The sequence below is a fragment of the Mchenga conophoros genome, linkage group LG7 (assembly GCF_057382185.1).
Source record: "Mchenga conophoros isolate Kocher_MC1m ecotype Shallow Benthic linkage group LG7, M_conophoros_male_GT1.1, whole genome shotgun sequence".
In the NCBI taxonomy this organism is placed as follows: domain Eukaryota; kingdom Metazoa; phylum Chordata; class Actinopteri; order Cichliformes; family Cichlidae; genus Mchenga; species Mchenga conophoros.
In genome coordinates, this window is record NC_140532.1 from 46,240,402 (window position 1) to 47,345,953 (window position 1,105,552).

The following is a 1,105,552-nucleotide window of genomic DNA, read 5'->3' on the forward strand; positions in this document are numbered from 1 at the left end:
AACCTCTTCCACTCAGACCTTGTAGATCTGAAGGTACTGAGCTCACTGAACAAATTCCTAAGAACGAGTGAAATGTTTCACTTGGATTATGAAATTTAAGACCACTCTGCTTCCCAGCAGCCTCAGCAATGCCTTTGTACCTCAGGCTAACATAGGTGAAAACTGAAAATGTTGACTGTGTTAATGTGTAGCATGTCAGTGTGCTGAATTACAAATAAAACCAGAACTGCAACCCCTTTACTTTAACCAGTCCATTTAAACCATGTTTCAGCCACTTTTTAGGTTTCATGTCAGTCACATCAGCTTCACCACACAAAGCATGTTCACCAAAAATGAAACCCCACTAGCATGATAGAAGAACACAAAATGACTCATTATACATGCCAGTGATGGTCTTCACTGAGGCTGTGGAAATGCCTCATCATGGCTGAGATAAATGTGGTTGGAAAGAACCTGCCAGAGGGACGGCGCACGTGTGATCGATGACTACGTGAGGAATGAAAATCTTTCTTCTGAAAGCCCCTGGGTTAGATTCTCAAGTATTTAGATGGTGACGCACTTTCTAATCTAATCTTCAAAGTCAGAGGCTGTGAGGTCACCAGATGATATCACAACAAGTGCAGCTGTGCCATGTTTTTGACCTATTTTTATTTTTTTCGAGCCCCCTTATAACTGAAATTAGTTATTGCCGGTAACTGTTGATCCACTAACCTACACGCAGCTATAACTGATACACTTTGGTTGATGCTTCTGTTCTCACCCAGAGTTATCGTGTATCGTTTCTTAGATGGTGACCAAGAGTGAGTGCTAAACAAATGACACAAAACTGAAACCGTACAAAAGTAAAGCCCCTTACTTATCACAAATCCACGGAACTAGAAACTGTTCTAGTTGAAATGTTTTAGAGATGTAGTCTAAAGTAAAGTTGCGACACTTTGCTGTCAAATATCTAAATATACAAAGTGAATTCTAAAAAATCTGCAACACTGTGTGAAATTTAAATAAATACAGAATGCGGTGACTTTGTAAATCTCATTAACTCATTTTTTTTAATTTATCATAGAGCATAAAAAATATTAAATGTTTAAACAGACATTTTATTGTTGCATGAAAAACATGAGCTCATTTTGAATTTGATGGCAACAACATCCCCTCTTCTGTCAACATCTGGAAGCGAGCAGACCAGCTACTGGGCTCTTTCTGGTTCTTGTCTGATATACGTAGGATCCTAGTTGTGTAAAAACTGGTGTTGCTCCAAATCATGCAGGACCCTTTATGCATAAAAGATTTCTCCAGTTTTTAGATGATATTATAGATAGGTGATGAAATATTTAAAGACTGTGCTATTTTAATTCTGCTCTTTTCAGTCCCATCACCTCAGATAAAGAAAATCAAAAACCCAGCTGATCAGTCTGCCTTTACAAACATCTGTCAAAAATGAATGAGTCTTTCTAAAGATCATACTGAATTCAAGGGTGATGCTCTAAGGCAACAAGTCGGTGCAATTTCTCCCCTCCTAGATACTCTGCAATTGACTATAAGTTGTGTTACTGAAAAGTGGAAGCATTTAGGAACCACAGCAACTCAACCATGAAGTGGCAGACCACGCAAAGTCAAAGAGCACGGGTCTGCTGAGGACTGAGGTGCAAAAATCACAGAAAAGTCACCAACTCTCTGCTGACTCACTAACTGCAGAGCTCCAAACCTCCTGCGGCATCAGCAGAAGAGTTGTGCGCCGGGGGCTTCAGGGCATGACGCAGCTCCTGTAGGTAATGTGCAAGAAGCCCAGTGCTGTCTGAAAAGGTGGGCAATACAAGTTCAGATGCACAGGATAAAATTATTTCATGAATTACTTAAAAAACAAAAAAAAAAAACAACTAAATTTCCCTGCTGTATGGTTCACATATATCATCTTTATCTGTGCTGTAGGTGCTGTATCAAAAATAAAATGTCTAAAAATGTCAAAAATAGAGACAACAGTTACCAGGGATGTACTTTTTTCCCCCCTACATGACTATTAGTAAGCGGCATTGACACTTTGATGGAAAATTTAATTCACACAGAAGCTAAAAATATGCCTGTGTAGTATGTGTCTATTTTTAGATTTGACTCTGATACTGGAGAAAACTCAAACTGCACCAATAGAGCGCTCAGGGTCGATTTCTAAACTTCATTAACTGACAAATACTTGCAAACAGGCAATAACAATAAGGCTAAGCATGCATTGAGCTCTCTTTTCAAAACCTTTAATCAAAAACTGCACAAGAAAGCAACATTTTATTGGCAGAAAAGAATATCAGTCTGACACATGTTCAGTTTTCTGGATTTGCAGGGCATGCGCTTTATTAACGTGGAGGTTTTGAAAAGAACACAAGCTGGAAAAAAATGATCATGAGGAAGCAAACATTGGCAAAACATGACAGTGTGATGAGGAGGAAGTGAAAGGGGAGCTCGGGGGGAAAAAAAGGAGAAAGTTTGTGACTTTTTAAACAAATTTAAAAACATGGGGGAAAAAAACAAAACACTGTTCAGTTGAATGAAACCTGCTTGTTCAAGTGTCGGATTCACAGGGGATTCTGAAAAGTCAACAAGTGAAACAGTCGCCCAATCATAATTAAAGCCATGTTTTAAAATCAGTCACGTCCTCTTTAAACAGGCATCTGCGTGGAAATGTAAATAAGAAGCCAGTAAAGTACCTTTGTGCTGGTTGAACTGTAGCTGTAACCATGCGTTACTTTTTGTTTTGCTTTGTGTTTACCAGCAAAAGCACCTCAAAGGGGACTTAAAGTATGATGTAAATACCAACAGACATTTCAACACAATTTGTCTTCAGTCCTTTATACTTTCTGTCTGTTTCTGTGGAAGTGTTTTTAATCTGTTGTTTCTTGTCAACTTACCAAAAAAAGACTAATAAAATTAGTCAAAATATTTTTAAGCATTTCTAAACTGAATTTAATTTCAAGTAATAGGCGCCACTTGTGCAACCTGAAAGGTCCATGAAACTCATTATTGCTTTGCTTTGGGTAAAAGTCTGTGGCACTGGTACGCAACGTAAGTTACAACATGAAATCCACTGAATATCTTTATTACAGCATATTAATGTTTAAAAAAAAAAGAAAAAAAGAGTGATATTAAAAGTTACATGTGTGCCACATTAAAATAAAGATTAACACTGCCTTCTAATCCTTAAGGAGATACATTAGTTATTTATACACTACAGCACTGTTCAGCAGTCTGTGGACAAACTGGAGAACGGCGGCTTTCATTTAAAATCCACAGGACCAATTGGAGCTCGAGGTCGGGGTGTCAAACATAAGGCCTGAGGACCATAATGGGCCCGGCAAAGACTTCAATGGACGGCTTTGGAAAAGATTGCATAGATTTGGAAATTTTTACTGTATTTTCGTAAGTTTTGCAGCTTTTTTGACTCACACAGATCTCCCCCATTCATACCACACCAAAGCAGTTAAGTAACAGATTCCTGTTTTTACACTATCAACTAAAAAAAAAAAAAAAAAAAAAAACGTGGGTCCACAGTTTAACAAAAGAGTAATTAACAAAACCTTTACGTTTTATAAATACAGGACAGTCTGGGCAACGTGCTACCACTTTTTCTGCAATTTTACACATTTATCATGTAGAAAAACGATCATGTAGTGTTGAATGTCAGGGATTAAATGTTTACTTAAATGTTTTTACTGGTCTGGTTCTCTTCAGATCAAAGTGGCCCGCAGCATAAAATGAATTTGACATCCCCGATTTAGGTAATTGCCTAAAAAGGCTCTACTTGTAAAGTTTCTTTCTCCAGAGGGGGGACACAATATGTTGCTAAATAAGAAAAGCAAAATTAATTAACAAAATTCTGCAAAATAAAGGGTGCAGCGTTGTGATGCTAATGAATGAAAAGGGTTTAAATACATTTTTATATTATACAGATCCAATAAACACTCAGCTACACAAACAACTCTTCTTCACAGCCAGCGGTTCCTCTTATATTAAACTGCTCAGTAATTCTACATTTAATAGAATAGTGATGAATCATTTCCCGGGCACAGACAAAAAACAAACAAACAAACAAAACAAACAAAGCAGACCGCATTAAATGCAGCTCAAACTCCTTTTCCCTTTTCGTTTTATACTCTTTTATAAAATCTTTGAGAAAAGCGTTTATGAGGAACTTTTAACTCGAGACGTCAATTGGATACAGCCGCTGATAGGAAAACGAACATTTCTCAGCTTATTCTCAGTTGCACTTTGCCCTAAAGGAGCAGGACCTTTGTATACATGTGTACGTCACATCCAGGAGTCCAAACTGTTCGGACGCAACTTTACTGATTTTTTTTTTAAAGAAAAAAAAAAAAATAAAATAAAAAAAAAGGAGAACAACCATCTTTCAGGGGAGCAGTTTTTGGGCATCTGTGTTTAGGCGTCAGCTCTACACTCTCTACATCTCTACCTGTGTTAACGTTGCGTATCATTTCTGTCTGCAGTCAGTTCTGCTGGCACAACAGCGCCCCCTTGTGTCTGAGCCGCTATCGTTTCCTGTCAGCTGAATCAGTCACTGCTTTAGGTCACGACACCGTGAGCTCAAGCGAAAACAACAGACTGTGCCCACGCTGTACACATACATGGAGTGTGTATATATTCATACCACAAAGGGAAAAGATCAGACTTTCCTCACCATGCTTCCCCCTCCCGCTTCAAGTGTTTTCCAGCCTGACTCATGGTTTTCCGTTGATGCAGGAGTTCTTGCTGCGGCTCAGCCAGGACGGCAGGAGGCTGCGTGGTCTGGGCGGCCGGGCGGAGGCCTGCGCGAGGCGGATCATTCGCGGCGAACGCCACACCTTGATGGTGGAGTCGTCGCTGGCGGACAGCAGCAGCTCCTGGTCGGCGGGGCTGAACGCCACCGAGTTCACCACATCGTCGTGTGCCAGACGCGCCAGACAGATGTTGTAGTGACGGTCCCAGATGTAGCCGTGCTTGTCCTCGGCTCCACTACAGGTGGGAGATTGGAGGGTAAGTCAGAGCGGTTACCGAGCGTTTGATTTAGTGTGTAAACATTTGCAGTGAATATCAATTAAAACTGACAAACACATGAATACGTTTACTTTACTTTGAAATAGATCAAGGTAGTCCCCTGTGAAGCTGGAGCTGTGTGTGGTTACGCAGCGCTTTTACCTCATCAATGTTTCAATCAAATAAATCGTGAATAGTGAGTTTAACAAAACTGTGTTATACATATTTCTATTAAACCACAGAGTTCAGAATTTGAGTTATTCAGACATAAACATACAATCACAGCCCACAAACCCCTTAAAACAACAGCATATGATTATTAATATTTATCTATGAACACATTTTATTTCATTTATTTCATTTGTGTTTATCTACTAGGTTTTTTTTTGTCTTTTATTTATTCTTCTGTACACCACTTTGGTCCATGTGGTTGGTTTCAAGTGCTTTACAAATAAACCTGCTATAGTATCGTGTAGTATGGTACAGTATGCGGTATCGTATTTCCCTAAAATGCAAAAGATCACCAGTTTGGGACTAGGAGGAGACACCAACCGAGTCTCAGTTGTGGGTTTCTATCTTGTGAGAAATCTGACGCAAATCAAACTTGCTGATATATCGGCTGTGGATCTACATTTTGTCTTATAGTGATAATGGGTGTCACTTCACTGCATCTATGAACCTTTGGTCTACCTCTTTTCTTCCTGCCTGGCAACTCTTCAACATCTACTGTCCGTTATGCCCACCATCTCTCCTCCGTACATATCCAAACCAGCTCAATCCGAGCTGTCCCTCTATCCTTGTCACTCTCAACAAAAATCTTCACATGCCATGGGAAATATTTGTTTTTATATAAGTAGTGGGGGAATAATATGGACAGTAAGTGGAAAATCTCTTCATGACAGCACCCATCATACTGAACAGATTCTTCTCGGTTTCGAGGGAAGATTTTGTTTCTGCTTCATTATTTTCTTTTTGCTCAAACTCACGACTGACACGTCCTGAGTGTAAACCTTAACATCCGAAAGCAGCGTCTTCATTCAAACGAGCTGTCTGATTACTGTTTTAAATTCTGACACACCCCTGTTACTAGAAATAACGTCATGTACAACTGACACACTGTGACGCACTGTGCCAAAACGAAAAAAAGGGAATTTCTTACATCCTGAGCAGTGAAATGGTGAGCACGTTTACCCAACACTGCAGTATCGCTTCCTTTTCTGTTGCCCAGTGGAGAGTGGCTCAAGTGTGAAAAACTTCTGTGTCTGAGGAATAAAATAACAAACACACCTGGCAACAAAGTCTCTGCTGACGTCCAGGAAGATGAAGAAGCACTCATCGTTGGGTGTGAAAGCTCGATGAGCGCGCAGGCTTCTTCTCTCCTCTCTCAAACTCTTCAGGTCAATCACGTGCAGGTCGATCTCCTCGGCGATGGGGGGCGGAGACATGGGGTCTGAGATCACACATCCAGCTGGCCAAGCCCGGCTATTAACATACAGGTATCTGACCAATGACAGAGGAGAAGTGATGTTAAACTAAAAAGCTGATACAGGATCAAATAAGCTCAAATGTTTCTCATTTAATTACCTGTGGTCTGGAGAAAGGCCCATGCCAATGATGTGACCGTGGATATCAATAACATGATCCAGGGAATCAAAAAACTCGTCTGAACTTCGCTCTTCGCCGAGAACAGGACCCGAAGTGGTCATCTGTTCAGGCCTGATTCGCTTAATGCCTGGAAAGTGAAAAAGGAGCGTCCAGGTGAGAGAGGGTTGGCACAATTTTGAGAAAATATCGCAGCGTTGCTGAATAACTTTGTTACCTATCTGGTGAGGGGAGTATGTAAGGCTGCCGGTGGTGAAGAGTAAGTACGTTTTGTCTTCCTCCCCAGACTCGGACGGCTCAGTGAGGCTGGGGTCAGGGGGCTTCGTGTAGGCTCTGCCCATCAACTGAGCCACCTGGGTCTCAATCTCCAGCTCCTTCTGCCCCACGTTTTTTCGGCTCTGGGAGGAAGAAGGAAAGTGCAACAAAAGAAATTGAATTAAAAAAATGAAAAAGCTAAAAAAACAAAACAAAAGCCAAACAGATTCTTTACATGTATAACGTGCTCCAGTCCCGACATGGTCGGCTGAGGGAGACGAGGACTGGGGAGGCCGTGACTTCTCGCTCCCCTCTGGCACTCTTCCTCCTCTTCTTGCTCCTCTTCTTCCTCGCTACCGGACGTTGCCAAGTCAAAGAGGAGAGGCTGGTGGTGGTGCTGCCCCTTCTGCCTTCGGGCCTGAGACTGAGCTTCATAGTCCAACAGCAAGTCCGGGTTATCGTGCCGCCGACAGTGGGCCACCATCACCGTGCGAATGGTGCTGGCGTTGATGTTCTGGATCTTGAAAAGGCGCTTGACCACGTTGACGTTCTCCGATTCGATATCCTGTTGCAGGAAAGGAACGTTTATTTTTTGTTTTTCCCCTGGAAACCCACCGCTGCACATGCTCACATATATTCATAACCACGAGCTCCTCGATTTTATTGAATTTGCTGAATATACGCAAGATTTTAGAGATGTGTGAGTCTGTGCTCCAAAACAAGAGCAAACCCACAGAGCACTGCCATATTAAAATTAAATAGAAACAAATGTGTTTACAGTCTGCTGCTTTGAAAAAAAGAAAACCAACCAAATTTCTCAGAGTTATTGAAAGAAACCAAATGGATTAATACCTCACCAACAGTCTTTGATACTGAAAAAGAAAAATAACACCACCTTTCTACTAATGTGTGGATGCAATCTTTGTTTTCTCAGCTGTTGGGAGGTTTTTCCGCTCACGGTCATGTAAGCACCTACTTGATAACACACAAGATCCTGTTTTCTAGATCCTCCTCCTCACTTTCATAACCTGAGCCTTTAGTTTCTCTGCCCCAAAACTTTGGGATATGCCTACACCGGATCTCCGGACCATAAATCCCATGTATTCAGAACCGTTCATTATGACATGGCCTTAGTCTACAATCTATTGATCAGTTTTTACAGTTTAGTGGTTTTATGTGTTTTATTATCATTTAAGCGTGTATATGTTTTTAATTTCATAGACTAATGTAAGCTGTCTTTGAGGGCTTTTCATGATCTCAAACGCATCTTACAATTAGTTGCTTTCTACCTGTGCAAACACACTCTAGTTAGACTCACATGTTGACAGTGAAAATAGGTTAAATCAGGGGAAACACACATTTTCCACTCGACTACACATATTGCTCATTTCCTCCTTTATGATAACTGCATGGCAGATTTTATAATAATAATATCAAGGCTACAGTCTATGGTCTCACCTGGAAGGCTTTATTGAGCCAGAGCACAGAGCAGGATGTCATGTTGCCTATCCAGTGCAGGTTTCCAGATATCAGGTGGGTCTCATTCAGCCAGCAGCCAAAGACATCATAGGGCTTGTTCCTGACCCGCGACAACAGCGTGTAATTTTCTGTAGCAACGCATCGAATGGGGAGAGCGTCACAGAGAACACATTAATGAACAAATGCAGCTTAGACTAGCACGTGACGTTTTAAATGACTTGTCAGTTCGATGAGTAACCCTGAGCATAACCTCATAGTTGGAGAGTTGGATAATGAAGTTGGGTGAAAGCTCTTACACCATAAAATGTGACCAAAAATGGCATTTAACATGGAAGTTCATTCAGAAATGTAATCATTAATCGCAAAATTTAAAAAAAAAGTATTTTTTCCTTCTTTGAGCCTGAACTATGTAAATCAAATCAAGCTATTTAATGATGTTCATGAGGTTTCAAAAGCAATTTGGAGTATTTCATGGTTCCTACCTAGACTGATGACAGCGATTTCTCCTGATGACGAGTGGTGTGGTCCCAGGTAGACACCCGAGACGAGCAGCAGGCTGTCATCAGCGTTGAACTGGGAGAACTGGGTGTAGCCCCAGTTAAACTGCCGCATGCTGGAGCTGTGCACCAAGGAGATATTACCATCTGGCCGCTCAGTGTCCCATAGCTGCACACAGGAAGAGAGAAGATGTGAGAGAATGTGCAGGATGGATATTGATAAGACTTTAGAGAAACCAACGCCACATCCATGGCATCTGAGGAAGAGCCTCAGAAAGGAGAGACATCTAAGGCAAGAAGAGGGGTCCCTATTTGCCTCCAACTCTCTCAACAACACCAACGACCAGGACAAGGGACCACGACCTTCCCCAGTCCCCCAAACCCCTGACAGGCCATCACCCTCCTCCCCCTCCCTTTCTCCCTCCTCCCCACACCTGAAATTCACTGAGGAGATGATGGAGCGGGTCAATGCTGGGCTCAGATCTACCCCCCCGTCCCAATCCCTTTTTGTCCCCCATAAACCCCCCACCAGAGCGGCCAAAGGTTCGCCATCGAGCCCCACCCTCAACAGAGCAATCGAAGTCACATTGCCCAGCCTCGCCCCCCTTAGTTCCTCTTCATGCCCTGTCTCCGCAGTCTGATGCGTGATGTGTGGAGGGTCCGGGCTGTGAGGATTATGGCAGTGATGACTTTTCCCAGGAGAAGCTGGGACCCTGTTTACTAGAAGGTTTTAAAATTTCTGTACTTTTAGGTGACAGGAGACATGTGGCCTGGTCAAAACACAGAGAGCTGCACTCTAAAAGATCTTTAAACATAGTAAACATACCTTGTGTGCCACAGACTGCTCCCAAACACGAGGGGACAAGTAATACCTCTAAAACACTTAAGTTGGCTTTATTAAACATTAGATCTCTAGCTGGGAAAACATTTTTAATTAATGATTTAATCACTGAGCACAGCCTTGATTTTATGTTTTTAACTGAAACTTGGTTGGACCAAAGTAACAGTGGAGCTGTTCTCATCGAGACGACCCCTCCTAACTACAGTTTTATCAGTGAGGTCAGGGCGAGCAGGAGAGGAGGAGGGGTTGCTGTCTTATTTAATGAATCATTTCAATGTAAGCAGCTATCTCCTGGAAGTTTTCAGTCTTTTGAATATGTGGCTTTACAGCTGAAGGCCCCATCCAAAGTTGTGTTTCTTAATGTTTACAGGCCTCCCAAATACTGCACAGACTTTTTTAATGACCTCAGTGAACTGCTGTCTGTGATCTGTGTTGATTTTGACTGTGTAATTATTGCTGGGGATTTTAACATTCATGTGGACAACCCTCAGGACAAAGGGACTAAAGACCTGAGTAACACTCTGGGCAACTTTGGGCTGACTCAGCATGTAACAGAGGCCACACATAATAGAGGACACACTCTTGACCTACTGATCTCCAAAGGCCTGAGCATTTCAAAGGTTACTGTGTCTGATGTGGGCGTGTCTGATCATTACTGTGTTTTCTTTGAAAGTAAAATCTCAGCCCACACAAATATATCAACAACAGTGATCACAAAACGGTGTATAACTGAACACAGTAGTGCAATTTTTAACCAGGTCTTCCCATTAACACCTGACCTGTCCAGAGGGTCAGTCAATGAGCTCGTCAATAGCTTCAATGCTAACATGTTAAATGTAATGGACACTATTGCTCCCATTAAGGTGAAGGTTATCTCTGGAAGGAAAAAGTCTCCATGGAGAAACTCCACACTGGTGAAAAATGAAAAAAGAGAGTGTAGGAAAGCTGAGCGCAGATGGAGAAAAACAAACCTCCAGGTTCATTATGACATTTATAAAGAGAAACTTCACAATTATAATTTACAACTGAGGAGTGCAAGGAGGTCCTACTTCTCTGACATCATCACTAAAAACAGCCATAATGCTCGGGTCTTATTTTCTACAGTTGACAGGCTAACAAACCCTCCTGTGTCAGTGGCAGCTGAACTTCATTCGACCATGGCCTGCAATGACTTTGCCAAATTCTTCACTGAAAAAATCCAAAAAATTAGACAAGCAATTGGTACATCAACAGCAGATCCAGGATATGTACTGTGTCCACCAAAAAACTGTTTAAACACCATGAAACAGTTTCAACCTATTAACAGCAAAGACCTGGAGGACATCTTAGGTCAACTGAACTCCTCCTCTGCTGTTTAGATGTCCTGCCAACAAGTTTTTTCAAAAAGGTCTCAAAGACTTTAGAGTCAGACCTGTTACAGATCGTCAACTTTTCTTTATTATCAGGTGTGTTTCCAGAATCACTAAAAACTGCTGTAATCAAACCTATACTGAAAAAGGACAATCTTGACAAGACACAAATGAACAACTACAGGCCGATCTCAAATCTCCCATTTTTAAGTAAGATCATTGAAAAAGCAGTTTCTCAACAGCTCAGTTACTTCTTAAAACAGAATAATTGCTACGATGCCTTCCAGTCAGGTTTTAGACAGAACCACAGCACTGAAACCGCTCTGACCAAAGTGTTTAATGACATATGTCTGAATACAGACAGTGGAAAAATGTCAGTCTTAGTTTTACTGGATCTCAGTGCAGCATTTGATACAGTTGACCACAACATATTACTCAAACAACTGGAGAACTGGGCAGGTCTTTCAGGAACTGTACTAAACTGGTTCAAAACATATGTAGAAAACAGGAAATACTTTGTATCAATAGGTAACTTCACATCTGAGCAGACAAGTATCACATGTGGAGTTCCCCAAGGTTCCATCTTGGGACCCCTTCTGTTTAACATTTACATGCTCCCACTGGCACAGATTATAAACAACAACAAAATAAACTACCACAGCTATGCAGATGACACACAAATATATATCACAATGTCACCAGGAGACCGAGGCCCTGTACAGGCTCTTGGTAAATGCATTGAGGAAATCAATGACTGGTTGTGCCACAATTTTCTCCAGCTAAACAAAAACAAAACTGAGGTAATAGTCTTTGGCGCCAAAGAAAAACGATTACAGGTCACCAGAGAACTTCAATCTATACATCTAAAAACCACAAACCAGGCGAGAAATTTGGGTGTAGTGATGGATGCAGACTTAAACTTAGAAAAACACATTAAGACAATAACAAAGTCAGCTTACTATCACCTCAAGAATATATCAAGGATAAAAGATCTGATGTCTCAACAGGACCTGGAAAAACTAGTCCATGCATTCATTTTTAGTAGGCTTGATTACTGTAACAGCATCTTTACAGGTCTACCTAAAAAATCAGTCAGACAACTACAGCTCATTCAGAACTCTGCTGCTCGAGTCCTCACTAAGACCAAAAAAGTGGACCACATCAGTCCAGCTCTGAGGTCCTTACACTGGCTGCCTGTCCGTCAGAGGATAGACTTTAAAGTTCTGATGCTGGCCTATAAAGCTCTGAATGGTTTAGGACCAAAATACATCAATGACCTCCTGACCCAGTATGAACCATCCAGATCCCTCAGGTCACCTGGATCCGGTCTTTTATCAGTTCCCAGAGTCAGAACCAGACACGGAGAAGCTGCATTCAGCTTTTATGCTCCTTATATCTGGAACAAACTCCCAGAAAGCCTCAGATCAGCTGAAACACTCAGTTTATTTAAATCCAGGTTGAAGACTCACCTGTTCTCAGCTGCATTTGAATAAAGCACCAAATCCACACTTTAAGCTTAAATTTCAAAACTTACATTTAACTACTGATTTTATCTACTGTTCTGATTTTATCTGTTTTGATTTTATATACTGTTGTTTGTTTGTTAATTAGTTAGTTAGTTTATTTGCTTGTTTTATTCAATTTTAAATCATGCTTTTTATTTGTTCTTGTTTCTAATGTCTCTGTAAAGCACTTTGAATCACCTTGTTGTTGAATTGTGCTATACAAATAAACTTGCCTTGCCTTGCCACTATCGGTTTTGCTCACAGGGCTGAATATTTAGCAAGTCCCTCGTCTATTCTTGGTAATATTCTGTGAGAAATAAAAAATGGCCTATGCAAGCTTTCAGCATCACCATTTCTATAAAAACTTCTTAGAGCACGAAACTTTTTGACACTACTCATCATTTTCCTTGAACCACTGCAGTCACAGATGAGACTGATCACTGTTAGACAAATAAATAAAAACCAACATAATTTTTTTTCTAATTAATCACGACTCTACGAACAGTATTTAACCAAAAAATAGAAATATTTTGTCCCAGAAAGTTGACTCTGTTCATCTGGATGAAGCGTTTTCAGTGGGAAGCGCTGGATGATTGAGCAGGAATCATGACTAACTCTCCACTACACTTCTATTCGTCCTCTCAACACTGTATTTTTTTCTTTGCGTGATGGTATTGAGTACTTCAGTTGTGCCATTGGTTGTCCACTAATTTCCGCGAGCACTGCTGCATACTTTGCACTTTATGGCCTGGAGTAATACTCACTATGTATTTGGACAGCAAGACATTGCTGCACAGGTAGTCAGACATTTTTCCCTTACTCTGTTTGCACTGTTTGTGCAAGTTGCCACTGATCTTCTGCAACAACCCCCCCAGATGAGTAAAATACCTAAAATTGAGTAAAAGTGTCCCCTTGTCCTCCATAGACAATAAGAAACCTCAGCAGCATATCTTACCTTAACAGTACAGTCTTTTGAGCAGGAGGAGAAGCGGTGACCCCGATGAGAGAAAGCCAGGTGAAGGACTTGGTCGGTGTGCTCTCTCAGAGTTTGAACCTCCACACAGGGGATGCAGTCAAACAGACGCTTGAACTCCCTGTACCACGATACAGCCGCTGCACACAGGCAGGTTTTGGAATTAATGAGAGAACATTTCAGCAGTAACTAAATTCCTCTCAGAAACAAATAAATAATAAAGATATTTACCAGGGTGCCGGGGTACCAAGCGGGGAATGCGGTAGTAGCTGTAGAACAGCTCCCTCCACAGGAACTCATCTCTGGAGACAGCCAGCCACTGTCGGCAGGTCAGACCAGCTCTCAGCACAGCATCATGGGGCAGACGCAGAAAGATCTCCAACACCAGGCTGTCCGGCAGAACTGGGCCACACTCCATCCTAACATCCTGAGTAACACGCACACACGGGTATAGTATAGTGCTGTGCAAAGGTTTCAGGCACAAAGTATAAAAGAGCCAACTTTTTATGAAGCTTTTTGGTTTTGTGTTTGAGCAGTCTGTGTCTGCATTCAGGTTAAAAAAAAAAAAAATCTGCTAGGATACCAAAATAGGGAACTCATTTGTCGATGTGCATCTTGAAATCATCAAAACAGGAAGTCTTGTCTCAGATATCTCTGGCCCGGAAATATTGACCATTGTCTCCAGAGGGAAAAATTAGCTGATGGATTCCCGGACTGCTACATATTAGGTGATGATGATTAATTAGTCCCTGTTGTTGTTAGAAAAATTAGCAGCAATATTATATCTCAGGGTTTCATCTGAATATAAGCCATTCTCTGACTAATAGCAAAGAGGTTTTGGCCAGAGAAAAACCACAAGGACAATGATTAAAAAAATAAATTTTTAAGCACTTTAAATGAGGTTTGTGGAGTATTTCCCAAGAGGTAAGAGATGGGGGTACACCCTCAACAGTCTACACGTCCGTAAAGTAAACTTAAAATATATTTTTGATCATTAAATGGTCAGAAATGGCAGGAAAATGTACAGAATTGCAACTTTATCTTGACCAATCACGCTTATCTATGTGGTCTAACTCCAAAAGCCCATTTTAAGCCAGGAAGGAAACTGGACAGTTTCTGTGAGCTTCTTTCAACTCCAAATTAAAGCTGTCCAAACAAATATTTTTATGACTGCACATTTATAATCCTTTTTATGTTATCCATGTGAGTATATTGCATTTTATATTCTATTTGCTGCATTTTGGTTGAGATTCAACCAAGGATAAAAAACCTCATTCACTGCTTTATAAAACACACAATGTAAAATAAAGACATCACTCAGGCTCCATGAGATTAACTCCTATTCTGACTCCAGTCAGTTGAGATATGACTGAAATTCTATTTTTATTATTTATTGCACGAGCTATAAAGAACAAATACAGATCCAGCTTCTAGCATTAGCGTTTTCTGTTCATTTCAGCTCAATTATAATGAAAATTTCAGCTACACTTTTAAAATAAAATAACCAGTCAGGGTGCTGCATATTTTTGTGGCTCCACCATTAATGAGATTATCTGAAGCCAGACAGCTGTTGACAGCTGTTGCAGCGCAAAGACAGCGGCCCATTAAAGACATCATCGTGATGTCAGTGAACCTACGACCTGCCCTCTTCCTTAAAACCTGCTTTATTTGCAGAATTTTGAAAGGAAGGGGGAGCTGACATGTCGAGTCCTCTTCACAGCAGCTGGAACAGGGCCATGTTAGCGTGGCATTTCCTTACATCACAAAAGTGCAAAACGGAAAATTTTACGTGAACTGAGTTTTTAAAAATGTGATCGACACCCTCTCCAACTTTGGAGTAAACGTCCCCAGCTCTTCCGTGAGGGACCGTCGTGAAACGATGACCTAACATGGACATTTTATGTCGGGTACTATGTTTACAGTGAAATCAAACCAGTCTAGCCTTCCTCCTCACAAACCGGACATCTGTAGAAATACGTTGTAAGTAATAAACGTTTGTATTTGTTTGCCAGTCTAAATTGGAAAAGAGTTTAGTTTTCAGCTACTGCAGAAGACTATGTAGCTAGCTTTAAGCGAGCTAACTTATTAAGAATGCAGCTAGCTGTTAGCTGACATTTGTTTTCAACTTTTAGCTGCGCCCGGCAACACTCAATATTGACTGCTAGCTGCTAATTTTACAACTAAAAGCTTTCGTTGACTAATTTAAAGAGCCTCGCTTCATACAGGTTTAATGACACAACCCACCTGCTGGATCAGAGTATGTTGGAGAGAAAAATCCAACGGCTAGCCAGCGCTAAACGCTAGCCACAGAAAATGACAACAATCCTGCAGCAGCTACGAGACGGACAGACGCTACTAATAGATGGCAGAATAATCGATACACACACAGAGGAACTTTAACGTATGCAGTCCGACAGAAGAGTTCGGAAAAATTGATTTAAAAGTCAAAAGTAAAGATAAAGAATAAATGTTGTGTCATATTGAGATTACTAAAGCAACTCTATTTTATTTAACTGCATAATCGTTTTCTTCTTCTTTCAGCTTCTCCCTTTAGGGGTCGCCACAGCTGATCATCTGCATCACTCTAGTATCCTGTTATGTCACACCAAACCTCTGTATGTTCTCCTTCTGTGGTCGCCCTCTTTTGTTTGGCAGCTTCATCATTAACATCCTCTGCACATGTCAGCCTTGTCTTTCTAATTGTGTCTCCAAACCCCCCAACCCGCTGAGATACTCCTCTAATCTTAACATCTCAGGTCTCACTGTCATCTTGTAAGCCTTTGCTTGCTGCTATCTATCAGTCACAAGTCAACCCTGACACTCGTCTCCACCCACCTCCACCTTTTGTCTTCACCACTGTCTCCTGCTCATTCGCACACATGTATTCGGTTTTGCTTCGACTGACTTTTATTCCTCTTCTCTCCAGAGGACACCTTCACCTTTCCATGCTCTCTTCCATCTGCTGTGACCGTTCATCAACTCCTCAAAGTCCTCCTTCCACCTTCCTGACACACACTTTTCTCTCTTTCTTTCTTTAATCACGCAAAGCTGCTGCTAATCCTTTCCAGCTCGATCCCTCTGTCTAACCAATCGATGCAAAATCTTTTGTCTCCTTCCTTAAGACATAAAAGTAACTTCAACAAAGTTAACTCGGCCTGTTCAGCATTTACACTTAGGATATTTTATGACTCATATCATCATCATCATCATCTCCAACTCTGAATTTGATATGTTTAGTTAGATGAGAGACAGAGAAGAAAACTCAGTTTCTGCCAATAGACATAACACTTTTTTTGGGTAGTTTTTTACTCTTGTTTATGTTTTTTTTTATGTAAAGTGATGCAACACACACAAACAGACATACACAAATAATGTGATTGTTTTGATGAATGCAAAAAGAGAAATGCAAAAAGAAAACTCATAAAAGAAACTGTTCACTTTATTTCTCCAACATTGTTTCAGCTCTAAGATTTATGTTGACATGGTGACGTTGGATGGAAAATTAAGAAAAAGCTGATGGAAAACTTTTTTCATATGTGTGTAAAAATATACACCACCCCTATAAAAAGCCATTTTATTAGCATCAGTAAATTATCTCATTTTCTTTTCTTGCCCATGAAGTAAGCAGACAATGGAGAAATGAAGGGCAGTAACAGGAGTGGTGGCTCGTGGTAAACTGACACCCCAGTTGTGTACTGAAGCCTGTGTGACTGAAAAATAGCTGAGTCATTAGGTTGGCACTGTCGCTGCACATATAACACTGACTACTGACCAGCTACACAAGATCTGACACAAGACTGACCGGTGAAGAAAACACTGACGTGGAGCCATGCTGTGACTGATATGTTCTGGTAAGAGTTTAAATTTCCCTAGATTTTTTCCTAAAGTTTTAAACATAAAGATTTATTAATGAATATATTTATTAATTAAATAATGTGAGTAATGCATTTATTTTTGTTTAGATAAGCAACATTTTCACCGCTTTTTTTTATGTTTTATTTTTTTTAATGAAATAAAGATGTAAAACATAGACATGCATCCTGGGTGAATGTGTTAATGGCATATGTCAATGGAGCTTGCAAAGGAAAGCGTCTGGACTTCTTTAAGTTGCTTGAAGACGTTTCACCTCTCATCCGAGAAGCTTCTTCAGTTCTAAGGTCAAATGGTGGAGAGTCCCAGATATAAACCTAGTGGGAGTTTCCCCCCACAGAGGGACAAAAGGACCCCCTGATGATCCTCTAATCGCCTGAGCCAATGGTCAGTGGTCAATGGTAACTTTATGTGTGAAACTGGGTGTGGGTCCCAATCAGCCAGAGTTTCAGGTGTGTTCATTGTGAAACCTGGCCCCACCTTATCATGCGAATTCCTGAGATCAGATGGCCCAGGATGTGAGTGGGCGTTAAGGCGTCTGGGAAGGGATCTCAAAACTGGATTATAGATGGCAGAGAGTTGGTGTCGTAAACCCCCGCCTCTGTTCAAAGATGGTCGCTCACAGTGGACATAGATGGCTTCTTTCACTCCTCTTTCAAACCATCTGTCCTCTCTGTCCAAAATGTGAACATTGGCATCCTCGAAAGAGTGTCCTTTATCTTTTTCTTCAAGCAACTTAAAGAAGTCCAGACGCTTTTCTTTGCAAACTCCTTTGACTACGATGACCTGGATGACTGAGAACCTTCACAGACATATTGCTGTTAATGGCATATGTTACACCTGATAGGGATCAGTTTACCTGCTGCACCATTATCTCAGCAGAAGAGGCTAGGCTAATGCTGCAACAGATAACAGACAGATAAAGTTTCTGTCTTTATTTAGCGCTGCACAATGTGGCTGCCTGGGTCGTGTCTTGCTGTTGCTCCTCAGCAAAGGACGGGACATCATCAGGAGAGGCATACAAGTGTAAAGGTGTTCATCATTGGGTAACATGGTATCATTTCAGAACAATAATCTGCAGAGTTGTCCTAAACATGCTGTTACTTACCTCGTTCTCCAGGAAAGCAAGTGTGGACAGTGTCTGATGATGCAGCGACATCCAGTCAAAAGCCTTCCTAATTCCTCTCAGCGGTGCGGAGAGGAACGACAGCCACATTTTTTCCACCCGGACACCCTGCAAAGTGTTTAATCTCCGCTCTGGTCTGACTTTGTGTTGCTCTGTGCTTGTTATAATGATGACTTATCTAAAAACTCCTGTTTGGGAAGCTGGATAATGTCTGACAGCTGACAAATACAGCAGCATCAGTCAGGTCATCATGTCACATCATGACTTTAACCAATAAAGAGTTGTGCAGGATGTTTCATTTTGTATTTCCTGGTGTGTTTCCAGTAAAGTAGTGATTTCTAGTATTTGTCAAAAAAAAAAAAAAAACGAAAAGAAAAGAAAAGAAGAAAGACGATTGCTCGTACAAAGTGAGGCTGCAATCAGTTTTCAGTAAAGTGACTTTTATTTATCGAGCTAAAAAGTGTCACTGACATAAAAATTGTCTTTTTCTAGAGAGATCTGGCCAAGAGTGGGGCAGAAAATGCAACAAATATAAAATAACAGTCGTATAAAAATATCTGAAGTGGCCAAAAAGAACTGGACTGGTTATAATAGAGAGCACACAGGAGTTACAGTAACAGAGAATCATATAACCCCTACAGTCTATTTACCAATATGAGCAAAGATAGCACATAAAAACACACAAAATGACCTTTTTGTGAAACCATCTCTTCTCTCTAGTGTCTCTGGCGCCATCCTGTGGAAGAAACTACTGTTTCAGGCTGTAGGACTTGTTGGGGATCAGTCTGCTGAGCGTGCAGGATTATAAAAATATTTCCAAGGTTTATGAAAACACCATGGCAACACAGGAAATATGCACTAATCATAAAAACACGCCAACTACTTGTTAATGGGATTACACCAAATATGTTAAAGTATCCATGCCGGTCAGTACTTTAATACTGTACACTGCATATTAACTTTTTATTGTTAAAATTCAGCACCTCATCTTCTGATAACTGACCATGATGAGGCAAATGATCAATAGTGGGTTATCGACACTCTTAAGAGACAACTTCCACTGGGGATTAAACACCAGGGGCTCTCCACCATTTGGTTTTAGAATTGAAAAAGCTTCTTGGCTGAGAGGTGAAACGTCTTCAAGAAACTGGAAGAACTCCAGTCGCTCCTTAGATGCCCATCTAACTACTTATAATAATGGTTATGATGCAAAGATTATTACAAGTCCAGGCCAAAAATGATGAGCCAATGAGCTAGAGAAGTATCTACGTTTTTGAACATTATGTTTCATCCCTTTTTGCCTCCATTTATATGTATTTAAAAAAAAAAAAAACACATGGGCAACAAACACTCCAAAACCCAGAGACACAGACACAGCCAAAAAAGCTTAATCCTGAGGCACACGCACCATTTCAGAAGAACAACTTCACTGATTTAATTCACTAAATTCTTCTCCTGCATGCTGACGATAGGGAGAGGACTCAAACCAATATCATTTATTCTATGTTTCTATTTTATATGTTGACTTTCCTTTAAATATTTGGAGCTGTTGTGGAAAGTAAAGAAAGAATCTAACTGTCCAAGGAAACATGATGCTTTTACATATGATAATAAAACTTGGGCATATGGTTAATGATGAACTAATGTATGAAAATAACTGAAACACCACCACATGTAATATCATATCATTTATTTAGAATAGAAGAAAGCACAAATGTATTTACATTCACATGTACAGTAGCATACAATTCCATTTTTTATATAATTACCTAACTCTCCAAAGTACCCAGTCTGTACAACGTTAAAGTGACTATTTTAGTTTACAGTGTGGAACAATGCAGCGGAAACCATGTACTCCCTTAGTTTCACATGACTGTACACATCTGTGATGGTACTTTACACCTGAGCTGGTGAGGATTTGATGCAAACATATCAATTAGATTTAAGGATTACGCACAGAATCACTGATAACAAATGATATAAAAACGAAATATGGGTTGTCTTTTCTCTCTTTCTTTCATCTCCCAAAACACAAAAATTAAAGCATGATTTCTGACAAAAAGAAACACGCAAAAACAAATTAGGCGAGAAATGCTTTCACCGTCACCTCGACTCGTGTTTTCCTTTCACTGAGCACCCTTTGCTCTAATCGGCTCTAATCTAAAGTGCAACGTCGTCCTGCCTGGCAGTCCTTCCAGTGTTTCCGTCATCATAGCACCATGGTTGGGATGTGGTGCACCAGGGGCATCTGGTGGGGTACGGCTGTCATTTGTGGGGGAGGAGGGGACACCTGGGAGGACGCATCGGCTCCGGCAGCCACTGGTTTGTGCCGTGCGCTCTTCTGGTGCGCCCGGAGGCCCGCCAGCTGGGAGTACGCGCTCTGACACACGTGGCACTTGTAGGGCCGCTCGCCGGTGTGCAGGCGCACGTGGTTGCGCAGAGTGGACGACTGGCTGAAGCGCCGGTTGCAGAAGCGACAGACGAAGGGCTTGTCCAGAGTGTGAATGCGCATGTGCGAGCGCAGGTTGCTGCGGGAGTTGAAGCCGCGGTGGCAGATGACACAGCGCATCCGACCCGTGGATGAAGAGGGGGTGGCGGAGGAGGAGGAGGGGGAGCACGAGGAAGGGCCGTCACAGGGGTGGGAGTCATCTGGGGAGAAAAAAGAGCAGGAGATGTTTGAAAACCTTTTCAGCTCGAGTTTCACGTGGTTACCGTGATTTTTTTAAAGTAGCTCCTTTTTCATTCACAGTGAAATAAAACCTGCTTCTCACCATTTCTGCCTTTCTTCTGGTGTTCTTCTTCGGTTCCGGGAACTCCAGGGATTCCCAGGAACGTGTTCTGAGTGTTTCCATACCAGACAAGCAGCTCTTGGTCTGGCGGGATGGTCTGAGAGGGAAAAGGCGAGATAAAAAAAAAAAAATCAGTTAGACATCGTGAAATTTCGATTAGTTGCTCTGTGAATGATGCAAATGATAAAGAAAGAAATCACGGGTTAAGTTCTTATTCTAGCCAGCAGGTGGCACCTGCATTTTACACGCTTAGAGGTATTTTAATGCCATGGGCATGTTACAGCTGCTATCTGGACTGAACCTAAGTGCGTCCTCACCTCCACGGCCTTGTAGAAGATGCTGCTGCCGATCTGCACCACCTCCAGGTTTTGCTCCTGCTCATTCCGGGCACACTTGATGTAAGTCATCCAGCTGCGCTGATCCTCCTGACTGGCGTCGATGAAATAACGCACTGTGCCGTCTTCGTTGAACACCTGAGCGCACAAGGCAATAAAAAGTGGGAGAAATTTGTAAAGAGTCCGACTAAGGAATTTGGATAACACGGGCCTCATCAGGCTGCGGGATGAACAAATGAAGTTAGAAGCTCACCTCCCACATGAGATTGTTGTTTTTGAATAGGTCCACGTGTTCAGGGGACAGGAGCCTCCCTGTGAAGGGGCCCATCTCGGTGCCGGCTTTGATCCAGGTCTTCGAGAAGATGCCCAGACCCTCACCGGGGATCGAGCTCTGGGCGATGATCACCTCACTGGGCAGCACCAGGCTGGACAGCTTCTGCACCTCTACGAATATAAAGAGGAAGAAACGTGAGAATGTTTTTTGTTTTGTTTGTTTGTTTTGTTGTGTTTTTTTTTCATAAGGAAGTTAAAATACTGAGAGCAGCTGCTCAGTTTAGATGATACCGCGTACTATGAATCTTTGTGTCAGTTAAAGGGCATGGGAGCCAGATCACTGTGGTCGGGAGACGTTCAGCACCAAAGCTTTGCTGGAAAAAAGTCCTTAAAGCAGCAAATGAACTGGATCTTATTTTAGTCACGAAATATTAAGCTACACCTCATCCTCCGTTTAATTCGATTATCTGGCTGAATTGAAACTTTTTGTTGTGCAAAAGCCTCTCGGAAAGCATTTTCATCCGCAACAGAAAGGAGGGAGGAAAAAAAGAAAATCGTGCTTCTTTAATGTCAAAATCAAAGATTTTTTTTTATTACTTCGGCTGCCAAAAAAAAAAAAAAAAAAAAAATCCCGTCCGAATAGGGGTTAAATGGTCCTCTATTGCGCAGGGTCCAACAATTTGTCATGCTTCAGATGTGATATTCATTAAAGTTTACTGGAAAAGAAACGGCTAATTCCAAATTCATTATCCTTTTAAGAACTTTGTAGCAATAAATTTGCACTGAATGAAACGCGGACTTGTTAAAAGCCTCAGAAATTTCTGCAACAAAAAAATGGAAAGGCGATTAGATGGTTGACATGCAATGAATAGCATTAGATTTAGCCTTCACGGTGCATTATGTGAGGAACAGCAAATCTTTTAAGGAGAGAGAAAGAGAAAGGCTCCGGAGCCCCATAGCTGCCAAGAGAGGAAAAGAGACTGTCCGGAGATTGATGAATGCAGGATAAAAAAAAAGAAAGAAAAAGAAAAACCCGGGGACATCTTAAAGAAAGGAAACCTTTCACTCCGCGAGGTTTAAGTGGAAACTTTCCCAGGTCAAGCACAAAGTTAACCAAATGAATTTAATGCTCCGCGTCTTTCAGTTACACGCCTAACAAGCCTCCAGCGCGAGGTCTCGGAGCTGGGGAAGGGTTAACGCGTTAAATGGGTCGAAATAAAAGCAGAAAAAAATTGGGAGAAAACGTGGAAAGCAGCGAGGAGTCAGGGAAAGTTTAGGACGTAAGCGCCGTAGAAGGCCAGTAACAGGTCCGTGTTTATAGCGATGAAAATAAATGAGAATTTTGAGAGAGAGAAAATCTATGGGGGAAAAAATACAAAGTTTTATTGTCGGCTTTGATTAACGAAGAAAGATGATTTGATCAAATACTTCCAAAAATGTGTCCTACAGCCATAAAGCGCAAATCAAGGGGACCTTTTACGCACAACCTGGTGTAACGAAAACAAACCAAAATCGGCATTAAAAAACCACAAACCCGCACTGCAGTGTGGGTAAACATTTGAATGAAATAGTGGAGCATCAGCAGCTCAGCCTACCTCCAGCGAAGGACTGAGCCAAGACTTCGGCGGTAAAGGCGGTCTTGGGGCTGCTGCCGGTGCTGCCCTGCCGCTCCTCCGCCAGGTGTTCGCCCAGCACGTTCCTCCACCTGCCGTACAGGAAACTGTGCAGGATGTCCGATGTGATCACGTCCGACAGCGAGCGACTGGGACACTTAAATCCAGATTTTAGAGCCAAAGCGTCGGCGGGTAGCACGGAGCCCATGTTGTAAGACGAGTAAAAAAAAACAAACACAAAGAGCGAGGAGGGGAAAAATCAACCCAGAAATGATGATAAGTGAAGCTGCAGCGAGCGGAGGAGAAGAAGGAGAAGAAGAAGTGGACACACAGGGAGCTGCTCTTCAGTCCGCCCCTCTCTCTGCTCCAAACTGTGCGCAGTAAAGCTGCCCTGCCTGGTTGTGGGGGTCTCTTTATATAAGTGGCTAGTGTGACCCCTGTCTAATTACTTATTAATGACACACCCCTCACCGCGTGGACCTGCCTGCTGCACGGCAACAAACCAGCAGAGACATTAAAACCAACGGAGACAGGAGGGGAGAGTGAGGGGAGGCAGGGAGGGTGGGTCAGCGGAGGGGCAAACTTTACTTTGGTAATTATCCGCACATAAAGCTGCATATTAAATTAACACACATGCGCAAAGCCATTGTAGTCATGCTTGTGAGATCGAAAAAGGCACACAAATAAAAAAAAAAACCGCTTTAAATGCACACCTGTGCTGCCGGGGAAGGGGGGGGGGTGCTTCCGTGGATTTGTTGGGACTTTCTTAATGATGTATGTTTGATAAATAAGAATAAAGAAGGAGAAGGTGGTGTTAAAATGATGATGAAGAAGAACGAGAAGTTTCCCCTCATGCGTACAGAAGTGGGTCATTGCGTCTGGGAGTTGCTCGCCCATTTTTTTCTCATGCATTTCGTATTCATGTGGTGGTAATATTAATTTTTTTGTGAACAGTTAGCGCGGGAATAACAAGAATGGAAACAAGCTCAACTTTAGGGTTTTCTTTCTTTCTTTCTTTCTTTCTTTCTTTTACAGCTTTGTTCGCATGCAAAAGAAATGCAAAGCTGCTTTGACGTGGTTCACTTTTTCAAGCCCTTGTTGAGGTAAGCGGTTTAATATTCATGGATGTTCGGATCCCCTCCACCCCCACTCGGTATTGTGGCGACGTTTAGATGAGTATATATGGGCCCTTTTCTTCTCCATATAGTCGCAGTCCTCTGTGTTTTTTCCTCTCCTGCCTATTTTTCGGGCTTGATGGACTGGGGCTAAATGGGCAGTTTTTCCTTCTTTTCCAGCAGAGAGGACATCTTTATTCCATCCCTGGCTCACAGGTTTCCTATTCAGCTCCCCTCCCAGTAATGTCAGGGCCCTGAAAAGTGCTGCAAATCAATCTTTCATGGTGTTTTGAGGGCAATTTGACATCCATGCACTCCTCTTTTCAGTCCAACAACTACAAGGGGATTGTCCGAAAAAAAAAAAAAAAGTGGGCAACGTTGAGCTCTCTCTCTCCCTCTTTCTCTCTGGACGAATATGGACTATGGCGATGTAATGGCACAGAAGATATGGCAAGTAAATACAATAGCGGAGAGTTTTGTTGAGCTGCAGAGATAGTGAAAAGGCAAGGTGAGTGACAGGGCACGAAAAAAGATTACCGTGTACAGCTGCTTTTTATGAGCGGGCCCCTCCCACGTTTGTCTCCTTTTTCCCAGATGAAATTTCTCTGCTCTTTCAATGGGATTCTTTCTCATCTAGATTGATTTACATTTATAGCATTCATCGCACAAATCCGAGGTAAATGGCGGGGACGGGGGGGTGGGCCGCTTCTTTATTAAAGAGGAATTAAATGAATTGAATTGGGGTAACGCATGGATTTGATTTGCTTATTTATGCATTAACCTGTGGCATTATGCGGAGCTGGTAAAGCCGCGGGCATGTCAGCAATGGCAAATCATCCCGCTTAGCCGTTCCATTGTAAAACAATTTAAGCCATTATTCTGTCCATTTAAAGCTTATCAATTTAATGTGGATGATTGACAATTATTGCACAAAGAATGTGGTAATTGATGGATTTCAAAGAGCTGCTGGGAAACCTATCAAAGGCGAGCGTTTGTTTGTGGGTAAATAGCGGAATTTTACGCGAATCGGAGGGGGTGAGAATGGAGAGATACACCCCTGAAGAAAAACAGGAGAACACACATGATTGGCTTTACACATTAAAATGTCAGAGAATAAACTGAAAATTACTCAATATTAAAAGATGCTTTCAAGAATTTGCTTGGAATTTTTTTTCCCCGTTTTTGTTGCTAGTTAGAAATAAGAACGTAAATCACTGACACTTTACCCACACACACACACAGCTGCTGTCCAACCAGCAGGGAGAAAGGAGCGCAGAGCCTCCCGCGGGATCCTCCGCAGTGTCATTAAAAACAGATTAAGGTAGCTGCCACAGTGCGCCGGATCCTGGAGGCCGGCTCATCTGCTGCAAAGGTGAGAGAGGTGCAGCCCCCACCCCACCCACACCCCTAAGAGCCTCTTTTTCTTCACCCCTCTCTCCCTCGGTTGCGGGACAGGACAGGCCACCTGCTGGATGTGGAGGTGTTGTGTGTGTGTGTGTGGAGGCCCACCTTTACTTACAAAGCATGGAAACTAATTGAAACATGGTTTGGTTCGTCCTGCCCAACACTGGCTGCGACGTGAAGCTGCGAAGTTATATCAGTCTCCTTTTTCGATCAATCAGCAGAAACTGCAGTAATAATTAAAATGTCACGACTTGATTTATCCCCTTAAATCTACTTCACACTTCTAAAGAGAAAATGTACCCAAATTTAGTAGCAGCCGCAAAACTGCTAAGCTGTGGATAAAAGTCCCACAAATCCAGTTTCTCTCATCATTAGTTTGGAGTGCGATTTGAAAATAAACAAATACTGACAACTGTACTTTTACCTTTTAAAAATAATGAGTCTGAGACAAATTGATCGTTTTCTAAAATATTTTCTAATGAAACTGCACCAAATTGCATGCAGACGTAATAAAAACAAGTCGTACAGTCAGCTGAGTCGAAGTTGGCCTTTCCAATCAGTAATGCTCTTTTATACAAACAAGACCTGGACACAGAGCAGGGGGAAGAGGATAAAACAACCACTGCTGCCATTCCCCCCATCTAACAGTGTTAAAAATATCCAATAATTCTGAACTGCGAAGGCTTTTTCATGCCGAGTAGACTATAATTACCTTATATTAAAAATGTTATTCTGGAACGATATTCCCAACATTACATTGCCATTTTACCTCAAATATAGCCAAAATAAAATTGAATTATAATGAAAATGTTCAGCTATGATTGGGGAGGAAAAAAAAAAAAATCTAGGAATTTAAGAGTGATTCGGGCTCAGGTGATGTAAGATAAATGCAGAATGACGCATCTAATTTTAGACACTCTGCAGAGTGTTTATGAAATTATAGATCATTTTGCTGTTTACAAGCTAAGTGAGGTGGAACAATAGAGGCCTCAAAATGAAGTAAAGGTCCCTAGAACTACATTGATTTGGCACAACATTTGCAAAACCTGCATAAAGTCATTAAAATAATTTGAGGAATATTTTACTTGCACATAAATACATCAAAAAAAAATGTGGTTTACTTTAAATGCTCTGCTCTTCTCATTTTTCAGACTGAAAGCAGTCGCTTTTAAAAAGGCCACAGTACTATTGTACAAGCAGGATCATTTTTAAATCAACGTTTCAATACAGGGGCACCTGCCTGTGCAACAGATCGGCATATTCAGCATAAATTCCCCATCATACTGTCAGTTTGGATAAGCAGGAAAATGCTTCGGTGTGTCTACAGATAATGAAGTGCCCCTCTCACTCTGCTTAAAAAGAAAAAATTATTAGATGGCCACAAAGGACCCAGCAGGTCCAAAACGTCCACAGGGATGGCACGTTAAAGACGAAGAGGATCAAAATCAAGGGCTGGATTTGGAAACAGCTGCACGGCATCAAAGCAGGGGCCGCTACGGGGCCACGCAGGATCCACTGTGGCAAGAGCCTCCCTGCTGAGGGCAAAGATGTGCAGTGACAAAGCTGGAAAGAGCTGCAGGAGAGGAGGAGGGGTGGGACAGGACAGTGGAATGAGCTGATGCTGGCTTTAAGCATTTAATGTGCGAGAAGGATGAGGAAGGAAAAAGTGCAAGAATTGTTTCAAGTGCAATGAGGAATGGCTGTAGAGGAAATGTGGCCAAGTAGTGCAGCATTTGGAGCAACAACAACAACAAAAAAAAAAGATAAAAGGAAGGCCAACTTTAGATTTCCTGACAGGCTCTGAAGGTGAAGTCTGCTATAGTACAACTCCAACTGAAGTCCTCATCCAGAAACTTAAGGCAGTGGCTTATTTTAATAATAAATCAAAAATCAGTTTCAATGAAAAGTCATGCAACAGACTCTTAAACACGCAGGTATTTTCTTTGTCTGTGGACGTAACGCAGTGGAAGTATTACAGCATGCAGCAGCTCGGCAGTGCAGGAAAGTTACCATTATGAACGTGTAATAGCATAAATCACCCACAAGAGAGGCTTGCGGAAAATTTATTTGAATTTGAGAACTGGCAATGGACTATAGAAAATAGATATTCTGCTTATAAAACATGAAAACATACATTTGGCCTATATATCCTCTATGTATCATCTGTTAGTATATATATATACACACACGAACACAATAGAGCTCTCAGAAAGTTTCAGATGTGAAATTTAACACTTTAGTATCAGAATACAACCAAAGACATCCAAATGATTACAATATTCAAACAGAAAAAAGAAAATAAAATAAAAATTCAGCTCAACAGTACACAATAAAGGTAGTCCAGATGTTTTCAATACATGGTTAACTGTACACAAGAGGAGGAAAAAGAACCAAACAAAATAAACACCATAATTAGACATTTTGAATTTATATCCCTTTTCATTAAGAAATGACGTTAATAACCAGAATCACTTGCTATAATGACGCATCATTTATATTAGATCACACAAGAAAATTAAAAAAAAAAAAAATTAAAAAAAGGTATTAGCATTGGACTGAGTCCAACGCCCCGCTGAGTCCACAGCAAGGGCTCAGAGGGGGCGCCGGCGAACTGGGAGGTACCAAATAAGACAGGTTTTGATCATAATACTTAAAACATAAAATACTACATTAATTATTACACAGGTACGAATTACAGGGGCTTAGCAGTCTTGAATAGTTCAGGTACAGAAAACACACCCAGGAGAGGAGAGAAAAATAAAATAAAAACAAAATCCACCACGTCTTGTTTTGCTTCATAACAAGATGCAACATCAAATTTCAAATCGCACATTCACAATCTGAACATTTTCAGTATGAAAACAGAACAGAAAAAGAGGGACAATTTTCCTGCAACTCTGATCGCAGGGAAAAAAGTATTTATATATCTATATATATGAAACAGATGTTTAAATTAAACAGTCAAATATATGAGCATATATATACATAGTTGTACAAGGTAGCAAAGTCAAAAAAGCTATTTGCAACATCCCCCTAAATCAGATCAGTGTAATAAATTATCCATGACATTTGCATTTGGAAAAAAAAAAAATCATCTTAAAACTACAAGTTAAAAAGTCTGTCAAAATATTAGAGAACCCATCTTTGTTTCAAAAGTGAAATAAGATATTGCACCTTTCTTTAAACCAGAGTACAATAAAAATGACAATGAAACAGCATAACAATGCACAACAGGAATTAAATTAGAACTATTGCCACTGGCTGACATTAACCCACCTTAAACCTTTTAACCTTTAAAAAAAAAACAAAAAAAAAAACCTGTAACAAAAAACATCACAGTTTCATTTTATTGAATTATGTAAAAGGAGAGAAAAGACATTTTAAACAAACGTTTTAAACATCTTACGACATGTGACAACAAAACACTGTATTCAAGACTGCTAAGCACACAATCATGGTTTCATTTCGACAGAGCTAGAAAAAAATAGATCATATTGCCTTTTGAAATGTTACAACTCTTGGGTTCATTTTGGCGCGCAAACTGAGCAAAGACAGGAAAATATAGGAAGAAAAAATATAACAGAACAGCTCTCTCAAGTCCAAAGAACAAAGGGATCCCATATACTGTCTATCCAAAATAACAGTGTACATAAGCATTTAGTAACAAATAAATGTTCCTGATTTTAGAAATATTACTTTATTATATAAGTCACTCTACAGCTAGTGTTTCTCACTAAGAAAAGAAAAAAGAAAAGTCTTCAAGGCGCTGGAAATCTAGACCCCCCCACCCCCACCCCCAGTTTAAAAAAAAAAAAAAGAAAGAAGAAGAAGAAGGGTTGTTTTCATCCTCAGTGATTCAAGTCTTTAACCTGGGCGCCTTCTCTAATGATCCTGTAAAGTTAAAACATGACAGCGTTTAGCACATCGACATTTGTCAGGCACTTCCATTAAAACGTGCGACTACTGACAGCACTGCAAAAACGCTGCATCGTCACAGTGTTCGGTGCAGCAGCATACTGCGAGCTTTCTAAAAACAGTTTTAATTTTGAGTGTGAACCATTTCTAATTAACAGTCAGTTAATGGATAAAATATTTACAGTCTTAATGGGAGTAAAGTTGCTTTTTCTTCCTATTTTCCAAGAGCTTAGTATTAAATACACCAATTTAAGCTGGAAAAAAAAAGTGATAATATATATTATATAAATATTTTACTTTTTTTAACAAATGTAATTTTATTTATCAAGAAAAAAAAATCCCAACAAAAAAACCAAACAAAAACAGTACATATTTTTACTACATCTGGCTAAAGTAAAATATCACTACTATGATTTCTTAAATGTAAACCACAATCAGCAGCAATACAAAAAAAAAAAAAAAAAAAAAAAAAATCCTCCTAACTTTAATATTTACTCCAGGAGTATAAAACTGAATGCATGCCGTATGAGACGGGCTGATCCTTCAACATCTGTACATTTGAGTCCGACCTCACCTGAAGACCCGGGGCTTGCGTCTGAGCGCCCTGGCTGAAGAAGGCCATCGGCTGTCTGTAGACGTCAACCCAGGTGCTGTAGTCAGGATTGGAGGTCTGCTGAGATCCAGGACTAGCCGCCTGGCCTGAACAGAAGGAGGGGAAAAACAAATTAGGTGAAGAAGAAACAAATGCAGGAATTGAGCATATGCTTAAATCCGTATCTACTGCACTCCTAAAACAACACGGTAAAACTACATACCCCATCCTTTGTTGTATTCAGGAACAGTACTCTGGGCCTGGGTTTGCTGACCTATAACGAGCAGAATTTTTATTTTCTACTCCACTGACTTTCTCTTCTTTTTTTTTTCTTTTTTTTCTTTTTAAAAACAGGCTTGTGTGAATAAAAATGAATGTGCACAGATGAGATTCAACTTCAGTCTTGAAAGAGTAAAACAAAGAGCTGAGGGATTAATGTCCTTTTGTTCCTGAGTGACACTTGCCTAACTTTTTGTAATACTGCTCCCAGTCCATCTGGCCCGTCTGGGATCCATTGTGACCTGAAACCAGACACAGATAATGCCGCCAGAGTTACTGAGGCTAGATTTTACTTTTCCGCTTTTCCATCTGCAATGCTGCTTTCTGATGATTTCCACCGACAGCAAATGGAAAACACGTCGGTGCAAGAAACACGTGGATAACCTCCGGGAAAGCTGCCAAAGACTGAGAACAGAGCTAGTCGTGCTCTGCTGCCGAGCTTTTGGTCGCAGTTTTCAAATTTATAGCTAATAAAACTTCTTAAAATGCATCACAGTATTCGTCTAGATAAAGAAGCACATTCTTGGTGAAATTACTCACCGTTATCCTGTTGTCCTTGGGGTTGCCATATCTGAAAAGTTGTCCCCCATCCTCCAGTCATGAACGTCTGAGGCCCACTTCAAACAGGAGATTGCAATCGTGAGTTTAAACGGCATCTGCTGAACATCTATATTCACATAGGTGTGTGTTAAAATGCACTGTGAGGAGGAGAGAAATGGACCCTTACTGTTGCGGGGGAGTGGTTGGTCCTTGGTTGTAGGGATTCATACCGAAGGTGCTGTTCCCCCCGATTCCTGGGCCCTGGACAAGATAAAGAGAGGAGACCACACTTGTGTTTAAAAGGAGCCAACAGGCAAGGTCAGAGGGCAGGGCCGAGCGCTGATGCACTCCATTAAGTCCATTTGATGGATTCTTCATGTTTAACCTCTGGTGACATCCTGCTGGCCACCAGGACCAGAGCAGCCTAGCTCAACCGAGAAGCTCCCCGCTTTGACATGTGCGCTCATGAATATCAGACCAGACAATGGACATTTTGGGGAGGGAGTATCGTGGGGGGCTGGAGCTAGACCACCTACCCCAATTCTCTCATTGATCAGCTGGCGGGCCTTTTCCATCTGCTGAGGGGTGCCTCGGATGGAGAAGATGCGCACGTTGGGGTCGGTGTTGGGCGGCGGGTTTCTCTGCAGCTCCACGTGGGCACGAGACTGCTCTTTGATGTTCTTGATGGTTTCTCCACCTGAAAAAACAAAACAAAAACGCACTCAATTTTCATATGCAGCTTGCACACATTTTTCAAACAACAGTGCATTTAGCACTTACGCCAAACACTTGTGGGCTGAGGTGGGTTTGGAAGACTCCAGATCTAATCTCCAAGTAAACTCCAAGATCTGAAGTGCTCAACTATCAGTACTGGTCAGAGTTTATCATAATAAAGCAGTGAAAAGCTTACAGCTAATTGGGAACAAGGTTATGTGTTTAGCACAGTGGTTAACACATTCGCCTAACATGTTAAAAGAGCCCTCGCTCTAGACCAAGAGGAGGAACAAATCCTTGAGAGGGTTATGTCAAGAAGAGCCTTCATCCTCCGCTGTGACAACCCTTTGTGAATACGGGAGCAGCTGAAAGAAGCTCCAGACAAGGAAACGATTTTAGTAACGTCTCAGTTTTATTAATTGTTGACTATGAATGCACCCGACTAATATTTACAGGAGCTGTAATCCACTTTAGATTTCATTACCACTGTCCTCTCCATGCTACTGCTATCACTGATGTCCACAGCCCTTCCTAACGATTGGCTTTCATATACCGCTAGTTCCCAATTATCTGCATGACTGAATTTGTAAAAACCATAAATAACAGCTTCCCCTCTTCTTTCTATTTATGACTCCATCTATGCATCGTGCCATCTTTCTAAGGCCAAGAGGCTAAAAGCCGTTACACACCCAACTCACGAAATTCAGAATTTTCAGAGTCAAACTGGCTATGACACACACACACACACACACACACTTTTTGTGAGAAATTTGCCCTTAAAAAACTAAAAGAAATTACAATAAAAAGCAGTTAAAAACAAGATGAGACCAAGCGATGATGAGCTGGTCCTGTTGTTTCGGTGGTTTCATCAGAGTTGGAGCTGTATCACGACGGCTTTTGTACATGTAAAGCTGCATTATTTTAGTGTAATGATCTGATTGGCCAGATCGGTTTATTCAGATATGGGAAGAAAAAATAAAAAATAAATTAAAAAAATAAAAATCCGTGTGCACGGCTGTATCAAAAAACAACAAAATAAATAAAGGAGAGTCTGAAAAATATTTCGAACGCATGAACTATTTGCACAGATTTCACGCAGCCGGCGTGTAAAGGTCTTTACTTTAAATTAGGTTATTACCTGATAAGTGAAGGAAATGATATCTGTGTGTGACTTCATCAAAACTAAAGCAATGAGAGAAGAAAACAGTTGTCGCTCACTACACTTTCTGGTCATTCAATACGAGACCGTCAAGTTTGTCTTACAGGGTTTGCATGAAGACCAAAGTCATCGTAACCTCTCTTCTGAGGTCCGACTCGGTGCTTTGCTCCACAACACATGGAGCGAGCACTGGGCCAACTTTCTCTTCTGACCAAATCTAAGAGTGCTACCTTAAGAAAAATACGGCATGTGTCTCACCACTTATCTACCATTCTCTTGTAACATCCATGCAAATCAGGAAACAAAGGAAGACATCTCCTGCACGACAGCCCCTCCTCTGCATCGGATGCCAGCTTCCCGACGTGTGGGGAGAGCAATTACACCAGCAGGGAGAAATGAAACATAGCTGGCAGGAGAAAGGGGGCCAAAATTGAAGCGTATCCTCCTTCTGGGATATCGTTTGTCTCTTTTACCCCCTTTCATTCTTGACTCGGTGTTGTCCTCTGTGATGAGAGGTGGGGTGGGGTGGGGGGGGTGGGTGGGGGTGGGGGGGTGTCTCCGAGGGTGCTTCCCGGGGGGACACCGGGGCTGTCCCAACATCAATTACATATTTGTTCACTTGTGGCTGACACTCTGATGACCCTGGCTGACCTCCGAATGAAAGCGCTCATCAAAAATCTCTCCTCCTCCGGTAGCCTTATTCCATGCTGCCAAAAGACTGCACATGGGCCATTAACCCATTGTCAACCAAATGAAACTTCTGCCTTAATGAAGCCATTATGAGCTCTTCTAGTCAGACAGCAGAGAGCAATGAAGACCCCGACTATTCATTTCATGGACTGGGCTGTAGTGAGGACAGATAATACAGGCTTTATTAATGAGACTGGTTTAGCGAGGTGGAGAAAAGGAGGGAGACAAAAGTGCAACTGGTGACGGCATTCAGGGCGAAGCCAAGGGACTGGTTAGCTGCTGGTGGGGAAAATAAAACTTCTAGTGGCATTAAGGGAAAGTAGAATTAGCAGAACGGGCAGCGATGTTTCTAATGTCGTTGTATTCAGCTTTATATGACATTACAGTGGGGTGTTATAGCTGAAACAGTGGAATAAATAAAACTTCTAAAACACGAACAGAAATGTATATTCGCTGAACTGCATGCAAGTATTTTCCCACTTTAAAAAAATAAGGATGGGTATTGACTCGTGTTATGGGATAAACACCAATGCACCATTTGACTTGTTGTCCAAGAAGGCCAAATAAAATGAAATACTGCTGAGACTGAAACCCCAGCCTAATAACAAACTAAATGCAGCTGAGGTAAAAATTTTATTTACTTTTAAACAGTGAAAGTCTCTGCTCCACTGGGAGAGCAGGGAAACAGACAAACCTGTAGCCCCATTCAAATACATTAATCTCCAAGGGAAGACTGTTTATATATATTTTTAACACCTTTTACAGAAGTCAAATGAAGGGTTGGGCTTTTTTTTTTTTTTTTTTAAGATTAGGAATCTACCAAAGAAATAAACAATTAGAGATCACATCTTATTTTAACATCTCATTGGTTAGTTTAAAAACTTAAAATAGAAGTTATAAAATAAATTTTAAAAAAATGAAATAGAAAACAACGGAGTAGATAAAAACGTGCCTTCGTGCTCTCAGCAGTCTGTCACTAATGAGATTTAAAATTAAATAAATTTTAAAAAAAAGGACTAAAAGTGCAAACAATTCAGTATATAAACAGTTTAAACCCAAATACCTCCCCAAAAAGCCAAAAAACCCCAAAAAACTAAACCTTTTATTACGTCTCAGACGTACTTATTGGTAGTTTATTTTTGTCTCTTTGACAAGAAGAGCTGAAAAAGTCACAGGCCCCTTTTAAATATTTACTCACTCAGCTTAAATTAGCAAAACAACCCCATATCAAAATCACATCATTAAAAGCTTAAATCATTAAAAAAACAAAAACAAAACAACAAGTGGTTGAAATTATGATGAATAACAAAAGTTCCTACACAAATGGTAATTTTAGCCAGTAGCAAAGGTAGCAGCCCACTGTGGGTTTAGATGTTTCAGGTTAAAACTTGTGCGGTGTAACTTTCGGATCAGGATTCAACTTTATTGTCATTACACACGTATAAATACAGGGTAACGAAATACAGTTTGCATCTAATCAGAAGTGCAATAAGAGCAATTATATACAGATAAGTTAAGCAAATATACAGATGTACTACGGCAAATGTACGGATATACTGATATATACTTTGTGATGCTGGTTATGTGTTTTGCACTAACGTCACGTCTCTGGTAAAGTCTGAGTAGGTTGGTGGGTGGCTTGATTCGTCAAGCTCGGTGTGGCGGTGTGTATGAGGTCAGAACAGAGGGGCAATGAGCTGCATATGGCATCGTAAAGATATTAATCACTGCACCCTTTAAGGGATGCCTGACAGCACCCAGACCCACCGCCATCTCCACCATATTGGCCCACTTCATATGCTAATGCACAGAGAGGGGGACGCAACGCCCAGGTTTATTTGTTTCCCTCGCCCCACTACATGCACAAAAGCCACTTGACATTTCTATCGCCATGTTTTTATCTTAGGTAAAGAGGCCCCCTTTGACCTGCCCTTCCCCACACAGACACACACACACACACACACACTAAGGCAGCATCCATCCTAGCATACAACACACACACAGCTCCTTCCAATGCAATGGTCAATGACTTTTAAATAGCTGGCAATAGAGTGGGCATGAATAGCCAATAAGCTAATTCCTCCTATTCATTCCCTCGCTGCACTCTATTGGGCTGAAAGACCCTCATTAGATGCCAGGCAGCCTTCCACATGATTGAGGGCTGTTATTATGCACCTTTAACAATTAATGTCACATTACACGCATTATCCCCGTCATTAAGCCCTTAGTGAAGCCAATGAATGCCACTTGTGCTGTATACATGAGCCCTGGAGGGATAATAGGAGGGTGGTCACTCACCCCCTCCTCTCCTCATCAGTCTCTCTCAGAGGCAGGACACCAAACGGCAGTTATTAAAATGGAAACTGCAATCTGCTGAGCTGGATACTCTTATCAAGTCTGCTCATTTTAATCAGGCTTATGCAACATCAGCTCAAACAAATACAAAAAACAGCATCTTGTGCTTAAGCGTTAGTGATATTTAAAAGAAAAAACTATCTGTGTTTAAATATCTCCAGAACATTTTCCTTACCTTTGCCAATCACCAGGCCACACTTATCAGCTGGTACTGCATATGTCATCTCTTGCAGACCTCCAGGCCCTCCCATGTTACAGTCACCTCGCCCTCGACGTCCTATTACGCCGCCAAATCCATCTCGCTCCTGTCAGGAGGAGACAGGAGAAAGGTCATTATGATAAAGACACAAAAGAACTTGACAGATTGTTGGAGGTCAGGAAAAAAATCCCTGCATATGAGCGACTGCTCTGATGGACATTTAAAATAAAAATAAAAAAATTTATTCATAAACAAATTGTCTAATTAAATATTTAAAGCCAACTTTGCATGAACAGATGCAAATACACGGGGACTAAGAAGCACATACCTGAGCTGTCTGAACGAGTTCATTGATGAGGTGGACCGCATGATGACAGTGGTCGGGCTGTCCCATCACCTGAGCTACACGGTCGGGGCTGATACCGTCATCTGAACAACCACATTCAAGGGAGGAAAAGTTATTTTAGAGAAGCTTAAACCGCATGAAGACTTTATATACTTTTCTGAATTTAAATTAAGAAAATATAGGTGATATGTTTCTAACTTTAGTGGCTGCCTGTTTTTTCCCCCCGTGACTGCATGGACACGTCTCCAGAGAATTTACATGAAAATGCACCAACTACGCATGCACTCCAGGAGACAGATGTCAAACAAAACCGTAACTTCTGAATGAACAGCTACTGACAGCTGGGCTAATTCAGAAAAAGCTTTTCTGTGACTGATTGTAAAGTACATCACCACTACAACTATAATTTTGTCATCTTTTACATGCAGGTAGGCTGATAAGGACCAAAATGTACAAGCTTAACACTTTACAAATGTAAAATTATTATAATAAAGTACAAAAATTTGATTTCAAGCACTTGCAAAGACACTCAAGAGCCCATGGTTGTACTAAATCCATATTTTGTGTGTCGTTCATGTCAGATTTTAAGGGCTTTCTTGACCTCTTACTCTACAGTTTACATTAACTACAAATGATGACAGCTTATTTTACGACAGCTTAATTAAAATACCAGAGATGCACATCAGCTACTCCCTTGTATGTGATTTAATTAATCTAGACCCAATCGTATTAGGCAGAAATGGCCAAAATGAGGCCTTGTTCAATCCTCTTTACCTTGCTTGAACTGGATCCTGACCCCAGCGTCATTCTGAATCTTCTTGATCATCTCGCCATTCCTGCCAATGATGATGCCAACAGCAAATCTAGGCACAACCACCTATGTTGACAGAAAGAAAGGAAAATGAAGAACGCTTAAATGTACTCTGAGCAAATTTAGCTGGCTGTCCCGAAGCTGAAAAGCAGAGAAAAAGGCTCTCACGTCCAGACTGCTTCCACCCATTTTGGAGCCAAAATCTGCCCTGCCAGCTCTGTAGTCCCCCTGGTCTTTGTCCCGGATGAGCTTCACCACAAGTTCACGGGCTTGCTAAGAAGAAAATTCAAATACTGGGTAAACGATCCTGCATGTGAAACACAGCCAAGTCGGACTGACCCGCTCCTCAAAAAAATAAAAAGTTTCGAAATAAAATGTTTGAGTCGAAGGCTGAAGGCATAAAATGTGTAAAATTGAGTGTAAAACAGGACAGATAGTGGCACACACTGAGCACTTCTGAGGCTGACCTGCACTTTGTGGGGATCCCCAGTGATTCTCAGGGGCTTGTCTGCTCCAGTGGGCATGGGGTCATCCTGAATCATTATCATCTGCACTCCTGTTCTCTCCTGCAGGGGTACAATCAGACAGAAGAAGAAACAACCACCAAAGAGTTACCTGGGGAACAAAATACTACTCGCTCCAAAAAGGAGGAGATTCTAGCACATCTCAAAGAACAGGATGTATTTTTTGTTGTTAAAAAACTAAAACAAAACTATTCTGAATGCAGCCGTTCACACAAACCATGTACTTTTGCAGGATAAATTTGTGGCATTTAGCTTTGAATTAAGCTTGTTTTTGTTTGTTTGTTTACATGTGAATAAAGATATCTGACCAATCAGACCACTGCATTTGACAACAAGGCTCAAAACACACACTGGTACTGAAACAGGTCCCTTGAAAAATGTTTGAAAAGGGCCCTCCGATTGTTCCTACTCCAGTGATTAATGCTTAAAACAGAGCCCAGCTGATTTCAGTTTGGGTCAGTTTCTACTGGACAGGTCAAACACTTTACTCATTCCTAAATGCTCGATGAAGAATCACACAAACCTCAAGTTTGTCCCAAAAGAACCAGTCTAAAGAAATCAATTTCAACTTGACCACCTTAATTTGATCTGTTCTAAAGATGCAGTTTGTAAGTCAGTGGATAATTTAGAACTAGAGCTGCTTCCTTCTTCCTCAGACCTCTTTTAGAGGATGGCTTTGTGCTTTTAGTGTCCTTTTTGCAGAACTCTCAGATAAAGCAGACAGTTACCACTTCAAGGCATATTTTTAATTACAGTCACGTGATTCAAACAGACTAACACGAAACCACCTTCTAAAAAATAAAAAAAAGTTTAACCCTGTGCAACAGGGCTGTGACGTGTCCCCCGAAACTTCCAACAGTTGTTAAACACCAAACCCATTCTCTCCATTTGCAATCTTTATAGTCCTACAATCTGTATGCAAAATGTTGCAATAATAATACGAAGTTCAAAAATCAGGTCATCACCATGGTTCGTTTTTACTGTAGTGCATGTGTTGTGTTATCAGTGCAGTGCATCTACTCGCGGACCTGCAGTTGTTTAATGGTCTCTCCTCCTTTTCCAATCACCAGGCCGACTTTGTTTGCAGGGATCAGGATCTGCTGAATGGAACTGTTCCCGTCCATCTCATTGTGGAAGCCTGGACCATACCTACACTGCTCGATAATCTCGCACAGAAGCCTCTTTGCCTGCCTGAAGGGATGGAGCCAAGAGCAAGACAAGGGATTTGTCACTACAACCTGCACAACCACCCCCAAAGAAAACGCTTTGCAGTTGTGAAAGATGAGCTCAGGTGATTCATTCACTGATCAGCACTTCAAGTGAAAAGAGACTGGAGTTCAAGCCCTGAATGACAAAAGGGCACACTTTCCTAATGACATGTGGAGTTCCAGTTAATCTGTCAAAGTTAATGTGAGACTTACTCTATGTTCTCTGGACTGCCAGTCAGTGTGCAGGGTCTGTCCAGCATGCCTCCACTGTCTGCAAGAAAACAGACAATTAAAGAAACTCATCACTAAAAAATAAATCTTTGCATTTACAAGTAGTTTTGGTTAAGTTTTAGTTTCATGCAATAAAAAAAATGAATGCACTGCATGTTAGAAAAGGTGAGTTTCATTTTTCAGCAACATATTTCACAAACTTGCAACTTAACATGATAACAAACCACAGCCTGAGATGTGGCGAACACTGCATGTCCCACAAACAGTGCTGATAGTTGTGCGAGTAACACTGGAACCAATGTTGGACAAACTATGTGAAGACAATCCTCTGTTTTGTTAATTTAGCTTGAGTGGGGAGGAAAAAAACAAAACAAAACTCCCAAACCCTCTGTACTAGGCTCAAAGACAAAGAATAAATGAATGGCAGAACAAAGACGAGAGCCACAGAGAGGCTGGAAAATAAAAATGCCAAGTGCCACAAACTGCAGGTCCTCTAAAGTGTAAAGTCCACTTGCGACTGGCTCTTATGTTATGCAATAGGTTACAACCTGGTTTAAAACAAACAAACAAAAAAAACCAAAAAAAAACAAAACCCTGCATTTAGACTTTCTTCCCCTTCCCTAAATGGTAAAAGTTAGCAACACATGTTAAAGTCCAACTTTCACTATCTGGAATCTGACAGTGAAATTTAGCCTAAAGTGTGGAACAGACATCCAGGAAGTCTGCGCCCCAGGATTTGAGTGTTTCTAATATTTTATTAGTCCTTGACTTTGCACTAATTAGCAGGCATGTGAGCTTCAGCTATAGTTTGTGAATGCCGCTTACCAACCAAGTTTGCTAGCCTTAGCAGAAAACTTAGTAATTGATCTTATCACATCATACTTTAAGTCCACAAAAGTACAGGCTTGCTCATGCAAACTTAAAGCTTGATAAAAACAAAAAGTTCAGGTAAATATTCTATACAAAATCCTGAATTCAATATTTTCTTAATCTGCAGGTATGCTGCAAATGCAGAACGGCCTCTGGCAGAGACACGAGGCTTCTGCTAGCATAAATTGTATCTTTAAAATACAATCATGAAAAATTAGCAAGTTTGCTCAGACTTAAAAGAAAAAAGATATTAATGGAAGGCTGAAGCTTTGGAGAAACCCAATGTGTCACCAAAACAAGACCAAATAAAACAGAAGATGAGAGTTTGAAATATATTATATTGTACATCATACATATACAATAAATTAAATTTTCATCTGGGGCTTTTTTGATGATTTTTCACCTCGTCAACATTTAATTTATGTCAAACTTCTTTCCAGCCACAGTTTGACCCTCAGAGGAAACAACATTCACCATCATCTTTTATTGCTGCACACAATAAAAGCGAGTAACGCACACGGCGCAGTATTTATATACAAAATGAAAAGTGACCATGTTATGTGTTATTACATTTGTTTTGCCACCTTGAAAGACCTCACTGCCACCATGTTTTTATATTATGTTTATGATTAAACTGGACTTACCTGAAGCAATCTGGATCTTACAACCTGATTCCTGCTGAATTCTTGAGATCTGCTCGCCTCCTTTTCCAATGACTGAGCAAAAAGAGAGAAATTTCAGCATTTAACTTTTCTCCCCCGCCCCACAATTTAGATTGAGGCCCAGTGCTTTGACCCAAAAACTGAGCAGAATGTCAATACTGATGATTACAGGTCAAATGTTAGGCTACTTACTGAATCCCACCATCTTATCAGGCACTTTGAAGTCTTCTGTTGTAAAAGCCCTGAGAGAAATTGGTACATGATCAATATTCTGCCCTTCTGCCAGAGACATCTTGTACACATCAAAAGAAATAATGCTGAAATTATTGGGACTACAACTAATGACCGTTTTCTATACAATCAACAGAATAACTTCTGAAATTTGGGGCACATCCTGCGAGTCCATCACAGGGCACATAATTTACTTCATTTTATTTTGTTTGAGGCTATAAGATTGTGAGGAAGTTACAATTTGAACCAAAAGGTTTGCTTTGACCTATGAGGATCAATTTGAGTACCATATTCGTTTTATTCTTGGACATTAATAGCTTTGCATGACTAACAGTTTAAAATATTATTACCAAGGCTTGGTGTCCACCCACAGTCAGAAACAAATTTTGGCTAACTTTATTGTGAATGGCTGTCGCTCATAAACAGAGGGTTTGAACAGCAGGTGTGTGGAGCTTCTGTGGTTGCAGCCAAATCAGCAGCAGGGGGCTGAGATGACCATGCTAGGGAATATCTGCTCACACTGATTACATACAGAGCCAAGAGTAGGAAAGAAAAGCTAATAAGCCTGAGCTTTTGACTCACTGAGAAAAATTTACCACATCACTTTAAACTTTGACCCCATTTAATGTGATCACCACTATATTAATATTTGTATGATGAGATAATCACAAGTCCACGTTAAAGGTGCTTTACGTTTTTCTAATTTAATTTACTGTTAAACTATAGCAAAAGTACTTAAAAGCAAAAGCAGCAACAACTTTATGATAACCATGTAAAACTGGGTTCATATTCATCTTTGACAGCACAACAAAATACTGTTAACCACAGACATGCATGTGCTTGTATGAGAAAATACGCTGATAAACTGAGTGCACTTCTATGAACACAGGACTTATTCAGGTGTTTTCTGCTTACCTTTGATGTACCATTGCACTGAGATGGTTCCCCACTGAGAGAAAAAGAGGGGAAAGCACACCAATTAACATGTGACAAATAATCTGAGATCATGGTTTAAAATACAGCAGATGCACCACAAATATCTGCCCAAGTGATCGCCAGCGAAGCAGCAAAATGAGAAAGAACGAGTCAGTGGTGGAGGGGACGGCTCTGCCAATCCTTCATGTTTGTGGCTGACCTGCAGCAGGGGGCTTTCACCAGCATGGAAATCGGGCCTGCAAGTGTATGAGTGAGTGTTTCAATCAGAGCCGCTCAGAAAGAGAGAGGCAGCAGCCGGGTCAGCGACTGCTGGTCCTGAATTGAATTTTGACAGGTAGCACCAAGCAAGGGTCCTGCAGGGTCACTGGAGGATGTGCTGCCATGGACGTGAACACCTGAGTTGATATCTCGTGGGTTCAATCAATTTTATGGCTGTTTGCACTGATTTCACTTCTTCTGGAAAAGCACTGGGGTTAACGCTTAAGAATGGGACCGCTATGAATATAAACGAGGAAGGTGTGTGTCTCACTCGTACGAGGACAAGACTGGATGATCAAGTCTGAATGCCTCGAGTGCCTGTGTACTTGTTTGATAATTAACTGCAGTGATACACAGATACAATTTCTGTCATTTCCCCTCCAGACTGCAAGAAAAACCTTGACTGAGAAAAAGCTGAGCACACAGCGATCCAAACAATGACAGTAGCAAATAAACCCCAACTAGAATTGCATACAATTTTCTTATCCGTTCATTCAGGGTGGAACTATCATACAAACAACTGTGAGGAGATAAGACGACAGGATAAATGTCTCGCGTTTCCACTTCGGGGATATGAAAGACATCAAATCTTTGTTTTGTGTGCAAGGCATAGAAAAATGCAATGTTTTGTTGTTGTAGTTAAAGATAAATAAAATAAAATCACGACACTGCAGTGTCAGGTCCAAGCAGACACAAAAACACTTCAGATTACAACAGTTCCTCCTACACAGATGAAATGTACACAGGCAGTTTGGCAACTTCTACACAAAACCGTGAATACTGAAAAGTGACTGAATGAGAGTCACTCAGAAAGAGTTTAGAAAGAAAAGCCATTTATTACAATTCAAATTAATAACTCCTTATTTAATATGACCAAATTCAGCTGCTTTTACATGAAAATGTCTCAAAGCTTTAGCGTAGTCTGGTTTGAGATCTCCAATTTGCTGTCCACACGTCTGTTTATTTATAACAGAGCAGGTTTCATGATGCTTTCACTGTACATTTTGCGGAAAAACTGTCAATTAGCCAGAGCTCTAGAGGCAAGAGTAAAAACAAAAATGTATTTCTTCTGTGCCAAACCCTGAAAAAGGATCACGATTACTGATGCAAATTGTACAAGTTATCCAATCACCAAATAACTCAAGAAATGTTGTTTTCCCTCCATCTTAAGCAAGAGATGGGAAAAAAATAATAATCACAAGCACAAGGCATGGCATGTGCTGCAAACATTTGGCCACCAGTGCACTTGAACTGTTATAAGCAGCGATTAACTGCTTCTAGCAACTGCTGCCACAGCTTTTTGTTGAAAAGTAACGCCAAAAGGCGATGCCTCATTTTCTCCTTCGGATTGGATAATGGTGTTTGTTGGCTAAACTCTGTGGAGCCCAGTATGAAACAGAGTTGCACAAACCCTTGCAAGCTAAAAAGGCAAAGAGCCATGCGTCATGTCACCCATTTTTTATTAATCATTAATAATAAAACAGAGCAAATAAAACAAAGATCAAGTTCAGTGAGGAAAAGGGACAACACCCAAAACAAACTTCCCTACATCAGTTTAATTTCACTGCATGCTTTCCTTTGGTTATCAACCACACGCCTGCTGCGGCTCTATATCCCAGATTTTGAAAATCGCTCTCCAATAGTGATAAACGCGTCTTGTTTTCATGCAGCAGAATGCCCGTGTAAACATTATGCAAGAGAAGCTGCAGAACCAGAAAACATATCTGTGAATTTTATGCTGCCAACGTATGAACTATACACTCGCTGGCCATTTTGGTAGGTACACATGTTCAAATGCACCTAGATGCAAATGGGCCTCCAAAGGAAGGCATAAATTAAGATTTACTAATGTGTGCAGTGATGCGTCAACTTTTGAGGACTCGCAAGCACATGCTTCAATCCACACCGGAATAAATACTGATCATTACGCACAATTTATAAAGTTCGGCTTCACAAATTAGACAAATTCTCCTTTTAAAAAGCTTTGTCTGAATACAAATGTTTAAAAATACACTCCCTCACTTACAAAACCTTAAATGTGTGCGCATGAATTGCCTGATAGACACAGATGTCATATGCCCATGTGGGGTTTTTAAAAGTAATTTTACACTTCCAGCGTTGCATAGATCCACAAATGTAAGCTGCGTTCATGTGCTAGTGTAAAACTGGGACGTCTGGGCTATTCTTGCATTTTTTTTTGTTTTATTTTTCTCCAAATAAAGTGGTTGTTTCTTCAGTTCACTACTTCTTCAGCTACCAGATTGCAGAGCACCTTTTAGATGTGGTGTTAGTTCATGGATGTGCAGATGACAAATCTGCAGCAGCTGTGAGTGGCCATCATGTCAGTATCAAAATCTCTGAGGAATGTTTTCAGTAACGTTGAATCTCCGCCATGATGGATTGTGGCAGTTCTGAAGTCAAAAGTGGTTCCAAAGTGTACCTAACAAAGGGGCCAGTGAGCACGTATGTTATAAAATATGCGGCGTGTGCGCGTATATATCCTGAAGACTCACCTCCATTGTCTAGTGAACGTTTCTGGCCTCCAAAGCCATACATGGAGGGGTCCAAGACTGGAGATGAACTGTTCATATTGGGCATCTGGTCTCCTCCCATCTTGGCTGTCATCTGCGGACAAAACAGCAGATACATGATGATACCCTTTCAACATACACTTCCTTTCCAACACATAATCTTGGGCAACCTTTTATAAGTGTGACACCTCGTCTTTCCTTCTTGCTTGATTTAAAGCATCAGCTCTGGAGCAAAGTTTGGTCTCTCTAGGGTGTTATCTATTTGACAGCTGCAATCTGTGACAGTATATATATTCAAACGACTGATCGATGGTGATGCTTTCCTGGAAACATCTGTCACATTCTGGTTCTCACTGGCTCAAGTTTTCAAGCTCTCATCAATAAATCATAAAGATCAGAGTACATTGCAATATCACAACTGACAAGATATGTCACAACAGCTACCTAAAACACCGACAAAGACTCCCAGGTCCTTGGAGCGAAAACTGAATCTCTTTCAAAGGGCCGGCTAGCAATTAATTAAAGGACCTAATGTATAACACACAGTGACTAAACCAAAAAGCAAACAGCAACACAATTTCACTGCAATTATATACAACGCAGGGTTCTGCTTAACCAGCGGCCTGACAGCCAGCATAAATGTCAGGCAATTTTGGTCAGCTGCTGGTCCAGATGCACTTCCAAAAAACCCAAAGATCAAAAATGATACAGCATTGACAAGCCATTGACCAGGTGTTTGTGACACTGCCTCCTGGTGACAGTAAACAGCTACAACAGATAGAAGAAAGTACAAAGCCGTCATTGGTTGTGCACAGGACTTTAGTTTGCTACTGATCTCCAAAATTGAAAGGCTGTTGGGGAAAACTGTTGACACCACAATATCCCCCACACACAAATCATGCAACTTGCACCAAACAGTTGCACATTCAACTTTTCTTTATTTTTTCAGTTTCTTTAAATTATAATATAATTCAGGGAAATCTGGCAAATAAATATAGCACAGAATATCTAAACCCCCCCCCCAAAAAAACATAACGAAACAATACGCTCAGCTTTGACCAGCACTTGTTTTTAAATTACCAAACAAGCTGTAAGGCTCAGCACTCCACGTTAGCAACACAACATTTGTTTCACTACCCAGTTTTCTTGTAGTGATGGAAAGTGTTCGAGCCCATCTTTAAAGTACAAGTAGAGTGCAGCTATTTGCTTTAAAGCTCAACTAAAAACTGATTTAAAGCCATTTCCAAATCAGCCACTTGCCTAAATTAGATGCTTGCAATGATCGACATTTAAATCTTCTTGTGAGCACCGGCTGCATCTTCCATTCCCCCATTATATCTGCAACCTCTCCTTCCATACAAAAGTATTGGATTACAGGAAATTACACTGAATTGCCATATGTGCCTGACTGGAATTTCTTCCCCGATATGAAAATATAGTGATGGAAATTAGAGTTTCCCATCACCTTCAGGGACAATTATCCACTTCATGAAGTGAGAGGCCTGCAATGGAAATAAGGAGGCATAAAGGGAAGCAGGTGTGGGGTTGTTTTTTTCCATGGTGATGTGGCATTTAAGTACATGTGTAACAACACAAAAACACATTTCTGTATTAAGAAGAAATGTGAAATGCACATCTTTTCATCTCAGCTGATTTTTTTTCCCGCATGGAGAGAGGCTGAGCTTTTCGAAAACCATCTCTACAAAGTCCTAACTTTGTATTTTAGTAACTTTCACTGTGAGAAATCATTTTAAAAGTAAACGAGACAAAGCAGAGATCTTCATTAACCTAAATGTAGTTTCAAATAAAAGCAGAAATTCTTCCCTTGTGTAGAAGCATCTAGGGCTGAACGATTATGGAAAATAATCTAATTGCGATTTTTTGCCCCAATATTGCGATTGCGATGCGATATGCGATTATTTTTTAAGGTCTTTGTCTTCTGTATTATTAAACAAAGACAAGCAATACATCATATAGTATGGCCAATACTATATTACATTAATTTTAAACTGTTCTTTCCTGGAAGACAGACCTCTGTTATGATGACATGAGGTGATGCATGAATTGATGACTGACATTTTTATTTAACTTCTTCAATCACAACAGTATATTTGAACATACACAATAGTTTATTTTTAGCTTACAAACATCTGAGCATAAAGTGCTGACAAGGAACCCTGGTGTAAACATTAAAATGAAAGTCAGTACAATGTGCAGATTGCAGAAATATACATAAAAAAAAAATCAGTGGCTTTACCACACTCAGTTTTTCGACATCTGTGAACTACTACAGTCATTCAATTAAAAAATAATATTAAATAAATAAAACTAATAAATAAAAAATGCACACATCTTACTGATCTCTGCAGTCAGTAACATTACACATAAAGTGCAAACATAATAGCAATTGTATAAACACACACACAAACACGCCTTTAAAATTTAAAGGCGTGAAATTGGACGGTCTAGTTCTGATTAGCGTCACCGCTGTCTCGGTGGAGTTTAATAAACTCGGCCGTCTGCTTCTTGCTATCTAAAATATAACCAGACACTGGTGTAAATTCTCGACTGTCTCATACTTCTGTTTAATAAGTTTTCTGTTTGACGTTTAGTCAGCTGTGTGAAAACCAAGGAGGAACCCACCCGGGGGATTAATAAAGTTTTATTTTATCTAATCTAATAACTTTAATCTCAGCCAAACCGATTTACTCATGAACAAACAAAACATTGAAAAAAGCCCAACAATAACATTTTTAGGTTGTCTAAGTGACTTATATATTACGTTTAACCCGAGCAGCGAAACTCCGCAGTGATCTGAAAATGATGTGCCGGGAGTTGTGCCGTTCTCGGCCGCATCAGTAACCCTCGAGCTCCCGGCTAGCTGTCGAGCTGGTGGGTAGCAGACGCCTCCGAAAACGTCACTTTTGCAAATATGCGATATCTTGATAAACCGAGCAGATATTTGATGTTTACACAGCTACTTTCTCGCCTGAAAATATGTTAAAAGTTTATTTTGTGACCCAGAAAGATTAGTATGAGTAATTTTAAAACTTAGTAGCGGCCGCCATTGCTGGAAACTGGAGTTTGGCTGGGCCGCGCTATGAATTCTGGGATATGGTAGGCCACGAAGGACACACCTGACCCATCCTTCAAATTCGGGGAAAAGGAGGACGCATTTGTCGGCTACATTCGGAGGAGTCTACGAATTTGGACAGCCTTCGGCGCGTCGCTGTGACGTAATCGGTCTACAAATGCGGCCTCAGGAGGATGCAGCCCATGAATTTGGACATGTCCAGAGTATAATCGCAGCCTTTGCGGTTAGAAAATTGCACTTGATCATGTCGCGATATTATCGCAAATGCGATATATCGTTCAGCCCTAGAAGCATCCCAGCTGCAATGATGTCCCATGTGGAAGACTGCTAACTGGTTGATAAGTGGGCCAAAATAGGGAAGGGAGTGACAGCGGAGTTACCAGGAACAGGAGCCATGCAAAACCTATAACCAAGAGTGTACCACACATCGGTCGTACCACATATTTTTGACACTGCCCCTTTCTGACATCAGACGCTCTCTGCAGGTTGATGAGCAGTCTGAAGCTGTCCACAGACCTCCACCATTGAACTACAATTTCCCAATCAGGCACTCAACACTCATTTTGCTCACGTAGAACGGGGTGATGAACAGGCTTACACGCTGTGTAATAAATACTCACAAAGAAAACGGCAGCCTTTACAACTTATGTCTAAAAATGTATAGTTTCATGCATCGGTTAAAACACTGACTCCAGCTACATGACGCGCAGCTGGAAACACTTCCCGCAAGTCGAGCTGCCCGAGATTCACAGAATTTACAGAAAAAGTTACATTTTTGTGATTTATATCGTTATCGGGACGATAGAATTCTTATATCGGGATATGAGATTTTGGTCATATCGCACAGCCCTAAACTCACACATAAGGCACACTGTCGATTTTTGAGAAAATGAAAGGATTTTAGTGTAAGGTTATAGTCCGAAAAATACGGTATACGAGTTTTGTAAGGTGGTTTGTTTCGGGGCAGGAGATACAGCACGCAGTTTCACACACTCTTCATTTTTCACTTTATGGCGCTGTAAATGGTGAAAATACTAGTAGTGCTAGCTGCACGGCGTCAACACGTTAACGAGGTAACCGCTAACCGTAACGCTAACACGTTGACGCCATGCAGCCCCGCACACGGGGCGATCCGCGGCAACTCGTTAACGGAGATTTGCCGTGTTAATACAGTTATGGCATTAACTTCATTTTAATAACGTTAACGCTGCAGCACTAAAATAGTAATCTCCAAATGTTTTTTTACCGACCAGCTCCTCTTTGATAGCTGCCGTGTCCATCTTGTCGTTACCTGCAGGTGAAGCGATGGGGGAGGGGGAGTTGTGCTCAGTGAAGGAGAGAGGCGAGGCAGAGTGACGCAGCGTAGAGACAAAAGAGGCAAACATGCGGCTCCACAAGTATAATTATAATGTAACATAGACTATATCGATATAAACGATATCGTCACATCTCTCATCTCGTATAAAAATATATCGATATATTTAAAAACTCGATATATCGCCCAGTCCTTGTGCCATCATCATAGCGGTACTAGCAGACTGCTAAATAACTACATAATTCAAAACATTTTATATTTATCCAGCAAAAATTAAGGCAATTTAAACACCAGCAATTGCTACATGCTGCATTTATACAGGAGCTGACTCAAACCTTATTGTAAAAGTAGAAAAGCTTCAAGTTTATCACCTTTACCACATCCGTCTATATGAATTTGTTCTCAACACTGCGGATACTCTCAGTTAAGCTACTGTTCCCCTGCTGCTCTGTACTGCCTGACCCCCCCCCACCACCACCCGTTAACCTGCAGCTGTGGGTCAGGAGAGCAAACTAGTGCAAGTTAAATAATGTTAGGGGAAAAAAGATTTAACTGTGGGCAGAGGTGTAGATTAATTTATCATTTGCCCCCCCCCTTTCTGACTTTTGGACTCCTGACATTGAACAAATGTAGAAATCTACATCTATGATGCAAGAGGTTGACAGGCATGCCATCTCATGGATGGTGGCTCACTGAAGGGTACACACTTCATATTCATCAGCAGAAAGCCTTCTGTGTCCAGTGAGGCCATAAGGCAAACAGCACTGCAGCCTGGCCTGTCCTCCGGGTTTCACTTCTTGAATGCAACCTTTGCAGAGCAGCTATGCAAAACAAGAAAAACTGCTACTGTCAGTCAGGTCTCATACTTTAATAAAAAACAAATGTGTTAAATGTCAAATACTTATTTAGGGATTAAAATGGCTTAACAACACTGAGATAATGGGAAATAGGGGGCTTATTGCAGAGGTGAATTAGACTAGCAATTTAATGTGACTTGTTGTTGTTATGGCTCAAGACCATTTAATAAAAGCAGAAAGTAGGAAATGTACGGCTGAGCCATTTCGGCTCCAAGATTTAAATGTCAGTCACTTTCAGCAGCTGCTCCCAAGCAGGGACAAACAGGTACTAGCTTTAGCTGCATCAGAGGGAACTTAAACGACACAAAAAAACAAAACAAACCGTACAACACTAATGTCACATCAATGTCACATGATGCACAAAAAAACAAAACAAAACAGAAAACGATGGGATGACTTCTCTTTTCTGTCGAGTATGTGGTGCCACTTAAGGGAACTAGTGTAGCGAGTCAAATCTGCAATTTAGGACCAGCCACAAACAAAATGTGGCAGAGACGAACAGATTATTGGTGCTTCATTCAACTGTTTATGGCTCTCTGCAATTAATCACACAGTCAAATCTTTTCTTTCATATCTGTTAAGCTACATGTACACGGTCTACTTCTGGATTCTAACAGAAAGATGGCAATAATTTAGTCTGTGGTTTCACAATAGTGGTCCTATGCTAATAGTTAAATATTCCCTGTATTTTTGAGGAGCTGTGTGAAACTTAAGTGTTTTAAATGTGCCTGAAATATAGTTTACTTTGTGCCATGTACATTGTAGCAAACAGAGGATCAGATTAGTGTAGCTCAGCACATGGCCTTAGTTGCTTGGTTATATTCCAGTATATTGAGAAACTGGTGCCATACATCCACCTTTAAAACAAACACCAAAACATCAAAATAGTGCTAACTGGTGCAGTTACGCACAGTTTTCAACATTTTACTCAGTTCCACTGGGTTATTTGCAACTTTCGTTCACAGAAACCTAGAGGGACATTGGCTGCATTGCTGGTGGTGTTGTAACATTTTCAAACCGGTAACTCTTGTTGTACATTAAAGGAATCTTACTATGGTACAAGAAATCTCTGTTTCTTTGTGTGCCAGTGACTAACTGTGCCAAGCTTGGTGTTGAGCAACTACGCTTGATACAGGTATGTCTTAAGCTGAAGGTTTTTATTTACAGATTATCTTATCCTAGCAACCACCTGGCAATAAACTAAAATGGCCTATGTTTTTCCATTCATATACCTGTAACACCTTTAATTTAAAATAAATAAAATTACATAATTTCTTTTATGACATTTTATGAACATTTTCATATTCACAAAAATTCAATTATGAATAATATACGAAAGCAGGAATTAGGGCTGTGTGATATGACCAAAATCTCATCTCCCGATATAAGACATTTATCGTTCTGACTAGGGCTGGGCCATATCATACCGTTCACGGTAATACCGGTGTAATGTTGGGCAACGATAAGAAAATGAAATATCGCGATAGAATATGTGTAAAACGCGCATGCGCAGTGCCTTTGTTTACATACGCACATGGCTGCGACGCAGAATGAGAAGAGCGAAAGTGGATCGTTAAATGAAACGGATGAACCAGAATTGGATTGTAAAAATGCTGGAGCTTCAGTGGTGTGGAACTGGTTTAGCTTTCGTCCGTCAGATACACAACAAAGCACTATTTTTGGTAGAGCATGCTAGCGGGCCGTCGTTATTACAGTGTTTTTTGGTAAATACGGCACACTTGAAATCAATCCTTTGATTTTTCTGAAAATCGACAGTGCCCCTTATAATCCCGTGTGCCTTATGTATGAGTTCTGGTTGTGTTTACTGACCTCGAAACGATTTTATGTGCTACACGGCGCTCGAAAATCTGTCAAATGTTTTAGTACGACTTTGCTAAGCTACGAAGCTGCACCGCTTGATGGAGTGTCGGAGCATTATAGCTACCGTAGTCAGGAGCTTCGCGGAGTGATACGTACTCTGACCGTATTGTGTGTATATAACTTCTTTTTAAGTTTTGTGGATATTATACATGGTTATGCTGAGGATATGTCGGCCAATTTCCACTGGAAATGCCTTTTGGTTAAACTATCAGCAAGGATTTGCATTTGCAGTGCAAATTTTTTATAAAATTTTAATGCACTTAAAAAGCTGCTTGTGTAAGAGCAAAATACATTGATGGGGTTTTTTTTGCACTAATAAAGTTGAGGAGTTGTAAAGTATTTTGTCTAGTGTTAATTATATCGTCAGTTATATTGTTATCGCAAATTTTCAAATGTATATCGTGATAGATATTTTTGGTCATATCACCCTGCTCTAGTCCTGACAACGATATATATCACAAAAATTTTACATTTTCTGTAAATTCTGTGAATCTTGGGCAACTCGACTTGAGTGAAGTGTTAATGTGTGCATGGGCGTCGTGAACCTGGAGTTGAGTGTTACATAAGTAAAAACGGCCGCAATTTTCCTTGTGAGTATTTATTACATGGCGTGTTCTAAGGTCTATTTTTTAAGCACTTGACGGCTCTTTTTAGCGGCTCATCCGTAAACACTTTGTTATATTAAATATAAGATAAAGAGAGAACTTTAAGAAATTCTACAGTGACCATCAAAACGATGAAAAAATATTTTGCGACACCACGAAACAAACGATAGCGTAAAATGAAACGATAGACGTTTTCATATCGTCATCCAATATTTATCATTATATTGAACAGCCCTAGCAGGAATTATACTTTACATGTCCGCAAGTCAACTAGTGATGTAAATTTCATCAATGTACTGTTAGCGCGAGGGCCCCTGTAGATGTCCGTGTGCCAGCCGGTTTCTTTTGCCCGTGTGAACTCGCACGCAGAGAATTTACATTACAATGCACCAACTACGCAGGCCCCCCAGGTGGCGGAGTTTAAGTGTATGGCAAAGTATAACGGGAATGATTATTCTGCCATCGGGTCCCTAGCTGTCCATGTCTGCAACAGAGTATAATCTAGGCTTAAGATGCCATAAAGTTGCCGAGCAACGATGTAGCAACCGGATAAAAAAAAATACCCATTTTTTAATCCTTTATGCATCTACACCACCTTAAGGAAATGATCCTATTGTTTTAGTTTCAGGACAACATTTCTTTTCTATCCACAAAAGCTAAATTATACATGATATAACATTGCCCTGTTGCTGATAACCCACTTAGCAAAGGTCTAAAATGGCCCATTACTTGTATGCATGCATCTATAACACCTTATAGAAGCATTTTAATTGTATTTTCACAGCCAACAGAATGAATTGGCAAAGCAATATATCAGCATGTGGACATACTAAAAGCTACTTTTAGCTACTTGCTTTTTACAAGAGGGCTCCACGGTGGGTAGCTCCATACGTTTCATCTGTCAGATTTTCTCTTTGTTTTTATATTGCCCTTCCAGAGACAAAACCTTGGGATCAGCACAAGGATTTCTCACTTGTGAGATGACTGTTCAGACCACTACGCTACAAAGCCACTCAAAGGTGTACGAGTAACAATAGTACATTTAACCAAGTAGTATTGTTAATGTTGACTACGCAACGACCCTGGTTGACTGGCCACATGCAAGCCCAAGTCCACAGGCAACAAAAGTTGAATAAACAATGGAAATACAAGGAAAACCTTCACAACGGAAATTTTTTCGGGGGAGACAATCGCACATCGCAGGTTTTCCTAATATCGTGCAGCCCTACAGCAGAGTCGTACTAACAGCATTATAAAAATCATGCAATCAAAATGCACATTACTTTGCATCTTTTTTCCCACAACACCAATAAATCCTGTTTCTTTAAGTGTATTTAGTTTGTTTTCGTTTCTGCTGCTGTTCCGTCACATTAACGTCTCCCCAAAAGCACTTTGTAGTGCTCTAGTCAACTTCTAGTCAAACTTTAGTTATGTACACACTGGAAGCGATTTGCAGTGATGTGGTGACCAGAGACTATAGAATGTGAATGACATTTTTGATTTGATGAAGCAACTAGGGGCAAAATAACTGCGGGCAAGGGGGGAATGGGCGCGACCTGAGATCAACAGTTCTCAACTTCCAGATGAGTAACTGAAGCAACCGACTGATGTATGACTTGGTAGTGGGTCACCTAGGCACCAGAGGCTGGAATGTCTACAACTGACCAGCCATCAGCTTCAAAGCAATGTGCGATGAGTGAATAGCTTTCGGTGTCTATGCAGCTTTAAAAAGGGGTAATCCAGGTTCATCTGATCTGTGTTGTATGTGGTGTCTACATGTACTCAAGCTTAAAGTACTTTTAAAAATTTTTTATAAATGTAAAGGATAATACAAAATTCTGATAGGAAAGCCAACAAAGTTTGTATACCTTAAATTGTGTGTGCATAGCCCCCCCCAAAATAACTTGTTATAATGTGAAAACAATCATACTCTGAGACAGTGAAATACATTCAGTATGTTTTTGCTCATGTCAGCTCCAAACTAGATTAAATTGACCTATATTAGTATATTTTGAGAAAAAAAATGCATTGGGCTGCTGTGGAAGTATTTGAGTACACAACTTTAGTGGGTAAGATATTCAGGTGGGGTTTATAATTCACGGGGGTTGGAGGGGGGCACAGTAGTAGCTATAGAGTAAAGTCCAGTTTGCACAATATAAGTGTTTTTAGTTAAGCCTGCAGCAAAGAGCGAGCTCCATGTGATCAACTTATTGATAGCTTGCTCCAGTGACCATGTCTGCAACGGTCACAAAAAGACACCGGACAGCATCTCTGACGAAACTGCATTTTATTTTAATTATTATTTTTCAAGGAGCAGTGGAAAAATCCAGTGTACATAACAGGAGTAGTGGAGGGGGGCTTATTTCAACAGATGACGTTACGTTACATGGCCTAACTCCAACGCTGCGTGCGAGGACACACTACCACAAACGCTAGCTAGCTAACACGAGCTGTAGTAACTTGCTCGCTTGTGTTTTTATGTCCAACACACGCCACACGTTTCACAAGGAAGAGTTAATAAATTACAAGCGTAACAAACGAGGTAGTTTAATCGTTGGTGATGCATTCAGTTACTCACTAATCTTTGATGATGCCTCTTTACAGCTGTCTCACTGAAGCTAACTTAACATTGTAATCTAACAAGTTAGCCCGTAGAGAGAGTTTAGCCGTATTGGGCTTCAAGTCTTGACTAAATGTTAGCTTCAGTCACGTGGTGTCGAGCTGCAGGGTATTCAACTTGTGTTAGTCAGCTAGCAAGCCAAGCTAACTGCAACTTCTGAGAGTTGACAACAGGTTGCAGTGGACTCACTTAACTTCCTAAAGTAGCACAAACTTCGACACCTCAATAAGCCGTCGTGTCTTGTGACAAACGTGTCTTTATGGGTCGTTTTCACCGCGTTGACGCTGAATAAAAGCGTTTTCTGCTCTCTATAAACTCTAATCTGTCCGCTCAGCTATGCCGTCTCGGCTATTTAATGTTAGCTTGCCAGCTCGCAGTGTGCAAAAGGGGTGTTTATAGTTTAGGATCTGGGATGCCCCAACCAAAGTCTCGGTCTGCTCCGCCCGCAAACACGTTGTCTGCGGTGCGAAAGCGTCTCTCCCGTGTTCGCTGAAGAGCATTTTACCTGTCGGACCCGGCGTATCGTGTCTGCGAAGTCATCTTTCGTTCCGGGCTGAGCCACCGAGGCCTGTCCCTGAACCAGCTCCGCCATCATCATCATCCGCCTCGGCAGCTGAGAGCCGCACTTAAAAAAAAAAGCACACGTGCCAAACCAAAGCACCGCGAGCCAGATGATCTCGCGAGTTGACCGTAGAACACATGGCATGTAGGACATAGGTAAGAAAAACACAGTCATTACAACTATAGAGGAGAATTGTACTGCACACATTAATGATATTATATATTTGAAATATCATATGTACTTAGTCAAAAAAATTATTTTGTGTATTTCTTTATTCAGTCGAATTCTCTCTCTCTCTCTCTCTCTCTCTCTCCCCCTCTTTCTCTACACACACACACACACACACACACACACACACACACACACACACATATATATATATATATATATATATATATATATATATATATATATATATATATATATCACTCAGAGGTCAGTGCTATATCTGTGGCAGCTTTTTTCTGCCACTAAATTAAACAAAAATAAATATTCATAAGTCAAACTTTCAAGAATTTCTGACTTATTTTGAGATTTGGCTGCTTATTTTTCAGTGGTGGAAACAAACTTAAAACGGATATTGTAAATTTGGTTGGCTAATATCAAAGACCAAAACTGTGAAAATCCAAAATAAATAAATAAATGAAATTAGGAAAAAACGAACAGCAAAGGAAAATAGTATACCAGTAATTTAATTAATTAATGAGAAAAATGTAATTAAAAATAGGATATGACAAATGATAATCTGTGCATTTAATGGTATTTATTGAGACGCTATCGCTCTCTATGTTTATGTCTTTATTTGTCTGTGGTACTCTGAGAGTTTTGGTCTTTCACTGCTTATCGGCTTCAAACACAAATCTATTCATATTATACGTATACAAATCAGAGAAAGAGAGACATTTTTCATGTCAGGGAAAATTTGGACACTTTCTTACTTACTAAAAGGATAAACATAAACATATATGAATGTACATATACACATATATGGATAAACATATATGTCAATTGTTGGCAGCTTATTCTTATGCCAATAGACTAAGAAAGGCAAAATAAAAGCATACCTTTAAAAGCAAAAAATACCTTTTTGAAAACAAAACAAGTCTAAGTAAAACATCAACTTTTAATTACACATAATTATACATAATGAACTTTATTTTTGGATTTAATGATGGTCCACACATTACGTGTTTGAGCTGAAAATGCAAAGCCTTAACATACAGTTTGCGGATTCCTCGAGCCACATATGTTTCAATCTTTTTTTTTTTTTTACTATTTATAGTCACATTTCACTGTCTGACAGGATGAAAAAAAAATCCCATCTCATGCAACAAAATGAAAACCTGCACATGTGGAAACATCTATATCATTGCACATCTGGAAAATGCCAGCAGCAATACAGAAGAGTAAAATTGCTGCAAATTTCCAAAATGTTTATGCAAAACAGTTCGTTCTCCATAAATTGTATCCAAACCTCAGACAAGTTGACCACTGAGGACTGATATTAATATGTGGTCCAGCAGAGCAGATGCAGTTAAGAGTTTCTGGAGATTTTTTTGGAGTCGTCTTGATGAGGATTTTCTTCATTCTTCAAGTTTTCTTCAAGTCTAATCTGTCTGGTCGTTTGTGTGGAAGTTTCTGTTGCCCACAACTGATCCTCATAAGTCTGTTAAGATGCTGCTTCTTAAACACTTAAATATGTTTTCCTCTTATATGTAGCAAGTTCATGCAGCTGCTCTAATTTGAGACATGGAGACTGGCATGCCGTGTCTTACAGACGTAACTACATATATCAGTTTCCTTTCCTCGTCGGCCCCCGGGCATGTTATCACTCCCAGAAAAGAAGCAGAGAAATTAAATGGCAACTGAGCGCTGTTCCCAGACCAGCACCTCTAAATGAAGACCTCCAATCTAGCAGGACTGAAGTCTGATCTGGGCGACTAACATATTGCAACCATGTGCTGTGCTGCCAATGTATTCAAACCCGGAGGTGGCTGGGAAATCAAAGACACAGTCAGGTGGTTTTCTTCATATACAGCCAGACGATGCATTCATGAGAATGGACTCAAGCACACACATACAATTTGTATAAAATCAGCCCGCCATCTGGTTAAATGGCCTAGTAGTAAGCAAAGGCAGTTAAGGCAGGTGTGGGTCTCTGGAGTGCTGCCAATCAAGCAGCGGGAACTGACCAAGTGTGTGTTTATGTGTGTGGAGCTGTGGTTACCGTAGCAGGCTGATCAAGTGTCACACACAGACACAGCTTCCTCCCTGTCATTGTCTGGCAGAGAATAGATGCTTGTTCCCAGGGTTCACTGTGGTAAAACTGTTGGGCCACTCGCCAGCGAAGTGCATTTGAGCACAAACTCAGCCAAGCTTTTGGTCTCTCAAGAATAAAAGGTTGTTTTAAAAAAAAAAAAAAAAAAAAGTATCATCAGTTGAAGCTGAGTAGCTGATCTTTTTTCTTTTTGTCCTTTTCATGCTCATTTCAGTGAAGTCAAAATTTGATGTTTTCTGCGGTCAGGCAAGTGGAACACATGCAGAGGTGGACAACTGAGCAGTTAGGAAAAAGGAGCATCAATATTGGCACACTTACTCTTTTTGACTACCGAGCTTTTACCTCCTCCTCTTTTCTCTCCAATCTCAAAAGAACAGGCAATATGAGACTGTAATTGCTTTATAATTGCCATAGTTCTGCTATGGGCATAAATTTCTAAAGGCTGGATGCAAGACATAGTTTAGAGTTTCATCCAGAGGTCTCAGAGGTATCCCAGCATGGCTTTCATTCAGGAAGACATTGTTCATGCAGCAGGAAGCAGTAAATAAACCTTGGCTCTGAAGCGTTAATGATTTTCATATCTGAAAAAAAAATGAGGGCCACAGCTTGTGAATTATTTCCACAACCAATTTCCAAAATAGCTGTTCTTAAATTTCAAACGTAATAAATATGTTGGGTTTTTTGTATTATCCATATCATGCATTCACTCAAATTTTGGCAATTTTGTAAATTTTGTATGTTGCATAACTAGTTTCTTTCATTTCTTCCTTCTCTGTAAGAAGTTTGCAACAAACACTATGACCCTAAACACATTCTTTCTGTTGTTTCACTCTAGTGTATTGTCCATATATGAACATTGCATAAGAATAAAAAGAGAGTAACATAAATTCATCAATTCACAGTTAGTTGCATAAATAACAAGTAGTGTGAGTAAATAAGTAAGAAAGTAACTATAGTAACTATTTATAGAGTGTGTTTCATAGGCAAAAAAAACCCTTAAATAAAACCCTTAATTTATTCTTACTTTAATAAGTGAAGGAGAGGAAGGAGTAATTATGTAAAGTTTAATTACGGAGTGCTTTTCACAGACATGTTACATTTACTGATCATGCATAGCCTTTGAATCTAAACATCAATCCTACTGAAACAAAATGTCTACATCTAAAAATACTTCTTCTGTGTAGTAATACTAACATCACATTACCACAGCAGTAATGGGATTGCATCTTATGATAAAAAAGAAAAGTGTAGTGAATGACTTCATTGCAATTTTCTCACCATGCAAAGCCATTGGGTTGAATATGGTCCCCCGGGGCTGCATGTTCGACACCCCGGTTGTGCAGTTTTAAAATCAGGGGCCAGAATTACTCACAGTGCAACTTAACCACCTACCAGATGGGTGCAAGTTTTTGTCTGTACGAAGCATATGGGGCTCATTATTTTTTAATTCTTTTAAACCTAAAGTCTGCACATCCAAACAATGCTGATTCATGTGCCTTCAGATGGAGGCACAAAAGAATTTACATAACTATTTTTTTAACAAATATTCCATATATTAAATGACCTGTGAAAAATGTTGAGCTCACCTTTAAACAGCGTGTAGAAACATGCAGCTGCAAGTATGGGAACTAGTTTTCTAATCACAGATCTTATCTTAGCCTTTAAACCTTGAGCAGTTGTCCCAGGACTTAAACCTTCATATTAAATATTAATGATTAATGATTTACTTACTATGTAATATTATTATCTTTTTCCTGTATAAGCCAGTGTAGGTGTACTCAAACTATGTTTTTTAAGCATGTGTGTGTTGCTTATGGTTTGGGATGAGGTGTAGAGTTGCTGGAAAAAATTGCTCTTACTTTTTTGGTGTTCAACAATATGTCTGTTTGCAGTATTTGCAGTACTGGTTCACCTGTCATAACAGAAAGCATTGGTTTTATTTATTATGGCCATTATAAAGATGCTCAGTGCTTCTCACACAGTACTACTGAATAATGACACTTCTTTACACCTGCAACACACACATGCGACACAAACTGTAAGGTGTGTCTGCACCTGGGTGTGCTCAACAATTCAGTGAAAACAATATGCCATATATGCTTGGTGATTTTTTTCTGTACAGTAGTTTGACAGTTAAGTTTTCCTGCTTTGCAAACTATGTGCTTGAAGTTACTTTCATCCTAGAATCCCACAGAAATACTTCACTGCTAGTAAAATGTATATTTTCTACATTCTAACACTCATTTACATGATCACATAAGTTCATTTTAAAACGAAGGCTGTGCTAACTCTTTATTGCATTTCTTATTCTCCATAGGTGCTGCTGCTTGCTTTTTTTGCTGTTCTGTTGCAGTCTAAACAAAATTTGCTCACGCCACAGGTTTATCTCTCGTTTTAAAATTTAAAAACGAGAATTAAAAAATGTCTTCACAAAATCGAAGCTACTAAATCAAATCAGCATTTTCTCTATTTATGAAAAACAACGTAAAATCCAAAAACTCCTCAATTTATAAGTCGTGTTTATTTATCTGGAAATGTGTGATCAGAAATGATAGAAACTGAAGAAGCTATATATAAAGAATTTGCTAAGTCAATTCAACATTGATTGTTGACTAAAATAAATGAGATATAAAAAAAAGTGCAACATAACAGTCAAATTATAGGAGATCCATCACAAAGACTAAACGAACCTAGTCAGAGACAAAAAGCTAAGTCAGTGCCACAAATGAATTAAAAAAACATAAAACAGGAGCATAATGCTGACTGAAAGAGTATATGAGGACAAACAAAAGAAAATCTGTGGCAGGTAACACGGTGTCTTGAAAGAGAAGATTGACAGATGAATAGGATAAACAGACCAGCTTCTCCCACTAATAGGAGAAACACACTTTTTACCTCCTTGTTTTTACCTCTTTTCCATTTTACTTTGCAGCCCCCTCCTCCCGCCAAGAGCCACTTTGCTTTGATTCAGCTCTGTATCTGTATTTTAAATGACTCAATTACACGGGATCCCGCAGTGAAAATTACGGATGTTTTCCACTATTTCTCTCCACTGGGACACCATGACCCCTCCTCAACTCCAATAACCCTCCCCCCCATCCTCACCCCTTCTCGTCTTTTCTCCATCCCTCTCTCCTGGCCTCTCTCTTCACCTGTCCTATTTTCCTCCTCTCCCACAGTCGCCCATTTTTCTTGATAAACATCCGTTTTGCTGTGTCTAACGGATACTGAGAGGAAATAATAGCTAAATGGTCTTGTTTGTGAGCTCTCTGCACACTGAGCTGACAAAGAGTGTTTTGCAGGTAATTCTTCTGCTGTCACCACAAAACAAGCCGGTGAAAAGAGTTTCATAAGGATGACACGAGGCGCCGTTCAAAGCCAAACACCAGGCATGACAGAAATAAAAGCATATCAGCAGGCAGAGCTGCAGAAATGGACTGAATGTTTTTTTTATTCACCCAAAGCAAAGCAGGGTTGCAATTCTTTTCGGCACTTTAAACCCACAGCTTATGGGGCCCCGAGGCATTTTAAAAGCGGAACCGACCGTTGATGTCCTCGGCTGGTGTTGAATCTACTTTCGAGATAAAACCCTCACCTACTGCTGTGTTGCTCATACTCACTGAGGTGCAAAGTATCACGTAATGCTCAGCCAAGGCATACAGCTGGATCAGCTTTGAGGTGGCAGCACATCCCTGAATACTGCACAGCAAAACAAGTGTTCCTCATTTCATGCATACAAAGGCGCATAGATCTTCCAGGGCTGTCCAAAAAAGGAAAAAAACCCAACTTAGCATGCATAATTTATCACCATCTCACAACTTTTCAAACCTATTTTTCACAACTGGTTGCATGCCTTTCTTTATGGTTTGCAAAACACGTCACATGAGTCTTTTGTACAGCTTAGCAGCCCTGTTAGTCTCACACCAAAGCTAAAACACTATGTGTACACTTTGTGGCCACTTTATAAGGTATACCTGTTCAAAGTCTCATTAACGCATAGCATCCAATCAGCTGGTCACGTGGAGGCTCAATGCATTTAGCCATGTATACATGGTCAACACAGCCTGGTGAAGTTCAACCCGAGCATCAGAATCGAGGAGGAAGGTGAGAAAGGCTCCCTATTAAATTCAGATTAAATTCAAAATTCTTATCCTTACACACAAAATCTAGAATTATCAGGTCCCATCATATTTTAAAGACCTCATAGTACCATCTTATTCTACTAGAGCAATTCAGTCTCAGACCGCTGGCTTACTTGTGCTTCTCAGAGTTTTCAAAATGACCTTTAAGATTAGGCTCAAAATGGGTGTTTTTTGATAAAGTTTATACTTAGGGTACAAGACCTGTGTGATGAGTATTGCAAACCCACTTTCTACAGTTTTCTTCCTGTAGAAAGGGTGTTTTTTCCTTCCTACCGTCACCAGTTGCTTGTTCATAATGGGTTGTTTGGTTGTTGGGATCTCTTTCTAATATTGTAGTATCTTTGCCTCACAGGCAGTCAGTTATGAAGAACAGGAAACTGTTTGCCTCAGTTTGGGCAATAGAATATTGCAAAAATGTTGCCAGAGTCTCAATTTCTGCTGCAACATTCGCACAGTAGGACCAGAATTTGGTGTAAACAACATGAAAGGATGGATCCAAAATTTGTTCATCATCAACCTAAACTTTGTTAGTGACCTGATAACTATCTTTACAAATCAACAATATTCTCTTTGAACTAGTTGTTTTTCCAATAGAAAATTGCACTCCTCCACTAAATCAGTCATACTGTACAAAATTTAATTTGCATAAATGAAATGCAATTTGTAACTGTGTTGTGTAATGTAGTGCATTATTTACATGTAGATCATAGGTGTCAAACTCTGGCCCGCGGGCCAAATTTGGCCCGCAGCCTAATTACATTTGGCCCGCGAAGCCATACCAAATTACTATCAGAGCTGGCCTACTGGTATTATACAGCTAATATATATATTGTTTAGTGTTAAGCTTTGCTTGTTCCATATTCAGTTTTTCAGCAAAACGTGTTTGAGTCCATAAGAAAAGATTCATTCTTATATCTGGATGAATAAATATATTTCAATAAATATTAACGTTAGCCCGCGACTTTGTTCCAGTTTTGAATTTTGGCCCACTGTGTATTTGAGTTTGACACCCCTGATGTAGATGATAGCTTCAGGATTTATGATCCATTTTCAAGATTTAGCACAATGTTGTAAAATTACAATAATTTTCTGTCAAATTAGGTTTCAAATGTAAATGTGTCAGCTTTAAAATCTACATGTAAACATGGAGAATACAAGGCACACAAAACGTTTAAGCTAGGTGAGTTGGAAGACATTTATATGGGATGAGAAAGATGTGGTCACTCAGTGCATTTAGTATCAAAGCAATAACAAGAAAGCTAGAGTGAAGTTACCATGTTTAGTAGTCGAGACGCTGTGCAAAAATGACTTAAAATGACTACTGAAGCAGAAAATACTGCAGCAGCTTGAACTATAATTTCAGACCATATTTGCAAAGTTCAGTAATGAAAGCCAGTTAAACACCCAGCCCAAATAGCCTGCATACCCTGCGGTGTAATTCAGGCACCATCAGAAAACATTGCATTACCATCCATCATAACACACGCCATAACAACCGAATAACCAGCGCCATTAAACATTTACATCATCCAGGGGATTCACTGAGAATGAGGCTACCAGCATCCACCTTGAACCCCTCATCCAGTCACCTCCTCACAGAGTAACAGATCGAAGAACATAAAGAGCGTGTGCCAGCAAACAAACCTCGCCAGCAGACCCCCAGGGAGAGGAGGGGAAGGGAAGCAACACAGGGAGATAAATCTATTGATTTGAGATCAACATGCTGCATTGGCGCTTCCCAGAGGGACCTGCAAAATTGAGGGCATTGTAATGGTGTGTGTGTGTGCGCTTGTGTTTGTCATAACTTTGATAGGTTTGGATTCAGTGAAAGTACGGCAGAAGTTTCAAACCAGTTTCAAAGAATTATCCAAACACAGGAGTTTAAAGGTTTTAAATGAAGTCGGAAAAAACTCATTGTCAAAGCAAAGATGTTACTTTAAGCTATAATGTAGCCAATAAAAGTGTACTGAAGCTCCAAGTAAAGAGAATCACAGTCAGTACACTCATCTCAGTATTGATCTGTGCGATTAGTGTGCTAAAAAGAAGCAATTTGTGCAAGTTTGCGGAAAAAATCCACAAATTAGTCAAATACTTAAGAAACCTGTAGGTAATATATGATGTGATGTATATTTCTACCCTTAATTACAGATTAAGAAGCATACGTTGACTTAAATTGACAGTGAATGATCAGTGTTTCTATCACTGTTATATTAAACATGACCCTACATGACTGGGAGTTAGTCCAGCTTATCATAAGAAGGGGAAGCAAGAGAGGTTGGCTCAGTTCAGCTGGAACAAAATCCACCACAAAAGGCAACAAACATGTTACAGTTTGTTTGCTTAATCTGTGCAAAGATAAAAGTGCAAAAACCTCAGGCTAGGGTGGATTTTGTTACGTCTGGACAGAGCCAGGCTTAGCTAACTGGCAGATGGTTGTGGCTTTATATTTACCAGACAGAAGTGAGTCTCACTCTCAGCAAGAAGGAAAATAGGCAAAAATCTTTTTAATGTCCTACTATTCTGATCTTTTCAAAGACGGACAATATCCAAAGTTTGTAAAATGCAGGCCAGTCAGGATTCGGCTACTTGAGCAATTATACCCGGACTTAATCCGGTATTGAAAAAGGTTATCGATTCTTGTTAGGCCCACAGAGCCTGCAGACTCCGGTCAATGTTAGTGAGTAGTTGAGCTACATTTGGTTGTAAGAGGAGACAGGGAAGTCCTCACACTCATTAACCCTTTTAGATGAGCAACATTGAGCAGCGGGCAAAATATTTCTATTTTTCCATCAATATTTCATCACCGACTTAGGACAAACAAAGCCAGGGGCTTTGACCGTAATGGTCCCATCTGTCTATAGATCTTCAGGACATCATGTATGGGTGTCCTTTGACACCAGAAAATAGGCTTTGACATCAAGGTAAAAACACACACGCACGCACGCATGCACGCACACAGGAACCGTGGATGTTAGCTAGCCTGGAAGGTTTTATTTTGATGGTTCCTCACAGATGGTCGCCTTGATGTTGCAGCAGGAGATCAAGTTTCAGGAGTATGAATGAAGCGCACATCTGACCCATAAAGACACATCAGTGCTTTCAGACTAGCCTGCATAAGTGGCACTTATACCCAGCACGTGAACCACAGAATTAGATAATTTAGATAATTAATACAACAGGTGTCAGAAACTTTCACTCCCATCTCAGTTTATTCAAAGTATTCAATTTAATGGCCCGTGGTTAAAACAGATACTTCACATCTGTATAGAAAACAATGAGGCGGTTATCCTCATATATGTGCTATTAATACTGTCCTGTTCAATTTGGATCTTCCAGTGAACACAGAAAATATTAATATAAATAATGTATTCATAGTAGCCCAGCAGAATGTTTACTGTGTGCTGCAAATCACTTATTGTTTCTTAGCTGGGAATGACCTCATCATCTTTGCCAAGCCCATAAGCTTTCTACACTAACCTCAGGGGACCAGTCCATTAACCCTTTACCTGCTAAGTAAAGCAGTATTAAGTGAAATGGTAGAGCACAAAAAGCAGCTGCCAGTTTATTCAGATACAAGCGGGTGTTTATTAATCCAGGTAGGTATAAAATATGACGTGATGGTGGTAAGAACAGTGCGTGTATGTGGTGCTCTGGAGGCAGGTGAAGGAACAGACACAGCGGGACAGCCGTCATGCGGCTTCCTGGGCTTGGGTTACACACAAACCATAGTGAACAAGAGCTTCTTTGGCCTGTAATTGGTGGTAATTAACGGTCTTTGGTCATTGTTCCTGTCTTACTGTGCTGAAGCGGACAGGTCAGTGAAAAAAAGGATCGCTCTCTCTCCACACTGACAGGCAGATGAGGAGCGCAGATTGAAGGGGGGGGGGACAGCAGACATTCTCGTGCGCTTTGTTCTGTTAATTCCTCAACAAATTAATATCACAATAGATGGGTAAAAACCTGACGATTAACTTAGCTTCCTGCAAATTCAAGAAGCAAACTGCAACATGACAACTTAGAGATAGCGATGGGGAAATATTAAGTCCTGAGAGCAGTTTGCTAAAGCAGTGGTTTGAAGCAGGTAACAAACATACATCCATCCATTCTTAACTGCACGTCCAATTCAGGCATGCAGAGGGGGCCTGGAGCCTATCCCAGCTGACATAGGGCGAGAGGTAGGGTACACTTTGGAGAGATCATGCATTAGCAACACCACCCATCCCTTCTCTTGCACTTAATCACTGTACATTTCAAACATTTGCAGCTGAATTAATACTAGATGGAAGTGAAGTTTGGACTTTCATCCAAAGAGATTTTAGTATTTTGCATAACTGGTCTATAAATTATTAGTAACTTAGAATCCATTTAAAAGTGCTGTCATCTTAGAAAGCTGTACCAAATGGTTAAATAAAGTTAAACTAAACCTTCTTATCATCACCACCTTTGAGTATTTCTTTTCCAGCTTTTGTTGCCGGCGGCCCTCTGCACTTCAGCTCAAGAGGTCGCGGACTGTGATCCGGGACAATAGCCTCCTTTGTACATGTGCTGCGGAAGAGTGACAGGGAGTGGAAGGCTAGTCAACCTGGCCTCCTGAGAAGACACAGTCGCACAGAAGTGTCCATTAGGAGTGTCCACCGGTCCTGTGCTACCGCTGACTTTCATGTCACTCTATTGTCACACAACTCTCCCCTGAGAGGAAGACATAGTGGGTAATGAGGGGTAATTGCTCCAGGGTCAAGGATGATTAATTCCCTTGGTCAGGTGTGGGACAGTTTTCATACCTGCTTGGCCGGACAGGCAGGTAGAAGGGAGGGGGTGGCGGATGGGATATGACATGTGATATGGTAAGTAGACACACACACACACACACACGTGCAGAGTTGTTGATAGAGCAGTATTCACCTAAGTAAAACTTCAATACGCAACCTTGTAATTCTGAAAAGAAATGCATGCAAGCTATTATATCAGTAAAAAAAATTCCACAGGATCATATCTTTCTAGAAACAAAACAGAAAGGTCACCACAATCCTCCCCCTCTCCAACCACTGAAGCCAGATTGAGATTGATAGCTGTCCCCATCCCTCCTGCCACCCCTTCAGCTTGACTGACTAATCTGAATAACTCTCCTTCCATCCCTTCATTCTAACCGGGCAATTTTGGACACTGATTATCTTACAACCTGTGTGCGCACAACAGTAAATGCAGGGACTGGCTGGTAATTGACCAGGCAAAGACTGAGACGCCTGCCGTGTAATTGTGCAGTGGCTGAGTGGCTGCTGCAGGACTGAAAGGGTCCGAGAATTCCTCTTTGCCCATTAGACCTGGCGGGGGGTCTCCTGTGCCTGTGGACCCTAATATGAGGCCCACAGCGTACCCAGCACTTCGATACAGGACTGACATTTCTCAGTGGTGGGAACTAGGGAAGAAGAAGAGAAACAGCTACAGCATAGAATTATTTTTTCATCTAACCATAAAAGGAAATTGCAAACACCTAAAACGTAGAAAGAGAAGCCTCTATTATGATGAGGGAGAGTGCTTTCCAATCACAGTGTGTCCACTGTATTTACTTTGAAGGCCTGATGCTCTATGGAAGAAGAGACAACTCCCATCAGAATAGAAATGATTCTTCACAGGGCAGAGGTCATCGCTCAGTGTAGTAACATCTTCCTTTAAGGGTTTTCAAAGCCAATCCAGGGGGGCAAGCATATGCTTAAGGACTGCACATCAAAGACTTTTAAGCTGTTGTTTTTTTAACATGAATTTTGCAGTTTTGTTTTCCACAGCTGTTCCACATGTAGGAACCACAAATGGTCCATTTCAGATGTATTCACACATCAGTGCAATCCCACATGACATAGACTTTATAATGAGAAGCCGGTAGGCTGAAGACCAGCTAACATTTGCATTCTCACATGCACTTCTGCTGTGTGATTAATAGAAATGTTCAGGGCTGCAGTGCATCTCTTAAAACGGCTTAGACAGTGTTTGTTTTGCGCCTGTTTAGACCCCAGTGGTTTATACCAGTAATGGTGTTTGAACAGGCTGCAGTTATCCAGGTTAAAAAAGTGAACGAGAAAGTTTAAACTGAAGAGAAATGCTCTTCACTGCTTTGTCATGGTATAACATGAACCTTGGTTTAATGAAATGTAGTGTAGAGGACCTTTTCCTTCAGAGTATCCAGGCTGCGAGGGGGCAAAGGAATGAGGTCAACAAGTCAGTATTTCCTTTAATTTGTCGACCTCCAAAATGTTGTCACAATACAACATCGACATCTTAAGCACTTAGTATCTGCTGCCACATTTCAGTTGATTCAGAAAAGCCGCTGTAACAATAACCCGCCACATTAGCATACACATATTTTACTCGTGTTTTCAGCAGTACAGTTGTAGTTTTGTTCCCTAATGCCTTAATCTCCACATTAAAGCTAATTTTATAGATTTCCTTCCTAATCTTGTTAATTCCCGTTCAAGTCTTCCTGTTGAGCGACACTGCACCACGTTCACCTATTCACAGATCTTTAAATAGTCATCCAAAAGAGCGTACCCATTTTTCATCCATTTTCTCCTTTTTATCCAGTTGAAGGTTGCAGGGGAGCCTGTCCCAGCTATCACATGGCGAGAGGCAGGGTACACCCTGGACAGGTCGGCAATCTGTCGCAGGGATAACACACAGAGCCAGACAACCGTTTCCATTCACACCTACAGTCAATTTAGAATCACCAATTAACCTAACCACATGCATGTCTGTGTGGATTGCGGGAGGAAGCTGGTTTAGCTGCAGAGAACCCACACATGCACAAGGGGAACCTGCAAACTCCACGTAGTAAGGCCCCAGATTAGATTTGATCTCAGGAGCTTCTTTCTATTAGGCAACAGTGCTAACCAATGTACCACCTTCCAATTTAAAAAAAAGAAAAAAAGCTGTAAGTGAACCTTACAATACCCCCTCCTGCCTCTGTCGTGTAAGCGTGGGGACGCCATGCTTGGCGAATATACATATGTATCGCGTCCAATTGGTTTTCCTTCCATCTGACTTGTGCCATTTGAGCTCAGAAATGACCTCATTGCTTCCACTTCAGTGTCTATCACTGAACCATTATGCTCACTTCTGCAGCGCTCCCCTTACATCTGCATATTGTAAAATATGACACGGCTTCCTCGGGGCACCGAGTGTGGCCCCAAGACTTAAACAGGCATGCATTAAAACTAAAAAACAAATACACAGTCTGCCAAAGACATAAATGACTTGTGCTTTTTATAATGAAACACCAAAAAGTGGAAGAGAAACAAAGAAAAAGGAAATTTCACCCCTTTTTATTTGAATACAAACAGTTCATGGTATTAAAATAATGATGCCAAGAATAGAAAATTCCAGGGAACCAAATACTAAGAAATACATATCAAGAGTTTATCCACAGTTCATATTTTGGAGTGAGCCAATCCTGCTGTTACGTGCTTTCAACTATGAAAATGATGTGCTTCCTATTGTGCTAATACAACCAACACTACATAATAAGGCATAAGGTAGATACTAGAGGCACAAAGACTAAAATTTGTTGGTTTGTAATATGTCATGGAGAGAGAAAACAAGAAAAGAAGGTGTTGTTCCACAACTGACACCAACTACTGCTTGGTGCTGGACAAACCCTGCAAGCGGTGGTGTTCCCTTAACCTGTGGCAGAAAAATATACAAAGAAGGATGAAGCATAGGTGTGAGCTGGCTTTAATAAACAGTCACTCTTTGGTTTTAAGGCGAACGCTAACCTGACGGCATTAATCCTGATGAATCCAGAGGCATCACACGGGTCGTAGTCTCCCTGCACGTCCATGCTGAAACAAAAAGAAGTCAGAAAAGAAGCAGGTGAGCCCACAGGGAGCAATCTTCAAATCTGGGATCAGTTAAGGAGGGACCAAACACTGAAGGCAAACGTTAGAGGACAGTGGGGTAACAAACTGATTGAAGTGTTTGCCGTCACTGGCGTGAACATAAAGAGAGACAGAGCCTCATCAACCGCTGGGATAACTGGATCATTGATAATCTTTTGAAACAGTGTCCCAATTGATTTTCCTCTGAATGCTCTTTAGTTGCTTGCGCATCAACACAGCAGAATGAAAACACGCTCACGCATACAAGAACACAAAAGACCCATCATATCAACTGTGAGCTAAGTGTTGAGATGATTTTGTAATCTGCTGTCTGTCTTCCAGTTTATCCACTTCTTGTGAAAAAGTAGTAAATCTATAACTTGCGGCGGTGCGTTGTCCCATGTTGTCGAGGCTGCTTGTTGTGTAGTCATCTCTTCTTACTGTGTCTCACAAAGAGTGCCCGTGTGCTGTGTAATTACAGCAGTTTCTACCTGCAGTGTTTAATACACTCCCTTACTGAGTCCTCTCCTTCTATGACACCCCCAACTCCCGGTGTACAGCTTGCACTCATTCTTCAAAAGCACTTAGCAAAAGAGGAAATTGCCAACAAATGATAGGATAAACACTATAAAAAGAAAGGCCGACAACTAAATCATCAACTCTCAATACAAGGCTCCCTGCCCAGCACCTGAACACCATTATGAGTGAGTGGCCACAAAGAATACAGCACTTTGTGCCTGTGTGTCTGCAAGCATGTGATTGTGTATTCCTTTAAGAAACCCTGCAGTCTAATTGAGAGCGGAGACTGCTGAGAGCGAGGAGGGTGACATTTCTGTCTCAGATGGGTGCGGCGAAGGGCTGTATTACCACTGTGTTAATGACGCCGTTTACTGTTGCCTGTGGAGAGCCAACAGGATGTCAGCGGGGGTTTCATGCCTAATCTGGTCTCTGTGTGTGTGTGTGTGTGTGTGTGATTTTGACAGGTTTTCATGTAGTGGCAAATAAGTGAGAGTGTGTGTGTATGAGATTGCTGCTTCCAGGTGTATCGCTGTCAGGTACGTCCATCTGTCAGTGGCAACGAAGAAGTAATTCACAATAAGCTTGTCATCTAATACATAAGTAAGTACTCGTTTGTATATCAATGACATATTACATCTATAAAAATGTGTTGTTAAGTAGTTTTACATGTTTTGTAGAAACTGGAAAACATTCCAACAAGTCTGGCATGGCCACTTTGTTAGGAACGCTCGGTTAATTGCTTTTAAAGCAAAATCTAATCAGCCAATATTATGACAGCAAGTCAACGCGATTAGGCATGTAGACATGGTCAAGGCATCAAAATTGGACAGGAGAAGACTGGAAAAACATTGCCTGATCTGACGAGTCTCGATTTGTGTTGTAGCATTCAGATGGCATGGTCTGAATTTCACGTAAATAACATGAAAGCATGGATCCATCCTGCCTTGTATCAATAGTTCAGCCTGTTGGTGTGTTTGATATTTTCTTAGCACACTTTGGGGCCTGCCTGAGTATTGTTTCTGACCACGTCCATCCCTTTAGGACCACTGTGTGCCTGTCCTTTGATCGCTCCTTCCAGCAGGATGGTTTCTTGAACATGACAATGAGTTCACTGTACTCAAATGGTCTGCACAATCCAGTAGAGCACTTTTTGGATGTGCTGGAACAGGATATCATCTCATCATGGATGTAAAGCTGACAAATCTGCATCGACTGCGTGAAGCTGTCATGTCGATTCGGACCAAAACCTCTGAGGAGTATGTTTTCAGCACCTTGCTGAATCTGTGCCATAAAAGATTAAGGCAAAGGGGGTCCAACCCAGTGCTGCAATACTTACTAAAGTAGCCAATGAGTGTGTATTAACACTTATTTTTAGGGGATTTTATGCATTTTATTGTACAATAGAAAGCACTTAAGAAAGTTCTGGTTCACTGCATTTTCTCGAAATAGATCAAGTTTTCATTCAGTTTGTTTTATCCATTGTTCTCAATTAAAGAATAATCCAATAAAGTTTCTTCTAAAGTGCCAATAGACAACTTCCCCCCTGCACCCTAACCCGCTGCCTCCATTTTAAAGCCCCTTTTGTATTAGGCTGTTAGGCTTTGTTGCTAACTGATTTAGTAGATATAATTCCAGCTGAAACTTCTGAACCTTCCCAAGTCCTGGAGCTCTTTTCATTGAGCAAATCCCCTTCTAAGTTTCACTCTTGGTTTTAGCTTCTGTCACTATCCCTTTTTGCTCCTTTTCTTTTATTGGGTAGCTTTCACAGCTACTCTGGTTATACTGGTGTCCCACCATCTCAGCTACCTGGAGAAAGCTATCGATAACTACAGAAAAAATAAAAGCGTATTCCTGTTTCAGGTGTATCACTGAGTTTTTATTTTCTTACTTTGAGGCAAAATTACATACCGAAAGCAAAAGCTTACCAGGAGCACCTCTGAAATAAAATAGTGTCTTTATTCTATATATGCACATTCTGTATCTCAAACACAGATCTTATAAAATGCAGTGAGATCTATGATCTTTAAAAAATTGCAATGTATGACATGTTTTCCTCATTGTTGTTAAATGTTAATGCTAACACTAGTTTCAGAAACTGAGCACTGGTGCGGCACAAATAGAAGAGGCCAGAAGATGAACAAAATCAATTTTGTAACTATTACGACTATTTTCTTTATAACTTCATCATCTTACTTAAGACTTTAGTAAGAACCCAAACATTTGTTGGTTTCACGTTGCCACATATAAAGAATTTCATACTTTTCTTTGTTGTATACGATCAACAAAGAAAAGTATATATGAAACTGAATATCTTTTTGCTTTTAACTGCTGAAAGGCACCTGAGAGTCGGCTTGGTCTCGTAAATTCAAGCATTTATTCTCAGGTTTAGCATGTAGGGCGACAGGTCTGTAGTCACAGGCGTGTGTTTTCCTGAAAAGACAACACCTTATCAAGAAAAACCTGCTCTCCGTGGGTAAGAAATAAAGCCGTGTGTCAGTGTGAGTGACTAAATTTGAGACTAATGTGAGAGTTTTTTGGGGGGCTGATGTTTCTAAAGAGCCCCTTTATCTGGAACCACTGGCCCATCTGTCAGTGGCCCCGAGGACTTTGAGATGGTGCAACACAACACTGAGTCACACAGACGTATCATTCCTGCTGAGAAATGTGACTTTATAAAATGAAGCCTCGTATCAAAACACAAGCGTTCATCAACTAAAACCATACAGCAAATTGTCTGTTTAAAGGAATGAGGAGTTATAATTTATCTAAAACGAGTTGAAAGTTTAGCAAAAACTGAATATTAGTAAAAAAAAACTAAACTGAAACAAGCCAGTATGGGTTACTAAAGCTGGCTGCGTGCCTGGTCTGAGTACAGTATAATCTCTGTTTATCTCCCCCTCTCTCACAGGACAAAATGTACACTCACCGTATTGATTTTTTCTCCTTTTTTTTAAACTGGCTGTTTCGCTTGCCAAACCAGTCTAAGGAACTGAATGGCTGACTGTGTGAGGCATGTTTTTAGTGTCTCTCTTTCTGACCTGCTTAACTAGCATGACATGCTGGTGCTTTCCTCTTAAAAGCCGAGTGAAATCACCTCTCTCGTCTGGCTGAAAACACCATTAGCTCTCTGACTTTAGGGTACAACTGGTGTGTGTGTGACTGACGTGGAGATGGAGAGACATATGGAGGAGGTTTTCACTTTGGTCAGTGCTGAGCCTGCCCAGAGGGCATTAGGGGTCACCCTCCTGAACAAACCCACTGTTACCACAGCTAAGAGGCCGGGGCGGAGGGGGGGTGTTGAGGTCTGCCCTGCAGGAACTGAGTCTGACACTTCTCTGATGTCTTTGTGAGGCAGGGTCAGTTAAGTATGCTGATGTGGAGATCATCAGAGAGCTTTGTCAAAGTGACCTAATAACAGGCCGACTGGTGAACATGTGGATGCACCAGAGCAGCACCACACGCAGCTGTCACTTCTGTCTTACAACCACACACACATATGCACTTTTTTGTATTTCATCCTCTGCTTACCTGACTAGCTCCTCGTTGTACAGGGACTTGGGTGACTCTCGTCCCAGGATGTAGACCTGACCCTTCAAGACAGACAGCTGCACTTTGCCCTCCACGTTCTCCTGGGACTTGGCGATGCAGTGTCGCACAAAATCACACTCTGGACTGTACCAGAAACCTGTAATGCAAGGGTTGGTTTAGGAGTTGTTTTTATTATAGTCCAGGCAGATGGAGAGATAAGACAAAACCAGGGCTGAAAAACAAGAAACAAAAAAAAAACCTGCAGTTCCTCGAATGACCACTTGAGGCATCCACACAAAAATGAGTCAATCCCCATCAAAGATCCCATATTTAGAGAATAATTAAACATGTGTACAGCCTATTTATAAGTAGTTCATAGATAATATTTTAATAACTTGCCAGTATTAATGGTAACAAGGCTTAAAATGATGCATTATAGATGCCCATCCACATATAAAGCAGTGATATATTGCTGTCACTTTACAGCTGCCAGCTGGTCATGATTGGTTATTCAAGGTCACCCTGTAGCTTAGTTAGCACGTCAGCAGTACGTTTCACTTCTATCAGTCATCACTTTAAACAGTCCCTTCAAAAATGGGAAAAGGTTTAATCAGGACCCGCCTGCTTCACATCACTAACGGTTCCCTCTCCTTCTAGTGTCTTTCTATGTGGATGCTTTGAATGACAGGTGGATGCAGACCATCTGCTAAGCTTCACCTCTGCTAACTGGAGTCAGTGGACCCTTAGATTATCTTTGAAGTGTTTTAATGGAAGGATTTTCAACTTTGTGAACTTTATTTGTAAGCTAATTGGAACCAACTACAAGATATCAGGGTTTATGTGAGGCACTCGCATAGTGAACGGATGCACCTTGCAAACTAAGCTTAGTTAGCGTTAGCTGGTTATTTAGCTTTTCATCCATAATAAATGAAGTTCAAGGCTTCATATTAGTTCCAAAATAACCACTGAATATCATCATGGTTGCCATGTCCACCTGTTTTGTGGACACTATAGAAAAAGAAACTATTGTACTCTTAAGATCTTACCTGTTGCTTACACGACTGTGGAAAAGTGCTTGTGTTGCTGACTTTTGTATTGCTCACACAGCCCAAGATCTACATAAGTGCTATAATAAAACCTGGAAGCTTTTGACTTTTTGTGTTTCTTATTTACTTTAATGCAGTGTTAAAAATCCATCTTCACAGCTCACCTGCAAATGGTTTTTCAAAGACACTTGGGAGGCACGTTGGTCTAAACAAGTTGTTTTTCTGGGGACTTTAGTCGTCACTGTTGCTTCTTTGTTTTCATGTAAAGCCAAACACCTGGAATCAGGACACCTTGTAATGGATACGTTTGGGCACATGAATAACAATTTAACATCTAAACTGCTTAAAATCTTTCCACTGTATTTTCCTTATTTATTGAATACAAGTACGGATGGCCACACAGATCTGACTGTTCGCTCTTTTATGAGATACAATTCTTTCTCTGCTCTGGTCTCGTTTCTGTCTCAGGTAAAGATCCTTTCCCCCTTTCTTTTCTCCAATTTTGATGAGCTGGATCATCAGTCACTAAGACAGATGGGCGAGGGACACGTCTATATATGTTCAGAGGTCAGTCACACCCCACTCAGCAGGGGTCCTTCTCTCACCAGAGGCTGACCTCCACCTCATCATCTGGCCATGTTCAAAGACAATCATTCCTTTCTTTTTTGATCTTCGTGTTAGCTGCTTCTAGATGCCAGCATGGCTCTGTTAAGTGGTTGTTTGAGAAGATTACACGAATTATTATTTTAAATCGTCAATCAAAGAAATCCGTCATTTTGGTCTTTTGCTTTCAAAAGTGATGTGAAAGTGATGCTTTAAGATTTGGGCTTTCTTTAAACCTCTGCAAGCGGATTTAGATTCATTTTAATCAACTAAGCATTTATTTGACCGCTAATCAGTCGTTTAGTGTCAAATGTGTCTTCTCCTATAAAACACTGTTTAGGTAAATATTGCAAAAAAACAGATGCTGAACAGGTGGATTGTTAACATAAGCCCCACTACCAGCCGTCTGCTATCTGCAGAGTTATTAATGATTTAAACCCACAATGGGTTTAATCTCTGCCCTCCTCCTCAAAGTATCACCTTTGTGTGTGTGTGTGTGTGTGTGTGTGTGTGTGTGTGTGTGTGTGTGTGTTTCCTGCCTCTGGAGGGTATAACTGAAGCAACCTAGTAGTCAGTCTGTAATGGCACTGATCCTATTATGTGGATGAAGGTGAAGAGTGAGCAGAAGGGAGGATTAGGACACCTGAGCCGAGAAAAGCTCGACACACACGTGTAAACACACTGAACACACAGCAGTGTACGGATGCACTGAGCGTGTTTGCTTCTTTCTTGCAGGAACTGCACAGGAGAAAAACAGAATAAGAGGAAACAACATAATTAAGATGAGATATTTTGGGCACTCACCATTGTACACAAGTTCAGAGAACTTGATACCAAGCCCCTGTTTGATCCTCCGCACCTCTTTGTCCATGGTAAAGGTCTCAATGTCTAAGTGGGCCTTCAACAGAACTGTACCTCCTGGGGTTTCATATATCCCTAAACAAACCAAAGCAAAAATCAACAAAACAAAGTCAAACTTGCACAAAAGACTTCAGCTGGGTTTTAGATGAGAGTGCTGGCACCTTTACAAGCCTGACTGCTCATGAATATCATATTTTTAGAGGCACTGGGATAGTGCACATAATTACTTCCAAGGCATAATCTTCACAGGCCATTCATAGCAACATAAACTACAAGGTCTGTTCATTTGAACTAACTGCAGCCAAACAACTACATCAGCCGTCTGACAGACAGGCCTTCACAGTGCTCACAAAACATGGATCAGCCTGTGACAGGTTAGGAGGCCCCTGTCAGCCCGGAGTCTGGACCACGGCTCTGACTACCCTGCAATTTACCCCCTCTGGACAGGGAGGGAGAAAAGATGAGGTAGATGACAGGAGAAATGAAGCTGTCACTTAAATGTCAGGTAAAATCCGAATCTGTACAAGCCTAAAGACCGCTGATCTGAGAAGCATTTATTTTGTGCTCGCAGGTAAAAAAAACAAAGCATTAGTGACGCCGCTAATTGTCTAAAGCCTCAAAAAGGCTGCCGCAAGAGCGGCTTGTGTCTTTTTGGAGATCCTGGGCCACGGAGGGCACGTAAAGACATTTCCATTCTAGGCTCGATCAGATAAATGAGTTAAAACTGCCCCCGAACAAAACTCGGCTTAAGTGCTCCAAAAACAGAACTAGCTTCACGGAGAGTAGGAAACAATGAAACGCTATCTGGTTAAGCCCCAACAGTGGCAGTTTAGTTAGGCTTAAAGAAAGAAAATCCAGTGGCTTTGAGGTTTATACAGTCAGTGCAGGTATGCTAACCATGGCTGCAGGCCTGCAGGGGTTCAGGACAGGAATTTATTCTTTTTAAGCTGATCCTCTTTGACCCTTCAGGCAAACTGTTAGCTGAGCATAAACAGGTAGCGCAAGCAAGCGAATAAAGATAAATATCTTCTAGATCAGGGGTGACCTCCTCAACATGTCCTGAAGTTCACCAGAGGCTTGGTAACAAACTAATCATTTGATTCAGGTGTGTTGACCCAGGGTGATATCTAAAACCTGCAGGACACCGGCCCTCGAGGCCTGGAGTTGTCCACCCCTGTTCTAGATCAAGATGAGCTGGTTAATTATTGGTGGGACTCTTTAGATGAAGACATTAAAAAAAAAGACTTTTATAAGTATTTTTAGAGCCAGCATCTTGATGTCTGACAGCAGTTTTTGACGAGGCAGCCCGCTCATCAAAAGATGAGGCCATTTCCGACTGCTTTTTGCTGAGGCCATCATGGGTGCACTGGTCAGAGGTCTGACAGTGTTTTGACAGGAGGGAAATGTTAGTCTGGCACACAGGCTGCTGAATGCTTTGTAGCACAGTGACAAGATTCTTGACAAACCATTTCAATCCTTGCCGCCTCCCTGACCCCACACAAATAAATATGACCCAACACAAATGACATGTCCCCGTTCAATTCCTCCCATCTTCTATTGTGCTAACACGAGTGCCGTTTCCGAGGACAGCAACGTGAACACTTGATGGTAGTTATTCAACCACTCGGGCACCTCTTGCTCCACCTCTTCCTATTGCTTCAGTGTAGGAAACAGCTTTGATCTTTTGTTCAGTCGAGGGGAGAGAAAAGTGGGCTTCCCATTTTCCAATTTCTACCTGCCAAGTGGTGCCACAGCCACAGTTTGTTGGCCAGTCAATTTGCCAATCATAGCACATAGTGTCGGGGAGGAAGAGGACAGTTTGTGTAAGCGTGTCTCGCAAGGCCAGGGCTGCTCGCTGGCCCTGTATATTTGCTGTGGTAATACATGTAGAGACCTAACAAAGAAGCTTTTCAAGTTGCCTGCTGATGCCGAAGATAAAGAGACAAAAAAACCATCCTAGAGCGATGTGTGCGCAGATACGTGATCGACTGTGCATTTGTGTGTATCCACTGGAGCGTGTGCACCTTTCCTCTTCACGGTGTGTGTTTTCTGTATGTGTGCATGCATAAGTGAATGGAAGCAACTTTGGAGTCTATGATTCCAGGTGAACCACAGGAAAAACATTTCTCTTAAGAAGCGTGCTCGCCACCCGGCCCACTTTTATGGAAGTAGAACAGCAGAGGTGACACTTGAAGCATTCATGTAAAATAACTGCAAATTGGATGAAAGCTCTGGATGTTGAAAGGAAGGCTTTCAGTGCATGTAAAATTAAAATACTATGAGGCAGTTCAGAGTAAGTGCAAATATATGCACCTTACTGCATTTACAGTGGATATTATTGCTCAAGTAAGTCAGGAATGGTGAATCTGGCACAAAAAAAGAGACAAAGAAGAACAAAACATTTTTAAGTCTTACCTCGGGACTTCATGCCGATGAAACGGTTCTCAACAATGTCTATCCGGCCCACTCCGTGTTTTCCCCTAAGAGATAAAGACAAGACTGTTGGATAAACTCCTAAATTATTTAGATCATCAAAAAGGAAGAAGTGCTCCGCCAATTCCCTAATTTGTTGACCTTGAAATTCCCTTCTATTCAATCTGTGTGACATTTTGGGCCACACTGCAGAAAACAGGTGGAAATTGTTGATTGAAAATGTGTGTTACACTTTTTTGCCTATAAAAGTCCACGAATAACACGCTCAGCCAGCTGCTATGCATTCCTTAACAATGGCCACGGGCGGCCAGCATGTTTCTCCAGCTCAAATATATTTGTGCAAACTATATATTTTAACATGTTTGAATAATATCAACACTTAGCAATAAATCAGAAATAAAAATATTTTGAAATATTTTGAAATATTTTACATTTTTACCTGCCCGAGTCACCTCATACATTTTAGCTGGAGTTCATCTGTAGTGAATACAGCCTGTCGTTTGTTCACCTCAGCTTGTATTGTACCAGGTGTCCACGCCTGTTTACTCTGAATGAGGCTGTAAAACAGTGAATCCCACTTCTCTCTGATGACAGCAATGCCGAGGTGAGTTTTTGAAGTTATGCTGAACTTTTCTATCAGTGAGCGCTGCCATTAGCTGCTGTTAGAGAAACTTTCTTTTAAGTGGCTCACACACTTAGTGAACAAACTCTGATATGATGTGAGAATGCAACCAAGCTATTTGTCAGAAGGAAAGGGCGATTTTTAAAATACTTGAGCCTAACATTACCTGGAAGTCTCCAGTCCGAGGGTTGCATGTCGGATCTGCAATAACTAACTATGGCGGTACCAGTAATAAATAAGCATGTTTACCCACATTTTCTTTTGTTAGACCCCTGACTTGAGTTCAGGAGTCTTGGCTGAGGCTGAAGGTGACGAGAAAGAGAATGAGGGAGGAGAGAGAGCAATGATGACTGAGGCAGATGAAAGAGAGGAGGCGGAGAAAGAGATAATAAGAAACAGATAATGAAATGTAGAAATATTAAATGGTCATACATAGTTTAAAAGACCTACTCATGATCTTTAAATTAACACTTGACACTTAGGTGTTTTTAATTGTTATCAGACATTCCAGTGGAATCCTATTAGAGGACAGAGGGCTAATAGAGCTCCAGAAACCAGGGTTGTGTCTGGCACAATGTTCGCCTGCTGTGACTTTATCAGAATTATACTACAAATGTGGAGGCATAAAACATTTAAATAACACATAAATGTTTATTTTACCTGAAGTTAAACTCTTTTATTTAGAGATCGATAAATTACTACAAGTGATTCTTGAAGACCCTTTGGCTCGCAGCTACTTAATACTGAATGAACAGCTTCTACAGCAACTACAGGAAAATGACACCTGAATGTGGCCCATACAGCTATTGTTTTGGGGTGCTTGTGTCAAAGAGCAGTAAGAATTCAAATAAACCCAAAATATCTTGGGTAGATACACACCAATCATGCAATCATAGGAATGCATCATCAACATCATTGCACAAGTTTAATAAAAGCACACACCTGTAGCATCTGGCTACAGATTAGGGGCACTGTTCGCACAATGATGCATTTGCTTGGTAGAGCATGTCCTCCACTGATCAGAGACGTGGTTTGCTGAACCCCAGAGTTGCCCCTGATGTATTAATCAGTGTGTGTGTGTGTGTGTGTGTGTGTGTCATCTTAAAAATCTTTTGTAATAAGAAAACAATCTGAGTGCTTAAACTCAATAGAAATGTGCTGCATTAGTCTGAAGGTCTGAAGTTAAGAATTAAAGAAAAAAAGTGTGTGTAAAATAAAAATCACAGGAAACACCTTGAAACCCAAAAGCAGCAGAGGAAAACAGTTTGTTCTGTGGTGTCGCCTGGTTCACCTTCAGTATTTCTCATTTACGCTGACAGTTGGAAAGCAGAGAGAGGAAACAAGGCTGGAAGAGAAACGCAGGAGGGAAAACTGGTGGAAGTTGATCCCAGGGCCAGCAGCGACAGACATCATTCTAGAGGTGGTAAACTTAACCACTGCTCCACCTCTGGGGACACGATCCTGATAGAGAGGCTTACTTACAGGCGTACACAGAAGGTGCGTGTTGTTTTGAAGCCACAGAAAAATGCTTACCCGATCTCATTGAGGTAAGAGAAGACATCCAGTGCTGTGTTTTTGGAAATACCATCGTTCATATTGGTCACCTTGACAGGAACACCTGCAGGAATAAAATACTGATTTAGAAAAAAAGATTTTTTTTAACACCAACATAGAAACAGAATCATAAATAGTAACTAAAATAGCTTTGATGCAGGCCGTTATCCATCCTCTACATCATGCTTTCTTACATCTGAGATTCAAACAGAACAAAATTGTATCTATAGGCTGATATCCAAGTTCTCTGTTTTTCTGATACAACAAAGAACAACTACAGCAAAGCAGGCAGCTGATAAATTAATGTAACGCTCAAAAACACAAGAAACACATCAAAGAATCAAAGAGTTATAAAGTTTACTTTCACAGTCTAGTTTAAAAAAAATGTTTTGGACAAATGGCTTAAAAAACAAATTATTAATTTTCACTGAACAGATATAAAAACAAAAAAAACAAAGGAGAGTTTATCAAATCTGCTGACAAGCGCTTATTATCTCAGCCAGTCAAATAAATAGTCTCCAGCTAAAAGTGAAAGCCATTACAAAAGGAGATGGAGAGAAGGGCTAATAAATTCAAAGGCCCGTCTCATATGAAAGCTGTGAAATTGTGGGCTGGCTTTACCTAATTCAATTACACACACAGCTTTGTTACCCATACTCTCTTCAGCTCAGAGGTTTTTTTCCTTCTCACTTCTTGTGTGTGTTTTGCGCATGTGCTGGAAGCTAAAGCACCTGCACTCATCTTCCTATTGCTCTTTAGACGCCCACGATCTCTCCGCACACTTAACCCAAGTGCGCATCAATCACTGTCATAGACCTGCTTATTCGTGGCCTTTGATAAAGCAACGCAGGCCAAAGGTGGAGGTGGAAGGAGGGGGGGGTATATATCCTTTTTAAGACTACGCAAGGAGGAAGCAGGACGAAATCCGCTGCGCTGTCCATCCCGTGGCCTACACACACTTGAGCGTGCTTGCAGTTGTCAGTCAAACAGCTTTGAAGAGAAGAGCAGCACTTCTCTGCTTTTCAGCTAGCGTTTGCTAAGCTCTAATGGGACTGACATGTGAGGGACTTGGCTAATTTTTTTAGACAAGGGCTTTGTTGACAGCCCATTCTCATATCGCGGGAATCATGGTGGCTCCCATGGAAGACGAAGAAGAAGAAGAAGAAGGGGAAGAAGGGGAAGAAGAAAAAAAAGAGTAAAAGCAGGAGAGGGCAGTGTGTTTTTTAAAAACCTCTCCTAGATATTTAATAATTAGATTAAAAGTTTAAATAAATTAGCTGAGCGTCTGAATGTGGGAGTGCAGGGGTCGGCTCTTTTCGTCCTTGCGCTGTTCTGGGTTCTATCATTTACCGAGGGGGTATTTTTCCACTCATGATCCCCTTTCTTCAGTTTCTTTTCTTTTTTTGTGGCCTAACAGTGCAGACAATGGGAGCGCAGACACAGTTGTAGGAAAAATTACTGCTTTACATTTTTCCTCTGTGTCTCTTTTTCCTCCTTACCTCTTTGGCAAGAAAGGAGGGAGGGATGATTTTTTTTTTCACTTAAAAAAAGGGGAGAGGATTGGGGGAACGGAGCGTTTGACGGGGGTAGAAAGGTTCCTGTCGTTAAATATTCTTTTTTAATCAGTGAGAAAACGTTGGTGAGAAAGGCAGGGATGAAAAGGTGGGAGGGGGAATGAAATGAAACATTCTTGTGCTGATCTTGTGCTCAGAGGGAGGAGTAGGCTTGGGCCTTTGTGTGGACAACTAAAACAGCTTTTGTCATAGAGCGCTCAATAAAAGGCACAGAGAATATGTGTGAAAATGGAGCACAGGCATGCAAAGGGCCCGCGAAACCAGACCGGGCTTTTACTAGAGCATCGCTGTTTTACAAAAGCATCTCCAGATAACCGACGCCGAGCAACTTGTTTCGGAGTTAAACATTTCTTTGGGGGAAACTGGTAAAGAGAGATCGGGGTATCCATTTTCGTTGCGGATCCACTGAAAGGCATTTTCATTTGCTCTTTAAAATTTCCTGCTAAACTTTTGAACTTCCCTTAAATTACCCTTATAGCTTATAGCTCGTAAAGCTGCCCACTAAGTCTGTTCAATCAGAGGCGCTAGTGTCTCCTCAGCCTATTGATGTTGCCGTAGTTCAACCTCCACCGAGGAACCACGATGAAGGGACATCTGTGCCATTTGCCCCAGGCTTGGATGCGTCTTGCAGTTTTCTTTTTGCACAAACATGTGACACTTTCTACTACTCACCCTGAGCCTCGTAGCAATATATCTAATGAGCGTTCCCCTGGCCCCTCAGGGCTCAATGTATTAGCTGGAGTTAATGCTTCCGGCCTGTGTGTGTGCCCCCGGGTCAAACATGGCAGATTGGGACCAAGTAATGCTGTGAGGGGTTAGGGATAAGACTGGGTGGTCAGAAATGGTGATAAAGTGCAGCTGAGTCAGCCTCAGATCTGTAGCCCTACAGCTGTAACCATCAGTGTTAAGTAACAAGATGAGGTACGGCCTGCAGTGGACAGTGAGCGATAGTGGACGCGACCTCTTAACGATGATTAACAGAAGCTCCGAAATGTTTACATTTAACACATTTTTTGAATGTTTATGCATGACGTGCAACAGAATGTCTCCAGGTTTGATGGAGCAACACAAAGTAAGGCAGAGGCCAAAGAAATGACACTAAAAACACTGCGTGATTATCCTCCATATAATTCACCTCCTTCTTAGAGGTCACCACAGTGGCTCATCCGTCACACCAACCCTGTGCAGGTCCTCCATCACCACATCCATTCTTCAATTATTCATCAAATACATGGCAACAGGTCAATTGAATTGTCTGTTTTCAATTCGCATGATAAAGGTTTCACCTCCGAAGTATCACAAAAATCGAGCCTTCACTGTCCTTCAGTCATCTTGAACTTTTAGTTCACTCTTTAATCTTCTCCTCCCTCGATTACTCTTACTCGCTCTTGATGTGCATCTCTCAGTCCTCCTTAGCCAGTCTCCGTTTAGTGCTGAACGCATATTCTCACACATTACAGACCTTCTTTCTTCCCTTCACTGGTTCCCAGTGAAATTTATTAACATATGAAGCTCTACATGGACAGGCCCCTGTTTCTTTTATTAGAGCTACTGAGACATCATCGCTTCAGCAGACTTCTCAAATGGCTGAATCAAGGTCTCCTAACTGTTCCACCCTCTTACTTTAGAGTCAGAGGCGAGACTGCTTTTGAGACTGCGGTGCTCAAACTTTGGAAAAGCCTCCTTCAGCCTGTCAGGCCGGCCAAATCTGTGATTTGCTTTAAACGGCTGCTGAAAACTAATTTTTACAGGTTATCTTTCCCTTAATCTTTTTCTCTTTACTCTGGACCATCGTTTACATCTGTTTGTGTGTATGTTGGAATGAATATGTGACTCCATGTTTAATTATTTGTCTGTATCTTGGAACATGTATACGTATCTTTAATGTGTAGCTTTCATTCAAACTGTGAAAGACTTTTTACTCTGTGTTTTGGAAAGTTCTATACAAACTCCTCCATCATATACATGAACAGTACTGTGTAAAGGGCTTGCACCTTCCCTGATTTCTTTATATTTTGCAACAAAACTGTGGGAAAAGGTGCAGCAATTTATTAAAAGATGTGCAAACAGAAACAGTATAAAAAGTACATGCTTCTTCTTCTTCTACACTTCTTATTAGGCAAGCTTTCTTGTAATGTATTCAAATAGTCTTCAGGAATAGTTCTCTGGGCTTCTTTAAGGACATTTAAAGCTCTTCTGTGTGTTGATCCTACGCCATCTCTGTCAAACTGTTATTTTGGGCATTTTTCAAAGATTCAGCAAAAGAAATTACAGCAAATTATGTGTTTTGCCACCGCGTGGTAGTAACAAAGCACCCAAATATACCATTTAAAACAGTTTCTTTGCTAAGCTGTCTGTTATTGTAGACAATACAGGTGTCTTTTTTAAGCTTGAATGACTCACTGATCATTGGCTTAACAAAAAGCGGTGTTCTGAAAATGGGCAGATACAAGGGCGGAGCTGAAAATGAGTGAAAAAGCAGTCAAAGAAAAACTTTGAAAGAGCTTTAAAAAAAAAAAAAAACCTGGAGACCTATTACTGAAAACTTTCAAAAATGAAACAGAATAAAAGCAAAAAGAAACAATGGGTGGCTTAAAACTTTTGCACAGTACTGCAAAAACAGGTAAAAGACAGATGCAGACTGATGGAGGGATCAACAGGTGACACATGTGGCGAGCCCACAAACCTTTTTTGAACTCTATCTCCAGCACATCTTGGACATTTGGAGAGTCTTCTGGGTTCTTGGTCATCAGGTACAGGTCAGCCGGTGCACGACTCTGAAAAACACACAAAGGCACACACTCACTCTCTCCATTTCACACACTTCACTCCCTGAGAGGAATAACTCAGACCTCTTGAGACCTCATCAAAAAGAAAAAAGAAGAAAAAAACAGTATTAAGAGACTGTTGTGTGAGGACACGGCGGGCAGAAGAACAGAGGGAATGATGCGTGAAAAAGAAGAGACCTGAAAACGACATCAGGACTTTAGTGAAGACAAAAAAAAGGGGGGAAAAAATCAATGTTCCATTTTTCTCCTCTATTTGGTTTCATTTTCCCCATGTGGCCCTGCACCACAGGGGAAGGCGAGGAAAAGCAGAACACAGCGAGAAAGAGTGGGAAAGGGCACGAGAATGAAATTACTCACATCCTAAAGAACAGTGTATACCTGACAAGTGAAAAACACAATAAAACCCCACTGATGCTACGACAGCACCGATCTGAGCAGCAGCTCTGCCCGTCTGAGAGAATCTGCCGACTCTATCGTGTTTCTGCCATTCTCTCACTCTTCTCTAATCTTCCAGTTTTCCACTTGTGATTTTCTGAGTGACGTTTCCCCTTCTGCTTTATTTTCAAATGAAGAATCTTCCCCTAAATGGGCATCGCACAATAAGACCTTCAAGTCTACACCCTAAAATCCACTAAAGTTGTCCTCGTTGACAGACATTTGTCGTTTTTCTTTTTTCCAGCTGGCGGGAGCCGGGAGCGATTTCAGTAAAGTCACGGCTGGGAACTAAAAGAGCGTGGTGGTCTGACGTGCCTGCCCAGCGATGCACCCCTCCAACAATTACACGGCATTAGGACAAGATGATGGCCAATGTCTCCTGAGCTGAGGCAAATTGCAGGGGGACTATGCAAAATAACCACTGGGTGCATTTAAATGGAAAGCTTTACCAGACTCTAAATCATCATTCAATAACTAATCGGCATCCGCTCGCCGCCTGTCAGTGAGGAGAAAACGAGCAGCGCAATCACTTTCCTTCCTTTTAACTAAACACCGAAATTGACTGGGAAGGCGGCTGTCTCCCTCTCCTTCATTTTCTGCCTCAGTGCCCTGAAAGATGCCAAATGAGAGCGAATGGGAGAGGGACAAAATGACTGCCCTAAAAAGCCTTTTGATGCTTACTCTTGGAGAGGGAAGAGGGAAAGAGGGAATTAATCTTTTTCTAACCTGCAAATGCAACACAGCACATGAGAGGCACCAGCTGGAAGAATACTTGCAGGTGGCGGGATGCTACACTACAGGAAACCTGTTGTTTATAGTTTTTTCCATTTATGGTCTTTTAATTATCATTTAATTAACAAGAAGTTGTTCATTTAGGCTCCCTGCTTTTGTTGTTGAAGAACGTCCGAGTTTAAAATAACCACTAAAGTATTTTCACACGATCAGCTAAAAAAAAAAAAATCATTAATTTAAAAAGTATAGTAGCAGTAATGTGATGCCAAAGCTGAGAGCTTGAACTTACATACTACTGAATACAAAAAAGAAGGGGGGAAAAAAGGAAACGTAAAGGGACAGGGTTGTTTCCAGTGAGCGAGAGATCAATGCATTTCAATTCAAACCCCCTGCAGGTGGACCTGTCCCAAAGCCATGGCCCTGAAAGAGAGGAAAAGGTAGAGATGGCGAAGGCGGGGGGGCGACGGGGTATTGGTGGGAAATGGGGCGTGAAGCGCACCATCATGTAGCACAGAGCAGTTCCTTTGGCAGTCTTTGCTTCTGCGATATTGTTGTGCTAAACGTGGCCCGGGCAGCAAAAGGAGAAGGCTGACGCATGAACTTAAAGCAAGTAAATTTCTATCTTTCCACTTATTAGTCGCCTCATTGGTTTTCAATCAAAGCCAAAAAGGGGCCAAAAGAAGCAGAAATGGCAGGAGGAGAAAGCAGGATTTGGGAAGAGAGCGGGAGAGGATGGTTTAAAAAAAAAAAAAAAAAAAAGGAAAACATGTTTGGCGCAACAGATTGGAAATGATCCTAAAATCACCACGTTTCAAGTCTGTCCTTCTCCTTAAAATGCAAACATGGCAAATTGAGACAAGAATAAAACAATATGCTCGTGTTGTGCTGTAGAGATATTTATATTCATAGCGCCCTTGGATAGTGTCACATCCTGGGCTGAATTTAATGAGGACAGCAGGCGCTTGTCTATGAAGGCAAAGCTGCGATGATGACGATGCTTAGATGGGCGCAGAGAGCACTCGCCGAGTAGCACAGGTCAGGCTAATGAGACCTGAGAGCAGCGAAGGCGCATGACAAATACTGACCTCTTTGCTTCAGAGCGCACACTGACATGTATACATACACCTACGAGCCCACTTCCTACCCCTACAGGCAGTCCTCCGACCATCCATCTTTCCAGCGATCAAATGTGAACGGCAGCAAACAAGTTTTCATTTCCTCTAGGTGGGCAGGGGCACGGCGTTTCGCTCCTTTACTCCTGGTCAACGGGAGCAGTGGGCCATCAGCTCCCGGATCAAAGAAAAAAGGAAAAAAGAAGCAGGCCCGGGGAAACTCGCTGACAGAGGCTATAATTAAGACCGAGGTGATGTTTTAATGACTCAGGACGAGTGTCAAGCTGCCTCAGGGCAGACTCTGACTGCTCATGTGCGGAGGAACGAAGAGAGCGGGGACAGTGAGGAAGCTTGAGGATGTGGAGACATCCAAACACAAGTGCCGGATTGTTTACCACACATGATGGATGACAGAACATAAGAGGTGCTAAGCAACAATTAAAACCTCAGCTGTTTTGCCAACAGGTGGTGGTCTATGAAGTCAAAAAAAACATATAACAGCACATAATATTTGTTTATCGCCTTCCTAGTTAGCATTTTGTTTCCAGAAATGTAATTAGGCAAATCCTAGGCATTAAAACCCTGCACATTCATATTCATTACAGTCTCTAATATCTCTTCTTAATTAGTAAAGAATAAGCAGGAGACAAAACAGACTACACCTTCATGTTCCCAGCAACACCAGAATCTAATAACTTTATAACAACCACTACATCAGTGCACTTATCAGATGCATGCCAACAGTCTGCAACAGCTAGCTAAAGCTGGCATGAATGCATGTCTTCACATAGGTTAACGTTGCCATATGGAGATGAGTAAACAAAAGCCTGCAGCCTATTGTGGTGTAGGTGACCTGGTTTGAGGTTATCAGGAAGGATACAGTGTTAATCACAGAGTAACCTGAACTGCTGACGCTTATCTACAGACGAACATATGAGCGACCATTTGGATATTTTCTAATCTGACGGTGTTCAGCAGAGAGGGACCATTGTATCACAGATACAGAGGGGGGGACTATTGTATCGTCTGAATAGTCGCGGCCCGACCTCAGCCTTCAGGGCTGTAACTGGAGCAGAGAGACAGGCTGGTACAGAGAGCAAGGTGACCTCTATCAGATGACCTTCAGGTAGATCAGAATGTGACCTGCTGGTTTAAGAATTTGGAGGGGGAAGTGGCTTTTTTGTTTTTACCCCCCAAGTTTAAATTGCACTGGTGTTTTGTTTTTTTTTTAATTAAAATGTTAACAAAAAGACTTGAAAACTTTTTGCTTTTTTGTAAAGAAATTTCTACCTAGTCCCACATTTCAGGCTCTGGAGTAATATATTCAAATCCTTTTACCACTTCAGACCTCGGTGCCATAAATATTTCATTGTATTTAAGGCCATGAATCGATTCAATATCAGAGAAAAGGTTCAGCACAAACCCCTCCCGAATGAACATGAACACACACACACACACACACACACACACACAATACCATCATCATACATCGCTATGCTATTGAGCTAGTTCGTCTCATTCTTTTCAAAACATTTCTCCACAGGACGGCCACTAAAGAGGCAGCGGAGGGGTGGGAAAGGGACAGAGAAAGACAGCAAGAGATGGAGGTCTGTGAGTTACAGTGGCCCTGCCCCTGCATCTCCGCTCCAGCAGCGCAGGACCCCTCGCCTCCCTGTGACACCCCGTCCATTGGGGACTCATCTGTCTGGCGCACTGTCTTTGTACTTTACTGTTACTGGTGACATTTTGGTGTCACGGTGTCATGATGAAATGGCTCCCCTCCCACGTCGCAGCCTGCGGCGGCGCAACTAGTGGAACAATGAGGTCCCGAGGAGTTGGGGTTGGAACTCAGGAGGCCCCAGCTGGGCGCAACGCCCTAACCCTTCCCCCTCCCAGGCTCCCATGAAATCGGGAATTAGTAGAAGCGTTGCTGACGACAAGTCAGTGTCTGTGTGTCCCAGGCTCTTCCCAGGGCCTGGTGAGGACCCGGGGTGAGGAGAGACAGAGGCACAGACACAACGACCGAGGGATGGGAGCTCTGGGGGGCGTGGGGGGGTCACTGGGGGCAACCTGTATGTACTACACTGACCTTTAACCTTGCAGAGATCAAACCCTTGACTCACCCATGGCACTGTGGGAGAGTGAGTCATGTTTGTCTCTGGCAGGGCTGGCATTGGTCAGTCGACTGAAGGGAAGGTTTACTGATGTGTCCCTCCGAGTGTCTGACACATTTAACCACACGTACACACAAAAACGCAGCATTAGGTCTGTTAGTTCGGCGTGTGCGCATGAGATGGATGCTGAAGAGATGACTCACAATGGTCAAAAATGAGATGTACGTCAAGCGGCTTATGCAGGTTTCTTTCTATTTCTCACGATCAATTTCAAGAACAGGTACTGATCTGAAGATGATGTCATCCTTCAGAAGTTTAGGCAAAACCTTACCTTACCTTTTCAGGTTCACTTAAATTGTTTTTGCACCTGTGCAAAACTCTTCTGATCAGCTCTTGTTTTTACAAGCTTGAACAGGGGTGTCAGTGAGGAAGGTTAGAAAAAAATGCCTCAGACAGTCTGCACAAAACAATTTTTGGTCTATTTTCTTAGAACAGTTACAGAACAGCATATTAGAAGGCATTTCTTTAGTTAACAAGTATTATACTGTAACAGCTTTAATATAAATTCAAAATTAACACAAGTAAGTCCCTGCAGGATTAAATATAAAAAATGATGAATTATGTTTCCTTTTATTAAACATTGCGAGCTTACCTTGGGATTCTCCAGGATGCCCGACTCGTAGCTGTAAAGAAATTTGAACAATTAAAGTTTCTCACTGGAAAAAATAAAATAAAATCAAAGATTCTGAAATAAGAGCTAAAGAAGATGCATCACACCAGTCCTGCTCACCTGATATGCATGAGGTTGGCGTCCATGCTCCAAGGTGCCCGAGGGGTCACAGGCACAGGGATGCCATGCTCCTACAGTTTAACAGCAAAAGAAGCTTTTAAGTTACATCCTGTGAGCGCGACTTGCAAAAGGGTACGTCTCCACTGAGAAGGTTCTGACTGAAGGATTACAGACAAAGACATTTTGTGTGTGTGTATGTATATATATATATATATATATATATATATATGTGTGTATGTATGTATGTATATATATATATATATATATATATATTTATTTAATTTTATTTTTTTAAAGTAAAAAAAAAAAAAATCTGCGCTTTAAGACAAGGTACATTTCACAATTAACTCACAGGCTTGCCTGAAAGGTGTTGGCTAAACATCATGACCACCCTCTAGTGGGAAAAACTGGTCGGCCCATCATTTTTTTTTGGATGCGACTACATCGACAAACGTCCACCAGAATACAAGTAGTCCATGTAATTTAATCTGAGAATCTGAGGTAATAAATAATTAAACCTTTCAATACAAAATGTTCGTTATAATATAGCCTCTAATCTCCTTTTTTGGTAGTCCACTGCATGCTTAATAATTGTTTTTTTCAAAATAATTCAGGACAATGTTAATGTCACTATTAAGTGGATGGTACTTTTAGGACTTGGAGATTTGATCAGGTAATTGTTAGGATTTTTTTTAGTCAAAGGCTGAATCTGTACCTTGAAAATGTTAACAGACCCATTGCTATGAAAATAAAGGTGGTAAAATAATTGTGTTTCTGACATTATGCCACTGACGGAGTTACCCTTGCATACTCCATCAAGTCCGTCCTCCCCCGGAAGCGGTTGTAAAACTCGGGTATCCTCCAGGGTGCGATGATCTAAAGAACACAAACAGAGAAACTCTTTCCAGCTATACTGACATTACTCCACAGTGTCAGTAAATTACATCCACACAATAAATAAACAAACTCACCTTGACCTCAGGGTAGAGGGCATAGCATGTTAGCTCAAAGCGTATCTGGTCATTTCCCTGAAAAGTGCAAACAACAGTTCAACTCGATGTTTCTTGTGTTACTTGTTGTATCAGTTTACAATAAACGCAGATGATTAAAAGTGCACAGCAGGGCCATTGCTAACATTTTTAATCATTTATTCATATTTTCACTAATAATCTGCTTTATTTTTTTATCTATTAAGGGCCAGAAAAGACCCCAAACCCCAAGTTTACATATTCAAACAATTAGTTTTCCCCAAACTACATCCTAAACTCAAAAATGCCCTCCATGTACTATCAAAGACAGTAAAGAAAACCAAATGAATCACAGTTACTATGCAAAAAAAAAACCCCTTAAAATGAACTATTTTACTTCACACTGACTCAAATTTTTTAGAATTGTTGATTACTTTTTGTGTTAATGGATGAACTGATTAAATTTTAGTTGTTTCTTAGTTGTTAGTAGTTGTTTCTCTACTGTCTCTTTCTATAGAAGCTTGTTTCTGACACTAGAACAAAAAAAATCACCTACTAAACATTTTTTGTTATCTACAATTTAGAGTTTTGGATTATTATCCTAAAATTTAAAAATAGTTACTTTTGGCTTACTAACTCAATTTTTCTGTGGCTTAAACAAGCTTCCATAGTTTCCTCATTATCAACACAAATAGTAAAAGAATAAATGGGCTGCACTTTGACACACGAGGCAGGGTAAACCCTGGACAGGTCGCTGGCCTCTCACACAGCTATAAGAAGTTACAATGTTTTAAACCTGTACTTTAACTCCATGATGTGGTTTTTGACTCCATCTATAGGCAACATGTGGACACTGCATTTCAGAAAAGACGTAAAATAATAGAACGAAAATGTATTTAAAAAGTACAACATGTTTTTTAAAGGGTTTTTTTATTTTCCAGAAATATATTTGAAAATATATTATGAATCCCAGAAAAATCTCCATAAATTTGCAGTGTAAATATACAGGAACTATTACTAACGCAGCTAAATTTGTGCTCTGAACATACATCGGGTCAAATCGGGATATGAAAACAATAGCATGAAAGTGTGGCTAACTGCAGTAAGTCTAAATAATGAGAACATCACAAACTGTCACTTTCACAACCTAGGCTGAGAAAGTTCTTGGCATGCAGCCTGAAAACATCTTCATCTGGTAGAGCTGCAGTCAGGACACTTGAACTTTAGATGACTCAAAGTTGTCCTGATCTGTTAAATTATCAACTCTGACCAAATAAACTCTGTGCTCCTATTTTACCATTTGAGCTGTACGCTTTTTCCCATTAAAAAGGCTCACTTTAGAAATAAGACAGCTGTTATTCAGCTGTAATGCCTGTTTCTTTTCAAAGGACTAAATAGAAAGGGTTTCTGAGGAAGAGGAAGGGTAGATTTTAACTTTGTAGTCTTATTTAGGTTAATAAGCAACTGTGCAAAGAGAGCTAGACCTAGCTAGACCTAGACCTAGCTAATAAGTCTGTACTTTGAAATTGGTTGGGATCAAAACACCTCAATTTTAACTGCCATGTCTGAGGCTTAATTTATAATAAGAAAGCTGATGCTTTAGTCTTGTTTCACAAGCCCTGCATTTGCTTTTATGTCCCTGCTCTTCAAAAAATAAAGATGTAAACTTATTCCCGGAATCACATTTGCAGATTTTGGACATTTTTACCCCACACGGCATAATTCCATGCCCATTGTCTCACTTACCTTTCCAGTGGCACCGTGTGAGACATACTGGGCTCCCTCCCTGCGTGCAATCTCCACCTGACGGCGGGCAATGCATGGCCGTGCTACCGCAGTGCCCAGCAGGTATCGGTCTTCATAGACAGCATTGGCCTGAACTGCAGGCCAGATGAAGTCCTCCACAAACTCTGTACGAAGGTCTTCAATGAAAACCTGCACAGCCACAGAGGCGAGGACACAGAACAGGGCTTTGTTAAAATGGTTCCATCATGTCATTTGTCCAGAAGACTGACTGTGACTCTGACTGTGGTGCTGTTAGAAGATTTTCTACATTATACATTATAACCAAATCTCTATAATACAATATAATCAAGTAAGCCTTATATTCTAACCAAGTATGCCTTATATTTTGTGTGTTCATATATTTTCACATAACCAAGCCTATTGTTGAAGAATCACCTAACCAAGTCTATTGTTAAAGGAAAACTGATGCATTCCTTACTTAAGTGTCTGAAATGTTTGACAAATGTTTGACAGCATGATATAATGATGCATTCTTTCCTATAATGTCTGTGATGTCAGATAAAGCATGATATACTTCTGTATTTTTATCCCAGTGTGTGAAAGATCAGATAAGTTGATTTAATGTTTAACCTCTCGTCAACATCTGTTAAAAGAGGAAGTACTATGTAACCCATTTTTGCCTTATAAATAAAGCAAGCGAGCCTGTGCTCGGAGTGTGTGTCTTCTCAGAGAGACATTCACCCGTGCGCACGTTTTCTAATTACACTCTGAGTCGGTCTGCAGTTGTCTCATTTCTCTTACTTGTGTTTTGAACAAATGTCTACCCCTGACAGGTGCAGAATCAAGCACTGCCTTGCTAACTCGTCCGTGAAATAAAATCCTAATGAAATTAAAAACAATTTTCCGCCTTTACAATAACTGCAACACTTCTACATCTAGAAAAAAATATTAGTATTGGGATCAGTGCCAGAAATCCAGGATTAGTCGGGCTGTGCATAAGCATTAAAAGCATTGTAGCTGACATTCTCTGATGTTGCTCACGCTGCAAACAAATCCTAATCAAATACAACATCCTGTTTCACTGACACTTACCTTCTTTGCACCAAGGCTTTCCGCCTTTTTCCGGGCAGCTTCAAAGTCTTCGTCTTGCCCGATGTTGGCCTAGAAAGACAGAAAAGCGCTTTGAATGTGAACGTTGATGTTGAAATCTCCAGGGGAAACAGGATGAACACAATAAGAAGATAAATATGCAGGTTCTCTAGTTTAAATTCTTCTCTAAATTAAATGCATCGACACACAGAGGCACGTGCCTACCAAAGTGTTATTTTTGACAGTCCACCGTCTTGCAGTTCAGATCACGTCTGCTGAGGAGATGCAACAACTGAGCGTGAACGCCACTCGAGGCCATGAAGAGGCTGTACTGATCTCCTGAACTGAGCAAGGGACTATTTTTCTCACATAGTAAAGTGAATTGTAGCTGCTCTAAAAGAACCTGCATATTGCAGTAATCATACATGAATTATACTTGCACAGTGGCACAGTAAACCCTCTCGGTTTTTGTTTATGTGACTGTTGTTTAGCAAATTCACGCAAGTGCGTGGTTTTGTAATTTCATGAAACATTACACTGGATCATGTACTGGATGAGTGCCTTCTTTTACTCCACTGAAGAGCTAGAGCTGAGGTGTACATCCTGTTCAACAGCTATGAACCTTTGGCTGACACCCACCCCCACTGACCTAAAAAAATCACTAAATGAAGTTAGACAATCGGAAAATCTGCCTATTGTGCAGTTCTGAGTGGCTGTGGGGCAAAACGCAAATCCAGGCAGATTTGAGCTGTCATTATGAATCCAAACCTTTTGACCCATGCAGAGATACCCAAAACGGTAGGTCTTGGGGTTGTTTTTATAGATTTTTTTAATAACAGACCACAGTGAACACCTGTAACCCTTTATAAAGCCAACTGTACAACCAAAAGGACACAACATGCAAAAGCCTGGCAGCATAAAACTAAACCAACTGTTGCGTGCATGGCTTCAAACCTTACCAAGTAGGTGATGACATCATAACCCTGCTCCTTGAGCCAGACCAGAATGCAGGAGGTGTCCAGTCCACCACTGTAAGCCAGAACCACCTTACCTTTGGACATGATGAGTGCTTTTTGCTGAAGCAGCCAAAGAAGCTGTCGAGTGGCAGGGAAACAATTACATTAATTCAATGATTACATAACTATTAACTCGTAATGACGAAATGTCAATTAATAACCCAAATTCTGATCGCTGTCCTTGTTTGACTTAACAGCAGGTCCCAACAGACCATTAGTTCAGATAAGTTGTGGACAATTCTTGATTTGGTAAAGTTTCCAAGGTTAGCTTGGAAAACTTCCAATATAAGGTCAGATGCTCAAATATGAGCATTTTCTGCTCACAAACTTTAATACCAGCTATTGCGCAGGCAATTGAAACAGATCTTGAGTTAATAAGGCTGTAAGGAATAAATGTTTTGACCTCAAGAGCTCAGTGAGCATGTAATTTCTTTCTTTCTGCAGAGTCAGTCTCCTACAGATCTCCAAACTTCATGTGGCCTTCAGATCAGCTCAAGAACAGTTCGTAGAGAGCTTCATGGAATGGATACATCCATTCTACAGTCCATACCCCCACCTTTGTAGGAAGACAGGGAGCCGAGGTCAAAACTTAGGCGCCATAAGAGAGAAAGAATGTGAATATTTAGGCTTTTACGACTAGGTGGGGGCCACTAGCGGCTATAAGAAGCTGAGTAACACGTCACCATTTCGAGACTCGCTGTGACCCTCTGCAGGCAGGTCTCCCTATCATGATGGTCCTAATGCTCTTAAGTGTTGAATTGTATGGAAATAAAGTATTGTTGATTGAGCATAAATACACCGAGTATTGTCCTTCCTTCAGCCCAAAGATTCAAAGAATTGGGAGATTTCAACACTACGTAGTGCCAACTGTAAAGTTTGGTGGAGGGGGATTATGGTTTGGGCTTGTCTTTCAGGAGTTGGGCTGGGTCTCTTAGTTCCAGTGAAAGGATCTCTTAATGCTTCAGCACACCAAGAGATTTCATGCTCCCAAATTTGTGGGAACAGTCTGGGGATTGTCATTTTCTGTTTCAACATGACTGTGCATCAGTTCACAAAGCAAGGTCCAAAAAGACATGGATGAGTGAGTTTGTGTGGAAGAACTTGACTGGCCCGCACAGAGTCCTGACCTCAACCCAACAGAACACCTTTGCGATGAAGTAGAGCCAAGACTACGAGCGGGCCTCCTCGTCTAACATCAGTGTCTGACCTCACAGATGCGCTTCTTGAAGAATGGTCAAAAATTCCCAACAAACACACTCCTAAACCTCACGGAAAGCCTTCACAGAGGAATTGAAGCTTTTACAGCAGCAAAGGTCATGAAATATCACTCAAGTTCATATGCGTGTGAAGGCAGATGAGCGAATGCTTTTGGCAATATAGTGTACTTGCAGTTGCTGGAGTCAATTACTTTTAAAGCTGAGTTACAATATCTTATGCACTAGGGCTGGGCCATATTATACCGTTCACGGTAATACCGGTATAATGTTAGGCAACGATAGGAAAATGAAATATCGCGATAGAATGGGAGTAAAACGCGCATGCGCAGTGCCTTTGTTTTCATACGCACATGGCCGATTGTTGAGTGAAACAGATGAACCAGAATTGGTTTGTAAAAATGGTGCAACTTCCGTGATGTGGAACTGGTTTGGTGTTTGTCCGTCAGATACACGACAAAGCACATTTTTTTGCAGAACATGCAAGCGGCCGTCGTTATTGTCGTATTTGTCGGACTAAGATGCTCTTAAATCTGGGAGTAATCTGGGTCCTAAACTCCATATTCTTCAGGTCAAACAACACTGGAGCATCACTTAGAGTTAAAAACTGTCTAAATTCTTTCATCTTTAATAAAACGATCAGCATTGCTGCTTTACCAGGTGTAACTATGAAGTTTAACTTCCAGGCATCCATGAAAACTAAAGTTATTACATTTAACGGAGTTAGACGTTAGCAGGAAGCTAGCGGAAGTTAGCTCGCTAGTTTCGCTAGTTACCTAAGCATGATATAGCATGTTCTGACTGAGAGATTTCTGAAAAAAATCAAACGTACAGTTCTGCTATCACTTCCAACATAAATGAAGACAGGAAACTAAACAGCAGTGACGTTTGTAGGGTTACTGAAGTTGGGCTAGCTGCTATATAATGATGTGCTACGTGATTGCTAGCGACACAGCTATGTTAGCATAACATAAACAGTGAAGCTGGAGGACGAACACTAACACTTTTCCACTTATAAAAGTTAACGTGAAGGTTCTTCATGGTTAGAGACAAATGCAATCGCATGGCAGGATGTTGTAAACGGACCAAACTTCAGTCAGGAGAACAACTGAGATAATCCATCCACAATATGAGGTTAGTCATTAATAGACTGCAACAACATGGGAATAGAGCAGCTGCCAGAGAATTCAACATTAATGAATCAATGTTACGGAAGTGGAGGAAGCAAGAAGAATGAGTTTAATAAAGTTTGATTTATCTGACTGCTTTGTTTCGCTTAATGTGCCTTATAATCCCGTGCACCTCATGGTCCGAAAAATACATACTGCACACTGCAGTTTAATGTTGCAAAGCACCTCTTTTTAACTTCAGTGGATATTATACATGGTTATGCTCAGGATATGTCAGCCCATTTCTACTGGAAATGCCTTTTGGTTAAACTTTCAGCAAGGAATTTGCATTTGCACTGTTACATTTTTATAAAGCTTTAATGTACATAAAAACCAGCTTCTTGTTTAAGTGAAAATAAATGGAAGGTTGTCTTTTTGCGCTAGTAATGTTGTGGAGTTGTATTTTGTCTCGCATCAATTATATCGTCGGTTATATCGTTATCGCAAATTTTCAAATATATATCGTGATAAATATTTTTGGCCATATCGCCCTGCTCTATTATGCACGCATTTCTTTGCTGGCTCAGTGCTTCTTAAAATGAAATCATTGTAGACTTAACAAGTACTAGAATTAGTATTCTCGTAATACCATTAGTGTTAGGGCTGTGCGATATGACCAAAATCTCATATCCCGATATAAGAATTCTATCGTAAATCACAAAAATGTAACATTTTCTGTAAATTCTGTGAATCTCGGGCAGCTTGTCTTGCGGGAAGTGTTTCCAGCTGTGCGTCATGTAGCTGGAGTCGAGTGTTTTAACCGATGCATGAAACGATACATTTTTAGACATAAGTTGTAAGGGCCGCCGTTTTCTTTGTGAGTATTTATTACACGGCGTGCTGCGGGGAAAAGCCTGTTCTAACGTTTGAGTCTACGGTTTATTTTTTAGCACCTGGTGGCTCTTTTTTACTTCTCATCTGCTCTTTCACGTGATTCCGTTTATTTTGAAAAGTCTCAACAGGATCTTGAGCTTTAATGTGAAAGGTTTATGTGGAACATAAACAAGCGGACACGCGATGCTGTTACCGTCGTTGTTGCTTCACAACGCATAAAAACAGGCGCTTGTCCGTCCATAGTGTGGTTATATAAAGAGAAAGAACTTTCCGAAATTAATATAGCCACGATGAAAAAATATTGCCATAAACAGTTTATTTTGCGACACCACGAAACAAACGATAGCGTAAAATGAAACGATAGACATTTTTATATCGTCATCCGATATATATCATTATATGAACAGCCCTAATTAGTGTTAATATTAATTTAAGCAACTTTTGAAGTCTAGCTGGCAGTATATATAGCATTTTATTGTAGATCGTGACATACATGTGGCAAGTTAAGGAGGACCACAGAATTGTGCTTGTGTGAATGTGATGTTTGTTTTGTACATATAATAACAGCGTGCTAGCATTGGTATATTCTCTAGTGATGTGCGATACCACTGATTTCCTTTCCGATCCGATACAAAGTTAAATTCAGGGTGGTATCGACGATACTGATCCGATACCGATACTTTGTACAAAAACGTATTTCAGTTATTGTATCTCAAATTATAGCATCATAATGATTACAGGACATTGGATTACTTGTTCTTATCGCTTAATAATGCACAGTTATCATATAGAAATAAAAAAAAAAAACTGAAGTTGTGCGCTATTTGAACACGTTGCCTGCCTGCAGCACTAAAGGACTCCGTGAGAGACGTCCGTCTCGCCCTTGCAGCACCTGTCCATGTCCACTCCTCCTCTTCAGTTCACCTCAACATAAGCTCGTCATATTCTTGTGCTTGATGAGGTTAGTAGTGTTGCCAAAACACCTCCCTTTCTTGCCACATGTATTGCAAACTACGTCTCAACCGTTTGTGGAAGTAAAATACGTCTGCACATGACTCCATTTATGCTCAGCCATTGTTGTGAGTGTGCACAACAAGGGGCTGGACACATTTATACAAACATATGTCACGACTATGACAGGCGGAAGACTAAGTAGTTCCTTCCAATGTAGACAATCCAAATGATATAGTTTATTTGCACTCTGTTCCTGTTAATGATAACCTACAAATTTACCCTAAATTACTAAAATATCGATATTTTAATATGAGTATCGATTCTAGAACATAAATGATTGGTATCGGAGGAATCGATATTTCAGTATCGATCCGCACATCACTAATATTCTCATGAATGTGAAAGTAAAGAAGAAATGACTTTACATAAGCAGAGGCAAGTCCTTCCCTTTTGTCAGACGAGTCCTATTTTTTCCCCACGTAAATAAATTTCGGAAACAGGGTGTGGTTTTGGGATACAACTTGCACTACATAATTACTGTTCTTTCAAATACGCCGGTGCTAAAAAACACATTTAAAGAAAAGGTTTAACAGTCGCAAGAGAGCTCTCTACAAAATGTTTTCATCCTACTGGCGTGAATACATACTTATTACCGACACAGGTATTTCTGGGAGATGTTGCCAACAAGGTTTAAGGGGCGCATAGAATTACCACAGCAACTGAAGTCACCGGCGACTGACGGCAACCTCCAGCTAAATTCACAACGCTCATTATGATTGCGTAACTACCCTTACAGAGAGAAATAAACACATGTACATGTATAGATAGTTTGTACTTACAGACACTTGCAGAGGGTTTCTTTCTAACCGAAGAGACGCGTGTGTCTGTCGGTGAGGAGCGCAGGAAAGCAGCAGCGTGCTCGGTTCGCTGACTCTGCTGTACGGTTTGCTGCCCTTCGCGACACGTTGCGTCATCCACAGCAGGCACGTAGCGTGTTCGTGTCGCAGCATTTGTTTTATTTAAGAATTTATGGGAGCACCAGAGCTTGCTCAGTAGATACACTGGCATTTAAATGTAATCAATCTGAAATTCATTAGGAATCCATTTCTCCAGATTTTGTGCAAAGCAGGGAACGAAAATACATACAAGTAGGGAATTTGCAGGTGTTTGCCACAGACCAGGGATGTGAAGCTCATATTACATCGTGGGCCACTTTGATCTTATGTGGGTTGGACCAGTGAAACCCCCGTTTTGTCAGTGAAAATGAATTTAAATACACATTTGATGCCCAGAGTATCACAATAACAACAGGCAGTGCAATTTCTCTACTATTAATCTCTACGTTTAACATTAGGCTCAAAACATTCCTTTTTGCTAAAGCTGATAGTTCAGCAACAGGACTAGGCTGCTGGGGGCTGGTTTCTGTTCGTTTCCACTCAGCTTTTTCCCCACTCATGTGTTTATACTGTATATCCAAGCTCCTTAGACTACGACGACCTGGATGACTGTGAACCTTCACAGACATGTGTTTATACTCCACACCACTCTGCATTTAATCATTATTGATTAAATTGGTTACTAATCTCCGGCTCTCTTACACAGACTGTCTTTTGTCCTGTCTTCTTCCCCTTACCCCCAACCAGGCAGTGCAAATGGCTGCCCCTTCCTGAGTGTGGTTTCACCTGAGGTTTCTTCCTGTTAAAAGAGTGTTTTCCATTTCCCCTGTCGCTTAGTGCTTGTTCATTGAATTGAACTGAATCAAACTGGATTTCAACAGCATATCCGATTTTAATTTGAGTTCATGGGTCTGGAGCAGTGAAACTCGCCTTTCTGTCAGTGAAAAAAACATTTCCTACACAATCCTGGGATATGTTAATACAAGAAAAAGAAACGCATTGTAAATTGGAACAGTATGTCTCACTTTTATACATAATGAAGAATATATTATAATGAAGAAATGTTGCTGTAGTCTATGAAAGAAAACAGCATCACTCTTTGACCTTAAATTGTTAAAAAAAAACAAAAAAACGAAGAATAAAAACCCCAGATGTATAAAATGACAGAAAAAGTTCTGGTAGCTCGTTGTACAGACTTTTCTGTAATTACAAGCCAGAGAGTTTTTGTTAATTCACATACTTTACTTGTTTAGTTTTCACTGTGAAACAACTCTTAAAAACCTCTGACATTTCAATAGTGTTAAAAAAAAAAGGACCTTTTTTGTCATTTAATTATTTAACTATTACTTCATTACTCTGGTGTAGTATGAATGGTCGTGGGGAAGGCCTTTATCAGTAGGAAAAGCTGTAGTAAAACCTGTGAAAATATAGTTAAAAGTCCTAAATTTATGCCCTCCTTCATATTTACCAAAACCGTCCAGTGGGCCAGATTGCAGTCTTTTGCTTGGCCCATTCATGGGCCTTATGTTTGACACCCAGTCTCTGCCTCTAGACATCAATGGGACTCAGGTGAAGAGTGTTGAAAGCCACAAGTTCCTTGGCCTTAATATAAAATTGACCCTGGGTTTGGACCACGAACACCACAGCTACGGTGAAAAATGCCCAGTATTGGCTTTATTTCATCACTCTGCTCAGAGAGGCAGGACTGAGCTGCACCCTATGGCTCCAGCCTACAGAGGAGTGATCAAGAGCATCCTCAATACTGTCATCACTGTCTGCTATGGAAAAAAAACACACAGGCACAGGAGAAGAGTCTCCAGAGAGTAATAAAGGCTGCAAAGGGGATTATGAGGACTGATCTTCCATTAATATGCAGACAACGCCACAAGAAGTACACAACACATCGTCAAGACATCATTCGGGACACACCCTCCTCTGACCAAAACAATGAACATATCAGCAGAGTGGACAGTCTGATTACACACACCACATGCTTCCACAACAACTTCTTTTCTACCAGTCAGACTGATGGCAAAAAACAAAACTAAAGCACACACAAATTTATTTTGTGCAATATATATCTTCATTTAAGTGTAATACAGGATTTGCTGTTATATACCTGTTTATTACTAGACATAGTGTCAATTAATAATCAAGTGTGTCCTTTGTTTGTATATATTTGTGTTTATTTGACTTTAAGCTCTGCACAACATGTCCCATGTACCCAGACCTAGTGTATGTGTACAAATGGCAACCAAAAGATTTTATCTCCATCTTACCTGATACCACTGAGAGAGATCATTGTTCTCATCTGATTCCTCACAAGTTTTGATTTTTGCAGGCGTCCTTGTCACTGCTGGTAGCAATCCAGCACCTCCACAGCCACTGTCACTCTACCACACTGCAGTGCCAAGAGTGTAGACGAGAAGCCACAGAAGAGGACATTAACCATAGCAGAAGGACATCAAGGACCAGCCATGGCTGTTTGCCATGTCAGAAACGTGGCAAAAAGCCCCAACAACCATTAGTGGGACCTGTGCACACAGATCAGCTCCATGCAAATGCAACTGGTATTTGTAAGAGAACTCTAGAACTAGCATATTCACCATTGGTTCTAATTCTTTTCACAGAGGAGCACAGGTTCAGTTAAAGTGAAAAAAATAAGCCTACCATCCTTAAAATTAGGCTTAAGGCTTTTCTGCTCAAAGTGTTTTTTCAAAACACTATTACTGATATATTCCTACTTCAGTGAATCCTGTCTCTGGTCCATGCAAAAAACATAATTTACAGTCAGGTCTACAAATTGTTGGACCATGACATAATTTTACCTCTGTACACCACCACAATAGATTTTAAATCAATCAAATAAGATGTGATATAAGTGTAGACTTTCATCTTTTTAAACAAAAATATAGAATAGAAGAAAAGATAATAGAACAGCCCTTTGTCATTTTACATGTACAACAAAATTATGTATCAACTGTTAAGGAGTAACAGTAATACAATTTGCAGAGGCTCAAAATAGCTGCTCACTGAAAGTGTCAACATGTGGTCCAAAGACATGTTTATGCAAGTGCAGGAGGCTGTGATTAGGCTGAATGAAGGAATGATGATTGAGCAACTAATAACTTTAGGAGTGGCCACAGTCAGCTGTCTGGTACATCAGGCTGTAATGATCACATACAGTCAAGCCCATAAGTATTCATACCCCTGGCAAATTTTGACTTAAAGTTTCTTTTATTCAACCAGCAAGGTTTTTTGGATCGGACATGACACAGGTGTCTCCCAAAAGATAATAAGACAACGTATGAGAGGCATTGTTATAGAAAAAAATAATTCTCAGCTTTTATTTACATTTGAGATAAAATGTCATGTCCAAAATTATTCATACCCTTCACAAAGTGTCACAGTCTCTAAGAAAATGCAAAGTTCTATACCAGGGGTGGGCAATCTCAGTCCACGAGGGCCGGTGTCCCTGCAGGTTTTAGATGTGTCCTCGAACCAACACAGCTGATTTAAATGGCTAAATTAGCTTCTCAACATGTCCTTAAGTTCTCCAGAGGCCTGGTAACGAACTAATCATGTGATTCAGGTGTGTTGACCCAAGGTGAGATCTAAAACCTGCAGGGACACCGGCCCTCGTGGCCTGAGATTGCCCACCCCTGTTCTATACCATTCCAAATAGATTTATGGACATTTCCTTCAACTATGAAAAATTCCATTTATTTATGGTATACTTTCTGTATCATTAACAGATTTTTTCTGTTGATAGAAAAACTAAAAATTTTATTTCTATTACTATTTACAGTCACTACTTTTAACTTTAACCCATTAAATGTACTTTTTTATATCCTTAACAATACATTTCCATTCAATTACAACCTTATACACCATTTGCTTGTAAATTAAAACTTCTTAAAATGATAAAATGATCTCTGCCCAAGTAGTACACAACAACATTGGTACATTTAATGTTAAATATTCATTTATTGTCCTCAACTCAAAAACTATGCTAAAATTTAATGACAGCATAACTCAAACTTTTTTCCATTTTTCTTGTAATCAGTTTCTCCTCATGTGTGATGGCAAGCCACACATGGTAAGCTCCACACCTCACCACCAGTTGCATCATTTTAGTTTACAGTTGCTACTTTAAATATGTTTTACTACTTGTCAAATATATTGTTTCTTTATTAACTTAGTTTACTTTTTCCACCACACCTTACAATGTTTTTATGGAGGGCACACATATTAACACTGGAAGGTAAAATGTTTGTTTTGTTATATCAATACATCTTTCTTTGTTTGAGTTAGCCACTTTGTCACAGTCACTTCACGAGGTCAGTTTGTCTTATGTTTGTTTGAGGTTTTGTTAGTTGTTATTTTGAGTTTAGTTTATTGAGTTGACCTCTTTTATTGGTCTGCCTATTCAAGTTTTAGCTTTGTCAATTATTTATCATATTTTGGGTCAATAAAACCCCATCCATTTCTGTATTTTATGTATATAAGTTTAGATTAGTTATTTATAGTTGGTTTACTCAGCTTTGTGTATGTATGTGCAATGTATATATAGACGTGTGTGTGTGTGTGTGTGTGTGTGTGTGTGTGTGTGTGTGTGTGTGTGTGTGTGTGTGTGTTTGTTTTACATTGCTGTGCTTGAGAGCCACCATCTACCGGAACCAAATTCCTTGTATGTGTCTGCACATATACTTGGCCAATAAACACGATTCTGATTCTGATTTTTGAATTAAAAACCTGTGTCCTCTATGCCTTACTGCTTTGTCCCTAACATCATGAAAATGTGTTCATAAATTCATGCATTCAAGTGGCGTCAAAGTGTTTTCTTCAAACAGGACAGCTGACAAACAAAAAATATACCAATATTTGCACATTTAACAATATCCAGAATACCTTTAAGCTAGAATCCCTGCTGTGGTTGTTTTAGCTCAGCCAAACAGTTAAGGTGTGCTATACATCCATGTCTGTCCACTCATGATATATTATACATATGTAGTCAGTTATGGCCAAAAACTCACCTTTGATTACCGATGTCATTCGCTTCAACACTGAATCAGAGTGAACATTTGTCCTAGATTAACACTGTAGGGTCTTTACCTTACAATATAAAGTGACTTGAGACAAGATTTGTTAACTGGTGCTATATGAATAAAACCGAAAAGATCCAAAGGTGTTGCTGAAATTTGGGTTTATTAGAACAGACATGATTACTTGTCTGTTCGACAGATTACTATACCAAACTTAAAGATAAAAGTGCATTTAGTGGATTTGTTTTTATCAGCGCTTACTTTTCAAAGACAGTGAGGAGCAAAGTGCAATTAGAAGTGTTTGTTCTGATGAAGACTTAAACTAAACAGCAGCTAAGTGAATAAGGATCTGTGCAGTGACAACACTTAAACACCACAGTTCAGAATCCTCAGCGCAACCCCTTTTCTCCACTGTGCTCAAAATGCTCTTAGCAGTTAAAGCAGAGGAGAAAAGTAGACATATTTCACAACCATTTAATGTTAGAGAAGACTCTGAAAAGAGGTCATGGTTACTTCCCAATCAAAATCCTCTGCTTGTGAGACAATAACAACACAAGTGACTAGAAAGCGACACCAGAGGTTAGTGAAGAGCAAGCATGAAGTGAGACATTGTGTGCACACTTTCTATTGGTAGCACTCTTCATATACCAGTGAGAGAGAGCCCTGAATGCAGCATGGTAGACCATCAAATTCCATCTGAGCTTTAGGGAAAATGCACACCTTTTCCTTGGACTTTCAGAGTTGTTGGGTTCCTACAGGAACTTCAGCAGTCACAGTTAATGCGTTGCTGTTTTGCTCCACCATCTCAGCCAATGAGCCTGGTCACAATTTATTCTGAGGAAAAAAAGAGGAACAAAAAGAAATTTTAAGAAGTTTGTTTTTTGTTGATGTCGTTTGCATTCAAGCTAAAATAAAAGGACTAAAAATAGAAAGTTTAGTATTGAGAAAAGTGAGGTGGGAAGTGACTTGAAAATAAAATGAATTTGTACACGTTACCATTGAAATCCAGCAAGAAAGAACAGAATTTTGGTCAGATCTGCTGTGGATTATCATTATTAATGTTCCTATAATACATGTAGAGTTGCATACACATAACAGCATTCAGTTGCAATATAAGAATTTTATAATTAAAGTAACATACAAATCTTCAAAAACTAAATCAATCACAACAATAAACTCACCTTGTTGTTGTTGTAGAGAAAGTGTTCAGGCTTTCATCATCTCCTGAGACCAGCTGCAATGGATCTTCATCCTTTTTTACTCAGTGAAGTCTAGGATATAATAACCTAATATACTTTACTTGTGGTTCCTGAGAGTTTTAGAGCGTCCCCCTGGTCACTCGTGCCACAGGTGCACGTGTTTACAGCGTCACGGACCTGTGATCATTTCTCGCTGTCCAGGTGATCCCCGGATCACTTAGCAAAAAGGCTATGAAAACTATTACTATTTGTAGTAATTACAAATTATTTGAATGTTTGTAATTCATTGTATTACACCCCCTGGCATATGTTAATTTTGTTCTGAATGTATACATGTTCTATATACTGTTTCTTAATAAAGTTTCATATTTTTTAAAAAAAGTAATAAGTGCGTTATGTAGTTAGAAGTTAGCAAGGAGTTAGCTCGCTAGCTTCTATCTAAATACAATGTAGTATGTCCTGACTGCGGGGTTTTGGAAACAAATTAAAACGTACAGCTCTGTTATCACTTCCAACATAAATGAAGACAGAAAACTAAACAGCAGTGACGTTTGTAGGGTTACTGAAGTTGGGCTAGCTGGTGATGTGCTACGTGACCGCTAGCGACACAGCTATGTTAGCATAATATAAACAAGCTAACTTTTTTTCCACTCGATAAAAGTTAACGTGAGTGTTCTCAGTGGTCAGGAACAAATGTAATCGCATGGCAGGATGCTGTAAAAGGACCAAACTTCAGCCAGGAGAACAACTGAGATAATCCATCCACAATACGAGGTTAGTCATTCATATACTGCTGCATGGGCTGGGCTGTAGTTGCATCCTAAGGTTTTAAAAACTGAGTTTAAATAAATGATTAGCGGTAATAAAAGCCGAGGGAGGTCAACAGTGATCACTGACTGTTTTGGGAGCTTTTTGAGATTAAATAGAAGAAAAGACATAACATTAAACATGTTAACAACACAAAAGCCATATTAAACGCAGACTACTTTAGGCCCGGAAGTAGGATTCGTCACGTCACCCGCCAGCGTAACAAGTTACCTTTATTTTCTGTTACTAGGCAACAGTTGCTGACAGAAAACTGAAACGAAAACAAAAAGAACACATCAAAAATTTCTTCGAAAGGATTAGCAGGTAACCTTAAAACTAACCTATATTTACGTTTTAAGGTTACGATAAACGCAACGAACAACATCACAAATAATCGGAATTAAACAAAAAAATCGAGGTTTTTCAGGCGCCAAACCTGGCAATTGAAGAGAAACTTAAAAATGCCTCATGGCGAAAGGAGGTGAGATAACTGTTAAAAAAGAAGTCGATAAAAAGACGACTCTCTCCATGGCTCACACCATGGCCAGGGTCAGAAGAAGACAGCTAACAGCAGACATCGCTTCAGAAAAACTGGAAGCAAAGCAAAAAGCACAGGCTGTTAAAAAAGCCTTAAGAGAAGCAGAATTAGAAAAGGCTTATGCGGAAAAAAAGGCCAGAGAATTTAAAGCCAGATGCCTCGAAGAAGAAAAAATGAGAGCAAAAATGCTAAAAGCTATTGATGAAGGCAGAAAAAATGCCATAAGGCTAAAAGAGAAAAAAAGACAAGAGGAACAGCTGAGAGAACAAAAGTGGGATGAGTATAACAGGAAGCGTTATATAGAATGTGTCCTTAGTGAAAAAGAAAAATCAAAGGAGAAAAGGGAGCAAAACATCAAGGTCAGCAAATTTAATTTTGCAATTGGAGAGGAGAAGCGTGCGCGTGCTTACCTTGAAATTCAAAAAGTGAAAGAGCGCTATGAACATGACAAACTTGTTCAAAGAGAAGTTGATAAAAACATGGCTCTCTCAATGGCTCACACCATGGCCAGGGTCAGAAGAAGACAGCTAACAGCAGACATCGCTTCAGAAAAACTGGAAGCAAAGCAAAAAGCACAGGCTGTTAAAAAAGCTCTAAGAGAAGCAGAATTAGAAAAGGCTTATGCGGAAAAAAAGGCCAGAGAATTTACAGCCCGATGCATCGAAGAAGAAAAAATGAGAGCAAAAATGCTAAAAGCTATTGATGAAGGCAGAAAAAATGCCATATGGCTAAAAGAGAAAAAAAGACAAGAGGAACAGCTGAGAGAACAAAAGTGGGATGAGTATAACAGGAAGTGTTATACAGGATACATCCTTAGTGAAAAAGAAAAATCAAAGGAGAAAAGGGAGCAAAACATCAAGGTCAGCAAATTTAATTTTGCAATTGGAGAGGAAAAGCGTGCGCGTGCTTACCCTGAGAAAATACCTCAAAAAGGAAACCGGTCACCAGGCAGCCGAAGTTATATTGCAACCTGTTGTTGTTAATAAGCATTAATTAATGGAAATCAAACTGCATTGGGCAGCAGGTTTCAGATTTCCAAAAGAAAATGTAACTGACTTGGACTATCAATTTGCATCAGAAATAAAAAATAATCATACAGCAGTTGTTCAAAGAAATGTTTCCTTTGTTTTTTTCACTTAATATGTTATCAAATCTACAATTAGGCATGTGCTAAGGTAAAAGAGTTATCCTGCATGACCCACAAAATTATGGAGGTTTACGAAAGAGTCAAGAAAAAGATGGTGAATTTGGAAAAAAGTTTTGTAGTTATAAAATTAAGTGTTTGACATGTTTTGTAGTAATAGCAACATATACATTTTTATAGACTGTTACAACAGTAATGCAAAGATAACTCTGTTCATCTGGACAGAGAAACATTACATCAGCATCCAACTGATGCCTTTAGTCTCAGTGACTGAAGATGTCACTGTAGCAAATGGAGTTTACTGAAATGTGCTTTATAAATGTAATTGTCACTACTGAATTAAAAAGCTTAAAAAGTCCACAAGATAAAAGCAATATTTAGCTATTATTCAACTAATTATTTGTGCACTTTTAGGTAACACTATGATTATTTGAGACCCATTTGGTGTTCATGCTAACTGCACCCTCTTTTCTTTTGGGTGCAGGCGCTAAGGAAATGGGTTAGCAGATAGTCGCCACAGACCACCGTTCTCTCTTTATCCCTCCTGACGTATTTTTCTCTACTTATGCATGCATTGGTATCACTGCTTGTTGCACAGTCTCCAGGCTGTGTTTTAATCTAGACCTAGGGTCAACTACAAGAATTTGGTCCGCAGACCTCAAAGATATACCAATTTAGAAGATCTGAAAGATATATAGGAGCTAGTCCATGCAATGTTTTAAAAACAAGTATCAAGATCTTAAAATCAATTCGAAAACTAACTGGCAGCCGGTGTAGTAAGTATAGGGGATATGTGCTCTCGTTTGCGCGTGCCAGTCAGGAGCCTTGCCGCAGCATTTCGAACCAGCTGTAGTCGGCCAATTGATGACGCAGTAACACCAGAGTAGAGGCTGTTGCAGAAGTTGAGGCAAGATGAAATAAAGGCATTATTTATCTGTTTATTGAATGTTAAATTACTATCAAAAATCACACCTAAATTTCTCACAAATGATTTTTTATAATTTTCTAAGGGGCCAAGGTCATAATGGTCACTAGGGCTGAAGACAATGATCTCAATTTTCTGTTCATTTAAATTGAGAAAATTTAAAACCATCCATGCCTTAAAATCTTCCAGACAATCGAACAGTCTCTTCAGAGGGTTCACAGATTTGCGTTTCAGTGGGAGGTAGATCTGTGAATCAACAGCATAACAGTGAAAAGGGACACCATGTTTTTTTTTAAAAAATAGAGCCCATAGGAAGCATGTAAATTAAGAAGAGAACCGGGCCAAGAATGGATCCCAGAAGGACCCCACAAAAGAGCGACGTCCTTGAGGATGATGTGTCTCTGAATCTAACAGAGAAGCATCGATTAGATAGGTAAGATTTAACCCATTCCAATGCAATCCATTTAATACTGGCATATTGTTCCAGCCGGGAGATAAGAATCCTATGATCCACCGTTTCAGTAGCAGCACTGAGATCTAGTAATATTAAAACAGCGGAATCTCCCGAGTCGGTAGCAGTTTCAGTGCTATGATGCGTTTTAAAACCAGACTGGAATACTTCACCGATGCCGTGATTATATAAAAAGGTCTGGAGCTGGAGGAGGACAATTTTCTCCAGAGCTTTTCACAGAAAGGGCAATTTGGAGATTGGTTTATAATTTGATAGAACTGTTGAGTCCAGGTTCTGCTTTTTAAGGATAGGTTCCACCACAGCATGTTTAACTCTTGACCATCCCTTAAAATTTACACCCATCTGTTGCCCTTCGTACCCAAAATGGTCCCGTTTTTCCCTAGGGTAGCACGAGGGTTAAAGTCAGGGGGAACAGACCCAGACTGCAGACTGCTATTTGCAATGAAGAGCAAATATATACCAACAGTGTCAAAAACATCTTTCAGCAATCTAGGTGGAATGACATCCAAGAACATTTTGAAAGTTTCAAGTTATTAACTATTTCATTAAGTAGTGAATGTAACACTGGCTCGAAGTGATCAAAAACAGCAAAAGTTGGAAAGTGAATAAATGGGTCAATAGTAGGAAGAATACCAAGAAAGATAAGAATAATGTGGGACCTGATGTCTACAATTTATTAACGAAGAATTTCAGAAGATTTTCGCATATTATATTCACTACTGTATGGGGATCAATAGGGGGTGGATTAAGAACTGAATTTATAATGCCAAATAAAATACAAGGTTTATGATGATTATTGGACACAATTTTAGAAAAATACTTAGTATTAAAATAGTTTTTACTGATTTAATGGCTTTCTGGTTAGTTGACAAGGATTAAGTGCCTCAAACGATACCTGTAATCGGTCCTTTTCCCCACTTTCGTTCCGCTTTTCGACATATCTAATAATGTTATTAGATTTCATTGTCAAGAAGTGACAGGCTGCAAGATAAGACCTAATCCAAAGTATGACCCCTTCATGTGTTGGGCAGTTGACTGACTGAACAACATTAAAAGAGTTTATCAGATTTAAAAAGTCATTTGCCAGCGGAGTGTTTGGGCAGTGTTGGATTAAATAGTCTTATCTGTGTCTATGAGCTTTTTGTGGCTAAACCTCATGATATAGTCCATGCAATAATAATACGCATTAGTGGAGTTTAAACCCAACGCCCACATTATTGTTTTCTATATAAACCAGTAGCCGCATAAGCTCAGCAGCTTTGATTTAAGTTAAACAAAAAACCCCAAACACGCAGAGATGTAGCCTGGTGCAACCCGAGTACTGCGACGTCACCGCACTCTGCTTGCCATGGCGACCAGGGAGCTGTGACGTCACACGCTCGCTTTGACATTTTAAATTCTATCATCTTTCTGGGTAACTAGGGGTCATGATCCAGTGCATATCCTGTTTCCTGAAAACACTCGCATAGAGGAAAATTGATCTTATACATTTTTTGTGTCGTCACATAAAACCCCCAAATTTTTTCGATTACACATTATCATCAGATCAAGTCTGGGACTCAGTGGGGGAGGTTCACCCAACCTCAGATTTTTAACTCTCTCAAGTTAGATTTCAAACCCAGAAAGTCAGAGCAATGACACAAACGCTGAGTTAACAACCCAAGATGGTGTTAGTAAATGTAAACAGCAGTTTATACTGAACATTTCGTTTGTCATGCCACCGTGCAACTCTGCACTACACAAAGCACTGACTAATTTTGCTGTATTGCTAGTGATGAATGAATGACTGTACCTTACTAAGACACAAAACAAATACTGTATTTCTTGCTTTTCTGACTGAGTGATGTGATTTTCAATCTATCAATTGTCCTTAGCGCAACATTTGTGTCATCATGTCATCTGATCTATAACAATATATGTTTTCATGTCAAGTTAAATGTAAGTTGTATTTGTTAAATATATTTTGCTGCATTTCTTTAAAATGTGACACATGTTTGAAGTTCACAGAGTGCTCCTATCACTAGAAAACTTTCCCACTTAGTGTAAAAGGAGAAAGAGAGGAAAAGTTACAGAGCTTGAACTTAATACAGGAGACTTCCTTGTTTGATGGCTATTTGTTTAAAAATGAGCTTTCCACAATAAAATATTTAAACAAAACAAAAATCAAAGGAAAGCATCAAGGAAAGCAGAAATAATCATGATCAATTATATCATGAACTTAAAAATGGAACATTGTGTAAAAAAAAAAAAAAAAAAAAAAAAAAAAAGGTTTTGTTTTGTTCCTGCCTCCCACATTCTCCTCATTCTCATGTTGGACAACAAACTCATGACGTCTTACAATTAGATGTGTCTGTACGTCCAAAAAAGTGGAGGGCACTCTACATTTACGGCTGCCAGTGGCACCAGGCCAATACTGTTTGACGATGCGATTGCTGATAAAGCCGCAGAATGAACTCTAAAGTGTACACGGCTATAGAAGACTGCAAATGCTTTTTTAAAAATTCCACCAGATCTGAAGAGGTCTGTGTTAATTTGACATCAGATTTCTGTGTATAGTTTATCTAAGTTTAACTTTTATAGAGTTAATTTTCTGAGTTGAGGTGTTTACCAACTCGCCTAAACAGTGGCTAAAACTCACGACAGCAATATACCCGTCCAGTTGATAATATGTAGTTTTAAGTTTTTATCGCTATGGCTGCAAATGATCAAACGCTGTCTTGAATGACTTTTACCACCACAGTCCAGCAGAGGTCAGTATTTACTCAAAGTTTATCACTTCAAAAACAACTGATGCTTTTATGGTTATGTCCAAACAACTTCTTATTACAGTTTTCTGAGGAGAGGCTTAAACTTCACAACTTTGTTAAAGGAGGATTTACATTCATTTGGCTTTATTTGCCAGTTTATAAGAATATAACTGTTAAAAACTGACTGAGCCAGTGTCTTTATATTTTTGAATATTTATTTCTTCGCCATGAAATTTCAAAATCAAAAGAAAAAACAAAACAAAAGATGATCAAAAATACAATATAAACTTCTGAAAATTAATACACAGATTTTTTTTTTTTTTTTAGATTTTCCTTACACAGGGCAAAAAACACTGAGCAAAGACAAAGTCCAGGTGGCTAGTGACTCTGCTTAGTCCTCTTTGCTTTTCCTAGGTCGCAGAATATGGTGTTTCACAAACGATGAGTCTCCCCCCCTGCTTTTATCTCCGATTGTATAACAGTTCACTAGTTAGGCATTTGCCAAAGACGTACAGTACAAAGTGCCCATTAACAAGTCCTGGAGCTAATATCTGTGTTGAAAAAACACAACTGCAATCCAACACTTAGTATACAATATGCAACATCCCACCCGGTTTTGACTCCCCACGAACAGGAGTCATCAGTCTATTGAGACTGATGGTGCGGATGGAAGAGAGACAAGAGTGGCTAACGGGGGAAAAAACAAACCTGGAGAGCAAAATTGTTTTCAATCAATACCAAGTTCCCAGGCGGCAACGATGCAATGGTCGGGAAAGGTCGCCATCCACTGGAAACCCAAAACTGCTGCAGTTAACCAGTTCTAACTAAACATGTAACACCTGTAAAATAAACCCTTTTCTTCTTCACAGAATAGATAAATCTTTTCCTCCATTTGCTATTCACTGGTTTTTGGGGGTTGTTTGCACTCTGAACTACATGGGCGTTTATCATTGCCGTCACGAGAAAAGGAAGTTAAAAAAACAACAACAAAAAAACACTAATTTAAAAAAAACCTAAATCAGCAGGTGGGGAAAGAAAAAAAGTCCGATGATGGCTGAGGTGGCGTCTCTGGATTTAGCAAACAAATTTTTAAAAAACAAAAAAACAAAAACAAAAAAACAACAACTATGTACCCTGGTGAACTGGAGGGGGAGGGTCTTTTGTCCCAGCTGGCAGGGGAAGTTAGTGATGCTGTGCTTCATATGCCTACCACTCTTTCTTTTTCTCATCCATGGACACTCCACCAGGCCCAAGAGCCACCACCAGCAGCAGGCCTCCAATGACTGACGTGGTCTGGAAGAAGTCATACTTGAGGAAGTCGTGCATGGGCTTGTAGGCGGGGATGGTCCAGAAAGCGTTGAAGTAGAAGTTGATAGCCAGAAGCCACACTACGAGGGTCAGTGCTGCTAACTTGGTTTTGAAACCAATGGCCACCAGGATGATGAGAGCTGTCCCCACCATGTTCTGCAGTATCTGTGGAAGAAGGCGAGTTCATATGAAAATCATGAGGATTGCAATCTGTGGTGTAAATCTGAGGGATGAGCCCATGTTATTAAGCATTTACTTAATATTTCTGATTTATTAATATTTATACTACTAGGACAGAGTTTGAAGAACAACAAAAAAAGGCTACAGGACACTTTTAATCTACTTAGAGCAAATCATATATACCACCCTAAAACTTTAAAGTACACCTTGGGCTTTAGTTATTTAAGACTTAATCACAGCCAGTGGTTAACACATTGGCCTCAGTTTGAGACCCCTTGCCTTGGGGGGAGTTACAAAGCAGTGTAGTCTTAGTGTCAGCCCCCAGATAAATGGGACGATTGCATTAGGAAGGGCATCTGGCATAAAATTTGGACCAAATCAAATATGCGGATCCATCCGCTGTGGCAGCCCCTTGAGAAATAAAGGCTTGATTAAACTCTGTTGTGGGCATCGACATACACAGCTGAAGACATGATGGCTGAGTAGTCTTTTCTGTTATACTTAGTCCAGTGCCTGGGTGCATGCATAGTTGGGACATTTTAAAGTAAATTTGATGCGGAGGAGTACAACAAAACAAAACAAGACAGGCTGACAGCTGGACACCCGCACAGACCTTCATCCTTACTGCCTCTGTCAGTGCGCCCCAGGGCAGCTGTGGCTACAATGTAGCTTGCCATCACCAGTGTGTGAATGTGTATGTGAATGGGTGGATGACTGTATGTAGTGTAAAGCACTTTGGGGTCCATAGGGACTAAGTAAAGCGCTATACAAATACAGGCCATTTACCATTACGGTCATATGACAAAATTTACATCACTGTTGCTGGTTCATAAAGTACAGTCAAAGCTTAAGGGAGAAGCTGAAAGTATCGCACAATAGAATAAAACATTTCTTTAAATCCAGGTGAGAACCCCCTGATTCACATGAAGCACGTAATTAGACTGTGAGACATGAGGAAAATCTGCAATTTGAGGCAATGTTAATGATAACATTAAATCTCAGAAAAAAATAAGTGAAATTAAAGTACAGTGAGTATAAATGCACGCTCTTTCATGACCTCTTTTGCAGTGTGTTGATTACACATTTATGGCATCATGACAATAAAAGCTGAGCAAACAGAGACTGAGTGTTGACTGTGATGACTGTGTGACCTTTGAGCAAATCTGAGTTCACCACAAATACCATTCTCTATAGAGGATAATGAACTAAAATGATATGTGACACAAATGTAAATAAAATACCGTACAATTGTGTGCATAATGAATATAATGTTCATTACTGTGTAATATCCGACTATTTGGACACATTTTATTGTGAATCTTTGGTCATATTATTTACAGAAACGTACATGTTACCACTTGTATTTAGTTGATCAATAGTAACGTGTAAAGATTAAGTAAATATCTAGCAGCAATGTTCCCTCTAAGCTGCGCGCGTGCGCAATTGCACACTGCTGGCACGGTCTTTGCACACACACACACAAAAAAAAAAAAAATCTAACCTGAATTGAAATTAAAGTAAATACGTTAACAACTCTGTTTTGCAGTGTTAGTCAGTAAGTGACTGGCTGCTCCAGTATAGGAATAGAACGATGCCACCTTATCCCATAGTCTAGCTGATCACGTGATTCACACTCATATATACGCAGCTAATCGACGTCGTTGACAGGCTATGACAGCGTCCTTATGTGCCGACACCGGTGTTTTAGCTAGCAAAGCGGCGTGGCTGATGGGGAGTGAAGCCACGTTAATGACAACGTGGACAACCATTGGAGATGTGAGCAGGACAGACAGAACAATTGATGGAAAAAGTGTGGACTTTATACCAGTTTTTAAATTGTGTTGATAGGCCACGTAAAACCAGAGTTATGATAAAAATACATGCAATGTTTGGTTTTCTTCCTGAATACTATCGTTGTTTACATTTACTGCGGGAAGAAACGGTAAAAATGGCATTTTATAAGGAAAACGCTCGAAAGCACTCTCCGCCTGTGAGCAAAACCAAAACCAGAAACCCCCCCCCCCCCCCCCCCCCCCTCCTATTGGTGGGAAAATGTACCATGTCGACCAATCAAAAAATGATATGGCAACATGGCATTTAGATGTTTAGGGAGGGGGAAGTTTTAGGAGTGACGGCTGTGTTTTGAGACGTTTAGCGCAAATCTTGTGTAGTTAGTGTGTGTGTAGTGTAGTCAATAGTTTTGTTGTGTGTGTCAGAACAATGAGGCGACTGCTGAATGTTACAGGTGTTACAGGAGTGATACATCTCCTGTTGTCGGGCCTGCAGGTATCAGGCTGTTGTTCTCCTTTATCTCATAGTGGACAGAAATTATTTTTTGGAGTGGCACAAATCATTTGTGTGGCATCAAATTTGATGCAGAACAGCTGATTGTTCTGTAAATAGTTTGAAATGTTTATTTAAAAAACAACAACAAACAAACAAAAAAAACCAAAAACGCCTTGGCTGCATTTTTAGGTAAACAGCTGCAAAAAACCCCCAAAAAACTTTGTTTGCAAAGCTCAGTAACTTTTTTGAAGTAGTAACTATATAATGAATTGCCCAACATTGGTCATTATGTACTGTGTTTTGCAGACAGAGAGTTACAGGACTCTCTCCCAGACCACAGACTCATAATACAAGTCGGAGCTTTATAACAAAAAAGAAAAATAAAAGAAAAATAGAAAATTGTGTTTTCAAAATTGGAGTTGAAGTTATTTTTACTTCTAATAGTGTTACCATTCTACACAGGTCATGAACAAGATTTTTTTTTTTCATTGTAAGTGGGCTAAAGCAGTTAATTAAAAGTAGTCTAACATAAATGTAAATGCTGTAATTTGATTATTTTAATAAACCATGTAACTTGGATGGATTTGATGCTGGCGTGACCACAGTGCACACGTCTGCTGTTGCTCAGTGGTCCAAGGGACCGCTCAGGGAGTCTGTGTGTTCGCTCGGACACATGAAAAATTAGAGGGAACATTGTCTAGCAGTCATTTTAAGATTTCTGATGTGACGTTTAAAACATGGTTTAGATGCAAACCAGTCAGTATGGTTCCTGCATTATTTAGAAATGCATATAAATATAATATGTATCATCTTGATCACCTGTCGTGGTAGTATGACATGAGACTTAATGTATAGTTAATTCAAGGCTATTGCAATAAAACTATTTTTAATGACAGGAAAACCATCTGTATGAAGCGGCTGGAGAACGTATGGGTATTTGATTGTGTCTGAACTCACAGAGAAGAAGCTGGAGTCGAAGTGTAACAGGGTCATGAACATGAGCACCAAGAGTACTCGACCGCCCAGCTGCATGTACTGCTTCGGTGAACTCTCTCCCATGGAGGGGACTCCAGCAAACATGCTTTTTCCTTCTGAACGAGATTCAGCCAGTAGCAGCAGCAGACCACCTCCAAGGGCCAGGTTTCTTGAAGAGGAGAGAGGACAGTTATTTTTGAACAGTGTCCTCAAATGAGCAGAAAAAAGCCATCCCTCTTAACTTGTCAAATGGTGACAATCCGATTGTTGTTTAATTAGCAGGGTAAGGGAACTACTCCATTAACTTATGCCTACTTGTATGGCGAGAATGTTTTTATATTTTATTCTGAATAACACGAATGTTTCAGCTATCAAATTTGACTATTTTTCTGTTAATTATAGAGCTGATTTACTACATTATACTACAACTCTCTCCTGACATGAATTAAATGCCCACAAAATGCATAAACAGACAAACGTGGCACTATATTTAACAGATTTCTCCAGAGACCCATGATTCATCCAGCCTGATGGTGTTTAAATCTAAATCACAGGTCTTCTCCACAGTAATTACGGTAATCCTAAGTGTTGGTGTCTGTTTGGAAACGGTGATGTATTCTGATATAATGCCACTACGAGGAGATTAGACTTTCTATTCCTGCAATCCTACACTATATTTTTTTCCCTTATTGATTAAACTAGTTCTAATTCAAGTTAAATGAAAATGTTATCAGAAGGCACCACAAAAAGCATCCGCTTCTGCTTCATCACTCGTGAGCAAACTTGAATTGAAACAACATGTCAGTAAAAAGTGATGGCTGCTTTTGTTTGAAGTTTGATTTTGTCATGCATGATATTAAAGTTGTGTTTCAGTTCAGCACCTAGTGACACCTACCTCATCAAAAATTTAAGGTCCCATAAAATGCTGTATGCAACCGTCTGGTGGGGAAAAAAACCACAACATTCAGATTAGACACAGTGACATAAAAAGAAAGGAAATATAATACGACTGTTCTCACCTGTAGCGCTATGATCCCAAATAGTCCAAAGCAGGCATACTGTACAAAATTTCTACTGAGGATGAGGACACAACCACCTGTTTGGGCAGGGACAATAAGAAGAGTTAAGCCTTGAATGCTTCTCATATGGTCCGTTCTTCTCTTTACGTTGCAAAATGCAATCATAAACCATAATTTGCAGTGCTTTATCAATAGGATTATATTACATATTTGTGTTAGATTAACTTTGCTGTTAGAAGGGTGAGGCTTAGATGGCTTGGGCATGTGCAGTGGAGGGATAGTGGATATATTACAAAAAGGATGTTAAAGGAAAAGATGAAATCCTCAAGGGAGGGTCAGGATGGATGTAGAGGGTCAGTGTGATAGATAAGGATGTTTGGGATAGTGTGAGGTGGAGGTAGATGAGCAGCAGACAGACAAAATGTGGGACACATACATTTTGCTCACACTGTTTATGACTTCCTGCAAGAGTTGTGTGTGCATGTGCAATTTACAAATAATCCCTGTGAGTCAAGGCCTCAGGCTTATCAAGTGCTCAGTTATGCAAAATTTTTATTTTCATGTGTGATGTCAAAGAGTACAGACATGCTTAATTTGAACACTGCAGGTACACTGCCTGTTAGCACAGAAGCCCCAGTCATCTGCTGCTCAGATCTTCTGTTTGCGAAGGTGCAGCCAATCAAAAGGACAAACTATCGTAAAGGGAGGTGGAAAGAAATGACCTGTGTGGCTGCGCCAAAGCCCAGTATTAAATAAATAAGACTTATACTGAACCAGAAAGCATCCAAACCTACTATAGTACTCTGCAAAAGAAAATAATGCCTAGTTGGAAGCTGCCTAAAATCAAATGCTAAAGCTGTAGTCATGGAGGTCCAGGCTCAGGAGGTACAGCAGGCCTTCCACTCATTGGAAGGTTGGTGGTTCAATCCCTGGCTGGATTTAACCATTATCAGAATTTAAAGACATTGAACTGCAAGTTGCTGAGTCACTGTTAGATATAAAGAACTTAGACAAAAACAAAGTGTTTGTATGAATGGCTCTGAATGGGTGAATGAGACATGATTCAAACACTTTGAGTAGTAGAGTTAAAAAAAAAAAAAAAAGCACTATACAAGAACGAGTCCATTACTGAGAAACACTCTAGAGAAAAACTATATTCTCTGGCTGGCAAGTAGTTGCTGGCCTTTGCTTTGTGAATTCAGGTCGATTGCCAGGGTGTTGGCGACTGGTCTCTAGGTCTACTTGACTGATGCCTGAAACTAATGCTATCGAAGTAATTCTATCATGATCTTTTTTGCATCATAAAAACGTGTTTTTCTGTTTTTAAGTCAGTCCTCGTTGAATTTGTCCACAATATGTATCAAAGGTCTAGACTCTAGAGGGTTTGATTTAAGCATCTGGTTACTCTAGACTCTAGAGTAACCAGATGCTTAAATCAAACCCTTTCTACAACAGCTACCACAAAAGTGAACATTATAGAGTTCATGAAGGAACATGTATTGAAGTTATGCCTAATTAGAATGGTGTACACTGGGAAGTAACAGTTCATGCTGAACAAATACTGTACTGATGCTTCCTGCTTCACTCGTAGTTTCAATACATGAACTAAACTATTTTTATTTATCTCATCAAAGAGCTAACATTAAAGATGTCACCTAGATTTGTTTGGCAATTTTAATTAGGACTGCTCCCGTTTACTCACCGAGCTGTCCGATGAGGTTAAGCAGCACAAAGCATGTAGCGAGAAAGTAGCCACAGTTCCAGGTTGCCTCAATGTAGTCTCGCTGCTCATTCCACTGGAACCACATGCGGATGCCATCTTCGAGGAAGGTGCTGATGAGACACAGACGAGCCAGGTGGGGCAGGTACTGTTTGGTTACCCGCAGGAACTGGGAAAGAGAGGAAAAATGACTGACAAGGTCTGAAGAGGGATGGAAAGAGGTAATTTTGATTATGCTATATTGTATAAATATAATTCAATGTCACCAAGCCTTAAAATCCACTAAAAAGTTCCCTAAAGGCTCTTTAAATAAATATATACTTACCTGCTAACAGTCAAACACACCACTGTGCGGGAGACGCCAGTGTCTAATTAGAGCTGCGCAACTAATTGAATTTCATCTGGGAATGGTTATTATAATAAGATAATCAAGACAAAACATTTATTGTGCCACACAAAATTTAGTCCCCTCCAGACTGTGGAAGGCTGGTTGTAATTTTTTTTTTTTTAAAGATTAGTGTGATAGTATGCCAAAAATCACTAGCAATATTTTTCTATAATCAGCACTCCAAAAAACATTAAATAAAAGATGAAGATGTTACACTCTATATCAGGGTTGGGCAATCAATTATCTCAAGGGGCTATGTGAGAAACTGGGACTGGTTCGAAGCGTCACACAAATAAGCTGAACTCAAGTTTGTTCAATATTAATTTGATCTCTTTATATAAACTGCTACTGGTAAGAGCACATGTTATAGCTGTGGGGATACCCCTGCTCTATATGATGTTCTTGCCTCATTAATCAATCTGGTTGAGCATCTAATAAAACAAAGCTAATCAAACTAACTTCAAAGGTGTGAGAGTCTCATACATGCAAATAGCAGAATTACTGATAGATATTTCAACACAGCACAGCTTTGTTCAACTAAAAAGTATTTCTTCAAAGACAAAATGTGATGAACATTTAAACAAAACACAAATTAAGTAACTGAGGCTCTTCTCTCAAGAAGAATTCATGTACTTCCCAGACACTAGTCACACAGGAGAGCAGAAATGGCCTGCCCTCTGGCCCGCCTATCCAGCAGTCCACATCAGCACAGTCAGATCTCAGCAGCCTATCAGCATCCACCAACTCTCACTCTGACTGCTGTGCGAGACATGAATGGACCAACTTGGAGCCAATCCTAACAAGCCCAAAGGTTGCTGCAACAGCACAGAAATACACTCTTTCGAAGTGTTAAGTCTGGGTAAAATGCTAGCTCAGTACTCATTAGTGAGGGATGTGCCCCTTGCATTGAGCTTCAGTGAGCCTCCTACAAGGCAAACAAATCAGATGGTGTGTACTTTTCCCATGTAATCTTTCACAGCACTCGTGATGGCCAAATATAAATCAATCAGGCGTTATGAAATTAGGGAACATTTTCTGGGATTTGGACTGAGTTCAGTCAACACGAAGGGTCGTAAACGTATGCAGAACTGGCTCCATGATATTTGATTACTTTGAGCTTCTTTATCTGTGCTCTGCTTTGCAAAAACGTGAGACCAGTAACCTACAGCACAGAGAGCTCAACGTTTTGAAGGAACAAGGAAGATATAAAACCACATACGTGGAGAGGATGGTCCCCAGTGGTTGCAAAACAAGGGTCAGGAGGCTACCTGAACGCTTATCTTGGCGTCAGCTCATGCCAAGTTGGTTGTAATCACATGAATATAAATAACAGAAAAGCCAAAGCAAGGTATAGAAGCACAGATGCGGCCGGTGTAATAGAGAAAATATCAGCGGTGCTAAGCACTAAGAGTGCTAACTGAGTAACGTGTTAGGGTTAGCCCACAACTTTGGAGCCATCATAAGTGATTTCACAACAGCAGTCTGGCAACATAATAATGTTAATAACCCGTGTGGCTAGAAGCAAGCCGAATAACTGACACAATGAAGGAACAACCAAATGTGCTCCTGTCACCCAGCTCTTTCTTAGTCAATTTAGCTACCAGTTTCATCTGGTCGGTGTGACTCAATATTGCTATCAAACCCATCCCGACACACATGACAGGCATCTCCAGCATTTGTCACCCAAATTAAAACAAGAGTTGAAGCCGTCGGCAGGAACGCAGAAAGAGTAGCCGACAGACGACAAGAGGAAACGGTTAACTTCATTCTGAACAAACTAGTTAGCAGCTAACCTGCTAGCAGCGGTTAGCAGTGTGAGCTGCTGTGCGGGGAAAAAATCAAGTTACCTGGTCTGCCACGTCTTCAGCGGTGTTCATAAGATCCTCCTGCCCCATATTCGTGTAATTTTACCAGCTGTAATGTTTAAGGCTCGGCGCAACACGGCTTCGGTGCGTTGGGTTTTTTTTTCCGCAAGCTGTGTTCGCTCTGTTCCTGCCACTGTTAACGTTATTTACTTGAAGATTTCCCGACTGCCTGGACTCAGAGAAAGGCCGCCTCCGCCCCACAATGCCCCGCGATTTGACGAGCGAGACGGAGCGAGCCCCCCTACATGGCACTGCAACCGCGGTGTGCCACGTATACCGATCCGTACGGGGTCCTCCGGCTCGCCGCTGGGGATTGTTTACGGCTGTACACAAGTAAACAAGCGCTGCTTTACAGCCCCAAACCCACCTGATGTTAATATCACTATAACCTGTTAGTTAGACCGTTTCCCTTAGACAGTCATACCTCTGTGCTTTTAAAATTTCTTTCTGATAATTAATCTTTTAGAGATATGGTTATAGTTTGTATGTAAACTGTCTAATAGGGTCTGTAAAAAGATAACATATTTAAAATACTACTAATCTATACAATGTAAGCTGAGTTAAACAATTTTATTACACTTAATTTCAACACTAAGCAAAGTTTAAGTAACCGTCAGAGAAATTATATTTAAACCAATTTGTTTAGTAGATAATTAAAAGAAAAATAGTAATATATATTGGGATTTTTTGTTTTATCTTGTTTTCAGATGTTCTGCCGTATTTTCGGTGGCACCCGAACAAACTGATGCAGTTCTGGATATAAATTTGACAGGTCTGTAAAAGACCATTTTAGTTTAGGCATAATCTAGTGGCTTTAAAGGCTATTTAATTATTTTAATAGTGCGATCATACAGTGAGCCGTCATCTCCTGTGAGATATTAACAGTCACGTATGGTAAAGTTGTGGTCAGAGGTTTACATACACTCATGATGAGCATGAATGTCATGGGAAGTTTTGTTTTTGATCTCTTTGAACTATTCTTTACCCAGAGTGGAATTAATGTTTGTACAGCATACATCTTCAATATTTTTCTTTAAACAAAACAAAACAAAAAAACAAGAAATGGCTGCACAAGTTTGAATTTATTTGGGATTTTTTTCTACTAAATATACAGGCAGAATACGTACTCCCCAAATAATATTTGGTTAAATGTTCCTTAGCAAGTTTTATCTTATCTGGTAACCATTAACAGGTTCTAACCACTTTTGCTGACACAATTAGACACAATTATTAAGACTTCATTTAAATTGGTTGGTTTCCAGGCAAATGAACAAATGTTTTTGAGTTTGAGTCTTTAGCAAGGCAAATCCAGAACTTTAACGTTAACCTGCTTCATCCATTCAAAAACCAGCTTTGATGTGTGTTAGGGATCGTTGTCCAAATTTCAACTGTTTGGTTTTGAAGTGAAGTTATTTGGAGGTAGTCCTTCATTATTCCATCCACTTTGTGCAATGTACCAGTACCACTGGCCGCAAAACAGCCCCAGAGCACAGTGCTACTATCAACATGCTTGACAGCTGGTACAGTCTTCTTAGTTTTGGAAGCTTCACCTTTACCCCTCTAAAACAAATCTTTGCAGGTTTTTTTGTTAAAGTAGTGACACATTTGAATAAGTTATATTAACATACAGTTGTCTGAACTGATGATCCTCAAATCTGCAGTTGTTTAAAATGGCTTCAGGAGACCGTCCCAACTTGTGTAAATCTACAGCTATCCTTCTTAGACCTTAGACAGTCCCATTGTTCTGAGTATTGGTTAAATCCAGTGAATGTCAAAGAAATCCTCCTTATTCAGATACTACCAGTTTTAGTCCATCATGATCACTAAACAGATGAACCTTTAGTACCACTTATTTCAATACTATCAACTGACTTTATGTATCTAATTGAGCCTGTATGTATACCCCTGTGTGGTATACAGCCCTATGTGGATTAGAGAAAATCCAAAACAAATTCCAACTTGTTTACCCAACTCAAGTCCTCGATGAATATATGTAAACTTCGGACCATGACTTTAGATGTACATGTAAGGTTCAAATTACTTTATTTACACTAAGATTACAGCAGATCAGCCATGCCTTCGACAAATCACAATAGTATCAGCCACTGAACAAAGGCACCATTTAAAGAAACAATCAGTTTCAATCAAGTTCTCTGAATTTTACTGTACGGACAATGGCTGACAGGCAGCTGTCCTGGTGAATGAGATCATATGCAAGAGACTTACGATTATGAATTTTCAACATCTTGGTGATAATACACCTGTGTGGCTCATCGATAACCAGATTCCCAACCTTCAGTACCACAGTACAGAGGGAAATTAACAATAAGACCCCTGATTCTTTGCTGTTAAATTTTGTAAAAACTCTAAAACTAAACTGTACATTAAATGAGATGGATTAAAGCTTATTGTGGTGCTCCATATAGAGCAACAACAGTCCATCATTGGTGAAGCTTATTGCAGCACTAGAACAAGATCTGTTCTCGCTTCCTTAAAAGTCATATAAAAAACTGTGAGCGGAAATGTTTCATTTTCCATCTTTAGCTGCAAATCTGTGTTGAAGAAAAGTTTGCATCCTCAGTGCACAACAACCAGTAAAATCAGATCTCGATGGTCAGATAAATCTCCGTTCTCGTGGAAAAGATGCAGATGTGTTGTGTGTAGTTGCTGAAGTTTGTCGTATGATATCAAGTTGCAAACCTAACAGAATAATTTGAAGCATTTTTTAGGTTAAAAATTGGAGTAAATGTTTTTAAAAAAAAAAGACAGACAGTTCTTGCAAATTCAAACCGAGTTATATTTTACACTAGTGCAGTTGAATGCAAACCAGAAAACACACCTTATCCAGTCCAAAGGAACTTTTAAACACATTTTCTATGCATCATGTAAATCAGCCTTTGTTGGACCAGTGGAACTCAGGAACCAAAAACATCCTCGCGTAATAGATGTTGAAGGGTCACAGGCTGATTCTGACACAGGAATAACACTCCAAACTAGATGTCGTGGCAGGGTATATAAAAATACTCTTCATATGGGGGTTTGGATTTTACTTTCCATTTTGGGCTTTTCTGTGTTTCTTTTTCATTTTGCTTGATCTCCAGCTGTTATTTCTTTGTTTCTTGTGAAATCCACCACCCTGAGCCTGAAAGAGAAAAAGACAAATAGCATAAACAGCATGAAAGTAGACCCATCCTGCCTCAACAGTTCAGGCTGGTGGTGGTGTAGGAAATTTTCTATGCACACTATGGGCCCCATAGGACAAATTAAGTACCACGCTAACCATGTCCACCCCTTTATGACCACAGTGTACCCATCTTCTGATGGCTGATTTCAGCAGGATAACAAACCACGTCACAAAGCTGAAATCATTTTAAACTGGTTTTCTGAACATGACAATGAGTTCACTGTACTCAAACCGCCTCCAAAGTCACCAGATCTCAACCCAACAGAGCATCCTTGGAACTTGGTTGACCAGAACATTCACATCACAAATGTGCAGCAACTATGTGATGCTATCATGTCAAGATGGACCAAAATCACTGAGGAAGGTTTCCGGCACATTGAGAATCTATACCATGAACAATTAAGGCCGTTCCAAAGGCAAAAGGGGAATAAGCTCGGTAAGTGTACCTAATAAAGTGTCAGGCGAATGTATATTATTCCACAGACCTTTTTGCGTTTCTGCACCGCCTGTTTTTCAACCTCCATTTCTTCATCCTCATCTGTCTGAAAGTCATCTTCCTCCTCTTTCCTTCCGTCCTCCATACTTTCTTCTGCTTGGTTTTTCAAAGTGAATATGGAGGCTGTGGACAAATACATGGTGTTACAGAGCAGTAAAACAGGCCCGCTACAAGAGTTTCACTAATCTGTGCCATTATATGTGGATTCAATGGAGAACCAGTCATGTAAAACTCGACAATTATCCTGACTAATATTGGTTCTTCCGATGGACAGTGTGCTTCTCCTGAAATCAGTGGTCAAATGAATCTAATGTGTGTAGATGGGAGATACTGACGGGGGTAGAGGTCGCTCATGCTGTCCTCAGAGTCACTATGACCGTCATCACTGGATGAGGGTTCCCACGTGCTGCTTGAATGCTTGGAAGGGTTTCCTCGACCGCCCTCCTCTTCAGTGTTTCTGGGCCTTTTCTGCGTCAGTCTGGTTGGAATGAATTCAATCCCCTGCTTCACACATTCTTCATCTAGAGAAGGCATAAGGCAGTTGTGTTAGCCATCACATTCACAGTGTAACTATACAACAACCCATACCCTCAGTGTTTTATGCATACTCATATATCAAGTCTGTATTTACTGACATTTTCTCACCTTCTGATTATTTATTTATGTAACAAATGACAGATTGTGGTATTGTTTCCTTCCCGTTATGCAATTTAAACTTTGATTCTTTGCAGAAGAATAGAATTAGCCGAATCTTACTACTGTAAGCTCACCAAAAAATAAATTAAAGAAATTGCCAAATATGTCAGACTACATTGGTCTGAGCAAATTAAGCACGATTGGTATCTGCAAAAAAGTGCTAACAAATGAATAAGCTCATCAGATAGCTTTGCTTTCCTTCCTGAGAGATGGCTATCACACAAGAAGTCTGACTGCTGAGATGAGTAACATCCTGAATCTTTACACTACAGGAGAGGTGCACATGGAGAGATAAGTGATGCACTGACATTTAGAGAGGGCTTTCTTGAAGCGTTTTCCGTTGACGTGCCTTAAGACGTGGTGCGGCTGCCGGTTGAGATGCCGAAGGGTCAGCTTACAGAAGAGCTGATTGCTAGAGCACAAACAAAATACATACATTACATCAGAGGATCCACTTTGATCTATATGGCATCACAAAATTACTCAGCTGTAGTTACTAAAATCACTTGTTGGGCAAGCAAACATGTCCTTACGGTTGCTTTGTGCTTGGCACGATGTGCGGCTCATACTGGCTGTAGTTGAACTCTGCTGCAGCACTCAGTTTCTCATATTTCTTCCCCTCAGTGAACTTCTGCAGCTCGGCCAATTTGCAGGGAATCTCGTGGCCATTTAGAGTACATTTGATCTGAAAAAGTACAAAATCGAAGGTATGAATAGGCTGTTTTTATTGGCTTTAATGTTTTGGTCAGCAGAGGTCGGTGGATCAATCCAAATATCGCTAGCATTGATACCAACACTGGTACTGACACGAGTCCAAAATGATCGATACTTTCTTTCTGTCCTCTAAGATCAGTATGTAGCTCATTGTGTTAAATTGATGATAATTCTTATCATAAATCACGACACGCTGGGATAAGCTGCCTTTATAAGTTCCAAGTATCAGCGACACTGGCTCTGTATTAACTTGTTATCTGATCGACACAATAAATGGCAGTATTGCACACCGCTGTTGAGCACTCTTTAGCAATCACAACATCTGAACACCTGGCTCGTGCTAGATCAATTTGCAGGTTAGCATCAGCTCACACGAAGTGCACGTGTGACGTGGAGAAATCTGCTCGCTAACCTTTTTACCGCCTGTGAGCTGAAGAAAGGGGTGATTCAGGAGGAACTCTCTTAGGTCCGCAGGTAACTCATCCATAGTTTAGAAACACTTCAAACCAGCTCGTTCAGCTTGTTGACGAAGACAACGCTTCAACAAGGAAGCTCCCAACACGTGGGCTGACTGCGCAGACTCTGTCGTGTGATCTTGGCGCCATCCAGCGATCAAATCAAGTAAAACCCATCTTACAAGAAGTTAGCCATTCACCTCTCTCATTTGGCATCAGGCGATCCTTTTATCGAACCACCGGTGTGATTAAACAAAAGCAGACAATTGTCTGCAAGAAATAATGTCCACGGTCCTTGATATACTCCCCTCCCCTTTTTTTGCTACCTTTAAGAAACTAAACCTTAATCGGCTTAAGTAAGGTGACAACAGAGCCCAGTCAGCTGACTGCCACCATCTGACAGGTCTGAGAGCATTACGGAAGACAGACAGCCCACTCTGCTTGGATTTCATAAAACTACAGAGTAGCCGGCATATGAGCGCATGCGTGAGCTTTGAATTAAAGTTCATAAACCAGTAAAGTAGACACCTGTAAAAGTAAATAAAACTATTTTATAAATCTTCCTAGCATGGCTAGTTTAGCACATTTGTTTTACTCGACTAGTCATTAGAGACTGTGCACAGAGTGTGCACGCCCACATTTCTCCCACAATTCCCTGGTTCCGTAAACAAATATCGGAAGCTAGCTGTTTGAGGTGTCGTGCATACTGTGAATTAAAATCTGACGATAGAGCTAAAGTAGAACCCAGACAGCGCTGTTGGTGTTACTTGCAATTACATTACGTTTAGTAATGCTACTGAGCTAGCTGGCTAGCTTAATAGCATAACTGACGATATTTAAGGTTCCTACTGTTTAAGTACACGTGAATATAAATATATATATATATAACAATGTCTGGACCAAATGGAGATCCAAACATCTCTCCGGACGATGGTATTATAAACGACGAAGATGATTTCGGCGAAGAAGGTAAAACAACAAAAGCTTTCATTGTAAGTGATGTTAGCAATCATTAGAGCCGCTGGGCCACTCCAGTGATTGTTAGAACAAACGTTTGTTCTAACAATCACTGGAGTGGCCCAGAGTAACTAGTGTACACTAGTTACTTTTTGGTTAATTTTAATTACGTATGCGGGTATTTGTGGGCGTGATTTGGATTTATGTAAAAGTCCATCCTTAAAACTTTTGTATGAATCAATTGGGTAATTAGCAGCCATGTTCAATAAAATGAAGCAACTGTAAAGATTCATGGGCCAAAGTTCCTCCAAAACAATGTAGGACACTGAGAAGGTCATACAGAAAACAGTGACTTCTGCTTAAGAGGTTTCTAAAAACTGTTGAATCATGGGTTGTGCTTAGTGCTTCACAGACCTGCACAGAGTCAGAAAATTTTCAGAAAAGGTGTCACAGTAACTACACTCAACATTCACCTTCATGTAAACATCCCTGCCTGACTAAACACCCCCACCAGTGCCTCTTCATGGCGGTTGTGTTGTCAAATAAATATAACTAAAGTGGTTTTCATATTTGCCTCATTTTCAGTTTTCTGTAATAACCTTGGTGATGAATACTGGACTGTTAAATTGCTGGTATGTTATTTTTTTATTTAAAAGAAACAAACAAAAGGTAACTGAAGCCAAAAACGGTCAACTTTCATAGCATTATCCTGTCTTTCATTGAAAACAATATAAATTTAATTTATATGATCAAAAACCGTTAAACTCTTTATTCAGTCGTTGCTCTTTAAATTGCCAAACAAAGCAAACTAACCTATGCTGCTCGTCCACAGAGTATTCTGCCATCAACAACATGCTAGATCAGATCAACTCTTACCTCGATGACCTGGAGGAGCGGAACGACGCTCTTAATGGCAAACTGCACGAACTGATGGAGTCAAATCGGCAAGCTCGACTGGAATTCAGAGCCCAGTTGTTGGCCCCCCCAAAGGAGGAGGATGTGGAGGAGCACTGTCCCACAGCAGATGGGGAGTCCTCCTCAACCAGCAAGGAGGACATAAACGAGGATAAAGAAGGCTTGCAAATGAATGACATGAATATTTAGATCAGGAGGTTAAATTAAGGAAAAAGCCGGGATAGAAATATTATGAAAGTTGACTAAACTCCTGAAAGCTGTCATTTGGACTAGTGACCCTTTATCTTCATAGTCGATGCTCACATCAGCAGGCGTGTGCGATAGATTACATCTCCTCTTTTGCAGAGCTCATTCCGGTTTCTCCTTTGGCAATGTGCCGATGTAACTAACCTCAAACAACTTCTCATGCAAGCTGGATGTTACATCAACTTCTTTAATTTCACTGCAGACTTTATAAATCTAAAGCCAGATGTGCCGCTTTGTATTGGGAAGAAAAGGCTCAGGATTATGTGGGAGGTCACAATGCTAAGTCCTAAAGCAAGAAAACGACTAAATATATATATTTTTAAAGTTGGTATTAAAACATGGTCTTTGATAAACAAGGTTCAAACTACAGGATCAACCTTAAATCTTTCCAGATTCTGTACCTAAATATTGTTTTGATACAGATGTCATATCAACAACTTCTCAAGCATTTGAGTCAGTCCTTGTTAAACAGAAAGACTCCACTTCCTCAATTGTTTCATCGCATTATTAGCTTTGCAATTCCTATACCTTCCCAAAAAGTAAATAGGAAGCATTGGACACTCATATGTATTATAATGCTTGTTGTGCATCCTAACTGTAAACGCTGTGCTGTGTTCAGTGTCTGTTAAGTGTTTGCTGTAAAATCAAAAAAACGAAACGTTGGAATTATGAGACATTTTTAATATAAATTAAGATGACTCCCAAACAGAAAACAAACATCCAAAAATACAATAAACTTCCAGCAGTTAGAAAACATCACCAGTTTGTTCATCTCAATTTGTCAGTAGCTGAATAAAAATACAATAAGAAACGTACAGCTTTGTTTGAAGTCATCCTTTACATGCCCTTTTTTGCCTCTCCGTTCTGTTTCGGAGTTTAAAAGCACAGATTAGATCACGTCTCCTTCATTCAGAGAGAATACAACACTAATCATGTGACAGTCGCTGACGTGACTACAAGGGTTGCTACGTGTGTCAGTCAGTCCTCTGTGGTTGATAATAGGTTTCTCTAAAACACAGGGTGAAATGTTTCCAGAGCAGAGCGCTGGTTATGATGAAGGAAGTGGTGCTTCCTGTTTCACCCTCACCTGTGAGTAACACCTCTGGATAATCTACAGGACTCTTTGCTACATTTTAATTGATAGTTTTGTACTATCACCCAACTGTGTTTCTACTCTTGGTACAGCAACTAAAATAAAACGATGGTAAACTGGAGTCAAATAAGCAGCAACTTAAAACAATGACATTGGGCTGTGAATGCTTTTAAAAAGGATGAGTGGAAAACAATTGTTTTTATCTAAATGTAGCCTGCGCCATCGATTCTGACCTGGAAGCGACAGCATAGCGTTTAAACTGAAAAACAAGATGTAGACAAAGTGCATGCAGCCTTATGCAAACGAGAAGAATCGTCATTTAGATTAAGTGCCTTACTGCTAGAAGAGAAGCCCTTTATTTTTGGCTGCTGGCGGCCTTTTAAAAATACACATACTCTTCACCAGACTATATTTTGACGACAGTGCTTTCAGTGTCAAGGGAACCACTGCTGACTGCCTTGTTATTTTTGTTGCCCAAAACATAATCAGCAACATCAAATTAAACCCCAAATCCCAGCCATTCATAAAAAAAGAAGATAAAATGCTGTGAACCAGGCTGCGATCAGATCCACGATTCAGCTTTTTTTGTTCGCTCAGTCCATGTGCCACTAAGACCTGTTTGTTTTAAAACAAATGTTGACACCTGCTCAAGTATGCATTGTGCTTACATTCTACATTTCACCATGTGCTATGTGTGATTAGCCAGTGTCTCCACTTTACCATCAGTCCAGTCTTTTATACTGGTAGGTTGTACTAACCATCAGTCACCTAGCTAGCCAGAGAATTAGCGCAAAAAAATAAATAAAATAAAGACAGAAAGAGAAAAGCTGGTAATGAGCCATCTAAGACTCCTGATTCTTGAGGACAACAGGGTGGAAAATTAGCACTTTGGCGAACAGTCTTAATTTTAAATGTCACTGGAGGAATTCAGCTTAGGAAGAAAAGAGTAAAAACCAAAACAAAACTATGGATTCGTCTATATCTGCAAATTTGATTGTATATTAAAACTTGCATTTAGCTTTCTTTTTTTTTCTTTTTTTTTTGCAACCAAGCAGCATTTCCTAATTCCAAACTACATCTTTCATGTATACAGTAAAAGTCACAATACCCTTTGTTTTTTTTAGTTAGTATGCAAACAACACTATGTGCAGTTTTAATTCAGCACAGCAAATATTAGGTTTTAAAAAATACAATGTCTGAACCAAAGCACAGATTTGGAATGATAGAATAAAGCCAATTAAACCTCAATGGGACCATGGGCCATTATATCCAAAGATATATACATTTTATATATATTTATTTTCCTGTCACCTGTTGAAGCAACAGCCTCTATGAATTTCTGTCGTAGTGCGACTACACAAATAAGCACAATCTGCTTAGTTGCAGTTTTCCAGAGACCAAAGTACGGGAATCAGTTCAAAGAGGGCATCAAATACAAGGATGTTCTCGTTGTTAAAAAAAAGGGAAAAAAAAAAAAGGTCTATTTAGTTGTTCTGATTATACTGATACTAAACACAAATGCTTTAAGTTCAATATCTACTTCATCTTTTTATTTTTGACTAGATGACTTTATAATGTGTAATCTGATAGTGATGGCTGAAAGCCAAAATTAAGAGCTTCGCCCGCAATTGTGTTAATTTCTCACCCTGGGAGAGCGATTCACATGAGAAGTCCTGTTCTCTGTGCATTTAATTCCAACTTTCCAGTGCGGTGAGGAGCTCGACCGCCAACTCCTTGGTCTCTGTTCCATGGAAGCACCTCTTTAGTCACATCCTGTCAGTGGTTGTGATTGTACCTGTTTCTTTTCTGTACACATCATTTCCTCATCGCCTGTTTGCCGCCCTTCCCGACCTGCGTCTGGGTGCTTTTCCCGTCCCAATCTTTTTCCCCTGGGTTGCAGGGGCTTCTCTCTCCTCCAACTCTTCAGTGGCATCCTCTGCAGAGGCTGATGGCTCAGAGTCCATGTCCACACTACTGCTGGCGGGCACCTCAGCAGGGGATGTGTCCATGTTGCTAGTGATGGTTGCTGAGGTGGTAGACAAGTCCTCTGAGGTTGCCTCAGGTTCGGCCAGCTTTCCCTTTTCCTCGCCCTGTATCTGCATTTTAAGTTGGGTGAGCGTGACAACGGGCTGCAAGGATTTAAGGTTCGTCGCTAAATCTGTGTCATCAGAGAGTAGATTTTTATCCGAACAGTCTGAGGCAGTTTCATTTATGTGCATGAGCCCGTCAGCAGGTTGGACAGATTCTCTCGAATCTTCAGCATCTTCACCTTTTCGACTCACCAAGGCTTTGTACCTCTGTGGGGGGAAAAAACCCAGCATAAAAATACTGGATTATGCCTCTAGATATACACTCATGCAGCTTGTTTCCCCGGGAGATTAATGTACACACTGGCCTTTTAAGAGCTCACATATGCCTAGATTAAGGCTGCAGTTATGCAATAAAAAAAAATTCAAAACAACTGAATGCAAATAGTAATGTTGTTATCTTTAAGCTTAAAACTTAAACCGACAAACCTTAAGATTCTCAAAGTGCTGCAATGATTTGCAGTGGCCGTGCAGGGCAGAAGACTCAAAGTTGTAAAACTTGTTGCAAAGCTTGCAGATAAAACCTGCGACTGGAACTAAAAAACTGGACCCTGTGACGAAGGAAATGAGAAACTAAACATCACAAAGATACTAAATATCAGAGAAGAGAAAGCAGGAGTGGAAAAAAAAAAACCACAGGAGTGCCTCTCTCACCATAGACTGTGTCAGGGTCATACTGCTCATCACTGGACACGTCAGTCGCTTCTTTAAGGGAGGACCAGCCGTCCTGCATCAGTGAAATGTGTTACTGCAGAGATTCTCTTAAACCAGTTCTGAACCAAGGGTTGTACATTTGCCAATCATCTCACTGAAGGAAATCACCAACAATAATTTATATGCAGCTCACCTCTCCATCTCCTTGATTACTCAATCCTTTCTCCTCCTCAGTCCCCTCCTCTGTTTCTAATGAAAAACCTTCTGTGCCCAATGAAGCAAGTTTGGCGAAGGCCTCACAATCCGTTTCCTGGAGCTAGAAACGAGAAAACTGAAGTGAGAATTTTACCTCATCTATGTATACAAACTCGATTAGTCTCTATATAGTTATGAATATAAATAGTTGTGAATATAAATGTATTGTATTGTATTTGGCAAAAGAAGCTTTTCTTTACTGGAACACTGGTGATTTTCCTTTGGGGAGGTCAAAACCTCTCTCATGTGTGCCAAAATTTTCTAAATAAAGAAACATCTTTTCCTCTGGGAAAACATTTGTTGATGTGTAAAAGAAAGAACAAAAGGATTTCTTTCCCACCTTCTGTCTGTGCTCCTGGGACTGCAAGTGCTCCAAAAACATCTGGGAGTTCTTGAAGTGTTTCTTGCAGATGGCACAGGAGGACATGTCTGTTTTACTGGCAAGCTGAGGACATGGAGCAGAGCATTTTCAACACTACTCAAAATATTTTCTAATATTTCTTGAACTTTACTTTTGCGCTATGTAGTGAGAAACTGATGTACCTTGTGTTCCTCTGTGCGACGGTGGTCGGCGATGCTACTCGTGAAGTGTGTGAGACAGGTGGCACACCAACGCTTCAAGTCTTTCTTCTCCCTGCAATGAACACAGGACATCCTTTGTAAGGGTCGCCCTCTACGTTCAAACTTAATATGACACACAGGAGGAAGGAGGTGGTCTCTGAAGGGGTTTAATTAAAACGTGCAAATATGCCACACCTTTTAAAGCTGCTATGCTTTTCATAAAGAAATCTGCAAATAACTGACCCATCTTTGTTTGCTCCCTGTAGAGACTCCTGCACCCGAGGCAGCAGGGTGACGAGGCAGGCATTGCTCATGTGTTGGATCTCCATCATCCTCTGCTGGTGGGAAATGCTGTTCATATGACTCCTGAAGTTCTAGCACACAAAGGGAAGAACATTAATGACAAAAGAGTGGAGTTAAAATATTATTATTAATGCTCACCATTAACCTACTTGCTGGTTGTGGCAGGTGGTGCTGCAAAGATAACAGTAGAACTTGCTGGAGCCCTCTGCCACACCCTCCTCCTCTTCATCCTGGCTCTCAGGCAAAGCTACTGGGGCATCTTTGCTCTGTGAAGTTTCCTCTGCTGGTAAATTAGCCTGCCGGTCACCCTCACTAGGCCTGCCAGAGGGGGACGGGGCTGACGAACAGCTATGCAGCTACAAACAAGAACCACGAGTGTTGAACTTTTATGAAAAATGTATAAAAATCAACAAGACTTTAGTTCTTTAGGTACATGAAAAACAATATGTTCTCTATGATCTGAACATCAAAAACAAAAGGCTCCTCTCACCTCACCAACTTTGGTCTCCTCGAGTGCGTCGACAATGTCTGATCCTGTTCGGGAGCCACTTTCTTCCAGAGCGATGCATTCTTGTGATAAAGAGACACCCAATAAGAGTTCACCTCGAAAGACCCCAACAATAACACAGAGTACCGTGTAAAGGTCTTGAATCACCCCTCATTTCTTTATATTTTGGTCAGGAAATGGGTGCAGTATTTTAACTGAAACGTGTACATATAGACATGAAAATGCAGTATATAAGGCAAGAACAGAGTTTGTACAACTCTAATGAGCCTGAAAGTCAATATTTGGTTTGAAAACTTTTATTCTTGAACACAGCCTGAACCCTCTTAGGCAGCTTTCTTGTAATTTCCTTTTTACCTTCAGGGTGGACATCCTCTGTGTTGTTGCTACACTCCGAGGAAAGAGCTTCCGCATCTATGTTTGCCGTAGTGACGGCCTCGGCAGCTCCCTGTTCTGTGGGCTTCTCCAACCTGAAAGACAAGAAAAAAACATTTCTGTTTAGCAAAGTTTCACCATTTTTTTAATGCTATGAATTTCAAATAACTGAGTAAGAAAAAGAACACATTTATAAATTTGTTTTTTGCCTTCTTAAAACTGGTGAGAGGAAAAAAACAAAACCCATTTCTTTCCTTTTTTTGGTCAAATACAAGAAATTACATTTTCCAGAAATAGAGAGTGCAGTTTTCTAATACAGCTAGCAGCAATAAACAGGCTTTCCCCACCATTCTGTCCTCTTTTTCTTCACTGCAGGTTCTTCAAGTTGCTCCTCAGATAGTTGTGTTGGCCCATCCAGTCCTCCCGTAGCACCATCTGTGGGTGAAAAACAAAACCAAAGGGAAAAAGAAAATATTTAACTCTGATATTCTTCAAGTACTTTGTACAAAAAGTTTAAATTCACATGGCATTTAGCTAACACTATAACTCAGCTTCCATCCTAACTAATTACTATGTTTCTGATATGGGTGAATTGCAGCTCTACCTGCTTGAGTCTTGCCATTAGCTCCAGTGGTACTGCTAGCTGCTGCTGGTTGCTCATCTGAGCTCCCTGCTGCCATCTGCTCACTGTCCCGCTTACGATCTGGCTGTCGATTTGCAGCATCCTACTCACAGAGACAAATCACATGAAAACTAGAAAATAATGATCCATCGTAGCCGAAAAACTTTATCTACGCAGTTTTTTTGAGGGATACATTCCTGAAACATTATGTAAATTTGTGCGCTGACTCTATAGTGCACCTACTTATTTGTTGAGAATAAATGAAAATCCTGATTCTTATCATTTGTCATACATTCACACTGCTTACAACAAAGATAATTACACTAACACAAATAATCAAAAACATGCCGTACTGTCCAAGCCTGATCACTCGGATGGTAATCTGAGCTCACTCAAAAACCCACACAATGGACAAAGTAACTGCAATAGCGCTGTTATAAATACCGCGGAAGACGAAGAAGAGGAGGCAGAGGATGCTGAGGAGGTGGTGGTGTTGTTGTTGTTGTTGAAGTAGCGGGGATGTGGGTGGAAGGGTCGTGTAGCTGGGAAACCCATGATGGGAGACTTGATAGCCATGCCCATGGGAACCGGCCCGAGCAGGGACGACCTGTTCCCTGCTGTGAAGAACTGCCGAAACTGCTGCCCACCCATCCCAAAGCCCCGCATGTTACCTGCACACAAGTACAACAAGAAAGGAAATTATTATAAGGACTTGCTTTAAATAAAAAACAATATACATGAAAATGTCATGTGACATCTTCTGCTCTTTGAGATTTCCAGGTATTGCCATTTTTATGCTATTCACTCACACCGTACCCTGCATCTGCTGCATCAGTAAAGCACCCTGCAGCATGGGATTGGGGGCGATGATGGTTGTCTGCGAGGCATGGCTCAGGTTGACCATCCGGGGAGGGGGTGCTGTCTGGGGGGCAACAGGAATGGTTCTAAGAAAGAAATACACACAAGAAAGTAACATGTCTTATTATTTAAAAATTCACATCCTCACTCAAATCTGCAGCTAAAGGCAGAGCGTCTGGGGTAAATGACAAATCCATCAGAGCCATGGAAATGTTTTCCGCCTTCTTAACAACCTGAGAATTTATTTTACATGCATCCATCATACTAAAGCTGGCTTGACAGATTTTGCTGCCACCTTCGCTTATTCTCAGAATAAAGATGAGGAAAGAGAAGAAAATATTGTAGTTTAAGTGAGGATTAAAAACAGAGAAATAAAAAGCTTCCTTCTAAAAAAGGTTGGGACCAAAAAAAAAAAAAAAAAAAATTATATATATATATATATATATATATATATATATATATATATATATATATATATATATATATATATATATATATATATATGAACATAATTTGCTTATTGTTTAAAACCCACATCTTATGGATAACTGCAGAAAGACAACATAAATAATGTTGAAAATGAGAAACTATGTTGTTTTTTGAAGAATACGTGCTCTTAGTTTGATGTGTAGTGTAAAAGCCAAGTGCTTGAACATCTCATAATTAATTACATTAAGTAGCAACACGCCTGGATATAAAAATAACATGCCAGAACTTAACCAGTCTTTCATCTACAGTAAACAATATCATTAAAAAATTCTGAGAATCAGCCAAGCAAGATGGAGCACCGTTGCCTCACAGCAAGAAGGTCCTGGTTTTGAATCATGTGGCGACTTGTCCAAGGTGTACCCCTCCTCTCGCCCTATGAGAGCTAGGATAGGCTCCAGCTCTCTCCAGCACCCGAGAATCAAAGACAATTTCCATGTGCAACGGACTAGGCTAAAAACCAGTATTAACGGCCACAATCTTCAGAGTCTGGACTCAAAACAGACGCGATTATGTAGTGGAATCACTGCTTAAGCTCACAAACACTTGTGAAAACCACTGCCGATGAGAAACGTCTGCTGCTGAATTGACCAAATGCAATTTAAAACCTCACAATTTAAAGGGAAAAAAACCCCAAAACAACAACAACAACATATATTTATGAAAAAAGATCCAAAATTATCAATGCCTTCTCTAAGCACCAGCTGACTTAACAGGAGACAAACAATACCAAACAATCTGCAGCAAGGTTTAGCAGGAAGTGTCTGGATGCTAAGATTGACACACAGAGGCGAATTCTTTATACACATTACTGACATCAAGTTAAATTTAAGCAGATATATACCGGTATATATATTTTAAAGGCTTATTTATATAAGACAGCTTTATCGCCTTTATATGGCTTTCAAATCGGTGCACTGCGTTACAGTGAACAAGTAATTAGATTACCTGTTACCTGTAATGAGATTATAGGCTGGTTGACTGTGGAAGATGCCATAACAAATGTGATGTGATTTTGTGTTATTGGTCTGAGGTCAGAAATCCTGCAGCAAACGTTTTATATAACGCGTAAAAGAGGGATAATAACACATAACCTTTGAGTAATCTAGATAACAATGGAAGGCAGCAGTCAAAATAAACATCAAATACTGTCAGACCACTAATTAAATATCTGAAATGATAAATGTAGCCGTAACAGGTGTTGGGACGGGCAGTTAGCATACAGGTCATCCAGAGGGCCTTACATTATCCCCGGTCTTGAGTTAACAGGCTTACCGGGGTGTCTGGTGGTGATGGGCCACATGGTGTCCGGGAGGCGGCTGCGGCGGGGGAGGCGGAGGCTGCTGCTGCTGGAAAAGTTGCTGTAGTTGCCTCAGTTGCTGGTGAAACTGTTGCTGTTGCTGCTGATGGATGTGCGGATTGAACATCACGGGCTCTGATTTAATCCGTTACGTTGCAACGAGTTGTCAGAGCCGTCAATGTGTGGCACCTCTTAGGACAGAGGATCTCTTGTTGGGAGGAAGAAAAACGTGATTACTTGCTCTGCTATCAGACCAACTATTTGTTGTTAAGGCACACTTAATGACAGTGCGCACCTCCTGTCAGACAACAGGTAGCTCTCATATTTCATTATGACAACTAGCTAGCGTTAGCATAGGAGCTAACAATAATGAACTTTTTGGTTTGCTAAGTTTACTTTCATTTCCGCCACCATTCCGCTTCATACAGATAGCCGCTACGCTGTCAGAGAAAGCAGAATGGTACGCTAAATATGCCCACAATATCGAGCCTATGTTGATAACTGAAGTGTAGCTACATCTTCCATAAAATGAACGAAGCTAACGCTACATTAGCCATAGCCGCTCAGTCACTGAACCAAACAAGTTAGCTTAGCATAGCATTCAACTAACTCAAAGACAAACCTCTCCTGTAGGGACTGCTTTGTCGTATTTAGCCTCCTACAGCTGCCCCCAGAGACGTAAACCTCGCCGGGTGTTAATTGTCAACGTAAAACCAAACCGAAGAGTTAAACACTCGCTCTTTACAGCAACGGTGCAACTTGCACAAAAACTGAAGCCATAACCTCTGATCAAACCGGTGGACCGTGTCACCCCCTAGTGGCTGCCTGGAGAACTGAAAACGCATGATGGACGTAGAATGACCAGGCTTCGAAATGTCGTTTTTATTACATTTATTTGTTGTTGTTGTTGTTGTTGTTGTTGTTGTTTTATACTCTACAGTTATTATTTTATCTATTAGCTAATGCGACATAGTTAATAAAAATAAAGCTTTTTAGAGGTGAACATTAAATAGCAGAATACAACTTAGCACCTGTGGCACTGTTTACATTACTGTATACTGTCATGTTGGTTGTAGCTTGAGCTCGTTATGTTTTTCAATCTAGCTATGTTGCAAATAACCACCGCTGAAAATTAATTTCTATAGGACAGTGTTCGCCTAGTCTTTCACTCTTTGTTTTTGGCTCTTGTTCTTCTAATATGTGTTTATGCAGTCATGTGTTTGTGTGTTTAATTGTGTAAACATATACTTAATGTGTGATTTTAACCAACCACTGAAGCATTTTGTAACTGTATGTTAAAAAGAGCTGCACAAATAAAGTTGTTGTTATTATTATTATCGTTATATTTAATAAAGTATCAAAAAATAAGGTAATAAAATGTACATTTTCATAATTGAAACTGAGAGCAAATCACAAATTTAAACACAACATAAATATAAAAGGGCATTCAAATTCGCTCAGGTGAGTTAAAAAATATTTATTTTAATATGAAAAATACTCTGTTTTTTGTTTTGTTTTCAAATTGCAAATTATTTATGCGAGAGAAATCTACCAGTGTCACCACCTAGCGGTGGGTGTGGAGTACTGCAGGGATCTCCTGGTAAAATACAAGAGCTCATCCTCCTCCTCCCCCCCTGCGGTGCTTGGAGAGGAGAGTGTTGGAGAGAGTGCTGGCTTGAGATGATCTGACACACCGAAGAGCACCGTAAATGAGGAAGCAGAGCGAGAAGTGAGCCGGTGAGTGCGCGCAGACTAGAACGCCCTCTGAACGCTCTGAGGGGGGTGAGGAGGGGCGCAGAGGAAGATAAAGCCATATATCCGTCCCTGTTCTGTCAAGGAAGCTAGCCCATCATCCTCTCGCAAAGATGGGGAACCGGGGAATGGAGGATTTGATTCCTCTGGTGAACCGCATGCAGGATGCTTTCTCGGCCATTGGGCAAAACGCAAACCTGGACCTGCCGCAGATCGCCGTGGTGGGAGGACAGAGCGCCGGGAAGAGCTCGGTGCTGGAGAACTTCGTCGGGAAGTAAGTAGGCTTTTCCAGGCTGTAGTGGATGCTGGCGCGCCTCTGGTGCACCGCGCAAGAAGGAGCTCTTACATCTAAGTCCCCATCCCCCCCGGCCAGGTTTAAATACACAAAGCCTCCACTTAGACCCGAAAGCTTCAAATTAAACGCGCATTCAACGCACTTTCTGTCGTTTCAAAGCCTCGAGCACACCGTGAGGCAGATTATTTTGTTAGGCCTTCATAAATCCCCAGAGTAGTTTATCTGTTAACTACCTTGTGATGCATTCAAGAACCACATATTCAAGTTACAATGACTTATTATGATCTTGTTATGATCCCCGTGCTTGATATAAGTTTTCAAACGTGCCCGCTTTGTTGTTGAACGACTTCGGTTAAAGGAAAATTTTCATTGTAAATCCACTGACATCTGTGACAAAGGCAGGGTTAGTTTGGAAGCTGACTTCCTGTGCAGCATGCACTGTCACAGCTTGCTTGGTGGAGGTGTTGTTTCTGTAGCAAGGCTCCCATTTTGTTGCCCAAAGGCTATTTAATCCTGAGCAGGGAAGGGTGCAGGATGATGCCCGCTGTGTGTATGTGTCAGTGAAGAGGCTTTGGCTTTAGCCTCGCAAACATGCAAGGCTTTTTCATTCTGCCACAACTGCTGTGCTGATGATACAAAACACAGGAAGGGAACAGAATCTGGAGTATGCAAGGCTGCTGTGTGACCTTGCACGCACACACACACACACACACACACACACACACACACACACACACACACACACACACACACACACACAGAATGAGAGTCCACCTGAGCTTTGAGCCCTTCCAGCTCAGCTCATCCATCTGTCTGCCCGTGCTTATAATGCTGTAAATGAAGCTTACTGCATGCAGACAGCACTGATGGTGCTTCTATCTGTCAGTCTGCTCCTGCTTTCTTGTATTTCGCTGGATCTGAAGATTTTTTTTAATGGGTTCAAAGATGCGCCCCACACACACACATACACTGTGTGATTCAGCAGTATTTCCTGCTTAAGCAAGGGCATAGTGTATGCAAACTGTGGCTCCGAGCCAGCTCACCCCAACATTCAACAAGGCCTTGGTATTCCAAGACAAAATGCCATCTATCCCACTGGACACAGAGGGAAAGGATCCATCTGTTAGGCATAGCTCTGTAGGTCTACCTAGTTCACCACATGGGCTCTATAATCCCCATCTTAAATGGTAGTAGGTGAGGCTGACCTGCTGTTTACCTGTAAGTGTACTCTACACCGTACCTGCTGTAAAAATAAAGGAATTCATTACAAAAACGTTCAGATGTTTCTGAATAAAGGTGAGAACTTGCAGTTATATATGGAGATTATAGTTGTAACACTAAACTAACAGTACAAAAGCAACCGGTGCTGACACTAGTATACTGCAAAGCATCGACAGCTATTCTACACAACGCAATACAACAAGAAACCGCTGCTGTAGATTATAGTAAGTGCACTGTTTGAATGAACATTTTATTTCTGGCAAATCTACCTGCAAACTTAGCTCAAAATTCAGAATAAAAGTCTGGAATGAAAAGCACATTAAGTTAAAGTGAGCTAAACATTCATATCTGCTACTGGCATCTTATTACTAATGTAACTCCTTGCTTTTGAGCCTTTTTATTCCCAGTAATAGCTATTAAATTGATCTCTTCACCCTCACAATTGGGCCACGCTGTGCTGCACTCACGCATCTGTTGTCATAGAAACAGCTTTGCGCCTTATTATGCTGTTTTACCCAAAGGAGCAATGGTTTAGAAAAATGATGAGATTTTAAACTTTATTACACAAAGGTGGTGGATTTCAATGCCAAGCGGGTGATTTGTAGGAACTGCGGTCTATGGCGTCTCGTGAAAATTTGTGGCCTGCTGCGTTTTTGGGCTGCCAGCTTTCCTCGTCCAGCTGCAGTGACGTAGCTCAGGCTCTCCCATCCTCCTGATCGTCCTCTGCTTCACCTCCCCCACTGACCCATCGTGTTTTCTGACTAAACACATTTTTTCAATACGCTGCATTTACACGTGCCACAGCTTCTCTTTTTTCTATTTCCCCGTCTCTAATAGTGAATTGTGTTGGTGCCTTGCAGAAAGTCCAGCTTTCATTAAACTGCTTCTATTTCATAATTCTTATGTCAATAAAAACAAACAGGGTGCTCTTGATTTTATTCCTGGTTCAAACTGCCGAACCCCACCTCCAATGTGTCTTTTATGGTTATGTCAGACAGCCAATAACAACATACAGAAAACTGCTGCATCAGTTTAATGGCTGTTTACAGCTTGTCTGTTGCTCAGCTGAACTGGATGTCATTTTAGGGGGAAAGTGAGAACAGGAATGAGAGATAGATAAGTGAACAGGTTCATTCGACCCTTGTGATCGTAAACAAACAGCTTTTTCTATGTAGCTGTTAAAGGATTTAGGTTAAAACTAACAACTACACAGTTAAAGAAATGCTTTCAAAAAGGGTTTGAGAGACAATTTTCCTCACTGGTGGATTAGATTTTGATTTGGTGATGCTACGTGTCTGGTAGGTGTGACAAAGACAGTTAAAACCATTTGAGATATTCTGTCCTAACCTCACAAGAGCACAGGAGCAGTAATCAAACGTACCTGTTAGTCTTTATCATCTGTCCTTTACTGTTATTGCTCACGGTGCTTCTTACAGTTCAGTGTGTCTCCTCTCAGTTTAAACTCTGATTCCCCAACTCATGAATCTCTAAATTGAAGTTCTACTTGGCAGTGAGGTTAAACTAAAAACATGATCATAACAAACACACTAACGCACCGTGCCAGCACAAATCAAGACGCACAGTCATCACAATGCGTTTGTACTTTGAAGTATTTCTCTTTAATCGCTTCTTTCATCACCAACCATTTTCTTGTCACGACTAAAGTAGATGCAACTGCTTCTTTTTACTTTTCCTCTTTAAACCAATAAATGGGAAACTTATTTCAATATTTCTTTATGGCAACAAACAGTGATGAAACAGATGAAACTGATAGATGCCACTGTAGTTTCATCCAGGCCAGACATCTGAGGGTATTTGATCTGCAGTAAAAAATTGTTTAATGTTTGTCTTTTAATTGACAATAAATGAGCTATCTGGCCTTCTGCAGATTTATTTCTCTCCATGTTGACCCGGCCGAATCGTTGGCTTGCCTGTCTGGCAGTAAACAAGACATGATTATGCATATGAATTTGAGCTCATCCGCTCTTTCTCATTTGTGGCCATTTCCCAGTCAGTAATTAAGGCTCCCACAGGTCTAATTATCTCAGACAAAGCAAGAGAGCTCTACTCGTCTTCGTTGCCAAACACTTGCAGTGCCAGCTGAGTGAGACCTGTTAGTACCCAGTAACCGTGAGGGTGGGGGTAAATCCAGTATTGTTACATGTGTAGCGTAGCATTTATGTTAAAGGAAGAAAAACAGTTCATACACTGAACGTTGGAGGAAAACAGAATGAGGTGATTTAGAAAGTCAAAGAAAAAACAGTCACTAAAATGGAAAAGCAGCAGCTGTGTGCTGCAGATATCTTTCAGTAAAATGAAATTTTCTTACTGAATTCATTGTTAGTCGGATGACTCTGCTGATGGGACAAATCCACATAGGATGGCATAGAAAGCTATTACAGAAAATAACCAGGATGTTCAAGATCAGTATGTTGAGTTTATCAGGAGAGCTCGGTAGTCGCTGTGAATGATGTTTGCAAAGGCTTAGCTGCAAGGTTTGCTCAGTTTCAGCACCACGGACAGCTCTTTGACTGATTCCTCTGGAAAAAGCCAAATGCTGATTCTATCATTGGAAGTGAGGGTTGCTCTTCAGCTCTTCGTGTATTATAGTCATGTCATTATGGAAGATTAAAAGGGGCCAGTCAGTGGATTATAGAAACAATAGCTTTTTTTTTAGCAGAGGATTCATGCTTGTATCGAAACAGGCCAGGAGATGTCCCGCAGTCTTTCTTAGGATTGCCTAAGGGAATAATGAGTCATATGAGTGGTGAGAAAATGGTGATAATAGGAATGTTTGCCTTTCATGCACCGAAGCCCAAAGATTGTTTTATGCTGAGGTGTGTCAGGTGTTTTGTTATCAGTGCAGGCTGTGAGCACTGGAATAGCCCAGTAACATAAAACTCCAACATATGTTTTTTTTTTCTCTCCCTGCTGCCATCACTGTTTTAACCCTCTCGAGGCAGGCGTTGCCGATTTGCAACAGTTAAAAACTAACAACCTGATTACCCCACATACATGTTTTATGAGTTTGTTTTACTCAGAAGTACCACTGCAGGACTTGGTTGTGCATTAGCAACAAAAGAGTTAATTTGAGCCTGAGAGGGTTAGCCCCAGCATAGGGTTTAAGATACATACCTGTTTCCACATGTTACATAACACTGAAAGGGTGTAAAGTGTTCTGATGAGCAGCAGCAGGATATTATCCTGTCACTAGATTAAAGCCTTTACTATGTTCAAATCAAAGCCCAGTGGGAGGTGGTGGGGGGATGTAGAGGCCTAACTTAATTAATTGCTTATGAAGAATAATGTGAGTGAGTCTCATGCCTAAAATGTGAATCGTTTTCTTTGATTCCACTGGATGTGATCAGCAAAGTTAGACTTGTAGAGTTCGTAATAGCGCTAATTAATCAAGTGGTAACATTTTACTTTACTTTCCCCGTAGTGTTAACGTCTTGCATGATTCTGAGTGAAATGGACTAGTAAAGAAAGCAGAGACTTGAGGGATTTGACGGTTGAACAAATATAACAAGCAAGATCTTTCTTCTTGGTTTAAATTGATATCTGCTAATTTTCCATCTATTTACACTCACTGGACACTTTATTAGATAAACCTGTTCAACAGCTTCTTAACACAAAGGTCTAATCAGACAATCACATTGCATTTAGGTGTGTAGACAGGGTTAAGATGACCCGCTGAAGTTTAAACTGAGCATCAAAGTGGGGAAGAAAGGTGATTTGGTGTCAGCTAAAAACATGAAATTGAGGCTACGATTCATATAGGCTTACCAAATTTGGACATCAGAAGACTGGGGAAAACTTTGTCTGATCTAATCAGATTTCTGCTGTAACATTCACATGGTAGGGTCAGAATTTGGTGTTGTAGCATAGATCCACCCTGCCCTTCATCAATGGTTCATGCTGGTGGTGGTGTGATGGTGTAGGGGATATTTTCTAGGAACACCCTGGGGCTCTTAGTAGCCATTGAGCATCATATTAACCCTGCAGGTAGTATTATTGCTGACCATGTCCTTTATGAATGTAGTGCATGACATGATTTACATCATGGATGTGCAGCTGACAAATCTGCAGCAACCGTGAGATGCTATCATGTCAATATGGACCTAAATCTCTGAGGAATGTTTCCAGAGAGTCGCTGAATCTCTGCCATGAAGAATGACGGCAGTTCTGAAGTAAAATTGGGGTCCAGCACAGTACTAGCTAGGTAAAATAAACTCTATTCAGACATTGGTAAATAAAGAAGCAACACAAGACTTTCGGAATAATTTTTTTCATTAGTTACAACTTTACATGACATGTTTTTTATTAACCGATTAATTGTTTGGTCAAAATGTCTTATTTTGTTTGATAAATCTTCCAGATAAAGCAAATAAAAGTGGGAAATCCTCACAGATGAGAAGCTGGAAACAGATAGTGTTTAGTAAATTCAAACTGAAACAATACCTCAGCTCCATTTAGTACCAAATAAAAAAATGTTGTTTCAAGGAAACTTCTAAGGAAATCATGAGGCATTTATGGGACTTAAATGCAGTAATTAAATATGCCTTAAAGAGCGAGTTAAAGTGTAGAAACAGTAGAAAGTGTGGGCATAGTAGGAGCGGTGAAGCAGTTGGAGAGAGACAGAGAGAAGAGAGGACATCATTCGTTCTGATACTGCTACAGAGGATTACCACTAATCTCTGTTTGGGCCGGAGCTCGCCTCCAACACATTCTCCCATTGGCTCCGGTCTAATCTCGATGCCCACATATCCAACAAACGCCCTTTCATTGGCTCCACCTTCCAGTGTGGTTTATGGGAATATGTGTGCACGTGTGCGTCCATTATTCACCAGTAAAAACAGTGTCCTTCTGCCAAAACACAAACGCTGCCGGGAGGGAAAATTGCCTGTTTGTGCTGGTGCACCGCTGTCAGGACTCCTAATGCTGCACGCATTAGAACGGGATTAGATGAGGCTCAGTGTCTGACTGTGTCTGGGAATCGGAAGTGAGGTGACGCACTTGCTGAGAGCAACAGAGCTGCATACTGAGCTGGAGTTGTGGGGAATATTACAGTGTCTTATAGAGAGTATCTAAAACATATACAAGGCATACCCATCCTGGGTGAATACCAAATACTCCATCCTGGGGGCTGTAGTTGTTGACGTACTGTTTAATTATTATGTAAGATTTCTTTAAAGTGGAGCTCTTTGTACTGATTAAAACAGTCAGGTCTACACGAGGGAATAAAACAGTCTGTGTGCATGTGTGCACTCGTCCTGGCATTTATTTGTACACCACTGAGAGGGTAGACTTTATTACAAAAAGCAGTGAGTCACTACTCCACAGCAGCTGGCGCTTACTAGCTGCGTAGGCGTATTTTTGTGTGTTTGTGCACAACATCAAGTGATGGAGGCTTAGCCCGAGTGCCTCCAAAAGTCAAATCTATCAGGTTCTTTTCTTTGAGTGTTTTGGAACCTAAAAATACATCAGTTTGTTTAATCTGCTTTGAGTTGCTGCAGCTGCAGGAGACACACATGCTTCACACATGCTCAAGCACCTTCCTCCTCTTTTCACTGTGCTCACAACTGATTAGTTTTGATGGTTTTATGGTATCCTGCGATATATACACAGTATATCTACATAGAGACTGAGGGAAATGCAGATTTAGAACTGCTGCAGAGCACTACATACTGGGGGCTAATTTTGTGTTTTTCATAAAGTCACTTGACGAAACAATTAAGGGTGAGTGCCATATGGCCATATGCATCCAACACGACACATTAGTTTCATATACAGTCATTTAATAAGAAAGCACGGCTTCTTTCAAGTCCAATGTTTTGGTCATAATAAAAACCATCTGATGAATAAAAATACTGACATATTATTTAATTCTTTGTTTATTCGTTCATTTAAAAAGGTAAACAGCAGCTAGGTGCTGATAATTAAATGTACATGATTAGCAGCCGTTGCTGCCCATCAGTCTCGGAATGGTTAAAAGGCTATTTCCAAACAAATTTATGTCCATCATTCTACAGCAAGAAGGATTATTCAAATGGAAAACATTCAAGACAGCTGTCAGTCCTTCCAGGAGTGGATGTCCTCCAAGGTCAGCGTGAAACTGTAAACTCCCTAACAGCGACTTCTCAGGATCTTCAGGCCTCAGTTTGCATGTTAAATCTTAAAGTACATAAAAGTACAATTAGAAAAAAGTGAACAAGTTTTGTTTGGAAGGAAGGAAAAATCCTCTTATCTTTAAGAAGAACATGGCTGCACAGCTTAGATTTGCAACGTTGCATCTGAAAAATCCACAAGACTCCTATGAGGGGAGATGTTTGGTCATAATGCAGAGCTTTGGAGTTGTAATGCACAGTACTGTGTTTGGCAAAAAGCAAACACAGCACATCAGCACAACCACTTCGTACAAGCTGTCAAACACAGTGGAGACATGATGATGATGATGATCACAGGACCCGGTCACCTTGCAGTCACTGGATTGACCATGAACTCCTGGCTTTACAAAAGTATTTTAGGGTCAGATGTGAGGCCGTCTGTCTGAGAGCTAAAGCTACGCTGAACTTGGGTGATGAAACTGGACGATGATCCCAAGAAAGCAAGAAAATCTCCAACAGAATGGCTAAAAGAAGAGAAAAGAATCAAGTATTTGCAATGGCCAAACTTCCTGCACAACAATGTGAGAGATTGATAAAGTGATAAAGAAACAATGGTTCTGCAAGCTTTTGAATCATTGTGTTTATGTAGTTTTTCACAGGAATGCTTCTTTGTTTTGGCTTGGATTCTGTTAACTAGATAATGACACAGTGTTTTTATTGCATATGTTGTTGTTCAGTTCAGGTTCTATTGAAGTAATCTCAGAACCTGCTAAGGACCGGGTGATTTTCTTATTATGTCCTGATACAAGAAACCTTAGAGTCGAATGAGGGTGTACTTTCTTTCTTTACATGATTGTAAGGGTGTATGTCTTCCTGCTGCCTACTGCTCACACGGATTGTTCGACAGGTCCATTCATCAATCTATGCAAATGAAGAATATTACCAATAATGTATTTCCCAGATACAATGGTTAGGACTCAAAGTGCTCAGTGCACTTACACTGTGCGTGAGTGCTTGCAGAAGATATTTAATGTACCTAAATACAGACAGCGTGTTTCTCTGTACGTCTCTTTGTGTCGTTAAAACAAATCATCTCGTGTCAGCTTTGTTTGTTCATTTTTCTTTTTTTTAAAAGTGTGCTGTGGTGATTATTTCAGAACATCTGGCACTCACACAACCATGACTGTTTCCAGTCCCTCACCTCACTGTGGGGGATGTATCTGAGGAGGGTTGGGGGTGGGTGGAGCTGGCATCCTGTCTGAAGAAGACATTAGGTGATGAGCAATTAAGAAATGAGGATGTTGATGGTGTTTTCAGGGATATGACCGTTTCCTTGGCAATGCAGAGGAAATATGGGTGTTTGGGAGTGGAGCGAGAGGAAGACCCGCAGTCAAGACCATCTGTCTGCTGGGCAGGTAGAAGAAAGGACAGACACACAAACAGTGGATGATGAGAGATCTGGTTTGCTTTGTTCTACAGGCACCAACAGAAGAGCGCTGGCTCTGAAACAGCGCTCAGAATAAAGCGCTCTGCTGCTGCTGGGTTCAGAGTAGCAGCTGTTGCTAATTAGCAAACAGATTTCACACGTCTTTGTTGATAGTCGTTGATAGTCAAAGCTTGCTGATCGTGGTCTAAGAGATGTGCTGGATTAATATCTGCACAACTCAGCAACCTGCAGTTTTAGGATTTATGAGATTATATCACACGGTTCAGTCTTTCAGAAAGGGACACTTTCTTCAAGTTAGAAATCCTGTATTATCTGGGGTTTTTTTAGTTTTTGGATGAATTTGAGAGTATCTTACTACCAATTTCTTGCTTGTTCTCTTATAGTATTATGCTGTTGTGCTTCTTGGCCAGTTCCACGTCATAAGAAGAGAACAAGAAGAACAATTAACAGGGAAATGTTCATTATTGAGCTTAAAGGTGCTGGTAGGCAGATACTTACAGCAGTTTAAGCACAGACAGATCAGACTAATGATATCTCAGTGTAACATCCTTATGTGCTTTTTGACAGACTTCCCACTGTGCTCACCAACTTTCACATCAGATCGGTGAATTCGTCAGAGAACACAGCTCAGACCTGATTAACTCTCATCTCATGACTCCGAGCTGCCTCAGGCTTTGCCTCAGGTTCAAACAGAGACCTCATCTATTTCTTATGAATGTTACATTCAGTTTCCCAGTGTTGAGCTCTCTCATCAGATACTGAACAGTTTGTCTTTGCATTGTGCAAATTGAAAACGTTTTGTAGCTTGATTGCATTTGTGTCATTAAGCTGAGGTGACTGCAAGTATGGTACACTTGAAACTGTTGGAGAGAAAACTGGAAAACCTCGCATCGCTGAGAAATTGGTGTCACATCAGCTGAGGGGCACAGGGTGTAAGAGGTGAGCTGACGCTGATGCTGCATCTGAATAGCTCCAGGAAAAAAGAGATATTGTGCAATGGAAAGCATAGCTGTCCGACAGGCAGGCATCTGGATGAGCTGCTTTACAGCTCAGACACACACAATCAGTGTCAGTAGCTGTATGCAGAACACATTCATTTGCATGGACACATACAGTTAATACCTCAATTCAATAATCAGAAATAAGCAGCAGAAATAAGCATATCAAACACCTGTTTCATTCTTAATTTGTCACCCTTCACGTGATTTAGCTGTGATGTTCATTAGTCATGTTTCGGTGGTTTTTGGTTAAAATATACTGATTCTTTAAAAAATTAAAAGCATCAAAACACACAAAACTAAACTCTAAACGGTTCCATGAAGGCACCGCCTATTCAACGAATCATAAAGTGGTGAGTGGCAACTGTTAAATATTGGTCAGAATAGTAATCCAACTCTTGGAAACCTGCAATCTGTCTGTAAGCCACCAGATGGCAATAGCTGTGGTTGCAATAAAAAGTCTTCCCATCCTATAGAGATCTATGGGAAAATGACTCTGTCTTAACCTCTGTAAACAACTTGCTGCAGACTTTATGGAGTCACTCACTCATTTGGGGTCATACTGAATAAAACATTAAATCTGTTTTGTAAATCTTGATCATACCTTGTTTCAGAATGGACGATCACATGTGGTAAAAAAAAAAACCCAGGACGTCTGCTTGTTCACAACTAGTCAATCAAAAGGCATTAGCCAATGAGCAATTTTTCTGTCTGTGGCTGTAGTATGGCATAAACATAAACGAACCAGCCGTCTTCGCTCCTTATTTAGGGTTTGGTCATCACACTCGAGGCAGTCATCTTTGGACTATACAAGGGCCACTAATCACAGCTAATGAGCGCGTGCACACTCCAGTTAGCATATTCTTTCTCACATTATGCAGCTGTTTTATTAAAAGCAAAGAAACTTGATTTGACTCGATTTTCACTTAATACCTGCTCGCTGCTCATTGCCATCACATTCCGAAGACTGTTCTTACAAGCTGTAAACTGAATGAATTGAATTGAATTTAAATTACTTCATTTTATTCAACATGACGATTTGCTGTCTCTCAGGTTTAGTGACCTGCTGAAGGGCAAAACGAGGAACATGAAGATGTCAGTTTGAATCTATTTTCGTTTATTTCATACGACTAATTTAAAAGTTAGAACAGGGTCTAACTGGTAATGAAAGAGTTTTTAATTTGAGACATAATTCAACATGTATCAGTGATGGATCAACTGAAGCTTGACCTGTATTTTGTTGCTATTTTATTGCTTATTTCCTGCTGTATTGAATGCACTCCCAAAACTGATCCCTGTAGAAAACAGCTAAGTGGCCTGGTGGCCTCGTTATTTTCATTCACTGACTCTTCTCTGTTCTTTTCTCCTGCTGCTGTCACATCATTGATGACACAACCTTTCATTTTTCTGAATGGATTTGTTTGCTTTTTATATTTGGAGTAAATTATGAGGATGGCACAGTAACTGTACTTTGTTATTGTAGCCCTGCAGCATTGTGGTTGTTTTCACTGACCATCATCTCTGCCATCCATCTGTTGTGTTGCAGGGATTTTCTTCCCCGTGGCTCTGGCATTGTGACCCGCCGTCCTCTGGTCCTGCAGCTGATGAACTCGCCCACCGGTAAAGCTCACCAAATTCCAAATAATGGTTTATCTTGACTGCTTCACTGACTGGCTAATCATATTTGATATCTACAGCTGATCAGACAGCTGTTCTATTTGTACAGAAATCTTGACATCTTGAAATCTGTCTTGACATTTTATTGGGAACTGTGCATCACTCTGAATACATGTGGTAAAGATGGCTGATTTGAGTCTGTTTATTCTTATTAACCAGTGACGCTGAAAAAGCCGGAGAGCTACTGTAACGGTGATTGCACTAGTTTTCTTGTGTCTAATGCTTTGAAATAAGTAAAAGGTATAAACATAATACAGTGTTTAATGAATTTATTACACGACCTGTCATAAAAACAAGAAAAGACAAGTATTTTACAAATGTGTCAAAGTCTGTCATCTGGCACAGTCTATTTCATTTAAGACTAAAAGGAAGGTTTTCACTTACTTCTGTCCTTTTAAGTGCGTCTCGATTTCCTAAAGTCAGCATGTAGTTGAATGAACTGCATCTTAGTTCACTTCACAGATTTACATTTAACATCTTTGTGTCAACAGAGAGTCCAGCTGCCTTTAATATTTTACTTCTATTCCAAAGGCTGCCACATCCACATCCCTCTTCATTCTCTTCAGACACAGGAGCTTCATTCTTGGCCAAACCTTCCGTCTCCTCTCATCACGTTCTTGGCCTTTATTTATTTATTTATATTTGTTTGAAATGTAGCTGTTATAACATCCCCTGTCATTTTATTATTTGTTGCTGAGCCTTCCTGGAAAGACACAACACTTGGGAAAGTAGACAGCTTTTAACCCACTCTCCCATCACCCACCCAACCCTGGCTCCTCCTGGAGTCTAATAAGTCCCCCTATCCTCAGAGGAAAACCATCCGTGCACATTTGCCATTCTCTCTATAGACTTGCGATGACATCATCCTCCCGTTACCATAGTTACACGTTGTTACATTGATTCAGGATCTAGCAGAGAGTGTTTTCTCACAGCGTAGTCATGGTGCGAATCATAAATTACTTTGCGTTAATCTAAAATCAATACGTGGTCGCAGCAACCGTTACTTCATGAATCAAGCTCTAACTGAGTTATCTAACAGTTTTTATCTGTCTTAAGTCTCATCCAAGGACACATCACTTTGCAGCTGAGCGTCGTTCACTATGATCGACATTCAAAACCTTTAATTTCCCATGAACAAAAATCATGTTAAAAGGGTTTGATTCAACTCTCTGTTTACCGTCTTTGCTGTTCACCTCACCGGATCTTCTGATATTCTGTCACATTACTTTCATTCGTGTCTCACTTTTTTGCCGTTTCTTCCAGAATTCGCCGAGTTCCTGCACTGTAAGGGTAAAAAGTTTACAGATTTTGATGAGGTCCGGCAGGAGATCGAGGCGGAGACGGATCGCGCGACTGGAGCCAACAAGGGAATCTCCCCTGTGCCCATCAACCTGCGTGTTTACTCTCCGCACGGTGAGGCTGACGCAGTTTTATTCCACACACACTGAAGATTTAATCTGTGTGTAGAGCATCAATAAGTTTAGTTTTGAATTGGCTTTGTGTTTTCTCTTCTTTCTTTTCTTTTTTACCCTCACAGTGCTGAACCTGACACTTGTGGACCTGCCGGGGATGACCAAGGTGCCGGTGGGTGACCAGCCTGCTGACATTGAATTTCAGATAAGAGACATGTTAATGCAGTTTGTCACCAAGGAGAACTGTCTGATGCTGGCCGTCTCCCCGGCCAACTCTGACCTGGCCAACTCCGACGCTTTAAAGATTGCCAAAGAGGTCGACCCTCAGGGTGAGTTTACACACATGTAAAGAAGCTAATAGGAGTTTTATAAGTCTTTGAAATGATGTTTCATTTATAATTGCTCTTTGTATCATCCTAGTTATTTTTATACAGATGCACATAATGAAATACTGTTGGTAAATTTGCGTGACTGGGTCAGGTTTAAGGACCATCGGTGTGATCACCAAGCTGGACCTGATGGATGAGGGGACCGATGCTAAAGACATCTTGGAGAATAAGCTGCTTCCACTCAGGAGAGGTGCGTAATACCTCGACAGCACGCTCACACAAAAAGTAGCACCTTTTCTGTCTCCTTCAGGTCGGTCGCAACGACGCACTGTTTCCCCCTTGTGGTAACTCAGAGCTTTTCAGTGCTTCCAACATCTGCAACGAAGAACAGAAACAGGGCCAAAGGATGTGGGAGAGCGTGTAAGAAATCAAAAGACAGACAAAGGGGTGAAAGAGAGGAAGAGCTGGAAGGAAAAGCAGGGGAAGGGGCAAAGAGAAAAAAGCAAAAACACTGTCTTGGAAAATAACTCGCATGTAATTTGTGAGCTGCCCTTTATTGCAATGTGCTGATGTGGTGCTTTTCTTTTCCATTTGCACTTGGTTAAAACCCAGGCATGTGCTTTGGAATATTTTCCATTTCCTTTGTTTTTTCTATACTTTTCCCCCCTCTCCCTTCTTTTTCTCCCCGTCTCTCTAACGCTGTGGATATGCACATTTACAAGGCTGCTGGCTCCCAGTTGCCTTAGTTATAGAGCATGAAACAGCTTTTAACTGAGTGATGCATGAGGAAGCTTAACTGGAGGTGAAACAGGATCCTTTTGACCTAACCTCTCCTGGTTATTTCGCCGCACTTCTTTTTTTTTTTTGTCTCTCTACGCCTTAAAAGAAGAAACGCATCCAGGAATTCTTTCTCTCTTTCTGGTTTTATGCAAATCCCTCTTCCCCCTTTTCTCTTCTCCTGTCTATATTCTTTTAAGTTGAGGTCTGAGGTCTCTTAAAATGTGGTTTAACATTATTAAACACATGTGAAACAGTTGGGTCCTTGGAGGGGCTGTTCAGACCTGAGGACATGGGTAGAAAATAAAAACCCAGAAAAGTTCAGTGTTGCTCTAACACAAGTCTGTATTATCTTCCAGACAAATTACAATACCCGTTTCAAGTCTGTCAGGAAACGATCAAAGGAGTTGGATGGTTTTCTCTAAATCTGTCAGTGTTTTAGGGTTTACTGTGAGTGTGGAGCTCTCTGTCTGCTTGTCCAGGTTACATTGGTGTGGTGAATAGAAGCCAGAAGGACATAGATGGAAAGAAGGACATTAATGCTGCAATGGCTGCCGAGAGGAAGTTCTTTCTCTCCCACCCGGCATACAGACACCTGGCTGACCGCATGGGAACTCCCTACCTCCAGAAAGTCCTCAATCAGGTGTGTAAACATGTGAATGTAGTGAGCCCATTCCTATGTATTCCCAAAACACTATTTCAGTTTTCTAGTGACCTTATTCTGATATTCTGACCTTTGACCTGCACAGCAACTGACCAACCACATCCGGGACACCCTGCCGAATCTGCGGGCCAAGCTGCAGAGTCAGCTTCTGTCCATCGAAAAGGAGGTGGAGGAGTACAAGAACTTCAGACCTGATGATCCGTCTCGCAAAACCAAGGCTCTCCTGCAGTGAGACAAAGCGCACACACACACACACACACACACACACACACACACACACACACACACACACACACACACACACACACACACACACACACACACACAGAAATGTTAACATCTGCACCTTTTCCTGTAGGATGGTGCAGCAGTTCTCGGTGGATTTTGAAAAATGCATAGAGGGCTCTGGGGACCAGATCGACACGGCCGAGCTGTCGGGTGGTGCCAGGATCAATCGCATCTTCCATGAACGCTTCCCCTTTGAACTGGTCAAGGTGTGTGTCGGTTTTGAGATGTCAGGAAGTTATGCGAAGGGTTTATATGGCAGTTTGGTGTCTTAGAAACCTTTCGATTATATTGTACTTGTTATTGTACAGTGTAAATCCAGTGCTGTTCAAAAGTCTTGAGCCGCACCTCTTTTTGTGTGTGTGTGATGCTAGGAAAATGGGAAATAGGTTCAGGGCTTTGTTTTAAAACATGGGCAAACATACATAGAAATACAGTATATAAGGCAAAACAAGGGAATTTCTCCAATTCTAATGATCATATTAGAAATTCAATATTTGGTATGATCACCTTTATGATCTAAAAACAATCGGAAATGAAGGTAAGAGTTCTTATAATTTCTTATAGTATTCAGGATTCATACTCAGGCTTCTTGAAGGACATTAAAAGCTCTGTGGATGTTGATCCTACACTGCTTCAATAATGTTATGGTCCAGGCTCTGGGAGCCCAATCCATGGCTGACAGTGTTTCATTGTGTGTTTTTCTATCCAGGTATGCTTTTACTGTATTGGCAGTGTGTTTTGGATCATTGTCATGCTGAAAAATTAGCCACTCAATCAAAATCTGACTTTACTTTCCTGCATTTATAATTCGATCAGTTTTGACCAGAATCAAATTGATGGCTTAAATGCAACTACAGCAGGTTCAGAGTCTCTTCTGTGTTTTAGAGATGGCTGTAGGTCCTCGCCATCCTGTGTCATGTCTTCACTTGATTTCCCCCCCCCTATTTCTTAAGGATGTGACTTTTAGATTCTGTTCATCAGCTGATAGACTCCACTTGTCCAGTTCCCTCATATTTTTTTAAGCCACACTGCACACAATGCTGAGATATGACAAGTTTTTAGACATGGGAACTAATTATGTGTGCTTGAATAGGTCAGTGTTAAGCAGCTCAACAAACAAAAAACATTCTTCTGAAAATGGCCCTGGGACTGGGTCAGGACTGGACTGAAAAAGCAGCCAAAGAAAAACTGTGGAAGACCTTCAGAAAGCCTGGAAAACTCAAGACTACTTTAAAAAAATACAAGAAAGTCTATCTCCTTGTAAGCTAAATCTAAACAAATGAAGAGTGGCTCAAGTCTGTAAATCAAATAAATAACTTTGGATTAGCAGTAATGTTAGTCAGCTGCATATTTCATTTGTTCGGCAAATTAAGTTTGTTAGGGGGAAAGAAAAGTAGGTCTCCTCACTGGGTCATGATTTATCAAAAGATGCATTGCTAAAAAAAACCCTCTATGTAACAAAAAGCAAGTGGCTCTTAGTTGGATCTCCAAACATGGACAGCTCACTCCAAAACAGTCTAGTTCGTTTTTGGATGAACTGTCTTTGTAATAACTCTGTGTCTGTATTTTAGACACTGTCGACAGAAAAAAGGTCCTAAAGTCAAGTTTCTCTCAGTCTCTTTAAATCATGACATTTCTCCCCTTCATTGTCCTGCTTTCCTCGCCAAAAGGAAGTGCCTGAGCTTCTTCGCCCGGACGTCTCCCACCTTACCTCTCACACTGTTTCTCTCACCCCATCACCATTTCCATCCACTTTTAAAGCCTCCCCTTGCCTTCTCTGTCCGCCTTCCACCTTGTATTAATCCTCGAGGTCTTTGCTTGCTCCCTCTGGTCTGGTTCATTTTCTCTCACAATATGCCCGTCCTTTCTCTTCCCCGCTTTTCTTCCCTGTCCTCTCTCGCCCTCCCTTTGAGGATATAAAACTTACTGTCTGTGACCAAGTTGCAAAAAAATAAATAAAAATGCAGTGTTGGTTTCCCCTGAGGTAAAAAAAAAAAAAGAGCAGGTTGCTTCCTAACCAGAAAACTTACTCAAAACACAGAAAACCCTCAAAGCCTGCCAGATACATTAGAAGCCGCAGCGAGTAGCTAGAAGTCAATTCATCATTATGTTTTATTTGCTTATGGTGCACGCTTCAGAGAAAATATTAAATTTTGAGTAAAAGCAGGGGAGAATGTGGCATCGCAGTAAATATCATGGAGATACTTGGACAAATATATTAAAAACAGATGTTGCAGGAATAGTCAACAAAGTGACATGAAAGCGAGCGCTGAGTTAGGGAGAATACAAAGTCTGCATGTGCATGTTTGACAACATCTTCCTTTCTCTGTCTGCCTTTCAGATGGAGTTTGACGAGAAAGAACTCCGCAAGGAAATCAGCTACGCTATCAAGAACATTCATGGCATCAGGCACGTCCGCCTTCCAGCTCACCCTCCACCCTTCCCTCTCTTCTTTCTCTGCTTCACCTCCCATCTCTTTGTCTCAGTCACATCTAACCTGCAACTACCCTCCTTGCTAATCCAAGACAGCAGTAACACAAATTGAGGGCTCTGCTGCACACTAAGGTTATACAATATACTTCAGCACAGGGTTGTTTGGGAACAGACGCAGCTGCTGACTGCTGGGTACCCTCGTTTTTTATGTGGTTGCACATTCATGCTGATAAAAGGGCTTTTCATCTCTGTACCTTATTTCTGGGATGTTCTTGTTCCCTCTTCCTGATGATGTGCATGTTTACTGTCTATTTTATTTCACCCCAAAAATTCGGCTAAGCTTTGATTTAGAGTTTTGTTTGTCAAAATCAAACTACGGTATATGGCAAAACTTGTGGGTTTATATATATATATATATATATTTATATTTATAAAACATAAATGAGCTGTGCAAAGAAATCATATTTAATATATTTCCATTAGTGCCAAAATATTTCGGATTTCTATCCCTTCTGGTTTCTACTTCGTTCATGTATGTGTCTTTAAAATACCAGATAGATGTTTACCAGGATGTAAAAGCAAGATAAAAAAGAGTTGCTCTTCACATTTTGGTGTAAGAAAATCATGCTTCTGGTTTGAGTATGTTTTAAAATAAGGAGAGCTGAGCAAAACACAACAATTATGTGCAACAAACACTTATAAAAAAAAAGAGTAAGATAACATGTAGACTAAACAGGATAATACAAAAAATCAATTTGTTTAAATGTGGATTACTGCACATACACTGCTTAACAGTTTTATTAAACCACCACTAACTTTAAGGTTAATTCCACAGCAGCCCTAAATAACAGTACTGGTTACTGTATAATCCACCAATATAAACAAGCTCTTTAATTGAAATTATATAGTAAAATTATTGTTGTTATCCTTGAATTTTCAAATTGATCGTTTTATTATAAAAAGCTAATAAATAGTAAAGAAAATTATTATTTTTATCAAGATGACAAGTTACAGTTCTTTTAGTTAAATTGTTTTTAGTTTGAAACTATTTTTTAAAAAGTCTTTGCTTTTATGACAGGTGCTTTATTACATTTGTTAAGCCCTGTATGTAAAATACTTGCTGTGATGCTTGATTATAAAAGGTATATGACTAATGTGAGTGACACGACGGCCTCTTTGGTCTAAAACAATAAAACAATAACTGAATATTTGCTGTGTAGGATCACATCCCGGTTCCTTGCCTTTTCTTGTCTTTTGCTGAATTTTTGCCAGAAGTGGAGGGTAAATCTTTATAATTAACACTCTCCTCTCTACCCAACCCTCTTTATTCCTTCTCTTTTCTTTCTTTCCACCAACTCCTCCTCTTCCTCTCGTCTTTCGGCCCTGTGGCTGCTTCTCTCTGTGTCGGGCAGAACTGGCCTCTTCACCCCGGACATGGCCTTTGAGACCATTGTGAAAAGGCAGATTGGGAAGATTAAAGAGCCTTGCACCAAATGTGTGGACATGGTCATTTCTGAGCTAGTCAATACAGTTAGGCAGTGTACCAAGAAGGTAAAAAAAATAAAAGCTAGCACTTTTTTCCTTGCTTTCCACCTCTTCAGTCCCTCTGCTGTTCGCTCCCTTTCACTCTAACCACCTGACTCCCTCCAGCCCTCGCTGCTGTTGGACAGCGAGGGGACGCCTGGAGCGGCAGGGTGGGCTGCTGTACGCCTGCCTGCCCTACCTTACTGTAGTACCGTGGAGGGTTTGGCTGGACAGGCTGGCTGTGGTAGATGGTTGTGCTGAAGAAACAGAGTGGGGACGCTGAGCGATCATCAGAATACGTCTGCCTTAGAAAGCTATCAGAGCATTCAGTGATGCTCGGAGTAAACTGATGGGTAACATCACGAGGGCAACACCCTTTCCACCTTTTCTAGTGCAAGCTAGACAAACACATACACATAAAATCCTGTCTTTCATTTCGAATACCTGGCAGGCGTATTGGATGACCTCAGTATCCGAACTTTCTCGTGTGTGAGATTGCAGCCGTGCACCTGCAGCTGACGGGAGCCATGACAATTACTGCTTAACTTCATGCCTCAGGGGCTGCACTCTGAGCGAAAGATGAGAGAAAGCAGGGCCAAAGAAAAGAGCAGCAATCTTTATCCACGCGGATCGGCTGTAACCAAGCAAGTTCAAGAGCGCGACAACGCTGGGATGATAAATATCATGATCGGACTCCCTCTGGAAGTCAGAGGAGAGCTGGGTGGAGAGGGGTTCGACACCAGGGGAGATCAGGCTGTTTTGGCTGGAGGTTGGGGTGCACAGCTGCGGTCTCGTGGTGTGTTGCTTGGAGTTTTTGGCTGGCAGAGTCACGCAGGCTGGGAGCTCTTTCTATTTCTTTCAGTCTCCTCCTCGTCTTCTTTGTTCATAGAGAGAGGCTCCAGCACTGTCCTGTTTTAGGATGGCTTTAGGGGGAAACCAAATGTCTCACTTGCACTTTCTTCCTTCTGTGCTGTTTATCCCCCCCCCGCCCACCCCCCTCTTGTCTTTGTCATCTTCAATCTGTTCTCCTGCTTCATCTCCAATTTTCACCTGCCTCATCTGTTTACTGCCCCTCTCCCTCACCATCTGTTCTCATGGCTTTCTTTTAAATTGGTCTCATCTTTTTACTGTATTTCCTTTCTACCTCCACTTACAACTCTTCATTCGATGCTTTTAATTTTCCTCTTTCCCCACCTATTTCTTTCGTTTTTATTTCTTTCCTGCTCCTTTCTCTCTCTCGTACTGCCTACCTATCTCTACAGGACAGGGCTATTCACCCCCGACCTGGCTTTTGAAGCCATAGTGAAAAAGCAGATCCAAAAGCTGAAGGAGCCCACACTGAAGTGTATAGATATGGTAGTGAGTGAACTCACCTTCACCATACAGAAGTGTAGCCAAAAGGTAAAATGTTAAAGAGAACAAAGCCACTTTCGTTATCTCTGTTAATCTTACAGGTAAGGGTAGACTGATAGCTGGAGTTTTTTTTTTACCCATACTTTATATGAAGAGATATATGAGAGACAAACAGTATTTGTATCCAAAAAACACCTTGTATATTATATTTATTGGTTATAAGGAAGAAAATCATTTTTTAATGCAATGACTGGCTAAAATAGCGCCAATGCTATATTTTATACATGTTAAATAATGTTATATGAAGACTATGCATAAAAAGCTACGTTGCTGTGCTAAAGTCTTATATCTTTATATGGGAAAAAGGTGCAGCGATTTATTGAAACATGTACAAACATATGTGGCAATGCAGAGCTCGTACAATACTAATGACGTCAAAAGGCTGCATAATTAAATGGTACCACATGAGCCACATTGTGCTGCTCTGTAAAGAGAGTAGTGCACAAGTCTGATGCTCCAGAGACTCCACTGACTACACCGTAATCAGCTGTGATAAACATAATCAACAATTACAACGTCTTTGATTAAAAAAAGCATTTTTTAATTAAAAAAAGACACAAAACCCCCCAAATTAGGACATTTTTAAGTGACATAAAATGTTGAGCAGTATTTGTAAACCGACCCACAATAAATAAAGAATGAATGAATGAATGTAAGTTTTGAAACACACTAAACTTTAATCAGCACTTATCAGTCTATCCTTGCTCCTTATGTAACCACATAACCTTTATTGTAACTAAACTATGGTTATCATTTGGTTTTTTTGTCGGTTATAACCGGCCTTATATTGACAACCAAGCACACCGCATGTTAGACAACTTTTTGGTTTTTTTCCTCAGTATATTTCATGATGTCTAAAAACCGTTTGATTTAACCGGATTAAAATCACACCTTTTCTGTCTCTGTCAGTGTGGTTCAATATACCGGAGTGACTGGTTGTGTACTTCCACTCATTGACTAACTGACGTGATTCGAGCGTCTCTTTATTTCTTCTTTCATTTCGCTTTCGTCCTCTCCGTCCCGTCGTCCTGCACAAACCTTTGAATGGCTGCTTCCTCGCTAAGTGACTGACCAGCACAGAGTAGCAGTGCCGCCTCCTTTGGATTTCTCTTCACTGTCACGCTTTTGCAGTTATTTCACTGTATCAAAAAGATACTGTAACATAATACCCAGTGTTTGGGAAAATCCACAAAGGGGGTCAGTTTGAAGTCTTCCCACACCTCCCCGTCCCCCACCCTCCACCCTCCACCCTTTCCCTGCTTCTTTGCATTGCATGCCAGCCTGAATCTCTTCTCTCCACTGTTTCTTTTTTCAGTGTCAGTTCTGAAGTCACTGACCGCAGCAGCAGATTTTGACAGATCGTATCTGTCGTCAAGTTGCGTTGCATCTTTCTACCTGCATAAATTATCTGCTTCCATATGGCGCACGTAACTTTTCGCATGAAATGCTTCTCGTCAAAACAGTCTCCATTCGTAACGGCACAGTGATGCCGTTGTTAGTTGTGTGTGCCTTCTAAATAAAATCAACATTCTGATTGGGAGATATGCTTCAGATATGCACCCTCGGTCCTCTAAAACAGCAGTGTATGCTGTGTGATGTTGAAAAGCCTCATTATTATTGGCAGTAGGACCTGAAAAAGTCACTTATTTAATTCAAATACTGGCAGAAATTATTTAAAATGTTTCTTCTTTATCGGTGTCATCTGCTCTGTCAGTGGATCAGACCTGGAAGGCACTAAATGAGCTCCCAAACAACGAAAGAGGCCAATCGGTACCTACTCACTAACCCAAAGATGCACTGTAACTTGCACGAAAGCCTTTCTTTCTCGTGCTGCGATTATTTGATTTTCTTTGCTTTTCTCTCTTTCCTCACACTTCTCCAAATGTGTTTGTGTCACATTGGAGACCCACCAGCGTCTGCGTTCGTGGGTTTTGCAATGAGCTCATGGAAAAAGACCCACAGTGTGCTGGGAAAAAGAAAGCTTTTTCTGCCAGGAACATTGTTTATTCTGTGTTTGTGGTGAAAAAGAAGAAAAATCACAGACTTTGCTCTATTCTCTTGCATTTGTTACACGGTGGGAACGAATACACATTTGGCACGTATTATTTAATCTAACACAAGTCAACACCCACTCAGGGTGAGCAGTGACTAGAGCTGAGTCTGCGATAAACCCAGACCCCCTCAAACATACCGTGTTTAATTGTGTTTCTGTATTTTGTTGTGTTGTGGAACTGTGTGCTGTGGTTCTGTGAGATTTTTTTTTAAAAATTTGTTTACTGAATCTTGTACATTGACGTGTGACAGTGTGTGCATGTGTTGGGATCTGTGTTTGTTTTTTTGGGCTACTTACCTACCGTTTTCTGTGCTCACAGCTGGCTCAGTACCCCATGCTGAGGGAGGAGATGGAGAGAATTGTCACTCAGCACATCAGAGACAGAGAAAGCCGCACTAAAGGACAGGTAAAGCAGACAAACAGTGTGTACGGTGTAAAGTGTGTGTGTGTGTGGGGGGGGGGGGGGGGGGGGGGGGGGTTGTGATGGTGTGGTACGTTTGTGTAAAACAATGATATGAATGAATTGTTTTGTCCTGGTTTAAATCAGTGTGCATCCTGGTGTGTGCTGGAATTTGTCATTGTTCTATATAATAACCGCATCATGATGTCTTAGGAAGGAAAGTGCTTTGTTGTCTCTTAAAGTTGTGATATTTTGCTTTCATGAAGGCAGCTGTGAGATCTTTTTACTGGTCTGTTTCCAACTAGTGGTCCATTATCTCAAAATTTCCATGTCTGCAAACCATTTTCAGTTACAAGCTGCTCCTATTTAGTGCTTTAATCTTATTTCATATTCATTTTTTATGGAGAATATAATAATTTGTAATGTAGAAAGTATTTCTGCAAAGAAGCAGGGGCTTTTAACAGTTTGTTCTTACTCACTTCCTGCTGAAATAGTTTTTCTTAAAGTATATCAGTTTAATTTTACTTATTGACCAATCACAGTGCTTAAGACTACAAGTCACATTTAACCATGAATTCATACAGCGCTTTAATCTAAACACTTTACCTAAGTCACATACGCCCAATATACACCCACCAGCCACTTTATTAGTTGCACCTTGCTCGTACTGTTCTAGACCCAGTTTTCCATCAGAACTGCCTTTATTGTGTGTAGCAGAGATTTACTAACATGCTGGAAACACTCTTCTGAGATTTTGGTCCATTTTGATATGATAGTATTACACAGATGCTGCAGGTTTGTCAGCTGCATATCCATAATCCCTGCTCTGTGCTCTGTGGTCATAAAGGGATCGACATAGTCACCAACAGCGCTCATAGTTTCTATGATGTATATATAATGATCAGTGGCAGCCGATGTGGTCTACTGCTGAAGCCCATCTGCTTCAAGGTTTGATATGTTGTGCATTAAGAGATGCTCTTCTGCATACCTCGGTTGCTTTCCTATCAGCTTGAAGCAGTTTGACCATTATCCTCTGACCTCGAGAACCAGCAAGGCATTTTTAGCCAGAGAACTGCTGCTCATTTTCTCTTTTTTTGAACCATTCTCCATAAAACCCTAGAGATGGTTGTGTGGGAAAATCCCAGCAGATCAGCAGTTTTTGAAATACTCAGACCGGCCCATCTGGCAACAACCATGCCAGATTCAGAATAACTTCAATCACCTTTCTTTCTTATTCTGATGCTCATTTTGAACGTGAATAGGTCTTGACCATGACTGAATTAAATGAAAGGGTGTACCTAATGCAGTGGCTTTTGAGTGAGTTGACCTAGCCAGAGCACTCTAATGAAGCCCATGTAGGAACAGGAAGAACATGGAAACTTCCCATCTGGGTTTTGAATCAGGAACTTCATGCTGTGAGGTGACAGTGTAACCTCTGTGCTGCCTCGTTCCCCTATAATTTTCACTGAACACTATGACCTTTCCAAACATTTCCGTGTAAATGCACACACACACACACACACACACACACACACACACACACACACACACACACACACACACACACACACACACTGTTACGAGAAAGAAGTTTAAGAAGTTAAAAGAGACAAACTACAAGAAATGATGTTGCATTGCTCTGTGTGTATAGTGATAATAAAGATTATTCAGATTCAATGATACATAGAAAGTACCTCAGATTTAATTCATTGAGTGCGGCTGAATTACAAAATGAAAGCTGGGGACCAGGGCTCCAAAATATGATATATAAGTATAAAACTGACTGTTTTACTCTCTCTGTTCAGGTGTTGCTGTTGATAGATATTGAGCTGTCCTATATGAACACTAACCATGAGGACTTCATCGGATTTGCCAAGTAAGTTTAGAAATCTGCTGCCGCTACAGTGGAAAGTCTTTACTACTTAAGGTCAAAGTACAGTATCGCATGTTTTGTTGTGCAGTGCCCAGCAGAGGATCAACCAGATGAGCAAGAAGAAAGCAGCCGGCAATCAGGTACTCCGATCACTAACAGGCAGGCACGCTGTCTGTACTCTTGCAGAGCTGTGCTGTTCACTCCAGGCCTCTTTCAGCTGCTGTAACACGATGATTCCACTCCTCCAAATATGTTTTGTCTGTTGGCAAGCAACGTGCCAGCTGAACTTTATAAAGTTTTACCCTAAGGCTTAGCTCTGTTAGCACTCAGCTCTTGTGTTTTCGCTCATGGTAAATGTTGCACGGCTATACGGTCTATGGTTACAGTGGGCAACAGCCCATTAGTTATACAATGCCACAACCCTGTGCTGCTCTTGTACACGTTACACAATAATGGACAACACTTGTGTGGTCATGAAACAGCTTGTCCTTTTGGTGAAAAACCATGATAGCTCCTGCGGTTTAAAGCTTTAAAGACAACAACAGTTATTACCTTTCCACCCAATAGAAAGCCTTCTAATAAAAAAAAACAACACAGTACAGTAACTGAATATTTAAGTGTAATGGCTACATATTTATGGTTCGGTAACAGCTTTTGGATGACGTTGCTTTTTTAAAGTGTTTTGAAGCGCTTCCTGTGCATTCTTCTTCTACTTTTAGCATATTTTTATTTTACTCTCTTTTTCTTCTTCTTCTTCTTCTTATCAGCTCTATATGTTTTAGTATCTGTCATTTTGTTGCCTTGAGTTTCCTCTGAGTGTTTTCTTCTTTGCTCTCTTTCGTCCCTTCCTCCTTCTCTCTGTGGCTTTTGCACTTCAGGATGAAATCATGGTGAGTAGTGTGGGGCTGTGATTCTGTGCATATCTGCAGGTGAGCATTTGTATGTATGAGCTCATATCCATACACGTTACATATATCAGGATTTATGTGTTTATAAATGTTTAAACTTGTATGTCTTTTATGTATTTTAGGCTGTAATTAATAGTGGATACATGAGTGTGTGTGTGTGTGTGTGTGTGTGTGTGTGTGTATGAAATAACATTCAGAGTAAGTGCTAGTAGATTGGCAGGTGGCTGTAGTTAGAGATGCTTGGCTGTTTCCTTGTTCTCCTTTTTTTCAGCTATGTCATCCCCACAGAAACACAATTACATTTCAGGGTTGTAAATATGCCATAAAAAGCTTTTGTGCACATAAAAAGAAGTGTGATTCTCTGTTGTATAATGTTATTTTGTGTGTGTGTGTGTGTGTGCGTGAACCCCACATGCATCTTTCAGAAAGGCCCAGTTTGGAGATGTTCAGTGTGGCTTTGGCTCTGCAGTTGATTTGCTTTGGCAGTAAATAGATGCCCCCCAGCAGTAGCTTGAACTACATGAAGAGGGAGTCACACGTCTAAAGAAGCAATAAAGACAAAAGACAGAAAAGAAGAGAGTCTGAAAAAATTCTGATAAATATTTTCCCTCGAAATATTGATCAAAGGGGTCTTAGCGTTCCCCTGCCTCTTCTAAATTCAAAGTAACACAGAAGGCCAGAGGACATGAATACCTGCAGACATATGGCATCCCTGTAGTTGTCACTGCAACCACCCAGAGAAGGGTCAAAGGTTAGGGGCACATTGTAAGCAAAGTGGTGAACTTAACATCCTGTTTATAGATGGATATCATTGGCCCTTAAAGACCCTGAAGCTTCTGTTCTTCTCATTCACTGCTGGTCTGACCTCCATGCAGGGAAATTTAGGAGAACATGAAAGTAGAAACTCAACATTAAAAATGTTTCTGAAAACACCTCTGTGTCTTAGATAATCTTTCAAATATTACAAATCCTTTACAGGCCACCAAGTTATGCTTAAAGCTAACCACACCTTATGATAGATCCTAATCTAAATGTTCAAGAAGTATAAACTTTTTATAGAGATTAATTATTAATTATTTAAATGTAGAGCAAGTCCCTCATGTAAAACTTAAAACACGTCTCATTAGACCTCCTTTTATAAGGCAAAACAGTGACAAGACCTAAAGGCGTTGACTCTATAAGAACAGGCTGATAGCCAGATTATAGATTATTTGTCTTTTCTAAAAAAAAAAAATCCCAAAATACTGACTCTAAGTAATCTGATTACTTGTAAATTTTCCAATGTAATCTTGTTACATAAGTACAGTGTAAACTGTTACATTTAACTGACTCTGGACAAATTAATTTTATGTGATTGGCGGACATTCAGTTTACACCAAGCATGTTTTCCTTTGTTTATTATATATATGATATATTTTTCAGTTGCATTTAACCCCAAATTACTACTTTATATTTATGAGGGCAAAGAATTATGTCTTTAAGTGTGTGCTGTGGACCCTTATTGTTGTCCAGAAACCATCAGAAGAGCATAAGTGAGTTGAATTGTTCAATAGTGATCCAAACAACACAAATGAATGGTCTTCATAAATCCATCCAGACTTTTTTTAAGGCTTTACATTGTCGGTAGGTAATTGCCAGGCTTTAAATTATTTTATTCTGCTTTAAACTACTTTAAAGGGAAACAGCTGAATTGAATGTATGTTATTTCAATGCTCTTGCTCAGATAATTAATCGGCTGCTTCCATTTGCAAAGCTCATACCTACAGTGTAGCATAAAACAGGATCGCATGCATTTCACTGCATGATCTTCAAAAGGTGATACGGGCCACTGCAGCCTCCTTATCTGCCTCGTCCCTCACCCTGCTTGCTGTCCCCTTGCTGCCATCCCAGCAGCCGGCTGTAATGTGCTGGCAGTTGATCAGTCGTGTGTATTTGGCCTTTTACTAAATGCCCTATGCTGGCATAGCTTTGTAATATTCTCTCCACATTCTCATTCAGCCGGAGAGAGGAGTTAACGATCGGTTCAAGGTAAATAACCTGCACACCATCGTACTGTATGTGTGACTGTAAAGTGGAGGGAATGAAATACAAGAGAGCTGAGGAGAAAAAAGAGAGCGAGTGCGAGGAGTGTGTTGGTGGTTAGCTGAGCGTTTTTGTTAGCTCATTCACTTCTGCTGTGTAGGTAGGCCTACATATGTGTGTGGTAAATGTCTGTAAATGTAAAGGTTGATGGATGTTAATGTTAACTTTGTGAAATGTGCAAATGCTGGTTGAGTTTCAGCTCATTTCCTTTCTGTGTGTCTGCTATATCTGTCTGTTTCTCAGGTGATCAGGAAGGGCTGGCTGACCATTAATAACATCGGCATCATGAAGGGAGGCGCCAAGGAGTACTGGTTTGTACTCACCGCCGAGAGTCTGTCCTGGTACAAGGATGATGAGGTGAGACAGAGTTCACGTAAAGTCACTCGTGCACACGGAGTCACACGGTCAGGGTGTTTGTGTGTGTTTGCACGTTTCAGTATCTGCACACTCAAAGTCTTGGTTTAGAGTTCTGTTTGCGGTCTGAGCTGCAGACCTGATGACTGAATCATCTGCCCGAAGCATCAGCTAACTGCTTTGTAGTGTTTTCCAAAGAAAAATGCAGCGCAAGAGATTCATAAAAGTATGCAACACTGCACTACAAGTACTTGTTACTGCATAGAAACAGAGTTTTGTTTTGAAAGGGAAACAAAGGGTTCTTTGCAGGATAATTGATTCAAAGTTAAACCCGACTGAAACTCAGTTTTGAAGGCTCAGATCAATATTTGAAAATCTTATGATGATGATCTGAGACATGTTGTTTTTTGCTTTTGTGTGTGTTGACCATAATATATAAATAAAAAACCCAGAAAAGGACTTAAAATGGGTCATTTAACGAGTTGAAAAATAAACTGGATAGTGCCCCCTGATGGATAAACAATATAATGTCCGTGCAGTGCAAATGACCACAGATCAACAGTCTTTTGATTCTTGTGTTCCAACTTATGTGCTGACAGAGATTTTTCTGTGTTTAGTAAACGTCAGACTAGTCAGCCGCTCCGTTTTTTGGTGTACTTCAGTTTGACAGGACTTTGGAGTTTGGTGGTTTCATATAATTAGGAAAAAGCTTGTTTGGGAAAAACAAAACTTGACAAAATTGACATTTCTTCACAGTATAATTTGATTATAAAGCATGTAGTCTTGTGATCCGATTCCTACTGTATGACACTATGAAATTACATTTTACTCTGGCGGTTTTTCTGCATCTTTACCGCACAACCCGACACAATTTTCCTGGGATCCGAGTGTTTATTCTCCATGACCTGGTCCAACATTCATTCCACTGCAGCTATGACTGCTGGTCAGTGTTATCTTCTGCACACTGATATGATTCTCCCTGACATGCTTTGTTACTGGACTTACTGGTCAAAGCGGTATCCCATGATGCTTTGCAGAACTATTAGGAGCTAGCCACAGTCTCGCTGTCTCCATGCCTTAGCCACAGCCTCTGTGCGCGCTGACATCAGGCTGTGTGTGTGTGTGTGTGTGTGTGTGTGTGTGTGTGTGTGTGTGTGTGTGTGTGTGTGTGTGTGTAGGACTGAGCAGACCTTTCTAAAAAGTCAGGACCCCACAGCATGTCAGACATTGAAGCTGGCACACATATGTGCATACCAGAGCCCTTGCATTGCCCTGTTCCTAATTACACACACACACACACACACACACACACACACACACACACACAAGCTGTTTCTAATAAACCTACTTTATTTCAAAGAAGGGGCACAAAGTGAGAGGGGGACTGGATCGCAGGGGTGGAGGCAGGAGTGTCTCTCGTTAGCTGGTTAGCAGCAGGAGTAACAAGGACCATGTGAGGAGAGAAAGTGGGGAGAAAAGGTAGCACAGATGGGGGGGGGCAAAGAGGTAGGAAGGGCTGGTTTGGTACATTACATCCTCCCTCCCTCCTTCTTTCCCAGCGACGTCCTCAAATGTTCTTCCCAAAAAACAAAAGAAACAGTCTGTCATCCTTTCCTCGCCTCTTGCTTTCTGTCTCAGTCTTTCCCTGTCACAGTCTCCTATTTTTTTTACTCCTGTCTCCTCCTTCCATCTGTTACCTCTCTCTCATAATGTCTATTTATTTGAACATGGAGCTGTGAGGACGCATGGAGACCTAGAACCAACACCACGTGCTGATGTTACAGCTCAGCTCAGCCTGCTGCTGTAGCTGTAGCCTAAAAAAGGTTTACGTGATGTTTTATATCCGACATTTTACATAAGCCCCTCACACACTAGAGTACTCCGAAGGAATTATGCTGACCACCTGGGTGGAGACCTGCCAAAATATGATGCTTTGTTTAATTTCAGGGGGAAAAATGCATCAGTGCATACAGAAAACTCCACGTTTTTGCGCACCCTTTTCCACGTATATGCGTTGAAATGTTATTTGCACCATCTTGCAAAATCAGCACACGACTGTTTTATTGGTGGTGCCGCTTGTCACGGGGAAAACCCTCGCCATGGTCTGGCAATCGCATACACACATGGACACACTCCACCTCCAGACACTAATAATAACTTTCGACCCAAGTAGTGGTGCCAGGATGTTTTGATTAGTGTGTGCGTGTGTGAACGCATGCATGTGTGTGTGCTCTTAGAAGCCTTCTGGTCTGTATTACCACAGGACATGCCAGTTCTTTGAATTAGGCCGCTCTAAAGCGTAAAGCTTCCCAAAGCAGAGTGAAAGTGAGGGGGATGAGCCACAAATTGAGAAAAAAAATGGTTGTAAAGAAACATTGTGTATATGAATGTAAAACACTGGATTTTATAGACTTGTAACGCTTGTGATAGCCGTGCATTGGTATAATCAAATCCATATTTTTACACAAGCATGTGACAACCGCAGTTTCACATTGACAATAGTACAAAGGCACAAATGGCTTGATTTTATTTGATTTTTTTAAGTGCCTGTATTAACTTTGGGTGCCCTTTTTCTTTTGTGTATGTGTGTGTGTGTGTGTTCAGTCACTGCGCATGTGTGTGTCTGCCCGGGTTTCCCTGCTCGTGCTGTAAAGCTGCCAGAAAGCCAGACTCTCCTGGTGATCCCAGCTGTAAACATCCTGGGGGGAAACAGCAGACCGCTGCTTTCAGCACACTCATAGTAACATGTCTGCTTTAATGGTGAGCGTGTGTGTGTGTGTGTGTGTGTGTGTGCATGCACATGGACTTTTGCTTTGTGCGTTACGGGTGTGTGTATGTGTGTATATATATATAAATGCATATACACTTGTGTGTTTGGTGGCAGGGCTGTAAATGGAAACAGGTTGGTTTTGTGGTGTTCATTCCTGAAGACGATGCTCTGTGATGAGGCACCGTGTGAACGTTTCTTTTGCTTTGGCGTGTTTGCGAGGGAGTGGGGATTCGAAACGGTACACTGCGGGTTTGCTTTATCAAAGACAGGCAGGCCCGAAGGTAAACTGTGGTCCCAGAGAAGAAGTAGAAGCAAGGGGCCGCAAGTGGAGGGGGGTAGCTAAACTTGTAACTTTTCACATGACATCACCTACAAACACTAAAACCCACAATTTTCTGTCTTTTTTTGGCGGGAGAGCTATATAAAAAAAGCAACAAAAAAAAAAGCGAACCCAAAAACAAAACGGTGAACAGACAATGATAGAGTGACTGCTCTTTCAACATTTCTGTCTGGTGGCTTCCTGCCTCTCTGCACATTACATGGTCATTTGAGGTAAAGCGGCCGCAAGCTGATGCAGGGAAAGCAAGAGGCATAATTGTACATTTTCATTATGAGTGCAGTGTGACGCTGGAGGTTTACTGTGCGCTTTAGTTATCTTTTTGGGTTTTTTTCTGTGTGGCTGAACTTTTCTGGTTTCAGCTTTTGGTTGCATAGGAAAATAAACAACATGTTAAAAATGTCTCGCAACCATCACTTATATCTATATGCCTGTGGTGTTTATTTACTTTTCGTGGAGCCCGTATATGTGTGATAAGTTGCTCAAGAAAAAAAGAAAAACAACAACATTGAAAACTTAAGCCTCTTTATTGTGACGATTTTTAAATTTTTTTCACAAGCTGAGTCGCAGAGTGAGGTCTTGGTTACACAAACATCATATAGCTTAATAAGAGTACAACCTGATGGGTCTGTTTTCAAAATTTTAGGACTTCTCCATCACTCATAAATCCATCCTGGGCGAGGGCTAGGCCTTCTGCGGTGGAGCCTTTGGGTGCTTTATTTAGGCTCGTGCCCGGGCTGGTCCAGATGGACGAGGGGTGGTGCAGCTGCGTGTTCCCACAGCCTGATGTGCTTGTGCCTGCTGAATGCCCTTTGGAGGGCTCTCACTTTTTTTTTTTACCCCCCCCCCCCCCATCCTGCTTTTTTTAGGCAGTCGTCCTGTGCTTCCCCGGCCAGCCTAACCAATGTGCAGACTACTGTACAACCACTACTTCCTGAACAGGTAGTCTGAACACTGGGCAGGCGGGCCGGGCGGCTGAAGGGTAGCGCTGTGGAGGACTCTTTACTCATGCGCTCAGAATCAGAATCAGATATATCACCACACACACTCTTAATCGTACTCACTGTGATTGCAGCCAGGCTCCGGGGCCTGGCTTATCTTCGCAGTCTGACTGCCGCAAAGGGCCGATCGGGGATGATTGAGTGAGCTGGGATGGAAGGGATGGAGGAGGAGGTGGTGGTGGTGGAGGAGGAGGAGGAGCGGGAGAGGTTAGACGGAGGTGATAGGCGCTGATTGGCAGATTCTGTGACATTCCTTCCTGTTTCCCGCTGTGAAAAGCAACATTCCTCACCGAGCTCTACGGGGGAAACACAAACACACAGAAAGTGTTTAATTAATGTTAAATATCAAATATAACACATTTAGAAGTCATAAATCTGTTATATGTAGCCAATGAGCTTTAATTACTCATCGGCTAATTATATGCTTTTTAATCTGAGAATTTTGGTCTTAAATATTAATGTAACAAAGTAAGTAGTATTTCTTTGCAAGAATTCTGCATTTAGAAAAGATTAAAGGCAAAAAATAAAGCCCAGCACAGATGCCAAAACACACAAAAATGGTCAACCTATTTAGCCCAAATTAGTGCAGCCTAAGCCCCATTTAGTTCCCTTAAAATTTCAGGCCAAACCGAACAAAAGTCATTAGAGTTTCAAGTACTTATGGTTAAAAACAGCTGCAAGTGCAAGTGCTGTTAATCTCCCTGGAACAGATCTTATCAGATAATATTTGTGGTCAGCCGAAATCCTCCCAACCCAACACGTCCCTCTAAAACGCCGGAGTATGCAACCTTTCGTCTCCTTAGACGTACGCCGAATGGAAAGAAAGAAAGCGGGGGATACCTGCGTCTTGGCGATCTCGTTTCACTTCTTTGCATCTTTCTGCGTTAGGTGATGCTTCTTCTTTCCCAAATCCTTGCTGAATTTGCCTGTTCTTTCATTCAGCGCTGCTGCCACACTGCTGAGGGAAACCTTGGCTGATCGGGGTTCAAATGCTCCTAGAGCAAAAAAGGAAAGAAAAGAAAAAGACAAAGGGGGATCTCCGGTAGCAGGCAAGGTGGACTGGCTGGAGGTTTGACGTGGCAAGGGACTGGCCACCAAGTTCTCCCTTTGAGAGACAGAAGGAGAAAAGGAGTGAGAGAGAGAGAGAGGAGATATGGAGAGAGAAAGAGGAGGAGCTCGCCGGCCCCCTATTTTTCCTTTCTCCTCTCTTCTTTCTCTCTCCACTCCCTCTGTCTGGCTCACCCCTCCTTTTCCAGTCTCCCTCTTCTGGCTTGCAGGGAGAAAGTGGAAGGTCAGAGGTGAACAGGAAGTGAGACACATTCATTTGGCCTGCGTGTTGTAAAAGTTTGGAAAGGGAGTGAAGGACTGGCTGCAGAGGGAGGGAGCCTTTTAGTGGAAGCGTATGTGGACGCGTTTGCGCTCTCATGTGGAGGCATTTATGTGTTTCGCAAAGCATTTGCGTGTTCTCAATGCAGTGCATCGCTGCTTTTGATACATGTGAGCATACATATATAAATATATATATTATGAGTATGAGTGATGGATTTGTGCATGTAGGAGTGAGCCTGGATGAGAGGAGAGGCTCCGTGGTCTTTGTAGAAAGGGGCAGGAATGTCGGCGTTTTCTTGGCAAGCAGGAGGAAGCCTTGTAATAACTCCAGATGTGCAGCCCTGTGGTCTCCATCTCTCTCTTGCTCCTTCTGTTTTTATTTCTAAAGCTGATTTCCTCTCCCTGTCCGACTCGAATAAAGAGCCCTTTATGCAGCTCTGCAGCCTTCCCAGCACACACACACACACACACACACACAGAGTGGTGGCAAGGGGGGTGGGTTGGTTGCTGCTTGGAAGGGTGACATACGACTGGTAAATCAGAACCAGGGCGAAAGACATGTGTGCGTGTGTGTGTGTGTGTGTGTGTGTGTGTGTGTGTGTGTGTGCAAAAGAGGAGGGAAAAGGCAGTGTTGAGACACAACCAGTCAAAAGTTCCTCCTTTACTTTCTAGGGCTTCACACGCACTCACAGTTAGGTTTGGTCCTTACTTCTAGCAGACAAGAGTAATTAGTGCTAGTGTTTCCAGGTGTGTGTGTGTGTGTGTGTAGTAGTACGTGTGCAGTGTAGTGGTGGCCAAGGCCATGTGTTTGTTTTAGCTGCGGTTTCTGAGCTCCGACCTGAGCTCCAAATCAAAGCAGGCACGATCCCACGAGAGACGAGTCAGCAGTACCGCTTGGACGGCTAGAAAAATGGGGAAGAACTTCAAAATGGGGGGCGAAACGATGCCCCATGAACAAGGAGGTCCAACAAAAAAATGAAAAAAAAAAAACCTAGCAAGCCAGAAAAAGAGAATTACAGAAACCAATCCTCATAGGACATAAAATGGATTAGTGTTGCAGTCGAGTTTAGGGTTTGGAGGATTGGAAAGAGTGAATTTTAATGGGTAGGTGGGGGAAATGCTGCGGTCGCGCTAACATTGTTTCCACTGTTTGGATGACCAGGCAGACAGCTTACTTTTCAGACTCTTAGTCAGGGAAGCCAGAAATGCTGAGAAAGTATGCACATACACACGCGTGATCTGCGCTCCCATGTTATTCCGTCTTGCCGTGAAATACAGCTGCTTAATACTGTCACAGAAAAACCTCAAGGTTCTGACTTTGTTTTTCCTGCTTTGACAGCAGCTCCGCCAGTTCGTGGGCGAAACTGTGTCTTTCGTGCGTTGTGTGTGGGGAAGATAAGATTGCGGGTGTTGCTCTGTAAATGTATTTAAGAGAGCGCTCTGTACGTAATTGTGGAAGCAGCCTGTAAATCTGAATGGCTGAATGTGTTTTAATGTGCGTGTTTCTGTGAAACTTTGCAGCTCATTTTCTATCCAGAGACAAACAGCCATAATTCTTTGGGTAACAGAAAATGTGAACCGCATAATAGCTCGGTTATTTTTCCTTTCTCTCATGTGATATCGTATCAGCGATACTTATCTGTTGAAAGGAGCATATTTTAAAAAGACAGTGGCTTGAGGAAAGGGCTCAGGAAACACTGGGAGCCTCATCCGTCTCATTTATCCAGCTCAGGATTGCTGGAGCCTGACCACGCCGACAGCGGGTGAGGCCATGAGGACCCTTAATGGGCCACCAGTCCATCACAGGGTCAAAAAATACAGAGAGAGGGACACATTTTAGAAGCACCAGTTAACCGAACAAGCATTTCTTTGGTCAGAGAGAACCCATGCAAAAAAGGCCTAGGCCACCAGTGTCAGAGGCTGGGAGATAGAGACACAAAAAAAGAATGTAGTGACATGATTAAGGGGTGATAAATGTCTGTTTGAGATATTAAACATACTTAAGTTAATGGAAGTGAGCGCAGGATGATGTAGCAGGGAAAGTCAGAAAGGCTGTAAGAATGATAAAATCTGTCATGAATGGAAAAGAAGATTTGAGATTATAGAAATGAAGGGAGAGGGACACAGGCTGGTCTGTTCATATATTTAGTTTATGATATGATAATGCTGATGATGTTCCTCTTTTGGAAACATGGAGCATAGTGTGAGAACAAAAATGACTACATGAAACAAAGTATACGGGTGACTCGAGGATCCAAGTGACCACAACATAACTCACTAAGCGATGAATTTGTTTGTTTAGAGTTAAATTAAAGTGAGCTTCAGGTTCAAGGTTGGGGTTGGGCTGTCAGTAGGTACAGGGTGAGGCGAAGTTTCTAGGCAATTAATATAATTGGAGGTAATGGGCCGCTGATGTGATGGAAACACAGCTGTGTATGTGTATCTGCGTGGCAATTTTACTGAGGTTTAAAAATGTATAAAACATACATTTTTGCTATTTCTGTGACTGTTTTACACATTATAAAATAAAGTGCATTTCTCCAATGGTGTATTTATAATTATATTTTGTTTGTTTTTTTATTTCATGCTTTTTTATTTCTTTGACTTTTAGCCTGACACAGCTTTAATGCTCATGAAGTTTCACGAGACTGAACTTACTGCAAATGTATGTGGGTCAGTGCCAAGTGTAGCATTTACATTTTCTATAAAAGCATTCACAGTGTTTCCCCCGTATTCTGACATCACGTGTTTACCTTAAGGTACATAATCCTTACATGAAAAACATGCGTGAACACTGGCAGACGCTTGCGTGCCTCATTTGCTTGTGAGGGAACTGGGGTTTCATGTCATTTAGCTGTGATTGGTTTGTACTGGGAGTTTTGCTGTGAGACACAAAACACACCAGCTGAACATTTGCCCTCCACCAGACAAGATTGCCGCCGTGTGTGGATTTTAGCGTGTGTTTATATAGTTAGTCTGCTGGCCAACCTTTCTTTTACGCTTTGGTGGTCAACGGTGATTGATCACATGTCCTTGATAGCCCCGAGGTTGTAACACTGACCTTCTGCAGGAGTAAATTCAGGGCAGATAATTGACTGTTTAGCAATTAACCACTAAACAGGAAGGTATCACTAACCTGCCAGGCTGCGTTCAACTGCAGTCAGCATGTTTCATCTCTCCACAAAGACATTTGTTCACATTTGTGCAGTTCCCACAGGAAAATCTCAAAGCAAAGCTCAAAGGCTGTTGGGGGTTTTTTTCTGTAAGAAGGAATGAAAAAAGATAATCGAAGGAGCCAAAACCTTGTCATAAAAAAGAAAATGTGAGAATTAATGTTCATATCACTGCGAAATTGGACGTTTCAGATTCGATTCGAGTTCCTGAAACATGTGCACCTGACATGCTGTTATCAAAAAGGCACTTTTGCATGATAAATGGAGGATTATAGAGTGTGGGCCCTGGCACGTTGCTCAAGGTGATTTGTTATGAGCATTATTGCGCAATCTTTAGCCAGATGAGTCATGAACAGCTGTGTGTTTTTACACACTGCCCCAGAATAGCTCCATTCCAGCTCTTCAGCGTTGTAATTCTCTTAGCTAAATCATTGTCTGTTCCTCATTTAAATATTGGCAACATGTGGCCTTACTTTAAATAAAGTCCAAACAGCATTAAGTCAAATTAGGTTTCCTCAGATGCCGTCTCTGTTTCTCATATGTTGCTCACAGACCAAACATGGCTTTTGCGTACGTCAGTGGGTTTTTTCGTTACACACAACGAAAAGATGCTTATGTTCACAAACAAATCTTTTCTACAAGAACGTTGTGACAAATCGGTTCCTACAAAAATCTATAAATTGATGAAATTGGTCTGAACAAGTGCATCAAACCCACTGAGCCTCACTCTATACTACTTTCTCCGTGCGCCTTTTTTAAAAGAAATCCCCTCTGTGTTTAATTTTTTTTTCTTCTTAAAGACAGAAGTCAATGGGGAAAATGGCAGAAGAATGGAGGGAAAGAAAAGCAGAGGGAGGTGAGGAGGAGGGTTGTGAAAATTACCATTGGCTGCCACCCAGGGCCCAGTCTTTGTGGTAATGAAGGGTTAGAAGCAACGTTATTGCTCCCAGATGCCGTGCGGCTTCTCCGCAGGCCTTTGATGCATGGCCCAAGTCACCAGGATTTTTCTATCAGACTCCCATCAACATACACAGTAACGCACCACCGCACACACGTGCACGCACACATACGAAGACATCCAGCCTCTTAAAACAACATGGATGCTATAAACGAGTATCTTCATGGTTTCGCCAACCAAACTACTCCGATTTGTTTCAGAGTGTTAATTGGTTAATGTTCCCATGTATGTGTGTGTTTTGGTGTTTACCACCTCCAAGTGTGTGTGAGAAATGCCCATATTCAAACGTTTTATGTGTTTGACTCTTTTAGATATTTTTTGGGATGGCGTACGGAGTGGTGAAGTTCCTTTACGAATCCAGAAGTGAACTTCTCCTGACTCTCTATAATGAGCCTGCTCTTACACACTAGCAAAACAAAACCATGAAAAGCACTTTGTTCACACACTGCTCCAAATACCAACTACTAAGTGCCCGCCTGTAGTGTGTGTGTGTGTGTGGTGTGGGTGTTCAGACGGAAAAAAAAAACCCCATAAAAACCCCCCAACAAGGATCACACCTGTGTTTTGTGTACAAGTGAAAAAATGTAAACGTGTTTAAAGAAAATATCAAACTAAACCTAAAAAGGTGTATTTTTGCAGCTCAGTCTGGTGGTAATCAGCCTCTGCTATTTCTGCATTGATGCCAATACAATTACAATCAATCTAAAGAGTAATGGAAACTCTGTGGAATATTAATTAAGTAATGACAGATGGATTTAGTCAAACACTGTGACTAATTTTCTCAAAGCACCTGCCTAAAAAACGTCCCATATAATAAGCAGAACACATTTTACGCCCATCTGTCTTTTAACATAGGATAACCTGATAAAAATGAACAATGTAACCATTATGAAAGAAGGATTTACCCAATTGTGCCCAGTTTCACTCTTTCATGAGGATAACTTATGGTTCACTATGAAAGATGAGACCACGGATGCTCATCTAGAGCTGAAATCCTGCTTAGCAGCTATCAGAATCAGGAGCTTCGTGTCCAAGTGAGCCCAAATGACCTGTTGATGAATGTGTGTGTGTGTGTGTGTGTGTGTGTGTCTACTTGAAGCTTGGTCCTGTGCAGAGAAAGTGTGCATTTCAGACCACATGTGTGCATCTGCAGGTTTGTTTTCTCATGCGTCCCTGCGAGTGTGCTTAACATCTGAAATCTGTAACGTTGCCCACTCACACTGCCTGGATTTTATAGGAGCATATGGCAAAGCACTCAAGCACCTACTTCCCCCCCAATCCTAGTACACACACATAAAAAAGAAACACATGCACACACAAGAAACTGGCTGACTGATAATGGTCTTATTTGATGTTGCAATAGGACAAATACATGGACAGTCTTAGCAGATATCTGGTATTCATCAATTTGTTGTTTGACTTTCTGGCATGTGTGGTTGCCAGACTGATCAAACCTCAAACTCAAATCTTCCACTCTCGCATCATCTGCACCCCCCACTAATATTCAAGAAAACTCAAGAAATCATTTGTATTTCTCTCTTACTGTTGCTGTTCTTGTATAACATAGTTATTCTCCGTGTTGGCGTATTTTCTCTTTACCTTCCCCACATCATGTGCACATTCGCTGCCCCTCCTCTTCCCCTGTTTCCATTTTTCCTGACTGGATTTACTGGCCAGAGGAGAGGAAAATGTATGAATCAATCCAAGGTTGCTCACTCCCAGGGAGAGGGAAAGCCAGAGAGTGAGAGGAACAAGGGAGGGGAGGGGGTGAAGAAAGAAAAGAGATGATGGTGAAATTGAAGAAAAAGAGAGAAATGGGGGGATGGGAACTCACCAGTTTTATAAAATAATGATGTCAGCTTTCAGCGGCCTGGGGTGACTTCTTGTGTAGCCGTCTTTTTTTTGGGTAGCGGCCACCTCGGTGTACGGGCGCTGCCAAATGTGTTTGTGTCTTTATGTGTGTCTCTGTGATGTTTTACATGCATTCAGGGGATATGACCATTTGGCTGCACAGCTCATAAATCCTTTGATGAAGGAGTTTGTCACACATTCAATCCCCGTCTGTCTTGCTCTCTCTGTGACACACACACACACACTCACACACACACACACACACACACACACTCACACACACACACACACACACACATACACACATGCTGAGTTGGGCAGGGCAAGTCCGTGGTTAGCCATCCAGATGGTTTTAAGGTTAGTTAGAGACTACGCTCAAAAGGTGCTGTTTGGAACCAAAGCAGGGTGTGTGTATGTGTGCGCATGCCCGTGTGTGTGTGTGTGTGTGTGTGTGTGTGTGTGTGTGTGTGTGTGTGTGTGTATTTCTGTGTCTGTGTTTAGAGAATGTTTGTAGAAACTCACCAACCTCATGCTATTTTTGGAATCTCATTTTGTTAATTCTCATTTTATTGTCGTTCACACACACACACACACACACACACACACACACACACACACACACACACACAGCATATTATGCACCGTGACTCAAGAAACTGGATTTTCTATCAATAGACTTTGAGAAGTCCAACCGCGGCATATATATATATATACATGTGTGTGTGTGTGTGTGTGTGTGTGTGTGTGTGTGTGTGTGTGTGTGTGTGTGTGAGAGAGAGAGTTTATTTGCTTGAGATAAAGATAGAGATCAGACTGAGCTGACAAACTTTGAGGTTCCCTGATTCATAAATAGTTGGACGTCTGTGTATCATATGTTGTGTGCAAATTTACAAGTACAAGAGATTTCTAGCCTGGAACGCTCTCCCTCTCTCTTTCTGTCTGTGTGTTTCTCATTTGTTGCTTGCTCTCTCCCCCCCACCCCCCCACCCCCTTGACTCTGCACAACTGTAATCAAAACCACAGACTGTACTTTCCCATCCATCTCCTTTGCTTTTCTTTCGTCTGCTGTAGAACTGAATGTGCGAGCTTTTGCTCTTCATTTCCGCTGACCTTTTTTATCCGCTTGTCTCTTTTAGCCTGCTATCTTTTTGTCTGTATCAGCAGCGCAAACTAATGACTCAAAAACTTTTTCACACACTCACCATTTACTATATATGTTACATAATACAATTGTATGCGTAGCTCTAAATTTCACAGCCCAGAGTGATCATAATGCAGCATCTGCACTAGTTTTTCCTTTAAAGCGACTCTTTTTTTATACAGTGAGAGTATCTGCATGACCCTTTCTCCTCTTTATCAGGGAAGTCTTCCTCCTCGTTCTACTCACTGCTGTGTCTCTTTCACCCCCTGCAGGAGAAGGAGAAGAAGTACATGCTGCAGGTCGACAACCTGAAGCTGCGCGATGTGGAGAAAGGCTTCATGTCCAGCAAGCATATTTTTGCCCTCTTCAACACCGAACAGAGGTGTTATTAGACACACACATTAACACTGTAACGCAGAAACAACTTAAATGCACCACAGCGTTAAAAGTTGCTCTTTCGCCCACTTTTATGTTTACATTAAATGAGTTTTGGGATTTCTGTGTGACAGCCAGTGAGGATGTAGTTGTAAAGCTTAAAGAATATCCCGATATTGGGGAAGTCTGCAGATAATTTAAAGTCCTAAGTAAAAATTATTCCAATGTAAAAGGACAAGAGTATAATAAAAATGAACTTAAATTAAGAAAGTAAAGGTTTTAAATTGTGCAGAGTGCCCTTTCCAGCGTTGCATGACATTTTTAAGTATCTACATGTAAGCCAGACTTTATTGTTGTTACTGTTGTAGATAAGAAGCACTAAATTATACTTTGGGGCATTTTAATCCCAAAAAATGATAAGAGTTTTGTATCCAAAACAAAAAAAAGTAGATTAAAAATGACCAGAATTATAAAGTAAATGTTGTGAAGTAACAAAAAAGCTATTTTTGTAGTATAGTGGAGTAGAAAATATGAAGTAAGATAATATAAAGTGAAAACAGAAATTCTGGAGGAAAGAACAAGTTCCAAGTTTTTACATTAAAGTGACTGTATTTAGTTACTAACCTTCACTGGTGGAAGGACGTACAGCTGATGAGACGGGACTATTGGAGTGCACTGCTCACACTGTGTCTCCACAGAAATGTGTATAAGGACTACCGTCAGCTGGAGCTTGCGTGTGAGAGTCAGGAAGACGTTGATGCCTGGAAAGCCTCCTTCCTCAGAGCCGGAGTTTATCCTGAAAGGGTCACGGTAAGATTTCATCTAAAGCACACGTGCACAGACAACACTGTGACGCAAACACTCTCACAAATGTGGAATTTATTCCCAGTTCATATTATTTGTGTCCAGTAGTAGCTCAGGTGGTTGCTGTGATGTTTCCTTCTGCAGTCTCTTTTAATGTTATTGTGTTTCTCATTTGCCATCTGTCCTTTTCAATGTCTTTTATCTCTCATTGCTATTTGGCGTTGTAGGAGAAGGAAGGAAAGGTATGTTATTCTGGGTACTAGATCACTTTTCTGTGTTTTCTATGTAAAGCATGAACTGTACTTTTACTTAAATGGACCTGTACCTGAGTTGTGTAGCTGACAGTGATCAGTAAATGGATAGTTTAGCGTAATCATTAGGAGTAGATTTTTGAACCACTGATAGGGAATCACCTTGCTGGTGCAAAGATAGCATTTTATGTCTATCAAACTGTGTAAATTTGACTAAATAATCTTTTCTTAATCCCTTGAGTTAGGTGAACTTGTTATGGCTTAACAAACAGGAAAAAATAATCCAGTGAAAGTGGTCAGTTAGGAGGACTGGACTGAAAATGAGTGAAAAGCCAATAAATGTCTAAGCCGTGTCCAATAGAAAGTGTGAAAGATCTTCAGAAAACCTGAAGAATTATTGCTCAAGACCATGTTAAAAATTACTAGAAAGTCTGAGTTCTTGGAAGCAAAATATAAAGAAATTCTTTTTATTTAATTATTTTCATCCACATTTAACTACACTGATGAATTGTGTGTTCATCATTCAGCTGGTAATATAATTTCCTGGAGAAAACCTTTTCCTTCCTGTCATTCCTGAAGTGCTATCACCCTCTCTGTAACTCTGCTACACACACATTTTAAAACAAAACCCTAATTTGTCTCACAGAGTGATGGTGGTGATGAAAATGGTTCTGACAACCTCATGCACAGCATGGACCCTCAGCTGGAGCGGCAAGTGGAAACCATCCGCAACCTGGTCGACTCTTACATGGCAATCGTCAACAAGACCGTCCGCGACTTGATGCCGAAGACCATCATGCATCTCATGATCAACAATGTGAGTCTGCTGCTGTTGTCTCGTATGTCACGCTGAGACGACAGGACTTTGAGATTTGACAGACAGCGTGCTGTGTTTCTCTCCCTCTGCGTGCAGACTAAAGAGTTCATTAATGCTGAGCTGTTGGCCCAGCTGTACTCATGTGGTGACCAGAACAGCTTGATGGAGGAATCTCAGGAGCAGGCCCAGCACCGTGACGAGATGCTGCGGATGTACCACGCTCTGCGGGAGGCTCTCAACATCATCGGCGACATCAGCACATCTACTGTAACCACCGCCATGCCACCACCCGTGGACGATTCCTGGCTTCAGGTGCAGCGTAGCGGATCTGGAGGACGGTAAGGCACATGAGACATCAGACTGTGGGACTGAGAGAGTACGTGTGGGAACAGGTTGGGGAGAACAAATATTAAAAGCCCATGTCTAATTCTGACATATGGTCAAGTAAATAAGAATATTCTAAAAAGACGCAGCATCTGACTTATTGACACTTTCCTGATGTTTTTCTCCTTTTATGTTCCTCTCTTCACTTCTACTTTCTTATCAAGATCTCCGGCCACCAGTCCAACTCCAAACCGCAGGGCTCCACCAGGACCCCCGGCCCGTCCAGGCTCTCGTGGTCCTCCACCTGGGCCTCCTCCTGCAGGGGGTCCCCCTGTCCCTTCTCGCCCCGGAGCTTCTCCTGACCCATACAGTGGGCCACCACCCACCGTGCCCTCCAGGCCTAACCGCGCACCCCCAAGTGTGCCTAGGTGAGTGGAAACTCTTCCATCATAGAGTAAGCCGCAGTAGATTTTACAAGGACACTGACATCCAAACTACAATTTAAGATAATGTGACGTCACCAAAGCTGAAGTGTGGATACTCTCTGTTAACAAGGGGGATGTGAAGACGCCCGGATGAGGGGATAAAGGAGGTAAAGGACAATAGAAAGCGCTGGTTTTGATAGGGGATAGATTAATAGGCTGGTAGATTGCTAGTTATCCCCATATAGGCACTACAACTACAACATCTCACTAATTTCTTTCACCTTGCTAGTATCTTTCAGCCATCACCAAACTTTCAGCACGTTATCAGGCATCACCTGTTAAATAATCTGTTGCTAAAAGCGAGGTCGTCTGGATTCCTTTGAATTAAAACATGATCTGATGAATGAAGGGGAGATGGGAATGTGGAGGGGCTTCCTTTCTGGTATTCATTAATTGTATGCATTTAAAATCCCCCCCCCCTTTCCTGTGTTTGTGAGCTAGCTAACCTCTTTAACCTGGGGCTAACTGTCAGTAGCTCACCTGTTTTACTGTAGAGGACGCTAACGTGGCTGAGCGAAGCTCTCACTGGAAAATGACAGCTTTTTAACATCTTCACTAAAACTAATCTGTTTTAAGTGCCCATTTTTCATCTTCCAATCCAGTTTTTCTGTACTGTGAGCTGCCATGAGTGAGAGCTTCGCACATGCGATGTTGGTCATTTCCTGCGCTGTAACTGTTTGCGCTCCTTTTCTCTCTTCTGTCTCCTCTTCTTCACCCCTCCGTCCCCTGCCACACCTCTGTCCCACACACTGCTATGGTTCCTTCTACAGAATCACTATCACTGACCAGTGAGGACTAACATTACTGGTACGTTGGGTACTGTCTGCAACCATGATCATCATCATCACAACGACTTTCCTTCTTTCCCTTTCTCACAGAAACCATCCCTTTCACTGCATGACCTTTTCCTTTTCTCACCACTGTTTTCTCAGAGGGCTGCATGAGCAAACACACACCCGGCGCAGAGTGTGTGTTTGCATGTTTGCATCAGTGGCTTGAGCTCAATTCAAGCTCAGTCTGATGTTATTTTGTCTGTAAAGAGCACCAAAGGAGGACATTTTGTCAGTGTAGGCCAGGGGTGTCCAATGCCAGGCCTTGAGAGCCAGTGTCCTGCAGGTTTTAGATGTATTCTTTATCCAACACGGGTGATTTAAATGGCTAGATTACCTCCTCAGCATGTCTTGAAGTTCTCCAGAGGCCTGGTAATGAACGAATCATTTGATTTAAGTGTGTTCACCCAGGGTGATATCTAAAACCTTGAGGCCTGGAGTTGGACACCCCCGGTGTAGGCCAAGAAGACTCGCAACAGATGTCCGGGACCTAACTAATGTTGGTGCTGTGTTGTATATGTGTGTATGCCACAAAATCCCTCCCATACCTGCTTATATCGATGTGTCTGATGCTTTCTTTTAGTGACACGGTGCTCTGTTTACCAAAATCACTTTTCTTTGCAGGATTTAGTTAATGTGGAGTAGCCCTACTGGTGATTTATTTTTTAGGTAAATACTCTATAGTTTAACTAACAAATGTATTACCCTTTAAGAGCACTTGGTAAGTACAAGCCATATCTTCATTTATAAATAATAATGAGATTATAAAATTTTTCTTTGGAGAATAAGTTGTATAAGCTGCCATCAGCAATCCCAGCTAGCTTTGCAAAAAGATCAGACACTAGACTGTGACTGTTGAGGTTATTTGAGTACAGTAGTTTCCTATTCTCACGTTAGGAAACCAGTTTGAGATGATTTGAGCTCTGAGTTTGTGTGTGGGACAAAGTGGGATGCAGTCATAATGCAGGGCTGGGAGGTGGCCAGATAAATTGTATTTGAACACAATGTTTCCAAGTTTCTCGCTAAGAAAAGAGGAATAAAAGGAAGCCAAAGTTCGTTCTCATGGTCTCAGGCGATGGATGCTATACAGTACAATATATACGCCTATATTCTCCATTATGTTACTGTTGTTTCGGCTGCTGTACTGTCTGTTAACAGTTTTTGAGTTGTAGTTTGAATGTAACTGTAAATGGGCATATATTTCTTTTGAGCCATATCTGCCATTGTCTTGCAAAATCTGCAAACCTTGTGAATGTTTTGGTAACACTCACTGACCAGGCATAGCATCATACGTAAGAGAATCGACAAACAGGCAATACCAACAGGTATATCATATGTGCAATGGTACAGAGCGCAAAGATGTTAGACTAAATTATGGAGTGAATAAAAGATGGTTCGCCCTAACTGGGAATAAGAGAGTATATCTGCATCTCTAAAATGTCACACATTCATATTTGCTTACATGTTTACCTTCAAGCAAACACTTTGCATTTGTACAAGTCAACTTCTCTTTGTTGTGTTTAACAATCAGTTTAATCTTCCCTTCAATCAGCAACAACTGCTGCTTAAAACTTTAATGCCTATCAGTGGATTTGCTCTCCTGTAGCAGAACTACAACTGAACAAACTGCACGTTACTGTAGATAAACAGCAGCTGGATGTGCAGGAACACCGCCTTCACTTAACTGAGCTTCAAATCTTTGTCACGTTGGTTGTATTTTTGGATGCCTCCATGTGTTACTTGAAGATACAGTATTTCTGTGTGTTTGTGCATGAATGTACACATGGGGGCTGTAAACCTGTCAACAGGGAGCAACGGCACTAATCCAGTCTCTCCTTTGTGCTTGTGTGTCCACGGCAGTCGGAGACCCCCGCCATCTCCAACCCACTAGACTCCCTGGCTCCTCCGTCCTTCCCCTCCTCCTCCGTTTAATTCTCCCCTGGATGAGAGGCCACAGACAACAGCGCCACCCTCCTGTCGTTTTCTGCCTCGTCTGACCTGAGCTGGTTCCCAGCTCCTGCTTCTCCCTCGCTTCCTCTTCTTTCCCTCCTCCTCACCTCCACCTCTCTCCCTCATACAGTGACGCAGAATACTTGAATCACACTTGCATGACTTACAAACATGCTGCACCCTGAGAACTCAATCTATGTAAAGACTGATGAAGCAAATCAGTTAGCGTGTGCACGCACGCAGTATACAGTCTAGTAAACACGTGCAAACACGTGCAAACACTTAAACACGGAAACATTTTTCCTGCTTTTAAACTAAAAGGGTAGACATTTAGCATGAAGCTATGCCTGAGTATTTCTAATAAGTATTCTCTCTTATTATTCTCTCATTCATCAATTGTTCTTTTATTTCATGTTTATTTATTTTCTTCCTTTTTTAAGGAATCCTTCCCTTAAAAAAAGATGAAATTTTAGGGATAAAGCAGAAATTTAGAATTTTTCGCTGGCAGATTTTCACAACGGTTTCAGATAAAATGGCACAAATTCTTCAGTTCACTTAAACATCCACTAATACCAAGAACTTGCAACATACTTCATGGTAATTTGATGGATACTTTGACTCTGTAAATACTGGTGTTGTGCAGAGAGTAAATGCTTTAGTTCCTCTGCAGCATTTCAGCCTCGGAGTTAAAGTAAGAGGCAGAAAATGTTTCAATCAGCAGAAGTGACGATGGATAAAGTATTTCATAAGGGAGGTGATGCAAGCTGGACTTTTTTGTAACTCTGGTGTCTTCTCACTGCACTATTCAGAGTTTGAGTTAATGTGTTATGGCAGTTTTCCATATTCGAGTGTGAAGGCGACTGACTTTAATCAAGTCCGCTTGTGAGCTAAACTATAAAGAACAAACCGTGAAAGAGGAGGTCTGTCTCACACCCTGCAAATCATGGTTTTCATTACCATTAGCATTGTTGTAAAAGTTGACCTGTTTCTCACGTGGCTGTAAAATATTATTGCTAACTAAACAGCCACTAGTTGTTAATGTTTGGCCTCGGTGTGGGTAATCTGTTGTATGTTAACCATCATGCATAGTTTAAAAGAACAGCTGGATTTTATTTCCTTGATGATTTTTAATATTCATCTGGCTGTCAGGCGATTCATCATTCAAAAATGTAATCTTACCAGATGATATCTCATGGCCACATCTTAATTACATAATTCCTATGCCGGAATAACCCGTGGCTACACATTACTAACTGGTGGCAAAGCAATAATATCCCCCTCACCCTGGAGGTGAACATCGTCATTTCTCTGGTGCCTCCTCACCATTACGATTTTAGTTGTAATCTCTTACTTGTTGTAATCTCTTCATCCTGGCAAATAAGATCGTCTTTTTATTTTCTCTCTTCTTTCCTATCACCTAAACAGCCGGTCAAACAAGGGTGGGCCCTCTCGTCCCGAGAGCCCCCTGCCACCATTCGACTCTTAGAAGGAAACATTCTCCCTGTTACCTCTTCTCCTTCTTACGCTCATCTCGCATTTATCCATCCACCCATCACTCACTCACTCACTCACACGAGGAGAGGAAGGCTTGAATGAATAACAGAAGTAAAGGATCGCCTGCAAATTCTTCACCCTCAGATAGACGCTGCTGCTCTTCGTCCATTTTTCCTCCTCCTCTTCATTTCAGCCTTGCAGGACGGGAGGAACTGCCCGTTGTAGCCTCAGGAAGGCCCTCAGTGTCACTGTTAAATCCACCTGCGATTTAAAACTGCTGTTGTCTGTGCTTCCACACGACCTATGCAACAACTGACGTAAAAGGAAAAAAAAAAAAAAGATGCCTCTCCCGTTTCTTTCTTGCTCTCTGCTTCACACAAATGTTGTTACTGCATTATCTTTAAGCAAATGTGCAGCTTCAGACAACTGCAGGACACGCGAGACTCCAGCCTGAGAGGAAGGGAGTCTTTGGCCTGGGTTGAAGCTCTGTGACTGTTAGCTAGATAGCTCTTTACATATCCTTTTTATTCAGACGGGGAAAACAGGAATATTTGCCGTGTGAAAACATTCAGAATTTTAAGTCAGTTGATGATTTGCCATTTCTTCTCTTTTCCCCCCTTTTTTTTGTTTGGTTTTGTCTTTTTTCCAGTGGTCACGGGGGTGAGTGAGAACACTCAAAAACAGCCACAGTCTATGCATAAAACTGGCATTAAATGAAAAAGCTCCTTCTCTTTCACCCTGTCATTTTACACGTGTGAGAACCTGTGACCCGTGCGAACCCACCACCTTTTCTACCACTGACCTCCACTGTCAGCGTGATGTGGTGTATTGTATTTTGAACCCAAGCAAAAAACAACCCACCAGCCACAAACAATAATCTGCTATTCATCCCTTGTGCATCTGGTACTCCACGACTGCAAAGTAAACACAACTAAGCATATTTTTCTTCTTATTTAATGGTAAATAGTTTATTATGGACATATCTTATTGTGTTATTCTGTATATGTGTGATGCATCTTATTGAACTTTCACTATCTAGGGAATTTAGTGTATGAAACCGCTGAATATTTAAATTATGACAAAATGAGTATATGTATAAGGAAGTAATGTTTTAAAAACTACAAAAAATATATAATACAATGATGTATATGGGCAACTGCAGGCTGTTGAATACTTTGGCTTGCAGCAGAGGGCTTTTGCTTTTCTTGTCCTTCTGTGTGTAGAATAGCAGCGAGGGGCGGGCTGAATGTGTGAAAGTCCTGCAGCGATCAGGTCCTGCGTCTTGTTTAGACTGATGTGCAGGACTGCTGTGCTCTGTCAAGACATTAAAAACTTCAGTGTGTAATCAGGGAAGTATGTCTTTGTGTCCTTTTTTTTTTTTAAAATGCTGGTACATACTGGTGGTAACACAACTATACGGGAACTCGATAGCAGCTAATAATGAAACCACCAGACGAATGTGGACACAAAGTAAAATATCCTTATAGGCATATTCAAAATCCTGGCTGGATTATTCCAACCCCTTACTCAACCCCATCATTTACATATACATCTTCAAAAGCCTTTTCAGACCTTTCAAAAAAAATAACCAAGTGTCACTTCTACAGACTGTTCCAAAGGTCTTTCATAATTTCTTATTTTCCCCTCTTTTCTATCTTTTGGTACTTGGCACAAAAACACAGAGGTGGGACCAAGTCATTGTTTTGCAAGTCTCAAGTAAGTCTCAAGTCTTTATCCTCAAGTCTCAAGTCAAGTCTCAAGTAATGTCAAGCAAGTCAGAGTCGAGTCTCAAGTCATTGGTGTAAAAGTCCAAGTCAAGTCACAAGTCTTAGAACATTTTTTCAAGTCAAGTCTAAAGTCATAAAATTAATGACTCGAGTCTGACTCGAGTCCACACCTCTGCAAAAACACATAATTCGTTCCAATTTCTTTAGGTTAATCTACAAAAAATTCCAAAGATAACAGTTCAATAAAACAATATCTTTACATGTATTAGCTGTAAACTTGGCATATTTCATCTGAGGAAACAGGACAGATGAAACAAAAAGTGTCGCAAGTTTACAAACTACCTACAGAAGATGAACAGTATTTGAAACTCATGTCATTAAGAAACCAGAAAACAAATCTAGCAAAGACCTGAGAGATGCCTATGGCCCTTCAGTTAAACCAATTTCTGTTCACTGAAGCCTCATCAGAAATGGTCTCAGTGGAAAGGTGGCTGTCTAGAAGCCATCCTTAAGGATGGAGGCTGGGAGAAAAAGCTGAGGGATTCCAAGTTACACAAGAAATGGACTGAAAATCAGGGTTAACAGGTCTAATGGAGTCATGAATCTAAATATGAAGTTTTTGGTTCAAATCATCAATACATATGGAAAAGGGTACAACAGTGGGTGTCTATGGTCATCTGTAAAACATGGTGGAAGCTCTGTCATGATTTGGGGCTGCATTTCAGCCAGCTGCGTTGTGAATCTAGTCTAAACGTATACAATTAACAAGGAAAAGTGTTGTCAGATTTTGCTCCAGCATGCATTGCCATCTGAAAAGCATCTGATTAGCAAAGGCTTCATTTTTCAGCATGACAAAGATTTCAGACACACTGTAAATAAAATAAAAACACACACACATAAACCAATCGTCACATATGGGCTTTCACAAATAGGTTGCAGTTAAGTGGAAAGGTTCCTGCTTCAAGTGATGCCGTATAAAATATAGTCCATTTAAAGGGGGCGTGAAGGTTGCGTACAGAGGGATGCTGAAGATGTGGTCAAACCAGAGGCATATGGAGGACGCAAACTCTGGAGACTGAGGGGCAATGGCCTGATCAAAGCCTGCTGTGACACAGAAACATAGAGGTATGTGTGAAGGACCCGTCATGCTCTTCTGTCATCAGTCTGCAGCCTGGTGTTCCTCCCATCATGGGTCATGGGCTGCATGGACTTGTCTTCACCTTCTCGTCTAGCACAGTACTTAAAGACATTCTACTCCTTAAATTAGGGTTCAGTTTCTTTGTGTGTCTCTCATACTCATCTTCACTCTCAAGGATTTTCCTTATTCATCTAAAAGAAAAGGAGGCTCTGGGATACCACTAACCGTGGAAGCAAATAAAAAGACCACCATTCAGCCTCCTTACAGCCTTGTTTAAGGTTTAAGAAGTTTATTTAGTTTAATAGGAAAATTTCTTGTTGTGCTATTTTGATGCCTGTAACCTGTCTGGAACTCCTTCTTTTGGACCAAATGGGATTTGGACTTTTAACTTTGTAACCTGCCTACCCACTCCTCCAGCCTTGCAGTTAAATTGGTACAAAACTGTAAGGCTGGTTAATAAAATGTCTTTCAATTCTGAAGTCTGCATTTGGGTCTTTTTACCCGTTTGAAATCATCACATTCTTTTGATCAGTTTGCATTTATTTATTTATTTTATAGAATGTGTTTATTTCAAGAAACGATAAAATCAACTAGGATAGGATCCAGCAGATGGATGTGTATAATGCCAGTTCACAGCCACAGTTCTTATAAGATGCTTTATATAATAGCCCTATGTAGTAGAGAGAATCAGATCGTCCCTGATGAGTGAGAACTTGGCAACAGCGGGAAGAAAGAACTCCCTTTTGACAGGAAGAAACCTCCAGCAGGGAGGGACAACCATCTGCTCTGATCGTTGTCCCATCAGGAGATCAGGGGAAAGAGAGGAGATAAAAGCGAGTGAGGGACAGATTCTTTGTAAAGCGCAGGATGAGCTTGATGACATCAGTGTGAGTTTCATGTGAAATGATATTTTAGATGAAAAACACCAGTAAGATGTGCATTCGTTGTTGTTTATTATTTTGGTTAAACCAGATCAACATTTCATAAATGAATGCTCAGAAGTCAAGCATCTACTGTAGTAAAAGAAGCAGAGGAAGGAGACATGAGCAAGAGTTGCTCAGGGGATATTCCCCAACCCGTCGCGACTGCTGTTTTCAGTGCATGTTATTAATTGTATGTCTATATGTCCAATTCAAGCACCACCACCAGGCGTCACTATAGTGCAGCCTGCAGCCTCCATCCAGACACAATCCATGTAGGACCTCACATAAGATTAGTTCCTTCTTCGTTTCTAACCTTTTAGAGATCGAAAGAATCCAAATGAGAATATTTTTATGAAGTGTAAAGTCATGTGTTTAGTTCCCACCCTACTGTAGCTCTGTTAATCTAAACAGCAGTCTTTCCATAGAAGCTGAACCCTCCACCAGCCAGGCTCAGACATCCATTAACACTGAGTCAGGCTGCAGACATTCACGTATTAATCATTACTTCATTACTAAAAGCATTTATTATAGGTTAGAGATATCATATACGCTTCTAGATGTACGTGCAGGCCTCGAGTACATTCAATTAACTTTGTCTGACATCGATTTTCATGCTGTCGAAATTTCAAAATATGACATTTTTTCCAGTGGCAGAAACAAACTTCCATAAGAAGCCAATTTAGCGGTTTCACCGATAGGGTCCTGGCATTGTGGATGAAGGCTCAACAGAATCATAAAAGCACAGAGAAACAGTAGCTGTTATTAGTGATGATGATACTTATCCTATTATGATGGCAGCAGGTTGTAGTTTCTGTAAGTTGAGTTTTCTTTAATAATAATAAAAAAAAGAAAGAAATCAAGACAAACCGTTTTTCAATCAGCTTTATTCAGGAGAAGGGGAGAAATATTACTCAAGGGAAAAAAAAATCAGAAGGATTCTGTCAGAAGCAGCACTCATACAAATCAGTTCTCTCAACGATCCTTCATTTTCATCCTACGGTCACTTCGAATTTACATTAAAACTGATTAGTTGAGATGCTAACTTATTTTTCAAATAAATAAAATATTTTCTCTTTGTCAATCTTTGTACTGAATCACAGCCAGTCAGTGACCCCCAAACCCCCGACTCTGGACTAGCACGCATACAATACAAGCTGCCAGTAAATACTGCAGAGCAGCTTCCCCCCCATACACCAGGCATAATGAATATACAATATGTTACACAGGTACAGTATATACACCACCTCTTAAACAGTAGAGACAAGAAATACTTCCTCATTGCCATGTTTCAATGACGCATTTGAAAGGGAATTAGAAAACCTCAGAAATCCACACAGCTGTTATTATTTTACAAGCCCCAGAAAGTCCCCAAACACCTGATGTAGATTTATCTCTTGGTCTTACCCTTTGCTAAAAGCAAAAAAAAAAAAAAAAAAAAAAAAAAAAAGGGACTGATTGCTAAGAAGCAGGGAAGAATGAGGGAGTCATTTTATTCAAAAGCACCTTTTTATGGCAAAGTGCAGAGGTTTAGGGAAGGTGCTGTTTACTTTCTCTGTAAAGAAACCAACACTGAGTACATACAACTACGACACAGTCCCATCTGACGTTGTATAATATACCTAAAATACCAAACTGCTTTCTACCCAATAAATTTGCCCAATAAATCAAGTGCGCGACTAATAATTTAATGAACATGCCCTTTAAAGCACAAGAAAGAAGATCTCAAAATTCAGAGACAAACATGTATGTGTAAAAACTTTTGCAAAAATAGTCTCAATGAATTCCTTTTTTGGATATGACCTTGCAGTGACCCCTTATCTTGCGCATTAAAAGTAAAAAAGGACACACAAAAAACAGAAGTTGCCTAAATTTAGTCTAAGTGAAAGAAAGGGGAAAAAAAAAAAATCAGCTGTGGTAATTTGAATGATTAATTATAAAGGGATGCAATTTCACAATTCAATCAATATAGTCTCCAATCTCTCTTAAAGCTAGACAGAGAAACTTGAATTTCAGCCCTGATGTTGGGAGTTTTCCCCAATGTCTTGACTTTTAATGCCCAAAGGAGATTTATTCAAGTGTTTTGTAGCCAATACAACTACCAGCTATAACAAATCAGTCCTACTTTATTCCTAATTTTTAAAAAGAGGAATTTCTTTTCTCAAAATCTAGATGGTCCCTTACCTGTAGAAATAATTTACCATCTCATTCGTTTAATCTGGCTAGACTGTGTCTCATCACACCTCCATCAACACTCAATTTAGCAGAATCCTCAGCGTGCGGCATGAAGCTTCATAGGATCCTCTCTCTTCAAAGAAGCCATGTTAGAAACACATCTGTCCCACCAGCAGCCGGAGCAGAGGTGGGATAAACGAGAAGCTATGTACAGTTTTAGTGCAATCATACTTATATAATCTGATAGAACTCTACAAAAAAAAAGAAAAAGAAAAAAAGAAAAACCCAAACAAAAAGAAAACAACCCCCACAAAAAAACCCCCAAAAAACCCCAAAACAAACCAAACAAAGCACAACGGACGCAATTTTGGCTGAGGAGGAAAACAGTTTGGATTTCACACGTACAGCCTCCACATACGCATGCTCACACAGTCCAGTTGTTAAAGATGTGCATCAATTCGTCATTGATATGTAGAACTACACGTAAATGTAACAGAGAAGAACAGGCTCGTGTTTTTAGTGTCGATTTGTTTGGAAACTTAAAGACCCCGAGACAGCAAAGGCGTGGTTAGGGATAAGATGAAATGAGACGAGTGACCGAGTCTGTGATGAGGTCAGCCAAATACCCCAGAGCACCAGATTACCTGATTTGAGGAAAAAAGATGATGTGTAGCTGCAGGTATAGACATTAAACTATAAGCAACTTCCCCAAAAATTGCAATAACTGCAAAGATGAAATAATGTGAAAAGCAGTCAGCAGCAGCACAGCACCCCAACCACTAATATTTATGTTTACATTTACTTTATCCACACGACTGTTAGGAGAAGATGACTTCACTGCCTTTATAACTGAGTAACTGCTTAACTTCATGGGTCTCTAAGCTCCATCTATGCCCTATACCCTATAAAGGTGATGCCTTTTCAGTCTAACAGGACAAAACAGAAAAAGAAAAAAAAAAAAAATCACAAATACTAACATTTTACAATGTACAAACATGACTTATTTTCAGTGTCTGGAGGAAAAAAGAACAGTACCAATCAGCAACATCCATCTTCCTGAATTATGTAACGTAGCGAGCTCTTGACTTCAAAACTGAACACCGCCTACAGTTTAAAAGCTTTTATGTGCACTAAACCCCTTTCACTCACTTAACTTCACCTTACATCTCACTCCACACTCATTAGTTACCCAACCTGATATGCTCTTTCTGCATCTCCTCTCCTCACTTCACATTAAACACACATACAGGTTAATATTGAGGTTATTACATTCACATGTGATGCTCTCTCTCTCTCTTTTTGTTTTGTTTTTTGGCATGTGTACAGTGGATTTAAACTGACATTTGCACTTGAATAAAGTTGCACACAAACAGGCTGTTAATACTTGACAGCTCTTTCAGCACTCTATCAGTGAGGGGACAGGATATACGGCCCCATTTATTGCACATATGTGTGAGATGGGAATTCAAAACTGAGGTGGAAAAAAAAAATCAGATTGCATTTAGGAATACTGACCACTTCCTCGCTGGGAAAAGCATCAGGGACAAACAAGAACATAAAAACAAACAGCAAATACAAAATCCTCTCAATTAAGCCTCACACACAGTAGTGCTGACACGCGGAACGGGGGCGGGTGTTTTAATGTAACTGGGTCAACGACATTCGTGCATCTTCGACCAGTCACGTAAGGTTTCCAATATTATGAAGTGTTTGAGAAGATCATCAGTAAGCTACAGACGTGGTAAACTGTAGGATTTAATATTTCCCACACTTCAACACAAGTCCAACATTTCTCATGTTTACACACACACACACACACACACACACATATACACACACCTAAGCAGTCACACCCACATCTCACACCACCAGGATCTTTACTTCGTCCTGTTCGTCAGGCCGGTAAAAGAAGGGGATGCAGGGGTTTTCTCCCAGAAAAGGGGGTGATCTTTGAGCTCCTTGAGGGTTCTGGATCTCCTGAAGCAGCTGCATGATTTGCTGGGCTGTGGCGTCCTCTTTAGGCACCAGGGGCTTGGAGTCAGTCTGGCCAGATCCAGTCAACAGCATCTGGGATGAGGAAGCTTCCAGACTGGCGGCAGGTTCTGACAGAGGGATGTCCTCCATAGCTTATGCAGCAGAGAAAAAAAAAAGGTACAGAACAGTGATGTTATTGGAAATATGAATTAAAATCTATTTTGAAAAAAGAGGCAGAACAGTTGAAGCGCTAAAGGACCACTCTTTCTGCCTTTCAGACTCACACATCAGTGGATAAAGTCTTCCAGGGGCCTGTTCTTCGTACCTCGCTAAGTAGGTTAGCCGGATTAGATTGTTGACGATTTCGCGTGATCCTGGATCAGTCGGTTCCCCGAAGCTCATCCGGGACTTGCTGTCATAGCAACAGAGCCGTAAGCGTAAACCTGCTCGGGAGCAGGTTTACTTTATGTAAACAGGATTAGATCGCGGCCACGCAGGTATGTCCGCTTCATTTATACGAAAGCAACAGCGATATTTTTCCACTGTTTCACCATAAATAAATATTATCAATGTAACTAAAGATAATGCAGCACTTGATCCTTTTATTGATGTCACACAGATACATACAGGTCATTTCCTAAAAAAGGGAAATGTACTATTAACATTCTATTACATGTATGTGATTATTACAGATGTAATTCATATTTCAGAGTAGTAATTGTAAATTACTTCGTGTAATCAAGATGAGAGACCACGGCTATAAAAGCGAAGGTGGATTTGGGAAGCCTGTCGCAGCCATGTCCTGTCCGTATACGCGACCAACCCATTGCGGAAGGTGCAAGATTGATAAGGAGAGTCCTCAGAATTCAGCGTATATTGCGGGACAGACAGGATCCTTTAGCTCAGCGCGACAGTGTGCTCATAGAGAGATATCGATATTCCCGTGAGGGTATTATTTACTTAACCAACTTGTTGACGAGGGGGTGCAGGACCACCACCTGTCTTTTGTTGCTCTGCCCTTTTCTTGGTTGCTGTTATGAACAAACTAACAGAGTATTACAGGCCAGTATTACCTTGCCAAGAGACGCAAAGCAATCTAAGAGATAAATATTACCATTCTGTAGAATACTCCTGTATTCCACTTTTACTTGTTCCCATGTTCTATAATATAATATAATGCCATATGATATTGGACAATATAGTGTCATATGATAGATCTACCCTACCGCCTACTGGTGTTGGCCAGAGGGGCCGATGGCGCGATATGGCAGCCTGGCTACAACCGTAGCTGCCTCCACCAGTGTGTGAATGTGGGAGTGAATGAATAGTGGTATCGTAAAGCGCTTTGGGTGCCTTGGAAAGCGCTATATAAACCCAATCCATTATTATTATTATTATTAAATTACCTACGAGTTTGATTTGTCAGCAACTTTCTGCCAGCCCTCTCTCCTTGCTTTTGCAGCCTTTGCAGTGTTCTCTTGCGTTTTAATTAAACTCTGAAACTCCTGAAATCCCTCACTCATGAGTTCTTGCTCTGCTGCCGGAAAATACCGAGCACGCCCCTTGGACATTTTCGCCGACCAATCAGCGGGTTGCCGATCAATGTTTCTACTATCGATGCGTAGCCCCTTTTACGACACCCAGTGATGTCACATTCCTGCGTCCAGCTGTAGTAATCGTCAACAGCAGGTGTGTTCGGGGAACCGGATTAGCGAGCTCACGGTTAGCGCGATGATTTGATCTTGGATGTGTCATTTGATCTTGGATGTAGTAAGCGACGTACGAAGAACGGGCCCCAGGACTATGAGTTTAAAATAAGCTTCACTGTACACACAAATATCCCAACAAAATAGACAGGATCAAACTCACCTACCTGTGGGGTTGTGTGGAAGTGTGGGTATGTTTATATTTGGTCTTTAAAATCCACCTGCTGTAAAACAATCATGATTAGCATAACTGGTTTTGCTTACCTGCTCCAGTGGCCGCATCAAGCTCTGTGTGCGTGTGTGCTTGGTGGTCTGGGTGAGTGTGTTCCTGTCCAACAGGAAGCAGGTCAGGGTTTACTGTGCCCATGCCGGCTACAGCTCCAGTGTAGCGGTTGTACCAGTCATTCCTCTCAGCTACCAGCCTCATCACAAGATCCTGCAGCTCAGCCAGCTTTGCCTATTGGGCAGAAGGGATAAATAGTGGACACAAAGGACAACAATCATGTTAAGTATGGCACACTTTTTTAGCGATGACCAGGTAAAACTTTAAGATGTGAGAGAGAAAAGTGTTCTTAGGAAGAAAGACTTTTGTCTGTGCAAACAATCTTCAAAATCTTAGGCACCTGCATATTTTGTCATGTCATGTCTTTTGTTTTCATTAATATTGCATAAAAGATATTACTGTGACATTCCTTCTGCATTAAAAGACATCAGTACCTTCATCTCCTCTTTGTCTTGGGCCAGCATGCTGATGTATTGCTCTTTCTCTTGATGCTTCTGTTTCATAATAGCCCGCTGACTCTGGTACAGAGCAATATACTCGCCTGCAAAAATATACATAACAGAAATGAATATGAGGAACAAATGATTACATATGAAACAGGACTAAGAACAACCTATAAAACACTCACCTATAGTGTCAGTCTCTCCAGACAGCTGGATGCAGCGGTGCTCCAGTTCCTCCACCCTCTCCTTCAGGTCTGCTTTCTCTTGCATTAGGGATGTGAAACGCTGCTGCAGCTTCTCCATTGCAGCTTGCAGGGCCTGATGAACTTCCACCGGCACTCCTCCTTCTGTTCAAGCAATAACGGAAAGGGGGGAAAAACTGTTTACATGGCACGAGAGTAAAAGAGTAAACTGGCACACACACTTGTTACTCTCCAGAGAATTTAAGTCTTTTAGTTGTAGAAAGATCTGCAAAATTGCACAAACACAAATGCTTCTGACCTGAATGCTCATGGCTGTGTTCACAGTGACTGTGTTGACCGTGACTGTGACCGTGCTCGTGGTCATTAACAGGTGTTTGGCTGTGGCGCTGCTGCTCCAGACTTAGGGTGACGCTGGCCTGGTGCCGGGCTGCTATGTGAAGCCTGCGCTCCTCCTCCAGTTGCCTTCTGGCCTCGTCCCTCTCTGCCTCCAGTTGAGCCAGAGCTCCACGAATAAAATCCTCCTGCAAGGCAACACGAAATAGAAATGAGGGTAAGGTCATACTTTTGTTTCATGCCATAAAATTAAACCATATAATTCACCATAGAATGGCACTGGACATAAAAATATGAACTTTAGACTAAGATGTGATATTAAAAAAATAAAAAGACTGTGAACGAAAGAAAAACAGAACATTTGCATGAGCTGGAAACATCTCTTTACCATCTCTTTCTGGCTCTCAAAATCCTCTGGAATAACTATGGGGGAAGACTTTGTTGGACTTTCTTGCAGGGACTGGCTTTCCACTCCATCTCCTAAAATGATATGACATGTACAACTGTTTTTTAATTCCTTAAAAACCTATCACACTAATGAAACACATGGTGCAGCAGCACTTAATGCTTTCCATTTTTGTTGCTAGTACACAAAAAAAAACTGCACTTCTTCATTTTGAACAGATTAGCCTTAATCTGCAGTTTCTGCTGTAACAACATATTATCTGCTTCAAATTAAGAAATTGTGACACTGTTATTTAAAAAGAGACAGGATAAAGCCACTATACTATTATAACTTTAGAGATAATTATTTTTAAATTGCAGGAAATCTCTCACCAAAGGAAAACAAGGCAGAAAGTGCAAACATGTCAGTAACAGAGAGATTACCTTGGTCTCTGGGTGATGTCATAAGAGCAGAGCTGTTGAGCAGCTCTTTCACCTCAGCTTTCAGCTGCTCATTGTCTCTGACTAATTGTTCCAGATGCTCCTGCAGGAAGAGGCAGTAACGAAAAACAATTAGAGTGTGTTTTTGAGAGTGTTAAGGAAAAACATAAATAAATAATAAAAACAGACTGCAGTTTTCCTTGAAGACGGCCAGTATAGATTAGATCATATTAAAACAGTCATGTCAAAATTATAAATTTTTCTATGCATAAAAATACCTTAATCTGAAATCATTTCAAAACGTATTTTCTGCAGTATAAAAACACTAATACCAGCTCTGCCTTTCCACTCCACCTTCTCTCTAATGGCATGTACAGAGGCAACAGAATGGGCCTAACTTAAGTGCTGAATCCATTAAGTTAGGAAACCCGAGAAGGAGCAACACCCTGAAGCATTAAACACGATGGCCAAGCGAACTGCTGCAAAGTGTCCCAATAATCATTAGTACAGCTCAAAGCTGCACTAATCCCCCTCAGAACTATCAGGCCTGACAGATTTACCACAGCAGTTCAGCTGACAGGATGAATATGAACATACTTTATGCTCTATATTGCAATGTATTATTGTACTGAATTCTAGAATCACAACACCATCTACACAGACTGGTCACAGATGTATATATTAAAAAGGTCTTATATACATACATGGGCTTGTTTAAGCTGACTGTGACTCATCTCCAGCTGTGCACGGCCATTGCTTTCATCGTGCTGTAGTCGGTCCATTAGCTGACTCTGCTGCAGATACTGTTGGTGAAGTTGTTCCCTCTCTGAGACCAGGGCCTGGTAGCCAGCACAGTACTGCTGGAGATGTGCCGCTACCTGATCCCTCTGCTCCATCAGACCCTGAGCTTCTGTACATTTCAGCTCAAGCTGGAGGCAAGAAAATAGAAGAGGACAAAGCATGAAGACAAACAGCAAGTGAGTGCATATTCAGCTGACTTTTCATCTGTGTTTGCTTTAGGGGAGTGCTGTGTGTGACCTCACCTGCTCCTTGACGTTGTGCAACTCCTCTTGCAATTCACCCATTCTGCGTGCAAGCTCCTTTTTCACATGTTGTTCTGATTGGATGGCTGTAGTCAACTCCATGTTCTCATTCGTCTGTTAGATTGAAGGAGTAACAGGAATTTCGGTTTAAAGACAGACGTGTCAAGCACCACTGAGGTCAATCAGATACTTACTAACAAAACACAGCTCTGTTTCAAACAGAGATGGGCAGTAACGCGTTACTGTAATCTGATTACTTTTTCAAGTAACGAGTAAAGTAAGGGATTACTATTGCAAAAACGGTAATTAGATTACCGTTACTTTCCCGCAGGAACGCTGCGTTACTGTGTTACTAAAACAGTGATTTTTTGCGAGAATGTCTCATGACAGTGACGTAAGCGAGTGCGCCGTTAGTGACAACAGCTGTGTGCAGATCAACAATGGATCACATATCGATTGTGGGAGAGAGTATGAGCGTGCAGCGTTTAAAGCGTGGAAGTACTGACCTTACTTTGAGTTTGATTCCATAAAAAGTGACAAAAACATTAGCGTCCATCGTGCGTGGGAAGAAAACTTGTTTTTACAGCGAAAAAACCCCCTAAACTTCCAAGCAAGCACTGAGTGCGCAACGACGTAATGGGAAATTCACAGAGAAACTCGCGGATTCTTCAACTGACCGCGGCACACCTGCACCAGCGTAAACCTCCGCCTACCCCACTCCTGCTTTACAGGTGAAAATAGAGCAACAGGACCTCTAGTCTTTGACTTTATTTATTTTCTGCTGTGTTTTACTTGCATCTATTTGAAAGAGTGAGTGTAAACACAAAAAATATTTTATTTTATGTGCTGGAATGTGTAGAAAATAGGTTTAAATCTTAAACTAATTTATTCAAGTCAGAGAATGTTGCATATAATTAAATTTTTGCTTAATGCATAAAGTTAAAAGATTAAAACTGATAAAACAAGTTAAAAAAAAGAGAGTTTTCCATTTGATTACATTTTGTATGATGGATTATGTAGAAAAAGTAGAATTGGGCTGAAAGATCTATCGCTTTATCACCTATTCAGGTTGTAAATCGTGTTTTTAAAAAGTAACTAAGTAACTATGTAATTAATTACTTTTGAAAATAAGTAATCAGTAAAGTTACTGATTACTTTTTTCAAGTAACTTGACCAACACTGGTTTCAAACAAACAAACAAACAAAAAAAAAAACAACCCAAAACAGATTATGAGAGCATAAATTCAAAGAGAAAAAAGGAAATTATGAAATTAAAGACCAGCAGAAAAAGTAGAATTCTGAGCACTGTGGTGCAAAAATAAGGCAGTTATAGTGGTAACTAAGGGTGTCCTCTAAAAATAAACAGATAGTAAGATTTTCAGCCTCACCAGTTTGACAAAACCGTTCTGTAGCTCAGCCAGCTGGTCCTTCAGTGTTCGGTTCTGGGTGAGAGCACGGCTAATAGTGGCCTTGTCTGACTGAACATCCTCTAGCATGCGTCGGCGGTCCTCAGCCTCCTGGGTTTGGCTCTCCACATGACGCTCCAGCTCCCCCAGACGCGACTCCTGCTCTGCACACATACGGCTCAGCTGCTCGTTGTCCCTCAGCTGTGGAAGTATTACAGAGGATGATTAACACACTTCAAATGTAAGAGGTGCAATGAAAGCACCAACTCTCTTTGAAACATCCAGAAAGGGAAAAATCAATATGTGCTCCTTTTAAGTGTATATGAAACTATATATGAGTCACATTAACCCATTAAAATGGGTTTGGAGAAAACAATGTGAAGCACACCTGTGCCTGATACTGTGACGTAATGGCATCTTTCTCTTGTTGTAGGGCATTAAGGGCCTCCTGCAAAGCCACTTCATTTTCTGATGGTCCTGAGGACTGATGCTCTGTGCCATGCTGAGCTTCTCTCTCCTGGGATAATAACGCTAGAAGAGAAAAAACACCAATTATCAAGATTTCTAATTCTACTAAACACAAATACTGCAGCTGTGTCACATATGGCCAGTATTTTGAATGCTATATTTGATATGTTTTTAACATATATGCTAAACTAAACATTAAAATAATATTTTACAAGGTTATAAGCAGGAAGACCTGACAATAAACACACAATGGGGCTAATGTTAATCCCGAAACTGCAGATCACTTACTGCAGCCCCATCTGCTCTCCTTCTGACTTTTGTGTTTCTTGATCTTTGCCACATTAAGAAGACATGAAAACTAATGAGGAAAAGGAAGAGGCACTAGATGAGGGTTGTGTGCACTACTCACCTGCAGCATTTCTTAACTCTGCAATGCTGGCCTCCAGTTCTTGCACCTGGTTGATGTTTCTATCCCTCTCTTCTGCCACCAGAGAAACCTTGAGACACACACACACACACACACACACACACACACACACACACACACACACACACACACACACACACACACACACTAATTAGGCTTAAATACAAAAAAATAAACAAACAAAAAACCCACACAAAAGAAGCAGCACTACCATTTTCGCTCTTTATTCAAAGCTATAGTGAAACCATAAGCCATGCTGATGTTACTGTACCTGTGTTAGCAGTTGTTCAGTTTTGTCCTTCCACACACGACCTTCTTCCTGGATCTGCACTGCATAACAATCCCTCTCTGTCTTCAGCTGCGCAATGGACTCCATAAGCTACATCATCACAAATGTAAATAAAAAAAATAATAATTAAGTCTTCTTTTTTAACTTTTCTATATTGCTTAATCAGTAATGGAATAGGTACAAAATATATTGAATATTAACACAGACAGCAGTCAAACACAGAAGCCAATGATAAGACAAAAGTCCATGTAAACCTGGTGATTGTGCGCCTCCAGCTGCTGCTTCTCTTCCAGCAGTAACTGAACCTGCTGGCTGGCACTGGTAGGATCTGACTGACTTGAGCACTGGAAGAAATTAGTAGGAAAACTAGAATTACTGTCGGCCATACAATATTCAAACACTGGCCTCCTAGACATTGACTCTGGAGTTGTTCCACTACTTCCAGCATGTGGTAGGAGAAAGATGAATTCATACGTGAATGAACTGTGTTTTCCTGGAATTCAACAGACCTGCTGTAACATGAGGTCAGTTATCTCGAGCCTCTTGCGAAGATCTTCTACCTCCAACTTCATTGCGGCATTTTCTTGTGTACTCAGTTTTATCTGCTCTGACAGCTCCGAGCTCTGCTGCTTCGACTCCTCACTCAAATTTCTGTGAACAAACAAATTCAGTGTTTATTTTAAACTCGCCATATCCAGACAAGACTTGGGAAACCTGTTCAAGCCAACTCTTCCATTACAAAGAACCAAAGCATTCAAAATACAAAGACCATATAAAAAAAAATCTCCTCAGGCAAGTCAGGATAAAATGACTTACTTTAGTCTAAACACCTCCAATCTCAGATTGTCTCTTTCCTTTTCAAGCTCTTTGTTGTGCTGAGGACAAAAAATAAAAAAATAAAGACTCAGCAAGACAAAAACATCATAGAAACCTATTAAAAACAACCACACAGACAATACGTGCGATCAGCTAAATTAGGTAACACTGCCTTCTTACGAGTTCATTTATTTGCATTTGCATTACTCATATGCAAGTGATTGCTGGATTGGCTGTTACCTTTTCAAACTGTTTCTGCTGCAATGAGACAGAAGAGAGAGTTCTTTCAAGTTCTGACACTCTCTGCTTTGTTGATTGCAGACGGTTATTCAGCTCCTCTGCCTCAGCTTAACATGCATGCACACACACATACAAGGAGAAAGAGGCACACACATACACACCGTTAACTGCTGCAGCGATAAACCATTGCCAACTTTATTATTTAAAAAAAATAAAATCCCCTCCCCCCAAACACACACACACACACCTGTTTTCTGCCGTGCAGCCTGTTGTGTGTATTGTAGTGCTGTTTGTAGCTCCGATTTCTCAGCTACTAGTATGCCAATGGTCTGGATATGAACCTTGGAAGAGGACATACGAACAAAGAGCACCATTCTTCATATAAGACTAGATAAAGTCAGCTGACTTCACTAACAAGACCTGATTAATGAAACATACAGAAAATTCTAATTTCTCAGAGTAATTACACACAGTAGATTATTTATTCTTGTTAGAGTTAATTAACAATATAGGAAGTGTTAAAAAGGGCAGTGTATGTTGTTGGATAACATTTTATACAAGTGCAACTCAGTGCACTCTGGCATTATGCACTGCCACATCACACTGTAATACAACGACACTATTAAGTGACAAATAAAGTTGCTCCATAGGACAAATTAAATTTATGCATTTGGGTAAGTGAATGTACCTGTAATTGCTCCCGCATGGCACCCTGCTCTTTTGAAAATCTCTGTTCAAATTCTTTTCGCTCCTGAAGAAAGAAAAAAATAAAGTTGATTAATAACAAAGAGCAAAACATTACAATAACAAAGAAAATAAAGAATTACACAGATACAAATAGAAGGTAAAAAGAGGAGAACAAAAATACCTTTTGTAGCTGATCTGTAAGCTCCTGAGATTGCTGTGTCTGCCAGACCAACAGGATATATATTTAAGTTGGGGAAAAGTCTTGTATATACACACTTTTAATCATCACAGCAGTGCTACACAGTGTTAGCCTATAAAACATAACCAAAATTCTGGCACAGACCTCATGTTCATGCCAGACAGGACAATAATAGCACCGAGCACTAAAATAGTAAACCTATTCTGTTATTAATGTTTTGTTAATCTTTCATGTGGTTTTAAAGCTTGGAGCTCTGGTTATATTGCTAAACTCAAAATGCCATACAATCCTGCATCTACTATCAGGTTATGACTGCTCTGGTCACAAGGTGCACAGAAAGGATCAATCATGCTGCCGTTGTTAATTCTCTGAAGAAATTTTAGTTAAGCTAACAAAAAAAACAAACAAATAAATAAATAAATAAATACCACTAAAACCATGCCAACCATAATTCTTTTTAAAGGTTATGGTTACTCAAGATGACATGAAGAATGCATTAAAATGCATGCACTGATAAGAGTGATTAGGGGCAGAGGGAGACGAGTGTTACTGCAATCACACAAAGATGTGCACATGATTATGCATACACACAGCTTCTTACCAGCTGGTCTAGCTTGGTAGTGAGCTGAGAGTTTGTTAGGTTGCTGGATTCCAGGGCGGCTGCCAGCTCCTGGTTTCGACTCTATCACGTGCACGCATGCATCCGGGTAAGGAAAGGGAAAAGGAAAAAAAAAAAAAAAGAAAACAAAAGAGAGGAATAAAGTGCAGTGGCAAAAGTCAAACAAAGAACACATGGGGGGAGGAGGAGGAGAAAATTTAAATGTGAATTATTAACATGGAGGCAAAAATAGCACCATGACAAGTAGTGCATATGTTCTACTAATAATGAGAAGTGGATCAAATAATTAAATAAAACATGTGATGGCTATTAAACTGATAAATGGAGCCAGTTGAGAAGGAGAGGAGCATTCATACAAACCTATTAAAGTGTCACTTGTAAGACCTGCTCCTTCATACAAAGTCTCTGCAACAATATTGCTGGATATCTGAACTTCTACTATACTCCTCACCATAAAGATGACTTACCAGTTATATAAACAATGGGGGGAGTAATATTAGAATACCTTCATTAATCTTGGAAACTCATTTGTTCCACTTGCATGGCTTTTGGATACTACTGCATGAGTTAAGTGACTTGTAATTCAGGCTTTAGAATGTCAAAAACTCAACAAAAAAAAGTTTCTTCTTCTTACCTCCAGTTCTCGCTCACTCAGAGGAGGTGCGCCATCTCCATTCACATATGCAGCAGATGACTAAAAGACACATCCAGGCAGACATTAATGTGCTTCCCACACAGAAAAATATCAGATGTTTTAAGGTAAATAAGCATTGTCAGGGAATCTGTGGCACCGTTTCTGTTGCCATTCATAGGAGAAACTTTAAACGTGTTTAATATAGTGGATGAACTGCAGATAAAAAACTGATTCGTCATCCACAGTAGGACATCTACTTCACCACAATGGGAAACAGCACTTTAGTAAAAACATGACAAGAATTCACCTGAAACGGTCTTAGAAACCTGAGAAAAAGCAATGTTTGTGGTTTGACCTAACAAAATTAAAGTTAAAAGAAGATCTATCAAACTATTTTAGTGCACCAGTTGATGCTGTCAGCGTGCTTCAGACCACTGGGAATGACTGGCGAAACTGAAAATGCTTTCAGTGCATTCCTACCCAGAATAGACGCAACGCTTCCTGATTAAAACGCCACATCGGTGGTGGTAGTGGTGGTGTGTTATTGTTAAAAGCCGAACTCTGTATGAAAGAAGTGTGCGTACCTCAGAGACCAGGCCGTTCAGTTGCTGCGAGAGCTGTCGCAGGCTCTCTGTGGAAGACAGCGGCCTGCAGGATGACATGGACACACACATCAACAAACACTCAGTAGCTTACATGAACCACTTCACTTTATAAGCTAGCATACGGCTACATAAAAAAAGGTATACTGGAAAAAGTGTTGCTTGCTGTATTCATTCTATAAGATACATATATTATAATAATCCATGAGTTCAAAACACACATATATTTTATGTAATGATGTGTGGGATACCAAGCTTTCAGAACATGGATGTTACAGCAAGTGCCTGCCCTTGAAAATAATCTATTGTCTCCAAACTGTAAACATGTCATAGTTCAGAACAGTCCCCCTTCAATACCCTTCTCTTTAATTACCGATACATAGATATATAATCACGATTCTATGACAGAACCCACCTATTTTCCTCCATTGAATTCTCGTTGCCGTTGGTATCAGAGTAATCCTGCAGGGAGACAAAAATTGAAAGCAGAAAACAGAGAGCATAAGCGACAAATATAGATAAAAGGGAGACAGTCAGCACATTTGATAAAGAGAGGAATATGTGTAATAGAAAAAATAATAATAATAAAAGTCACATAAATGGCCTGTGCTGAAACTGTTGTTCCTATTATAACATGTATAAATTAATACAAATGCAGCAAATGAAAAAGGAACTGTTCACACTGATGCTTAGAATGACAATGCAGTTTTATGGCCGTGTGGTGCAACAATGACAGGACAAAATATATTTTTCAAGACTGAGAAGGAAAGAGAAACATAGGAGAGACACACCTGGAGGTCAGTGTTGTGATCGACAGACTCAGAGTTAGTAGCAGTGTTAGCGCTAGCGGGGTTAGACAAAGGTGAGATGTAATCAGGCTCGCTGTTTGACTCCTCCAGCAGCTGAGCTGAAGACCTCACGGCCTCCACGTCAGCGAAGGTCTGAGGCGACACATACACAGAAATGCACACACGGGCTTAAACGTACAGAGAAGTAGCAGTTTGAGCTGCAAAGAGACCACAACACACGCATAAAAATCACCAGACTAGTGTTCTATCCAAACTTTTACTGTTAACTTTATCATTTCTACATCTAGATGAGTACAGAAGCTGATAAGAAGAAATTAGACTGTAAAAAATGAATAGAAACACCTTTCTAGCAGTAATTAAGGTGTCCCACTGAAAATGAAGTTCCTGTACTGGTGCCCCATTGCCACTGATCCCACCCATTGTAGACTCTCTGAAATATCTGCAGCATGTCTAGTCTATATTAACGCTATATGCAGTTTTGGCAAAATAAAGCTTCAGTTTTCAGTGGCTTTGATCCAGTACAAGCAATAATCTGCCACATAAAGAGACACACACACACACACACACACACACACACACACACACACACCAAGATGACACATGGATATTGACATCAGAAACGTGCAACTAGCAAGAATCTGGAAACTATTTATTCAAAGCAATGCAATATTATTTAAAGATCACCAATAATGCTGCGATAAACTGATATATATTTAAAACCAATAACAGGCAGGAATTTATAGACAATTCTTTTTCATGCTTCCAGCTCAACATGACATAAAGAAAACGTTGCAGTTGAAGGAAGGTAAGAATAGAGAAGCAGGGTAAAATATTAAACACCAAACATCAACAACAGAGGGGTGCAGAGAACGATTAAAAACAATCAGGAGGAAACAAAGAAAGAAAAGCCAGGGACAGAAGCTCACCTGACAGTTGCCATAATGAGGGAGGACTATTCCATTGCTTTGACTAAGTGCTTTTAAAAAACTGTCAAACTACAGGAAAAGGAGGAGAAAGAGATTGGAAAAGGGAGAGAAAAATTCAGAAAGTGACAGAGTGGTAAACAAACAAGCACAGGGAAACCATTTCTACAAGCAGGAGGTCTAGAAGTATGCAAGAGGGCAGTAAATGTAGACTGGACTTGTACAGACTCTTTTATTCTGTTAAAAACCACAACAACTAACAAGAGAAAAAAGTAATTTAAACTAAATAACAATTACAATAACAGCTTGGGGAAAGCACAGCATTTTTTTTTTTCAAACGTAGTAGTAGCAGCATAAAATAGTCTGACTGCAATAACTGCACTAAAAATTCAAAGTTTAAGATTTAGCTGACTGGCTGGTGAAAAAAAGAGAGGGTGTAACAGAGACGGAAAAGTTGCATGTGAGGGCAGTCAAGACAGGAAACATGCTTTAGGATAGAAAAGCAAAAGGAAAACGCAACTTTTGTCTGGTAACAACTGGATGTATTGAGTGCAACTCTCAGTTGTATATGCGAAGTGTATGAAAGCATGCTGCAGACTGGAGTTTCTGCTAATAGCGAGAAGCAGGGTGACAGCTGTCTCACGAATGTATCCAAATGCAGGTCAAATGTCGTCGAGCAGACTCTCGCCACATGCGCAACTGCTGTCTGAAAGCACTACACATATTCTCATGGGTACTTTTAATTTGATTAGAGAGCTTTGAAAACAGGCCACAGCAGAAGATGGTGTTCCACATTAATAATCAAAATGACATTACCGGTAAATACCAAAAAAATGTTCTTAAAAAAATCCAAAACTTGGTAGACCGTCAAGTGAGCTCAAAGAATGTGATTGTGTTACTTGCTGAACACAATTTGTGCCAGTACTTTTTAAAAATCACCAGAACAAATATCAAAGCAATGGTCTTGTTAGCACATTAATTATGTTTTTTACTCAAACAAGTACAAATACGGTGAAAAACAAGTGAGTAATGAAAATCAGAAAAAGAAAATCCCAGGGAAACAGGAAATTTGAATACCCAGCAGCCACCTCAGCTCAACTACAGATATACAGAAGAAATAAATGAACTGATGGATGAACAGCTGAATAATGAGTCACCGCTTTGAAGATCAGGAATTAATTATTATTTATCAGGTATAAAGAGTGCTACTAAAGCACAGGATAAACCTAAAGCAGCAGCATAGAGTAGAGAACTGGCTGATATTCACAGAGGGATTCTCGGGAGAGGAGACTTGAAAACCTATCATTTTTTAATCAGTGTAATTTTATGATTACTCCCATTAAATGTTCTATAACAAAAATCTGATGAACCTGAATGCTGAAACAAGCAGATGACATAAAGTGTAAACTGACAGGGGTAGAGGACAGTGAGTTACTGATATGCACGCAAGTTGCTACACCAGTACTTTTTTGGATAAGTTATTAAAAATCAGCATATACATTGTGGTATTGAAGATATTGGAAATAGTAAGTGTTTTGAGACAAATAACAGAATATATTCAGCTGCCTATCTAGCCAAACTGGCTACAACTCCAGCAGCTTGGACTGCAGCTGGTGATAGTAGTCAGCCAGTTCATCATGCTCAGATTGCTCCAGGTTCTAGCTGGAATGCTGCTCATCTGTGCAGCAGAACAAGGACTACTTTATACTTTCTCATAAAATTATATATTGGTTCTTGAAATTCTTACCTTATGCTACATATTGCAATATGTAAAAGCCAAAGTTGTGGTCAGGGGCTTAAAAAACACTGTCTCATGTGCAACACTCTTCTTAGGTAAACATGTCTGTCATCAGCGCTGCAAAGGGGTCTAAATAGTTCTACTCTGCTGGCCCTGTGTGTGTATTTGACAGGTGTAAGTAAAGCAAATGCCAACTAGATGGAAAATCAGCCACCTGATCTGATAATTGGCAAAAAGCAATATATGCTCTTCAGCCAAACACACAAATACAACACCCTGCAGCTTCAAAGAGCTAATCATCATATGACCATCTATCAAGCACAAAAAGAGTACGACATTTGACGACAACAACAACAATAAAGCAAACTGTTATGCTTACATTGTCTGGAGAGTTTCTGTCTGGTGAAGGTGCATCATGTTGGCTGGATCCCTTCACCTTTCTCTTCTTCTTGGCTCCACCTCCTTTTTCTCCTCCTACACTAGCAGGGGAGCTCTTCTGTTGAAATTCCTTCAGCTGAGTAGGAAATGGAGAAGAAACCCATAAACGTGTGCAGATGAACAATGTCTACTAATATATATTTATTTTGTCACGTGTTACACAGATAATACCAGGACTCTGCAACTGTCCCCAACTATACATATTAATTCAAACAAATTACACTCAACACCTTGAGCGTCGTATCAAGCTGAATGAATGAGGCAATAAAATACGAATTCAGTGCTCCTATTCCAAAACAATGCACCAGCTAGCAGAAAGATCCGGCTTCAGACGGATCAAGTTAGTAAGTTGCGCTAAACAATGATAACCTGCGTATGATATGCATATGACGGTTAAAGCATGCCAGAAAGCTCTATGCGGGCTCTAACAGCTGTGTAACGGGAACTGCTGGTTGTTGTTTTTTTTAACAGTAAAGCTAAATAGCAGCAAAATGACATGTCACCATGGCCACTTATTCGTGAAGCTTGTGGGCCAGCAAGAAATGCTGAGGAGTGACTTCTTGAATCTGATAAGGCCATCTTTCTGACTAGCCGAAAAAGACACCAAGCCAAAGCACACAGCAGGACAGGGAAGAGGGGTGTCAGCTGTCAAAACACCCCCGTCAGTCCATCCAGCTAACTGTGCTGCAGGGGTAGCTTACAAGCTCGATGAGTGCTTTGTTTTAAAACTACCGTTTGTTAGACATTTTCTTATGAAATTAAATCCTGCAGATAACATAAAAAGCTGGCTGGCTGCTGTGCGACATTCCTTAGACTCACACGTAGCCATATATTCATCAGCTAGTTAGCTAGCTTGCTAACGTTAACTTACCTGGGTTAGCACGTTAGGCTTTAACTACATTTAAATGTCAGATGGAAAGTCAAGTAAAGCGGCCAAGCAAGTGGTGCAAGTTAATCTGCGAGTAAATAAACAGCGTGGGATACTATGCGTGTCTCTACTAACTAAAAATAGTCTACATAATCTGGGAAAGTTAATGCTATCACCAGAGGCCCCGATAAAACATCGGTCTCTCCTACGCAACAGAGCCGCGAGAGGAGCGGAGGATGTCGGACAAGCGACAGTGCAGTACTCGGGCGACGTGTAATGACAACACCCTTGCCCCGTAAAAATATACATAACGAAAAGACAAGAAAACAGAGTTAACACAGACTTGTGTACACAAAGTGGGAACTACACTTTCCGCGATATGTGACTGCGTTGATTGTAAAATACTTTACCTTTTTCTTAGCTGCAGCGAGTTTTATTTGCCTACTCTGGTCGGCCATCCTGCTGCTCTGGTGGTCAACTGAGCGATCCACGTCATCAGCTTGGCGCTCATACGCGTCTCAGCCAGTAGGTGGCGCAGAGCTCAAGCTGTGCCCTTATCATATCATAAAACATCTTCATACAGCTTATGGCCGTGAGCCTACAACCTCACATAAATTAGCCTGAAACATGTTTTTTTTTCTTTTGTTATATATAATATATAAAGTATTATTTTCGACAGAGTTTACGACAACATGTATTAACATTTTTGTTATGTGGTTGTCGGCTGCTCTCATTGTCTGTAGTTGTTGCTACTTTACATTTGTGTTTCTCTATAATTAAGATAAATATAGTCTATTATTTTGTAGGTTACATTCATTACAAAAAGAGAAATGTACCGTATCTTATTATATATTTTGAAAAATGACTTTTTTCTTTCAATTTCTTTTTGTTATATGTAAATTTACCACGGGTGTAATGAAGTGTAGTACTGTGGAAAAAGTCTTGATCCTACCTTACATAAAAGAAAATATGGAATATAAGGAAAATTCTAACAATTCTGTACAAACAAGCTTGAAAGTCTCTATTTGGAATGACCACCTTTATTCTTCCACACAGTCAGAACGCTCTTAGGCTGATTTCTTGTCATTCCTTTAAATAGTCTTAAAGAATAGTTCTCCAGGCTCCTTAAGGGACATTCAAACTATTTACAAACAAATATGAGAAAAAAAACTCTACAAAATGTCAATCTATTAATTCATATTAATAGAAAGCGTATCAGAAAGGGGTTTCCATACAACAAACACAAGGCGAAAACAATGCCAGTAGTCGTTATATTGTAATAACCTGTATGAAGGGCTATACTGATCACTTCCTCCTTGATTTAGCAACATGGCTCCTCCTAGTGTTAATTATGATATCCAACTCTCTCTCTCTCTCTCCCTCTCTCTCTCTCTCTCTCTTTTTTTTTTTTTTTTTTTTTTTTTTTTTTTTTACCAGATTTAACAGTCCAAGTAAAAAGTTTAATTGTATTCAAAGAAAATGACACATTTAACTCAGAATTTTCCATCTGGTTTGTTTCACTGCCCTGTGTAGTTTAAGTCTTAATGAGTCATCATTGTCTTTCAAGTCTACAGGTCAGTTTTGCTTTTGTTTGTAACACAAAGAAAGTGGATATGAATGACACAAATAGTAAGCTGCCTGACAGTATAAGGACCTTATAAAGAATATAAATGCATCTTTTAGATTTTCTTGAATAAAATATAATGAATTCTACTAACAGGAACTGAAGGCTTCTCTGTAACAATATGCCTTTCAGTGCATCAGCATTAGCTTTAAAATGAGGGTATCCTTTGATTAGAATATTAAAATGTTCTGTAGAAATCCCTGCAAAGTCTGAAAAGGGCTAATAAAACATGTTGCATTACCTTAAAACAATAAAGAAAAAGATGAAACACTGTAATCTGATGTTCAGTTGTTTTTCTCCCATAAAACATTATCAGAATTGGAGGCCACTAAGTAAGAGGTTTTAAATCTAAACACAGAAGTGTTTATGGTTTTTATGGGAAACACTGTAAATGAATAAATAAAACAAATAGACAAAACTTAGCTGCTACACTGATATTTTATAATTTTATGACTTTTCTACATTCTTCCTGACAGTACAACCGGTTTAGTTCAGGAACCTTCTGGAAATATATCAGTGTGTCAATAGAAGAATTTGGATAAATCACAGTAGGAGAAAGCAGATCAGTTCAATTCTATCCATGTAATGATTTTGGATTCTAGAAAATTCTTGCAATTAGTTGATGTGTTTTTAAAATATCCAAATCATAGCCTTATATTTTGGCTGAAATATATTGGGACACTTGCCAAGGATCATATCTTGACAGTGGCAGTCAGCTTCCTTGACCTTTTAATCAAATATTTGTCTTGTTGATTGAATTGAAACCCAACTGAATGCGCCAGTTTATGTTACCTTCTTATGTGTGCAAAAGATTCCAACCAAATTGAAATCAGTGTGATCACATGTATCTGAAGTCTTTGGCTAAGACTTGTACATTCACTGAGGAAACACCCAGACAACCCAGTTCACCTGGTACAAGATTTCCTGTCAGATTCACCACAATCACACAAAGGATTTGGATTTTCATACTCATTGCAGTTAGTCATTACTAATCACAATTGCATCACTATCTCCTCGTAATGACACGCCTTAAAACCGCAAAATTAAGATTACAAATCTAACACTTGGTGGGCCATTGCAAAAAAAAAAAATTCTTGCAGCAAAAATTTGTAAATGTCTGAAGTGCGAGAAATGCACCCACCCCCCGGCCTTGAGAGTGGCATGTAGCTGCACCAACTGTGTTCAGGACTGCCCTTGACAGACAGCCAATCAGCGTCGGCGCAGTGGACACATACGGTGACGTCGTTTCAACCTGATGTGTGCAAATCAGCGGCGGCCAGCGTGCTGAATGAAACCAATCAGCGTGTTCCAACGAGCAACAGCTCAGCCAATCGCGAGCCTCCACGACGGGAAAGAAGTGACGGCTTATATATGGAGAGACCACATTTCGTCCAGCATTATTCTAGACAAGTAAAGATTTGAAGGAGATACAGTTTGCTCTAAGCGACTCTTACCGGTAGAGGAAACGCAAAGGCCGTTAAATCATTGGTTGTACTTCTGTTAAGGTATGTATAAAGCGTTAATATGAATATGATAATGAAGCATAGCTGTATTTTCCATTTTCTGCAAAATGTTTTATTAAGATAAAACCGGTTAAGCTAAATATTGACAAATAAACCAGCTGAAATGTAACTACACTACTGTCCTCTGAATGAACTGTACATACTCGGTAACCTAAATATAATAAACAGGATGTAGTTTGGAATGTTCTAGCATGGTGGTTTCCCCCTACATGTCTGCTAGGCATGGTAGCGTAGTTAGCAAGATACCGGGGAATTGGCAGTGGGGTGGTGGTAATGATGGAATGATTGACTGGTGATCCATCTTATTTTATCGAGAATTCATTTTTCCTGTTATATTTTTTTGCCAAGACCAACTTTTAGTCTGCCGTGGGTCTGCAAGCTCAGCAAGTGACATTACGCAGTACCGTTAGTTTCTGGCTAATGGAACTTGGGAGGCTGAACCCACCTAATATCTTACGTTGTATTTCTTTTCTGCAGATCTGCTTGTAGATTTAAGTACAAACAAACAAAGATGAAGCTGTTGTGGGTTGTGATGCTGGTGGTCGGCACAGTGTTTGCCGCCGACGATGATGATAAGAAGGACAACGTGGGGACTGTGGTTGGGATTGATCTGGGGACCACATACTCATGGTAACAAGTCACGTTAAAATCTTTAAATAGTGACATGATACCACTGTGGAATAAAATGGCATTCAGACTAAATTTAAACTGTTTTCTTGCAGTGTTGGAGTGTTCAAGAATGGACGCGTGGAGATTATTGCCAATGACCAGGGAAACCGAATTACCCCCTCCTACGTGGCCTTCACCAGTGAAGGTGAGCGTCTGATCGGTGATGCTGCCAAGAATCAGCTGACCTCTAACCCTGAGAACACCATCTTTGATGCCAAGAGGCTCATTGGTCGCACATGGGGTGACTCGTCTGTGCAGCAGGACATCAAGTACTTCCCCTTCAAGGTGAGCTTGTAAACTGAAAGTAGAACTTGTAGTTGCTTGTTCTGTGGGTCATGTTTGAGCTAAATTGTTGTTAAATTAATATTGATATGTTTTCCTCTGAAGGTTACTGAGAAGAAGAGCAAGCCCCATATCCAGGTTGACATTGGTGGTGGTCAGATGAAGACCTTTGCTCCCGAGGAGGTCTCTGCTATGGTGCTGACTAAGATGAAGGAGACTGCTGAGGCTTACCTGGGCAAGAAGGTACAAAAAGTCAGAGACTGTAAAACAGGGAAAATTTTAATTAAATGGTGTATCATCAAATCTAACTTTATCCTTTTTCCTCAGGTCACACATGCTGTGGTCACTGTCCCCGCCTACTTCAACGATGCCCAGCGCCAGGCCACTAAGGATGCTGGTACCATTGCTGGTCTGAATGTTATGCGAATCATCAATGAGCCGTAAGCATCCAGTCAAAATGAATTTGCAATTTGAAACTCCAAAGAATATCTCTGCACTCCCTTCTAATAAACTCTCATTGTATTCTTTAGAACTGCTGCTGCTATTGCTTATGGCCTGGACAAGAAGGACGGAGAGAAGAACATTCTTGTGTTCGATCTGGGCGGTGGCACCTTTGATGTCTCTCTTCTGACCATTGACAACGGTGTTTTCGAAGTGGTGGCCACCAACGGTGACACTCATCTGGGAGGAGAGGACTTTGACCAGCGTGTCATGGAGCACTTCATCAAGCTGTACAAGAAAAAGACTGGCAAAGATGTGCGCAAAGACAACCGTGCTGTGCAGAAGCTGCGTCGCGAGGTCGAGAAGGCCAAGAGGGCGCTGTCTGCCCAGCACCAAGCCCGCATTGAGATCGAGTCTTTCTTTGAGGGAGAGGACTTCTCTGAGACCCTGACTCGTGCCAAGTTTGAGGAGCTGAACATGGTAAGATATTAATTTGGTTCTGAAAATATTGCGTATCAAACATTATGGGAGAAACTGTTGACCGAGCTTTTTTAACCTGTGTGTTCTTCAAAACCCAGGACCTGTTCCGTTCCACCATGAAGCCTGTACAGAAGGTGCTGGAAGATTCTGACTTGAAGAAGCCTGACATTGATGAGATTGTCCTGGTTGGAGGCTCCACCCGTATCCCCAAAATCCAGCAGCTGGTGAAGGAGTTTTTCAATGGCAAAGAGCCATCTAGAGGCATTAACCCTGATGAGGCTGTGGCATACGGAGCTGCTGTGCAGGCTGGCGTGCTTTCTGGAGAGGAGGACACTGGTGAGTCATCACTTTTAGAGATATTCTTTGAAACAGGGGTGAGCTTTCAAATGTGGTCCTGTTTACTAAACATTTTCCTTCACTTGCAGGTGATGTGGTTCTTCTGGATGTGTGCCCCCTGACCCTTGGTATTGAGACTGTTGGAGGAGTAATGACCAAGCTGATCCCCAGAAACACTGTGGTGCCCACCAAAAAAGCTCAGATCTTTTCTACAGCCTCTGATAACCAGCCTACTGTCACCATCAAAGTCTATGAAGGTAAGAGTTTGGATATTATTCTTTAAATTTCCCAAATAGTGTTTTTATACAAAGACTCCAATGACAAGAAACCCGTGACAGTGAAATAAATAAGTTCCACAAGTCTAATTGTTGACTTTTTTTTATTTCTCTTAGGTGAGCGTCCTTTGACCAAAGACAACCATCTCCTGGGTACCTTTGACCTGACTGGCATCCCCCCTGCTCCTCGCGGTGTACCGCAGATTGAAGTCACCTTTGAGATTGATGTCAACGGCATTCTGCGTGTCACTGCTGAGGACAAGGGCACAGGCAACAAGAACAAGATCACAATCACAAATGACCAGAACCGGCTAACGCCCGAGGACATCGAGCGCATGGTGAACGACGCAGAACGCTTTGCTGATGAAGATAAGAAGCTGAAGGAGAGGATCGACGCTCGCAATGAGCTGGAGAGCTACGCATACTCCCTGAAGAACCAGATCGGTGACAAGGAGAAGCTTGGTGGCAAGCTGTCAGATGACGATAAGGAGTCCATTGAGAAAGCAGTGGAGGAGAAGATTGAATGGTTGGAATCCCACCAAGATGCTGACCTGGATGAGTTCCAGGCCAAGAAGAAGGAGCTTGAGGAGGTGGTTCAGCCCATTATCACCAAGCTCTACGGTAGTGCAGGTGGTCCACCACCAGAGGGCAGTGAGCAAGATGAGAAGGATGAGTTGTAGGCAGGTCTGAAGTCTTGTCGCTCCTTGGCCCTCTGGCATGTTGGTGTACATATTGGACTGATGGGACTCAAATTGTGAGAGGAGTGGTCGGGAAGGGGCTGACAATAACAAGTGACCATACTGAATTTCCTGAAAGACTTTAAAACAAGTTTCAGTGTGTGAGACGTGTTCTCTTCGCTGGAAGGCGGAGATATTTGTCAGCCTGGATATGAGGCTTGTTGCTGCTGTTCTCAGGCAGTCCTGATGGGGAGGGATGTAGTTGGGTGGGCGGGTGGGTTTTGTGGGTACACTGAATATGGTGTCTGTGGGATGAAGGGCTCTTTATGTTCACAGGCAGTGCAAAAGTTTATTTATTGAATCTGGTCATTGTACTTCTGGAAAGACAATTGAAATAAATGTTTGATACAAACTGTTTTCTGTCCGGTCTTATTTTATAGTTTCAGGTTCCACATTGGTAAAGTCAACCCTCTGAAAACTTCACCTTTCAGTGTATGAAATTTCAATTTTGTACATGAATGAGAAGCATTTAACCTTTTTTTTTTTTTTTTTTTTTTTTTTTTTTTTTTTTCTTTCAGCATTTAATGGTAGCTTTAAATGTAATTATGTCAAATATTTTATTCCTACATCTTTTTTTTATTTTACAAAATTCAATATATATGGTACCCAGAGTATTCATGCCTCCAAATACAAATAACATGTTTATTGCCTCAGGGGGTGCTGGTCTGTTGGCTTGCACCTCCTCTGGATTCCCATCATCACACACTGTCCAGGGAAATATACACATGGAGTGGTCAAGACGTTTTGGTGGCAGAGCTCCTTTTGAATTTCATTAGGAGCCATCTACATTTGTCTGCAAGCAGAAAATATAAAAACAATCATACTTGGATGTTTGTAAACAACTAAAATACCGTATTTATATAGGGTTAAAAAAAAAATGGCTTAAAGACAGTGTACCAGTGTTAAATCTGTACATGGAGTTGCTTGCTCCATCTGCTGTCATCCCTCCAAATATGTAAATGTTCTTGCCCAGCACAACAGCTGAGTGGGCAGCTACTCCTGGTGGAATATCTCCTTTGGCCTGCACTTTCTCCCACTTCACGTTCCCTTTAAAGATAATTTAACAGATATTTTTATATCATCCCAGTGCAATGCAGTGATACTCTGAACAATTATGCTGCATGTGTGTTGACATAGTGAATGAATATAGATCTTTGAATCCACCGCTACAATGATGTGATCACGTGTGGCTGGAGGGTGCCTGTCTTGTGTTTCAGGTTGGGACCAAGTAGAAGACACTGCAACAGATTTACACGAAAGTGATGGACAGAGAAAAAAATAATTACTGTCATATAAACATATATTTTTCATATCATTTGTTCAAACTGAAACCAGAAAGGCATAATTTACAGCAGCAAAAAAACATAATTTCAGGGGCAATGCAGAGAATACATGCCCCTTGATATTTAAAATGTGTGCTTTTTGTCCCCCTTAATAAAAATATTAAAGAATCAGGTATCTTATTTTGAAAACTTAAACTTCTTGAAAGACATTTAAAGCTGTGTTTGGATGTTGGCTGTTTTCATTCTCTGTCAAGATGATCCCACACTGCTTGAATAATGTTGAGGTCCAGGCACTGGGGAAGCCAATCAATGACTGGTTGTGTTCCATTGTTTGTGTGCTTTAAATCCAGGTCTGCTTTTACTGCACTGGGGTTATACTGGGATCACTGTCATGCTGAAAATAAAGCCGTTGCCAATTAGATGCTTTCAACAAGGTGGATCAAAATCTGACTGTACCTTTCTGCGTTCAGAATTCCACCAGTTAAAAAAAAAAGAAGCTTCAATGCCACTGTCTGAAATGCTCCTCGAAAACATAACATAGTCTCCACTGTGTATTACAGGTGGCTGTGGGTTCTCTCTGTTGTAGCTCTGTCCTGTCCTTCTCTGTACATATCGATGAGGATTTACATCAAAGATTTCATTTTTTCATTAATCACTCCAACAGACCTGTTGCCACTGATTTTCAATCCAGTACCTGTGTTATTTGGTATACCTCAGCCTTTTCTCCCTGCTTCCCTTCTTTAAGAATGGCTTCTTGAGAGCCACCCCTCAACTTAGACCATTTCTGATGAGGCTTCAATAAACAGCAGATGGATCAGTTGAAAAGCTAGATGCATTTCTCAGGTCCTGTGTCAGGTGTTTGCTGGATTTTTTCCTGTTTCTTAAGGTCATGACTTTCAGGCAATATTCACCTGCGGTAGATTTTTAGGCCTGAAATTTTTTTTTATTTTGGTCCTCCACTTGTTCATCTTCTTCTGATATTTTATAAACAATCTACAAACCATGCAGACATATGCCAAGTTTTCACCTAATAGCTCTTTGGGAATCATCTTGTCGGTGCAAAAATACAAATTTTGTCTGTCAAACTGTGATATATTTGGCATTTATGGTAGTTGTAGTAGGAACTGAAAAAAATTGGAACAAAAATTGTGTTTCTGCAACAGGCTGCCAGCAACAAAAAGCATAAAGATAGAATTATCTTATGGTTGTATGGCATAACAGACAGACAGACAGGCAGATAGATAGATAGATAGATAGATAGATAGATAGATAGATAGATAGATAGATAGATAGATAGATAGATAGATAGAAAGGGCAGTATTTACTTTTAAGGGAATAGTATTGTATTTTGTATTCTATTTGTTGAAATGTTTAGAAAAAATGGTTTAAATGTTTAGCGATAATTTATCAAGTGAAAAAAGTTAGTTTTTGTAAAAACATAATAGTTATTTAGAAACATTGTACATGTATGCCTATTGCTATATATTTAAACGATTATCATTTGTTACTGTAACATACTTAAGAAAGTCACGATAAAATGAATCAGTTATACTCAAAAAGTGTCCCACCTCAACATGTTCTTGGCAGTCTGAAAACCTATTATCATTTTAAATATCTCCATGTAGCATTATCCCTCTGACTTTCAGATTAATCTTTTGAACTTGAAAGAGAGGTCAAAGGTTAAATTTGGTATGACATTTAAAATCTTTAGAGTCTAAGTTATAAGGCTTTTGGCAATTTTCCACCAATAGACCAATAGGTCATTAAGTTTACAATGAAGACCTGAGTGTATGCAAGGCCGATTTTAATGTGTTGTTAACATGAACTCACACTACACTCCTACGAAGGTTTATCAGATTTCTATCAAAAGTTTTAAGTGGGAGACTGACAAAAATATAACTGCCTTGGCGGAGGTAATTATACATTTATACATACATTCACTTATTTTTACATACTTGTGGCGTTACATTCACACACTCACACTTCGGCACAAACGGTGACGTCGCCTAAACCTGATATGTGCAAATCAGGTGCAGCCAGCGCGCTAGACGAAACCAATCAGCGCCTTCCACCAAACAGCAGCTCAACCAATAGCGAGCCTCAAAACCGGGAAAGCGTGACGACTTGTTTATGAAGGCTTCTATATATACACGATTTCACAGATGCAATTATGTGAAATAGACAAAATAGACACAGTTTGCTTCACAGTATTGGAACTTTTGGAGGTTATCGTTGCTTATACTGTTTTATTTTGTAAAAAAGACGCTATCAAGACCTCAACTACAAATTGGCGAAGGTAAGACTCGAACCGGCGGCTTCAAACTGGGATTCATGTTGGTGCGTCTAAACGGAGTGAGCTAAACTGACAACAGGGGCAAGTGCGTCACAGATTTATATATGAAGGTTAAAACGTCTATCATCAGCATGATCATTTTTTTACATTTTCAACAATACTTTTTTTTTTATCACGAAGTAGTCAGTGTTTAAGAAAAAGGAAAGAATAATATTTAAAAATGCCGAGTGACTTTGAAATATGTTTTATTTGTTGATTATTTTTTAATTACCACTTAGAATAAAATATTTTTTTGTTTTTAAATTGCCACTAAGAATAAAATGTGGTTGTTGTTGTTTTTTAAGAGGAGCTGGCCAAGAAGGTGGTAGGAATTGCAACCAATGTTACATCACAGTTTTGTCAAAATATTTTAAGTTGCCAAAACGGATTGGACTTATTATACTCTAGGTACAATAACGTAGTCAAAAATGTTTATAGTATTTATTATCTAAGACCAACTTCAAATCTGCTATGGTTCTGGAGCTCAGCAAATCACATCAGTACCATTAGCTGCTAGCTTCATGAACTCGGGAGGCTTAGTCCACTTATTGATTTCAAAGCCACGTTGATTTACGTTGTATTTATTTTCTGCATTTTCCTTGTAGATTGGAGAGCAAACAAACAAAGATGAAGCTGTTGTGGGTTGTGATGCTGTTAGTCGGCACAGTGTTTGCCGCCGCCGATGATGATGATAAGAAGGACAACGTGGGGACTGTGGTTGGGATTGATCTGGGGACCACATACTCATGGTAACAAGTCACGTTAAAATCTTTAAATAGTGACATGATACCACTGTGGAATAAAATGGCATTCAGACTAAATTCAAACTGTTTTCTTGCAGTGTTGGAGTGTTCAAGAATGGACGTGTGGAGATTATTGCCAATGACCAGGGAAACCGAATTACCCCCTCCTACGTGGCCTTCACCAGTGAAGGTGAGCGTCTGATCGGTGATGCTGCCAAGAATCAGCTGACCTCTAACCCTGAGAACACCATCTTTGATGCCAAGAGGCTCATTGGTCGCACATGGGGTGATTCGTCTGTGCAGCAGGACATCAAGTACTTCCCCTTCAAGGTGAGCTTGTAAACTGAAAGTAGAACTTGTAGTTGCTTGTTCTGTGGGTCATGTTTGAGCTAAATTGTTGTTAAATTAATATTGATATGTTTTCCTCTGAAGGTTACTGAGAAGAAGAGCAAGCCCCATATCCAGGTTGACATTGGTGGTGGTCAGATGAAGACCTTTGCTCCCGAGGAGGTCTCTGCTATGGTGCTGACTAAGATGAAGGAGACTGCTGAGGCTTACCTGGGCAAGAAGGTACAAAAAGTCAGAGACTGTAAAACAGGGAAAATTTTAATTAAATGGTGTATCATCAAATCTAACTTTATCCTTTTTCCTCAGGTCACACATGCTGTGGTCACTGTCCCCGCCTACTTCAACGATGCCCAGCGCCAGGCCACTAAGGATGCTGGTACCATTGCTGGTCTGAATGTTATGCGAATCATCAATGAGCCGTAAGCATCCAGTCAAAATGAATTTGCAATTTGAAACTCCAAAGAATATCTCTGCACTCCCTTCTAATAAACTCTCATTGTATTCTTTAGAACTGCTGCTGCTATTGCTTATGGCCTGGACAAGAAGGACGGAGAGAAGAACATTCTTGTGTTCGATCTGGGCGGTGGCACCTTTGATGTCTCTCTTCTGACCATTGACAACGGTGTTTTCGAAGTGGTGGCCACCAACGGTGACACTCATCTGGGAGGAGAGGACTTTGACCAGCGTGTCATGGAGCACTTCATCAAGCTGTACAAGAAAAAGACTGGCAAAGATGTGCGCAAAGACAACCGTGCTGTGCAGAAGCTGCGTCGCGAGGTCGAGAAGGCCAAGAGGGCGCTGTCTGCCCAGCACCAAGCCCGCATTGAGATCGAGTCTTTCTTTGAGGGAGAGGACTTCTCTGAGACCCTGACTCGTGCCAAGTTTGAGGAGCTGAACATGGTAAGATATTAATTTGGTTCTGAAAATATTGCGTATCAAACATTATGGGAGAAACTGTTGACCGAGCTTTTTTAACCTGTGTGTTCTTCAAAACCCAGGACCTGTTCCGTTCCACCATGAAGCCTGTACAGAAGGTGCTGGAAGATTCTGACTTGAAGAAGTCTGACATTGATGAGATTGTCCTGGTTGGAGGCTCCACCCGTATCCCCAAAATCCAGCAGCTGGTGAAGGAGTTTTTCAATGGCAAAGAGCCATCTAGAGGCATTAACCCTGATGAGGCTGTGGCATACGGAGCTGCTGTGCAGGCTGGCGTGCTTTCTGGAGAGGAGGACACTGGTGAGTCATCACTTTTAGAGATATTCTTTGAAACAGGGGTGAGCTTTCAAATGTGGTCCTGTTTACTAAACATTTTCCTTCACTTGCAGGTGATGTGGTTCTTCTGGATGTGTGCCCCCTGACCCTTGGTATTGAGACTGTTGGAGGAGTAATGACCAAGCTGATCCCCAGAAACACTGTGGTGCCCACCAAAAAAGCTCAGATCTTTTCTACAGCCTCTGATAACCAGCCTACTGTCACCATCAAAGTCTATGAAGGTAAGAGTTTGGATATTATTCTTTAAATTTCCCAAATAGTGTTTTTATACAAAGACTCCAATGACAAGAAACCCGTGACAGTGAAATAAATAAGTTCCACAAGTCTAATTGACTTTTTTTATTTCTCTTAGGTGAGCGTCCTTTGACCAAAGACAACCATCTCCTGGGTACCTTTGACCTGACTGGCATCCCCCCTGCTCCTCGCGGTGTACCGCAGATTGAAGTCACCTTTGAGATTGATGTCAACGGCATTCTGCGTGTCACTGCTGAGGACAAGGGCACAGGCAACAAGAACAAGATCACAATCACAAATGACCAGAACCGGCTAACGCCCGAGGACATCGAGCGCATGGTGAACGACGCAGAACGCTTTGCTGACGAAGATAAGAAGCTGAAGGAGAGGATCGACGCTCGCAATGAGCTGGAGAGCTACGCATACTCCCTGAAGAACCAGATCGGTGACAAGGAGAAGCTTGGTGGCAAGCTGTCAGATGACGATAAGGAGTCCATTGAGAAAGCAGTGGAGGAGAAGATTGAATGGTTGGAATCCCACCAAGATGCTGACCTGGATGAGTTCCAGGCCAAGAAGAAGGAGCTTGAGGAGGTGGTTCAGCCCATTATCACCAAGCTCTACGGTAGTGCAGGTGGTCCACCACCAGAGGGCAGTGAGCAAGATGAGAAGGATGAGTTGTAGGCAGGTCTGAAGTCTTGTCGCTCCTTGGCCCTCTGGCATGTTGGTGTACATATTGGACTGATGGGACTCAAATTGTGAGAGGAGTGGTCGGGAAGGGGCTGACAATAACAAGTGACCATACTGAATTTCCTGAAAGACTTTAAAACAAGTTTCAGTGTGTGAGACGTGTTCTCTTCGCTGGAAGGCGGAGATATTTGTCAGCCTGGATATGAGGCTTGTTGCTGCTGTTCTCAGGCAGTCCTGATGGGGAGGGATGTAGTTGGGTGGGTTTTTGAGGGTACACTGAATATAGTGTCTGTGGGATGAAGGGCTCTTTAAATTCACAGGTAGTGCAAAAGTTTATAGTTTTCTCATATATATATATAATTTTAATTTGAAACTTGTTCAGATGTAAAACTGCAAATTCCAAAACTAATTTCATGTCGAAATATTTTATTGCAATATCATTTTTTTTCCTTTCAAGCTTTTTTTTTTTTTTAGTTTTTTTTATTTTTATTTTTTTATTTGACAACAGTCACAATACAGTCATTATATATGGTACCCAGAGTATTCATGCCTCCAAATACAAATAACAGGTTTATTGGCTCAGGGGGTGCTGGTCCGTTGGCTTCCTCCTCTGGATTCCCATCATCACACACCGTCCAGGGAAATATACACATGGAGTGGTCAAGACGTTTTGGTGGCAGAGCTCCTTTGAATTTCATTAGGAGCCATCTACATTTGTCTGCAAGCAGAAAATATATTCAATTCAATTCAATTCAATTTTATTTATATAGCGCCAAATCACAACAAAAGTCGCCTCAAGGCGCTTCATAGATACAGAGAAAAACCCAACAATCATATGACCCCCTATGAGCAAGCACTTTGGCGACAGTGGGAAGGAAAAACTCCCTTTTAACAGGAAGAAACCTCCGGCAGAACCAGGCTCAGGGAGGGGCGGCCATCTGCTGCGACCGGTTGGGGTGAGAGAAGGAAGACAGGATAAAGACATGCTGTGGAAGAGAGACAGAGGTTAATAACAGATATGATTCAATGCAGAGAGGTCTATTAATACATAGTGAGTGAGAAAGGTGACTGGAAAGGAAAAACTCAATGCATCATGGGAATCCCCCGGCAGCCTACATCTATTGCAGCATAACAAAGGGAGGATTCAGGGTCACCTGGTCCAGCCCTAACTATATGCTTTAGAAAAAAGGAAAGTTTTAAGCCTAATCTTAAAAGTAGAGATAGTGTCTGTCTCCCGAATCCAAACTGGAAGCTGGTTCCACAGAAGAGGGGCCTGAAAACTGAAGGCTCTCCCTCCCATTCTACTTTTAAATACTCTAGGAACAACAAGTAGGCCTGCAGAGCGAGAGCGGAGCGCTCTAATAGGGTGATATGGTACTACAAGGTCATTAAGATAAGATGGGGCCTGATTATTTAAGACCTTGTATGTGAGGAGCAGGATTTTGAATTCAATTCTGGATTTAACAGGAAGCCAATGAAGGGAAGCCAAAACAGGAGAAATATGCTCTCTCTTTCTAGTCCCTGTCAGTACTCTTGCTGCAGCATTTTGGATTAGCTGAAGGCTTTTCAGTGAGTTTTTTGGACATCCTGATAATAATGAATTACAGTAGTCCAGCCTGGAAGTAATAAATGCATGAACTAGTTTTTCAGCGTCACTCTGAGACAGGATGTTTCTAATTTTAGAGATGTTGCGCAAATGGAAGAAAGCAGTCTTACATATTTGTTTAATATGTGCGTTGAAGGACATGTCCTGGTCAAAAATGACTCCAAGGTTCCTCACCGCGTTACTGGAGGCCAAGGTAATGCCATCCAGAGTAAGAATCTGATTAGATACCATATTTCTAAGATTTTCAGGGCCGAGTACAATAACCTCAGTTTTATCTGAATTAAGAAGCAGAAAGTTAGCGGCCATCCAGGTCTTTATGTCTTTAAGACATTCCTGCAGTTTAACTAATTGGTGTGTGTTATCTGGCTTCATGGACAGATAGAGCTGGGTGTCATCTGCATAGCAGTGAAAATGTATGCTATGTCTTCTAATGATACTGCCTAAGGGAAGCATGTATAATGTAAACAGAATTGGTCCTAGCACTGAACCCTGTGGAACTCCATAATTAACCTCAGTGTGTGAAGAGGACTCTCCATTTACATGCACGAATTGGAGTCTATTAGATAGATATGATACAAACCACTGCAGCGCAGTACTTGTAATACCTACAGCATGTTCTAATCGCTCTAATAGGATATTATGATCAACAGTATCAAACGCTGCACTGAGGTCTAGCAGGACAAGCACAGAGATGAGTCCACTGTCAGAGGCCATAAGAAGTTCATTTGTAACCTTCACTAAAGCTGTTTCTGTGCTGTGCTGAGCTCTGAAACCTGACTGAAACTCTTCAAATAAACCATTCCTCTGCAGATGATCTGTTAGCTGTTTGACAACTACTCTTTCAAGGATTTTTGATATGAAAGGAAGGTTGGAGATTGGCCTATAATTAGCTAAGACTGCTGGGTCTAGAGATGGCTTTTTGAGTAAAGGTTTAACTACAGCCAGCTTGAAGGCCTGTGGTACATAGCCGATCATTAGAGATAGGTTGATCATATTTAAGATCGAAGAATTAATTAATGGCAGGACTTCTTTGAGCAGTTTTGTAGGAATGGGGTCTAAAAGACACGTTGATGGTTTGGAGGAAGTAATTATTGAAGTTAACTCAGAAAGATCAACTGGAGAAAAAGAGTCTAACTTAACATCGATGGTACTAAGAATAGCTGTAGATAATATTACATCTGTGGGATGATTACTGGTAATTTTTTCTCTAATGATAAAAATTTTATTTGTGAAGAAGTTCATGAAGTCATTACTAGTTAACGTTAAAGGGATGGTTGGCTCAAAAGAGCTCTGACTTTTTGTCAGCCTGGCTACAGTGCTGAAGAGAAACCTAGGGTTGTTCTTATTTTCTTCAATCAGTGATGAATAGTAAGATGTTCTGGCTTTGCGGAGGGCTTTCTTATAAAGCAGCAAACTATTTCTCCAGGCTAAATGATGATCCTCTAAATTTGTGACACGCCATTTCCTCTCCAGATTACGAGTCATCTGCTTTAGGGTACGTGTTTCAGAATTATACCACGGAGTCAGGTACTTCTGATTTGAGGCCTTAGTTTTCACAGGAGCTACAGTATCCAGAGTCGTACGTAGTGAGGAGGTGAAATTATTAACAAGATAATCGACCTCTGTTGGGGTAGCGTTCAGATAGCTGCTTTGCTCTGTGTTGGTACAGGGCATTGGAGATGATAACAGTGGGTGGATTATATTCTTAAACTTAGTTACAGCGCTTTCAGAAAGACATCTACTTTGATAAAGTCTACTCTTCACCGCTGTGTAATCAATTATTGTAAAAGTAAATGTTATCAGGAAATGATCAGACAGGAGAGGGTTTTCAGGAAACACTGTTAAATGTTCAGGTTCGATGCCATATGTTAAAACAAGATCTAGAGTGTGATTAAAGTGGTGGGTGGGTTCTTTTACATTTTGAGAGAAACCAATTGAGTCTAATAACAGATTAAATGCCATGTTGAGGCTGTCATTTTTAGCATCTACATGGATGTTAAAATCACCCACAATAATTATTTTATTTGAGCTCAGAACTAAATTAGATATAAAGTCTGAGAAATCAGACAGAAACTCTGTGTAAGGCCCAGGTGGACGATAGATGATAACAAGTAAGACTGGTTTCTGAGTTTCACAGCTGGGGTGGACAATGTTAAGCATCAGGCTTTCAAATGAATTAAAAGTCTGTCTTGGTCTTTCATTAATTAATAGGCTGGTGTGAAAAATTGCTGCCACACCGCCCCCTCGGCCTGTGCTTCGAGATTTCTGGTAGTTAGAATGGCTCGGGGGTGTTGATTCATTTAAACTAACATAATCATCCTGCTGCAACCAGGTTTCTGTAAGGCAGAGTAAATCAATTTGTTGATCAATTATTAAGTCATGTACTAACAGAGACTTGGAGGAGAGAGACCTAATATTTAATAATCCACATTTCACTGTTTTACTCTTTGGTTCAGATGTGGATACTGTATTGTTCTTTCTTTGTGATTGTTTATGTTTAAGTTGTTTGTTGCTGGTTTTTAGTTTGTTTTTTGTCTTTTTGGAAGCTGACACAGTCTCTATGGAGATGGGTTTTTGGGGGGGTAGCAGGAGGAGAGAAGCTGCAGAGAAGCGTGTAAGACTGCAACTCTGCTTCCTGGTCCCAACTCTGGATAGTCATATTTTGGGGGGTTTAATAAATTTGTCCATATTTCTAGAAATGAGAGCTGCTCCATCCAAAGTGGGATGGATGCCGTCTCTCCTAACAAGACCAGGTTTCCTCCAGAAGGTTTGCCAATTATCTATCTATGAAGCCCACATCGTTTCTGGGACACCACTCAGACAGCCAGCAATTTAAGGAGAACATGCGGCTAAACATGTCACTCCTGGTCTGATTGGGGAGGGGACCAGAGAAAACTACAGAGTCCGACATTGTTTTGGCAAAGTTGCACACCGATTCAATATTGATTTTAGTGACCTCCGATTGGCGTAACCGGGTGTCATTACTGCCGACGTGAATTATGATTTTACTGAATTTACGTTTACCCTTAGCCAGCAGTTTTAAATTTCCTTCAATGTCGCCTGCTCTGGCCCCTGGAAGACAATTGACTATGGTTGCCGGTGTCTCTAGCTTCACATGTCTGAGAACAGAATCGCCAATTACCAGAGTTTGACCCCCGGCGGGTGTGTCGCCGAGTGGGGAAAAACGGTTAGACACATGAACGGGTTGGTGGTGTACCTGGGGCTTCTGTTTAGGACTATGCTTCCTCCTCACCGTGACCCAGCCGCCCTGATTCCCCAGCTGCTTGGGACCTGCCGGGGAACAGCTAGCGGGGCCTACGCTATTTTCGGCTGCACCAGCTACAGGGGCCTGGCTAGCTGCGGGTGAATGAAGGGTGCGAAGCCGAGTCTCCAATTCAGTAATCCTGGCCTCCAGCGCTGCAAATATGCTACATTTGTTACAGATATCATTACTGCTAAAGGAGGCCGAGGAGTAACTAAACATCTGACACAATGAGCAAGAAAGTGCAGGAGGGACAGGTGAAGTAGCCATGGTGCTAATGAGTCGGCTACGAGCTAAGCTAGGCTAGCGAGACAGTACAGAGACAGTGAGTGAATACTTTGGCTATAAATTAGGTAGTGAGTACACAGAAAGTGTGCTTCGGAGGAAGCACGTGAAGATTATACTATGAAAGAAGAATGTATTTAAAAGTTGTTAATTAAATCGCTAAGCAAATAAGCTACTCAGAAACACCACTGTGTTTGAGCAGGAACAGGAAGTGATACTCTACCACAGAGCGAGCGAACACCAAGTGACAGCGCCACCAAGAGTCAGAGTGCAAATCAGAGTGCAGATAGAAAAAAACAATCATACTTGGATGTTTGTAAACAACTAAAATACCGTATTTATATAGGGTTAAAAAAAAAATTGGCTTAAAGACAGTGTACCAGTGTTAAATCTGTACATGGAGTTGCTTGCTCCATCTGCTGTCATCCCTCCAAAGATGTAGATATTTTTGCCCAGCACAACAGCTGAGTGGGCAGCTACTCCTGGTGGAATATCTCCTTTGGCCTGCACTTTCTCCCACTTCACGTTCCCTTTAAAGATAATTTAACAGATATTTTTATATCATCCCAGTGCAATGCAGTGATACTCTGAATATGTATGATGCATGTGTGTTGAAATACAAAGTGCTTCCTTTGTGAATCACAGATGTGGACAGTCTTACTTGAATCAAGAGAATACATATCGTTGTGGAATTTGTCTCCAGCCATGCCCCCATGAATGTAGATCTTTGAATCCACCGCTACAATGATGTGACCATGTCTGGCTGGAGGGTGCCTGCCTTGTGTTTCAGGTTGGGACCAAGTAGAAGAAACTGCAACAGATTTACACAGAAGAGATGGATGGAAAAAAGATTATTTATATATAAGCATATACGCTTTTCATAGCAATTGTCAATAGTGAAACATGAAAGAAACAGGAGAATATGGATTTTCTTTTTGAAAATCTCAATCACAGACAGGAAATGCCTCGAACAGTGACATATCATATTTCCTCAGCACTTGATCTTTTTGTATCTACCAGTGAATGAATAATGAGTGTATACATTCTCTTAATTGTTTGCATCATATATCAATTATGTCTGTTATGTGTGTGGTTTTTTTTTTTCTGTTTTTATAATCAGCATTGGGAAGGTTACTTCTAAAATGTATTCCACTACAGATTACAGAGTACATGCCCCAAAATGTATTTTTGTAACATATTCCATTACGTTACTCAATGAGAGTAACATATTTTTGAATACTTTGGATTACTTAATATATTATTATGGTTTTTACAACTACATGAATGTACTCTTGCTGTGTGATTTATTACTGAAGGCTACTCGCCATACCAATACCAACTACATTTTAGAATCTTAATATAAAATGAGTAACAGTAGGGTGGACATTAGGTAAGGCTGCAGTTTTTGCAGCGATCTCGTATAGAAAACTATTTCATGTGTATATAAAACAGGTCCCCGGCTCCGAACCATAGTAAAGGGAACTCTGGCTAACACGTCGGGTTCTGTGTCGGGCTCGTAGCCTGAAATCTAGCTATACTATATTTACATGCTTCCATCTCCAGTTTCTGCTCAGGGACAACTCGTACTTTTCCACTCTCCTTTTTCTCCCTCCCTCGCTCACAGACACATAACGGGTATGGCAGTCCATTCTCCCTGCAGCACGGACTACACTGCCCATGAGGCTACATTCTTTAGGGCGATGCCTCTATCACTGCCTATTGCCTTCATATTAAATAATTTCTTGACCAATTTTTAAAAATATTTCTTCACGTCATTATGCGGGTCGCAAGTAGGGGTTACATAGTCCGCGAGATTGACACACAGGCATTAGAGCCTCTTAATGCGTGTTTTGTTTGGGTTTCCACTGGCGTGGAATTACCAAAAATAGAGAGGGCATAGCCTAACATATGAAACAGGAAAAGACCACCGTGTAATCCATTTGTTTCAACAAAGTAACTGTATTCTGAATACCACCCTTTTAAAGGGTAACTGTAATGGAATACAATTACTCATATTTTGTATTTTACATACATAACGCCGGTACATGTATTCCGTTACTCCCCAACACTGTTTATAATATACATATAGAGCAGGGGTCCCCAATCCCAGTCCACGAGGGCCGGTGTCCCTGCAGGTTTTAGATGTTTCCTTGATCCAACACAGCTGATTTAAATGGATAAATGACCTTCTCAACATGTCTTGAAGTTCTCCAGAGGCCTGGTAATGAACTGATCATGTGATTCAGGTGTGTTGACCCAGGGTGAGATCTAAAACCTGCAGGGACACCGGCCCTCGTGGACTGGGATTGGGGACCCCTGATATAGAGGTTTAGTCATGAGAGCATCTAAGACACCAAAAGTGATGAAAACCAAAGAATTATAATAATAAGACATTTTTAAAACAATTCAGTACCAGGTTTTCCATAATTTTCTCACATGATTCAGTAAAAATGAAATTTGACCTAAAAGCCATTCTAAGCTGTGGAATAGAAATGCTATTTGACCATATGGAGTCAAGGCTAAGTTTCAGCTAATTAAAAAGGTCTACAGCCAAAATGCTCCCAAAATAAATAAAGAAACAAAATTTACTAAACTTCAAATCACTGAATCTAAAAAGCTGACGCTTAAAATTGTTGCTTGGCTCTAGTGTTAATGAACCTCTACTGCATCAAAATGTCTTTACTGAAAATAACTAAAATACATTTTGACCCCTGGAATTATTTTCAGACGGCCACCGTTCTTAATCCATTCTGGCGAAACTGCGCTCGCATGAATGAGAAATGTAAAATATATGAAATTCAACTATGAAAGTTCAAATTTAATGACATTATCTCTATTTGATCTCGTGACTTTTACTCTGATTTCACATCTGATCTTCCTAGAGTAGCAAATACTTTGTAATGCTGTAAATTAAACGTACATATTTTTGAAGCATATGATAAAAAAAATCCCACTTTATTTTTTCATTGTCTTTTACACTATCAATTATTTTACACATTATTTTAAACTGCTGTCAGTGAAATGAATACAACCTTTGCATTTCATTTATTGGTGCCCTACTCTGTTAAATAATTTAACAGGTTTGATTGTGGAGACATCCACAGATAGATATGTAGCCCAGTGAATTGATATGTTTTCTAATATCCTCTCTTTATAGATTTTTTGTCCTTATTTTTAAAACATTATTATATAAAGCAACCATTGACGATTGAGAAAGCATAAGATTACTATTTATGATGAAAATTCAACTCAGCAATTTACATAGATGTCCAATACAAATAGATCAATCAATATCTTAGACACGGCACCCAATCAGCTATTTCAGTTTTCACATCAAAACCCGGAAGAAATAACAAAATTTCATCTCTGAAGCAGATTTCTTCTGAAATACTGTCAGGTGGTGTTATTGTAATGCACTGCGATAAGCAGCAGGTTTATCTGACACAAACCTGTATCAAACACATGAAGTTTGGAGTCAGAGACAGGTGCAGATCCTATTTCCCCACCAGAGAACACAAAAAGCCTGTCTCCAAGGCAGGCTGAGGTGGTGTGGTATGTCCTGGGACTCGCGGGTGTCCCATTTGTTTCTACAGTATTCCAGCGAGGGTTACTGTCTAGACACACACAGAATGGAAAAGATTTGTGGGTATTCAATATATCGTGTAATCTATTTATATGATCATGTATGGTTACAGACTACAAGTTTTCAAGGTTTTCACAGCCATGGTTTCACAGGTCAACAAGAAATCTGAGTGAAACCTTTCTCATCTGTGAAAATCCATCAGATTACTAGGTTAGGTTAAAATAGGATTTACCTGCCACCTGTACATTTTGGATACAGTTGCGATTTCCAGTCTGCTGCGCACCCCCAAACACCCACAGGCTCTGGGGGCAGCTCTCTGGTACAAAACTGCAGTGTTCATACCTTGCCTCCAAACCCTCCCACTCAGCAATGTCCCAGCCATGATTGTCTGGTCCATACAAAAACAAAAATGCAAAGAAAGTTATATAATATCAGTCTGATGGCTGATGATAACTTTAGCTTCTTGTCATAATTAAAAAAGACGTCCCATTAAAGCCTGTAAAACACAAGCCTGATAACTATATTATAAAATACAGAGGTATACTGAGGTCATAATACTGTAAAAGCTGGCTCTGGATATATATATGTATATATTCAGAGCCAGCTTTTACAGTATGTATGTATGTATATATATATATATATATATATATATATATATATATATATATATATATATATATATATATATATATATATATATATATAATTTTTACCTAGATTTATGATGTGCGAATCTGAGAAACTGCCGCTGGGATTGGCTCCTCCAATAATAAGGAGTCTCCCTTTTCCTCCATCTTCAGATGGAGTGAATATACAGGTGTGACCAACACTAACACCTGGAGCACTTCCCCTGGGTCTCAAAGAATACCTATTAGCAACAGAAAAATTTTAACCAGAGGCTACATCCAATGTTATACTCTTTTTAAAATCACAAGTGCACTGAAAGTACTTCAACTCACTAACCATATTCCTTCTTCGGGTTTATGTTGAGGATCAAGGACTGGGAGAAACTCCATGTCTGTCAGAGATACATTAATATAAAGATTGTTTCCTCGTGTTTTGTATCCTCAGTGATGATGCTACAATCAAAGTTATAAGATACGAATAATACACTACGAGCTGGGATTAAAATAATGACTAACACTGACTGACTGTACTTGAGAGCCTCTGAAAAAGCATACATACCTACATTTTCTTACGAAATGTATCCACAATGTAAGCAATCCAAACAGGTCCCTTTTTATTGTTCTAAACACTTAGAGAAGAACTTCTTGTAAGCGACTGAGTTGGAAACACAATCAGCGTCCCCAGTCCGCATTTTGAGCACGAGAAGAGCTTCCTCTCCGCTAACCTGTCCTTCCGGGTGAAAAGAGGAGACTACCGTGGCTTTCCGTATATATTACGTGAAGTAATTTCCCCTTGGTCCCACTTTGTAGTGCACATACGTGAATTATGTTAATAAAGTTAAATAAAAAAACTCGTAATTAGTTAACGTAAATACTTAACTACTAGCCAGAATGGGGCTCTACGTTGAAGTCTGTACGCATTTGTTTTACGTAGGTTACGTTATGTCATGCCTTCGTTCCAAACGTGGTTGCCATGGGATTGCCGAGGCACATGCTCAGTTTACCAATCTCAATTAGCTACTCCTAAGTGCATATTTTATCATACCTAAAACATTAATGTTAATTCCTGGCATGGTTAACGTAGAAAAATGATTTTAAATACAAACTGCAAATTGTTTATTTATTTATTTATTTATTTATTTAACCCAAAGAGTTCTACTTCTCACTTCAAGCAAATAAGGTAGGCAGGCTAAGAGCATTTTCAAACTTAAATACAAGTAAAAGCATAAAATGTTTAATGGTATATTTGACATAGTAATGTGGCTGTGCAAATATTCTCAGGATACCAATATGTCTTATCTGGCTGGAACATAAAAGGTCCATCTCACTTTCTATAAAGTCTAGGCATAGAGTTACTGGGAGTCATAGTAGCGTTTTTTAACAATTATTATTAATTATTATTAAATAATTTCCTCCTATACGTTTAGTTTTACATCAACTTCACGAACACGGAATTGCTACATCATCCGATTTTTTCACTCAAAACTACGCTGTTTAAAAGGTCCAATGTTGCTGAGTGTCGGGTATCCAGTAAATAATTCATTATTAAGGTTAATCTTAAGTTACAAAATGAGTGCTCTGGGTTCATGTATGTGCTTGTGTGTGTGCACGCGCGCCTCAGTTCACAGTGTGTCACATTTTGTCGCCATCTGGTGGGAGATTACATTTACTGCAAAGCACTTGCTAAATGTGCTGCTGAAAGACAGAATTGTGGTTCTGTTGAATGGATCTTTAGAATAAAGTCAATAAGTCAGATATCTACAAACTGGAGCACAAACAGGAAGTCCTGAGGATGCAAAGCAGACCCTCACCCTTCCTCCAGTGAGACCAGACTGTACCACTGTAGTGCCTTTCTCACAACCCTGTTTCCGAAAAGCTCATTGTTATTTGGACATGAGTATGAACAAGAATAAGAAGATTAACTCTGTATACTGGCATTAACTGGCAATTCTGTCAGTCAAAGCAATAGTCGTGAAGGACAACCTCTTCCTGATGCCACTGCCTGTTTTTTCTTCATACCTGGGGGTATTGATCTTTTTTTGTATTTGCCGATTTTACTGTGTTTGAAACTTGAGATATAAGAGGTTTTGGGGGAGTGAAACACAATTCTCCTGCAGTCATCTCTCCCACATGTGCAACTACCCAATTAAAGTCCTTATTCAATATTGGAGATGTTCAGCAATTAGAGCCACAAGTGTACCAGGAAACAATGAGAATTGTGTTATCTTGCGGTGTCAACTCCACTGAAAATCTCTAGTATTTAAATTGTTACGGAGGAGGTGAAGCGGTCAGAGCTGTTTGACGTTTTGCAAAGGATTTCACTGTCCTTCAAAATAAATGACTCTTTTGACAAATCATACAGGCATGTGATAGTGACTTTTGAGGCCAGTTCAAAGATCACTTCTCAATTGTTTCAGTTCACCTGATGGGACCTAGACAGAAAATGCAATTATGTTTTAGCAACCAGGTATTTTAAAACCTCAATAAAGAATTCTTGTTGGGATGGTACCTTAAAATTATAACTCTGGCTCTCCTGCATGATGCTGCAGTTCACAAACCAGTCTGAAGTCTTCACTATAATTAATTTTCTCTTAATTTTAATGAGCTGACATATGTGCTTTTTTAAGAGTTTGAAAGAAAGTATCAAAAGGTAAAGATGGGCGATGCTCAAGTTTGGTACGGCTGTGTGCATGTGAGTGAATGTGGATGTGTATGTGTAACAAGTCCCAGTGTTTATTTTTTATGGTTCTCATTTTGAGCACCAGTTTTAACTACAATTTGAAATTTCAGCAATGAATTTGATTTGACCTCTTTCACACAATTTTAACCTAAATTTAAGCTGCAGGATGCAGGATGTTTGGCCACCAATAGAAGATAAATATTGCATGATCCACTGAGTCTTGATTTCTACTGTAACATTCAGATGTTAAGGTCAGAATTTGGCATAAAGAACATGAAAGCATGGATCCATCCTGCCTTATATCAACAGTTCCGGCTGCTGCAATTGTGTTGGGGGATATACCAAGCATTATTTAAATACCATTGCTGTCATCCAGGTTCATCCCTTCATGACCAAAGGCTGCTTCTAGGAGGTTAACATGCTGTGTCACAGAGCTTAGATCATTTAATTGGTTCCTTGATCATGACAATGATGTACTCAAATGGCCTCCACAGTCACCAATCCAGAAAGAGATACAAAAAATTAAGGTAGCTCTGAAGGCAAATTGAGCCCAACACTAGCAAGGTGTACCTTATGAACTGGCCAGTGAATTTATATTACCATATCTGAATTAAGCAAACAATTAAGATAAAATGGGTGTATTTTCAGCATGGTAATATTTAACTTATTCTTTTTTTCTTTTCTTGTTTTTCCATCAGTGATGTTTCTTCTAGTATGTTCATATAGAGCAAAACATCCACAGTGCATTTCATATTTTGCTCAGTAGGTTGTGCTATTGCATTTTGTTTGCTCTAATGTTCCATGAATTCAGTGGGAACAGCATAAAAAGCAACAAAGATTCATGTTATTCCACACACATACTTTTGGACAACATTTCTAAATAGTTTAGAATAGATTAAGATAAATATAGTAAAAGTATTAAAATCATTTTCATATGCCTATATTGAGGTTTCTTTCAGTTAAAATCAATGTGAGTGAATTTTATTGTACTTGCCCTGACTTAGTTTGTAGTGTTACGGTTACAATAGAAGCCATGAGAAAAAGTTAAGATAATAGGTCCACTCTTGATACTTTCTTATTACCTTAATAACTGAATGAATGAATGAATGAGCAGAAGTATGAACGCAAGAACATTCAAAAATCTAAAAGTAGAGACTCAAACGCTTGAAAGCTTTGGCATCTAAAACTCCTCAAACATATGTGTGCCCTATACAAAGACACATTAGTCGAACCTTTCTGAACATTTATCCCACACTTAGAAAGGGTACAGCAGATATTGTCATTCAGCGTAGCCTTTTTTTAATTCACTGAAAAAGGAAGGAAAATCTTTTAAAAGGACTGCTTCTTTCAAGTTTAGGGACATAATGGGAGATTGATTATATGTCCTTCTGGGTTTGTTTGTAGCCCAGAACTATGTGTACTCTTTGAAGCCCACTTTATTGGTTATTAATCATAATCTCAAAGAGCCTCTAGTTAAAAAGAGTGTAGGCCATGTCTCTGTTGTTGGCCTTTCCTATTAATAATTAAGTAGGAAAAAAAGCCATTCAGGCACAAGGTTAGACTGCTGTGTTGCGTGTTTAATGTTAGTCCACCATACAGTTCAGTAATGTGTCTGTGAGACGGACAGCGTAAAAACATGTAAAGTAGCAAAGTGAAATGTAAAAAGTTACGTGGAAATCTGCAGAGTTTGACAGAACAAGTACAAGAAAATGGTAACTACCTACAAAATCATAACATACCACAAGATACCATAAGTACCAAGCTCATAAAAGCACCTGAAATGAAAAAAAGGGTTCCCAGGGTTTCTAGGAAAAACAAGACCAGATGCAAGACAGGAACCTAGACTACAGTTAACAGAGTATAGTCTGTGTGTAGGACTGTGAGACCTATCATCCAAACACAGTTCAGATACTGCTGCTGGCTGATGCTTATCTACAGTTTGTTTTTTCAAGCAGTCTTGATCAGTGTTGATCTTCAGAATACCTGTTCAATCATAAATAAGTGAATGAGTAAAGTATTTCCATCATAATAATATTTAGATTATACTACAAATGGTTTCAAACTTGATATTTGAATTGACACTGCTTAGCCTTTGCAGTGAAATCACTGAACCGATCCTATTGAACATGTTCGTCATATTATTGCCTTTTTCTTTAATGGAGTTATGTGCCGAATAACAATATGGATCGCTGTGTGGTGTAGCTTATTCAAGAGTTTAACCTGTGCTCTAGTGTGGTCCATGGTGTGGGAGGGACTTGTGTGTGTGCGCGCGTGTCTGTGTGTCCTCTCAGTCTTGGATGGCACACACACACACACACACACACACACACACACACACACACACACACACACACACACACACACACACACACACCTTGTGCCAGTCCCAAACCCAGCAAAAATCTTAGATCAGGAAAGGCATCCAGCTTAAAATCTTTACCAAATCAGACATATGGATCCATATGCTGTGGTGACCCCATGGAAAATAAGGGAACAATTGAAAGTACCTACTAAGCTGTAATTAGCTGGTGTCTGTGTGCTATGGATGCACCTTGCTAACTAACACATTGCATTGGTTGCACTGGGTGCATTTTAACATAAATGGTAAGTTTGTGTCTGTACTCTTTTTTTAATGTTTCTGTAATTAAGGCTTTTTTCGCTTCACATGATGATCTTTTGTGTCATTATTGCTTTTGTTTTTTTGATAGGCTTAATAGACTGTTACTCAGTGAAACAAGTTAGAAGACATGCTCTTCAGTCCGCCTCCAACAGGTGCTTAGGAGTCCCTGTGGCCATCTGAGGATGTAGTCTTCTCCCTTTATGATTCAACAATGATAGAATTCACCTGCAGTCAAAAAACTGCACAGTCATCTGCTGTCTTCCAGGGCAAATTGAAAATTCTTCTCTTCAGGGAACTTGTCCCATTCTTGCCTGCTTATCACTCCGATCTTAATTAAGTCTCTCTCGCCTTTACCTTCTTCTTCCACTAGTACCTAATATTGCCTCTTCTTCACATTTCTCTGCTTTGTAGCTTTCTGTTGCACTTCCTGCACTTCCTGAGTGTCAGCCCTATGGGGACATAGGATTATTTGCTAGATCTAATCATTGGGTCACTGTGGCTTTGGAACACAACTTGAGGCATGTGATATTGGCCATCTAGGGACTAAAACTACTGCTGCACTCAGGTCATGGTACGTTAGGGCTTGCCACACAATGTTAGCTTGACAGACTGTAAAAAATATAAATTATTTCTCGGTTACTCTAGTTGAAACCCCATGGAAAGTACTAATATTTAACTTTAAAACTAGTTAAAATCCAAAAGTTTGTGCAAAACCAAAGTGCATCAGTGAAAATGTGCAAATTAGACTGTATTAGATGGAAGTAAAATCCTAAAAAAAACAAACAAACCCAGCAATGGGCGAGAAAAAGCAGTAAAATTATGAGACAATAAAATATGACACGTTGGTACAACTGTTCTCCAGTGTGCTATTTTGGAGCACATATTGTGGAATAAAGCAGGATATACCGGAGAGGACTTGTATAACTTGTCTGTTTAAACATAGACAGGGTAGAGTGGACTTTTGGGAGTTTGAATAGTCTATTATTTCTGTTGAAAGCTGCAAACACAGTGTGTATATTTTCGGTGTGAGAGACTGACATATGGATACCCATTCCCCCCACCCCTAAACAGGCCATTCCACAGTAGCATTATCTGACCATCTTTCCTTTCAGGGAAACGCAGTATGGGTTTCAGAGAAGTCCTTTGTTTTCCTTTCACTGTAACTGATAAGGACCCAAAAAAAGGGAAAAAGGGGGCTTTTTCTGGGTGGACAGAATAAGAGGAAAGGGAAAATGATCGTGACTTTTTAAAGTCCCGGGGAAGGGACAAGAGGCAGGAGAAAGAGATAACTGATATCATTTTTGTCAGCCTACATTAGCTTCTGAGTGCACGCTATCTTTCTGAGCATGCTGTGTGCACAATACTTGCTGATTTGTGCTCTAGGCGAGGGGAAATCCATTAACCAGATTCCGTTTTTTCGTCGCCTTTAAATAGAGCTCGATTTGGGTGCCTTCTTGGTGGGTGGTCTGCTTGGTAATCGGGATTAATTTGGAAAGTTCATCTCTCGGTCACTGGTACACTGCCACTGGGAAAGACGTCAAAACAATGTGCTAGAGCCATTGCTCTTGTGTCACATTTCACCCAAAGGTGTGTTAAGTCATGCTGCAAAAGTAATCTGGATTTTTGACATGCAAACACAACACTGGATTAGTTTTATCTGTTTGACAGTGCTCCCCTGGTGATTATTCAATCAGGGTATTAAAACATGTTTTTTGTCTTTCTGTTGTTTGCTCTAGAGGCGGCTGTCGTTTCTGTTCTGTTTCCTGTTAGCTCGAATTGATCACCACATTTCTCAAAGAAACAAAATAAATCTGCCATGTAGTTAATTTTAACCTTAGTGTGAAAAATATATTTAAGAAAAGATATATTTTACGTCAAAAAAATAAGTTCTGACCTTTTAAAAACTATATAAGCAAAATACTTTAACCTCGGGGAATGAAGAGATCGAATCTGGGCAGTCTTTTCATATCTTAGCCTTGGCTCTCACTTTTCAATAACACTCTTGTATGTCAACATTTGCCAAATCCATCTGACAGCTGTCTAGTACAGTGAATGTCACCCATATGTCTCCAAATCTGCAAATGGTGCTAAACCAACCAGCTCATACATCCAATGGATGCTTTTTCACTATCAGGCAGCAGTCGTATTGTTTAACTTCATATGGAAAGCTGTCGCTGCTACTTGGTAGCTCATTAGGAATAGTAAGAAATAGGTAAAGTACACAATCATAAAATTCAGGTTAATCAGTAAAAATGTGCTGTTAAAGGCATACAAGGCAAATCATAATACATTGAGCATGTAAAATGTATAATTTTGCCATAAAAATTGGAAATAGGGGCACAGATATATTGAAATGCATGTAATTCAAGTAAATGGAAATGCAGCAAAAAAGGCAGAAACAGAGCACGAACAACTCTAATGAGCTTGAAAGTCAATATTTTCTTCTCTTCTCATTGCTTTATTCTTTAATACAGCCGGAACTCTCTTACACAGCTTTCACACACAGCTCCAGGACTCTTGAAGCTCTTCTATGGACAGTTTTTCACGTTTGCCACCTCGTCTTTTGCCCTCCCTTTTTGCCAGTTTCCTTAATTTTTTAAGAATACACTGCAAGGCATGCTGAGATATGCCAGGTTTTCAGCTAATAGCACTTTGAGAATCACCTTGCTGGCATTTTTCACAGATTGAGCTAAAGGATTAGGAACAAATTATCTGCTTTTGTGACAGCCTGGAAAGAGCCTAAATTTAAAATTGCTTCTCTTTTTCAGTTGTTTGAGTTGTTAGTGAATGATAAATAAGTCAGTGTTACGTGGTTTAACAAAAAAGAAAAACCTTCCTCTGTCACGACTGAAAAAGAATGAAAAAGCAGCCAATGTCTGAAAGACAACTGTGAAAGACCTTCAAAAACCATGGAGGGCTGTTGAGCAAGTCCATTGTAAAAAGTTACAAAAATTTCCGGCTCCTTGGGAGCAAAATATATAAAAAAGGGTCTGGGTCAGATATGTTTGTTACTCTGTCTGACTGCCTGCACACACACACACACACACACACACACACACACGCTCATGAACAAAGCAGGATCAGGTTTCTCTGTCTTCTTTTTAGCTACTGAAACCACCCTGTCTGCAGTAGCAGCTAGCATGCTCTCTCCAAGATGACGTGTCTCAGAGTTTTCTTGCGGAAACCCCCTGCCAATCCCTCAGAGACATCATCCTTCCTAGTCAGTACCTATGGTGAGGTAAATTTCTTTTATTTGAAATACCATCTGAATACTGTAGGGCTAGACTGACACTGTGCTATTTTTGGTAAAATATGGTTGGCATAAACCCACCAATACCAATGACTATGAGAGTATAGAAGAGCTAGCAATGGCACTTATCTGGATGTGTTATTTACTGACCACATTGGCACATTGGTAAAGGATTGTGTTAATTTTATAAAAACGTGTGTCACTGTTTGTGACACCAGAGGCATTCAATCCAGCAGTGCATCTAAGTTGACAAGCATATTACTCCCAGCAACAAGTGGGCTCAGATGTAGTAACATGTCCTTTAGTCTGGTAATGAGGCTTCTCCTCTTTATCCGATGACACATTGAATCATTTATGGAGGGTATTATCCAAACTGGAGGAGGTCGACCTGCACTGTTTACCGAGACGAAAGCCTCATCCATTATCCAGTATTTATCAGTCAGTATAGAGTAAATTAATATGGATAAGGTATTACAGGGGTGTGGTTAAAGTTGTGGGGGGGACTTTTGTATTTTATGCCTGTGATGCATGTGTGGGTGTGCAAGCAGGAAGCCAGAGGCAAGTTCCAACTGTGGCTGACTTTAAAGACCTAAGCAGAAGATTAGCACCTATCTTTGTAGTGAAACATCAAAGCATTTTATATTTTATTGTGAAATTCCCATGTAGTTACAGCACAAATAAAAATTGCTTTACTGTACCAGAGAACTGCTGATATTTCAGATAAAAGGAGGAAAACAGGTTATGCCTGTCTGTCAATTTTCTTTTTAAGAGAGAGTTCCAGGCTAACTCTGGAGAAGGGATCATTACGCAAGCCAATTATTGACTTCAGTGTTTAATGTGGACCATTAATGAATTAATTTTATCCCACAATCCCTCCAGTTTCTGCTCATAACTTTTAACTTTTATACCTATATTTTTACAACATATTTCAACATTCACTTTGTGGAAATTAACTTTGTGGAAATTAACTTTGTGGAAATTAACAACAGAGATACACTATATTGTGTCTCTGTTAGATAATATAAAGTATTAATTCATCTGTCTTCACATGCATATGAACTTGAGTAACACCCCATTCTTAATCCAGAGGCTTTATATGATGTCAGCTCAGCCTTTGCAGCTATAAGAGCTTGAACTCTTCTGTGAAGGCTTTCTACAGGTTTAGGAGTGTTTATGGGAATTTTCTACCAATTTTTCCAGAAGTGAATTTGTGAGTTCACACACTGATGTTAAGCGAGAAAGCTCCCAGTCTCTGCTCTAATTCATCCCAAAGGTGTACTGCTGGGTTTAGGTCAAGTTCTAACCAAACTCACTCATCCATGTCTTTATGGACCTAGCTTTATGCACTGGTGTGCAGCCATGTTGAAACAGAAACAGAAAGAGATCATCCCAAAACTGTTCCCACAAAGCTGGGAGCACGAAATTGTCTAAGATGTCAACCCCACCCCCCAACTACCACCACCACCACCTTTACACTTGGCCGAAAAATACAGTTCTCCTGGCAACTGCCAAACACAGACTCGTCCATCCGATTGCCAGACAGAGAAGCGTGATTTGAGAGAGCACGTCTGCTCTGCTCTGGAGTCCAGTGGCAGTGCGCTTTACTCCACTGCACCTGACGCTTTGCATTTGGTGATGTAAGGCTTAGATGCAGCTGCTCAGCCAGGGAGATCCATTCCACGAAGCTCTCTACTTACTGTTCTTGAGCTGATCTGAAGGCCACATGAGGTTTGTAGGCCTGTATCAATTGACTCTACCTGTGGCCATAACTGAAACATCTGAATTCAATGATTTTGATGGATGAGTGAATACTTTTGGCAATATAGTGTATATTATATGATCCTTTCAACATTTCACTTTGTGAAAATTAGTTGACTGTACTTTGGACTTATAATTGCAGGCAGGGTATTCCTAATGAACAGGACTATGAAAGCATGAAAAAATGGACACACTGCACTGCTTTAAAAAAATCCAATCAGTGACAACTGTTTTCCTGTTGATAAGAAAGAGAAAGTGAAATACTTGTGGACAAAGAAAAAAAAGACCCAAGATTATACTCTTTCTACTTTCCTCCCAATGTATTTGACTAAAAAGAGTTCACAAATGAACTTTATTATAAGCAGTCTCTAAAACTAGACACTATAGCTACAACTTTCTCACACAAAATGCTGAAAAATGCCCCAAAATACAAGTGAAAACTGTTTTATTAATATAAGACATAAATTATTAGATGCTCTCCTGCTCAGCAGTCATCCATCCACTCTGAAAGCAAACAAACAGCCTTGACCCAGAGGAACCTGACAGTCTGACAGCTCAGACAGCTCATCAATTCATATGTGTTAAGTGTTCTCCAATTAAAACAGTGACAGCCACTCAAATACACCCTAGCAGGATGTGTGTGAGCCGGTAATTATGGGCCATGTTTACATGTTTGAACATGAATTTGAGTTGGATAAAAAATGTAGAGGAGGACTGGATTATCTGGGTGGACGCTAATCTCACAAATTAGTGTCATCGGATGCTGTTTTATCATAAAACATAAAACTGATCCACCCACTTATCTCCAACAGCTGATCACAGAAAGTGAGTCTCTTTATAACAAACACCCTCCCTTTAGGCACAACTGCCTAACAGACACCAACAGTTTTGCCCAACTCAAGATGAAATAGCTGAAAACGTTGCAACAGTGGTAACTTAAAAGTGATTTTTATTCCCTCAAGTTTTAAAAAATAGGCACTTACAGTGCTTTTTTTTTTTTTTTAAATATCCAATTTATATTGCTGATGTTAGTATTAATATAAGAAGCTGTAGTTCTATTTTTAGTCAGGATTACTTTTTTAAGTAACTTTTTCTGATTATTAGTTTTTAAGACTTAGAAGTTGCAGGTATACAAAACAAAATGAACAACAAACAAAACATGTTTTGAATTTTCATAGTACAATACTGCATTGTTTGTCCATGAGCCCAATGAAGATTCATTAAACTATTCAATCAGACCTGGGACTATAAAGCATTTTTTTCCTGAAAGAGATCTGCTTTGTTTGACTTAGTGTATCTAATTTTCTGTAGGTGTAACACACTTCCTAATGTCCTCAGCCACCTACTGTTGTTTTAAAGTGTTGTATAAATAAAGCTGAATCGGTCTGGACTTCCAGCAGAATTTTTCTTGCTAATAGCATTGATAAGGAAATGGACTGAGCCTCATAATGATCTGCTCAAATCAACCATCAAAAATAACACTGTGAAAGAGGGAAAAGGGAGCTACCTATTAAAAGCAGCAGTGAAAAAGTCAAATAGAGGACCCCAAAAAGTCAGTAATCTGTTAGTCTGAATAAACTGATGAGTAAGGGTTCCTTGATCTGTTGAACATATCACATATATAGGTGAAGTGCCTTTAAATAATTTGTGTATTCTAGATGGAGAGAAGCATGGTCTGTATACAACTTTTAATTGTATCAGGGTGTGATGAGCATTTATAGTCATACTAGTGTAAACATTTTGCTGACATTTGTTCATACTTGGGCTTTTGTTTGTACTTTGAGACACGTGTCCTTAAAAATTGTCTTCAGTTACTTTTTAAGAAAATGCATAAATCATCCCACCTTGTTGCACGATTAAACATTTTGACCGTCTCGAACATATAAAACAATCAAAATTCTCCCTCTCAGGCCTGAATAACCTGAATAAGCCATCTAATATCTTACACTTGCAGTAACATATTATAATTGATTATGCCTTGAACTAACACTTTACATTATTTCTGTCTGTTGCTGTACAAGTTATGTTGGATACCCCCTCTCTCATATGCCTGACCTGTGTAGTCTTCAGAGGGGATATTTAGTTCTTGGAAGGATTTCAAAAAATGAACCAAATGCTTGGTGCACCCGACATCAGACACTTTAACTAAAAGAAAGTATTATTACTATGATTTTTGTGGTTTGGCATTATGGAATGCATGATCTTTTCATGTGGGCTCTCACTGAGTTCATCCTGACAATGTGCCCTTTCAAAAGTGGGTCAAATTTGGCCACGAGCTTGAGTTCTTTCAGAAAGCTTCTATTGTTTGTTTGAGTGTGCCTGTGGACCCCTTAGAGAAAGATTTTTCGCTGCCAACCACTGAACTTCATCTGCGGACAATGTGAGGACCTAATGCTTTCTCTTCCCCTTGGGCGTTTGCTATCTGCAGTATAGTTTTCTCCTTTCCAAATTGAAGTCGATGATATCCTTCTCTGATAATGCTGGACATTTTGCAGCAACAGACTGAGGCCACTTCCACTCCCTTGCCAATTATTCTTGCCCCTTAGGACTGTTCAGGGGGATCGTGAACACAAAACAAACCAGTGAAACAACTTTACACAACCTATTGCCAGCTGCAATGCAAATGTTTTTTTCAGGGGTTTTTTGGTGCCTAATCTGAAATTTTAAAGATTTTGATGTGTAACTGACTTGGAAAGGGAGAGAATAGAGGAACAGCAAACAAAGCATAGAAGAAATCCAAATGAAGTGTTTTATGTGGATTTAAAATAAACTGTGTTTTAAAATAAATTTTATTTAAAGACCATCTCAGATTTGCAACGTCGTGTATAGGTGCTGGTCCGACAGAAAATAACAAAGGCTTCATGGCAAATCTGGCCATTTTGAGGTAACATTTTAAGGGTTGAGTTAAAGGTAGTATTTATTTGTAACACAAATTGTAGTGCTATCACTTTGAAAGTGCATTGAAGTGGATCTTAGGAGGCAGGGGGTGGTGGCAAAGCCATGAGTCACTTCTTTCTCACTAGAGACTAGAGTTTGAATCTCACACTGGACCAGCTATTTATACTTTATTTGGTCATTTTTACACTCAAGTTGAAGTTTCACTTCCTGTGAGGTCTATCAAAAGAGACTAGGCAACTCGTGTCCATGTCCATTTTCAGGCTTTGCCATGAACTTATGCGATCATGTGCAATGAACCTGCAATCTTGATGTCTTTTAAAATGCCTGCTTCAGAGACACAGACCAGGTCTGTACAGACTGGCAGTCAGTTGCCAGCTGGGCTTGTAATTTGAATTTGCAAATTATATGAAATCTGTAAGTGAAAAAACAGGAATTAACTGTCATAAATCAGCATAAAGGACAAATCTGTTCAGATCTGTTGTAAATCTGTTACTGTCTGGATACAGTGGAAATTCTCATTAACTAACTACATTCAGAATCTCATAGACTTGAAACAGAAATTCAAAAATTCCCAAATAGATGCTGCAGTAACTACAAAATGACACAGTCATAGTCATGACTCAGATGGATAGCAAGGTGCTGGCAGTCTGTCTGCATTTATTATTTAGGCACTTATTTAGGTGACATTTATTTGCAAAACTTTACCAGTATGTTTGAGTGTGATTGCAGTCAGTTTGAGTCAGCCTGTGACAGTTTGGAGACAGGTTGCCTCCCACCAAGCGATCCAGACCATCACCTTGCAATCGCTTGAGAGTTAGTCACTGCAACTACCTAGTCAGTTGCGCAATGCGAAAAATTCTCTGCAGTCACTGGGCAACCACTAATTTTTTTCAAACTTTTTCTTAAAGTTGTATCACCTACAGGTGCTTGCTAGTTGTGATTAAATGCTCTCTGTGGATACTCTAACTCTGACTTCCATGTTTTTGTAGGAACTGTTATTTCTGGGAGCTGTCTATCATATCTCTACTGTTTTTAGCTAAGCAAAAAAAAGCAAGAAACCTAGAATAACGTAAGTGCAACAATTGAGGATGCACTAAGCTGAATACTTGGAAAATACTTGTGTGTTCATGCACTTGAACAAAGATTATTCCCTAAATTACAACAGCTTTCCATTTGGCAGCTTTTCCCCCTGCACACACACTTGGGTGTTCCTTAATGGTCTCACCCCGTGCAGCGTTTATCTCTTATCCCTTCCTCAGAACAGCCAGTAAATTGAAGTTTCTTTGTTATGAAGTGCACAGAGCATCAAATATGTGACAAGATCTGTTAGAAATATGATATGTTCTGTCTTCCAGTTGCTAAATTTCTGGAGACCTGTTGACCTAGTGAAGAATGCAGTTCTGTCTTTCAGGAGATATTCACATTATATGGTGCCTCTCTCCGTAGAGTCAATGGACACAATAAAATTGATCTAAAGCCCTGATTAGATAATGCAGCAGGAGCTCCATTTCAGAGATTTTGGCAACTAACCCGGAAGAAGAGCTTTTTGGATGTTATATAACAAGCCTGTTAAAAGAAATTCAGTGAAGAAACGAGAGGACACCTCTCATCAAATCTGCTCTTTGTTCCTCCCTTGGATCAAATGGGATGATTTGGCACTCTCCCCAGATGAAAACTTTAAATCCCATACACAGCAGTTTCCAAACTTTTCAAAATGGTTCCTTTTCTCACAGAAGATGTTACCGAACAGGGATTACCGCTGTTCTGTTCTCTTGCTCCTTAATGCTGATAATGGCAGCTTTAACTGTCAGTGTCTCTTGGCATGGCCTGACCGGATGATCTCGGGGTGCAGGTTTTCATATGTAAATGTAACAAATAAGCAGCAAAGCCTATTAAGGCAACAGGAATAAGGGCGAGCTAAAAAGTAACAAGGACCTACACATACACAAACACACACACATACAAATACAAGGCATAACCCTTCCATGAGGCCTTTTCTCTGCTCATTCCTAAATTGAGTGAGTGGAAAATAGCAAGGGCATTTTAAGAAAAATAATAAAAAAGAAAGTGTTAGTAGCATATTTCACATTTTTCAAATTTTTAAGTGAACTCAATTGAAATTGGACAACAAACATGCATCAAAATATGGCCTTTATCAAATATTGTTGCTTTTTATATTCATTAAATGTGAATGTAGCAGCACTTAACAGCCATGGAGTTACGTAAGCCGTGCAGGCAACTTTAAATGAGGCTAATCGATTCCTTCAAAGCAGCAGCAGTCCGTAAAAATATAAAGAACCTTGAAAAATCCCATGTCCAAAGTTTCATCAGGAAATGGCATTTAAGCGTGACTGTGGAAGTCAAGCAAAGATCTGGAGGACCAAGATAAAAATGCTTGTTTGCAGGAGAGAAAAGCAAAAAAAAGTATCAGTACACAACAGTAGTGTGGTCTCCCTGACACAGAAGTGGTGGTGTTGATGCTCAAATACGATGCGTCGCCAGAAGGAGCCCATACATGTGACCTTATCAAAGCAGCACGCGGATAAGCCCGCTGCCCTTCTGAGAAAAGATAAAGTTAAAATTTAAAAGTTAAAAGTTAAAAACACACACCCACACACACACACACACACACACACACGCACACGCACACACACGCACGCACGCACGCACACGCACTAGCGCACACGTCTTCTTCTGTGTAGTCAATTTAATAAATATTTTCAGGGTTTTGTGTTTTATTCTTTCCTGTCTAATTTCTTTTAGTGTAACCGTCTCTGCTGCTGCAACCTGCTGAATACTTTTATTGTTAAGGAGACTCATTAGTTTTTACTGTCGCTACAAAAAGCCTCATTCTAGACCTTTTATTGTGCTGTATTATTTTAATTAAAGAATTTTTTCCCTTTCTGTAAAGCTTGTCAGGTTGGCATCTCTATAACAAAGAGAGCTTGTTTTCCCCTAACCTTCACCTGAATAAGCCTGGCATTTTAAATTCCTGCTCTGAATCCTTCAATACGCAGGACAGCAGAGCATCTTTGCCACCCAAGGGTACATTCATTGCATATCTAAAAAGCCAAAGCAGTGATGAAGAAAAAGGTAGAGTGCATTTCTTCGGATCTTTAAAGGTATCACAGCAATATATTCAATTGAAGTTCACTGAATTTACAGTGCTGAGCAAAGGTCTTGAGCAAGCCCTCATTTCAAAGGAACAAACGGCAGGCCTAAACAACGATCTGTAGCATATGAACAGCATTTGAAAGTGTTGTCCTTAAGAAACAGAAGAGAATACAGCAAAGACCTGACACAGGACCTGGCTGTTCAGCTGATCCATGTACTGTTTGTTGAAGCCACATCAGAAAGGGTCTCAGTGGAAGGGAAGTCAAGAAGTCAGTACTTAAGGAAGAGAAACAGAAAAAGCAGAGGTGTGCCAAATTACACAAGAACTGGACTGAAAATCAGTGGCAACAGGTCTGATGGAGTGGTGAATCCAAAGTTTTGTTTCATTTTTGGGTGCATTTTTGCTTTTATTGGATTTTGTAAAGATTGATGAATTATGAACATGTAAAAGTGATCATAATGATCTCATGGCCAGTGCAATAAAAGCATAACTGTATAGAAAAGCACTAAGTATAATACTATCAGTCATGGATTAGCCCCCTCAGAGCCTGGACCTCAACATTATTAAAGTAGAATGGGATCATCTAAAGCAGCGGTCCCCAACCTTTTTTGCGCCACGGACCGGTTTATGCCCGACAATATTTTCACGGACCGGCCTTTAAGGTGTCGCGGATAAATGCAACAAAATAAAACTAGTACCGGTACCGAAAAAAAGAAGATTTATTCATAACACACATGAAAAGACCCAGGAAAACCGAGTTAACGTTAAAAACGTTAACAAAATAACGCTGAAAACCGATAAAAACCCTGAAAACCATACATTTCACACCTGAGCCTCAACTCTCGCGGCCCGGTACCAAACGACTCACGGACCGGTACTGGTCCGAGGCCCGGGGGTTGGGGACTGCTGATCTAAAGGCAGCTGACATCCAAAGAAGAGCTTTGAATGTCCTTCAAGAAGCCTGGAGAACTGTTCCTGAAGACTACTTAAAGACATTGCATAAAAGTGAGAGTTCGCACTGTGTGAAAAAATAAAGGTGTTCATACTGAAGGTTGTTGACTTTTAAGTCAAGATCTCATTTTCCTTACAAAACATTAAGAAAGGAGTGGCAGAAAACACAGTACTGTGTGTAGTCTGGCACACCAAATTTGGTATTTGATCCATCATTGTGCTTTGCTGAAAAATAGAAACTCTATCATTTCATTTTTTTTTTTGCCTGATGAGCTTTTAATCTCCATGGGAATGTCTCTGATCATAGTAGATTGGATAGTCATGTATAATTCCTAGAAACTGATTCACAGTGTTCACAATGTTTCAGTGTTTCTGGATTTCTGAATAAGTGTAGTTATAAGGGTAACATTTTTAGTTTTGAGTGACGGGTGAACAGCTTAAGCACGAACTATGAAATCTAGTAAGATATTCTTGTCTCCCTTATATTTATTAGAATTATAATTTTTTGTTATTCTTTTTTATTCCATCATCAGGTCAAATACGTATAATAAAAGTACATAACCCCCAGTTGTAGCTGTTCCCTAGAATGAATACGTCTTACCTGTTTAACATACTATTCATGAATTTAAGAAAAACTGCATATTGTTTCGATCTGAACTGCCACTCCAGGTGCGGCTTCACAGTATTGTTTGCGTGGCTCTGAGCTTGTCTTGTGTAATGATTAAGCTCAAGACTGTGATCTTTTCTTGACCGCAACCTGGATAGCCTCCAAACAGAGAACACTTGTGCATGGAGATTATTTTTGGATGACAGGGTTAGTTTGATGGCTACAGCACATAGTAGCTCTCTGTCCATGAGGGCATTGGAGTGGAATTGCGTGCGTGCTTATGTGTCGAGAGTTTTCACTTGTGCACATACTGACTCACCGTGTGCTGTCTCATCTGCTATGCTCGATTAAGTCAGTTCTCATCTCACAGGCTGTAACCTCTGCTTCTAAAATGTCGACATCCTGCCCTGACAGTCATTGTGCTTTCTGTAAGGACAGCTCTGTTCTTCTACTTAGTGCCTCTTTTTGGTTTAGTTTTTTCTTTCTCTGTGTTAGGTGATATGGCAGTGACTGTATTTTGATAGTATTAACTATTTTCCATGGTATCACCTGCTGTGTTATGCAAATTAAAATACAGCAGAAGCGATATGTTTCTGGTGTTTATTAAGTGCAACATTTTTGTAACGCTTTAAAATAAAGCCCACGACTAAGGGTGCAATTCTTATTCTTATATTTTATTTTGAAATTACAGTGTAATTATATTTACATACAAATTCTTTAAGGAATACACACTACAGTTAGGGGGTAAGAAATCAGGTTTTTTACAAAAAAAGATTATACTGTTAGTAATTTTAAGTACTGATAAGTAACTACGGTATCTGATCTTATAATGATGGAGCCAAGTCTAACAATTTTTTTTCTTTCACACTTACTGCTCAAACATGACTTTGAAAAGAAGTTCACAGGAAAGGAGTGTCCCTTTTCCTGTGAAATAACTAAAGTTACACATTACTTAAAATGACCTACTTACCCACCTACCAGACTACTTAAATTACAGTATGTCCAGTCTCTATCTAGTGTGCCTACCTTTATGTGTTGATTAGTAAAAATAATTACATTGTAATTGATTTTTTTTAACATGTTCAAAATAAAGATTCAATTCAATTCAATTCAATTCTGAATTGGGCAGTAATGTGTAATCCGATTACTTTTTCAGGTAACGAATATAGGGATTATTATTGCAAAACAATTATTAGATTACTGTTACTTTCCCGTAAGCACGCTGCGTTACTGCACTTTCTACTACACTCTGCGTGAGAAGAAATCTTTCTACAGCGAAAACATAAACTTAAAATCTGAGCAAGCACTGAGCACGCTGCTCAGATAATCAGTAATTAGTAACTAATTACTATTTTCAAGTAATTTGACCGACACTGATTGTAATTTTAAATAAAATATTTTGAAATTCTATTACACAGGAACAGTGTTGGTCAAGTTACTTGAAAAAAGTAATCAGTAACTAATTACTGATTACTTCCCAAAAAAGTAATCCCATTACACAACCTGATTACTTATTTTCAAAAGTAATTAGTTACTTTTTAAAACATGATTTATCCCCTAAATAGGTAATAAAGCGAGAGATCTTTCAGCCCAATTCTACTTTTTCTGCATAATCCATCAAATAAAATGTAATCAAATGGAACAGTCCCTTTTTAAAACTTGTTTTATTAGTTTTAATCTTTTAACTTTATGCATCAAGCAAACATTAAATTATATGCAACATTCTCTGACTGGAAGAAATTTGTTTGTATTAGTATTTTAAAGTGTTACCAAAAGCTTTTAAGCAAGATATTTGCCAAAACACTACTGGACATCTTTAAATGGATTTAGTTTGGGCTCTTATAATAAACCACTTTTTCTCACCCCAATGTGTGAAAAAGGTTCATGGTAATATTACTACAACTGCTGCAGGAGGGAAATAGTTGAGTATAGAGGTGAAAAACATAATTTTAATCATCACAGCATTCATAGTTATGTTTATGTTCATACAGCCACTCCACATATGATGTTTTTGTATGTAACTACATAATAATAACAAAAGTAGAAACTTGTTATGGTGACTAGATGTAACGTTATGTAGAAAGAAAAAATGACATTGAACGTGATGCATGCCTACTGTTAGAGTCTTTATTAATTCTATGTTAAAAGACCTGTTTTGTATCATGCTTTAAGCCCTACAGCTTTAAAGACATTAACTCAAGTCTCGCTTGTTCATCTTAATAAATTCTGTTTATTGGCACTTACTATAATCTACCAATGGTTTTACAGTCCTTTGCTGCAGGCCGTCTCTGCTGTCATCAGCTTCCCAGAAAAGCCTTATAGTGAGGGGACAGCTTCTTTCCACTGTTTTTAGAAGGCGCTGTGGGTGAAAATGGGTTGACAATGTCATATATGTTGTGCCTCTTGTCTTAAACTGCATCCACACAAATTTTACTAATCACAGAAAGGAAGTACACTGTTATGACTCCTGTAGAAGCAGTACACCTGCCTCTTTGAAATCAGATTGTGTTAAGAGTTAAGATGCTCAAAGAGAAAAATGACATTCAGTTATTTCTTGATTTTTTCTTTTTTTCTGGTGGATGTTTTTGATAGATAGGGTGTGTACTTTTTTGTCTATTCTGTCCTACTTGCAATCTGGAGTCAGTTTTAGCATGCAGTGTTGAAAGATGTCTCAGTTCCTTAAATTCATTTGGAGGAGACAGGAGTGAGGAGGCTTGCTGGAGAAGTAATAGAGGATGTGCAGATGTATCCTTTGAGGAAGTGTTTTTGCCTGTGATGCATGAAAGAGGGGTGATGCACAGCTTGAATATACAATGCCAGGAGGAGGACTCTAGAAATAAAAACATCTTTGCATTTATAGGACATTTTATTATTTAAGACACTTTCTGCCCTTCACAGTCTATGTGTGTGATTAAAGATCAGGTATATCTTGTCATATTTTGTTAAAAGTAGCCCTAAATACACTCACCAGTCACTTTATTAGGTACACCTTTCTAGTACTGGGTTGGATCCCTTTTTCCTTAAGAACTTTCTAAATTCTCTGTGGCATAGATTCAACGAGTTGCTGGAAACATTCCTCTGAGATTTTGCTCCATATCGACTTGATAGCATCACTCATCTGCTGCACATCTATCATGTGAATCTCCCATATTGGCACATCCCAGGTTCGAAAAGAGATGCTCTTTTGCATACGCTGGTTGTAAATAGTGGTTAATTGAGTTACTTTTTCCTTCCTATCAACGTGAAGCAGTCTGGCCATTCTCCTCTGACCTCTAAAATCAAAAAGATATTTTGAACTGCTCACTTTTTTCTCTCTTTTTTTCGTTCTCTGTAAACCCTAGAGATGGCTGTGTGAGAAAATTCCAGTCAATCAGAAGCTTGTGAAATATTCACACCAATCTACAGTATCTGGCACCAACAGCCATACTACATCAGAATCACTTAAATCCCCTTTCCTCATCATTCTGTTGTGCAGTTTGAACTTCAGCATGTGGTCTTGATCATATTCACATATTAAATTGCTGCCATGTGATTGGCTGATTAGATATCTCCATTAAGAAACATTTGAACCATATGTATCTATCAAAGTGGCCATGACAGTCCATATGTTGTCATGAACACTGTTCGTGTTCAATGCCATCTGATATGATAAAATACTGCAGCAGCTGGCTACAACAAACAGAGGACAGATTGTCCTCTTGACACAATGTGACAGAGTGTGGCACAATGTGACACCATGTGCTTGTGTCACATTTTATATTGAACTGACATCAACTTTAAATGTTAGCTTTGTTGCAAGGATGTCTCATTTTTGTTAAATGGCTGTTTCTCGACCACTCTCTCTCCAACACAAGAGATGGAGGCAAGGACATTGAGGATGTACAAAGTGGGAAAAGAGGAGACTGAATATCTATATAAAGAAACAGGAACTTAAATCTTTGCAACCTATGTTCTGTTAACATAATTGTATATACATTTGTTAAAGATGGATCTGGCTTCTGGGTTTGAAAAGCTAAGCCTTGCATTGAAGTCTTTGGCACCCTTACCCTACAACCTCATTCACTTGTTTCAAGTCTTGGTGGATTTCCAACACAAAGTTCATTTGGCTGTCCCCATCTTCACTCACTTCAGTGATGTTTGGGCCAGCTCGTGCAGTGCTCGGTCTTGGGTCACGGTTCCTCACTGCACTTAGAGCTCAATGTTTAGTAGTCTTTCAAAATCCCCGCCAGTCAATCACTAACCCTGGCATCCACCCTCATCACCTCCTGAAAGGCAATTTATTACACCTGTAGCCCTTTCAATCCCACTCCTTTCACATCTTAGTAACCTGATTATTGGGTGGGTGGTATCATGACAAACAGGTGTCAACAACAGCTTTAACCTCCTAAGACCCGAACTCTTCCACGGCATGCATTTTTAATTTCTCTTTGATATTTGGGCATATTGGAGCCCGATGAATGTAAAAACAAAGAATGACCAGATTTTATTTTATTTTTTTTTTACCTTATTTTGTTTTTAAGAAAAATAAGAGCCACATATGAGGATATTGGTTTAAAATTTTGATAGAACAGTAGCAGTATAATGTCCTTGTAAGTGGATATCAAGCCCATGTAGAGCAAAATTGAGTATTTTAGTCTAAATAACCGAAAATGTGATGTCCACATATGTGGACGCCAGGTCCTAGGAGGTTAAAGCAACCAAATATAAACAGTGAAAATGCTCATAGGCTTTATAATGGGACCTTACCAACCAGATGGCTATTATATATATATATATTTATAACTTCTTATACTGTGTATATTCTATGTAATATATTATCTTTACTAAACTCATTTCATTCATTTCATCTGTGTCAAATAGGACAAATATATTGTTCAGGGACTTTAAAAAAGGAAAACACTTGCATCTGTGTTTTATTTATGAGCTATGTTTTCTTTTTTTTACTAGAAACAACAAAGTGACATTTACCAAATGTAAAACCAATGAAACCTCACTATTCCTTAGTTATTACACTGATTACATATAATTAGATCGTTCTTTACTGAAATGTTTTCTGGAAAATGACCCATACTTTATTACATAATTCTATGTTATTTTTCTATAACCTCTGACTCCCAGCTGTCAGTGTTCAGACTGTCTTTCTTTGGTCTTATTTTTTTTCTTGCTCATCTGGATTTTTTGCATATCTCTTTGGTTGAGCTTTTATCAACATTGCCAAATACAGCAGGCGAAGTTTGGTACTTTGGGGCTACTTCATGACCGATTTTATATGAGTCCTGTTCAGACCAGGAAGATATTTCTCACAGTGTTTTCACTTTGTTCTTCCACTGCGGCCACTAGCACGAAACCATGCCAAGTTTAGTGTGGGAACGACAAACATCTCTTGCACCCCAGCTACAGAAGTGCCAGTGGCGTTATCACACAATGAGGCACCCTCATTTTAGCTTCAGACTGTGCTTTTATGAGGAGGATTAATTAAAAATAGCACAAAGGAGATGTTAGCAGTGGCCATGTCAACATGGTTAGCAAACCTCCTAAAGTTGTGGAAACGTACAGGAAAGAAGAGAGAGAGAAAAACCTGTAGACAGAAAGTGTGAGCAAGAAGGAGAAAAAGTGACAGGTCATAGCGGACGATGACAGCCGTACACACAAAGTTTTGGCGACTTTGACTTGATGCTAAAAACTGAAGTGAGAAAAAGTCACAAGTTGCAGCCAGAAATTGCACAAACACACACTCACAAATGCTATCAGACCCTAGAGGCTGTTTAATCTTTACCAGGTATTATACTTGCAAAGTTTAACAAACAAACAAAAAAAGGTCAGTGTGGTATTTCATTATGACGATTTCAACAGACTGATGAGATCCTTAAAACAAACTTTAGATGTCTGTCAAAGTTATATATCAGATACAAAGCAGTTAAAAATATGAAAATATACTTATCAGTTTTTCTGAGCGCTAAATGAAAAAGCTGATACTGTTCTCACATCTGTGACACATCGATCCACACCCAGGAAATTCTTAACTTACTGCCTGACGTCTTATATTCAGTGGTAGACCATTTTTTTTTTGGCATAATAAGAGGTGTGAAGGTACAAGCATTTGCATATGCGCTGAGCATCCAATTCCTCGGATTAATATCTCATTATGGGAGCTACTGATAGACGGTGAGAACTACAGATTAAAACTAATAAAAATGAAAAATAGCTCAAAATGTTGAATAGTGAGTTTTGTAAGGCTGTATGGCAGTCAGCAGTTATGGTACAAGTCTGTTTAACAACTGCAGCAAGACTGCTGCCAAAAGTGGTCCATCATATAATGCTAAGCTATGCTTTAAAATATAGCAAGTTGCTGAACTGTTCCTTAATATAAAATATAATACCTGAGGGTGATCTGTCAGCTTTTTATAATATTCTTTCTCTTATTTTCCATAGGTCAGCTCAAGCTTTCAGTCATCCCACAGAATGAAGTGCTTGTTGTCAGTGGTGAGTCCTGTTATAGGTCGTTCATGTTCCCTTTGTTTATTTCTGTGAAAGCAGAACCTCAATGTGAAAATAAATAAATAAACTTTGTCAAGAAAACAGAATAGCAGAATGCTCAATCAGTGCCCTGGTTTCAACATTTCATTTTTATTGTTTTCATTTTGCTATAGAGCTGTAAAACAATGCATTCCTGCTTGGGAATGGTCAAATATTGATAAAATGATATTGAAAATATTGAAAGGCAACCTTAGTCTGATAGCAGAACAATCTATTTAAATTGTTTCTTAATATAAAACATAATTCAATTTTCAATTCAATTCAATTTTATTTATATATAGCGCCAAATCACAACAAAAGTCACCTCAATGCGCCTTATAGGTACAGAGAAAAACCCAACAATCATATGACCCCCTATGAGCGAGCACTTTGGCGACAGTGGGAAGGAAAAACTCCCTTTTAACAGGAAGAAACCTCCGGCAGAACCAGGCTCAGGGAGGGGCGGGGCCATCTGCTGCGACCGGATAATCATTATGCACGATCTGTCAACATGCACATGGACATGAATGGCCATGTTTTTTGTGACAGTCAACACGACTTTATAAATATTTCAACAGGAAATACCGCATAGCTTTTAATGTGTAAATTTATTAAACTTATTTTAAATTGCAAATGTTAATAATAATATAATTATAAAGTCTATGACATGCATGAGTTGAGCTTGGGTCTCTGATGTGAGTAGCTAAATGACTCTTTGTAGCTGTCCAAATGTGTATTTTTGCACCCTTTAAAAGTGGGAAGTGATAATGAGATGGACAAACAATTGTGTTCAAGGACACCGAAATAGTATTTGTGTTAGTAGATCAGAGATAGTGGCTGTTTCAGGAACTGTGACACTGCCTTGAATTTGCATCACATAAATGTTAAATGGCACCGTGCACCACTCAAATTACGATGGGCGACAGTCTGTGCCTGGGTTGGTGGGTACATTAATCCACAGAAGGGAAGTTGTTTATTTTGGAGTCATACCAACCAAACCGCAAGCAGCCTTCCAGACATATTTTGCATCCCTGTTATGTCTCTATGTCATCTATATTTGGTCATGCAGTATAGGATTGAGACTTGATATGATCTTTTGGTTTTGCACTGCACGAATAAAGTGTTGCTTAAGAAGAGTTGAAGGTCACCAAAAAATGTTACTACATGCACCCAGATGCAGGCCACTTTAGATTTATTAGATTTATACTAAATATATTTAGTGTTTTATAGATTTGTCTTATTTTTATTATTATTATATTACTTAACCAGTTTTAGATCGGAGCACCAGGACCGCCAGCTCTGACTGGTACCTGATCCACAGACCACTGAACAATATAGACCCCATGGGTTAAGGTTCAGCCACCAACTGTACTACCCAGCCTGACTCCAGAGTCGGACCCAATTAACCATGCCCCAGGCGTGGTACGCTGGACCTGTGATTTATTATGTTGCATAGAGGTTGCCTGAATCACTTTTTGTCTGGCCCCTCACCCAGGATTTGCATGGGTGAGGCAGATTACTCCTGACAACTTAGTTCCCAGGATCACTGGAGCGCACAAACACCTCAACCTTGATAAGGTGGCGATTCGAGATCTGTTGTGATGAAGAGAGAGTTGAGCTGAATTTACCGTCAGTCTACATTCCTACCCTTACCCATGGTCACAAGCTGTGGGTAGTGACCGAAAGAACAAGGTTGTGGATACAAGCAGCAGAAATACGATTCCTTCGAAGGCTTGCTGGGCTCTCCCTTAGAGATAGGGTTCCTCACTCTATCTCTAAGGTGAGGAGCTTGGTCATTCGAGAGGGAGCTTTAATGTTGCTCCTCAACATTAAAAGGAGCTGGTTGGGGTGTTTCGGGCATCTGACTGTGCCCCTTGGACGGCTCCCAGGTAATATATTCTGGGCATGTCCTACCAGGAGAAAGCCCCAGGGCAGACCCAGGACCTTGATGAGCTGGAAGAGGTGACCAGGGTGAGGGAAGTCTGGGCTTCTCTGCTCAAGCTGCTGCCTCTGCAACCTGAACCTGTGCAAGGTTTAGAAAATGGATGGAAAGATGTACTGTCTTAAATTTTTAAGTCATTGACTCATAATGTTTACTTTAGTACAAGTCATTGTTCTTATCAACAAAATATCCATTCATTTACAACACAATGGCTGCTCATTTAACATTTCTTTGTTGGAAGTTTTAACCTGTTCTTCACACGCCATGATATGATATTACTTGATATGACTAGTAATATAACTAGCAAAAAGTGTACACTTTTAGATTATATGATGACTACAGGTAAATCCTGAGTTTGAGCCACAGAGAAGCTACTTTTTTTAGCCAGGCAAACACACAAGAATGAATTCTGATTTAGTGTTGTACCACGACAATAAAATGCCTTTACTGGAAATGGTAAGGTCTGAGAACAGTTCATTAAAGTCTGATTTACTCACAGGAATTGCAGCTGTTTCTAGAAAGCATGCTGATTTCCTTTTTCAGTTCTCAGCCACTGGAAATACTTTATGGTTTCCTGCAAATCATTTTCACAGCTTGTTATTTCACACGTCAGACAGCCTCTTATTCGTTTTTCACATGCTCCAATGAGAAGCAAAAACTCGGGGGTGAGTTAATAGGAATCCGACAAGCTAAACATGGCAGCCCTTTGTTATTTAGAAAGAAAAAAAGAGCTTGCCTGGTACATATGCTTTTATATTTTCTACCCTGTGGTGCAGAAGTACACGCACACACGTGCTAAATGTGAACAAACCTTTTTTTTTGTACATTTTTGGAACATGAACAGAGCATTGATGTTCTTTATTAATGTGACCAGAAAGTCATTAAAATGTATTATGTGGTATTTGTACTTATTCACAGTTTTGGAGGCGAGAGACATGCTGAATGAGAGCCAGGAGCCATGTGACTCTTATGTTAAGGTATGTGCTACAGAACAGAATGATGAAAAAAGCCATTGTGGAAACTCTAAGACAGTAGTTAGTACTGTTTTTTTCCTCTTCTCCTCAGGTTGGCTTGTTTCCAGATTCTGATCCCTTAGAAAGACAGAAGACTCAGATGGTCCCCCGCTGTAGGAACCCCATCTTCTTACGAACCTTTTACTTGTAAGACTTTATCCAGTTGCTCATCTTGCATCATTTGCATTAATGTGATAAGCTGCAGTCTCTGTTGATGTTGCCCTGACAGTGACTAGGGCTGTGCCATATCATACTGTTTGTATTAATACTGTTATAAACATTCATGCCGGTATTAAGTGTCATACTGTAATCGAAATATTTACAAAAAATGTAGCATATGTTATTGTTGTTTCATGTTATTGGTGTTTCATGTCATTGTGCGCAAATTTACAAGTAATGCATTTCACTGAGACATATACTATATGCAGTGTTGGGTAAGTTACTTTAAATTAGTAACTCAGTTACATTACTAGTTCTATCAAACGTAACTCAGTTACTTCAAGTTACTCGTTACTTTCAGAGTAACTAGTTACTAGGGAAAGTAACTTTGGTTTTACTCAGAATTCTCTTGTTAATGTGTTGCTTCCATAACTGGATACCCAGCAAGATTGCCAGTATTCTAGCTTGCTTACTTGCCACAAGTGCACTGTGCCACCTACCAATAGAAAGGAAAAAATAATGTGCACATTTCCACGAGAGAAATCCCACGCCTGATTCTATCCTAGCCTGCTTTTTACATCCAACACAAAAACTGCAGTCGTGGTGCTTTCGATTGTACTCAGAACTCGGAAATTCGACCTTCTGAATGGGAAGATGTAGGTAACACCAGACTGCAGCTGAGCTGCATACAGAGCTGGACTGGGACAAAAAAATCGTCCCGGGCATTTTGACTAGAGACCGGCCCACCATTATAGGAAAAATCATAAAGCCTTTGAATGAAAATAAACGCTGTTGTGACAGTGATGTACACTGTTTTGATGGTATATATGCATCAATCTATCAATTGTTTGTTGTAAGACTCAGATAATTATTTTTTTAAAAGTGAGACATTTTAAATGAGAATAAGAAAGTACACTGAACAAAAATATAAACGCAACACTTTTGTTTTTGCTCCCATTCCCCATGGGATGGACGTAAAGACCTAAAATTCATTCCAGATACACAATATAACCATCCCTCCCAAACAGTGGTCACAAATCAGTCCAAATGTGTGGTAGTGGGCACATCTGCCATATTGAGATAATCCATCCCACCTCACAGGTGTGCCACATCAGGATGCTGATCTGACATCATGAGTAGTGCACAGGTGTACCTCAGACTGCCCACAACAAAAGGCCACCCTGGAATGTGCAGTTTTGACTCACAGCAAAATGCCACAGATGCCACAAGCAATGAGGGAGCGTGCAATTGGCATGCTGACAGCAGGAATGTCAACCAGATCTGTCGCCCGTGCATTGAATGTTCATTTCTCAACCATAAGCCGTCTCCACAGGCGTTTCAGAGAACATGGCAGCACATCCAACCGGCCTCACAACTGCAGACCTCGTGTAACCACACCAGCCCAGGACCTCCACATCCAGCAGGTTCACCTCCAAGATCATCTGAGACCAGCCACTCAGACAGCTGCTGGAACAATTGGTTTGCACAACCAAACAATTTCTGCACAGACTGTCAGAAACCGTCTCAGGGACGCTCAACTGCATGCCCGTCGTCCTCATCGGGGTCTTGACCTGACTCCAGCTCGTCGCCGTAACAGACTTGTGTGGGCAAATGCTCACATTCGATGGCGTCTGGCACGTTGGAGAGGTGTGCGCTTCACGGATGAATCATGGTTCACATTGTTCAGGGCAGATGGCAGCTGAGAATGTCCCAGTTCTTGCATGGCCAGCATACTCACCGGACATGTCACCCATTGAGCATGTTCGGGATGTTCTTGACCGGCGTATACGACAGCGTGTACCAGTTCCCACGAATATCCAACAACCTCGCACAGCCATTGAAGTGGAGTGGACCAACATTCCACAGGCCACAATTGACAATCTGATAGACTCCATGCGACGATGTGTTGCACTGCATGAGGCAAATGGTGGTCACACCAGATACTGACCGGTTCTGGGTCCCCAGACCCCCAATAGTGCAAAAAACTGCACATTCCAGGGTGGCCTTTTGTTGTGGGCAGTCTGAGGTACACCTGTGCACTACTCATGATGTCAGATCAGCATCCTGATGTGGCACACCTGGGAGGTGGGATGGATTATCTCAATATAGCAGATGTGCCCACTACCACACATTTGGACTGATTTGTGACCACTGTTTGGGAGGGATGGTTATATTGTGTATCTGGAATGAATTTTAGGTCTCTACGTCCATCCCATGGGGAATGGGAGCAAAAACAAAAGTGTTGCGTTTATATTTTTGTTCAGTGTATTTCCTTGTGCCCCCCCTTTCCCTTTTAATGCCCTACATGGACCCCAGGCAATACTTTGCTAGACCCGCCCCTGCACAGTTACCAGCTGTCAGGTACCTAAAAAAGGATCCTGGTGTTATTTGTCTCTCAGAAACAGTTCATAACTTCTCTTCAACTCATTCATGTTAACTAAAAGGTAAACCTGTTTCTCCATCACAGGTCTGATGATCCAGTAAGGACATCTCCTGGTTTCATCTTCATGTTTCCCTCTCACCAGATAACCAAACCATATCATGACCAGCAGCTTTACAGCTGTGGCTCCAGCAAACATCAGCTGATACTAGAAATTAATATTAAATAAATTCTAACAACAGCTGATCAAGCTTAAAAGTGCTGCTGTTGTTTAGCGCGACATCCGCTGGTTTCCTCTTTCTGGCGCAAAGTGGGCGATAAATAAACAAGAGAGAAAAGCCGATCAGCTGATCATTGATCAGTTTCATGATTGAAGTAGAATCAGGAGAGGGAGGGTGAGAGGATGAGAGAAGAAGAGGCTGCTGTGCAGCGTAAACACAGAATAACTCCAGCTTTGTGTCTTTTTCATTGTAGCTGAAGTCCAGGACAAACTGTTCCTTTTCACCTCAACACGAAACGCGTAATATTTTCTCTGAATACGAGAAATTCTTTTTTTTACAGGACGGTTGGCAAATGGTAAATGGTAAATGGCCTGTATTTATATGGCGCTTTACTAGTCCCTAAGGACCCCAAAGCGCTTTACATATCCAGTCATCCACCCATTCACACACACATTCACACACTGGTGATGGCAAGCTACATTGTAGCCACAGCCACCCTGGGGCGCACTGACAGAGGCGAGGCTGCCGGACACTGGCGCCACCAGGCCCTCTGACCACCACCAGTAGGCAACGGGTGAAGTGTCTTGCCCAAGGACACAATGACCGAGACTGTCCAAGCCGGGGCTCGGACCGGCAACCTTCCGATTACAAGGCGAACCCCCAACTCTTGAGCCACGATCGCCCCCAACTCTAATAATTAACCTTATGAACAAAATAAAGTTCAACATCAGTAACATAGCACCCACCCAGCTGTATAGAAACTCCGTCATGCTAGCTAGCACGCAGTACGAAAAAGTCAGCATAACGAAAATAAACTCCACCTAAACTTGGTTCATATCTGACCCAGATGGACTGCAGGTTATAACTTCTTACCTGAAGTTCAGTTCACCTGACACTCTCGGACCAGCGGCCGCTTCGGGTCTCTCCTCTTGCCTCCCTTTTCCTTCATCCACCTGCTGGCCTCCACCACTTGCTAATGTTATTGAATCTGTGGAAGCTCCGTGATAGCCACCACACGAAGTAACGAGTAACGAGCCTATCTAAATCCCAGTAACGAGTAACGCGTTCCTGGTTTTGGCATAATAACTAGTTACTGTGCTCGTTACCACAATAATAACGTAGTTACTGTAACGCGTTACTTAATAACGCGTTAGTCCCAACACTGACTATATGTCAGGAGCTGGTATTTTTTGCGGTGTCACCATGGCAACAAAGACAAAAATCATTTAAAATATGTGACAGACGTTATATTTTTTGTAAAAGTTATTCAAGTAGTTTCTTGATGACTGCTCAGTCATCCTGGTAAGGAAATCCCCAAAAGCTGATTCTCTTATTTCCAAACGTTTCTCCCACTGAAAACACTAAATCCAGATGAACAGAATCAACTTTTTGGGATTAATCAAGTAGTGTTTAATGGATAAACCTAATTGCCTAATGACAACCCATTACTTTTTAAATATATATTTTAATGCATAACCCTAAGTAAACAGCATTTGTAATTACCAATGTATTTAAAAATGTTGGGACTGTTGGGACTTATGTTGCTGGTTTGAAAAGTCTGCACCACCCAGTTTTCAGAGGTGGACTTTCTCTTGCTTTTTATTAAGAGCACATGAGAAAAAAGGGAAACAAAATACTGTTTTGAAACTTGTGTTGAGCAACACGTCGAGATACATATGAGATATAATAAACTGTTGTAAGGCTGGGCTGCTTTACATATAAAATAATCAGATAATATAATGAGATAAAAACATAGGACAAGATGACAGAATTTAAGAACATAAGAAAACCTGAGAAATAAAAGGAAGAAACTTAGTATTGTGGATGTAAAAATCATGGTGAGTTGCTGGTCATTAAAAGGTGTTCTGAATGTACAGATCATGACAAACTGCTCGCCCCTACATGAACTTCTATTATAGGTTGAAAGTATTGGAATCAGTGAAATCGAGCAAAATTTGCAGTGTTGCGCAGCACTAATGCTTACTCTTTCGGATGCACAACAGCTAGACAACCCAAGACATGTCTGAGAGCCAAAGCAGTCAGCACCTCCGTGACCACAGCTAAAAAGGGACCTGTAACAAAGCGCAGTGCTTTGCAAAATATGCAAGGAAACTGTTGGCACTAGAGGTGGAAACCACGCGAGGCAAATTCACACCATTGTGCAGTGGAGATACACAAAGAAGAAATGCTAGCAGCTGGTGATGTGTGATCCAAAATTAAACAAATGACTCAGTGAAGCATCACTGGAGTGCTTGCTAGTTGCATGACATATGAAGAGCAAACGGTGGATGGAAATTACTACTCTTGTTACACTGTGGGAAAGAAGAGCATCAAGCAACTGGTTAAAAAAGTCAAACTTGGCAGGCAGAAAAATTTGTTTTATTATATGAAAATATTGTGCAGCTCATAACGAGTTGCAACGTGAACCTAATTTTCAGTGTTTCTTAAACAGAGACTTAAGCAGGTATTTTATAATTTCACTTAAGATTTCCAGGGAAAATACAGCCTAGGCTACTTTTGTGCTTACATTTGACTTTGCTGTGTACCTACTTTTGCACTACAATGCTAAAGCTTCTGGCACCTTGTGGCAGTCGATTCACATTTTGAATTAGGCAGTCTATCATCAATGGCAGAACCTCATTGGGAAAGAAGAATGAAAAATGCCCTTTCATTTTTGTTGCACTAATAAATACTGCTGCCTGCCAGCTGCAATCGCTGGTAAAATGTACAGTTTTTTATCTTTATTGTCAGAAATATCACTAATGCGGAGTTTCTTGAAAAATTATTGTAATATAACGTCAAGGCTATATTGCCTAACAGCAACTGTATAGACATTTTCAGAATGCAGCTAGCAACACACACACTAATCAGGAGTGCATCTGAAGTCACAGTGGACCCCCCGATTTCTTTTTTTCAGTTCAATCCGCTCGCTCTCCTTTTCCCGTTTGTCTCTTTGCTGTGTTGAAGCAAGATCAGGCCCCAGGATAAGCGGCACATTTTTGGCTCAAGTTGAAATATTTAAAAGACTGATGTGTAAATTGTGTCTCAACATTACCTTTCCTACCATTTGTCTGCATAAACACACTGTCTCAATTTAGAAAGTACTTGACCTAGTTTCCTTTCTTTGTTTTCAGTGTTGTCAGTGAGAGGGGCCTTCATAAGAGACTTCTTTTTACAATGTGGAACTCCAACTCCAAAACAAGGTAACTGCTGGGAAAGTTAACGAAGGTGATGTTGCTGACGATAACGTGACAGTAAAAATTATATAATAATATAGTAATAATAATAATAATATAATAATGCCTTTTTATACTTGTGTTGAAATGTTGCACATTGGTGTTTCTACATCTTTGCAAAGGCACAACACTTCATGTATTATTTTATAATTAATGCTGCTGCCTGCAGTGTGTGTAGTGTTTTTCGTATCTGAGTCTGGCAGAGGGAATGTGTTACTCTCGCCTGCCTGCCTTAGCAGACTTAAGCTGAAACAGTGTCATTGCTGGGGATGGAGGACACATGGTTGAGTGAGTCACAAATTTCGTTGTGCAATGTTGTATTGAGAGGAAAGAAGAAAAGTGTTTCTGTTATTTTGGAAATGCTGAAGAAAACACTTCATGGCTCCTTCAAGCCTCTGCTGAAGAAAACAGTAAAAATCTTCACGCCAGTCTTCACAGCATTTTCCTTAAATGTCCTGTTTTCTGCATTAAAAACAAAACAAAAAACAGCCCAATATATATTTAGCAAGTATTCCAAAAGATGCAGTTGTTTTATATGCAAGGGGCAGACTTACATTAGTGGTCAAGTTCAGATCATGGAATGATTATAAAGATAAAGACCTTTTGGGAACAGTTTCTGGGACACAGATTAAGAGCGATTTTCGCATCTTTGGTAAGCAATTAAGCCTCATTCACACCAAATGTCTATATGGTATGAGGCCGGATAAAATCTCTGCCTGATTGCTTTGATATCTTTTTTATCTTTTAGTTATTTCTCAGATTCCAAGTGTAATTCCAAGTGTAACCGGTAGGCACTAAGCCCTCCTTCTGGCCAGGTATATCCATTAAGTTAAAGATTAGATGTTCTGATTTTCATTGTGCAGAACAGAGCCCGGGTTATTGAAGATTTACTTGCGTTTAGCAGGCTTTCTTAACACATGTAAACAGAAAGACATCTCATACAGAGCTGTGGATTCTTCAGATGCTCTGTAAAGCAAGGACAATGTTACAGTCCCCTGTAATAACCCAGGGCAGCATCTGTTCAGTGAATGCAGTCTGTCACTTCAGATGAACAACAATCATCTGACCGTTTTCTACAGTAGTTCAAGGATCTGTTGAGTCCAGTCTCATGCACTCAAGGGTATTTCATGTATTTATTTCATTCAAAGTAATATTCATATTTTTGCACATTAAAAAGATTGGTTTAGATCTTGTCAGTGCATCTGCAGACATGGTTCTGGTTGTTATTAGCAATCATATGTATGGCTTCCAGCTGCCTCTCATGTGTGATATAAACATACACAAAACGATACAAGGGACAGACAGAAATTCAGACAAGTGCTTGAATCACTCTTGGTTTGGACTGTTTGCGCATGTACATATTATAATCCTGCTTCTTTATTTTCTCTGTTCAAATTATTCTATTGTATCTAAAGAAAGTCTACATTGTACCAAATCTGCCTCGGGTGGCCTGCTGCCAGCACAGCAGAAATGTTTATTCGCAGCTGTGGCATGCTCTAAGCTTCACAGTGTTTCATCAGTGCTTGACTGTATAATTTTGAAAACAAAACAGAAGAAAAGAGATAAAAATACTGTAACAAAAACTCCTTTGGATGTGCTATAAGCATCTTTTATTTTCTTAAGTAATTTGTTTTGCAGAGTTAGTTGTGATGAATCTACAAAGTACCAATTTCTCATTATGACAGGTGGCTGGCAATACAATATTGTGTATATTAGGTGTTGATGTGAAAAGACCATCGCTCTCTCCTTTAGCACCAAGTCTTTAGCACTCATTTCAAAGGGATTTGTGACAACAATAAAAACCCACTTATATACCGTACATTTACATTATTAAATGTCCAACAAACAAAACAGCTTAGTACTCTTGTTTAACATCTATCACGAGATACAGATTGGAAAACAATTTCCAGTGATGCATTTGGTGCACTAATGAATATTTAAATATGTTTATCATAATAAAGGAAGGTGCCACAACTAGAGTGGTGAAGCAATTTGATCTGTTCTATACCATTTTGCACGCACCCTAATAGACTTTAGAGGAATATCTCTCATGTGCTTACACTGAGTCTCCATTCAGACACTTTTAGAAGCAATTGTCTCTTATCAAGGTGTCTCAAATCAAAGATCTTGATAAGTTTAAGCAATCACAATTACAACACTGAAACAACATTGGAACAATTACAACATTTTCTGATGTCACAAACTACAAAATTCTTCTTTACCAAAGGCAACCGTTTAACATACATAAAGACCTCATCTCATTTATCTGTATTTGTTTTTCTATTGTTTTCTCTTGTTCTAAACTAGTTGTAAAGCACTTTGGTCAACTTTATTTCTTTTAAATAAATGTGCTATAGAGCTAAATTTGATGTTGATATTGATAAAGACCAAATAACGATACAGCTCATATAATGTGGTAAAAAATAATATGCCAGTGTTAGTTAAGTATCTTTCAGTGGCAGAAACCATGAAACCAACATCGCTCACCACGTGTCTTCCTCCAAATGGTTTAAAAGTGGTCAGTGTTTTTTTTCTTTCTTTGTTAAATACTCACAATGGTAACCACTGAAGATCAGAGGTGTACGTCATGTCCTGTTTGTTTTTCGACAGTATTCAGTTATGCAATACTGTGCAAAAGTCTTGAGTCACCCTTCATTTCTTTGTAGTTTGCTAGGGATAAGGGAAATAGGAGCAGTGAGTTACTGACAGATATGCAAACATACATTAAGTACAGAGTTTTTACAATTCTAATGAGCCTGAAAGCCAATATTTAGTACGCCCACCTTTATTCTTCAACACAGCCTGATCTCTGCTAGGCAAGATGTCTTCTAATTTCTTTAAGTTGTCTTCTAGGATTGTTCTTTAGGCTTCTTGATATTCAGATATTCAGATATCTTCTTTGTTTTGTTATCTCTCAAGATGATCCCACACTGCTTCAATAATGTTGAGGTTAAGGTAGTGGGGAGGCCAATCCATGACTGATAGACTGTGAGTTTTTGTTCTGAGGCGGGATTTTTAAAGGTCCTTTCAGACCTTTAGCAAACCTCTACAATGTTCAGTGTTAAAGATTTACAACAAAGTCTGTCTCCTTGGAAGCAAAATACATTCTCACAGTACTGCCGCTATACTATCAAGGTGCTCCTGTCAGTGTAAATGAACGTATGCGCCCAAGTGTAAATACAGGATTTGAGACACAGAACAGCTCAAAGGTGTTTAGATAACAACGTATTTCCATAGCACGGACGATACAAGTTATTGCAAACTACTTGTTGGTTTTGGAGTTTTTGGTGGTTTTATGTTACATAACAAAAAATTGAATCTGTGGTTGAAGTGACAGATTTGTACCAGTGGGCGACTATACTGGTGAAAATGTCTCACAGAGCTGCCTCTGGATTCACTGGAAGTTGTGGTGGTTTTGGACACTAGCTTGTTTTACTGAGTGTAGCCAAGAATTGTTTCAGGTTTTCATTTGTGCTGACGAGCGGTTTGGCCATCCAAAATACGAGCAGCTGCATTACTGCTGTCCAGCTGTGAGGCTGTCAAGAGCTATTTTTCTGCTGTATGCATAATTAAACATCCATATTTCCTTCCACCACTACCATACACACACTGCTATAACTAAATTATATACATCAAATGTCAGTTATTGTTTCGTCTGCTTCCAACATCGCCGTTTCCTCTTTTGCTTCCTGTCTCATTATAAATGTGTGGATGTGGTACTGTGGACAGCGTTAGGCTCTACAAAATCTGATATCAAGATGAAGAAACAGTATAAACATTTAAAGACGCTCATTTCTTATGCCTCTATTATTTAATGGTTATGTAGAATAAAAAGCACATTTCAGGTGTCTGACCTGAGTTAGATGATACATGGGCTTCATTGGGGTGTAATAATAGATTTTTTTCTATTCAATCATTCTGTCTGTATCAGCAGGATAAGCACGCTGCTTGGCTGCATGAGCTTCGGTGTGCGCTCACTTATGGATCCAGACAAGGTAGGCTTAAACACTAAAGTAACAGATATACAGACATTCTGTAAATGGTTTCCTGTTCAACTTTCACTCTGCATCTCTGTGTGTCTGTCTATTAGACCATGAATTTAAGAGTTTAATTCAGTGTGAACGAATTCCAGTGACCTCAATAATTTATGAGGAAACACTTTAGGGTTACCAGTGTTAAAGCACAGCAGACTAGCCTGCAGATACTCGAGTGAAACACAGTTTGAGTCCTTCTCTCTTCTGAATTTTATGGGTCATACTCAAACAAGCACACATGCACTGCTTATTTAAGTCTCATGAAAATTAATGTCTGTCATTCAGTGAATCAGAGTTTTAAACCCCCTCCCCAAACAAACCCACATCCACCTGCAAATTCCAAGAGGACATAGTAGAGTATGGCCAAACAAAATATGATGTTGCATGTTGAGATTTCTGTGATGGAACTTCTTCTTTTTTTAAAGACAGCGACCCATACGGGCAAATATAAACAAGCAGTGTGTCTTAGGTGACCTTTAGACTCACTGGCTTTGATGACAAGAAGTCTGTGACTTTTCAGCCACAAGATAAAAAGGGACAAAGTTGGATTCTCTCATTGGTTTGTGTCTGAGCTGTCAAAAACGGCACATCCTGTTCTCATCGCACATACGCTGCTCAGCTGCTGCTGCTCTTCCCTGTGTGCTGAGCTTTGCTGGTGTGAGGACTGCGCAGTCTCACAGATACTAAAACATGATTAAGCGTATATTCCGGTGGTGCAGTTGGGCTGTGCTAGCACGCTCAGAATGGCAAAGCTAAATTGCTGAAGCTGTGCTTTGATAATGGATTAAGTATAATAATTCTAAGGCTGCTGTGACGCCATTAGTTCGGCAAGCATTTAATCATAAGCCCAAAAATAACAGGCCTCCTAGCCCTTGAGGCAAAGTCGGGGAATCACCAACCTCAGTGCGATCTGTTCTGCTGACGTACTGTTAATATCTGTACCACCGTTATTCTTGGTGGGATTAAGTGTTTCAGATTTCAGATGCTAACTAACTACTACTTGCCAGGCGAAAGGGAGAAAACAAATGGTCACAAATGCACAGCAAATACATTTTATTTAAATAGCGCCTTTCAAAGCACCCAAGGACACTGTACTGTACAGACAAAGTATGACACTTCATCCACACACCTACATGCTAACAGAGAAAAGCACTGGGCCTCAGTCTTTCTCCCAGAGCTGTCCCAAGTGTTAGCAGATAAATGTGAGGTCCAAAGGTTCAGTGGTGTTCTTTGGCTAAGTTGGTTTTCCTCCACCGAGCAGCATATCCCTATAACTGCTTTTCTTAGCTCTTTGCTTCACTGTTCAATTATTCAGCCCCAATTTATCCTTCTGTCTCTCCTCTGCCTTTGTAGATGTGCCTTTTTTTTCTTGAAGCAAACCACATATTTACATAAAAAGCCATGCTTTAGCGGGTAGTACAGTAACAAACAGTTGTTATGTAATACTTCTTTACTTGTATGTTATTACACAATTAAGCCTCCTTAATTAAGCCTCCTTAATTGTTTAAGGCAGATGTGTATTTATTATAGCTTTGCTTAAAGGTACATATGCATAAGGTGCATAAGGTGACAATGAGGAAGCAGTTCAGCACCAACTTGAGGCTAAAAACCATCTTGCGTCTTTACTTCAGACTGTTAAATTCAAACTTTTAAAAGAAGCTATCTGAGAAATAAGATTAGGAGAACAAGCATTAGAACCCCAGCAAGTCTTTTTTTGTAGTTTGACGAATGAAACAACAGAAAGAAATTGTGCTTTAGTCAAGCGAACATCTTCCTTCCTCTAACATTTATCCCAATGAATATTTAATTGGCTTAATATGCTAATGAGGGAGATTTAGCTTTGAATCATAGGGAGTTATGTCTCTTCATCCTCCCTGACACATCCGTTATTCTCATCAGTTGTTTTTCATTCATCCTTTCCTACAAGCCTTTCCGTTTCTCTCCTCTTGGTTTATTTCAGAAGTGTTTGGGGCCTTACGAGCGTTGGCTGCTTAACTTGCCTGTCACATCTTGTCATTTGTTTGCACCCTTTTGCCACATCGTGCTTTTTTTTACATCTCTTACGTTTCCTACCTTCTCTTTTCATCTCCCTCTTGACTAACAGCTCTGTTGCTCCCACTCTTTCGCCTTTCTCACATGTACAGGGGAATATTGAACGACGGCACAAATCCCTCTCTGACTTTGAGGACATATGCCCTCCCCCTTCTTTCATACGAGTCCCTCCCCGTCCTCCCCCTCGTCCCGCAGCCTGCAGAAATCTGTCCACTCAGATAAGATGCTTTCAAAATGGAGATTATTGTCACTGTTCATTGCGTCACATTATTTTGTACAAAAAGAGAAGGCTGGCAGTGTATGTGAGTGTGTGTGTGTTGTAATATATGTGCGACACAGTAAAATGATTATAGACTACAGTAGTGTTGCTTTGTTTGTAAGACAGCGCCCACATCATCGGGATTACAAAACAGGTTTTATTTAACGTGCATGCAGCAGTAGAAAATATGTAACACATATGAGCACACACACACATGCGTACACTCCCATGCCATCTGGTTCACAGGGCACTAGTGAAGACGTAGGGGCATCAGCTGTTAGTGTAAACATTACAAGCGGTGAGTTTATGCACATTTAGCCCTGGAGGAACAACCAAACTGGTTTGCACTCGTTTTGGTTTTTGTCTGTTTTTGATTTTATGTACAACATTTTGATGTTGTCACATTGATGATGAGACATGCACTCACAAACATATATACACACAGTCAATCATTGCGTGTGTGTGCTCTAGGAAGTTCAAGGTTGGTACTACCTACTCGGAGAGGAGCAGGGGAGGAAGCAGCATCTTAAAGTACCCACACAACGCAACACTGGTAAGTTGTCATTTATGAGGTCAGGACACTGATGAGTACAGTGATTACTTATATGTGGGCAGTCAGCAAACCTATGTTTGTTTTATGTTTACTTTAGTTCTTTACTTGATTATCCAGCAAACAGGCCCTGTGTGCATGAAATCAAATGTTGACCTCAGTAATTTAGGCCATGCTGTCAGATATAAATATAGAGAAGAAGATTAATTAAGGCCACTTAAAATGATTTTTTCCCCCCAAATTCTGAGATTAAAATCCAAATTACGACTTTAATAAAAATGATTTTTTTTTTGAGAACAACAAACAAATCAAACATCTGAGATTAATGTCATCCTGACTGATTGCTGGAATTCTGAACTCAGAATTTGGTTAGACTTTTAAGAAGCATTATTATTATTATATTAGAATTAAAACTAGTTTTTTCACTCCAAAATCAGAATTTTAAACCAACAGAAAAACAAAAATATGTTTGAAATATGTTTTTTTTTCAGTTTCCCTAATCCTCTCACATATAAGTACATATTGTTTCAGTTTCTCTAAGTAACACGTTTTTTGTTAAAATTAAACCCTGACTTATTAAATCTCAACCAGTGAAAACACCATTAAAGTTGGTAAAAGTATAGAAAATAAATGTGACATAAGAATAAAATTATTCTCATGGCCAGTGTGCGAAGGTTAAACAGGGCCACTTATTCTTATACGTACGTGTGTGCTAGTCTCACAGCTCGGGGTCTTTATCTGTCTTCAGATTGGGAGGCTGGGGATGCGAGGGATTAAGAGAGTCAAAGAGAGGGATTGGAAGAGCGAACGAGGGAAAGACAGGGAGAGAGTGGGAAGGAGGGAGGGGTCTGGATGAAACCCTGACGTGTCACAGTTGCCAGAGTGAGAGAGAGAGAGAGAGGGGGAGAGAGACAGGGCGCTCCGATACCATTCGCTGCTGGAGTGGATCCCCCCCTTACACATCCAACACACACACACATACACACAGACACTCGCACACCCCGCTCACAGACACATTTGTTTGGAAATCTATTTTTTCTCTTCTCACCACCTTTGAGTGCTCCTTCTCTTCCTACTTATGTTTGCACTCACTCGTAGTTGGTGCTGCTGGTGGTGTGTGCATGTTGGAGTGATGCTTCTCTGTGCCAGCCATGAGAGCAGCCTAGAATAGGTGAGTAGTCCGTGTTGTCATACTTGACTGTACTCACTTTACATGTATTCTGAAGTTGCACGTTATGTTGGAAACAGCACTGCATTTGCTGCGTGGACCAGCGTGGCTTGTTTTGAGGATGCTGCAGAGATGTGTGCGATCTCCCCTAACTTCTTTCTCCTTCTTAAATATACTTCCCACATTTTTAGACATTTTTTTCTTTTATACCTTCTTTTGTGCCCTTGTTCCTCTTCTGTGTGCTTCTTTGGTTGCTCATATTACTTTTAATCTCTCTTTGTTACTGTGCGTGTGATCATAATCTGTCAATTCTCATCTAATTTTCTCGTGCTGGGCTAAAGTGGTCGCTCCACTGGGGAACCTTTAAGGAGCTTAGTTTTCCCTTTCAGTGGATTAGTAATACTGGGATGGAGTCCCCAGTATCATTGTGACCCCATCTCTTTTGTACACACTTGCACAAACCTTTCACATCAGCACACAGAGCTACACATACTCTTGTTCACCCCCAACAACACTCGCCTTCTCCTCTCTCAGTGATGCTGCCAACTTTCCTTTTTCATATTCACGTTCTGGGTTATGAGAATGACGGTGATATCGTGAGACGTTAGCTAACCTATCGCAATTTATACCACTTGGCTGAACTAGGCTAATCTGCCTCATGCAACTTTAAAATTAGTTTTATGCTGCTGTAGATGGAACTGGGGCATCAGATTGGGTAATACTCAGGCATCAGGAAACCATTACCAACCTTGCATGAGGGAATCCTGACTTGTGCTCATAGGCAAATTGTTCTTTTTGGGGTTTGCAAACTGGGAGGTTTTTTTTTAAAATTTAGCCAAACCAGAAATAGATGTTGAGAAAGAGCTATTTAGGAAGTTTCAACATCTTTATTTCACAGCACATTACTTCAAAAACGAGAAAGGAAAAAAGAAAGAAAGAGAGAACGAAGTAAAAACTGCTTGTTTGCATGAGTGAGTGTAGACCGTTTTCGTCTTTTCCACTGGCAATATTGCCCCGCTCCTGTCTCAACTGATCTGTGTTTGTGTGTTTGTGTGAGTGGAAGTGCACACTCATGAATGCACTCGTGCATTGCCAGCTGGCAGAATGTAGGCCATGGAGGCACTGCTGCAGCGTGACATACACTAACATGGGAATGACCCGAGCCTCATTCATTACAATATCACTCAGCGTGCTTCCATCTTCTCCCTATTTCTCTCCCCCCTCTGTTCTCGGCCATTTTTATTTTGTGCCTTTCACACTGATTATTCATGTGTTTTTTGAATATCCTTTCGCCTCATTTTCTCTGTCAGTTTCATTTCACACATCTCTGTCACACTTGTATTTTTGTACACTTGTCCCCGTGTTTTCTCTGATTTCCCTGTTTGTTATTCACTATGACGTCTCTGCCATTTGTCTTCTGTTTTGTCTTTTACCTCATTCGGAGGCAAATCATTATAAGGCTTTTACTAAATAACTTGTTTGTATCACTGCTTTGAATTTTATACAGTACAGCGTATCCTTAATGAAGACCCTGAAATAATAGGATTGGGGTGGGGCATACAGAGAGTTTTGGCAGGCTCACCCTATTCTTGTAAAGCTTTGGACTCAAGGCCAATTTGTCATTTTACTGCATGTCATCATGTTTCTTTTCTTACTCTCTAAGTCTCTCTGTCTGCTGGTGTCTTAGAAGCCTAACAATGTAGAAACAACATCCTTCACTGTATTTGATTATTTTCCGGGAGCAGATTGTTACTGTCTGTTCGTGTTGAAAAGTTTCTGTCGTTCTCAAAGTGAAAGCTGAGTTAAAAGACAACCTTGAGGTTGACGATTGTTTTTGCATATTTATTTCAAAGTCAGAGTAATGTTTTTGTTGTAACTGGGTGCCAGCTGTAGTTGTTTGTGAGTTGTCGTTGGTTGATGAAATCGGTCATCATGTTATGGCCGCCTGCGTGCACTCTTTCAACAGGCAGGGCAGTGGGCGTTATACAAGGGTGAGTCAAACCGTGCAGTGTAAATATTTTATTCCTACTGATACAGTATAAAAGGTAAACAAAATAGAGAGAAAATAGGAAAGATCAAATGTTTTAACTGAGAAATTGCACGACTTTTTGAAAAATATGAACTCATTTTGATTTCGATGCAGCAAAGTTTGAGATGGGGGGCAACAAAAGGCTGGAAATGTAAGTGGTACAAAAAGTGTAATGTTGTTCAATGTAAAATTATGAAGACCTTGAAAATTTCATTATGTACAGTGGATAATGTCATCAACAGATTCAGAGAATCTGGAGAGAGTGAAAGTTACAAGGCCAAAGATTAGTGTTGGATGCATGTGATCTTTGGGCCCTCAGCTAGCACTTCATCAAAAACAGGCATGATGCTGTTATGGAAATCACTGCATGGGATCAGGAACACTTCCAGAAATAATCTTCTGTGAACACAGTTTACCGTGCCATCCACAAATCCAGGTTAAAGCTCCATCATGCAAAGAAGAAGCCTTATGTGAACGTGATCCAGAAACACAGCGCCTTCTGTTGACAGCTCATTTAATATGGACTGAGGCAAAGTGGAAAACCGTTCTGTGAACGCTGTGTCCTCTAGAATAAAAGTGAGAGGGCACACCCGACTTGTTTTGAGTGCTGAATTCAAAGGCTGCACCTCTGATGGTATGAGGGTGAATTAGAGCCTATGAAATTGGCAGCTTACACATCTGGAAACCCACCAGCAATGCTGAAAAGTATATAAATGCTGTAGAGCAATGTATGCTCGCATCCAGATGTTGGTTTTTTCAGGGTTTATGACGTTATTCATTGTTGTATGTAAAAAAAACAACAACCCAAAAACCAAGCAAATATTTTGGTTAAACTTAAGAATTCAACTTTAGCTACAAAAGAAAAGTTAATAGCACCCAAACTCTATGCTTACTTGCTTTGCTGTTTAACTCCACTTAAGAAAAAGTCTCTTATCTGACTTTTGTGTTGTGGAAAATGTGCTTAGTCTGACAAACTTGTTGTATATTTGCATAGTAATGCAAAATTTCCTTTTTAGGTAATTTTGTCAAACCAGTCTAAACAGTTTGAAGACTGAGCTGATCAGAAGCTGAGATCAGAAGCTGCTCTTGACTTCAAAGGCAGTGCATGTTAACAGCTACGCTCCAATAATGCCACAATACCAAATTCACTTTGAAAGAATGTCGCAGTTTATTAACAAACCTCTTCTGTTGAAACAAGCATTTTACTGGTCAGCAAGTTAATCCATGTTAATGTCCACAGACTCTCACCAGAGGTGCACAGTTTGGATCAGTGTGTCTGACTAATCCCTCGCTCAGAGACCTGTGCCATCGCAGAGCCTTGGCTGTGCCAGGCCAAATCCGTGGATGCAGAAATATGCTAAACTGCATTTATGAGACTGGCAGCCATGTGCGCATGAAGCACCATCAAGCTGACCTGATGAGGAAGAAAACTTTATGTGCTTCTTCAGATAAATTATTGACCAGAAGACCAAAAAATAAAAACCAACAATGAATAAATACTTTTAATGGACATTTTCAAAATCTGATATGTGGTCAAAACATGATAACGGTGCTTTTAAAAACATCCGTCCGTCCGTCCGTCCGTCCGTCCATCCATCCATTCACTTTTTTTAAAAACATATTTACACGAATCAAAAAGGTATTAAAAAACGGCCACAGTAGAGAGACTATTTGGAATCATAGTTTGACAATCTAAGTATCAGATTGTCCGAATTTTTGCTTCCTTTACTTTGTTGGCAGGGACAGAATTTTCTCATGAATGCTTCCACAACAAAATCTATCCATCGCTTTGCGTTGACAGCTAATTACACTGTAGGGCTTCAACAAAAAGGCTGCCATCTTAACTTCGGTTAAGATGAGTTGAGAAGCTGTGCATGAATGGCAGCTAAACAACTTTTTGTGAGATGAGGCGTGATACCTGATGTATCCAGAGCTTATCCTCTAAATACGTGGTTGATACATTTATGTGAGATGAAACACAAAAACACAAAATAAGGAATGTGTTACTTTGGTGCTTTAAACCATACCTCTGCATTTATTGATTAATATTAAGAAAGAAGCAAAAAAATCTCATACTTCTGCTTTTTTTTTTTTTTTAGCTTGAGCGCAGTGTGTCAATAGAGACAGCTGACCCAGAGTGACATGTATGTGTGTGTGCTTTTGACCATGGGTAATGCACTTGCCTCCAACAAGCTTACGATGTGGGTCAGGTGGTCTGTATGTCCGTGAAAGCAAAAAATAGCGGAGCACCCTCTGGGTTTGTGCTTAATAAGTGTGTCATCTGCATCATACTCACATTTGTTTCACTGTTTTAGGATAGACGAACGGGGACCCAGACAAAGTGCACAAGCGTACATAAACACTGCCAAGCTTTCCCAGATGGCACGCCGCGCCTTTAGATCAGCAGATTAAAACGGACACTGTGTGATTATAAACGTATATTGGAGGGGGGTGGGCATGAGTGTGGGGGAGGGGGAAGTGTGTTTGCTGTATATTTGTTCTGGTCAACACTGGCGAGGAGTTTGCGTGTGTGCACGATCTTTGCAAGGTTGTGTACTGAATGTTTGACGGGCCATACATCTGCCGCGCGCTTTGAAGGGTGAACCTGACCCTAGGCTTACAGCTGCTTGAGCTTGAATGAAGCACTTGACCCCAAAGGCTCCAATCGGCGCTACACATTGTGCTGTGTTGACACTGTTGGCTGTTATTTAACCCACACAATAAGACAAAGGTGAAATGAAAGTCACATTTGATGGATGAAAGCTGCCATCATAAAATCACTGCTTATTTAAATCCCTGCTCAGGTTTGAATTGGATGAAGTGAGGTTACCAAACTTTTTGACCTGACTGCAAGAATGTTTCTCAGAAAACTGACTGACCTGACGTGAAAGAGCAAAGCTATCGTGAATAAAATTAATTCCACTGAGCTAATTTAGTTTTGCGGTCCTGGTATTGAGAGCTTTGAGCACAACAGAGGTATCACTAACAGTATGTCACACAAGTCAATATATCCACTGAGGGAAAAGGCCTGTAATAAAAGTGTAGTCTCTCCCACCTAACTTGTCACATAATGACACTAATAAGAGGTGCAGACAGATGCATGCACAGTCTGACCGTGGGTGTGTTTGGCATTTAGTTGCATCCCAACCATGAATCTCTGCAGTCTACTAATAGCATGGAGTTCAATCTAAAGTGGGCGGACACTGCTGGGGTCAGAGGCAAGAAACTGAGATGGCACATGTACATGAAGTAAATCTGAATTAATTTGATAGGCAGGCATGTCGGGTCTGCAGAAAGTAGGCAGAAGTAAGTGAACGAGATGGGAGGAAGCCGACAAGCTCTGTGGATTGTCTCATATCAGCATACTGACAGGTCTGACAGTGCTCAAAAAAAGGAAAGCAACACTTTTTAAAGTAAAGCATCAAGTTCAATTCAATTCAATTCAATTTTATTTATATAGCACCAAATCACAACATAAGTCGCCTCAAGGTGCTTCATAGATACAGAGAAAAACCCAACAATCATATGACCCCCTATGAGCAAGCACTTTGGCAACAGTGGGAAGGAAAAACTCCCTTTTAACAGGAAGAAACCTCCGGCAGAACCAGGCTCAGGGAGGGGCGGCCATCTGCTGCGACCGGTTGGGGTGAGAGAAGGAAGACAGGATAAAGACATGCTGTGGAAGAGAGACAGAGGTTAATAACAGATATGATTCAATGCAGAGAGGTCTATTAATACATAGTGAGTGAGAAAGGTGACTGGAAAGGAAAAACTCAATGCATCATGGGAATCCCCCGGCAGCCTACGTCTATTGCAGCATAACTAAGGGAGGATTCAGGGTCACCTGGTCCAGCCCTAACTATATGCTTTAGCAACAAGGAAAGTTTTAAGCCTAATCTTAAAAGTAGAGATAGTGTCTGTCTCCCGAATCCAAACTGGAAGCTGGTTCCACAGAAGAGAGGCCTGAAAACTGAAGGCTCTCCCTCCCATTCTACTTTTAAATACTCTAGGAACAACAAGTAGGCCTGCAGTGTGAGAGCGAAGTGCTCTAATAGGGTGATATGGTACTGTAGCCGCTAAGACTGGTGGACCTAAATCTTCACCACCACCACGTCTGGTATACATACAAGCGAAAAAGGGGAGTGGGTGGGTCAGCGCACAGGGCACAGAAACTAAGCTGGCTTCAAACACCATTTATTTCCATAAAACAAACACAGCCAGAGTCACAAATACAAGATAAAATTCCCCGTATACAATAAAAATAGTGTTGCAACCCACTAAAAACCCTGCCGGCAGAAATAACTATACAATATTAAAACAAGGCTAAAACATGTTTTCCATATACTAAAATTACTCTCCCATAGTCCCATAATCCCACAGTCCAGCCACACCTGGGCGAATGGTCCTTATATGAAGGAGACAGGAGAGGAACTTCTCTTCCAGTATGGTAAAACTCGTCAGCAACAGACCAGGGAGGGGGCTCCTATCGCAGACCTGTCTCCTTCTGACAGCGCGTCGCCGCACAGTCCTGCCCCACTCCACACCTGAACACGGCCTCCCTCGTCTCACCGTCAGATGCAGGCAGAGGGGCATCCCTGCCCTGTCGTGCATTGCAGCCATCACCACCCACTGTTGCCGTTCCTGCCGTTAGGACTGGATCGCTGAACAACTCGCGGCGCCCCACAGTCAGGCAGCAGTTCGTTCCACACACGTGCGGGGTTGCACGCGTTCCTTTTTCGCCTCCTCACCCTTCGTGCGTCACTCCTCTCTCCTTTTGTCTCTGCACTCACCATCCCCTTTAACAGGTCAACCTGGCGGCTGATAGGCCACCTTGGGGAACGCCCCGACCTCACAGGTGCCTACAATTATCTGTTTAGTCCACAGTGGGTTAAAGGAACATGGTACAACATTAACACAAATATAAATATGAGGATAAAACCATGCAGTATAAATATCAATAAACAAACATGCAATATAAATATCACTATAAAATCATGCAAATAAAATCAACACTATGTACCAATACACAGATTGATAAAACATAAAAACACAAATTTCTGCTGTGTGACAGTACTACAAGGTCATTAAGATAAGATGGGGCCTGATTATTTAAGACCTTGTATGTGAGTAGCAGGATTTTGAATTCAATTCTGGATTTAACAGGAAGCCAATGAAGGGAAGCCAAAACAGGAGAAATCTGCTCTCTCTTTCTAGTCCCTGTCAGTACTCTTGCTGCAGCATTTTGGATTAGCTGAAGGCTTTTCAGTGAGTTTTTTGGACATCCTGATAATAATGAATTACAGTAGTCCAGCCTGGAAGTAATAAATGCATGAACTAGTTTTTCAGCGTCACTCTGAGACAGGATATTTCTAATTTTAGAGATGTTGCACAAATGGAAGAACGCAGTCTTACATATTTGTTTAATATGTGCATTGAAGGACATGTCCTGGTCAAAAGTCAGTTAAACGTCTGGGATATTGATCCAGCCAGTTAAGTAGCAGAGGGGGTTGTTGATCAGTATCAGCTGTGTTGGTGGTAATAAAATTAACAACATGTGCACTAGAGGGGAGACAATGAGACAATGGGTTTAGAGTTGGAAGACATTTTTGACACTTTCTCCCTCCTCATTTTCACCAGTTTTGCATTAGACTCAGGTCAGTGTCACTATTGGTGGCATGAGGCGATATGCGGAACTCCTCCGGGATGGCACATCAACACATGCCATCGCCAGAAGGTTTGCTGTGTCTCCCTGCACAGTCTCAAGAGCATGGGGGAGATTCCAGGAGACAGGCGGTTACTCTAGGAGAGCTGATGGGTACACACATTCTGGAATCAAATAAAGAAAAAACAAAATAAGAAAGGAAACCTTTTCAAACTTGTACTAAGACAAGCACATCCCAAAAAAAGGAAAAGGGAGTAGTAGTGTTTTGGGGGCACAGTGTTAAAACACAGTAGTGCTAAGAGGTAGCCAATTTTCCAGCTCTCTCACCAACTAAGTATAACAGGCGTAAAAGGAAGCTTAAGCTGGTTCTAAGCAATACTGTAATTGTCTTGTAATTGTCTTTGGGGTTCAGTAGGACTGCAGCTACATATCTGTACGTCTCTTATGGGCACACCTGACTTCTTTAAAAGATTCTGAGCCATTTATGACTCACACCTTCCATGTCACTTTATACCATGTTTCCCCTCACACAAAATTGAAAAATAACCCTGGCAAAAAAGCAAAGGAAGTGCCTTCCAACAGCTTCACCCAATTATATGTAGTTTTCAGGGATTTTTTGTTCTTTTATTTTCATTCTGTTTCCATCATGTTCGGCCAAAATGCACATCACTTGTGACTTTGTTAAGTTTTCCCTACTGGCAGCAAAACACAGGATAACCTGCTCTTGACTATGATGAAAGCTTTCCCTGCTTTCTTTACGTACATTGGCTAAAAGCCTGACTTTGGAAAAGTGTATTGCAGGCTACAGCCAATCAGAATGTGGGCCACTGTCTCAATATGTGGAACGCGGGGACAAGGAATAAAAATGATGTGCACTCCCTCTATAAAGTGGGACACCTGGTCACCCTAGTGTACACAGACGCTGTAGTTGGGTCAGAGTTGTGAATTTGAACTTTTTGTTTCATCTTAACAATAAAACTACTTTAAACACATATTAACTAAATTCCTCTCCACCAATTCCCATTTTAGTTTATATGGAGGAAGCAGCTTGTGCACAGGAGGTGACAGGAGAAGTAGATCTGTCACAGAAAGACTTTTCTGATTCACGTGTTCATTAGTACTGTTGATGATCTTTTTGGTTTAACTATTTTACTTTATAATAACATTATTGCTCATTTATAGCAGTCGTTTTTAAAAGTCACATTATAGCGCTTGTCAAGTTAAACAAATGTAGAGAGATTATAAAATCGATGTAGACGATTGCAAGGAAACCTTTAAAAAAAATGCAATAATGTATTATGCCAGCAATGTGCATTAAACCAAAAAGCCAATAACAGGAATTAATACACCAAATGCAGTATAGAATAAACATAAAATAACTCCAAATATCATCAAAGTATCCAGTGCTGTAAAAAAGTGTAACACTATTACTGCTGAAGATGATGAAGATGCTGTTGAATTTCTTGAATTTGTAGGCACTATTCAAACTGGAGATTTCTAGGGACTTTTTAAAAATCCCAAGCTCTAAACATTTCTATGTTTTTTCTCCTTAAATCCTTTCTCCCCCCAATCTGAATCAGGGACAATCAGGCAACACTGAATCAACAGCCATCTGACATAATCCTTTCTGGCTTTCTTCCCTTGCTCAGGACAGAAACAGGAAATGAAATGTGTCTGTCATTACTGTCCGGCTGACCAGAGGGCCCAGAAGTAATCATATTGTCTTATTCAATCTGGCATCGTGCAATAATCGTGAGTGGGTTGCTCAGCTGTTGCTGAGGTCAAGAAGAATTAGGTCAACACTCACCTTCTGTTTTAGAAATATGTATTATTCTTGTGTGATTTTTAAAATGTGTCTTTTTCTGTTTTTTCTGGTATTTATCGTTTCTGAGCAAACACACAATTCATTTGCTGCACATCTATTTAGAAGACTATTTCTAAAAAAGTTAGGATGCTGTGTAAAATCTAAATCCCATAAATTGATATTTTATTCACAATAGAATGTGAAAATGACAAAATGTGTCATTTTAAGAAAAGTATTGCCGCATATTGATTTTGATTTTGGCAACATGTCACATAAAAGCTGGGCCAGTGTTTACTGTTGTGTAGTATCCCCTCTTTTTTTAACAACAGTGCATAAATGTCTGGAAATGGAGGAGACCAGCTGCTGGACTTTTGGGCGAGGATGTTCTCTCTTTTCTTCATTTATTGACGCACCAGTTGGTGAAAGATCTGGACAACCATGCCTTGTAATAGATGCAGTATGTAGTTTAACATTGTCTTGATGAAATATGCAAAAGACTGAAAAAGACAACATCTGGATGGGATGTGCCTTTCAAGATTGATGTTGCCTTTCCTTAGCCATCTTCTGATGGCTGCATTGAGCACGGCAACATGCTATGTCACAAAAACTGGTTTCTTGAAAATTACAATGTACACTGTACTCAAATGACAGTCATCAGATCTCAGTCCAGTAGAGCGCCTGTGGTATGTGGTGTAATATTTCCAGCACCTTGTTGAATCTGCGCCACAAATAATTAAAGCACAAATAGTTAAAACAGTTCTGAAGACAAAAAGAGGTTCAACATAGTACTATCACTGTGTAACTAATAAAGTGTCCAGTAAGTGTATTTGCAAAAAGGAATATAGCCTTTATGTTCTTACAGATGTATTGCTGTAGTCTACCTAAGGCTTCATGTTACTTTTTAATGTAATTTTGTCATGCAATCAAACAGAATAGCTAAAGAGTTAAAACAGACGGTGATAGATCATTAACATTGCCCCCAATGCAATGGAAATGTGATTAAAACATGAATAAAAAGTTTTGTTTTCTGTTAAGCTCAATATTGTGGGCAGGACTTAAGCTGAAACGTTTCTTTGTTGGCCAGCCTCAGTAGGAGTGACAGCTAGGCAGCGTCTTTATATAGGAAACAGGAGAGGGAGGGTGTGAAGAACAAAAGTGGATAAGACTGTACACTCACTGTAGTCGCTGTACAGTACAGTCACTGTACAAGGTGTTTATAACCTCTGTCTAACAGCAAGGATGATGTTGTTTGAATTGTATGGTTTATATTTTTTCATATTATTTTGCTGACCTCTAGTTACTTATGTGCACTTTTACCCCTTTACAAGATAACAGAGAAAGAAAAGCATCTTCAAGCACCAGTTAGTAAATGAATACGGTGTGAAATTGTGCATTATAATAGGTAATAATCTTCTGACTTTTGAAAGTCCTCTCATTTAGTGGTTGTAGATGTTTTTGAACCTCTCACTCTGATTGAGTAGAAATGTTTTTTTTTTTTTTGCATCTCAAGGCTTATGTCAGCTCAACAGAAACAAAGGTTTTAGGTTTGTAAACAAAATATATACATAATATAGTATATGGCACATTTGTCTTATTATAATGACACTATCATAAAGTTAGCCTTCGTTTTCAACAGAAAGTTTTGTTATATAGAAATCTCATCCACCGTCTGTAGAGATTATTCTTAAAAATAAAGATGTTATTATCTGTTGAAATCTGTGGCAGAAATGTCACTGTGCTTTCTTTCAGTGTGATGACAGGAATGGCTCTGAATAGATAATGACCCTCAATGTCCAGTTTCTCAGAAAAGTGAAAAACTGCCATAGGGACAGTTTCAAACCTTAGGTTTTGAGTTTTTGTTTTTTGGAGCCAGAAGTGACCAGATCTGGACACACAAGTACACTAGTATCCCTTAGCATAATATATGAGTTACTTTATATACAGAAAATTGATATATCAGGTATTTAGTTTTGGGTTGTATTGGCTTGCTGAATATTGATATATGTCAATAGCAATACTTTGTTCTTTTAAATGTTTGAAATAAACTAAGAGGGCAGAATAGTGGAGATGCAGGACAGCTACAAGTACCTGGGTATCCTACAGGCTAACGGGGACCAGGATAAAGAAGCACAAAGGTCAACAGAAGCCAAATACCTCCAGAAGATATGACAGGTACTGGGAAACCAGTTCAGCAGGAGGAGAGTTCAGCAGGAGGAGTAAACTCCAAGCCATCAGTGCATGCACCCTATTGACCATTTGGTACCCAGCTGGAATAATAAGCTGACCATAAGAGGAAGTAGATGCCACCAATGTCAAGACCCCTAAACTCCTCACAATGCATGGAGGTCTACACCCAACATCCAGGATTCTTAGGCTCGAAAAACTATGGAAATAGGAAGAATGAGCATTAGTGAGTGCCAGAACCTCAATCCAGGAATAATCTAGGAAGAAATGTGAAGTGTTCACGAATACAGGTAGATGGCTATCAGGAAAAGGCTGACATAAAGGAAAGGACAGAAGCTCTGATCATGGCAACACAAGAACAGGCCCTAAGCATCAGATCCAGAGTCGACAGGACCCAGGCTGCAGGCTGTACTCGGAGAGGCATATCCTGTCTGAGATAGTGTATAGGAACAACATAGAAGTACCCAACTCCCAATGGGAGACACCACTGAAGGTCGTTTAAAACAACAGTGCTAAGGTCCTGTGGGACTTAAAGTTCCAGACAGACCAGCAGCTGCTGGCAAACCAAACAGACATAGTGCTTGTTGACAAGGAGCAGAAGCCTGCAGTTGTAATAGATGTGGCAATCCCAGTGGACAGCAACATCAGGAGGAAGGAGCACAAAATAGAAAAGTACAAACATGGTTGAGTCCAGTTCAGTTGACCGAACAGTACAGCTGCCTGTGGTAACACCCACCTGTCGCTCGAAGTGACATGTGGTACCCTAATAATGTATAACTTTAAGCTTTAATACAATTTAAGTGAGTAAGTCATGGAAATAATTCACAGCTTTTTACGGTTAAAAAGTAGGAAACTAGTTACAGATACTAACCGTTGTTGTGTCAGGCTGTTTTTGTTTATTTCTGATGTAAAGCTTGGCATTTTAACAAAGTCTAATGGGACTAATTTGAATACACTTTCACATTAGCTTAATTTTTAAGATCTGGAGCTTGCTGCTTGGATGTTACTTATGTCCTGGAAAAGGTCTGGTGGCAATTATACGTAGACTGATGAAAGGATGGATGAAATAATGACACAGAAAGTGCTTTCAGTTAAACACCAATGACAGGACGACAGAACAGCATGCAGTCAAGTAGTTAGACAGATATGCATCATGGATATGTTATATATGTTTACCCAACACAATAATTATGACAGCAACTATAATACTGTTATTTATATAATACGGAAAAACTAAGCCGGATCCAACTTTTGCTGCCCTACCTCTTTGTGTCTTGTCTTTCCTTGAGAATCAATTTGTCCACTGACCAATAAAGACTCCCTTGAGCACCACACTGCATTCAACTCTGTGGTGAGTCACACAACTTTTTACCAGAACCACCCATAAACTCAGATTGAAGTGACATCCAGTTTAAACCCAAAATATCCTGTTTGTACAACAAATGCAAAATACAAAACCCCAAACTGGGTAAACTAAAGCAGCATTACTCAGACAGACATGCACATTTCATCTAACCTACAAACAACATCTCTGCCTGAGGGATTTGTTTCATTTTTTTTTTTTTTTACACTGACTGTGGTAGAGGTCATCTTGATGTCATCACGCTTAAGAAATGTTTGAATCTTGAATCACTGAGACTGTCATTCCCCGACAGCTGTGCAGCTTTATGTACCAGAAGGTATCCTATCAAACGTAAATCATACTGCATTATAAAGACCTCTGGTGTGTGCGTGTGCGTGTGTGTGCGTGTGCGTGTGTGTGCGTGTGCGCGTGTGTGTGCGTGTGCGCGCGTGCAAATTTATTTTACTCTTCAATCTTTGTTGTGTAGATAACGACAAGCACAGAATAAGGGCTGCTTGTTCACTGATCCCAGCTTTAAAACATTCCACTCTAGTTGTTCAATAAATTGAAACCTTTGTTCAGCCATGGCAAAAGTCACTTCCTACATCAAGCAGTGTATACATAAAATCGGTTTTGACAACAATAAAAGTGAGAGTTGGAATACTGTCAATTCTCACATCTAAAATGATCATTTTTATTTTAGAAGATTACAAAGTCAGTAACATTTAAATAATCCTGACTGCATTTAAACTCCTTCATTTATTTAGATTATTTTTTAAAAATCTGAGATTAGCCTAATCTCAACATACACAGTATTTCCTTCAAATGTATTATGACGGAAATGTCAAAATCATCTTGAAATTGATGTTTTTAAACTAATACAATTACAGAATATATTACACTCCCTCGATTTGTTTTTGTAAATGAGTAGAGCTTTAATTGTACTGTTTTCAATTATACCATAATTTATGTTACCTTTAAAAAAATCGCTCTTTATTTTAGTGAAATTCAAAAACTGATTTTGTTTTTGTTTTTATTTACCAATGATTATTTCAGCTCAAATTAACTTTAAATAATTTTTTTTCAATGGTGTGCTTTTTCAAAAAATGTATTTTACGTTTTATTATTTGTTTTCAGCTATTTGATATTGAAAGATGATTACACCCTTAAAAATATGCATTGAACATAACTGTTTTTATTTAGTCCATAAACTCACCATATCAAATTTCCCACAAAGTTATTCAGGATATCAGACTTAAACATCTTGAATAGTGAGCAAAAATCATAACCTGCTGCTCACAAAACCTGATGTGTGTTTAAATATCTTTAAAACATACTTTTGCTACTCCTATTCTGTTGTCAGTTAGCTGTGCTAATGAATGCATTTTACACAGTGTTTGCTGCTGCTTGAGTTGATCTCGAGATACTTCCAAAGTGAAGTGGAGACATTCGCCTCTTTTCTTGGCCTTTCTGCTCTCTTCATCAAGTGTTTGTTTGTGGGTGACAGCAGGTGAATAAAAAGGGCCTGGATGTCAAGTGATTGAGTGTTGCAATGAGGGACTTAAGCAAAGTCAAAGGCTTCAGTGTTCTGGCAGATCTGACACTGGCTGACTCAACGGCGATGCACTGCCAGCACCTTTTGAATTCTCTTTTTCCTTTTTTCACTCTTGCCTTCTGTTTCTTTCTGTTTTTTCTCCCTCTTGTCATTGCCTGTCTTTCTCAAATATTCAACTTCTCCCTTCTGCTACCTTTCCCCACATTTTCTTGAATTTGTCTAGTGTGTACTTTTCCCACTGTCCACTGTTTCCATGTGGCATTGCACCACTTTCTTTCCCTTCAATCATGTTGGATATTTCTCACTGCTAGCTGCCGCATGCCTCTACCCTCATATGGCCTGTGCTACTTATGTCTTACCCAGACAAAAGGCTTCTCTTCTGGGCTTAAAGCCAGCCAGGTTAGCCCCTCTTTTTTGCCTTCCCCAGGAACTTTCAGACTCACAGCTAATAGATTTACTTAAAAACTACAACAGGGTTACACAGGAAACGGTGTCCAGAATGTTGAGAAGTGCTTAATTTTGTTTTTCATGCATGTATAATAAAGCTACATTTCATTAAAAAACAAACAAACAACCCCTACCCCCAAAAAACAAATGAAATGAAGTCAAAAAAGAAAAATAATGTTTCACTCATAACCCTGTATGACAGATAAATAATACAGTACCATGCAAAAATTCCTAGACACCTCTCATTACTTTATATTTTGCTTCCAAGGAGGCAGATTTCCTGATAATTTTTAATGTGGTCTTAAGCTACAGTTCTCTTGGTTTTCTGAAGTTCAGTCATTATCATTCCAGTCTTTATACTAAACCATTTTTAGAGGAATGTTTTTTTGTTAAGCCACCTAACACTGACATATGAACCATTCAAGCATAAAAAGGAACTAAACTACTAAATTGTGTTTTCATGCACCATTTCTTTTGTTGAATCTGTGAAAAATGCCACAGATGACACAGTCTGACAGCATAAAACAGTATTTTTGCATCAACAAGGTGATTCCCAAAGAGCAGAATTTTTCATATTTTAATATTAAAAATTAGTTGCATATGTTGGGATAATGTGCAGTGTGTCTGAAAAGAAGAAGTAGCGGGCGGGCTTTAAAAAACCCCCACTTTATAGTAGCATTCAAAATTTTTGTCTTGATAATACATCTTTATAACAGTGGAGGCTCTGTCATGGTTTGGAGGTCGATTTCAGCCAGTGGTGTTGGTCATCTCGTCAAAATTAACTGAATTATGAATGCAGGGAAATACAGTTAAATTTTGCTCCACTGTGCAATACCATCAAGAAGTGGAAAGTCTCTGATTGGCGTCAGCATCATATAGTACGTTCATAAAAAAATCACTACAATGCATTAAAAGCATACCTGGAAAGAAAAATACACAATGAAAATGTCAGTTGTGGATTGGCCTCCCCAGATCTGCAACGTTATTGAAGTAGTGTGGGATCATCATGACAAAGAACATAACAAAAGGCAGCCAGAATCCACAGAAGTGCTTTGATTGTCCTCAGAGAATCCTGGAGAACTATTCCTGAAGACTGCTTAGTTTGACTAAAAGTGTTCAGACTGTGTTAAAGAATAAAGGTGATCATACAGAATATTGACTTTCATACTCGTCAGAATTGTACAAACTTTGTTTTTGCCTTACATACTGCACTTCCATGTATGTTACATATTTCAACAATTTACTGCATCTATTTCCCATTTTATAGGAAAACATAAAGAAATTAGGGGTGACACAAACCTTTGCTTAGTTACTAATATGCCACTATAGCAAGAGTGAAATGTGTAAGTGGGGAGAAAATGCAAATCAGTGGTTACTCAGCTATTTTCTTTGATTTACGCTGGGACTGTTTGGACTGAGCTTGCTGAAACTTTGAAAATTTCAGTCTGAGACAGGATCGCGCCTCTCCTACGGTGCGAGAGGTAGGGGTGTGACTCAAGAGTATAAAGAGAGGGGTAAGGGGAGGGGGATTGACACATCAAACAAAGGGATGATGGTAGTGGTTGGAGGGTGACGAATGGGTGGCTCTGTCTGAAGTTTGGGAGGCAAAGAAAGAGAGTGAGGAAAGGTGTACATATTAAGCGAGAGATGTAAACGGAAGTAAAAGCACAGACAGAAAGAGAAAAAGACAGAGCGAGTGAGGGAGATCTGCATCATGGCCTAAAGCTGAATGCTGCCTTTATGAGCTATAGTTAAAAGGACACTGAGGCGTGAGTCCCTGTAACCATAGCAACTTCCCAGGAGCCCTGTGACAGACGGATAATAGAGTGAGAGAGGAGTTGCTTTTCTCTTCTTCACCCCTCCCTCCTTCCCTCCCTCTATTCTTCCCTCCCTCTCACTTGTTCTCACTTCCATTCCTCTCTTGGGCAGTTTGTTGGATCCTCGCATCTTACGGGATTTTCCTTCTCGCGGCTGCCCTGTCTTCTTCTTCTTCTGCTCTCTTTTTTTTTCTTTTGCCTTTTATGTGCGCTCTGAAGTTTCCCAGCCCAGCAAAGGCTGCTCCAGACAACTGTTGCCATAATTGCTTGTTATCTATGTGAGCGACTTTTATGGACTCTCAGAACTGTTTGAGGACTTTATTTTTGTACATCCAGCGGGGCATTTTGCATTGGCACAGGGAGAAATGTGCTCCAAAGGCACTGTCTCAGCCCGTGATTCCTTTGTCTACATTTCAGAGGCTGTGCTGTCAAACCATGGTGCTGCCCCTGAGACCAATCGGCCTGAGAATATGCAATGCTTAACAGTAAGTGTGATAAAACCTTTCTCACTTTTTTTTTTTGTGTGTGTGTGTGTGTGTGTGTGTGTGTGTGTGTGTGTGTGTGTGTAAAGCTTACTTGTGCTTACATTTGTTTCTGCTCTGTGTTTGGGTGTGAGTGAACTGCATCAGAAACACTCTGGAACTTTAATAGCATTTGCAGTGCATATACATGTGTGTCCATATACATGTTTGATGATGCCGTTGCTGTCACTTTATGTTGGAAGTTTCTCCATACAGGTGCACAACTTTTGTGGTCCTTCGTTTTCAGCAGCTGCGTGTGTCCTTGTGTGCTTTATTTACTGGCTTTCCACGTCTGTGTGCAATGAACGGATAGGCCTGTTAAATGTACACAAAGTAGTTGACCCGTGACATTACACCACATCCACTGAAGTCATCATGCATAAATATGCCTGCAGTAAGGGAAATTTACTGCATGAAATTCCACGTTGCACATTCTGAGAAACCATAGCAACTAATTGAATCATTCGCTTAAGCTTTGAGGGGTGAGTGAAGCGAGATGTCATTTCTTGAAAGACAATGTTTGTCAAAAGGCTCGCTTCCATGTGACTCACTTGTGGAGCGGTGCGATTGTTTGTCATTACAAAGGCAAAAGAAGGAATCGTGCAGTCAGATGAGAAGTCACTTTTTCTTAACTGTTCTTGGAGAGCACAAATCCTTTCTACATTGCCTCTCTTGACCTTCACGTTGTGCATTTCCAGTTCTACGTCTTTTTTTTGTAGTTAGTTTTCTCTATTTCCACATTCTTGCCAAGTAGTATTAAAAATGAATGAGTTCAAGCGTCCTCAAAGTTGCTGGAGAGGGAGTGAGGATGCTTTTATCCATTTGAAGTGGCAACAAGGAAGAAGAAAAGCAACATGAAAAGAAAAACCTACACGCTAAGACCTGAGGGGTTTATTTGATTAAAGCACAGTTGGGACTCCTAAGGGACACACAAATGGCATTTTCAATCTATTGAGTATTTCCTGTTTTTACCCTATTTGGAACGCTAACTGCTTTGTTCTTGGCCTTGTGCTCCATGAGCTGCCTCCCTGATGGTTTTGCATGTAGCATGTGGTTTTGGCAGAAGCTTCTTTGCACTGTCCAGTGGTAACCTTCAGTAGGGAGGTATAATAATGTAAGATGTTCCTGGTCTCGTGCCAGCTCTACTGGGAACTTTTTTGAATGAATATTTTCACTGCTTGGCTGCAACCTATGCTACGTGCTCCTTGACCTGAGCAAGATAGCACAAAAGAGTTACTAACATTGTAGCTATTAGAAGGGATGCTTTTATTTAAGCTATCATTACATCAGTGTCATTAAGACATGGCATATGCATAGTCCTTGGCTTTAAAGCTGCTGTCAGATAATGCAACTCTCATTATCAGGTGTTTGTCAAAGAAAAATAATACACCTGTCAGCACTTAACTGTATGTAGCACTTTTTAGTGCTACAGTTTTAAACCTTAGTTAAATTCTGCAAACCTAACTATGTGTAAAAAGTTCCTCAGTTACTCATTCACATGCATGATTGGTGGTAGAGCTACACAACAAGCATCTTGGTTACCACTAGAAGCATTCAGTGTCTTGCCCATGGGTACTTTCACACATGGACAGCCAAGGTATTAAACCTCCAACCGTGTGGTTAATGGACACCCTAAGCTAGCACCGACACACGGCCACCCAAAGAACTCTGCTCCTAAGAAACTGAAACCTAAGAGCTTTTTGAATACAAGTTAAGTTTCCATCCGTCCATTTTCTGAAAGGCATCTTGATCAAACAATGTCTATCACAGTCCATTACAATAAGCTTATTTTTTATCCTCACAATGTCAGAAAGCAATGGAACATATTTATCATGTTAAAACTGGTTTACACTGCATCCAGTGTGTAATTTTTACATTAGCTTATAGATTAAAATTTAGATCTCTGATGAATCAATGCTGACCCCCCCAAAAAGTCTGCTTTTAAAATTTGCTCAATAAATGTGAAAAGTGGTTATTATATTTAAAAATAAATATATAAATAATCTTACTTTACTGCTGCCAGTGGAAGCCCCTGGTTGGCTCTTCGTTTATGCTGTGACTCATTTGACCGTCCTGTGTCACATCAGAGATGGTGCTGGTGTTGTTTTATCCCAAATTACAGCAATTATGCAGCAAATAAATAAGACATAAAATTGCTTTGCTACAAGCATCTTCCAGAATGCATCCTGTAATGGTAAAACAGGTGCTTGTTCGAGATAGTTACTTGTATTTTTTCCCCCCCTCCAATGTATGGAGCAGATTACACGAAAAAAAAACAAAAAAACAAACAAAAAAAAAAAACAAGACTGAAGAACGGATATTATCAGTCTTTTAGTACAAATGTACAATACGCTGCATGTCATCAGAAAACCCCACAGTACCTCAGTCTAAGTAGTAGAGTAACAAAACATGCATACGAGGCTCAGAAGCCTATTGTAAGAAAGAAAGTCCTTAGCTTGTCACAGACTGTTTAGCAGACAAACTTTGAAAAAATAAAACAATTAATAGTGACTATTTTGGCAGTGGAATGAATGAGAAATAGTATTAATTACTTTTATGACTCATTGATTGCGGTAAATAATTAAGTAGGCAGGCAGGTTAGTTTTAGGGAAACACTGATTTGCGTTAAATAATTTTTGGTTGTTAGATGAGTTATTTTGTTCGGCTACAATAAAAAGTGCTTGTTCGTGGTTTAGGGAGGATTGGTCAAGATTAATAAATGTCAGTGTTAATTTGTGGTTGGACAAAGTAAACAAACTGTTAAGTTGTGTCATGTTTCGGCTATGTGGCAGGCAGGGATTGGACCCAAACGCAAACTCACAGGGACAGAACTTGAACTCAAAAGCACAGCTTTATTGCTGGAAAATAGAACACAAGCAATACAAAACTAAACTGGGACAAGCCAATTAAAATGCACACCAGAAGCCACAGGGAGAATCACACACAGCATGAGGGAGACTACAACACTGACAAAGAGAAACACAGGGCTTAAATACACAGAGGGATAACGAGGGAATGAGACACAGAAGGAGAGCACAGCTAGGAGTAATCAGGCTGGACGAGACAAGGGAAGCAAAACTAGAAACACTCACATGAGACATGGACCTTCAAAGTAAAACAGGAAACACACTGACTGAACTCTAAACATGCAAACTTAACAGCAACTGAGAAGACAGACTACAGGGACCAGAAACATGGTACAAAGAGGTCACAGTAGACACAACATTGAACACAGGGAAGCCATATTACAAAGCCAAAGAACTAAACCTATGATAACCATAACTGAAATCTAGGGAAACAAGAAACAGTACAACAAAGGACTCAAAACATAATCCATAATATAAAAACACGAGATCTCTTCAAAATAAAACAGGAAACATGAGAGGCAGACATGACAACATAAGACAACAGACATGAAACACACGAAGGGCAAGGGAGACTTCGCAGGGGTTGAAAACACAAGGGGGAGCTAATAAGCAAATGAACATAGGAAACCTAATAAGCTTAAACATACACTATAAACATCAAAAGAACTAAAACTCAAAACACTGGGTCATAAGACCCAGGATCGTGACAAGTTGAAATTCAATATTTTGTTGTTTTGTTTGTTCACCTGATCTTATCTCCGATTTTTCACTTGAGTCTGCTTCTGTCTTTAGCTGCCGTTGGCTTCGACTCAAAGGCCAAGACTTCTGGTTTTCTGTAGGGGTCATTGTGTGGATGCAGATAAAAAAGAAGAAAGCTAAGCTATCATTCAACCCTGGCCCAAAATACATTCCATCATTTGCTCTATAAACACACTGTTTGTCTGCATACAACCTGTAAGCCTGCTTAAATGCAATTGACCAGTTGTACTGAAAGCCCAACCAGAAACCATGTGCTGCTAACAAAAATCAGATTTTACATGTTAATATGCAGATTTTAAACCCTACACTTGGCATAAAAGTGGGATGTTTTTCCACTTTCCAGACACCCTGAATATCCTGAGTGGAAGTTCCCCCTGTGCTTGTTAAGACAGTTTCTCAAACCACAATCAATCTTTTAGACCAAATCATTTTATAAAGTTAATTTCTCTGAGCTTTATTAAATTACATCAGGTAAAAGCGGACTCCTATTGGTTGATCTTCATGGTATCAAGAAACTGCATGGAGTGAATAAAAAATAATCAATAACAGTTTGAGGCTGCGTCCAACAAATTCTCCCCCCACCGCACTTTGCAATGGCTGAGGCCTGTGTTTTTTTACAGGACCCTAAATTCCACAGCGTCGTCTTCCAAACTGGACGCTTTTTCAGTTTGCCACAAATTAAACTTTGGGTAAAACGCTCAGTTGTTATTTACTTAGCCATCAGGCCACAGTAGAGAAGGTGCGGGACTAATATCTCACTGGCTACTTAAAAACACTGGAGGACTTTTACGGTCGCCCTGTCTTTACCTGACATCCCCAAATGAACACCTTGCTCAGAGGGAAACAGTTCTTGGAGTCACGTTTTGTTGATCCGGGATCTATGAGTTAACCAACAGTCAGCTGGAGTCAGGTACTTGCTTCACATTACTTCTGTGAATATTCCGTTTCGTGGCAACTAAAGCGCTAACCTGAATCCCCACCCCCACAAAAAACGCTGTCCCCCTAAAGCGCTCTCAAGCGCTCCCAGCTGGATGTTTTCAGAAGAACGTCTGGCGTTTTCACTTGGCAAAAAATGCTTTAGTGGACAAAGCCCCTCAGACCTATTCAGCAGATCAGTATGACACTTAAAATGTATCCGTGTTGCTTTAGAAACACTCTGGGATGCCAGCTTTGTGAAAAGCAGTGGTCATATGGCGCTTATGTAGAGAATCAGAGTGATTGCACAGGATTAGACAGAGGAGGTAACTTTAGTTTCACCTTTCACATGCTTTCCTTCTATCGTTTAGGTTAAAAAGTACTTCTCTATATCTTCATGTTTTCCACATATGCAAACAAAACTTACAAATACATTACATTTCCTACACTGCTGGAAGAGTCGCTTTTAAGGTCATTGAGGGCATTGTGGCATCTGCATGTGTAAAAGGTCCTTTCGTCTTCCCTTCTCATCTCCTCCCTCCTTCATTCTTGTTTTCCCTCTTCCTCTTTATCTCCGGGTGAATCAGAGTAACATATGATTGTGCGGTTTGTGTGGGACAGTCTCAGGGGAGACTTAAGGGAGGGGGGGAAGCACATTCACAGACTAAATTAGGGGAGAATGGAAAACCCTTTTAGAGTTTCTCCTTTTTTATTTTTTTTGTACTCTCTTTCTGTTGCCATGTCCCTGCTCCGTTCCAGACCACCGCTAATTTCCTCCCTCACTGTGGTATCCTCCTCTGCATCCTTCTCCTCTCTTTCCCCCCTGTCCCCTACTAAACAAAGAGGTCTGTGGTATCATTAACTGCCTTCTCTTCACCAACTCAAACATTTTTCAGTGTTTGGTAATGGCCTTGCACATGAATACCTTCAGCGATTCACACAGGACTCATTAAAAGGCTTTGGCAATGTTGATAGAGATGTTGGTGAAGATAATACTTGATATACACAAAGGAATGTACCACAGCAATGAAAAAGCACATGGCTATTTTCCATCCACTGAATACGCTTTCACAACTTCTTCTCACGTATTGTGGTTCTTGTGCATTTAGTTAATTAATAAATTAAGTTAGTTAACATGTTTGGAAGATAAACTGTGTTTCGTAGTGTGTGTTGCAGTGTGCGAGCCGAATGTCCCTGTAATTTATTCCGAAATGCTGGTGCTGCTTTTTAAGAAAGTGTTGTTGGCATTTAGGATTAATAATCATAAGAAGGGCATGTTGTGGTGACTGCAGCATTTGATTTGTGTGATATTTAGAGAAAATGTTGATGTCCTCTTAAAAACAAAATCAGAAAATTCTCTTGCAATGCCTTAAATGGAAAACTAAAGCAATTGATCTTTTGAAATCTGACATTTTGAGTTACCAATTTAGGGTGAAGGATTAGTTTACCTGTCAGATTGTACTGAAGTAAAATTAAACTATAGCTTGTTAGAAAGCAAGGACTGCCACCATAATAATAATGGTCACATAATAAATGTAATGGTTCCTTTATATGGTTCCTTTATAAAGATGCCTTTCAAGATTTTGTGGGCACTTACTGACAATAATGTAGAGTAAAAGCTGTTATATAAAACACAAACCAGCACATTAGAAACAAATGTGCTGGTTTGTGGAAAAAAAAAACAGGAAAATAATCAAGCCTAATGAGCTAGAACAAAACCCACTGAGGATGCAAGGTGGGGTTTGAGTAACGTCTTAAATTGTCCAGGATTTCATGTTTTGGATGTTAGTTTGCAGAGTTTTGGAGTGTGGCTACAGAAGGCTTTGTCTCTCACAGGCTGCAGTCTGTGGAGAGAAACGGGCACCTCTCCTGTGTCTGAGGATAGGAGGGTTAGGAGGCAAGAGCGATGCTGAGGCACAAGACGGTAGAAGGGCTTGCAGGTGAGGTGGAGAGTCTTGTAGAGGAGTGTGATAGACATGTGCCTCTCAAGAACTCAGTAGGAAACAGCACTTTATTACAGAAGTTCAGGGGTGGAAAGAGAAATGCATGCTTGAGCGTTTTTAGCAAGAGGATTAGAAAATGAAACCCAGCGACAAGAGGTGTTGTGCAGGTGGAGGCATTCAGATTGATGTGTTGATCTGAGCAGTGGAGAACGCCTTGGGACAGAGAAGCTAGTGGGGCTTACTGATAGTAATTAACTGCTTTCCTTTGAGAGGTATGATTGGAACCAGGAGAGGGCAGTGCCACAAACATGCATTGGGTAAAGTGGGTGTGCAGAACACTGCAGCATACAATATCAAAGGCAGTGGATGGGTTGAAAAGGCCAGCATCTTTTGCACTGAGGAATTTGTTAGTGATCTTGATGAGAACAATCTCAGTGCTGAGCTAAGCCTGGGTTGTAGGTTGTAGAGTTCATGATTGGACTTATAATGCTGGATCTGTGAAGCAGCTGCTGCAAACTCAAACTTTCTGGAGTTTTCTTTGTTTTCTCACTTTCTAAAAATGATCATCTGAAGCACAGACTTGACATGAAACAGAGATGCCATGTCAGCATTTACCAGTTATGTTTACTGGTTTTTAAAAAAAGGCTATCGGCTCATGGAAATGACAGTGAGCACAGTTCATGAATATTAACAATAGTTGAGCCCTGGACAACATGTCCCCTCACATCAATTTGCTTGTCAGCTACCATTAGCTTTTAAACCGTCTCTGTGCAAATGGGTCTGACACTTTTGTCTGTTGCAAAGGATGGACAGGAAGGGTGAGGTGAGCTGAATAGATGAGAAAGAGTTTATTTTTTTCTTCTTTTGGATTGTGTCTTTGAAAAAAAAAAAAGAAGAATGGCTGGATTCATTGCCAGGAAATATTCTTTTGTGAGTATTTTGGGACTTGGCTGCTCTTAACCTTCCTCTCTTCTCCGCAAGGTGCTGAGCTTATCGTTGTTCTTTCCTATACTTTCCAACTTTTGTTAATCTGAAAGAAGCAACCCTGTCCTGCTATGTTTCAGGGGGAAGAGCAAACTGTCTGTGCCTCAACCCCTAAAATTGCTTCTGATGAGCAGAGCAGTCTTCCACTTCAATTCAAGTGTAGTGACATTAAAAGTAAGAACTGTGATCACTTTGCTGATCCCCTTAGATTTCATGTAGTCCCATCACTTAAACGTGTGAGACATATATATCTGCAATTCGCCACTTGTTCTTTGACTTTACAGTTCAAACAGATGATGTGAGTAACTGATCGATTTAAGGTGGTGCACTGCAGAGAAAAACGTGTTTTTGTTAGTTTTGAGATCTGGTTTTCAGACTAGTGGAAAGAAAACATCCATAATGCACTGCGCATTTACTGCATAAATATACTGTATGTGCTTTATTTTAAAAAATGCGTTGTCATAACATAAATAATCTGCTGGGGAAGTTTCATGATGGCATCTGCATTAGCTACTTGAAAGTTTTTACCTTGTTCCTGTGTAGTTTCTCCCCTAAACATACAGTAAATAAACAATTTGAAGTTCATTGGCCTGCTGCATTCAGGGTTGACTTGCTCTTTATCTCTCATATTATGCACAGTGTCACCCTCAAAATGTTGTAACTATAGTTGCACCTATGACTCTGCATGCCAAACTTCCACTGTTTGAATTTTAAATGCAACTCGAGCTGTGACCTTGAACTCGGTCTTAGACCCATCGTGTGTTCACTGGCTCAGAAGACGTCTCTTCCTTTGATAGCTGTTTATTCAGGTCAGAAAGAGAGAGGCAGAAGGAGGGAGAGCGATCCCACACTACTAAAAAAACAGATTGGCCTTGTCTGGCTCCGAGACAAGCTTTTCAAACTTTTCTTTCACTTTTCTCGCTAAGACCGGCTTTCTTCTCTCCTTTTCTTCTGTCCCTCTAATCCGTCCTTCTGCCTATTTAGAGGTGAACAGCGCAGCGTGAAAGAAAGAGAAAGTGTTTTTGTGTGCTTGACGGGTAACCCTCGCCCTTTTCAAAAGGCAAACAGGGAAAAGCTGCCATCACTATTGGCATGAAGGGATCTTAAAACAATGGCCTTTTCTGCCACTTTATTAACACTGTACAGACTAATGCAGCAGCACTCCTCTTTCACCCCGCTCGTTTTCTGTCCGTGTTTCTTTCCTCGAGCCAGATATTCAGACGATTAAAAAGAAAAAGCAGCAAGCTGGGAATTAAAGGGGCTGTAAAGGGTTAGACAGCCTTTGTCGCAGTCGTGATTTAACAGGTTTTTTCCCTCCGCTGCTATTCAGGCGTTTTTTGTTGTTATTTTGCAGCTGACCACCTCTCTCTCAGATATACAGATATTTAAAACAAAAACAGAAGCAAAGCTTGGATAGCTGGAGCAGGAGGGGAGATTGTTCGCAATTCTCAGACCTGCGAATTTCCGTACCGTGTGCTTGGAGCCGAGTGGGGAGCGACTGAAAGGAAAAGCAGAGGAAATGTGGAAGTCGAAAACATAACAAACAAGCAGAATGTCTGGACGGAGGTTGGGGAGTATGGGGAAAAAAAAGTACGGTGGAAAGAGTCCGATGAGGTGCGAAGTTTGATTGAGGCGCGAGAGTGAAGCTTGTCCCTAAACAACAGTGCTGTCGTTGTATTTTGTGTGTTTTGCCGGGAAATGAGGTCATTAAAATTGGTAACACGCAAAAGTGGAGAGCAATCAGACACGTTTCCGTTTACAGTCCACATGTGGTCCGAGTTTAACTCTGCGACAACTGCAGGCTCAGGCCCGGCCTATTAAAAGTCCTGCCTTTCACGGTCTTATTCATACATGTCTCACTCGCGCTGCCTGCATTAGTCACTGCAGAGTATATACAGTATTTACAAGGGACAGTTCTATAGCACCTTTCACAACCTCACAGTGTCGACTCAGGAAACAAACTGGCCTTATCGGGGGCAGACACACAAAGCTGTTCAAGCAGCAGGGTGGCGAGGTATGCATAAGTGCATGTGTGTATGTGTGCGGAGGGGGGTGGCGGTGGGAGGCACTTCCTCCTATTCTTCTGCTGTTGAAGAGTTCCCATGAGCGCCCCTGCCAGGAGCTACAGTGTGGCCTGAGCGGGCTGAGCCAGCGCCAGTCTCGCCTACATGACGCCGTCACACACTCACACAGCTGATCTCAGGCACTGCTGCAACTTCTGCTGTTCAGGCCACAGGGCGAGGAGCTGGGCCGCGTGGTGCAGGATACAACAGATGGAAGAAGAAAGAAGAGAGATGAAAAGAGGAAGGTTTTGAGTGAGAAAGGGAAGTCAAACACATGAAGCTGAGGTTGGCATGAAATTGTAGGTACAAAGAGAGGCAAAAAAAGATGATTCTGCACAGATGACTGGAGTCAGAATAATAATACATTTTGAGTTTGGAGGTCAGTGGCAGTGTTTTTGCAAAGAGGACGGGGAAACTGAGACTCATTTACGGAAAAGCTGGTGCAGCGTGAACGCCCGAAGTATCCAAGGAGCATTTCTCTTCCACAGATTCCTGTTTGTTACCCAGCGAGGTGAGGGACACTCTTGCCACCTAAAGCCACCTCAACTGGACTGTCACCTGGGCACACTTCAATACTAAATTCCCTACAGCCTCTGCCTGGGCAGCTGTCACCACCAAGATGATCCATAACACCCTAAAGTCCACCCAGCCATCGGAGCAAAGCCCCAGGAGAACAAGCTCAGCGGCACAAAGGAAACTTTGGCGATACTCGGGCTGCAGGAGTGCTGGCCAGGTGGAGAGTCACCGTCGTAGTGTGTGTGTATTGGCTGCGGACTTGAACACAGGAGAGGGAGGAGGAAGAGGAGGTGGTGTAATACACACCATCCACGGGCTGTGTCACCTGTGCATCGGATGTAGGCTGCCTCAGGTGTGTCTGAGTTCAAGTTACAGAAGTGAGAGAAAGGGAAGGCGGTGGTGGAAGAGGGAGTGGGAATGGGGAGTGCTTTAGCTGCACGGTTGCAACCTGTGTGTGTGAGTGAAACCCGAGTTAACAGTTTTAATAGTTCTGATCTTGGAACAGCGCTTTCATAATTTATCTGCAACAGATGAATAAAGTTCCCAGAATTATAACACTCCAGCAGCGTAGATAGTTTTTGATCTTTCTAACACAGAAGCAGAATATAAAATATTGAAGTGGAAACATCCTTGTTTGCACGCTGATAAAAAAAGAAAATGCACTTCCAGCTACATGCCAGCAGAAGAATAACTGCCTGCGAGCAAATGCAGGCGGTATGGTGGTGTGGGGGTGGGCGGGGGTGTTTTTCTTGAGGTAAGAGACCCAGGAGACACATATTTAGAATGATATGAACTGACACTTTTGGTACACATTTAACATACAGATCAAAATTAGTCAATCAGATGTGAAAATATAAGAATATAATGTTAATGACTCCGAATAAAGATTAATCAGATTTCTGCATTTAGTGTCTAACGAGACTAAAAGAATAACGACTGGAAGTTAATTTTGAGTCCGAACTTACATGATGAAAATTCAGCGAGACGTTAGTCAGATAAGGGTGTGGGTGCGTTTTGCTTTCTTTAGTCAGTGAACATACTGACCCAGATAACAGTGTCCAGCCGTATGTGATTGGTAAGTTTTATTTACTTAACTCTTCTCCTGCACTGTTGGAAGTAAACAAGACAAAACTGTTTCCAACTAAATGTTAGGGCTGTAAAATAAAGGCGTTAGTAATAAAACTTTGCAAATGATTTGAATCATTCACACCTGTTTGAAAACAATAAAAAGACAAGGAGTTGGGAAAAAAGGCTTTTGAAAGGACAAAGTTGATATTCATTTTCATTAAAAATAATGAAATGAGAAACAAAAGTTGTGCTATCATCAGATCTATATTGATGGTGATTGTGGGTCACGCAAGGATGAGTGAAAAAAAAGAAAAGCACATGCATGAGCACTCTTCTGCTGGGTTCATTTAAGTTTGTTACAACTAACTTAAAATCTTACTTTTTATTCTAGTCCTTACTCATTATGATTGTTATTAATTCATCAGTAAAGCCCTGCTTATACAATTTAAATATTTAATGCATGCTGGCAGCATGTCCCATTCATTTTTCTTCATTTATCTCACTAATACGTCTCGTGATTGATGGAGCAAAATATGAAAAATCATTGATGGATTATTTCCAGGCTCCTCTTTTCTAAAAATAATCCTCCTGATTTCATTTAGAAGTGGAAAAAAAAGGACATCAGACGGCTTTCTAAAACAGACCAGAGGTAGTCCAAGTGATTGGACTCGGCTATGCTTACAAATTTAATTAACGCTGTAAAGGCTATGGATTCTGGATGAATCAATCCAAATTAGGCAGCTCTGAGAGCTCGCTTAAAAAGGACAAGTATCTGAACAAGGAAGAGATAGAAAGGGATAGATGAGACAGCAGACTGGCAGTCTGTGCCGCACTTCTCTCCATTGTCAGTCCCATTCTTTGCTTTTCTCAGATTTCTGTCACGTATTCGGTTTCTGCTCTTTCAAAGTGTTTATTGGTGGTTTGTTGTTTGTCTTAAATTCCAGGGAAATGCTTTACTTCAGACCAGCTGTTCCTCTTTTTGTCGCTTAGTTTGTGATCCGTTTTATCCCCTTTCATAGTGTTTTTGTAAAAAACAAAACAAATCCTGGTTTAGGTGAAGAGAGATGGTTTCTTTTTCAGTTTTTAACTGATTTTGATTGAATTTGATTGCTGTCTTCCTACAAAAATATAGACCTACACACACAAAGCACTGAATTAAGTTTAGTTTAAGAACTTATCTTAACCGTTGTCACAGTCGCCAGTGAAGATATGCAGTCATTAGTCTACCAGTTTAAACGTGTCAGTGTTTTTTGTAGGTTGCACTGACATATTCTCCTTCTCCTAATCCCAATTACATAGTTTATGGATGCTCCAAAGGCGAGTGTTTTGTATTTTTCAGTTACTGAGGAAGGACAACAACTAAAAGATTGAATGTTTGGCACATTAGTGAAACGTGTACAAAACTGTGCATCAGTCACATTTGCTTTTTTTTCTTTTTAGGGCAGCGACAAAGTCCGACGTATTTGTCCATGGCATGAAAGTCTTTTTTGTAGCAGTGTATTTTTGGAGGGGACAGATTAAAGTGACTCAAGGTTAAAGGAATATGGTGACACGAGGCATAAAATCGGTGGACTATAAGAAACCGCAATGGTAGTCGACATTTCAGGGTCGTGCCGAGCTTCGGGCCCCTGAATAATCAGTGTATTTCTACAAGTTGCTGCATCTCGCTCATGGGCAGACTTTGTAATTTAGGAGCATGTACATGTTTGCTCTGCTGTAGGAATAAAAAAAAGAAAGAAAGGGTGAGCGAGCGGGGATGTCTGTGTGTTTTGGGCCCCCCGGTTTTCAGCAGATGACATGGAAAGTGAGATGTTTTGGATGGAACTTTGTTGACTTTGGCTCAGGCTTTCGGGTGCAGGTATTTGAATGTTTGGCAACACAAGAGACAGACAGACAATGTGAAAGATCCATCAGCATTTGTGCCTGTGTGCGTATGTGATACTTTTCAATGGACAAATATTGGTCCTCTCTACTCTACTCTGCAAACCTGATTGGACAACATATTCCAGTAAAATCACTTCGTATCGATTATTTGAAATGTTCATGTTTATTTATTCATTTGCAGAATTAAAACCCTACAAATAGCTATAGAGCACAACACAGTTCTTACCAGCACCATCAAAGGATCAAAGGTTAAATCGAACTCGATATGAAATAGGTTGTAGTGATTATTCATGAACTTCCTGTTGTATTGACTTTTTTGGACCTATTTTTTGCAATATAAAACTAACTTTTTACATTAATGGGGGGGAAATTAAAGTCTTTATCAGCTGCCTCTGTACACTGCGTATATAAAATCTGGCTAAATGTTAAGTTAATTGGCAGTCTGACTGTTTTTTCCCCTTTCCCTCAGCTAATGGACAAAGAATCTTTTTATCTCAACAGTTGTTTTTCCCACTAACTCAGCTAATTGGCTTCAATGGGAATCTGCTGTCAAGACAGTTTTAGCAGGAAGTAGAAGCAGAATACAAATCATAAATCCAATTGTCCCGTAGCGAGGAAGGAAGTTGATCATTTTGCTTACGTGCTACTTTTCGTTTCTCAGGTAGCAGGGGAGAGAGTGATTTCCTATCACCGTATCACAAAATGCTCATGGTGTGTGTGCGTGTTTTCTGCAGGTGACCATCCTTCGAGGAAAGGATGGATACGGATTCACCATCTGCTCGGATTCTCCTGTGAGGGTACAGGCTGTTGATCCAGGCAAGTTTTACACGCACGTTGTTAGATACATGAAACCCAACTGTTCCTAAAGGATCCATTGTTCAAACTGTGGGTCTTTAAATACTCGGAAACATGACAAAACAGCGCTGCACTTTTCTTTGAGCCTGCCTTTTATATTTTTGATGGACGGGTTTGATTCAACATCAGAATCTGAGGTTTTTCCATGTTTTTCTCGCTGACTGCCAATGACAGATTTCTGTTTTTAATAGTATTTGTATAACATGAGGATATGCCAAAACAGTGTAGTGCTAAACAACATACTATAAATTGTATATGTCAAGACAGGGGCCTTCTTGAGTCAGAAATGGCTTGGTGTTTTCCTCTGTTCCATTTTACATTTGCTGTATAAATACTCTGTTTGCCTTTGTGTCCCATTGATTGACCTGAGTTTGACATCTCTCCCCCTTTTCTGGCATGTTGCCTTTATTCAATAGCGCCGTGGAGAGAGAAGAGAAATGTGGGGAAAGAGGGCAGGGAAGCAAAGGTCTGGTCAGCTGATGACTCAACTGCTATTGACATTTTCTATTAGTATGCCCCCTTAAGATATCAGATTGCCCTTTTAATTTGGTATGTCATAATTACGTGATGCATTTGAAGTTACATCATCAGTGTGTGGGGTGGGGGGGCTCGTAAAATGACCACTATTACCAGCTCAGTCGGTTGAGTGTGGCAGTAGATAAACTTCCACCATCCTCACACTGCCACTCTGAAAGGAACTAGAGTGAAGGCATCCAACGGGGATAACTATATCATCCTGGCACCCATCAACCCTGGAAGCCAGGTACCGCAGAGTGGTGGTGGGCTGCATCTTCATCATCTTCTCCGTCCTCCTCATCCTCACCATGGTCATATGGTGGCTCATCCTAGATATGTCTCCTTACCTTACATCCCTGGTGCTGATAGATAGATGGACTGTATGTACAGTATGTCTGGGCCATTTGGGTTACTGCTGTCTCACTGATTTGTGATTTATAACATGTTCAGCTCAGTCGGTAGAGTGCGGCAGTTGAGAGCAAGGCTGTCTGTCAGATAGATACCTTTGAGTTAAGCCCCCATGTTGGGAAGTCTCTTCCCAGTTGTCATGTCTTTAATTAAGATGCTGTGTCCCAAGCTAATAATGTGTGAAAAGTTTTCAAAACAAGCATTTTGACGTGTGGTCATGATTTTATTGCTTATGCCCTGCAGGGATTTGCCATTATGAATCTCGAAGGCTAAAGAAACAAACTTGCACATAAAATACAAGCTACAGCTCTGGTGTGTGTTAATGGTTCTTGAGAGTGTGCAATGATGCAAACTTTTTGTTTCCATCTTTTTACTTTGACAGGGGGTCCAGCAGATCAGGCTGGTCTGCAGCAGCTGGACACTCTCCTGCAGCTAAATGGTCAGCCAGTGGAGCAGTGGAAGTGTGTGGACTTAGCCCATGCTATAAGGTAAAAACAACACAAACAAAAACAGGCTTATTGGCAACTAAATGTTGCAGAATAACTTTTCATGTGCATTTCCACATCTCTATGGTGAAAATTAGGGAAGTTATTAGAGAGGTTTAGAGGTTTTCAGAGATAATTGTTGCATCCAAATTGAGTTACAGATCAGTTTAAGCGGCCCCCTAAGCTAAGCCTGTGGTGTTTACAGGGCTTTCATTTCAGAAGCTGAGATTGTCAGAAACCAAAAGGAAATCCATTTACACTGAAGCGATGTGGGAATAGCTCTGCAATTACACGTTATGAAGTCAGTGATTTATCAGCACTCAACAGCATAATCTTAGTTAAACTTTTAAGGGTTTGATCCTCTGTTTGCTTTTCGATGAGCTGTCTCATTCCTACAGTGATGCAGTTTAAAAACAGAATGAATTAAAGTAGGTTTATTTCTGTATTGGAATCTATTTTTTACAGACATGCAGTAAGTATCAAAGAGTCTGGTTTTAATGCGTATTAAATGTGTGGTTTCAGGGTTGCTTTTCATCCAGATGTTTTTGTTTTTGACTTTTAATGTATATTATAGATATAATTCATTTTGCCGTGCAAATTGAGGCATGTAAATTCCACTTGTCTGGCTCTTCTTAACCATCGTTACTTTGCTTTGTTTCAGGAACAGCGCCAATGAAATCACAGTGGTAGTGTGGCGAACTGGTCCTTCAGCTAAACCTAGTTTTGAGGGTCTCATCCACCGACCCTCCTACAAACCCTCCACCTCAAACTATGATGCCCCGTCACCGCCCACCCGTAGACGTGTACCAGATGTCAGCACAAGTAAAACCCCCCCAGCTGTGCCGCCACTCCCAGCCCACCACCGTGCCACTGCCGCACGCAGGCTACTGGTGAACGGCTCTGAAGCTGGAAATAGCGGCGGTGTAGGCATGGGGACCCTGGCGTGGGGGGCCCAGGGAGGGTCGGCCGAGGAGCTGGACGGGAAGCCGCGGCACCTCCACCATCCTCACACTGCCACTCTGAAAGGAACTAGAGTGAAGGCATCCAACGGGGATAACTATATCATCCTGGCACCCATCAACCCTGGAAGCCAGGTACCGCAGAGTGGTGGTGGGCTGCATCTTCATCATCTTCTCCGTCCTCCTCATCCTCACCATGGTCATATGGTGGCTCATCCTAGATATGTCTCCTTACCTTACATCCCTGGTGCTGATAGATAGATGGACTGTATGTACAGTATGTCTGGGCCATTTGGGTTACTGCTGTCTCACTGATTTGTGCTTTATAACATGTCGTGAACACTACATACTGTGCATATAGTTCACTGTCATGTAAATATGGAGCAATAGACTGAAAACCAAGAGGATAAAACAGCATATAAAAATAGAGCTGGTAATAACATTATATGCCTGTATTATGGGGAAACTTTTGCTGTATTTCTTTCTTACATTGTGCCAGACATGGTTCATATTAGAGAAACTATGCATATATATGCCTCAATTAATTTATCTAGCAGATTTTCTCTAGACACAAGAATTTCAAAGCAGTTCTTTAAAATCAAATAGTGCTTGCATTTAGGAAGGAGAAAGAAAGAAGAAGGAAACACATATTTCAACATAATATCCAGTGTCTGTATAACATGCATGTACATGAACATTAGGACATGTATATGACATTTTATACAGCATGCACTTTATAGTGCTTAACAGATTTATTAGACCACCACCCAATAATAACATTTATGCCACAGCTGTGCTGTGTTAACAGTGTTGAAATTGACCAAAATGGTTTTGATTTCTGTAATGCTAATTCACCAGTATGCACAAACTCTTTATATAAAATGTACATTTTTAATGTTTATAATAACAGTTCAATATTTATCCAATAGTTATCCATACATTTTCAAAATTAGCATTTTTCAAAGAACAGAAAAAATTGTAAAGCTCATGATTATTTTTTGATTAAGATGTCAAATTATAGATATCTACTTGGATTTCTGCGCAGAAAAATTAGTTTTAGTGGTCAAAAGTTATGCTTCATTTCTGACTCCTGAGAGAAGTCCAGTGCGCTGGCATTTTGTTATCTGATTACAAATAACAGTTTCAAACAAAATTTTGTTGAAAGTTTCCTTGTTTTTATGACAGGTGGTCTAATACATTTGTTAAGCATGCTTTTTTTTGCATTCAGTGATCTTGTATATGAGGTAAAAGCTTTCATCATGAAAACAAAATAAAGCAAGTCAACAAATCAAAAAGACTGATCTGAATTCCTAAGCTAACCGTACAATACTAACCCACTAACTAGATTCAGAATGGGTTTGAGACTTTCTTTTCCTGATATGAATCTAAGTATCTTAATGGTTGCTCAGCTTACACAAAACTAACTAACTGTATGCAACTGGTGCAAACACGTAGAGTCTCTGTGTGTCCTTGTTTGTGAGTCTGCCAACACAAAGCTCTGTGTGTGTGTGTGTGTGTGTGAGTGAGTAATCTGTGTGTGGCTACGTCATGAGGTATGCACCTTTGTCTTTTTCAGATCTAGGTTCAGTTAATGGCAGTGGTACCAAATTACCAAATTATAAGGGAGGGAAGGCAGGCAAATTCAGAAAAATTATAGGCATATTGAAGGAAGAGACTTCAGCTTCAGGCAAAACAGGAACATGCCAGCACAGTGAAGCTGGCCTCCCTTACAAATAGCTGCAACTTGTATCTCAAACAAAGGAGGCAGAGACTGAGGGGATTCTGTTTTGGCCTTGCTAAATATACTAAAAGCCCTGTGGAAATGGGTCATGTTAGTGGCATACCACACAGATACAAAGAAGGCGCTTTGAAAACCAGCACTAAAGAAAATGAAATAGTTATCCAAATAAACAGGCAGAAAAGTGCAATAATGGCATATATATATATATATATATATATATATATATATATATATATATATATATATATATATATATATATATATATATATTATATGAACATTTTGGGACTTTCCAAATCCCTCTCCACCTGCAGATTCCTAGCCCTGCACCCTCACTAGATTGTGATATGTTATGACAAGCAGAAACCATTACTGCCTCGGTGGGTCCAGCCTAAAATTCAAATGGGCTCAAAAGTGTCCTAGAAACTAAACCGAATGCCATGCAAGAAACAAACAAAAAAAATGAAAATGCAGAGATGCAGAGACTGGATAGTCAAAGAAAAAGAGACGAAAACCCAAGGCACACACACACACACACACACACACACACACACACACACACACACACACACACACACACAAAACAGCAAAGACAAAGAGTATGGAATAAATATGGTAAAGAACCGCATTTCATAGTGAAGTATACAGAATTTTTTTTTAAAATGACAGTTGATCTTTTTATAAATATGTCTTGTTGCATCATCATCATCATCATCATCATCAGTATCAGTGTCGGTAGAAAGTTAAGATCAGATTTAATACATTAACCTTTGTCATTGCTCTTGCATGTCTAGATTCATGTTTAGAATGTTAACATTTTCATTTTTGTTTTATTTAGATTGTAATTTTATGTTAATCTCATATTATTCTGCTTTCAGATCTTGAGGCCCGTTTACTCAGACAAGCAGGGTACATTAGGTAAGTCGCGTACTGTATATAATATTAATACCTGTTTAAATTAAATGACTGTTTTGTTAAGTGGTCTACTGAGTTTGTAGATCAGCTTCTATTGTAGAAGGCAACCTAACAGCCTCAAACTAAAGTATTAAAGGACAATTGCTCCAAAATATGTTTTCTACATTACTTATTTCTTTGCATTATATTCTTGTGCTTCTTGTTGGATTTTGTTTGTTTCGAACAGAACAATCTTGCTGTCTCCATTCTTGCACTCCCTTCATCGTCAATCTTCATATTGAGGATTGATTGACTGATTGATAATACTTTATTCATCCTGAGTGAAATTGGATTAAGGCTGCCAGCCTTGCCAGCGCCATCTTACCCTTCATAGATAGGATCCTATTTGGAACAGTATCGATCTTAAGTACTGTTCATAATCTGTGTCTTCACTTTCTTTTTTGCCCCACAGCTGCGAGGTTAATCCCCACCCGACAGGCTCCTGTTCCTCAGCCGCAGAGTGGTGCTTTTTCTGGAGGTATGGGTGGAGTTGGTGGTGGCGGAGGCAGCGGCGGCGGTGGCGGTGTTGGTCTCTCCAGCCGTACCGGCTTCCTACGTCGATCTAACAATTCGAAGACATCAAAGGCGCCTCCTGCCTCCTCTAATGCAGCCAGCTACCAACAGCAGAATGCCAATTTCGCCAACTACCAGAACTGTACCATTGTCCGATCACATGCTCCGCACGCAAATTATGGATATGTTAAAGTGGCGCCCAAGATCCTTATCTTCCCCATCTTTGTTCAGGTACACCATTTTTTATGTGCCTGTACATCTTGATTTGGTCGTATCGTTTGTTATTCTTTGTCTACGTTTTACTGGACACTGTATTATATACACTGAAGTCCTGCTGTTCTACTTAAACTTACTGCCGAGAGTGAGATTTTACTGAACCAATCTATAGTCGTTTGAACCCAAGGCAAAAGAGTGAATAGATCTAATTTTTGAATGATCTGCTGCTATCATTGTTTCAGTAGAGAGTATAAGACCAGATATGCAGGGACTGGGCAGAGAATGATATGCAGAGGCCCCAGTCTGGACTTGAGCTGTGGATGCACCTGTTCTGTGGTATCAAACGAAACAGGCCACTGAGATACTCTGAAAAACAGTTTTCACAAGCTGTCCAAGTATGATGAATATGATTTATTTCCCCTTCCGCATTTGTGTCAAAAGGAAACAAGACATTTCAGGTTTGCAGTTAGGAAATATGTTGACCTTCATGTCTGAGGTTCTCGTGTTTTGCAAGTCATCCGTGAGCTTTTCACACGTAACACAGACTCGATCTACATATTTTTTTCTGTCTTTAGGCAATAGCACTAACAGCGGTAGTGTTACCGTATGAGATGTCAGGCAGATGTTTTCTGTACACATTTTGGATCAAAGAGTGTCAAAGTTCTGTGCAACCAATTCAACACTTACTTCCAAAATCCACTTTCTTCAGAATAAAACGGCAAATCTAAGTGGGGCTACTCCAAAGAGGCAGCTTCTGTCAAATGAAGCATCATCACTTAATAACTGCTTAGTTTTTCACATGTGCGTTATAGTGTGTTGACCGCAGTGAGATAACTCTTGCGCCTGCACTGACATGTCAACTGGCTTAGCTAGCTTGAGCTGCGATAAACTTTCACACTCTGAAAAACACTGACTGTGCTGTTACTTTCTTCATATAGAGTCATGTATACAAATGTGCAGCCCTGACCCTGTTTCACACGGTATTCAAATGTTGCACATGTTGAATTGGGCCTCTGTCACACCCTGGACTTGAGAGGAAGTCCCCTCCTCCCACGTTGCCATTCTATTTCATTTTAAGTGTCACTGTCTTGTCGTGCTCAACCGCACATACCGCCTCTCAGTTGCAACTTGCTTTCTGTCTCGACAGAATCAGTTTCAGCGGCGTTTCCCTCCATAGAAAAGACCTGCTTTTGCTTTTAAGCAGATCGATTGGATTTGGGAGCCAAAATGGATTTGGTACTGCAGCTTTTCAGCTTACAAATGACAGATGCAATATTATATTTTTGGATTTTATGTTGAAAAATGCTCAACATATGTTTAAGAGGTTAGGGTAATACTAAGCAGAAGGAAAATACTTTACAAGTACTATTTACCTCAATATTACAAGCATTAATGTCCCTAAAGCGGCTGGTTATGAATAACGGGATGAGAACTCGATTCGGTAATGTTGCGTCCTCATTTTTTCATGAAGCCTGTTGTTTTCTGTTGTTACAGCCTCTTGACCTCTGCAGCCGGACACTCATCATATCTGAAGAGATGATACTACATGAGAGCAAGCACCACTCTCTTAAGGTAAGGGCCAATCAAACAGAGTGTCTGTTTTTGCCCGTGCTCATATGAATGCATTTAATTATTTTTCATGCATATTAAAATCTGTCTATGTCTGCAAACCTAAAAACACCCGCTTGAAGCTTTTATTTTAATTTAATGTTCTGACCAAGGATGTAGTTATTGATTAAAACATCTAAAACATTATGCAGGATTTCATTAAAGGTGTCTCTGAGATGCATAAGCCGCTATTTCAAAGAACTCTTTCGTTTCACTGATACAATAAGATCTCTCCGACCAGTGGCAAGCATTCAGTTGGTCTGGTGCATCCTCCTTTGTGGTTTTTTTAATTTGGCCAAAGTGAAAGTGCCGTCTCACCGCCTTGATTCAGAATTTAAGCGAAATATATATTCGTATATATTTATATATATATCTATATATGTATATGTATCTATATATAGATATATATATATATGTGTGTGTGAAAGCATGCAAGTATAAGTGTAAAGCGACATCTCAGGAGAGGAATGAAGTGCAGGAGCTGTCTGAACTGGAGCTGTCCACATGAGTCAAGAAAATCAATACTAGATGAAGAAAGAGAGCAGCAAGGATCAGACTGACAGATAAATTGTGTTTTATGCATTAAACATTGCTTTCAATGTACATTATTGAAAAATGTTATAAATACTATCAATTCAAAGTATTCCTATCCCTGTGACAAGTATGTAAAGTCTCAGAAATAGTCTGTAAATGTTGTTGTGTAATATGTATGAAATGTTATTCTGTAAAGATCGTATTAAATGCCAAATATTCATCGCTGATCTGGTAATGTAATCTTATAAAAGGCTCACATTTGCATGACCCCAATTAGAGTGCAGATTCATGGAAGGAAAAGCTTTGAATGTTTCCGCAGATGAGATGATGATGACATCACTGCAATAACCTTAAACTAGTTCACCAAAAACAGGTGGATATGCCTCGGAAATTTAAGGTGTTAAGTTGGTGTTTCAAATGTTTTATTTGAAAGAAGCACGTGAAACAGGTCTGTGTGGGCTCTAAAAGAAAAGCTTATTTCACTGCTGAATTCAGCTTTGGCCCTGTCACATAATCTCAGCTGTACGCGGTAAAGCGGAGCCACTGCTGGCATCAAAGTATAATAATGGACTCTCTCTGGGGTCATGGATAAAACAAATATTTAGCAGGCAGTGTTTGTCGAGAGGGAGTTTCTCTCCACTCTGCCACTTTATACAGGCTGTTTTTTTTTAATGATCTCTCTGTGTTGTTCCAGCTTTTGCTCTTTTAGTCTGGGAGGCAAACTAACATGCAGCACTTTAACATCTATAGACAAACACAAAGACTAAGCGGACCATTATATTTAGTGCAAAGTGAAACAACAGGATTTCACTGTAATCGTTTACATAAGAGATGCAAGTTGATTAAATCACCAGATTTTCAGGATGTATTGTATTATAGATAGATATATTATCAATAAATGTAACTTATTCGATTTACAAAGCATGCTAGTTCTGTATATTCTTGAACATTATATGGAACATTTATGTTTTATGAGATTCTTTACTTAACTGTAAAGAGTATATTGCGAGTTATGTTTTTGTTTGAGACCCTGCGTTTCAGTATAGGTACATTACATTTGGCTTTTCTCCACGTTATGCTTCGCTCTGCTTAACATAGAAGTGTAAAGGGTGCGCCCGCTTCTCCGTTTGTGTGGGCTGGGATATTAATGCATAAGTGCTCAAGGATAAGAGATTAAGAAAATGGATGGAAGTCTTAATCAGACAAAATTGTTGCATGAATTATTGAGCTTTTTGGGACAGCAAGTATGTGTGGAAAATGTAAATATTTGAAGTGGATATTTGATTTTGTGCACAAGTTTGCGCAAATGTTATACATACTAAACATGTGTGCTTCTCTGTGTGAAAACTGCTGCTTTCATGCACTTTGTCCTTTACTTTTCACTCTTACTAGCATTCTCTTCCACCCACTCAGATTTACACACAGACACACACAGACACACACACGCACGCACGCACACACACACATTAACCACATGCTGGCTACATCTGAAATACCCTCTGCTATCTTATCCCTCAGAGGAGGCCACCAAAGCAAAAGCATTGTCTTCAAATGTTGCCCATCTGCACGGATTACAGCTTATGTGTGTTGAGCTGCATGTTTGCACCTGCTTACGTAAGAGGTCTTTTTACCTTAATTTAGGTGTTCTCTTTCTTTTTCTTTTATCTTCTACTTGTTTATCTTGATTTCTTCCTCGGTTTCATTCTTTCATTCTCTGTTCGTTTGACTTTTTGAAACTGTATGTGTGTTTTAAACAACTACAGAGGTGTTCATTGTTTCTTATAGTCATTAAATGCCTCATTCAGTTAATAAAAGATACATTTAGGACTACGTCAGTGTAGACGCATGGTTGATATTCAGACACCAAACCACCGTGTGGGAGGATGTATACATGTGACCAGGGCTCTGTATGTGTGAACTGCATTTCCTGTGCTAGGACATGATTCGGGGGGAAACTGCAGGGGGTGAAACCTGCCAAATATTCAGTGCTGTACGTGTAGTTAACTGGGTTGCAGGCTGATTTTGTAAGGTGGAAAGCCAAAGTGAGATCATCTGAGATGTAATGCGCCCCCACCCCCAGTTCTCACATCCTGTTCCCCTTCACCACCTTCTGCCCTCCATCCCCTTCTTTTCAACGTCCTATTCTTCTCTTTTTAATATCCCCCCTCCATGTCTTTTAGGTTACTGTGTTTGTCTACAACGACCTAATGCTGGTGACGAGAGAAAGCGAGCCAGGCCGATGTAATGTACTTCAGAGTCCTCTGTACCTCCGTCAGCTGCGACTCCAGGAGGGTATGTAAGCCTAAACACGGGAACCGTGATTCATAGATGTCTGAGACGTTGAGGTGGTTATATAGATGAAACAGATTTCTCAACAGTCCCATAACAGCCAAAATCTGTGTGCAATCTGTGTGTGTATGTTATAAAGCTAAACCTTTACAATTCACCACAGAGTAAGAAAGGAAGTGTAGCACACAGAGGCTGTGCAACCAGAAATAAACACGGGGAGCTATGACTGCAGTAATACTTTCAGCTGAGTTTAACCAAAGGATATTTAGGGAAAGACGGTCCAATTTCCTGTTGCTTTGTCTTTTTATTTCACCTTGGTGTAAACAATCATCTCCTCTGCTGTTATGGAGAGAATAGTTTGGCCAGCATGGCCACGCAGAGCACAGACAAATCAAATAAATACGGCCCAGCGTAAATATCTGTGTTTAGAGCAGCGGGTGAGGACAGGGATGGGGTCAGGAGGCATTACTGGGACAGGGCCGGGTGAGAGGGGGGGCTGCTTAGACATGTGCATGGGCAAGAAACTGTACTGACAAGCTGACTGCTCCGGAAGTGGGTTTAAACCAAAACGCAAGCTTTATGCTTTGTGATCTGTTAATGTGATAACAAAAAATAAGGGAAAGGCTGTCAGAAGGAGAGTGTGTGTTCTGTACCAGATCAGTGTGGGGGAATCACCATGTAGGTTTTAGGGTGGCTTGAGAGAACCACAGAAGCACTGCTATGATTATGTAGAGAATGAGGATTACGAGTTCTCGCTTTCTAATATGATTACAGTTATAATAAAAGAAAAGTAACATGAAGGTAAAAACAGGGTGCAAAAATCTTGGTTTTCACTCGGTAACTAAAGCAGGTGTGAACCAGCATTGTACATGTATACAAAGTACAAGAAATGTTGCTGTTTCTTAAGTAGAATTAAGTAGAATAAAGCTAAACTAATAAAAGAGTAATGAAGCAGATTCCTTTCTTCCAGAATTTGAAGTTTGAATTCTCCCGGCACAACAAGCCATATCTGTTTGGCTGCTGTAGTAAGACAAAAGAGATGGTTTTATGTTAGTAAAACAGCACACTAAGAGTTGATTTCAATACATATCTTAAGACCTTTAGTTGAATAAACTTGAAAAGGCTACCCAGCTTTTTTAAATTATTCATTTATTTATTATTTTTTACAGTTTTGTTTTCTATAGAGAAATCAGAGCTCACTTTCAGTATTTTCACAGTAACTGTATATTGGATCTAATCATTTCTGAGTCCTAACTGCTTTGTTTTTGTAGTTTTGTAGTTTTTAGTTTGGACTACTTGTACTTTTTCATTTTTAGAGTTTTATTCCCCTAAGACAAGAAGATTAAAAAGATAACAATAGATAATAGGACATGGAGTAAAATCAAACCGAATATTTAAAAACCTTTTAAACTTGTTATCTAAAATATAATAGGTCTTTATCATCATTATTCATGAAAACAATGAAAATACAAAAACATGCAATAGCGTGAACATGACAAAAGGTAAGCACAGTGAGGTAGTGTATACAGAATAACAGTGACATGTTTTTAAAAATTGCACTTCCTGCTCTTTGGGTAAAGATTTATTACTCCACAGCTGTAAGGAGGGGAGGAGGGGCAGTGCTTTTTACTGCCAGTGAAAAAAGATGTTTTATAATCTTTTGGTTTTGGACTTGATTGATCTGACTTTCTTCCCAGAACGCCGGGGTTAAGAATAGGTGATGTTTAGAGTGGGTGTGGTCCAATGTGATACAGCTGGCTGTCTTTTGGTTTTGGCCACTGAGGGAGGGTAGAGAGTCATCCCGATGATGTGCTCTGCTGCCTTCACCACCAGTTGTAGGTCCTTTCTGTTCTCTCCTGTTCAGCTGGGGGGGGGGGGCGAACATGCTTTAACTTCCTCTAGAAGTAAAACCTCTGTTTGGCTGTCCCCACCTGATGGGAGATACACGTGGTCCAGGTGAGGTCAGCTGACATGTGAATACCAACAATCTACGTCCTCACTGTGTATGCAGAGTGTGTTTCCTGACGGCCTCTATTGTTTCCTTGGTTTTTGTTGGCAGTTTGTAGGCAGTTTCGTCATTGGCTGATATCAGGCCTACTATGGAGGAGATTTTACGATGGAGTTTGTGTCAATTATTTTTCATGTTGTAACAATGGACTGAATAATGGACTTGCTCATGAAGTCATCCACTGATTTGTGGACCATAGTTTTGAAGTTTAGCATCATTGACATTCATTTGCCAGCTTTGTTGTGTATTTTTTGCAATCAATTCGATCAATGCGTTGTTATAAAAATATCTCAAATCTTCAGAAAAGCGCTAACTGAGGTCATAATTTATGAGGGAAGCAGGATTGTTTTCTGGACAACCAGATCTCTTTTTGAAGCCAGAGCATTTGTGGATTTCTGACTGTTAGAACTAATATAGGTCCTTCCATCTTTTACACTCCTTTATTGACAAGTTTTGGTAAAAACTTTGAAATCATTCTTTCATTTTAACAAGCTGTTAAGTCAGAAATATTTGTGACACATTTTTTGACAGGGATGAACGGAAATAGGACATATTAACTAGTTTTATTAATTGCAGCATTACATTGGAAATGCATTGTCATAGGATTTGACTGAAACTAGTAGCACTTCTGAGCTGTTCTTCTCTGTAGACACTGCTCCTCCTCTGGTCCAGTTCTGACCTCCATCCTGCACCCAAACAATCAGTGATCAGCAGGGTGGGGATTCAATTGAGTTTGCGTGTCTGTGTGTTCTTCATGAGAGGACACACACACACACACACACACAAATCTCCACCCTGAACCCTGTCATTGTTATTTTGCTTCAGCAGCGTCACTCAGGAAAGAGGCGCCGGGGGATTGTGTTTGTTTCAGTGAGGGTGTGTTTTATGCATTTGTGTGTGTGTGCGTGTAAGTACACAGTACACGTTCAGTAAAGGGGCTTTCCTGTGTTCCTGCCACCCCAATACTAGGCAGAGGAGCGTGGGAAACAATGAGAGAGTAAAAAACACATGTAAAGCCAAAATTACACTGTGTCAGTCTAAATATTGTTATTACACTAAACAAGCTAACAAGACTAACGCTCACCATGATGTGAAACCTTCTGACTCTTGAACCAAAATTCTTTATCTTTTACTTTCTTGGTACCAGGTAATCTCATCTTTTTCTTCAGTCGATTAACGAGAAAACTTGAGTGACTGTAAAGAACTGCAAGTATTATACCTCAGACAGCATTGTATCATGGTTTTCTTGATCCACTTCCATTTCAAATGATAACTTTTTGGAAATTAAGTACAAGTTTAAAAAAATTCTATCTTTTAAGAAATCTTTAAATTGTTACAGGATGTCTCCATCGGTATTATTCTCTAATTTAAAACTTAAACCTTACTCATATTATTAGCTTTTTACAATCCTGTGCAGTATGACAGCACTCTGCTTTTTGACATCAGAAATATATCCAACAGTGACCTCTGCTGATGCTTCTGCACATCACACGGGCTTTGGTTATACACTGTAGTGGTTCATTATAATGTGGAGAAAAATTAGAGCCAAAAACAGAACAAAACACACACAAAAAAGCAGCAGGAAGAGTTTTGGGCCTCCGTTGTTGTTTCCTACTGTCACTATTCAGAATCTGGATTCACACATGGCCTTGTAAGTATAGAAAACATGTGTCAATTTGTGCTTCAGAGAAGAGATAAAGTTTTGAATACTGTTTCTCAGTGTTGTTGGACTGAAAAATGACACTTCCTCACAGAAACTGTTGCATCACAATGACACCATAAAACACCATACAGTCTTCTCAGGTTGGCAAATACGGCTTTCACACAGATGATAAGACGTTTTTCTGCTACAGAGCATTTAGGAAGGTTGTAGGTTATGGACCTGGCATTTTGTATTTCTTAGATTACCGGACTGCACATAAGCAGGGGTTTCTTCCTGTGTATATTTGACCGTAGCTGACTCATCATTTTTGGTTGTTGTCACGTCCTGGTGAGATTTAGTTCAGAACCACTTGATTAGGTTTGGGGAAAGACTATGGCTTGGGGCATAACAGATGCAGATCACATGCTAAAACCTTCTCCTGTATGTCCTTTGTTACCTCTTCTGCTTGAATAGTGGTTTGCCTGAAAAAAAGCCAAAAATGACTAGAGATTTTAAAGCCACAAGGGGTCGCCTAAACAAACATTGGCTTTTACCTCCTCAAGCAATCGCCCTACGGTATTTTGCAGTTTTTCTGGTTAGGGTGTGCTCCTCTAAATGTATTTAAAGGTAATCTGAGCTACTAAACTTAATTGGGGGTTAAAACTGAAAAGATGATCATAAAGAGGAGGAAAATCCCCGTTTAAACAGCATTTTGATTGTAAATTCTTTCAACGGAAAGTGAAGAGAGGTTGCTACTTTGGCTTCTTGCTCACTTCTTCTCAGCTGACAGCTGTCTCATTTGGTTTTGTTAAACAGAGTAACAGAAATCATCAGACACAAACCCACATAGTCCCAAAGCGTGATTTGACCATCCAAAAAGCAATTATGATGGAACATTCTGGCAACTCTAACACTGCTGCAGCCAGAGGGGATTGGGCTTCAACCAGCGCATCACACATTTCTTTCCTCTTTCTTGCTCTTGTTTGTAAGTTTATGAACAGACACGGGGGAGTATTAAATATGCTGGTTGGGTTAAACTTAAATCAGTGTTTGTGACAGTGCAGTTACAAACTGTTATGTATTAATCTTCTTTCTGTCGAAGTTAGAACATTTCCTCTGAAAGGTTGGGTTCTTTTTCTTTTTTTAATCCAAGCAATTTTCCACTAATTTCCAATGGGTCATGCTCAATTAATAAAAAAAAGTGCGCCAGTGAACATCAGAGACATTTGAATAAAAGTGTTATTTGGTCATTCTCAACAACAATCAAATGAAAATCATATCAAATAAAATCACACACACATTCCAGTAAGTGAAACTCATTTTTAATGTCTTAATAAACAATTAATATCTTTTAATAATTTGACTTTATTACCTTATTTGGCTTCGTAAGACAGACAGAGATAGATCTGTGGATGGATAGATTTGTTGATCTGTGTGTCTGCTTATGCGAAACAAAACACAACATTAAACCACGATGTATAAATTCTGGGGGTCTGAGTTCGACTGCGTGCGTTGACTCGATTACAACCATTTATCTTGACTCCAGACACACAGGCCTGTCTCACAGAGGGCTTTCTCAGTGAAATATGGGAGGATGTCTATGAAGCTGACGTACAGTAAAAGCTTTCCATCAATAAAAAGCATTTTGTCAGTATCGTAATCGGAAATCAGGAATGCTGCTTTGTGTACAAGAAGGACACGAGCGAGCAAAAAAGAGCGCACTAGAGTTGGCTTGGCAAAAAAAACAAGTCTTGTTAACATCATCGTCTTCCTTAATTTGTCTTGCAGATTACGCTGAAGAACTGAGATTCTACCTTATTCACATGACGGAGGTAAGAGAAAGTGTGTTTATGTGCGTGTTTGAAAAAGAAAAATTAGCAAAGACACAGAGCGCCAAGGAGGGTTTAACTAGAGCGGCCCATTTGGTCTGTGAGCCAGAAGGGGCTATTGGCTCCGCTGGAAATCACATTTCAGGCAAGAAGGATTAGCAGATAACTTTAATGAAAGAGTTTTTTCTCCCTGTGTTTTCCTTAGTTCTGACTCCATCACAGGCCTCACTCCTTCACACGTGATTTTTCACATATGTTCCCTTACTGGAAACACTGAAATTGTTTACTTAGATGAAAATCTGCCAAATCATATATGCGAAGCTACCCCTGTGGTGACCCCTCATGAATAAGTTAGCAGTAGAAAATAGCTTTTTATTGAGATATTAAGAAATAAACATAATCGTCATCGAACACGTTAATGCGTCAAACGTGATGCGTCTCTCTGTTTACATCGTGATTTGTTTTGTTGCTTCGTGTGGGTGCGCTTATAAAGAAAAATAATAATAACTTCATGCATCTGCTGTGAGACCTCTCAGGCTGGCATTTTGAGATAAAAGGAAAGGTGCCATTATCATTGAAATGAAAATGGCTCTCTAAAGGCTAAATGTTTTCCAGTGTTTAAAAAACAAACAAAACATGGCCATAACAAAATCCCAGAGGTCTGAAATGAGCTCATATATATTTATAATGTAAATCACATTCATGAATACCTGTGTGAGATTTCATTTAGTGAATCACAATCAGTTTTTTTCTCTTACTGAGCTTAAAATTAGAACTTTTTAATCAGTGCTGCTAATTAACAGCAATAATTAGTCAAATTTTCAGTTTTATTATACATGACCTTACCATCAGAATCAAAATCAGAAGACGTTTTTATCCCCAAGGGGCAATAAGAACAATAAGTAGCCAGTCATTTGCTTTCCTCTTCTTGAGCTGCCCCTCCTGCTCGCACTTCTTGCTAACTTGATTGCATTTTTTTTAACGCTGCAAGGTGCACGGAAAGGAAATGAAAAAGCAGGTTCATTATGCTTTTAATGTTGCCATACATTATATTTTCATCACCTTTTACAAATTGCTATCATCCGCCGTTTCACCTCCTCCCCTTCCACAACGTGCACACATCTCTTATGCTGTTGTTTGCATTCAACTGTAAGAAGCCCTTAAGCGTAATAATATGATGCAGCTCCATTACTATGCAAATGTTTCGAAGACTTATATAAAAACATGTTCAGCGTTGGAAACCTTACTGCAGATTAATCCAGATTTTTCAGCAAGTCATCTGGCAGAGCATAAAAGTATGCCTCAAAATGCTTAAGCTATTAACATTAGCATGCTGAAGCGTTACTCATAGAGATTTATGGAGGTGTCGCTCGATAGCACAACAGCAAAGGTTAGGTTTGTGCTTTGAAACCATTTTATCATTTAAAAAAAATGTATTTTGTTTCCCGAGCAGGAACATGCATTGCAAAGTTGAATGATTAATGTTCAACAAACAACAGCCAAAAGGTGTGTCACTGTTTGCTATTTATCAACAGAAGCGGTGATCAGCAGTAGTTAAAATGAGCGTTCAACTTAAACATTTATTTTCGGCATTGTTTAGAAATCAATAATGAGAGAAAAAGAACACTTTAAAAGTGCATTTCTGTTTTATTTAATAAGAAACTACTTCCAAAAGGAAACCACACCCTAGTGGAGTTGTTTGTTAGATGTCAAATACAGGATACTGTAAGAAATATCTGACAATTACCAGGTCAGCAGTCAGGAACACAGACATGTCTGTACACATTCCTGTATGCTGTATGGTTACTGAAGATTAAAAGAAAGCCATCATCAAAAATGTAGACAGGCCACCAAGTATTTGTGGCCTGTCCTCTACTATTGTAGATGGTGTTTTTTTTAAGCCTGCTGCTTCTTGTTTTGTCCTCCATTTGTCCAGTTTCCTCATCCCAAGTGCTTTGGCAATGTCTTTGTTAGTGTAAAATACTATTGTGTGTTACCTTTCAGGTGTAAAAAGGGGGAGCAGTTGGGATGGACACCCAACTTTGTGAATAAAACAACTTGAAAATGACACGATGTAGGATTTTCAAATTCATGCCATTGGTGCATCTACCCAAAAAATCTCAGACCAGCTGAAATCTTGATCTCACGATCAAGGTCAAGTTTTCTGAAAATCTTGTGAACATGATAACGTGAAAGAGACGTGATCTATGATTTTGCAATTGATATAATAAATGCACCTGTTAAGAATTTCACATAAGTTCCAGTCTCAGTGACCTCAACCTCAAGGTCAGAGGTCAAGTTTTTGGAAAATCTTGTGAATGGGATGACTCAAGACGGGAGTCACCTAGGATGTTCAAACTTATTTCATAGGTGAATGTACTGGGAGACTGAGGTGAGCACTAGTGGCTTTATGCTATTTGAATATATGAGATGTACAACTAGTGTCCCATAAAGATAAAACAAAGTTACTGTTTTGGAAGCTACTTTTAGTTAAGCAAGGAAACACATAGGAGGTATTAGGCATTATTATCTTTACCTTACAATATAAATCACCTTGAGGCAACCGTTGTTGTCATTTGGCATTATATAAATGCACATGATAATTTTTAAGACCCCTTTCTTACACTACAGACTGAAGTTGTCAGAAGTGGTTTAGAATATAAACTGAAAACATGAACCAGTTTCCTTTTTCACAATCCAGTCAGACGTCTGCCGTTTGTTTTAGCTGACAGTGTCTGCTCATCTGGTTAATCTTTTCACTGAGCAACAGTATTGCATAACCCCCATCTTCTTTTTGTGAGCTGTGCACACACACAGACACACACACCTCGTCACACTGTTTTTGCTTTGAAATGTGCTGCGTAACCTCATTAGCAGCTTATGAATCTTTAAAAGGGTCTATTTTTGTTTCTGACATTCCAGACATAATGAGAAGGGCCTAAAATCTGCCCCACTGGTTGGAAAAGAAAAAGGAAAAGGCTCCCATATTATTCACTCTGTCCAATTAGACAACACACATATAGAAACTCTTACATAAAGCAGAATGGAAAAGAAAGAGACAGAGTTTGAATAAGTTAATGGCAGGTTTTGGGTGCAGTACAAAACATTAAAAAACATGTTTTAGTGATTATATATCAGCTGTAAATAACTCTTATTGTCATTTGTCAGTGTTGTGCTGCTGATATATCTGTATATCTGCAGGGCTCTTGTTACATATATACAGCTTGTCAGCTAAGACAGCTGCAACAATCCTCCCAAATCTAATGCAGCATATATGGCAGGTATCATACAAGAAGCCAGTGAGTTGTTGTTTCCAGACAAGATTTTCTTGGCTTAGCTTCCTGTTTATCCGACACATCCATCCAAACTGGCTAATACAGTGTAGGTCCTCACTGTGCTGCCAGAAAGCTGTAGCTTATACATTCATGGACTCCATACGATCTTTGAAGGTATTCTCTGGTATCAGGCATGGAGATGTAGGCAGAAAAGCTTAATTCCTGCAACTTGTTAGGTGGGGGTGGTCATGTGGGGAATTTGAAGCCAAGCCAACACCTTGAACTCGTCATCTCTGTAAAAAAAAAAAAGAAGAAATTTATACAGTTCCCTAAGCTTCCTGATATTGCTTAAAGATAAGATAAGATAAGATAAGATAACCTTTATTAGTCCCACATGTGGGAAATTTGTTTTGTCACAGCAGGAAGTGGACAGTGCAAAAGTTATGACGCAAAAATTAGAATACAATAAGAATAAATACAGTACACAGCTGTACAGAATAGAATAAAATAATATACTATATACAGTAGAATAAAATAGAATAAAAATATACAATAAGATAAAAATAGAATACGAATGCTATATACAACTGAGTAAAAATACAACGATGCCAGAAAGGATTATTGCACTTAGTGTTATTGCACATGTGTGGATGTGTGTGTTTGTTTGTTTAAAGGGAGCATTTATCCGGGAAAATGTATCAGTCCAAGAACAGAGCCTCTGTGATGATCCTTTTAGGCATGCTGACTTGTTCTGTGTCTGTAAAAGTTGTGATGAGGGATGACAAATGCAGCAGTGAGACCTTGGATGACAGTAATGGAGACAAGTCGACAGTCCGAGACTATGACAGGATCGGTGGAGACTTCACCAGCGCTGTTTCTGTGCAATTCTGGCCATTAAACAAAACCCTTCCTATAAATTTGGACGTGTTAGAAATAAATGATGAAACCCAGGTGTTGTAGCTAGTTGTATGTGAATATATAATTACAATTTGGATACATATTAGCTGGATTAAATGCAGTAACCTAGCTTGATATTAAGGACAGGTTGATTAGAAAAAAATAGAAGTGCTCATTTAAAACAGCTGTATTGTATTAAAAAAAAGGGCTTTTTATACACGACTTACTCTAAGATGTGAAATTTATCAGAGTGAAATGAGTGGAATTCCACTGCTTTCCCAGCATTCACAGTGTCGAGATGATCTTCCCTGATTCTTTGTTTCTTTATTAGAGGCATCTGTACTGAGTGTCTTATGCAGAGAGGCCGTAGTGTTATCAACACAACAGTTGGCTCGTGTGTGTATGTGGGAGTAAAGTTATCTGCCCTCCATTGTGTGTTAACACATCAGAGTCTTGATTAGTCTCAACTGAGTGGTTATGTTCCCTTTAATAGGGTGCATTGGTTTGTAAAGTGAAGAGTAAAAGACACAGATAAAAGCACAGATAGGGAAAAGATATTAAAGGAGTAGTAATAGGGGATCGTACCTCCTGACCACCAGAGGGCAACGATGTGTTGAGTAGCAACAGTTAGCACAATAGAGAATGTAGCAGAATGCCTAATTGAATTGCACTAACATGTTAAAGCGACCCTGTTCATTGATGTACTGTCATTACCTTTGGCTTGATATACATTGTGCACAAATATTAGTAATTCAGTTATCGGACTAAAAGAAGAAAAGAAACCTGCATTTGTACGCATCCACAAAAAATGAAGACTCCTTTAGCATTTCTTAACTGGCGCCCTTATCGGGTTTAATCAAAAATATTAATGTCAATGCAAATACAGCGTCAGATCTGATTTTATTTACCATTTTCTGACACGTCACGCTTAATTTTCATTTTTAAGTAAGATTTAATAAGGTTTATTTTTACTATGATTCTCTTCTGGACCTCCTTAAGAGAAACAGCAGAGACTTTCGTTCTGCAGATGTGAGAAAAGCTCCCGTTTCTCATGAAATTGTAAACAGTTATAAAATCCTCTCTCTTAATCTGTCTGCCTGTGACACTGTTACAGTCCTCTTCCTTCCTTTTGTCTACTCCTGCCCTTCTCCTCCGTAACTGGAGGTCATCCTATTTTAGATCTCGCTCAAAACAGGACTGATCTAACCCAGATTTATACGTGAAAAAAAGTGTGTGTGTGTGTGTGTAGAGGGACAGGAGGGTGCAACTGGAAATTCAAGTGTGAGTGTGCGTCTGTAAGTGTGTCAGTGACGCAGGAGAGGAGAGAAAGTAAGGAAGAGTTGAGTAGGTAAATGAAAAGAAAAAAAGACAGACAGAGAAAGGAGAGACAGTTGAATGAGATTATTTACCGGTGGGCTAAAATCGTAGACTGATCATGGGCAACCTGGCTGACCGAGTTGGGCCTAAGAAAAGGTTCGTCAGGGAGGCGAGCTCTCTTCAGCAGCACCTGCTATCTGACAGTGGAGATGTAAGTGTCGAGAGCACTCTTAAAAACAGAGACTTCTGCTGCTAACTGACTTCTGTGTCAGGACAGCAAGAGCCGAACTCAAAGTGGCATTTTCTAGAGTGATAGATAACAGAGGAAAATTATTCTATCTGTTAAAAAAAAAGATTTTCTGGTTGTTTTTTCCTCATGGAAGTTAATTTATCATAGTCTGAACATGAATATAAACATTCATTTGGACAAAAGTTACCTGCATGTGTGTAAATTTAGAGGTTACCTGTGAGTATTTAATGGAATGTAATAATCTGGTGCTTTATGGCGTACCAAAACTTCCTGTCTGAGTATAGCTCTTCTAATAGTTGCTAAAGTGTGTGGATTATTCAACAAATGAAAGATGAGAATTCCATTAAGTGAAGTGCATGGTCTCTCATTTACCACCGTTTCCAAGAAATTGCCATTAGTGTCTGACTGCAGCGCAGTGGAGCACCAAAAAACAATAAAATTATAACTTCCATCTTCTCAAAGCCCTGGCTGAAAATAGTGCTTACCTTTAACATACAGTAGAGAAATCCTGTTAATAAGTATCTTCCAGTTGTTGGTTTAGAAATAATTGCCTTTTGTACATCGGTAGTTATTCTGTGGCATCTCCACAGAGTAAGTAGCTCTGTGGAGATGCCACAGAATAACGAAGAAGAGATCAGCTAAGCGGAGACTCTGCCAAACTAGGTGAAATCACAGTGTGATTTCGAGGCTGGAGAACAGCAAGGGAGCGCTGTCGTCAGGCTAACATAGGACAGTGTTTTGAACTCAGATGAAATTTATGCAAACTGCCTGTAGAATAAATGTAAAGTGTTCTCATTTTATTACGCACAGGGCGATGCAGTGTGTGGTTTTTTCATAGATTAAATAAAAGTTGAAGACTCACTGTTTGAGTCCAAGATTAAGAAGATGTCTCAGAGGTGCTTCTGTGTTTTTGCAGTATGCCTTTGTCTGAGGTTCCACACACATTCGAATTTCCCTTTGCTTTAAGTTGCATCATTGGCTGCATGATACACTGGCTGTCACTTGCAGTCTGAAGGCAGGGCACGACTGATACGCAACCAGGGGCTCTTGTCAGCAAAATGCCTACTTTATGATGGCTATCCATTACAGGGCAAGGTTGGGTCCAGTCTCTCAGGGGTCTAATTGAACTGAGATGTACCCTCTTCCCTCAAGCTGAGTCACAACTTAAAGTGTGCTTGGCTTTTTGTCTGATTTGATATGCCAGCGCAGATTGGGCTGTGCATACATCTAAATTTAATCACTTAAAGACGTCCATCTTAATAAAATGATTGCACTGAGATCTATGACAAAGACAAAGTACTCTCTTGAGCTGCACTAAACTGTGGTTTATCTCCCTATTTCATCAGGTGTAGAGCAAATCGTCTTCAGCATCTAAATTATTCATAAACCTTTAAGGGTGAAGAATCATGAAGTAATTTCCAAATCAATAATATATGTTTCCCCTGTATGACATACTTAGAGTAATTAACTACAACAGGCTTTCACAACAACTTGCAGACACTTTGCTATCGACTGGAAAAGTTTATTAAAAAAAGCATCTTTGTCTATGGACAATTATGCTTATGCAATAAAAGCACAGCACACAGTCATATGAAAAGAGCAAATAAGTTAAATTATCAATGAACTCCCTCACTGGATAGTGATGGAAAGAATGCAAAACTTCTGCTAAAAAAAGGCACAAACTGAGAGAAAAAACTTTTGAAACAGTACTTGACATCTGTGGGTCCTGTCATGTGCTTACCATCTTCCCTGGTGGCTTTAGGAAGGGCCTCGGGCCAAGAACTCCAATTTACATGCTCTATTCGTAGCAGCTCTGCCGATGCAACCCACAGAAGAGCCCTGAGCTCAAAAGCAGACAAACAAATGAGAAATAGATTAAAGAGTGTGGGAAAAACACGGAGTCATGAGGAAATGACATCCTGCATATTTCATGTGGAACTTGATTTGTGAATTTCTTTGTGCAATTTATTGACAGTTAATCACACCATTACCTGCTAGCCCGTGAAAGAGAGAGATGAGAGATGCAACGAACCTGGTTTTCAGCTTGAAAAACACACATTGGCTCAATGGATTTAACTGGGAAGACTATAAATATTTTTTCAGAATAGTGCCATCATGAGACAGTGATACGTGAAACCGAGACTTGACTATTTTTCCTGACCTTTTCATTGCATGAGATACTATCTGCTGCTTCATACTAAAAATAGTGCATTGCTGTAGAGAAAGAAGAAGAATGCAGTCATTAATTTCCCCATTTCCCATTTAGGAAACTCAATGAAGAGGCCAAAAAACCAAACAAACCCAAAACCCTTTCTGACACTACACAGATCATTTTTTCTGCACCATTCTCTTGCACATTTATAATGTGATAAGTGAAAACTGGTTAAATTAGTGACTCTCGCATGTATATGTGCTTTGGTATAAATATGATGCTAACTTGATGATATTAAATTCATAGGTCAGGGTAGTGATTATAAAGAGTCACAAGATCACCAAAGTCATTTCATTCTTGGATTCGTTCTCTGATGAACCAACGTCTGTACAAAATTATGTGTCAATCAGTGCGGTAGATGTTGAGATATTTCCACCTGGTAGCAAAATAATCAAGTTACTATCCCAAGAGCCATGCTCCTTCCACATCCAGTGACATTAGTGAGGGCATTCTGAACCAAGAGTCAGCTAGCTGCTTAAGTATCATTAGCTCGTGTTCACATGTCACCTATGCTGTATCTATAAATGCATTAAATACTAAGATTGCAAAGCCTCAGTGGTCCACAAGCGAGATCCCTTAGCCCAGAGTAATTGAGAGTAATGCCAGGAAAGACATAAAGCCAGCCAGAAAGGATTTAAGGACAGTGACGTAACTCACTGTAACTCACTCATTTGTGACACAGTGAGTCACATGTTCAGCACAAGTGCGTTGGACATGACTAATACGGTATGACGCTGCTCGTGTGATGATGTACAAAGACTTACTCTGGAAAAAAAAAACTGGCTTGATGTCACACTTGATATATCCGGAACAATTCCTCTATTATGGCTGTTACAGATGAACTGAAAATACATAACAGCATTTATGCTTTTATTATCATTATTCTGCTACAGCAAGTGCCGCTGGTGGCATTATGTGTTTATCTGCCTTGTAGAGAGCTTTGCCTTACTGAAGAAATATGTACTGATTTTAATGATTTTAATGGAGGTAAGTGCGTGGAGAATGTTATAAATCTCCATGAGCACACATCTTAAGTCACACCGTGTTTCCATATGGCCTAAATAACCTCGGAATTTCCCATTTTTGTGTCATATTTTGGGATTTAGAAAATGCTTACTTACCAGTGAATGTTAGTTGATGGATGATGATATTGCAGTGAGTGTCTATATGAGAAAGTCTGATGAGCAGATGCTCAGGCCTCAGACTACTGAGAAAGCAGTAGGTTTTAATAGGTTTCAGACTTTTTATTGTGTACTTGAGGGGACATCCTTTATATGATCAGTTCATACACGCCTCTCTGGCTCTAAACACGGCAACCCCATCCAACTGCTGTTCAGATCTTTTGTTTGGGCAGCAAATCAAACGATAGTTGGCTTACAGTTATGGGTCTTGGGCTTTGGCATGCCAATACGCAGACCAGCGCCGCAAACATTACGTCGTTAACAATAAAGGAGGATCCATGTTAATTTTTACCAGTGATTTTTACAAGCTGCAGCAATATTTGACGCTCAGTGATAACAGTCCTCTGGAGAAAGTTCCCTTTCTTCTATAAGTATATTTAAAGGAAAAATGACACTCTTTTGAGGATACTAATCTTCAGATTTTTAGATCGAGGACACAAATGGTTTGAGACAGATGGTGTAAAAGGAGGCCATCTATTTCCACTGTGAACAACTATGTGCCACCTGTAACGTCATCTTGAGACCCATTCCCAGGCATTTCAAGCCTCGCTCACACCTCCGTGTGACCTTAATAACAAATAGGTTGGCATGGCGGAGCAGTATCTTACAAAGCATTCACACCTTGGTTCGTGTGACCCTTACTCAATCAGGCAGATTTAATTATCATGCACTTTGTTGCTTCTTACCCTCTTACTTACTATGGAAAGTACAGGGTTTCAGTCCTTTGAAAACTTTATCTTTCACATGACTGTTCAGGACAATAAAGGTTCAGCTTTCATAACTCTGCTCAAAAGGAAGCCATGCTCTCCTTAGGTGATAAAAAACAACTGGAAAGCACAAGGAAAACCTGCCTGCTACCTTTACTGACTACTGCCTCTAGCATTTTTATTTTTCAGAATCACTATATTACTGTCGCTCGTCTCATCCAAGTTATAGAATGACAACAAAATAATATTGTTGCCAAAATGTCAAACTGTACCTTCGAGCTCTCGTATTTAGTCTGTGATCGTTAACACAAGGCAGCAGAATCATCGTTAGCAGGTGATGTGAAAAACAGAAAGAAGGAAAAAAAAACATGGGCATTAGCTGTCATTGAAACCATGCTAACCTGTGCCAAAGCAGTTTAGGTGAGCTGTGTTGACAGCGGTCCAGTGCACTGAAAACTCATCTGCCAGATGGCTCAGGGGGAGGGCTTCAACCAGGGAGCACTTTAATCAATCTGATTAAGGGGAAATGCTGCCTGTATTTTTAGCCACTCCATGGCAGGCCAGTGACCATTCATTGAATTTTGTTTCATTAGCTCTTATGTTTATCTCTTGGAAGGGTGGATTTATAAACAGGGTGAACTAATGCAGAGACCCAAGTAAAGGGAATTTACTTATTTTAGCAAATAATTCTATGATCATCATAGACGGTAACTCAATTAATGCTAATTATTACAATAAGGGGTTCAGTTGGCTTAGCATTGAGTGGCTTGTTCTTTCTAACATTGCAGCCTGGGCCACTGATGAATCCTGTTTAAAAAACAAAATGACCATAAAAAGCTGCTTCCATATAGTCAGCGTGACTTTAAGGTCTTGAAGTTGAAAACGGTCCCGATTTTGAAGCTAATTTGTTTAGCTGTGCCTTAAATTAGTTCTTTGCATCCCCAAAAGACATGTAGGCCTAGTGTATGCACTGGAAAAGTGAAATGGCACTTGAATGTGTTTAAAAGATTGCCCTGCCGAATAGATTGTGGTGGCAACAGTACAGAAACCCCCTGCAGGGTCCTGACGATTCCCGCCCAAAACATGCAATCTGTGAACTGTCAACAGTTTACTGGCGTGATGGATAGTTTCAGCTGACGTAATGCAATGATGCACAAGTCACTGTCAGGGAAAGTAGACCCAGATAGATGTAATAATACACAGTTTAACAGTACAGCTCATATATCTGTAATAATGGCACACCAAATATAAGCAGGAAAAATGGAAATGGATTGCAGAAATTGTTAGCTGGAGACAAACAAATCATCATTAGTAGTCGCCCAACAGAGCATGGTGCATTTTTAAGATGGGAAAGAAAATGCACTTCCCTACATGCTCTATTCCTCGCAGTAAGAGTGACTTCATGTTATGGCCAAAACAAAATGTGCATGGTGTCAATAAGTGGCTTGCAGTGTAATATGTACACAACTAAAACTGTGTAAACATACACACTTCCTCTCTTTGACAGATTACGGATGTAAGCCTTCCTGCAGCTCTGAGATGTGTGCATCGCAATGACTCACTGTCCCAGCTGGAAACCTTTTTGTTCTTTTTTTTGAACCATTATGTCTTCTAAATATGTCCCTACAGTAAGATTATATTTATAAAATGAATTCAGACTGGTGCTACATACAGAGTGTAAAGCTGTGGTTGATGTGTGCGGATGCAGTTGCATGTCTGCCTCTGGGACAGCATCTGTCGTAAATAAGCCATATCCTAAATGTTTGCTTTTCAGGAAGCAGAGAATGCGGGATTATTTCCAGCTTGAATGCCGTACATGCTTCTCTTCAGAGAGGTTGTTGAACAGCATTTTCTGACCTTTCCTGGCATGAGGAAGATCATGCAATGCTTTGCACGAGAGCTCAACCTTAGACCTTAAATAGAAATGTCAGTTTTTTTTCACTGGGAGCTGTATTAGTTTGCCCAGAGGCTAGTTGTTTACATTTAACTCATTGTATGTCTGTCCCTCTGTGTGTGTGTCCATGTGTGCTTGTGTTCCCAGCCTTGTGGCTCTTGTTGCAGCCTCATAGACTCAGATTCAGTCCAAATGATGGATATCAAAGAACATTAACATTGATTTCTGTCTGCTCCGAATAAGCCCCTATTTCATCATGCTGTGGTGCAACTGAAAAACGTCAGGCCCAATATCATAAATTCTTTTGCTATCCCACCTACCTATTTTTTCTCTTACTGCGACTTATGTTTTTTTTATTTTACTTTATGTTTTTTAAATGAAAACTTAATATTAGATGCTCAATTTCTCAAAGCTCTTCTTTAGACATTGGTTGTTTTTACTTGTGTTTTCTTTCTAGAGAACATAACTGTAATGTTTAGGTTCAGGCTCTGGGGAGGCCAATCCATGACTGATGTCTGTTTTTCTGTCCACATATGATTTTACTGCATTGGCAGTGTGTGTGGGATTTTTGTCTCAAACACACAACCAGGTGCCTAAAGATACAACTTATAATTTGGTTTATGTGTAGACATAACAGTGGTTTATCCCTTGAGGTAGGTGTTGGGTCTGTCTAGCACAGGCCCACCGCTGGAACGAGACAATTTAAAAACACAGCAGTAGGCATTGTTATCTGTGCTTAAAATATTCAGGCTAATGTTACATGGTTTAGCAAAAAAACAAACAAGAAAAGAAATCGTGGTTAAGTGGTGAGTTAAAAGGACTGGAATGAAAATGAGTGAAAAAGCAGACAATGTCCAAAGAAAAACTTTGAAATACCGTCATAAAGTCTGGAGAACTTTTTCTTAAGACCACTTTAAAAAATTGCACGCAAAAGATATTTACCCGACCACCCTTAAGACTGAAGGGGTTATAAGCAGGAGTAGAGACTAACAGTGGCCTCCCTTGACAGCGACACCATAAGTACCATTTAACTGCCATTAGTAATGCCAAAAATGAGAAAACTTTAACCACATCAAGCACTTTTCACCACTGGACCTTTCAGCAGCACTATCCTCATCTTCAGCAGGACTCTGAGTAACATTCAAACAGTTCAAATGGCAGAAACACAGTAGAGGATGCATAATAAACCCAACAACCATGCAACCAGTAGAGAAGCAAATAAGCTAGCATCTTCATTCACCACTGACCAGGGCAGTGAGCATCAAGAAAAACCCCGAGGACTTCAGTCAATCTCTGAAGACTTGTACAAAATGGAAAAAATCCTATTTATAGCCCGAGTCGTGTTCAGAAATGTCAGGACACAAATGTTTTTCCCTGACATTGCTGGAAACGGAGCAGCCGAGATAAATGGAATTTATCAAAGAATAAAAAGGAGGAGAAATAGAAAACCAGTGTGTCTGAGAACAAAAGGTTCCTTTAATATTCATCAGAAAAAAAAGAATTTGACTTTGTTACTTCTCTAAAAATGTGACTCAATGATTTATCAGCAAAGGTTGAGCACATGTGCACAAACAGGGATTTGGTAGATGGTAGAAAACCAGACTGTTTTTGCATAGAAAATGCATTTTAGACGATTCCAGACATCCATCCACCTATTCTTAACCTTTGATCCAGTTCAGGGTCACAATGGGGCTCGAGCCTGCCCCACCCTGGACAGGTCCATCACAGGACCAACACAAAGAGAACCATGACCATTTCAACTTGCAAATGGCCAGAAACCAAGTCCAAGTTCTGTTGCAACTTGCCAGAAAATTAGAAAAAATTGAATGTTTATTGAATCTTCTGACCACAAAAAAAGACATATAAATTGGCATATATGAGTTTTAATTTGTATCATACTTCCTACATTTAAGGGGTTAAAAGGAAACAGAGAAATCTCAATAATATGAGGGAACTTGATCATAAAGGAATTCCTTATTTTGCTGGATCCAGAAAAATTATTTTAAAACAAAAGCGTGTGTAGTGTTGTGGAAGTTTTCCATTTAAATAAAGCCTGCAGACGAGTGGTGAGCAGTAGCTAACATTCTTTAATCAAAACACAAAGAACAGACAACCAAGTTGGTGGAGAGCCTGCATGACTGTGGGGCAGACGGTCAGCAGAGTCTCTCTGAGCCTAGCATGGCTCTCAGTTAAATACCTTCTCCAGGAACAAAAGGCAGTACACAGCTGTTTCACACCTTAAGGTTCACACTCCCTTGCTACCTCCCAGAGTCCTCGAAGAGACAAAAGACTCTTCCTGTGGAGCTGTCTGCTTCCCCCAACTTCCTTACTAGACCCCCACCATTTGTCTTACAGTATGAGTGTGAGACATGTTAAAATCCAGTGGCACCAAGGCATTATACAATAACATAATGTGATTAATACATAAGTAAAAGAAATTCCTATACAGTAGTAAAAGTTGGTATTTTAAGACCTCCACTTCAAACAGCACTATGTGGCAATGTGATAATTACACAGGAGGAAAAACAAATGCAGGAGGCACGCACAGAGGCAGGGTAAAATCCAAATCCACTCTTTAATCATAGGCAGGCAGTGAAGGCAAACAGAGGAAGGTAAAAGGACAAGGTCGAAAAATAGGCAAGACGTCCATCACAAGTCAAGAACACACAAGGAATAAATAAACAGGAAAATGAAGACATACTAGGAAAACACAAGAGTATGAATTGAAGGCATAAAAGCTACTTTAAACAAAGACATTCAGACAGCTGGAGGGTTCTAGGCACGAGGTATATAAACTGAGAAGGACGATTAGCTCACTCAGGACCGATAAAGCAGACACAGAAGGGAAAAAAGGCAGGAACAGAGATTTCAAAATAAAGCAGGAAGTGACTAACCAGAACCAAACATTATGAAAGGCAGACGCTGACCTCACCATAAATATTTTATCATGTAAACTCTTCTTCCTTTCCTTTATTTATTTTTGATACAGTCCATCTTTGATCAAAAATGCATTCCTTGAATCACGGCCAACAAACAAATGGGCCCATTAATCCATTAAGTGTTTAATGTGTTCATTACTGAGAATGGTCACAGGTCTTCGATTGCAGATTCTGGATGTACGAGGAGTATTTATGTCCTCTTGAGTGAAAAGTTACTGGACTGCTGTTTGCCAACTCTTAGCCAATTAAGCACTCGTCAGATTCTTTCTCATGTATTTCCTGGGGATGCATTGATTGGTACTTTTTCAAGAGCACCAGCTTGACACTGGCTACATAATCATTTTGTCAGCATATCAAATTCTGCCTAATGTGGATGCTGGCCTTTATTCAATTTCACTAAAGCAAGCATTTTGCTTCCCAGCGTGGGTGCGTGCCACCTTAAACTCTGTTCTAAAAACAAGGCTCACATAATACCTGAATGTTAAGTCAAGGTCAAATGCTATATAGATACTATAGTCATTCTATAGTCATTCATTATCTCTCTTAAAGGTCTCACAGAAAGAGGCACTCAAACAGGCACATGGTTAACTCTAGCATTCTAGTATTCTCTAGTTTTCTTGAAAAGGGCCAGTAAGATGGGGAAAAACTTGTTTTTGCCACTTTTTTTTCATTTTTATTATACTTTTGTGTTTTATATATTATATTATGTTTATTTTCTTGTGCTGTGACAGTCTTTCACTATCCAAGCATCAGGAGACACTGCTTTTTCATTTAGTTGACAGTAGATGCGTAACTGCCCGCTGTCTTTTCCTCCACCCCTTTTCCTCCTCTCTCCCCTCACTCTCTCTCTCTCTCTCTCCAGAAGTGTGACTGCCTGCTCAGCCTGGAAGCCTATTCAGCAGACCAGAAGCGCCGTGTGTGTCAGTGCCTGAAGGACAACATTGACAAGCAGCTCCAACTACACAGGAGGGAGCCTCCCGTTCCGCATTTTGAACAGGTATGACACATGGACACACATATCTAGGATTGATTGATTGATTGATTGAATCTTTATTTTGAACATGTTGAAAAAGTATAAAAAAAAAAAAATAGAATTAAAAGAGACAAATGAACAAAGCAAACAAAAGGAAAACGAGCAACCACAACTCCAAATAACGTCCATGTTCAAAAAGGAGCAGGAAGAAGCATAAGCTTATTTAATCCCACCCCTTTTCCACTATCTAGTATCAATAGACTACAGAAATACCTCCTTGTAATTACATTATATGTTATGTGTAATTTTTTTTTTTTTTTTATAAATATATACACATATATGTTTCTATCTATCCATACATACGCACATATACACATTTTCAATAACCCCATTAACACCTGAAGGATACACAACCTACAATTTTATATATATTTAATATATATATATATATATATATATACATACATACACACACATACACATATATATATATATACATACATACATATACACATACATATATACCCATACCAACAAACCCGTGCATGCGCACACACATGAAAATATTAGACAAGAACACCCTATCAAATCTCTACCTTTTCCCTGTACCCTGTAAAAACCATATCCTTAAACCGCTTTTTAAACTGCGCCATGCTTGGACATTGCTTCATATCTTTACTTAGTCTGTTCCACAGCTTCACTCCACACACAGAGATGCAAAAACTTTTTAATGTTGTACGGATACGAGGATGTTTTAAATTTAATTCCCCCCTCAAATTGTATCCCCGTTCCCTTTTAGAAAACATTTTTAGAATATTGTCAGGAAGCAGGTTATTTATTGCTTTATATATAATTTGTGCTGTGAGAAAATGAACCAGATCTGTGAATTTTAGAATTTTTGATTTTAAGAATAGTGGATTTGTATGATCTCTGTAACCAGTTTTATGGATTATCCTTATGGCCCTTTTTTGTAATATAAAGATTGATGATAGCGAACATTTGTAAGTATTGCCCCAAACCTCTGCACAGTAATTCAAATACGGTGCAATCAGGGAACAATAGAGAATGTGGAGTGATTTGTGGTCCAGAATGTGTTTTACTTTACTCAAGATTGAGACACTTCTTGAAATTTTGTTATGTATATGATTTATATGAGACTTCCAGTTTAATTTATCATCTATAATCACACCAAGAAACTTATGTTCAAGTACTCTTTCAATTTCCACACCATCTACATGAATCTGCACTTGTGCATTTCTAAGGGAATTCCCAAATAAGATAATTTTAGTTTTACTTAGATTTAGCGATAGTTTGTTCCTGTTAAACCATTTTTTAATTTTGCACATTTCTGAAGTAATTGTATCCAGCAGCTCCTTTAGATTCCCCCCAGAACAAAAAATATTTGTGTCATCTGCAAATAATACTAATTTTAATATATCAGATGCCTTACAAATATCATTTATATAAATAATAAATAATTTTGGACCCAGTACAGAGCCTTGTGGAACACCACAAGCAATGTCCAAGCATGATGAGGAATGGACACCCAGCTTCACAAATTGTTTCCGGTCACTTAAATAATTTTTCACCCATTGCAGTACAACCCCCCTAATCCCATACCGTTCCAGTTTATTAATTAATATGTAGGAGCATTTCCAATTTCATTTGAGGCCAGAGATGAATCAGTAAACACATGAACACATGGGAATGCATATATTTGTGCAAACCCCCATCACAGATGCCCCGTGAATTGCACACACTTTGTGCACAGTAACGTCACGCATGTAAAAGCCTCGTCTGTAGTTCTTATTGCCATAATTCTGATTTTCCACTCACAGAAACTCTTACATTTCTCTGGGGAAGTTCAATGCTGCCTTTGTCTGACGTAAATTTCAAAGTTTAAAAGTTCCTTGACTGTCCTCAAGGAAATTTAGGCCACATCCTCCTAGCAAAAGCCAGTGTTTGTTCCTGTAGTTTCTTTTATAAACCAGTATGATTATTATAAACCGTAACCAGCAGGTTTAACTGAATGCTGTTAGCATCAGGTGCTTTTTTCATTGAGGTAAAGAGTTTGAGAAGAAACTCTGCCTTCTGTGTGAGGCTGTGCTTTGTTTTCTCACTGACATACTTTATTCAAAATCAATGCCATGGCATAATCAAAGATAATGACCTTGGGAATGAGATTTTTTACCTGGATAAATAAAGGACTAATAATAATAATACACTGCAAAGGCTTGTGCATAAATTATTTGAGCTTTTGTTTCTACCTGCATTAACCTTTTAGATTTGTTTCAGTTTTTTCCACGAAATTTTGTAAGAAACAGTTGCTACATACTACTTAGTTACTTTAGGCAGATAGTAAAACAGGAAACTTGTAGGCTGGAATAAAAGAAGGAAAACTGTACGATGCTAAAATCCACCCAGCTGCGGTGAGCTACTGATTCTGCTTGTCAAGGCCTCTCTTTCACGTTTCAGTTAACCATTCTTGTTATTAAAATGTTCAAAAATTGATTAGAGGTGCTTGTTTGTCTTCACTGGTCTATTTCAAAAATGAATTAAATGCACCTCAGTCAACTATCCTTGTCTTAATGTAGCACAATGCGTCACGCTTAAGGATGCACTGGAACTGATCTTTAAGAGCTCATGGGGCTTCTGCTGCCCTGATTAACAGGGTGGCTGCTGGGGATGCTGTGACTGAGATTACCATGGCCCAGTTTGGTCATTTCAAGCTTCTACCCAGGGAAATCTACTCAAACAGTTTTCTTAATTGCTATTTGGGGTTTTTTTGTGTGAAAAAAGAGGTCTAGTCTGACATAAATATGACATCATACGAAGCACTTTTTATTATTAAGAAAGATGAATGCACATCTGTCTGTAATGTGCATTCGTTTGTTTAGATTTTCTCGGACTGATTATTTGATGTAGCGTTTCTGTGAGCACCACTCACATTTCCTTCCTCTTTAATTTCCAACACTTTTTTTTCTCCTTTCCTCCTTCATTTTTGATAAACAAAAGAGACAGCTCATTCACTTCATCAGTTTAAAAGGAGTGCTACCCAGTTCATTTGAGTTTAGCTGAAAGGTGATTAAAAGGGATAAATAGCCTTGTGTGTGGATGGCACACCTGTTGCACATTAAGGGTTCATTTCATCAGTGCATGAAAGAGAGCAAGAAAGACTGACAAGCCGGCAATCTTTCATCTTTCATTCTCTTCTGCCTGCATGCATGTGTATTCATTGCACGTGTACATATGTACATATGTGTTTCCCCTTTTTCAGAAGTTTCAGTCAGACTATCCTCTGTTTTTTTGTTTTGTTTTTTACTATTTCCCCATGAGTGTTATCAACTTCAGCACATATAAAAGCTGTTTTTAACTTAAGATATCTTTCTAATAATATTTGCACTGCTACAGTGTTTTTCTTGCAGGACAATGTTCTGATCTATTGAATCTTTCCACATCAACACTACGTGGAAAGTTGGATTCCTTGCTTGTGTCCTCCCAGGGTCAGTGCCAATTAGGCACTCCCTGCTGAGTAAATGAACACATTTACACACACGACAGTGTTCAATGTGCTCAATGGCAAAACAACTTTGTGAGCATGCTAAGTCACGTAAGTCGATGCTGTTTATGCAAACTCTATTGACAAAACAGTGTCTTAGCGCAGATGTGACCCAGAAACCTGCCAGGTTTATCACTTTTTCAATTGTGAAGTCTTTAAGTTCCCCCATGCCCGAAAGAGGCTCAGTTGTACTCATTGTTTTCCTCAGATTTGGCCTTTCATCCAAACTAAGTCAGTACACAGCTGAAACATGAGCTGCGTGAACTCATTTTCCAGGAAAGATGGATCTGAAAATGTTGCACATATCACAGAGTAAACATCTGAGAAACATAAGGTGGCGTAAGGCAGCTCGGACATGGTGGCGGTGCAACTGAAGTACAGACAGAACAACTTTTAGTGACCTCTAACACTCTATGGTCACTCATTTTAAACCTGCAGTGTTTTCAGACCAGGAGGCAGAGGAAGATTTCTTTGAAGAAAAACATATTTACAAAACATGCTAAAATGCTCGAGGCAGTTCTTGCCAAAACAAAGTTTTTAAAATTCATCACAAATCCTGGAAAAACCTGATAGTGCAGTTTTGTACATGCGCTGCCCAGTGCGATCACTCCTGTTATTCCTGTTCCGTGCACACTTATTAGAACATTTTATTGTAATCCCTTATTAAATGGAAACGCAGTCCCGAAGGCAAGGGAATACATGCTTAATCATAACATTGTACATCTAGCCAAATTAGTTCACTTTTGATTGCATTTCTCTAGAGTCCCTTAGAGGCAAATAGTTTGTATTCAGTCACCTCCAAATGTATTTAATAATATGCAAATTAGCTTTGTCAAATATGGCATATATGAGGAAAAGTAGTATCAGCAGTGTTGCATGGAAGCTTTTAAAAGATATATATCCAGGTCACTTTACTGTGTATCTTGGGAAGTGTTCTTGGGTTGCTTCACGTTACCACAAAGGAGAGAACGTGTCACAGTCTGGCGAGGGCAGACTGTATGAATTGAAAAAGGACCCAAAATGCAGACTCCAAGGAACAGGGAACAAAACTTGAATGTTAACAAAAAGTGAGCCGTTTAATATGGCTGGTAAAAAGGTACAAACAAAGGGCAAGGCAAACTGAAGCAAAATTAACACAAACCTAAACTGGGAAATCTAAACAAACAATAAGAAAAACTTAGACAAGAAACTTGGAAGCATGGCATAGGAAACATGGCGTGGACAACAGACGACCTGACAATCACACACTGAAAATAGAGGACTTAAATACACAGCAGGTGATTAGGGGAAGTGGGAACACATGGAGGAACAGCTGACTGACATGAGCCTAATGACAGGACAAGGGAAGTGAAACTAAATACAATGAACAAAGAACACACGACTCCTTCAAAATAAAACAGGAAACATGAGACAGACATGATAATACAAACTTGATAACATAAGACACGCAGCATGAAACACGAAGGTTGAGGGGAAACTTAAATACAGGGGAAGAAAACACAAGGAGTCTAATAACCAAATGAACTTAGATAACCTAATGAACAAAATAAACTCAAACTTAAAACGCTGGGTCAAAAGACCCAGGACCATGACAGAACGCGTATCAAAAGGTAGTTTCAAATGTCAATCAGACCTAACGTGCAGAAAATTATTCAGAAAATTACAAATTTCTCCGAATAATTGAACATTTTAACACACTTTCACTTTCAAATCATCAGAAAATTATATTTTAGATTCAATTTCCGACACACTGGGATACCCTTTTAGTGTCATTTTGGATGTAAAGGAAACCAAAAACCTATAAAAGTCCATGTTAGAAGGGAAGTGGGGTGGTGGACAGCACAAAGACACAACCTCCAACCAGGAGAAACAAGTTCTATTCTTGTCCTCTTTTGTTTTACATTTTCGTTTTACTTTTCTTTTCACAGTGTAAAAATATGCTCAAAGGAAAACTTCACACAGCTTCAACAAGCTTTCCTTGATTACCACAAGTACACACCCTCTCATGTTTCAGGATGTGGGAGTAAGATAGTATTTCTTTTGGTGACACTTCAGTAACTTCATTTCTGCTTTATTGTTACTGTTGAATCAACACCAGAACCTATTTTCAAAAGCGAATAGACTATGTATTTGATCCGCAGTGTGTGTTGCTGCCAGTGAGCAGGAAGAGCAGTAAAGGCGCTTTAGAAAATGATCCATTGATTCAACCGTTTTCTTTGTGTCAGAAAGTGTATTTCTCCTCTCATGCACAAAGCCGAGTAAATCTGCACTTAGCTGAAGCACGCACCTTCCTCAAGAGTTGTGTTCAAATGTGCAGCGAGAGCAGAATCCTCTCCAGAGGGAGAACACGCGTTCTTCAGAAGCCACTATCTACTCGCGTTAGGTTTTTCATTCATGTTTAACCGTAAAATGGGATTATTTCGTCACAGTGTTGATGTCAGCAGCTGCCCTAGTTCCTTCAGTCCCTTAACACTTTTCAATGCTTCCCTTTGGAAAAATTTGGACACAAGCCTCTTTTCTATTGAGGAGTCTCTAATCTCCGAGTCCTAATGAGAGTGGGGCACGATGATGACTTTCATGTCTGTTTTGTGCAGAGCTCCATTTGCTGTCAGCATATTGAACAGACGGCTCACAGCAAACATTTATCATTAACTTGCAAATATGATGCATGCTCACTCTGTCAGCCCTCTGCTGTCGAATCTGTCGCGAAATTGCAGATCAAGAAAATGTCAAGGAAAGTGGGCCACGAGTTAGATTGAGGTTAGAGAGGAGGTTAAAATAATCATAGAGCGGGATGATATGATATCATACAGCAGATGTTGTCAAAAGGTGGAACAACAGAGGATGATCCCAGGCAGAAACCTGCACAAAGGCTGGTGAAATTTAATAACCTGACATACCAGAATGTGCCAGTTAGAGGCCAAACATGGTCGGTTCATAATTTAAATGCTCAAAGGAATAATCTTTTTGCATTAGATTCGCTTTAGGTTTTCGTTTCAGTTCATTTAAATTCTAAATTCATTCAGAAATAAGCCTTTTCTGATTCTGACAAATCAAACAAGTGCTTCTCATGACTTAAACATCAACTCTGGTGCACTTTTTATTTCAAAAGTAGTTTCAAAGAACTCCTATAAGGTATTCTTGGAGGTCTGGGCCCCTTAGATACTAATGTGTTTTGATAGCCTGCTGACACACAAGAGCTTTGCTCTCCTAATTTGTTTACAGTCTGAAATCCCTTCATATCTATTCCACATTACATCATGTTACAATGTGACATCAAGTCATTTTAAGGGACTCAGCGAATGGCAAGCTCATTGAAAGCAATGCACTTTGCTTTGCTTTAGGTCTTCAAAATAAAAGCACTTAAAAACGCCACAGTTACAACTTAAATTGGCGAGCTTTTTAGGTTTTAAATGTGCAGTCTTGAATAACTAATATAAGTAATCATGATCCCTAAGCAGTATACACTAATGATTTACTGTATAGGTTAAAAAGGTAGGTTTTCTTTTTTCCTCATGCACACAAAAAACATTAAACTCAGCCAGAGCCATTAAAAGTGTGTTATCTCCTTCACTGGAGAGCTTCCGGTACATTCTTCATTCTTCAAGAAAAAAATACATTTGCACAGCTGCATAAACAGACACGCACACACACACACACACACACACACACACACACACACACACACACACACACACACACACACACACACACACACACACACACACACACATACTTGATGGGAATTTAGATAGGGCTGCCCATTTTGAAAATGACAACCGAGCTCACACACAGTTTGCATTTGATGAGCAATACTGGCGCTCCTTCTCTGAGTCAGAAACTATCTGCAGTAAAAGTTGCACAAATTTTCTACATCAGCACCGTGAACAGTGGAAAAAAAAAGATGGTTTCTGCTAATGAACAAAATGTGTGTGTGTGTGTTGAAGTTTGGAGGCAGCTTGTTCTGTTCTCATCCTGTCTCATTTCACATTTATGAGAATCTGTTTTAGCGCTGAAGGGGTTATAATGCAGCATTCATGTTGGGAGAAGCGGTGACGTAGGGCGACGAGGACCCCCTCTAATTCTTCCTCTGTTGCTCACTTTCTCTCAACTTGTCAGGCTGTTCATGATGAATTATAAAAATGTGGCGATCCTTTCCTGTTCATTGTTTTCCTAATCTGCCATGTCTCTCCAGCTCAGGCGCACTGTCATGCATGCTATCAAAGAAACATGAAGTTCAGGGACAGATAAGAGCTGTCGGTGAATCTGCAGCTATTAAGTAGCATATTTCACACACTGCATTTTAAGCAGGAACACAAAGTAAAAATAGGCTGATGGCTCCAGTTTGGTTTAGGATTCAGTGGCTTAGCAAAATATTTGCTTTGTTTTTTAGCACTTTAGTCATTCAAAATTTTCTGACACAGCACACACTGGTAAATATCTCGTTCTATTTACTCCAACCTCACAATCCAGGACAGCAGCTGTCCACAGAAACGTTATTAAAACTGTAAAACTTGTAATCTATACTACCCTTGTTGTGTATTTGAGACTCACAAAATAAGCCATGGGCAAAGCATTGACCAGGCTTTGTCTGTGAATGTTACGCAGGGTGTTTTTGAGTGCCTTACTGAGTAGCAAAACAAATTCTTTTTTCCTTGCTTTTCTGAAAAATACTATGGAATTAGGTCAACTCCAGCATGTCGCCACGCCTAGCTCCAACATCCAGATTCAGAGATAAATGGAATGCAGCATGAGTGCACTAAACATATATTTTAGATGATTGTTTATTAGTCTGGTTAAGTATTAAACTATTAAACATCCGGTACATTTATTCACAGTTAAGAGTCATGCATATGTAGCCTTTTCGGAAGGAGATCAGTAGTCCTCATCTTAACGCTTATTGCTCCAGTGAGCTAATGGAGCAGATTTGTCCTAGACCTGAGTGAAGTTTGTTTTTGTCACACAACAACGGCTTATCACTGTGCACAAAACATTGTCTCAGTTGAACTCTCACAAGGAGTGAAGCTTGTCAGGGAGACAATTATGTTAGCAGACATGAGTGACACTAGTCCAAGTGGAGAAGTAGGTCTCCAAGCTGACATAGAGTGAGTTTTAGTAGATAGTCATCTTCAGGAGGCCGGGAGTGACATCAGAGAGAGCGAGGGGAAAGTTAACAAGTTGCTGAAGGAGTGTGTAGTTTTTTTGACAGTTTATTTTCACTGGGTACACAATGAGGATAGCAGTTAGCCGTGAGGGGTGGCCGCGCATGTGTCATTTCAGTGAGCCATTCTAAACACTTTAAATACTAATATTTACACGTCGGATAAAAGGCACTTTTTTTGCGGACCTCTGCGCGCTTCTTCCAAGATCACTGCCGACTTTACAATTTCAGATAGAAAATTTAAAGTATCCAAACAGAAAGTGAATTATGGTAAACATCTGCACCAGCACATGTTAATATGATTGACATTTCTCCTGCTCTTATTCTCTGTCTGCAACAGATGCATACTTTCCCCCTCGCTGTCTCTAATTAGACATGGATGAATTCCATTTGTCTTCTTGTTGCTGCTTGCTCTCCATCGCACACATGCACACACTCACACGAGGCACATTGCATGCTATTTCTGGGATGTGGTGTCATGACATCCAGATTTACAGCTCCAAATGGTGCAGATGTGAGGAACGTCATAGTGGATCATAATTTTTAATTAGATTTCATCATCCAAAAAGATTTTTCCATAATAAATTAATGGCATTGCTGCTGCTCAGTAGTCATCTTTTAAGAGGCTTAGAATGCACTATGCTTTGCTGCGCCGGCTATAAGTGGTTCGCGCTATTTCCTTTAGATTTTACCACATAATTTCCTCAGGGATTGATAAAGTATTCTGATTCTGATTTGGACTAAATACTGTAAAAAAATTATTTATAGAGATTTTATTGTCTTATAATCACCAGGACGACTATCCACTTTGTGTGCAAGCAATGCCGCAATCTTAAACTTTCCTTAGTTTTGCAGAGTTCTTCATCAAAGCTGAACTGTGAGAAATTAAGACATAGGTGAGATGTCAGTAATGTGCTACTGTATTCATATTAGGAAAATAAGAATACATTCAGTGGTTGACAAAAGTTCAACTTTAACTCAACCCTGTTTTTCGGGCTTGTTTTGTTGTGTGTTCCCTCTTCAAATATAATCTTCTTAACACCATTATGCACCGGACGCATAAAATTTGTATGAATATGTCACGCACTAAAAATATTTTTCCGGCCCAGCTATTCTTAATGTAGCCATTTGCTTAATTTGTGGCATTTGTTTTTTTTTTCAGCTACCATGTGAATAAACAGTTTGGACCATTCCATCCTGTAACAAGTACAAATGTGCGCCGATACTGAATATAAAATGATATGGAAATAGTAAATGAATTGTATTTTATCTCACACTGTCTGAAATTATGCGTACAGCTCTTCAGATGTGGTCCTAATTCTGCCAACAACTGATCGTGATACAGCTTCGACTCCGGGATTAAGCATGAAATTCTTCCTTCTTGCGAGAAATGGATGAACTCAGATTCTCAAATTCTTCCTTTTGTTGTTTAGAAACATCAGGACCAGCTCATTGTCATCTGATGTCTACTTTTATCAGTTCTTTTTACAGTGTTTACATTTTTTTGAGCTAGTTTTTTCACAAAAATGCAACATATTTGGCACGTGTAGAAACATTACACAACAAGTTCACATCTGAACACCTCTGAATATCGTCTACTTTTTTCTACGATGTGTAAAGGCCTTTTCTCTGGTATCACAGGTCAATCCTGTTCACTTCACTTCCTTTCCATGTGTCACTGTGTTTGTTTTCCCTGCACTTGACCTCGCTAACTGTCTTTCTGTCAGTCGCTCACACACACGCAGACACACACAAATGGCTGAGTGATGTTAATGATTATGGTCTGTGGTGTTAGATTAATTCCCTTGGCTTTCTTTAAAAATTAATGATTTCCTTCTGACGGAGTGATGTTTGGCTTTATTTTAGCTCACCTTTAACTATTCATAACTGTGTTATGTAATGGTAATGCATCAGCACAGAAGGAAGTATAGATAAGAGCCTCGCAGACTCAGACCTAAGAAGGTAATGCAGAGCATGAAATCCATCCACTCTGGGTTTTAATTACGCACATTCTTTACTCTGAAAAATGACGTGTGCTCCACCGAGCATGTAATGGAGCTGCGATAATATTCTAATGTGTAAATTACAAGGATGGTTTTGACACAAGGACATTTCTGATTAATACGACAATTAAGAGACTGAGAACTTTATGCTTTTAGCCACAGCCTAAAAAGAGTCTTTGAAGCAGGTTTACAAAAACAAAACAAAGAAAAAAAAAAACAATCACTGAAATCTAATTTCCATTTAGTTTATATCCTGCTTTTTAAACGTTACGTCTGGATACATTTTCTCAGGAATAATTTTGGCTAGAAACTGTGAGAGGCAGCTGTGCGTCTGTGCAGTGTAATTGACAAGTGTTTAAAATAGCTATTTGTGAAGCCTATTATGTATTAGCACATGATATGATTAGATAAGGCCTGATGAATAGCTTACATGCCACTCTTCAGGTCTGATGCAGACGCATGGTCATTGTAACGGACCAGTTTGGTGTGTGCGTCCCATTACTTGTGAAAGTCATGGCCCTTAACATCCTGCTCTTTTGATAGGTTTTGATTCGGGGCTTTGATTTGCGGCAGATCAACTTCTAAAAATAGCACGTAGTGGAAAAGAGAGAGAGGGTGAGGAATGAGGGACTCTTGCTGCTTCGATCTCCAGAGTTTCGCCGCATTTGATCTTTTCCTAACCAGCGCTCCCTCCGTGATTTTTAACACATCACATTTTTACATTTCCTGCTGTCACTCTCACACCTCTGTCTCTCCCCGATTCCATCTGTCTTTCTTTTGCATCGTCCCCCTCCTTCACCCAATCCCACTCCCACCCACCCCCTCTCTTCTCTCAACCCCTCCCACCCCCTCTTCCCTCTCTTCCCTGTCTTTCGCACACACGTTGGCGCGCACGTTATCACCGAGCTGGGGTAGAAGCTGGGACCGCTGCAGAAAGAGCAGAGACAAGAAACACAACTAGGAGAAAAAGGCACTATCACAATATCTGAATAACAGACAGGAGAAAAAAAGACATATGGTCACTGTGGATTAGCAGCCTGCATCTAGTATTTGCACTGCACATGTGCTGTGTGTATGTGTGGATGAACTGTGCTCTTCTTCGGAGTACTCTAGGACACACAACAACAATATTAACACTCATTGAAACAAGCAAGCACACTGCGTGTCCCGATGCCGGTGTCTAAGGTACTGTATGTCATGTTTATGTAATACTGCTGCAGAGGTCACACTCTTTTTGCTCTCTATATTGTGTCTGCATGCTTGTTAAATATGGTCCCAATGCCTGAGTGTGTGTGATTTGACTGCGGGAGTGTGTTTAGTTTTGTAAATACCATGTTAGGTGAAAGCAGGGACTTTGATAAACATTTTATTTAGACTGTGGTTGTTTCTTGTGAAATCCCCCTTTTGTTTCCCCCCCCCCCCCCCCCCCCCCCCGTTTTTTTTACTGCGAGAATGAAAAATGAACTTACTTGCCAAGTACCGTATTCAAATTTTGGCCTTTATAAAGTTTTTGATGCCACGTTCACAATGGAAAAGCCGAGTCCTGAGATGAGTGTGTGGGTGGAACCTGACAAATGGCTCAGGTGTGATTTACCTCTTTTGTTTACCGAGTGGAAAACACTTGACCTTCTTCTCACCTTCTGCACATGAAATCGATGAAATTTGCTGCGACTGGAGAAACTTTAAACAGTTTTTTCTTTAATGTTATTGTGATCTGTTGGAGTTCTTTTTCTCACATTAACCACTGTTGAACTGTTACCTCAGCATATGAAGCCAAGCATCTTGGACTTTTGTTGGTGAGGGATAAGTATTGACTCAAGCATTTATGTGGAGAGAGACAGCAGGTGTGTCTCTTACCTTCCAATGTCAAATGTTCCTTGCCACTAAGGCGACAAAAGAAGAAAAAAACACAACCTTTCTCCTGGGTAGTGCAGAGAGGCTCTTGTGATAACAGTGACAGAAGAAGAGCGAAAAGAGAGAGGGAAGGAATGTGTGAACTGGTGCGAGGGGCAAAGAGAGTGTCATGTGGATCCGTTATGTCTCATTATTAAAGGTTCCTTTAACACTTCTCATGTTTGCCATTCAGTTTTAAAGCTTTTATCAGAGGCACTTAGCACCATTATCACATTGTATTACGGTTGTTGTGTTACTCATTATACAACCTCAGTATTAAAATTTGTCAAACAGCCAAAGTTGTCTTTGAATGGTTGGTCATATTTGTTCAGTCTATTTTTAAAAAAAATAAATTTAATTTTAATTTTTTTAAATATAAGATTAAGTTTAGTTTTTGAACTTTAGCATAATTGATATAACTAGCTTGTTTCTTATTATTAGCTAGTTAAGTCAAGCAGTGATGCTTTGTGTACTATTGCAGGTTGACCACAGTTTCATTTTATTGTCTTATTTGCAACATAAGCGTGTCTTAGGTGAAAGTAGACTAACATTCTGTTTTAGCTCTCTTACAACGCTTGTACAGTAAAATCCCTCCTAACCTCAAGCTCACTCAGGGTTTGTTTCAATAGAAAAAAAAAAGTGCATTCATGTCATCAAGTCTAGGATGTTGAGGCAAGCTGTGACTCAGTGCGTTTATGGAGTGCAAACACATCTATAAATAGCCACACGGCACATATCTACAGTGACCTTGACAAGAAGTGTAGAAAATGATGTCAATATAATTGCTGATTGATCAAGTCAGGTTGCACATCATCGTACATGCGTTGTGGAAGTACAACAGACACTGTGTTAAGGTGAGGTCTTCACATGTGTATAAGGTCTTAATCCTGATCTGAGCATGTGTCAGACGTGTTTGCGTCACCAAAGGTAGACGTCTCAGCGAGTGCAGGTTTATTTTTAAGTTATGTTATCTGAATTGGTGACACAAATATGAGGTCACAGAAGAGTGTGAATCATCTGTGGAGTCAGATTAAGCATAAGCTTATGTCTATGACCCTAATAGTATGCAAATATTATTTCCAGGGGTATGCCACAGTATGTTAGTACATAGTACTGTACATAGCAGCTGAGAACTCCTCAATTTATCTGTTTAAATATAAAGTAGAAGGTTATTTATTTATTGTTTCTAATAATGTATCTGTGTGTTTATGTGTTCTTTGCCTCTATTTAGAATTAGCAATATGAATCCAAACAGCAATAGATTAAATGTGCTCTTTGTTTGGCTGTCAGCAATATACCTGTGAAGTTACAAGTGAGTTGGAAGAAAGTTGACTGAAATAGGAAAAGAAAACAGTCAGCACACATAAACATACAGAAATCCCTCCATTTATTAGAGCGATATTATGTCCTGCTATCCCGTGCACATGTTGTAAATATTATCTGTTTAGTGTCCAAAGAAATGCCAGATTTAGGCTTTAAAAGTCAAATTTAGCTGCTATTTCTGCTATCGTACAACGTTATAGATATTGTAGCACCATCTGTTCCTCTGAGATAGGAAGCTTTTCCAAAATGACATCTTTCCCATTTCATGTATGGTTGCTCTGTGACTTTGTGGCTGCATCGTGTGTGTAAGATAGATGGATATGTTTTCTGCTGCTTGTGCTTGTGTGTGTTTACAGTGGTTATGTGTCCATTGTGTCCTTTGTGCACCCTGTGGGACCTGGCTGTAATGGCTTCACCAAGAAATGGAGTTTGGGCGGGGGGTGTGGTGGAGCCACAAATGGACACAATATGTACATTCATGTCTGTCACACACATGTCCAATTATGGAGGACAGTAGAGATGAGTCAGTGTGATTGTTGGACATACACACCGCGTGTTTCTGTCTGAGCTCACGCTGCTCATTCGTCTCTTCTCATTATCGCTGTCTCCTCCCTCTCCTTCATTCCCTCTCCCCCGTTTCCTTCTCACTTGTTTGTGCAGCTCGGGAGTCTACCTTCTTAGCCTCTTGGGCATTCTCTCTTTTCTCTCTCTCTCTCTTGCGCGTGCTCTCTCTCTCTCTCTTCTTCTGTATCTCTGCACAGTTCAGTTGGCCTAGCCCACACTGACAGCATCACACACACCAGCCCAGCTAGCCAGCCACAAACACTCACACACCAGCTTGACAGAGGAAGTAGGCCACTTTAATGGGGATGTGTGGAGTGCCTACATCTGCCTTTAGTGGATTATAACCTGGAACTGCTTCCTCTTGCCAGGTAGGGTTTATATCTCGCACTGTTACTTTATTTTCCATATGAGGAGTACATCTTTTCTGAGCAATCAGCAGAGTGGTTTCATGCAAATGGATTTTATGGGTCTTTTCTTTTGCTCCAGAGGGACAAAAAGAGATTTGAGAGTATTCATGCAGTGTTTGAAAAGCTGAGATGTTAGCACTGCTGGGAGGCGTTTGGTCATATAAAAGAAACTAGACGAAAAGATGTGAGGAAAGATAGTAAAAGTAATAAAGGCCTATTCATCACATCGGGCATCTTTATGACAGGCATATATGAAGAGAGTTTGCCACTGCTGTGTGCTGTTTTGATTCACTTAACTTTTACCTCCACCTTTGATTTGCTGAGGTTTTCGTTTTCTTTCCCTGCTTCCTTCTTTGTTTTAATGCTTGTGCGTTATTTGTCCCTACTGTCACTGCATCCATTTATCCTCCTTTCCTTTGGCAGCTTTAATAGCTCCCTTAAATATTATTGTCTCTGAAATATCATCTCATCCTAAATAAGCAAGAGTTGTGGGCTCTGTTTTACGAGTAACACCCTGTTTACGTCCCCTATTTGGTGCTTTAATGTGAGTGATTTTGGCTTCGGTTATGTGCCAGTGACATATTTTAACCTGTCACATGGCTGGGGAGTGGAAGGGTGAGAAACAGAGGGATACAGAGAAAAGAAGGCTAGGAAGATGGCCATTAAGGAGACATACTCTAAATCATGTTAGAGCAAAGCTGAAAGTGATAGCAACAAGAGGAGAGAGAGCAAACCGAGGGACCACAGGGGAAAACAACAGGAAGCACACTGGGGAAAATTGCTTTCCTCTTTCCCTCATTAGGAGAATTGAGGGGTTATACTCTTCTTAGAGGAAAAAAAAGACAGAGAGAGTATTAGATGGTGGGTGTGTGGTTTTGTTGGTGCCTGTTGATAAACAGGGATATGATTGATTTCATTACAGTGGTGTTAAGGCTTTGAATCTAAAAGTTTTAAGCACCAGGAGAAGAAAATCTCTCCACCAGTCCTCAATTTCTCCTTTGTCTTTGATCAATAGTAGACAGTGTCAGTGGTGCATCCCTCCGCTGCGTACACATGCAGACACACACAGACACACAAACGATGAATGTGATTTATCAGCTGGTCTTACACTCCCAGCTTGAACAAATGAGATGGTTGTTATAACCTGGGAACATGCATTGCAACATTTTGTCACACAGGCGAGCAGGAAACTGAAAGACAAACCCCAAATTTATGCACACATGCGTGTAAATCCTTCACACAACCATATACACCTACGGTCACACCCAGGGGGCAAATATAGAGTGGAACTAGGTTAAGTGAATATGAAATCTGAACAAACAATCTCGCTTGTGCTGAACTTTATTTAACTAGATTTAAGCCTGGATCCTTTGATACTGATAGAAATTGATACATAATTGTGGATGAGCTTTTCTAAAGGAATGCTAGCTTAATTTAACTGTAACTTTCACCCAAACCAAAACCGTGCCTTTCTTCGCACTTAGGTCTAGTCATATTTAATGATTTACTCTTTGGGCACTTGGTTTTTGTCCCCAAACGGGAGGCAGCGCCATACAATGTGACTGTTTAAACTAATTTATGTCCCTACAGCATGAGTAATTGTGCATACACACACACACTGACATAAACATCTCTGGCCTTTCTTTCTGCCGAGGCCCTTTCCAGTCTTTCTCACTGGTCACATTGTCTTCAGCTGCCTGGCGTCATGGGGCAAGTTACGTCAATGGCATTTTCTCTCTGAACCCTTGGATTCTAACAATAATGTCTTTACAAAAAAATTTAAAAAACCCCTCACATTTCTGCCCGCTGGCTGGTTTGTGTGATTCTTCTAAAGGTTGTGCAGGAGCGGCTATGTGCGGTGCTATTTTTAAGTTAACTCGATTGGAGGGTAATAGGGCTGGGTTTTGTTATCCGCTTCCAAGTTGGTGAAATACTGTATTCATTCAGTTTTCACACCCAAGAAATTATCCCTCCTCAGAGGTTTTGTTCATGTTCTCTGCTGACACTGTTTTGCTTTTTCTTTATATCACAGGCACCGTCAAAGCAAATAAAAGGAGAATAACAATGTATAAGAAATAAATAAAAGAAAAATAAAACAAACAAAACGAAAGTGGAAGTCACAGAAATAATGCAAACTGTAATATTTCTAAAAGAAACCTGTTCTTTGTATGAATATTTAAACCACACGTCAGCCACAGTGTACTGCTGATTTCATATTCTGGGACCTGTCACATTGGACTCAAAGACTGTATTTTAACGATAGCTGTAGATTCTGGATCTGACAAATCAAGGCAATGCAGTAGTGCCTTAACCATTTACAAGAAACACTTCAAACTTTTTTATTTATTTTCAAAGTTAGTTAAATTATTGTATAAGTTTCAATGGGATTAGGGTTGGGGTTAAGGTTGGGGTTTGGTGTTACAGAGGATTTATGGTTTATCAAGAAATCTACGCTGTACCTACGTCGTAGCTACAAAATTCCCCAAAAAGTAACCTGACCTGCACGTTCTGTTTATTAAAGTCGATTTCTAGTGTGCGCTTCTTGCTACTTTTTGAATTTCTCAGTCATTTGCTTCTTCTATTCAATCTTTGTTTTCAGAAATCATAACGACAAAATACTAAAGACAAAGCTTCACAAAACACTAGATGATGTTATAGTGGGTATCCATCATTTATATACAGTCTGTGATTACTCAGGTTCACCTCCAACTAACACAGGATGCATTGTGAACATGCACAAATATGCACAAATTATGAATTTGGTGAATGACGATGTAAAGTCAGTAAAATCATGACAGTGTTGTTTTGACATTAGCTCTGCAACTGCAAATAATGCATGAAAGCAGTGGCGAAATATGTGCTGAATGCCTTCAGCAGATGCTTCAGCAGAGCAGTCATTTAAAAAATAATGAGTTGAAACCTTTGCCATATGTTATTTCACTGTAACAATAAGTTCTGGTGCTAAAATATTTAAAGCACTTCCATCTCTACTAATGACTGAATATCATTTCTTAAACATAAACATGCCCACAACCTGCATCTCCAAGGTTGAACTGGCTGTCAAGTAATCCTGTGAGATTGCTTTTATTATGCCGTCCTCCTTCGTGTGTTGTTAATGTGCACAATATTTCTGCAGCCTTGCAGAAATATGGAAATAAAAATTCGGAACATTTTATTGATGGTTGCAGGCAGCAGTAGCAGCACTATAGTTGTAATAGTAGGTAGCCTTGTAACACTTTAGGAGCTGCCCAATAATGTCACTTAATATGTTCTACCTGGGATGTTCTACCTACTAGCATCTCTTCCTTCATAGCCTGGTTACACTCGATGGTGTTTTTTTTGCCTCAAGTGGTGAAACACACAGATTCTACCTTTAGTAAGAACAGTTTTTTTGTATATTTATTGTGTTGTAGTAGTAGTATTGTGTTTTGTTGGAGGTTGTATGGCACATCTTTGATCTACAGACACTTTTCAGTTGTTCCCTTTAAAGGCCGGTCTACATATGAATCTGCTGGTATCAGCATTCACAATCGCTGATAAAGGAAAATTAAGAAAGCAGCGAAGACACGGAAGAAACACTCTTCAGCTATGATGTGAGGGTTGATGCCGCATAATTTGTCCACCACATGCCACTCTGCAGTTTTCCTGTTAGCAACAGGTGTTTGGAAAGCCACAAACAGCAACAATCGTATGACTCAAGTAGAGTCGAGCAGAGTTAATCCACAACTTGTTGTGACAATAAAATAAAATTTCATTTTTTTTTTTACCTTATAAAATGTTAGAGAAATCTGTTAGGTTTCGTGTTGGAAACGATTGGATGTTTAATCACTGACATATTGGTACTGGTCCAAAAAAATCCTATATTGATCGGGCTCTGGTTCTCTTGCTCCTTTGCTCCATGTTCCTTTGTGTATGTTCTCTGTTTTCTGTCCCCTTTTCGGCCTGACTACAGCAGAGGGCTCTGACAGACAAACGACTATTACTGTCTCATCTGTCTTCTCTCAGTGAAATCGAGAGCAAAAGAGGGCAGAGCATTGTGGTGCATGTAATGAGGCCATTCAGAGATTGATCATCTATATGGTTAGGTCCCCTCAGTGAGGTATTCATATTACATGATCCAATAACGGCTCTTAAATCTTTCGACCGCAGCTTGTCCTGGACAATGCATGTCAAAGCTTGCTTAATATACGTTCGGTTGGCGCAGACATGGACACAAACATCCGATCAGCAGCAAACATAATATAGCTATCCAATTGTATGGAGAATGAGCTTCTCACACATAGAGACAGAGACATGTCTCTTGTAAGGTATGAGCTGTGATGACATACATAGAAAAGACATTGAAAAAACAGTCTTAATAATTAATGTACATATAAGTCTTGTAAAAGTCTCGACTCATGCTATGATTTACTTGTGTTTTTATGCAACAACCTGTGACGTGGTTTGAGCAAATGTTTTCACTTCATGCAAGTAAACAGTTTGGGCTGTGTGTGTGTGTATACGGCTAAATTTAGTGGAAAGTAATGTGGTTTACAAGTACGGTAGAAAAACAAGTTTGCTATCACTCTTGAGAGCGAGAGAGCAAGCTTTAATGGCATCACATCCCCGAGGAGGTTTGCAATCGCCCCATATGGAAAAGAATTGGAAAGAACTACAGTACAGGCTACAGAAAGAGGACTTGGTAGCATTCTGGAGACCAAGCAAAGACTCACAAGCTCAGTTTTTCAGTTGTGGAATTTTATATTCAGTAAACAATGTGTCAGTCTGTTGTCTGTTGAGACAAACAAACTAAAAAGGGAGACTAAATAGGACTGGACATATGGGACGTCTTACACAAGGAAGAGTGCTTAATGCTTGACACATAAGAAAAAGATGATCTGAGAGAGGAAGATGGTAACACACAGCTTTTAGGTGAATACAGTTAAATATAGGTGCAGCACAAATGGGCAGGAATATAAAGATTCTCAATAAAAAGCAAGGCTGTGTTCTAAATAAAACAGGAAATACCAAAAATGCAAGTCAAACAAATGTTAATTCAAGAGCTGTGGTTGGTTCTCACACAAGCACAAGTGTGTTTACAAGTGGGGAGCATTTGGTTTGAATCTGTGGACAAAGGTAAGACCTGGGGATGCCCTTTGTGTGAGGTTTAACCTTTCAAATGAACTCCTTGCTCAAGAGTACACGTCAATACCCCGGAGCTGATTTCCCTTTAACGAGTGATGCAATGAGACCACGATTATGCTTATGAATTCCTGATTAAGAAAGTAGTCATGAGTTACAAAACTGTAATTCAAAAACAAGTCATTATCGTCATCAGTGAGGACAAAGGTGGCGCTCAGTCACAAGCTTGTGCCTGAGTAGTTGTCTCAACGTGATCACCATGCAGATTTAATAAAGAGTTGGACGAGGATGATGCTTCGAGTCAGTTTGGAATAAGGTTAACTTTGTTGTTATTCTCTGTTATCACCGTATTCATTTGATGTGTTCCCTCCGGGCTATAAACAGGATGTCTTCTCTTGACTCCTCAGACCTTACACATCCTTTGAAGAAATCAATATCAGATAAGCCAGTGAATAAAGGAGACTTTTGAATAGAGATAAATAGCATCATGCAGGCTTGTTCGGTGGGCTTGCATCACTTAGACAGCCACCCAAATTGCTGTTATAGTGATCCATCAGTGAGTATGTATGAATAAGTTAACAGAGATGGAGGGAGTGGCAAAGACGAAGGCAAGAGAGGAGAAGTCACGTTCTGTTATTGGATGGTACAAAACATGTCCAACAGCAGTGCTAATTGAGATTAGCTGGATTTATTGAGGCTGCAGTTGGATTTGGCAAGTGTGATGTTGGACACTTTAGACCATTAGCCACCAGTATGACACTAAGTGGAGTGAAGTGATGCTCTTTAATGTAATGCCTTACTTAGAAATAAACAGGAGACAGGAAATTAAAGGAAAGGGGGAAAAGGAAGGAAAGCGATGAAGATGAAAGATGGCACTTTGTAACTGATAAGCGGGAGGGGTTTGGAGAAGCTTTTGGAAAATGCACAGCACAGCTGCTCCCCTGGGATAGGTCTCCTGTTGTTATGGTAACTGTAGGACAGAGGTCACATAATTGTTTGCGGGTGACCATTCACGATTGCGTGCAGTTTTCTGTAGTATCAGTATGAGAACATAATGACCTCGAGACATGCAGACCATCAGCACAAGAATATTTACTCTGATCATATTTGCCATCATGGAAATGTGAATATAGAACCACGGTATTCACTGCTCTCACCTGGTTCATACTGTCCCACCTGGTCTGCAGCGTTAGACTCAGCTGATGGTGTGGATCACAGATAGAGTTTTGTAAAGCACAACATTTAGATCATCATTGGACAGTTTGGTGGAACATACAATCCATGTACTGACTGTAAGTATTTATGGCACAATATGTAAAGGTGGGGAAATTTGGCAGAATTGGTAGCTGTAGGCGTTTCCAAATTTCAGCAAAAAATTACAAGTATGGCAATGTTGTATGTCTGCATCAACATGGTAAAAAAATGAATGAATCAATCTCACATCATACCAATCCAGTAAGAGACAATAATGTAAAGGTTGCAGTTAAGCATATCTTTGGTAGCATTCTTTCATTCAAAGGGAGTTGCCTTTATTTACTCAGGTAAAGTAGAGTCTCTGAAATTGTTGTGTCTTCACTATTGCGAAGATCAGTCCAAATACCGTTTTTTTGTTATAGTTTTCAACTGCTTGGTTTTATAGTTAAGGATAATCTAGCCTTATCCCAAATTTCTTTTAGTTTGAATTTGATGATTGATTAATATCTTTTTCTTCTCTTAATCTGAAAATTATGGGCTATTTCCCAAATTAAAATGGATTCTTAGAAAATGGAAGTAAAAACTTTATAAATTATATTACATTATAAATGTCATCATCTGCTGGTCCATTCCCCCCTCTTTGCTTAAGGCCCACGTAGAGTCCTTAAGCCTGTTCTTAAATTCAGTTAGCTGCTCTGGAGGCTGTAATGTTCACTCCAACTGCAGTCTTCGAGAGCTACTGTCCTGCAACTTTTAGATGCATCCCTACTCCAACGCAGCTGAATCAAATGGTTGAATTACGTCTTCAGCAAGTTTGGCAAAGGCCTGCTAACAAGCCATTCATTTGATTGAGGTGTGTTGGAACAAGGATGCATCTAAAAGCTGCAGGACAGTAGCTCCCGAGGACTGGAGTTGGAGACCCCTGCTCTAGAGAAACCCAAACTCTGTGCTTGAGTTTGATGTTTAACTCTGTGGAGGAGGTGTAAACCAATTGAAAAAATGCATATTCTTTCACATATTTGCATAAAAATGCATATTTGTTCACATATTTGTTCCACCAATCATGCATGATTGGTGGAACAAATATGTGAAAAATTAGAGATGGTGATATGCTGTTTTTCATTTGCCTGGACATTTAGCCATTAGCACGGTTGTGGTCATCACGCTGAACAGTTTAAACAACGTTTGTCTTTTCTGTCAGCGGAAAAAAGCGACGAGCAAGTACAGTTAGCTCTAATGGGAATGCCATTCATTTTGAAGTTATCTGGTCAAATGACAAATTAGAAAATAAATTGAAAGTTCGTCTTAATAATAATAGAGATATAAACCTGTTGATGTCTGCTTCAAAGTGTGTTCAGATCCATTCATCAGCTGTTGGGACTGTCAATTATTTATTTAGTTTTATTAAATTTTTACATTGTTAATTTTAGACGCAGGAAAAAAATGTATAAAACATGTAAAATTTCTTTTTTTATTCATTAATGAATGAAAACACCTGCTGGCTTCGTCTGGTTATCAAAGCATTAAATCATATTTTTTCTAAGTTCAGATTTTTGCTGTTTACAAATTCAGATCAGTATTGCTGTTGGCGACTCATTTGAATATGCCATTTCTCTTCAGAATGAATCGTTACTTTGAAGGGCCATACACATGACACCAGTGAGATTTATGAGATCCAGTTCAATTCAATTCAGGCTTATTTATATAGCAACAAATCATAACAGTCGCCTCAAGGACCCTTACTGTAAGGTAAAGAACCTGCAGACCCTACCTGGGAGAAGACGCCTACAATCACAGCAGGAACTTTGCAGTGAGGGGAAGGAAAAACCACTTCCTTTTAACATGAAGACACCACCAGCAGAACCAGAAACAGGGAGGGGCAGCCAAATGCTGCTGCTGCTGGGGGATGAGGGGAGTGACCGTAGGGAAACAGGACAAAACACAGACTTATGCCTGATTTAGATTCCTGTGGGGAACCTTTGTACGTAACCTACGTAAGTAGTTGATGTCATTGCCCACATTTATGCTTATTTGTTAATTACTGTGACGTCGTGCCAGACGATTTTTTTTTTTTAAAAACTGCCGGGACCTTTTTATTCGTCCTGGCTCCTCGCTTTTCGTTTTTTTTTTTCCTGATATATGTTTGCCTCAGGTTTTTTTCTCTACTTTGTACATTCGCTCACATCCATTTCGGGAGTTTCAGCAAATTTCCTCCAGGAATCTGCTGACATTTGTGAGTCCTTATATTGACGCTGTGATTATTGTTCTTTATACTGAGGCAATGATTGTTATCATCTCATGGATAAATTCAGTGCTGCAGGATGTTATAGGATGCAATGAACAGGCCAATCACAGTAGATGTGGGCTGATTCTCCCCAACGTGTAGTTACATTTTTCGGGAGGTGCATGTCAGGTGACGTCATAAGATACAGCATACATTTTCCACTGAAGCATAAATTGGGAATAAGGGAGAGAAAAGAAACACATGGGGATTGAGAAGAGGTGTGTGGAAACAAAATGCTCAGTGCATCACAGAGCATCATATGAAGCAGTCTGAGCCTATCTCAACATAACCAAGGGATGGTACAGGGTCGTGTGATTTAGCCTCAACTATAAGCTTCATACAAAGATAAGATGTAAGATTCAGACTCCTCTCCTCAGCCCTTTTTCACTCACTTATCTCTTTTCTGTGCTGTTGCCATTCACTGACTCCCCTCCTCCTTTCCTCCTTCTGTTTCTGTTATCCACTTTGTCTCCTCCATCTATTCACTCTCCCACCCTGCATCTCACTCTCTCTGCCTTTTAGGGCTGGTTTTGTTTCCTTCCTTAATGAAGCAATGGTGGAGATTATATTCTGTTGAAACATTGATGACTGTGAAACACTTTTGGAACACGTGTACATGCGCTATATGCACACACCGCACACAGACGCAAACATAGACACAAAGGGCTTGCACGCCGCAGATGTCTCATGGCCCATTAGCCTGCGTGTTTCATTCATCTTTCAAGGCAGATTCAGGGAACAGACAATGTTAAAAAGTCTGCAGTGAAGTCAATGTCATATTTGGAAGGTATCTCAAAATTTATTGATATGTTTGTTCTTGGTCTTCGGCTTAAGACACGAGGACATGTTGCTTAAAAGGGGTTAATGATTTTTGTGCGTGTATGTGTGTGCTCGCTGTGGAGAATGTGAGAAGGAACAAGTGTATCTGACAGGACAGGTGGCTCCATTGTGTCTCTAGCCATATCTTCAATGGCCAGGGATTCGTGTGCATAAGACAGAGAGAGATGGGGTAGGCAAGGTGCAAAAATAGACTCCATATAAATCTCAGATCTAAATATGTGAAGAAACACAGAAGGAAAAAAATTATATATATCCCCAAACATCTTAGATTCCTTTGAAATCATCATGTTTATCCTGTGACAAGCCTTGTAACATGATTAAAAGTCATCCATTACTGTCAGTGACTCACTGCTATGACTTGCACAACATGAAGAATAAATGAACAGAGGCAAAGTAAGGAGAAGAAAGGATAAAGTGATAAGCTTTACTTCCAGTTTCCTCTTTGGCTTTTATGAAAGTGCATTTCATTCTAAAAATACCTCCTATATACCCTCTATCTCACCAGAGCTTATATTGGAGGTAATGGGGTCTTGATTTTATCTCTAGGCTACAGTGGACCATTTAGAAATGGAAGGTGAACAAGTCAAAATGTATAAAGAGTAGCATTAATTGTTGCATGCTCAAAAAAGTACAGTCTTTCAGTTTTAAGGTTTTACATATCAGGACATAAATCATCTTTAGTAGGTCTAAACTTGGGTGTATACAACCTTCAGGGAACTACAAAACATGATTTATTATACAGTGTCAATATTTATTCAGCAGACACGAAGCCAAAATGCAGAAGCCATGTGTGAGAAATTAAATAAGTCCTGTGATTCAGTATGTTTTGAATCGCCTTTAGCACCAGTAACTTGAAGTAATTGTTTTCATGTAATTTCATGATTCTTTCACATTGTTCTGAAAGGATTTTGGCCCGCCCTTCTTTACAGCGTCGCTTCAGTTCATTGAATGTTTACAGGTATTCATTTACACACAGCTCTCTTAGCTCTCTTCAGTCCTACCACAACATTTCAATAAGGTTGAGGTCTGGATTTTGATTGGATCATTGATTCTTTTCCTTTTCATTCATTCTTTTTCGGCTAGTGTGCTCTGGATCATTGGCCTGTTGCATGACCCAATTTGAGCCTCATTGCTTCACACACATAACACACTTTGGTATACAGAGTAGTTTATGCTCAACTCACTGACTGCAAGGTGCCCAGATCCCGTGGCTGCAAAACAAAGCCAAGTTTCATACCCAGGTGGTATGAGGTGTTGTCATTGATATGCTGCGTTGGAGGGCGCTAAACACTAACATCTTCACTTTGGTCTCATATGTGCAGAGGACATTGTTCCAGAAGTCTTGTAGCTTACTTGATGCATCTTTGCAAACCTAAGCTGTGTCACGACTTTCTTTTTAGAGGGAAGGTGCTTTCTCTTAGCAGCCGTTCCAAACAGGCGATACTTGTTCAGTCTTTTTCTAATCATGCTGTCATGGAGTTTGACATTTACCATGCTAACTGGGGGCTGTAGAGTCTGAGATGTAGCTCTTTTTTTTCTTCAATTTCTCCGAGCAGTGTAATCTGACCTTGGGGTGAATTTCCTGAGACGTCTTGGGAATAATGGCTACTGTCTCGAATGATTTCTACTTATTATGAACTTCAAATTGCTTGGAAATGATCATATAACCCTTCCCAGATTGATGATTAGCAATAGTTCCTTCTCTATAAATCGTTGTGTTAATACACGCCTGAATGCTTCAAATAGGCAAAGTGCCAAAGCATCAGCCTTTACTGAAGCGCTTGCAGTGCACTTGCTGATGATCAATTAATCAAGTGCATTTGATTAACAGCACCTGGCTGCTAATTACCCTGTTAATTCCCAAAGAAGCAGTAAGACTCTCTTTAATTTTCAACACTGCTTCTGCGTATTTTGTATTAGTTTTTGTTTCATATTCAGATTATTTTTTATTATGTCATGATATGTAAAAACGCTAAAATTAAAAGAGCGGTTATTTTCTTTTTAAAATAACTGTAGAGGCCAGGCACATCATCCACTAAGAAACAAAAAACAATAATGGCTGATTTATGTACTTAGTATCCATATTCTTATCTTATCTTCTGCACAAGGGCAGCAATGGAAGCCGTTAATGTTAAAACGTTTTGGGATTTTGTTTATGTTTGGTGCTGAATGAAAGAGCACCTTTTTCTGTAAATATGGGCCAAAAGTTTAGACAAAAATACAACCAGGCCAATTGTTTCCGCAGAAACTAATTTGAGCTGTGTAAGTACACAAACGTCTTGTGAAATATCATGAGAACTGCCTGAGAGGAGGCAATATTATCTCCAGTTAGAGCACTGCATCTTGTGACTGCAGCTTGTCATCATAGTTTAACTTGGCCAGTACAATGAGGCCCTTCACAAGACTTGATGGAGACTTAAACAAGTTAAAAGTGATTCTGTAAACTTGGAGATCTGGGATTTAACAGGTAGATTTTATTTTTGGTACTTTTTCTTGGACCACTGTCATTGTCCTATGGTAAATTATTCTATCTTGGGTCAAGGGCCCCTCTGTATAAAGTCTTCTGGTTTCAGGAAGGTGTCTCTGAACCATATTTAGTGGTGAACACCTAACACATGTTAGGTGTTCCTGATAAGAAGAACAGAAAACAGAATTAAAATGCAGCATCAACACATCCCACTAAAAAGTTTCAACTTTGTAAATGTTTCCTATACTCAGACTGATATGTTCAGCATCACCGACTACTCTGTGACCTTTTTATAAAATGCAAATTAAAATATGCGGGCATGAATGATGTGGGCCAACTCAAAAATGATTTTGGAAGGATGTTAAAAGGGATGGATTGCCAAGTGCATGGGAGGAGGACAAGCATTGTGCTGTTACACACACATTCACATTAGTGTGTGACAGGGTTATTATGTTAGGCCTTGGGAAATGGGTGACGGCAGTGGTCATGTGGACTACAGCTATACTTTCAAATGTTTTGAAACATCGCAGGGGAGATAGATGGATGAAAAGATGGGTGGCTGTTTGTTTGTTTTTTAATGTAGGAGTAATCTCATTAGTTTCTGCAAGAGGTTTGGTTTGTTTTCTATTCCACTGCCTCGAGGGCACAGTACCAGTTTAATTTGACTGAGTCACTGCAGCAAGCTCGAGTGTAGTGCAGCAGCCAGCAGCACTGGTGAACTGAATAGTAGTATATCACAATATGAACTCACTTGCACTAATATTACAGTATAGTGTCTGGCATTTTATCATTTGATGCAATGTTGGGGACAAAAATTACCAGTGAAGTTGTTTTGTATGTCTCTTTTCATACCTTGGAAGCCCCAGAGGAGTATCTGAGATTTCCTTTGCTTTACCTTGGTCCACGGTGTGCTCTCTCTCATGACATGGTTGTAAGCATTCCAGATGTGGGATGCGTTCCTCCGTCTCCTCCAGGTGGCGCAGCCAGGTCATGATAGTCTCTATGCAAGAATTTGCAGGAGCATTATTGCTTTAAATGGCACTGTGATCATCCCAAAAGACACTGTTTTGTCTTGTCTCATCCTGCCAGTATAACTCAACATCATTATAGAAGTATTTCAAACCAAACTGAATGAAAGTGTTAAGTGGGTTTATCCAAACAGCCTGAGGCTGACTATTCATTCTCTGTGTCTTTCTTTTTGTCTTTTCCTCTCTTTCCAGATGTTGGAGCCTAAGGTGGATGCCCCTTCATGTGAACTGGGTGGAGTAGGAGGAGATCGAGGAGGTGTATGCCTCCATCTGCCGACACGTAGCTCAGAAGGGGAGGAAAGCAGCCTGTATCCCTCCAGTCCCTCTGAGCCCCCAACGCTGGGTAGTCCTCACCCCTCAGAGCCACTCACCCCTCTGGATGAGGTCTACATGCCCCTTAGAAGTCTGGTGGGATCTGACGAGGGACTTAAGGTACCTCCAACACCACCGCCTTCCACTGAGGGTGAGGATTCCAAGAGCATAGAGGGGCATGAGATGGAACTCTGGAAGGACAGGAAGGATGAGGAGAACAAGCCAGAGGAAGAGGAGGATGAAGAGGAAGAGGAGGCCGGCAGAAAGAGTGTTGGGAGCGAAGGCTGCGAGAAAGAAGATGAAGGAGACGAGGAAGGAGAGAGGAACGAGGAGGAGGTGAACTTAAACCTGGTGGTGTCAAACACAGATGAGGACAATGTCTCAGAGCCGCCTGACACCAACGCTCCCCCTTCCTCCTCCTCATCTTCGTTTGTTATCCCGGAGCTCCGCCTTGACCGCTCCTTTAGCGCCGATGCCCTTTCTTCACCCAACACTGACGAAGAAGAGTACGATGAAGAGGAAGACGAGGAGTCTGAAGAAGAAGATGATGAAGACGACAGCGACGATGCCTACCTGCAACGCAGTGACAGCAAGCGCCGAAGCATGGTAGAGGGTGCCACGTGTGAGAAACACGGAGGAGGGGGGCTGAGTGTGCAAAATTCCCTCCGCAGGCGCACACACAGCGAGGGCAGCCTCCTGCAGGACCCCCGCACACCTTGCTTCACTTCTGACAACGCCATCAACTGCCTAGAAACTGGAGGGGGATCCCACAAGGGCGGCTGGACACTCCCGTCACCTAAAACCTTGAAGAAAGAGCTGACCAAGAATGGAGGCTCCATGCATCAGCTGTGTATGCTATTTTCTGGGAGGAAGGTAAGCAACGTCACTGTGAAATACCAGTGAGGCACAGAGAGAACAGGTCACGAAGTACAAGCAACAAGAAACACACACAAACAAGCACTGCGATATTGACCAGTGGTGTTTCAGCTACTCCTCCTGAATAGCCCAGTTACTTTCCAGTGGTTTTAGTGAAAAGGGTGACATCAAGTGGTAAAGCAGAGCAAATGCATGCTCTACCTGGTGTTATAATTACATCAGCTTGTAATTAACACTTATAATTATTCACAGATTGCTCACATTTACATACAAAACACTTTAATGCTGATTGTTAAATTTTCATAAATTTCAAATGACTGTCTCATTGGCTCTCTAATGTTGTTATGTAAAAATCTGTAAAAGATCCAAGAATACTGTGAAATTATAGCATTATCTATAATAGCAGTGTGTTTCCCACATCTCATACCAATCTGTGTAAGTTTTAAGAGTCAAGAATTGTAGAAAATTGTAAAGGTAACAAACAAAAATAGAATAGTGCAATAATGAAATAATTTATGGGCTCCTATTTGAGAAGGATTTCTGCAGTTTGAGATTAAGTGCCGGTAAATGTTGTTTCACTTGTCCAGCAGAGGGTAGCATGCATCGTATTGTCTTGCCTTATGCAGCTCACACTCAGTAACAGAAACAGTTGTGCTTTTTCTCACTTTGCTCATGCCAGTGTTGAGTAGTGCTAACTGAGAAATTATTCTGTCTCATGTTCCTGTTCACTATGAAGTAATAGTTTTTTTATTTGTCCTTAGAATTATCACACTGACGGTGCACACGGACGATTAATCATCTGTGCCACCGTTTCTTCCAAAACTATTTATAGTGCTGGTCTGCACACCTGTACACATGTTTCAGAAGAAATAGTTTGGAAAAAATGAGAAAGAAAGAAAAGAAGGATCAGAAAAATGTATTAAATGGAAGGAAAATAAGTCAGTGATAGCAGAACTCAGTAGGCTCTAACAGAGCTGATTAAGTGCTTGCTTTATCAAAAATACTTCTCCTCTTTATCTGCCTCTCCCTCCACAAGTCTGTCAGCACACTCGGCAGCCTTAAATGGCAAGGTGTGTACACTGCGCAGGGAAGGAATGCAGCAGACGGAGCTGCAGGCTATTGGTCTTGGCAGATTCAAGGGTAATTTTACTACCTCTTGCCGTCATGGATACAGTTCCTTTGAGGCTTTTGTTTCCATTATTTAAAATGACATCTTCAGGCGCAGTGTGTGTGTGTGTGTGTGTGTGTGTGTGTGTGTGTGTGTGTGTGTGTGTTTTAGTTAAAGCTATCTCTATTTGGTTTGCAGTGTTATGCTGTTACAGTAGGATGAAATCAGAACCACTTATCAGAACCATTTAGCCACACGTGGTGGGGACTTTAATTAATTTAGAATCATTAACCTTGACATTGTTTTTGGAGGTAAAACAAAGAAACAAACAGAAACAGTGTATACAATGTTGTCTGATCGTGTTTGTTTTAAACTTGCAGTGAAACCTTAGCTTCACTGATTACATTGTTTTATTACTATCTGAATATTTGACGTGCCACATCAGTTATAATACACTATAAGATACTTTGCACACAACTCAGTGCGCTGCAGGTTGGTGTGTGCGCGTTAGAAAGTGTGACAGACGTGTCTGGCCTTTAACAAGCACCAGGCGTCCTCCTGTCTTTCTTTCCGTTCTGCACCTTTTCTTCTCACTTGATGTTTTTAGTGGCCTATCATCAGTGCAAAGAGAGCCAGGGACGGACAGAGAGCAGGTCAAGAAAAATAATGTCAGTTTGTTTGACTGTGAGATTTTTCTTGCTTACTGCTTCAGTGAAACGGTAAGCAAGGACCGGACCGGTGAAAAATTTGAATATACTTTTGTCTGTTTCTTTTTAATCCTCGCATTTTTGCCTCTCGACTTTTCAACTGTTCATGTTTTATCCATGCAATGAACCTGATCTAGCTCAACTGTTTATAAATGTAAAAGTTCTTTGGTGTCTTTTCACATTCCAGTAGTTCCTGTGGTATTTTATGGTATTATATAAACTTTATAAGGCATTTCAATCAAAGACAACAGAAAGCAAAATTATAGCAATAAACATTTTAAAAAGTTTAAACCAGTAATACTTAAATTTGTGTCTTAACCAAGTAGCCAGTAGTAGTGCTCTTTCAAGGTGCTTGGTGCTTGTTTTATGTCACCGCACGAACAAAATACTTTATGAGACAGAAAGTCAAATTTGATTTCAAATAATTGTTAGTCATCTATGTAAAATAATTTTATTTATTTTTTTTACCATGAATGTGGTAAACAATATTTTTAATTAGTTTTTTTAAAGTTTAATTTAAAAAAGCTAAAATTGTTCTATGTAAACAACCAAAACAAATGGAAACCAGAGATGATCAAATTATCCTTTTTTTTTTACAATAGTTTTTACAGAAGGAGCTAAAACCAATAAATTGTATTTCCAGTGAGGTCATTACATTGACTCTCCTCTCGCTGCACAGACACCCACCCCCTCGCAGATGTCGCTGACATGTGAGGATCTAACCCAAGCAACCCAAAGAAAGAAAGAAAAAATCTGTTTGTTTGGATTTTGAATAAATATCGCCTCTCTTTACAGATGTTGGGTGGGGAAACTATTTCAGTGTGTTTACTGAATGTGTGTGATGCTTACATTCTTGCGTTGACATAAGGATGGCCCCAGGCAGATAGTATAAAATGAACACTGATGAAAACAAATTAGTATGTATTTAACATTTAACATCGGTGTAGTTTGGCATGATGTTATGGACACCTCTGACAGTCGTAAAAATGGTCTCAGCGTACTTCCAGCCCAATCACTGAGGCCGACTTGCAGTTTTCTCTCATGCAAGGCAGTTTCTGTAGCTGTCCAGCATTATATAACATTAACTCCCCCCCTCTTACTTTTACATGAAATAATAAAAACAGTTGTTTAACATTATTTAGCATTATTTAAAGAGAGAAAAAAACATATTGTTGGCTTGAACATAACTTAAAAATTCAGTACGTATGCAGATGTTTTCCAGTAATGTTTGTGCACTGTGCACATAATCAGGCCGTCCAGTTCTGTTGTGTTGGCTCCCGCACAACTAATTTAATGTTATAAAAATATATATATTTTTATAACTAATGTCTAAAATATAATTGGGAGAGTAAAGCATATGTATTATGTTAAACAGGTTGAACGCTAGAAAAACACTCATTGAGTAGAAAAGATAGTTAGGGTTAAGCACACATTAAAGAGGTTAAAACAATAGAACACACAGCTGTGTGTTTGGAGTGACGTACCTTCAGAGAAAAGATTGGCTTCTGTTTTTCTCGCCTTTACATAATACTTTCTGTGCTGTAATAATAAGCAAGAAAAACATTTACAGGAACTTAAATATTCTATTTTAGGGTGACACAGAAAAATATGAGTAAAGCCCCAGCAATTTTCCACTAGAAAAACTATTCTATTAATCCTTGTCTCTCATTATTCCTCAGGCCCTAAGTTGCATATTTGTTAATTTTAGCTCAAAGGTTATAGGACTCCATATCAAGATTTTTGTGTTTATCTCATATGGCTCAGCGCATGACCGGGCCTAAGAATAGGGTTGGTTGTGTTTTTTTTTTTTACTGAATGAACTAAATAAGTTATTCACGGAAACTGTTTAAAAATATAGTGTATTGATGAGTACCAGGCTCATCTCAAGTGTTTTGTTTCAGCATAAGACAAAACAGGCGCCACAGGTAATTTGCCAGGTGCCAAGGCGCACATCACAATCGGCACGTATCGTCTGTGAGCACTACGACCCACTGAACACAGATGGCGTTGTGGACAAAAGCGTGGGTTTTCTTGATTTTGTTGTACAGTAGTTGGCCTGGATGGGACAAAAGGCCACAGTTCAAATGCACGCAGGGCACAGCCAGTCCACTGCAATGCTAAATGAGTAACATGTAAATATTTACTGAGACTGAGCAAACTTTCAGAGCAGTCAACACAGCATCCTGTCACCTCCTACTTATTGACAAAAAAAATGTGAATGAACTGAATGCAATGTTTTTTTTAGGTTGTGCTGTGTTACTCCACAGTTTACAGCAAACTTTAATGGTGGAGAGTCCATAATGTAAATGTAATGTGAGTGTCCATGTACGTTTCCAATAAAGGGAAAAAGGAGTTATGTAAGTCTGAACAGGACTTTTTCTTTTTTTTTAAATTTGGGAACAATTTATTATCTCTTGTTGTGAAATCAGGGACATCTCCCTTTGTCTTTCGGTGAAGTCTTCTGTGCTGTCTGGAAAGTTCCAGAGAGATGTTATGTCATTCTCCCCTATCCCTGTCTCTGTATGTTTGATTGTTCATTTGTTTTTTAAATTTTGACTTAAGCAGGAAGAGGAATGCACAGTTGGGGAGAAAGTAACCGCACATACCCACAAACCCGAGGTGGCACATATATACGTCTAAGTCTATATACATATTTCTGCATCAAACAATCCCTTAGTCACTCTGTATGCAAACAGAGAGCTTTATTTCATTCTTTCTTATTCTTTTTTAATGATTCATCTTCACTCCCAGCCATATTGTAGCTACATTACAGAACAACACACAGCCAAGAGGTCCTCTTGCATTCTCCTTCAATTTTTCCACATAACAGTTTCCATTCGTTTTATTTACAACATTGGCCTGAACTGTTTTGGCATATCACGAGAAGTTATGGCACTTGTAAATCACACACACACATGCACCCACACACAGTGCCAGTGGTTTTCCTACGGCGCACTGTTTTAATGCTGTGATTTTCATGGAGTCACTTTCTCAACTGACTTTTAACATCTTATAAAGCAAGAAACCATGTGGTAACTTAATTGCCTAATGAAGAATAAAATATTCAGGTTGAAGCTGCAGGTCCCATACAAAATGTCTCTATCCACACCAGCAGATAAAGTGCTTTGGAGAGATGAAAATTAAGTTTATGTTGTCGTGCAGAGTCCATTAGCCCAGATAATATAATGCTATCTACTTATCCAAGTTAGCCTGCCTAAAATGACTTCACATCTGCAAGCCACTTTGCAAACCACTTTCCCTTCAGCACTGGCTTTTCATGCTTAGTGAATGAGGCATGCAGTGTTCTGTGCTGGCATCTCAAAAGAGCTGACAGATATTAATAATTGTAGATTACTGACATATGATTAAATGTTGTAATATGTAAAAATGTATCTGTCTAACATAATCCTCTCTAAAAGCACAGTATAGATAAACTTGATTAAACTTGTGCTAGGCCAGCTTAGAGCATCCAGAACCAAACATGTATGCTGTGGATGTTTCAGTGCTGAGTAGAGGCTTTCCTGTTGCAATGTGCATTTTAACTAAGTTAAACTAAGTTCAGTAGAAGTTCATAATATTCTTATTGGCTTTGAGAATGATGTTATTGCTTACATCCACTCCTTAAACGTTTGTTAGAAGCTGTTTCTCGTAGCTCTACGAACACCATTTTAACATGTGGAGAAATTCCGGGCTTGATAAGTGTACTTTAACTAATTCATACAAAAGTAAAGTAGTAGAATACAGACACATAAAAAGTGTGTCTGATTTAAAAATGTAATCTTTGCTAAAGATCTCAACGTTCATACTCCAGTGCTACTACTTAACCACTCATTCATGGAGTTGTGCATTTTTACAAAACCCCCACAACAAAGGCTAGCTAATCCTGAGTAATTATGCTTGCATTATCCTTGTTTATTTGTTATCAGTTGTTTGCCTGTTTGTGACTGTGCCTGAATTTTAATGGGGTTCGTGAATAGTTACTCTTCTGAACTGTGCATGAAGGAGTGCTCTACACATGTCAATACCAATGACTGTAGAGGACCCTGTCTCAGTAATTGTAACAGACTGCCTGACACCTGCTTCCAGTACCAACACTTAACAAAGTTAGTGACTTTCTACAGTATGAAGAACCAACACGGGAGACCTAACAGACCTAACTGACTGAGAGCTAGGAAATCACTGGAGAGTATTGTTTCAGTTGTCATCAGCTTGATGACTAATACAATATCGCGTTATCACTTGCATCTCGGGAATATGCAAGACTTTGAGCAGTATACAGGAATGACCATCAGCATTTGCTCAGTGACCTATAAACTAATTACTGCGCAGAGTGTTTGATGATGCTTTTCTTTCGTCAGACACGTTGCCCTGATGTCAGAGCACTTACTAGAAGAGCTCAGTTCAGCAGACCCGCACTGTCTCCTATAGTGTATTCTCTTTGGTCGGTAAATGTTGGGACTTTGGATGCTATCACTGGCATTCTCCTGACATTCAGATGACTCAAGACAAGACAGACTCCAGAAGGCCTCCTGTTTCATAGTTGTGTCCTCTGTGTGTTTGAACTGAGGTGTTTACAGCGCTCGTTGCCATAGCAGTGTTTTGGGTGAGTCAGCCAAAAAATACTGCTATGGCAAAATATTTAGATAAATAAATGTTTATAGATGGTTCCATAAGTAACCCGTGTACAGCTGTTGTTATTAATGATACCTGTGGCCTTTAACGGAACTGTTGTTCACATATGTGTGCGTCACCCACCAGTTTTGCACAGTGAAGCTTACGGGACATTGCTCTAGTTGGTACTGTTTGTCTTATTAAAATAATTATGAGCTTCAGAAAAAAAAAGCTCTGAACGTATACATCTAATCTCAGCATTTAAAGTAATGTAGTGAAGTTGTTTTTTTTAATTAATCAAATTCACTTAAAAAGAGCAATTTTCTCCATCTCCTGTTTTTGTCTCCAAATGCATTTGGCTCAGTGAAACAATACAAATGGTTAAACATACCAAAACTAAATCAGATCCTTCTTCCACCTAGCAATGTTTGGCCGACTGGGTATTTAATAAAAATATTTAATAAAACAAATATTCCTCTATATTTAATAGCTTGCTTGCATGTTGGCATATATTCTACTATCCTGCAGAGCATCATCTGCAGCACACTGCTCCTCTTTTAACCACACATTCAAATCTCTAAAGAGGCAAAGGAGGCAACTCTAACTATGTTATATTTATTGAGATCAATAGTAGACTTTCTGAGTTTGAGAGTTAATGAATATGTGAAAATGACTTGGCTCTTTAAAGTGTTTTGCAGCATCATGGACCGTATTCAATATGCAGTAAATGACGATCAGGTTCATTATAAAGTGTATGACTGATCGTTTTGCTCTTTTGTGGCTTTTCCTCTCTATTAGTGCATCACAGAAGAGGCACCATCAGTTGCAAAGCCAACAAACCCTGCACATAATTTATTTGAAGATTCCCTTTAGAACTGCATGATGACAGCAGCCCTGTTGCATAGCTGTAAAAAGTGATAAGAAGCTGGATAACTCATCTGTGTAAGGAATTCTGATGCCAATGATGTCCAGGAATACATCTAGGCTTTTTTTCTTTTGGGGGGGTGAATTTGGTTCATTTCTCATTTATTTGGTTAGGTTTGTACTCTAAAGCATATTTATTTAGTGGCTTAATAAGAGGTTGTAGTGGAAAGAATTAGATTATAGCCCCACTTAACAGGCAGTGTCATCTGTGTTGAAGTGCTGAAAGGAAAACTCACTTTCTCGCTGTGTTGTTGTTCATGCTGTAGATCGTTCTGAAATGAAGCAGTAAGAATCAGAGGGGGTAGGGTGCATTTTTATATCCCCACTGGGGATATTAAAAAAAATTAGCAGGGGGGAGATATGTAGACCAGAGAGAGGGGAAATCCTCCTCTACCCTCTATCATACCCTATGTTGTAAACTGACTGAGAGACCAGCATATATACCTTGTAGCTGGGTATAAATATAATAGCAACAAAACAGATTTTGGCCACCAGTGCAGGACACGTGTAACTTCTTTCTGTCCTTTAGCTAACTTTGGTTTTTCTTTTAGCTAGTGCTGTGAAGCGCAAACATCAGTTATACATATTTCATTTTGCTGGATAAAAACCAACAAATCATTGGAAAATAGCAAGCTAAGTTGCCATATCAGCCTCAGAAATTTGGATGAATTAGCTGATCTTATCCACTCAAGACAGTATTTTGCCTAGATAGCTTGTAGATTAGCTGGCAAGCTAGCATTAGCTAGCATTAGTCTCAAGAAAGTGTGCTCAGTGGTGATTTTCATCCTCCATCTCTCTATGAGCTCAGTTGAATTTTGGCCGCAATATCAGTCACATTCACATTTTGCTGGATGATCTCCACTCAGTAAAATACTTCCAAATACTTCAAAATTTTCATCTAAGTCCTTTGCAAATTATTTCACAGATTATAAATGGCAAATCATTCAGTACATGAAACTTGCTGTGTAGTGCTAACAGACTGTACTCTGTCAATACTCTTCAAGGTCGCTATTATTGCAGTTGGTAATACTGTTAATACCAAATCTGAGCATTCATCTGCACAGTCGGTTGTCTTGGATAGACTTTGAATGAACTGTGTGTTCTGACTGAAGTAAAAGAGGGACATACATGGAGACAGACGTACATGTGCAATTTGTGCTATCAGCACATAAATCTGCCTTGCTTTGCATTGTAGAAGCATGTAAGTGTGTCCCAGCACGCACAGAAACAGGACAAAGTCGTACACTCTGTTGTACTCCCTGGGCAGCAGAAGTCAGGGAGAACAATGCTGGTGGGAGGATAGGAACACACATGCTGTCCTCACAGGATGGGAACAGAGTCAATGGAGCAATCAGCCCTGAAGGGTAAAGACAGGAAAATCACAGTTCACTCTTTGCTTGTTCATTATGGAATAAAAGATGTAATTTAGCTAATGAATAATCTTTTTATTCCTAACCCTTTTATGTATTTTCCATGGAGTTCTTTTGCTTGCTATTTTCTGTTATGACTACAATAATCTGTTGAATGCCTCACATTTAATCGTGCAGCAGTGGTACTAATTAACGTAAAGTTGACTCAGCTTGGACACAGTATAAATAATGTTTATCCTTTTTTTTTTAACGTAAAGTACATTTAGTTTGCTATAGAGAGAGAACAATTATTAATTTCACAAAATGTATTAAATACACTGCTATAGCTTTTGTTTATTTTTAGTTGATAAAACCTTTTTTTTACAAAGCCAACCATTTCTTTTAGTCCAGATTGGAGAATGACATTTGTCTTTAGCAGGCATTTTATAGCTTTAAAACAGCCGACGCACAAGAAGCACTGATGTTCTACTTTTGCTTTCAGTTTTCTTTTTTGTGGACAGGTTACTTTTTAAGGGACTATTTGCACAGAAAATAATAATAAATAATAAATAAAAATAAAACATACTTTTTTAAAGCTGCTGATTTTCAGAACACATCAAAGTAAAAGAGTTTGGACATGGCGACTTAAAAATGACTGGGAGCAGATGCTTTAAGTTCTCAGTCACTCTACACATTGAGACCAATGGTAATGCCAGATATTCCATGACTGTTGTGTGTTGTTTACTTCCCTTGGGACGGAGGAAGCATGACATTTACACAAATGGATGTGTGACCCACATCATTCCCCTGCTTCTGTGTTTGGAATCTCATTTGCAGCATTCCTTCCTTCCCTCTTGAATGCCATACGTCTCTTCCTGACCTGCTACTTTCCTAGTAATCACTTTAGTTGGTGGCAACCAGCCCTTCTGCTTGGCTGTGATAAAAATACAAAATGCTAATAACAGATTCAAGGCAGCACCTGCTACTCACAGCACTAACACTCTTGCTCTATGTGTTACCACTCTGACCTCAGGACCGTAATGATCAACGAGACTGACCACTCGTTGATGACTGGTGATGCAACATAAAGCCAATAGGACAGTGTTATCTGGCTCCCTCATATTGATGTGGAAACATTATACTGAAACTAAAGGCAAAGAATTTATTTGCACCAAGACAGTGGTAATTATTTAGGATTTAAATAACCTCCCTTTATCAGGGATGTAACGTTCTAGTTATAAAAAGTGCAGCTTATCTGTGCAAACGCACTTTAGTATGATCTGAACAGTCTGTATTGCTGAGGACTGTAACTGCTATATTGAATCCTAGCTGTGAAGCTTTAGTAGCAGTAGTAATAAAGATGTCAGGATGTTCATCAAACATGGAACATGAAAAAAAGTCATCAGACTGAACAAGGTCAGCATGATGACTTTTTAGTTTTCCTTGCTTTGGCTATTAAAGTAATTACAAGAGAAGCTGAGATTTTATGAGACACGTTGTTCATTAGATATCCTGAAATAATATGTTGAAAAATCTAGATGGACGAATGTGGATTTTATCTGCAGCTGCAGTAGCCTTGAAGGCTAAAGGCTTATTATTTTACAAAATATACATTATTTGGACAAACTAACATAATTTTAAATATAAGGATTTTTTTAAATACTTGGATGAAAAGCCTTTCGAGTCAATGACTGCTAGGCCATTACTGCAGCCCCCTTTAGTTGCTGCTTGCTTGTAGGTCTGAATTCTCAATTCAATTTTGTAATTAATAATTGAATTGTTGACTGACTTTAGCGTTGAACAATATCCCATTACTCTGACCTGAGAAGCTCTTTGGTTACTGTATATATACATATATATCTTATATACTTATTTAAAATTAGCTCAGTATGTGTTTGTTTTTTTGACATCTTCCTAATGTAGCTGCTTCTGATTAGGAATCAGTGACCTACTTTTTCAGTCTGTGTATAACAGCCAGTTTTGGGGAGAACTCTGTAGCTGCAGCCATTTAGAATTACATGCAGAAAGGTCATCTGCTGGTCAGAAAATGTCTTAGTAACCTGACATCTTGTCAGAGCAGTTCAAAAGAGTGACGTTGTCCTAGCATTGTTCATTAACATACCATGACATGGGAAGTACTAATGCAGGAAAGCAGCCATCTCCGGAGAGGTGCTGAATAACAGGAGGCAGGGAAGAATCAGATCAAGCATTCAATATACCCAGACATCCTCACACACACACACAAGCACAAGCACACACTCAGACAATGCACCTATTGTAACCACTTTCATAATGTAGTTAGAGTAGGAATGAGTCAGTATCCTGGCTGCTGGTCACTGAGTTTGTTCAGAGATATTTCTGATAATTGTAGTTGTCCCATTGTACTGTTTGGGTGCGTGTGTGTTAGAGTGTATGTTACCGTTCGGTTACACCAACAACTGTACACATTCTGACCGATGAATGCAGATAAACATCATGCAGCCACTGGGAAGACCACAAGATTATTTCCTATCATTTATAAAGGAAGCTGGAAAAACAATAACTGAAGCAGTTATATAATAACGCATAAAGAATTATAGAGGCATCTAAAAATGTTTTCTCAGAGCTTTTAATACAAAGCCATAAAAGAACTGTGGAAAGAAAATGTCATACCAAAAGAAGCACTGAAAGCATCGTGTGTATGAATATGAATAATTGTTTACAATATTCTCCCTATCTTGTTTTTCTCTTCAGACACAGGTCACCCAATCAAACTTAACTATATAAATGGTTTAACATGCCAGAATTAAAGACTCCATCTTTTTTAGCACTATGTTGTCAGTTGTAACATTTAACTTTAGTGTTTAATCTGAAATGATCTCTATTTTCCTTATGCTCTGAATTCAGTTCATTTCTCTTTTATTTAGTTTAGGGTAGTTTTCACTCTGAAAAGGCAGTGGATGTTCACGTAATGAAACGTTGACACGGAACACGATCTGAATCATCCCTCTATACAATGTCATCTCTGTTGTCACTTTGAGTTCTTCCACTTAAACACTTTTCAACAATTTTTGCAGAAACAACAAAAATACACCTTCAACAGCGATAATTGTTTTGGAGCATAACCAGTTGTCTTTTATTATACCTTAAGTCTAATGCAGCGTCTAATCACTGATTTCCTTTCCAGAGATGAAAAAAAAAAGTAAAATAAAATTGAACACGTACGATTACCTTATAATATCTTTTCGCCAAATAGCCTGTGTTGCACATGAAGGAATGATAAAAACAGTCTAACAGCAGTGCCAGAGCACATTCCAAATGATTATTTTAATCAAAGCGTGTTCATTATAATTTTTGACCTCTAATTATCAAGTATGATTTCTTTAATTGAATTTAGATTAGTTTTAGATTATTTGTTTTCAGTGTGTGTTGATATTACACTACAATTACTGAGAAAACCTACGAGAGATAATTAAAAAAAATAATTACGATTCGGAGTGATAAAATGCGGTCATCTGCCTCAAATTAAGCAAAGCTAATTGTCGAGTAGTACTTTCCTGTGGAGGTCCTGGAGTTAGAAAATACATCTTTACGCAAAGTAGGGACCTTTATGTGAAACTATCTTCAATACATGTTTTTTTTATATACTTGCATGAATATAACTGTGCGTCACTCGTTCTATTTTGAAAAGTAATAATAGGCCATTTGCATAACAGGCTTTCATAACCCAGGAAAATCACCAGACACAGGCTGCTTGTTTGATGATTATCTTGGCCATTTTTCTTGCCCTTGAAAGTATCTGCACAGATTTATGCCAGAGACTTGGAAAAAACATAGGTGACTAGAGACAAAAAACAGCAAACTCTGCTCTCTCCAAGGACCACTGAAGGAACAATGGATTGTTTATATCAGCCAGAAAATACAACAGTATACAAAGGGAAAAAGGCAAAAGCTCACATTTAACAAAGAAACAGGAGACCAAAAACCACAAAACCAAATGCCTAATATGCAATTTTATCCAGTTGCATGAACTACATAAACCGTTTTTCCAGTTTTCCAGTTCCCTGAAGCAAGCGTTTTGCTTGCCAGATGAGGAAGGCTAATGAATGAATGAATTTGTAATATAAAGAAGCATGCTGTAATTTTGCATTTTGCAGCTCACGCTATTGATGTCTGACCCTTTCCTTTTGTCTGCTTTGTGCTCATTGCTACGTTATCACAGTGAAATCAAAAACAGCTTATAGAGTGATTTTAGGTGAGGGCTTGAAGATAGAAATACATTCTGAGCTTTATGTTATATTCATTGCATGATTGCATTTTGGTGTTCAGATAACAACTTTTGAATGCACAAGTAGGATTATACCAATAAAAGTCAACCCAGATTGAAAACTGTGCAGACTGGTCTGAAATCAGGCAGGCAGTCATGTGAAAAAAAGTCCTCTTTTTTCTGAATTCTGTGGCTTTCGTGTGCTTAAAAATAACACTTTAATCTTCAGGGAATCTTTTTGTTGTTGCTGTTATAGCCTAAAGCCTACACCAGCCCAGCTATCTAAACCGTTAATATTTTAGTATCGGTAAAACTGTGTTTACTTATCAAAGCTGGCTCGCATCAGAGCTTCTGGAAAACCAGGTTCAGAGCAGGGTAGTGATGCAAGGTTTTAACAGCATCATTAGATCACTGTGAATGGGGTATGCCACATAAACACTGCCACACAATGCCAGGAAGCGGGGCTCTGACACGCAGCACCAATCTAATGCTTTACTAGTTGGAGTGGATTGCTCAGACACTGGCTTGTGAGTTTGTGGTCAAACAGACAAAGAAACAGGGGGCTGAAATGGATGGAAGCAGTCTGAAGGAGGCCTGATGACGAAAAGGCAGCAGGGCATGAAAAGCCAAAAAGTAGTTTGAATACACAAAGAGCAAAATACATTTATTCACCTCTACGGTTTTAGGTTGGGGGCGGATTTGGAGTCTGACCTGAGTCTGGGTCAGGAATCCTTCTGAGCTGTGTTCATAATATTGTTCTTACAGTGTGTTTGTCGGTGGTGTGGAGTTAAAGAATGAACAATTTATTGAACTGAAGGCAAATAGTTTGTGTCCTATCCCAGTGTGGCACACACATATTCTCCTTTGATGTTTACTGAACAGACATGCCACGAGCATGGGTGTCTTTTTATAAACATTTGAAACTTTATGTAGAACTCTCCAGAACACGTTTGCCTATGTTATTCACACATGCATACATATATAAGTACACACAATGGCCTCCAAAGGCACATGTGTCACGAAGTCTGTTAAACTTTGTATCTACACAGCTGTCCCGCAATCCGTAACAGCGTGCCAACATGTGCATCCCGTGCGTCAGGGGGCTATGTCGCCATGTGGTCTTTGGCTAATGCTGTGTTTTCTTGCTGTCTTCAGTTAAGTTTGTTCTCACAGAGACTCGTGCACCAAGGCTATTTTTAGAAAAGCCTCATACTTTTGTTATCCTCAACTGACCATTGCCAGGCACACAGTTGTGTGTACATGTGTGTGTGTACCGTGTGCGGGCGTGAAGCTGGGCTTGGGCTATCAGAAGGAACAAAGAGGAAAAGGAGCAAAACAGAAGAAAAGTAGAACTAATACCTAAGAATACATTTTTAATGCTTTTATATTATATTTTTTACTACTCAAAACTAAATTCTTTGTATTAACAGTGCTATACAGTTTGCTGAAACTCAAGTTTTGAGGCTCTTTGGGAGTTACACATAAAGTCAGATGGTGTTTGGTGCTAATATTCCACAGGTTTGCAAGTAGCTTATATCAACAAACTGTAATAATATTTTTCACTGGACGACAGGACCATGGCCTCATAAAAAATATTTCCGTTTCATTTATTTAAAACATAGGTGTCATAAACGTCCCTGTTGCTCTGACGCTGTTTCCTATGAAAGGCTTATATTCAGGTAGACCAGTGGTAATTTGTTGAAACCCATAATGACTTCCTCTTATGTAGAGTTTAATCAGTGTGTTCCTGTAGATTGCACCCTCACCCTCATGAATAGAAATTAAGTGGAAGGTAGAAGGGCATTTTTATCCTGTGTGAAATTATGGTGTTGCAACTGAAGACACTCCTCCCTTTTGACTAACTTTCCACTGACATCACAGAGCCATATTTCTTGATTTGCAGTGCTGCTGTTGGGTGTAGACAGGAGGTTTGGCACTCCGTGTGTGTGTTTGTGTGTGTGTGTGTGTGTGTGTAGAGGGAAGGTAAGAGGTGAAAAATACTTATCATTTTCAGGTGTCAGAATATATTTTATTTTATGATCTATCTGTGCTCATGGCCTTTTTTCCCTGTTTGAGCTTGGATGCCATCCACATTAATGTTTAAGGCAGACTACCTCTCCAGATATGTTCAGCAGCAGGTGCTAATTAATTTAAAGGGTTGGCATGTATTTGGATGAAACATCCAGATTGTAGCAAAAGCTCACATATACACCCCTCTGCACTCATTTAGGTGAAACAGTAGTCTAGTTAAACATCACCTGGCATGAGGACAAGTTTCTTTGAAGAGGACAAAGTCTTTTTCCAGTTGTGTCCTGTACTTTCAGGGGGAAGCATCATTGATGGCTCTGTGGAGACTGGGGCTGCCCTGTTGTTCTCTTACTCTGAGATTAATGATTAGATTCTGGTTTCTCCCATGAACCTCAGTGACATAGTCTCTTTCCAGACTAAATAAATAAATACATAATACATGGACTATGTTTGTAGTTTGATTCTGTTGTGTAAGTTTTGCTTATCACAGAGTAAACATCACGGGTGTTTACTGGTATTAGATGTTGAATGACATTGAACAAAATGGACATGAAGTAACAATCAAGACAGACACTGACTAAGTGTCAGTTTAATATGTAAAAACATGTTTGCGTGATGTTGAAATCGATCAGTGCCCCAGTCTACATAACCAAATACAATATTCTTATTTTGCCCATAAAATGAAGCCTTAAACAGACGCACATCACAATTTTGTCTGTGCTCTTGGATTGTGCTTATTTTTAGATATCTCCTACAACATATTCTCACTCACCTTTCACATTCGACTATGACTTTAATCTGAATGCTTGGAGTGCATCACTCTGCACTGCACACAGTGACAACCTTAATCTTTGTTAAAGGAAGGAGTTATTAAAAGAGTGTAGGAGACATGTTCCATCTGTAACTGGAGCTTTGAGGAGACAAATCCACTCACAGGTACTAAAGGTGATTTAAAAAAAAGCTATGCAATCTGTAGTATCAAATCTGCTCTGAGGGAAGGAGGCACTGACACGTTGTGCTCACTCACATCAGCTTCAGCAGTTTCTGCGTTGTCCTGCTGAAAGCTGAGGTTGTCAGAATAAGCTACCAGCTAGAAAAATGATGTACAAACGCAGTTAAGTTAAATTGAGCGTATTTCTCCGCCTTTTTTTGGCAGTGTTTAGAGTTGTCAGTCACTTCAGTAGATCAATAGATTATTCCACTTTGAGCAGAAACAATAATGCAAAAGCACGACAGGATATAGTTTGGCAGCTGGTATATGTAGGGTGGTTCAGTGTGGAAGGATGCATAAAGCAGGAAGTGTTTGCCCTTGAGACTATGCATTATTGTTAAATACAATAATAACGGTACAAGCACAATGTAGCCATTCTAGCTGTATGCACGCAACTGGACAGACAGTTTGAAACTAATCATTTAATAACACTACCACCAGTATGTTTCTGTCATACCACCGAGGAACCCAACTGGTTTATTACATTTTTAACCTTTAAGTAACCTTGACAGAAGTGTTTACGGATATGGAAAGCTATTTCGTTTAAATTGCAACTTTGATTTAGCACAGGCTTGAAGGAGACAAAAAAATGTGTAGCTTCCTCGATTGATAGGAAACAGCTGCTGTGGTAGGCTTGAGGTCTGACAGCTTATAAGGGCTCAAAAGAATTCATGGTAGGAAAAGAAAAAATACAAATGGTATGTCTTTAGTTTTGTTGCTGCATTTCTAGAAGAATTTCTTTATTTCACCAAAGTAAAAGCTTCACAAGACCTTTAAGAACTGTGGCACTGCCAACATTTGTAAAGAAAAAACAAAGGAAAAGAGAAAAAAGCCCTCACTCTCAAGGTTGAAACGCAAGCTGGGGGTCTTCAAAGATAGAAAACACACGCCATCTGTTACCAGCTGGCCAGTATCTAGCTCGGATGTGTATTGCTGTAATACAATGGCTCATTATTTAGAGCCTCACTCACACATACAATGGGGGCAGTTTCAGACCATCAGATTAGTGGAGATTGACCCCTTCTCCACCCTGAAGCAACTTCCCTTTTCCCTTAACCAATCAAAATGGTGGGTTGGCAGAATGTGTCATGTGAAACCCGGAGTCTTGGCTCAACACTTCAAACCTAGGGCACAGTTGGAGGCCAACAGAAACAACAGCTGTAGTCTTTTACACTCTCCCACTCTCACAGATTTCCTTACTTTGTTATGCCCAGACAAACACCAAGTGTACCCGTGAGATACAGGCACACACCTCAGAGAGCACTGTGGGATTTACAATGTGGACTGCTGCTATGGAATAACCATTTTGGAGGCTGGCTGTATGTGTTACCTGGACTAGCCTTGCTTTTGATAAGGACACTCCACGGACTTACTTGCTTCCTAGCCAATTGGGTAGTCATAGCCAATTGGAGGTAGTCAGAGCTTGCTACAGTCTTTGCAGGAGCCTGCAGGGCCCTCTTTCTGTGTGGAGGGTGGATGATGCAGTGTGTCCTCTCCTTCCTCTTCCCTCAGTTGAGTGCCGGATCCCCCTGTAGCTGCGAGGTCGGCCCCGGAGGAACCAAGAAGAAGAAATCCAAGAACCTGTGAGTATTCAAATCATATATGGATATGTCTATCGTGTTCCATTTATTTTGTCCCTTTGTGTGTTTGCTCATTTAGGAATTTGTAAGGATTTTCTTATCAATTACCCTGGTGCAACATTAAGACAATACACGAAAAACAGAGCATTGCTATTTAGATTTTAAATGCAGACTTTATTTGTGTATGAGAAGGAGAAGCGATTTGAGTGGTAATTAAATGACATGACAACACAGATCTGACAATTATATTAAATTCAGAGTTTCCACTTGGATGTGTCAAAAGAAATGTCCAATCAATAGTAGCTCTAAAGCTTACCCAGTACTCAAAGTTGGTAGGATGCAGTGGACATTTTGGTACATAATCAAGATTAAAGGCTTGAGCCAACCTTTATTTCTTTATATTTTTCTTCCAAGGAGCCAGACCTTCTTGTTATTTTTTAAAATAATCTTGAGCATTAGTTCTTCAGGCTTTCTGAAGGTCTTTTGAGGTTTTTCCTTAGATGTCGGCTGCATTTTCACTCACCTTCAGTCCAGTCCTTTCAATAACGTGACATATTTTCAGAGGAATGTTTTTCTGTTTATTAAACCACCTAATGTTGACTTATGAACGATCAGGATAAACAAGGCACCTAATTCAAGGGATGAACCAGTGTTGCATCTACTCACAAAAGACATCTTTAGAAAGAACCAAAGTAACCTGTTGCAAAGACACTTGAATTGTTTCCAATTCTTTAGTTGAAGTTATAGAAAATGCCAAAGACTGACAGGCATAAATTCATATTTTTTCAGCAACAAGGTGATTTTCAAATAGCTACTAGCCAAAATCTTGGCATATCTTAGCATTAAAGCCTCATCAGAACTCATCAGAAGTTGGCCATCAAGAAGCCATTCTTAAGGAAGCAAAACAGGGAGAAAAGGCTGCCAACTTTTAAGAACTGGGCTGAAAAATCAGTGACAATAGGTTTTATGGAATGATGAACCCACATTGATCATTTTTAATTCAAATTGTCATCATTGTATACAAAGGAGGTCAGGAGAGTAGGTGTCTAAAGCCATCTGGGAAACACGGTGGAAGCTCTGTCATGGTTTGGTTTGGGGCTGCATTTCACCCAGTGGTGCTGGAGATCTTGTCAAAACTGATGGAATAATGAATCCACAAAAGGAAAGTCAGATTTTTATCTGCCATGCAATACCTTATGGAAAAAATTTGGATGCCAACAGCTTAGTTTTTCAGCATGGAAATCATCTCAAACGTATTGCTAATGGAGTAAAAATGTACCTGGAAAAAACAGATATGAGTCATGGATTGGTCTCCCCAGAGCCCAGACTTCAACATTACTGAAGCAGTGTGGGATAATCTTGTGAGAGAATTGAACCAAAGGCAGCCAACATACAAAGAAGAGCTTTGAATGTTTTTGAAGAAGCCTGGAGAACTTTTCCTAAAGACTGCTTAAAGAAATGACAAGAAAGCTTGCAGAAGAGTTTATGCTACGTTGAAGAATAATTGAGCTCAAGCTCAGTAGAATTGTATAACTCTGTTTTTACCTAATATATTGTACTTCCATGTATGTTTTTCTTTTGCCAAGAATAAAAAAAAAAATCAGCACATGGCGACACGTTTCCCAACTCAGCAGAAAAACAGCAAGTATGGCAGCCCTCCTGTTCATTCACCAGCCTTTTAATGCTAATGTAATCAACAGAGTGTACAATTTCACACCCCTCTGTAGCGTGGAATGTATTAAACAATCCATCAATCCAGTCACACCCTTTGTGTGGCTGGATTGATGGATTGACGACTGAGAGTGTTAGGACAAATACCCAGTAGATGTCGAGTGTCATTTTAAAATTTAATTTAGATGAATTAAGGCAGATAGGAAAACTGTGGATGTGCTTCTCGGGTGTAAATGTGACTAATTAATGTTGCACGCATAATATCTACATGTTCACGGACCTGCAAATGCAGAGATGTGCTATAGACTTTGAAAGACAAATGTGAAAGTTAAAGCTCATAGTGTAATGCTGCTCATCAACTGCTTAATGAAGCGGTAAATGAGGTGTATGGAACCATATGCGCGTTTCATATTCTCTTTGAGGTGAGAAGTAAGGTGTACATGTTGGGGATGCACATGGGCTCAGCAATTCATCGGCTGCTCGTTCTCTTCTTTGAAAAGATGAAAGCACATTTCTTACATTGCATACAATAAAACAGTAGCTGTCCTTGAGCCTGTTACTTTTTTGCAGTGTTTAGTTAAAGAGCAGATTAAGTGATTAAAATTCCTCAGCTATTTTTTTCCCAGTGGTCTGGAGTATGTAGCCTGTTTGTCAGCTGTTGCAAACCTATTCAGCTTGTCTTCAATGTTTGAATAAAACAGGCATAAAAAGAATACAATATGGAATACAATATACTTTTAATGTGAATATATCGGGTGTGCCTATTTTACAATTCAAGACCCCAAACACAGAGCAAACTGATAATACTGAGCAATGTGTGCCTAAATAGATTGGTTAGAAAAAAATGTGACAGCTTGATTGACTGCAGTAGGTAGAAAAAACCTTTGTCATCTAATACTACACATGCTGTCTTCTGGCACAGCCAAGGCAAGTGCAAGCTTGAAGCATGGTCTACAGGCCAGTGATAAAGTACTGTAATTTTTTTTAATCAATATGTAATGCAGCGCTCTTCATTTATTTGCAGTTCATATTATACTGCAATATTGCAACGACACATAGGACTACATCCATGCAGCATTTCTCTTAAGTTTGAACTCTTCTACACTGGCCAACAATCACACTGACATATTAGAGCGTCAAGGAAAGTATATAAGGAAAGTTAAAAAAAAAAGAAAAGAAAAAAAGATTACAGGTAAAAAAAATACTAATTCTCAAACTGCTGCTATTGAACCATAAGATTTGTACTTGATTTTTCTCAGCTGTAAGGTGGGACGTTAGGGCCACATGAAGTAAACAACATTAGTCAAATTGTCAAAATGCGGAGATTAATCTTGCACCAGTCTCTGCTTTTGTCCTTGCTCTAATAAAAGGATGTTGTGCTTCTTGGGTGCCATGGCCTTCAGCTTAAGTGGGTTCATGCTGTGTGTGTTAGAGGCTAAGCAAGTAGCATTTCTACTACATGGTTCTGACACTGTTGAAGGTTGCATGAAAACAAAAGAGTTTTTTGTTCTTAAACTGTATGTCAGTCAGTCATGAAACTCTCTTCTGTCACCATCAGTCAGTAAAATAAGGATGACTCTAAATGTTCAGTGATGCGAGCCTCTTTTTGAATATACAGTTTTCACCCACTTCCAGTCATTTACCAATATGCCACACTGCAGACCAGTAGCAAGGGAAATATCTACTCATTAAGAAGAATTCACCAAAATTCTCTGTGCTATAGATTAAAATATGATGCACAAGCATGCTCGAAAGAAATTAAATATCAAATTACTTCGCTTGAAAGTAGGAGACTGATTAATAACATGGGAGCCGCTTGAGCGAGTAGATGTAGATTAGTGTAAAGCGGAAAAATTACATCTGACATGGCCAAATCATGCCAAGAATTAGCCATTTAAAACTTTAAGAAGGGTCTCTTTGGGCAAGGAACCAGAGGAGAGACGGTTGGGAGTGATGTGCAGCAAGAGGTCTTGCAGCGACTCTGCCTCGCAATTCACAGGACTTCTGCTACTAACATCTAGGTGCCAGATACCACAGGGGACCTTTAGAGGTCTTACAGAGTCCATGCCTGGCTGGTCAGTGCTGTTTTTGCAGCAATACCAAAGCATATTAGGTAAAGGTGTTCCTAATACTTATGTCTACATATGGCTTATGTATCTATACAACTTTATCTTGATCATCATTTATAGCAAAAAAGACACAAATATGGTCTTTCTTCAAATAAGCATTCTTTCTAGCATCTTTATTCCACAGACAATGGATCACTGCATGGTGACAGCACTTTCAAACCAGCAGCAATAAAATCCATAAATCTGATACATGTTGATAGGTTCAGGATCAGAATACTAAAGCGTTAAATTGGTAATCCAACTTCACTTCAAAGAGATGCTAAATCACACACATGGAAAAGGCACAAAAATGAAGAAAGATACTCAACAACTGTTATTGGAAACACAACGCAAATGAGCATCTGTTCATTTCTGCCATTCTCTCTGACTCATGTATAGATTTTACACTGAATATATGCAGTGTTCTCATTAGTATTGCTGGATAGAGATTGGCCGTCATTGAAATATAATACAGATAAAGCGGTTTCCTGCAAAATGATTAGTATCCCTGTAATTGGTGCCAAGGTACAAGAACTAAGTCATTTTTTGTGGTGTGAGAATTGGCCAAGTGTCCACTGAAATGCTTGCAAATTTACTGCTGAGATTAACTACTTAAAGTTCCTATTTTTGAAGAAAAGTCCAAGTTATGCAGATGATATATATTATTACACTAAACTATATATTTCAGCTTAATAAATCACACTAAAAAACACAAAAAAAGGCATTTAGATGTCTGGGGCTCTTTCATCGTACATTAAAGTGATGAAACCTCAATTTTCCATTGCCCTTGAAACTATTTACAGTTTATAGGTTCATGCAGTGATAGCTCTACTGCAATGCTGAATACTTGTTAGTTCTACATGATCAGTCAGTGCTATGCTGTATGAGTCCTGCTACTGTTATAGCGCTCCATACAGCATTGTGGGATTACACAAATTCTTCTTTCTTGTCCACATTTATTCTATATTAGCCAGTACACAGGACAGCTAGTGTGCAACTGTTTTCTACTATCACGGTTTTTAGGTCCAGGCGACACAGTCTCAGAGGCCACTGTAGCTCCATGCTAAGAGAAAAAAGGTCTTTAAGCAAATTGTTCTGATGCAGCTCGTCACCTTGGACAGAAGACCCTCTCCCATTGTAGTCCAAGCCTCTCAAACCCCAATTGAGGGAATCTGCCTTTAAACAGTCCATGTGGATTGAGTGAGCCCAGGGTCCGCCTTCTCCAGACCCTCAGGGCTATATAAAGCTCCACCAGAGCCTCTCAGGGGTTAGAGGAATGTGATTGCCAAACAGAGCCCTGGACTTTTGACACACACTCACATGCAGTACATACTGCCTTCATGCTGGCACCCATGCTTCACACGATGGTTGATTTCTCAGAGAAATACCTGGAAAGGTAAGAGCAACTGTGTTGGGCGTGTGTGGATTTAACTGCGGTTTGAATGTTGTTAACGAGAATTAGAAACATCAGCAGGGAGATTGAGAAAAGTGTGAGCAGGGGCTGGTTTGAGTCCCACATGGATTATTGCTCTTAGGCTGGTAGGAAGCTATCTGACCTCTACATGGATCTCATTTGACAGTCACAATGAGGGAAAAGAGTCCCCCACGAGGCTGAAGGACTGAGACTATTTTGGAGGAAACAGCTTTTACTTCTAACTTGAGGCTGTCCCTTTTTCTTAATATACGCAGCCTGGATTTCAGGAATAGGATTGCTCATGTGGTCTTTGTGGCTAGGAAGGTGAGTTTCTCTGAAATAGAGCTCTTTTTTTAGCCTTGATTGAGGGAGATGGTGGACGTGATGGTGTTATATTTATAGACAAAATTTAGGACAATTCCCTTTTTCATTGTTCTTCCAGGAATATTCAAGGGCTACTTCCTGTTGGTTACGATTCCCATGATTATTATCTTGATGAATGTGGCTTGTGTTTCTGGACACCACTGTTTCGTGAGTGAAGAATCTACAATGCAAGTGCTTACAATTTCCCCACATAAATCTCACAGTTATTTTGACACAACCCTTGACCCGTTATAGCGACACACACACAAATACACAAACAGGCACATGTGCCAGCACAGCGTTATTTGTGTGTCATGTCCAGCATCTAGTTCACAGGCAAACGGCCTTGAGTAAACAAGATCTGCTGGACACAAGACTGTGCGAATATGGGCTTAACAAAAGTTTAAGCACAGTTATTATGATAAATGTAGTGAGCGGTATACTGCAATGAAGTGGAGGATTGGATTTGTCTTGTGCTTATATGGTACACTGTGCTCTGCAATATGTCTGTCTACAGCTGTCTCCCCATGTGCTACAAGAGCCTTTCCCAGAGAGTGCGGCCTACTTTCAAGAACACCAGGAATAGCCAGGGGGGTGCTATTAGTACGACTAATGTGAGCCAAGCAAAGAGGGAATAAAGAGCATGGAAACCTGCAGATAATTGCAGCGCAAAAGACCTCTTGCTCCTTCACTCAAGCACGTAAAAGTGTTCTCTCTCGCAGAGAAGCAAGCAGGCGCATAACGTGCGTACACATTATACCTGCTCCTCACTTTTTGCAGTGGTCACTGTGTTTAATAAAGCAAAAACAGCAGCATAGATATGGAAAAGGACTAGGGGCCGATTTAGAGCTCAAGAGAGGCAGTAAAGAGGAACTTTAAATAGAGAGGTACTCAAGGTCAGAGGCTGTGAGGACTGCGACTGTGTATGTACCATTAACACATAAAGAGCAGAGGTACAAAGAGCACTGGATAGATAACTGTTCAGCACAGTATTATGGTTAAGTGACTTTTGTCAAGTACAAGAAGACTTTCCATCTACAGGACTGAACAAAATGATACGTAAAATTATCTAACTGCACTTTCTTCTGCCTTTTTATGTGAGAAGCAGCAGGCTTTGCCAGTATTACAACTGCTTCATGTTTTTATGTTGCTCTTTTATTATTTTTATATGTGTGCTAATGGTTCAAAGGGGCTTTAACCAGGATGTTCTTCCTTTGTTTGGGTGATTATTTACATTAATGTGATTGTGAAGAGTCGTCCGCACAAATCACTTAATCTAGCTCTGTAAGATAGTGAAAACCAGGACTATGAAAGCCTTTCTTGAATTGGTGGAAGTGGTGTTTACTTCCGTTGACCAAATAATCACACAGGCAATTTATTTCATGGCTGCAGCAGCAGAGTTCCTGCAATTACTGAAAGGCATACACAGAAACAAAGCGTTAATGCACTCCAGGCTGTGTTGATTTAAATAGAGAATGGTAACATGTGTCACTTATTCCACAGCTGGCATTGTGTTTGAGTTTGTTTGTTGTTGTTTTTAAATGGATGGAAAGATCATTTAAGAAGATGATGTAAGCTGCTTGGGTGTGCAGTATCCAGTGGCATCCACTTGGTGGCAGAAGAGAAACATACATTTCCTTTAGCTGTTGTGACATCATTGTCACATTATTGACACATGGGCTCAGCTTGTATAAAACCAGACAGAAATACATAAAGCAGCTTTGTGATGGGAAGAGTGAACTTTTCAGCTCTTATAAAACGCTCCTTTCTTTTTTTTTTAAACTCACATGCACTTGCAAGACAGAGCTTTCCTTTATGTTAACACATGCCCAGCTTAAACGTAAATTGCCTCGGGTACAAACTAAATATAGAACCGTCTAATAAACCCAGCCCTGATGTTACGAGTTTATTTAACAGCACAAGGTTTTTCTTTTTCTTTCCCAGCAGTTCACGAGGATGCCGTGTAAGAGCCCCGTACAGCAGTTAAACATCTGGATTTGAGTCTGTTTCACGCAGAGCGCTTGTGCTATAGCAATCAATGGATGAGTCATCTTCTCTTAAAGATATTTCCATTTCCCCGGTTACCTGGCCTGAAAAAAAGGCTCTTACATGGATTTTTCTAGATCTATATCTCAGCTACAGGGCTTTTTTCATAGAACATTTGCATTTTTCACCATTTTAGCATTAAAGGAAGTACAAAGGAGCACAAGAGGGATAAACACAGGCCCTTTTAGTTCCTGTTAATTTCACTGTACCAAAGACTGGCTGCATTTCTCCATCAGGGCACTTATTGTGTAGTTCTAAATTAATGGGAGGGAATGTAACAAAGCAGCCAGAATTTTAATTTGCATCTGATTTTAGACAAGAAGGGCAGGTGCTTATATTTTCAAAAAATATAGGGTACCGGTATACTAATGCTATTAGTTTTTCTAACAAGGAAGCCAGTTTTTCCACAAGAAATTCTCTGCTGCTGCTTGTTTGCATGAAATCAGCATGCCGTGTGATTTGAAGCAGCTTGTGATCCATTTATTTCCTTCTGCTGATCCAGTCCTGGGTCATGGGAGACTAGAGACCATCCCAGCTGCAAACTAAAATAAAATTAAAAAAAATCTAAAACAGGAATATTACTATCTCTAAACATCTTCCAGAAAGATAATGAAAGAAAGAAAAACATAAATAGATAAAAGATCTCATCAGCACTTTCTTTTTCAGGTTACAGCTCTTTACAGTTTCCTTCTTTCTGGACTATCCCACAAGCACCCCATGTGAAACCATAAGTCTGAAAAGTGCAAATACTCCTTTTTTGTGGTCACACGATCCTGATTTTAAAGGAGCGATTAGCATTTTGCCAACCGTTCGTGCACTTGTGTGGTTACATGTGTACAGGCATGTTTCTACTTCACCTGTCCTGCAGCCTTTGGAAAAACGCAAATCAGCAGCGAACTTTGTTCTCTGTAGCTGCGACGCTACTTTTAAGCATTGCAAAAATTGCAAAAATATATGCAAACACACTGGTAGAGACTTTGAGTTTTCCAACACCTGTCTGGCATGAAAGCTCCAGTGAAGTGGGCACGAGCTGGCACAGGTGCAGAGGGGTTCTTTGAAATGGTTGTATGTCTGTTCTTTTATTACTCTCCATGAATATTCACGTGCTATATTTGTGCTAATCCGCAAGTGCCGGGCTCTTCCGTCCTCCTGTGTGTGCATGTTTGAATGATAGCTGTCTATAACTGGAAGCCCTGTTTCTTAATTTGGGGTGTGCATGCTCTCCTGGGGGGGTTGTCAGTTGGCAGGGGGACAGTTTGCAGTGATTAGAGCCAGCCCAGCGCACAACGTTGTGCTGCATTATTAGCAGGCCAGTCAATCCACAGTGGAAATCAAAAGCAGGGACTCAGGAAATGGGTGTTGAGTGAGGTCACATCCCAATGAGGCAGCACGTGCTCCAGGTCAGGAAAAGCCAGGACACGCACCATGGGATTATGGGAATACGCAGAATCCTGCTGGGGGGGCCCATGGGTACAGAGGACTGGTGTGCTACCTTATCTGAGACTCGATGTGGCGCATGCGCAGCAGGGCGTCTCTGTGTGTAAGATGGTTGGAGAAAGGTGAAACAGGTGAGGTGGGCGGTCAGGAGGGTGTTGGGTGCTGCTTCTGGATGAAAGCAGCAGAGCACTTGGGGATGTCACCGTGCGCCTTTGGCCTAGGTCAGTTTTCTCTCAGAAACCCCTCAAGGCACACGGAGAATGGCGTGATGAAACAGAGGAGTGAGGACTGAGTCTCTCTCCTCCTTCTCTGCCACATTCGTTTAGTCCCTGCCGAGGAACCTGCCAGGGACACATCTACAGGAAAGGCTGTTAGAGAAATTAGATTGACACGAGAGGCGCTGACAAGAAGCGGCGAAAAAAGGAAATTGACATCTGCTGCTGGAGAATTCTGTGCCATCACACCAACATATCCGGCTGACAACTAGAATGTACATAATGCTTATCTCCTTGTTTTTCTGGCTTTTGATTGGTTTGCTTTTGTATGGATTGGATTTACAGCACCGTGGAGCTTAATTGCTGATTCCATGCGTTGGATTGTTTCAGTTATGGATTTTGGACTTGGAAACTCAACAAACTTTCTTCCCATGTCTCCTTTTTTTTGTCTTCCTTCTCTATCCACTTTATTTCATTTTCTTACCCTTCCTTCCTTCACATCACTTCCTCCTCTCTTCTACCTTTCTTTCACTCAGGGCCAAAGACATGAAGAATCGGCTGGCTTTCCTGCGGAGGAGGAATGAGTCCCCAGGAAGCAACCCAGCCGGGAAGTTAGACAAATCTATGAAGTCAGTCAAGTAAGTGGCCACTTCCTGACAGCGTGTGCTTGTGGGTGCGTGTCAGACGGTTTTCTGGATCTCACCACAACTGGTGATGACCTGGCTCTTGGAAGACAGATATGTGGGCAGAGATGGGAGTGTGCTTGCAGTTTGGCATCAATTAAATGAATGGGAGAGTGTGTGAGTAAGGCTGGCATGCCAGAAGGAAGGAAGGCATAATGCTTGGATGCAGCCCTTTAACTTCTCTGTGAAATATATTCATCGGTTGAGTAGATTCATATTTATTTGTGTGGATCATTTGGCATCAAGTAGGCAGAGTAAATATCCATCCCCAATGTATTCAAGGTATAGCTAATATAACCATAATAATCATAGTTTTTGTGGCAGTGCATCTTATCTGGTCTGCTCGATTTAAAAAGGAAGTTAATCTGTCTTTATGTCATTACTTAGAAGATGTAAGAACAAGGAAAAAGTGTAATATGCAACAACGTTTGTTGGCGAGTCAGGTGAGGTAATAGAATATACTATGAAACTAAAATATTGTCCCAAATAAGGCCTGACACGTGGATTGCAGCGGGCTAAGATTGGCCGTTAAAAAGGCATACTTCATTGCAGGATACAAAAAAAGAGGCAGCAGGGGGCAGACAGATACCCATATGAGTAGGAGGTCTTAAACCAGGCTGCGCATCCTCATTGGCTGTCTGAAGCCACTCCCCCTCTCCACTGCCTTCCAAGTTGCATTGAATGCAACTATAAAAGCCTCCCCCCACCACTACAGTGGAGCAGACTCATGGCTCTCGCTGTTGTGACCATTCATAAGGTAGAACCGAATGTGAGAGACTAGACACAGAGTGGAAGGAAGCAGTGAGAGATAGAGAGATAGAGGACGTGTCTGCATCTGCATTTCCTCTCACCTGCCCAGCAAAGTTCTGCGGATGGGTCACACAATGAGAAACCTGGCTGAAATGGGCTTGTTAAAGAATCGCTCTGCTTTCATCTGCAGGCCCACCCCAGAGGAAGCGCTCAAATGGGGGGACTCGCTTGATAAGCTGCTGTCTCACAAATGTAAGTGGCTGGATTCTTTTCCTTTCTTCTCTCGACTTTTGCCTCATGTGTTTTACATTCTTGTGTTTTACATTGCTGTTTAGTGCAGCATGGTTTTAGACTCAGAGTGCATGCTTAAGGTAGAGAAGGAAGTAGATGAGCACCGAAACTATGCACTTACTGACATATACATGCACACACATACACGTTGTTTATGTAAATGTGCAGCTTTCAGCAAGTTTCCATAACCTAAAAGACACTATTCATAATTGAGACAGAATGACAAAGTGAGACCAACACAGGCATCTCTCTCTTGTGCTGCTATTCTGAGGTTTTCCACAATTCATCACCCACAATCTGCTCCCGATTCTTTTACAAAAGCTGACACGACGCCAGCGCTACATCTGCTAGTCATTCGGTTTTGCTGGCCTCTTTATTTGCTCTCTTTTAATTTCCTTACCTCATTCCTGCTTACCAGAATGAGGTAAGAGATGACTGCGTGCATTGGCTCTGCTTATCAGCGTGGGTGATTCATGGGAACGGAAAGGTGCAGACAGGAGCTGTGGGAGGACAAGGTTTCCTGCTATTCTCTCTCCTGGATGCCTTCTTCCTTAAATCATTAACAGGACCAAAACTTTAAAAAAAAATCAGACCAAAGTGCCTCATAGCCCCCCCCCCCCCCCCCCCCCCCCCCCCCTTTACACTGAAACAGTCACTTCTTTGTTCATTCGCAGCTTGTGCACAGGAGCAGCATTGCCATCATGCCCCAAATATTAAGGAATTACAGAGTCACAGGGGTGATGTCACTTAAAAGGCTGTTGAACAGTTGAATGTGCGCTGCTGTATTCAGGTTCTCTTTTTTTTTTTTTTTCACGATTCACTTTATTCCAACCACATGACTCAAAAGGCCGTCACCGAGTTATTTTTAGACACTGAAACTCTGAGGAGGGCTTCAGCTTTGAGGTTGCCATGGCACTTTAGTCAACTCTCTCCTTGTTTATTCTCCTCCTTCCCCTCCCACCCCTCTGCTTTCCCCTCAGATGGTCTGGCAGCATTCAGAGCTTTCCTGCGCACAGAGTTCAGCGAGGAGAATCTGGAATTCTGGCTAGCATGCGAGGAATACAAGAAGATCAAGTCACAGTCCAAGATGGCCTCAAAAGCCAAGAAAATATTTGCAGAATACATCGCTATCCAGTCTTGTAAAGAGGTGAGTGCGAATAAACGCAGCCTGTAAAAAAAGGGCTTGAAAATGGTAAAGGAAATATGCATTTATTCCTGGACTTATTCTCACTTATTTTGGTTCTGCAGGTAAATCTGGATTCATACACTAGAGATCACACTAAGGACAACCTGCAGAATGTGACACGCTCCTGCTTTGACCTAGCTCAGAGGCGGATATACGGGCTGATGGAGAAGGACTCATACCCCCGATTCCTGCGCTCTGAACTCTACTTGGACTTAATCAACCAAAAAAAGCCCAGCTCCACTTCAACTTCATCTTCGTCATAAGAGACTAGAAAAAAAAGAAGATGAAGAGAAGAGAAAGATGATGAGAGTAAAAAAGAGGCCAGACTTGAAAAGTTATACGTAGAGTGGGTGGGATGTGCGCTTCTTTGTCTGCCTTTATTTTTTATTTTTGTCTTTCAGTCTGTTCATTATTTTCTGTTGTGGTGTGAGAGGTCACGGCAAACATATGGCACTGCAAAGGAATGTAGTTTACATAGTTATGGGTGAATGGCTCGACTGATGAGTGGATGGATGGATGGATGCAGACGCCCATGAGCAAGGGCTGGAGCAGGAGCTGGACGCTTGTCTCATCACTGATTTTTGTTCTCCTTTTTTCATTCATATTGTCAGCAAAAAAAATATCAATTTGTTTTTGTTTTTGTCCAGTTGTACTGGAGTAAAGGAGGAGTTGCATCATAAAAAAAAAAAGAAATCCCTGCGACACGAAGACAGTCCGGTACTGTTTTATCACTTTTCCGCCCCCTTCCTTTATTTCTTTTGAGAATTCCCTGCTTTGCTCCATCACGTCTCTCTCTGCGAAGCAACTTCAAAGCTGTCGGTACGACGCGACGTCCTCTTCCTTCACGTTCTCTCATCAGACTCTGTGACAGAGGAGGAAAAATCAAGCTGATGTCTGAATGAAAAGCCACCGGCGTGGCTCTGGTTTCACGCGCATCCGTTTAAACCCTGCTTCCGCTCGAAGCTTCTATAAATGGCTTTCACCTTAGTTTGTTCATAAGACTGTGGAAAGACGACGTGAGTGTTCAGCACAAAGACAAAGACGGGCAAAGAACACAGACGTATAAGTAGTAGATGGACTGGAGCTGTGACAAAACGCAAATATGTGTCTCACATTAAAAGACATTAAAATCTACAAACACACAAAAAAAACCAAGACGACTTGCTTCCCGTCTCCATAGACTGTTTACGACAAGGAAGGAAAATCCAAGAGGAAGAAGATTAAAAACATCTCCTTTAACATTGTAGCTCATGGACTAATCAAGGAACCATTCTCAGGACATTGCTATGACAGGTTACTGCTTAGTTTATGTGCTTTTCTGTTTCTGTTTTTATACACAGTTGTTTTTTTTACATGCTTTAGGGTTCCAACATGCACTCCCCGCTCTTACTGAGCAATACACGAGAGGTTGCTCGTTTCACAGAGAAAAAAAAAAAGCTTCACATGTACAAAGGTTTGCTATTTATTTAGATTAACTTGCTGGATGCTTCTGCAGACTTCCTCACGTCCTCCAAGGCACTCAGCTGAAAGCTCTCACTGTTCAATTTAACCACCAAACAGGTCCAGTGCTGTCCTGAACTTTTAAGTGCAATATTTTATTGTTTCTTTTTATTTTTTATTTTATTTTAATATGATATTTGGTTTGTTTCTTTGGTCGTTTTTTTTAATGGGGAAGACGGAACAGTTTGAGCTCTGTATTAACTTTATTTGTTAAGAGAAAAAAAAATACTTAGAGCTATAAGGTTGACTTACAGCGTAAACTTTCAAGAAGCATAAGTAGTTTAAGCAAGTGATTCTAACTGTGTTAACTCTCCCCTCCCCCCCGGCAGCAGGCAGCTGGGGGAAGGGGGCAATATGGTTGTAAATATAATTCTTTAAGAAAAATATGTGATAGCACATTAAAAAAAAAAAAACGAAACAAAAAAACCCCAAAAAAGCCAAACAAGTCCCTGCTGGTGATGAACGTGGGACCCGGCTGTATCTATGTAAATATGAGAGACTCAAAACTATAAGATGACATGTATTGTTTAAAAAATAAAAATAAAACATTAGGTGAGCGAGAGCAGGTACAGTCTGCTCTTTTCCCTGGTCATACACTGCTTGTAAGGAGTATCATTATCACTGTTTACAATTCAAAATGCATCTCCGGTAATAGCAAGTGAAAACAGTAGAGTACATGTGGTGTCATTGCTAATGATAAATAAACCAACCAACCGATGACATAAGATGTCTCTTGTCTGTGCATTCTTTTTCTTTTTTATGTTATTTTGTTTTTAATGCCTATCTGTGTTGGTCACAAACATGCTGAGATGTAATGTGATGTGCTCTTCAGGTGGTCCGTGAGCTCCCGCGCACTCCCAGAGAAACAAAACACATGCATTAAGCCTGAAGTTTCTCGAAGGAAGTGTTGACATTTTGGAAAATGCATTCATTTGCCTTTTTGAAGCTAGCCTCGGCACATAATTATATTAGGTGAGCATAAAAACTGGATGACATTTAGTCTGGCTTAGTCCAAGCACACACCAGACGTCTTTTGAAAGGAAGTTGTAATTTTGGGCAGTTTTTTGAGTTACATTAATTTCTTTCCACACACCTATCAAGTCGCAACTTCAGTTTTTGATATGTAACAAGTCTTGAGTGTTTGAACTGAAGGCTCATCCAAGAGGCGATGCTACTGATGGAAGTATTTAACCCAGAGTGGGGCTGTCCACTTGGTGGTCCTGAGGGTTCAGTCACTATTAAAAACGTGACTGAACTGTGAAAAAAGAGGTGGGAAATTTCCGATGTGAACATTATGGACTGAGAAGATCAAACTATCTGGAGAGGAGTGAAAGAGGTCATCTACGTCCATTGTGAACGACCATTGTTGAACAGAGGTGGTGGCTTTTGACACCAGCTGTCAGCCACCTACAACTCAGACTTCTCAGGCGATTCAACCCCCACTCACCCCTCGACCCGTGTGACCTTAATAACTCACATGACGGCAGGGTGGGAAAGAATTCACTCCTCGGCCACTGTGGCCATAATGACCCACACCTTGTTTAACGCCTTTAAAAAAAGATCCTTTTTATTAATTTTTTAGTTTTATAATAAATATTTAAACTGCCAAATATAAAACAATTAAAATAGACAGTTGTTTTCAAACCTTGCAAACGCTCAAAAAGTGTGGCTTTAGAAAACAATTTGGAACAATGATTGTGAACATTGAGACTTGCCCTGATCCCAGCTGTCTTGTTTTCTTAATAAAAGACGGTGTAAATGTGACACAGGGTCGATGGCTGGCTGGGTTTTTGGGTTGGGATGAGAGAAACAGTTGGAGGTCTATGAGAGTCGTGTGTGTGTGTTTGTCTGTGTTTTTTGGAGGGGGGTTGATCAGTCTGAAGAGGCGTTGGAGACAGTAGTAACAGCACCTAATCCTCTTTACCAGTTGCCATCTGTTTTGACAGACACAGCTTCTTTTTTCCAAAAGTGCTTCCTCTCTGAAGTGCTTCCCCTTGGCCGTCTCTATGTATTGAAAACATATACTTTTGTTCATTTTCTTTTTTTTTTGCTCATCCTTTCTACCAAACAAAGTTCATACGCATGAGCTACTTTGCCAATTCTTTTTCCTTCCTTAATGTCATTTGTGTCACTGTTTTTAAATTCAGCTATCAACTCCAAAACACATCCATCTCACATTTCCTGCCCAGATCCCTCATGTCCCGCAACCATGTCTCTCAGTCTTTCCTCCTCTGCGACAGCCTCTTATCGCACCATTCCCGTCAAGTGATAACTTGCTACCAGGATATTGCATGACAGCTAGTACAGTTAGTTTCATTTTTTTATATCATTTTTTACTGTACTTTGCTTTTCAATTTACCAGCATTCACAGGCACACATAAAAAAAACTAGAAAAAGAATGATATATAAAATTCCAGTTTCTGACTTTAACTTTCCCGCTTCTTGATTTCTTAGTTTTTTGCATATATTTGTCATACTTGCATATTTCAGATCATCAAACTAATTTTAAGAACTGCAGGTCTCACTTCCCTCAGTTAAGGTCAGTGTTCATGACTCACAAAAGGCTTGTCTCACATAAACAAAAAACATCTTAATGATCCACAAGACTTTGGGGAAAATATTCTGTGGACTGACAAGACAACAATTAGACTTTTGTTACATCTGGTGTAAAACTAACAAAGAATTTGTTGATGGCTATTTAAAGCTCTTCTTTGGATGCTAGCTGCCATTTGTTCCATTCTCTGTCAGATGATCCCCCACTGCGTCGATAATGAATGATGGATTGGACTCCTGGGAGGCTGATAGTGTTATATTGTGTGTTTTTCTATCTAAATATGCTTTTACTATATTGCTACCATGGATGCAGCCACTCCCAATCAATTGCTGGGATGGTGGATCCAAATCACATGGTGCTTTCCTGCCTTCATAGTTCCATCTGTTTTGGCAACATCCCAAACCATGACAGAGCCTCCACCAGTCCAGTCCTTGAACCTGAAAATAGTCAAGTACAAGACCAGACTGACACTAAGTGAAAAAGCAGCCACTGTCCAAGAAAAAGTTTTGAAAGACTTTCTTAAAAAAAAAACAACCTTGAGAATTATTGCTCAAGATTACTTTATGAAATTTTTAGCCTGTATTCTTGTAAACAAAATACTAAGAAATGAGGGGTGACTCAATACTTGTTCACAGCACAGCATCACACAGTAAGTGACAAAAGACGTGAAGCACATCAGACGTATCCATTTATGATTTGAGTACTCACAGGTTCTACTTTTGGTTTTTCTGGGGCTGACCTCGCAGCTACAGGGGGATCTCACACCAACTGAGAGGCGAGCAAGAGGAGGACACTCTGTATAATTCACCCTCCACACAGAAAAAGACTATAGCAAGCTCTAACTACCTATGCAATGACAACCCAAATGACTTTCTAGCTATCCAGCAAGTAAATTTGTGTCAAGCTAATCTAGAGTGAGGCTAGTTCAGATAAGACACACAGCTAGCTTTCTGTTGCTTATTCCATAGAAGCATGACACATTCTAGCTAGTTTTGCACAGTACTGCATATTGCTGCTGGAAAAAGTTGGGAATCTCTGTTTAATTTGGTTGCTTCAGCCACTCAAGGAAGTTTATGTGACTTGGTTTAAACTTGGATTGCCAATGCCGCTTCAAATAGCTTTATACACCATTCATAACAGCATTTCCAAGAGTGTTTCAAGTTCATACAATTTATGTCAGAAATATTAAAACATATGTTTAACATCATCACTGGGCAATCACTGGGTAATATATGTTGGATATTTTGCATAGTGAAGAGAAAGCATGTGAACTAAACAGCATCATGACACACTGTCTTGCTGGATTCAGCGGCGGTTCCCTGCTTGTATCCCATGTATCTGTGCAGCAGTCACAGGGGCTTAAGCCTCACTTAATCCTTAATTCTCAGATCAGCCTATCCTTTCAGCTCTGGCACGTTTGCAAAAGAAACATCATATCTTCCCTTCTGCACTCGATGACTCAGCAAACCCCTCAATCCTGGATGCTGTTGAGGGACTTTAATATGCGTTTATTTGTTCCTTACTCCAATGTGTGCATACTTCAATAAACAAGCCTGTTATGTTAACACTATTAGCCCAAGTCCCAGCAGTTATTTTAGAACAATGATGCAGATACAAAAGAGGTATTCATCCTGCTACATTCACTGCATTTCCTGACCAAATTCATGAGAGTCAATGACTCTGGAACCCCTTTGCACATGTGGATGGGAGTAGAAAGAGAATAAACTTTCTTTTTGTCTTTTATATCATTAAACTACATTAAAAAAAGTGTCAGTGCATTTTCCCTTGTGTCTTATTTAATTTCCTCAGAAAGATATACAATTATCTTCTGAGATTTTATCCTTATCGAGCTGTTTTCACGTGAACCCGATTCATTGTCCTAACAAAGCTAATGAGATGGAGAGCAGCGATGTCCACAAGTGAACCAGACAAAAACAAAGATTTAAGGTAACCCCTGGAGGTAAAGAGGAGAAAAGGCAGGTGTTCCACAACAAAACACTTTAAATGATGAATGCTGTGAGTGAAGTAACGCTAATCCTAAATACACTTCACTAATAGGATTGTAATCAACTGAAAACCCACTGACTTCATCAGATTACAAGCCAGGAAAACCATACAGTCAGTGTTGTTACCTGAACCTGCTTCTTGAATAGAACATAAGATGTCTACATTTAGATACATCCGTAATTACGTCAGTGCCATGAAATGCTTTGTTCTGTTGGTTTTATTAATTTGCTCATCTGGGATAGGCTCCTTGTCCCCTGCTAAGTTGAACTAAGTGGAAAAACACGGATGGATTTCTGTCTCCCCAAAAACTGCTTAAACCAACAGGGAAAAAATTCCCATTCCCCTTTTGTCCTGCTCAGCATTATCATGACTAAAATATTGATGAAGTCCCTTTTTTATAAATGGAAGAGGAAAAAATTACGTTTAGAAAAACGTTTCTGGTCCCAGATTTGATTCTGCCAGCTGGTGTCTGCCTGTGTGGGCTGTTTTCAGTAAGGTGGGGCTTTAATCTTTACAGATAACAATAATTAAAAACAAAAAACACACACAACCCCCCCCCCCCCTCCAAAAAAAAATATATATAAATAAATAAATAAAAATAAACACAGGAGCAACAAACAGAGATAGTCAAACTAAAATTAATTTTAATACTTCCATTTGGCAAAATAGAGAGAACAACGAAACACAAAGGGACCTTTACATAAACACAGATTGAGACAGAGGGACCTCTACATTGGAGAGACCAAACAGCCACTTCACAAGCGCATGGCACAACACAGAAGAGCCACCTCCACAGGACAAGACTCAGCAGTCCATCTGCATCTTAAGGATAAAGGACACTCTTTCGAGGATGCCAATGTTCACATTTTGGACAGAGAGGACAGATGGTTTGAAAGAGGAGTGAAAGAAGCCATCTATGTCCACTGTGAGCGACCATCTTTGAACAGAGGCGGGGGTTTACGACACCAACTCTCTGCCATCTATAATCCAGTTTTGAGATCCCTCCCCAGACGCCTTAACGCCCACTCACATCCTGGGCCATCTGACCTCAGGAATTCGCATGATAAGGTGGGGCCAGGTTTCACAATGAACACACCCGAAACTCTGGCTGATTGGAACCCACACCCAGTTTCACACCTTGGCTCAGGCGATTAGAGGATAATCAGGGGTCCTTTTGTCCCTCTGTGGGGGGTTACTCCCACTAGGTTTATATCTGGGACTCTCCACCATTTGACCTTAGAACTGAAGAAGCTTCTCGGATGAGAGGTGAAACGTCTTCAAGCAACTTAAAGAAGTCCAGACGCTTTCCTTTGCAAGCTCCATTGACGAGAGAAGACACCATACTAGCATCTGGTTAATGTGATTGTAACCCAGTTCCTAAAATCATCTCAAACAGAAAGAGAAGAAAAATTAAAACATTTAATGTTCATTGTTCTGTTCTTACTGTCCCGGTTAATGAAAGTGAAATGAGATCAAAATAATTATTTAAACATAGAAGGGATGCAGATTATATATGATATGCTCTGGTCAAACAAGGGTTAAGTTTCTCAGAGGGTTGATGAGCTCTGATGAGAGCCTATTGTTTTACTCCACTCCTCACATGTCAGCCAATCGGTGAAGCTCTAGGCAGCTCTTGTCCCTCCTTAGTACCAGCTCCCAAGTTTTCAGTCTCTTGCTTCTACAGCCGAACAGAGCAGACGGACTAAAACTTTTGTTATCGGTAAGCTGGAGAAATTAACCTCTAACGAGTTAAAAGAAATACCATCTAAACTGATATTTTTCACAAATTATGTATTTGCACTTGTTGTTGTCAAGGGCAGAGCGAAACCGGAGGGTTTACTGAGCTGTGGCTCCATGTAAATGCTGAGCATCCACTCGACGGCGGTAAGCTAAATGTGGCTAATCAGACACGTGATGTGCGGAGTGTGGGTACAGTTGTTCGATGTCTTTGAAACGCTGTTGTTATGCTAGTTAGATCGTTAACTAAGTCATTAACATGTGAAAAGCTGTAAATGGTTAAAGCAGCTAAAAATAACTTTATGAGAGATAATTGTAATCAGACTTTATCCTGCTTCCTGTTTAAATTTTGATGTCAATCAGTTGTTTTACAATACTCAGTATTGAACACTTGGAGGTAATTTTTAGTGTATTTCCACTTGTACTGGTAGGCCTATGGTACAAGCGGGATTAAGCACGTCTATTTTAATACTCCTATTTGTGGACTGAGTCCTTGTGTTTACGTGTTATTGAAATTGATTATTTGCACTTTGTTCAATTTCTGATAAGCATTTGCATATTATTCCATTTCTTAAAAGGGGTAATATACTTATTTATTTGTGATTAGATATATATGTACAGTGAGTTTATTTTGATCGATGTAATTAATGTTTACAATGAAAGTGAATTATATGGTGACTATAATTCCTGAATGTTTAAAACCTTGTAGATAATCTTTAATGTTACTGCAGGTTACAAATAATTGAACCTTGATACTGTGAAATTTTGGATATTGATACTTTGACCTTTGAAACTTGATATTTTAATGTTGTACAACATGACTGAACTGATGATGATTGAATTGATGATAGCTGATCTGAATAGTAGTTACTGCACTGTGACACTACTTTAGTTTAATTTGTGAGAGTTATCCTTAAAGGGCACGTGACATATATTTGGCCATTGTTTATAGGTCAGGTTTTTATATGGGACGAATCCAAAGACCAGGTCAGCGATTCCAGAACCCAGAGTGTTCCAGTGTTCACTGGATGGCGAGCCAACCCAAGATCCTAGGAGACGATATACATATACACGCACACTCATTTGCACATTGATGGACTACAGTCCTCTACTGTACAAGTAGTACGGTAGGACAGACAATCACACACACACTCCTTGTCAGATGAATTCTATGGGCCCCACCGGTACCATTTGGACTTAAAAAAGACAAATTCTTTTACTTGTGCACAATTTTATTTAATTCTATTTTTTTTTTTGCTACTTTGGGGGAAATTTTTATACTTGACATTCTGTTAAACCTGTTGTAATACTGTGTTGTTTACAAATTTCTTTTGCAAGGCTTAACATCACTAAAGTACTTTTAAAGCCACATAACTGTGTTTGTCTGGTTTCTCTGCCATTCGTGTACCAGAGCTCTAAGAGTCGTTCTCAGTCTTCTGACACTAGCCCAAATTGCTTATTACTTTGGTAATTATCCATCGGTACTTTATGTAACTCCACGTAAGTGCTACAAAAGTGGCGAGCCAGCCAGGAGCTCTTTGGTGCATGAATATCAGCAGTGAAACCTCCTTAAAGTGTGTATTGTCATTGAAACATCTTTTGCTATTGCCACAAGATGGATTTTGTATTGAGCTCAGGTATCAAAGTCCCCAATGCAGTAATTGTTAGTGGTACACTCAGTTCATCGGATGATGAAGGGGTTCTTGACTTTTTGAAGCAGTATGGTACCTTTAGAGCCGTCCCAGTTGTAGATCCAAACTCAGAATTTTTCAAAAACCTGATCGTCGAGTACCGAAGTGGTAACGCCATTGATGCCTTAACTGATCTTTTGCCATACACATATGAAGTTGAAGGGAAGCCCGGTGTAAAATACCATGTAAGAGCTCTCTCCAGCGTTTACACTGCCAAGGTGGGTGGCAGTGCTACTAAGTCCTACTTAGATGAAATAAAGCAGGTGGCAAAACTGAGTGGCAAGAGTTTTGAAGAGGTACTGAAGTCGATGATGACAGAGATCAGTGAAATCATTGGGAGTTCAGAGACCGATGATGAATGTATGCTCTCCTCCATGCAAGTTGATGATCCAGACAGGGAGAACCAGCTTCACCCCTCTCTTGAAACTTCTGAGATTGCACGCCAGCAGTTTTCTGAAGATCCACCCCAGGTAGGATTGATTCAAGGTGGTGCGGAGCCACACCTACCTGTTGATTTCAAAAAGAGCCCATTTAGTGCGGCAAACAGTTTCAACCCACCTGAAATTCAGAAAGTCATTGTGGAACACATCGTGAAGAAAGATGACTTGATTGCACATTCATATTCTCCAATGAGACTCCGGTCATTCTCTGGCAGGATCCCCAGACCCAGCGGTGAGACAGATTATGACACATGGCGTTCACATGTCGAACTTCTCAGGAAAGACCCTGCCATGTCTGAACTTCAAAAATCTAGAAAGATCTTTGAGAGCTTGTTGTCCCCTGCAGCTGACATTGTCAACAGACTGAGCCCAGAAGCTACACCTGAGACTTACCTTCAGTTGTTGGATGCAGCTTTTGGAACAGTGGAAGATGGAGAGGAGCTTTTCGCCCAATTCATGAACACTCTTCAGGATCCTGGTGAAAAGGCCTCTGCGTACCTCTGCCGTCTTCAGGGCGCATTGAACCTTACTCTGAAGAGGGGAGGAGTCTCTGCTGGGGATGCCGATAAACACATTCTCAAGCAGTTTTGTCGTGGATGTTGGGACCACACCTTGCTCTCAGATCTTAATCTTGAAAACAAGAAAAGCCAACCCCCAACATTCTCAGAACTTCTATTAATGCTCCGGACAGAAGAAGATAGACTGGCAGCTAAAGCTACACGGATGAAGAAACACCTTGGCTCAACCCGGCAGCGGGTTGTGGCGCACTGTCAAAAGACTTGCACCTGTAGTGAGCTACAGGCAGTGACTCAATCTGATTCTGACCCGTTGACAGATCTGAGGAAGCAAGTTGCATCCCTACAGAGTCAGCTTACTAATTTGATGGCAAAGAAACAGAAGAAAAGCTCGAAGCCTAAGGACAAGGCCGAGTGTGATTTACGTGAGATGGCTATGGCAACACCTAGCATCAAGGTCACAAGTGCGAAGCCTGCCAACTTGCGGCAGAGCACCCAGCCAAAACCATGGTACTGCTTCAAGTGTGGTCAGGATGGCCACATCTCAGCAAGTTGCAGTAATGACCCAGACCCCACTCTTGTCGCTGATAAGAGGAAGCAATTGAGAGAGAAGCGTCGCATTTGGGAGATGCAAAACACTCCATCTGCTGACCAGGATTTTTAGACGCAGTCTCAGTTGTGGGGCAAACTGGGACTGAAGCAGGTCAACATCGTCCCGCTAAATCTGGAAGTCAAGCTAAACCAAGAGCACAGGCCACTTTGAGGCAATCCCATGTTGGAGAACAACCTTTCAGACTACCTAAGAGGCTCATAGGCACAAAGAGTACAGGTCAAGTCACGATCAAAGGTAAGGTGTGCAGTTGTCTCCTTGACACAGGTTCTCAAGTGACCACTGTCACCAAGTCCTACTATGACCAGTATTTGTCTGAGCAACAGATAGAGCCACTACATGACCTTCTGGAGGTTGAAGGGGCCAATGGGCAGCTTGTACCTTACCTGGGTTATGTTGAGATTGGAATCACCTTTCCTAAAGACTTTCTTGGTGCTGAACTAGAAGTCAAAACGCTAGCTCTAGTAGTCCCAGACACCGGGACATTAACGAAGTCTTGTGTATTGATAGGAACAAACACTCTTGATGTAGTGTATGAAATGTACAGAGAGGCAAACCCAGAGGGCTACCATCCCATTCCTCATGGGTACAGAACCGTACTCAAAGTACTGGAGTTGCGGCAAAAGCAAGGTTCAGATGAAAACGTTGGATTAGTGAGGATGCGTGGCAAGGATGAAGTGAACGTCCCAGCTGGGAAAACAGTCGTTCTTGAGGGGACAGTATCAATCAAGGAATTTTACACTGAGAGATCTGCCCTGTTGGAATATCCTTCAGTATCTTCCCTGCCTGGGGGGCTTTTGGTGCAAACCTGTCTCCTTGACTTGCCAAATAACCAGTTGTGCAAGCTACCTGTAGTAGTTTCCAATGAGTCAGAGCATGACATTACCATCCCAGCAAAGAGTGTGATTGCAGAACTCAGTGCAATACAGACTGTCCTATCTCACAAACAAATTGTGAGTGAGCCATCAGAGTGTGAACCATCCAGGACCTCTAGTGTGACATTTGACTTTGCCGACTCTCCCATCCCTTCTGACTGGAAAGACCGCATTACTCAAAAGCTGAGCAGTATGCCAGAGGCCTTCGCCCAGACTGATCTGGATTTTGGAAGGACGGACAAGGTCAAACACCACATTAAGCTATCAGATGAGACACCATTCAAACACAGAGCCCGACCGATTCACCCGCACGACATAGAGGCTGTTCGAAAGCATTTGCAAGAGCTTCTCGCAACTGGAGTAATCCGCGAGAGCGAGTCCCCATTCTCTTCGCCAATTGTTGTGGTCAGGAAGAAGAACGGTCAGGTACGTCTGTGTGTTGACTACCGTAAGTTAAACTTACAAACAGTGAAAGATGCATACGCCCTCCCAAGACTGGATGACACCTTCACCGCACTCTCAGGTTCCAAGTGGTTCAGTACACTCGATCTTAAATCCGGCTATTATCAGATCGAAGTTGCAGAGAGTGACAAGCCCAAGACTGCCTTTGTCTGTCCACTAGGTTTCTGGGAGTTCAACCGTATGCCACAGGGAGTGACAAACGCGCCAAGTACTTTTCAGAGGCTTATGGAGAGATGCATGGGAGACATAAATCTGAAGGAAGTTGTTGTTTTCCTGGATGATCTCATAGTTTTCTCGAAAACCCTTGAGGAGCATGAAGTCAGACTCATGAAAGTCCTGGAACGCTTAAAGGAGTATGGCTTAAAGCTGTCCCCCGAGAAGTGCAAGTTCTTCCAGTCCTCAGTTCGGTACTTGGGGCATGTTGTTTCTCAACACGGAGTAGAAACTGACCCAGAAAAGACAGCCACACTTAAAACTTGGCCAGTCCCTCAGAACCTTAAGGAGCTGAGATCCTTCCTTGGGTTCTGTGGATATTACAGACGGTTTGTTAAAGGCTACTCAAGTATTGTGAAACCGCTGAACGATCTAACGTCCGGTTATCCACCACTGAGGAAGCATTGCAAATCAAAAGGGAGGAGTAATCAGTATCATGATCCAAAGGAGCCGTTTTATGGACGGTGGACCCCTGCATGCCAGAAAGCATTTGAGACTATCATTGACAAGCTAACGTCGCCTCCAGTCCTGGCCTTTGCTGACCCAAAGCTGCCTTACATCCTTCATACGGATGCGAGCACTACGGGCCTTGGAGCAGCCTTATACCAGGAGCAGGAGGGACAGCTGCGGGTTATCGCCTATGCGAGTAGAGGTTTGTCAAGTAGTGAGTCCCGCTATCCAGCACATAAGCTCGAGTTTTTGGCTTTAAAGTGGGCTGTAACAGAGAAGCTGAGTGACTACCTCTATGGCAATCAGTTCACCGTTGTCACAGACTCAAACCCTCTGACCTACATCCTCACCTCAGCAAAACTCGATGCAACCAGTTACAGGTGGTTGGCGTCCCTCTCTACCTTCAATTTCAGACTCCAGTATCGTTCTGGAAAACAAAATGGAGATGCCGATGGACTCTCGCGTCGTCCTCATGGCAGGCTACCTGATGACCTTACATCTCAAAAAGAGAGAGACCGGATATGCCAGTTCGCAAAACAACATCTGTCAGATCCAGACAATATTGACTCAGTCGATCAGGACGTTGTTCATGCTATCTGTGAGAGACAGTTTGTTTATCATTCAACCACCTCTGAAGCTTTGGGTGATGATGCAGGTATAACCCTTGTCGAAAGTCTTGCCATTTCTGGAGATGCTATACCTGACAGCTTTGAGCAGGAAGAAACATTGGGAGGCTTACACATCATTCCCCACCTGTCACCGGCAGATCTCAGAGACAGCCAGAGATCTGATCGGTGCATCAGACATGTTATTACCCAGATGGAGAGTGGGGAGAAACCCCCTCCCACATTGAGGAAAGAACTTCCAGACGTAGTCCTGTTGCTGAGAGAGTTGAACAGGTTCGAGCTGTGCAATGACATTCTCTACAGAACACGAAGAGAAGGCGGTAATAAACATTACCAGTTGGTCTTACCTGAAGACCTGCGAGAGTCTGTGTTGACAAGCCTACATGACAATATGGGTCATATGGGAATAGAGCGCACACTCGATCTGGTCAGAGCCAGGTTCTATTGGCCAAGAATGTCCTCAGATGTGGAGAAAAAGATAAAGACCTGCCACAGGTGTGTGCGCAGGAAAACGTTACCTGAGAAGGCTGCACCTTTGGTGAATATCATGACGACAAGACCCCTCGAGCTAGTCTGCATGGATTTCCTATCCATTGAACCAGACAGCAGTAATGTGAAAGATGTTCTTGTCATCACAGATCATTTTACTAAATATGCAGTCGCTATCCCAACATCGAACCAAAAAGCTCGGACTGTCACAAAGTGTCTGTGGGACCATTTCATAGTACACTATGGCATTCCTGAAAAATTACACAGCGATCAAGGGCCTGATTTTGAGTCTCAGTTGATCAAGGGGCTGTGTGAAGTAGCAGGCATACAGAAGATTCGGACTACGCCGTACCACCCCAGGGGCAACCCGGTGGAGCGTTTTAACCGAACACTCTTAAGTATGCTTGGAACTCTGGAGAACAAAGACAAGTCACATTGGAAGGATTTTGTAAAGCCTTTAGTTCATGCGTACAACTGTACCAAGAACGAGGTAACTGGATTCACACCGTATGAGCTGATGTTTGGGCGTCAGCCACGGTTGCCTGTCGATTTGGCTTTCGGTTTACCTGTGAGAGAACGACAAAACAAGTCACACTCCCAATATGTTAAGGACCTCAAATCCCATCTTGAGGAGAGCTATAGAATAGCTACACGGAGTGCTGCAAAGGTAGCCGAAAGGAACAAAACCAGATTTGACAAACATGTGACCACATCTACCTTGGAAATCGGGGACCGAGTGCTGGTCAGGAACATACGCATTCGAGGAAAACACAAACTCGCCGATAAATGGGAGCAGACCGTCTATGTGGTGGTGAAACGAGCTGGAGACCTCCCCGTCTACACTGTTAAACCAGAGGGCGGGGATGGCCCCATACGCACCCTACACAGAGACCTCTTACTCCCTTGTGGGTTCCTCTCTGCAGCCAAGGAAGTGAAACCTGAACAACCAGAACCCAAGAAAAGGCCCAGAACGCGACGGACCACTCAGAAAGACAATGAAAGAGCAGATCATCCCTCGGACGAGGATGATATTGTTTCAGTCCACTGGTTTGCAGATAGATCAGTGCCAAATGACTCGGCGTACATTGTCAAGCGAGATCTTCTGCTGACCCATAAATCAAGTCTTGGTCAAGATGATGTGACTGCAGATCAAGACAAGTTGGCTGGTAATGCTCCAGCTTGTGCAGACACCATCTCCGATGTTGTTCCAGCCAGTCATGCTGACCATAACCAACCTTATGACAATCAGATTGCGAGTTATGGAGAAGCCTTGTATGGGGAAGACTTAGCCGGAAATGACGAACCTGAAAAGGACAGAGACTTAGCCGGAAATGACGAACCTGAAAAGGAAAGAGACTTACCCGGAAATGACGAACCTGAAAAGGAAAGAGACTTACCTTCTACGGATCGCCCTGACATGAGGGATGAACAAATCCTACTTCTTTCGGACATGTTAGGGAGTGATGAGGAAGGAGAGGACTTGATATTTGACAGGGAAACAGTAAACAAAGAGAGAGATGAACAAACAAGCAAAGAAATTCCTGTTCGAAGATCAGAAAGAAGTCGCCAGCCACCAAAAAGGCTAGACTATGCTGAATTGGGAAATCCCCTTGTCACTGTGGTCAAATCATTATTTCAGGGTTTAACCACAGCTTTCATTGACTCTTTAAATTCTAAAGCTGAATTATTGTTCTTAGATGATGCAGTTCACAGTAGACATGCAAAGGGACTTGCATGAATTCAAGAGGGGAGGGTGTAACCCAGTTCCTAAAATCATCTCAAACAGAAAGAGAAGAAAAATTAAAACATTTAATGTTCATTGTTCTGTTCTTACTGTCCCGGTTAATGAAAGTGAAATGAGATCAAAATAATTATTTAAACATAGAAGGGATGCAGATTATATATGATATGCTCTGGTCAAACAAGGGTTAAGTTTCTCAGAGGGTTGATGAGCTCTGATGAGAGCCTATTGTTTTACTCCACTCCTCACATGTCAGCCAATCGGTGAAGCTCTAGGCAGCTCTTGTCCCTCCTTAGTACCAGCTCCCAAGTTTTCAGTCTCTTGCTTCTACAGCCGAACAGAGCAGACGGACTAAAACTTTTGTTATCGGTAAGCTGGAGAAATTAACCTCTAACGAGTTAAAAGAAATACCATCTAAACTGATATTTTTCACAAATTATGTATTTGCACTTGTTGTTGTCAAGGGCAGAGCGAAACCGGAGGGTTTACTGAGCTGTGGCTCCATGTAAATGCTGAGCATCCACTCGACGGCGGTAAGCTAAATGTGGCTAATCAGACACGTGATGTGCGGAGTGTGGGTACAGTTGTTCGATGTCTCTGAAACGCTGTTGTTATGCTAGTTAGATCGTTAACTAAGTCATTAACATGTGAAAAGCTGTAAATGGTTAAAGCAGCTAAAAATAACTTTATGAGAGATAATTGTAATCAGACTTTATCCTGCTTCCTGTTTAAATTTTGATGTCAATCAGTTGTTTTACAATACTCAGTATTGAACACTTGGAGGTAATTTTTAGTGTATTTCCACTTGTACTGGTAGGCCTATGGTACAAGCGGGATTAAGCACGTCTATTTTAATACTCCTATTTGTGGACTGAGTCCTTGTGTTTACGTGTTATTGAAATTGATTATTTGCACTTTGTTCAATTTCTGATAAGCATTTGCATATTATTCCATTTCTTAAAAGGGGTAATATACTTATTTATTTGTGATTAGATATATATGTACAGTGAGTTTATTTTGATCGATGTAATTAATGTTTACAATGAAAGTGAATTATATGGTGACTATAATTCCTGAATGTTTAAAACCTTGTAGATAATCTTTAATGTTACTGCAGGTTACAAATAATTGAACCTTGATACTGTGAAATTTTGGATATTGATACTTTGACCTTTGAAACTTGATATTTTAATGTTGTACAACATGACTGAACTGATGATGATTGAATTGATGATAGCTGATCTGAATAGTAGTTACTGCACTGTGACACTACTTTAGTTTAATTTGTGAGAGTTATCCTTAAAGGGCACGTGACATATATTTGGCCATTGTTTATAGGTCAGGTTTTTATATGGGACGAATCCAAAGACCAGGTCAGCGATTCCAGAACCCAGAGTGTTCCAGTGTTCACTGGATGGCGAGCCAACCCAAGATCCTAGGAGACGATATACATATACACGCACACTCATTTGCACATTGATGGACTACAGTCCTCTACTGTACAAGTAGTACGGTAGGACAGACAATCACACACACACTCCTTGTCAGATGAATTCTATGGGCCCCACCGGTACCATTTGGACTTAAAAAAGACAAATTCTTTTACTTGTGCACAATTTTATTTAATTCTATTTTTTTTTTGCTACTTTGGGGGAAATTTTTATACTTGACATTCTGTTAAACCTGTTGTAATACTGTGTTGTTTACAAATTTCTTTTGCAAGGCTTAACATCACTAAAGTACTTTTAAAGCCACATAACTGTGTTTGTCTGGTTTCTCTGCCATTCGTGTACCAGAGCTCTAAGAGTCGTTCTCAGTCTTCTGACACTAGCCCAAATTGCTTATTACTTTGGTAATTATCCATCGGTACTTTATGTAACTCCACGTAAGTGCTACATGATGCAGTGGATTATGTCATTGGCAAAAGAGCCGGCAAACTAAAGTTAGCAGTGCACTTTCTAATGTCGATATTTGTTTGGTGGAAGCAGGATGAAAACAGTGTGGGTATTTGAATCTTAGATAAGAACTATAGCAGTGGAGCTAATGTGTGCTGCTATTTAAAGTTTGTGGCTTTTACAAGCATGCAGAGGGTTGCTACCTGCTTAGCATCACTGTAGCGATAGTCTGTAGTGACATTACCTTGTATTTATGCAAATACAAATTTTCTTTGATATATATATACACATATATATTTAAAAAAAATTCCCCGCTCGCCCCCGCGGGCGGTCTGTCCTCCAAGCTCTTCTCTGAGCCCTTGCTATTTCTCGAGCTTCTCATGTTCCTTCTTTCTGATGTTGCTGTCATTGGGAACCCACTACATCGATCACTACGGCCGTCTTCTTCTGTTTGTCTACCACCACTATGTCCGGTTGGTTAGCCACCACGATTTTGTCCATCTGTATCTGAAAGTCCCTCAGAATCTTAGCTCGGTCATTTTCCACCACCCTAGGGGGCATCTCCCATTTTGACCTCGGGACTTCCAAGCCATATTCGGCACAGATGTTTCTGTATACTATGCCGGCACGATCTATGTGCTCTTCTATCCAGGTATGATTATTTCTGCATTGGCAGCGTGAGATCAATATCATGCTGAAAAATGAAGCTCGGTACAGTTAGATTCTCTCTGACGGTATTGCATAGTGAATCAGATTCAGAGGGTATATTTCTGCATTCATATTTCCATCAGTTTTGACCAGATCCCCAACAGTGCTGGCTGAATTCCAACACCAAACCATGAACAAGTCTTTACCATCTTACCAGTTATCCAGTTTCCTTAACTTTGTAAGGAACAACTCCACACCATTGCTGAGGATATGCAAATTTTTGGAGAACCCTTTGGGAATCAAAGTCCAAAAATTCTTGAACTTTTTGCAAACAGTCTGTTAATAACAAAGTTCCCAGAGATACAATTTAAAGCTAGTTCTTTGCTAAGTTGTTTCCCTGCTGAGCTTTGTGCCTTTTTTATGCTTGAATGATTCATAGGTCGGTGTCAAGTGGCCTAACAAACAAAAATAATTTCTTTGAAAATGTTTAGGTACAAAGACTGGACTGACAATCAGTGAAAAAGCAGCCGAGGTCCAAAGAAAAACTCTGGAGAACCACTGTTCAAGAACACCTTTTAAAAAATTACAAGGAAGTCTGGCTCCTTGGAAGCAAAAGATAAAGAAATGAGGAGTAGCTTACGACTTTAGCTCTGCACTGTAAGTACCGTGGATGCTTCAGTTAATGTTCACATCCAAAAATCAGAAAAAAATAAGCTATTACGTCAACAGGCTATTTCTCAAATTGCTGATGCTTGGAATACTTTGAGCGGCATAATCACTAGCTCTGAGTCTGACGTAACACCTTTGGGTTGTGGTTGAATAGCACGAATGCGCAGCGGTCAAAGCACGGATCAGAGAGGTTTCCCCACATTTCAAACACCATGGACTGATACCTGTTAGAAGGAAAGAAGGGCCTGCCTTATTTGGGCATGCTGTTCTTCATAAAGGTCACAGTGAGTGCGTGGATCACGAGGAAATGCAACAACAACAAAAAATCCCATACGCAGGTCCTTCACCAGCAAAAATGTTGAGTCATTGGAGGAAAAGTAAAAGTGTATGTTTATTAGGGGTGCAACGATATTCGTATCGATATTGAACCGTTCGATACAGTGCTTTCGGTTCGGTATGCATATGTATCGAACAATACAAAATTTTTTATTTATTTTATCAACTTTCCTTCTGACGATGCTGTCTGTGTTGAGCGCTCAGTGGATCTGCGCTCGACAGTGCAGCCTAGGCGGAGTAGTCGAACGCAGATTCACTGAGCGCAGGGCAAGCTAGTCAGACAGAAGTTAAGCTCTCCTTGCAACATGGCAAATTGAACCTCCCCCACCCTCATTCAGATCTGGCCTTTGGAACTATTTTGGTCTTCATGTGACGTATGACCCTGAAGGTAAGCGCGTCATGGACAAAAGTAAAACACTATGTTGGATGTGCCATGCAATGCTCAATTACATGGGTGGGAACTAGTGCGTTAGCGCAGTTAGCTCGTTAACGTGTTGGCCGTCCAGCCCCACGCACGGGGCGATCCGCGGTAGCTCGTTAACGGAGATTTACCATGTTGTGGCGTTAACGTCATTTCAGATGAACGCTGACAGCACTAGTGTGAACACAATGAATATGACTGCACATTTACCCGGACATCATCCTAGTGCAAAGACCAGTGGAAGCAGTCAAAAACAACAAGCACGCATGCTACAAACTTTACCCGAGTCATTTAGACAGCCGTTAACACATGATTCTCATTATGGGGACCTGATATGTTTAATATGCTGCTGAGAATATAGCCCAGAAGAAGCGTATAGTATAGCTTTTATTTTGGAAAGAGCCATTTCTCTGTAATAAACTCTCTTTTCCAAAGATGAGTGATTTCTCGATCAAATATATTTATTTTTTTTATTACTTTGTTGTTTCAGCAACATTAAATTTAAAAACTGTACTTTTGAGTTAAAATATATATTTATAATTTTAATAAATGACAAATTAAAAAGGCATGAACATTTTTTTGTATCGAAAAAATATCGAACCGTGACACCAAAGTATCGAACCGAACCGAACCGTGAATTTTGTGTATTGTTGCACCCCTAATGTTTAAATAAAACAAAAGCCCAATCTAGATTAAATTTAAGAAAAAATCTAATCACAATCACAGTTGCTTTTAAAGCATCTTTATAAGCCAACTGGTGTTGAGCAGTGTATCAGAGCTCCTCAAATTCTTTTTTTGTGTTCTTTTATTCTTATCAAATCTGGTCACCTCTTTGATTCCCCCCCATCTCTGCATATCCTACTTACTAGACTGCTGGTGGCAACCTCACCAACAGTTACACAACTTATTTCCTTCCCCTGTGCACCTTAATTCAGATTAATGAGCCTACTGTGTGGAGCTGGCATTAGTCTGTGTGTGTCATCCAAAGTCGTTATGTGATACAGGGGAAATGCATCAAGCTTGTGAAATCACCGGGGGCGCGTCACGCCGAACTCACTGCCCCTAAATCTAGTTTGACTCATGGGTAGATTAAAATGTTTCATCACCAATTACTGTTGGAGTAAATCTGCATGGGGGATGCATTTTTCCCCCGTCATTAGATCTTGGTTATTAGCTTTGTCACGCTGTCTTTTATGTGAGTTCTGTGGGTTCTCGAAGATCTGGATTGTACCTGTAAAGCAATGTAGGTCAACTTCTGTTGTTTTTAAAATGTGCTGTATAAAAGAAATTGACTCCACTTGACTACACTCTAAGAAGAAGCAGATTTCTAGAGGGAGCGAGGTTTTAATCGCGGGTCTTCATAAAAATGGGGATTTACATAGTTGCTGTAGCTGCAAAACTTGTGCTATTCATGTGACAAGAAAATACTATACATAAAAAAACAAAAAGTGGACTGAAAGCTTTTGAGACAGCTTCACTTTTAATCTGAAAAGAACGTGATACTTGAAGTTTAGCAGGCATTTAAAAAACTGAAAAACTAGCGAAAACTGAATGATGACCCATAATGGGGAAATGGTAGCATGGGATCATAAACTTTCTTTGAGCTGATTGCTATCTGTCTTCCATATTTGAGGACCTCAGCTCAGAAAATGACCGAAAACATGTTTCATGCATTGATGAAATACCCATAACAACTCAGTCTTGGGCAACAATCCGAACTGTACCTCTCTTTTCACCAGACACACAATTCAATCGCTTGTCATCGCTTTTAGTGCTGTACTTTTCACCCAGCTTTGTTTACCACTGTATAGTACACTCAGATCCTCCACTCCTCCTGACCTTGCCAGATAAGGTCGAACTACTCATCTGTCCGCTGCTGCCATGTGGTTTTGGATTATCTTAAGGCCACGGCTTGGAACATAAGGAGAAGCTGGGACAGAATTGAGGGAAGCTGGAAGCAAAAGGATTGGGGCTGTGGCAGTGTGCACTAATACACAGACTCAATGAATGGGGTTTCCAGTAATTAGTTCTAAATGTGGAGTATATTTAACTGCTGATTTAATTTATGATCCGACAGAGGTGGAAATTGAGGACATGGAAACTAACACTGCACTGTTACTATGGGTAACAAAAGTCAGTTTAGTAGCCCTGTAAAATAGTTCCCCTTAAATGGAGATCAAAGTGCATTTTCAGGCATAATGTGAATTCATTTAGCCAGCTTGTATCAGCTGATCATCAGCTGACTTCTCTGAATAGACAGATTCACTTTAGAGGGGTATTTTGGAAATCATATTATTTGATTTGTAGCTGCTATTTATAGCGAGCAGAAGTCAAACCATTTAACATTCTGCATTCACTCACATAATACAACTCATGTAATCTGATTTGATCACAGACAACATTCACAAAGTTAACTGATGAATTTCAGAATGTCGATTTAGACTGGTTATTAGTATTTATCAAACTGTCTGGTAAAGCGACTGCACTCTAACTGCAACACAGAAAAGATCAGAAAATGTTGCCTGATCTGATGAGTCTCGACTTCTGCCATGACACGATAGGAGAAAATGAGAGCAGCTGCTTTCAGTAGGTGCCATCTAGGACTACTGAGCAAAGACCCATCTCCACTAATCTCTTAACCAAATGTTGTGTTTACAGTGTAGTGTATAACAAGGAAGAAGAGCTTTTCCTAGTATCAACACTTCCACACCTAAGAAGGAAAGTGTTATAATTTGGCTATATGTAAACAAGCAGACAAGCGTTAGCCTGATACGATAGGATGGTAGAGAGAGAATTTGGTCTAAACAACTTGAAATCATGGAGCCATCCTTCCTTGTATTGACAGTTCAGGTATAATGCCATTGGTGATATTTCCTCGGCACACTTTAGGTCCCTTAGTACCACCTAAGAGTTGTTTAAACATCTCAGTCTACTCAAGTATTGTTGCTGTCCAACCCTTTATGACCACAGTGCACCCATCTTCTCATGACTGCCTCTCACAGGATAACACACTATGTCACAAAGCTGAAATCATCTCAGAGTAATTTGTTGACATGACAATGATGTCAGTGTACTCAAATGGCCTCTGCAGTAACACATGGATGCCCAACCTGGTACTGGCAAGATGTTCCAAAAAAGAAAGGTTTCCAGTGAGATGTGTCTACTATACCTTCAGATTGATCACAAAAGGTTTAAATCCAGCTTCAAAGTTGTTATTTTTTCAAATGTTTTATGGAACTTTGAAAAAAAGTCTTAATGCAACCTAAGAAAAACAAAGAAATGAAATCAGTAAAAGAAAACATATCATTATCAATCATAGCACTTCATTTAACCTTCTTTTATTCAAATTGATTTCTTATTCATTTTCAGGGTTTTTTTCTTGTTTGTTTCCTTGGCGATTGTGTGTGATGACACAAATTTGATCCCCTACATTTCCTGCCTAACAAACCAAAACACAAAGACACACATTAGAAACTCCTTGGCACACATATAAACCTGGCCCACACGTACCAATCAATACAAAGTTTACACATGGATTAAGTGTACTGAGCTGTATCTGCAGGTGGTTGCCACAGCTGAATGATTTATCCACTTTCCACTTCTCTGTCACAGACCCTTGGTTATGCAACAATTTAACACTAACCAGACAGCCTTTCAGCTTTTCTTGCTTTCCAGTTCTTGACTTATCTTCTCTGTCCTACCTTATTTTATGTTTCCAGTTTGCTGTGTTTGTTCATACAATGCAGTATTAAGGCAAATCTCAGCTGCAGCCAAGAAGCATTTTTGCTCCTCCTTATAGAAACAACACAAATAACAGATTTCAGAAATAACAGAAAATGGCCTGGGTGAGCAAAACAAAATCGTGACCACTGCCTGTATGGAGGATACCTGATTGCAATCAGCTATAACATACAGTAACAAGCATCCAAGATACATTTGGAAAAGATCTCCCCTACTTATAAGGCCCCATTTGCAGAAATAGAAATATGTTGGCAGCACGTATGACTCTGAGCTCAGTTGTATAAAGTTTGTCCTCCATCAGCAAGAATGATGAGCTAAAGGGGGTTTACAGTAGTTTCCATCTTGGCTGTGAGTCATACATCTGCAAACTGGATCTCCTTGAGATTTATGTCAGCCAAGTCTGTGCAAGTTAATGCAGGAAAGCCACAACAGTTAAATATGTGGATGTAGAATGAGTAAGTATAATCATAATGGCAGATGAACAGAGATATGATTGCCGGGTTTTCAGAACAAATCAGAATATTTATGATAATAAAAACATAACGAATAAAAGTTTACATTATATTTTTAAAATTATATTAATAGAAAAGTAAGAAAAGGCATGGTGATAAGAATAAATAAGCAAACAGGCATTAAGAGGATTAGGGATCTGAATGACGATGAACTCTTTCCCCTCTAATTAAGTTCTCTTTACAATGTTCTGTTTCTCTGCATTTCTACATCCACATATTTAACTGTTATGCATTGATGCAAATGCTTGTTTACAAATTTCATGCTGTGCTCACAGTCGAATGCACTTACATATTTCCTAGAAGGACAAAAATCTATTGAAAAGTCATTATACCGTGTGTGTGTGTGTGTATGGCTGCAGAATGGAAAACATTAACTATGAGCTTAACCACAGCTCGATGCTCTCCAAGTAATTTTTTACAGATTGGATCAAAAAAAAACCCATCACAGTAAAAATAGTCGATCACAGTTTTAGGTTTGTGCAACCCTCAACAACAGCTTAGGTATTAGCAAGTATTTCCATCAGACGCCTCCATATCTTCAAGAGCCAAAAACAAGAGGGAGAAGTCAAACCTCTGAGTGATAACATCCATTTAGAGCAGCCCTGGATTTGTTGGGGCAGGTTACTGTCTGACATTAGAGTGACTAGCTTCCTCTCCTGTCTGTCAAAGTCTGATTACTTAGTGTGAAGTAAAAGGGGGTGTCAGTTTTGGGGAGTGGCACTGTCATACAGGCTGACACGTCAACAGCTGTTCTCTGTTGGCTTCAGGCCGCATTCGGTGATTGCAGACCATTAATTCTTTGATGGCTGTACATTTATAGCCCCCTATAAAAGTGGATTGTAAATATGAGGTAAAAATATAACAGAGGAGGGGCTGGGGACATGAAAGGAGGGACGGTGCAAATTATGAAATAGAAAATAAGAGCTCAAGGTCGAGGGTCGGACAATCACAGTGTAGCATATGTAACTGTTCAGCGTGCAAGGAAGTAACATAAACATGATATTGCATTAATGAGCTTGTTCTCATGATAAACTCTCATGTTGGACTATATAATCTACAGTTTACCATTCCAAGTGATGCGTATAGCAATAACCTGATGGTAGCAATAGTCCATTCATCACAAGTAGCAAATGGCTCACATCGAAGAGTGAAACTCAACATTTTAAATACAAAAAAATCAGAATAAAATGAGGTGATTTGCAAGTAAAGTTGCTAGTGCAACATAATGAGCAGCATTATCTGCTGTTCTGTATTACGGAGCTTCACTGTGCCTATGGCTGATCTGCTAAAACACTTTAAACTTGGGCCTACTGTGCTCACTGAGATGCCTGTTGCTGCTTGTCTTTTTCCCTGCAGTCATGTGAAAAGACTGAATAGACTCCTGTGAAAAAGCGAGTAGACCCCATGATTCAGTAGCTTGTAGATCCTTTAGCAGCAGTAACTTGATGTAATCATTTCCTGTATGACTTCATCAGCATCTGAGACTGTTGTGGAGGAATTTTGTCCCATTTTTCTTTATAACATGATTCAGTTCATTGAGGTTTGTGGACATTCATTCATGCACAGCCCTCTTAATCCTGTCGCAGGATTTCAATCACTTAAACACCTCAATTCTTTTCTATTTGAGCTATTCTGTTGTAGATTTGCTGCCCGGCTTGGGATCTGTTTGAACAAAGTTTTAACTCCTGGACAAATGGCCTCACATTTGACTCTAGAATATTTTGGTATACAGAGAAGCTCATGGTTGACTCGATGACTTAATGGGGCCCAAATCATCACCCCTCCACTACCGTGCTTAACAATCAGTATGAGATTTTTGTCCTGATATGCTGTGTTGGGTTTCCACCAAATGTGATACTGTGCATTAGGTCAAAGCATCTCCATTTTGATCTCATCTCAAGGTTTTTCAGCTTTGGAAACCTGACACATGCCATGACATAGATTTAAAAAACTTTATCCTAGCAACCCTTCCAAAGCCACAGTAGTTTAGTCTTTTTATAATTTGTTGTTAACTTTAACACAATCTAACTGAGAGTATACGGGTAGCTCTTGTTTCTTGGGATGAATTTTCTCCTCTTAAGATTGTGGCAACACACATACCTGTAAAGTGCCAAAACTGGTGCTATAGAAGTGCTCTCAGTCACTAATAATCAATAATCAAGTGCATTTTATTAGCACCTGGCGCCTAATTCCTATGGATGCTTAAAGGTGTACTCAGTACTCCATACAACCATGTGAAAACCTTCTTTTTCTCATGCCTGTAAATGGTTGTGATGGTGCTGGAGTTTATTGCCAATGAAGACAACATTTCAGAACTCAGTGAAAGATCTTAATTTTCTGCTTGTCACTACCAAAACTCTAATAAATCAATTACTCTGCATCTGTTCAGTGTGATCATGTGGGTGACTATCAACGCAACACTTACACAACAGCCTCGTTTCCTTGTGGGAGCAGCTGGTTACAGTAGATGCCATTCGCTGATATTTTAACCAAATGTTGCGTTTACAAGGAAGTGAATAAAGAGGAGGAAGAGCTTTTCCTAGTACCAACACTTCCATGCCTAATAACAAAGAAAGTGTCACATTTTGGCTATATGTAAACAAGCAGACAAGCCTTAGCCTGTGCAGGAATATAATGAGGGTGGTGGGGTTATCCCTGCCCTGCAGTTCCTTATTATGTTGTTTTGGAAAATGCAACTCAGTAAACAAAGCAAATCATCGTTACAGGAAATTAACGCAAGAAGGAAGACAACTGTCAGAGGCAGTAATTTCCAGAAGGAAGTATTTCCATGCCTTGGTTCCAGGACTACCCTCAGCACATCCAAAGGCCTGCAAGTCACCTGCATCCAATGACATTCAATTTGGTAGTCATTATCATACTCATGTGAGGATTATCTAATCTGTTATAGAGCACACCTGATACTTATTCACTCGCGCATACACAGAAAATCTCTGATTGTTTATTTTTTTGATCCGTTTGTGTATTCTTGGTTGATTACGGCTCCTTCGGGGTGAAATCTATAATGCTGTATTTGCTGTATTTTATTTACTGGAAGCAAACACATGTGGAGGGTGAGGCTGTGCTGTGATTTTGGATGGTGGTGCAGTTTTTCTTTCCACACTGAGGTTGTCTTGTCTTTAAAAGTAAGTCTTGTTAAAAGGACTTTAAATAGTTTATTCGGCTGGCGGTTAGACAAGGATAGAATAACTGGATTTGGGTCTGCCGTAGTAACCACAAAGGCTTAGCAACAACCTTGCTGATGACAAATTAGCATTTTCCACCGTGTGACTGCTTTCACTTACTTTTGGATCTATTCCTGTCTAAGACATTGTGTCCCACATATGGTGGGAGCACGAGTATCTATGTGCTTTTGTGTGAAAAATATCATCTTAAATTGAGTTAAAATTTGAATGATGTAAACATTTCGCTGAACCATTCACGTACATGTCATATGTTTAAGGACGGTTTGCTTCTGTTGCAGCTGCACAGTGAAACTGTTCTGCAGCTAGCACAGTACTGGCGTGTTTGCTGAAACGCCTCATTAAAAGCTGGTGTATATACAGCATACACATAAATCGGCCTGCCACAGCTCCTCCACCTCGTACAAAGGTTTATAAATATCTTCTATCAAAACCTTTTGGCAGTTAATACATTTCATTGTTTGCTGACTGAATCCCCTCAACAGTATGTAATCATATCATCATCTTTTGTCTTTGTCTTTTTTTGTGCCACTGCACAGACATATTTTATTGATCTGCAGCACTGATATATTAGGCGCCAGCTACATAAACTGTTATTTCACAAACTGTTCATCCGTAACACAATATCTCCCTCATTCTCCTGCAATGAAAATGTTAAGGAAAGACCTCGCTCAGTGACAGTAACGCGTCCTCTTCGTGCCTTTGTTATCCAGTAACACAGTGGACAATGTCAGTGTGTACTGGCTGTGTTTTAAATTTGTCACCCAAACTGAGCAACTCTGGAAGGAAATAAAAGCAATAAGTAAAGGTTAATCAGCACTGAGGTAAGGTAAAGAATAAAGTTGTAACATATAGTATTTGTGACACAAATAAGTGAAATGATTATTTATCTTATTTTTTTCACATAGCAACCATGTAACAAGAACAGTCTTTACACTTTTGTGTCATGCCAGGAACAACAGACCAGCAAGACCACACTGGGTCCACTCCTGTCAGCTGCTAACAGGAAACTGAGGCTACAATTTGCATAAGCTCACCAAAATTGCACAATAGAAGATTGGAAAAAATGCTGCTTGGTGTGATGACTCTTGCTTTCTGCTGTGACATTAGGATGGTAGAGTAAAAGGACTAGATGTTACAATGCCTGGTAATGCATTGCTTCAAATGGAGAAAGTCTTGAGGAATTGCTGCTATGAGGAAAGGCAGCCTAGAATCGTTACCAGTGGGACACATCGTTGTTTGCCTCAACTTCACAGGGTGTTTCGGTCTTTTATCACAAGCTACTCTACCATTTTTTAGTTTCTTTTTACCTTGCTTGGTTAGGTTTAGAGATCTGCGAATTAATACTTACCTCTTTAATATTTAAGGAGCCTCACTTCTTCAAAGGGATAGAAAAGGTGATAGAGACAAAAAGAGACAAGATAGGAGAGAGGAGAGCCAGAAGGCTACCATTTGCATAGGCTCACCAAAATTGTACAATAGAAGATTGGAAAAATGCTGCTTGGTGTGATGACTCTTGCTTTCTGCTGTGACGTTAGGGAGGTAGAGTCAGAATATCAGTGTTTCTGGCTGTTGGTGGTGCAATGGTCTGTTGGATATTTGGAACTTGGAACACTGATGGCTTTTTTACACCAGCTCAGTGTTGTTTAAATGCCAAAGCCTACCTGAGTATTTTAGATCTGGGAAACCTGCAGTCAGCTGAGACTGAAGAAGTCACTTGGATGAGTGACAAAACGTTTCTCCCACCAAAGCTACGTCCAGATGAACAGAATCAACTTTTGGAGACTACCTGAGTATTGTTGCTGACCATGTCCAAAACCACAGTGTACCCACCTTTGGATGGCTGCTTCCACACAACATGGATAGCACACCATGTCACAAAGCTCAGATCATTTTAAACTGGGTCGATGAACATGACAGTGAGTTCACTGTATTCAAATGAGCTCCATAGTTACCAGATCCCAGGCCAGTGGAGCACCTTTAGCATGTGGTGGAACAGGAGATTGTGTGACTGTGATGCTGTCATGTCAACATGGACCGAAATCTCTGAGGAATGTTTCCAGCACCTTGTTTAATCTATGCCATGAAGAATTACGGCAGTTCTGAAGGCAAAAGGGAGTCAAACCCAGTCCTAGGAAGGTACCTAATTAAGTGGCTGCAGAGTGTATATTTGAAACTATTCCACCAGTAGTAATGGTAACACGTCAGAAAATCTTGTAAAACCAGGGGTTTCTCTGACACCTCGCTACACAGATTTCAGTATCGGTGTGTCAGCTGATGCACCATGATAAGAACCATGTTTGAACCATAAAGGTACATTGACAGTCCCCAGAGGATGACGCCTACTACAGCAGGACATCGTTAGCATGCCAACATGAGATTACTAATAAACTAAACCAAATAAGTACTAAAACCTCATAGCGCTGCAGTATCTTTGTTTTATCTTTCTTCATGCTATCAATTTGCGGTATTGATAGGTCATTAATAGCACTGGGAGGGCCAAACACTGCTAACCTGTGTATCCCACATCACATTATTGTGCTTAGACTGAAGATATGGTGCACAGATGTGGTGGAAGAACTGCGTAATGCAATTCAAAAAAGGCTCCTTAACTGGTGCTCATAGGTGGAACGCCTTGTTTCATGGTTGTCCACAAGCTGGAGTTATTTTTTTTAAAATTTTGAGGAATTTTGCTATTTTATGGCAGAATAGCGGTCAGTCAAATGTCAAATGTTACTCAACAAAAACAGACAAAATAAATGGAATAATGGAGTAATGTGTTACATCCATACACACAGAGACACTAAAATGTTTGGATAAAATATGAGACCAAAGGAGTAATGATTGCAGCTATTGTTTTTTCCACCCCAACGATCCTTTCTTCTATTTTATTCGCTCTTTCATTAACTCATACCCTCAGGTTTCCTTGGTCGGTGACTCACTCCTGCCATTCCTTAAGCCCGAGACTTTCCATTAGTCTCTTAGCAACCAAGGATTGATCCCTCAGGAAGCAGTCAGGAAATTCTTCATCTCTTTTTTTGTCTGATGTAAAATTAGCAAACAGGAACCAGAGCCTGGAGAAAGAAAAGGAAAAAAAAAACCCTTATTGTTTTCCCTACTGACTCAACAGCTAGCATGTGTCAACAGATTGTAAAACTGTGCAAATAAAAGCTGCCAAATGGTAACGAAGAGACAACATGGTGATGCTATTTAAAAAGAGGAAAAAGGGCAAGTTATTTAAAATGAATCTAATTCATCATTTATAGACTTAAAGCAAACGATGTTATCATAATTGGAAGTTCAGAGACATTTCTGGAATGAGGAAAAACATCCAAGGACTGAGGAATTTCAAAACCTTCTTAGTGGCAAAAGATTTTTAATGGAAACCACATGTTTAAGAACAGAAACATCTGCTATCCAAGATGCCTTTCAAATCAAATACCTTCTCTAATATCCTAGTTTTAAAGCAGTAAAAACACAAGCCACTGCTTGTCAGTGCCTGCACCCTAGGACGTGGGATGGTTCTAATATCATCAGTTTCATTTCAGTAACATGCCACATGCTGATTTTTAACGTAACCAGTTTTCCAGTTAGAGCTATAAATTATTATTCCTCCCCTCATCATGACAACAACAATATTTTAACTGGCTTGCTTCCTTTTCCTCCTCAGGATGGGCTGGATGATAAAACACATTTTGCTGAACTTTCTGAGACCAAAAATAAACCAAACAAAAATAAAGTGGAGGTTTTTTGTTTTTTTATCTTTTACCAGGAAGGCCATTATTCTTCGAACAAGGCTGTAATTTCTTAACACAGTAACTTTGATCCACCCATTACTCATTCGTGTTTTTACTTCCAAAATGCAAAATATGTATTGACTTAAAGTGCGTAATCTTCCTACAGAAACTCACGTCACAGGCAGCCAAGTTATTCTACTTACATCTTATACGCACACACTTTGTGTTGTTTTTTCTTTATAAACAGTATACCAGACGGGTTTGTCAGGACAGAAAAACTACTATGAAAAACTTCACATATCTTTGGAGATTTTTTTTCCCCTGTGTTGCTCGTTGACTTCGAGTGTGACACTTGAATCAACTCCCACTTACAAGCATTGGACAACTGGATGGGTGGTGTGGATGAGTAGATCAGCAGAGCATAAATAAACAGATAATTCACCGGAGTATAAAATTAAGCAGAGATTCAGTCAGCATGGAAATGATGGAATCAACATAGGAAGTTAGTCTTGTTGAGTTCAGTGCTCACGTAAACAGAGGCGCCACATTTCAGTATTTATACCAAGTGAATGCCCATAACGCTGTCAACTCACTAATGACGCATGCTTTACATCACATTGTGACTAACAGGCTTAAGTGTTTGCATGAAGCTTTGGGAATAAAAAAGATATGCTTCTGGAGGGAAGGTAAAATGTTAAACTGTTTATTGCGTCCTCTACCCCTACGGGAAATGCTTCAAGGGAGTGTAACCAAACATCAGAATGACGCTACTCTTGCTGGTTGGAAGAGAAATGAGACACAGGAAAAGAACACGCACACACATACATATCGTTTTTGTTATGGTAGATAACTCTGCATATTTACTGGCAAGAGTACCAATTTAAAAAGCTTATTTCCCTGTAAAAAGGCTAGTATGGTGCTTTTTGGCATTCTAGTGCCCTTGTAATTTTAAGTAAAATCATAATGTGCTGAATAAAAAGTGTACCCCCATAAAACAAAAACCAGTAAAAAAATATGATTTTCATATTGTAAATTATTGAACTATTTCTGCAAAAATCTTTTATTGCTTGGGGTTTTTTAAAGATCTGAAAAATGTGGCAGCACGGTAAGCTGGAATATGATGAGGTATGAGGAGATTTCAGCATTCAAGGTGGCAGTTAGTGTCAAATGCCCGTACAGAACTGGAGTCAAGTGCAGAACCAGATGTGGAGACAGCAGAGTAAAATTCTCAAATTTTACATTTTACACCTAACGTTGCGTGGGCTAAGAGTGGCGAGTTCAGGGCATGGCTGGTGGTTCGGTGACCTATTGAGGCACACTGAGAACAGCAGAAGGGAGTTAGCAAGTTCAGGAAACTTGTCTGGGGAGAAGAGACACCGTGTGGCTTACTTGGCAGGTAAAATATTTAGACTTGGAGGGGGAGGTGAAGGTCCGAGTGGCAAGTCGGGTGCAAAGATGAAGGGCTGACCTGAATTCCAGAATTCCTTGTGAACAACAATGGCAGAAGGGCAGGCAGGTGAGTGTGGTGAGGGTTTCCTTCCAGGGGGTTGGAGCGTGGCGTGAGTCCAGTGAGAGCTTGACCAGTATCGGAAAGTCAAGTTCAGCTGTAGAGTGGAGCTGTGGCATGACGAGTAAACTGTAGCAAAAAGAGATCAAGGTAATCGCACATAAAACTTGGTCACAGAGCGAGAAGAATAAGCCTGTTACCAACACAGGTAAGTTGACAAACTTGCGGTGAAGGGACAGTGACGCTGGCCATAAATAGCCTCCTGTAGCTCTCCAAAAGTTGATTCTGTTCATCTGGACGTAGCGTTTTGTGGGAGAAACGTTTCGTCACTCATCCAAGTGACTTCTTCAGTCTCAGCTGACTGCAGGTTTCCCCAATCTTATAAACAGTACATTTGCATAACGACTGGTTTCAGTCATTATTTCAAATGCAAATATTTCAAAAAAGCTCAAATGAGTCTTTTGCTGTTCTATTAACTAATTATTATGGAAAATCACAGGGATTTAGTGGTCATTAAAATGCATCCGGAATTTGTAAATTGATTACGATTCATCTCATAAATCATGACACACTGCTCTCCCTTGCATAAGCTGCCTTTATAGGTTAAAAGTATCAGTATATGTATATTGGTATAGGTGCTTTGAGTACTTCAGTAGAGTAGAAGACACTATATCACCACCAGTCGATTTACCAAAACATTTATTGCTTGTCTCAATTATTCCGATGGTAAATCAACATTTTGGTCTCATGTTTGAGAAAGGACCAGATCATCTTTTATGTAAAAGTCATGATGCTGCTCTTGCCTAATAACAGCTAATATAATTTTCATTTCCACCACAGAACACGCTGAAACTAAATGTCAACAGATTATTGTTGCAGTTGCAAAGGTTAAGCATGCTGAGAGTGAAATTCGTGTTTTACACCACTTCCTGGCGTCACTGAAATGTCTCAACTCTTATCTCGTAGGAAAAAAGAAAATAACAGCCCTATACTTAAATAAAATCTGAAAGATCAAATTCTATTAAAAAAACAAAACAATTTTCCATTCACAAAACCAAAAGCAGGGTCGTACCACTCCCAGTAATGATCAGCCCAATACTCCATTTCTTTATTTCAATGTTCCTTCGTGCCAAGTGAAATGAAATGTGCCAGATCTTAACCTCCTGTTGTTCGGTGCCGTTACGTTCTCCGGCTTAGTTTTCAAATCGTGTACAAGCGCTGAAGTGATGCAAAAATGTGTCGGTAGATTAACCGAGAGATGGAGGCGGCCCACGTCCTCGTGACAGCCGGCGTGAAATACGGCTCCAGCTGCAAGGTTTAACAATCAGTTCCGCTCCCAAAATAACCTTTTAACTCACAACAATTTTTCTTTCCTACCCATTTTTCTTTATTCACTCCTTCCCTTCTCATCCAAACAGATTCCATTTCTTTTTTTTTTCTTTTGAGCAAACACTGATATAAAAGCCCCCTTTGTCTAAATGATAAAAAGCTACCTCTGTGACAAATAGATGAAACCATCAGTGACTGAAGATCTGTTCTGTTGCTTTGGCTCTTTGTATCACTGCTCAAACACATCTTGAAAGTATTGTAAAATTGATGCAGCATTTCTGACACTATGTAGTTTGTTTTTCATAGCACTTGGATGACATTATTATGAAAGGGGTATTTTATATATGGCTTTTAGTGAGTATTGGCTTTTCTCTATTTATTTGAGAACCCCTGCCTCTTTGTTACCTGTTTGAGCAAGGCCTTTCCATCCTGATTACAGAGATCAAGGTAAACTGCTGGAGTTTACAAGCTTTTTTTCACTTGGCAATGATTGAAGCTACGATGCTGTTGGGTGCTTTGAATACTCCACAGGTTCTTTTGTATCCTTCCCTAGATACGTGCTTGATACAATCTAGTCTCCAGACAATATTGATTCTTGCAGCAATGCTGAATTCAATTAGGCACTCCCAAGCATCTCAAGGATCTGTGAAGGATGGATAGGAGGAGGGGTGCACCACATCTCGATTCTGAATGCGATAATTAATATCCCCTTAAAAACTGTAAAAAGGGATATTTCATTTTAACTAAACAGTGAAATACTGTGTACACCAATGTATGTAGTTAAGGAGATAAATACTTTGTTTTTGTTCAAATCATATGAATGCACTGTAAGTCACTGGCTTATGAAACAAAAGGTAGGAGCTGTCTAAAAATAGTCCTAATTGGACCTCATTCATTCATGAGCAAAGCCACAACTTGTAGGCTGAAATAAAGCATCTAGGTCATTCATACCTTAAAAAAAACAGAGAGATAGAAGCTGCTGGAAAGTCATCCAGATTAGAGATCACGTTTGGTTTCACAAAATCCTCTACTCTGGCATCATCAGCAAGCGCTATGATAAGGGTCGATGCACAAATGAAAGCTCACATTTGCACGAGCGTGTGTACACAACTGGATTTGTACCTCTCAACATCACATGAAGAGGATTCATCCATTAAGATTATTTGATGTCTATTTTTAGCCACGTGCACCAAAACAAAACACATGGGTGGATGACATCACGTTAATACTCCCAAGTACACTGTAATAAACATGTGGCTCATGTTGTGATGGTTATTATTATTATAGGAAATGAAAGGTCTGTCGAGGAACTCACCTGTGTTATTAGGATGTGACATTATGAGCATCGCGTGGTCTTTTAAATGTTTGATTTCAAACTTTCTGATAGCTGAAATTTAAAGAAGCAAATAAATAGGAAAAAGAAGAAATATCTGTATTTTCTCACTGTACTCTATGTTATACCACTAGTTCTAGTAGTGAAAGTGTGGAGCTTTTAAGGACATGAAATACATGAGAGCTGTAATGTGCATGAAAACCCATCTCCTGTACAATGACAAAATAAAGGCAAAGAACAGTCTATTCCCCTGCTCTCCAAGTCGGTTATACCTGTAGGTCAGTTATGTAATTTCGCACAATTAGAACATGTGCTTGAGTGGCTCCGTTTCTAAACGATGTAATGACAGAAAAGGGACTGATACAATCCCCAAAAGGAAGGAAGGACATTAGAAAGGGCGGTGCATGGGATAGATAATTTTCTCCACCAGGATTGTGTAACATTTGCACACCACATGTTTTTGAAATAGCTTTCAAGAGGAATAAATTTAGACAACTGCACCCACACAAACACAAAATCTCTGGCCTTGTTTGTTGCAGTCTGTAGGTGCGTTTCACATCTTGTGCTCTCTTTCACCTATATTGAAAATTAGTGCAACTGCTGAACCAAGACATAAAACAACTCTTGTTAAATGTTGAATGCCAATTGTCTAAACTGCACATAATTTATGTTTTCTTACTGAAACCTTAGCGTTGTTACCTCATAGCAAGAGGGTCCGGGGTTCAAACCTCCTGAAGGAGTTTGCATGGGTGGAGTTTATGTGTTGCCCCTGTGCCTGCCTGGGGCTTCCTGTCACATGTTGCCTAGTGTGGGAACCACTAACATGCATGCTAGGTTGACTGGATATTCTAAATTGGTTAATGGACGACTGTCCTTCTGTGTTAGTCCCGACAGACTGGCACTCTTCCTCCTGGTTTCTCAGAGGTGGGATAGGCTCCAGCCCCTTGCACTTGTGGATTGGATATGTAGATGTAAACTGTGCTTCTGTTAAGTGAATTGTTGCTGGTTGCTTAAATGCCTTTTATTGAAACTCTATCACTATGAGTAAAAGTGAAGTATATTTAAATAAGGCTTTATCTGCTGTGTCTTAGAGTCAGTTCTGCCACTGCCATCTTGTGTCACTTTTTCCTCCCTCTGCTCTGCTCTCTGCACGTTCTTATCCACCAGATGCCAAATGTTTCTATGAGCATCATTTAAAATTCCCCTTTGTGTTTATGACAAAAAGACTTCTCTTTCACAAATAGATAAAAACCATCAATGAGCCTTTTCAGGGAGAATGATTTTGTTTATTTTACAAAAGGCTGCCTCGTGAATGCTCAGCCCGAGCACCTGTTCTGTTGCTTTGCCACATTATATCACTCCTGTTGCTGCTCACGCACATGCTGAAAATACAGGAACTGCAGCGTTTCCCACATTATGCAGTTTTTTTTCCTTACAGTACTTGGATAACATGACTTTATTATGAAAGTTGTATTTTATATATTAACATAGGAAGACCCTTTGTGGGACATCAACACTTTAGCTGATGCTAAGTGTGATTTGGCAGTGTCATGACTCACTCTTGAATGACAGCACAGGCACCGGCCTGACTGTTCAGTCAGTCACACCCGTGTGTGCTTGTAAGAGCATACATTATTTAGCAATAGAAGTTATATATAAATAATTAAATAAACTAGTGTATTGTTTTGAGTAACCTGCCAACAGCCTGCCTGTAAGAGACAAGTGAGAAGGTGAGAGGACAGAAATGTCACTACTGAGGTAGTAATTGAAAAAAAAGTATTTCAAGACACACGGTATGCAGACAAATGTGAAGTATGCTTCAAGAGTCTCGTTTTGAAGGCTGATATCAGGAAGGATAGCTCTCTGGAGCTGGCTTGATTACTCTAACCTTATGTATCATGCAGTATGTGGGCTGTAGATGGGCCAGTTACTTCATGTCTATCTTCACAGTGGCCTACGCTTTCCAAGTAAGCCACCACCACTGGGCACAGTACACACCTAAAACTAGAGTTAAGTAATGGAGCACTCATACTTTACACGCATAAATAAATTTATGACGCACAGGACTGTACTCAGAGTGGAGGAGTTACCAACATCAAATCCAATTCAGGATCAAATGTACATTTATTTTATACTTTGTCCTGGATTGTTTTTGTTTTTATGGTGTAAGCAGAAGCAGCAAAGAAAGCAAACTGTGTCATCTATCCATCTATCTATCTATCTATCTATCTATCTATCTATCTATCTATCTATCTATCTATCTATCTATCTATCTATCTATCTATCTATCTATCTATCTATCTATCTATCTATCTATCTATCTATCTATCTATCTATCTGTCTATCTATCTATCTATCTGTCTGTCTGTCTGTCTGTCTGTATTTATCAGAAGGACACAAATGTTTTTGTAATTATTCTGAAATGATCACCAATTGCCCTCAGTCTGCAGCTCCATGCAAGACCTTCCTGTTGCAGCATTCACAAGGTCCCCCTGCCCAAGAGGGCACATGTACAGGCCTGCCTTAAGTTTGCCAGTGAACCTCTAAATGATTTGGAGAAGGCCTGTGAGAAAGTGCTGTGGTCAGGTGTGGTCGATACCAAAATCAAGCTTTTTGACACATTTGCAGGAAGAGAAATGTTGAATATGGTTCAAGGAAAACCATCCACGCAGTCAAGCATGGAGATGGAGACATTATGCTTTAGGTTGCTTTTCCACTAAGGGTATAGGACTATGTAACCACATTACAGTTTTTCTCAGTTGCTTTGGTGCATTTCTCACAACAGAATTCAACTTTGCACAATAGTTAGTTCAACCTCCACAACATGTAGTCGTTTTGACACAACCTTGTGGCGGTTTCATGTTCATTGCCTTTGGACGAAGATACTTTCCCCGATGCATCGATAGAGCTGACATTCGCTGTGATGTTGATGCAAATATGTGGGCAGACAGACGGGAGCGTCTAGATATCAATGATTGATATGCAGCAGTGTCTGTTTTTCAGGGGGTTTTTTGTTTCATAACTACTGCAGTAAGGTTTACTGTCTAAGTGAGTTTATGTTTGCTGTAAAATGTTTGATTTACTGTATTTCCCCAGTTGCACAATGCTGTGAACAGTTTCAATTAAATATTATCAAGAGTGCATATGAAGTGTCTTGATTTTCCTTTACAATTTATGGTTTTCAACATGCCATGCATGCTGTCATGGGAAGCACCTACAAAGAAATCCGTCACAATGAGAACATGTTCAAACCATTTGATTTTGTGACCAAAGGTGCTGGTGTAATGACTTGTAATTGTGACAGCCCTGACACTTTGATCGATATAAGTACTTGCTTTCGATGAATATATTATCTGTTTTGATTAAGGGACTTGCTTTTGAAGCATTGACTACTTATTTTGAACAACTGACTTTTCTTTTTGATGAAGTGACTCACTTTTGCAAGTTATCCACCATGTTTTGCAGTTTGCACTAATTGTTTTGAGAAGAGCCTTAGTAGTGGTGCAGAGATCAATTCTGTTGTGAGAAATGCATCAAAGCAACTGAGAAAAACTGTAATTGGCCAATGACTGGGACTGTGTACCCTAAAATCTTGGACAAGAACCTCCTTTCCTCAGCCAGAATACAGAAAATATTCAAGTAATTAGACGCAAATTCCACTAAAGAACAGATGGCAGTTGCTGTGACATTCTTGGAAAGGAAGAAAACTAAACCAGACAGAAGATAAAGGAAAAAAGGAAAAAAAGGAAAAAGAGCCCCCAGAAGACATCAGCGCAGCTCAAGGGGGTCACAGCCCAATGCATCAGTGGTTGTATTTATTACAATGATCTCAAATGAGTTGCGTTAGAAACTCTACATTGGTAAATCATTCATTTAGAACAGTCATCGACAAACTGTTTGTGAATCAAGCCATTCTATGTAGGCAGCTACTGAAATAAGGACAAAAACAGGTCAGCGCCGTGAATGCTGCAGTGTTTTGTAACATAACTGTGTAGGCTGCTGACTCCCATTCTAAGACTCAATCTCTGTCTCTCCATTCACAAGAGAAACAGCCAGACAGACTGACAGTGGGAGGGAGATATGATTAAAGTGGAAACGAGACAAAAAAAGATCTGAGAGAGACTGAAGAGGACCGAGGACAACATAAAGGTCACCCACTCACAAAGGAGAGCAAGATGAAGAACATGCCCAGAATAGCAGCAGATAGGTCAGATGATGAGAGTATCAAATAAAGTCATTAAACAATTCTTAAACGGGAATCACAAGAAAGCAACACAAATAACAACAACAAAAAAAGTCTGTTTTTCTCTTACAGGTCACCGCTGCAACTAATATGGCGTCCACCTACAAATCACGAGCAGCTAAGCATCTTTTTTTTAGGGCTCCCTCTGGACACATATATCTTTAGTTGTTTGTCATCTTCCATTCAAAACACAAAAGACAAAACCAAGCTGCACAAGAGGATCATGAGTGCTGGTTACACAGAGGCTGATGAATATGGAAAATGAAGCATAATAGAAGCGGCTTCAAAGAGCAATATACTCCTCTGAGCAGTGAATGGTCAAGCAAGCATGTTGTTATTCAATCTGTCACAATGTTAGAGGGTTACAAAAAGGGAAGGACAGATGAGGTGATGTACACAACACAGAACTAATGGTGTTAAAAAACAAAACACTATTGGTTTAAAAAGCTGCTATTTCAATTTTAATAAAATCTTAATGCGTGTTTGTGAACACACACTTGGTAGCAATGAGGAGGGAAACTGCATTTTATAACCTGTGGAAAAAACCACAGGCTCTGAGTGGTGCAGTGATTATCACCACTCTCTCTGTGTCTGTGCGTGTTCTCTCCGGGTACTACTCCTTCCCATAGTCCAAAGACATGGATGGAGATGGTTAATTAATGATTCTAAAGTGACCATAGGTTTGAATGGCAGTCCATCTCTTTCTCTTAGTCCTCTGAGAGCTTGGTGACCTGTTCTGGGCGCATCCTACCTCTCGTCCTATGACAGCTTGGAAAGGCTCCAGTGACCTCCCAGCAATCATGAACTGGATAAGCGAAAGACAATAGATGGATGGGCATGGTAAAGAAAAATTGCAATATGTCACCCTGGAATGTAGAGGATAGATTCCAACGTAACTTATAACCAGGACTCTGGAAAACAGAGTAAGTTACCAACGAATATGAATAATTTAGTTCAATTAAATTCAAATTATTTATACAGCGCCAGATCACAAGAACAGTTGCCTCGTGGTACTTTGTGTTGTAAGGTGAAGCCCCTACAATAATACAGAGAAAACAGAGAAAACTCCAACATTCATATGACCCCACCTATGAGCTAGTGCTTTGATGACAGTGGGAAGGAAAAACTCCCTTTTAACAGGAAGAACACTCTGGCAGAACCAGGCTCAGGGCGAGGTGGCCATCTGCGGCTACTGGTTGGGGGTGAGGGGAGAAAGACAGGACAAAGACACGCTGTGGAAGACAGCCAGAGATTAAAAATAATGATTAAGTACAGAGTGGTGTATCAACAGGAGGGAAGAGATAACTAAGAGATGGAATTAGCCACCAGTGAAACAAGCTAGGTGATGGATGTGGAGTTCATTAGTCTGAACTCCACAAATAACAGACTCTGATTAGATTTAAATCAGAATTATGTGATGCTGCTGTGTCCAATCTTGCAAATATAAATAGAGTGAAAGGCTATTACAGTGCTAGCTTCTGTATGTAAAGATCAAAGAGATTTATATTATTAACAAAATAGCAAATTAAAGAGTTTTATGGCGTCTCTTGACTTTGTAGTCTACATGTCCTTTTATAGCATGCCTCCTGGGCTTTCTGCCTTTTGCTCTTTTATCTTCTTCCTTTCATTTTCTGGTGTTGCATCATTTCTCCCCTTCTTCTTTTCCCTTTCTCCTCATTTAATCATTTACATGCTCAAAATATAAAATCTTTCTATTTTAAAAATCAGATTGCACATCAAACATTACTTGCATTGTTTTAAATACAAGGCTTTACTGAAATCTTTACAATACCGATAAGGTGAAGTGGAGTCATGCTTTCAGGTTCATTTAAATCATACAGCAAACAGAACTGATTTGATTTGGTTTGAGTTAACACAATGAAAAAGTTTGGTCGACTCAAGGGCACATAAATTACTTGGTTGTCTTTTAGCTTCCCGGGATTGAATAAGATGTCTTTTCTCCGTTTCCGTTTCTCACACTGCCCACAAAAATAGCTCCTGCAGTGTTTACAATCTGTCCACTAGCTTAAGCACAAAGAGTGCATTTGTCCTGCGTGGCAGGAGTCGGTTGTGTGGATCAAGCAGAAAACAAAACCAGCTTTTTTAGAATTTGTAGAAAAAAGAAAGAAAGGAAGCCTTGTTTTAGCCCATCACCAGTGTAGCTAGTCTGTGGAAATGGTAGGAAGGGACTTTGTAATTGCTACTATATCATAATTTAAAAATTGCAAATAGCATTTAAATATATTTACACTGAAATATTGGAGAAGTTACAAGTAGACAAACCAGTTTTACCCACATAAGATGCAATGCATCAGAAATCATATGATGATAAAAGACTGCTTTAAAGGACATCCATGCTCACCAAGAAGACAGACAGACAGGACGTAAGAAGTCTGACATGAACTCTGGTGGCTCATAACTGTTGCATCACTCTATGAATTGAAACCTCGCTGGATTCTTGAGATGCTCAGTCGCTATTATAAAAGCTCACTAATGAGTTTCCATTTATAGACAGTTAATTTATATGATGTCAGTGCTCAGGTCAAGCCAACACACACACACACACACACACACACACACACACACACACTTTATCTCAGAGGAACTCATCCTAGTGGGTAAATGTACGAATACCTTAAGTCCTTTTCTAATTTACAACCCACAGTCCCCAAAACATTGGCATTAAATAAAAATATAATGCAATGATCTGCAAATCCTATAATATCATGTCTTTTTCACAACAGAACAATGAAAACATATTAACAATTGAAGTGTTTGAAGTGTTTGAAGTGTGAAAAAGTACCATTTTAACAAATATATTTGATTACTTTAAATTTGATCTCAGCAATAAAAACGTTGGGACAGGACCATGTCTACAATTCAGATGATCCCCTCTTCTTTTAACAACAGTGTGCTAACTATAGCAAACTACCAAGGAAACCACCAGCTGGATTTCTGGGAGAGGAATATTGTCCTGTTTTGTCTAAATGATTTCATTAGAGAACAATCTGGACTGCAGGAAGCCCAGTTCAGCAGCCTGACTCTTCTACTATGAAGCCATTTTACCTTAGAAGATGCAATATGTGGTTTAGCATTGTCTTATTGAAAAAGATGTCGTTTGAACAGGAGAATATGTTGCTCTAAAATCTGCATATACCTTACCTCAGGATTGATAGTGCCTTTCCAGATGTGCAAGCTAATAAGGCAATAATGCACTAGTCAGAGATGCAGGCTTTTGAACTGAGCACTGATAACAATCCAAATGGTCCCCTTAACTTTTTAGTGCAGAGGATGCAGAGTCCATGCTTTCCAATACAATTTCAAATTCAATGGATTAGGGAGTTGCGGTCACAGACCATGGTTCCTAGAAGTGTTCCTGAGCCCATGCAGTGATTTCCATGAATCATGCCTGCTTTTAATGCAGTGCCGTTGGAAGATCCTGAGCATTCAATGTTCATTTTACACTTAAATATTTCTTCATATTCTAAGAATTGTTACAGTCTTTGCAAATTTATGTTCATGAACATGATTCTGAATTTTCTTTTTTCAACAATTTGTCGATACACTCGTTTGCAGATTGGTGAACCTCTGCTGCTCTTTACTTCTGAAAAATTCTGGCCACCTTACTAATCGGTTGCCAGTTAACCTAATTAGCTGCAAAATGTTCCTGCAGCTGTTTCTTTTTAGAACCACTTGCTATTCCAAGCCTTTTGTGGTTTATGGGAGCGGTTCTTTTCAGCCCAGATCAGTACACAGAGATTTACCTGGCTACTTTTTTACTGTATTCAGATCTTAAAGTTTGACTTTTATTAACAACAACTGGCTGTTAAGGTTATTAAAAAACCACCAGAACAGCAAGTTTACATGTTTCACTGTTAAACCATTAACAAATAATTCTAATAATCATTTACCTATAGTACAGCAATTGTTTACAAACCATTTCATGGCCCTTACATAGACCCAATTAAAACATTTTTTCGTGACATGATAATAGTACGCTGTAATCATTAACCTTTGTAGGAGCTATAAAGAAGGTATAAATAAGCACTATTATCTTTTATTATATTATACTGACAAATATATAATTCTATTTGCAGTAAAACTCACACAAGCACACAAGCACGCACTCACACACTTGCACAAACATATTGCAACTTGAATCATCTGCTGTAATGTTCACTTGTTACCACTTTAACAGAGGGTCATTCATTGTGCAGATACATTCCACATGTTGAAAAGAAGCCATCTATGTGTTTTTTTCTATGAAACTTTGTCACCATCTGCAATTTCTGGCAAGTATAGTACTCTCTGTGCAGATGGAAAAATGTTGTTTTTCTTCATACTTGGGGCGCATTGTAATCATATGGTATTCTAACTTGGCTGTTTTCCTGGTTTTGTTCTCCCACAAGTCATGACAGATGGTGTATTTAGGTCACTTTCACTGTTTTCAATAACACTAAAATCAACTGATCTATCAGGCTTTCATTTTATTTGGAAATTAACTATGTACCCCTTTATTTAAAAAAAACAACCCTCACAGGCTCAAACGGTTTAATCTTTAAAAATAACAACTATTAGAGATCACATATGTTGATTTTGAAATTTTCATTTGCCCTTTTTGTCTTTCTCCCATAGGACCAAAAATGGGTCTGATTTTAAGATGACGTGCTCTTTCTGACAGAAATGTATTCTGATAAGGCGCTGTTAAGTGTTCCAATAGGCTCACTTATCCAGTGGTAGGAAAAGTTAATTATGGCTCCAAATACCTCAAAAGTGCAAAAAAGGTCAGCTATCCTTCCAACTTTCCATAATATGCATGTCCTCGTTTAAAGTAATCTGAAAAGAACACTCGCAGGTATAAAGGAACATTAAGGAAAACTATTAAATACAAAACATTAATAATTTTAGTTTCTAATAAGACTTCTCAGTAAATGAGAATGTTACACACCAGAACAGATAAAACATCAAAAATCTATGAAAATGACACATTTTATTAGTATTATAAAACAATAAGTTTTATTATTTTATTATTGCTAACTTAAGGAGGCATTAAATGTGATATTAACCTTGACTGTAGCATGAAATGCGTTGTATTTTCAATGTCTGTTAAAATATACTAGTGTTGCAACATGTAATAAAAATTGATATTAAAATATACTGAAGTAGAAATAGTGTTCTAAATCATCCCAGTAATCATAACTGGATAAAGTTTACTAACACAATAATACAAATATCCCAGAAACTCAAAGCTCTGGGTCCAAAACAGGGACCATGACAGCTTTGTTAAGCAATGTTGAATATATTGTGTTATACTGTAAAATAAACCCAGTGTCACCCACATATGAGGACATACTTTAATAAAGAAGAAATGAAAATAGTGTTCAAGATTAAGTAATGCAGTAATGACTTCCTGTTCAAATGTGAAGTTTCGGCATAAGGCCCAACTAATCGTATATAAAAAGTAGAAAAACAAAAATGCAATGTAAACAAGAGCTCAGATCTCGGGAGGATAAAGAAATATCCCAAAATTTTGAGAAGGAACACATTTTGCACAGACATTCAATGTATAATGCTGCCTTTGATGACATTCACTGCCCTCAAGGACTCAATTACCCTAACACAAGATTCAAAGTCCAAAAAGACAGTCTTTCTTCTGAGCAAAGACTGACTGCTCACACAGCAGATTGGTCAACTCGGGCAAATAAATTCAGTAGCAAAAAGTAAGGCGGAAACCAAGAATAGATACAGATTCATGTGGAGAAGGAAAAACAAAGGGCTTTAATGCTTCACATGTGGTAAGATGATCTGGCAGCTAGAGAGGGTAGGATTCAGACTAAATACACCAACAGTAAGAGGTGGGTGAGAAGTCAGACTAGTGGTCTACTAGACAAAATAAAACAGGAAGTGGAACAAAAAGACATGACCTAAGACAAAACATGACATCACAGTGGTTTGTAGCAAAAATATCTCAACCTCTTTTATATGGGTTGGGAGACATTCATGTCGCCTACAGGGTGAATTGTAACTGCTGTGGTCAAGTCTTGCAATGTTATACTGCATACTTTATTTTTTTTTAAAGATCCATTATTTCCCATCAGACTCAGCTATATTTGGTGTGTAGTGATAATTAGAAAATGTTGGCACACTGACAGACTAAATTAAGCTCCGGACATGGTAAGAGTAACCATGCAGAAACTGCAACTTTGCTATAATGCTTTCTTTCATTCACATGGTCATTTTATTTTTGGACGAGACTTTTTCAGCCAAATAGGAAGTTCATGCCAGTGATGAAGACTCGGAGAGATTAGATCAGTTTTGTTGGCAGAGTGAGTCGTGTTTTGTGCACTTTTCAACTTTCAGAATCAATCTTTATCATATAACTATTTGAGTTTACTCAAATTGAAACCAGTGTTTCCAATTAAAAAGCTTAAGCAGGGGGCTATTTAGTAAAAGAAGGGCTCCAGCTGGTGAATTCAAACCCAGGGCTTTCTTGCTGTAACTGCTAACCACTGCCCACTGTGCTGTCATTTTATATATATGTATTTATTGATTATTTAGGTTTGGATGCTTGGCTCAAAATGTTCTTTTTGATTATATTCACTAAAGTAGAGCTATATTTTGATTTCCTAGTGATCCTGATGATTTAAAGTGGAGGCCTTTACACTGTAGTGACCAAGCATAAAAACATCATAGAAGTACATACAAGATTTACTGTAATTATCTTTGGAAAGGGCAATAGTGTAATTAGATATACTTTAGGCCACAGAGGTTTACTGCACAATGATTCTGTGTTTTATTTTTAGTTTCTTCCTCAGCCTTTTTTTTGGCTTGTCCTGGATATGAACGCGTAGGCGATTTCAGTCAGTGACTACCCTGTCATAACTATAATTACAATACTTACTTCTCCTCCCTCATCAGGTGCTTACACTGCAAGTGAAGAGATCCAGTTAAGGCTATAATGGGCTTTTTTGTGTTTCTTTTGTGTTCTCCTCAGAGTTTGCAATCATGTAAAAAGCAAAACAACGAATAGCCTCTGATTATCTGCAGGCTGACGCTGAATAGAAAGTGACCAAAATATCTTTAAAGCAGTGCTTATGCTATTGTGTAATGATTTTGTTAGAGTATAATAAGTTAAATGTTGCACCTATGCAGCTGAAGCATAGCTTTTCCATCCAAAATATGACTTGAGTCATGAAATCAGCATTATTTAGAGCATATGGCATAAAGAAAGGATATAATCTGAGAGTTGAAACATCGCAATACTGTGGGTAACAACAGCTGTTTCTTCACAAAAGTACCAATTCATGTTTTGCTTGGGGATCAAATACTTATTTCATTCAGTGAGATGTAATTTATAACTTTTATGTATTGACTGATATTGTTTCCCTTTCCAATAAAATGAAATTACCATAAAAATGAGAGATTTTTCATTTCTTCGTAAGTATGCTTACCTACAAGTCAGTAAATATTAAGACGTCATTGTTAATAATCACATGATTCTTCTAGGCTTGCAAGGCAATGAAAAGAGTCTGTAGGGGCATGATGTACATTTACTTTCATGTTATTTTTTCATTCCATATTTATTTCTCTGGCTTGATTGCAGTGACGTATTTACTAGATTTACTTATTTACTTGTCTCATTATCTAGAAGTACTGAAACGGCTGCGAAATTAAACAGACTGAAAAAAACAGGTGCTTGTAGACATACTGTACTTATTAGCAGCAGTATGAAACAGTAATGAAGGTGTGTGTTTTCTCTTATTTATATTATATGTATTTTCTATTTTTTATAAAAAAATATTATATATTTTTATATTTTTTGTTTAATAGCAAGCTCAGCTGACTGCATAAAGTTATATAATAAATTAATTTTGATCAAATAATGCATTAATGACCAAACAACAAAAACAAAAAACAGCTGAGTGCTTCTTTAAATGTGTGGGACTAAAGCCCATACAAGCTTGTTTTTCTATCATCTCCTGAAGACAAACAAAAATATCCTATTTTTGATGATGGGCACACATTAGGCTCAACCAGACTGCATGATCATAACCAACGCTGGACACAGAGTGCCCTTGAGAAAAACCTACAATTACCTGTGGCAAGGTAAGGAACTGCAGCAAGGATTCCCACCTGCTTTTGCCTGTGGTCAACCAACAACTACTGTTTTCTTGAACCGACAATACATATTATATGAAGCATGAACTTTTACACCGTAATAAGTGTTCGCACTGAGGCATTTGATATTTTAATTGACAATAGGGGTGAGGTTACATCATTGTGTTTACTGATCATGCTGCAGCATAACAGCTGTTGTCTAAATGAATACTATTGTCATTCAGTAGTTTGCATTAACTAAGGTCATCTCCTATATTTATTCATGGATGAAAATAGCTCCAAAACAGAAATGATTGTGATGTACAAAATAATAGTTTCACATTGTGTACATCACTTATGCTAAGTACTGCGCTTGCTCTACACTCCGGCCTCCTTTTGTGCTTTTATTTGTCTGTTTGCACAGTTTGTACATCAGCTGTAAAAGAAACTATTCCTTCAATCTTCAAATACACAAAGGTGTAAATAATATTTTAAGGAATAAAGTTATTGGTGTCTGACTACATCATTGTCATGGCCCTGGTACTGCACATGGTGCAACCATGACGCTGTTAGCGAGACTGTCAGTAGTGTTATTCGGACACTTGCGCTTTTCTTGATATGATGAAGTGTGTCCATTGATGATGCTCAAACCAACAGCGCTTTTAAAATTCAAACTGTAAAAAGCAGTGAAATGGACCAAACCAGGTTTGTTGTGACACCACACAAGTTATGGAAAATATTATATTAATTTGTTCATAAACTACATAATGATATCCTCATTAAGAAATAGTTAATAGTCCACAGGCAGCCCCTTGACACCTGTTGCTATGACTATCTGGTTGTTCAGTGATGACGTGACGAATCCTACTTCCGGGCCTAAAGTAGTCTGCGTTTAATATGGCTTTTGTGTTGTTAACATGTTTAATGTTATGTATTTTCTTCTATTTAATCTCAAAAAGCTCCTAAAACAGTCAGTGATCACTGTTGACCTCCCTCGGCTTTTATTACCGCTAATCATTTATTTAAGCTCAGTTTTTAAAACCTTAGGATGTAACTACAGCCCAGCCCATGCAGCAGTATATGAATGACTAACCTCGTATTGTGGATGGATTATCTCAGTTGTTCTCCTGGCTGAAGTTTGTTCCTTTTACAGCATCCTGCCATGCGATTACATTTGTTCCTGACCACCGAGAACACTCACGTTAACTTTTATCGAGTGGAAAAAAAAGTTAGCTTGTTTATGTTATGCTAACATAGCTGTGTCGCTAGCGGTCACGTAGCACATCGTTAAATACCAGCTAGCCAAACTTCAGTAACCCTACAAACGTCACTGCTTTTTAGTTTTCTGTCTTCATTTATGCTGGAAGTGATAGCAGAGCTGTACGTTTGAATTTGTTTCCAAAACCCCGCAGTCAGGACATGCTATATTGTATTTAGATAGAAGCTAGCGAGCTAACTTCCTGCTAACTTCTAACTCCGTTAAATGTCATAAATTCCGTTTTCACGGATGCCTGGATGTTAAACTCAATTGTTACACCTGGTAGAGCAGAACGCTGATCATTTTATTAAAGATGAAAGACTTTAGACAGTTTTTCAACTCTCAGTAATGCCATAGTGATCGTTTGATATATGGACCTGCAGCAGAGTTTAGGTCCAGACACGGCTAGTGACGTCAGACTGAACAACCGGATTCCATCCTTTTAAAATGAAACCTTTATATTAATCCAATTACACTTGTAAAATTTCATGTTCGTTGTCTAGCTGACAACATCTGTCCACAGACACACAAACATACTATAGAAACACCTTTTAATCGTCTAAATAATAACAAAGGCCACTGCGATCCAATTTCGCCATGATGACACAGGCACACAGGCGTTCGAGATCAAAACGGTACCTAACGTGCTTTTAGCAGCTGAAAACAATGCAGGTAAGAATCCGATCACTGAATGATCAACCACTGATGATGAGAACATGTATTTTATTATTGTTTAAAATAATGCTTCATTGACTTGAAAGGAATTTAAACCCTGAACTTTCACTGAAATGGGACATGAACTACAAAGGGTGACTTATTTTTGATATAAAAGTGTTACAGTTTGATCTAAATTTGCAGACTGATATAGAACACAGGCTGAGGTTAGCTGCTCCAAAAGGCAAAGCATAAGTCCAAAGGAAGAAACTACACACAGAGTCCAAAATGGAGCCACAAACTAGAACAACCAGACCAAAGAATCACACAGAGACTCTCTGATGAAGACTAAAGGGAAGACAGCAACTATAAATAGACAGAGAAGGTGACTGGGGCAGAGAGGAGACACCTGGGAAACATACCTGACATTAACAAAGACAATGAGACAGGGGAAGGAAAACTAAATACCAAGCGCACAAGACAAGAGAGCAACAAAATAAAACAGGAAATACCAAAAACGTGACAACACCGGACACAGAGACCAAGAATTAATCATGGCGGAAACACAAACGAGAGACTAAACTGAAACTCAGGAATTGAAACTAAACTATATACGGTAAATAAGATGGGACGAAACTGCCAACACATAACAACACATAACAACAAACAAACCAGTGATTGATAGAAAATAATAAATGTCAAACATATCTCAAAGGTCAATAATTCAGAACATGAGGTTGAAACCCCCCCCAAAACCAAATGGGTAGGTGTGTTTTTCCAGTTTTTTCATCAATTTGGGCGTTTTTCAGTCCAACTTAAGGTGCTACTGACTGTTCAAGTTGGAGAAATGAATAGGAAAGTTAAATGTCTAGACAGGTATGTGTTTGTAATAGACACATGTCTAGGGTATACCACACCTTTCACCTGGTTACAGCTGGGAGAGGCTCCAGCATCTCTTTACCTCTGAATGGGTAAGCAGTCATGAAGATATATGGATGATGTTGTTTGGGCAACTGATTTTTACAAATTAAATGTTTGCTTCTTAGGTTTGGTATATTGTGTATGTAAATATAATCATAAGAGAAAAGTGACCATGGCTGTGGTAGGGAACCGTTAATTAAAAGGTATTTTCTTAAATTCTGTTTGTGTTCTGCACCAAAACAGCAGCAGTTTTCTGAGCTGCTGCGTATCTCTCCGGTCCTTTCTGTGGCACCAAAGCACATTTTCTCTAAGTTGTTCTCCCTGTGCATGTTATTTTTGTCAAATTTTTGTAAGGCCTAGATTGTTGTATCCAGAGTTGTGGGAACTGTCTCTTAATTTATGCAAAGCTCCTGAGCATGCAGCAAAAGGTCTGGTGGCTCTCAAACCCAAGTAGGTCACTGGGAAAAAATAGCATCGTTGTTGTCGGCTCCTCTCACCTGTTGGTTCCTCTGTAACTTCAAAGAATGTTTTTCCTTAAAAACTAGGTTGGGAGGAGGTCAGGCCAACCTTGAGTGCTCAAAAAATGGCAGCGTGTGTTGTAATATTTGGGACACAGTGGTTGCTATAGTAGGTTTTATCCCACATTTCTGAGCTGTAATGTTTTTTCAGCAAATAGAAGAGTTTTTCCCCCCTCTCCTTCCATGAACAACTCTCTCATTCGTTTTCCATTTCTCGAAACACCACTCGGTCTTGGCAGACTTGCACATTTGACCTCACCAAGTGCCCATGATGTCATCGTAGCATTAGAAACAGAGAAACCTCTTGTGACAACATCAGGTAGCTTTTGATTCACTGTACAGTGCACAATTGTTTTCAAAAGTAAAGCACATTGTTGTTTTGGTTTTTTTTGGTATGAGATTTTCTTCTTAAATAAACTGAAAACTCACAAAAATTGATATTTGCTATATTTGAAGTTTCAGCATCGCTGAGTGTAAATATCTTCAGACCAATGACAGACAAGAATTAGTGCACTAGGCACCACATTTATGGGTGGCACTGTGGTTGTTTGGTTATTGCTGTTGCCTCACAGTAACACAGTACTGAGTTCAAACCCTCTCTGAGACTGTTCTGTGGAGGCTTTGCATTGCTGTGGCAAGACAAGCATGTTAGTTAAAGTGGTGATTTTAAATTTGTGCTCGAACAATAAAGCGCTGCATTTTATGTTTAAAATGTGGCTTGTAGTCTAAGAAGAAAAACACAATATACATGTGAATGCATTACATTTGGATGAGCTTTAAATGTGACTGAAAGCCCACAAAAACATGTCCATCCTCAGAATGCTAAAGAGCAAACATCTGTCATCAGCAGATGGAGACAGTGAGCAAAAAAAGTGTGAGCAGGTACTGTGTGCACATACATGTTGTACTCACAGGGCACTGCATTGTAGCAGTGGAAGGGGCTATTGTCGGTATGCTGGTGCCCTCTGCTGGACAGAGATGATAAATGCAGTAATTGCAAGAAAGCGGGGAAACGTTCTTGAAAGGCAAAATTCAAAGCTTTTAATGTAGATTGTAAATAATTAATAATATCACTGGTGAAAACACGCACACACATACACCCCTCATTCCCATGTACATGCTGGAGAAAATAAGCATCCAAAACACCTCGGCACATGATGAAAACAGCATCTCAATAATGACAGAAAAGCAAAATACCGGGAAGGATTCATGAACTTACATCATGTAATTACTTTGTGAATACAAAGGGGTATTAATTTCTCTGTTGAGCAATGAAAACATAGTCTAATCTTCATGCTGAAAAAACAAATCTGATTTTAATTGATATTACATTATGCTATACACCCATGAGGACAGGAAAATGAATTGTCATATTGGACCCCGCTCACCCCACCCACTCTCACAGTTTCTTGTGTTGTTTTACAGTAATAAATCATAAAATCAGTGAACATAATTAGAGTTAGGGTAATTAGGGAAAAGGCTCTACAAATTGATTTAGTACAAATGTACCACAGTAACACAACACAAAGTAAGTGGTGCATAATCACTCACATACTTCAAGTCGATGCTTAGGAAAGGCGTCTCTTTTGGAGAGCGCTGACAGCCTTTGTTGTATATCTGCTTTTCACATCTTCCACCACCTTGCACATGGGGCATAAGCTGACATTTATTTCCCTCCATTTCTTGTTTGAATGAGGCTGTTACCATGCAGCTCCATGTTTAGGGCTGTTAGCTTCTCTCAGGTTGCAACTCTTTTGCAGACCCCAGCATCCTGCAGGATTTTTCTGTGTTGTGTATTCACTTGATCTTCTGCATCCTGCTGCAGCAGAGAAGCATCAGCATGATGCCGCTTGCATCAAGAGTCATAGGGAAACGATTTTTCTGCTGACATGCAAAATGGTTAGAATTTAACACCCCCCCACAGCCCCAGCAACCCACTTTCAATCCATCCATCATGAATCTTTTGGAACTTCCGAAGCACTCTTGCTTTTTGTTTGCCACATTGCTGTAAAAGAGAATGCCTGGGCAGGTGTTCAGACACCTGCAAACCTCCTGCAAAGTTCTGCACCCCTTTTACACAGATTTTCAGATTTTTATAACATAAATGCAGTAACTTTATATTTCTGGTTGATCCCTCACTGTTGTCTGGGAGATGTTTTTCATCTCCTTCTTTGCAAGTGGATTTGTAATATCAGCAGGTTTATTTTCTTTAAAAAACAACAACAACTTTTTTCATCATATGTTTAATTATCTCTTTTAGAATCTGACTTTTGGGTTTACATTTAAATAATAAGTCACCTTCTTGATCAATTATATCACTGTAGAAAACAAACAACCCCACATAGGCAGATTCATTAATAATGGATAATAATAGATAACATATTTTGTATAGTATTTATCTTCTGTCAAACTTGACCAAAAAGAAACATTCAGTTATTCCTTAAAATGGTTTGAACGTGTTATTATTATTATTATTATTATTATTAGTTGTTGTAGTAGTAGTAGTAGCAGTAGTATAACACCGAGGCTAGTACTGTGTATTTTGAATTCTTATCTAGTTCTAAAAACTCAACCCCACGTTTACAGCACATATCTACATGACAAATGTATTAAACTACCATGAGTTGACAGCATAGACCGGTTCTTGGGCCAAATACTTTGTTTCTGGAAACAAAACTAAACAATTTAAAAAGGAAAAAAAAAAGAATAATTCTCAGAGCAAGGTTTTGAGAACAAAAAAATGTTGGCCAACCAAAAGCTTTCTCTTTACAAATACTCTAAACAAACCTTGCTGAGACACTGCAGCAAACGTGGAGGATTTGGTGAAAATTACTGACCCTTGCTGTGATTGTTTGTCAATACTGACTTTGATTTTTTATTTATTTTTTTTGCTTAACTGCGTGCGTTAAACAATCAGCATCTTTATAGCTTTAAGAAAAGGGAGGGGGAAAGACGTGCAATGAATAGCTCCAACTTTTCTATCGATTAATATTAATTCAAGCATCTGGAAATTGGATCATTTATGTGAGTTATAGTTAAGTTAAGTTAGGTTATAGACACATAAATAATTGTAAGATAATTCTGCAAATAAAGCAATTATTACACAGTTCAACATCACAAGGCGTCTGCTGTTATAAAACTTATTCTGAAGTGAGAATATTTTCCTCTGCGTAATTTCCAGTCGCTTTTCCCCGTGTAACTTCACAGTCGACCAACATTTTTTTTCTGTCTTCTTCCCAGACTTTTTTTTCTTTTCTTTTTTTTCACTTTTTTTTCATGTGGGCTAATATACAGGCCGGTACTGCAATTTCGGAATCTGCCCTTGTATATGGCGGACGAAAATTTCCACAGGAGGAACCGCAACACAAACCCCCCTGTGCAAGGCAGAAACCGAGAGCTTGCACGGACCGACCAAAGCTCGGCAAATTCACGACTCATTACGCCATTACACTTTACTAAAATGTAACGCAGCGAATCGCGGAGGGGGGAGAAAAACGCGGAGGTGATTTTTTTTTTATCATTTTGAATTTCTCATAACTAATTCACAATTTTTTTTTTGAGGAAGCAGTTGTGCAGTCACCTCTGGTCGGGGAGGGAAGATTTCTGGAGCGCCAGCCTGTTTCGCATGAGCTACATCGTTTTTGGAGGTATGTCAAACCGCTGTTTTCTATTTTTTTTAAATCCTCAGTTAATTCAGAAATGTAATTTTTTTTTCTTTTTTTTTTTTTAGAAATTTCAGTAGCGAGTGTTAAGTTTCGGCTCCCTCCACATTAGCAAACGATAGCTGCCTGGCATTAAACCGGGTGCAAGCTGTGAAGCCATCAGAAATAGACCTAATCTGTTGATGTTTTTTTTTTCTTTTTTTCCCCCTTTTTGGGGGGGAGGACTAAATTTTAGCAATGAAGTTTCTGTTGAACTGCTGCTTAGCCGTGTGTACACCCAGTTCGCTCGCATATATGTGTACGCCACCCATGTTTAAAACACAGTTTATTCGGGTAGAGCGAAGGGGGGGAACCGGGCGATAGTGGCAACATGAAGGACGATGAGGGGAGGAACAATCTGAAACACAAAAACCTCCTGCAGCCATGTTTTGTGAATTTTTTCCTGCAAATTTGAGCAGAGCTTCAGAGTTGCTTCCCTGGCACTGCTTAACGCCGGCGTTACTTTTGTGTCGCATTTGACGTCTCGCTGTTCGCCGTTAGATAATGAAGATAAAACGCCAAAGTGTCGTCATGTCAAAATACATTTCGACTTTTTTTTTTATTCCTATTTTTTTGGAAGATGGGAGGAGGAGGGGGGTTGGAAACCGGGTGCTGTTGGCGCCACCTGTAGGCAGTCATTTTGGGAAATTAGAAATTGTAACGAGACTAGATGTGAGTGTTGTTTATTGAATTGTGTGTTAGTTTATCCAAACGGAGGCGAGCGATTACACGCTCTTGAAATCAACAGAAGGGATTAGTGTGTGATTGAGTCACATTAAGATGAAACGGGCAACGCGTTTAGTGTTTAATTTCTGCAAAACAGTCCTTTTTAAATACTTTTTTTTCCTGCTGTGCTGTCTTTTCTTGCATTCAAGTTGCCATTTAAGAAATTTTGCACACAAGTACCCACCAACTCTACTTCTGCTATTTCCTTTGGTTTATTTTTATTTGTGTTTTTTAGTTCCTTGCAAGTGTGATTTAATAATGAGGTACAATTTGTACTACTATTTCTAAAGACTAGAAATGTGTGAGTGAGGGGAAAAATAGCTATCCATAGTGAACTGAACAGCACTGGAAGAAGAAAAGAGCATGTCAGCATAATTTGAGGGCAGGAAAAACAATCACAACCAATGCCTCTACTGTTTATATTAATCCTGCAGACGCCAAACAGTTTCCCATCCTGCGTGGCTTGCTTTTTTTTTTCCTTTTAATGTAAGGGAAACTGCAGAGGCCATTTTGCTGTGGGTAATTTTAATGCTGACCTTCAAATCTGCATTCATTCGATTCAGCGAGCTGGCGGAAATTGTATGGGTGGTATGCAAAATCTGGGTGTAAATTCTGACCTTTTGCTGCAAAAGTCTAATCAAAATGCAGGAGTTCCAGTTAAGGCACAGAATTGAAGAGGGGCAACCAGTGTCATGAGTTTAATAGGGTTGGATCGCTGCCTTTCTTCAGTGATGCCAATGTTTTATTTGCAGAATACCTAAAGGACCAAGTAATAAGCTATAAAATACTCAAGAATAATGGTGCACTGTTGCAAAAAAGGGGAAAAAATGTTTTGAGGATTGGATTCTAGGAGTGTTCTCATTTTAAGGTAGGAGGAATGCAGGTCTGTCAGTACTTTTGATGAACAAAAGCTTCGTTTCATTGAGGCCGAATAGTTTGGATGGAGGGGTGAAACTTGTCTCTTCAGGCTCTGATGAACACAAGATGGTGAGGGATCATATCGCAGCCTGTGGGTTACAGGGTTTGAAGTATACTTGCTGCTCTGATTGTCATTAACTTGGTACAGAGGTTTCACTATCCATTCAAAGGGCAAGCAGTGCTACTCTGAGTCTCTCTTTGATGTCCATTTCTTTCCTTGCAGATGCATCTAAAAAACCAAACAAAGCCACACGTCTATTTTTAAGAACACCTTATGTTCTCCTGTTTTCTTAGTGGCATGTTGAAAATGTCTGAAAATGGCTTCAGTTAAATTAGTCTCCAGGGATTGGCTTTTCAGGGGTTGGAGTGCTGCATTAAAAAAATTCTGTGCATTCTGCACATATTTTTCCTGCCTCTTCCTTTGTAAAAATGAACCTTATTGGTTTCATGAATAATGCATAGGGATGTTCAATTGCTGCAGCAATGAAAATTAGGCCTGTTTACGTGCAGTGGTTATATACACAGAAGCTCTCTCTCTCTCTCTCGCTCTCTTTTTTTCTTCCTTCCTTGACCATTTCTGAAGGTAGAGCCGAGCCTGAGTAGCTTTTCTCAAAATACAAATTTTCAGCACAGCAAATCTCATTTCTTTGAGTGAAAAGGGGAGGGGTGAAACTCTGGTGGGTTTAATGAATCCATAAATCACAATAGTGCCAGGTTTGCTGCGCCTGCGTCAGTGTGCAGTGTAATTTTGATTTTCATCAAAAATTTAATCTGCCAGCCTACAAGGGTTTAGCAGCAGTCCGGATGCAGCCCTGAATTTCTAATTTTAGGGGCCTGATCTTTCAGGATTTATTTTTGTATAATTCAAGTCTGCTTTTCAATATCTCATGTTATTAAATTTTAATTCGTGGCATTAACATATAGATTGAAAAGGTTTTTATGGGTTTTTTTTCTTTCTTTAGTGTATGCTGATGGAATTTTACTAGACGACACAGTTTCTTTTTCCAGAGCATCCTGTGTGTGTATGTGTAAGGGGGGGGGGGAGTTATCCATTTCTCTGCATTATTGCTTTTTCAAAACATTGGTCATACACCATCTTGGAAGACATTTATTACAGAGGACAGAAAACTCTGCTTTTGATTAAAGAATCGAGGGAAGCAAAGCCTTTAGTGTGAAACAGGTTTTTGGTCAACCCTTGCTCTTGGTCACTGAGTCTACTCTGGATAATGCAAACATGGCAGTCAAAGCAGTGATTGAAGTGACCCCCCCCCCCCCCCCCCCTCCATTCCCCATTTTAGCTGATTCCTATTTTTAATCCCTGCAGAGTGGAAACATTTTCATAGGCCTTAAACAAATTTGTATTTTATATTTGGAATCTCTCTTCCAGTCTGCTTAACATGCAGAGCAGAATGATTTTTGCCAAAAAAAAAAGGCAAGGTATATTTCAAAGAAAATCTCCCCAGTTTTGAAGCACAAGATTTGTTTGCTTTAACCAAGCACAGTGATTGATTTGCTACATTGCTGTGCAGAGGCAGATACTGTACTGCCCAAATATAGGCCAATTATTTTAAGTACCTCATCTAAGTAGTGAATTCTGAACAGAGGTATGTCCTAGAGATGTTTTCCTTCTGTGCCTAACCTTGTTTTTTGTAGCCTAGATGAATGTAGTATGGTTAATCTCTATTCATTGACATTTTAAAAAGAAATCTGAGGCAAATCATAATGCTAAAGCTGAATCACAAAACAGTACATCAATTTTTACTTAACCTGTCTGTTGGACCAGTGCTTTAGTTTTATTTTATATTTTTTGACATCCAGATGGCATTTTGATCATTTCTGCAACTGATCTATTTGCCTTTCAGTTCAGTTGGTTTAGTTGGTGCTTTGTCTGTGTGAAACATCAACGAGATGTGCATCTGGTTTAGATTTTGTCCTGCCCATGTAGGTTACAGTATATCAGAAGCCTCAGACGATGAAACTCAGAAACATAAGGCCAGATGGCTAATTTTGCATATTGACTTTTAATTAGAAGAAAACATGCCACAACAGGCATTTTATATATTCAGGGTTTGCATTAAAAATGCTGCACATAAATATTACATGCATGACTGAGGGATTGATCTAATAATAGATGTGTACTTGCCATCGATTCATTTAATTGCAGATGACAAAAGTCGGTTACATTTAATTTCACAATCTTTATTTTAGCTGATCACATCTTAATTTCCACCACAGCAAGGTAAACCAATCTCAGTCAAGAGGCAGTCATTATCAGTCAGTATTCAACTCAATAAAGAAAAAAAATACACTTTTGTTATAAAATTAAAAATGATGTCAATCAGCAAGACTTGATTTTTGTTGTTGTTAGCCGTTTATTTACTTTGAACAAACTGTGCCAACAGACTTCCCTTGAAAGTGTGTTTTCCACAAGTCCCTGACAATAAAGCTACAAATGCAGCCCTCTTAGCTGGTTGTAATGGCATTCGTTTTTAGATACAGTCATGTAGGTATCAAGCTTAGGGGTTATGGGGTTCCTAAAAGCCGCCTAACTCAATCTAAAAAGTAATTAGTTAGGGATGTATCCAGTTAGTTTACTAGATGATAAATATGGCTCCCCTCTCGAGTAAGCAACAGAAATAGTAGCTGGTTGAACTAATAACAATTGAGATTTTATTAAATGCCAGTTAACTATTAGCTCTATGATTTTATGTGGCCACCCACTGTTAGAAAGGCCTGCAGCTGTAAATACATAACCAATGTTTGGATAGTATGTGAACTTGTACATTAACTTGTGCTTAATTTTGACTATTTTGGGAGTTTTTTCTCTCTCTCTCTTTGGATAGACGAATCAACAATTCCATTCATATAATGAATTTAGTAGTTTTCAAACCTCTTCATCTGTTGCCTATTTGATTGTGTTGTAAAATGAATTTTAATAAGTTAAAATGATTTATTTAATAGAAGCTAAACTGAAATATTTCTGAGAAGAAATCATAGCGTTATGTCAGTAGCCTGTCTGGCAGCATTTAGTTTTCTTCACTGCGTCTCTCCATTTTCACACAGTCGGAGGAGAGAAGTTTGTGTGAATCTGGCCTTTGATAGGGTTACTTGAAAGAGACCTATTCTGAATTCATCCAAGAGTTTGAATTTCTTTCCCAACATTTATTTTTGTGCTCACCAGAATCATTTAGTTTTTAGGTTTTCTGTCCGTCTCATTCTTGTGGACACACAATCTTGAGGATCAGTTTCTTCAAACTGGGCAGAAACAGTCACTTGAACTAAAGGATGACTTGATTAAATTTTGGTAGCTGGAGGTCAAGGTTACTTTCGTGTCACATCCATTCCATTCTTGTGAATAGACAGTAGAAATAATGTCTAAAAGGAATTTCATTTCATCTGGTCCAAATGCCTACTTGGACTCAAGGAATGACTGATTTACAATTTAATGGCCAAAAAAGATCAGTATCACTGATCTTAGAACAGAAGTGAAGAATTCATACATTAGTGCCGACAAAATTTCACATTAATGCCTAATGCGATAAAAATAATGAGATAAATCTTTATATCTAAAAGGTCAGTTGTCAAGTCTGGACATGGTTGGAAAACACACTTTGACTTGTTGTCAGAGGGATACAACCACCAGGCAGTAATTGTATCTTCCTCTCGTGCTTCTTTTAAATGCCATTTGGCAAACTGGGCTGTCATAGACCATTTTATTTCTGGGTGGCTTTACCTCACCGTATAGCTGTGATTGATGTGCTGCTGACATGGTCGTCCTTCCTGAAGGTTATCCCATCTCTGCAGATGATGTTTGAAGCTGTGTAAAAATGACCTTTTCTAGCTATCACTTTGACTGGTCTTCAGCTTCAGGAGGAGTCCTTGTGATTCTCCACATCTTCCATTTCAGATGCTACTGTAACTCTACTGTACTGTTTTCTGGACTTTGTGGATTTGAAGGCTTGGTTTTTGTCCTGATAGTGTAAAATGTGGGACCTTCATGTTAAAAGGGTATTTTTCCTCTCCACTGTGGCCAAGCACATGGTGAAAGGCAGTTGATGTTAAATACATATGTTGTGACTTGGAAGAATATAAACTGAACAGAAAATAAATTCTGTCACCACCATTTGTGTAGGTTTTAACTTTATCCAGCCAATGAAGTTTTTCAAAGAAAGGCTAAACATTTTTCTCTTATTACTTAAAATAAAGAACTTATTTCCCTTTAAAGACAAATTCATTAAATAATTGCCAGAAAATTATATTTCTTTGAAAATGGAGTGTTTGTTGAACCTTCTGGCATATATTTGTTACATTAATTAAATATTAATTTGCATATATGAGTGTCATATTTGCATTTTGTTTTTCCAATTTATTGCATAAAGATGCGTTGTGCAATTTATTTTGATTTTTCCGGGGGAAAGACACTGTACTGATGATGTAGGAAGTTCTAAAGCTCATGTATCAAATGTGATGCCAACAGTACAGCAGGGAAGATACAAGACAGCTAAATACCCAGTGCCCTGTCATTAGCATCCCTGCAATCTGCCCACCGACAAAACATCATGTCAGGGAAATAAACTTATAGTTAACGAAAATATAGATGTCATTGTCATGCTTCTGTGGCTTAAGAAGCTACTATTGTGCCCTCAATGTAAGTAATTGTCCTGACTTTCCACTGGTCCCTGACATCCACTTGCTAAAAATATTTTAGTTACTGCCCATTTCAAATTTCCATGCAATGTAAAGAGCGATTGCTTTGATTTGGTCATACCATAGCATGTCCTTTTTTTTTTTTTTCTGACCTCTTCCTCTGTGCTTTTCTAGTATGCTATGGATCATTATCCTCTTGTTAGGTTCACTTCTGTTTCATTATGCTGTACAGTCGCTGTACAGAACCAGCTGTTTTTTGTCTGTCCCAAACATGTTTCGTGTTATTGTAAAACTGTGTTTGATTCGTCTGTCTGTACATTACTTCTAAACAAATCATCCTTCCTAATAATCCGTAGGTTTCCCACCTAAGCTGCTCTGATTTCTGTGCTTTCGATGCATAGATTTTACCCAGACCTCTGAAGGTGTTCTGTAGAACAGCAGATCTTATTTCCTCTATTTGTTAGTTGGGTTTTCCATAAATTAGCATACCTCACATTTCACTTTGAGAGTCAGTCCCTTTGAGATCTGGGAACTTTGGGTCAAAGTCAAAAACCACCACTCTTTGTCATCCTAGAATAGTTCCTGGACGTGTTTTGCTGTGTGAGAATGATCATAGTCATGATAAGCGAGGCCTGAGCAATTAGGCTGTTCTGAATTCAGACGGTATGTGTCAAAGTAACATTGACATGACACTACCTCTTCTGGTTTACCTTCTTCCTGTAGTTCCTCAGATTAATGTCACTCAAACACCAAAATGTCTAAATGGTGAAAATGTAATCCGTCTGATTCGGCCACCTTCTTTCAATGCTCTGGGGATCAGTTCTGGGAATCACATGGGGACCAGTTCTTGGAATCGCATGCCTCTTATAGGTGCTTTTTGTGGTTCACATGATGTCTCCCGACTGCTCTTTAGCTATGCAGTCCTATATGCAACACCTTCTGAAACCTTTGAGTCAGAACAATATTTTTAGCAGCTTCTGCTGTTGTATCTCATATTTTGAATGAAACTACAGTGGTCAGCCACTTTAGAAATTCACACACAGCTTGGCTCTTCTGAATGTTCTGAGTTTCTTATGCTTGTAGAATTAATATAGACATTAATATATGTGCTGGTGGACTGAATACATTTTACTGGCCAGTCTTGGAAAAATTTGAGTTGTTTGAAGTTTCTCACAGAGGCATTAGTAAATTAAATCCTTTGGCAGATTTGAATGCACCCACGAATTTGCTTTGTATAAATGCCTTAGAAAGTTCTGTAGCTCTTGACATCACACCACACGGTTCACTAACAAAGAGGACCACCAGACTTTGGAAGGTCCCATTGTGACTTCCTCTACACATTGACTTTCATGTGGCTCTTGGTTTTTGTTGTTTATTGCCACAGTCCCTTTAGCAGTTGGGAGTGTTGACAAATAAATTCCTTTCATATAGTGTGTCCACAGCTGTTTTTTGAAAGCTTAAATTTTTTGATGGGATGACACGACACACTTAAGTAGCAAAGATAACACCAGATCCCATAAGGTCAGCCTTTCGGCTTCCTATAGAGGTTCTAATAATTTGCTGTGAGTCACCAGCTCTAATGACCTGGCTTGTTAGATCACGTCCTTGTTTTATATGCAGTCTGTGTACAGTATAGGCAACAACTTGCAAAGACAGAAATTGTTCTTTTCAATGCTGCTAGTCTGTACCGATAGGCATATATCATTTTTTTAAAACTCTTGCTTATTGTGAATTAATGTATTTTTGGTGTAGACTTTTGAATTTTAACATACAGAATAAATTAATGAAGTGGTAAATTAACCAGTATTTAGTCTACAAATGCTCTATATATGGCTTACACTTGGCTAATGTGCGTTTTGCTGCTGATTTTGTCCACGGCATTACATGGCTTTACTTTCTGTGTCAGTGGGTGCTCCTGTCGTCGTGGGGGCGTTCCTATTGCTGTCTATTGTAGGTAACATATTAACTGTACTGTAGATCAGAGCCCTATAGAGCCCCACTTTACAAGAAACTGAACTATTCCCAACTGAGTGACAGCAATCTTCCCAGTTTAATAGTAAGACTTGGAAAAATCTGAAAGAAATGTGTAAAATGGGTTTACTACGATTCCTGAAAGTTGCAGAACCTCACCGCTGACAAAAATGAAAACTAACCATAATATAATAAAATTCTTTGTTGTTGACCTGTATTATCGGCCCCTAACAAGCCTTTAAATAGTTAAACCAAAAAGCTATATTTACAAATACAGCTTGTTTTATAAAAGGATTGTAGGATATTGATAGAACAAGTAAGCTCAAGGGTAATCTTATAGTTTGATAATGGGACTGATTATTTACTCATTTATTAATTAAATGATGGTTAATGGTTTACTATCTGAACTGCAAACCTCAGATGTTTTCTTGCCAGTTCATAGGTCTGTTTGCTGAAGCTTGTCAGTAGTGTGTCATTTCCAAAGAAAGGTGTATTTCATCTATGAAAAGGCTTGTTGTTGCTGCATCGGTGTGCTATTATTAGAAGACCAATTTTCCCTCTTTCCATAATATCACTCATCCTGGCATAACTCTGTTTTGCTTGGTTGCATTTGGAGCACATTCTCTTGACAAGGCCTTTTATGGCGATGTGCTGAAGTGGCAAGTTGTGCAATTTAGATATTTTTGAAATTAGAGCATTTCAGTGCCACAAGGCTGCAGAATTTATGCCTTCAAAGGTCACTTATGATCAGTTAAGCCACTTTGTGTTAAAATGGACTGTGTTTTCCATTCTTAAAATTTCACTGCCACTGAAATATTATCTGTAATGTCTCCTATACCCTGGAGTTAATGCAGCTCTTGACTGTTTTTAGAAGATGAGTGGTTTTCATAGTTCGGGTCTTTTTTTGAGTTGTGTATTTGCCAAATGTGATTTATTTTGGGCAGATTTTTCTTCTACGCTTAATCAAATAAAATCTGACATCCAGTCAGCTTTTGTTTTATATTGAGTATGTTGCCATGGTTTCTTGAAAACAACACATTTAAGCTGAACCTGGCTGAGCTGGTGCCACGCTTTGATACTATATATTGGGCTTAAGGTCATACCACAATAAGGCGTGTATATTCCTTTGGGGCAGTAAATTCTTTGTCTCTCTGTTTCTGTTCCTCATACAGGAAAACAGGCTCAGAGGAGGTGGAGTCATGAGTGCACAAGAGTCACCCAATCCTGGAAAGGAGCAGGCAGAGGGTGGGAGCGCAGCCACAGATGCCCCAGCGAAGAAGACTACTAGTTCACCACCTGTCACCGTAAAGAAGGAGCCTGGGACGTCAGAGACGAGCAACGGGAAAGTCAGTGATCCCAATCCTGCTGAGATCTGTGTTGTCATTGGAGGAAATGGGGGAGCAAGTGGCGGTGGATCCCGTCGAGCTCAGTCCGAGGGTATGTTTGCCCTTGGTACTCCTCCTCCAACGAAGAGCACAGACTCGTGCATAGGTGTGTGAATGTACATATGGACATGTCTGTGCATTTGGTGACAGCAGTCATATCTGGTGTCTCATGACCCTGACGTTACTTCGTGGCTGTTGAAAACAGCAAAAAATGACATTCTTAAAAAAAAAAAAAAATCAACATCTGTCTGACATTTTATAAACCCTTTACTGGTTAGTCAAGGTTATTCACGAATGGCCCCTAAGAAAACATTGACTGGTGTTGTAGATGTTCATATAAGTAAGTCAAATTTCTTTGACCTCCATATATTGAGGTGGTAAAGGTAGCAAGTGCCATAACTGCTCTGATAACACCACTTTAAATGCATACCTATTGTACAAGGGAAGTACAACAGCTATACATGTACAAGGGAAATTCTACAAGACAACAAAAAGAGGTAGTCTGAGTTTTGTTTAGGTTTGCCCTTCATTCTTTTGTAAACATTTGTAAACTGGAAATAATCACATGATGATGGTTGTGATTATTACAACAACTGGCAACTTCTTTAGAAGAATATTAAGGATTTCAAAATAAGACGTTAGAATTCAGTGACACAACAAACTAGAGATGTATAAATTCACTTTTGAGTTAAAGTTTTTTTTTTCTCTTCATCCTGATGTTTTTGTGTATTCTTGCTAACAGACAAATGGCACTGAAAATAAATCTCCACCTTTAGCCGAGGGATAAAATGCATGGTTGGTTGGCATGTACAGATGTTGTGACTGTCAAACATTTAATTGAAACATAATCACACTTTCAGGGTGCACCTGAGCATGATGGAGAATTTTTGATAAAGCAAATAAATGGGTAGAAATTAAAGATGGCTAGCCCTAATATCAGTCTTTGCTGAAATTTGTATTCCTATATAGGCAGCAGAAAGAGGTAAAAGACCACACTAAATGTTATGTATGATAAATCTAAATTCAGAGAATGTTAAAATTAGTTTGGAGTTTTAGGGTAATATTTAAGAAGGAAAAAAGGAGGCAAAAGAAAATATTAGGTGGTGGAGAAGACTACCATACGTTAGACCTCAGTCACACAGGCCATCCTATCAGGAACTCCCTGGCAACTTGTGGTTGCTAGGGAAAATGTATATTTGTACTTTTTGAAATGTATTTGTTACAGTTTGTTACAGTTATAAGGCACAATTTGTACTTGAGAGGTGGACATTCTGTTTCTGGTTTGCGTCATGCTTTTCACAGTTTCATAACAAGTCCACGAGTAGTTGGCATGTTTATGCAAGTAAGTCATTGCTTTCCACGGCCACTCCCATGCAACCCCAATAATCTGCTAGCGACCAATTGTTAGGTTTTCAGTGCAGCACCATGTACTACTCTGTGGCCAATTTTATCTAGAGACTGCCCGCAAAACTCTAGCAACCACTTGCCAGGTGTTTTAAGACTTCCCAACCACCTACCAGTTTCTAGACCAGTGGAACTAGAGGCTTATGTAGTTGATTTCACATCAAAAGACAGCAACCACTTGCTGATTGGTCTACCAGTGGTGGGCAGAGGGGTCCCGAACTAGTCACTGTGTTTGTGTAACTACAGGGTCACGTAGAATTACAAGAAAAAGATTTCCACATTGATTACTTATAAAATTTGATCCGATCTTTATTTAAATCAGTTATTAGACAAGACAATCTGACTAAACACGTAACACACACAGTTGTATTTTCATATGTGTTTATTAAACACATTGGTGATCATTCACAAGCTGGAAATGAATGAATTTAGTAACTCATACAGGGAGTGCAGAATTATTAGGCAAGTAGTATTTTTGAGGAATAATGTTATTATTGAACAACAACCATGTTCTCAATGAACCCAAAAAACTCATTAATATCAAAGCTGAATGTTTCTGGAAGTAGTTTTTAGTTTGTTTTTACTTTTAGCTATTTTAGGGGGATATCTGTGTGTGCAGGTGACTATTACTGTGCATAATTATTAGGCAACTTAACAAAAAACAAATATATACCCATTTCAATTATTTATTTTTACCAGTGAAACCAATATAACATCTCCACATTCACAAATATACATTTCTGACATTCAAAAACAAAACAAAAACAAATCAGCGACCAATATAGCCACCTTTCTTTGCAAGGACACTCAAAAGCCTGCCATCCATGGATTCTGTCAGTGTTTTGATCTGTTCACCATCAACATTGCGTGCAGCAGCAACCACAGCCTCCCAGACACTGTTCAGAGAGGTGTACTGTTTTCCCTCCTTGTAAATCTCACATTTGATGATGGACCACAGGTTCTCAATGGGGTTCAGATCAGGTGAACAAGGAGGCCATGTCATTAGTTTCTCTTCTTTTATACCCTTTCTTGCCAGCCACGCTGTGGAGTACTTGGACGCGTGTGATGGAGCATTGTCCTGCATGAAAATCATGTTTTTCTTGAAGGATGCAGACTTCTTCCTGTACCACTGCTTGAAGAAGGTGTCTTCCAGAAACTGGCAGTAGGACTGGGAGTTGAGCTTGACTCCATCCTCAACCCGAAAAGGCCCCACAAGCTCATCTTTGATGATACCAGCCCAAACCAGTACTCCACCTCCACCTTGCTGGCGTCTGAGTCGGACTGGAGCTCTCTGCCCTTTACCAATCCAGCCAGGGGCCCATCCATCTGGCCCATCAAGACTCACTCTCATTTCATCAGTCCATAAAACCTTAGAAAAACCAGTCTTGAGATATTTCTTGGCCCAGTCTTGACGTTTCAGCTTGTGTGTCTTGTTCAGTGGTGGTCGTCTTTCAGCCTTTCTTACCTTGGCCATGTCTCTGAGTATTGCACACCTTGTGCTTTTGGGCACTCCAGTGATGTTGCAGCTCTGAAATATGGCCAAACTGGTGGCAAGTGGCATCTTGGCAGCTGCACGCTTGACTTTTCTCAGTTCATGGGCAGTTATTTGGCGCCTTGGTTTTTCCACACGCTTCTTGCGACCCTGTTGACTATTTTGAATGAAACGCTTGATTGTTCGATGATCACGCTTCAGAAGCTTTGCAATTTTGAGACTGCTGCATCCCTCTGCAAGATATCTCACTGTTTTTGACTTTTCTGAGCCTGTCAAGTCCTTCTTTTGACCCATTTTGCCAAAGAAAAGGAAGTTGCCTAATAATTATGCACACCTGATATAGGGTGTTGATGTCATTAGACCACACCCCTTCTCATTACAGAGATGCACATCACCTAATATGCTTAATTGGTAGTAGGCTTTCGAGCCTATACAGCTTGGAGTAAGACAACATGCATGAAGAGGATGATGTGGACAAAATACTCATTTGCCTAATAATTCTGCACTCCCTGTATAACCCCCTTTAGTTGCTGGTGCTTATCAGAGTTGCAGAGTTCAGAGGGTTTTTGGACAGTCTGCCTTGCAAAATGGTTTCACTACATTGGTATTTCTGAAGTGCCCTAATTGAACTGTCCTCTACAGGTCATCCCATAAATCAAGGTCAGGACTTTGGACTAGCCAAGTCAATTTTGTCCTTTTTGGCTATTCACTCCTAGATTTACCTGTTCGTTGTCTTGTTTTGTTGCTCAGCCTTTTCAAACAGGGGATTATGAACTACTTTTCTCTTTCTTGAATCTTAAATTTATTGTTCCCCTAATGACTTCAGGGCTTCCAGACCTAGAGGTTTTGGAGCAGCCACAAACCTTGAAACACACAAATGAAACTTCTGGCTCATCTGTTTACAGCACATGTCTCAAAAGTGTTGTGGACTTTCTGAGTCCTTTTGGTAGGTTGAGATGTGACACAGTGTTTCCCTTTGAGGTTGTCCTTCCACTAGTAATATTCACAAGTCCAGTGACATGTGAACAAAGATTTTAGTAACGTGTAGCTATATCTCTAGGTGTCTTCCTCATTTTTCTTTTCTTTTTCTTTTTTTTTTTTTTTAAACCTCTTTCTACTCCACTCCCTCCATTTGTAGAAAACCCAATTGTAAGTAGCTTCTACAGAGGTTATTGGTACAGGAAAGGGGGATTAATTTTGTCCTACTTGGACTGTAGGTCATTTTCAATGTGTTTTAATACAGACATGAAAACTACAATTGTTAATGTGTTATTAGTTATTCTATAAATATTACTTGGATGAGGGCCAGACTGTATTTCAATTCAGAAATCCTGGGAAATCCCATGTGGTTCTGACCTTTTTTTCTTGTAAGCCTATATATGTGACCCTGATAGGAATCATGTTATTTTTTTCTGACACTCTGTTCTGAATTTTCCTGCAGGTTCATATGTATGTGGGGTATGTGGGAAAAAGTACAAGTATTACAACTGCTTTCAGACACATGTCAGGGCGCACAGAGGTAAGAAGCTGCTATTTATTAAAAAATGTATTTGGTCCTTTATGTAAAAACAAATAACTGATTGCTGCACTTTTGCTTTTAAGAATATAGTCTGAAAAGTATTCAAAGAGGCGTGCATGCCCTGCTTTGACTGGGAATTGTTTTAAATCTGATTGTGCAAGTCAGTTATTTTTAGAGCCTGACCAGCGTATTGGCGGGGCTAATATGGTGATATATTATATTGCCCAATAAATGAAAATGAAGTCAGTAAAGAAAAGATGGAAGAAATGTCCCTCAGCTATGATATGACTGTTGATGTTGCATAGTTTGTCCACCAGAAGGTACTCTTCAACTTCCTTGTTGGGAAAACGTGTTTGTTCTTGTTTCTGATGTTCCAGTCAGCTCATCTAAGCCGCGAGATACTAAATTACAATTATTTTTTTTAAACTCCATTTTTGTGTTATTAAGGACTCAACTAACTGCAAATAACAAATTTAAGGGTCTAAAATTTGTCTAAAAAATTCTCCAATATATTAAGTTTTTTGGTTTTGGTGTCGATTTCAAAAAATTCTGTATTTTACGCTGTTGGCACACAAATCAGCACAACAACCAGGCTAATCTGAGCAGAGTTGGGCAGAGGGTGTGCAAGTAATTCACAACTTGTTCTGACAATAAAACAAGATTATTTTTAAACTCTGATATATGCAGCTTTTCAATCACCAAATATTGGCGTCAGTCTTGAGATTTCCATGTCTTTGAGGCTGTAGATATATAAATTGGAGCCCAGGTTGGAAGCACAGAGCACACATTTGCAGCATTTTTTTCATAGAGCTGCAATTTTATTTTTTTTATTTATTTATTTTATTTTATTTATTTATTTTAATTGATGTGTTTGTCTGTTTGTAGAATCAGAGGCCATGGTTGGCGATGGTCTACCCCAAACACCCAACAGTGAGTATACTTCTGCACCACCTGCTTGCCACGCTTTTTTTTTTTTTTCTCGATAGGGCTGCCTAAGATGTTTTTGACCCTCATTTTCTGACACCACCACTTCCATTTAGCAGAGAAACATGAAAATGTAAAACTGAGGACTAGCCTGAAGGCAGTATGGTTTTACTCTTCGAGTGGTGGTATATAACAGCCACCGGGACCTGCGTTTACTAGGCGTTCCAACATCACAGAAAAAGTTTGATTAGGGCTAAAAATACTCATACCTCAGAGTAATACTTGAGTTATTTATAAATCTTCCTACACACACTCGGCATTCATTACATGAACGTGCACATCACTTTAGAGGTAAGGTATAAATATGGCAGAGAGGAAAAAAGAGAACAGTCTTTATGCACATAGATCATAAGTTTTTTTTTTTAAAGCTGTATGAAGAGTATGAACACAGTGGAACTACAAGGTCTGTGACACTGTTAATAAGTAGGCCAGTGAGGCTGCTAGGCAAAGGAGTTGCTATTAGATTAAATTCTTAAGAGGATGAAACATGCTGTAAAGCATTTTGGTTGATGCCGCAGATTTAGACTTTTATACTTGATAATGACTGGCATATCAATTTAAAAGTGTATTTTTAAATATAGATTTCTTTCTATGAGCAGTGTTGGTGGCCCCAAAAGAAATTGGCAGGAGCCGATGGTAAAAATAAATGATGTTTAATGATACATACAGAGTGGTTCCCTTAGAATAGGAAAATAGATTAACATATTATGTGAATATGACTTAAAGTCTATTTAACAACAAATTCACAGCAGTTTGTGGAAAACAAAACCAGGCCAGCTTAGAAGTCTGGATTTCCTGTAAGTGTACTTTGCAAAAATGCCCTGTATTGAACAAATGTTTGCACAAGAGTATTTTAATAAGCAAAAGACAACACAGGCTGTAGGACTGTGGAGGAGTTGTTGATGTTTAAGAGTATTTCAGGAAAATTGCTAGAACAAACTTTGCATAGTTCTGATTAAATGGTGTTCAGCCAAAAGCCACCCTGTGCTTAAAAAACAACAACATGCAGAGTTTGGTGGTGGGGGGGGGTGTTGCCTCAGATACTGAAGAGACCCTAAAATAACTTACAAGGTCTAGTTTTAATAAGATGGTTTTAAATACTCTAATTCCCAAAAATGCAGGCTTGTGCTATGAATCATAAAAATAAAATCCAATTTCCAAAAATTTGTAAATAAATTAAAAAAAAAAGATTGATGATGATTTGGAAATATTAAAATATTATCTTTATTTCCAAAATTGGGGACCGATAAGTGATAAAAAAAAAATCATACAGACAGGAAAACGGAAATATTTTAGAAATCAGTGTAAAAAATTGTGTTAAGCTAAAAATTATGTTTTTATGTATTAGACAAACAATAAATTAAAACAACTAAACAGTCCATGTTCACATAATGAAAAAAACTTTATTATGCTTAATATAAAATATAATGCCTCCTTTGGCCTTGTTGAATTCTTGCATTGCATCTTGGTATTGTTTTTATGTTCATTCTCTTTTTTTATTTTATTTTATTGACTTCCAAATAGTTTCTAGCTTTTCCCAGATATTTGCTTTGGATGAAATGCTTATGAAATCTCTTAGAATTTACTAAATTCCAAATCTGTTCTATAGATTTTAGTCTGGTCGTCGAGAACTTCAAATTCCCTTTAATTGGTCAGATAGTCTTTGCACAGTTTTGACCTATGCTGGAGTTTTTTTTTGTTAATGAAATGAACCTATGACAAATAACTTTTAGTCCAGATGGGATTCCATGATGCATCAAGATTTTGTGTAGACCTTGTAATTCATGGCTGCTGACTTGCAGTAATTTGCCAGAAATATCAAGATGGAGCCACATATTATAATGGAATCTCACTGCGGGTGCTATGCATCTAGCATGATAAAGTTCTCAGACTCTGTGCAGACATTAACAGTCTGTAGAGAGTCAAATTTGGACTCGCCGGTCCAGAATACCTTCTGTCCTCCAGTCATTTAGAGTCCGGTGTTTGTGCTCTCTGGCAGATGTTTCTGAGTATTTGCATATTTCACATAATGGTTTCTTAGAAGGTATTCTTCCCTTTAAGACAGGGGTGTCAAATGTACGGCCTGCGAGCCACATCCAGCCCACGATACAATTATATCTGGCCCGCAAGATCATTATATATGTCAATTAATGGCCTGTCGATATGTGTGAGCTGAGTCTTCAGGCAGGGAGGGGTGGGACTTTATTTTAATGGGCACACCATGCAGCCAATCATGTGCAAACACAGATTGAGATCATACCATTATGTGAAAGAAGAATGAGAGGCAGATGTTCCGAAGACAGCAAGTAAACTGGTACAGGCCAGGTACACAGAGAGATGGGGGAGCTGGATTTAAATGCAAGCATGTTGGAGAAAAGGAGACGAAATGAGCAAAAATGTAAACTGAGCACCATCTGGCCTCATTTCAGTGACACACATTGATACCTGAATGTGTGCTTGAAGCCATTTATAATCATTAACTTGTTTGATTCACTGCTTACCACAAACAAGCACAAGCATAGTTTTTGGACTTTTAACTGTATTTTCACAACTTTAACAGCTTATTCTACTGATAGAAACCTCCCCTATGGCCATTTATACTAGACAAAGTAATTAAGAAATAAACAATTAACCTGTTGAACCCCAATGCCCCTGGTACTGGAGGCAAGCAAGAACATCTGGTTTTATAGGATCTACTGTCAGATCTGTTATTTAAATGTAGGCACGTGTGGTGTCCACAGAAACGTTGAAATCTCAGCTGGAAGCCTCCAAAACCATTTCAACAATGTCCAACAGATAAAACGGTAAACGATTAAAGAGCAGGTAAACAGATTCTGCAAAAAGATGTTAACACAAAGCACGGATCCCTCTGTTCATCCGACAACACGGAGACAGTGTCTCACAGATTCCAAAACTGCAGTCACTTTTGTCACTGTGACCAAAATTCAGCGAGCCAGCAGCACAAAAACACATTTAGAATTAACTTCACTGTCTTGCTTGCATGATGAAATCACACTTCCTGTATAGTTCTCTTGCTCTGTGTACTTGGAAACCAGTTTCCCATCAAAAATCTACATTTTCTGCCTTATTCACTTACTTATTACACAGAAACCCCCCCAGAAGTTTCTATCTTTCACTTTCAATAGATTTTTCTGTTGTTGTTGTTGTTGTTGTTGTTCTTTTTTTTTTTTTTTTTTTTTTTTTTTTATGACTACAGTTTAAACCCCCTCTCACCCCCCCCCCCCCCAAAAAAAAAAAAAAAACCAAAACAAAACAAACAAACAAATAAACAAAAAACTACAAAGTCTGGACAATACAGGTAGAACAGTTGTGCTGACAGGTTTCTTTCTTTGTCACAGCAGCTTTTTTTTCGTTGTGTAGAAAAACAGTTACATATTTAACTTATTTACACTGACAGAAAGTAGAGTTTCACTGGTCTGGCCCACTTAAGATTAAAGTGGGCTGTATGTGGCCTGCAATGTATAACGAGTTTGACACCCCTGCTTTAACACTTATTCGTTCAGTACTCTACCAGTGTTCATTCTTGAGACCTTCTCAGACTCTGGTCTAGAAGCATTTATCTCTGGCTAAAGATCATCAGTGTCCGTCCTTCTGTTTGTAGTACTTTAAATCTAGAGAGCCCTGAGATCTGCTTCAGTCAGCTTTCATTTTCTGCCTCTTCCTTGGAACATTTTGTAAGTATCAGTCTCTGTAATCAACTCCAAAGAATACTTGACTGCACTGTGAGAACACTTTGTCTCGCCCTGTTTGTCTTAAAGACCATCCAGCATCACAGTGCTTAAATGCGGACTCTTTCCTTTTTCAGTGAATTCTTGATGTTTGTACTATTTTGAGCAGCAGTGAGGAATTTCAAACTGAATTCATGTTTTTACTCCCTAAATTTAAGCTGGCACACTGGAATTCTCTGAGAAGTTAGGAATTAATCAAGCATAACGCTCAACCACAATTTTTTTTTCTGCTCATGAATATAAGTACATGACTATAATAACTATAACTTTAGCATCTTAATCAAAAAATAATAATATACTCTATTTTTAAATGGGGTCATTTTGATTCAAGCACTATGTGAAAAATAATGATAGGGTGGCCTTTTTGCTGTTGGTGTGCATTGCCTACTTCTAAAAAAGAGAAGGCAACAGTATTTCTGGATTAACAAGATCCAGAAATACTGTTGCCTTCTCAGTGGATTTGTGAATGCAAAAACCAACAGTGATTAGAGTGCAAACCCATGAACCCATGTAGTAAATTGCACTGCAGAATGTGTGTTTTGCTATTTCTTTCCCTTTTTTTTTTTTTTTTTTTTTTAAAGATTCTCTAAATATTTTATTGACATTATGTACCATAACTGGAGAAATTCCCAAATTATTTTCAATTTAACATAAAGAGACTTTCTTAACTTGCTGGTTTGACAACACTATTTCAAAGAGTAGAAATAAGGAAAGGGAGTCTTCTGCTTATATTGGTGTGGTGCTATTTCTATACCCAGTCATGTAACAAATAACAATAAATTCCTAGTAAATTCTTCACCGTGTTATGGTTACACAACTATCTTTTGTTGCCATTGCTTGCACAACACATTGCTTGCAATAAATTCAAAGTGTGAATACTCTTGAATATAACCGAGTTCTCCTTGTACAACATGTCTTAAATTCCACATGATTCCATATCACTTTTTCATAACTGCATTACTTCTAATTTCAACAGAAATGTATTTACTGTTAGAAAAACCGCTGGGATTTACTATATTAAAAATATGCAATCCACAGTAGCAAGCGAGATTTGCATCTGTTATTTTCTTCCCCCCAATACTTCATACGTTCCGCAGCCATTTCATTAGGTACACATTGCTTGTACAGGTTCGGACACCCTTTTACAGAAGTGCCTTAATTCTTGACACAGATTCAGCGACATTGTCATTATAGCATCACACAGTTGCTGCAGATTTCTAGAGCTACAGATCCAAGATAAGAAACTAACGTTCCACCACATCAGAGGACCTCTATTAGATTTAGATCTGGTGACTGTGAAGGCCATTGAGTACAGTGGACTCATGTTCAAGAAACCAGTTTGAGATATGTGAAATATGAGAGATGTTATTGGTAGCGTGTGTGTGTGTGAGAGTGAGAGTGTGATTCTGTCTGTAAACATGAATTGATTCTGATAAAAATTGAGTGTGGAGTGGGCTCATGTTAACATTAAATTTTAAAATTTGTCTTTCTTCACCCAAGTTCTTCTACATCAACTGATTGAAAATTGACAAAAAGCCTTATCTTAGAAACTATGATACTTACAAGTTTGGTGTGTATTGTCAACATATAGAAAATATTATATGAACATGACATTTGACCTCTAACCTTTCCCCCGCAAATTCACTGAGAGAACTGCTGCTTTCTGGATCGCTTCCCTCTGTAAACTCTTGATGGTTGAGCGGGAAAATCCTAACAGATCAGCAGTTTCTGAAAAGTCAAATCAGCCATTCTAGCACCAATAACTGTACCACATCAAAATGATTTAAATTACCTTTCTTCCCCATTCTGATAGTTTGAACTTCAACAGACTATGTTTACCTATCTAAATAGCTGAACAGAGTTTTGTGCTAATGAGCAGTTGAAAAGGTATAGCTAATGGAGTAGTGAGTGTTCATTAACCTTTAATTTTTGATGAAACTTTATCCTCCTTGGCATGAAGGATACCAGTGTTGAACAGAGTTTTTGAGAGGTATACCACCAGAGACCTTGGATCCAGCTGCTTGAGGGTTTGTGCTGTTCTACTTTTCCCACCCCAGAAGTGTTCTGTACTGTACTCTGCTGCTGCACTGGACACTGGAATTAACCACTATTATCTCAAAGGTTTGATAGTTAGGGGAACCTTTCTCTTGGGAAATGACCAGAAGTCATAAAAAGTCCTATGAGCACTCACCTCATTGAGAGGAAAACCAGTAGCATGGACACTGTGCAACATGGAGCAGCTGTAATTCTCTAATGGTTGCAGATGCAGTCCAACATGTTGATGGGGGATTCTGTGTATTCAATATTATGAAAAGAAATAGACCAGTTCTTAACATTGCTTACTTATTTTGTGGTGGATCCACTATCAGTGTTCTAATTTATCAAAAGGACATACAGCCATCAGATATTTTCATCTTTGTCATCATTAAAACTCAGTTCAGTTTTATTAATATAGTGCCAATTAACAAGTTTACTTTCAGTTATCCCCTATGGCTATACCTGTTGTAGCAAGGGATTGCTACAACAGGTAGCTCTGCATGTTTCATTTAACAATTTACACTGGTTGCCTTTCCTGATGCAATCTCAAAGGAATTTGTGTCTCCTCATGAGATCGAACCGGTGATCTTTTGCTTCTAAGGCGAATGTCACGGTCAGTGATAGAAAATATTCCGCTGATGTAACCTCTGGCCAGGAGTCAGTTAGTCAGTCAGTATTTTAATATGTCTATAAGCACTGATGTTGCCATTTATAAATGTCATGTGCCCAACGCCTTCACACTTCCAGCACTGTGCTTCACTGTTGAGACTTTGCATTCTCCTGTTTTCACAGCAGACGTGCTGGACCCCATCTGAGCTGAACAAATTTATCTCGGTTTCAGCTGAAAAGTATGCTCTAAATATTCTTCAGGCTTTTTTTCATGTTCTTTGTCATAAAATAGCAAGATTAATCTTTTTAAAGTAATGACCTCAGCAGTTAATGTCTAAGAAAAAAAGCCCATGGTTGATCACTAGCAATGTGCTTCTCATTTTTTCATGGTCTTTAACATAGAGGAAGGCTGTTGCAGCTCTGATTATTAGTGATACTGTACTGATTCTGTACCTTTTTAATGCTAGAACTGTGGTTTCACAGATTTGTTTTGAGCATCAGTCATCCTGCATCTTTTTTTTTGCTTGTCTTTACTGGAGCCATGGGACAAATTTTCAGATAGACACAACCCATTAATTCCAGTAAAAACAAACAAACAAATGTTCACTCGCACCTGTATTTTCAAAATAGATTTTATAATCTAATATACTGTGCAAAGTCTCGAATCACCTCTCATTTCTTTATATTTTGCTTTTAAGGAGCTTTATAGGAGCCAAATCTCTTTTTAATTCATTTTTTTAAAGGTGTAATATGAAGAGGGGGGCCTTAACAGCCCACTGATAATAGTGTGCATCTAACTTAATAGGCAAAATCAATATTGTTTAAACACAATATTTATCCCTTCAAGCAAACTACACTTGGTGATAATATTTAGCTGTTTTCAGAGATAAATTTGTCCATTTATTACCCAGGTCCATTAGGTTTTGGATGAATCTTTTATCATCCAGTCATCATTGAATTAGAATATACTCAGAAACGTGCTCTTCATTTTCCTTCCATCGTTTTGTAGTAAAATAAATTCCTGAATTGTATCAAAGTGTAATAGTATCGTAAGCAGGATAATGTAAAGCATCCCTTGTTCTTTGCCAGGATAAGGGTTGAAAATCTTTTCCTCCCCTGCCAGATGTACTGTGATCCTAATTTGTCCCATTTATTGAATTTCAATTTGTTTGAGTGTTTGTGATAGGAAGAATAATCTGGTCAAGATGTTCATGTTCCTGCCTCAGCTTGGGATTTAAAACTTAATAATGGGATTAAATTCCACCTCCTATTGTCATTCCCAATTGTTTTGCTCAAGAGGCTCAACATTATGGCATACCAATTGTTCTTTTACAGTTAATATTAACTCATAAATATGTCACGAGGTATGAAATTCAGTTTCTTGAGTGGACTCCAACTTATGCTCCAGCTAGTTTTATAGGTTTTTGGAGTATTCAGCTTGTAGCCTGAGATGGAACTAAAGGTATCCAAAAACACCAACAAGTTTGGAGTTGATATTTCTGGATTTGGCAAAAAGATTAAGATGTCATCTGTAAATCAAGAAAGTTAGTGTCCTTGATTGAAGTATTACTTTATTATTCTGTTAATTTTATTATTACAGGATCGAATATTACTATCGTGGGTCAATCCCTGACTTAGTTCCTAAATGGATATGATGTTGTTAAAGACTTGTGAATGATCCCAAAGTTGTTTCCTGAAATCTTTCCAAGTGATTTCAAAACCAGCAGACAGACTGTAAAGGGCCTATTGCACAACTTTGTCTAGTCCCTCTGCAGGCTGAAAACTGAAAGCTGAAAACTTTTGTTATGTCTCCATTTATTATTAATTTTGCCTTTGGATTGTTTAGCAGAGATGGATACTTTTTAGTGAAGGTATTTTTGTATTGCTTTCTATAAAAATTTCCAGTTCACTTAAATGCTCTCTCGTACTGCTTGCAGTTTGTTGTGCTCATGCAGAGTATGGTGGACGTTATCCTGCTTCTGCCTTTGCCAGATAAAGCCGTTCTGCAAGAAACTTATTATTTGAGAAAGGAGATTTTTGGTTCTTTTGGCCATGATGTATGTTAAAAATCTTATAATCTTTGTTCACAAAATCAAGAGGTCAGTCCTAAGGATGGGAAATAGCAAGAAAAGGCTGAAGTTTGCCAAATTACACAAGAACTGGAAATCAGAACTGAAAATCGGTGGCAGGGGTCCAGGTTCAGGTCTGGCCCATACCCTTTCCTATCATTCCCCTTCAGTCTCTCTTATCTTCCTGTCACGGTGTACTGTCCTATGAAAAACAAAGGCTATAAATGCTCCGCTAATTATATAAAGGAGGGCCATTTCAGCCAGTGGTGTTGGGCTCTTGTCAATTAATAGGATTTTGTACACAGCATCAGATTTTGATCCACCATGCAATACGATCTGGAAAGCATCTGATTGGCCGTGGTTTCATTCATCACCTCACAATAATGCCAGTGCAATAAAAGCATACCTAGATGGAAAAACACACAGAAGAACTCTATCAGTCATAGATTGGCCTCCTCAGTGCCCAGAACACAACATTATTGAAGCAATTTGGGATCATCTTGACAGAGAATGGAACAAAAAGCAGCCAATGTCCAAAGAAAAGCTTTCAATGTCTTTCACGAAGCCTGAAGATATATTCCTTGAGACTACTTAAAGAAATGACAAGGTTTCCCTAAGTGAAGTTCAGATTGTGTTGGGGAATAATACCATATAGAGACTTTCAAGCGTGTTTATAGAGGAAAACGAATAGAGTACAAACTCTATTTTTGCCCTCCTGTATTTCCATGTATTTTTACATGTTTCAGTAACCTGCTACACCTATTTCTATTATTTTCCAAGCAATATATTAAGGAGTGAGTGGTGGCTCAAGACTTTTGCAAAGCAGTTTGTTTGTAAATATTTCCACTTAATTACCTCTAAATGTTTGCTTGTATGCATTTATTTTGTCAGTACAGTGTCTTAAGAGTTTACAATTCATTTAGGATATGGAAAAAGTTGAGCCAGATTATTATTATTATTATTATTATTTATTTATTTTTTTTAAAGCATCACCACTGCATCAACAGACTGATGTAGTTTATTTAAGAGTATGCTAATCCACGAAGAAGGGTCATAGCTAAATCACCAAAGGTCCTGTGAAATATAACATAGAATTAAACATTTTGCACATTAATTGGTGCATTAAGATTCATGTTTTTCAAACATTTTAGATTCTATTTACAATTTCAATTGGTCCAAAAGCTAAAAGACTAAAATACAGTAAGCAGTACACAAACTTCTAACCATGTTATACCACTGTGAAAATTGTAATTTTATTTTTTACAGTATATTTAGAATGCTTGTTTGTTTGTTTGTTTGTTTGTTTGTTTTTGCTTGATATGTAAAATGGGCCTTGCACTGCAAAGTTTTGGTAGATTTAAAAAGCTAAACATTTGGTTTGACATTTTTAGTAAAGTCTAGTCTTATTTTGGGGTTGTTTTCTAACTATCCTTACTGAGACTTGTGTCCATAATGTTGTTGATTCAGTCCAGTGTGCATGGACCACTGATTTAACAGAAGCTTTGATTATACTGACAAACACCAGGAATTCACTGATTTATGAAAATTTATTTTAATTAGTGGGAGAATTGATGTAATATACACAGCACTGCAGCCAGGCAGTATTATAAATGCAATTACTCATGCTAATAATTACTGTTATTACTGTAAAATAAAAAAATCTTTTTAATCACCTGTTAGCTATTCTTTGTCCACTTTTAAATGGCCATTTGCTTTGCTTACATAACGCTTACTTTTAACATATTTTGCACAGTATGTACCTGAGCTGTCAAACAATGCCAAAAGTCATTTTCAGGTTTTACTTAAAATGGTTTGAGCCTGTGGTTTTTATTATTGTCACTAATATTCTTATTATCATTAGTATTAGTAGTAGTTTTAATTGAATTTAATCAATGAAAATTGATCCGTGATGCTTTCAGGGTTTCCTTCAGGGTATAGTGCGTGCTGAGCCTCAACCTTTGGAATTTTTTTTTTTTTTTTTTTTAAGGTGTAGGTGTGACATCAAACATGAATCAGCCTGCTTTTATTTACCTTACTTACTTTAGCTTAAAGAAAAGAACAAGCAAAATGCAAAAGGTAAATGGTACGCCTTGCGGTTTACCTTCAGTTCAGCCGATTATTCATCCATGTATATTCACTAATTTATGTAGGTTAAATCTTCTCTCTACTTGCACTGCCAGCTATGTGTCTGAAATCGGAAGCAGAAGGTCCTACACCGGTCTACTTTTCTCATTTTGTACCCCCACAAACACTCACTATGTGCCATAGTGCTATATTAAGAGTCGCAGACGCTGCACACCTTTTCGGAAATTCAACTTTGTGTTTTATGTCGTTTGTGAGACACCTGCCAGTACTGCAGCTTTATTTTTTTCCACATTTGAATGTGGTTCCCCCCCCTTTTTTTCTTTTTAAACTTGATTATATAGTGAAATTCAGAATTTATTAACAGCCCTTCTGTCTATTACATCCTTGAAGTGCCTCAGGAATTCAGCTAAGAATGCAGCTGATTGGATTAAGTGCCCCTTGAGAACAGGCTGGAGAAAATTTTGAAGTTGTCACTCTGCTGCTAAATAATAAAACATTTCACATGGGTGTGTGATGAGGGGCCTTTTGCAGGGACAACGTCAGACATGTTATTACAGAAAGAGACTAAACCTGAAAGAACTGGAAAATTGATTTTTGTCTTACAAGTCTTTGTGCTGTGCTTTTTATGCAACAGATTGCCTTCAGACAGCAGTTGACTGCAGTGTGTAGAGGCACTTCAGTTCTCACTTGTCAACAGCCACCTGGCTGAACAATGTTTTACCCCACAACAAAATTAACAAGAGCAGAAGAAGCAATCTTCATCTCTGATGCCCTTTCACGCCCTTTATACACTTGGAAAGAAATGTCAGTGAATCCTACATCAACAAAAGTAAAAATAACAAAGTAAGACTAAAGTAACATTATATTGCACATTTAAACACTTTTGAACAATACATAATAGTATGTACATAGTCACAGACGCGTACATTTCGATTAAAAAGAGATCTTCTTTTAATTGTGTGAACTTGCTGTTAACTAACAATATATATGTTACTTTAATTTAAATGCAGCTTTCTATTTTCTTTGTGGGGTTATTTTGCTTTTATTTTTAGCTTTTGATATTAATGTTGTCATAAAAATATTAAGCTCATTATTAACCTCTGATCGTTCCACTTAAAGGTCAAGGTTGTTTTTTTTTGTTTGTTTGTTTTTTAAAGCCTCAATGAAATAACATTTTTCTAAGGTTATCAATGACATGAACTGAGAAAACTTGTGAATTGTTGTGGGCATGGGATGACCCCTTTTCTCAGAGCTTTATACCTGGAATTCTTCCCTCCCTGTTTGGATGCACTGGAGTCCTATCTTATCCTTTGTACTTTAAACATTTTTGTTAATTTAACCTTGTTTGTGGTGCAAATAGACAAAAAAAAAGAAAGAAAACAGAAAAATAGGACCCCTGACCTTCAGTTGAAAGCAACAACACACTTTGGAATTACATGTGTGTTAAATCGCTGTGCGGTGCATTTCAGTTGGCTAAAATATATGCCGTGTACGTGCTTGGTCCAATGTTCAGTTTAAGCCATTTCTCTCTCTTGATCTCAGAACTTTACACAGTCCATACGTGTGTTGATATTATTTAGTTTTCCCGAGCGTTTTTTTTTTGTCTAGCTAGCGTTACCTGAATTTGGTAATAAATTAAACACTGTTTGTACTGTCAGTGTTGTTCATTGTTGGCTTGTTCCTTTTATCTACAGGTAGCTTCCGTTACTCCTGTGACATCTGTGGAAAGAAGTATAAATACTATAGCTGCTTTCAGGAGCATCGTGATCTGCATGCAGTTGATGGTAAGTTTTGCACAATTTTCAATCATTCCTCGTGGAAAAATCTGTACTTTCTGCAGCAACTGCAAAATCTAAACAAAGGGGGCTAGATTGTTTATATGGAGGAAAAAAATAAAATAAAATTAAGCATTTTATTCAAGGACTCCAAAAAACAGAAGGGATGGCCAGTGTCTAAATGTGGTCTGCAAGTCAAGGGAATTAAGGGCCCTTAAACTTTTAGAAGAACTAGAAAAATTTGCATTTCCTGCGAAAATGCAGTGTGGATGCCTTAACGGCTGAAGATATCTGAAAAAAGCTGAAAAAGTTGAAACAAAAAAAAAAAAAAAAAAAAAGATGCCCTGAGCAGGATTCGAACCTGGCCCTCCTGGTCAAAGGGCAGCTATTTAGCTCACTGAGCCAAACACTTTCTCACAAAGAAAAGGTGGAGAGATTGACAATTATGCTAGCAGAATTTGGGCAAAAAAAAAGGGGGTGAAAATTCTGCTGAAAAGAGTTCAATCAGCAGAATTTCTGCTGAAAAGAGGTGAATGAGCAGAATTCTGCTGAAAAGAGTTTTTTTTCTGAAAACAGCAGAAAAAACTGAAAATTTTGCTGAAAAGAGTTGAATGAGCAGAATTCTGCTGAAAAGAGGTTTTTGCTGAAAAAGAGCTGAAAAAGTTTGGATTTGTGCTGAAAAGGGGTTTAAAAAAAACCGAAAATTTTGCTGAAAAGGGGTGAAAAAAATGAAATTTGTGTTGAAAAGAGTTTAAAAAAAGTTTAACTGTTAAGTGAAAGAAATGTTGCCATAAGCTGGATTTGAACCCAGGCCTCCCAGTCTGAGAACGGATGCTTATCTCACTGAGGTAAAACACAGCTCAGCCCATCATGCAAAATCAGTGACCACATTGATAATGTGTTCCATTCATTTCAATGGTCAAAAGTCATAACACACATCAGCAGAAATAGCAGAATTTTTTAAAGTTTAAACATAGTATTTCTGCTAAAACTTAGTATTTATACTAAATAATATTTTTTTCCTGCCAAATCATAGCATTTGTGCTGGAACACAGAAAGTTCCACCAAATCATACAATTTGTACTAAAACATTATTTATGATTTAGCAGAAACATTGGGACTTGGTAGAAATACTATGATTTACATGAAATACTTTGACTTAGCAGAAGTACTACAATCTAGGAAAAAAGTACTAAAGCATAGCAGAAATTCTATCATTGAGCAGAATTACTAGGATTTAGAAGAAATACTAAGATTTGGCACAAACACTGATGTGGCTCAAGAACCTTTATTGTGCAGTTATACTATGATTTGGAAGAAATACTATACTTTGGCACAAATACTATGATTTGGCTCAAATACTATAACTATCCTCGGTCAGAAGGAGAGGCTGACATCCAGGGATTAGATTACCACAGGTGGAGTTTATTGCGGTCAGATGGATGGTACAGGGAGGTATGGCATACAGTAGGAGGATGTGGAGAGGTGATATGGTGTGGTTTCTATGATTAAGAACAGGGTATGCATTACAACATGCATACAGATTAAAGATTAAGAAAACTGGTAACAAATTCCTCCACTACAAATCAGTCTGATGCCACTTTTTACAGGGTTCCCGTTTACTAAGGCACTACCCAAAAGGCGCCACAAGAGGGCACTCCAACACAAGAGATGACCTATTTACACTGATGCACTTAGTAAACAGCCCCTACTTAGCCACTACATAATACAGTGATATTACAGTATACAAATTCACACAAATACTATGATTTGGCAGAAATACTATGACTGAGTAGTAATACTATAACATAACAGATTTCCTAAAAAAAACTATTAAATTGCAGTAATTCTGTGACTTGGCAGAGATACTACGTTTTAGCACAAATACTATAACAACGCAGAAATACTATGACTTAGTAGTAATACTATAACATAACAGTTCAATGTTCTTGCACAAATACCACAATATGGCAGAAATACTATGTTTTAGCACAAATACTGTGATTTGGTATAAATACTATGATTTGGCACACATACTATATTCCGCAGATACACTATAACATAACAGATATTCTACAACTTAGTAGTAATACTATAACATAACAGAATTATTATTTGGGCACAAATACCACGATTTGGCAAAAATACTATGATTGGGTACAAATACTATGATTTGGCAATAATACTGCATTTTAACACAACTACTGAGATTTAATTGAAATACTATGATTTAGAAGAAATACTATTACTCCATACAAATACGATACTTTGGGACAAATACTATGTTTTGGTTCCAATACTATGATGTTCAACAAATACTATGATTTGGCACAAGTACTATGATTTAGTACAAATACTATGATTTGGCAGAAATACTATGCCTTAGTAGTAATACTATAACATAAGAGATATACTATGGTTTTACAGACATACAATGTTTTTGCACAAATACCATGATTTGGCACAAATGCTATGATTTAGCAGAAATACTATGATTGGGTACAAATACTATGATTTGGCAATAATACTGCGTTTTAACAACAACTACTGAGATTTGATTGAAATACTATGATTTAGAAGAAATACTATGACTCCATACAAATACGATGCTTTGGCACAAATACTATGATTTGGCAGAAATACTATGACTTAGTAGTAATACTATAACATAACAGATTTCCTAAAAAAAACTATGAAATTGCAGTAATTCTATGACTTGGCAGAGATACTACGTTTTAGTACAAATACTATAACAATGCAGAAATACTATGACTTAGTAGTAATACTATAACATAACAGTTCAATGTTCTTGCACAAATACCACAATATGGCAGAAATACTATGTTTTACCACAAATACTGTGATTTGGTATAAATACTGCGATTCGGCACACATACTATGATTTGGCAGAAATACTATGCCTTAGTAGTAATACTATAACATAAGAGATATACTATGGTTTTGCAGACATACTATGTTTTTGCACAAATACCATGATTTGGCACAAATACGATGACATGGCAAAAATACTATGATTGGGTACAAATACTATGATTTGGCAATAATATTGCGTTTTAACACAACTACTGAGATTTGATTGAAATACTATGATTTAGAAGAAATACTATTACTCCATACAAATACGATGCTTTGGGACAAATACTATGTTTTGGTTCCAATACTATGATGTGCAACAAATACTATGATTTGGCACAAGTACTATGATTTAGTACAAATACTATGATTTGGCACAAGTACTAAGATGTAGTAGAAGTACTTTGCTTTAGCAGAAATACTATGATTGAGGAGTAATACCTAAACATAGGAGAAATATTGATACACAGACACACATACACAGACAGTAAAGGGAACAGGAGCTGTTGAGAGTCTGGGCTTGGTATATGTAGGTCAGTTAAATTAGCTGCACCTGCTGTAGTCAGCCCTTACACACACAGACACAGAGAGAGGTGTGAGTTTTCTTCAGTGTATTTCTGACATTCAGGATTCCCCTCGAACAAATGGCCATAATTTCCTAACCGTAGAGGCTAGAACGGTCATTCAGGCATCGTTTTATTCAGAAGAGATGGGGGAATCTTCAGGTCTTCATAATTCAGAGATAAAACATAAATTATTAAAGATATATGACTTGTAATACACTGTAACTGAGTAGAGGCGAAGCAAAAACTGCCTTGACTTGCGCTCAAACAACCTTTGGTAACTCTAAATCTATATGGAGCATCAAAATCATTCTTTCACCGTAAGGAACAGCAGGCTTTGGTGAACAGTCATGGAAATTTTCAGGGCTCTGTGGAAATCCATCAAAAAGATATGACGAGAGAAAAAAGTGGTTCATTTCCAGAGATTGAAATCTGATGAAATCTGAGCGAGGGACAAATTTCCTACCCTCAAACAAGTCCAACTCATTTCAGAACGGTAATAGGTGAGAAAGAAATTCTTGAATTGTGAGCGTCAGGAGTGTCTGAACATATACGGGGACAAGCCTCATGTCTTAACTTTGCTTCGTTAAGGAGATATGACAATTTGAAAATGCCTCTCATTAGAGAAATCCAGCGGTGATTTTGAACAAACTCTCCATTGAGTTTATATGGAGAGTTTTCTGACTTTGTGTTACTCTGAGGAGATTTGCAAAATATCTATGAGTCCCACAACAATGATAGGGACATTTTCTGAAAGCCAGCAAGAATACCTACGTTTTGATGTATAATTTGTGCGGCTTGAGTGGAAATTGAGCGAGTAGCAAGAAGTTGTTTGGACATGAAGAGAAAATTCAAACAGTTTCACTGTCCCCTCTGAGTTAATTAGCAACCATAGCAACGCATGTATTTTCTGAAAAATCACAATTTTGCAACTGAAGACTTAAAGAGAGATAAGATTAAAACGGTAGAAGATCTGAAAAAGCTGAATCACACAGGAATAGCCCAATCATTTGAGAATGTTTTAAAGTTTGAATGGAGTTTCTAGGTGAAAGTATGAGGCAGTAGTTAAGTTTCAAAGACAAGAAAGTTTTAGCAGAATTGTGGAAGTTTCCCATTCATTTCAATGGGACAAATTAAAGGAAAAAAGTGTAATATTTTAAAAAGTATAATAGTAATAAACACCAAAAGTCATAGCCGGCATAAGCAGAAAGAGCAGAACAGTTTAGAGTTTGAACGGTGAAAATAGCACAAAAATTGTGGAAGTAGATCCACGGCGAAAAGTGTACGGAAACACCCGGAATAATAAAGAATAAAGAGAAACAGGAACTCAATAGTGTGGATGCCTATTAAGGCATCCACACAATGAAAGTCAGCAGAGGCATGGCAGAATACATGTGTGTAAATGAGCGCAAGGCAGGAGGAAAGGTGAGGATACAAGGAGCAGAGGTGAAGAGGAGAGTGCAGGCTGGGTGAACTCTGTGGAAAGAGTTACCTAAGTAAAATTTTACTTGTATAGCACCTTTCAAGATAAAAATCACAAAGATCTTCACAGAAGCTAAATCATAAAAACAAAAATTAACCAAAAGCAAGTTTAAAAATATGACTTTTTAGTTTTTTTCAAAAGAGACCACGGAGTCCACGGATCTCAAGCTCAAAGGGAGAATTCCAGAGTCTGGGGGCCAAAGTTACAAAAGCTCTGTCACCTTTCGTTTTCAGCCTGGATGGACAACCAGCAAGCCCTGATCACATGACCTCAGGGACCTGAGTGAGAGACGAGTGTCAGTGTGTCAGATTTGTGACAGAAGGATAGCAGCAAGAGTGAAAGGAATGATTTACAAGATGGTAGTGAGACCTGTTATGATGTATGGTTCGGATACTGTGAACCTGACAAGAAGAGAGGAGGCCAAGAAATAGCAGAGTTTAAGAACGGTTTAGGTTGAGCAGTTGAAACAAAGTTAGAGAGGTGAGGCTGAGATGGTTCGACCATGTACCGAGGAGGGATAGTGGATATACTGGGTAAAAGATGAGATGCAGGCAGGAATTGAACTCATGTGATTATTGTAGTATTACATATCTGAAAGAGCTCAAGTTTTGTGACGAGTATTGTGAGAAGATAATCGGCTTGTTCATCTTCCTTTTCTTCTCTCAGATCCATACGAACAGGTGGTGCTACCTGTGGATGGCCTTAAAGAAGAGGAGCCAGTTGAACCCTATCAGAAAATTGGACCAAGTAAGACTGTTTGGTGTACTTGAGGTACACAGATATCTGTACACAAAATTCACAGTTTGGTATATTCATTGATTGGTTTAGTTTGATTTAAGTTTAGCAGACAAAAAAGTGCCTGATAGGCAGTTATTCTTATTGTTAGAGTTGGGATAATAAAATGCTGCAGTCAGTCAAAAAAAGGCTTTAAACTCCTTGTTCACAAGCATAAAGTAAATAAAAATTATATTTTAAAATAAGTGGAAGTTGTGCACAGTTAACTTTTCAAAATCTGAAAATTTTGAAAAATATTTTATTTCTTTGTTTACTTCAACACGGAGGAATCGCATTAAACCAGGGAATTTTAATACTGAGCTGAGGGTTGTGTACTGAACCATCAGGACAAATGCAATAATATCGCTGCAGATGTCTGTACAGAGTATGATTTCAAAATGAAGACATACCACAGCAGAATGAGATTACAAAATTCATTTTAAGGTAGCTTGGCTTTTGTGTTTCCCTGCAGAAGAAGTATATAGAAAGATTTTCCAGAAAGTTTTCTTTAAGTTAAAATTCGGTGATGTTTTAGGGCCTTACAGTTTCAGTCTTCTGTCCAGTTAAAAGTATTGAACACCGTATAGTGAAAAGGCGTTAAGACATTGTGATACTCAGTGTAAATAACACCAAGGATATACGTTAAGTAAAGACTGGTAAGGTTTCCAAACATAAGTCCATAAGTCCTTTTTCGCAGGGGAAAAAGCACTCACCCACCTCTACAGAGACAGCGGGTTCAGCAGACAGCAGCACGTGCCCCTTAAAACACTATTGGCAGTGTTTGCAGGTGGGAATCCTGCACTTATCACTGCATTAATGACTTTTATGGGTGATAGTGTGAACCTCCATGCACAAAACAGGGAAACCCCTGTGTTTCTAATCACTATTATGTACTGCTAAATGTAAACTGTAAAAAAAACAAAACAAACAACATCCAGTCAGAGTCACTGCTTCTTCCTCTTTCCACTCGATATCGACTTCTTGTTTTCTGCTTCTCTCTAGTGAAGTAAGGCATGTGCAAAAACGCTATTCTTCATCTTAACTGAAGACAACTAATCCAACAGATTTAATCTTTACTCCTTCTTATTATAACCATCGTGGATACAGAAGAGGACAAAGGTTTGTTTATGTGTTTTCTTGTTTCCAGAAACTGGGAGCTATGTTTGTGAATTCTGTGGGAAGCAGTACAAGTATTTCAACCCGTACCAGGAACATGTTGCTCTTCACACGCCAATGGGTGAGTTCATTTGTTTTCTGTGCTTTATTTATTATGATAATGAGTCATTTCTTCATTTTATTTTTGTACAGTATGAAATCTCATATGCAGCTCTAAACCTTGTTGTATGGACAGTGTCATGTATTTTGTTTCTAAAGTTGTGCAATGAATGCAATCCAAGATGCTCCTTTTTCATGTAGGTTCATTTGATTTGAAGACATCACGGGTACAGGAATGTGGTAGCATGGATATGAGTAAATTTGGCCACAGCCAAACTGGAAAGATAAAAAGTAAGCATAAATTTGGTTTTTTTTTTACTTTTTTCATTTATATAGGAAAAGTCGCATGCCTTATAACCCTTGAACCTTTTTTTTTTACCTTGGACACAAACACACATACTGAAATTTGACCATCAAATCTGCCTTTTTTGTCGAAGTACTATTTACAGATCACATACACTAGTGGGCCACACTGTAACATTTGAAGCTGATAATGTTCATAATAACTGTCATATGTTGAACATTTTTGTGCTTAAATAATGAATTGTAGAATTAATTCTGCATTTGTAAATTAATTTTCGAATTCCACATTAAAAAGCTGATTTTCAAAATGTTTTTTAAAACATAATTTGAAACGGTAATTAAAATGGACTCTGCATCCTCTACTTTACCTGCTAATCTCTTTCTCCTTTAACACACAATTCAAATGACTCTGAAAGAGTGCAAATTTACTGAGGAAGTCTGTAACTTGTACACATTTGTATGAATATAAAAAAAAATTAATAAATAAAATAAAAATCTGCAAGAAATAAAATGGAGGGGGAGGGTACAAAACTTTAGTAACTTTACTTCACTGTGTGAATTTACTGTTTGAGTTCAGTTTTGGTCTTAAACCACCACCTGGCTCAACAATCTTTTTGTCAAATTATTGGCAAAAAGTTTACAGTGGGTTTCTTCTGAGAGATGCTTCTAAGGCTGAAATTAAGCCAAGAGAAACAACAACTGAAAACAAATGTATACATTTAAAAAAAAATCTCTTGATGAATGAATTACAGGCAAGCATATGCCCAAAAGGTTACTTGCTCTGGATGTTTCTGTGGAAAATTGTTTTATCACTCATCCAAGTGACTTCTCCGGTGTAACAGATGAGTGATGAATGTTTCACCCACTGAAAACCATTGTGCCCAGTTGAATTCAATTGACTTTAAGGAGAGTTGTTAGATGCTGTGCTCATGAGGACAGTCGGTTTTAACTTGCAGCACAACACAAAGCTGCCATATTTGATCAATGATCAAAACACTTAATAGAGCAGAATTAAGACAAATGTAATGTCCTCATATGATAACACATCACACATGACCCAGCATTGTTCTAAGAATGCAAACTTTCTTATTAGAAGTTTCCCAAGTTGCCAGAAAGGAACAGATTTCTTGCTGATCTTAATCAGTGGTCGTTGCTCTCTCTCCGGAATGGCTGCACGGAGGAACATCTATGATAAGCGCTGAGGTTTGTGTCCTTGTCAGGATTAAGCCATCCTCAGCTTCCAGGTTAGGAAAAGTGGAACCAGAAGATATTTGAATGCATCTCTCCACAGCTGCTGATGAATTCTACAAAAAACAAAGTTTGTTAAAAACACTTGCAGGTGAATCACCACAGATTTATCAGTGACATCCATTTACTCAAGAATCACTGATAAGTGAATAACTAGAATGTATAGTTTATAATTTCAACAGTGTACTGCACAAAATGGAACTGGAATATGTCAGATGTGTGATGCTTGTGTGATTTTTTTTTTTTTTTTTTTTTTTTTTTTTTTTTAATTAATTAATTTATTTTTTAGTACTACAAAACTTTGCAGTACTCATGCTAATTTAATGTGGAATTTTAAAAAATTATTTTGAAATGAGGTTTTTAAAAAACATTTTGAAAAACAGGTTTTTTAATGTGGAATGCAAAAATGAATTTACAAATGCTGAATTTATTCTACAATTCATTATTTAAGCACAGAATTCTTTATTTTGATGCGTGTGGCTCTTGTGGTCCTCCATAATTTTGATGACCCAAAGACTCGTCTAAATTGCCTCTGAAAAAATACGTCTCATGTCAGCAGTGATAAGAACCTAGTCACTGATCACTGAGGAGGAAGAAACCATGAAGAGGCTGTTTGGGTGTGATGCTTGGCATCTCTGGTTTACAACTTTCAATTAAAAGACTGCTGCTGACAAATCAGTGCCAGATACCACAGGGAACCTTCAGAGCTTGAGGAGGTCATGCTCTGGGTGCTTGATGCTATGTTGACTGCACAAAAAACACAAGGAGCATATTAGGCTGGGAAGTAATAATGTTTTTGTTCACCAGTGGACATTCACATTTACACATAATTTCTAGATTTGGCAATGTAGAACCTAAGTGCTCTGTGATTGGCTGAGGATTTAAAAAAAAAACTGCACTATTGTTGGAATTGTTAGTTTCTGCTAATTGTGTGTAAGGTTACTGTTGCATATGTGATATCTTTGCAGGAAATGAATCTTTGCTGAATGGTTGGGTGAACAATTTAAATGATAAATTTGATGTCATCTTTTTTTTTAATTGCCTAAAGCACCTAAATATTAGCTGCTGAACACAAGAAATTACACATTAATTTTTATTTTCTAAAGGCCCCCCCAAATCTCCTCCCCTAACAAAAAAAAAAGTAATTCTGCTAAGAAGCAGTGTGCCATAAAGAACTATTTAAAGCATGGCACACACACACACACACACAGAGCTTAAAAGTGGGTCAAAAAGATGGAATGAAGAGGAGGAATTAAACCCATATTTAAATATCATTTGAACGTTTGGATCATTTTCAAGGCTGTTAGCGTGATTGATTTGCATGCTGCAAACTAAAATCAAGTGTAAATTGCACGTCATTAACTTTGCTTCCCCTCTCTAACTGTTGTGCGGATTCAGTTTAAATTAAAAATGTTATCCACAGTCGTTGGCCTGACCATGTCACTCATCGTTTTTCCTGTTTTCTCACATACAGACAGCCCATTCAGGCGGAAATTGGAAAGTGCAATTCAGTCCAGTCTGGTTGACACAAACAGTTCACAGAACTCGAGCGGTGAGCACAAGTCACTGGGTTTTTTTTGTTGTTGTTGGTGGGTTTTTTTGGGGGGTGGAAATGTATTATTTTTGTTCAAACAATAAAAACAATATTTTTAGTAATGCTACAGTTCAGGTATATGAATTAATGGAAGAATAGAAACCATTTCTGCAAACATTGCTTTGCTACCCATGCCTGGGCTGAAGATGTAGATGGAGAGGTTTGTTTCATCTAACTGCATATACTAGCTTAAATTGTAGAGCATTAACTTCATCCTGTTGTGTTTGGGTTCATATGAGGTGTTATCAAAATGTTCTTACACTGTTTTGTTGTGCACAAAAGGAGCAATGCATGGTAATGCGAATACAAAAAGTACAAGTGGTCACATTCCTGACACAAAATTCCATGTGATGTCATGTTTATCAACTAGGGCTGGGCCATATCATACCCTTCACGGTAATACCGTTATAATGTTAGGCAATGATAAGAAAATGAAATATCACGATAGAATATGGGTAAAACGCGCATGCGTAGTGCCTTTGTTTACATACGCACTTGGCGGAAAAAGCACGGTGGCGACGGAGAATGAGAAGGCGGGTCGTTGAATGAAACAGATGAACCAGAACTGGTTTGTAAAAATGGTGCAACATCAGTGGTGTGGAACTGGTTTGGCTTTCGTCCATCAGATACACACCAAAGCACATTTTTTGGTAGAGCATGCAAGCGAGCCGTTGTTATTACCAAACCGCTCAAAAATGTTTTAGTACGACTTTGCTAAGCTACGAAGCCGCACCACTTGATGGAGTGTCGGAGCATTTTAGCTACCGTAGTCAGGAGCTTCGCGGAGTGATACGTACTGTGCTTCAACGTAATATTAGCGTATGCGTATGTATAACCTCTTTTTAAGTTTTGTGGATATTATACATGGTTATGCTGAGGATATGTCGGCCAGTTTCCACTGGAAATGCCTTTTAGTTAAACTGTCAGCAAGGAATTTGTATTTACACTGTTAAATTTTTATATAACTTTAATGCACTTAAAAAAAGCTGCTTGTTTAAGTGAAAATACATTGATGGGGTTTTTTGCACTAATAAAGTTGTGGAGTTGTAAAGTATTTTGTCAATTATATTGTCGGTTACATCGTTATTGCAAATTTTCAAAAATATCATGATAAATATTTTTGGCCATATTGCCCTTCCCTGTTATCAACACTGGGTCCTGGATTACACTTATATTGGTGACCACATCAAGGTCTTGTGAAGAAAAAGAAATACAGGTTTTTGTGTTAAACTGTGTTAACTTTATATTTGGATTAGAGCCGTAACAGAAATCTTTAGTGAATGAGCCTTTATGATTCAAGCACAAATAAGATGCATCACGTCAACTGTGCCTCCAAGAAACAGCCTGTTGTTTCCTACAACATTCACTGAATTGTGCACTGTGAATTCATCCCCCAGGGGCAGACTGAAGGGTCGTTCCAACTCAGAGCAGCTAAGTTTTAAAACATTTTCTGCTCGACCTTCTGTTTTCCTACAAACTTTATGGTCCAAAGTTTGGAAACACATATTTTATGTAACACATAAACACATATAGATTCATATAACAAATAATCTCCCAAGATTTTTTTTCTTCTTCTTTTTGCAAAATGGTCCCTCAACATATTTTTAGACTTTTTTTTTTTTTTTTTTTTTTTTCACACGTTGAAATCTGAGGCAATGCTTGAAAATGTACACGTCAAAAACTCTTGAAGATAAAAGGAGAAATTTTCCCTGATACTTCTCACCAAAGAAATGAATCAAGATTTATAATTTGGGACAGATTTTGGGCTTTTATCTGTAATAGTTTTTGAGTTAATCATGTTCAAACATTGCCTCAGATTTCAATTTGTGAAAAAATCGCCTGAAAGTGGTTGACAGATAGAAAAGATAGATAGGTAGGCAGATGGATCTTGAAAAGTATAGCTAAAATTTCACAGCAATCACTGCAAATTGGGGATGGTTGAGCAGTAGGCCCACCTTAATTTGAGATGGAATAACCCTGTAAAATCTTGAGAAGTCAGAAGAACATAAAGCACAAATGACCTGAACCGTGGCACATGTCAACATGTACCAACTCAGTGAAAATGCAGACATTTTTCATTATTTACCAATGTAATTGTTATCCTTCACTGATCCTGTTTCAGATTTGGGACCCTTAAACTTCTTTTTCTTCTCTAAGATAAAAAGAAGGGCTGTTATTTTGATACTGTGGATGAGTTTCAGTGGTTATCAAAAGTGGTGCTTGATGCTCTTAATGTCCACAGGAAAGCAGTGCTGTCTGACAGTGCAGAGTTGCGTGTTGAGTGACAGGAAATTGAGTTGCTTAATCATGATTTGCTTAAGTTAAATTAAGCTACTTTATGCAAATACAAGCGTTCCAGTGAGAGACAGCAGCTCTAAAAACTCTTGAGAAGCATTAAAGTAGCCATTGTCAATCTAAAATCAGTTTAAGCAATCAGTTTCTTTCTCACCTTACATCTTTTTCCTATATGTTGGACTGTTTTTATTTATGAAGAGAATACTTCATGGCAAACAAGCTGCCATGTTAGTTTCATCCAATCAGGCGTTTGCTCAGTGTTTGCACAGCTGGACGAGGCTGGAAAAGAGGGACGGCACCTGTCAGTCTATTCTATTTTGTCTCAGTCTGGTGGCTTGCAAAGCAATTCCTCACTTATAAAAACACTCAGTTGACATGTACCATAAGTGTGGGAGGAGCATTTTGAGTGGTATATCCATAAACAAGAAGATTATGTCAAAGAACATAAGGGCTATATGTAAATCTGGTATGTTTTTAATGTTTAGGTGTGGACATGGAGCACTTTAGTTGCTTTTTAAAGAATCAATACAATATTATCTATCTTTCCAAGGTTTAGTAAATTGCTTTATTTTTCTGTTGTGTTCCATTATATTCAAAGTAAACACAATATGAATGCATAAAAATAAAATAAACAATAAATGAAGTTATATTAACGCGGTGATAAAATGAGGAAGGGAAATGAGTGATGGTGGTCCACTGTCTCTGTAGTTTTAAATTCCTCCCCCTCCTGTCCTCCTGTTAACAGGAACGCCAAGCCCTCTGGTGGCCACCTCTTTCTCTACAGCACAGAGTAAGTCTAACCACACCTCTCTGCCTTAAACAAATATATGCATGTAAGCACGCACCTTGCTTATTTTGCCATTTTCTCTGTTTTCCTTGATTTTTTTTAAAAAATCTGTTGTTATTTAGTGAAAATCTTTCTTTATGTAATTGTGGTGATATATTTTTCTTCTTTTTGGCTTGACTATAACAAGAAAGTGTCTGACCAAGATGCCCATTGTTAGTCTTACTGACATCTGACAACTTAGCATTGCCTCCTATGGGCAGCAACATTTTACCGTATTAGGCTCACTGTTATTGTTAAGTATTAAATATCTCTATAAAAAAATCATAGATTTCATAAATGCTTTTTCAAAAAGAGTCACTTTTACCACATACTGGCGTGCCTGAGTTTCGGAGCTGCTGTATTTTGCAGAAATCCAGTGCACGTCAGGGACAGACCATATTTTAATTTTTGCCTCTGACAAAGAGTCAACACTCTTCTGGGCCTTGTGATTTTTTTAGAACCGTACACTTGTGGTGCCTGTGGCATCCAGTTCCAGTTCTACAACAACCTGCTGGAGCACATGCAGTCCCATGCTGGTGAGTCCACGACTACAAATGCATGTAAAGCACGACAGCAGAAAAAGTACATAACGTGAACGCAGTGTCAGTGGCTGCAATACATTCAAAACTGCCATTCATCACATATCACCACTGTTTAATTAGTATTCCGTGTTACTGTACATAATATTTCTATATCTGCCAATAATGAGGGTTGTTGCAGATCTGGATCTGAGTTTGCTGGAAATAGTGTTGCAAAGATTTGATGCATCATTTGTCACTGTGTGTGTGTGTGTGTGTGTGTGTGTGTCTGTCTGTCTGTCTGTCTGTCTGTCTGTCCATGTGAAAAGAGAGTTTTCTCTAGACTCTGTGCAGTCCTGCAAGAAACACCTTTACTGCATCTACAAACTTTCCAGGGGTAAATCCGAAAAGGTTTAACCCAAAAGCTACATCTCAGACTTTACATAAAGGCCTCAGTTATCATGTTAAATGTTAAAGTTTATGACAGGACAATTCGAAAAGGACTGAATAAGTAGGGCTTGTTTGGAAGGTTTGCCAGAAAACAGCCTCTTCTCTCTAAGAAGAGCATGACAGCACAGCTTAGGTCGAGACATTTGCATCTAAACAAGCCACAAAAACACAATGTCCTTGGGACAGATGAGAAGAAAGAGGAGATGTTTGGCCGTAATGCACAAGTGAACCACATTTGGCAAAAAAAACAGACACGCCTTATCTGCACAAACACCTCAATCGAACACTGTGGTAGATACAGATATACCTGTATCATTTTGGCTTGTTTTGCAGCTACAGGACTTGTGCGTGTGCTTGTGGTGTGATAAAGTTAACTGTGAACTGCAACATGATGCAGCAGAACAGTATACTGACAGACCAATCAGAGCAGCAACAGATCGGCTGAAAAAAAGTCCAGACCTTAACCCAACTGAAATGTTGTAGGGGGACCTTAAGATAAATGCCTGCAAACCTCAATGAAGTAAAGCAATATTGCAAAAAAGAGTGGGCCAGAGGTTCTTCACAGCGATGTGAGAGACATAAAGTCATGCAGAAAAGGATGACTTCAAGTTCTTTCTGCTAAAAGTGGTTCTGTAAGCTACTGAATCATGGGGTGTGCTTCGTGTCCCAGGACTGCACAGAATAAAGTTGCATTCTCTGCTCTACTTTTATGTTGTCAGTTAATCATAAAATGTCAATGCTGATTTTTTTTTTTTCCAGTTCTGAAGAAAATCAGTTTTTAAGCAATTAAGCCAAATATTCTTGCAAAACTTACTAACACAAAAATAAATAAAGATGCAAACCAGGAAAGCAAGAAAGTATCTGTCTTTGAGCCTTTTTATTTAATATTTAATGTTGAAAGTGTTCAACTATAAGTAGTTATCCTGTTAAGTATGAATCATGTTCCCTGTCTTCAGCTGGAATTGTATGATTATTAGTCAGATTCAGCTGTGAAACAAATTATATATCAGTTGGATTTGAGGTTTTTTTTTTAATATTGCCGAGATTGACTTTGGCAAATTAATTACCATAGATGGAACGCTGTGTGATCTTATAATGAGAAACAACTAGGAAAATAATTCTTTAACTTGTGGTATTTATTTTTAAGGTGCAATTTGTCAACCACAGGGAGGCCAAGTTATTGGTTCTTTTAAAGACAGTTGTTTTGTGTCATGGTTTTAATCTTTACATTTTCTTCCACTCAATACAATTAACTTGTGCTTTTTTCCATTAACAACTCAGCCAGCTCTTCCATCTCTCTGTCAACAGCTGATAATGAGAACCACACCAAAGGGGACTCTCCCAAAACCTCTTCAGTATCGGGTCCTCAGGAGCAGCTGTGGAGAGGCTCTCAGGCTCAGGCCCATTCCTCAGTTAAACTACAAATCCAGCCTCAAAGTATCTCCCAGAGAAACCATGCTCTCACCCGTAAGTACCGCACCTTCATTAAGCCTGGTGGTTAAGAGGCTTCCCATATGTAATATCCCACTGGGCAATTTTCTTGCATACCTGTCTCTTTCACAACATTTTCTGCCTTTATCGCTACTGAATAAGTAAAAATAAACAGAAATAAAACATTTTGGACATTTGGATTGTTTTCTGTGTAGCACTAAAGCACTATGCCAACAGCTCTTTGAAAGTACAGTAATGTTGCATTCGTGCTGTAGCTCTCATCATGTCATTGGTTTATTAAATAAGCCTACTAGGAACATTAACATAGAAGCCATCTATGTCTCTGATTAATAAAGGCAGCAGTGGTGTCTGCTCTGTGTAGCTTTCCCCTTTGATTGCAATGACTTCACACTATGTCATAATCCCTCTCTGATTGTTTTTATATCCTTTTTCTTATTTTAATGTTTCTGCCAGAATATCCAAAGAAACATAAACACTAATTGTCTTTCTTATCATTTGTTCTGCTTTCCTAACCATCCATCTGCTGTCTGTCCTGGCAGAGAATAATGGACTACCTGAGAAGGAGCGCCAGCAGGTGGCTGAACGCCTATTACGGGTAATGTGTTCAGATCTGAGCATGCTAAATGTGCTCAACAGCAAGGACTTCCTGAAGTTGGCACAGACCCTAGTGGATACGGGTGCTCGTCATGGTGCCTACTCAACCCGTGATGCTCTTGGCAACATGAGTGCCTTGGCACTGCGGCAGCTGCCCCGCATGTACAACCAAGTAAAAGTCAAGGTCACGTGTGCTCTAGGCTCAAATGCTTCGCTTGGCATCGCCGTCACCTGCCACTCCCAGACATCTGGCCCAGACGCTTGCTACGTTCTAACAGCCTACCAGGTGGAGGGCTCGAGACTAAAGCGTTACGTGCTTGGTGTAAGGGAGGCTGAGCTGAGGGAAGGGCCAGAACAGGTTCATCACTGGGTGCAGAACGTGCTTTCTGAGTTTGTGATGTCAGACATCCGCACTGTGTATGTCTCTGAGCCCAGAGTGTGGGCGGCAGGATTTGGAGGGTCACCACTGGGAGGCGGGGGCCGGGGGCGGATATGTTTGCGCTGCGCAGGATGCTCACTCGGTGCGGTTGTTCAGGCCGTTCTTGGGAAGCGAAGCCTCCAGGCTCGAGGGCTTCATGAGCTGGCTGAGCTTCTCTCCACATGCAGAGATATCTCCTCCTCTACCACACTCATTCTCCGTGATGAACAGTGTACCAACACATCCACAAGCACAACTGAGGAAGGTCCACAGGGCAACCCTGCACAATGCCCCACCCCTCCTTGTTGGGATCGTATGGCCGAAGCTCTCCTGCAGGTCCATGCCCACTTTGAACAGATTTGTGAGGCTTATGGCCGCAGTAAGGCCACAGCCCCGCTCCTCCAAGGTCTCAACAAGCATCTGCTAGGCACCCTGGCTTGTCTGCTGGCACCTCTGCGCCTGGCAGCTCTGGAGCTGAGCAGCCAGAGGAGACCAACTTTACAGCAGGTGCTGCCCGTCTACCTGCGCTTGGAGAAGTTCTTCACATCCAAAGCTGGAGAGGCTGGAACCGGCACAGCTAGCAAACTCTGCCACTATTTCCTAGAAGCACTCAAGGAAAACTTCAAGGTATTAAACTGGTATTCCTTACACTTAATAACTTCTGTATTGCTAAATGAATGTTTCTTTTATCTTAATTTAAATAAGTTACATTAGAACTGGCTTGTTCTGTGTAGCAATTCAAGTTTTTATTTTATAAAATTCATTTCACCTGATATTTGCATCTCGATTGTACAACAGCGGTCCCCAACCTTTTTTGCGCCACAACCTCAACTCTCACGGACCGGTACTGGTCCGAGGCCCGGGGGTTGGGGACCACGGTTGTACAATACACAGTGTTTAACAACAACAAGATAAAGGGAGTATTTTCTATGAGTAAGTACTGACAGTATCATTTTACCTTTTTGCCAGGTTGAACGAGCTCACCAGGTTGCTATGGTCCTGGACCCACAGCTCAAGCTGCGTTCAGTGCCAGCCTACCAGCATGAAGACATAATCTCTCGTGCGTGCGAAATGGCTGCTGAAACTAGGGATGGTGGTATCACTGGTGGTGGAGGTTCAGGTGGTGACGAGCGGGACGCCGATGGCCCCCCCACTCCTAAAATAAGCCGAGTAGAGGGAAGTGGAAACAATGGTGGCCCCTCACGCGGGTCCTCCTCATCTTGCACCGTGTCTGGTAACGATGACAGCCAAAGCCAAGTTAGACAAGAGATTTTTCAATACCTGGCTGAGCCTCTCCTCCAAGGTGCACCTGATCTCTTCCAGTATTGGAGCTCAACAGTGGGCGAGAAGTTCCCCAGGCTCGCTCGCCTGGCACTGTGGCTACTTGCAGTGCCTGCTGTGGGCATACGCAGAGAGTGCGTGACTGTGTGTGAGCAGAGCTTGGCTATGAAGAGGAGGCAGCAGGTAACTGCTGAGGAAATGAACAAACTAATTTTCCTTCACTCTAACATGGGCTAGAAGAAAACCTAACTAACCTAATCAACCAAACCTTCACCTCCAACCAATGACTCAAGACTATTATTTATATATTTTAGGTTTAGCCTAACTGTAAACATAAATGTGTATGGACATTAAATACTTCTCGAGACAAATATTTAAAGATAAAGTCACATTGTTAAGGTTGCAAACACCCATAAAACAATACGGTGTATTACATATTTTTTATGGAGTTGTTAAGTACTGTGGCCAAAATGTAGGGGTGGAACAGTAACTCTCAAAAGATTGTCCTGTTTGGTACTCTGCCCTCGGTTTGGGATGCACACATAAGCAGGATGAGTTTAGTCTTGTCACAGCCAGTGATTTGATTTACTCCAGCCTATTAACTAAACTACTACAAGGCTACAATGCTGTTATTCTCACTGGATGACAACATTTTCAGGTAAAGAATTCATTGCTTGAAGCTCCTGTCATAGACCTCTGAAAATTGACTGTCAAAGTTGACCAGGTATTTACAATCTCTAAAGTAATATTCATTGGTGTATGACAAAAAAAATCAAGCGGTGGATCTTCACTGCCATTGCACCTCTGACAAATAGGTGTACTAGGTTTATCATTTATTATCACAAGTCATAGAAATGTTTATTTTTCAGCACATTCAGCCACGGGCAGGTAACTGAGAGCTTAATCATTGCAGTTGACTTTGATGGTTGCATCAGTGTCCTAAAATGTAGCTGCAGATGATTCGCATGCAGTGCATGCAACTTTTTCATTTAAAAAAGTAAAAAGTAGCAGAAAAACACAGACAAAACAAGTGTGATGCTTTTCTTTTTTTATGTTACCAATGGTAAAGAAAAGTGATCCAACGTTTTCATTCTAGATACAAGTCTTATGCTGCTAGATATAAAAGTCAAACTCACTGACTTGCACAGAAGAGACGAAATGATAAACGTTATCTTTGGTGGACATTTCTTTACAAGTGATTTTCATACATCTACACAGAGGAAAACATCACATTAGAATCTGTTTGTGGTTCGATTTCAATCAGCTGTACCATATCCTAACAGGCAGTTACAAAAACGTGATTAATCCGTACATTATATCGAGCAGTGACAGCATTATGTGACCCTTTTGACTATCTCATTGTTAGTTTCCAGTACGGCTACATCACTCAGCTCTGTAGCCGATTAAGAATTGCGTAAGTTGTTTTTACACTGAAGACATTTTACCTTTGCGTTTCCCTCAGATGAAAGGCTGTCGCTTGGAGGCAAAATGCTAATTGATACTTGCATAAATCTTTGTTTGCGCCTATAAATCTATTTTTTTTTAAGCTCAGTCTGAAAAGACTTGTCAGTAGGGACTTATGCGCTTCGCATTTATAATTTCGTATATACATGCTGTCTTCCTTTTGTGAGCTACACGTTTCCCGTTTTAAGGCAATAAGCTTTATCCACAGGCCATAGTTTTTCCGACTGTTCTCATCACACTCCTACAGTTAATTATCAAGGATAAACTCTTTCAGTTATTTGTTTGTAAAATCAATGGGATTTTCTCAGGAATGACCATATCCAAGAAGGCACCGCCACTTTTCCTCACTGTACCGAAAAGAAACCAAACTGTGACCTCAATGCCGAGGTATGTACTGAACCGTGACTTTTGTGAAACGTTCCACCCCAAATACAGTTAGTGCCAATCGCAACAAACAAGAGAAGAAACACTGAGGGTTTATTTTTTACAGGACACATTCTGCTTGTGCATTTACTAAAGTCAACGCATGCATATGTCAAGTTATTTATTTTTTTATGGATCCTAGTATACATACACTTGAGCTTTTACCTCCTAAAATGACTTGGATGAATGGAAGCTATACTGTAAATCTTGTTTGTTGCTTCTGGTACTAATTAGTCGAGTACTGGTTTGTTATCTCTGTTTTTTGGGCCTTAAGTCTCTTTCATGCAATCACCTTAAACCCTACAGTCAGAGCCAACATCATGCCTTTATATTACTGTTTAATGGCCTTCTTTTCATTCAAACATTCATTTCCTGTTTCAGTGTCACTTTTGACCTTGAATCGGTTCATTTTTCCGGCCAATAGAAACACTGACACACTGTATTTGGAACTGATGTCACTACTCTGATGCTTCTGCATATCGTGCTTATTGACTGAAAGGCTGCCCCGTCATCCTCGTAGCGATCGATGCTAATCATCCGCATTTGAACCTAAAGATCACGTCCTTTTTTCGAGGGTTGGTGAAGGACAGTTTACAGTTAAATATAAGGTTAATGTGACTGTAACCTTTTAGTTTGTGAAGAATGACAGAAAACGACACGCAAGAAAAGAGAGGGAGCAATTATCAGATTATGGTTGGACATCGGATTCTTTTATTACACCAGAATGCCCTTTTTACTTATGTCATAACATTTGTCATCTTTGTTTTAGTGGCATTAAAACTTTAAAACCCTTATGTCAATTAAAGGTCAAAGGCTCTGCATTACAAACTGTTCATAACTACACAAGATGTTTTTTAATAGACTGTAGCCCTCCTTACCTCCAAGCTTTGATTTAGTATTTCATAAATGCTTTTTTTCCCCATAATGGTTTTCTTAATATATCTAATGTGTTTTTTTAAATATATATATTTATATATTTTGGTAAAAAAAAAAATCAAAAAAAGAAGAGGAAGAAGAAGAAAAATTGCTGTAAATTGTATTTAATTTTTTAATTACCAATCCAATGTTTTACCTCAGTACTCAGAAGGTAGTGTTGTAATTTAAAGATTGGGAATCAGATGTTCATACAAAAATTTAGGCTCGTCAAAGACATAGTCAAAATACTGTACAATGATTTGTGGTTTCAAGTTATCCTCAACTGAATGATGAAGGGATTTTTTTCTTAGAGTTTTTAAATAAGTATTTTCAATAGGATATGCTCTGGGACAAAATGCCATTGTTGACGTAATGATGTCAACTTAATTTTCTGTAGAAATAGCGTTCTTTTGTTGATTAAACGAGTATATCTAAGATATGCATGCTTTTAATAAGAGTTCTGATATATAACATTATAAGCCAGTGTCTGTCATCAGATGGAAATGAATCATATTGGCTCTCAGTTGATGTTTAAGACACCCCGGACTGAATCCTAACCTTTCAAGGTGGGAGTAGCTGTGCTGATTGTGGACTGGTGTTAATGGGTTGACATCATCCATTTTCAGAGGATGTATTCTGTAAATACAAGAGAACTGCTGTTTTTATGCCACAAGGGGGCACCTTCATTTCAGAGATAAAGTAGGGAGCACCAATAACATTATACCTCTTTTTCTACAGTAGCATTTCAGAAGGTTTTGATATAATAGAAAACTCAACTTAGATACTGTTACTAGAAAACTGAAATCAGCTGTAAGTTTTATTTTGTTTCAGGATTTTAACTTATTCAGATAATAAAAGTTTGGTTGTTAAAATGTGGTATAAGAATGCTAACATGGAGATCTGTTCTGTTTTAACTATGGATTATAGTCTGTATTATCAATTCAGGTTAAGAAATTAGTGTTGCTTTCATCCTATTTTACAGGTATTTCTTCCTTTTTATACTCTGCTAAAACGCAAAAAAAGTATGTTTTGATTCTCTTCATTTTGTCTTTTTATCGCACTTTGGCAGCATTTTCCTGTGTAGAGTCAGATCTGAGTTGTCTTATTAGTAAACCTAATTTATACTTTTGTAGCAACACTATTTTTATATAATGGCAAAGAAAGGGTTCGGTGTCTTTTTCGTTGTTTTTGTTTTTTGTTTTTCCTGTGTCATATGACAGCGCTGTTCAATGTTTCTTGAATACATTACCCACTGTAGTATGTTATGTGTGAATAAACTCCAAATCTGTGTCAAACCGTGGTGCAGAAATTTTATTTATCTGCGTGTGAGTGTGACTGGAGAGAGATTACCTGGATAGTATTGTTTGTACTTCTTGTGGAAGTGTGTATTCAAGTGTTGCAGTGAAATAGAACTCTGCTTCTGTGTTTATCAGGCGTGAAACCTTGAAGACGTTTGTGCATATTCCTGCAAAATGAGGCTGCCTGCTTATTTTCAGAACAAATGTAGACTCCCATCCAGAACGAAATGAAGCACAGTCTTTTCCCGGTGGCCGAGGGAGGGGAGGAGGGGACGGCAGGCCTCAAACACATGTAGAGGGGAAAGGAGGTCTTGTTTAAAGAAAAGAGCGACTGAAGACTCACATGGGGAGTGGATATGCAGAGGCTGCTTAACTGCGTGCAAGGGTTCCCCAGGGGCTGCGTATAGGGCTAAAGAGAGAGGGGGTGGGGGGGCCACTGGCAAGCAAGTGTTCGTCATAGCCTTCTGTGTTGGCTTCCCTCTTTTCGCACCCGGGTCAGTCATCCCCCAAGGTGCAAGCAGCAGTCTGCAGCCATGCAGAAACTCCCGCGCTCTTGCCTCCTCCGCTGCTACCAAAATGAGGGGCTGCCTGCCTAATTTGCAGCACATGCATCCAAGTTGGCCTCCCCCACTCTTCCTCCAGTGCCTCACCAACCCCCTCACACTCACTCACACACACACACACACACACACTCTCTGCAACCTAACCTCCTCTCTTCAACACCCCTCTGCTGAAGGTGATATTTTTCCACAAGCTATTACTACTTTGACTTGCAAAGTTTGTTTTTGCTTACGGCACCAATTGCTCTATAGCCGGCCCCTCATTTTCAGTCATTTGGAGAAGAAAAATGTAGAAAACAACCCGCCCACTGGACAATTGCTTCCGTTTTGTTCTGGGTTACAGAGAAGTTGCAGATCAGCTCTTTCTGAAGTAAGGAGGAGTGCGTGGGGGCTGCTCTGCGGTCAGCACGCACGCACAAAAGTCATATAGAGAGAAAACGACTTGTTTATTCACTGCTGCCAAGTTCTAAAATTGTGAATTTAAACGTTGTAATGTGAATATGACAAATGTGGCAGCAGATGAATGTAAAGGGGTCTTTCCCCCTGTCCCCCTGAATGTGAACACTAGGTGGCAGAATGTGGCTTTTTATCAACTGCAGAGTGTTTGAATTAAATAATGAACAATACAGTGCAAACCAGCATTTGTTACAAACATGAACAAACATTAAAAACTTAGCCCTGGGCACAGCATATTATTGTAGGATCTTTACGATATAAAGCATCTCGATCTGACTGTTGTGATTTGGTGCTATAACATTCAGTTGAATTGAACTACAAACACAGGGCTCAGGAATGGCCATGCATTTGAACCAAAAGTCAAACATTTGCTAAAACTGCATTTCATTTCCTACGATTTCAGAAGAGCTGCACATTTCTACGCACGATGCCCAAATGCCCATTTGCCTGGTTTTATATAGGTGTGTATATATTCTACATACTGAAATAATGAGAGAAAAAGTTATGTTTCTTTTAAACTTGCTTACTTGTTTCATTCAAGTTTAAAGAGGTAAGCAATATCTCTACTTACGCACTCTTGAGCCACTCACTTACTGCTCTGTTGCAGCAACCATTATTTCCTTCAAAGGTTAAGGTTAGCATTTGTTATATTGCATCTATGTTGCAGGTTGTCATGTTAAAACTGGAATGGTAATAACCATTAATTAATGGAGAACTAGGTAAACTTAAGTAGTCTCTCCTATATAATGGCTCATCTCCTGGTGTTTTCTTCCATAGTTGTGATACTGCTGGAAGATACAGCAAACATTCCTGTGACAGCACGCACAGATGTGCCATTGTGGAGAAACTCGTTTACCTCTGAAACCTCAATAGGCTTAATGTACCATCTCAAGCTACCAGCAGTGACAAGGACACTGACAAAAAAGCAAAAGTAGAGAAAAATCAGTAGTGGAGTGATAAGGAGAGCGCAGTGGCCACCATGGGCAAAACCATTCCCTGTTGAGGATGGTCTTCTTGTCACCTCTTTTGTGCACCTGTTGTCGATTTGATTTGCACTAAGGCAGGATTGTCATAGGTGTAGATTATCCTAACTTGGCCCACTGGTATCCCTTGAAGTTTAACTGACTTTGCATTAAACTGTGAGTTTTCCCAGCACTGTTAACAAGCACTAAATAACCGACTGAGAGCACAGTGGTGCAGCGGTTAGCACTGTCACCTCACAGCGAAAAGGTTCCTGATTCAAAACACCTGGTTGGTCAGCTAAGGCCTGTCTGTTGTTGGAGTGTGTGAATGCTCGCCGCGTCTGTGGCAGTTTCCTCCACCTACCCTAATTCCTCCCAAAGACATGCACTTTTTGTTAAATTAACTACTTTTTTCCACCCAAAGTGGAATGAAAGTGCTGTATGACTGCATAATGCTGCTTAATGCTGGGTAGTGCATCTGTAAACATTCTTTGGATATTAGATGTAGCAGGCTCCTATAAAGTTCTGATTGCTGGCAGGTGTCACTAAAGACTGTGAACCTAGAGACTGTGGTTTGTGCCCTGTTCCCTTTGTTTACTTTGATTGCTTTTTCTAGCAGTTAGGTTTAGGCATCATAAATATGACCATTTGAGAGTCGGTCTCACTGTGGTCATCACATGTGCATTACAGAATAATTACTATTGCACTGTTAAATAAGAAAGATTAAAATGTAATCAACTATTCACCTACCTGGTTATTTACAGTGGGTATTATAAAGTTTTAGCTGATATTTATATTGCTAAATATGGGCAATTTGGAACCTTCTATGTGAGCAATTTTGGACAGTGAGAGGATTCCAGAGAACCTTAAAAAAATTCCCTGACTCCAGGAAAACAATTAACATCATTATATCCCACTTACGTTTACCACCTTCACTGCTTTGACTTTTTTGGGCCCGTTTTTATTTGAACTTCTTCTCACAGACCCTTAAAAAAAAACGAGCTCATTAAGTTGATAACTGTACTTTAGGCGGTAACACACACGCAGCCATCCAGCAACATTTCTAGTAACAGAGAAAGTTCTGTAGACTTCCTTTTGCCCTTGGCTGTTACACAACAACAAGAGAAGCATCCAGGTTTCATTTTCCCAGTCCGAATCAGGTGGTGCATGTAGCTTTGCTCCCAACCTCTGGCACTGACAAGGTTGGCATCTTCACCCCTGCCCAACCAATACCTATCACAGCTGTCGCAACTCGTCTGCTCAGTGAGCGCTGGAGGGACAGGGAAGGACAGGCGGAAGGAAGTGTTCTCATCCTCCTCTCCTTGTCCTGTATGGAGGACCCGGTGGCACCACCACTGTAGTTTCTCCTGCTCAGCAGGTGCTGACTTTTATCAGTAGTGACATGAATGTACAGAACTGCCAGGGCACATCCACAGAGTTGCTGTCAGGTGTCGTTCCCGCTAACACTCCACCTAGCCCCTGACCTCACAGGCACCCAGTGCGCCTGTCCGCTCGCCTGCCTGCTTCACTCCCTCTGCACACCTGTGCAGGCACACATGTGCACACAGGCACGCACGGCATATACAAGCTCCCAGTCTTCCTGTAGTTGTCCAAAGGATGATGTGGTTTCTCACGATGCTCTCAGAGCATCTGTGCCCTCCCCAAAGCCATGTGAGATATAATATGGTATAAATACTGAAAACTAGATGCCTTTACTGGCACACATGATAAACATCAAGGAGTGTCTGTGTTCCTTGCATGTGTCTGCGGTGCGTTGTTGGAGTAGATAATATTATTTCTGAAGGAGCACAAAAAGAGTCTGACAATAAGGCCTTTCCCTGCCTATAACAGTAGAAATGGTAGCATTTCAATATTTTAGATCCGAGTCTGCTTTGAAGGGACGCATTAGGCTGAAAATATGATTCTTGACCTTTGGCTTAAGGAAGGGAAGCTTGGTCACTGGGATAAGAAGGTCAAGGTTAAATTTGCTCTAAGGAATAGATTTAGCCCTCCAGTGATGTCTCCCTGATCTCACCATTATTATTTATTAATGGTTTTCATGATCTCGGGGAGCACTTCCAGCCTCTCCATGCAGGCTCAGAGAGCTGTAGACAATGACAAGAGGCAGACAATTATCTAATCTGAATTTTAGACCCTTTTAATGAAGACCATATATTTTGGGGATCAGTGAATCCGCCCTATTTGTCTTGAGTAAAGACATCATTACCCTTTTGCTGAACTTTTATATTCAGGATTTCTCACACTGGTCTTCACATGCTGTTATTAATGATCTTGTATATCTTCACCAAGAGCTCCTCAGGTTTGACAAGTAGCAGTATATTGAAATAAGATATTATATCGTCTGAGAGTTATTACAAAATGTGAGAAGTCGGGGGGAAAAATGGACTCTTCTGCCTTGGCTTACTATGTCTTATTCTCACACCTTCGGTTTGTAATTCCTCTGTCTGCTGCGCCATTTAAACGTCTTAAAAATGAAACTGCTGAAACAGTAATCAGCAGCTGAATCAGGAGGAAATGGGAATCGAAACGGAGTTGATCAAGATCATTCTGTCTGGTGTTCAGATCCATTTGCAATTTGCAGTATTGTCACAGTAGTGAGGTGAAACTAGTGAGCGTCATCTGAATCACAATGACAGTCAGACACAGTCTCACTAAACTAATAATGGAGAAATAAATTGTACTTTCTATGCCTTTCATTGAACACTTTGATTAAACTTTCACAGTCTAGGCTGGAAGTAAACCTATGTGAACCTCTGTGGTCTAAAAACTACCTCTTGAGGTGCTCCAATCAATGAGATGAGACTGGAAGTGTGGGCTGAAGAGGTACCCATCCCTATAAATAAATGCATACAGGGTGGTTATTGGTAAAACCTGCTCCTCTCAAGAAAGACTGGTTTGTGTGAAGTGTGCCGAAATTGCAGCAACTTCATAAAAAGCATCAGAGAAATTCATGAAGCCTGTAAAGCCTGGAAAACAACTTTTTAAGACCTGAATGTTCGTAATCCAACACAAGAGGATCATGGGTAACAGCAGGAATTGTATGCAGAACAACTTGCTAAAATCTTTGTGTCCGCTAAAAGAAAAAAAGAGTGAATGATATTTCTAAAAGAAGGGTACTGCAAATATAACCACTGTGAAAAATTAGCAAGTGGAATGATGAGATAAAAGCAGAGCTTCTTGGCAAAACGTGTACTACACTACCAGTCAAAAGTTTGGACACACCTCATTAAATGATTTTTGGTCCAACGAAACACAAACCAGATGGGACGGCATCTCGCTGCAGGATGCTGTGATAGCCATGCTGGTTCGGTGTGCCTTGAGTTTTGAATAAATCTCCAACGGTGTCACCAGCAAAGAACCTCCACACCATCACACCTCCTCCTCCATGCTTCATGGTGGGTAGAGACCATCCGTTTACCTTTACCTAAAGGCCTGATTTGCGCAGTCCCCTCTGAACAGTTGATGTAGAGATGTGTCTGCTACTGGAACTGTGTGGCATTGATGTGGGCTCTAATCTGTGGTGCTGTTAACTTTGCGATTTCTGAGGCTGGTGACTCAGATGACTTTATCCTCAGCAGCAGAGATGACTCTTCCTGGGTCGGTTCTCATGTGAGCCAGTTTCTTCGTAATGCTTTTTGGGTTTTGTGACTGCACTTTGGGACACATTCAAAGTTCTTGAAGTAATGGCGTACTGTCGTTTCTCTTTATTTAACTGAGTGGTCCTTGCCATAATATGAATTCTAACAGTTGTCGAATGAGACTGTCAACCTGACTTCTGCACAACACAACTGATGGTCCCAACCCCATTAAGAAGGCAAAAAAATTCCGCAAATGAACCCTGACTAGGCTCACCTGTGAAGTGAAAACCACTTCAGTATGTATCTATCAGAATCAGAAACTTTATTGTCATTGTCACAGGTACAACGAAATTAAGAATGGTCCCCGATCATTGCATCATCCCTAGCAATATCAAAATATATCCAAACATGGAATAGTATTTCCGTCCTCCTTCCCTTTTTGCCCTCGACTTGTCCAGTTTTCTCCGCTTTTTTTAATGACACACTACATACCATGGTGAGATATGACAACGTTTTCAGGAAATAGCTCTTTGGGAATCATCTTGTTGGTGCAAAAATACTATTTTGAGCCCAGTGAACTGTTATCTTGGGCGTTTTTTGTAGATTCACCTAAAGAAATTGGAACATTGTGTTTTTCTGTGGCAGGCTTCCAGTACCAAAGGGTCTAAAGATACAATTTAAATTGGTTGCTTTCTCAGATTTCCATTATGTGTGGACACAACACTGGTTCATGTCTTGAGTTCAGTGCCTTTTCTATGTTTAAGTGATTTATAGGTCAGAATTAAGTGATTAAACGAACAAAGAAATATTTCTCTAAAAATGGTCAGGTACAAGGACTGGACTGAAAATGAGTGGGGGAAAAAAGGCAAAAAGACAAAGAAAAACTTTAGGACCTTCAAAGAGCCCGTAGAAATATTGCTCAAGAGCACTTAAAAAAAAATACAATTAAGTCTGGAAGGAAAATATATATGAAATAAAATAAAAATCAGGAACGCTGTACTGTATTCCTGAAGAAAGCTTCCCAAACAGAGTTCAGGCTATGTTGAAAATTGTGGGGTATTTTAAAAAAAAAATGTTTTTAGAGTTGTATAATCTTTGTTTTTACCCCATGTAGTCTATTTCCATGTATGTTTAAACACATTTCAATAAATCACTGCATCTGCTTACCTAAATCTCATTTCCCAGTAAAATATAAAGAAACGACATGTGACTCAAGACTTCTTTTGTTTTTCTTGTTTTTAAGCTGTAGTCTGTTCGCGCAAACCCAAATCCATTTTGATGCTGCATGTCATGACTGTGTTGTATAGCTGCTAGCTTTAAAAGAATTATCTTTCACCTCAGAATCGCCCATTACGGCACGCCCTTTATGTCTGGCTCTTGGCCAGCTAATGTCATGCAAAGTGTTGCTCGGGAAATGAGGTAAAGAAAGTATGTTTTTGATGATTTGGCACTAATCACCTTTCCTTTCTATATTCCATCATCGCATTTCCATGATTTGTAACTCCTTGGTGGCTGGAATTATTCCTTAGGGAGAATAATTCCTTGGCTCGTAAGCAGCACTCTACTGAAAATACACACTGGGCAATTTTAATTTGAAAGGATCCTTAAAAAAAACCTGGCCCATTTGTTAAGACTGTTTGATAATCAAAGCTAATGGATCATTTCAATTTTCTTAACTCTGCAAATGCTAAAAGCTTGCTTGCGACTTGTAATTTAGAAATGTGAAATGAGGTGATTTATAATTAAATGGAAGTAGAAAAAAAGTGGAATTTTTCCATAGTAATGATTAAAGACAAATGTGTACCACTATTAACCTAATATTAGCTCAAAAAATGACCACTAAAGAAGATGAAGACAGCCATTGTCTGTGTGCGCGCGATTGTTATTTCATAGGAAATGGATCACTGTGCAGTTACTGATCTAAATCTCCAACAAAGTGTTGCAAATCTAGAGCAAACACAGAAAGACCCAAGGGCATTACAGGTGCATCACGATGACGCAGGCCACTCATCAATGAGTAGCACCACTCATTAATGACATTGTCCTCGACAATGTCATTCTAAATTGAGGGGGGAAAAAGGAGGCTTCTGGATTCTGTTCAGCCAGGCAGGCTTGTTTACATTCTGCCTATTCTTAATGCTCCTAATTCTTTCTGGCATTCTTTTTCCCCTCTCTCCCCTTTGTTTTGGTAGAAGCTGGTATCCTATTGGTGGAAACCAAAAGACAACTTGATTGATCATGCTGGGGGGTATCGATCAATCTGATCCTGTGCCATGACCCTTGTCCTTCCAATTGACAGCGGTCTCTAATGAGGCCTCACAAAAGAGACCACAGGGTAGGGGGTTTTAGGAAGGGCATCTATGGGGAAAAAAATAAACCCATGGGGAATGGGTAGTGTGCACGCGCACAGCCCAATCAACTTGGTGCCATTGTTACATTGTGGTGCCCTCGATAACCCCAATTTGCATAATCGGCTTTTGCATTGTTTGGCCCAGACACATTAAGGTGCAGTGTTGCATTGTTGACTCCAAATCAGCACGTGCCTATTGTTTGCTCATCTCGATGTAGCATTATGCGCTGCTGACTTATTCTGCAGCGTGTTTTTCTGCTTACAGACTTTTTGCATTGTACTGAGCACATTTTGTTAAACACATTAAGTTTCCTTTCTTAGTGGACCAGTACTTGCATTACATCAGTGATGTTTGCAACAAAGCACACTAATTACAAATTACACATAAGACCATAAAGTATGTTCTTTACAAAGTCCTGCTTATTTTGTTTCCTGCTCTTTTGCCTCCTTGTTAATGTCTACACCTTTAAAACGTGCTAACTCGGTTTCACCGCACAAACCGACCAACCAAAAACACCTGATGCAAGTCAAGAACGCTTTGAAAAGTTGCCATTCAAACAAAGAGCAGGATGTATACTGTTTTCCATGTAAATGTGAAATTAACTGGTGTTCGCCCATTTACACTGACACACAAAATATTTGTTCATGTTCAAGCTTTGTATTTAACATGCTTCCAGGCTCTCAATGAAGCTATTTCCATTCAGCCACAGTCCTTTCAAAGACAGTCATTCAGATAAACCACAGAGTGCTACATGCACAAGGCCATGACTCTACTGGGACCTCTCCATGCACCTCTGTGCTTTCTGAACATTGTGAACAAAGTTATTCCATTTATTGTTCATGTTAGTGCAAATATTGCCCCGCCAATGAAGCACAAAACTTCAAAGATGTTTAGCAATGAAGCTTGGTTCTATTACTAAAGCGAAAACTTTCATAGCTGTGAAACTTGAAACTTGTAAAATGCTCACAGAGGATACTTGAAAGAATATTGACTTTGTTCATTCTTTAGTAGAACTCGTCCATTTTGTGACAGGCTTCAGTCTTAGTCACTCTTGCATGTACAGCTCATGCAAATATCCCAGTTGTGTTGACTTTTCTGATTGCAGAGCACTAGGGTACTGCAAAACAGTTGTATGTAGTCAATCTGCAAGTGCACACAGTTATTGTGTGTTTTCAGAATGCTGAAGTGGAATATTAACAGTATTATTTGTGTAATAAAAAAAAGTTATATCTAATTTTTCAATATTTTTACAACTGTTCTTGCAGCTATTAAGTGCCAGTCTACACAACAATGTAGATACAGAATAGCATTTAATTTATTTCTGTTCACCTGATACACAAATGTACATGTTCACAATGCAAGATGTCGTTACATGAGGTTTCCTGATCAGCCTGATCCAAGCCTGTTGGAACACCTTCTTGATGGTACAGTGTTAAAAACAAATTTCTACAACGTGCGCTACAACACGAGTGGCCATGAATGCATACGCACCTCCCTTTTCTTGCAAAGCACAGAGCATCTGACTTTTGGTCCAGCGAATCTTTTAAATCTCATGCTTCAAATTCACTTGTGAGAAACAGGGAATGGGTGTTGCACGGATTTAGTTTTTGCACTCTCCACAAATCTCTGCTTGCCTTTAAAGCAAGTCTTCGGTCGCCCTAAATGTTTTTAATAAGACCAAGCCATTTTTCTTCTAATGGGCCATATCCCATTCACCTTACCAGACATTTTTCCAGTCTTCCTCACCCAGATGGCTCAGACTACCTCAAGCAAATAGTTCTAGAAGTCTTCCAAGAAATAATTTCTTTCCTTATTTCTTTCTTGGAATGCATTCAGTTTCAGTCATCATTTGGTGAACAGGGGGTTTGTGCCAAATTGTTGTCAGTCCGGGGGACTTGATGCCTCAACCTGGTTAATACCGCTGCAGAAACCGGTCTGCTTTGTGTTTTTATGGACAAGCGTCACTGCAACTGTATTTCAAGTAGGCAGGCTAATGAGCTTTTTAATCATCTCCATATGGACGTGCTCTAAAGTCTAGACGGAGGGGCAGTAGTAGTGGTAAGCGATGGTGTGCTGACTGTGCCGTACTCTGCACCCCTGCACATATAATTTTTCCCCCACAAGCAGTAGAGTTAAACCAAGGGCAAGCCTTGGTTGCCATCGGGGACCTATAATGGGTTATTGTTTACCACACAGCTCACAACAGTGGCTAAAATCCAGGATGTGAAAATGAGGAACACACTGCTAGTGCACATTTATGTATGGAGGCTATAAAAGTGTTCAGTACAATTCTGCATTTGCTTAAAAATCCCGTTAAACAATTTTTCCAGGTATTATACAACTTTTAAAAAATTGCTTCCGTCTCAAGAGGGTCAAAATATCCATCTATAAAGCCACAGTTCAATCTTCAATAAGTTTAAGCCATATTATTCAGACCAGGGGGCAACAACCAGAGTTGAAAAGGTAAGCCAGTAATGTGGAAGCGGCATAAACTGCAATTCCTCTAGGTGCTATTTGAGGCTGGCTCCATAGACGCCTATGTTAAAAGGATCAGCTTTAGAGCATTATAAAGCAAATTTATAGCCTGGTACAAAATGTTTTTAGACTGTATGGATTATTTCCCGCTTCACACCATATTTCATGTACCTGAATAACTGAGCTAGGGGTGTGACCATGTTGATTGACAGAATTCACTAGTTACATTTTAGTTACTAGACTGGACCTCCTCACCGTGAGTGTGCTGTTGTAGCCATTTTGGACCATTTTAAAATCAGTTATCTAAAAAATATTATGATTTGCTGTGTAATACAGATCAGCCAGTAAGTTTGTATTTACATTTTGGGGAGTTAAATTCCATTCCACGGAAAAAAATATTCTTTCAAATACTAAAATTCCTTTCCTTTGCCAACACACTCATCCAATTTATATGTAGAAATTTCTTTATGTATATATGAATAGATTAAAAATTTACTAGCTACAAAGTAGCTTTCCCTTAAGCATTCCTTCCTTTACGTTTCATCTACTCTAAGTTTGATCCTAGTTTACTAAATGAACACCCTATATTAAGATATCTATTATTGTGTCTAGAGCTCATGTTACACTCATGTTTTCATGAACTTTGATGTAACTGGGCTCATTTTTGCAGCTGACAAGTCGTCCTCTCCTGGCCATTTAAAAGAATGGTGGTTTAAGGCTTTTCTACACTGACTTTGCTTTTCACACTCTGACGTCGTTAAATTGTTTTATATACAGTCTATGGTCACATCCTGTCTTCCTGCCACTTTCTGTTGCTCTATACCTGGAAGCTATGACTAATAAATTATCTTTCACTTCGATAAGGCAGGACATAGGAGCAGAATGGGAGGCTAGCGAGGATGTAATGTGTCACAGGAGAGGGATGCAAGTACTCCCAGAAGCTATCATTAAATTAAAGATATAAAACAAGCTCCCAATCATGTGCCTGAGTTATTTTTTTGACTATACACTGTCATGTATAGTGACCTGTGATGTGACATGGGACGGTTTGATTTGCTGACCTCAACTGATGTGATTTAAACACACAATTATTGACATTTCACTCTTCATCCACAAAGTATTCCAGTGTATTGATTTTATGTATCATACAAAGCAGTAATCTGACCTGTCCTCACTATGAATAACATTTCCCATGAGTATGCCCATATTCTGATTTTTTTTTTTTTTTGACCATCAACATGCTCTCAGTCTTTAATTTTTGTGTCCATATATAATATTCCCGGTGTCCAGCTAAACTTGCTGTCCGTGCGTACATATAACTTACAGTTGTCAAAAGCATTAAAAGAGATTAAAAGTGATTTATGTGATTATTTACATTGTCTGTTGTCTTTGCAATATTCTTTCTAAAAGTAACAAATCAGAACTGTTTCTGTTTCTTTCTTTTCTTTTTTAACCTGAAAATGTGTGCGTGCCAGTTTTCATGCAATCGCTGACTGAATATCTGGCCTGTTATGTGTTTGTGTGTATCACTGGATTAAACTCTTAAAGGCTTTAATGGGTATTCTGTAGCAGCATTATATTTAGAAAAAGAAACCACCTCACCAGGTTCTGGCACTATTATGAAATCCTGTTGTCAGTGGAGCTTTTCTTTTCACATCTCTCAACCTTTCAGAATTGTCCCCACCCCCTCATATTTACTACAAACCTAATCTGTATTATTCTTTTATGTGTTAACACTGTTGACACTCAAGTGTATATCATTGCATTCTACAGATCATCCACAAAAATGAGGCAAAAGCATTTAGGTTTGCGCTTTAGAACAGCCACAGTAACAGATTAAGCCGGATGCATTAATGGATTATAGGACAATGTGTTTTTTTCCCCTCCTGTTGGACTCGCATTTCTCCATGGTCACGTACTATGTGTAGCAGGAAATACGGGATTATTGTCCAGAACTGCAACCACTTTTCTTTATGCGGAAGAGATGGGAGGACAGCAATGGTCGCATCACCAATGGAGGACGAGAAGCAAAGGCTAAAGTTTCAGTATTCTTGTGACTGTAGTGAAAACAACATTTAAATGGCTGTCGCGCACATGCAGATATTTCTATTGAAAACTGACTTATTGTCCATTTGTGTCGAGACCTCACTCATGTAATCTCTCATGGTTACAAGTGAGTGGTGGAGGGTTATTTAGATATTGAAGCCAAGTAATCCTGATGTCTCTTATCCTTACTACAAAAGCTTTTCTTGGCCTATGTCTTTATGCTGGGATTGTCTTCGCCCTTATACGCCATGATTATACGATGTGCTGCACTAAGAAAACAAATGATAAAAAAATAGACTGTTACAGTTACAACTTTTCAACTTTGTTAAGCTTAAAATATATCAGTTATCCATTTTGACCACTTTATATGTATATGAAACACACTTTTATTTCTTTTCTTTTGTCCACTCACATGAACCTTGATGACTTTCTGAACTTGACGTTACGCTGCTTTATGATCTAACTCAGATTTTGGTGGAGGATACTGTGACATTATCTAACACAGGGCACTGTGCTTCCTTCCTGCACCATCAAACCCTGGAATAACTTGGAATCGGCCTGTTTTTGAAAAGAAAAGCTATTATGATGCTCCATTACTGACAAATGGGGCAAGAAGGCACACGATTTGAACTTTGAGCACGACGATTCGTTCATTCCCCGAGGGTTCGGACAGTTGGTGCAAGACTATACTAAAACAGTTCAATTCAATCTCCTTGCATAACACAGCAATGGTGAATGACCTTTATGTGAGCATGTTTCACACATAAAGGTCACCCCCCCCCCCCCCTCCTCCTCCTCACCCCCACCATCTCCAAATCCTCGCAGTCTGAACATAGTGTACCAACCTGAAAGGATGCTGACTGGGAGACATTATGCCATCTTTTCTTCAGCAGTCGTTTTCCTTCAAAAGTAAAGCAGAAGAGACAGAAAAGGAGAGAGTGACAGTCTGATCTGTGGAGGGAAGAAGTGAAGAATGTAATTACAGGACTGGAGAAGTCTTTCATCGTGTAATTGGATATACCTTAGTAGGTTTTCATTTCAATTTTCCTGCAGTATTAGCACCTGATACTACCCATATTTTATGAAAAAAGTAGATTGAACATAACTATAAACTTGCATTTTGCTCACTAAATGGATACAAGTTGAATAAACTGCATTCCAAAAACAACTCCCCTAAGCTCTCATGTCTGAAAGTGTTTCAGACATACAATCTCACATACAAGGAAAAGTTGGCTCACAAGCAAATAAAGAATATGTGTTAACATTCAGGGTTTGGTCACAAAGTTGCCTGATGTCTTCTACAAAAAGAAAAACAAATAAAATTAAATGGCAAAAAAAAGATCCATGCAAAACTCTACAGTACTTACAGCAACTTTTAAACACCTTTTTCAGCGAGAACCTGGTCAAGACACAAAAGGAAATATGCGACACAAAGTCACAATGCCATATGAAAAAGAAAGCAAATATTTGGTGTTTACACTGTCTTCTCTTTATGGCAGGTTGTACATTTTGGCTGTCTAAACACACATTTACAACAAACAACTGGAGGAAAACAGAGGGAAATGCTGACATTCCAGCTCTCCGTTTGTATGGAAAGCCACTAAAGGTAAAGGCCTTCTCTTTTCTGTGTGTCAAACTATCCTCAGAGTAACAGTAACACTGACCAAAGGACTGTTTTTATTTCACTCGGCAGCTTGAAACTCATGACTCCTTTGTCCTCGGTCTTAAAGGCTTAGAAAGTTTTGAGTGTGTGGTTTTCAAATTCACATCCATCAAAAGCGATGATCGGTAAACACTACTAAGTGTGAGTCAACCTGAAACTTGCAAATCTCTTACATTTTCTTTTCCCTTTTCACGTTACTTTGAAAAAAATAATAGTCCTTGTGTGGTAAATATAATAGGATAAACATAGCCTGAGTTTAATAGAGTTTGCTAGGTTTCATAAACAAGCTGTTTTAGACTCTTTTTTTTTTTTTGCTTGTTTAAAAGCATTACGCTGAGGCTTTTAAATAAAAGAAAAAAAAGAATCAACATATAATCTATCAAATTAAGTTAAGTAAATATGAGATTGAAGCTGCCATTGTTCTCCCATTACTTCTCTGATCTACTGCTTACTTCATTTGGAAATTGCCTTAATGGGAAACATGACTTTGACAGTACAGGACAATTACCTTTCATAAAGTACATTATCCTTCACTTAAAACTGAGGACTTTCCCAGATGACAGTGAGTAGCGACACTTTTTGTTCTTTACCAGTTCCAGATATTATTTGGCTTGTTACAAAATAAATGACTTGACTCCTGCAATGTAAATAATATTTACACTGAGGACTATTTCAGCTTCGGAAGTGGAGGGAGAACGACACAGACTGAACTCGTTTTTTATGACTTCAGAGTGCTTGGTTGAGGTCCTGTGCTGTGGACTCGTAGAAGTGCTGGATTGTTTAAACTGTAACCACTAGAGGGATACATATACGCCTTCCAAACAGCGAAAACATCATCCTTTCACTATGTGCCATAGAGAGAATTACCCTCAGTGAGAGTTGCCTACCTGTGTGACTTCCCACTATGAAAAAAGCACACAAACACACACGCGCGCACACACAGCCCCTGAACATTTGAAACATGACCTGTTCTTTAAAAGACTTTGGAAGTCCTCTAAAGCTGACAACGAGCTCCGACTCCCCCAAGTGTATCTGCTTCAGGCAATCAATGAGGACCGCGATGGTTACTTGTGCAGCTCTCTGTCCCCGTGTCTCTCTTCTGACTAACTAGATATTATAGTACATTTCAACTTTTTATACAGGCACACAGGAAAAGGGAAGTTTTGGATTTCCTTTTTTTTTTTTTTTTTTTTTTTAATGACATCTCACCTCTTGTTTTCTGTAATAAATATGAGAGGTCGGTTTGCTGACACTTTCCTTTGGAATTTAATAGTCTATGTGCCATTACTTACTCTCTTTTACGGGTAGGGAAGGAAACAACAAAAAGGTGTGACAAGAGCTTGGCGGACAACTGTGGATTTCTGCAAGTAACTCCTACCGTCCAAAGGGGGATGCGGGGGAATCGGCCGGACCCCCCTCTTGATTGATTACTTATTAGTCATCCCTTTGGCTAAATGGGACCCATTGAAAAGGCACCGTGGAACACATACATGAATGAAATATTCCTGTGTCCCCTGAATGTCTCCAGAGTAGTTTTGCTTAAGAGAGGGGGTCGTGGCTTAGCATTATAAAGAGGGAAAAACAGCATAGCTTTATGGGTTTATTTAGACAGTTTCTACGGTTTGACATTCTACCGCTGTAAAAAGGGAGAAGGAAAAACTCGAGAGGATCCCAAAGAGAAGAACATTGTGGACATATTTTTTGTAGTTATTCCACTGTTTCTTTTATTATTTTTTCCTCATATTTTATTTTTTTTAATTTTTTTTATTTTTTGCTATTTCTTCTCCCGAAAAATGAAACTTTGGACATCACCCTGGGTGTCTTGCCTGGTGATTCTCATCTTGTGTTTTGGATCAGAGTGCGGGATAGTCCGGAAAAAGGGGAGATCCAAGAGGGAGTTGGTGCGCATTAGGGAGGCGAAAGCCACCATCCCAGGGGCTTGTGCCACACGTCTGCCCCGGGGCAAACGCTCTTTGCCCGGCTTGGAGCGACGGGTGCTTCGGCAGCGCCGGCGCTCCTCTCAAGCGGAGGGAAACTCACCAGACCGAGGGAAAGCTGTCTATTTTACCGGCAGGGGAGATCAGCTACGGCTGAAGCCTGGCGTGGAGATACCCAGAGGCAATTTCACTGTGGAGATGTGGATCAAACCGGAGGGAGGTCAACGATCGCCTACAGTGATCGCAGGTAGGCTACTTTATAGCACATCCTCCATCCTATCATCTGCACAACTCCTTTTATTAGTTAAACTTCAAACTGAAGAAAGAATGGAAGATAAACATGCAAACCTTCAGCGTTTTATCCCAGTCTATTTAACAAAGCAACATGCAGTTTCAGCGAGTTGAAAATGAGTTCATCTATCAGACTAGACAATGATGTAATGCTCTAAAAAGTACAGCGGATATTTTAGGTAGTGCAACTATAGGGTCACTGAAGATTTTGATCATATTTAAGATTTCCACCTTACAGAGGTATGATCGCTGCAGTAAAATTTTATAATGCAAATGTGTTCCCCCCTCTGTTTTACCACTTTGTAATGTTCGCGTACGTGAGTAATAAGAATTGTAAGTCATGAAATGTAAGTGGGGATTAGTAGCAGCAGATATAGGCTACTGCATCAGTTGACCGGCAGCTGATGTCACTGCGCGTAAAATGTAATCTCTCAACCGACTTGGCTATTTTAAAGCTATGATGTAATGGCCAAAAGTTTGGGAGGGAGCATGTCACGTCAGGCACAAAACGGGAGAGACTCGATGTATGTGGAGGCGCTCAAAGCTCGCAGCTCAAGCCGCAAGCTTGTGCGCGCGCGCGTGTGTGTGTTTCTGTGTCCCCCTCCCCACCCGGCCCCTCCAAATCGACACCTTTGGATTGGCTACCGGAGTTACGAGACAGGACTGAGGGATCCAGGGTTTCCCCCCTTCTTGAGCGAAAATGTGATGCTTATGTTTGCTTATGTTTATGTGGTGTGCTTTCATGGTGTTGTGCACTGTCACCAAAACGCAGATGCTTCTGTGAAATCATGGTCGTCATCATCGGCGAGTTTCTAATTTAAGGCACAATCAGATAGTGATGATGCATCTCTCTATCTAGCGACAGAGCATAGCGGGGTCCAGTCACTTCAGTAGGACCCAGCCGTCAGAGGAAAGCACTGTATCATCTGTGCGCTTTTTTTTCTCCTGTTCTCGAGCCGTGCGTAAAGAAGCACTGAAAAGGCGTTTAAACGGCATTGTTGGTTGTGACCAACGGAGCTTTTGTGCATTACAGGATCGGATATCTTTTTTCTTTTATTTCTTTTCTTTGCCGATAGGGAGCGTAGCAACTCGTTGTCTGCCACAGTACTTGTGCAGATGGCTTTCTTTGAACTGAACTGAATTGAACTCAGTCCTCCTCAGCTTACTCCAAGTCCACACGTCTAGGGGACTTTACTCAACTTTACCAATACATTTACTTATTTACTTGCTTCCTTGCTCCGTTGTTGCCGCATGTGTCCTAATCTATCTACCCAAAACAAACAAAAACAATCAAACAAACACCTCGCCCTCCAAAAGAAACGCCCAGAAAACAAAAACCCTGGTACCACACACACACACACACACACACACACACACACACACACACACACACACACACACACACACACACACACACACACACACACACACACACACACACACAAAATAAAATAATAATAAAAAATTCACTTCTGCCTGCCTGTATTCACATACAGTAGCTAACCCTGGCCAGTTGGCAGGAACATGCTCTGGAAAGCCAGTTCCTTGTAAGAGTCTTAATCTAGAGGAGAGGGGGGTAAGAGGGTCTGTTGTGACCTGAGTGACTCCTGATTTTTTATAGAGGATGGACATGATAACAGGAACATCTGTGCAATATAATGCAATCCAGTAAAGCAATAGCACAAAGGGCGGCCTCCATATTGACCACAGAGTTAAATAAACACATCTCGTACACAATTCTGACAAAAATGAACGTTATAGTTCTTGCAGATGTGGTATGGGATTTCATCATTTTTTACAGGTGTTGTTGTTGTTGTGCCCAGCCCCCCACCTACCACTGCCTTCTAGAGATTACTTTCCTGTATAACCTTGTGTATTCAGTTTTAAGATTTCCTTCCATCAGTGAGCCAGAGATTGGACCTAAAGACAACAAATTTGTCAGTCTAACAATTTCAACTGAGCCTAATCTTTTAAAACCAATTGAGACCTCAAAATCCTTGTGCCCCTAAAATGCTCCATCCCCATGTTTTGATCTAAGCACAGTGTTGTTGGAGGAACTGTTTTTTTATTGTCTTGTTTTTGACTGCCACAATTGCACCCCCCCCCCCCCAATTTTTATACGGTTCTTACAGGATGCTCTTTTCTGTGCAACTGACTAGTTAGAGTGAGCGCAGGCTCAACTGTGAAATATATTATGTTACTTGAGACTCTTTGACCAGTTGGAGTAAGAGTTTCTTTCCTCTGGCCTCATAAAATTATTCTGAATGGGATTGTGTCCAAAATGCCTTCAGTAAGGAAAAAATAGATAAAAGAAAACTATCTTCCCTTATTGCACTCAGTATGACTGACTTAGCTTTAAGTTACTTTTATTATATTTATAGAGTTTTTGTTTTGGCAAAATATTAAAATATCAGCATTTAAAGAGGTTTATCAGTTTTTGCAGCCCATATTTGTAGACTGGCTTTTTTTTATTAACTATTTTTTATGATAAAGGAACTATTCAAGCTATAGTTTCATAGTATCTATGTGATCAAATAAAACATTTGTAAATACACATTTGAATAGTTTTCAGCCCCTTAAAACCAATCACAAGACCCCTCTGGGTCACATTTGACAGTTACATGTGGTCAGAATTAATCCCAGGTTTAGTATTTGAACTGTTACAGAGCACCACTCACAAACACACATACCTTTCTAAGCACACAATCAGAACATCAAGTTCTGCGTCCGAATGTTATCCAAATTTGTTGTGCCCGATTAGCCTTTGTATCCAGGTCATGTCGGGTTTTCCCGAAAGAGGAAAATAAATCACAAGAGGAGTGCAGGCTGTCTTCATAACCTGCTGGAGACAATTATGTGCAGTCGCTGGCAGATAATTAAGTTGATAACAGATGTATCTCCTCATTGCAGGACGATACACAATAGATATCATGCTCATAAACTAAGTTTGTTTAAGGTTTTTTTTCATGGCTACTTAGAAAAAGTATCTTATTGGTTTATTAATTTAAGTGTGATACAGTACTGTGCAAAACCTTTGAGCTTCCTCTTATTTTCCTATATTTTGCTTCCAAGGTGCCAGACCTTCCTGCGAATCTTTTAAGCCGTCTTGAGCAATAGTTCTCCAGGCTTTCTGAAGCTCTTTCACAGTTTTTCTTTGGACATTGGCTGCTTTTGCATTAATTTTCAGTCCAGTCCTTGGAGTTGATCATTTGAATAAGAATGTCTTTTTGTTTTTTTATATTTTAACCATAAGCTATGTATCATACATACATAAAAAGACACCTAACTAGAGATATGAACCAATATTGTGCCTGCAGATAACAGACAGCTGAGCAAAGAACTGCCAATCACATCTTTAGGCACTTTGTAAATAGTAACTTGACATAAAACACAATGATTGCTAAAGAGAGATAAGAAGCCATTCTCAAGGAACTAAAACATGGAAATAAGGCTGAGGTTTGCCGAATTACAGGAGAACTGGACTGGACTGAAAATCAATGGCAACAGATCTTAATGGAGTGACGAATCCAAATTTGATTTTTTTTTTTCCGCAATTCCGCAAGTGGTGTTTGGATATTGTCAAAGGTGAGGATGTTATGAACACAGAGAAGTCCTACTGCCAATGCAGTAACGCATTCCTTTATCAGTCATGGATTGGCCTACACAGAGCTTGGACCTCAACATTACTAAAGCAGTGTGGGATCGTTCTGACAGAGACAGAAAACAGTAACAGAGGCAGCCAACATCCAAAGAAGAGCTTTGAAGATCTGCTCATTGAAGTGACAAGAAAGCTTGTCTATGAGAGGCTGCGCTGGTTATTGAGGTTGAAGTGTAGTGTAGTACTCTATGTATATTTGCACATATTTCCATAAATCACAGCAACTAACAACATATTAGACAATAAGGTGTGGCACAAGACTTTTGCACATTGCTGTGTGTGATCACAGCTAGTTACCCACAAAGAGGTTGATGCTTAAAGAAGGGTTAAGCTCAGAGTCTAACACGTTACCTCAACTAGAGGTTTAAACTTCTTATCAGTCCTAAGCATTATTAGCTATGCACCGCCTTATTGAGGCTGAATGGCAGTTTGGAAAAGGGTTTGTTTAATACCCCAAATTAAAATGACTGCAAATTATTTAGCTGAATTAATTTGGAGTGAGACTTGAAAGCTATGTCAAAAGGTAAGTGTTTTAAAGTGCAATGATATTTTTATGAATGATATCCTTGTTTGTTTTAAAATGTCATTGGGATTTTCCATTGTCTGCATGGGGAAATAGCTGGTGGTCACTTAGGTATGACCATGAAAGTGCCTTTCTTTGACCTTTTAGAGCAAAAACAGTTCAAAAGTAAACAGTCTTTAATGTTCCCTTCCTTCCTGCTTTTTATCAAGACCTTGTGACATTTTTCTTTGTGAGGGTATGTGTGTTTTTGTACTTTTCCTTTTTTCCTGAGTGTGTTTTCACAAAAGAAGACAAATGGCAAGTGCAAGGAGGGCTGCATTTGAAGCTGACAGAAACAGTGGTCGACTGAAGCACACGCCAGTCTCTTTGTGTGTGTTTATATGTGAACACAAATGTGCACTTCACTATTTCATTTTGTCTGTGCATATGGCCATGGGTGTGTGTATTTGTTCATGAGAATGTATATATGCATGTCTTTATAAGTATGTGCATATGTGTGCCTAAGTGTTTTTGTGCGAGACCCAGCAGTCACAATATTGGGTCTGGAAAAGCATACCATGTTAGATAAATTGACCATGGCAGAATTATGACAGCTGTTTACACTAGGAGCCCTATGAGCATTTTAGCACACCTTTTTTTTTTTTTTTGCCTTGAGTGCTCTAGCTGGCAGATGGGAAGCTTTTTCCTTCCAGTGTAGTGGAAAGCCTGAAAACGTCATCCACTGAAGGACTGACCTTGACGCTGAACCCAACCCTCACCCCTTGAACATTATTCCGTGAAAATACCAAGTTAAGGAACGCACACTGCAGTGTGCATCTAATTAGAAACAGGTCAAAGTTAGCAGGTCTGTACAATTACCATTAGCCAGCCACTTATTAGAGGCTCAGGTAACCTAATCGATGGGCAACAAAGGCACCCAAGTTGACAAGTGAGCTGAGGCCAAGATGTGATCATCAGCTTTCACACCATAATAAAGGCAGCAGAGAAAAATATGAAGGGCATTTACAGGAATTTGAAGCACTCATCGTAACGGCAACTGTAAAGAATACTTCATATCTATATGAGCTGGGTCTTCAGGTCACGGATCGAGTGTCTCTTTGTGGGTAGATATAATTACATAAAAGCGCATGATGTTGGCAATTGTAGAAATTACAAGAGTGCAGTGCAGGTCTATCCCCACCTGTGAACACATACGGTAGATTTCCACAGGCTGAAATGGACCTTGTAAGGCGTTTCCCCGTGGTTTTGGAATATTTGCACACTTGGGACTGTATGGATATATGCTCAGAGTCATGAAACGCATTAATAAACACATGCAGTATGCACAGATGTGGACTTGTGTGCCTGCACACATGTACCTCAACAAGTGCTAAACAAACAAACAGTTAGCATTCAGAGATCCCCTAAGAAGTGAAAACACATTACAATGCTTAAGCTGGCATACACAGTCCAAGTAAAACAGGAAAAAGGTGTTTTGGTGCCTCTGCAAAAACATGACTTTAGCAGAAAAGTAGTCTTTTCTGGCTAACCCACTGGCAAGAGACATTTACATGAACTACTTTAAATGTGCTCAGTGTTCATGAAAAGCCTATAGTGAGAGATTTCCATTGGTTCTCTCTTAGCTAAACAAGCACTTCAACCCAATATTCAGGTCTTAGATTGGAAAAAAAAAATCTATTAATATATTTGCTCACTAACCTTGCTTACATTTCCTGTTTCCCCTTAATAAACGACACTTTTACACATATTGCATAAAATATTCAAAAGGTACTGATAATATAGTGAATATATTGAAAGTAATGCTGAAATATTATCACAGGAAAAACTGGTAATGAAACTGACGTACTGTGTTATAGTTATTCTACAAGCCCACTTCTGCATAGCTCCTAGCTCTTCCTCAGGAGATGATGAACTTTTAGTTAATGTGTTCACTTTCTTTTTGTTTAACTCCTGCAAATAAAGGTATTAACATATTGACTGATTTTTCATTCTTTTTTCAGGCCTTTACGACAAATGCTTTTATGCCTCCAGTGACCGAGGCTGGCTGCTTGGCATCCAGGCGGATAGTGAATACGGCGACCGCGATCCCCGCTTCTTCTTCTCCCTTAAAACTGACCGTGCCCACAAAGTGACCTCAATGCGCTCCAACGCTCGTTATATACCAAACCAATGGGCACATATTGCAATCACCTATGATGGCGTGTACATGAAGCTCTTCGTCAATGGAGCCCAGGTCGCCGTTAGTCGAGAGCAATCCGGCGATGTCTTCAGCCATTTGACCCAAAAGTGCAAAGTGCTGATGATCGGGGGCAATGCACTCAATCATAATTACAGGGGGGCAGTGGAAAGGGTGAGTCTATGGAGGGAGGCCCGAGGGCAGAGGCATATCATCAGGGATATGCAAGGCCAAGAGGACCCCCAAGATCTACCTAAGCTGATAATTCGTGAAACATTTGAGCACCCAGGTCGTAAGTGGCTGACTGTAAAAGATGGTAGTTTTCCTCAGCCTGAGCACAGAGGAGGTGCGAGGTCAGGGTTTGTGAATGGTGGTGGAAATGGAAATGCTGAGGGATTCCTGGACACAAGCTTGGAACCTCCAACTTGTGGTCAAACTGTCTGTGACAACGTTGAGGTCATTCGAAACTACAACCAACTTTGGACCTTCCGCCGACCAAAGAAAGTTCGATATCGTGTTGTAAATATTTGGGATGATGCAAGGACAAGGCCAACTGTGTCAGACCACCAGATCATTCTGCAGCATCAGCAGCTTAATGACGCCTTCAGCCCCTATAACATAACCTGGGAGCTTAGCATTCACAACGTGACCAACTCTTCTCTACGCAACCGCCTGATCTTAGCTAACTGTGACATCAGCAAAATTGGCGATGATCAGTGTGACCTAGAATGCAACCATCCGCTAACAGGATTTGATGCAGGCGACTGCATATCTAGATATCGAAACAGCTGCCCTGAACACAAGCAGGGTAATGGTATATGTGACCCTGAGTGTAACTGGGAAAACTTCTTCTATGATCTTGGCGACTGCTGCAACCCCAATGTGACAGACGTGACCAAGACATGCTTCAACCGTTCCTCTCCACACAAGTAAGAATACTTTCTTGACATTTCATATGATACAGTGTTTTCTTTGGTATTTTTTAAATAAACATATTTTACTGTAATCCTCCAAAAAGCATTTACTGATTTTATAGTTCTTTTTTTTTTCTTTTTTTACTCTGACATAATTGAGTAATTTTGGTAAACCAACTCTGCACTATTGCCTCGAATGCCAAGAGTAAATCAAACAGCCAATCTTTCCATACATGTGTCCCTGTAGAAAGCTTTTCTTTATGTCTACTCCTACTGTTTCCTGACCATTTGGGCTAAGGCTGAGTGTAACTCAACTCCCAGCCTGTGTGGCCCAGGAAATCCTCAGGGGGCAGCAAGTCAAATCTAGCCTTGGACTGGTTCAATCAGTGTTCCACACTTAAGCAGGGTAAAACAAACGCAACTGGATGACTTTCCTGGTAGCAAACGTGCAGGCCAGACCACTCATTCTTGTATCCAGTTTTCACCAACTCTCCCCACCTTTTTCTACTCTGTCTCCTATACCCAGAGGTCTTCATTGAACTGGCTTGATTATAGAAGGAGAGTTTGGAAAGAGTGACATTCTAAACACAGCCTGAGGGCAATTAGGAGTCAAAAGGAGGGTCCAGTATATTTTCTTTCCGTATAGCAAAGGAATTCACTTCAATGAAATACCACTCTTGTGAGTCCCAATGAGACAGGTATGAGTGCCTAAACATCTTCTCGTAAAGAATTATCCATAAAAGAAATGTAAAGAACGTAATTTCACTTGCATGTAATAGCCTCTGTAACAAAATTCCCGAGGCATTTTGCAGCGCTGTATAGGAAGAAGAATATTATGTGATTTCATAACTTCAGGAGAAGACAGGGGTTGCTCATAAATGCATTCAATTTTTTTTTGTTTTTGTGGTAACTTCATTGTGGTTTGTAGATGATGAGTAAAAGCTGGCAAGGAGAATAAATCTCTGGAATTTTGCTGTATTAAGGTTTGCGCCAGACCTCCAATAGCAGGATTGTTTGTTTCTTGGTACACTGAAACTCAACACAGTGGAGTGTAACATTTTTGCGGACAGTGCAGGGGGTCTTTATGGTATGCTAGGAAAAGAGAGAGAAACGGCAAGGCTTGGTCAGTATTTCTTGCCACTGTCATGTGAGGACAAGTGAAAGGGACATAAGCAGGTAGACCTAGTGTGTGGGATTGTTTGGGTCTTTCTGTTAGTATGAATCAAGGAGACGAGGCTGTTTTCAATCACAGCTAAGCTGGAAGCGCTGTCTATCTGGCACTGTCCCGTTGTTTAAAATGACTGCTAAATAGCTAAATAATGACATCTAATTAACAACATCAGAGGGTAATGCAGGTGGGTTTGCCATTGCTTCCATATCTCAGTTCCCACCACATCCCTTCCAACTTAGTCATCATTAGCCACCACTTGATTAATGGGTTTCTAACTACTTCATTTAGACATCAAGTATTGGCAAAATGCGTGCTGTTGCAATTTGAAAGATGGGCTTGTGAAAGGAAGGATCGCAGCAAAAGTGAAAATAAAATGCACAGAAAGAAAGATTTTTGCCTAAAACATAGATATAATCTCCCCAAGTGGTTGCTTATTTTGTTTTGATTATGGTATGTCTGGAGAGAGACTTGCAGAGAGTACAAACAATTTGACATTCCTCCCTAATTATGGAATTCTGGATGAACAATGTACTGCGTATGCAGGAGAACAATGGTTGTGAGGTCCTGCATTTATTTTTGCAGCATTTGGGCCTGTTACCACTTACATGTAGTGTTTAAAAAAAAAAAATCTGGCTAACACAGGACACACGCAGCTCAGTGGTGCTGCATCAGTTTCTCTTCTGAAAATACCACTAATAATATTTCCCCCTCCCCGCTCCACATTTGGCTGAAGAGAATGTTTTGCAAAGAAATCTTTTGGAAACACCTCACAATCAACCATTTTAGCCTTTTAGAAAATGAAGTTCTGGCTTGGCATTGTCAGGAGCGAACAGGTCATCTGTTTTCCCTCAGCCTCTTGCCATCCCTGCCCCCTCCCTCCTGAGTCAATACCTCTCCCTGTGGCAGGTTAATGGATGGAGTGTCTCATGTCTTTCACTCCTTCTCCACGCTGTATTCCAGCTTGGTGCAGGGCTCTTGACATAGAGTTTTACAGTTGGTCATCTAAACCTTAAGCCCCTGTCCCATAAAACATAATGGAGTGCTTGGGTGTAAATACCAGGACTTTTCACTTCCCCTTTAAAGCCATTGCCCACCGGTTGTCAAAGTTTCACCTGCACTCTTGTGGGGGCTGGGAGAAGTGAAAAAGTAGATTTTCTGCATAACTAGAGGACTGAAGGGATTGTGGGAGGTGGGTGGCTTTACGTGGGCTATCGTAGGAATGCAGGGTCGCATCTGGCTTTGACGGGATAATATATAGCCAGATTCTGTTGGTGGTCCTTTGAAAATATGACACATGGGGGAATTCAGCTGATATTGCATTGGCAAGGTGACTGTGGTTCCGAAGTCAAGTAAGGTTCTGATGAAGCGTTTCACACATTTCTGCCAGAAATACACTCAGCACTCCATTAAGGGCTTTTACTTCAGATAAGAACTTGGAGAGGTAGAAAGGCCCGGGGCTATCCAATCATCTGTTTCATATGTCTCTAAACAATGATTTAAAAAAAACAAAACTCAGCAACATTTCTTATGCATGTGTCTTCCTTGAAGGGAGAAATATTCCGAGGACTAAGCTGGAAGGTTAAAGAAGAGAGCCTAAGTATAGTAATAAAGACAGAGATGAATGATGGGGCTGTGGTGTTGACCGACTTGATGACAGGGGAGCTGAGGGCCCCCTCTAATTTCAAAAGTGTTCTTGGCTAGGAGACTGTCATTGCCATGCCAGCGTGCCCCAGCTTTCACACTTAGCTGCCCTAGACACATGTATACGAGGCGAATTTATGGCTTTATATGAATTATATATGGATGTAAATGGATGAAGTCATAATCCCCCATTTAATATGTATCAGATATAAAAGCATTAACACGACAGTTTGAGCTGCCTCATGGACCCCTGAATTTCCCCAGCAGAGATGCCCTGCAGTGACGCTTCATTATAGTTAGGATCAATTTTCTTCACTCGCCTTACCTTTTGCACTTTCCCTCCCTCGTTTTTTTTTCTCTCCTTCTCTCTCTTTGTAAGTCTTTGAAACTTGTTTTCCCAGGACAAAAGTAGTGTGGTTAAATGCATGGAAAATCCTGTCTCTCCCAAGTGGCTCATCTAAGCTGAAAAAACATGATAAGAGGCAAGAGTGGGAAACATGGGTTAGTGGATGGGGAAATAGTTGAGGGGTCTATGAGAGAGAACATTGGGCGGTTGGTGTAAAGTGAGGTAAAGGGTAATTTGCAGGGAGGTTTGAGTAAGATAGATAGTTCAATTCTCAGAGCAGTTCTGGTTACATCCCTATGATAGTGTCATTGGGGACTGAGTTCCTGTAACGGCAGCAAACGAAAATGTAAAACATCCACGACAACATAGTCAACACTGTGTGAAATCAGAAACATGCACACATGCACATACAGACATACAAAAGCTTTTTGTATGTTCAGCTTTTGTCAGCTGACTACAGTAAAACTGAGTCTCGCTTTGATTCTCTCTTGCACACTAAAGTGTTAAGGGCCAAGGCTGTTAAAAAAATGAAATTGTGATTAGTAAATTAAATAGAGAATTTCTCCCCTTATTCATTGCTGATGCTGACTCATTCATTTCAGCATCAAAAACCGCGTGACCCCTTTCTCCCAACATGCATGTCCAAAAACTCTGGACAAATATTTTCTGAGGAAATAATGAAATTCCTGAAATTATTAGAAAGAGGGACCTTATATGATCTGTTTTCTCTCTCTCTGTCTATCTCCTTAGACCTGGCCCCTGCGAATGCCCTCTGTTGCTCTTGCATAGGCTTGACGAAAGCATGTAGTACACTAAACCTTTTATTGAAAACGTCTGTTTTAGGGGAGCACTGAATCTTCACTAAGCAGCCCTTATTTGACTTGCGACTTCAGGTAGAAGCAGATTTGTCCAGCAAAACTTGATTTTATGAGGCACTTTGTGTAGCTGCATATAAAATGTGCATTGGTGGTAACTTTAGTAGGGTTACTCCTGTGGGGAAAAATAAATTATCTCACTGGTCAAAATTCTTCCAAAACACTGCCAAACAACAGTGTTACTGACTTTTAAAATACTGTTTTTAGGCTACAAGAACATATGCTATGAGGCATACATTTAAATATTTTATACAGACGTTCCATCACAGGTCAAAAGTTTTCTATTGGATTGAGATCTGGTGACAGAAATATTTTACAAATCTTCTATTGTCAGTGTTAGTTAGCCAGTGTTAGTTGTAGCTTCACTTTCCTGTTCTTAGCTAACAAGTGTGGTCTTCTGCTGCTGTAGCTCATCTACTTCAAAGTTCCATGTGCTGTGCTCTCAGAAACGGTCTTCTACATCCAGTAGTTCAATCCAGTGACGATTTGAGTTATTGTTTTCTTTCTGTTGGTTTCAAGCAGCCTGGCCATTTTCCCCTGACCCCTGGCATCAACAAGGCATTTTCACTGAAGATATTTTCTCTTTTTCCGATCATTTTCTGTGAAAACTACAGATGGTTGTATGGGAAAATCCCAGTAGATCAGCAGCTTGTGAAATACTCAGACCAGCTCATCTGGCATCCAAAAGTCTTGTAAATCACCTCTCTTCCCCATTCTGACTGAACTTCAGCAGGTCGTCTTGACCATGTCTACATGCTAAAATGCACCGAGTTGCATAAGATGTCTAACTCAGAAGATCTCTAGAAGATAGGAAAAAGACCCTGTTTCAAAACACACACACAGATGCAACACACGACAATTAAATAATTTCCCCCAGGGATCAATAAAGTATTCTGATTCTGATTCTGAATTACAATTTAAAGTACCTGATACCATAAATAGGAAAAACAGCATGCAAAGACATATTTTTTCTAATGCTAAAATGCCCATGCAGCTACGCCTATTGGTGCAACCAAACAAAACACTGTAATTCATCTGAAACATGAAGATATCAAATCTGACATCTCCACTTTTAAATGATTACAGGATCGTTCACTTAATTAAACAGCTGTAGTTTGTGACACTTGTTTGTGATAACCTCTGGTGACTTACTTCAGCTGGCATAGTAAAGTAATCAAATCAGGTGCATGCATTCAGTGGAACTATGCACCACCTTACTTCATAGCAATTCAAAACATACTCACCCATTTCATGTATTGAGTGGGAGAGTAAATATAAATAGCTCAGTCCAGGATTACACTTCACAAAGGTATGAGTCTTTGAAGATTTTCCTTTTATCTATATATTTACCTCAGTTCCCTTAAGTGGGACAAATGTAATATGAAATGTAGTGAAAAAAAAAACTTTTACAAATTGATTTGCATGCACGAAAAGTTGGTGCTGGAATCGATTCAACAAATTTTAAAAACAATTTACACTTTTCATGTACTAAGTTAATAAAATCCAACGTGCTCAGGGAAGTCTATGATTAAAATGACACTGAATTAAAGCAAAGTGAATAGCATTTAAATTTGGACCTCCTGTTTTGTTTCTCCTTTCTCTGAGGAGTTTGCCTATGTGGCTGTCCTCCCACAATCCAAAGTTTAAAGTGGTTGTAGGTGTGGATATGTCTTCCTGAGCTAATCATGTGATTGACTGGCAGCCGGGTCTCCAGGGTGCATTTTGCCTTTTGCCCTCTACAAGTGACCACAGAAGAAGAACAGTGAATGAAATCAATTTATTTTTATTTACTGGAGGAGAGTCAGGTTTAGCCTCAGTTCACTTAATCTTATGAGGACATGCAAAATGTGAGCACAAAATAAAAGGCAGGCAAAAGGGTCACACAAAATGGGTCAAAACATCTACAGACCTAATTTGCCATAGTATGACTTGGGTCTTGTTTTGTTTCTGATAAACTCTTGTTTATACATCCACTGAATATCTATTTCAAAAGTCTCCCTAAGCCAAAGGGAAAGAATAAACTATCATTTCAGCATGTGCAACAAATTACTGACTCTTCCAAGAGATGACTGAGCTTGTTGATGCTGTTTGCCAGGACCACCAGCCAGGCTCATAGAGAAAACTGTGCTTGACGTGTTCATAAAATGAATGACAGTTTCACTGCTGGAAAGATATCTCATTGTGTTGAGTGATTGCACTCATTTGTACTGCCGTTAATGCTCAGAGAGCCTGAGACAGAAGATTATGCCTTGAGAAGGGAGACATCGGAATACCTAAACAATTAATTCAAATGTCAGGCTGACATAAAGTCAGACTGGTCTCAGATTCTCGGTAGAAAACTCATGATGCAGTGAATAGAACATCTTGTTGTAGGACATTATTTCATTCTATGAGCATGCTAAGAATCCATCATATAAATTATAATATTTTTTCTTAATACAAAAGGGTAGAGTAAAATTTTCTCATGCATTGTATAAAAACGTTGGTATTTATAGACATTCAAAGAAAAAGGCTTTCATATTTCAAATATTTATCACAATATACATATATATTTACAACTTTGGAGTGCAATCATGTGGGAAAAAAAGGAAAAAAGTTTTCCCAGGACCCAGTAGTTTTTTGAAAAACCAAGCACACCCACAAGATTCTGTAAGAACTAAAAGGGTAGAAGCCAATTGCTACTAATCAAATAATAAAAACAGGAGTTTTGGAGGTCTGGTGGCCTGGGCTATCACATCTCAGGAAGAGTCAAGAAGTCCCACAAACAAGCCAAAATACAAAAAAAAGAAAACAAGAGCTACATCTCAGACTCTACAGGCCTCAGTTAACATGGTAAAACCTTCCTGATAGAAAGGCTTAACAAGTATGGCTTGGTTGGAAGGGTCGACACAGGAAAACCTCTTCTCTACAAAAGGAATGAGATAGCACAGCTTAAGTTTGCCAAGTTTCATCAACCCACAAGACAGATGAACCCAAAGTGGAAATGTTTTGGCCATTAGGCAAAGTGCCACAAAAAATAAACAGAACACATCAGCACAAACAACTCGCACCAATTGTCAAGCACGGTGGTGGAGGGGTAATAATTTAGGTTTGTTTTGCAGTCACGGGACCTTGCAGCCATTAACTCAGTCAGACCCTTTTAAGGTCATGTGTCTAAAGGATCAAGTTTGGCTGAATTCGGAAATTATGGGACAATGATCTCAAGAAGCTGTTTCAAAGACCCAGTCAAAGTCTAGACTTCAACCCAACAGAAATGTTGTGGCGGGATCTTAGTAGAGCTGTGAGTAAACAAATGTCCACAAACCTCAAAGAACTGAAACAATATCAAGTGTCTAATTTGACTTTCAGCAGTAAAGTATATGTGGCTTGTATGTTGAAATTATAAGGTGCCAGAACCATTTCAGAACTGGCTATTACTTGATTCGTCCTTCAACATAAAACACTGTCATGCACACAAAAAGAAAAACATCATAGTGACTCTTAGCATGCACTGTAGTTCCAGTCAAACTCTGTCAATAATTGCACATTTGGGATTATTATACGGTTTATTGTACTTTCTAAATGATAACGTCAACAACATGGTCTGTACTCTCCCTTCCACCACAAAAATGTAAATGAGCCTTAAAGCCTGAAATTAGTTCAGTGTAAATCAGACTGATGGCAACTTGATTTACAGTGATTATAATAATATAATTATATTTAAAAACATCACAACCCTCTCCTGGTGTACAGTCGTTGGTGAAAGAAAGTAAAACATAATTTTATTGTTATGTAAGTACTTGTTGGCAGTGCCAGATAGTTTGTAGTCAACATTCATTTTGGATGGAGGAAGGAAAACATTCTTCACCCCTAACCAGCTGAAGAAGATGCATTTTATTACGTCCTTATTAATTTGTACACATGGTTTAAAACACTAGCTGGCTTCAACAAGATCATTTATTCTTCTTGGAACTTCATTCTTTTGGTTTCAAGGTCCTTGCAACTGCCAGCACATTAAATAAATATTTTAGTTTATTAGGGACCTAAATCTGAGTTCTGGTTTCGTGAATGATGACACTGCATAAGCTCTTTTGGCTAGGAACAGTGTTTTTTCTTTTCTTTTTTCTTTTTTTTGGACTTGGTGAAATCTGGAAATGACTGTCTTAATTGTTAAGCCATTAACTTAATGTGAAATACTGTGTTTGTGTTGTTTTGGGTTTTTTTCCACAGAGCCTATTTGGATATGAAAGAGATCAAAGAGATTTTGCAGTTGGATGGCTCAACTCACCTGAATGTTTTCTTTGCCAATTCTTCTGATGAAGATCTGGCAGGGGTTGCCACATGGCCCTGGGACAAAGAAGCCCTCACACACTTGGGTAAAAGACAAAGCGCATAAATAAATGCATGCATGCAAACTCACATGCAGTTACATAAGTACAGGCACACATCACCTTCAACTTCTTTGGCAGCCCAGATTGTTGATTTGGAGTAATTACAGTTCAAGCCCCAAGCAGTTTCTGTCTTCATCACAGCTCTAACAGGGAAGAAGGTGATAATGAAGCTGAGGAGGCCCATGAATAATGTATTGTCTGAATCATACCCCTGTGCCACAATTACTTTACACTACATTAGGAAAAGGCATTTGTGTGGTGTGTGATTGAGTGCGAGTGACTTCTTTCACTGTGTTTTTCCAGGTGGAATTGTGCTGAATCCTTCCTTCTACGGCACATTTGGTCACACTGACACAATGGTCCATGAGATTGGTCATAGCCTCGGCCTTTACCACGTGTTTCGAGGTGTGTCCGAGACTGAATCATGCAATGATGCGTGCTTGGAGACTGAGCCCTCAATGGAGACTGGGGACTTGTGTGCAGACACCAAACCCACTTCCAAATACAAAGGCTGCAGCGATCCTGAACCAGGCAATGATACTTGTGGCATCCGTCATTTCACGCATACACCGTTTAACAATTACATGAGTTATGCAGGTGAGACTGGGCCTCTGCATGTGTTGAGCTACTTACCAGAGGAAAACTTTATAGTTACCCTTTTTGTGTGTCACAGCTAATGTATAGAAATTGTCCCAGAGAACTTTTTGAGTCTGTGTGCATAGTGTGTGTAAAAAGTATTAGGGAATCTCAGCATTAGCGAATCTTTCATGGCACTCATAATGTGCTAAAGAATTTTAAAAAGTTATTTAAAGGGAAAATGCTCATAAATTATCTTGTAGCTTGTTAAAGTAGCTTGTTCTCTTCATAGAAAATGGACCTGCACGATGATCAATCTCAAATTGTATCCTCACACTGATTAACTACCTCTTTTTTCTGCAGATGATGCTTGTACAGACTCTTTCACAATGAACCAGGTGGCTAGGATGCACTGCTACCTGGACCTCATCTATCAGACCTGGCAGCCTGCTTCCAAACCTCCTCTGGTGCCAATGGCTCCTCAGGTGGTTGAGCAGCATCATAATTCCATCACCCTGGAATGGTTTCCACCAATTTCCGGACAGTTTTATGACAGGTGAGATGAACTAGATATGTTATAGTTCTGATACATCCATGTATTGTGATGGGAATTTAATACTAAATATCTTGTTTACACAGTTACATACTTGAAAGTGAGTCCAAATCTAAAGGGCTTAATAAGCTTAACATTGTTACAATTGTCTTGTCACTTCTTGTGTTTGTTTATTGCGTATAAATGACGTGTATTTGGTATGTATCTAAGTTGGTTGCTGTACTGCCTGTTGGTTTCCTAGAGAAGTGGGATCAGTGTGTGACAAATGCACTGAAGGGAGAGTCCTACTACAGTATGCATCAAACTCGTCTTCTCCACGACCATGTGATCCATCTGGTCACTGGTCCCCTCGAGAGGCTGAAGGTACAGTACAGTACTTTATACTTGACTTCTTTTTGACACTGAATTTTCCCAGTCTAGTCTGGCTTTTGCTGTGGAAGTGTAACACATCTTTGTTACATCAAAGAAACACATCTTTGATGTCATTCAGACATCTGTCACTTTCTTGATTTTTTGACCTCTTTCTTCTAAAAGCAATTTTTCATATAAAAACCACACCACATCCACAGTTTACAGTACCATAACACAATTTGAGGTAACTTTTTGTTGCTTGTTTGTTTGTTTAATTTGTGTGAGTCAGTACCCCAACATGCACAAACCTTTGGTGACTGACTCAACCCTAAACTATGCAAATGACTCACTGGATTCATAACACTTGGGCCGTGGGACAACATGGAAGGATCAAGGAGGTCGTTTCCCAATGGATGGTGCTGTATGGTACCACAATTCCCATATGCAGGTTCAGGCCCAAAACCAAGGTCAAAGATCACATGTTAGCCCTAACGCTCTACTGAGAGGAGCCTTGTCTTTCCCTTTTCTAGTCTTGCCCTGGTGCTGAATTGAAAGAAGAGGAATTGGACTGGGACATAAATAAGGCAGTAGAGATGAAGTATTTAAGATTTAAAAATAGTTGCTGTCCCATCTGTGTACCTCTGATCTCACTGTTGTCCTGGCAGTGGCAGCATCAAACATACTTTGGATATTATGCATGCATGTAACTAAGTGCAGCTAAAAGTACAATAAACATTTGAAATAATATAAACACTCAGCGACCACTTTGTCAGGTGCACCTTATCAACTGCTTGTTGAAGACAGTGTAATGATTAGAGAAACTGCAATAAAACCCAAGAGGTACATCCACAGACCTCAGTTAGCATCTTAAATGTAAAACTCACAACAGCACAATTAGACTCTTAGGCACAATGTCCATTGGGCAGATGAGACCAAAGTGGAGGCATTTGGCCATAAAGCAGAGCAACAAGTTTAATAAAAAACAAACATAGAATATCAGAACAAACACCTTACACCAGCTGTGAAGCATGGCGGTGTAAGGGAGATGATTTGTCCAGCCAAAGGACTTGGGGGCCTTGTAATTATTGAGTTGACCATGACCATGAATTATTCTAGAGTCAGGCCATCTGTCTTATTGCCAAAGCTTGGCTGGAACAGGGTCATGCAACAGAACAAAGAGCAAGAGCGCTCCAGCAAATGTACTACAGAACGGCTGAAAAAGAAAAGAAATCAAGATGTTGCAATGACTCACTCACAAGGGCGTTTAAACCTTTTCATGGGTGCTCAGGCATCTCTAAATTTCATCATAGCACCCCTAAATATAACTATAGTAATAATAATAGTAATAATAATGTTTTGTAGTGTTATTGACTTTATCTTAGAAAGTTATATTTTGCCAACTTGTCTACACAAAACAGAATAAAATAAAAACATGGCCCCTTTAGTCTGGTTGTCAAAGCACTCTTGGGCAAGATACTGAACCTCGAGTTGCCTGCAATGCATCAAAGTGTGAGTGTGTGAACATTTGGTTAAAACTGGTTGGGCACAGAAAAAAGTGTGTGTGTGTGGATAGGTGAATGAGCCTTCTTGTAAGAAAGTGCTTTAAATGCTCAAAGTAGAAAAGCGCTATGTGAGCACAGTCCATTTACCAATTTGGACTGTTTGGCTTAATTAGTTTTCGCTTAGTTAAGCGCAATTTGGAGGATCTCATTCGCTCTCATTGCAAATCTCTAAACATATTCACACTCACTAAAACACATTTCGAACAGTTATTCACTTGTGATGTATAATCCTAACTACAGGAGGCAGATGTTAAACACAACTGCAAAACAGATGTCTTCTTAAACACAATGGCTTGTTGCTGATGTTAACCAACAAATGCCAGCACAGAGTGCGCAGCCAGCAAGAATGAGCTGACGGTTGATACCAACAATAAATCGAAACAATGTGAGGCGCAAAGGAGGAAATGGGAGATCGAGAACAACAATGTCAGATGAAAACTTGGCAATTGGGAATGACCATGTTTGTGTACATACAATGGACAGCCTGAAACGTATAGTATGAGATTTACATGCCTATAATTTACTCACAAAAAATGTCTCATCTTTTTGTTTTTGCTGTAGTGTTTAAGGAATGCTCTGTAGTGTTATTATTTTTTTGACTTTTCTGTCATCTGAAAACTTTGTGCGGTTTTGGGCACAGATAAAATAGTTTTGATGTGATTGTTTGGTTTTTGCCAGTAGAGTCAGAGGTTTTGTTAATGTTGTTTGAAAATTGGGTTTTGTGTTTACAGTTTTCAGAAAAGAGGGGACGGTTTCAGAAAAAAGGATCTTAGCAACTGGGAAAAACCATAATTACTAATAAGGTTGTGCAGAACCAGCCCAGAATCCATAACAGGGACGGGCAACCCTGCAGCTTCTGTGACCGAGATCTATTATCCAGTCATTATTAGGCCTTACAATTTAAGAGGCTGGCAAGGTTTTGATTGTTTTGGACAGGTTTTCTTTGGATCTATACTTGTCTCTACTGTGCTTTATTTTAGTTTAAATTGAATATATGTTTATTTATCTCTCATATGAAGCACTATAAGCACTGTTTAATACTGAATTTTTTCAAATTCAATTTTAAATTTAATTTCACAAAAATGTTATTGATGTGATCAAATATATAGAATTACTAGGATTTACATTTTACAACAAACGTTTATTTAAGCAGAGTTATTTAAATATGAGCTTAACTCCTAACCTACTAAATGACAGGAATGCACATATTCATGAAATAACTATGCATAAATTATATAATCCTTCATTTAAAAAAAAGGAAATTTAGAAACTGCTGATCTACTTGGATTTTCCTGCACAGCCATTTCTAGGGTTTACACAGAATGAGCTGAAAAAATGAAAATAACCAGTGAGTAACAAAAATGGCAGAGGTCAAAGTCCTTTGAGCACATAGGAAGGCAACAGCCCCTCAGAAAACCACATAATACAAAGAAGGTATGCAGAGAAGCGTCTCTGGAATGCATAACATGTCAAACCTTGAAGCAGATGGGCTACAGCAGCAGAGGACCACACTAGGTGCTGTGCTTATCAGGTAAGAACAGGAAACTGAATCTACTATAGTTTGCACAGGCTCACCAAAATTGGACAACAGAAAATTGAATAAACATCCCCTGATCTGATGAGTCTGAATTTCTGCTGTGATATTTGGATGTTGGCATAAACAACATGAAAGCATAGATCCATCCAGTTCAGGGTGCTACTGTTGGTGTAATGGTCTGGGAGATATTTTGTTGACACACTTTGCTCATCAACTAAAAAATTTTTAAATCCCACAGTTCAAACCACAACACAAGGCTAGAAATGAATCCTAATCAAAGATGATTAAAATTCTGAATCATGTGTCAGTATGTGTGGATGCTGAACAGCAGCTGCTGAACCTTGCCTTTACACTGGTTATAGTGTGTGAACCAGAGGCAAGTCTGGGCTTGTCTAATATGATGTGTGTTTAAACTGTTTTTTCCCTCTTGGAAAGGGTCTTTGTTTGGTTCTCTCTTAACTCTGCTCGGGCCAGCTTCTCACTGGATACACAGAATACTGCAGCTGCTGTCCCTCTATAATGTTGCAAATGTGATCAGTAGTCACGTTCTGTCATTAGAATGCTAGACATTAAATTACTTGCTTTAAGATTATTATAGTTAGATTACTGGCAAAAATTCCTGTTTTGGAAGATGGGCGCATTGACGTGAATGCAAACATACATGGCACCTGTTCTTCAATGTCTTCCTCCTTATACTACTTGACTGGGAAACACTAGCATGGCCAGGGTGAGCCAGAATGCTTCTCATAAATCTTTACTACTCTAAGCCCTGGAGAAATTTGGCTGAAGTAAAAAAGCAATAATGGGGGGGGGCAAAAACACATGGATATGGATTCCAGGAGTGGGTAAGAGAGATTGGGTGGGATCGAAACCACCCAAGATAGTTAAGAGAATTGCATGTGGTTGGTGACATGAGTGAAGGAGGACTGATTGAAAACAGTACTGCACGATGCAAGCGAAAAGGTTCAGGATGTGTATGTTTGACAACTGTATTTTGCTTTACTTTGCAGTGTTTCACTTGCAATCTGTAGCACAAACATTATTTTCTCTAAATATCTATGGATTTAATCCTTTAAACTAAACAGCAAGCATCTGTGAAAAATCAGAGATTGCAGACACCTCACTAAAAGAGTTTTTAAAGATTTGTCTGCCTGACAGTATAAGCATAGACTGCTATTTTGCATTAGGCTCAAACAACAATACAACAACAAACAAACAAACAAAGAAAAACAGCAAGCAGAATGGTGATTAGCACTGCCACCTCACAGCAAGAAGGTCCTGGGCCTGAGTCCACCGGCCAAGTGTCGGGCCTTTTGTCGTGGAGTTTGCATGATCTCCCTGTGCCCGTTTGGTGTCTCTCTGGGTACTTTGGCTTCCTCCCACACTCTATATACACGCTCATTAGGTTAATTTGAGATGCTAAATTTTAGGTGTGAATGAGAGCATGAATGGTTGTCTGTCTCTTTGTGTTAGCCCTGTGACAGACTGGCGGCCTGTTCAGGACCCCTTATCCTGCCTTATGGCACCCGGGAGAGGCTCCAGCCCCTCCAGCACCCCTGATTTAGATAAACGGAAGAAAACAGTTGGATGGAATAAGTACATCTGAAATGGATGGTTTGATAAATGGATGGATTCATTGGGAATTAAACGAGAGGAATGAAGTGAACAGAGCTGATGATATTGGTAGTCTTTCTTGACACTTTGATAGCTTCTACACATGTAATTTATCACTTGTCTTTCATTACTGCTGTCAAATTGACACTACAGAGCACAAAACAATATATCAAAGGATGAGATTATTGTCATCCATCCTGCCAGGATCAAACACAGCGCATTGGTCATTCTGTCACAATCAAAGGACACATTTGCTGCTTCAGCTAAAAAAAATCTATTTAATTCTAACACATTCACCCCAAATTTACAGTGACTTTAGTGTACAGAGAGCATAAAGTCCCTTGTAAATTTTGTAACATTTTCTTATGGTATAACTATTTGAGTTATAGTAGTTAGCTCCTTCACTGTGCACCAAAATAACTTAAAATTTAAAAAAAGGCTTGTAAATGCTACCTGATTTGATATATATTTTCAAGACAAGAGTGCCCATTGCCTGTATAAGTGAGTCTGTGTGTCTGCAAAGTGTCTCTCTGTTTGTATGTGTCAGGGCAAACGCATTGGAGGGGGGGGGGCGGGTTGACGTCTGCCTTCTAAGTGAGGAAGTGTGTAGCAGTGTGACAGTGAGTCATCGATAGTGAAAGCCAGAGCCAGACACTTCTTAGAAAGCATAAAGTGTGCATGCCCGGACATATCCCTGTCTGTTTATTCATCCAGCTCTATGGACTTTTTCTGGATCAGTATGATTGTAACCAACATCTATCCTAGAGTTGTACTTCACCGATTACAGCCAGTATTAATTGTCTTGACTTGAAAAGAGCAAAATGTTTCAGCCGCAGTTTTCTGGCCAGTGTCATTGCCGAGTCAGGAATTCCATTTTTGTTGACAAGGAGCCTTTAGGATGCATTTAACAGACAGTTATTAAATAAAGTTTAAATGTGGCAAAAAGCAAGCCTCACAGAGTGTAATACTCTTAAAGTTAAGCATAAACCTCCAAACGAAGGATTTGCTTGATTAGCAGAAAGAAACAAAAAATACATTTGGTAAAAAATATAAATCTCTCCTCATATCAACCAGACAACAACAAAAAAATAAGTATTGGAGTAACACAAATGGAGGAAATATGCAGGGTTGTCCAGCAAAAAAGTTTAACCTAGCTCAACAATTACTGAAAAATATTTGGCTGCCAGCTGCCATTGGGTCAAAGACAAGGTTCTGCCAGAGGGGTTACACAGAGACAACAGACATTCATACCTATGCCAAAGTTATAATCATCAGTTCATCAGTTCTGCACACAGTAAACAGCTTTTAGAGCAGCATATGCTCACATCCACATGTCTTTTTCGGGGAAGGCCTTGCATTTCAACTGAAAGTATGCTACTTCATGAGTCATTTCTTAATGAGAACAATCAGGGAACTTCCATCACCCCAAATCTCAAGAAGCTGGGACTTTGTGTAAAATGTAAATAAAAACAGAATGCAGCAACTTTCAAAGCTCATTTTTAATTTGATGATGGGGTAACAAAAGATTGGAAAAGTAAGTGGCACTAAAAAGAAACAGCTGGAGGAACATTTTGCAGCAAATTAGGTTAATTGGCAACACCTCAGTGACATTATTGGGTATAATAAGAGCATGTTAGAATGCCAGAGGTGAAGATGAGCAGAGGTTCACTAATCTGCACAAAAACTGCAGTTACAAATTATATGACAATTTCAAAATAATAATCCTCAATTTAAACTGTGAGGTCTATGGATAGCTCATCATCTAGAGTACATAATCTCATAATAAAAACTTGATAATCTGGAGAAATCTTAGTACGCCTTTGGACAAGACTAGAAATCAAATATTGGATGCCCCCAGGCCTGGTGGCAATAAGCAGGACTGCATTAAAAAACAGACATCATTCTATCATTGAAGTCACAGAATCGCTCAGGAACAGGTCCACAAATCCTTATCCGTGAACACAGTTTGCTGTGCTAACTGGAACTGGGATTAAAGCACTATGATGCAAAGAAGACGCCATGTGTGAACATGATCCAGAAATGCTACTTTCTTCTCTGGGTCAAAGTGGAAAATTGTTTTGTGGTCAAACAAATTGAAATTTGACTGAAGAGTTGAGAGACCATCTCGCTTGTTACCACTGCTCAGTTCAAAAGCCACCATCTCTGAAGGTATGAGCTTGTATTTAGTGACTTTGGACATATGGAAAGGCCCCATCAGTGCTGAAAGGTATATATAGGTTTCGTAAAAAATGTTGTCATTCAGATCACGACTTCTTTCAGCAAGACAATGCTAAACCAATGTGTCACCAAACAAAATATGATAAAAATGACCCAGGACTGAGACAAGAACAGCCAAGAACAACATTTGTCTCCTAAAAGTCTCCCCAGCTCCCACATGTTTATGCGCTCCTGTTAAATAAAAGAAATGGTGGTAAACACTGTCTCTACTTATTTGCGATGTGCTGCTGCCGTTAAATTCATAATGAGGGGTGGTGGTATTTTTCTGTCTAAACATTTGACATGTTTTGTATCTACTACTGTGAATAGCACAAATATTTTTTACACAAATTTTCTTGCAAATTATCCCATTCCTTCTTTCAGAGTTGGGGTTGTAAAAAGGGATGTGACAAATTCAAATTTTTAACAGAAGGGGAACAAAAACTGCAGCGAAAACAAAAAATAACAAGCACTAACCCATTTTACCCAAAACAAAACCTTGTTACAAGAATCCAAATGGCACCAATTTCTTGGAATGTGTAAAATTTGAATGTGGAAACGTCATTTGCATATAAAGCTACATTAAATTCATTTTTAAAACCCCAAAACAAACAAGGGTACTGCCAATCAACTTTAAAAACAAAACAAAAAACAGTTTATACTGCCTTGGGTTACACAATGGCACCTCTACTCTTTCTCCTCTTAAATCTTCAACCACATAATTCCTGTGCCAGAGCAGGAGTGGGGCCCACCATAACAGCTGACATTACAAAATATTTTCAGTGGCTACAGCTCCTTTCCTTGCAAACTCAATGAAAATTTACCCAGAAAGCCGGGATTACATGAGCCGAGCAAAGCCAACCTCTTGGAGTACCTTAGTTCATTCTCTTCCAGCCTCCCGCTTTTCTCCCTCTCTTCTCTATTTCTTACTCTCTTTCTCTTTTCTTTAATTCACCTCCACACTGGCCACACACACACACTTACAGTACAATAATAAATGTGTTGAGATAATGTGGCTTGGAAACCATATTCAGTCTTCACTTGATTAAACACTGGAATTTTGCATGGTGCCCAGAAATGAGGTTAGCAAATGGCTTCTTTGGTTGCCAGCTTGGAAATGCACAAAAGGAAATTGAGGGAGAACATAGTGTCTGCCGCTTGCTGGCTTCTAAAAGTGCTTGATGAATGTTAGTGTACGTCACTTGGGATAATCCAAGTTAGCTGTGTGTGGACTCCAAATATGGCTGGAGTGTGACTGTTAGAGGTTGTAATGACTGCGCTGAAGTGAGAACCCTGCACAGGGCCCCTCTCAGAAGGTACACACCTCAGCTCTGCCTTTCCTCTGCAGATGGACTCACAATGAACTCTCAGTTTCACCTCAACCTTGATGTTGCAAGCACTGCAGATACACCAAAAAGATTGTTGATGCGATTAAAAAAAATAAAAAATAAAAATCTGTCAGCAATCTTTTTTAATATTTAGTTTAAATTTACCTGTTCGGTTATCTTAAAATAGTTCTGTACAATAGTGTATTTGAATTCATCATTATGTGTCTGCATGAGTGTTTAATAATCACCCATAGCTGTATCTAAAATGGTCAACATAAGCTTGTGAATTATTTAAAGTTTTTGTGTTGCCTACGTGTGTGTGTGTGTGTGTGTGTGTGTGTGTGTGTGTGTGACTGCTTTGTAATTTCATCCCATAGGCCCTCCTGATGTGGAGCAGGCTTGTGAACCAAGTGTGCGTACCTGGAGCCCTCATTCAGCAACCGAGCAAGACATCATTGGCCTGCCAGAGTGCCCTTTACAGGGCTGCATGCTTCAGCTAGAGTTCGCCTACCCACTGGTACCTGACTCCTTGACTGTGTGGGTTACATTTCTTAGCCGCGAGGAAACAGCGCTGCCTGCGATCCATAACATCTTGCTGCTGACCGTCAGTGGAAACAACATTTCACTGGGTCCCAGCAATGTTTTCTGTGATACCCCGCTCACTATGAAGCTGGACATTGAGGAAGAGGTGTATGGGGTACAGTTCTACACTATGGAGCATCATCTGGAGATCGACGCCACTCTCTTGACATCCAAGCCAGACTATAAACTCTGCAACCATTGCCAGCCTTTACGCTACCGCCTGTTGCGTCAGCCACCCTTCACACATGCCCCCAACGGTCTGCTGCTGAATGAACCTACCCACCGATATACAGATAGGTGAGTGACCTGGTAGGTGAATATTTTTCTATGAGTGCCCAAACCTCCACGTAAATCGCCACTCAAAGCCTGTCAGGATCACACAAACATTTCTGAGTGAAATATTTCTGACTTGGCCTGTTCATAGTCAGTGTTGGTCAAGTTACTTAAAAAAAGTAATCAGTAACTAATTACTGATTACTTCCCCAAAAAAGTAATCCCGTTACTTTACTGATTACTTACTTTCAAAAGTAATTAATTACTTAGTTACTTAGTTACTTTTTAAAAACACAATTTACAACCTGAAGAGGTTGTAAATTGAGGAAAAGTCCCCTTTTAAAACTTGTTTTATTAGTTGTAATCTTTTAACTTCATGCATCAAGCAAAAAAAAAATTTGTGTTTACACTCACTCTTTCAAATAGATGCAAGTAAAACACAGCAGAAAATAATTAAAGTCAAAGACAAGCGGTCCTGTTGCACTATTTTCACCTGTAAAGCAGGAGTGGGGTAGGCGGAGGTTTACGCTGGTGCAGGTGTGCCGCGGTCAGTTGAAGAATCCGCGAGTTTCTCTGTCGTATCCCACTCAGTGCTTGCTTGGAAGTTTAGGGGGGTTTCGCTGTAACAAGAAGTTTTCTTCCCACACACAAAGGACGCTAATGTTTTTGTCACTTTTTATGGAATCAAACTTAAAGTAAGGTCAGTACTTCCACGCTTTAAACGCTGCATGCTCATACTCTCTCCCGCACTCGATATAGAACATCGCACTTGCTTACGTCACTGTCACTGTCATGAGACATTCTTGCAAAAAAAAAAATCACGGTTTTAGTAACGCAGCGTTCCTACGGGAAGTAACGGTAATCTAATTACCGTTTTTGCAATAGTAATCCCTTACTTTACTCATCAGATTGCCCATTTTTGTTCATAGTCCACCAGGTTTTATGTATTTCAGCTTGTCATATGTTTTGTGCAAGCTTGCTGGGAGGTGGGCAGAAAGACAAACAAAACAATTCAAAAAAACCGCTTGTACAATAAGTTTGTAGCAGCCTGAAAAATATTTCTGCAAACGGTTGTTTATGAGAAAAAATGGAGACTTGCTGAGCAGTCACTGTATACCTTCCTTCTTTAGTGTGATGTAATTAGGAGTTTTTTCAGGGCATGCCAGTAAAAAGTGTTTTGTTTTTTTTATCTGTGGAAACTATTCACTTAGCTATGTTCTCGTAATACAAGATATCCTTTTTAATGCCCCCAGGAACATAAGCAAGCCGCCTCTTGTTCTGCAGTTTCAAATCTGTTGCCCAACATTTGTTTCCTATAAGTCATAGGTCAGTTATTGCCCACATTTGCTTCCCCCCCATATTCCATGAAAAAGCAAATAGACGGCCTGTTGAAGGTATTATCTGCACACTGTGGTGAGAATTTAATGCTTTGCTTTTATGGAATGTGCTGACACAGGAAAAAAACATGTTGCTATACATGACAGAGCTGTGTGTTGTGCCATCCCACTATCATGCTGTCAGTCTGGTTCCCATGAGAAGGATAGTGCTTGATAAGAGGCAGAACAGTGAGCACGCACATTATGCAGGATGCAGTGATGATATCTAACTTCCATAAAGTGCCTGTACATAACTTCCCAGTATACAGTGGGGCAAAAAAGTATTTAGTCAGCCACCGATTGTGCAAGTTCCCCCACTTAAAATGATGACAGAGGTCAGTAATTTGCACCAGAGGTACACTTCAACTGTGAGAGACAGAATGTGAAAAAAAAATCCATGAATCCACATGGTAGGATTTGTAAAGAATTTATTCGTAAATCAGGGTGGAAAATAAGTATTTGGTCAATAACAAAAATACAACTCAATACTTTGTAACATAACCTTTGTTGGCAATAACAGAGGTCAGACGTTTACTATAGGTCTTTACCAGGTTTGCACACACAGTAGCTGGTATTTTGGCCCATTCCTCCATGCAGATCTTCTCGAGAGCAATGATGTTTTGGGGCTGTCGCCGAGCAACACGGACTTTCAACTCCCGCCACAGATTTTCTATGGGGTTGAGGTCTGGAGACTGGCTAGGCCACTCCAGGACTTTCAAATGCTTCTTACGGAGCCACTCCTTTGTTGCCCGGGCGGTGTGTTTTGGATCATTGTCATGTTGGAAGACCCAGCCTCGTTTCATCTTCAAAGTTCTCACTGATGGAAGGAGGTTTTGGCTCAAAATCTCACGATACATGGCCCCATTCATTCTGTCCTTAACACGGATCAGTCGTCCTGTCCCCTTGGCAGAAAAACAGCCCCATAGCATGATGTTTCCACCCCCATGCTTCACAGTAGGTATGGTGTTCTTGGGATGCAACTCAGTATTCTTCTTCCTCCAAACACGACGAGTTGAGTTTATACCAAAAAGTTCTACTTTGGTTTCATCTGACCACATGACATTCTCCCAATCCTCTGCTGTATCATCCATGTGCTCTCTGGCAAACTTCAGACGGGCCTGGACATGCACTGGCTTCAGCAGCGGAACACGTCTGGCACTGCGGGATTTGATTCCCTGCCGTTGTAGTGTGTTACTGATGGTGACCTTTGTTACTTTGGTCCCAGCTCTCTGCAGGTCATTCACCAGGTCCCCCCGTGTGGTTCTGGGATCTTTGCGCACCGTTCTCATGATCATTTTGACCCCACGGGATGAGATCTTGCGTGGAGCCCCAGATCGAGGGAGATTATCAGTGGTCTTGTATTTCTTCCATTTTCTGATGATTGCTCCCACAGTTGATTTTTTTCACACCAAGCTGCTTGCCTATTGTAGATTCACTCTTCCCAGTCTGGTGCAGGTCTACAATACTTTTCCTGGTGTCCTTAGAAAGCTCTTTGGTCTTGGCCATGGCGGAGTTTGGAGTCTGACTGTTTGAGGCTGTGGACAGGTGTCTTTTATACAGATGATGAGTTCAAACTGGTGCCATTCATACAGGTAACGTGTGGGGGACAGAAAAGCTTCTTACAGAAGACGTTACAGGTCTGTGAGAGTCAGAGATTTTCCTTGTTTGAGGTGACCAAATACTTATTTTCCACCCTAATTTACGAATAAATTCTTTACAAATCCTACCATGTGAATTCATGGATTTTTTTTTCACATTCTGTCTCTCACAGTTGAAGTGTACCTCTGGTGCAAATTATTGACCTCTGTCATAATTTTAAGTGGGGGAACTTGCACAATCGGTGGCTGACTAAATACTTTTTTGCCCCACTGTAGTGTGAGTATCCGTGGAAGGTTGCCTACAGTAGGAATGTATTTATTTTGAGGTTTTGGCACACTTCAGTTATTATTGATGTACTGTAGGTAGTTTTACTGCTGTGGTGTATTTCACTAGCTGTGGTTGCATTCCATTGGTGGTGGTCAGTTGCGATGGCTGTCTGTTTTCTGTTGTGAGAGCATGTGCGATCTTGTTTCTGTTAAATGGTCAGCGAAGATCTAGCAAGTAAGTATGTGTGTTCTAGCCATAAAAGTCTGTAGCTCATCCAACTGAAGAAGAATAGTGTGTCTTTTAGGACAATTTATTTGGAAACACTGTGGAACAAAACAAACAAAATAAAAACATACTGTACAACCTCCAAAAGGCAGAATGAAGGGGCATAATGTTTTCACTTTCTTTTACTGATCAGGGCATAAACATTAAATTAGACACGTCGTTCGGAATACTGATGCAGGCCCATTGGCTCGTCACGAAGCATAACGAAACAAACATAACCTCTGACATTGTGAAGGTCACCCAGATGTTTTTGTCCGCCACAAATCCAGCGTAAAGTGCTCCGTTTGACTACCTGAGTCGATTTGCTGAAATGCTTTTCTTGACCACACAGACAGTTGCATCGTCTTGCAGTATGTTTCAGTGGGTTTGACAGACACGGATGATTGACCCTCCACTTTCAGGCTTACTGGCCTTCAGATTAGTTGAGGCAAACTGAGCAAAGGAGATGCCAGAGAACATACCTCCTAAGTATCAACCCATGTATGATGGATTGTTTGGTCAAAGTAACGAGATGCAAAGTGGGAGTTAGGACTACTTGAGGGGTAAATTATGGCCATGATTGGAGGGCAAAGAGGGACAGTATTAGGAGGTCAAGCAAATGTAAGGAAAGAAGGTAGCAGAAGATGGTTCCACTCCTCCTCAAAGGAGGTCGTCCAGTAGCAGTGCTGCTACTGCCCCCTTTGCAATTTAACTCTGGTTCTGTACAGTTCTGCATATTATCTGCCACATTTATCCCTTTAGCTACTCAAGTCTAGATTTGCTTGTTTAACTATTGTGTGGCACTCTTTTTGGCTAATTCTGAAAGCAAGTTAGATCTTAAACCGAGGACTTTATATGTAGTTCTGGTCAAATGGGGGGAACAGCAGTTCTTTCCTTTAAGTCAATCTAATGTTCACACTCAGTTCACACAGCTATTTGAAAAAGTAGGCAATGTTTCTATATCACTTTATTGTCAACACATTAATTTATTTTGTTAATAGAGTTAGGGGATTATTTTTTCTCATAACAAGCAGTAAAAATCACCGATTAGTCGGAAATCCTTCGACAGCAGCTACAGCGATTATTACTTTACTCTCTTCGATCACCTCTTCATTACAAACATAAAAAACATAATCCATAGCAAACCGTTAGTAATCTGGTAAAGTAACTAAGTAAAGTAAAATTTTATTTATATAGCACATTTCTAGATAAAATATCACAAAGTGCTTCACAAGGTATAAAACAAAATGGTAAATGGCCTGTATTTATATAGCGCTTTACTAGTCCCTAAGGACCCCAAAGCGCTTTACATATCCAGTCATCCACCCATTCACACACACATTCACACACTGGTGATGGCAAGCTACATTGTAGCCACAGCCACCCTGGGGCGCACTGACAGAGGCGAGGCTGCCGGACACTGGCGCCACCAGGCCCTCTGACCACCACCAGTAGGTAACGGGTGAAGTGTCTTGCCCAAGGACACATCGACCGAGACTGTCCAAGCCGGGGCTCGAACCGACAACCTTCCGATTACAAGGCGAACTCCCAACTCTTGAGCCACGATCGCCCCAAAAACAGACAAAAGTTAACAAAATGCAATTCTAAAAAGATGTGTTTTTAGTTGTTTTTAATCTGGTAAAGTCTGGCTTGTAACTGGTAGAAGTCATTAATCAGCTAAGGGTTAAAGGTTCAGGAAGAGCCAGGACATTTCTCTGTCCTTGTTTAGTTTATTTGATCATTTTTCATCAGGCAAATGCAGCTGTTTAGGCAAAAGGAAATAGAAACTACAGACCCGCGCAACCCAGAGGACTTCTAAAAAGGCATACGATTGCCATAAAAATTATTTCCTGTCCTGTTTGAATAATTTATTTTAGCTCTATACATATAGCACAGGTTAGTGTGGGTGTATAATTAACAGTCCTGAAAAGTAAGGCTTTGTTTGGTGATCTTGCAGGTTCAAATTAAGTTGTTTTTTTTCTCAACTTCCATACATTTATCTGTTTTTCTCATCTGGAGTCTTTCCGCCAAGAACAACAAGGAGCTACAGAATGGAAATGCATCTGCACATAAGTGTCCACATATCAGTAAAGGTTGGAACACACAGACGAGCACAGGCACACACCGGCAAACTTCTTGCTGTTAGTAGCTTTCACGTATGTTAACTCATGGCTCTGTGTGGTTTTGAATACCTTTGAAATGCATATTACAGGGCTTTGTTCAAGACTTCACAAGAGAGCCACTATGAAAAAAAAAAATTATTCTGGGGTTTTGAGAAGAACAAAAAAGCACTAATGATGAAATCTTATCATGTGACACGTTGACAGTGATTGTAGTAAGGTCCTTTGAGCTATGAGTTATACAGCAGATATTTTACATAGCTATAATTAGTTACAGATAAGTGTGTTTTTATGAATACTGGATAGGAATTCTGATACTAAATTGTTTGAAACCTATAGGTGTGGCTGTTATAAATTCGTCCACAACATCACTATGTGCTTTTGAGGTAGCAAACAAACAAACAAATTAAAAATCTCTATGCTATTTGTTCATTCTTCTCTGCTGCCAGTGGCTTTACTAACATATGACCACATTTAAACTGGTGCCGTTTTTATGCCCGAATCATTCAAAGTTCGGCATTAAGTGGCTCTGAAAATGGTCAGGCACATGGATTGGACTAAAAATAATTCAGTAAGAAAGCATTCAGTGTTCAAACAAAATTTTGAAAGACTTTCCGAAACCCATGCTCAAGATCAGTAAAAAAAAACCCCAAAACAAACAAAAATCCCCACAAAAACACGATGAGAAGAAAGTCTGGCTACTTTGTCAGTGAACGCAAATTCATTGATTAAACTTCACATTAATTAATTAAACAAGAAAATGGGAAAATTAATAACCGTGAACACAAATCAGTAGATTAAATATCGCAGCTATTTCACCCGCTTCCCAGAAGCTGTGTTGTATCATTATATCAGTGACAAGAGGAGAAAAAAATGTTGTGCGAAAGGACAAAGGACCCCACGATGGAGTTTTGCAGATCCTGAGGAAACTGCCTTTGTGCCCCAAGCTGACTGTGATGTATGGCACGAGGGGGATCTGATCTCGTGGTGTTTTCTCAGAAAATAACTGAGGATGATATATGGCTCAGTCGACATGAGCTGATAATCTGTTTATTGCTTTTTAAATAAGAAAGTCATGGGGCACGCTTAAATAAAATGTTTGCAATTGACTGCTACAGTATTGACACGAGTAACGAGTTTGCAGTTCTTTGCCTGTATAGACCTAGGCGCCGGACATAACCACAGTCTTTGGCTTAGTCACTCACCTCAGCTTCCTTTCTAAGCCTTTTAATCCCAGCGTGGCTGTAAACCGCCGCTCCAACTTTGCTACTGAAAGAAGAACATGATTCCCCGGAGTCGTGATAATAATAATGAATAATAATAATGGATTGGATTTATATAGCGCTTTTCAAGGCACCCAAAGCGCTTTACAATACCACTATTCATTCACACACTGGTGGAGGCAAGCTACAGTTGTAGCCACAGCTGCCCTGGGGCAGACTGACAGAAGCGAGGCTGCCATATCGCGCCATCGGCCCCTCTGGCCAACACCAGTAGGCAAGTAGGGTAAAGTGTCTTGCCCAAGGACACAACGACCAGGACAGAGAGGCCAGGGATCGAACCGGCGACCTTCCGGTTACAGATGCGATTCCCAACCCCCTGAGCCACGGTCGTGAGCCATTTTTTACACGCTTTTCCCAGCAATCACATCATCGTGCATGCGAGAACCCAAATGCCTGATATAATCGAATCGTGAGATGGTTTTTAACCTGATAGTACACAGTCTAATTGCACCCAGGTAAGAATGTTGGTGGTAACAATCTGGGGAATTTATTTATCTTACCTCACTCCCTACATGTAAGACAGTTGTGTGACCTATCCTGAGAAATTTACCTGAGTTCATGTGTGAAAATTGTCTGTCAGAGAAAGAAGCACGCAGCACTGTTTTTATCTTGATTTTAGTCCCTAAATCAAACAGCATGTTTGTTCAAACAGCCATGTATTGAAAACTACAGCACTGTTTTTAGTTGTATTTGTGAGATGACGGTGAAAAGCTAGAAGGACTGACCATCAGCCTAACGAGAACTAGATTACCTCATTAGATCCAGTCATTAAAATCATCCTTTCTGCTTGTTCTTGCATGAGCAGGCCTCCCATTGTGGCCCAATCAGTAAGTGCTAGTGCTTTTCAGTGCATTGGATTGCCTGAAACCGAGCGGCCCAAATACCTGCCCATCCACAAAAGGGAAAGTTGTGTGCCTCCTTTCAAAGCGGCATCTGTTTCTCTCTTCTTTCCGTCTATTCTGCATGTTTGCTTTGCTCAAAGATAAAGTCTCCCAGAGCTTGACTTTTCCAGAGGCTAAACTAATTCAATTAGAAGGGACATGTTTGAGTGTAACCTAGAGTTGCACCAGTATGAACCAACATTGCGGAACAGGGCATACTGTTGTGCAGATGAGAGTCTGTCAGGCCAAACGTTCTGTGTTGATAATAATAAAGCCAACATAAATAACTAATCTCAGGCACGAACTTTGCTGTAAGAGAATTCATTTTGTTACTTGATCTTTAGGCTTGTCACTTTTTATATTTCGTACTTCACGGCGAACTTGCACTTGGTCTAGGTCTTTCTGTTGGGAATGCCATGAACAAACATGGAAAAGTGAAGAAGAGATTACATGTTTTACCCTAAGCCTCTAATTGAAAACATTTACGTGTTCTCATTCAGTAGTAAATAAAAAAAAGTGCTCAGAAAAGGCAAAGGCTTTCCTGAACCTCATTCAAAGCCTTCTTTGAAGACTCTTTAGTTTAAATCTTTGGGGTACCAGGGAAAGTTCAGTGCTTGATCCTGCTGATGCGTTACATTCACACTCTGGAATATATGGCAGCTTTGGGAATAGTGTGATATGCCTGTTTTAATTAAAGCCTGTGTGTATGCGTCTCTCATTGCTATGTAATTCTATGGACTGTATGCGAGGTGCTTTCTGTAATAGGCATATTTATGGTCCATGTGAAATAATCCATGGCTAAACTATTGGTTCTACTTAATCCCATTCATAGATGCCGTTTTTAACAGATATACCAAAAAAAGGCTGCATGCATACAGCATTCAAGCATTCCCTTTACTTTAAGAACTGAAAGACATCAACATGCGCTACTGCACATTAACTGTTGCGCTGTTTGATTGTACTACAACGTCTTAAAAAGATATATTCAAAAGTTGTATTCTTTAAATGTAAAGTGATTTTTTTATAACGCCTGCAAATCAGAAATCCAGTATCTCAAATAATAACGATCTTTCCTAAGATCAATCAAAAGATACAATACAGAAATGTCCAGCGTTTGTAAGGTATGTTCATTTATATACTCAATACATAAGTCTGTGGCTCCTTTCACACAAATACTTGCATATTTTTGAGTAATTTCAGCGCAGTGTGGGATTGAGGCAATCAGCCTGTGGCCCTGCTGAGGAGTTATTGAAGCCCAGGTTGCTTTGATTGCGACCTTCACCTTGTCTGTATTTTTATGTCAGGTGTTTCTCATCTTCCACTCGACAGCATCCCATACATTCTCTATGGGGTTCAGATCAGGGGAGTTGGCTGGACAATCCAGCTCGCACGCTCAAGACAGATGTTTTAGAAATAACACATCATGTGTTAATTTTTAACACATCTGCGTGTCTTGTTAAGGACTAAACACACGTTGTTTTGAACACCGTCACTGTGTAGCACATTTAGCACATTCTCTGTATTTAAATATTTCTACAAACTGAGCAACAGTCTAGAAGTTTTTCTCCAGGTAAGACGTTTCTAACATTGTCTCGGTTAGCTACAGTATAACAGTTGTAGCTCCTTTCTTGAATCTTCTCCTTGTGAACATCTCACAAGTTCTTCAATTGACTTTTTTTGACAATCCTCTCAAGGCTACAGTCACCCGTGTTGCTTTTGCACCTTTTCCTACCACACATTCCCTTCCAGTCAACTTTCCATTAACATGCGTCGAAACATCCGATTTACTCTGTGAGTAAACTCTATGAACAGCCAGTCTTTTCAGATGTGGTTTACCCACCTCATGGAGGGTATGGATGATTATCATCTGGACAACTGTCAGCAGTCTTCCTCATGACTGTGGTTGCATGTACATATTTTATTGAAAGAAACATGGTATTTATACTGTTTAAACAATAACGGACTCAAAATCAAAATATTCTGATACTCTGAATATATGAACATAGACAAAATTTGACAACGACTTATATTTAAGTTCCCAAATCTTATGCCATGATCACTATCCACCCCCCAAAACCACGAAAGCCTAAGAATGATGAATGAGAAGCCGTACCATAACAAATGCAAATCAAAACTAGAAATGAGAAACCAAAATAATACCAAAAAAAATATCAAAACAGGAAAAAAAAAACCCTTAAACAATACAGATGTAAATGAAGGTGCTTTTGTGATTCAATTATTTTGTTTTTATTGCATGTTTCCAGAACTTTCTTTCGTTGCCTTTACTTATTTTTACTCTTGTTCTTTGTTAAATTGTAATGAGTCATAAAATAACACAGTTGCCTCAGTTTTTAAAGAAAGTAATTCCACTGATTACAGGGACCTGTAGTTAGAAGAGGCAATCTGATTATGATAGAGGTACAACGTAAAGGCAAACAAACCAGAGAGAATAAATAAACATTTTGCAATACTGACTTCCAAAAAGCACCCTCACTTACATATATTATTATTTACTTGTTTTCTTTCCCTGGGATTAATTGCTTGTCTAGTGGTTTTGGTTTCTCATTCATAGCTTTGATTATTTTTTTGTTTATGGCTTTGATTTTCTTATTTATATATTTTCCTTTCAGACTTTTTTGTTTCAGAAATCCTTATCATGGTGCCTCAAAAAACCATTATGGTGACTTAGACAATCAAAGTGAGTAAGCCTCCATTATTTCTCCCGTATTTCGTCACAATGGTTCCTTGAATCGCTGTGATAAGGAAACACAACAAAGCTGGACATGCAGTGGGTAAAAGCAGACGTATCAGTCGATCGGAAAGACAGATATGTGAAAGTACAAACTTAGAAGTTTACTAGTTGAATAAAGAGACACACAAACTCACCAGTTGACTTAGCAACAATTCTAACAACTTGATCTCCACCGACCTGGTCTTATGAAGGTTTCTCGTATGCAGTCTTTTACTTTTACTTTCTTTGCATGTGGTATTTCTTTGTATTGTCCAGACATATGAACTTACTGTGTTTTTTCTCACTCTTTGTGCAGGGATGTGATACCACATGCTACGTATACTTACCAGGTCCAAACAATCTCCAGGCAAAGTGAGAGTGAGCCATCTCCACCTTTGGTGCATCAACTTGGGGCACCCTATTGTGGTGATGGTCGCATCCAAAGGTAACAGGCACCACGTGTATATATATATATATATATATATATATATATATATATATATATATATATATATATATATATAAAAACACCCAGCACGCCCCTGCGGGCGGTTTATCCTTCAAGCTCGGGTCCTCTACCAGAGGCCTGGGAGCTTGAGGGTCCTGCGCAGTATCTTAGCTGTTCCCAGGACTGCGCTCTTCTGGACAGAGATCTCCGATGTTGTTCCCGGGATCTGCTGGAGCCACTCACCTAGCTTGGGAGTCACCGCACCTAGTGCTCCGATTACCACGGGGACCACCGTTACCTTCACCCTCCACATCCTCTCGAGCTCTTCTCTGAGCCCTTGGTATTTCTCCAGCTTCTCGTGTTCCTTCTTCCTGATATTGCTGTCATTCGGAACCGCTACATCGATCACTACGGCCGTCTTCTTCTGTTTGTCTACCACCACTATGTCCGGTTGGTTAGCCACCACCATTTTGTCCGTCTGTATCTGGAAGTCCCACAGGATCTTAGCTCGGTCATTCTCCACCACCCTTGGGGGCATCTCCCATTTTGACCTCGGGACTTCCAGGTTATACTCGGCACAGATGTTCCTGTACACTATGCCGGCCACTTGGTTATGGCGTTCCATGTATGCCTTGCCTGCTAGCATCTTGCACCCTGCTGTTATGTGCTGGATTGTCTCTGGGGCATCTTTACACAGCCTGCACCTGGGGTCTTGCCTGGTGTGATAGACCCCAGCCTCTATGGATCTTGTGCTCAGAGCTTGTTCTTGTGCTGCCATGATTAGTGCCTCTGTGCTGTCTTTCAGTCCAGCTTTGTCCAGCCACTGGTAGGATTTCTGGATATCAGCCACCTCCTCTATCTGCCGGTGGTACATACCGTGCAGGGGCCTGTCCTTCCATGATGGTTCCTCGTCTCCCTCCTCTTTCTTGGGTTTCTGCTGCCTGAGGTATTCACTGAGCACTCGGTCAGTTGGGGCCATCTTCCCAATGTATTCTGAGATGTTCGTTGTCTCATCCTGGACTGTGGTGCTGACACTCACCAATCCCCGGCCCCCTTCCTTCCGCTTAGCGTACAGCCTCAGGGTGCTGGACTTGGGGTGAAACCCTCCATGCATGGTAAGGAGCTTTCTTGTCTTTATGTCAGTGGCTTCTATCTCCTCCTTTGGCCAGCCTATTACCCCAGCAGGGTACCTGATCACGGGTAGGGCGTACGTGTTGATGGCCCGGGTCTTGTTCTTACCATTCAGCTGACTCCTCAGGACTTGCCTGACCCTCTGCAGGTACTTGGTGGTTGCAGCTTTTCTAGCAGCCTCTTCATGGTTCCCATTCGCCTGCGGGATCCCCAAGTACTTGTAACTGTCCTCTATGTCTGCAATGTTGCCTTCTGGTAGTTCAATCCCCTCAGTTCTGACTACCTTCCCTCTCTTTGATACCATCCGACTACACTTCTCCAGTCCGAACGACATTCCAATGTCATTGCTGTATAGCCTGGTAGTGTGGATCAGTGAATCGATGTCTCGTTCACTCTTGGCATACAGCTTGATGTCATCCATGTACAGGAGGTGGCTGACAACTGCTCCGTTCCGTAGTCGGTATCCGTAGCCAGTCTTGTTAATGATTTCACTGAGGGGGTTCAGGCCTATGCAGAACAGCAGTGGGGACAAAGCATCTCCTTGGTAGATCCCGCACTTGATGGTGACTTGTGCTATGGGCTTGGAGTTGGCCTCTAGTGTTGTACGCCACATCCCCATTGAGTTCCTGATGAAGGCTCTTAGGGTCCCATTGATCTTGTACAGTTCTAGGCATTCCAGTATCCAGCTGTGGGGCATTGAGTCATAGGCCTTCTTGTAATCAATCCAGGCAGTGCACAGGTTGGTCAGTCTGGTCTTGCAGTCTCGGCTGATTGTTCTGTCTACCAGTAGCTGGTGTTTTGCGCCTCTGGTATTCTTGCCAATTCCTTTCTGTGTCCCGCTCATGTATTGACCCATGTGCCTGTTCATCTTAGCCGATATGATGCCTGACAGGAGCTTCCATGTAGTACTGAGGCAGGTTATTGGTCGGTAGTTGGAGGGGACCGGTCCCTTCTTGGGGTCCTTGGGGATCAGGACCGTCCGGCCTTCAGTTAGCCATTCCGGGTGTCTCTCGTTAACTAGCAGCTGGTTCATTTGTGCTGCCAGACGCTCGTGGAGTGCAGTCAGCTTCTTCAGCCAGTAGGCGTGAACCATGTCGGGCCCTGGTGCTGTCCAACTCTTCATACTGGAGACCCTTTCTTGGATATCTGCCACTGTGATGGTTACTGGACCCTGTTCAGGGAGGTCGCTGTGGTCTGCCCTTAGATCCTCTAGCCACTGAGCATTGCCGTTATGGGTTGCATCCTTCTCCCATATGCTCTTCCAGTATTGCTCCGTCTCCAGCCTTGGTGGTGCTGTTCTCTTATTGTTCCCTTGCCACTGAGAGTACACCTTTGCTGGTTCTGTGGAGAACAGCTGGTTTATTCTCCTGCCTTCTATCTCTCTGGTGTACCTCCTCAAGCGGCTGGCCAAGGCTGTGAGTCTTTGCTTGGCAGTTTCCAAGGCCTCAGGTATGGACAGCTTGCTGTATTTCTTAGGCACCTTATTTGTCGCACCTTTCTGCAACTCCGTTAGTTGGCTAACCTCCCTCCGTGCTACTTTGATCTTGCCCTCTAGCCTCCTTCTCCATGGAGGGTACTGCCCCTTGTCGCTGTTCAACTTGTAGCCAAGCATCTCACTGATCACTGCTGCCGTATTGTAGATCAGCTTGTTAGTGTCGGTAATCGTGGTTGTAGGTATTGCCCGTAGTGCTGCATTAACATCATCTAGCAGACCTTCTGAGGGTACTTCACGTAATCTTGGTAACCGGCTACGGGGGATCCAGGTTTCAAGCTTGGCCATGATCCTATTTTTCAGGTCAGTTCCTCTCGCACTCAACGATCCTTCTCCTATCGCACTTGGGGCTATGTACCCAATCTCGGGTGGGGGTGATGATATCGCCCCCCTGACCTGGCGTCCTGACTCCTCCTTGCCGTAGCATTTGTGTTGTACCTCGTCAATCTCTAGCTGTGAGAGCAGTCCCTTCTTTCGAATGTTGGAACACTGAGCTACTAGTTGTTTTGCCGTCATTGTGGATGTTGGGTATCGAAGAATCCATAGGTCCCTCATCCTATTCATGTAGCCCCTTCCGCCGGGGTTACTTGCGTAGTAGCATTCCAACAACGCCCTGTTTTCGTCTCTTGCCCACCGATGCCTTCTTGTTCCAGTAGCCCACTTTTCGTCAGGGTGCCCTGGTTCCTCAACACCTGACGCGGACCTTGTTGATCCGGGCGACGTCCGAGCCAGCATGCCTTCATATTTATCTGTCTCGCTCATGTATGTATATATATATATATATACACACAGGGCTGCATATAAGTGGTCCACCAGTGATGTTCTGGAGGAGGACAGACATTTGTTCAGTACTTCTCAGAATTTCTCGGAATTTCTGGGAATACGACCTTCTTTTAAAGTGGAGGAACACCAAAGTAATTGCTTATGGAGCTTGCTTCTTCGACATCTTCTGAACAAATGTCTGTCCTCCTCCAGAACATCTTATGTACTCAAACGCGCCTTCCAACTTCTTATCTGGTGTGCGTCTTTTATTTTGACAGCAAATGCGCACTGGTGAACCACTTACGTGCAGCCCTGTATATATATATGTATGTATATATATATATATATATATATATATATATATATATATATATATATATATATGTATATGTATATGTATATGTATATATATCTGTGTGTATTCTAAGCACTTGTCTCCTGCTCTTTTAGTTCCAAAGGAGAGGAATGTGACGATATGAACTTTATGAATGGGGATGGCTGTTCTAGTCAGTGCAAGAAAGAGCCATTCTTCAATTGTGTTGGTAAGTCTTGAAAATGCTCTGCTGCTATCTGATGCTCTGTCCATAGCTCTGATTTCAGTATGATAGGATGATATAGCAGCGTATGCATAACCATTTAATAGTCTTGAAATAATTCCTTGTGCAAGAAAAGTTAAAAAAACAAAAAAAACAAAAAAAAACAATAAACTGTTTCATTAGTGATCACAAATAAACTTGTTTTAATTGGCAAACGGGACATAAACACACACAATTTTATAAAGGTAGGATTTCTAGTAAAGTATTAACGCTTTAAAAAAAAATTCACATTATTATTATCTGTTTGGATTCCCATGCCTCATTATTTCACAATAAAAAGAGACTGCAGACATTTAAACAAGACTCACTTTGTGAATGAAAGGATTTGACACATCGTCTGGGTGTACTTCAAGTACTCAATGCCTATTCCAAACAAATAAAACACCAGGAGATATCATAATCACTCCAACCTCTTGTATAAAGAAAAAAAAACTAGAAATCATAACTTTTAAATAGAGAAATGTTGGGTCTTTTTTTTAACATAGTTGAAAGAGAGACATCTCCTTTTATAATTTGTTTTTTAAAATTTTATAAATAGATGAATGACTTTTTGTTCTGGGTCCCAGTAGCTGATAATCATATTTCTTCCACTCTTGTGATTCTGTGTATGTACAGTACATGGATACACATGTGTAACCCTCTGTGACGTGGCCACTTAATCCCTGTCAGATTGCTGGATGACTGAACTGGCTGTGCTGTTTTTCCACCAACTGCAGTGCTCTGGGATGCTTGCAAGTGTGTGTATGTTTGTGTGTGTTCAACACTGCTGAGGTTTTACACAGAAATCTGAGACTATAATGAAGGGACCTTCTGTCCATCTGTCTGTATGTGCAAGCAAGTGCCTGCTTGTCAACGAGTTGGATGGACAATTAACAGTAAGTATACAACAGGTCTAGGATGTTACAATCTGGAGGAGCTTTAATAGGCTATCATGATTCAGCTGGTTTAAATCTGGAACTGATGATAATCACAAGTTCTTTGCATACAAACCCACCTGCTGTTACAATCCAGTTGGATTTTAAGTCAGATTTCACTCTTTTGTCTGTTTGTGCCCACAATCAGAATAATAATTTTAAAAAAATCTCAAAGGCACCCAGTCACAATCTTTTTTTAATTTAATCTAACTAAGTTTAATTTCTATCAAACTCTAATACTAAAGCACACCCCTTCTGACCTTTTTTTCATTCTATTCCTTGTCTCTTTAGCTCACATTCTACCTATTATTCCTCTACCATTCACAATCACTGTTTGAACTTCCTCTTGTCTCAGTCTTACTGCTCCCCTTCTTCCTCGCCTCTGTTGCTGCTGAGTGAGTGGCAGGAGACTTATTCTATATGCCCCCTCAGTAGCCCCTCGTTTTACCATTGCCAGAGCACAGAACTGACTTGAGCTTTTGGCTGTGCTGTAGATGGGTGGAATTTCGAGGAGAAGGCCCTGGCCAACTTGGCACAGAGTGCCGCCTTTCCCCCCAACTGGAACCCCACCGGCTGATGCTGCTTTAGCTGAGACTTGAGACCAGTGAGGCCCAGGCAAACCTCCCTGCTCAGTTCCCCTCTCCTCCACTCCATAAGTTTTCAGTTCCAGCCCCAAACTCCGGGTGGGATGTCTGGAAAAAATACTGCTGTATCTTACTCTACCCATTGACCTTACCCCACTCCACCCCCTCCGCTTTCTGTGCTTGTCTGTTTTGCTCTCTTTCTCTTTTATTCTTTCTTAATATTTTTTGCCCCTTCTGCCCTTATACATCTATATACGCCTTATAATTTGATTCTTACTCCTTTTATCCCTTACATTCATCTCTTGCCTTTATCTGATCTCCTTTCTCTACTCATTCCAAATGAGGACATGCTCAACAAGAGAGATGGGTGGCGGTGAGAGATATGTTTAAGATGAACCACGCTGATATCTTTGATGCACTCAGTCCTTCTGTTTAAGAAGTTATTTTTATCGTACAGATAACTTATTTGAAGTGTGTTGTGTTTTCAAATGCAGAGGAGCCAAGCATGTGCTACTACTATGACGGTGATGGGGTATGCGAGGATTTTGAGCGAGAGACAGGTGTGAGAGACTGTGGCCTCTATACCCCCAGTGGTTTCCTGGACCAGTGGGCTTCCTCTATTGAAGTTTCCCATGAAGAAAAGCCCTATTGTTCTGGTGAAGTTGCTGCTGGATATCCCGCTGTGACTAAGGTAAGGCCAGACCTGTCTTCTCCTACCAATACCAGTTAAAGTTACCATCATTTAACAAAATTGCTTAACTTAATTTGTCACACCAGAGGTTAACATATATTTTAAATATATTAAGATTATAAATATTGTATCATGCAATCAATCATAAAAAAGAGGTCTTTGAATCTATGATTCTTATGACTGTTGCTTCCTTATTCACACTGTTAAATTCACACAGTGCAGAAGACTCTGCAACACTTAAAAAAAAAAAAAAAAAAAAAAAAAAGCGAAATAGCTTTTTTTGGCAGCTAATTGGTAATATCGGGACTTTTAATTAGATGTCTCCCAAATTGCATGTACAGGTTTTCTGCTCTCACTGGAGTAATGCTTATAGAAGAAGCATACAAAGCTTTACTTAAGGCTGCTTGCTGCCTTGATGTGTTTCTTTAGAGGCAGGAAAGGGGCTGACTACCTAAATAGAATGATTTACTTTATGGGGGCTTGTCCCCCCTAAACGGAGGTCGGTCCTTACAGTGTGTGCATACAGACATGTGTCCTCACAACATAAGTGATACAAGCACACACACACAAAGCTTCGGACACACACAAATGCATTAGCCTCAATCCTACTTAATCCCCTTCCCCTAATATGGATGATGAAAGATAAGACATGTTGTTGATGTATGTTCTCTCTTTTTTTAAGCCATATTTTATTTTTTGAGGTAATTATTCTGTCATTTTCTCACAAAAAACATTCAGCTAGTAGGTAAGTTGCACTGGTGACATCACTTTATTGTTAAATGCTATAGTGATAAATATACTTTACACTTTGCTTTGTCCTGAAAGACTTTACACCTCTACACAAACTGTGCTGTCTCTTCTGAGGTGTATAATGCTGGAAGTGTGTGTTGTTGGTAGAGCTTGTTCCTACTGCTGATGATGCATTTTTACAAAGCCAATGAACTAGTTTTTCCTGAACAGCTGTGTTAAGGTGCCTTGCTCAAACAGGGATAGGAGATTAACCATCACTTAACTGACAGTTAATGCATTTGATATTTGTATTGCACAACCTCTGTTTGAGTATTAAAAAACAAAACAAAACAAAAAAAAAGAGTTTGTTCCAACCAACAACATTGCAGCTGTTTTACTTTCTGAGGGAAACGAGACACCAGTGGAACATGTCCATATAACCATAGAGGAAGGATTTCTACTGTGAAGGACACATTGTTCATTCAAAAAACACTTCTACTGTGAAGAACAAACTGTTCCCCAAGGGTTATATGTGATGACATCACCTCATTATAAGGCCACTGAAATGCAAGCGCCTATGCATGTGTGGAAAATATGCAAACACAGGTTAACAAAACACAACGATCTTGTCGCTGTCTGTCTCTGCTCTGTCCATCTCTCCCTCACATAGTCTTATTTATACAATGAGCTGAAAATCATATATATTCAAATCACCAGTGTTTATGTAAATTGATTTATTTTTCAACTTTTCAACACATCAAAATTTTCTCAAATTGTATTTTAACTTTAAATGAAACTGATTATTCTGTGTTCTTCTGGCTTTAAGCATAAGTGCAGTAACAGTTAAAATATATGATTGCAAATAGGGGTTGAACAAAAAAGAAAGATAACATATCTTGGCTTCCAATAACTGAGTTAAAATCCTCTCCAGGCTGTTCTCCTAAACAGCTGTGCAATTGAACGTGTGTGTGGCATTGCTGACTGCACTGGAGGCTCATGCCTCAGATGAAGCATGTAAAGACTGGTTGTGAAGATGAAGACCAGGCAGTAGGTCTGTCTTTGTTCATACAGTTTAAATGTGACCATGTTAGAACAACACGTAATGCAACGCAGTCACCAGTTGCAAAACACTGACTTTGAAGATTTTACCTATTTCGAAGGAACTTTCGCCAGTGTCCAGCCATTTGGTATTTTAATTGCTGTTTTTGCTCGTAATTGTCCTTAATGGCAAACAACAATTTATCATAGAGTGCATTAGTCATTCTTCAGACATCTGGATCTAATTCCTTATCTTCTAGTTTCGAACTTTCCTGAGTGCCTTGGAAAGCCTTTTTAGTCAAAAAACAGTTGTGGTAGTTCTGCCAAGTTCCAGGTAGCTTTAAGATGATGGTGATCAATGTGAAAAGTTAAACAATTGCAAATCAGTTCTATGAATTCAATTTTACCATTACACTAAAGGTTGACTCCTTCCTGTAGTAGTTCTAGCACTCCCATTACGTTGTAATTATTTCTGAAAGGCAATGAGCCTTCATTTTGTAGAACAGAGTGATGTTACAGGGAGTCAGATCTGCTGAGCAAGGCAAGTGGTGAGCCACAATTGTGTTTGTGTGGTCAAGAAAACTTCTTTTTGCTGTTACATGGTAGACCATAACACGTGCTACAGTGCAGGTTCTTTCAGCCAAAATGTTCAGTTTTGGACATACCAGGATGTTAATGTCTGCAGCCCTGACGGTGTGGACCAATAATAGCATGTTACTGATAGTGTTCCTGGTGTGATATGTCTTGTTTTCATTAAAAGCTTATAGGCTATTCCAGTGAACACTGCTGTTTGATCACTGGGTCACGGAGCCAACTATAGTCACCAGTTGTAATCATCAAGATGAAGGCTGGGTCAGTTTTACTAAAGAATTTCTTTGCTTTAAGCATAAGTTTGCAAATTGCAAATGTGCACATAACAATTTTCAAATCTGGACTTTAAGGGCATGATCAAAAAGGTTTTCGAAGTGCTGGAAACTGTGTCAATTTGTTTTCCTTTCTCTTGAGAGACAGAAAAACAAGAGAAGATGTTAGGCCAGTCATTGTTTGCTTTATCTGAATCTACTATTACACTGTAAACTGACACATATGGAGGTGAGTCACAGTGTATCTGGGTTCAATACTGTGCCTGAAAGGAAACTTTAATGCCCTTTAAAAATAAATTCCAGTGAAAGTTAAGAGGATTTAAACTATTCCAACTAGTAGAAATGGCTAAAGTTACCTCGCTTACACAGATGCAAATAAAAACAGTGATTTGCTAATCTCGTAAACCCATATTTTATTCATAATAGGACATATTTAGCATTTAAACAGAGTCATTTTACAATTTCATGAAAAATATTTGCTCAGTTTGAATGTGACATCACCTGGCTCTCTTGTAATGTCTGAAAAACATAAATTGGGACAGGGGAACAAAAACTGAAAAAGTAAGTAGTACTAAAGACGATTTCTGTCTCTGGCTGGAATTGAATCATGGGAGAAGCCCCCACCTCAAAAAATGACCCAAGACTTTTGAGCAACTAGAATCCAATATCAGATAACAACAGGACAACATTCCTCTCTGAGTCCAGCAGCTGGTCTTCTCAGTCCCCAGATGTTTACAGAGTGTTGTTAAAAGGAGCGGGGGTGCTACATAGTGGTAAACAACACCCTGTCTTAAGTTTTTTGAAATGTGTTGCTGCCAACAAATTTAGCTAACATTTTCTAATAAAGTGGTAAAACTTCTCAGTTTAAACATTTGCTATGTTTTCTGTCTTCTATTGTAAATAAAATATGGTTTTAAGAGATTTGCAAATCATTGCATTTATATTTCATACAGCGTCCCAACTTTTTTTGGAACTGGGTTTGTAAATGTGCTTGTTGCTACTCATGTCTAGTTGTAAGAGCTTAAAATTGTTTTTTTTTTTCTAATTTATTTTTATTTTTCTTGCTTTTTGAAGTCACTAAAGTATACATGTCTTTTTAAGAAACAAGTACGAAGAGCATTCATTGACCGTGAATAATAATATAAGCTACAGTGGCCACTAAACACTTACTCTCTTTTTCATTCATCCAATCTTTGTACACTTCGTTGTACACCACACTGAAGTTGGGTTTCTCTCAAATAAGTAGAAAGATTCTTATGCACGACCTGATCACAAATAGAGATACAACAGCAGCCTTCCCTTCCTGTTGCGGACCTTCTATTTAGGATAACATTTTGATCTCAGTCAACCACACTCCGGAGACAATGCCATTACCATGACACAAAGCCAAAATAACTTCTCTGCTGGAGTTAGTGTCTGGTTAACCACTAGCATTTATCCCATAATATGTACCATGCCTCTTGGTGTACTGGTCTGTGTGTGTGTGTGTCTATGTGTGAAAGTGAGAAAAGTTGCAAACTGAGGCCCAGAAAGAGGTTAAGTTAAAAAGGAGTATGCAAAGAAAAGCACTACAGAGTCCAGGGACACAACGAGACATCTAAACATCTCAATTCAGTGGAATTCAATTTGATTTATATAGCACCAATTCACAACAACAGTTGCATTACGGCACTTTGTATTGGAAAATTGTAAAGTAAAGACCCTATAATATTAAAGAGAAACCCCAACATTGACCAACAACACAACCCTGTATAAGCAAACACTTGGTGAGAGTGGGAAGGAAAACCTCGCTTTTAACAGGAAGAAACTTTCAGCAGAACCAGGTGCAGGGATGGAGAGCCATCTCCTGTGGACACTTGGCAGTGAGGGGAAAGTAATAAGAACAGAGAGAGACAGGAGAAAAGGCAAATCAAGAGACAGAGTTTAATAATCGCTAATGATTAAATACAGTAGTGGTGTATAAACACACATGGGGTGACTTCACCAGTTGTCTTATGCGTCATCCGTCTCCACTGTTCTTTCCAAAAACACTGTGCAAGTAATCCTGTGCTAGCTGCATTCATTAAGGTTTTGTTGTATAAAGTAATGCAAGGTCATGCCTTTTTAATGGTCAAATAAGTCTTTGAAAATTCATTTCAATTCTTTGTCAATTAATTCAGCATACCGAGGACATAACAAGAGTGGTGAAAGGTGGTCAACTTGAGTGTGTGTTCAAATGAAATGGATGGCACAGGCAATATATAATCAATCAGAAACATGGATATGTCTAAAGTGAGCAGAGTGGCTGGTTTTACAAAGGAGAAAAAAAAGTATCAAGAGATCAAACACATAAAAGCTAAAAGCAAGACAGCTGCTGCGGACAAATTAGCACCGTGAGTGTGCATAATAGGAAAAACGCAATGTTGCAGTTTAACATGAAAAGCATTCAGTTTAAGTGTTTTTGTCAGTAACACCAGAAAAGTGGCAAAATATAAGTATAGCCCAGGCTGTGTGAAGCTAAGAAAGAAAGACAGAAAAAATAACGACAATGCAAGCTGACAGACTTGTCAATATCACAACTGTACTGTAAAGAGATGGGCAAATCACTCAGATTACAGTTGTTATTCAGGTCTTATACCAGTGGTGTAATACCTGAGTAAATAAGAGCAAGTAAATAACTTAAATAAATAAACAGGGTTCAGAAATAGTCTGAGCCTGCAATCAAATTATGTTCACAAGTATAACAGTATAAATATAAAATACACTGTTATACCTGTATTTTTACTAATGAATTCTAGTTATGCTGTATAATAAAATTAATGTTCTAGGATTGTTTATCAGTATCCTTAATTAATCTCAAATGGAGAGACTGATTTGTTAAAGTTACTCAAAGTATAAATATGAAAGACAGAAAATTATAAACTCTCTATAAAAAAATAATTATAAATAAGGTGCTCCATTTCAGGTAATTATTTGCTGTCTAAAAACAACATGTCTTACTGATGCTCATCAGGAACGACAAAGAACAACAATCTTCAGACCCTCTTTGTATTCTTGCACTGAGATCTGATGGATCTGGTGACCCTACGCTCCTGAGAATACGTCTCTAAGCTCAAACATAAGCAACTATGGAGCGGGGTTGGTCTGCATAAATTACCATGGCTATCCAATCTGGTAAGAAGCGAGCCGCCTCTGTAATACAGAAAACCCAGGGTTAAATCTTAAGTTGTTTTTTTTTAGTTAAGTTAACTTGATAAACCCAAATCCCAAACTGTAGTGCATGCCTCTTATTCAGGACAATCCTAAAGTGTAATGAACTCTGTGTGTTTATGGGTATTTGTTGCTGTTGGGGGTAGGGGAAGTAGATAGCACATCATTTCCTTCAGATCTAGTAAACAACTGCTGTATTGGCTTTGTGTATCAGGTCTGTTTGATGTCTAAAGACTGTGTTGATTCTGTGGGAGAGAGAGCAAGGCGGGCAACAGTGATTGGTATCTTTATGGATGCAAGGAAGCAGCAACAGCACAAGACGGCACTTGAGCAGAAAGAGAAAGATATCGCATATCTGCACGATTCTCAAATGCTGTGCACTGGTCTAAGAGAGAGACGGTGTGTGTGTGTTTTTGTGTTTAGGAGGTGTATACAGATATATTGTATACTTTTGCTGTATCATAATCATCTTCATACACCAGTGCAAAACCAAAGAGAAAGATGAATGACGCTCCAACATGGAACCACTAGGAGTAATTCTTCAACACGAAAATGAATGGTGCAAAGAGTCATTAACACAATCTACCAGTTTGAATAAAATACAGCAGTTTAGTGGCCTGTGCTCCTCCTTATACAATGCAAATGTGATATTTATCTGACTGATACACGTTTTGTTTTCGGTGATAAAGTCTTTGAATTCTTGCACTACCCTGTTTAGTTATGTACTATTGTAGAGGCTTTTTGGATTTGAATGAAAGAGTGGTTACATTAAAAATGAAGGAAATTATATATGAAGATAATTGCCTAAATTACAGATGAAATAATGTAAGGTGGCAGAAACTCAAATGACAAATGACAGATGGCGTTTAAGGTTATAAATGGGGGTAAAATAATCTGGAAATTAACTCAGCCAAAAGTCATACTGCATTCAAAAGAAAATACATAAACGAATAAAAACAATTCTTTTGAAAGCTGAAAATGGTCCAACACCACTCTTACTGGCCATTCCCACATTAAAATGTCCTCAAAAGAATAGTTCAATCCAATCAAAATACCACTAGAAAGTGCATGAAGTTAACATTAATGGCAAAATAAAACATAAAAATGTCATTATTATCATTATTGTTGCTATTAACTTTTTAGCCAGGTTGAATAGTTGTGTGTGTGTGTGTGTGTGTGTTGTCATATTGTGAACCTAATGCAACATTTGTAGACATCAAATATAGTATACCTGTACAATGACATAACTTCAAGCTTATGTAAATGATTCAGAGACAAGACAGAAACACCTCGGCAAACACACACACACACACACCACATACACACGCACACATAGTGCCGACTCCATATCAGAATTATAGGGCAGGTCCATAGGGGCCTTAAATGTACTACTGCTCTCTTTGTGGAGCAGAACATAATGTTCCCCCGCTACCACACTGTGGAATATGGTGAGCCAGCTCTACTTGCTCTAGGGGAAATGGAGCTGAGAATTGGCCCTAGCAACTGACCTTTGTCTGTGCGTGTGTGTGTGTGTGTGTGTGTGTGTACCCAAGTGTGCCTCCATTCATGTGTACAGCTTCCCTGTCTTCGTGTACATGTGTGCAAATAACTTTGTGTTTGTGTAGGTGCATTTCGACTTTCAGCTTAAAAAAAAGGCAAACCAGGTGATTTCTTCAGAGAGTGCTGCTGCCCAGGTAATCTCTGATGCAACTCCCAGGAACCTCTTGAGAACACTAATCTTAATTATACATAAGCACCAGAAGGGATAACATTTTACATCTCATGTTGCAAGAAGCTGCTTATATACAAAGTTCGCCCATCTTGAGAAAGATGTAAAACAAACATATGTGGACGAGGTTTGGATTAAATAACCCCTACCACATTCATCTTTGCGTAAATGCTTTAGAGGGAAGCAAGAGGGAGAAGGAGGCACTGTAAAAGAACTTAATTCTGTCTAGTAAAACCAGGAAACAATAACTGGCCCCGTTCTGTCCTCCCAAAAAAAGCATGCAGCATGTGTTTGTGCACTTAAGTGGAGGATACATGCATACTGTATACAGGCTACTGCAGCGCATACATACATGTTTACATATTCCTTCCTCTTCATATACATGCAAACAAATACACTGGCAAACTTACACCTACTGCTACACTAGCTAAAACACACACACACACACACACACACACACACACACATAGAATACCCACAAAAACAGAAGTTCATACAGTAGCTGAGCTGTTGCTTTCACCAGTTCAGGAAGGCCAATCTGGCACGGTGTCTTTCACCAACATGCCCCACAAACCACACAGTCCTCATCAGGCAGGGTGCCAGTGACATAAGCGTGCGGTATCATTAAAAAGAAACCTCTGGGGTGGCATTTTTTCCCTCCCTTTTACTTTTCCAGCTTCAGTTATTATTGTGGTTCCAGCATGTGGAAACCTCATTGAAGATGGTGATTTTTTTTATGGCACTGATGACCCCCGCATAACATTTTCAAGCTGTTAATATGCAGGGTTTTAGCACAGTTTTATTATACAGAGGGGTCTATAACTGAGGGACATTCTCCTCAGGCCCATCTGTTTTCAACTTGCTGGCATTGTATGCTCAACAATCCATATACATTAGTTTGTGGTCTATGCTCCCTACCACCCAATCACTGCATCATTGCACCACTTACTAACTTTTACAGCCCCACTCTCAGTAGGCTATGGAAGTTACATATTATTAGCCTTGGACCAATGGGACGGTGAGCTTCAGTAGGTATGGGTGACAGGACATTACCTCACACACCAGGCTCTCACCAGCATTCCAGTAAACCCTGGGATGGTGCTTGGAAAGGCATACTAGTTTCTCTCTGTTTCTCTTTCTCTCTGTTGTCACAAATGCCTCACAGATGCTGACTTCTGCTTCCAATGTGCAGACTTAAAATAAAATTAAAAAAACAATGATATGATGGTGCAGTAGCTGCAGGGGTTAGCATCAGGAAACGGATCCTGGGTTTGAATCCGCTGACCAGCTGGGGTCTTCTTTGTGGAGTCTTCATAATGTTGTGTCTGCCTGTATTTCTGTATGTCTTTGGGTACTCTAGTTTATACTCATAGTACAATAACATGCATTTTAGGTTAACTGGTGATTCTGAAATGGTCGTAGGTATGGATGTGAGTGTGAATGGTAGTCTGTTTGTGTTGGCCCTGTGACAGAATGGCAATCAGGCCACTGTGTACCACATCTTTTGCCTCATGACAGATGGAAGAAGCTCCAGTAACCTAGTAACTCTAAACCGGATAACTGGTGAAGAAATTGGATATACACATGGATGGATGGGCTTTTTGGAAGGAAGCTAAGACAAACTAGTGTAGAACAAGGCGGTGTGAGTAATTAAATATATTTTTTCAAAAGTTCTCTTGGTGAGGCTGTGGCTGCAGTGGCTCATCTACCAATTTGGAGGGTCAATACACCCCTGACTCCTCCACTCCACATGCTGAAGTATTCTTGGGTAAGATACCGAACCCCAACTTAACCCGGATCCATCCACTGAAGTGTGAGTGACTCTGTGAATCTTAGACAGCACTTATACATAGATAAAAGCACTATATGAATATATGTGATTGCATGGGTGAGGAAGTAGAAAATGCTTTAAGTGCTGAATTGAGTAAAATGGTGCTATATAAGTACCAGTCCTTTTACCAAAAATGTCATCCGAGTCTGAAATTTTTCCAAATATAGAAAAATGCAAAACAATTTGAAGCCTTGTCCACATCAATATGAATATTCTGATAAAAGTAGCTTTTTGTATACATCCACATGTAAACCCCTTCCAGGGGGAAGATTTGCCGAAAGTCCATTTCTGAGTTTACATGTGGAAAACAAAGATGCTGTCTAGCAATGTTAATGTGTTAAAGTTTTTTTTTTTTTTTTTTTTACATCAGTCTCCGACATAGCAAAATTGGTATGGCCCAGATCTGGCCCACACAATGTGCTTACACATGGCCCACATACCGCAAAGAATGACGACCCTTTGGTGGACCAGATCTGGTTTGCCAGATGTGGCCCACACATGGGCCAGCACAAGGCCAGTTGCAGACACACTGCTGGCCCTGTGCTGGCCCAAAACAGTTTCAGCTCTGGCCCCAGATGTCACCCTACTGTGTACCTTAATCAAGCCATGTAATAACAACATGTGCCGGAATATGATAGCACAAATGAAACATGACAAAACTTTGTTCAGACAGTGAATGGACTGATTCTTACATAGCGCTTTTCTACTCTCCCAGATTACTCATAGTGCTCTATACAACATGCCATTCACACACTTTCTCTAAACTGAGTGCTTACTAACTACTTTCATACACATTCACAATCTTTACATACAGCCTGGAGGAACCCACGGATCGAACCAGTAACCTTCCAATCATTAGATGACCCGCTCTACCTCCTGAGTTACGGCCACCCGGTGGTAAATATAAGTAAACCCTCACTAGGTTTTAGATAAAGTGTACACTCACAAAACTGTCAAACCTGCATTTGAAACGTTGGCTACCATAGCAGTATAGTATCATGACATTTGGCCTTTCTAACTGAAATAGGAAAATAGGAACATAAATAGTACCATCATTGCCAGACCTGGCCTACATCTGGTTGACATACACCCCGCCATGACACCAGTCAGTCAGAGGTGCCAGATTGATGCTGGATCCGGGCCAGACCTGTTTTCTATGAGCCTGGGCCACATAAACCAAACCACAATCGGGCCAGATGTGGCATGCCATCACATAAACAGTGCCATCTACACCAGGCCTGGCCCATATCTGGTTGACATACACCCTGCCATGAAACCAGTCATTCAGAAGTGCCAGCTTATTACCGGATCCGGGCCAGGCCTGTTTTCTATGAGCCTTGGCCAGCTAAACCAAACCACAATTGGGCCAGATGTGGCATGCCATCATACAAACAGTGCCATCTACGCCAGGCCTTGCCCATATCTGAATGACATACCACTTAACATGCCAGAAGTCAGCCAGCAGTGCTGGCTTAACACCAGATCTGGGCCAGACCTGTGTGCTATGTGGGCTGTGTGTCTTCATTGTAGGCTTCTGACTGACCAATATTTCCATATGGTTAGGGTTATATTCTTTGCCATAGTCATGGCATCGTGTTTATTGTGGTCCCATGCAGATAATTTTCAAAATGAAAGCAGAAACCCATTTAAAAAAAAACCAAAACTTTTACTTGTGGACATAGCCTAAGACACTACCTTGTTTTATAGAGTTTTAAAGTCAGGTGCTGGCCTGCAAGCCACTTCCACCTGCTGTTATGCTGTGTCTGACTTCAGTATCAGACATAGCATCACACTGTCAAATCTGTTGACGCTGTTCTGTTGTAGGGGTCTTGTCGCTGCTTTCCTTGAATGCATTTTAATGTAAACACTCATAAGTGCTTATATATTCCCCATTTTTTGAGTTGGTGGTCATACCACTCAACTTGTGAATTACTGTACTACAAATGTGAAAAAAGTGTTAAAAGATAGTTTAAGATGTATGTACTAATATCAATAACTAAACCTTTAATACCTATATATGAAAGGTTTAGTTCACTTCGACCACAAATGATCTGTCCAAGATATTAATTAGAAATGTTAGCTAATACAGTAATAAATTTAACATCTGACAACTGGATTTAGCACTTATAGCATTTATAATAAGATAGCATATACATTTGAAAACTGGCAGTCACTGATCATTAAACATTTCAATGTGAAGGTCCTTGAGCTGACTATTGTTACAGTGTTGAGCTATGTAAATAAAACTGAACTAAATTGGATTGCATTTGAACCCCCTGTAGGTTCACTGTTATGCTTTGTTTAATGCAGAATGGAAAGAAAGGAGACTAGAGTTTCAGGAAAGTCCTGAACGCTCTTGGGACATTCTCCAATTTTTGAAAGATATGGAAAAGAGCTTTGCAGGGCCTTCTAAAAATGTGATATAAATCTTGCAAGAACATATAACTCATAGCTGTAGGATTTTCTATGAGATTTATTGAACTGCATTCAAGGCATTTTTAATAGTTTTTTATTATTTATATATTTTTAAAAATCTGTAGGTTTCAACATCTTTAGACTGTATATACCGTGTGATGTGTTTGTTTGCGTATGAGCAGATATATATATATTTGTATGTGTATATGGTTAAGTGTTTTGTGCACAGAGGTGATCTAACGTCTCCCTGGCACCAGCGGAAAGGCTTGTTGTTGTTATATTATGCTATTAGAGCCGTTATTGTTATCATCATTACTGTACCTTTGCTAAGAGACCCTCTCTCCATTTCCTACTGTTTATAGAGCACTTTATGACTTTAGTCGATTTTGTTTTCATTGCACACAGTATTTTTAGAGTAATGAGTCTGATAGTTGAACTCTCTCATTCTCATCACATTTATCTGCTTTGGTTTCCCCTTGGCTTAAGTCACTTAGCTCTCCTTTTATCCAAAGTGGTGATTTACAAACACCAGTTTGTGTCTGCAGTTCTGTTGTCTGCCAGTCTGACTAGCCAGCTGGTAAATATTAAGACATGTGTGTAACCATGTGTATGTGTGCGTTTGTATTTTGATGTTAAGGACTTGAACTCATCTCCAGTGTTGCTATTTATTCAAGAAAAGCAACAGTTTGTATAGTTTCAGAATGACATTTAAGCATGTGACTTTCTCAAATAACAATCTCCATTTACATGCATTAAATTTGAAATTGATGATTGAGGTTTTGAAGGAAAATAATGTCAACTAGATCTTTGTGTTTAAGGATCCAGAGGACTGCATCTTATAAACAGCTAGTAAATTATGTATGTGACACTAATACCATTTGCATTTCCACACTCAAATCCTATCCTGATTTACTACATACAATATTAGGAGCAGACTGATTAAGCAGTATCCCTTTTAATTTGGTCTTATTGTACTCAGCTGATGGATTAAAACTAAAGGTTTTCTTTTAATATCTTTCTTCTTTGGCAGACAGAATATTAAGAATTTTTTTTAAAAGGGAATGACAAGAGAAGCTAACTTTAATTTGTCAATAACATTTTCAATACTAGAGTAAGTCATGCAGAGGTGTATTGCAGATGTTAGTGAAGCAGCACCTTGCTTAGTTGGTGGAAGTTGGCTTCATGTATAAATAACTATATATTCTGAATCTGCAGATTCCCATCCCTCTGTCCTACCACCCTTCCTTTTGCCTCCCTTGGGTACTTACTCTTGAGAATACATTTATTCCTGTCCCTGTAAATAATATCAGTTTATTTGTTGGGGATCAGTTGCTGTGGTGTGATTTAGATCATGAGCTGTTTTTCTTTCTCCCCATGCTTTTCACTTCTCATCATTCTGATACAAGTTGATGTAGGTTTAAATTCCCCAGATTTAAAAACTGAGCAGGCTCTTTTTAATATTTTGCAAGATATAGATTATCTGGCAAAGTTGAATCTTCTTCTTGAGGGTAACCAGTGGTTTTAAACCCGCTACATTGACATTCATGAAAGTGAGTCCCTCCTCAATAGTTTTCTTGAGTTTGTTTGAGATTGTGAAGTGGCTTTTCTTTAACAAAGAAAGACTTCTGCAATAGTTCACTTCATTTGTCATCTGTGGTCATCAAGGCTATTTGATGTTCCTAAGCTGACCCGTGCGTTTATTCATTATTTAAAAATATGTACAAGGTTGTAGATTTGGTCAGTCCTAAGAAATTTTATGATCTCTCTCATAGGTTCATTTCGTTTTTTCAGCCTAATGATGGCTGGTTGTAAAATATGTATTTGTCTACAAACCTATGGACCTAATTGTAATTTGAAAAAAATTAAAAAACAATGACAACATAACCTGGTATTTAATATAGCTGACTCACACATGGGGGGTGAATTGCCTTCTGTTGTTGTGATAGGTAGGGTTGTTTTCTTGAGGGTGGGGAAATACAGGAGAATCAGGAGTGTCTAGGGAGTGATATGTGTGTTTACATAAACAAGTACGTGGCTTATACATATAAAAGGTTTTGTCATCCGCTGTCACTGAAGAGTTAGTAATGGAAACAGGCCCGCAGCAAATTAGCAGACCACTGTACAATGGAAAAAGTAATTATCTGATCCCCTGCTGAATTTGTAAGTTTGCTCAGTTCCAAAGAAATGAAAACTCATATTTTTATGGTAGTTATATTTTAATGAAAACAGGATATCAACCATATATACAGAAAAAAAACACATTACTTAAAAGTTTTATATTGATTTGCATGTCATTGAGTGAAAAAAGTGTTTGATCCTCCACAACCCAGCCAAATTTCTTTCTTCCACTATGTGTCCATGTGGCATATAGATTGCAACTGATCAATCAATCAATCACAGGCACTGTTACAATAAATTACAGATACTACTGATCTCACCTCGTTATATATATGTATATATATATAAAGCACACCCAAATCAATTTCAATGAAGACAGACAACACCAAAGATCTGCCAAAGGATGTCAGGAAGACCATCAGGAAGCTCGGTAATGGCTGTTGGTGCAGCTATTTGGAAATGGAAGAAATACAAAATGACCAGCAACCACCCTTGGTCTGGAGGTCTTGTGTCATGGCGTGAGGATGATAAAGAAAAAGGTGGTGGATCAGCCCAAAACTACACAGGAGCAGCTTGTCAATGATCTGAAGGCAGTTGGAACCACCGTCACCAAGAACACAAAATCCCTACTGACAAACCTGCTGAGCAGCTAGGAACAGGATCTCCAACTGGTACTAAGTTATGTTTTGCTTGGGGATCAAATAATTGTTTCACTCAATGACATGCAAATGAGTTTATAATTTTTATGTTATTAACGGACATATATAATCCTCACAGTGGTGGCAGTTTCATGTAATGTTTATAAGGTTGGGGTGACTTGGAGGAGTGACGAAACGTTTCTCCCACTGAAAACTCTACATATGGATGAACAGAATCAACTTTTTGGGGTTTTATGTCATTTGTTTTTTCTTGATATTCGGTTGCTATTCTTTCTCTTTCCATAAAAATAAAACTACTATAAAAGTTAGGAACTGTTTTCTGTGTGAGCACATTTACAAATTCATTTACAAAATCAAACAACTATTTCCCTCCATTGTTTGGCGGTATGTGAGGTATAAATTCACACCCTATTTTTTGCATTCAGCAAACTTTCAGCAAACCATTCAGCAAATTTTCTCGTAACTGTTTTCAAAAAACCTGAAGATCATCATGATTGCTTCCAAGTAGTCCCATACCGTCATGGCAACTTATCTTAGGTTTTGTCACCTGCATTTCTCATTTCTGCCGCTTCAGCTCTAATCGGAAAGGTCACGTCAACAGATCCAGGGGACAGATATATGGACAGATAGCTGCTCTGGACAGTTTTCCACAGTGGCAGGATCTTACAGTAGCAAAAGTCTCATGTTACTAGTGTCTTATTTCACTAGCTCAGGGCAGCAAGTGAAACTCACTGCCCTTGGGTATGTGTCCTCTCTTCTCATTATCTGTTTATCTACCACTCAATAGTCTTTTACCGTTTCTCCTATTTATTTTTCTCCATATCACTTAGACATGGCTCGCGATACTGCCAAAGCTAATGAGGTAAATTAATGCACTTTTCTGAACTCCCAGAGGTTAGAGATTTTTTATTATGTTACCAAATGCACAACAGTAATATTATATGATATATTATATGACATATAATATATGTGATTCTGCAGTCATGTAATGTATAACCCCACACAATACTAGCTGTTCATAATTCAGATCTGTTTGCTGACTTTCAGAAATCAAATGTATTTGCAGTCATTGTATACAGCCACACTTCAAAGCAGATAAGGTAAAGAAGAAAAGAAAGAAAAGAAAAGAAACGAGGAAGGTTATAGTTTTTCTTTTACCTCTGTGTACCTGGACGATCCTGGCATGATAAATAGTATATATTAAGCTGAGCCTCATTATTGTACAAATCACTTTGGTTAACCAGATACATTTTATTATTATCCATAACATAATACCATGAAGAAGGCAACTGATTAGTCCCAGATTTATTTTTCAACATGACAACAACCACAAACATACAGCCAGTGTCCAAAAAAACTATGTTCTGCAACAAGAAGAGCAACAAGTACTGCAGCAGATGGTACAGTCCAATGGGCAGAAATCTGTGCCATCAGAAACTGAATTTGAATAAGTTAAATTTGAAATGCTCGGATTGAATTACATGTAATACATTTATTACCAACCTGAGAGTTTATCCGCTGGTCATTCGACATGACGAATGACTTCTGAAGTCTTAATTCAGCTCAAGACGCGTAGATTACTGTCAGTAACACTTTCGGTCCGCTAGTAAAACGTAGTTCTATTCATCTGGGCTCGATTACTCTTGAACCGGAACCGGATGTAAGTCCCAAAATACTGAATTTTGGAACTGAAATTGAATTGTAGAACTGAAACTGAATGGTGAGAAGTGAATCTGAACTTATTCGAGAGCTAAACTTTTAAAGGATAAAATACGGTTTCAAAGCAAATAAATTCATTTTCAAAATATAAAATTCAATTTTAATTTAGTGATGATCATTTTCAAACCAATAAATTGAATTTCAAATTAGGCTAAGTCATATTCAGTTTTTAAAGGCATTTATTCAAGTTCCAATTCAGATTCAACCGAGCAATTCAAATTTAACTTATTCAAATTCAGTTTCTGATGGCACTGATTTCTGCCCGTAATTTTCTTTTTACTTTTATAAAGGTAACAGATACATAATTTAAACTGAAAAATAAAACAGAGTAACTGTCTTTTTCTGCACTTTTTTTTGAGTGAGTAATTTCTGCAACACAAGTCACAAATTAAAGTGCTACATAAAATTTCAAATACTCTCTGAGGGCTTCTAGCGGACGTGCGCGGCATGACAGAGTGGGCATGCTGAGAACATAAAACAGAGACAAGTATAAAAAGAATCAAAGACAGAAAAAGTGGAGGGGGGTGTGGAGCATGTGTCACAACAGGATGCTGGGTTTGTTGACAAAAACAAACAGTCCTGCACACAATGCACGTCAGTTGCACGTCATTCCAAACAGTACACAAACAGTGACGGTGGTGGAAAAGTAGGGGTCACAGCACAGTGAACAAGCTTTTCAGGAATCATCCCTGATAACAGTAGCTGATAGGAATTGACACTGTAAGGGTCTAGATGCTTGCACACTCTATATACAGTACTGAGAAAAATACTGAGTCACCCATCAATGTAAAGGAAATATATTAGGAGGTAGACTTTCTTGTAATTGTTTTAAAGTGGTCTTGAGCAATAGTTCTCCAGGCTTTCTGAAAGTCTTTCGAACCTTTTCTTTAGACATTGGCTACTGACCAATTTCAGGGGAATGTTTCTTTGTTGAACAAGCATTGACCAGTGAATGATTCAAGCATTTAAAAAAGATATCCAGCTCAAGGGATGAATCAGTGTTGTGTCTACACAGATAGCTTATCAAAGAATTCGTTTTCAGATTGTGTCTTTAAACACTAGCAGCTTGTTGCAAGAGAACTTACAAGTGATTCCCTATCAAATGAAAACTAATCTCAGCACGTTGTGCAGTGTGTCCCTACAAGATCTGAGGAAACTGGACAAGTGTAGGACAAACGTGGTAACAGGCCTAGAAAATACAATCTACTGCATCTGAACAGTGTCTGATGTTCATAAGAAATAGGAAAAAAATCCAGCAAAGACCTAACTGGACTGGGTCTAATGGAATAATCAATCAGAATTTTTGTTCAAATCATCACTAACATGTACAGTGAGGTGAGGTGAGAAGGAAAACAGTGGATATGTACAGTCATCTGTAAATACTCATGGATAAGGCCCTGGAGATACTTCTCCACTTGGGGCACCAACAAATTCCAAATTTGGAATAGATACTCTACACTTTTCTGTCTGAGGTAGATGGCGTCACCTTTGGAAATGCTATTTCTGCTCTTAACTGCTCTACACTTGACTACATTCTGCCCCTTTGCAAGCTGAAGGTCATTACTCAAATAAGCCAACAGAATCACATTTTCTCCAGAAAGCAGAGAAAAGATGCCAAAGTCCACCAAACCCTCCACTTATGGCTTAGTCACAGTAGAGTAAGAATACAACAGCTACCTTCTTGCGAGCAGGAAAAATCACCAGTTGTGATTATACTGAACTTTTTTCACATTCAGCGACAAAATGATTTCCCAGAGGTTGACAATGAAACAGCTTTAACCTCTGGGAGATCACATTGCAACGTGATTGCACAGGTCGCTTGGTGGGAGGCAACCTGCCTCTAAACAATCACAGTCAAACTCAAAGTGACAGCAGTCTGTCTCAGACAGGTTTGTAAATAAGTGCCTTCTCATTTATAAATGCAGACAGATTGCCAACACACTGCAAACAGCCTGACTCATTCTGTGCAACTAGTTCACGATGCATCTCCTTGGGAACTGGACTTAACTGGTTGCCAGATGGTTGTATTCTGATTATATTCCTAAATAAAAGCAAGCTTTTTTAGTGTCTTTCAACTGCAAACTGATAGCAGACTGACTCTGTCTTTCATTGCCATATTGAGACACCAAAGTTTCTTTAAACATGGCAACTGACTGCAAGTGGTTGGAGACCAGCTCCTTATATGTGTGTGCTTTTTAAAAACTTTCTTGACAGTTTTTCTTCTGTGAGAAATTTGGTCTCATTTGTTTAAAAAAAGAAGAACATTTTAACAAAAGGATTTGTACAAAATTGTTCATTCTCCTTTCTTTGTCACTTGTATTTCTCCAGACATGTCAATCCAAGGTGTTTGATCTATCTGATGGAGTGTCGCAGTACGCATGGTTCCCCTGTCGAGTGGCTGATTCAGCCTGGGGATATTATACATACTGGCTCAAGGTAACACCAATATCCATGAAATATAGTTCAGATGACACCTGAAAATTGCGCTTTTGGGTTGAGTGTTCTTTGTAATAATGTCAAACTGCTGTACTGATACTGACAAAGCTTTAGAGAGTAATCAGCATTAGACGCCTGGATTGGGAAAGTATCTGTGTATTAGATACTAAACAAATTAGGATAAATCTAGTTGTACACACAAACACAAACATGTGACTAATTTTACTTAACTTTGTGCTTTTCCCTTTATTCAGGCCCACTTTTCTCATCCCATGGTGGCAGCAGCAGTAATTATACACTTGGCTGCTGATGGGACTGGCTTCATTGATCAGACACAATGTAATATTACTGTTCAACTGGTGGACACCAAAGAGGGGATCCATAGCCTAGGTGAGAATTATCTTAATGTGTTTTCAAACTACTACTTACCTCTGTATCAGTCTAAGTGAAATGATGAAAGCATACGTCATTTAGAACGCCGCCCCCTTAAGCATGTGTTGCTTTCATCCCTTTGTTTTGTAACTTGATTGGCTATGTCTCAGTTAGAACACGGTATCAGCTTTTCATCACCAGCTCCTTTGTAGGCCTCCTCTTCTTTTTGATCTTTGAGGTTGGTTAACATCTGCTTCTGTCCCCTACCTTCCCTATCTCGACGTCAATGCACAATGTTTTGTCTTCTGCTCTCGGCCCCAATATCCTCTCCACAGGTGAGTGGCGTCTAAGCTGTCGCACAAACCCTTTGGTCATCCCAGTGAGTCATGACCTGTCAGTGGCCTTTTACCACACCAAGGCTATCCTGGTGATGTTTTCCTCTCACCTCGTGGCCATCTCCGGCGTAGCCCTGCGTTCCTTCCAGTCTTTTGACCCCATCACAATAAGTGGCTGCCAAAGCAATGAGATCTACAACCCCACAGGACAGAGGTGAGGCTAAAAATATACAAACGTAACAGCGCTGTAAAAGATGCTAACATATTTAACACAGACGTCAGTCGAAAGCATGCGAAATCACATCATGAACATGTTATATCACACACACGCACGCGCGCGCACACACACATGCATGCATGTATAATTTACACTATAGTCAAGTGTTTGTATGTGTTTTGGAGGAATGCGGGTGCATTTATACTAGTTTTTAATTTATTAAACAAAAGAATAAGTCTTGTTTCTGAGTCACAGAGCTTGTTATGATATGTATTTGCTGTCAAGTCACATATTTATGCATACAGACAAACTGTTATTGCCCCCAAACAGCTCTCTTGGAATTTCTTTAAACATTCTTCAGGAAGAGTGCTCCAGGCTTTTTGAAGGACATTGAAAGCTTTACTTTGGATGTTGGCTGCCTTTTGTTGTGTTCAAGAAGATTCTGTACTGTACTTTGTGTTTTTCTATCCAGGTATGCTTTTACTGGATTGGGAGTGTGTTTGAGATCATTGTCATGGTGAAAAATGAAGATGTTGTGTTTAAGGTGGTATTGCAAATGGTACTGCATGGAGAATCAAACTCTGACCATACTTTATGTATTTGTAATTCTAAAACACACAACCCCACTGGCTGAAGTACAGCCACAAACCATGACTGAGCCTCCACCGTGCTTTACAGATGGCTGTAGCCACTCACTCATCATCTGTTGTCATAAATGAGTGAAAAAGGCAGCTAATGTCCAGAGAAAAACTTTGAAAGGACCCCCAGAAATCCTGGAGAACAACTACTTAAATTTATTTTAAAAAAAAATCTTGATCCTTTACTCAGTACTGCATCAAACAAGCCTTCCAGACTCCAAAGTATTTTCTTCTCTTCATATATTTTGTATAGATATGTTTACATATATATTCAGCACATGCTGTATATATATGTAAACATAAAAGACAAGGAGAACTAAAACCTGTATGTGAACATTTGAATCTGAAATGCATTAACTATGCAAGTTAATGAGAGTTCACAAGTGTAATATCCTTGGCAGTTCATTGGACCTCGTAACTTATAAATTTATAACCAGCTGCCAGCCAGGGTTCAACACTAACTTTTCGTTACAGTTCAATTTGCTGTTGTGTTAAGTTCCAGCTATTTTTTTCTTTTTTCTTTTTTTTTTTACAAAATCCAAAAATGTTTTTTCATCTGTAAATTTCTTGCATTGTTCAATAGGGCACTGAGGCTGCAAGCTGCGGTTTCTTCAACTCTAACTTTAAACTGGCCATCAATCAGGCATCAAATTGGAGGCCAAGTACAGAGCACCATTTCTAAATTGGAAATTATACCATGAGATGCATAAAGATTCATAACAGCTGAAAAGAAAGCTTCATAATAACAATAACTATAATAAAAGCCAATAAAGATGCTTACATCATTTTCAACAGCTGCTGGCTGAAACACCAAAACAGTTATTACCTATTTGGCTATAAAATAACAATTTTGAGCCTGCACTACCTCCAAGTACCCACTCACAAACATACCTAAAGAAGACCACACACACAGTCAGAATTGATCAATTTCCACACCACCGTCATGCACGCAACAGTTCACAGGGACGATGATTCCACAAACCTTTCAACAAGAAATGCACTAATACGCACCACAATACCCAAAGAATGGATGGTCTGAAGTTCTGTGTGGAGAGATAGAGCTGTTTGTGGCTTTTGTTGTGTGCCAGTTAGACATCCAAGTGCACCTAAATAGATTAAAACTGCTGTGTATCTGCATCAGCCAGGAAATTGTTTGTTGCCGCACACAGAGGCATAGTTGCTTTCTCCAAGACTTTTTGCCGACTTTTCTTTCTTTCATATTCTCTCAACCTGATCTAATTTCCAGAAGCTCTTGAAAACACTGCTTATATGATGGCAAGCCAAAGAGACAGTACCCACTTATCTTCAGAAGCTCTGAACATGCTACAAGCTGAATATGATAATATAGTGCAGCTCAGTGCTGTTTAGACATGAAGAATCCAGGCTTTGTGTTTTTGTGTCTTAAGTCTGTTTTTCTTTAATCAATACCAATTCATCATCTACATTATACTGTTTATATCCCGCTTTGAAAGCTGCTTGTCTCTCTTCTACATTTTCTTTTACATCCCGATTCCCTTTCCCTGATTTGTTACATCTCTGCTCCTCCACTACTTCTGGTATCCTTTTCTGTCTTCTCATCCTTTACTTGCACATGACCCTCCTTTCCCTCTAACTGCCATCTTCTTCTTCTTAATTCTCCCCCTTTTTTGTGCCTCCTGCGCCCACTTTCCTTCTCTCATTCTCCTGGGCTGAGCAGCATATTTCCCGTAATACTTATGCCTCCACAAAACACCACATCCCCTTTTTCCCTGAGTTGTTAACTACAGGAGCTATTAACATGACTCAGTTTTATGTCCCAAGCTTGTCTGCAAGAAAATGCACGCACGCACACACACACACACACACACACACACACATATATGTATATATGTATATACATATGTGTGTATATATTGGTTTTGTTTCAGTTTGTCACACATTTCTTCTCTTAACTTTTACACTCATCACCAGAGTGAGAACTCTTGGACTTTTATTTGTCCCCGCAAACAACAAAACAGAAAAAGAAACAATATTCACAAAAGTTTTTGTATAGTTCCCTCATTTCTCTTGAATTCTCCTTTCTGTCATACAAACTATTCCCCTGTGGTGTATAATGTATTCTCATTTGCAGGAAAGGAGGCTAGTTTTCCAGGTAGTTAATTGTAATTTATGTCATAAATTCCAGAGTGACTAGCAAAAAACCACAAAGAGATTTTGTTCAAAGCCATAGAGTCCATGAAGCAGCCTCCTAGGTCTCCCAAGCTTGTCCTCAAAGAGTAGACGTAAGGGACCGCTGCTCTTGTGCTTTATAATTATTCTTCACCTGCTCAACGTAGCTTTTTGTCAACACGAGTTAACATACTGGGAGCAAAATAAGGGAAAAAATGAAGGGCATATGGAACAGTATATGTAAACAGAAGGCTTAGATTATTAACAATCTTGAGAAAGAAGGCATGCAGTGCAAAAAATATGTGGAATGAAAGCAGGTAAAATAAGACAGAAAAAAGAAAGATACAAATTCCATTGTTGCAGGACTGAGTTTAACAATGTTTCTCCAGATCTGTATTTTCTTACATACTTTCTCTCTCTTTTCGGTCCCCCACCCCCTCACAGACACGCACACACGCACACATACACAATGACAGAGAAGGAGAGTGAAATACTTTTCCTTCTTTTCTTTCTTCACTTCATAGGGGAACCCTATACTACAGAATGCAGACTGTTGTAAAAAGGTGCCTTGGGCACCCAAGCATTCCAAGAGTGTTAAACGCCTTCTCCATCAGGATCCTAACAGAACTGTGGTCAAACTGCACCATTGTAGCTTGCACAGCATCTATCCCGTTGTTCTTAATTCCCTAATATTCACACTCCGCTTTCATGTGCATTGCAGAATATGGCAGCCTTTTCTCCTTGTAGTTTATTGATTTGGTATGTTAAGCGGTCATTGATGGATGATGTGGCGGATTCGATGTATAATTTGTCTCTTTTGGAGCACTGCTTCCACGTTTCTGAGTTTGCAGTGCTATTATATTCACAAAAAATGTGTATTAGTGGTATTTTCAAATTTGTTTTATTTTTTATTTTTTTTAGCTTTGTCATCTCTGTTGTCTGTTCTTCTTCTTTAACACCCTCCCACCCCTGCCCCCACACACAATGCCTCGTAGTTGTGTACATTATTCGTGTGAGGCCATTGACTGCCAGGAACCCCGGATCCGCAATGCAGAGCAGTGCAGTAGCCCTGGCCACCACTTCTACAATGGAGACCGCTGCACCATCTCCTGCAACTCTGGATATGTCCTGCAAGTCCACCAGGACGATGACATCATCAAGAGTCAGGTGAGCATACAAACACACTGCTGCACACATGTTTAACTACGTATAGGCAGCTACATAGCTCATTTCACACAGAGAAACAAGAACGCATAAACATACAACGCAAGCATTCAAGTGCAAAAATGTCAGAGCTTTTGTGTAGTTACTGGAAAATGCATGCACACATGAAGCCGTCTATGCATATTCAAACAAGCTTTCATGTAAACTCAAATACACAAATGTCAATAAGACAAAAGTGCAAACAAACGTTCTTTCTGTTCTCTTCTCTGTTTATGGATTTACTTTGTCACCTGCAAAAAAACAAACAAAAAACAAAAAAACATGCTTTGCACAGTAACCCTCCAGGGACAATGACATCATAATCTTCCAGGTAGATGAGTGCTGCACTGAAAAGTGGAGCCCCAGTCTTCTCCTTTTTCTAGTTTACTACACATAGACATACAAAGACACATCCACACGCACACACAGACACATGGGCGCGCCACACGCACATGCATTAAACAAGCACAGACATAAAAGTGTTTAGTCTCTTGCTGAGCATGCTGCACCATCACCTCAAACAGTCACTTTGTATTTCTGGTCCACTGGGATGATGACATCATAGCATAGTGTCTGCTCGCTCTCTCTCGCCCCCTCCCTCCCTCTCTTTCCCTAGCGCCATTCCTGCTCATTCTGCACACATTGAAGTCTCTGTTAAAAGGCAGAGATTTGCTGCCACTGTCACAAAGCAGCACATATTAAATGCTTCCATGCAGATCCCAACAAACAAACAGTCAAGTACAAGGAGTACAAGGAAATCTCTTTGCATGGAGATGTGGGGAGATACAGTACACACACACAGATGCTTGCACACCACACATAAACAAATGATCTGGGTAGTTTACACCACATTGTAAACCTTTTGGATTTTGACCAAGATGCAATAAAGGCCATATAAATGCTTTATCCTTCTCTATGGCTTTGTAAAGCTGTCTGCAAAACAATCTATTAATGCTCTCTTAGAGAGATGGCACATGTGTATTGTAGCCTGGAGAAAAAGAAACAGTACTCGCCTGTACTGTATGGTATGTTTGGGAGCTGTATGTGGAACATGAATTAAAACAAGAAGGAGAGAGAAGCAAGAGCGGATTAAGGGTATAAGAAGGGTTACACATAATTGCTTTTCTGATGCGTGGTCTGGACTCTGACTTTAATATTGCTAAAGATACTTCTTCTGTTGGTTGTTCCATATGTTGTGTGCAAGCTGTCCTAACTGGACTGGTTCTAGTACCACAAAGTAGTTTACTCATGTATGCACAGAAACAATGTGTGTGTATGTAAAAAAATCCATTAAAAGCTACTGACATACACATTTTATGTACAAAACCTTGGAGTTGATTTTTCTTTGCAGATTTATAATTGCATTATATTTTGATTGACAATGCACAATCTGTCTATTCACCAATGTCAGTTCGTTTAGTGATAATTTATGCTTTTAAGAAAAGGAGAGGCAAAAAGTATGCAGTAAGTAAGCTGTTATGGAAGCAGAAAGGACAGAAGAGGGAGTAGGAAGAGTTTTATGCCAAATATTTTCTTGTGTAGTACTTTGAGTGTTTGCCACAAATGATGATTGACAGTTCAAAGATATTACAAGGACTTGTTATTTATGAATAACTTTTGTATCCATTCAGCCAGATGAAAGGCTCAGTTTTGTAGATGTGAGCACATTTTATAGTGGTATAAAGTAAAAGCAAAATTGTGGCAGATGGTTTCTAGTTTGGTAGCCTCAGGACCAGCTGACTGCTTTTTTTACTGATATGGTCCTTCTAGTTCCTTTGAGTGGTGACCTCTAACACATGCTGTGTTGGTTTTCAGTCAAGTGTTAATCGACAGGGATAAGAATTAGCACTTTCAAGTCTTAGGCCGTGGTTCACAGCGAGGAAAGGGTACCCACTCTGGGTTGGGGGAGGAGTTGCAGCCCCTAGGGGAAGGGGACAATGGAGTGTGAGATTAACATACGGATTGATGTGGCATTTGTTGGGATGATAAGAGCTGAGCTTGAAGCTGTGAAGCTGGTAAATCTATATTCTAACCCTCACCTTTGTCCACAAGCTAGGGACAGTAACTCAAAGAATGAGATCCAGGATACAAGGGATGGAAATTAGTTTTCTGTGTTTGGTCTTGGCCATAGGGTGAAGAGGGAGGGGCTCAGAGTAAAGCCTGGTGGAGGTGATTGAAGTGAGGGGAGTCTGAGCATTTTTGCTTAGCCCTGTGACTCTGACCCAGATGTGGATGGATAAATTGTCCATAATAGAAAGTATGTTGGATCTTTTAAAAGTAGTAGGCCAAGGTCTGATCTTTGTGGGACTCCACAGAGAATTTGAATTAATTTTTTCCCTCCTGGATTATCAGTCACTACAAGTCGGATGAGAATGTAGCCAAGAAAGGAGAATATGTGAATTTGTGAGATGGAAAACAGACATTCATGAACAGATGCAAAATTTACTGAATATGAAAACATGAATATGAAAGAGAGACATATCCCTTTTTCTACTTTTCTTTGAAGAAAGATTCTGCTTGAATTAGCCTTTGGGATCAATCAGTCTCAGATATGTTTTTTTTTTTTAATTCCAATAACATGAAGATAGAGGTGATACAGTTCATGAGTTCTCAAAATAAACATTCTTGTTTTATTAGTATTTCCATTTTGATTGTTGTCAGCCCTGAGGACACTACCACTGCTGAGGTAACACTAAAGTTTCGATAAAAGTTATCAAAACTGTCCATGAGCATAGAAGTCACAAGTTCTGGCTGCAGACAGTCCTATTAAACATCTATTAAAACATCTTTTGAGCTCTGGGTATTTCACAAAGATTTTATACCACCCAGCACTTCCAAATGGTCTGGGTGGAACTGGAACCGGAAAGCTTTAATTCCAGGAGACATGTAAAATACTCTCAAAAAGTATTTGCCCCCTTCCTGATTTCTTATTAATTTACATATTTGTCACATGTGAATGTTTTAGATCATCAAATAAATTTTAATATTAGAGTAAGACAATCTGAGTACTTACAAAATGCTGTTTTTAAATGATGATTTATTTTGTCGAGGGAAAATTCAAACCTACCTGGCCCTGAGTGAAAAAGTAATTTTCCCTATTGTTAAATCATGAATTAACTGTGAATAACACATCATGGCACAATCTAAAGAAGTCATTTCAGAGGCCATGTTGAGAGCCATTATTTACAAATGGAGAAAACTTGAAACAGTGGTGAATTTGCACAAGAGCAGTCCCAAACTTACTCCAAGAGTGGATCGATGATGGGTCAAAAATGGCATATATGGGAGAGTTCCCAGGACAAAACCTCTGAAGACCAAAAAGAACACCAAGGCTCTTCTCACATTTGCCAAAAATTGATTGGCTTACAGAAGATAGGCAGGGAAATAGTTGGGCCATTTGATGACAGAAACCAGTTTGTGAAAAATCGGAAGTGATGTAAAGAATAGTCTAACGGGCCGAATACCCAGGAATATAGGCAGATGAGTGAATAGAGATTGTCCTTATTGAACCACAAGCGTCTTTACTACTTTCTCGATCCATTTCAAAATCTATTGCAGCTTTGCAATACCTTGCAAAATAGTCTCACAGCAAATAAAATGCACTATTTACTTGAAGCATTACTGCAAATGATCAGTTTTGACATAACTCTAATTTGTTTTAACAGTGGAATGCAACTTTATGAAGGTGTTTGATTGCAAGTTATACAGTCCAATCAGGAGTATAACTTTGACTCCAACGGCAACACAGCTGTAACCTAAACTGTACAACTGCTGGATATAATTGGTAAAATAAAGCAATTCACATTCAAAAGAAAGACTGGGCACATCGTGTCTTAAATGTAATAAACGAAATGTGCTTCGAGTCAAAGCGCTGGTAATAAAATGGTCTGGCCAGATTCATAGTGCTCATATGCTCTCATCTTTTTTTCAGCTGCACAGTCCTTGCAAAGACACGCACACCTCCACACTAAGGTTGAAAAGTCCAATGTGAAGCATAATCTTGTCTCATTTCATTAGCCGATTACATTCTTGGTTCACTGATGTCAAAGCGATTCTGGGAACACCAACTTCTTACATAATACTATCTTCAGAACAAATCTGTTTCCCTCACTTGCTTGATTTGTATATGTGTCTTTTATTCCTGTCTGTTTTTCAAATCTTTCTCTTCCTTTGAAGTGGTTAGGGAACACTGTGTGCTGGTACTGAAGAAGTCACATCTATTTTATATAGGCATTCCCTTTTACAGATATGACCATTCCCTGCCATGAAACAGCGTTTAGGTATCTGAATTAAAATAACCCCATCGCAAGTCACCATCTGATAAAAAAGATAATCTCAATGAAGTAAAGTATCTATTATCCTAAATTCATATACATACAATGTTGTTGTGGACAACACGCTGGTGTGGTGGTTAGCACTGTTGTCACAGCAAGAAGGCCCTGGCTTCAAATCCAGGCGGGGCACTTTCAGCGTATTCTCTTTTTGGCTTCTCTCTGGGCTCTCTAATATCCTGTCATAGTATGTATGTTTTTATACATGAGTTAGGTCAATGGGTAACCCTGAATTGTTCATAGGTGCAAATGCTTGTCTGTATCTCCCGGTTAGCCCTGTGACAGACTGGGGGCCTGTCCTCGTGTCACTTACCCTGTAACCTTTTCTTTTTGTAAATATTAATGGTAATAGCTAGGTGTGCCCCTTAGGTCAGTTGTACACACAAGAGATCTAACCCTCAACTAAATCTGTGTTCATCAAACAAACAAACATGTGCTTGCTATTGGCCCAACAAGGATGTGAGCATGTAAATCCCTTTATAGATTCTTAGGAAAACCTTGTAGATCAAAATGTTGCCTGTAAAATTAAAATCACCCTGCTTGTTGACATGTTACGCTGAAATGCTCCTCACACTTATAAAATATGGGGTCTATGGGTTTCTGACTAAAGTTACATTCTCAGTAGCACGCTGCTGTTGTGACCACACCGTTATCCAGAATCATTTGGGCAACCATTCGCTGATATTGCCAGTATGAATATTTCACAAATACAACCTTTGATTCTTAGAACAGGATTTTCACAAAAAAATGTTTTATAAGAGGTTTTCCGCGAGGACTGACACATAAATTATACTTAATTCTTAGTAATTCTACTATTTATCATTGCAGATCTATCTTCCAATTAATGTTCAACCATGCTATAATTTGCTTGTTTGCCATCTATAAGAAGACAAATCCCTAAGTTGAGGAAGGGGTTGTCTGTTGGTTCATTTGTCTGTAGGTCTGTCTGGCTTGAATTAGGAAGCATAGCCAAGGGTTATTAAAATCGCTACTGGAAGAGAAACAGGCAGCTGTAAATTTTTTAAAGGAAGGAAAATTCCCACACATTTACACACATAGTAGCACACACAAACCTACATATATACTCACTTTAGAAAGTGCTCTTCCCTTTTTGCACACCTAGCTGTCTTGTAGATTTTTATTATTAATCTATTTACAAATGCTCCTCACACTTATAAAAGATCAAAAGAATTAAGAGGAAAGTATTTGACTCGTTGTTCTGAAGCAACAGGTCTGTGCTTTAGGTCATTGTTATGCTGGGAGGTTTAGGACCCCCTTCGCCCCATGTCATATCCACCTGGGGTGAAACCCTTTTCAAGAATCTCTCTCTACTTTATCAATCACTCTTTCACCAGTGCCCCTGTCATAACAGGAAGTTTCCACCGCTTTGACCAAAAACATCACATTTATGGAATATCTTCATCTTGCTCTGAGGCCTTTTCATACCAGACTCTAAGTGGGCCCTTATGTGTGTTTTACTCAACTCTCTCTGGCCACTTTACAGAAAAAAATAAATAAAAAGACCTGATAGATGGAGTCATCCTGAGATGGTCATCCCTCTGTCAGATTTTTCCCCATCTTTGCACAGCATTTTTGAAACGCTGTTTTAGTGATAGATGGGTTCTCTATCACCTCCCTCACCAAAGCACAAACACATCTAGGTAAACGTGTGTGTTTATGTGTATTTGTATGTGTAGGGTGTAGTATTGACCACACTTGTGAAGTGCATATTAGCTCGTACCTTATCCCACACATGCACAATTTTGCAAGTGTACTTAAGATTTTCACATATTTTAAAAGAGATGTTTCAATGTTGCTTCTATGGTCCACATTGCTTCTCCACAGCTTCACATCTCAACTGACTCATTCAACTCTTCACCCAGTTGTTTTCCAGAAGGCGCTCACATGCAATGCATATGTTACCTTGTTGGACATCCAAATATGAAAGGAGCTTATTTATTTTGAGGGAACCCGATACTGTTACGCAGTATCATGTAACGGGATTGAGATGAAAGACAGATATACACGGAAACAGAGAGAAGATTATGAAACAATACATTTGTATTGCCAGCTGAGTCCAGTTTGTGTTGAAGTTTGGCCTCGCTTTAAAAAGATGTGTGTAATTAAAGTCAACCAGTGTAATTGATGGGTTACCCACACAGGTTTCTCTTCTGGTTCTGAGAATAAAAAGTCAAAAAGATTGAGCTCTAACAGCTTTGTTGTGAGCTTTCTTGGCACGACTATCGATTTAAACATTCCTGTTGGATTACATGGTTCTACTTAATGGAAGAGGATAAAAAAAAATTGAGGGTTAACCCATTCAGATAAATTTCGTCTCATCTCTGAAAACCTCACACTACAAGCCAAATAACTGGAGCAATGAGACCTATTTTTGATAGAGAATAAACCTAACACGAGGAAACTTTTCTAGTTAAAAAAAAACAGTTAGAAAGGATTTTGAACTATTCTGATTGCCCTGTCAGTTCTCAGGAGTTCAAGAAAATATTGTTTTCTAATGCTATATTCTCTAGACAATATTCTTCCCTTGAACAGAATGGTTTCACATAGCCATGTGTAGAGTGTGTCCACACACACACACACACACACACACACACACACACACACACACACACAATAAATGCAAAACGTCTGGCAATTGAGAAGTAATTTACCTTAATGATAATCCCTTATACTGGAACCTTTATCTTGCTGGCGATTTAAGCATGCCTCTGTATGAAATAGTGGAGCTATGCTGCCACTGCTGGGTTTGCTCTTGTTTGAGTCTGTTTCTTGTGGATTTTGCATGTTCTCCCCATGTGTGGATTTCCTCTTGGTTCCTACCACATTCCAACAACATGTAAAGGCCCAGGCACACAGGATACCCTCTGTAGTCTTTCAAAAGTTGGAGAGGCTGCCTTGATTTTCAGAAGGGAGCAACGGAAAGCCACTTGTTCCTATTTGTTTATGAAATTACAAACTCAGTAAATATGAAGTAACCTTTCTACTTTTTTCCCCCTTTGATTTTGTACTATTTCCAGCATATTGTTTATCTCTTACCTAAATATAATAACGACTTTCTTATGTTTTGTGACTACACATAAATTCAGAAAGAGGATGAATAATGGATGTAGACTAAACCCACAGGGGTTTGCCTTCTATTTGTAGAAGACTTTATGTGCGTGCGTGTGTCTGTGTGTGTTTCTCAGCTGTCACACTTCCACTGAAGTCAATCTGTTTAGGGTTAGGGCTGATTGTGCAGTTGCTGGATATCAGTTGTCTGAAGTACATGACTTGACCTTACAAATGCTATCAGCAGTTACTTGAGCTGCTGAGTGGCCTGTGAGGCTTACTGACATACAGTAAGCTAAGCCCGATCAGGCTTTGTTAGGTTACACGCTGATTAGGAACTTGTTGAAATGATTGCAGAATTGCTGTAGTCATTTTTTTTGTGAGGTAAACATTTATAGGACAAGTGCACTACATCAGTCTGTCGCATCAATATGCAAATTAAAGCTTGCATCAATGAATATTATTATATATCTATGTAGACTATGTTGTAAAACTTATATTTCTTTATTTGTTATTTACTTTGTGTTATATCATGTCTTGTTTTCCAGTCAGAGACTTCAGTAACAATAACTTGTGCAAATGGGAAGTGGAACAAACAGGTATCATGCGAGCCTGTGGACTGTGGTTTACCAGACAAGTATCATGTTCATCCTGCCATTTTCAACTTTCCAGAGGGCACTACCTATGGCAAAAAGAGCACATTTCAGTGTCGAGAACCTGCCCAGCTAATGGGTGAGTTGCCTAGCGGAGCACTGACATATCCATGTTCAGATTCATATTTACAGGGTACCCTTCAGAGATCTTTTCCAATAAATATATACACCCGCTGGTCACTTTATTAGTTACACTTGTTGTGTTTGCTAATGCTATTATCTAATCAGTGACTTTGAACATGGTTTGCAGAGAATGGACCAAAAAAGAGAAAATATCCAGATAGCAGCTGTTCTCCTGGCACAAAAGCAATGGTGCCAGAGGTCAGAAACAAAAAAGAATGGCTAGGCTGGTTTTAGCTGATAGAAAAGCAACAGTAACCATGAAGCAAATGGGCTACAGCAGCAGAAGACTGCACCAAGTGTCACTTCTGTCAGCTAAGAACGGGAAACTGAGGCTATGATTCACATGGGCTGAACAAAATTAGACAATAAAACACTGAAGAAACATTCCCTGCTCTAATGAGTCAGGATTTCTGATGTGATACTCAGATGGTAGGTTCAGAATCTGGTGTAAACCAGATAAAAGCATGGATCCATCCTGTCTTGTATCAGTTGTGTAATGGTGTGAGGCTATTTTCTTGTCACACTTTGGGAGCCTTAGTACCAACCAAAGCCTACCTGAGTATTGTTGTTGATAATCTCCATCCCTTTATCATGACGGTGTAATCATCTTCTGTCAGCTGCTTCCAGTATTTGACATTGCCTTTTGAAAATTAGCACCGTATCACAAAATGATCTCAAACTGGTTTCTAGAAGATGACAATGAGAAGAATCTCTGAAGAATTTTTCTGGCACTTTGTTGAATCTATCCCATGAAGAATTAAAGCAGTTCTGAAGGTCAAGGGTGGTCCAACCAGATGCCCCACACATGGATCCCGAATGCCTAGATCTATACAGAATCAAAAGGAACCTAAGAGCCTTTATCATGAACTAAATGTGGATTTGGCCAACTTCAAGCCAATAGCATCAAGTGCAGCATCTACCAAGGAGATCCTTTGTCCCCAATGGTCATTGACAAGACTGGCTACAGATACTGACTATGGAATGGAGCAATCATCAGCCACCTCCTCTACATGGATGACATCAAGCTGTACGCTAGGACTGAATGAGACATTGTTCACTGATCCACACCACCAAGATCTACAGCAACATCATTGGAATGTCATTTGGACTAGATAAATGTAGTCGGATGTTAACAAAGAGAGGAAAAGTAGTCAGAACTGAGGGAATTGCACTACCAGAAGGGAACATTGCAGACATTAAGGACGGCTACAAGTACCTGGGAATTCCACAGGCAAATGACAACCACAAATGAGAAATGGAAACTCCAACCACCAAATACCTGCAAAAGGTCAGGCAAATCCTGAGAAGTCAGTTGAACTGGAAGAACAAGATCCGTTTTATCAACAGCTACACCCTGCAGGTTATCAGGTTCTCTGCTGGGATAATAAGCTGACCAAAGGAGGAGATAGAGGCCACTGACATCAAGACAAGGAAGCTCCTCATCATGCATGGAGGGTTTCACCCCAAATCCAGCACCCCAAGACGTAACACTAAATGTAAGGAAGATTTGGGGAGTGTCAGAATCACTGTCCAGGATGTGACAACAAACATCCATGAGTACATAGGAAGATGGCCACAACCAAGGATGATGGCCAGAGCTAGCAAAAGAGCCCTGCATGGTGACATCCAGAAGTCCTACCAGTGGCTGGACAAAGCTGGACTGAAAGATAGCGCAGAGGCACTAATCATGGCAGCACAGGAACAAGTTCTGAGCACAAGATCCACAGAGGCTGGGGTCTAGACAGACAGACAAACTGGTGATAGATAATCACACGGACATAGTAGAGGAAGACAGCGGTAGAGATAGATGAATGATGAAGAAAGTAACAAGTAACCAAGTAACAGAACTATAAGGAAGAAGGAACATGAGAAGCTGGAGAAGTTTCAAGGGAAAAGAACTCAAGAAGATATGGAGTGGGGAGGTAACAGTGGTCCCAGTGGTAATCGGAGCACTTGGTGCTGTGGCTCCCAAGCTAGGCAAGTGGCTCCAGCAGATCCCAAAAACAATATTTGAGATGCGCAGTCCTAGAAACAGCAGAGATACTGTGCAGGACCCTCAAGCTCCCAGGACTCTGGTAGAGCACCCGAGCTTGCAGGATAGAGCGCCCACAGGGGCAAGAGGGGATGTTCTTGCTAATAATTTTAGAGGTTTCTTCCCACTGATTGCCAAGGAACACAGAAAAGACCCTTAAACTAAGACCACCTTTTTTCAAACAACCTCAAATTTGGCTTTGCACTACAACTCATAGTTTTGAAGCCGACTGCATCTGATCTGACCTAGTTTTACTGATTCACTGACCTGTATGCTTTTCCATTTATCCTTTCCTTTTTCGTTTCTCTAGGTACAAACAACACGCTTACCTGCCTCGAGGATGGTCTATGGTCCTTCCCAGAGGCTCTATGTGAGCTTCGTTGCCCAGCCCCTCCTCTTGTACCCAATGCTGTGCTGCAGACAAAACGTTGCCAGCAGTCAGACTTAAAAGTTGGCACACTCTGCAAGTACAAGTGCAGGCCAGGCTACCATGTTACCAATAAACCCAAGCGGTAAAGAAATAAACTGAAATTTTTTTTGTTCATTTTTTGCTACTTTGAAACTTTGTTCCCACATGAAATTAGGGTCTGCACGTGATTCAATTAATCATCTCTCTTTTCCTTTTAGGCGTGCATTCAAACGCCAGTGCACAGAAGACGGCACCTGGCTCGAGGGATCTTGCGAGCCCGTGACTTGTGATCCTCCACCTCCGATCTTCCATGGCTCCTATAACTGTACCAATGGGTTTCGTTTTGACAGTACCTGCACCCTAAACTGCTCTGACCCTGCTGGTAATACTGCTATCGCCGGCACAGGACGCTCTGCCCATACGGTGAGGCTGCTGCACCCTACTTGCAAGCAGGTCTGTCCATCTCTTTCCTCTCTGTCTATTCTTGCTTTGCCAGTGTCCTTGTCTTCTCTTTTTTTTCTCTTCTTTCACCCTCACAGTTCTTTTTTGTTTTGTTTGTTCAGCATAACTTAGTAATAAATAATATAATCACAGATAAATATAGTGCATTTAAAACAATTTGTACCACCAGGCTGATTCTCCAGGATTACTGGTAATGTTGTTTGTTTGGAAATCACTACAGACAAATTGTTATTAATATACTCTTGTGTAATATCATACATAATTACTAATGACCAATGGTAATGTACTAAATTAACGAATTAATGACTGAAAAATAAGATACAGCCTTTATCCTGGCTGTTTTTTTCTGATACGTCTTTCTCTGCCCTGCCTGCTTTTCTCCCTGTCTCCCTTAGCCCTACTCAATTTGACGCCATGCTAATTAGATTGCTATTGATTTCCAGAACAGCCCTGCTGCCACAGACTTTTGAAATGTATACACCTTTTAATCTGTTCTGCCTCTTCGACGTTGTGGGTTGGATGCCTACTAAAAATTGGATTGTATTTCCCTGTACAGTGGCATGGCATCTCAGTGTCCTTGGCCTAGTAGTGTTTGTGCACCTGTGTGTATGTCTGTATGTGTATAATTATTTGTCTGTCAATATATGTGTTATTTTCAGGGCAAAGGGTCCAATGAGATCCGCTGTCGAAAAGATGGAAATTGGACAGGGTCGTTCCGCCTGTGCCCACACAGCCAAGGCCAATGTTCTTTACCTCAAAACCTCCATTATAGCCTGCAATACTCATGCAAACGAGGACACGGCATAGGTCTGTATGCACAAATCTACTGTTACTTAATGCTTTTTTTATACTAGGTTCATCTTTCACACATTGCCAAACCATTGTGACATAGTCTCACAATGGTTTGGCAATGATGAGGAAAATAAATCTCGGCATTCGTGGTGTTGATCTTTCATTAGTGTAATTCTCTCTGTCACTTTGTCACACAAACAAACACAGGTGAGGAGTGTGAGCTGACATGTAGAGAGGGGAACAACGATGTTGTGATCCTCCCTCACAATATGACCGTAGGAAAAGTAATGAAGGAGCACTGGAGAAATCCACCTAAGTTGAAGGTAAGTTTGCATGTGTTTGTGTGCGCCTCACAGCTCTGAGAGACGCACTTCACGAAGTTCTGTGAAGCACAGCTCTTCTCCTTGGAATTTCACATATAGTTCCTTGATCCTGACTCCATCGCTTGCAATGCAAAATGCCAACCCAATGCCATACAAATATTTGGATTAGAGGCATAGCAACCTTTTAAAATTTATTCTTGACAACAAGTATGAAAACCTCCTGCTGCCCACTTTCCTTTCAGTCTTCAAGATGATATAGTAATAGATATAGTGGAGAGATAATGAGGTACAAGAACTTTATTCCCAAGGTGTAAAGATTTTTTTCTAAATTCCAGTGTATTTGTCTTGCTGAAGAATTGTTGTGAGGAACTTGTTTTCACCCTCACTGCCACTGTGACCAACCTTATTCATTCAGGTTAATCACTGTTAAAGAACACTGAAGCTCACTGGTAATTGGCCTAATTTAGATATACCTTACAGGTACTTAAATAATAAAGTGTTCTTTTTTTGGCAGATAGCAAAACACAGAGGTAGGAGGCTGTGGTGGAGAAGGTCACATAGCACAGGACCGTACATTTTGTCTCTTTTGGGGCTCTCCGACACAACCATGGTGTCATTTGAGATATTCATGAAGATTATGGTTGAGGTCAGCAGCTGTGTAGAGGTACAGCTGGACTGTGTGTGTTGTCTAAATTCTAATTTTACTCTCAAAATGTATCAATGCCACAAATGTTGAATCTGCCTTAAGTACTTTTGTCAGCTTAATGCCCTTTTAGCTGTAGAACAAGAGACAGGTCTTACTAAATAGCATCGAGTTTTGAAACTAGAGAAGTCGCGCCTGACCAAAAGAGTACATTTTATTTTTCTCTTTTTTTTTCTCCGACAACACCTTTTGTTTCTGTTTCAGAGTCACACTGAATCAGCAGTTGGTGGTGGATGCCGGGGGAGGGGTGGGTTAGGCCATGTGGACACGAAATGATCTGCTTTTATGGATTTGTGTAATTGATATGATTTGTGCTCAGGGGTCATTTCAAACCTGAGGTTATGCTGTTGGGTCCATCTGATAGTGTAAGAGAAGTCAGAGAAGTGATGTTGGTAGGATGACTGTTAAAGAGTAGGAAAGTGTGTTGAGGATAAGCGGTTAGAAGAGGTAAAGCTTTCAAGGTAATGACCACAAGTCTAAGCAAGTGTAATGTTTTGTTTTGTCCCTCCTTCTGCCAGCTCATCCTGTGTTGATATATCATAATTAATGCGAGCACACAGTCTCATCCCGAACATATACACGCAGTCATAAGCAACTACCGTAGCATCTAAAAGGGCTAACAGAAATTTGCCTTATGGCACAGGAGTGGCCAGGGGTGATCATAAATGATAAGAAATCAGTTTATATTCCTCCTAATGACTAATGGTCCTAGTCTGGCCACCCTATAAAAATGGTCTGCCACTCATGTGGCAAGATGTTCCCAATGGTAGCATGTTAGATTTGCGATCACATAATTGTCATAGTGCTATTACTGACATTAATGGTGAACCTTGTTCCTACTCAGTTAATTCTAGTATCAAAAAAAAGATGAAAAATAAAACTGAATGACCACCCAAGAGATAAGGATGCAAAAACACAGAAATACAAGATAAAAAGGGTATTAACAAAACAGAACAGAAGGATACTGCAGTAGTGGGAAGTGAAAAATAATAATAGTCATGGTGAAGGCTAACAGTTGTAATAACACCAGGAATGCTGTAAGTAGGAATTGGCAAACTATCCCTAGAGGGTGGAATTCTTCATGCACCATCTACAAGAGAATTAATGTCCCCACTTTCTAGTTCTACTTTGCTGAGCTGGAAATCAGCGTTGCCCACCTTAGTAAGTGATGTTGATTTATTGCCTTTAAACTAGTTGTATTTTGGTTCTTAGTGTGACCCACTTAGAATTCTCTCCTCCTTCTTTATCTCCACCTTCCCTCTTTCTTTTCCCTGTCTCTCTATCTATGACTACTCTGTGCCCTCAGCACCCTCCTCCCCCTTTATCAGCAAAATTACCCTGTCGGGCTTACTGCAGAATTAGTCATTTTCTATATGACATGACCTCTTCTGTGGTGGTGCTGAGATAGGGATCTATTTTTATGTGGTATCAGTCCCCTGGGGAGGCTTCAGAGGGTGAGGATCCCATACGTAGTGAGGGGTGAGGCCAGGCTACAATCATGGATTATCATGATTTACGACATTGCAGTGAGAGGAAAGAGAGAGAGAATGAGAGAGAAGGGGAGAGTTTCTAGATGACATCATCACTGTAGAGCACAAGAAGGAAAGAAAGAAAAAGTACAGCATTTGGAAAAAGTTTCACCTGAAATATAAAATAATGTTCTCAGTATTCCACCGTATATACTGACCATTAGAGCCCTTCCCTGTAGACGCACAGGCATACACACACACAGCAGGCATGTCTGGACTCAGCTATGCAGTACTATATCACAGTAGTAGAAGCATCACTCTCACAGCTCTCAGTTGCCCTCAGATGCTATGTTGTTGATTCTCTCCACCTTGAAGCCTGTATCTTTCTTTTTGCATTGATTTGCTGACACGACTGTAATGAAAAATACCTTAGTTTGCAGCAACAAAAGAAAAGAATGTCAACTTTGTGAGATATTGGGGCACAATGGATCTGAAAAATGGACCAGCTGAGGTCAGCGGGGTTTTGCTGCAAATGGTGCTTTTGGTCATGGCCAGTACTATATAAGCTCGATTTACATATCCTATAAGCAAAGCATCTGTTTGCCTGTTCACGTACAAATTCCCAACATGGGACACAGACTTTATGAGGTCACAGTCGTGAAATTAAAAATGCCCTTTCATCGTCATGTAACTATTTACACCCTTTACACCCTTATATTCTTGTACAGTGTATGCTTAGAAGGGTGCATTAGCACATATAGCTGTACATTCAGTGTACACATTGCTGTCCACCTGCCCTGAGCACAAATGTGTTCTGCTGCATTTCGAAGAGAAACACAGCAGGAGAACAGAATGGGATTCCACACATTCTGCAAAGATATTAGATAACCTGGTCCTCTTACCTCTGTGCTTCTGTCTTTCTCATGCTTCCAGTTCCTTATCCTCCTGGGGGTATGACTAAGTTATAAAAAACATTTTTTTTAAAGTTATGTCTTTTAAAAATCAATTTACTCGGTTTCAGTGTAAAGCAAAGGAGGCTTCACAAAAAAGCTTCTATGAGTAGCACATGAGCTCTTTTGATAACGTCTATGTTTCCCTGTCTTAGGGGTGTGTCCGTGCACAGCTTAAATGTGCCCATTGAGTTTAGTACGGTTAGGGATTATGTGGCCTGAAATCTGGGAAAAAAGGACAAACTCCTGGCAGGAAATAAATTGTACAGAGCAACTTTTCAAGCGTCAGTGTTTCTTTGTTTCAACCCACAAATGTTGATTTATCTTACAGAGTATTATCTGTACAATGGGGCTGAAATGGTATCCACACCCAGAATTCCTCCACTGCATCAAAGGATGTGAGGTAAGGCATACAAAAATTTAATTTTCATACCTACTTTCTTGACTCAAACACAGGATATATGGTGTGTAAAGCTTTCGGTACTACCTTCTGTATTTAGTCCACCCTGAATGCTTATTAAGAATTAAGAGGGTACGTAGCAATCAGGTGCTGCTGATCAAATGCACTTGATTAATTGCTCATCAACAAGTGAGACTGGAACTTTCAGATGTGTGCTAACACAATGCTGCAATCTACTTATAACTGGACATCCGAGCAGATTCATCCCAAGGTCAGAATGTTAAAATTCATAACAGTAGAATTAGAAAAAAGCCTGAACAAGTGTGGCTTGTTTGGAAGGGTTCCTGGGCAAATATGGAACAGCTTAGGGGTGGTGATTTGGGCTTGTTTTATAGACACAGGACCTGGACAGTCACTAAGTTGACCGTAAACTTCTCTCCATAGCAAAGGATTCTAGAATCAAATGTGAGGCCTGTGAAACACCAAAACCTTTCCCAAGACTGGGTCATTCAACAGGACAATGATCCCAAGAATAGTAGCAAATCTACCACAGAATGGCTGAAAAAAGTAAATAATCAAGGTGTTGATTATATCTGCAAATGTTGATTAACTAACATAGTTCTGTAAAGAAGAGTGGGCCACATTTCCTCCAAGTCTAAAAAAGTCTGATAAAATCATATTATCATATTATCATATTACTTGAAATTATTATTTCAAGTAATAATGGTAAAGGTGATAAAGGTGGATATATCCATCCATCCATTCGCTTCCGCTTATCCTTTTCAGGGTCGCGGGGGGCGCTGGAGCCTATCCCAGCTGTCATAGGGCGAAAGGCGGGGTACACCCTGGACAGGTCGCCAGTCTGTCGCAGGGCTAACACATAGGGACAGACAACCATTCACACTCACATTCACTCGCACATTCACACCTAGTGGCAATTTGGATTAATCAATTAACCTATCCCCACAAGCTGCATGTCTTTGGACGGTGGGAGGAAGCCGGAGTACCCGGAGAGAACCCACGCAAACACGGGGAGAACATGCAAACTCCACACAGAAAGACCCCGGCCTGATGGTGGAATTGAACTCAGGACCTTCTTGCTGTGCGGCAACAGTGCTAACCACCGTGCCACCGTGCTGCCCATATATATGCTACTAAATCATGTGGTATGGTTAGAGTTTCACAGAACTGGAAAGAGTCCTGTGAAAACTTTCTTTTTTACATCAGTGTAGATGAGTTATAAGTAAAATCCTCAGACAATAGTTGAAGAAAGAAAACCAAGCAAGTCCATAATGAGCTTTCTTCCTTCTGGGACATATTGCTGTTATTAACAACTCTGCACAGGGACAGAAAACATTAGGCACTCACAAGTCATTTAAACATGTTGCTGATACACAGGTGTCTCTTATCAGACTTATATATAAGGTCCATTGAAGAGCTATTAACTAGCTATAATCTGGTGTAATGCCTCCTGAAATAATTTACACACATGACTGTGTCATTATGCTATGTTTTTCCCTCCATTAATGGGGCATTCACAAGTGAATGCAACATCTGAAGGAATTCCACCTTACTTCATGGAAGAATGATATCATCCACTCATTTTGGCCAATTGGATAACCTGATTGGTAACCCAAGCTGAGAGGGTGGGGCCAACCCAATAAATCAAATTACTGGAGCATTTTGTGCAGTGAATAGTTTATGGTGTCCTCAGTTTGATTTACGGGTCTGGGCGACTAAGGGCTTAAAGAGTCAGATTGAAGAATGAGGAAAATGTAATGTATCAGATTTATCAGCAAATTTATCCAGAGGCTTCTAAAAGCCCCAAAATGCTCAAGAGAAAACAGCAAAAGACTCTGAGAGTTGTGGCAGCAATTAACAAGGCAGGATGTTCTTAGCTCAGTGTCTGTGCCTAATTGCTTGGCTCTTTCTCTTTGATATAGCCATTCATGGGAGACAACTACTGTGACTCAGTAAACAACAGAGCCTTCTGTAACTACGATGGAGGAGACTGCTGCCAATCGACTGTCAAGACTAAAAAGGTTAGTGGCATTTATTTACCTGGAAATTAGACCCAACCCCCCCCCCCCCCCCCCCCCCCTCTCTCAAAAAAAGTACTTATCCCACCTCCTGCATATGTTTTTATCATTTTACTCTACTGCTATGCATTCGGTGGAGGTTGCATGATATCTTTAATAAGCTTTGATACTTGTGAAAATCCTATTTTCAGTGTACTGTAATGAATCACAGTGCTCTGCTGAAAGGTATAGTATTTCAACCTTTGGACGATCTCTAAACAATTTCTTCCTTCCATTGTCTTGTGTGCACTGGTAGACAGATTACAGACCCTGAATTCAAGAGAGTGGGAGGTTTTAGACTTCATCAATAGTGCTCGCAAAATACCACTTGCTGCGGTATTTTGTTACTTAATCTGTTATTTTGTATAGTGTGTTCACACAATTATGTGAAATTTGGGTAGTAATTTTACTTTATTTTTAGTATTTTTAGACTATTTTAAGTAAAGGCTGTAGTTATTTGATGAGTACATCTTACTTACTTTACTACCTCATTCTAATAATAAAAGAGAACTGTCATTTTATCTATGCATTCGTTTAATCTTTCAAGAATTTTGTTTTCTATTTTTAAAATTCAGCATTGCCTTTTTAAAAAATGATGATTTCTGTGGTATTAACTCCCTAAATTCTGAGTGGTACTTTGCCTGTCTCATCCCTGCCAGCTATTGGCAAGAATTATAGATGGATGTGTAGTTTAGCTTCTGGGCTGCAGCATCTGCTTTCCTGGCCTGGCCTGTTTCTCTGAATCTGGTGAAAGACTTTGGTTGTACTCCCGTCATATCCATCTGTATGTCTGGCTAGATTTATATTGAAATTGATGTCTATCACTGGATATGTCACTGTGTCTTAGTGGACAGCTTTGTCGTATCCCAATTTCATGTTTTTGGGATACATATATAAATATTTAGTAAGGTTGTTAGTTAGCAACTTCATCTTTAGCATCTATCTATTAAATCACTATGAATCTATCTTAAAATACAAATTCTTTAATTTTCTTCTTCTATTTATGTGCTATTGGCTTCTATCAGAATGCGATTCAAAATTTGAGTCTTTGAGTTCTTTCTTTTATAAGTTAACTATCAAATCTAAGCCATTGTATTCCAAATGCAGCAGAGAGTTGATGAATTGTTATCAAATTGCAAAATCTTCTGACCCTTTGGGCAGAACTTGCATAACGCACTTTTGTTGATGGATCCTATCAGGAGAACAGGCCTTATTTTTTGAGAGTTAGAAGTTATACATCAAAGGGTAGCATGGTCTAATGTTATGTTTGGATGGAGCAACACATCTACAGTTTAAAACTGAAATGCTTTTGAAGGTTTTGACATCTGTGTCTATGTTCCAGAAATTGTTTAGACTAGCTGAACGCTAAAGAAATCTTGAAGCACAATCAAAAAGCAGTGTCCTCCACAAAGGCTTATACTCTATACTCTAAATTTAAGAAATTAAATTTGTATCAAAATTTAATGGGTCCTTCTGTTGCTCATATACCGCATGCACCAAATTTGATTACATTTCACTAGGTTTCAGGGTAACCTTGCTTTCAACTACACATACACACAAATTACATGGGCCAGTGCCCTGCCAAAACAAATGTCTATGCCCCATCTCAAAACTTCAAAGAAAGCGATCCCCATCTGCACTAGTTTTAGCATTTTTTTCTTTGCCCATACTCTACTTCTTCACCAAGAAATCTATTTGGAAGTTTATGCATGGTCTTGTCAACAAGAAGACAGACAAACCTACAAAACTCAGTAACATCAGAAATACATTTTTGCATTTTGCATTCATTGAAAAATGCTTTTCAAACCATGTGCACAAAGAAGTAATCTCCTCATTTTATAACTGTCAACCACAGAGCCACGTACTGCACAACACAAGATCAACAGATTCAGAGAAACCTTTAACTATATTGACAGCGTACTCTATATTAAACTTGAGCAATAGTTTTAAAGAAAAAGTCTCAGTATATATCAATATAAGAAGACGCATGCGAGAGAGATATACTTTTTAACACACAGTCCCTGAGGTTTACAGGTTTTAAAAGAAAATTGAGCAAAGAAACATTAGGCAAAGAGAAACATTTTGTGAAACCACCCTCGTAGTCAGTAACAGCTGATAAAGATCTGCCGATACTTTATTTCTTCCTTGGTGACGCTCTCCAGGCCATTCACCACAGCAACCTTCAGCTGCTCTTTGTTGCCGGGTCACTCTGCCTGTAGTCTTGTTTTAAATCACTATGAATGAATTTTTAATGGGATTTATGGCTGACTTGGTCAGTTAAGGAAATTCTTGATTGTTTTTGGTTGCTTTTGGCTGTTTGTTACAGACCTGAATGATGAAATATCATACATTTATATATATTTGTCTCAGTTTGAACACACAAATATTATTGTAACATCTTGCAACAAAAAAAGTGGAATTGTGTCTCAAGTCCATTTAGTATGTGTGATTCTTAGTATTCAATAGTACAGCATGCAAGTTTACACACAGCTTGTAATCTACAGTTTGTTTATTATGACTTTTCTTCCCCTGCTGGGGCTCAGACCACCTGCTGCTGGTAATCATATATGGACACGCCTCTGCCCAGGCTGAGGGGAAAAGAGCATTTCTAACATTTCCCCAAATAACTTTGTTGCCTCCTAATACTTCAATATATTGGTAATAGATAGAATAGTAGTAATATGCTATTTATCAGCAAAAATGTCGAGCAAAGTATGGTTTTACTTTCCAGAACCTCAATTGTTGTGGAGGAATCTTGCAAGGCTTAATGCTATAGTATTTCTAAGCCAAAGAAACAGCATACTGAAAGTCAATAGTGTGATCCACAAAACTTGTACAAAACTATTACTGAAATAACTACACAAATTAAGCGTGAAACCATCCAGTGAATGCTATTATTACTAATAGTCATACTAGAAATAACAATGAGGTGAAGATAAGCTCCGTGATCTGCTATAATTCTTAATTTTCAAAGAAATTGGAAAGTTTTATCCGTTTTTCTTAATGACTCTAGGCTGTTCCCCTGGGTTTACACCTGAACAATGCTTATCCAAATTCTATTTAAAGACATTATGCATGGACTGCAACTACAACTGGCTGGTGTTTTCCACTAGTGGGTCCCCTGCAAATTATTCAAGGCATTTAAAAAAAATTATTCTGAAATAACCAGTTGTAATTTGATTTATCAGATGCCAGGAGCAAGGGGCAAGGAAAGGTTACTGTGGGTGAGAAAGAAAAAGGAAACACTAAGGAATTAAGCTGATATGTGAAATTGATATAGGAACAAAGGAAAACCAGATGTTTGACATTAATCCCTTTTCTTGCGAGCACATTGCTTAATTGATGCTTTTTGCTCGCAAACACATGTTGCTTAATGTCTTGGCCAATATAAACATACCTTGTTTTCACGAAACTCAATTTAACCTGAATGCGAGTTTTAAATTATTACATTTTAACAGCCTTCCTGACAATCTTTATATGTTACTTTGATATCGCTGCCCATATTTCCTCTCTATTTATTGTTTTAGTACTTGCGTTAATAAGACATTTGGATTTAGTTGTTTATCTCATATTCTCACAATCATTCCTTTTTGATCAACTCAGACAAGTCAGTTACAGGGCGTTTTGCACCTGATGCTTATTTTCTACAATCCATGGCGATTAACCCAGGACAGAGATTCATAAAAAAAATATGTTATATATAATAAAAACAAATGTGTAACTCATTACAGATTCTGCTTCTCTGACCTGCTGATTAATGCTTTTCCCAGCTGACAAAGACAGACAGTTTTTATCTCTTCAGAGTGAAATCAATGTTCCCATTCAGACCTCAAATAAAGACATTGTTCCAGCTCGCTTACATGTGCCTAAACACGTATTTCATCAACAAAGGTTTTGTTTCTGTGACACTGTGATTTTTTTTTCTTGTTGTTAGCTAGAAATTTTTTTTAAGTCATCCACAGTTGTCTTAATCAGAGACAATAGCATAATCCTTTTTTGTCTGTCTTTGATACAGTACATTTACTCTGCTATAATGAAATACAGTTCCACGCATTAAATTAAATGAAGTTATTTGTGAGGTGTAAATTGCATTTTTTTTTATATTTAAGTACCTGTGCATTAAATTTACTGACTAGAGACAAAAATAACTTTTTGATTTTTTTTGCAATATCTCCGATGTCTCTTTGCAGTAGGCTCCTTGACCCGGCTGGTTGTATTCTGGTTATATCCTATGTAAAAGCAAGGTTACTGAGTGCACACGTTGGTTTGCCATTAAATAGCCCTCTTCCGACAACTATGTCGCTATTTATGGATGTAAGTGTTGATGTGAATTTCTGTTCAATGTGATTTTCTGTATATGTAGACAGCAACAGTTTCATCAGATGTATAACATGTAATTGCCAACGTTACCCCACTGCACTCTCCAGCTAACTGCTATTTTGTCTCTGTCCTGACAGCCACGTGGTTAATTTACACAGATAATGAATTATAAAAGTTGTAATGTAATTGCACTGTAATAAAATTTCATAAATAAAGCAAAACCAACAGATAAATTATTGTGAGAGAAGAAGAAGTGAAAGCTGTGTACTAAATAGAAATGCTGTCATGCAGTTAGCATTTTTTTAACATTAGCGTCAGCATTTAGGAAATATTTACTAGTTGTGGCTCTGGCAGTACAACTAGTACAAACTTTTTCTACATAGACAACAAAACCCAAACGCCAGTCAATGCCGTAAAACAAAATAATTGTTCGTTAATGTTGTTTGTGTAAGCTAGCTAGCTTTTGCCATCACCTTCGACGCTGAAAATGAATCTTTCTTCCGCTGGCTTCTTAACGTAGCTAACATGGTGACCATTGAGGGTGAGAAGAGTAGTTTTTAAATACCTTTTTGTCTAGTATGAATAAACTGAGTAAAGGTGGTGCAGTGTAGAGAGCGTGAATGCACATAGGAGCCGTGATAGTAGCCTACAGAAGAATGAGAACCAGCAAAGGCCTTCTCAAAGACTAATGGAAAACTCCATAGGAGCCCAACGCCCCACCCCCATCTCTGCATTCCCTCATTCATTATCTCATTATCATGCAGTCTTCCCTTCACACATTCCCACTTTCAGTCACTTGGGTTGTCTTTTTTTTTCTCACTCTCGCTTAATCTAATTCACACACAAACAAAACGCACCTGAACAGACACAAACCATCAGTTACTGGTCATTCAGTAGGAATTTTACTCTTGCTTGTTATTGTTCCCAGTGTATGTCATTGAACTTACTGGTGCTTTATTTTCATAAAACCACAGACAGATCTTGTTTGCCTGATTACTTCTATTTACTTCTCTATTTTGGTAACAGAACAAAATGGTTTTCCAACATGCACTCATCATCGTATATCTTTTCTATGATTTGAGTCCGTCCAGCAAGTCTGTGGATAATAAATAGATAAATCAACAAGTATTCACCCTCACTTCTTTATTCTGCAACCAAAATCCAAAAAGGTCATGTAATGGTCAGTAGTTTATCATTTTTATGTCAGTTCAATGATGGAAGAGATACAACACAATTCATGAAAACATCTGTACACCCCAGTTAATGAAAGCCGCTTAAAGTGACTTCTTTACCGCTGTTGCACGATTGTTTATTATTATGCTCTCCGCATCACAATCCATGCCTCTTAAAATGTAAACTGATTCAACAGTTCAATGTGAAAAATCTTAATGTTTGGAATGTAATACAATTTCCTCCAGACATAATCCGGAGCACTTTGTTTTCTTACCAAACAAAATCATATTAAAGGAATTATGTAATTTTCACTTAAGTTTTCCAGAGCTTTCTCTTTTTGCATGTTCGTTCAGAATTTATTCCCGATAAGAGCTGAATAACAGCTGGAAGGGGGAAAAAATAATGTACTGAAAAGCAACGGACCTTGTTTACTTTTCTTCCACTTCCCAGCAAATACTGCTATATCCCTTTGTTTTGGTAATGATTTGTGTATTAGGAGTTCTGGATGACTTGCTGTGTGTTGTTCAACCCCAGGAGCTTTGAAGGTGCAAGGACTGGCTGCACGTAAGGTCACCACAGGATCTCCCCTTAATAGTTGCAAGCTGTTGGCTGGATTTGGACAGGCAGAGAGGAGAGGAAGTAAGGGTTATGGAGTGTGCCTTTCTGAGGGTTCCCTGCACAAGACCCTTTTTAGCCCCCCCACCACCTATTTTGGAAGGAATTCCTTTCTTGGATATAGTTGGCCTCTCTTTGAGAACATTTTATGAATGTGCCTGTATGTTTTTCTGTCTGATTTGGGTCTCGGGTGGGCGCTGAGATCTTTCCCAGCCCCTCGCCGCTGTTTACCACTCTCAGTCTAGCACAAGTATGCTCAACATATGATTTGCTATGTGTCATGACTGATGCTTTTTGTTCAGGTGACAGTCTGATATCTACTAACCGCTATGGCTGCAATCCATCTTTTGAAACAAAAACAAATCCTGTCTCTATGTAAGTCACCTGGAAACACACAATCTTTAACACATGATCTTTTATGAAAAGTGGCTGTTGCTTTTCCACATGGAGGCCAGTGTACTGTGATAGAATTCAGATTTTAATGGCATAGTTTCCTTTAATTCCTACTATTTATTTGTATGAGTATGGGGAGCAAGGACTGAAGGTGGACTGGGCAAAAAAGCATGAGAGAGAGGGGAATATAAAGAGCAGGGCTTTTCTACACAGCTGAGCAAAGGTAGTTACACAGCTGGAGGACACACTCCCCACAGGTTTTAGGGGTTTAGGCTGGTAACGGATGCCAAGTGCTTGCATTTGAATTGCCAAAAGTTAGTTATGTGTTCTTTGGTTCTTAAGTGGCTCTTTTTCCTTCCATATCTAATCTGTAACAACTTTATTTTTGCCCATTGTTCTTTCTGTCTCTCGCTCTCATTCCAATTTTGTATTTATAGCATAAGTCTGTGACTTTTAATTTACATTTCTTAATGGCCTCGGTTATCTCAGACTCATATACTTGTAAGATTTCACTGATAATTAATTTTTAGGTTTTTCAGTACACTAGTGCTCTTGGTGCTGTGACAAACAATTCTTTGAAATCTTCAGACCTGTGAATGTAATATATGAATGTAGGAGCATGAACATGCCACTGGTTAGGTTTTGCTTATATCTTAAATTCTAGATAAAGACTGAATAAGAAAGCAAAACATCTGTATTAACACACTCTAATCTATAATGACATGTAAGCAGCCATATATATTTTTATAATTCCCTCTAATAATCTTATTTATGTAATTTACGTAATAAACAGTTTGGTATCTCTAGATCTCTAGATAAGCCATTTCCCTTTCTCCCAGCCCTTTGCCCAAAAAGCCACCTTCTTTCCTTTAAGCGCTGGCTTAAACGCACAAACTGCAAACACAGACATGTCAATAGGAACTCTGTTATTTCGTCCTGTTCCTGAAATTGAAGGATGTGGCTCTGACAAAGTCTGTGTTCTTCTGAAGGGCTTTCATGTTGCTGTCAGTGGGTGTCCTCGCACAGGCCTTCTCTAGCCCAGGGACATAGGGCAGCACGATGGCCCCCAGGCCCACAAGGCCAGTCAGTCAGTCTAATTTCCCAGCCACCCTGAGAGAACCTTAAGTCAGGGCCAGATGTGGCAGCTGGCGCAGCCACCCTGGAGGTCAAGGTCAAAGGAAACCATGTCAAATTTGCCACCCACCATCACTCTCTAGATTGAGAGATAAACAGAACTGCCCTTGGAGGAGAAATAAAGGAATGGGAAGTGTATTGAGATATTGTGCTGCAAGAGAAGGGGAATAATAAAGCAAGACACAGCAAGCGAGACACTCCAAAACAAACAATGTGGAAGTGTGAAACTCAGAATTTTTGTAATTAAACTAGGAAAGAGTTGTACGGGAATGAGGAACCCCATGTTCTTGGCTTCAAAATGCTACAAAGGAAACTCTGGTCATGCATTTGACAGCTGTTTTTGAAGTGTGTCTGGCCTTGGGCTTGTAAAGTCATCACACGTAGGCCTCATTTTCTCAGAGGAGTCTGGGCACTGCCCACCTGGCCCTGACATTAAGAACACCGCCCCCACACATAAACAACTTATTTTATACCTAATTTCAAAGGAGAACCTGCGTCACTGCTCCTCTGTGACTAGCATGCTCCCCCACAGACCCGCTGTCAATAAAGTCCCAATTCTTAAAATTATTGCCCCTATTTTATGTCATTTGGCACCAATGAAGGTATAACATTTTGGTTGTAAGCATTTTCTTTTAACTGCAATCTAAAGCAATTTCAAATTTTGCTTTTCTAATTTTTTTTTAGAAAAGTACTATGAAATCAAATTTTTTATATATATATTATAAGGCTAGCACGCCTTATTTCAGTCATGCAAGCCTTGAAGCGGGTCACTGACCCCTGGAAACTACTGGCCACTGTGGAAAAGTGTATAGTAGATGTATAATACAAGTTGCTGGCAGCTGCTAGTGTGAAACTGTCACAAACTGGTATGTAGCGGTATATGGCATATTGGTAAATGGCGCTACACAGAAAATCTCTTTGCAAATGCTTCGGTTTCTAGCAGGTAGCTGCAGTCACCAGAAGTTTGCACAATCACCAACTACTAGTGAGTACAAGTAGTTGACATTAGTTTCCAAATTATTGTTAGACAGTAGCTCTCGCTGGTCAGGAAGACTACTGTCGTATCTGCAAACACTCATCAAGTGGTAATGAAATTCTGTACAATGTAAACTGTACACTGGATATGAGCAGATTCCATGCAAAATGAAACGTGTGGCTGAGGAAAAAAGGCTACGCATTAGAATGCTTGACTCCAAACTAAATGCTGTTCCTTAACACTGCAACCAACACATTTCAAAAGATGCAGTAGCCAAATCAATGCTACAGGGTGTTTTTGGTGCAGCACCCTCTTTTTGACTCACTGGAGATAGCCAGCAACCTCCAAAAACCACTTTCCAAGCGATCAGAGGATACATATTTTTCCTAGCCACTGGAAGCTGGTTGACTGATCTTTAAGCCTTTGTGGCTGAAGCTGTAATAGCTTAGAGACTGTTTGCTTATCAGCAGGCCACCTTTCTTCCAGTTTTACCTCACTCTCCCAAGCTTTGGACCTCTGCACTACACAATTCCATTATAGTTAAACTGAATCTAATGAAAACTATCAGAAACTTGAAGATCTGATAAAATTGTTTAGTTGTAGACAGGAAATCAATCAGTGTGTGATTGTAGATCAAATTAAGTTTTTAACAGCATCTTTTAGTTAATGGGAAATTCAAATTTTTAGATAGTATGAGCTCATGGTGTAATTTGTAAGATGGCATAGGAGTAGTCTCAGTAATTATACAGCAGCTACTCCGTATTTAGTTAATAGCACAATGATCCTCTCCTGGAAACAACTCATCCTCTAGTAGCCAGATAGCTTTCACTAATAGCTGTCTTTGTCTTGAGACGTGCTGTTAGAATCTGCTGGTTGCACTGACCAGGTTCTATACATTTTCAGTGTATACTGAAACTCATTGTGCAAAAAATGAAGTATCAGTCTGCTCTAACGTGAAAGAAATGACATTGATAGCAAGCCTAGGACAAAATGCAGACATCCTTGGTTCACCGGCTGCCTTTCACTGCTTGGACCACACGTGTTTCTTGTTTGGCCTGCAGATGAAGGACACATTTTGTGTACCGAATCAGCTGAAGCAGGCCCCCCAAGAGGTGGGCAGACAAGTCAGCAGCAGCTGGTGCTAGTGACGCATTACCATCGTTATCTAGTGACGTCAAAGCCAGAGGCAATGTCCACTGATCTTCCGGTTCTGTGTTCACCTGCAGGATTTCACTTTGACATAAGACTATCAGAAAAAACAAGGGGATCAATTGCTGTAATAGTATGGTTAATATCATGAGTCTTCTATGAGCAGAAAATGTTGAAAAAAAGACCAAACACTTACCTAAAGTCACCTCATAGTAGAATGACACTACTGTTTGATGGCATCACATAAAGTACTGCAAATTTCTAGCATGAAAAGACTTGTTAGATGTAATTGCCCATTAGTTTCATGGTGCTACCCTTCTCAGACATTTTTTTTTCTTATTTTCATATTTTACCACCCCAATTTCAAAAAAGCTGGAATGTTGTGTAAAATGTAAATAGAAACCAGTTGCTGGACATTTGGGAGAGGAATGTTGTCCAGTTCTTGTCTGATAGAGGATCCTAGCTGCTCAAACAGTCCTGGGTCTTCTTTGTTGTATTTTTCTTTTCATGGTTCGCCAAATGTATTCAGTTGGTGAAAGATCTGGACTGCAGGCAGGCCAGTTCAGCATCTGGACATTTCTACTATGAAGCCATGTTGTTTGACAGGCCTTGATTAAAAACATGTCATCCATATGGGAGTATATATTGCTCTAAAACTTGTATATGGCATTCAATATCGATGCATCTTTGCAGATGTGCAAGCTGCCAGTTTACACATCTCTTATGTATCCCATAACATAAGAGATGCAGGCTTTTGAACTGAGCAGTTACATCAAGTGGGATGGTCCCTTTCCTCTTCATGGTCCAGAGCATACAGCATCCATGTTTTCAGTAAATAAATACAAGTTTGATTGCTGTGACCAAAGAGCAGCATTGAACTTTGGTTCATTTAAAATGATAATATGGCTTCTTCTTTGAATGACAGAGCACACAAAGGATTTCTGGAACTGTTCCTGAAATCATGCACTGATAACAGAATCATGCCAGTTTTTAATGTAGTGTAACCTGAGGGCCCAAAGATATCCAGATCTTCAGCTTTGTCTATAGTGCTCCATATTCTTTTGATAATATTATGTAATGTGTCTTGATGCATGCTCAATCCTCCAGATATGGACATTTCAAATAGTTCATCATCTGGTCATTACTAAGTGATGTGAGTGGCTTCCTGTCCTCCATGCTGATGTTGGATGCTAGGGATGCCCAACTCTCTGTGAATGCTACTAATCGTCTTTGATCAGTGGTTGTGATCAACGGTCATGACAATGGACATATTATGATTATGAGACTAACCTCACAGCTCATTGTTTGTCAGTGGTGCTAGTGTCAGTCATTGTGCAAATGTACTGTTTATAAGGTTGGGGAACCCTGCAGTCAGCTGAGACTGAAGAAGTCACTTGGATGAATGATGAAACATTTCTCCACTAAAAACGCTATGTCCAGATGCAAAGAATCAACTTTTTGGGATTATGCATTGTAGTTGATATTTGTTTTGTGTGATTTGGGATCCACTGCCCTTCTATATTCATGAGAAACTCTGCCTGTCTAAGATGCTGTTTTTATGTGGAGTCACATTACTGGATGCTCCCATTTAACTTAATTAGTTGTAAAATGTTCCTGCAGAAAATGGTACAATGGTTTTCTATCTTCTATTGAAAATAAAACATTGCTTTATGAGATTTGCAAATTATTCCATTTTGTGGGTTTTTGGTTTTTTTACACATCGTCCAAACTCTCTTGGAGCTGGTGTTGTACATTGAGGTTATGAAGAAGTGTTACTATAGTGACGTTGAGGATGTAACAGTTTAGCTTCAGGATTAGGTAGGGTTCAGGTTTTGACTAAGAATATTTGGACAACTTCTGTTTTGAGGATAAAGAGCATGTGTTTGTGTTTGTGAGCTTACAACTTCATAAGCATTAAAAAATGGATAGATGGGCTCTAAAGTTGGCAATTACATATGAATTTAAGTTTCTCATTCTCTACGCAGGTGATTCCATTCCCAATGTCCTGTGACTTACGAGATGAGTGTTCCTGTCGGGATCCCAATGCTGTAGAGAACAGAAAGGATGAGCATGTCCACTACCTGGGGTGACCAACCTTAGCAAGGACCCTTTGTTCAACAACCTAGGACCCTTTCCCCAACACCACATAGCCAAAGTGGCTGAGGCAGACTCTCCTTCATCCTCTTCTTGGCCTTCGATTTCCTGCACATGCTGCTTACAAGGCATACCTCTCCATCCATCCATACTGCAACCCCAACCTGCTGAAATGCCTCCATCTCTCCACAACCGAAAGATACAGAAAAGAAGATGGGACTCCATAATACCTTCATTTTTCAGCTTAAAGGAAAGTAACCCCTGCAATACATTAAATCATTAAAGTACACATTAAGCAAAGCAAGAAAAAAAAACACGAAATAAAATGAATTACATGAAGCAGACATTTTTGAAAAAAAAAAAAGAGAAAACAAAACAAAACAAAAAAAAGAACAAAAACAACAACAACAACAACATAACCAAGCCTAGGTAGCATGCCTTTTGTTGAGTTTTGTGCTGGCTTTAGTGTCTATTTTAGTGACCTTACTCTACAATCAAGTGATTGAACCAAAGGTATATCAAAATGCATACGTCAAGGATAGCATTGATTGTGTTTCAGAAATATGAAGGAAGTTAAGACAAATGTTAAAAATAATCCTCACACACTCTGAAAGCTTGTTCAACTTTTTTTTTGGAGGGGCTAGAAGTTGGTGCTGGTCAGATATTCTATATCTGTGTGTCACCATAAGTAAAGTGTGTTTCTTCACTGGCACATCAGAGGCTTTAGGTTATTTCGATCTTGGTGGGGAATAAGAGAGCCATGTTAATTTGGAAGTCGCAGATTCAACACACTCACAAAAACCCAAAATATAAAGGCGCACACAAACCACAGCTAGCCACAGAAACAGTTTCCGAAGACAATTTCATAAGTATAGAGCAAAATCCCAAAAGCATAGTGAAAACATTTTAGGGCTTTCACTACTGCCCATCTTCACATAATAACATTTAACTGGGTTAGACAGCTTTGTCTTCCTTGCTGCTTAAAGTACCTCTTTACAGCATTCATTCACACTTGTATGTTTGCTCATAATACATTTTCTCACATTAACATAGACTGCATTAGAACACATGTTGACAACACCACATATAAAATGCACTAAGAACTTTAAAAGAAATCCAGAACCTCAATTGTCCTTGCGTCTTTCACCTAGTAACCCCCCCCCCCCCCCCCCCCCAAAAAAAAGAAAAGAAAAATACAACATACATTGATCACGACTTAAGGAATGTCATCGATAACACCTCACTTTGGGCTCGCATGATTTTAGTTTCAGTTTCAACTCACCCCTTGCGACGCTTGATAAGAACTTTGTTACCTCAAGCCCCGATTCAAACAGTTTAAACTGAAATTAAAAACATCCCAGTCCTTCTCCGAATGTAGTAAGTGCTTTCCTGTAGTCTGTGGCTTCCTTGAGCACACAGTACTGCACAGCACAGTCACACAGGAGTACCGAGTTGAAGGGGTGGATATAGTCTGTGAGAGAGAGCGTAGGTCAAAGACCATATCTGCCCCACAACACATTGCTTATGTACGCAATCATATAAACAGGTTCTCTTTCTCTCCCCCTCAGGACTATTGGATGCCGTAGTATTCTAGCTCTGCAGGCAACAAGGTTGTACATGAAAATGACATTTGGATGTATATGTCAACACGCCATTTGCAGTCACAACACAATCAAAGCTCCCTACGTTTTCTGGCTGTGTCGTCTTTAAGTAATTTTTAAAACTATTCTCTTCAGTACAAAGTGCACTTGCTTGTTCTGATCAGCTCTTCTCAGTATTGTGAATCTTGGGTTTTCTGGCCCCATTGTGCTAGATTTTGTCAGACTACACGGCTGCTACAATAGCACGGTATCTTATTACTCTTCTATCCAAACACATACACACGAGTTTTATTCTCATGCACATTTGATAATGAAGGCTGCTTAGCATATTGGTCCAATGTTTGCTGCTCCTATTTGGCTGAAATCATATTCATGGCTTGAATATACATTTAATTTCATTAAACTTGGGCCAGTGGCACAGTCCCTGTGACAAACATTAGGCTGCTATAGAATTCCAGATCATTCTCATAAATACGTGGTCCTAAATTGTAGTGTCAGCGCAATAGAACCAATAAAACAAGTCAATACCAGAACATATAAAAAAAGTCAAGGTATTATTTTCCACCAAATATAAAGGAAAAAAATCAAGATATTGTGTAAATATTGCTATATGTTCTTGGACAGGAGGGTTTTTTGTCCTTTTTCATGCATTTCATTTTAACAAAATGTCATATTAAATCAGTGTTTCTACTATTGACCTCAGTTACTGCACTTTCTAGCTGTCATGTAAGAGGGGAAAAGTAAATATTTCAAAAATGTTTAGACGCTGCTATTGTCAAAATGGTGACCTGAATCAAACTGTATGATATTTGGCCATTTGACTCCTTGTGTTGCTATTCTGTTGTTTTGTTTTTTTCCTTTCTTGTATCTGACCTATATGGTGCATTTGATTTTATTAATGAAGTATGGAGGTGCTGTCGTTGTGAAACATATATTCCTTTATGCATAATCCAATGAAGCCCCAAATCCAAGACAACTGGATACACATTAGTACACATTTAAAAATAGTTATCACGTAATTAAGATCTAGTTAGATTAAAATTTTATTTATCTTTAGTTTCCTTGGTGTTTGTGTAATATGTTATCTAAGGCCGAAGGTGAACGTTGTGCCAGAGAAACCAAGAGATGTTGAAGAAGCGTGTAAATGAAGAAATTCCCGTTAACAGGGACTCTTGAAAGTCTTTGTAAAGTCATTTACAAAGACTTTTAAGATTGCATTTAACACTTTATTGAATACCATATAGTCCTGGTAAAAATGTCTTATATTATATTATCAAATTATATGTAATATTAGTACTCCAGATTCTGCTGCTTTACACAAAACTGTCACCAGTGGGGGGAGACTGACCTACATTCACTACGCCATACCAGTAATATGCAGTACTGTGGTTCATCATTTGCCACTGAGGTTACTGGAAAGCCATTCCAGCTGGGATGAATCTGAAACCTGTCATTGGACCCTTTCCTTCACTCTATAAAAAAGAGTAATCTGTTGTTGCTTCCACATACTTAGAATCATTTAGAAATATCCTCCTCAGCCATTATGTGCATCATCAGCTGATATCTGGATACCAAAACAAGTGATTGTTATCACCAAGAAAGTCTGCAGAATGTGACTGAATGTCAACTTGCAAATTATTTTGTTTATATTTGAAAAGGTACCCATAAGCCATAGCTAACCACGATAGTCATGAGAGAAATTATACAGTCGTGCATTGGATGAGGACGTCACCTCTCTACTGTAGTCATCACACGATCCCTTGCTGTACCTCATGCTTGTAATGTTTGCTGCTTCTATATTTTTGGTATTTTAGCGACATTTTGAGTCTCATAACAATGGTGTAAATAGTAGAACTATTTATTGAGAGTGTTATACTTTTTTAAGTTATATTTAATGTCCATGTAAGTTATTTTTTACGTTGTTCCTATAAACCAACATATTATAGGTTGCAAGTCAAAACTGTCATTCTGTCTCTGTTGTCACAGTATATTGTGATCAATGCTGTCAAGCACTGATAAGATATAAACAGTACAATTTAGACCAACAACCACAGAAAGAACTTCTCTCGTTGCTCAATATGTGTAGATGGATATTGCTTGCAAACAGTGATGATTCACCATATTTAAATGTTACTGAGTGCAGTGTATTTTTTTATAATCAAAACTAGAATGTAAATGTTTCATTTTCTTTGTTTCTCATTTTTTGTAAAACACACACAGAGGCAGACAAGCAATACATTCACACACACACATGCAGTGAGTTTTAACCACATAATGGCTGAGTACAACTACAAATAATGTAACAAGTAACGTTTTGAGAAACCATTGTAATGCACAAGGAACAGGCAGCTGAGGACAGAAGAACGTTGGCAAATGGCAAAGAAAGAGCTTGAAAATTAAGGGGAAAATTGGACTGGAGGTCAGTAGGCAGGTGATGGTGAGCGTTCTTGGATGGCAGAAAAGTAGAAGGTGGGTAGGGGCAGAGGTAGGAACGGGTGGACTGCTTTTCCTGGCCTGTCTTGCTATTTGTCCAGGTGTGAAAATGTGTACTCACAGAGGCTGCCCCTAAGCCAGAGGTGGCCAGCCTGACTGGCAACACGCCGAGGCCAGTGAGTCAGAGTTTCTCCTGGGGTTGGCAACCATATCTCTCTGGGACTCCTACCACCCCTCCCACCCCCTTGCTACCTCTACCTCCCCACACCTCGACACACTGCCTCATCTGTCACTGTCAGGCATGCCTGTTTAGGGCAAGCAGGGTCAAGCTTGCCCTGTGAAAATTAGAGAGGATGTTTGCCCAGCTTACAGAGTCTTTTGAAGCTAGGCTCAAGCAACAACAGTTCGCCTCACCTACAGCATATGCTTATCACATAATATGACGTTTATGGCAACGTTTTTTGCAAGGCTTTAGTAATTCTCCACATCTCCATCAACAACTGTTTGTTTTTTGCTTTTCATTTAACACCTGGCTTTTTATGTTATGTTAAAAAAAATGTCGGAAACGTTGTGTCTAACTCATTTAAAGTGCAGTGGAGAGTGCGAGAAAGTGTGTCTAAATACCTAATGTTTTTGCACAAATCTTTGTGGAGAAAAATACTGGTGTGCCATCTCGTAAGAAATTGTCTATGCGTGTTGTAAGACATGAAGTACCTCTCACAGGCCTCTTGTTATAGAATGGTCCCTTATCTGTTTCCTAAACCTTCAGTAGATCAATTAAAAAAAAAAAAAAAAGTTGGATTGCCCTTTTTTTCTGAGTTGGACCTACAAAAAAAAGTGTATTTGCATAGTATGTGGGTATCTAGTGGTATTACTGCAATGTTTCGTACTCAGTTGCTCAACAAATATATTTTAAGATGTAAATAGTAATATTATATGATGATTGTATTTGCAAACCATGTACTAACTGTTTGGGAGTAGGTCTCCGATTGATTTTTATCATAACTATTATACAATGAAATGAACCGTGAAATGTTGTGCATTGTGTCAAAGTATCACCTGCAAGACAGAAAAAAAAAAAAAAGAAAAAAAAACTAAACAAAAAGCAAAAAAAAAAACCCCCACAAAAAAGTGATGCTTTACCACACCACTTGTCTGCATTTATTTGTTCCTAATGGCTTAATTCTAGTACTGTTGTCAGCTGTCTTAACCATGAATTGAATTTATCCATTGTGTAATAAATTATTTGTTTTTTAGATGAATAATATCATAACAATTTCTTAGCAGTCTGTTCAGATTCATCCTCATAATTAAACTTAACATTATTATGTATTGAAAAGTTCCTTTCACATTTGTCTGAGTTGACTGACACTAACCAACAAAAATTTCATTTATCTTCATACTGTATGTTACTGAGTCTTATCCATATGCTTTTGTGTTTGCTGAGAATTTCACTGACACTGTAAAGGTAGCCATCAAACTCAGTGGGCCCTTGCTCCCTCAGATGACCTCCTCTCACTTTTTTTTCTTACACAGTATGCACTTTTCAGGCACATATACAACAGACTGGACTTTTATGTTTCAGCCGATTGTTCTCTCTGTTGTCACAGTTGCAATTATATATTTTTTGGTGCTCTGGTACATTGCAAAACATGTCTGATATGTGCTATATTTTCATAAAAGAGTCATAAAGATGAGTATCATGTTCATTTTGCTGTCATTTATTGTGTAGAAATAAAACACTGGTTAAAGTGAGCATAATGCTGGATGTCTGTGGTCTGTTTTTTTTTTAAAAAGTTCCAATATTTTTTAATCATTGACAGACAACGCTGCATAGACAAAAAGATGTGGGTCCAGCCTTGTAAGTAGCTAGCAACTTCCTTTTGTCAGTGTGTAAGAAGCTTGAACAGATTCAAGCTTCAGTATAAAACCTTTCCAAATGCTGTCCCCAAATTTCAAGGAATTTCAGGTCATTCCTTGAAATTAGATTAGCTTGCTAGGTCTACGCTATAGGTAACATCAGCTGGAAGCAGCGGGCCCTCATGGGGTTTAAATCACACTCAACACTGCACTCCATAAGGGTCCCCAGGCTAGACTCCAATGCAACTTGAGCCTACTTTGGAACATGACAGAGAGACATATAAACAAAGCCATACTGACTTGGATGCCTCTCAGCTTAATACTGTGCTACTGTGCCAGCCAAACCAATGCGAGAGGCTGTAGCTCAGGTGGTAGACCAGGTCATCTACTAATCAGAGGGTTGCTGATTATCAGATACTTTGCTATCTGATACATCCATCATAGCATGAATGCATGTGAATGTCAGATAAAAAGCAATTGCAGACAAAGTCCATAGAAGAAAGTGCTTGTGCGAATAGTTGAATGAGGCAAGTTGTGTAAAGTGCTTTGAGTGCTCAGAGTAGAATAGCGCTATATAAGAACCAGTCCATTTACCCATGTGGTAAATATTGGATGAACAGAAGACCATGTCCACCTTGACCACAAAGGCCCTGGTAGCTCAGTGCTATAATATCAGATAATAGAATAAAGCAACTCAAAACTGGCATCTGGTGGACACAGCAAAATGGCTCTGGAAAACGAAAGCTACTAATACCTCATTTCTAACTGGTCACCCACCTTGCATAATAAGGTGGCCACAGGAACTATGATGGAAGACCAAGTTCCTGCATGGACTGTGCCATGGACAGTGTTGGGTAAGTTACTTTAAAAAAAAGTAATTAATTACTAATTACTTAGTCAATATTGTATTTAAAATACTTATCTAATTACTGTGTCAGAAAAGTAACTTAATTACTAAATAAGTAATTTAACTAAATACTTCTTAAAATCCCTATAAACCTTGAGTGGGCAAACAATAGAAATTAAACTCTTTAAATAATAAAAAAAAAATTTTGAAGACGGAGACTCTACAGTCTGCAGATGTAGCATCTCCTCCACAATATAGCCTGCAATCATTTTTTTAAGCTCACCTTCAGACGCTTTCTGTGCTGCTGAAGTAAAATCAAGGTTTATATATTTTATTTATTGTTTACTCTATTTAATTTGTAAAATATGTGTACACACACACACACACACACACACACACACACACGTAGAAAAATATTTAGTATACACATCCAGAAATGCATATACTATTATATATTGTACATATATTTATTAGTTTCAGATGTAGCCATTCTTGTATTTTGCTTGTTACATTATTGTATTTTGCACAACTCTGTTGCTTGTGAAGCTCGCACACAAGAATTTCACTCACATGTACTGTACCAGTGTACCTGCACATGTGATGTGACAATAAAAGTGATTTGATTTGATTTGATTTGAGGTTTGCCTGCTTAGCAGGAGTTGCCGTGGAGTTATCCATGGATGATGAACAAGGATCACTCAGAAGTGTTCATATTACTGTAATATTCTCGTCTGCTTGTTTCAGAAAAGTGAAGAGACGGGAATATGTCCATTTCATAAAACAGCCACTCGCTTCAGCCGAGTCCGACATCTTCCGCTTTAGAATACGACTATGCAGCAAACTGGCGCGAAATGACGTGAACCTGCACTACAGCGATGTTTAAGCGGCAGAGTTTACTTCTACGTTTAGAAGATAAATTATTGAAATTAAACAATGATATTCAGCGAGTTTAATTATTTTACAATGTAACGCAAGTACCTAATACCTAAAAATGAACAGTAATTAGTTACTCTACTTTTTCAGTGGAAAAGTAATTTAATTACAGTAACGCGTTACTTAGTAACGCATTACACCCAACACCATGGCCATGGATAGATGCAAGAAGTGGCTGACATCCAGAAATCCAGGCAGTGACTAGAAAAGGCTAACATGAAGGACAACACACAGGCTCTGATCATGGCAGCACAACTACAGGCCTCACTATCCACCACATAGTAGCAGGATATAAGTGTACCAGTACATCTTTAGATTATCCGATCCACTTCTAATCCAGCATATGGGAGACACCAGTGAAGGTGTTGAGAACAACAGGGCTGACATCCCAGTTTTTGGCAGACAAGCAGCTTCTAGCCAACAAACCAGAAAATGGTGGTTGACAAGGAACAGATGTGGCAATTCCAGCGGATAACAACAACAGAAAGAAGGAGCATGAGTCTCCCCTAGGAAAACACTTGGGGGAAGGAACAAATGGAGAAGATTTGGAAGGTAAAGCTTAAAGGGGTCCCTGTGGTAATAGGAGTATGAGGAACTGTGACTCCAAAGCTGGAAGTGTGGCTCCAGCAGATTCCAGACACAAAATAGAGGTGCCTATCCAGAAGAGTGGAGTCCTAGGAACAATTAAGATACTGCGCAGAATCCTCAGAGTTCCAGGCTTATAGGAGGGGACCTAAGCTTTAATGCACACAATGGAAGATTTTTTATATAGAACTCATTCTTGTTCATTCTGTCATCCTTCATTGATACATTGGCATGGAAATGTGAGTGGTGCTCTTGGCTCTTGAATGAGCCTAATGGCCCAGTTTGTGAGAATGAACATCAAACTACTGATTTTTAAAGTGCAGTTAATGTTGCATGACTGGAAAGAAACTGGATCTGAGCGTAAAGGAATAGTTTGTCGAGGGAGGTGGAAAGAGAAAATGCTTCCCAGCAGCTCACATGAAGACCTTCAGTTAATGACATAATTTAGTGTAATTCATAGGGGATAGCTGGTAGTTCAGTGACTGATTTCCCCCTTTCCAACTCAATGTAAATATTTTTCTGCTAGAGCATGCAGTAAATTGGGTAAAACTTAAGAAATAACAGAATTGCACTCTATTCTACAATTGCTTACAGCCATTTTCATCAGCGCCTCATTTTCCTTTCATTCTAATTAATTGTGATCCAGTTATTGCTCCGATATTGTGCAACTTCATTGTAGTGGTTTGCATACCATGGGCTTCTCTCCTGTGAGGTCCGTGTCATTTCAAGTCGGGCACATTAGTCATATGAGCCACATTTAATTAGCACAACCACAACTATAAAACACCATCTGTGTGTTGATACATGCTGGATATTGATAATCAATACTGCTTACTCCTTCAACCTAATTTTAATTAATTAGATGAAACAAAGTACAATGTAAATTCAAACTATTGTTCCAGTGTAATAAAATCGTGCAAAGACAGATGCTTAGAATAAACTGATTATCTTTTTTTTTGCAGAATTTTTCTGATTCAGTAGCCTGGCAGCATTGGCAACCTTAGTTTACATAATGTTACATCTAACATTATTTTAACAGGTCGTGCTTCCCACATAATTGACTATAGGGAAAACTGCTTGAATCCAAGTGATGTAAATTCCATCATCCACAGGTGAAAACCAGGCAATTTGTGGATGTCAGCCTCATACTCCAATTGTTTGGGTGGACTTGTTTGGCAGAAATCATACAACACCACACTAAACATACATACGTCCTTGAGGCAGACTTCAAGTGGATGTGACACAAGAATAGCAGACATTAATAGTCATCCATGGTGTCTGCAGCAGTCATAATCACTACTTCGGTTTACCATGTCAGCATGCTAAATTTTGTGAAATACCACAAAACATAAAATAAGTGGAAGGTGCTTTAGCTGTGTAGGTAACAGGTCATAAAACAAGGACTACTGAGTGATGTCAGTGCCCATATAATGGATGATGGATCCATGGTTTTTAAATGTTTGAAAAATCTTTGTAATTCTTCAAATAGTTCTTGAGATACGGCACTCAAAACATCCAATATCAAGCTTTTGGATGATCTAGAGGAAAATTACTGTGGATCATTAGTCACTGGCTTTGAAGATTTTTGGAGACCATTACGTACAATTTCATGGTGATCCTTCAAACACATGTTGAGATACTTTATTTTGGGCAGAAAATTGCAGGGCTACACATAAACTAACACTGTGTAAAGTCTCATATCCTATCAGATATGGTTAATATTCTTCCACAGGTGGAATATTACCCCATAGGCAAAGGCATATGGATAAGTTGAGTAGGTGCAGATATTTCAAAAGATGCAGTACTTTCCAACAACCATCATCAGTTGTGAATGTTTTAACACGAAAAAATGTTATACTTACCACAGAAAAAATGATTTCATGAACACTATATGTTTTAGATATGGGTTTACACGTTTTCTTTTGAAAAACTGAGCAATATTAAACAAGGAAGTGTGAGCGTATCAAATCTGAAAGTACTCAACAGGCTTTTAGGTTTGAAAGTTGTGACAATTATCCAATCACTCACAGTAATAACTTTGCGAGCGTTATTGTGTTGGAAAGACACATCAAAGTCCCCTTGTCTCTCTGTTTTTTTTTTTATGGATTGCATTAGTTACCAGAAACTGACGTTAACTGAAAAATATGCGCTTCCAAACAAAAGTATTTTTAATTACAACAGTACAATCGCACACCAGGTGGAAAATAACTACCAGGTGGGAAATAACCAATAAAATGAAAATGGGGAAAGCGTTACAAAAAAAAATAAAAAAATCAAATACACAAGGAAAACATTTTATTTGCAGATGTGGCAAAAAAAATTGGAATACATGTTTGTTGTGGGTTTTAGCCACTCACGATGACTGAGTAAGTGGTTCAGATCTGTCTGAGACCCAGGTCTAAATCTAAACGATTAAGTCTGTTGTAGTGGAAAAAGAAAGATCCTCTCATTTTATACATGTTGTTTTTTTATATTTCACATTCTTCAGAAAAAGACAAAGCCACATAATAATACACATATTTTTTTTACAATTGAAAATTTACAATATAATAATTTATTATTACAATTCATACAACATGAGATGAACATATTGAAAAGGCATTGTTTATCTTCAGTTAAACAATATCCATGGCTTTGAAGATATGTTATTGGACTGAAAAACAAGAAGATTAAACAGACCACATGTGATTCCTACAATCACTGATTCTTCACATTTCAGTGTACAGTACCTCATGTTTACATCTGGGTCAGCAGTAATTGTCCTGTTTTCTACTGTTGGGAAAATGTTGGTCAGATCTACAGCTTTATTATCACGCTTGCTATATTTATCTGCAAAAACAAAAATATAAAAAATGTGTAAATTCTGCTGTGAGGGCAGAACTTTTGAAAACCAGTTAACATTTTCAGTTTTAGCTTTAGATCTGATATAATCTTAGGTCTGTTACTGCTTCTCTTATATGCGTCTCGTATATTTCCAATTTGCAGGACTTATGCTACAATGACAAGTCGTGTTTCAGTCACAAGCAATAACTTATCATTAGATTACAAACACATTACATGAACTTGCAAAAGTCTAGATATAAGATTCGATTTCATCCACCGCCCCAGTATCAGAATTCTTTATACTAATACTAATAGTCTTATATTACTTAAGTAATATAACATGGCTATAGGTACTGCAGTTCGAGAAAGTCATACAAGAAAATGATTCATTCATTTCAGCAATAAAATTAAAGCTAACTCAAAAGTCTGGATATAATGTCTGAATGCCACCTACTTCGTCTTGCATAATAATTTCACTAGGCAAATATCAATCCTGTTACCACACAAGTCCTTGCTGTTTCAAGTGAATCAATCGAAGGTCATGTAAGTCAAACTACATGCTTTCTCACTTACCGATTTTAAATTCCTGAAGCAAAGTGTAGTTATTCTTCTTAATTAATGTGAACTTAAAAACAAGTAAGTGATTTTGGCTTTAACACAGTTCAGTTTCTCCTTTCGAATGAAGGTAGTAAAGGCAAATAAGTTATACTATGGATATTTCCTTTTTTTCCTCTTTCTTTTAAGTGTACCAGGAAAGCTTCAAAGCACCAAAAAGGAACTATGATCTTACATTCAAAGTATTTAAGTCAACCAGTTTTCTTTTGTCTGAATAATATTTTACATGTTCACTCTGCAGTCTCTCATTGATATGTGCAATCACTGGCATCACTGGAGAAATATGTCAGTTCTGGGATTTTTTTTTCTGGGATAATCTTCTTTCTCATAATAAAAGTAGGCCACACAAAAATATTTTTTTCGGTAGCTTTAACACAACGTCCAGTGAATGAAGTCCTGTGAGAGTTTTTTTTTTCTTTCAGCCTCAATCGATTTGCAAAATGCAACAGTCGAGTGAGAGGCAACTGCTGCAGAGTGTACTGAAGAGGTACATCAATCAGTGATGTCATTTTGCAAAAAAAAAGAAAAAAACAAAAGACGAACTGCTCATTTCGTAACTCCTGTCTCATCGGAGTTTGGTGCTGCTGTATGTGTTACGCTGTACAGAAATGAGCTTTTCCATGCAGGCAGTGCGACTGTCATGTAAAGAGCCATGCCACATATTGGTGGGAGGTCGTGCCTCTTCACTCCGGCAGTAGACATATGCCATGGTGTCGGTGCGGCTCTGGATGTGGGTGCTGCGCAGGAGGGACCGGCAATAGAGGCTAATCTTCTCCACCCTACGTAATATGAGGTTGGCTTTTCTGTTAAAGAAGATAAAATCACAAAAATATGACTTTTATACTTAAATCATTATGTTTTCTTTCAAGTTTGCTGTTCGCAAAACAACTGCAGATTACATGAGATCGCTGGAGCAAAAATTCTTTTAGAGCAAAAGGAATAATCTTGAAGTTTAGGCAACAATGGACACAAGCAGAATTACTGAACAATTTCAAAAATGTATTTCATAATGAATATATACTAGAGCTGTACAGAAAATCAAGGTACTATACATTATATATTTCTGAGGAATATATATCTAATGTATAAATACCTAAGCTTGTCTGGCTGATGTCCATCTTTCTCATCGTAATAATGATGCTTCAGTTCAAGTCATGACCTCAGTGTAAACCACTTTTACCACCTTTATTCAGTACAAAAAACACTGACAGCAGTAATTTGCAGCAACATGTTGTTTCATAGGCTCTCTCCTGGACTCTGTTGTATTCACTGGCTAAGCAAGTGGCAAGGCTTTAGCTATCAAGTAGTACTATAACATGTTATCATGCATTATGGGAGATGTTTGGTTACTTATTAGAGTCTCTCCAAGTCATATCTTTTGCCTCTAAATTAGACAAAGGTAACAAAAAATACCTTATCTTAAGTCATTATGGTAATGCTGTTGTAATTTTAAAGACCACAGAACAACATTTTGTACCCATGTCTTACCAAATGCATCTCCAACAGAGCAACAGCACATGCTTGTTCTGTTGTTCTATGGCTAGGATTTTTATGGAGCATCAAAGAAAGTCATTCATACAAATTATAAGCAGCTGTTGATGAAAATATCTATAAAATGAATTGGGATTATAAAGGCAACAGATTCATCCAGCAGGCACAAAATGCCCTGGTTTAAAGATACCAGTTTGTTCCTAACAAGACCTATTTTTAATGCATTAAAAAGAAAAGTGGTAAAAAGTTAACACATGAATTCAAACAGAAAAAAAAAAAAAGAATCAGGATTGTGCCTTTATCTGTGTCTCCACATATGAATTGTCTGCACAAATGTCACCAGATTTCAAAGAACTGCATCTGAGTCTCTCCCATCCATCTGATAAGACTGCCGGTCTGGGACAAAACCAAGACATGCAATGGCGCATTTTGAGTTCTTGGGTGCTGGTTCTGCTTAACAATACATCAGAGGCAGCTGTCTAGAGTGAGTGAAACAAAGAATTTTGTCTCAAACTTCTGGAGTCTGGAGCTGAAGTTTAAGCCATGACTGAACCATATGCCATGTCAGGTCAGCTCAGATTACAAAGGATTTATATATCTACTTATCTATATATATATATATATATATACAGAAAGAGAGACTTTACAATACATATGTATGTATATATATATATATATATATATATATATATATATATATATATATATATATATATATATATGCTAAAATGAAAAAGGTCCATACAGAGAAAAACACAATTCACTTTGTTTTGAAAAGCAGTGTCTGCTACATCAACATCTGTCTTTAGTTAAGCAAGGAGTACAGACATCCTTTTCACTTATTCGCTGAAAGGGTGGTGGTGGTGGGGGTGGCATTTTCTCATTTCCCCTAAATTCTTACGTCTGAAACAACAGAATACCAAACACATTATCAAGGCTGACTAGGAAGCACGTGACTCAGGGCATAAAAAACCAAAACAACAGAAAATGAAAAAGGTTGAAAAAGAGAAACTAAATTCATTCAATTATGAAACAAAACAAAGAGATCAAAAACAGAAAGAAGAAAAAACATGCATTTTAAGTTGCGTCTATGGCAACTCCTCGGTTAAGATTTGGCCTTGCATTTATAAATTTCATTAAAAGACTGTTAAGCACTGATTAAGAATGCAGTTTCAGGGCATTCCAGCCGAGGACACTACATAACATTATAAGATGTTTGCATTCAGAGTAAGAGTAAAAGAAAGCATTAACCATGCACACAATGTACAAATACAACCATTGCATGAGGTGCTGTAACAATGGTGGACATGTGGGGGGCCCCTGGGATTCTCAGCTACTGGAGTAGTGCTGACTGTGCTTATGTTTCACTTGGCCATGCTGTTACCTTTTAAAAGGAACCACCAATAGAGTCTGCTTGTAAATTACCACAACGAGGCTCAACCCTGCCAACTTCAGGCAGTAAATAATCTCCACTCACTCCAGCCCTCCACCCCCTCGCAGCTGCCCACACACAAACACGCATAGACAAACACACTATCCAACTACTCCAATGCCTATTCTAAGTCCCAGTGGCTGACCTGTGCCTCCCACCCCCCTTCACCAATCAGAAAGAAGCATAATCAGACCAAAGTTATTCCTTAATTATTATATTATTTATGGCTTGAAAGGAGTACTTTCAGACAGTGGGGGTGGATTAACCAAAACAATGTGCTGTAACTTAAGATCACATGTTGCTAAAATCAGTGCCGGGCCAACTGCCTTCTCAGACTTACATATATCAATGTTTTGTTTTACGTATTTTAAACATTTTGTTTATACTTCCTCTTTTTCTGTTTTGTTGGTTTATACGCTTCTGTTTTCATTTCACCATACAGTCGCGCTGTCTGTTCTAACTATCAGTAGGGGTGACCCTTTAAACGGGGTCATGGGTGACAGGATGTCGGTGCAGTACAGTGCAGACACAGATGAGCTTTTTATGAGAAAAAGAGGAAACGGTGCTGGAGGTTGAGCAGGGTCTTAGCTGAATATCACGTTTAGTGTTTGGCTTGGCTGTCAAACGCTGTTTTGGCATCACCATGGTGATGTAAGGAGCAACTGTAACCCCAAAGGTTTTATGATGACCTTGCCCACTGGCTTTCCAGTAGAAGCAGTTTGGGAGCCTATGTGTGTGTGCATGTTGTGCAATGGTGCTCCTGATTGAGTGTGTGTGAGGGGTGAGGTTACTGACAGACTGGAAAAATAATGAGGATTATTTTTCAAGACAATAAAACATCTGTTACACCTAAAAATCCTCAGATAGTTATAAAAAATGACAATATGTGAAATATCTTTCAAGTCTGCACAGTTAAAAGCTCTGGTTTCACATTCAAATATTCTCACCTGGGGCCTAGCTCATCCTCGCTACGCCAGACAAAGTCTCCGAATTTTTCATAATGAGAATTGTAGTGATGCTGGACTCTGTAGAGCAGTGGAGGAGGAATCTCCATCAGCAAATTGTAGGCCATCTGCTGCTCTTTGCCGCTGGTGTAGCCATTATACAAGTTGTACACCTTGTCTGCAGTTTCTGTCGGGAAGAATAGATGAATGAATTAGAGACTGAAAAACAGAGAGGGAAGAAGTGAGGAAAGTAAATAAGAGATTAAAATTTTAAGGGAATATGTAAAAATACATGCAGAAAACATACAGAATTTTAAACAACAGGGGTCAGATTGATTATCGGCCATGAAAATAAAACTAAACAAAAGAAAAAAGAAAAAAACAAACCAAAAAAACTGCTGTGCATTTTTTTGAAAGGTACGTTATAGATCTACTTCATCCATATTCCACATTTATCGGTAGGAATTCTCCATTCAGACTCAAAACTTGTGGAAGACATGTTACATAGCATTTGAGGTGTTATTCAGTGGAGTTGTTTGTAATATAAGCACTCTGTCTTTAGATAAATTTTGAGCTCCACTTGGGCTATTACATTTACCTGACCTCCAAAACGCCACTCAGTCCCTTGCAATATCTAACAGAAGCATTTGCTCTTATATCAGCACATACACGATTGCCTTTCAGATGCCTCTCCTTAATCTGAATTATTTTGGCAGTCGATTACTTGCTCACTTGTTGGATGTACTTGTTTATGCTACTCTTAGGAGACTGTGCTAGTCATTACTGAAATGAACATGCGGGATAGTGTTCATGAATTTGTGCATTTTTAGTAGCAGCTGCCCACCCACAGAACTTTCCACCCCCATTGGTGCATTTTTTTGTGATTACAGCCTCACTCTAATTTGTCCCACCGAGTAAATCTGGCCGTACCTCCTAAAGCACTCTCCTTCCCATATTTTGGATTCTTGAGTACTTTGTTTGACAAATTCTGTCTGCTATAATTAAAAAATTAAATTGACATTACAAATTGGTAGAGTGTGCCTTTACATTTTGCTAACCATAGTGTGCAATCTTGCATGTGCACATTGCATAGGTAAGAGCACAGTAGACAAAGTAGTGGATAAGTAGCCATTCAGGTAAACTGTGATTACATGAAAGCGATGCAAGGAAAAAAGCAATATTAAATAAAGATGAGTACAATAAAGCAGAGTTCCAAAAAATGATGGGTGAGAGTACCTTCTGCTCGCGTGTCATCCACCACTGGACAAGATGTCCGTACTGAGACAAAGCTTGATTCAGAGTAACTACCTCGGCTATCCACTGCATAGAGAGTAAACCTGAAAGTAACAACAACAAAAAAAAAAAATAGCACCAGTAAGCACATCATTTATAAGGTAAAATAAGGTACAAGGGAAACAGGTAAGGTACAAGTGAGCAAAAGGTACTCAATATTGATTTAAAGCCATATGTATGTCCTGTCACCAAAGAAAATACATTGTAATTTGTGGTGTTACTTTCAGAGAGTGAGAAAGCATGCACACAAGGGAAGAAATGCTCTTTAAAAAGTATTGCAATTCATTGTCAGCTACAATTTACCCTAAAGGAAAAAAAAAAGTCTAAATTCTCTGTCCAGTTGGCATGTGGTTTCAGGAGGTTGTTGGCAGTTGAGAGATTCAATAAACTACCTGTTTAGCAATTGACTGATGGACACAGGTGTGGCCGACTGATGGGAAAACAGAAATTAAGAAAGGAAGCAGAACTAACAACAATAAAAGAAGGTGAGTATTTTTTTTATAATAAAGCAGGAAATGCAGGGCTCCTGTGGGTCATCAGAGTACCCTTTCTTATTAAGAGGCACCTGAACCATACCCCACCCAATTGACCAGATATCAACAACCTTCTCTTCCTTCTGCACCAGGAGCTGCTTGACTACATACATTGACCTGGCTGAAGCATGTTGAGAGGAGGAAAAACAGCAACAAAGCTGACCACCTTGGGGAAGTTGGGAAAGGGCTGCAAAAGGGCAGCGAATATGCATAAATTCAACCTGTACAGGCAGATCTTTGGTGGACATCCAGACTTTCAGGCCCATCTAATGACAGGAGCAAGGCTGTTCAAACCTTCCTCCACGCAAGGTAGCACCTGCAAATAAGTGGCTAAGCTTAAGGAACTAACACCTCTTTCAGTTATGGAAAGAGCAAAGGCTTGTAACTGTGAAAACACTGGAAAGGTGAGAGACCTGTGAGAAACCTTTTTGGCAGAGAGTAGGTTGAGCAATACGATGAAATTGTTGACAGAGAAAATAGTTGTGTTACCTTCTGAGTTTGGAATAACAGCTACAAAGTCACCAGAAATGTGGAACCACATCCACAAAGGAATAGGAGGGAAGGACATAGAGCGAGCCTACAGGATGATGATTACAAGGTTTAGTTTTTGAGCAGGCTGAACAGAAAGCAATAAAATCTCTCACATCCCCTCTCATTTCTAGCCTGTCACCATGTGACGTGTGAGTATTAATGTCTGTTGATGTCAGTGAATAACTTAAGTGGCCGAGGAATAAAGAATTACTCAAAGGCGCAGCTTCCTGGAACTTTAACATCTTCCAGTACTTACCTCACCTAACTCTCAACCTCCTGGGTAACCAGCTCAAACTGGATGAACATGGGTGTATTATCAGTCTAATGGTGCAGACCAATAACACTCTGTGAAACGCCACGTTATTGTGGTGTTATTATTTGTGTTATCCCAGAGATCCCAGAGACTATGATGTCAGGGGTTTTTGCCCTGGTAAGGTCTCCCTGAGGAAAATTGGCCCTGAAGGGCAGACAATGAACTATCCACATGATCCCTATGCAAGACCAAGGAATCAAGGGACCACTTTGCCTTGTCTGAGACAGGGGTACCAGGGGTGCGCCCTGGAGCCACCTTGTGGCTCAACACCCACAGGAGGCTTTTGCGGTTGAGGCCCAACTGCTGGGGCTGACTCTTGGGAAATGAAACATCATCTCTCTTGTGGGGAAGATATCTGAGCTAGCGTGCCAAGTTGAGAAATACTGGCAAAACATAACCTCACCTGGTGCCTCGATGGAGGCTAAACGACATTGAGTCCAAATGACCCATGTTTGGCACCTTAATTTTTGAGGAGGTATGGTTGCAAGGTGGTTAGAGCATTTGTAGTGGTAATCCCAGGACCCAATGATGGACACAGAAGGGAGCTATCAAGATGAGAAAAGGGTCCTCTCAGGTTTGGTTAGCTTGTGGGACTCCAGGGGCAGCTGACTGGTTCTGGGAGGCCCAGAGGAATGAGGCTCTGCCAGTAGTTAAAGCAGAGCATTTTGCAAGGTGTGGGAGGAGTTCAGTGAGGCCATGGAACAAGACTTTCAATTGGCCTCGAAGCAAGGTTGTCCTCCCAGAAGAGCACAAGGCTGTCCTCCCAGTAGGAGAGACTGTTCAGGATCCCAGGTCAGCTGAGAGACCTGGGAATGCATTGGTGTTGCCCTGGATGACCCTACAGGAGGTGTCTGATGGGAGGGAAGTCTGGACTTCTCTGATTAGATTTCTCCTCCTTTGACCTGGCCCGTGACACGTGGTAGAAAATGGAAGGATGGATCTTGGGCTAAAGGAATTCACTGGCTTCAGGGAGTGCTCTTTATGTGTAATTAACACCAGATTGTCCAGACTGATATCCATGGAAACTAGGGAATTTAAGTCAGTAGAAAATATAAAGGTGCAAACTCATCTGGGAGACACTTTTTGACATCTTCGCACTTTAGATTTGCTTGGCTAAAATGCACAAAAAGGCATCAGCAAGAGAGACACCAGTCAAGCCACTTTGAACCAAAGTACAGAACTGGAAGACAAAATCTGCCATTCTGCTTTAACTTGATGGATGAGAAAGAGAAAAGGAGCTTTTTCTCTCCCGTGGGTTCCATAATAAAAACTTGCTAGAGAGTAATCTTTAAATGAATGCCTTGCCCACTCAGCTGAAGCTCACTCTTGTGTCCTACCAGTCAGGTAATTCAGTACTGTTATTGCTCATTCTGTGGTATAAGAGAAAGGATTTGGTAAAAAACAAGGGGAGAACAGTTTACCGGGCAAGAGGGTCTCTAACACATTTTTCATTCTAGATTTTTGGATCATGAATAGGTAAGTGCATTCTAAATGCAATGTCCACTGGCCTGTCAACAGTAGCTTGGGCTGATTAGCTGCTACACTTATTCTAAGTCAAACCCTGGAGTGAATCAGATCCTTCTGAGGCATTCATGGCTAGAATCAGTAATGGGCTTGCACCATAGGCAGACTCTGATGCAGGAATTGGACAGAACTTACAGTAAAAATAAATAAATAAACTCCAGCAATGCAAATCTCACAGGAATCAATCAAAAGCAGAAGACAAAACCTGGGAGGACAACACACATCAAGGAATCACTGACAAAAATACTGTCCTGTTAAAATGACACCCCATTATAAAGAAGCTTGCAAAACCATCTTCAGCACTACTGTCACTACTGTTAGCAGCAATAATGTTAAGAAATTATTTTCTGCATGATTTTATGAGTCTCTCACACTGTTGTTGAGGACCTTTGACCTAGTCTTCTTTACAACATTGTTTGAGTTTATTGAGGTTTTGGGCATTGTTTCATGCACAGAGCAATTCCAGCATTGCACACTCCAAATTCAATCAGAGCGAAAGTCTAAACACAATAACAGTAAAAGAAATGCGCTTGTGCAGGGTAAATAATGTTGGTGTTTACTGTGATCACATATTATGGACAAAGTTCTCCCTCTATTAGAGGGAATAATAAATAATATCCAGTTATGTGTCAGATTGATTTTTCAAAGAAAGGAATCAAAAGCAATTAAAAGCATAATATTTTTAAACATTGTTTTCTTTGCCAGTGGGAAAATTTTTAAGAAAGTGAATAAAGTACTGAGAAATATTTAAAAGTACTTATAATATTAACTTTATGCTTTCAGAAGTACTTTCACAGTTACCACTGTAGAGACAACAGAATGGCAAAAAGGGAAACCACATAACAGAAACAAAATGAATGACTAAATTGAACTCAAATGTTAAAAACATTTTGACACACATGAAAAATAAAGAATTAAATTAAACTATTACTAATTTAATAAAAGTTGCATTTTTCCTAAGGCCATTTGGATTTGTTTCATGCACTGTGTTTTGAGATTTGTTCCCTTGCTGTCAAATGACTGTTTTGTTTGTAACATGACCTGTTTGGACATTGCTCACATAGTTTGTCTGGTGTTGTTATTCAGCAGGGTGGATGTGGTATTCCCCAAGAACCTCACTAAAGACACACGGACCTCACTGGCTCCTCTGCCCAGCAAAACAATGCCAGCATGTAACAGTCACATAGTTGAAATTATGTGGTCGCATACCGTGCAGATGGCTATAGTAACATAGGGGAGAATGAAAAAGCAAAATGCAGTTTGGTAAGCGTGTTGGGAATAAAGATCTGATATTACAAGTTTCATCTTTTTCCTTTTTTAAATTGCTTAAACGGCTGGATCAATGCTAATTTTTCACCCTGCACAATTTCACAGCAATTGCGAGATTCTTATGTACATTTAAAAACCCATTTAAGTCAAAAGATTAAGCCTCTCAGTGGCTCAGCTGTGGAGAAGAATCACATGCATTAATGATTACAGACAGATTTTAAAGAAAATGTTTACGAAATTTAAAAAAAGACATTAAGATCGTCTTGCACAACAACAATACACGGGGGTATTTAACTTCTTAATGGGTCTCATTCATACAATAGTAGAAGCAGAACTATGGGTATAGTGTCCGAACCCCAAAATGGCACTAAGTGATAATAAAGTTCACATAGGAGAAAGAAGCAAATGGCCACCGTCTGGCCTGCCACAAAAATGTCAAATCATCAAGTAAGAGAACTGGCAAGATATGTAAAACCACCAAGACTATCTCCACCTTACCCTAAGAGGCACTTTCCTTTGTCTCTTTGCTTTTCTCTCCACATTGCTTGCATATAGCTCATCACTGTTTATCCCCCATCTCTAATTCAGTGTCTGTCACATCTATTCCAATCTTGTCTGGCTGCACATGGCTTCTTCGGAAGGGGCTTGGTTTTGTCCATGTGCCATAGTTTTGAAAGCTCAGCACACAATGAACTGGACAAATGGCAGATTAATGTTTGAGTAAATTAACAATGTTGCCATTAAAGTAACTATTGTCCTCTAATTTAATGAGACAGTGGAGAGATGGGTGAACAAGAGATGACAAGACCGAAAGCTCAGACACAGCGCAAGGGAGAAGGAGTGAGGGAAAGTGATAGTGAGAGAGGATCAATTAGGGCAGTATTTTTGGCACGCCGAAAGAAGCTAGGGCAGTAGGGAAAGCCTTTTCCATTACATCAACATTTGGACACACATCAGATGACCCTGTCCATAAATCAATCAAAGCCAAAGAATTGTTTTTTATTGCCTGAAGAATTTGTGTCAGCTTACAATATCTCATTACTTTGAAATCCTCCAGCCTGAGTGGCATTAGACTGGTGTACCAGCCCTAAATAAAACTGCCTGCCTTTTAATGTAAATTAGAAAAATTAGCTCAGCTCTGAATGAGCTCATTTGCAGATCACAAAGACTCCACAGTCCAAAGTAATAATGACAACACCCCATTAAAAGTCATTCACTTTTAAATACTGGATATTTCTGGAAACTGGAACGTCAGGAATACAGTGAATGACATCTCACACCCTCAAAGTGATCATTTTGTTGGGTGAGCTAGTCTCTACCATCCACACACATTTTAAATCTGAAATGCATCAGCCCATTTTGACAAAAAAGCCATTTCTGTGTGAAAGAATATTACATGTTAGGGTGCACACCCACTTCTGATTTAACATTTGTCATGTGTTGGCAAAACAAAACTGAAACAAATGTATGTTGTTTGCTGCTGCTTGCTTTGAAGCATGTCACTGGTTTGAGGTTCTCATGCAGCTCTTTACTCTTGATAGCCATGACTATTAAGTTATCATAACCACAAATTTGGCATTTTCCTACTGATTGGTAGCCCAAAATCAATAAGGGAGAAACCAAAAAGAAGGATAGACAAAAATGGAAAATAGTTGGCATTTTTTTTAGAATGCTGTCATTGTGATTTAGTGTGTTGTGATTTAGTTCTGTGTATGTTACCTTTGTAAACCAGTAGCAAGCTGTGAGCAGTCACTGCATGGTTGGACACACTTGCTAAGGCTTGCACTATGCTGTTGAGTCATGCAATACTGTGACAGATGAGTTATATTTGAAATTATTATTATTATTATTTATTTTTTAAATATATAACAATGTCATAACAAAACGTAATTTGGGAATAAGAAATATTGCACTGTTCATCCTGTTACATTAAAACATGTAACTATGAACTGAAAGTAATAGTTACTGTTTCTTAAAGAGCATGAGACTAGCTACTGAGCCTTGTGCCCACACAGTTAGGCTAGCACATTTCAGACCTGTAAGTGATCTGAACAATTCCTCCAAAGCTCACCAAGTAAATACTGCATAGAAAACAAGCAATGAGGTCTGTATTTAATGAGTGACCAGTGCCTCCAGCACTATAAAAAGGCTTCAATAAGTACTTTGTTCCAAAGACAAAATTGCTATATGAACAAGTTCATATAGAGACTACAGAAGCCTACTGAAAAAGAGGACACTGTTATCAAAACGGAGCTTTGAGTAGGGCTTTGCACAACAAACCTTTGAGAGAAAAGTTAGTTGAGGCATTTCATCACTGTTAGGGAGGATGCAGCCTAATAAGAACTCACCTTTGCAAAAGCTATCACAGTAGCCAGACAGTCACAGACAATAAAGAAGAAACAGACTGGTTTGAGAGGTGACACGAGTGCTAGCCAGGCAACGATGGATGTGGTGCACTTCAAGAGTGGGAAACCGCATAAAAACAATGCCAAGGAGCTGACATGGAGCTATCCAAACACCAAGAAAACAGTGCAGAGCAGATGGGAACATAAAGCATGTCCTAAATGTGGGAAATCACCCTGCCACCCAGCATGGCAGTGCCCTGCTAAGAATGCAGAATGCAACAACTGTGGTAAACAAGGACATTATGGGAAAGTATGTAGTTTCACCACGAAAATTAAAAAAGTTGAAGAGAACTTGGGTGAACTGTTGTTAGGAAAATCACAAGGTACCATGGGTGGCAGATATTAACATATAGGACAGTGAAGTGGCCTTCAAAATACATACTGGGGTTTGTGTTACAGCTGTTCCTAAGCAAGTGTTAGCAAGCACGAGTCAAATACAGATAGCTGGACCTAGAAAAACCCAGAAATTGTCCTGGTGGAGCAAAATTAACTGTAGTCAATTGTAATCTTTATAGTGCCATGTGGACAATATCCTATTGTGAACAATGGAGCTTTGTGAACCGGTTAGGGAAGTTCATACCAAATGTGACTGAAAAAAGATAAACAACTAAGAAACTTTGTGTCCAAGAAGAATCCATGGTGATGGGGTCATAAGGAGTACCAAGGATTTTACAGCCCGAAGCAGGAACTGTTTCTTGCCCCAGGAGCAACAAAAAACTCATCTTATGGTCTGTGTGTGGTGATCAGAGATGGGCAGTAACGCGTTACTATAATCCGATTACTTTTTCAAGTAACGAGTAAAGTAAGGGATTACTATTGCAAAAACGGTAATTAGATTACCGTTACTTTCCTGTAGGAACGCCGCGTTACTGCGTTACTAAAACCGTGATTTTTTGCGGGAATGTCTCATGAAAGTGACGTAAGCAAGTGCGACATTCGTGAAAACAGCTGTGTACAGATCAACAATGGATCATATATCGAGTGCGGGAGAGAGTATGAGCGTGCAGTGTTTAAAGCGTGGAAGTACTGACCTTATTTTAAGTTTGATTAAAAAGTGACAAAAAAATTAGTGTCCGTTGTGCGTGGGAAGAAAACTTCTTTTTAACAGCGAAAAAAAACCCCTAAACTTCCAAGAAAACACCAAGTGCACTACGAAGTAATGGGAAACTCACAGAGAAACTCGCGGCTTCTTCCGCTGACCGCTGCGGCACACCTGCACCAGGGTAAACCTCCGCCTACCCGACTCCTGCTTTACAGGTGAAAATAGAGCAACAGGACCGCTGAGTCTTTGACTTTATTTATTTCTGCTGTGTTTTACTTGCATCTATTTGAAAGAGTGAGTGTAAACACACACAAAAAAATTATTTTATGTGCTGGAATGTGCAGAAAATAGGTTTAAATATTAAACAAATTTCTTCCAGTCAGCGAATGTTGCATATAATTAAATTTTTGCTTGATGCATAAAGTTAAAAGATTAAAACTAATAAAACAAGTTTTTAAAAGAGACTTTTCCATTTGATTACATTTTGTATGATGGATTATGTAGAAAAAGTAGAATTGGGCTGAAAGATCTATCACTTTATCACCTCTTCAGGTTGTAAATCGTGTTTTAAAAAGTAACTAAGTAACTAAGTAATTAATTACTTTTGAAAATAAGTAATCAGTAAAGTAACGGGATTATCAGTAATTAGTTACTGATTACTTTTTTCAAGTAACTTGACCAACACTGGTGGTGATGATACAAAAGATAGAGAGATATGGCCACCATATCTCTACTGATGAAAGATACTAAAATATATGTCAAGTCTGTGCTGGATAATCTTCTAATAAGTGATAGATACCAGTTGTGTGTGAAACTTGTTTGTTTACAAATCGTAAAATTCTGTGTTGAGGCTTTGGCCAGACAGGAACCAGTTGGAGGGATTGGTACAAGACTACTGGACTAAGAGGGCAGGTCTAGGTGTGCATGAAAACCTTTTTACTATGGCCTTCTCAACAATCTTTGGTAAAAATGCAGAGAATGTGATGGTCAGACAGTGTGGTGTCACGGACTAAGCAGTAAGATAGGTGAGTTAGTTCTCAAATACAGCACATGCATCAAAGAAAGGGCAAATGTAAAAGAACCTCTAACACTGATCAAATTTCTAGACAGTTCATGGCAAAAACTAGCTGGGATCTATTCACTCTAAGGGAAAATAGCTTTTTTTATTTTACTATTTCTTCTACATTCAGATCAGCCCACCAAGATTCAGAGATGTAGTCCTTTACTTGACATTGATATTTCCTTAACACAGCATCCGTAAGATACTTCCAAACGACAAAATATCACAGTCCTCAGGACATGAAATGAAAGAGTTTGCAGTTAACTATAGCTTTGAAAATGTAATCAGCAGCCCTAAATACCCTCAAAGTAACACTGAGGCAGTGCATGCTATTCAAACTGTTCAAATCTGCTTAAAAAACTCAGAGACCGTTATCATGCATTGTTGGCCTACAGAGACGTACCTCTGAGAAATGCCTAGAGCTCTAACCAGCTACTCATGAGCAGTTGCCTGAACACCACATACTGGAAGCCTATACTTCCAGGGAGGGTGCAGCCAGCTCTGCCAAACCTGCAATCATTGCAGCACAAGGAAAGGGCACAAAGATGAATGCATGCCAAGTCTTTCAATAGGAGGTACAGAACAAGGGACCTTGCAAAGTTATGACCAAAGGCCATCTTTGGAACTCTGATGTAAAAGCACAAGGCACAGTGATGATCCATACACAACAGCTCACTGTTCAAAAGGGGACACTGAGGAGAAATCCTTACCCTCAGGCTCTTGTACCACTGGCACCAAAGCCTCAGGGTGAGAATTAGCAGGAACACCAACCAAAACTGGAGTGTTCTGCAAAGTTAGGGTCTGGGACTCAGCAAAAACCTCAGAGCACATCTGACATCAAGAGAACAAGGTTACACAGAAAAACAGCAAAGCTGCAGGGACTTACACTATCAAAGCCTAACTGTATATTGTGATAAGGTGATTTTTTAGTGGGAAAAAGAGGTGTTAAAAACATGCCTTGAGAATATTCTGTGTGTTATTGTAGTTGAGTCATAGTTCACCACAATTTTAAAATAAGGCATATGAGCTCTAATATAATCAATTTGACATTTAACCTTTCTGAATGATGTCATCAAAAATCAATAGAGTCTTTACTTTCTGTGAAAGAGCCTAACACAAGGCAAAAGACGTTCTTTATTGATACGTACAGAGAGAAACCATGGTTGATGTTTAACCTGTATTTTTTTTCATGAGACAGCAGGCAGTTTAGGTGTTTTTAAATGTTTTGTTTAATGGCAAGCGGTGGTTATGTCTGTGCAGGTGCTGCTGGCACTCCATCAGAGAAGAAACAAGATAAAAGAAAAGCTGAAATACAGTGGTTGGTTCAGGAATTCAGGTTGGCAAAAGAATGGACAGAAGGACAGAGGAATTTAGAAAATCTGTCTAACAGGTTAGGTGTCTGGAGACACTGCCATAAATAGTCTGAGGCAATTAGAAACAGCTGAGCATGTCATGGTGCTGGGTCGTAGACCCAGCGTTTTGTGTTTTATGATTAGGGCGATCGTGGCTCAAGAGTTGGCAGTTTGCCTTGTAATCGGAAGGTTGCCGGTTCGAGCCCCAGCTTGGACAGTCTCGGTCGTTGTGTCCTTGGGCAAGACACTTCACCCGTTGCCTACTGGTGGTGGTCAGAGGGCCCGGTGGCGCCAGTGTCCGGCAGCCTCGCCTCTGTCAGTGCGCCCCAGGGTGGCTGTGGCTACAATGTAGCTTACCATCACCAGTGTGTGAATGTGTGCGTGAATGGATGGATGACTGGATATGTAAAGCGCTTTGGGGTCCTTAGGGACTAGAAAAAGCGCTATATAAATACAGGCCATTTACCATTATTTTCCTCTGTTCTAGTTATTCTGATTTTGGTATTCTTGTGCCCAGTTCGTGTTCTGGATTTCCTGTTTTATTTTGAAGGTCTGTGTGTGTTGTCATTGTGTTCAGCTTTTATCCTCCAGTCGTCTTTGTGTATTAGCATCAGCTGTTCTTCCCTCCTGCGTGTGATTACCTGATTACCTTGTGTGTGTGTATACAGGGAGTGCAGAATTACAGGGAGTGCAGAATTATTAGGCAAATGAGTATTTTGTCCACATCATCTTCTTCATGCATGTTGTCTTACTCCAAGCTGTATAGGCTCGAAAGCCTACTACCAATTAAGCATATTAGGTGATGTGCATCTCTGTAATGAGAAGGGGTGTGGTCTAATGACATCAACACCCTATATCAGGTGTGCATAATTATTAGGCAACGTCCTTTCCTTTGGCAAAATGGGTCAAAAGTAGGACTTGACAGGCTCAGAAAAGTCAAAAATAGTGAGATATCTTGCAGAGGGATGCAGCAGTCTCAAAATTGCAAAGCTTCTGAAGCGTGATCATCGAACAATCAAGCGTTTCATTCAAAATAGTCAACAGGGTCGCAAGAAGCGTGTGGAAAATACAACTTGCCTAATAATTCTGCACTCCCTGTATTAGGCAAGTTGTATTTTTGAGGAATAATTTTATTATTGAACAACAACCATGTTCTCAATGAACCCAAAAAACTCATTAACATCAAAGCTGAATGTTTTTGGAAGTAGTTTTTAGTTTGTTTTTAGTTTTAGCTATTTTAGGGGGATATCTGTGTGTGCAGGTGACTATTACTGTGCATAATTATTAGGCAACTTAACAAAAAACAAATATATACCCATTTCAATTATTTATTTTTACCAGTGAAACCAATATAACATCTCCACATTCACAAATATACATTTCTGACATTCAAAAACAAAACAAAAACAAATCAGCGACCAATATAGCCACCTTTCTTTGCAAGGACACTCAAAAGCCTGCCATCCATGGATTCTGTCAGTGTTGTGATCTGTTCACCATCAACATTGCGTGCAGCAGCAACCACAGCCTCCCAGACACTGTTCAGAGAGGTGTACTGTTTTCCCTCCTTGTAAATCTCACATTTGATGATGGACCACAGGTTCTCAATGGGGTTCAGATCAGGTGAACAAGGAGGCCATGTCATTAGTTTCTCTTCTTTTATACCCTTTCTTGCCAGCCACGCTGTGGAGTACGTGGACGCGTGTGATGGAGCATTGTCCTGCATGAAAATCATGTTTTTCTTGAAGGATGCAGACTTCTTCCTGTACCACTGCTTGAAGAAGGTGTCTTCCAGAAACTGGCAGTAGGACTGGGAGTTGAGCTTGACTCCATCCTCAACCCGAAAAGGCCCCACAAGCTCATCTTTGATGATACCAGCCCAAACCAGTACTCCACCTCCACCTTGCTGGCGTCTGAGTCGGACTGGAGCTCTCTGCCCTTTACCAATCCAGCCACGGGCCCATCCATCTGGCCCATCAAGACTCACTCTCATTTCATCAGTCCATAAAACCTTAGAAAAACCAGTCTTGAGATATTTCTTGGCCCAGTCTTGACGTTTCAGCTTGTGTGTCTTGTTCAGTGGTGGTCGTCTTTCAGCCTTTCTTACCTTGGCCATGTCTCTGAGTATTGCACACCTTGTGCTTTTGGGCACTCCAGTGATGTTGCAGCTCTGAAATATGGCCAAACTGGTGGCAAGTGGCATCTTGGCAGCTGCACGCTTGACTTTTCTCAGTTCATGGGCAGTTATTTTGCGCCTCGGTTTTTCCACACGCTTCTTGCGACCCTGTTGACTATTTTGAATGAAACGCTTGATTGTTCGATGATCACGCTTCAGAAGCTTTGCAATTTTGAGACTGCTGCATCCCTCTGCAAGATATCTCACTATTTTTGACTTTTCTGAGCCTGTCAAGTCCTTCTTTTGACCCAATTTGCCAAAAGAAAGGAAGTTGCCTAATAATTATGCACACCTGATATAGGGTGTTGATGTCATTAGACCACACCCCTTCTCATTACAGAGATGCACATCACTTAATATGCTTAATTGGTAGTAGGCTTTCGAGCCTATACAGCTTGGAGTAAGACAACATGCATGAAGAGGATGATGTGGACAAAATACTCATTTGCCTAATAATTCTGCACTCCCTATACAGTGGGGCAAAAAAGTATTTAGTCAGCCACCGATTGTGCAAGTTCCCCCACTTAAAATGATGACAGAGGTCAGTAATTTGCACCAGAGGTACACTTCAACTGTGAGAGACAGAATGTGAAAAAAAAATCCATGAATCCACATGGTAGGATTTGTAAAGAATTTATTCGTAATTCAGGGTGGAAAATAAGTATTTGGTCAATAACAAAAATACAACTCAATACTTTGTAACATAACCTTTGTTGGCAATAACAGAGGTCAAACGTTTACTATAGGTCTTTACCAGGTTTGCACACACAGTAGCTGGTATTTTGGCCCATTCCTCCATGCAGATCTTCTCGAGAGCAATGATGTTTTGGGGCTGTCGCCGAGCAACACGGACTTTCAACTCCCGCCACAGATTTTCTATGGGGTTGAGGTCTGGAGACTGGCTAGGCCACTCCAGGACATTCAAATGCTTCTTACGGAGCCACTCCTTTGTTGCCCGGGCGGTGTGTTTTGGATCATTGTCATGTTGGAAGACCCAGCTTCGTTTCATCTTCAAAGTTCTCACTGATGGAAGGAGGTTTTGGCTCAAAATCTCACGATACATGGCCCCATTCATTCTGTCCTTAACACGGATCAGTCGTCCTGTCCCCTTGGCAGAAAAACAGCCCCATAGCATGATGTTTCCACCCCCATGCTTCACAGTAGGTATGGTGTTCTTGGGATGCAACTCAGTATTCTTCTTCCTCCAAACACGACGAGTTGAGTTTATACCAAAAAGTTCTACTTTGGTTTCATCTGACCACATGACATTCTCCCAATCCTCTGCTGTATCATCCATGTGCTCTCTGGCAAACTTCAGACGGGCCTGGACATGCACTGGCTTCAGCAGCGGAACACGTCTGGCACTGCGGGATTTGATTCCCTGCCGTTGTAGTGTGTTACTGATGGTGACCTTTGTTACTTTGGTCCCAGCTCTCTGCAGGTCATTCACCAGGTCCCCCTGTGTGGTTCTGGGATCTTTGCTCACCGTTCTCATGATCATTTTGACCCCACGGGATGAGATCTTGCGTGGAGCCCCAGATCGAGGGAGATTATCAGTGGTCTTGTATGTCTTCCATTTTCTGATGATTGCTCCCACAGTTGAATTTTTTCACACCAAGCTGCTTGCCTATTGTAGATTCACTCTTCCCAGTCTGGTGCAGGTCTACAATACTTTTCCTGGTGTCCTTCGAAAGCTCTTTGGTCTTGGCCATGGCGGAGTTTGGAGTCTGACTGTTTGAGGCTGTGGACAGGTGTCTTTTATACAGATGATGAGTTCAAACAGGTGCCATTCATACAGGTAACGAGTTATTGACCAAATACTTATTTTCCACCCTGATTTACGAATAAATTCTTTACAAATCCCACCATGTGGATTCATGGATTTTTTTTTCACATTCTGTCTCTCACAGTTGAAGTGTACCTCTGGTGCAAATTACTGACCTCTGTCATCATTTTAAGTGGGGGAACTTGCACAATCGGTGGCTGACTAAATACTTTTTTGCCCCACTGTATATAGTGGGTGTCGGTCTGTGCTTGTTGTTGGCTCGTTTGTGTTCCATGGTGTTTAGTTTCCTCTCTCTGCGTCTCTCTGTCCCGCACCCCGTTTCGTATGTTCTCAGGTTTGTTATTTAGTTTTCCCAGTTTAGGTTTCTTTAGTCATTTGTCATTTCTCATTGCCTGTTTTGCCACTCCGCCACTTGTAAATAAACGTCACTCGCATCATCAGTCACTGCCTGCATTTTGGGTCCTTTTTCCTCCCACACCACACGGATCGCCCCAGCAGCCGTGACAGTACAAGCTGACCAAACATGGACCCAGTGGCATCTGCACCTTCCGAGGAGCTTCGGGAGGAATTAATCGACTCAATTTTGAGGTGGATTGAGCATGAGGGGAAGGAATTTCGCCACGCCTTGGAAGCCCGGCTACAGCGGCTAATTTCTGACTTTCCCTGGTTGCTCAGCTCACTTCATATTCATTGGTTGCTCACAACTCTTCATATTCATGAAGCAGATGTGAGGAAGCAGTTTAAGAACCTGAATGCTCGGAAAGCTCCCGGCCCAGACGGTGTGTCTCCTGCCACCCTCAGACACTGTGCAAACGAGCTGGCCCCAGTGTTTTCTGGCATTTTCAACTCCTCACTGCAGGCATGTCATGTGCCTGCCTGCTTCAAGTCCTCCACCATAATCCCTGTCCCCAAGAAACCTAGGATCACTGGACTAAATGACTACAGACCCGTGGCTCTGACATCTGTGGTCATGAAGTCTTTTGAGCGCCTAGTTCTCTCCCATCTCAGGACCCTCACGGCCCCCCTCCTGGACCCCCTGCAGTTTGCATATAGAGCCAACAGGTCTGTAGACGACGCCATCAACATGGCCCTACACTTCATCCTGCAGCATCTGGACTCCCCAGGAACCTACGCCAGGATCCTGTTTGTGGACTTCAGCTCTGCCTTCAACACCATCCTTCCAGACCATCTCCGAGACAAGCTTTCCCAGATGAATGTGCCTGATCCCATCTGCCGGTGGATCACTGACTTCCTGACGGACAGGAAGCAGCATGTGAGGCTGGGAAAGAATGTCTCGGACTCCCGGACCATCAGCACCGGCTCCCCTCAGGGCTGTGTTCTTTCTCCTCTGCTCTTCTCCCTGTACACCAACTGCTGCACCTCCACCCACCAGTCTGTCAAGCTAATCAAGTTTGCAGATGACACCACCGTTATTGGACTCATCTCTGACGGGGATGAGTCTGCCTACAGGAGGGAGGTTGAACGTCTGGTGTCCTGGTGCAGCCACAACAACCTGGTGCTGAATGCCCAGAAGACAGTGGAGATTATTGTGGACTTCAGGAAGCACACAGCCCCACTCCCCCCCATCATCCTGACTGACACCCCCATCACCTCTGTGGACTCATTCCGCTTCCTGGGTACCACCATCACCCAGGACCTGAAGTGGGAGCCCACCATCACCTCCGTCATCAAGAAAGCCCAGCAGAGGATGTACTTCCTGAGGCAGCTGAAGAAATTCAACCTGCCAACACGGACGATGATGCAGTTCTACACTGCAATCATCGAGTCCATCCTCACCTCCTCCATCACCGTGTGGTACGCTGGAGCCACTATCAGGGACAAACAGAGACTGCAGCGTGTTGTGCGCTCTGCTGAGAAGGTGATTGGCTGCAGACTCCCATCTTTGCAGGACCTGTACACCTCCAGGACATTGCGGCGTGCAGCTCGGATCTCAGCTGACCCTTCTCACCCTGGACACAGTCTGTTTGACCTGCTCCCCTCAGGCAGGAGGCTCCGGTCCATTCGCACCAGAACCTCTCGCCATAAGAACAGTTTCTTCCCCTCTGCTGTTGGACACATGAACAATAACCATATGACTGTACCCGCCACTAACACATGACCCTACGCTGTGTCACTGCATCATTCCATGTTTGGCACTGATCACCACCTGCACTCATGTATATATCTTTCAACGTAGCACTCTTAATTCTTATTCTCATGTATATATCTCATGTATATCTCATGCACATATCTTTCCACGTAGCACTTTTAATTCTTATCCCTACTTTTATTTTTTTCCATGTCTATTTAAGTGCTATTTATGACACTATGTTTGCACTGAAGCACTGCAGCAATTTCCTAATGTTGTAAACCTGCTCAACATTTGGCAATAAACCCCATTCTGATTCTGATTCTGATTCTGATTCACCCACTCGCACAGGATTTCATTCTGAATGAACTTCACCTTCACCCTCCAGCTGCTACCGCTTCCCGACACAGCCCGGCAGTGAATGTTTTGCACGGCCCGCCGGGGAATCTGCGGCCCGGCCCGCCACATGTGGAATTACCCGGCCGGTCAGAGCTATCTCCGAGAAGGAAGCGACGTTCCCGACGCCCATCGCCACAGCCGGGCCCCGAGACTTCTGAGTTGCCGGCTGTGGTGAGTGAAAAAGACACTCATGAGCCTTCCAATTTAGGGACTGTTTATTCTGGGGCTGTGTTTATTGCATTAGCTGCCCAGCCTGAAGCTCAGTTAGCTGCCCAGCCTGAAGCTCAGTTAGCTGCCCAGCCCGAAGCTCAGTTAGCTGCCCAGCCCAAAGCTCGCTTAGCTGCCCAGCAGCATTCAGCTCTGTCTCCAGTGTACCCGCTACCCGTAGCTCAGTCGCCAAATCCACCACTATCATCATCTGGACCATTACTTTAGTCACCCTCAGTTCAATCTCCTGTTCAGTCGCCACCAGCTGTGTCTCCGGTGTCCCCGCTAGCCCAGACATCAATGCAGTCTCCGTCTTCACCGGCTGCCTCTGTACGGGAGGCTGTGTCTGTGCCTCCCATTTTGGACTCTTCTTGTAGTACTTATTTTAGGCAGAGAGACAAACACCTTGATAATGTAAACATTCCTCAAGAGCTGGCCAGTTCCGAGACTGTGATGCACTCCAGGGCCTCCCCAGAGACTGAGTTTCAACCCGCAGTCGACTCTGGACCCCTGGAGGCTAAGAAGTCAGCTGAGGACTGCACCCTACTGTTGCTGCCTGAGCCAAACCCATGTGTTGCTCAGCTCCAGTCAGCATCAACCCTGCCAGAGGCCCGCGCGCTTGCTGGTTCTGTTTTGTCCCTGCCAGAGGCCCCCGTGCCTGCTGGTTCAGCCCTGTGTGTGCCAGGTGCCCCGGTGCCCGCTGGTTCTGTGACTGTTTTCGCTGGTGGGTCAGAGGAGCCCGTCCAGCCTCATGCCTCGTCAGCTGGGGGGCCCGAGGAGCCCGTCCAGCCTCATGCCTCGTCAGCTCGGGGGCCCGAGGGGCCCGTCCAGCTACCAGCAGCTTCATCCACCTTCTGCAGCGTCGCCTGGTCCAGCTTTAGCTTCGCTGTCGCCTGGTCCAGCGGCAGCCTCTTCCGCCTCGCCTGGTCCAGCCTCCGCATCAGCTTTAGCGTCGCCTGGTCCGGCCTCCGCTTCTTCAGCGTCGCCTGGTCTGGCCTCTGCGTCTGCCTCGCCTGGCCCTGCGGTTGTTGCACCACCGACCAAGGTACGTCCAGTACCTCAGCATTGCTGGCCACTTTCTGGGCCACCAGCCGGATGCCATCACCATCGTGGGCAACCTCCGGACTGGCTTCGTCTGCGTTGCCGCCGTTGCCGTCCGCACGGTCGGCCTCCGGACTTCTGTCACAGCCGCCACCGCCTTCCGCGTGGTCGCCCTCCAGATTTCCTTCGCCTGTATCGCCGCCACTGCCTTCCGCATGGTCTGCCTCCGGAGATGAATTGTTGTAGTCTCCTGAGTTGTCAGCCTCTGGGCCGGCCTCCTGAACTATGTTTTGGGACCCTGTTCATGGACTCCAGTATGTATGTTTGTGTTTTGGACATTCGTTTGGATCACTGGAGCTTCTTTTTGTTTGGTTTTGTCAAGTGACTCAGAGAGTAATAGTATAGATATTATACCAAGTTATTCATTAAAAACAGGAAGGAGCAAAAATAGTGTTTCTTACATAATTAAAAACACATCTGAATTAGGCTTTTACATGTTGACTATCTAAAACGGTAATAAATGTATAGTTTTTAGTTGTTTTACAGTCTGTTCGATTCAAATTCATGATTTATTATCTAGTGTCCAGCTCATTAAAGTCTCACCCCACTCTGTATACAGAAGATAGCATTTTGATTAGCCCACTTACTTGCATAAACAAACACAACATAGACGTTTGAAGGTAGTACATGGTGACGAAAGCTGAAGGCCCAACAAGTAAATTTAGACATTATAAAGAATGATTTTCTACCCGGACAAATAAAGTCTGGCTGAACACATGCGACTTTTACTATCTGACTTTTTGGTATCAATGAGTTTTCACATAAATAATGTTAGATTATCCAGTACATTGTTTGTTTTCTGAAATTACATTTTCTGGAATGTGGCTCCAACTTTTTGTAGAGCATTTTAGTCTGCAATGAAACATTAGGGCCCTAGAAGCCTTGGTAATGATCAAGTATAAAGCCAATACCATTAGAGGTCTTATCAGGGCCTTGATTAAGACAAGTGGAGTTGCCTGCAAAAAAAGTGTCCTCAGACGTAATTCAGACGTAAGCTGTGCTCTTATCACAGAAAAACAACACTGCTGAGAATGTCTAAGCAAAGATACCAGTGTTACAAAGTAAACTGCTTGGGCCCTTAATATTGGTGTTTGTTAGTGGAAGCAGGACTTCTACAGATAAACATTATTGTTGTCCTCACAGATTCTTACTTAACTCTGTTTTTAATCAGCTCTCCAAAAAAACTTGGTTCATGAATTTTTTTTACCCCACAGGAGAGTGGGACTTTATTGTAGCTTTAGAGGCTGAATTATATATAAATCCACCAGCCTCTTTAATAAGCACATGTTGTTAGTACCTGGTTAGAACCCCATCTGCCTTCAGAATTGTCTTAATTCTTTGTGGTACAGATTCAACAAGGTTCCGGAAATCTTCCTCAGAGATTTTGGTCCATAGAGATTGAAAATGTGACGTCACTCAGGGGTAAAACCGCAAAGAATTCTGGGAACTCGTGGCAAGAGGTACTAGCGCACGCAGGCTTTCAATTGAAATCAGTTATACAGCGATAAAAAGAAACACAAAAAATGGCAAGAAGCTGTTGTATTATTAACTGCAATAGCCGGTCGCATGACAGCCACGGGAAGCCGACGGGTAAAGAGATCGGTTGTTATCGGATTACGTCGTTGAAGAGAAATTGTTCGAGCCGTGTTTCCGAAGTAACAAAGAGGCGACGGGTGGCCTGGACTGCAGCCATTCAAAGAACAAATATAACATCCCAGAACCCTCCAGCTCACAGGTTAGTCTGCTCCAAGCATTCCCACACAGGTCAGTCTGCTGTTGTAGTTAATGCGTCATTTTTCTTAACATAATTAGTGATATAGGTTACAAGCAAGTCTGGCGCTGAACAGAAATTGTCGCGCTATGCTCCTTTGTTTATTGTGCATAAATAGTGAATTGTCCTGACACAATATTGCGTTTCGCTTCTGTTATTATGGTACATTGACAAAAACATATACTTTTATTCACAGGATAAAACAGTTGTTTTGTATCACTAATTGTCCAGTGTGATTACAGCATACAATATTATGAGACTGGTAAACTTATGATACGTACGATGGTCTTTACTTTCACGGTGCATTTCAAGGTCCTGTACCCATCCATCGGTAAACTGTTCCTGGGCTTGTTGCAGTGACCTGAAGTTATTAAACTTCATGAGTGTATGCACTCACTCCAAGAACGTATAATTATAAATCTGAGCGTGGTGAAAGTTGGGCAGCACGCTAACGTATTTTGTCCCTCTGTGTGCTCGTAAGGGTGTAACCCTTTCACTGGTTTGATTTTTTTCCTCGTATCTTTTCTTTGACTTTTCATCAAGTCTGTCTTTGTACGGACCGGCATTGTTCTCCTTCGTTTTGTACATACCTTTTTGAGGGCAAAGAAAAAGCAAGAATTTATTGGAACCGAAGAATGAACGTTTTGCGGTGCTGCAAATGCTTGCATTTGATGCGGTACTTGGATTGTTTTGCCACGAGTTCACGGCATGCAATGCGCGAAAGTCACGTGGTCCGTCAATCTCTATATTGACACGATCACATCCGTGATGTGAATCTCCCTTTCCACTACATCCCAAAGGTGCTCTGTTAGATTGGGATCTGGTGACAATGGAGGCTGTTTAAATACAGAAAACTCATTGTTCAAATAAGCAGTTTAAGATGATTTAATAAGATGAACTTTGCTACATGGCCCACTATCCTGCTGAAAGCAACTATCAGAAGATGGGCACACAGATGTGCCAACCAGTGCGGTCTTCTGCTGCTGTAGACCATCTGCTTCAAGGTTCGACAACAACCGTGCCATGTTCTAAGTAAATCACCTTTCTTCCTCATTCTGATGCTTGGTTTCAACTTCAGCAGATCATCGTGGCCATGTCTACATGCCTAAATCTACTGAGCTGCTGCCATTTGATTAGCTGATTACATATTTGCCCTAATGAGCAGTTGTACCTAACAAAGTGGGTTTATATTAATGTGCATAGAGCACAGATAATTGATTAGTTTATTGATTAGTGAAGACAAGACACCAGGGCACCATGACTCTTGATTACACCATGAACAAACCACTCTCTGGTTAAGTGCTATTGGTAAAGCTACAGTATTCAAAATAATATAAAAATAATAAATTAAATAATCACTTTTACTACACATTTCTACCTACAGAAAAATAATAAGAGCAAAATTGCTGAGATGCAGTTTTAACTGAATTTTGTTTAATCTTAGATGCTCAGGTACTGCAAAATTACTACTGCAATTGTGTTGAATTTGTTCTTTGAATTTAAAAATGCTGTTTCTTAAAACCTCTGATCGTGACTGAGAACATTACAGAATGGAAGCATCTGCAGTGTTGACAATAAGTATGCAACCCTGGTTAAGTCAGTCCAGCTGTTGCTGAGGAGAAAGTAACAAAAATGTACCCACTAAAACAAAAAATAATATATGTAGTAGGAAGTGTGCCCTATCCGGGGAGGATGTGGAGTTGCTGGTATTTGCCTATTGTTGTTTTGTTAAGCTGAAAATATAATCACAACATAGTGCTTAATGGAAGGTTTTTAAACTCTATGGTAATGGAAAAAAATGAACATCATAAAAATGAGACAAATCGATTTAGTTGCAATAAATTATGATTTGAAACCCAGAAATGTGCCAGAGAATGACATACAAATTTAAATGAGTATGCTCTCTTGGTGACATACTGCAATCTCTGATGACGTTTGAATTTTAATAATGACAACTTATAATAACCTTTAAATCAGTGTTAGCTGAGCTTACAGGACTATATGCAGTCCTGTGAAACTAACCAAACCCCATGCTTCAGTAGCTTGACAAACCACCTTTAGCAGCAATAACTTGAAGAAATTGCTTCTGTGTGACCTTATCAGTCTCTCACTTTGTTGCAGAGAAATTTTCTTCCCTCCCTTATTTACAGCATTGATTCAGTTTATTAAGATCTGCAGGCATTCTTTTATGCATAACGCTTTATTTAAGGTCATTCCACAGCATTTCAATTGGGTTGACTTCTAGAGTTTGACTGGAGCACTGTAACGTGCGAGTTTAATTTGTATTTTTTTTTGTTTTTTTTAGATATATGCCCAGATCAAATGGTTAAAAAACAGGCCTTTTTCATCAGACCTCGACTACCTTGAATGACTAGTAATATTGTTTTTCACCAAAAGCGGCACTGTGCATTAGGGCCAGACAACCGTGGCCTGAGGTGTTCAAAAAAACTTGTTCAGTTTTTCTCTAATTGAACTGTCATAAACTTTAGTCTGTCTCAATGTGACAGACTGGTGGCCTGTGTGCCTCCCCTCTCACTCTATGGCAGCTGGGATAGGCTCCAATTCAATTTTAATTATACAGCACCAAATCACAACAGTAGTCGCCTCAAGGCACTTTATAGTGTAAGGTAGACCCTACAATAATACATACAGAGAAAAAATCCAACAGCCCCCTATGAGCAAGCACTTTGGCGACAGTGGGAAGGAAAAATTCCCTTTAAACAGGAAGAAACCTTGAGCAGAACCAGGCTCAGGGAGGGGTGGCTGTGACCGGTTGGGCAGAAAAAAAGAAGACAGGATATGTGAGGTGAGGTCAAAGTCAAAGTCAGCTTTATTGTCAATTCTGCCACATGTACAGGACATACAGAGAATAGAAACTATGTTACTCTCAATCCCTAGATAAAATAGCAAATGAACATTTAAATATAAGAGTGATTAAAAATGCAAGTAAAATAATTAAAAAGTAAAATTTAAATAAATAAATACAATACAATTTTTACATATAACAAGAAAGCTATACAATATACAATATAATGAGTAAATGACATTGAGTGCAAACCAGGCTCCAATGCTCCACAAAGTGACTGGTAACTGGTGCAGGCCAGTGAGTGAGTTAGAGAGAGAGTGTGTGTGTGTGTGTGTGTGTGTGTGTGTGTGTGTGTGTGTGTGTGTGTGTGTGTGTGTGTGTGTGACAGAGTTCAGTAGGACCGTGGAGGAGAGAGGGGAGAGGGGGCAGAATCGGGAGGGAGTTAAGCTTCCTGACAGCCTGATGGATGAAGCTGTCCTTCAGCCTGCTGGTCCTGGCCTGGAGACTCCGCAGTCTCCTCCCCAACGGCAGCAGCTTGAAGAAGCTTTGCATTGGGTGCGTGGGATCAGCCGCTATGCAAAGGGCTTTTTTAGTGAGACGGGTGCTGTAAATGTCCTGGAGGGAGGGGAGAGAGACACCAATGATCCTCTCTGCAGCTCTCACTATGCGTTGGAGGGTTCTATGACAGGACGCATTGCAGGTTCCAAACCACACAGTGATGCAGCTCGACAGGATGCTCTCGATGGTGCCTCTGTAGAAAGTGTACATGATGGGGGCTGGTGCTCCTGCTCTTCTTAGTTTGCGGAGAAAGAAGAGACGCTGCTGTGATTTCTTGGCCAGTGCTGTGGTGTTGTACGTCCAGGAGAGATCCTCTGTGATGTGCACACCCAAGAACTTGGTGCTGCTCACTCTCTCCACAGACGCTCCGTCAATGGTCAGAGGAGCATGTTGGGTGTGCATTCTCCTGAAGTCCACAACAATCTCCTTCGTCTTCTCCACATTCAGAGAGAGATTGTTGTCAGCACACCACGTGGCCAGGCGTCTCACCTCACTTCTGTAGTCGGTCTCATCCCTGTTGCTAATGAGACCCACCACCGTTGTGTCGTCCGCAAACTTGATGAAGAGGTTGGAGCTGTATGATGGAGTGCAGTCATGGGTCAGCAGAGTGAAGAGGAGGGGGCTCAGCACACATCCCTGCGGGGCCCCCGTGTTTAAAATGATGGTGCTGGATGTGTTACTGCCGACCCGTACTGCTTGAGGTCTTCCGGTGAGGAAATCCAACAGCCAGTTGCACAGTGAGGTGTTGAGCCCCAGCTGGACCAGCTTTTGAGTGAGCTGTTGGGGGATTATGGTGTTGAATGCTGAACTGAAATCTATGAACAGCATTCGAACATATGAGTCATTTTTGTCCAGGTGTGTGAGTGCCGAGGTGACGTGATGGTGGTGCTTAAACACAAGGCTGCAGCAATATTTCACGTCGAGAGATAACAATCCTCAGCACAAAGTGTCCTTTCTCCTTCATGTGCATTCAAAGGACAAAAAATACACACTTTCAAGGTTTGAAAAGTTCCAAAGTTTGGACCAAGGAGACAAATGATTTGAGTGAGAAATAGAGGAGGCCAACTTTGTCCACTGGGAACAACTATTATTGAACATAAGAGGTGGCCTCCAACACCAACTATCAGCTACTTGAAAGGCAGTGTTGAGATCACTTCCCAGGCATTTCAACCCCTACTCACACCTCGAACATGTGACCCTTAATATCTCACACAATGGCACAGTGAGGCAATGGCTTACAAAGGATTCACACCTTGATTCCTGTGACTGCAATAACCAATGGCTTAATTCACACCTTGGCTCATGTGACCCCTCACGATTCACATGATGACTGGGGAGTAAATAACTCTCAGGATCACCTCCAAAGAGGACAAAATTATAATGGATGAATTACTTGGAACTCCCCATCAGTTTTTGGAGCTGAGGAAGCCTCTCAGATTAGAAGTGAAATGTCTTCAAACATCTTGAAACATATTCAAGCATTTAGGACTAAAATGATCTGGATGACCTAGAACATTCATTTGTGGAATTTCTTGCCTTATTAATGGGGTTCGGACCATCAGTTGTGTTGTGCAGAAGTCAGGTTAGTACAGTAAAGAGTAAAGAGGAACGGCAGTCTATCATTACTTCAAGAACTTTGAATGTGTCCCCAAGTGCATTCACAAAAACCATCAAACACTACAACAAAACTGGCTCACATGAGGAAAGGAAGACCAAGAGTCACCTCTGCTACTGGCGATAAATTCATCCAAGTCATCAGCCTCGGAAATCGCAAGTTAGCAGCACCTCAGATAAATGCCACACAGCGTTCCGGTAGCAGACACATCTCCACATCAACTGTTCAGAGGACACTAATAATGCATGAATCAGGCCTTTATGGTCAAATAGCTGCAAAGAAACCACTACTAAGGAAAAGCAACAAGCAGAAGAGCTTTGTTGTTCTAAGAAACACAAGGAATGGACATTAGACCAGGGGGAAATCTGTGCTTTGGTCTGATGAGTCGAAATCTGAGATCTTTGGTTCCACCCACCGTGTCTTTGTGCGGTGCAGAAAAGGTGAATATTTATTTGTCAAACGGGACAATGACCCCAAACACACCTCTAAGCTGTGTAAGAGCTATTTGACCAAGAAGGAGAGTGATGGAGTGCTGCGCCAAATGGCCTGGCCTCCACAGTCCTAAACCCAATCGAAATGGTTTGGGATTCTTCTTTAAAGAATCTAGCATATAAAACATGTTTTGAGCTATTTAACACTTTTACATAATTCCATACGTGTTCATTCATAGTTTGGATTATGTAAACAATATACAAAGTTCATTTAGCAAATAAAAGAAGAAGAAAAAAGATACAAATTGAAGCTAATATATTTCAATATTACTTCACCTGTAGTGATTCAGTTACATATCGAAAAGGAGTGGGAAGAAGTACACACTTATTTAATCCCACTCTTTGCCATAAGTTATCAGTCTATATTTAATCAGCTTCCTTACTGATATAATCTGCAGTAATAATGACGAACAGATTTCTAATATAATATAGACACCACATCATATCCTTATGTTTTTGTGATCCTATAACTTTACCTCCACACCAATACCTCCAGTTTCAATGAGCATAAATAAAATTTCCTAAACAGAGACATTGACTGAATTTCAATAATTTCCTTTTCTTTATCACTCATGAAGATCATTTCGTTATAACTCTTTTTGAACTGCTTTTTGTTTGGACATTGCTTCAACTCCATACTCGAACTGCTCCATAGTTTTGATGCCTTCAGTGATAATCTACAATTTAAGGAGTTATGAAAATTAAAAAAAACAAAACATTAAATCAGAAGGTGTTTCCAAATGCTCGACTGGTATTGTATATTGTAGGGTAGTGTTTTGTACATTTGCATAGAGGATGTGGAGCTACCTCTTGGCTCTTGGTGAATAATGGAGCAGCAAACAATCTAAACTTGATTTTCATTGTCATGGTGGCCTTCATTGTAAAATTCTAGTTTTTTAGGGCCATTGAGAGAATATGTTTCTGCCCACTGATCTTAAGAGGCAGTGACAAACACCATTGACTTGGTGTAGTTCAATGAGGCAGAGGGCAAAGAAGAGACTTACTTGTAGAGGCTGTCGGGTTCCAGGCACTTGAAGACCACTGAATATAGCACAGAGTGGGGATGGTCTCCACTCCTCCTCCCAGCAACAACACAGGACGAACCCAAACCAGAAAACAGATCATCCATCAAGCTCAGGACCTCACCTTATAAAGAGATAACATTGGAAGGAAAGGGAAAACAATGAAAGCACGAATTGAAGTCTGAACCAAAGAAAGGTTCTTACAAAAAGGTCACTTTGGAAATGTTATTTGGCCTGTTTTACTATTAAATATTTTGAGGGGGGAAAAAATGAACAATTGCAAACGTATCTTTCAACATTGCATTTTATCTATTGTTCCATCTATTGCGAAACAATCCCACATGTTTTGGTTCCACCACATGTTTTAACATAAGAAAAACAACAGTGCAAAACACGAGCTTAGTCATGAATGGATTTCTACATTTAGGCATGGAGCTCTTGTAACTGTGCAATTTGAATGATGTTGTTTCACCTCTGCCTGCTCAAGCCGAGGCCATAACAAATGGGACTTTTTACTGTCAGGAACCCATTCACATTACATTACAGAACTGTAAAGAGAACAGGATTTCATACACATTTTGACTTATTGTACATGCTGCTATTACACTGACACCTCCTTGAACACAGTGGTGTCTCAAAAACAGCTTACTTCACAAGCTGTGCAAGAAAAGCAATGCACAATTGTTCATTTAGACATAGGCATACACAACATCAGTTTCCAGTACTCATGGGGGTGATGGAAAAAAGGCGAGACCTGTCAAACTACTGTGGTTTAAAAGCTCTCAAATAGTTGGATTTTAAACTATTTCTACATGAGGTAAAGGGCAGCTTAATTTTAGCTTATGATACGTGTGCCAAATTATAAACACAGAGAGTCTGGCTGGTGGGGCACAAGGGGATGGTAAGAAAAGGTTGCAAGGAAGAGGAAAAAGAACTGCACGAATGAATGATTTGACCTTTTCACAGAAAGAGCTCTGTGTATAGGAGGTTGCCCCCAAACACATTCCAGCACTATTACAGGATTACTCCTCCAAAGGTCTTACCTTTCTAAACATCACTCTCAAACTGTGTTAATTTATATTGTTGTTAAAGTCCACGTGAGGCTGAAAGTAAGTTGTGAATACTGGTATCAGTTTTGTTCAAAACAACATCTCAGGGATGTTGGTGGTATGTCCTGTAGCGCACAGTTCAAATAGAAATTAAACTTTATCTTTCACCTTAAGCAACTTTCAACAATAAAAAAACTCAAATAATACCAAATACCAAATCTGTTCCATCACAGAGTCTAAAAAGATTAAAAATAATACAAAAAACACAGCATGCACAAATGTTCAGTAAAAGAAAAAAAGAAAAAAAAGGTCAGGAGAGAACTAGTAAAGAGCGAGGCTGTATAAGAAAAAAGGCAGTGAGTTTTATGATTATGTTTTATGATTTTGGATGTGGTCGTGGAGAAGAATGATGTCGTCAGTGGATGTTTTGATGATCAGGGTAAATCAAAAAGTTGAAACGCCACTAAAGTATACTTCAGAAGTTTTTGGAGAAGTTGGGGAGATTTGTCATTTTTATTTTTATTATTATTATTCTGACTTGCAAAAATCAAGTGACAGGGCTGCTGACAAACTGAGAGCTTAGTCTCTGACAAGTAAGTTATTGTTTGTTGCTAAGACAAAATTCTTGTTTTTCTTATTTGCTTGGTTTAAACGGCACTTTCAAAAACTTGACAGACAACAAAAGTATCTCTCTGAAGATTTGAAATAGCATATTCACACAAACCTTCTAGGACATGATTTTTGCATAAATTAAATAGTGACAAGTAAAAATAGATGAAAGGATTAAATGAAAGAGCTGTAGTAGATTACCCAGTAACTGCCATCAATTCATAACTCACTTATCTTGTATTAGAGATGCACAAGTGAGTTTTCTTAACACTTTAAGTTCTCCATGTGCCTGCATGGGTTTCCTCCAGCTACACTGGCTTCCTTGGACAGTCTAAGGATGTGCTCGGTTTACGTTAATTAATGATTTAGTAAGGTATTACTGGACATACGGTACAGAACGTATATTTAAGTAGCAGCATTTGGTATTAATTAGCTGATCAAAACGACAAATTATTATACAATTATCAATTCAAAGAGTCACCAAAGACCATAGTGGGTATTACATAACTAATAAATATTTTAATTACTCTTACAACAAATTGTTAAACCAATGAACCTACCCTCTTTCCCTACTAATTTACAATACAATTTATGCAGCACAGCACAACACAACCTAGTCCTTTAGACTGATCCTTCATAGGAACACTGACAGTTCTGGCACCTTGAGAGTGGTGAGGAGTACTCTGAAATTTTGCTCACACCATGCAACTATAAAAAAGCAGAGCTAACAAAAATTGAAAGCATTCAGATTTTGTTCAGAATAATAAAGACAGATTACCGTGCCTGATCTCTACCTTGAAAGCAACTCTAAATTCCTTCTAACACGCTTTGAGCATCAGTAAGAGCACGTGCTATATAAATACCAGTCCACTTACAAAAGAGTTGAAAAGAACTTAAAATACACATTTGTGTTTTAGAACTTGGCCTCACAATATCAACATAAGTTAGCATACTAGTTTTGAAACACAATTTTCTAGAGATCATTACCAAAATCTACAAGAAGAATAATTTGCTGCCATAACACATAGTGCAGGATTGGGGTCAAGCATGTGTACTTTGGTAACCCCTTGCATACCACCTTCTGTTTTAGAGAGTATGGAGAAGATGTGCATGTCTATTTTCATCTGGTATCACAGGAGAGGAAACGTGAGGAGGGTTTGTGTGTGTATGCATCCCTAGGAGTGGAGAATGGGCTGATTAACTGAATATGTTCACACGTGCAAAATGATGTATGACTCAACTGCTAAAGTGGAAGTTTTTTTTACAAGCTATTGGCGCACATGTTTGGCTGTGTCTATGCGTGTTTTTGATTTCTACTCAAGACTTTCAAATGCGATAGCTTAAAAGGGGATATCTTATAAGTGATTTCATATCAGAATTAGGTAAAGATAATCAAAATCCAATCCATTAACAATAGAATAAGAAATGTGAGCACACCCAGAAGCAGCATTTATTGTTATGAGGGTTCCTCATGGGTAGGCCTGTGGTCCGTCAACATTTCTGTCAATACCGAAGCCAAACAGCTCACAGCTGGCAAAAATTAAGGCCCCTGAAATTCTATTACGGTAAAAGCCATTTTGCGTGTTCTCCAGCTTACATGGCGATTAAAACCTCATGGTAAATGCCAGGTGACCTTTTTAGTAAGCAGAGAGAAGAACAAATAACAGCAAATCATGGGAAAGTGACGTCTTGGGCTGACTGACAGTGTACAAAAGAACCACTCTGATTCAAACACACCCTGGCCTTGTAACTATGATGTAGTTGCAAACAAGTCATGATAAGTTTATTTGTACAGACCGATATCATATACAATGTCTCAAAGAGCTTTGCTGCGCCACAACAGAAACAGTTCCTGACCCAGGCTGGCGCAAAGTCTCTGAAAAAAACAAAACAAAACAAGGAATACCCCTCTCAGAAAACTTTGGCACGTAACAACACAAAAAGGAGGAGGTAGGGAGGGCAAAAGAGGAAAAGAGAATCAAAGAGGTCCTTCCTTCACGGAAAGCATAAGTAACAGCAAGTGGAAGACACAATAACAAAAATGATTGCAGCACACAAAAACATAACTGTGGTATTATAAAGGAGTAAATGTGTATGCAGAGAAAATCTACACATGTACTATGGACTTTATATTCACGTTTATGTGCATCTTCTGAACTTGGATGTGGAAATGTGTGCACATGTGGAACGGGACATGTGGGGGTTTTCTGTCTTTAAACCAAACTTGCCATTCTGTTATGGCAGACATAGCCTTTCACATACAGTTTCTAATTCATGCACAGTCTAACTGCTTTAGCCATTAGCTGTATTTGTCTTTCTGTATATGTTTTTATTTGAATGAGAATGTATATGCAAATCGTCAAGGTGAGCTGGTTTATGGATTAGATATGTTTAGATATTTTTTCTTCAAGGAGGAAATTTGAAAGTATCAGAAGAAGAAAAAATGTAATTGGAATTGATAAATGAACTTATTCACTTACATACAAGTGAGTAATAACACTAAAGCACTTTTTTATTAAACAAGTATAAGTAGTTGCTTCAAAGTGCTGAATTTGAATAGTATAGCTTTTCATTGCAAGGATATATTGGTGTAAGTAGGGTAGGGATTAATAAGGGTAGAAAATCAAAAATAATCTATGGGAGAGATAACAAAAATTTTAGGAATGTCCAAATCGCCCATCTGCTTCAGTCTTAAAAAAGGAAGAAAAAAAAATCTGAACCGGCTAACTCAGCAACACTAAAAAGTTTGAAAGACCACAGAAGACAACTAAAGTGCATGATGAGAGAATTATTTCCATGGTTAAGAAAAACAATTACACAACTAAGCCTTTATGAATGGAAATACAAATGGTTTACAACAAGGTGCAAACCACTGGTTACATGGATTCGACTTTGCCAAAAAACATCTAAAATGGTCTGCACAGTTCTGCAAAACGTTCTGGCCAGATGAAACCAAGATTAACTTGCACCAGATGGGAAGACAAAAGTATGAAGGAGAGAAACACTCATGATCTGAATCATACCGCATTATCTGTCAAACATGGTGCAGGGAATGTAATGGCGTGGCCATGAATGGCTCTCAGTGGAACTGGGTCACTCGTGTTTATTGATGATGTGGCTGCTGAGAGAACTATCAGGATAAATGCTAAATTGTACATAGCAAAACTGATCAGACAGCATTTCACAGTGTGAATGGATGATGACCCAAAGCATACTGCAAAAGTAACAGTATGGTTTGTGAGATAAAAAACTGAAAGGGACGCACAAACAAGCAGCAACTGAAGTTTGCTGCAAGGCGATACTAAGTATAAAAATGTCAGTAATTCTTCAAAAGTTAATATAATCGTTCTTGTTAAACCCACTGAATTAAAGCTAAAGTTCTGCACCACTGTTACACATTGACTCTATGTCCAAAGGCAAAACTAGTAAAACTAGAAAAAACTGTCTTTGTCCTACAATCTGTTCTGCATATACCATAAAATTTAGGTGCCTAACTAACTAACTAACTAACTATATAAACTACAGTGGGGCAAAAAAGTATTTAGTCAGCCACCGATTGTGCAAGTTCCCCCACCTAAAATGATGACAGAGGTCAGTAATTTGCACCAGAGGTACACTTCAACTGTGAGAGACAGAATGTGAAAAAAAAATCCATGAATCCACATGGTAGGATTTGTAAAGAATTTATTCGTAAATCAGGGTGGAAAATAAGTATTTGGTCAATAACAAAAATACAACTCAATACTTTGTAACATAACCTTTGTTGGCAATAACAGAGGTCAAACGTTTACTATAGGTCTTTACCAGGTTTGCACACACAGTAGCTGCTATTTTGGCCCATTCCTCCATGCAGATCTTCTCGAGAGCAGTGATGTTTTGGGGCTGTCGCCGAGCAACACGGACTTTCAACTCCCGCCACAGATTTTCTATGGGGTTGAGGTCTGGAGACTGGCTAGGCCACTCCAGGACTTTCAAATGCTTCTTACGGAGCCACTCCTTTGTTGCCCGGGCGGTGTGTTTTGGATCATTGTCATGTTGGAAGACCCAGCCTCGTTTCATCTTCAAAGTTCTCACTGATGGAAGGAGGTTTTGGCTCAAAATCTCACGATACATGGCCCCATTCATTCTGTCCTTAACACGGATCAGTCGTCCTGTCCCCTTGGCAGAAAAACAGCCCCATAGCATGATGTTTCCACCCCTATGCTTCACAGTAGGTATGGTGTTCTTGGGATGCAACTCAGTATTCTTCTTCCTCCAAACACGACGAGTTGAGTTTATACCAAAAAGTTCTACTTTGGTTTCATCTGACCACATGACATTCTCCCAATCCTCTGCTGTATCATCCATGTGCTCTCTGGCAAACTTCAGACGGGCCTGGACATGCACTGGCTTCAGCAGCGGAACACGTCTGGCACTGCGGGATTTGATTCCCTGCCGTTGTAGTGTGTTACTGATGGTGACCTTTGTTACTTTGGTCCCAGCTCTCTGCAGGTCATTCACCACATCCCCCCGTGTGGTTCTGGGATCTTTGCTCACCATTCTCATGATCATTTTGACCCCACGGGATGAGATCTTGCGTGGAGCCCCAGATCGAGGGAGATTATCAGTGGTCTTGTATGTCTTCCATTTTCTGATGATTGCTCCCACAGTTGATTTTTTCACACCAAGCTGCTTGCCTATTGTAGATTCACTCTTCCCAGTCTGGTGCAGGTCTACAATACTTTTCCTGGTGTCCTTCGAAAGCTCTTTGGTCTTGGCCATGGCGGAGTTTGGAGTCTGACTGTTTGAGGCTGTGGACAGGTGTCTTTTATACAGATGATGAGTTCAAACAGGTGCCATTCATACAGGTAACGAGTGGGGGACAGAAAAGCTTCTTACAGAAGACGTTACAGGTCTGTGAGAGCCAGAGATTTTCCTTGTTTGAGGTGACCAAATACTTATTTTCCACCCTGATTTACGAATAAATTCTTTACAAATCCTACCATGTGAATTCATGGATTTTTTTTTCACATTCTGTCTCTCACAGTTGAAGTGTACCTCTGGTGCAAATTACTGACCTCTGTCATCATTTTAGGTGGGGGAACTTGCACAATCGGTGGCTGACTAAATACTTTTTTGCCCCACTGTAAGTGTGACCTGCTCCAGCGTCTCCATATCTGGGTGCCACCACAATAACTGCACTCCAGTATTTAACTACTGCTTCAGGAGTCATCCAGCCCAACCAGCCTTCTTCACAACCAATGGTTGCCTTCTATGGCAGGCAGCTATGACCTTCTGACCACAGCTCCTAAATGAGCGTTTCTGCAACTGAGTCTTTGAAGATGGCCAACTCAGATGCTATGTCCCCCATCTCCCCTGGGATGCAATTAACTGTTCAGTAACTGCAGGGTTTACCATTTCTGTCCAGCAGTCTTTCCTGCCATCTGATCCAACTCACCACTAGTTGTTCAGCTCTGCTAATCTCTTCAACCTTGTGTCCAATCACTGACCAATGGGCTAAGTGCTTTGGTAAAATTTAAACTTGTGCTCTGCTTTAGGTCAGGCCATTCCTACAAATGACCTCTCTTCCAGTACATTATCCAAGATCCCATCCAGAATCGCCTTGCCATCCAGAGCCTTGCTCTCTGTGACTCAGTCACGCAGAGGTGACCCTCTCACGCTCCAGTGCAAATTCCATGACTGCAGCACTCAGCCAGCCAGGGGCTTGTTAGTATCCCCACAAACTCCCCGGTTCCTCTCATTATATGTAAAATCTGGATAAGGATAGAGTCCAGCCCCTCGCAGCGGTTAGGTTCCAGAACCCTTGTATAGAGGTGAGCCCAAATAAAATTAGTTGGTACCACTCCACCTAACACACTACCTTTTAAAAAAAATATTTTTAAACAGATAAAAAAAAAGCTGTTAGCAAGCTTGTCTTCCTGATCTGGCTCCAAGAACAGGTCCTGGTTTCCCTCACAGAGGAAGCTGCAGCATCTCAGATGCAATTCTTTTTTTTTCTTTTAATGAGACTGGTGACGTTTCATTTTACTGGAATTGTTGCTCAATATGATTCATGTTTTCTACAATCACAGTGTTGCTTTGTCAAAGTGAATATAACCTGCACAACACACTATTCGCTGAAGCTTTTCTTCCTCATTTAAGTTATTTCTTGAAAGCATTGTCTGCTGAGATGACATATTGTTGCTGAGCAGGAACTAATCCTATGGACAAACTCAGTGGAATGCTTACATCTTGATAACACATTCATTTGCAAGAGTAAAAAGAGCATTACGTCAGAGCTTTACAGTTATCTGAAATTAATCAACTTCCCTCCAGCTAATAATAATTGAGTTTTCACCCAGGCCATAGTTTAATCAAAGATAAGATATCATATTTAAATGTAAAATAACATATGGGTATGAATGAAAGCATGAAGAAACAAGTTTAGCAGATGTAATGACAAAACCGATTAATTAATTATTTGATCCTCCTTTAGGATTAATTTAAATGTTTAATTGCACTGTCATCCTGCCTGCCATAGTTATACAGTTCTGTTAAAGGCAGCTCTTATAGGGAGAAGGTCAAATGAGGTTACAGCTAGATGACAAAGTGGCATGCAAACTGAAAATTGTTTCATGTACACAAACCTTGACTTCCTACTGTTGAAAAAATTTGATCTGACTTGAGCTATTAAAGATATGCGATATCACGTGCTCTGGATGTTTATCAGATTCTTTATTTTTGTTTGTTTCCTTTTCAGAACGATGTGGCACACTGGCTATGACTACCCGTGAATTAAAATCTGTTAGGCAGTGACCTTACCTTACCTTTTCTACATAGCAAGAAATTGGCTCAGAAGGGGTTGCTTTCTTACAGACTAATGGCCTCGTAGGGCCATCTGTACCACGTCTGGTCATTTTTATTGCTTTTGGCTTTGCTTTGTCCTTTTGGCCCTCCTGCTGAATCTGAATTAAGACAAGAGGTGTCAGTACTGACAGGCTGTTTGGTTGTTGTGCTGCACTGTTTGAAGAATTGATTTGCAGTGCCATCTTTTACCTGACAAGGAGAATAGTGTGAACTCATGGCATCAACTAGTGCTGTTGTACAACACTGTGAGGAGACTTGTGTAGGGAGGCATTAAACTAAAACCACTTGTGTCAGCAAACACAGTGGCCAGCATGGGCATTGTGTTTCTGGACATTGACGCTTAGTGAGATTTGACTGAGCATACATAAAAAATGGAAATATTTTTAGAGTAGAGATGAATGACAATTTAACCTTTTTTTTTCCTTTTTTTCCTTTTTATTCTCAAAAGGCAACACGGGCAATGGAACAAAAAGAGGGAATATTTTCTATTGTGAATGAAGCTTGATGTGTGAGCTTGATGTGTAAGTGTTTGAATGACCTATTTATAATTCTTATAACTTTTTTTATAGCACATAAACTGCTTTGTATGTGTCCCTATACTGCTAAACGTTCACAATGTATGGAATTAATAGGGAACAACAAAGTATACATAATAATTTTGATTTACTCCTCTACACAATCACAACTAATATTCACACAAGCCACTAACATCCAATTTCCCAGATATAAATATCCCATGATGTCACTGGCATTGATCCAAGTCCAAGACTGAGTTATTTTACCATCAATACTTTGGCTTCCACAGGGGTTCCATTTATTTGTATCATCGCTTTAACAATTTATTTTCCATGATCAGTGTATCTTATTTTGTTTCATTAAGTTTGTCTCCCAATAGCAGTGTTTTTCTTTTTTTGAGATGTTCATCCCGCTCAGGTTCTTCACTTGTCTTAGTAGGACAGTCTTGTGCTATTAACAACCCTAACAGGAACTGTCTTGGTGTCTATTCAGGGTGGGGTGTGTTGGCTACGACAGTGATACATTTAATTGCAATTTTCTTGCTTTAAACGGACTTAATAAGTTGCCATTTCTTTTTTTTTCCCAGCTCTTGCGTCATGACACTCTCAGCTCTACTTCTAGCCATTTCATCTGCATAAGTTCGGTGTGTAGATTAAACATTGTTTATTGTTCCAGGTCATTGAGCTTTCCTTCCTTTAAGTAGTTATCTTGCCTTTCTCTTTAACGATATTTTTTTGTTGCAAGATGGGAATCAAAACCATGATTCTCCTTCATGCTCCTCTTTCTCAGAATGTTAGCTTTCTACTGTGTCTCTTCCTATATAACACCATACAGTCCAACAAAAACAATTGCCCACCTAAATCAGCATTTCCCTCTCATTTTGTCAATATTGTGTCAATATTGAAATTACAACACTGATTTTAAAAAAACCTTTGTATAAAGAATATCTTACACAATTTTATAGTGTTTTATATCACATTTAGATAATGCATACTGTAAATGATGTCAGTTTACCTGTAAATTTACATGTAAATATAAACAGACTCAGGGCCTATAGCTTGACTTTATTTGGAGCACAAACACGATGGTAACCAAATTGTCCAGTCAGTGATTATAATAGCTGCAAAAAAATCTCAGCAGGCTTGCTTGTAGTCTTTCCTTGATAAGCATGGGTTTCTATTCAGAGTGCATATTTATTTCTACCATTTTGTGCCTGCATATGCCCCAAATTTGCAAAAACAACTAATCAATCCTAATTTAATGCATAAATGCATATTAAAATTGATTTTTTCGTCGCCACCAAATTCAACAAAGATCAAGCCCAGGCACAAACTGTGTCAAACAGACAAATATCTCATTATAAATAATGGGGACAAAACAGGCTGCAACAAACAATGATGAATGAAAAGGAAGGAACTGAGAGGCAGCATCCTTATCTTGTCTTAGTAATAATTCCATAATTCCAGTGCACTTCCATTAGCGAGAGTTTGGGGACATTGAATGATTGTTGTAATTAATGAGAGATGGAGAGACCTGTGGCGAAGACAGAGAGACTAACAATATGTGTGTGAAGAGGCAAAATGGGAAAGGAAGCAAAAAGGGAAAGGGACTGCAGAAAGCCCTTGGCCCCCTGCCTGCAATCTGCAATCTGCTGATGGCGAAGCTCGTGACGAGGAGGTGCACAGCGTCCATTTTTAGCGATGAGGTCATCTTTAATTAACAAAACAAAGAGAGTCAGCTGTGTCACTCCAATCTGTTATCTGCAACCATGCTCAAGGACACCCTTTATCTCCATATAATTCAATCTCTTTGAACGAGGGCTTATCGACGCATTGGGGTGCATTCTTGGTCTCAACCAATGATGGAGCTGTCACATAAACAGGGGAGGGGGATACCACTAGCTCTGATCGCATAAAAAAAGGGCGACATGAGGAAAGAGGATAGGTATGTAGAAGTACGAGACATGTGATAATAGATGTAAGCAAAGCCGTGGAGCATCCCTGTGTTATTTATCCCAATAAGCTGGCTGGTTAAGCTAGAAGGAGGAAACTGGAACTAAAATAAGGGCAAAGATCAAATGGCTAATCCATTTCTGAGTCCAACAGTGCCAGCGTGAGGTGACATCATTGCTGTGTAACCCTTAGTCCTGCTGCTGTCTGGTTTCTCTCTCCTCCAGCTTGTGCTCTGTCTTATTCTTTCCTCGTTGTCTTCTCTTTTTTTGTATCTGCGTCTCTCAGAGAGACTTTCCACATTTTCAGACAATCTCTTCTGTTTTTGTGCGTGCGTGTTCCTGTCAGTCCTGTAATTGTTCCAGTCTGCCATGCCCTCTGAGATTTTTTTTTTCATGCCACAAAATCAGGTGTCACACAGCAGTGACGCAACACACAGACTCACAGGTTTTTAATTAGCACCAAGTGTGTGTGCATTTGTGCGAGGGTTGCGGGAAGCACAGTGCTACGCTTATGAACGCGCTCACAAAAAAAGTGTCACATCAGCACAACTGTGATTTAAGGACAAGCGACTGAAATTAGCAGCTGAGAAGATAATGCAGGAATGGTACAAATGTGATGATGGAAACCAAACTGTCTGTGTTTAGCCAAAAAAAGAGGCACTAGTAAGATTTTTCTTTTCCCTTCTTTGTTTGTGCTTCACTTTTTTTTAAAGAACTCCCAGGGAGATCGACAAGAAACATAGCTGAGAAACAAGAACATCATATTGCAAATATGTCACTATTTATTCCCACCCTTTCAAAACACTGTCTTGCATCATTTTGCAAAAAAAAAAAAAAAAAAAGTTTAGCAGGCTGAGTTTCGGGCTTTGGTGCCACATAGCTTAAATGAAACCAGGTCAGTTCCTTACCATCCTTATCCTTCTTAACAAATATCATAAAAGTATCACCTTAATTACTTTACCATTACTTCAGGCACAAGTTAAAATGGATGTGCCTTCAGTATAGAGTATACAGTATACTAATTCTCTGTCACTCTATCACTGTGTCAACGTTTGGTTGTATTAAAACTAGACTTTCTAGTGTTTTAATAGTTTATGCAAAATCTCTTACGATCTGTGATTATCTTATTTTTCACATCTGGTTTGACCCATTAGTGCTGTGCTGACGTCTTTGTGAACACTGCCTCTGCATTGGTGTGCCATCTAGAGGCTTGAGCCTGAGTCTGAAGTCAATGATTTAAACACATCCATTCCTGATCGGGAGAGTAAATAATATTTAGAGGGAGGAGGGCTATTCCCTATATTAGTTTACCCTTAGCCATATTATACTGACGGATTTTAATGGCGCTATCACCCCATATTCAGATGGAAGATTAAAACAGAAATAGTGTTTTAACCAAAACAAAAAGTGCCACTAATGTTCAGGGATTTCCTCAAATTTGATTCTGTTTCTAACAGATAATATGAGTAGTTAATTGCTTTCTGTGGCGGTCACCAGAGGTCACAGAGATATCCATTTTAATTTGACTGCCCATCAGGATCATTTTTCATGTTTAGAGGTTGCCCATTAAAACCTTTTTATCTTTGTAACAGATGTTGTGCACAAGGCACACAAGTGTAGAATTCCCTGTTCCAGTCGTTATTAACTCCTCGCTTCACTTGCCTACATGCTATATTTTACAATAAGATAGACATTTTCTAACATAAGTTGCGTATCTGTAAGTTGTGACACAATTCTTTGGAAGCCCCTGAAGGAAAACATGGCTCACCGGTTGAGAGTTGACTTTACAAAGATGCTTTAACTGTCAATTTCCTTGAAATATAAATAACTGATAATTCAAAGGCACTCTTTCCACCATCTTGGCTTGTACCCCAGTCTGGCAGGGTGAAAGCGCGCTGCTGTAAAGACAAACGCTGGGCCAGATTTATAACACAAGACAAATCAAGAGCATCACTGCAAAATGAAGCGCTGCACTGTCATTTCTTTTATCTTGTATGTTTTATTTTCATACTCATCAGAAGTGAAAATAATAACTGGAAAATTGTATTAACTGCAGAGCCCTATACTCCACAACAGTATTTTTTGATTCTGATTGGTGCATCACTGTGGATGCATTTTGCATGGCAGCGTCTCTGTCAACACACTGCAGATACACATTCTGGGGACGGGATTCCCCAGTAATCGCTCAGAACTATAAGAATTCTCTTTTGCATGCCAGTATAGTCTGACTGGAATAGGTAGTTGGAGCAAAAACAACACAATATTTCAAATTACTTCTACAGCAATGTGTCACCTCTCAAGTTATTTAAACCACACGTTTCCCAACTTCTACTGTAGCAATATAAACTCTGGGTTCCAGCAACAGTGAAGTTCAAGCTTAAAAGGAACCTTTTTACTAACATTTCCCGTTTTACTATGTGCAAACTGGAGGCTTTTGAGAATAGCACAGAGGTATCTACTATGGACGTGATTGTATTTAAGCCCTTAGGGTTGCTAGTACAGCGTTGTCCACATAAACAACAAGATAAATGCACTAAGGGCTCATCTGCTATCCTTACTACTCATGATTTGTGAGGGACCAGGGTGAAGCCTTAAAAAAAAGTGACAAATTTTCAAAAAGTACTGATAAGTAGGATAAGCTAAGAAAATTGGTTCCTAATGGCTTGTACAGATGTGGTTAGAATGGCTAACGTTATAAAATAAATGCTTCTTGGAGGAAAAGGAGTGAACGGAGACAAATGGCAACAAATGATATATATAAAAAGTGCAAATAAACTCAGTTGTGGGCTGTTTCTCGGGCACGGATGAAAGTTTTAAGGTTGCAGGAAGACATGCTATTGACAGACTTCATACATCGCATTGTATTTTGTTACCTGCTTTTATTTTTAAGGCCTTTTTTGTTTATAACAGTTAGTACAACAGCCCTACCATATGTAAAAATAATATTATCTTTTCCTGGATTCACGGCCAAATACAGTGCAAGTAGAGCAGGCTAAGAAAAAGAAATTAGGGAGAGGCATAGAAGTGGCATAAGAAACGAGAAGTCAGGGAGCTAACGTGGCTGGTTCTTACGCCACCGACCGTACTGATGGAGGGTTTATAACTGAATAAGGCACTTCCAAAGAACACACTCAAACTTTGACATGAAATTTCCAGTAAACACAGATCCCCTTTACCAATTATGAGGTAACTGAGGTGTAGAATCAATACGCATCACCAGGCAAGACGGAGTCACATCAGAAACATTTATGAATATTAGCTTGGAGGAAGAGAGCTTTCACTGTAAAGATTTTCAAGGACTTTATGATTGCATCTATTCATGCAGGAAGTTGTTAAGGATGAAAAACCTAAGCCAAAAGGGTGGCACATTACGTCATTCAAATCAGCTTATTTAACCCCAGCTTGTGGAAAAAAGCATTTGAAAAATAAAAGCGAGTCTTCCTCTTTAGCGATGACTGGAGCGATGACTGAATTTACTTTTTTCTTCTTCTTTTTTTCCCCCCAAGTGTTATCCCCACACATTTCAGCTGAGGTGTGTGACTTACTCTGCTGATGTCTAACAGATAAATATGTGAGTGCAGCTTTAATTTGTATCATAAATCATGTAAAAGCAGGTTGCACATGCCGGTTTCCAGTGGATAACATCGGCCCTCTCACAATCAGAGAAGCCAAATCTGTGGACTTATTTATGTCCTGTGACTGACCTGAACAATAGAGGGACACGGTCTTTTCTCCTGTCCTCATCTAGACAGCAATAACATAGAAACATGGCTTTGTGAATCCAATAAAGACTGTATCCAAGTGTCTGCATCTTCACACTCTTTCTGTCTGCCATCTGTATGAGTGTGCATATGGCTGTGTGTGCTCTGGATGTGTGACTCATACTCAGCATGGCTGAGTGTCTGTTTGAAGCCGTCTATATTTCTTTTATGTCAGACGCCAGCCTGTAGCAGTGTTTCAGCTTTGAATGGATGCAGATGCATCCTCAAGTTCCATTAACCCTCTCAAGACAGGCGTTGCAGATTTGCAACAGTTAAAAGCTAACAACCTGATTACCCCACATACATATTTTATGAGTTTGTTTTACTCAGAAGTACCACTGCAGGTATTCTTTTGTGCATTAGCAAGAAAAATTTAATTTGAGCCTGAGAGGGTTAATGCTGGCTTCGGCTATACCCCGTCTCCTGGATGAAGGTACTGCTATTACTACTGATTAAGTAGGATGCGGTCATGCTCATCCCTCTCTACCATACATTGTTATTAGTGTTTTATCTAGCTTTTTGTTTCCAGTAATACTGAGAAACAACTGTTATTTGTATGTTTTATGTTTACATTTCTGAACACCATAGGTGTCCTGTAATTTATCATGGAAGAGCCAAATGCTTCAAAGAGCACTTTTATAATAAACTAGTCCCTTATTCAACATTCAAATATAAAAATACAAAAAGTCACATCTTCCATAATATTCCCTCTTTAACACATGAAAAGTGAATATCACCTCACACTGCTTTATAGTGCCAACTGTCATCCCTGACTTAAGCTTTGGATCAGGATTTTTCCCTAGAATGGTCAAACATGGTTTTACTGTAATTCAGCCGAATAATCCTAGAGTGTACCCACCCTAAGATGTTGGAGAAGCTTGACTACGAGCTCAGTGGTTCATATCGTCACACAGTCTCGGAAAATGTGAACGGGGAAAATGAAGGAGAAACACTTGTATCCAAAAAACCACCAAGATGCCCTCAAGCAAAAGGTTTATCCCCCAAACTGCTGCTTGGCCAACGAAAGCTGGCCTTAGTGGCAGCTGCCATAAGGAAATCTGTCAATGTGCATTTGTCTGTGAAAGGCAGGAGGAGCTGAGAAAAAAATATAGCACTGAGGAATGGCTCGGCTTTAAAACATATTGCACTTTTTATACACAAGGTGAGTATTGTATAGTGCTCAGCTGGACGTTTTTTTAATTTCAGCTTTTGGTTTCACAATTTGTTTCCCAGTAAATGCTTCTGAAATTCTTCTTAAAGTTGACTGACTTAAGCAATGAAGAATATCACCAAACTTTGCATGGAGAAACTCTTGGCCTGCTTTAGCAGTACGCTTTGGGACGCTATCCATTTGCGCCATCTGATCAGTTTTGCAGAACGGGGCTGAATCTGAGCAGAGATTATTTCTCTCTACACTTCGCAATTCATCCTGCTACTTCTATCAGCAATCACGTCATTATTAAAAACCAGTGGCTTGGTTCCACCGTCTGCTATATATGCCCATGCCATAACAGCGCCTGCATCATGTTTGACAGATAATGTGATATGCTTCAGCTAATGAGCTGTTTCTATTTATTCTCCATACTTTTCTTTCCCGTCATTTTGTAACAAGTTAATCTTGATTTCATGTGTCCAAAGATTGTTTTAACATTTTTTAAATATATACTTTTTTCCTCCCTGAACTTGGCAGGCTCAGTTAGAAAAGTAAAATCTGGTCTTTCTGCTTTTGAGTATAATCTGTGAATTGTACATTGTCGTAAACCCTCTGTATTTATTTCATTTCTCGATTGCAGACTTTGACATTGATGTCTTCTTGAGGGTTTTCTTGACTTTGCTAAAGTTGTGAAGATGTTTTTCTTAACCAAGGAAAGAATTATGCAATGATCCAATAGCTGTCTGCTGTGGTGATGCTGCAGAGCCAGCCAGCACATTGGATGTACTAGGCTGTTGATTTGGCCACTCCTAAAGTTCTCTGACAGGTTTTTTTCAGCCTAATGATGATCTCCTTCACTTGGATTGACACGTCTTTATTAAGAGTTGTAGTGAAAAGCTACCAAATGCAAACTGAATGCTTGGAAATGACTCCATATCATTCATTTGCTTTTTTATGTAATAAAAAGAGAATGAGTCTCATTTGGCTGCTTTTTAATCATTTTCCAATAGTACATTCAATGTAAGTCCTAAAAAGTTGATGGGATACTTTTGTTAAACCCTGATCACACCACTGATTTATTTTAAATCCACTGTTTTGGTATACAAAGGCAAAAGTGGGTCATTAGAAGTGTCATATATATTAAGTAAACATATGGAGCATGTAAGTGCACTGCTTGTCACCAAACTCCTATTTTAACCCTTTAAGACATACCATAGAACCGAGCCATTTTTTGGAGCATTTCAAGTTGCTATACATAAATACAACCATTATAGCCCAAATTTTAATAATATGTCTGCATTAAGTGCATAGTAATTACATAAATTGCAAAAAAGTGCAATAAACTACAAAAAAATTGAAAATCGTTTTTGTTTTTTTAACATATATTTCTAGTTAGAGAAATTTAAGAGGCTCATCCCTCAAAACTGTAAATACAAAAAAGTTGCACAAACTAGTTTCCCACCACGGGAAATTTATTTTGAGTGTCTTCATAGTTTTATTTTTGAGATACACCAATTTTCATATACTGCAGGAAAAACGAAAAAAATATATTACAGTGCAAATTTGCAAAATAACAGCATATGCATCAAAATAAACTATTTCCAGCAGTGCAATATGAGTCCTCAGCATCCCAGAAACGACACAGAAAGTCATAAAGTCAAACATAACTTTTAAAAATACAAGTATAGGCTCATAAGGCCACGATGGTAAAAAAGACTACATTTCCGCAAAATGACGTCACTTCCGGTTTCGGGCAGGTCATGCAGGACATGCGATAGTTCACGCTGATGGACGTAGGAAGTGTTACAAACAGCTGATCGGATCGGTAAAGCGTGTTTCTGGAATATTATGTTTTTGTTGCTGCAAGTGCTTTTTATGCAGTTTTTGCAAAGCTATATGTGGAAGGAAACCGTGACCTAGGACAAGCTGATGGCATAAGATGTAAGTACAACTCCTCCGGTTTCATATGCAAAAAAAAATTATTGCGCTAGCTTACGTGGTTGCAGAGCTACCGGGATTTAAAAATAGTTACGCAAAATGGAGCGTGTCCGCTCTGACCGGCTTTAAAGGGTTAAAGAAAGTTCAGAAAGAAAAAAACACAGAATAAAGTTAAAAAGACAAAAGATGAAGACAATGATTTCAATCTGCATTGTTCTCTGTTATAACATGAATTAGAGTGGTGACTGGCACATAGCAAAGTGAGTCACCCACACCATCTGCCCCTCCGTACCTCACCTCTGCCAGCATGGCTCTGTCTAGCTATCTGTGCCCTCTCTTTCTCTGGTGCCCACGCTTCATTAGCTCCTCCCCTGGATGATGGATGGCCTGTCCGTGCATCCCAGTGTCTAAAGCCAGACCATCTCATTTCTCCAATATTATTAAATCTTGCCCTTTTCCCTGACTCACCCCACCTCCCGTCACTACCATGACCATTCCCCTATCCCCACAGTGCAGCGGTCAGTACCATTTACGTCCCTGATAAATTGTCCTACGTCATCTTCTCCCATCCTCAGTCTGAACTCCCACGCCTGTTCTGTATCCAGACAAAAGCTTTAAACTCATTCACTGCAAATGTAAGTTTAATTCTTCTTATTTGAGTCTTCTAATCAACTCATTAAACATCTTTATTCTTGTATCTGTCAGTGAAATCTCTCATCTTCCTTTCCGACATCGCTTCATCACCAATCTGAAAAAAAGGAGTCTCTCACTCCAGCTTGACCTAAAGCTCATCAGTGTTCCAGCAGTACATCACCTGATGTGGGTAATTGCTTTTCCTGCAAGCCCAATCCCATCTCAGATCTCCTAACATAAAGGTTAGGCTTCTAACTCAATGCATAACAGACTTTATTTATTATAGAATCAATAGTATAAACATTTCTTATTCTCAGCTTTTGTGTTTGTGAATGTAACTATTTGTACTTTTATATGTTGCTATGAATATATGTGGAACAAAGACCAACAATAAGAAAGCTTAATTAAAAAGATGCTTTTAGCCAATTTAAGCTCCTCTACCTGTGTAGATCTCTGCCTCTGAGGGATCCTCCACTCGTTTGTGCTGGATGATGTAGTCAGAAACTTTGCAGCCAATCAGAGGCTCCACATCCATCCACTCCAGGGCGACCATTGTGCTTGAGGGCTCCAGGTAAGGGGATAGGCGCAAACTAAACAATACAGAGAATACAAGATAAGATAAAAAAAAACACACAAAAAAAACCAGACATATATGAACAATGAGATAAAATGCTTCCACAACTATTTGGCATCCTCATCTGGAGTTTCACATAGGATTGTATCAGCGTATGCTTTATGCTGAAAGCATGGTCATAAATCTCAAATGGATAAGTGGGAATCCCACGTGTTGTTGTTATTGTGTTGGACTAGAGAGTGCACCACCTCCAGCTATATGTCATCTGACAACAGAATAGCAAACAGAGACTTGGAACAAAACAGCATTCCAAAGCCACATGTGCTCCAGCAGCTTTCCATGTGTAGTTTTCCCCCTTTAATCCCTCAAAAGAGATAAAAGAACAACATTTCAATTTTTGTCTGCTCTCCAGCTGTGTCTGTGACAATGCCATGAAAGAGGTTAGCTGTTTTGATGCTCAGTTTTATCCTCACACACAATAATAATACTTATTTCAGGTTCTTAATGTGTCTACCACTAACCAGAGTTGGAGATTTTGGCAGCTGCAGTGACTCTTGGGCTTTTTTTTTGTCAGGTCGTAGAGTTACAGAAACCAAAACTCTGTTTGTGGCATCAAGTAAGTCAACAACCACAATTCATAAACAAAATACTAAGAAAACAGTCAAAAGGTTTATGCATTTCAGAGTACTTCTATAACATCTGTGCAAAATAAACTAGAGTCTGATTTCAATATCACTTCCTATCCTATCTAAAAGTCAAGGGTCAGCATATATTATAACATTTGGGCCCACAGGAATGGTACTGAACTGCCAAAACTCACAGAGTTTTCTCTGCACAATCATTACAAACGAAACAGCTGTTAATAAAGGATGGAACTGATTATTTTGCTATTTAAATGGTCCGGTAAAACTTTAAAAAGTCACAAAGAGAAGGACCAGTCAGTTACCTCCATACCATTTATACACGTAAGCTAGAAACCCTCAATGAATGTATAAACTGGCTTAGCCAGTCAAGAGGCATATGCATGCAGCATATGGCCCTAAAAACATGGAAGAAAAACTTTAAAATAAGGCAAACTGTCAGCAATTCATTCAAGCTAAAACTCTGAAAAATGTATTTAGAAAAACTTCTAATTTAGGGAAAACTACTTTCGGTGCTTTAGGATACTTACAATTGTGCAAGTGCAAGCTGCTTTGCAACCTCCCCCCACCCCCAGGGCCTCTTTTCATTCTGTGTTTTTCTTGTATCCATACACCCATTTTCTTAAACACTTATCAAGTTCAGGGATGCAGAAGGGTTGGAACCTATGCTAGCTCTTATAGGCGACGAACACATTGTATAGGTAGATGGTTTATTGGGGGCCTATACTTGGCTTAATGATTGCAATATCTGTTATCACTTGCACCTATTCTGTTTTTCCTCCTGCTGCTGCTCTTCCAGCCTTTGGGTATCCATGCATTGGGAGGGTAGGGAAATATGATCTTATGTTGTCAGTTTCTTGGACTTGGACTTTATAATCCGCTGTGTCAACCAAACTATAATAGGGATAATTCTTTTGAATGCATTAATGATGTGTGCCATAATACAATTTACTGCTTTAATTATGCAAATCAAAAATAAAATGAATCCAGTTTGTTCATTTTTTTAGTTATGATTTTTTTGTGACTTTAGATAATTTATCATCAAAGTCTTGCCCTTTCAACTTCCTGTTTCTTTTTAAAGATTTTTTAAGGCAACAATCGCTTGGGCGGATGACTCACAAAAGGCTCAGGGGTATTATTAGGACACCCTGAATGAGAGCATGTTCTTGTCAGGGAAGTGTAAGGGCCGACTGACAGTTATTAGAACTTCAGGGACTGTGCTTATGTCTACAGCTTTCTCAAGTGCCCCTGGAGTCGAGAGAGACAGGTAAGTGTGTATGTGTGCGCATATCCATGTGCGTATAAGTGTCCCTGCAGTGCACTGGTGCATGCATCCATAAAACCTCTCTTGTGTATGTGCATGGATTCCAAAGTGTCATAGTGTCACCTCACACTTACATCGGCTGCCTGAGGGGACTGCAGTTAGGCAGGCCATCTTTGCTGAAGGCACTCAGGTCACAGCGACACCAGTTATCGATGACATCGCCCTTTCCAGCACACCAGTATGAGCTCATTGTGGCACTCTTTAAGGCCTGTAAAGGGTAACAGGTGAGAGAAATGCAATTATCTTTTGAAACAAGGGCTTACTGTCCAGCTATGCTTATCCCATCCCCCCTCCTCACCTCCCACCCAGCCCACCCCCTCAACCAGTTTCCTCCACTGGTTTCCTCCACATAACAGCACACACAGACATTCATCTTATGTCAGTCAATTTTTCATTTACCTTTGACAGTTCCCTGAAATGAACTCCAGGAGACAGCCAGTAAAAATATAGTCTTACATTTGACGGAGTAAGGACTGGTCAAAATGCCCTCAAAATTGTTCAGAACTCAATGTAAGTCTCATAAAGATGTAACAGCAGAGAGGCGCGCACACACACACACACACACACACACACACACACACACACACACACACACACAGTCAAAAAGAGAGTGACCTTTTCATACCCACCGTTCCCAATTACCAGAAGGCAGGAACATCACACTAGCATTAACACTGTGACACTATCACTGTGCTTACACTGTGATATCATAGATGCACTGTGACTTCTATGATAGATGAGTGAGAGCTGTGACACTAGCCACCTCCCATTCCAGGGTAGCGGGTAGTGAGATATTAATAGATGAGATCAACTTCTGGCATCTCCTTGTGCTACTTCATTTACAGGTGGATGAAAAAAGTTTTTAAAAAAAAAGGTCGTAGCTCAGCCATCTTCTAAAAGGCAGCAAAATGCCAATATAACCATCAAAGCAATAAAATATAATGTCAGGGCTTTCGTTAAAGCTGCAGGCTCTCTTGAGGGTGAGTTCAAGAGAGTTCACCATAACTACGACTCCCCGTCACACTACAGATCAATGAGCACTCAGTAATTTATGTGCTCTAACTGGTTGATAGTGTGTATAGGAATTTCTTTTACTTATGTATTAATCACATTATGTTATTGTATAATGCCTTGGTGCCACTGGATTTTAACATGTCTCACACTCATACAGTAAGACAGATGGTGGGGGTCTAGTAAGGAAGTTGGGGGAAGCAGACAACTCCACAGGAAGAGTCTTTTGTCTCTTCGAGGACTCTGGGAGGTAGCAAGGGAGTGTGAACCTTAAGGTGTGAAACAGCTGTGTACTGCCTTTTGTTCCTGGAAAAGGTATTTAACTGAGAGCCATGCTAGGCTCAGAGAGACTCCGTGTCTCCGTCTGCCCCGCGATCATGCAGGCTCTCCACCAAGCTTGGTTTTTCTGTTCTTTTGTGTTTTGATTAAAGAATGTTAGCTACCGCTCACCGCTCGTCTGCAGGCTTTATTTAAATGGAAAACTTCCACAACAAGTGTTACCTCATGCAGGCTACTTTGGAGACATGCTTGATCGTGATCTCAAAAAAAGGGCACTGAAGCCGTGCAGAAACAGTAGCATTGTGTACCAGGTATCCAACAAAAAGGAGGAAGGAGGCCCCTTATTGTTCGAACGCATGGCATATGACGCTGATTCAAAAGCAGAGCAACTGATGATACTACGCACACATCTCTAAGACGACTGAGTACATGCTGCACACAAACAAAGTGAAAAACAAACATGATCATGATTAATTTCAACAGCTCACTGTTTCGTTTCATTTGAGAAACGCCAACAAAGATTTTCTGCAGTGTGTTGATTAGTAGAAGTGACATTCGAGCTGACTTTGGTCATAGGCCTGACCAGAGAGGCAAACAGCTTGGCCAAAATTGAGTCAGGGTATGCACTCAGAAGCTGATGTTAGCATTTCCATAACATTGCATTGTGAGCCTCAAAGAAGGCTCAACAGACTTTCATGGGAACTGACTTCTTCCACTCGAGGCAAAGTACCTTGAGAGCACAAATGACCTAAATGAGCAGCAGAGGAAAGAGTGAGGAAAATAAAGAGGGTGAGGCTGAAGAAAGAAAGAAAGGAAGAAAGAGAGAAATAAAATAGGACAGTGAAAAAAATCTACAAACCAAGGTGTGAAAATGGGGACTTCCGACACTGAAACACATTCCCTGACTTTACTAGGGAATGGATCCTTTTGCAGCGCACACTTCATCATTACATCCTCCAGTACAGTACCAGGGCTCTAAATTAGGTATTATAGGGGGCAGGCAAGCACTATAATCCAGAGCCATATTATAATCCATTGGAAAACCGAAAAGGTTATTATGCCACCCCCCCCACCCCCACCGGATGAACCCATGTGGTAAACTGCTGCCAGAAAACAACAACAGCAGTAGTATTGCCACCTCAAATCAATGGGAAGCAGGCCACAGTGAAATGCAACACACACAAATAACACGGGCTCAAGGTCTATGCACGCACACAGTCTAGGCAAATATGAGAAACGATCTCCAATACCAGGGGCAAAAGAGAGAAAGACCACAGGACCGCAGTGCCTGTACCACCATCAGATTCCTAGAAGGAAAAAAAAACCCATATGGGTTTCTGCGCTTGATTGCATGGCTGCACATGTGAAAAACAGACAAAGCGATTACCACTGTGTTTATGTTTGAAGAGTAATGCAAGCCATTCTCCTTTGGGTAAACAGGGAATCTAATTTTGGTTTAGGGAACGAGGTGGGAGTTGGGTGGGGATGCAGGAGGTAAAATAAAGACGAGGATTTAAAGTTCAGCAGGGAAAAAAAGCATTTAATTACGATAGAATGCGTGCGGTGGCTCGTGGTGACGAAGACAGCAACGTATGCGGCAGGTGAGAGTGAAAAGAAATAAATAGGCAGGAAAAAAATCCAGTGATGAAATAAACAAACACAATGAAAATCCCGGGTCAGAGTGTATGTGTGTTCAGTGCTGTTGCTACATAAGTCACAGTTGGCAAGAGGAGGCTACTCTACACTTTATCGATTAACTGCGTATTCTGCATTTCCCAGAACTCCACAGATCCATACACATTCTGTAAGAACCAAACATTATCCATTAAGCTTCATATTAGAAAAGGTGGTGTTTCCGTAAAGAAGGCTCTCTCTGAGGACAGAGTCTTTGTGCACCTCAAACACATTCACTTTTAGGAACCTGCTAGTGCCTCTAACACGCCGTTTTACCGGTTCGCAAACACGGCACAACTTTGTCTCTGCTAACCTTATCAACACTGAACGAATCAAGTTGAAATGCAATCACTCCCCACGTCAAATGTAAGACAAGAGCAGTGAACATTGAGGGCAAGTGAGCATCAGCAAAAACTCAAGCCACAAATTCTGAGCTTTGACGTCATTTAAACCCTGCAGACTCGTTGGCACCAAAACACAATTTAGACCTTTCACTTTTCTAGATGCCTGTCGTGACTTACAAGTAAGCAAGCAACGCCATAGTGACGTCTTTAATGTATTAATCTGTTTGTCTAGTCTATGCTGACCATATTACTGTCTGTATCCAGAGGCTAATACACAAAAACACTGGCCAGCTGGCCCAGAGTATTGATTTATAAAATAATCACCAGTGGTGGTAAAGAGTGTAAGACACGGCACACACACACACACACACACACACACACACACACACACACACACACAGCCCACCATAATGATGTTCTTTCTGTGCGTGTGCGTGCATGCACACATGCATTTATCTGGCCCTTTCCATCATTCAAGGCTAATGGTGTTAACAAGGGAACCAATGGGCTGCTTCTAGGAACCTTCCAGGAAATGGGACAGTGGGGGCAGCTCAAAGGTTGGTTCAAACAGAGGTTGATAGTGTGTTTGAAAACTCTCAAATATTAGGAAGGTTTGGGTTTTTTGGTGTCCCAGTTCTGCCTGAAGATGTTCTGAGCCGATCTGACCTTTCCAGCAAAGTAAAGTGATGGTTAGTGTGTTATTGTATTTTCTGTTACAAGATAGCATTAGGCAATTAAAAACAGCTAAGAAACAATTATAACAATAATAACGATAAAACAAACCATATCCTTTACTGAGGTAATTATTAGGGGTGCAACGATATTCGTATCGATATTGAACCGTTCGATACAGTGCTTTCGGTTCGGTACGCATATGTATCGAACAATACAACATTTGTAATTTATTTTATCAATTTTCCTTCTGACGATGCTGTCTGTGTGGAGCGCTCAGTGAATCTGTGTTCGACTACTCCGCCTAGGCTGCACTGTCGAGCGCAGATCCACTGAGCGCTCCACACAGACAGCATAGTCAGAAGGAAGAGCACAGGGCAAGCTAGCGAGACAGAAGTTAAGCTCTCCTTGCAACAGGCAAATTGACCCTCATTCAGATCTGCCGTTTGGAATTATTTTGGTTTTCATGTGACGTATGACCCTGAAGGTAAGCGAGTCATGGACTAAAGTAAAACAGTATGTTGGATGTGCCATGCAATGCTTAATTACATTGGTGTGAACTAGTGTGTTAGCGCAGTTAGCTCGTTAACGTGTTGGCCGTCTAGCCCCATGCACGGAGCGATCGGCGGTAGCTCGTTAACGGAGATTTGCCGTGTTGTGGCGTTAAGGTCATTTCAACCAGATTAACCTGAAAGCACTAGTGGGAACACAACGAATATGACTGCACATTTACACCGACATCATCCTAGTGCAAAGACCAAAACAACAAGCATGCTACTAACTTTAGCCGAGTCATTTAGACAGCTGTTAGCACATGATTCTCCTTATGCTGCTGAGAATATAGCCCAGAAGAAGCGGATAGTATAGCTTTTATTTTGGAAAGAGCCATTTCTCTGTAATAAACTCTCTTTTCCAAAGATGAGTGATTCCTCAATCAGATACAGGGCTCGCAATATCGCTAGCCCAACGTCCCGGAGCTAGCGATTTTTTCAGTCGGGCTACCAAAATCTATCTCTTCCCTGCCCGTCGGGCTATTGTAGGAAAAATATATGTCAATGCTTTTGCATTCTTTCAGAAATGTAGCTGGGTAATTATGTCATTGGCATCGGTGAGCCACTGTCAATATGTGACATATTGAAGTCGCATTTGAATTTGCGCTTGTTTTTTTGCTTTCACTTTGCAATCGTGCGAACTGTGTATAGAGAGCGACAGCACTGATCTGTGAGTGATGATAATTTGTGCACCAATTCCTCTGACATCGTCTTATTAATCGTTAGCTTACTATGCAAACATGACAAGTGAAATCTCCCGCAGCAAGCTTAAACATGTGAGAGGTTGATCGCGCAGAGAATCGCTGAGCTTATGTGAGTGCATGTGTAAAAGCATTTCAGTTCTGCTGAGCCAAATAAGACAGGTCGGGGTGAAGAAGTGACAGCCAAAGAAAAGCTTACCACAAAACGGAGAAGTTATGACAAATCAGACTATAAGGCAAAAAGAAAGTGCAGCTTTATGGTTTCATGGACAAAATAATTTCTGTGGCTGCAATATGACGAGCTATATAACCAGGGCTGCACATAAGTGGTCAGCAGGTGCGCATTCGCTGTCAAAATAAAAAACGCGCACAAGGGTTAGGGTTAAATTTAAAAACTGTACTTTTGAGTTAAAATATATATTTATAATTTTAATAAATGACAAATTAAAAATGCATGAACATTTTTTTTGTATCGAAAAAATATCGAACCGTGACACCAAAGTATCGAACCGAACCGAACCGGGAATTTTGTGTATCGTTGCACCCCTAGTAATTATCTATGCTACTTTTAAGCATTCATTCTGTAAGTTGTATGAACACTAATACACTTTTTGGGGCTTTGTTATTGGAAAGAAAGGTTTGTGTCTGTGAGGTCAAACTGTTTTGGCTGAAGCATAAAGAACAAGTCTGTACTGCTGCTGATGTAATTAATGGATGTTTGTGGATGAGGATGTAAATAGTATGCACTGACCATGCAGGTTTTATAGAAAATTGTTTAATTATCTACCCTACAGGAGCGTTCGCCTTCCTTCTTTGTTATTGTTGCTTTAGTCTTTGCCTTTTTTCATCTCTCTCTGTTTTCCTCCCTCTCTTTGCTTTTTTCCCCCCGTAAATTGAATTGAATCGAATTAAACTAAATTAAATTTTAATTAGATTTATGATTCTGGAATCTAGAAAGTTAGTTTATAACATAAATTTGCAGCAGTATTCAAGAAGTGTTGTTGTTCTACAAACCAAATAAACTCTGTGACCTGAAGGGGGAGGAAAAAAGAACTTTATGGCTGCTCTGCAAAGCCAGTTAATAATGTCCTCCAGGAAGTAGGTGCACATGTTTCTTTGCCAAAGATGAAAAGAGAAGACTTCATGAACATACCTTCTGAGGATTCAGGGTGACAGAAACCCCACAATGGCATTAGTGCACTTAATAAAAGCATAAAAAAAGGAAACGTGTGCAGATCTGGGATAAATTTCTATTGAGTGATGAAACCACACACACAAACATAAAAATCCTTTACTGACCACCACCTCATCTGTCAAACACAGTGGTTCTGTTATGTGTTGGGCATGCGTGGCTGCGCATGGAACTGGCACACTGCTGTTTACTGATTATTTCCCCGCTTTTAGGCGCGACGGCGTGAGCACTGTATGAGTTTCAGCCAAATTCATCAAAACACACCACATCATATTTCATAATTCAACAGGTCAGTGAATTAAAAACACTATCTTTAGCCAAGTCAGGCATTTTATCAGTTGAACTAAATTCCACTTGCTAAAGGTGACAGTAAAGGTTCATTAGAGTCCACAACAACTGTCCTAAAGGTGAACTTGAGAAGCATTTGACATGATACTCCATTAAATATTTATTGTAACAGTTTTGTTTGACATGATGTGATCTGTCCAGTTACTTCTAATTGTATAATTGAACTTTGCGCTATGTGTTACAAGGTATTGTATGTTACTTGCTCCCTATGCAGTGCCTACTATACTCTCTTGGTTAATGGTGTTGCCGTTTTCATTTTAAACCTGTAGTCTCTCATCTACTCTTCGGAAATATTGGAGACACACCCCTGCGAGGGGCTGCAGTACTGGATAATGGTCAGAGCATGACAGCAACAATTCTCCAAGATATAGAGCATTCTGACCCATTAGACTCACAACCAATTTGTTCAAAAGGTTTGCCGTAATTCAGTCATAGCAACACAGAACTACTGGCAAGCAATAAGCTTATTATATTTTATTTTTTTTACCTTGGTTTTTTCTTCTGTGGGACTAAAAAAGTCTGTGGTAATCTGCATATGCATGTATTTATTTTCATACATGCATCTGCCCAGTAAGCAAGACCACCAGTGCAATTCCAAGACTGGTTCCAGTTGAATTCAAGTCAAGACTCGATCTAAAAGACGCCCTGCCAGAGAACAGAGCAACATGAGAGGCATTTAGGACCAAAACAAAGACGGAGGAAACCTCAAGTCTACACTTCCAAAAATAATCATTATCATCTATAAATCCATCTAAAAGTGCAAATGAAGAATGAATAAGCAATCAAAAAACCCACAAGCTCTGGGACTGAAATCTTGTTCGGACTCAAATGACATGGATACACAGAATTACATCTTTGTGTTATTCAGTATTTGAAAGGATCACTTTTTAAAAAGGTAAATTGCAACTATTGAAGATGTTGCAATAAACTTTAATTGAGTACCAAAAGAAAAAAAACAAAAAACCCATACTGTGGACTAAAAAGACTAAAAATAAAGACATTTCTTGTACATTGTTACTTTATTTTGAGGTTTTATAACCATCCAGTATCAGTTCACTTAGCTTTTATCGGTTTCAAAAGCCTATTTTCAATTTTCACTTTAGGTTTCTTTTTTGTTTAGTTTCAGTTGACTGTAAAAAAAAAAGTTCTGTTATAGTCTTTACAGGGAAAGGCTGATTTCACATTGTGACCAAATCCCCTTCTGGCGTCACGTGAGTCAGTAGTGAAATGGACGTGATGCGTCCTGTCAAACAATCAGGCAGCTGGGGGGGGGGGGGGGGGGGGGGGGGGAGGTTACTGACAGATGCCAGGACCTCGGAAAGGAGGGACAAAAGGAGGCAAAAAAAGAGATATGATCTCGGTCCACCTAATCATAAACTAGATAACAAAGCTTCTATTTTGATTGCTTCCATGGGCTAAAGGGGGAAAAAAAGTACTTCATCTCTGAGAAAGCTTTTGCCACATGGCAGCTGTCTTTCCTGATAGACTCAGCCAAGTAGAAAGACAGTCTCAAGCAAAATTGCGCATGTGAGACGGAAACACATAAAGGAAGAGAGTGACAGAGCGAGAGGGTGGTTGCGTGTGTAGCGAGGCAGGTCGTCGCTTGTCTCTAATGCAATGTAGGTATGTGCCATTCTGACTAGAAGCAGCTGTGGCCGAGAGAAGAAGAGAAAGCGAAGAAAAGAGGAGCAGTGATGGACTCCCCTCCCTCCCAAGAGGTCGATGACATCAATAAGAAGCTAATAAACCTGCCTCAAGCTACCTCAGAAGGGCTGAGCGATCCACTGCAGTCTAGCCCTTCTCCTCCTCTTCCTCCTCCTCCTTCTCATACATCTCACTCTCTAAACCCCCAGAAGACCACTAGTGGGTAGGGGAAGAGAAAAGGATGGATGGATAGCAAGGTGTTTGGAAGAGAGGCATTTTACTCTTCCTCACGTTTATGTATTGATGAAGCCCACTATGGGCCGTCTACTATTGATTGTGCCTTCTTTTCTTTGGGGCTGTGGTACTTGTTATGGGAGGCACGTACAGGAAGCTATATCGTGTATGTGCGATCATAGGTTCACATATATATACACACACACACACACACACACACACACACACACACACACACAAATACATTTGATTGCTGAATGATTGATAAGGGTAAAGCTAAACTAAGCTAAACTCCTCCGTATATATGCATGCACATGTCTTAGGTGGACGTTACCTGAAATCTTGTTTACTCACACTGAGAAGACAAAGTTATCAAAACTTAGGTATCAAAAATAAAAAAGTGCTGAATGAACAAACAAAGAAAATATGGTCTAATATTTAGCCAGACCCCATTAGTAAATTTGCTTATGGAAAGGAAATGTGATATGATTAACTTTCTCTGCAAAAAGATCCAAAGACATCTGAAATGGGATGAATCATAGTGCAGCACGTGGCAATTAAGCTGATATTACATTCAGCTGTATATACTTGTTTAGACACGGGCGCGCATATCTCACACATATACACATCGACTTCCCCACAAGAGAAAACCATGATGTCATCCTTTTTAGTCCCTCTGTATTACAGTATTCGTTTCCAGCGGTCAAAGTCAACCAACCAATGCCACCTAGAGTTGAATTCTTATAACTGCATCAGTTAAACGCTTCAGACAACAACAAATATGTACAGTTAGAAAGTTTGATTACATCACCATTAACTGAATGCCCAGTGGTGCAGTATTTAGCTGCCAGCTTGTCAGCACAAACCACCAGCAGTGTAAAGATGTGAAGACAGATTTGCATATCTGTCTGTCTGTCTGTCTGTCTATATATATATATATATATATATATATATATATATATATATATATATATATATATATATATATATATATATATATATATATATATATATATATATATGGGATAATCATATTCATATTTAAACGATATGTATAAATGTTAGCAGATTAAATCTTGCAAACTTGGGAAAATAGAAGGAATTGCGGTATTAATGATAAAATTAGGCATTTCATTAAAAAAAACAACAAAAAAAAGGATTTTTAAATAAAGTGGTGAAAGTTTATTCCTGTATGCGGATTGCTTTTGCTTTGAGTAGCATCACACCTCTTAATTAGGTTGACAGTTCACATTCTCATCTGTCCCTTTTCCCTTTGCACACATGCATGTGCATGTAAGCTGGCACACAGACACAGAGCTTCCTATACTCCCACGCTGCTTTCTCACCTCTTTGGTGACGTTGTCTTGGACCAAGCTGTAAAGGGGCACGACGCGACTGACTTCCAGCAGAACAGGGATGGGGGAAGGCTGTTCACCAGTCCTGCTGTTACCAGTGCGGCCTCTTCCCGATACTCCGCCCATCATGGCCTGGTGATGGCATAGGTGGCAGCCAGCTGGACAGCTGCCCTTTTCTTCACAGCGGATCTCCACACCATTCACCATGTCATCAGATAAAAGCTGGCTCTTCTGCAGCGCCGACAGGTAGCTGATGAAGGGAAGTGACTTCAGCTCACGACGCCCGCCTCCACCAATACCCTGCTCCGTTGCCTCTGGAGGGGTTTTTGGGGAGAAAGGGGTGTTATATGGGGCATTAGTCAAAGGAAGGAGATAAACAATTAAATGCAATATTGATTTACTTTAAATGATTGATGCCACAGTGTCAGATTCTTTCTTTTTTTATATGTACGCTTTCATAATTATAAAGACAATCCCCCTTTTCTTAACTCTGTAAAAATAATTTAACCTTGCTTGGAAAAAAAGAAGATTAGTTGCATAGAATATCACCATCTGGATTTACTTGAAAGAAAAAAAACAAAAAACCTAATCCCTTATGACCATCAGCTGTCATAGACAAAAGAGGAATGGCTAGGGGATAAAAGAAGGAGGGAGGGGATGTGCCTGGTTTCTTCTCATAAGTGTCAATTACCACTTTTTGATGTCCTCACTGGAGTTTGGGGAGATTCTTTTTCATCATTTCCTCCTTAAGCAGGAAAATAACACACCACATGGAAAGAAGAGGAAGTGAAAGAAACAGGGGAGGAGAGAGATTGCTAATCGGGTGTTGAGTGATTGATTTGGAGGACACAGCAAGCCACGTTTCAGTGGAGCACATCTGCCATCTGCGCTGATGTGGCAGATATGCTTTTGTTTCCGTTTACTTTCCAAAGAAATGCAAGTTTTCCAACTAAGCGATAATGTATTTTTTCTAAAACAATAAATAAGAGTGCACCAAAGCTTCTTTCACGATATAACAATTACATATAATGCACTGTCTCGCTGTGTAACAAACTGCGGAGAAAACACAATGAGAAATATGCAAAATGAGACGCATAATACTGAAAACAAATCTGTTTTTGTCAGTGTAAATTACAACATCAGCCTCTACACATGTACAAAAACAGCAGTGTGCAAAATCCTACTCTATAGTCACGCTTACTGAAAGTGTAGACAGTTTAAGTTTGCTCTTCCTCTTCATTGCATGTTCAGTTGGGTCAATTAGAGATGCTCTTTTAAAAGGCCTATTAAGAATTAGCTTTGCAGAAATGAAAACTGCAAGCATCAAATAACACATTTACAGCATGCAACGCATAAAAGAAAATAGCAGGCATCTTATAAAAAATGTGAAATATTTATCTGCAAATACAAAAGAAACATTTTCGAACTATTCTAATTTGCATTACATTTATGTGGCATTTCCATGATCGTTTCAATTAAAAATCGAGGTAAGTAAGTAAAAATTTGACAACAAAGTCGTTGCAACAATTAAGTATCATATCCAAAAAGAATACTGGGTTTAGACAAATATACCAGAGTGGATTCTTCCAGGATAATATTAAAAAGTGGCTCTGAAATAACCATCTGTGCTCAAAGTTTAGTTATTAAATCTAAGCTGTATTTCATGTCAGGTAGCTAAGACTTGTTCCGTAAGTCTGTGTGTCAAAGAAAATTTTGTGTGTCTTTGTTAGTTATTCCCTGTGTCCAGCTAGATGACACTTTAAAGGTGGGTGGTAACTTCATTTGAAACACAATGCAAACAGGCTCAATGGGAGGCCCATGAGCCCAATTACACCCACTTCACAAGGAAGCACAGACAATGAAAAGCGATGTTGTCAACCAGCTCCCACAATAAATCCCATATCACCTAAGCATTGTGCACCTGTGTCTGTGAGCCTGCTTATTTGTGGTGTATAAAGTACACTCCACACACATTTAGAGAAATTTCCCCAAATTCGCAGTTTAAGGAGTGACCCAGCTTGTTGCCTCTTTAGCTGTGACAGCTCTTTACTGTGTGGAATAGATGTGATGCTTGTGCAAGACTTGCCTGTCACCAAAACACTGTAAAGAGATAAGTGTGGTGAGGTTACTTGCTATTAATCTTGATCTTTCTTTGTTAATTAAAATCTCTTTGTAGACTGGTTGCATCATAATTAAGTCAACAGGGACCCATCCCCTTTGGCCAGAGTGATGTTGCCCACGCAACAACAGCAACAGAGTCAGGTATCTTTCTAAGGCAATTAGATACAGATACACTCACTATGGGCGGATGATGTTATTGCTTTAGTAAGACAACTATAACAGGTCCATACTAACTAGTGATTTTAACAGGTCCTTGCTTTAAGTATAGATATTGTAAATTATATACATTTCTTTTAACTAATATAGAGAAAAAAGGGCAGCACAACAATTACGGCTCTGATGATAGTAGGCTAAAAGAAATATTAAATATCTTAGGATATATCTTGAAGTGGGCCATTTTTAGATAGTCCTGTTAAAGTAAATCATCAGCTCCAACATTAAAGCCACGAGCTCAGTGTTGCAACTCTGCAGCTGACACAACAGCTCTCACCCACTGGGGACATGGGAGTTTTCAGCAGTGTGGTGTGATGTCTAGCACCAGACACTGCCAGCTAATCTGATGGGTCCTATGGGTTGTGGGGTGGGGCCTCCTCCAGGCTTGTTCCTGCATATCCCATTGATGTTTGACTGATATCAGGAGAGTTTGCAGACCAGGTTAAAAACACAGACTCATGTTGCCTTAGCTGGTCGGCGTTTCTGCAGAATAGGTGGGACATGACCTTTGGGGGAAGCCAGTGCTGTTAAAGCAAAGGGAGGTGCTGTCGCCATGCAGACAAGGGTTGTGTTTTGTCTGCAACAATGGTGGCACGTGTCAGAGTAATCCACATGATTGCCGGGACCCGGCAGAACATTGTGCTGTAACTGGATTACCAGTGGTATTCACTTCACCTGTCAGTGGTTTTAATTTTGTTGCTGATATCTGTATCGTGTGAACATTCTAAGTAGACCTATTCTGACATCTAATGGTCACTCTGTGTAATTACTGCCTTCTTTTAAAAACAAAGCTTGTGAACACTGCTTCAGGTATGCTATGGGAGAATAGTTTTCTCAGCTACAAGTTTGGTTACTTGGTTACAAGTTAACCAGTTATCTAACTTAAAAGGGGGTAGCTTTAATGGAGAAGGATATTCTGCTAAAATGACATTGCAATAATTTTATTGTGTTTATTGCATTTTACTGTTGATCTCCAAAAGTTGATTCTGTTCATCTGGACGTAGGGTTTTATGGGAGAAACGCTACGTCCAGCGCGGAGTCAAGGACGGCATTTACGTGAAAAGCGAAAGACCATCTCTGAATCGAGAAGGGGGCCTAAGGGTACATCTGTCACCATCTTACAATGCTGTGATTGCACCCAACTCTTTGTGAATGGTACTCATGGCCATTGATCATTGGTCTTTGATCAGTGGGTTTTGGTCAGTGGTTGTTGATCAATGGTCATGAGATTTTGCATAATTAAGATTAAGGAATTGGCCCATTGTTCCTTCAGTGGGCTGGTTTCAGTCATTATGCAAATGTACTGTTTATAAGATTGGGGAAACCTGCAGTCAGCTGAGACTGAAGAAGTCACTTGGATGAGTGACGAAACGTTTCTCCCACAAAACGCTCCGTCCAGATGAACAGAATCAACTTTTGGAGATTTACTTTCCTGGATGATTGAGAATGCACCAAGACATTTTACTGTTGAATTAACAAGTTGCTGGGAGAAGAACACATATGAATCCATCTAGCTGCATTTATATCACACCTAAACATGCAATGCTTACTCTTGCTTTTTGCCTGTGTGTTTATTCACTGCATATACCAATCTAACCAAATCGATAGAATTTTGTATTTAAAAACATTTGGTATGGAGTTGTATTTCTTTTGGGAATTTCTGAGGTCATCCAACTCGCTAGGTGGCGAGCTCCAGTAATTCTGAAAAACTGCGCTCTCCGTTTACTAAATGGCAGCCAATCAAAACAACCGTAGGGCTCGCCTCTGTGCGTATTGCGTAACATCCCGGTTGTGTGTGCGTGATGTCGTCAGCACTGCAGTCTTTACTAGCAGCTGCATAGCCGAAAGATACAGAACGCCCCGCAACAGCGCTGCACTTTTAACCAGCAAAACAGTGAAGTGAAGGTAATGTTTAAAAGCAGAAAAGCCTCGAGAGACTCTTACGACGAGTCGCCTTTCTTACGTTTGAATGCACGCCCTTCAAAGTCAGTACTGTCGGTGAATAACACTACTGTTTATGTGCAGGGCTAAGGGCATTTGTCGTATTGTGGTGAGGCCTGCGATTTACTTTTCCTTTGCAAGTCTGGACTGCAGTGTCAACCTGCTGTAAAACAACAAGTTAGCATTATGTTGGTGTAGGATTTAACCTAGTACTCCCGTTTCTCATTAGCATGACACGGTGTATCTCTTAGCTTGCTGATACACGCCATCACTCACCATATGTTGGGTTTCAGTAGCTCCACGTCATTGAACTGTGTATCTAACCGTTAATGTTGATCTAATCTGCTCTGTTATCTAGAATCTAACTTAAACTTGACCTGGCAAATAAGCGTGGCTGCATCCTGTGTTTATTTTTGAATATCTGTTAGTTTCGTCTGCTTCAGTGTTACAGTGTGGCACAATGTTACAGAACTTTTCATTTCTTCCATTTAAGGTGAGGACCACAATGGCAGCTGCTCTTGACCCAGATCTAATGAGGGAGGTTCTCGAATGCCCCATCTGCCTGGAAACCTACAACCAGGAACAAATGCGACCCAAGCTCCTGCAGTGTGGTCACACAGTGTGCCGGCAGTGTCTGGAGAAGCTGTTGGCCAATACTATCAATGGTGTCCGCTGCCCCTTTTGTAGCAAGGTCTCCCGTATGAGCAGCATCTCCCAGTTGGCTGACAATCTCACTGTGCTCAAGATTCTCGATTGCACTATGTCCTGCAGTGCTGCTGCCGCCGCCCTAATGTGCAAATCCTGCTGCAATCGCCTGCCGCGACAGTACTGCCACGATTGTGCCTCAGTTCTCTGTGAGCTCTGCAAAGGAGATGGCCACCTGCATGAAGGACATTCAGTCCAGCCGATAAGGGTGGCTGCTGAACAGCGTCGTAAGGACCTGGGTTGTAAACTGGAGGCTCTCCGTGATGTTATAGGAGAAATTCAGAAAAAAAAGACAGTAATTGAAAACATTTCCAAGTCCTTGAGACTAAAGTACCGAACAATACAGCAGGACTACACTACAGCTGAGCTACGTCTTCAAGAGGAGCTCAGCAGGTCTCGAAGGACATTCAGGACTTCCATGGCAGAAGTAGAAAAGCTCAACGCGCAGGTCCTGGAGGAGCAGACATATCTTCTTAACATTGCAGAGGTCAAAGTGGTGTCACGCTGTGATTATCTGACAATGCGAGCAAGACAAAGTGACATTGCCTTGCTAAAAGACGATGGCGGAGACAGTGATGATGAGGAACTGGATCTGAGGAGCAGTTTACCCACAACCTTTAAACTGCAACAGCCAGAGCTGATCAGAACAGAGCAGTCTAAACCTCTAGAAGTGGGCCAGCTGACCACAAGAACTTGCACCATCAATACAGATGATGAGGAGAGTGGGTTAGAAATTGCACTTGAAAGTGATGTAGAGGGGGCGGGAGCTACAGGAGGTGAAGTGGTGGCTCCAGTGGATCTTTACCGAGACATTGACATGGTTGCAGCTGTGGAGGAGGCAGTATGTGGTTCGCCAAGCAGCTTTAAATCAAAGTCTATGGATGCAGGAGGAGGATCACCTGGAGCAGCGCGGGCAAGTTCAGGGCCGCCAGTCTGCCAGTTTGTGAAGAAGATGGGCTCTAAGGGAACTCTACCTGGGAGTTTCAATCTGCCTGTCAGCATCTGTGTGACGCCTCAAGGTGAGGTACTGGTGGCTGATCGTGGGAACTTCCGTATCCAGATTTTTAATCGCAAAGGCTTCCAACGTGAAATTCGGCGCAGCGCTAGTAGCATTGACAACTTTGTCCTGAGCTTCCTGGGGGCTGATTTGCCTAACCTCATCCCCTTATCTATTGCTGTGACTGCACAAGGCTTGATTGGTGTCACTGACAACTACGATAACTCAGTTAAAGTTTACACCATGGATGGACACTGTGTGGCCTGCCACAAGAACCAACTGATTAAACCCTGGGGTATTACTGCCATGCCATCAGGCCAGTTTGTGGTGTCAGATGTCGAAGGTGGCAAGCTGTGGTGTATAGCGGTAGACCGCAATGTAGGTGTGGTCAGCTACAACAGACTTTGCTCTGCTGTACGGCCAAAGTTTGTGACATGTGATGCAGCTGGAACGGTTTATTTTACCCAGGGCTTGGCCCTGAACTTTGAGAAACGCCAGAATGAGCCCCACCTGGAGGGTGGCTTTTCCATCGGTTCGGTGGGTACTGATGGCCAGCTTGGCAAACAGCTCAGCCATTTCTTCTCGGAGACGGAAGACTTCCGCTGTATCACTGGCATGTGTGTGGATTCCAATGGAGATTTGCTGGTTACAGACAGTGGCAGGAAAGAAATCCTCCAGTTTCCAAAAGAAGGTGGATACAATATTTTAATCCAGGAAGGGCTGACCTGTCCTGTGGGAGTGGCCACTACCCAGAAAGGACAGCTGCTAGTGCTGGACTGTTGGGACCACTGTGTTAAAGTCTACACATACATTCAGAGGAGGCATTCCTCTACTTCTTAGAAGAACAACAAAGTGTAATTGCCCTTTGTTGTGCAATTGCAAAGTACAGAAGTTTGGAAAAGGAAGAAACATACTCTTATTTAACACTCTTTAATTTAGCTGCAATCCAGTCAGTTCTCACTGTAGCTCTCATTTGGGTTATTAAATCAGTAGTTCAGTCAATTCAATTCAGGTTCAGGTTATAGTCTACTGGGTTTTATCTTGAGTATCTCAAGTTGAATCCGGTTCTTATAATGCAGGGATGTCAAACTCATTTTACATTGTGGGCCACATACACGCACAGCCCACTTTGATCTTAAGTGGGCCAGACTTTCTGATAGTGTTTAATCACACATTTAGTCCCTGAGATATTTCAATAAAAAGAAACAAGTGCAATTTCAAGGATAAATCAGTTTTTCTACACGATATAGAAATGTTGCTTTGGGCTTAAATTGTAAGAAGTAATGTGTAAAAGTACAAAAAAAAATCAAACTAAATTTATTTTCATTAATTGACAGAATGTCTTTTTTTTTCTTTTCTTTTAATGCTGAACCAACTGTAAAAATAGTAGATGGTGAAAAAACAGGAGCTTTCTCTCATTTAATGGTTTACTGGTGTTTATTTACTTTGGTGAAGTATAAACGATCACTGAGGAGGTCAGTAGGAAAAGCTGTAAAACTTGTGAAAATATAGTTAAGTTTAAAATTTATGCCCTCCTTGACAATTTCCAAAGCCATCCAGTGGGCCAGATTTTTGGCGGGCTGATTCTGGCCACTGGGCCTTATATTGGTCTAGTGGATCTGATCATGCAAACTTTTAAGATTAAACACACTGGCATGCTATCTCTTTGGAATAAGCCTAAGATGCAACTGATTTCTAAGCTACTGAGACAGATTTTTTTTTTCTCTTCCTTCCCATTTTATTGGCTGCTGTACTCACCAATCAGCCTGGCCTTCGCTAAACATGTATTTACATTAAATAAAGCATAAGGCTTTGAGCCTGTGAAGCACTTTATCGACACATCACTGTTTTCTTGTGTTAGGTTTAAGTAGCACACACTAACATTGATGTCGCTGAATGCAGCTGGCAGCTTTAATGTTTACTGCACAGTTAGCTCATAGCATAACCAAGTACCAGCATTCATTAAATTGCATTCAGTAACATTCAGGGAACATTAAATTTAAAACATTAAGGTGTGAACTGGAAAGAGTCCAAACTCCAATATTATGTGCTGTGGTGGAACTATTAAACCGTAATAGGGATATTAATGGAATTTGTTTATCTTTTTAATTCATGTTTTAGGAAACTTATGTAGGACTGTAAAGGTGAAAAACAGAACATTACTACATCTTTTAAAGTTCATTTAATGGTAGCCTTGTTAATACAACCAAAAGCACCTTTTATTCGGTTGACCACATTATCATTTTTTCTGTGGGGCTTTGAGAGCACATTATTGTCTTTTGTTGCGGTATTAAAGTTCTGTCCGTCAGTCTTGTATACATCGTGCCCAAACACGAGACACCAGTTGAGAACATTCTGGAGCAGTCGTTAGGCTTTAGTGACAGTGAAGCAACTGTCACTAAAATTCACAGCCTGAGCTGCATACATTTCTCTCTGTACATCTCACATTTGTACATTTTTTGTAATTTTCTTCCAGTGACTTTCCAGCCATGGCCTAACCACAATATCACTGAAATACAGACAGATGTAGCATAAAATTCTGTTATCTGCTTCAGATGATATTCCAGCTGTTTATCTCACTCATAGATTTTACCTCTGTTTTAGCTCTTTGTTTTCCTTTGTTTGGTTTTTGCTTCACCTGGTAGTTTTAGTCTAGTAGGATGAAAAACACAATAGCTTTTTTTTTTCTTACACAGAGCTGTTCCCATTATGAACAAAGCAGAAATGTCCTAAGGGGTAGGATGACCTTTGTAGTTTGGAAAGTGTTTAAAAGTGAAAAGCTCTGAGGGTGTACTCAGAAGTGAGCGTAATGGCTTAGCAAGCTGTGTTGAAGCTTAAAGTCAGAGTTTTCAGTGTCACAAAGGTGACTTTTTTTACCTGGCTTAATCACCGTGGTAACCTATGCTAAACACATAACCTTGTCAGGAGCAATTTATGTTTAGTTTCAAAATCAGCTTGAAGCACCATGTTCTCACTGATTCTTTAATTTATACCATGTGCTAAGTACTGTACAGATTCTTTGCTGGAGTAATGTGTTTCATATATGCAACCTGTTAAGCCGTACCTCACTGAAACCACTGAATGCTGTAAAATTCCAACAGCACAAACTGCATCGTATTGTTACTGGAATTTACATGCATTCAGTTGGTGATGCAGAAAATGTATAGATGTTTTTATGCATGATTCTTATCTGCTGCGTTGCTGGAGCTGCTAGAACACAAAATGGAAAATCAATCAGACCATTTGTCACCAAGAATACGTATTCAATCAGTAAAATGAATTTCACTTTGAGCTGGCAAAAAAACAAAAGAAAGTTCTCTATGTGCTTTAGTGGGCTATGTGACAGCAGCATTTAATGTTTAAATGTATCTGGTTTAAACTTTCAGAGCTCTAATATGCAGACCTTGCATTAGAAATTAACGGCAGCATAAAAACAAATAAATTATCAAGCCAGGTTTAATCATTGCGTGCACTAAATCATCAGATTGTTTTTCACCTATTAACGTCTCTGACTGGAAGAGGTGGCACTCGCGGGGATCGTTTTATGCAGAAGCAGAGTCATATAATACGTGAAAACGCCCCGTTTTGTGTTTGAGCGTGTTCGGAGCCTGAATCAGAAAACCTTTCTTAACAGAAAGTTGATAACCACCATTGTGATACCCATTATCTCCAACTGGGGTTTAATTTTTTGTCATGCCAGCTAATATAAAGAAAGCCTGGCTATGTTGAACTTCCTTTGTAGTATACCCCTGAGTTCTGTTCCCTAAAAAAAGTACCTACAGCTGCATCAAATGCAGTCACGTCTAAAGGATATATACTATACTACCATCGCTAACACTAAACCGCTGCAACACTCATGTCACAGACAAGACAGATTTCTAAAAATACAAATGTTTGCAAACTGTGTTCAAACCTGACATGCTCCATGGCATTGTTTCCTAATGCTTGCCTACTGGTTTCAAAATCTTTGTAGGAATCATAGCTGGCAGGAGCAATTGGAGTAGCACTGCAAGGATAATGATGATTGAAAACTCCAGCATCCTACCCCACACCTGAGTTTGTGAAACCGCGTTGGTTCCCTGTTGCTTTGTATTCTCCAGGTTTTCGTTCAATATTAGATAGCTTGCAACCAGAGTTCTCAGTTGTTGGTAGATAGGACAACAGCCATATGTAATATTTTGCTATTTCATGCACAGTGTCTCCGTTCTGGTCTCCCATCAATTTGTAATTTATTGGTACACCATTTAAATTTATTTAATTTCTGAATTTAATGGTGGTGTGAGAAAGCTGATGCTTTTAGGATAAATAAACAAAAAAAAGTCGTTTTTTGACAATGATTGGCAGGTGGGACGGGGCAGACTGCAGACTCACTCTGTTTTAGCCTTAAAAATATTTTATTTCACAAAGCTGACCTTAACTCTGCACTGGAGCCCTATTAAGCAGCATGAGAATCAAACTGTGTAATAACCAATACATGTTTTTAATATTGCTACATAAGCAAAGAGGAGAAGAAAGTTGAACTGAAGTATCCTATCTAGTCTATCACACTCATATATTTGTGCTGTTACATTTTGGGTGATGTATTTTGGGGCTATGCGTTACCTTAGCACTGATTGATTAAAGACTCTCTCGTCTGCATGTCATCCTTACCATAAATTCTTTTAGTGCTGTACATTAAAGAGATCAATAAAATGTAATTACTGGACATATTCAAGCTGTTTAAAGTAACACAAAAATACATAAAATGCCAGAAAAATCAAGTGTCCTTGTGTCAGTGTGGTAAACATCAAATTATCTCACATTGTCTCATCTTAATATTATTGTTACGTTTTTGAAGAAAGGTTATTTCCTTGCATATTTATTCAGTAACTCTACTAGGTTGTTATATTGCATTGTTTCAATGAACCAAAAACCAGTGACTTTTAAATTATGTTGTTGAAGGCTATGAATTTTACAGTGTGTTGAGCACATTGTAGACATCTCTGTGTCGTCCAATTCCTGTTTGTATTGTTAAGAATCTGAGTGCAATAAACATTTATGAAACGAGCAGATAAAATGTCTGCAGTAGTGTCTTTTTGTGTATTTTAGTTGAACGTGAGTGTGCATAATTTTTCAGTTTCTCTCTGGCTGTTATTAAAAGACATGATTTTAACCTTTTTTGTCAATGTAACTGATTAGCTGATTACTTCATTTACATATACTTAGATGCAGGTAATGGTGGTTGATGAGGACAAAAGTAGTAACACTGACAATTAAGCCATAATACAGGCAATCAACCCTATCAGTGTTTTAAGCTGTCAGAATAATGTGGCAGGATAAAGGGCACTTTATTTCTTACCTAAAATGTTGTACAAGTAAAATCTAGTTAACACTCTACACACAGCTGGAAGTTATGAAACACAAACTTAGTTGGTGCTTCAAGTGCATTGCTGAAGAACATCACATTTTATGGTCTTTATTAAGCATAAATAAAGTCCATAAAGTAAAATGGACATGCTTTTTTGAAAAGTCTCTCATACTTTTGTGACACATATATTTAGATTTGGGTTAACACGTTTTTGGACAATAACACAATTTTCATTTTGCCACTGTATACCAGCACGGGTAATTTTATTCAACATGTGATTGAAATGCAGCTGTAATTTTAGGGGTTTAACAGAAGTACTGCATTAACCATTTTACATAATTATTTATACTTAGTCCCCCACTTTCAGAGGCTGAAAAGTAACTGTTTCTCCATTATTCTTTCATTGAAAATGAAGGAGGTGATCATTAGCCCGAAATCAGAGAAAAACTTTAGGACCAGGACCAGGGCGCCTGACTGCAGCCTCATAGACAATGAGCTATCAGATTAAGATTCGACTATGGAGCCTGAGGGTGTGAATAAAACACAGGAAACAAAAGTAGAGCTCAAATATATATATATTATGTTTGTTATGAGAAGTGTATAGACGGATGTACAAAAGAAATAAAAACATATGCATATATATCACAAACAAAAATAATGTTGACAATACAAAACAGCTTAGTAGGTTCCAAAAGGAGGTGGGATGAGGTGTAGTCCAGTATGTGATTTAGTTTAGTTCCATGGACCTGTGATAGGTCATTGTCAACAATTTGTGATTCAGTCCATAGGTTCACAATTCCTACCGCACCGTAGCGGTGGTCGGGTGGCTCGCCATCTCGCGCTGATCAGGGCAGATCGCGGGAGAACAAAAAAAACCTGACCGTTGAGTCGAGTGTGAGGTAGTGTAAAGATGAATGAATCGGCCGGGTTATTGCACGCTGTCAACTGGCCTGTAGTGCAAAATTTGTCGTGATCTGACAAGTACGCCAACCACAGGGACAACAGCAGCCAGAGGAGCAGGGACATGCAGCTGATTGACCCGGAACTTATACAGGATTCATTCCCGCCACAATAAAGGGACTGGCGGAAGTGGGGTCAGAGGTTACCGTGGTTACACTCTCCCCCCCTAATCTCATGGACGTCCTCGTACATGGACTAGGCTGGCAGCGAATGACTGGTTGGCTGAGGTGTGAAGGCATCGTCTCCTCTTCTTCATCGTCTTGAAGAGCGAAGGAGAAGACAGAACTTAACCCATGCAGGAAGGTCTGAACGCTCTTTAACAGAGGCTTACCAGGCTTGATGTATTGCAGCCGATCAGGAGGATTCCTGGTGCGGGTTGAATGCCTCAAAGGTGGTTCTGCCTCAGGACTGAGAGGCTCTGATTCAGTAGGTGAGTGTTGTGACAAGTTACTTCTGGATGCTTCCGAATCAGAAGACAGACTTTCTTCATCGTGAGAAGTTTCGACAAGATCAACTGGCTCAAAGCCAGCTTCCACGGTTCCGCTAGCAATAACTTGTTCCTCTTCAGCAGGTACAGGTTCCTCTGAGAGGATAGCATTCTCTTCCTCTGTAGCCAATACTACAGGGACATCGGGCTGGTTGATAAGCGGCACAGGTTGCGGAGTATTGGGTAAGTCGATGGTTGTTGTGAAGGTGACAGGTTCAGCAGAGAAGGGAACAGGTAGGTATGAGATTAGTTCCTCTTCGTCATTGTTATCAGCATCATCAGCACGTACAGGAGACACGGGTAAGACAGGCATTTTCCTCTTCTGCTTAGTAAGCATTTCCTTTTCAGGTGGTAAATACCCACAGGGCAGTAGGAGGTCCCGATGTAAAGTTCTCAGGGGCTTGTCTTGGCCTTCGGGTCGAACTGTATACACAGGAAGAGTGCCGGCTTTCTTCACTACAATGTACACAGATGACTCCCATTTATCTGCAAGCTTGTGTTTGCCTCTTAGCCGCACGTTCCTCACAAGAACTCTGTCTCCAACATTCAGCTGTGATGCAGTGACATTTTTATCAAATCTGTTTTTGTTACGTTTCATCACCTTTTCTGAGTTTTCGATGGCCAGCTTGTAACTTTCTTCTAGGTGGGACTTTAGTTTGTCCACATATTGTGTGTGGGATGTTGATCCTTCTTTGGCAAGGGGTAGTCCAAAGGCCAAGTCCACCGGTAAGCGAGGTTGGCGGCCAAACATAAGCTCATATGGTGAAAAACCTGTAACATCGTTTCTTGTGCAATTGTATGCATGCACCAGGGGTTTTACAAAATCTTTCCAATGGGATTTCTGTTGAGCTGTGAGTGTTCCTAGCATATCCAGTAATGTTCGGTTAAACCGTTCAACAGGATTGCCTCTTGGATGGTATGGAGTGGTTCTTATTTTGTGGATCCCAGCCATTTCACAAAGCTCTCGGATGATTCTGGATTCAAAGTCAGGGCCTTGGTCACTGTGCAAACGTTCTGGGATACCATAATGCACAAGAAAGTTGTCCCATAAACATTTGGCAACAGTCCTGGCTTTCTGGTTTGGTGTTGGCACAGCAATGGCATATTTTGTGAAATGGTCAGTTATGACAAGTATGTCTTTGACTCCACGATCTGGTTCCACAGAGAGAAAATCCATGCACACCAGTTCCATGGGATGAGAGGTTTTGATATTGACCAGAGGTGCGGCTCGTTCAGATGGGGATTTGCGTCTCACGCATCTTTCGCACTGTCTTATTTTATTGACCACATCACTTGTCATCTTAGGCCAATAAAACCGGGAACGGACCAAGTCCAGCGTTCTGTCAATTCCCATGTGACCCATTTGATCATGTAGGTGGTTAAGTACAACTGGTCGATATTCCTCAGGTAGCACTAGCTGGTATGCGAAGTCACTTCCCACTTGTCTCTTTCTGACGAGAAGGGTGTTATGGAGCTCCAGTTTATTTACTTCTCGCAGTAATAGAGGTAGATCGGGAAGTTCTTCCCTCAGGAATGGCGGTGGTGACTCGCCTCGTTCAACCTGAGCTATGACATGCCGGATGACAGGGTCAAGGCGTTGTTTGGCTGCAAGGTCAGCTGTTGAGATTTGGGGGAGTACCATGGAGGTGAACTGGATGTCGTCCGTGAAACTGTCAGGCAGACTGTTGACATTGACAGACATGGATAACACCAGAGCAAGATCAGGATCCGTGCTTGAACTGTACATCAGATGACGGTCACAAACTGCTTTGATGGTATGCTGGTCAATAGAGACATAATCTGGTTCATTGAGATGTTGCCATGCAAATCTCCAGATTCGCTCACGTTCTTTCTGTGACAGAGGATCATCAGACAGTTCACCATGAGGTCGGCGAGACAAACCATCAGCATCCGAGTTCTGCTTTCCTGCTCTGTAGATTAATTTGAAGGTGAAAGTGGACAAAGCTGAAAGCCATCTGTAACCGGTAGCGTCAAGTTTTGCTGATGATAAGAGGTATGTTAATGGGTTGCTGTCTGTCACAACTGTAAACTGAGCACCATAAAGGTAGTCGTGGAATTTTTCAGTCACCGCCCACTTCAAAGCAAGAAACTCCAATTTGTGGGCGGGATACTTTGACTCACTCCGGGAAAGACCTCTGCTGGCATATGCTACAGCTCTGTTTTTTCCATCCTGCTCTTGATACAGCACCGCACCAAGACCTGTGGCACTGGCATCAGTGTGGAGTGTGTATGGTTTCTGGGGATCAGCAAACGCCAGAACTGGGGCAGAAGTGAGTTTGTCAATAATGGACTCAAAAGCTTGTTGACACAATTGCGTCCATCGTCCTCCAAATGGCTCTTTGGGGTTGAGGTAATTCTCTGGCTTTACAGTTCGTCTCAGTTTCCTCTGAGAAGGTGGATAACCAGCAGTGAGTTCATGTAACGGCTTGACAATGGCCGAATATCCCTGGACAAAACGTCTGTAGTACCCAGCAAAACCAAGGAAAGATCTTAATTCCTTCAAGTTTTTTGGCACTGGCCAAGAAGTGAGTGTGGAAATCTTGTCCAGATCAGTTTCAACACCAGCCTGGGACACTACATGGCCCAGATACTTCACCGATGTCTGGAAGAACATGCATTTCTCAAGTGAAAGCTTCAAGCCAAAATCTTTGAGTCTGGTGAGAACTTTCATCAGGCGAGCTTCATGTTCCTCAAGAGTTGGTGCAAAGACAATGAGATCGTCAATGAAAACCAAGACTTCTTTTAGATTTAATTCTCCCATGCATTTTTCCATCAGCCGTTGGAAAGTGCTTGGTGCGTTGGTAATCCCTTGTGGCATCCGATTAAATTCCCAAAATCCTACTGGGCAGACAAAGGCAGTCTTTGCCTTATCCTTCTCCTCCATTTCGATTTGGTAGTAACCCGACTTGAGGTCTAGCACCGTGAACCACTTTGATCCTGCAAGTGCGGAGAAGGTGTCTTCCAGTTTAGGCAGAGCATAAGCATCTTTGATTGTTTGCAGATTGAGTTTGCGGTAGTCAATACAAAATGGCCTGTATGGCCTGTATTTATATAGCGCTTTTCTAGTCCCTAAGGACCCCAAAGCGCTTTACATATCCAGGCATCCACCCATTCACGCACACATTCACACACTGGTGATGGTAAGCTACATTGTAGCCACAGCCACCCTGGGGCGCACTGACAGAGGCGAGGCTGCCGGACACTGGCGCCACCGGGCCCTCTGACCACCACCAGTAGGCAACGGGTGAAGTGTCTTGCCCAAGGACACAACGACAGAGACTGTCCAAGCCGGGGCTCGAACCGGCAACCTTCCGATTACAAGGCGAACGCCCAACTCTTGAGCCACGATCGCCCGTATACTGCCGTTCTTTTTGCGTGCAACCACAATTGGAGAGGCAAATGGTGAGTCAGATTCTCTGATAACGCCAGAGTCAAGAAGTTCTTGCAGGTGCTTCCTGACAGCATCAAGATCTTGAGGGTGAATTGGTCGTGGTCTTTGCTTGAAAGGAGTTGGATCGGACAATTTGATTTGGTGTTTAACTTTGTTGGTCCTGCCGAAATCCAGATCGTGTTTGGCAAATACTTCAGGAATAGTGTTGAGTTTTTGAACAATGCGTTCTTTCCAGTCTGGAGTTAAGGGGGAATCTCCAAAGTTATATGGTGGTTGAGATGGAGGTAACGACTCTATAGACTGGTCTGAATACTGGGTGGGTTGCTCTTTGGAAATGACCTCTTGGAAGGCGCTGATTTCTGCAATAATAGCTCGAGCTGGAATGTGGATTTCATGGTCGGACTCATTACTCACTACAACAGGCAGAGAATATGGCCGACGTTTAGGTAAGTCCACAAGGCAGGTTTTTACTAGGAGTCCACCAGGCAGAGAACTGGAGGTGGGGTGTTCCAGAATAACTGCTTTCTCACCTTGGAATAGCCTTGTGACCAGGCATCCCTCAAGGACAGTGGTTTGGCCGGCAGAAATCGTATGCGGTTGGTCTGACTTTAAGATTACAGGAGCATACTGGTCATTTGAATTCTGGATGTGGCGACACTGGAGGATTTTATAAACTGCAATGTAACCGGAACCAGATGGCAGGAATGACTGCTCAGAGAGGGTATCACAGTGTTTGCTGTACGCAACGTCAAGAGTGTTGGTACCAACAAGTATCATTGGGGGTGATTGCTGGACGTCAGGCACGACAAGCGCAAGTGTATCAACATTAATGGATGAACCAAGAAAATTAGCTGGGAACGTCATGTTAATCTCAATGTATCCCAGGTAAGGTACGGCTTGTCCATTTGCTCCTTCTACTTCCAACAGATCATCCAGTGGTTTGATTGGATGGTCTGAAAGGTAAGTATTATAGAAAGAAAAAGGAATCGTAGTAACCTGAGAGCCAGAATCAAGAAGACAGTTGAAATGGTTGCCTTTGATTTGAATTTGGCCTGTGCTTTTGGTCCCCACAAGCCCTTTTGGCAACAATGGAAATTTGTTGTGGTTTCTGGGACTGTTCGTGCATGCAGCTCCTGTGTGTCCCACCACAGAAACTCCTTCTAGTTTAAAGATGAAGTATTTCTAGCGTCCCACTCTTGCTGTTTTTTTCTTAATTGGCTCTTTTTCTGTTCAACAAGACTGGAGTTTGCTCTGTTGTTGCAGGTGGAAGAAACATGGCCATCTTCTCCACAGTTAAAACAGTACCATGGCTTGGGTCTGGTATTTGACTGAGGTGAAGAATGACTGGATTTGGTTTGTCGTGGCTTAAACTTTGACTCGGTTGGACGTTTTTGGGACAAAAGTTGGGACATTTGCTGTTGGAGGGTTTGGAGTTGTTTTTTCATTTCTTTTAGCTCTTCATTGGCTGTAGAGTGCCCACAAGAACAAGTACTTTGGGATTGGATGTTAGCTTTTTGTTTTGATGAACCGATGTATGTCTTCATAAGTGACTCCTTAGCAATTTGTCTGTCTTCTTCTGTCCGTAACGACAACAGCAAGTCAGAGAAAGGTGGTGGGTTGTCCTTTTGCTGTTCTAATTGTAGTTTGGTTAGTATAGTGTTATCCCAACACCCACGACAAAACTGCTTCAGCAGATGCTTATTCATGTCAGCAGCTGCAAGTCCTCCTTGCTTTACAACAGTGCTGAGGGTTAGCTGCAATCTTTGGAGGTAAGCGGATGGTCGTTCACCTGGATTTTGAAGAATATTTAAGTATTGAGCATACAATTCTTCACCATCTTGAACTGTTCCAAAAGCGGAGTCAAGTACACTTAGTATGACTGAAGGCAATGTGTTGGGACTTAGACCTTTAACCAAATCAGCAGCAGGTGACAACAGGCTCTCTATAATACGCCTGGCGACGTATAGAGCTGACACACTGGGGTCGGCAAGCAGTAGATCAATTTGGGAACGCCATGATTCAAAATCTGCTTCACTACTTGGCTTAGGAATCCTTCCTGAAAAAGCACGGAGACGTAGTGAAGTTGTGGTGCTTATGTCTGGGTTTCGGACCACATGCTCAACAACAACCCTTTGTATTTGTGGTGGGTTGAGATCAGGGGCTGTGAGTGATACTCTTGGAGTTGGTCCAGTCTGGCTTTGACGAGGTCGTGCCCCCTGCTGGTCAGTGGAAACCTGTCTGGCAGGAGGTGAAGACAATTGCTGCCGCTCCAGTTCCCTTTCTTCTTCCTCTACACCAATGTCCTCATCTACTCCATTTTCCTCATCATATTCAACTTTTCCATCATCACCTGCTCCTGCTTCGTGCAAATGTTGACCAATCTGCCTCATTACTGTCTTCAAGACATCTTCAAACCGGTGCCCGCTGCGATCAGCAATATGCTTGAGCTCTTTGAGGTAATTGGGAGGGGGACTGCTGCTGTCCTCCGTGGCGGCGTACTCACAGGCCAAAGCTGTGACGCGGAAAACAAGGTCGGCAACACTTTTAGAACAGTGGGTGTATGGCAGAAACGGCTCTAGAGTTGTAAAAGCAGTGGTATCTACAAACTCAGCGATCAGGTTTTTGAAGAAAGTACTTGCGGGATCATTTACGTAAAAATGACGGCTAAGATTCCCATAAGTACGCAAGTAGTCAAGAATTTCATTATCAGATTTTGTGTTAGACACACCGGAGATCATCACAGACTGTGATATATTTATGCCAGAAAGTGCAACTGAATCCATTTTTGATTTTATGTTCAGCAAAAGCGAAGTAAATAAGTAAAGAAAATTGTACGTAAGACCCCAAAATATTCACACACAAAGGCTCCTGGCTGGTTCGCCACTTGTAACGCGGTTAAAGGACCAGGGCGCCTGACTGCAGCCTCATAGACAATGAGCTATCAGATTAAGATTCGACTATGGAGCCTGAGGGTGTGAATAAAACACAGGAAACAAAAGTAGAGCTCAAATATATATATATTATGTTTGTTATGAGAAGTGTATAGACGGATGTACAAAAGAAATAAAAACATATGCATATATATCACAAACAAAAATAATGTTGACAATACAAAACAGCTTAGTAGGTTCCAAAAGGAGGTGGGATGAGGTGTAGTCCAGTATGTGATTTAGTTTAGTTCCATGGACCTGTGATAGGTCATTGTCAACAATTTGTGATTCAGTCCATAGGTTCACAATTCCTACCGCACCGTAGCGGTGGTCGGGTGGCTCGCCATCTCGCGCTGATCAGGGCAGATCGCGGGAGAACAAAAAAAACCTGACCGTTGAGTCGAGTGTGAGGTAGTGTAAAGATGAATGAATCGGCCGGGTTATTGCACGCTGTCAACTGGCCTGTAGTGCAAAATTTGTCGTGATCTGACAAGTACGCCAACCACAGGGACAACAGCAGCCAGAGGAGCAGGGACATGCAGCTGATTGACCCGGAACTTATACAGGATTCATTCCCGCCACAATAAAGGGACTGGCGGAAGTGGGGTCAGAGGTTACCGTGGTTACATAACTGATTAGCTGATTACTTCATTTACATATACTTAGATGCAGGTAATGGTGGTTGATGAGGACAAAAGTAGTAACACTGACAATTAAGCCATAATACAGGCAATCAACCCTATCAGTGTTTTAAGCTGTCAGAATAATGTGGCAGGATAAAGGGCACTTTATTTCTTACCTAAAATGTTGTACAAGTAAAATCTAGTTAACACTCTACACACAGCTGGAAGTTATGAAACACAAACTTAGTTGGTGCTTCAAGTGCATTGCTGAAGAACATCACATTTTATGGTCTTTATTAAGCATAAATAAAGTCCATAAAGTAAAATGGACATGCTTTTTTGAAAAGTCTCTCATACTTTTGTGACACATATATTTAGATTTGGGTTAACACGTTTTTGGACAATAACACAATTTTCATTTTGCCACTGTATACCAGCACGGGTAATTTTATTCAACATGTGATTGAAATGCAGCTGTAATTTTAGGGGTTTAACAGAAGTACTGCATTAACCATTTTACATAATTATTTATACTTAGTCCCCCACTTTCAGAGGCTGAAAAGTAACTGTTTCTCCATTATTCTTTCATTGAAAATGAAGGAGGTGATCATTAGCCCGAAATCAGAGAAAAACTTTAGGAGTGGCCAGATCAGTCTGGTGCATTTATAAAAGAAGGATTGCACTGGTCAGCTCAGCAACACAAGGGCCCGAAAGACCTTTTGGTGACGTGAAATCAGCTGAAATCGATGATCATAATTACTTTCCTTGGTTGAGAAAAAAAAAACCCTTCACAAAATCTAATCATGTCACAAACACCCTTGAGAAGTAAAGGTAGCATTATCAAAGTCTACAATCAAGAAACACCTTTATAAATGGCAATACAGAGAATGTATAAAAACATACAAATCATTGGTTATAATCATGAACAGGAAGGCCCAAAAAGGCGCTTCTCAGTTCTGATGAAACAGAATAATGAAACCAAGATTATCTTGTACCAGAACAATAGGACAGAAAAGCATGGAGAGCGAGCGAAACATCTCATGATCTGATGACCATAAAATATCTGTGAAACGTGGTGGAGGCAGAGCTGTAGAATAGGCCTGTATGGCTGCCAGTGGAACAGGGTCATTCCACTGGCAGCCATATTGATGATATGACTCCTGATGGAAGTAGCAGGATGAACTGTTAAGTAATTATTGATCCCGTGTTGAATTTGTAAGTTTGCTCTCTTATAAAAAAGTGAAAAGTCTCGAATGTTTTATGCTAATTTCATTTTAATGGAGAGAGATTAACCAACAATCTGGAAAATATAACTTACATAAAAGTTAGAAATTTATCTGTGTCACTGAGCATTTGATCTTCAAGAAAAACATTACTTAGTGCTTGTTGGAGAAATCCTTGTTGACCAGCACAGCAGTAAGACATTTCTTGTAGTTGGTCATGAGGTTTTCACACATCTTAGGAGGGAATTTTCATTGTTCTTTACAGAAACTCTCTAAATCAGGGGTGTTAAATATGAGGCCCAAAATCGGCCCAGAAAAGATTTGCTGCCAAGTGGGCTGCCCCACGAAGAAAGTGTAAACGAGTGCATTTATTTTTTTCCTATTGATAGACCCCCACTCCCCAATGCCATCCATAATACACAAAGTACAAAGACATTTTCTGTGAATTAATGAAAACTTTATATTCTAAATTTATAATTAAAGGACAGTGAGCAATTACCTGCCAGAACCTTTTTTCTGTAATTATACACATTGATCATATCACTGGCCCACTTCTCATCAGCTGTATGCAGCCTATGATGTTTGACATCGAGTTTGACGTGTCTACTCTAAATCCTTGAGGTTTCGTGGCTTAGTAAGTTGAAGTTCCCTCCACAGACTTTCTACAGGACTAAATGCTGGCCACTGGCTAGCCCACTCTATGAAGTTATGTGCTTCTTCTTTAGCCACTCTTTTGTTGCCTTAGTGGTTTGTTTTGGGTTGGAAGCCCGATCCACGACCCGTTTTCAGTGTTCTGGTAGAAGTAAAGATGTTCTCATCCAAGACTGTGTTCTTTGGGCCTTTTGTCTTCCTCCAAACAAGCTGGGTCAAGCTGATGCCAAAGAGCTTGATTTTGGTTTCATCTGTCCACACCGCTGGTGAACTTAAGATGGACCTGTACTTGTGCCTTCTTAAGTATGGGATCTTGCAAGTGGTGCAAGATTTTAGTCCATTGAGGCATAGTATGTTACCAGTCGTGTTCTTGTGAAATGATCTGATCTGTTGATATTCTGTCTCCATTAAAATGAAACTAACATAAAAACGAGAGACTGTTCATTTCTTTGTAAGTGAGCAAACTTAAAAATTCAGCAGGGGGCCACTGATACTCTCTGTTATATTGATACTCCCTCCTAAATACTCTCTGTCCTGATTAAGACAAATGCTGGAAGCTGATCGGACAGCAGTTCATGACCAGTTAATAACCCAAATAATACTGCAAAAACAACCCAAGAGATTTTCAAGGCAAGAAATATTGGGATATAAAATGTATAAAAATGGCTCTAATTCCTGAACAGTTAATGCAATACTTTTATTAAACCCATTTGAATTAAAGCTGCAAGCCTCCACTTCAATCACATCTTGGCTGTTTGATTTAAAATCCACTTTAATAGTGTACAGAGGAAAAATTATTTCACTGTCCAAATGCTTATGGACTTTTCTACTATAAACGTTGCTAGAATTGAAAAAAAAAAACACTATCTTGTTATATTGCTCTTTGTAAGGGGGAGGGGGGGATGTTCAGCAGTCGACCTCTCTGACCCATAATTCTGTCTTCTTTTTATTTTTAGAGCCAATAAACCTCACTGATCACCCAAACTAAATATCACTATTTGGGATCACTAAAAAGGTTAACAAGAACACAGTTAAAAAACAACAGCACTGCAAATGCCAGATGATGGATGCTTTTAAATTAACACGGTTATCTTGAATTCAAGTAATTTAACCGAAGGCTGAATTAATTAAGGATGGGCTCTTTATACACAAGTTAAGTTTCTATATTCAGATAAAGTTTAGACCCATGTTTCTGTTAACACTAGGGCTTAGTTTAACTCTGTTCACACCACAGGTTCACCCTTTATTAAAACATGGTGTCCTTTTTGTAACTATAAGTTATCTAAATGATCCCTGTGTTGTATATGAGGCAGGCATTTTCATATATTACTCCAGAATTCAGCAATCAGATATTTTGGGCTTTAATTGCTAACTGTTAGCATACTCACCTTTCTGGTACTGCAGCCAGAGCTGCTGCTGGGCCTTCTTGCTGGGGAAGTAAATGCTGCAGCTGAGCTCAGAGCCATACAGGGCTTCAGACACATAATGGCTGCCATATTGCTGAAGAAAAGCCAGCAGCTCGTCACGTGTGCTCTCTGTTGACAGTGTCTTCAGCACCTTAGAAAAGCCTAAAAAGCCAAGGACGAGATGAGTGAATTCTTGTCCAAATAGGTGAAAAGGATAGACTGGCCAGTCACAATATTAAAACTACCTGCCTAACATTGTATAGGTCCTTTTTGCGCAACCAAAGGAAGTCTGACCTGTCAAAGCATTAACTCTAAAAGGCCTTTAAAGGGGCTCTGAGGTACGACACACAAAGCAGATCCTTTAAGCCCTGTAAGCTGTGAGGTGCAAGGTTGGGTTTTTTTCAGCACAAACCACATATGCTTTTAAAGCTCATGGCATTGTTACCTATTATAGGAACTACACAGTTGCAGAGAAGGGGCTGCATGGATTGCAACAACGCCTGGTGAGTGCTGCATGTCAAAGTAACATCCACATAATTGCCAGACCCAGAACACTGGCCAGAGCATCATTCTACCTGCCTCAGCTTGCTTTCCTGCTGTAGTGCATCTTGCTGCCATCTGTTCCCCACGCAAACAACGTGGGCACACACACACACACACACACACACTCACTCCTCTGTCTACATGGACACCCCAGGCTACTGCCACTGCTCCATTGTTCAGTTCTAACACTCACATGTCCATTGTAGACACTTCAGCTGTAGACATTCTGAGCAGCCCGTGAGTATGCAGCCACACAAGCAGCAACCTTCACTGCAATGTGTTTTATGACACTTTTCTGTCATAGCCAGCATTAAGGTTTGCAGCAATTTGCGGACTCAGACCACACAGGATAGCCTTCACTCATCTCACATATTAATGAACCTTAGGCTGGTTCACTGGTTGTCCTTCCTTTAAACAATGCAAGTGGGAAACACATGAGCCATGTTGTACATCCTCTGATCTGATGGTCTAGCTATCACAATTTAGTCCATGTCAACTTGCTCTGATTCTTACAATTGGCCATTTCTTTCCAAAAAATCTATGTTAAAACATTTTTTCTACTTGATGGCTAATATATCCCCCCATGTGACAGGTTCTATTAAAAATATAAAATATAATAAATATAAATATTTATTTCCAAATAACAACCTCAAAAGATATCTCAACTAATAGCTAGGTGATAGCATTGAAAACATGCTCTTATTCATCAGTTTCTTATATTCTGATGGCGGGTGATCAGAGTTTTATTATTCAGACACTGACCTGTAGCTAGGGTAATAGAGCTGAGTTTGACTTTGTACAGATTGCTGCGCACTCTCCACTGCTGAACCATAGGGTACCCAACAGCCTCGCTGAACTGGGCATCCCCTAAGGAAAAAAAATGTGAACAAACTGGTGAATTTAAGACAAAAAGATATCAAAAGGTTTACAGCTACAACAAATTTAAAACTAATTATAATTTTCAGAATTATGAAGACATACTGAAATTCAAAACAAATGAACAAATTAAATCTATCATTTCATTTGTACAGTTTATTGCACAACCATTGTTATCCATTACTGTCTTAACACCATTTATTATCCCAGCCCATATCCCAGCTGCTCCTGGATCAATGGTGATATATAGAGCAGCTTGAACTCCAATTGGATTGCTGACATTAGAAGTGGGAGCAATCTTGCCTTTCCCTGCAATTCAATTACCAAACTTTCACTTCAGTCTAGAACTAAATAGCCTCAAAAGTGAAGAGCAAGGGGGGAAAACAATAAACTGCTTACGGGAACCTTGATCCTGTGCCTTTGAAAGGCGTTTTACACCTGAGACATTCATGCACAGTGAAAAAGGGTAATTTTAGTTTGTGTGCATCTGTCCAATTGTTGTGAAAGCAGAACCCTCAGTGAAATATCTCAGGGGTCACTTTGGACCAAGTGCCAATTTAGCTAATGGAAGGATTAGGGAGCAGAGGTTCAAGACCAACATTTAAGTGAATCAGTCCCCCACAGAATAGGGTTGAAAATTAAATAAATACATAAATAAACAATATACACATTTTATAAACCCATATATTTAAATAGTGTTTATATATAGTTAGTGTGTTTTGGGGCATCTATATGTGTAATTTGCTCTGTATGTGCTCACATTTTAAGATATATAGGGGTATTGGCCTAGGGGTATAAAAGAGGATTTTGTGATCAAACCACACCTTCTTATATAATATTAGATGATCTTGTGCCCTGGATTTCACAAAACAGACGCAAATACAAAAGAATAATCTACATACTGAGATTTGTGGATTTGAATATTTCAATATAAATCTTTTGTATCTTCTTGATCCTGGGCCTTTCAAATAAGAAATTGTTGTGTGGGTGCTATATATTTTTTTAACTTTCTCAAGCAACAGGCTAAAATGGGATAACAGAAAGCTATTCCTAGCAAAAAGTGCAATAAATCCAATGCCTTTAAAAGAAAAGAGAGACACGAGAAGAAAACATATTCCCAAACTTCCTCAAATGTTCTCACCTGTGAGTAGCTGCAAGTTGGGCAGGGGCTCTGACAAGACTCCTCGACACTGTTCCTCTACCGGTAAAGGAATAACCATGAGACCATCAGCAAGCTGAGGAAAGTCCTTAATAAAATTATTGTCCCTGAGAAAGAAAAAGAAAGACAGAAAGAAAGAAACTTTAAGTATCTAAAGGAATCTAAAGGTTATGTTTAACAGTCAAGGAAGCAGCTGAACCTCATGAAAACTGACTGCAGCTCAAAGCATCTGCAATCCTGGCATGTTCCAGTACCTTGTCCAGCTGCTAGTGTCCTATATCATTCAGCGATTGGGATTTGGGGATTTACTGTCTCGTGAGTTTCTTCCATGATAATATTTTATGTGCTTTTGGAAAAGGAGTTCTCTCCTCTCCTCCTCTATGCACAGGTAAAAATAAAGGTGTTCAGCTCATCGGTTCCTTATCTTAGATGTGATCAAAAAGTTCTGGGAATAGGGCCATAAAAATCAAAAACCCTTAAAGGATTTAAATTTGGCTTATCTCCAGTACAAGGTCATATTTTTTCTGCATGTCCAGACAGTTTCCAGTGCGCCTTTTATCTTTAGAGCTCTCCTGGGAAGCCCCTACATTGGAGGACATCAAGCACATTTTCCAGACACACAAGTAACAGAGGACACAGTGGGACTTCCACAGAGATTTTAAAAATACCAGCTGCACTGAAAATAGTCCAAAGACGATGAGCTTAAACAGGAGGGTGGCCAAATATAAATCAGGTAAGGTTTTTGAATTTTTATGGACTTGTCCCCGTTAACTTTTTCATCTATTTTTTTGTGCACTGTACGTCATAGTGAAATGTTTAAACTATAAATGTAACAAGAATCTTTTTGCTTCTTTTTTTTTTTTTTTTTTTAAATCTCAGTAATCTCTTTCACCTGTGAGTAGAGGAAATTCCTAGAAGGCCCTGCAAACAACAACAGAATGGGTGCAAAAGCAAAATATACGTGCAAATACAACATGTGAATGCATGACGCTTAGAGGCGCAGTAAAAGCCACAGTTGTGTCCACCACCTCGAGGGCAAAACAAAGAGCAGCAGGCGAAGGTAACAACATAAAAAGCTTTTTCTCATTTTTGGTGAAGATGATAAGTACATGAAAAAAAATGATAATAACAACTGTCAATAGTACAGAAAGCCACTGAGGTCATAAATCATCTCATTCTCCCTGCTGTTCGACACTTTAATAACGCCAGCTGGCGTTTAAAAATACCATTTAAAATGGCATTTGGCATTTATAAACACCATTCGATGTTTTAATATCACCAGCTGCCATGTATAAACGCCATTCTTGCCATTTGATATTACCGGCTGCTGTTAATAAACGCTGTTGCAAACAGCACTGGAGGACATACAAACACCTCTGTGCCAAGAGAGCAAACGTTAATAATATAATGCCAAAGCTGCTCGAAATTCGAGGCTAGCTAACATACGGTCCAAAGATGTGTCTGTCACGCTTTATCTTAAGGCCCAGACACAAAATTAATGTTTGGAATTGGTTTTTACTGGATGGCATTTTAAAATGTGACATGTTTCAAATAGTTTTGGCAAAGGAGGTTTAGTGTCTTACAGCAAGTTTCCTAGGCAGGTCTCTTTCGGTACAATTTTGCGTAGAGTCTGATAAAGTAACTCTAAGGTGTGACACAAATACTGAGGTTGAAAAAAAAAACCCCACGTAGACATAAGTACCAAAGACATGAGACAAGATGATTTCTGATTTTATGGCACTGAAACTGAAAATTCTGCCTCCAGTTCAAGTTTATGTTGACTTAATTAACTAACTTCTACTACTGCATAGTGGTTGCTAAACTTTAGAAAAGTAGAGAGCCAGCCTACATCCAAATACCCCCATCAGAAAACCTCTTGCTTTCTGTGGGGTTTGCAGTGCAAGACTGCCTACTGGCAATATTATTATTTGAAGAGCATAAAATGTGGAACTGCAAGGAGAATTAGATGAATTATGACCTTAAACAGTGACGTTTGTGGGTCGGAGGTTAGAAGATAAAGAACCACACACTATTCTATAGGGACAGGCAACAAAAAACATCCATAAATGCACACATTTTCAAAAACCTTTTTCCATTTTCATTGATCTGCTGATCTGCACCTCTATGATATTTTTCAATGGAAAAAAAAAATACTTGGGAAAAAATATCATTAAGCCTACATGTAGAGATATAAAACAGAAAATGCTGTGATGCATTTCTTTCAGTAGCTAGGCCATTGTGGTAGAACTGGAGGAGCCTTGGTTCATTTACTGTCAAAAAGATGGGTTGTCTTACTGCATCCTGAAAGCATGGAAGGCTGCAGCAACTTATTTCCTATAATCCACTTTTATAGGACCAAAACTCAGAGCTCAGACCTTGTGTGATAGAAACCCTAGGGCTTGGCTTGAATATTCTTGATATAAATTTTTTATCTTGCTTCTCTCTTTCTGTCCTACTCCTTTCTTTGTCTAATCACAAAGCCTGTTAGATGCAATCACTGCGAAAATGGAGGGGTGGAAGGAACAACTCAAGGGCAGAAAATGAGAACAAAGAGAGACAGAAGAGGTGTAAAGACTAACATAGTTTATTCTCAGAGAAAACATATCGATTGCTAAACTATATCAGTCAGTTTCATCCAGTGGCTCATGGGACCTAAGGTAAAGATCATGTATACCTTTTTGGATTTTCAAGCCCAGATTTGCGCTGCTCACTATATCCATTCAGATGGTTCAATGTACAGATGACCAAAACAAACAAACAAAAAAAGGTGGGATCAAGACTTTTAATGGACACCTGGATGGATATAAAAAGTTAAATGTTCTTAAACTTTCTTTTTCAAATTCCTTCCTTGAGGGAAAGACAAAAGGAACAGATGTCATACCAACCTCAAAGGTAGATTCTGGCATCTGCACAGGTAAGTAGGTGAGAAAGCAAATTCAGAACTGACAAAATGTCAGACTTCAATTTACCTGGTTTTAGCTTGACTGCAGTTTCTCGGACTGTGTTTATGTGTGTCTGTGTGTACGTGGCAGGAAAGAAACTTGAAACATTTATTCTGCTGACAGCTCATTACAAGAAGAGACATTTATTTGCAACGCTACAACCCAAACAAACCAGGGTGGTTAACAAGATGAGCCAGTTGCTTGTCATTCTAGAAGGATCATCTTCATCTTGCACAAATGGCTCCACTCATGGCACCACTGCTATGGCGAACTTATCTTACTTAAGACTGAAAAATTACATCTTATAAACTGACAGGCAGCTTATGCAACGAGCAACAGACCTAGCGACAAATGTGTGGATGCTAATGTGCGCGCCAGCTCACTGATGTTGCTTCCTGAGACTAAAATGAGATAAAGTCGAGATTAACGCTAATTGTTTCCTACACCTGTGCTTCTTTTTGTTGTTGCTGCGTCTGAACTTAAAATGCTTTCAGAAAAAGTCTACAGAGGACTGTAATAAAGCATCGACTATAACGGGCCTTAAACAACACAATGATTTCACTAATAAAGACTTTTTTTCACTGAGGACATTTTGACTTGCCACGCTTAGAAAAGCACAGGTGGAAATGAGTGACTGCTGATTTGCATTCAGCTGCTCTGGTTCAGAAGCTTGTTACAGTGTGTACAGACTCACCTGCCACTCTGTCAGTCTGTCATGGCTAACTGGGAAATTGGAACAGAACAGAGCTATCATTAATGCTATTTTTAACACACGTGCTGTCTGCTGCAAAGAAAAGTAATGAAAATAATAAAAATAATAAATGTTTCCTAGTCAGATTTCTAATAACATTACTGACATTCAAAATGTCAGCTACTCGGAAATAAAATACTAGACTGAATGTAGTCCATCTGATTACAAGAGCTCAGATTTCTTTTGTTTTTTCAGTAGAGGAACTTTAGAACTCACTAAAGTGAACTTAACATTACAAAGTACTTTGACTGACGCGCAAGTAAAATCTCCATATGTAAAATATGCCTGCTTGTTCAGGATTTTTAGCCAACTAAAGTTACATGACTCACATGCAGCTTTACTACTGCAAGCAACCCACCGCACACCAGACTACATATGTGAGTACGGGCTTGCTGAGGAAATGCTGGCAAAGTTGTATATTTACTCATGTTTCATTCAATACCCATGTGTCTTCATTAAGGGCAGTGGACACTAGACTCCCTTTTGGCCAACCAGGCCTTCTATCCTGCTTGAGTCTACAAATGGAAAATGCTTCCCATTTGAATGAGAATCTCCAAATTACAAGCGTATGAAATGAGTAAATAATTAAAATATATGGTCAAATAACATCTTTTTAAGACCATATATCTATCTACGAGACACTTTACATACAGATGTCCTTATTTATTTATTAATAGTAGAATCAGTGTCAACATTTAATAGTCCAACAGGATAAGTGGCTACAGCTAATTAATAGAGGGATAGCTGTTTTTCTTTTTGTGTCTTTGAATGTTCATCTTTCACCTAATTTCAGACGGCTGTGTCTATTTGTGCTTTCCCACATATGTTTGAGTGGGTATATTTATTTTGACTTTGTGACTGTGTAACTGATATTGAGTGGTACTTACGGAGAGATTGTTCAGGATAATTGGCTCTTGTGCAGTTTAGAATAGAAACCTCATTCCCACATCTAAACACTGATCAGCAAAGTTCAACCGCATTCACTTCATCTTAACTACAATGAGATTTGCCAACAATTCATTACCTCAGATTAAAGAATCGTATCAACAAGAATATACTTTAGGTTAACGATGCTTTTTAAAGCTGCAATTATTGGGAAAATCACATCAGTCCCTTCTTGTTCATTTTTGCTTTTTATGTTGAAGCACACCAGTATTGTACATGGGAGCTTTTGGTTGAATTGGAGGCTTACTCTAATGATTTCAAGTGCCCACTTTGACACTCAGAACTCCATTCTTATAATCAGCCAACCGGCTGCCCGCCAGTCATAAACCCACCATATGCTCCCATATGGTCCTTCTAAAGATGACTCAACCTGCCTTTGAAACAGCTTCCCTAACAATGACAGGACCTAACTGTTTCAGCAAATTGTAAACCTTGCAGGATGGTCTATTCCACTCATTTAGAAGCTGCTTTTCTGGACTGACGCAAGCACTAACAAAGACACCCTAATTCCCAGAGGAAATGAGTATTGAATATATATACAAATCCTTGGTGCTGAGCTCACAAAGGCTATAGCCTGATTATCAGTGTCTGTTCTAGCTCAGCTGCTAATTGAGCATGTGTAACCATTTTGGGTCAAAGCTGAAAGAGCACTTTAAAAATGCGTTTACAGGGCACACTCTGAATGGCCACTTCAAATCTTGCAAATCTTGCTTTCACCATTCCGAATAAACAAATGAAATCAATACACTAAAACTGATTTAGCAGGCATGTAAAACGGCATCATAAGCGAAGTCACATAAAGGCTTATCAAAGCATTTGAGATTTTTAGTATAAAAAAGACAAAAACATATTAAATGCCAGCTGCATTAAAAATGCTTGAAGATTTGATGAAAAAATGTTACACTTGCAGTGATAAGAGTGATAAGAGCAATTCCTGTGCATGTAAAAAGGAGTCTGGTATGGTATTTATTAACTATGGGATAGTTTATAAAAAATAAAAAAATAGTAAAAATAGCTAGAAAAAATACATTGCTGAGGTAAAGGCAAAAATATTTCCACATCCAAAGTTTAATATCAGTCTATTACTATTTAATAGTCAAGTTCCACTTATACTGTCCTGTGTAACGATCCAGCACTAAACCTCATCCTGCCACACTTTAATGACCACTTACAGAGAAACACTGGAGTAGAAAAAGTGCTACATACTCTGTTTATGCATTTGTGAATGTCAAATAGTCTGAGCTCTGTACTGTAATAATCAATAAACACAGATGAAAAACTATTAGGAAAAGGAGGAAAAAACACAATAATAATTTTTGCCACTAGAGGATGCTCTGTCTCTGTGTGAAAGCAAGAGACAGATATCTAGTGGTATGACCCAATGTACATAGTTTAAGTATTTATGTGTTTTTGTCCCTGCACATTATTGAGTAGTCTGCAGGAGACTTTATTCTAATGTGCTGAACATTAACAAAAAAAAAAAGTATAAACAGCTTCTTCAGCAGTCGTTTTCAGCAGTAATAACCAGTTGTACGCATTATCGTCACATTACACAAAACACTGCCATATGTGAAAGTACAGGTATTTGTAAGTATGTAAGATTCACAAAAATGCAGGATTTGAGGGGTCACAGTGCTGGTTCTGATCTTCTGGACTGCAGTTCAGAACTAAAAAAAAGTAAAAAATGAGAAAAGAAGAGTTCGACCTGAGAAAGGGTTGACGAGTCGTGACAGGGCAGTGATGGTCAATTTACCACAGAGAAGGAAGAGATGTTAGAGCAGGGGGGTTGGTAGAATTGCAGGCTAACAACAGTCTTTTGATCTCTATGTAAGCAGCCACTGGGTGCCAGCACAGTTCAGATAGGGGGAGGGTTGCGTTGGAGGATTTATGGAAGCTAGGGACAAGTAGGGCTGCAGTATACTGGGTAAGCTGAAAGGGTGTCAAAGTAGATGAAAGAACACCAGGAAGGAAAAAGGAAAATACCTTTACCTGACGTATAGCAGGAAAGAGTGATTTATTTGCTTGACAAAAGGAACATTTTAATTTTCATATTAAAAAAATCCAACAAAAAACAAAACGCAAACACAAGAAGCAAGATGCACGTCACCAGGTCTTGTGTCTGAGTCTGATATTTACTGGAAGTAGAAGAAAATTAATAAAACCAACCAAAGAAAAGACTTGCACTGGTTTTTCTAAGACAACTCTCTACATGAACATCATCTCTTGTTGCTAGTGTTTTGATAGTGTTTAAGATACACAGTTGGGTCAATAGGCTTTTTGGACAATAACAAAGCTTCTGTATTTTATACATAGTCTCCCATTTTCAGAAGTTTAAAAGTAATTGGACAATTGACTGATAAAACGTTTCATGGCCAGATGAAGCCTCTTCATTCATTATTGCACGGGAAATTAAGCAGATAAAATCTTGAATCAATTCTAAGTCTTGAACTTGCATCTTGTAGCTTTTCAATGGAACTTTCAATGTAAGGTCCATAGAGATGTCAAGGCAAATAAAAGAGGTGATCATTAGGCTGAAAACCCCAAATAAACCTATCAGTGAGATTGAAAAAACTTTAGGCATGTATGGCTGCCCAATGGAATGGGTCATTACTGTTTATTAATGATGTGGCTACTCAAAGAAATTGCAGGGTAAATTTGGAAGTGCACATGGCTGTGTACTCTGCTCCCATTCAGCCAAATGCAAAACTGATCGGGCACTGCTTCACAGTGTAAATGGATAAAGACCCAAAGCACACTGCGAAAGCAACTCAAGAGTTTCTCAAGCAAAGAAATGGGGTATTCTTCAACAGCCAAGTCAGTCACCTGCTCTCAAGTCAAGTCAATTTTATTTATATAGCACATTTTGAAACAAGAAGAAGTTGACCCAAAGTGCCTTCCAAACCATTAGAGCATGCTTTTCAGTTACTGAAGACAAAATTGAATCCAGAAAGACAGAAATAAAATTCACTAAAGGCCTAGGAGAAGAAGAAGAAGAAGCACAATATTTGGTGATGTCCAGCTGTTTTAGATTTCAGGCGGTCATTTAGTTGATGAAGTATTAAAAACAATCTTTATGTTTAAAATGATGGTAGTTTGTTCAATTAATGTTGAACACGTAAAAATGTATAAAACACCTGAACCCTAAAACAATTAACAATGAATGCTTTTGATAAAAATCTAAAATTTATTTACTGTGGCCTGACAGAAAGATGGTCCTGGACATCATGTGCTTACGTGGCTTCACTCTGAGTATATTAGGTTAACTGGTGAGTCTAAATTGGCCGTAGGAATGAATGCGAGCATGAATGGTTATGTCTTTATTTGTGTTAGCCCTGTGTTAGACTGACAGTCTGTCCAGACTGTATGCTGTGTTTGGGATCGGGTCGAGTTCCCCGGTGACCTAAATTAGTTTAAGCAGAAGAAAATGGCTGGATGCATAGATAGTTGGATGGACTTCATACACAACTTCACATCTAGTTTTTGTGGTGGTATAAAGATGCAAAATTACCAAAAAATGTAATTTTTCAAAAACTTATGGACCTAATTGCACAACATGCAACTGCCACTGGACAATACAAGTTGTGCTCATGTGGCATGGTCTCGCAATTTCTCTCACCATTCTCAGTGTTTTTGTTGTAAATAAAGAGAGTCTGAAAACAACTGACAGAAAATATGACATCCAGCATAACACAGCATGCTTGTAATTTCTATGGCTGCCATGCTGTTTGGATTTATCCATAAATGGGATAATTACCTAGTGCCTGAAAGAGGAGTGTGAAACGAATGGCATTCCAAACAAAAGAAGAAGCCTCTTGTTCGAAACAATTGTCTCTGCCACAAAATACACTTTAGTATGACAATATGCAAAAAAGTCAACTGTACAACAAGACTGAAAACAGCAGCTAGCCTCTTCAGTGTCGATCCAAAGTCATTATATATCACCATGCAGAGGTTTTGTAGCATGGGGCAGACACCCCACACTGCTGTTCATTTGATTTAATAGAATAGCCTACCTTTACTGTGGATAGAGTAATCCATGTAACTTACTGCAAGATAGTTTTTAGCCACTCTTTTAATAATATAGAAAAGATGGAGGATGTTTCATTCATTGCTAAATGAACATAGCTGAATTATGCCAGTACATCATATAACTTCTGAATTAAAATTTTTATGTATCCTCTCACAGTATCAATCAACCTTTCTCTTTTCCAACCTGTTCCCTACCACTGCTTTGAAAACGCCGTCACATTTGCCCTTGAGAACCATATCCGCCAATTTGTTGAAATGCACAATCAAAGATTTATGAAAGCTGGGTATGTAGACAATCCAATTGCATGTAATATGCTTAACAGCTGTAATATCTGTTATTTGAATAAACACTTGCTGCGAGTGGGCCAGACAGATGAGTCATAACAAAGATAAAGCACCCAGCGTCACTAAGGGCACAGGCCCCGGATGAAAAATTAAACAGTTATTAAGGGGCAATATCAAAAAAGGCCAATTTGTAGTGTAATAAAACAATCAGAGATGTTTATCTTGAGAGTTGTGTAACAATCTCTTATTACATCTGCAGCCACAGCTCAGTTGATAAATGATTCCACTGAGGGGAGGAGATGTGGTGACTTGTCATGGCCAATATTGATTAAGCTGGGGAGTTGATGCTGTGAATGAAGCAGCCTTGAAGTAGAGTGGAGTTTGTGTGAGTGTACGTGAGTGATTGTATGTATTTGTTTGTGTAGGTAATTACGTATATGCAGCCACATGCTGAGGCTGGTGACAACAAAAAGTGTTACCAGTGAGTCCAAAATGGCACCAGTCAGTGTTTTTTGTCACTCTCGCTTCCCTTCAGTCACACACACTCACACACAGCAGCAAGCACAGTTATATGTAGGCACGACACATAACCGCTCATCCTCCCTTTCATTCCCCTGAGTCGTGTATACAACTGAAATACAATGTGAGTGCGCATAGATTTTTTTTTCTTTTTGTACCTTGATATCTCTGTTGGCCTGCTTTAGGAAATTGTAGAAATGAACTCTGGTGGCCAGGATCATTACCATAGAGATGAAACTCGGCAATGCAGAGTGAGGGGGCATACAGGCCAGTTAAGTGTGGAACTGATTAGAGCCACCACAGCTTTTCTAATTTTATATTACTTGCACTTTCTCACTTGCTACAAACCTCCCCCATTTGTGTCTATCCATTGTAGCAAACATCTGCCTCTCTATCTCCCTTACTCTTTCAGTCTCCTTTTTTTTCTTTTCACTTTTACTCCAACATGGACACCGCAGTTTTACAAGGAAGCCAAACCAGCAATTAAAAATTCTGTTCCTGACAGACTTTCATGTCATCACCCTGAATGCAGAAAAACACTTCTGAGCATTTGATTAGAGGACAAGAGACTACAACAGGAGGTTATCTTTTCTTACTTGGCACAGCAATCAAGCAACAGAGCAGTTTGGCTATTTTCTTTTTTGACACGCTAACAAGAAAAAAGACACAACAAATTCTTTATTTTCTGTCCTTTTGATAAAGACAGCGAAATAATCTGACTAGCTCTTAAAACTTTACATGACCCTGGGACTTTGAGCTGAAAAACAGGGAGTCTTAGTTCAATAAAACAAGCTCTGAAACTCACTTAAAAGACCTTGAGGCACACGTATTCACTTCTATAGGTTATTTAAGCACCAAAACTAAACTCGACATGATTTTTTTCTACCAAAAGAAGGTCAGCTTTTATAAACATCTGCTTCATTTTCTTCTGTTCTGGTACATAAAAATACACAGATGGCAAGTCTCATCACAATTTTTCCACAATCTCATCATCTCGTACTTTATTAACAGTAATGGGGCAAGACAGCAAGGCGGTTTTTGCATTCTTTTGTTGTTCAGTGTAATTACAAAGCAAGATGACTGACATCAAGACCTGATTAAAAGCTATTATATTATCTGCTATTCTGTCATTCATATGTTTGTGATTGATATAACTAACTGAAGTGAACCATTTTTTTGTAGTAGGCATCTTGAAAGCTAGGCTCTGGAAATCACATCACAGGAGTGGTAATTAACTCCTTTATAGTTCAGCCTCGCAGGGGTGAGTATGGGTGAATACTCAATGAAGTAAATTTCATATAGATGAATAAAAGTGGCCCTGTGGGTAGGTAAAAGAGGGAACCTGGATGTGTCACCTCAAGGATCACAGACTGGTTTTTGGGACGTGAAATGTCACCTCACTAGCAGGGAAGCAACCTGAGCTAGTGCAAGAGGTGGAGCTCTACTGAGATGGGCTAGATTCTTTTTCTGTAATGGCCGAGGAGGAGAATTGCTGGTATGGGGATACTCACAAGCCCCCTGCTGAGTGCTGTTTTCCCCAGAGAGCAATTTGTACAAATTCGAGTTGTTGTCTGTGAATATGTGATAAATAGCAGTTCAGAATACCCAGCTTTTGGGGAGTCTTCGGATGGGGTCATGGAAGGAATTCTGGCTGGGGAACCATAGTTCTCTTGGGAGGCTTGCATACTCATGTAGTTATGGATAAGGACACCTGGAGAAGGGTAATTGGCAGGAACAGCCTACTTGATGTAAACCATTGTGGTGTTATGTTCCTGGACTTCTGTGCTAGGTATGTATGATTGACTTTGTTGTTGTATTATATGATCTAATGCCATGTCTTGAACATTTGGTTGAAAATAGCAAAAAAGCTGTCAGGCAATATGATTATAAGGTCATCGATGCCTCTCATAGCACCAATCTGAGGACCTGTTGGTGGACACCAGTGGTGAGGTAAGCTGTCAGGCTGAAGAAGGAAGCTTCCCAGGCTTGGTTGGCCCAGGGGTCTCCTGCAGCAGATGGACATCGGAGAGCCAAAAAGGTTGTGGTTTTGAAAAACTCAGGAGTGGGAGAGGGCCATGGAGGAGGATTTTTGGCAGCATTTAAAGACATTTTGGCAAGCTGTACAGTGACTTAGCATGGGGAAGCTGGGCATGGCTCAACGTGTTGGTTGGGGAGCAGAACCGCTGACATAGATATTGTGGGACCTAGGAAAGAGCACTTTGAGGAACTCCCAAACCCAGCCAAAAAATCCCTATGTGAAGTAAGGCCGAGCCTGAAGATGCTGGGAAAACTCACGAGTTACACAGGTCCCTAAGGTAGTTGAGAAGCGACCCCATAGTAAAGCACCAGGCATAGACGATTTGGCCCAGAGATGTTATAGGCTCTGACATTGTGGGGCTGCCTTGGTTAACACACTTCTTAACTGTTTCATGGAGGTCTGGTACAGTGTCTGTGAAGTGGAGGTCTGGAGCAGTGGGAGTACAGGGTTCTGAGCCATCAGTGTAATCAAAAATCAAGCATGTTTTCAGTGAGTGTTGGACTCCATCTGTGGATCATCAGAAGAAATGCAGGTGTTTTCCCTGACTGACATGATGAAGGGACAGTTGAGTCGAAAGACAAAGCTTTCAAGTTACCAGCCCATTTACATCCCAACCCTTATCATGAAATCTGGGTAATGACCATAGGGTGATGTGGATTTTCGGAATTGCTGCTCCTACATGCTGAGAGGAACCTGCTAAGGTAGTTTGGGTTAGAATGTCTAGGGGGTGTCCTTGGATGTTATTTGTGCATGGACAACTGAGTTAAGACTATGGCAAAGACCTGGAATCTGTTGGTGAGATTATTTATCTGATCTGGCTTTGAAAAAACCTGGAGGAACTGAAAAGTGTAGTTGGGGAGAAGAAGTCCTGGAATACCCTGGTTAGTCTGCTGCAACCACAACCTGACAGATAAGCGGATTGATGGACAGATTGATGGTTAGATGGCAAGATGGGTAAAATTGGAAAAAAAAAGAAGCTTGAAACTGGTATCTATTTATGAGTTGATATTAATAAATAATTTATGACTAGAATGTTTACAGCACCAGCCTGCAGTCAGAATGATGGAGAGAAAGGAGAGTTAAAAAAGATAGCCTTGTAGAGGGGGCATTAAGTTACACACAGTTCACTACTATTACAGTATTTTATTATTCAATCATAAAAACATTTCCCCACCAATTTCTGCGTAGCCCATCTATAGCCATAGAAGGAGAACAAATGTCAAGGGCTATGTTTTGCTTCATTGAGCACATGCAGCGCTATTGCATGCACACTGAAATATGATTAATTTCCACGCTTTAGTTAATGCACGGTCATGTTATACAGGTGTACAGTTATACATCGTATACAGAAAGAACCAGCATAGCATCTTTTGATGCATGGCCATGATGAAACCCTGACGATGTTTGGCCTGATCTACTGCACTGACATATTATTGTTCTGTCTATGCGTAGATGAATAAATGATGTGTTTTAAATGTACAGGGTGGGCCATTTATATGGATACACCGTAATAACATGGAAATGGTTGGTGATATTAAAGTCCTGTTTGTGGCACATTCTTGAGAAAAACACTTCAGCTGTTGATGCAGTGACTTACTTACTAGCAAAGCAGTGGTTTGCTTACATTTATGTATTAAAAAATTATATTTGACATATATTTATATATAGAAAAGAATATGTTTTAGAACTTGGAAAATACTTAACTGAATTTTTCATTTTCAATTATTGTACAAGTAATTTAGATGTGCACAAATTATTCTTTGATCATGGAGTCAGTATGGCATAACCCACAAATTTCCTGAAGCAGGAACTAGAACAGAGAAAAAATGACTAACAATAAAAGGGATCTGAATGCTTTTGAGCGATTATGGATATATCGTGTTATTATTATTATATTGTATTCTTATTATTATACTTTTATTAAGAGGACCTAACAAAAACACGATGACATGAGCTTATGAAGGAAAAGAGGACTATAAGTCATATGTTGTTTTAGGGGGTCTACCAGAATATATGTATATATTTTTTAAACACATACTTTAGGTTAAAATAAAGCAGCACCTCTTTTTATCCTCTGGCTTTAAGGGACACCTGCCAAAAGTCCAGTCTTATTCTGAATATAGCCTTCTATGAGCTGTCAGATAACAAAACCCTGGTGTTCAACCCTACATGTTTGAATGTGAATTGGACCCAGAACAAAGAGAGTCTTTATTCATCTGCCAAAACAAGAGTCCAGGTAAAGGCTAAAGCCTTGATGGGTGTATGTTTTAGTGCTAGGCATCTGCCTGCCAGCTAAATTATGTTAATTCCATCTTACCTTATTTTGTGAACCTTGACAGAGAGGTAATAAATGGGCAAGGTAAGAACATTCTAGGGTATTTGCTTTCACCGTAAATGGTCACCCTGAGTCCCAGTCTAGATGTTTTTTCATTTTTTTCATTTTTACAAACAAAGAAGCTCATCAGTTTCAGACGATCTTATAGACTCTAAAAGTTTTGATCATTCCCAACGTCAAACCTGTGGGCATGATGTTCAAAGCTTAAGGGAATGTTAGTTAACTGTGTGAAATGTTAACACAAAAGTAATTCCAGTGATTGTGGAGACATAAAAGAGTAATCCAACGGGATTTTAGTTTCTCTGATGCCGGGAGTACATAAAGACTGCTCTTGTCACAACATTTGATGTACTTTACTCATGGCCTAGATACTGAAAGTTGGCAGAAGCTTCAGATGTGTGCCAAACTATACTATATACCACTAGAAAAGTGTTATGAAATTGTGTTACTCAGTGACGTAGATTTCTAAAAGGGGTGAAAAAGAGGCCAGACTGTTTGTACATGTACATTGTGGATAAACCTCTGGTCTTTATGGGGGAAACTGATGTGAGGCTGGCTTATTAAAAAAAAAAACTGCTGCTGGCTGTGCTTTAACCGCCTTGAAATCAGTTATCATCTGCACTTTGTGTGGAAACAGAGCTAACCTTAGCAAATAACTCTGATTTATCATTGTAACAAACACGTCCTCTTCTTAACTACCTTGGCCAACATGTGTGATGTACGAATCTTATAAAAAGTCTTTTGGCATATCAGCAAGGAGAGCTTTTGGTTAAAATCACCATGTCTAAATTAATAAACATCCAAGTTGAACAACTGCAGGCTCCACCAGCACTCAGTTTAGCATCAATGAGAAATTATTTGGTTGAATGATTATACAAAGTATACCAGCTGTTTTGTTAATACACCACCTAAATGTAACACTTAAAAACCTCCTGTAGATATTAACAGTTAACCACATCACATCGCGCTGAAGCCTTTGAATTAAACTGTGATTCTTTTTTTCATACACTATATTGCCAAAAGCTCCCATGATGATACTACAGTCATACTGTTGTATAGAATATGATGCATTACAGTAAATTAAACAATCTAAAGAAGCATTTAAAGTGCAGCAGTATAATTGATCCATATAATACTGATTGTGAGCATTTTTTGGCAGAATAATTGCCTTTACTTTTGATACTTTATGCACACTTTGCCAGTAACACAGTTTTATGTGTAGTGTGGTGTTTCCATGGTGGTTTATTACTTTTGCTAAAGCAATGCTTCTTTAAAAATGTCTCTACCTCTGTTGTAATTGTCAGCTAATAGTAAATAATAATTTTAATGCTAACTATAGAAGTAATAATATTTTACAATCCTGAGCTGGGGATAGGATCGGGAAGTTGAAATATCCTGGAGGAGTACAGCAAGCTGCAGAAGGCTGTCAACACATATATAAAAACAAAAGACAAGCATGACATAATTGGTATTCTTTAATCTGGTCCAATTAATCTCATCTGTTTTTCTTTTTTGCCATGTCTACCTTTCTGTATAAATTGCTGCACATCAGAGCCACACCTTGCAAAATGAGTGCTCCATGTACTTCTACTCTCCCACATGATTTGTCTACATCTGTATGAGATGTTTGACTACTTTATTACATCATGCACAAAGCAGCATTTGGTGCACTACCCCCCACCCCCTGCCCCAGCATTTCTCTCGCAGTTACTCTTTCCTAGTGTTTCGCTAAGTTTTGATTGGCTTTACTGTTTTGATTAAACTTTTTTTTTTCTAAACACATATTGCTCCCTTTACCAACCCCCCCCCCCCCCCTCTCCCCCCATCCCTGCTTTCTGCAGCCAAACAGCAGGTAGTCGGATACAAGCCTCTCTAACATTAGTTGATATTAGGCTAGGGTCTATTAGGTCCTGCCTCGCCATGTGAGTTACTGCACAGAGAGTGAGTGCCTTGGGAACAATCACACTCACAAACACCGGCGCACTGACTCACACAAGCAAACACATGCCCACACAAAGTTAAATCCAAACCCACACAAATGTTTGAGCACTGCACACAAAGCCCTCGCAATCTCCCAGACAATGCTCACCTTATGTGCACTCAGTCATAAAGATGGAGGAATCACTGAGGCTTTAAGAACCTCCTCTTACCCTTACGCTTCCTCTTTTGCTAAACTCGGTCTGCTAAGGTGCCATGGTGTAAATAAGACTCAAACTTTCCAGAAAATCAACTGGAGCAATGTGAGGAAAAAATATCCCTTTTTGGTCATTCTTGCTTTTTCATTTTCATTTTCATTTTTTAAGTTTAATATCCAAATTATTGAATAAAATTGAATGACTAAATACTTATGTATCCTGTATACTTTCAAAAATGATACCCATCAATTTGCAGAATTAAAAGAAATAATGAATTGCATATGCTTTATGGCTATGTACAAGCTAAAGCAACATGGCTGTTTAATGTAGAGATAAAACCACATTTATAGCAGACGGGTATTAAAATAATAAAAACAGGACTTGAGTAAACAGATTGTGGAAGCTAACGGAGATGAAAATATTTAATAAAATGAGTTCACAAGAAAGAGCCTAATATTTACAACAAATAACCTAACCTTTTAAATCCCATTCACATTGAATATCGAAACAGCAGTCTGTGTGCATTAGTGTATGACATATAAACACAGGGCTTTGTCTCGACACTTTAATGTAATCAAGTATTTTGTGAGGCTGCTGTTGTACAATTGCGTTGGGTTGTATTTTTTTCATGTAAAAATAAAAGGCTGTTTTCAGCTTTTTTCACAGCTTGCTTGAGATCCTAGAAGAGGCCTTTGAATGTTGCCAAACTGTACTGACTGCATTTACACCTGGCTGCGATCCAACCACCTCCAGACATCACATACATTTCAGTTTCTATTGCCATACACTTTATCTGCAATTTACAATGCATTAGCAAACAACCACAATGCATTTGGGTCTAAATGGAGTCTTCATACTCCCAAAACTGTTAAATCCCACACTTCCCATTTATGCACCTAAATGGGATATTTGGAAAAGTCTATACTTGCCTTGCAAACATCCACGTTTCAAATGGCATGACACCAGTTTGTAATGGATTAGGTAATGGCTTTCTATAATAAATGCATAGACTGTGATTGCAAATAACACAGATAGCACTGATGGCGTTGTAAGAAGATATCTCAGCTAGAGAAAACTCCACACAAATACATACAAAATAATATAGAGCTTTTTTGAAATTTTAAGTGACACAACAACTATGACCTTCACGAATAAAAATAGTAGAAAGACTAATACAATACACCATACTGTCCTACATCTCAGTGTCGCAAGCTGTGGTAGCATTTATTTGTTTTCTCATGAGCCAGACACATTAAATTGGTATGAAATCTGTCGAAACAACCAAATGTTTGAATACAACAAAGATGCCAACCGATCTAGTAAGTAAAAATAATTATGCATGGAGATATATGACTATCTGAATATTTAAGTAAATAAACATAAGTACTTTAACGCCAGGATGTCACACACACACATAACTCTGTATGAGTTCACAATTCTGCCACGCACACCCACACACATATGTGCACAGGCAATAGTAAAGAGATAAACACTATGCTGAGAATTTAAGAAAGAAGGAGCAGGCACATATTTTGGAAGAGAATTAGGAAGCATCCCATCAACCTTGAGCAGCTTAACCCTTCACCTCAGCAGTCTGTCTCAGTGTCTCATGGCTACTCATTATATGGGAAGAAACTGCCTTGTAATGTTTGTTGACTCAACCCCCCAGTAGACGCTACCCTGTGTGCACAAAGGAGATAATTACTGAAAATTACTGAGGAACATGGAAATGTAGTTGTGTTTATGCCTGAGAGCTTTGTGGGCTCCTGGATTCACAAATTATTCATGTTGTGGTATCGTCTTCGCCTGAGAGGTGAGCAGTGATGACGACTTCTAGCAGAGTACCTATCAAAAGTGGTTTTGCCTGTTTCTTCTTTTCGGTATCTTTTCCCTTTTTTGCAAAAAACCCCATTATGCATCAACGTGACAAGAGTGACAGCATCACCTTAACAAATTCTCACTCTGCCAACTATTAAGGAAAAAACATGCGAGCAATATGATATGCTTAAATGAAATGCTAAAATCAGTTAACTAGAGTCAGTTAACAGGTCTATAGAGAGCTGTGGGGTCAGGTTCCTGTGTTAATGCACTCTCAATCACCTATGATCATGTGGCAGTTCATGAAAAAAGGTGTTTTTTGAGGCAAGAAAAGGAGTGTAAACTTTGAAATGCCAGGAGGATAATCTGCCGCTGCTCATTACATGGTGTTGTGAAAACAGTAGTGTGGATATTCTTCTTTGGATCAGATTTGAATCTGTTTTGTATTCTGTATCATTTCTAAAAAAAATAGCATGCCTGCTTTAGAGGTTCAAAGTTGTGAGGCTGTGAGGCTCACCCTATCCCATTTGCTCTTTTAATGTATGATTCGAGTTGTTAATTGGTACTTAGTGATTGCAGTGGTGTATCAATGTATATATGTATGAGTCTGGCTCTCTCCTATTTGGATGCTGCCTGCTGCTTTCTTATTCTAAATTTACAGGACTAGGGTGTGCGTGTGTGTTCATACATTCACATTTACCCTTCATGCAGTCCTGTATCATAAAATGAGGCAAACTCAATTTTAAATGAACAACAACACATGACATATTATACTTAGTACACCCCATCATTTTAATAGCTTGTATAACGGCTTCTAACTTGAAGTGTACTGAAACAATCTGAAGGTTCTTTATCAGTGTCTCACATCGTTAAGGAGGAATTTTACCCCTCTTGTCTTTACAAAAGAAGCTTTGTAGGCATTCACTGAGGTCTGGATTTAGACTTGGTTCTTTTCTTCTTCAGCCATTCTGTTGTAGACCTGCTTTTATCCTCGGGTTCATTGTCCTAGAATACTTTGGTATTTACTTTAAGGTGCCCAAGTCCAGTAGCTGCAAAGCAAGCCTAACTCATCACTCAACCAACATGCTTAACAGTGAGGATGAGGTGTGTAGGTTCTTAGTTATCCAGGTCATGTTAGTCTTCTGTGCTTAAAAAAAAAGGCAACTGGACTTCTTCAAGTTTACCTCTCATCCAAGAGGTTGGAGGTGAATGAAAGGTGGAGAGTCCCAGGTATTTAACCCCTAGTGGGGTTTGCTCCCTGTGGACGTGACCCTGAGTGTTGCTGACCTACTACTGATCTTGTGAGTCATCACATGATCCTCAAGAGCATGAGCCTCGTCCTTTTGGTGGAGGTGTCAGCTGAGTCTTGGCTTTTCAATGTTGGGCCATGTGTTTGTGGAGTGGAGTGTTTTCAGTAAACGTGGTCCTCTGCATCATGGCCAAACATCACTGATTTGATCTTGTCTAGCCAAAGGACATCGCTCCTAAGCTTTGCTGCCATGTTCTTTTTAGAGAGAAGGGCTTTTTGCTGGCATCCCCACTAAAAGAGTCATACTTGTTCATGCTTTTTTTGTAAATGTACTGTCATGAACTTTAACATTTAACATGTTTACTGAGGCTCATATAGCCTGAGTAGTTTGGGTGCAGCATTAGAATTAGTTTTTCTGAGCATTACACGGTCTGACCTTGGGGTAAATTTGCCGGGACATTAACTTGTGGGAAGACTGGCAACTGTTTTAAGTGTCTTCCAGTTCTGAAAAATCTCTCTCACTACAGCGTGATGGACTTCAACATTTTTTAAATGGAAAATTATCTTATATGACTTCCCAGACGAGTTAAATTTTCCACAGTTTTCTGCCTTTTGTTTTAGGTTTTGTTAACTAAATAATGATACGCTGTAATAGGCCATGCTTTGTAATTCATCTGAGATTGTATTTACCTAGCACCTGCTTAGGACTAGATTACACTTAAGTCCTGATATGTAAGCCATTAGAATCAAAAGTGAGTGTACTTTCTTTGCACCATGGCTCTACAGTCATCTTTTCAGGCATGGGCTTGACACTGATGTACCAATTAGTGGCAGGATGTCATTATGGTGCATGTAAGTGCACAATTAAGTAAATAGAAAGGATGCAATCTTAGGATAAGTTTTGGCCTTTAGCCTGCATTCATTGTCAGGTTCCTGGATGAAACTGTAAAAAATATAATCAATCTTTTTGGGCCAGATTTCTTTTCCACAACGTTTTATACTTTCACATCCACATTTATGCATGTAATGAATGAATGCTTGAATGACATCGTAATATTGTGTTACAGTTCTGTAATTTACAGCAATATGCAAAAATCACTCCCCGGGCTTACCTCAACATCCTGTGAAAAAGCAAAGTGTGATCAATATAATACCAAATGTATGCAAAACAGTCGTAAATCACGGATTATATTTCATACTGAAAAAAAGACCTGTGAAGCTGTGAATCAATTTATACAATTCATCTCAATCATCTAATATTTCACTTTGAGGTGCTGGTGCATAGGAATGGGGTTTTGTGTGTGTGTGCGTGTGTGAGGGAGAAACCCAGTAGACTGTGGAGGTGAGAAAAATAAGGGCTGTGGAATAAGTCTTGCATCTGCATATCAAAGAAGGTGTGGAGGGAAGTGTAGAAAATGATGAGAATAAGAACTGTAGTATGTTTCTACAAATGCATAGAGTGTGAAGTAGGTTCTTATGGGAGCAAAATCATTACGAAGACAAAGCTAATGTTCTTTTGACAAATGACAGTGGATTTGATAAGCACAGTAAGTACCACAGTAAGATAACATGGCATAATACACATGTTTAATTAATGACACTGCAAGGCAAGTACCAACCTACTGTGAGCTGAGCCTTTCTGGTTAGACTTACCCCGGCTCAACTTTCCATCGTTAACAGAAATAAATTGAAACAAAGATGAAAGTTTAGTGGGGTCGATGAATACAAAATACATTCTGGTTAAACAAAAATTTTCCCCACAGAATTTGACACTGATTTAAATAATGGATACACAGAGTAACACCTTTCTTTTTTGTTTCCTCTAGTCTCTCTTCAAAACGTACTGAACCATGTACTGTCGGTCTATTTAAATGCTTTTCGTGTTTCGTTTCAGACATACTCTGCACCTAGAGACGTGTGCGTTCTTTATCCAAACAGGCACATCAGCCTGGAAGTGCACTTTGCCTGTCATCTGCATGTAATCAGCCAAGTGTGCCTTTAACTGCAGGGAACCATATAAGTGTAGCTAAGTATGCATCTTGCAATTAGCATGGAAATTTTTCTAGCTTTCAAAGCACAGGTGCAAATTGCACAGGTGTAAGAAAATGAAGGCTGAGATGGAAAACAGGAAAAGTTCTCTATAAATGTTCTCTCTGAAGTGTGACTTAACTTCTTGGAAAGATAAATAACCACAATACCTAACTAATTCCAAACAGAAAAAGTGGATGGAGAGCTGTGGCTGAGTGGTCATTTTACTTGATGTTCAGAACTGAAAATAGGGCCCTTTTAAGAGCCAAGTAGATTTGTCTGCAGTTACCTTGACAGTGTCAGGGAAACTCTTTATAGAAATCATTAGTGAATTACAATTTTACCTAAGTTGAAAAAAACCCATATAAGTCTCAGCTAGAGCCAAAAATGTTTATCCATAATGTTTGTAACTTTGCAATTATCTAACTTTTATTTTGATGTCTTTTTTTGGTTTTTGACTGTCTCTTAAGACTTCCAAGTCACTGTGCCAGTGACCGTCACAGAGCACAACAACCATACTTAAAGGATGCTTAGTAATCAGCAAAATGTATTTCTGAGTATAGACCTTGCCAAACAACCTTAGGGTGTATAAAGGTGAGACATTCACTAAAAAGGAGGAACATGAAAAGTTAATAGTGTTGTAACTTCTCTTTGGTAATTCACTGTTTGACAATTTCTTCATTTTTAAGGGATTAATTCCTGCTATTAAGGAAGCTTTGATTAATTCTTGCCTGCAAGAAAGGATTTGAAGAAATTTAAAAAGAAAAAACATTAAAGAAAGTTTTTAAATTTCAAGAAATTTAAAAGCAGGGACCAAAAACACATTTTAACAATATCATATACACTATATTATTTTATATTGATCTCATAAGGTAAAAAAACCCAGTATGTCACTCATTGTGTGTCTCAGGTCTGCCAATGCTAGTTGTTTCAATTTTGTAATGTCATCAGAGTCCTGGTCTTGAGTACATGTGTATTTACTTTCTGTATTTAATATAGCCCAGCTCATGGAGTTGGAGCCTGGAGGATCAGGCCCCACTGTGCAGCCTACTGTTTGAGGGCAAAGGGATAAAGACTGCCTCTTTGCCAGGGTTTATAATCCTCAAACTGTGCCTTTGTCTCATCTGTCAAACTGTGCCTTGTTGAGTGTATTAGTGGAAGTTACCAACTGGTTTAGCCTCTCAAACCTTTAGGAAACCTTGGACCTTTAGTCCCCAGTTTAAGCTCTGGACATGTCAGTCTTTCTTCCAAACTGTCTAAAGATAACTCTTCAGTCCCTGTTTAACTTAGAGCTGATAAGGTGATCACAGGTAACTATCACAACTAACTGCTGAGTGGTTTCTGTTATATTCCAGGAATGCTTTTAGAACAAAACGACTGGTTGTGCATCAGAAGTTAGTGAGGTTGATGTCTGCAGCTACTCTTGGAAAAACCCGAGGCGTATACTAAGTGTCTATACTCGTCATTGTGGGTACAGAGAAGGTCGTCAGATGTTGCTGTTATGGGGGAGTTAAACCATAGCTTTTCATTCCTTTGAATGCTCTGAAGCCTCTTAATTTATAACGTGAGGTCCAAACAAAACTCTGAGAAAAATATTTTCAGTTTGTATTTACCTGTTCTGTATACTTTGGTAATTAGTTGACATTTCCTGAATGCATGAAAAAACAGTGTTAGATTGGTCATCTTTTACAATAACTCACTCTAGCTAATAGATGCATTAGTCTGATTCTTTCTGTTTAACAGCTTCTCTACGTTCCAATAACATCTTCAAGGACGCTGCTGACACGACTGTGTCGAGTGTTAAATCCCAAATAAATGAAACTTAATAGCATTTAGAACTGCTTCTTTTGAAAGCTGTTTATATTAAGAATATAGGGATATTAAAGCAGAAGTGTCCTTTTTTATACACTTATCTGTGGATTACTGAAATGCTGAATTCTCTGAGGAATTATGTGAAATTACAGTACCTGAATTATAGCACACTTCTGAGAGAAGACTTCACACAAACACCTTACAAAGGCTCTTATGTTAATATTATTCAAATTGCTTCTTTGACTATAATTTGACCATTTTAAAATGAAATTAATGGTGTAAAACTGCAGACTCGAAACACTTACCTTGTGTTCACCACCTTTACTGGGTACACGGAGATTTTAGCAGGACGACGATGCCCAAAGAAACTATTAATACATTCGGATAAATTCTACCTAGATCTAAAATTTTAGCCATTTTTGAAAGACGGAAAGGTTTCTCTCCGTTTCTTAAAAGTATGCGCTGTAAAGTCATGACCCTGTGCCAAGCACAACTATTATGACCCATAGGGCAGAGCAGTTGAAAAGCATTTTATGGTTACCCTGCTGAAAGCAGTGCCTATATAGTATGCACATGAGATAGTGACGACAGACACAGAGAATGTGAGATATAGGCTGAGCATGTTTACCGTGGATACTGTATTTGTGCATAAATAGACCCTATCATCTCTCAGTGTTGAGCATTTCCTCACAGACAGCATGTGACTTATCAGAGTGAGCCAGGTTTTCAGAGAGCTGACAGTTTAAGGAGAACTGCCATGGGATAAGTCTCAATCCTCACTCAACCATTACACTCTCATGCCCTTCTCTCTCTCTCTGTCACACACACGTATCTACATAGACATGCACACACACACACACACTGAAGCAAGCACAGACGCAGCAACCCAATGGCAAACCCTGACTACCGATTTTCAGAGCTGCCTCAATGTGTCTCTCGAGATGCAGAAAAACTGTTCAGATGTGAAACAGCAGGTCTCGAGGGAAGACTAAGTGTCTACAAGTTTAGTTGGAAATAATATAAAAACAGATTCTTTTTTCAATAGATAAGAAAACAATAAAAGGGAAAGAAAAAGCATAAACTTATAGAACGAGACACGATTCTAGGTAAGATTAAAGAAAAGTGAAGAACAACATAATGAACAGTCACTGACAATTGAAAGAAAAAAGACATGACGCATGAACATTAGTCTGTATAGTCATGTAAGTGTAATGCATGTACTTGTACACTAGTTACCGGAAGGTCATTTGGAATATCTGTCCCAAGTTGACTTGCTGGGTTTTGTTGTTGTATCCATGCAGCATCTCACCAAACAGGGTGTCATTGAAGTAGACATCCTGCTTAGGGCATTTTGGTCCATCACAGTTGTCTGACTGCAGGAGACAGGAGCGCCCATCGCCTGCCAGCTTGTACTCTTGTACGCATCTGAGGAGGAAGGAAACACTGTCAATACAATGTATGATATGCAATCTAGGAGACCTTGTTTACACTTGAGGTGAAAGCATAGTGCTGGCAAGATTTGAAACAGAAGATTGAGCTGTAGCAGGCTGATTGTGATTTGAAAGACTGACATTATATACAAGGCTGTTCCCATGTTCCTACTTTAATTTTCAATCTATAAAGACCAATACAGAGAAACTCAGCATGCCAAAATTGTACCGATTTTCTTTAGAATTCCCTCAGACTAATAACAGCCTGACACAGACAATCACAACCAATGTTTTGAAAAGACATTTTTCCAGGTTTTCAGTTTATATACCATTAAATCTACTTTGTTACTGTCAAAGCCAAAAAGGCCTTTTAAATATGCAAAGTGCTACAGTAGCAATTATCAATGGCGAGTTTGTGGACACAAGCACTCTGGTGAAAACCATTTTAAAACAGATTCCAGTGCCACTGGATTCAGCAGACTCTGCAGTTAGTCACAATTATAGCTTCCACTATTGTGTGCAATCCTGTCTTACAGACCAGGCTGAGCAGTTAGTGCTGCTGGATAGGGCTGAGCGCAGGACTCATGCAATTGTTCATGTCTCTTCACCTCGGTGGGAAGGAGATGTCAACTGCTGTTGGCAATACTCAGATCTGGTGGAACAGGGGCTTTCTGTAGTTGAAGGCAAATCTGTTTCCATTTTTGTAAATGAACAATTTGTATAATTACAGAACAAAGTTATACCATTCAGATGATTTTATTAATTTAATCTGTTTTTTTTTTTCCCACAGGCCACTTTTAAAAAGCATTGTGCATTTATTACAGAACATGTGGGTATACAGGCTAGTGATTTAGTAAAATACACTTATGAAATTAAACAGGATATCATGGTAAATGGACAGAGCCTCAACGTTCATGTTTGCCCACAGTGTAAGGGTACCAAATGATCTGGGGAAAATGAGGACATCATTCCAGATCAGACACAGATCAAGAATGAGGGCATGCTTCATGTTTCTTTAGGCTTCTGCTGTTAGGTTTCCATCAAAAAGTCAACAGATGCATTTAGACATGTTTTTTTAAGTATCCTTTTATCAGTTATCAGGTCCCAGGAATTAAGCAACTTTCATTGGCATGATCAGAACAGTTTCCATAAATGATCAGCCAGTCTTGAGATATAAATACCCTCAAAGAAGACAGCTATTTAAAGGAAAATGGGAAGGACAACCCTAAAGCTAACAAAAACACTGACAGAAGTACTTCCTGTATTTTTGGTTACTATTTGTAGCCCTTTTTCAGACCTTTCATGTTTGGAGCAACAATATAATATTTAATATTGCTCCAGGAATATCACTGCTTTTAGAAATTGGGTAAAAAGACCAATATAGAAGTTCAGGTCTTTGTGGCAGAAATACTCACTAACCTGAAGGGTTTTATTCAGTGTAGATCATTCTTTTCTTTAACCTAACCTTAAAATGGTTCCATGTCCCAAAGCTGAGCACGTAACAGAAAAATTATGATAACAATAAATTCTAAACGAGAAAAAAATATTTAATCAGCCAGCTAAGAACGACCTTGTTTCTTTTTTCATGCAAACTCTAGTATCACAGGTGGAAGTCCTGTGTTTGACCCATTTGTTCACTATTCACATCTTTTCCAGCTGCCACGGACCACAGTGCAGTAGTTTTTTTTCAGTGTTTTTCATCAAGTTGCAAAGTAACAGTGTGATTGCACTTGGGAATCTAAGCAGTCTGCACTCAAATGGAAACCTAAGTATTTACAATATACTGGGTACAATCAAAAAGTTCTATGAATAAGTGCAAACAAAAACTATACCTAATTGAAATTTGGCATGATTTCCCCTTCAAGAATATCTTCATTCTACAAAATGACCAACACACAGAGGCTCACTGCCAGCCAAAGTTGAAGTTTTTTAGCTAAGAGTCCATTTTCATTGAATGTCATGTCCAGGGTGATACCAGGATAATAGTCATCCTCTTTGTTTTCAACATTCACAAGGATGTGCACTACCAAAAGATCCCCCTGCCTCAGACTGTCAATGCAAAGCTCCATTTGTACCATACAGAGAACTTTGGCATGTGCCATGTTGTGCTGGAACTTAGTGCACTGACAAGGCTGGAGGTTTTTTTTTAATCTACACATATAAAATCCTCACAGACCCATCAGATTTGCCTCCCTGTGACTTCCACTGCTTCCACAAAATGAAAATCAGGTTAAAGGTTCACTGTTTTGACGCAGTACCTCCGTAACATTCAGGCACATGTGCCAAGAGAACAGAACGGGGTTTCCACTGAGCAGTCTAAAAATAGTAGCTGGGCTAGAAGCTGTGAACACGATCTCAGAGGTGAGATTCACTAATATTACTTGTATGAGGTTTGAATTGTTTGGACAAATTCATGCAAGTTTTCTTTCCACATCTTTGTATTGTGTATGTTTTTGTAGATTATGCTCGTAATGGCTATACTAGAACTGTATGATATGTATTTGTCAATCTATCTATATGGCTTTCTAGCTATAGTTTATTCACTGGTTATTTCGTATTTAGTATTTTTTGAAAATTTACATTTGTGTAATCGAACCATCACTCATGAAACCTACCCTGCAGATGTCTTCTCTTTCTCTATTTACTACTAGCTATTCTCACCCGCAAAACATGAGTACGTTGCTGGAACTTGGGTCATCTTCAAGGGGCACAAGCTGCTGGAGACACAGCTGTTCACAACCTCCATTGAAGCCATCCGTACAGTCAATGCCCCTGGAGTAGTCATAGCAACCTGAGCCATCCTTCATTGGCCTCAGCCCCTCAGGACACTGTAAGAAAAAGAAAGAAGGAAAGGTGGTGGGAGGGATACAAGCAGGGGGTGAGGATAAAGGCACAGAATAAGAATAGAGAAGAAGAGAGTAAAACACATAGGTCAGAATGTGCATTTTAATCAGGATTGAAAAGTACTGAGAGGACAGAGATAGTAAGACTGAGAAGATAAGACAGTAGTAGTAGGGAGTAAGACTTTCAGAAAGAACAAATTCAAGAAAAGAAGAATTTAAGCCAATTATATTTTTCTGATACAACACAATAAAAAGGTGGAGGCGCTTAAAGGATTAGAAAATTAAACAACGGCAGCTTGGAATCGTTACCACAGCTCATTTTACTACCTGAGCAGAAAGTCCCCCCTCAGTTCACACAAAGGCCTGTGTTATTTTTATTTTTTTTTTAAATGCCAGACAGAAAGAAAAAACTCAGAGGCGAAAGATTTAGACACAAGCACCAGCAATTAAAATGATTATCATTTGTGAAATCATTCCACGCTGATAGAAGTGTGATAAAAGAAAATAATAAACTTAAGCATTGCAAATGAGCCAAGGGATTTCAAGAAACAGAAATAGCCACTCTTGTTTGCTGGGAATTAAATCAACTGATACTTTTTAGATGGATAATAATTAGCAAAGTCATTAGTGACTCACTAAAAAGTGACACCCTACCTTGCAGTAAATTATTGATACCACAGCTTTTATCACTAGGTTGTTGTTGTGACATTTCATTTCAATATGAAGTATTAGTTCAACTTTGAGTTCCCATCAACCAAACAAAAAACAAATCACATTTATCTGAGTATGTCAACTCAAGCCAGAAATCTGAGGAGGAACAATGGGTCCAGCACCCTAGTCATTTGCCTGGCTAATTTAAAGTGCAGAATTTAATTTATGAAGTGGATTTTTAAATGAATTATATTTCCTCCAGCATAAGAAATACTAATTATTCAGAACTGCAAAAGCAGCAGATGTATTATATAAGAAAGTTGGGCTCCATTAAAAATGTAATGTTACTAACAATAAATAACTTCTTGACTTAATAGCTTACGCTCATGAATTATATTGCATTATTCATCTCATATGTAAACAAGATGCTTATTACACAAACAAAACAAAAAGGTCAGACTTTTCTGCTGGCTCAGCTTAACTGTCAAGTCAATCAACATGCTGCTAAAACAATATTGATAAGTGTTATTATATCAAAAAGCATAAAAAAATGTGTGTGTGTGTTCATTGTTCTAACAATTAACAGAATATTAGCAGAATATTAAAATATTATACATTCTATATATAAATCATATATCATATATTTTCACTGAAGCTGAAGCTTTGCCGGCTCCACGATGTGAATCTCTCATACCATCACATCCTAAAGAATCTCTCATGGACTGATGTCTGATGACAGCTGAGCACAGTGAACTCCTTCTTATGTTCAAGAAACCAGTTTGAGATGATTTGAGCTTTGTGACATGGCATGTATCCTGTTAGAACCAGCCATCAGAAGATTCGCATGATGGTGGAAGTCATAAAGGGATGTACATGCTCATCAACAAGATTCGGGTATTGCTATCATGCATAGTTAATACTAAGGAAGCTAAAGCAAGAAAACATCCAAGAAACTACCCTCCACATCATTACACCACCGGCAGAGTGATATACTGGAGTGAACCTTTGATACAAGGTAGGATGGATGCATGCTTTCATCTTATTTAAACCAAATTATGACACTACTATCCAAATACAGCAGCAGAAATCATCTTTCCAATCTTCTATTGTCCAGTTTTGGTCAGCTCATGCAAAGACGCGGTTTCCTGTTTTTACCTGACATGAGTGGCACCTGGCATGATTCTTTTCCTGCTGTAGCTTCTCTGATTCAAGGGCATTATTATATATCCTGTATTTAAGCACTAAAAAGTCTGATTGGAATTTTTAAAAAATATATATATTTCAAGAGACACCTGGTTAAGGGGCCAGCAGAAATTGCAGCAAATATAATACAAGTGAAGAAAGAAACACATTTCTTCTGGACATCTTGATGGCAACGAGTGGTTATTTCAGGTATTGATGCCTTCCCATCAGTTTGAAATAGTCTAACTATTTGCTCTGAGTTCTGACATCAACAAGGCACTCCTAGAGAACTTACTGCATACTTGCAGCTCACTGGATATTTTCTCTTTTTTGGACTATTCTCTGCAAACCCTAGTCATGGCTGTGCAGGAAAATCCCAGGAGATCAACAGTTCCTGAATTACTGAGATCAGACAGTTTGGCATCAGCAACGTTGTATCACCTTTCTTCTCCATTCTGATGGTGAGTTAATAATAATAATGGTTTATATAACGATTTATATAGCGCTTTTCAAGGCACCCAAAGCGCTTTATAATACCACTATTCATTCACTCTCACATTCACACACTGGTGCAGGCAAGATACAGTTGTAGCCACAGCTGTCCTGGGGCAGACTGACAGAAGCGAGGCTGCCATATCACGCCATCGGCCCCTCTGGCCAACACCAGTAGGCGGTAGGGTAAAGTGTCTTGCCCAAGGACACAACGACAGAGGGATCAAACCAGCGACCTTCCGGTTACAGATGCGCTTCCCAAACCCCTGAGCCACGGTAGCCCTAGAGTTTGAACTTTAGCTGGTCATCTTGAATGCACTGAGTTGTTGCTATGTGATTGACTGATTAGATATTTGGATTATTTGTTGCATTTTTTAACATTTGTTTTCTAGTTGGCAATTTTTTATAACTGCACCAGGAAGGCCACATCCAACTACTGCAGTATACAGCAATAACCTTTGAATTAGCTTAACTAAACAGAAAACAAATCATTCCTCTGTGTAGTGAGAACCAGGATCCAGTAGCCCTGACTTTCACAAGTTAACGTATGTCATTACTGAGATGTTATATAATGTTTCCTACAAAGTGTGACATTACATGCTGGAAAACAACAACAGAATTACCACCCCATATGAGTTTCCAGTAGGATGCATATAGTCTCAGAGATACTATAAATAGTTTCCATCTCATCTTTGAATATTTGACAGGTTTCAGCTGTGGTCAATTTACACTTTCAGATGTGAGCCACATGCTGAAAATGTGTTGGTTTTGCCAGCCTTTCAGTTTCAAGTGTTGCTGTAATGTCTTCCTTGCTTGTATTGATATCTGCCTCTCTTTGCTAAGAAACGAGGACTGTGAGAGACTGAGTTACATCAGTTTTCTAGTCCACAGTTCAATTCTTTCACTAACTGCTACTCTGACTCATCTAGACTCCTGAAGTTTTGTGTGCCAGCATAGGATATTTTTGTAGGCGTGCAATGACAAACAGCTAAAATGTCTGCTGGTTGTGGTGTATTTATTCTTAAAGAACAAAAAACCCCAAAAACAAAACAATGCTATATACTAAACACTACATATTTCTCAAAGTTCAGAAAGTTAAATTACTTTATTATTTCTCTGAGAACTTTTTCTTAGGTTAGGAAGCACAAAGGAAGAGGTGGTGTTAAAGGGTCTAGTGCACGTAAGGAAGGTTCACGACATCATTAGTCACATGCCTGCAGACACAGTTGTATAGACGCTAAAGGGAAAACTATGTGTAGCTATTTATTAATGACTGACATAGGCAAGGACTCACATCCAAAGGCACCCTTTTTCCCTCAGTTCTGGTCATCAGATGAGAAGGAAAACAACAGAGAAGTGGTATATATTGTTGTTTTGGACTAGAACAGTTGGCATTTCTACCTCCTAGAGATAGAGGCGTACGAGGTGTGTGAACTTTTATCTCCAACAGCTTTCAACTATCATAGTCGTTATGTTTCCCTGGTTTTCTGCTTAAAGATTTCCAAAGAGATTATTAATCTCATTAAATCCAGCAGAACTGTACAATTTAAGTAACACCATTTATTAGTAACTACAACAACACATAACATATTAGCATTTCTGGAAACAAATGCTTTATAGTAGAACCATTTAAAGGCCATCTTTTCTTTCTCTTTTGCTCAGACTGTTTCAAATCCTCATTTAGTCCAAAACAATGATCATCAGGATCAATCTTATTTTGAAAGGTTTCCTGAGATCAGAAATAAGACTTTTTCTTTGGCATAAGCCTTCTGGAGAAACAATTACATAAATCATATGGTTGTTTTAAATAAAGCTTATGCAATACAGGACATTAGCAGAGAAATCAAGTTAGAAATGAGATAAAGACTAATAATGTTAGAGATCTTTGGAAATGCATGAAGTCTATTAGAAAAGTATTAGAAAAAATGGGAATGTTCATTAACTGTCTAATACATCTAAAACACTTAGGCCATTTATATGTATAAATATATATTTAAAAAATCCCCATTCGGCCTGGGTGCAGTCTTTATCCTCTAAGCTCAGGTCCTCTTTCAGTGTCCTGAGAGCTTGCAGATCTTGCTTAATATCTTTGTTGTTCCTAGCAAGAGACTTGCCCTTTGTAAATAGGATAACCAGGTGTCACACGTGGAGGAGTACAAAGAAGCTTTATCCTTTGTCCCCATTCCCAGATACTGAGTCAATGTTCTGCAGTTGGTCTGGCTCTAGTTTTCAGTCATCACTGCAGGAGAGACATATTTACACAGTATTGCTCATATCCAGAGGCTGTGAAGAAAGCGAGCAAATATATCATCGTGGGTCAAAAAAGCTTTGCAGATTTTTCGTGGAACATGGTGAACAAACAAGCAAAAGGAAATGCAGCAACAAATATTAAATCGATTGAAGCTGGTGGAAGTCAAGCGAGTTTTTGCACTTTTTGTACCTTTTTTTGACATGAAGTGACACAGTAAGGAAGTAAGCAGGTGAGTCTCACACAAAGTATGGAAAAGTGTGTCTCGCAGATGTGCCCTTTGCTTTGGTCTGACATGCTGTTGCTGCTCTAGTGCAACATCCAGTAGTTTGCTTATTGCTCCGTTACTCAGTTTAAGACTTTTCTAGTAGATAAAGTGTGCCAAAAGCTCTGAAATATCTACCAGTAAATTCTTAAAATGAGTTGTTATATACACTGATCAGTCATTACATTATTATTAGGTGTTAGTTGAAGTGAATAACATGATTATCTCAACTTATTATCTCCACAAGGATCTTTCTACCTACCTACCTATCTATAAATCACAGTTTCTTTAATATCACATGGATGACCATTGCATTTGTATATGTTACTTGGGAATGCCCGTTACTAGCATGCACTACGGGAAGAAAGCAAGCTGCTGGAGGCCGTGTGATGGTTTGGTCAATGTTCTGCTGTGAAACCTTGGGTCCTGCCATCCACGTAGATGTTACTTTGACACATACCACCTACCTAAGCATTACTGCAGACCACATACACCCTTTCATGGAAACAGTATTCCCTGATGGCGGTAGCCTCTTTCAGCAGCGTAATGTGATCTGCCACAAAGCAAAACGTTTCAGGAATGGTTTAAGAAACAGAACAACGTGTTTAGGTGTTGTGTCTGTGGGATGTGCTGGATAAACAAATAGATGCCCTACTGCACAACATACAAGAATTACAGGATCTGTTGCTAACATTTTGGTGCCTCAACAGGTCAGGGCTGATTTAGCAGCAATGCAATATTAGTCTGGTGGTCATAATGTTATGCCTGATTGGTGTATATATGAAGTGAAAAATGTAGATGTGAGGACAATCTAGGCAGTGAACAAGCACAGGAGCTGACACTTTCACACATGTCGGGCTTTAATTTATACACTTTTCTGTATCAAATTCATGCCTCAAGGATGCGTTTTCCATTCTCAATAATCTACACTAACAAGTGCTCAAGTAAGTACAGAAAATAGTCTGTCTTGCATTGAACTTAGTCAAAGGAGAGGTGAAAGTTCTTCTGATTGTTGGTTTGCATGCCAAGGCTTTATTTTTGCTCAAAAGTTCTCTGAGGCCCAAGAGCACAATTTAGAATCCTACGCGATCATCACCCACCTGTGCTTCAGAACTGTCTTAGAAGGGATCAAGGCTGTTTGTCTCCACTTATGAGAAGCTTAAACTCATAATTCGATGTCTCATAATTTAAACATTGTGTTATGTTATAATATCTGTCTGTATGAAGATGAAATTAATGCAGTATGGGTACACTTCCTTTTAATTTTATCCTTTTTTTAAATTTGTATTTTTGTTTATATTGCAGGAGTCATTTTTGGATTTTATAAAACATATTATTCAATTACATTTGTTGATCTCCTGAGAAAACCAAAGCCAGAAACAAAAAAGAAAAAATATGAATTATGCATTGCTCATGTGTGTTCTACACAAAATCCCATATGTTCAGCATTCGGTGGAAGAGCACTTTAGTCTCTGACAAGATTGGAGTTATTCATCACATTAGAGCAGAGCTGTGGGAATAGCTATCTGTAATTCAGAATTGCTATGCAGCTCTCTGTGGTTGAATGAAAGTTCTTAAGGTTAGCCATTAGTGCAGCCCATGAGCTACTTGCTCTTTCTGCCTGGACAACTCTCCAAAGACACAAGGGTTCGGGAGTGGAACAATTTGTATTTGAGACAAATGAATTCCACTCAGTTCTTCTGAAGCGATTCTGTGATGGCAGCACACCAAGAACAAGCCAGTAGTGAGAACTTTTATACTTGTAGACACAACTTTCTTGCATCTTATTTTGTTTGTATAGTAAATCATCTTGACAGCTGATCACTAATGTATAATTAAAACAAATGGTAATTTTATATAATTTGTATGTTATTTAATATATTAAATATTTAAAGGAACGTGTTTATATATATTTTTTTGTCTTTTAGAGGGTTTAACTGCATGTTTAAATGTGATGGATTTGAGGCTTTTATATTAGTGTTCAGCCTTTAAACCTTGTCCCTGAACGTAGACACTTGACATCAATGTAGAACACCCATCATCGAGGGTAGCATATGTATGTACTCTCTGGGGGCTATTTAAGGGAGAATTTCATGACAGCATTAAGAATGGGACTAATGGCATTTCACTCCTGTTAATTCCTTGCGGAGTAAAAGTGCAGGGTAAGTAGGCCTGAAGAAATTAACAAAAAATGAGTGAAGAAAGTGTGTAAGAAATATAGCTGTACATGTAGCCGATCTTTCTGCACATTATACACTGCACATAGATCACCCCTCCAAATTAACATTCTGAATGAATGCAAGTCATTTCCCCAATCACCCATTAGGGCTTCTGCCCAAATCAGGAACTGAGTATAATCTATTTAGAACTCTTTTCCATGACGATCATCTCAAAATTAAGATGCTAGATGTTTGTACTTAGTAGCAATCAGATATTTTGGAGAAGGAAAAGGCAGTGTGAAAAGCTGAGGATAATAAAGAAACAATATGTTTAAAAGATGTGAACTGGGTCTTCCACGGGACAAGAAAATATATATATTTAGAAAAAAAAACAGGAGAGCTTTAAATAACAATGGCAGGCAGAGGAAAAAAATCAAATATTTTAAAAGCATATTCGACAGCCTAATCTAGTTTAGAGATGGCAGTGATGCATGCCCTGCGGCTCTTCTGCTGCTTAAATGTGTTAAATTAGGCTCCACAGTTTTATTGCCCTAAGAGCAAACAAACTTACTAAAGAATGTATTGCATCTTGTGAGTTTAACTGGGATATCCCAGTTTGGAGGTTTATCCTAGTTTTGATGACATTTGGGATATGAGATTTATGTGCAACACAGACAAATCTGGTTTTGCATGTCCCTGTACACATTGGCAAATATTAGTATCCTTTTTGCTAATTAGTGCTTGGTATTTGCACAGGTGGCTGTGATGTCTGTAAACATACACTGTTAGTTTTGGAAGTGCTGACAAAATCTGACATTTGGAAGACTAGCATCCTGCAATCTATTTAGAGACTTGTCGGCATCTAGGTACAATCACTCATCCAAAGTAAAAAGTATATTACATTGTTTTTTATTACAAAAAGTGAAAAGAAATATGTATCTTTCCATGCTTCAAAAGTAAGGCTCTATTACTGAGCCTTATACTGTTTTATATCAATTGGCTATAGTGCCCTCCCAGCTAGTTAACAGCATGCGCTTTGGATATACACAGCACATCCACCCTTATCTGGATTTTGAGCTAGAGCTAATCCATTTAATATAGTACAGTTGTGATGTAACGTATAAATGTGCAAAGTTAAAAATAAGATGGGTTAACAAATCATGAGAGGGACATGTGTGTACGTACACTGAACAAAAATATAAACGCAACACCTTTGTTACTGCTCCCATTCCCCATGGGATGGACGTAGAGACCTAAAATTCATTCCAGATACACAATATAACCATCCCTCCCAAACAGTGGTCACAAATCAGTCCAAATGTGTGGTAGTGGGCACATCTGCTATATTGAGATAATCCATCCCACCTCACAGGTGTGCCACATCAGGATGCTGATCTGACATCATGAGTAGTGCACAGGTGTACCTCAGACTGCCCACAACAAAAGGCCACCCTGGAATGTGCAGTTTTGTCTCACAGCAAAATGCCACAGATGCCACAAGCAATGAGGGAGCGTGCAATTGGCATGCTGACAGCAGGAATGTCAACCAGATCTGTCGCCCGTGCATTGAATGTTCATTTCTCAACCATAAGCCGTCTCCACAGGCGTTTCAGAGAATATGGCAGCACATCCAACCGGCCTCACAACCGCAGACCTCGTGTAACCACACCAGCCCAGGACCTCCACATCCAGCAGGTTCACCTCCAAGATCATCTGAGACCAGCCACCCAGACAGCTGCTGGAACAATTGGTTTGCACAACCAAACAATTTCTGCACAAACTGTCAGAAACCGTCTCAGGGACGCTCAACTGCATGCCCGTCGTCCTCATCGGGGTCTTGACCTGACTCCAGCTCGTCGCCGTAACAGACTTGTGTGGGCAAATGCTCACATTCGATGGCGTCTGGCACGTTGGAGAGGTGTGCGCTTCACGGATGAATCATGGTTCACATTGTTCAGGGCAGATGGCAGCTGAGAATGTCCCAGTTCTTGCATGGCCAGCATACTCACCGGACATGTCACCCATTGAGCATGTTCGGGATGTGCTTGACCGGCGTATACGACAGCGTGTACCAGTTCCCACGAATATCCAACAACCTCGCACAGCCATTGAAGTGGAGTGGACCAACATTCCACAGGCCACAATTGACAATCTGATAGACTCCATGCGACGATGTGTTGCACTGCATGAGGCAAATGGTGGTCACACCAGATACTGACCGGTTCTGGGTCCCCAGACCCCCAATAGCGCAAAAAACTGCACATTCCAGGGTGGCCTTTTGTTGTGGGCAGTCTGAGGTACACCTGTGCACTACTCATGATGTCAGATCAGCATCCTGATGTGGCACACCTGTGAGGTGGGATGGATTATCTCAATATAGCAGATGTGCCCACTACCACACATTTGGACTGATTTGTGACCACTGTTTGGGAGGGATGGTTATATTGTGTATCTGGAATGAATTTTAGGTCTCTACGTCCATCCCATGGGGAATGGGAGCAGTAACAAAGGTGTTGCGTTTATATTTTTGTTGAGTGTATATCTGAACGAAATGAATGCTTTAAACCAAGAAACACCAAAATGCAGATGTAATGAGGTGCAATGAGCTGCACTTGGCAGAACAGGGGGAAACTACGTGATGTTCGTTTGTAAGGAACACAGATTAGTAGGGGCATACATGGGATTTTGAGAGTTTTCATGAGTGTTGTGTTTGGGCAGACATGCCTTTTATCCTCTCTGTTAACTGATGTAAACTAGAGGCTGGCAAGCATAAATATGGGTCCACACTGACAAGGCATCATTTAAGTCTTGATTTTTCGAGTGTGCCACATCTTTTAATAAACTCTTGCATTCAGGGACAGTATAGAAGTTAAAATTACATCGGAGACAACAATATCTGTCTTCTGTAGGCCAAAATGAAAATGTGAATTTATTGCTGCTTGAAGCTAAAAGGCAAAAATACATCTTTGCCAACACTACATTCAAGCAACTTTACCAGAGATGTCCCAAAAGAGACATTATCTCAGGAAAAATATGCCACTAATATCCCTCCATCTGTTCAGTGTACGAGTATTACCATTGGAAGGACATATACTGTAGCAGAATATGGCAATGTGCTACAAAGAAAAAAAAAAAGAAGCACTGTATCATTATCAGATGTCAAATTTAAAGCATGAAAATGGCCAATTACCAAAAGAAAGCCATGGTTACAGAGATAACGACTTGATTTTTTTTAAAAAGGAAATGGATATAATATATTCATCTATCCTAGGAATACCAGGTAAAATAAAAGTGACCAGCTCTTTCCCATTAGAGACCCGTCACTGGTGGAATGATTTGCCTGTGGACATCAGAATGGCAAATTCTTTATTGCCTTTTAAATCCCTGCATAAAACATACATTAAAATCAAAGAGCTTTTATTTCATCATCCCTGTCTTTTTTCCCCCAGGGATCAATAAAGTATTCTGATTCTGATTTTTTCCCTAATGCCTCTTATACGATCATTGGTTAGTTTGCACAGGTGTACTTTGAATTCCTATTTAAATGAACAATAACTTAACCAAGCAGAATAAATTAATTTCCCCCCCACTTCTCTTTTTTTCCTACAATTAAGTCATAACAAATATGCAATAAAATGGCTTTAAAGTGAACAGCTTGTGATTCTTAAGACAAGTGATAAAAAAGGAAGCGAGTGACATCCTGTCTTTCTAAGAATCTGTAGAAAGTGAACACAGTCAAAATGGAATAACAGATATCTCCAGAACGTACACACTGGGGCTGACTAGAATTTAATTCATTGCAAATGCATTTCAGCTGTCTTAAGAGCAGCAGACAGCCTTAAGGGACTGGCTCTGAAAATGGATTTTAAGCCTTCCGTGTGACATGTTGGTGCTCTGTGTTAGCACCCATTCTGACAAGGGTGGTTAAAATTACACCAACCCAGGAGAGTAAGAAAAGCAAATAATACTGCCGTGTCTGTGATTCTCTGAGTTAATCTCTGAAGACTAGAGGGTTTTGTCAGTGTTTTTGTCTGAGTATTAATCACACAGAGGCGTGAGACCGTTTGGAATCATTTCAGAGTATTTTTTTTTCTATCTAGCTTTTGAAAATGTGAGTTGAAAAGAAGTCTTCTCAAGCTGACTAACCCTTTAACTGATAGCCAGATTTTTTTTTAAAAGAAAAAAGAAGGTTGAATTATACCGCACAGAGGAAAACAACTGCTGCTCACAATAGAATTTTGTTTGACTCATCAGAAATAAATCATAATCTTGTTATTTGGCGATTACTGAATGCTGACCAGTTTCAACTAAACTCAAAGCCCAAAGGAGCAAAAGCATAACTGTGATCAATGTAAAACAAATTATGCTATCCCAGTTTAACAATTAAAGGAAGAAAGACAAAAAGTTAGGAACTAAAATATGCAAAGCTGTGACTTAAAAAAAAACATAATGCTGATCATGTAGACTTCTTGTAGTGTGGTCCGGTCTTATATCTACTAGCCATTTGACATATGCGATGGTGTTGGAGATGCCTATTTCTTCCAGTATTGCTGAGTCACAGTTCTAGTTGGTCTACCCTTATGCCTTGTTCACCTTAAAGTAAAACTTACACCTTTTGAAATGCGCTGGTATGTGTATGTTTAACACAGCATTTACGTTGATGGTGAATGATCTCTGTTTGGTACTTTTTCACTTTTTAACTGGCGGTTACTTACCGAGTGTTTTTCAGACAAGTCGCCATCTTCCATGCAAGCATCGGCTGAATGTACCAATATGCTATTAACCAAAGAAATTTTCTGCTAACCTTTGTTATAATGAGCTGTTAATTTAGTTATTGTTGGCTTCCTCCAGCTTAAACTAGTCTGGCCATTTCCTCCTGACCGCTGGCTTCAACAAGCAGATTTTGCCCAGAGTACTTCCGCTTAAGATGGATGGAAAAATTCCAGTAAATCAACAGTTTCTGAAATACTCGGACCAGCCAGTCTGGCACCAATAATCATTACCACATTCTAAGTCACTTAAATCAACTTTCTTTCTCACTCTGATGCTTAATTTCAACTTCAGCAGTCTTGACCAAGTTTAGTGTATATGCATATACAATCTACGGCTGCCATAGATGCAGCATCAGCTGCTAATGTTGTGGGTGGAGTGGGTTTATTAATATGGATTCATTGTCAGAGTAACCAAATTAGTGGTAAACTGTAGGGAAAAACTGGCAAAGGGGGTGGGAGAATAACTTGATTTATGTAGAAACATGTTCATTAAAGTGCTGAAGTCTTCTTCTGCCTTGGTGAAGTCTGCCAGCCATGGTGTACATTGCTCCTTAATGACAGTGCCATGAATCAGTTTTTTTGTCATTCATCATTCGTAATCAGTGCCAGACAAATTACTGCAGGTTGTGTAATCACTGTATAATAAATGTAGCAAAAGTGTCACTAACAAGGTTTTAATGAATACTGTAAACAGAATTTTTTGTTGGAGTAGCAACTGTATGTTTCTTTCAGTTGAAAGAGGAGGAAAGGTAAACAAGAAAACTGCTCTATACTGTTTGTCTCTATTCGACAAAAACAACCAAAAGACCTGTCGATTTATAGCCCCATCCAAGCTCTTAATGACTCACAACACCAGCCTCCAGCAATTGAGACGGCTCATCAGTTTAATTACTTTACAACTTGGGTCCACCCCTTTCTGTCTAAAACCTGGCACTGGAAGCATTGCCCTGCTCTTGTTAGTATTCCACAAGAAATTCACTTTTGCACTGCACTTTACAACGCTACATGTAAAATGTGACTAAGGCTTAAGAAGCAGAAAGGATGAATGGAAGACGGCGCCAACAACAAATTCATTCACTATCTATTCATATTCAATTTAAAAGTATAGCAGTGGTATGGAAAAGGGCTTAAAGAAGTAAAGTGCAGATACTACAGGACCATTTCTTGATTGCTCCAGTTGTGATTGTCATTACAGTAAACAGATTTCCTGATTTTATGTTAGTCTTTTATGAATTTTATGAATTACTTGGACACATCATGTTAGCAAAGTGATATAAATACATTGATGGTAAGTCACATTGTTAGAAAAGAAACTTATAGAAGTGATGACTGTTACCTTTAAAATTCTTAATGAGCATTTTTAGTAGGGAAAAGCTATATAAAAAGTTATATTATCTATTTTTATTGGTGGGACGCTCTACTGGTCCATCGTGGTGAAACGAGAGCTGAGCGTAAGAGTGAAGCTCTCAAGTTACTGGTTGATCTACGTCCCTACCCTCACCTTTGGTCATGAGCTGTGGGTAGTGACCGAAAGAATGAGATTGAGGATACAAGCGGCAGAAATGAGCTTCCTCCGAAGGGTGGCTGGCCTCTCCCTTAGATATAGGGTGAAGAGTTCGGCCATCCAGGAGGGGCTCAGAGTAGAGCCGCTGCTCCTCCACATCGAAAGGAGCCAGTTTAGGTGGTTCAGGTTTCTGACAAGGATGCCTCCTGGGCGCCTCCTGGGTGAGGTGTTCCAGGCATGTCGGACCAGGGGAAGGCGCTGGTGCAGACCCAGGACACGCTGGAGAGATATCTCTCGGCTGGCCTGGGAACACCAAGGCCAGCTGAAAGAAGTGGCCGGGGAGAGGGAGGTCTGGACTTTTCTGCTTAGGCTGCTGCCCCCGCGACCCGGCCCCGGATAAGCAGAAGAAGATGGATGGATGGATGGATGGATGGTTTTTTATTTCATTTCATTTGTTGGCAGTTTGAAGGCTGATCTATATAGTTTCTCACTCTCTCTTGATTCATACTCCAAAATATGAAAGTGTTGGAGATATCACAGTTATATACAGTATAAAACACATGGAAAATGAGAAGGATTAATATTTGCATGAATGCATAAACGAAGGCTTGAATGTAGCATTAATAGTGTAGTGCAAGTCTACTACCATCTGCTTACCATGCACCCAGATGAGTCTAACTGTCGATCAGACACACACTTGAAATTCTTTTTGCAGCCACCATTATCTTTAGAGCAGTCACGGGCAGGTCCAAAAGATGCCAGTAGGTCCTCTACATTTTCAAAGTATGTGGACATCATGGCCTCTTCCCTGAAATTGAAGAAAGTAAGGGTTACAAGAAGAAAGTTCAGTTATCGTTGCGTATGTTTTAACACTACAAATTGTTTTATTATTATTAGTCCTTTATTTATCCAGGTAAAAAATCTCATTTCCAAGAGAGACCTGGCATCATGGCAACAAACGTAAAAAAAAATTAATAAAATAAAATAAAATTCAAATGAAAATTTATTTTATAAAATTATACTTCTCTCCTATTTTTCCACAATCAACTATAAATGCCATTATTGCAAAATGGAAGCATTTAGGAACCACAACAACTCAACCACACAGTGGCAGACCATGTAAAATCACAGGGCAGGGTTGAAACACTCTGCTTGTTCCAAATCGCCTCCAGCATTATCATCAGCAGAAAAACTGAGCGCCTGGAGCTTCATGGCATTGGTTTCCATGTCTTCTGTAGGTGTAATATGTAGGCGGCCCAGTACTTCTGTCCATATAATGTACCTGGGGCACTCTACCAGGTGAAGTACAGGACCACCGCTCTAACCTAATCACACAATTATTAGATATTTCACTCACAACCAGAAATGTCGAAAGATTTAAAAGATGGCCAAAGTAAGCAAGTTTTATCCACTGTATGCTATAAATGTCTGACATGCAGACAAACAGACATTTCCATTCTTACAGAAATGCCACTACCACGTTAACAAAACTAAAAAAAAAAAAACTCAAGTATGTTTTCAGGTCAGTTTGTGATGAAGTCTGACTTGAGATCCCCACATTTGCATATATATATATGTGTCACTGACAGTAGTGCGATCATTTCCACTGCCAAATGTGGCACACCAAAGCTGCAAGCTCATTGCTCTGTGCAGTTTAGCATGCTCCGCCATGCCTATATGCTTTATGTCTACTATCAGAGGAAAAGAAGGGGCAAGCAAACCCCATGTTTTTGTTTGAAAGGAAACAAAGCACTATCTCTTGCAATGGGACCACAGGGACCACAGTGTGTTGTGAGGGTGACTTGACTTTAGAAACAGCAACAAGATTTTGAATGATAGGAAGACAGATGATTTGCTTTAGGAGGAGGATTGTGAAGTAATGTCACTACGGCTATCTTTCTATGTCTTTGCATGTGTATTTAGGCACCATTGAATCAGTAACTGATACATTGATTTTACTGTTCACTGAATTAAAATGTCCAACATAAGCCATCTTTAAAGTGGGTATAAACCATCAAAAAGTAATTTATCTCTTGGAAGTGATAGTGAAAAAAATATGAGAAAAATACTACATTTGACCTTCACAACTTTAAGAGAAAATAAAATGCAAAGCCTCAAAAAAAATCTATGAACGTTCAATGAAAAGCATCTTATTGATGTAAGCGAGAATTTATGGACAAGATATTAGACACAGTCTATCCACCTTTTCACTGAGGCAATATGATTTCTTTTTCATAGCGTCTGCTATCAAGATTTGGAATAACTCTTTCGATTAAGGGACTGTTTAGGTTTAATAACTGTTTTCAATTTAGTTTCACTGTATGCTACATATGGAAAATAATTGGCACATTTTTCTCGTGGTGCAGTACTATGGTTCACTGACTGACACATTGGGACTGTCTACTTTGCAAATTTAAAATGTTTCTGACATAGTGTGGCAGTAGCAAATGACTCGCTGTCCTCGCTGTCACACATACTGAATGTTAAATACAAAACTCTAGCAAAATAGCTCTAATAAGAAACCTGTTTTATCTAAACAGCTTTATCTATTTATTTATTTTTATTTATTATTTATTATATTTATTTTATTTGTTTATTTTATTTATTTTCTATAGGTGAAATCTAAATGTAAGGTATCTTTCCAGCTACATGCTGATCATTTTAATGTTCATATGGGGCGACCATGGTTCAGGTGTTGGGAAGCTCATCTTGTAACCGGAAGGTTGCCGGTTAGATCCCCAGCTCTGTCTGCCTTGGTCGTTGTGTCCTTGGGCAAGACACTTCACCTACCGCCTACTGGTGATGGCCAGAGGGGCCACAGACTGTAGCTACAACTGTAGCTTGCCTCCAGTGTATGAATGTGAGAGTGAATGAATAGTGGAATTGTAAAGCGCTATATAGTCCATTATTATATAATTATGTATACATATGGACCGTTTGATGTGAACTTTTACAGCAGCTGAACGTTTTCACATTTCTTTGTTTACTGGTGGTACATTTTCAGATATTTTGATGCTTATAGTTGTAGATAAGTATTGTAGCCATTGGAAGCAGTAATATCCACTGTCAGTCCTACGCAGCTGTCATTTATTTATAACACAAAGAAAACAAAAAGAAAGTTTAGGAACAGTATTTAAATGTGTTTTTAATTAGTTGACAAAAACACATGGGTTTGCCAAAAATGACTTAATTTGTGCTATAAATTGAGCAAAGCAGTCGACTGCTATGAAGTTTATTTTCTTTTGTCTACCTCGAGTACAAGAACGCCCACACATCCTGGATGCACATTTGAACGGAGGAGGACTCCATTCGAACAAACTTAGATCTCGTTCTTACAGCGAAAGGTGCCTGAACTGCATCAACTGTTTCACTGTGGAAGAGTGGGATGTGAAAGCCAAGATATTTAATTGTTATTATCCAGAGAAAGAGCAGCAGGCTTGAAGAGGACCTCAATCTCAACTCTCCACATTGAAAGTTTAATTATTTTGGTAAAAAAAAGGATTATCAAGTGAGGGACAAAAAAACAAAAACAAATAGAAAGTTAGAGCTTTGCCAAACAGTTCCAATATCTTTGAAGATTATGGTCAGGTTAATTATTTATAGCTACTCCTTACTCCTTCTGGAGGGTTCATCGGGGTGTCCGTTTGGCCTTAGGCACAGGGACTCTGACAAATGATTCTCTGCACACTAATTATATACGCAGATCCATGAAGTCTGAAAACCAACCAGGAAACAAGATGTATTTTTCTCTTTTACACACATTTAGTGTGCTGGAATTACTGAGGAAAAAACTCTGGGACATGATGTCACTAAACGTACTTCACATACCTAAAAGAACCTCACGTTGCCTTTTTGTTCATTTTTTTTTCTTAAGCAATCTCTTTCTTAAGAAAAGCAGGGCAATGATTATCTTACAAGAAGGTCCACTGTTCCAGAGCCAAGGACCCTGCAAGTCAAACGGTGGGATCACTGCAACACCTAATCGGCAAAGAGTAGACAGCTGTTGTCATTGAGAAAATGGCAAGGAAGTTCGCCATTACAACATCGACTTTAACGACCCTTTGGGGAAGGTGCCTAATTTAGTGTGTGAAGTTGAGAGGTACCAACAAAATGCAGTTGGGCTCAACATTATTCACAGCTTTGGCTCTGGAACCAACTCCTTGATAGACGGTGGACTCAGTCCTACACAGGAATTGTCCATCGTGAGATTTGCCAGATCGATGTGGGTACTACTGACAAATCACCGGCTGGGTGCTGCACAGTTGGACTTTCTCCAGGTGGATGTGAGGGTCACCATCATGTGGCTGCATAATGCAGAGAGAAGAACTATTACAGCTGTTTGCGCATATGTGCTTATTTTTTGGATGGTAAGTAACAAGGATTTTCATGAACCAAAAATCCAGGCAAACAGTGGAGAAAGAGTTTGCCAAAGTGCAGCAGAAGCTAAATGGTATATTTATTTCATAATATTTTGGATGTTAAAAATTCATTTATGTATATTACAAATACTTAAAACAGCATCAAGAGTGCTATAAAGTTATATGTTACAAATAATTAAAACACTCTTGTTGACAGGGCCTGTTATCCTTGGATTGACGTTTCAGTTTGTAAAGCTTTGACATTTGAAACTGTAGTGGTTGAAGATATCTCTATAGCACTTTTTATGCAAGCATGTAAAGACGAACCTTTTTCCCCATCCACTAGACCCAGTAACCCTTCATTTATGAAATGTAGACCTTGCATAACATCACACTCATCTTTAGTGGGCAGTCTGGATTAAAGGGCATGGTTGGTTATTAATAAAAACTGAATTTGTTGGATGCACATGCCACACTCCTTAGCAGGAAACATGAGTCACCTTGGATACTAAAAGACGCTCTGCTTGTTCTGCTTTTGAGTGAACATGGTGTATATGCCTGAAAAAAGGGCAGTAGGTGCAGATACATGGTTTATTTTGTATACCGAATATATACAAGATAGGGAAATAGAATTTAAATTTACATCTTTTATGCTTCCATTATGCAGCTCTATCTGCTAAACTGTGCAAAACTTTAGCCAACCCTGATTTATTTATGTTTCACTTGGAAAATAGGAAACAAGTGCAGCAGTTTCTTTATGATTTATTACTTATTGAAACATGGTCAAACATAAATTGGAATGCAGTATATAAGACAAAAATGAATTTGCATAATTCAAGCAAGTTTGAAAATCAATATTTGGTTTACGCACCTTTATTTTTCAATATATCCTGAACTCTCTTAGCCAAGCTTCTTGTAATTTCTTTAGGTATTCAACAGCAGTTGTAAACACTCACTCCTCTACCTCTCTCATCACTCCATTATACGTGTTGTCAGTGATTTTCCGACCAGTTTGGAATAGTTCAGTCTTTCCTTTTGTTCCTTTTGTTTCACTCCCTTAGCTTCTGGATAGCCACCTTTCCACTGACACCATTTCCTATGAGGCTTCAGTGAACATTGGTGGGTGAATGAGCAGAAGAGGGAGATTGATCTCACGTGTCCTGTGTCAGGTCTTTGCTGGATTGTGTCCTATTTCTTATGGACATCACATTTAGATACTGCTCATTTGCTTTTTTTATGCCTGCGCCTTGCCACAGTTTCAGTTTATAGGTGTTTGGGAAAAACCTCGTTGGCGCAAAAATACCATTTTATGCCTGTAAACTGAGTTATCTTTTTTGTTGATTTGGAACCAAAACTGGTTCATTATGCTCGAATGATTCACAGGCTGGCAATAGGTGGCTTAGCAAACAAACCAACAAGCAAACGAAAAAGACATTCCTGTGAAAATCATCAGGTACTGGACTGAACATGAGTGAAAAAGCAGTCAATGTCCAAAGAAAAATTTCAAAAGATCCTCAGAAAGCCTGGGGAATTATTGATCTGGTTTTGTGGAATCAAAAAGAAATGAGTGGGGCACAAAACTTTTGCACATCAATTTATAGACACACACACACACACACACACACACACACACACACACACACACACACACACACACACACGATATTCTTTTACACACAGGTACATACAGTGAGGAAAGGATGAGAGGCAACTAAGACAGTTGCTCAATGTCAATGTCAAGTATGTGTAATTGCTCACAGGAGAAGGGTGGGTAGCTCCTTGCTTCTGAGGCCAGAGAAATTTAGTACTGCTACTGTCCTGCGCTAAAATGTAATTAAAAACAAATACAGAAAAGCAAACAAACAAACAAACAAACAACCAAAAAGAGTTTTTCTGAATTAAAAACACCACGTGGCATTCATAGCATCAGTTTCCTTCTGCAAGGTACTGAAAGCACTGACAAATGACTCCTTAATTCAGACGAAAACAGAGGGTGGGTAAGGTGAGGCAGATAAAAATAACGGGTTACCTAAGCTGTGAGATGCATGCTAACCAGTTCTTCTTATAGACTTAGTAAATAGCAAGTTTAAAAACAGGCAAACAAACAAAAATGCATGATACAAGATGAACCAGAGACAGAATTTTTCTTTGGTATTTCATCATGTCTTCTATCAGTCAATCTGAAGAAATCTTTGTAGGAAGTAGACAAGGCAGAAAGGCAGTTTTGAATGCTCACGATCGAATATGACTCTAAGGTGCCATTGTATGTAAAAACAAAGAATGATCCTTTAGTGGAAAACACAGAACAGGTTCAGGAAAGCAACAATGTTTTGGTGCAAACAGAAATGTAATTTCTAAAATAAACTTATAAACTCTAAAATGCCACAATAATATATTTGAGGGTCTCGAAAAGCGCTATATAAATGCAATCCATCATCATTATTATTAATAATAATAATAATATTTAGAAAGACAACACATTTTCTGCAGCCAGGTTTATTTAAGATGGAATGAGGTGAAGTGAAAAGCATTCTTGCGATATAAAGTTATTTTTGAAATCATGGAGGGTCAGTCCTCTGCATGAAAGATGAGAGAAACCACCCAGCTTGTTCATAAAATGCAAAATCCATCATCTGTGATAGTACTGGGGAGCATTAGACCTTACAGCATGGCTAAATTGAATATTACCGTGCAGATGATGGTTTTTTTTTTTCCATTGAAGGCCTTGCTTATTTTAGCAAGATCCTGTCAAACTACATTTTATACATACTGCATTGGCTACAGGAATAAAGCAGCCTGGGTGGTAAACTGGTCTGCCTGACAGACAGGCTTGTCAGGCAGAGAACGTGTTAAACAAGTTGATGTTAAAACAGGTGTTTTCCCACCACCCGATTTTTAACAATTGCTAATTATAAATTTAATAGTGTTTCAGTGATTTGTAAATCACTTATGTCCATTTCAAAACCATTACCTAATCAAGATCATCTCTTTTGGCATTGTGACTGTTGCCTGACCCAGAAGCCCAATGATTGCAGCTAAACACTGACTAATGTACTTGTTATTAATCTCTCTCTCTGCCTCTTGCTTTTCCTGATGATGAATGACCAGGCGACTCTGCTCAAAGTTAGAGCGCTGCTCCAGCATGATTACAGGGCCCCTTATTGGTCTGCCCCTGCACTTGATTAATGCTCTTGCCCTGGCTCTTCACAAATATGCTGACTCTCATCAAGCACTTTCGACATTGAATAGAGTGCATTTTCTTTGGGCTTTCTGTAATCACTGAGGGAAAAATGTAGTCAATGAAAAAAGCAGGTAAACGTAAGTGATAATATAAAGATTGATGCATCAATTGTTTGATTTGACTATGTAGTTGTAAAACATTTTTTGACGTATATTTGGAGAGTGTGGAAGTGAATTTATGTCCGTTTTTCCTGGTCTGAAACTCACAGTTGCAGTTGTATTGAATTATTGGCAATGGCACATTTTGATGGTTCACTTGATCATGCTGAGTGAGATCATTAATCACTAGCTTGAGGTGTCACCAGCTACTATATTATTCCTTATTGACAAAAATCCTATTTTCAAGATCAGTTTAGGGGCCTAAATCATTTTGTATTTAGGTTTCCATGAAACATTTCTGAATACTGACCTCGGTTAAACAAAAATCAGTAGAAATGCGATAACTAGGTAGCTTTAAATTGCAGTAAGTAAGGCAGTGAGTTGGAGAATTGACTTTTAAATATCAACAACTTACAAAAAACAAAAATATCACAACGTGAGAACTGAATAAAAAGAACTGTATGTATTGAATGCATTGAGCTAAATAAAAGGATCAACCTAAATGTCAACGCTAAGTTTTTGATGCGCTAACAAGATCAAACACTCAACTCAGCAGAACAGTGCAAAAAAAATGTTTAGGCTTTGTACATGGATCCCAGATTGAATGTTAATACTATAACATGTGTTTACATTAAACAGAAAGTAGTGATAAAGACAGTCTTTACTAATAGCTAAGTCACCATTTGTGCTTGTTAGTTGGCTCACACAAAGAAGTCCATGTAGATAAATAAATTAGTATTAGCTCTTATTTTATGGCTTTATGAATTATGTGCAATTTCAAAATGTTGCATGTACTGTACTTACACCTTTGGTTCTTGAATAATGAATTTTATACTAATTGATGCTAATAATGAACCAGAGCTAAGAGCAAAGAAATATAGAGAAATATAGTATTGATGTTTGCCAGAAATAATCTTCCTTGCAGCGTCTGGCTTTAAATACCAGGGACTATGTGAAGTTTAAGGGTTAGGGCTAAAGGGAGAAAAACTGAAATACATTTTGATGGTCTTATAGACAGTTTGGTGTAAAATACAATATAAAAACTCCTTTATAGATGAATAACAGAAGAGGTTATTTGCTTTCCCCTTTGAAGTGTGCATCACTTAAAACTACCATGAATATATGTACTGAGAGAGAAATCAGGAAGGCTCTTTAATCTATTTCTGCATCGACACTTTTTGTTGCAGTGTATTGATATGAATGGATGTATCAAACATTCCAGCAACATACTGTATTTTAAATCTTGTGTCATTAAAACTCACATGTGTTTTATTATCAACAGTGGTGGGATATAATCAATTTTCAGTTACTTTACTTGAGTTTATTCTTGTGGAAATTTTTTACTTTTACCTCCTCCATCACTGGAGCTTATCGTACACAAAGGGATGAAAGAGACAAAACTGTTTAACTGATGTATCATTTATAGCGCTACACTAGGGCCAGAATGAATGCAGATGTCTCGAAGTTGTGGTCACAGTACTTCATCATCTTGCTAGTGATAATGAAGAGGACATTTTTATAATTTCAAATGAAATGTTTCTATCACCTTAACAAATATCAGCAAACATACAAACTGTTTGTGTGCAATCTGTCGCACAGTGTGTTGCTAGCTAAAAATACAGCTGCTATATTTCCCTGGGACAGAACGACACATAACTTTACCCAGAGATGGAGAGAGACGTTAGAAAGACAGAACACGAGAGGCAAGAGAGAGTCTGATATGAAGACAGCATAAATACTAAACAATTAGTAGGGGATGTAACATTTACTTACATATTGCTGCCTTCAGTTTATTCACAATGAGCAGTAAACCTCAGAGCAGCAGGAGCACAGGTTAGCTCATCACATTATGCACACAAAAAACTACTGGAGTTACCAACAGAAAATTATTACCTCAGCAAAGGAAGTTATGTTTTTGATAGTGTTTGCCTGTTGATGTGCATGTCATTACGCCTGTAAGCACAGCAGCTCAAAAAATCTTGAATTCTGATAAAAGGCTGAAGAGTGGTATGATGTTAGCAATGGCTTGCATCCACCAAGATCTTCAAGGTCAACTGATTTATTGGTTGAAAATAAAAAAAAACCCTTCTAACTTGTGTGGTGTGTATTGTTACCTTAAAGAAAGTATCAAGATTTAAAATATATCACAAGGTCAATAAATAGATCGATCTGAAGTTCACAGTGATATAGATATAAAAGATATAAAATGACAATAGGTTTGTAGACTGACAACAACAAGTTGGCATGAGTTGCATTTAAAAGATTATAATCATTTAAATACATAACTTTGATACATATATGGTGTTCTATTAGTATTATTTTTTCAAACATTGAAATTAATGCTGCACATGGATTATAGCCACATAAACAATGATACTCAAAATAATGTGAAATATATTCAAAGGAGTTTCAACAGGACAAACACCTGCACTTTGAACTTGTTTTCACTGCATTACAAACTTCCTAAAATATGTTTAAAAGGTACAAATAAATACTTCCCAGAGAGCGAGCCGCTTTGGTAGAGGTGTGTGCTTCCTTATTGCTTCTTATTGTGAGTTGTGTTTTCCTCACACGAAGCCACTACAACTGAAGATACAACAAACCTTGGGTACTCCCTCCTGCTGAATTCCAGTTTAACACTTGACTATAGTCATTTTGCTGTTTAGGCATAGAGGCAAAGTCATCCTCTACAAAGTAAGGCCGAGAAAATTGAGCTGTTGTTTTTTTAATTTTGCTTCACTGGTTGTGTCCTGCATAACAGATTCAAGATGAGTACATTTTTTAAAAATTACAATTTAGATCGGAATAACATTTGTATTCTGATTTACTAATATTACTTTACTGATAATATATTATCCTAAAATGCAGGCTAGCTTTGTAAAAACAAATAAATAGCTGGTAGAAATGTCCTTTAAAGAGATACTTGTTACTTTCTTATTTAGAGTACTTTTAAGAGCCTGTACTATTCACTTTAACTTAACAGAGTATCTGAGTAAAGACTGTCTCTATTTTTGCCACTTTTGTGATGAGAAAATGAGAGTAAAATAATAATAATAACAAAAAGTAACAAAACTCCCACCCACACAGATACACACAGAAAAAAAGAACATGCCATTACCTCTGGCCAAGATTGGCCTTGACTTTGCTTATCTGAGGCAGCACTGCTATTCATGCCCTAATTTGCTTACCCATAAGGAACAAAAATGAATTACTCTATGATTTCGATGCTCGCTCCCAAGGATATCCAAAAGTTATTTGTCACTGTATGAAGGAATACAAGAAATAGAAAAATAATAAGCTGGTTTAAAAAAGAGAAAGACACCTAAAGTGATTTAGGATATTATAGCATGAAAAGGTAAGTTCAAGTTGACACTTACCATGACTGTCACTATATACTGCATATATGTATATGCATATATACAGTGTCTGTGAGCTGAATGACAGTGGTAAAATGGAAAATGGAGACGCATACTTTTAAAAGTCAGAGCTACACTACTTTTCACCACTTTCAACATCAACATGTCTATCATGACTAACTGACTACATCAGTGCCTTCACAAGCACTTAAGGAAAGAACATCAGCAAGAAACCCCAAAAGCTCCCATAGGACTTTGTCCCACAAAAATGTTTTGGATAATGAGCTGCCTGCATAATTCATGACAGTGTGACAGGTTGTTTAGTTTCCAGTGGTTATGAAAACTAATCATAAACTAAATACAGCACATCGACTTATTATTCTAGGGGTTATTTCAAAATTAGTCTTGGAACATGGAAAATAATGTTGGATGGCGAGTGTAAATGGTTGTGATTCTATGTGTAAGGGTTAATGTTTAATACTGTATGTCTTAGATATAGCCTAATAGAGTACATCTAGAAGTTAACAACAACAGCTTTCATAGTGAGAGGCAGAATGTGCTTTCGAAAAGCAGCTATAGGTGTAATTTCAGGATGTGAAAATGGCACTTTCATAAAGTCACATTACACCTTAACCTAAATCGAACCCCTGTGCTGCAAAGTAAACAAAAGCTAAGCTCCTGCTCTCTCTGAAGTGTTCAATTTCCAACTAAAATTGTGCTTAACCCACCAAGATCTATTCATCATGCAGTAACAGTGGCACTTAAGTCAAGAAAAACAAAATGCACAAAGGAGATAATTGCTTTAAAATAATTGCTTTTCCTCTTGGCTAAATGGAAAGGCTGATCTTTCACGATTCAATTATGAATATTCAGAATCTGATCTGATCAGCATGTGGCAGAAATATGGCTGTAAACATTTTTTGCTCTACAAAAATATCCTCTTTTTTTTTTTACCCCACATCACTGATTATAGCAGTATTTCAAAGTAAATGAAAAACCTGGGCTAATTAATCGAGAAGCATGCTCCCACTTCCGTCAAAATAAGCATGTGTACAATTGCCTTGGGATTTCTGTGCACCTGAGGCAATTTCATAAAGCCTGTGAAAAACAGATTTATGCAGCAATGTATAACATTTGTACTCTGTAATTACTCCAATTTAGAGTTTTTGTATTACAAAACAGTTACTTGAAAATTTGATATCAAAAACAAAACTGCAGAGATGGTTGAAAAAAATCCACCAGTCAGATAAAGTGAACATTTTCTGATGTTTATCAGGTTGTTTTTTTCCATTTATGGGTTGATTTCTGTGGTGCAGTGTTACCTGTGACACTTTCAGCATACAATATATGATACGGCTATAGGAGTTTGAGAAATGCTAGAGTGATCAGACACTTTTTTTATAAGATTAAATGGCTTTTTACAATATTGATGTCATACACATGCATAAGACAAAACAATTATTCAAATGTAAAGCTTCTGAAATTATATAATTAAAAAACAACCAAACAAAAAAAACTTCCTTTTGCAGTGAACTCTGCTGCATTAGCTAATTTTTTTAGTTGGCCATGATACCTTATCAGAGCAACTGAACTGCCACAACAAATTGAGTTTGTAGACCCGTTATCTATACACAGTAAAAATGAAAATAAGCTATTTTAATCTGAGTAAAGTTTTACAATTTAATCATTTAATTTAATAATTTATTAATAATTTTAATACATTTATAATTTAAAATGGCTCAAATAAAAACATTTACCACTGGCAACAAACATAATTTTGTCAGTCAAACAAACTTTCCTACATAGTTGCCCTGATATACTTTTTCAAAGCTGTGTAACAAAGACTTGTAAATTGTAGCCACCGAAGAATAACTTTCCCTTGAGGGTTAGGGTTAAGGTTAGAATTAGCATCATGCATGTGTGCTTCCTTTCAAGTGTACATGTATGTATATGCACTTGCAAGCATCTGCACAGACAGCACACTAACACAATGCTAGCCAAGAAGCCAGAGTGACGTTGTTAGTGAAACCTGAGCTGACGTACACATTTTCACCAGCCTAGCATGCTTTAACTACTTATCAGAGGTTCCACATTGGTGTCATATTATGAGATGATGGAACCAAAATGTGAACTGCAGACATTTTAGTTTCACAATCGTCAAAAGCATAAGAACCCGGTGTGTGAAGTGACAAATGTTACTTCAAATGTTTTGAATGGCTAAGGGATCATGAATACTAAAGATGTGATATTTGATTTTATTTAAATTCATTTTGATAAGCAAATTGAAGCTCAGAAGGGGTTCAAATGTGTTCAAGAATTATCCAACCATCCATTCTCTCCCACTTATCCATTTCAGGGTGATGGTGCTGGAGCCTATCCCACCTACCTGTCCCACCCTCGACAGCTTGCCAGCCTGTGACAGGTAATCGAGAATTAATTCAACAATACTATATAACTACAGTGGGGCAAAAAAGTATTTAGTCAGCCACCGATTGTGCAAGTTCCCCCACTTAAAATGATGACAGAGGTCAGTAATTTGCACCAGAGGTACACTTCAACTCTGAGAGACAGAATGTGAAAAAAAAATCCATGAATCCACATGGTAGGATTTGTAAAGAATTTATTCGTAAATCAGGGTGGAAAATAAGTATTTGGTCACCTCAAACAAGGAAAATCTCTGGCTCTCACAGACCTGTAACGTCTTCTGTAAGAAGCTTTTCTGTCCCCCACTCGTTACCTGTATGAATGGCACCTGTTTGAACTCATCATCTGTATAAAAGACACCTGTCCACAGCCTCAAACAGTCAGACTCCAAACTCCGCCATGGCCAAGACCAAAGAGCTTTCGAAGGACACCAGGAAAAGTATTGTAGACCTGCACCAGACTGGGAAGAGTGAATCTACAATAGGCAAGCAGCTTGGTGTGAAAAAATCAACTGTGGGAGCAATCATCAGAAAATGGAAGACATACAAGACCACTGATAATCTCCCTCGATCTGGGGCTCCACGCAAGATCTCATCCCGTGGGGTCAAAATGATCATGAGAACGGTGAGCAAAGATCCCAGGACCACACGGGGGGACCTGGTGAATGACCTGCAGAGAGCTGGGACCAAAGTAACAAAGGTCACCATCAGTAACACACTACAACGGCAGGGAATCAAATCCCGCAGTGCCAGACGTGTTCCGCTGCTGAAGCCAGTGCATGTCCAGGCCCGTCTGAAGTTTGCCAGAGAGCACATGGATGATACAGCAGAGGATTGGGAGAATGTCATGTGGTCAGATGAAACCAAAGTAGAACTTTTTGGTATAAACTCAACTCGTCGTGTTTGGAGGAAGAAGAATACTGAGTTGCATCCCAAGAACACCATACCTACTGTGAAGCATGGGGGTGGAAACATCATGCTATGGGGCTGTTTTTCTGCCAAGGGGACAGGACGACTGATCCGTGTTAAGGACAGAATGAATGGGGCCATGTATCGTGAGATTTTGAGCCAAAACCTCCTTCCATCAGTGAGAACTTTGAAGATGAAACGAGGCTGGGTCTTCCAACATGACAATGATCCAAAACACACCGCCCGGGCAACAAAGGAGTGGCTCCGTAAGAAGCATTTGAAAGTCCTGGAGTGGCCTAGCCAGTCTCCAGACCTCAACCCCATAGAAAATCTGTGGCGGGAGTTGAAAGTCCGTGTTGCTCGGCGACAGCCCCAAAACATCACTGCTCTCGAGAAGATCTGCATGGAGGAATGGGCCAAAATACCAGCTACTGTGTGTGCAAACCTGGTAAAGACCTATAGTAAACGTTTGACCTCTGTTATTGCCAACAAAGGTTATGTTACAAAGTATTGAGTTGTATTTTTGTTATTGACCAAATACTTATTTTCCACCCTGAATTACGAATAAATTCTTTACAAATCCTACCATGTGGATTCATGGATTTTTTTTTCACATTCTGTCTCTCACAGTTGAAGTGTACCTCTGGTGCAAATTACTGACCTCTGTCATCATTTTAGGTGGGGGAACTTGCACAATCGGTGGCTGACTAAATACTTTTTTGCCCCACTGTACATACTGTATGCTTAATTTAGGTGTGTCGTACTTGAACTGTACTTTACATGTTTAGATCATTTGAAAGAAGGAAGGGGATATTCCAAAGACAGCGAGTATAGCGGTACAGGCCAGGTACACAGAGAGACGCGGGAGCCGAATAGAAATGCAAGTGTTTTGGGAAAAAGTGAAGAAACAAGTGAAAATGTAAAATGAGTGCAGAATTGTTTCATCAGTCAACCAGGGGATTTGCAACAAAAGTACCTACGTGGATACTTCATGTCAAGTAAAGCAAAACGTATCGGTCTGAAAAAAATGCTGTGGCTCCAAAGCATTCTTAATATCTTCCAGCTGTACATTTTTGGTAGTGCGCCCGGTTGTTTCAGTTGCTGGACACAACTTGTTATTGAGTCAGACTGACCTGATCTCCCCTGGATCTTCCGTAACCAACACGTCTGTCTTACAGCTGGCAATGGGGTTGATTGACAGTTCCACCGGTGGCACAACAAAGCTTTTGCTGACAGGCAGCCACAGCCCTTGGCCCAGACTGTAGAATGATCTGTGTTGGCATGATCACAAGACATAAATGCCAGTTGCATTACCATCACATAACCACAATTTGTTTTACACAAAAGCACACACTGTGTGCAAACACAGCAGTATTTGCAGATAGAAAAACATACAAAAGATTCTATGAAAACAACAATGAAACAATGAAACAACAATGAAAAACATATGTTTAAAATATGAGATGTGTGGTGAGGGTCTCACATGTAGAATTTGACGTATGTTTAATACGGATCATGGGCAATTTCTCAGTTATTTGCATCATTTATTATGTGATAGAATAGAAGAATAAAACATATAAAGATATTTGAACACATATTAAAAAAAGTCTTGTAATTTTCTTTTCCTTTTTTAAATAATTATTGTAAGAAGAAAGTTAACTATGAAGACTATGTGTGACTATATGCTATAGTCAAGTAAACCTTTTTAGTGAACAAGAAAATAAGTTCAAGCTTATAGTGATAATACTGTTTCAACACTGCTTAACATATTTTCTCCTCCTTCAATGTAAGTCCAGTTCATTGCTTATGAATGCAGTTTATATGACCTGGTCAGGGTGTTATGAATATAATCTGATTTTGCCAGAGACCTTTCTTATGAGTGAAGATTAATAGCCATAACAGGCAACCCTGCAGACATGTTTCCGGGGAAAACACAACATCAGATATGATAATAGCAGAGCACATTTTAGCTTTGCATAATGCACTCAAATGCATCTGGACAGGTACTGTAGGCCACAAAATCCCAGAAAAACAGGGCCTGTCAAGAAGGTTCGCATTATGTATTTGCTATCAATCTCTCGTTTTACTTCGCATAAAATATATTATTGAATTTCTTCATCATTCGCCACCATCTTTACTTTATTTAACTTTATTCCCAGTTAAATATTGCTGACCTACAACCCTTACAACCTGGCAAACATGAATGGGTACAAGGTCTGGGCGGCTGTAACTTAGGGCGTAGAGCAGGTCATCTACCAATTGGAAGATTGGTGGTTTGATCCCTGGCTGTTCCAGTTTGCATGCCAAAGTATCCTTTGGCATTGAAAAAAGGTGGTCTCTAATGTGTTCATCAGTGTGAACGTGTGTGAACGTGTGTGAACGTCAGACAGATTGCACTTTGGCACAGAACAAAAGTGCTTGTATTAATATGGGAAAATGAGGTAAATTGATTAAAGCGCTTTGAATGTTCCAGTAGAGTAGAAAAGCACTACATAAGAACCTGTCCATTTACTATTTCCACACTTTTCTTTCATATGGATCATAGTTCCAAACATTAACATGGAAAACCATCAACTTGTACAAAACACAGCTGTCAATATATTGACTAAAATAACAAATTTCAGTTCTTAAAGACATTTGTTATGGGGCCCTCATGTCTTCATATCACAAGGTGCTTATTTTTTCATTGTTCCTTTTCAAGGAAAATGTAAGCAGCAACCCTGGTTTCCTATAAAACTCCCCATCTGTGAAAGCACTTGGTTTAGCTCGTCTATTCACTGTCATAAGACTGTCCAGCTGAAGAGCATTAGAGTCTTTTCTCCTCCTCCCCAGAACAGCATTGCTAGAAAACTGCTTCATCTTTACTCACTTTGTTGACTATCTGTATCAGCATGTTCACGGCTGAATCTATTTGTGTTCTGCAGCTGTATGTGTATGTGGTGTCCTTCGTCTTTCTTCTCTCGCAGACTCTCGGCTGACACAGTGCTTAATCTATGAAAGTTTAGTTGCTGCTTTTGTGTGCTAGTGATGCCCGAGTCCTATCTCCAACTTGAAACAGGGTTTTGCTTGGTATTTTGCCTTTAGCGCCTCATTTCTTACAGTGGACTCACAGTGGCTGGCAAACGCTGCAAGGTCATTGTGATAAGGAGTGAGATAACTGTGACAAAGAGCTGTTCCTACCTACGTATTGGAAGGGTAGAGAGCATGAAATCGAGAAAGATTTCACAAAATCAAAAGTTTAAACATTCCATGCTTTAGTTACACAGTTAAGCAAAACTAAAGGGAAAATTGACCACATTGACCAGATTTTTCTTTTAAATCTCTATAATCAGGTTTACCCTGAGATTTTCATTTTTACACTTCTTGGGGAAAAAAAGAAATAACACAATGACACCATCAAGGATGAGAAGTGTAACAAAAATGCCAGTAAAAGTATTTTAAAGGAATCCAATCAGGCCTGGTCCTTGGGCTATTCTCTACACACTCAGAGAGATCCACCATGGGGTGTACTTGTGTGTCCATTTGCCTTTGTCTATGTGCATCTGTCAGGTGCTCATCTCCATGCTCTGTCACACTCATGCACACACATACAAGATGACACAAGAAATGCCACTTTCATTCCATTGTGTGTCCACAGAGTCCACAGATGGCCAGCACAAGTCAAGCGCTGAGGAGGTGCACCAGAAGGGTCTTACCTGAAGATTCTCTCCGGGGCCTGTTCTCCTGTAACTAGGTCATACCCTTTCTCCAAGTTAGCATATGGCCATGGACTTGACAGGGGAAAGATGATAAAGGAATGCATGATCAAAGACAGTGATTTATCAGCATTTTTAAAATAATCTAACAGATGTTTTTATGTAATTCCATCAAGTCTTCTCATTTATATTGTTGTTTTTCATGCACAAAGCCTTTTAGTTCAGCATTTTAAGTACTTCAAAGTGTATATAATATTATGTATAAAACATATCTGAATACAAAAACTGAAAAACTGTCATTTAATTAACATTTCTGTCTGCTGTACAAGACTATACTGTGTCTGCTGCTACTCTTAAAAAAAGAAAAAGCAATGGGCATTTGATTGGTTACTGGACTGAATCCAGGGGATGACAGGTGCTGGTGAGTAACAATGTGAGACCAATGATGGGTTAGGCCAGCTAAGTGTCAAACAAGGTCAGAGTCAGAGGGATCATTTCAGTGCCTGTCAAGCACTCTTCAGTGACTTTACTTCTTTCCCATTCATGCATTTCATCTCAGCCCTCCACTCCTGTTTTTTTGTTTTTTTGTCAATAACGTCGATTCTCATTTCTAATTTCTTCAACCTATACACCCGATTCCCTTTAAAAAGACTACTTCTTCAAGCCTGTATTGGTAGAAGTGTATGTTTTATCATATTAACTACAAACTGCTATTTTCCAAACCATGTAGGAAGCGTTCTAAGTTTCTTTTCATTTTAATACTGAGATGATCATCCTGCAGAGAACTGCAAATCCATCACAGTGAACAGCTCACCTTTATTTTCGATAAAGTTAATATAGTGCAATGATGTGGTTGTACTACCGGCTCTGAAGTCATGCGTAAGGTTGTAAAGTACAAGTGAATCTCTATATATTAGTGGAATAACTACACACAACACAACTTACCCTTCGTTGCGACTCCAGTCGCTGCGCACACAGAGATGCTTATGAACGGGATCAGGGGAATAACCCTCATGACAGCTACATTCTCCTGCCATACAGAGAAAAACAAACATGCACAGTGGCAGATATTTATCTATCACCCTGATCTCTTCATTTATTAGAGATGTACCAAACTAAATGTTACATGATGTAAAACCTAATTCTTTTCAGGCAAATATTGTACCTAGATTTATTTCTGTCATGTTGATTGTGCAGTAATTGCCATATTCACTACTGTTTTACTTCCAGATTACAATTCAATACTTCAGTTGTATATATTTAACACCAGTTCATGCCTGTAGCCGTCTCAAGATGCTTTATACTGAAAGGAAAAGACTTTACACCATTAGAGAGAGAACATAATTAAAATATTCTTTATAATCAGTTTTCTATGTGAATGGCTTGGTTGTCAAGGGGAAAGTGGAGCTAGAAAATAATAGCATATGGAGACAACCACAGCAACAACAACAAAAAAGACAACATATAAACAGCAGGAGAAATTCGACAATTAATGATATGTAATACTGTCATATCAATAATATTCAGGTATAAAAAGTGGGAACTAAAAGAGAAGCTCACAGTGGATGATCCCAAATCTCCAAGGGTGAGTTCAGGGTCACCTGATCTAGCCCTAACTATAGAAAAAGGGAACCAAAAGAAAGTTTAAAGCCTCATCTTCAATGGACAGAGGGCATCTGTCTCAGGACCCCTAGCTGTGAGCCAGCTGAACAGTAGAGGATTTATACATCGGGGAAACCAAACCACCTCTGGCTAAGCGGATGGCACAACACAGAAGAGCTACCTCGTCAGGCCAGGACTCTGCAGTCTATTTACACCTACAGGCCAGTGGACACTCTTTCAATGAGGAGGATGTACACATCCTGGACAGGGAGGAACGTTGGTTTGAGCGCAGAGTCAAGGAGGCCATTTACGTGAAAAGCGAAAGACCATCTCTGAATCGAGGAGGGGGCCTAAGGGTACATCTTTCGCCATCTTACAATGCTGTGGTTGCAGCCATTCCCCAACTCTCTCTGAATGGTACTCATGGCCATTGATCAGTGGTCTTTGATCAGTGGGTTTTGGTCAGTGGTTGTTGATCAATAATCATGAGAATTTGCACAATTAAGATTAAGGAACTGACCTCCCAGCCCATTGTTCCTTCAGTGGGCTGGTTTCAGTCATTATGCAAATGTACTGTTTATAAGATTGGGGAAACCTGCAGTCAGCTGAGACTGAAGAAGTCACTTGGATGAGTGACGAAACGTTTCTCCCACAAAACGCTATGTCTACAGTGGGGCAAAAAAGTATTTAGTCAGCCACCGATTGTGCAAGTTCCCCCACTTAAAATGATGACAGAGGTCAGTAAATTGCACCAGAGGTACACTTCAACTGTGAGAGACAGAATGTGAAAAAAAAATCCATGAATTCACATGGTAGGATTTGTAAAGAATTTATTCGTAAATCAGGGTGGAAAATAAGTATTTGGTCAATAACAGAAATACAACTCAATACTTTGTAACATAACCTTTGTTGGCAATAACAGAGGTCAAACGTTTACTATAGGTCTTTACCAGGTTTGCACACACAGTAGCTGGTATTTTGGCCCATTCCTCCATGCAGATCTTCTCGAGAGCAGTGATGTTTTGGGGCTGTCGCTGAGAAACACGGACTTTCAACTCCCGCCACAGATTTTCTATGGGGTTGAGGTCTGGAAACTGGCTAGGCCACTCCAGGACTTTCAAATGCTTCTTACGGAGCCACTCCTTTGTTGCCCGGGCGGTGTGTTTTGGATCATTGTCATGTTGGAAGACCCAGCCTCGTTTCATCTTCAAAGTTCTCACTGATGGAAGGAGGTTTTGGCTCGAAATCTCACGATACATGGCCCCATTCATTCTGTCCTTAACACGGATCAGTCGTCCTGTCCCCTTGGCAGAAAAACAGCCCCATAGCATGATGTTTCCACCCCCATGCTTCACAGTAGGTATGGTGTTCTTGGGATGCAACTCAGTATTCTTCTTCCTCCAAACACGACGAGTTGAGTTTATACCAAAAAGTTCTACTTTGGTTTCATCTGACCACATGACATTCTCCCAATCCTCTGCTGTATCATCCATGTGCTCTCTGGCAAACTTCAGACGGGCCTGGACATGCACTGGCTTCAGCAGCAGAACACGTCTGGCACTGCGGGATTTGATTCCCTGCGGTTGTAGTGTGTTACTGATGGTGACCTTTGTTACTTTGGTCCCAGCTCTCTGCAGGTCATTCACCAGGTCCCCCCGTGTGGTTCTGGGATCTTTGCTCACCGTTCTCATGATCATTTTGACCCCACGGGATGAGATCTTGCGTGGAGCCCCAGATCAAGGGAGATTATCAGTGGTCTTGTATTTCTTCCATTTTCTGATGATTGCTCCCACAGTTGGTTTTTCACACCAAGCTGCTTGCCTATTGTAGATTCACTCTTCCCAGTCTGGTGCAGGTCTACAATACTTTTCCTGGTGTCCTTCGAAAGCTCTTTGGTCTTGGCCATGGCGGAGTTTGGAGTCTGACTGTTTGAGGCTGTGGACAGGTGTCTTTTATACAGATGATGAGTTCAAACTGGTGCCATTCATACAGGTAACGAGTGGGGGACAGAAAAGCGTCTTACAGAAGACGTTACAGGTCTGTGAGAGCCAGAGATTTTCCTTGTTTGAGGTGACCAAATACTTATTTTCCACCCTGATTTACGAATAAATTCTTTACAAATCCTACCATGTGGATTCATGGATTTTTTTTTCACATTCTGTCTCTCACAGTTGAAGTGTACCTCTGGTGCAAATTACTGACCTCTGTCATCATTTTAAGTGGGGGAACTTGCACAATCGGTGGCTGACTAAATACTTTTTTGCCCCACTGTAGATGAACAGAATCAACTTTTGGAGATTTACTTTCCTGGATGATTGAGCATGCATCAAGACATAATCTAAAATAAATTGATCATATTTAAAAATGAACCATTAATTTATCTGAGTTATCTGAACAGTCTTTTACAGATGCGGTTTGTAGACATGGTGATGCTGAGAGAGATCAATAGGAGTGAATGAGTTTAAATTAAAATTTGCAGTTTATAAAGCTGCTGTACTTGATGATGCCTTTGCGAGTATGAGTAAAACTTTATTTGTAAAGAAGTTAACAAAATCATTACCACGGAAAAGAACATACAAGGTTCAACAGAGCTATGGCTCTTTGTCAGAGTGGCTATGAACCTTGGGTCGTTTTTCTTTTCTTCTATCAATGATGAATAGTAGCTAGTATGAGCCTCACAGTGGGCATTTTTAAAAAAATAAATTAATCAACTCTTTCCAGGCTAGGTAAATTTCCTATAAATTAGTGAAACGCCACTTCCTTTCCAGCTTGTGGGTTTTTAAATCGTTCCAATAACTCAAACTTGTCTGATATGTTGCTTTATTTTGCAGAGGCACCTTTGCTGTGAGGCTGCAGCACTATAACCATGGCACATTGTATTTTATCTATCTATCTATCTCTCTCTCCCTCCATCCCTCTCTCCATCCATCTATCCATCTCTCCATCCCTCCCTTGGTTGCATTAAGTAAATTATACAATATGACTGTTATCAGTGCATCTCCTTTCAAACAGCTGAAGTCTCAGTCAGCATTGAAAAGACAAAGCAGTAACATACATGTGATTAGTTACACATGCGCTGATCAGTGTCATGAATTCCACTGAGAATCTGACAACTGGCTTTCTGTTTTCTCCCAATATTAGGACAAATCTTTCATCATCCTCAACTAAGGCATTTTTATCCTGGCTTCTCTACAGCTGGTGGGACAGATTGCACTGCAGAACAAACAGAGACGTTCAGACAGGGCTACAGCAGCTTTTTGCTGGTGCATAGCAGTTTAGGATATACATTTCTGATGCTGCTTTCCTTGAGTAGCACTGAAGTTTAAAACCCCTTATTTTCAATATTGAAATTTCCTCATCAGATCAGTCACAGTGGGTAATTAGTATTTCGATGTGATCTTTATGCTGCCTAGTATAATAAATAAAATAGAGGCAAGTGCATTTTAAGTGATTGTATACATTTGTGAGATTTTGCCAAGGATGGCTTCTATAACCGTTGCATTGAAGTGCTCCCAGAATAAGTGCTTTTTGTTGACCTGTACAGAGGGATAACCCTGGAAAAATGTGTAATGGCCACCCTGTCTAGGCCATTCAAATTTTATCACTTAACGTTTAATAATTCATTGGTTGATATTATAGTCTTGAGACTGACTCAAGGAGTGATGCACCATCAAGATTCTGTCAAAGAGTAGCTTTCAGTGTGGCCTTGCTAAATGAAAAACTAAAGCTCTCGAAATGGTTCCATTTTTTAAAGTAGTAGTAAAATATCACAACATTCATCCAGCCATTTCATATAAAAGATCAGTGAACAGCATAGAGTTTAATTAATCCAATCCAAGACTTTAGAGTGCTGTGAAAAAGTATTTACCCCTTCCTGATGTCTTATTTTTGCATATTTGTCACACTGAAATGTTTTGGATCACATAGGACCAAACCTATTTGGTCCTATGTGTAATTATGCAGTTATTAAAAGTGTTTAACCTCTTTTTTTGGAAAGCTGAGTTAAATTTTACTAGTCACACACAACCAGACATGTTAAATCAAGAAATCACTGTCAGACAATGTGAAGTAGTCTAAAAGATCCCAAAAAGCAACATACTATACAACAAAGTCATTTATATCTATCACTTTGAAAAGAGTTACTAAGCCACTTCTAAGGCTTTATGACTAGCAACTGTCCACAAATGGAGAAAATCTGGAACAGTGTTTGCAGCCTGCTACTGCTAACATAAAACTCAGCATTTCATAAAAAGAACAACAATATCAACTGTCAAAATGGTGGTGGTAGGGTGATGGTTTGGAGCTACTTTGCTGCTTCAGGACCTGGTTGACTTGCCGTAATAGAGAGAACCATGAATTCCTTCTTTGAGTTCTCTACCAGAAATTCCTGAAGGAGTATGTCCGCCCATCAGTTAATGGCCTAAGGCTCAATTACAATTACAGCAAATACAGCAGGACACAGCAGCAAGTGTGACTGCAGTTCTTGCTACCAAGAGTGGCAAAACCACTTATTAGGTTTAGGGCTAAATTACTTTTTCCACATAGGTCAAGGTAGGTTTTGATGAGTTTTGGTGAATTAATTCATCTTTTCAAATCTGCATTTTATAATTAATTTTTTTTATATTAGTCTAACATTAAAGACTGTTTGATGATCTGAAACGTATGAAGAAAATTAGAAAAGGCAAAAATACTTTTTTATATCACTGTCTTTTTAATAACTTGTGATATTCCTTTCTGTCCAGATTGCCACATTCTTTAACTGCGGTCTTCCAACACAGCCTTTTTAAACGGGGATGTATTGGGAAAGAAATTCAGAAAACAATATGCTCTCATGCACAACCCAAACGGCAGGCGGATAAAGAGGATCAGTAAGGGACAGGCAGGCCTTTATGGACTTTTTGGCAGTAAACCAGCTAATCAGATTTTGTCCCAGTACACCTGATGGCCAGTGCGCCACTAGCTATGGACAAATACTGCTCACAAATGCAATTTTTGATTTTACACTTTTGGCAGGATTGTAGTCTTTATGAGCTGGTATATCAAAACACCATGGTTGGTTTTGTTACACTAAACTACATTAAAGTCAGGGAAATATTAAGGTTTGTGTTAAAATTACTACTCTGCCACTAAAGCTCATCGAATGTGGTCCTTCATTTTTGGCAAACAGATATCCTTTTCATGTTGCAAACACACACACACACACACACACACACACACACACACACACACACACTTCACGTTCCCATTGCTAGTCTTCACATACATATTTAACCTAGTTATACTGCATTCCTTCAGACTGCCAGAGGCTGCGCTTAGAAAAATCAATCTTGTGCATAAGCAGTCACATCACATGTTACCACACATGTTGGTAAGGTACCCTTATTATTATATTATTTTCTTTCTCCTTGAAGTCTGGTAGGAACTGGGAACATTTCCATTATTATGTTAGTGCCAGAGTAGCAACAGTGATGCAACCTGAATTATTTGTTTTGTTGCATATATCAGCAAAAATGCAATAGAAGCAAAACACCATCGATTTTAGAATCTGGTGTTGTTAAATACTGTAGTCCAGTTGTGTTTGTGTTTAGAAGATACCTCATTTTACTTTATTTCATTTTTACAAAATAGAAAACTACGTAATACTTAAATTGCTGGAGCTCTGTTGCTGAGTGAACTGGCTGAGTGTGTCTAGACTCTAGCTGAACGCTTCACTTGCACTGTGTCATGTAATAGAGTCTAGGGCTTACATCACAGTTAGAATTTGGCCACATTTCCCACTGATGCCAACTCAATGGACTTTCTCTTTGAATAGAATAAATAAACAGATAAAAGCAACAACAACAAATATATCTACTCTTATAGTTAATTTTATATTGAAAGTGATATGATGTGATTCATATGAAGCAAGATGTCACAGATTTCTATAGTTAGATTTTTTTAACCACATATCCAGAGATTCAGAGAGAGAAATGGTCACACTGTTTTTAGTTCATGATTCTAAACTTTAATTATCCTACAGTCATTTTGGACAGTTTATTTGACATGGTCCTATCTTGCTCAAATTGTATAATCTTTCTGTTTCTACATCAGCATTCGTACTGAAGAAGAAATACAGCTGAACCCATTTGGTTAAAATTGATGATAAATTACTATAATTAAGAGAGTTAGTATTTGAGTACATGAGTGATTTGTGCATCTTGCTAACAGCAATTACAAATGTAATGTTTTGCTTTGATTTACATGTTTGTTTGAAATGGCTCCCGATGACAGATATTTGGACCTAATAATAACTGTGGAGACAACACGGCTCTTTGTAAATAGCTATTTCTGAGAGGAATCAAATCGAAGTCACGAATTGGACGTTTTTTTCCTTTAGCTTCGGATTTAATTAGAAGGCGAAAGCAAAACTCTCTCCCCTATTTTATCTTGGCTATGGTAATATTTCTTGTCTTGCCAGTGTATTATTCAATAATGACAATAATAATAAAACAATAATAATAATAACAACAACATGCATTTTTGCTCAGTACATGCCCCCTCAGTCAGTATCACCTGAATCAGATATTAGAGAAACTGGTTTGTGCTGGTTATAACTAGACATTCCTTTTTTATCATAAGTTGTGTTTACAGTTTAATTAACAATACCAGCTGTGGCAGAGGTATACATAAGGCCTAGACATAAAACCCATAGTGCTCCCACTAGATTGTCAGGAGAGGTAGATGAATTGTACAGCAGTACAGGCCTCAAAGCTGCAGGAGGACTGTAAATCTTTCCTACCTTGTTTCAGATTAAGTGCACCAGTCTAGGAGCACATTTTCTGTAAATCTTAAACAGCCTGTGTAAATAATCATTGAAGCAGGGCTCTTACCTTTCTGCAAGCGCATTTAAAGGAGGATCTAGTGATTAACAGAAATAGATAAGTCTGCTTGATTACACATTCTGCTGAATGAACTAACCTTTACATGACTTGCAAGCTCTGGGTTTTTTATCTCCATCTAAAAACCCAGAATGGGTGTAACATATTAAAAGGAAGATTTGAAGCAAGAATTAATGGCTTGTAGTAATTTCTTTTTAAATCTGAGGAACAACAGCAACAGTGAGCGTATCAGAAAAGCGTGGCAGGGAGGAGATAGCCAATAGTAAAATGTCTCTCTGAGCAGAAGAGAAAATGCAACAGTGTGGTTATTAAAGTTGAATATCACTGAGCTGCTAATGCAGTGTGGTAACTGCTTTTACGTTCACAGTGTACACTTGGCTTCTGTTATCAAGATAACAGATTCAGCAGGTTCATGCTCTCATCTGCTCTGTTTTAGGTTTCGTTGCTGATGTTTTGGGTCATTAAACGTATATTCTTATGAGCTACTTTACTTTGTTTATTATTTTTGAGAACAACATGTTCAAAGATATTTAACGAAGTAATTTTAATGGCTTTAACTCTTGTTTTGATCTGATGTTTGTATTTTTTCAGGTTGAGTAAAACTTTCTGCTCGTGTTAACCTTGAACAACTCTAACCACTAAAATGTGTATTGACAGCTAGTCTCTTTTTTTCTTTTGGATGGATCAGTGCAAATTTAATGTTTCCATGTACGTCCTTCTCTCAGGGCTTTGAAAGAGCATGTTAACTCAGTGTTAACTCAGTGACTCCCAAGAAATGGTTGAATAATCAAAATATAATGTAGGTCTAATTAAGAGCTAAATGCTTCCAAATAGCCATTTGTTAAAACCAACTATTTAACTGTGCTCAGAGAGTCCCTTCCCTGTACATTTCAGCCAGGTGTCTAAACAGGCACACAGCCTCACACCACCTAGCGATAATGACATCCTCTGTAAACACCAGTTTAAAATTGTCAATAAAATTTGTCACCATCCTTTCCTCATTCTCTGTCTCATTCTTTTGCTCTCTCACTTTCTCCTCTTATAAATTAAGAACGTGAAATGTATAACAATGGCAGGTGCTTGATCGCACGAACCATCTCTCTTCCTCTTGTATTAAACTGATGCTATAAACAATGTCATCATAATAATATCTCTGGCTGCCTGGATAATTTTCAAATTTTAAGGTTTATGATATTAGCACAGAAAAGACTTACTGTTGTTCTGGTGCCTATTTGCACTTGTTATAATATTGGAGAAGGCCTTAGGTATTATCATTGGGCAGATAAAATATAAGTGTTTCCTTTGAGCTGTATCAAATTCAAATTTTATTTGTCACGTACACAGTCATACACAGTACGATATGCAGTGAAATGCTTAGACAACTGCTCATGACCTAAAGAAAAAAAAAGGAAAAGGCTATGAATAAGATAGGAAATAAATATGAAAAATTAAAAAGGGTAAATTTAACTAGGAAGGAATAAAATATAAAAAAAATTAAGGTTAAAAATGAAATAACTGTACAACAAAATACACAGTATAGAACTATATAAGAATGTATGAAGAAATATAAATAAATAAATAAATATATGCACAATAACAGCAGCTGTACAAGGACTAACTGGAAATGAAGAATATAGTGACCAGTGTTGTGCAATCCACATTATTTAGTGTCTTGTGCAGTGCGAATATGCTTAAAGTGATTTAAGTGATGAAGTGAAAACAATGTCCAGAAAGTCCAGTGTGTGTGTAAGAACTATATGTGTGGGTCAGTACTGTGTGGTGGTGTGATTGAGAGACCGTATCGCCTGCGGGAAGAAGCTCCTCCTCAGTCTCTCTGTGTTGGTCTTCAGGGAGCGGAATCGCTTTCCTAACCTCAACAGAGAGAACAGTCTGTTGTTGGGATGGCTGAGGTCCTTCACGATCTTCCTGGCCTTGGTCCAGCACCGCCTGCTGTAGATTGAGTGCAGGTCAGGGAGCTCAGAGCGGATGGTGAGCTCAGCTGACCGCACAACCCTCTGTAGAGCTCGTCTGTCCTGCATGGTGCTGTTCCCGAACCAGGTTAAGATGTTTCCCGCCAGGATGCTCTCTATGGTGCACGAGTAAAAGTTCCTGAGCACCTTGGAGGGCAGTTGGAAGTCTCTCAAGCGTCTGAGGTGGTAGAGACGCTGACGGGCCTTTTTCACCACGGTGTTGATGTGACAGGACCATGACAGGTCCTGCGTGATGTGAACTCCGAGGTATTTGAAGCTGTCCACTCTCTCCACTGGGCACTCGTTGATGACAGGGGTCTGGTAGTTCCTCTCCTGCTTAGTGCTGAAGTCCACTATCAGCTCCTTTGTCTTACTGACGTTTAGGAGGTTGTTCCTCTGGCACCAGTTCTCCAGATTCCTAATCTCCTTCAGGTAGGCCGTCTCGTTGTTATCAGAGATCAGGCCCACCACGACGGTGTCGTCAGCAAACTTGATGATGGTGGTGGAGCTGGTAGTGGCCACACAGTCATATGTGTACAGAGAGTACAGCAGGGGGCTCAGAACACACCCCTGGGGGGCTCCAGTGCTGAGAGTGGTGGAGGCTGAGACATGTCCGCCCATCCTTACTGCCTGTGATCTGCCAGTTAGGAAGTTGGAGATCCACTGACACATAGATGAGCTGAGTCCCAGATGCTCCAGCTTGGTGGTGAGTGTGGAGGGAATTATGGTGTTAAATGCAGAGCTGTAGTCTATGAAGAGCATTTTAACATAATTCCCCCTTCTAGTGTCCAAGTGAGTGAGTGATGTGTGGAGGAGATGAGAGACGGCATCGTCTGTGGAACGATTTGGACGGTAAGCGAACTGTAGTGGGTCCAGTGTGTCTGGTAGTGAAGAAATGATGAAGTCTCTGACCAGGCATTCAAAACACTTCATCACTACTGAGGTGAGGGCTACAGGGCGATAGTCATTGAGAGAAGCAGGGTGGGGTTTCTTCGGGACAGGAACAATGATGGACTCTTTGAAGCATGTGGGGATCACTGACTGAGATAAAGAGATGTTGAATATCTCAGTGAACACAGGAGCTAGCTGGTATGCGCAGTCTCTGAGGATACGACCTGGGATGCCGTCTGGTCCTGCTGCTTTCCTGGTGTTCACTCTCTTGAAGGCTCTCCTCACATCATGCTCGGAGATGACGAGCACGTTTCCGGTGCTGCCAGTATCTTCCTGTCTGCAGCCGTTAGCGCCGCTAGCACTAGCATCGTTGGAGTCCTTAGCTGCAGCCTCGAAGCGAGCATAGAAAGTGTTCAACTCGTCTGCCAGAGTCACGGCCGCGTTCGTCATACCGGTTGTTGGGGCTTTATAGTCCGTTATTGTCCTTAGTCCCCGCCACAGGCTCCTAGAGTCACTCTGTTGGAGTTGTGACTCTAGTTTCCTCCCGTAGCGCTGCTTCGCCTCTTTATATGACGCGGCTTTGTACGGGTCCATGTCCCCCGTCGTGAGTCCCGTGTTGTAGGCAGCAGTGCGGGATCTCAGAGCGTCGCGGATGGTTTTATCCACCCACGGCTTCTGGTTGGGAAACGTTGTGATAGTCTTTGTCTCCACGGTATCATCCGCTAGTTTCCCAATGAATCCCACAACCGCTTCTGTAAACACGTTGACGTCATCGTCGGAGCTGTTTCTGAACATGCCCCAGTCTGCGTCATCGAGTGCATCCTGTAACGCGGCCACCGATTAATCCGTCCAGCGCACGACCTTCCTCTGAACCGGAACTTCCTGTTTCAGCCTTTGTTTGTATTTTGGCATGAGGAAGATGGCGGCGTGATCGGATTTGCCAAACGGAGGGCGAGATTGTGCCTTGTAGCCATCCTTGACCGTAGTGTAGCAGTGGTCCAGTGTCCTTTCACCTCTGGTGGGGCAGGTGATGTGTCGATAAAAGTTCGGTGCTGCGCGTTTGAGGTTGGCGCTATTAAAGTCCCCCGTCACAATAAGCGCAGCGTCCCGGTGTTGTGTCTGGTGCTGTGTGAGTGCCTCATGCAGCTCGCATAAGGTGGTGACCGTGTCCGCTTGTGGTGGAATATAAACGGCACTTACAATGACCGATGTAAATTCCCGAGGTAGATAAAAAGGACGACACATGATGGACAGTAGTTCCAGATTTGGTGTGCAGGAGCGTGTGAGAGGAACAATGTTCGCACTGTTGCGCCAATTGTTGTTCACCATTAAACACACGCCGCCTCCCCTTGACTTCCCCGAGTCCCGTGTCCTGTGCGGTGAACCGAGAAGAACTCGGCCGGCTGGATGGCATGGTCCGGCACCGCTGGGTTCAGCCATGTCTCGGTGAAGCAGAGGAGATTGCAGCCCCGAATGTCTCTCTGGAACTTTATCCTGGCCCTGAGGTCATCAAGCTTGTTCTCCAGTGACTGGACGTTGGCGAGCAGGATGCTAGGCAGAGGTGTGCGGTGTGCACGAGCTCTCAGCCTGTTCCTGACGCCGGCTCGCTTACCTCTAGGCCGCCGCCGCTTCCCTTTGTTCTCCCTCAAGATCTCACTCGGCCAGCTCGGATCCGGAGTTAAAAACTTCGAATTGTGAGTACATTGTATACCAATAGAAACAAGAGTGTCACTGTCATACCTAATGTACCCAATGGTGATGATTTTGCCGATTTAGAAACGCTGAAAACTAACTTAAAAAACAAAGAAAAAGTGGTCGGAGCAGTCGTGACGGCAGCCGACCTCACCGGCGCCATCTTACATGTATGTGTTTGTGTGCATTTTAGTGTGTGTCCGGACGCGTGCTTATGAGCACAGTATGTGCTCGAAATGAAAAGCTAAACCAGGGGTATAGTATACTGTACATGTTACACACCTCAACAGTTTCATTTCCAATTACTTGCGGCTGGAGGAGCCAGAGAGAAAACGTTTTAAATGAGGAAAACAAAAGCAGCCAACGAGGTCTGTGAGTCTTTAGGAAGTTATGCATGATGAGAAATGGAAAGGTTTTAGCGACAGCCTATGTTTAGGGAGCATGACTGTGAAAGGATAATAAAGTGGTAACTTGAGTCATGATATTATCTGACATTCATTTTAAGTAATTTTCAAAGGATTTTTAGCTGTTATTTGTCCCAACGTATATATACATAGGCAGATATTATAGTTCCAAGTATAATTAAAGTTATCTATTGCCCAGCTATCAGACAGCAGGAAGTGTTGCATCATGTATGTGTCTACTGACCTCCACTGTAGCACTTGATCAAGGAGGGAAGGTGAACGCACAGATGACTGATTATCCAGATACAACGATACAGTGTCTAGTAGTCAACAGTGCCTGTCATCCGACATGACACTGAAGCTGGATTGATGGAGATAATAGAAATGCTGTGTGAAACCATCCTGAAAACATACCTCTTGCTATTATAAAGGACAAGAAAAATGCGTTTGCATGCATGCTGGGAGTAAAAAATGACCGATTTAAATATCTAAACCTGCATTTATGGTATTCAGTATAGAGTATACACTGTACAGGGAGTGCAGAATTATTAGGCAAGTTGTATTTTTGAGGAATAATGTTATTATTGAACAACAACCATGTTCTCAATGAAGCCAAAAAACTCATTAATATCAAAGCTGAATGTTTCTGGAAGTAGTTTTTAGTTTGTTTTTAGTTTTAGCTATTTTAGGGGGATATCTGTGTGTGCAGGTGACTATTACTGTGCATAATTATTAGGCAACTTAACAAAAAACAAATATATACCCATTTCAATTATTTATTTTTACCAGTGACACCAATATAACATCTCCACATTCACAAATATACATTTCTGACATTCAAAAACAAAACAAAAACAAATCAGCGACCAATATAGCCACCTTTCTTTGCAAGGACACTCAAAAGCCTGCCATCCATGGATTCTGTCAGTGTTTTGATCTGTTCACCATCAACATTGCGTGCAGCAGCAACCACAGCCTCCCAGACACTGTTCAGAGAGGTGTACTGTTTTCCCTCCTTGTAAATCTCACATTTGATGATGGACCACAGGTTCTCAATGGGGTTCAGATCAGGTGAACAAGGAGGCCATGTCATTAGTTTTTCTTCTTTTATACCCTTTCTTGCCAGCCAGGCTGTGGAGTACTTGGACGCGTGTGATGGAGCATTGTCCTGCATGAAAATCATGTTTTTCTTGAAGGATGCAGACTTCTTCCTGTACCACTGCTTGAAGAAGGTGTCTTCCAGAAACTGGCAGTAGGACTGGGAGTTGAGCTTGACTCCATCCTCAACCCGAAAAGGCCCCACAAGCTCATCTTTGATGATACCAGCCCAAACCAGTACTCCACCTCCACCTTGCTGGCGTCTGAGTCGGACTGGAGCTCTCTGCCCTTTACCAATCCAGCCACGGGCCCATCCATCTGGCCCATCAAGACTCACTCTCATTTCATCAGTCCATAAAACCTTAGAAAAACCAGTCTTGAGATATTTCTTGGCCCAGTCTTGACGTTTCAGCTTGTGTGTCTTGTTCAGTGGTGGTCGTCTTTCAGCCTTTCTTACCTTGGCCATGTCTCTGAGTATTGCACACCTTGTGCTTTTGGGCACTCCAGTGATGTTGCAGCTCTGAAATATGGCCAAACTGGTGGCAAGTGGCATCTTGGCAGCTGCACGCTTGACTTTTCTCAGTTCATGGGCAGTTATTTTGCGCCTTGGTTTTTCCACACGCTTCTTGCGACCCTGTTGACTATTTTGAATGAAACGCTTGATTGTTCGATGATCACGCTTCAGAAGCTTTGCAATTTTGAGACTGCTGCATCCCTCTGCAAGATATCTCACTATTTTTGACTTTTCTGAGCCTTGTCAAGTCCTTCTTTTGACCCATTTTGCCAAAGGAAAGGACGTTGCCTAATAATTATGCACACCTGATATAGGGTGTTGATGTCATTAGACCACACCCCTTCTCATTACAAAGTTGCACATCACCTAATATGCTTAATTGGTAGTAGGCTTTCGAGCCTATACAGCTTGGAGTAACACAACATGCATGAAGAGGATGATGTGGACAAAATACTCATTTGCCTAATAATTCTGCACTCCCTGTATAACATATGTTTATTAATGAAACAAAGTTTTAGTGTTGTTTTTGTTATTGGTATTGTTGCTTGGTATAATAAGTATTTGTTGGCAATTAAACCTTAACTTTATCATTTCTGCCCATAAGCCAACAGAAAACAATGCCACCAGTCACAGCTTGTATTAGATTCAAGTCAATGTTTCTTCTTATATATATTTTTCCTGTCATCCATATCAGTCAGTTTTTCAATGTTGTAATATTTGGTAGCCCTGTGAGTGGTCGGTCCATCTATCCATCTATCCATCTATCCATCCATCCATCCATCCATCCATCCATCCATCGGGGTCTGGCCATTTTACTTGTCTTTTTTTTTTACATCCAAGTAAACATCGCAAGTGCACTTATAGTTATGTTTTTATATGCTAAACAAGTCCTTCAGTCTCAAAAATATATGTATGCTTGCTTGGGTATAAGTGTGCTATATTTTACATTAGTTATAGAAATGGAAAGCTTCTTTGAAGAGCACCTTTCATTCTACTTCTGGATGGATGTGATTGCCCTGAGGAGATACAACAAACGCGCATACTGTCATTGATTAAATAATCTTCTATAAAGGACAGATGAAAAGAGAAATGGATGCAGAAAGATGAGAGCAGAGCTAGACTCTAGTGCTAATAAAGCCAAAATGCTCAGCATACTTGGATTTGAATGAGTAAATATAATGTGCAGATGCAGACCTATGAAATACCTAAGTGCACACACTAAGATTTCACAAATACATGCGTGCAGCTCCATCTCTGGCATCTTCCTGTGTACTCACTGCGTTGAGTGTCTGGAACTCTAATACATTATGCATTAGCCCTCAACACGTCCTTGACCAGGGTTACATAAATTTCACATACATTACAGATGTAATCCATTCTAATGAGCTTAGACTTTATCTACTTGGGCATGAAAAACACAAGGGAATTAGGACACTCAAGGCAAGATAAATATCATCATGCTGCATACTTAGCATTTGTTGGTAAAGTTTTAAGGTCAGCAAATGTAGGTGTAAAACCATACAGGGTGATTGTATACACACTGCAGCACACTGCAGTGGCAGCTGGTGATTTTCCTGAATGGGGCAAAAGACATTAAGGACCTTTGCTTACATAGTAGAAATGCTGTTGCCTCATATGCTGAGCTCTGATGTAAGAACTTTTGTTACTATTATTTGAGTAATTTACTCAAGAAATTAACCACACACCTTTGCTCAGCTTGACTAGTTCCTCTCTTTCCCTACAGCACAGAAAGAAGACTTACAAAATAATGTGGAATATACATTAACTCCCATTTTATTTATAACATGATGAAAACATAGTTTCAGCTCCTTTCGGTGCTTTTAGGCCAACCAAAAGTTAAAGCAAAGTAAGGATGAAATGTTTTACAGAAAAAACCTACCGTATAATTGATCTATTGATTCTGTCTTGTTTTCTTTCGATTTTTCATTTAAAGTGTGGAATAAAGTTGGATAGCTTCTATATAATTATTGTGATGAATGCAAACAGTGACAATCTCTGTTACACACTTGTATTTCTACGTGGCCTCTTCACTGACAGTGCTGCCGGTTTCTTGTTAATTCCATTGTTTACGCAGTTTCAATATGACAACTTTACAAATTTATGGGAATAGCATGTCTATCATTTTATAGCAAAACATTCTCCTGCGGAGGGACTCAAATACTGCCAAAGGCACTGACATCTCCGACACGGTACACTCTGGTGTCTATGCCCTTACTGACAAGCGGTATCAATATTGAACATAAAGAGCCATGTTTATACTGTTTATAAATGAGAAAAAGTCCACATGAAAAACACAGGGTCGTGAGTGGTGGTGTAAATCTCATGACTCTGAACCAGACGACATCGACTGTTTCAGCTTTATTTTATTTTATTTTATTTTTTAGCTTACTTTAACTTTTGGGTTTATGTCACAAAATACAACTAAAAGTTAGCACATGTTATGTTAATCAGTAAAACATCAAGATAGAGATCTCATTGTAATGTCTTCTATATACACCTGCACTTTTTCCACTGTTGAAGTACTTACCACTTTAAAAAAAAATGCTAAAAACAAGGGTTAAGGCTTAATGGTTAGACGTCAGTGTCTGCATATTTGTATGCACCAACCTGTGTCCTGATCACAAATCTGCTCACAGGGTTCAGTGGTCCTCTGGCCGCAGTAATCCTGGACCCATTGTGTGGATGAATTGGTCTGATAGTAGAGAGTTAGCTTTGCTGGATTTAACCAATTAGAAACATCCAAGAAACTGCCCATGCTCACCACAAAACTACTTCCTGAAAAAAAGAAAAACAAAACAAAACAGGAGCCAATTATTTTGCATGAAAAAAAGGCAAAAATAAACAAACAAACCACAGAAAAGTAGAACAGATGTGATTATGTTGTATTTATGCTCTAGGTTTGAGGTTCTATTGCAAAATCAATTGGAAAGTAGCTAAATCTTTTGTTTTCACTGTAATTTCATTTCCCATCTGACCAGACTGAATTTAAATGAGAAAATTAAGACCTATAATGTGTATAGATTGGGTGTTGTTGGTAATTGCAGTAGAGGGGCTAAAAGGGTTTCACGAGTCAATCAGTAAACGCTATGCTTAATGACGCTGACTTACCTTTCTTTCTTACTGCTCTCAGACCAATCGTTAAACTCCAATCACCGAACAAGATTATCTCTAATTGATGCCAATGAGTTTTGGTTCCAAAGGGAGCTGTGCGAAGGCTTTCTGGATTCTTATACAGCTATATTATGGGTCATGGACGGTACATTTGCAGAAGCATTAACAGTATATATTTCTTTGTCCAGGTGAATTCAAAATGTATTAGAACATCTATATATTAAAACAAAACAAACAGGTTCGGTACAGCTAGATGAACTGCATCAGATGGATGTGTGCAAGTCCTTTGTGCTGTGGTAAAATATACAGCTCATATGAGAATAACAAATAATGTTTCGCCTTTACATTCTGTAACAAACAAAGCAATGACATCCCAAAACTCATCTGTTCTCTCTCTGTTATTTATTTATTTTACCCTTTTAACATTTTGGTCCTGACAGAATACACTGCCATTTGTTTCCTCCTACACATGAAAAATCATCAGCTGCTTCTTTTCATTTGACAGAAAAACACTGCCACAGTACAGTGTGACCAACACAAAGCCTTCAACAAATGTACTTGGTTTTCCCTAAAAATTAAGTACCAAACCATGTGTTAGCATTCAATCTTATCGAGACCAATGACCTGCATGTTTTTGTCTGTTACATTTGATAGCTTGTCAGATGATCCCACATTGTTTATTGGTTTAAGTGTCTGGCGTAAAACACATTTTGAATCAATCAATATGTTTTGAACATTTTCAATTAATAAGTGCATAATTCTGTATAAGTCATAGCAAAATAACCATGGTAACAATCTTCAATAGATATGAAAGATCGCTGGTGTTCTTGAAAGTAAAGTGTTCAGTACCCAGCAAAATGCCAGAAGCCCAAAATAAATCGCTAAAAGCCTTTACGAGGTCAAAGTGACCAAAGGTAAGCATGACAAGGCCCCTTTCTGCCAGTAGGTCTCATTTACAGTGATACTGGCAGAAGTAAATTCTTCTGCTAACATGCTGAGGAGAGAGCTGATATGCAGCCTTCTCTGAGTCCTGTAAAGAAATCCCACTTGGGGAGTAGGAGCATTGTTCACTTAGCTCTGCATATTATGATTCAAATGCAGAAGAATGGGGAGAAAAAGAAAGCATTGTATATCAGTGTCAATGCGGTAATCAAAATAATGACAGTAATAATGAATGGGTGCAACAAAAAATTTCATTGACTTATTGACACATATAATTTTGTGTTATTTTTCGTTAATAAGTTGTTTGTGCTTTCCTCTATTGTATACTGCTGTATTATTTCAATTATCTACACAATGTCATGTTTTTGATAATTGAGTTACATGACTGGGTATCTAATTGATAAGATTCTTTGACAGACAGTCACATTTAAAATATGACTATTTTTGCAAATATAATTAAGGTATTTACACCATGACTCTAAAGTGAATGTCAGTTAACAGAAAAGCAACACTGGAGTAATTACAATATAAAAACATAAGAATATGTCGGTACACTTAATTCCACTACTAGTTGATTTTGAGCTGCGTATCTCACAATGTTGGCTAAATGATCTGAGTCTTCTTAATCTGCTGCTCCAGTTTTCCTTTCTTGTTACCTGCCTGTAAATAAACTTCTGTTCTCTCTCTATCTATCTCATTTTTTTCCATTAGGCTCCCATTAGCTGTAGCCTTAGTGATTATTATAAATGCTTTGTAGTTGTTTTTGTTTACCTTTCACTGTCATGGCAACTGGCTGCTCACATTCAGTTTATTCATCATGCTAATGGCTGATATCACCACCTGACTATTCACCTGCATCGTACCAGCATATATTAGATATAGAGCAACTCACGTCCTTTGTGTCAACTTATAAAGTATATAAGCAGACAGAAGAAACAGAGCATTTCGTCTGTCTGCTTGTACGTTTCCTGAAGTGACTTATAGTTATGTGTTGCTTGCCAGTTGGAATTGTTTTGTTTGTTTATCTCTTGGATTTGTTTGTTTGCTCTGACTGCCTGCCTGCTGCCGACTGTATGCATGCCAGACTACAGGGTTAAGCTGCCTTTTACCACATCTGCTCTGCCTCAGGTGTCTGCTTTTCTGTGTCCGAGTTCCAGCACACACAGTTTGTTTGCTGGGGAAAAACAAAACTAGAATCCTAAAACCCTTATCTTAACTCCTTAGAGGTGTACAGTTTATGTTCACCCTGCAGTAAACACACATGCAGTATGGAATGCACAACATGATTTTCCTCGTCCAATATCTTATTCTGTAGTGGGGCTTAAATGCAGTAGTGAGTGTCGCACTACAGTGAAGCTCATGGACTCGGCAAAATTAAAATACACGAGTGCTGGTTTATCATGAATATCTATGATTATTTCATTAAATTCCAAATATGATTTTTGATACCTCGCAGGCTGATCATTAGGCCAAAGGAGGGCTTCAGGGGCATCCAAAAATTTAGATAATTATTGTGTATAACTTGATATTCCTCACTGCTAGTAGCAGTAGAAGGTCAAAAAGGTTACTAAAATAAGTCAATAATCATTCTCCATATTAAATTTGAAAGCGTCCTCGCTGCCAGTGGCAGAGATTTACACTACACTATGTGTGTTATGGAGAGGGAGAAAAAGACAACATTATAGACACTCAAAAAAACCGTGATTATTTTGTAATACATTTTTTGAGTAATTGCCCCACAAAGCTCAGAAGTAAGTGGACAAACTTCATTGTTTTTAATCCTCGAGTCATTGACAGGCGACAGGTTCCTATTTTGTGCCAAGTCTTTATTGTGGCCACCTTTTGTTGCTGTTTGTATATGGATATGACAGCCTTACATTTTGTCAGCAGTAACAAAAAAGCATCTTGTTGTAAGCGCTCTGAAACATCACGCCATCTTTACACATTGACAATTATTTGCCTCTTTCCTTGAGTACTTTTCACTTGGCTAGACCTTACTGTGGCTTTTATCTGCTTAATTTGACATGAAATAAGAGGAAGCAGCTTTTGTTCATTAGGCAATTACCCAACTACTTTAGAATCTGAAAATAGGGCCCTATGAATAAAAATAGCTAATTTCTAAACAAAATTCATGTGATAATTTTGTTAATCACGTTAAATGAAAACCAATAGTCTGCACTCTAATCACATCTTGATTCTTTCACTTCATATCCACTGTGGTGGTATACAGAGGGAAAAAACAAACTGCGTCAATGTCAAAATACTCTAACGGTATGTTTATTTTACTGTAGATATCCAATAGTTACAGAATATATATTTTATGCACGCCTCCGTTTTCATGAAGTGTCCACGGGCACACAAATTCTGAGAGCGTGGGAGGACAAGAAATGAGACCTCAATGGCAGAAATGCCTTTTTGACTGATATGTGAAATCTTTCAGAGATGTATCAATCATTAGTTAAATTGCCTCAGCTCTTCACTCTCTCTTACTTCACTTAGTTCCTTGTACATATTCAAGTTTTCTCTCTTCTCCTAGTAAGGTTTGTTTTGCAGTATCGTGTCAACACACAGACCCAATTTACAATTAGCTCACTGTCAACAAGGAATTTTAAACAGATTAAATAATACTCTAAGCTGTTGCATGGGTCTGTTGCTTACAAACTCCATTTTTGTGAATTTAAACTTCTTTTGTCAACAACAAATGTTTTTGTGTCCCCATGTGAGCATATAAATTGACAGGAAACGGTATCAACTCCTTATTGACAGAGAAGTTCTTTATATTCGATTTCACTGACTATTTATTTAGTTTTTATTTTTTTTGGAAAGCATACTTTCTGTCTGTGAAGCCAGCTTCTAATATGGCACTGATACAGCAGAACTATATCTTGGAGTTCTTATGCAACATTAGATGAATATGCATTGTTTGTATCCGGCTAACTGAAAAGATAAAAACAATAGGTTAATATTTTAATCTACAGCATGCAGTCACATGAAAAAGGGGCTAAATACTAAAAGCTCAGTTGAAAAACGAAAAATAATAATAGCCATAGTGTGTGCACAATGCTCTTCATCACTTTAATGGCTTTAAATGTCACTCAGTTTTTTGTGGTGATAATCAATCTTTTTTTCTTCCATTGCGAGCTTTCAGCGCGTGGGCTTTATTGTTCTGATTTTTGTTCATTTTTCGGTTCTAGAACATGATTTTCTCTTTTGTTGGATGAATGTTCATCTTTTGTACCTTATCAGTCGTGGAAAGGGGGCACTGAAATTGAAAGGCATTGAAATTGAAAACCACAATTCACGGTTGAGGGGGTGGGGAGTTTAATGCAGGCCATGTGAAAACAGAAACGGAGAATGTTGAGCTAGCCCCGGTCCATTAGCTGTTCCTCCTAACAACAAAGACTAAACTAATGACATAATACGTTTCAGTGCTCAACAACAACATGCAACTCGACAGTTATCTCTACAGTACGCTGCTCGACTGACAACTGTAACTAGTTATTGTTGGAAACAAACAAAACAATAAGATGCTATACTATGTGGGATAATGGCTATTATGATAACATGCTCCACAAATCTAGCATATCGCTTGTATTAGATGTTTTCAAACTGCTGCTTGGGCTAAATAACCACACTGCATCTTAGTAACATTTTGATGGGTTTAATGTAAGTATAATAAATCCTTGCATCTTCATCTCCATGTTTGATTTTAGTATTTGCGGGTTTCCAGTCAGCAAACAGATCTGTGTAAATTGGACCCAGGAGTTCTGTGAGCTGTCAGATCTACTAAGATTTTCATATCATATCATGTAATTTGAATCAAAATGAAAGAGTGCATAAAAACAGTGATGTGTAGTGAAGTCAGTTTCCAGCAAAAGTAAACACTTTTTGATGCTTTACTCGTTAAATGTTCTGCCAAGGTCTAATAAATGCCCTGCACTTACCATCCGCAACAAAATGCTCTGGCACATGGAGGGTGACCTTAACAGTGAGGGGGCAGGAATCCTGCGTAGCATAGACAATGGCAATGACACATGTGCTGATAGTAATCAGTGTCAAGGTGACCTTATTTAGAGGACTGTGTGGATGGCCTAAAGGGAGAGAAAGAGAAAAAAAGTAAAGGTAGACAGTTTAACAGTGGCCCTTTTGTTTTTATTAGTCTTAAACAGGTGACAGGACCATAATACACACAGCCACACAAACGTTTAACAAAATCATCTCGTTTTGCACTGTCCTTTGCTGAAAAGCCCTCCTCAAAGCCTTGAGAATGCAATTCATTGTACTGCTGATTTATGAATCCAACCCTGTTTCAAGTTTGGCCTGTGTAGATATGACTTGGGTTAACACTGCTTCTGCACACCCCAGAATCATTTGCCAGTATGATATATGATCTTATTGCTACTGACAGGGTTATAGATTGGTTGTTTTGGTTGCCCTTTGGCTCTGCCAGGGATCTTATTTCCAAGCTAAGGTATAGGAAATGAAATTAGCCGCTTAACCTCTGTCTACAGATATTTATCATGGGAGAGAAGTTGGCATGTTAAACGGAAGCTTACTGGGATGTGTGTAGGATAAGGTGATGATAGAGTAGCTTTGGAAACACTGCTCTAATGCGTTGAACAACCTGAAAATAACTCTTGTACTTTCTTAAACCAGTCACAAGAAAACATCACGTAATATTTCAGAATCTGCAGGCTTCAGAACTGCGTGAATAGCTTCTAGGAAGGGAGCTTCCCAGTGTGTATCCTGCGCTCTGCAGGTTTGTTGCAAAAGTCAATAGAAATGGTACAACTGCTCATGGAAGTCTGTTCTCTGCAGTAGAACTCATCACACTGTTTTGTTCAAATAAATAAATAAATGAATACATTTGTTTATATATTTATTAATTTCAATGCCCAATAGCTTCCACAATGGGAATCGACTAATGCTCTGTGTGCTAGTTAGAGGTATGTTACTACATCATTTAGTACCACTGAAAAACACAGCCGTGTACAATTGTTCTGTGAATGCCAATTTCAGCTTTCCCCATATAACGTTTGACTGATCACATTCGCAGTGTTCAAATGGTCAAACAGACTGAAATAAAACAAAGCAATATCATAGAAAAGAAAGTTTCACCAGTATTCCCCTGTGGAAAGGCACTTTAATCTTGACAGAAGCTCGGAGGTTTTGAAATGCAGCTCAAGGCCAAACAAGGAGACAAAGTTAGGGTAATGGATTGACCCACACCGACTTGCACGTCTTACTCACTGTGATGGCTTTGTGAAGGGATAGAAACAATGGTTGTCTACAGAAATAGTGGCTGAGCAGCTAATGTCAGTGGGGTGCGGGTGGTGTCACTGGGCTTGTGAAGGGTTCCCTCAATTACTATAAAAGCTTACTGAGTAGACAAAAGCATGCGCACTCACGATGGCAAACACTTACATTATGGTCACAAACCAAGCATCCTTTCTGTGCTCAAACACACGCATAAAGTCACATGTAAATTTTAACTGAATGCACAAATACAAGGAGTGCACTAAACTCTTTATGTTTACTCTCATTCGCCTCCCCTCTGTCCATCATCTAATGAAAGAGCTACCTTTTTATACAGGCTGTAACTTTAACACAGGTCATGGCCATGGATTTTATTTTCCTCCAAGCTGTAAGGCCACAAAGACTTGATAATAAAATCTGTCAGACCAAGATGTCAGTTAAAGTAAAGACGCCTGTTCTAGGGCATTTACACTCACAGGCAATTAACCATTTTCAGAACAGTTGTGGTTAATTGCATGTTCACACTGGACCATTCTGTGTTTAAATGTATGTAAACAGGAAATGTAATGGTAGGAAATGAAGTGACAGAAGGCTACAGAGCCAATTACAGGGGTAGGTTCATTCAATTCGTTCAATTCGTTCTTGTCCTTCATTCCGAAAAACGTTGCAATTATCTAAGACCATATGCACATGCTTGATATCTGAAATCTACCCAGCTGCTGTCTCCAATGTACAGAAAAATAGAGACATTTAATTAGAGAATCCGCTTTTAGATGAATTATATATCTGCAGTTCTATAGAGTTAAGAAGTTTTGTTTGTTTTCAAATCGTACATTTCCTCTCTTTTATACTTCTAATAGAAATCGCAATTGGAAAAGCAACTAAATTGCTTTTCTAATTGCTTTTAGATCCTATTCCCACACCAGAGGGCTTACAACCAAATTAATAAGATTATAAAGTGGTGTGTGATTTATTGTCCTCTTGACCTAGTGTTGTTTAGGTGAACTGCAGACACAGGGTTTAAAAACATCATGATTTTCATCATTTTTGTCAGCTACTTTATAGATATACACAGACTATGTAATTCATATACACACAAATCCAAACTCTTCACTATCACATATCACTATGGGAGAGGAAGTTGAAAATCATGCATTCAAGTTATGTGACTCAGCTTAGGTCATCACAAAACTCCCATTGACATCAGCTCATATGTCTGCTTTGAATGTCATTGAGCTGTGGAACAGCACTCCCAGCCCCACTGGGAACATACATGACCCCTTCCTACTTCCAGCTATGCTGACAATTCCGGAAATGACTAGCCTCATTTGACTCAGCTTTAATGTTCTCTCCCATCATTCCCTCTTATATTCAAATGGGATAAGGCTGGCGTTCATTTGTTTTTGTATTATACTCCCTTTTGACTTTAATGTCTTCTCAGCAGCGCGCAGTGGCTAAGAGGGTCTCCTGCTGAGTAAGTTAATGTGTAAAAAATGTACGACATTTATTATAATACACCTGAGTTTCTTCCCACCTTTGCTGCGCCTTCGTCCTCTGTGCTGCTCTGTGTAAAACTTCATTTGGTTGTCATCTTCAGGCTCTGATCCCGATTCCCCTTGAGGACCAAACACACCTCCAGCCTCTGGTGGTGAAATGTAAAGACAAACAAAGGCAAAAATAAATCTAATTAGAATCATAATTCAGTTGATTGTTTGTTTTTCAGATATAGAAAATATAATGCAGTCGGGGTACAAGCAGTTATTCAACCTTTGGGTGTTGTGTATATAGAGCAGGACATAATATATTTTTACAATATGGACACAACAGTACACAGATTTTTAACTAATCAAATTTCCACTTCTTACCACCTTTGCTGCCACTCGTGGTTTGATCTGTTGGTGAGTTGTCAAGTGTTAAAAAGACTTTGGAGCTCAATTTTCTAATCATATTAGGTAAAGTGTGTGCATATTTGCATGTCTGACTCTGAGTTAGAGTGACAGCAAGAGCAGGGCTGTGAGTTAAGAGGCTTTGTTTATTACTGCTTTGGCACTGCAACATCAAAATACACACACGCACACGCACGCACGCACACGCGCACACACGCACACACGCACACACACACACACACACACACACACACGAGGGCTGACACACAGTGATAACAGTCAGGGATTTGCAAAGTGTAAAACCACTGAAGGATAACATAACATAAAATATCTGTAAATGGCTTCAAACTACAGTCTCAAACCAGATTAAAAAATGTCCAGTAGACGGTTTATGTTAAATATCTTTATTATTGTACCACGCACATTCTTTCATGTATCATTTAGGTTTAGTCATAAAAACGATCTTATGCTAATAAGATCCAGATTTCCTCATGGTTATACATATGTTTTGCTTGTATTACCCAGAGGATCACAGTGATTACACTTCCTAATCTCCTGGAGTAGAAAAAGAATAAAGGACAGAGTGAAAATCAATGCTTGTGATGACCATAAATACACATCTAAGAAAAAACGTTTCACTCGATGACTACGAGTTAAAACAAAGACAAAGAACAAAATTAGGATAAGTGCATTATGTCAATACACTTATTTTTATGATACATGAGGACAGCTGATAATGACACAATGACAAAAGCATTTACTTTTCTGCAAGAGACAAAAGCTTTATCCCCACAGGAATATGACTTTTAAGTCATATTCAAGCATTCATAATTGTTTCATTCCTGGTATATCATTAAGAAAATGCAGTGCAACGTGGATGAAGGGGGTACTTAGAGTAAAATAGTTCTTGGCCAGCATATGGTGACAAATTGATCATTTCGCATAAATCAAGTCAAATGACAGCTCGCTTGTACGTCCCTTACAAAAGTGACCGCAAAATATATATACAAAATTAATTGGATTCATTCCAGTCACAATTTAAGTGTCAGTGTATAAAGTACAAAAGCTTGGTTATTCTGAAAAATTGATGGCTAAGGAAATTGATCAGGGGCTTGGATGCTCTCAATTTAGGGATGTCACATTGTGTTAAGACTAAGCTGGAGGACGGTAAGTTTTTTTTTTCAGAGAGTAAAGTAAGCAAAAGCGAGCAAAAATAAGTAAGATAATAAACTAACACTATTATGAAGATATGGTGAACTCTTCATAGTGAAAAACAAAGTAGACACCACCCACCACAGGCAAATAAAGAGAAAAAAAATAGGCGCAGGAGCAACTCATAAGAAAGTATACAGATCTAACACTGTTTATCATTTTGAAATCTAGTATTTTTTATAGATGTCATTAAGTCCTTATTACAATAAGGTAGATTAAAAAAAATCCTTTCTTCCTTGTTCATTGGACACAGTCAGAATTTCAAGGCAAGTGCTGAGCAATGTCAGGTGAAATAGACTCCTTCATTCACTTCATTAACATTATGTTACAGCTCATGAACATTTTCGTGCATCATAAAAGATTTAGACATGATTAAAAGGTCTATCAAGTCTGTGTAGAAAGCATACACTGAAAACTGTAATCATTCTTTTGGTCTCATGCACTTAAACAAGTCTAGAGTTGAGTTGGAATTCGAGTATAAGTCTGGTGCTGTTTGGAGGGTGAAGCCAGGGCAATGTGCTGTAAAATTGGTTCTGGATTTATGCATAGTCTTAGAACATGCCCAAAAAGGTGGTAGAGGAAGAAAAGACAGGGAGTGTACTGTATTTCAGGTAGGTCTTTTCTGTTACACCTAATGAGGAACAAGTGTAATTTATTGAAAAGTAGTAACACATACTGTCTCTATGCAATATTTATGCATATTATTTAAAACCTGTGTATGTCTCCTGGGCCTTAGGTTAAAGCAAGTCAAATTTTAATATATAATCTCTTCTGTTAGTGCATTTATTAAATGCATGAATCTTTTTGCCCACTACACTAATTACATTTTAATATGACTTGGTTTCCATTTGAAATTTATTGGAGATGCAAATAAAAGATTAGAGACCTTGTTCCAGTGATAAAGGAGAATCTTTAAAGATGTGTCCCAGTCACAACCAAATTTTAAAAATGCATCTGACTCATGACTAGAAATGTTGATGTGTCATTGTGGTGGATGTAATGCCTTTAAAGGTAAGTTTTAACACAGTGATGTCCTGTTTATTAGTATTAAATTTATTAATACTAATCAAACACTGGTGTTACTTGCATAAGTTCTTCAATCTAAATGCATTGTAGGCTCAAGTCGTAAAGTACAAGTTTCTACAGTAGAACCATTGTCGCCATGTTTTTTTCTAACGTATTTAAGTATATCAACTTACCACAAGTCATAGTCTTTGAAGAAATGAGGATAATGTAGTGGTGTGGATTGAATGCATTATAAAAACAGGTGCAGAATAAAAAAGAGTCTGTGTTTTAATTTTGCCCCTCTACTTATCTTTGTCCTATCCACCCTCACAATTTTAAGGTGAGTGTTTCTTCTTTCTTTTTCCACGTGGAGTTCAATGTAAAGACCGTCTTGAGGTAATATGCTGAGCATAGCAGGACAGCGGCTTCCTGCCCTGCTTTGCTTAAATCATTGCTCCTTTTTATAGGTGGTACCATAATGTCCCATCTTTGAGCTCTCTGGGGTCATAAAATGCGTGCCTTCTTGGTTGAATGGTTAAAAAGGGCAATATATATTAGAAAGGTGAAGAAAGTGCTGGCCTTTCAGAAGATACGGAAAACATTCCCGGTTATTGTTTTTTTTTTTTTTTTCCTATCAGGACATAGCCTGGGCTCTGCAATGCCCTATACCGTTATTGCTATGAAAGCTGCTTTGGCACTTTGTCATTTATGTCCCATTAAATGAGTCATTCAGTGAAGGCAAACAGGGTCAAAAATGTCTCAGTGTCCTTTAGTTAGAAAGAAAGTTCAGATTATGTAAAGGTGCTTCAGGTCTCCACTAATCTCCTGCTGTTCCCATCTCAACTTTGAATGCCACTTGAAGTAATCACTAGAAGAATGAATGTGCTTCCTGCAGTTTTCAGATTTGATTTGGACGTTGAGTAACTTTGAAAAAAGGAAAAAAGTGCTTCTTCATAAAAATATCAATTGCCTCACACTGTGAAATCTATCAAATTGACTGTTTGATTAATAATGGACCCTTTACAGAACCAGTTTGCACCATACTGGTTCAGAATCTTTACTTGTAATTTCTGTCAGATTGGGATGGGACTTGGAGTTTCAAATTATCCTCTATTAGTGTTCCCTATAGTAGATCTGACTTAGCAATGTTCATTAATGGCAAAAAAAAAGATTAGGACTGCAATTTCACTGTTATTCATGTGAGGTTTATACAGTTTTTTGAAACTGGGAGAAATACACACAACTGTGATGAAAAACAGATAGAAAGAAGCAAAATCAGTGGATAAAAGGAAATACTGGTTACAAAGGGACTGTCACTAAAATGTAAACGAATAATCAAGAGACGGGGATTTTCACACTGCATTAGCAGCTCAGTGAACATCAAAATGAATTTCAAGTTTAATAACTGCACAGTCACAACTCTCTGAACTCTCTGAACTCTCTTTGTTTGGTATTATAAAGTGGTCAGATAGTGCTTTCATTTATTGCCCTTTTAACCCTACCCTTTGTGAAGTATAATTCCTTTGCACCTTTTGTCTGCTATCAGTGGAATTTTAAAAGAAAGCGGAGCAGGTTCTGTTTGCCCGTCAAAACCTTCTTCATTATTTCATAAATACAAACTGTTAAGAGGTTCAGACATGCATACATTTTATTGAGCTTAGTATTTAAAGTGAAATATCAATTTTTCCCTCAGTTAATATGGATTTTCATGGTTTAAACTGTAATAGCTATTCATACCATTAAGGATGCAGTGACATTGCACTGATCGCAAAAAGGTGTGCTGACAGGCAAAGTACGTGTGCAATCCAAATGACAGTTAAATAGTGCTTCCAGGCTAAGGCACAGATTTGATAAATAACACACACAACAATATGTCTGAAACAAGGTGCACAAGTCTTTGAAAATCTGGCCCTTGGCATTTTCTATTTCACTGCTTCTCCTCCTTTTCCACTACACTTCTTCTTTTGTCAGTTCACTTTTTCCTGTTTTCATCTTGCTTTTCTCTCCCTCAGCGGTAATGCCTTCAAAATCAAGTCCCATAAAAACGTCAGCACCCGGCACTGTAACTAAACTCCAGCATGACTGTACAACAAATTTCAATTACTCGGGTAGACCAATCTTACTTTTACCACCCATTTCACAGTCCCCAAGTCCATTACATAATTTCCGACGCCTCTCTTTGTCACATCCTCAGTTGGCATGATCTGTTTTCCCTCCATCTGTTTTGCTATAAAAAAAAAAAGAGCACACAAATAGTACACTAATTTTACTCTCAACAAGACGTTTTTTTGGCCAATTTTTTATGTATTAAGGTCAAGTTTAAAAAGTTTTATTGTCACAGGCACAGTAAAACTAAACACATCAGTTCCCATTTAAATTACTGGACAATTAAATTATTATTTTAGCAGTTGCCCTTCACAGAAAGCTTATAAAAATTTTAACTTCTAAATTTTCTAATAAAAAAGAAACAACAAAGGTCCAAGAAATTTATAAAAGCACAAGTAATACATGTGCATACAAAGAAATTAGTTAAAGACGCCAGATATAACTGAATTGTACCTGTGCCTTGTGCAAGTTTACAAACAGATCTTTGCAAATTAGTGCCATCCATCTACTTATCCATTCATCCATCTGATTGTCTGTCCATCTGTCCTGCCAGAGTTCAACACCCACCATGAGTGAGTATGACTTACTGCCGCAATGAACCAAGCTAATGTTACAGTTCTACAGGAACCAAATGGCCCATAACTTCTGGCCAGACACCCCGTACTTCAAAGCACCTTCCACAGAATAACCCGAGGGACATGGATTGCATCCCTTATCCAACTATACAAAACACAAACTGGATGTGCAAGTCCCACATACCCTCAAATACTGTATCCTTGAGAAGATGAAGAGCTGGTCCAGTGTTCAACAACCAGGACAAAAACTCCCTACTGAATCCGAGGTTAAACTAATGGTTGAACTCTCCTCTCCAGTACCCTGCCATAGACATTCCCAGAATGGCCGAGGAATGTGATCCCCCAGTCCCCACCCTCCAATCCCCTTAACTCTTAAACAGGGAAACCACAACCCTAATCGCTATCCAGAGATACCACACCAGTGTCCATGCTATGTTGCAGCAATGTGTCAGTCAGGACAGCCAGAACCTTAGGCAATTTTCATGCACCCCAGGGGCCTTGACACTGAGCATGTGTTTACTATATCAGTGACATGACCCCCAGAGCGAGGCAAGTCGTCATCCTTGTCCTTGTTCCATGGTGTCACTAAACTCCTACGTTTTTGCATTAGCCACTGCCAGAGCTAAACAACATTTGGGCTGCCGGTACTTCTCAGCATCTCAAGAGTCCCACAGGTTCATAAAGGGAGCCTGAGAGCTCTCTTCACCTCTGGTGTCCACCATCTGGTTACAGAAATACATGCATGACAGGTAAAACAGATAGAACATAGAAAATGGTCCAGTTGGACTCAATGTGCCAAGTCTTCCTTGGAACGTAATCAAAGCTCTGTTTGAGGGGGAATTTAAGATTTTGTGGATCAGTGCTGCCTAACTATATGCTAGGGTACACCAGGTCTGTCCAGCATCTTTACCTGCCACTTTATCCAACTCAGCACCAGGTGGTGATCAGTTCACAGCTCGGCACCTCTCTTATCAATGTTTCCCGAGCTTGTTCCTGCACACCCGCAAGCCATCCACTCATCTAAGTCTACGTATTTAGAGTCAGCTGTGCACTTTTGTGCTAGCTCATGAATCATTCTGCTGGATCATTGTTTACTGTGCTTCTGTGTCCTCCTTAGTGTCTTGTTCAAGGACTAGTCATCCTGTCTGTGAAAACTACCTGCTTTACCTCATGGAACTTTCAGTTCACAGCCAGATAAGATTAGTCATGTCAACACAAACACCTGCTCCTCGCTGGTAAATTGCTCTGTCTTGATTCTCACCTGCCCTCCCACTCTCCATCACAAAAACCCACGTTCAATCGGATTGCAGCCTGCTTTGAATTTGACTTGTTCTGTTTCAATCCGCTTTTTTAGTCTGGAAAATTCTCATCCATGACAGAAACACCCTTCGACAATGGTATGAGTTTTCACATTGCATAGTTTCTACACTCGAGGGCATTCTGCAGCTCCCTTCTTGGCAACATGTGTTTGGAACGCCAGAAACAGAACTATCAGCTGATCCAAGCTGGGCCAGGGCTGATGGTAAATGAGTAATCCACAACTTGTTGTGACAAAAAAACAAGGTTATTTTTAAACTGCACTGTCATATCATTTTAGCAAAGACTCGGGACGTAACTTCACATGACAAATGTTGGGAAGGCTGTTTATATTTTATATGTCTAAAAGTCAGATTTTTAAATCACCAAATATCAGTATCAAACATTCATTTTCCCTTTTTTTCAAGACTTTGAAAGAATACAATACTTTTTCAAAGTATTATTCCTTATCGTTTCTTCACAAAGACACACACACACTAATACATATATATATCTTTAGGTAAGTGCGTAGGAAATTTAATAAAAATGTGTGAGATTAAGAGAGTTGAAACAGTGATTCGTTTTCATTAAAATGTTAATTTATACATGATAATAAGAAAAATATATTCCTGGCAGAGAAAGTTTACAGAAAAAGGTCAGGCAGAGAATAAAAATAAGACTAGTAGATAAACAAAGAAAAGAAAGAAACAGTAGCCATAAACAAAACAACTGTGAGAGAAAAAGAAAGTTAGGTACCACATTTATACACTGAAGTGAGGTGATTTGGTGTTAAGAAGGTTTAAAGGGAAAAGGGAGAATAAGGGAGACAGTGTGATTAGCAAAGAGCACACTCACATGTGCGCGCGTGCACAGTGGTTTTATAGAGAACAGACAGTCCTGGAGTGAGAATGATTAGTGAGATGAGCAGATACTGGAAAGCAGGGAGGTGAGGTGATGAGTTCAATCTGAACAGTAAAAGCTAATAATCTTCTTCAAGGGACGATGGCACATCACACCCTGGAAGAATGCTACGATACACTAAACAATACAAGAGAATAAAAGACTTCCACACTAGCAAAAATAGTGACACATTTCTGCTTCTGGAAATGAAAGTGAAAGATTAAGGAAGCAATAAGACTGAACTAAACTGCAGTACTCCTGACATTACCAGGATTCTTTACTTACAGACTTTTTCAGTGTCCTTTGCATTTGGTTAACCTTTGGCACAAGCACCAGGTAAAGAAAACTATTTTTCCAATTTGCAGTAATACACTTTTTGAGGGAATGGTATTTAGGACCTCTCCACCCTACAGTATATCTTGCATTTGAGAAAAGTCTGAAGTAGGACTACACATAACAAAGACACCTAACCCCACACAAAACTGCACCAAACAACCGTACCAGGAAACCTCCCCAACCTTCCATGTGCCTGGGATGTCTCAGAGGGAGGACCTCAAAGACCACCAAATGACCACAGTGAAACCTCCATGCATCCAGTGTGACAAAATACCCATTAAGCGGACCATAAAAACCCAATTAGAATAACAAGACCTACAGTGCATTAATTTAGATCTTCAACTGGCAGTTGTAATAGCTACTTAATTACTAAAAGAGTCTATGCGGTTATGTCAAAAAAATCTACAGCTAAGTAGAAGAAGACCATCATTTGTGGGCGGAGTCTGATTTTCTAGAGTGCTTGAACTAATAGTGGATGAAAGCAATGAAACTTTTATCATGAGAAGACAACAGAGCCTAAATGCTAGGCAAATAACTAGATGTACTACACTAGGGGTTGGCAACCTTTATTATCAAAGAACTATTTCTGAGGAATTTTTCAGGAAAGAAAAAATAAAATTGCATGCAGCTGAAAAAACAAGTAAAATGAAACAAAAACCCCATTTGATTATTATAATGTAGGTGATATAGCTGATTAAGTTTAAATTAACATATCAGCATTACTAATAGGTGTAAATAATTAAAAAACACATGTGACTACTCAGCAGGGGACTATTTATGTTTATTTGATACTTAGACTTTGCCTTTTGATTGCAATAATACAGTGTGTTGCTGTAATTATGAATAATAGAAGTAAAATAATAAATTTTGAATTTTTTTTCAGACAAAATGGAACTACTATGGAATGAAATGGAAGCAAGGAAAACATATCTATTAGGTCTACAAGCAATGCGTTTGTGCAGTTGAATCAAATTAAAAGTATGCTTCTTTGTAGGGCTGGGCCATATTATACCGTTCACGCTAATACCGGTATAATGTTAGGCAACGATAGGAAAATGAAATATCGCGATAGAATGGGAGTAAAACGCGCATGCGCAGTGCCTTTGTTTTCATACGCACATGGCCGATTGTTGAGTGAAACAAATGAACCAGAATTGGTTTGTAAAAATGGTGCAACTTCAGTGATGTGGAACTGGTTTGGCGTTTGTCCGTCAGATACACGACAAAGCACATTTTTTTTGCAGAACATGCAAGCGGCCGTCGTTATTGTCGTATTTGTCGGACTAAGATGCTCTTAAATCTGGGAGTAATCTGGGTCCTAAACTCCGTACCTTCAGGTCAAACGAACACTGCAGCATCACTGAGAGTTTAAAAACTGTCTAAATTCTTTCATCTTTAATAAAACGATCAGCATTGCTGCTTTACCAGGTGTAACTATGAAGTTTAACTTCCAGGCATCCATGAAAACAAAATTTATTACATTTAACGGAGTTAGAAGTTAGCAGGAAGCTAGCGGAAGTTAGCTCGCTAGTTTTGCTAGTTACCCAAGCATGATATAGCATGTTCTGACTGAGAGATTTCTGAATAAATTCAAACGTACAGCTCTGCTATCACTTCCAACATAAATGAAGACGGGAAACTAAACAGCAGTGACGTTTGTAGGGTTACTGAAGTTGGGCTAGCTGCTATATAATGATGTGCTATGTGATCGCAAGCGACACAGCTATGTTAGCATGACTTAAACAGTGAAGCTGGAGGACGAACACTAACACTTTTCCACTTATAAAAGTTAACGTGCCTGATAGTTAGAGACAAATGCAATCACATGGCAGGATGCTGTAAACGGACCAAACTTCAGTCAGGAGAACAACTGAGATAATCCATCCACAATATGAGGTTAGTCATTAATAGACTGCAACAACATGGGAATAGAGCAGCTGCCAGAGAATTCAACATTAATGAATCAATGGTACAGAAGTGGAGGAAGCAAGAAGAATGAGTTTAATAAAGTTTGATTTATCTGACTGCTTTGTTTCGCTTAATGTGCCTTATAATCCCGTGCACCTTATGGTCCGAAAAATGCGTACTGCACACTGCAGTTTAATGTTGCAAAGCACCTCTTTTTAACTTCAGTGGATATTATACGTGGTTATGCTCAGGATATGTCAGCCCATTTCTACTGGAAATGCCTTTTGGTTAAACTTTCAGCAAGGAATTTGTATTCGCACTGTTAAATTTTTATATAGCTTTAATGTACATAAAAACCAGCTTCTTGTTTAAGTGAAAATAAAAGGAAGGTTGTCTTTTTGCACTAGTAATGTTGTGGAGTTGTATTTTGTCTCGCATCAATTATATCGTCAGTTATATCGTTATCGCAAATTTTCAAATATATATCGTGATAAATATTTTTGGCCATATCGCCCTGCTCTACTTCTTTGTAAATAAATAAAGAATATAGCAATCTAACAGCTGTAAAAATCAAAAGTAAAAAGAAGAATATTTAATAAAATAGACAAAGACACATTTCAATATATTCTGGCTAAAGTTCAGCTGCAGTTCAAGCATACTTGCAAGCCACCGGTGTTGGTGGTGAAAGGAATAAAATGTGTGCATGTACTTTTAAAATGTTTAGTAGACAGACTCAGAATTAGCCATGATGAAGAAAGGTCCATGCTGGCCACTGAGGTTCAACAAAATGAAAAGTTTAAGGCAAAATGTGACTCTCATTTAAGTTCAGCTATAGTTCCTCCACTCCCTCCATTAGTCTCTCCAAATGTTCGGTCTCACGCTCCCTCCTCTCCTCCAGCTGTTTGGATATATCTCTATGGCACATCTAGTGTATGTTACTAACTTCCAGAACTATTGGGAGGCTCTATGATCTGCCATTGCTGTAAAAGACAAAAAGATTCATTGGAGTGAATGGAGATGACGTGACTGTTCAATTCAGCGGTTCAGATGGTGGTACTAACAAAAAGACTAGAGGCCAAACTGGAGACGGCAGAGTTAAGGATGTTAAGATTTTCACTGGGAGTGACCAGAATGCACAAGATTAGAAATGAATATATTAGAAGGAAAGCGCAACTTGAGTAGTTTGGAGAAAAAGTTAGGGAGGCAAGGTTGAAATGGTCTGAACTCATGCAGATGAGGGTTAGTGTGGGTATATCGGACAAAGGTTGTTGGATATGGAGGTGCCAGGGAGGAGGAAAACAGGAAGATCACAGAGAAGATTTATGTGTGCAGACAGTTGGTGTGACAGATGAGGATGCTGTCAATAGGGTGAGATAGACAAAGATGATTTGCTGTTGCAAACCCAAAAGGAGTTGTTGTTGCTTCCGGAAAGAAGAGGAAAAATAGGTAAAGGATTTACTGGGTCTGTCTGGTCATAAACTACAAGAAAGCTACGACAGTGCAAAGAAAGCTGAAGAGAACAGTGTATGGAATCTAACTCATTAGCTGAGTAGCCAAACAATGACTTTAAAATATTCTTCCACTTGAAAATTTTCGTCAACATAGATGCATGTACCTGCTCTATATGTTTACAGGGTAGCTTTAAAATGTAATAACAGTATACTATATCATGTAGCAATCCTAACTGACAATATAAGGTTAAGTGTTGCTTTTCTAGAATACCGTTATACAGACACAGATCAATAAAGACAGTCCTTCACTCTTTCAATGTGAGGGAGCACCAGTTGTGAGAAAAGTGACCTTTAATAGGTCAGGGTACACTTGTCAGTGTTAGTTTAAAAGCAAAAGAAAAGAAGAAGTGAGAGGGGAATAAACAGATGTCAGCACTGTAGCTTTACAATAGCTAGGATGAATGGTGACAGGTGTGTAAACAAATACTCTAATTTATACTTTGCAATCGTATGATGCATTTGGCTTCAGTTAGATTCCCGTGACTTTGGGAGCAAGACAAATTGACCTGACTTACTGCTTATGTGTGTACTGTAAAGTACACACTGCACTTTTCTGTAGGTAGGATAAGATATTGATGCTCTGTGCACAAGAAGTGTGCCTGTGAGTAAGCTGAGCTGACAGAAGAACCAGTCCCCACATGGCTCAACAACTGGCAATCACATTAAAACACAGCTGTATTCAGCAGTTAGACTGTGTAAGACCAGCAAACTAAATATTTTCAGCTCAAACTCAATATAAACTGGCATCCACATTCATACAAAAGGGAAAGTATGTAAATCTGCCATTTATAATGCAAAAGGCAAACGCAAATGTAAGAAGTTGCAGTCATTTGATTTAGTTTCACAAGAAAAGACTTAAAGAAACATGTATGCAAGAGGATAAAAACATTATAGTTTATAGCAATTATAGAAATCCCTTGCAAGTTTGATATAGGTTGCATTCATTTAAAAAAACTGACCGTTCTTCATTGTTTAAGGATCAGGAAGAAAGGCCTGAGGTGTTCCATCCAGCTACACAGCACCAAGCAAAAGAGATTCAGTTATATAAATTAGAAAATCAGAGAGATAGGAGGGAATCCAGATGGTACAATCTATGATTTAAACTGTTTGGTTTCGGTTCCAGTCTGTCTATTTTTAAGGAGAAACTGTATGTTGGTAAAGGATGCCCACAGGTAAAGTGATGGTGGGATGATGCTTCTCTCATTCATTTTTCTTGTATCTCTCATTCTCCCACTGTTCTGTTAGCACATTCAAAATATTCCCAATCAATACTGCTCCACTCTGCTGCTGGTGGTTGTACCTCTAAGAACTGCACAAACACACACACACACGCAATCCAATTACACACACAAAAAAAACCCCAGGCCTGCTGATAAGTTATTACAGAGGGCATTGCATTATAAGTGCCACTGACACATTTTACAGCCTAAATTTATGAGTTGCTACCTGATAAAATGGAGAGAAAGGACTTGAAAGGGTGGGAGGCTTAACAATGTACCACTTGGCTCTTGCACACAAACGGTTCAGTGTTTGTGCACTCATCTCTATATATTTTTTAATTGTATCTAACCAGCATCAAGAGCATACCAGCCAATTTAAAGCTAATAAACAAACGGTAATTTGTAAGGAGACCAGTCAGGGAATTTAGAGGTGTTATTATGGAAAAGGTGAGATGGGATTTGAGCTGGGGCTGTGGGCTGAGTAATTTTAGATGAAGGCCCTTGGCAGCTTGCTGTATTCCGATTCCTCATCTGTTACTGGCAACACAGTGCAGAGCACAGCCATTAAGGTTAAAACATTATTGGCTTGCCACTGTAGCTATCCTAGGATACCCCTTGTTGTCTTTATAATCATCCCTGATAGAATTAACACTTTTATAATAAGTTAAAACTTAGCATACAGCTGATCCAGAATCCAGTGCTCTTAGTTGGTAACCTGGATATAAAGCACAGTTTTATACTTCTGTAAGGTAAGGGCAATTTTATTCAGATTTTTTAAATTAGAAATTGAAAACATATGTCATTTGCTTTAGGTAAACATATTCATGTAAACTTCCATGAAAGCGCTTATTTAGCAGCAAAATAGCCCCAAAAGTCCCAGACTGCTGGAATAAGGCTGAGATCTGAACGCTCACCAATCCATGACTAATGTTTTGGGGTTTTTTTCTATCCAGGTATTCTTTTGCTGCAATGGCAGTGTGTTTATTACCTGCTGTAGGAAAAAAAAAAGCCATAACCAATGAGACACTTTCCAGATGATATTATAGATCCAAAAAGAGCTTGAGCAGAGCTTCCACCGTGTTATTCAGATGGCTGTAGATACATACTGTTGTATTTTTCCTCAAGACATACTTTATACATAGTGATGACAATTTAAAATAAAAACTTCAGTCAGCTTTTCTCCATTTCCCTTCTTTAAGAATGGGTCTTGACTGCCATTCTTCAAATGAGACCATTTATGATGAGGCTTCAGCAAACAGTATATGGATCAACCGATGGGCCAGATCCAAGTCCTGTATCAGATCTTCACCGTATTTTTGTCCTATTTCTTAATGATATGACTTTTAGATGCTGCTCATCTGCTGTAGATAGTAGATTCACATTTCTCTGAAAACAGTCAGGCACCGGGCACCTAAAATGAAAGACTTCCAGAAAGCGGAGAGACCCTCTGCTCAAGGTCACTTTAAAAAAATGTGTTTCCTTGGAAGTAAAAATACAAGGAAAATATAAAGAAAGGAGGGGTGGCTCAAGACATTTGCACAGTATTTTATATGTTTGTGATTTTGCTGATCTCTTCAAGCAATTTAGCTACTTTAGTTATATTTAGTTACGTAAAAAAACAACAACAAAAAAACTTCCTTTATGACTCACAATAAGTAATAGTAATGCATCTTCAATAAGAGTAATGCATCTTCTTTTTTTTCTTTTTTTTTGTCCCGTTTGGATCTTTAGCCATCAGAATTGTTGTCTTAAGGCCAAGAAAGATGCCAAGCGGATTTATTTTACCAAGTGGATCATCGTGGCCTTGCCATATTGGTCCATTTGATTGACCTTTATTATAATTATGAATTTATTTTATTTTCGGTTGCTACAAACGGGACAGACATGACTGGGGGATAGGACAGGAAGAAAGAATGAAAGAAAGAGAGGGAGAGAAAGAAAACCAAAGGGGAGAAGAGACGGTGAGAAAGGGGGGAAGAAGGAAAAAAAACAAACAAAACAGCTGGATCACCTGTATGGAGAAAAAAAAAACAGAAGAGAAAGCAAACAACAAAGAGCAACATCATAAAAAAACAGCACCATCACAATAAACTAGCTAGCAGTAGATAACAGTAGATACTAAATATTAAACGATATTGTGCAGCACGCAAGATAGACAGCGTACAATGTGCTTTGAGGCAGCAGCCAAGAAAGGTGTAGTCCGCGTCTGTGAACACCCGTGTGTACACCTGTGTGCACACCTGTGTGCATACCTGTGTGGATCAGCATGCTTGTATTCCAAAGGTTTCTCCATGTAACGATCTGCTAGGGAGTGTGGGGAGCCATAGCCCCGTCCACCAGGGTATGAAGCAGGTATGGAGGAGATCCAGGCCCCAGATATCCAGAGGCCCCAGAGTACGAGGACCCGAGGGGGGGGGGGGGGGGGGGGACCGTGCCACCCTCCTGGGAAGAGCTGAGTAGAGCCCCAAACGAAAGGTTACCCCGCAGCTACGGAGCAGAGGCCAGAGGGGGTTGCAGTGGCGTGCCCGCGGGTTCTGCCGGCAGCCAGCTGTGCCAGAGAGGACCGAGCTTCAGGCCCAGAGGCCAGAGGGCATCCCATCCCCCGGAAGGAGCCCAGCCGGGCCACAGGCCTGATGACATACCGATTTAAAGCAATCCTAAAATAAGCAGGCGAGTAAGAAAGTGAAGCTGTTTAGAGGTGGGAAGTAACAAAGTTACTGATATGAAACAGTTACTGCTATGTAACAAATTCTACTTATGTACAGTAACAAATACTTTTTACTGTACATAAGTAGAATTTCAGATTTGTACTTTAGTATTTATTTTTCTGTCAACTTTGAATTTAACTGCACACATTTTAAGACAAATATCTCCACTTTCTACTCCTGATATTTTGAAAATAGGCTTGTTACTTTAGGTTTAATGCATGTGAATTGAGTTGGATTTTTTTTTCATGTCACTGTGCACCTCAAACTGGTTTGAACCTAAATGAGTGGAACAATAACAATAACAATCCTATTGGTGTATCCATTATTGGTGCTTATCACACAGAGCAAACTGAAATAGGCAAAAAATATAATTTAAGCGTCATTTATAGCACTACACTCAGGGCTTAATGATGAACTGTGGCCAGTGTTTGGTTGGTTGCAACACTTTCGTCAAAGCAACAGAAGGGGAATGAGCAAAAAGGAAGTAGCATTTTTAAAGTGGCAGGTGATTTCAAATGTAGCATTTCTAACTACTCAACAAATCACAGACACACAAACTGTTTCTGCGCAGTTTGTCATACAGTGTTTCAGCTAACTAGAGGTACACGGTTGCTTTATTTCCCAGGGAGAGAAAAGAATGAGTGATAACCACTCAGGGATGTAGGAAGGAGATGACAGGAGAGGAAAAAGAGAGATTATTTTTAGACAGTCATTTTAGAATAGACATTTAGAGTTGACTGTGGTGAAGTTAACAGTGATGTTGATCACTGTTAACTTCACCACTGAATTAAGTTTGCTAAATCCACAAAGAAAAATGAATCTCAGTGAGGCAGCAGCAAAGGTCATCTGCAGCTTCTACATGAAGCTCATACTGAAGCTTAAAATCACAACCATAGAAATTCTTTTTTTGTAGAAATGACTGATTTTTTTAAAGTGACTCTTTTCCCCACATTACTACAGTACAGTGGTCCCTCGCTATAACGGGGTTCACCTTTTGCGGTCTTGCTGTTTTTTGTGTGCAATTTTGCATGTTCTTTTTTGTTTGTTTTGGTTTTACGTACATACATACAGCGGATTGTGTTCTGCATCCTGATTGGCTGTAGACCATTGTCAATCAATCTCACGCCGTGTCTCCTATACGGTACAGAGCACGTTCAGCTTGTCAAATTTACCTAAATCTTCAATCGCTAGCAGTGTGACTCTGAAGTGCTGTACTGTATGTTTGTAAGTTTTCTCCTCAACTATCACAACAATGTCAACGAAATGTTTTATACCGTCAAAGGCAACCGCCTCTCTCTGAGAAAAGTGTGTAAAGTGTGTAGTGAGGGGTTTCACAGCCTTAAAACATCTATAATAATTACAAAAAAATAAAGTTGGCTACTTCGCGGATTTCACCTATTACAGGTTATTTTTAGAACGTAACTCCTGCAATAAACGACCACTGTACAACCAACCTGTCAAATCACACTTTTGACCCTTGACTATTAATATTCCTGGGTAGGTGTGGAGGTAAAGTCACTCATGTAGGCAAAAGCAAATAGAAGAACTTTTCTTCATGTTATTTTATATTCCATTTGTTTTTCTCTGCTTCCGTTCTACATAACAGATGTTTAAGCTGTGTGAATTAATTAGAATTAGAATTTTGAAATAAAGCCTATTGATATGACAGCGGCGGTTCTGTTGGCAGTGTACAAAAAATAGCTCCTGGAAGAGTTGTTACTTTTACACCAATTCCATTTCAGAACTGGTGCTTCTTCACTTTCACTTGAGTAAAGACGTTGACCCATTTAGAGTATTTTTTAACACAAGTATCAGAACTTCAACTTGAGTGCAGAATGTCTTATACTATTACCACCTCTGCCTGTGGTTTCAACACCTATGATCTCCATTTGTGTAATTTTATTTGGTTCTCCACCTTCACTTTAACAAGACAGAGCACCCCAAAATTATACAAGTTACTTTCACAGTCAGCAATAGAAAGCTACTGGTCAATTGAGCATGGCGGTTTTTGTTACTACTTTTTATGCATGTGAGGTTTATTTTTTGTGGAGTCTATAAATTATACATAACCTTGATTTGCTAAAGAATATGAACAAAGTCTCTTACGTGTTTTTTCTTTTCTCTCAACAATAAAATACCAGCATAGATAATAAAAAAAAATGCTCACATCCAAAAACAACCTGCAACCTGAATATTGATGCTGCTGCTGTAGGCAACATCAAAGAATATCCCCAGACTCTTTGACTCAAACTATCAAAGACTGTGGTTAGTACTAAGTAGTGGTACTGACAGATTATAGCAAAAGGTGGGCTATGAAAACAATACTTTAGAATTTGCTATGAGTAAACTTAACAGCTTGATCTTTGGCTGCCTTTATTTAGTTAGAAAATGCATTTGAAAATAGACAGGGGCAGTAGTAAATATGTGAACAACATTTCAGGACCTACATCACACCCACAACCCACAAGGGCACATTCCTTAAAGAGAAAGGTCGCTCAGGTTATCGCTTCAGCTCAGGTTTTACCTTGTTTTCTTAACCAACCAGGCAGCCACTGGTAAATGTGGATAAACACATTCAGAACAATATATACAGTCAAATCAGTGATCTTCAACGGATCATTCAGTAACGATATCAATTAACACTTTGCTAAATAAACTCTTAAAATTGCTTCTAAGCTGAATGACATTGTTGTACTCTCCACTGAACTTTATGTTTCTAATAAATACAGCAAAGTACAACAGACTTTCACTACAAGCATTTATTTTTAGGCAACAAACCAAATTACTAAAATTAACCCATTAAACCAGTATCTAACAACAAAGTCAAGAGACATTCAGCTTAACAAATATCATTAGTTTCTCTTTATGGTAAGTAACTCTGAAGCTTAAAACGAGGCAGCAAGGCATCTGAACCAAGTTAGGGCCTGAGTTGTAAACAGCAGAACAAACAAAGACAGGGTCTTTGCTGATCATCAACTATAAGTCTGAACTTCATTTAATCTATCATCTTACCCCAGCAAAGATATTTTGTAGCAAATTTCTAAAATTTCTAAAATAACTCTCTTTTTCTAATTACTTTGATGATTCTGATCAATATATTGGACATTAATCTGAAATAATATCCTACATTTGCACAGCCCTTTAAAAAAGAGCCTGAAAAGCTTAATAATAACTTTTCAGAAACAACAAAGGACATAAAAAATATTTGAAAACTTAATGAGTAATAATGAGTAATACATTTTAATAGACAGTGTTTAAACAACCACCTACAGTATGAATAGAGGATAACTTAGAGAAAAAGGAAGTTGGTCAGTTGTGTTGACAGAAAACTGTGTGATATAGGTGGTCTCTTGCTGGGTCTTTCACACAGAAAACACAGAGTGTTTTGACTTGGCAGTAGATCAGCTGTATGGTTTGCTGTAGAGAAATCCTAGGGGCTGCACACCCACAGCTGTAATCACTGTGTTTTGTCTGCACTGAAGATTGAAGACTACTGAAAGTGGAGCTGAGCACAGAATGAACTCAAGAACCACGGAACACAAACTCTCTGTCTTTCTCCTTATGACACACACACGCACACACACGCACGCGCGCAGGCAACAGCAGAGAACTACTTTCATGTGCTACTTCAAAGCATCAATTAAACAGAAGAAAACCTAGATAATAACCATAAGGTTATCCTCTTTGTAATGAGCCAAAGTATTCGTTGTGACACATCAAAACACCACACCGCTTCTAGCCAGCACATGGAAATGCATTAACACCACAGTGGGGAATAGAATGTGCCGCGGTGCATGCAAATAAGGGAGGAAGTTTTTAAGGACAAATCTTAATATTTGACGAAACCACAATGCGTTGTGACTTCAAAATGTTAATGCTGTCTACATCAGAGCAATGAAGTTTACATACACCAGTTCTAGTTCTTACAAACAAAAGTGTCACCCTGTAGACCTACATACAGGCTTTGAAAAGAGTACTAAGGAATGCCTGAGATGCTATTCTCATATATATATTTCTTGAAATAAAGATGGCTTGTGCCTTTTTTTGTTGTTGGTTTATTTATTTTTGCTATTTTGAGCACTACAGCACGTGTCCACTAGTTCCATCATGTTCAAGAGAAGACTTCAAACCTGGTGAACTGTCTGTTAAAGCAATAAAGTTCACCTGTCTCTTTATACCTTTGGAAGAACTTTTCCTTTGGTGGGGTTGCCCTTCAATTAATTGGGGCTGCAAAGGTCCTTTTAAAGAGGTGCCTAGATGAGTTCACCAAATGGTGGCACAACACTGGTAAAAGACAAACAAACAAACAGCTCAGTGTCTATCAGTGTGTTTGGAGACACCAAGTATCTCCAGAGCTCCTCTTTTCCAAGCTACTGAAAAAAGAGCATGCATGGTTAGCATGTCTACTCTTCCTTTTAGACCTGCTATGTACATCATGTCTTGTATTCAGAGAGAGATGCATGAAGAGGAACGTGCAATACATATCAAGGGTTTGTTTATGTATAAATGGGCTCTTTTATCAGAATGGCTTCCAAAATGGAGCGTGGCTTTCCATGTGTCACCTTGTTTTGCTGTGCGTTATTTGCAACTGCCGCGATTCATTAAACGTGTCTGCGTAAGGCATCTGACTCTGTTCATTCTGCATGAGTTGACCCGGTCACACAAGATTTCCTTCACAATACACACCAGAAGTCTCTCTTTGGAGGAAAGGGTAGCAGCTCGCAGCACTTCAATTCCAGGTCATTAGATCCAGTGTTTGTAAGGCATATCCAGCATATCTTAGTAGTACAATGGCTAGTGCATGCAATAAATTTTCTCAGGTGAAAAAAAAGAGATCATTTGGGTGTATCAGATAATTAACCTTTCTTCATAGCAACACTTCTTCAAACTCAGAAGTCTTAATAGCTTGCACAATGCAAGCATTGAGGTCATTGTGTGTAATACTATTGTTGACTTGTATCTGTGTGAAACATGGTGAAGAAAACAGGAGTTTGGCAAAGATGCTCTTAGACAGATTTAAAGTACAAGATAGATCAATTTACTATCTGCAAAAGGCTCCACTTACCATATAATATTCTAAAAAAAAAAGACAATTTAGATAGCTGCAAGCTAAACACATGTTTTGCTGATCATAATTTTCTGCCATCACCACAAGAGCAAGTAACATTTAAATTAAAGAGAAGAAAAAAAAATTATCCAGATCAAAGTTTTGGATGCAATTACATTTGCCTGAAATCTGACTAAAACGATGATGGTTTGAGCAATCAGAGTGCAGTTTGCATCATATAACTGCTTTCATTGTGCAGAACTGTATTCTTTTTCTTGATATTAGTTATTATTATCTGTAATACATTTCTATTAATGGAAACAGTGATGACTGTGTAACAGGAAAATTTATGCATAAAAAAAAAAATCTGAGTCCAGGTATGAGATGGTGCTACAAGAAACTAGGCCAATATGTGCTGACAGGGAAGCAAGAAATGTTGCCACAAAGCAAAATTTCAATATGCAGACTTGTGGATGCCAGTAGAAGAGTAGATGAACAGCTGCAGGGTTTAGCTGAGCTGACACAACTGCTACTGTAGTTTTCCACACATTCAGTTACAGTTTTTTTGTAACATCAATCTGAAGCAAGTTAACCAGCGGACTGTGATTAGTCAGCTATAACCATATTCATCGGACAATCCTGCACTCGTGCAACTCGTGTGCCCACAACACTTTGTATTTGGTCTTGTTCCAACCCCAATACAGATTCAGGCAAGAATCTACAATTCACCCTAATGACTGATCATTAATGGCATGCTTTCCCCGCCGTCTCTCAGGTTCCAGTAAAAAATGTGTTCAACTGCTGGAAATTGTTGTGTGTGCTGCTGGTTGTTGATGCCCCACGCATCATATTCTTACAGTACCTACTGTTTTTCCTCCCACTCAGACACTGAGGACAAGAGCTTTCCTATTCTGCAGACTCATCAGCTGCCTGTGTTCTCCCTATTAGCATTTTAACTTCCTGAATCTCATGTTACAAATCATCAGTATGATATAGAAACTGACTATAATGACTGCAGTGTCTTATCTAACAGTTTGGGGGGAGGGACAAAAAAACAAACAAACAAAAAAAACAGTGAAATCTTGTGCTCTTTTCTTTGTGTAGTGACACAGGGCTCAGGCTCCGGGCTCCAAATATGTCTTAAGGATAAAATGAACCTATAGTCCATAAATTTAAAATGCTTTTGGGAGTTAGACATATGATTATTCTGACTTGGGAGTGTGCCTCAATGTTTCATTTAAGAATTGCAGTGATACACAAATCCCTTCAAGTAGTAAAAAACAAAGCAAAATAAGACTTTTTTGTCTTTATTGTTACCACCCATATTCCATGGCAGATAACAATCAACCTGTGTGGTCATGTCATTTATGTCAGTGACATTATTTCCACAAGCTCAGTTAAACCAGCTCTTGTCACTTCTCATCAACTATACTTGGGCTGTATCGTGCTCTACCTGTCTGTCCCACTTAGTTAGATTTGCATATGGATTCTTGTATTGTTGCGAGAGATACACCCCAGTGTTCATGTTCATGTTACACTGCCAAACGTATTAATAGGTGATAAAAAAGAAGAAAATAAAGTGTGTGTGTGTGTGTGTGTGTGTGTGTGTGTGTGTGTGTGTGTGTGTGTGTGTAAGCATATGCAAATACACACTGCAGAAAAGAGAATTAATAAAAATTCTAAATATTCCAAGTACAAATACAAAGTTCTACCAAGCTAAGAAATAGAAAATAGAAAAGTTTCTGTCAACCCGCAATCTACTTTCCTTGGTGCTTCTCATTAAATCTGATGTAATTAATTAATTTCCCTTATGCAGCACTAACCAAAAGATATGACCAATAACTTTTCACCTTTAACTGCTCATAGTAAGTGCTTCTTCTATTATCATGTGCCCCATACTTCGACACTTGTGACACTGTTTCACCTCTAATTATATGCTCTCAAAGGAGACTCTTACTATTGACACCAGAGAGGACATCTCTCAATGACACCCTTCACTCTGTTGAGGCTACATGGATTTAATGGTAAACTTAACCTTATATCTACTACATAAGTAATGCATAACAGCAAAGGAAATGTATGTAGTACATTAGATGCTAACTTTATGGTGATAACTGTCTAGGGTATATGCTAGACCAGTGTTTTCCAACCTTTTGGTGCCATGGCACACCACCAAACAAAAATGTCACAAAAGGCATATTGATAATTTTTCCCCGTGCACCAGACATAGCGGAATTGGTTGAGTTTGTCCCCAGTATACCTTTTTTGCTTTCTTCTGATCACTACTCATGCTAGGACCTTCATCTGGGTCGAAATTTTCAGCAGGACCAAGATGAAAGCCCTAACTTTTTCTTTTCAAATATTTATCAATTTATGCGCTGTGTTGTCTCACTCACGGCATGACTATTATGTAATTTCTCCTTCGTCTTCTTCTGTTTCACTGGCAGTTGTCAACACATTTAATTAGAGCAGGTAGCTGTACTGCCCTCTAGTGGAAGAGAATGTAATTGTTCTACCCGTTACTCATGCAGGTCGCTTAGAGCAGCGGTCCCCAACCCCCGGCCCATGGACCGGTCGTTTGGTACTGGGCCACAAGAGTTGAGGCTCAGGCGTCAAATTTATGCTTTTTTATCGTTTTTTTTTTTGTTTTATTTCAGGTAAATTTCTGATAATTACTGGAGTGAACTTGTTCTTCCAAATCATATTTGATGAAATAAAGCCAAACAAATTATAAACTGACAGAAATGATAATTGATGAGGTTAAGACTGTATAGTCAATATTTAAACATGTTACTGCAGAACGTAATCGAAGTGACTCTTATAATGCATAAACAAGTGATGGTATGTCTATGCACTGTAGTGGATAAATGAAAGCCTGATACTGTAGGTTAAATGCATTGTGCATGTGACCTCTATGATGATTATGCTGAAGCAATGAAAGCACCAAAGATGTGAATGCCGAATAATGAACTGAATTCAAAACTGGATAGTCTAGTTATTCTGCATAATTTTCTGTGGACAAACTTGTGATTGTGTATGCACAGACACAGATAAATGATTAATGACTACTAATATATTGATTATTTGGACTGGAAATTACCCAGAGGACTACAGATGGAATGCACTGGTAATAAACTGTCCTGTGTATCGTTATTGTTAAACAATAAACAAAATTAAGAAATTATCACCCCATCATTATCACTTAGGTCACAAACTATTAGTATCAAGTGGAAAGGATTAACACATACTGTCCAGTATATAGCGTAAAATGAAAAGGAACATGCAAATCCTCTTGTGGTGTCTGTAGTATGTTTTTAACAAAAAATTCAAATTTTTTAATGACTTTGTGTCCTACCTCTGGTATGGCTCAGGACCCTCCGGCGGCCTGTTGACGAGCTGTGCATGACATGCTGGTAGTGAGACATGTCTGTTGGAGTGTTGGGAACACGGAAACTGTCCTGGAATCTCTGCATCAAATCCTCGACTGACTCGGTGTTTGGGTCAATGGCTATGAAAAAGAGATGCAAAGTGAAAATGGCAGCCATGTCAAAAGGCTTTAAAGTAACACTGTGACAAATGCTCAAGATATTCTAAAGAGATATGCACGGATACAAAGAAGCAAAACAAATGTAGCTTGCATTCTTTTTTGTTTTTTAGGAAAGATGGGGGATTAATGTCTGATATACATGTAACACTAGGTTGTGTGCCTGTGTTGATACTGTATCAAGAAAAGAAAAGAAAAGACATCTAGTCAGTTTTAGTTTTTTAGGGGTTTTTTTGGTGGGGGGTTTTTTGTTTTGGGGTTTGTTTTTTTTCCTGGACTTTAAATGATTCCATCAATTCAATATTGCCTCATCTCTACAGGGATCCTGCCAGCGCTTCCCCTGATGGCTCAGTTTCACTCTTCCTGATGAATGACTCCAAAACAACTGGTTGTGGGGAAAGCAGGGAGAACAGAAAGAGCAGGTTTTTTTCTTTACAGATTGAATTTAACAATAGAAAGGACAAACAATTTCTATGACTTGTTCAGATGTCCTGGCTCATTTACAACAACAAAAAAGAGAACAGAAAACATTACGAGTTAAGACTATTTTCCTCTTATTGCTTCCGAAGCACACAAAAAGATTGAAACTGAAACATTAGATAAACACACACACACACACACACATATATACATATACATATATATTAGGAGTGCAACGATACACAAAATTCACGGTTCGGTTCGATACTTTGGTGTCACAGTTCGATATTTTTTCGATACAAAAAAAAAGTTCATGCTTTTTTAAATTTGTAATTTATTAAAATTATAAATATATATTTTAACTCAAAAGTACAGTTTTTAAATTTAATGTTGCTGAAACAACAAAGTAATAATAAATAAATAAATATATCTGATCGAGAAATCACTCATCTTTGGAAAAGAGCGTTTATTACAGAGAAATGGCTCTTTCCAAAATAAAAGCTATACTATACGCTTCTTCTGGGCTATATTCTCAGCAGCATATTAAACATATCAGGTCCCCATAAGGAGAATCATGTGCTAACGGCTGTCTAAATGACTCGGGTAAAGTTTGTAGCATGCATGCTTGTTGTTTTTGTCTGCTTCCACTTGTCTTTGCACTAGGATGATGTCAGAATAAATGTGCAGTCATATTCGTTGTGTTCCCACTAGTGCTGTCAGCTTTAATCTCGTTGAAATGACGTTAACGCCACAACAGGCAAATCTCCGTTAACCAGCTACCGCGGATCGCCCCGTGCGTGGGGCTGGACCGCCAACACGTTAACGAGCTAACTGCGCTAACACACTAGTTCCCACCAATGTAATTGAGCATTGCGTGGCACATCCGACATACTGTTTTACTTTAGTCCATGACGCGCTTACCTTCAGGGTCATACGTCACATGAAGACCAAAATAGTTCCAAACGCTACATCTGAATGAGGGTGGGGGAGGTTCAATTTGCCATGTTGCAAGGAGAGCTTAACTTATGTCTGCTAGCTTGCCCTGCGCTCAGTGAATCTATATATATATATATATATATAGATATATATACAGTGGGGCAAAAAAGTATTTAGTCAGCCACCGATTGTGCAAGTTCCCCCACCTAAAATGATGACAGAGGTCAGTAATTTGCACCAGAGGTACACTTCAACTGTGAGAGACAGAATGTGAAAAAAAAAAAATCCATGAATCCACATGGTAGGATTTGTAAAGAATTTATTCGTAAATCAGGGTGGAAAATAAGTATTTGGTCAATAACAAAAATACAACTCAATACTTTGTAACATAACCTTTGTTGGCAATAACAGAGGTCAAACGTTTACTATAGGTCTTTACCAGGTTTGCACACACAGTAGCTGGTATTTTGGCCCATTCCTCCATGCAGATCTTCTCGAGAGCAGTGATGTTTTGGGGCTGTCGCCGAGCAACACGGACTTTCAACTCCCGCCACAGATTTTCTATGGGGTTGAGGTCTGGAGACTGGCTAGGCCACTCCAGGACTTTCAAATGCTTCTTACGGAGCCACTCCTTTGTTGCCCGGGCGGTGTGTTTTGGATCATTGTCATGTTGGAAGACTCAGCCTCGTTTCATCTTCAAAGTTCTCACTGATGGAAGGAGGTTTTGGCTCAAAATCTCACGATACATGGCCCCATTCATTCTGTCCTTAACACGGATCAGTCGTCCTGTCCCCTTGGCAGAAAAACAGCCCCATAGCATGATGTTTCCACCCCCATGCTTCACAGTAGGTATGGTGTTCTTGGGATGCAACTCAGTATTCTTCTTCCTCCAAACACGACGAGTTGAGTTTATACCAAAAAGTTCTACTTTGGTTTCATCTGACCACATGACATTCTCCCAATCCTCTGCTGTATCATCCATGTGCTCTCTGGCAAACTTCAGACGGGCCTGGACATGCACTGGCTTCAGCAGCGGAACACGTCTGGCACTGCGGGATTTGATTCCCTGCCGTTGTAGTGTGTTACTGATGGTGACCTTTGTTACTTTGGTCCCAGCTCTCTGCAGGTCATTCACCAGGTCCCCCCGTGTGGTTCTGGGATCTTTGCTCACCGTTCTCATGATCATTTTGACCCCACGGGATGAGATCTTGCGTGGAGCCCCAGATCGAGGGAGATTATCAGTGGTCTTGTATGTCTTCCATTTTCTGATGATTGCTCCCACAGTTGATTTTTTCACACCAAGCTGCTTGCCTATTGTAGATTCACTCTTCCCAGTCTGGTGCAGGTCTACAATACTTTTCCTGGTGTCCTTCGAAAGCTCTTTGGTCTTGGCCATGGCGGAGTTTGGAGTCTGACTGTTTGAGGCTGTGGACAGGTGTCTTTTATACAGATGATGAGTTCAAACTGGTGCCATTCATACAGGTAACGAGTGGGGGACAGAAAAGCTTCTTACAGAAGACGTTACAGGTCTGTGAGAGCCAGAGATTTTCCTTGTTTGAGGTGACCAAATACTTATTTTCCACCCTGATTTACGAATAAATTCTTTACAAATCCTACCATGTGGATTCATGGATTTTTTTTTTCACATTCTGTCTCTCACAGTTGAAGTGTACCTCTGGTGCAAATTACTGACCTCTGTCATCATTTTAAGTGGGGGAACTTGCTACACAATGTTTTTGACACATCTTAGGCCTTCGATATATGCAACCTCTAATGATTTCACTGTCTGCAGGCATTAACAGTGGCTGTAAAAAAGAAATCCTTCAAGGAAAACTGTGAAAACAGCTCTGTCCCCAAACTTACAGTACAGCCAACTCCAAATGATGTGGCCATTCATCACCCCAACTACCAGTACCCCCACCTATCATCATCATCTTTTGATCTGTCAGTCTGGCTCTGAGGTGCGCTCTGTCCATGAATAATGGTGATGTGGTGCTCCCAGTCGATGCTCATCATACATGCCAATGAGGAGGCAAAAGCAGAGAAAGAGGGAGATGAAGAAGATGGAGGTTAAAGTGAGGAGGCAGAAGTATTTACACTGATTTTGATTTTAAATGCAACCAGTAGCAGAGGCAATGCAGGTTGCTAGAGAACAAAATACTATCTTTGAGTCATATGTATTTGTTTCAAAACATTTGTGGTTAAACTGAGCTGAATATAACTATGCTTTCTAGAAACCACCACATCCCCAAATGTGCCTTATGTGTCCTATCTTCAAGCCACCAAGTAGATACACTCCCTTGATAAATTACACACAAAGGATTATGTTCATAATGTCCATTTGTTTCAGACACAGCTTTATTCTAGATATCTGAAATACTATTTGGTGTTTCACATAAAAAAATAACGCCATGCAGCATCACCCCTCTGTTAGCTTTGCATATATATTTGTAACTTTATTACTTTGTCTGACACAGTAAACAGCAATAATGAAGTGCACTGGACACAATATCTTTAAGCTCCTTGGCCAGGGTGTTACTTTATTGAGTAATCCAGTGGCTCCCAGTCGATGTGCATCATACATGCCAATGAGAGGGCAAAAACAGAAGAGGGAAATGAAGAAAACGGAGGTTAAAGTGGCAAGTTATTTAAGTATTTACACAGATTTTGATTTAAAAAATAGATTTTGGGTGTAGTTTTGGTTTTAAATGGAACCAGGAACAGAATAATATGTCTTTGAGTCATAAGTATTTATTTCTAAACATGTGTGATTAAACTAAGTTGAATATACTATTATTATTTCACATCAAAATACAACCTGATGCAATAGATAAGAGGAAGAGATAGAGGCATACATGCATTTTGGTTTATGCCCATGCATTTAAATTTAGGTGTTCTTTTTAAATTTCCAGACACCATTCATCCCCAAACAGATCCTTATTTGTGCTCTAGGTTCATGCCAAAAAGCAGATGCAAAGAATTATGTTCATAACGTCCAACTTGTAACAGACAAGCCTTTTTTTAAATGTTTGAATAATTATTTGGTCCTTCATATTAAAACAAAACAATACCATGCAGTATTAGCCTGTGCTAGATAATTCCTACTTTTGTGTAACTTTCTTCTGACACAGTAAACAGCAATAATGAAGCACACTGGCCACCGTGTGTTTAAGCTCTTCTGTCTGGTTGTTAGCCTATTTAGTGATCCAATACTTATAAACATGTAATGACAAAAGCAATGTCAATTATGCAGCAGTGTCAGTTGCTACATAACTGATATTAAACATTAATATCGATTACGCAACAAATGTACTTTTAACCTAAAATTAAAAGAGAACCAAACACGATGCTGTTGTTCATTGTTTACACACAGCTGTGTGACAAATTAAAGGAAAGTGGGGTACTGGTTGTGGGAACTGCTGTCCCATAAATCAGTTCCTAATCTATCACAGGTTTTTATTTGAGCTGAGCTCTAGTGTCCCATAGATAAGACATCATCTTTCTGGAAGAGACAGCTCTGGTTAGATGTTCCAAAACACAATTTTTAATCATAAAAGCATAAATAAAGCAAACGAATTAAGTAACAATATACAAATGGTTGACCCAAACCACGTCTAGCTATAGTAGTCAAGATACAGCATTGTGTACAGATGAGATCCCAGATGCCCAGAAGGCAGCCAACATGCAGTTGACCTAAAGGTAGCCTAAGGGGGTAAAAAAAAAGAACTGCATCTTCAGTGTAAGTCTTAGGAAAATGGCAATATTGTATTCATTTGTTAAGAAGAAATATGCACTGATAATCAGTGCAGGGGAAAAAAAGGTTTTGTTCTGTATATCCGGTTCTTTCAAGTCCACCACTATACTGGACCCCAAAGGTTAAAGAGACCAGATGCATAATAGCCTTAGTGAGCGCCATTAGCTGTGACATTCATGCTAGTGTTTGGTCCTCATAGTCAGCAAACAAACAACAAGGGCGGGGAATCTGTTATATAGGCTTTGATCTGTCATGACTGAGGAGAAGTTGTGATACCATGTTTAAGGTTAACTGCTTGCATGCATATTTCATGGTTTAAAAGTCTTTATCTGTTTCTTTTTTAGATCCCAAGGGAGAATAAATGTTAGAGAATAAAGAATAAATGCTAGGTCAAACAGAAGTGCTTAGAGCCACAGTCTCCTTGAAATAAATTTAATTTGTCTCGAAAGGTTGTCAAGAAACTTTCTCCTACATTTTCCCCTCGAAGAAACATACAAAATCTTAAAATAACAATTAAAAAAATGTAATTGTGAATTTATGGATGTATACTTCAGTATTGTATACAACAGGAATGACAAAAATATGTTTGCCTGTACTTTTTTTCTGTTGTCTTTCTCCAGTACAATCTCTTCCTATTTTTTGGGTCGCTCTTCATTTCTCATTTCTGTCAGAGAAAACTATCAAGATATTTTATTCTGACATTTGTTTCTCCCTAGACCCCAAGTCCACCGGCTTCTCATTTTGAGTTCAATGTCAGCTAAAGCTCTGTTGCCTCAATTTTCTCCTTTTCATCTCCCTTATCTGCAGTCACTCCCTTATCAGTGCTGAGTATGTGTTAACAGTGTCTCATAAGCAGCGGATGTCAACAGCATGCTGCCTCAGTCAACTTATTCCTGGTGGTCTCATGATGCCCACTACAAGGCAATAACAATTCTCAATTTTCTGTTATTGTTCAGAAGCACAATTCTGCTTGTTTATGGTTTATGCAGGCTTTTGCAAAAGTGTGTATTAGCTGGCATGCAATTGCTTTTGTATATAAATATTTACAGATAGCTTAACTTCTACCCACTTTTACTTCCAACTTCCTCTTTATGGAGGAAGTAGTTGCATGGAAAGCAGAGCGGTTTGCACAGAGTGATCTCCAAACCCAGCTTTCACATTTAGACTGGACTTCATATTGATATAATGATAGTGAAAATGCTATCACACCAACTATTTTCATTACAGTCACAAAGTAGGCTAATTCAAAACTTGTTAATAAATTACCTTACATACTAGCTAAATGTTAATATCTCAAAGACAAAATCTGTCCTTTTAAACTGCCATGACCATGGAAACTATCTGAGAGGAAAGTGTCTGAAGTGTCCACTCCAAACATACTGCAATCTGCCTGTTTCTCCTCCTCCATCTTTTGCAACTCACATTGTCTGGCTTCCCCTGGGAGCTCATTGTTGAGCAATCCACTAAAATAGGATCGAGGAAGGTAAAATATGCTGCAATTTGCTTTCTGATGGACATGTACTTGGTGTTCTCATTAGGTTGCAGTAAGGTGACAGGAAAGCATCACTACTCAGGCAAAAAAAAAAAAAAAAAGCGCTAGCATTTGCAAACTATTCAGTGCCAACAGTGTTCATCAACAAATAAGTAAAATCAGTAAAAATAATTAACAAGATTTACTCAGATTGCTTTTTCTTTTGTTGATGGCATTTGGTGTGCTTTTCCAAACCTATTTTTGTAGAAACAAAATTCAACTAGAGTGTTAGATTTGATCTAAATTATTCCATTTTAACATTGACAAATTTGTCAGTAATTACAAAAGAAAGCTAGCAACACGAATTAGTAAAATGTTGGGATCATAACGCAGGCTGAATTGTCATTGTTAACTTAGGACAAGACGTTTGATTATTTTATCAAAATATTAAGTAAGGTGAAAATATTTTGAAAATAGTAGAACAAAATAATGGTGGTTGATGTTGTCACAATCACCAGGGCAGATTGCATAAACTAATGTATCATGACATTTTTTTTCCACAGCAAAACTTGATGGTAAATCACTAATTTGCAGAAGCAGAGGTTTCTAAAATTGTACCGCTGGGTAAAAATCTGATACAACCATGCCTGTACCTTGACAGAAAATGAAATCCAGCACCAGGAAGAGAAACATTTGTTCTGTCAGCAAAAAGTGCATTGAAGGATCAGCTCCTCCAACAAGCCAAATGAACAATGACTAGGCCATCTTCCACTAAATTGCTGATACAGCCCATGGGAATTACTGTTTGTGAGAAACTGAAACCTTTAACCATGACTCTTTGTCTATAAATAGTGCTTGACCCTATTTCTCTTAGGCTCAAAAGACATTTCCTCTCTGCGGAAAGTCAGTGAAACACAAGGCAACATTTTCAGGCTTCTCATCCATGTCCCATGCCCTGAGGCAGGTGGTGATAAAGCATGTATTGGAGCTTAGGAGATGGCTTGGGCTCTGTTTCTATACATGCACACTAAATTGTATCTTAGCAGCTGACAATAGGTTGCTTGTCCTATTATACCCCATTTCAATCCAAACTGCTTGTTATAAAGGTCATTTATAACAAGCAGTTTAGGCTGACTTGTCCAACATGAGTTTTCATGAACTGAAATCTGGTAGGGCCTCAGCATCCACATGACAGAAAACATAACAAACAAATAAAAAAATAACAGCACCAACAAAAACAAAAATCATGGATAGACCAAAACAATTGTTGTGGTATCTACTTTCAATTCAAGCCTACCTCTTTCACATACATGTTTTAACATCTAGAGTAAGTTATGTATCTTTCCTATTCTTAGCCATCCTGCCTAGAAGCCAAACAGCATTCATATTCACGGAGGCATGCAGTCACAAGGGAAATGACGGGAATATTTGTGTAGATCTTTAGACCCTACAAACCCCTGCCGCTTTAATTTGGAGAAAGTCTGCAGGAAGAAAAGAAGCTGAGAGCCCAAGAAATTAAATTCCTGCAGATTTCAATTTTTTTATTATGTTTCAGTCTCTTCCTCACTTCCTCACATATTTTCTGTGCTTTTACCTCTGACACGCAGACGCACATGCAGACACATGCACTTCCTCTAGTCACATCTCTATTCCCCTGGCTTTCTCTCGTCTTTCACAGCTTGGGGAGCAAATGGGTACAGAGAAGATCAATGGGGGTGAGTGGGATGGTTGTGTGGGGTTGTGGGTAGGGGTTGGATACCCACTGTGATTTAATACATTTGTCATTGTTTCAATATGAACAGTCCAGTGTAGCTGTCTGGGAAGGCCTTCACAGCAGTGCTTCTGGAAGTCTGACATGTACATGAGAGAGAGTAAAAGGTTAGACAGAAACAAAGGGAAAGACAAAAGTGTCAGAGAAGACAAGGGATCCAGACATGAATGAAGAATAGCTAAAAGGGAGCCTGAGAAGGGCAGAATAGATATGGGTAGACAATGGTCGCCACTGGTGTTAAAGAAAAAAGAAATGAAGTGATGACTAGAATGAGATGCAGATAAGAGACTCAGTAGGAAGAGCACAGTGGGGTGGAAAAGGGAAGGGATGATAATGATAAGCAAAATATTCAGAGACAAAGACAAATTCAAAAACACAGGGGAATAGCACAAAAAGGGTGAAATCTTCCTAGTTAAACGATGCTGAAACATTGATTTAAACTGTACATTGACGAGAATTAGAAGCCCTTACATCTACTGGGCAGTAAGATGTAATAATTATATAAAAATGCCTCAGTTTGTGAGATGAATATGCTTCAGAGGAACAAAATCCATGTTTGACTTTGACGTTAAGACAATACAAAATGAAAATGTTGTATGTTCAAAGAACATTTGAACATTCTCAACTACTTGAAAACATCTAATGTCCCATCGTTAGACACTTTCCCTTTCTGGTCTTTCCTTCTACTTGCATATTTTAAGGCCTGTGTTGCTTGCAGAGGCAAGAATAAAGTTCTATCTATAGCTTGGTTTTTGCCACGGGCCAGAATAAAATATGAATGTGTCTCCCCGTGCTGTGCCAGTTGAACATTGCAGGCCAAGCTCTGACCTCCAACTGCTCCAGACAGGCTGAACCTCCTGACTGGTAATCACAAATAAGTCTACGTCCCAACATTGAGGAACAAAACCTGGCTTACAATAATATTTTAGATGTCCTTATCCATTATGACACAAGACTCGAAAAAATGTTTGGATAAAGTATTCTGTGAGTAAATGTTTAATAAGTAGCAATGCTACAGTCGCATGCAGCCTATTCCCAACAGGAAACACCAACTGAAAAGTATTTTTTGTGCTCAAGAAAAGCACAGGGCAGACTGAGAGCTGGAAATGATAAGCAAGATAAGACTTAAAGAAATAAATGGTAAATGGCCTGTATTTGTATAGCGCTTTACTTGGTCCTAAGGACCCCAAAGCACTTTACACTATACACAATCATCCACCCATTCCCACACTGGTGATGGCAAGCTACAGTGTAGCCACAGCCGCCCTGGGGCGCACTGACATAGGCGAGGCTGCCGGACACTGGCGCCACCGGGCCCTCTGACCACCACCAGTAGACAACGGGTGAAGTGTCTTGCCCAAGGACACAACGACCGAGACTGTCGGAGCCGGGCTCGAACCAGCAACCTTCTGATTACAAGATGAACGCCCAACTCTTGAGCCACGATCGCTCCAAATAATGCTTTTGATTAAAGTAACTTTAAAAAGTCCTGGATTAGTTAAGTTCTTCTTTTCTGTATACACTCTAACCTCTCTCAAAATGTACCTCTATAATGCTTTCTGAACACTTCTAAGTCCAAGTTTTTTAAGTGATATAACCTTGGGAGGGGTTTCTCATAACTACATTTAGCGTTTGGATGTTCTCACAGTACACCAAGCCTATTCAAATGGCACACAAATTGTGTGTGTAGAGCCCTGTTGTTTCTGGCTTTTGGAGACTGAAGAGATAGTTTTGTGTGTGCATTATGAATCCAACATAGTGAAATTTACTTGTGTTGTAACTTTAAATATAATATAGAGACAAAACTGTTCCAGGGTTAACCCCACTTTCTGTGTAGATCTCTTGTGTTATTTTTCATATTTAGAACATCCTTATAGTAAACATAATGGTTATAATATAATCACAAAACCATTAACTCTGGATATGTTCAATTGCCATACTATTATTCTTTTTTTATGATTATTAATGACACCCAGTGATTGCACAGTCAGGCAGTGATGGGGTGTCTCCATGGTAAAATGATGTTTAACTTTTGACAGTTTCCAAAGACAATGAATATTAGCAATTATTTCCAGATCTTGCCTGAGAGTTGCTAAGAAATTTCCAGCACATGTAGGAGCGGAAATGAAGCAGAAAAAACATTATGCAAATATATAATTATGATAGGGTGCCAATTTATCACACACTCAGATAATTTATCACACCCAGAAACAATTCAGTTAATTTAATATGCTGCAAGCAATAGTATTCCACAAAGTGCATATTGACCAAAGGCAGGCTGAGGAGAACAGCTGCAGTTCTGGATTTGTCTCCAATAAGCTAAAATGGAGTACCTGTTTATTTACCATTTTAAAAAGAGGTACATACAGAAGATTTAAGGTTATTTTAAGGTTATATACTAAAACTTTCACAACTTGATCTTTCACACCGGAATAAGCTTCTTAAATAATTAGTGTTTATTGTTTTGCAGATCTGAATTCCATTTCAGAAATGTATTCTTAAAAATGCATTTTAGAAATGTATTTCTGACCTACGTTGTAATTTCAAATATTATATGAATTATTTAAGATTAGGATTTTAGTGTCTGTTGTGCTATTTTTACATTTATTTTCCTTTTTTTTTTTTCCTATTTCCTTACCTATAATTTTAATGGACAGACTGTTGGGAATCATGGCAGCACAGAAACATATTGATGGCTGTGGGTGACCAGCCTTAACCACATTTCAAAAGAGTCTCATAAAGATGGCTCACGAGATGGCATGTGATCGACCACCATGTATTGATTTAGTGCTTACAAACTCATTTCTGCAGGCATTTTTTTTGTCTGGCCCTGACAAAGGCTTCATGTTGGATCAGATTACTAAGGCTTCATTTCTCAATGAGTTGCTATACACGGATTTACTGGTTTCTAGTTCCTTATTTTTTCTTTGCTGCTCAAAATGATCTCATCAGCTGTTGCACTGTGCATGGGAGGATTTGCTCATCTTGTGCTCCTCTGAAACTTCCTTACTAAACAATGCACCAGAAATTGTAGGAGACTGATGAATCTGACACAGGCCTTTTTCACACTGGAGTGGGCAAGAATGACTAGAAGTTTTTTAATCTAGCCTAGAGCTCAAAAATCTCATTTCAGTACACATTTATTGGATTTTTTGACTTACAAAATCTTAGTCTTTGAACATGTGCATCCTTAATCTTCATCATGGGATGTTTTTGTAGACTTGTGCATGCTATAGTGTGCTTTATATTGTATGTGTTTGTTGAAATACGTCACATTCATCTTACTGTGATAAATTCACATCATTAACAACACACAGCTTTACTGCTTTCTGTGGATGGGGGATAGGAAAAATGTGAAGTCTTGTCATGATTCCCATCTATTTATCACGAGGAAGGAGAGCGAGCTTGAATCAGTATTAATCAAAACATTACCCCAAGGTAGCTTGACTGTGCCAAGCTGGCATCCATTTCCCATTAATGATGTCACATTAGTGATCTGAAGCCCGACACTAGATTATTACTCTGAGTTCAATTAAGGCTCAGTAAACACTTAATAACTTTGGCAGTGAATATGGAGTTGTTGATGACAATAATAACAATACTTCCCTTTTTCCCTTTTGGTTTCAAGTGGGTGAGTGCAGCCCCAATAATGAAGGACTTTAAGAATGCACAGTTAAGAATATATGTGAAATAAATGTCAAACAAAGTTTTTGCCAGACTGTACCTAGTTATTACTGCAATAAATAACAAAGAGCCACATGCCTATATGATTCAACGCTGCTTTCCTTGAGGACACTGAGAAGTCTTGGATACAGTAATTACTGTTTTGTGGTTTCGTTGTAATATTTAGAAACAGTTATATATTTTGCTAGATGTTTTCTGGTCCTGTGTTCTTGCTATAGAAAAAAAAGTGGGAAAAGAAACATTAACTTACAGATCCATTATTCTTAGAAAAAATGTGCTTTTACTCAGATTGGGGGTAGCTGCTCCATAGGGGGCAGGGAACTTAAAAATCTACTGTAGCAGCAGGATCTTCTGTCTAAATGCATTCTTCTCTTTTGTCTATTTTAAGCAAAACTTAGCCACATATCTGAAGATGTAAAATCTAAGTATCATCCCGATGATTCTCAGTGGGTTACATGTGCTGTCCAAGGCTTCATCAGTGTTTACATGGCTGCATGCCAAATATCCTTGGGTAAGATACTAACCCCATGTTTGCCTACTGGTGGTGGTCAGAGGGCCCGGTGGCGCCAGTGTCCGGCAGCCTCGCCTCTGTCAGTGCGCCCCAGGGCAGCTGTGGCTACAATGTAGCTTGCCATTGCCAGTGTGTGAATGTGTGTGTGAATGGGTGAATGACTGAATGTAGTGTAAAGCGCTTTGGGGTCCTTAGGGACTAGTAAAGCGCTATACAAATGCAGGCCATTTACCATTTACAACTGAAATAAATACAAAGTAACTCCATTCAGCAGTTTTTGCAAGCAACATAACTTCACTAAAAGGAATAAAAGGCCCAACAGGAAGTAATATGGACTATTAAAACATAATAGAATCTTCAATTTGCGTTTAATGTTTCTTTTTGCTAATGAGATCCCATTACTAGTGAGTGAGAACTGATACAAAGCTATAATCTTAACATCTGACTAGCAGCATTGTACTTGCCTTAAAATTAAGCCTCAGCTATTTTAAGACCATTTTTTTTATTATATCAGAAATTATGTTCTGCTTTTTATCCACCAAGGAGGCAAAAACATAAGAGCATAGTGAAGTTCTTTGTGACAGTTTTGTTTGCCTGTTTGTGTGGTGTCTCAGTGTCAGATTAAACAAAACTAAAAAATATGAAAGAAAATGAACTTCCACGCCTAATTTAATGAAAATGGTGGAGGATGAGCAAAGGAAGAAATCAATACATTGTTTTGAATCTGGATACTCATGTTTAGTATATTACCATTATGCATGCCCATCCAGTGTGCCAAATGTAATCATTTTAATCCACATAATGCATTTTGCCAATCAGAAATGTGTTAATGTAGAATTTGTAGCAGTGATATGCGTCATGAGAACACATTTTTATCTCCAATACAAAATTCTCCTGTGGCGTCTAAGACATCTTAAAACATTTTCATGGTTTTGTTTAAGGACTCGTGCCATGCTAGGGAAATATTGGGGTCTGACTTAAAGCACAGAAAATATAGAGCTACTTAAAACACAGGTTTGTTTGAAACTGCTATACTTTATGACTGTAAATCCCCGTCCTCTTTTTGTAGATATCCTTTCCAAAAATGTAAGGTGAACAACGATAACAAAAAATATTATTTACTCTAAACTTTAGTTACCTTCTCGCCATAGACATTGATACAAGCTTTTCTATAAAAAACATACGTTTGTTTTGTTCTTTTAGTTATTGCATTCAGTCAGAGAATAATGTGACCTTGAAAGTTACTTTCAAAATAAGTGCGATACATTACTACCGAGCCTGTTACTGCACTGTTCATGGATGAACCAGTGAGGTGAATGCATTCTGCTGCTTACCTCTGCTCCAGAGTGTGTGTTAGATAGGACTAACAAGAGTCATTTTAAATGGAAATTGGATGGATTTGCTTGTTATTAATGTGAAGACCAGTGGCCCCATCCCAGATGCCCTCAGGACTGTGTTGGCAGAGCAGCGGTGTGAGTCCTAGGCCAGTCACTGAATATCTGAAGTAGTTAGTCACTCCTTGGACTTCTAATGCATTTGGTTTTGGGGAAATTATATTCTGAGAATAAAGCTTTTGTGGTTTTAATCTTGTATGTTTGCATATAGACACATTAAAGGTTAATGCATGAGTCAACAAACTAGTTGGGCCATTGAAGAAAATGAAAACATGCAAGGGCTAGGTTAATAAGTACATGGCAAATTCTGTGAAAACAAGTATTAGACTAAATTTTAATTAATCTATTAAATTAGACACATAGTGCAGCCAAAACCCAATAAACAATGCCAGCCACAAAGAACTTCACTATGCTTTTATGGTTGACAGTAATGAACCACAGTACAATCACATAACCCTTTGTCCTCTAGACAGACATATTGAGCCTGTAGGCTTGGGCCATTTTATCCCACTGGGAGGTAGTTGTTGACCATCCAAAACAAAGCATTAGTCACATTAGCAATTTATCACCGTCCACCATTAGCTCATTTTCCTGTCAGTCTCTCTACTAAATACAAAGAACAGTGCACTTCAAGTCAGTTATTTCTGAGAGAGTATCTCCATTTAAATCTAAGACTATGGAAGATTTCGAATAAGTTTAGTTTTATTCTTCAAATCTTAACCAAGTCAGTATGCATCACCCATTAAATCATGGCCAACAAAAAATAAATCATAAATAATTGTTGCATCACTACAAAGTCAAATTTGTTTTATTTGTATTAGTGAGGCTGTGTATTTAGACAGCAAATCTGATTTAAGTTTGATTTATGAATTTCATCCGTTTACATTGCCACATAAAATGCAGTAAAATAAAAATATCGAGAATAAAGAACACAAAAACAACACTTTTAACCTACTGTCATTCATAATTTATTTTAACAATTTGATATTACTGAAAGACTGCATTCATAAATTACAACTTTGATAATTTTTTTGATAACAACAAATTTACAAAAGAAACACCTGCTTGGTATGGGTGTTTTTGGATAAGGGCTGCTTTATTTGAGACAACATATATGAGATCTAAAAGAGACTGAGAGGAGAGGATGAATTGCTGGCCCAGTACACTAAAAATGTCAAGGATAAATAAATAGAGGTAGATCTTAATTTTAAATCGGTCACTTTTATGGATGAATCATGTCTTTAAATTTCTGTAGCTGAAAGATTAATAGCTTGTTAATCTGTCTCTATAGTTAATCTAAGGAATTCAAAGAACTGGAGATTAAATTGATGTAAATGTGAATATGGACATTTGTGTGTGAAAGTACTATATCCTAGAGTTTTGCAATTACAGTGAGTTCAGGTCAGTCTTTTGTTCAAAACTCTAGACATAATGATATTTTATCATCCTATTAATTTTTCCTCTATAAAAAACAAATGCTGAAACTGCATCAAACAACAGGTTTTCCACAGATTTCCCTTCTATAAATGTTTTTAAAACATAGACCAGTACTTAAATAGGATGATTTAAACTCAGAAAATTAAAATATCCATCAACTTCATAATTCTGAGCATTTTTAGCATGTTAATTGATTTAAATTTGTGATACAGAACAAATAACCAAGGAACCCTACAGTCCAACAGAGAAGGTTTGTGAGGGTACTGTAAACAAATACTTTATGCATAGCTTGAAATAACGATGTTTGCAGTGGAGTTTTAAATTTTATTGGCTAAAAAAAGTTTTATCATTACTTTATACGAAACATATTTATCTTGCTCAAAGTGGAGACCCATGACTCTTTTTACCAGGGATTAAAAAGCCGCCCACTGACAAAAGTCAGCATTTAATTGACGTGACAAGTGGCCTCTGTCACTTGACCTTCACAAATGATGTTAAATGACAGTACATTAGATTTGAACTTGATACATATAGTAGGTGAATGGACAGATATGACAGCCAAGAAGCAGCAGTGTATGTTTGAGACTGTGGCTTCCTTATTTTAGTAGGAAACAGTAGGACCAACTTAAAGATAGTATCGTTGCAAATGTTAGATGATGGCAGGAATCATACAAAACTACTTATTTTTCTGAAAAAATATAAGCAGTACATGCTGTGCAATCAACAACATGGGTGGGCTGGCCTTAGCCAAGTGAAATGTCCATGCTGAGTAATCTAAGCACCTGGCACAGAGACACTCCGTGGATGTACAAAACATGCTCATAAAAGCAGCACAGCTACCACTGAGCACGACACATTTCCTATGACACCTGCCATTCCTTTTTTTAGTATGTTGCTCACAGCTGCATGATAGGAACAAAACCAACATCATGCAGTTAATATGACAGGGATCCCATAAATCTTAATTTCATGCGTGCAGTGTTCATATTTCCATAATTCTAATTTCATTTTCAAGGAGAATGTCTTTCAGACAACCAACCTACCTCGTTTGTCAAAATTATGCTTAATATCGTCTTCTTTGCACATCATATCTGGATGTCCTTGGATGCCAACTCCATAGTCATCTAGGACCTTCCCATCACTAAGCTTGTTGTGGATCTGGTTGGGTGTGGAGTTAAGTGAGTGCCCGCCTGCGTCCACCTCGTCATCACAGTCGTAATCGTCAAGAATTGGAGTCTCACGAATAGGCATTCCAATGACAGAGCTGCCATGCTGGTGTGTGCTTCGAGAACCCCGATAACTGTCACGGCCCTGCGGTCCGAGCAGAACGGAGGGAATGTAGTGGATCTCATGTGTGGCCTCGGTACTTGCACTCTTTTGGGGGATACGGCGACGCTTGCACCATCGATGGCGGGTATACAGCACAAGGGTGAAAAGGAGGATTAGGAGGAGGAGTGCTATGAGGCCTCCCTGGATAAAAGTAAAACAAAGGAGAAAAAGACTGAATATCAGGAAGGCACACAACGACAACTCTTAATGAGAGCAAATTCAGAGAACTTAAGATATTTTACTGGTAACCAGCTTTAATTTTACAAACTGCAAAATAAAGAGAGGGCTTTGCATCTTATAATAACAATTATAATCACCGCCTCAGTGCCAGTTATATTAGGCTGAATGCCAATTAGCACAATTTGCCAGCTAATAAAGGAGGTCTGGCAATCAACACTTTGACATGAGAGTTCTCAAAGCAACATGAGGCTAACAGAGTTCTGAGAAAGTCTATTTGTACCAGTCTTTAAAAATAACAATAATCTTACACTGTGGAGAAAAGGGTATTGCAAGTTTGATCTAATCAACAAGCATGTCACATTTTCACAAATTTAATGTATGTATACTCAATTTGTTAATATGAATGGTAACTAGGCTTCTATGTTCTATCTCCAGTCTCTGTGAGACAACACAAGCTGATGAGGGGCGAAAGTATTTTATACATGAAAGAGGAAGAAAACAGAGCATAGCCCTATAGCAATGAAGACATCAGCAAGCCATTAGAAGATAGGAAGGCTACAGATACATGTAACACACTGTATTCGGCACATGGAATACAGTGAACTGAACTGAACATGTACAGCAGATATAAAACACAATAAAAATAAATAATACTAAAAACTACCACAAACCAAACTCTGCAGTTCTCAGGAATCATTTTACATCATGAGTTGCAAATCAAATCAATAAAGTGAATAAATGATTTGCATTATACTATGTACATGCCACTGCTGTTTCCATTCCTTATTTGAAGTCTCACTAACAACTACAGACAGAGGTTCAGCATAAATAATTTTCTTTGTAGCAATGTTGCATCTCAACCCCCCTCGGAATGAGCACACATACCAATACACAAAGGTTATTAGCCCGTTTTGCCCTCTTTCTTCCCTAAGCCCTTACTATACCCCTGTAAATTCACCAAGGAGCATCACATTTCTCCAAGGTTCATTCAATATCTGACCACAGAAACATCAAACACCGCGCCATACGCAGTTGTTGGATGATAACGTAAATCCATATGCACAGACAGAATGGTTGGAAGTACCGGAGGGCATGACTTATTCTTTGATTTTTCACACTGGCCCCCAATAGGTGAGACGTAATATTGAATTCTGCAAGACATAGTTACCTAAGGGTGATAAATTTATAATGTCAGACAGAAAACACAGCGTCAGCACTTTTCCAAGTACATAAATAACAGTGCGGCTATATTTACAAAATTATACGGGCACATGCACATATACATGCACAAATAGGAACACAGAAAATCATATGCACACGCACACACACGCACACACACACACACACACACACACACACACACACACACACACACACACACACCACAACAGAGTAATAAATAAAAACCACAAGGGTTCATTCATCACAACATTTAAAATTCCATCTTCATGACTGAAAACAAACCCCTTTCAAATTAGAACTCATGCACTGCCGAGTGTCCATAAATCAAATATGCTGAGGGGTGAGGCAGCAGAGAGGACTAGTATCATACACATGCTTGTCCATTAATCTCCAAAAGGATGGCAGCTTTGGAGAAATATATTCTCAAATTCCCCTTAGTATTTTTCGTCTGCAATGGTTTCCTCTAAACAACAGGAAAAAAGAATAGACTGACATTTAATTTTAGGCACAGGGTAATAATGGTGTCACATTCGATGGTTTGGTAGGACAACCATTAAATGATTGTCAAAAATGAAAATAATATGGATAAAATGCTGCCTAAAACATTTACATAGATAGGTATTAGTTCACCTCAATATCCACTTAAAGTGAAATTAAAATATTAATTGTCACTTTCTATGAAAATGTGATTACACACTCTACAGTGGATCTATATAGTATAACATAGTTTGCCATGAAAACCCATAATTATCCCACTTAAATTAAAAAAAAAGTGCTGCTCTATAATGAAGTGTCAGGTGGTTGCTGTGGAAACTACAAGTGAAACTGGGTTTTGAAAAGAAATTGTATTTCCTGTTGTTGTAGTAGGTCTACAGAAATCCATCATATTCTGTGGTATTTTTTGTAGTGCGGCTGCCATGTGAGGAGAACATATCTCTGAAAACTGGGAAAACAGACAAAAGGCCAAAACTTTGAATTTATAAAAAAGCATAAGGAGATATATTTTTATAACAACGGAAAAATTCAGAGATGAAATAAAAGGCTTGAGCACTGTGTGGAATGATAGATCTCTCCAGAGGTCCACAGAGGGATTAAAAACCATTACTAAAGCATTTGATGGATGTATGTATCAAAATATCTAGTTAAACTTAGCACATCCGGTCAAGCAAGTGATTATGTGCTAATATGAAAATATCTAGCGGAGCCTGCACCTACTGAACTTGATTTTTTGTCGACAGCAGATGTCTCCTCTCGTCATCTGAACCATCTCTGTGAAAGTTGTCCTTAAGGAGTCCTTAAAGGAGTTATAAAAAGTTTATTCACACTGCACTTTAACTCCTCAACATCACACATGTATGCTGACGTGCTTAACAAGAGAAAACCTTTCTGCTGAGATGATAAATCACAGTGTAACTTGTTCATTTTGCTTGCGGCTTGTGCAATGTGCACGTGCAAACAGCTCCTCCAGTTTTTGTTAACAGAACCTGCACGCGTCCATGAACATGAGAGAAACTACAGACTCCATTGTTTCACAGTACAATGCTTTCCTGAGACATAAGGTGAGAGATTGATTTCACTTTGGTATGTTTTAGTTAATGCCTATTTTTAGATTTGACTGGGTAAGTACTGCTTGTCATCATGTTGGATCACCAACTATTATGGAAATACTGGAAAATACTGGAAGACTCTCTGAAAAGTTGCATTGGTGAACTTGTCTTTCAAATACTTTTTTCTTTACCTTTCTATTTTTCTCTCTCAAATTTCCCTCATCATCTAATCTCACAGCAATTTTCTCTGCACTTACCACTGTTCCCACTTTTTCTCTCTCTCTTGCTTGATTACTATATGTCTCTCAGTTTCCATTCTCCCTCATGTTTGATCACATTTTTTCTCTACTCTTCACTACAACAGCCATATAAATTCATAGTGGCAGATGTAGCCATGAGGGAAAATGGGTTTTGTGTTCATCTTCAAACCCTACAAATCCCTGCTGCTTTAGTCCTAAATGACTTTACAGGAAGGAGAGTGGCTGCAAGCCCCATATTTCTACACTTTTCTGAAGATTTAGTGCAGTTCGTGATTATTTTCCTTACTTTGCATTTCTTTTTTCTATTGCTCCTAAATTACTTTGTGTTATTCTTTCTTTTTACCTTTTACTTTTCTCTCTGTAACATCACCCTTTAGCTTTTTATTAGTCTTTTTGCTCTTGCCCCGACTTTTTTTTTTGCCTTTCATTCCCCTAACCTCACGTTTTCTCTGTACTAGCTACTAGATCATGTTCCCTCCTTCCTTTCATGTTCCCCTGTCAAGCTTGATTACCACCATTACATCCCTTCTCAGTTACTCCTTATTCCCTTTCTTCAGCAGACTGAATTGAATATAGCTATAGACACCAGCACTGAATTATTAAACAATTTTACAAACCTTTTTTTTTTCCCAATTGAGAAAGTAACAAATTTACCCTGACTAAACTGACTAAACCCTGACTAAAAATTAACATAATTATCCCCAGATATATACATCTTTAATTTTTAAAAAGGTATTCCCACCTTTAGGATGAAAATAAAACACACATCAATAATATAATAAATGACAAAGAGACAATATTTAAAATTAAAATAACGAATAAACCATTTGTGTAATAATCACAAATGTTGCTCTTGTTTTAAAAATCAAGCCAAACAGCAAACCAATACAAAGCTAATCTAATTTTCTTAACAGTAGATAAGAACACCAATGACAACAACATTTGTCAGAGATTGTGGATGTTAAGTTTTGTTGCTTTTTGCTTCTATGCAACTATGTTGCTACTGTATGGTCGGAATTGAGAAGAACATCTCAGGAGGATGACCTATGGCAGTTTATAAGCCACAAGTCATGCTCTGACACGGTTTGGCAGTCTACCTACCAATATTGATGGAGATTGACTCAGCAATATAATATACTGGTGAGGAAAAAAAAGAAGATGTGAGTCCATTCTGTTATCACTAATGACAACTATTAGGGTCTCTAATTAATGTAGTAAACCTATGCCATTCTGGAATCAGGGACTGCAATATACCACAACCTCATCTTAGAAAATCTTTCCACCAACAGAATGGCCTAAGACCTCAAATGCTGCCCACATAGTGCATGTTACTTGCAAACAACACCACCTCCAGTTGTGAAAAACGTGTATATCTTTTATAGTAAACTGGTCAAAACAGTTAAATAATAGCATAATTTTACTGTTATTTAGTAGTTAAATTTCAGTGTCTTCAAAAACTAAAAAGAAGAGAAAACATATGTACAAGGAAAACCAGAAGTAAGATTGAAAATAAGAAGAATAAAAAGAAAAATAAGAAGAAATATGGTGCACAGTTGACAATTGACTATATCAAAAAGAAACAGTTAAGTAAGTAAAGCAAAGTAAAGCCATATATGAGAAACTAAGAATAAAAATACATGAGAAAAAGCAATTTTTGAATATTGCATTAAAGAGGAAACTGATTAAAGGCAAGCAGAATACTGAACTGAATAGATTGGACAATATACCAAGTGACATCGAGTCAGTTCCTTTTTATTAACTGGAAATTCATGTTGAATTGTGGTTATTTGCACCACTGACACACCCATTTTTTTTTTTTTATCTTACTGTTACAATCTACAGATTATGCAGACTGTGTGGAGTGTGATATGGCAGGCAAACTGGATTCAACAAAAAGCAAGCAGTTTTATTAGGCTGTTAAAGAGTTCAAAAAGTAAAACATAAATTGAAAAAAGGAACTATAAACTGTATTTACAGGCATAAGCAGCACATGGAGAATGTAAACAGACACTGACAAACCCTAAAGGGAAGGCAGCACTGTGTATAAACAGAAGGGCAAGAACAGCAGACAAGAACACAGCTGGGTATCAAGATGCAGGTAAAAGCAATCAAGGACAATGAGATGGGAGGGAAGGTAAAACAAAACTAACTATTTAAATAAAACAGGAAAAGAGAAGTATTAACTAAATGGGGAAATCCATACATTAATGAACTCAATATAGTGGGATTGACACAACAGGATAGAAGTGAGGGAAGAATACTCTACTACAACAAAGAAGCAGATATAAACACTAAGAATTAAACAGAGATATTTAAATAATCAAAATTTGAAAGTCCATAAACACAAAAGGATCCTGATTCTTAGATCTATTTTTTGTTTGTTTTTTGCTTTTTTAATTTGTTTTTTCTTGATTTGATTTCACTACAAACAGGAACAACCCTCTTTTCATCATGGCCTCAGTTAACTTTTAATGCAACACCATTGTAACACTACGACCATATTACTAGAATCTGGTATGCATATGCAATATCACTTTAATTAACAACACATGAAATATTCTTGAATCCATCCATCCAGTATTTTCCAGCTCCAGCTTTTTCAATTAGGATTAGGATTCAACTTTATTGACATTAGACATGTACAAATACAGGGTAACGAAATACAGTTCATGAGGTCATGAGGGTGCTAGAGCCAGTCACAGCAAGCGGGGTAAACACTAGACAGACAACCTATCACAGGGCTTCTAGAATAAATGTTTTGGGGGTTTTTTCTGAATCTTAACATTCTATGAAAGCTGAAATCCTCTATTATACATATTTAAAAGGAAACATTTTTAACAACACTACTGTGGACTATAACTCTAACATTTTAAATTACAGGCGAAAAAAAAACATGCAGAAACCTAATATTTTGGATACATTTTTTTTTTATCAATTAGTACCCCAGAAATAGGACGCATATATTGGCATGTATGTAAGGTAGATTACATGTTTAAAATATAAAGAGGCCATCTGTAAATCTTCTCAGAGAGAGAGTCTGTGTGTGTGTGTGTGTGTGTGTGTGTGTGTGTGTGTGTGTGTGTGTGTGTGTGTGTGTGTGTGTGTGCGCGCGCATACCCAGAATCAGAATGCATTCTAAATCTAAATCTAAATTAATTTAATCCAACTGTATAAGCAATGTAACACCATGAAGGACTCTTTGATACATTAGGAAACACCATCACCATAGCTTCACTGTGTACTTGAATCCAGATCCTGGCCTGTTGAACGAACAAGCAGATGTTTGCTATGTATAAGAAAAACAGCTGATGATCTTAGTCAAAATGTACAACTAAAGATCAAATTGATGCAATACATAAATGTATAAAACTACTTTACTGCAGTGACTGAGTTATATAGTGTAATGAAGAGAAAACAGACAAAGATGCTAAAAACCCCAAATACATGAATGAATTTTAGATGTTAGCTTGTGGTTATAAACCATCTTATAAAAACAGAGTAAAGCTAAAAAACCGGGTAACTTCAGCTTATAATCATGCAATCATACATGAATATTCATACTGAATGTACATTAGAGAAGATGTCTGTGTCTTCTAAATCGATATGGACACAAGAAGCAGTTTATGTATTTCACTATTATAAAAAAAACAAAACAAAAAAACAGACAAAGCTCAATCGAGACAGTTTACAGGGGAGCTTGAATATGGTGGCATCATACATATTTGGCTGGAAAAAATATGACTACTTTGAGCAGCAGACAGTCGAGAGGTTAAGAACCCCAAAACAAAATCTCATTAGACTTTATTATTAATCTTGATTGTAGTGAATGTGCATTAAATATATTCAATCACTGACTAATTACAGACAACAGAGCTAATGAAAGGAGCAGCAGCATGCCCAGTCAGGGGTTTGTTATGCTTTAAAATATACAATACAATGCTGTCAGATTCTTTTGTTTGTTCGTTTAATCTGAGCTGTCAGTCTTCTTAAGAGTGGTGAGATAAACAGATGTGTTGTAATAATGTAGCTAAGAAATCAGACTATTTGCATACGCTATTTCCACTGCAATTTCCTGTTCATTATTATTATTATTATTACACTTTCATAAATGATAAGCGCAGCATATTTACTTTTATTACCTGAGAAGACATCACGAAGAGTGAGTGAAATGGCTATTTCGCATGTTGTCCGAAGTCTTTGGACAAGAGCCTTTTTTTGACTAGCTTCCTTACAAAATGCATTGTCAGCATTTATTATGATTTTTGCATCTGAGTTTGGTGTTCAGATTTGCACTCAAGCATGCATAGCAATAATAAAGTATGTAGCAATTTCTGTTGTTCTATCTAATCTCTGTAAAATTCTTACGACTCTCAATCTGATGGCATTGCTTCTGTTGAGGACCAAAATAGCACTGTCACCATGGATATCTCAGATGTGTCACTTCTCTTTGGCCCATTCATAGGAAAAAGTAATCTGCAACAGCAGATGTCTAACCAGATGCACATTACATATTTTTTTTTAAAAAGTAAAGGATTAAAGAAAGATTAACTGTAAATACCTTATCTTTGTAAAAAGAAATATCTAATAACTACATATCTGATTAGTTTTGAGCCTTCCACCATCTCTCTCTCGCCCCCTCACTTGAACCACTCTCCACTCTCTTGCTTCAATAGCTCCTACAGAGCCTTAAATTTTTTGACTTTTATGTGTACTTGACAAGCATAACTCCCTAATGATCCTAATAAGCTTCTTTATGCAGTGAAACAACACGATGCAGAGCCAACACATGCAACACATGCTCTGTGGTTTAGCCACCATCTGTGCATAGGAGAGGCAGTGGCTCACTGAACCCCAGTAATCAGCCACCTCCTGCTACAAAGGAAGGTTGGACTAAAACAACCTTTATTGCATACTTAAGAGTAAATTACACTGAAATACTCACACGCTAAACTGCTTGCAGTCAAAAGATTGATCAATTTCAAGATTAAAGAACAAAGAGATCGCATGTACGCATTATCCTACAGATGACAATACTCAAGCTATCACAACCACAACACACAAATCCAAGTATGTACTTGTAATATATTTGGGCTTGCTTGAATGGACTGTTTTTGTGTTTATGCCATTGTCTTTCACACAGAGTCTGCAAAGGCTAAACATCATTTCCCTCTCACTCCATTTTTTTCTGTCACCATCTTCTATTTGTCAACCTCCTCCCTGCGCAGTATCTGTTCCCACTATCCCTCTCTCCCAGCAGGAAGTTAAAGTGGCATGTGCCCTAGCATCTGCTCTCCATTCTCTATGTCCAAGTAGAAGTTGCAGTGTGAATGACAAGATGAATGTTCCCATTCCAATTATTTACCTTGGAAATCACATGCCTGTCTATTACTGGGTTTCATTAAGAAATACTTATAGTAATTCTTTCATTCCTGGTAATGCAAAGCATAGCAGGCTTCCTAAAATAAGTGGGTAAATTATATGGTACAAATCTCTATCAGTGGCATTATACTGTATGTAACAGCTGCTTGTCTCGATCATTAATTAATTAATTAATGTAATAATTCACTTACTAGGTCAGGGGAAGCTCTGATGTTCAACAGTATGCACAAACTGTTGAACATCAGAGTCATTTGGGATTAAGACTACGTGCTGTCATAGACTTGTGCTGTTGTTGAGAACTATGAATTGAAAAATAACATTTTATAAGGCTTATGCAAAGGTATATGTTTTAAATCGACTGGAAAGGTAAAGATTTTTGATAGAAGTGAAAAAATCTATCCGAAAGTGAAAAATAATTTCCAGTCCAGTCCTCAGCTCGAGCCATGTAAATCACTAGAGAAATTACAGTGACCAAAAGTCCCTACCTAATCATAAAATCTGATTACACTGTGATTGAAAACTGAATTAAAATCTTCTACAGCTTAACTGGAAAGCACCAGGTCGACCTTTCCATTTTGTCCTTCTCTCCATGGGAATGAATACATGTTACCATCATTTTCTCCCCACCCCTTCCTACATTGTCTTAGATCCTATCCCTTCTCCTATCCCTTCATTACTACGCCTCTCTGTCTTCGCCTTTAACATACCACAGGGATCTGTCACACAGAGGGAAAAGATTTTATGGCAGATAATGCTACCTTGAGCCGTAGCTTTGTGAATTACACCACTGAATTAGGGGTGATTTGCGCTCCTCCCACCTGCACTGCAACTAAAGGAAGACCTTTAGCATCCTGCACCCACAACTTCCTCTTTCAGCTAGATGAACAATCTACCTGAGAGATCTTCTTCTTCAGTCTTTTACTAAATGATAAGGTCTGCATTATAGACCTTAGAGTACACAGATAAATAACATATCAGATCCGCAGATGAGCAGTTACAAAAAGATTGTTTTGGTTTCCCTTAGTGTTGTGTTTATCTCCCATTTTTTTTCCATTCTGTTTGTTCTTTAGTGGCGTTCAAACCTACATGCTGTCTGCAATTCATGAACTTTAAATAGGTTTAGCCAAAAGACACCAGTGCTATTTTATTAGCTAGCACTAGCTTGCTTAGTTAGCAAGCTGCATTCATAAACTGGAGAAGTGCAACACAGTAATGCACAGATCACCTAATTATTCTAACTAATGCACTAAAGAAAATTAGAATTTCTCTCACCACAACTGGAATACACACTTTAGGGAAGCTAGAATATTAGTCAGATGCAATAGGGTCATGCCACTTTGACGAAGTCCAGTTCAGTGACTCTGAGTAGTGGATAAGGCCCAGCAGACTCCTTGGACACCTGTCAACCAACAACCTAGAGGACACCTAGAGGATCTGCAGTTTTTTGTCACTTTGGTATTATTTGTTTTTTTTTTCAGCTCTGGAAGTATATACCATTGCATCCCAATGGTATGTATCAAAGGCATTCGGTTATATTTTTTTTATTATTTCTTTCTATTTTTCCTAATTTATAAACGATGACATTTTGCTCAGGTAGTTTTGCACATTACAAAATAAGCAGCATAAATCAGATGATATGGAATCCCTTAAACTGCAATTTAAAACAACCAGAAAAAAAGTGTTGAAAAACCAACACAAAAAGGATAATTGAATGTTCTACTCATGAGAGCATCCCCAAAAAACTAAAACATTGTGTATTGTAAAATTACGCATGTTTAAAAATGTCTCTGCATTTAGATAATAGCTAGTATTTCACTACCACTGTCATGGACCCTGGGTCTATTTCTCAGTATAACAACATCCCGTGATGCTCACTGTTTGCATGGTAACCAAATATAATTGCCTGATGACCATGCACCGCTGCCTGTTCATTACTGCGGGAAATTAGTACTTCTGGAAAAAAAATGAATAAAAAAAATTCTACAATGCCTACCCCACTTTCAAACCCCCACTTCACTCAACCACACCACATTATGGCTCTTTCATTTGCTGTAGCATGGCAAAAAAAATAATATGTGATTAGAAATGTGTTGCTAATATTTGCAGTGCTGTTAGTGTACATGGGGCCTGAGTTGCTAAAGCTGTTGGTAAGAAGGTAGTGAGAGGGTCTGAACAATGAGACTCTTGGGGTGACTTTGATTGAAAAAAAACAGCAAAGGCTGAGTAGTGAAAGTGTCAGAGAATGGATTTTCTCCTGTGTAAGGATAAAAGCATCACAGTGTGGACAATGGTACATATTTGTAAAGAGCAGCATGTGGGAAAATAATGGTTGACACACATTTTTTTGTTGGTCCCTAATTTTTTTCCCAAGGTTTATTAGGACTATTTTGTTTTTGTGGTGACATCAGCGACGACTGTGTGGTATTTAACATAATAAAACACAAGGCTAAATCTGAAAAATAAATGACTTTGCCTCCTGCTAGAGAAAGACATATTCTTGCCTTGAAAGCTGGCGGGTGCTATGGAGCTATGTGTGATTATAGATGCTTTTATATGTTAGGGTGCTCCAGCCCGTTTACTTGTATCAGAGGCAGCTGGGGCCTCAGCCCTTGTTATATCCCCTGTCGTTTCGCTTGAAGTGAGGCCTTTATTTGTATCTGCAGCTGTCGGCCAAGTGTTACCACAACAGCTTGCGCGAGTAGACCTGTCAGCGAGCGCCAGCAGCTGAAGGGGAAGGTAGTCTTTGTCCATTTGTGCCAGATGCAATCAAAAACTCACTTTCACCCTCACTCCCGCTCTCCCCACCCCCAAACACCCTATTGCTGGTCTCTTCTCTTGCTTCACATATCACAGCAATGTCTCCTCAGTTCAATGCCAGCTCCACAAAGTATATTTCATGTCCTGTAAAGAGCGCATTTTGACACTTGCTTACACTTACTGTAGCCCAGACCTGGCCTGACTTGCCTTTAAATTTGGCTTAGGAGAAGGTGGGGAAATAAAAATGTACTATCCTGCAGAGAAAATATCTAATGAATGTGATTGCCTATAGAATGCTAATAGATGTCAGGGGTCTTAATATCACTTTCAAATCCAATTCAAATAGCACAGATGTTTCAAATTGGTGCTTGAGTCATTAATGGCTTTGAATAAAACACATCTGCTATCATTAGCACTGAAGGGAGAAAAACAAGCAGCTCAAATATATATTAAAGGGATTTTTTCCAGTTACAGTACTTTGAGGGGCCATTAAAAGAACAGCAGGAATTGGGATTAATCAATAATGAGATACAGAATGAGGAAAGGAGAAAAATGTGTCTGCCACCCAAGAGTACATGTCTTTAAAGTGATGCATCAATATATAACGACACTCTTCAGCAAAAGAAACCTTTTTCGGTTGCAGTGAATGTCTTCCTGCTTGCTCTGAAGCTTTGCTTAGTTTTAGTATGGCTGTGATTCATGTAGGTTTGGACAAAAGGACAAGACAGTGCACCCTAAAAACTTCTCAACTTTTGTGGCTTTTGTATGAAATGCTATAAATCTAGTACATTCCAGTTATAGAACCAGAAATGAGCTTGAAATTAGTAGATGCCGTCCCTGCAGCTAAGGCATTACTTAAGAAACTGCTTTACTGATTGTTCTCTGTAATGCACTGCAATTACATGTTCTAAGAACTGAAATTTACATCCACTCACATACAAAGAACCTTACAAACAATAGCTCATTGCTCAAGCCATTTTATACATTTACATTAAATTGTCATCTAGACGTGCAGGTGCTCCGCACATATAAGTAAGCAATTGTCCACTTCTACGCACTCTCTCTCAAATTACATCATGAAAGCATCTCTTCATGCACGCACACAACCATTCACATACATGGACAAGGTTATTCAATAAGCCTCTCTCATCCACATCACACTTTTTCTTTTGTCCCCCAAAACTCCGAGCCTTCATCAGTTACTGTTACCCAGGCAACAGACGGAGACGGATGAAGGTGAGTGAATAGTGAGAAGAAAAAGGGAAAAACCAAAGATGGGGAGATGCAGCCACTTGAGTTTTGTCTCTCCAAAGGTAAACTATAAATACCTTCCTCCCTCTTTTACTTGCTGTACAACTGGGAATGTTGAGAAAACTAATTCGCTTTGGTCACGACACTTTGCCCAACCAAACAAGTACTCCACTACAACAGTTTGTGTTTTAAAGCCCTACTTACCTTTTCTCTGTGTGTGTTTGTGTGTGTGAAAGAGGGGACAGCTAAGTGCTGTGCATAACGAGGTCTATATTTTTTTGTAATATGTTACATATATTCTTTATTTTTTCCCCCTCTGTACACCACTTCAGGGGATTTTTAAATCTGTTTTTACATTTTCATATCTAGTCCCCCATTTTCACAGGCTCCACACTAATTGGACAATTGGCCGGTTGAGGTCTGTTCCTTTACTTTTTCATGAAAAATAAAGAATAAAAGATCTGGAGTCAAAATGTTAAATGTTGTACCTCAGTCTAAGGTACAAAGAGTGAAGGAGGTGATCATTAGGCAAAAAACAACGAAATAAACCTGCCAGAGACATAGCAAAAAGCCACAATGTGGTGCATTCTTCAAAAGAAGTAAAGCGCTGCCCAAATCAGCAACACTATAAAGTGGTTGGTCACAGCATTCTTTCTTTTGTTAAGAAAACCCCTTCACAACATCTTGTGGAGGTATGTGTACATTTGTATTTATTTATTTATTTTTAAGCAAGAATAATCCAAAGGAGGGGATTTTGCAGACACGTGACTGCTTATCTCTGTTGGCCATTTTGGACATGTAACAATCCTGACACGTCAGGTAAGTGAAAAGCCTACTAAACATTATGCAGAAGAAATAAACTATGGCAACTATGAGTTAACAGTGTATATTCTCTCTTAAAGGGAGAAAAACACTTTCATGGCAAACATTTTACTTGTCATGTGGAGAAATTGGGCAAGGGGAGGACTAAAATGGATGTTTACTTACTTCCTCTGAGTATGTTTACTGATGCTGTGAAGTGCAACCCTGGCACTCTCCCTGAGTTCACGCCAAACAATTTATATCATTATGTTATCAACAACCCCTCGAATTATACTGGACGAGATCCGAAGCCCTTCAAATCTTTGGATGCATATCAGAATTTTGTGTCAGGATAAGTAACAAACCTCAGTCACTGGAACTGTAGTCACTGGATCGCGTGGACCACGGTCACTCAGGGATTTACCTGAGTCAATATAGCTCATGTGGGATTGATGACAGTGATACTAAGGTGAGTTAATTAGCTGCTGTTAGCTCCTGTTTACTGCTATTTGCCACTGTTACTGAAACTTTTTAGAAGGGGACCTAATGTGGGCAGACTCGCACTTAGCAAATAATAAAACTAATATTAATACTCTCATGCAATGTGAGAGTGTAATCAAACTGTTGATCATAGGGAAAGTAATTAAAAAAGCTTAGGATACTAAAGTCTAAAATTAGCTCATAATGTTATGTTATTGTTTAGCTGGCTCTTGTAATTGTAAGAGCCAGCTAACTTCAGTTTAGGAGTGAGGCTTCAGGTGAGGTGGAAGGAGATGAGAAAGAAAAAAATTAGTAAGAAAATGAAAATATAAATGTAAAAATGCTAAATGGTTAAATATTAGTTAAGACAGATAGTGGCGATTTGAAAAATTCTACTAAATTTTAACTGATACTGCTGTGTCAGCGAAATAGTTACTTTTGTCTTTTTCTATCCAGATGAGTAGGAACGTGAAAAATACAAACAAAGAAGTCTTTTTTTCCATAATGACTGCTGCACCCAACAGTGCAGCAGAATATAGGGGTTGTGGGGGGAAATAACACTGATAATTTCAGTGTAAACAACTTATGAATTATTGAACACGATTGCTACCGGATATCATGTCCTCTAATACCAGCTCTAAAATGCAAATGACGGCACATGCAAAACTTCTACAGACAAATTTACACCTTAGTACTAAAATAATAATCAGATTTTAAGAAGTGAATTTAATCTAAATACAACCTAAACAAAGAAGGTCGTGTTTCTATGTCTGGATGTGAGTCTTACCACTCCAAACCCAGCATTTCCTGATAAACAGTATACTGTAGCATAATTGTAACCACTTGCTTGCTTGAATTATTTACTTACTGAATTTTATTTATTTGTATTAATCACTTCTTGTTGCAAAAAGGACCTGCCCTTACAATTAATATAATGCTTAAGTGCATGGCATACAGTAGACTTCTACCTGGCTTATGTTTAAAATATAACATAAAAAATTAACAACTGTAAGTTATTTTAAAGCTGCAAGTTGTTTGTTATTGAACTTCTACTTTACGCTAGAATACTTTACATTTACCAGGGGCCTTTGAAGTGGTAAAGGTGTTAACATTTATTGCCTGTAGGCAGTGTAAATATAGAGAAGCTATTGCACTCTTCATTCCTACTGGTGTTGTAAGCTGTTAAAACTGCAGCTGAAGAGCTGCCATATGGAGTCTTTACATGTGGGTAGGAAACTATGACATTCTCAGCTTCTAAAATACAGATGGCTATGAATCACTGTACACTGGGTTGTTGCCAAAGCATATGTAAATAAAGAATGTATAATCATAACAAAGATTTTTACATATACACATAATTCTGTGGAGGTCCATTCACTTAATTCAGAACAACAGAACAAAAGAAGAATAACAGAAAACAAAATAAATATTATCCTTCTACGCTCATGTCACAACCAAAGTCTGGACCTAAGCCATGATGACAGTGGCACAGTCCTTGAAGCGGCACCAGAACACCTGATCATGTGTTTAGTATCCTGCTGAATTCCAGGAACAGAGCAGCTATGAATGAGAGCATGCGGGAATCATGCCAGGAAGCTTTCACAAAATACTGCTTGTACCATTCACTCCCCTATGGATACAAGTAAGAGACAGAGCCAGGATCAAGCAGAACATATAAAGAACACCTTGACCTTTTCATGTGTGGTGTCACTTGCTGTAGAAGATTATAGTGAATAATAAGGTCCCTGCCCTCCTTTCGGACTAATTAAAGGAAATGAGACTTTTTACAGTTGGCCCAAGTGTACTACCATCCTCATTTTCATGCTCAGAGTGCAAGAAATACCAGCATAGTACTGCATATGTATGTGCAGTAAACCAGAGGTTCAGTGATGTAGTAGTTCATATGGCTCAGAATCCATGACAAGTTAGTAGTTTTTGTAACGCGTGAAATACGGAATGAAAATGATGTGTTTTCTTGTCATTGGTTATCTCTTTTGCATAAACTTATGAGAATTAAAATCCACTGAGAAGTCAAGAAAGCTTGCAAATAGTCATCTCCAGGATAAAATAACCTTGTTCACTACCAAATTAAAGTGTTTGAGTTCAGTAGTATTATGACTACATTGTAGTACTTCCATAAAAACCATGGAAATATGTATAAAAATGTTTCATATTGTTTTTACCACAGCACTGACCACATTACTGATGTTAGCATAATGATGACAGGAAGGCCCCAAGTATGGCCAGTCATGCCTTCCTAATGTAATAATCCAACCAATACGATCACTCCCTTCATAATCAAGCTCAATAAGGTCATGGCCATCACTATCTAACAGGATATGAATAATATGAAGAGTTACTTCAAGCTATCGCATCATTTGGTATTTCATGAAGTTCTGCCTGTATCATTTTGTGCATGCAAAATTTATTAGCAGTGCGACTCTTATGTTAATGGCTTTGCTAAATGGTTTGTTGTACTTCAGTAGTGAGAACTGGTTGAAATTTTAAGGAGTGGGCATGAAGGTCATGTTGTGAAAAAGTTGTGTCATGAAAAGTGCCCTTAAAATTAGAAAAACCTAACCTTGAACTTGACCTTGAGCACAATTTGGGTGAAAACCCATTAGGTGATCATTCTTGTGTGTGATGTGATCATCATTCTAAGAGGAGAAACAATTCTTGTGAATTATGGAGGGGGGGGGGGGCACATGGCATGAGTTCATTGGTGCTTCGTCCAGATGAGTCAAAAATGTGTTTCTGGTGTAACTTAGGAAAAAACAGGACTCACTCTGCCTCTCACAAAAACAAATGCTCTTTATAAAAATGAATTTCATGATTTTATGCGTTTTGTGGCTTAATTGGGGAATGATAGCTCATTGTTCTCTCATATGTACAGTCTGTTAATTATATAACACAGGGATTTTTTTTGGAGGCAGCTGTTGAGGAAGCATTAGTAATTTCAAGCTTGGGTGTAGATGTGCCCACCTCCTCAAGAGGGCCAGAGCATAATTCACTTATCAAATTGCCCTGATCACAGCAAGCAGCGATCAGATGTATCGAACAGACTGAACATTGATGGTCAAATGTCCATGTGCCCAGTATGGATTGCCTGGTGTGAGTACACAGTTAGTTAGTTAGTTAGTTAGTTAGTTAGTTAGTTAACCTTTTCATGCATGAATTATGACAACCTCAATCAGGATTTTTTTCTTAGGCATGAAAATAAAATTTTTGAACTTCTAAGGGGTTAGAGTTTTTTTTTTTCAGTAAATTTTTTTGAGCACTTACACTTGCTGAAAAGTGGGTGGCAGGGTATGGTGTTATCAGTGTCCAATGTAGTGGTTTATGTGCAAGTATACCACCAGGTCAGAGGATGGCTGATTGTGATAATTTGGCTGTAGCTTGTAATCTGTCTTACTACAGCTGGAAAGAGAAGTTTGTTTTTTAAGGTTTGTTTTTAATGCAATTGGGAGAAAGACTGGTTTTCTATCTTTATCTGGTTTGTCTGTATTAACTTAAACATTGGAATGAATTTTGTCTAATCAGATTGGAGCAGGAAACGTTGCAGATGAATTACTTAAAATTGCCCTTTAATTGTTTCTGTGGCTACTGACAAGTCCCTCAAAGCAGGTTGAGCATGTCATTCATTGATTTAAAGGAAAAAAATAGCAAGGTGTAGATTGAGCCCATCTGAAAAGAACGCAGTCAGTCATTCTCTACCCCAGAGGTGTATATATAATTTTTTTTCCTCGTACCTCACTTTTTTCCCCATTTCATTTCAAACTTTTGTGACTTATTATTTTGTTCCTAATAATATCACATTTTTTTCTATGTCTGCTTTGATTAGTGCTTTTTGAAAATACAAATGTTTTCGGGTGCCAGAGGACCACGGTTAAAAGCACCCTATTCAGTGTGTGCAGAATCAGAATCATCTTTATTTGGCCAAGTGTGTGAATTTGGCTCTGGTTCACTTTGCTCTCTTCATGCCCTGCAGTTTTAATAACTGGAATGATATTTTCAGTTCATGTTTGCTGCTGGTCCTAAATTAAAGCATCGTACAGAACCAAAGGGGGAGTGGGGGCACACTCAAGAAGAAACATTTCACTGTTGAATTCATCACCTGGTTGGGAAAATTCCCAAACTGGAAGTTATCAGAAAGTTGGAGACATCACTGGATCTACCTGTGACCGCTGGGGCATTCTCAGGTCATCCTACACATGAAAAGGAGAGCTGATGTTGCTGTATTGCAAGCCCCAATCTCAGCAGTAATGACCCTCCAGGGAATGAGGAAAACTCCACCTGCTGATGTAACTGTTCAAAGCTTTGTTGGAAAATGTACTCTTTTCCTCCTGAAACAACGATATGAAGGTAGCAGCTATTTGCTCCTGTCACATGCCAGCATGCTTGACCATAGCATGAGGAAAATGTCTGTTCTATAACTGCCTGTAGTGGTTTTTTTCTTTTCTGGTCCCTATACAAGTGCAGTGAGAACTTGGTTTTACATTGCTAGCAGTAAGTCAGACTCAGTATCCACCAGTGCGGTCTCTTTTGATTGATTCTGTTGATAATATTTATGGACAGAATTGTTTGGCACCGCCTTTTGATAGAGGATGAGATTTGATAGACTCAGAATCTAGTCTCTCATTCTTGCACTTGATGTGGTTCTCTTGGCTTCATTAGACGGTGACCTTCGGCTTTGGGGTGGTCTGCAGTTGAGTGTGAAGCAGCTAGGAAGAGAATTAGCACCTTAAGTCTGAGCCCATGGTTCTTAGCCAGGGAAAAGGGTGGAGTGCCCACTTTGGGTTAGGGATGAGTTGCTGCCCCAAGTGGAGGAGTTTCTCTGGACTTTGTTCACAAGTAGGAGATTGAAAAAGATTGGTGCAGATGCTATACCAGTTTGTTGTGATAAAAAGAGAGCTGAGTCTAAGAGCGAAGCTGTTGAGATATAGATCAATCTATATTCCTACCCTGTCTTATGGCCATGAGCTTTGGGTAGCATCCAAAACAATACGATTCAGGATGCCTTCTGGACACCTCCTAGGTGTTTCTGACAAGACCTACTGGGACGAGGCTTTGATGCACACCAAGAACACGCTGGAGAGATTACATGTCTGAATTGGCTGCCATTTGGCGTTGTGTTTATCATCTGTTTATTTCAATTATTTTATATTGTGGTCAAAATGATTTAGATTGGTTTCATCATATAAATCCAACATAAATAATGTTTAATTGAAATTACTGAAAACTAATACTAGAATCAAAGGACGGCAAATAACATTAAAGTAATAATGTTGATTGTATTTTGGATAAGAGCTGCAAATTATATGATACAGAAGTATAGCTTTCAAGATTAATTAAATTAGCACAAATAATAATCATAATAACAAAATGTTCTTTAGAAGACATAATTAAATAGCGAGAGAAGAAAAATAGTTTTGTTAGTAATATTCTTTGGCAATGGTCCATGTTGGTTAAATATGTCAGTTGGATGAGGGTTAAAACACCATCTTGTTAATGGCAGTCACATTTTATGAGGCTGATGAATGCAACATGGTAGGCCTGCACCACTATAGACCTTGTACATTTGAATGATTGCACAATTGAATATAATGTTGTGTAATTCTTAGTTAGCCTGGCACAATAACAATCGTTCAACACCTGGGAAAACCTCCTTCATCACATTTAAGAACAGAAATTAAAGTCGAGATCCATTAAACGTATCCCCAGGAAAGAAGCTGTGTCAGATTAATCCCGTCAAGGGGACAGCATAATTACAGCCATAAAGTTTAGAAAAATAAGTCAAAATAGAGTTTGCCAACAACACTGTCATCAAAAAGTGGTGATAGAACCATCCTAAACACAGCCTTTGACTTCCTCCCCAGAATATTTAAAGTTTAAATGCAATTTTGTTCAAGTGGCTCATCAGTCTCTGTTGATTGTTTTAGTTGTGTGGTTATATTTTATTTATGATTTGTTGTTTGCTCCCTACTTTGTACTTATACAAACTTTCGAACCTCCGTTCTAACCCTTACAGGGACATGCAAGGTAAAACTATTTGAAGAGAAAGGGCAAAAAGACCCCATGACTTCCAGCAGGTGTTGGGAACTATGCTCGGAATAGGAACAATGGGAACAATCTAAATGTGCAACTAGACACATTTAGTGTCCCAGTGGATGACTGGGTCACCCCAATGTGACTGCATGTTGGAGAAAGGAGAACACTAACGTTTTTTTTTGGGGGGGGGGGGGTTTCGTGTGTGCCACTTAGAGTAGCAGCAAACTATCATGTGGTGTGTTGTTATATTGAATATTGATGATTGTCTATTACAAAAACAATGGACGTCAGTCTTCAATTTTAATTTATTGCCATTCAACTGACTCCAAACTTCAAACTGAGAAAAAAGCTTATAAAATGTAAAATAACTTCATACAGTGTTTCCCACATATAGACTTTGTTCAAGACAGTAATGGAGATGGTATCTAACCCAGGGATGTCAGTATGATATTAGTTTGTGATATTCAAAAGTGTGGGAGGACACTCACAAAAAGAGCACAATCCTGTAGGTCACATTTCAGAAGACCTCAAATATCAGAATGACATTGTGGGAGTCCTGAAAAGTATAATAGGTCTACATATAGGTTATGGGTACAAGAAATTTTGCAGTATACGAAACTAAAGGCAACTCCCCAAGGCAGTGTACACTGAGGATTTAGGTGAGTATCATATGAAGTTACAGCACTGTGTTCTTGTGCCGGCAGACCTCTGCCAAGTAGCCAAAGATAATTCTGACAGCTAAATGTCTGTCAGGCTTCAACTCCACATTGGTTGAACGCCAAATCTGCTCTGCTCACTACTTGTATTATTAGCAAATCTTTCACTGTTAGTGGAGGGTAAGACTTGGTAATTGTCTGAAAAAGGCACAGTGCCACATGGCTTGTCTTTAGACAACTTAAATGACTTCACAATTGGTTAGACCCTAAAGCGCTCCTGTAATGCACAACAGCCTCCTGAATTTAAGAGCAGAAATCTGTAATCTTTCAGTTGTGGACAAGTTTGTGCTAGGGGCACCAAATTTAAGCTTGATGGTGCAAGTTACTGTGCTGTGGTGAAATGTATTTTGGATCCAAAGCATATCAAATCTTGAGTGTGGGTCAATTGGTTAACCGCAGGTTTCCATCAAGCCATGGGCACATAGGAGAGGTTTGCTTTTAAGGCTTTCTGCCGGAAGGCTAAATGTGGTAATTCTATGTAAATGTAGATAAATAATAAAAGAAGAACGTTGAAGAACATTGTATCCTAATGGTATTTTTTTAATTCATGTTTTAAATAGTTATTTTTGCTTCTTATTTCAGTTCCTTGTTTTGTACCCTAAAAAGCTTGAAATAATTTATGCACTTTACATTATATTACTCTTACTATTGAAATATATAACTTATTTTAAAGAGTTATTATTTTTAATTTGTATCAACACTTTTCATTTTTTAAGTTTCACATTTAATTATTCAGCCCCTGTGAATGAATGGGGACCGGTCCAGGGTGCACACTTGACAAAGCTGATGTGGATAAGCATTTACTGGATGGATCCACATTTAATTCCCAATCTTCTCTCAAAACCTAAATATTGTTGCATGACTAAGCATGAATATATTTTATCATCATATGAGACTCGGTAAAAGAAAAGAAGGACATGCATTCACCAAATAAATGAAGCTTCTTTGAGATGAGCCATTATGTTGTGGCAGTGGTACTCACTAAAAAAAGCACATTGTTAAACAATTTGAGACCATTTTTCTTTAGTTTATTAATATTATGTCATATGGCTAGTTTGGTGGAAACCAGCGTCAAAACAATTTGGGGACTTCATTGAGAACCACTGCAAGCTTAATATATAATACTGTAGTACTACTTACTATTAAATTTACAGGAAGATTTAAATAATGTTTACATACAGTAGAATACGTACATAAAATTCATTTGCATACATACAATTCAATTCCTTTCAATTGGTAATATGTGAATTACAGTATTTATTAATTACTAGACACAACGTACACCTCAGTGAACTTCAGACCCAGCCAGACACTCAGACAAAAGCTGGTTCATCCCAAAGACAAAACTCCTAAACACACACTTAACAACGTAGTGTATGCTGTACAGTGTAGAGAGGAATGCTCAGACCTCTACATTGGAGTGACCAAACAGCCACTTCATAAAAGCAGGATGCCAATGGCAGTGTTCACATTTTGGACAGAGAAGACAGATGGTGAAAGAAACTATCTATGTCCACTGTGAATGACCATCTTTGAACAGAGGGGGTGGCTTATGACACGTCTGTCTATAATCCAGTTTTGAGATCCCTTCCCAGACGCCTTAATGCCCACTCACATCCTGGGCCATTTGACCTGAGTAAATCACATGATAGGGTGGGGCTAGGTTTCACAATGGGTTCACCCGAAACCTTGGCTGATTGTGACCCACACCTGTGTGATTAGGTAGAGGATCAATAGGGGGTCCATGACCCTCTTGGGGACACTCCCATAAGGTTCAAATCTCCACCACTTGCTCTTAGAACTGAAGAAGCTTCTCGGATGAGAGGTGAAACAAAACGTCTTCAAGGAAACTTAAAGAAGTCTAGACCATTTTCTTTCCAAGCTCCTTAAACTACAATGACTTGGATGACTGACAACCTTCACAGACATCCTGGACACAAACTGAAACTAATTGTGGCAGTATGGATACATTCAAACAATTTAAACAAAATGTATATTTTTTTAAGAATCATGATAATTTATTATATTTAATTTTGCTGAGCACATTAGCCTTTTATCTGGGCAGGACAGTAGAGGAAACAGAAAAATATGAAGAAAGAAAAGGGACAAAACGGCATGGAGTAGACTCAAACCTGGGCACCTGCAACATTTGCCATATGGATCACATCTTTAACCCAATGACATGAACTGGCACCTCTTGCTTTTCTCTTTTAAGAGCAACACACATAAACATTAGCACTGCATTTCTCAGTAAGGATTATCTAGCAGAGAATATTCATTATCAATAAGGACACACTTTTCATCTTGCTTTCTATTTCACTTTATCTACACCTACAGAGATGGAATTATGACCATGGCTTAGTATAGTGGTTTGGATACAACATAAAAAAGAAATAAAAAAAGAGAATAAGTACTAAAGACGACAAAGAAGAAATCCTTAAATAATGTACAATGCGTAATTAGTTTTGTAACTTTAATTAAAGTGATTCTCATTGCTTTTTTGCAGTCCACATGTTGAAACTGAGCAAGTTGAGCCTGAAACTATATATAAACCACTCTTTTATGATGTGTGGCTATAGGTAAAGTAATACACTGTAAGCTGTGGTGATTTAAATAAGCTTTATTAAAGACCCAATTAGCTTCTTAAATAAATCCATATATGTCCACTTGCAACCTTGTATCAGTTTCTACCCGTTTCTATCAGCTACTTCCTACCAGTAACTTTAATTACAGCTGAATTTGTATTCATGGCGCAATAACATGCATGTGTAAAATTATAGAAACTAAAAGGTGACTGAAACAATTAAACCTCAGAGCAATTAAAATGTAGCTCGTTTGAACTTTAATGTGATAATTGAAAACGTCCTCACTCCCGGCAAAAATTGTGCCCGCATATGCACGGTGAAAATTAATTTCCGTAGCCCCTGATTCTAGAATAGACACAACTGCCTAAAATACCTCCATGACCTACCACACTGATGGTCATATATCACCACTGACTGTTTAATTATAAAGAAGACATCTCACCCATGTAGGGTGCACTGTATCTCCATGCATATCTATCAGGCCAGCAATAAGAAGAGTAGTTCTTTACTCATACTGTGTGAGCTCAAGAATATTAAATGACCTCAGGCTCAATTATAAGAAATGAGCCAGACTGAGTTTAAAAATTAAATGTTTCCTGGCCATTTTGGTTTTTAGTCAAATTTTAGTTTATGAACTGTTTTTTTATCCTAATATCAAGAAAACCCCCCCACAATTTTCAATTTTGTGTTCTGCTGTAGACACCCAGATCCCATATAATTGATGATTATGTTATGTAATATGGCATATGAAAGGCTTTCAGCTGCCAGCTTTTATTGCATCTCATTTTGGTAAAATACTACCTGTCCTCCCAGTGAACTTAAACATGTCATTTCTTTGGAAAAAAAAAAAGCTCTACAGTGCTACACACTGTATGACTGACTGCTATTTCTTCTGAACAACGTATTCCAATTTCTGCTGCCTTATATCATTTTCAGTGCTCATTGCTGAGAAATGCAATTATATCTCACCTGAAATTATTTTTCACAGCACAAAAAACTCTCTGTTGCATCATGCATTGGGCATCATTTTTCCTTTTCCAATCTGCCTCATCTGTAGGATGGTGTTTTTATTTAAGGGTTGGTTCACTACATCTTAGAGCCTGATCAAAACAAGGGACCTGCTGCTTTCTACAAGCAAACCGTGTAGTGCTACCGGTTAATAATTTAAGGAATGGCATTTTTTTCCTTTTTTATTTCTACAGGGCCCAGAATAATTTAAATTCGATCAATCATTTTTGCCCTTATTTAAATCCGTCAGTCTGTCAGTCAGTCATGTGTGTGAAGAGCTTGCTTTCACGGTCATGGGCCACCCTTCCTCTTGCCCTATGGTAGCTGGGATAGGTAACTGGAAGTAATATCAGTCTATCGATGAATTACTACTCTAGATGGAAGCCTTGGCAATAACCTGCCAAGATACATACCACACTCAACCTGGAATAAAAATTGCCTACAATATGTTATAGTCAGCATGATTATTACTAAAAACATGAGAGAACTTAATCACTACATTTCAGTCTGTGTTGAAATGAATATCTGTTTCTGTCTGCTCCTGTCATATGATGGAGAGAGACTTTGTTGGAGAGGGACAGTGAAAAGCAGAGTGAGTTGGAAAACGATTGCTTGAGTGAGTGAGAATCTGACAGCTCAATGCCAGAAGAATAGAGTACTCACACTTCAGTCTGGCCCAGAACTGACAGCATCAGACATAATGATGTTCACTCAAAGGAGGAGACACCTTAGGGTCATAAGGCCAAACTGGCATACCTTGGCTGTATCCCAATTCTGGGTCTGCAGCCTTAAAGGCCGCATTTTAAGGCCGATTACGTCACAGCGACGCGACGAAGGCTGTCCCAATTCGTAGGCTGCCTGAAATGCGGCCTTCAAATGCGTCCTTCATTTCCCTGAATTTTAAGGATGTGGAGGTGTAGACTTCGTGGCCCAACATATCCCAGAATGCATAGCGCGGCGGTGGGTGTGGATAATTTTGCCGGAAAAAAAAAACGGCGGATGAGGGGCGCCCGAAGAGTAAACTTTAAGTAAGTACTGAATATTATGTCACTTATTTATGTGCAAATGTTTAATAACGAAGAACATTAGAACATTACTGTTGGCCACATGTCGGCAAAGTTATGTGACATTAGTCACGTTTGTACTAACTTGGTTTTAAAGCCTTTACTTTAAAATATACGCCGTTCAATAGCTGAGCTTAATCTTACAGAGAATGATCAAAGCTTATGTAGAAACAAACAAACAAATGAACAAAAGATTTTCTCCTTCATTTCTATCAAACAATGCTGTATGAAACGTTTCCAGCTGTTAGTTTCATGGTTGCTAGGCAACCTGGGCAGCGCGACGGAGGCTAGACTGACCCATTTCACAAGCTTCGCACTTCCGGCCTCAGCGGTCTTTGAGTACGCGGCCCTTGTGGACCGTTAAGGCTGCGTACTTTAAGGCTGCAGACCCTGAATTGGGATACAGCTGTTGTGTCCTAGTCTTACCGCCTTACTGTGCTTCCATTCACTTTTTTAAATTATTGGGATCCCAACATAATGAGACTGTCACTACCTGCTTAGCACTAGAACTGATTGCGATGACCTCCAGCTAAATATAGAATGAAGTCCAAGCAACTGTTGACATATAAACATGCTCAGCCAGTCCATTGATTGTTCTTAATCAATTAGGCAGTTATCATTGTCACTGCCATTGCCATCTCAGTTATAGACCACATTTTATATTAATTTTTTTAACAACAAAACAGCTTAACAGTTAGGTTAAAAAAAATCATTGGACAATGACTTTTTAAAAATGAATTACATTTTTAATGACTCTGTATGCCACCGCAGTGGAGTTTTCAGCAGACAATCAACATGTTATTGAAGTGCAGATTTTCACTTTTTCTTTTTTTGTTTGTTGATTTTTATTTTGATCATGTAAATAATATAAAGAAGTTCATTTAGCAAAGAAAAGAAAAATGCTATATAAAAGAAAGCAAATACATTTCAATATTGCTTCATCTGTTCTGATTCAGTTATATATCGAAAATGGGTGGGAAGGATGTAAAAAAACAAAACAAAACAAAAAAAGCATTTTATTAACTGTTATACCAATTATACCAATTTTTGTGCACAGCCCCTTATTTTTTAAAGATTAAATTGGAGGAGATGAAATCAATATTGAAATGTGGTAAAAGAAAATATGGAAAAGAAAAATGCACACATCTGAAGCATAGCACATCATCTGTTCAGTATTGTGGCAGCATGTTCATATACAGCTGCTAATTGAACAGGTCATTCGTGTTTATTGATGACTGCTGATAGAAGTAGGAGGATGGATTCTGAAGTGTATAAGGCGATATACTCTGCTGAGATTAAGCCTAATGCCAAATCATTGCAAATACTTTTCATAGCAGAGAAATGGGATATTCTCTAACAGCCAAATCAGTCACTTGAATGCAACCTTGTAGGACATGTTTTTTCAATTACAGCTGAAGGCTAGGAGACCCTGCAAGACCCTCTAAAAGTGCTGTCAGTAAAGGCCGAGCAAAGCATCTCAAAGGAGGAAACACAGTATTTGGTGATGCCCAGAGGTTCTCTACTTCAGCTAGTCATTAACTGCAAAGGATTTTCAAGTATTAAAAACAATACTGATATTTAAAATTATATCAGATCAATATGAATATCAAATGGGCCTGGCCAATGTATAAAAATGTCTCCAGTTCATGAACAGTTAATGAAATACTCTTGTCAAATCCTTGGAAATAAAGCTGAAAGTCTGAACTTTAATCACATTTTGAATGTTTGATTTAAAATGGCCTGGCCTGCATTAAAATTAACATTGGGGGCCGATAGAGGCAAAATTACATAAAAACGTGCCAGTGTGCAAAAACTTACATACCTAAATATAAATGTGCACAGAAGAAGGTTGTAAAGTTGGATTGGTAATTTATATTCTCACTGGGAGTTAATTTATATGGGCCTTTAAACTGTGGAAGTACCTAACAATCCTCCTCTGCCATTCCATTATGAACACCACAATTATGTGGTTTTAGCTTACACTAGCAATTTGGCTAAGACATCTAATCCAAAGTTACTTGGGAAATAACCCCACATCATGCCAGGACGCTGATAAATGGTAAACAAAATGGACGGACATCTAGTTTCTGATTTTTTTTCCTCGTACAACAGCAAAAAAGGTAGATAGATGGTGACTGAGTTGTCAGTGTTAGATTAGCTTGCGACATTGCCTTCCTGCTACACAGAAGTTACAGTTTCACGATGGAAATGATTTCTAATTTGACAAAAATATATACAAAAAAATGGCAAAATCAAAATGAAGGTCATTACACAGATAACTGCTTGCGGTGTCAGTTATGCAATGAAAAATGTAATGTTCACTTTCAGTTTACGTTCAATGGACGTAATGCTGTTTTGATAGCCTTCTGCACACCCTTTCAGTTAAAGTGTCCCTAAAAGTGTTCTGAGGGAGAGTGAGAAGGAGATGAAGCTGAAGAGAGCCACGAGAGTAACACAGAGGTGTGCACACAGCGAGAATGTGGTGCACAGAGCAGAGAGGGGAGAAAGGAGGGAGAGTGGTGGGGTGTGCAAGAAGAGGCAAAGCAGAAAAAAGCCAATACAGAAGAGATGCGAAGTATGAGACCTGAAGCCTGAAAAATGGGAAATGTGTGGAGAATGTGAATTAGTAAAGTGAAGAGAACAGAGTCTAGAGTGGACAAAAAATAAATAAAATAAATAAGCAGTAAGAAGCCGTAAGCTGGAAGTGATAAAAACACTCAAAAGTACTGCCTTCTGTAACTTTTTATACATTTTTTATTATTATAATAACTGCATTATCCTTATTTTTTTATTTTTTACCCACTTTTTAAAATGCCCGCATAAAGCACAGAATGTGGTGAAGAGTTTGTTCTTAACTTAAGGAAAAACATATTTTGGTACAGCAGAAAAGAATGGTGTAGAAATCAAAATTAGTGGAGGTGGTTGTAATGTGCATTTTGGTGTAGGTAGAAACTAACACTACTAACATAAAAAAAATATATATATATATGGATTTATATAGTATAAACCTTTAGTTACAAGTATCTAGATAAAGCTTGGTAGAAATGAAATGCATACAGGGAGTGCAGAATTATTAGGCAAATGAGTATTTTGTCCACATCATCCTCTTCATGCATGTTGTCTTACTCCAAGCTGTATAGGCTCGAAAGCCTACTACCAATTAAGCATATTAGGTGATGTGCATCTCTGTAATGAGAAGGGGTGTGGTCTAATGACATCAACACCCTATATCAGGTGTGCATAATTATTAGGCAACGTCCTTTTCTTTGGCAAAATGGGTCAAAAGAAGGACTTGACAGGCTCAGAAAAGTCAAAAATAGTGAGATATCTTGCAGAGGGATGCAGCAGTCTCAAAATTGCAAAGCTTCTGAAGCGTGATCATCGACCAATCAAGCGTTTCATTCAAAATAGTCAACAGGGTCGCAAGAAGCGTGTGGAAAAACCAAGGCGCCAAATAACTGCCCATGAACTGAGAAAAGTCAAGCGTGCAGCTGCCAAGATGCCACTTGCCACCAGTTTGGCCATATTTCAGAGCTGCAACATCACTGGAGTGCCCAAAAGCACAAGGTGTGCAATACTCAGAGACATGGCCAAGGTAAGAAAGGCTGAAAGACGACCACCACTGAACAAGACACACAAGCTGAAACGTCAAGACTGGGCCAAGAAATATCTCAAGACTGGTTTTTCTAAGGTTTTATGGACTGATGAAATGAGAGTGAGTCTTGATGGGCCAGATGGATGGGCCCGTGGCTGGATTGGTAAAGGGCAGAGAGCTCCAGTCCGACTCAGACGCCAGCAAGGTGGAGGTGGAGTACTGGTTTGGGCTGGTATCATCAAAGATGAGCTTGTGGGGCCTTTTCGGGTTGAGGATGGAGTCAAGCTCAACTCCCAGTCCTACTGCCAGTTTCTGGAAGACACCTTCTTCAAGCAGTGGTACAGGAAGAAGTCTGCATCCTTCAAGAAAAACATGATTTTAATGCAGGGCAATGCTCCATCACACGCGTCCAAGTACTCCACAGCGTGGCTGGCAAGAAAGGGTATAAAAGAAGAGAAACTAATGACATGGCCACCTTGTTCACCTGATCTGAACCCCATTGAGAACCTGTGGTCCATCATCAAATGTGAGATTTACAAGGAGGGAAAACAGTACACCTCTTTGAACAGTGTCTGGGAGGCTGTGGTTGCTGCTGCACGCAATGTTGATGGTGAACAGATCAAAACACTGACAGAATCCATGGATGGCAGGCTTTTGAGTGTCCTTGCAAAGAAAGGTGGCTATATTGGTCGCTGATTTGTTTTTGTTTTATTTTTGAATGTCAGAAATGTATATTTGTGAATGTGGAGATGTTATATTGGTTTCACTGGTAAAAATAAATAATTGAAATGGGTATATATTTGTTTTTTGTTAAGTTGCCTAATAATTATGCACAGTAATAGTCACCTGCACACACAGATATCCCCCTAAAATAGCTAAAACTAAAAACAAACTAAAAACTACTTCCAGAAACATTCAGCTTTGATATTAATGAGTTTTTTGGGTTCATTGAGAACATGGTTGTTGTTCAATAATAACATTATTCCTCAAAAATACAACTTGCCTAATAATTATGCACTCCCTGTATCTGTCCCTGATCAGTGCTGATTATTCTTTATTGAACTGAATGATCTTCAATAATAAAGAGGAGGAGACACTGCATGACTAGTAGTAGGTTGGTTAGTAAATTAGTGTATTATCAGCTACAGCAGTATAAGATACACCGGTTTTGTGGATTAAATTTTTGCTCATACTTTGGTCTGACAAAGTATAAAATGCAATGCAGCCTCTACAAAATGGAAAGATTTTGTAAAAACCTTTTTAAAATATGAACACCTATCTGTGTGTAGGCCTTAGAGTGCAACATGTGATTTCAAAATTGACATTTTATTTAAATGACCTTTTGTTATGTCACAGTAATAAAAGCACAATATTAAAAGAATGAAACAAATAAATAACAACAAAAGAAAAAAAATAAAGGTCTGCACACCACAAACAGTCAACAATTCAAAAGCTGGACAAAACTTTGGAGGACCACAAAATATTTATATTTCTGCATACAGACACTTGCCATGCTGGACATGCATTCAAAGCTACAACCACAGATATTTCACTTTTAGTGCTTAGAACTTACCATAACTGAGATGTGTAGCAGATGCATGTGTTCATGCAGCACGTGGGCCGGTTCCCGGGCAGTAGGTTGTGTGGTCTGAGCTAAAAGCTCAGACTCAGTCATGGACACATGGAAGTACAGTGTCCCATTTTCCAACCACTGCTGCTTCCAATGTACCTGAGAAATTTCTTCCCCAGTACCAGACATCTCTGAAAAGAACAAAGAGAGAGAGAAAAAAATGTTTTTTGCCTATTTTTTGTTTTTTATGAATAAGACAATGCACATGGACTGTCTGTGTGTACAGGGCACGTTTTGCTAATGTTACTCTGTAAGGAAAACACATCCATTCAGTTGATCTGAAGAAACTAACAAATAACGGTAACATCATACGGGATTATGTGTGCATATATTTTGTGCATGGCCTTGTCTCTGCACGCACAAACAGTCACTTCCAACTAGAAATCTAACTTCTGAAGATTATAGATTTCTTAGGTTCTGTTACAGCTGCGCAGCTGATTTGGTGAGAGTTGCTGTCAAGCCATTTCTCTGCTTAGCTGCTTTGCAATCCTTATTATGACAACTTATTAAGCCATGGTATTAGTTAGAGATTTGTAGAAATTCAAAAAGACTAAGTGGAAGTCATCACAAATATTTCAGCCATTACAACCAATACATCGCTTCAATTACAGATAAAATTAGTCACAGATGGAAAAGGATTATCCATGCTCATGTCCATTTGTTTACACTATTTTTGCCCATTTTCTTTTTATTTTCCTGTCACCCAAAAACAACAGACTCAAAAGTCTGCCAAAACTTTCAATGGGCAGATAATGGGTTCATTAAGCTCAATTTTAAACATATATATCAGGAACAGTCGCAGAAACGCTGTCACTGCCCTTCTTCTTATCTGCGTTAATCATCCTACATTATATAAACCACCAGCTTCAGGCTAGTACTTACTTGAACTATCTAACAAAGGAAAGAATGAAAGGAAAGCTGGAAAAGTTTATAAGGAAAAGTGTGCAGGAAATGTACGAACAGAAAAAAATGACACACTCAGTTGAGTTTTATGGAGCAATGGAAAAAGGAGATGAAAAAGAGCAGGGAGATCACTGGTTTATCTTGATATGGATCATGGCACAAGAATCTAATGCTATCAAGTGGGAGTGGCTGCTCAGTAGAGCAGTACTGAGAAGCCTAAGGGAGCCTCCGATTACAAAGCTTGATACAGTATTTGTCATGTGGCTGGGTGACAAGGGCACAGACATCTACTGACATCTTCTATCGGTGGCAGGTAGCAAATGACAAATGGCTTTGGATACAGCTGGTTATTAACCTGCTGACTCTGGGTCAGAGGACACGGGCAGCAGGGGAGGGTTACATGAGCTGTGCTCAGCACTGAGACAGGCCTTTAGGTGCAGGGGGAGAATGCGCAGAACAGACACTGCATAAGAAAATGACACAGTTCATCATGGTAGAAATCATGTTGTTATATGCACAGTTATAGTTACTTAAAAATATAGTCGTGTAGACCACAATTAATAACTATTTTCCCTATTTTATCCTTTTTACTAACTGTCGGGGGGAAGGGGGAGGTGGACTGCACAGAGGCAATCATTACATTTCACAAGCACAAATAATAATATTTTTGGTTATGATGATGATGAATTATTTGACAGTTTATACATAAATCCAATAAAAAACTGCTTTAAGTTATAATGCACATCTTAAATGCAACTCTTCTCTGTGAAAGTGCACTTGAAACGTCCACACTCTTGCAAAAGACCTGGGAAATGCTGTATAATTTTGCTGACTACAGCTTATGATAAAATTTTGTAGGGTGTGACATTCTTAAATCCTACAACTGCTGGCTATTCATCTCTTAATGTTTAATCTGCAGGATGAAGGGAGAGTGCTTTACCATCTCTCGGTGTGAGAGGTCAAGTTTTGTCTGCTGGGCCACCAGTAACATACCTCCTGTGATGCTACTGTCTCCTGCCAAGCTCCAGTCAATATTACCTTTCTTACACATTTTGACTCTGATTTTACACAACAGTGACAATGAGTTTGATACAGATTAAAAGTGTTCCTGTGTGGAAAAGTAAAAGACACAGTTTACAGTCACATGCAGAATAGATGGGAAGTTTCTAAAACAGTAGATGCTGTGAGGTTGTTGTGTATCTCTGTATGATCATTATGCAGATGAGGAAAGACTATTTTAAGACAAAAGAATGGTGTGTGTGTGTCTGTGTGTGTGTGTGTGTCTGTCCTTGTCTTTTGTTTTATGAGGCTTGTCATTGGGCATGAAGCCAGACGTTAGTGGGACATAGGTGTATGGCCTCAAGGTCTACTTGTAATTCATTAGGAGGCTCATTATTAATGTGTACACGTGCATGAGTGCGTGCACATGTACACACTGGTTAAGTGTGTACACGTAAGCAATACTGCCAAACTGTGTCCAAGGACAGCCCAAAGAAATTCCAGTATTGCCGATTTCATAGACTAGGAAAGAAATGTCTCCATGAATCACAAAGTAATTATGGCACATCTTGATTACTGGACCCTTAGAGTGTGAAAACCTCTTTTAAAATGCTTGTGACTTTTTTATTGGCTATCTGTTCATAAAGTTTCAGTAGGAGATAAAATACATTATAGAAATTCTGTTATTCACATATGTCTGATTCTGCATGGATAAAACTGGCCATGAAACACTATGCAACAAAAGTGAAAATACTGATTTGGCCTCTTAACTTTTCATAAGTTTGCCTAACAGTTGGAGGAGAACTACTGAAAGCTTAGCTTAAAATCCTTGATAAAGTCTTCTTATTCTTTTCTAAATCCTCTCTGCAGGTACTTAATGTATAAATGAAATCTATTCAGCACTCATTGTCAGCAGAACTCTTATTACAAAACCTGGTAATCATAAGTGCTCACTGTGCGTCTTACTGTGTTTCTCTCTTTGCCTAATTTAATCTGCTTCTCCTCAAGGATCTTTCATCTTTTCCTCCTCAATTTGCAAGCCTAGACTAGAAGTGCTGAGTTCAATTTTGGACTTACTGTAGTTTCCACATTCTTTTAAATTTTGCCTTGAGCAAGAGTGATTTCCACTTAGGATAGTCTCTCAGAGTTATACTTTTGATGACACTGAGGTTTTCCACCAACACAGAGTAAGAACAGTAAGGCCTGGATGACAACACGATAGCTCTTCATTCTTCCTACACAAAATACTCAAAATAGTAATAATAATAATAATAATAATGATGATAATATTAACAAAGAAAAGATACAATAATTTGTAACTAGTAAGAATCTGTCTGGGTTTTGGTTTGGGGTTGGCGACGGAGGGTTGAGACACACAATACACTGCTTTTCTGTTACAGTAAAATACTGACAACTCAGCAACTTAAACATGGAAATACACTTGAAATGTTACGTTAAGACATGCAGGGATTTTTTTGTTTTGGTTTTTTTCCCTCCCCTTTTAATCTGTAGTGGTTCAGTACAGAACCTATTTGGGGTGTGGCTTAACCAATTAGCCAATTAGCGAAAACACCTTGTTAAATGTCAGTTGGTCAGCTCGTTTATTTGTGAAGGTGTGATTGGTCCACCTGGAATTTTTTCTCTTTCTGTTTTTTATTTAAACACAAACTGTTCGACATTTTGCAATGACCTCATTGAAGCCCAAAAGCCAAAATGCGTTGGTCACTTAATAAAGTTGTTCCCTATTACTTGAAGTGACGCTGGAGTCATCACGTCATCAGATCTTTGTCTTCTCCATGCACCTTGGAAGTAGGTGAAGTTGGGCCAGAAATATTTGTTGCTAGCAGCTGGAAATGGCATAGTTAGAATGCACTCAAACTCCTCTGTCATTTTTAAACCTGTAACTGTCTTTTTTTGCAAAATTTGCAGTGGGCTCATTTATGTCTCTAGTGGTTATTGGAGGAAAACACATGTAGATGGCTCAGAAATTGCCAAAACAGTGGATGAAGGTTAGTTCCAATTATTTACCACAGAGAGCAGTAGTCAGTGGTGTAAGCTCCAACCCCTCCATGTTCCCGAATTGGCTAAATGAAAGAAATAAAAAATAAAAATGGATAAATTGTGAAAAGACCTAAAATGGGTGAAACCAATTTAATCTGGCAACCATATTTGTTGTACAAATCTCCTTTACTATTATCCAAAAATGAAATACACATTGAAACATTTCACCGTGTACGCTGGCAGAGTATGCTGAACAGCAGTGCAAAGATCTGCAATGATGTCTTCCAGACATCAGCAGCAAAATCTAGGAACTGCTTGCTGACCATGAATGACACACGCACAAGAAAGATTTTAACATAGTGGTGGTTTGGGCATATTTTTCTCATTCAAAGCTTGAACTCATTTAAATACAATATCTCTAAAAATCTATGAGCCCACAGAGTCAAAATCTAATTCAGTGTCAATGGACCATCTCCAAAACGTATTACCTAAATACATCTTTAAATCAGTTTTCAGTGCTTTTATTTCCAGCTCAGGGAAGAGCAGCAATTTTGGAGATACTGACTTTGCTATCAGAAATTTTGCTTTAAATTGAAGATGCAGTGTCCTTTAAATTCAGACAGCCACACTGCTTACACCTTACAGTATGACTCCTTCTTCAATATCACAAGTACTAATAGAAGAACAACTAGGTTGTATGAGTCCCTACCTGAAGAAGTCTGACAGACGTGAGTTTAAAATAGATCTTGTATCTAATTACAAAGGCGCTGATTAACATATGCATGCCCATACATTCACACATTTTTCTGCTTGCCTACAAAACAACTACATGTTCCCAAAAGGTTAGCATTCATCATTATAAAGGTGATCATAGCTGTGCAGTGTCAGTGATTGTGCAAACCTGACAGCTCCTTGACAGTTCGTCAGCTCTGCAACAACTACATGTCATCAACATTTACTTTGATGAAAGCTGGCACCCTAAAGGCACTTTGCTGCCTGTCATTACATACGTGGCATAAAGTGTCACTCTATGGCTGATTGCACCCCACATCTCACTGCTTAGGCTGCCTATAGTATGGATGACAACACAATAGGCAGATGAAAATTAAATAATTCACATGAGAAAAGGATGGAATCACTGGCTTCAAATTTCTCTGCAGAAAATGAAAGCGAGGACAGAAAAGGAGAGGTGAGAGTGTGTGTAACGGAGAGGCAAACAGAGTGGGAAACAGAAAAAGGGGAGAAATATTTAACAGTCTGACACTCATCAGAGGTATTCAAGTATATTGGCATACCTTCTAGACATTCAAATTCTGCCACAAAACATTCCTGTCAGCTGTGACACTGGCACATTTGGTATGTTTTCATTTCAGCTTCACACAACTGTCGACTGTCAATAGAAAATGTTCAGAACAACCAGGCTTTAAAATTGTGTCTTTCACTAGCTGCTGCTGATGTGATAACCTTGTAAAATACCAATTACCATGTATAATAACCCTGAGTGCGGAGGACTATCTAGGCAAATCTAGGATGGGCTACAGTAGCAGGGTTCTCCTTCCAGTTTAATACCCACGCCACCCTAATGTCTCATTATGAGCACTAATGGAATAGCTGGAATTCACATAAAGATCAATTGAAATGAGCACAATTAAAAAAGCATAAGGGTTTTTTTTTCAGAAAATGTCAGTGTTGATTACACAGAGCTTCCACACACTTATGGTGATCACACTAGGTATAACAAAGTAATACGTTAGTGCGTTAACGATGATTTTTACATCGTTAAGTTCTGGACTTTCTATCGATCATTTAAATTGTGAAATAAGTGAAAACAAGTAAATGAGAAAGCAAGTACAGAAAAAGCTGTAAGTACAGTTCTACATTCAGCACATCAGACTGTTGCTGTACTTCCTCGCTCAATCTGCACTGTGGGATCCAATTCTGTTGACTCGACACCTGTTCCTCTGGATGACCTGGTTTTCACCTCACTTCCCCACATGCTCGCCACTGCAGAGGCCACTTTATACTCTTCAATGGCATTTCACAAAATGAAATGTTAAAAGACAAACATATCTACTAATAATATCACCAGTTTCTACATTATTACCTATTATCCCGGGAAGTTTTTAAAAAGGGTTTGAAGAGACTTCTGTGATGATTAAATGTGCTTAATGTAATGGTACTCTCTTAATGGCTCTATTATGTGAAACCATCTCTAAATTAATCATAACTTGGTGAGTTTGTTTAGTGACTATTAGAGTACATTCTAAATGCATATCATTACTGCGCTGCACACAGAATATAGCAAGGAAAACACCAATTACAGTTAATCTGTGCTGTAGGAAAACGATTACAGAACTTAAAACAATAACAACAATTTTGTCTCTGTATTTCTTTAAAAGTGCCTCTGAAAAATCTTGTGCTAACGAGAACTCCTAACAGTGTAGTACCACTAAAGCTTTATAGCTGATGTATAAACCCATGCTACCTCCCACTGCGTTCGATCACAGCAGCAGCTGGTGGACTGTGAACTGACCACCTCTTTCAGAAAACCAATTGCAATTTTTGAGCCATCACCAGTCAGGCTTCCAGCTTAAAAGAGAAGCTGACTTGTGATTTGAAAACAGGTAACCAAGGTTTGGTTAAAAATAGGACTGAATTGTAGTGAGTGACTTAAATTGAACAGATCGTTCATACATTTTCCCCCCACAGCAAAAATCATAGAAGTTAAGTGAAAGTAAAGTTAAGTTCACATAAAAGGGGTTTTCAACATAGCAGGTGTGCTTTAACTTTGTAATGCTCAGTACTTGTAAAATCAAGTTAGAACTCATTGTTATCTTACAATTTACACACTTTGTCACTCTGTCAAGAACTGGAGTAAGAAGTATCACAAAAAAATTAAAAAAAGAGCCACACAGCACAGAACAAGCCAGGCAGAAGTAGTAAGCACAAGATTTCAAAGGCTCTGGAAAGAAAAGTGGTGAGAGGTGTGTCTGAATACCCCAGGACAATTGTCAAGACAGTGAAGGACTTAGCCAAGCTGGGAATTGTTAAAGAAAAACAATACTAGAACCCTGCACATGAATGGACTGCAAGATTGGAGACCAAGAAAAGCAGAAGATACTCCTTCAAATCAAACTGATGGACAACCTTGAGAAAGATTACACATACTGGAAATGTGTCCTTTGGTCAGATGAGACAAAACTAGTTGGCCACATAGTGAGTTGTACCTTACCCACCGGGAAACTCAGTGGTGGGAGAATTATCCTGTGTAGATGTTTCAGTGGTATCTCGAACTGTGAATTTCATCAGAGTGGAAGAAATCACGAAAAAAGAAAGATATATCAATTTTTTGAAAGAAACCCTCAAACAGTTAGCAGCATAACTAAACAAAAGTTACTGCTGGTGAAGAACAGTCACCTCAAGACTGAAGTGACTGTTACTGACTGGCTTTAATTCTACTGAACATCTGTGGAGTGAACTGAAGACCGAGGTCCATGCCAGAAGATCCAGGATGAGGAAAATCTGGAGGACTTTCAGAGATTTGCTGAAATAAGAACGAACTGGAATTGCTCAGGACACATGGGGGTTAATAATTCTGTCCTCATTTGTACAGTGCTGTGAAAAAGTATTATTGACCTGAAATTCATTGTCACATAATTACCAGTTAAAAATATAAACCTGAGACTACAGTCTCATGCACCCAGTGTTAGGTGTAAAGTGTTACAAAATAATGCATTACTGTAATCACATTTCATTTTTCCGCAATGCAGTAATGTAACATGTTACTGTACTAATTTCAATATTTACAGTGCAGTTACAATTATGCAATCACTTGCACTACAAAGGTTCTTCAGTTACCTGCACACCGGACCGAAAGAAAGTGTCAAACAGACAATCACTTTTCTCCCTACGCACGTCCTGCTGCAGTCACCTGATTTTAGTTTGTGTGTGTGCAGGAGGATAATGGTGAAGCGGTGAAGCAATACAGCTTTTTCAAGAACAGAACTATGGACATAACTTTTAGTTTTATTGCACAAAAGGACAACAGCGCAATGATAAAGTGGAAACTGTATCCAGGAAACAATTGCAATATACTGCTAACACAACTTCTGCTCTTTGCAAGCATCTGCACAGACAGAATGCTAAAGAAAAGTTCATCTCTGGCTCTCTTCCAAAGTATGTTTTTTATCCTGTCTTCCTTCTCTCACCCCCATTCGTCACGGCAGATGGCCGGCCCTCCCTGAGCCTGGTTCTGCCGGAGGTTTAGTCCTGTTAAAAGGGAGTTTTTCCTTCCCACTGTCGCCAAAGTGCTTGCTCATAGGGGCTCATATGACTGCTGGGTTTTTCTCTGTATGTATTATTGTAGGGTCTACCTTACAATATAAAGCGCATTGAAGCGGCTGTTGTTGTCATTTGGTGCTGTATAATTAAAATTGAATTGAACTGAATAGCCAAGAACCCAGAGAGATGATAAAGCTGTGAATGCCAAGCAGCCAGATTAGTATCAGGTAAAAAACTGATGATAAGTCAGCCTTGAAGCCTCCATTTCTACCTGTTCATATTTCTGCCATAGAACTGCTGTAGCAATGGCTTTGAAGACTCTTTGCATTGTGTTGTCAGGTTTGTGTTCATACTTAGGCTAAAAACTAAAAGAAAGATCATATGTGTGTCCATATTAGCATAGAGATTTGTGTTGTTGTCTGGGACTGTAGCCTAAGGTTTATATGGTTAACTGGTAATTAGAGTATGTGACAGTGTTTTCAGATCATTTATTGGAGTAACAAGAAATTAATGTAAAGAGTAGCATAACGAATTACCCCAACACTGCACACACCAACACAAATCCACATCCTAATGATGATACACATACAATCTTTCTTTTAGTTCGCATGGTGTTGAAGGTTTTGTCATCTATGTGATGCAGTCTTGGAGCTCTGGGGAAGGTTCACCACTGCTCACAGTGTTCTGCAGCCTTCAGACCTTTGAACATTGGCCAGGTTCTATTTAACTTCTTTATTCAGCTGATCTAGCAGTAATCAGTTCTTGGTGTGGCTGACGAAACTGAACTCAGATTTAAAAGAAAACTATGTTAACCCAAGTTAATTCACAATTTAAAAAGATGGGGTAACTACTTTGTCCCACAGGGCCAGGTAAGTGGTGACATAACAAATTAAGTCACCATTTAAACAAGTTATTTTGTATTTAATTGGGTTATATTTGTCTTACACTAAAATTCATTTGATGATCTGAACCATTTAAGTGTGACAAAAATGCACAAAACCCCAAAACAAAACAAAAAAACAAGTTAAATACCATGAAAAAAAATTTTTTTTAAAAGATTTTGTATTATTTTTTAATTTTTTTTATATTTAACCAACTATAGATATTGTTTAACACTATCCAAAGACAAATGCAAAGCAAGAAAGGCACTATAAAACAAGATTTCTTTTACTGTTGAACTAACAGATCTCTAAGAACCTTTTTGTTAAGAGTTAAATTCAATAAACACATAGCTGTTTGTCACTGACCGCACTGTGTGGCTCAGCTGAAGCCTGGATTATCTCTCATTAGCATTGAATACACTATATTGTTTGTGTAACTATCATATCATGCCTGTGGGTGTGCAATTCCATGTACATGCCTCCAAGTACTGTGTATGTATGTATCTATCTATCTATCTATCTATCTGCTCATGGCTTCATGACTTCACTAGAGCTCAAGTCATGATCATCTTCATTTTAAATATAAGTCAATATATTATTTTAATTTCTTTAAATGACATGTTTATTGGGTATTTAGGTGTAAATAGAAATGGACTTTTCTTCAGAACATTACCATCCCACTAAAAAGTACTTCAAGAGTAATGTGTGGCTCTATAAACACTTTGCTCATTGTGCTTTTTGGGATTTGCAAGGCAGAGTGCCAAAAAATGAGCAGGAGCCCTCCTATTCGTAATGTACTTAAAGTGACACATTAACAGGATAAACAGTCCCCTTATCTGCTGAGTGCATAGGCTTCTTCTAAAACACTACAATCCCATTAACAGGACCTATTCTGATTTCACATCTCTCCCATTCACTCCTACTATATGTAAAGCTTGTCCACTGATGGGAGTTGTCTGCCAGTGCCAATGTGGGAGGCTTCAATATAATAATACACACATCAGAATTTACTAATCCTTTGTTTTGGTCTCTTCAATTGAGACCTTGGTCAAGTTCAGTAGGTCACTCACAGTGAAGTCTGTTTCCAATTAAAGCTAAATAAAGGAAAAAAAATAATCTTAACACATACTGTTTAAGAAAGCTTAAATCCTCCTAATATGTAATGTGAAGGATAAAACCACTGCAGTTTTCTTGTTGCACGTTAGCAATTTCTGTTTATTTATTTATTTTTTTCAATTACTTATCTTTCCTTAGTATTCAAAGGTATACTTGTATACTAAGAAACTGGTCACAATTGAAATAGCTAAATATTTACTGATGGCACTGAATGTTTAGAAAGTGAAGTTGTGTGGGGGGGAAAGGAACAGAATGTAACAAAGATTTCACAGTTTGCAATCAAATCATATTTATCCCACAGATTAAGATATCATACAAGTAAAAGTAAGCTCATCCACGCAGTCTCATTAAATTGGAATTATTAAAGTAAATCAACAATACACTGATAAAGTGTATATCTTTGATTATACTGACTAAGTTATTGCTCTAAACAGAAAATAATATGACAAATATAAAATAAAATGTGCAACTGTTATTTCACTTCCTCTTTCAGGTAGAATTAATGTAGCATGGAGGTCTGGGAGAGTGCCTGTGGAGCAGCAGAGTGGGGTGATAGTTCCCATTTTCAAAAGAGGGACATGAGGGTGTGCTCCAGTTTCAGGAGTATTACGCTGCTCAGTCTCCCCTGGAAAATGTATTCATTTCAGGGTGTGGGGAAGGAGGCTCCAGCTGATTGCATTGCTCCTACTGAATCCAAGGTTTGACAAAGTCTTTCCTGGCTGTGGAACAGCGGACCAAATTATTAAATTATCTTTGTAAAACTTCTCAAGGTATCAAGGGAGTCTGCAAGATAAGTGGTTCCAGGTCCATTGCCATGGGCCATAATGTCCTTGTATAATAAAGTGGGAGTTGTGTCTGCATCCTTGTAACTAACCATAGATGATTTGGGCATCTGTTGCCTCAAATCATCTCACTTTGGAGGGTTTTGAAGCAACTAGGAGAAGACCGAGGGTCAGGCCATATATTTCATAAGGCTTGGGCAGGGAAACGTCTCTTGATCCCCCATAAAAATCTCCAAAGACTAAGAAAGATCTTTGCATTCTGCCATCATGACTTGTGTATGTGCTTCCAAAGGAAGCACTACCTTCTCACAACAAAAAACTGCTGATGGCCAGTGTGAAATGCCATTTTTGCATTGCAGACTTGTTTTTTACATTACTTATCCATGTCATCATGTGCCACATTTGCATGGCACTGGCCTAGCTGTTAGTTTGACAACTCAAGACTTTCATAGTAAGGCAAATGTCCACACAACATAGAAAATTCTTAGTGATAGCATGTTTGCAGCGTGCAAACATGTACAGTAACAGTAATGTTACCATTAGCTTTGAATGTAGGCCCAAAGGTCAGTGCTCTGTCAAACGTGCAATGCTGAGGAACACCACTCCAAATTAAATGAATAAATTAATAATTGCAAAGTCTCCTTCAAAGAGCTGAACTCGGGAGTTTTGTAGCACGAAAACCACACAGAAACCCACAACTCCTAAAATATGGGTAATACTATGCAGCCCTTTGCATTCATTGGCTCATCTAACTACTCAGAGCACTTACTTTGTGCTTTAATGGGCTATGTAATAGTCTGATTTTAAAAGGTAAAACATCTTAATAAAAATGATCTTATTTGGTGATTTTTTTTCTGTCTTTTTACCGTGAGGGACATGCTTAAGTGCTGGTATAAAAGCCAGAAGAAATGCTGTTTTGCCAAGAGTAACCTTGTAAAAATGTAATGGGATTTCTTCAATGCACCCAAAAAAGGTCAGGGATGATTTATAGGGGAAGTTCAACTTGAAATCTCATCTCATTATGTAGGAAAAGAAAAGGCTAAATAACCAAGTGTATACCAGACTCTGAATATGATTGTATATGTATTCTCATCTTCTTATAGATAGAATAGAATAGAATAGAATAGCCTTTATGTCAAGGCTCGGCTGTGTGGCAGGCAGGAGGAGGACCCAAACGCAAAACTCACAGACACGGGGATGAACTCAAAATCACAGCTTTAATGCTGGAATGGCAGAACATAGGAAATACAAAACTAAACTGGGAAAAGTAAACTAACATACGCAGAGAGACACAGGGAGATCCACACAACATGAGGGACGACGTCACACTGAACAGAGGGAGACGCAGACAGAAATACACAGAGGGTTAACGAGGGAAGTGGGAACACACGGGGAACACAGGTGACACTGATAATCATAACGAGACAGGGCGGGGTGAACTGAACGCTGACGGGAGAGGTGAAACAGGAAGTACAGAGGAGAGAGAGCACGGGTAGAACACCAACGTAACGGGCAGGGGAGACACGGAATAAACACGAAAGGGGACGAGGGCTCATAAATACATAGAGGGCACACAGGGGAAAGAGAGCACGGGGAGAACTTAGACATAATGGGCAGGGGAAGCATGGAATAAAACATAAGGAGAGACGAGGGCTCACAGATACACAGAGGGGCACACAGGGAGACATGAAGGGCAAGGGATCAAAACTAGAAGCCATAGAATAAATCACACACAAGTACAATAATACGAAAATCACAAAGAACTAAAAACGCTGGGTCAGGAGACCCAGGACCGTGACAGTACCCCCCCCTCAAGGGCTGGCTCCAGACAGCCCAAACACAGAAAAACAAAACCAAACAGAAAACAACCCGGGGCGGGCGGCGGGGGCCCAGGACGGAGGGCTCGGAACAGAAAACAAAAGAGCACAGCAAACACCGGAGCCCAAGAAAATAACTCAAACACAGAGCAGTTCAGGAGGCCGGCCGTGCGCAAGGCAACGGCGGAGACGTGGAAACAGTTCAGGAGGCCGGCCGTGCGCAAGGCAACGGCGGCGACGTGGAAACAGTTCAGGAGGCCGGCCGTGCGCAAGGCAACGGCGGCGGTGAAGGAGACGACGGAGCAGTTCAGGAGGCCGACCGCGCGGGAGGCGGCGGCGACGATGACAGCGCTGGTCCGGGGGCCGACCGTGCGGAAGGCGACGGCGGCCACCCAGGAGAAGAGGGTCCGGGGGCCGGCCGTGCGGAAGGCGACGGCGGCCACTCAGGCGAAGGCGGTCCGGGGGCCGCCCGTGCGGAAGGCGACGGCGGCCACTCAGGCGATGACGGTGCAGTTCAGGGGGCCGGCCGCGCGGAAGGCAGCGGCGGCGGCTCTCCAGTGTCAGGCGTACTGGCCGAGGCCCGGTGGGCACAGGACCAGTCGAGACGGGACCGGGCACAGGACCAGTCGAGACGGGACCAGGCGAAGCACAGGCTGAGGCGGCTGCAGCAGACGAAGGCTCTGAGGCGGCTGCAGCAGACGAAGGCTCTGAGGAGGCTGCAGCAGACGAAGGCTCTGAGGCGGCTGCAGCAGACGAAGGCTCTGAGGCGGCTGCAGCAGACGAAGGCTCTGAGGCGGCTGCAGCAGACGAAGGCTCTGAGGAGGCTGCAGCAGACGAAGGCTCTGAGGAGGCTGCAGCAGACGAGGACGCAGAGGCTGAGACCGGGCCAGGCGAGGTTGCAGAGGCTGAGGCCGGGCCAGGCGAGGTTGCAGAGGCTGAGGCCGGGCCAGGCGAGGTTGCAGAGGCTGAGGCCGGGCCAGGCAATGACGAGGCGGTCGCAGATGGCGGCTGGACAGGCTCCTCGGGCCCTCCAGCTGATGCGGCGTGAGGCTGAACGGGCCCCTCGGACCCTCCAGCGGAGACAGGAGGCTGAACGGGCCCCTCGGACCCTCCAGCGGAGACAGGAGGCTGAACGGGCCCCTCGGACCCTCCAGCGGAGACAGGCGGCTGAACGGGCCCCTCGGGCCCTCCAGCGGAGACAGGAGGCTGAACGGGCCCCTCGGACCCTCCAGCGGAGACGGGAGGCTGAACGGGCCCCTCGGACCCTCCAGCGGAGACGGGAGGCTGAACGGGCCCCTCGGACCCTCCAGCGGAGACCAAAACAACGCCAACAGGCATGAAGTCCTTCGGCCGACATGAGGACAACTGGCGCTGCACTGAGCACTGACTCTGCCCAGGCAATGCGAACATGGTGCAGTTCTTAGGGGGCTGCTTAAACTTCAGGGGTCCAGAATCAGCTGGTGACTGAGACCTAGCCTCTGGGGAAGCCCTGGAGTGGCAAACTGTGCCAACGGCGGCTAAACCATGGAAAGTACCCTGAGTAGAAATCCAGTTGCCTCTCTGCATGGCGTGAATGAGCAAAACTGGCGACACAGGAGACTGAGCGGAGAGTGGCTGCTGGGCAGCTAACTGAGTTACTGGAGACACGGGTGAGAGCGGGAGCTGAGCTGCTGGACACACGGGGACCTGAGCTGCTGGACACACGGGGACCTGAGCTGCTGGACACACGGGGACCTGAGCTGCTGGACACACGGGGACCTGAGCTGCTGGACACACGGGGACCTGAGCTGCTAACGGTGGAGAAGTAAATGACTGCACAGGGGACTGAACTGATGTCTGTAGTAACGGTGGTGGTGAGAGTGGAGTAGGTGGTGGAGTTAATGGCTGAGCTAGCGGGGACACAGGAGACTGAACTGAGGGTGGCGGCGAGGGAGCTAACTGAGCTGCGGGTGGCGGCGAGGGAGCTAACTGAGCTGCGGGTGGCGGCGAGGGAGCTAACTGAGCTGCGGGTGGCGGTGAGGGAGCTAACTGAGCTGCGGGTGGCGGCGAGGGAGCTAACTGAGCTGCGGGTGGCGACGAGGGAGCTAACGGAGCTGCGAAGGGCTGCGAGGGAGCTAACTGAGCTGGAAGTAGCAGCGAGGGAGCCGACGGAGCTTCTGGCAGCACAGAAGGTGAATTAGAAGGCCGAATGTCCGGCTGTGGGGTGGCGCGTCGGCGGCGTGAATGCCGTTTCTTTTTTGATGATGGCTCTGACGGGCCGAGCGGCTCCACATCCGGCCCTTCAGGCAGGTGGGTAGTAGCAGCTGGGGGATGAAGGTGGAGCTCGTTGCGGATTAAATCCTGTTCGAGTGGGTGGAGCGCACTGAGTAGCCAGGGAAGACCAGAGAACAAGCGCTGTAGTCTGGTTTCCACAGCACGGCGAAATTCCTTCCCCTCATGTTCGAGCCACAGATGCAGGAGTCTTTCCACGGAGTAGATTATGTCCAGACGCAGTTCTTCTGGTGGGTTGAGTGCTGCTGGGTCCATATCTGGTGACGTCGTACTGTCAAGGCTCGGCTGTGTGGCAGGCAGGAGGAGGACCCAAACGCAAAACTCACAGACACGGGGATGAACTCAAAATCACAGCTTTAATGCTGGAATGGCAGAACATAGGAAATACAAAACTAAACTGGGAAAAGTAAACTAACATACGCAGAGAGACACAGGGAGATCCACACAACATGAGGGACGACGTCACACTGAACAGAGGGAGACGCAGACAGAAATACACAGAGGGTTAACGAGGGAAGTGGGAACACACGGGGAACACAGGTGACACTGATAATCATAACGAGACAGGGCGGGGTGAACTGAACGCTGACGGGAGAGGTGAAACAGGAAGTACAGAGGAGAGAGAGCACGGGTAGAACACCAACGTAACGGGCAGGGGAGACACGGAATAAACACGAAAGGGGACGAGGGCTCATAAATACATAGAGGGCACACAGGGGAAAGAGAGCACGGGGAGAACTTAGACATAATGGGCAGGGGAAGCATGGAATAAAACATAAGGAGAGACGAGGGCTCACAGATACACAGAGGGGCACACAGGGAGACATGAAGGGCAAGGGATCAAAACTAGAAGCCATAGAATAAATCACACACAAGTACAATAATACGAAAATCACAAAGAACTAAAAACGCTGGGTCAGGAGACCCAGGACCGTGACACTTTATTGTCATTGTGCAGAGTACAACGAAATTGGAGTGCCACTCCCTTGGTGCAGGTTTCAATAATAAATATAATTGTAAAATATAAAAAGTACAAAAAACAATAGTTTGTACAATATATACAGGATAGCAGCATAATATAATGACAGTGATGGTATGGAATAGGTTCAATTGTTTTTGTGCTTATTTACTACGGTGGTACTGTAGCTCTGGGAAAGAAGCTATCCCTGAATCTGTTTGTCCTGGTTTTATGTGACCTGTACCGTCGGCCTGACGGTAATAGTTCAAACAGTTGGTTGCTGGGGTGAGAGTGGTCCTTGATGATATTGCCAGCTCTGCTGAGGTACCGAGAGTTTGCAGTGACCTCCAGGCTGGGCAGAGAGCAGCCAGTGATCTTCTGGGCTGTGTTGATGACCCTCTGCAGTACTTTCCTGTCCGCAGCTGAGCACCCTGCATACCATGTTGTTATGCCGTACGTTAGGATGCTCTCTGTGGTGGCTCTGTAAAATGTCACCAGCAGCCTCTCCTCCAGGTTGTTCCTCCTGAGCACTCTCAGAAAGTGGAGACGCTGCTGGGCCTTTTTAACCACCGCTGTAGTATTTGCAGTCCAGGAGAGGTCATCAGAGATCTGCACGCCCAGAAACCTCATGGAGTGTACCCTCTCCACACAGTTCCCGTGAATGTAAAGTGGGGCCGGGTCTGCTCTGCCCTTCCTGAAGTCCAAGATAAGTTCTTTAGTTTTCGTGGTGTTCAGTTGTAGGTTGTTAACTGAACATCACTCAGTCAGTCTGTTGACCTCATCTCTGTAGTCCGACTCATCCCCCCTTGAGATGAGTCCAACCACTGTGGTGTCATCCGCGAACTTTATGATGGTGTTTGAGAGATGGGTAGGGGAGCAGTCGATGTGTAGAGCGTAAACAGGAGGGGACTCAAAACACATCCTTGTGGAGACCCGGTGCTGAGTGTGATGGTGCTGGACCGGTGGGGTCGAGTCTGACAGACTGTGGTCTATTTGTCAGGAAGTCCTTGATCCAGAGGCAGATGGGGGTGGAGAGTCCCAGGTGAGACAGTTTCTGGACCAGGATCTCCGGGATGATATGATTGAATGCTGAGCTGAAGTCCAGAAAGAGCATTCTCACATAGCTTCCTCGGTGCTCCAGGTGACTCAGCGCAGTGTGGAGCGCTATGGTGATAGCGTCCTCGGTGGAACGATTTGTCCTGTAGGCAAATTGGTGGGGGTCCAGAGTGGGAGGCAGACCGGCCCTGATGTGCTGACAGACCAGTCTCTCAAAGCACTTCATCACTACAGGCGTAAGTGCAACAGGCCTGTAGTCATTTGGGCTGGCCACAGCTGTCTTCTTGGCGATGGGGATGATGGTGGAGGTTTTGAGGCAAGGCGGGACGGTGTTTGATGACAAGGAAAGGTTGAAGATTTTAGTGAAGACTCCGGTCAGTTCATTAGCACATGCTCTGAGAACCTTTCCATGTATTCCATCAGGACCTGCCGCCTTCCTAGGATTCACTGACCTTAGAACACACCTCACTTGATGCTCCCTGAGTGTTAGTGTGCCAGTGCTGGGGGCGGGTGGAAGTGGTGTGGCAGCTGAGGGCCTGGTCGTCTCAAAGCGGGCGAAGAAACGGTTTAGATCCTCAGCCAGTGAGGCATCAGTCCTAGATGTTGCCTGGTTATTGCTTCTGTAGTTGGTAATGTGATTGATCCCCTGCCACATTTTTCTGGGGTCGTTGTCAGCAAAGTGATCTTCAATCCTCCTCCTATAGGCAGCCTTAGCTTTCCTGATTTCCTGGTGACCCTGGCGGTCTCGCTATCTCCACCAGGATGTTGTGTGTTCGCTGATAGTCGCCAGAAACAGACAAACTATATTTAAAACCTAGGTCAATTAGGTTCTGGCGACTGTAAGAGATGGCGGCGTTGCAAACATTCAAAAATATCCACATTAAAAGTAAAAACGAGCACCAAACTGGAGAGCTAAGAGCCGCTGCACCCGTGCGCGCTGCCATCTTAAAAAAAAAAAAAAAAGATATTAGACATCATCCTCAAGTGACTAACTTTAGCTTGACAAGATGAACCTGACACTTCATTAGTAGATTAATCTGTTGTATGTGGCACAGGCTCCCCATTACTAGCATGATCACTATACTATTTCATTTACACACTTCACTTTGAAATGAGTGACTTATAACAGTAGCGGAAAACATTTTTCTTTTTTCCTGAGTTGTAATACACAGAAAAATAGAGGAGTGATGAGTAGACATCCTATTGGAGCCTACAGGTGGTGTTGGGGTCTTGAAGGGGTTTAAACAGCAGGCAGCACAGCAGGGCTACAGTGGAACTGACATTTCAAGCAAGACAACATTTGCAATGTAAACAGATCACCAAATTAGAGTGTGTGTTTGGCATATGATGTGAGGGCAGAGAGGTGTGTTAGTGTGTATGAGATATTGTAGCTTGGATTGACTGCTTGAACTAGGTGGCCGAATTGATTTGCTTTTCCCTTTAAATTGAACAACTTTCATGAGATGTGTGCGGCAAACCAACTATTAGTGTTCTGGAGATGGGGACCTAATTACTTATCTGAAATGTACAACAGACCAAGAGCATCAATAAGGCATGATTTTTACTTGAGTCTTTATTTATAGTTGTTTTGGGATTTTTTTTAAATGACAGCAACAAGCAAAAAAATTGCCACCTAAAGAAGTCAATAAGTTTTACTTTATTAGTCCTATTTTTTAGTTTTAGCATTTGTTGGGAAATTTTTTTTGCAGCTATTGCATTTTCAGTTGCTCCCTTATTCACAAAGGATCAGCATAGCACATAAGTGGACGTTCCTTCAGTCTCCTCTCAGAAATACAGGAATCTTTTACTTGCCAAATGTCTTAACCTCTGCAGTATGTAACCACTGGAATCTATAAATGTAAATTTTTATACTTGAATTAAAAATAAGTGAATAAAAAAGTTAGAAAAAATAAAAAATAAAAGTGTAAATAAATAAATAAAAAACAAGACTTTTTGTTCTAAAGCAACATTTTTCATCTTAACACCTGAACCATAAAATAATACCCAGAAAACTGAAACTGGAGCGTTTATCGAAACTTCTGACAAGGAAAAAGTAAAAAATACAAATTTCATTATAGATGAGCATATAGGAGATACATATGGCATTTATTGCTTAAAATGCATTGTGCAATTTCAGTTTTTGGGGCAAAACTAGTCATATTGATGATGTAGAGATATCAAAAAGCTCACAAACATATATGTATCAAATATGATACACATAGGGTTTTTGAAATAGAATAAAACATGTTTTCAGTCATGGCATCATTTTTTATTATAAATCGGTCTTATTTCAATAAGGACAGGAGTAAGCTTTTGTGGAGACAGAGCTTTTGACAAAGATTATCCTTGAGATTGATGCCCTTAGAACTATAAACTGCCTCCTCCATTTTCCACACTATACCATCACCTTATCATCAGAGCAGTTTATGTACTTTCTCTTTAGTCCTCAGTAGAACTAAAACCTGAGAATTATTTGCAGCTCTGCCATTATAGTGTCATTTTTCAATGGCATGTTTCATAAATCTCTGCAGCAAGTTCCATGATGAGTAGTTTCGCTGGCAGCCTCCCATCTGTGTCTTCTTCACTTATGGTTCCAGGGCACAACCTCTGCTGCCATCAATAATCTTGTAGTTATTTGATTAATTTCTTTTTGGATGATTTTTTGAAATACTTAAATGTTCGGGGCCTGGCTCCTTATCCATCTCTCTAAAGTGTGGTGCCGCTTGCATTCTCAACTGTTGAGGTTTGAGTAATCCAGCATTCATTTTTGTATTAACAGGTTATCCTTGAATCCGTTGCCTATTTATGGCTAGTGAACTCATTCCTCTTATCTTATGTGCTTCCTCTTGAGGTTTGTTTGTCATGTGCACTTAGAAAAGGACTGTCGTTCGGAGCTAAGTAGCAGGAACCAGCTTGCCAAGTGGGGCCTTTGGTGGATTGATGGTCTCCCTGTACCTGTGCAGATTATCTTTAGGTGTTCTATACCTTTAAGAGTAGCTATTACTCTGACCAATTGCATTTTCATAATTTTCTGTCATCTCCACTAATCTGCCCTCTGGACAGATATCTGAAATACTGCGGTACAACTGTTAATCTGGTGCAGGGACGGTTATTCAAAGTTGAAATTCTTACAGTAATAGGAAACAATGTATTGCTGATCTTGAGAAACTGTCTTTTTTTGTTTCCATCTTTATTTATTTTTTTCAAGACATTAATATTCTTCCTCTTCAGTTGTGCGTTTATGGCAAAGTATGCCCAGATTCTGCTATAAATAAGCTGCTATAAATAATGAGCTTCTTCTGATTTTTAAGAGTTAATTAATTTCCCATGAGCTGCATCTCAGGTGATTAATGATGGTTACACCACTGGCATGCTGACTTGGGTACTCGGTCACCGGAGATAAATCAGTGGTGCACTGAGAAGTGTCATACCCCAGCTGTGTCCAACATGTCCACTTTAACTGGCTTTGTGACCAATGACACAATTATGGGGTGACTGTGGATGTGCATGATCATAAGTCAAGTTGTTCGCTATTCTGGGGCAAAGGGACACGATGACAAGTGTGTAGTGGATCCCTATATGTTTGGACGCTTTCATTTTTTTGGTTAACACATTTTTCTTTCTCTTTGTTATAAATAAAAAAATTAGGCTATTGATTTTATTGCCCAGGATTATTTTCGCAAAGATGTGATTAGGTAGTGTCAGCTAAAGAAAAAGGAAAGAAGCTGCTATGATGGACACGAAATGTTAGCCATAGTACAGCAAATGCTTGTGAATTAGTAATGTCTGTGTTTAACCCTTTGCGAGCTTTAACCACCATGCAGAGATTCTTTTACATAGATGGGAAAAGTAGATAATATCAATTTTTGGTACATAATGTATCTCAAAGGCCTATATTTAGGACCAGAGCATGAGGAAAAAACGTTTTTGCTTTTACCTGAAATCATTCCCCATCTTAGACAATTAATGCTTTTTTACTCTCAATATTCTATTGTTGTGCAAAAATGTGTTCCATAGTGTAGTGAACTGCATGACATGACGGTGACTCACCATGCAGAGTAGAAAGAGAGGCAGCATTGAGGGTGTGGCAATGTCATTCCAGCAGTGCACTACGGTCTCAGTGCCCGGAATGTTGTGCCTTCACTTCATGTTAAGAAGGCACATTATTTATAAAAATGGTCAAATTTCACAACCTTATTTGTTGGACTGTGTGGGGTTTTTTTTGTCTTCTCACTTGTACAAAATATATTAAAGTATATTTTTTAATACCTCAAAAAAGAAAAACACAAAATTGCTCAAGTATCTTTAAGCCTGATTACAACCTTGAGAATACATAAAATATATAACTAAGTAGCTGAGTGACACACGGCGCACTATAATGGCCTTTTCTTTAATCTGATGGGTCTTTACAGTTATCTCAAACTGTAAGTGTGATGGAAGTGACACTTGCATTTAGCCAAATCAAAATTACACGTGTCAGAGGAAATGGTTCAGTGTTGTGTTGGAAGTGCTAGACTTTTGCAAAATAACCACAGAAATGCCCGTGCTTGTGAACAAACATTTTTTTTGTAGTTAAATATGTTATTCATGCTATTTATATTGCAAACCTGAAGGTGTGCTGGAAACTGACTTATTATAAATGGTTCACGCAGGATAGCGCTTTAATGTATGTTGACAAATAACTCCTGCTGGGCCTTTCCTGGTGTCCCTTTTCAATACACTGATAATAGAGGACATTGGTGGAGCACTCCATCTTCTTTTGTAAGAAGCCCAGCTAGCATAACATATGGAGCATTTGAGTTGGAATTTACAACAGTGCTTTCAGAAAACAAAGCAAAAACAACAACGACAAAAATAAAACAAGAATTGGGTCAGCTACTTTTTATAAGGATGTTGATAAATCTTTAGCTGTATAAATATTTAAATCTAAACTGAATGAAACTTTAAATAATTAAAATAACTTAAGAAAAAAGTTCTTCCTTCACTTTTAATAAAATGTATCTCTGGAGGTATTTTGAGATTTAACTATTATCTATTAAGGGTCTTTTAAGATATCTATTATCTTAAAAGACCCTTGGCAAAAATGGCAAAGATGTGCGGTAACAACTTTACATACACAGACAAAGATGGTGCAAATACATCTTAAAAACATAATGAAGAACCAAAATGATCAGACTTTAGCAGAATCCATAAATAGCCCTGCAGAGTTACTTTTTTCAATGAACTGATTATAGCCACGTTTCATATAAATATCCACTGCCTATCATAATGTAGAGTGCTTACCAACATCAATAGCAGGCAAAAACTGCCTCCTTTTCTGCATATTCTGTCTTTATATTCATCACTTGATAAGTTGGATTTAAAATTGCAATCGCAGCTCAGTGGTTTTAAACATTTGCATCATATTACAGATTCAAAATTTCACCAAGGCGATATCGTTTGCATGATTCAGAAGACATTAGCAGAGTCTATAAAGGTCTCCCAGTGTCGCAGGGAAATGAAATCACAGGATATGACTGTCACCTACCCGTGAAACAATATTCACAAGAAAAAAGTCAAAAGAAAATAGAAAAAAAAAAAAAACAGCTATTGCTGGGTTGTGGCTATGAATGTACTTGGAAACTGAATAAGAGCAGTATTACTATTTAAAATTCACTTCATTCAAATCTCAAACTAGAGGGCACTGCCAAGGCCAGTGCCCTATCTATCAATTTTAACAAACGTAATGCTCACCTGCACCAAAATTTTAATGGGTTCTCCCTCTGCCCATGTTCTCTCATTCTGCTAAGCTTTATGGAAGTCAGCTGCATATATTTTGCCTCATCTTGCTGACATTTAGACAGAAAAACAAAGAAAACAACAGTGAAAACCTATGCAACAGGCAGGAGAAAGAACAACAATTTGTGTCGTTATGAAACAAAAGCCATAAAATTTAAACTTAGTTATCTTAAGATCGAAACAGGCTAAAAAATTAAATACTGCTAATATCCACATAACTCCTCCCAAATAAATTAATCCATAACAAACATTCTAAAAGTAGATGATTTCCAGCTGTCCCTGATGTCCTCACCACGCAGTCCACCTCCTTGTGAAAAGAATAAAAAAAAAAAAAAAACTCAAAAGACCTTAATCCCCTCTAATTCCTCTCTTTTGTCTTTCCCTCATTTTTAGATAAATAAATAAGTAGAGAATCAGAGGCAACTTGGCATGGTATACTTTATTAGTGTAAGAGGCTTATCGTCAACATATGAACCCAGTTCCAATATCACTCAGTACTATATAAAGTTTCAGCTCTGGCTACTGACAATGGGAATGAAAATGCGAAAGGAGATTAAGGAAAAGCTGCAGAGGACCACTGAGACAGCATTAGGGATGGGTATCGTTTAGGTTTTATCCGATACCGGTGCAAAATCGGTACTTTTGAAACGGTGCCGGTGCTCAAACGGTGCTCAAACCGGTGCTTAAAGAATGGAGAACACAAAATTGGTCCAAAAACCTCTCATGTTCAGCTGTTTTTTGTAAAAATATAACAATGTTAGCCTTTTCTGCAGCTATGGGACATATATGGTATCACTCTTGGCTGGAAGCAGTGCTTAAACAATGGAAAAAACACAAACTTTGTCCTAAACCTCTCATGTTTAACTGTTTTCCACTTTTTCTTTGGTCATTTTAGCCTTTTTAGCCAGGGTGAAGGGAGTATCTGCCATCAAACAAGAGGACAGCCGCATGTAGCTATGATGATGTTTGCTAGTTCACCTTACATGCATTAATGTAATAACGTGGTTAGCCTACTCAACGTAAATTAGCTACTCACGCAGAGAAGAACGGCTGCTGCCACCATCATCCGTCATCATTTCTGCTACACTGGCAGGGCTAGGGGCCAGGACTCTCCTCTTCGTGTTTTTGGGGGATGTTGCATAACAGGCAACCCACCCGCAGTAGATGTGCTCGGTGTGAGGTCTCGCAGCAAGCTATCAAATACAGCGCATTTCTGGGCTTTTAAAAAAAACGCTATGTGTCGCCAGGTGTTTCATCGGATTCGAGGTGTTACCTCCTTTGACAGTATCACAGTATCAGCTTAAAGCACTTGTTGCAGGCTGCTGAGTTTGCATATTTTGCTATGAAGTACAGACAGACTTTTGACCGCTTCGCCTTGGGCATTTTTAATCTGTAGCTCTGCTCTAACAGAACGTACGTACCTGGCCCCGCCTACTATCCTCGGAAACGTAAAATGATTGGCTAGAATCTAAAGTGTATCACAGCTCAGGAAAAAAAAGCACCGAAATAAAGCACCGAAATGTGCGCTGCTTTTCGGTCTGGTTACTACCGTTTATGTCAGAACCGGTGCCATCATGGCACCGGACACCGGTACCCATCCCTAGACAGCATGTGGTATGGTTGATAGAGAGAGAAATATCTTGAAAAGTTCATGCAACAAGTACATCAGAAGAATGTCAGACTGTCATGCTAGCCCACTGTGAATGTTCCCAGTGACAACATATCTTTTTTACTGGTAAATAGTGGAAATATCTAATACAATAAATCTTGGATTAATATTATTCTCTGGCAAAGGGTACCCATTGTTGAAGTAATTATTAGAAAAAAATGAAACTCTCTTTTGGGGAAAGGGAATGTATACTTCTTGGCAGTGTACTTGTCATCTGATATGTTTTCAAAAGATCATTGGCCCCTTATCACTGCTTCAAACAGCCACGGATCCTTTTGACAGAGATGGGCAGTAACGCGTTACTGTAATCTGATTACTTTCTTCAAGTAACGAGTAAAGTAAGGGATTACTATTGCAAAAACGGTAATTAGATTACCGTTACTTTTCCGTAGGAACGCTGCGTTACTGCGTTACTAAAACCGTGATTTTTTTGCGATAATGTCTCACGGCAGTGACGTAAGCGAGTGCGCTGTTGGTGACAACAGCTGTGTGCAGATCAACAATGGATCATATATTGAGGGGAAAGAGTATGAGTGTGCAGCGTTTAAAGCGTGGAAGTACTGACCTTACTTTGAGTTTGATTCCATAAAAAGTGACAAAAACATTAGCGTCCATCGTGCGTGGGAAGAAAACTTCTTTTTACAGCGAAAAAAACCCCCATAAACAAGCTCCGAGTGTGCAACGACGTAATGGGAAATTCAAAGAGAAACTCGATTCTTCAACTGACCGCTGCGGCACACCTGCACCAGAGCACACCTCCGCCTACCCCACTCCTGCTTTACAGGTGAAAATAGAGCAACAGGACCGCTAGTCTTTGATTTTATTTATTTTCTGCTGTGTTTTACTTACATCTATTTGAAAGACTGAGTGTAAACACAAAAAATATTTTATTTTATGTGCTGGAATGTGCAGAAAATAGGTTTAAATATTAAACGAATTTCTTCAAGTCAGAGAATGTTGCATATAATTAAATTTTTGCTTGATGCATAAAGTTAAAAGATTAAAACTGATAAAACAAGTAAAAAAAAAAAGGGACTTTTCCATTTGATTACATTTTGTATGATGGATTATGTAGAAAAAGTAGAATTGGGCTTTATCACCTATTCAGGTTGTAAATCGTGTTTTTAAAAAGTAACTAAGTAATTAATTACTTTTGAAAATAAGTAATCAGTAAAGTAACTGGATTACTTTTTTGGGGAAGTAATCAGTAATTAGTTACTGATTACTTTTTTCAAGTAACTTGGCCAACACTGCCTTTTGATGATAACATTCCTTTTACGTCTACAAAAACAAATACAACTATAAGGTCAGCATTTGCATTAATATTTGAGCTATGTTCAATTCCTTGTTTCTTCCAAGTTATGAGCCATTATATTTCTATTAATACATGGCAGATTGTGTGTACTGCAGTAAGGTTAATAAAAATCAGTACCACAACATTATTGACTTTGCTAGTAAGAAATCCAAACCACTGTACTGCTAACTCAAAATTTGCTAAATGTATAAAACTATTGTTATAACTGGGTACGGATGAATAACTTGAAAAGGTTTGGGCTATATACAATGGTTACTTTAGGGTCTTTGTAATAAAATGTATGCTTCCGTGTTTTAAAATTCCTAAACCAAGGCTTAGGGAAATTTGTTACATGTTTTTCAGCGGCATGATTATTTACCTTGCATGACTCAAATAAAACTACTACATAAACATGCAATTAAAATTTGAGCAATAGTGTGGTTCACATTTCTGCATTATGCATTATGGGAAATGATGTAAATGGCCCTGTTGAAAAGCCATTATTATTATCTTGTTAGTTCTGGTTTTGTCACCCCAATAAAGTAGTTTGCTTGCAAACTGCTGGTTTACTTGTGGTTCCTAGGGTATTTAAAAATAGAATCTGAGGCAGGGCCTTCAGCTTTCAGGTCCCTCTTCTGTGAAACCAGCTCCCAGTTTCGATCCGGAAAACAGACACCCTTTCTACTTTTAAGATTAGGCTTCAAAACTTTCCTTTTTCTATAATGTATATAAGTATGGCTAGATCAGGTGACCCTGAACCCTCCCTTAGTTATACTGCATAGGGATGGGACTCAAGAACTGGTTATTGTAGAGAAGCGATTCCCAGTATTTCTTGGAATTGTTAGTCCGCCTCCCTGTTGATCCCACTTATCAGTTCTGTTTGCACTTAATGCTACAATTAGTTGAGTTCAGTTTGTGTGCGGGAGGAGGAAAATGGCGCAGCCTGTAGCACATATATGCACATTACTTCTTTTTTGACAGCACAAAGGGACAAGAGCGCAACGCGTTAGTGCAAACTCCAGAACAGAAACAACTTAATTATGCTTTGAACACAACTTCGACTCTTTGCAACTGTCAGCACAGACAGCATGCTAACACTAAGCTAGCCAAGAACCTAGAGTGATGCTAAAGCTGAGTGAATGCGAACCACAGCCCAGCAGCCAGACCCTGGACTTCAACAGGTAACAAAAGCAGGAATGAGCAGACAGGCTGTATCCTCTGTTTCTACCTGTCCATATTGTTAAAGTAGAATCACTGTGGCGATTGTCTCCATTGTGCTAGTTTCCATCTCTGCTTTGTGCTGTTAGCTTTGTGGCAATACTTAAAAACAAAGAGAAAGGTCATTTGTGTGTCCTCAGGATAGAGATTTGTGATTGTGTGATTGTGTATATACCAATATATACCCCTAAAGGGTATATATTGGTATACCAATATATACCCTTTAGGTATATATTGGTAACTCGTTATTATGAGACAATGCATTTCAGGTCACTTTACTGACCTAAGTTAAAGTAACGTAACAAGTAGTAAAACAAATTACTTTCTCCTAGGAGTAATTAAGTAACGCACTGCATTACTTTTAAGAAACGTGTTGTAATAAGTGTAATAATTACTTTTTTGAGTAATGACTCTAACACTGATCAAGTGATATCAATAATGGAATTGCTAAAGTCCAATCCCTTGACCTAGCTTATAAAGCACCTTGAGGTGAGTGTTGTGCTATATAAAGAAAACTGAATTTCATCGTATTTCTACAGACACTGTTTCTCAATGAGACATGTACAGTTTGCTTATCAACTTGTTTTCTTTGGGTCAAACTAATAATCCGATCTAATATGAGGCACTATCAAGGTGGTACAACATACTATTGCAGTCCATTACGGACTGAGATTTTTCTTTCTAATCAGTACATCTCTAGATCAATAATAATCATAAATTCTTGCAATGGCTGGAGACAAATTATTGGCACAGCAAAGGAAATTAAGCTTTAATAACCCATTTATATATTATATGTTATTGGGTGTGTGAGAGCATTACCACATTGTACTTTTAGATTAACAGCTTAGTTTTAAGATTGTGTTTTCACATCACCACCATAACTTTAACAGGAACAGGAACATTGAATGACAAATAATACACTGGAAGTTTGCGCCATCTCACTAAAAAAAGAAGCGTGCAAGTTGTTATGAAAATTAAGTACTTTAAAAGTCGTGCTGACGCAGACAGACTGCTTCAGATTGCTTTTTACAGGCATTTCAATGTTCTGACTTACAGACCCTTTCACCTGAAAAACTGAGAGCAGACAGTGGTGTCAGAGTGGAGTTGTGTGAAGGCAATTCATTGCTGATTAGATGAATGAATAAGGTTCTACAATAGGTAGCTTAAAAAGCTTTCAGATCTCTTTCTCAGAAATGCATTTGAATTCTAATGTTCTTCTCTGCGGTGTCATAATATACAAAAGAAAGCTCGCGTATATCACAAGGAAGGACAATACTAGTGGCATTTGCACACACATTTGAGAACACACCTCCCTCATCTCTGATGTCACTCATTCGCTGAAAAATATACCTCAACAGGACCGAGGCTGAAAATATACATGTTTATAACATGGAATGAAAGAATAAAGGCATATGTCATTGTGATTGTGCGTTTTTCCAAAATAGACAAATGAGAAAAAAAAGATAAAAAGAACAGAAGTGGCTAAGAAGAAATGTCCAACCACAGTGGCTCACTCAGCTACAATAGGAGATTTCATAAAGGTGTCAGTTCTGTCTGGCCTCCAATGTCTCCATCATTCTACTTTGGCTTGCTACTGCAGCATGATATCAATTATTTTCTGTGGGCAACAGTCTCCTGAAGAGGTCTTACTGTTATTATAGCAGACAGCATCTCCCACCAGCCAAGGTAGCTAAGTGGTCTGGCAAAAGAAAAAAAAAGTGACATTGTCTGCAGTTACATTACAAAGGAAAGGGATATGCTGTAGATTATATAGGCCTTGTTGTAGGTTATGAAAACAATGTCAATGTGATACATCATATTTCTCATACTAAAATTCTTAACATCCTCATGTTTTCTTTTAGAACCAAGTTTAAGGATTGTTTAAAAAAGGTTTACAAGATTATTAATTGTAAGTTCGCAAAAGTTAAATGCAATTTAAAATCTGTGTGTGAACTATTTACTCAAAAATCAGTTCATTTACACCTAAGCAAGCATATCTGATGTTGTTTAGTTAATGCATCGCATGCATTAACCAGACAACCATGCATTCATGGCAGATCACTAACAGCACTCATCTAACCCCAACCACACACTAGTATCTGTCAGTCTGTATTAGCTCTCTGAATTCTAGTCCACGTGTACTTTCTTGCAAGCTACCAGGACCTCCCACAGAGGAGCACACAGAGTCTGAGAGGTAATCTTTTCAGCTTTTCCTTCCACAGTTGTCCCCCATTGTGCCACAGGCCTGCATGTTTGAAGTTGAGGTAAACCTGCCTCCATGTGTTTTCTCCACCACTGATTGTGATCAGAGGTCTGCAAGTGGATTTCTATCTCACCTGGATTCACTTGACTGGTACATTGATTCATATCAGTGCTAAGGCAGCTTTAGATGAGGAGCTGTAGACGTATGTGATGAATCGGAGAGGATGAAACACTGTACATTCCCAGGTGAGTGTGTCACTGTGCATGCATTTGTGGGATTTCAATAAAGAAGTATGGCTCAGTGTTATAATATGGACTGCCTGCTTGATTTTTTTTTTTTGGCATGGTCACATTTTTACAGTGCCTTTGTGACATTTGGTTCATTTTTTGTAGTAATTCCTGCCTAAAACTGTGTTGGTCCTCCTTTTGTTGCCAAAAGAGCCCTGATAGGTCAAGGCATGGATTCCACTAGACCCCTGAAGCTGTGTCTATGGTATCGGGCACCAAAATGTTAGCACCATGTCCTTTAAGTTCTGTACTGCAGCAACTCATGTTGTGAGGCGGGGCCTCCATGCATCAGACTTGTTTGACCAGCACATCCCAAAAATGCTCAGTAGGATAGAGATCTGGGAAATTTGGAGGTCAAACCAACACCTCAAGCTCATTGTTGTCCTCCTCAAACCATTCCCAAACTATCTTTGCTTTGTGGCAAGACTTATGCTGCTGAAAGAGGCCGCAGTCATCAGGAAATACGGTTTCCAAGAAAGGTTTACATGATTTGCAACAATGATTGAATGATTGGGTAGGTGGTACGTGTCATAGTATCACCAAAGTAGTAAACGAGTACCACATGACTTCTCTGCAGCTCTTATTTATGGACTTTATCACCTATGCCATGATGGTGAAGAAGGGGACATAGACTAATTCATCTGCTATAGTAAGCAGTGCTGCATACTTACTGAAGAGCAAAATTGTCCATGTTGGTCTAATAAAACCACAGATGTTAAAGCAATAAATCCCCCAGTTTGGCACTTATACTGTCTTATAGTATACTCAGAGAGACACTATTGCCAATCCCTCTCATGCAATATAATGAATTAAGAATCAGCTATGTAGCCAATCTTCTGTTTTCTGGATGGATACATGGTTAGGCCACATTTATTAAACAGGCCACGACTGCTCAGGGACTGTATCACATGACTGCAACAGACGGCCACTGTCAGATGTCATTAGAAAGCAACTCTGTTTCCTTTAGACAGCCTACAGTGTTAAGAAGCACAGCGAGGAAAGAATTAAAGAAACTAGGGTTTAAACATTAAAAAAATAAACAAAGATAGCCTTAACCAAACCCATGATACTAATTCATTTCTACCATTTTAATGATTGCTTGTAATTTTTACTGATCTTGAGCACTAATTTTGTTTTTAGTTTGTTAAGCCAGTCAGTACTAGCCCATGATTTATTCCAGCATAAAACAAGACATCTTACTGAAGTGATGAACCAGTGTTGTTTCTACACATAACAGACAGCCTATCAAAGAACCTATTTAAATAGTATCTTTAGGTTATTTGTTACTAGCAGCCAGCTACAAAGATACATAATTTGCCCCCATTTCTTTATTTGAATCTACTAAAAATGTCAAAGATAACACTATAGGATAAGTATAAAATAGTATTTTTCCCTCCAAAGAGCTAATAGCTCAAAACTTGCCATATCTTGGCATGATGTGCAGTGTGTGCAAGTCAAAAAATTGAGAAAAATGGACAACTGGAAAACAAAAGAAATGGTAAGCCTAAAAAAATATCTGCAGCAGATAAACAGTACCTGAAAGTAATGTCCTTATACAATAAGGCAAAAAAGTAAAGATGTCACACAGGACCCAGGAGTTCAGTTGAGCCATCTACTGTTTGCTGAAGCCTCAGCAGAAATGGTCTCAGCAGAAGGGTGACTCTCAGGAAGTCATTCTTAAGAAAGGTAATCAGGGAGAAAAGGTTGAACTATGCCAAATTAAAACTGGAAAAACTGGACTGAAAATCAGTAGCAACAGTGTCTTTTGAAGTGATTAACTGAAATGTAAAATTTTGATTCAAATCGTTGTCAGTATGTGCACTGGAGGTCAGCAGAGAAGCAAGACAGTAAATGCCCACTGCTATCTGTAAAATGCAGCAAAGGTTCTGTCATAGCTTGGGAGTGAATTTCAAGAAGTGGCACTGGGGATCTTGCTCAACTTGATGTAACAGAAAAGTGCTGCCAAAGTTTGATCCAGCATGTAATGCTATCTGGAAAATGTGTGACTGGCAGTGGCTTCATTTTTCATCCAGACAATGATCCCATATACACTGCCATCCTGGTATGCAGTAAAAACAGAAAAACACATGATGGGACAGTATCAGTCATGGACCTCCACAGAGGCCAGACCTTAACATTATTGAAGCAGTGTGGAATTATCTTGACTGAGATCTGTACAAAAGGAAAGCAACATCCAAAGAAAAGCTTTGAATGTCCTTCAACAAGTCTGGAGAACTTTTCCTGAAGACTATATAAAGATACTACAAGAAAGAGAAAGAGTTCAGGCTGTTGATGAATAAAGGTGGTCATACTGAAAAGAGAGAGGCCTTGAATCTTGTATAAACTCTGTTTTGTGCCTTATATACTGTATTCCTAGGTGTGTTTGCACATTTCAGTAACTCACTGCACCCGTTTTAAAAATTTCCAGTAAAATATAAAGAAATATGGGATGGCTTAAGCTTTTTTTACAGTACTGTGGCGCCGCAGAATATATTACTTGAACCCATGGAAATGAACTTAGGACATAGTTAAAAACTTTGTTGATTATAAAATTGTGGAGTCTGTTTATCTGTACTAAAAAGCCATGCTCAAATATTTATCAAGATGCCAGGCAGTCTTGGACTATCATAGCTTTGGTTGCAGGCAAACATTGGCTGTATTTCTTTCCCTTTTTTTGCTCTGCACTTTTGTTGCCACTGTACCCGCAAGAATTCTCCACATTAAAAAGTAAAATATTGCATTCAGTTGATGCTTTAAAGGAATTGCATGTTCTTTCCCTACCGACATAATTCAAGGAGAGCATTTTTTCCTGAATAAATCTGACCCTTATGCTCTGTGATGGATCCTATGCTGCCCGTACTCGCAGTGATCGGACAAACAGTTGTTTTTTTGACTTAAAAGCTGAACATCTGATTTTGCCTGAAGAGGTAAGCTTTAAAAAATCAATACAATTTCAAGCTGCAGTTTACACACAGGGTTAAACAACTATTTACACTCTCTATGTGACATTAAGGTTGAGTTAGGTCCAACAGCTTCTCCATTTCAAAATCTGAGTAAACAAAGTAACATTCTTGTCATTATATATATATATATATTAAATTTTTGTCTGCTTCTCCTGACATTCTTCCTGTGGTTTCATTACAAAGCAAAATAAGGTCCTGTTTCTGTACAATTAAGAGGGTCTCCAATTCCTAAAGTCTGGATAGAGGAAGTTATAATAATAATAATAATAATAATAATAATAATAATAATAATAATAATAATAATAATAATAATGAACATAAACTTGATTTATACATCACCTTTCCAAACTACTTACAAGGTGTTTTCCATAATTTGAAGCAACATCAAAAACAATTCCAAATACTTTAAAATGCATACAGTACAAAGAAATAAAAAAGAAGGCAAGAGTCTGTTTTTAAACCTGGACTGTGGAACCTGTAACAATAAATTATTATACATAAAATATCACTTTAGTGTGGGCATCCATCCATCCATCCATCCATTTTCATCCGCTTTGTCCGGGGCCGGGTCGCGGGGGCAGCAGCCTAAGCAAAGAGGCCCAGACCTCCCTCTCCCCAGCCACCTCCTCCAGCTTATCCGGGGGAATACCAAGGCGTTCCCAGGCCAGCCGAGAGATATAATCTCTCCAGCGTGTCCTGGGTCTGCCCCGGGGCCTCCTCCCGGTGGGACATGCCTGGAACACCTCACCCAGGAGGCGCCCAGGGGGCATCCTTGTCAGGTGCCCGAACCACCTCAGCTGGCTCCTTTCGATGTGGAGCAGCAGCTGCTCTACTCTGAGCCCCTCCCGGATGGCCGAACTTCTCACCCTATCTCTAAGGGAGAGGCCAGCCACCCTTCGGAGGAAGCTCATTTCTGCCGCTTGTATCCGCGATCTCGTTCTTTCGGTCACTACCCACAGCTCGTGGCCATAGGTGAGGGTAGGGACGTAGATCGACCGGTAAATTGAGAGCTTCGCTTTTACACTCAGCTCCCTCTTCACCACGACGGACCGGTGCAGCGTCCGCATTACTGCAGCTGCAGCCCCAATCCGTCTGTCGATATCCGGCTCCCTTCTCCCATCACTCGTGAACAAGACCCCGAGATACTTGAACTCCTCCACTTGGGGCAGGAACTCATCCCCGACCCGGAGTGGGCACTCCACCCTTTTCCGGCTGAGAACCATGGCCTCAGATTTGGAGGTGCTGATTTAGTGTGGGCAAAAAACTAAATTCAAAACATTTTGTGAAATTTAAGATGAACATTCTAATAATAATCACAATATGCTATTCTACATTCCTCACTTTATTATCTAATTATGCAGTTTTAAAAGAGTAGCTGAAACATGAGCCTGAGTTGTTGAATATGAGAAGACACCATTGATCAGACTCTACCTGGCTCTAGGGGATAGTTTCACCAGGAGGCTCCTATATACCTTGTGGGCATAGCAGCTGTTTCACTGTTTGTTGGTGGAAAAACCAGGGACAACAACAAAGAGCACCAATGGTGCAGCGATTTCCATTGCATGATGGCCAACTTTCATACACTAGTTGTAACAATGTGGTGCCCATTAATGTAATTCAACCTCGAGTATATGCACATACATAAAACCTGAATTCAAAATCCAAACAGAAAGTGGAATATTTCTGTTTTTATTAAAACAAACAGACAAACAAAAAATATTAAGGGTCTCCAGTCAATATATGAAATGTGTGCTTGTGTTAGTGAGGTGGAACTTGGTATCCCAGTAAATGAGAAAATTGAGCTTTCTGTTTAATGCTGTCTTATGGTGTACTTTAACCTAAATCGCAATATTTTTAAACATAATCAAATTCCTTAATTAGAATCAAGACAGGTAGCTTAATCAAATCAGACAGTGAAAACAATTATATATTAAAATCTTAGATACTAGATAATATAACATATTTTCTCTTAATTTTATCATATCCATAGCGAGCATGTTTATTTGTCTGTACAATCTGGATAAACTACTGGATAACTGTGAATTCCCACAGCCAGTTATCTCAGGCATAGTTTAATTTAGTAATCTATGCAAAACCCATGAAGAGTACATAATTTCAAATGCTGAGAACTAAAATTCTGCCTAAGCTTGACTAATGTTTTGCACATTTGTGTGAATCACTGCAAATGGATGTAGTCAGTCATATTGATGAGTCCTCTGATATGGCATCAAAAAACTCACATTTTACAATTTTAATATGATGTGGGGTCCTCATGCCCTAGAACAACACCCCTAAAGAGTAAACACAAATAAGTGACACTGGATCTGAACATTTATACACAGATTTTTAGGAAGGTTAACAGTCAAAAAGTCCAATTAACACCTTCCTGGAAGACTACTTTAAACAGTCTAATATGAATATATGAATTCAGTTCAATCAGTTTTATCAGTAAACACTTTTATTTACATAATGCCAAATCACAGTTGCTTCAAGGTGCTTTATATTGTTGTGTTTTTAAAGTGTTTTAAATTTGATTCTGAATTTAACAGGCATCTAATGAAGAGCAGCCAGGGGAGATATGCTCTTGCTTTCTAGTACCTGTCAGCATTTTGCATTTTGAATCAACTGAAGGCTTTCAGGGAGTTTTTAGGACATCCTCATAATAATGAATTACAGTAGTTCAAACTAGAAGTAACACATGCATGAGCCAGCTTTTAAGCATCAGTCTGAGACACAATGTTTCTAATTTTAGAGATACTGTGCAAATGAAAGAAAGCATTTCTGCATGTTTGTTTAATATGTGCATTGACTCCAAGACTCCTCACAGTGTTACTGGAGGCCAAGGTAATGCCATCCGCAGTAAGCCTCTGGTTAGACAACAAATTTTGAAGATTTTTAGGGCAGAGTTAAGCTCGGTTTTATCTGAATTTGCAGGAAATTAGACATTTTCCAGGTCTTTATGTCTTTAAAGACATAAAGACCTGCAGTTTAACTAAATGATATCTGTTATCTGGCTTCATGGATAGATAAAGCTGGGTATCATCTGCATAGGAGTTAAAATGTATGCCATGTAGTGCTGTCAGCATTAATCTCGTTAAAATGACATTAACGCCATAACCAACTAACGCGTTAACGGGCTAACGCGTTGACACCGTGCAGCCCCACGCACGGGCCGATCCGCGCTAACTCGCTAACAGAGATTTGTCGCATTAATGCGGTTATGGCATTAACATCATTTTAACGAGACTAACGCTGACAGCACTAATGCCATGCCTTATCTGGATACTGCCTAAGGTAAGCATGTATAATTTAAACAGAATTGGTCCTAGCAATGTGTGAAAAGGACTCTCCATTTAGATGAACAAATTCGAGTCGATTAGATAGATAGACAAGATAGACAACTACTGCCAGCTTAATTAATAGAGATAGGTTGATTATTTTTAAGATTGAACCATTAATTAAAGGTAGGACTTATTTGAGCAATCTTGTAGGAATGGGGTATAAAAGTCACGTTGATGGTTTGGATGAAGTAATTACTGAAGTTAACTCACAAAAATCAACTGGAGAAAAAGAGTCTAAATAAATATGAGTAGTATTGAAAGTAGCTGTACACAATGTTGTGTCTGTGAGATGGTTGTGAATATTTTTTTCTCTCTAATGTTTAAAATCTTTTTACAGGCTAAATGAAGATCTTCTAAATTAGTAAGACGCCATTTCCTGTTCAGCTTATGAGTTATCTGCTTTAAGAGGTGTGTTTGAGAGTTATACCAGGGAGTAGACTACTTCTGATTTGAGCCACAGTATCCAGAGTCGTATGCAGTGAAGATGTAAAACTATTAACAAGACAATCGACCTTTGTGGGAGTAGAGTTCAGGTAGCTGCTCTGCACTGTGTTGGCACATGGCATTGAAGTGGATAACACTGGGGGAATTATATCTTTAAACTTAGTTACAGCACTTTCAGAAAGAGTTGGGCCAACACAGCCTGAACAGTAGTGTCATGTCAGAAAATGGTAGTGGATATATCTATACTGACTATACTGTATTAATTTGTGAACTGTGAAAAGGTCAGCCACATCTTTCAAACATTAAAATTATTTGAAACTAAATCGAGGAAACAATAACACATACAAAAAACTGGTGTATCTATCACCGTTATAGCACTATACTAAAGGGTTTAAGACAACTGAAAAAGTTGGCTGGTTATAGTCCGGGTGTTGATAATTTGTGGTTGCAGTACGCATCTAGCTAGTGCTACAAAGAATGAGCATGCAAAAAGTTAGTAATTTTTTCAATTTTAAAATGTAACAGCTCAGCTAATATCACCAAACACAAAAACTGTTTCTTTGGAGTTAGTCACACACACCTGTCTTCTAACTAAAGGTATAACAACTATATTTCTCAGGAAGAGGAAAGAATGAGAGCGTCAGCTTTTATCATTATCATATTTTTAACACAAGTCTTTGTACTACTTAAATGCCAAATATGTGTACTTTTACCACGTCAGCTCATGACGTGTATTATGTAAATGTATGGTGTCTAATTGATACCTCAGCATAACAAAAAATGACTTAACAAGAGTATAAAGCAAGCACTCTTCTTCCTTGTTCTGCTTTTCTCTGGGAGACATCACTGCAGTAGAAAAAAAATCAATACCCTAAAAATATGTTTGTTTTGATCCCTGTATATTAGATGTTGACTTTCTTAAGCCATGTAACCTTTAACTGTCACTGGATCAATAGGTTGGAAACTAAGAAGGCTGTTCAAATCCACTGACAAATAACATTAAGTAGACAAAGGAGATTTTTTTTCTTTCTCTGAAAACAACATAAAACATAGCACTTATGATGCAATTTGCATGGAGAAGGGAAGAAAAAAGCAAAAACACTGGCTCTAACTTAATTAGGTTAAGGAGAAGAGTGCCCGCCTGTAAGCAGCTATCATCCATTAGGAGACTGTAATAATGACATATAAATGCAATTAATATGACCGATGAGAAGCAACATCCTGACAATCATTTGCCTACTTCATCATAATAGTCGGCCTGGCAAATCCCATTAGATCAGTGGATGGGATAGTGAAAGACCTAAGGAATAAATCCATCATTGTGTTGTCAGAGAGTTTATTAATGTTGAGTTATCTGGCTCTGACAACATTCAACTACTCAAAACTCTGGAAACAATTACCCTCCGGCCCCACCCGCCAGCTGCACCAAGACACACAAATACCACCCCCCAATTGGAAGATTGGAATAAATAACTTTAACTCAACAATAGCTGATAGATTTTATATTAAAGCTGGTATGACCAAATTGTTGGTCCAACCCAATAACTTATCATTAGCTTTAAAAAAAAAGTGTTTAGAAATACTAATGGTAAAGAAATAAAAAATAAGGGAACATTTTGAAAACACATCGTATCTCAATGAGAAAAACAAAAAATCATGTCTGATATATATACTGATCTGGGTAATATGTTCAGAATGAACACTTAGACCCCCGGAGAGCAGTCATTTTGGTTTTCTACCTTAGACCCCCGCGGAGTCATCATTTTGCGTTTCTACCTTTAAAAGCCGGAGAGCAGTCAGTCAAATGCTGGAGTCATTCATATGTATATTAGGTCGTTACCTAGGAATTCTGGAGGGAGGGGAGTGGGGGTGAGTGATTGAGGGGGTTTGGGAGTGGAGTGTTTCAGTTTGCCATCTTAGGGAGAAATCAACACATGTCCTTTGTATGTCCTTTGTTGCTGACATTTATTGATGAAAACAGTACAAAAAACCAACCATTTGTACACATATTTACAAATAATGATAAAAAGTGAGTGAGTACATTTCAACATTTTCAGCAATCACTCACAATCCTGGCACTGCCACGGTATCTGTCGTCTGCATTTACCACATGTGTACCTGTAGCAGTGAACACATCGCACAGTGGCCTGATTTTTCTTGCATTTGTGTTTGACCTGACACGTGGCTCTTTTTCCAGGGCTCGGTGTGGAGGGTTCTGCCCGAAGCAACTGATCTTTTCTTGCCTTCTTCGCAGCTACATGAGAGTGAGCCAACTCTGTTGCAAGCGCCACCAGGAAGTCCACCCGTCTTTCCTTCGTCCCGGTGCATGCTTGATACAGCACATGTGCATTCAGTGCTGCCATGTCAATCATGTTATAAAACACGGCGACTGGCCAGCACCGTGTTCCTTTGCGGACAGTGTACTCCCGAACCATCTGGTCCATCACATCCACGCCACACTTTGTTTTGTTGTAAAGGGTGACAGTGTTTGGCTTCCTTTTGGTGGTGTTATCAGTCTGAACCACGCTGTGCATGCTGCTAAGAATATAGACTGTCTTCTTCCGTTTGGCCGCATACGCCGTCAGCGTGGCAGCAGAGGTTGAAAACACCTAAGAAATAAGAAATTGTTATTTTCATAGCCCTTTTACACACAATGAAACACATAAACATAGAACCACAAAAGACCTGCAACATACCTGAGTGGTGAATACATTGCGATCTGTCTGTCTAGTGGATTGAGGAATTTCCCTGCGAATCCTGTTGACTGTGCCGAGGATGGTGGTTTTCCGTCTAAGAAGTTTTTGTGCCAGTGAAAGCGATGTGAAAAAATTGTCCGTGGTAACATTTCTGCCCTTGTCTAGGAATGGTTCCATCAGCCTCATTACTACATTTTCAGAAAGTCTCTCCCCAGTGGGACGACTGGGGTCCTTGCCAAGATATGGGAAGACATTGCAAATGTACTTGGATTTTAGGTCGCAAGCCACCCAAAACTTGATCCCAAACTTGTCCGGTTTACTTGCAATATACTGCAGGAAACAGCACCGAGTCTTTGATGGGAAAAGCTGTTCATCAACGGTGATATGTAGACCAGGGTTGTAGCACGTGATGCAGTTGGTGACAAATGATCCCCACACACTGGAAATTGCAGCGAACTTATCAGTCTTTGCTCGATCACTGCGGGTGGACTTGTCATCAAAGCGTAGGTGTTGCATGATGTTTTGGAAGCGGTTTCGTGCCATAGTTCCAATTATCTGTGGGTTTCCCAGGTTTGCTGACCAGCAGTCATTTAGAGATGGAACCCTGTTAACCCCCCGCAAGATGACAATTGCAATAAATGCCATTAGTTCAGGGAGGTCCATGAACCAATGAACATGCTCCATGCACCACTCAGCAGGCCATTTGTAAATATGTGTACAAATGGTTGGTTTTTTGTACTGTTTTTATCAATAAATCTCAGCAACAAAGGACATACACCCATGTGTGTTGATTTCTCCCTAAGATGGCAAACTGAAACACTCCAAGTTGGTGACTTTTGGAGATTTATTTCCCTGGATGATTGAGAATGCATCAAGATGAAACACAAAAGGAAGTTCACAGCTTTTAGCAGCTCCCCCACCCCCTCAATCACTCACCCCCACTCCCCTCCCTCCAGAATTCCTAGGTAACGACCTAATATACATATGAATGACTAGCCAATTTAGCTTCCACTTCCACCATTTGACTGCTCTCGGGTTTTATAGGTAGAAAGGTAGAAGCCTGGGGATGCTAGTGATGAAAGGATGCTACATCATTTAATGAAAATGAAACTTATCAGCCTACTGAGGGATGAATTCAAAGACACCAAGAAAATCAAATTGAAACAGTCATGTGGTAAGCTAGTCCATTGTACCAAAATGTCATTGCAGCAAGTCAAAATGGTGCTCAGTAGTTTGTACCACATGCTTGTGTGCATGCCTGAGAATGGTGGGCATGTTCCTAATGAGAAGATGAGTAATGTCATCAGGGATCTCCTCCCACATCTGGACCACCAGGGCTTCACTGAGCTTCTGGACAGTATGAGATGCAACCTGGTGTATAGCATACAGTGGCTTGCAAAAGTATTCGGCCCCCTTGAACTTTCCCACATTTTGTCACATTACAGTCACAAACATGAATCAATTTTACTGGAATTCCACGTGAAAGACCAATACAAAGTGGTGTACACGTGAGAAGTGGAACGAAAATCATACATGATTCCAAACATTTTTTACAAATGAATAACTGCAAAGTGGGGTGTGTCTGAGTGCAGTCAGTTGCCCATAGACATTGCCTAATGAGTGCTAATGACTAAATAGAGTGCACCAGTGTGTAATCTAATGTCAGTACAAATACAGCTGCTCTGTGACGGCCTCAGAGGTTGTCTAAGAGAATATTGGGAGCAACAACACCATGAAGTCCAAAAAACACACCAGACGGGTCAGGGATAAAGTTATTGACAAATTTAAAGCAGGCTTAGGCTACAAAAAGATTTCCCAAGCCTTGGACATCCCACGGAGCACTGTTCAAGCGATCATTCAGAAATGGAAGGAGTATGGCACAACTGTAAACCTACCAAGACAAGGCCGTCCACCTAAACTCACAGGCCGAACAAGGAGAGAGCTGATCAGAAATGCAGCCAAGAGGCCCATGGTGACTCTGGACGAGCTGCAGAGATCTACAGCTCAGGTGGGGGAATCTGTCCATAAGACAACTATTAGTTGTGCACTGCACAAAGTTGGCCTTTATGGAAGAGTGGCAAGAAGAAAGCCATTGTTAACAGAAAACCATAAGAAGTCCCGTTTGCAGTTTGCCACAAGCCACGTGGGGGACACAGCAAACATGTGGAAGAAGGTGATCTGGTCAGATGAGACCAAAATGGAACTTTTCGGCCAAAATGCAAAACGCTATGTGTGCCAGAAAACTAACACTGCACATCACTCTGAACACACCATCCCCCCTGTCAAATATGGTGGTGGCAGCATCATGCTTCTCTTCAGTAGGGACAGGGAAGCTGGTCAGAGTTGATGGGAAGATGGATGGAGCCAAATACAGGGCAATCTTGGAAGAAAACCTCTTGGAGTCTGCAAAAGACTTGAGACTGGGGCGGAGGTCCACCTTCCAGCAGGACAACGAACCCAAACATAAAGCCAGGGCAACGATGGAATGGTTTAAAACAAAACATATCCATTTGTTAGAATGGCCCAGTCAAAGTCCAGATCTAAATCCAATCGTGAATCTGTGGCAGGATCTGAAAACTGCTGTTCACAAACGCTGTCCATCTAATCTGACTGAGCTGGAGCTGTTTTGCAAAGAAGAATGGGCAAGGATTTCAGTCTCTAGATGTGCAAAGCTGGTAGAGACATAGCCTAAAAGACTGGCATCTGTAACTGCAGCAAGAGGTGGTTCTACAAAGTTTTGACTCAGGGGGCTGAATAATTATGCACACCCCACTTTGCAGTTATTTATTTGTAAAAAATGTTTGGAATCATGTATGATTTTCGTTCCACTTCTCACGTGTACACCACTTTGTATTGGTCTTTCACGTGGAATTCCAATAAAATTGATTCATGTTTGTGGCTGTAATGTGACAAAATGTGGGAAAATTCAAGGGGGCCGAATACTTTTGCAAGCCACTATGCTGTAAGTTTTATACTAAAGTGGAAAAATATGTGTACTCTTTTTTTTTTCTTCCTTAAGCCATACCCACACAGTTTACTGAGTTTCAAAGGCATTAAATAACAACACTGTCTGAAAGGTAGGGTCAAAAAAATAACTCCACAGTGGCACTCTTTCTCTTTAGCTAAGGCCTGACTCTGACATCCATACTTACAAGCCTAACTAAGTGTTGAAAGCTGGAGATTGCCATTTTGAATGGTCCCATTAATTCTGTTTGTTGAGCTGTCTCATTACAGAGTTAATAGTGCATTTGTCCTGATTGCGGTTATGTTACGGAACAATAATCACACTGTTGAACTAAAGAGTGGAAGATGCACACCACACAAAGGAATTTATGATGGCTTGTGTAAATCTGGAAAATGTCCATATATTTAATTATTAAATAATAAAATACATAATTGCTACATAGGTTATATTGAGGTGGTATTGACATACCCAAGCAAAACTAATAGTTCAATATATTATTGCTAAAAACCTTTGTCAACCCTGAGAGGATAAATAATTTGCAACATACACACAAAAATAGACAAAATACAACGTACTAAAAACATCTTCACCAGTCTAATTATTACATAGCCAATTAGTAGCCAAAGAGGAAAAAATATCTATATAGAGCCAGTGTTTCACTATACTGACAAAACTTTTGCAAATTTTTATTAATTTCTGCACATTCTTTTATTATTTAGATTATTTCTGCATGAGACAGTAGTGCAGGAACCCACAATAACAGACTTTCTTTTCTCCCTACACTATAAAATGCTCTGCCATTGCGGTTCAACTGGGAGAATATTCACAGTTTCAAACTTCCCAGATCAATAACTCATAAAGTAAAATGTTATTCAAACAGAAGGTATGATCAACAGATTAGGGGAACAAACCATTAAATTACTAAAATAAATTTAGCTGATTCAACATAATCTCCTCAAAGAACCTGCACACAGGGACAAGTGGAGGTAGACACTGTCAGTATGATTTTCAGTGGAAACAACTTGAAATGCTGTACATGTCAGTGTGAAATCATATGCTGGCATAGAGCCCACTGAAAAAGCAGATTTGTTTTTGGTTACAAAATCATTGCTCACTATCTGAACAACTCAACAGATTTGCCTCATCCACTTCATCCACACATTCATTTCTTCAAGACTTCCAGAAGGGGATGAAAGATCACTGTTTTGAAACTCTGTAGGAGAGCCAGCAGTTTTGCAGAGGTACAAGTGCAAGGGGCCAGGATGGCACTTCCACTAAGACATCTAAAATTTAAAGCTGTACTGAAAATGGTCCAGAGGTGCAGGAGGATGTGATCAAGCAAAAAATGTTTGTCCCAGCAATCCTAGCAGATACTTAGAATTAACTGACATCAAAAGCAACAGTACACATGAGCAAATACCCCATGTAAGAGAGAGCTAACAATCTTTCATACAAAAAACTAAAGCATTCAGACATTGACGAACTTGTGCACTAGAAATATGTGTGTGTGTGTGTGTGTGTGTGTGTGTGTGTGTGTGTGTGTGTGTGTGTGTGTGTGTGTGTGTGTGTGTGTGTACATGTTTAGATGTCTTTGTGAGGACAGAAAATTGGCATGCTACTATACACCACAGAAAGTTTTAAGGCATTTTTTGAGGCTCAAAATGTGGTTTTAGTGTCAGAATTACAATTAGGTTATGGTTAGGTTTAGGCTGAAGGTTAGGATTAGGCATTCATTTCTGATGGTTATCGTTAGGGTAAGCGGCTAGGGAAAGCATCAAGTCCTCACTAAGATATGAAAACAAGTGTGTGTGTGTGTGTGTGTGTGTGTGTGCAGTCTGTTTCACTTTCTGTGGTGTTGCTAACTATACTCCATTCCAGGATTTTTCCTGTTTTACATTATTCCTACAATACTGCTGTGTTTGAGCTGATGAAAATCCACCCAGGCCCGTCCAGCTAACAAAATATTTTAGAGGAGACATAACTGCAGATTCAGTTTTTAATATAGACGTTTGGTGTAAGTGGAACAGGTAATGTGATTGAGGAAATTAACCTGCACTGACAGCATCAAACTCACATGAACACATAAAGGTTCAAAGTGCATTCACAGTTATAAAAAAACATCTGTATTATGAAAAAAACAAACAAAACAAAATTAATAATTGTAGGAAAATTTACAATCCTAGTTAGTGTGTAGTGAAGTGGTAACCCCAAGTGGTTCATGCATAATAAACTCTGACCAGCTAGGCCTTTTATGTGCAATCTGGAACACCAAAGCACAGGAACGTCAAAGTCTACACCAAAACACAATGGAAATACTAAATAACTTTTGTCATGCAGTGTAGTGTCATTAAAACTGCTTGTCAAATTAATTATATCTTCTTGTCTACGGCACCCTGGTAGCTTCTATTGGGAACTATTGTTTGCTTTTTATATTCCAATTTTAAAAGGGCACTGCAGATGAGATTAGTAGGTTCCAACTCTATTACAGCTGGGAATGAAAATTATTATCTTTAATAATGTCTATATTTATGACTGTTACTTTCTGTTGAAAGTCCAAAAAGTGCTTTATAACCAGTATCTGCATATCTGCTTATCTATGTGATCACAGTAAGCTGGAGAACCACTTTTTTTTTTTAAAAAAAGAAAAAAAGAAAAAGAAAAACAAGAATGCAGAGCTGCAACATAAAAAAATACATTTCTAAAAATGTCAAGTGGCTCTGGAGGAAGAACTCTGCATAGAATGTGAATCCTCCTCCCTATTGGAATTCGGCCATCATAATTCCTCTAATTGGCTACAGATCTCACCATTTTTCTCCCTTCCACAATGTGTGATTAATTTATTTAAGGAGGGGAAATTAACATTACAACCAGACATATAACATATTTTTTTCCTCAGGCTCCCTCTGAATGTGTTATACTGTTAAACAGATGGAAGGAGAATCTTTCTACATGCATATAAACTATCAACACTTTTTTAAAAATTCAAATGCAATTTGTGTAGTCATCTGCTTTGAAATTAGATAAACTCAGTTTTAGCAAATAAATAAACACCTACTCGGAAAAAAATGATGAGGAACGTTCCCTTAAATGCATATAAGGATTTAATGTATAAACAACCACAAAACACGACAAATTAATGGCTGCAGATCAGCGTGTGTGTATTGTTCACCTTGATGATGCACTTAACCACTCTGAAGACACATGACCTACCATTGACCTCAGGAGAGCATGTTCTGCTGTGTTACACATCTAAGGGTAATTGCTGTTAGATTAGAGCTAATCCAAAGCAGACAAAATACCAGAAAAAAAATGCATGCCGTGTGCTGTGCCTCTAAATGGAGGCGAGTGCGATACAGCCATGACATACCAATGAGCTATCACTGGATAAGCATACAATGTGTTAGACCAAATGCCTGTATTCCCACAAGTCTTATCAGAAGTGCATTGATATGCTGCAAACTCCTCTGTTCTGTACTGATTTTCATAAGTGGATATCTGCATATGAATATGCATAATCTGTAGGCAAAGAACAGCACTGGCTTGAATCTTTCTGGAATCTGTTTGCTCAAATTAAATTTGAGGAGGCTTTGGCTTCACGCAGGTATAAAGTCGGGACCTCAAGGAATGGACAAAATGCAATCTCAAACCCATCTGCTATCATCTGATGACAATTTACCTTTGTGTTGTTTGTGGTTTCTTTTCTTTTATCTTGTTTTTAATTGATCTGTACTCATAGATGGACTGTAAACAGTGACCGCCACATGCAAGTCTTTGCCCAGATATCGTTTAATTCAGAGTGCTGAAACAATTAGGAGCTCTGCCGGAGTCTCACAGTGGTGTAGAAAACCCCAGTGTTTCTCCTGGGATCACCTTAGATAATGTGAAAATATTGAGGAAAACTAAAATTACTGAGATAACGTTCATATTGTATATGTTGATAATGTAGTTATTGTTGCAGGACAGATATTATTATACTTTTCTGTTAAATAAATCTTCTTTGTACAACCTATGGATATCTTTGTTTTGTTTCGGAAAAAGTCAGTGGAACAACATTATTCATCCAGACAACTATAAAAGAAGAGAGTTAGAACATGTATCTCTGTGCAGATAAAGCCAGTTCTACCAGGAACTCTGAGAGATGTGCATGATGGAGCATTAGAAAAAACTGTGGGAGGGAACTCATCAGCTGAGGGGAGATTAATGGAGCATGTGCTTTATCTGAAAGGAAATCTAAAAGATTGTACAACTTGAAGGGAATGGAAATAGGTACAAACATACCAGCATGGATAAAAGGTTTAAAATCTTTTGTAGGAACCATGAGGTAGCGAGCAGTGCAGAACTGGCACATTTCCAAGGTGCAGCACCAATTCTGGAGGGAATCAAATTTTATGGGTCTTAAACGTCATTGTAACCAGCTTATATGAACAATGACTCCCGTCTTCCTCTTTGAAACACACACTGCCTGTCATGCTTGCAAAACAAAAACCCTATTCAGATAATTCTATTAACTAGGTTAGTCAAGACTATATAAGCGCATCTCCAATATGATATGATAATGAACTCTTATATACTATACAATCGATACTAAAAACATACACTGTGCAGTTTTAAGATAAAGGGAAAAAATAGACATAATCTATTTTCAGAAATAGATTTCAAAAAATGCTGAATCTTTTGAAAACTGAAATGTGGACTGTATAATTTGTCTGTTAGGATGAGAAAAAATAAAACAGAGTATAACAAAACAAGGTTTGGTGAACAACATAGACTGTGCATGAAGGCAGGAGGAACAAGTAGGAGAAAGAACAATCAGAGCTCAAAAAGAGTGAAAGTGGGCTTTCTCCCACTAACCTGTCAACCAGTAGGAGGATATTTAGATGCTTTTCAGTCTGTTTGAAGCCAGAGATGGTGGTGTCCCAGTGAGCTCGGTTCTGGGGAAAACAAGTTTTCTGGATGGTTTGATGCAGACTCTCACATTATCTTAAACTGTTACTACATTATTTTGGAGACTGCAACAGCTATCAAATAAAGATTACACATAAAGAACTTTGAAAGTAGAAAATGTTCACCACCGAACCCTAATAAAACAGTACGGGTAAACAATCACCAAACCCTAATCACTTCATGCACTGTTTTTGGCAGTTTTCTGCTTTCTATTTCACACTTGTCATTTTAATCAAGACATACTTAAGTGGGCTTTGTTGCCACACTGGCATGTAAACAATGCTAAAGAGAGAGGATACTTCAGTCGCAAGCACTGGTGATCAAATGCTTTTTTTCTGCTTTGCACACCAGCAACAAAATTTCACAGTAGCTTTACAGAAGATTGTAGGTATAAGCAGGTATTCCATAAGTCAGAAGCTCCTTCACTAGTATGTTACACAGCGACCTCATACTGGCTTATTATCAGGCAGGCAACACTTCCATTCCAAACTTTTTGAAGATAAGTTAAAACTTGAACATAATTAGAAAAACACAAATGGCAAAAGAAATTCCACCAGCTCTTGAGCTCTAACATGAGGATAAACTGTGCATTTCCAGGCTATTGCTTCCAAACGCATAATTGAAATATGAATACATTCCCCCTTAAGGGAAAGACAATGCTCATTATTGCTCTCTACTCTTAGGTTGTTTCTCTGGTGTCATTTGGTGCGCAGATGTTTTATCCATTTTTAGCATGTTTTTACAATGTGTTCAGCAGAACTTATTTTATAATGCAACAAAAATCTCTATATTCTTAAAAAATAGACAAGAACAAGATGTTCTTCGAATTAAAGTGTTTAGGTTTTATCTTTACAAGGATGCTCTTTAAGGACTGTTAAATCTAAACATTTGACTTGATTAAAATGCCGATGTGGTGAATGGAAGCATATAACCCAACACCTGTCAGCAGGGCTGGACTGGGGCAAAAAATCAGCCTGGCCATTTTGACTAGAGACCGGCCCGCCAGGTATACGAAAAGGCATAAAGCCTTTGAATGAAAACAAACGCTGTTGTGACAGTGATGTACACTGTCTTGTTGGTATATATGTATCAATCTAATAAACTTAAACCTACGTCACCTCCCTATTCTGGCATTCTAAACAGTATTTAGTGGAAATATTAAACAACCTAATTAATAGGGTTGCCAACTCCCAGCGAGAAAAAAAAAAAAAGAAAAAATCACCCCCCACCCTCCGCCTTATGATGCTTAATCGATGTAATAGACTTTAATTTAATGCACGTGTAAAACAAATGCACAGAAACCAATTATTTTTCTACAATAATTAAATAGATTCAGCATCTTTCATCAACAGAATTGCATACTGCACAGATAGTACCTTCCCAAAGGAAAAAGTACTTCAGCTTACTAGGGTTATATTAAACTTAATATTTACTACATACAGTAATAGATTTCTATACATTGTACATCAGATGAAAACTTGATTCAGATAATTATTTATTAAAAACTAGACATTTGAAATGAGAATAAGAAAGTATTTCCTTGTGCCCCCCTTTCCCTGTTAATGCCCTACCTGGCCCCCTGGCAAAACTTTGCTAGACCCGCCCCTGCACAGTTACCAGCTGTCAGCTACATAGAAAAGGATCCTGGGGTTATTTGTCTCTCAGAAACAGTTCATAACTTCCCTTCAACTCATTCGTGTCACCCAAAAGGTAAACCTGTTTCTCCATCACCTGTTCAGCTCTGATGATTCAGTAAGGACATCTCCTGGTTTCATCTTCACGTTTCTCTCTCACCACATATCCAAACCGATCATGACCAGCAGCTTTTATGGCTGTGGCTCCAGCAAACATCAGCTGAATACTAGAAAGTAATATCAAATCAATTCTAACAATAGCTTATCAAGCTTAAACGTGCTGCTGTTGTTTAGCGCAACCTCCACTGGTTTCCTCTTTCTGGCGCAAAGTGGGTGATAAACAAACGAGAGAGACGGGAGAATGAGAGAACAAGAGGCAACAAGTAAAGACACAGAATACCTCCAGGTTTTTGTCTTTTTTCATTGTAGCTGAAGTATGGGACAAATCATGTTTCTTTTTTACCTCAATACGGAACTTTAAAGTTCGCCCTCATCGGCTGTAATTTGTCCAGCCCAGAGTCGATCATGACCAGTTGGCCAATCCACCACCTTTCATTGTTTACAAAAAAACCCCAAACAAACAAACAAAAAAACATCGGCCCATAAAAACATAAAATCACCATCGAGCATACTGGGCAAATGCCCGGTATGCCCGATGGCCAGTCCAGCTATGCCTGTCACGATCACTTGAGCTGGCAGCAACATTCAGGCACTTATTGCTTTTCTGCCTGTTTGTCTATTTCTGAATGTGTTTGTGTCAATGAGAAAGCTCGGGAAAAAAATTATAATTCCCCCATCTCTGCTGCACTTCTTTTGTTTAGAGTTTAAGCACCAAATACCAATTTACTTTCATTAAATAACGCAATTCTGAGTCAGAGAAAATATTTTGTATTGATATTTTTTTATGTGGGGATCAATTCACAAAATTAAATGTCATGGTGGTACACATTAGTATCGATCTGCCCAACTTTAATACTGAAATAATAATACTGAGAGAGAAAAAAAAACAAACTATCACATGCTGATAGCAGTAAAAATTATCCGCTCAGATCGATGGACTCAACATGAAGTTAAAGAAAACTAATAATCACATAATGGAAAGCCAGAAATTGAGTTTCAATTTGACCACATTTGGTAATAGCTGCAAAATTCAAATAACTTAAAGAAACGCAGCCAGGAAACTTGAAATATTCAACATGTCTATATATCAAGCTTGTTTTTAAAGCTACTGTGTGTACGTTGATGGATTTATCCCATGGTCCCTGTGCCCCAAATGTCTGGCTTGCATTAAAAAAATATTTTACTAAGAGAGCAAATGCATTACAGTTTTTGTCACAGGGGGGCTTCTATTATGTGGTAGGGATACACCAGAGGAGCCCAAGGAGCAAAAAGAGCAACTAAATGGAATTGCTTTTATAAATCAGTGTCACATTAAGCATTCAGTACACAGACTAAAAAGCCTCTCTACAGTATACAAGTAGCAAGTTTATGAATCTTTTGGGAATCAGCTTGCGGCATGCTCTCTTGTTAGCTACACCATCCAGCCTATCCTTTGATTCTAGTACAGCTTTACATATCAAGATAAGCAGTTGTGGAATTAAAAGGGGAGGTACAGCCACATGAAACAACTCAGGGGCTGAACTCAAACTTACAATGGAAGCTATAAAATCATGTAGAAAGGCTGACTGAAGCATTATGTTAGTGGAAATTAATCAAATAGACAGCAGGTAGCAATCAAACTCTTACTGCTGAAGAGGTTCGGGTTGCTTTTGATTTTTTCATTGTAAATTCTAGATAAATGCAGGGTGCTGGATACAATTTAGATAAAAAGATCCATAACAGGTGAGTCAGTGGGATTACCGCTGAAGCTTTGAAACCTTTTTTTGGTGATCTGAGTAAAATGGTAATTGTAGAAATGGTTATCAGGTCAGTCAGAGTAGTATACATATTTGGCATTAGGGCTGGGCCATATTATACCGTTCACGGTAATACCGGTATAATGTTAGGCAACGATAGGAAAATGAAATATCGCGATAGAATGGGAGTAAAACGCGCATGCGCAGTGCCTTTGTTTTCATACGCACATGGCCGATTGTTGAGTGAAACAGATGAACCAGAATTGGTTTGTAAAAATGGTGCAACTTCAGTGATGTGGAACTGGTTTGGTGTTTGTCCGTCAGATACACAACAAAGCACATTTTTTTGCAGAACATGCAAGCGGCCGTTGTTATTGTCATATTTGTCGGACTAAGATGCTCTTAAATCTGGGAGTAATCTGGGTGCTAAACTCCGTAATTCTTCAGGTCAAACAACACTGCAGCATCACTTAGAGTTAAAAACTGTCTAAATTCTTTCATCTTTAATAAAACGATCAGCATTGCTGCTTTACCAGGTGTAACTATAAAGTTTAACTTCCAGGCATCCATGAAAACAAAAGTTATTACATTTAACGGAGTTAGAAGTTAGCAGGAAGCTAGCGGAAGTTAGCTCGCTAGTTTCGCTAGTTACCTAAGCATGATATAGCATGTTCTGACGGAGAGATTTCTGAAAAAAATCAAACGTACAGCTCTGCTATCACTTCCAACATAAATGAAGACAGGAAACTAAACAGCAGTGACGTTTGTAGGGTTACTGAAGTTGGGCTAGCTGGTATATAATGATGTGCTACGTGATCGCTAGCGACACAGCTATGTTAGCATAACATAAACAGTGAAGCTGGAGGACGAACACTAACACTTTTCCACTTATAAAAGTTAACGTGAAGGTTCTTCATGGTTAGAGACAAATGCAATCGCATGGCAGGATACTGTAAACGGACAAAACTTCAGTCAGGAGAACAACTGAGATAATCCATAACAACTGAGATAATCCATCCACAATACGAGGTTAGTCATTAATATACTGCAACAACATGGGAATAGAGCAGCTGCCAGAGAATTCAACATTAATGAATCAATGGTACAGAAGTGGAGGAAGCAAGAAGAATGAGTTTAATAAAGTTTGATTTATCTGACTGCTTTGTTTCGCTTAATGTGCCTTATAATCCCGTGCACCTTATGGTCCGAAAAATGCGTACTGCACACTGCAGTTTAATGTTGCAAAGCACCTCTTTTTAACTTCAGTGGATATTATACATGGTTATGCTCAGGATATGTCAACCCATTTCTACTGGAAATGCCTTTTGGTTAAACTTTCAGCAAGGAATTTGCATTTGCACTGTTACATTTTTATAAAGCTTTAATGTACATAAAAACCAGCTTCTTGTTTAAGTGAAAATAAATGGAAGGTTGTCTTTTTGCGCTAGTAATGTTGTGGAGTTGTATTTTGTCTCGCATCAATTATATCGTCGGTTATATCGTTATCGCAAATTTTCAAATATATATCGCGATAAATATTTTTGGCCATATCGCCCTGCTCTATTTGGCATTTAAGTAAATTACAACTAGTAAATTCACCTATAACAGTCCACTTAACTCCAGCAACTCTTTATATAAAAGAGCTCTTTCGGTCTATTAAAACAAAGAGTTTTCATACCATGTGTCTGTGTACTGATAAACGTTAAATGCTTTGTTATGAACTACGCATTTATATGTCCCATAACAGTTACTCAACCAGAAAGTACTAACTGACTTTAAACATCCATATGGTCAACTGACAAGCATTTTCTGAAGTCTGAAAATAGGAGAAGCACATTAACAATTGTGTCTGTTGTTGCTGTGCACATATCAAAGAAAGAGAAAGCGGGAGTAAATAAAGATTGCATTCATTAGGGGTATTTACATACAAGTTCTTTGTTCATTTCATCAAAGATAACTACAGCGCGCCTTTCAGCAATGGTAATGATCAAATAATTATCTGGAGATCAAAGCTGTCCACCAGTGCTGCAAGGCAAGACTGGAGACTGGTGGTAAAACAATGCAATACAAAATACAGTTACTGTGGAGGACAATAACAATCAAGGGTCACTGACCACAGTTCATTCATCCTTCCTGTGACATCCCTAAGGTCTCTCACCATTAAAGTAAATGAGCATGGTTCTCCACTTACTGAGTCTGTCATTTAGGAAGAGAGAGAGAGAGTGAGAGAGACCGAGAATAAGCAAGATGGATAGATACGTACATACATACATATATACAACATTCAAAGCTATGACTATGTTTAACGCTCGGTATAAAATGGCAGCGGTGCAATAATTGTAATTGCTTTGTGACATTCAAGAGCAAAAAAGTAGCTGACCAAAGAGAGAGAGAGAGGCAAGGCCTTCTGTGTTTTTTTCTGTTTTTAAAACATGAAAAATACAATTTGCAAATAATAACAGAGTGCCTGTCAAGTGATACTATACATTTACCAGCCCAAGATAGCTTCTGATTAATAGCAGAAAAATTGTTGAGAAGCAAGCCGGTCTGAATGGTTTGATGATCAGTGCCAAGTTTAAGCCCTCTTTTATGCAATTCTGCAATCCTGTCATTTTGCTGTATATGGAAAAAAGACAGGAGGGAAAATACTGTGGTGGGGCGTCACACATTAGATTGCATGAGTTGAGCATTCATCTTAAAAAGACAGCCTCCTATAGAGGTCTATTATCACAGGCAACATGATGACACGTATAATTTGCTGGCCTTCACAATATCCACCATGGGTTGTGTTTGTATGACTGGATTACACTCGTGGCATATCAATTGGCATCTTTTCAATTTTCCACAATGCACTAGATCTAAACCGAAGCAAACGTAAGTGCAATGCAACATTAAAAAGAGTCCTTACAAAAACTCACACATCTATCTCAACTCTACACCATATAATAACTCCCATCTCTACTGTTGACCCTTCCCCCTTTTCATTGTTTCTGCTGCAGTGCTAAGCTGGAGTCCTGACATAATATTGAGTTGTGGTGCAGCATGTACATGTTCTATGCCACGGGGAAAACACTTTTTCCCCCCACTCGACCACTGAATCTTTGTCTCTCCCATGTGTAAGCGATTGGGGTTAGCTATGACTCTGTTTATAGAGATAGGGAAAGGCTAGTTGACAAAAAAATAAAAAATAATATTGGGGTGGGAAAAAAGGGTTAAGATCTTGAACAATAGTTCTCCAGGTTTTCTGAAATGCTTTTAAAGGGTTTTTTACTTTTTTCCATTGGCTGCTTTTTCTTTCATTTTCACAGATAACACAGTCTGAGATGCATGAAATGGTACTTTTGCACCGGAGAGGTAAACCGGGAAAACTATCCATAGCCGATGAACAGCCATGCTCTTAATCCAGCAATGACCTGAAACTAGACCTCAGAGGCAACCTTTAGTTGACAAATCTACTGTTTGCAGAAATGTTCTCAGTGGAAGAGTGGCTGTCATGAATCCATTCTTGAGGAAGGGAAATGGCTGAAAGGAAAGGCTGAGGTATGATAAATTACACAAGAACTGAATCAGTGGCAACAGGTCCAAATGTAAAGGTTTTCATTCAAATTGTCCTCCATGTACGGAGGAAGTCAGGGGAGAAGTAAAACAGTGAGCCCCTACAGCCATCTGTAAAACACCGTGGATCAAAAAAAAAGCAGCATCAGATTTGCAATACCATACATTTGCAGTGCATTATATTGCCATACAATCCGGAAAGCACCAGATTGGCTATGGCTTCATTTTTCAGCATGGCAATGATTCCAAACACACAGCCAATGCAGTAAAAGCATACCTGGACAGACAATGGAACACCTTTAGTCATGGACTGGCCTCCCAGAGCCCCAGACATCAACATTATTGAAGTAGCATTGGATCATTCTGACAGAAAACTGAATAAAAGTCAGCCTAAAGATCTAAAAAAGATCTTTGAATATCTTTCAAGAGTCTTGGAGAACTATTCTTGTAAACTACTTAAAGAAATTACAAGAAAGCTTACCTAGGAGGGCTCAGTCTATGTTGAAGAATAGAATCATACTAAATATTTATTTTTATATAAACTCTGCTTTTGCTGTACATACTTTAATAATACTGTGGTAATTCAACAAACTGCTACACTTACTTCCTATATTCCTGTCAAAAAATGAGTTTGGCACAGTACTGTAGTTCAAGATGATGGACAGATGATAAAGAACAGGAAGACATTTAAACGTTTTCAATCTTGCATTAGGTGCCCGAAGCTTTTCAAAAAGGTTAACTCTTCAGGTGTTTACAGAGTCAGCCGTGTTGCAAGCGGTATTGATTTCCTCTCTATCCCAAAACATCAAGTAAAATAAAAAAGGAAGATCATCTCGTGTGACAAAGCGTAGCAGCTTGGAATTATCTCCCTTGAACGTGCAAGCACAATGCCACACAATTTCATGAATTAGTGAGATAGCTCAGTACATGGCATTCAAAAACTAAATTAAAAACTGAGATTAAGATCCCATATTTTAAGTAAAATGGTGGTGCACTGGTAAATCACAAAGTCAAAGCATTTGGAAATGAAAGCATGTGTTTCCTAATATATATGAAAATGACTAAGGAAAAAAAAGGAAAGTGAAGGAGAAGCAGGCTTGCACTTCTTCCACACTGCCCTTTCTGCTCATCTGTTCTCGGAGACACTTGTGGTAATAAATCAAAGCTGTGCAGACAGGCCATGGTGGAGAAGAATCTTGCTGTCCTTTTCCTTCCTTACCTATAACCTCTGACTTTGGTTTGACAAAACTATCAGAAATCTGACATTATCCACGAAACAGACAAGACTATGCTCGTTGTGGATCGGGTGATATTTTGCTAACAGGTTATACTCCAGCACGACAGAAATCCAGCTGTTATGAGAAAGTGGAAAGCACAATGGTAGACTAGTTTACTAGTAGTATCCTAACCAGTTAGGCTAACATTATGTGTCTCTAGCCCCTGAATTCAAACAACAAGGCCATTTCACACCAGCAACAAGAAATTCAGCACAGATGTTTTTCATCACAGATTTGTTTGCTTTAGTCACAAATGGCTAATGTCATGGAACGGAGACATGAGCTGTGTGTGAAATTCCACCCCTATTTAAAATGCACCGCACGGCTTGTTTTCTGACAATATCCACTATACTACTATAATGTTCTAAAAAAAATTCTACGATGCACTAAAAAGCTGAAATGTAAGTTTACTGCTCACTATTGATTGAAATATTGATTGTCCATTATATGAAGAGCAGCATGTGAATGAATAGGGGGTGATTTTCATCGCATTATATTGTTACTATGGGTGGTAATAAACTGCTTCAGAGACAGTTCAGAAATGAGATAGCTCATTTAAGAGTCATTTCCCATATGGGTGTCACGTGGGTTTCAACACCACCCTACACCCGTAGGATACCAGCAGGAGATTATGAGTTTACTCCTTCCAATGTGAGAAGTGAACTTGAGCACAGATTCTTCACAGTTCTTTCCAACTAAGCTTTTTTCTTTGCAAACTAAGTCCTGATAATTATTAGCAAGCACTAAGATCTTCGTCAATTACATGTTTTGTTTTGTTTTTTTTAAACACAAGCCAATACACTTTCATCCACTCTCACAACACTTTTGACCACGCCTATTTAGGGTTCAGGAAGTGTATACCATTTTCACACAATTTCACACCGGTTTGTACCGGTTGCAATTAGTCATGTTTGCTCCGTCATCTCTGACTGCTTGTACCAAGACATATGGGCTTGTTTTTTTTTTTTCTTTTAAACTGGAGCACAGCCTCTCTTATCTCCACATCAAATCAACAACAACATAAAAGAAGGCATTTTAAAAAAAAAAATCATAGATATCACACTGTTCTTAATCATGTGAAGAAGATAAATAACAAGTGCTGGTTTCACAGAAGGATGTGTTGACTGTGGTGTTAGACTTTTACCGCTTTGACTTTTACACCGAGAGGTGTTGTTGGCGTTTCCTAAGAGTTTTAGAACAATATTGAAAGAGCGATGCTAAAAGAGAGTGTTGCTGGGTGAGTACATCAATCCAAAACACTCTGCAGTCTGTATAGTTCTGTATAATAGCTGGTGGGTATGTAAAAGGCGAATATATAAAAAAATGATAAGACATACACCTGTAAGGCAATGCGATGTAGTGTGGTAATAAATTGCTTCGTAACAATAAATGGTGTATGTGGTGAGAATTCAACTTTTCTAGCTTCCTCTAGCACAGGGGTGGTGAACTCCAGGCCTCAAGGGCCGGTGTCCCGCAGGTTTTAGATCTCACCCTGGGTCAACACACCTGAATCAAATGATTAGTTCATTACCAGGCCTCTGGAGAACTTCAGGACATGTTGAGGGTGTAATTTAGCCATTTAAATCAGCTGTGTTGGATCAAGGACACGTCTAAAACCTGCAGGACACCGGCCCTCGAGAACTGGAGTTCCCCCACCCTTCCTCTAGCATAAGAAAATCACAATTCAGTATGTGAGATGAAACAGTGAGGCATGAAATAAATGCACTTCTGATAATAAAACCTCATTTCATTTTTTCTTAACAATTTAATCCCCAAAAGTTGATTCTGTTCATCTGGATGATGATTACATTCTTTTGGGGAAGTAAATCCCCAAAGGAATGATTGTTAACGTCTTGAGGATGCATCAAGACGTTAACAATTTAGTGTATTTTATGAATTCTATAACAACATTTCACAAACTCAACAGCCAATAATGCATTTGTCAAGAAGAAAGAGCTGTTGAGTGGACCAACAAGCAATATAGGGTATAAACTGGACACAGGGAAATCACAGGTGACATCTAGTATCAGCATTTAACCCAGTTCTGACAATTAAAAGGTTTAACAAATATAAAGGTGGTTCTACATTGCTGGCATGTGTACTTTCCTACCCACCTAGCAGCTTATCATGACACATCATGAATGCCAGACTGAAAGGTTTGACTAATTAAAGACAAACACAAGGCCTGACTGAACCATCCAATTGGTCTGTAAGCAAAAGAAAATACAATATTTTTTTTTTTATCAGTATAGATTTCACAACTATGACTGTTTAATTAGCAACAGTATTGACAAGTGTATTTGTAAACTTCTCACAGCTATGACAAATACACCTTTTGAGTTAAGCACTTTTCTTAACATATTGTTTTTAATTTAACTTCTGCCTCTATGCTCAGTTGACCTTTTTTAAAAGCCTTGTTAAAATCAATGGTCTCATTTTTAAAAAAAAAAATCCTTTTTCCACACTTTTTCTTTTTAATCTAATTTTTTCAAAACACAAAGCACACAAGTAATGCTTTCAATATGTATTACACATGAGGACCTATTAAAGCTCGTTTTCTTGCTCCACAGCATGTACTCATGCACTGAAAGGGTGAAGCAGCAAATTTGCTAGCTGGCTGACTGGGAGGACAGAGAGGCCTTTCTCACCAGTCAACGGCTGTCCTTAATGAGAATAGAAAGTGATTTACTAGCTTAATGCTCCAGCCCTCAGCCTGCCTGCCCGCCTTTGCTTTACACAGCCAGTTTAGTCGACACTCTTCATACAGAGAATGAAACTGAGACCAGGGAAACAGGGGAAAAAAAGGAGGATAGCAAACTCCTGTCTGAAAACTGCAGTAATGAGATGTTCTCATGGATTCTCAGTCCCCGCATCACTGACTTCCTCCAAGCCCTGCATTTTTCTATCCGTCCTGCTTTTTGCTAAGTTCTCCATGATACTGTGCCATCTGAACAAATCGCAAACTGAATAAATTACATCATTCTGGAATTACTTCCTTTCACTTCATTTTGTTTGGCTAAAAGCTTTTAACAAACATCCCTGTTCCATACTTTCTCTACATCCTGTTACACAGTCACACTTACACCGCGAAGGGGAAATCAAGAGAACATGAATCGCTCACATGATTTGTAAGACTTAAAATGAACAATGAGTAATGCTCCTTTTATACTCATTCTGCTCCTGTTACAAAGTTGTTGTTGGGTTTTTTTGTGACTGGTATAAGACTGGTGTACTTCCCTGCTATTATGTTCCCTATGATTATCCAATCAGCAATGCTGTATTCAAGACCACTTTTAAATCACAGGCTTTCACTGAGAATCAGATGACCTGTCAGAAACCAGTTATCCACGGATGTGTGAATAAACAGAAAAAAGTGGGATGTTTTGGATCCCCTAAAATCTGCAATGACTAAATGTAGACAACGACACAAACTCTAGGCTAGTGCTTTATCCAGTTAAAGTTATACCGTCTTGCAAAACACGTGTGTTATGAGCTCAAGTGAGAATACCAATTTCATGCATATTTGCAGGGCCAAATTGCATTCCTTGATTGGGAAAGCATACTTAGGGTATGCATGAAATTTAAAATTATGTTTTACCATGAAATAGGAAAGTCAGACAGAAAGAAGGACGAAACAAGAATGAGGGATGGCAGAATAACTTGAGAGTGCCACTTAAAATCGAGTGGCACGGCTTGCGTTTACATACCGTAGTTTTTAAGTTGAGTAGGGAAAGCGAAAAGCGTGTTCTTCATACCTGGACTGGTGGGGATTTTTTTGGGGGGGGGAACACGCCACAAAATTCAAACAGAGTAGAGCAGGTGATTTAACGCCGGGGACAAAATGTGTATAAGCGCGTGATTTGTTTTTATTTGTATCTTTTGGAAATATAGCTGTGTGCACAGCCTATGCGCACAAACGTGCAGCCAAACAGACCGGTTATCGCCATGGAGGGCAAACACAGAACTACAACAGTGTTCTTACCGAGTGTGAAGTAGGGAAGAGCCGTGTTGTCAAGATCATCCATTACGGAAATTCGCCCAGGTAGGTCTGTTCTAACGAATAATAGAAGTCTGGATTCCCCCCCTCCTCCTGCTCCTCCTCCTCCAGTTCCTCCTCCACCAACACCACCTGCTTCAGCAGCACCCCCTCCTCCGACCACGTTCCCCGAGGCTCCGCCGGTGAAGCTGAATTCGTTCTCCCGGAGTACGGGCAGGGTTGAAACGGTGACGGTTTTCACCTCACATGGCGTCTCCGTGTCGCTCTCCCTGTCCCTTTCCTCGTCAGGCGATGTCGCCCCTCTGTTTGCCTGGACAGTCAAGGAGCCTGTTAATAACAGACCCACGAGAAGGACGCGAAGGTGCAGCACTAATATCCTCGCCATCCCGCTCCTTGTGTGTGGTTCTCTCGCTTTGTGGGGCTCATAAGCTGTCCGTTCACTTATAGTACAGTCGCTGCAAAGGAGTCGCGTCCGTCCAGGAGGCGGCAGTACAGGTGTAGTGAGAATGACATCTTTCGGCTCCTTACAGATCCATTTGTGCTCACACGGGGACAACAGATTGCTTACACTTGGATAAACACGTGTCTTTTAAAAGACAGACACGAGGTAGAGGTATCTTGTTATTAGTGCAGGTTCGTGTTTAAACAAACACGAGCAGTAGATGAGTCTTCTTCTGAGTTCACAATAAAGTGTTAAACAACAAATAAAAAAATAATACTTTTTTTTTCAATACAGCTTTATATGAGTTGAACGTGAGGACAGAGCTGCTATCCCGTCTAAACAAACAATTTATAGCTGAACATCTGTCCAGTTTGTTCTCCATGCAGGCAGTGTAAAGACAGCTCTACTGGTACTCGAAAACAAAGTACAGTTGACCGGAAAGATTACGGTTAAAGCCTAAAGTGCATTCACCACAGAGTGAAATATCCACACTTAAAATAAAAGTTGCATTCCAGATATAAAAAAAAGTTACACAGAAAAGGTTTAAAGAGAGGCTATAGACTTTCTTTTACTTACTGATTAAAAGTTTGTTTTTATTATATAATGTAGTACACCCCGTGTTCTTACTTGTTTAAGGTTGTTGTTTATTTTTAACTTTATGATTAAAACAACAACTCTTAGGAGTTTCTTCTTTTTCTTTTATGTCTTTTTCTGTATTTGGCTTAGAGATGGACAGAGTCTTTGAGCTCTGTCCGTGGTGCTGACTTGGTCAACCCTGTCCTGCTTGTCAGTGTGATATCACATAGTAATATTGCAAACACTATAAACCTAAATAATGCAACTGAGCAGTTGAAATCTAATTATTTAGAGTTTATTTGACATTTTGTCCTTGAGCATTAAATAATCTCAATTTGAAAAGTTAATTTCATTTAAGAGTACTTAATTTTGCGCCTGTTCAAAGTTCACCTACTCATATTGTGTTTATTTACCTTCATTTTACAATAATAGGGCTCTAAGATCATGAGTGATGTGCCTTTTTGACACACACAGTGTTAGCACATTTAGGAGTGTGAATAGTGATGCTTGCTGTAAGAAAAGGTAAATCTGAATGAGTTAGCATTCCTGGTGCTCATCAGTAGTAGATAATCGTTTATCATTATTTTTAAGTGAGACAAGAATAATGAATATTGACTGCAGTGTTTTTTGTTTAAAAAACGAAATTACTCATGTTTGCTAAAACTAATGCAATTACAATGTTAAATGGCTTTTATGTGCTTAAAAATCAAATGAACAAGAGATTAAGTCATACAACTGAATATTTCTGAATTGATTTAAGTAGTATGTATAGCATACTAGCATTCAAAGAAACAGCAAAACCTCTGAAAACATTTCACTTTCACAAACATTTTCCTTCATTTTGAGATCGGTCAGTGCTGCACAGTTTTCCTAAACAAATTACATTACATGGAATAAATGACACTTATTACATGAAATAAATGACATTTTGCAATGCACAGGTAATTATAGATAACTTGTTACTTTTTACACCTGTTCAACTCCTCACTCATGTAGATATCTAATCAACCACTCACTGTATGTTACGATAACCTTGCTAAAGTTCAAACCAGGCATCAAGATGGGGAAGGAAGATGATTTAATTGATTTTGATGTCTGCTGTTGGTGACAGACAGGCTGGTTTGAGCATTTCAGAAACTGTTCTTCTGGGATTTCCCCACACAACCATCTCTCAGGTTTACAACAAATGGTCCAAAAAAGAGAAAACATCCAGTGAGCAGCAGTTCTCTGGGTGAAGATGCCTTGTAGATGACAGAAGTCTGGGGAAAATGACTTGAGATGACAAGAAGGCAACAGTAACTCAAATAATCACTTAAAGGGAAGACTGGAAAACTGTTGCCTAGTTTCACACGTCTTGATTTCTGCTGCAACATTCGAATGGCAGGGTCAGAATTCTGGCATAAAGAACATAAAAGCATGGATCCATCCTGCCATGTATCAGAGGTTCAAGCTGCACATGGTGGTATAATAGTGTGGAGGATATTTTCTTGGAACATTTTGGGCCACTTAGTACAAACTGAGCATCACTGAAAAAACACTACAGCTTATCTGAGTATTGTTGCTGACCATGTCTGTTCCTTTCTGACCACAGTGTACCCATCTTCTGATAGCTGCTTCCAGCAGGATGCTGCAGCACGTCAAAAAGCTCAAATGATCTCAGACTGGTTTCTTGAACATGAGAGAATCACTGTATTCAAATGGTCTGCCCAGTCTCCAGACATCAATCCGATGTAAGATGCACCACTAAGATGCGATAAAATGGGATGTCAGTGTCATAACTATGGAGCAAAAAAATCTGTAGCAACTGTGCGATGCTATTATATCATTATGGACCAAAGATTTTCTAACCAGCTGTGTAATGCTTCATGTTAGTTTTCCAAACTCTTCCTGAGGTTTCCTCAACACTGTGAAAAATATGATTTCTTTTTTCATTTATCTTTCAGCTTTAAGCTACAACTCCAACAACTCTTTCATTTGTTTTTTGCAGAGCATTGTGGGGATCAGCATGGCATGCATGGTCTTTAAGAAGCTGCTGCTTTCGTCATTATGTAGTGTCACTTTTCTCACTTTTTTGGTGTTACAGTAATGTGGAGAAAGCATCCAGTGACACCTTTTGCTTTGTTTCTCTCCATGGACCAAACATAGAGCACAAAACACAGTCTTTTTGTTTTCTTTCTTTATCTATAATTTTCAGTCACAATGTCTGCTTCAGTACCAACATTTGCACTCATGTCTGCACATGTGCGTATTCACACAATAGCTGGTAAGAAGGGCCATGTTTGCAACTTCTTTTACAGACCACTCGTGACTGCAGACACTTTGTGAGACACATGCATATTGTATCATTTTCATGTATGCCACTAACTGTGACACTCAAGCACCAGTTACCTTAATGTGTTTCCTCTCTCCTCCTGACTGAACGCAGCTTAACCCTAGTCAAACTGAGCAGAAGTGGTTGCAAATTAACATATGTTTTTCAAAGGAGCTATCCTTGTGTGTATTGTTTCAACTGCATACAGCAGAAGGACAGCTGCAAGTTTTCTTGTGCCGCGTCAAGTGTCCAGAACACAAGGACAATTCCAAGTGTGCTCTACTGGGTAACTTTGAAATGTCACCTGTGCTCATTTTTAGCAATTCAGTTCAATTCAGTTTTATTTATATAGTGCCAAATCACAACAACAGTCACCTCAAAATGCTTGTTTTGTACGGTAAAGACTCCACAGGAAGACAGGGAAAACCCCAACATTCAAACAACCCACTATGAACAAGGACATAGTTCACTTTGTATGCATAGTAAGCCTATGAGTATGGCACATTCACTCCAAGCAAACCAGTAGAAAATCTAGCAACCAATTTATTTATATAATTTAATTCAATTTAATGTAGACTTGTCCCATACATGAAGCAGTAGTCAGAGTTGTTGACTTTATAGTGTATCCCATAATTGTGTATCCAGTATCTCCTGCACCATTATTATTTAAACCTATTACAGATGCAAATACCAGTAAGCTGAAATCAAAACATTTCTTAGCATATCCTCATTAGAGACACTGGTATAGACAGAAGTTACACTTCTAAACTAATATCACACAATTGTAAACATTTATGTTCTTATTAAATGTACCTATTAAATAGCCACAGTGCTGGTGGAAAAGTCTGTGAACTGCTGATTTGGTAAATGGTAAGCCCTTGTAACAACTTAAAACAATGTACAATGTTCAAGAGAAATGTGGTCAGCTTCTTTCTTACAGTGTGACTTTAGCTTGGCCACATGAATGACCTAAAGGTCAACCCAGGTTGTGTTAGTGTCTGGGCTTTTTAAAGTCATTCTTATTTACTATAGTGATTAATGTCCTCGTCATGCTGCAACAAACAAATAATACAGAGGTTCAGCTGGGGGGCAGACAGTCTGACATCATCCTGTATGATGTCTTGATAAACTTGTGATTTAATTTTACCCTAGATGACGGCAAACTGTCCATGCCCAGAGGCAAGCAGCTCTAAATGGGTGATGTTTTCAAGCTGCTGTCCAGCATTCAGCCTCAGTTTCATCAGTCCATTAAAACAGTTTCCCTTTAGTGTAGAGTCTGTGTCCTGGCACTGACATGCTACAACACTACTGGGACTGTATTGTTTTTTATTCAGTAACGTATAGTTGGTGCTACCTAACTACCTACCTACCTATCTATCTATCTATCTATCTATCTGGGGCTCACATGCTTTTTCCAACTTCAATTGGGAATATCTGAATGATATATTTATTAAGCACAAAATAGCTGTAACTTATATGACCAAAAGTCTTAATGCATAAACATTTAAAATTAAATCATATTAGCAAGGGCTTGCAGTGTATGACTTTTAGCAATAATGAATAACAACACTTAATGCTGCCCGGTGTCTCCCAAAGCTGTAGGAATGCAATACAAAACTAAAAACTCCTACTTATCCAGCCAGTTTTAATTGTAATGTTGACCCCTGTGTCTTCTGTTCTGGCAATGCTGGAACAATTACACAGATTACACAGATTATTCATGCATAAACACCACAAAACCTCTTCCCAACCAAAAATTGGATTATTACTTGTTTAAACCCGTTTAACTCTTTCAGCTGATCCTGCAATATGTTGACCTTAGTAACTAAGTAATGCCTGGTTCATTCTTCCACTGTTTATTTTATTAATCTGTATTTATTATTATTTAGTCAGTTTGTTTGAGAATTATGCTCATTGTGAGGGACAATACTCAGTACTTCTGCTAAGATTTGGAAGCAAATCTAAAATTAACTGTGCAACAGTGGTGTTGCAGTTTATTATGTGGGCAGGAGGTGACATACATGTCTAAGTCAACAAAACAGAAAAATAACAGACAACTTCGACACTGTCAAAACTATACAGCTGTTAACTTTGCTCATAAACCTTGAGAGGCATGGACATACTTTCTCAGTTCTACTGTTTTCTTATCTTTCCCTCACATCTCTTGCTCTCAATTTTTAAATAAGAGAAGCAGCAACAGAGTAAAATAACAAAGGAAAAGATGAAAGCTGGAAAGTAGGACAAACAAAGAGATAGTAATGATAAATGAAATGAAACCCAAGCATAGTTGCTTGCAAAGTCAGTCTCTCTGTGAGTTTCTGTTTCTCGTTTAAATCAACTTAAATACACATATCAGAACTGACGCACACTAAAAACTATACTGCACAGTTCAGTTTTTAAACTCCGTAATTTTCAGTATCACATAACCAAGGCTATTTTTGCACTGCAAAAAACTCAGTTTTATTTGCAGGGACTATAAAGTAATCTTGTGTGCACGTTTTTCATTTGTTTTTGTTTTGTTTTTTACTCTTTTTTTTGCTTTTGGTTGCTGATACCACACAGAATCATCTTTATACACTCAAATAACAGCTCATTAGTCATTTTCCACCAACAGTTTCTATATTACCTTCAAGGGATGAATAATTTAACGCATTAGTAAAGTATATTTCTAAATTTTAATCCCAGAAATAAGCTGGATTCATATGATATGGCCTTTGCAGATGATGTGCAAATTATTTCCCAATCGAGTCATTTCTATCCGCTGCATCCTTTAGATTAAATGCTGGCTCCAGGCACATAAGTGTAAACATGCTGATAATCAGTATTTCAACGTCCTACTCTTTTTTTTAAAGTTTTTTGCTTCTCTTCCATGATTCTAAGAATCTGTATTCCTAGTCTTTAGTCTCCAACTGGTAAAACTAAACATTATCTTTATTATGTTTCTAATGATACTCAATCCTTAAATTGCTGTTCAAGTTCAGCTGTTCCTGTCTCTAATCCATACTTTAAAGCTTACATCAAGTCACTGCCACATTCACCACCCTTAGAGCAATTTGCATTTGGGCAATTTCCCCCTTTCCCTTCTGTGTAAATCTGACATTTTAGTCAGTCTGTCATAATGATTTCCTGTTTGAATAGTTGGCTACAAAGATTAGCCTAAATGGCAAATCTGACAAGCTTTGCTGTCCTGTTATAGTGAAAGTGCTGACACTGTGAAGAGCTCCTCTGCGAGCCCATAGAGAATAAGCCATAGTTTTGCAGACATGACCTCTTTTGTTGATAGATTTCATTGAACACTGTCTGCCTTTAATGGGCAAACAGTAACAAGACATCACATGGGACTGATTGATTTTAGTGTATTCAGTAAGGTGGTAGAGAGCTGCAAGTAGCAACCCAAACAAGGGTATGGAAAGGAAAACGGCATCATTATGAGCTAGTGGAGAGCTTTTAAACGCACTGTGGTTGGTTATATGAGATTTATTGCTGAGGAAATTGCTCCGACCTGAATGCCGTGGCAGCATCTTACTCTCTTGAAATTGAATTTGATAGACAACAACTGAACGTCCACTGCACCTAGACAGAGATGGATAAACAGATTTCCCTGGCATAATGACCAAAGGACTTGACCTTTTGTGTCACCGTTCCCCTGCTCTGGCAAAGGTGGTGGATTATTTTGTCATGTCAGAAAATGATTGAAGTCTGCCTCCCACTCTTTGAGTTAGGTGTTAATGCTGGGTTTAAATAATGGCAGTGGGGTGTAGCTGTGTGCCAAAGCCCAGCCTTAAAGTTCCAGCCTGATAGTGTGAATCCTGGCTAAGAAGAGTAAATTTGGATTGTGAAGGAAGATGAACACTGCTTTCTGCTTCAAATATTTAAGCTGACCCCTGTAAAGCCAGCTATAAAAGACTGTGGTTATACAGATCAGTCTGTAAATGTGCATAAATGAGTGGGTGTGAAGCACTAACAGTTTAATGACCTGTGCAAGCAACACTCACCACAGTTAGAGGGCTGAAATGGGATTGAGATCCCATGGGTGCCACAGGAATAGCATGAGCATGGATATATGTTTTCTAAAGTGGGTGGGTGGGCATACAGCAGGAGCTTGTGAACTAAGCGTATGATGAGATTTTGTGTATTAGTACGAGGAGTAATCATGACTGCATCCAACCGTCTACTTTTCATGTATGATATACCTTTTGAAAATCAGCCATTTGTTAATGAAAATTAATCAGGCCTACCCAGTGCTTGTTTTGAACAAACCCACAAATGTCAACCACATGCTGGCATTAGAGGAAATGTCAGGGGAGGATCACTAAAGTCATTAGGATTTATCCTCTGCGCACCATGGATATCTGCATTTCACCCCCACGAAGAAAAATCAAATAAATAAGTAAATGAGAAGTTGTGATCCACATGGTGGCACTAAAAGAAAAGACAGGAATCGCCGAAATCAGGACAATTTATCCTCGAGGAGCAATGCAGTGTCGGTGCTAAATGTCACAGCAATCCATCTAGCTGTTGTGAAATCGCGGTCTGGACCAAAGTGCTGAACCATCGGACATTTCCCCGTGTACAGCTGCGGCTAAAAAAAGCTGTGTCACAAAATCAACAAAGTCACGAAACTAGAACTACTTCTTGTTCTTTTTGCTTATTTGTATGAAGTGGAAACAGTCCTGAGAGCTCTGCTGGCAGTGCTTTCCTGCGCTATCTTTGCTAATTGATTAGTTTAAGTTATCTGGAGACTGCCCCAGTTCTGCAGGTGTAAACAAAGAGCTCCTCAATTAGAAACTGGGTTACACCTGGAGGACAAAAACACAACCACACACACACCAACACAACGCACTTAAGCACAGAGCAAATATCGTCTCACAAATTGGTTTAGTGGGTGCGGAGCACACATCCCAGCAAATGTGTACAGACGGCTACTGATAAGTCTTTTTTAGTTCAAAGTACAGAAACTTCAAATCAGTTCCCCTAATTTGTGAAGTGATGTAACACATGTGTGGGATGGACCGCAACACATTTTATGGCTCTCCAAAATAGCTTCCATCAGCACTTGTTCATTTTATGAAATTAGTGAAGATAAGTGTGTTGGGATGTAATTATGAGTATTTCAGTTTAATCTGCAGATTCCTTCTACTGAGTGAACCCCCCAAGGAACAGCTAGGTGAGTTTTTATAGCAGCATCAGCACTTTGTTCACTAAAAAGCATTTTTGTTCTTGTCCTCCACAGAGGACCTCTGAACTTCCTGCATTTTTCACAATAGCATGTCAGCTCTCTGACTGATGCACGGGAAAAGAAAAGAAAAGTCAGGGAGGATTTGACATATGAAAAAGATAAGGAGGCAAGAAAAGTTATCTAACAATCACAGGTAAATAAATGTTTAAATTAATTTAACACATTTTTAAGGTTTGTTGTTGAGTTCACTGGTTAAAATAAACCATCATTTTCCCCCATAAAGTGCATTGTCCTCCACTTGCTGTTGGAAAATGTTTTTGAGTGAATTCAAAAGCAATGAATCAACTTGAGAGCATAACATAATGTGTGAATGAGGGGTGGGCGAGTCCTGTCGGAGTTGCTGCAGTACTGGTGTGGTAAACATTATTTATGAAACAGGACAGTAACATATGCTGCACAGCAGTGGCGTACGGTGACTTTTACAGAAAGACAAGCAGAGACAATGACATCATCCTCCTTTTTTATAGAATAACAAACATAGGAGGTCAGCTTGCTGCACTCTTCCTTAACGTCTTCACCTTTCTGTACTCATTCCTGGCTTAAGACTTGTATAATATTATGACTCCTGTAGCTATCATCTAAATATTTACTATTGTCTGACAACCAGGAGTCCTGGAGGAGCTTTTTAGAACCACTCTTTTTGCTAGGTTACAACAAAACACTATGAAAACACCACACTACACATACAACCTTGTCACGGGCAAAGTGTATACAAACTTTCAAATGTAAAAGCACTTATTCTGAAGAAAAAACGTTTCCCATCAGTGTTATATGGAGATATTTAATGTTGAGCTCATTTGAAATACTTTATATTCTGCTACTCTACATCATTGTATTCTATAAAATCATGTATTTGTAGTGTCTGTCCTTTGAGAACCATGCATCCCTAAAATAAAGCTTGCAGTGAGGTCACAAAAATCGCCCCACACGATGATAGTATAATAAAGATATTTAGTTACACAGCATAACTTAAGTCTCTGCTTGAACCATCTGAAGTTTTTTTTCTGTGAAGGCAGTGAGTCTCCAGAGTCTTCCTGTTCTGGTATTCTATATCTGTTGCAGTAGGACTATGGATCTTATTCATGTCTTCGCTACACTGGAGCCATAGACTGTTGTCATTCACGAACAGGTCCCACATCACTGACAGGCCTGGGCTTTACTGACAGACTCCAAGTGTTAGAAAATCTACCTCTGGATGACCCCACCCTATTTTCATATCCTCCTCCATCATTCCCATTAAGTGCTGCCAGGTCAGCTGTCACCCCTGTTTACCATCCACATCCTGGCCCACTGACTCACCCATCCGTTAGTCCCATTGGTGATGGACAGAGTAGGTGGGACAGTCAGGCAAGGTCAGAAGGATGGCCTTACTGTCATTACTCTGGCCTTGCTTACTGCCATTACTTTCAGTTTTGCCTCCTCTGTTGCCCCTATCCATCTGTCACCACCATTAAGAGCAGTGCAATATATTCCTTCCCTCAGGCATGTTTTATTATAGCATTTAAGCTTGTTGCACTTGAACCCTAATGGAGTTGAAGTTTTTCTGAAAAAGAATGTGAAACTCTGGGCATTCGCAAACATTCCCTTTGTTTTGCTTTTTTATTTGTTTAATCCTTGAAAACTGAAAATTGAAAAGCAAAAAATGAACCGACTGTATTACGTTTTGCCAATCTACACCACAAAATCCAATTAAAAGTTTGAAACTATTTTACACTGTAAAGAATCTTACCGTCGTCAACAATGTAAGAGAAAGTACGTAAATATTCATTTTAACTTGCGTCAGAGGAAAGAGATAATTTATCATTCTTATAAGTTGCAGTTTTTTAAAATTCATTAATATACACTGCTTCTTTTTTTAATATTAAAAATGTAATATTGCTGTTGAAGTTACAAAACTTAGTTCAGTGTTGCACTGGGTAAGATCTATTGACTATTCTTAACTGCATCTGAAAGTGCTTCCTCTTTCCTCTAGTCATACAATTTCCATCCATTATGGAGCTGATGTAATTCATTGTGCAGCACTGGACTACAGAAATGAGTTTGGCCAGGAAACATTGGTTACTTTATGTTAATAAATAAGTAAGATGAGATTTTTTTTTCTTGTTTATATTTTCTGATAGCTATTTTAAATCTGCCATCCATCTTCTTGTGTTTATCCAATTCAGGATTATGGTTGGTCTGAAGCCTTTACTAGCAGCCATAAAGCGAATATTTCTATTTAAGTTTCCCAAACCAAGAAATGGTTATGTACTATGTGTTGTTATAGACTTGTCTACTAAAACTAATTATACAAATTTAAAAAGAACAGCTCTTTCTTCTTGTCATTGCCTACTATTCAAATCAGTTAGTGTGGATGGTGGTGATTTACCACTGAAACTGAGGTTATGTCCTGTGCATACATTTCAATTCATTTAATCTTTATTTAGAATCCTGCAACACAGTTATACTATCGGATCCTTGGTCTTATCTAAAGGCCAAAGGTGATGCTATCGAGACACTGCAACTCTAAGATAGCTAAGTGCAAGATTAAAATCACTGACTCGATTAAATCTCACTTTTATGAAAGCCTTGTTTTATCTGTATTGCACAATCCGTTATCTTCTGCTACTTTTAGCATTGTTGAACATTCATCTACAGTTGTAAAGTTTGGATAACAAAGAAAAAGAAAGTATAATGATGATTATAACACAATAAAATAGCTTCATTCTAAAGCACAGCGTGTAACAAGGTAGGATATGTTTTTCTTCAGGGCTAGTTCTTCACTGTAAGTGAGCTCTGCCATTAACATTAGATCTCATGTTGCTCAGTTCACATGAGCTTATGTAACTCCTCTTCACCTGACACAGAAATGATGTACGGTACAGGATTTCAAATGAGGGAGAGGGAAAGGACCAGAGTTAGTAATGGTGCAAAGATTATTAGAGAGCTACTGTATCTCTTTCATCTAGTCATGATGAATTCTGGGATATACTCCAAGACCCCAGACCTAATTTGCAGAACCTGACATGACCCTCCTCCACACACTGCCTGCTGTAAAATCTATTGCTTCAAACTAATTAGATGGACACAGGGCCCAATTAGAATAACTGATAATTAATGCTGTGACTAAATGTGCATTTTGTGTGTGTGTGCGCGCGTTTACGTGTGTGTGTAGAGAGATTTTCTTTCCCTTCTGGGAGGCAGGATCCAGAAAATTTTTTCCCAATAATCTATTTTTACATTCATTAACAGTGATGACTTTAGGAATGCCGTGACGCTGCTCTCTCTTTCATTTTTGTTTTCTTGTTTGGATTTTTTGTACTAGAAGATAAATTTGTGCAAAAAATCCGAGTTTACTTTCTCTCATTTTCTGTTGGATTTTTAGCTTGTGATGGAGTGATAAGTTAAAGTTTGGCAGAGGGCAAATGCTCATCTTCTTCTCATGAGTTTATTTGACAGGCAGAATAAACAAGACAACATCTGCATTACAAATGCTTGTTTTCAGTTGGAGAGAGCAGTCATACAGAGAAAGATAATTGAGATGCAAAACATGCAACGTTACAACAAACCTAGGAAAAAGCTCCGTCTAGATTATATTTAATTATTAAAATGTCCACATTTGTGTACTTTAATAGAAAATCCTCACCAAACAGGGGAGTAAAGTCTACCTTTCTTATTAATGAATTTGCTTCTCTTCATAAACAAAAATGATGTCTGAATGATAATAATGGTTTCAAAGTCTTACTGATGTCTGGTACATACTCAAGGTTTTGATGAATGAGTGCCAGCTGAGAAATCCAACATGTGAGTGATCGCAGCACAAATGAAATGCATAAATCACATTATTATTCCATGACTGGGCATTTCTATAGGTATCTAGTGGCTCATTCTATCTAGTAGTGCAAAAATATGAAATATATATATATATATACATATACAGACCAATGTACAATATTTAATTTACAATTTTTGCACTTAAATATTTGACCAATAGGAGGTCAGTTCAGGTTACTTATGGATTTACGTTATATTTAGTGCCATGTTTTGTCTTCAGTGTTCGTATACTGCAAGTACACACACCTGCTTTTTCATGTCAGTGCTGACTTGCATTTATGTAGCTTTAAAGATAACTCTGGTTGGACTTTTTCCTGAAATCTCTCTCCGCATGTAGGCTGCACCACTACTCTGCAGGTTGCACTCTGAAAACCTACACTTTAGAAAAACGAGAGAAGCAGTTGGAGTTCATGCAAGATCCAATGACGACTACTAGGGCTGGGTATCGTCACTGATTTCTAGAATCGATTCAATTCCGATTCACAAGGCCCCGAATCGATTCGATCCACGATTCGATTTAATTCGATTCGATTTAAATCTGGGAAATTTTGACAGTCAGAAATATTATAATTCAGATCAGTACATTTACATATTTTTGTATCAATAAAAAGGAAGCTGACACACGCAAGACTTTATCACAGGTGTGAGCATCACAGCAGAGGCCTTTGTGTCAAAGTAGCTGAGGATAAAACACAGAAAAACATGAAGGTGGTTTTCCTGGCCTGGGATTTTATAAAAATATTCTGCAGTACATCAAAAACGAAAGAAAACCATTAATCAACATATGAACATCACCTCTGAAGTTACAGCGGTTTTATTACAGACACAGCGTTTTGCATTTTGAATAATTTTAAAAAGTTTAAATTTGTTCAGTATTGAACAGCAGAAATGAGGTTTGTAAAAGGGAAAAAACAGCGGCCGACAGCCTGTAAACAACAGTAGACTTGTGCGTAACAAGCAAGCAAATAATGAAGAAAGGGAAACTGTTCTTGAAGTACAGAGAGAGAGAGAGAGAGCTGTGCATCGCAGTGGAAGCAAAACAGTAAAAGTCTGAGTGAATTCATGACGATGTTTATGTGAAGCGTTTGGATCTTCTTTTGCTGCTGGTTCGGTCAATATTGTTTGGAGAGAGATCAAACTAACAGCTTTAGAATCGGCGCATAAAGGGCGTGCACACAAAGCGCGGACCCGCCGACAGATCAGAGTCAGCGAGCTGTCTGCTTTCAGCCCCGACTGTGAGAAAAGCGACATCTAACTGATTCTGATCCGCGGGTCCCGCTGTGTGTTTAAGTCTTTGTGCAGAATCCGTGTACCTGCTCTCATTTACTGTCTTAACTGTTTGGTGGTTCTTGAAATTTTGTGAGATTTCACCTGAGATTCTGGCATTTTGGGCAAAATAAATTTATATTAAAAAATCGATTCAGGATTTTAATGAATCGATTTTACGTTATCCAAGCCAGAATCGATTTTAATCGATGAATCGATTATAAGAACCCACCCCTAACGACTACTGCTACTTTTTTTTCTTTTTTTTTTCCTGCTACTTTTTTTCTGAACTTAAATATTACATAACTCGCAAAAATGACTTGCAAAAACAAAAATGAACAGAAAATCCAATATATCACATATGATGAAAATGTTGCTGGTAATCTGCAAGAGTGGCATGTGATGATGTTTACTTGTTTTTGTTTTTCTACTAGTTTGTTGGAATGCTTTTATACAATCACACGAAGGATTTCTCAGTCTTTTGACAAGTAAAAAATCAAACCACATCAACTTACTGTATGTTCAGGTGAGAGGAGTTTGATGTATACATAAACAACAACAAACTAATGTTAGTAGTCTTAGTATTAACATTATTATTAGTATCACGTTTTGTGTTGTATAAGCTCTAAGCATTACAGCCTCTGTAGGCCATGCTAGAGTTGGCTGGGGGAGCTGCAGCCATGAAGAGGACCAACTACCAGCTTGAGCACATTTATCCACTTGGATTATCTCCTCAGTATAACACCAGCTGACTCATATAGAATATGCAATAAATCAAGCACTCACTTTGCTGCTGGCCACATTAGTTCAGCATTAGTTCAGTGAATTTGTATGAACTTAGACAAGGCCTTCAACAAACCCAACAAAACCATAAATGTGATGTGTGACATGCCATATGTTTTGCAACATTTTCTACGTGCATCATGGAAGGATGTTGTGTAACTGCTGGCTTTGGACTCAAAATAACAGACAAAATGACACTAAAAGGTTTAACAAAAATCAGGTTTTTAATATGCTTATTCTAAAGATATGCTGGCTTAACCACAATATATAAACCACTGTTTATTTTAATGCTGGTTGGAGGGAACAGGAAGTGGGAAAGAGCTTTGGCAGAGGCACTTACTATTTATTCTGAGCACTGTGCATCTGCAAATGTAATTTTACCTTCCTTTTTTTATTCAGTGGAAAAAAATCAAATGACATTGACAAAGATAAAAGAAATACTACATAGCAAAATATCTTTAGATGAATTCTTTCAGCTGTATTTCATTAAAGTGTTAAGTAAATGTTCTTATTTTGCATTTGAGTAGTCTAAATAATAAAAAACAAATTATGTAAGGAGTTTAGTTGAGTGAATTCATTTTAAATATATAACACATGAAAGGTAGATAAAAAATGTACATTCTAACAGATGTCTTGGAAATAATTATAGTTGCTCAGCTGCAGATATCAAAAATATAAGAGACCTGGTTGATACAACGGAAAACCCATTTTGATTCTTTGCTTACGCACTCTTCAAACATTCCTTGTAAAGTAATATATGTTTTTGAGGGAAGACTGGAGAGGGGTCATGAGAAGTCAAGCTGTAAACACTTGGCTGGTCAAAACAGTGTTGAAGGGTTTGGGAAATGGGACAGTGTGAAGCATCGCACATTATTCCCCATTTGTGGGGGGAAATAGCATCTGGTGAAGTGGACCTGGTGAAATGAAGGGTAGTAATGTTGAACACTACCAATATTTTGTACACCAATATGTAGATTGCAACTGAGAGATTTTACCTTTCAAATGTGACCAGCAGTAACAGCAATTACACACAGTGGTAGTGATGAACAAGAAAACAGCAATTATAAAACATGCTGTGCCATGCATTCACATGCATGATGCATGTATTAAGTCTATTTGTTGAACATTTTGCATAATTCATTGAAGCATTCAAGCCAAATCCCATATAATATTCTAAATAATTTATGTATTCTCACTCAAGCTGGAATTACTATGCAGTGAAAGTGTCATTGTACTGGTTTTGTACTTGCTTAAGATGCTAGGGCAACCATGTTATACAGTATTATAATGGGTGTGAAGACAAGGGCAATGACCAACTGTAAACAATAAAAAGCTGCAGCACTACAAAGTGAAGACGGGTGGTTTCAGCATGCATATTATTTCTGTGTCCGTGCTGAGTTAAGGTGTTCTCATTCTCAACCAACAGGGGGCAATGTTGCTCTGTCATTAAACTGATCGCTTGCCACAGAGACTCCGGTGCTGAATCTGTGGAGTACAGTGGGAAGGTTGACAAAAGAAGAAAATATAGCAAAACAAATGAATAAAACCACCAGAGGAGATAAGTCTTGGCCAGAGCCAAATGACTTCAGGCAGCTTCATTTGAACTGCTAAATCAGATTTTATGCTGAAATTGTTCAATAATTAGGGAATACAGTGAGGCTATCGTAAATGTCAGGCTAAATATATCAGCACAAGCAATCAGATCCAGGTACAGCACCGCAGAATACTGTGCAAGTCTTGTCTGTGGGAGCAAGTCATGAAGTGGATGTTGTGCTTGTGTCATCTCTTTTACCAGCTGAATGGCTGCCCGTTCCCTTCTGCTCTGAAGAGAAAGAGGTTGCAGTGCTGGGGTGCGGTTTCTGAAGATGATCCTGAGGGCCCTTTTTTTGCACTCTCTTCAGCAATGCAATCTACCTTTTGTTGCTCTCCACTAAAGGGACAATGCCATACTCCAGCCTCAGCCTCAGTAAAAAAGAAAAAAAGGAAAAACTGACAAGATCCTTGTAGACTGACTAGAAGAGTCAGAACAAGAGCCATGAAGAGGCATTTTTGAGCAAATGCTCAATGTGGGTGTGAGTTGGGGTCAGAGTCAAGGTAAAAGCCTATGTGATGGTGGTCACTATTGGGACCTTTGCCCATAGAAGCAGATTATTAGTTTCACTGATTTTGTCCCTTTTATGATTTTATTTAGTAGAATGGTTGAGGTCTTTTTTTCTCATGGGACCCAAGGTTCATTATAAAGTACATGTATGTTGCTGCATATGCTGAATTGTAATATAAAATAACACAGAGGCCGCAAAGAATAAAACATAAAAGAAATTTTTTTGGCAGTCATATTAAATATACAATATACAAATTTGGAAAATTGAAGGAAAACCTTTATGAATGAGTGAAGGAAAAAACAGATGCAAACACTTCTTCATAGATGGGGCACGTTGGGCAGTTGATGTCCAATTAACCCATTAAAGATATCACAAACACTTTAAGTGATGCTTATCCCTAATAGGGCTCCTAATAGCGCTTTATCTTGTCTGCCCTTTTTGCCTTCTTGTTTCACACTATTCCACCAAGATCATCACACAGTTGTGATTAGAAAAGTAAGGTAGCTTGCAAAAGCTGAAGGTGAAACATTCACACAAAAAGCTCTGCTAACTTTGCGCTGGTTCAACAATGACACCCCTTATCTTATGAAAATGGAGAAGCCGTGAATAAAACATGAGGTCATAATTTTTTTTATAGCTTCTACAATCCCTCATACATGGCTAGAATAGCTAACAATCAAAGAGTCAAGAGATGAATGCAGTGGGGAGTGACTCTCTTTTGAAGTTGTTTCTCCCTAGCTAGTTCTGAAGTGCTTTGAAAAGAATGATGGAAATACTGGAATACTGGACCAAAGGATGTTTGCCACCAATACCCCAGCCTTCCACCCCACCCCACATACACACACAGAAGATCAGATTTTCTACTGTACTTTTTTCTATTTACTTAATGGAAAGTGGACATCTTAGTATTCAGTAGAGTTTCTGAGGGGTGATTTGCACATCAATGCTCTCTAAGTGGCTACAAAACAATATGTTTTTTATGATTTGAAAGCCCACTGATGTGCATGAAATAACTTTGACTTTTAAGTCCCTGTGACTGATGTCGTGATACTGTCAGCGAAACAGATTTTGGTGGCTGTTAGTGGAGTTTTGTGTGCATTTTGATTGTTGAACATGGGATTGGGTCTCTCTGTGGATACTTGTTTCAAAAGTCAATGTGGTGTCATGTTAAGATCTGAATCTGATTTTTGCAGAATCTTTCTGTGAATTTTCTCTAACTCGTGTTTTTCTCTCTAATAGGCATTATGGTACAATGTTCAGGACTCTGTGACCCATACGCAGTGCTGTTTTCAAACACAACTCACAGCCACAGTGTAACAGAGCATTGGCTAAGCATTTTACTGTCTTGGAGAAAGCTCAATGGATAACATAAATCTCATATTAAACTCACAAATGAAGTAAGAGAAGACTGAGACAGGGTGAAACACAAATGTCTCAATTGGGAATGAAACTGTATGAATGGAACCAGAGAGCCAGAGGATAGAAAAGTAGTTTTTCATGCCAAAAGAAGTGAAAGATCAATATAGTACGGTTCAAATCAATAGCTCTCTTGGTTGGAGATTGTGTCCGTGGAGTGTTGTCCTCGGAATACAAAATAGGGTGGATATGAGGTTCGGGATGCACACAGTGTTCATGGGTTGAGGGCAGGTAGATGCAACAGCGTGAGTTCAGAACACAGTGAGACATTCACAATGGGTCATGGTGAAGATGATTTTGTGCATGGAGTTTCTGACTTGAAATGAAAAACCTAAATGACGGCACTGAATGTGCTATTCTTTCATTATTGGAGGTCAGGGCTCAATTATACATAGACAACAATACAAAAGCGTGCTTGTAAAAATCTGTAGTGTACAATTTTTATGTTGCATAAATGATTCAGAGAAGACTTTAACATTTATCACTACATTTCTGAGATCGCATTCCCGTTGGAGCAGTGTTCCCATACGGCAAAGATAAGACATTAGATTTAAATGACTATGACTACCATGACTCATGAAAATGGCATGCATTGCATTGCTGTTGTACGATAAAATAAGATACTGCTTACATCTATGTTTCATCTTCAAGTATTTAACTTTGACCCAAAGTGTTGGCCAAAGTCAGATATTTGCTCTTTTAAGCCGATGGAAGTCCATAAACTGTCCTCTTTAATTAAATGTTTAGCTTTCGTTGAACAGTAGCTTGGTGACAGCTACTTAGAGTTGAACTCTGAGAAGTCAGAAACATTAATTATTGCCCCTGACAGCCAGATATCTTTAATCAAACAGCATCTTGGTTCTCTTGGCTCATCTGTTCACCTGAGTCTCAGGTACCTCGGTGTGATCGTTGATTCTGCCATGTCCCTAGAACAACACTCTCGCCAATTAATTAGGAATTGCCTTTTTCAGCTAAGAAAAATCTCCAAACTGTGAACTTTGTTGTCTAAATCTGAGTTAGAAATGGTTATTCATGCTTTTATTTAATCTCACTTAGATTATTGTAACAGTCTTTTTCTTTGTTTGAGCAAAAGGAATCTTGACCGTCTCCAGTTAGTCCAGAATGCTGCTGCAAGGCTTTTAACTAAGACACGAAAACGAGAGCACATTACACCAGTGTTACGTTCATTACACTGACTTCCAGCACATTTTAGAATTTATTTTAAAATCTTAGTACTGACTTTTAAAGCTTTGAATTGTGATGCCCCTGCCTACATTTCTGATCTTTTAAAACCCCACGCTCCCTCTTGCAGCCTGAGATCATCTAATCAAAGGCTGTTGGTAGTCCCACAAACACGTTTTAAGACCAGAGGAGATCTTTTGGAGTGGTGGCCCCAGGTTGTGGAATGCTCTCCCTCCATCATTACATTGCCATGATTGTATTTATTATTTTAAAAAGCAGCTTAAGACTCATTTATTTAGATTGGCTTTTAATTAGATTTGTGCTTTATGTTAGATTTTTTTTATGTATTTTATGTATTTCTGTTTTTATATTACTGTGAAGCACTTTGTGGTTTTTATCCTGTGAAGAGTGCTATATAAATAAACTGAATTGAATTGAAAATTGAATTTACAGTTCTACATAAACTTTAGATTATTTGTTCTATTCTATTCTATTCTATTCTATTCTACTCTAATTGTTTTCATTGACTTTCCATAAATACAAGTGTGGCATACCAGATTCAGTGAATGCATCAGTCAAATCTTCATAAACAAATGAACACGAAATCAGAGAAAGTCAAAATTTTCACACGGAAAAAAACAAACAAACCGTTGTAACTTTTTTTTGCCTTAACAGAGATTAACTGCTAATGTCCTTTCAATGAAGCCTAAAAAATACAACAGACAAATGCCATTTCATTGCAGTATTTCTATATATGGCTCATTTCCTGGTTATGTTTTTCACTCATTGTTTGCAAGATAAATAAGTCTTACAATAACAGCTCACAACACTGTGAGCAGAACTCTGTGTTGGTGCAGATGCAGTCTCAAGTCACGTTCTCTTTCATTAACAAACTGACTTAGGTTAGCTACTTCAGTCAGAATCAATTTTATTCAGCTGTGACATTCAGATTTATGAGGTTGTACTGTGGTAAAAGCACAGCGACAGTAAAACAATAGAATGCTGATGACACTACCAGTTCTCTCCAGGTGTTCACAGACCCATGCAAGGGCACAGTATCACCTTAACAGCTGAAATGCAAATTTTTGGGTATCCAAAGGTCTTCTCAAGTCATTAGGAAGCACTGGCCTGATAACATTAAATTTAACCTCCCTCACTTTTTTGAAAGTTTGGATTATGCATCTCTTTTTAAAAGAGCAGGATGTTCTGTGTGAGATTTACCTAACAAGACATAGCAGTGGGAGCACATCAGTGCATGGCAACCTATAGTGTCAGCTGTTTATTGTCAGCAGTCAGCCATCCTGCTGTCCTTGCTGTTTACAGGATAAAATGCTGATGTTTGCTCCTTCCTATGCCTTAGAAGCCTAGCATTTAATAGTTAGAATCTAAAACTCAGATTCAATTATTACTTTACGTCTTTTGGTCACTGGCAATTCTGTTAGAAAATTATATGTGCAGTCTCTTTTTATTATATTTGCACACAAGTGTGATGCAAAATTTCAGTGGTTGTTAGACAATGTCAAAAGACAAACAAAACACTATGATTGAGTCTGCTCCTGAACCTCTTCATAATGTGAGAGATTTACTTTAGTATATATAGAATTATACTTGACCAGATTTAGTATGTTAACTGCAACACTGTAATGATTAAAAGCACCTTTGTCTCACACTGCTAGAGAAAAGACCGGCATCTGATAATAACCCCTTATGTCTCTGTCAAAAATCACGATGACTTAACTATGCTGCACTAGAGAATGACGGCCTATTTAGCCTCAAGAGAGAAAGAGTTAGATATAGGATTGTGTATGTGTGTGTGTGTGTGTGTGTGTGTGTGTATGTGTGTGTGTATGTGTGTGTGCGCGCGCTTGTGTGTGTGTGGGGGTGGACAGCTGAAAGAGTGAATGTAGCTTATGAGTAAGTGTCTGACAGTGAGAAACACCAAATCAGAGAACAAGTCCTCACTTAGCAAGTAGTTATTGATCCAGGTTCAACAGGCCATCCAAAGGACCATTGATCTGAACCACAGCTCCTCTCATTGGTCACCATCACACAAGGCAGTGACAGATTGCAACAAAAAAACTGTCTTACAAGGTATTTAATATCATATTCAACCTATAAGGTGTTGGCAAAATACGACGTTAGTTCAGTAGAGTAATTGTCAGTAACTTTCGGTATCTAAATAAAAATAATGCAAGAAAATAACATCTGATTATAAAATTGAAGTAGAGTTTCCTAGATTTGGCCACATTTCATCAAAAATAGCAAATTTTCTTTTATTTTTTTGGAGAGTTAAGCATAGGTAAATATCTTTTTCTAACATATGTTTTTAGATGCTTTTTGGAATGGTTTTGGCATACATACTGATAAAATACCTTCTGTGTTATCAGAATGTACAGGATTGTGCTAGCCGTACCTCTCGGATGATTCAAGTTGATAACAACCATGATGTGGAAATAGACAATATGCAGTATTATCCTCCAAATAGAAGAAAACTTTGACTATAAACAACAGCTTATAAAGTCAGGAACTGTGTCTGTTCTAATTAATTTACTGTGATAACTGTGTTAATGCTAGCTAACAGCCTGAAAAGTTCGCCAGCCAATCACAGTGCCAACATAAACAAAAATACACCCATTTATACTCACATTCACAACTATGTCCAGGTTAGAGTCACTTATTAACTTACCCCCACTAACTGTATGTCTTTGGACTGTGGATGTAAGCCACAGAGAACCCAGAGAGAATTTCTACAAACACATGGGGAACATGCAAACCCCACACAGAAAGGCACCTGTGAGGGCCTTATTGCTGTGAGGTAACAATAGCATGCTAACCATCGTACCACTGTACTACTCATAATAAAAGTATTTAAATCACAATGCAACTTATAGCCGCTAAAAGCTTCCAAAAAGTCAGCTAAACTGCATGCTAAATCCACAGAATATACTGTCACTTTGCTATTTAGCAAGCCCATATAGTAGAGGTATTTTTCTATAATACTGAGGTGAGTGGGTACTTACTTTCTATTGTTAACAGCCTCTAAGATCCTAAGAGTTTTGTTATCCCCATTATATGGCTTCAAGTTGCCAAGTGGCAGCTAAGAAACCTAATGGATTTTTAGAGTTACTGTAAAGGGGAGTTGGCCAGAATCTTTTGTGAGATGTTGCAGACTTGGTGACCAACTATAACAAATGTCTTAGCCCTGTGCTTGCCAATAAGGGTTTCTCCACCAAGCACTAAGTCATGTTTTGCTTGGGGATCAAATACTTCACTCAGTGACATCCAATTCAATTTATATCTTCCAATTTTTTCGAAGTCTCTCTCCATTGAAATGAAACTACTATAAAAATGGGTAGGGTTTTTTTTGTAAGTGAGCAAACTTACAAATTCAATTGGGAAGTAAATAATTATTCCCCCCACTGTATCTGCTAGTTTAATTGTCATGCACGAACATGCATCTTTTTTGGCTGCATCAGCAATGGCAACGGCAGCTGTATCTTACTCCAGAGTCATGGATAGTAATGGGCAGTGCCATGTGGGATTCATCATGGGTGACAAAGCTGACACCATATTCTGCCAACACATACCCATACTTAGAACTCCGTGCAGATTTTTTACTGGCAAAATCCATCACAAAAGAGATTAATATCTAACGGCAGAGAGTCCACTTTTTCACCTAATACATTTCTTGATTTTTCTATAGTGGTTTTGCTAAGACGTTGACCAGGGCCAGAAAAGTCACAAAACCAGAGCAGTGAAATTGTGTTGACACTGATCAATCTCCATCAGATCATGGCACTAGGATCATTCTAGCAGCTTTCCTCTGAGAAAGCAGCTGACTCTGTGGTCCAGAATTCTTTAGAAAGGCTGATTCTGAGGCAGCCGAGACTTAATCCTTAGAGTTTGTGGAGTCAATTTGAGTAATTTACTATCCTGTGCTTTTGTGTTACACTCGAATATTTATATAGTTTATTTCATTTTTATTAACATTACTTAAACAAAAATTATTTATATATATATATATATATATATGTTTGTAATCAGTGGAATGACAATTTGTTTTACATTTGGAAAATCAGCACTGCAAAGAGAATGCATTTTTTTTCTATTTATTTATGCTGCGTTTTGTTGGCTTGTGTGTGTGTGTGTCTGTGTGTGTGTGTGCGTGTGTGTGTGTGTGAGTGTGTGTCTTGAAACAGCACACTATTTCTTTTCAAAATAAATATGAAATAAAAAATTATTTCAGAATAAATATGTGTTAAGAAACTAAACAGCAAAAATAATACCAAGATAAAACTCCTTGGAGCCTCTGTAAGATGGTCAGAGGGACTTTCCTATTTTTTTGCCTTTACAGGCTCATTGCTTCATCTTCCATTTAAAACTTGTCTCATCAACATCAAAAGCCGGATTAATTCTGGCAGAGCTGTGCAAGGTGTCAGCTGATCAGTATTAGCAGACTCTCATAATAGCCACAATAAATCCAAACAGCTCACAGTGAAGCAGTCTTTATAATTTAATCAGCTGTCATTCTTTTGAAATATGTCTGTTTATGTTATGCTTACTCCTGTTTACTCCTACCATCTGTATGGTTTTAGGTGTCTTTTTTTTAATTTGTTTGTAATTCTAAGAACAGATGTAAAAAACTCAGACAAAAACTGCCATTCATCTCTATCTAATTAGGTCACATCTTTTTCTTCGGCAACTGCGTTGGGTTATCTTTTGAGTTTTCTTTTGACTATCACTTAAACAATATCTGTTTAACATTAACAAGTCACTTCTGAGCAGATGTAGGCTTCATTTTTTGTAGTTTTGTAATCTTCGAGACACATTTTAAGAAGGCATTCAATACCCAACAATTTCACCAAAAATATACATTTGGAATAACTGCCATTGGTTTACTCAATTAAATCATTTAATCATTTTGTATGGGAAAAAATACTCATATTTATGAGTAAATGAGCATGTAAGTAATGTAAGACATAGAACGCATGCTTTTTTCTTTCCCATATAAGCAGTATAAGTTGTACTGTTGAATTCAAAAGTGTTCTTCTCTCTTCAGATATGTTTTTGTTTCTCTTCTGCAATCGTTCTCTCAAAGCTAAAGAACACAGTAACAGCAATGGCCACCAGAGGCCCAATCTAATTCCCAAGTCTGCAGCAATTTATTGGACTTACTTACAATACATCCAACTTTTATAATGCCATTTGTTACAACATTAACAGCTGTAAATACTCAAGAGTCCTTTTATGTCCAGGATCGATGCAAGTGGTTCACTTCTATCATTAATCATGTACTGTACCTTTTATGAAGCAATCTCACTTTATTCATAAAAGATAACTATATGGCTCCATTAAGGTGTCACACTATTTATCTTCCTTATAACCTGCCCATGGCATTACAAAGTGTCTTGGCTTGCTACACTCTTTCTTTCTCTTGTCTTCACTCTATTTGTCCCTTTGCCCTCTTTCACATATAAAATAATTGGAAATACATAGAGGCAATAGCAGGTGGGCAGTTTACTGGTAATATCAAGCCAGCTGTAAAATGAAAATTGCTCATTTGTTAAAGTGTGTGTGTGTGTGTGTGTGTGTGTGTGCAGGGGTGCCTGCATGCATGTGTGCACATGCATGAATCATTTTTAAAGATAATGGGGGTTTAGGTATGAGACTAACATATTTTATTATTTCTTAATATATAACATATTAAAAAGTGATTAGAAAATGTTCAGACGTATGTAACACGTCAGTGCTTTTGATCTCACACAAGCATTTTGGATTAAATCCATATTTAGCATGCAGCAGATTCCATTTTAAGTTTTTAAGGCCTTAATACATCCTTCAATATGGGCCTAGCCTATAAAATATACAGCATATGATTTATTAGATCTGAACATATGCCAAGAGCTTGCAAGAGAATGCATGTTTTATGAATGTCCAGCTCAGAGTATTCTATGAACTGTTTGGGTCACTGTTTGATCCATGGGAAAGAATGGATTTAATATGTTCTGAACATGATTGCAAAGCCTTGAATGCACCACTTCTGTGTCAGCGTATAGAAAATAATTTTGGTCACCACTGGCAAATAACAAAAAGCACCAATTTCACCCAGTGTGCAGATAGAAGCTGTCACACTGTTTCATTTTCACATGAGCTACATGTGGAGCTCTAATCAGAACCAAGTATAATAAAAGGAACAAAAATATTCATAACAAATAGTTGCAGTGTATTCAGATTAAGAAAATGCAAATATTTGTCTGACTTCATTTACCTTAAACTCTCCATCCAGTTAAGTGAAAAAAGCTGAGTATTTGAAAGTTTTCAGAGCCATTAATAACATGGTTGATGTCGCTTCTTATGAAAATAAATTAAATTAAAAACTATTTAAAAAAACACTAAATGGCATTAGGCATGTCTCTATTTACTTCTGCTGCTCAATCAAAATGAACTATCTTTTCTTCAAATATCCAAAAGCGTTCATGTTTCATGTTTTTTTCCTCCTCTATTTCTATGCCATTAAGAATCGGAGGGTCTTTCTCTTATTGGCTTTGCTTTGTCTTTAGGGGACACCTCAGTAATATGTGAGGGTAATAACATCTGTTGCAAGAGTCTGTGTTGTTATTGTCACAAAGAAATAGTTATTATATCAAAGTTATGACTCCTTTTGTATGATTGAGTTGCTATATCATTGCTACAGAATGACTCTGGGACCTATCAGATGCCTCAGATGTGCCTGTGTGCATGCGTGTGCATATGTGACAGAGAGAGAGATTCTTTGCCTTTATTTGTATGATGTGCAACAATCTGAACAGTCTGATGCACAGAAAATGCCTTAACTATATTTTTTTTGGCTAGATCAGGCGGAACTAATATTTTAATAAACCCAGCTGTCTAAACAAGTGCCATTAAGGCTGCCACAGCACTGGTAACTTCTGCACATTACACCTTCTGTTCAGATATTGAGTATCATACCCAGTGGTTTTTTTTTTCTTCCATAGAAATGTATCAGGCTGTGAACTTTTCATCATTCCATAAATTAAAAATAAGAACAATGTTCACTGGATGTTGATAAAATCATGATCATCAATATTTAGCTTGCAGATGTTTTTCCACCGCAGGTTGTTCTAGGGCAGAAGCAAATAAAATACAGCTGCAACAGTGGAAAGAACCAGGCTGAAACAGGTTTTCAGACTGTTTTATTACCAGTTAAAAATAATAATAATAATATGAGACAGCCAAAGCCAAACATTCCTAAATGAAAATACTACTTTATGTGCAAGAATATGCATGGCATGAAATTGCTAAGTGCAAGTGTTCAGGGTTTAACTATCCCGGCCGGGTGGTCATTGGCTAACGTCTATAAAATAATATAAGACAGGATAAAAAAAATATCCTAACAATTTAATAACTTACAGTTTCTATTCATGATGTAAAATTTGTTGCATTTTATATTGCCTGAAAATTTTACTACATGTGTCATTATTTTGTACGTTAATTAGTTATACTAGTTTACAGATCGTTAATCTAGATAGCGAGAGGGTTAAACTGACTTAAAGCAATCAATCATAAATTGTATTAGTGACAAAAAATACATTGAAATACAAATAAAGTAAAAATAAATCAAGCTGTCAATAGATTTTTTACTTAAAGGTTACTTTTCATTGGTTTAACTAATGAGTATGCATCAGCTAACCCTGGTCTGATCATTTTTACAGGTTATTTCAGTGGCATCTCTATAACACTGTATATCTACCAAGAAGTACATTGGAGCTGTAACAGAGACCAACAGACAGCTAACCTCACTTGTAGATTAAGTCCTTGGTTCATTACAAAGTTAAATTAAAATATTTTACAACTACAGTGAAAAAAAAAATCCAAAGACTGATTTTTGGCTTCTTCTTTTTGAGATCATCTCCATTGGACCATTTGCCCATCGCTTCCAAATTTAGATCAATGCCATACATAAGAGTAGTCATATGTGGAGTATGTAGAGTTATATGTGGCCTACATCTTGAAGGTCTTTGTTGGCTTTCTCATCTTGGGGACTCCTGGAAACGGACAGTCTAGCTCAAGTTCAGGTTTCAGGGCAGTGGTTTCCTTGATGGTTGACCTAAAATGCTCCTAGACGGACTAGGTCACGCTGAGGAGGTAATTTATATGTATGTTCAAAGGGGTCCAGGGATTCCGGGTATAGATCCAGGGCTGGGGAAACAGACACACTCGCGCTCCTCTGAGTCCGCTCATGAAAACCACACATTCAGTCCAGATGTCCACACCGTGCCTCACTCATGCTCTCGCTAATCCAAAGGGTTTCCAGGGAAGGCAGGCTGGGGTCCAGGGAGGTTCTGTGATGGAGGAGATGGAAAAACAACAATAAGCCAGAGAGCCAGGAAGCACAAGGAGGAATATTACAGAGAGCCAGGCTACACTAACTGAAAATAGTACAACAATCCAGCTAGGACCAAAACTCCACCGAGGCCTTAAATGGCATCAAGGGCAATCAGCCAGAATGAGCACCAGGTGAGTAGATGGAGGGTGAGGATGCAGATAGGCACAGGTGTCCAGACGCCCCCCCTGGTGGAGAAGGTGAGTACCACATCCAGAGCAGCCACCCAGAGCAGGGGCCAGCTAAGCTTTTATTTAGTGTGCATCCTTGTCTATCCACGTCAAACACATCCATCCATTAAACATGGACACTGACTTTAAGATGTCACCCACGGATTTCTGGATTCTGCATTTTAAACTATAGGTATTCGTGTTTCTAGATGCTGTCACATTGTCCTGTTTGGACCCAGATATAACCACATTTGCAAAGAAGGTCCCAAGTCATGAGCCAATATAGGCAAGCTATGTGAGCAGGCTGTACCAATAAAATGTATGATAACAGACTAATTAAATACCATAATTTCATTCACTGAAGCTCATTTTATTCAGACTGTTACTCAGAGTAGGTCACAATATTTGTAACATTATTTCAAACGATTCAAACGGCAGCAGAACCACAAAAAGAGGTAAAAATCTCAATCGGTGGCTCAAAGTAGTCCCTATTGTTTGAAGTTACTGTGACCAGTTTAGTGATATCCTTCAATTACTGCACCACTTTGACCATAGGTAGTGCTTTTATTATAATTATTATTTTGTGCACATTAAGCCAGTTTAAGGTTGCTTTACTGAGATGTGGCTGTTATAAATTGATGTATTCAAGTAAGAATACACCAACAAAGACTTGCGGTGAAAGAATGCAGCACAAGGTGCCCTGTAGAATATTTTCTTGTAAACAGACAACACTTCTGTTTACATTTGGCACTTTTTTACAGGATGCATTGTGTGTGACCTTCAGTTGCGATAAACACATTACCTTCTTCATATTATCCAAGCAAATTTATAATGTGTGTGTGTGTGTGTGTGTGTGTGTGTATATATATATATATATATATATATATGTATATATATATAGCACACCCAGCACGCCCCTGCGGGCGGTTTATCCTTCAAGCTCGGCTCCTCTACCAGAGGCCTGGGAGCTTGAGGGTCCTGCGCAGTATCTTAGCTGTTCCCAGGACTGCGCTCTTCTGGACAGAGATCTCCGATGTTATTCCCGGGATCTGCTGGAGCCACTCGCCTAGCTTGGGAGTCACCGCACCTAGTGCTCCGATTACCACGGGGACCACCATTACCTTCACCCTCCACATCCTCTCGAGCTCTTCTCTGAGCCCTTGGTATTTCTCCAGCTTTTCGTGTTCCTTCTTCCTGATATTGCTGTCATTCGGAACCGCTACATCGATCACTACGGCCGTCTTCTTCTGTTTGTCTACCACCACTATGTCCGGTTGGTTAGCCACCACCATTTTGTCCGTCTGTATCTGGAAGTCCCACAGGATCTTAGCTCGGTCATTCTCCACCACCCTTGGGGGCATCTCCCATTTTGACCTCGGGACTTCCAGGTTGTACTCAGCACAGATGTTCCTGTACACTATGCCGGCCACTTGGTTATGGCGTTCCATGTATGCCTTGCCTGCTAGCATCTTGCACCCTGCTGTTATGTGCTGGATTGTCTCTGGGGCATCTTTACACAGCTTGCACATGGGGTCTTGTCTGGTGTGATAGACCCCAGCCTCTATGGATCTTGTGCTCATATATATATATATATATATATATATATATATATATATATATATATATTAGGGGTGCAACGATACACAAAATTCACGGTTCGGTTCGGTTCGATACTTTGGTGTCACGGTTCGATATTTTTTCGATACAAAAAAAATGTTCATGCATTTTAAATTTGTCATTTATTAAAATTATAAATATATATTTTAACTCAAAAGTACAGTTTTTAAATTTAACCCTAACCCTTGTGCGCGTTTTTTATTTTGACAGCGAATGCGCACCTGCGGACCACTTATGTGCAGCCCTGGTTATATAGCTCGTCATATTGCAGCCACAGAAATTATTTTGTCCATGAAACCATAAAGCTGCACTTTCTTTTTGCCTTATAGTCTGATTTGTCATAACTTCTCCGTTTTGTGGTAAGCTTTTATTTGGCTGTCACTTCTTCACCCTGACCTGTCTTATTTGGCTCAGCAGAACTGAAATGCTTTTACACGCGCACTCACATAAGCTCAGCGATTCTCTGCGCGATCAACCTCTCACATGTTTAAGCTTGCTGCGGGAGATTTCACTTGTCATGTTTGCATAGTAAGCTAACGATTAATAAGACGATGTCAGAGGAATTGGTGCGCAAATTATCATCACTCACAGATCAGTACTGTCGCTCTCTATACACAGTTCGCACGATTGCAAAGTGAAAGCAAAAAAACAAGCGCAAATTCAAACGCGACTTCAATATGTCACATATTGACAGTGGCTCACCGATGCCAATGACATAATTACCCAGCTACATTTCTGAAAGAATGCAAAAGCATTGACATATATTTTTCCTACAATAGCCCGACGGGCAGGGAAGAGATAGATTTTGGTAGCCCGACTGAAAAAATCGCTAGCTCCGGGACGTCGGGCTAGCGATATTGCGAGCCCTGTATCTGATTGAGGAATCACTCATCTTTGGAAAAGAGAGTTTATTACAGAGAAATGTCTCTTTCCAAAATAAAAGCTATACTATCCGCTTCTTCTGGGCTATATTCTCAGCAGCATAAGGAGAATCATGTGCTAACAGCTGTCTAAATGACTCGGCTAAAGTTAGTAGCATGCTTGTTGTTTTTGTCTTTGCACTAGGATGATGTCGGCGTAAATGTGCAGTCATATTCGTTGTGTTCCCACTAGTGCTTTCAGGTTAATCTCGTTGAAATGACCTTAACGCCACAACACGGCAAATCTCCGTTAACGAGCTACCGCCGATCGCTCCGTGCATGGGGCTAGACGGCCAACACGTTAACGAGCTAACTGCGCTAACACACTAGTTCACACCAATGTAATTGAGCATTGCATGGCACATCCAACATACTGTTTTACTTTAGTCCATGACTCGCTTACCTTCAGGGTCATACGTCACATGAAAACCAAAATAATTCCAAACGCCAGATCTGAATGAGGGTGGGGGAGGTCCATGTGTCTTGCTAGCTTGCCCTGCGCTCTTCCTTCTGACTATGCTGTCTGTGTGGAGCGCTCAGTGGATCTGCGCTCGACAGTGCAGCCTAGGCGGAGTAGTCGAACACAGATTCACTGAGCGCTCCACACAGACAGCATCGTCAGAAGGAAAATTGATAAAATAAATTACAAATGTTGTATTGTTCGTTGCACCCCTAATATATATATATATATATATATATATATATATATATATATATATATATATATCCTCTCCTTCTTTCATTTTATAATTCTAATCATGATGATAATAACATGTCCAATGACTTTTCATGTGTATTGTATGATTCTAAAGGGGTCTTTTGAAATATGCGTGTTTTTTAGATGTGTCTCAGTAAAACACTCATACATTTTCCTCTGTCTTTCTACATTTTTCACTATATTTGAGCACTTAACAAGGTAATGATATATTTATTGGTGAGTCGTCTAATCATGTCCTTCTATTTGTGGTCCATGATAGGGATGCAGGTAAGTAAGCTCCTGAAGATTATCAATGAGTGCTCTTTTGTGTCTATGGTGACTCTCTAGCTTCAGGTTATTATATTACTGAGCTCCCTTCACCTGATTAAGGTTTTATCTCTAGCCACAGCTGTTCCAAAGATTATACACTATTCTGTGACAATATTTGAGCCATGTGAGCCACGTCTCCCAGCTGGCAGGAAAAAAAAACCCTCTGTGTTTGTGTGTGCACCAGTGTGTCCACTGGTAAATTAGATGTATGTAATGTTTTGGGGGGAAAAACACAAACAAAACAATCACACAATCACATATTTCGCCATGTGAGAATGCACATGTATAGATATGTGACCATGCTAGTATGAAATGTAAATGTAAGAGCCAGCCAGTTTTTTTTTGTTTGTTTTTTTTGCAATGTGTACAAGGTTTTGTTACATTTGTTACCAGAACTGTGAATTGAGGGTCTCTAAATCCCTGATCCCTGTGGTCATTCTGCATTTCCTGTCTCTGAGAGGGCTTAAATACTCTGAAGTTCAGTGTAATAATTTAAAGGTTTATCTGGCCTTAATTGTGTTGACATCTTTAATTAACCCAAGTTTAACAGATTCCTGATGAGAAAACACAAACATGGCTCATAGTAACGCTCCTGTTTCAGAATTAACGAAGTTGTCTTTTCCAGTACACAATGGCGTGTCCAGCGGGGTGGCCTGGGGGGGCACAGGCCACCCCCCAAACCAGACTGGCCACCCCAGGTGCCACCCCAAAGGCAAAACAATAAAATTCAATCAAATATCAAATGTCCGATTATGTTTTCACGGTGACGCTCAGATATCCGAGTGTAAGTGAATGCAGCATCGCTTCTGCGCTATGCGCATCACGTTAGCAAAGGTAGGAGAGCCAAGCGCGAAAGATGGCACTGCAAGAAACAATTTTTCGGTGAAAGAAAATGAGGACAGAATAAATGTCCCGGTAAGTAATATCAAGTTTGTTGAGTTTAGTAAACTTCGGTGAAATTAGAATACCAAGGAAAAAAATAACACTTAAAGAATTATTGCAGCTGTGGAATATTTCAGACAGTATGCTACTGAGGGCAGCTAACATAAGAGTTATGAGTTATAAGATATAATCTAAGTCGTAACATTGCTGTATGGAGCTGCAGATTTGGTTGCAGGTTAACATAGCTGGACTGGCCATCGGGCATACCGGGCATATCCCCAGTGACTTATTTTTTATTTTTTTTGTAATGGCATGAACAATGAGAGGTGGTGGACTGGCCAGATGCAGGTCGATGTGTAGAAATAACTCCGTTGTTTGGTGGTGGCTATGACGGGGCTTCCACAGAGGCAACAGGTGGATGAGGGAAGGGGAGGCAGGAGGAGAGTACGGTGGCCCCTAGAGACAAAGCACGTACAAACTCCAAAACACTTACAAAATCCAAAACACGTGCAAAATCCAAAACACATGCAAGCTCCAAAACACTTACAAAATAAAAAACACATGCAAAAGACAAAACACGTACAAAATATAAAACACATGCAAAATCCAAAACACGTACAAAATCCAAAACACATGCAAACTCCAAAGCACTTACAAAATCCAAAACACGTGCAAACTCCAAAACACTTACAAAATAAAAAACACATGCAAAAGACAAAACACGTACAAAATACAAAACACATGCAAACTCCAAAACACGTACAAAATCCAAAACACATGCAAACTCCAAAACACGTACAAAATCCAAAACACGTACAATATACAAAACACGTACAATATACAAAACACGTGCAAAATACAAAACACGTACAAACTCCAAAACACGTACAAAATCCAAAACACATGCAAACTCCATAACACGTACAAAATACAAAACACATGCAAAATACAAAACACGTACAAAATCCAAAACACGTACAATATACAAAACACGTGCAAAATCCAAAACACGTGCAAAATCCAAAACACGTACAAAATTCAAAACACATGCAAAATACAAAACACGTACAAAATCCAAAACACGTACAAAATACAAAACACATGCAAAATACAAAACACGTACAAAATCCAAAACACGTACAATATACAAAACACGTGCAAAATACAAAACACGTGCAAAATACAAAACACTTACAAAATACAAAACACATGCAAAATACAAAACACGTACAAAATACAAAACACGTGCAAAATACAAAACACGTACAAAATACAAAACGCGTGCAAAATCCAAAACACGTACAAAATACAAAACACGTGCAAACTCCAAAACACATGCAAAATAAAAAACACATGCAAAATACAAAACACGTGCAAAATACAAAACACGTGCAAAATACAAAACACATGCAAAATACAAAACACGTACAAAATACAAAACACGTGCAAAATACAAAACACGTGCAAAATACAAAACACGCGCAAACCCCAAAACACGCGCAAACCCCAAAACACGCGCAAACTCCAAAACACAACGGAAGTGCTCCAGGACGCTAGGGGCAGTGTTGAGCTTTTGTTACCTAGTAACTACACAAGCCAGGAAGTACCAATGACCGGATTTGGGGTCTGCAGCCTTAAAGGCCGCATTTTAAGGCCGATTATGTCACAGCGACACGACAAAGACTGTCCCAATTCAAAGGCTGCTCGAAATGCGGCCCTCAAATGTGTCCTTAATTTCCCTGAATTTTAAGGATGGGTCTGTGTAGCCTTCATGGCCCAACATATCCCAGACTTCATAGCGCGGCGGTGGTTTGGATAATTTTGCCGAAAAAAAACGGCGGAAGCGGAGCGGACGAAGAGTAAACTTCCAGAAGTAAGTACTGAATATTATGTCACTTATTTATGCGCAAATGTTTTTATAATGAAGAACATTAAAACATTACTGTTGGCAACATGTCGGGAAAGTTATGTGACATTAGCGACGTTTGTACTAACTTGGTTTTAAAGCCTTCACTTCAAAATATTCGCCGTTCAATAGCTGACTTTAATCTTACAGAGAATGTGATGATTTTATGCGTAATTAAAGTCAGTCATGTCAGTCAGCTGACGGTTCACTCCTTAAGCTGAAAGAAAGATGCTTTAATCACAGGAGTCATACATGTGTCCACTGTACCATCTGGGAACTCTTCTTGTTTAGCACTCGTAATGACACAAACACTAAATCCTCCTTCTCTGGTGCTGTTTTGTAGCAGTGTGTACACCTGAGACTGTCACCTGTCTGTCCTGCACTCTCTCTGTTTCTTTCTCTCTGATTGTGGAATAAAAGTATGAACATGTATTTATAAGTCACACTTGTGTTTGAATCCTGCAGCTTATCACACATTTGATTTCTATGTGTGACACCTGCAAGTGTCCAGAGTGAGGACAGACTGAGGGACCCACTGCATTACATCATCTGTGAGGCTTTGCACCCCTGATGATCCACCAGGACAATCTCAGCAGTATGTGAGGAAGAGGAGGAGGAAGAGCCAGCAGCAGCTGACAGATGGAGAGAATAGACAGACTGTTCCCTGTTTGTGAGGGACTGCTAGAAAAGTTTAAAATAACTAATTGTCTGTCCTGAATCAGTCTTATTAGGTAATGTTCAAATAATTTTATCATTCCAGTGTTTCCAGTGTGGGAGAAAGTACTCAGGGCCTTCAAGTTACGCACTATGAAAGGCAGTAACAAGTTTAATGTTCAGAAACCTAAAGTCTGTATCAGCAGCAGAATGGAACTAAAAATAAATGTTTGTTTCAGTTCTATGAAGCTTTGAGTATTTTGGATCAGTAGCACTGCTGTGTTTGTTGCATCATATTGCTGTAATTGTTTATATGCTTTATATATTCTGAGGTAAGTTGATCTATAGTGTTACATCATATTCTATAAGGATGTTATGTGTTTGTATACTTTCTGCCCAGTTTGACCCATTTAGCAGATATCAGCCTGTTTAAAGCTCTGATATCTATTCTGTATGACTTAAAGCAGTTATGACATGGTCTGATTTTCTCACCCAATAAAGGAATATTTAATACATCAGTCTACTCTTCATTTTATCAGAAACATATATATACTATTATATATTGTACATATATTTATTAGTTTCAGATGTAGCCATTCTTGTATTTTGCTTGTTTACATTATTGTATTTTGCACAACTCTGTTGCTTGTGAAGCTCGCACACAAGAATTTCACTCACATGTGCTGTACCAATGTACCTGCACATGTGATGTGACAATAAAAGTGATTTGATTTGAAACAGCTCACAGCTTGTACATTTTCTTTTTACACATGTATGTAAGCATTTGAGCCAAATTTAGTAATGCCAACATACTGAAGGAACAACATTTGTCTCTTATATATGATACACCTATGCACTGTCAATATACATTTTGAACCAGCTGCAGATGTCAGAGTAACAACTGACTGACCCCCACATAAAGTGCGTTACAGTAGTCCACAGGGGAAGAAATAAAAGCATGGATCACGGTTTCAAAGTGCTGCCTAGAAAGAAACGATTTCACTCTTGCCAGTCGCCTTAAATGATAAAAATGGACTGGTCCAACTTAAAACCAAGGGCAGTAACAACAGGTTTAAAATAAACCTCCAGGGGTTCCAAATGAAAAGAAGAGGACTCACAGGGGCCACTGGGTCCAAACACCAACAAATCTGTTTTCTTTTCATTCAAATTTAAAAAGTTTAGAGCCAACCAAGCTTTAATGTCATCTAGGCATGTCAAGAGGGGTTTTATTCAGATGCCATCCTTCGGCTTCAGTGGCAAATAAATTTGGCAGTCATTCCTATATACTTGTCTTTGAGTGAAGATTTAAGGTGGTAAGACATGTAAATAACTGCAACTTGAATCTGTACTGAAGCTCAGTATTTGACAAAGAGTTCATGTTCACTGCTGTAATACCTAATAATGACTAATATAATAACCATAATATTGGCCATATTATATTTACATTACCAAAGTGATATGACTTTAGTCTCATGAACAACATTAGCTAATTGTTATTTACTAGCTAATCTTAAATGACTGTTCAGTACAGAAATGAAGCCCAAAAATCATGTTTTACTGTCCTGTGGTCTCAGCCTCAGATACTTATCAAATCACACAAAGCTCTTGTAGAAACAAACAAACAAATGAAAAAAAATATGTTCTCCTTCATTTCTGTCAAAAAAAGTTGTATGACACGTTTCCAGCTGTTAGTATCATAGTTGCTAGGCAACCTGGGAAGCGCAACGGAGACTAGAGCCCATGTGTTTGCAACAAACTTGCCGTTTATTTTACAAATCGAGCTCAACACTGCCCCTAGCGTCCTGGAGCACTTCCGTTGTGATTTGGAGTTTGCATGTGTTTTGAATTTTGTACGTGTTTTGGATTTTGCACGTGTTTTGGATTTTGTACGTGTTTTGGATTTTGCATGTGTTTTGGATTTTGTACGTGTTTTGGATTTTGTACGTGTTTTGGATTTTGCATGTGTTTTGGATTTTGCATGTGTTTTGGATTTTGCATGTGTTTTGGATTTTGCATGTGTTTTGGATTTTGTATGTGTTTTGGAGTTTGCATGTGTTTTGAATTTTGTACGTGTTTTGGATTTTGTATGTGTTTTGGAGTTTGCACGTGTTTTGAATTTTGTACGTGTTTTGGATTTTGTATGTGTTTTCGAGTTTGCACGTGTTTTGAATTTTGTACGTGTTTTGGATTTTGCACGTGTTTTGGATTTTGCATGTGTTTTGGAGTTTGCATGTGTTTTGAATTTTGTACGTGTTTTGGATTTTGTATGTGTTTTGAAGTTTGCACGTGTTTTGGATTTTGTACGTGTTTTGGATTTTGCATGTGTTTTGGATTTTGTACGTGTTTTGTATTTTGTATGTGTTTTGAATTTTGTATGTGGTTTGAATTTTGTACGTGTTTTGAATTTTGTACGTGTTTTGGAGTTTGCACGTGTTTTGGAGTTTGCACGTGTTTTGTATTTTGTACGTGTTTTGGATTTTGTATGTGTTTTGGAGCTTGTACGTGTCTTGGATTTTGTACGTGTTTTGGATTTTGCATGTGTTTTGGATTTTGTATGTGTTGAGGAGTTTGTGCGTGCTATTTGGAATTTGTAAGTGTTTTGGAGTTTATACATGCTTTGTCTCTAGGGGCCACCGTAGGAGAGACCCGAAGCAGCCACCAGTCCGAGTGTCAGGTGAACTGAACTTCAGGTAAGAAGTTATGACCTGCAGTCTATCTGGGTCAGATATAAACCAAGTTTAGGTGGAGTTTATTTTCATGTTGCTGACTTTTTACTGTCAGTTGCAATAACTCATACTGCGTTCTAGCCAGTTTTTATACAGCTGGGTGGGTGCTATGATGTTACTGATAGTGAACTTTATTTTATTCATAAGGTTAGTTAGTAGAGTTGCCAACGGCTCCTTAAAAAAATGGAATGGTCCCTCATTCAGAGAAAATATTACGCGTTTCGTATTGAGCTGAGAAGAGACGCAGTTTGTCCCGGACTTTAGCTAGAATGGAAAAAAGACACAAAGCTGGATTTATTCTGTCTTTATGCTGCACAGCTGCCTCTTCTTCTCTCATTCTCTCCCCCTCCCTCTCCTGTTGCTACTTCAATCATGAAACTGATCAATGATCAGCTGATCGGCTTTTCTCTCTTGTTTATCGCCCACTTTGCGCCAGAAAGAGGAAACCAGCGGATGTCGCGCTAAACAACAGCAGCACGTTTAAGCTTGATCAGCTGTTGTTAGAATGTATTTAATATTAATTTCTAGTATCAGCTGATGTTTGCTGGAGCCACAGCTGTAAAGCTGCTGGTCATGATGTCTGTTTAGATATGTGGTGAGAGGGAAACATGAAGATGAAACCAGGAGATGTCCTTACTGAACCATCAGAGCTGAACAGGTGATGGAGAAACAGGTTTACCTTTTAGGTGACATGAATGAGTTGAAGGGAAGTTATGAACTGTTTCCGAGAGACAAATAACCCCAGGATCCATTTTTATGTAGCTGACAGCTGGTAACTGTGCAGGGGCGGGTCTAGCAAAGTTTTGCCAGGGGGCCAGGTAGGGCATTAACAGGGAAAGGTGGGCACAAAGAAATACTTTTCTTTCTTATTCTCATTTAAAATACCTAGTTTTTATTAAATAATTATCTAAATCTTACAACCAAAGTTTTTATCTGACGTAAAATGTATAGAAATCATACATATACCAACAAGACTGTACATCACTGTCACAACAGGGTTTGTTTTCAGTCAAAGTCTTTATGGCTTTACTACCTGGTGGGTCGGTCTGTAGTAAAAATGCCCAATTTTTTTGTCCCAGTCCAGCCCTGCAGGTTAATACTGGCAGTGTCACCATGCCAGCTGACTGTATTTTATCATCAGCCAGTGTTGTTCTTTATCAATATTACCAAAGTTTACCATAAGGCAGCATAGAAAGTATTTACTTGCTTTCAGGTTTTATTCAAATATTAGTCTTTTCATTTGTTTCCCCACTTTTTTCCTGTTTCAAAATCAAACACCAGTTTGTGAGAAGATTATCTTCTTTTTTTAACAGGCAGATAAAGTTTTGCATTGGCATTGGCTAATTTGTCAATTGTTTGTTACAAATGTTCGTATTTTAATTTTCAAAAATGTTTTTGCCCAAAACATATGTGCACTATATGTCAGTAAAAATACTATGCAAATATTGCTGTCCTTGAATGCTGAGTAAACACTGACAAAGCACTGATTGTATCTCTTGTACTTTATCAACGCAGTATCTAAAAACTTTGCACCGTAGTGGTTAAAATCTCATTCTAATAAGAGTTAAAAGTGCATTTGGTTATTAGGTTTATAGGATTATTGAATTATGGTTAAGGGTTGGTAGAATTTTTTTTTTAAACATTATCTGCCAATTAAATCTGCCACCCTTCTCCAAATCTGTGCCCCTACCTGGCCCCCCCAACAAAAATTTTCTAGACACGCCACTGCGTACAGACTGTAAAACAACCTTCCACCGCTGCCTGGATGTTACATTATTTTTTTTGTCTTATTCATTAAATTTTATCATTATTTTGCAATAATGTTATCTCATTCATCCTTCCATTCTCTTCCACTTATCCTTCAGTGTCACAGGGGAGCTGGAGCCCATCCCTGCTTTAGGGCAAGACGTGAAGTACACTGTGGACAGGTCACCAGTCTAATGCAGGGCTAACACAGAGAGACGGGCAAGCATTCACAAACACCTATGGGTAATATAGACTCACCAACTAACTTAACCCTACTAATTACATGTCTTTGGACTGTGTTAGGAAGCCACACAAACATGGGGAGAACATCTAAACTCCAAACAGAAAAGCCCCTGGCCAGCTGATGGAGTCGAGCTCAGGACCTTCTTGCTAACCACCACCTGCTGCCCGTTATCTCATTTTATTTTAATTTACCCTCTGGGTATTCTAATTTTGGTCAATGTCAAATTATTTTTCAAATTATTATATTTATTATCAGGTAAATTTTCTAAAATTAAAAAAAGAAATTACAAAATTGAAAAACATGTTGCAAAGGTATTTTTCATATAACTCTTATGAATTAAGTAGGTGTATTTTTAGTTTTAGTCATTTCATAAAGGAGTTTACAAAACCTTTTGAAAGAACTTGACTGGATTAGATTTCAAATCTTAAGTGAATTTGAAATTTAAAGTTAAAGCATAAATACCAAATAAACCAAATAACAGGCAGTATCAAACATTAGATGATTTTAAGGTCACCGAATGGCAACAAATTCTCTACCAGGGCGAATACTCCCATTCTGGCTGGCATTTTGGTATCAATTCATTAAAAAAAGGGTGGGATAAAACACTCTTTTGAAAGAGCTACTAAGTTTAAATTTCAAAGTTGCAGGGCTTTTTTAGGTTTCAGATGTCTGTTTGTGAGGTTGTGTATTTTACTTAGTTTTCATTAAATTTTACCATAGAACTCCATGGTTTCATGTAGTTCTGAAAACTGCTTGATGAAGTTTGGGGAAACATCATAGTTATGAGTTGCTCATCCATGATGACCTAGCATGTTGAAATGACTCTTACCCAGTGTGATCAAATGTGATGTGATGCCAAGGGTTATTTCCACATGTGAAAAGTTACTGAGTTCATCACAGCGCCAGTGTCTAAGAACACCTTGTGTGCATCAGTGAGATGCCACCAGCTTTGATAAAACAGCAATATTATGATAACAAGTTTGGAATAGCCAGCTTTAAAAGATACACTCTCTACTGGTGTTAAATTAGGAAGAAACATTGGTCTCCTGGGTTTTTCATCTAGCACTACTAGAGGGTGCTGTCAACAGAGTACCATAGGTTGCAATAAGCTGCTTAAACAAAGAACCCACAGGGTCATTTGTTTTCTGAGGGGATTGTATTAAAATGCCAATAGTCCTGCATTCTAAATTGCTGAAGGTCTGACAGTTTTAGACAAAAGCACCGTGTACTTTAGTGGCCTTGAGCACAAAGCCTTAAGTAAAAACACCCATTTTGCATCTTTTGAAGAGATGAGGTGAAGCCCAAGTTGCCCAAAGCAGCATCAGCTCATTACAAAGAGAAAGAGGTGAGAGACATGGAATGGCGTTTGATCTCTACTCTGCCCCCTGCCACTCTCTGTCCACACTCAGCCTTACAACAGACCCAACTTCTTTTTTTTTTTTGCACTTTACAATCCTTTGTGCTCTTGTGCACGGCCTCACCACCAGTGATATTGGAGTCACTGCAAGATTTTGTGGAAATATACCGACCTGGAGTTGAGTCTGAGGTATGTAATGTGACAGTGCAGATCTACTGGCTTGTCCCCATGTTACTCTGCACCATGCAGAAAACATTCCCTTATTATCAGACAAACTGAAGCCTTTTAAGGTAGTCCATACTCTGCATTGCTATAAACCTCTCCCTAAGCAGGAGAAGCCCGATAGTTTTAAAGCACTGACAAAATCAAAGAAGCTCTGGAAAATCTCCTGTGTTGTACCAGTGCCAAAGACTTCACGCCCCAAGGACCTCAACAGCTACAGGCCGGTGGCTCTGACATCCCACCTGATGAAGACCCTGGAGCGGTTGGTCCTGGCTCAGCTTCGGCGCCTAATAAGCTCATCACTGGACCCACTTCAGTTTGCCTACCAGCCTGGCATTGGAGCGGATGATGCCGTCATTCACCTCCTACATCGTTCCCTCGCTCACCTGGAGACCGCTGGAAGCACTGTGAGAATCATGTTCTTTGATTTTTCCAGTGCCTTCAACACCATTCTTCCCTCGGTTCTAAAGGACAAGCTGGTGAACTCTGGAGTGGACCATCACCTCACTACCTGGATCCTGGACTACCTCACCGACCGACCACAGTATGTGAGGACTCAGGGCTGTGTGTCGGACAGGGTCGTCTGCAGTACGGGGGCCCCACAGGGAACGGTTCTGGCTCCGTTCCTCTTCACCATCTACACTGCAGACTTCTCCCACAATTCCACCCAGTGCTTCCTGCAGAAGTTCTCTGATGACTCTGCAATAGTCGGCCTCATCACTGATGGGGACGACAAGGAGTACAGAGGTCTGACCCAAGACTTTGTGGACTGGTGCCAGCTGAACTACCTCCAGATCAACGCCAGTAAAACCAAGGAACTGGTGGTAGACTTCCGCAGGCACAAGCATTCTCCACTGCAACCACTGAACATCCAGGGTATGGACATTGAGGCTGTGGACAGCTACAGGTACCTTGGTGTTCATCTGAACAATAGACTGGACTGGACTCATAACTCAGACGCCCTCTACAGGAAAGGGCAGAGCAGGCTGTACCTGCTGCGGAGACTCAGGTCGTTTGGAGTGGAGGGCCCACTCCTGAAGAAATTCTATGACTCTGTTGTGGCTTCTGCTATCTTTTATGGTGTGGTCTGCTGGGGCGGCAGCATCTCTGCTGGGGACAGGAAGAGACTGAACAGGGTGATCCGAAGGGCCAGCTCTGTTCTAGGATGCCCTCTGGACCCAGTGGAGGTGGTGAGTGACAGGAGAACGGCGGCTAAGCTGTCATCCCTGATGGACAACATCTCCCACCCCATGCAGCAGACTGTGACAGCACTGAGCAGCTCCTTCAGTGGGAGACTGCGGCACCCACGGTGTGGGACGGAGAGATTTCGCAGGTCTTTCCTCCCCACTGCTGTCAGACTCCATAATAAAGACTTTAACTGATCAAGCACACACATCCATACATATGCAATAATACTAAGTGCAATAATCCTTTCTGTCATCGTTGTATTTTTACTCAGTTGTATATAGTATTTGTATTTGTATTCTATTTTTATCTTATTGTATATTTATTTTATTTTATTCTACTGTATATAGTATTTTATTTTATTCTATTCTGTACAGTTGTGTACTGTATTTATTCTTATTGTATTCTAATTTTTGCCTCATAACTTTTGCACTGTCCACTTCCTGCTGTGACAAAACAAATTTCCCACGTGTGGGACTAATAAAGGTTATCTTATCTTATCTTATCTTATCTTATCTTATCTTATCTTAAAGAAACCGATTCTCACCATCCCCCTGGTCTCCCCAGGTAGGAATAAGCCCCATGAAGTAGTTGCTTGCCTATCTGGAACTGTTATGTAAATTTAACCCTCTCAAGGCAGGCGTTGCCGATTTGCAACAGTTAAAAACTAACAACTTGATTACCCCACATACATATTTTATGAGTTTTTTTTCTCAGAAGTACCTCTGCAGGACTTGGTTGTGCATTAGCAACAAAAAGTTTAATTTGAGCCTGAGAGGGTTAAAGGGGGGCAGTAGAGTCTGTGGATTTTTTTTCCAAAGCAGCAGAGGCTTAAATGCAAGAAATTCTGTCCTGGTTGGCTGCTTTGAAACTGAAACCTTATCTGTCTGGAGCCTTGACACTTTCAGTCTAACCCAGGTAGCTTTGATGGACAAGGTAGAAATGTGTGTATGTATCAAGTTTGCTTCTGAAATGTGCAAACCAGGAAAGCTTTTAAGATAAGTGGTCAATGCCGTATTATTATGTGATCCGATGCCATCATTATTGAGACCTCTAGGTGGTAGCAGTGATCTACTCAGATCCTCTCGTTCTCAGCTCCTCTGATTTCTGCTGATGAGAGCTGTAGTCACTAAGAAAAGGATCTGTGACCACTGAGAGAGGAAATAGGTAGTGCAGAGACAAAGGGATGAAAAGAGAGAAAAGGCTGCATTGGCCTTTGATTCAAGCAGATATACAGTGGGTTAAGGTGCCTCTTTCTTTCACGATGTCTCCCAGTCTTTACCTCTTGCACTTCATTCTTTCATTGTTCTCACCCAGTCACCATGAAGTGTTTTAAAAAGTCATCCAATTTCAATGTCCTTATTGAAGAAACATGCACTGGAACTGAGCAACTGCACTTTTGCTGAGGCCATTTGGGGATATACTGTGGTGCAATGCACTCTGTGTTCTGAAGGTGTGGTCCCTCTATCAGTATCACTCTTTAAAAATAGACTGTTGGTATCCTGCTGAGCAGAAACCATTAAACAAATGACTTTTTAGCCCCAAGCTGACTTTGAAAAACATTTTGGGTTACAGTGTATACTGTTAGTGCAAAGAACAGAGTCACTTTGTTTTATCTTTCGTCTCTTCCCTCCTCTAGGCTGCACTTGTTTCTGGGTTACCATTTGCATAGGCTGTTCAACCTGTGCCTGCGCGCGCATGCTTGGAGTGTTCATTTATGATTTTGTTTTTGCCCTAGGGAATATTTAAAGGGTAAATATTTTCAGGTAGCATGCACATTTCTGTTATTATCATATTAGACTAGAATTTAAATGCCAGTATAGGTTTTTACCTTCTTCATCAAAATGACACTGGTGTAGGAGAAGGTGGTACAGCTTCATCTGTCTGAAAATAAAGTCACACTGATCATATCAGCTCACCAATTAATCTCACCAGTGTGAGATTTATCAGTAAAGAAAAGTTTCGAAAAGCCACATAGTCAAATTCTATATTTAAGACAATCAAGAAAGATTGTTTTTGCCAGTGGAACAGTGGATTACATGCAAAATAATACCCCTCCTACTTTTTCCCAAATACTTTGTGGGGAGGAAGCCCACACTTATGTAAAAAGGAAGAGAAAACATAACATTGAACACATTTTCTTCCCATACATAATGCCTCTCTGCTTGTCAACCCAAATTTGTGACTTGTTTCATCTTGGAAATATCACTGAATCCAAGTAATCAGGAGACTGACAGAATAAAAACAAGAGAATTTATTTATATAAGCACCACAGATTTCAAAGACTTTCCATGGCAGCCAACATTTTTTACATCACGAAGTTTTGTATTTGTGAAAAGCAGCATCAGCACAAACAAAACGTTGGACCATTGGCAATGAGTACAAAGAATACAGAGTAATAGTGCACTCAACCTCAAAACTTTAAAGGCATACACGTTAAGGAATATAGAAAAGAAAAGAGCAGAACTCTCTGAAAAAATTTTTTTTCACTATATTTATTAAAGGGCAAAAAAGATTCAGCATCCATCTTTTTTGCTGATGACGGCTTATTGCTGAAACGCGTCCATCTGTTTTGCCCTTTAATAAATATAGAACAATTTTTTTCAGAGAGTGCTGCTGTTTTCACTTTTTTCTGAGTAGAAATCGACAAATTTAGTAGACTGAAAAAATGTGATTCTTACCCTTTTAACTACAGGAACCTATAAATCAGTGTGAAGCATAACATTTCATACTTGTCCGGTTTTAAACAGGTGCGATAAGATAAAATTCCCAGTGTGTAATATTCATATTATTTTTAAGTTCAATGTTTAGAGCCTAGGTTATACACAAATCAGTTTATTACATTTCCTTCACAGAAGCTTTGATTACATTTTCACTTTTCATGGTGTAAAATAGAAAAAGAAATTTAAAAAAATACAATGTCTGTACAAGAAATTGCATATTGAATTACTGTTGATGTGTATAGAGCTTGCATAAACAACATGTCCTTTCAATATCATCATCAGGTCTAGATCTTACTGCAGAAGACACACTGAATGCCTGTGTGTGTGTGTGTGTGTGTGTGTGTGTGTGTGTGTGTGTGTGTGTTCTTGTGCCAGCAGCATTATGTGCAAGACCAGGTGATAATTCATGCTTCACAGGCCCCACAGCCTTTCCATTATGCTATGGGTTCAAAAAGTTAAGGGTGGCATATTGCAGTGCAAATTGCAGGCAAAAGCATGACAGAACTGAGTGGAATCAATTACAGCTAGTATGACACACATCAAAAGAAAGAAGGAAGCAAGCTACCTTGATAAAAAGAAGTCATGTGTTGGATGAGAATTCACATTCTTTGAAGACAAGCTACAGGACATTTGTAACTTATTTTCAGTCTTTCTTCACAACTAATTTTTCTAAGAGGAGATATTTTGGTGCAGTAGTCATAGGGTGAGATGGTATTGGATGCAAGGTAATTAAGTATTAAATATAGTAGTGGGAACCAATGTAAATTAATACTTTAACAATTCTGTTTTGCAGTGTTAGTCAGTAAGTGACCGGCTGCTCCCGTATGGGAATAGAACGATGCCACCTTATCCCATAGGCCAGCCAATAATGCGATTCACACTCATATATACGCAGCTAATCAACGTTGTTGACAGGCTATGACAGCGTCCATATGTGCCAACACCGGTGTTTTAGCTAGAAAAGTGGCGTGGCTGATGGGGAGTGAAGCCATATAAATGACAACATGTACAACCATTGGAGATGTGAGCAGGACAGACAGAACAATTGACGGAAAAAGTGTGGACTTTATACCAGTTTTTAAATTGTGTTGATAGGCCACGTAAAACCAGAGTTATGATAAAAATATATGCAATGTTTGGTTTTCTTCCTGAATACTATCGTTGTTTACATTTACTGCGGGAAGAAACGGTAAAAACAACATTTTATAAGGAAAACGCTGGAAAGCACTCTCCGCCTGTGAGCAAAACCAAAACCAAAAAACCCCCCCGCCCTCTCCTATTGGTGGGAAAATGTACCATGTCGACCAATCAAAAAAAGGATATGGCAACGTGGCATTTACATGTTTAGGAAGAGGGAAGTTTTAGGAGTGACGGCGGTGTTTTGAGATGTGAGAGATTTGCAACGTTTAGTGCAAATCTTGTGTAGTTAGTGTGTAGTGTAGTCAATAGTTTAGTTCAAGTTATTGTTACTTCCAATAGTGTTAACATACTACACAGGTCATGAACAAGATTTTTTTAAATTTTAGATAGATATTATTTTATTTGAACATGCAAATATAATTGAAATAACAACAGAGAAAAACTAAAAACTAAAAAAACGTAAAAATCATCAAGTTTTCATGTATATATCTATGTCTACAGAATGCATGTGCTCGAAAAGGAGTAGGATGAAGTTTACACGTTTCTTGTTCCAACCCCCTTATTTCAAATTTCATTGAATTCAACATTATTTGATCATATATGGTTAACTATGTACAAGTCTAACACATTGAACATACACAAATAAAACCATTTTCAGCACGTAAACCAGAACAACAACAAACTACATTTTTACATAAACTAATCACCCTGTCTATAACACCCGCTTAATCTCTGAGCTTATTTTATATCTATGTGACAAACACCTTAATGAACACTTAAGGTTGGGTTACTCAGGCCTTGATCTATAAAAAAATGAGGACACAATGAGACAACTCAGTCACTGAGAGGAAGATTTCGTATATTCATGCAAGTTATTATTTTTGAACAATCGTGAATTTGAACAATTTTTGTATTGATGTACTTGTCTTGATTTCATCTGTACAGGTGTTCCACACACTAACTCCTCTGACTGTAATGCTCTGATATTTTATATTTGTCCTTACTACTGGCTTGCTGAACATAAGGATTCCTCTCAGGTCATGAGTATTTGGTCTTATTTGGAACAAGTTCTGAATGTTGTGGGGCAAAGATTTATTCGCTGCTTTGTACATTGTTTGCGCAGTTCTTAGGTCAACCAAATCTTTAAATCTGAGAATATTTAATTTGATAAAAAGTGGATTTGATGGTTCTCTTGAAGTAGCTTTATTTATTATCTTTATTGCGCTTTTTTGCAGAATGTATATTGGATGAGTGTGTGTCTTATATGTGTTTCCCCACACTTCCACACAGTATGTCATGTACGGCAGTATAATAGAACAATAGAGAGTATATAATGTTTGATTTATGAGATCTTTAACCTTGTAGAGAATTGCCAGAGACTTCGATATTTTGCCTTTGATATTGTAAGTGGGCTAAAGCAGTTATTTAAAAGTAGTCTAACATAAATGTAAATGCTGTAATTTGATTATTTTAATAAACCATGTAACTTGGATGGATTCTATGCTGGCGTGACCACAGTGCACACATCTGCTGTTGCTCACAGTGGTCCAAGGGAGCGCTCAGGGAGTTTGTGTGTTCACTCGGACACATGAAAAATCAGAGGGAACATTGGTGGGAACTATTGCTAGAGACACCCCTCAGACAGCCCTCAGCATGTGCAAAATCCTGTACCATTTACATAAAACATGAAATGTATAATTCTGCAAAGTTACTGTTGTGAGACCATACTTCATGGTAATTGAAATTCAGTTTATTTAAATAAGTCTACTGTTCATGCACATATACAACCCGCTGTAAAATGAAGAACTGCATGTTCCTGGAAATACAATGAATTCACATCATTTAGTGTAATCCTTGAGCTATAGAGCCCCTGTATTCTATTCGTGCTAGGGCCAAAGGGCAGTTACACTAATCAAATTGTTGATAAAATATAATAAATGGATAGTACAAAATGCTGTAGGAGCTGAGCTACAAATATATAAATGCAACAGTAAAGTAAGGTAACGTAAATTTCAATAGTGCAACTGTTGCTATTACAGATGGTAATCTTAAAGGACTAGTGTAATTTTTGTTTCCACAGTTCAAAATAATAATAGCTGATGCAACACTGAGGATCTACAAACCTCTGATAGATTAGAGAAGCGCTAAATTAGAACCAGACTATCTACTATTTAACCACAGATATGACTTTGGTAAAATGTAAATACTCATTATGTTATCAGGCTTTCAGTGACAGTATTTTTCAGGTAATGCTTATTCTTCCTAATTTTTCAAATTTTTCTTGAAACAATTACTAATTAGGGCTTTATTGTTTATGTGTTCAAATTGCCCCCAAAATAGGGAGTAATGAAGTAGAAATACTTAGTTGCAGTAGAATTTTCATATATCTGTACTTACTTGAAAATGTATTTTTCTGACTTTTTACTTTTCCTCCCAACGTTTTAACACAATTATCTCTACATTTTCAAAACAGGCTTAAATCTTACTTCAGGTTTAAGACATCTGAGGGGGATTCTTTCTAAAATCATCAAAATTATATAAAAATAAATGAACAATAACACATAAAAGAAGATCCTATTGGTATAACTATTAATGGTGCTTATCACAGACAAAGAGATGAAAGGGCCAAAAATCATATAATGCATGCATCATTTATTTTATTGTAGTCAGATTTTAAACTGAGTTGGAATAATCCAGAATGCTGTTTTTGGTGTAGATGTTGCACTTCAGCATCTAGCTAGCGATACAAAAGAGAAACAAGCATAACGGGAGTAACAGGGATTACAGGTAATCAAATCCAAAAATACATAAACTCATTTATGTTATTACAAGGCTGCATGAAAGTGCAGTTTAGTGCAGGCTACTGTGCTTAGTTTGCAGTACTGTGGTGAAGTTTAAAGTAATGCATTATGTGGGACTTGCGCAAAGCAGCTGTGGTGTTAATTGTCAGTGTAAGGTATCATCAGGTGAATTGATACTAAACATCAATTCAATAAATTTAAGGTGACGATGCTGATAAGAGTTCCAGATTTACACTATTTAAGACTAGAAAACCCAGGCTTATCTTGTAAAAAAATCAATTAAAAAAAATCTACAAAGAGCAGCAGAAGTTATTGTAGCATGTTCATTCCACATATTGCACCACTGCGATTTTAGGGTTCCCACGCATGCCAAATACCAGTTTAACCTGTAACGATACTCATTTCCATATTTTGTTTTAGGTGTGGAAGCAAAGTCACCCATCTAGAAAATGGAGCCATTCTTTTGGTTTTTTTGCTCTTCCCATTGAATTTCTCTGCCTGTGTACTACATAACAGATGTTCAAGTCTGTGAATTAATTAGAATTAAAATTTAAGTTGAAACAAAGTTTGTATTCCTTGGTATATAATACTTTTTTATTATGATGATGACGCTGATTATTATTATTATTACATTAATGTGACATACATCTTAAAAATGTCCTATTTTAACTTATTAGACAAAAAAAATCATGTATATCAAATGTGTGCACCAACAACCTTCTTTACAGTTATTTTAAGACATTTCACTGTGGTCAAATGCAGTGGTGCTAAAGACCAACAAACAGGCCTATAGGTTTGGATGGCAGGGAAAAATTTCTGCATGCGTAACTCTGACAAGACCAACACCTAATGTTATAACCCTACTAGTAGCATGATTAGGATACTAATTGTGCTGCTACTAGAACGATTAGTATCCTACTTGGTTAGGATCGCTGTTCAGATGATGGCATTTTCTCTATCAAGCACTTAATTTTTGTCGTAAACAGTCTGACAAAACTATATTAAGGAAATGAATTTTGTATTCATGTTCTAAAACTGGTCATTCAGTGCATTTCAACTAGAAATTCTGAAGAATATTACAAATAACATTTCTACAGTTATTAGACATCAAATTGAAAAGTTAATACACGCAGTTGTGACTTCGTGACAGATTTAATGGAAGGAATAACTGTTTAAACTGACCAAAACACAATCAGTAGTGACCTGTTGATTTGTTAAATGAGAAAGAGAGAGCATCAGGACACACTATCAGCACATAAGCAGCTACAACAGATACAGTGAACTACACAGAAATGCAGACTGTTAGAGAATAATAAGCATAAACAACATACTGGCTCATCTACATGAGCAGAGCACGTTGTTGCTTATGTGTGATTTCTTTCTTTCTTTTTTTTTGGCACCAGAGGGTCTGTTTGTATGTGTATGCTGTACTTGTTGCTCCGAGTTCATAGTTGAACACCTCATCACGTTCTCAGAAGCACGGCAGTCTGTTTCCCTGCTCTTTGTATTTGTACCTCTGATGGTAGGGGGGTGGGTGGTGAGAGATTTTGGAGGTGGGCTGTAGGTCACCTATTCAGACAGCAGAAATTGTTTTCTGTGCTGCTTTTTCCACTGGCTGAACAAGAATAAAAATATTTTTTTCTTTACTTTTGATTAGGCAGGTATGATGGCTTGTTTGAGGTACACTCCTGCTCATAGCTAGAGCCAGTGTAGTTTTTGTTCCTTATACTTTCTGGATGATGCAGCTGCTTTTCCCTTTGTAGTCTATCCATAAGATTAGACATGGATATTGTGTTTTCAATAGCACCAGTGAAAGGGACCCTATTGATTTATTTAGCCATTCTGCCACAATCTGCTGCTGGTGAAAGCTGCACCTCTGAAGCTTAGCGTGTGTTTAGATGTTTTTGTTGTTGTTGTTTTTCAGTTCAAGTATATATGTTGTTCAGCTACTGCAGATATAGGAGGCACGATGGGGCAAAAAGTCTGACGAACACTAATTTCACATTGAGCCAAATTTGATGACACTTTTGCTGACTGTTAAGCATCTTGCAGTCTAATGAAAAAGCTCGCTGTAAACTCTGTTCATTGCCACTCACTCAGAGCTCCACTCCAGCACAAAACATCTGCTCGCTGGGCCAATTTGTACGCCACACAGATAAGTAAAGGGTGAACTTAATGTAAACCCAAATTCCAATGTTGGTAAAGTTACTTCAGAAACACGATAAACTAAATTTGCAGATGGGACGGCTACACACATCAAAGTGCTCACAGTGCAGAAGCTCGCTCGTATATAATAGAGTAGTTATAGGACCAGGTGGAGTGGGGCACACATGGCCTACAAAAAGAATAGCAAATGCACATGCACACGTTGCCTTTATAGGCTTAGGTATGATGACTGAGTGCCAATTTAGCAAGTCAACATATGCTTGAGGCCTACACAGAACCATATAAGCATATAAAAACTTTTAATTGGTGTTTTTAATGTTTATTTTTAGAGAATGGCTTTCATGTTGGTAGTTGCCATTTCTGTGCTGGTTCTTAATGAATTTAGCCATTAGTAAGAAGAGTTATATTTACTAACATCAATAATTTAGTCAGCTAGAGGTGACAATTTATAATAAAGCAAAATGCTCCTTTAAAGTTGAACTGAGCTGCTATATTATTCAATCACATAATCTCTGAATGATTAAAATGTAAGCAGTCTATTCTTTTCTTTCCACACTTGAAGGGTCAACCCTGGACAGTTCTGTTTCCCAACAGTTTTACCCCACTACCTAATGATGTGATTGGTGATTATAAGTAACATAAAGAGATACCTTTGAAATTACAGTAAAATGAATTGGCAGACAAATACAATTCAATCTAAATTCACATGTTTTTATTAATTTAGCTGATGAAAGGCTGTTGGGATACTTTGGCTTTTCAAATACAGTTTTTACAAAAGCAAGACATGTTCTCTCTGTTTCTATTAACGTCATTTCTTTCCTTTTCCCCACATTTTCAAAATCATTCAGTTTCAGCATCAATACGTCATCCATACGGTTGCTTATTCAATTCGGGGTCATGAGCGGGATAGAGTCTATCACAGCTGCCATAGTGTCTACAGCAATAGACTCAGACAGGTGTACACACAGGGAAACTGCACTTAGAGACAAACAACCATTTGCACTCACATTCACACCTATGCTTAATTTAGAGTCACCAATTTAACAGCATGTCTTTAGACTCCAGACATAAAGGCACCGATGTCAATACTCTTTCCAATAATCTTGTTTAGCTTAACTCTTTTTCTTGTAAGTTGTCTTTGTAGTATGTCTTTAATATCTTACAAGTGTGGGTGGTGTAAGGGTCACAAAAATATGTGGAATGATTATAATAGTTAGAGTTGCTGAATTACAAGAAGCTTATCCCTGTAGAAATTAAAACTGTTAAAAGTCTAAGCAAATGTTTGTGTGGATGATATTTGAAAAAAATCACCCACATCCATTTTTTATATATATCTTCTATATTGTTTTAGATACTTTAATGCTTTTTCTTCTATAGCAACTATCTGTGTTTGAGTATTAGGTGCTTGCTATGTTTGTCCACTCTAATATTTTCTGTGTTATCAAAAGGTATGAAATGAGTATGATTCTGCATTTGAAACATTTTGTTGTATAAGTGTCCTGGATGTTTTAGAAAACAGTGGGCTAGGTTCCAAATTACCCACTGGGCATGGAGCGACAAAACAAGCTGTGCTCTGGAGAGAGCTTGTAATAGATTACAGTGATTCCCCTTGGACATGCTGTTGAGCAGGTGGTGCCTTAGCTGGTGCAACACACGGCAATGAATTTACCATTTCCTGCTCCACCATCTGACTATGAGTCGTACAGTCTGAAAACACATTTTTAATAACCAGAGAGGCAATTAAATAAATTCAAATAGAAGTCAGAGTCAACTATCTTTGCAGGTTATTTTTCTCATTAACCCAACACACACAAAGACACACACAAAGATGTATGAACAAATCAAAATACACAATGAATATATGTACATTTTTTAACGTTATGAGAGAGAAGGAGATTAAACTTGATTGTTGATATATGACAATTATAAAGGCCTAACTTACTGATTTACTATCCCTGGCATTATATCGAACATACCAAACAATAATAATGCCAAAATGATACTGACTTTAAATGTTAAAGGTATCCAGTGTGTGTGCTTTGACATTAAAAAGGAAAATAGTTTCCCCCCTCACAGGCCATTGGATAAAATCACTTATTTCTGGCCTTCAAAAACAGCTTTCAGCAAGAACACCTGACTATTTTTCTATTTTTGTAAAAATACACCCTCAGATGTGGTTAATCAGCTCAGGCAGGAAACTAAAATGTTCATATTTTCCCTAGCTTCTCTGACAATGAAGCATGAAAGCGATTTCCTGTGGGAGGCAATGCTGAATTTGATAAACTTGACTTAGTTGTTATTTCTTGAGGGATAAAGAAGGTGAAATTGTTTACTTTAGTATGAAAATGTGGGAAACTTTAAACAGGTGTTTCTTTTTCAGTGAAACTGAACAGATTCATATCTGGAATACTGTGCCCAAGGAGATGCTGACCAATCTTAGCAAAGCCTTTAAAGGTAAAGGGGGAAAAAAGTGCATTTTGCATTTAGTAAATGTGACATTTTATACCATTGCTAATTGGTGTATTCCACTATTGTTGCCAATCTCGTGACTGTTGAGAACAAAACATTTTACAGATCAAAAATTTCAGTTGATTGTTATTATTATTATTATTATTATCACCAAAGATTTTTAATCTATCAAGAGACATCGTTGCACAAACATTGCTATTTCAGTCCAGGAATGTAGTTTGCTTCCTTGGACAGTATCCACCATAATTAGTTCCTCAACAGAGCTGGTGCAACCTGGGGCTTAATGGGGAACAATCGATGCCAACGCAAACAGTGTGTTTTTCTTTGCGTATTGCTCCAACTGTCTGTTAGATGAGATTATCAAATCAGCTCAAATTTTGCATTTTATTATTTTGCTGTTCTGGATATGCCTATAAAAATATTTAGCAGCTAACAGGCTTGTTATACTGTAACCCACACATACAAGCTTAGCGACATACACACAAAGTAGATTTGAGAGTAGAAGATGAAATATGCAAACACTATTGCTTTCTCTCTCTCTCAACCTGCTGTCAGGGGTTAGACATATAATTGTGTTTGTGGCAAAGCACGTCTACACAGAAATATTCCACCTACACATACTTTGAAACTCATTTATTTTCTACGGCCATCTGCAAGTACTCCACAATGAACCAAGTGAATCATTCTGTTTGTAGGCATATAACTTTTCCTGTGAATTGCAAAAGTCTTTCAACTTGAAAATGTTTTTGGTACCAAGCACCTTGTCACTGTCGCATACAGTACACACTATACCACTGACAAATCGAAGGGCAAAAAATAATTTGTAAAATAAATATTTGTAGGGAATTAATGTCAGTGAAGAAAAAAAGTCTAAGATTGGAAATGATGTAGATGGAAATCTTTAGTTGTCCTTTGTGATTTATATGTGATGTCATGGAATAGCTGGAATAGTAAGTAAAAATAGGAATCTATTCTAGTTCATATGTTGGAAGTGGAAATAATAAAGTAAATGTTAAGCCTGTGTCAAATAAAGTGAAGACCACTACCTGAATAGTTTGTGTGCCATCACCCATTTTTTGCTGTTTATCTGGGTCCGGGTCACTGAAGCAGCAGTCTAAGCAAAGATGCTCAGACCTCCCCCTCCTTAGCCACATCTTTCACCTCATCCTGGGGGACATGAAGGCATCCCAAGCTGAGATATGTCTCCAGCATGTCTCGGGTTTGCCCCCAGGGCCTCCTCCCGGTAGGACATGCCTAAAACACTTCACCTAGGAGCTGCCCAGGAGGCATCCTCGTCAGATGGCTGAACCACCTCAATTGGCTCTTTTCAATGTGGAGGAGTAGCAGCTCCACTCTGAGCTTCTCCCAGATGACCGAGCTCCTTCTAAGTGAGACCACAGACACCCTATGGAAGGCATTCATTTCTGCTGCATGAATCCACAATCTCATTCTTTTGGTGACTACCCTCAGCACTTAGCCATAAGGTGAATGTAGAAACATAGACTGACAGTTGGATTTCATACTGAGCTCTTCACTAGAACACACTGGCACAGTATCACTCATCATTGCTGATGATTGATACATCACATCAATCCGTCTGTAAGTCTCTAACTCCACTTTCCACACACTCATAAACCAGACCCCTGAGATGCTCCTCCCTGACCCAGAGTAGACCCTCTACCCTGTTCTCACCAGAAATGATGGCCTCAGACTTGGTTGTGCTAATTCTTATTCCTATTGCTTAACACAAAACATCCAATTGTGAGCTGGTGGCTACCTGATGAAGCAAGGACAACCACATCACAAAAAGCAGAACTGGTGATAAAGGACAGCCCTGGTGCTGTCCAAGTGCCATGGGAATTAAGTCTGACTTACAGTTGCCAGTTTGAACCAAACATGAATTGCTGTTGTACAGAGTCCATAACAAATGGCCAACATATCGACCATCTCTTCCTTCTGTAATTATTGGAAACGTAAGATCTTTGCCCAATAAGATGGATGAGCTCATGTCGCTAACCTGGTCACAGAGGGAGTACCGGCAATGTAGCATCATGATGCTAACGGAGTCGTGGCTAACATCGCTAACTCCGGACACAAGCGTGACACTACCGGGATTCCAGCTGCTGCGAGCGGACAGGACCAGAGACAGCGGTAAGAGGAAAGGAGGGGGACTGGCAGTTTTTGTGAACGACAGATGGTGTAACCCTGGGCACATCACTGTAAAAGAGCAACTCTGCAGCAGAGACATTGAGCTGTTAGCCGTTAGCATGCGTCCGTACTACCTGCCCCGGGAGTTCTCGCATGTTATCGCGATAACAGCGTATGTCCCCCCCTCGGCCAACGCGGATGCAGCCTGTGACTCTCTCCACTCTGTGGTCAGCAGACTGCAAACACAATCACCGAGAGCCCTTCTCATAATATCAGGGGACTTCAATCATGCCTCACTGGACTCCACACTGCCCACCTTCACCCAGTATGTGACCTGCCCAACCAGAGTCAATAAAACACTGGACTTACTGTATGCCAATGCAGAAGAGGCATACAGTTCATCACCTCTCCCTCCCCTGGGCAGATCTGATCACAACCTGGTGCACCTTGTCCCTGTGTATGAGCCCTTAGTGCGCAGGGAGCCACCAGCCACCCGCACAGTACAGAGATGGTCAGAGGAGAGCGAGGAGGCTCTTAAGGATTGTTTTGAGTCGACTGTGTGGGAGGTGATTTGTGATGACCACGGTGAGGACATCGACAGCCTTACTACATGCATTACTGACTATATAAACTTCTGTGTGGATAACACTGTACCTACCAGGACTGTACGGTGTTTCTCCAACAACAAACCTTGGATTACCCCAGAAATTAAAACCGTCCTCAAGCAGAAGAGGAGGGCCTTCAAATCCAGAGACAAAGAGGAGTTGAAAAGGGTGCAGAGAGAGCTGAGGGGACTGATAAGGAATGGGAAGGAGAGCTACAGGCAGAAGATGGAGAACCAGCTTCAACAAAACAACGTTGGTGAAGTCTGGAGAGGCCTCAGAACCATCTCGGGCCACAAACAGCAGAACTCTCTGCCTGGGAGGGATGTGAGATGGGCAAATGAACTGAATCATTTCTTCAACAGATTTGACTCAGCCATGAGGCAGTCTGCAACATCGGCTGCAGACTCACCCACCCCCACTGCTGCTGTTCCACCTCAGACACTTCACACCTCCTCTATTCACCCTGCTCACTCCCCCCCACCCCCAACAACAGCATCCAATACACACTCAACACAAGGCTCCAGCCTGTCTCTCTCAACCACCCAGGTTAGGAGGGAACTGAGGAGGATTAATGGCAAGAAGGCAGTGTGTGGGGTGATGGAGCACCTCTTCAACCTGAGCCTGAGGTTGGGAAGAGTCCCACAGCTCTGGAAAACCTCCTGTGTTGTACCAGTGCCAAAGACTTCACGCCCCAAGGACCTCAACAGCTACAGGCCGGTGGCTCTGACATCCCACCTGATGAAGACCCTGGAGCGGTTGGTCCTGGCTCAGCTTCGGCGCCTAATAAGCTCATCACTGGACCCACTTCAGTTTGCCTACCAGCCTGGCATTGGAGCGGATGATGCCGTCATTCACCTCCTACATCGTTCCCTCGCTCACCTGGAGACCGCTGGAAGCACTGTGAGAATCATGTTCTTTGATTTCTCCAGTGCCTTCAACACCATTCTTCCCTCGGTTCTAAAGGACAAGCTGGTGAACTCTGGAGTGGACCATCACCTCACTACCTGGATCCTGGACTACCTCACCGACCGACCACAGTATGTGAGGACTCAGGGCTGTGTGTCGGACAGGGTCGTCTGCAGTACGGGGGCCCCACAGGGAACGGTTCTGGCTCCGTTCCTCTTCACCATCTACACTGCAGACTTCTCCCACAATTCCACCCAGTGCTTCCTGCAGAAGTTCTCTGATGACTCTGCAATAGTCGGCCTCATCACTGATGGGGACGACAAGGAGTACAGAGGTCTGACCCAAGACTTTGTGGACTGGTGCCAGCTGAACTACCTCCAGATCAACGCCAATAAAACCAAGAAACTGGTGGTAGACTTCCGCAGGCACAAGCATTCTCCACTGCAACCACTGAACATCCAAGGTATGGACATTGAGGCTGTGGACAGCTACAGGTACCTTGGTGTTCATCTGAACAATAGACTGGACTGGACTCATAACTCAGACGCCCTCTACAGGAAAGGGCAGAGCAGGCTGTACCTGCTGCGGAGACTCAGGTCGTTTGGAGTGGAGGGCCCACTCCTGAAGAAATTCTATGACTCTGTTGTGGCTTCTGCTATCTTTTATGGCGTGGTCTGCTGGGGCGGCAGCATCTCTGCTGGGGACAGGAAGAGACTGAACAGGGTGATCCGAAGGGCCAGCTCTGTTCTAGGATGCCCTCTGGACCCAGTGGAGGTGGTGAGTGACAGGAGAACGGCGGCTAAGCTGTCATCCCTGATGGACAACATCTCCCACCCCATGCAGCAGACTGTGACAGCACTGAGCAGCTCCTTCAGTGGGAGACTGCGGCACCCACGGTGTGGGACGGAGAGATTTCGCAGGTCTTTCCTCCCCACTGCTGTCAGACTCCATAATAAAGACTTTAACTGATCAAGCACACACATCCATACATATGCAATAATACTAAGTGCAATAATCCTTTCTGTCATCATTGTATTTTTACTCAGTTGTATATAGTATTTGTATTTGTATTCTATTTTTATCTTATTGTATATTTATTTTATTTTATTCTACTGTATATAGTATTTTATTTTATTCCAGGCTTTAATAACTGTGAATTGGTAGGATATAAACTATATAGCTATAACCTTTTGCAAATGTTTAGAAATTGGACTTGATCAAGAGAAAATAATGCTTTTGTTCTGAGAGCAGAATCTATATGTGGGCTATAATTGTTTTTGGACCGTGTATTTCTGTAGCTGTAGTTAATCTACAGGGAGTGCAGAATTATTAGGCAAATGAGTATTTTGTCCACATCATCCTCTTCATGCATGTTGTCTTACTCCAAGCTGTATAGGCTTGAAAGCCTACTACCAATTAAGCATATTAGGTGATGTGCATCTCTGTAATGAGAAGGGGTGTGGTCTAATGACATCAACACCCTATATCAGGTGTGCATAATTATTAGGCAGCGTCCTTTCCTTTGGCAAAATGGGTCAAAAGAAGGACTTGACAGGCTCAGAAAAGTCAAAAATAGTGAGATATCTTGCAGAGTGATGCAGCAGTCTCAAAATTGCAAAGCTTCTGAAGCGTGATCATCGAACAATCAAGCGTTTCATTCAAAATAGTCAACAGGGTCGCAAGAAGCGTGTGGAAAAACCAAGGCGCAAAATAACTGCCCATGAACTGAGAAAAGTCAAGCGTGCAGCTGCCAAGATGCCACTTGCCACCAGTTTGGCCATATTTCAGAGCTGCAACATCACTGGAGTGCCCAAAAGCACAAGGTGTGCAATTCTCAGAGACATGGCCAAGGTAAGAAAGGCTGAAAGACGACCACCACTGAACAAGACACACAAGCTGAAACGTCAAGACTGGGCCAAGAAATATCTCAAGACTGGTTTTTCTAAGGTTTTATGGACTGATGAAATGAGAGTGAGTCTTGATGGGCCAGATGGATGGGCCCGTGGCTGGATTGGTAAAGGGCAGAGAGCTCCAGTCCGACTCAGACGCCAGCAAGGTGGAGGTGGAGTACTGGTTTGGGCTGGTATCATCAAAGATGAGCTTGTGGGGCCTTTTCGGGTTGAGGATGGAGTCAAGCTCAACTCCCAGTCCTACTGCCAGTTTCTGGAAGACACCTTCTTCAAGCAGTGGTACAGGAAGAAGTCTGCATCCTTCAAGAAAAACATGATTTTCATGCAGGACAATGCTCCATCACACGCGTCCAAGTACTCCACAGCGTGGCTGGCAAGAAAGGGTATAAAAGAAGAAAAACTAATGACATGGCCTCCTTGTTCACCTGATCTGAACCCCATTGAGAACCTGTGGTCCATCATCAAACGTGAGATTTACAAGGAGGGAAAACAGTACACCTCTCTGAACAGTGTCTGGGAGGCTGTGGTTGCTGCTGCACGCAATGTTGATGGTGAACAGATCAAAACACTGACAGAATCCATGGATGGCAGGCTTTTGAGTGTCCTTGCAAAGAAAGGTGGCTATATTGGTCGCTGATTTGTTTTTGTTTTGTTTTTGAATGTCAGAAATGTATATTTGTGAATGTGGAGATGTTATATTGGTTTCACTGGTAAAAATAAATAATTGAAATGGGTATATATTTGTTTTTTGTTAAGTTGCCTAATAATTATGCACAGTAATAGTCACCTGCACACACAGATATCCCCCTAAAATAGCTAAAACTAAAAACAAACTAAAAACTACTTCCAAAAACATTCAGCTTTGATATTAATGAGTTTTTTGGGTTCATTGAGAACATGGTTGTTGTTCAATAATAAAATTATTCCTCAAAAATACAACTTGCCTAATAATTCTGCACTCCCTGTATCTTACACCTGGCCACCATATAGAAAACCTTCAAATATTGTTGCCTTAAGAAAGTGTAGTTTTTTTGTTTGGTTGGGTTTTCGCCCAATGGAAATTTAATCACACCTGCATAAGAAGGCCCAGATCCCTGTTATAATCTATTATAACTAGTGCTGTCAATAGATTAAAAAAAATTAACTAACTAATCTCACAATTTTCTGTTATTAATTGCGATTAATCTCAATTACTTTATTAATAGCCTGGCTCCAATTACATTTTTTTTATTCTTTATATTTTAAGATTGTAACAGACATTTATGCAACACAATGAAGTAAATGCAGAATAAACACAAAGAATGTATGCTGAAATTCAAAGAGAATTTTAATAGTTTTCATCAATCTTTAACACAGTGAAAACTTACAAAAAACCTTTAAGGCCATCAACAGTGACTGAACCCAGGCCTACAGGTTAAAGTGAATATCATAACAATAAAGGGTGCACAAAACTCAGTATTTAAAACACAAAAAGACACAGCTGAAAACCCAGAATGTTGAACATTTTTCACTTCAAAGGAGCAATCTGGATTAGTCCTTCTTTGCACTCAGCCAGTTACTGAGGCAGACTATTCTGTTTACATTGTCTGATGACAAAGAAGCACGCTTCTTTTGAATGATGTGACCTGAGAGTGAGAATAATCTCTCACAAGGCACTGTGGTTGCAGGGGTTGACAGGTACTTGCGTGCAATAGGTGCCAGCCTGGCATGTGCTCCTTCTCTCTTTAACCACCACTGTAGTGGACACTCTCCTATGTCAATTTTGGGCTCTGCTTTGTACAGATTCAGACAGCAGTCTATAGCATCTTCCTCTTCCTCTGTATCTGAATCAGGAGAACCCAGCAAGCAGATGGACATCTTGCTCTTCTTTGGTGAGGGTTCCTCTGTTGTCTGAGCAGATGGTTGGTGTGCATCCGTCTCTGACATCAGAAGGTCATGTACTGATGCCCACACCTCTCTTTTTTCATCTTTGGAAAGGCATTTAAGATCTTTAAACCTGGGATCAAGGGCAGTAGCGATCTTCAGCCATGTGAGATTGCTGCTGTCCCTCCGCTGAGCTAGGTCTGTGGTAAAAATCTTCTTAAACCTCAAAACGTAGACTGGGTCATCATCTGAGGGCTCCATAATCCTGAACAAATTACACAAGGCTGGCAACACCATGGAACAAGAGACATACTGCTCTCCTCCCAGCAGTTCGGTAACATATCTGCAATAGAAAGATCAAGTCTGTATTTTTCTATTAATCACACAGAGACAAACATAAAAACTACATATGAAAATACACAGAGAGGTGGAGGTGGAGAACATACTTGAAAACAAAGCTAGAATGCAAAGATAGACACACAATCATGAGAAACAAAATGTATTTACCTGCAAGGTTCCAGTAGTTCCTCCAGCTTTTGCAGTCTGTCAAGCTCCTGGTCAGTCAACATAGTCACCTTGCTGTTTTGTTGAGTCAGGATAGTGGTCAGCCCAAATTTGTTTCTCTGGATCCGCTTGATCATCTCTAGGGTGGAGTTCCATCTTGTTGGAACGTCCTGAACAAGCGGTTCTGTTTGATGTCCATGTGCAGCTTGCTGTGCCTTTAATTCCTGAGCGTTTGCTGGACTATGCTTAAAATGTCCAACAATCTTGCGACATTTGGCCAGAGCCCTTTCAAATGCGCTGTCATTAAGAGAAACTGTGACCGTTCTTTGCAGAATGTGGGCCATGCAGGGCATGTGTTCAAATGGAAGTAGTCTGGCGGCTGCAACCATGTTACGAGCACTGTCGGTGCCAAGCGTGGTTACCTTGTCCTTGATTTTCCATTTGTTTGCAACATTCAGAAAATGGTCAGCACACGCCTCAGCATAGTGTCTCTCTTCAGTTTTACTCACTGTTAGTGCAAACAATTGCATAGTCCAGTTGTTATCAATAAAATGCGCCATGACCCCCAAGTAATTATCGTTGTTCACCGAAGTCCAGTGGTCTCCGGTGAGAGCGACATTCCTTACTTGCACAAGCTTGCTGGACTGCTGAGCCCTCTGGTCCCCATACAAAGTGTGCAGTCTCGACACAATGGTTCCTCTCGAGGGCAGATTGTAACACTCATCTCCTGATGCAGCACGAATGACTTCTCTCAGTCCATCATCTTCTACTATGCTAACTGGTCGGCAGTTTTTAGCTATCCAAACAACCAAGGAATTGGTTACCTTTTCTCTCACATTTTTTGTTATTCGTCCACAAGCACCATACTCCTGAAGCGTAGACTGGCGAGGTCCCGTAGAGGTGGATTCAGTTGGGTGTTTTGCTCTCAGGTGATACGCCAGTGATGAACTGCTTCTGTGGTACTTGAATTCAGCTTTGCAAATTGTGCATCTTACTCTCGTTTTGTCCAACAAGCCATCAGGCAACTTCTTAAAGAGAAACTTTCCACCCAAAAGTCCGCCCTCGTCCATGCTTGCGTGTGTTAGCTAGTGTTAGCTAGATAGTAGCATGGTGTCACTTCTTCTTCTAATCATTTCTGTCAGGCCAAACGCCAGCATAGCACACTGTTGCCCCCTCCTCCAGAGGTGCTCATGAATTTAAAGGTCTTAGATTACAGGAAATTAATAAAAAAACAAAATCAGCGTTAAATTTTTTTAATGCATTAAACATTTCGCGTTGATCTTAACAATTAACGCGATAATTTTGACAGCACTAATTATAACATTAACGTAACTTATGTGGCAGTGACCATAACGCCACCAAAGGTTCCAGGTGCATAATGGTAACAGCATTGGCAGCAAAGTCACTGTAACAGATGAGCCACACAGTGTATTTATTTATTTATATATATATATTTTACAGGTGTGAATAAAACAAGACAAAGAAATACAGTGACACGTCAATTTAAACATTTGATATGATTTCTGTGTACTATTTTAAATAAAATATCGAGTTATTAGATCAAGTCCTTAAATTCTATTTTTCTTTTGCTCTTACAGCATCCCATTTTCTCCAGAGCTGGGTTTATACATAGTTCTCTTCATGATAGTTGTCTTGTGGTTTGGTCTTTTATGGTCTGCCGTATCCTAGTAGTTTGAAAAACCTGCATTAGAACTCCTGCAATGACTTTTCAGAGACAAAATATAACTTCTTGATTGTCAGAAATATGCAAATACGTAACAAAAATGGTGTAGTTCACTTCATCCCGTCAGCAAAACCAAGGAGCTGGTGGTGGACTTCAGAAGGGGTCAGCACAGAGACTACAAGCCCATTATCATCAATGGAGCTCCAGTGGAGAGGGTGCAGTCCTTCAAGTATCTTGGTGTCCACATCTCCTCAGACCTGACATGGGCTGCCCACATTCAGGTCCAGACCAAAAAGGCTAGGCAGCGCCTGTATCACCTACGACAACTGAGGAAGTTCAGGGTCTCTCCAAAGATCCTCAGGATTTTCTATACAGGCGCTGTGGAGAGCATCCTCACACAGAACATGACATCGTGGTTTGGGAACAGCTGTGTGAAGGACCAAAAAGCTCTCCAGAGAGTGATCCGTACAGCAGAACGCTGCTGCAGGATTGCTCTCCTCCCCGCTTCAGGACACCTACACCAGGAGAGAGTTTATTACAGAGAAATGTCTCTTTCCAAAATAAAAGCTATACTATCCGCTTCTTCTGGGCTATATTCTCAGCAGCATAAGGAGAATCATGTGCTAACAGCTGTCTAAATGACTCGGCTAAAGTTAGTAGCATGCTTGTTGTTTTTGTCTTTGCACTAGGATGATGTCGGCGTAAATGTGCAGTCATATTCGTTGTGTTCCCACTAGTGCTTTCAGGTTAATCTCGTTGAAATGACCTTAACGCCACAACACGGCAAATCTCCGTTAACGAGCTACCGCCGATCGCTCCGTGCATGGGGCTAGACGGCCAACACGTTAACGAGCTAACTGCGCTAACACACTAGTTCACACCAATGTAATTAAGCATTGCATGGCACATCCAACATACTGTTTTACTTTAGTCCATGACTCGCTTACCTTCAGGGTCATACGTCACATGAAAACCAAAATAATTCCAAACGCCAGATCTGAATGAGAGTGGGGGAGGTCCATCTTGCAAGGAGAGCTTAACTTCTGTCTCGCTAGCTTGCCCTGCGCTCTTCCTCCTGACTATGCTGTCTGTGTTGAGCGCTCAGTGGATCTGCGCTCGACAGTGCAGCCTAGGCGGAGTAGTCGAACGCAGATTCACTGAGCGCTCAACACAGACAGCATCGTCAGAAGGAAAGTTGATAAAATAAATTACAAATGTTGTATTGTTCGATACATATGCGTACCGAACCGAAAGCACTGTCATGAACCGAAGTTCCGAGCGCAGGCCGGACCCAGTAGCAGAACACACACACTAGGGTAGGAGCGAATAAAGAAAGTAATTTTTATTGCAACTAAAGGTGTCCCGTGAGGGTAGCCAGAAAAACAACGTATGAAACCAGAAGAAACCGAGGGACCGCACAGGGAACGCCGAGAGCGGGGCTGTGAGAGGCTGTAAAACAAAAAGAGAGACAGATTACTGGGGTGCGGAAAAAAGGCAGCATACGAGGGAAGGTGGAGTGTGCGTCTCACGGTGATAGCCGGGCCGAGTGAACCAGAGGGGGGTGGAGCTCCAAAAGGGGTCGAGACGGCGAAGCTGAATGTGAACCAAATCTCAGGCGGACAGGTGGACAGGTGGACAGGCAGGTGGCTCGAAAACAAAAACACGCCGAGTTGTGATCTGGGTACACAGGGAAAAAAACAGTGTTAGGTCCGATGGAGAGTTTGTCATACGAGTTCTTTTCCGCAGGCGTACGTTACCGCTGAGAGGCGACTACGGACTGGCGTGGAGCAGCAGGTAGGGCAGGATTAAATAGTCCACCTGGTGATCGCCTGGGATGGGATGCAGGTGTGGGGTTAGCAGCCACGCTCGTGGGCGTGGACATCCCAGCAGCACCCCGGACGCCGGGCCGCGGACCATGACAAGCACTGTATCGAATGGTTCAATATCGATACGAATATCGTTGCACCCCTAATATATATGTGTGTATATATATATATATATATATATAAAATGTTCTTCCTCTACAACCCCCCCCCCCCAATTTTTGCACATGTCGAGGAGCGTGTCAGGCTACATTTCACTGTGTGTTATACTTGTATAACTGTGCATGTGACAAATAAAGAACCTTGAACCTTGAACCCTTTTCTTTTTTACCTTTTTTTTTTTTCAAATTTAGTTTATACTAATTTGTATGTAAATCTCTCAGTATGTGTGGAGTGCTTGAAATCAGCCTTTAAACAACTGCCTTATACATCACCGTGTTAAATGAGAAATACAGAAATACAAGAAAAACTCAAGGGATCACTGTGCTGCTCCCCGCAAAACAGTTCTGATGCATGCCTTTCCAAGCATTTGAGCCCCTTTCCAATAAATTTTGCATAAACAAGCATCTGTTGAACAGCACTGCAAAATAAAATGTTTTTGTGTTAATTATAATAGCGACGGTGTATCGTGACATTCTAGAGTATCTGGAGTAACAAGATTAAAGCATTTGAGCATATGTCTGAGATATTAATAAACAGTATGAATTTATTCTGTTTTTAGAATATATTCCGAGCACAAATCCAAAAGGTAGGGGCATGTTATGACTAATTAGGATTTCATTAATCACTGCAGTAATAAATTGAGTTGCAATGAGAAAGTGCACACATCAATTCTCTGTGGACATGCTCTACAATTTGTGTCCCCTTCATAGGGCCAAGTAAGGCATTAGTGCCAAAGCTGTTCCAACCAACATATTTTCCTCACTTGAACACACTGCCACCCAAGAGTTCAGTGTCAGCTTCATTAAAATGCATGGCTACTCACACAGTCGCACCTTGTGTATGCACAAATTAACATGAATGATTTCACTCTCTGTTATCCCAGTTGGAGACTCTACATGACTCTAATGTTAACAGACTAAATGAGACTACTTGTTTCCAGGGTTGAGTGGACGTACACTGTAACTAATTCTTCTCTCAAAAAGGGGTAAAAAAAAAACTGTGCATGTTTAAGCACGTTTTCACTTAACCAAAGGGAAATTTTGCATTGATCTTTAATTATATTTAATTATTTAGGAACTACAAAACACAAGTGAAAAAGCCAAAAATCTCAAAATAATAGTGAGAAGATTGAAATTGAATCCCAGCCCTATGATGCCATCTTTAATTACCTTTAATTTACTTAGTGATGAAATAGCAAATTCAATACAGTCCTTCAAATGATAATACATGGTAAACAGTTTTGATCCATGTTAAGGTCAGTTTTATCGAATGCTGCTGTTTCTCAAGAGTTAGAGATCAAAGCAGAGCAGATCACCAGGATTTCAGTCATCTTTTATTAAACAAAATGGGGCTTTTTTTTTTTTGGACTGGCCACTAGACAGACAGCCAACTGAGGACATGGCCTCTCTTTCAGGATGGCTAATTTATCTTTGAAGAACCTCATTTGCATTGCAATTACCTGAGAAGAACCTATAAGTGGATCCTCCTGCCTCTGACAATTGAGATAGAGTGTGCATTTCTGCTCATTGCAAAGAAACGAAAGAAAAATCAATTGATGGGGGTGGAGACCTGGAGTTAGTTAGAATCCCCCCCCATACAGTGTAATGAACTATCATACAATTTCACAAAGAAATAATCTGTCCCTTATAGCTACTTTGCATGGTAATATGTTCTAAAAAAAATTTTGTTTCACAAGTTCATCTGTGAGTAAGAAATTTAGTACCTTACCCCTCCCCCCCTCCTGCCACATATCAAGATAAAATTGTTATCAATGAGTATCGTAAAGAAAGAAAAGTCTATCCATAGCGCAGTCACATAAAAAACATAGCTCTTAAAATATCACCATGTCATTCTGTTCGCCTTACATTGATTTTAGGTATCTCTAGTTACATATTTGAACTGCTTTTGCTATTTCTAACACAAAAATGTCTTGGCCACAGACAAAGAATGTTAAAGTAATATTTTTTATTATGATATATGATATCGAAAATACGAGCTAAAATAAATGTGTCAAATAACTGATATACAGGGTGGGCCATTTATATGGATACACCGTAATGAGAACAAAACACTGAACAAAATCTTCTGAGTGAACTGAGGGTCCTGTTCCAATTTTTGTTTTGCCCATTCTGCAAATTCTGTGCGCCGATCTGGGTCATCCTCGTTGAGATGCTGCAGTAGCTGGAGTTTGTAAGGGTGCCATTTGTGAGTAGCTAATATCCGCCGAAGGGATGTTCGACTAATGCCACTCTCCAGTGATATGTGGCGAGTGCTACACTGTGGGCTCTGGCTGAATGAAGCTAGGACAGCCACTGATGTTTCTTCATTAGTGACAGTTTTCTTGCGTCCACATTTTGGCAAATCCAACACTGAACCAGTTTCACAAAACTTAGCAAGCAGTTTGCTGACTGTAGCATGGGAGATGGGTGGTCTCGTAGGGTGTTTTGCATTGAAATCTGCTGCAATGACCCAGTTACTGCGTTCACCAGATATCAACACAATTTCGATCCGCTCCTCACGTGTTAACCTCTTCGACATGTCAATGTGAACAAAGAGAAACTTGTAAATAACTCATGAAAGAATAAAGTTACGTTGTAACCAAGCACACCATTGTTTTTCTTGTGACATTACCAATAAGTTTGATGTGTCACATGGTCCTCTTCCTATTGAAAAAACAAAAGTTGTATCCAAGATGGCCGACTTCTAAATGGCCACCATGGTCTCCACCCATCTTGAGGAGTTTGCCCCCTCACATATACTAATGTGCCACAAACAGGACTTTGATATCACCAACCATTCCCATTTTATTACGCTGTATCCATATAAATGGCCCACCCTGTACTTAGTAGATCCCCAATTTACCCCAAGAAATGGAATTTAGGTAATAAAAATGCATTCAATAAAACACTGCTCAGGCAGAAATGAAGCAAAGTCTGCAGTTTTCTTTGGGGAACAATTGTTGGGTTGTAGTCATAGATCAGGTGATACATCAGCTGAGTTTGCATTTTGCAATAAACAATTGAGCGACCTATTTATTCCATCACAAGGCCATCTCATTCTTCCTCTTACTTCATGGATCTGGGTTGCAAGTCTCTTTCTGTTCACATTTAGCGTGAATGTTGGTGCAGTGGTTGTGCTGAATCAGCAGAAATGTTTGAGGAAATGTATTTATGGCACAAGAGTGGCCCTCGTGAGTTGCTATCATGCACAGGGGTTGAGTACTGCATGCAGCTTGGCGATTTAACAAAACAAACTGACACGATACAGTGACATGTGAAACGCGGTAGGGGTGAGGATAGTGCTGTGGGGTAAGAAGTACGTGACTTTGTTTCAAGAAGAGCACTGTTTGAGAGAATAGCGGAAAGCATGAAAGGTACTGAACCTTACAAGTGATTAGGACACAGCATTACACTTCTCGTGCAAAATTTCAGCTAATAAGTAGTCGCTCCTGCTGACGAATGTGCTTCTGTCCTCCGGGGATTTTCCACAGCTGTTTCCACCTGCTGAGTATTTCCTCCCTTAGCTTAGCTTTGTCTTTTTCCTTTGAACACAAGAGCATCCTGTTGGCTATAATTAGCTCTGTCACTCTGCACGCATGAACATGAAACATGATGCCATTCTTTTCTCCGTACTTTGCACACCACACCTATTCACTCAAACACTTGTTCCCAAGCTTTGTGTCACATATCCCCCCCCCTCCTCCACAACCCTCTTTCTTAGCCTTACTGTAATACGCCCTGTCTCACTGTTACAGTTTACTCACTTTTCCTGAACTTGTTGTTGCTTCCCCATTTTAATTTATTTTTTTATTTTTTACTTCAGATAATTAAAAACTCTTCAAATTTGTGTTGCAACAACTAATGACAGGAGTCTCCAAAGTATAGACCTATTCCATATTGAGAGGTCGCAGGGTTTTCACGTTGCCAGATGTAATACTATAAGAACAGTTTGATAGTATTAATGCAAAAACCCAGTTTGGTGGTAAAAGTTGTGTGTATCTGTGTATGTGGTTATGCTTGTGTGAGTGTGTGGCATGCAAGGCACAGACAGATGGACTTGCATGTATTTTTAAAACGTGTTACCACACCTTGAATTTGCTGCACCTAAAACAGCAAATGAGACATTCTCATTTCGTAGATTTGTTTGTAAAAATGTTTTGATAACAGTAGTGCGCCTGGGGTCTGCTGGCAATTGGTATGGTTGAAAAAGAAATGACTGGAGCTAAATTTAATTTAGAAAAAAGAAATGACAGCATTTGGTTTATTAAATTGTCATATGAAAAAAAGATAGTACTCCTTAGAGCTCCAGCTCTCTTTGTGTCATGTCAACATCATCTGCTCAGTACTGACTGCCTGACAGGTGAGCTCAGGATTACTTTTACATTAAAAGCTTTTCTTTTTTGAGTTAATCTACCTGTGTGTGCGTGTTTTGTGAGTTCAGTATGTACAACAGCGTAACATGGCCATAAAAAGAAGTGGTGCAGTGTAAGTGTATTCCAAAATAACCACTCATACTCTTCAAATGACAAGACACAGAACATCATAATCTGGAAAACCAAACATGGCTAAAGCTTCTTGGTCACTATTATGGAAAATTCAATTTCATGTCATAAAGAAGGTATAAGGTCATACTGAAGTCTTTTTCAAGAGCTTAACAACATCAAGTTACTTTCCAACCTTCCTAACTCAATGAAATATTAAACACACAATTCCTGAAAGGATTACTTTATTGTAGGGTGGACTGGAGCAAAAAGTATATTTCCTGTGTCCAATGTCAATTTTTCATTCATATTAAATGCATATTCAATTTCTTTTATATTTATTTTATATCTAAATCCTTGGAAATAGCTTGAATGACAAAGAACAGCTCAAATCGAATGGACTTCTCTATAATTCTGATATTAACCAGGCTTCTATTATTTATTTATGATTACTGCATTTGGGCAGCAAGGTGGGTAGCAGTTTGTTCAAATGAATTCATTTCTTTTTCAGTGTAAGTTTCTGGTCAGCGCTCTACTTTTCTCACAGTCCAAGGACATGCAACTTAACCAAGTCGGTGACAAATTTTGCTACAAGTGTTTGTCTGTCTGCATGTGTTAGCCCTGTGTGACAGACTGGCGACCTGTCAAGGCCATACTCTGCGTCTTACCCACTGTGTGCTGGGAAAGGCTCCAGCCCCCTGTGAGCCTGAAACAGATACACAGTTTAAAGAGTGTATTGTTGGTTTGTGTGGACAGACAAGACAATTAAATCAGTAATATGTGTCTAGGAAAAACTGTCTACTTTGAGTTTATTTAAAGGAGCTGGCAACCATTATTTAATGCTACACATAAATTAATTAAAAGCTTGATGTCTGTTTTGTGATCTATTAAGGATACATGGAAATATTAATATTTGCAACTTTCCACTGAAAGCTAATGAAATAAAATTGATTCCCTTAGTTAGAAGCTATTACGTTGTCTGTGCACATCATTAGGTTCACCAGCTTTTATGGGCCAAACTGGATCATTTGGTTCAATGAAATCACAAAAGTCATAAAAGCAATCCTGTATATATTGTACATACTATTGTTTGAGTACTTACGATTGTTTTTTTTGTACTTTTTATATTTTACATTTATATTTATTATTGAAACTTGCACCAAGGGAGTGGCACTCCAATTTCGTTGTACTCTGTACAATGACAATAAAGGCTATTCTATTCTATTCTATTCTATTCTATTCTATTCTATTCTATTCAAACACCTCGGTAGGACCTCAACAAAAGTACATTGTATACACACTCTGTAGTATATGTTTGTGACATAAGGAGTTATTGAGTACCCAGTTTATCTTACCTATGTAATTGTTAATTTAGAAAATATGAGGTAACTGAAGAGCTTCTTGACATTAGTCATAATCTTTACCTTCATCAGAATCAGAATCGCGTTTATTGGCCATGTATATGCGCAATCACATACAGAGTACAGTTTATGCTGTCATTACATTTGAATTATGAAGTGTCACTTGTTTCATGTTTTCATCTTAACAATATATTGTTGAAGACAAAAAAAATGTCAGTTTTGTCGCAAAAGGTTAAATAATGAATTATGTTCATAAATGACTGCATATCACAGAGCTGTCACTTTACATTTAATTGAAGCGGTCAGTGCACATACTGGGGGTATAGGGACAGTGCCCTTGGAATCAAATGACACCATTCCCCTGTCTGCAGTGTGTCATGCTTTCTCTTTTAAATTGCTGATTCTTCAGTAGATACATGTGTTGAAAATGTCCATCACTTGGCTCACTTCGGTAATAGTTACGTTTTATTGAAGCAAACACATTTTCACTAAAGGTACCTGAATAAGTTTTGAAGTGTAGATGCAATGTTAACTCTAAACAATATGAAATCATTATTTTTTTTTTTTTTTAATTTTCATAGCTGGCTGTGAAAGAGCAGTAACTACATTCCAGCCACACTGGGACGGTGTGAGCATTCCCACAACTGCCAGGTGCCTCTCACTCTAGCACACTCAACACACAACACTCAAGCCAATGCCTACCCTAGTGGGTGGTGGCTTTACAGGTCACTGGATCCATGTCATTTTATGAGCCTCATGACTCAAAGCTTGACCATCAGATGCTCACCTGTTGCTCCAGTTGCTGTTCAGTTCATGATGCTGCAGCTCTTATGCTCTAAGCCCTTCCACTTAGAACAGGGGTGTCCAAATCCAGGCCTCAAGGGCCGGTGTCCTGCAGGTTTTAGATATCACCCTGGGTCAACACACCTGAATCAAATGATTAGTTCATTACCAGAGAACTTGTTGAGGAGGTAATCTAGTCATTTAAATCAGCTGTGTTGGATCAAGGACACATCTAAAACCTGCTGGTCACTGGACTTTGAGGTCTGGAGTTGGACACTCCTGCCTTAGAGTATGGGAGACTCTGAACAAGAGTGCCAGGACACCACATTAAACATCAAAATTTCTTTAAATTCTTCAAGGAAATCTGTCTTCTCCACTTTCACTAAATTATTAATATCTCTCAGTGCCTAATTTTGCCAAAATGTCCTTTAATGTGACCAAGTTAATAGCCTAATTTAAATTCTAAACAAAGATAAATATTAATAAATGTTCTTATTATTAATTAAATTTGTTTAGCAATTAAACATAGCCTCATGTCTAAGTTGAAGGGAAAATAGTAAGAAAATAAGATGAATGCCTCGAAGGAAACTTGATTTTGTTTCCCATGTATGCCTATTTAAACACTGGAACTACTGGGTTGGATTTTGAAAAGATGTTTACTTTGCTTATCTGATTTACAGGCTTATCACAGCTGTCATGCAGTGAGAGGCAGGGTACACACTGGACAGGCCACCTATCCATCAAAGGGCCAACGCACAACTTTTTAGCAGCATTTGTGGTGTTTCTCGCTTTTGTGATTTTGCAGAGTGTACTGCAAGTGCATTGCAAACCAATCAGTTATGTTCTTTAAATAACAAGAACATCATAATCAGGGGAACCAAGTGCAGCTACTTGGAGTGGTTATCAAAAAATCCATGTCACTATAAAGAAGACTTTAGGTACAAGTTGTTCTTGAAGTCTTTCTCAGAAGCTTTCCAATTTCAAGTCAATTTATAGTCTTCCAACCTTTATTGGGCAAAAAAAAAAAAAAAAAAGAAACAAGTCATTTTTTTTAGAGGATTCATTTTTAAAGCAATAAGTAAAAAACAATATTTTCTGTCTAACATATATAGAAAGATAGACAAATATGCTATGTGCAATTCACCAATTAACCAAACAAGTATGTCTTTGGTCTGTGGGCAGAAGATAGAGTACCTGAAGATAACGCTGCACAGAAAGCCACCAGCCAGCCAGCAGTTCAAACCCAGGACCTTCTAACTGTATGGTAGCAGTGCAGTGCAATTATTGATAAACCAGAACACCATAGCAACGACACAGCAGTGACAACAGAAATATAAAAATGCTTAATTCAAAATTGCAAATACTGTAAATATTTACCATCCTTACATTTTTATACACATGATGTGATTTTACATAAAGAAGAAAACTTGATGGGAAAATCTCAAATAAAAAGAAAAGCTATGTCTTTTTTCTTGGCAACACAAGACCTTTGACTGTATGTTAAACCAACACAATTTATTCTTATTTCATTTTAGAAACTAAAGAACCCACCCACAAGGATGGGCAACAGAGGGAAGAGAACTGCTGCTGCATCCTGGAAGTGGTACAGGATGATGGACGATATGCTTAGACCTAAACATCACATTAATCCTCCGGCCCAGTGCGACTCCCCCAAGGACGCAGTGACGGTTTCTCCTCCACCACAAGCACAGGACAAAAGACGTGTGGTTCGTAAAAGAGCAGGACACAGGAATTAGAAGCACAGAGAGCCAGACTGGCTGGTTTAGCTCCAGGAAATGGAGAGGAGAGACGAGTAGAGGGAGATGAGACCAGTGGACCGAGAAGAGCATGAGAGGAAGGCATTAGAGAGAGCAGAGAGGGAGACCAGACTTGCAACAGAGTTGCTGGAGAGAAAATACAGGGATAGAGGAGGATTCACAGAGAGTGGATTGAGAGATGACAAGCTCATGGCCATTTCACAGAGCCTTTAGGAAAGAATTACACACACCATGCTAAGTTGATCAATCTTGCTTTGTGGTGATTAAGTTTTTTTCTGTTTCACTTCTTCATTCTTATCTTAGCTATTTGTATTGAGGACTGATGTTCACTTCTCCTTGAAGCCAATGAGATTTTCTTTAATTCAACTCATTAATTCATGATGCTGAATGTCTTTTAAACAAGCAAAATAAAAGATGTAGTATGGAATTCTTAGCACCACATTTCCAAACCTTGAACCTATTTTTGTAGGCAAATGAATCTGGATTAAAAATGATTACTAAAACCTAAGACACATGCTATATGTCAGAATAAAGTAAAAGTAACGCCACAGGACACTACCAAAGAATGTTTTGACCATATGGAGCTCTTTGTTCCCACTGAAACAGGATGAGATCTTTGTCTTTACTTCTAAAACTTTGCCCAGTTTTTGCATGAAGCATTAACCTTTTTGAGTATTCACAGTATTGGATTATGAGTATAATTTTTAGCTATAGGCTAGGAGGAGGCCACCATTGTGTAACATGATTGCATGTACTGGCTGAATCCTCCACTGTCAGTAGTTTGTTCCTGTCACACTTAAGTCTGTGTCACACAGCACCTGTTAATAATCATTGCAACAATTTACAATGCAAGTAACAATATTATTATAAACAATGGCTGTGAAACTCAGTTGGATTTGTGGGAGTTGAGAATTCTAATGGGTAAATTTTAGCTATGATAATAATAATAATAATAATAATAATGGATTGGATTTATATAGCGCTTTTCAAGGCACCCAAAGCGCTTTACAATACCACTATTCATTCACTCTCACATTCACACACTGCTCATAAACCCTAGAATAAAGTCAAACTTTTTAAACTTTTCTTTTTGTGAAGTTACCAAACACAACATTTTAGGGTTGCTGATTAGGATAGTTCAACATCTCTAAATAAAGCATCTTAATTAAAACATGTGTCAGCAATTTTTATGTGTCAATGTGTGACACATCTACAGTATTTAACTTTCTGTATGTGTGGGAAGGAGAGCGATATAAGTATTATCATCCTGAAATCAGACATTTAGTCTCAAACTATTCTTAAAATAAACAATCAATGGCTGCAGCTTTCAAAGTTACAGCCAAACTAGCTATTGTGTGAATTGTCAAAATACTCTTTGCAGCACAAGCGAGCTTCCTCTTCTCTACTGTAAGCAATTTTCTCCTGCCTTGCCTTCTAAAGTCGTGCCAAAGACCCAGAGGCATAAGCATTTATTACTTTCTTCTAATATCAAGGAGACCAATGAGATAGCAAAGCGATTAATCAGTCAAGTCAAGCTGTAGCACAGCATGTGGGATGAAGATCTTTCTGTATTGTATTTTGTGACTGGAGCTTGAGGGTAGTTTTTCACCGAGGCTCTGGAGAGCATTTTGCCTTACAATATTAGTGCAGGGGCTTGGGCTACTGAAAATACATTTGAGAGTTGCATGTAACTAGCTGTTGTTTTTAACTATTTGAAAACCATGTAAGATATAACAATCAATAAAAAATTGCAATAAAATTTTAGATTTAAAATGTTATTCAAAATACTGAAATAAACACTTTAATCATGGAGTCAACCGTTGCGCTCTATCAATCATTCTGCAATGAGTTTAATGGATACTGGCATGGTGACAAAATGTCACCAAAGTAAGATTAATACTTTACAATATCTGCCTTTTCCTCTTATATATTTTCTTCACTATAATTCTGAAATAGCTATAAATTTTTATTTACTGAAGATACTAACAAAAATATAATTATGAAATCTTGCCAGTAGAGCCCCCTTTAATACAGTTACAACTAAATGGTTTGTTATTACCAGGAACAATGATTACACCTGTTTTTCATGTCTACTCTTTTCAGCATAAGGATTTGTCATTATGTCTTTAATCAGGTTTGCCTCTTACTGGGAGCCAAGTATGAGAACACATAAGACAGCGAAAGTGCAAAAAAGACACATACAACATCACCCTTTCATTTTCCATTTCATTTAACACATTCATTTATTACCCTACACCATTTGCTTGTTCATTATGTTGACAAAACACCACCATTACTATGGATGGTAAAATTTGAAAAAAAAAAAAGGACTTTATGAAATTAATTTCTGGTTTAAGTATTTTGATTATTGATTTTTGAAATTTTTCATAATATACATCACTCACGTGATCTGTATCTCACTCTAGGTCTGTGATTGTGTAAGAGCCTGCTGGAGCACATGTTTTAAAACTCCATGAAATATTTTCACACTTCTTTTCCAGCACAGGCTGCACAGTCTCAATTAATAGCTCAGTAATAGATTTACTTTGGTTAATGTCAGGGGCTTTAACTATCTTTCCAAAAAAAAGTCCATAAACTCTTAATCTTTGAGTTAATCTGGAAAACCATATAAATACAAATAATAAACAAACAAACAAACAAATACATAAATACATCTGATGTGATGGATTATCACTATCTTTTCCCTAACATAACAAACCTCAGTCATTGCCGAGCATTTTGCTTGGCAATGACTATTTTTCTTCTGTTTCTCTTGTGTTAAGGAAGAGTTTAGCACTGAGGCTGTCTCTATAACCTTGACAAAAGTCACACTGAATACATACCCAGCAAGTTTTGCCATCAGATAATGGTTAAAGTAAAACATACCTTCTTTACTCTGAGAAGCAAACACACACTGTTTATCAGAAATGCAAGTATAGTTCAGTTGTTGTGAAACTCAGTAGAAAAATGCAGAAAATGTGTTGTATTCTTAGAAAACAAGCAATAATCATCTTTTTAACAAAAGCTTTGTAATTTGCAGTTTTAGTAGTACTTTTAATCACCCTCTAAAAGCCATCTAATCATATTGGACACTGTGCCATGTCTTAATGAAGCAAGGTTTTTTCCTGCAGTTCCATTCAGCTGTGGCCAAACAAAAATCAATCCTGCACTATTTAATTAAAGGCCAAGCTCACATTATATCGAGTCCTTTCAACTAGACTGGGTTCTCTCAGTGTGTGAAGCAAACCTCTGTTTTGCTTGAGTGTTTATATAAGGAGAAATACTTTGACATTTTTGGCATTTATTTGGATGTGTGACCTTTTTAACATGCTTTCAAATGGGGGCCATCATGTTTTCTCACTGAAGCAAAGGTTTGTGGAAATGCCACAGAGTGACAGCGTATAATGGGAGAGTAACAGGAAGGTATTAGATTTGTCTCTGAAAGACAGATAAGGGACACGTGCAAAAAGACTGTGCTTGCATGAGAAGTCAGTACATTATAGGGTTCATACAGTACTGTTGATCAAAACATAATATTCTCTTTTTCATCACCACATCAAGACCTTTGTTTGCCAATCCTGTAGTTACTTCTCGTAAAATGTTTTATTAAAAATGAAAATATTCCGTGGTCTTAAACCTGAATATTTGGAGGTGTTTAAAAGAGTTCAGTCTCCACTTGTGATATTTTAGTTGTTATAAATCCTGAACTCTCCATTTGGCTTAAAAGCTACAGTTTGTTGAATCAACAATTGGATTAATGTTTCTGTTCTCTTAACAGCCAAAAACAGTGTGACTGATGACCAAACAACTAATACCGCCCGCATGCTCCAGTAAACATGTGGATACCTGCATGAGAGTTTCTTCCAACACTGTCAGGTTGTGTAGTTGCAGATGAAATGACAGAGAGAACAAATAGTTATGTTCCACTCAGGTTCAATGTGTGGTCACAGTGTGGTGCGGTGTGAATAGGCTGTCAGTTGCTCTACAAATGTTGGCCTTCTAACGTGAAATATTTTGACTATAGACTTCTATTATTGTGTCTTTGCATTGTGTGAGGTATGCTAGACCAAAGTCACAGTTTCAAAAGCATCTTTTAGACTGCAGTTTATGACAGTGTTAATAAACACTCTTTTTTAATTAATGGTAGAAGATGGAAGAGCCTGAAGCAGTACATCCCAATCCAACCTCACCGAACAATCAAATATCCACTCATGACGATTCTACAAAGGAGATGCTGGTGGGAACTGTCCTCTAATAAATCCCTGGTGTGGCTGTGCATTATTTATGTATTTATTTATTTATTTATGTATTAAGGAAATAAGTAAAATAGCCAGCCTTCCTTTTGCTTTGTTAAATAAACATACAGTGGGCTGCAACTTCATACGCAGTCTCTTACTTCTTGAGAGTTTAGCTCTTTAGTCAAATTCACTGCAGCACTCAAGTTTAGCCCTGTAGACCAGGGAATCAGATATTGTATGCATGAGGGTCCAGAGCAAAGGTCTTCTTCACTTTATTTAAACACATTTTGTTTTTTATACTCATTTCAATTGTATCTATTCAAGAGTTACTGCACAAGAACTGTTACTTGCAGAAGAACATTTAATCTATAATGACCATTAGGCTTAGTTTTATCATGATGACTGTAGTGTATATATAGATTTTATTGTTAAATTGTTACCTGCAATCCTTATGTATAATGATTATTTGTGTAACATCTTTTATATTTATTTTGTTTGTCTGCTTGTGTTTTACTCAGCATGTGAACACACGTTATCTATTGATTTTAATCATATTGCAGTGTATTCTAAAGTTTGTCCAGGATTATTCAGACTGGTACTTTTTCATTCCTTATGAAGAAATAAGACTCTTTAAAGAAAACTGTAGACAGATTTTCTTTATATTTGGGTGTTCTCACTTTGTCGAGTTTAATTTTAAGGGACTGACAGCTGTGTTTAAACAAGGTAGTCCAAATATAAAAGGTGTGGTTGCTTCTTACAGCTGTAATAGTTCATATTTATTTTGTGTGTTTGCTTTTATTACCATGAAATTGAATGTATCTACTTAATTGCTGTGCTTTGAAGGCAAACTATGTAGTCATCCCTGTTTTCTTCATGTTATAATGCAGAAAAGTCTCTGGTGAGTCTCTTCTGTAGAAAAACATACATGCAGGCAATTCATGCTTATGATAGTTTTCCACTCAAAGCCAAAAGAATTCCTGTCAGAGGAGCTTGTGTAGTAAGCCTGTTGTGTAGGCCTGGGAGCTTGATGCGCAGTATCTTAGCTGTTCTTAGGACTGCGCTCTTCTGGGTTAAGATCTCAGATGTTGTTCCTGGATCTACTGGAGCCACTCGCCCAGCTTTGGAGTCACTGCACCTAGTCCTCCGATTATCACTGGGACCACTCTTACCTTCCCCCCCCCACATCTTCTTGAGCTCTTCTCTGAACCCTTGGTACTTCTTTAGCTTCTTGTGTTCCTTCTTCCTGGTGGCCTACTTCTGCTTGTCTACCACCACTAATTCCAGTTGGTTAGCCTCCACAATTTTGTCCATCTGTATCTGAAAGTCCAACAGGATCTTAGCTCAGCCATTCTCCGCCACCCTAGGGGGTGTCTCCCATTTTGACCTCGGGACTTCCAGGCCATATTTGGCACAGATGTTTCTCTATACTATGCCGGCCACTTGGTTATGACGTTCCATGTATGCCTTGCCTGCTAGCATCTTGCACCCTGCTGTTAAGTGCTGGATTGTCTCAGGGGCATCTTTACACAGCCTGCATATATATTTATATCTATATCTATTTATGATGATATTTCCCCCTCACCTGTCGTCCTGGCTCTCGCTTGCCATAGTATTTGTGTTGTACCTCTAGCCATGAGAGCAGTTACTTTATCCCAATGTTGGAACACTGGTTTACGAGTCAATCTGAATGCAGGGTATCAAAGATTCCATAGGTCCCTCATCCTATTCATGTAACCCCTTCTGCTGGGGTTGCTTGTGTAGTCGCATTCCAGTTCTCATGTCTTGCCCATTCATGCCTTCTTGTTCCAGTAGCCCACTTCTCATCAGTGTGTCCTGGTTCCTCATATATACATACATATACATATATATTTAGAGTTATTTATCAATTATTTTTTTCTGCTACACAATTCCACAATTCCAATATCTTGCTTCTACAATACAGAAAGCACTAAAAATGATAAAAAAATAAAATAAAAAATAAGAAGGCATGTCCAAACTTTTCACTGGTAGTGTATATATTCCAATTTAGTATACAGAGATATAAATAATTCTTAGTATTGTTTTGAGCAGTCAGAGATGTGTTAAATGATATAAGCCTAGTTTTGAAAAATAATAACCAAGTTTGAAAGTAGACTAACCAATGTGGTAACTATGAGATTGTTGTGAACCCTTCTCTAATTGTCAAATCTGTCTTGCCTTGACTGGATCTTGTAAGATACTGTGCTCCATTTTCTTACAATTAACATTTTGATTTTCTGAAAAGGTTGTTGTGATAAGCTCTCATGCTTTTGATTTAATAAAAGACCAAGAACCACAGTTAGTAGGGGGAAGGAAACTGCATTGACTCTCCATTTATCAAAAGCTCTCACTAGATAGACGATATTGATCTAAGATGTGGAAGGTAAAACCAGTGGGAATCTAGAGACAATCTCTCTTTTATGCATTCACAAACCCGCATTGCAGTATTTTCCTTCCTCTAATAGACACCTGTGTTGTGTTGTCAAAACTGTCAAATCAGTGCACATGTAAGGATGCTTGTGTGTCTCTTTCTATGTGGGTTACCACACAAAAAGTTCAGGTTTGTTTACAAATTGATTGTCTGAGCATCCATGTCTTTGTGGTTGATCTCACCTGTCAAACTGGTCGGTGAATTATCAACATAGCCTGAAGGAATGATGGTCAGAGCTATGAATATACTGTAAGACCTGTGTTGCAAAAGAAGGGGTTCACCCGTAATGGCTCTGCTTTTCCTCTACCATCTGGTGAAGGACAGTGACAAGCCTAATGAAACTAACTAGGACATATTTTGAGTCTGCAATTGACAGGCAATGCCAGAAACGAAGGTTAACCATAGCTAAATTGGGATGCTTTCGTTTGCAACAAGGTCAGACAAAATTGACTGTCATTCTGTTCTGCCTTGCACAGAGGGATGCATACATATTTTGCTTGTAATGGGGCTAATAGGATCCAGGTGATGGACAGTTGTCACACTGTGTACCTGCAGGCAAGAGGGATGAACTGATCAATGGGGAATAAACTACTGTTTCATGTTATCATAAATTATTAAACCTCTGTTTGAAACATTTATACCAGTTGTGCATGCAGCATAATGAGTGAATTTCAAATGTTTTTCCTTTCTTCTTTTTAATTAGAATTTGACTTGAATATATTAATGTATTTATCTTTCTATCTTATATTACATTTTATGGCTTGAAACTGCAGCATATCTTTTCACTGTTTTGGTCCTGAAATGGAGAAAAATCAGCATATTACATAATACTATGTTATACAGCATTTTTTTAATAGCTCAGGGAAAGTGTTCTGAACTCCAGGAAGCCAGGAAACTCCTGGAGATCGTTGGTGCCATGCTGGGATCCTACACAGATATACCAACCGCAGAGGGCCTGCTTTCTAGTCTACCATTCTTGCAGTATTCAACAGCACTGAAACTTAATGAGGCCATCAGAAAGTGAAGCCTACAAGATATTCTATATATTCAGGACCTTTGTGATTGGCTGCAAACAGCACAAAGCACAGGGGAGTGTGGAGTCAGAGGAGACTTTGGTAGTAGTTTGCTGGAGACATGCAGCACACAACATAGTTGGAAATGGATGGAAGACAGTAAGGATACATTATCATCTATTTCAACCAGTGAACATTATGGATTATGGATTGTTTATGTGTGAATTATGAACTTATCAGTTAAAAAAGGCATCGCTTTAAAATGTCTACATTTTTGTAAATGTAAATTAATAGCATGTTAAATTATTCCTGTTGATTGATATGTAGAAATGGAAGGCTGAACGGGATCAAGAGTTCAGTGGTGTATACATTTATTATGATTTCCTGGGGCCTCATGAAGACAGACAAGACACAGTCCTGATGATTACTCAACCAGTTTCCAGTTTTTCTCAATCACTCTAGTGCAATTCTCGCATGAAAAATGCCATCCTTACTGCTCTTAATAATAACAAACTTATTACTACACACTACTTTTTTATTGCTTTTGTGCGCACTGCTATAGTTTCTATGCATACTTCACTACTAAAGATAGCTGTTTTGTGTTGATGCACTTTGTATCTGAATCTCACAAGTCATCAAAACCTTTTGGCAGTCATTACTATAGATCTCTCATTTTCCCAAATGCTGTTGAACATTGCATTCATTGTTTTCAATCAAATTACTTCAAAGTTTTTTCAAATATGAATGAAAGAGCAAGGTCTGTCAGCTGTAGAAGCGAAAAAGCTGAAGTGATTAATTTTGCATGCTTTGGCTTATGTGGAAAAAAACTTTTTATTGTTTTAGTGTCTTTTGCACAGGTGACTATGATGACAAATGCCTTAAGAGTGGTGAGAATAACATTCCTAATGTTAGAACTGCACCACAGCGATGGAGATAAACTATAATGTACTATAACATGAAAAAAAGCTCTGAATTTTGTTGAATGTTCTTACTACAGCAGCATTGTGAGTTACTTTTGTATTCAATTCAGTATACTATAGTCACAGCTGAATGCATTCATATAAATAAAATGATTGTTTTTGCTTTGTTAACATCAATAAAGTTGGTTTTCTTTTAAAGGAAATTCTTGGATAGCTCGCATAACTTATCTGAAGGCCAAAAAAAGTGTTGTGGAGAAAAGTGAGACACTGTGTCCTTTGGTGAATAATTGTACAATGGTGCAGAACTATTGTTGCGTTTGACAGTCAGATGTCCCCAATGCCCACTCAGAACAATACACTGGTTCTCCACTCCACAACCTCCTGTCTATTTTCACTGTTACTAAAACCAGTCTACCCACAACCGGCCTGCCACAATACTGCATACAATATAGTAGTTGTTATTCATAGAATTACTATTTTCTAAACAGTAATGAAAGGCCTTCCTGACCTTTACTGATAGACTGGCACCCGTAGTTATCAGAAAATAACATGCTGTCATGACACTAAACCATTAAAGACAAAGTAATGGCACTATTATGTGGACTGTGCATTAGAACTCTTCACGCTCAGACTGGAAGAATATAATTGTAGGCAGTTTCAAGAGCTCTGTCAGTAGAAGAGATCAACATGGCTGTCAGCTGTACTTAGCTTTAAACTTGGCATGTGAATTAAATGTCAAATGTAAATAAATTGACACCTTGTCTGGTGAATGACATTTTTTTGACATACATACATACATTTCTTATGGAAAACAAAAACCTAGCGAGTACTTTTTTCCAGATTTTCATGGTAAATAAAATTTAATATAAAATGTAAAATTCATATTGTTATATTTTAACCATTAAGATAAACCAGTCCAAAACTGTGAAAACGTGTCACTCAGTAACTGTGTATGGTGACCTTTACAGCGACCGAATGGAAAAAAACAAAAAAGCTAAAAAATAAATAAATGAATTCTCTTTGAGATACAACAGAGATAAAAATATTTTTTAAAAAGTCATATTGGCCAGTTATTGGACAGAACATGTAAAAATGTGAAGTATTCAAATCCACAGAGCCTTTCCATGGACAAAGTAAGGACCCTGTAATAATGACAGAGTAATTATATTAGTATAATGTACAGACTGCTTTTGAATATATCACCAAAAATCCTTAATTTTATATGAGCCTTTCTGAAAACATATTTAACAAAATATTTATGTTTTCCAAATATGTTTCTTGTATGCTTGTTTGCATTGCTTGCATACCCAGAAGACTGAAGGGGGATAGGAGGGTTATACATAGTTATTTCTTTTTTAGTTTTAAAATGTTCCTTTTCTGAGTCAGACATTTTCTTAAATTGTCTGACACAGGTTCAGTGGGTAATTGTTCAATGTCAGAGGCACAATTTGAGAGTGATAATCTACACCTGTGAGGCAAAGCGAGAGAAAAAAAATGTAAATGGGAATATGCAGTCAGGTTCACCATGGAATTCAAGGCAGACTTGAAGCAAGTACATTTGCAATATTTAATGAGAAATGTAAGAAAGTGTTTCCTGTTAGTGCAACTCAGATGTTTTGGCCAGAGGCTGTGTTTTTAATCCCTACAATGGTTTCTCCATTACAGGAAAAATAAGGAAAACACTGTCTAAAACACTCAATTAGGATTAGTCCTAAGGATATAGATTTACATTAAGTGCACTCCTGTAGATATGCAAGACATCAATATGACATACAGCCAAATGATACTCAGTGACTGGCATGGATGTTAAGGCTTTAACATGTTGTTGCAGTTTATGCAATGTTTCACTTGTCTTGGCTACATGTTTCTGTGATATTTATAACTATATAGTTGTAATTTAACCAGATCATTGCAATTCTATGCAGACCAGTCCAGCACTCTGTGGTTTTTGTTTGTATTTTTTAACATCCTGCTTGAACCTATTGTGACTCCTGCGTTTTTATTTTTCAAGTGTTTTACCACATATGTGCATTGCTTCCATGTCAAACACTTTCACATACCCACTAATACAGCTGAGCCTACAAGCATACGAGTGTGCATTGGCACAGTACTTGGAAACCAATTGGCCTGCATCATGGCATCTGGGAAGACAATTACTTTTGAAAGGTAATAGGAAAAAATTAAAATCCAATTTGCTCTGTAATGTGATTAGTAACTGAACTGAACGTATATGTGTGTGCATATTATCCTTTTAACTGTATGTGATTATAGTTGCATTTTCAAAATTTGATTGCATAACTCTCTGTGATTCAAATCACTCCACTTTAATTGTGGTAAAACACTGAAAACAACAAGAAATGTATTTTACACCAGTGGTCCCCAACCCCCGGGCCTTGGACTGGTCCGTGAGTCGTTTGGTACCGGGCCGCGAGAGTTGAGGCTCAGGTGTGAAATGTATAGTTTTCAGAGTTTTTATCGGCGTTATTTTGTTATCGTTTTTGTCGTTTACTCGGTTTTCCTTGGTCTTTTCACGTGTGTAAATTTTCTTTTTTTCGGTACCGGTACTAGTTTTATTTTGTTGTATTTATCCGCGACACCTTAAAGGCCGGTCCATGAAAATATTGTCGGGCATAAACCGGTCCGTGGCGCAAAAAAGGTTGGGGACCGCTGTTTTACACCAATAAACTGAGAAACCAGGCAGTTGATTTTGTGACATTTCATTTCATTACAAGGCCAAAGGAAAGATAACTTTCCACCCCTATTTTACTGCTTGTATTATGTTATCTTACTACTATTATAGTACAGTAGAGTATATTAAAAAAGTTTTCATGAATGTTAACGTTGAAGCTTCCTTGAATGTGTTAGACCAGACAAAAATATTCTCACTGGTATCAATTTACTTGATTTCCACTCTGCTTCCAACCTTTTAGAAGTTTTGTTAAAGAGAATGTAATAAGGCTTTTTAAAGAATGTTTTCTCCCCCTGTCTTTAAGCGCACGCACACACACACACACACACACACACACACACACACACACGTACTGCATGACAGTGATTTTATTTATTGCCAAAGGCCCCTTACACAACTGAATACGGCAAAGGAGACACCTCTACAGGAGACATTGTTACAGGCCTTATGGTCACACATGGCAGCAGAGAGAAAAGAAATCAGAAGAAGAATGAAATTATTTATTTCTTGGACAGCTAAAGTATTATACAATTGTGGAGTCAAAGAGATTTTAACTATTTGCCTGGTGTGCATAGCCATTTGAACCATTTGAATTTCAGTTTAAGGCAACAGAGATTAAAATAAATGGGAGTGGGCTGCTGCCTACAAGATGGCACGCAGGTTCATTAGGCACACTAATACATTTTCAAGTCATAATGGCTTGAAAGAAACCACACAAACATACACTAGGTTCAGCCTTCTTGCCTGAAATTTAGACAAATAAGGTTAATTATTATGGTCTCTGTTGCCTCTCAGCATTCTAGAAAGCAAATACACACTGTCATTAAGACATATTTTAAAAACATATGGAGTAAATTTTAAAGGTTATTTATTTAGAAAAAAATGTACCGACTGACATCAAACCATTACCTTTTTCCATTCCATTACCATTTTCACAGAAAATATTTGTTATTTGTAATATTTGTATGATTTTTGGAGTTTAACTGAAAAATACCAAAATAAACTCTACTGTACTGTTACATGGGGGATAGTTACACTCATTCCCAAAACAGAATCCTAAGGTGTACATCCAATCCTACCCAAATAGCCTCTCTGTGTATGTACACTTCACAAGGGGTGTTTACCCCGCTCTTGATTTCTCTTACTCTGATCAGTTAAAATGTTGAGCTCACATGTTTGTAAGAAGCAAGTTTAGACACTCCTTGTTATTGTCCTTGGCCCTCCATCAAATCTAGCTGCTGTTCCGCACAAGGTGAGGAAGTATTGATTCCTGGACACAGTATGTGTTGAATGAGTGGTAATGAAATGAAGCTTTGAGGATAGAGACTGTTTATAGAGGTTTTGTGTGGAGTATTCTAAAAACAAGACCGTGTTAAAAGGCTAATTGAAGGGTCTCACTATATTGATGTTGTGAATAAAAACAGAACATATTCTGTGGTCAGTCAAGTAATATGTTTTCACATATATGAAATAAAAGATAAAAATATCTGTTTGTGTTTATCCTCGTTGATTAAAACAGTGATCCTGACTTTTTACCTATCAAATTTGTCATGCTTTTTACAGATTTATGTTTTTCACCCACATCTTTACCTTCCCTCTGCTAATGGGACACATTTATAACTGTCTTGCTGTTTTAATTAAAAAGGAATACTTCACAAATCATTCTAAAGTGTTTAATTGATGTAGTTAATACACCGATTTTGTATGCGCTTGCCCCAGGAGTATAGCATATATTTGATTAATCCTCATGACTGTTTTGTTTTAAGAGCTCAAAAGCTTAAGGAAAAGATAACAATATAATTTATGAACAGAATCAGTCTTAAACCAAGAAGCGGTGCATTACATATCTATGCTGTAATTTCTTTTAAGTGACGCATTGGCATGATTTCCTAATTCTTATCAGACAACAGGACACATTTATTCGAATGTCATTAGTGTTAAGAAGCTTGGTGGTGCTGTGCATTACAATATCAATATCAGCAGAGCTGGGGCTGGTGGTTTCTATGGCAACAGTACACAAGGTTTCAGTAATTAGGAACATTACTTGTGGGGATAACACATGTAAGTATAATGTTTTTGAAAGCTATCAAGAGGAAACCCTGAAGAGAATTAGTTGACACTGCAAGATAAGAGATTCACTGCACAGTTTGTTAGGTACACCTGTTCAGCTTTCATCATCCCAGATATCTAATCAGGCAATCACATGACAGCAGTTCAATGCATTATTGTGTGTGTGTCGTGGTTAAGTCAACTTGCTCAAACCAAGCATCATAATGGGGAAGAAAGGTGATTTAAGTGACTTTGAACATGGCATGGCTTTTGGTGCCAGAGGGGTTGGTCTGAGGTTTCATAAACTGCTGATCAACTGGGATTTTCACACACAACCAATCTAGGGTTTACAGAGAATGTGCCAAAAAAGAGAAAAATATCCAGCAAGCAGCAGTTCTCTGGGCGAAAACGCATTGTTGATGCCAGAGGTCAGAGTAGAATGGTCTTATTCAAGCTGATAGGAAGGCAATTAAGGTGCTCATAAGAACAACTCTGAACACACAACATATCAAATCTTGCAGCAGATAAACTACAGCAACAGAGGAACATGCTGGTTGCCACTCCTGTCAGCTAAGAACAGGACACAGACGCTTGACTTTGAATGGGGTCACCAAAATAAAATAACAAAAGATTGGAAGTCTGATCAGTCAGAATTTTTGCTGTGACATTGGAATGGTATGGTCAAAATTTGGTGTAAACCACATGAAAGCATGTATTAATCCTACCTTCCAGCAACAGCTTAGTATGGTCTTAGTGTGATAGTGTGGGGGATATTTTCTGTGCACATCTTAGGTTAAGACTGACTGAGCATCATTTAAATGCCAGAGGCTACCTGAGTGTTGTTGCTGACCATGTCCTTCTCATTATGACCACAATATGACCATCTTTTCATGGATCCTTCTAGCGGACTGATACAGTGATACCTCAATCTCAAATCATATCTAACTTTTTTCTTTAACATGACAATATGTTTCAGTTCACTGTACTCAAATGCCATCCTCAGTCACAAGATCTCAGTCCAGATGTGCAGCCAAGAAATCTGCTGCAACTGTGTGACACTCTTGTGTCAATGTGGAACAACGTTTTTGAGGAATGTTTCTAGAGCTGCATTGAAAGCTATAAGGCAGTTCTTAAGGCACCTAGCAAGGTGTAGCTAATGTAATGGCCAGTGAGTGTACTGACTTCCATCTCTAAGTAGGGAGAGAGAGAGAGAGAGAGAGAGAGAGAGAGAGAGAGAGAGAGAGAGAGAGAGAGATAGTGTTCAAATGCCAGTTCAAGTGTTCCAGATGATAAGTTGTCACATGGTAAACTCCAAATAAAGTCTTCAAAAAAAGTATCAAATGGATCTTGAATAAAGAATATCAATAAAATATCATGTCAATAAAAGGACATGAAAACTTCTTTCTTTCGTTCTTTCTCAGTAAAAATCTCTTTTTATGAGAGTAATTTAAACCAGTCATTACATGTTTTTAACCAAAACTAAATGTAACACTGTACTGCTACAATAAAACAGAAAAAGAAAGGAAAAACAAAACTGTTTGGCACCAAACACCACATGCCACCCTTGGTATAGTATGAAGATCTCACAAATTACCACTTTAAATGAGACAAAATATTGCTACTTGATATTTCAGTTTGAGTGCTTGTGTGTGTACTTGATGTTTTATGCCGCCACCTGGGCTTCTCAAGCTATGCAGAGAGCAGTTTGTATGTCTGACATTTTAATATTATGCACTCCAAAGCTACAGCGGTGGCAAAAATTATGGCTATAAAATTATAACAGCAGCATCACCTTTCTAACACTAATATTTACTATGTTGCTTCCACGTTTTGCACAGGGAATGCCCCCTACAGCAAACCTTAAAGTAAAGCATGAATACACAAGCTGGTGAATCCTTTTAGCCAAGAGCTTCACATATTTGACAAAGGACTTTAAAGCTAACAGCTGCTGATTAATCATGATGGGTCTAAATTACTGGCTGGCTCTCATACAGTTATGGAGCTGGATGCCCAGTGCACTTAGAGCCTCCTTTGCATGCGCTTGACAGCTGCATAGAGTAAGTGCCACTTCTGCCTCTTTAGCTGCATCTTTCTACTTCTTTTACAGTTAAACAAAAATAGCTTCTAAAGTGTATCACACACTGAATATCAAAATTCAATATCGAAATTAATTCAAGGGGAATCCTCGTAAGTATAACTTTACAGGATAGATTTTGGGGGGAAATTTCAAGTAATTAAAAGGAAAGACAACTGATTTTCACATTTTAGTATTTCTCATTTCATTATCTGCTACCCATCTTCCTTAAATTGATTTAAGTTAAATGAACTTCAAATGGCCAGAACAAACAAAGCCTGCAAGATTACAGGATGTTTATTTTTGTGGTTTCTAAGAAAAGAAAATTGGCTAGTACCACAGGTCAGCGTGGTGTCAGATTCATGTTGCCACTTTTGATTTGATCATTTCAGCTTCATGAGCAACATTCTGCAGCTTTCACCTTGCAGTTGAGGAGGAGATCGGAAATCTCCTTATCAAGGGCCATAGATCTGAGACAGAAAAAGTGTGGATTGCCTACTTTGGAATGGGGATGTGTTACTGCCTCAAGTGGAGAATTTCAAGGCTGTCAATAGTAGTGGAAGAGTAGATTGCAAGATGAACAGACAGACTAGAGTCTGGAGATGTTAAGAAAAAGCTGAGTGTGACCACTAAGCTTGACTTTGCATGGTCTAATGGTTGATCTTGATTCTATGGCCACAAACACAGGAATCATGGGCAGAAAAGGAGAAAATGAGCTTCCTCTAAACATTGTGTAGACCATATCCTTGAGTGTGAGAGACTCTGTAATTTGAGAGGGGCTCAGAGCAGAGCAACAGAAGAGTCAGCATCAAAAGAAGTCAGTTGAGTTACTTTGGGCATGTCACTGGTGTCTCTAGAATATTTCTTATTTGGTTTGTTTTGGATATGTATAATTAGAAGGAGACACTGAGAAAGCTTGACATTAGATTTTGTGTTAATTTTTTGTTATGAAATCTCTTTTGCTCTTTGTAATAGACATAGAAAAATTACACCATCACTGCTGAGATTCTTTCACTATACTGTACCACCAGCCTGCCACCAGGCTGGATTTGTCCCACGCTAAGTTATTTCTGATTTATGGCAAAGCTGAAATACATACGCAGGTAAGCAAACAAACCCAAAAGCGCTTAGCAGCTAACAATATTGGTCATTATCTGGTAGCTGGTGGATACACAAACACCTCTAGAACCCCCCACCCCAAAGAGCTGCTTTACAACAAGAAGAAACGAAGAAGACAAAAAGGGAGAGCGACAGAAGATGGTACAAACTAGAATGTATCTGGGACACACATGTTGCTTTAAAGCTGTCAGCCAGCTGGCATTTTATTTCTACTCAGTCAGCCAATATCTGCTTGCCTGTTAACCAACTTAGTGTTCCTAGTGGTATAAATGTATAATTGGTGTTCAATAGTGCTTTCTTAAGATTTCGTATTGCTTTGTAAAGTAGCAATGCTTTTAATGATACCCATGTTGCTACCCATGTAACCATTAGCGGCTACCTGTAGCACCTAAAAATTATTTGGGATCCATGAAAAAAAAAAAAAGCCACAAACAAATACTCACCAATCAATTCTTTTTTTTTCTTAAAAAGCATTTTCCTTTTACCAATAGGCATACCAACTAATACACAAGTAAGACCCATGGAGGGATTGCTAATTTAAACAAAAACACATTTTCTACCTTCATCTTTGTAAAGTGTCAGAACATAGTATATAAAAAGGAGTAGATACGGCAATGGAAAATGCAATTTTTAATAATGCCTCTTGGTAGTGAGCATATCTATTTCTCTATGTTCATTGGTCTGTGTGCTATGTTGATGGGGGTTCCTAGGTAATGAAGAAAAAAGGAAACAGGAGTGGCCCAACACTTGTGTCTGTTCTGATTTAGAATCATTAGAGAACCAAAAGTTATTTATTATAATCTTAAAGTGTTTAAGATGCGACGGGTGAGTTCATACTGATAATTATTATTTGTAAATAATTACTTACTATGTCATTATTATTACTGAAAACTTTTTTTTTAATATAACAAATCTAGGACATAACTGCACCAATCTTCCAAAGCAGCCTTTGTATTAAACTAAAGTCAGAAATGGACACCGATTGGTCCCAGTCTTTGTTTGATTTATCTGCTCTTTTTAGGGTCTAGTCTCACTCCTAAAACATAGTGCCACTAGTTTTAATTTAACTTGATAAAACGTGCCCAGAGCTTAAACGCTTTGGTGGATAAACCGCTTGCTCCCGACAAGGCCAGCGCAGGTTCACTTACACGCTTGGAAGGGGATCGGTAAGGGAGTTGGGTAGAATCTGTAACTCAATGCTAGAGACAACTAAATCCTACAAAGTGTTTTTTTTTTAATAAAAATTTCAAGCTAAACATACTTATATATGATTCACTGAGAACGGCCATGCAGGTTTAATTCACTAATTTAAACGGAAGATTTATCAGCCACTGCAAAAGTGATGAGGAAGAAAGTTCCTGGTTCTTGCAATTTTCAGAGGAAACTGGATTCGTCTCTCTCTCTCTGTGCACGTGTGTGTGTGTGTGTGTGTGTGTGTGTGTGTGTGTGTGTGTGTGTGTGTGTGTGTGTGTGTGCGTGTGTGTGTGTGTGTGTGTATGCATGTGTGTGTGCGCGCCTTGGTTCACTGCAACTGAATCTTAACCAGAATGACAAGCATACTCATTTTAAAACTTTTTGTCAGTAGAACAAAATATGTTTTATTTTGAGATGTAGATAAATCCTGTATATGTGTGTATGTTCACACAGTACTTTGGACTAATCACATTAACACAGTTGATATGAGAAGTTGAATGCACATTAAATCATCACTTGCATTGGCATTCTCAAGCTCCCATGGTTATCTCATCAAATTTAAAAGGATGGGTGTATTTAAATTACATTCATGAGGCAGATTGTGATCATATTTCCTTTATTCGTTGATTTTCCTTTATGTAAGTCCTCATTCTTTGACTGGGACTTCACTGAATTACCATGCAACATGTCACAGCGTTAATGACAAAATCACCTTTAACTGGTCAAATATAGAAAGAAATTCTGTAAAATTAAGTCTTTTTGATAAAATGTCCATTTTCAGCCAGAGAGAATGTGCTTTACAAAGGAGGCATAATTGATACATCCATTTGCATCCTCCTGTCCAGCCATCAATCTATCCACTTCATCTTCTGTCATCCTCTCTCCTAGTGTTGCCAGCACATGACGCAGCTCTGCTCCCATGATGGTACCGTTGCCTTCCTTGTCAAAAACCCTCAGCCCTTCAACAAAATCCTCAAAGTTGCCCTGATCTTTTGCGCGGGAGATATGCTGCAGCATGGGCAAGAAGGTCTCAAAATCCACCATTTTAGTACTCATGTCCTCTGGTCGTGGTTTACCAAGCACTTTCAGCACATCTGCATTAGTTGGGTTCTGGCCCAGAGCTCGCATGACATCCCCACACTGGGCATATGTGATCTTCATTTCTCCAGTTGGTGTGCGGTCAAACAAGGTGAAGGCTTCCTTGAACTCGTCAATCTGGTCAGCAGTGAACTCAAGAGTGACGCTTTTGGGGTCAAACTCAGGCTCCTTGGGTGGCTCAGGCTGTGGCTCTGGAGGTGGCGCTGGCTTAGCAGCTGGAGCTGCATCTTTCTTAGGCTCTGGCTTTTTGGGTTCAGGTTTCTTTGGTTCAATCTTCTTTGGTGGCATGTTGCAAGGCAATTCAGTGGCGAGCTGACGCTTGCTGAGAAATGAACAAGAGCCTGAGCAGATAGAAAGTGATCCCGGAACTCCTCCTTCAAGGCTTTTATATGTGCTTTGTCTAGGGGGCTAGACAACAATTTCAGCCACCACACTATAAAAGGAAGAAACCCAAAATAGATCCGCATAGCAAGTGATGTCAACATTAAGTATTGTTCTCAGCTGCTGTCATCTAACCAACAGGGCTATTTTCTGTCATTAGTGAGGGTCCAGTTGCATTAGCCCGAAAATGTTCTGTCTCTCTGATGGACAAAGGGATCAGAGCATAGCCAGTGATCAGCCCATGAGGGAGATAGACTAAAATAGCTTGCTATCTAAATGCTGAATGCCTGGGAATCACTTCTTTCTGGGAGGGTGGCTATTCTTTTCACTAGAACAATGGTGCAGCTAAGTCAAAAGTATTAATATTTGTCTCTAGGCTTTGCATGTATTCATTTTATAATAATTCATTCTCAGAATAACAGAAGGATTATCTATCAAACCTTATTTCAATGGCAGGTGTTTGGCAGTTTTTAATTTGACAGACAAGCAATAGCTTGTATTGCACACTGCCATTTACAAACCTGCCAAGCCCTCATAGATCCTAAGGGAACTCTTAATTAATTTGTCATATACTAGTGATAATGCAAAGATGAGTCATAAGAGTTAAATATATTAAGCAATACTGCTGTAATCATGCTGATGAAAGTGGTTAGTCGTTTAACCAAAGTCGTTTGTTCCCTGCTAACATCAGCTGATTTTTTTTAAGTAAAACTAAAGAAAGTTTTCGAAAGGATTTGCCTCATAGGTTCTTATGCATATGGTGGGCATGGGGAAAAGAAAACTGTCTTTGCTTATAAAGGGGAACTGCTGCTATGTATTGCAGTTAAGGTATTTTCTTATTACATTTGGGTCTTTCTCATATAGCAAATAGTCTTTTCTTCCAGATATGTATATTTTTTTATTAAGTGAGTTTTAAAATAATAGCGTATTTACTTCTTTTTATTTAACTGGCATGATCATGTGTGGAATAAATGTTTTCCTTTATATTCCCAATAGTAAACCTTATGAGGTTAAAAGGTGAAAACGGGCAATGCAATTCCATTACAAGTATGGTTTATAAATATGTAATATGTCATTTGGCTTTATGTAGATGACTGCTCCATAATTCTCTTCAGTGAATGATAAATTAACCAACAAAATATTCATTTCATTTATGGAAGAGAGGGTATATAGGATGTGCTGTTCTGTGACACAATTTTAATCATAGCAACTTTAATTTTATGCATGCCTCACAGTTTATCAACTCAGTTAAAGAAAGCTAAAGCCTGTCATGCGATAATCACATTTACCCTTCTTTGTCTCAATGCCAGTTCTCCTTGATCTGTCAATCTAGTGCTTAAAGTCCTTGGACAGTGTAGTTTAAGTGTGCCTGTGTATGTATGTGTATGTGTGTGTATGTGTGTGTGTAGTTGTCCTTAGCCTAAGATCATTATCTCTCTTCTCTTTTCATTTTAAGGTCACATAGCTAGTAAAACTGACAGCTAATTTGTCGTCTTTTGGTATGCGTACGTGCATGTGCACATTTGAGCAAGATGGAAACATGAAAAAAGTTGCAAGAGAGCCCAGTTTTGTACTGACACAACATATATGGACAATATATAAAAGGTATATTTATCAAGTATATAAAACAATAATAATAATGCATACACATTCATACCACATTTATGATTTATTTGAGGCGATTACTAATTATTAATGATTGTCATCATTTTTCCCACCAAAAGCTTCAAATTAATCTATATCAATCATACCCGCTTTCACAATTGTACTTGGTCCTTAGAACACTGATCCTTTTTCCTTACCTAAGTGTTACAAGTACAGATAACTGGAATATTTCAATTTAAGCACAAGTAAACCATTATGTTGGATTGCCTATGCAGAGACCACTACAAAGTTCATTTTTGTGTACAGAAGCTTTGTTAAACTGTCATTTGGGTGTTCACATATGTTAACAAAATAAGAGAAGACATTTCCTTGATGCTTCTACCATCAAAGTTCGTTTTCTTGATGCTTTTACCATCAAAGTTCTTTCAAACAAGTCATCAATCAGTAAATCACTGCAACTGCAATGACTGAACCAGTCAGCTTGTCAATCCTTTATAGTGTCTGTCTGCTTATTTGCAACAATTGCTTAATAACTGAGCTACCTAATTTGTGTTAATCAGAATACCCAAATTAACAATACTGATAGATATTAACAGCTTAAAGGTGGTAGGAAATGTTAACGAACCTGGCAGTCATCTGTCCTCAAGGGACAGAATCGGGTCAAATACCAAAATATGACCACAAAACTCCGATCGGCATCACATGTCTGACATGTCAGATATGGGCTGATTACTAAAAACAATACATTTCTTGTCAAAAAGGTAAGAAATTAAACATTATGGGACAGATCTAGAAATCCCTATTAAACTTTGAAGCATTTCCTTTCATATTATAATCAGTAGCATCAATGGAAACATAAAGAATATATAGAGGTATAAACCACAGGGTGATCACAAGCATATTTATAGTGCTCTGTCTCTCTCAGATGAGACCTCCTGAAACATAATATATTTTCTGTCAGAATGTCAAGTTCATGCATTAATGACATTGAATATTGATCATTTGAAGCTACAATAATCTATTCATGCATTGTGCTCACAAGCCTTAGGGTTCTTCCTAAATGCATGTAAGATATTGAATTGTAAGGTCAACCTCAGTTTAATGCTGCATTGATCAATATGTTTTTTTTTCCATATTTAGCCAAATCATTACGTGTAACAAAAATGGGATGCTAAATGTGATGACCTCAAAGTCCATTAAAACTAATGGACTTTGAGGTGTGAGCCCTGAAAAGGCTTTTAGCCTCTTTATGCTTAATATCAATATTCTTTTATTTATTTATTTTTTATGTATATTTGATTTCAGTCCAGTATTTTTCCATCAAGGCCTCCAAGTAAATACTCATATCTGAAATGTTCTGAAACAACTTATTTTCTGTCAACTTCAAAGCAGAGAAAGAAAAACTTTACACTGAGAGACCAGTATAACAATGGTGCTACAGACACACCCAGCTTTTCTCTGAGAGACAATTTATGATATTTTTTAAACTATACATTTGGTATACCTCCACTTCTGAACCAAGTTTTCAGTTTTAAGCTGCATGCACAATGAAGGTGATATGTTCATAACCCATTGTATTGAAGCTGACTGCAGTTGCTGGTGGACAGTCCAGGTTCTGTTGTTTATATAACCTTCTAACATATTTACTACCAGGTCATATGTCCCTGAGTATATCCTGCACACAGTTGTGCAACTAGAAGCAGTGATTATTTTTAACATAGTTGCTTGGAGTCAATTTTTATGGTGAATGGACTGGTGGTTTTCAATTCTACCACTTTTCTACATCACTTCCAGTGTGAACAGAACTTTAGCTGATGCTGATTTCTTTTCTTTTTTTTCCTTTTTTTTGTAGTTGCGCTCTACATTTCATTCACTGTTTTGTTGTTCAATTACCAAACTGGATTGGGGGTGGGGGGGTGGGGGGGGATCACAATTTCAGTTATACAAATGTTACTTAAATTTTCCCTTTTAACTCCATGGAGTTATTCCTTGGGGATAGTCCTTGCATGCCTGTGTCTGGTGCAGTGACTGTTTATGTGAACAAAAGATGAGAGGGTGGTCAGCAAGGCAGCAAGTCCTTAATCCATGAGATAATAGTGGGAACTAGGGGAGGCAGACCCCTGGTGTGGTCAGGGCCAATAAAGGAGAGTGACAGAGACAGCAGTTACATTCTTCCTATGGCACTGGCAAAGGGTGACTCAGACTGAAGATCTGTGTTTAGTTAACTGGCTAAAAACAGATGCACCACTGTGTATTATCTCTCCTCTTAATCGCCAGTTTCTCTCTTGGACATGTGCATCAGACCTGGGAATGGCCACTGAACTGCCAGCTACTGTACTTCATAATTAAAATTTGTGTGAATGTATTGTGAATTCCAGGAATCAACTTTGACTAAACACACACGAGACAACCAACAGTGTTAGTATTTAATGTCCAAATATTAGTGCTTTCCTCTTTTCACAGAGCTGCCACTCTAAAAAATGGGGCCATAATCAAACCAGCTTCCAAAGTGTGCTTGTTTGATTTTGCTAATATGAAATAAGAATTAATTTCCATTTTATGTTACCCTATGGAGTGTAGTGAACAGCAACACAAAACTTTTCTTATGAGTCGAGTAACAATATTGCGTTGTTATAATGGAATGACTGTTGGAGGAACCAGCTAGCAGACATCTGTGTAAACAGTTTAATTAAGACCATGTTTGATGAATTATAGCTGGTGAAGGCACTGCCTGTTCTAATACTTCAGTGTCTTAATTACACCAGACATCCATGTGTTCATTCTCTCTGCCCACCCCATATTCTCCCCATACTTACAATGATAGAAATTGAAAAAGTACAAAAGGGAAAGTGCATTTCACACTCTACTGAAGCAAAGCAAGCAATTTCAAATTAATCAAAACACAATAAGTTTACAACATGATAAAGAGGTGCTGTATGTGACATGAGGGGAGTTGATTTTTGATGCTTAGACCTCTGTTTTATGTTACAATTGAAATGTTACTGGACAAAAATGCATTAGTTCTAAATTAAATTTTAGTTGAGACATTTAAAAAATCCAAATCTAGTCATAAAGTCTTAGCTATCTATTTCGAGAAAATGGAATTTGCAAATGGCCTTTCTGCACAGAGACGACACCGCTTACATGTGTCTGTGAGGGGAAAAAATCAAGAGATTGCAATTTTGCCTTTTATTCAGACAGACCTTAGAAAAGCATGAAGCTACACACTGAATGCCAGCACTCCTAATAAAAATGGCACTGACTTGAAAATACAGATACACCATAGTACATGCAACGGGATGACTATCATATGTGATTTAGACAATCAGTGTTTCTTGTGTTCTTTAAGGGGTTCATCAGATACACCAGTCTAGTCCAAAAATCAAAGAGGATTATAATTAGGCACATGCTTCCGATTGAAATGGGCTACAAAATGGCATGATTAGCTGTGAAATATACCTCTTGATAATATAACATACCTATAACTAGAGATGGACTGATCCGATATTACGTATCGGTATCGGTCCGATACTGACCTAAATTACTGGATCGGATATCGGAGAAAAATAAAAAATGTAATCCGATCCATTAAATATCACGAAAGCACCTCACAAAACTTGCAACACGCCGTAACTCACCTCAGAACGTTAGCACGTCGGAGCAGTATGCATCACGTGATAGAGAGGCTGTGGCATGCGGGACCTGTCGGTGGTCTGGATAGCATTTGGAGCTAGCAACCCGGCATTTCATCTCCGACAAAGTTATCCCGAGAGAAGTACAGCAAGTGTGTAAGTCCATCTCTGAATGTTTGTAAAGCATTCCTGCATTAAGCTTAACAAGCGACTGCCTCTCCTGCTGCTACTTCAATCATGAAACTGCTTAACGATCAGCTGATCAGCTTTTCTGTCGCGAGTCCGTGTCTCTAGTTTGCTTTTGGCCCACTTTGCACCAGAAAGAGGAAACCAGGGGCTGAACAACAGCAGCACGTTTAAGCTTGATCAGCTGTTGTTAGAATGTATTTAATATTACTTTCTACACCAGGATCTTTTTCTACGTAGCTGACGCTGGTAACTGTGCAGGGGCGGATCTAGCAAAGTTTAGCCAGGGGGGCCGATAGGGCATTAACAGGGAAAAGGGGGCACAAAGACATACTTTTCTTTCTTATTCTCATTTAAAATGTCTAGCTTTTAATAAATAATTATCTGACACCCAAAGTTTCAATTTGATGTAAAATGAATAGAAGTCAATTACTGTATATAGTAACTATTAAGTCTAATATATATACCCTAGTAAGCTATAGTACTTTTTCCTTTGGGAAGGTACCATCTGTGCAGTCTGCAATTTTGTTGAAGAAAGATGTTGAATCTATTTAATATTTCTTGAAAAATAATTGATTTCTGTGCATTTTTTTTCACACTGCATCAAATTAAGGTTGATTACGTTGATTAAGCATCATGAGGTGGAGCGTGAGGGGTGGTTCCCTATTTTTTATTTATTTATTTTTGTTGTTGCTGGGAGTTGGAACCCTATTAGTTAGGTTGCTTAATATTTATGCTAAGTACTCTTTAAAATACCAGAATAGGGAGGATGGTGTAGGTTTAAGTTTATTAGATTGATCAGTATTGCTGAACTATGAAATATTTTTTTTTGCATACAGGTATAACAGAATAGCTTTAGTGTAGTTGTTGTTTTAAACTTGAGTATGAACTTATACAAAATGCAGCAAGATATTTAAAAAACAGTTTTGTTGATTAAAAAACACTATATCGGATTCATATCGGTATCGGCAGATATCCAAATTTATGATATCGGTATCGGTATCGGACATAAAAAAGTGGTATCGTGCCATCTCTACCTATAACACAACCTATGATACATCTCCCCATCTATAATAAGTATAAATAGGGAAAAATCAATATGAATTATTGCTTGGCCTATTTCTGTGATATTTATAAGGTTCCCATGTCTGCACCAAACAATAGCTGGGGATCACAGTACACATCCAAACCAGGGATGAGCACTATGCCTTCTTCTCACAAGCTAGGCTTGGAATTCTGACTGGGAGATTAGGGAAGTTTCCAAGCTATTCATAACCCTACCCCCACCCACCTTCCATTCTCCACAGAGCACTTGGCTTGGTGGCAGAATCCTCTCCTGTTCATCTGGACTGGTCTATTTCTGTATTTCTGATGTGCCTCTGATGCCATGTTTAGAGCGTGTCTTTGAATGGTTTGTACCTGTTTATCCCAGCAGCACACAGGCTTATGAGATGTTTGCCTCAAAGCTTACCAGCTGCTTTTCTCAGCTGGAATGCTGGAATGCTTGTATGTTTAATTCAGAGCTTTAATCCTGACAAAAGTGGACCAAACATGTCTTCAGAGTGTTTTCAGTGTCTATCACAGAAATGTGGAATTTATACCTTTTTTCCCTCATACAGTGACCTGTTTTGTCTTGCTATACTGCGCTTTACAAATTTATGAAACCATCAAATGAAAGGTTTATTACACACGCACACACGCACGCACGCACGCACACACACACACAAACGCACGCACACACACACACACACACACATACACAAGTATAAAGTCATTATTTTATATTCTTATAAAATAATGATTTTAGACCACTTCTTCATAGAGCCATGAGAAAAAAACATTCCAATGATTGTAAATACTTTCACAACTCATTAAATATTGAAAGAAAAATGCTATGGCTACTGCAGCATAGGCGGCGCCAAAGGTGGTATTATGGGACTTCAGCAAAGCCCTGAATTTCTTGCTGTCCATCATGCCGATTTTTTAATGTTCTCGTTTGGAAACAAAAACAGGATCCTTTCCACTGTATAGGGTTTTTCTCAGATCCTGTCATTGATATTGGATGCAGTGTGTGTATTAGGAGCTAGGAAAATTTTCACTGACCACATTTTGAGCTTTGACAGTGATGCTGTAGTTAGGACATAGTTAATAATGACTTCAATCTCAAAAAATCACAGCAGTAAGAAGAGCCGTATATAAAGTATAAGTAAAAGTAAAATATAATGAATATTGTGATTCATAATCTAATAATGAAACTTTTTCTATGTTTACATTTAAGACTTTTAAGTTTAATTTACATTTAATTTAAGACATTTAAGACTAATTTTTATTTTTGTTTATAGTTACATTGAATATTCAAGTAGTGGGTTTTTGCTTGATGGCACTGGGACATTAATATCATTGGTGCTTATATAGATGATATGAAAACTTCCACCACAATTAGTCATTCAGTTTTGACAGTCATTGTTCATTGTCAGAGAGGTATTAAAGGCCTGGCTCTCCAGTGACGCAGCACTACTGTGTTCCAATTATAACAGAATTTGCTCCTATTTCAAACCACAGTTGTGCTTCAGCTGTTTTACTACAATAGGGGGCATAGGGGTCAGTGGTGACATAACTTGGACCTTGCAGATCAATTTGTCACTAGTTTGACATATGTGTTGTGACAGATGTAGCTTTATGCAAATGCATTTTTTACAGATTGCTAACAAAATGTATTTTCCATTGGTCAGTGTGTAGAATTGTGGTAGGCAACAAGAATGGCTGATCTCTCAATATCATTTCAGTAAATGTAAGTGGATAGGCAGTTTCTCATATATCTCATTCTGCACAACAATGTGAAAATATGACCAAAAAATTGGGAGAAATTATTAAGATATAACTTTGTAATGTTAAATTTAATCTGATTCAGGGCACTACCACTCCTCATACAAAAAGAATATAGACTGAATGATACAATATAATGACTGTATGAGAAAAGATATGGAGAGTCTTTATATAATAGTACAATGATGTCTACTTAAATACTCTATGATATTACAGCAAGAGAGATTTGGGAATATAGCAGGATTTCAGTTCAGTGAAACAACAGCAATCCCATTCATTTGCACAGTCACAAAACATGGAAACTTAAACTCTGCTATCTCCACTGTTAATCTCTGTCGGAGATACTGAAGCCTCTCAAACAGCCATATCTACAAGAGCAGTTGCTGGGCAACAGATGAAGCAACTATATACACAAGCTGCTCTTTTAAATATCTGCTGGCTTCATCCAACAAGGCCACCAACTCGTTTCAGCTTTAGATCTGACCAAAGAGCAGGGCTGTGAATATTCATACTCTCATGGCACCAAAAATATTTGCTGGACTGTGACTGATTTCATTATTTTTAATCAAATAAGGAAATCCTCTGTAATAAATGAAGCCATTATTCCAAGACTGTCTTTTTATGACACAGATCTTGAAATGCTGAATATCTGGTTCTCAAATAAATGTCCACATTTTTATAATATCCAACAAACTTTCTTATTTTTGTGGAAAAAACATTAAAGCGAAGAAATATTTATAATAATAGAAAGTTCAGTGTTCAGTGTATCAGTTTCCCAGATTCAATGGGAAGGACTCTAGCTGAATGATACTAAGTGTTGTTTCCAAATGTGAGACATAAAACACAGCAGTGTAGCTTTATACATTGTAAGTAATAGATTTGCTACCATGTGATTTAAAGCAACAGACATAGAAGGACTGATAATACACATTTGTCAAACAACACTTGTTTTCTGGTTACTACATTAACTAAATATTATAACATTTAACATTCATCTGTACAGTAAACTGCTCAAACACATTTTAAACTGAGAGGATTTCTTAATCAGTTTCATCTCCTTTGTTGTTAATAACTTCATAAACAGGTGCACTAGAGGGGTAACAACAAGACAATCCCCACAACAGGAATGGTTTTACAGGTGGAAGCCACTGATATCTTTTTCCTCCTCATCTTTTCTGACTGATAGCATGAGGCAAACCTACAAGTACTCCAGCTATTCCAAAACGACACATCAATATGCACCATTGCCAGAAGGTCTCAAGAGTAAGGAGGATATTCTAGGAGACAGCTAATTACTCTAGGAGAGCTAGACAGGGCCGTAGAAGGTCTTTAACTTTAATCAGTAGGACCGGTATCTCCTTTGTGAAAATAGGAACAGGATTAGCACTGCTAGAGTTACAAAATGACGCCCAGAAGGCCACTGGTGTGAATGTCTTTGAGAATCAGAAACCGAATTCATAAGGGTGGCCCGAGGCCCTCTAGTGGGCCCTGCGCTCATCGCTTGGCAATTGCACATGTGACTGATGTGAAAAGGTCAGGAGAAACTGTGGCAAATGTTATGGTGCCTGTAAAATTGTTAAGGTATGTCACGGACTGGAGGTTCAGCTGGTCGCTGATCAGCTGTTTCTCTCTATCTCTCTAGTTCGCTCTCTCTCTCTCGCCAGGGCGGAACTCATTATGGGTTCACGCCCTTGGCCCACGCCCTCGGAGGAGGAAACACCTGTGCCTCATCAGCGTGGATGGCATTTAAGCCAGGAAGCATCGGCTGTTCTTCGCTGGATCGTTGTGAAAATCGCGTCAGTGAAAGTCGAGCGTCTAGCAAGTGTTTTTCGGAGGAGATTATCCACACTGCGAGAGTCACCACATTCCCAAACCAGAAACCGTGGATGGACAGATCGATCCACACTGCAGTAAACGCCAGGACCGCCTCCTACAACGCGGGTCTCGCCACTGGCGATATGAGCGCCTACAAAGCGGCCTCATACGGCGTGCGGCGCGCGGTGAGAGATGCCAAACGCTGGTACCGGGAACGTGTGGAGTCCCACTTCCACCAGGGCGACACACCGAGTATGTGGCATGGACTACGCACCATTACGGACTACAAAGCCAGGGACACTGCGCTGATCAACGCTGACTCTGCATTCACCAACGAGCTGAATCAGTTCTATGCCCGTTTCGGGGTTAGCCAGGCGGCTAATGCTATCTACCGCCTGACTACCGAGGACAGTGACGTCATCAGCGAGAGACTGGTGACCAGCATCGCGGAGCATGACGTCCGAGCGGCACTGAGGAGAGTGAACACAAGGAAAGCAGCGGGGCCAGACGGCATCACCGGCCGTCTGCTGCGCTGCTGTGCTGACCAGCTAGCAGGTGTGTTCACTTACATCTTCAACGAGTCCCTGGTGAAGTCTGTGGTCCCCACATGCTTCAAAAGATCCACCATCATCCCTGTGCCCAAGAACAGCAAACCCTCATCCCTGAACGATTACCGGCCAGTTGCACTGACCTCGGTGGTAATGAAGGTGTTTAAGAGGCTGCTGAAGAACATCATCTCCTCCTCCATCTCAGACACCACAGATCCGCTGCAGTTCGCCTACAGATCCAACAGATCCACAGAGGATGCCATCGCCCACGTCCTACACACCACTCTCAGCCATGTGGACAAGAAACAGGGTAACTATGTGCGAATGCTGTTTGTTGATTACAATTCAGCGTTTAACACAATAGTGCCCTGCAGACTGTTCACAAAGCTGAGGGATCTGGGACTTAACAGCCGTCTGTGTGCATGGGTGTTGGACTTCCTCACTGGCAGAACTCAGGTGGTGAGGGTGGGCAGGTGCTTCTCCAACAGCATCACCATCAACACCGGAGCACCTCGGGGATGTGTCCTCTCGCCACTGCTCTACTCCCTCTACACTTCAGACTGTGTGGCCACCCATGGCTCCAACACCATTGTGAAGTTTGCTGATGACACAGTGGTGTTGGGTGCCATCTCCAACAACGATGAGACGGCCTACATGGATGAAGTGAAGAATCTGGCATCGTGGTGCCAGGACAACCACCTCCAGCTGAACGTCAGCAAGACCAAGGAGCTGGTGGTGGACTTCAGAAGGGGTCAGCACAGAGACTACAAGCCCATTATCATCAATGGAGCTCCAGTGGAGAGGGTGCAGTCCTTCAAGTATCTTGGTGTCCACATCTCCTCAGACCTGACATGGGCTGCCCACATTCAGGTCCAGACCAAAAAGGCTAGGCAGCGCCTGTATCACCTACGACAACTGAGGAAGTTCAGGGTCTCTCCAAAGATCCTCAGGATTTTCTATACAGGCGCTGTGGAGAGCATCCTCACACAGAACATGACATCGTGGTTTGGGAACAGCTGTGTGAAGGACCAAAAAGCTCTCCAGAGAGTGATCCGTACAGCAGAACGCTGCTGCAGGATTGCTCTCCTCCCCGCTTCAGGACACCTACACCAGGAGATGCCGGACTAGAGCAGCGCAGATACTGAAGGACCCGTCCCATCCTGGCAACAAACTGTTCCAACTTCTGCAATCTGGTAGAAGGTTCCGCATCTTCCAGGCAAGGACAGAGAGACTCAAGAGGAGCTTCTATCCCCAAGCCATCCGTGCCCTAAACACACACATCCGCCCTCTCACATCATCTATAATTGACTGAGACAGGACTCTTCCAGACACTAAACCAAGGCACAATGTACATTTCAATTCCTTTAATTTTAAATATGTTTATATTGTCTATCCTGTAAAATAGTCAGATGTCTATTCATATTAATGTACAGAATTCACCTGCTTGCTGCTACTACTGCACATTCACCCAATGTATATACTATATATATATATAATGTTCTTCCTCTGCACCCCCCCAATTTTTTTGCACATGTCGAGGAGCGTGTCAGGCTACATTTCACTGTGTGTTATACTTGTATAACTATGCATGTGACAAATAAAGAACCTTGAACCTTGAACCTTTCCATGTACTTGTGTGTTTGGAATCTAACGAGCGTTTCTTTGTGTGCAGACCCTCTGGACTGTTTTCCCTGGTGTTCGAGTGGATTCGTGTTTGGATTGTTTGGAGAGAGACGAGAGTGTTCACCTGGATTTCCCCCGGAGCCCTGCCCCTCTCACCTTTTGTATATAGCACTGCCCCGCACCTTTGTAGATAACACTGCCCCGCACCTTTTGTATATACACTCATTGGACATTGTTCATTAATAAATTCTCTTGTGTGCATCAATCCCCGGAGTCCAGCGCGTGAGTCCACCTTGTACACTGTGACAATAACAATCCAGCCACATCATGGACTCAGCGGACTCAGCCCCCACCAAGCAACCGGTCATCTCCATGGAAGCTGTCTTGGATCAGCACGAAATAATGTTACCGCACATTAATCAGCAGCTGGCAGCACTAACTTAAGTCATCGCTCAACGGATACTGCTGGTAAGCCCGCCCACCCCTTCTCCACCTGTCACTTCACAGTTACCGGCTCATGAGCCCTCTGCGTCCGGGTCCTCCGCTCGTTCAACGTCTGCCCATGCGGAGCCTCCTGAGCGGTCGCTGCCCGTACTGGAGCCATTCTTGGGTGAGTTCCGCAAGACTGCGGGTTTTTTAATACAAGTGACGTTGCAGTTCAAACAGCTACGGAGGACTTATGAGACCGATGAGGCTAAGACTGTTTTTTTTTTCGTTCAGTTGTTATGCGGTCAAGCATAAAGTTTAAAAATGTCTTTGAGAGAGGCATCGGGGCTGAAGCGGCAGCTCACCGACTGCTTACTTTGAAGCAGGGAAGACTGAGCATGGCCGACTACTTGATTGAGTTTTGGACTCTGACTGAGGAGACCAGGTGGGAGCAGTCAGCACTAATAAGTACTCTGCTGAATAACCTGTGTGACGAGCTAAAAAGGGAGCTAGTTATGAGGAAATTGCCTGTGACTCTTTCTGATGTTATGACCCTGTGTGTAAAGGTGGATGAAAACATGCGAGCGCGTCGCAGCGCTAGAGTCTACAACTCCCAGAAGCCTCTAGGATGAGAGGAGATGGCCTCCGGCGGAGGTACACCATGTAGAATGGGAAAACGGGACAGGAGTTATGAAGACGAGGGTGAGCAACCCATGCCAATAGGATGCTCCAGATTAACACCGGAAGAGCAACAACGGCGTTGGAGAGCTGGTGAGTGCTCCTACTGCGGCTGTAAGGGCCATATGGCCATTTCCTGTCCTGACCAGCCAAAAGACCATGCCCGCCAGTAGAGGGGAGAGTACGGGTGGGTGAGGTTTCCTGTTCACAATCTCCTCCTCGCTTGATGCTTGCGGCTAAACTAACGGTTCGTTCTGTTTCTCACCCACTCCACGCACTAATTGATTTAGGTGCAGAGCAGAATTTCATTGATGAGTCCCTCGCTCAAGAATTAAAACTAAACACTAAACCACTGCCACACTCACTCCAAGTTACCGCCCTCAGTGGGCAGCGTCTCCCGGATATCACCCACATTACGGAGCCAATATCATCAACCCTCTCTGGTAATCATTCTGAGACGTTGCAGTTATTTGTGCTTAAGGCTCCTCTCACACCACTAGTCTTAGGGTTCCCCTGGTTACGTCAACACAACCCAGTCCTGGATTGGAGAAAGGAAAGCATTCTAGGGTGGGGAGAGGAATGTCATATGTCTTGTCTAAAAGCCGTAACTCCACCCACGAACCCTCAGAGTAACCCCCCACCATCAGAGTCACCCGATCTTTAGTCTGTGCCCTCAGTCTATCACGATCTTAAGCAGGCTTTTTGTAAAGATACAGCACGTTCTCTTCCCCCTCACCGGCCGTACGACTGCGGAATTGATCTTCTCCCGGCACCCCACTTCCTACCAGCCGATTATACAGTCTTTCACAGCCTGAACGGGACAGCATGGAAAAGTACATTAATGAGTCGCTCGCCGCAGGTCTGATTCGCCCGTCATCATCCCCTGTTGCGGTGGGGTTCTTTTTTGTTGCAAAGAAGGACAAGAGCTTACGACCTTGCATAAATTATCGAGGCCTCAACAATATCACCATCAAAAACAAATACCCACTACCACTACTGACATCAGCCTATGCACTGCTCCAAGGGGCCACAGTTTTTACAAAGCTGGATCTACATAACGCGTACCATCTGGTTAGGATACGAGAGGGGGGCGAATGGAAGACGGCTTTTAACACACACTTAGGCCATTTTGAGTACCTCGTTATGCTGTTTGGTCTAACCAATGCCCAGGCTGTGCTCCAGGGCTTTGTCAACGACGTGCTCCGAGACTTCCTTAACCACTTTGTGTTCATCTACCTTGATGACATTCTCATCTTTTCACGCTCCGTCTCTGAACATAAACGCCACCTCCGGCTGGTTTTGCAACGTCTTCTCGAGAACCGTCTCTTTGTGAAAGGTGAGAAGTGTGAATTTCATGTGACCACTGTTTCATTCCTGGGCTACACCATTGAACAGGGTAATCTCAGGCCCGACCCAGCTAAGGTCCAAGCTGTCATTAATTGGCCCGTCCTGACAAACCGTAAGCAACTCCAAAGTTTTCTGGGTTTTGCTAATTTCTACAGACGTTTCATCCGTGACTACGGTAAGCTTGCTCTCCCACTAACTCGTCTCACATCTCCTAAGGTTCCCTTCTGCTGGGAGGAGTCAGCACAAAGGGTTTTCAGCCTCCTGAAGGCTCGTTTCTCCTCCGCACCCATCCTGGTTCAACCTGACCTCGGCCTGCAGTTTGTCGTGGAGGTGGATGCCTCGGACACAGGGGTGGGGGCCATTCTGTCCCAGCAACAGAAGGGTAAGCTCCATCCCTGTGCCTTCTACTCTCGCCGTCTCTCATCTACTCAACAAAATTATGATGTTGGGGACAGGGAACTGTTAGCCATTAAGCTTGCCCTAGAGTAATGGCGTCACTGGCTGGAGGGTGCTGCCCAGCCATTTGTAGTTTGGACAGACCATAAAAATTTGGAATATATCCAGTCAGCGAAGCGGCTTAATGCCCGCCAGGCTAGGTGGGCCCTGTTTTTCACAAGATTTCAGTTTACTATAACCTACAGGCCAGGTTCCCGCAACACCAAACCCGACGCTCTTTCTGGTCAATTCACTGCCTCCGAGGAGACTGCTCGAGACTCTCCCATCATTCCCCCCTCGTGTGTCATTGGGGCCCTGACGTGGGAGGTTGAATCAGCCATTAGGGAGGCCCAACGAACAGAACCAGACCCAGGAACGGGTCCTCCTGGACTACTCTTTGTGCCCTCCTCTGTCCGGTCACAGGTGCTACACTGGGCACACACAGCAAAATTCACCTGCCACCCGGGGGTCCACCGCACTGTCTCACTCCTTCAGCGCTTGGTGGCCCGCCCTTATAAAGGATGTCCGTGAGTACATAGCGGCCTGTTCAGTCTGCGCTCAGAACAAAGGTGTTAATCAGCCATCCTCTGGTCTCCTTCAGCCCCTGCCCACGCCAAGCCGTCCCTGGTCCCACATCGCTGTCGATTTCGTCACGGGCTTGCCACCTTCGTCAGGTAACTCTGTCATTCTGACTATCATTGATCGTTTTTCTAAAGCAGCTCACTTTGTTGCCCTTCCCAAGCTTCCCACGGCCCTGGAAACCGCCCAGCTCCTGACGAACCACATCTTCCGTCTCCATGGAATTCCGGTGGATATAGTCTCGGACAGGGGTCCGCAATTCACGTCTCGCGTGTGGAAGGAGTTCTGTTCCTCCCTGGGAGCTCAGGTCAGTCTTTCCTCTGGCTTTCACCCGCAGACTAATGGTCAAACGGAGCGAGCCAATCAGAAGCTTGAGGCGGCCCTCCGATGCGTGGCGTCCACCCATCAGACCACCTGGAGCGAGCAGCTCCCTTGGATTGAGTACGCCTCACCTCCTCTGCCACCGGAGTGTCCCCTTTTGAGGCGTCTCTGGGTTTCCAACCACCTCTGTTTCCGGCTGTAGAGGATGAGCATTTCGTACCTTCTGTCCAGCAGCACATCCGGAGGTTTCGGCGCGCTTGGAGGGCCACACGGGCTTCCCTTCTCCACACGGCTGAATGGAACAAGCACCTGGCGGACCGCCGTAGGACCCCGGCACCAGTTTATGCACCCGGACAAAAGGTTTGGCTGTCGACCAGATTCATTCCGCTTAGAGCTGAGTCTAAGAAACTGTCTCCTACCTTTATTGGTCCCTTTGTGATTGACTCTCTGGTGAACCCGGTGTCGGTGTGTCTTAAGCTGCCCCGGAACATGCGGATCCACAATGTCTTTCACGTCTCTCAAGTGAAGCCCTGTCTTTCCAGCCCTCTTTGCCCTCCTTCCAGGCCCCCTCCGCCCGCCCAGGTCATCGATGGCCATCCAGCCTTCACCATCTCGCGCATCATGGATGTCAGGTGCAGGGGGCGTGGTTTGCAGTACCTGGTGGATTGGGAGGGCTACGGAATGGAGGACCGGTCTTGGATCCCGCGCGCGGCCCTTCTGGACAGGAACATGGTGCAGGCGTTCCATGACGCTCATCCTGAGAAGCCAGGGGGTCGCCGGGAGGCTCCCGTTGGGGGGGGTACTGTCACTGCCTGGAGGTTCAGCTGGACGCTGATCAGCTGTTTCTCTCACTCTCTCTCTCGCCAGGGCGGAACTCATTATGGGTTCACGCCCTTGGCCCACGCCCTCGGAGGAAGAAACACCTGTGCCTCATCAGTGTGGATGGCATTTAGACCAGGAAGCAACGGCTGTTCTTCGCTGGATCGTTGTGAGAATCGCGTCAGCGAGAGTCGAGCGTCTAGCAAGTGTTTTTTCATGTAGTTGTGTGTTTGGAATCTAACGAGCGTTTCTTTGTGTGCAGACCCTCTGGACTGTTTTCCCTGGTGTTCCCTGAGTGACAAGTGTTCGAGTGGATTCGTGTTTGGATTGTTTGGAGAGAGACGAGAGTGTTCACCTGGATTTCCCCTGGAGCCCTGCCCCACTCACTGCTTTTGTGCTGAGGTGTTTTTTCTGTTATCAAACTGTTCTCCCACCAGGAGCTCAGTCTGAGTGGAGTTTTTTTTCTCCTCCTCTTACCTCATGTAGTGTATTTTCGTTGTTTTTCCTATCAGCCTACCTTTCTGACATGTCTCCCCAATGTGATGTTTGTGTAAAGTTGGTCAGAAGGTTCCTTTGTGAGTGCGCATGCGCCATTAGCGTGCTGCCTGCTGTAACCCCTAATTTCCCTCGGGATGAATAAAGTATTCTGATTCTGATTTATATAGCACTTCCCCGCACCTTTTGTATATGCACTCATTGGACATTGTTCATTAATAAATTCTCTTGTGTGCATCAATCCCCGGAGTCCAGCGCGTGAGTCCACCTTGTACACCGTGACAGCGTAACTGGTTTAATGGTGAGTGATGGCTTGTGTAGGCATATGCATGGAGGGATAGACCTCTATAAGTTAAGCAATGGCACCCAGACTGCCATTAGATCCAAAGACATTGTCACAACAATGCCTGGTCTTATGTGGTGAGAGAATGTAGGTAATTTCTGGAGAACAAAGGATTTAATACCATTGATGGGCCCCCATGCTTGACATTATTCTTTTCAACCTGTGTGGACCAGTTCAGGTTGCACCTCAAACTTTCCCGGAGCTCAGTCCACATCTAGGAAGGGATTCTCCCAGGACAATATCCATGGTCTCATTAGGACCATGCCGGGATGTTGTCAGGTGTGCATACAAGAACATGTGCCCTATACAGACTACTTGGTACCATTTTGAGTTGCTGCAATAACATTTCGGAAAAATGGCATAAATTTTAACTCTGATCTTTGGGGTGTCTTTGAATTCAGCTCTCTGAAGGTCGATAATGTCATGATCCTGGGTCCTTTTGACCCAGCGTTTTGTGTTTTCTCTTCGCGATTTTGGTTCTGTTCTTCCTCTGGTTAGTGTTTACTCTGTTCTGCCCGTGTGTTCCTGTATCTAGTCCGCGTTTCTTAGTTTGTGTCCTTTCATGTGTAAGTTCCTGTTTTATTGTGAAGGTCTGTGTCTTATGTGAGTGTTTTCAGTTTGCCTCCCTAGTCTCGTCATGTTAATTACTCCCAGCTGTGTCCCCACCTGTATGTAATCCCCCTGTGTTCTCTGAGTGTATTTAAGTTGTGTCTTCTGTCATAGTAGTTGCTGGTTCGTCTGTGTTGTTTCCCCTCGGTCTCCCTGCGTCTCTCCGTGTATAGTTCTCCGGATCTCCCTGCATCTTCGGTTCTGGTTTGTGTTGTTAGTTTACCCAGTTTAGGTTTCAGTTTCATGTTCCTAGCGCCTTTGTTGTTTGCATTTTTGTTGTTAATAAACACTCACCTGCACCAGAGCTGCCGCCTTTTGGTCCTATATATATTCCACACGGCTTGCCCCCGCAAACCGTGACAGATAATTTTTATTTCCATCAAACATAGTGGCATCCTTTCATTCCTAATACCTTGCCCAGTCCTTATTAGTACAGATTTTTATTTCTCATTGAAATCTAATGTGCATTCAGAGTGTTACTGTATTATTATTTTTTTAGCAGTGTCATTTCTGTTTTATTTTTAAGCTGTGTTCCCATAATTCATGATGCAATATTAAACAGGTATGAAGCCCACAAACCAAAACACCTGAAAACAAATATGTATGACAGGATTTATGAGTGTGACATTTGAGATTTCTCACAAAAACTGGTAGGTGGAAATTGTTCACTTGACCTCAGTTACAAATTCCCCATTGTTCAAATGTCTAAATTCAAGAGGTGGCATACCTCAGTAGCATTGCTGTAATTGCAGCTGAGACCCATGGATGACTGGTGTTGTGTGTTGGGTTGTTATATTCCTTTTGATAGTGTCAACATTAGCTCCCAGCAGAACATGTCATACAGAATATGGGATCTTTATTCCCCCTGTACTTGTTAACTTGTTTGAAGTGGAAAAAAGGGTTATGTGTGTCTCTGTGGGTTTGTTTGTGACTCGAGCCATTTCAAAATGGCATGCATCCGACACTGCTGAATTTCCAAGCCCTGTTGACACACACGTAACACTAATGCTAAAGAGGATAACAAGGAATGGTGCTCTATTAAGAGCTCTGTTCAGCAGCTGACAGTCAAGACTTGAGAGTCCGATTGTGAACCCACAGCAGTTTAACAAGTTACTTATGTATATATATATATATATATATGTAGCCTACTTTATATATTTTCTATGTATTAACTACTGCACAGCACACCGAAATGATGTTTAACTGGTGCTGTTTAAAATGTTTAAAAAATATTATTAGCTTGCTATACCTTATGACACAGAACTAATTGGAAAGTGCCTCTTCGATAGATGTCAACCTGAAGATGTAAACAGAGCTGCCATATTATATTTTTATATATTTCAAAGAAACAGACGATCGTAATTCCTTTTTATTGATTATATATTTTTATATGCTGTTTATCCTCCCATAACCAGTGACTTATTTGGGATTTTAACAGCATTTCAAGCGATATTTAAGAGAAGCTAATCAGTCCTCCTGCCCTTTACCAAGACATAGATGGTCATTATAAGTGTCACAAAGATAAAACACTTTAATTAGCTAAGACTCAAAGGGACTGCCTCATCTGTGACAAAGAATTGCATTATTTTTTTCTTTTTGCTGAAATGTAGCATCAATTTGGATAAACTGAATGGGCTAATTTGCCAGTGTCACATCAGGTCAAAACTGCAACCATTACAAATTTTTAGACTCAGATGTCACAATCTAACGTTAAGCCTCTATGCTCACATTGGTTCCACTACATAGCTAAAAGAAGAAATTGCATTCATTTTCCCTTTTTTGGCAACACACAAAACCCAATGAAAAAACTATTTGATTAAAATGAAAAGGATTAAGAAATTGTATCGTCAAGGGATTTCCTTTGTGCTTTTACATGGTTGATGTGTTTTGTTCCAAATACATACAGTTCTTGTGCTGTATTGCATTCCTAGAGAATATGGGTAGGCAAACAAACAAGTAGGCATGACAAGTAACAAAGTTGTAAAATGAAGATGGGTGCAGACTCCCTGTACACAAGTGGTTCCCAAGCTTTTTTGTTGTTGTTGTTGTTTCACTTCAAAAGTCAAGAGAATTTCACATCCACACATCACAGTTTTTATCACAACTGATCCAAATGGAATTAAACTTAAAGGTTAACTCAGTAACATCCGATGACTGCTTTTTTCACCTGGTTGTCCATACTTCACCTGGTAGTGGCTCCACACCTCACCAGCAAGCCAGTTTTAATGTATTTATGTGTGCAAATGAGTAGGAACTGGATTCTGAGCACTTCTAAAATAGTTAAGCTCAGCAAACTAACCATGCTGCACCTTTTGTGCAGACATGGTATCAGAACCACAACTTCTACAAAGTTTGCTTTAAAAAAACCCAAGATTTACGGTGGCCCTGAGAGGCCAAACGGACTGCAACTTCAGAAAACACTTGCAAAAAGAAAAACACCTGCAAAAAGAAAAACACTTGCAAAAAGAAAAACACTGCGAAAAAAACGCTGCAAAAAGAAAAACACCTGCAAAAAGAAAAACGCTGCAAAAAGAAAAACGCTGCAAAAAGAAAAACACTGCAAAAGCACACAAGACACAATGGAAATGTTTCTGGGGAGACAATAACCTGACGGACCAGTTGCACGAACCAAAACATGTATGTATAGCTGTATCCCAATTCAGGGTCTGCAGCCTTAAAGTACGCAGCCTTAACGGTCCTCAAGGGCCGCGTACTCAAAGACCACTGAGGCTGGAAGTGCGAGGCTTGTAGGCTTGTGAAATGGGACGGTCTAGCCTCTGTCGCGCTGCCCAGGTTGCCTAGCAACCATGATACTAACAGCTGGAAACGTTTCATACAGCTTTGTTTGACAGAAATGAAGGAGAACATATTTTGCACGTTTGTTTCTACATTAGCTTTGTGTGATTTGATAAGTATCTGACGCTGAGACCACAGGACTGTAAAACATGATTGTTGGGCTTCATTTCTGTACTGAACAGTCATTTAAGATTAGCTAGTAAATAACAATTAGCTAATGTTGTTCATGAGACTAAAGCCATCTCACTTTGGTAATGTAAATATAATATGGCCAATATTATAGTTATTATATTAATCATTATTAGTTATTACAGCAGTGAGTTTGAACTCCGTGTCAAATACTGAGCTTCAGTAAAGATTGAAGTTGCATTTATTTATATTTCCTGTCACCTTAAATCTTCACTCAAAGACAAGTATCTGTGACAGTGTATATATAGATGTATTATATATAAGAGACAAATATTGTTCTTTTAATATGTTGGCATTACTAAATTTGGCTCAATGCTTACATATATGTGTAAAAAGAAAATGTACGAGCTGTGATAACTGTTTCTGATAGAATGAAGAGTAGACTGATATATTAAATATTCCTTTATTGGGTGAGAAAATCAGACCATGTCATAACTGCTTTAAGTCATACAGAATAGATATCAGAGCCTTAAACAGGCTGACTTCTGCTAAGTGAGTCAAACTGCACACAAGACACAACGGAAATGTTTCTGGGGAGACAATAACCCGACGGACCAGTTGCACGAACCAAAACATGCAGCTTTTCTTCTTTTTGCAGGTGTTTTTCTTTTTTCAGCGTTTTTCTTTTTGCAGCATTTTTCTTTTTGCAGGTGTTTTTCTTTTTGCAGCGTTTTTCTTTTTGCAAGTGTTTTCTGAAGTTGTAGTCCGTTTGGTCTCTCAGGGCCACCGTACAAGATGCTATAATGGTAGAAATTCAAATTAAATGTCTAACAATATGCACATACTGAAGCTATATTTTTTCGTTACTTTTATTTTTGTCATAAACTGCAGTTTTGTGCCTCAGGTCATTTTTTCCCCCTATTTCCAATAGCAAATAGGATTATATTTCAGCTGATCAATGCAGCAACTGTAGTACACGCCAGCAAAACAGGCTTGGATAAAAGATATTTTTTCTTAGTAAGACAAATAGAAACACTCTTTCCTGATATTGGACGGTGAATATTTTCTGTTAGGCATGAAGACTAATGGTGTGCCCCGTGGAACCTTTCAGTGTCATCCACAGGACAAAATAAATTAATGGATTGGATTAAAACTAGAGGCTTAATCTGTTTGCTTACCATTGGATCAATTTTATATCCTGAGGAGGTAAAATGTGGCACAGGTTCAACAAATTGCTTCCTGATGCTTAGTCTGAATGTTTTTGTATTCTGACAACAAAGACACACACAGTTAGCTAGAGGCAGCATTATTTCCACACATGTACAAAATACATTTAGAAGTAAGAAGATGTACATGTCAGACGAAGTGGAAAGGCAAAACTAAACAAATTACATAAACAATTGAGCTTACTGCTGAGAGAGCACTTTGTTTTTGGCAGGTGCTCGTGGAATATCAATCGCTTAAAGTGTGAAATTTTTATTGAACTAAATGGTATGCACAACTAACAGCTGGAGCCTCTGCATCAAAATGTAATGAGCGCTGAAATAAAGATAAAGGTGATGGCTAGAGACACAGAGTGCACACTGGGATACACACCTCTCTAAAGTGATATGGCTACATGGTTATCAATATCCACCCTAGTTGTGTGTACATTTATTTCACTTGTTGCTTAATGTTGCTTTTTTGACTTTGCCTAAGTGGACTTTACCGATGGCTTTAACTTTTGAGCTAACAAATTGAAAGGCACTCTATTTGAAAACAGGTCAGTGGTAAGAGAAAAGTTTCAGTGAAAGGAATGTGATGGAGTGAAGCAACCTCTTAGTTGCAACTCGTCACATACCGATAACATGTTAGTGCAGCTGTTACGGTTACAGCATCAAACAGATGTTTAGGGATCTATTAAACTCTATTCAACTACCTCTCACAATAAGTGATGACCCAGAAAGGTACCAAGGACAATAAAATGTAATGAATTGCAGTCTAAGAGTCCTGTGCAAGTGTCACAATGTTACCAGTGAAAAAGGAGCGTACCAGCAAGCTACTTTCAGCTTCTCCCTTATTCAGAAGGGTCACCACAGTGGATAACTCTGCATGTTTGATTTGGCAGATTTTTTTTATGCCAGATGCCTTCCTGACAGAACCCCAAAGGGATTTCCTTTTTCTCCCAGGATTGAACTGGAAATGTTTGGTGAATGTGTAAACTACCACAGCATAACTAATTGAGCTAACCAAACTGAATTAACTGACTTCTTTTTCAGAGCAGTGGTGAAAGAAACTGTAACACAGCAGTATATGATTACAGTGACTCTATTACTGGCCACAAAATATAACTCTAATATTTACTCTCCTTCTAGCTCTGACAGTCTTTTTTTCTGCAGGAAAACCAGGTAGCTTTCTCCTAAATTTAACTGGCAGGTTATAGCTTCCCTCTCTTTTTCTCATATTCTTTATGTTTTGCTTTTATTTCTCAAACATTTTATGTTTCATCTTATACTGTGTAAATAATACAGCCACAGCTATAAGTCGAAGTGAGTATCACATTTATGCAGAAAGCTGTTGATAAGGAGGTGATATTTCTAACATGAAGTAACTAACATGAATGGTAATGGTAGTAACTGCTGTAATCCCACTTTGATGCTGTTGTATTTGTTTTAAAGTCACAACAAAGAGCTTTAATATTTTATCCCATTCACTTGTATTCATATTTAGCCAACTGACTGCATAATTCTTTTGGGGGAAGTTTATCTTGTACAATAAAGACCTTCCAATATTTTAAAGGCAAAACTCAATCGTTCCTTTTTGAGTGAGCACTTGGCTACAGTGGACAAAAGCAAAACGCCATCTTAACAGGACAAAACCTCCAATAAAATAATGCTCAGCCATCTGTCTTGAATGTTTGAGACAAGGGCAAAGAGAAAAGAGGAGCATAAAGACACAACAAACAAAAAACAATATATATTCTGTATTTACAGGTCACATTGTGTTTCCCAAGACTTTCTTTTCTTCTACCTGTCTTACCTGAAACATCAAAAAGAAATTACTATTCCCTCCAGACTGCCCTTTCCTCCATATATAAAGCCCACAGCACATGATAAAAGTGCCATGTCTTCTCTTTTAACCTCTGGGAAATGTTTTTATATGCTTCTTATTGAACTTGATGAGGTTTGGCTGGCAGCCTTGCTTAGCTCCAAGGAAATATTTTGTGGCAGAACTTGGCTGCAGCCTTCAGGGTGTCAAATTTGTAGCAATAACTATTAGGAGAGACAGGAAAGAAAGTGGTAAACTATAGCCCATACTCAATCCCTGTCTCAAACTAAGAAGGAAGGGAGCATATAATTTAATAATTCTAAAGAAAATAATGAGGTTAATGTATTCAGGTGTGTCCTTACATGGCAGATGCCCCAATCTTTTATATAATCTACTTCTTGAAAATGCACTTTGTTTAATATGGAGTCAAGTCACTCCACTGTATTGGGAGGCACAGCTCTGACAGTACACTTTATGATCCCTGGGGGCAAAAACTGTACTATCCCTAGAGAAAACAGTCTATAAAACTGGCGGTTTGGCTCCCTTGGCCCTTCGACAGCACTGGTAATTTTAAGACTCTGCTACAGACTCCCACAGTAACAGTCAGTGCCATTAACAAATATGACCATGCTGTGCCCTGCTGCAAAACACAAACATCTCCCCTCCAGCACAGTTTTATGGATACATAACAGCACACACCCTCAGCACCTCACTGGTGACTATAGGCTTTGTGGCCCACACATTTAGTGTTGTGAAATACCTGTGCAGCTCAGCAGTGTGGATGACATTTAGAAGATTCTAGAATTTATTTCACCAAGTAAGCCCCAGAGTCAAAAATCTACAGTAAATAGTTTTAATATTATGCCTGGAAAAATGGTTTGGCAGGACAACTCTAACAGCAGCCTTTAATGCCAAGTTAAAGTTTACATATTTGCTCTGTTAGATCAAATTGAAATAAAGAAGTGTATTTTGTAACAGAAATATAGACTCAATGGCATAGGTGTTAAATACTCATGAATACTACCACAATTCCGATAAAGTTGATAAGTTGTATCAAATGTAAATACAAACAGAATGCTAACATTTGCAAATCTCATAACCCATATTTTATTTACAATACAACACAAAAAATAAATCAAATGTTTAAATTAAGAAAAGAATCATTTAAAAAAAAAAAGTAAGTCCATCACCACATCCCATCTTTGCCCATCCCTGTCTGTTATAGAATTGTAGCTGCTCAAGAGTACTGGGTATTCTTTACATTTTTGTAAAAGGCCTTCCATGAAAAAGACATCACTGGATGACAACATTTTCTTTTTGATGGTGCCTGTCCAGATGTGCAAGCTGCACATTCCATAGGCGCTAATGCACCTTAATACAACCTGAGCTGCTGGCTTTTGAATTGAGCGCTGATCAAAAACCAGATGGTCCTTTTCCTTTTTTGTCCGGATGACATGTTATAAACATGGTTTTTTTTTCAAAACGAATTTCAAATTTCAATTCATCTGATCCCATAATAGTTTTAAAAATTTACATCAGTCCATTTTGAATGAGCTTTAGCACAGAAAAGATTTGTGGGTGACTCGGGAGTTAAGGCATGCCGGAAGGAGAGCAGGTGTCTGTATCTTGTGGATGCAGTACTACAGTATCTAGCTAGCTCTATAGGAGAGGAGGAAGCATGAAGGGAATTAAAAAATTTTTATGGCAGGTAATTTCACATTTTAATGTTAGTGTTTCTATCAATCAGATCAACAAACATTAGTACCCACCAAGCGGTTTGTGTGAAGTTTGTCACACGGTGTGTTGCTAGCTAAAGGTCCAGCTGCTTTTTCCAGAGAGAGAAAAGAAGAAAAGCTAACTTCACTCGGAGATGGAGAAAAATGTAGGAAAAGACAGGACAGGGAGAGATGTTAGAGTTAAGGGTGCTCAGTGATAGTTGATAATCTGCAGATTAAAATTTTACATGTAATGTCATAATTTTAATCACATATTGGAGTTTGGGGTTTTTTCACAGGTTTTATATTTTTATTTTGTGAAACAAAACTAAGCTATACTAACTTTTCGTTATTCACATTTTGTATAAAATACCAGATATTTTTACACAGGATAAAAAAGGTTAGTTTGTAGTGCTGTGGTGAATTCACAGAAAAGCACTGTGTTGGCCTGGTTCACAGTAGCTGTGGTGCTCATAGTCAGATTTAGGTCACATCAACTGTAGCAGAGATAAATTTGCATCTAAGCTGATTATGCTTAGATTAATTAACTGAATTCCAACTTTATACTAGTATACATATAGTATAAACAGTATAGTGCCAGTGTAGGGGATGAACATTAGTCAAGATAGCTTGTGAAACTGCTTACATATTGTTGAATTCAGTTGTGTAAATCCACAAAGATCAGCAGGTCTGCTGATCAGCCTGTACACTAAGAAAACCTACTGAAGCTCACATTAAAAGTGACTGTGAGTGGTGTTTTCCCCATACTCAGCCACTACATAGATCTTACAGTTATCCCACCTGCTAAATCCCACTGTAACCCTTGACAGCACTCATTTTACTGTTTAAGTATGGACGTAAAGTAACCCTCTACAGTGCAGGCAAAAAAAAATCTTAATTTTTTATTCTTTCACTACATGTTTCCTTAGAATATAGATATTTGCATCCTAATATTGTTTTATGTTAATTTAATATAGCACAAGGTTCAGTCACCTTTCTACAAAAATGGTTAGTAAAATTGTCCTTAAAGGAGATACTTTTTAATTCTTACTTTGAGTATATTTTGGAGGTTATACTTTTTCACTTTTACTTGAGTAAAGAAGTTTCTTCAGTATTTCTATTTCTACTGGAGTATTTTTAAACACAAATGAGTGTACTTCTACTGAAGTAAAGAAAGTCTGTAGTTTTGCCATCTCTGACTAGGCTGAGGTAGGGGTCTTTGTTGTCTTCCTAGCTTTTGTAAGGATCCGCTTTGCTGTGTGAACCATGTTTTCAGCTAAGCCATTACTGTAGTGGAGATATCAAAGATAGGCACGGCTGTGGCACTGATTCAGTCTTTGAGCACTACGGTCACCCCGGTGTGTCGGCCAGAACACCCCTTAAGGCCAAATTGTCCCAGAGTATGAAAGAAGAAGGGAGCTTGAGGTTCCATTTGAGGCACTTTATTGTCACCCCTCAATCTCTGGGGCTGTAAACACAGCAGGTGTACATAGGTGTGTGTGTGTGGTTTTCTATAAAGGAAATAAACAATGGAAATAACAATAAATAAAGAGAATAGACAAGTAAAACACTCCAATACAGACATAATATAATATAGTTAACATAATCAAATATAAAGATCAGAAAAATATAGTACACTTCAAACTGCTCACACTATGCAACTAAACAGCATTAGTGCAAGGTTAACGTAACCCCATTATAATCAGCCGTAATGCTCTTAATGTGAAGGGCAAGCGGGAACGCGATCCTTCCGGTCAAACTACGATCGCTATTTTATTAATCCTCATAACTAATAGTTCGCTACAACCTCCGCTACTTTGAAATAAACAATCACAAGCATCACATACAACATACAGAGAAGGTCTGATAACACAGGAATGACGTTATGGACATACGAGCGACCGTACATGCGTCAACAAAGCTAAACTGGGGTAAGCTAACAACATAAATTAGCATATGAAATGAGGGTGAACTCACGCGTTGCATGCGTGGCCTACCGCTCCAACTATAGACTACATTAGCTTCCAAATGGTAAACACATTACAGTACTAACACAAACAAAGGCAAAATACAACACAATACTTACTTGTCATTTACGCACACATAACATTCCCCAGGAATCAGTGCACCCCCTCCGGACCAACACTGCTCATCCTGCCCACCTTACTAACCGGATGATGTCACTAGAAGGTGGGCTGGCCCAAACTGACAGAAGACTGAATATTAAATGAGCTTATATAAACTTATAAACACCAATAAAACTATTCTATGAATTTTGGGGCCTTTTATACAATTACTCTGGGAGTAGTGAGGACTTGTGATGTGCTGAAAACCCCATGAATCTGCAAACTGCTGGAAATCTTCAGAGCTGTAGCTTGGGCCGTTGAAATTGAACACAGCCATTGATTTTAAAAGTACCTGGTGAGATAGTCACATATGACAATGTAGTTCTCTGACTTCCAGTGAAATAAATCTGTTGCTACAGTCTGCCATGGGTTCTCTGGAACTGCCTGCAAGAGTAAGGGTTCTTTCTGGTTAGAGTTGTGGTGTGTTTGGCATTTGTCACACTTCATTATCGTTTCCGCTATTTGTCGGCTCAAACCATGCCAAAATATTATGGCTCTAGTCTGGTGTTTATTCTTCTCGGTACCAAAATGTCCAGCATGTATGCAGTGCAGCATGTCTTTTCTGAGCTTGTGGGGAGTAATTATTTTCTCACCTTTTAGGAAGTTTCCACTGGCCTCTGTGATCTTATTGCAATGTTTGGTAACAAATCGGCAAAATTGTTTCCTTGTCTCCGACCAGCCAGACCAAATGGCATGCGTGAGGCCATATAGCTGCTCATCCTGGGCTATGGTGGCGTATGTGAAGTGAAAGTAATATACACTATAGCTGTGATGGTGTCAGTGCTAGTGGTTTACAGAGTAGGGTCTCCAGTGGATTGTGGTGAGATTCCACATCTATGTGCCGGGATAGGAAATCAAGAACCAGTTGTTGTAGTGAACCAGTTCACAGTAGTTCGATTTCTCTGAATTCTTAATCTACTTGTATATCGATCCTGCTTATTGGCTCAATTTGAAGTTGCACACTGATTTCAGGCCTGCAGGCCTCACTTGCCGCAGTTAAGGTCAATGTTCATAACTCCACCATAAGAAAGAGACAGGGCAAAAATGGCCGGCATGGCATATTTCCAAGACGAAAAACACTGCTGAGCAAAAGGAACACAACGGTGCATCTCTATTCTGGTATTTTAAAGAGTACTTAGCATAAATATTAAGCAACCTAACTAATAGGGTTCCAACTCCCAGCAACAACAAAAATAAATAAATAAAAAATAGGGAACCACCCCTCACGCTCCACCTCATGATGCTTAATCGACGTAATCAACCTTAATTTGATGCAGTGTGAAAAAAAATGCACAGAAATCAATTATTTTTCAAGAAATATTAAATAGATTCAACATCTTTCTTCAACAAAATTGCAGACTGCACAAATGGTACCTTCCCAAAGGAAAAAGTACTTCAGCTTACTAGGGTATATATATTAGACTTAATAGTTACTATATACAGTAATGGACTTCTATTCATTTTGCATCAAATTAAAACTTTGGGTGTCAGATAATTATTTATTAAAAGCTTGACATTTTAAATGAGAATAAGAAAGAAAAGTATGTCTTTGTGCCCCCTTTCCCCTGTTAATGCCCTATCGGCCCCCCTGGCTAAACTTTGCTAGATCCGCCCCTGCACAGTTACCAGCGTCAGCTACGTAGAAAAAGATCCTTGAGTAGAAAGTAATATTAAATACATTCTAACAACAGCTGATCAAGCTTAAACGTGCTTCTGTTGTTCAGCCGCTGGTTTCCTCTTTCTGGTGCAAAGTGGGCCAAAAGCAAACAAGAGACACGGACTCGCGACAGAAAAGCTGATCAGCTGATCGTTAAGCAGTTTCATGATTGAAGTAGCAGCAAGAAGAGGCAGTCGCTCCATATATCGTTTGTTAAGCTTAACGCAGGAATGCTTTACAAACATTAAGAGATGGACTTACACACTTGCTTTACTTCTCTCGGGGATAACTTTGTCGGAGATGAAATGCCGGGTTGCTAGCGAAGCTCCAAATGCTATCCAGAGCACCGACAGGTCCCGCATGCCACAGCCGCTCTATCACGTGATGCATACTGCTCAGACGTGCTAACGTTCTGAGGTGAGTTACGGCGTGTTGCAAGTTTTGTGAGGTGCTTTCGTGATATTTAATGGATCGGATTACATTTTTTATTTTTCTCCGATATCCGATCCAGTAATTTAGGTCAGTATCGGACCGATACCGATACGTAATATCGGATCGGTCCATCTCTAATACTTAGAGTTGCTGTCAAATAGATCTGGCCTTTTTGTGTTTCAGCCTTGAAAGTTTTATTTTGTATTTTGTTATAACTGGAAAAAAAAGTTCTGGATACAAATTTTGGCGACCACTAGGCTACCTAGACAGTCCAGTATCACAGTCAAAAATGCAATAGACACATCTGTGCATCCAGAAGTTGCAGAAGTTCCAAGAAGCTGCAGTACCAGCACAGGGAGACTTTTTTTTTCAAGTCAATATGAAAATAATCATTGGAAAGTGTTTAAACAGACATTATTAACACGTTTACATATAAATACATATTAGCCACCTAGCTTAATCGTTTCTGTTGATTAAGGACCCTGGAATGTACTTTATACCTTTCTTGCTGACTAACAACTTCCTGCTTTTAAATATATTATCTCCCCCTGCTGGTACTGCAACTTCTGTATGCAGTAATGCAACTTCTACATCTGTGTCCATTTCACACTTTGGAGAGGCAAAGCGTGAAATGGACACGGTGGGCCGTGTAATAAAAAAAATAATAATCATAACATACGTAACTAACTAAATACATTATACAATGTTTTTATTCTTAATTCTTAGTTTATTTATTTATTTATTTTTTTCCTTTGCCCATTGCTCTGTTCCATCACCACTTACACCAACTCAATGTGTTCAGAGTAAATGGAATCTGTCAGGTGGTGCTGTGTCTTGCACAGGGTGGCTAGGGTCAGGGGGGAATCTAATGGAAGTTTTTGGGTGGACAGGCTGGTGGGCAAAGCCGGGTCGTCGTGTTTTACTCCTTTAACAAAGCCAACCAAATGTGTCTATCGATCTCAAATAAACAGCAAGAGCCTTGAGGAAAATCATTTCAAGTCAGTCTCCTATACAGGTCTGGATGTGATGAAAAAGAGATCTATCTATCTATGTTTTCCAATAATACGTAAACTCCATGGACATACACAGTTCTTATTAAGTATGCTTAATTTCTGTGTTATCAGGATTTAAGAGTATCATTCATTAATTTTACTACAGTCACATGTACTAAAAACATTTATAATGAGTGGAGTTAAGAAAAGAAAAAGAAAAGACATTTTGACTGAAAGTAATAAACCTTTTATATAACTTACATTATTGCATGATTACCCAGGGCCTGTCTTAGATGTACTTTTAAATGGCATTCTCTGGAACATTTTCACCATGACAGACTGATGTGAAAATTCACCATTTCATAAGTAACACTTTCCTCTTGGCTAAATGAATGAACTGTTGCAAAAGTATAATAGTTGGGTGATAAAGGGTTAGACTTTACGTTATCACTTTTAACTTATCCTTCTGTGTACACTCACAAAAATGTATGTTGTATCTCCCATTATTTTCTCTATTTAGAAATAGAGCTATGAATTATCTTTTTAGTTAGCTAATCCATGTCTATAGACACTGAGAAGTCAACACCTGTTTTATCAGCTTGATATATTTAAATATTAGTAAATTTAATATGAAATTAAATTAGCTGTGTGGAAAAAAATAGCATCCAAAAATAAAAAAGGTTGAAAATTATTTCTCAGTATATTTCAATATATCTATTTCTGTTTTCAGTAGTTAGTAAGAAAATAAATGTTCAACAGAACATTTCAACACATGAATTCAAAAACATAGTATTTAATAATGTCATGACTGCTGTCTTCAGGAGTGCAGAATGTGATGGTTGTGAGTCTAGGAACTGCTCTGTCATTTGTAATTCTGTAGTCGAAATGTTGACAGCCAGTGCCTGAAGGTAAAATACGAGCCTGCCATGCGACTCACGTACCTGTTCCAGTTGCAGCTCCTGATTCTCTATAGGGAGATAGTAATACTGAAATGCTTTGTGTTGATGTGTGCACAAGGATAGACAGATTTAACTGGTGAAGTAGCTTAGCTAGTGCACTGCTCAGGGACATCATTCTGAACAGATATGTAACCTATGAAAATGTCCAAGCATGACCTCAGTTGCCAAGCAACCAGTACAACTGAACTGATTACTCTGCTCCCTTAAGCCTAGAACAGATGTGGCGTTCGCAGAAGTCCAAGATCTAGTTTTGTTTGAGAAGAGGCTTATCTCATAAAATTTCTAAGAATGCAGAAGTGTTTTTATACACAAGAAGAATTTTACAGCATAAGATTAAAAAACATTCAAAAGAGAAAAACCAGCAGTTAACCACATATAACAAAAGTCTTGCGGTTAAAGTGGAGAAGGGTAAATTATTCCCTACCATGGTTACCAGTGTTCAATTTTCCTCTCATCACAACCTGTTTTCTCAGAGAACAGAAAAGCAGAAAAACAAAAACAAACATGCCTTTCTGCTGTTGTAAAAAGACTGAATGTCAATTTGATGTATTGTCTCTGATACCCAGATCTAAAAGAGGAATAATCACCCTCTTACCTCTTATTCACAAAACACACAGACAACAATATGTTCTAGTGTTGGAAAAATGTTACGGTCGTAACTAAAGCACACTCAAAAGCCAAAAATGAATCATTTTAAAACAATGTCCAGAGAAACAAAGGTCTGGTGAACACAACAAAACATAAAGGTTCCATATTCAGATAGATAGTACAAAGTAGGGGAAGTCTTTCTTAAAGACTAAAAGGTAAAAAACAAACGAAGCATGGAATGCTGTATTATTGCTACTCCAACGTGTCATCTGCGTTAAAGTGTGGCCACTTTTTTCCAAACAAGTCGGCAATATTTTCTGCATAAAGTACCTTTATACTCTTTGTGTCTTGTTCCTTTCAACTGTACAAACACTCTGATCTCTAAAAATATCAAAATATTCTGAGGTGTAAATTTAAATAGCTGATGCCATCTGTTCTTGGCATCATATTTGGAATGCTGCATCTTCAAACTTGCCACTCTGCACGTCCGAACCAAGAATATTAGATTCCTCTCAAGAGACGTAGCTCTGAACTCTCCATTCCATTACCAAACTGTCAGTACATCACGGTGGGAAAGTGCTGCTTTTAAAGAGGATGAGAGGAGCCTGTTATGAAAGGCAGACTGACCCTAGCTCCTCGCTCTGGGAGTCACCAGACCCTGAAAGCAGCAAGCCACAAAGTACTTAAAACTGATAGACTATCCAGCATACAGGTCAGTTTAAAGGGGTCTGTTTATTTGTGCCCAGGATGGTTTGATTGTCCTTCCGCTACCATTTCTTTTGCTCTGATTTAACACTTAGTTTCTGTTCTACTTGGTAAGAGATCACATCATGCTTTCATTATCAAACTTGAGTTATTGTATAAAGGTGCCGGGACACACATGTTTTAAGATATGTACATTGCTTTTGCTGCATGAGTATTCTGATGTCAGTATGAAAAATCAAATATGTGGATTCATTTGCTGTGGTGACCCTTGAAGCTGAGTTATTGTGGCCTTCTTGTAGAAACAACCAACAGACCCATGTTAGGCCCATGAGTTTTGTGTGTGTGTGTGTGTGTGGGGGGGGGGGGGGGGGGTGTTTTGTTTTCTGGGACAATGACTCTTGTTTTGTAGTTATGCCTCTGGATGTAACCACAGTGGTTTTTAAATGAAACAATCAAAACATGATTGTGCAGGCTTTATTAATAATTAAATGAAAATTTGTTGCAGACAATCTGAAACACATGGATATCACTAAATGTTGTGTGATATACTACCAGACCTTTACTACAGCCACCTGTAGTTACTCCTTGTTTGTGGGTCTATGCCTCAGTTTGGTCTTCAGAAACTGAAGAAAATTGTGCTCTGCTGGGTTTGATATGAGGTGATTTACTTGGCCATTGAAGAATATCTTGCTGGGGCATTATCTATTTGCACCATGAATTGCTGTCCAATCAGTTTTGCAGTGGTTGGGTGCATCTGAGTAGAGAGTATACCCCTGTACACTTCAGAATTCATCCTCTACTCCTTTAGCAGTCAAATCATCAATAAACATTAGTGACCTGGTTCCACTGGCTGCCAGACATGCCCACATCATTGACAGATGATGTAGTATGCTTCAGTGGGGGAAAATAATTATTTGATCACCTGCTGAATTTTTGTCTTTGCTCACTTAAAAAAAGAAGTGAACAGTTCTAAATATTCTAAATAGAAATAAATGAAATAATTGTACAGCAGTAAACATGGCGGCACCTTTTATAAAAATGGTTACTTTTTATATATGTATCTTTTTTGAATTATTCTTCCATTAAAAATGATGTGAGTTAACTCTCAAGTTTTTCTGCCCCACTAGACTGGAACTTCTAGACTGGAATCTACAAGCAGCCATGGATTAAGTCATGAACCTCATGTGGTACGTAATGATGGCTACACTTTGTTAACAACATGGTTGCAACTAAAATTCATACTGAACAGTGAAGCAAAAGTAGGCATTAGATCTTTAATTCAGCCTTAGCTACAAACATTTTTTATAGTCATTCAATACAGTGTAATACAATAACACCTGAATCTGAGGGAATAACAACCTGTGCTGATGTTGCTTTAGGAACAAAAAATATTAATAAAAAAAAATAAATACATTTTTTTTTGAAAAGTATTGACTTTGATCAATAATAGCAGTCAGAAAAATAATCTGACTGGCACAATAGATATTCATTGTTAGTGAAAACACGTGGTACAAGGCTTTTAGGAAATTACCAAATTTCCTAAAAGCCTGTCAAAAATATTTCATTCAGGTGACAGTTCATATTTTCAAAATATCTGAAATCCTTCAAAACAGTTGAATTGTGCACACAAAAAAGAGCATTTTTCATTTTTTGTTTGCACATGTTTTAGGGCATTTAGACAAATGATTAAATACAGCCGTATACAGCTTTATCAGTAATTGTTTTTTGGGGACAAATCAGATAATATTTCTGTCAGATATCAATACATTCATCCCAGCTATACATCATATTCAAAAACAGTTTTTACTGTATAAATAATCCCATGCAGAATATCATCTAGAATATGAAGAAAAAGAAGTCCATCCATTTGTAAAATTCCGCAAAGCTCTTAGGGATAAGTCACAGTATTATAAACATTTATAAAGCTTGAACGTAACAGCGTTACAGTCATTTGTTTACCACAAAAAATGGAGAATCCTTCTCAAATAACCATTTAAGGGAGCAACAGTCTGTATAGTGAGGAGGAGTAAGGTCTATCAAAAAGAACAGCCTACTATGAGCAATGATATATTAATTACTCTATGTTTTGATCCTCCCTAAGTTTGCTTAATAAACAATTATTTCATTTTTATGTCTCTCACTCTCTCTTTATCTATCTATCTATCTATCTATTGAAGGTTAATTGAGTAGAGCCTTTAACTGACATGTTATATAAAGTATTGCAGCTTTTAAATAATGCCCAATGAAGCTATCTAATGTGATAAAGATAAAGCAGAAAGAATTACCACCATAGTCATTCTACTCAGATAAGTAACCTCACCACCACCAACAGCATGTTTAGGGTTGTGAGTGTGCAAATCTTTGGCAACAGGGAGGTGTGAGGCCCCTTGGCCCCAGCAGAAGCAAGCTGTTCAAGTGCTTAGTGTGATGTTTTAAAAGGGCTGACAATGCATGCAAATCATCTTGAGTGTCCGGGATTTTAATGTGGCTGAATCACCCGAGAGCAGTATCCTGCCAAGCTGAACTTTAACCAGTGCTATACCTGTAATCACAGGGTTTACTCCCTAGCTGTCTCATTGGAAGGAAATTAAATGCCTTGTGGGGCCTCAGCAGTGAGATTGAATGTTTGTGTTGTTACCACTGAAGACACACTGTCAATCATGACAGATTGCCTAAGGTGGAAGGGCAGATTAGGAGACAGTTTACATGTTTAAATCAGCTTCTTGTCAGAAGCAAGACATCTGTGAATTACTCTGGGGCTTCTTAAGCCCTTTATTTAAAACTGACTTATGCATTTATTACCAAACATTGTAATTATAAACTCTATCTGATTATTGCCACAATACCAAAAGATTTTCTTTGTGCATGTAATGGGAACTTCTCTGAGGAAAAAAATAAAACATGCCACACTCCAAATATCATTTTAATAGTCTTAGTCTAACCAGAAAGACAAAAGTGGCACATATGAGACTATTTTGAAGTATGATGCTAGCATGCTAAGTGTAGACATTTTCCCCCTGCCCTTTCCTATCAAGCTTCTAGTCAATATCACCTTGAGGATGCAGGGGTGTGGAGGAGGGGTTTAAAGTATTTGGTTGATATATGACCACCCTGCATCATTTGTGACTGCCTTATCACTCAATCACAGTAAGATGGAGATGCACAGGCAGACAATTTTAATGACTCCAACCTCAACACAAGTTGGATGCCTGGCAAGTAATCTCAGCACCGTGGAAGTTCACATATCACACTATATACCACACATACACTCAACAAAAATATAAACGCAACACCTTTGTTACTGCTCCCATTCCCCATGGGATGGACGTAGAGACCTAAAATTCATTCCAGATACACAATATAACCATCCCTCCCAAACAGTGGTCACAAATCAGTCCAAATGTGTGGTAGTGGGCACATCTGCTATATTGAGATAATCCATCCCACCTCACAGGTGTGCCACATCAGGATGCTGATCTGACATCATGAGTAGTGCACAGGTGTACCTCAGACTGCCCACAACAAAAGGCCACCCTGGATTGTGTAGTTTTTTGCGCTATTGGGGGTCTGGGGACCCAGAACCGGTCAGTATCTGGTGTGACCACCATTTGCCTCATGCAGTGCAACACATCGTCGCATGGAGTCTATCAGATTGTCAATTGTGGCCTGTGGAATGTTGTGGAATGTACAGTTTTGTCTCACAGCAAAATGCCACAGATGCCACAAGCAATGAGGGAGCGTGCAATTGGCATGCTGACAGCAGGAATGTCAACCAGATCTGTCGCCCGTGCATTGAATGTTCATTTCTCAACCATAAGCCGTCTCCACAGGCGTTTCAGAGAATATGGCAGCACATCCAACCGGCCTCACAACCGCAGACCTCGTGTAACCACACCAGCCCAGGACCTCCACATCCAGCAGGTTCACCTCCAAGATCGTCTGAGACCAGCCACCCAGACAGCTGCTGGAACAATTGGTTTGCACAACCAAACAATTTCTGCACAAACTGTCAGAAACCGTCTCAGGGACGCTCAACTGCATGCCCGTCGTCCTCATCGGGGTCTTGACCTGACTCCAGCTCGTCGCCGTAACAGACTTGTGTGGGCAAATGCTCACATTCGATGGCGTCTGGCACGTTGGAGAGGTGTGCGCTTCACGGATGAATCATGGTTCACATTGTTCAGGGCAGATGGCAGCTGAGAATGTCCCAGTTCTTGCATGGCCAGCATACTCACCGGACATGTCACCCATTGAGCATGTTCGGGATGTGCTTGACCGGCGTATACGACAGCGTGTACCAGTTCCCACGAATATCCAACAACCTCGCACAGCCATTGAAGTGGAGTGGACCAACATTCCACAGGCCACAATTGACAATCTGATAGACTCCATGCGACGATGTGTTGCACTGCATGAGGCAAATGGTGGTCACACCAGATACTGACCGGTTCTGGGTCCCCAGACCCCCAATAGCGCAAAAAACTGCACAATCCAGGGTGGCCTTTTGTTGTGGGCAGTCTGAGGTACACCTGTGCACTACTCATGATGTCAGATCAGCATCCTGATGTGGCACACCTGTGAGGTGGGATGGATTATCTCAATATAGCAGATGTGCCCACTACCACACATTTGGAATGATTTGTGACCACTGTTTGGGAGGGATGGTTATATTGTGTATCTGGAATGAATTTTAGGTCTCTACGTCCATCCCATGGGGAATGGGAGCAGTAACAAAGGTGTTGCGTTTATATTTTTGTTGAGTGTATTTTCCTGTTTTCTGTACATCAGGGGATATCATTTTAAATATTCACTGCAAAGTCTAGTTCAATTCAATTCAATTTTATTTATACAGCACCAAATCACACCAACAGTCGTGTGGGTTTTTTGATTTTTTAGTTTTTGTGTAGGTTTTAACCATTTGTATTTAAAACACATGAAAATCTGTTCATGGTCAGCAATAATTTAAAGGCTATAGTGGCAACTTTGTGTGTAGAAGTGACTGAGGTTGGGGTTTAAGTGGTCCAAAGTCTTCACAAGTGTGTGCCAGTCAGGTGCACCAAGCCTTATCCCTGATGCAGTTTTGACCCGCCAAATAGATATATCTGTGTGTGTGTGTGTCTAAGCAATTTTGCAGCCTGCTCAGTGTTTTTTGTCCATAATTGCCTCCTGTCAAAATGTCTGAGTGAGCTGATTGCAGGAAATAGGACAGGACATGTGTGCCCCTCATTAACTCATCAGTTGGTGCAGCAGATGTGGCAGTTTGAAAGATAGAGTAACGTGCAGATATCAGCTCTGTAGCCGATGCTGTTATTTATAAACTTTTTTTAAGCCAGGAGTTAAACCGTGCCCTTTCCCATTGCAGCTATGGTAAGTGGTAAATGTCAGAGTAACATTGAAAGATTAGGGCATGATGTGTTGGACTTTATGCTAATGAAAATGTATCTCTCTATTCTGGGTCAAAGAGGACCAGAATACCATTTGAATTACAGAAGAGCACACCTTTAACTGGGGATCATACCTACAGTATATACTAATTCACTGGAATTCCTTTTAGGCTGTGGAAAACAAACAGCATATCTGGATACCCACAGACATGAAAAGAACAACTCAACTTCATAGAAAAACCTCAGCTAACCATCAAATACATACTGATTGATCTCCTGCTCTAAGGTTAGAGTTCAATCCTCTGAACTACTGTAATGTCCATACTAATGTCCATATTCAAATATAAAACTCTGCATGATGGTGCTCCATAAATGATTTCAAGCAGATATGAGATTCTGTTGGAACGCATTAAAGCTACAAGGAGTATACAGAGGAGAACCCAGAGGGTACATATCACTGAGATGTGGACTATACATAATGCACAAGGAAAAGATGCAATCTCTCAAGTATATGGTAATATAACAGTGGGACTGGAGGTGAGGGAGGTAGCAACACTACCAGCAGCAAAGCCAATGCAGTATATGTAGAGGCAGCATAAATGATCAGAGGAGTGAGAGTGTAAGCTTGTTAGATTATTAACTGGTGATTGTAAGAGTCAGCTAGTACTTATCTAATAAAGCTGTGCATGATTTCAGTGCACCGCCTGAACTCACGTAGTTTCAGACACGTCAGAGGATTCAGAACCATTTATAGCTCCAAAAGACACACAACTTCACTGATATTAGCAGCTTTGTGTTTGTGTTTTTTCATCAATTTTGACTGACAGACTTGGCAACATTTATTTATTTTTTGTTAATTCGCTCAGTTGGGGATTTTTTTGTCTGGCAGTGTTGTGTATGTATTTGAAATTTTCCTGAAAAAAAAAACATTTTGCAGTTGGAACGCTCATTTTTAAAATTTGCAATATACTTCAAATTGGGCCATTATTTAATGGTGCATGTCTATTTTTGCACCTGATGTGCATTAATTTATTTGGAATGTCTGATAGATTTATTATCAGAACAAAGAGAAGTGTATAATTGGCACAGGTGGATTGCTCAGAGCTTTGAGAACAGTGCCAGAGTGTTGGCTCTGATCTGTCATCACCCCAGATGTTTAGAGTTGAGCCATGCAAATTTCTGCTAACCTCCTTAGTATAGAATACATACAAGGGATGGACATGGTGCATACAGTAAAGTTACTTTTCCCAGGAAGCTGAGTGGTTTACAGTGGTTTGGGATTTCTAGGTTTTGCTCACATTACTATGCAGGGATAGATCCATATTAAAAAAGTATATCACTGTCACGTTTGGTTGTAATAAAGCAGTGCTTTACTGAATAAATCTTGAACTCCACCATAACTGTCAGAATTCTCCAGAGAACAGCTTACCCAAGACCCCTGTCCCCATCAATTTCTGTTCCTATTTAAGGCGTTTCCCCTATATCAGATCATCTTGATTTCTACTTAGTTGTCTTTACTTAATCTGAACTGACATGCTTTTTCTGGAGCATGTGAGTTGTTTTTTTAAATCCACATTGTTACAACCCGTCTAGGGCCAGGCCATAACATGAGTGAGGCCCTCGCTTCCCCCCCAAGACCCAAGCAGCCGCAAGAAACAAATCCGGTAGATACAAGGTGATTTATTTACAATGTGAAATAAAGGAACCAAAACGGGAGTGTCAACACTTCAGGGTGAGCCAAAGCCAAAACAATAAACAAAACAAATCTACACAAATCCCGCACCCCTGACCTTACCAAAACAAAGTCAAAAATAAAGACAGAGTCTGACCTCCTTAACTAACTCAAAACAGGAGAAAACAGGTGATCAAAAGAAACGGCAGCTCACCCCTACCCACTCCACTTCCACAACTTTTAAGCGCACTGCAGCCAGCGGCTGCCACAGGAATACTGCTGGGTCATGAGGAGAAACGCGAGGACCTCTCCCGCTGTAGCACTCCAGCCTCCTTTTAATGGGTGGGTCCTCCAGCTGGAACCAGTCACATAGGGGCGGTGTATCCACGCACCAATCGGAGCAGGGCCCTGGCACAGCTAAATTAACATAAAAAGACACAACACCTGCACAAACAAACATATGGGCATGCAAGTTCGTAACAACATCTTCAGTAGATAATATGTGACCAGCAATATTGTTGTTGTAGAGTCTGTCACTCATTAGTCAGACAAACTACCTTTATCTTTATCTGTGTTCAGCAATTTGTACTCTGTTAGAAGCTCGCTCACAAAACTTGCAATATGACTGTAATTTGCCCTGCTTAAGAAATTTGGCCTTATGTATGTTGTTAAAAACTAGAACAAAACAAATCCCCTCATTTGCTGTCACTAGAGCCTTTGGGCTTTGGGGTTGCCTGTTTTAGTTTTGACAAGTGTAAGAAGGTAAGAAGGAGGTGTCTGTGCTCCAGGGTTCGAATGTTCAGAAGGCCCCTACTTCTTCTTACAGATGTATAGGTAATCAAAATGAAAATTATTTTGTCACTGAGCTGTTTTATTTAAATACTACGTATCGCAGAGAACACATGCCATCTTCAACATCTAATACAGCAAACACCGTCAGGTGTTGATCAATTGATAGCTAAGCCCCTCTCTTCATCCAGGGCACAACACTTCAAGTCTAATGAGACAGCTACAAAGTCAGTCATTGATCTCTGGCCCAAAGTGCTCAACTACCGCCAAATAAGCCTATTTGAGATCTAGCAAAGTAGTACAGCTGAGTTTGTATTTATGCAGATCAGTGGCACATCGTGATCTTTAGTGCACATTTTGGCATAATATTTTGTCTGCATTTCAGCCTTCTGAGACCACATCTAATCACAAGTGAATGGCAAAGCAAGCAAAAAAAAAAAGTTTTTGTGACAAGAGTGTGAGGTGCTAAGCTCATATAGCAGCCACAACTTAATCCTCTTTTTTCTTTTCTTTTTGGTACTCTCTTTTTTGAATTGCAGTAACTCTCTTTAGCTTTTGTGTTATCATGGTCCCAAAATAGAACCAGGATTGTACCATCTGATTACAGAAAGATTGCTTTGTAGGCTCATTTAAGGCATATAAAATTATACTCCATGTCAAACTAAAAGACAATTAAAAACAAGATAATGACTTTAGTATAAACATTTCCTACTTATACTGACATTATTGCTACACTACACCCACAGTAGTGTGGTGTAATTGCATTGTACAGTAGATGTTAATGCAGCCGGTCAGTGTAGTTAGGCTGATGGCAGCTAGAGGGCGAGACCGGTGTGTTTCTGTATAGAATGTTATGTTATGTGGGGCAGAGCAAGAACAAGAAAATAAAGTGTGGTTATGAATCGTACAGTGGACCCGCGTATAATTGAATAACACGACATGGTGTCAGAAGTCCTGTACTGATCCATATAACCTCTACTGAACGAACCTGTGTCTGGCGGAGCTCGCGGGATAACGAGGGGAGAATATGGCGGATGAGACTGCACAGAGAGCACCGGCGGGGCCGAGCGCGACATTCAGCATCCAGCCACCGGAATCCTTCGACTTTTCAAAACCGCAGGAGTGGTCCAAATGGATACGGAGGTTCGAGAGATTCCGTCTCGCCAGTAATTTGAACGTCAGCTCGGAGGAAAACCAAGTCAACACGTTGATTTACTGCATGGGAGATGAGGCGGACGATGTGCTTCGCGGTCTGAGTTTAACAGCGGAGCAAAGGACAACGTACGAGGGGGTACGTGATGGTTTCCAGGCTTTTTTCATTGTGAAGAAAAATGTGATCTATGAGCGCGCCAAATTCAATATGCGCCGACAGGGAGACAATGAGACAGTGGATGCTTTTGTGACAGCACTGTATGCGCTAGCAGAACATTGCAGCTATGGAGTGCTACATGATGAGCTGATACGTGATAGGCTCGTTGTCGGTCTCACGGACAAACGGCTGTCAGAACGCATGCAGCTTGACCCAGATTTGACTTTGCAGAGGGCTATCAACATGGCGAGGCAAAGTGAAGAGGTAAAGCGACAACAATCCTCCTTGCGAGGTGACTCTAGAGGTGAGGCTAGCGATGCTAAGTCAGTAGATAGAGTGCATAAAATCAGTCGTAAGCCTGTTAGAACCAAACTGCTCCAGACTGATAGTCGTCAAGCTAAAACACGTGGATTCCGAGAAGATGGCAGAAAAGGGCCAACCTGTCAGAAATGTGGTGGCGCTCCATCCCATTCAAAGCAGGATTGTCCAGCGAATGAAGTGAAATGCCATGCATGTGGAAAGAAAGGACATTACAGGCGTGTATGCAGGGCACCAAAAACAGTGCATGAGGTTGAAGAGGATGAACACGGTTTGTTCCTGGGCAGTGTTAAGTGTGAGGGTGAGCCGTGGACTGTCGACTTAAGCATAAACAACAAAAACGTGTCATTTAAAATTGATACAGGAGCCGATGTGACAGTCCTACCCCTTAAGGTGTTTAAGGAGCTCTACAGACACAACCACCCCCCCAGTCTCCACAAATCAACCAAGGCTCTGCTGGGTCCCGGGAGGAGTCGTTTGGATGTCGTTGGTGTCAGTGAGCTTGCACTGAGGAAGGGAGACAAAGAAATACTTGAGGATGTCTTTGTCATCAGACACCTGCACACTGCTTTGCTGGGGAGACCTGCTATTAGCAAGCTGGAGCTTGTGGCTCGTCTGGAGAGCATAACTATAGAGACGCTTAAAAAGTGCTACCCAAAGCTGTGCAGTGGTCTCGGTGAAGTACGTCAGCCGTACGACATCAAACTGAAACCTGGAGCTCAACCTTTTTCCTTGAAGACGCCACGGAGAATCCCGTTGCCTCTGATGGACAAAGTTAAGCAGGAGCTGGCCCGTATGGAAGAACTAGGGGTGATCAGCAGGATTGAGGAGCCAACTGATTGGTGCTCAGGCATGGTGGTGGTACCGAAGAAGACAGAAGATGTACGCATATGTGTCGACCTTACACACCTCAATGAGTCTGTGTGTCGAGAGAAGTACATACTGCCATCGGTGGAGGAAACATTGGGCAGATTGGCTGGTGCCAGCATATTCAGCAAGCTGGACGCTAACATGGGGTTTTGGCAGATACCTCTGACGGAAAACTCAGCCAAATACACCACTTTCATCACACCGTTTGGGCGTTATTACTTCAAGAGACTGCCCTTCGGGATTGCTTCAGCACCGGAGCATTTCCAGAACAGGATGGTCACAGAGGTCACAGATGGTATGGAAGGGGTGGTTTGCCACATGGACGACGTGCTGGTCTGGGGCAGAACGCAGGAAGAGCATGACTCTCGCCTACACGCTGTGCTGGGCAGGATCCAAAAAGCTGGCATCACCCTGAACATTAACAAGTGCGACATCGCGAAACAGCAGGTGACGTTTTTAGGGCATGTTCTCTCAGCCAGCGGTATCAGCCCTGACCCAAGCAAGACCCAGGCTGTGAGGGAGATGAAGGAGCCACAAAGTGTGAGTGAGTTAAGGAGCTTTCTGGGAATGGTTAACCAGCTTGGAAAGTTTATCCCACAGCTCGCAGAGAAGGACAAACCTCTAAGAGACTTACTGTCTAAGAAAAACTGCTGGAGATGGGACATTGACCAGGCTAGAGCATTTCAGAACCTGAAAGATGCGCTCACATCACCGCCAGTGTTGGCCATGTATGACCCAAGCCGTGACTGCAAGGTGTCAGCGGACGCATCATCGTATGGCTTAGGGGGTGTGCTGCTTCAAAGATGGGACGAGGAGTGGAGACCCGTTGCCTACGCGTCACGCTCCCTCACTGCAACAGAACAGAGATACGCTCAGGTTGAAAAGGAGGCTTTAGGTCTGACCTGGGCTTGTGAGCGGTTCCGCAACTTTCTTATTGGCAAACACTTTCAAATGGAGACAGACCATAAGCCGCTGCTAAGTCTGCTGGGGGCACAAACTCTGGATGCGCTCCCTCCCAGAATTCAACGCTTTAGGATGCGCCTCATGCGATATTCCTACTCGATTTCGCATGTACCAGGCAAACACCTGTGGACAGCTGACACGCTCTCACGATCTCCAGTGAAAGCAAAAGAAACACTTCAAGACAAGGAGTTGTTGGAGAGCACAAATATTTACGTGGACATGTTGATGGACAATCTGCCAGCTAGCAACAATTTCTTGGAGCAGCTGAGAGAAGAGCTGGAGAGGGACAGCGTATGTGCTCGCGTGATGCAGCTGTGTGAGGAAGGATGGCCCACACATTTCAACAGCGAACCAGCGCTAAGACTGTACTGGGCAGAACGGGCGTTCCTCACCGTACATGATGGTCTGCTAATCAAAGGGGACAGGTTGGTTATACCTGCAACTATGAGAATTGATGTGCTCACCAGACTGCACGAAGGTCACCAGGGAGTGGTTAAGTGCAGACAGCGAGCACGACAGTCGGTTTGGTGGCCAGGGCTAAGCCAGCAGATAAATGAGCTTGTCCTTAACTGTCGGACATGTTGCCAAGTGAGAGAAAACCACACAGAACCGCTGATGCCATCACAGTATCCGGGGCGGCCATGGCAAAAGCTAGGAGCCGATCTGTTTATGCTGAGAGGGAAAACCTACCTTCTTGTCGTGGATTATGCCTCAAGATTTGTTGAGATTGCCCCTCTCACACCTTCAAGGTCAGAGGACGCGATCCATCATCTCAAAGGGATTTTTGCACGACATGGGATCCCCGAGCAGCTGGTAACAGATAATGGGCCACAGTTTTCAGGGGCAGCTTTTGAGACATTTGCAAAAGTGTATGGCTTCTGTCACATTACAAGCAGCCCGAAATATCCCCAAAGCAATGGCGAAGCCGAACGAGCAGTTAAGACTGTCAAGAATCTATTGCGGAAAGCTGCTGATCCACACTTGGCTCTGCTCGCTTACAGAGCCACCCCACTGCAGAATGGCTATAGTCCAGCCCAACTCTTGATGGGGAGACGGCTTCGCACCACAGTGCCAATACTGCCATCTCTGCTAGACCCCGCACTTCCTGATAGTGTGGTTGTCACCCGGAGGGAAAAGGAGAGGAGGACTAAAGAGGCACAGTCATATAACCTTCGTCATCGCGCACGCAGCCTCGACAGGCTCACTCCAGGCCAAGAAGTGTGGATAACAGACCAGAGAGCCAGCGGCACCGTTATTGGCAGCCACTCCACACCACGATCATATCTCGTGGAGGGACCTCGTGGGACAATTAGGCGGAATCGTCGGCATCTTGTTCCCATGAAACACTCTCCAGACCAAACTGAGAGCAATAATGGGGAGCCAGAATCTGCAGAAGCCGGGGAGCAGTGCTCCACGGACATGCCAGAGACAGTTTCTCCAGAGCTTCCATCTACACCCAGAACCAGATCCGGAAGAGTGGTTGTGAGACCAACCAGATTGGACTTATAACGGATAAGATGGAAAGGACTGTTTTATACAAGAATACCCCTCTTTCGTAGTATTGTTTGCACAATATGGGTAAAAGTGTAAAAGCTAAAAGGTTGTCATTTTCAAATATGCATGTTCAGAAGTTGGGAAATGCAGGGGGTGTGACAAGTTAGCATGTAAGAATTTGTGTTACTTAACGGGTTAATTAGAGTTAAGATTTTCATTATATAGTATTCCTTACAGGTAAGCGCAGGACCAGACCTTCCAGCCACAGAGGCAGAATAACCCTCTAAGGTCTGGTGAGTCAATGGTAGTCTACCCATTGATTCTAGAAAGGGGAGATGTGGTGTAATTGCATTGTACAGTAGATGTTAATGCAGCCGGTCAGTGTAGTTAGGCTGATGGCAGCTAGAGGGCGAGACCGGTGTGTTTCTGTATAGAATGTTATGTTATGTGGGGCAGAGCAAGAACAAGAAAATAAAGTGTGGTTATGAATCGTACAGTGGACCCGCGTATAATTGAATAACACGACAAGTAGTAGAGCAATTTCAGTAAATGACTTTAAATGACTTTAATGAGACTTTAAATCTGAAGGATTTAAAGGATTACCATTAACCAGACTAACCAGCTGATCTATACTACGGCAGCAGTGATCAGTGAGATACTTGGCTACAAGTTGAACAGCCACAAGGAGCAGTACCCTCCATGGAGAAGGAGACTAGAGGCCAAGATCAAGGTAGCATGTAGGGAAGTTAGCCAAATATCGGAGGTGCGATGAAGAAGGTGCCTAAGAAGTATAGCAAGCTGTCCATACTGGAGGCCTTGGAAACTGCCAAGCAAAGACTCACAGCCTTGGTCAGTGACTTAAAGAGGTATACCAGAGAAATAGAAGGCAGGAGAATAAACCAGCTGTTCTCCACAGAAACGTCCAAGGTGTACTCTCAGTGGCAGGGGAACAATGTGAGACATCGATTTACTGATCCACACCACCAGGATCTACAGTAAGGACATTGGAATAGCATTCGGATTGGAGAAATGTAGAGGGATGTTAACGAAGAGAGGGAAGGTTTTCAAAATTGAGGGGATTGCACTACCAGAAGGTAACATTGCAGACACTGAGGACAATTACAAGTACCTGGGAATCCTACAGGCAAATGGCAAATACAAAGAGGCCACTAGCAAAACTGTAACCACCAAGTACCTGCAGAGGGTCGGTCAAGTCCTGGGAATTCAGCTGAACGGTAAGAACAAGATCCGGGCTATCAACATGTACGCCCCTGCCTGATCAGGTACCCTGCTGGGATACTAATCTGGCCCAAGGAGGAGATAGAAGCCACTGACATCAAGATGTGGAAGCTCCTGACCATGCTTGGAGGGTTTCACCTCAAGTCCATTGCCCTTAGACTGTAAGTTAAGCTCAAGGAAGAAGACCGGGGACTAGTGTCAGGACCAGGATGAGACAATGAATATCCGCGAATACATCAGGAAGATGACCACAGCCAACTGTGTGCTCATTGAATACCTCAGGCAGCAGAAACCCAAGAAAGAGGAACAAGAGAAAGAACCATCATGGACGCCCCTGCACAGTATGTACCAACAGCAGACAGAGGAAGTGGCTGACATCCAGAAATCCTACTAGTGGCCGGACAAAGCTGGACTGAAATACAGCACAGAGGCACTAATCATGGTAGCACAGGAACAAGCTCTAAGCACAAGACCCATAGAGGCTGATGTCTACCACACCAGGCAAGACCCCAGGTACAGGCTGTGTGAAGATCCTCCTAAAAAATCCAGCACATAACAGCAGGGTGCAAGATGCTAGCATGGAGGGCATAGATGGAACACCATAACGGGTCGTGCACAATATTCTAGATGTTCCTAGGACTGCACTCTTCTGGATAGAGATCCCAGATGTAGTTTCTGGATTCTGCTGCAACCACTCATTTATTCTCCTATCTGTCCTATCTTATGCCGTCTTGTTCCAGTAACCCATTTCCCATCAGGATATCCTGGTTCCTGAACATCTGATGCACTAATTGTTAATATTTTGTCTGTGCCAGTCTGGCATCTTTTCGACAGTTTTAGCTTCTACTGAAAAAAGCTTCCTGGACAAAAACTATTTTTTCATGCATCATATTGTGTTTCACAGTAACGTTCTCATTATTATAACATTTTTGTTGATATGTTAACAGTTTTAGCTACTGGCTGTAACAGTACTGTACATGCACAATGGGTCATAAAACTGTGGAGACAGTGAAAAATTATTTCTGACTGCAGAAGTCAACCAAATACTTTTTACACCAGGACATAGTAAAAGTGAAACTTGGTTACCTCGCAGAAGACTGGACATTTGCAACCTGTTACCTGTAGCTTCTCATCTAGAAGTTCACTTTTGCTCAGTTTGTGTTCCATTACGCAGGTGCATTTTTATATTACTTTTGTAAGTCATTTAATATAGTTTTTTTTTTCCAGCAATGTCACTAAATGTGTTGACTATAAACAATTTCCACATATTCATGGGTAACATATAGTGCTACAATTAATAGGTTTAAATCACAAAATTGAAATAAAGTGATGTGTTAATAATGGAGCACCGAATCAATATGCTACAGAATTTTATTTCACAACTCCTTTCTCACCTCTCCTGAGCAGATGGCTTGTAAAAGAAAAAAAAGCCAACAAGTAATCATATGTGCAGTAAATGGTGCTAGTTATGTTCCTGTGGAGAGACTACAGATGGCATGGTGATAGTCTTGCTTCACAGTGCATGTGCAGTTTTTGACACACCCTTTAAACTACCCCAGTGGGAACTTTTAGCATAGACCATGTCACTACCCATTACAAAGCCAAGTATCCAAACAAAAGACTAGTAAATCAGAGAGGAAGTGACTTTTTTAAGGTATCTGTCTTCCTTTGGTCTTGGTCTGACCTAGCCAGCAAGTTAAGCAAATTATTTTTGGTTAAAGATTAAAAAAACACTTATGTAATATTTGTTTATAGTGGCAGACAAATATCAAATTGTAAAGATAATAAATATTAATCATTTCATTAGTAAGGCAAGGCAAAGCAAGTTTACTTGTATAGCATCTTTCATCCAGAGCAAAAAACCAGACAAATACATTAAAATTCTATAAATGAATAAAAAAAACCCCAAAAAGGTAAAAATGAGAAAAGTAAAAGAAATTTAAAACTATGAATTATGTTTAAGAACAATTCTGTCTTCTTCCTTTTTTTCTGTTTACTTCTTTAAATCCTTAAAGTAATATTTTATATTTAAGGATTTAAATATGGCTGTTACCATAGGATGGACACATAAAATATTCAAAACATATTCAACAGATTGTATACGAACAAATAATATCTAGCTAAAAATCTGTTTGCAGTAGTCATCTTGTTGCGGTTGTTGCAGTTATCTTGCTGTTGTGTTCTGTAATTTGGGCTGATCAGTATTCACAGTTAACTGGAAGTAGGAAAGATCTCGAATCAGCAGCTACTCATACTGGTTACCTACTTAAAAATGGCAAAATTTTGCTGATTTGCTTTTTCAGGATAGGTTTTTGTGGTGCAACTTCTATGCTATCTTCTATGTCTTCCATCTTCTATGCAGCCTTTAGCTTTCTACAGATATTACCATTAATCAACATGAACTGTGATTAAACCTAGACACAAATGACTTAACAACCTCTTGCCTTAATGAAACAATAGTTTTGCAATCATATATTAAATCAGCATCTAGTAGCATTTACATTCATACTAAATGAGGCATAGCTTTAGTAGTGAAGTTGCACTTACATTAGCTGATTAGCATCAGTTGTTTCATTCATGCTTTATAATCACTGACTCATTCTTTAGCTGCTTGCCTAAATCTAGCATTTCTGTTTATGCATTGTGACCATCCTAACTGGATTTCTGATCTATTCTTGCTCTACCACTCCATTACATAGGCCCTTATACATTCCACAATACTGTGGTATTTCGTAGAAACTGTTCACTAATATTTCACTGATATTGCTTCAGAAATGTCCATTGTCCATGTTAGATTTTACAGGTATTAAAGTGGGTTTTGGTAGGTAGGAGGACCCTTAGATTTGGGTGTAGAAGTGCAAAGTAGGGAAAAGAATCCCTTTGAAATGAGTCAGAATCATTTGTATCTCTGTGTGCAGGCTATGGTCACCTAACCTTTGCATCTGAAATGAGTTAGGACATTACAAGTAATCTTTAAGTATAGAACATGCAAGTATATGTTTCTACTGTAAAATCAGTGTGACAATTGCTTTAAAGTGTCTTTGGGATGGCTTTAAACTTTGGTTTATTTTTACACATAAATATCTTTTGTGTCTTCATTAGAAAAGGGATTTTTGTTGGTGTGTACACTCTTAGAAAGGATGTGTTAAAAAATGACACAAAAATGTGTTGTTACACTATTAACACATTTTGTGTGAATTTTAACATAACATGTGTAAGAAAATGTGTAAACATTGAAAAAATGTGTAAAAAGCTTAACACACTTGATGTGTTGCACAGTTTAGCACATTTTGTGTGTTATTTTCAGAATCTAACAACAGGACCTAAAATTAGCAGCTCAGTTATTTGATGTTAGCCCTGTGTTTAGTGAAATAAATTGTAATGTATTATAACAATATTAACTGAATAAATAAAATGTTTAGTTATTGTTTGTTTTCCATAACCCTTTCCTCATTACTTTCAACAAATAAAACATTTTATAATGTAATGTGGAGCAAGGTGTGTATGGTGTACTAAAATTCTGAAAGAAGATACATTTTTTTTATTTCTCAATATGTATGGCATACCAATTGATGGCCATGGCTATACTATAACCATAAGTATCCACACAGAACAGGCTTAATTTTGACCGTAAAATGTGAACTAGGGCAATACAATTGAAGTAAAAGTAGGAAATTAAATGAGTAAGAATCCACATGCTGAAAATTGAAACAAATTCTGCCCAGCAACATGACATACCAGCGGCGGGAAGGGGGCGCTATCTTTTCGCGCCACTGAGACAAAGGAGACAAAGATGGAGGTTACGTTGCCTACTATGTTGTCAGACCTTACAGTAAATATAATTTACCAGTTTATCTTAATGTACTGAAAATATGTCGGGTTTCTGGAAGAATGTGAAACTTTGAATTTATATAAAATATAGGAGTTTTGAGTTTAAGCGCTGTTAATTACTGCTTAACTATACCTAGCTAACCTTAATGTAACAGTCTTGCTAACATATCCTACTCTTAATTTTAGTACTAGTTCTTGGCTTTAGTGCCATACTTCATTAGAGTTAATGTGTTTTTTGTAGTAATTTTATGTATTACTTTACTCATGTATTTATCTATTTACTTTATTTATGTATTAGAGTAATTGCTCTTAGAACCAGTGTGGTAGTTGGCTAGTGGCTCCGACAGGCATTCTGGTGTCTATGAGCAACGCCAGAGTCAGCACCTAACATTTGCAGTGTTGTGTAAAATGACAATATTGTTGTTAGCTCTGAATATAGCAAATGTAGTTATCACCGCGACCATTCGTTTGCTAGCACAGAATAGGAATTTAAGACTGAGTAACTTTAGTTTGATGTCGCCTAGGTCAAAGCCAAGCTCAGCACGTGGGCTGTGTGCTTGATAGGTTGCTAAAGTATAACACTGATTTCATGGAATATTTTGATGTTGACAATGAGGTAGACGTTAAGGACTTTGATAGATTCCATATCTTCCTGTCAGCCAGAGGGCCACCGATGGAAACCTCTCTTAGGGAGATTAGACAAAATCAGGTTCTCAGTCATCCACTGTGAGCGACCATCTTTGAACAGAGGCGGGGGTTTACGACACCAACTCTCTGCCATCTATAATCCAGTTTTGAGATCCCTTCCCAGACGCCTTAACGCCCACTCACATCCTAGGCCATCTGACCTCAGGAATTCGCATGATAAGGTGGGGCCAGGTTTCACAATGAACACACCCGAAACTCTGGCTGATTGGGACCCACACCCAGTTTCACACCTTGGCTCAGGCGATTAGAGGATCATCAGGGGGTCCTTTTGTCCCTCTGTGGGGGGAAACTCCCACTAGGTTTATATCTGGGACTCTCCACCATTTGACCTTAGAACTGAAGAAGCTTCTCGGATGAGAGGTGAAACGTCTTCAAGCAACTTAAAGAAGTCCAGACGCTTTTCTTTGCAAGCTCCTTTGACTGTTTTAACAGTTATTAACTATTAGTCAGGATCAGATTTATTCACCAAGTAGCAACTAGAAGATAAAATCAATTTAATTATTATTCAGAATTTCTTTTAGTCATTGCGTTATAATCACGGTAATTAAGAAACCGCCTTCTTCTGCTGCAGCTTTTTGAGTAAACTCATGCTTCTATGCTCTGTGGAAATTTGCTGTCATGACTTTGAAGATTATTGCAGAGAGGTAAAGTGTCTGGTGTTGCCTTTATACAGTCTACCATTACCACAGAAGAACAAAGTCAACCCCTGAAGTCACTACTCAAGAGGAAAGCCCCACAGATTCTTAAGGAGTATGAAACTACAGGTACCCTGTCAGTGCCATCGAGGAAGCTTCTTGTGAAGACTTGCATTGGGGATTTGGTGGAGAGGTGTGGTTAGTAAGTATAGCACCTTACTGCACTTTGTTAAAATTTTGCAATGAATGTTTTTCTTTAAAAATGTTGAAGTGCACAGGAGTTAAAAAAAGGTTACCTTTATTTTCCAGTTATCCTCTTAGTGCAGAGAAGTTGACTGTAACAAAAAGCATCATCACCACTTTTCATCCCTGAGTGTCCGAGTGGCAGGACAGGGGGAAGGATTTGTAAGTAAATTTAGCATTTTAATAATGTAAATTCCACTACATACTTGCACTTGTTCCCACTTACTGTGTATCTTTTAACCTTTATCTCATTATTTATTAGAGCTTTTTTTTTCTCAGTTAAAATTGCTCAGCTGTTACCCATATACCTCTGTCCTTTCTTCCTTAGGAGCATTATTATGATCCAGTCTCTCATTGTGGATTCCTAGAGACTAAACTGCGCAACCTTAGACGGAATCTCGACCAGGGGCAGAGACGTTATAAGAAGCGAAAAGTGACCAATGACTGTGGTGAAGACAAGAAGCTCAGGCAAGAGGATGGGAATACCAGCAGCACAGATGAGTGGGTCACCCTGATCAAAAGATTGCGGCCCTCAGCTGAGAACCTTCCAACTATCATGTCAGGCATGGAGGAAACATACACCAGTCGCAGAGCCTGGATTAGCAAGGACTCCCCCACTGCTGCTGAAATATTCAGAGAGTACCCACGGTCTTTGGACATGCCAAGTCTGGTAAGTTGCTTGGTTCCCTGGTAATGGTTTATGTACTTCTTCTCCACTCAGTTGTGTATTGCATACAAAGTATGTAACAGGAGTGGATACATTTGGAGGTATGTTTATGAGCTCCTAGTGAATATTTTGAAAGTTTTATAATTTCAGAGTTGGATCTTTATTTACTGGGCTTTTATTACAATGAGCATCACGTTTCAGATGATCCAAAATCTTAGTCGTGCCACCAAATGACTATCTAATAGTAGGGACATCAAATGACAATGCAGAAGGTGCTGCTCGTGGAAGTGAAAAAACGACAAAAAGATCACCTAAATTTGTACGAAACTCTGCTTTCAGCAGCACTATTTTCAGCAAAAAAAGCTCTACAGGACAAACCGCAGACAGACAAAATAAGAAATTGGCTGCTAGAAAGTTGAACATCAGCTAAAAAGTCCTAATTTTTTTCTCAGGGTCTGATGGGACCCAAATCATAGCTAAAATTAAGGAATAATAGACTTGTATTCAAATACCACTCCAAGTAAATTGTTATGTTTCACTGTGTAGGTAAGCTTGATGTGGAAGTGGGTAACAGAAATGTGATACTGTAAGGTTTGATTTTAGCCATACAGCTACCAAATGGGCAGCATGTACTTTTAATTTCATGTATTTAATGCTTAATTTTAAACTTAAACACTTTTTTTCTCTCCATTAGCTGGACTTGGAGTTTGGCAAGCTTACAGGAGGAAAGGTGGACCTCTTTTTACGAAAATGGGAAGCCAGTATCATTCCGAAACTCAAATCAGTAGCTGCCCTGGAAACAAGAATGTCCTCTCTGTTGAAGGATTTTGAAGAGAAGACTGAAGGTATTTTTCCATCCCTCCGCCTCACGTTTACTATTGGAAAGTAAGAAAAAAAGGATGATCAGATTAATAGTTCTGTTTACTTTAGATGACAAGTAAGTGGATGTTAAAGGCTGAATAGAAAAACTATACAAGAAGGGGTTATATTTTTAAATTTTGTTGTTCTTTTTCAAAGAAATTGTTAGATGCCACCCTTTGGTAAATGGATTGAAATATGTCTATGTTTACTGATGGTGGAGAATGAGGTCTATGGAGATGGTTGTAAGGAGAATTTAAATTATGTGGCCTTGGGCAACCTTATTAGCTGCACATATAAGCCAAATGAGGTGCCTTAAGCCTCTGCATTTCTGATTTCATCTATTCACAAAAGAAAAAGTCATTTTTGATGTACATCTCATAATTCATTAAATAACACATTTCTGTATTTTGAATAATTTTACATCTTGCTTTTCTTTGTTAGATGAGGCTTGTTACACTGCCCTTGTGGTGTTAACACACCTGCTCCCACCAGTTGGTGCCAGTCGTTGCAGCCTTAAATCAGCTATAACGCACTTGGTTGATTTTGATTATTCAGTACAATTCTCATGGTATTTACCTGAGGAAAGCATTTGTCAACACCTGACTGAATACTTCTCTAAAAATCTATCTTTATCTTCCCCATCTCCAAGCCTGGAACAAGTATTGCATCGCTTTGCAGTGATCCTGAAGCATCATCCACAACACACCAACCCCAGCTGATATGCATCGGTGATCTAAAGAGTGCAACCAGGCAGTACATCATTGTTGCTAAGAATGACAAAGTAACCATTCCTCTGAATGATGGCCTGACGTGTGGTGTGGATAAGCTTTTCAAACTGTACTGTGTATGTAACTTGTCCTATCCAGCACCGCTTGGCTCCGTCTTCACCTTCTTTGAGTTTGTCTATGACCTGCCGCTGTCCACCCAAAGGAAAACCAAAGTACTGGAGCTGATTGCACAGATTAAAGCATGCAAGTAAAATGTTCACCTGTCCAAAATGTAGAGAGTCTCTGTTCACAGAGGTGAGAAACCTCATTTGGCATCTTCGTCAAATACACTGCTTATCAGATGGACAAAACTTGAAAATTATATGTAGCCAAGATGGCTGCCCAAGGACGTATTATAACTTAAATTCATTTTCAAAGCACCTGCATAGATCTCATTCTACTTCATCTTCAATGGATGCTGACTCAGTTCAACCTTCTTACCAAGGAGAGACATCAAACAGTTCAGTTGAAACTGATGATCTAGTTCCTGATGTTTTGGAGATACCCAGTGATGTATGCATCATCAAATATTACTTTAACAGATGTTACAAGAAGTGTAAACTGTACAAAGGAGTTGCTTGAGAAAACTGTAGACTGTTTGCAACAGTCAACTGCTGCTTTGTTGAGTAGCTTGGATGTACCACAAGACAGTGAGGCTGTTCAAGCATTAATGAAGGAGTTTGAAAGTGCTAAAAACATATTTGAAGATGTAGACACGAAATATAAAATGAACAAATACTTCACTGAGAAGTCTTCCCTTGTTAAACCACAGGAAATATTTCTGGGTCACAGGTCAGATACTGTAAGAAAAGATGGTCAGATGAAACAGGTTTTGGCAGCAGATACATGCCAGTATGTATCAGTCATTGAAACGCTCAAGTTTTTATTCCAACATGAGGACATTCAGGACTTCTTTGTTCAGAATAAGAAGAACACTGATGCCAAAATGCGTGATTACTGTGATGGCTCTCACTTTTCCTCACACCCATTGTTTAAAATGTACCCTGATGCTCTTCAAATACAACTTTACTTTGATGACTTTGAAATGTCAAGGATGCATACAGCTCCTCCTCCCTCCCCCCACTTGGTAGGTCAGATCATAACCTGATTCACCTCACCCCCTGCTATGTGCCAATTGTGAGGAGGGAACCTGTGACCACGATGAGCGTTAGGAGGTGGTCAGAGGAGGCCTTAGCGGAACTACAGGGCTGTTTTGAGGTGACCAACTGGGAAACACTCTGTGAGCCTCACGCCGAGGACATCAATGGGCTTACCGAGTGTATCACAGACTACATAACTTTCTGCACCGACTCCATTGTTCCAGCTCAGACTGTTCATTGTTACCCAAATAAGAAGCCGTGGGTGACTAAGGATATCAAAGCCCTCCTCAACAACAAGAAGAGGGCTTTCAGAGGGGGCAATAAAGAGGAGGTGAGGAAGGTCCAGGTGATACTAAAGGACAAGATCAGAGAGGCTAAGGACAATTACAGGAGGAAGCTGGAGTGGAAACTCCAGCAGAACAGCATGAGAGAGGTGTGGAGGGACATGAAGGAAGACCATCACTGGATTCAGGCCAACCAACAGCAGGGGAGCTGAGGGAGGTGAGAATAGAGCTAACGAGTTGAATTTGTTTTTCAATAGATTGGACACCACAGTGTCTGCTCCCACCCCCACAACCTCACCTGTAGTCAGCCTGGAATCCAGAGCCACACCACTGTGCCAGCCTCTCTCTTCACATGGTGCTGTTGCCTCCTGTGAGATTCATGACACCCCTCCCCCACCCATCACCTTCACTCAATACCAGGTTGAGATGGTTGAGGTTGAGGTTCAGGTTGAGATGCAAATGAGGAGACTTCACTCAGGCAGTCTACTGGACCAGACGGAGTGAGTCCCCTCGTCCTCAAGACCTGTGCCCCCCAGCTGTGTGGAGTCTTTCATAAACTGTTTATGCTGAGTCTGAGTCTGCAGAGGGTACCAGTGATGTGGAAGACATCATGCCTCGTCCCTGTACCAAAGACGCCACGTCCCAGTGGCCCCCAGGATTACAGGCCCGTGGCACTGACCTCCCACATCATGAAGACCCTGGAAAGGCTCATCCTGGACCAGCTGCGACCCATAGTAAGACCACATCTGGATCCCCTTCAGTTCGCTTATCAGCCTCGTCTCGGAACTGAGGACGCCATCATCTACCTGCTCAATCGTGTCTACACCCATCTGGATCAGCCGGCGAGCACTGTGAGGGTCATGTTTTTTGACTTTTCTAGTGCTTTCAATACCATCAGGCCGACCTTCCTGGGTGATAAGTTAGCAGCGATGCAGGTGGATGCTTCTCTGGTGTCCTGGATTATTGATTACCTGACAGGAAGACCACAATATGTACGTCTCCCACATTGTGTGTCTGACAAAGTAATCAGCTCAGGATTTTCTACGAGTCTGTTGTGGCCAGTGCGATCCTCTATGCTGTTGCATGCTGGGGGAGCAGATGCCAACAGACAATAAACTAATCCGTAAGGCCAGTAATGTTGTGGGGATGGAGTTGGACTTCCTCAAGGTGGTGTCGGAGAGGCGGATGTTGTCCAAAATAAAGACAATGTTGGATAACACCTCCCACCCACTCCATGACATGCTGGTCAGTCACAGGAGCATGTTCAGTGAGAGACTGAGAGTACCGAAAAGCACCACTGAACGACACAGGAAATCTTTCCTGCCTGTGGCCATCTCCCTGTACAACGCATCCACTTAACACACTGTTTCCTGCTACAACTACACGTTTCTTTTTCAGCTATTTATTAATAAGTGACTATATATATATATATATATATATATATATATATATATATATATAGTCACTTATGTATGTATATAGGTTAGCCAACTAACAGAGTTGCAGAAAGGTGCAGCAAAGAAGGTGCATAAGAAATACAGCAAACTGTCCATACCTGAGGCCTTGGAAACTGCCAAACAAAGACTCACAGCCTTGGCCAGCCGCTTGAGGAGGTACACCAGAGAGATAGAAGGCAGGAGAATAAACCAGCTGTTCTCCACAGAACCAGCAAAGGTGTACTCTCAGTGGCAAGGGAACAATAAGAGAACAGCACCACCAAGGCTGGAGACAGAGCAATACTGGAAGAGCATATGGGAGAAGGACGCAACCCATAACGGCAATGCTCAGTGGCTAGTGGATCTGAGGGCAGACCATAGCGACCTCCCTGAACAGGGTCCAGTAACCATCACAGTGGCAGATATCCAAGAAAGGGTCTCCAGTATGAAGAGTTGGACAGCACCAGGGCCCGACATGGTTCACGCCTACTGGCTGAAGAAGCTGACTGCACTCCACGAGCGTCTGGCAGCACAAATGAACCAGCTGCTAGTTAACGAGAGACACCCGGAATGGCTAACTGAAGGTCGAACGGTCCTGATCCCCAAGGACCCCAAGAAGGGACCGGTCCCCTCCAACTACCGACCAATAACCTGCCTCAGTACTACATGGAAGCTCCTGTCAGGCATCATATCGGCTAAGATGAACAGGCACATGGGTCAATACATGAGTGGGGCACAGAAAGGGATTGGCAAGAATACCAGAGGCGCAAAACACCAGCTACTGGTAGACAGAACAGTCAGCCAAGACTGCAAGACCAGACTGACCAACCTGTGCACTGCCTGGATTGATTACAAGAAGGCCTATGACTCAATGCCCCACAGCTGGATACTGGAATGCTTAGAATTGTACAAGATCAACAGGACCCTAAGAGCCTTCATCAGGAACTCAATGGGGATGTGGCGTACAACACTAGAGGCCAACTCCAAGCCCATAGCACAAGTCACCATCAAGTGCGGGATCTACCAAGGAGATGCTCTGTCCCCACTGCTGTTCTGCATAGGCCTGAACCCCCTCAGTGAGATCATTAACAAGACTGGCTACGGATACCGACTACGGAATGGAGCAGTTGTCAGCCACCTCCTGTACATGGATGACATCAAGCTGTATGCCAAGAGTGAACGAGACATTGATTCACTGATCCACACACCAAGGATATACAGCAATGACATCGGGATGTCGTTCGGGCTGGAGAAGTGTAGTCGAATGGTAACAAAGAGAGGGAAGGTAGTCAGAACTGAGGGGATTGAACTACCAGAAGGCAACATTGCAGACATAGAGGACAGTTACAAGTACCTGGGATTTCCCGCAGGCAAATGGGAACCATGAAGAGGCCGCTAGAAAGGCTGCAACCACCAAGTACCTGCAGAGGGTCAGGCAAGTCCTGAGGAGTCAGCTGAATGGTAAGAACAAGATCCGGGCCATCAACACCTACGCCCTGCCCCAAGTGACCGAGTGCTCAGTGAATACCTCAGGCAGCAGAAACCCAAGAAAGAGGAGGAAGACGAGGAACCATCATGGAAGGACAGGGCCCTGCACGGTATGTACCACCGGCAGATAGAGGAGGTGGCTGATATCCAGAAATCCTACCAGTGGCTGGACAAAGCTGGACTGAAAGACAGCACAAAGGCACTAATCATGGCAGCACAAGAACAAGCTCTGAGTACAAGATCCATAGAGGCTGGGGTCTATCACACCAGGCAAGACCCCAGGTGCAAGCTGTGTAAAGATGCCCCAGAGACAATCCAGCACATAACAGCAGGGTGCAAGATGCTAGCAGGCAAGGCATACATGGAACGCCATAACCAAGTGGCCGGCATAGTGTACAGGAACACCTGTGCCGAGTATAACCTGGAAGTCCTGAGGTCAAAATGGGAGATGCCCCCAAGGGTGGTGGAGAATGACCGAGCTAAGATCCTGTTGGACTTCCAGATACAGACAGACAAAATGGTGGTGGCTAACCAACCGGACATAGTGGTGGTAGAAAAACAGAAGAAGACGGCCGTAGTGATCGATGTAGCGGTTCCGAATGACAGCAATATCAGGAAGAAGGAACACGAGAAGCTGGAGAAATACCAAGGGCTCAGAGAAGAACTCGAGAGGATGTGGAGGGTGAAGGTAACAGTGGTCCCCGTGGTAATCAGAGCACTAGGTGCGGTGACTCCAAAGCTAGGCGAGTGGCTCCAGCAGATCCCGGGAACAACATCGGAGATCTCTGTCCAGAAGAGCGCAGTCCTGGGAAAAGCTAAGATACTGCGCAGGACCCTCAAGCTCCCAGGCCTCTGGTAGAGGACCCGAGCTTGAAGGATAAACCGCCCGCAGGGGCGTGCTGGGTGTTTTTATATATATATATATATATATACATATACATACACACACAAATATATACATACAATATATATACAAATATATATGTGTGTGTGTGTGTGTGTGTATATTGTACTATTCTTAGTTAGCGTATTGTCTGTCTTGTTAATATTTGTTTATAATGGAGCACTGTAACAAAGAAATACCCCAGGGATCAATAAAGTATTCTGATTCTGATTATTTAATTAATTTTTTGTTAAATCCTCAAGTAAAAGTACAGGATTGAATGAATCTAACTGTCAGAAGCTTAAACAACAAATTCAACTACGTTACACTTGATGTAATTTGACTACTACCCTGAACACCATAGACACTGTGTACCAGTCCAACATAGTGCATTACTGTAAATTCACCACAGAAAGGCCCGCTATTTATCCTGCACTAAACCACATTTTAGTAATTTTTTCATGCAACCATTTAATATTGAAAAATTTGTGTACCTCAGTTTGTTTTGCATATGTGATTTTAAAAAAATCTTTTAATTTCCAGTTTAACAAATGCCACTGAAATGTCCTTACCTTTAAATATTACTTCTCTTCTTCCTCCCCTTTCAAGTCTTTCTTACATCTTTCTCCATCTCCGAGTGGCACTATCACTCATTCTCATCTCTCCTTGGGAAATGCAGCAGCTGGACTGCTAACAGACACAATGTGTGACAAATTGCACAGAAACAGTTTGTGTGTTTATTGATATTTGTTGAGTTGTTAAAAGCATTCCATTTGAAATTACCTGCCAGAACACTTTATTCCCTTTAAGCTCTCTCCTCCTTGGTAGTGCTAGCTAGATGCTGAAGTACCACGACCACAACTTCAGGACTTCTGCACATGTTCCACCATACTTTAACCCCTCAGTATAGCACTACAAATAATACATAAATTATATGTACCGTATTTGCTCCTTTCATCCCTTTTTTATGCAACAAGTCCTGGTGATGGAAGATACAGGACTTGCTTTTGTGTTTTTGCTCGTTCTCATTTGCTATGTAAATGTATTCTACTGAAACAGGGCCTATAAGTTATGATTAAATTGACATTACTGTACTTTTTGTTCAATGTGTCTAGGTCAATACAGTGAATCCATCTAATAATTCAGTAGAATATTGGACAAAAAGAACATTCAGAGAGGTTAAAGCAAGGACCGCTGCGTGGCAAAAATACAGCATATTGACTCAGGCACTTTCTAATAAATGATATTGAACTGCCACACATTGCGCCACCTCAGGATGTTCTGCAGAGGACAATATGAGTTCAGTATTTTCAGTATGATATTGAACAGTTCTTATTTAGCTCTTTTGAGAGCGTAAGACTGGAAAAAGAAGTGACACTATTCAAATAATAATAATCCCCTTTTCATGGCACAGTGACCAGTACATATTTCCTTAATGACAAGTTTGACATAATGTCACAGCTTTGCAGCAGAGAATTCCAATAGTTTCCTCTTTCAGTACACTCCATATCTGTCAGACCACACAGGATCACCGTGCCTCTGGCTAAATGGCCTGTTTGGACAGTTTTTATTTCTTTATTTTTATCTTGTCTGTTTTCTTATTCTTTGCATGTTTTTACAACAGGGATATCTGGCAGTTGGAAGGTCAAGGCTGAAAAGGTTACAAAGCTTTTGTTGATGTCCCCTCAATGTCTGAAGAAGTCAAATTATTATTCATTTTTAGAAGGCATTTTCAAGGCATGTTAAGGCTTCCTTCATCTTGCACTGTATCTTATACTTGCAATTTGAGTCTGTTTTACTCATGTTTTTAAACACTATCTTATCTGTCTTTTCCAATATCTTTATTTTTTTATACTAACAATGGTCTTGAAAGGACTACTTCCACGGGTAGTGCAGAGATTTGTATTTTTTAGCTCCTCTTTATGATTTTGTAAACATTTTTGGCATGCTGCTCTATGGCTATTGATAACATTTTCTTTAAACCTGGAATAAGGTAATTTTTAGTTCCTTTTGGCAGGACAGAAACAAAACTTTGGTAATTCAGATGTTGTTTTCTCACTAATGTTTTATGCACTATATAAGATATTGTCTTTGAATTTTTACTTAAAACTCTGATATAATATTACATGAAACTTCTTTATTTACTTTTTCATTATTGTTTTTAAGGAAGAATTGTGTGAATTTTATTTGAAGCCTGATTTATAACTACGCAGTACCTGCATCATTTTTATATTTTTAATCTTGTCATCAAATCAAGTAAAAATTCCATGCTTTTTTCAGCAGCATACAAACAAAAACATCGTCCTCCAGTATTTAACTATTTAGCAAGATAGCCTGGATCAGTTTAGAACATACCATTTGTGCTGTCTGTCTATACTCTACATGGACATTTTCACCTTTCTAGACTGCTTCCTGGCTGGCTCCTCTCAGTTTGCTCAGCTTCAGTCAGTGTAAATGAGAAATGGACACTCCTGTGTTATACAAAGAGAGCTACAGTCTCTAATGAGACTGAAATAATCACAACTTTCAGAAACAATAGCTGACTGTGGCCACAGATGACAGCAGTTTAGGGGATTAGAGGTCGCTTTACTTGAGTACGTCTCAATTTATGTCTGTTTTTAGATTTGGCAAAGCAAGCACTGCTTGCCGTGCTTGCCCATATGGAAAAGAAATAGTAAAAACTTATATGTGATTACTGATGAAAGTGGCCACTTTCATGAGTAAATCATATAAGGCTTACATGATTTACTCATGAAAGTGGCCACTTTCTCATTACTTTCATACATTGTTTTAGTAAGTATCCAAAACATACAAGTTTCATTATATAATTTTTCACGGGATCTTATATCTGTTTTCACTCTTATATGCTTTTCATACAAGTTTCACACAAGACAGATACAAACTTTATAAGATTTATATATATCTTTTCCATATGGGTGTCCTGATGGAACGCCATTGTCTTTCTGTGTCCAGTTTTTCTTTTTTATATATAGCTTTATCAATACATATTCAACTAATGCTCCTCCTTACAACCTTAACATTTTGCTTTTGACAAACTGCGCCACAAAGCCATGTGGAACACTTCTATTCTTAAAAGAAAACCTATATTTTGTATCACAATATTATATTTTGTGCAGGACAGTGATAAGCAGAGCTGTTATATTTAATGCAGAACAAAAAACAGTGTGGCTTTTACCACAGCAGGAGATTCACTGTCATCCTCATTGCGTGTATGACCTGTTGTCTTGTTTGTAAAGTAGGCATTTGTTATTGTAGTGATTGCAGAAGTCATGCTTAACAGATAATTATAGCATTTGAGAAGTAATCTGAGGAGGCATCTTAAATTCAATAGTACACGAAAAAAAATATTAAGGCAGAACTTTTGCTGTTTTAACTAGAGGCATTATAATGGAGAAAAATGACACAAAAAATACTGCAATTAAGAAAATACTCACATTGCCTGAAAAGACAATTTGTGTGGTGGCAGACCTATCTATTCATGTAGGTAAATATACTTCTTTTCTAGAGTTATTGTATTCGTAACATGAATTAATATGATATTTGTTCAAATGCCCTGGGTGAGTTTAAATGTTTTGATCCCAATGGCACTCCAAACTGAGTAGTTAAGGAAGATGTTGTGTGGTGAAAATCAAGATTTTTTTTTTTAGATTTTTACATAATTAAATTTCTCAACGAGCTTGCCGCCCTAATTTAATTCTAGTAATTTTTATTAATTCTAATTTAATTTTACAATTAAACAAATTGTAGCCAATCAATGATTTTGAACTGTTGTAAAAAATATTATTTTCTTTTGTCTTTTTCAACAAATTTTTGTTTGGTTTTAGCCTTGATAGTTTATTTATTTATTTATTTATTGTTTTGCACATGAACATGTGTTTTATTTAACAAAGTCATATAAGGGCTTTTGCTAATTTATTAAGGAACACTAGGCTTATACAAGTAACAACGTATATGTGCAGCTGAATTATTATCTAACAACGACATAAATTATGTTTATTCTCCAACACATGGAGTCTATCAATACAAATCTTTTATATTATGAATTACCTTGAACCACAGGTTACATGAATAATGCCAACGTTACACCACTTTTTCTATACACTGTTCAATGGTCATACAGTGGGGCAAAAAAGTATTTAGTCAGCCACCGATTGTGCAAGTTCCCCCACTTAAAATGATGACAGAGGTCAGTAATTTGCACCAGAGGTACACTTCAACTGTGAGAGACAGAATGTGAAAAAAAAATCCATGAATTCACATGGTAGGATTTGTAAAGAATTTATTCGTAAATTAGGGTGGAAAATAAGTATTTGGTCACCTCAAACAAGGAAAATCTCTGGCTCTCACAGACCTGTAACGTCTTCTGTAAGAAGCTTTTCTGTCCCCCACTCGTTACCTGTATGAATGGCACCTGTTTGAACTCATCATCTGTATAAAAGACACCTGTCCACAGCCTCAAACAGTCAGACTCCAAACTCCGCCATGGCCAAGACCAAAGAGCTTTCGAAGGACACCAGGAAAAGTATTGTAGACCTGCACCAGACTGGGAAGAGTGAATCTACAATAGGCAAGCAGCTTGGTGTGAAAAAATCAACTGTGGGAGCAATCATCAGAAAATGGAAGACATACAAGACCACTGATAATCTCCCTCGATCTGGGGCTCCACGCAAGATCTCATCCCGTGGGGTCAAAATGATCATGAGAACGGTGAGCAAAGATCCCAGAACCACACGGGGGGACCTGGTGAATGACCTGCAGAGAGCTGGGACCAAAGTAACAAAGGTCACCATCAGTAACACACTACAACGGCAGGGAATCAAATCCCGCAGTGCCAGACGTGTTCCGCTGCTGAAGCCAGTGCATGTCCAGGCCCGTCTGAAGTTTGCCAGAGAGCACATGGATGATACAGCAGAGGATTGGGAGAATGTCATGTGGTCAGATGAAACCAAAGTAGAACTTTTTGGTATAAACTCAACTCGTCGTGTTTGGAGGAAGAAGAATACTGAGTTGCATCCCAAGAACACCATACCTACTGTGAAGCATGGGGGTGGAAACATCATGCTATGGGGCTGTTTTTCTGCCAAGGGGACAGGACGACTGATCCGTGTTAAGGACAGAATGAATGGGGCCATGTGTCATCCAGGGAAGACGGACGTTGTTTTGCTGTGCTGTATTTTTATGTGAAGTGTATATATTAATTTTTTATATTGCATGTATTTTGTGCAGTGTTTTATTTAGTTTGCATGTTTTTAGTTGCCGGCAAATTGTCCTGGAGAGACTCCGCCTTTTCCCCCGTTTTTACTAATTGGACACACCTGAGAGAAAAGAAAAGGTAATTTACAGAGTGCTCAAGGACACATAAGAGGTTTGGAGCCGGTGTTCAACAAAAATGTAACACGGAGAATGCGAGACAGACAGAGGAAAGACACAGACGATCAGAGGGGAGAGCGAGAGACGATCAGAGAGTAGAGATGATCAGATGGAGCAGACGACCAGCGACTGGGAAGAGAGATTACCAGCGACTGGAAAGGGGAAACGATCAGAGGAAAAAAAGGCAGATGACCAGCGACTAGGGACGCGTAGCGGTAGTCTGGTGGCAATAACGACAAGAGCCAGCTCGTGCACTGCGGGAGAACAGAAGCAGTGAGACCGCGGTGCCGATTGCAGTTTGAGGAAGTGGCGGGCGGAGTTGAGAGCTCTGCCCACCCGGGTAAGTCTTTGACTTATCCTTTTTATAAAGTAAACTGCCAAAGGAATAGTGACTGCCGCTCCCTCCCTTTCTTCAGTGCACCAGGACGTGGAATGCGGGGAGGAAGGCGAGGACTCCGCTGGGTTTCCCTCTTTTAATACTACGCTGGACCTCTTAGTTTTCTGTGACTTTTAGGCCGTGGTGGATTCCACTGGACTTTTAATGTTGTGTGTTATTGATTTTTATTGTGTCTTCCCTTGGCCAAGGTTGTTTTAATTCATTTTATATTTTTAACTATTTAAACATAATAAATTATATTTTTAATTCTACAGTTTTTGTATCGTGTGCTTTTCCCTCGGCGGCTCCACTGCTCTGCCCGCTTTGAGGAAGGTTTCCTTCCTTTTAAAAAACACAAACCATCTTGGAAACATAATCAGCCTTTCCGCTCCGGTGTCACACATGTATCGTGAGATTTTGAGCCAAAACCTCCTTCCATCAGTGAGAACTTTGAAGATGAAACGAGGCTGGGTCTTCCAACATGACAATGATCCAAAACACACCGCCCGGGCCAAAAAGGAGTGGCTCCGTAAGAAGCATTTGAAAGTCCTGGAGTGGCCTAGCCAGTCTCCAGACCTCAACCCCATAGAAGATCTGTGGCGGGAGTTGAAAGTCCGTGTTGCTCGGCGACAGCCCCAAAACATCACTGCTCTCCAGAAGATCTGCATGGAGGAATGGGCCAAAATACCAGCTACTGTGTGTGCAAACCTGGTAAAGACCTATAGTAAACGTTTGACCTCTGTTATTGCCAACAAAGGTTATGTTACAAAGTATTGAGTTGTATTTTTGTTATTGACCAAATACTTATTTTCCACCCTGATTTACGAATAAATTCTTTACAAATCCTACCATGTGGATTCATGGATTTTTTTTTCACATTCTGTCTCTCACAGTTGAAGTGTACCTCTGGTGCAAATTACTGACCTCTGTCATCATTTTAGGTGGGGGAACTTGCACAATCAGTGGCTGACTAAATACTTTTTTCCCCACTGTATGTGGCCCTTGAAATTCATTTCACAAGCTCTTCTTATGTTAGTAAAAGATGAAACTCAAGGTCAAAGTAATTATTTTTTGTGAGATTTTTGAGAAATATTATAATAAGAACAAATAATAATAATAACAACACAAGTGGTAAATCTATAAATAATGTTGATAAAATACAGATTGGTGGAGAGCTGTTTAGTTGATTTTTGTCTGTGCCTACAATATTTGTTTGCCTCTCACTGCTGGCATCAAAACAACAGCCCTTATCAACATGTCTACACTCACTGTCATTATTCATTCACGTTACTGACAGATTGCTATTTTGTTTCTGTAATGATGGGAAGGGCATACACTGACTACTTCATAGTGTCACATCTTTGCCAAGATGAAGTCTTTCATCTTTTATTCTTTACTGTCTATAAGACACTATAAATGACTGTCTCAAAATCAGAAATAGCATTTGTAAATACTATACACGCACAAGTAAGTAAGTGTACTTTTTATTTCAAATCTTAGAAAACATATGCAGTTTATGAGAAAATGCATTGGTGCCTATAGAAGTGGCAGCTTGCACATCTGCGAAGGACTTTAAATGTAAAAAGATAAATACACATTTTAGAGCAACATATATACACAACACACATATATATATAAACGTAGAAGACTAAGGCTACGTCCACATGTACACGGGTATTTTTGAAAACGAAGATTTTTCGTTTAGTAAAAAAATCCTGTCCACACATAAAAGCCAAAAACGAAGGAAAACGCTGCTAGGAACATGCCAAAGCAGCAGGTGGCGCTATATTCCTATCCGTGTAGAAGTGTTGGCCAATCAGAAGTCAATAAGCCTGGGCGGGAAAGAGTAAACAAAGATGGAGCATAGAAGCAGAACTGAGTCGTATGTGTGGAGGGACAGTAACTGTGTGTATATGTAAGCATTTAAACACTGCAGAGAGTAAAATTGACAGTAACATATTTTGTCTACGTCCGCCATTGTAGAAATTCATTTCACCGAAACAATAACGTGGCGCACAGTGTGACGTCAAAAAAATGCGCACACCTTTGACACTTTGTCCACTGTTTACCTTGTCCACATGTAAACGCTAAAACTGAGTTTTTGAAAATATCCACCCTGTCAGGAGTTTTTTTTAAAATCTGCATTTTCAGTGACCGAAAACACTGTTTACGTATGGACGAAAGGCCCAAACGCATAGAAAAATCTGCGTTTTCAAAAATACCCGGGTATGTGTGGATGTAACCTTAGGCTTAGGCTACGTCCACACGAACCCGGGTATTTTTGAAAACGCAGATTTTTGCAAATGCCTGCCAGGGTGGATATTTTCGAAGACTCCATTTTTGCATTTACGTGTGGATGAGGAAAACGGAGAAAACGCAGCGTCAAAGGTGTGCGCCTTTTTTGATGTCACCCTGTGCGCCACGTTATTGTTTCGGTGAAATGAATTTCTACAATGGGGGACTAAGACAAAGTACTGTTACTGTTAATTGTACTTTCTGCAGTGTTTAAATGCTTACATATACACAGAGAGTTACTGTCCCTCCACACATAGGACTTGGTTCTGCTTCTATGCGCCATCTTTGTTTACTATTTCCCACCGAGGCTTCTAGACTTATGATTGGCCAACATTTCTACACAGTTAGGAATTAGTGATGGGATTTTGGGCTTTTTTTAGAGAACCGGCTCTTTCGGCTCGACTCACTAAAGAGAGCCGGCTCTTTCGGCTCCTAACCGGCTCTTCAGGTTGTTTTTTTGCTTTAATTAATTTATTATTAACAACAATATAAAATTATGCACAAAAAGAATTACTAATGTAAAAAAAAAAACACCCTGTGGTTTTATTTATATATGTTTATATATAAATATATACGGTGGCCCCTAGAGACAAAGCACGTACAAACTCCAAAAAGCATGTACAAACTTCAAAACACATTTCAAGTGTTACTACTACACACCAAATCCGGTCGTTGGTACTTCCTGGCTTGTGTAGCCACTAGGTAACAAAAGCTCAACACTGCCCCTAGCATCCTGGAGCACTTCTGTTGTGTTTTGTACGTGTTTTGGAGTTTTTACGTGTTTTGGAGTTTGTACGTGCTTCAGGGTTTGTACGTGCTTTGTCTCTAGGGGCCAACGTAAATATACTTTTATTTATTCACTCCACATAAAATGTAATAAATAAATCATATAATTTATTTATTACATATAATACTACAACCAACTATTTACATTTCAACTTTTAACTATTTAAATTTTCAGCTTTTTTCCTTTAAACTAATTTAAAGTGAAACAACACAAAACACTGCAAACCACAACACAATTAAATATAAATATGAAAACAAAAGAAGACGCACATTCCCTGTCACATAGGCCTGCATTAATACACTTTCTGAATCCTTTGTCATCCGCAACTTAAAATAGTTGTGGATGATCTCTACACCTTTCTAATGTGATGTTGTTGTCCCTGGCTTTCTTTCTCTCTCTTTCCCTCCTGCTCTGTTCCTGCGAGTGTAACTACCGCCCCTCCCCCCTCTTCCCAGCGCAAAGCACAAGGCTCGCGTGCGGAGTGAAGCGGGAAAAAAGTGCGAGAGAGAGGGTGAGAGAAAGAAAAGGCTGTGTCGTTCACTTCAAAGAGTCTGCTCTAGAGCCGTTTCGCTCTCTCGCGACACATCACTATTGGGAATATATCGCCACCTGTTGCTTTGGCATGTTCCTAGCAGTGTTTTCCTTCATCTTTGTGTTTACGTATAGACGGGATTTTTTTTTTTAAACGAAGGAAAAGGAAAATCTCCGTTTTCAAAAATACCCGTGTACGTGTGGACGTACTTCCATACCTTCCACACTAGCCTGGATAGATTTGAAAACGGCGTTTTTGTCTCAAAACGCTCCGCGTCCACACTAGCGTTTTCAGTCGTTTTCACAGAGTTGGGAGTCCACATTGAAACAGCCGAAAATGCTTACGTTACAGTACTGCGCATGCGTGAAACGCAAGAAGCTTCGGCCTGCCTCATTGCTGTCTGCCGTTTATAAACTTTCCGGCTATTTGAAACATCGTGGCAAAATGCAGAGGAAAAGCACCGAGTTTTTTAAATGGACTAACAATGAGGTGGAGTTGTTGCTGCAAGTAACACAAAAGTACAAAGTTGCAAAAGCGAGTGAGAATTAAAGAATTTGAAGAAAAGCCATATACAGACTGATATTAATCTTTAATAGTTCTGTTCAAAATTGAGAGCAAACAAAACAACTGCTGTATAATGCCCTCCGCTATCTTTGTTTAATTGGTCACATGACTGCATCATATGACTGACATGCGTCATCGGTTTTGAAAGTCTCCGTTTTTGCTGTCCACAGCGTTTTCATTCGAGGAAGACAGGAGGCCAAAACGGAGAGAAAATGGATGATGTGTTTTCAAACGAAAACGCGTTAGTGTAAACGTAGCCTTAAAGTGCTGAAATAGCCTGCCTGCAGTCCAGACCTTTCACCAATTTAGAACATTTGGCGTATCATGAAATGATAACTGTAACAAAGAACACCTATGACTGTTGAATAGCTAGAATCCTATATCAGACAAGAATGGGATGACAGATTTGCCTCAGATTTTTTGAGATATGCTGCTAGTATGAAATTCAAAATATACAATACCCAATAAACAAATATACAATAAACTTAAATATTTTTTTTTCAGTTTAAAATTTAATTTCTATGTTCTATTGCAAATAAACCATTGTATTGTGTGTATTTTACAGCATCCCAGTGTATTTTCCAATTAAAATAAAAAGAACAAAGTTGGAAAGTTTTGATGAAAAATATGACAAAATATTTAAAGAATGATGCAAGTCATTTATGGGTCTGCACAGAATAAAGCACATTCATTCTTTCTTAAATGCAATATTAAATATTTCCTCTGAAAATATTCAAAGTGACAAATATTTTTTAATAAAAATGTATTCAGCAGTCTCTCCAGTAAGATGCTGAACCAACAGTTGTCAATATTTGTGTTATCTGTGTTAAAGTTGAAGGGGTGATTTTTACACCAACAATGTGTGAAAACAAAAACAAAAGGTTTACAAAAGCTTATAAACACACACACACACACACACACACACACACATTCACACGTAGCCAATGCAATATTGAATCAAAGCTGCAAAAGCACACTGCCAGTTTCTGCATCTGGCTGGCTGTATATCATCCTCACCCTCCTTCTGTCAGTTTGTGCATGTCTGTCTATCAGACCTTTTGTCCTTCCATCTGGTGCCTCTTTGTGTGTCTGATGCTTTCATCTGTCTGTTTGTCTATGTCTGTCTGTCTATAAGTCACATTCTGTCAGTTGGTCAGTGCCTTAATGGGGCCTCTGTCACATCATTCTTGGTTTAAGTTATTGGGTCCCTCTCTGTCTGTCAACTGGTTGATGTCATCAGAACCAGCCTTCTGGGATTCTTGACCATTTTCTTGACCTGTCTTTGAATAGCTTACAGTTGTACCTTCTCCTGAGGACAGCTGTGACATCTGATGGTGATGTCTGTAAATTGTGCTACTTCACTGAATGGTAACCATAGGGAAATGATAGACATGTGTCATAACGGTGGTAATCACTGTTGTTAAAATTGCAATTGTCCAAAGATTAATGAAAAAAGCATATTTCAGCAAATATATACGTATATAGTCTTTATACCCACACACTAATATGTACATATTTATTATCTCTAACCTGTACTAGGCCTGTCCAGGGGCCTTCTTCACATAGGACATGCCCAAAACACTTTACCTAGGAGGCATCCAGGAGGCATCCTAATTACATGGCTGAGCCACCTGAAAAACAAACAATACCAGAGTCAAAATGATTAGCCCCACTGATGCTAATAGTTAACTGTGTATGCTTTTTGTGGAATAACAGCCTTCAGTTGTTTTTTGTAGTTTTCAACAAGTCTCACACATCTCCTGAGTAGTACCAGCCCATCCTCTTGGGTTTCAGTCCTTGGTCTGTCTTCATTTCCCCCCACAGATGTCCACTGGCATTCAAGTCAGGGCTTTGTGAAGTCCAGCCAATAACATTCACTTTGGTCTTGTGGAGTCAGTTCCACGTTTGCTGCTCTGGATTTTCTTTCAGAATCTTCACATATTCTTCTTTCTTCATGCTTCCTTCCACCTTCTCCAGATTCCCAGTCCCCACACTCACTGAAGCATCCCCACAGCATAACACTTCTGTCTGGTTTGAAGTTGTATCTTCTGAACAAGTGAAGTTTTTCTTGGTCTACAACCTTGTAGTCCTATCCTGCGCAGGATAATTTGGCTAAGTTTAGATATGGCTCTCACTAGTTTTCTTTCCATAGTATTTGAAACCTTTCACCTTTGGCAGGCTTGTTATGTACTATGTGTCTCTCTTTGAATTTATTAATGATACTTCTCACTCCAGTTCTTCACACTATGAAGCTCCTGCTGGATGCTGAGCAATGTTTGTATTAAGGCTAAATATTAAGGCTAAATGAAAAGGTCAGTTTTTCAGGGGGTGAAAACTACTGACCTTGGTAAAAAAAAAAAATCCTTAAATAATCTGTTATTGTGTGTAAAAACTAATAATAATGTATGCTTTTTAAAGGAAGGTAGTACATTTAGAAACTTTATATTGAAAATCCCTTTCTCAGCTAAAAAAGAAAGCAGTTGGACAAGAAAGAATGAGATTTAAGGTATTGTCTGCTGTAAACAGGTCAAATTTAAACCAGTTTGCAAACATTTTGTTTAATTTTTATGAAATAGCTGATAGATCCTTGTACAGAACTGCCATCACCATGATGAAAGGTAGAATGTTCTGAATCAATGTGATTATGGCTATCATACTCAAAATGTCACGATCCTGGGTCTTCTGACCCAGTGTTTTGAGTTTTAGTTCTTTTGATGTTTATAGTGTATGTTTAAGCTTAACAGGTTTCCTAAGTTCATTTGTTATCATGCCTAAGTGTTTCTAGTTCTTATTATTTCCCCCTCGTGTTTCCAACTATGTTAAATCTCCCCTGCTCTTCATGCGTTTCATGTCTGTGTCTTTCGTTGTCAAGTTCTGGTTGTCATGTCTGCGTCTCATTATGTTTCCTATTTTATTTTGAAGAGATCTTGTGTTTTTATATTATGGGTTATGTTTTGAGTCCTTTGTTGTACTGTTTCTTGTTTCCCTAGGTCTGTTATGGTTATCATAGGTTTAGTTCTTTGGCTTTGTCATATGGCTTCCCTGTGTTCCATGTTATGTCCACTGTGATGTTTTTGTACCATGTTTCAGGTTCCTATGTTCTGTCTCCCCAGTTGCTGTTAAGTTTGCATGTTTAGAATTCAGTCAGTGTGTTTCCTGTTTTACTTTGAAGGTCCATGTCTCATGTGAGTGTTTCTAGTTTTGCTTCCCTTGTCTTGTCCAGCCTGATTACTCCCAGCTGTGCCCTCCTTCTGTGTCTCATTCCCTCATTATCCCTCTGTGTATTTAAGCCCTGTGTTTCTCTTTGTCAGTGTCGTAGTCCCCCTCATGGCTGTGTTTCCCTGTGTGTTAGTCATCCATGTTCCAGTTTAGTTTTCTATACCATTCTGCAATAAAGCAGCTTTTTGAGTTTAATTTCATTGTCGTGAGTTTTGCGTTTGGGTCCTTCTCCTGCCTGTACACAGCCGAAACATGACACAAAAGCATAAATACAGAATGTAATCCTTACAGGATGTGTCATTCATAACAGCTATGTATGAATATCTTCCCTTTTAAACAATTAACTCTCTTAGTCATCTGAAGTCAGCAGGTATGCATCATCTGCGGGCTCTAATTTTGGTAGTGCACATTATGCATGCTACTTCTGCTGTGGTCATCTAATTAAACCTTGCACAAACACCACCATAATCTTACAATCATCTAAGTTCACATGAACACCACACTGATTGCTTTGTATTCATTACTCTTTACGACATCCCATGCAATTAAAGCTACAGGAACATGGATTATTCTCAGGGCATACTGAAAATCTGCACAGTTTGTGTTTAAAGTTCTCTTCCAGTTATACACAAAATATACATCTATATCAATATATCTTATTGGGTTTGTGTTTGTTTTGGTGGTGTTTTTCACAACTCCAATTACAAAGAGTTAGTATGCTGTATAAAATGTAACAGAAAACTGTCATGATCCTGGGTCGTTGACCCAGCGTTTTGTGTTTCTTTTTGGGTTCATCTTGTGTTTGGTGTTTATTCTGATTCTGTATTAATTCTTTGGGTTGGTTGTCATGTTTATTATCCCTACCTGTGTCTCCCCTCTGTGCTCCGTTCAGGTCCCTGTGTTTTTGTTGTAAAACAGTCTGTGTGTTTCCGGTTTTACTTTGTAGGTCTGCTTCTCATCATGTCCATTAGTGTCAGCTGTGTCCACCCCTGCATGTCATCTCCTCAGTACCTAGTGTGTATTTATAGTGTGTGTTGGCTTCTGTTCATCGTTGGATCGTCTGTGTTTCTTGGTGTAACTACGTCTCTCTGCCTTCTCCGCTCCCCGTTTCATGCTTAGGTTTGTCATTTAGTTTTCCCAGTCTAGGTTTTTTCAGTCATTCGTCTTTTCTCACTGCCTGTTCAGTCGCTCCACTTCTGTAAATAAAACGTCACTCTCATCACCAGTCAACTGCCTGCATTTTGGGTCCTTTTCCTCCTATACCACACGGCTCACCCCGCCAGCCGTGACAAAAACACAATGTGATAACTTGCAAAATCCATAAACTCACATTTAGAACACAGAACCACATGCAGCACACCTCAAAAGAGTTGGGACAGGGGCATGTTTGCCACTGCAAATTGTTTCATCGTTTCAGTGGGTGAAAAGTCTGAACTGCAGGCAGGCTAGTTCAGCATCCAGAGTCTTCTACTGTTCTAACAGATGCAGTATGTTTTTTAGCATTGTCTTGCTGAAAAATGTCAGTACTTCCCATATATATTTCAGAGTGGACCGGATCGCACGTGAGACAATATGTTGCTTTAAAACTTGTATATACTGTGCCTTTCAGCATTGATGGTACTTTATCCAGATCTGCAAGCTGTTAGTTTCCAGGCAATAATGCAAAATCTTGAACTGAGCAGTGATAGCAAGTCAGATGGTTGCTTTGCTATTTACTCCAGAGAATGAGAAATCCATGTTTTCCAAAAGGAATATCAAATAATAATTATTTTGGCCCCAGAACAGTTTTATACTTTGTCTATTCTAAATGAGCATTCGGACCTGCCAGGACTGAGCAGGGGCATTGAAGCTGGAGGAATGGGTGACTCAGAGTCCATTTGCCCCACAGTCATCAAAAGTTAGACCACTTAGGGTGATGTTATGGATGTCACTGGCTGGGGACTCTGACACTGAAAACCTAATCTCTTTTAAAGATAAAGAGTCCTTTATTGTTGCTGTACTCAGGCATTGCACAGTGAAACTGGAAAAAATGGAGAACTAATAGCTGCTGCGTGTGTGCCCCGCCATCTTTACAACCCAAAGAGATATGTGGCTCCTTAGCAGATGGGGCTGGACAGGGAAGCAGTAGCTTGATAACTGCATCGGTGACGGCATGTGCAGGCAGCCTGAAATGGCAGTGAAGTTAAGCTTTTCTGGTCCAGGAGCATAATTGAGTTGAACAGCTGCAGTGACAGAGAGAAGCTTGACTGTAGAGGTGAGGAGGAAGTGTGTCCTTCAACAGAGTTACCAGTGTTTGATAGTTCACACTGAAGGGCTTTCCTACAGTGTCTAGTAATGCACAATGTTTTCATGAAATGTAAGCATCCAGAACTTCTAACTGAATTACCTTGTGATATGGGTTGTGGGATTCCTTCACACCAAGTGAGTATTTTTGATTTAGGCTCCTCAAATGCAAAACCTGAGTCCAAAGGGTCCATTGTTTGGTCAGATTGTACTGTTATGTGTGCTGCAAAAAAACCCCAAATGCAGAACACTTGATATAGAACTAAAAAAAAAAAAACAACAACAAAAAACTTTATTTAGGTGGAGTAAGGAAAAAGGCTCAAGACACAGGTGATCTGACAAAGTATGAAGTAGACACTATGACTATATACACACCGAAGGTAATGAGGCCAGAGTGGGAACACCTGGAGAACAAAATACAGCTGAACTAGATCTAATAATGAGACATGCTGTAGCAAATAAAACTAGACCTTAGGCATAGAAGACAAATGACTATCAAAATAAAACACTGTAACATAGTAGAGAAACATGTAAGACAGTGCGAAATACATAACAAAATACAACAAGATGCTTAAAGAGGCCAGATTAAGTAAAAGCATAGAATCTAATAGGAATAACTCAAGACGCACAGAAAACAAAATACAAAGTAGCAAAAGTCAAAATACAGAGCAATTACTATGATGAAATTAGGGAATTAAAAAAAACCTGTGACACTATAAGCTAAGGACTCCTAATAACCAAAACAGGCACATTTTAATTTAAAAAAAAATTCAAGGTCAGAAGACTCAAAATTTCAGCTTTCAAAAGAAGGGCTTTGATGGATTTCCATGACAGCATCATGTCTATTTTAAATTCAGTGTCACCTGAAAGTACAGGTATGCACTGAAAAAATGAGAATTGGCAGGCTTTTGAATTTGCACAAATGAATTTAGTTAATGCTACACAAGCCTCTCATGTTTCTCTTATTTACATGATTAAATAAAGTACCATTTACTTGATTATAAACAATACTGAGACTACTCATTTTTCTTGCATTGATTTAAAATGACTAAATTAGAATACTAAAACCATTGTAATCATGTTTGACCACAACCGGAAATGATGCAATATATTCAAAGACAACAACTAAATGTGATTGGATAATAAGACCTACCTTATCCAATAAGACAACAACATAATTTAAGGAGAGCGCAATTGACCGCCAGATGCTGGAAGACTGTTCAGCCACATGCAACCTTTGGCACTGAGTCAGGCATAGTGAGAAGGTAAGTAATTTAAATACATTTGTTTTAGTTGGGTACGTTTTCACAGAATTGTTGTAGTGCATGCTATATGAAACGTAATCTGTAATGCATCTACATGTTGTTTTTACAGTGCTAGCTAAAGTTGGTATTAGCTTTGTGGCTAAAGCTGAAAAATATTAACAAATTGCACATAGTCGGGAGAAAGCAGCTGTTGTGGGTCAGATATGGAATTTATGCATGTGACAGAGAGCACTGACGTTTTTATGGCTTAGCAAGTTAAAACGTCACTGAGAGAGCAATAGTGTTTGTGTTACTCGTGCTAGCTATGGCTACATTGGCTAATTAGTCTGGCTGTAACCGTCAGAGTTTCAGAAGCTGGGAGGGCCACAGTGCCATACCTTAATTATTGCTGATGACATGCACTCAAGTTATAATAAGGATCCTGCCACCTTAGACGTGGGTTTAAGAACCTGTGCCCATAAATGCCAAATCATTTTTCCATTTAGTCATTGTTTTAGGTGAAGTGTCACTTACTTGACTATTCTATTGGTCACGGCCAAATAATACAGCAGATATCTACAAGGAGATAAGTTTGTTCAACGGACTATGTCTTATTAAGTGATGTATTGTGAATTTTCCAACATCGGCCCAAAACAAATTAGGACCCTTTCCCCCCCTCTTTTTTTTCTAGTTTGTGTAGAACATATGTGAGCTGCTTCTCAAAACATTATGTATAAATGAGGGAAAGATTGGTACTTTAAAGAAACCATTGATGCTCTTCTGGACTGGAATACCTTTTTTCAATTAAAATTAATGTTTTTTGTGATGGTGGAATTTTTACCTTTATGATTACAGAAGTCAAAACATCAGATGATGATAGCTTACCATCTAAACTCCCCATCTCTTGGCAAGTCTGAATTAGAGAGCTCAGCTGTATCGGCCTTTCTAGTGGATTTGCTTAAAGAGGAGATAGCTTAAGTCATTAGGTACATATTCCCTGACATTCTAGAGGTCAACCTTGCACAGTGTGTGACATAAAGAGTATAACTTATAGAAATGGAATGGTACTGGCCCAAAGGGCAGCAGGTGGATTGCCAGAATACTGAAAAACCATATCTGCATTGTACCACAGCATATTCTACATTGTCAGAGAGCTTGGTGGCTGGTACAGAGAGCACGACAGAGCTTTTGAGCTCCGCCCAGTATCCACAAGAATATTCACTCTCGCTTCACTCTGTGAACTCCTTGATACTTATCCATTGGTTGACTATGAGATTGGATCAGTCCACATTGTGACTTTAAAAAGGCATATAGAAGTAAAAGGTGTTCATATAAGTGTAATAGGTTCAGTCGCATGTATTTCATTAGATAAATTCTTCTTTTTTATGTCTGATCTTTATAACTTTGAGTATTGGGTATGGATAGCTTTATGAAAACTAAACTGAAAGGATTCTTTCTGAATATGTAATTCTTTTTTGCCTACAGAGTCCTATGGGGAGTCCTATGGTCCTAAAGACTGTTTTGGCTGACAGAACCTGTCGAAGGCTCACTCTCTAATGGAGCGCCTGAATCAACTGAGGATCTCATCGTTGAAGTCAAGAGACAGTGTTGTCTTCAGGGCAGTTTCAGACTTCAGTTTATGGATTCCTTGTTTGGGAATGAGTTTCTTAACCTTACCTCAGTTTCAGAAGTAGCAGACAAGGGGACTCTTAAAGCTATTGACATGTCAAAGCCCACAACATGGACATAAAAAAGAGTAACAGAGTTGGTGAAACTCAAGATGGAAAAGACTTTTTCATACAGAAGACATGAAGTTGTTCATGATGCACCAATGGTGGAGGCTTTCATGGCAAGATGGCCTGCTCTATTTGATTTCCATGAGGTAAGGTTTGCCTCATACACGGTGTTCTTGTGGTATTAGCCTAAAATGGTTAAGGCACAGTTGTTATTTGACAGCCCATTTCTTCAGCATGAGTGATTGCGGCCTTCTTCCAGGTATTAAACCTTTGAAGCTCATTTCTCTGTGCTCATGTTTTCAGATCAATGCTGAGTTTAAGAGAATTGCCACCATCCCCCCTCAGACAAAGTTCCTGGCTCAGCTGGATCTCCACTTGGACAACCTGGTGAAGTTGGTCAACAGAAGAGGAGAGCTTGGACTAATACTGAAAAGAATTGTGGCATAAATGGATAATGTAAGTGATAAAGCCTCAACATTCACTTAACACGATCCTCTTTGGATGAAATTTTATAATTGTGGAAGATTTCAAATGTTTCCCATGATAAATTCTCTCATTTTGTATTTTTACATCTGCTTGTTTTTTTTAACCTTCACTTTGTCAACTTATTATTAATTGCCAGTAAACCTATTATTAATTTGTGTGCCTTTACTTTAAAAACATTAATGTAAAGTACACTATTAAAACTTAAATGAAGGACAAGAGCTGAATGAAGATGCTAATTACATACATTTCATTTCAGTGTGAAGATGTTGATGCTGAGTGTGTTAAGGGAGTGTGTATCTACATGGGTGAAGACCCTGGCATGCTTATCCAGGAGTATGTGGTATGTACTTGTGTTTTTTTTTTTTTTTTTTCTTTTTGGACTTTCCACAGTGTGTCATATTATTTACTTGGAAATGACTAACATGGCTTCTTTTTTACAGGGCATGGAAGAACGTGCCATCAGTGAGACTGTTGAAGACACCACTGTTTGAATTTATCTTCTTAAAGAGCAAGCTTCAGCAGATGAACAAGAGTTGTCCTTGCAGGCATCAGGGTGGCGAAGACTTTGGATAATGTAGCATTTGCTGTGATAATGCTATTTGGACTCATGTATGCATTAAACCTTGCCTACCCTGCTGACCTTCGCTACAACTTTGACGTTTTCCAGAAGGTTTTCATGGAACTGGATGGAGCTAAACTCTCTAAAGTTCTTGCTTTCAAAAACCATCTGTTTCATTGAGAAGTCAAAGACTGCACTTCTGCAATTCTTTGCAGTTTTTCATTTTGTGTTCAGTAATGTTATACTGCTTATGTTTTTATTGCTTTCCCCTCGTGTGACTGCAATGCAGGATAATTTTTCCTTTTGGTATCATGTTGTAAGAAATTTTTACTGACAATTTTTAGCAATATGTTCTAAGTCAACCTTAATGTCCTGCTTACATGTTTAAAATAAAGATTAAAATTCATGTAGGTGTTTGGTATTAGTTATGTAACAATGTCATTTAAGGCTCAACTTAGTTGAAATCTTATACAGGTAAATACATGTACAGAAGCTGAAACTGTTGTCAAATAACACACAAGTTATATTTGGGTAAATCTGTTTATTCATAAAAGCGTGTTGCTTTTTTTTCAGGTAGTCTTAATTTAGTTTACATTTTCAATTGTGTAATTAATACAAATGTTATATGTAAGAGATGACAGGATCATCTATAAGCACATTCTTTTATTTGCTGCTGAGGTCAGTTTTTTGTGAAATATTTGCAAATATATTCTCAAATTAACTTTTTCTTTTAGTTATTTCTGCAGGCTATCTTTAAAAATGTGTTAACAAGTTTATATGGATGCGATTTTGGACTTGTTCATGGCAGAATTGCTGCTTTCACTGCTGTTACAGTTTAATAAAGGTGAATTGTTCAGTAGCACTCACAGTCTTTGCCTTTTTTGTCAATAATAATCAGTTAATATTTCAATTGAAAAAATTAAGTAGGATTTAAAGCCATAATTTGTGTTGCAGGAACATAATTGCAATGTGTTTACATTACATAATATCATTGCGTAACACTGGCAAATAAAAATAAGTTGGTGTTAAACATTAAAATATATTGACATTATGCAATACATTGATATTATGATAATAGATTAATATTAGTACATCAAACATGATTTTTTAAAGTAATCTGATGTAAATAAAATACTTTGATCTGACAAGCATTAATTACTTGAGGGAAAGTGGAAAATTAAGTCAGTCATACTTATTCATATTATGTGGGACCGATGTACACAATAAAATCAAGTAAATTGAAAGAACTTTTTTTTTCAGTGTGGGAATACTATATTGATTTGCAGGTTGTCCCCTGTGTACAGAGATTTCTCCAGGTTTTCTTGAACTTTTGATGATATTAATGTTGTAGATGATGAGATACTCAGTCTTTGCGATGTTACACTGTGAAAGATTATTTTGAGATTGTTCTACAGATTGCTCCACAGAAATTATCTAGATATAATGTTTTGGGGTTTGTTTGTTTGTTTTTTTTGCTAACTCTCTAAAATGCTCTTTTTACATTCAGTGACCTGTTGCTCAATTAATGTGAACCTGATTAGTTGCAATATCTTCCTCTAGCTGTTTCTTATTAGTAGCACTTGCTTTTCCAGCAAGTGGTATTGACAAAAAAATCCCCCTGTCTCAACCTTTTATGTCTCACTTTAAACATTTGATATGTTTTCTATGTTCTATTGTGATTAAAATATGAGTTTATGAGGTTGGAGGTGGAGTTCACCACGTGTTACCTGTACATCATAAGGCAACATGAATTTTGGAACATAGGAATTAAGCTCAGGCACCCAGAGAAACCCTCCACAATCCAGCCAGAAACTAGAATGTTTTTACTTTAAGGTTTTAGGACTACTTACTGTAATAGTATGCAAGTACTACGTAGTAACATATTAAAAATCATACATTATGATAAAATGATAAACATGAAAGGCAAATGTTTTCTCTCTTCTTATATAATCTTACCTTTGCTTCCACATACTCCCACACTCCTCTTTTCACTTCAACCTCTTTCACATTGCGTATGGATTGTGTTTTAAATTACAAAGTGATGTTGCACTTGAATTACGAGTAAGAATGAAGCTATAAACCATGCACTTGCCAGTGAATATACCCTGTAAATCATCAGAATAAATGCTAACTGCTGTGCATTCTATTGCAGAGATTTTAAGACCTTAATTTCATGAATGCAGTGGCTTGACTCTCATCAATATCAAATAGGCCAAGACATGATAAGCTATGCAAAACCCTAATTTGAAAGGTTTTGCAATCCTCATTAGGCTTGAGAAGGAAATTGTTTTTGTCAGCACGAGAGGAAATAACCTCTATAGTAAATGTGCTGTAATATTTTAATGGAATACATGCATCAAGAGTGCATTTCTGGTAGGCTGCTGAAAAGATGAATGTGATATGGAAAGAACACCATAGTGACCTTGATCATACAGTATAGTGTTTGCTTTTTAACATCAGATCGTGTGATGTGGTTCAAACTGAAATGGACTGATTTCTAGTTTTTGCACAAAAGGCCATTTCTA

General features: G+C 39.7%; 21 protein-coding genes, 2 long non-coding RNA genes and 1 pseudogene across 56 annotated transcripts; 12 read left to right on the plus strand and 12 right to left on the minus strand.

Moving 5' to 3' along the window:
* Window positions 1–4,359: 4,359 nt before the first annotated feature.
* fbxw5 (F-box and WD repeat domain containing 5) lies at window positions 4,360–15,865 on the minus strand. The gene is made up of 10 exons (XM_085279689.1): window positions 15,762–15,865; window positions 13,749–13,944; window positions 13,500–13,657; window positions 8,835–9,018; window positions 8,332–8,480; window positions 7,109–7,438; window positions 6,836–7,016; window positions 6,601–6,748; window positions 6,304–6,516; window positions 4,360–4,995 (listed from the first exon to the last, which is right to left on the minus strand). The coding sequence occupies exons 2-10, from the start codon at window positions 13,933–13,935 to the stop codon at window positions 4,722–4,724; spliced, it is 1,824 nt and encodes a 607-aa protein (XP_085135815.1). The 5' UTR covers window positions 13,936–13,944; window positions 15,762–15,865; the 3' UTR covers window positions 4,360–4,721.
* LOC146570907 (uncharacterized) lies at window positions 15,099–18,798 on the plus strand. 5 transcript variants are annotated; one of them, XR_014893044.1, is made up of 5 exons: window positions 15,100–15,918; window positions 16,059–16,132; window positions 17,139–17,368; window positions 18,330–18,419; window positions 18,508–18,798. It is a non-coding gene; the product is annotated as an uncharacterized LOC146570907 (long non-coding RNA). The 5 variants fall into 5 exon arrangements; XR_014893042.1 differs by having other exon boundaries at window positions 15,101–15,497; XR_014893043.1 differs by having other exon boundaries at window positions 15,099–15,918; window positions 16,059–17,368.
* A 1,390-nt stretch (window positions 18,799–20,188) lies between these two features.
* On the minus strand, window positions 20,189–23,894 carry prdm12a (PR domain containing 12a). The gene is made up of 5 exons (XM_085281247.1): window positions 23,506–23,894; window positions 21,891–22,081; window positions 21,620–21,775; window positions 21,285–21,399; window positions 20,189–21,162 (listed from the first exon to the last, which is right to left on the minus strand). Exons 1-5 carry the CDS (start codon window positions 23,729–23,731, stop codon window positions 20,723–20,725), a joined length of 1,128 nt encoding a protein of 375 aa, XP_085137373.1. The 5' UTR covers window positions 23,732–23,894; the 3' UTR covers window positions 20,189–20,722.
* Window positions 23,895–29,827: 5,933 nt separating this feature from the next.
* Window positions 29,828–56,123, minus strand: fubp3 (far upstream element (FUSE) binding protein 3). Its single transcript, XM_085279695.1, has 19 exons — window positions 55,971–56,123; window positions 45,076–45,187; window positions 42,284–42,317; window positions 41,330–41,379; window positions 41,120–41,191; window positions 39,588–39,645; window positions 39,195–39,357; window positions 38,110–38,208; window positions 37,811–37,915; window positions 37,606–37,708; window positions 36,814–36,914; window positions 36,462–36,591; window positions 31,905–32,065; window positions 31,556–31,629; window positions 31,369–31,445; window positions 31,014–31,070; window positions 30,773–30,823; window positions 30,532–30,656; window positions 29,828–29,933 (listed from the first exon to the last, which is right to left on the minus strand). The coding sequence occupies exons 1-19, from the start codon at window positions 56,064–56,066 to the stop codon at window positions 29,925–29,927; spliced, it is 1,677 nt and encodes a 558-aa protein (XP_085135821.1). The 5' UTR covers window positions 56,067–56,123; the 3' UTR covers window positions 29,828–29,924.
* A 13,621-nt stretch (window positions 56,124–69,744) lies between these two features.
* ass1 (argininosuccinate synthase 1) lies at window positions 69,745–106,789 on the minus strand. 2 transcript variants are annotated; one of them, XM_085279697.1, is made up of 16 exons: window positions 106,676–106,789; window positions 103,190–103,311; window positions 95,787–95,921; window positions 94,831–94,899; window positions 93,739–93,927; window positions 91,996–92,052; window positions 91,826–91,900; window positions 91,025–91,095; window positions 90,887–90,917; window positions 85,739–85,829; window positions 81,458–81,542; window positions 79,285–79,349; window positions 76,813–76,944; window positions 74,360–74,516; window positions 70,211–70,276; window positions 69,745–70,118 (listed from the first exon to the last, which is right to left on the minus strand). In XM_085279697.1, the coding sequence occupies exons 3-16, from the start codon at window positions 95,886–95,888 to the stop codon at window positions 70,070–70,072; spliced, it is 1,239 nt and encodes a 412-aa protein (XP_085135823.1). In that variant the 5' UTR covers window positions 95,889–95,921; window positions 103,190–103,311; window positions 106,676–106,789; the 3' UTR covers window positions 69,745–70,069. The 2 variants fall into 2 exon arrangements, with proteins under 2 accessions (XP_085135823.1, XP_085135822.1); XM_085279696.1 differs by lacking the exons at window positions 103,190–103,311; window positions 106,676–106,789 and adding an exon at window positions 100,854–101,003.
* A 7,195-nt stretch (window positions 106,790–113,984) lies between these two features.
* Window positions 113,985–123,832, minus strand: surf4 (surfeit 4). Its single transcript, XM_085279698.1, has 6 exons — window positions 123,511–123,832; window positions 121,258–121,444; window positions 119,556–119,632; window positions 119,432–119,475; window positions 118,519–118,705; window positions 113,985–115,260 (listed from the first exon to the last, which is right to left on the minus strand). Exons 1-6 carry the CDS (start codon window positions 123,556–123,558, stop codon window positions 114,994–114,996), a joined length of 810 nt encoding a protein of 269 aa, XP_085135824.1. The 5' UTR covers window positions 123,559–123,832; the 3' UTR covers window positions 113,985–114,993.
* A 2,453-nt stretch (window positions 123,833–126,285) lies between these two features.
* surf2 (surfeit 2) lies at window positions 126,286–129,514 on the minus strand. The gene is made up of 6 exons (XM_085279700.1): window positions 129,031–129,514; window positions 128,438–128,589; window positions 128,213–128,316; window positions 127,544–127,729; window positions 127,198–127,331; window positions 126,286–126,670 (listed from the first exon to the last, which is right to left on the minus strand). Exons 1-6 carry the CDS (start codon window positions 129,103–129,105, stop codon window positions 126,575–126,577), a joined length of 747 nt encoding a protein of 248 aa, XP_085135826.1. The 5' UTR covers window positions 129,106–129,514; the 3' UTR covers window positions 126,286–126,574.
* Window positions 129,515–129,721: 207 nt separating this feature from the next.
* bbln (bublin coiled coil protein) lies at window positions 129,722–132,006 on the plus strand. The gene is made up of 2 exons (XM_085279702.1): window positions 129,722–130,042; window positions 130,863–132,006. Exons 1-2 carry the CDS (start codon window positions 129,964–129,966, stop codon window positions 131,132–131,134), a joined length of 351 nt encoding a protein of 116 aa, XP_085135828.1. The 5' UTR covers window positions 129,722–129,963; the 3' UTR covers window positions 131,135–132,006.
* On the minus strand, window positions 131,852–141,093 carry ciz1a (cdkn1a interacting zinc finger protein 1a). The gene is made up of 16 exons (XM_085279699.1): window positions 140,913–141,093; window positions 140,266–140,498; window positions 138,463–138,590; window positions 138,091–138,317; window positions 137,629–137,749; window positions 137,372–137,459; window positions 137,007–137,119; window positions 136,635–136,714; window positions 136,294–136,500; window positions 136,085–136,215; window positions 135,824–135,914; window positions 135,621–135,725; window positions 135,219–135,341; window positions 135,026–135,098; window positions 134,801–134,922; window positions 131,852–134,581 (listed from the first exon to the last, which is right to left on the minus strand). Exons 2-16 carry the CDS (start codon window positions 140,415–140,417, stop codon window positions 134,108–134,110), a joined length of 2,235 nt encoding a protein of 744 aa, XP_085135825.1. The 5' UTR covers window positions 140,418–140,498; window positions 140,913–141,093; the 3' UTR covers window positions 131,852–134,107.
* Window positions 141,094–141,922: 829 nt separating this feature from the next.
* On the plus strand, window positions 141,923–191,540 carry dnm1a (dynamin 1a). 15 transcript variants are annotated; one of them, XR_014893046.1, is made up of 24 exons: window positions 141,923–142,316; window positions 153,657–153,730; window positions 155,051–155,200; window positions 155,325–155,528; window positions 155,680–155,778; window positions 156,788–156,948; window positions 157,055–157,197; window positions 157,328–157,463; window positions 159,599–159,666; window positions 161,103–161,241; window positions 165,000–165,086; window positions 166,886–166,956; window positions 167,042–167,093; window positions 167,832–167,843; window positions 169,860–169,889; window positions 170,187–170,300; window positions 183,130–183,239; window positions 183,931–184,042; window positions 184,264–184,278; window positions 184,934–185,104; window positions 185,201–185,442; window positions 185,653–185,856; window positions 185,935–186,020; window positions 190,119–191,540. XR_014893046.1 is itself a non-coding variant. In XM_085279713.1 (24 exons), exons 1-23 carry the CDS (start codon window positions 142,156–142,158, stop codon window positions 185,991–185,993), a joined length of 2,565 nt encoding a protein of 854 aa, XP_085135839.1. In that variant the 5' UTR covers window positions 141,923–142,155; the 3' UTR covers window positions 185,994–186,020; window positions 190,119–191,540. The 15 variants fall into 15 exon arrangements, 14 of the variants coding, with proteins under 14 accessions (XP_085135839.1, XP_085135840.1, XP_085135834.1 ...); XM_085279713.1 differs by having other exon boundaries at window positions 185,984–186,020; XM_085279714.1 differs by having other exon boundaries at window positions 185,984–186,020; window positions 190,837–191,540.
* Window positions 191,541–194,842: 3,302 nt separating this feature from the next.
* Window positions 194,843–214,676, minus strand: golga2 (golgin A2). 4 transcript variants are annotated; one of them, XM_085279717.1, is made up of 28 exons: window positions 214,531–214,676; window positions 213,194–213,328; window positions 211,080–211,148; window positions 210,136–210,285; window positions 209,760–209,806; window positions 209,327–209,390; window positions 208,743–208,802; window positions 208,091–208,171; window positions 207,472–207,510; window positions 207,292–207,354; window positions 206,851–206,944; window positions 206,604–206,710; window positions 206,364–206,422; window positions 206,057–206,198; window positions 205,802–205,891; window positions 205,530–205,637; window positions 205,241–205,328; window positions 204,752–204,894; window positions 204,346–204,564; window positions 202,958–203,071; window positions 202,619–202,843; window positions 201,918–202,017; window positions 201,478–201,569; window positions 201,055–201,277; window positions 200,739–200,900; window positions 200,545–200,651; window positions 200,092–200,284; window positions 194,843–198,273 (listed from the first exon to the last, which is right to left on the minus strand). In XM_085279717.1, exons 1-28 carry the CDS (start codon window positions 214,576–214,578, stop codon window positions 198,008–198,010), a joined length of 3,288 nt encoding a protein of 1,095 aa, XP_085135843.1. In that variant the 5' UTR covers window positions 214,579–214,676; the 3' UTR covers window positions 194,843–198,007. The 4 variants fall into 4 exon arrangements, with proteins under 4 accessions (XP_085135843.1, XP_085135844.1, XP_085135845.1 ...); XM_085279718.1 differs by lacking the exon at window positions 211,080–211,148; XM_085279719.1 differs by lacking the exon at window positions 208,091–208,171.
* Window positions 214,677–217,089: 2,413 nt separating this feature from the next.
* Window positions 217,090–220,842, plus strand: LOC146570917 (endoplasmic reticulum chaperone BiP-like). Its single transcript, XM_085279721.1, has 9 exons — window positions 217,090–217,249; window positions 217,745–217,897; window positions 217,990–218,221; window positions 218,324–218,461; window positions 218,546–218,658; window positions 218,749–219,139; window positions 219,238–219,475; window positions 219,565–219,732; window positions 219,868–220,842. Exons 2-9 carry the CDS (start codon window positions 217,779–217,781, stop codon window positions 220,428–220,430), a joined length of 1,962 nt encoding a protein of 653 aa, XP_085135847.1. The 5' UTR covers window positions 217,090–217,249; window positions 217,745–217,778; the 3' UTR covers window positions 220,431–220,842.
* A 3,865-nt stretch (window positions 220,843–224,707) lies between these two features.
* Window positions 224,708–227,640, plus strand: LOC146570918 (endoplasmic reticulum chaperone BiP). The gene is made up of 8 exons (XM_085279722.1): window positions 224,708–224,851; window positions 224,944–225,175; window positions 225,278–225,415; window positions 225,500–225,612; window positions 225,703–226,093; window positions 226,192–226,429; window positions 226,519–226,686; window positions 226,818–227,640. The coding sequence occupies exons 1-8, from the start codon at window positions 224,730–224,732 to the stop codon at window positions 227,378–227,380; spliced, it is 1,965 nt and encodes a 654-aa protein (XP_085135848.1). The 5' UTR covers window positions 224,708–224,729; the 3' UTR covers window positions 227,381–227,640.
* Window positions 227,641–227,796: 156 nt separating this feature from the next.
* Window positions 227,797–237,678, minus strand: rabepk (Rab9 effector protein with kelch motifs). Of its 5 annotated transcripts, none has more exons than XM_085279725.1 (8): window positions 237,308–237,678; window positions 237,086–237,201; window positions 236,836–236,990; window positions 236,355–236,510; window positions 235,989–236,153; window positions 233,201–233,350; window positions 232,920–233,069; window positions 227,797–228,104 (listed from the first exon to the last, which is right to left on the minus strand). In XM_085279725.1, exons 2-8 carry the CDS (start codon window positions 237,136–237,138, stop codon window positions 227,881–227,883), a joined length of 1,053 nt encoding a protein of 350 aa, XP_085135851.1. In that variant the 5' UTR covers window positions 237,139–237,201; window positions 237,308–237,678; the 3' UTR covers window positions 227,797–227,880. The 5 variants fall into 5 exon arrangements, with proteins under 5 accessions (XP_085135851.1, XP_085135850.1, XP_085135849.1 ...); XM_085279724.1 differs by having other exon boundaries at window positions 237,086–237,140; window positions 237,312–237,677; XM_085279723.1 differs by having other exon boundaries at window positions 237,086–237,140; window positions 237,308–237,677.
* Window positions 237,679–277,929: 40,251 nt separating this feature from the next.
* rgs3a (regulator of G protein signaling 3a) lies at window positions 277,930–401,686 on the plus strand. 3 transcript variants are annotated; one of them, XM_085279731.1, is made up of 18 exons: window positions 277,930–278,160; window positions 295,415–295,482; window positions 309,252–309,333; window positions 310,679–310,784; window positions 311,443–311,875; window positions 314,360–314,399; window positions 314,848–315,179; window positions 316,659–316,736; window positions 319,487–319,598; window positions 325,034–325,077; window positions 326,066–326,092; window positions 340,609–340,743; window positions 368,756–369,748; window positions 387,228–387,298; window positions 397,086–397,187; window positions 398,173–398,234; window positions 399,254–399,420; window positions 399,522–401,686. In XM_085279731.1, exons 2-18 carry the CDS (start codon window positions 295,468–295,470, stop codon window positions 399,720–399,722), a joined length of 3,000 nt encoding a protein of 999 aa, XP_085135857.1. In that variant the 5' UTR covers window positions 277,930–278,160; window positions 295,415–295,467; the 3' UTR covers window positions 399,723–401,686. The 3 variants fall into 3 exon arrangements, with proteins under 3 accessions (XP_085135857.1, XP_085135854.1, XP_085135856.1); XM_085279728.1 differs by lacking the exons at window positions 277,930–278,160; window positions 295,415–295,482 and adding an exon at window positions 305,125–305,917; XM_085279730.1 differs by lacking the exons at window positions 277,930–278,160; window positions 295,415–295,482; window positions 326,066–326,092 and adding an exon at window positions 305,125–305,917.
* Window positions 401,687–453,182: 51,496 nt separating this feature from the next.
* On the plus strand, window positions 453,183–503,444 carry znf618 (zinc finger protein 618). 4 transcript variants are annotated; one of them, XM_085279732.1, is made up of 15 exons: window positions 453,184–454,035; window positions 463,524–463,842; window positions 468,074–468,151; window positions 469,037–469,081; window positions 481,379–481,468; window positions 487,046–487,126; window positions 487,851–487,940; window positions 488,301–488,390; window positions 488,570–488,659; window positions 491,394–491,471; window positions 494,554–494,598; window positions 495,093–495,170; window positions 496,911–497,069; window positions 497,594–498,693; window positions 499,036–503,444. In XM_085279732.1, exons 2-15 carry the CDS (start codon window positions 463,551–463,553, stop codon window positions 499,582–499,584), a joined length of 2,865 nt encoding a protein of 954 aa, XP_085135858.1. In that variant the 5' UTR covers window positions 453,184–454,035; window positions 463,524–463,550; the 3' UTR covers window positions 499,585–503,444. The 4 variants fall into 4 exon arrangements, with proteins under 4 accessions (XP_085135861.1, XP_085135858.1, XP_085135859.1 ...); XM_085279733.1 differs by having other exon boundaries at window positions 463,524–463,788; XM_085279735.1 differs by lacking the exon at window positions 495,093–495,170 and having other exon boundaries at window positions 453,183–454,035.
* A 14,620-nt stretch (window positions 503,445–518,064) lies between these two features.
* On the plus strand, window positions 518,065–622,276 carry pappaa (pregnancy-associated plasma protein A, pappalysin 1a). Of its 2 annotated transcripts, none has more exons than XM_085279737.1 (22): window positions 518,065–519,743; window positions 525,969–527,073; window positions 535,301–535,446; window positions 535,765–536,058; window positions 536,401–536,593; window positions 536,832–536,953; window positions 545,577–546,078; window positions 556,892–557,020; window positions 560,859–560,950; window positions 562,997–563,193; window positions 581,812–581,919; window positions 582,174–582,309; window positions 582,627–582,840; window positions 586,625–586,796; window positions 594,781–594,964; window positions 597,351–597,552; window positions 597,668–597,902; window positions 598,571–598,718; window positions 598,911–599,026; window positions 602,480–602,551; window positions 604,492–604,590; window positions 616,372–622,276. In XM_085279737.1, the coding sequence occupies exons 1-22, from the start codon at window positions 519,353–519,355 to the stop codon at window positions 616,474–616,476; spliced, it is 4,962 nt and encodes a 1,653-aa protein (XP_085135863.1). In that variant the 5' UTR covers window positions 518,065–519,352; the 3' UTR covers window positions 616,477–622,276. The 2 variants fall into 2 exon arrangements, with proteins under 2 accessions (XP_085135863.1, XP_085135864.1); XM_085279738.1 differs by having other exon boundaries at window positions 518,067–519,743; window positions 597,668–597,872.
* Window positions 622,277–627,021: 4,745 nt separating this feature from the next.
* Window positions 627,022–930,931, minus strand: astn2 (astrotactin 2). The gene is made up of 23 exons (XM_085279739.1): window positions 930,488–930,931; window positions 871,260–871,447; window positions 840,548–840,974; window positions 823,938–824,090; window positions 800,407–800,514; window positions 797,561–797,707; window positions 792,171–792,338; window positions 775,439–775,523; window positions 774,494–774,568; window positions 771,932–772,069; window positions 757,071–757,221; window positions 742,959–743,125; window positions 740,104–740,292; window positions 715,964–716,088; window positions 714,709–714,813; window positions 713,386–713,565; window positions 690,379–690,701; window positions 680,457–680,590; window positions 678,285–678,433; window positions 659,370–659,511; window positions 633,281–633,381; window positions 632,048–632,231; window positions 627,022–628,980 (listed from the first exon to the last, which is right to left on the minus strand). Exons 1-23 carry the CDS (start codon window positions 930,885–930,887, stop codon window positions 628,743–628,745), a joined length of 4,077 nt encoding a protein of 1,358 aa, XP_085135865.1. The 5' UTR covers window positions 930,888–930,931; the 3' UTR covers window positions 627,022–628,742.
* trim32 (tripartite motif containing 32) lies at window positions 694,519–701,420 on the plus strand. The gene is made up of 2 exons (XM_085279740.1): window positions 694,519–694,626; window positions 695,156–701,420. The coding sequence occupies exon 2, from the start codon at window positions 695,168–695,170 to the stop codon at window positions 697,202–697,204; it is 2,037 nt and encodes a 678-aa protein (XP_085135866.1). The 5' UTR covers window positions 694,519–694,626; window positions 695,156–695,167; the 3' UTR covers window positions 697,205–701,420.
* Window positions 747,639–776,765, plus strand: LOC146570925 (uncharacterized). The gene is made up of 3 exons (XR_014893048.1): window positions 747,639–747,945; window positions 769,823–769,888; window positions 774,436–776,765. It is a non-coding gene; the product is annotated as an uncharacterized LOC146570925 (long non-coding RNA).
* A 60,122-nt stretch (window positions 930,932–991,053) lies between the features above and the next one.
* Window positions 991,054–993,143, minus strand: LOC146570926 (E3 SUMO-protein ligase ZBED1-like). The gene is made up of 2 exons (XM_085281248.1): window positions 991,910–993,143; window positions 991,054–991,745 (listed from the first exon to the last, which is right to left on the minus strand). Exons 1-2 carry the CDS (start codon window positions 992,974–992,976, stop codon window positions 991,070–991,072), a joined length of 1,743 nt encoding a protein of 580 aa, XP_085137374.1. The 5' UTR covers window positions 992,977–993,143; the 3' UTR covers window positions 991,054–991,069.
* Window positions 993,144–1,022,321: 29,178 nt separating this feature from the next.
* Window positions 1,022,322–1,023,171, minus strand: LOC146570927 (myosin light polypeptide 6). Its single transcript, XM_085279741.1, has one exon. It carries the CDS (start codon window positions 1,023,106–1,023,108, stop codon window positions 1,022,500–1,022,502), a length of 609 nt encoding a protein of 202 aa, XP_085135867.1. The 5' UTR covers window positions 1,023,109–1,023,171; the 3' UTR covers window positions 1,022,322–1,022,499.
* A 53,541-nt stretch (window positions 1,023,172–1,076,712) lies between these two features.
* On the plus strand, window positions 1,076,713–1,078,814 carry LOC146570928 (uncharacterized). Its single transcript, XM_085281249.1, has 5 exons — window positions 1,076,713–1,076,739; window positions 1,077,431–1,077,581; window positions 1,078,039–1,078,151; window positions 1,078,247–1,078,619; window positions 1,078,743–1,078,814. The coding sequence occupies exons 1-4, from the start codon at window positions 1,076,728–1,076,730 to the stop codon at window positions 1,078,574–1,078,576; spliced, it is 606 nt and encodes a 201-aa protein (XP_085137375.1). The 5' UTR covers window positions 1,076,713–1,076,727; the 3' UTR covers window positions 1,078,577–1,078,619; window positions 1,078,743–1,078,814.
* Window positions 1,078,815–1,101,688: 22,874 nt separating this feature from the next.
* LOC146570929 (uncharacterized) lies at window positions 1,101,689–1,103,346 on the plus strand (annotated as a pseudogene). Its single transcript, XR_014893215.1, has 4 exons — window positions 1,101,689–1,102,128; window positions 1,102,286–1,102,438; window positions 1,102,725–1,102,808; window positions 1,102,909–1,103,346. The product of XR_014893215.1 is annotated as an uncharacterized LOC146570929 (transcript).
* The last annotated feature ends 2,206 nt before the right edge of the window (window positions 1,103,347–1,105,552 follow it).

Coding starts and splice junctions, on each gene's coding strand:
- rgs3a (XM_085279728.1), top strand. CDS start 305,669: ATGATCCATAACACCCTAAAGTCCACCCAGCCATCGGAGCAAAGCCCC. Junction 387,299..397,085: donor AAGAAGAAATCCAAGAACCT/GTGAGTATTCAA, acceptor TCTTTCACTCAG/GGCCAAAGACATGAAGAATC. Junction 398,235..399,253: donor TAAGCTGCTGTCTCACAAAT/GTAAGTGGCTGG, acceptor CTTTCCCCTCAG/ATGGTCTGGCAGCATTCAGA.
- golga2 (XM_085279717.1), bottom strand. CDS start 214,578: ATGGCCGACCAGAGTAGGCAAATAAAACTCGCTGCAGCTAAGAAAAAG. Junction 208,172..208,742: donor TGAGTGAGCGAGAACTGGAG/GTAAGAAGAAGA, acceptor TGCACGTGATAG/AGTCGAAACCAGGAGCTGGC. Junction 202,018..202,618: donor GTCAGCTTAAACAAGCCCAT/GTATGTATATAA, acceptor CTCTTCCTGCAG/GAGCATCTGGAACAATTAGT.
- LOC146570926 (XM_085281248.1), bottom strand. CDS start 992,976: ATGGACGAGGGCGGACTTTTGGGTGGAAAGTTTCTCTTTAAGAAGTTG. Junction 991,746..991,909: donor GAACTACTGGAACCTTGCAG/GTAAATACATTT, acceptor TTTCTATTGCAG/ATATGTTACCGAACTGCTGG.
- fubp3 (XM_085279695.1), bottom strand. CDS start 56,066: ATGATGATGATGGCGGAGCTGGTTCAGGGACAGGCCTCGGTGGCTCAG. Junction 41,380..42,283: donor AGTGCAATGGTACATCAAAG/GTAAGCAGAAAA, acceptor AATTTCTCTCAG/GGCTTTTACAACAGAAGACT. Junction 31,446..31,555: donor CCAACCACTCCCCCGCAACA/GTAAGGGTCCAT, acceptor TCCTGTTTGAAG/TGGGCCTCAGACGTTCATGA.
- LOC146570917 (XM_085279721.1), top strand. CDS start 217,779: ATGAAGCTGTTGTGGGTTGTGATGCTGGTGGTCGGCACAGTGTTTGCC. Junction 219,476..219,564: donor TTCTGGAGAGGAGGACACTG/GTGAGTCATCAC, acceptor CTTCACTTGCAG/GTGATGTGGTTCTTCTGGAT. Junction 219,733..219,867: donor CACCATCAAAGTCTATGAAG/GTAAGAGTTTGG, acceptor TATTTCTCTTAG/GTGAGCGTCCTTTGACCAAA.
- trim32 (XM_085279740.1), top strand. CDS start 695,168: ATGGCAGCTGCTCTTGACCCAGATCTAATGAGGGAGGTTCTCGAATGC.
- ciz1a (XM_085279699.1), bottom strand. CDS start 140,417: ATGTTCAATCCGCACATCCATCAGCAGCAACAGCAACAGTTTCACCAG. Junction 136,715..137,006: donor AGAGGATGTCCACCCTGAAG/GTAAAAAGGAAA, acceptor CTTTATCACAAG/AATGCATCGCTCTGGAAGAA. Junction 135,342..135,620: donor CCCAGGAGCACAGACAGAAG/GTGGGAAAGAAA, acceptor TCTCGTTTCTAG/CTCCAGGAAACGGATTGTGA.
- bbln (XM_085279702.1), top strand. CDS start 129,964: ATGTCTGGACCAAATGGAGATCCAAACATCTCTCCGGACGATGGTATT. Junction 130,043..130,862: donor AGATGATTTCGGCGAAGAAG/GTAAAACAACAA, acceptor GCTCGTCCACAG/AGTATTCTGCCATCAACAAC.
- astn2 (XM_085279739.1), bottom strand. CDS start 930,887: ATGGCGAGGATATTAGTGCTGCACCTTCGCGTCCTTCTCGTGGGTCTG. Junction 797,708..800,406: donor AGGACGAAGGCGCAGCAAAG/GTGGGAAGAAAC, acceptor CTCTCCCTTTAG/GCCATCCACACAGTCCTCTA. Junction 792,339..797,560: donor AGAGCATTTTGTTGCGGATG/GTAAGTGCAGGG, acceptor TCTTTTTTTCAG/GAAGTAGTTTTGTGGTGAGC.
- surf4 (XM_085279698.1), bottom strand. CDS start 123,558: ATGGGGCAGGAGGATCTTATGAACACCGCTGAAGACGTGGCAGACCAG. Junction 119,476..119,555: donor TTGGGATCATAGCGCTACAG/GTGAGAACAGTC, acceptor TTTCCCCACCAG/ACGGTTGCATACAGCATTTT. Junction 118,706..119,431: donor GACCTTAAATTTTTGATGAG/GTAGGTGTCACT, acceptor CTCCTCTTCAAG/AAACCTGGCCCTTGGAGGTG.
- ass1 (XM_085279696.1), bottom strand. CDS start 100,988: ATGACGCAACGTGTCGCGAAGGGCAGCAAACCGTACAGCAGAGTCAGC. Junction 85,830..90,886: donor GCATCCTGGAGAATCCCAAG/GTAAGCTCGCAA, acceptor TGTGTTTTTCAG/AGTCGTGCACCGGCTGACCT. Junction 70,119..70,210: donor ATCAGGATTAATGCCGTCAG/GTTAGCGTTCGC, acceptor TTTCTGCCACAG/GTTAAGGGAACACCACCGCT.
- prdm12a (XM_085281247.1), bottom strand. CDS start 23,731: ATGGGCTCCGTGCTACCCGCCGACGCTTTGGCTCTAAAATCTGGATTT. Junction 22,082..23,505: donor GGCTCAGTCCTTCGCTGGAG/GTAGGCTGAGCT, acceptor TTATATTCGTAG/AGGTGCAGAAGCTGTCCAGC. Junction 21,400..21,619: donor TCTTCTACAAGGCCGTGGAG/GTGAGGACGCAC, acceptor TTTCCCTCTCAG/ACCATCCCGCCAGACCAAGA.
- dnm1a (XM_085279703.1), top strand. CDS start 142,156: ATGGGGAACCGGGGAATGGAGGATTTGATTCCTCTGGTGAACCGCATG. Junction 142,317..153,656: donor CTGGAGAACTTCGTCGGGAA/GTAAGTAGGCTT, acceptor GTTGTGTTGCAG/GGATTTTCTTCCCCGTGGCT. Junction 159,667..161,102: donor AAGAACATTCATGGCATCAG/GCACGTCCGCCT, acceptor TGTGTCGGGCAG/AACTGGCCTCTTCACCCCGG.
- surf2 (XM_085279700.1), bottom strand. CDS start 129,105: ATGGATGAGTTACCTGCGGACCTAAGAGAGTTCCTCCTGAATCACCCC. Junction 127,730..128,212: donor CAAGAAAGCCCTCTCTAAAT/GTCAGTGCATCA, acceptor TGCCTTCTCTAG/ATGAAGAATGTGTGAAGCAG. Junction 127,332..127,543: donor CATGAGCGACCTCTACCCCC/GTCAGTATCTCC, acceptor ATTTGTCCACAG/CCTCCATATTCACTTTGAAA.
- fbxw5 (XM_085279689.1), bottom strand. CDS start 13,935: ATGGAGTGTGGCCCAGTTCTGCCGGACAGCCTGGTGTTGGAGATCTTT. Junction 7,439..8,331: donor GGCTCAATAAAGCCTTCCAG/GTGAGACCATAG, acceptor TTCCTGCAACAG/GATATCGAATCGGAGAACGT. Junction 7,017..7,108: donor GACTGGAGCACGTTATACAT/GTAAAGAATCTG, acceptor TCTTCCTCCCAG/AGCCGAAAAAACGTGGGGCA.
- LOC146570918 (XM_085279722.1), top strand. CDS start 224,730: ATGAAGCTGTTGTGGGTTGTGATGCTGTTAGTCGGCACAGTGTTTGCC. Junction 225,176..225,277: donor TCAAGTACTTCCCCTTCAAG/GTGAGCTTGTAA, acceptor TTTCCTCTGAAG/GTTACTGAGAAGAAGAGCAA. Junction 226,094..226,191: donor AGTTTGAGGAGCTGAACATG/GTAAGATATTAA, acceptor TTCAAAACCCAG/GACCTGTTCCGTTCCACCAT.
- LOC146570927 (XM_085279741.1), bottom strand. CDS start 1,023,108: ATGCCACCAAAGAAGATTGAACCAAAGAAACCTGAACCCAAAAAGCCA.
- znf618 (XM_085279732.1), top strand. CDS start 463,551: ATGAGTGCACAAGAGTCACCCAATCCTGGAAAGGAGCAGGCAGAGGGT. Junction 488,660..491,393: donor CCAAACTGGAAAGATAAAAA/GTAAGCATAAAT, acceptor TCTCACATACAG/ACAGCCCATTCAGGCGGAAA. Junction 495,171..496,910: donor GCACATGCAGTCCCATGCTG/GTGAGTCCACGA, acceptor CTCTGTCAACAG/CTGATAATGAGAACCACACC.
- LOC146570928 (XM_085281249.1), top strand. Junction 1,077,582..1,078,038: donor TTTTGAAGAGAAGACTGAAG/GTATTTTTCCAT, acceptor TTTCTTTGTTAG/ATGAGGCTTGTTACACTGCC. Junction 1,078,152..1,078,246: donor TGGTTGATTTTGATTATTCA/GTACAATTCTCA, acceptor CCCATCTCCAAG/CCTGGAACAAGTATTGCATC.
- rabepk (XM_085279725.1), bottom strand. CDS start 237,138: ATGGAGTTTCTCCCAGTCCTTGATCCTCAACATAAACCCGAAGAAGGA. Junction 233,351..235,988: donor ACTTCATGTGTTTGATACAG/GTTTGTGTCAGA, acceptor AATCTGTTGCAG/TTTCTTCTACTTGGTCCCAA. Junction 233,070..233,200: donor TATGTATTCTCTTGATTCAA/GTAAGACTGTCC, acceptor TTATCTTTAAAG/GGAACGTGAAGTGGGAGAAA.
- pappaa (XM_085279737.1), top strand. CDS start 519,353: ATGAAACTTTGGACATCACCCTGGGTGTCTTGCCTGGTGATTCTCATC. Junction 536,954..545,576: donor GTCCCCTCGAGAGGCTGAAG/GTACAGTACAGT, acceptor TTCATCCCATAG/GCCCTCCTGATGTGGAGCAG. Junction 599,027..602,479: donor GAAATCCACCTAAGTTGAAG/GTAAGTTTGCAT, acceptor TTTATCTTACAG/AGTATTATCTGTACAATGGG.